Source organism: Phyllobates terribilis, unplaced genomic scaffold, assembly GCF_046119375.1.
Source record: "Phyllobates terribilis strain yellow unplaced genomic scaffold, ASM4611937v1 Scaffold_8__6_contigs__length_399053987, whole genome shotgun sequence".
Classification (NCBI taxonomy): domain Eukaryota; kingdom Metazoa; phylum Chordata; class Amphibia; order Anura; family Dendrobatidae; genus Phyllobates; species Phyllobates terribilis.
This window is the reverse complement of record NW_027362768.1, coordinates 243536432-244689864: the sequence shown is the minus strand read 5'-3', so window position 1 is coordinate 244689864 and position 1153433 is coordinate 243536432. Positions and strand designations below refer to the sequence as shown.

Sequence of the window (1153433 nt, the reverse complement as noted above, 5' to 3'; positions counted from 1 at the left end):
TTGGAACCCCAAGTACTGGGCTCTGCAGCCCCATCACAAATTGAGTTGTGGTACGTGACGAGCCCCCTGGGCCGAGTGTGCACGTGTGTGGGATACCCGGAGCCGGGTCTCTGGGGGTTGTAGTCTCCGTGGTGGCGACCCGGTACCGTGGCTCAGGGTGGTCAAACCAGTGGCAGTCTTTATAGGGTTTTTGTGGTTTAATGTCCGACTACGCCACCCGTGGATTGCGGTCAGGGTGTACCGCCGCTGCGAGGCAGTCCACTGAGGCTGGTGTGGTGTGCGCAGCTAAAGATGGTATAACTCCCCACGGGAAGAGTATGGCCTCAGGGCAGGGAATGTGGATGATGGGAGTGATGGTGCACGGGCGTCCCAGTACTAGTAGTGCTGTATGCGGTGAGAAAGCAGGAACGACTCAGAGTCTTTGCAGTGCAGTTCAGGGTCTTTACTGATGATCTTAAAGCAGACCCTCCCGGGAGTACTGGCTAGCATAAGGGGCCTGGTCAGTCTGCGAGCAAGCAGGAGTTCCCCTGGCCAGGTGGAGTTGTTGGCCTCCCCGTCTATCTGCACTCTTCCTGGCTACCTTGCTGTAAGCAAGTGGAAGTAGCCCACGTCCCTGAGTATACCGTGTGGTGCTCACCCGTATGGCTGGTGACTTGGGGCCTTCTGATAGCCTCCGCTCCTCGATGGCGGTGCTGGTCCCTTCCTTGTGACTGAGCCTCTGGGCTTCTATGGCCAGAGGACCTGGAATCCCCTGCCGGCTGGTTTCTGCTGCTGGACTTAGAGGTTCCCACAGCCTCGGACTCCGTTGTCCGGTCGTAGTCTCTTCAGCCAGGACGAGCAATATCTGCTTCCAGTCCCTGGCACTCAGCTCCTGCTCCTACAGAGCTCCTAGCTGTCTCTTGCCCTGTGTCTGGAACTTCACTCCAGGCTCTGACTGACTAACCCCGCCCCAGATCCAGTTTATATAGGGCAGGTTCCTCCCCTATCTGGCCTGGGACAGGAGGTGTTGCGTGTTTAAGGGCTCCTGACCAGGAAACCTCCCACCTGCTCTCAGACGTAATATTTCTATTACTGTGGTAACCAGACCCCTGGGGTGCCACATTCCCCCCTAGTAAATTTTAGTACTTCAGGACTAAACACATTTTTAAGAAAACACAAATACAGGGTATAACAATAGCATAACATATGTACAAGAAGTTTTAGTCTTTAGAGGTCACGATGTGTCCATAACCGGGTGTCCATGTCACCCAACAAGTTGAAGTCTTGGAATAGAGTAGGGGACCTGTCCAAAGCAAACCCCAAACATTGGCCCTGGGCGTGGCTGCAAGGCTGAGGCTAGCTACTTTGGGCCACAAGGAGGCAAAGCCAGACAGGCTTTTCTCTTCCGCGGCCATCTTCGCAAGAGGCACCAAGGTGCAACTATCTACAATGTAGTTCCGGTTACTCAGCGTCCATAACCTGTCAGCCCAAATAAACCTGAAGGGTAACTAGAGAAACATAATTAATAACCAGGTAACAAAAACATAAACATTTTTCAGCATTGGCGATTTTACAAGAAAATTCACATTATATTTTAGATTCTCCAGCGAGCGGGCATCTGTCCTCTAGTGCTCCTGGTGGACCTACGTAACCCACTATCTGGTTCTGCACTACAGGGTGTAGGAGGTGTTAAGGGCAGGCCTAGCAGCTTTCTGCATATTCTTTGGCTTACTAGGGGCACGGCAGGCTCACTACTAGCAGAGGGTTGATTCTCCTGGGCTGCTGGTATGGATTCTTCTGCCTCTTGGGCCGGCTGCTCTTCTGACACTACCTGTTCTTCTGTAGGCCCTTGAGGGGCTGGCTGGAGAAAGGTGAGGATGGGTACCACGACTGCGTTGTTGATTTGAGTCCAGGACCGGGGATAGTCTCCGAGTACGGTACTGATGATTTCTTCCCTTTCCTCTGCGGGTTGAGGGTTCTCTTGATCTTCGTCAGGGCTTTGCAGCCGCTCGGGACACTTTTTCAGGTGGTCTCTGAAAACAATGGCTGTGGTCTCTCCTCCATCCTTACTGATTATGCAGACTTTTGGATTGTCATGGCTTGAGGGCAGTACGGTGTACGGGTCCTCCTCCCACTGGTCGTCCAACTTGTGGAGCCGCCTCTTTCTCTTCAAGACCTGCTCTCCAGGTACCAGGGGAACAGCGGGAGCATGCTGGTTATAAGTCTTCTCTTGCCTTTCTCTTGCTTGAGACAGACTCCGCTCGACGCTCTCCTGTACTTTCCGATACTGCTGCTGCCATTCTGTATCCCAGTCTGCCTCTGGCGAGGTGTCCTCAGGTGTCAGGACTCCCATATCCAGGTCAATAGGCAGCTTACCAGGTCTTGCTGTCATTAGGTAAGCCGGGGTACAGTTGGTGGAACCTACGGGGATGTGATTATACAAGTCCACCAGATCAGGCAGTTTTTCAGGCCACAGACTGCGTTCTTCCAGGGGCAACGTTTTTAGCAAGTCTATCACCACCTGGTTCATTTTCTCACATAGTCCGTTGGTCTGAGGGTGATAGGGTGTTGTTCTTATCTTCCTGCAGCCATACAGATTGCAGAACTCTTGGAAGACCTCCGCTTCGAAGGCTGGCCCTTGGTCAGTCAACACTTGCTCCGGATACCCGTGTGGACAGCAGAAGTGCTGCTGGAAGGCTCTAGCTGCTGTTTGAGCCGTTAAGTCCTTGACAGGGACCACCACCAGGAACCGGGAGTAGTGATCTACAATGTTGAGGGCGTAGACGTACCCAGATTTGCTTGGAGCCAGTTTCACATGGTCCAGGGCTACCAGTTCCAGTGGTTGTCTGGTGATGATGGGCTGCAGGGGAGTCTTCTGGCTGGCGCGGTCCTTCCTTCTTAGGTTGCACGGGCCACAGTCTCTACACCACCTCTCGATGGCTCCTCTCATGCCTACCCAGTAGAACCGTCCACGCAACAGGAACTCCAGCTTCTTCCATCCGAAGTGTCCTGCTCTGTCATGATATGCCTCCAGAACCATAGCCGCGTCTCGTCTTGGGAACACTACCTGCCAGGTCAGCTCATGTGTTCTAGAGTTGACCATTCTCCGGCACAGCTTCTCCTTGTAAAGAAACAGTCTACTTTTCTCCTTCCACAGTTGCTTGGTCTCCTCCGGAGCATCTGGGTCAAGACGGGCATCAGCCTGTGTCAGCATTTCCTTCACCAGACGGACTGCGGGATCACTGTCTTGTGTCTCCGCCCAGCTGTAGTGGGGTAAGGGATTGAACGTGGCAGAGCGTCTGTCCCTTACACGGTGGGAATACAGGGTAATCCCATGACGGTGGAAAGCAGGGAGTTCGACTTCTTCCAGTTCTTCTGGGTCTTCCCCTACGTCCGGTAAGTTTGGCATTCTGGACAGGGCATCCGCGTTGGCATTTGAGCGTCCCGCCCGGTATTTGATGGTGAATTCATAGTTGGACAGGCGGGCCATCCATCTCTGCTCCAGGGCACCAAGTCTTGCAGTGTCCAGGTGTGTCAAAGGGTTGTTATCCGTGTACACGGTGAACTTGGAAGAGGCAAGGTAATGCTTGAAACGTTCGGTCACTGCCAACACCACTGCCAGGAACTCTAGCTTGAATGAGCTATAATTCTCAGGGTTTCTCTCTGTGGGCCTTAGTTTTCGGCTGGCGTAAGCAATTACCCGTTCTTTCCCCTGCTGGATCTGGGACAGTACGGCTCCTAGCCCGTTGTTGCTCGCGTCCGTGTGGAGGATAAAGGGCTGGCTGTAGTCAGGGTACGCCAGGATTTCATCCCCCGTGAGGGCCATCTTCAGCTGGCGGAAGGACTCCTCTTCCAGCTTTTCCCACCTGAAGGGCGGCTTCTGGATTTTGGCCTTCCTGGATTGACCTATCAGGAGGTCCTGCATAGGAGCTGCCATTTTGGTGAAAATGGGAATGAATCTTCGGTAGTAGCCTACCAACCCGAGAAACTGCCGCACTTCCTTTATGCTGGAGGGTCTTGGCCAGTCTTTAATCACGGTGATCTTATCGGGGTCGGGAGCCACTCCATCAGGACTCACCACGTGTCCCAGGTACTGCACCTTTGGTTTCAGCAGGTGACACTTGGATGGTTTCACCTTTAGGCCGTAGCTTGCCAGGGCGTCAAACACTTCTGCCAGGTGTTTCAAATGGTCCTCGTAGGTTTTGGAATAAACGATGATATCGTCCAGGTATAACAGAATCGTCTCGAAATTCCGGTGTCCCAGACAGCATTCCATCAACTGCTGGAAGGTTCCTGGTGCGTTGCAGAGCCCGAACGGCATACAGTTGAATTCGCTGAGACCCATCGGGGTGGTGAATGCAGTCTTCTCCTTGTCCGCCTCTGCTACAGGAACCTGCCAGTACCCACTAGTACGATCCAAAGTGGAGAAGAAGTTAGCAGATTTTAATGCAGCTAAAGATTCTTCTATTCTAGGTAACAGGTATGCATCTTTGTGTGTGATACGGTTGACCTTTCTGTAGTCTACACACATTCTCATTTTGTTGTCCTTCTTTTTCACTAGAACTAGTGGAGCTGCCCAGGGGCTACAGCTGTCCCTGATTACCCCAGCCTCCTTCATGTCCTGCAACATCCCCTTTGCATGCTGATAGTGTGCAGGGGGTACAGGTCGGTATCTTTCCTTTATGGGTGGATGGTCTCCTGTGGGGATGTGATGCTCTACCCCCTTTACTCGCCCGAAGTCTAGGGGGTGTTTACTAAAGACTCTTTCATACTCCTGAACCACCCGGTAGACTCCCTGTTTTTGGTGTGAGGGAGTGGAGTCAGTACCCAAATGCAGTTGCTGACACCAGTCCTCCATTTGTTTCTTAGAGCCGTTACCTTCCTCTGGTTGAGATAGAGGCAAGGGTTCTACGGCCTTTACAGAATTTTGGTTTATGGTGAACAATTTGGCTAGCGTGGCATACCGGAGCAGGTGTACTTCTCTCTCCCCGATATTTACGATGCGGACGGGCACCCTCCCATGGCGTACATCGACCACTCCCCGTGCTGCCAAAATGGTGGGCCTACTATCTGAGTAGACGGGCTCTACCATTGCTTGGTAGTCTCTACCTCTTAGACCAATAGCTGCCCGGCACCAGATCATCATCTCACTTTTCGGGGGCATGGCAATAGGGAACGGGTCACACAATCTCACGCTACCAATCTCACCACCAGATAATTCCACCTGTTGCCGTTTCATCAGTGCCCGGATCTCTTTTTGGAGGACACGCTGCTGGCTGGAACTGGCGTTCTTGACAACCTGCTGTAAAATGAGAATCACCTCTGCAAGACAATTTTCAATCACGTTAGTTCCCAAGGTTATTCTAGGGTGACTCTCATGACGGTCAATGTCCACAATAATCAGTCCTTGTGCCACTAGTTCGACTTTACCGATCTTAATGGTCACCTCTTTGAACCCCACCTGCGGCACGGGCTGACCATTGCTGGCGATGATACTCAGGTCGTCATCTGGGTAGCGGGTTATGTCCGAGTCATTCCAGTACCGCTTAAAGAGCACGTACGGGATGGTAGTCACCTGTGACCCAGTGTCTAGTAGTCTAGTAGGGCACTCATAGGAATGCCATCCAGTACCACAGGCAAGACCGGACGTCCCCCTACGTATTTATCACACCAGTTCGATGGGCCTGATGATCTTATGCCTGGGGGTTGGCCCTCTGCCCCAGGTTGTGCCCGTTTAAATGACAGTACCTTGCCATATGTCCGGGTTGATTGCAGCGGCGGCAGATGGGTTGTCCGTCCGTCCTCGTTGTATCTGTCGCTGGGTCTTCCTATGGACGATGGGATCCTCCTCTGTTGGTGCCACGGGATGTCCTCCGGACTGGTGGCCAGCTTGATCCTTCCTGGAGGAGAGACCTGTAAAGACTGCACAGTTCGGGTTAGCGCGGCTACGCTTTTAGTTAGCTCTTGGACCTGATGGTGCAGGTCTGTAGCCGGGTTGTTGTCCAAAGCCTGCGCACCAGCTCCTACAGGCTCTGCAGACAAGGGCGCCGCCTCTTGATGATAGGTAATAGCAGGGCGCCGGTGGGTTACAGCGCTACCCGGTGCCGGTTCTCGGAGCACCCGGATGGCCCTGTCCTTGAACTTTGCAAAGTCTAAACCAGGGTTCTGCAAGGCCATTGCACGCAACTGTGTTTGGTGGGCGTTGGACAGCAGACCCTCAATGAATTGCTCAGTTAACAGTTCATCTGCATTCCGCACACTGTCAGGGTCTGCCTGTTTAATGGCTCCTAGGGCCTCTTGCAAACTCAAAGCATAGTCTCTTATACTGTGTTGGGCCCGCTGCTTGCACCCATAAAATCTCATTTTGATCTCGGCTGAGGTGCGGGTATCAAAAGTGTCCTTCAGACGGGCCAAGATCTCCTTTACGGTCTCCTTGTCCCGGACTGACCAGGACTTTACTTCACGCTGGGCCTTAAATAGGCTGTACAGTCTCTCTTTAAAGTCGCTTAGGGTATGCGACTCCCCTGAGTATTGGGGCAGCCATGCCGCTCCGGGGATGTAAGGCATTGTAAATGGCATTACTGCGGCAGTGGCCGCGCTGGTGGTAGAGGGTCCCTCCGTGTCCGTCATCTTCCTCCCCCATAGTTAAGTGTAGCCTACCTTCCGACGATCCTCTTCTGTAGTCCGCGGCTCCGCTGGTGCTGCTCCGGACGACGCTGACGTCCTGGTGACGTCAGCGTCGCTCTCTCTCTCCCTTCCAGGACCTTGCGCAGCGTCGGTGCATGGGGCGGAGCTTCGGGTCTCGCGCGCTTTCAGCGTCCACGCCCCTCTTCTTCCCGCGCGGCGTCCCGAAGATGGTGTCCGATGGCGGGAAAACGACTGCGGATGGCGGGAAAACAGCTGCGGATGGCGGGAAACTTCTGAAGATGGCGGGAAACGGCTCTTGATGGCGGGAACCTTCACCACGGCAGGTATGACTGTCTTTTGAAGGCACGCAGTACTCGGTGGTTGCGGGCACGAAATCCTGCCGACTACACCAAAGTTGATGCGCCCCCTGGGCCGAGTGTGCACGTGTGTGGGATACCCGGAGCCGGGTCTCTGGGGGTTGTAGTCTCCGTGGCGGCGACCCGGTCCCGTGGCTCAGGGTGGTCAAACCAGTGGCAGTCTTTATAGGGTTTTTGTGGTTTAATGTCCGACTACGCCACCCGTGGATTGCGGTCAGGATGTACCGCCGCTGCGAGGCAGTCCGCTGAAGCTGGTGTGGTGTGTGCAGCTAAAGATGGGATAACTCCCCACGGGAAGAGTATGGCCTCAGGGCAGGGAATGTGGATGATGGGAGTGATGGTGCACGGGCGTCCCAGTACTAGTAGTGCTGTATGCGGTGAGAAAGCAGGAACGACTCAGAGTCTTTGCACTGCAGTTCAGGGTCTTTACTGATGATATTAAGGCAGACCCTCCCGGGAGTACTGGCTAGCATAAGGGGCCTGGTCAGTCTGCGAGCAATCAGGAGTTCCCCTGGCCAGGTGGAGTTGTAGGCCTCCCCGTCTATCTGCACTCTTCCTGGCTACCTTGCTGTAAGCAAGTGGAAGTAGCCCACGTCCCTGAGAATACCATGTGGTGCTCATCCGTATGGCTGGTGACTTGGGGCCTTCTGATAGCCTCCGCTCCTCGATGGCGGTGCTGGTCCCTTCCTTGTGACTGAGCCTCCGGGCTTCTATGGCCAGAGGACCTGGAATCCCCTGCCAGCTGGTTTCTGCTGCTGGACTTACGAGGTTCCCACAGCCTCGGACTCCGTTGTCCGGTCGTAGTCTCTTCAGCCAGGACGAGCAATATCTGCTTCCAGTCCCTGGCACTCAGCTCCTACTCCTACAGAGCTCCTAGCTGTCTCTTGCCCTGTGTCTGGAACTTCACTCCAGGCTCTGACTGACTAACCCCGCCCCAGATCCAGTTTATATAGGGCAGGTTCCTCCCCTATCTGGCCTGGGACAGGAGATGTTGCATGTTTAAGGGCTCCTGACCAGGAAACCTCCCACCTGCTCTCAGACGTAATATTTCTATTACTGTGGTAACCAGACCCCTGGGGTGCCACATACGCATGCGTGGCCTCTGCTCCAGTCATTGTCCATGGGACTGCTGAGTGCTGTGCACCTCCGCTCCACTCAGTACAGGGCTGCAGTGCCTCGTTATCAGAGTTTCAAAGCCCTGATCTTGGTATCGCTTGGGTCCCAGAGGTCAGCTTTCCAACAGTCAGCAAATTATTCCCTATTCTATGGATAGTGGACAAATTGATTTTGGGGAATAATCCTTTAGCTTTTTCTTTTATAAAATTAGGCAATCAAATACATAAGTGTTAAACATCCTCCTGCTCTAGCATCACCAATAGTCCTAGCTCATCAGCCTTAACTTTACAAAACTGATGCTGTGCTACAGAGTTGAATATAAAGATTAGCAGGAACCTGGTCTAGTGGCTATGTTGGTAGTCTGTGACCACCAGATCAGATACCCTGCCCACCTCCTACTACCTTCTGATATACCCAGCACATGTTCTGATTAGTAGGCCTGGTGCAACACTGACATCAGAGAGTTTTATTAGTAAGAAGAAGTGACAGAGATGCTGGCAGGTAGGAGAAGTATAGCAGAGCTCGGGTCCAACGGCCATAGGCTACTGATGTGAGATCTGACCCAGCAACAATGAACTATCGATATGACCACTGGAACAGCATCTGGCAAATCATTTTACTAACATTCCATACTGTAGAAAAGTAAACAAAAATTATGGGGATCACTGGAGTAGCAGTGCCAGAATGGTGGTGGATTTGGCAGGTGAATATTGATATTGATTAAATTTCATTACCTCGCTGTGACAGTTGATTGTCTGGCCAGAATCATCATTGTCATTTTCACTCTGACTGTCAGCCTTGTCCTCAACTCTATGTTCCCTTCAACATCCACCTGCAGCTGCTCATCATCCTTCTATTCCTCCCCCTCTTCCTTTAAATCCTGCTGCATTTAACATAGACCTTGAGAGTCCCCAACAGACATAGGATGGTGCTGAATATGTGCAAGTTGTTGTTCTTCCTCCATACCCTCTTCCATTCTGGTGATTTTTTTCTAGGATAAATATGAATGAGATTACATAATTGATTATACACTTGTCCCTACTGACAACTTTTGTCACCTCATCAAAGGGCTTCAGTAGGCGATATGCATCCCTCATCAGCTACCAATGGCAGATGTCAGAGTAACACACACTCAAGTTTGGCTGCGGCATGATGTAATCTGTCACTGCTTTACGCTGCTCATACAGAGGCTCCAACATATGTAGTGTTGAATTTCAGTGGGTTGCCATGTTCCAAATCAGATGGTGCTCTGGCAGAGCCAGTATGGCTTGCTTTGCCACATAAGAACAGTTGAAATAAGATGATACTTTCATGTACATAGCCATCACTCTCCTCCAGCAGATATTTGTGAAAGAAATGTTGAATTATTAAATTCAGGATGTGGGCCATGAAGGAGCACAAGTTACTTTGCCCAACCATAAGGCAGTCAGAATATTCCAGGAATTGTCGCTCACAATAATTCTCTGTTGTAGTTCATGGGGAACCACTGTATGGCTTTTGCATCCCAGGGTTTCAAGTTGAAAAACTGCTTAGTAGCGCTTTATTTTGCATGAGCAAAATGAGTGAGGTTGGTCTGTGGAATCAACATTGTACCCTGTGGCTGTTGGGAATAAGGTAATGTCTGTTGAGTAGGATCTGGAGTAGAAATGAGCGGATCTTTTAAAATTCAAAATCAATGACTTCACAGAATTTCCCCCCCAAAATTTGTCCTGCGGTGAATATGCACAAAACACATAATTAAAAAGCCTCTAATTGCCTGGAAAATTTGTGTAGAACACTGAGTTCTTCTTGGAGTCAATTGAACATATTTTGAGCTCTGTAATGCAAACACAGGCTATATAATATTGAAAACAGATGGGAGTCAGAGGTAACCTATACCTAAATTGTCTAAATGGTCTAAAAAACGGTCTAAAAATGTTATATTTGTGGGAAGATGCATAGCGGTTGTTCATAGACAGGCATTTTACACAGTTGGGTACAACAATTATCCCTGTTTGGGGGGTATTAAGTACTTTTCTTAATGAAGAAGTGATTTTTTTATAAGCTGTCCAAAATGTATCCCTTTAATAGGGAGACAAAAAAGTAATGGCTTCTCAACAGTAGTGAAATAAATCCTTTTTTTGAGGTGCTCTATTAGTTTGCTAATCACAGGGGCTTTTTATCAAGCCAAAAGTTATCCGCTTATTTCTGATGACAAAACTGTGCCTTGTTTTGAATGTGAAGAAGTTCTGGCTTGTTGTCATCAAGACAAATAAAAAATTAACACTATATTCAGAGCAGTTTTTTAAGGGTACAAAAACATGAGAGAAAATTTCCCAGTCAAGCACTATTAAACAGTGAACAGACATGAGGTCTGTGGCTGGCGTGACTGTGAAGTGGCCGTGAGAGATGCAGCACAGTAGAGAATTAGGACGGGGCAGGCAAGGAGATGCTTGGCTGTTTAGGGCCAGCAGCAGCAGCCCCATTAGCTGTGGTACTACAGTGTAGATGACATGTTGAACAGTGAGTAGATGCCCCACAGAGTGTTGTCCATTGGCATTGGCAACAGCAGAACAGTGTAGATGACAGTCAGTGGACAGACAGACACAGGCAGATACTATGAGTCGTTGGTGCATGAAAGTGCACTGATCCATGCCTGATGCATTTGACAAATGTTAGATTTCCATGCTTGTGGTAGATGACTTGGTCTGTTTTGGTGTGACAAATCCACTGACCAAACTGAATAACCTGTCTGACATGACACTGGAGGTTGGACACGATGATACTCCCATAGTGAATGGGGCCAGTTCTTGCCACAGATCCAATTTGTTGACACCGAAATCCATGGGATTGGGGATCAAAAGATCTGCCTGAGAAGGAACACAGTCTAGGTACTACTGAACCTGGCTGTTCAGATGGTGCATTTGTGTTTTCTGAGGTGTTGCTTTTGTATATCAGAGATGTATAATTCTCAATCACACACTTAGTGGTGGTGATGATTTTTATGCCATATTTAGTTAATATATTCCTTATGTAGCTGATGCGCCCCCTGGGCCTGTGTTGTGCAGGGGAACCCGGAACCGGGCCTGTAGTAGGATGCTGGGGGTTGTAGTCTCCGTGTGGCGGTGACCCGGTCCGTGCCCAGGGTGGTCAAACCAGTGGCAGTCTTAATGTATAGCAAATGTCCGACTACGCCACCCGTGGATTGCGGTCAGTGGGGACCGCCGCTGCGCTGCAGACCGCTGAAGCTGATGTTGTTTGCGCAGCTGAGTATGGGATGACTCCCCACGGGAGAAGTATTGCCTCAGGGCAGCTAATGTGGATGATGGTGGTGATGGTGTGAGTGTCCCAGTACTGATGGTGCTGGTGCGGCGAGGAACCACAGAGACATGCAGTTGCAGTTTTCAATGCTTTACTCACAGTTCTTTATCAGGTCACTTGTGCGCAGTTAGGACCGCCCGAGTCATGCTGCGTCCACCAGGTGAGGGACTCGGTCAACTCCCAGGCAATTCCGGAGTGTGGTTCAGAGCTCCTTTCTCTTTCCTTTCTCTGGCCGTCCCCACCAGTGACCCACCTTTGTCCAGCTTCCTCGGGCCTTCTGTTGGCGAAACCTCTCTCCGGTTTCCCTGACCCTATACGGTATGCCTTTCTGGTGGATGTAGTGAGGGGTCGCACCAAGATGTGGTAACAACCTCCGGTCTTTGGCTGAGGAATCTGTTGCCTCCACCAATTTGGGTTCCGGTACCCTGTTCTGCCAACCCTTCACCCTGTATCTCCTCTGGGCATATGGGGTTCCTTCTGTCCTCGTGTCTCTGGGCCTTTCTCTGTGTTCCTTGCTTCCTTTCTCCTCTGTTCCAGTTCCTTTCCTACTTTCCTTTCTGTTCTTTCTTCTCTCTCTCTCTCTCTCTCAGGCTCCAGCCTCCTGACAAGGCCTGCCTGCAGAGCAGAGCCCATGCAGGGGCTATGCTTCCTGTCTTCTCCTCAGACTGTCTCCACTGAACTGAACTGGACTGAACTGAACCCTGTTCTAAGATGGTGCCCACCTTATATACCTCCTTCTGACACCCGAGCCCAGGTGACTAGCAACCAATGGGCTCCTGCCTATGCCCAGAGACCCACCCCTATCTGCTCCTACACCACTGGGTTTTCCTTTCCCCGCCCCACTCCAGCCAGGGACAGATGCTATCGTGCCTGCACTTCTGTCTAGTGGGAGCACCGTTGAGCTGTCCCTCGGAAATGGGGTGTGTGTGGTGCATGCAGCTAAACGAGTCCTGGTCCACACTCCATCCTTACCCGGGAGTGGAATATCACATCTCTGGTCTGAGGTGCAATACCCCTGTAGCAGCCGAGCCCTCGGGGTGCTACATAGCCCTATCGCCAAAGCCATTTATTATCCCTATCCACCTTTGTGTATGCTCCTTTTCATGCCTGTCATGCCTATTGTATTATTTTTATTTTTATACATCATATTCTTTTTATTCATTACAATAACAGTTATTTATTTGTATTTATGTCTGGCATTTTTTCCTATCTCTTTTTTCTTCCATTTTTAATCTGGTACATCAGCACTGAAGTAGTACATGACAATCGCATTAGGCCTTTATCTTTCCCTATCCTGTGTGCTTTGAGCGTTTCTATCCCTATACAGTTCAGGCATAAAAAAACGTTCTTTGGTCGGCTTCTATGTTTTATACTGCATGTGATAGTCAACCTGAATGGTTGTGATACTGTGATCGGATGGCTGCAAGGCATTATGGGGAAGAATGCTTTGCCACGGCAGATGCCATTAGCCCATTCACCCCATACAGTATATGTGAAATTGCGTTGGCATTTTTTCTTTAATTGGGAACTGTGAATCTTGTTGCAGATTGTTCGAATTCACATGAAATTGTGGATTTGAGGAAATTCGACTCAATCTCAGTCTTCCACTGATCAATTAGCTTGTATGTAATCTGGAGGAAAAAACTAATGAACGGAAATGGAAACAGGCATTGCTCCCAGTCGTGGAGGCTTCACGACAAGACATGAGCAGATCTTTTGAAATTTGAATTGACTGGCTTCACAGAATTTTCCCTCAAATTTAATTTGCTGTGAATAAATTTGCGTAAATCTCGACACTGCAAGCGTGTAATTGCCGGGAAAACACATGTGGGAGAGAGGAGAGAAAGAGGACCTTGCTGACCACAACAGCTTAAACATAGGAGAGAAAGAAAAGGGACCCCACTGAGCTAATACTCTACTCTACTCTACTCTACTCTACTCAAGACCCCCCCACTTTCCACACTTATAGAAATATACGGGCCATTAACAACCAAAAATTTATGAAAAGGTTGCAATCATCATTGGCCCCAATCTCCTCCCTCTCATGTCCCGACTCTGCATTGAAGCATTATAACGAAATAATGCTATGCGCCCTGGATGAAGCCGCACCTCCTACACAAAGAACAATTCTTCATAGATGGCGACAACCCTGGCACACGCCTCAAACACGTCTTCTCCAGTGGTGCTCCAGGTGCGCTGAAAGGCTGTGGAGAAAATCTAATCTGCCCGAAGATTTCCTCCATTATAAATTTATGCTGAAAACATATAACTCTGCGCTTCACCTCTCCAAACAAACCTACTTTAACAACCTCATAATCTCACTTTGCAATAATCCTAAACGACTCTTTGACACGTTTCATTCTCTCCTCAATCAAACAGCACAGGTCTCGATCACCGACCTCAGCGCAGACGATCTGGCCAATTATTTCAAAGAAAAAATTGACCATATCCGTCAGGAAATTTTCTCCCAATCCCCAAACGTTTTGCATGCTCTCCCCCGCCACATTGTATCTTGCTCACTTTCTAATTTCGAACCAGTCACGGAAGATGAAGTGATCAGACTCCTTGCATCTTCTCGCCCTACTACCTCTACCAGTGACCCTATTTTCTCACATCTCCTTCAGTCCCTTGCTCCAGCTGTCACCACTCACCTAACTATAAAATTTTCAACCTCTCCCTCTCATCTGGTATCTTTCCCTCTTCTTTTAAACACGCCAGCATACATCCATTACTTAAAAAACCATCCCTTGACCTGAACTGCACGGCCAACTACAGACCTGTTTCTAATCTTCCCTTTATCTCTAAACTCTTGGAACGCCTTGTCCATTCCCGTCTAATCCGCTATCTCTCAGACAACTCTCTTCTTGACCCTTTACAATCTGGATTCCGCTCTTTACATTCTACTGAAACTGCCCTCACTAAAGTCTCTAATGATCTACTAACAGCTAAATCTAATGGTCACTATTCCCTGCTGATTCTCCTGGATCTCTCTGCAGCATTCGACACTGTGGATCACCAGCTCCTTCTCTCTATGCTCCGCACTGTCGGCCTCAAGGACACTCTTCTCTCCTGGTTCTCCTCCTATCTCTCTGACCGCTCCTTCTCTGTGTCTTTCGCCGGCTCCTCCTCCTCCTCCTCTCTCCTTCCCCTTACTGTAGGGGTTCCTCAAGGATCAGTCCTAGGCCCCCTTCTTTTCTCCTTATACACCGCTCCCATTGGACAAACAATCAGCAGATTCGGTTTTCAGTACCATCTATATGCTGATGACACCCAATTATACACCTCTGTTTCGGACATCACCCCTGCATTACTACAAAAGACCAGTGATTGTCTTTCTGCTGTGTTTAACATTATGTCCTCCCTCTATCTAAAACTGAATCTGTCAAAAACTGAACTACTCGTATTTCCTCCCTCCACTAACCTACCTGTGCCCGATATTGCCATTTCCGTTTGTGGCTCAACCATTACTCCCCAGCAACAAGCACGCTGTCTTGGGGTAATTTTTGACTCAGATCTTTCCTTCACTCCTCACATCAAATCACTCGCTCATTCATGTCATGACTCGGCAAAAACTCTTACTGTCGCTCTTATTCATTCTCGTCTGGACTACTGCAACTCTCTACTTATCGGGCTCCCTCTTACTAAACCCTCCCCTCTCCAATCCATCCTTAACGCAGCAGCTAGGATTATATTCCTCACCAACCGCTACACCGATGCCTCTTCCCTGTGCCAGTCATTGCATTGGTTAACCATCCAATATAGAGTTCAATTTAAACTTATTATGCTTACCCACAAAGCGCTCCATGCTTCAGTACCCCCCTACATCTCCTCCCTTGTCTCAGTCTACCATCCTACCTGTGCCCTCCATTCTGCCAATGACTTAAAACTAAAATCCTCCATAATCCGAACTTCCCACTCCCGTCTCAAAGATTTCTCGCGTGCTGCGCCAATTCTTTGGAATGCATTACCCAGGACAGTTCGATTAATTCCCAATACCCACAGTTTCAAGCGGACCCTAAAAACCCATTTCTTTAGACTGGCATATCGCCTCCACACACTATCTGTCCATCCCAGTTGTCCGTCCAAGTTTTCCCTCATATTAAAATCTTCTTCAATTTCAGGTTCATACCAACCATGCACATAATAGCCTCGGTCAGGACTGCACACACACTGGCAGGGGACCAGTCCATGTATTATTTATCCTATTTAGTATATCAAGGCTGCATTATACAATATATGTACATTCTACCTTTTGCGTCTCCCCCATTTCCTCATAGACTGTAAGCTTGCGAGCAGGGCCCTCACTCCTTTCGATATGAGTTATGTTAATTCTGTATTGTAGTATAAGTCCCCCCTAAAATTTGTAAAGTGCTGCGGAATAAGTTGGCGCTATAAAAATAAAAATTATTATTATTATTATTATTATTACTGCAGAGGAGGAGATAACCCCATTGATCATAAGAATTTACACTCTATAGGAGAGAGAGAGGACACTGTTGACCATAAGAGCTTACAATATAGAGGAGAGAGAAATAAAAAGGACCTCGCTGATCATAAGAGCTTACACTCTACAGGAAAGAGGGAGAGGACCCCACTGATCATGAGCACTGCATACATCATACACTGCAGGAGTACAGTGTCCATTTTAGGACATGAATGATCAGATATCAAAATCAAACATCAGAATGATGTCAGTGATTCTGACAAGTGATCCTCACAAGTGATCCTGTGATCCTGACAAGTGACTTTGATAAGTGACTTTCACATCTGACTTTGATAAGTGACTTTTACAACTGTAATAATAAAAAGTCACTGTTTGCTGATGAGACTTGAACACAAGATTCTGTGCCCAGAAGCCAGAGCACTAACCACTGAGCTATAAAATCAGTTGAAAATCAAGATCAGTTGCATTGTCAACGGATCTACGGGAAAAGGTAGTTGAACTGTATAACACAGGAAAGGGATAAAGAAAGATATCCAAGGAATTGATAATGCCAGTCAGCAGCGTTCAAACTGTGCTTAACAAATGGAAAATCAGGGGCCCTGTAAAAACCAAACCACGGTCAGGTAGACCAACAAAAATTTCGGCCACAACTGCCAGGAAAATTGGTCGGGATGCAAAGAAAAGCCCACAAATAACATCAGCTGAAATTCAGGACTCTCTGAAAACTAGCGGTGTGGCTGTTTCAAGATGCACAATAAGGAGGCACTTGAAGAAAAATGGGTTGCAGGGTCGAGCCGCCAGAAGAAAGCCATTACTGGGCAAATGCCACAAAGTATCTCGCCTGCAATATGCCAAACAGCACAGAGACAAGCCTCAAAACTTCTGGATCAAGGTAATTTGGAGTGATGAGACCAAAATTGAACTTTTTGGCCACAACCATAAACGTTACATTTGGAGAGAGGTTAACAAGGCCTATGATGAAAGGAACACCATTCCTACAGTAAAGCACGGAGGTGGATCGCTGATGTTTTGGGGATGTGTGAGCTACAAAGTCACAGGAAACTTGGTAAATGTTGAAGGAAAGATAAATGCAGCACGTTATCAGCAAATACTGGAGGCAAATTTGTACTCATCAGCCCGGAAGCTGCGCATGGGACATACTTGGACGTTCCAACATGACAACGATCCAAAACACAAGGCCAAGTCGACCAGTCATTGGCTACAGCAGAACAAAATGAAGGTTCTGGAGTGGCCATCTCAGTCTTCTGACCTCAATATCATAGAGCACTTTGGGGAGATCACAAGTGCACAGTTCATGCTAGACAGCCCAGGAATTTACAGGAACTGGAGGCTTTTTGCCAAGAAGAATGGGCAGCTTTGCCATCTGAGAAAATAAAGAAACTCATCCACAACTACCACAAAACACTTCAAGCTGTCATTGATGTTAGAGGGGGCAATACACGGTATTAAGAACTGCTGTATGTGAATTTTTGAACAAGGTCATTTGGATGTTTTCGGTTGTCATTAAGATTTAAAAAAGAGAAAACACAGTAGCTTGACAATAAATGGCTTCACCCAACCAATAACCAAGAGTGGAGAAAAACTTTTTTTGTTATCATTCATATTCTCTGAAACAAGGCCAAGAAAGCAAAAATTCTGCCAGAGTATGTAAACTTTTGAGCACAACTGTATATACACTGTGTTCCAAATTATTATGCAAATAATATTTTCTCAGATTTTCCCAAATTACCTATATGAATTGCAGTCATTGTAATTTTCTAGTCAAATAACAGAGTACAATTGAAAGGTTTTTGTACAAACTGCCTATGATAACAGTATATTTTTAAAAAAATAAAAAACTCAAACTGCACTCAAAATGCATGTTCCAAATTATTATGCACAGCAGAGTTTTCAACCTTTTCATTTTAATAAAGAACAAAAAATTGTCATTTTTGAAATTATAAGCATTAGCAGGTTATTACAAACTGAAATCAAACAGTTTTCAACTCAAAACTTTATTCTAGGTGATGTTACATTTGCACATAGGACCCCTTGTTTGAAAGGAGCTTCTGAACTCTCTCGTCCATTGAATTTGTCAGGTTTTGGATGGTTTCTGCTTTAATTGTTTTGCATGAGGACAGAATACCCTCCCAGAGCTGTTGCTTAGATGTGAACTGCCTCCCGCCATCATAGACACTCCTTTTGATGATGCTCCAGAGGTTCTCAATGGGGTTGAAGTCAGGGGAGCATGGGTGCCACACCAATAGTTTGTCCCCTTTTATGCCCATAGCAGCCAGAGATGCAGATGTGTTATGTGCAGCATGAGACGGGGTATTATCATGCATGAAATGATCTCGATGGTCCAGATGGATGGAGTGGAAGATGGCTGGTTGATGGACACCCCATGCAAACACGGCTACGGCGCTAACAAGGAGGAGGTGGAGTAATGTTTTGGGCTGGAATCATGGGGAGAGAGATTGTTGGCCCTTTTAGGATCCCTGAAGAGGTAAATATGAACTCCATAATGTATGTTGAGTTTTTCAAACAGCACTTCCTTCCATGGTTCAAGAAGAAGAACCGTGTATTCCGCAGCAAAATCATTTTCATGCATGATAATGCCCCGTCTCATGCTGCACATAACACATCTGCATCTCTGGCTGCTATGGGCATAAAAGGGGACAAACTTATGGTGTGGCACCCATGCTCCCCTGACCTCAACCCCATTGAGAACCTCTGGAGCATCATCAAAAGGAGTGTCTATGATGGCGGGAGGCAGTTCACATCTAAGCAACAGCTCTGGGAGGGTATTCTGTCCTCATGCAAAACAATTGAAGCAGAAACCATCCAAAACCTGACAAATTCAATGGACGAGAGAGTTCAGAAGCTCCTTTCGAACAAGGGGTCCTATGTGCAAATGTAACATCAACTAGAATAAAGTTTTGAGTTGAAAACTGTTTGATTTCAGTTTGTAATAACCTGCTAATGCTCATAATTTCAAAAATGACCATTTTTTTGTTCTTTATTAAAATGAAAAGGTTGAAAACTCTGCTGTGCATAATAATTTGGAACATGCATTTTGAGTGCAGTTTGAGCTTTTTATTTTTTTTTAAATATACTGTTATGATAGGCAGTTTGTACAAAAACCTTTCAATTGTACTCTAATAGTTATTTGACTGGAAAATTACAATGACTGCAATTCATATAGGTAATTTGGGAAAATCTGAGAAAATATTATTTGCATAATAATTTGGAACACAGTGTATGTATATATATACAGTATATATATACAGCTCTGGCAAAAATTAAGAGACCACTGCAAAATTTTCATTTTCTCAGATTTTTCTCTTTATAGGTATATTTTTGAGTAAAATGTAAATTGTTGTTTTATTCTATAAACTACTGATAACATGTCTCCGAAATTCAAAGCTAAAAATCGTCAAAATAATAAAAAAGAAACAGTGCTTTCAGACCTCAAATAATGCAATGAAAACAAGTTCTTATTAGTGTTGAGCGAGCACTAAAATGCTCGGGAGCTCGAAGCTCGGGCCGAGCTCACTGTGATACTCGGGTGCTCGACCCGAGCAACGAGCCCAATGTTAGTCTATGGGAGACCCAAACATTTTTGCGGCGGCTCCCCCGACAGTCTGTAGAAAGCCTAAAAAGTGCCCAAAACGATAGTGACAGTGCTCAAATGACATGGGGACAGCATGGGGTTCGCCCCTGGAAGCATTTCTGACCCCCAGGTCACTGCTGTCAACAACGTGGTCAGAGGTATTAAGCCACTTTTACAGGCTCACAATAAAACGTTCAAAAACTAAAGTGAAAGTGCTTTCCTGTGAAATATGTTAACCCCTTAACGACCATGGGTCTTTCTGTTTTTATGTTTTCCTTTTTTAATCCCCTTCTTCCCAGAGCCAGAACTTTTTTAATTTTCGTTCAATATGGCCATGTGAGGGCTTATTTTTTGCGGGACGAGTTGTACTTTTAAACACCATCACTGGTTTTACCATATCGTGTGCTGGAAAATGGGAAAAAAAATCCAAGTGCAGTGAAACTGCAAAAAAATGCAATTCCACAGTTGTTTTTTGGGTCCTTTTTTTACCTCGTTCACAGATTGCTAAAACTGACCTGCCATCATTATTTTCCAGATCGTTACGAGTTCATAGACACCAAACATGTATAGGTTCTTTTTTATTTAAGTGGTGAAAAAAAAATCCAAAGCTTGCTAAAAAAACAAAAAAAAATGACGCCATTTTCCGAGACCCTTAGCTTCTCCATTTTTCGGGATCTGGGGCCAGGTGAGGGCTTATTTTTTGCGTGCCGGGCTGACGTTTTTATTGATACCATTTTGGGGTAGATCCGATGTTTTGATCGCCCGTTATTGCATTTTATTGCAAAGTTGTAGCGACCAAAAAAACTTAATTCTGGAGTTTAAAATTTTTTTCTCGTTACGTCGTTTACTGATTGTATTAATTCTTCTTTTATATTGATAGATCGGGCGATTCTGAACGCGGCGATACCAAATATGTGTATGTGTTTTTTTTTTATATATATATATATTATTTTGAATGGGGCGAAAGGGGGGTGACTTGAACTTTTATATATTTTTTATTTTTTTTATTTTTTTAAAAACTTTTTTTTTACACTTTCTGCTTGCTTCTATAGTCTCCAGAGGAGACTAGAAGCAGCAGTTGTCTGCTTCTACTGCATACAAGCGATGAGCAGATCGCTTGTATGCAGGAGAAATGCTCACTTGCTATGAGCGCTGACCACTAGGTGGCGCTCATAGCAATTGAAACATGACAACCACAGGCGTCTGCTGCAGACCCTGAGTTGTCATGTCCACCCATTGGTGACCCGCGATCACGTGACGGGGTCACTGATGGGCGGGGCTTAGAACTCCCGGAAGCGCGAGTTAAATGCCACTGTCAGAGATTTAACATGTTAACAGCCGCGGGTGGATTGCGATTCCAATAATCAGCTGACATGTGCTCGCTTCAGTGCGGGCTCACCGCCGGAGCCCCCGCTGAACCGGCCTTCCAGACCTGGTGCGTACTATTACTGACCAGGTCGGAAAGGGGTTAAGGAACATCCTTTCCAGGGTAAAGACTTGTGTATAAGGTAAAATAAATAACCAAAAACAAAAATACTCCTCCACACCTTGGGCTATGTTCACAAGTAGCATTTTTTATGCATTTTTGCACGTTTGTATTGCTTTCAACCGTGACAAATACATTCACCGGGAAATGTCATTTTAACATTTTACAACCTTATCTGGCCATGTGCTGTGTGACACATGCATACAGTGCTAAAAAGACATGGGAACAGCATGGGGAAGACCCCTGGAAGCATCTCTGACACCCAGGTCACTGTCTAAAAGTTTGCCCATCAGAAGTGATCCTTGCCACATCAGAAGATGCAGACTTGCAACTATCCTCATGCAAGTCCTTGTCCCAGGGCAGTGTTCAATTGTACCTCCCCCATTCCTTGCAATACAAGCGCAAGTATGCAGCCTGCCACCCACCCACCCCCAGGCTGCAATACCATACTGCTAGCTTGCTTGCACTTGAAATTGGGCCTTTTAGGCATGTGGAGGTAGAATCTGGCCACCACGTCATGGCTGCGTCGGTAGCCTGGTATTCATACTCAGTCCCCAGCCGCCCGGCGGCCGGGTGTCCACGCTTGGTCCCCAGCCACCAGGAGGCGGCCGGGTGTCCATACTCAGTCCCCAGCCGCCCCGCGGCCGGGTGTCCACACACAGTCCCCAGCCGCGTGGGGGTGGCCAGGTGTCCATAAACGGTCCCCAGCCGCCCCTATTTGTCCCGGTGCGCCTTATACACAAGCGCGCATACCAAAACATTACCTGTGCCCTCCCCAGTGCATTTAGTGGGAAGGACAGCCTAACCACAAACACGTGGACAAGTGAATGTGGCCAGGAATGGTCCATCTCACTGACGCCTTCACACTGGGTTAATATTGTGGAAGCCGGGACACAGTTGGACACTGGGATGCAACACGTCCTCCAGACATAGAGGATTGCGGGTCCTGGGTCAATCAGGCTTCAACACAAAGTTCAGAAGGTAAACAGCAGCAGTAGTCGGCCTCCTACACAACGAGTATATTATTCATGATCATGAGGCCATCCACCTCCTTAGCTTTCTGTTCCTTGGAATGCAAGCGCATGTATGTAGTAGCAGCTAGGCCTGAGGTGGTCAGCGTTTTGGCGCATATTCTACCTCCTTCGAGGATTGCTGGATGTTTTCCTGCTACTATCCCAGTTCTATGACTCCCGTTAAAACAAAGCTTCAGGTGATGAGTGATGGATGAGGTGGTGGCAAAGGAGAAAGAGCAGGAGGAACAGGGACCATTCACATCAATATCAGGCCAGCCAACCACACATGTCTTGTAGGATATGTTTCTGTACCAAAAGGAGCGGTTCAGCTACACAGTTATAAGGCATACAGTGAATGCAATGCCTACCAAAAATTTCGAGGCACTCCAATGCCCCTTGGAAGTGACATGGAGGTCAGAGGGCCTTAACTAAACCGTTTTTTCCATTTATAGCAACTGGGTCTCCTGTACACTGTTGGCCTAAGCAGGGAATGGAAGGCTTTCCAAAAATTATTAGGCACTGCAATGCCCCTTGAAACAGACGTGGATTACAGCGTATTAAAAACCTTCTACCCATTATTGGGGAGTGGGTCTCCCTTAGTGTTCGCCTATGCATTGAAAAGCAAAAGCTGACAAAAATTAGGAGGAAATGCAATGCCCGTTGCAAGAGTCGTGGAGGTTAGAGGTAATTAAAAACAACATGTCAATGCCCCTTGGAAGAGCTGTGGAGTTCAGAGTGGTTTAACAAGACGGTTTTAATGCCCCTTAGAAGAGACGTGGAGTTCAGAGTGGTTTAACAAGACAGTTTTAATGCCCCTTGGAAGAGATGTGGAGGTCACAGTAGCTTAACAAGATGGTTTTAATGCCCCTTGGAAGAGACGTGGAGTTCAGAGTGGTTTAACAAGACAGTTTTAATGCCCCTTGGAAGAGTGGTGGAGGTTACAGTGGAATAAAAAGACAATATCAATGCCCCGTGGAAGAGACGTGGAGGTCACAGTAGCTTAACAAGACGGTTTTAATGCCCCTTGGGAGAGTGGTGGAGGTCGCAGTGGAATAAAAAGACAATATCAATGCCCCTTGGAAGAGTGGTGGAGGTTACAGTGGAATAAAAAGACAATATCAACGCCCTGTGGAAGAGACGTGGAGGTCACAGTAGCTTAACAAGACGCTTTTAATGCCCCTTGGAAGAGTGGTGGAGGTCGCAGTGGAATAAAAAGACAATATTAAAGACCCTTGGAGGAGACGTGGAGGTGACAGTAGCTTAACAAGATGATTTTAATGCCCCTTACAAGAGCCATGCAGTACAGCATATTAAAAACATTATTCCCATTATTGGGGAGTGGGTCTCCCATAGTCTTTGCCTATGCCTTCCAAGCAAAAGCTGCCAAAAATTAGGAAGGGGGAACTTGCAATGCTGGCAACATGGACCACGGTCACCCTGGTGGTATAGTGGTCGTGGAGGCTGAAGATAAGGAGAAGAGCAAAAAACAGCCGAAATGAGGAAGCGTATACCCATGTGTGGGTGTGAAGTGATGCATGGGAATACACCTCCCGAAATAACACAGTGGATTTGACTTTATGTTACTCTGCTGTCATTTGGTGGTGATGAGAAGTCTGGCCCAATCCAGCCCTTGTTCATTTTGATAAGGGTCAGCTTGTCAGCATTGTCAGTTGACAGGCGAGTGCGCTTATCAGTTATAATTCCCCCAGCGGCACTAAAAACACGCTCCGATAACACGCTAGCGGCAGGGCAGGCCAGGACCTCCAAGGCATACAGAGTAAGTTCATTCCAAGTGTCCAGCTTGGATAACCAATAATTAAAAGGCACAGAGGAATCACGGAGGACACTGGTACTCCCTCACCATCTTTTGAAACTTTCCACTCCTTGTGAGAGTACCCTGCGCCTCAGGGCCTGTAAGCTGGGCAGGTCTCAGAAAACTGTCCTAGAACATTGACAGTGTTCCCCTGCCTCTGCTGGATTGGAGTTGCGTCTCTCTCGCCTGTATGCCTTAGTTGGGCAGCGAACTGTGACCTCTGCCGCTACCGTGTTCAGATGGGAATTTTTTTAATAGTTCTGCAGCAAGGGCCTTCTGGTACTGCCCCATTTTTGTAGACCTCTCCAACTCAGGAATAAGAGAGTGAAAGTTCTCCTTGTAGAGGGGGTCTAAAAGTGTCATCAACCAGTAATGACTGTCACCCAACATTTTGACAATGCGAGGGTCACGGTTAAGGCAGCGCAACATAAAGTCAGCCATGGGTGCCAGACTGGTAACGGGCAAGATTTCCGTGTCCTCACCAAGATGACGACTGATAGTGTTGAGCGATCACTAAAATGCTCGGGTGCTCAAAGCTCGGGCCGAGCTTACCGTGATACTCGGGTGCTCGACCCGAGCAACGAGTCCAATGTTAGTCTATGAGAGACCCGAGCATTTTTGCGGCAGCACCCCCGGCAGTCTGTAGAAAGCCTAAAAAGTGCCCAAAACGATATTGACAGTGCTCAAAAGACATGGGGGCAGCATGGGGATCGCCCCTGGAAGCATTTCTGACCCCCAGGTCACTGCTGTCAACAACGTGGTCAGAGGTATTAAGCCACTTTTGCGGGCTCACAATGAAACGTTCAAAAACGAAACTGAAACGGTTTTCCTGTGAAATATGTTAAGGAATTTCCTTTCCAGGGTAAAAACTTGTGTATAAGGTAAAATAAATAACCAAAAACAAAAATACTCCTCCACACCTTGGGCTATGTTCACAATTAGCATTTTTCATGCGTTTTTGCACTTTTGTATTGCTTTCAACCGTGACAAATGCGTTCACCGGGAAATGTCATTTTAACATTTTACAACCTTATCTGGCCATGTGCTGTGTGACACATGCATACAGTGCTGAAAAGACAAGGGATCAGCATGGGGAAGACCCCTGGAAGCATCTCTGACCCCCAGGTCACTGTCTAAAAGTGTGCCCATCAGAAGTGATCCTTGCCGCATCAGAAGATGCAGACTTGCAACTATCCCCGTGCAAGTCCTTGTCCCAGGGCAGTGTTCAATTGTACCTCCCCCATTCCTTGCAATGCAAGCGAAAATATGCAGCCAACCACCCACCCACCCGCAGGCTGCAATACCATACTGCTAGCTTTCACTTGAAATGGGGCTTTTTAGTTTGGAGGAGGCCGAAGCTGGCCACTACCTCATGGCCGCTTCGGCAGCGAGGTATCCATACTATGTCCCCAGCCGCCCGGCGGCCGGGTGTCCACGCTCAGTCCCCAGCCGCCAGGTGGCGGCCAGGTGTCCATACTCGGTCCCCAGATGCCCTGATTTCTCCTGTCACCTTCCCCCACACTTTTCTTAGCCTGGCCTGCTTTAGGGCAGCATTGGACGAGCCCACCAGAGAACCAGACTCCTCCGGTGGGCCCTGGCTTCTCCATCAGGGGAGTTGAGAGTGCCTAGGTGAGGAGCATGATGATGATGATAGAAGTTAGCATTTGCTTTGTTTTCTTGGAATGCAAGCGCATGTATGTAGTAGCGGCTAGGCCTGAGGTGGTCCGCGTTTTGGCGCATATCCTACCTCCTCCGAGGATTGCTGGATGTTTTCCTGCTACTATCCCAGTTCTATGACTCCCGTTAAAACAAAGCTTCAGGTGATAAATGATGGATGAGGTGGTGGCAAAGGAGAAAGAGCAGGAGGAACAGGGACCATTCACGTCAATATCAGGCCAGTCAACCAGATATGTCTTGTAGGATATGTTTCTGTAACAAAAGGAGCGGTTCGGCTACACAGTTATAGGGCATACAGTGAGTGCAATGCCTACCAAAAATTTCGAGCCACTCCAATGCCCCTTGGAAATGACATGGAGGTCAGAGGGCATTAACTAAACCTTTTATTCGATTTATAGCAACTGGGTCTCCCGTGCACTGTTGGCCTAAGCAGTGAATGGAAGGCTTTCCAAAAATTATGAGGAACTGCAATGCCCCTTACAAGAGCCATGTGTGGCACCCCAGGGGTCTGGTCACCACAGTAATAGAGATATTACGTCGGAGAGCAAGTGGGAGGTTTCCTGGTCAGGATCCCTTAAACATGCAACATCCTCCTGCCCCAGTCCTGGGAGGGGAGAATTCTGCCCTTATAAACTGGATCTGGGGCGGGGTTGAGTGAGTCAGAGAACAGTCAGAGTCAGAGTGAGAGCAAGGGAAAGTAACAGCAAGGAGCTCTGTAGGAGCTAGGAGCTAAAGACCAGGGGCTGGAAGCTGAGCAGAGCTCGCCCTGGCAGAAGACAATAGGAACCGGACACAGGAGTCCGAAGCTGTGAGGACTTATATATCCAGCAGCAGAAACCAGCCGGCAGGGGATTTCAGGTCCTCTGGCCATAGAAGCCCGGAGGCTCAGTCACAAGCAAGGGACCAGCACCGCCGTCGTGGAGCGGAGGCTAAGAGAAGGCCCCAAGTCACCAGCCATACGGGTGAGCACTACACGGTACACTCAGGGACGTGGGCTACTTCTACCCGCTTACAGCAAGGTAGCCAGGAAGAGTGCAGACAGACGGGGAGGCCTACAACTCCACCTGGCCAGGGGAACTCCTGCTTGCTCACAGACTGACCAGGCCTCTTATGCTAGCCAGTACTCCCAGGAGGGTCTACCTTATAATCATCAGTAAAGACCCTGAACTGCACTGCAAAGACTCTGAGTCGTTCCTGCTGCGCTCGTGCACCATCACCCCCATCATCCACACTCACTGCCCTGAGGCTATACTCCTCCCGAGGGGAGTTATCCCATTCTATGCTGCGCACACAACACCAGCCCTAGCGGTCTGCCTCGCAGCGGTGGTACTCCCTGACCGCAATCCACGGGTGGCGCAGTCGGACAATTAACCTCAAAACCTAAGAAAGACTGCCATTGGTTTGACCAGCCTGAGCCACGGGACCGGGTCACCGCCACGGAGACTACAGACCCCAGACACCCGGCACCGGGTATCCCACACACGTGTACACACGGCCCAGGGGGCGCGTCACATGCAGTACAGCATATTACAAACATAAGTCCCATTATTGGGGAGTGGGTGTCCCATAGTATTTGCTTATGCCTTGCAAGCAAAAGCTGCCAAAAATTAGGACGGAGCAACTTGCAATGCCCCTTACAAGAGCCATGCAGTACAGCATATTACAAACATAAGTCCCATTATTGGGGAGTGTGTGTCCCATGGTATTTGCTTATGCTTTCCCAGCAAAAGCTGCCAAAAATTAGGATGGAGCAACTTCCAATGCCCCTTACAAGAGCCATGCAGTACAGCATATTACAAACATAAGTCCCATTATTGGGGACTGGGTCTCCCATAGTATCTGCTTATGCTTTCCCAGCAAAAGCTGCTAAAAATTAGGACGGAGCAACTTGCAATGCCCCTTACAAGAGCCATGCAGTACAGCATATTACAAACATAAGTCCCATTATTGCGGAGTGGGTGTCCCATAGTATTTGCTTATGCCTTGCAAGCAAAAGCTGCCAAAAATTAGGATGGAGCAACTTGCAATGTCCATTACAAGAGCCATGCAGTACAGCATATTACAAACATAAGTCCCATTATTGGGGAGTGGGTGTCCCATAGTATTTGCTTATGCCTTGCAAGCAAAAGCTGCCAAAAATTAGGACGGAGCAACTTGCAATGCCCCTTACAAGAGCCATGCAGTACAGCATATTACAAACATAAGTCCCATTATTGGGGAGTGGGTCTCCCATAGTATTTGCTTATGCTTTCCCAGCAAAAGCTGCCAAAAATTAGGACGGAGCAACTTGCAATGCCCCTTACAAGAGCCATGCAGTACAGCATATTACAAACATAAGTCCCATTATTGGGGAGTGTGTGTCCCATGGTATTTGCTTATGCTTTCCCAGCAAAAGCTGCCAAAAATTAGGATGGAGCAACTTCCAATGCCCCTTACAAGAGCCATGCAGTACAGCATATTACAAACATAAGTCCCATTATTGGGGAGTGGGTCTCCCATAGTATCTGCTTATGCTTTCCCAGCAAAAGCTGCTAAAAATTAGGACGGAGCAACTTGCAATGCCCCTTACAAGAGCCATGCAGTACAGCATATTACAAACATAAGTCCCATTATTGCGGAGTGGGTGTCCCATAGTATTTGCTTATGCCTTGCAAGCAAAAGCTGCCAAAAATTAGGATGGAGCAACTTGCAATGTCCATTACAAGAGCCATGCAGTACAGCATATTACAAACATAAGTCCCATTATTGGGGAGTGGGTGTCCCATAGTATTTGCTTATGCCTTGCAAGCAAAAGCTGCCAAAAATTAGGACGTAGCAACTTGAAATGCCCCTTACAAGAGCCATGCAGTACAGCATATTACAAACATAAGTCCCATTATTGGGGAGTGGGTGTCCCATAGTATTTGCTTATGCCTTGCAAGCAAAAGCTGCCAAAAATTAGGACGGAGCAACTTGCAATGCCCCTTACAAGAGCCATGCAGTACAGCATATTACAAACATAAGTCCCATTATTGGGGAGTCGGTCTCCCATAGTATTTGCTTATGCTTTCCCAGCAAAAGCTGCCAAAAATTAGGACGGAGCAACTTGCAATGCCCCTTACAAGAGCCATGCAGTACAGCATATTACAAACATAAGTCCCATTATTGGGGAGTGGGTGTCCCATAGTATTTGCTTATGCCTTGCAAGCAAAAGCTGCCAAAAATTAGGACGGAGCAACTTGCAATGCCCCTTACAAGAGCCATGCAGTACAGCATATTACAAACATAAGTCCCATTATTGGGGAGTGGGTCTCCCATAGTATTTGCTTATGCTTTCCCAGCAAAAGCTGCCAAAAATTAGGACGGAGCAACTTGCAATGCCCCTTACAAGAGCCATGCAGTACAGCGTATTACAAACATAAGTCCCATTATTGGGGAGTGGGTGTCCCATAGTATTTGCTTATGCTTTGCAAGCAAAAGCTGCCAAAAATTAGGACGGAGCAACTTGCAATGCCCCTTACAAGAGCCATGCAGTACAGCATATTACAAACATAAGTCCCATTATTGGGGATTGAGTGTCCCATGGTATTTGCTTATGCTTTCCCACCAAAAGCTGCCAAAAATTAGGACGGAGCAACTTGCAATGCCCCTTACAAGAGCCATGCAGTACAGCATATTACAAACATAAGTCCCATTATTGGGGAGTGGGTCTCCCATAGTATTTGCTTATGCTTTCCCAGCAAAAGCTGCCAAAAATTAGGACGGAGCAACTTGCAATGCCCCTTACAAGAGCCATGCAGTACAGCATATTACAAACATAAGTCCCATTATTGGGGAGTGGGTGTCCCATGGTATTTGCTTATGCTTTCCCAGCAAAAGCTGCCAAAAATTAGGACGGAGGAACTTGCAATACTGGCACCCTGGTGGTATAGTGGTGGTGGAGGCTGAGGATAAGGAGAAGAAGATTAAACAGCCGAAACGAGGAAGCGTATACCCATGTGTGGGTGTGAAGCGGTGCATGTGAATACACCTCCCAAAATAACACAGTGGATTTGACTTTATGTTACTCTGCTGTCATTTGGTGGTGATGAGAAGTCTGGCCCAATCCAGCCCTTGTTCATTTTGATAAGGGTCAGCTTGTCAGCATTGTCAGTTGACAGGCGAGTGCGCTTATCAGTTATAATTCCCCCAGCGGCACAAAAAACACGCTCCGATAACACGCTAGCGGCAGGGCAGACCAGGACCTTCAAGGCGTACAGAGCGAGTTCATTCCAAGTGTCCAGCTTGGATACCCAATAATTAAAAGGCACAGAGGAATCACGGAGGACGCTGGTACGATCGGCAAGGTACTCCCTCACCATCTTTTGAAACTTTCCACTCCTTGTGAGAGTACCCCGCGCCTCAGGGCCTGTAAGCTGGGCGGGTGTCAGAAAACTGTCCCAGAACGTTGACAGTGTTCCCCTGCCTCTGCTGGATTGGAGTTGCATCTCTCTCGCCTGTACGCCTTGGTTGGGCAACAAACTGTGACCTCTGCCGCTAGCGTGTTCAGATGGGAATTTTTTTAAGAGTTCTGCAGCAAAGTCCTTCTGGTATTGCCCCATTTTTGTAGACCTCTCCACCTCAGGAATAAGAGAGTGAAAGTTCTCCTTGTAGCAGGGGTCTACAAGTGTCACCAACCAGTAATGACTGTCACCCAACATTTTGACAACGCGAGGGTCACGGTTAAGGCAGCGTAACATAAAGTCAGCCATGTGTGCCAGACTGGTAACGGGCAAGATTTCCGTGTCCTCACCAAGATGACGACTGACCGTGCACTCCTCCTCCTCCTCTTCCTCCTCCCCCCTGTCCTCAGGCCACCCACGTTGAACCGACGGTATGACACTTGTACAGGTACTACCGTCTACAACGCATGATAGCAGCTCCTGTTCTTCCTCCTCCTCCTCCTCCTCTCCCTCATTGTCCCCCAATGCACGTTGGGATGAGATGAGGCTGGGCTGTGTGTAATCGCCCGCTACGGCTTCTTGATCCATCTCATCATACTCTGGCTGCAATGCCTCCTTTTTAATTCTCTGCAGAGAGCGTTGCAAAAGACAGACACGTGGGATGCTGACACTAATGATGGCGTCATCGCCACTCACCATCTTGGTGGCCTCCTCAAAGTTTGTCAGGATGGTACATATGTCAGACATCCAGGTCCACTCCTGAGGTCTTATGTGTGGAGTCTGACCTGAATATCGACGGCCTTGTTGCAGCTGGTACTCCACAACTGCTCTCTTCTGCTCACAAATCCTTTGCAACATGTGGAGGGTAGAGTTCCAACGTGTGGGGACATCACACACCAGTCGGTGTGCCGGAAGCTGCAAACGCTGCTGCAACATAGCAAGGGCGGCAGAAGCTGTAGCCGACTTGCGAAAATGAGCTGACAGGCGGCGTACTTTCACGAGCAGATCTGGCAACTCGGGGTACGATTTAAGAAACCGCTGAACCACGAGGTTAAGCACATGAGCCAGGCATGGTACGTGTGTGATCTCACCTCGCCTCAGAGCCGCCACCAGGTTACGGCCATTGTCACACACGACGATGCCGGGATGTAGGTTCAGCGGTCTCAGCCACAGATCTGCCTGCTCTTTCACAGCTGTCCACAACTCACAAGCAGTGTGAGGTTTATCACCTAAGCTTATGAGTTTCAGCACAGCCTGTTGCCGCTTGGTGGAGGCAGTACTGCAATGCTTCCAGCTTGTAACTGATGTGGTGATATCTGAGATGGAGGCTGAACATGAGGAGGAGGAGGATGCGCAGGAGCTGTACACTGTGGGGGCAACTCTGACTGACATAGGGCCCGCAATCCTCGGTGTGGGGAGGATGTGTTCCGTCCCAAGGTCCGACTGGGTCCCGGCTTCCACTATGTTTACCCAGTGTGCCGTCAGAGAGATGTACCGTCCCTGGCCACAAGCACTTGTCCATGTGTCCGTTGTCAGGTGGACTCTCCCAGTAACTGCGTTGTTGAGGGCATGGCAGATGCTTTTGGACACGTGCTTGTGTAGTGCGGGGACGGCACACTGGGCAAAATAGTGTCGGCTGGGGACCGAGTACCGAGGGACGGCCACCGCCATAAGATTGCGGAAGGATTCCGTCTCCACCAGCCTAAAAGGCAGCATTTCCAATGCAAGCAGTCGTGAAATGTGCGAATTTAGGACTGTGGCCTGTGGGGCGTTAGCTGCGAATTTCCGCTTTCGTTCAAAGGTCTGGGATATGGACAATTGAACGCTGCGGTGGGACGTGGACGTGGACGTTGATGCTGTTTCTTGAGAAACTGCCATAACAAGTGAAGACTGAGAGGAGGGGGCATCTTTACATGCAGTATGGACAGGGGATTGCCTTGCACACACAACAGGGGGTTCTATTGCACGCACAACAGTGGAAGAAGCAGTGGTGACACCCGCTGACACTGGTCGTGGACCCTGGGTTTCGCCCCACAAAGTCGGGTGCTTTGCTGCCATGTGCCTGATCATGCTGGTGGTGGTCAGGCTGGTAGTTTTGTCACCCCTGCTGATGCTGGCATGGCAGGTGGAACATATGGCCTTTTTGGGGTTATCAGCAGAGTCTTTAAAAAAGTTCCACACTCTGGAAGACCTACTGCTTGTACTGGCAACGTCCCTCGTGTTGGTGTTACGGGGAAGGGTTGCCTGCCTTCTGTCTGCGGCCACCACACTGCTTCTTCCTGCCTGTTGGGGTACTCTGCCTCCCTCCCACTGTGTGCTGCTGGCCTCACTCTGCATGTCCTCCTTCCACGTTGGGTCAGTTACTAGATCATCCACCACCTCCTCCTCTTCCGCACCACGATCCTCCTCACTTCCTGGCAATTGTGTCTCGTCATCGTCCACCTCTTGTGACAGATTGCCAACGTCGACTTCCTGTGGCCGTGGCTGTTCAAATATTTGGGCATCGCAACATGGGATCTCCTCTTCCACCACTTCAAGCGTATCAGGCGAGGGGCCCAAATATGGAAATGGACCAGTGAACAGCTCTTCAGAGTGTCCAAGTGTGGGATCACTTGCTGTCTGACGACACTCGGCATGGTGGGAGGAAGGAGCATCAGGGTGAGGAGGAGTATGCGGTCGAGACTCAAGGCTACTAAGAGTTGACCGTGTGGAAGACAGACCGGAGGTGGTGGTGCCCAGGTAACTGGAAGTATTGTCTGCTATCCAATTAATAACCTGTTCACACTGATCAGTTCTCAATACTGGTGTTGTTCTGTGGTTCCCTAGTAATTCGGTCAAGAAGTGGGAGCGAGAAGATGTGGCTGTTGGTTGTGGCACATTTTCACCTTGGCCACGGCCCCGTCCTCTGCACGAACCATCACCAGAATGTCCACTTCCACGTCCCTTGCCACGCGCCTTGCCCATTGTAAATTAAGTAAAATAGCTTACACTTGCACTATCAATGGAAAAAGGGTAATAAAGAGTAGATTAGAACCGTGGAAGAGGAAAACCACAGTTATTGTTTACTGGGGTATACCACACTTTTTTAAATAGAGATATTTGCGGCTGAACAGTAAGCGACACACTCAAACTGCTTTTTTTTTAGATACCAAAGGCCCAAAACTGGATAGTACAGCGATTTGACCCGTGGAACTGCGAAACCACACTGGGATGTCGGGCCTACACAAGACTATTTTCAACAGATATATTTTTGTGTCACAACAGTCAGGAGACACTACTGTTTTTCTTTACGGAAAAAACTACCAAAACCTGAATAATAGAGATTTTTTACCGTGGGATGGCAAAACCACAGTTATTGTTTACTGGGGTATAGCACACTTTTTTAAATAGAGATATTTGCGGCTGAACAGTGAGCGACACACTCAAACTGCTTTTTTTTTAGATACCAAAGGCCCAAAACTGGATAGTACAGCGATTTGACCCGTGGAACTGCGAAACCACACTGGGATGTCGGGCCTACACAAGACTATTTTCAACAGATATATTTTTGTGTCACAACAGTCAGGAGACACTACTGTTTTTCTTTACGGAAAAAACTACCAAAACCTGAATAATAGAGATTTTTTACCGTGGGATGGCAAACCACAGTTATTGTTTACTGGGGTATACCACACTTTTTTAAATAGAGATATTTGCGGCTGAACAGTGAGCGACACACTCAAACTGTTTTTTTTAGATACAAATGGCCCAAAAGTGGATAATACAGAGGTTTGAACCGTGAAACTGCAAAACCACACTTGTATTTCTCGGGCCTACACCAGACTATTTTCAACAGATATATTTGTGTCTGAACAATCAGGAGACACTATTTATTTTTTACGGCAAAAAATGCCAAAAGCAGGATAATAGAGATTTTTTACTGTGGAACAGCAAAACCACAGTTATAATTTACTGGTGTATACCAGGCTTTTTAAAATATATATATATTTGCGGCTGAACAGTGAGCGACACACTCAAACTGTTTTTTTTAGATACAAATGGCCCAAAAGTGGATAATACAGAGGTTTGAACCGTGAAACTGCAAAGCCACACTTGTATTTCTCGGGCCTACACCAGACTATTTTCAACAGATATATTTGTGTCTGAACAATCAGGAGACACTATTTATTTTTTACGGCAAAAAATGCCAAAAGCAGGATAATAGAGATGTTTTACCGTGGAACAGCAAAACCACAGTTATAATTTACTGGTGTATACCAGACTTTTTTGAATATATATATATATGCGGCTGAAGAGTGAGCGACACACTCAAACTGGTTTTTTTAGATACAAATGGCCCAAAAGTGAATAATACAGAGGTTTGAACCGTGGAACTGCAAAACCACACTTGTATTTCTCGGGCCTACACCAGACTATTTTCAACAGATATATTTGTGTCTGAACAATCAGGAGACACTATTTATTTTTTTACGGCAAAAAATGCCAAAAGCAGGATAATAGAGATGTTTTACCATGGAACAGCAAAACCACAGTTATAATTTACTGGTGTATACCAGACTTTTTTGAATATATATATATTTGCGGCTGAACAGTGAGTGACACACTCAAACTGTTTTTTTTAGATACAAATGGCCCAAAAGTGGATAATACAGAGGTTTGAACCGTGGAACTGCAAAACAACACTTGTATTTCTCGGGCCTACACCAGACTATTTTCAACAGATATATTTGTGTCTGAACAATCAGGAGACACTATTTATTTTTTACGGCAAAAAATGCCAAAAGCAGGATAATAGAGATTTTTTACTGTGGAACAGCAAAACCACAGTTATAATTTACTGGTGTATACCAGGCTTTTTAAAATATATATATATTTGCGGCTGAACAGTGAGCGACACACTCAAACTGTTTTTTTTAGATACAAATGGCCCAAAAGTGGATAATACAGAGGTTTGTACCGTGGAACTGCAAAACAATGCTTGTATTTCTCGGGCCTACACCAGACTATTTTCAACAGATATATTTGTGTCTGAAAAATCAGGGAGACACTATTATTTTTTTTTTTACAGCAAAAAATGCAAAAAGCAGGATAATAGAGATTTTTTACCGTGGAACAGCAAAAGCACACTTCTGTCTCTCTGGCCTACACCAGACTATTTTCAAAAGATATATTTGTGTCTGAAAAATCAGGGAGACACTATTATTATTTTTATACAGCAAAAAATGGCAAAAACAGGATAATAGAGATGTTTTACCGTGGAACATCAAAACCACAGTAATAATTTACTGGTGTATACCAGACATTTTTAAATATAAATATTTGCGGCTGAACAATGAGCGACACACTCAAACTGTTGTTTTTAGATACAAATGGCCCAAAAGTGGATAATACAGAGGTTTGAACCGTGAAACTGCAAAGCCACACTTGTATTTCTCGGGCTTACACCAGACTATTTTCAACAGATATATTTGTGTCTGAACAATCAGGAGACACAATTTATTTTTTACGGCAAAAAATGCCAAAAGCAGGATAATAGAGATGTTTTACCGTGGAACAGCAAAACCACAGTTATAATTTACTGGTGTATACCAGACTTTTTGAATATATATATATTTGCGGCTGAACAGTGAGCGACACACTCAAACTGTTATTTTTAGATACAAATGGCCCAAAAGTGGATAATACAGAGGTTTGAACCGTGGAACTGCAAAACCACACTTGTATTTCTCGGGCCTACACCAGACTATTTTCAACAGATATATTTGTGTCTGAACAATCAGGAGACACTATTTATTTTTTACGGCAAAAAATGCCAAAAGCAGGATAATAGAGATTTTTTACTGTGGAACAGCAAAACCACAGTTATAATTTACTGGTGTATACCAGGCTTTTTAAAATATATATATATTTGCGGCTGAACAGTGAGCGACACACTCAAACTGTTTTTTTTAGATACAAATGGCCCAAAAGTGGATAATACAGAGGTTTGAACCGTGAAACTGCAAAGCCACACTTGTATTTCTCGGGCCTACACCAGACTATTTTCAACAGATATATTTGTGTCTGAACAATCAGGAGACACTATTTATTTTTTACGGCAAAAAATGCCAAAAGCAGGATAATAGAGATGTTTTACCGTGGAACAGCAAAACCACAGTTATAATTTACTGGTGTATACCAGACTTTTTTGAATATATATATATTTGCGGCTGAACAGTGAGCGACACACTCAAACTGTTTTTTAGATACAAATGGCCCAAAAGTGGATAATACAGAGGTTTGAACCGTGGAACTGCAAAACCACACTTGTATTTCTCGGGCCTACACCAGACTATTTTCAACAGATATATTTGTGTCTGAACAATCAGGAGACACTATTTATTTTTTACGGCAAAAAATGCCAAAAGCAGGATAATAGAGATGTTTTACCATGGAACAGCAAAACCACAGTTATAATTTACTGGTGTATACCACACTTTTTTGAATATATATATATTTGCGGCTGAACAGTGAGCGACACACTCAAACTGTTTTTTTTAGATACAAATGGCCCAAAAGTGGATAATACAGAGGTTTGAACCGTGGAACTGCAAAACAACACTTGTATTTCTCGGGCCTACACCAGACTATTTTCAACAGATATTTTTGTGTCTGAACAATCAGGAGACACTATTTATTTTTTACGGCAAAAAATGCCAAAAGCAGGATAATAGAGATGTTTTACCGTGGAACAGCAAAACCACAGTTATAATTTACTGGTGTATACCAGACTTTTTTGAATATATATATTTGCGGCTGAACAGTGAGCGACACACTCAAACTGTTTTTTTAGATACAAATGGCCCAAAAGTGGATAATACAAAGGTTTGAACCGTGGAACTGCAAAACAACACTTGTATTTCTCGGGCCTACACCAGACTATTTTCAACAGATATATTTGTGTCTGAACAATCAGGAGACACTATTTATTTTTTACGGCAAAAAATGCCAAAAGCAGGATAATAGAGATTTTTTACTGTGGAACAGCAAAACCACAGTTATAATTTACTGGTGTATACCAGGCTTTTTAAAATATATATATATTTGCGGCTGAACAGTGAGCGACACACTCAAACTGTATTTTTTAGATACAAATGGCCCAAAAGTGGATAATACAGAGGTTTGTACCGTGGAACTGCAAAACAACACTTGTATTTCTCGGGCCTACACCAGACTATTTTCAACAGATATATTTGTGTCTGAAAAATCAGGGAGACACTATTGTTTTTTTTTTTTACAGCAAAAAATGCAAAAAGCAGGATAATAGAGATTTTTTACCGTGGAACAGCAAAAGCACACTTCTGTCTCTCTGGCCTACACCAGACTATTTTCAACAGATATATTTGTGTCTGAAAAATCAGGGAGACACTATTATTATTTTTATACAGCAAAAAATGCCAAAAACAGGATAATAGAGATGTTTTACCGTGGAACATCAAAACCACAGTAATAATTTACTGGTGTATACCAGACTTTTTTAAATATATATATTTGTGGCTGAACAGTGAGCGACACACTCAAACTGTTTTTTTTAGATACAAATGGCCCATAGAACTGCAAAACCACACTTCTATTTCTCTGGCCTACACCAGACTATTTTCAACAGATATATTTGTGTCTGAAAAATCAGAGGCACACTTTTTTTTTGGGGGGGGGGGGGGACACCAAAAGGTTAATAAGATGGGTATTTGTACATTGTGAAGGAGGAAAAAAAAAAGAGGATTTAGATAAAAAAAAAGGATTTTTCCTGGCCCCCGGAACCTGGAGCTAAGTCCAGCAATTTCAGCAACAGGAGCAGCACACAGGACTGTAATGCAGAGTTTGCTGGTATAACCACTGCGTCTCCTATACAGCCTGCCTGCCTGCCTGATATACCTGGGATGGATATTAGTCCTGAGAAGGACTGTTTGTTTGATCTGGCAGTCTTTACAGACCCTACACTAACTATTTTGCAGGATATATCTCTCCCTAAATCAGCAGCGCTGTCCCTACACTGTCTGATCCGGAGCGACTGTGTCCAAGATGGCGGCGCCCGGTTTTAAATACTCGAGGTGACGCTGTGCGGCCAGCCAATCACTGTAATGCCCACAAACAACATGGCTGCGGCATTACAGTGACTGGCTGGCAATCCCTGCATGTTCATTGGCTCTGTAAAGAGCGCCAAACATGCAGGGCGGAGACCCGAGCTCCCGCCCGAGTAACCCGGAAATACTCGGTGCTCGCCGAACATCCCGAGTAGCGTGATGCTCGGGCGAGTACCGAGCAGTGTCGAGCATGTTCGCTCAACACTAGTTCTTATTCATTTAGAAACAACAATACTCATGCTTTAACTCAGGAAGAGTTCAGAAATCAATATGTGGTGGAATAACCATGATTTTTAATCACAGTTTTCATGCGTCTTGGCATGCTTTCCACCAGTCTTTCACACTGCTTTTGCGTGACCGCTCCTGGCACAAAAATGTAAGCAGTTTTTTGTTTGATGGCTTGTGACTATCTATCTTCCTCTTGATTACATTCCAGAGGTTTTCAATGGGGTTCAGGCCTGGAGATTGGGCTGGCTACGACAGGGTCTTGATGTGGTGCTCCTTCATCCACACATTGATTGACCTAGCTGTGTGGCATTGGGCATTGTCCTGCTGGAAAAACCAGTCCTCAGAGTTGGGGAACATTGCCTGAGCAGAAGGAAGCAAGTGTTTTTCAAGCATAACCTTGTATGCTGCTTGATTCATATGTCCTAGACATATGTTATAGACTGGGACAAAGTTCTTAATCAAGGAAATACGAATAGTAAATGGGAAACCTTCAAAAGAATTCTGAATACTCAGTGCGAGAGGTATATACCGTATGGGAATAAAAGGGCCAGAAATAAGAGGAAACCAATATGGTTGAATAAGAACATAAAAGGGGCGTTAAATAGCAAAAAAGAGGCATTCAAGAGATTAAAACAGGAAAACAGCAAGGAGGCACTAATGTGTTACAAGGAAAAAACGAGAACCTGCAAAAAACAAATAAAAATAGCAAAGGAGGAAACAGAGAGACGTATTGCTAGGGAAAGTAGATCAAATCCCAAACTGTTCTTTACGTATATAAATAGTAAAAGGATTAAATCGAATAATATTGGACCGATAAAAAGTGATGAAGGCAAAATCATAGAGAAAGATGAGGATAAAGGTAATCTATTAAATAATTTTTTTTCGTCAACTTTCACAAAGGAAAAAGAACTAATAGGCGAAATGAGAAGTGACAAGCTTAATCCTCCACTAAGTATGACAAATCTAACCCAAGCTGGGGTACAGAAACGCCTCAGTAACATTAAAATAAACAAATCACCAGGACCTGATGGCATACACCCACGGGTACTAAGGGAACTAAGTAATGTGATAGACAGACCGTTATATCTTATATTTAAGGACTCTGTTGAGACTGGGTCTGTACCACTTGATTGGCGACAGGCGAATGTAGTGCCAATATTCAAAAAGGGAGCAAAAAGTGACGCCGGAAACTATCGGCCGGTGAGTCTGACGTCCGTTGTGGGCAAAATTTTTGAAGGCTTTATTAATGAGGCAATCATGGAGCATCTTGACGCTAATAATCTATTAACCCCGAACCAACATGGATTCATGAGGAATCGCTCCTGCCAAACAAACCTGATTGACTTCTACGAGGAGGTTAGCTCTCGAGTAGATCAGGGGGAACCAGTGGATGTCGTGTATCTCGACTTCTCAAAAGCGTTCGATAGCGTGCCACATAATAGGTTGGTATACAAAATGAGAATGATGGGGCTGGGGGAAAATGTCTGCAAGTGGGTAGCTAACTGGCTAAAGGATAGAAGGCAGAGGGTGGTTATAAATGGAATATACTCAGATTGGGTAAGCGTCACTAGTGGGGTACCACAGGGGTCTGTACTAGGCCCAATGTTATTTAATATCTTTACTAACGACATAGTCAACGGGATAAATAGTAAAATATCAATATTTGCAGATGACACAAAGTTATGTAAAACAATTAATACAAAAGAGGATAGTGAAGACCTTCAGAGGGATTTGGATAAGCTGGGTAGGTGGAGCATTAAATGGCAAATGAGGTTTAACGAGGAGAAATGTAAGGTCATACATATGGGAAGGAAAAATGGAAGTCACCAGTACTCACTGAATGGGAAATCATTGGGGAATTCAGAGATGGAGAAGGACTTGGGCATCTTGATTGATAGCAAACTAAATTGGAGTGCCCAAAGTCAGGCCGCTGCTGTAAGGGCAAACAGGGTAATGGGATGTATCAGAAGAGGTATAGCTGCAAAGGATGAGAACATTGTTCTTCCACTGTACAAAGCACTGGTCAGACCACACTTGGAATACTGTGCTCAGTTATGGGCCCCAATATATAGAAAGGATATAAATGAGCTTGAAAAGGTACAAAGGAGGGCAACAAAATTAATAAAGGGAATGGAGGGACTGCAATACCCAGAGAGGTTGGCAAAACTAGGACTATTCAGCCTGGAAAAGAGAAGGTTGAGGGGGGACATAATAAATGTGTACAAATATGTTAGGGGACAGTATAGAGACCTTGCCCGGGATTTGTTCAAAAGGAGGGATATTACGGTAACAAGAGGGCACTCACTAAGACTGGAAGAGAAAAGGTTTCAGCACCAGCATAGGAAGGGGTTCTTTACGGTAAGAGCAGTGAGAATATGGAATTCACTGAGTGAGGAGACGGTAATGTCGGATTCACTACACCAGTTCAAGCGGGGACTGGATGCTTTTCTAGATACCAGGCAGATTTCTGCATATACTTAAAAATAGAATAAAATAGTAGGTTGATACAGGGATTTATTCTGACTGCTGGTTTCAGAGTCGGGAGGGAATTTTTCCTCAGGTGAAGATTGGCTAAATCATTTGGGGTTTTTGCCCTCCTCTGGATCAACTTTAGCAACTACAGAACTTACAGGTCGAACTTGATGGACGCAAGTCTTTATTCGGCTTTACAAACTATGTATGTACTATGTCCTTCGCAAAGATTAACCTGCCCAATTCCAGCCTTGCTGAAGCATCCCCAGATCATCACGGATCCTCCACCAAATTTCACAGTGGGTGCAAGATACTGTGGCTTGTATGCCTCTCCAGGTCTCTGTCTAACCATTAGACAACCAGGTGTTGGGCAAAGCTGAAAATTAGACTGATCAGAGAAGATTACCTTACTCCAGTCCTCTATGGTCCAATCCTTGTGGTCTTTGGCAAACTTCAGCCTGGCTCTCCTTTGCTTCTCATTGATAAAAGGCTTTTTTCTAGCTTTACATGACTTGAGGTCTGCTTCTAGGAGCCTGTTACGAACTGTTCTTGCTGTGCACTTCATCCCAACTGCCATTTGCCATTCCTTTTGTAGGTCACTTGATGTCATCCTGCAGTTGCTGAGTGACATTCGAATAAGATGATGGTCATCCCGGTCAGTGGAGAGTCGCTTGCGCCCTCTGCCGGTCTGTGCCATTGTTGTCCCCAATGTCTGCTGCTTGACCTTGTTGTAATGGACTGCTGTCTTCGAAATTTTAAGGATGAAGGCAACATGATGCTCACTGTATCCCTCTGCTAGTAAAGCCAGAATTGAGCCCTTCTTTTCCTCACTCAAGACTTTTCTTTTGAAACTCCTTTGGCATGGTTAAGTTATTTTTTCATTCAAATTACTTTTGGGCTATTCCTAGCACTTGTTTTGCCATCCAGCTTGTCCTATTGCAAGAGGATTTTGAAGACCACAGCAGTGTTTTTATACTTTCCCTCGTTACATAAGATTTGGTTCAGGTGATTACCTAATCAGAAGCACATTAAGTAGAATGAGGTGTAATGTGGTTGGAATTCAACTGACACTGGAATGGAATTGCTGTCAGACATGTAGAGATGGTGATTTTTAGAAAACTGTGCAGTGGTCTCTTAATTTTTGACCGGAGCTGTATATATATATATATATATATATATATATATTATTATTTATTTATTTTTTGCCTAAAATATATACAGTGCCTACAAGTAGTATTCAACCCCCTGCAGATTTAGCTGGTTGACACATGCGGAATTAACTTGGCATTGTGACATTTGTACTGTAGATCAGCCTGGAAGTGGGAAATGCACTGCAGCAAATTTTTTATTTTTTTTTTTAAACGTAAAAAGTTAATTCAGAGTGTCATTTATTATTCAACCCCTCAAACCACAAGAATTCTGTTTGGTCCCCCTAAAGTATTAAGAAGTAGTTCAGGCACCAAGAATAATGAACTTCACATGTGTGGATTAACGATCTCTTTTGCCAGCCTTTTCTGAATATTTAAGACCCTCCCCAAACTTGTGAACAGCACTCAGACATGGTCAACATGGGAAAGACAAAGGAGCATTCCAAGGCCATCAGAGACAAGATCGTGGAGGGTCACAAGGCTGGCAAGGGGTACAAAACCCTTTCCAAGGAGTTGGGCCTACCTGTCTCCACTGTTGGGAGCATCATCCGTAAGTGGAAGGCTTATGGAACTACTGTTAGCCTTCCACGGCCAGGACAGCCTTTGAAAGTGTCCTCCCGTGCCGAGGCCAGGCTTGTCCGAAGAGTCAAGGCTAACCCAAGGACAACAAGGAAGGAGCTCCGGGAAGATCTCATGGCAGTGGGGACATTGGTTTCAGTCAATACCATAAGTAACGTACTCCACCGCAATGGTCTCCGTTGCAGACGAGCCTGTAAGGTACCTTTACTTTCAAAGCGTCATGTCAAGGCTCGTCTACAGTTTGCTCATGATCACTTGGAGGACTCTGAGACAGACTGGTTCAAGGTTCTATGGTCTGATGAGACCAAGATCGAGCTCTCTGGTGCCAACCACACACGTGACGTTTGGAGACTGGATGGCACTGCATACGACCCCAAGAATACCATCCCTACAGTCAAGCATGGTGGTGGCAGCATCATGCTGTGGGGCTGTTTCTCTGCCAAGGGGCCTGGCCATCTGGTCCGCATCCATGGGAAGATGGATAGCACGGCCTACCTGGAGATTTTGGCCAAGAACCTCCGCTCCTCCATCAAGGATCTTAAGATGGGTCGTAATTTCATCTTCCAACAAGACAACGACCCAAAGCACACAGCCAAGAAAACCAAGGCCTGGTTCAATAGGGAAAAAGTCAAGGTGTTGGAGTGGCCTAGTCAGTCTCCTGACCTTAACCCAATTGAAAACTTGTGGAAGGAGCTCAAGAATAAAGTCCACATGAGACACCCAAAGAACCTAGATAACTTGGAGAAGATCTGCATGGAGGAGTGGGCCAAGATAACTCCACAGACCTGTGCCGGCCTGATCAGGTCTTATAAAAGACGATTATTAGCTGTAATTGCAAACAAAGGTTATTCCACAAAATATTAAACATAGGGGTTGTATAATAATTGACCCACACTTTTATGTTTAAAATTTAATAAAATTCAACTGAGCAACATAACTTTTTGGTTTGTAAGATTTATGCTTCTGTTCATAAAACCTACTCTCGTTTGCAGTTTGAAGGCTCTAACTTATTTGCATCTTATCAAACCAGCTAAATCTGCAGGGGGTTGAATACTACTTGTAGACACTGTATATACAGTGCATATGGAAACTATTCAGACCCCTTTACATTTTTCACTCTTTGTTTCATTCCAGCCATTTGATAAATTCTAAAAAGTTCATTTTTTTTTCTCATTAAAGTACACTCTGCACCCCATCTTGACTGAAAAAAAACAGAAATGTAGAAATTTTTGCAAATTTATTAAAAAAGAAAAACTGAAATATCACATGGTCATAAGTATTCAGACCCTTTGCTCAGACACTCATATTTAAGTCACACGCTGTCCATTTCCTTGTGATCCTCCTTCAGATGGTTCTACTCCTTCATTGGAGTCCAGCTGTGTTTAATTGAACTGATAGGACTTGATTTGAAAAGGCACACACCTGTCTATATAAGACCTCACAGCTCACAGTGCATGTCAGACCAAATGAGAATCATGAGCTCAAAGGAACTGTCCAAGGAGCTCAGAGACAGAATTGTGGCAAGGCACAGATCTGGCCAAGGTTATAAAATAATTTCTGCATTACTCAAGGCTCCTAAGAGCACAGTGGCCTCCATAATCCTTAAATGGAAGAAGTTTGGGACCACCAGAAGTCTTCCTAGACCTGGCCGTCCTGCCAAACTGAGCAATCGTGGGAGAAGAGCCTTGGTGAGAGCGGTAAAGAAGAACCCCAAGATCACTGTGGCTGAGCTCCAGAGATGCAGTAGGGAGATGGGAGAAAGTTCCACAAAGTCAACTATCAGTGCAGCCCTCCACCAGTCGGGCCTTCATGGCAGAGTGGCCCGGCGGAAGCCTCTCCTCAGTGCACGACATATGAAAGCCCGCATAGAATTTGTTCAAAAACACATGAAGGACTCCCAGACTATGAGAAATAAGATTCTCTGGTCTGATGAGACGAAGATAGAACTTTTTGGTGATAATTCTAAGCGGTATGTGTGGAGAAAACCAGGCACTGCTCATCGCCTGCCCAATACAATCCCAATAGTGAAACATGGTGGTGGCAGCATCATGCTGTGGGGGTGTTTTTCAGCTGCAGGGACAGGATGACTAGTTGCAATTGAAGGAAACATGAATGCGGCCAAGTACAGAGATATCCTGAATGAAAACCTCTTCCAGAGTCCTCTGGACCTCAGACTTGGCAGAAGGTTCACCTTCCAACAAGACAATGACCCTAAGCAGACAGCTAAAATAGCAAAGGTGTGGCTTCAGAACAACTCTGTGACGATTCTTGATTGGCCCAGCCAGAGCCCTGACCTAAACCCAATTGAGCATCTCTGGAGAGACCTGAAAATGGCTGTCCACCAACGTTCACCATCCAACCTGATAGAACTGGAGAGGATCTGCAAGGAAGAATGGCAGAGGATCCCCAAATCCAGGTGTGAAAAACTTGTTGCATCATTCCCAAGAAGACTCATGGCTGTATTAGCTCAAAAGGGTGCCTCTACTCAATACTGAGCAAAGGGTCAGAATACTTATGACCATGTGATATTTCAGTTTTTCTTTTTTAATAAATTTGCAAAAATTTCTACATTTCTGTTTTTTTCAGTCAAGATGGGGTGCAGAGTGTACTTTAATGAGGAAAAATAATGAACTTTTTAGAATTGTACCAAATGGCTGCAATGAAACAAAGAGTGAAAAATTTAAAGGGGTCTGAATACTTTCCGTACCCACTGTATAGTATTGTGGCCCATTTTAAAGGGGCCTAAAAAGGTTGTGAGCCACTGTGGGGACAATATGGGTTACTTATGGTAATTTTGGCAAGGTTATACTCCCATATGTATGCTTATGTGGGTCATGGTGCATTTCAGTTGTTTCTCCCATTTTTTTAACTGTGTGTTGCTTTTATTTTTTTTCAATAAAGATGAAGTGTAATAATTTACTGCAGTTTTTGTGCTGATATTTTGATGTTACTAGAGAGGGTTCGTACATACACACATTTTTACATATGATCTTATTATACATGTGTATCGAACTTTTGAACTATCCATGTGGATTCCAGGCATTTGTGGTTATTCCCGTACGTAGATTCAAATATTCTGTGTTAGTGGATGTGTTTAATGGTTAGTACCTAGTAGCACCCCCTTTTGCAAGTATCACAGCTTGTAAAAACTTTTTGTAGCCAGTCAACAGTCTTTCAATTTTTATTTGAGGGATTTTCATCCATTCTTCCTTGGAAAAATTTTTCTGTTCTGTGATATTCCTGGGTCGTCTTGCATGCACTGCTATTTTGAGGTCTAGCCAAAGATTTTCAATGGTGTTCAGATCAGGGGACTGTGAGGACCATTGTAAAACCTTCAGCTTATGCCTTTTGAGGTAGTCTATTGTGGATTTTGACATGTGTTTAGGATCAGTATCTATTTGTAGAAGCCATCCTCTTTTCAACTTCAGCTTTTTTACAGATGGTGTTATGTTTGTGTGTCACCTCAGGCCTGGATGCCACAAATATTAAAGGCTGTGTCTGTGAGCAGGAGGGAGGTTCCCTGGTCAGGGACCATTAGCATGCAGCACCTCCTGTCTCAGGCCAGTAGGGGGAGCAGGCTGCCCCTATAAAAGCTGGAACTGGGGCAGGGTTAGAGAGACCAGAACCCACTTCTGAAGTGTCCAGAAGGGTTCTCAGAGAAGAGGGACAGGTCAGCAGCAGCTGAGGAGTCCGTGAGGCAGAGGAGAGACTGCGAGCCAGGGACTGAGGCGACGAGCGCCGGTCCTGGCTGAGAGAAGAACACAACCGGACATTGAGGTCTGAGGCTGTCAGGGTTGCAAGCCCAGCAGCAGAGAACCAACCTGCGAGCGATTTCAGGTCCCTTGGCCTAAGAAGCCTGGAGGCTCCGCCACACAGAGGGACCAGTACAGCAAGGAGAAGCAAAAGGTACCCAAGGCCCGAGTCGCAAGCCATACAGGCAAAGTACACGGCCAGCTCAGGGACGTGGGCTATTACACCACGAAAAGCGGGATAGTCAGAAAGAGCATAGAGAGAATGGTAGGCCTACACACTCACCCTGATCAGTGGGGCTCGCCCGAATGTTCTCAGATACCCAGGCCCATTCCTAACCGGTACTCCTGTTGGGTCAGTAATAACATCTGCAATAAAGACCCTAGACTGTTTGAAGCGGACTCTGAACTCTTACTATTGCGGCCTGCACTACCACCCCCAGCATTCACCTACACTGCCCTGAGGCTACACTCTTCTCGTGGGGAGTTGTCCTACCCCTGTGCTGCACACCAACACCAGCCTCAGTGGTCTGCCTCGCAGCGGCGGTTATCTCTGACCGCAATCCACGGGTGGAGTAGTCGGACATTCAAAACACTGATAAATAGACTGCCACAATTTGGTCTGTCCACCCTGAGCCACGGGATCGGGTTGCCACTACTACCCCCAGCATCGCATAGAAGCCCAGTTCCGGGTGCCCCACGGCCCAGGGGGCGAATCAGCTTTTGGCGTAGTCGGCAGGATTGTGACCAACTCACCACAAACGGGTATTTCGTGCCTGAAAAAGACTTTATACTTACCTGGGTGAAGTTTCCCGCCATTCGGGGCCATTTCCCGCCAATCGGAGCCGTTTCCCGCCATCGGGCGCCATCTTCGGGACTCCGCGCGGGAAGAAGAGGGGCGTGGACGTCAAAAACACTCGAGACCTGAAGCCCCGCCCTACGCTGAGACGCTGCGCAAGGTCCTGGAAGGAGATCCAGCGGACGCCGATGTCATCACCGAGCGACGCAAGGTCCTCGCCCAGAGCATCGCGAGCGGAACCGCGGCCTACAGAAGAGGATCGCCGGAAGGTAGGCCACGGTTAACTAGGGGGGAGGAAGATGTCGGACGTGGAGGGACCTTCTACCACCAGCGTAGCCGCTGCAGCTGTGATGCCGTTTTCCATGCCCTATATCCCCGGAGCGGCCTGGCTGCCACAGTATGCCGGCGAGTCGCATACCTTGGGCGACTTCAAAGAAAGGCTGTATAGCCTGTTCAAAGTTTACCCCCCGACAGAAGAACAGAAAGTAAGCATACTGATAGGGCAGTTAACTGGTGCGGCCCAGCGGGAGGTAAAGTCTTGGACAGCTGAGGAGAAAAGGACTGTAAGGGGGGTTCTGACCCGTCTACGGGACAGCTTTGATACCCGTACCTCACCAGAAATCAAGATGCGGTTCTATGGATGTAAGCAGCGAGCTCAAGATAGCATCAGAGGCTATGCCCTAAATTTACAGGAAGCCTTGGGGGCAATTAAGCAAGCTGACTCTGGCAGCGTGCAGGATACCGATAAACTGTTGACTGACCAGTTCATAGAAGGTCTGCTGTCCAGCGCCCACAGAACCCAGCTGCGCCTCATGGCCCTACAGAACCCCGATTTGACTTTTGCACAGTTCAAACATAGGGCCATCCGGGTGCTCCGAGAACCCGCACCAGGTGGCGTTGTAGTTTCCCGGCGCCCTGCCATCACTTACCACCAGGAGGCAGCGCCCTACCCCGCAGACCTTGTGGGGGCTGAGGCGCAGGCCCTAAACCCATCCCCGCCTGCAAACCTGCACCATCAGGTCCAAGAACTGACAAAGAGTGTTGCTGCATTGACCAGGACCGTACAGTCGTTACAGATGGACCCGTCAGGACCAATCAAGCTGGCTTCCAGTCCGGAGGATGTCCCGTGGCGTCGACGGAGGAGGATCCCGTCGTTCAGAGGGAGGCTCGCCGATCGTTACACTGAGGATGGACAGCCGATTTGCCGCCGTTGCAGTCAGCCGGGACGCGTAGCCAGGTACTGTACTTTAAATGGGTCCGACCTGGGGCAGAGGGCCAACCCCCAGGCATAAGATCACCAGGCCCATCTAATGGCGTAATAAGTACGTAGGGGGACGTCCGGTTTTACTCGTAGTGCTGGACGGTATCCCCATGAGTGCCCTGCTGGACACCGGGTCCCAAGTGACTACCATCCCCTATGTACTTCTCAAGCAGTACTGGAGTGACACTGACATAACCCGCTATCCAGACAGTGACTTGAGCATCATCGCCAGCAATGGTCAGCCCGTGCCGCAGGTGGGGTTCAGAGAAATGACCATTAAGATTGGTAAAGTTGAACTGCCGGCACAGGGAGTGATCATTGTGGACATTGACCGTCGAGAAAGTCACCCTAAAATAACCTTGGGTACTAACGTGATTGAAAATTGTCTTTCAGAAGTGATTGTAATTTTGCAGCAGGTGGCGATGAATGCGAGCTCCAGCCAACATAGGGTCCAGAAGGAGATAAGAGCCCTGATGAGACGGCAACAGGTAGAATTGTCTGGTGGTGAGATCGGTAGCGTGAGGATGAGCGACCGGTTCCCCATTGCCATGCCTCCCAAAAGTGAAATGATGATCTGGTGTCGGACTGCAATCGGGTTAAGAGGGAGAGACTACCAGGCCATGGTAGAACCCGTGTACTCAGACAGCAGGCCCACCATTTTGACAGCCCGGGGGGTGGTTGATGTCCGCCATGGAAGGGTGCCCGTTCGGATCTTAAACATCGGGGAAAGGGAAGTACACTTGCCCCGGTACGCTACACTAGCCAAATTGTTTGCCGTCGAACACAATGCTCTCAGGGTCGTGGAACCCTTGCCTCCATCTCCCCCGGTGGAGGGTAATGGCTCCCAGAAACCTAAGGAGGACTGGTGCCAGAAACTCCACGTGGGTGCTGACTCCACTCCCTTGCACCAAAAACAAGGAGTCTACCGGGTGGTTCAGGAGTACGAGAGAATCTTTAGTAAGCACCCGCTAGATTTCGGCAGGGTGAAAGGGGTAGAACACCACACCCCCACGGGGAGCCACCCACCAATAAAAGAGAGATACAGACCTGTACCCCCTGAACATTATCAGAACGCAAAGGGCATGCTGAGAGAAATGAAAGAAGCCGGGGTCATTAGAGATAGCTGTAGCCCCTGGGCAGCCCCCTTGGTTCTGGTAAAAAAGAAAGACGGTACCATGAGAATGTGCGTGGACTATAGACAAATCGAATGTATCTCCCATAAAGACGCGTACCCGTTACCTAGAATAGAGGAGTCTTTAGCCACACTAAAATCAGCTAATTTCTTCTCTACTTTGGACCTTATTAGCGGGTACTGGCAGGTTCCTGTGGCAGAGGCTAACAAGGAGAAGACCGCCTTCACCACCCCGATGGGATTGAGTGAATTCAACTGTATGCCATTCGGGCTCTGCAATGCACCCGGGACCTTCCAGAGGCTGATGGAATGCTGTCTAGGGCACCGAAACTTCGAGACGGTCCTACTTTACCTGGACGACGTGATCGTCTATTCGAAGACCTACGAGGACCATCTAAAACACCTGGCAGAGGTGTACGAAGCCCTGGCAGGCTATGGCATGAAAGTGAAACCCTCCAAGTGCCATCTGTTAAAGCCGAAGGTACAGTACCTGGGGCACGTGGTGAGTGCAGAAGGAGTAGCCCCCGACCCCGACAAGGTCACAGTAATCAAGAGCTGGCCAAGCCCCTCAAACATCAAAGAAGTGAGGCAGTTCCACGGGTTGGTAGGCTACTACCGAAGGTTCATCCCCGGGTTCACAAAGATGGCGGCTCCAATGCAGGACCTCCTGATAGGTCAGTCTAAATCCAGAAGTCAAAAAACACCCTTCAAGTGGGACAAGCCGGAAGAGGAGTCCTTCCGCCAGTTGAAGATGGCCCTCATGGGGGATGAGATCCTGGCCTACCCCGATTATGGCCAGGCTTTTATCCTCTACACAGACGCCAGTAATGTGGGGCTGGGAGCCGTACTGTCACAGAACCAACAGGGCAGAGAAAGCGTGATCGCGTACGCCAGCCGGAAGCTGAGGCCCACTGAAAGGAACCCGGAGAATTACAGCTCCTTCAAGCTAGAATTCTTGGCAGTGGTGTGGGCCGTCACAGAATGGTTTAAGCATTACCTGGCCTCCGCAAAGTTCACTGTGTACACGGACAACAACCCGTTGACACACCTGGACAATACAAGACTTGGTGCCCTAGAACAGTGGTGGATGGCCCGGCTATCAAATTATGACTTCACAATCAAATACCGGGCAGGCAGAACCAACGCCAACGCAGACGCCCTATCAAGAATGCCCCACCTACCCGAAGGAGAAGAAGACTCGGAAGAGCTGGAGGAAGTAGAGCTCCCTGTATTCCACCGGTATGGGGCCACTCAGTATTCTCACCAGGTAAGAGACAAAGACCTAACCACCGTCATGTTCAACCCCTTACCCCACCACGGCTGGGCTGAAATGCAAGATAGTGACCCTGCAGTTCGCCTGGTGAAAGACCTGTTAACCCAGGCAGACGCTAGCCCTGGCCCGGACGCTCCAGAGGAAGCCAAGCAGTTATGGAAGGAGAAAAGCAGGCTATTCCTCTACGAAGGTAAGCTGTGCAGAAGGCTTGTCAACCACCGGACGCACGAGCTGACCTGGCAGGTAGTGGTCCCGAGACGGGATGCAGCAATGGTCCTGGAGGCCTACCATGACAGAGAGGGACACTTTGGGTGGAAGAAACTGGAGTTCCTACTGAGAGAGCGGTTCTACTGGATCGGTATGAGAGGGGCCATCGAGAAGTGGTGCAGGGACTGTGGCCCATGTCACCTCAGAAGGAACGACCGTACCAGACAGAAGACACCCTTGAGGCCCATCATCACCAGGCAGCCTCTTGAGCTGGTAGCTCTGGACCATGTGAAGTTGGCTCCAAGCCGGTCCGGCTACATCTATGCCCACACGATTGTGGACCATTACTCCCGGTTCTTGGTGGTGGTCCCGGTTAAAGACTTGACAGCCCAAACGGCGGCCAGAGCCTTCCAACAAAACTTCTGCCGTCCACACGGGTATCCGGAACAGGTCTTGACAGATCAAGGTCCAGCTTTCGAGGTGGAAGTCTTCCAGGAGTTCTGCAACCCTTACCACCCGCAAACCAACGGGCTGTGTGAGAAAATGAATAATATCGTCATTGATCTCCTCAAGACGTTGCCCCTGGAAGAATGCAGCCTGTGGCCGGAGAAGCTGCCAGACCTAATAGACTTGTACAACCATATCCCAGTGAATGCTACTAACTGCACCCCGGCTTACCTGATGTGAGCAAGACCAGGTAAGCTGCCTATGGACCTGGAGATGGGAGTCCTGACACCCGAGGACACCTCCCCAGATGCAGACTGGGATACGGAATGGCGGCTAAAGTACAAGAAGGTACAGGAGAGTGTGGAGAGGAGTCTGGTTCAAGCGAGAGAAAAACAAGAGAGGCTCTTCAACCAACACGCCCCTGCTGGTCCCCTGGAACCTGGTGAGCAGGTCCTGAAGCGGAAGAGAAGGCTTCACAAGCTAGATGACCAGTGGGAGAGCGACCCGTACACAGTACTGCCGTCCAACCACGACAACCCGAAGGTATGTGTAATTACCAGGGATGGAGGAGAAACCACTAGCACTGTCTCCAGAGACCACCTAAAACGGTGCCCCGAGCAACTGCTGAGTCCAAGAGAAGATCAAGATGACCTTGAACCCGCAGTGGACAAGGAAGAAATGGTCAGCACAGTTCTCGGAGAGTTCCCCCGGTCCTGGACTCGGATAAATGATGCCATAGTGGTACCCGTCCTACACTTCCTTCAACCTACCCAGCAGGAGCCTACAGGAGAGCAGGAAGAACAAGAGGAACAAGCAGCCCCGGAGGCAGAAGAACCCATGCCAGCAGCCCAGGAGAGTCAACCCTCTGCTGACAGTGAGCCTGCCATGCCTGCGGTAAGTCAAAGGACCCGCAGACAGCTGCCTACCCTGCCTGTAAACCCAGCTAGTAGCTGTACCCTAAATGCTAGTGGGGAAAGCCAGGTTAGACCACCACCAGACAGTGGGTTACGCAGGTCAACCCGGAGCACTAGGGGTCAAGTACCAGCTCGCTGGAAAATCTGAATGTAAAGTATATAGTTAATGTTTTATGTTTGTTATCCGAGTATTAATACTGTTTTCCAGTTTTTCCTAGTACAATGGACTGACAGGTCATGGACACTGGATGACCGGAACTACCATGTAGATAGCTACACTTGGTGCCCTCTTTCGAAGATGGCCACAGAAGAAAAACCTGTCCGGCATGGCTCCTTTGTGGCCCAAAGTAGTTAGCTCGGCCTTGTCGCCACGCCCAAGGCCAGGAACTTGGGGTTTATGGAGACAGGTCCCCACACCGTTCAAAACTGCACCTTGTTGGGTGATATGGACACCCGGTCGCGGAAGCACCGTGACCTTAAGGACAAAATGTAAATATGTTATTGTTTATACCCTGTTTGTTGGTGGCCAAAAAGGCTTAGTCCCGGAGTACTAAATTTTACTCAGGGGGAATGTGTCACCCCAGGCCTGGATTCCACAAATATTAAAGGCTGTGTCTGTGAGCAGGGGAGGTTCCCTGGTCAGGGACCATTAGCATGCAGCACCTCCTGTCCCAGGCCAGTAGGGGGAGCAGGCTGCCCCTATAAAAGCTGGAACTGGGGCAGGGTTAGAGAGACCAGAACCCACTTCTGAAGTGTCCAGAAGGGTTCTAGAAGAGGGACAGGTCAGCAGCAGCTGAGGAGTCCGTGAGGCTGAGGAGAGACTGCGAGCCAGGGACTGAGGCGACGAGCGCCGGTCCTGGCTGAGAGAAGCACACAACCGGACATTGGGGTCCGAGGCTGTCAGGGTTGCAAGCCCAGTGTAGTGCCGGCGTCCCTGCCCTCTGCTAGGCAGGGACGCTGTTCCCCTCACCGCTCTGCTCCGTGCCCGGCGTCCCTCTCCCGCTCTGCTGGCAGCGCGCGCTCCTTCCCGGCCACTGTGCTTAGGGCGCGCGCGCGCGCCCTCCCTCCCTCTTAAAGGGGCCGCGCGCGCCGTCCTAAGGAGTCCCCGGCCAATGGCCGGAGGACTTTACCATATATAAGGCACCTCCTCCAAAATGGAGGTGCCCGAGCAATGTTGTTGCACCGTTCTACTCTGCTTCAGCCCTCAGGTCCCGTTGCCAGTTACCTGCCAGATTCCTGCCAGCTTGCTGTCCTAATCCTGCCTGATTTCCTGTTACCTGCCTGCCTGCCTGAGGTCCGACGGTCTGCCTTATAACTCCGGTCAGTCTGTCTAAGGACCAACTTGCCCGCTCACCTGGGAGCGCACATCAGCTACCTGCCTGCTTGCCTGAGGTCCGACGGTCTGCCTTACAACTCAGGTCAGTCTGTCTATGGACCAGCTTGCCCGCTCACCTGGGAGCGCTTCTCCGCTACCTGCCTGCTTGCCTGCCCGGAGGCTCCGCTGTCACGTGCTGTGACCACCAGCTATTCCAGACTCTTGCCCGCTCACCTGGGAGCGCTTCTCCGCTACCTGCCTGCTTGCCTGCCCGGAGGCTCCGCCGTCACGTGCTGTGACCACCTGCTATTCCAGAGACTCTCGCTTGCTCACCTGGGAGCACACATCCTCCATCTGCCTTGCTAGCCTACCTGGAGGTTCAGCCATCACAGGTCGTACCTACCCTTTACCTAGAGACTGCCCCGGTCACATGCCGTGACCTCCAGCCCGTTCTTCCAGAGACTGCCCCGGTCACTTGCCGTGACCTCCAGCCCGTTCTTCCAGAGACTGCCCTGATCACTTGCCGTGACCTCCTGCCCGTACACCCAGAGACTGTCCCGGTCACCTGCTGTGACTGCCTGCCTGGTCGCCACCCGCTCCCTTACAAGGACCGCTCCCTTGTATAGTAGCCCAGAGGTTCCGCCTCCCAGACCCGTTACAGTTTGCTCGGGCCATGGAACCCGGTGGCACCCAAGCTCCCTCGCTCTTGGACCTGTGTCATGAACTGTCCCGTCAAAGGTCCCAACAGGAGTCCATCCTGGGTCACCAGCGGAATGTCAATACTCGCCTGGACACTCTGACTGTTCCACCAACAACCTCCGCCAGTGCCATGTCTCGCAATCCGGCAGCTCCGCTGTCCACTAACACCATGATATCCTACCCCGGACCTCGGCTTTCTGCACCTCCTCGCTTCGGAGGCGACTCAGCCCAGGCTCGGGGCTTCATAAATCAGTGCACCCTGCACTTTTAACTATTGTCCCACCAGTTTAACTCCGACCGAGCCAAAATTGCATTCATCATGTCCCATCTCACCGGGGAGGCCCTGGCCTGGCTAAATCCTCTATGGGAGAGAGGAGACCCCCTGGTGTCCAACTTGCCTGCTTTTCTCACGGCTTACCGGAAAGTCTTCGACGAACCCGGACGGAAGACCTCATCCGCATCATCGTTGCTACGCCTCCGTCAGGAAAGTCTCACCGTGGGCCAATATGCCATACGGTTCCGTACCCTTGCCTCGGAGCTGGCCTGGGATAACGACGCTCTGGTTTCCGTCTTCTGGGAGGGTCTGTCCGGCCGTATTAAAGATGAACTTGCCGGTCGGGACATTCCTACCACTCTCGATGACTTAATAACTCTTGCCACCCGGATTGACCTACGGTTCCAGGAGCGTGCCAGAGAGGTCACCCGTGAGAGGAGGTTACCACGTCTAGCTCCTACTTTTCAGAAACCCGTCACTCCTTCTGTCTCTAACCAGGTACACCCTCCTGAGCCTATGCAGGTCGACCAGGCCAAGATGGTCAAGACCCGTCAGGACTTACGCCGTGCCGAGGGGACCTGCTTCTACTGTGGCAGTAAGGAGCACCGGATCCGTGCCTGCCCGGAGAGGTCGGGAAACGCCTGTGTCTAGGTTCGCTCAGAGAGGTCCACCTAGACAAGAATAAATCCTCTCCATCCCTGCTGTTGTCAGTTTCAATCGTCTACGGGGAGAACCGTTATTTCGAACTAGCCCAACTGGACTCTGGAGCAGCCGGGAATCTTATTTCACAGTCCCTGGTAGAGAAATACCGCATCCCCACCAAACCTCTGGCTGTACCCTTGTCTGTTGCTGCCGTGGATGGGGGGCTCTTACCACGCCCCATCCAACTCATCACCGAATCCATTACTCTGCAGGTGGGAATGCTGCATTCTGAAAGTATCTCCTTCCATGTTCTGCCTGGACTCTCTCACGCCCTCTTGCTAGGCCTACCTTGGCTCCAGAAACATGCACCCGTTCTTGACTGGCAGACCGGAGAAGTCCTTCGCTGGGGACAGGGCTGCCATAAGACCTGTCTGGTTCCCGTTCATCCCGTCCGTCCTTCTCCTACCCCAGCTAATCTACCTAGACTTCCGATTCCTTATTGGTCTTATGCTGATGTCTTTAATAAAAAGGAGGCAGAGACACTACCCCCTCATAGACCATACGACTGCCCTATCGACCTGTTACCTGGTACTTCTCCTCCCCGTGGGCGTATTTATCCATTATCCGCTGCTGAGACCCGGTCGATGTCCGAATATATTGAGGAGAATCTGGCCAGGGGATTCATCCGGAAATCTACCTCCCCGGCGGGAGCAGGCTTCTTTTTCGTCAAAAAGAAGGACGGCTCTCTCCGTCCCTGTATAGACTATAGAGGCCTTAACCAGATCACGGTGAAGAATAAGTACCCCCTTCCGCTCATTCCGGAGTTATTTGATCATCTGAGGGGGGCTAGAATCTTCACCAAACTGGACCTCCGTGGGGCGTACAACCTGGTTCGTATCCGTCAGGGGGATGAATGGAAGACGGCATTCAACACCCGGGACGGCCACTATGAATATCTGGTAATGCCCTTTGGCCTCTGTAACGCTCCTGCCGTCTTTCAAGAGTTGGTCAATGACATCTTCCGGGACCTTCTCTACTCCTGCGTAGTGGTGTACCTGGACGACATCTTGGTCTTCTCTCCGGATCTCCAAACTCACCGGAGGGATGTTCGTCAGGTCCTGCTCAGGCTCAGGCAGAACCATCTCTACGCTAAATATGAGAAGTGCCTCTTTGAGCAGACCTCGCTTCCGTTTCTGGGCTACATTATCTCTCAGACCGGCCTACAAATGGATCCTGAGAAACTGTCTGCCATCGAGAAATGGCCCCGACCAGAGGGGTTGAAGGCTATTCAACGGTTCCTGGGCTTCGCCAACTATTACCGCCTCTTCATCCCGCACTTCTCTTCCCGGACTGCCCCAATTTCCGCGCTCACCCGTAAGGGTACTAATCCCAAAGAGTGGCCGCCCAAAGCAGAGGAGGCCTTTCTTTCCCTAAAACAGGCCTTCTCTTCCGCCCCGGTGCTGCATCGCCCGGACGGCAACAAGCAGTTCTTCCTGGAAGTTGACGCCTCCTCCTCTGGAGCCAGAGCGGTACTTACTCAAAAATCATCTTCCGGGAGAATGGTAACTTGTGGCTTCTTCTCCAAACTCTTCTCCTCTTCTGAGCGCAACTATTCCATAGGAGACCGAGAGTTATTGGCCATCAAGCTGGCGTTGGAGGAGTGGCGTTACCTACTCGAGGGGGCTCTTCATCCGGTAATAATTTACACTGACCACAAGAACTTGGCTTACCTCCAGCATGCCCAGAGACTTAACCCGCACCAAGCCCGGTGGTCCTTGTTTTTTGCTCGCTTTGATTTTGTTCTTCATTTTCGCCCGGCTGACAAAAACGTCAAAGCAGACGCCTTGTCCCGATCCTTTCTGGTGTCCGATCTCGAGGAAGAACCTAAACATATCATCGATCCCGCCAGAGTAATGCAGGTGGCTCCCGTGAGTCTAAATCGTCTCCCTCCCGGTAAGACGTTTGTTTCAGTACCTGATCGGGAGAAGATCCTACACTGGGGCCATTCGTCTAAACTAGCTGGCCACGCCGGTCAGAAAAAGACCCTCCAGCTTATTGCCCGGCACTATTGGTGGCCTACCCTGCACAAGGACATAATAGACTTTGTTTCTGCCTGTGTGTCCTGCGCCCGCAACAAAGTCCCAAGACATCTGCCAGCCGGACGCCTCCTTCCGCTTCCTGTACCTGCTGCCCCCTGGCAGCATATAGCAATGGACTTTATAACTGATCTCCCCGTCTCTGCCGGTTGTACGGTCATTTGGGTGGTCGCTGACCGCTTTTCCAAGATGGCTCACTTTATTCCCCTGCCAGGCCTTCCGTCTGCACCCGAGCTGGCTAAAGACTTTATCCGCCACATCTTCCGTCTTCATGGCCTGCCCCTCCACATCGTGTCGGATCGTGGGGAACAGTTCACCTCACGTTTCTGGAGAGCCACTTGTAAACTACTAGACGTCACCCTGGACTTCTCTTCCGCTTACCACCCACAGTCCAATGGTCAAGTGGAGCGGATCAATCAGAACCTGACCAGTTACCTCCGGCACTTCGTTAATGCCCACCATTCTGACTGGGTGGATCTCCTACCATGGGCCGAGTTCTCTTATAATAATCACGAGAGCGAATCCTCCTCCAAATCCCCGTTTTTTGTAGTCTTTGGTCAGCATCCTCGGATTCCTTTTCCTGTCTCCACCTCTGTGGACAACCCGGCTGCGGAATCTCTCGTTAGCAAATTTTCCTCCATATGGGAGAGTACCCGGTCCGCACTCCTTCTGTCATCCGAGCGTATGAAAAGACACGCTGACAAAAAACGCCTGGATCCTCCACAATTTCATCCAGGAGATAAAGTCTGGCTCTCATCTAAATATGTTCGACTCAAGATACCTTCTTACAAGTTAGGGCCTCGGTTCATCGGTCCTCTGGAGGTCATCAGTCAGATCAACCCGGTGGCCTATAAATTGAAACTCCCGGCCAACTTACGGATCCCTAACTCCTTCCATGTATCTCTCCTCAAACCCGTGGTGCTTAACTCTTTTTCCAAGTCTACAGGTACGCCTCCTGCTCCGGTTTCTGCTGAGGACGAGTTTGAGGTAGAGAACATTCTTGCCACCAAAAGGGTAAGAGGAAAGACCTTTTTTCTGGTAGATTGGAAGGGGTTTGGTCCTGAGGAGAGAACGTGGGAGCCCCGGGAGAACATCCATGCCCCTCTCATCCTAGCTAAATTTCTATCTGGCCTAAAAAAGGGGGGGCCTAAAGGGGGGGGTACTGTAGTGCCGGCGTCCCTGCCCTCTGCTAGGCAGGGACGCTGTTCCCCTCACCGCTCTGCTCCGTGCCCGGCGTCCCTCTCCCGCTCTGCTGGCAGCGCGCGCTCCTTCCCGGCCACTGTGCTTAGGGCGCGCGCGCCCTCCCTCCCTCTTAAAGGGGCCACGCGCGCCGTCCTAAGGAGTCCCCGGCCAATGGCCGGAGGACTTTACCATATATAAGGCACCTCCTCCAAAATGGAGGTGCCCGAGCAATGTTGTTGCACCGTTCTACTCTGCTTCAGCCCTCAGGTCCCGTTGCCAGTTACCTGCCAGTTACCTGCCAGATTCCTGCCAGCTTGCTGTCCTAATCCTGCCTGATTTCCTGTTACCTGCCTGCCTGCCTGAGGTCCGACGGTCTGCCTTACAACTCCGGTCAGTCTGTCTAAGGACCAACTTGCCCGCTCACCTGGGAGCGCACATCAGCTACCTGCCTGCTTGCCTGAGGTCCGACGGTCTGCCTTACAACTCCGGTCAGTCTGTCTATGGACCAGCTTGCCCGCTCACCTGGGAGCGCTTCTTCGCTACCTGCCTGTTTGCCTGCCCGGAGGCTCCGCTGTCACGTGCTGTGACCACCAGCTATTCCAGACTCTTGCCCGCTCACCTGGGAGCGCTTCTCCGCTACCTGCCTGCTTGCCTGCCCGGAGGCTCCGCCGTCACGTGCTGTGACCACCTGCTATTCCAGAGACTCTCGCTTGCTCACCTGGGAGCACACATCCTCCATCTGCCTTGCTAGCCTACCTGGAGGTTCAGCCATCACAGGTCGTACCTACCCTTTACCTAGAGACTGCCCCGGTCACTTGCCGTGACCTCCAGCCCGTTCTTCCAGAGACTGCCCCGGTCACTTGCCGTGACCTCCAGCCCGTTCTTCCAGAGACTGCCCTGATCACTTGCCGTGACCTCCTGCCCGTACACCCAGAGACTGTCCCGATCACCTGCTGTGACTGCCTGCCTGGTCGCCACCCGCTCCCTTACAAGGACCGCTCCCTTGTATAGTAGGCCAGAGGTTCCGCCTCCCAGACCCGTTACACCCAGCAGCAGAGAACCAACCTGCGAGCAATTTCAGGTCCCTTGGCCTAAGAAGCCTGGAGGCTCCGCCACACAGAGGGACAAGTACAGCAAGGAGAAGCAAAAGGTACCCAAGGCCCGAGTCGCAAGCCATACAGGCAAAGTACACGGCCAGCTCAGGGACGTGGGCTATTACACCACGAAAAGGGGATAGTCAGAAAGAGCATAGAGAGAATGGTAGGCCTACACACTCACCCTGATCAGTGGGGCTCGCCCGAATGCTCTCAGATACCCAGGCCCATTCCTAACCGGTACTCCTGTTGGGTCAGTAATAACAACTGCAATATAACAACTGCAATAAAGACCCTGGACTGTTTGAAGCGGACTCTGAACTCTTACTATTGCGGCCTGCACTATCACCCCCAGCATTCACCTACACTGCCCTGAGGCTACACTCTTCCTGTGGGGAGTTGTCCTACCCCTGTGCTGCACACCAACACCAGCCTCAGTGGTCTGCCTCGCAGCGGCGGTTATCTCTGACCGCAATCCACGAGTGGTGTAGTCAGACATTCAAAACACTGATAAGTAGACTGCCGCAATTTGGTCTGACCACCCTGAGCCACGGGATCGGGTTGCCACTACTACGCCCAGCATCACATAGAAGCCCGGTTCCGGGTGCCCCACGGCCCAGGGGGCGAGTCATTTGCATCAAGAATTTGTTGAAATTTGTTACGCACACGCCCAGACTGACGGGCGTGAGCGCGGTTAGTGATCCTACTAGACCATGAACCGAGGAGTGCCTGGAGGGGCGTGACTAAGTATCATCTCGGTCCGACCAAGGTCGCACAGTGGCTCAATCGACTCCGTGAACCAGGGAGGAATTGAGCAGAGGGACCAGGTGCTACTCAAGGACAGACCCCGGTCACAGCTGTTGACCCACACCGGGGAATGCAGGAACAGGCAGGTTAAGCTGGCATACTGACAAGTGGGTACTGGCAGGCACGGCTGGTATGCAGACAGGTGGGTACTGGCAGGCACGGCAGGTATGCAGACAGGTGGATACTAGCAGGCACGGCTCGTATACAGCCAGGTGAGTACTGGCAGGCAGGAACACAGGCAGAATAGGGAACAGTACAGACTGGGATACAGGAACAGAGATGGAAGTGCGGCAGACACGCAGAACAGAGCAAAACCCGCAGGTGCGGTAGACGAGCAGAGCAAATCCCGCAGGTGCGGTAGACAAGCAGAGCAGAGCAAAACCCGCAGGTGCGGTAGACAAGCAGAACAGAGCAAAACTCGCAGGTGCTGTAGACAATCAGAGCAGAGCAAACCCGCAAGTGTGGTAGACAAGCAAAGCAGAGCAAAACCTGCAGGTGCGGTAGACAAGCAGAGCAGAGCAAAACCCGTAGGTGCGGTAGACAAGCGGAGCAGAGCAAAACCCGCAGGTGCGGTAGACAAGCAGAGCACAGCAAATCCCGCAGGTGTGATAGACAAGCAGAGCAGAGCAAAACCCGCAGGTGCGGTAGACAAGCAGAGCAGAGCAAAACCCGCAGGTGCTGTAGACAAGCAGAGCAGAGCAAACCCGCAGGTGCGGTAGACAAGCAAAGCAGAGCAAAACCGCAGGTGCGGTAGACAAGCAGAGCAGAGCAAAACACATAGGTGCGGTAGACAAGCAGAGCAGAGCAACACCCGCAAGTGCAGTAGACAAGCAGAGCAGAGCAAAACCCGCAGGTGGGATAGACAAGCAGAGCAGAGCAAAACCCGCAGGTGCGGTAGACAAGCAGAGCAGAGCAAAACCCGCAGGTGCAGTAGATAAGCAGAGCAGAGCAAAACCCGCAGGTGCGGTAGACAAGCAGAGCAGAGCAAAACCCACAGGTGCGGTAGACAAGCAGAGCAGAGCAAAACCCGTAGGTGCGGTAGACAAGCAGAGCAGAGCAAAACCCGCAGGTGCGGTAGACAAGCAGAGCAGAGCAAAACCCGCAGGTGCGATAGACAAGCAGAGCAGAGCGAAACCCACAGGTGCGGTAGACAAGCAGAGCAGAGCAAAACCCGTAGGTGCGGTAGACAAGCAGAGCAAATACACCCAAGGTACTTACAATGAAGTAGCGAGTGGACACTGAACTCACAAACAGAAATACAGAGACAACGAGTTGGAGCTAGGTTCAGGTTCAGACACTGCAGGAGAAGGAAAGATACGAACATAGAGACAAACAAGTAATGGGCTAGGACACTGTTCAGACAGGAACAAGATACAGGAACGAACCTGGGAACTCAGCTCCCAGGGTGGCAGAAACAGACTAGAAGTCACAGATACAGGCAACGGGCCTGGGTATACAGCCCCCAGGGTGGCGGGACAGACTAGAAGTCACAGATACAGGTAAGGCCTGTGTACTCAGTCCCCAGGGTGGCGGAAACAGACAAGATACAGAACAGGACCTGGCAACTCAGTTGCACAGAACACACTGAAAGAAAGTGTTGCTCAGGCACCTCCTACTGGGTGGAGGGGGTTTATGTATCCAGTGACTCACAACAATAGGCTGGGGACGCATTAGGAGTGTGCACACAGTAACTATAAGAATCAGGCAGTAACCGCGCTGCCGCCCTAAGCAATCAGACAAGAGACATGCACACAGCAGGTACTGGAGCAAAGTGTGCAGCCTGGACTGAAAGGTAAGATGGCGGTCTTGCATGGTGGGAGGTAGTAAACCATGCCAGCACGCCGCCAGGGATGTTACAGTACCACCCTTTTACGCCCCCTCTTCTTCAAGCCTGCAAGAATTTTCTGCAGAGAATTTGGAGGCTGATCCTTCTCTTCAAGAAGATTACCTCTTCTGTCCACTAGAGGGAACGAAACTGGTCTCACCATCTTGGTGACTAGGATGCTTCCTCCCATCGAGCCATCCTCAGCAATAGATGAAGTGAGTGAAGTACCAGGAACAAGACCAGGAAAGTCTCTCTCCATTTGTTAATATCGGGTAGCACCCCAAAGGATTCACGGGACAACTGGAGATCCTCCACCGGGTTGGAGGGGTGCAGAGACTCGGGGGTAACCACCACCTTGACGTACACTTTGCCAAGCTTACTGGATGAAGTAGGCAAAGTACCAGGTACAAGGTGCAATAAAGTCTCTCTCCATTTGTTATCAGGTAGCACCCCGGAGGATTCAGGAGACAACTGGAAGTCCTCAGCCTGATTGGAGGGGTGCAGAGACTTGGAGGTAGCCACCACCTTGATGGACTTATTGCCAGATTTAGTAGAGATGGAGGATCCTTGCTTAGGGACAAACTTCAGTCTGGTTTCTGAGATGACACGTCTGCAAGGCGGGGCAGTACCTGAAGCCAGATCATTGGTACAATTGTCAAAACTGTGTGGGGACAATGCCTCCACTTCCCTTCCTTCGGAGACTTCAGCACACAGAGAGTCAGCAACTAGCAGATCTGGTGAAGAGGAAGAAGAAGACACTGCTGACTGTCCTGAAGATATGGGGACTGGACACCCCTTGTACTTCAGCAGTCTCCCAGGAAACACCATGCAGGATCTCCAGACCTGAGCGGGCACTAGATCTCTCGGCTCTAGACAACCTGTGGGTAAACCAGAAAGCACCGGGAATGTGAACTTCTTCATGTGTAATGCTCCAATCTGGAGCTTAATTTGTACAGACATATTTTGACTGTTTCTGAGTAGGGCTCGTCCTTCTGCTGACAATGCCCAAACCGGATTCTGGAGTTGTGGGACGGGAATCAGACACCGACTCTTCAAGGCTTTACGCCCGAAACTTCCGGTTAATCCGAGGCCTTCACTTGCCAGGGAGACAGTCACGGTCATCTGTGGAGAGGAAACACTAACGCCAAGGGCAGTCTCTCCTACAGGCCTAATGTCTTGGGATTCTCCAACCTTCGCTGGACAAAGACCGTCAGGGTGTCCCAAACAACCGCAGCGGGACCGCAATCCAATTTAGTGACTGAGTTCCGGCCTCTGCTTTGCCTGACGAACATGGTCATCCTTCATGTATTCTGTGCGGGTAGCTGCCTCTACAGGCTGGGGAACAGGAGGTCTTTGGGATGACAGAACCTAACGTGACGGTTTACCTCTACTCCTTGCACGCCTGGACTGCCTCTTGAGGTTGGAAAGAGAAGTATTCTGTGGAGCATTGTCATCCTGTATGGATTCTGTGTGGGCAGCAGTCTCTTCAGGCTGAAGAGCTTGTGGGCTACCTACACGCATCACCCATCGGGACTGCTCCAGGATATTGGGAAGGAAAGCTTTAGCAGAAGCCTCAGGGTTAGGGTCATCGAAGACCATTAGAAAAGCCACCAGGAAGACCTGCAGGTCAGAGACGATAGGATCCCATGCTTCCCATAGGGGGGTGATCCAATTCAAGGCATCACCCGCTAAGTAGGACATCATAAATGCTACTTTAACCCGATCAGTGGGAAAATAGTGAGCATAGAATTTGAAATGCAGCATACATTGCTCCACAAATGCACGGCTTTGTTTAGGATCCCCATAGTACCGTGGTGGATCTGCAGGAATGAGCGCTGATAGCTCCATTTGGGCTGGCGCGTAAATCGCCTGGACCTCAGCATGAGAAAAAATTTTTCCTTGGTGCACGTATTCGCCAGACAAGAATTCAAATGTCTCAGAGAGCGAAGGGCCGTGGGGCTCAACGGGGACCATGGACTGAGCAAACTGTTACGCACACACCCGGACTGACTGGCGTGAGCGTGGTTAGTGATCCCACTAGACCATGAACCGAGGAGTGCCTGGAGGGGCGTGACTAAGTATCATCTCGGTCCGACCTAGGTCGCACGGCGGCTCAATTGACTCCGTGAACCAGGGAGGAACCAAGCAGAGGGACCAGATGCTACTCCAGGTCAGACCCCGGTCACACCTGTTGACCCACACCGGGGAATGCAGGAACAGGCAGGTTAAGCTGGAATACTGACAAGTGGGTACTGGCAGGCACGGCTGGTATGCAGACAGGTGGGTACTGGCAGGCACGGCTGGTATGCAGACAGGTGGATACTAGCAGGCACGGCTGGTATACAGACAGGTGAGTACTGGCAGGCAGGAACGCAGGCAGGATAGGGACCAGTACAGACTGGGATACAGGAACAGAGCCACAAGTGCGGCAGACAAGCAGAACAGAGCAAAACCCGCAGGTGCGGTAGACGAGCAGAGCAGAGCAAAACCCGCAGGTGCGGTAGACAAGCAGAGCAGAGCAAAACCCACAGGTGCGGTAGACAAGCAGAGCAGAGCAAAACCCGCAGGTGCTGTAGACAAGCAGAGCAGAGCAAACCCGCAGGTGCGGTAGACAAGCAAAGCAGAGCAAAACCCGCAGGTGCGGTAGACAAGCAGAGCAGAGCAAAACCCGCAGGTGCGGTAGACAAGCAGAGCAGAGCAAAACCCGCAGGTGCGGTAGACAAGCAGAGCAGAGCAAAACCCACAGGTGCGGTAGACAAGCAGAGCAGAGCAAAACCCGCAGGTGCTGTAGACAAGCAGAGCAGAGCAAACCCGCAGGTGCGGTAGACAAGCAAAGCAGAGCAAAACCCGCAGGTGCGGTAGACAAGCAGAGCAGAGCAAAACCCGCAGGTGCGGTAGACAAGCAGAGCAGAGCAAAACCCGCAGGTGCGGTAGACAAGCAGAGCAGAGCAAAACCCGCAGATGCGGTAGACAAGCAGAGCAGAGCAAAACTCGCGGGTACGGTAGACAAGCAGGGCAGAGCAAAACCCACAGGTGCGGTAGACAAGCAGAGCAGAGCAAAACCAGCAGGTGTGGTAGACAAGCAGAACAGAGCAAAACCCGCAGGTGCGGTAGACAAGCAGAGCAGAGCAAAACCCGCAGGTGCGGTAGACAAGCAGGGCAGAGCAAAACCCACAGGTGCGGTAGACAAGCAGAGCAGAGCAAAATCCGCAGGTGCGGTAGACAAGCAAAGCAGAGCAAAACCCGCAGGTGCGGTAGACAAGCAGGGCAGAGCAAAACCCACAGGTGCGGTAGAAAAGCAGAGCAAAACCCGCAGGTGCGGTAGACAAGCAGAGCAGAGCAAAATCCGCAGGTGCAGTAGACAAGCAGAGAAGATACACCCAAGGTACTTACAATGAAGTAGCGAGTGGACACTAAACTCACAAACAGAAGTACAGAGATGAGTTGGAGTTAGGTGCAGGTTCAGACACTGCAGGAGACGGAAAGATACGAACATAGAGACAAACAAGTAACGGGCTAGGACACTGTTCAGACAGGAACAAGATACTGGAACGAGCCTGGGAACTCAACCCCCAGGGTGGTGGAAACAGACTAGAAGTCACAGATACAGGCAACGGGCCTGGGTATACAGACCCCAGGGTGGGGGAACAGACTAGAAGTCACAGATACAGGTAACAGACCTGGGTACTCAGCCCCCAGGGTGGCGGAAACAGACAAGATACAGAACTGGACCTGGCAACTCAGTTGCACAGAACACACTGAAAGAAAGTGTTGCTCAGGCACCTCCTACTGGGTGGAGGGGGTTTAAGTATCCAGTGACTCACAACAATAAGCTGGGGACGCATTAGGAGTGTGCACACAGTAACTATAAGAATCAGGCAGTAACCGCGCCACCGCCCTAAGCAATCAGACAAGAGACATGCACACAGCAGGTACTGGAGCAAAGTGTGCAGCCTGGACTGAAAGGTAAGATGGCGGTCTTGCATGGTGGGAGGTGGTAAACCATGCCAGCACGCCGCCAGGGATGTTACAAAATTTCATTGAATCCATTCTTCCCTCTACCCGTGAAATGTTCCCCATGCCATTCCCTGCAACACAACCCCAAAGCATGATAGATCCACTCCCATGCTTAATGGTTAGCGAGATGTTCTTTTCCTGAAATTCTGTGCTCTGTTTTTCTCCTTGATGATTGTGGCCAAAGAGTTCTATTTTAACATCTTCGGTCTACAGGACTTGTTTCCAAAATGATCAGGCTTGTTTAGATGTTCTTTTCCATACTTCTGATGCCAAATTTTATGGTGAGGACGCAAGGGAAGTTTCTTCTAATGACTTTTCCATGAAGGCCACATTTGTGCAGATGTCTCTGAACAGTAGAACAATGTACCACAACTCCAGAGTCCGCTGAATCTTTCTTAAGGTCTTTTGCAGTCAAATGGGGGTCTTATTTTCTTCTCTAGCAATCCTACAAGCAGCTGTCACTGAAATTTTGCTTGGTCTTCTAGACCTTATCTTGACCTCCTCCGTTCCAGTTAACTGCCATTTCTTAATTACATTTCAAACTGAGGAAAAGGCAACTTGAAAATGCTTTTCTATCTTCTTATAGCCTTCTCTTGCTTTGTGGGCCTCTACCATTTTCATTTTCAGAGTGCTAGACAGCTGCTTAGAAGACCTCATGGTTGCTGTTTTTTGGCACAAGGTTAGAGGAGGCTGGGTTTTTATAAAACTGGGAAATTTGCATCACCATGCTTTTCCTAACAGGTTAATTAAGGTCTGAAATCTTGGGTAAAGTTATCTGAGCACACAAATCTCCAAGGATGCCCAAACTTTTGCATCAGCCCATTTTCCATTTTGTATTTTTTTTAAAATGTAAAAAATGACATATATATATTTTTGCCTAAAATACAAAGCACATGTGTCATCTTTAACTTTAGCCCTTTTCTTTAGAGATCATTTCATCTTCAACTTGCTCAACTGTTCACAATAATAGTAATTTTGACCATGGGTGCCAAAACTTTTACATGCCACTGTATATTCAATTATGTCCTTTGCTTCCTCCACACTGAGACACTTCCCAGAGACCAAGTTGGCCAATTGGTTTCATACTATTATTGCCTGTACAGTTGCTGCCAGAAGTGCCAGTAGTACCGCTGCTACTGAGTCCCACATTTTTTGCCATGGTATGGGTAGTCTTTTCTCTCACAGTACCATGTTTGTTGTCATTGCCACAATTTTATTTAATATACATGTTAGACACAAGTATAATGTTAAAATCCTTTACCAAACTCTTCTTACTTTTTTTATGGAATCAATCACAAATGCAAGGCAGGTATCACATGTTTTCCAAAAAGGCTAATGCAACACCAGCCTGCCAATAATATTGGTGTGTACTGTATGTGTCTACAAAATTTGTTAATTTAAACAGTTATGTCAAAATATATTTGCACTGTTAAATGTTATCTCAATTTACTCTAATAATTTGTATTAAATATTTGGTTAAAGCAAATTAATTACCCCTGCCTAAAATGAAACATGCAACAAAAACATATGCCAGGAGGTATGAACATAGCCTAAAAATTAAGCAACAGCCCACAGTATACTTGTTGAAAGTATAGTTGCCAAATTGGAATAGTCAAAAGGGTGTGCAAAAAGTAAATCATATGTATAATGTTTTCATATTTCTATTTTTGTTTTTTAATACACTATTATGCCCCATAACACTGGACAACAATTTTTTTCAAAAGTTTTGCTTCCTTGAAAATTTGAGGTGATTATGATAAACCCATTCGAGCTAAGCAGAAATACACTGCTCAAAAAAAATAAAGGGAACATTCAAATAACACATCCTAGATCTGAATGAATGAAATATTCTCATTGAATACTTTGGTCTGTACAACGTTGAATGTGCTGACAACAAAATCACACAAAAATCATCAATGGAAATTAAATTTATTAACCAATGGACGCCTGGATTTGGAGTCACCCCCAAAATTAAAGTGGAAAAACACACTACAGGCTGATCCAACTTTGATGTAATGTTATTAAAACAAGTCAAAATGAAGCTCAGTATTGTGTGTGGCCTCCATGTGCCTGTATGACCTCCCTACAATGCCTGGGGATGCTCCTGATGAGGTTGCGGATGGTCTCCTGTGGGATCTCCTCCCAGACCTGGACTAAAGCATCTGCCAACTCCTGGACAGTCTGTGGTGCAACGTGATGTTGGTAGATGGAGCGAGACATGATGTCCCAGATGTGCTCAATCAGATTCAGGTCTGGGGAACGGGCGGGCCAGTCCATAGCTTCAATGCCTTCATCTTGCAGGAACTGCTGACACACTCCAGCCACATGAGGTGTGGCATTGTCCTGCATTAGGAGGAACCCAGGGCCAACCGCACCAGCATATGGTCTCACAAAGGGTCTGAGGATCTCATCTCAGTACCTAATGGCAGTCAGGCTACCTCTGGTGAGCACATGGAGGGCTGCGCGGCCCTCCAAAGAAATGCCACAGCACACCATTACTGACCCACTGCCAAACTGGTCATGCAGAAGGATGTTGCAGGCAGCAGATCGCTCTCCACGGCGTCTCCAGACTGTCACATCTGTCACATGTGCTCAGTGTGAACCTGCTTTCATCTGTGAAGAGCACAGGGCGACAGTGGCGACTTTGCCAATCCTGGTGTTCTGTGGCATTTCCTACGATCGTGTGCACATACCCTAATTGTTTGCCATGTTCGTCACTGACTGCACCAAGAATTTTCAGGGAAAAATTCCAAATGTGAATGCAGAAAATGAATTTTCAATGACATAGTTCAATTCATTGCTTTGTAAGCTTCAAGAAGGTTGCCAACCAATTTGATTGCAGTTTGGTGCTCGATAGTTGCCAAGGAAATTCTCAGAAACATCCTTGATTGATTTCCAAGCTATTTTCTCAATCCCCACAAGCAGCTCATTGAAGTGTTTGTCATTCAAAAATACCTTCCTTAATCCTGGCATTTTTTATTGTGACGCTTAGTCAATTCTCATGGACAAGCCATGAGTCAGGATAGTAAAGGAGTCTGAGGTCAAAAGCCAGGAGGGTACGTCATAAACAGAAGGAAGGAACAAAGGTGTAGTCAGGTGACAGTCCAAGGTCAAAATAACAGGAAGAAAGCGGATCAGAACAAAAGGATTAAACAGACGGATAGTCAGAACAATGTCCAAGGTCAGGCAATGAAAGATCAATTCAAAGAATACAAGGCAAAGAGAGACAAACCACACAAAAGCTGAATGTACATCTGGCAGAGGTCTGGGACTAACAGCCCAATTAAGCAGTCGGGCAATCACCTGGAACAATGAACACCTGTAAAAAGCCATCACCTCCCAGTCTCAGATTGAACAGCAAAGCTGTCAATCAAAACACTGACAGCTCAGCATGCCCCTGCACCAAACTGGACACTGAGCTGTCAATCAAATTACTGACAGCTTCAACATGTCCCTGTTCCAGATTGGACAGCTGAGCAGTCAGTAACTGCATCCCAGACACACTGAGGGGTGGAATTGTGACAGTCTTAGGAACACTTGTCTCAAATAACTAAAACATTCTACTTCTTTGTTCATTGCTTTCACAAAATTTTTAATCAACCCGAGTGTTACGCACACAGGTGGTGCAAGTGGTTCGTGGACCCACTGAACCATGGGGCCCGGCTTACCTAGGAGGGGGGTAGCTAAGTGGCTACCTTGTGTTCACTGGAGCTCCTGATGGTGAAGTCAGGCTTGAGCTGCAGGTAGCCACCAAGTACCACTCCTAGGTGGTCCCCGGTACTGCAGCTGCTGACCCCAGGTACGCCGACATGGATTCGGACTCAGACTGCGTTCAGACTATTAGGTTCTGGATCCTTTGTAGAACGGTTACTGACATGGACACGTACTCAGAATCCATTCAGACTACTAGGTTCAGGATCCTCGGGTAGAACGGTTACTGACACGGAGTCTCAAACAGTGCTGATTCGGAGACTGACAGGACAGTCCGGATACATGGAATACTTGGATAGGCACATGGGTCTTGGACAAAGATTCAGGTACTGGCCGGACATGGACCAAGGGATGAGGTTCAGGCACTGGCCACACTAGGACCAGGGACTACGTATTTAGGGCTGGCCACACCAGAACCAGTGACTACAGGTTCAGGACTGGCCATGCTAGGACCAGGGATTACGGGTTCAGGACTGGCCATGGAAGGACCAGGACACTGGCCACACCAGGACCAGAGGTTTGGGTTCAGGACAGGGAACAGGGAAGTGCGCTCATGCACTAGATGCACCACTGGGAACTGCAGCACACACAACACAAGGAAGCAGGGAGCACTCCAGGGACCACGCCGTGCGGCTGGGGCAGTGAGTATGCCAGCAACCCTGCATGGAGGCGGAAGGGAAACCATGCACCAGCAATAGCATTACAATACCCCCCCTTAGGTCTCCTCTTCTTCAAGCCCACGAGGCCTCTCTGAAGAGAAGTTGGAGGTTAACACCTCTTCACAGACTCCCATGACTTCTTGTCAGGACTACGACTTCGTCTGTCCACTAGAAGAAAAATGACATTTCTCACCATCTTCACGACTAGGATGCTTCTCTCCATCAACCCATCATCAGCATAGGATGAAGCGGGCATAGTACCAGGAAATTGGCATTGGGAAGTCTTTCTCTGTACGTTAAGATCAGCTACCACCCTGGAGGATTCAAGGCCCAACTGGAGTTCCTCCGCCTGGTTGGTGGATCGCAGAGACTTAGAAAATGCCAACACCTTTATGTTCTCTTTAAATGACCACCTAGAAACTCAAGATACCTTCTCTGGGTCCATCTTCAGTTTGATCTCCAAGATGACATGTCCTTGAGGTGGGGAGGTTCCTGGAGGCAGATCTTTGGAACAATCATCGGGACTGCGTGGGGACATCACCTCTGCTTTCCTTCCTTTGGAGACGCCAGCACACAGCGAGTCGGCGATTATCCGACCTGGCGTAGAAGACGGTGATTCTGATGACTGATCTAGATGTATGGTGCCAAGACACCTCTTGTTACTAAACTGTTCCCAAGGAAGTGTGGCACCCCAGGGGTCTGGTTGCCACAGTAATAGAAATATTACGTCTGAGAGCAAGTGGGAGGTTTCTCTGGTCAGGAGTCCTAAGCATGCAACACCTCCCGCCCAGACCTGGGAGGGGAGGAATCTGCCCTTATAAACTGGGTCTGGGGCGGGATTAGTAGAGTCAGAGCCTGGAGACAGTTCCAGACACAGGGAGAGTTACAGCAGGAGCTCTGTAGGAGCTAGGAGCAGAAGACCAGGGGCTGGAAGCTAAGCAGAGATATAGCTCACCCTGGCAGAAGAATCTGATAACCGGACTCCGGAGTCCGAGGCTGTGGGGACTGATATCCACCCAGCAGCAGAAACCAGCCGGCAGGGGATTCCAGGTCCTCTGGCCATAGAAGCCCGGAGGCTCAGTCACAAGGAAGGGACCAGCACCGCCATCCAGGAGCGGAGGCTAACAGAAGGCCCCAAGTCACCAGCCATACGGGTGAGCACCACACGGTATACTCAGGGACGTGGGCTACTTCTACCCGCTTACAGCAAGGTAGCCAGAAAGAGTGCAGATAGACGGGGAGGCCTACAACTCCACCTGGCCAGGGGAACTACTGTTTGCTCGCAGACTGACCAAGCTCCTAATGCTAGCCAGTACTCCCGGGAGGGTTAGCCTTAATATCACCAGTAAAGACCCTGAACTGCACTGCAAAGACTCTGAGTCGTTCCTGCTCATCGCCACACCAGCACTACTAGTGCTGGGACGCCTGCGCACCATCACTCCCATCATCCACATTCCCTGCCCTGAGGCCATACTCCTCCCGTGGGGAGTTATCCCATCTTTTGCTGTGCACACCACACCAGCCTCAGCGGACTGCCTCGCAGCAGCAGTACACCCTGACCGCAATCCACGGGTGGCGTAGTCGGACAACTAATCTAAAACCCACAAAATACCGCCATTGGCCTGACCGCCCTGGGCCACGGGACCGGGTCACCGCCCCGGATTCTACAACCCCCAGAGACCCGGCTCCGGGTATCCACACACAGGTCCACACTAGGCCCAGGGGGTGAGTCAGAAGCACCACACGGGGTCTCCAGACTGGAATAGGCAATTGAGTTCTGCGACTTATGGGAAAAACCAGACAGCACATGGAAGGCGATCTTCTCCATATACCGTACGAAGCTCCAATCAGGAGCTCTATGTTTCAATAGATAGAAAAAAAAGGGGGAGGTTTGAAATTTGTGACCATAAATTCCTTTTAAAACATTTTCTTAAATAACATTAAAATTCACCAACGAAAAAAAAAAACAAGTGTGTAAGATAAAGGAAAACATCTCTGACCTCAATGTGTCCCTAGTCTGTACCTAAAGCTGGTCCTGCCTGCCAGCAGAGGTTGGCACCCTAGGTCACAAGAATGGCGCCTCCGCACTTTGGCGGCTGTCCCTTCTGTCCCTGTTAAGAGTCTACTGCCGGTATACGAATAGAGATGAAAAACAGATAGTATAGATTTCCCTCAAGTCTAGACTCTAGATAAAGATTCTTGATATATATGTTAATCTCTGGTAGCTGTTTTGCATCTTTTTTGCTTTGATTAGGACAGCTTAAGTAGTCGGTATGAGCGGTCCAAACATCCGTTCCTCCCTTTCTATTTAAATAGTGTGGAAATAACAGGGTGGAAAATGGCATATACAGTAGATTCAACAAATTATAGAGTCTAAAATCTAAAAAAAACTATATAAACAGTACATAAATACACGCTTCAAATAGCAGATTATTTCTCCCGGGACACTTCAGGTATATATGCTTCAAAGAGCAGATTCATCCACCCGGGACCCATCAGGAATGGCTAATCAGTACAGACCAGACCAAATGAATTGACAAGACTCATATCTGGTAAATGAATCAGGCGCTAAATGTTTCTCCAATCACCTCTCAGACTACAAGACTTATGTCTGATAAGTTATAATACGTAAACATATGTCTCTCATGTTTCAGAAATCACCTCTTGATAAACTGTATTATTTATAGCATAATGCTGGTTACATATACACATATATATTATTCAGAGAACAGGTCTATTTCCCAAGCGTATATACAGTAGAAACCAGAGGTTTAGGCTATGTGCCCATGACGCGCCCCCTGGTCCAGTGTTGTTTGGGGGATACCCGGAGCCGGATCAGATGGGGGTTGTAGTCTCCGAGTGGCGGTGACCCGGTCCGTGCCCAGGGTGTCAAGCTCAGTGTGTGGCAGTCCTACAGATGTTACTGGATGTTCTTTAGTGTCGACTACGCCACCCATTGATTTGCGGTCACTACGGCCGCCGCTGCAGCAGGGTCCGCTGAGGCTGGTGGTGTGTGTGCAGCTCAGGTAGTATAACCCCCAACGGGAGGGGTATAGCCTCAGGGGGTCAGTTGCAGAGGATGGTGGTTGTGGAGGTGCAGTGAGGATGGTAATGAAACTCAGAGTCGGGCTGTGCAGTTCAGGGTTTTTACTTACTGCTTTTGGGTTGGTCACTCCGGCCTTGAGTGACCACCCGAGCCGTGCTGCGTCCACCAGGTCCTGGACTCGGCCAACCCCCAGGTGATTCTGGAGCGTGTTCCTGAGCTCCCTTTCTGACTTGTCCTTCTCTCTGGCCTTCCCCACCAGGGATCCACCTAAGTCCGGCTCCCTCGGGCCTCTTGTTGGTAAAACCCTTGTCTCTGGGTTCCCTGACCCTATTCTTGGTTTGCCTTCCGGGTGGATTTAGTGGGTGGTCGTAGCAGATCCTGCCCACGACCTCCGGTCTCTGGCTAAGGATTAGTGCCCTCCACCAGCTTGGGATCCGGTACCCTTGTGCCAACTCTTCACCCTCTGGTCTAATTTTGGGTTCTTGGAGTTCCCTCTTCTCCCCCTCTGGGTCCTTCTTTTCTCCTCTCTCTCACTCTCTTGGCCTTGGAGCTGGCTGAGCTGCTCTGCTTGTCGGACCAAACCTCTACAAAAGACCCTGTTCTAAGATGGTTCCCACCTTATATACTCCCTCTATGTGTGAGCTCAGGTGACCAGCACCCAATGAGCTCCTAGCATTACCCAGACTGCTCCCCCTATCTGCCCCTACACTACTGGGATGTTCCACCCCCCTCCCACTCCAGCCAGGGACAGACGCTGTCGTACCTGCACATTTCTCTAGTGGGAGTACCATTGGTCTGTCCCCCGGAAATGGGATGTATGTAGTGCATGCAGCCTACTGAGCTCAGTTCCACACTCCATCCTTACCCGGGAGTGGAATACCACACCTCTGGCTTGAGGTGTAATACCCCTGTAGCAGCCGAATCCTCAGGGTGCTACACCCACGATGCAGAAATGCTCCGGATTTTTCCTGAGCGTTTCTGCATCTTCGTGGCAGAAAAAAACGCATGTGGATTGTACATGCGGATTGTACATGCGGATTGTACATGCGGATTGTACATGCGTTTTCCTGCCAGGGACATGCGGAAATGAAGCATTCTTCACATGCATTTCCGCATGCGGGTTGTCAAGCGCTTTCCAAGCGATTTTAGCATCACTTGGAAAGTGCTTGACAACTTGGTCACACTATATAAATTCTTGTAAACAGCATAAATCTATACTTACCCTCTGATGGCCCCCAGAGTCTTGCTTCACCGTCCCGGCTGCCAGCAGCGGTACACTGAAGGACCTGCCGACGTCAGCGTCGCGTGACCCGTCACATGACTATGACGTCAGCGCAGGTCCTTCAGCACATCGCGAACTGCCGGCATGCGAGGAGGAGCGCAGCGCGGGCCGCCAGAAGGTAAGTATATATTTATTTTTTATTTTATTCTTTTTTTTACAGTTTTCTATGGTACCCGGATCTGGAGGAGAGTCTCCTCTCCTCTAGACCTGGGTACCATCCGCACATTAGAACGCATGGAATGCGCAACTACATATACAATGATGCGTAATCCATGCGATCTAATGCAAGTCAATGGCGGCGAAAACGCAGCACTTCCGCAAAATAATTGGTAGTGCTGCGTTTTTTTCGTCAATGATAATCTGCAGCGGAAATTTCCGCAGCATGTGCAGAGCACATGCGGATTATCATTTAGGAACATGGCAGGCCTTCTACCATGTGTTTTTTAAGCATTTCTGCAGCGTTTTTGCCGCTGCGGAAATGCTTAAAAAACGCATCGTGGGCACACAGCCTTACATACACTATATAAAAAGACACACATGCATGTTTTTCTCAATATCTGACATGAAATCAGAATAATCCTTTTCAGTTTTAGGTCAATTAGGATTACCATCATTTGCAATATTTTCCAAATGGCAGAATAAGGCTGCATGCCCACGATGCGGATTTAATGCGTTTCCTCAGCGCCATTTCCGCCGCGAAAACGCATTACAAATGCTTGTTAAGTTGTCTGCCATGGTTCGCAATGATAATACGCATGTGCTGTGCACATGCTGTGGAAATTTCCGCTGTGGATTATCATTGTGGAAAAATCCGCAGCACAACCATTAATTTTGCGAAATCGCCGCCATTGACTTGCATTGGACCGCATAGCATCCGCATGACTATACGTACACATGCGGATATTATGCGATTCAATGCGCGGATGGTACCCGCGTCTGGAGAAGAGGAGACTCTCCTCCAGACCCGGGTACCATAGTACCTGTAGTTAAAAAAGAATTAAAAAAAAAACAAAAAAACATATACTTACCTTCTGATGGCCCCCTGTCTGCTCCCGGTGGCGCTGCTGGCTCTTCGGCTGCTCGCAGTGGCAAAAGGACCGTCCATGACGTCATTTAGTCATGTGACAGGTCACGTGACCGCTGACTTCGCGTGACCTGTCACATGACTAAATGACGTCATGGAAGGTCCTTTTTAGAGCACAGCGAGCCGCCGAAGACACCGGACGCACCGTATAGGAGACCGGGGGCCATCGGAAGGTGAGTATAATGTTTTTGTTTTTTTTTCAACATTTTTATTCTTTTTATTGCTATTGATGCTGCATTTGCAGCATCGTAACTTGGTCACACAGCATAAATCCATGTGATGCTAAAATCGCTTGTAAAAGCGCTTGACCACCCGCATGCGAAATCGCATGTTAAAAACACTTCACAAACGCTTCTACCTGGCAGAAAAAGTGCATGTAAAATCCGCATGCGTTTTTTCTGCCAGGGAGATGCAGAAACACTCCGCAGCATTTCTGCATCGTGGGTACTTAGCCTTATGAGAGAAAGAGAATGTTTTAAGGCATTTTTATTACTCACTGCAAAGTCAAAAGTTTACATACACTAAGATTACTATGCCTTTAAACACTTCTGGACTGTCCATATGATGATGTCATGCATTTGGAAGCTTCTGACAAACAATTATACGCAAGTACAAACAAGATGGGAATGTTCAGCCATCATACCGTTCAGGAATGAGACAGGTTCTGTGTTCCAGAGATGAACGTGCTTTGGTCCGACATGTGCATATCAACCCAAGGACAAAAGCAAAAGACCTTGTGATGATGATGGCGGAATCTGGCAAGATTGTGTCAATATCCACAGCGAAACGAGTTCTGTATCAACATGGGCTGAAAGGCTTCTCTGCCAGGAAGAAGCCATTACTCTAAAAGAAACATAAAAAAAACAGATTAATGTCTGCAAATGCACACAGGAACATAGACCTTAATTTTTAGAGACATGTCCTGTGGTCTGATGAAACTAAAATTGAACTTTTTGGGCATAATGACCATCGTTATGTTTGGAGGAAAAAGGGATAAGCTTGGAAGCCTAACAACACCATCTCAACTGTGAAACACGGGGTTGGCAGCATCATGTTGTGGGGTTGTTTTGCTGCAGGAGGAACTTGTGCACTTCATAAAATAGATGGCATCATGTGAAAAGAAGATTATGTGGCAATACTGAAGCAACATCTCAAGACATCAGCCAGGAAGTTAAAGCTTGGGCGGAAATAAGTCCAAATGGACAATGACCCGAAGTATACTGCCAAAATGGTAACAAGGTGGCTTAAGAATAACAAAGTCAATGTTTTGGGGTGGCCATCACAAAGCCCTGATCTCAGTCCTATTGAAAATTTACGGGCAAAGCTGAAAAGGCAGATGCGAGCAAGGCGACCTACAAACCTGGATCAGTTACACCAGTTTTTTCAGGAGGAATGGGCCCTAATTCTGACCAACTATTGTGATAAGCTTGCGGAAGGATATCCCAAATGTTTGACCCAAGTCATTCAGTTTAAGGGCAATAGTACCAAATACTAATGAAATGTATGTAAACTGTTGACTTTGCAGTAAGTGATAAAAATGCTTAAAACATTCTCTCTCTCTCATTATTCTGGCATTTGGCAAATATTAAAAATGATGGTAATCCTAATTGACTTCAAGCGGGAAAGGTTTATTCCGATTTCATGTCAGATATTGAGAAAAACATGCATATGTGTCTTTTTATATAGTGTATGTAAACTTCTGGTTTCAACTGTATGTAACTTTTTTTCGGTGCTGTCTATATGGGATGTTGTGACAGTTTTATAGTTTGGGTCACTATGGACGTGGCAATACCAATTATGTGTACTTTTTTTATTCTTGTTTTTCAATAAAACCTGCGCTATTAGTGGCAAAATATTTTGACATGATTTTTTTGTGGGTTTATTTTCTCTTTCAAATTTTAGATATTTTTTGTTTACCTATTCCCAATAAGGGATTTGAATACTTTAGAGGTTGATTACTGAGCTCATGCATGAGAGCTACTAGTTTTAAGGCTCGTACAGACAACCATATAACTCGGTTGAGTGCTAGCCGTCATTTTGACGGTTAGTACTCGTCATCATGTTATTCTATGGGGTTGTGCACATGTCCTACTTTTTCCTACTATTTATTCAATAGGTTAAGAAGGCTAAACATCCTTTAGTGTCACATGAAAGGCACTAAAGGGTGTTAGTTTATTATATGTCGGGGGATTGTGACATTAAATATCTCCAGGACCTCTATCCTATTTATTCTATCTATCTATCTATCTATCTATCTATCTATCTATCTATCTATCTATCTATCTATCTATCTATCTATTTCTTTAGATAAGATTGCTTTATTAGTTTAAAATGAGCTTTAAATACATAAGAATTACAGTATGTAAAAGCTATTGTTAAAAACGCATTGCATACAGATTGCATACGCATGTCATGCAGATGTCATACGGATGCTAGGTGACAAAAATCGCATTGTACTCGCATGACACTCGTCCTACTTTTCTGGATCAACAACAAAGCAATTTTTTTTTACGTAGATGAGAGCGAGCCCTAAAAAGAAGAGTAGTTTATTAGTATAGTTATACTCACATTCAGTATAAAAATAGTTCTGTAATAAAATCAATGGACATGGATTTCTATTTCCGAAGCCGGATCCATTGTTTCACTCACAATTCTGGCTTATTTTGGGGCATGGTCAGCGTCCAAACATTCATTAATTTAAATATACACACTTCATCATAATTAGCTTACATATTTGCAGAGATACAAATAAATCAAGCATTGTAGCATTTTTATATTTAAATCGTATAAGTTAAAAACACACAATATGTCCAAAATCTCTAATGTATTATGAATTTATAAGGCCTAAAATATCTAATAAAAATGTTCAAGTTTCTATTTTGTTTAACAGATAAAAGATATCATGATTGGAGAGTTCCATTCCTAAAAAATCCCCTTAAGTAATTGCTGGAAACATACTTTCCTTAAAGGGGTGTTCCCATCTCCAAGATCCTATCCCAATATGTAGTAGGTGTAATAACAATATTAGCAAATACCTCCAATTAGAAATGTAGTATAGTATTTTTGATTCGCTGTGTCTCTTATCTCATGTGCCGGCAATACAGGACCTAAGGTATCCACGGTTACAACCACTTGCAGCTAGCTAACTAACTGTCACTTTATCAGCAGAAGTAACCATGGATACCTAAGGTCCTGCAAAATCCATGCACATGAGGAAAGAGACATAGCGATTCAAAAATACTAAACTACATTTCTAATTGGAGGTATTTGCTAATATTATTATTATTACACCTACTAAATATTGGGATAGGATCTTGGAGATGGGAATACCCCTATAACACAAAATCAGATATATGTATGTCAGGAGATGCGATGTCTTACCGCATTCTGCTGTACATATACGTGATTGAGCTATACTGCTATCTCCTATACCTGAAACATGGAGCAAGCTGTCCCAGGACCGGTTAACTTTCATGCCACCAGACGATCGCTATGATTGGTTTGTTTATATAGACAGACTGGCTAGCCTGCCTTTCTAGCTCTGACCTAGCAAGTGATGTCATATAGACAGGGGCGGGCTGGGCCGGGTGGCAGAGGGGCAAATGCCCCCCAGTCCAGTCCTCCAGCAGAGGTTTTGGGCCGTCAGCCATCGCCACTGCCGCCGCCACTCTCCTCTGCATGCGTCCTCCCATCAGGGTGCGCGGCCTGATGGGAGGGCGCGAAGCCGGATGGGAGAGTGTGTGCAGAGGAGAGTGGCCGCGGCGCTAGTGAAAGGGTGATGGCCCGTGGGCCCATAGGTAGGTAGGGATCAACGTTGGAATGGCTGAGGTGAGTATTTATTTATTTTTTTAATCTGGGGCTATTATACTGTGAGGAGCACTATGCTGGGCCATGTATACTGTGTGGAGCACCATGTGGGGCCATGTATACTGTGTGGAGCGCCATGTGGGGCCATTATACTGTGAGGAGCACCATGTGGGGCCATTATACTGTGAGGAGCATCATGTGGGGCCATGTATACTGTGTGGAGCAACATGTGGGGCCATGTATACTGTGTGGAGCACCATGTGGGGCCATGTATACTGTGTGGAGCACCATGTGGGGCCATTATACTGTGAGGAGCATCATGTGGGGCCATGTATACAGGACGGAGCACTATGCGGTGCCATGTATATAGTACGGAGCTCTATGCGGGGCCATGTATACAGTACGGAGCACTATGCGGGCCCATATATACAGTACAGAGCACTATGCGGGGCCATGTATACAGTATGGAGCACTATGCGGAGCCATGTATACAGTACAGAGCACTATGCGGGCCCATGTATACAGTACAGAGCACTATGTGGGGCCATGTATACAGCATGGAGCGCTATGTGGGGCAATGTATGGAGGACTATGTGGGGCCATTATACTGTATGGAGGACTGTGTGGGGCCCATTATTCTGTATGGAGGACTATGTGGGACCCATTATTCTGTATAGAGGACTGTGTGGGGCCATTATACTGTATAGAGCTGTGGGGCCCATTATACTATATGGAGGACTATGTGGGGCTCATTATACTGTATGGAGGACTATGTGGGGCCATTATACTGTATGGAGCACTATGTGGGGTCCATTATTCTGTACAGAGGACTATGTGGGCCCATTACACTGTATGAAGCACTATGTGGGGCCCATTATTCTGTATGGAGGACTATATGGGGCCCATTTTTCTGTATGGAGGACTATATGGGGCCATTATACTGTACGGAGGACTGTGTGGGGCCCATTCTATATGGAGGACTATGTGGGGCCATTATTCTGTATGGAAGACTATGTGGGGCCATTATTTTGTATGGAGGACTATGTGGGGCCATTATTCTGTATGGAGGACTATGTGGGGCCCATTATTCTGTATGGAGGACTATGTGGGGCCCATTTTTCTGTATGGAGGACTATGTGGGGCCATTATTCTGTATGGAGGACTATGTGGGGCCATTATTCTGTATGGAGGACTATGTTGGGCCCACTATTCTGTATGAAGGACTATGTGGGGCCATTATTCTGTATTGAGGACTATGTGGGGCCATTATACTGTATGGAGGACTATGTGGGGCCATTATTCTGTATGGAGGACTATGAGGGGCCCATTATTCTATATGGAGGACTATATGGGGCCCTGTATACTGTATGGAGGACTCCTTGTAGCCATTATACTGTTTGGAGGACTCTTCATGGACATTATACTGTATGGAGGACTCTTTGTGGCCATTATACTGTATGGAGGGCTGTGTGGGGATTACTGTTGGAGAATCCTACTGTGGTGGGGTCACCATTCTTTGTTGGGGGGTGTTGAGGGAGATGGGTACAGTAGGATCATCATACTGTGAGTGTAGAGGAATTCACTGTGGGGGTATTATACTGTGTTTGGGGGCACTTTTGTTTGCATCATACATTATTATCTGTTTCAATCAAGGATTTTTGTCCTCTGTTAAATTACATATTTAAATTAGGCCATAGGGCCATATGCTTTTTACTGCTTTTACATAACATATTATAATATTCCACTATCATTTTTAAATTAATCGTTATATTTGATAAAGAAAAATTTCCTCAATTGCAGATATATTTTTTAATAAATATCAAGGATGGTCCGCGATTTTGTCCAAGCTTTGAACTTTGGCCCTCTGTGTATTTGAATATGACATCCCTGGCTTTAAAGGGAACCTGTCACGTACTATCGACACTGCCCCCATTGCTTTGTTAGTGATGCAATGTGCATCACTAACAAACTTTTTTCATTAAAATTGGTGGCATTATAATGATTTTATAACATTATATATACTTTGTCCTACATGCTCGTTTTCAGTCATAGGAGTGTGATCCTGCTATTCAGTCAGGGGCGGTGCCACGTTCAGTCACTGCTGGCGCTGCCAACGTATTTGTGTATTACTCCTGGCAAGCATTATTATTGTGGGGCGCATACGCATTTCTACATGTCCGGCTGCTGGTCCCGCGCCTGCTCATGGGTCACTGCTGTATGCTTGCCCCCTAGGCCAAAATTTTCCATCGAGCCCCTGCACATAGAAGATCAAAGTTGTCTGTCAGGTACTGCAGGAAGGTCACGACCAGAGTTGGCACTATCTTATAATACTTGCAGATTGTATTGCAACGAAGGAAACAGGACAATATTGTAATAGCGAGTGATGGAGCTTGAGAATGGTTTGTTTTAAATGTGGTTTGGCTTAAGTATGACTTGAGATTTAATTACTTTGCATTAAGGGAATTTAGAAGGGAGGGTCTTGTATTAACTCACTATTTATATTTACTTGTTATATTTCTGTTTTGTGTCATACTCGTTAGCTAAATGTGCTCTATTTTATTAAAGCCATCCATGTACATCTTATATGTATGCAATCCTTGAAAAGCCATATGAGGGTGCATACTGCTGTTCTGGACATGTGCATGTTGTACATGTGGAAGCCCAGGTATTGGATCTAAACTAGCAACTTGCAACACTGAGATCCATAGGAGACCCTACGTCATTTTTTTTTTTTTAGGTCCCCCAGTTGAGGTGTCATGTGTGTGTCAGATGTGACAGACAGTCGTCCTGCAGCTGTTGCAGGAGATATCTTCGTTTGGCATTACAGACACCTTGAGCTCTGTCTCACTCTAGGACCCAGCGGCTACCTTCCTCTTGATAATTAACACCCTGGCCTGGGTGTATAAATACCTTCACCTTGAAATAGGGAGGCGCCAGTGATATTCACATGACCCTTTGTGAAGGCTTGTAGCAATTGCAGTTCTTACTTCCTGTCTGGTGCTAAGAGGACTTGTGTGCAATCTCTCTGAAGTCGACTCAAGCTAAGCTACTTCCCCCATGTCTGTCTCCCCTTGCTGTCTTTAGTGTTAGTGGGAACTGACTAGCACTTATCCCCCCGTTTCCTGGCCGAACACTAGCTCTACACACCAAGCGAAGCAGAGTCCTTTGTGAAAGAGTTAAATCAAAATGATTGGGGTTTATCGTTCACTAGTAATACATCATAAGAAAAAATTAAATAATTGTATCTTGAACTATATACTGTAGGTCAAAAAATCCAAAGTAGAACATATTTCAAATTGGTAGACACAAATGGATACCTTGATTACTCAAGAGCACATTACCCCAAGAGGAAGAAAAAAATCCCTTCTAGTCAATTCCGACGCATTAGGGGTAACTGTACCTCAACAGCAGATTACCAGGAACAATCAAACACATTGATCACAAGATTCAAAGAGAAGGGTTACCCTAGAGCAGTGATTTTCAACCTTTTTTGAGCCGCGGCACACTTTTTATACTTAGAAAATCCTGGGGCACACCACCAACCAAAATAGCACAAAATGACACTAAAACAGTCATATTATACATATAGTTAATAATATAGATTCTAAATTTATTTTACTCACTCAGTGTGAAAACTGGGCCTGTTTCGATAAGCACAAAAGGGATATCCTGGCAGGAATGGTGGAAAGACACACATGAAGCTCTTCCTCAACAGTTCTCAGTTTCTCCCTGTTTTTAGTTTTTATCGCAGTCAAGCTTGAGAAGCCCAGCTCACATAGATATGTGGTTGAAAATGGGAGCAATGTCAAAATAGCTTTGTTGGCCAGAATGGGGAACTCCTTGGCAACAGATAACCAAAAACTGTCCAAAGGAAGATCAGCAAACTTTAGCTTTAAACCGCGATCTTGCTTCAGTTCAACGAGTTCCTCTTGCTCCTTTAAAGTCATGTCTAGTGTTGAGCCACCCCCGTAGTGTTCGGGTTCGGTTCGGTTCGTCGAACACCGGGATGTTCGAGGAACTGTTCGTCGAACTGTTCGTCGAACACCTTAGAACACCGTCGAACACTGTTAAAACCAATGGCAGGCAAACAAAAACACATAGAAACACATAGAAAACACCTGCAAAGGTGTCCAAAAGCTGACAAACTGCTCAGAAGACACTCTGTTTAAAAAAGCCGGCCGGCAAATTCAGCAGCGGCATACACCGGTACCCGACAATTTAGACAAGAAGGAATAGAGCCTCACACATAGATTAGATAGATAGAAACATGTCAGTCACACATATAAGAAGCACAGTGACAGTGTTGGTTACTGCATTTGTCATTTAGTGTAAAGGATTTATTAAAAAAAATATTAGTGTTTTCGTGCACCGTCTCTTTAAAAAAGCCGGCCGGCAATTCAGCATCTGTACCCGACAATTTAGAACAGAAAGAATAGAGCTTCACACATAGATTAGATAGATAGAAACATGTCAGTCACATATATAATAAGTACAGTGATAGTGTTGCTTACTGTACTTGTCATTTAGTGTAAAGGATTTATTTAAAAAAATAATAGTGTTTTCATGCACTGTCTCTTTAAAAAAGCCGGCCGGCAATTCAGCAGCGGTACCCGACAATTTAGAACAGAAAGATAGAGCATCACACATAGATTAGATAGATAGAAACATGTCAGTCACATATATATGAAGTACAGTGATAGTGTTGGTTACTGTACTTGTCATTTAGTATTAAAATAAAGGATTTATTATTAAAAAAATTGGCGTGGGGTTCCCCTTAATTTTAGGCTCTAGCGGAGGTTAAGCAGACGGCTGGGGCAGATGTTTGAAGCCTGGGAAGGGGGTAATACCCACGGAGCTTCCCAGGCTACTAATATCAGCCCCCAGCTGAATACATAGCCTTTACTAGCTATTAAAATGGGGGACCCCCCCAAAAAAATGACGTGGGGTCCCCCCTAATTTAATAGCTAGCAAAGGCTAGGCAGACAGCTGGGGGCTGATATTAATAGCCCAGGAAGGGAGCCATGAATATTGGCCCCCTCCCAGGCTAGAAACACCAGCCGTCAGCCGCCCCAGAAATGGCGCATTCATAGGATGCGCCAATTCTGGCACTTAGCCTCGCTCTTCCACGCTGCCCTGGTGCGGTGGCAGGGGGTAATAGGGTTGGGGTTGATGTCAGCTTATAATGCCAGCTGACATCAAGCCCAGGTTAGTAATGGAGAGGCGTCTATAAGACACCCCCATTACTAACCCCATAGTCAAAGTTAAAAAAAACACAAACACCCAGAATAAAGTCCTTTAATTGAAATAAAGACACAATCCTTTATTGTTCTAAATTAAACCATACCTACCATCACGCCCATTCCAGCTGAAGCCAACGATCTCCTGCAATAAAAGAAAAATAATAAAGCAACCTCATCCTTACCTTTCCATGGTTCCCACGACAGCTCCAGCTCTGCTACATCGAGATGACAGGCTGGACCGCAGCAGAACGCCGCCATCCAGCCTGTCATCCCGCAGACACTGAGAAGCGCAGGCTTGCTTGCGCTGCTCAGCGTCTCTCTGTGACGACATAGAGATGAGCCGAGTTCATGTCCAATGAACTCGGCTCACCTCATGCACGTCACTGACAGCGTGGGAAAATTCTCACACTGAAGCGCTGATTGCAGGAGAATTTTCCCACGCTGTCAGTGACGTGCAGGAGGTGAGCTGAGTTCATTGGACATGAGCTCACCTCATGCACATCACTGACAGCGTGGGAGAATTCTCCTGCACTCAGCACTTCAGCGTGAGAATTTTCCCACGCTGTCAGTGACGTGCATGAGGTGAGCCGAGTTCATTGGACATGACCTCGGCTCATCTGGATGCCGTCACAGCGAGACAGTGAGGAGCGCAAGCATGCCTGCGCTTCTCAGTGTCTGCGGGATGACAGACTGGATGGCAGCGTTCTGCTGCGGTCCAGCCAGTCATCTCGATGTAGCAGAGCTGAAGCTGTCGTGGGAACCATGGAAAGGTAAGGATGAGGTTGGTTTATTATTTTTCTTTTATTGCAGGAGATCGTTGGCTTCAACTGGAATGGGCGTGATGGTAAGTATGGTTTAATTCAGAACAATAAAGAATTGTGTCTTTATTTCAATTAAAGGACTTTATCATGGGTGTTGTGTTTTTTTTAAATACTTTACTAGAAATTCATGGCGGTCATGTCTAATACTGGCGTGACCCCATGAATTTTGGGCTTGGGGCCAGCTGATAATACCAAGCTGGCCCTAACCCCTTTATTACCCAGTGAGCCACTGCACCAGGGCCCTGGATGAGTTGGGTACAGCGCCAGAAGATGGCGCTTCTATGAACGCGCCATTTTCCGGGGTGGCTGCGGACTGCAATTTGTAGCGGGGGGGGCCCAGAAAGCTTGGACCTCCCTGCGCTGCAGATTCCAGCCCCCAGCTGCCTAGTTGTACCTGGCTGGACACAAAAATAGGGCGAAGCCCCACGTACTTTTTTTTTAATTATTTCATGAATTTCATGAAATAATTAAGCAAAAAAGGCCTTCCCTATATTGTTGTGTCCGGCCAGGTACAAATAGGCAGCTGGTGGTTGGGGGCAGCCCGTTCCTGCCTGCTGTACCTGGCTGGACACAAATATAGTGCGAAGCCCCACTTCAATTTTTTTTAATTATTTCATGAAATTCATGAAATAATTAAGAAAAAAAGGGCTTCCCTATATTGTTGTGTCCGGCCAGGTACAAATAGGCAGCTGGTGGTTGGGGGCAGCCCGTTCCTGCCTGCTGTACCTGGCTGGACACAAATATAGTGCGAAGCCCCACTTCAATTTTTTTAAATTATTTCAGGAAATTCATGAAATAATTTTAAAAAAATTGACATGGGGCTTCGCACTATATTTGTGTCCAGCCAGGTACAGCAGGCAGGAACGGGCTGCCCCCAACCACCAGCTGCCAATTTGTACCTGGCCGGACACAACAATATAGGGAAGCCCTTTTTTTCTTAATTATTTCATGAAATAATTTAAAGAAAATTGACGTGGGGCTTCGCCCTGTTTTTGTGTCCAGCCAGGTACAACTAGGCAGCTGGGGGCTGGAATCCGCAGCGCAGGGAGGCCCAAGCTTTCTGGGCCACCCCCGCTGCAAATTGCAGTCCGCAGCCACCCCGGAAAATGGCGCGTTCATAGAAGCGCCATCTTCTGGCGCTGTACCCAACTCATCCAGGGCCCTGATGCGGTGGCTCACTGGGTAATAAAGGGGTTAGGGCCAGCTTGGCATTATCAGCTGGCCCTAAGCCCGAAATTCATGGGGTCACGCCAATATTAGACATGACCACCATGAATTTCTAGTAAAGTATTTAAAAAAAACACAACACCCAGAAAAAAGTCCTTTAATTGAAATAAACACACAATTCTTTATTGTTCTAAATTAAACCATACTTACCATCACGCCCATTCCAGCTGAAGCCAACGATCTCCTGCAATAAAAGAAAAATAATAAAGCAACCTCATCCTTACCTTTCCATGGTTCCCACGACAGCTTCAGCTCTGCTACATCGAGATGACAGGCTGGACCGCAGCAGAACGCTGCCATCCAGCCTGTCATCCCGCAGACACTGAGAAGCGCAGGCTTGCTTGCGCTCCACAGTGTCTCTCTGTGAGGGCATCCAGATGAGCCGAGTTAATGTCCAATGAACTCGGCTCACCTCATGCACGTCACTGACAGCGTGGGAAAATTCTCCTGCACTCAGCGCTTCAGCGTGGGAGAATTCTCACACTGAAGCGCTGAGTGCAGGAGAATTCTCCCACGCTGTCAGTGAGGTGCAGGAGGTGAGCTGAGTTCATTGGACATGAGCTCACCTTATGCACGTCACTGACAGCGTGGGAAAATTCTCCTGCACTCAGCGCTTCAGCGTGGGAGAATTCTCACGCTGAAGCGCTGAGTGCAGGAGAATTCTCCCACGCTGTCAGTGACGTGCAGGAGGTGAGCTGAGTTCATTGGACATGAGCTCACCTTATGCAAGTCACTGACAGCGTGGGAGAATTCTCCTGCACTCACCGCTTCAGCGTGAGAATTTTCCCACGCTGTCAGTGACGTGCATGAGGTGAGCCGAGTTCATTGGACATGAACTCGGCTCATCTGGATGTCGTCACAGAGAGACGCTGAGCAGCGCAAGCAAGCCTGCGCTTCTCAGTGTCTGCGGGATGAGAGGCTGGATGGCAGCGTTCTGCTGCGGTCCAGCCTGTCATCTCGATGTAGCAGAGCTGAAGCTGTCGTGGGAACCATGGAAAGGTAAGGATGAGGTTGCTTTATTATTTTTCTTTTATTGCAGGAGATCGTTGGCTTCAGCTGGAATGGGCGTGACGGTAAGTATGGTTTAATTTAGAACAATAAAGGATTGTGTCTTTATTTCAATTAAAGGACTTTATTCTGGGTGTTTGTGTTTTTTTTAACTTTGACTATGGGGTTAGTAATGGGGGTGTCTTATAGACGCCTCTCCATTACTAACCTGGGCTTGATGTCAGCTGGCATTATAAGCTGACATCAACCCCAACCCTATTACCCCCTGCCACCGCACCAGGGCAGCGTGGAAGAGCGAGGCTAAGTGCCAGAATTGGCGCATCCTATGAATGCGCCATTTCTGGGGCGGCTGACGGCTGGTGTTTCTAGCCTGGGAGGGGGCCAATATTCATGGCTCCCTTCCTGGGCTATTAATATCAGCCCCCAGCTGTCTGCCTAGCCTTTGCTAGCTATTAAATTAGGGGGGACCCCACGTCATTTTTTTTGGGGGGTCCCCCATTTTAATAGCTAGTAAAGGCTATGTATTCAGCTGGGGGCTGATATTAGTAGCCTGGGAAGCTCCGTGGGTATTACCCCCTTCCCAGGCTTCAAACATCTGCCCCAGCCGTCTGCTTAACCTCCGCTAGAGCCTAAAATTAAGGGGAACCCCACGCCAATTTTTTTAATAATAAATCCTTTGTTTTAATACTAAATGACAAGTACAGTAAGCAACACTGTCACTGTACTTCATATATATGTGACTGACATGTTTCTATCTATCTAATCTATGTGTGATTCTCTATTCTTTCTATTCTAAATTGTCGGGTACCGCTGCTGAATTGCCGGCCGGCTTTTTTAAAGAGACAGTGCATGAAAACACTATTATTTTTTTTGATAAATCCTTTACGCTAAATGACAAGTACAGTAAGCAGCACTTTCACTGTACTTCGTATATATGTGGCTGACATGTTTATATCTATCTAATCTATGTGTGAAGCTCTATTCTTTCGGTTCTAAATTGTCGGGTACAGGTGTATGCCGCTGCTGAATTGCCGGCTTTTCATGTTTCACTGTTGGCACTGTTCCCATCGATTTGGGCAATCACTGTAATGCCACAACCACCATGGCTGTGGCATTACAGTGAGTGGCAGACAATCCCTGCATGATTGGTGCTCTAAATAGCGCCAGACATGCAGGACACGCTTTTGGTGCACGAACAGTTATCGAACATAACCTCGAACAGCCGAATTTTTTGCAAATCGTTCGGGTTCGTCGAACAACTCGAACACCGCCCAAAACAGCTCGAATTTGAGATTGGCGAACAGTTCTAGTCGAACACCGCTCATCTCTAGTCATGTCCTTTCCAGCAACGGATAATGAGCTGTATGGGTCCCTAACCCAGTCAAGGCATTCTGTGAAGGCTGAAGAGAAACAGAACGATAACTTCTCCTCAGGAGTTTTCAAATGTCTGCCAATCGCTTCGCACATTGCAGCAGTATTGTCATCATGCAGTTTCTCGGTGAGTGGGAACATCTGAAGGTTGCCACCCTGCACATGTTGTTGCCAGAGCTGCACCTTTAAACGGAATCCGTTCATTTTATCAGTGCTTGTAAGCAGGTTTTCATTTCGACCTTGCATCCGTGTGTTTAGTTCATTCAGATATTGAAATATATCAGCCAGGTATGCCAGCTTTGCACACCACTCATCACTTGCAAGCAGCTTTGAATAATCGGACCTCTCGTTTGTAAGAAATATTTTAAGTTCCTCTCGCAACTCATACACACGGGCCAGCACTTTGCCGCGTGACAGCCACCTGACCTCCGTGTGGAGCAATAAGATTTTATGTTCCGCTCCCATTTCTGTACACAAAGATGCAAATAAGCGACATCTCAAAGGTCGCGTCTTCACAAAGTTCACTATGCGCACAACATCATCCAACACAGGAGCTAGATCTGCTGGTAAGGTCTTTGCAACGAGGGCCTCACGGTGCAAGAAACAGTGGGTAGCAAGAACATCTGGGTTTCTTTCTTTAACCCTACTTACAAAGCCTTTGATGCGCCCGACCATGGCTGCGGCTCCATCAGTGCAGACACCTGTGCAGTTTTCCCATGTAAGTCCACTTTTATCAAGATATTCCGATGTGACTTGGAATATTGCCTCTCCTGTTGATTTTTCTGTCAGTGCCTTGCAAAATAGGAAGTTTTCTCTAATGGCTTCACCATCCACAAAACGCACATTGGCCAACAACTGACAATGTCCACTGATATCCGTCGACTCATCAAGTTGCAAGGCAAATTTCTTACTGTTGCGCACCTTTTCCAAAACAACTGTTTCAATGTCCGCAGACAAGTCATCAATCCGTCTGGCAATTGTGTTATCAGAGAGAGGCACTTTAGCTATCTCTTTAGCTGCTTCAGGGCCAAGCATCTCATTTACAATAGCTTTACAAGCTGGTAGTATTAATGTTTCTGCCACAGTGTGGGACTTTTTTGATTTAGCTATGAGTTCAGCAACAAGGTAGCTAGCTTTGAGGGCTCTCTCATTTACCTTTGTGCTTTTTCTCAAAAAAGTTGCCCCTTTCTCATTGTTTGTACGTAAGCGTACAAAATACTCCATCGGTTTATTTTGAACGGAAGGGTGTTTCGTTTGGAGATGGCTTTTAAGTTTGCTTGGCACCATAGCGCTATTGGAAAGCTTCTCACCACACACCAAGCACAGTAGTGTTGGTGCTGTCGCATCCCCAGTGGAAGTAAATCCAAATGAAAGATAGCTTTCACTGTATTGCCTTGAGCTCACCGTCTTGTCTTTTTTCTTTTGTCGAACTCTCATACTAGGGCCTTCATTTTGGTTAGAATTGTGTCCAGGTTCCTGTTCGGCATTTGCCTTTTCCATTCTCAAATACTTCTCCATCACTGCTGAGATAGTGTGCGCAGCCACACACTAAAATAGAAGAGTATTACATTATCTGCCACACTTAAAGGACCTCTGCTAGGCATATTTCATTCCTGAGGGCTTAAAAAGCAGCTCTCGTGGTGACAAGAAGCTGATTTAAACCCCCCAAGAGTGAACTTCGCGAGAGCAGTATGTGTGTGATAATAACTTATATTACTACGGTCGGAATTTCCTGCTTGAATTGACACTAGTGACGTAGCACTCAGCTTTCTCTATAAGTAGAATAGAGCCGGCTGCCAAGTGCTACGCCACTAGAGTCAATTCAAGCAGGACATGACTGCTGAAGAACGGTACTAATATCATTTATTATTCCATACATACAACTCTCACGGAGTTCACTCTTGGGGGTTTTAAATCAGCTTCTTACCACCACAAGAGCTACTTTTTTAGCCCTCAAGAGTGAAATATGCCTGGCAGAGGTCCTTTCAATAAATTATTTATTTTAAAAAAGTGAAATAAAAAAGGATAACCCCCTCATATATTCAATGCCATGTAACCTCATAAATACAGTCCCACGTATATGAGCACATGATTATCAGCATCATATACTGTGGTGATGTGCACTGTACAGCGCCACAGTATATGGTGCTGATTATTATGTGGCTCATATACTGCAATATAAAGGGGTACATATGAGTTGGTACTTGTAGTACTCCAGCCTCATGACTATAGTATTTCTCATTTTACATTTCTCATTGTTATATGCAGTATACTGCTGGAGTACTAAAAGTACCAGCTCATATGCTGAGTATTCTGCCAACAGTTCATATACTCAGGCAAAAGCTCATATAGTCAGCATTATTGGTGGGCATTACCTTGGCGGCGGGCAAATGCGAGAGTCTCTCCGCTCTCAGGATGACGCGCCGGCCTCGGTGACGTCATTAAGTCGCGCGAGGTTCAAAGCTTGCGCATGTGTTATTGTACACGTCTCCTACATTGTAAGAAGGCGTGACTGCGCATCGAGCGCATTGCCGGGAAACAAAACACAGGGGGCACCATAGTTTGGGGAACTTTCCCCGCGGCACACCCGACCATGTGTCGCGGCACACTAGTGTGCCGCGGAACACTTGTTGAAAATCACTGCCCTAGAGCATTAATCGCATCCTCCTATCAAAATAATCTAGCGCTCACTCAAAACGATTGTTTGATTCAGAAACCACCAAGCAATCCAGAGAAGAGCAAATCTGACTGGAAACATACTTTCATTACAGTATATAATAAAGGAAACCACACCATTCGTAAAATATGAAATAAATATTGGTATCTTGTTAGGAAAGACCCCATTTTAAAAGATCTAGTCCCCCCGAGATCCAATATAGTGTTTAGAAGGGGCAAAACGAATAAAAAGTAGCATAGCGCCCAGTCTGTTGAGGAATGAAAATATTTATACTGTACAGAGGCCTGATAAAGAAAAAATGGGAATCTTTAAATGTTTGAACAAAAAATGTTATTGTTGTAGAATTATCAACTTTGACAAGAGAGCCACAAACGATAAAATAGCTCAGGTTACTGCAAAGCCTACGTATGAGTTCACATGTGGTTCTGAATTTCTTATATATGCAGTCACATGTAGCTGTGGGCTCAATTATGTGGGATGCACAGTTCAGACCTTGCAGAACCGTATGAACGGCCACAGGCATAATGGCAAAACAGGTTTTCTCAAGCAAAGTCTATCCAAGCACATCACATTAGGGCATAAAAAAAATTTTGATTCTGTAGTAGTCACACCGCTTGAACAGATCCCTGCAGGTATCAGAAATAGAAGAACCACACTTAATTCCAAAGAATCCTTCTGGATTTTTAAGCTTGGGAGCCTCCTTCCGGACGGTTTAAATGAGGTTGTAGAGTCCGTCTAATACCATCCTTTAATAGTCGACGGAATCAATCACCCACAGCCAAAATAAAAATCCTGTTAGTTTCAGGCATAGGTGCGTATATTTTGCACTTGTGATTGGTAATTTATTGCAACTCTAGTAGGGCTTTCCTTATGAAATAAATGAGATGAGTCCCCTACTTATTTCTATTTTTATTTTATTGTTTTATATTTATATTTTTTTAATATTATTATTTATTTATTTATTTTTTACATATATATATATATATATATATATATATATATATATTTTTAGTGTTGTTTAGTGATGAGCGAGCACTAAAATGCTCGGGTACTCGTTGCTCGAGTCAAGCACATTGGAATACTTGGGTGCTCGATTAGAGCAATGAGCCCATTGTAAGTCTATGGGAAACTTGAGCATTTTTCAGACGGCTCCCCCCGGCGGTCTGCAGAGGACCTAAAAATTGGCCAAATCGATGCTCAAATGACATGGGAACAGCATGGGGAAGACCCCTGGAAGCATCTTTGACTCCAAGATCACTGCTGTCAACAACGTTGTCAGAGTATTACGCCACTTTTACGAACTCACAATAAAACATACAAAAACAAAACCAAAATGGATTTTCCTGGGAAATATGTTAAGGAATATCCTTTCCACGGTAATGACTTGTATATAAGGCAAAATAAATAATCAAAAACAAAAATACTCCTCCACACCTTGGGCTATGTTCACACGTAGCGTTTTTTATGCATTTTTGTACTTTTGCATTGCTTTCAACCAAGACAAATGCATTCACCAGGAAATGTCATTTTAACATTTTACAACCTTATTTGGCCATGTGGTGTGTGACACATCATCAGACACATGCATACAGTGCTGAAAAGACATGGGAACAGCATGGGGAAGACCTCTGGAAGCATCTCTGACTCCCAGGTCACTGCCTAAAAGTGTGCCCATCATAAGTGATCCTTGGCGCATGCGAAGATGCCTCCCGCCATGCACCTGTCGTTGCAGACTTGCAACAATCACTGTCAATGTCCTTGTCCCAGTGCAGCGTTCAGTTGTCCCTACCCCATTCCTTGGAATGCAAGTGCAAGTATGCAGCCAGCCACCCACCAACCCACAGGCTGCAATACTATACTGCCAAATTTTTGACAGCTGCTTGCACTTGAAATGTTGCCTTTTAGGCTCGTGGAGGCGGAAGCTTTTCATAACCTCATGCCGGCGGCGGCCGGGTAGTCATACTCGGTCCCAGCCACCACTGTTTCTCCCAGTGTTGTCTCCGCCTTCCACAAGCACCTGTCCCACAACATTACCCGTGCCCTCCCCAGTGCACTTACTGGGAAGGTCCGCCGAACCACAAACACGTGGACAGGTGAATGTGGCCAGGAATGGTACGGAGCTAGTCCACAGCTTTTTTTGCTGAGTTGTATTTCACCACAGCCATATTCTTTAGCTTGGTGAAAGGACTTAGGAAACCATATCTACCCAGCTGTCATTTCTCCCAGGAAGTCCTCTAAAGCTGTTTTCACTTGAAATGTGGCCTTTTAGGCTCGTGGAGGCGGAAGATTTTCATAACCTCATGCCAGCGGCGGTCGGGTGTCCATACTCGGTCCCCAGCCGCCACTGTTTCTCCCGGTGTCGTCTCTGCCTTCCACAAGCATGGGTCCCACAACATTTCCCATGCCCTCCCCAGTGCACTTACTGGGAAGGACCGCCTAACCACAAACACGTGGACAGGTGAATGTGGCCAGGGACGGTACGGAGCCAGTCCACAGCTTTTTTTGCTGAGTGGTATTTCACCACAGCCATATTCTTTAGCTTGGTGAAAGGACTTAGGAAACCATATCTACCCAGCTGTCATTTCTCCCAGGAAGTCCTCTAAAGCTGTTTTCACTTGAAATGTGGCCTTTTAGGCTCGTGGAGGCGGACGCTTTTCACAACCTCTTGCCTCGTGTCCATACTCGGTCCCCAGCCGCCACTATTTCTCCCAGTGTTGTCTCCGCCTTCTACAAGCGCGGGTGTGACGCCCAGCTGCGTTTGGTATCACAGATTCTAGAAGAGTGCATTGATGGATTCCTCCACAAGAGGCGCCCATAAACATTCACACATCTCCACCTTCCACCTCAGACCAGCAGAGGGAGCCCGTTAGGGGTATAAATAGGGAAGGTGGAGTCAGGCAGCAGTTAGTCTGGAGTCGACAGAGAGCCAAGCCTGTTGAGAGAGTTCCTGCAGTAGAGAAGCCTGAGAGAGGTCAGTCTGCAGTGGTGCACAGCCCAGACCCAGTTGTAGCTCAGAATAGTGAGCTTTAGGTGTGCCGGCGCCATAAGATCGGTGAAGCGCGGCAAGCTGTCGTTAGTGTGAGTAGCCTAGTGAGGGCCTGAGTAGACCAAAGGCGAGTGGAGAAGTTAGTACATAGGGGGCAGAGGAGCTTAACTAGCTCACCCCAAAGAATTACCGGACACCGGGTCCGAGCTTACCGGGATCTCTATGACCCAGTAAGGCATAACCGGAATACCTGGAGAACTACAGGTCCCAGGATCGCTAAAGTGCTGATACGTAACAGCGCCAGGAGACACATAGGTCCCGCAAGCTGAGGAGCGTTTATTCCAAGGAAAGGCCCTACCACAAAGTCAGCCAGCGCAGGACAGAGATAAAGTTAGGCCTAGCTCCAGGCAGGTCAGAAACTTACTACGCAGAGGCAAGAAACAGGAGGCCCTACACACGCTCATTGGGGAGGATCCTGATATGCACCCTTCACCCTACAGCGCTCCGGGACGTGCCTGAATTTCCAACAGTAAAGGTACTGAAGTGACTACCGTGTCTGTCCCTGTTCTTGCTCTGACCGGCTGGGTCTCGCCTGTCCTGCATCCCCTTTTCCGTATGCTGCCCTGAGGCCTAGCTCCACCTGTGGGGAGCTATACCATCGAGCTGCATTATCATCGGCCTCAGTGGACTGCGCAGCGCTGGTGATTCTCACCAGAAGCCACAGGTGGTGTCACAAACTTTTATAAAACTAAGAAACCTATTATCCCCTTTTAAAGAGCGACCCCAGGGTACGGGCCCGGGAGCAGACCACCGCGACATCCCCAAGGCCAGGCTAAAGGCCCGGGTACCCGAGTAATCCCCATCCCCCTGGGCTAGTCATCTCTTTCCTGGCATCACGAACAGGATCGCGTGCCCGCTGCAGCGACAGAGTGTTATGCCCGTTGCCACCGTCTACTGTGCGCCTTTATTGAAGTGAACTGTATATTTGACTGTGGTGAAAATTGCCGCCATTGTTGGGCCGCCGAGCGAGAAGAAGGGCGTAACCGCGGGAAACTGAGGGGCGTTCCTGCAAAAGAGCGCGAAGCCCCGGACACGCCCCACGCCTCGACGTCAAACCAGGAAGCGCCAGGTCCTGTAAGGAGCGTCGCTGAACGCTCTGACGTAGGACGCAAGCGACGCAAGGTCCTGAAGACGACCGTCACCTGCGGAGCTGCGGCCTACCGGAAGAAAAACTAGAAGGTAGGCCACGGTTAGCTAGGGGGGCGCCAGAATGTCCGATGAACAGCACAACGCCGGGGTACCGGCCAACGTCCCTGATGTCCAACCCGCGCCCGACACCGAGCAGGCCGAAGCGGCCGCTCCACCAGCAGCGCCTGTAACTCCTGTCATTCCTATAACTTTACCGTATATTCCTGGAGCAAAGTGGCTCCCCCAATACAACGGCAAGCCAGATACCCTGTCTGGATTCAAACGGAAGATATGTGGTATCTTAGACATGTACTCTATGACAGGCAAACAAAGAGCAGCCGTTGTATTAGGACAACTGACTGGTGCTGCGGAACGGGAAGTGGAAACATGGTCGGCCGCAGACCAGGAGTCAGTGTCCGCAATATTTCAAAGACTACAGACTGTCATTGAGGATCTTACTGAGGCGGACCTCCGGATGAGGTTCTACAACTGTTCTCAACAGCCAGAGGACAATGTTCGGGACTACGCCTGGCGTCTACAAGGGGCCCTGCGGGCTCTGAAACAGGTTAGTCCGACCAGCATCGAAAATGAAAACAAAATGCTGAAGGAACAGTTTGTCCGGGGACTGAGGTCTCCAGAGGAGAGCAGGACTGGACGTTGGTGGTCCTTGGATCATCCAGATGCCACCTTTGACAACCTTAAGGATATGGCTATAAAAGGACTGCAGCCCCTGGAAACAAATGCCGTCCAATGTTACCAGGGTGGGGCTACCCCAGTGCCTGCTACACCCACCTTTTCCCCAGTGGCTGCTGAAGCCAAGGTTCCAACAACGTCCCCTAGAGAGCTGGACAGTCTGCGCTCTGAAGTGCACCAGTTGAGCAAAACCCTGACCACTGTGCTGAGTGCCCTGCAGCTTCGGACAGAGCCCGAGGAAGGAGGGAAGATCCTGTTAGCCGATAGCCCTGAGGATGTCCCCTGGATGCGAAGGAGGAGGAGGCCAACACCACCCTCTACGAGGACCAGTGACCAGCGCCGTCCACAGAAGGACCCTACCTGCTACCGCTGCCGCAAGACCGGACACACCGCCCAGAATTGTTCTTTAAACGAGAAAACCCTGGGGCCGAGGGCCGACACCCAGGAGTAAACTCACAAGGCCCATCAGACTGGTACAACAGGTTCGTCGGAGGAAGACCTTTCCTGTCCATTGTGTTGGATGGGATCCCGATGCATGCTCTGCTGGACACAGGATCTCAGGTAACCATCATGCCTGACGTCCTCTACAAGAGGTTCTGGTCCTTGGATGACCTAAGTCCGCCAGCTCCAAATCTTTCTGTTTATGCCTCAAACGGACTCCCCCTTAACCTAATCGGGGTTAAGAATGTGACTGTAAAGGTGGGGAGAGTGGAGCTGAAGGACCAGGGGCTAATTGTAGTAGAGACTAATCCTGATGACACCAATCCGTATATGGTACTTGGCACTAACATTGTTGGTAACTGTTTGGGAGAAGTTGTGTTCTTGCTCCAACAGATAGCTGACACTGCCAGACCAGGACAGAGGAGGGCACTGCAGAAGGAGATCCGAGTCCTGATGTACCAACAGCAAGTAAGGTTAACAGAAGGTGAAATCGGTAATGTGCGGGTAACGGACCCCATACCTATTGTCATCCCCCAATGAGTGAAATGCTCATCTGGTGTCGAGCTGCTATAGGTCTTAGAGGACAGAGCTACCAGGCGGTAGTAGAACCCCTTTGTTCCGAGCATAGACCCACGCTCTTAACCGCCAGGGGAGTGGTAGATGTACGCAATGGGAGGGTGCTCGTCCGTCTTCTCAATTGTGGGGAAGACGAGGTCAGATTGCCCCATTATGCCACTGTTCCCGAATTACATGCTGTAAATAACAACTGCATTCACAAGGCGGACTCCTTAACCTCACCAGATGAAGTGGAGGATAATGACCGTGCAACCCAGGTGGAGGATTGGTGTCAACAGCTCCATGTGGGGACAGACACCACTCCTGCCCATCAAAAACAGGGTGGTTCAAGAATACTCGCAAGTGTTCAGTAAACAACCACTTAACTTCGGGAGGATTAAGGGGGTTCAACATCATATCCCCACAGGTGACCATCCACCCATCAAAGAACATTACAGGCCTATACCACCAGCACACTACCAGAAGGCAAAGGAGATGTTGCAAGACATGAGAAAGGCGGGGGTAATAAGGGATAGTTGTAGTCCCTGGGCAGCTCCCCTAGTGCTAGTTAGGAAAAAGGACGGGAGCATGAGAATGTGTGTAGATTGCCGTCAATTAAATCACATTACACATAAAGATGCATACCCTTTACCACGCATAGAGGAGTCCCTAGCTGCTTTAAAGTCTGCAAATTACTTTTCCACCCTTGACCTCACTAGTGGGTACTGGCAAGTAGCTGTGGCTGAGGAGGATCGGGAGAAAACGGCCTTCACCAGATGGGACTCTGCGAGTTCAACAGTATGCCGTTTGGACTCTGCAATGCCCCCGGAACGTTCCAGAGATTGATGGAGTGCTGCCTGGGACACCGCAACTTTGAGACTGTGTTACTTTACCTGGACAATGTAATAGTGTACTCCAGAACGTACGAGGACCACTTAAAACACCTGGCAGAAGTATTTGAGTCACTGTCCCGGTATGGGATGAAATTGCAGCCCTCAAAGTGCCACCTGCTCAAGGGAAAGGTACAGTACCTGGGGCACATTGTCAGTCCGGAAGGGGTAGCACCAGACACGGAGAAGGTCACTGCCATCCAGAAGTGGCCGGAGCCGAAGAACCTCAAAGAGGTGCGTCAGTTTTTGGGACTAGTAGGATACTACCGGAGGTTTGTAAAAGATTACACCAAGAAAGCAGCTCCTCTGCAAGACCTCCTGGTAGGGCAGTCCCCCAAAGGCAGAAATCCCCCATTCCACTGGGGTAAGGAGCAAGCCGAGTCGTTTCAGGAGATGAAGGAGATCCTGACAGGCGATGAAATCCTAGCCTACCCTGACTACAGCCAACCGTTCCTGCTGTATACTGATGCCAGCAATGAAAGGCTGGGCGCTGTTCTAAGTCAGAAGCAGAATGGCCAGGAGAAAGTGATCGCATACGCAAGCAGGAAGCTTCGCCCGACCGAGAGGAACCCAGAGAACTATAGCAGCTTTAAGTTGGAGTTCCTGGCCTTAGTTTGGGCCATCACTGAAAGATTTAAGCACTATCTAGCCTCCAGTAAGTTCACTGCCTTCACTGATAACAACCCCTTGACCCATCTTGAAACAGCTAAGCTAGGAGCACTGGAACAACGATGGATGGCTCGGCTGTCAAATTACCAATTTACCATTAAATACCGGGCGGGCCGCAAGAACGCCAATGCCGATGCCCTGTCCAGGATGCCTCACCAGTCAGACACAGAAGAAGAAGTGGATGACCTGGAAGAGATAGAGCTACCTGCCTTTCACCGGAATGGGATGATCCACGAGCAACGAGCCTCCAGGAGGCAGCGTGAAAAGATGTTAAACCCCCTGCCTCACCACAGCTGGAAGGAGACCCAGGACAGCGACCCGGTTGTCAGCCGCATCAAGGAGCTGATAACCCAAGAGGGTGCCTCCCTGGAGAAAGAAGCATCTCTGCAAGCAAAGCAGCTGTGGAACGAGAGCCGGATGTTTATCTACTGTGAGAAGCTGTGCCGGAGGTACGTCAATCCAAAAACCCATGAGATGGTATGGCTGATAGTGGTCCCGAAGACAGACATCCAGATGGTATTAGAAGCTTACCACAATCAGGCGGGGCACTTTGGCTGGAAAAAGCTAGAAACCCTGCTGAAGTGTCGATTCTACTGGGTAGGAATGCGCAGCTCCATTGAGAGGTGGTGCCGGGACTGTGGACCCTGTGGCCTTAGAAGAAAAGACTACAGCAGCCAGAAGGCACCCCTGCAACCCATCAAGACGACTCGACCCCTGGAGATCGTGGCCCTGGACCATATCAAGCTGTCCCCTAGCAGGTCAGGATACTCCTACGCCCTGACCCTGGTGGATCACTACTCACGTTTCCTGGTGGTCGCCCCCGTCAAAGACCTGATGGCAGAGACAGCAGCAAAGACGTTCCAAGCGTATTTCTGTAGACCCCATGGTTATCCGGAGCAGGTGCTGATGGACCAAGGCCCGACCTTTGAGGCTGAGTTGTTCAAGGAGTTCTGCCATCTCTACGGGTGTAAGAAGATAAGAACTACACAGTACCACCCACAAACTAACGGTCTCTGCGAAAAGATGAACAACATCATCATCGACCTGCTAAAGACCATACCACTCAAGGAGAGGAATCAGTGGCCAGACCTACTGCCTGACCTAGTGGATCTGTATAATCATATACCAGTAAGTTCCGCCAATTGCACTCCGGCATATCTCATGTGGGCAAGGCCAAGAAAGCTGCCCATAGAACTGGAGCTTGGTGTTGTTGAGCCTGAAGCTGATATGACCACTGAGGACTGTGACACGACCAGACAAGAGCAGTACAGAAGAGTACAAGCCTGTGTCGAGGACAGTCTCACTCGGGTGAGGGACAAGCAGGAAGCTCAATACAACAGAGGTGCCGAAGCAGAACCCTTCACACCAGGTGAAGTAGTATTGAAAAGGAAAAGACGAAACCACAAACTTGATGACCAGTGGGAAAAAGAACCCTACACTGTGTTACAGTCAAGATTTGATAACAAGAAGGCTTGCATAATCAGTCGAGATGGAGGAAGAACATCTGCAACAGTGTCCAGGGACCACCTAAAGTTGTGTCCAGACTTACTGAAACCCCAAGAAGAAGCGCCTCTCATTATCCCGGAGGAGCCTAAAGAAACAGTGATCCACACTGACTTAGGAGATTTCCCGGCAGATTGGCCTCAACTAGGAGGAGCAGTAGTCATCCATGTAATCACCTTCTACCCACAGCAAGAAGAACCTATAAGTGCTGCAGAAGAGCCTGCTCAAGCAGAATCCCCGGAAGAAGGATCCCCGGTTGGAACAGAGCAAGGAGGCCCAGCCAATGGTATGCTTGCTAGTCCAGTAGTGAGGTCAATGCAGCCTGGTAGCCCCTCTACACCTAGTACTGACACATTGGGAGGTAGTGTACCTATTAGTACTTCACGCATACCGGTACTACGCAGATCAACACGTAGCACGAGAGGTAAACCCCCTGTCAGGTACAAGCAGTAAAATAGTGAAAATGTAGATAGTTACCCCTGGGGTATTGTGTATTAAATTGTAATGTACTGTATTATTGTGTATTTTCATGCATATGTACAGTCATGGCCAAAAGTTTTGAGAATGACACCAAAATTATATTTTCACATGATCTGCTGGCCTCTGGTTTTTATTAGTGTTTGTCTGATGTTTATATCACATACAGAAATATAATTGCAATCATATTATGAGTACCAATAGGTTATATTGACAGTTAGAATGAGTTAATGCAGCAAGTCAATATTTGCAGTGTTGCCCCTTCTTCTTCAAGACCTCTGTAATTCTCCCTGGCATGCTCTCAATCAACTTTTGGACCAAATCCTGACTGATAGCAGTCCATTCTTGCATAATCAATGCTTGCATTTTGCCAGAATTTGTTGGTTTTTGTTTGTCCACCCGTCTCTTGATGATTGACCACAAGTTCTCAATGGGATTAAGATCTGGGGAGTTTCCAGGCCATGGACCCAAAATCTCTATGTTTTGTTCCATGAGCCATTTAGTTATCACCTTTGCTTTATGGCAAGGTGCTCCATCATGCTGGAAAAGGCATTGTTGGGCGCCAAACTGCTCTTGGACAGTTGGGAGAAGTTGCTCTTGGAGGACATTCTGGTACCATTCTTTATTCATGGCTGTGTTTTTAGGCAAGACTGTGAGTGAGCCGATTCCCTTGGCTGAGAAGCAACCCCACACATGAATGGTTTCAGGATGCTTTACAGTTGGCATGAGACAAGACTGGTGGTAGCGCTCACCTCTTCTTCTCCGAATAAGCTGTTTTCCAGATGTCCCAAACAATTGAAAAGGGGATTCATCAGAGAAAATGACTTTGCCCCAGTCCTCAGCAGTCCACTCCCTGTACCTTTTGCAGAATATCAGTCGGTCCCTGATGTTTTTTCTGGAGAGAAGTGGCTTCTTTGCTGCCCTCCTTGAAACCAGCCCTTGCTCAAAGAGTCTCCGCCTCACAGTGCGTGCAGAAGCACTCACACCAGCCTGCTGCCATTCCTGAGCAAGCTCGGCACTGCTGGTAGTCCGATCTCGCAGCTGAAACAGTTTTAAGATACGGTCCTGGCGCTTGCTGGTCTTTCTTGGGCGCCCTGGAGCCTTTTTGACAACAATGGAAGCTCTCTCCTTGAAGTTCTTGATGATGCGATAGATTGTTGACTGAGGTGAAATCTTTGTAGCTGCGATACTCTTCCCTGTTAGGCCATTTTTGTGCAGTGCAATGATGGCTGCACGTGTTTCTTTAGAGATAACCATGGTTAACTGAAGAGAAACAATGATACCAAGAACCAGCCTCCTTTTAAAGTGTCCAGTGATGTCATTCTTACTTAATCATGACTGATTGATCGCCAGCCCTGTCCTCATCAACACCCACACCTGTGTTAATGGATCAATCACTAAAACGATGTTAGCTGCTCCTTTTAAGGCAGGACTGCAATGATGTTGAAATGTGTTTTGGGGGTTAAAGTTCATTTTCTGGGCAAATATTGACTTTGCAAGTACAGTAATTGCTGTTAAGCAGATCACTCTTTGACATTCAGGAGTATATGCAAATTGCCATTACAAAAAATGAAGCAGTAAACTTTGGAAAAATGACTACTTGTCTCATTCTCAATACTTTTGGCCATGACTGTATATTATTTTGTGCTTTGCTTTATTATTGAGCAGTTCAAGTGACATGGACACTTTACCTTATTAAGTCCTTTATTATTTACCTAAGAACTTCATGGCTGAGGACTGTGTGCAGCCCAAAAACTGCTTCTTGTATATAATTGCGCTCCCTGGAGTGCCCCTTTTAGGTGCCTCAGAAGGAAAACCTGTCTGGAGTGGCTCTCTTGAAGGTCCAACTCGGGATCTTCATGCCCTGCAGCCACCCCAGGGCCTACGTTGAGGGTTTGGGACAGGTCCCTCAAAACCACCAAGTACTCTACCCTGTGAGATGGACATCCTGTCTGGGAACTTCACCATAAGAGACTTGAACTCTGAGGACGCTTTGTATTCGTTTATATTGTTATGCAACGTTTAAGCTTGGTGCCTCCCATAAAGGGCAGATTGTTCATGTTTCCTATTGTTATTCTTGTTGTTTTATAAAATGTACTTCAGCCCGGGAGTGCTGAGCTTTGCTAGGGGGGAATGTGACGCCCAGCTGCGCTTGGTATCACAGATCCTAGAAGAGTGCATTGATGGATTCCTCCACAAGAGGCCCCCATAAACATTCACACATCTCCACCTTCCACCTCAGACCAGCAGAGGGAGCCCGTTAGGGATATAAATAGGGAAGGTGGAGTCAGGCAGCAGTTAGTCTGGAGTCGACAGAGAGCCAAGCCTGTTGAGAGAGTTTCTGCAGTAGAGAAGCCTGAGAGAGGTCAGTCTGTAGTGGAGCACAGCCCAGACCTAGTTGTAGCTCAGAATAGTGAGCTTTAGGTGTGCTGGCGCCATAAGATCGGTGAAGCGCGGCAAGCTGCCGTTAGTGTGAGTAGCCTAGTGAGGGCCTGAGTAGGCCAAAGGCGAGTGGAGAAGTTAGTACATAGGGGGCAGAGGAGCTTAACTAGCTCACCCCGAAGAATTACTGGACACCGGGTCCGAGCTTACCGGGATCTCTATGACCCAGTAAGGCATAACCGGAATCCCTGGAGAACTACAGGTCCCAGGATCGTTAAAGTGCTGATACGTAACAGAGCCAGGAGACACATAGGCCCCGCAAGCTGAGGAGCATGTATTCCAAGGAAAGGCCCTACCACAAAGTCAGCCAGCGCAGGACAGAGATAAAGTTAGGCCTAGCTCCGGGCAGGTCAGAAACTTACTACGCAGAGGCAAGAAACAGGAGGCCCTACACACGCTCATTGGGGAGGATCCTGATATGCACCCTTCACCCTACAGCGCTCCGGGATGTGCCTGAGTTTCCAACAGTAAAGGTACTGAAGTGACTACCGTGTCCGTCCCTGTTCTTGCTCTGACCAGCTGGGTCTCGCCTGTCCTTCATCCCCTTTTCCGTATGCTGCCCTGAGGCCTAGCTCCACCTGTGGGGAGCTATACCATCGAGTTGCATTATCATCGGCCTCAGTGGACTGCGCAGCGCTGGTGATTCTCACCAGAAGCCACAGGTGGCGTCACGAACTTTTATAAAACTAAGAAACCTATTATCCCCTTTTAAAGAGCGACCCCAGGGTACGGGCCCGGGAGCCTACCACCGCGACATCCCCAAGGCCAGGCTAAAGGCCCGGGTACCCGAGTAATCCCCATCCCCCTGGGCTAGTCACGGGTCCCTGAACATTACTGCTAGTACTTTTCCGTGGAAATCTGCTTGCCTCCTACCAGCCTGGAATATTTCCAGTAAACAATGGTACGACGCCATGGTATTAGCACTGCCCCCAGTACCAGTAGCGAAGCCTTCCCCAATTTCCTTCTCAGGAATTTTATTTGGTAGACTGAGTGGCTGCCCAAATACATTAGTTTCTCACAAAGGAGCTGAAGATAGAGTGGCAGTATGTGCAAGTTTCTCTATCCTGTTAGATATCAGAGGGTGAACGGCAGCACATTGGATCAGTGGTTAGAACTGAAGCCTTGCAGCGCTGGGATCCTGGGTTCAAATCCCAGCAAGCACAACATCTGCAAGAATTTTGTATGTTCTCTCCGTGCTTGCGTGGGTTTCCACCTCATTAAAAAAAAAGCAGCCATAGAGTGTCCGGGAACCTTCCCACACACTTTTCTTAGCCAGGACTGCTTCTCGGCAGGGTTGGACGGTCCCACCAGAGAATCCTCTGGTGTGCCCTAGCTTGTACATCAGGAGAGTTCATGATAGCGCTAACTTTGCAGCTGGTATGGGGCCCTTGAGCGGGGGAGAAAGGTGAGCCCTCAGAATCAAATCCTCTGGTGGGCCCAATGTTTTTCAACCTGAAACAGCTTCTCAGTGGGAGTTGTATTTCACCACAGCCATATTCTTTAGCTCGGTGAAAGGACTGGTATAGAGGGAAACAGTATCTACTCCGGCTGTCATTTCTCCGTCACCAGGTTCCACCTATTGTCACACACAACCATGCCTGGCTGTATGTTCAGCGGTGAGAGCCACAGATCAAGCTGCTGTGTTACAGCTTTCAACAACTCTGCAGCGCTGGGCGGTTTGTCACCTAAGCATTAAGCATGTTATATTCAGCACAGCCTGTTGCCGCTTGGCCAAGACAGTGCTGCAGTGCTTTCAGCTTGTGACTGATGTGGTCATTTCGGAGATGGAGGACAAGGTGCAGGAGCTGAACAATGTGATTACATTGAGGTTACATTGGCGACTCTGTTTTAATACTAAAGAAAGATCCTACTGTTTTTTTTTACCCTATTTTTTAAGGCAAGTGCATTCACCCGGGAAATGTCATTTTAACATTTTACAACCTTATCTGGCAATGTGGTGTGTGACACATCATCAGACACATCCTGTTTCATTGATGATGGAGGGACTCTGAAAGACACATAGAGCAGGGCCGCAGTAACAAGTACGACATGTTCCCATTGGAAAGGAGAGAGTCTGCTCTACAGTTATAGGGTATGCAGTGAGTCTAACGGCTAACCAAATTTAGGAAAAACCCCACTAAGAAATTAAAGACACATAGAGCAGGGCCACAGTAACGACAAATTCCCATTAGAAAAGAGAGAGTCTGCTAATCAGTTATAGGGTATGCAGTGAGTCCAACGGCTGACCAATTTTAGGAAAACCCCCACTAAGCATTTAAAGACACATAGAGCAGGGCCACAGTAACAAGGTACGACATGTTCCCATTAGAAAGGAGAGGGTCTGCTATACAGTTATAGGGTATGCAGTGAGTCCAACGGCTGACCAATTTTAGGAAAACCCCCACTAAGAATTTAAAGACACACAGAGCAGGGCCACAGTAACAAGTACGACATGTTCCCATTAGAAAGGAGAGGGTCTGCTATACAGTTATAGGGTATGCAGTGAGTCCAACAGCTGACCAATTTTAGGAAAAAACCCCACTAAGAATTTAAAGACACACAGAGCAGGGCCACAGTAACAAGTACGACATGTTCCCATTAGAAAGGAGAGGGTCAGCTATACAGTTATAGGGTATGCAGTGAGTCCAACGGCTGACCAATTTTAGGAAAAACCCCACTAAGAATTTAAAGACACATAGAGCAGGGCCACAGTAACAAGGTACGACATGTTCCCATTAGAAAGGAGAGGGTCTGCTATACAGTTATAGGGTATGCAGTGAGTCCAACGGCTGACCAATTTTAGGAAAAACCCCCACTAAGAATTTAAAGACACACAGAGCAGGGCCACAGTAACAAGTACGACATGTTCCCATTAGAAAGGAGAGGGTCAGCTATACAGTTATAGGGTATGCAGTGAGTCCAACGGCTGAACAATTTTAGGAAAAACCCCACTAAGAATTTAAAGACACATAGAGCAGGGCCACAGTAACAAGGTACGACATGTTCCCATTAGAAAGGAGAGGGTCTGCTATACAGTTATAGGGTATGCAGTGAGTCCAACGGCTGACTAATTTTAGGAAAACCCCCACTAAGAATTTAAAGACACACAGAGCAGGGCCACAGTAACAAGTACGACATGTTCCCATTAGAAAGCAGAGGGTCTGCTATACAGTTATAGGGTATGCAGTGAGTCCAACAGCTGACCAATTTTAGGAAAAACCCCCACTAAGAATTTAAAGACACACAGAGCAGGGCCACAGTAACAAGTACGACATGTTCCCATTAGAAAGGAGAGGGTCAGCTATACAGTTATAGGGTATGCAGTGAGTCCAACGGCTGACCAATTTTAGGAAAAACCCCACTAAGAATTTAAAGACACATAGAGCAGGACCACAGTAACAAGGTACGACATGTTCCCATTAGAAACGAGAGAGTCTGCTATACAGTTATAGGGTATGCAGTGCGGGGGCATTTATTCGGGGGCATTTGTGCATATAGCATTTATGCATACTTTATCGAAGTGCCATAATTTAACAAAGTGCCTCGGCAGTTAGATATGGCAGTTCTAATATTCATCTCTCTTCTCTTCTTACAGGTATATACATCTCACTCCTCTGCTACATGCTGTCTCTTCTGAAATCTACATTGTATCTCTATGTTACTTGCAATGCTCTGCAGCTAATCAATTGTATATATATCTCACTCCTCTGCTACGTGCTGTCTCTTCTGAAATCTACATTGTATCTCCATGTTACTTGCAATGCTCTGCAGCTAATCAATGGTATATATATCTCATTCCTCTGCTACGTACTGTCTCTTCTGAAATGTACATTGTATCTCCATGTTACTTGCAATGCTCTGCAGCTAATCAATGGTATATATATCTCACTCCTCTGCTACGTGCTGTCTCTTCTGAAATCTACATTGCATCTCCATGTTACTTGCAATGCTCTGCAGCTAATCAATGGTATATATATATATATATATATATATATATATATATCATTCATCTACATTGTTTAATCTATGATACTTTAAGGTCATCACACTTACTTTAAGGGTATGTGCACATGATGCAGAAATGCTCAGGATTTTTTCCTGAGCGTTTCTGCATCTCTCTGGCAGGAAAAAACGCATGCGGATTGTACATGCGGTTTCCTGCCAGGGACATGCGGAAATGAAGCAGTCTTCACTTTCATTTCCGCATGCGGGTTGACAAGCGCTTCCCAAGCGATTTTAGCATCACTTGGAAAGTCCTTGTCAAATTCACACTATATAAATCCATGCAGCCGGCATGGATTTATATAGTGTGTGAATGTCAAAAAATAAAAAATAAATATATACTTTACCCTCTGATGGCCCCCGGTGTCCTGCTTCATCGGTCCCGGCTGCCGGCAGTGAAGACTGTAGGACCTTCCGACGTCAGCGTCACGTGACCCGTCACATGACTCTGACGTCAGTGAAGGTCCTTCATTCAACCGCGAAGTGCGCGGGAAGCCAGCAGGACGCAAAGCGGGCCGTCAGAAGGTGAGAATGTATATATTTTTTATTTTATTCTTTTTTTTTTAATGGTACCTGGGTCTGGATGAGAGTCCTCTCATCCACACCCGGGTACCATCCGCACATTAGACCGCATGAAAAGCGCATCAACATATACAGTGATGCGGATTCCATGCGGTCTAATGCAAGTCAATGGCGGCAAAAGAGCAGCGTTTCCGCAAAATTAATTGACATGCTGCGGATTTTTGACCGCAGCGTTTACGCTGCGGAAAAATCCGCATCACGGGCACAGCACATGCGGATTTCCATTGGGGAACATTGCTGCCCTTCTACCATGCGTTTTTCATGCGTTTCCGCGGCGTTTACGCAACTGCAAAAACGCCACGGAAACGCATGAATAACGCATCGTGTGAACTCAGCCTAACAGTTTAGAATCCATGCTGAGTTGCCAGTCTGTTTTTCTTTTCTGCAGTTTTATGATCTCCTGTTGTCTTAAGCTAGTTGATTGATTGCTAACGAGTTAAATCTGTGTAGATCTAAGCAGATACGTCCCTATATATTGAGACATAGTCAAGGGGCAGCATTTATGCGGGGTCATTTATGCATATAGCATTTATGCATACTTTATCGAAGTGCCATAATTTATCAAAGTGCCTCGGCTGTTAGATATGGCAGTTCTAATATTCATCTCTCTTCTCTTCTTACAGGTATATATATCTCACTCCTCTGCTACGTGCTGTCTCTTCTGAAATCTACATTGTATCTCCATGTTACTTGCAATGCTCTGCAGCTAATCAATGGTATATATATCTCACTCCTCTGCTACGTGCTGTCTCTTCTGAAATCTACATTGTATCTCCATGTTACTTGCAATGCTCTGCAGCTAATCAATGGTATATATATCTCACTCCTCTGCTACGTGCTGTCTCTTCTGAAATCTACATTGTTTCTCCATGTTACTTGCAATGCTCTGCAGCTAATCAATGGTATATATATCTCACTCCTCTGCTACGTGCTGTCTCTTCTGAAATCTACATTGTATCTCCATGTTACTTGCAATGCTCTGCAGCTAATCAATGGTATATATATCTCATTCCTCTGCTACGTACTGTCTCTTCTGAAATGTACATTGTATCTCCATGTTACTTGCAATGCTCTGCAGCTAATCAATGGTATATATATCTCACTCCTCTGCTACGTGCTGTCTCTTCTGAAATCTACATTGCATCTCCATGTTACTTGCAATGCTCTGCAGCTAATCAATGGTATATATATATATATATATATATATATATATATATATATATCATTCATCTACATTGTTTAATCTATGATACTTTAAGGTCATCACACTTACTTTAAGGGTATGTGCACATGATGCAGAAATGCTCAGGATTTTTTCCTGAGCGTTTCTGCATCTCTCTGGCAGGAAAAAACGCATGCGGATTGTACATGCGGTTTCCTGCCAGGGACATGCGGAAATGAAGCAGTCTTCACTTTCATTTCCGCATGCGGGTTGACAAGCGCTTCCCAAGCGATTTTAGCATCACTTGGAAAGTCCTTGTCAAATTCACACTATATAAATCCATGCAGCCGGCATGGATTTATATAGTGTGTGAATGTCAAAAAATAAAAAATAAATATATACTTTACCCTCTGATGGCCCCCGGTGTCCTGCTTCATCGGTCCCGGCTGCCGGCAGTGAAGACTGTAGGACCTTCCGACGTCAGCGTCACGTGACCCGTCACATGACTCTGACGTCAGCGAAGGTCCTTCATTCAACCGCGAAGTGCGCGGGAAGCCAGCAGGACGCAAAGCGGGCCGTCAGAAGGTGAGAATGTATATATTTTTTATTTTATTCTTTTTTTTTTAATGGTACCTGGGTCTGGATGAGAGTCCTCTCATCCACACCCGGGTACCATCCGCACATTAGACCGCATGAAAAGCGCATCAACATATACAGTGATGCGGATTCCATGCGGTCTAATGCAAGTCAATGGCGGCAAAAGAGCAGCGTTTCCGCAAAATTAATTGACATGCTGCGGATTTTTGACCGCAGCGTTTACGCTGCGGAAAAATCCGCATCACGGGCACAGCACATGCGGATTTCCATTGGGGAACATTGCTGCCCTTCTACCATGCGTTTTTCATGCGTTTCCGCGGCGTTTACGCAACTGCAAAAACGCCACGGAAACGCATGAATAACGCATCGTGTGAACTCAGCCTAACAGTTTAGAATCCATGCTGAGTTGCCAGTCTGTTTTTCTTTTCTGCAGTTTTATGGTCTCCTGTTGTCTTAAGCTAGTTGATTGATTGCTAACGAGTTAAATCTGTGTAGATCTAAGCAGATACGTCCCTATATATTGAGACATAGTCAAGGGGCAGCATTTATGCGGGGTCATTTATGCATATAGCATTTATGCATACTTTATCGAAGTGCCATAATTTATCAAAGTGCCTCGGCTGTTAGATATGGCAGTTCTAATATTCATCTCTCTTCTCTTCTTACAGGTATATATATCTCACTCCTCTGCTACGTGCTGTCTCTTCTGAAATCTACATTGTATCTCCATGTTACTTGCAATGCTCTGCAGCTAATCAATGGTATATATATCTCACTCCTCTGCTACGTGCTGTCTCTTCTGAAATCTACATTGTATCTCCATGTTACTTGCAATGCTCTGCAGCTAATCAATGGTATATATATCTCACTCCTCTGCTACGTGCTGTCTCTTCTGAAATCTACATTGTTTCTCCATGTTACTTGCAATGCTCTGCAGCTAATCAATGGTATATATATCTCACTCCTCTGCTACGTGCTGTCTCTTCTGAAATCTACATTGTATCTCCATGTTACTTGCAATGCTCTGCAGCTAATCAATGGTATATATATATATATATACATATATATATATATATATATATATATATATCTATCTCATTCATCTACGTTTATTAATCCATGATACTTTAAGGTCATCACACTTACTTTAACAGTTTATGATCCATGCTGAGTTGCCAGTCTGTTTTCTTTTTCTGCAGTTTTATGGTCTCCTGTTGTCTTAAGCTAGTTGATTGATTGCTAACGAGTTAAATCTGTGTAGATCTAAGCAGATATGTCTCTATATATTGAGACATAGTCAAGGGGCAGCATTTATGCGGAGGCATTTATGCATATAGCATTTATGCATACTTTATCGAAGTGCCATAATTTATCAAAGTGCCTCGGCAGTTAGATATGGCAGTTGGACAGGGCAGGAGACAGGTAAGACATGCAAGACAATTAAACAAACTTGCTTCCAGTTCATCTGTTTTGCAAACAGTATTCACCATTTGTATCTGTGCCATTTATATTCTGGCTGCTACAATCATACACATTCACCGTTCTCCCACAAATTCTGCACACTTCATCCATATTAACCCCTCTCTCCTCTCTTCTCCTATGTACAGCTGTCATGCTCTCTTCACAATGTTATACCACACAGATCCATTGATTCCCACCATACTACACAGGAAACGCTCTCACAAATCACTCAACCATCTGCTCACTCTCTGTATCTTCCTTCTCTTAGTCGCAGGTGATATTTCTCCTAATCCAGGACCCTCCAGTAATAACATTAACTCTTTCCCTGTTACATTCAGTAACCCTGCTAATCTCATTAATATTCCCTGCATATCTTCTGTCTCATTCAACTGTGCCCTTTGGAATGCGCGCTCAGCATGTACTAAACTCTCTTACGTCCATGACTTTTTCCTCTCTAATTCCCTCAACCTTCTGGCTCTCACTGAAACCTGGATCCAGCAGTCGGACACCACCGCCGCTGCAGCTCTCTCCTATGGTGGCCTACCCTTCTCTCATACTTATTTCAAAGAAAAATATTGACCATATCCGACAGGAAATTTTCTCCCAATCCCCAAACGTTATGCATGCTCTCCCCCGCCACATTGTATCTTGCTCACTTTCTGACTTCGAACCAGTCACGGAAGATGAAGTGATCAGGCTCCTTGCATCTTCTCGCCCCACAACCTGCACCAGTGACCCTATTCCCTCACATCTCCTTCAGTCCCTTGCTCCAGCTGTCACCACTCACCTAACTAAAATTTTCAACCTCTCCCTCTCATCTGGTATCTTTCCCTCTTCTTTTAAACATGCCAGCATACATCCATTACTTAAAAAACCTTCCCTTGACCAGAACTGCACGGCCAACTACAGACCTGTTTCCAATCTTCCCTTTATCTCTAAATGCCTGGTCCATTCCCATCTAATCCGCTATCTCTCAGACAACTCTCTTCTTGACCCTTTACAATCTGGTTTCCGCTCTTTACATTCTACTGAAACTGCCCTCACTAAAGTCTCTAATGATCTACTAACAGCTAAATCTAATGGTCACTACTCCCTGCTGATTCTCCTGGATCTCTCTGCAGCATTCGACACTGTGGATCACCAGCTCCTCCTCACTATGCTACGCACTATTGGCCTCAAGGACACTGTTCTCTCCTGGTTCTCCTCCTATCTCTCTGACCACTCCTTCTCTGTGTCTTTCGCCGGCTCCTCCTCCTCTCTCCTTCCCCTTACTGTCGGGGTTCCTCAAGGATCAGTCCTAGGCCCCCTTCTTTTCTCCTTATACACCGCTCCCATTGGACAAACAATCAGCAGATTCGGTTTTCAGTACCATCTCTATGCTGATGACACCCAATTATACACCTCTGCTCCGGACATCACCCCTACATTACTACAAAAGACCAGTGATTGTCTTTCTGCTGTGTCTGACATTATGTCCTCCCTCTGTCTAAAACTGAATCTGTCAAAAACTGAACTACTCGTATTTCCTCCCTCCACTAACCTACCTGTGCCCGATATTGCCATTTCCATTTGTGGCTCAACCATTACTCCCCAGCAACAAGCCCGCTGTCTTGGGGTCATTTGTCACTCAGATCTTTCCTTCACTCCTCACATCAAATCACTCACTCGTTCATGTCATCTACACCTCAAAAACATCTCAAGAATCAGGACTTATCTCACCTTTGACTCGGCAAAAACTCTTACTGTAGCTCTTATTCATTCTCGTCTGGACTACTGCAACTCTCTACTTATCGGGCTCCCTCTTACTAAACTCTCCCCTCTCCAATCCGTCCTTAACGCAGCAGCCAGGATCATATTCCTCGCCAACCGCTACACCGTGCCTCTTCCCTGTGCCAGTCATTGCATTGGTTACCCATCCAATATAGAGTTCAATTTAAACTTATCACACTTACCCACAAAGCGCTCCATGCTTCAGTACCCCCCTACATCTCCTCCCTTGTCTCAGTCTACCACCCTACACGTGCCCTCCGTTCTGCCAGTGACTTAAAACTAAAATCCTCCATAATCCGAACTTCCCACTCCCGTCTCCAAGATTTCTCGCGTGCTGCGCCAATTCTTTGGAATGCACTACCCAGGACAGTTCGATTAATTCCCAATACCCACAGTTTCAAGCGGACCCTAAAAACCCATTTCTTTAGACTGGCGTATCGCCTCCACACACTATCTGTCCATCCCTGTTGTCCGTCCCAGTTTTCCCCCATATTAAAATCTTCTTCAATTTCAGGTTCATACCAACCATGCACATAATAGCCTCGGTCAGGACTGCACACACACTGGCAGGGGACCAGTCCATGTATTATTTATCCTATTTAGTATATCAAGGCTGCATTATACAATATATGTACATTCTACCTTTGGTGTCTACCCCATTTCCTCATAGACTGTAAGCTTGCGAGCAGGGCCCTCACTCCTTTCGATATGAGATATGCTTATTCTGTATTGTCTGTATAAGTCCCCCCTAAAATCTGTAAAGTGCTGCCGAATATGTTGGCGCTATAAAAATAAAAATTATTATTATTATATTATTATGCAGTGAGTCCAAAGGCTGACCAATTTTAGGAAAAACCCCACTAAGAATTTAAAGACACATAGAGCAGGGTCACAGTAACAAGGTACGACATGTTCCCATTAGAAAGGAGAGGGTCTGCTATACAGTTATAGGGTATGCAGTGAGTCCAACGGCTGACCAATTTTAGGAAAAACCCCACTAAGAATTTAAAGACACATAGAGCAGGGCCACAGTAACGATAAATTCCCATTAGAAAGGAGAGAGTTTCCCATAGTGTTGCCCTATGCAGTGAATGCAAGGGCTGCCAAAAAATTGGAGACACTTCAATGCCCTTTGGAAGAGACGTGGAGGAGGGCCTCATAAAAAAGTTCCCATTAGAAAGGAGCGGGCCTCCTATACTTGTAATTCCCATGCACTAAGTGTATGGGCTGACAAGCATTTATCCCAGGGGGGGTATACATGAACATACTGTATAAAAAATTTTTTTTACGGGCATCATAAACACCCTTTAAAAAATTATGTGGGTGTTGCATCACGGACCACGGTCACCCTGGTGATATGATGGTGGAGGATGAGGAGAAGGAGGAAGACAAGAGCAAGTAGCCAAAATCAGGAAGCTTATACCCATGTGTGGGTGTGAAAAGGTGCATGGGAATACACCTCCCAAGAAAAGACACTGGATTTGAGTTTATGTTACACTGCTATCATTCGGTGGTGTTGAGAAGTCTGGCCCAATCCAGCCCTTGTTCATTTTTATAAGAGTCAGCCTGTCAGCATTTTCAGTTGACAGACGGATGCGCTTATCAGCTATAATTCCACCAGCGGCACTAAAAACCCGCTCTGATAAAATGCTGGCGGCAGGGCAGGCAGGACCTCCAAGGCATAGAGAGCCAGTTCATTCCACGTATCCAGCTTGGATACCCAATTATTATAAGGCACAGAGGAATCACGGAGGGCGCTGGTAAGGTCGGGCCTGTACAATGGGAGGGTCTGAGAAAACTCTTCCAGAACTTTGACAGTGTTCCCCTGTCTCTGCTGGATTGAATTTGTGTCTCTCTCGCCTGTACTCCTTGGTTGTCCAATGAAGTGTGCCCTCTGCCGCCAGCGTCTTCAGATGGGAATTTTTTTAATAGTTCCGCAACAAGGGCCTTCTGGTACAGCCCCATTTTTGTAGACCTGTCCACCTCAGGAATAAGACATATAAAGTTCTCCTTGTAGCGTGGGTCTAGAAGTGTCACCAACCAGTAAAGACAGTCACCCAAAATTTTTAGAACGTGAGGGTCATGGGAAAGGCAGCGTAACATAAACTCAGCCATGCGTGCCAGACTACTAACAGGCAAGAATTCCGTGTCCTCACCAAGAGGATGACTGACCATGCTCTCCTTCTCCTCCTCATCTCTGTCCTCTGGCCATCCACGCTGAACAGACGGTATGACAGCTGTGCAGGTAGTACCGTCTATAGTGCATGAAACTAGCTCCTGTCCTTCCTCCTCCTCTTCCTCATTGTCACCCAATCCACATTGGGATGAGATGAGGCTTGGCTGTGTGTAATCATCCTGTATGGTTCCTTGCTCCATCTCATCGTGCTCCGCCTGCAATGCATCCTCTTTGATTGTGAGCAGAGAGCGTTTCAGAAGACAGAGAAGCGGGATGGTGACACTAATTATGGTGTCATCACCGCTCACCATCTTGGTGGAGCCATCAAAGTTTTGGAGGATGGTACATATGTCTGACATCCATGTCCACTCCTGAGGTCTTATGTGTGGAGTCTGAATTGAAAACCAATGGCCTTGTTGATGCTGGTACTCAACAACTGCCTTCTTCTGCTCACAAATCCTTCCCAACATCTGCAGTGTAGAGTTCCAATGCGTGGGGAAATCACACACCAGTCTGTGAGCCGGAAGCTGCAAATGCTGCTGAAACATGGCAAGGGCGGCGGAAGCTGTAGCTGACTTTCTAAAATTCCAGCCATTGTCACACACGACCATGCCTGGCTGTAGGTTCAGCGCTGTGAGCCACAGATCTGCCTGATCTTTCAGAGCTGTCCACAACTCTTCAGCATTGTGCGGTTTGTCAGCTTTGTCACCTAAGCATATTAGCTTCAGCACAGCCTGTTGCCGCTTGGCCAAGGCAGTGCTGCAGTGCTTCCAGCTTGTGACTGATGTGGTCATTTCGGAGATGGAGGCTGAAGAGGAGGAGGAGGCTGAGGAGGATGAGGTGCAGGAGCTGTAGACCGTGGGGGCAACCCTGATTGACCTAGGGCCCGCAATCTTGGCGTCGGGAGGACGTGTTCCGTCACAAGGTCCAACTGGGTCCCGGCTTCCACTATGTTAGCCCAGTGTGCCGTCAGCAAGATGTACCGTCCCTGCCCACAAGCACTTGTCCACATGGTGTCCGTGGTTAAGTGGACTTTCCCAGTAACTGCATTGTTGAGGGCACGGCTAATGTTTTGGGACACGTGCTTGTGTAATGCGGGGATGGCACACCGGGAGAAATAGTGGTGGCTGGGGACCGAGTACCGAGGGACAGCCGCCGCCATCAGGTTGCGGAATGCTTCCGTCTCCATGAGCCTAAAAGGCAACATTTCGAGCGCAAGCAGTCGTGAAATGTGAGAATTTAGTAGTGTGGCCTGTGGTGCGTTGGCTGCATATTTGCGCTTGCGTTCCAAGGACTGGGGTATGGACAACTGAACGCTGCGCTGGGACAAGGACATGGACGTGCTTCCTGATGCTGCTACTTGACAGTGTGCAATGACAGGTGCAGGGCAGGAGGCATCTTTGCATGCACCATGGACAGGGGATTGGCTTGCATGCACAACAGCAGAAGAAGCAATGGTGCCACCTGCAGACATTGTTCCTGGACCCTGGGGTTCGGCCCACAAAGTCGGGTGCTTTTCTGCCATGTGCCTGATCATGCTGGTGGTGGTCAGGCTGGTCGTTTTGCCACCCCTGCTGATGCTGGCATGGTAGGTGGTGCAAATGGCCTTTTTGGGGTTATCGGCAGAGTCTTTAAAAAACAACCAGACTTGGGAAGACCTAACAGTTGTACAGGCAACTTCCTTCAAGTTGTGTTACGGGGAACGGTTGCCCGCCTTCTGTCTGCGTCCACCACACTGCTTCTTCCTGCCTGTTGGGGTGCTCTGCCTCCCTCCCCCTGTGTGCTGCTGTCTTTGCTCTGCATGTCCTCCTGCCAGGTTGGGTCAGTTACTATATCATCCACCACCTCATCTTCCACTTCTGCACCCTGGTCCTCCTCCTGACTTTCTGGCAATTGTGTTTACGGAGCGATGAAAACTTAAAGCCCGAGTACGCTATAAATACTCAGTGCTCGCCCGAGTATACTCGGCGAAAGGGTTAACAAAACATACTCACTCATCACTAATTAACACATTCTTGTTCTAAAATGTATGTTTTCCTGCAGTATGATGTTATCATGTATACGCCTTTTACCAAAATATGTAGTTCCTTTGTTTAAGCCATGTATAAAAAGTCTCTGATACTGTTGTTCGGGGCCAGTATATCGCCACAACACTGGCTGTCCACCGCCAAGGTCACACCATTGCCAGACCAAAGCCAGACCATGGCCAGACCATCGCCAGATATCCTAATGCTGTGTTTGGTCACCTGTGAGTGCCAGTGTATTTTCCCTGCCTGCATTCTGAACTGTTCTGTCGCGTATCTCTGAATAAACTTCATTTTCTGCTTTTAAAGAAAAAATCATCCACACTGTTTTCCCGGCTCTTTCAGCTCTCAGTAAGAGACTTTCTTATAACAGAGTTTTAGGTTCCTGCTTGGCAATTGATGAGCAACTAATATAGCGACGGTAGGGAAGGACAGGTTGATATCAGATCAGCCTAGGAGGTCTCCACTCCCTCTGTCCTTAGTGTCTGGGCTCCCTTCCCCTCATCCCTTCGTGTTGCACTTTGTCTTTCCTACACTGTGCGTGACAAAAGGCCACGCAGACAGCTGTGAACTGCTATTAATAGGCTTGGAAGCTCCATGGATATTGGCCCCTTCCCGGAATAATAACACCAGCCCCCAGCTGTCTGCTTTCCCTCAGCTGGTTATTGAAGATAAGACGGATCCCAAACCATTTTTTTTCATTTATTTAATTATTAGCTAAATACAAGTGCAGAAAACTACACATGCAAAGCACTGATTATATTTCTCACTGACATATTTATATCTATATATGTATATATGTATTCTATTCTGACAGTTTGGGCTGTTCTTGGCTTATGAAATATTGGGTTTCCTTTGAGATGTGTGCACAAAAATCAGAAGGTCCATGTGCCGTGTGATTTTTATTTATTTTTTTCTCGCACCCATTGACTTGCATTGGCGAGTCTCGTCCGATGTATGCGCCCACCCGCAGCATGCTGTTATTTTTTTCTCAGTCCAATCTGAGCTGAGAAAAAAGTTGCAGATGAGCACTGAATCAGTGAGTAACATTAATCAGAGTGCAATGTGATTTTTTTATCGGATTTCACTAGTCCAATTTATACACAAATGAGAACAAACCCTTACTCTGAAAATCTGAAGATCTGCACCACTTCTTTTTATTAGATAGACATCCATTACTGGGTTGATGCGATAGAGGAAGACAAGACCATGTTTGAGGTAATCTGCTTCAGTACCTGATGAAACAACCATGAACATGTGCTGAATTGACATAGTCCAGGACACCTGTGCTTTTTACATTTAATCTATTTCTCCTGGACTGTGAAATGGTGGTGAATGAGACACACTCCCTACCTACCTTGAAGCTATCTGGCAGTGTGGCACAGTGCAAAAAAAAGAAAGGGTATTGTTCCAGATCCTGGTTAAAAATTTCACTTTAATTGAAAATTGTAAAACTTTTTTAAAAGTTTTTTCATAGTGTTTCAGCAAGCGTGACTGGACAGAACACTGCAGACACGGCTTTCAGCAAAGTTCCAAAAGCAGGAAGAATCATCCCGTATACCATCGGCTTACCATACGGACGACCAACAAGCAGAGGAGTCTTTGAACGCGATCATTGTAAGGGGGAAAACCATCTAAATAGGTAGGCATTCACTACCTGACAGTTACCATTTGTGTACACACACTCCTTATGTATAATTAGTGCCTTTTTGAGTGTCAGATTTGCTATTATTGTTAGATTTGCTCACATTTACAACGATTGCAAATTAACATACAAGTGCACTTAGCGCATAGTCTTTATTTCCTTTTTTAATATCACATTTTATTACTCACGCAAGCAGACCGTGCGTCAGTATATGCAGCTTTTTACACCTCTAATTAGTGGCAGTGCTGGTTCACAACATTTTCATTATAAAAACAGCATGGCGGAGAAAAAGGAAAAAGATACGGATTTCGAATGCTATCGGGTGTTTTTTGTCGAAGTTTGATGGGAACATTTTCCCAACAGCATCAAATATCCCTGTTCACCTATGGGAGCGGGAATCAAAGTGATTGGATGGGATAATTAATTAAAACCACATATTTGAAATCATAAAAAAATGTTATAAAAACAGAAAAGAACAACAAGCGTGTACATTGATGATAATAATACATAATCTCCCTATGTAAATTAAGACCATCCGGAAATCTAGAGCCTAAGTTAAAAATCCAAAAACTCTCTATTGTTGGAAAACGTTTTCTCATATCATCTCCTCTTGCGCCCGCTTGTTAAAGAAGTTGTCCACTGCTTGGACAACTCCTTCTCATACCCCATGCTCGGCCCCGATAAAATAAAAAAGCTTATACTCACCTCCCATGCTGGGATCGTTCCTGCAGTGTCGGAACTCGCTCTCCCATGCTATTGTTGTGACAAGTGATGCTGGTGCCCAATCACCGCTGGTGTTACTGCCCCCGTCTCCTGTCGAATTGAACATGAAGAGGGAGTCAGAGAGCAGCCGCAGCCTGGACTTACTCTTCATGTTCGATTTGTTCGAAGGCAGAGACAGTGACGTCAGCGCTGATCGGGGTAACGTGTCACAACAACCGCACAGGAGACATCGCTGGAATGGCGCCAGCACGGGAGGTGAGTGTAAGTTTTTTTATTTTATCAGGGCCAAACATTTAGTTCAAGAAGGGGTTGTCCAAGTAGTGTACAACTACTTTAACTCTTTCTATGCCTAAAGCTTGAAAAGATGAAACCGGTTGCTAATGGCTATGAATAGTGTTTAGCAAAAGAAGAAATATGGCGATTAGAATTATTTACATTTACAATATCATTAAGATATTCATTAAAGAAGTTGTCCACTACTTTCACATTGATGCCCTATCCGTAGGATAGTGCATCAATGTATGATCGGCCGGGATGCCGCACACGGCACCCCTGCCGATCAAATGTTATCGGTAAGCAATTCCAGCCGGCGGCCTCCGCCGGCACCGATAACAGCTGATTGGTGTGGGTGCTGCGTGCGAGACCCTGGCCGATCATACATTGATGTCCTATCCTACGGATAGGGCATGAATGTGAAAGTAGAGGACAACCCCTTTAAAGAAGGGGGCTGGAGGCAATGAACCTAGATGGAAGCCCCACATGACCGGGAGGGGACAGGAGGGTGTAATTTGAACTTAAAAGGATAGGGATTGGATATAGGTTGAAGGGCGGGCATTTGAGGGGGGAGGGTAGATAAAACAGAAAGGGTGGGGTGAGAAACGGTCAGTTCAGAGAAGAAAGCATTGGAAAAGTCCCAGAGACAAGAACATTGGAGAAAGTCCTTTTGTGTGAAGACACTTACCAAGAATATGGAAACTGTAGATTCCTTGATCGCCAGACTGAGGGAGGCTGCCAGATCCAGAAGTGGAGGGTGGCTGGAGTCCCAGCTGTCCGGATTGCTGGGGAGTGACGGGGTAGAAGCAACTCCGTTGAGATCTGGAAGGGCCAGCGGGAGGACGAGGCCCCCCGTTAGGCTTTCTCCGGACACGGTTAGTGCGGGCAGCAGGCGCAGGCCGCGGAGCCCCTCAGGGGACCCTGCGTCCGGTGAGCGTGTTGTCGGAACTCCCCGTCAGCGTGCCCGCCGCGGCAGGAATCTGCCTAGCCGCCCTGCGGGCTCCATCTGCAGTGTATCGCAGTCCTCAACTGAAAGACCCCGGTCGGCTGTGGTGCGGCCTGCTCCGGTGTCACGCCGCAATACCAGGGCCCGGGCCGCGCCGGAAGCAAGGCCCACGATACAGCCACGTCAGCTTCCGGTGGGCGGGACATCACCGGAAGTGCTAGCAACGTCACTTCAGGAACCGGCTTCACGTGACGGGGCTACTCAGGAAGTCTTCGACGGAGATATGAACATGCCCCCCAGTTCAAGAAAAGGCGCCAATTCAAAGCGCCGTGACCACATAGGACGCGGAGCGGGGGGGAGCAGCAGAAGGACCATTTGCACAGCAGGTACACCTGGCGATGCTCCAGTCGGGGTGCCTGCTAGAAACAACGGGACAGGGATGCAGCAGCGGAATTTCACGGGCAGGCAGCGGCAATTTGAAGATCTGCTGCCTGGCTCGATGCAACACATTCAAGGCGGTGGAGCGGTGGGCATTAGCACTAGGATGCCTGGCAGTCAAACTTGGAACACGACAGGCCGGACACGGGAGTCATGGTCTGGAAACTGAGGAAGGTCACGGACGGCAGGAAGGACCAGAGCCAGGATTGACGGAGGACGAGCAGAGGAGACGGCGGCGAGTGCTCAGGTCTCCCCTGGTGACGAGGAGGGTGCTGCAGCAGGAGTCGGATGGATCGGAGAGTGGGGAGGATCGAGGTGAATCCAGGCATCGTCAGGACACAGGAATTTCGGCTGGCAGGGACACAGCACCTGCGCAGCTGGGTGAGTTTGCTTCTATGTCTTGTTTGTTGCCCGCTGGGTCATTACTGTATGAGGGAGTTGATAGGCAGTCGGCGGGGCCCAGCGGGCAAAATATTAGGGGAGGTTGCGGGTCAGATATAATGGGTCTTAGAGACATTTTGTTTAATATGTCGCAATTCTTGGCTAGAATAGATAGTGGGGGAGTTAATCAGGGTGGATTGGCACCCGCGGCAGTGGCGTGGGTGCCTAGTCAACCGGTGTCTTTGCAGGTGGGAAGCGAGACGGGCAGGTCGGGGGTCAGTGCAGACATTATACCTTCTGGGGTATCGGTTTGTGTGCAGACAGAGAAGGACAAGGCGGATAATGTAAGACTGGACGATAGGGCAAAAGGGGAAGTTTACGTGTGCTTTGAGGGGCCGTTGGGGGCACACCTAAAAAAAGAGGTAAAGGAAAAAATTTGGCGGGATGAGTACGTAGAGATTTTTTCCCTTCTTCCATTGGAAAAGTTTAACCTGGATAAGGGAAAAAGGGATGAGAGTAGAAAAGAGGAGGAGGAGAAGCGTAGGTGGAGGTTGATTCCTCAGACATTTGTAAATTGGTTACAGGCTTTCGCAATATTGGCTAGTGTTATTGGGGAGAAAGCTCCTGATAATTGCTCAGGCTTATTCTGCTACCTTGATGCTATCGGGGAGGCTCATAGGACTTACGGGGGTCAGGCCTGGTTAAGATATGATGAGCAATTTCGGCAGAGAAAAGCAGTCCGACCGGAGATCAGATGGGATCAGAAAGACATTGGGTTGTGGTTGAGGGTTATGGCCCCAGTGAGGTATGGGCAGTCCTTTCACAGGAACAACAGTAGCGGGAATCAATCAGCGGGACATGGGGGAGGTAGTCAGGGGGCGCAAAACATTAAAAAGGAAGCGGGAACTTGCTGGCAATTTAATGATGGCCAATGCAAGTATGGGAACTCCTGTAAATTCAAGCATGTGTGCTCCCATTGTAATGGAAGTTCACATGGAGCATCAAAATGCTTTAAGAGAGGAAAAGGAAAGCCGTCAGTGGTTACAGGTCAAAGGGGTTACTCCGGTGAGGGTTCACGTGATGGCCCCCTTTCTAAATAGGTATCTGGATCAGTTGAAGGCTAAAGTTATTGAGGATGGGTTTTTGGATGGTTTTAGAATACCAGCTCCTGATCATGTAGTCCCTTTTTCGGTTAAAAATTTAATGTTGGCTCACCGTTATCCAGAGGTGGTTAAGACGAAGTTATCTAAAGAGGTTGAATTGGGCAGGATGGCGGGACCGTTTCAGGAATTGCCTAGCAACAAGCAAGGTGATTATTTCGCCGTTAGTTGTGCCCAAGAAAGAGGTGAATAAGTTTCGCTTGATTCAGCATTTGTCATACCCTAAAGGGCTTTCAGTGAATGATGGCATTGCGCAGGAGTTGTGTTCGGTCGAATATACATCTTTTGATGCGGCGGCACAATGGGTACGGAGGTATGGGCCAGGCTCGTTGCTAGCTAAGACTGATATTGAGTCTGCTTTTAGGTTGTTGCCAGTTCACCCGGATAGCATCCCGTTGTTGGGATGTTTTTGGGAAGGGGAGTATTATGTTGATAGATGTTTGCCAATTTCGTGTTCTTTGTTTGAAACTTTCAGTAGTTTTTTGGAATGGGTAGTGAAGGACCTGGCTTCTGTGAAGTCGGTCATTCATTATTTGGACGACTTCTTGTTTATAGGTCCCCCGCAATCATTGTTGTGTAGGAATTTGTTAGGTACTATGGAGTGGGTGGCAGAGCATTTTGGCGTACCTTTGGCAGTAGAAAAGACGGAAGGCCCTTGCACAACCCTAAGTTTCCTGGGCATTGTAATTGATACTGAAAGGATGGAGTGTCGGTTACCAGATGATAAATTGATTTTGCTTAAACAGGAGGTCGATAGGATCGGGAGATTGCGCAAGGTGACACTGAAGGAGTTACAATCGCTGTTAGGGTGTTTGAATTTTGCGGGCAGGATTATGCCAATGGGCAGAATATTTTGTCGCAGGTTGGCTGGAGCGACCGCAGGAGTGCGGGCTCCGCATCATTTTATTCGCTTAAATAAAGAACACAAGGAGGATCTGAAAGTTTGGAAGTTGTTTCTACAAAATTATAACGGAAGATCGTTAATACAGGAGGAGTTTTTGAACAGTTATGATTGTGAGATATTTACGGATGCTGCAGGAGGTGCTGGTTATGGGGCATACTGGAAAGGGCGGTGGAGTGTAGGTGAGTGGCCGAATATGTGGAAAGAGAGGGGTCTTACGAGGAACTTGGCATTTTTGGAGTTGTTTCCTATTGTTGTGGCGGTGAATATTTGGGGGGAGTGTTTTGCCAACAGGAGAATTCGGTTTCACTGCGATAACATGGAAGTGGTATCGGTCATCAACAGTTTGTCGGCCTCGTCGCCACCTGTGATTAGGTTGCTGAGGGAACTTGTACTTTGTTGTCTTAAGTTGAACGCTTGGATTACAGCAGTCCATGTGCCAGGTGTAAAAAATTCCATAGCAGATGCCTTGTCTCGTTTTCAGTGGGATCGTTTTCGGGCACTAGCACCAGAGGCAGAGGACGTGGGTCAAGAATGCCCTTCGCGGTTGTGGCAGATGGTTATGGAGGAGCAGGACGGTTAATACAAGAGTCTATCACAAGGCAGACCTGGGCATCATACGAGGCATCGTGGCGAGTATGGCAAAGTTGGATTCGGGAGTGGGGTGGAGTGGAGAGTGAGGTAGATAGAGAGACGGCGGTGTTGTTTCTGCTGGGAAGGGCGGCGGAGAGCGGATGGTCGGTTTCAAAAGTTGGCAAGTTTGTGGCAGGATTAGCATTTAGTTTTAAATTGCTGGGTATGAAGGATGTTACGAAGGCCTTTTTGGTGAAGCAAGCTTTGAAGGGCTTTAGGAGAGGAGGTAAAGTGTTGGATAAACGTAGGCCGGTAACCTTTAATATCTTGGAATGTTTGGGTTTGGTAATGGATAGGATTTGTTGTTCATTTTTTGAAGCTACATTGTTTAGATTGGCTTTTGCATTGGCATTTTTTGGTGCACTAAGGGTAGGGGAATTGGTGGCACCAAGCAGGAATAAGGTTGCGGGTTTGTTTGCTGAGGATATGAGCGGTCGAGATGGGGGCATTGAATTTTGGATAAGACGGGGGAAGACAGATCAGTTGGGCGGGGAAAGACAGATCAGTTGGGCAGAGGAAAACGTGTGGTCTTAGGTGAGGTTAAGGGATCTTTGGTTTGTCCTAGGACATGTTTAATGGCTTACTGGCAGGTTTGGTCAGGGAGGAAGGGCCCATTATTGTGTCATGAAAATGGTGAATTTTTATCACGTTTCCAGTTTATAGCGGTGTTTAAGAAGAGTATTGCTGAGTTGGGCCTTAGCCCTGAGGTTTATGGGTCACATTCCTTCAGAATTGGCACGGCGTCGGAAGCGGATGGTTTGGGGTTAGGCAAGGAAGTGATAAAATGCATTGGGAGATGGAGTTCCGATCGATACCTGTCTTATGTAAGGAATTAGGCATTCGGTCTAATGTAATTTATCTTTTGGAGTTAAATATCTTTGGTGGTCTTGTTGCAGGTGGAGTCCCGTTGTTAGTGTGGATTATGGGGTACTCTTTTGTCCACTGGGGGGCGCTGCGGGCAGACGTGAGGCCCGACGGTAGGCAATTGGGCTTCAGCCGAGAGCAAGCCGTGGTTCGGTGGTTGGGTCTCCGAGGGATGGTGTGGAGAAGAGTACTGCCAGAGTTCCATAGAGCAGCTCGTTTGGATCGGGCACCGGATATTTTAGTGCTGCACATGGGAGGGAATGATTTGGGGGCTCGACCGGTCAGAGAATTGATGAGGGACATTAAAATTGATCTTTTAAGGCTATGGACATTGTTTCCTGAGGTGTTGACTGTTTGGTCTGAAGTGGTGCCCAGAAAAACACGGAGGGATGCCAGATCATTGAAGGGAATTAATAGGGCACGTATAAAGTTGAACAGAGCCATATCAGCTTTTGTTAACTGGAATGGGGGAGTAAGCGTACGACATCTGGAAGCGGGAGTTGGAGAATTTTGGGCAAAGGATGGCGTGCATTTGAATGATATAGGCATCGATTTATGGGCACTGGCCATACAGGGGGGGATTGAAAGGGCTCTGGCGGTGTTGGGGCGCTCACGAGCCTGAGGTGGTCAGGGCTGTTCGTTTGTGGCGGGGGGGGGGTTGGGGTTCTTGGAGTTGGCACGGAAGTGTCGATAAGAAAGGAGATTATCAAGTTACAGGCATTGGCTTGATTAAGTGGGGTGATCTGGCATTTTGGTTTTGGGGGCTCTGGACGGGGTTTTACCCTGGGAGCTTTTGGTGCCCTTGAGCTGGTGTGGTACGGCTGAGGGTAACATGGTGGTTCAAGTACTGTTTGGTTTATGCCAGATCAATTTTTTAACTCCAAGAACCCTTACCTTTGTTATTATAATGTTTATATGTTAATATTGTTGTTTGTTAATAAAACGGCCGCTGTGGCCAAATTTATCCAAAGAGAAAATTACAGGTGCGGTGTTTTATTTGGCATGGGTGAAAAGGGGAGGGGGAATGTGAACAATGGAACCCGGGTTGGCCGTACACGGTCAAGAAGGGGGCTGGAGGCAAGGAACCTAGATGGAAGCCCCACATGACCGGGAGGGGACAGGAGGGTGTAATTTGAACTTAAAAGGATAGGGATTGGATATAGGTTGAAGGGCGGGCATTTGAGGGGGGAGGGTAGATAAAACAGAAAGGGTGGGGTGAGAAACGGTCAGTTCAGAGAAGAAAGCATTGGAAATGTCCCACCCACCCCTATTTTCTTTTGTTTGTTAGTTTTCTTTTAAATTGCAATGGGAAAGGGCGGGTTTTGTAGGAAGAACAGGAAGGTCTAATTAATAGGGTGTATTAGGAGGGGTTATATATATATATATATATATATATATATATATATATATATATATATACAGTACAGACCAAAAGTTTGGACACACCTTCTCATTTAAAGATTTTTCTGTATTTTTATGACTATGAAAATTGTACATTCACACTGAAGGCATCAAAACTATGAATTAACACATGTGGAATTATATACTTAACAAAAAAGTGTGAAACAACTGAAAATATGTCTTATATTCTAGGTTCTTCAAAGTAGCCACCTTTTGCTTTGATGACTGCTTTGCACACTCTTGATGAGCTTCAAGAGGTAGTCACCGGAAATGGTCTTCCAACAATCTTAAAGGAGTTCCCAGAGATGCTTAGCACTTGTTGGCCCTTTTGCCTTCACTATGCGGTCCAGCTTACTCCAAACTATCTCGATTGGATTCAGGTCTGGTGACTGTGGAGGCCAGGTCATATGGCGTAGCACCCCATCACTCTCCTTCTTGGTCAAATAGCCCTTACACAGCCTGGAGGTGTGTTTGGGGTCATTGTCCTGTTGAAAAATAAATGATGGTCCAACTAAACGCAAACTGGATGGAATAGCATGCCGCTGCAAGATGCTGTGGTAGCCATGCTGGTTCAGTATGCCTTCAATTTTGAATAAATCCCCAACAGTGTCACCAGCAAAGCAACCCCACACCATCACACCTCCTCCTCCATGCTTCACAGTGGGAACCAGGCATGTAGAGTCCATCCGTTCACCTTTTCCGCGTCGCACAAAGACACGGTGGTTGGAACCAAAGATCTCAAATTTGGACTCATCAGACCAAAGCACAGATTTCCACTGGTCTAATGTTCATTCCTTGGGTTTTTTAGCCCAAACAAGACTCTTTTGCTTGTTGCCTGTCCTTAGCAGTGGTTTCCTAGCAGCTATTTTACCATGAAGGCCTGCTGCACAAAGTCTCCTCTTAATAGTTGTTGAAGACATGTGTCTGCTGCTAGAACTCTGTGTGGCATTGACCTGGTCTCTAATCTGAGCTGCTGTTAACCAGCGATTTCTGAGGCTGGTGACTCGGATAAACTTATCCTCAGAAGCAGAGGTGACTCTTGGTCTTCCTTTCCTGGGGCGGTCCTCATGTGAGCCAGGTTCTTTGTAGCGATTGATGGTTTTTGCAACTGCACTTGGGGACACTTTCAAAGTTTGCCCAATTTTTCGGACTGACTGACCTTCATTTCTTAAAGTAATGATGGCCACTCGTTTTTCTTTACTTAGAATTTGTATTATGGCAAGAAAAAAGCAGCTAACAGTCTATTCAGTAGGACTATCAGCTGTGTATCCACCAGACTTCAGCACAACACAACTGATGGTCCCAACCCCATTTATAAGGCAAGAAATCCCACTTATTAAACCTGACAGGGCACACCTGTGAAGTCAAAACCATTTCCGGTGACTACCTCTTGAAGCTCATCAAGAGAATGCCAAGAGTGTGCAAAGCAGTCATCAAAGCAAAAGGTGGCTACTTTGAAGAACCTAGAATATAAGACATATTTTCAGTTGTTTCACACTTTTTTGTTAAGTATATAATTCCACATGTGTTAATTCATAGTTTTGATGCCTTCAGTGTGAATGTACAATTTTCATAGTCATGAAAATACAGAAAAATCTTTAAATGAGAAGGTGTGTCCAAACTTTTGGTCTGTACTGTATATATATATATATATATATATCTATATATATATATATATATATATATATATAAAAAATTTTTAGTGATGTGTTAAAATATTTTTGTCGCAGTGGCTGGCGGGGGGGGGGGGTTGGGGTTCTTGGAGTTGGCACGGAAGTGTCGGTAAAAAAGGAGATTATCAAGTTACAGGCATAGGCTTGATTAAGTGGGGTGATCTGGCATTTTGGTTTTGGGGGCTCTGGACGGGGTTTTACCCTGGGAGCTTTTGGTGCCCTTGAGCTGGTGTGGTACGGCTGAGGGTAACATGGTGGTTCAAGTACTGTTTGGTTTATGCCAGATCAATTTTTTAACTCCAAGAACCCTTACCTTTGTTATTATAATGTTTATATGTTAATATTGTTGTTTGTTAATAAAACGGCCGCTGTGGCCAAATTTATCCAAAGAGAAAATTACAGGTGCGGTGTTTTATTTGGCATGGGTGAAAAGGGGAGGGGGAATGTGAACAATGGAACCCGGGTTGGCCGTACACGGTCATGCAAACCTTCATTTTATGCACAGTGCAACCAATGTAGTTTCTGACATAAAAAGCACCTTATCCCATACATTACACTCTCAGAAATGTACTGTTTGATAAGAGCAAGAATTATTTGCATCAGGTAATTGGATACATTGTAGTGCTTATTTGCAAGTTTTATATCCATTAGCCCCACATTTATAAAAGCCCTTGCATTTGAGCCACATTTTATCATTGGTGGGAATGCTAGAAAAAACCCCATAATAATAATAATTTTTTATTTATATACCGCCAACACATTCCGCAGCACTTTACATTAAAAAACATGGTGAAATGATGTTAGCCAGGGAGGGTGCTTTTTATAGCCACAACATGGCATCCACTGTGCAATAAAGATGTTAATGTCATCTTCAGACGATACAGGCAAACTCTTATCGATGATGTGTTTGATGGAGGTGAACGGAGAACTGTTTAAACGGTTTAGATTTTTTTTTATTGTGATAGTTATTGAGATCTACTTGTTTTTTTTTTGTCTGTGAAATACACTTCCCTCAGTTCAACATCCATCGGGCATAGCCACGATCAGTTAGTCTTGCACATGAATTGTCAATTTCCCATGCAGTCTTGGAGGTTCAATGCAAATTCTCATGATTCTAGTAAATTCACCAACTGGTATGGCACGCGCAACATGCTTCAGGAGGCCGCTTGCAGCATGTAAGATGGTGTTGCCCACCAAAGGCTTGCGATACATGAACGTGGAAATGATTGGTCCCGGAACACCTGGTAGTTGTAAATACAAGAAAAAAATAACAGAGCAATGATATGAAACTGTAAATTTAAGATTATATGAATTAGAATTAATATATGTGATGAAGTGCGGTGTGGCAGACACATCGCCCCTCCATATTTTTAACCTAGGCTATAGCTTTCCAGATGATCTTAATTTACGTAGGGAGATTATATATCACTAGATGGTGGCCCAATTCTAACGCATCGGGTATTCTAGAATATGTATGCGGCCGACCGGGCGCGACTAATCAACGAAGCAGTATTTAAATGGGTTGTGCACTACTTTAAATTAACCCCCCAATGTATCCCCCCGGGGCCCCTAATGAGTTTTGGAGGACCGGGGAGCGGGGCCGCCGGTCGGGGTACTTCTGCTGCGAGCAGCCGGGAGATGACCGGCTAGCACAGGGTGAGCGTGTGAGGGAGATGACCGGCTAGCACAGGGTGAGCATGTGAGGGTGAGCGTGTGAGGGTGAGCGTGTGAGGGTGAGCGTGTGAGGGTGAGCGTGTGAGCATGTGAGGGTGACCGTGTGAGGGTGTGCGTGTGAGGGTGAGCGTGTGAGGGTGAACGTGTGAGGGTGTGAGTGTGAGGGTGAGTGTGTGAGGGTGAGCGTGGAAGCATGTGAGGGTGAGCGTGGGAGCGTGTGAGGGTGAGTGGGTGAGAGTATGAGGGTGAGCGGGTGAGGGTGAGCGTGTGGTCGTGAGCGTGTGAGGGTGAGCGTGTGAGGGTGAGCGTGTGAGGGTGAGCGTGTGAGGGAGAGCGTGTGAGGGTGAGCGTGTGAGGGAGAGCGGGTGAGCGTCTGAGGGTGAGGGTGTGCGGTTGAGGTTGTGCGTCTGAGGGTGAGCGTCTGAGGGTGAGGGTGTGCGGTTGAGGGTGTGCGTGTGAGGGAGAGTGTGTGAGGGTGTGCGGTTGAGGGTGTGCGTCTGAGGGTGTGCGTCTGAGGGTGAGCGTCTGAGGGTGAGCGTCTGAGGGTGAGCGTCTGAGGGTGAGGGTGTGCGTGTGAGGGTGAGCGTGTGAGGGTGAGCGTGTGAGGGTGAGCATGTGCAGGTGTGCGTGTGAGGGTGAGTGTGTGAAGGTGAGCATGTGAGGGTGAGCGTGTGAGGGTGAGCGTAGGAGCGTGTGAGGATGGGAGCATCTGAAGGTGAGCGTCTGAGGGTGTGAGGGTGAGCGTCTGAGGGTGAGCATGTGAGCGTCTGAGGGTGAGTGTCTGAGGTTGAGGGTGTGCGTGTGAGGGTGAGCGTGTGAGAGTGAGCGTGTGAGGGTGAGCGTGTGAGGGTGAGCGTGTGCGGGTGAGCCTGTGAGGGTGAGCGTGTAAGGGTGTGCGTGTGAGGGTGTGCGTGTGAGCGTGTGAGGGTGAGCGTGTGAGGGTGTGAGTGTGAGCGGGTGTGCGTGTGAGGGGGAGCGTGTGAGGGGGAGAGTGTGAGGGTGAGCGGGTGAGAGTGTGAGCTTGTGAGGGTGAGCGTGTGGTCGTGAGCGTCTGAGGGTGAGCGTGTGAGGGTGAGCGTGTGAGGGACAGCGTGTGAGGGTGAGGGTGAGAGGGTGAGTGGGTGAGCGTCTGAGGGTGAGGGTGTGCGGTTGAGGTTGTGCGTCTGAGGGTGAGCGTCTGTGCGTGAGCGTCTGAGGGTGAGCGTCTGAGGGTGTGAGTGTGTGAGGGTGAGCGTGTGAGGGAGAGTGTGTGAGGGTGAGCGGGTGAGCGTCTGAGGGTGACCGTGTGAGGGTGAGCGTGTGAGGGTGTGCATCTGAGGGTGTGCGTCTGAGGGTGAGCGTGTGAGGGTGAGCGTCTGAGGGTGAGCGTCTGAGGGTGAGGGTGTGCGGTTAAGGGTGAGCGTGTGAGGTTGAGCGTGTGAGGGTGAGCGTGTGAGGGTGAGCATGTGCAGGTGTGCGTGTGAGGGTGAGTGTGTGAGGGTGAGCATGTGAGGGTGAGCGTGTGAGGGTGAGCGTGGGAGCGTGTGAGGATGGGAGCATCTGAGGGTGAGCGTCTGAGGGTGAGCGTCTGAGGGTGTGAGGGTGAGCGTCTGAGGGTGAGCTTCTGAGGGTGAGCGTCTGAGGTTGAGGGTGTGCGTGTGAGGGTGAGAAAGTTAGAGTGAGCGTGTGAGGGTGAGCGTGTAAGGGTGTGCGTGTGAGGGTGTGCGTGTGAGCGTGTGAGGGTGAGCGTGTGAGGGTGTGAGTGTGAGCGTGTGCGGGTGTGCGTGTGAGGGGGAGCGTGTGAGGGGGAGAGTGTGAGGGTGAGCAGGTGAGAGTGTGAGCTTGTGAGGGTGAGCGTGTGGTCGTGAGCGTCTGAGGGTGAGCGTGTGAGGGTGAGTGTGTGAGGGACAGCATGTGAGGGTGAGGGTGAGAGGGTGAGCGTCTGAGGGTGAGCGTGTGCGGTTGAGGTTGTGCGTCTGAGGGTGAGCGTCTGTGCGTGAGCGTCTGAGGGTGAGCGTCTGAGGGTGTGAGTGTGAGGGTGAGCGTGTGAGCGTCTGAGGGTGAGCGTCTGTGCGTGAGCGTCTGAGGGTGAGCGTCTGAGGGTGTGAGTGTGAGGGTGAGCGTGTGTGCATCTGAGGGTGTGCGTCTGAGGGTGAGCGTGTGAGGGTGAGCATCTGAGGGTGAGCGTCTGAGGGTGAGGGTGTGCGGTTAAGGGTGAGCGTGTGAGGTTGAGCGTGTGAGGGTGAGCGTGTGAGGGTGAGCGTGTGAGGGTGAGCATGTGCAGGTGTGCGTGTGAGGGTGAGTGTGTGAGGGTGAGCATGTGAGGGTGAGCGTGTGAGGGTGAGCGTGGGAGCGTGTGAGGATGGGAGCATCTGAGGGTGAGCGTCTGAGGGTGAGCGTCTGAGGGTGAGCGTCTGAGGGTGTGAGGGTGAGCGTCTGAGGGTGAGCGTCTGAGGGTGAGCGTCTGAGGTTGAGGGTGTGCGTGTGAGGGTGAGAAAGTGAGAGTGAGAGGGTGAGCGTGTAAGGGTGTGCGTGTGAGGGTGTGCGTGTGAGCGTGTGAGGGTGAGCGTGTGAGGGTGTGAGGGTGAGCGTGTGAGGGTGTGAGTGTGAGGGGGAGCATCTGAGGGTGAGGGTGTGTGGCTAAGGGTGAGCGTGTGAGGTTGAGCGTGTGAGGGTGAGCGTGTGAGGGTGAGCATGTGCAGGTGTGCGTGTGAGGGTGAGTGTGAGCATGTGAGGGTGAGCGTGTGAGGGTGAGCGTGGGAGCGTGTGAGGATGGGAGCATCTGAGGGTGAGCGTCTGAGGGTGAGCGTCTGAGGGTGAGCGTCTGAGGGTGAGCGTCTGAGGTTGAGGGTGTGCGTGTGAGGGTGAGCGTGTGAGAGTGAGCGTGTGAGGGTGAGCGTGTGAGGGTGAGCGTGTGAGGGTGAGCGTGTAAGGGTGAGCGTGTAAGGGTGAGCGTGTAAGGGTGATCGTGTGCGGGTGAACATGTGAGGGTGAGAATGTAAGGGTGTGCGTGTGAGGGTGTGCGTGTGAGCGTGTGCGTGTGAGGGTGTGAGCGTATGCGGGTGTGCGTGTGAGAGTGTGAGGGTGAGCGGGTGAGAGTGTGAGCGTGTGAGGGTGAGCGTGTGGTCGTGAGCGTCTGAGGGTGAGGGTGTGCGGTTGAGGTTGTGCATCTGAGGGTGAGCGTCTGAGGGTGAGCGTCTGAGGGTGTGAGTGTGTGAGGGTGAGCGTGTGAGGGAGAGTGTGTGCGGTTGAGGGTGAGCGTCTGAGGGTGAGCGTCTGAGGGTGACCGTGTGAGGGTATGAGGGTGAGCGTGTGCGGGTGAGCGTGTGAGGGTGTGCGTGTGAGGGTGTGCATGTGAGGGTGTGCATGTGAGGGTGTGCATGTGAGGGTGAGCGTGTGAGGGTGAGCGTGTGAGGGTGAGCGTCTGAGGGTGAGCGTCTGAGGGTGAGCGTCTGAGGGTGATCGTCTGAGGGTGAGCGTCTGAGAGTGAGGGTGTGCGGTTGAGGGTGAGCGTGTGAGGGTGAGCGTGTGAGGGTGAGCGTGTGAGGGTGAGCATGTGCAGGTGTGCGTGTGAGGGTGAGTGTGTGAGGGTGAGCGTCTGAGGTTGAGGGTGTGCGTGTGAGGGTGAGCGTGTGAGAGTGAGCGTGTGAGGGTGAGCGTGTGAGGGTGAGTGTGTGAGGGTGAGCATGTGAGGGTGAGCGTGTGAGGGTGAGCGTGGGAGCGTGTGAGGATGGGAGCATCTGAGGGTGAGCGTCTGAGGGTGAGCGTCTGAGGGTGAGCGTCTGAGGGTGTGAGGGTGAGCGTCTGAGGGTGAGCGTCTGAGGGTGAGCGTCTGAGGTTGAGGGTGTGCGTGTGAGGGTGAGAAAGTGAGAGTGAGAGGGTGAGCGTGTAAGGGTGTGCGTGTGAGGGTGTGCGTGTGAGCGTGTGAGGGTGAGCGTGTGAGGGTGTGAGGGTGAGCGTGTGAGGGTGTGAGTGTGAGGGGGAGCATCTGAGGGTGAGGGTGTGTGGCTAAGGGTGAGCGTGTGAGGTTGAGCGTGTGAGGGTGAGCGTGTGAGGGTGAGCATGTGCAGGTGTGCGTGTGAGGGTGAGTGTGAGCATGTGAGGGTGAGCGTGTGAGGGTGAGCGTGGGAGCGTGTGAGGATGGGAGCATCTGAGGGTGAGCGTCTGAGGGTGAGCGTCTGAGGGTGAGCGTCTGAGGGTGAGCGTCTGAGGTTGAGGGTGTGCGTGTGAGGGTGAGCGTGTGAGAGTGAGCGTGTGAGGGTGAGCGTGTGAGGGTGAGCGTGTGAGGGTGAGCGTGTAAGGGTGAGCGTGTAAGGGTGAGCGTGTAAGGGTGATCGTGTGCGGGTGAACATGTGAGGGTGAGAATGTAAGGGTGTGCGTGTGAGGGTGTGCGTGTGAGCGTGTGCGTGTGAGGGTGTGAGCGTATGCGGGTGTGCGTGTGAGAGTGTGAGGGTGAGCGGGTGAGAGTGTGAGCGTGTGAGGGTGAGCGTGTGGTCGTGAGCGTCTGAGGGTGAGGGTGTGCGGTTGAGGTTGTGCATCTGAGGGTGAGCGTCTGAGGGTGAGCGTCTGAGGGTGTGAGTGTGTGAGGGTGAGCGTGTGAGGGAGAGTGTGTGCGGTTGAGGGTGAGCGTCTGAGGGTGAGCGTCTGAGGGTGACCGTGTGAGGGTATGAGGGTGAGCGTGTGCGGGTGAGCGTGTGAGGGTGTGCGTGTGAGGGTGTGCATGTGAGGGTGTGCATGTGAGGGTGTGCATGTGAGGGTGAGCGTGTGAGGGTGAGCGTGTGAGGGTGAGCGTCTGAGGGTGAGCGTCTGAGGGTGATCGTCTGAGGGTGAGCGTCTGAGAGTGAGGGTGTGCGGTTGAGGGTGAGCGTGTGAGGGTGAGCGTGTGAGGGTGAGCGTGTGAGGGTGAGCATGTGCAGGTGTGCGTGTGAGGGTGAGTGTGTGAGGGTGAGCGTCTGAGGTTGAGGGTGTGCGTGTGAGGGTGAGCGTGTGAGAGTGAGCGTGTGAGGGTGAGCGTGTGAGGGTGAGCGTGTGCGGGTGAGCATTTGAGGGTGTTCGTGTGAGGGTGTGCGTGTGAGGGTGAGTGTGTGAGGGTGTGAGGGTGAGTGTGTGAGGGTGTGAGAGTGTGAGTGTGAGCGTGTGCGGGTGTGCGTGTGAGGGGGAGAGTGTGAGGGTGAGCGGGTGAGAGTGTGAGCGTGTGGTCGTGAGCGTCTGAGGGTGAGCGTGTGAGGGTGAGCGTGTGAGGGAGAGCGTGTGAGGGTGAGCGGGTGAGCGTCTGAGGTTGAGGGTGTGCGGTTGAGGTTGTGCATCTGAGGGTGAGCGTCTGAGGGTGAGCGTCTGAGGGTGTGAGTGTGTGAGGGTGAGCGTGTGAGGGAGAGGGTGTGAGGGTGAGCGGGTGAGCGTCTGAGGGTGAGGGTGTGCGGTTGAGGGTGAGCGTCTGAGGGTGAGCGTCTGAGGGTGACCGTGTGAGGGTATGAGGGTGAGCGTGTGCGGGTGAGCGTGTGAGGGTGAGCGTGTGCGTGTGAGGGTGTGCGTGTGAGGGTGTGCATGTGAGGGTGAGCGTCTGAGGGTGAGCATGTGCAGGTGTGCGTGTGAGCGTGTGTGCGTGGGAGCGTGTGAGGGGGAGCGTGGAAGCCTGTGAGGGGGAGTGTGTGAGGGTGAGTGGGTAAGAGTGTGAGGGTGAGCGTGTGAGGGTGAGCATGTGGTCGTGTGAGGGTGAGCGTGTGAGGGTGAGCGTGTGAGGGAGAGCGTGTGAGGGTGAGCGTGTGAGGGAGAGCGTGTGAGGGAGAGCGTCTAAGGGTGAGGGTGTGCGGTTGAGGGTGTGGGTCTGAGGGTGAGCATCTGAGGGTGAGCGTCTGAGGGTGAGCGTCTGAGGGTGAGCGTGTGAGGGTGAGCGTGTGAGGGTGTGAGCGTGTGAGGGTGAGCGTCTGAAGGTGAGGGTGTGCGGTTGAGGGTGAGCGTCTGAGGGTGAGCGTCTGAGGGTGAGCGTCTGAGGGTGAGCGTCTGAGGGTGAGCGTGAGGGTGTGAGGGTGAGAGTGAGGGTGTGCGTGTGAGGGTGAGCGTGTGAGGGTGAGCGTGTGCAGGTGTGCGTGTGAGGGTTAGCGTGTGAGGGTGAGCGTGTTAGGGTGAGCGTGTGAGGGTGAGCGTGGGAGCGTGTGAGGGTGGGAGCATCTGAGGGTGAGCGTCTGAGGGTGAGCGTCTGAGGGTGTGAGGGTGAGCGTCTGAGGGTGAGCGTTTGAGGGTGAGGGTGTGTGTGTGAGGGTGAGTGTGTGAGGGTGAGCGTGTGAAGGTTTGAGCGTGTGAGGGTGAGCGTGTGAGAATGAGCGTGAGGGTAAGCGTGTGAGGGTGAGCGTGTGGAGGTGTGCATTTGAGTGTCTGAGGGTGAGCGTGACAGTGTGAGGGTGTGAGGGTGAGCGTGTGAGGGTGAGCGTGTGAGGGTGAGCGTGTGAGGGAGAGCGTCTAAGGGTGAGGGTGTGCGGTTGAGGGTGTGGGTTTGAGGGTGAGCATCTGAGGGTGAGCGTCTGAGGGTGAGCGTCTGAGGGTGAGCGTCTGAGGGTGAGCGTGTGAGGGTGAGCGTCTGAGGGTGAGGGTGTGCGGTTGAGGGTGTGCGTCTGAGGGTGCACGTCTGAGGGTGAGGGTGTGCGGTTGAGGGTGTGCGTCTGAGGGTGCACGTCTGAGGGTGAGCGTCTGAGGGTGAGTGTCTGAGGGTGAGCGTGAGGGTGTGAGGGTGAGTGTGTGCCTGTGAGGGTGAGCGTGTGAGGGTGAGCGTGTGTAGGTGTGCGTGTGAGGGTTAGCGTGTGAGGGTGAGCGTGGGAGCGTGTGAGGGTGGGAGCATCTGAGGCTGAGCGTCTGAGGGTGAGCGTCTGAGGGTGTGAGGGTGAGCGTGAGCGTCTGAGGGTGAGCGCCTGAGGGTGAGCGTCTGAGGGTGAGCGTGTGAGCATCTGAGGGTGAGCGTCTGAGGTTGAGGGTGTGCGTGTGAGGGTGAGCGTGTGAGGGTGAGCATGTGAGGGTGTGAGCGTGTGAGGGTCAGCATGTGAGGGTGAGCGTGTGAGAATGAGCGTGTGAGGGTGAGCGTGTGAGAATGAGCGTGTGAGGGTGAGCGTTGTGAGGGTGAGTGGGTGAGCATGTGAGGGTGACCGTTTGAGGGTGAGATTGTGCGGGTGTGAGGGTGAGCGTGTGAGGGTGAGCGTGTGAGGGTGTGCGTGTGAGGGTGTGCGTGTGTGCATGTGAGGGTGAGCGTGTGAGGGTGAGCGTGGGAGCGTGTGAGGAGGAGCGTGTGAGGGGGAGCGGGTGAGCATGTGAGGGTGAGCGTGTGGTCGTGAGCGTCTGAGGGTGAGCATGTGAGCATCTGAGGGTGAGCGTCTGAGGGTGGGAGCATCTGAGGGTGAGCGTCTGAGGGTGGGAGCATCTGAGGGTGAGCGTCTGAGGGTGGGAGCATCGGAGGGTGGGCGTCTGAGAGTGGGAGCATCTGAGGGTGAGCGTCTGAGGGTGAGCGTCTGAGAGTTTGAGGGTGAGCGTCTGAGGGTGAGCGTCTGAGGTTGAGGGTGTGCGTGTGAGGGTGTGCGTGTGAGCGGGTGTGAGCGTGAGCGTGTGAGCGTGAGCGTGTGAGGGTGAGCGTGGGAGCGTGTGAGGGTGAGTGTCTGAGGGTGAGCGTGTGAGCGTCTGAGGGTGAGGGTGTGCGTGTGAGGGTGAGTGTGTGAGGGTGAGTGTGTGAGGGTGAGCGTGTGAGGGTTTGAGCGTGTGAGGGTGAGCGTGTGAGAATGAGCGTGTGAGGGTGAGCGTGTGAGGGTGAGCGTGTGAGGGTAAGCGTGTGAGGGTGAGCGGATGTGAGGATGAGCGTGTGGAGGTGTGCATGTGAGTGTCTGAGGGTGAGCGTAACGGTGTGAGGGTGTGAGGGTGAGCATGTGCGGGTGTGCGTGTGAGGGGGAGAGTGTGAGGGTGAGCGGGTGAGAGTGTGAGGGTGAGCGTGTGGTCGTGAGCATCTGAGGGTGAGCGTGTGAGGCTGAGCGTGTGAGGGAGAGCGTGTGAGGGTGAGGGTGAGCGTCTGAGGGTTGAGGTTGTGCATCTGAGGGTGAGCGTCTGAGAGTGAGCGTCTGAGGGTGTGAGTGTGTGAGGGTGAGCGTGTGAGGGAGAGTGTGTGAGGGTGAGCGGGTGAGCGTCTGAGGGTGAGGGTGTGCGGTTGAGGGTGAGCGTCTGAGGGTGAGCGTCTGAGGGTGACCGTGTGAGGGTATGAGGGTGAGCGTGTGAGCGTGTGAGGGTGAGCGTGTGAGGGTGTGCGTGTGAGGGTGTGCGTGTGAGGGTGAGCGTGTGAGGGTGTGAATGTGAGCGTGTGTGCGTGGGAGCGTGGGAGGGGGAGCGTGGGAGCCTCTGAGGGGGAGCGTGTGAGGGTGAGTGGGTAAGAGTGTGAGAGGGTGAGGGTGAGCGTGTGGTCGTGTGAGGGTGAGCGTGTGAGGGTGAGCATGTGAGGGAGAGCGTGTGAGGGTGAGCGTGTGAGGGAGAGCGTCTAAGGGTGAGGGTGTGCGTGTGAGGGTGTGCGTGTGAGGGTGAGCATGTGCAGGTGCGCGTGTAAGGGTGAGCGTGGGAGCGTGTGAGGGTGAGCGTGGGAGCGTGTGAGGGTGAGCGTGGGAGCGTGGGAGCGTGAGAGTCTGAGGGTGAGGGGGTGAGCGTGTGACGGTGAGCGCGTGAGGGTGAGCGCGTGAGGGTGAGCGCGTGAGGGTGAGCGTGTGAGGGGGTGAGGGTGTGTGCGGGTGTCCGTGGGAGCGTGGGAGCGTGTGAGGGTGAGCGGGTGAGGGTGAGCGGGTGAGGGTGAGCGTGTGAGGGTGAGCGTGTCAGGGTGTGCGTGTCACGGTGTGCGTGTGAGGGTGTGCGTGTGAGGGTGAGCGTGTGAGGGTGAGCGTGGGAGCATCTGAGGGTTAGCGTGTGAGGATGAGCGTCTGAGGGTGAGCGTCTGAGGGTGAGCGTCTGAGGGTGAGCGTCTGAGGGTGAGGGTGTGCGTGTGAGGGTGAGCGTGTGAGGGTTTGAGCGTGTGAGGGTTTGAGCGTGTGAGGGTGAGCATGTGAGGGTGAGCGTGTGAGGGTGAGCGGTTGTGAGGGTGAGAGGGGGGAGGTGTGCATGTGAGTGTCTGAGGGTGAGCGTGACGGTGTGAGGGTGAGCGTGTGCGGGTGTGAGGGTGAGCGTATGCATGTGAGGGTGTGCGTGTGAGGGTGTGCGGGTGCGTGTGAGCGTGTGAGGGTGTGCGTGTGAATGTGAGCGTGTGTGCGTGTGAGGGTGAGCGTGGGAGCGTGGGAGGGTGAGCGTGTGAGGGTGAGGGGGTGAGCGTGTGATGGTGAGCACGTGAGGGTGAGCACGTGAGGGTGAGCGTGTGAGGGTGTGCATGTGAGGGTGTGAGCGTGTGTCCGTGTGAGGGTGAGCGTGTGAGGGTGAGTGGGAGCGTCTGAGGGTGAGCGTGTGAGGGTGAGCACGTGAGGGTGAGCGCGTGAGGGTGAGCGCGTGAGGGTGAGCGTGTGAGGGTGTGCGTGTGAGCGGGTGAGGGCGTTAGCGTGTAAGGGTGTGCGTGTGAGGGTGAGCGTGTGCGTGTGATGGTGTGCGTGTGAGGGTGAGCGGGTGAGGGTGTGAGCGTGTGCGAGTGTGCGTGTGAGGGTGAGCGTGTGTGGGAGTGCGTGTGAGCGGGTGAGGGTGAGCGTGTGAGGGCGAGAGTGTAAATTTGGCGCCAATATCGCTGATTGGTCGCGATGCATCGCCGCTGACCTCCGTGTGGCAGATGAGCCGCCATCTTGTTCTGAAATCCCGCGCCGCTGATTGGCCGCGGCCGGACTAATCAGCGACGTGGGATTTCCTGGACAGAGGGACAGACAAACAGACAGACGGGATAAGACAATTATATATATTAGATTATTAACCCATTTAAACCTCCCCCCCAAGGCTGTTTGCACGTGTTAATGACCAGGCCAATTTTTATAATTCTGACCAGTATCACTTTGTGAGGTAATTACTCTGGAACGCTTCAACGGATCCCCCTGATTCTGAGATTGCTTTTCATGACATATTGTACTTCATCATAGTGATAACATTTCTTTGATATGACTTACGTTTATTTGTGAAAAAACAGATATTTGGCAAAAAGTTAGAAAATTTAGCAATTTTCAAACTTTGAATTCTTATGCCCTTAAATCAGAGAGATATATCACACAAAATAGTTAATAAATAACATTTCCCACATTTCTAATTTACATCAGCACAATTTTTTAAACAGTTTTTCTTTCTTGTTAGGAAGTTATAAGGGTTAAAAGTTGACAAGCGATTTCTCATTTTTCCAACAAAATTTACAAAACCATTTTTTTAGGGACCACATCACATTTGAAGTGACTTTGAGGGGCCTTTATGACAGAAAATACCCAAAAGTGACACCATTCTAAAAACTGTACCCCTCAAGGTGCTCAAAATCACATGCAAGAAGTTTCTTAACCCTTCCAGTGCTTCACAGGAATTTTTAGAATGTGGAAGAAAAAAATGAACATTTAACTTTTTTTCACAAAAATTTGACTTTAGACCTAATTTTTTTTTATTTTTGCAAAGGTACCAGGAAAAAATGAACCCCAAAATTTGTTGTGCAATTTCTCCTGAGCATGCCGATACCCCATATGTGGAAGAAAACCCCTGTTTGGGCGTACGGCAGGGATCGGTAGGGAAGGTTTGACTTTTTGAATGTAAAATTTTCTGGAGTAATTAGTGGACGCCATGTTGCATTTGGAGAGCCTATGATGTGCCTAAACAGTGGAAACCCTGCACAAGGGACACCATTTTGGAAACTAGACCCCCAGGTGGTTCACAGAAGTTTACAACATTGAGCCGTGAAACTAAAAATTTCACATATTTCCCACAAAAATGTGTTTTAGCCCAAATTTTTCATAAGGGTAACAGGAGAAATTGCACCATACAATTTTTTGTGCAATTTCTCCTGAGTACACCGATACCCAATATGTGGAGGAAAACTACTGTTTGACTTTTTGAATGCAAAATTTGCTGGAATGCCATGCTGCGTTTGGAGAGCCCCTTGATCTGCCTAAACAGTGGAAACCCCCCACAATTTCACATTTTTCCCACAAAAATGCTCTTTTTAGAAACACTTTTTTTTTCACAGGGGTAACAGAAGAAAATGGAAACCAACATTTGTTGTGCAATTTCTTCTGAGTATGGAGATACCCCATATGTGGGGGAAAACTACTGTTTGGGCGCATGGCAGAGCTCAGAAAAGGAGTGGCGGTTTGGAACAAAGACTTTGATGGAATGGTCTGCGGGTGTCATGTTATGTTTGGAGAGCCCCTAATGTGCCTAAACAGTGGAAAAAAACTCACAAGTGACCCCATTTGGGAAACTAGACCCCTCAAGGAATTTATCTAGATGTATGGTGAGCACCTTGAACCCATAGGAGCTTCATAAAATTTTACAACGTTGATCTGTGAAAATGGAAAAAAAATATTTTTCCCACAAAAATGTTTTTAGTCCACAATATTTTCATTTTCACAAGGATAGCAGGAGAAAATGGACCCCAAAATTTGTTGTGACATTTCCCCTGAGCACGCCGATACCCAATATGTGGTTGAAAACTATACTACTATACTTTTGAGGCACATTGCAAACCACAGAAGGGAAGAAGCGCCATATTGGAGGTCATATTTTGCTGGGCTGGTTTGACGGTGCCATGTCATATTGGCAGAGCCCCTAAGGTGCCAGAACAGCAGAAATCCCCATAAGAGACCCCATTTTAGAAACTACACATCTCAATGAATTCATCTAGCATGTTGACACCACATGTGCCTCACAGAATTTTACATCATTAGGCGGTGAAGAAAGAATAATTACATTTTTACCACCAAAGTTTTGTTTTACCCAAGATTTTACATTTTCACACTGGGAAATGGGTAAAAATGGCACCAATACTTGTCACACAATTTTAGCTCAATGTAGAAATACCCCATATGTGGCTGTACAGCACTGCTTAGCCACAAGGTGAGACTCAGCAGAGACAGAGAGCTATTTGCCTCCTGGAGCACAGATTTTCATACAGTAGTATGTAGACTCCGTATGCAGAGCCCTCAAGTGCTAGGAGAGCAGAATCCCCCCTCAAATGACCCCTTTTTAGAAATTATACCACTTTGGGAATTTATCTACAGGTGTGGTGAGGATTTTAACTACATGGGTGTTTTTCAAAAACAAGCAGAAGTGGATGTTGCTGAGTGAAAATTGCAAACTGCCGTTGTAGTGACTAGCACGTTGTAGTGACCAGTACGTTATGCCCAGCTCGTGCTTCTGGAGAGATGCACCCATAAATTAGGCGGGCTCTCATCGCTACAGAAATGCCAAACATGTGGACACTAACCGCGGATTAGGCACACTGTGGGGCTCAAAAGGGAGATGGGCATTTGTATTTGGGAGCACAGAATTTGCTGAATTTCTTTTGGAGGGCAAGGGCCATTTCGCTTTTCCAGAGCCTTTGTGCTACCAGCAACGTGGAAGCCCCCTATATTTCTTTTAACAGATGACGGACCAGAGTGGGGACTTGCTTTTTTGTGGATTGAGTTGAAGCTTTTATTGTAATCCAAAATGTTATGTAAAATGTTCCCATTTATCCTGTGCTCTACGCTGAGCACTGATATCGGGGTTTCCATTTAAATCTCTGAGTGACGTAATTCAGATGGAACCCCCAACGGATCCATTCCCTATAATGAGGCAGCAGAGTTACAATAGTCTCCATCTGGTCTGTTCAGCAGTGTCCTTTTTTTCAGAGGTTCACAAAACTGTGGCCAACGACACTTTAATGCACACCAAATAAAAAAACAGACACCGTGGGATCAAAGGCCAGACGGCGTCCACGGTGCCTCCATCTGCCTCATTATAAAAAATCCTCCGCTGGGGGGTTCCGCCTGAATCACGTATTTCAGAGATTTACACGGAAACCCCAGTGTAAGTGCTAAGCGCAGAATAAATGTGAGCCGAGCCTTACCACGATGTTTGGGAGGCAGAATGAACAAATCAGCAGCAGGTGAAGAATTGGTTTTATTTATTTTTTACACTGTTCCTCATGCGGTATAAGTGATTATACGACTTTATTCTTCGGGTCGGTGTGATTATAGCGATACCAGATTTATAGTGGATTTTTATGTTTGCTGCTGTCACACACTAAAAGACACTTTTTTTTTTGCAAAAAATAGTTTTTGCATCGCCATATTTTGAGAGCTGTAATTTTTCCATATTTTGGCTGACAGAGTAATGTAAGAGCTTGTTTTTTGCAGGACAAGTTTACGTTTTTATTGGTACCATTTTCGGGCACATAACATTTTTTGATCGCTTTCTATTCCGATTTTTGGGAGGCAGAATGACCAAAACCAACAATTAAGGAATTGTTTTTTGTTTTTTTTTATGCCGTTCCGCGTATAGTCAAACTGATAACGCAACTTTATTCTTTGGGTCAGTACGATTACAGCGATACCAAATTTGTATAGTTTTTTATGTTTTGGCGCTTTTATACAATAAAAACTATTTTATAGAAAAAATTATTTTTGCATCGCTTTATTCTGAGAGCTATAACTTTTTTATTTTTCGGCTGATGGAGCTGTATCAGAGCTTATTTTTTGCGGGACAAGATTACGCTTTCTGCGGCACCATTTTTATTTACATTCGTCTTTTTGATCGCGTTTTATTCCACTTTTTGTTTGGAGGTATGATAATAAAGCATGTTTTCTTTGCCTCCTTTTTTTTTTAACCATGTTCACTAAAGGGGTTAACTAGTGGAACAGTATTATTGGGTCGTTCCGGATGTGGCGATACCAAATATGTGTACTTTTATTGTTTATTTTTTTTTATAATATTTATTTATATGTTCAATATACATATATATATTTTATTATTTTGTGGGTTTTTTTTTTTTTTTTTATATTTTCACAACTTTTATTCACTTTTTTTTTCCACTTTTTTTTCACTTAGTCCCACTATGGGACTTTCAGTTTCTGCAATCTGATCGCTGTTATAAGGCATAGCAGTGCAGGATCACTGCTATGTCTTATAGCAGTTAGCCCTGCAGACACAAGATAGTTAGATCATGCACAGAGCATGATCTAACTATCTTGCTAGTGCCTGGTGACCTGGATGTCGTCATGATGATATTGGGTCACCATGGCAACGATCACAAAGAAGACGTCGCGGGGTCTCAGATCGCAGCATTTAGGGAGTTAAAAGTGCTGTGAGCAGTGCGGGCACTGAATGCTGGGTGTCAGCTGTCAGAATCAGCTGACACTCAGCGGCGATCGCGTGTGCAAAGCCTCTGTGCGCTCAAAATCGCCAAGAGGCATTCATACGTCTCAGGTCGGTAAATACCAGGCCAAAGGGACGTATGGATATGTCTCAAGTCAGAAAGGGGTTAATGCACATGCTTGTTGTTTTTTTCTGTTATTGTTAAAAAAATGGTATGATTTCACATCTGTGGTTTTAATTAAAGAGGTTGTCCACTACTATTGAACATGCCCCCCATCGATGTAAAAGGTGGAAATAAGATTATTAGCAAATACCTTGCAGTGTCAAACTTGCCTGTGAACGGTGCTATCGCTGGGCGCTCACAGGCATCATGTGACCTCGGCTGCAGCCGGCTCTGACATCAGCTGATATCACATCAAGTTCCGGCTGCAGCCTGGGGTGACCCAGTGACGCACTCCCCGTTGATTGATAAGTTGTGAGGAGGAGAGGGAAAGCGTGTGGTGGATGCTGGGCTGTGACGTGTGGGGAAAACCCAACCCATCAATCAGCGGGGAGCGCGTAACTGTGTCATGCCCAGCTGCAGCCAGAAATTTGGCATCAGCGGATGTCAGAGCTGCGTGCAGCCGGGGTTCACGTGATGCCTGTGAGCGGCAAGTGATAGCGCCATTCACAGGCAAGTTTGACAGTGCAAGGTATTTGCTAAAAATCTTATTTCCACCATTTACATCGATGGGGGGCATGTTCAATAGTAGTTTAATTATCTCATCCTATCATGTGTCCCAGATTCCTGCTCCCATATGTGAGCAGGGATATTTGAGCTAGTAAACAACTCTTTTTGTAGTGCAGCAGAGTGGCATGATTTGCACTTCTCAGGCATAAATTAATGCCATAGCTCGTTAGAAGGCAGGCATTAGAAAATTATAGGCCCTCTCTCTGCAAAACATCACCTTTTTCAGGCTAACAAAAGTCAACAAATGTTAATAGAGCTGACCAAGTCTTTGACCCCAAATAGAACGTAATGGACTGAAAGTAAATGGATGCCAGTTTTGTTGCAGACCGTCAGCTTCTCAATGAAAAAGTCAACAAACTACAATACACCAGGGCCACTGCTCTCAAAGGGCATTCAACTAGAAAATAAGCTCAGATAAAGCTTTTCTAGTGAAACACTTAGGCTGCGTTCAAACATTGCGTATTTTCGCGCGCTTTCTTGCGCGCGCGCGCTTTTTCAAAATACACAATGTGCCTTGTGTCTGCCAGCAAAGTGAATGGGAAATTCACTTTGCCGTTCAGACACTGTGTGATTTTATGCAGAGCGATAGCGCGGCTGCGTAAAGAATTGACATGTCAATTCTTTACGCAGCTGCGTCCTGCGCTTTCTCCTATTGTGCCCATTATAAGCGATGGAATTACGCAGCGGTGTTCACACACTGCGTAATTCCAGCGCTTTTTTATGGAGGCGCAGGAGAAACTATGGATACTCACCTATCTGATGGATGGGAGAGCCGTCCGGTCCGGTCCCGCCGCTTCCAGCATCTGCCGGTGAAGCGATCAGGTAACTGTAGCTGACCGGCTTCCGGTCAGCTGATTTACAAGCCGGTCACGTGACAGTCAGCTGATCGCTTCACGGCAGATGCTGGAAGCCGTAGGACCGGACCGGACGGCTCTCCCATCCATCGGATAGGTGAGTATCCATAGTTTTTTTCTTTTAAAGCAGTGTATGTACTGCAGCCAGAAGCTGTCTGTACATACACTGCTAGGGGGGACACTCACACACGACACATAGACACAGACAGGACACACAGACACATACATTACATACAGGTGTCCATGCTCCTCACACTTCATTTTCTCCTGCACCTCTGTAAAAAAAAGCAGGAAAAAACGCAGTGTGTGAATGGAGGCGCTTTTTTACCTGCGTAAAAAAAAGCAGGTAAAAAAAGCAGGAAAATACGCGCGCGTAAAAAAACGCAGGGAAATACGCAATGTGTGAACGCAGCCTTAAGGAGCGTTGAGCCTTCTGGTGTTTTGTAGGTTGTTGACTTTTTTTTATCCTTAGATAACTGAACTCTTAGCACCCCAGTTATTTTTGGTCTAAACTTCAAATGGGTCTTTGAGGTTTTCATTGTGTAGACGGCTTATAGGGGTCCCCACCTTATATATTCTCACTTTATTTCTGGCGTTGATGACATATCAATATATTAATTAAGATTCCAGTAGACCCTTTTTAGGTATATACTGCTAGTATTTTGTTCCCTTGTTCACTAGGTGCCTCATCATATTTACCAACATCCCCCATGGCCAGTATTGGAGGGTAAGAAAAAAATTGTACCTCTGATTTGAATTTCATACACGAGTCAAGAATCCTTAAAAAGAGGTTTCTCTCTAAGGGCTATCCTAAAAGATTATTAAAAGATGCTTTTTTGAAGACTAGATCCCTTATTCAAGAGGCCTGTCTAAATAAATCCTCAAGTCACTCTGCTGAGAGTTCTGGTAGATCAGAATTGACTAATTTTAACCTTATCACCACCTTTGGTTATTCTCGTTTGACTCTACTAAGATTGCTTAAAAAATACTGGTTCATTCTTAAGGATGACCCAGTCTTAGCAGATCAGTTACAAGAAAAAACATCTATCACTTTTAAAACTAGTAAAAATCTACGTAACTTGGTTGCCCCTAGCAACACCTCCATCTCATCCAGCTATTCAAAAGGTTTATTATCTTCCCTTAAGAGGGGTTGTTTCCGCTGCAACACACCTAAATGTCTCTGCTGTACCTCTATCAAGCATGGTGCTTCCACTTTTATTTCCCAGAAAACAGGGGAAAGTTTTCCCATTCATCAGAAAGTAAGGTGTCAATCATCCTATGTAATGCATCTACTTGAATGTCCGTGCGGTCTACAATATGTAGGCCGCACCATTCAAACTATGCATGCTAGATTAAACAAACACAGGCAGAACATTCGCAATGGATTTTTATTGCATAGCATTTCAAAACATTTCTTGAATGTGCACCAGAGGGATCCAAAAGTTCTAAAATTAACCATTATAGATCATATTGAGGACACATCACAGGATAGGTTGAGTCGCTTAATAACTAGGGAAAGTTATTGGGTTTTTAAATTGGGCACTCTTGCCCCGGAGGGATTGAATTTAACGTTAGAACATGTGGTGGTAAATTAGATTTTTATTGTATTTTTTAGTTTTGGTTTTACAATTTTGTCATTGTGGTTTGTTACAATTCACATATTGTTAGGATTTTGGACCCCCGTGGGTTAATTTTATCTCCTTTTCTCTGTATTTGCCTTGGACCCTTTGGAATTAATTTTATTACCCCTCCCCTTGTAATTGTCTTCAGGGGTTAATTTTATTCCCCCTCCCCTTGTAATTGTCTTCAGCTATATAATACTGTGCCTCTGTAATTTCCCTTATCACCTGATGAAGGCGTTTTTTTCCACCAAAACGCGTTGTGATTAATAAATAAAAAAAATGAATCCCACTTATTTGCTTCATCCTAGCTATTTGGCGCTCCTTCCAAACCGCCTTTTCTTTTTCCTTGTTGCCTACTTCCCTCTTTGAGGGTTGCAGTGGAGCAGCCTATTGTTTGGAGATTTTCTAGGACCTTGCCTTTACCCGTTTTCTCTCCAGGACCTTGCTGATGCTTAGTCACATGGCCGCTGGAATCCAACCCTCCAGTGGTGTGTGAGCTGCCAGCGGCATGCGATCGCTCCAGGACCTGTGTTGACGCTGGGACACGTGACTGCCGGTCTACAGCCCTCCTGCGGCGTGCGAGCTGTGTCAGCATCTCCCTCTTGTGTGGCCCGAGGTTGTGCAAGGGTACACAACCTAGTAAGGTGAGCCAAACCAGTTTCTTTTAACCCCTTCACATCCAGGTTTCACCCATTTGCACCCCTTTGTCCTTTCTTCTTTCCTCATCCTATTTTAGCAGAGCTGTGGGTGGTTATAACTGACACATCTGCAGGTTCCTCTCCACCTCCATCTCACAGGCAGACAGGGTTGCAATATTGTTACAATACAGCAGAGCTGTAAAAACAGTGTTTACAAAACCAGCAAAGTGAATTAATTTTCTGAAACCTAATACACATTAATGCTTATTTTTTCCTTGCAGATTTGAAGCAATTGCACATCTGCATGTCAATTCTTTCAGAGTTTTTCACCAATTCTAATGACTAGGAAAAAACACAAAAAAAAAAAAAAACACAATACGTTTTTGATGTAGAAATGTCTGCAGCAAATACTCAACATGTGCACATACCCTAATTTAGCTCAGCTGCAGTGGCGCCCCAGACTTCCACTTTGCAGGGCTTTGCTGCAGTTTCCTACAAAGTTGGGTGGCTAAGATCATAACTGTGCAAGTACAAATGTATAGACTGTTGGAATAACCTTTTATCATACTGAAAAACATGACATTTTTTAACATCTAAATCTAAAATTTGTACTTGTGCAGTAAAGTTCAGCAGAGAACGTCATTTTTGACATTCATTTCATAATAATGGAAACCTCTACTGTTCAGCATGTTGCTTGATGGCAACTAACACATTATAGAGTAAGAAAAGCTTAATGAGAACATGTCTCGAGAAGACCCTGCCCCCACGTCCCTCCCTGAAGCACACAAGATGTCATTTTCTGAAAATTTCATAAGGTAAGTAGTAAACAACCACTGAGCGGATCCCTTCACAACAGGTATCAGATGAATCAGCACCATTATCATAGAATCATAGAATGGTAGAGTTGGAAGGGACCTCCTGGGTCATCTGGTCCAACCCCCTGCTCAAAGCAGGATTCACTAGATCATCTCAGACAGATGTCTGTCCAGCCTCTGTTTGAAGACGTCCATTGAAGGGGAACTCACCACCTCTCGTGGCAGCCTGTTCCACTCATTAATCACCCTAACTGTCAAAAAGTTTTTTCTAATATCTAATCTGTGTCTCCTCCCATTTAGGTTCATCCCATTGCTTCTAGTCTTTCCTTGTGTAAATGAGAATAAAGATGATCCTTCTACAATGTGACAGCCCTTGACATATTTGTAGACAGTTATTAAGTCTCCTCTTAGTCTTCTTTTTTGCAAGCTAAACATTCCCAAATCCTGCAACCGTTCCTCATAGGACATGGTTTGCAGACCAGTCACCATTCTGGTCGCTCTTCTCTGAACTTGCTCCAGTTTGTCTATGTCTTTTTTAAAATGTGGTGCCCAAAACTGTACACAGTATTCCAGATGAGGTCTGACCAAAGAGGAGTAAAGACCGATAATGACTTCACGTGATCTAGACTGTATGCTTCTGTTAATACATCCCAGAATTGTATTTGCCTTTTTTGCTGCTGCATCACACTGTTGACTCATGTTCAGTCTATGATCTATTAGTATACCTAAGTCTTTTTCACATGTACTGTTGCTTAGCTCTATTCCTCCCATTCTGTATATGCTTTTTTCATTTTTATTGCCCAGATGTAGTACTTTGCATTTTTCCCTGTTAAAAACCATTCTGTTGGTTGCTGCCCACTGCTCCAGTTTATTTAGGTCTGTTTGAATCCTCTCTCTCTCTTCTCTAGTATTAGCTATCCCTCCTAGCTTTGTGTCATCAGCAAATTTAATCAGTTTACCCTCAATTCCTTCATCTAAATCATTGATAAAGATGTTGAACAATACAGGTCCCAGGACGGAGCCCTGTGGTACCCCACTTGAGACATTCAGCCAGCTGGATGTGAAGCCATTTACAACCACCCTTTGAGTCCGATCACTAAGCCAGTTATGAATCCACCTAACAGTTGCCTGGTCCATTGCATACTTGGTCATTTTTTCAATAAGGATGGTGTGAGATACTTTGTCAAATGCTTTGCTGAAGTCAAGATATACTATATCTACAGCATTTCCCTGATCCACCCAGTCAGTGATTCTGTCATAGAAGGAAATTAAGTTAGTCTGACATGACTTGTTAGTTACAAACCCATGCTGACTCTGGTTAATCACTTCATTCTTATCCATGTACTTACATACATGTTGTTTAATAATTTGTTCAAAGATCTTTCCTGGTATAGAAGTCAGACTCACCGGCCTATAGTTCCCTGGGTCCACCTTCTTCCCCTTTTTGAAGATAGGAACAACATTATGGCCATGCCTTTAGTTTATAGGTCTACATCCTGCTGACAGGTTTCCTTTAACAGATTGATTTATAATTTTGTAGGAACAGATTTATAATTGCTTGTAATCTAGTAATGTAAACACAGCTCTTCTGTGCCTTTGTACAGTAAGCGGCCTCTACCCTATAACTGACAGCTATATACCGTATTTTCAAACTGTCAGAAAATGGAGACCAGGATCAGTGCTGTCCTCTGTTGCCACATTTGAATCAAGGATGGTGTCTTAGGGCTCTTTCACAAGTCCGTGTTTCCAGTACTAGTGGTGACAAGTTTCCACACGTACTGGAGACATGGCACATGTCAGTGTGTTTCCACGGTCGGTGAGTCCGTGAGCTCCACAAGCTGACATGTCTGTTTTTTGCGGATGCACGGTCCGCAAAACATCCCACACGGATGACATCCATGTGACACATACCGGTGCCTGGGAATCAGTGTACAGTTAGCGCTGTTCCCAAGCGCCAGTGCTGAACGCTGCCCTCATCATGGTTCCCTGCCGGCGCTTCGATCAGCACCAGCAGGGACAATGATGAAGGTGGCAGTAGTCTGCTCCAGCAGTGTCCCTGTGTAAAAATAAGAATAAAATAAAATTCTTATACTTACCTATCCAGAGATGTACCCTGCTGTAATCCTCTGAAAGCGGATGCCGAGGAGCTGGGGAAAATGAGCCGATTCAGAACTGCGCTCAGTGAGTGACAGGACACCGCTCCTGAGCTCCTTTCCGGGGCCAGCTCGCTGGAGCGGCTCATTCCCCCCGGCTCCTCAGCACCAGTGATCAGAGGATTACAGAGGGGGACATCTCCGGACAGGTGAGTATATGGATTTTAATATTTTATTCTTATTTTTACACAAGGACACTGAGGGAGCAGACTACTACCCTCATCATTGTCCCTGCTGGTGCTGATCTCAGCGCTGGCAGGAAACCATGATGAGGGCAGTGTTCAGCACCCAGCGCTTGGGAACAGCGCTAACTATAGCACTGATTCCCAGGCGCCGGTACGTCTGATCCTGATGTGGCACACGGTTGCCACAAGTAGGACACACACGGATACAGATATCTCTCTTTTAGAATACTCCATTTAACAGTAATTTTTGGACTATAAGACGCACTTTTTTCCTCCAAAATGACTATGGGAGTGGAAAGCAGTGAATATTCCTTCTCTTTAATAGTGCTCCCCACTCCTATAGTCCCGGGCGTGGAGAGCAGTGAATATTCTGACAGCTGACCTCGGCATGTGGGGGCGCATGGCAGTGATGTCATGCGCTGCTTACACGCTGAAATCAGCTGCTGGCATCAGAACAGGATGCAGCGCTGCGAGGGAAGAGGAGTAGAATATATTTTTTGGGAATGGGGGACCATGTATACCACAATGGGGATGGGGGACCATGTATACCACACTGGGGATGGGGGACCATGTATACCACAATGGGGGATGGGGGACCATGTATACCAAGATGGGGGACCATGTATATCAAGATGGGGGATGGGGGACCATGTATACCAAGATGGGGGATGGGGGATGGGGGACCAGGTATAGCAGGATGGGGGGCCATACACACCAGGTTGGAGGATATTAGTACAGAATTGGGGGGACATTACCCCTATAACAGCGTCAACAGCAGATCCTCCCCCCATAACAGTGCGTCATGACCACATTTTTTGCTTCATTTTTTTCCCCTCCTCAAAAACCTAGGTGCCTCTTATGGTCCGGTGCGTCTTCTAGTCTGAAAAATACGGTACATACTTTTACATAAAGAGTGTTAATCATTGAGAAAGAGGTCCCAATAGATTCCTAGACACAGAATGATCATGGATTTAAATTAACAGTAAGTTGCACTAAAGCAGTGTTCACATGTTGCGAAAATGCTGTATTTATCTACTTTCCATCCACGTGTTTTCTGCAGGAGTGTGCACTACAATATGCATTAACAATGTTCTGATTATTGTGCTTTTGCTGCAGATTTGAAACAGTGTTTGACTTTTTTTCTGCTAGTATAAAAAAGTTTTGATTATAAACTTATGCAAATTGTCTCTTGAGAGAGGAAGAGAACTAGAACTCTAGTGCCACATATAGGAAGTAGCAATCCTAAAAGTCAATATCTGCTCTCTAACGGGCCTTGCCACATGACTTAGAATAAAAGCCAAAACCAAGACTCCGGGGGTCATGGGAAGGCAAGTATAGATTTTTTTTTTTTTTTTTAAACATTCTTTCGGTCACACTATATAAATCCATGCCGGTTGCATGGATTTATACAGGGTGGTCCAAAAGTAGGTGGACAGAAAGTGTAATAAGGTTATGAAGGGGGAGATTTATCAAACATGGTATAATGTGAAACTGGCTCAGGTGCCCTTAGCAACCAATCAGATTCCACTTTTCATTCCTCACAGACTCTTTGAAAAAAAAAGTCTTTATTTTCAACAAGATGGGGCCCCTCCACAAGATAGGGCCCCTCCACATTATTCCAGAGTAGTCCGCGAGTATCTTCAAACATTTCCTAATAAATGGATTGGCCGAAGAGGCCCACTTGATTGGCCGGCACGTTCACCAGACTTGACCCCAATGGATTTTTTCTTTTGGGGAGTACTCAAGGACAAAGTTTATAGTCGAAAACCAAAAAGTGTCAGTGATTTGAAAAATTACATAAGCGATGCATTTCAAGAAATTAATACCCAAAGAGACTTGTGCAAAAAAGTTTGTCGAAGCATAAGAGGCAGACTTCAAAGCTGTGCAAATTGTAATGGAAAACAGTTTGAGCACCTGCGTTGATAAAATTTAAGGGCTTTTGTATTATTGTTCAGAATAAAATTTAATTGTCAAAGTTATGCTTGTGTTAGTAAATATAATTTTATATATAAATCAAAATAAATGTTATTATTTTCTGTCCACCTACTTTTGGACCACCCTGTATAGTGTGACCAAATTGACAAGCACTTTCCAAGTGATGCTAAAATTGCTTGGAAAGAGCTTAACAGCCCGCATGCAGAAATGCAAGTGAAGAACGCTTCACATCCGCATGTCCCTGGCAGGAAAAACGCATGCACAATCCGCATGCGTTTTTTCTGCCAGGGAGATGCAGAAACGCTCAGGAAAAATCCGAAGCATTTCTGCATCGTGGGCACAGAGCCTTAAGCACAGATTTTCTGCACAGAAAAATAAATGCAGAGGGGGGAAAAAAAAAAAACTGCAGTATTTACGCTACGTGGGAACATGGCCTAAATCTTTTCCCACAAAACTACTTATTATTCTGCTCACCTCCTACTGCTCTAACAAACTTCACACAGATGGGGTAGTATGTTCACCGTGAGAGGTTTCATTTAAGACACACGCAATTGTATGATTGCCATTATTAAGACAAACTGAATACAAAGTTTGCTGTAGACTATCTTTAATTTGAATTTGGCTCACAATATATATTTTAATTAAAATTGTTTCTAGTAAGTACAACATGGCTGTATGACTTGATAAGACTATTGTGTATACATCGAGGATGGTTCCTCTTCCCCAATATTTTATAAACTCCTCTGAAGGACTGCATATGTAGGTATACTTTCTTGTTTGAAAATGTCTTCTGTACAACTCAATATTAGTGAAAAAAATAAATCCCCCCAATAGATTTTCTCTACAGTAATAAGATACAGAAGCACTAGGGGGTAATCAACATGGTGAAAAAGCTAAAATAGAACAGGCTGTCTATATAGACAGTACATAAACAGGAGCATGGTGAATAAATTGGCTGGACATTTTATATGGCAGGAAAGGTGTTAAAACAGAAAAGACAGTGTAGATAAGATGAAGAGTCACAAGTTGCATGAAGTGTATTCCAAAATGAATGTAGGAACAATACAGGTACACTTAGCCAACAGTCTTTCTAGTCTTGACTTGTCTTCAAAAACAGATGAACCTTGTTTAATCCAATGCAAACAAACTAGAGTGAATCACAGGTGTACCACTGTTAACCTCTTGGTGGCAGGCCTCAAACTAACAAGTGACATTGAGAGATTAGCCCATCCAAAGTTGCCATATATTCCATTTGTTTACTTTCACAGTTTGTTATAAGATTCTTGTATTTCACAGCCACCAAAACCGGACATATACGATCAACATGACTGAAAATACAGCAACTGCGGCCAATTTAGCATAGGTGGAGCGCATGTTCAGGTACTTTGCATCTTGACGGTATTTTTTTGACAAGGTTGAGAGATTGCTGGCCTTTGTATCCAGTGCTGAAAAAGAAGCAAACAATAAATAAAATTACCTGATGCATTTATTAGCCAAGTGTCAATGCAAAGATGGTGTTTTCCATGAAAAAAGGGATGATTGACACCAGCCAGCATGGCACGTGACCAATATGCAAACATACAGCCAGATCACCACCTGAGGCTGCCTGCAGCCACTATGGTAAAATGACCTACCTGATAAGGCTTCTCCACGAAGCAGTACTTCTTCAATGTTTGCCACCATGATCCTTTGAACATCTTGTAACTCAGTGTTGATGGAACCCAAGTTTCTTCTAGCTCTACTGTCAATATAGGTCTTCTTTGTCTTCTGAATATAATTATCTACAAAATCATAGAATTCTTAACTCAAGTATATTATAAAATAGTTTAGATTATGGCATTAAATAGACAGTGATTTAAGATGAAAATGAAGTTGTATTTCGGACCACCCCTTTATGCCAGAGAGATCAAAGGGCAGAGTTAGAAAGGGCCACAGCCCTGGAACTTAGTCTCAGGGCATGAGCAGAAGCATCTGCAATAAAATTCACAGCATTAGATAGTGTTAGGCTGCGTGCCCACGATGCGTTTTTAAGCGTTTCCGCAGCGGCAATTCCGCTGCAGAAACGCTTAAAAAACCCTTGGTAGAAGGTCTGCCATGTTCCCCAATGATAATCCGCATGTGCTGTGCACATGCTGCGGAAATTTCCGTTGCGGATTATCATTGCGGAAAAAAACGCAGCACTACCAATTATTTTGGGGAAGCGCTGCGTTTTCGCCGCCATTGACTTGTATTGGAAAGCATGGAATCCGCATCACTGGATCTGTAGATGCGCATTCCATGCGTTTCAATGTCCGGATGGTATCCGGGTCTGGAGAGGAGGAGACTCTCCTCCGGACCCGGGTACCATAGAACCTGTAAAAAAAAAAAAAGAATAAAATAAAAAATATACATTATACTTACCTTCTGATGGCCCCCAGTGTCCTAGTCTTGGCTTGCCGGCAGATCGCTGTGGACTCAAGGACCTGCGCTGGGTTGCGGCGGTGGAGGAGCGGGGCACACGCAGTAGCCGCTGCTGCAAAAACCACATGTGCCCGCTGCTAAAGGGAAATGAATATTCCCTCTTTTCCACGCCCATTGGCGTGGAAAAGAGGGAATATTAATTTCTCTTTAGTAGCGGGCACGGAGGAGCACTGAGCCGCAGCTCCTGTTGACAGTGCCCGCTACTAAAGAAAATGCATATTCACTCTTCTCCACACACATAGTCCCGGCGTGGAGAGGAGTGAATATGTCGGCAGCAGCAGCTCCCATCAGCGTCTGAGAGCCCATGGAGGTGATGCCATGCGCTGCTCAGATATGAAAAATATATAAGACCCAGCACCACCTTATGATAAGACATACACCTGTGCCAAAGTCCCTGAGAAATAAATGAGAGAAAAAAAAGCAAAGGGTAGAGCAGGCACCAAGCATAGTAAATAATCAAATATAGAGGCAGTGTATTGAAAACATTGTAGAAATTTTATTGTAGAAAAGACATACAGCACCACTTAGTTAAAAAGTACAGTTAAAAAACATATAAGACAAGAAAAAACAAAAAAACGCATGGACAAAAATAACCCTCTAGAGAGTTCTAACATGTGAATCCAATATAATGTGCATACAGATATATACATCAGAGAATATATGGCACAAATATAATGTGAGATCCAATGATCCTGGTAGTACAAACAAACTGCTATAATAAGCCCTCTGGATGATCTGTATGACGTAGGTATAGTATAATATAAGATTCAATGCGAACAGATTACTATGATGAGCCCTCCAAATAATGAATAGAAATGTCACTATAATAATGAATTCTAACCTCAGGGAAGAATATAACCTCCCAAAAATAAGTGCATATCTATCAGAAAAAAATCTAACAGAGAGGCTACCCCTGAGGAAGCCAGGACCTAATGGCGTAACGCGTAGGGTTACACATCGGCGACATCCCCTGTATTCCAGTGTGAACCCACATGGTTAGTATCATACTTTTTGATTGATTCATGTAGCATCTCTGTTAGATTTTTTTCTGATAGATATGCACTTATTTTTGGGAGGTTATATTCTTCCCTGAGGTTAGAATTCATTATTATAGTGACATTTCTATTCATTATTTGGAGGGCTCATCATAGTAATCTGTTCGCATTGAATCTTATATTATACTATACCTACGTCATACAGATCATCCAGAGGGCTTATTATAGCAGTTTGTTTGTACTACCAGGATCATTGGATCTCACATTATATTTGTGCCATATATTCTCTGATGTATATATCTGTATGCACATTATATTGGATTCACATGTTAGAACTCTCTAGAGGGTTATTTTTGTCCATGCGTCTTTTTGTTTTTTCTTGTCTTATATGTTTTTTAACTGTACTTTTTAATTAAGTGGTGCTGTATGTCTTTTCTACAATAAAATTTCTACAATGTTTTCAATACACTGCCTCTATATTTGATTATTTACTATGCTTGGTGCCTGCTCTACCCTTTGCTTTTTTTCTCTCATGCGCTGCTCACATGCCGACATGAGCTGCAGCAGGAGAACAGGAAAAAGAGCTGGAGGAGAGGTGAGGAAGGAAGGCGAGTATAAGGCTATGTGCCCACGATGCAGAAATGCTCCGGATTTTTTCCTGAGCGTTTCTGCATCTCCCTGGCAGAAAAAAACGCATGCGGATTGTACATGCGTTTTTCCTGCCAAGCACAAGCGGAATTGAAGCTTTCTTCACTTGCATTTCCGCATGCGGGTTGCCAAGCGCTTTCCAAGCGATTTTAGCATCACTTGGAAAGTGCTTGACAACTTATTCACACTATATAAATCCATGCAAACAGCATGGATTTATAGAGTGTGACTGTAAAGAATGGTAAAAAATAAATCCATACTTACCTTCTGATGGCCCCCGGAGTCTTTAATCAATGCGTCTCGGCTTGCAGCCAAGACAAGCACACCGGGGGCCATCAGAAGGTAAGTATAATATTTATTTTTTATTTTATTATTTTTTTTTACAGGTTCTATGGTACCCGGGTCTGGAGGAGAGTCTCCTGTCCTCTACACCCGGGTACCATCTGCACATTGGAACGCGTGGATTGCGCATCTACAGATACAGTGATGTGGATTCCAAGCGTTCCAATCCAAGTCAATGGCGGCGAAAACGCAGCGCTTCCGCAAAATAATTGGTAGTGCTGCGTTTTTTTCCGCAATGATAATCTGCAGTGGAAATTTCCACAACATGTGCACAGCACATGTGGATTATCATTGGGGAACATGGCAGACCTTCTACCAAGCGTTTAAGCGTTTCTGCAGCGGAATTGCCGCTGCGGAAACGCTTAAACGCATTGTGGGCACACAGCCTAAGAGTTTGTTTTTTTATGTGTGCGGTGATGGAGCCATATATACCAGGATTGGGGGATAAGGAGGCCATACATACCAGGATTGGGGGATGAGGGGTGCCATATATACCAGGATTGGGGGATAAGGAGGCCATACATACCAGGATTGGGGGATGAGGGGTCCTATGCATACCAGGATTGGGGGGGGGATGAGGGGTCCTATGCATACCAGGATTGGGGGATGAGGGGTGCTAGGCATAGCAGCATTGGGGGATGAGGGGTGCTATGCATAGCAGCATTGGGGGATGAGGGGTGCTATGCATAGCAGCATTGGGGGATGAGGGGTGCTATGCATAGCAGCATTGGGGGATGAGGGGTGCTATGCATAGCAGCATTGGGGGATGAGGGGTGCTATGCATACCAAGATTGGGGATGAGTAGGCAATATTTACCAGGATGGGGAAATTTACCAGTAGCTGCTGCATTTCCCACCCTAGGCTTATACTCGAGTCAATACGTTTTCCCAGTTTTTTTGTGGTAAAATTAAGTACCTCGGCTTATACTTGGGTCGGCTTATACTCGAGTATACAAGGTATATTAAAATTTCCCTACCGATCCCCAACTACACTGTCTTAACTGCCATTTTTTTGTTAACTTCATTGTAATGATGAGTGGTTTGAATATGCCGATGCATGCTGGGATACTCAAACGAAGCATCATAAGAGCAGGGGGCAGAAACTGCGGTCACTGTTACAGCCCCTGCCCCCTCCCTGAAGCAAAGAGTCATCAGTGACCCTTGTTTTAGGGGCTGTGCGCCTCCCTGCGAGTTGTGCACTGTGCGATCTGCACAGTGAGTGTCCACTCTGTTGTCGGCTCATATCAGTGGGCAACACAACACCTGTCAAGCAGTAGACTAGCGCCGACCCCGCTAGTGGCATCCCCTGCATGCTAGGTATGGTGACACTCATGTTGCTCATATGAGCTGACAACAGAGCAGACGCAGTCACTGTGCAGATCACACAGTGCACAGCAGGGACAAGCACAGTTCCCGAAACAAGCGTCACTGATGGCACTTTGTTCCAGGGAGGGGCTGTGACATTGACCGCAGCCTCTGCCCCAGGCTCTGATGATGCTTCGTTTGAGTATCCCAGCATGCTCAAAAGAATCGTCATTATAAAGGAAGTGAACAAAAAAAAAAATTGCAGTTAGATGGCCTAATTAGGGAACGGTAGGGAATTTTTAATACAGGTATATTAGAAAATAGCTTAGATTATGGCAATAAATAGATAGAGATTTAGAATGAAATTTAGTTTGACTTTGGATCACCCCTTTTAAAGATTTTACTCATAAGGAAATCTCTAGCTTTCCTAGACTGAAGGCCCTCAAACATCTGGTCTTGAACCAACTTAGGTTCTTTTCCTCCGAGATATTTGCATAGTTGCTCTTACAGACTTTAGTCAAGGAGAAATATCTTCAGCCTGGAATAAATGTCTCCCTGAACCATCTTCCACTGAGGATAAGTCAGATACAGACGACGTCACCATCCTCAATTTCAGAAGCACCATGCCCTGAAGAATCAGACAAGTAAACCTGAGTACTAGGCCACTTTACTGAGAAGTACAGGGTCCAAGGTGAACTTATCCACACACAGCTGACAAAGATTTAAAGATAAGCAAACAATATGCATAAGGTTTACAGAAGGGTGGGGGGAGGGGGGATCTGGACTTTGGGGAGAACCTCTCTTAGCCCACAAGACTAGCTTGCATCATAGCCACCTGGATTTCAGCATGCTGAGAATCAATCCGTTATTTTGCATTGTTACAAGAGAGCAGGGAAACTATTCAACAAGAGCAAATATGAGCTGGCTTTTCTTTAAAAAAGCACTCCTCCATCAATATTTCTTTTATCCTCTTAATATATTGCAATCGTCATATTGTATAGCACTGTTTACTTACAATTGCTCATTTTGCCTATCTACCCAGCTAATATTTCGCTTTTCTCTGTTCTATGTAGAAACAGGAAGTTTCTTGTCCCTGCATTTATCATTACCCTCTAAAACTCCTGACCCAGCTGCTGCTCCTGCCATTTACTTTTGCAGTGACTTATGACTCATACAGGGAAAATTGACTGTTACTACATAGAGCTTAGAATGATTCAGTTAGTCAGTTTTTAATCATGTGATGTCATAGACCTAATGGAAAACCGAAGAATTAACCCCTTCACCACCTTGGGTTTTTCCATTTTCGTTTTTTACTCTTCTTCGTCCCAGAGCCATACCTTTTTTATTTTTCTGTCAATATGGCCATGTTAGGGCTTGTTTTTTGCGGGACGAGTTGTACTTTTGAATTACCCCATTCATTTTACCATATAGTGTACTGGAAAGCAGGAAACAAATTCCAAGGGCGGTAAAATTGCAAAAAAAAGTGCAATTCCACAATTGTTTTTTGGGTTATTTTTTTTATCATGTTCACTAAATGCTAAAACTGACCTGCCATTATGGTTCTTCAGGTCATTAAGAGTTCGTAGATACCAAACATGTATAGGTTCAGTGCACTTTGAATTTTTCCCCCGTTTTCCAGTACACAATATGGTAAAACCAATGGTGTCATTCAAAAATACAACTCGTCCCGCAAAAGACAAGCCCTCACACAGCCATATTGACCAAAAATAAAAAAAGGCAGCATATCAGACATTGGCTCATGATTTCAGCCAGGATTGTTTGACTCTGAAATGCTGTGGCATCAAAATACTCACTTGCCTAATAATTCTACACATGGAATACTTAAAGTGAAGCCAAAATGTGATCAACAAATATCTAAAAAAAAAAAAGGTATGAAAGGGTAAATCAGCAAGTGCTGCAATGATTTAAATAAATATGATGTAACTAAATATGACCATGATTAGGCAAAAATGGACTGAAAATAAGAAAATAATGAGCAGTAAATCCACTGTAAAAATTTAGCAAATTGATAAAATATTGTAGTCCTGCAAATAAATATTCCAAAAGCAGCATAGAAGATGAAAATGAAATGAATGCTAATAGTAACTAAGGGAAAATGACGAGATACCTGCAGAATTACTGTTTCTTCTGTGATGTTGCCTACTCCAAAGCACGTTTTGTGAAAAACTTCGCTCGTCAAGGGGTTATTGAAGAGCACCGTATTTTTCAGACTATAAGAAGCACTTTTTTCCCCAAAAAAAATTTGGGAGGAAAATGGGGGTGTGTATTATAGTCTGAGTGTAGCTTACCGAGGGGAGGGGGTGCGATGGAGCAGGGTCTACGCTGTAGGAAACCGGCGACTACAGGAGTAGGGCGATACTGCGGGCGCTGGGCTAGGAGGAGGGGGTGTCCCGGCGGTGCGAGGCAGGAGTGGAGTCCCCGCTGCGCACATTAACCTCGCGATAGGGGTCAGGAAAATGGAACCGGTTGTCAGCACACGTGCAGATTGAGATCTCGGCTCTAAATCTGCACATGCGTCGACAACCAGCGCCATTTTCCTGAAGCCCATCACAAAGTCAATGTGCACAGCGGGGACTCCACTCCAGTCTTGAACCACCAATACATCCCCTCCTCCTAGCCTAGGGCCCGCAGCACTGCCCCACTCATGCTGTCAAATAACATAAATGTGACCCTGCTCCTGTCACCCCGCTGCACCGCAGTGTACCTCCAGGTAAGCTGCATTCGAACTGTAAGACACACCTTTGATCCCTGACATGCCTGATCCTGATGACAGGTTAAAAATTATTTTTCTTCTATTTTCCTCCTCTAAACTTGGGGTGCGTCTTATGGTCCCATTCGACTTATAGTCCGAAATGTATGGTAAGTGGCCAAAAAAATATTACATCACTTTAAGACCAAGCATTTTGCTATGACATGCATTTGTGTGTTTTTTTTTGTTTAAAGTTTGGCATGAACAATCAAAGGAATTACAAATAGTAATAACTTACCAAACTCTATGAAGGAGTAAGGTCTAGATACAGTGGGAACTTTCTTTCCATGTTGCTCATCAAATTCATTATACAGATCTTCAAGATAAGCAAATGCGTGTTTCTTAGGAAATGACATTTCACAAAGCACCAGATAGCAAACGCCCTTTTCAATTAAGTAGCTGTAGTGAAGGACAAAAATTATTTATAAAGTAATTAACGACGTCAATGGGTTATCCATGAATCTTTTTCATATGAAAAGCCCTGTCATTCAATTAATAGTGGTTTTAAAAGTAAATTGCAATGTTAATGCTGTTAATCTGTTGGACAAAATTTTGAACACTACTTTTAAAATCATTGTGTCTAATTGGATGTAAAACCAGTTAACAAAAGGTATGAGAATCATTAAATAAAGTAAACATGAGTTAACAGAAAAGAAAAACAGATCATACACAGTAAAACCCCAAAAAAGGGGCCAGGAAAAGGGCGCCTCTAGTTAAATTGGCCCACTTTGGTGCCATGCACAACAACAGGACACTAACAATACCCTACAGATAAATCCTATGAATTCATACTACCTACCCGCGGAGGTTGGCAACCTAAATAAACAACAAATATGGCGTATGCATACAGGGTCGGACTGGCCTGGCGGGGTACCGGTGAAATGCCCAGTGGGCCCCAGGGAAGAAGGAGAGAAGAAAAAGAAAAAAAAAACATTTTAAGGGCACGGGCCGCAGCAATGACGTTAAATGGCCTCTGAGAGGCCGGCAGCCTTTCAATGTTACTGCTAGGTGACGTCAGCGTGCGGCCTGTCACAGAGCAGAGCGCCGTGTCACAGCTGCAGCCGGCGTTCATCTTGATGTGCAGCGGGTCAAGCAACAACCCTGCGTGTGCACGCCCCTGCCTGCGGTTTTCAATTTTTGTCATTTTAAAGACCGCGCCGAATATGAAGCCGCAAGAGGACGCCGGGGAGGGGTGAGCAGAATTATTTGTTTTATTTTTTCCCCCCTCTGTGATTGGGCAGGGTAGAGGACAAAAGGGCTGACATAAGGGCTTAGGATGGGGACATTAAAAGGGAACCCATCAACATAAATAACGCTGTTAACGTGCAGATATATGGTTAATCTGCAAGTTAACAGCGTTATCATGCTGATCAGCGCCTGCACGGAGCCAAATGCAGCGGGGAGAAAATTAACTTTATTCTCCTCGCCAGCATTCGGTTTCAGTCATGGGGGTGGGAACGGTGCCGGTTCAGGCAGCGTTCAGAGTATACAGGGCGGCCACTGTAACCGCGCCCTCGGCCCTGAGTGACAGCCTGTCCCAATGCAGAGGGAGTGTCAGTTGGTGCCGGGGGCGCAGTTACAGCGGCCCCTCTGTATACTCAGAGTGGTGACTGAACCGGCGCCGTCCCCACCCCCATGACTGAAACCAAATGCTGGCGGGGAGAATAAAGTTAATTTTCTCCCCTTTTGCATTTGGCTACATGCAGGTGCCAATCAGTATAATAACTCTGTTAACCTGCAGATTAAACACATCTGCAGGCTAATACCATTTTTTCTGGTGACAGGTTCCCTTCAAACAAAGAGGCCCAGGATCTGGGACATTATTAAACAAAGGGTCCCAGGATCTGGGTCATTATTAAACAAAGGGGCCAAGGATGGTGACATTATTAAACAAAGGGGCCCAGGATGGTGACATTATTAAACAAAGGGGCCCAGGATGGTGACATTATTAAACAAAGGGGCCCAGGATGGTGACATTATTAAACAAAGGGGCCCAGGATCTGGAACCTTATTAAATAAAGGAGTGATATAATTACTGTATGGTGGTAAGGATGAGGAACATATATTCTTCCATGAGGGGAATCAAAAGGGTGGTCCTGTTACTGTGCAGTGAAGGGCGGCACTATGGGTTTTTTTGTCTTCATCTAACTTAGTGTAGAAGTTGGGGGAAAAAGTGGGGACTGCTGTAGAAGCGATCAGCTATTGATAACGGTGTGTTATTTTATGCAGAGACGAGTCCTGGCTGGAGAAAGCGATGTTGGTCTGCACTGGATGAAAAAGAAAAGCAAAGATGAAGGACTTCTAACTACAGAGGTCACTGGTGAGTCAGTGTATTACATGTACACCAACACTATATACAGATCACCAGTGACATTATACACAGGAGCTCTGTACATACTGTATTGTCACTGGTGATTGTATTACCTGTGAACTGAAACTATATTCAGAGCTCCTGTGCATAATGTCACTGGTGAACACTGCTTTACCTGTACACTGACACTATATTCAGAGCCCCTGTGTATAATGTCACCAGTGGATATATTAGTGTTATTAGTATTGTGTTTTTTACTAATTGATCAGTATTGTAGTATTCGGTCACTATGTGGTGGTAATATGTGATCTAGTCACAGTATGACGGTATTTATCCCCTGTATGTGGTATTATTCGGTCACTATGTGGTGGTAATATGTGGTCTGGTCATGGTGTGACTGTATTTATCCCCTGTATGTGGTATTATTTGGTCACTATGTGGTTTACATCAGCAAATTTGTAAGCCAAAACTAGGAGTGGGTGAAAAATGCTGAATTGGTGCACATGTTACTACTATACTTTTCCTCTGATTGTTCCGCTCCTGGTTTTGGCTAACAAATACTGATGTAAAATTCTGAACGTGTGAACGTGGCCAAAGGATAAATAATAAGTTATTGATTGGTAGGGGACAACTGCTGGGACCCGCACCAATCTGTAGAATGTGCAACTTTTATCCCCATTAGTATGGAGCGGCATGTACGACTGGACCACTGATTTATTCATTCCCTAAGTGAATGCCCTTAGCTTTTTCTGGAAGCCCCAAGAGGATGAATGGAGCTGTGGTCAGACATTCCACCTGCCGCTCCATTTTAAAATATGATTCCCTGGGTAGGTTCCAGTACACAGATAAAAACAAAAAAACCTATGCATGTTTGCTATTTAAGTGGTAAAAAAAAAAAAAAAAAAAAAATTCAAAAATTTGAATTAAAAAAAAGTTTTTGCGCTTGTTGCCATTTTCCGAGACCTGTAGCGTTGCCACTTTTCAGGATCTGGTGCTATGTGAGGGCTTATTTTCTGCAGCTTCGAGTAGATATGATGTTTGGATCACCTCTTATTGCAATGTTACAGTGACCAAAAAAAAACGTAATCCTGGCGTTTTTGATTTTTTTTCTCATTACGCCGTTCACTGATCAGATTAGGTTACTTTATATTTTGATGGATTGGACATTGCTGAACGCAGCAATACCAGATATGTGTACTTTTTTTTCGTTTAATAGGGCAAAAGGGGGGTGATTTAAACTAGTATTTAATTTTTTACATTTTTTTATTTTTATTTTTTGCTGTGTTCAATAGTCCTCTTAAGAGATTTGAAGCTGTGATCATCTGCTTGCCTGTGCTATACATAGCAGGACTTCAGCAAACATCATGAGTAGCGTAATGACAGGCACGGGGGTCTTCTGCAGAACCCCGACTGTCATGATAACCCATCGGCGCCCCGTGACCACGTGACAGGGGCGCCAAAGGGAGGAACTTGTGATGCACTTCCGTCCGGCGTGTTAAATGCCGCTATCAGTGATTGACAGTGGCATTTAACTGGTTAACAGCAGAGGGTGGTTCTTGAATCCACTCGCGCTTGTTAAAGGCACTTGGTAGCTGATTAAATCAGCCATCAAGTGCGGGAAAGATGCAGGGACACGGCCGATGCCGTAAATATACGCCATCGGTTGTGGAGGGGTTAATGATCCGTGTCTGGTATCAAAGTGGGATAATTTCATCTAGAGGAGCCCTCTTCCTGACATCTTTGCTGGGGGGGGGGGGGGGTTACGGAGTGTTATCTGTTTTGGAGATATTTTTAGAGCACATCTAATACATCTATTTATGTTTGCTTTGTCTAACTGGATGAAGTACAGGAATGCTTGGGAAATATGGTTGGGAATGATAGGGTCCCATATAAAAGTCAGTTCAAAGTGTGGCTGTGATGCAGTGGCTTCATAAAAGTCAAAGTGGCTTTCTACTGTGTCACTGGAAATTAAAGAAGCACTCCTCCTCCCATGAAAGTTTTTATCCTCTTGATATATTGCAGTCATCATATTATATAGCACGGTGTACTTACAATTGCTCATTTTGCACCTCTACCCAGTTCATTTTTCACTTCGCTCTATGTAGAAACAACTCATGTCCCTGCATTTATCATTCCCCTCTTCAACTCCTGACCCAACTGCTCCTCCTCCCCCTTGCCAGGGACTTTTGCAGTGACTTATGACTCATACAGGGAAAATTGACCTCCTGTTTGTACATAGAGCTTAGAAGGATTCAGCTAGTCAGTTTTTAATCACGTGTTGTCATAGACCTAATGCAAAAGAAAATAATTATCTGAGTAGAAGGGCAAAATGAGCCATTGTAAGTACACAGTGCTATATAATATGATGATTATAATGTATTAAGAGCAGGGCTGTGGAGTCGGTAAGCCAAACCTCCAACTCCTCAATTTCTCGACTCCCTCATACATGGCTCATGTTTAAGTGATAAATTTACTGTAGCACAGATTCATCTCAGCTAAAAGTCTAGACCCTTAGATCAGGAATATGACAGACATTTATAGGACATTTCATAACTTTCCCAAATTCTTATGAAAAAATATTCCCCACAAACTGCATTGAACTACTGTACCCAATTTATTATATATTTTAGGAGTCTGAGTCTGTCCATTTTATACCGACTCCAACTCCACCAAAAGGGGCTCCGCCTCAGACTCCACAACTCCGACTCCACAGCCCTGATTAAGAGGATAACAAGTTTGATGGGAGTGCTTAAGTGAAAATTTTCATGCGTTTTTTCTTAATGTTCGCATGAACATGTTGCATTACAGCTGGACCTTGACCATGTACAAAACATCTGCTGACCACTGTGTTTCACCCTGCTCCAAATTATTAAAAGAAGAGATAAAGTTGTGCTGGGAATCAATATTTAAATGGAACCTGCCTCATCAAACCTATTCTTTAAAAAGCCCAAGCTCTCTCATGCAATGTTTAAACTTCCGTTAGCCTGAAAATGGCTCACAAAATGCTGAAACATTACATTTGATGATCTGAAAGGACAACTTTACTTGTGTCTCTCTTTAAGATTGATCCCTTTACTAATTAACAACCAAAACATATGTCTGAGCCAGCAGTACCTCTTCTGTAAAGACCACATCTACTCCCCTATCCCACCAGGACATCCACCTACCTATCTTGGGACAACTTAGCAGGTATACCTTAAATACTTATTCTTATTGATGATCACCGATTCCCTTTTTAATTCCTAAACTATATACACCTCTTTTCAGAGTGAACCACCCCCCTGGGTCACCCACAACCTTCTTGGACTCTGATTCACTTCTCTTCCTTGCCATCAGGAAAATCACTCTGATCTAGAAGCCAATTCTTAGGCTGTGTGCCCACGTAGCATTTTTCAAGCGTATATGCTGCGGAATTTCCGCAGCGTAAACGCTTGAAAAACGCATGTATATCCGCACCCCATGGTCCCCAATGGCATTCCGCAATGTCAATGCCCATGCTGCGGATTTTTCCGCAGTATTTATGCTGCGTTCAAAAATCCGCAGCATGTCATTTAATTTTGCGTTTCCGCATGCAGAATTGCCTTTGTCCAATGCATAAAAAACGCAAGGCAATTCCGCATGTGGAAAACGCGTGATAAACGCGCGATAAACGCGTGCGGAATTCCACATGCATTTTTCCGGAAGAGGACTTGCAGAAATGAAGCAGAAATTTTCTGCTTCATAAATGCAACGTGGGCACATAGCCTTAGTGGATCCGCTTTGAGAAGATCCACAGAGGACCAGCAGCCTTTTACCACTACTACTACTAAACCCTATACCTAATATAAATTACTCCCGTTTTACTTTATTTTACAATCGGGTTTTAATCAATTTTATCAATAAAGAATTTTTTTTATACCTTTCACTCCATCTCATATTTATTTTACGCCTGGGTCCAGCGCTAGTTAATTTTAATCTAATCTTTTCACTCTTGATATACCGTGGTTTGTGTGTCCTACTTGCTGGAGGACCCTTCAGGGAGACCTACCAGCGCCACTGTTTTTCTATTTATGATCTGATTTATGATAGGAGTTTGTATGTTTGCAGTGGGTTTCCGCCCACATTCCTCCCACATTCCAAAGACTGATAGGGAATGTAGACAGTGCAAGAGTGATGATATCACCAAATCGGCAGTAGTTGTGGTGACCATCATATTATGTGAGGAAGTGGGACTGTGGTGAAACTATACTCTTGTGAGAGATCATACTATGTGAACATGGGGATAATGGTCATCATACTGTGTGTGTGGCTGTGCAGGCATCATATTGTTTGGTTAATGAGGAAGAGCCATCATACCGTGTGTGCGAATGTGAGCCATCATAGTGTGTGTCATCATACTGTGTGTGCGTGCATGTGTGTACGTGTGTGGGCCATCATAGAGTGTGAGTATGTGAGTCTCAACATACTGGGTTTGCGTGCGAGCACGGGTAATCAGACTGCATGCGCATGTTTGGGATGGTGCATTATACTGACTGTAAGGTCCATCAAAATGTGTGTGTGCGGGAGCATCATACTGTGTGTGTGTGCGGGGCGGGGGGGGAATCATACTGTGCATGGGGGAGTCATCATATTGTGCATGGGGGGGGGGTCATGGAGGCATCACATAGTTTGGGAGGAAGAGTCATCATACTGTGTGTGTGGGACATGAGCCATCAGTGTGTCATCATACTATGTGTGCGTGTGTGTGTGTGTGTGTGTGTGTGTGTGTGTGTGTGTGTGTGTGTGTGTGTGTGTGTGTCTCATCATACGGTGTTTGCGTGCCAACACGGGTCATCATACTGTATGCGCATGTGTGGGAGGGTGCATTATACTGACTGTAAAGTCCAGCAAAATGTGTGTGTGGGAGCTGTTGATCAAGGTACATTTAAAGGCTGGATAACAGGAGCAGTACGGTTTATGGTTTTGAATATCTGCTACTGAAAGAATACATGCTACAATAAGACCCATAACATGTATTAGCATTAGCGGCTAGTCAACATACTTAATTCTACTCAAGTAACCCCTGCTGCGCCTGTATGCCTTGTCCGTTCTATACAAGTCAGATGCAATATAGAACTGGCATCTGCCTGTAAAAGCAATGACAGCAGCATTGAAATAACACTATCACTGATGCGCACACTCATTGAGGCCCAGAGAACAACGGCTTGTTATAGCAGCCAAAGGCCTGATGAAGGCCTCCGTTGCTGCCATCTTAGTACTCCTCTCTGAAGCTCAGCTGCAGGTTTTTTACAGTCAGTGTCATCGTTTTTTTGGTGTGTGTGTGTGTGTGTAATATATTTTATAATGAAATATTCTCATTGAATACTTTGTTCTGTACAAAGCTGAATGTGCGGACAACAAAATCACACAAAAATCATCAATGGAATCATCAATGGAAATCAAATTTATTAACCAATGGAGGCCTGGATTTGGAGTCACCCCCAAAATTAAACTGGAAAAACACACTACAGGCTGATCCAACTTTGATGTAATGTCCTTAAAACAAGTCAAAATGAGGCTCAGTATTGTGTGTGGCCTCCACGTGCCTGTATGACCTCCCTACAACGCCTGGGCATGCTCCTGATGAGGTTGCGGATGGTCTCCTATGGGATCTCCTCCCAGACCTGGACTAAAGCATCCGCCAACTCCTGGACAGTCTGTGGTGCAACGTGACGTTGGTGGATGGAGCGAGACATGTTGTCCCAGATGTGCTCAATCGGATTCAGGTCTGGGGAACGGGCGGGCCAGTCCATAGCTTCAATGTCTTCATCTTGCAGGAACTGCTGACACACTCCAGCCACATGAGGTCTGGCATTGTCCTGCATTAGGAGGAACCCAGGGCCAACCGTACCAGCATATGGTCTCACAAGGGGTCTGAGGATCACTTCTCGGTACCTAATAGCAGTCAGGCTACCTCTGGCGAGCACATGGAGGGTTGTGCGGCCCTCCAAAGAAATGCCACCCCACACTATTACTGACCCAGTGCCAAACCGGTCATGCTAAAGGATGGTGCAGGCAGCAGATCACTCTCCACCCAACGGCGTCTCCAGACTCTGTCACATGTGCTCAGTGTGAACCTGCTTTCATCTGTGAAGAGCACAGGGCGCCAGTGGCGACTTTGTCAATCCTAGTGTTCTGTGGCAAATGCCAAGCGTCCTGCACGGTGTTGGGCTGTGAGCACAACCCCCATCTGTGGACATCGGGCCCTCATACCACCCTCATGGAGTCGGTTTCTAACCGCATGTGCAGACACATGCACATTTGTGGCCTGCTGGAGGTCATTTTGCAGGGCTCTGGCAGTGCTCCGCTTGTTCCTCCTTGCACAAAGACGGAGGTAGCGGTCCTGCTGCTGGGTCGTTGCCCTCCTATGGCCCCCTCCACGTCTCCTGGTGTACTGGCTTGTCTCCTGGTAGCGCCTCCAGCCTCTGGACACTATGCTGACAGACACAGCAAACCTTCTTGCCACAGTTCGCATTGATGTGCCATCCTGGATGAGCTGCACTACCTGAGCAACTTCTGTGGGTTGTAGAGTCTGTCTCATGCTACCACGAGTGTGAAAGCACAACCAACATTCAAAAGTGACCAGAACATCAGCCAGAAAGCATTGGTACTGAGATGTGGTCTGTGGTCCCCACCTGCAGAACCACTCCTTTATTGAGTGTGTCTTGATAATTGCCAATAATTTCCATCTATTGTCTATTCCATTTGCACAACAGCATGTGAAATTGATTGTCAATGAGGCTATGTGTCCACGATGCAGAAATGAAGCAGAAAATTTCTGCAGCATTTCTGCATCTCCCTGGTAGAAAAAACGCATGCAGATTGTGCATGCGTTTTTCCTGCAGAATACATACGGATTCACATGCGTTTCCGCATGCAGATTGACAAGCGCTTTCCAGGCGATAGCATCACTTGGAAAGTGCTTGACAACTAGGTCACACTGTATAAATCCATGCAAACAGCATGGATTTATACAGTGTGAACCGTAAAAATAAAATAAAGCTATACTCACCCTCAATGCCCCGGCGTGGCTGCAGAGCTCGTTCCTGTCTGGTTCCCGGCTGCCGGCATATCGCGAGAAAGAGCGGTGAAGGGCCTGAGGTCACATGACTGTGACGTCACCGAAGGTCCTTCAGCGATGCCGGCATGCAGAGAAGCCTTCGGAAAGGGGAGTATAAACTTTATTTACTATTTTATTCTTTTTTTTACAGGTACAATGGTACCCAGGTCTGGATGAGAGTCTTCTCTCCTCCAGAACTGGGTACCATCCGCACATTGAAACGCATAGAAGCCGCTTGTCAAATGTACAGACGCACAATCTATAAGTCTCAATGCAAGTCAATGGCGGCCATTCCGCTGCGCTTCCGCAAAATTAAATAACATGCTGCGGATTTTTGTACGCAGCATAAACGTTATGGAAAAATCCGCAGCATGTGTATATAACATGCGGAATCCCCTTGGGGACCATGGGGTGCAGATTACATAGCGTTTCACAAGAGTTTACGCTGCGGAAATTCTGCAGCATAAACGCTTGAAAAACGCTACGTGGGCACACAGCCTCAGTGTTGCTTCCTAAGTGGACAGTTTGATATATTCTGTTGTTTAAGTGTTCCCTTTATTTTTTTTTAGCAGTGTACTATAATCAGAAAATCCCTACTACCCTAACAGCTTTCTATTTTTAATTCACCAACTTCCTTTTTGATGACGCTTCATTTGAGAATCTCCAGTGCATGCTGGGATACTCAAACAAGATGTCATCAGGATCTGGGCTGGGCTCCGCTCTGCTCTACTGAGCATGTGTCATCTGTCAATTCCGATGGATGCTTAAGGCTGTGTGCCCACAATGCGGATTTAATGCGTTTCCGCGGCGGCATTTCCGCCGCAAAAACGCATTAAAACCGCTTGTTAAGTTGTCTGCCATGTTTTCCAATGATAATCCGCACGTGCTATGCACATGCTGCGGAAATTTCCGCTGCGGATTATCATTACAGAAAAATCCACAGCACAACCATTTATTGTGCGTAATCGCGGCAAAATCGCCGCCATTGACTTGCATTGAACCGCATAACATCTGCATGTATACATGTATGCATGCGGATGTTATGCGGTTCAATGCGCGGATGGTACCTGGGTCTGGAGAAGAGGAGACTCTCATCCAAACCTGGGTACCATTAGTAAAAAAAGGAATTAAAACGTAAAAAATAAAAAAAACACATTATACTTACCTCTTCGGCGGCCCCCGGTCTCCTCTCTGTGTGCCGCAGTGTTCAGAAAGGACCTGCGGTGACGTCATTTAGTCATGTGATGGTCGCGTGACCTGTCAGCTGACAAAATGACGTCACCGCAGGTCCTTTCAGAACACCGCACGGCACTGGAGAGGAGACCGGGGGCCACTGGAGAGGCAAGTATGTTTTCTTTCATTTTTACGTTTTAATTCTATTTTTTACTATTGATGCTGCATTTAAAGCAGCATAAGTTGGTCACACACTATAAATTCATGCCAGTTGCATGGATTTATACTGCGTGACCCACTTGTCAAGCACTTTTCCAAGTGATGCTCAAAATTGCTTGGAAAAGAGCTTGAAAAAACGCATGCGAAAATGCATGCAAAAACACTTAAAAGCTTCTCCCTGGCAGAAAAAAAACACATGTAAAATCCGCATGCGTTTTTTTCTGCCAGGGAGAGGCAGAAACGCTCAGGAAAAATCTGCATCAATACAGCATCGTGGGCACATTGCACAGTGTCAAGATCCTATCTCTTTTTTATTGCAGAGTGACAGAGAGCTAACTCGCCAGCTCTGAGATTAGGATTAAGTCAGTGTTCGTTTCGGACCACCCCTTTGAATATATCAGCAGCACAATTCTCTCATGACAGTTTGAGATACAATGTATCATCCAGAATGCAGCCTGCTTGGCTCCCAGGGATATATTTATTAGGACTCCTCAGCTGAAGGCAAGGTGTATCAGTTTTCAGCTTGGATGTAAACAAGAATGTTCTAGCAACCAATATCAGGAGTAGAAAACACAAGTCCTTAGCATATAACAATTACAGGTCAAATACATGTAGTGTAGTAGCTTGTGTATGGCTATATTCACACATCATGATTTTTTCAGTGATTTTTGATGCAGTTTTTTATGCAAATTTTCAGCTGCCTTTTGCAGTACCAGCAAAGTCTATGAGAAACCAGAATTCTCTGTTCACACATCATGGGTTTTTTTGTTCAGGATTTTGTGCTTTGCATGTTTTTTTGGAAAATAGAGCATGTCACTTATTTCAGCGTTTTTTCACCCATAGGAAGTAATGGGTGGCGAAAAAAATGCTGAAAAAACGCATCAAAATTTGTTTCAGCGTTTTTGATGCCAAAATAGAATGGGGTTCTTTTTTTTCACAGAACTTTATGTACATGCATAAAAAGAGACAGAAAGACAGTGAAAAAAAAGCAGCAAAACTGCAAGAAAAATCCTGAACAAAATGCCCTTGAAGATCAAGTTTTGCTGCAGAAAATTGACACAGAAAAAAAAAAACATGATGTGTGAACATAGCCTATAACTGCACAAAAATGATAGCAATGAGCCAGAAGATGCAAGTAACATTTCATACGTCAAGCGCAATAAAAAACAAAGAAATTCTCTATTTACTCACTGGAATGTCATTGCTCCTGCCTCCAGCGTACATCGAGCAGGTGACTGTTCATTTAATTTACGGAAGAGCTGCTTGGCTTGGTTCTGATATTGCTGCAAATCTCGGCCAGACTACATAAAAAAAATAAATAAAACGGACAAATATAAAAGCTCCAAATCTAAAAACCTTATTATTTTATACATTATTTATTTTTCTCACTTATATAGCGCCATTAATTCCACAGCACTTTACAAACATCACCATCACTGTCCCCATTGGGGCTCACAATCTAGATTCCCTATCAGTATGCTTTTGTAATGTGGGAGGAAACCCACGCGAACACAGGGAGAACATACAAACTCCTTGCAGAGGTCCTCGTGGGATTGAACCCCAGAGCTAATCACTGAGCCAACGTTGGAATCAACATTAAGAGGAACTTTGATTTGAATAATGCGGAGTTGAAACACCAGATACCGCATGGACAGCAGTAACGCTGTCTCTAGTAAATCCTTGAATGGATCATGGCACTCGAAGGATAAGTGCACACAATGTTGTATTGTTCAGGTCAATTCCACCTGAAAAAGCGCAAAAAAAAAATTAACATATGCACAGCAATATAAAGCGGCTGTGAAAATGTTCAGTCGTTTTAGCTCCATTTAACCGTTTCAGGCTTCTAAAGCTCCAAAGAAGTGACCTGACCATTTTTTCAGGCGGATTCCACTGCTCACTAGTTTACATAAACGTTTTAAAAAAGGTGCCAGCAGCAAAGTTGCAGCAAAAATGATTGAAAAGATGCCAAAGAAAATGATTCAGGAAAAACACTGCTAGTGCTTTCCAGAAGTGTATTCTGCTTTAAAACATGATGGGGTAGATTGGAGTCTAAAAGCCGCTGTGTGCACATACCCTTACAAGCATCACAGCTACAATATCTTTGTAGTCAGATGGCAAATCCTCCTGACACAGTAATGATCATTTTTTAACGTGTTTAATTTTTGTTGAAAAACACAATTGGAATTTTAAAGGGAATCTATCAGTAGGATCAACACTTCTAAGCCATCTCTATAGGGGCATGCAGGACATAGAGAGTAGAGTAAAATGATACCTCGATATATGTAATCTTAGGTCTTATTCCAGAGAAATCCATAATGTTCTTAAAGAAACACTGCCATCAAAATTGTTATCCTCTTAATATATTGCAGTCATCATATTATATGGCATTGTGTACTTACAATTGCTCATTTTGCCTTTCTACCCAGTTAATTCTTCTCTTTTCCATTAGGTCTATGACATCACATGATTCATTTTAGTGGAGAGATTACGGCATCTTGGCTGCTCTTGCGGAAATGAAGAATCCACGAAGGTGTGAAATAAGGGTTTTATTAACCAAAATTGTATTTCATACCACTGAAGATTCTTCATTTCCACAAGCGCAGCCCAAGTATTGTGATCTCTCCACTAAAGAGAACTGCTATCTGGAAGATTTTTTCCTCCAGCCACAGGTTGTAAGGCTCTTATTGGTGTGTCCATAGACAACCATGCCAGGTGAGCACTACCATCACTCTTACACCATCTCATTTCTCTTGAGGTATTACACTATTGTGAGCTTCAGTCCTAATCAGGCCTCATCACGTCATTAAAAACTGACTAAAACTGAATCCTCTTGAGCTCTGTGTAGAAACAAGAGATCAATTGGCCCTGCATGAGTTATAAATCATTGCAAAGTCTCTGGTATGGAGGAAGTGGGGAGCTGGGTCAGGAGTTGAAGAGGGGAATGATAAATGCAGGAACAAGACACTTAGAGCAGAGAAAAGTGAAGAATTAACTGGTGTGACAGAGTCACTGGTAAGATTTATGAGGGGAGGTACAGTACAGACCAAAAGTTTAGACACACCTAATTAAAGATTTTTCTGTATTTTCATGACTTTGAAAATTGTACATTCACACTGAAGGCATAAAAACTATCAATTAACACATGTGGAATTATATACTTAACAAAAAAGTGTGAAACAACTGAAAATATGTCTTATATTCTAGGTTCTTCAAAGTAGCCACCTTTTGCACCAGATATTATTTTAAATGAAGAGGACGTTACCAGTGAGACATATAGATCGTGAGAGCAGACTGTCAATGATTACATGTGTCACACTGACATGTAATGACACGGATTCCCTTTAAAACCTCAAAGTAATGATACAAGGTATTCAGAATATGAAAGATGTTTTTCTAACATAGCCTCATCCACCGGCCTGCTACTTTATTGCACTGTGGATAACCTACGTGAATCCACAGGAATTTGGGTACAGCTTGATGTAAATTGGACAAATCTTTACTAATGATTTGTGTCATAAGTGATACAAACCTAAAAATTTGCTCACAGATGAAGCAAAGAGAAATTTATTTTAGAAATGATTTTTTTCACAACGGATCTAATTTATGGGACTAGGACTGAGGAAAAAAACAAGCCAGTATAGTGTCAAAGAATACCAGTAAAAATCATACAGATATACTCTTTTTTTGATCCAATGTAAACTAAAAGAATGGCAAAAAATAATGCACAAGCACTCTGCTGTCTAAAAAAAAAAATCTGGGAGTAAAAGAAACTGGTCATATTCCTATTCACATTCAGACTGCTTGCTGCCATGCCCCATTACTGAGCTCACAACCTATCTGACCAGGAACAAAAAAGAAGAGGAGGGGCAAGTAAGCTTAGAAACAACCTCTCACTATGCCTAATCCTAGCTTGAAGGCAGTCTATCAGCAAAGAATGACCATTCAAACTAAGTACAAGCACTCAGGGCACCCTTGGTGTGGCCAAATATTAAGGTGCACTTAACCCCTTAACAACTGCCGATACGCATTAAAACGGCGGCTGTTAAGGGGCCTTATTCCCTCATTGCCGTTTTAAAAAGGCAATAGAGAAAAGGGCTGTAGCGCCCCCCAGAGTCAAAAATTATCCGGGCTCTTAGCTACCTAGGGTAGCTGTAATCCTGGAGAACATGATTAGGGACGTTTTTTCCGGTCCCCGATCACGTGATCGCCGTTATTCAGTGAATAACAGCGATCACGAAAAAAAAGTGTGCCCGTGGTTACAATTTCTCTCTCTTCTGACATGATATACTTGTCAGAGAAGAGAGAAGTTAAGCCACCCCTGTACCTCAGCCGTTCCCCGGATCTCGTGATCTGTCCCCCAGCATGTTCCTGTAAAAAAAAAAAAAAAAAAAAAAAATTTAAAAAAGAGGGAGCATGCGCAGTGCGCCCACCGACTTCTTCTGGACCGTACCCGGCAACAATAGGAAATTTTCGCTATTGGTCCCTTTTGATCACTGTGATAGTCCCAATCACAGTGATGAAATGCAAAAAGATACTACATCAAATCCCCCTTTGTCATCCCCTTAGTTAGATAAAAATAATTTTAAAGAAAGGGTTAGGATTGGGGTTAGGATTGTGTTGAGATGTTTTCAAAAATAAAGGAAAAAAAAAAAAAAAGATTACTAGTGTTGAGCACAATTGCTCGTTAATTGAGTTTGCATCGGGTGCTCAGAAGTGATGAGCAAGCGTGTTCTGTTAACCTTTTCAACGAGCACGCTCGGGTACTCGCCGAGTATTTGCGCTAACAAACAGGCAATCCACGCATGTGTCACAGCTGTCTAACAGCCGTGGCCACACTAACATAGAGGCCGAGCACGTTGCAAATACTTGGCGAGCACCCGAGCGTGCTCGCCGAAAGGGTTGACAGAACACGCTTGCTCATCACTAGTGCTCAGGTATGCACCAAGTATTGCGGGTGCTCAAGTGACATGCTCGAGTCCCCGCCCCATGTTTTTCAGCTGTTAGCACTTGCGCTCAACACTCAATGACAACATATTCAATATAACGACCTAATGTTATCAAATTCTGTGTCATACCTCTAGGTTCAAAATGCTCACTGTAGCACTGGATAAAATCCTTGAGGGGTCTAGTTTCAAAAATTGGATCACTTGTGGGGGGTTTCCACTGTTTAGGTACATCAGGGGTTCTCCAAACACGACATGGCATCTGCTCTCTGTTCCAGACAATTTTGTGTTCAAAAAGTCAAATGTCGCTCCTTCCTTTCTGAGCCTTGCCATGCGCTTAAACTGTGGTTTTCCCCCACATGTGGGGTATCGGCATGCTCAGGAGAAATTGCACGACAAATTTTGTGGTCCATTTTCTCCTGATACCATTGTGAAAATAAAAACATTGGGGTCTGAAGTAAAATGTGTGTGAAAAAAAGTTAAATGTTCATTTTTTTTTCCTTCCACGTTGTGTCAGTTCCTGTGAAGCACGTGAAGGGTTAATAAACTTCTTGAATGTGGTTTTGGGCACCTTGAGGGTTGCAGTTTTTAAAATGGTGTCACTTTTGGGCATTTTCTGTCATGTAGACCCCTCAAAGTCACTTCAAATGTGATGTGGTCCCTAAAAAAATGGTTTTGTAAGTTTTGTTGTTGGAAAAAATGAGAAATTGCTGATCAACTTTTAACCCTTATAACTTCCTAACAAGAAAATTTTTGGTTCAAAAATTGTGCTGATGTAGAGTAGACATGTGGGAACTATTATTTAACTATTTTGTGTGACATAACTCTGATTTAAGGGCATAAAAATAAAAAATTTTGAAAACTGCAAAATTTTTGCCAAATTTCAGTTTTGTTTTTTTTCACAAATAAACACAAGTGATATCGAAGAAATGTTATCACTATCATGAAGTACAATATGTCATGAAAACAAATTCTCAGAATCAGTGGGATCCTTTGAAGCGTTCCAGAGTTATTACCTCACAAAGTGACAGTGGTCAGAATTGTAAAATTTGGCCTGGTCATTAAGGAAATAATTGGCTGCGTCACTAAGGGGTTAAAGGGTTGGCCATGATGCACTGAGCTCCTGGATTTGGTTTTAACAGTTATTTTGTGTTGACAGAGTCACTTTTAAGTGAAAAAGAAAGAAAGGTGCTGCACAACCTGTTATAGGGGTTGTTCAAACGCTACCCTAATATCTACAGGGGAAGGATTGCTTTAAAAACTCATGAAATAAGGAGTACTCACCTGCCCCCTCTGATCCAGGGCAGGCCGTGCTGACATGAAGCAACAATGTCCCTGTTCTTGGGTTGGATCAGATGTGGCTGTGGTGACATGCTGGTTTAGTGACATAAGGAGGGGATGTCATGGCTTCCTCTCTCGGTGTAGACCACCAATGCGATTTGGAGAGTAACCCTTATCTCATTTACTAGGTGTAATGTGAGTGTAAAGACAGGAGATAACAGGAGATACTCCGCATGGAAGAAACTACCAGGAAAGTGAAGCTGGGCAGTGAACTGCGGACTTTCTGGACATTTGCAGCGAGTCCACCTATGGAAGGAAGCTGCTGAGGGAGAGACCGACCACTGCCCGATAAGACCACTGCAGATGTCTGCTCTGTAGACCCTCGGCCGTACTGTCCCGCTGATCAGCGCCCCTCAGCCCTCACACCAGGGACCCTGCAATGGACGTGCACAATATATGGGAATGGAAGTAACGCCTTGTCCTACACTGTGCGAACCGAGACAGACAGGAGCCAGCGATTCCTCCACCAGCTACAGCTGCCCCTAAGCGTGGGCTTAGGCAGCGCCACACACCGCTCACCTGCTCGTCCTCCTGCATTGACGCTGCCAGCGGCAGGCCGTCCGCCACTCTGGCTATCATTGTAAGCAACACCATGATCACCACACAAGAAACTGACAACTACAGCGATGAGTTGGCCGGAAGTGTTTCCAGCAGTTTTTGGTTGCACCGGTAAGTGTCTCCTTTAAGTTCGTCCGCCCGAAATCAGAAGAAACGTTCTGTGAGACAAAGGTTCCGCTGCAATGAGAAGACTGCTGATTCACACCACCGTGCACGCCAAGTGCGGAGACGCGCAATCTGCAGGCTGCTCTCTACACTCCATGCGCCTTCACCTCGTATTACTGAGCGCTGCAGGCTGCTCTCTACACTCCATGCGCCTTCACCTCGTATTACTGAGTGCTGCAGGCTGCTCTCTACACTCCATGCGCCTTCACCTCGTATTACTGAGCGCTGCAGGCTGCTGTCTACACTCCATGCGCCTTCACCTCGTATTACTGAGCGCTGCAGGCTGCTGTCTACACTCCATGCGCCTTCACCTCGTATTACTGAGCGCTGCAGGCTGCTGTCTACACTCCATGCGCCTTCACCTCGTATTACTGAGCGCTGCAGGCTGCTGTCTACACTCCATGCGCCTTTACCTCGTATTACTGAGCGCTGCAGGCTGCTCTCTACACTCCATGCGCCTTTACCTCGTATTACTGAGCGCTGCAGGCTGCTCTCTACACTCCATGCGCCTTTACCTCGTATTACTGAGCTCTGCAGGCTGCTCTCTACACTCCATGCGCCTTCACCTCGTATTACTGAGCGCTGCAGGCTGCTGTCTACACTCCATGCGCCTTCACCTCGTATTACTGAGCGCTGCAGGCTGCTCTCTACACTCCATGCGCCTTCACCTCGTATTACTGAGCGCTGCAGGCTGCTGTCTACACTCCATGCGCCTTCACCTCGTATTACTGAGCGCTGCAGGCTGCTCTCTACACTCCATGCGCCTTCACCTCGTATTACTGAGCTCTGCAGGCTGCTCTCTACACTCCATGCGCCTTCACCTCGTATTACTGAGCTCTGCAGGCTGCTCTCTACACTCCATGCGCCTTCACCTCGTATTACTGAGCGCTGCAGGCTGCTCTCTACACTCCATGCGCCTTCACCTCGTATTACTGAGCGCTGCAGGCTGCTGTCTACACTCCATGCGCCTTCACCTCGTATTACTGAGCGCTGCAGGCTGCTCTCTACACTCCATGCGCCTTCACCTCGTATTACTGAGCGCTGCAGGCTGCTGTCTACACTCCATGCGCCTTCACCTCGTATTACTGAGCGCTGCAGGCTGCTGTCTACACTCCATGCGCCTTCACCTCGTATTACTGAGCGCTGCAGGCTGCTCTCTACACTCCATGCGCCTTCACCTCGTATTACTGAGCGCTGCAGGCTGCTGTCTACACTCCATGCGCCTTCACCTCGTATTACTGAGCGCTGCAGGCTGCTGTCTACACTCCATGCGCCTTCACCTCGTATTACTGAGCGCTGCAGGCTGCTCTCTACACTCCATGCGCCTTCACCTCGTATTACTGAGCGCTGCAGGCTGCTCTCTACACTCCATGCGCCTTCACCTCGTATTACTGAGCGCTGCAGGCTGCTCTCTACACTCCATGCGCCTTCACCTCGTATTACTGAGCGCTGCAGGCTGCTCTCTACACTCCATGCGCCTTTACCTCGTATTACTGAGCTCTGCAGGCTGCTCTCTACACTCCATGCGCCTTCACCTCGTATTACTGAGCGCTGCAGGCTGCTGTCTACACTCCATGCGCCTTCACCTCGTATTACTGAGCTCTGCAGGCTGCTCTCTACACTCCATGCGCCTTCACCTCGTATTACTGAGCGCTGCAGGCTGCTGTCTACACTCCATGCGCCTTCACCTCGTATTACTGAGCGCTGCAGGCTGCTCTCTACACTCCATGCGCCTTCACCTCGTATTACTGAGCTCTGCAGGCTGCTCTCTACACTCCATGCGCCTTCACCTCGTATTACTGAGCTCTGCAGGCTGCTCTCTACACTCCATGCGCCTTCACCTCGTATTACTGAGCGCTGCAGGCTGCTCTCTACACTCCATGCGCCTTCACCTCGTATTACTGAGCGCTGCAGGCTGCTGTCTACACTCCATGCGCCTTCACCTCGTATTACTGAGCGCTGCAGGCTGCTCTCTACACTCCATGCGCCTTCACCTCGTATTACTGAGCGCTGCAGGCTGCTGTCTACACTCCATGCGCCTTCACCTCGTATTACTGAGCGCTGCAGGCTGCTGTCTACACTCCATGCGCCTTCACCTCGTATTACTGAGCGCTGCAGGCTGCTCTCTACACTCCATGCGCCTTCACCTCGTATTACTGAGCGCTGCAGGCTGCTCTCTACACTCCATGCGCCTTCACCTCGTATTACTGAGCGCTGCAGGCTGCTCTCTACACTCCATGCGCCTTTACCTCGTATTACTGAGCGCTGCAGGCTGCTGTCTACACTCCATGCGCCTTCACCTCGTATTACTGAGCGCTGCAGGCTGCTGTCTACACTCCATGCGCCTTCACCTCGTATTACTGAGCGCTGCAGGCTGCTGTCTACACTCCATGCGCCTTCACCTCGTATTACTGAGCGCTGCAGGCTGCTCTCTACACTCCATGCGCCTTCACCTCGTATTACTGAGCGCTGCAGGCTGCTGTCTACACTCCATGCGCCTTCACCTCGTATTACTGAGCGCTGCAGGCTGCTGTCTACACTCCATGCGCCTTCACCTCGTATTACTGAGCGCTGCAGGCTGCTCTCTACACTCCATGCGCCTTCACCTCGTATTACTGAGCGCTGCAGGCTGCTGTCTACACTCCATGCGCCTTCACCTCGTATTACTGAGCGCTGCAGGCTGCTCTCTACACTCCATGCGCCTTCACCTCGTATTACTGAGCGCTGCAGGCTGCTCTCTACACTCCATGCGCCTTCACCTCGTATTACTGAGCGCTGCAGGCTGCTCTCTACACTCCATGCGCCTTTACCTCGTATTACTGAGCTCTGCAGGCTGCTCTCTACACTCCATGCGCCTTCACCTCGTATTACTGAGCGCTGCAGGCTGCTGTCTACACTCCATGCGCCTTCACCTCGTATTACTGAGCTCTGCAGGCTGCTCTCTACACTCCATGCGCCTTCACCTCGTATTACTGAGCGCTGCAGGCTGCTGTCTACACTCCATGCGCCTTCACCTCGTATTACTGAGCGCTGCAGGCTGCTCTCTACACTCCATGCGCCTTCACCTCGTATTACTGAGCTCTGCAGGCTGCTCTCTACACTCCATGCGCCTTCACCTCGTATTACTGAGCTCTGCAGGCTGCTCTCTACACTCCATGCGCCTTCACCTCGTATTACTGAGCGCTGCAGGCTGCTCTCTACACTCCATGCGCCTTCACCTCGTATTACTGAGCGCTGCAGGCTGCTCTCTACACTCCATGCGCCTTCACCTCGTATTACTGAGCGCTGCAGGCTGCTGTCTACACTCCATGCGCCTTCACCTCGTATTACTGAGCGCTGCAGGCTGCTGTCTACACTCCATGCGCCTTCACCTCGTATTACTGAGCGCTGCAGGCTGCTCTCTACACTCCATGCGCCTTCACCTCGTATTACTGAGCGCTGCAGGCTGCTCTCTACACTCCATGCGCCTTCACCTCGTATTACTGAGCGCTGCAGGCTGCTCTCTACACTCCATGCGCCTTTACCTCGTATTACTGAGCGCTGCAGGCTGCTGTCTACACTCCATGCGCCTTCACCTCGTATTACTGAGCGCTGCAGGCTGCTCTCTACACTCCATGCGCCTTTACCTCGTATTACTGAGCTCTGCAGGCTGCTCTCTACACTCCATGCGCCTTCACCTCGTATTACTGAGCGCTGCAGGCTGCTGTCTACACTCCATGCGCCTTCACCTCGTATTACTGAGCGCTGCAGGCTGCTCTCTACACTCCATGCGCCTTCACCTCGTATTACTGAGCTCTGCAGGCTGCTCTCTACACTCCATGCGCCTTCACCTCGTATTACTGAGCTCTGCAGGCTGCTCTCTACACTCCATGCGCCTTCACCTCGTATTACTGAGCGCTGCAGGCTGCTCTCTACACACCATGCGCCTTCACCTCGTATTACTGAGCGCTGCAGGCTGCTGTCTACACTCCATGCGCCTTCACCTCGTATTACTGAGCGCTGCAGGCTGCTCTCTACACTCCATGCGCCTTCACCTCGTATTACTGAGCGCTGCAGGCTGCTGTCTACACTCCATGCGCCTTCACCTCGTATTACTGAGCGCTGCAGGCTGCTGTCTACACTCCATGCGCCTTCACCTCGTATTACTGAGCGCTGCAGGCTGCTCTCTACACTCCATGCGCCTTCACCTCGTATTACTGAGCGCTGCAGGCTGCTCTCTACACTCCATGCGCCTTTACCTCGTATTACTGAGCGCTGCAGGCTGCTGTCTACACTCCATGCGCCTTCACCTCGTATTACTGAGCTCTGCAGACTGCTCTCTACACTCCATGCGCCTTCACCTCGTATTACTGAGCTCTGCAGGCTGCTCTCTACACTCCATGCGCCTTCACCTCGTATTACTGAGCGCTGCAGGCTGCTCTCTACACTCCATGCGCCTTCACCTCGTATTACTGAGCGCTGCAGGCTGCTCTCTACACTCCATGCGCCTTTACCTCGTATTACTGAGCGCTGCAGGCTGCTGTCTACACTCCATGCGCCCTCACCTCTTATTACTGAGCGCTGCAGGCTGCTCTCTACACTCCATGCGCCTTTACCTCGTATTACTGAGCTCTGCAGGCTGCTCTCTACACTCCATGCGCCTTCACCTCGTATTACTGAGCGCTGCAGGCTGCTGTCTACACTCCATGCGCCTTCACCTCGTATTACTGAGCGCTGCAGGCTGCTCTCTACACTCCATGCGCCTTCACCTCGTATTACTGAGCTCTGCAGGCTGCTCTCTACACTCCATGCACCTTCACCTCGTATTACTGAGCTCTGCAGGCTGCTCTCTACACTCCATGCGCCTTCACCTCGTATTACTGAGCGCTGCAGGCTGCTCTCTACACTCCATGCGCCTTCACCTCGTATTACTGAGCGCTGCAGGCTGCTGTCTACACTCCATGCGCCTTCACCTCGTATTACTGAGCGCTGCAGGCTGCTCTCTACACTCCATGCGCCTTCACCTCGTATTACTGAGCGCTGCAGGCTGCTGTCTACACTCCATGCGCCTTCACCTCGTATTACTGAGCGCTGCAGGCTGCTGTCTACACTCCATGCGCCTTCACCTCGTATTACTGAGCGCTGCAGGCTGCTCTCTACACTCCATGCGCCTTCACCTCGTATTACTGAGCGCTGCAGGCTGCTCTCTACACTCCATGCGCCTTTACCTCGTATTACTGAGCGCTGCAGGCTGCTGTCTACACTCCATGCGCCTTCACCTCGTATTACTGAGCTCTGCAGACTGCTCTCTACACTCCATGCGCCTTCACCTCGTATTACTGAGCTCTGCAGGCTGCTCTCTACACTCCATGCGCCTTCACCTCGTATTACTGAGCGCTGCAGGCTGCTCTCTACACTCCATGCGCCTTCACCTCGTATTACTGAGCGCTGCAGGCTGCTCTCTACACTCCATGCGCCTTCACCTCGTATTACTGAGCGCTGCAGGCTGCTCTCTACACTCCATGCGCCTTCACCTCGTATTACTGAGCGCTGCAGGCTGCTCTCTACACTCCATGCGCCTTTACCTCGTATTACTGAGCGCTGCAGGCTGCTGTCTACACTCCATGCGCCTTCACCTCGTATTACTGAGCTCTGCAGACTGCTCTCTACACTCCATGCGCCTTCACCTCGTATTACTGAGCTCTGCAGGCTGCTCTCTACACTCCATGCGCCTTCACCTCGTATTACTGAGCTCTGCAGGCTGCTCTCTACACTCCATGCGCCTTCACCTCGTATTACTGAGCGCTGCAGGCTGCTCTCTACACTCCATGCGCCTTCACCTCGTATTACTGAGCGCTGCAGGCTGCTGTCTACACTCCATGCGCCTTCACCTCGTATTACTGAGCGCTGCAGGCTGCTCTCTACACTCCATGCGCCTTCACCTCGTATTACTGAGCGCTGCAGGCTGCTGTCTACACTCCATGCGCCTTCACCTCGTATTACTGAGCGCTGCAGGCTGCTGTCTACACTCCATGCGCCTTCACCTCGTATTACTGAGCGCTGCAGGCTGCTCTCTACACTCCATGCGCCTTCACCTCGTATTACTGAGCGCTGCAGGCTGCTGTCTACACTCCATGCGCCTTCACCTCGTATTACTGAGCGCTGCAGGCTGCTCTCTACACTCCATGCGCCTTTACCTCGTATTACTGAGCGCTGCAGGCTGCTGTCTACACTCCATGCGCCTTCACCTCGTATTACTGAGCTCTGCAGACTGCTCTCTACACTCCATGCGCCTTCACCTCGTATTACTGAGCTCTGCAGGCTGCTCTCTACACTCCATGCGCCTTCACCTCGTATTACTGAGCTCTGCAGGCTGCTCTCTACACTCCATGCGCCTTCACCTCGTATTACTGAGCGCTGCAGGCTGCTCTCTACACTCCATGCGCCTTCACCTCGTATTACTGAGCGCTGCAGGCTGCTGTCTACACTCCATGCGCCTTCACCTCGTATTACTGAGCGCTGCAGGCTGCTCTCTACACTCCATGCGCCTTCACCTCGTATTACTGAGCGCTGCAGGCTGCTGTCTACACTCCATGCGCCTTCACCTCGTATTACTGAGCGCTGCAGGCTGCTGTCTACACTCCATGCGCCTTCACCTCGTATTACTGAGCGCTGCAGGCTGCTCTCTACACTCCATGCGCCTTCACCTCGTATTACTGAGCGCTGCAGGCTGCTCTCTACACTCCATGCGCCTTTACCTCGTATTACTGAGCGCTGCAGGCTGCTGTCTACACTCCATGCGCCTTCACCTCGTATTACTGAGCTCTGCAGACTGCTCTCTACACTCCATGCGCCTTCACCTCGTATTACTGAGCTCTGCAGGCTGCTCTCTACACTCCATGCGCCTTCACCTCGTATTACTGAGCGCTGCAGGCTGCTCTCTACACTCCATGCGCCTTCACCTCGTATTACTGAGCGCTGCAGGCTGCTGTCTACACTCCATGCGCCTTCACCTCGTATTACTGAGCGCTGCAGGCTGCTCTCTACACTCCATGTGCCTTCACCTCGTATTACTGAGCGCTGCAGGCTGCTCTCTACACTCCATGCGCCTTCACCTCGTATTACTGAGCGCTGCAGGCTGCTCTCTACACTCCATGCGCCTTCACCTCGTATTACTGAGCGCTGCAGGCTGCTGTCTACACTCCATGCGCCTTCACCTCGTATTACTGAGCTCTGCAGGCTGCTCTCTACACTCCATGCGCCTTCACCTCGTATTACTGAGCGCTGCAGGCTGCTGTCTACACTCCATGCGCCTTCACCTCGTATTACTGAGCGCTGCAGGCTGCTCTCTACACTCCATGCGCCTTCACCTCGTATTACTGAGCGCTGCAGGCTGCTGTCTACACTCAATGCGCCTTCACCTCGTATTACTGAGCTCTGCAGGCTGCTCTCTACACTCCATGCGCCTTCACCTCGTATTACTGAGTGCTGCAGGCTGCTCTCTACACTCCATGCGCCTTCACCTCGTATTACTGAGCGCTGCAGGCTGCTCTCTACACTCCATGCGCCTTCACCTCGTATTACTGAGCGCTGCAGGCTGCTCTCTACACTCCATGCGCCTTTACCTCGTATTACTGAGCGCTGCAGGCTGCTGTCTACACTCCATGCGCCTTCACCTCGTATTACTGAGCTCTGCAGACTGCTCTCTACACTCCATGCGCCTTCACCTCGTATTACTGAGCTCTGCAGGCTGCTCTCTACACTCCATGCGCCTTCACCTCGTATTACTGAGCTCTGCAGGCTGCTCTCTACACTCCATGCGCCTTCACCTCGTATTACTGAGCGCTGCAGGCTGCTCTCTACACTCCATGCGCCTTCACCTCGTATTACTGAGCGCTGCAGGCTGCTGTCTACACTCCATGCGCCTTCACCTCGTATTACTGAGCGCTGCAGGCTGCTCTCTACACTCCATGCGCCTTCACCTCGTATTACTGAGCGCTGCAGGCTGCTGTCTACACTCCATGCGCCTTCACCTCTTATTACTGAGCGCTGCAGGCTGCTGTCTACACTCCATGCGCCTTCACCTCGTATTACTGAGCGCTGCAGGCTGCTCTCTACACTCCATGCGCCTTCACCTCGTATTACTGAGCGCTGCAGGCTGCTCTCTACACTCCATGCGCCTTTACCTCGTATTACTGAGCGCTGCAGGCTGCTGTCTACACTCCATGCGCCTTCACCTCGTATTACTGAGCTCTGCAGACTGCTCTCTACACTCCATGCGCCTTCACCTCGTATTACTGAGCTCTGCAGGCTGCTCTCTACACTCCATGCGCCTTCACCTCGTATTACTGAGCGCTGCAGGCTGCTCTCTACACTCCATGCGCCTTCACCTCGTATTACTGAGCGCTGCAGGCTGCTGTCTACACTCCATGCGCCTTCACCTCGTATTACTGAGCGCTGCAGGCTGCTCTCTACACTCCATGCGCCTTCACCTCGTATTACTGAGCGCTGCAGGCTGCTCTCTACACTCCATGCGCCTTCACCTCGTATTACTGAGCGCTGCAGGCTGCTCTCTACACTCCATGCGCCTTCACCTCGTATTACTGAGCGCTGCAGGCTGCTGTCTACACTCCATGCGCCTTCACCTCGTATTACTGAGCTCTGCAGGCTGCTCTCTACACTCCATGCGCCTTCACCTCGTATTACTGAGCGCTGCAGGCTGCTGTCTACACTCCATGCGCCTTCACCTCGTATTACTGAGCGCTGCAGGCTGCTCTCTACACTCCATGCGCCTTCACCTCGTATTACTGAGCGCTGCAGGCTGCTGTCTACACTCCATGCGCCTTCACCTCGTATTACTGAGCTCTGCAGGCTGCTCTCTACACTCCATGCGCCTTCACCTCGTATTACTGAGCGCTGCAGGCTGCTCTCTACACTCCATGCGCCTTCACCTCGTATTACTGAGCGCTGCAGGCTGCTCTCTACACTCCATGCGCCTTCACCTCGTATTACAGAGCGCTGCAGGCTGCTGTCTACACTCCATGCGCCTTCACCTCGTATTACTGAGCGCTGCAGGCTGCTCTCTACACTCCATCCGCCTTCACCTCGTATTACTGAGCGCTGCAGGCTGCTGTCTACACTTCATGCGCCTTCACCTCGTATTACTGAGCTCTGCAGGCTGCGCTCTACACTCCATGCGCCTTTACCTCGTATTACTGAGCGCTGCAGGCTGCTCTCTACACTCCATGCGCCTTCACCTCGTATTACTGAGCGCTGCAGGCTGCTCTCTACACTCCATGCGCCTTCACCTCGTATTACTGAGCGCTGCAGGCTGCTCTCTACACTCCATGCGCCTTCACCTCGTATTACTGAGCGCTGCAGGCTGCTCTCTACACTCCATGCGCCTTCACCTCGTATTACTGAGCGCTGCAGGCTGCTCTCTACACTCCATGCGCCTTCACCTCGTATTACTGAGCGCTGCAGGCTGCTCTCTACACTCCATGCGCCTTTACCTCGTATTACTGAGCGCTGCAGGCTGCTGTCTACACTCCATGCGCCTTCACCTCGTATTACTGAGCTCTGCAGGCTGCTCTCTACACTCCATGCGCCTTCACCTCGTATTACTGAGCTCTGCAGGCTGCTCTCTACACTCCATGCGCCTTCACCTCGTATTACTGAGCGCTGCAGGCTGCTCTCTACACTCCATGCGCCTTCACCTCGTATTACTGAGCGCTCCAGGCTGCTGTCTACACTCCATGCGCCTTCACCTCGTATTACTGAGCGCTGCAGGCTGCTCTCTACACTCCATGCGCCTTCACCTCGTATTACTGAGCGCTGCAGGCTGCTCTCTACACTCCATGCGCCTTCACCTCGTATTACTGAGCGCTGCAGGCTGCTCTCTACACTCCATGCGCCTTCACCTCGTATTACTGAGCGCTGCAGGCTGCTGTCTACACTCCATGCGCCTTCACCTCGTATTACTGAGCTCTGCAGGCTGCTCTCTACACTCCATGCGCCTTCACCTCGTATTACTGAGCGCTGCAGGCTGCTGTCTACACTCCATGCGCCTTCACCTCGTATTACTGAGCGCTGCAGGCTGCTCTCTACACTCCATGCGCCTTCACCTCGTATTACTGAGCGCTGCAGGCTGCTGTCTACACTCCATGCGCCTTCACCTCGTATTACTGAGCTCTGCAGGCTGCTCTCTACACTCCATGCGCCTTCACCTCGTATTACTGAGCGCTGCAGGCTGCTCTCTACACTCCATGCGCCTTCACCTCGTATTACTGAGCGCTGCAGGCTGCTCTCTACACTCCATGCGCCTTTACCTCGTATTACTGAGCGCTGCAGGCTGCTCTCTACACTCCATGCGCCTTCACCTCGTATTACTGAGCGCTGCAGGCTGCTCTCTACACTCCATGCGCCTTCACCTCGTATTACTGAGCGCTGCAGGCTGCTGTCTACACTCCATGCGCCTTCACCTCGTATTACTGAGCGCTGCAGGCTGCTCTCTACACTCCATGCGCCTTCACCTCGTATTACTGAGCGCTGCAGGCTGCTGTCTACACTCCATGCGCCTTCACCTCGTATTACTGAGCTCTGCAGGCTGCGCTCTACACTCCATGCGCCTTTACCTCGTATTACTGAGCGCTGCAGGCTGCTCTCTACACTCCATGCGCCTTCACCTCGTATTACTGAGCGCTGCAGGCTGCTCTCTACACTCCATGCGCCTTCACCTCGTATTACTGAGCGCTGCAGGCTGCTCTCTACACTCCATGCGCCTTCACCTCGTATTACTGAGCGCTGCAGGCTGCTGTCTACACTCCATGCGCCTTCACCTCGTATTACTGAGCGCTGCAGGCTGCTCTCTACACTCCATGCGCCTTCACCTCGTATTACTGAGCGCTGCAGGCTGCTCTCTACACTCCATGCGCCTTCACCTCGTATTACTGAGCGCTGCAGGCTGCTCTCTACACTCCATGCGCCTTCACCTCGTATTACTGAGCGCTGCAGGCTGCTCTCTACACTCCATGCGCCTTCACCTCGTATTACTGAGCGCTGCAGGCTGCTGTCTACACTCCATGCGCCTTCACCTCGTATTACTGAGCTCTGCAGGCTGCTCTCTACACTCCATGCGCCTTCACCTCGTATTACTGAGCGCTGCAGGCTGCTCTCTACACTCCATGCGCCTTCACCTCGTATTACTGAGCTCTGCACGCTGCGCTCTACACTCCATGCGCCTTTACCTCGTATTACTGAGCGCTGCAGGCTGCTCTCTACACTCCATGCGCCTTCACCTCGTATTACTGAGCGCTGCAGGCTGCTCTCTACACTCCATGCGCCTTCACCTCGTATTACTGAGCGCTGCAGGCTGCTCTCTACACTCCATGCGCCTTCACCTCGTATTACTGAGCTCTGCAGGCTGCTCTCTACACTCCATGCGCCTTCACCTCGTATTACTGAGCGCTGCAGGCTGCTCTCTACACTCCATGCGCCTTCACCTTGTATTACTGAGCGCTGCAGGCTGCTCTCTACACTCCATGCGCCTTCACCTCGTATTACTGAGCGCTGCAGGCTGCTGTCTACACTCCATGCGCCTTCACCTCGTATTACTGAGCGCTGCAGGCTGCTGTCTACACTCCATGCGCCTTCACCTCGTATTACTGAGCGCTGCAGGCTGCTCTCTACACTCCATGCGCCTTCACCTTGTATTACTGAGCGCTGCAGGCTGCTCTCTACACTCCATGCGCCTTCACCTCGTATTACTGAGCGCTGCAGGCTGCTGTCTACACTCCATGCGCCTTCACCTCGTATTACTGAGCGCTGCAGGCTGCTGTCTACACTCCATGCGCCTTCACCTCGTATTACTGAGCTCTGCAGGCTGCTCTCTACACTCCATGCGCCTTCACCTCGTATTACTGAGCGCTGCAGGCTGCTCTCTACACTCCATGCGCCTTCACCTCGTATTACTGAGCTCTGCACGCTGCGCTCTACACTCCATGCGCCTTTACCTCGTATTACTGAGCTCTGCAGGCTGCTCTCTACACTCCATGCGCCTTCACCTCGTATTACTTAGCGCTGCAGGCTGCTCTCTACACTCCATGCGCCTTCACCTCGTATTACTGAGCGCTGCAGGCTGCTGTCTACACTCCATGCGCCTTCACCTCGTATTACTGAGCGCTGCAGGCTGCTCTCTACACTCCATGCGCCTTCACCTCGTATTACTGAGCGCTGCAGGCTGCTCTCTACACTCCATGCGCCTTCACCTCGTATTACTGAGCGCTGCAGGCTGCTCTCTACACTCCATGCGCCTTCACCTCGTATTACTGAGCTCTGCAGGCTGCTCTCTACACTCCATGCGCCTTCACCTCGTATTACTGAGCGCTGCAGGCTGCTCTCTACACTCCATGCGCCTTCACCTCGTATTACTGAGCGCTGCAGGCTGCTCTCTACACTCCATGCGCCTTTACCTCGTATTACTGAGCGCTGCAGGCTGCTCTCTACACTCCATGCGCCTTCACCTCGTATTACTGAGCGCTGCAGGCTGCTGTCTACACTCCATGCGCCTTCACCTCGTATTACTGAGCGCTGCAGGCTGCTCTCTACACTGCATGCGCCTTCACCTCGTATTACTGAGCGCTGCAGGCTGCTCTCTACACTCCATGCGCCTTCACCTCGTATTACTGAGCTCTGCAGGCTGCGCTCTACACTCCATGCGCCTTTACCTCGTATTACTGAGCGCTGCAGGCTGCTCTCTACACTCCATGCGCCTTCACCTCGTATTACTGAGCGCTGGAGGCTGCTCTCTACACTCCATGCGCCTTCACCTCGTATTACTGAGCGCTGCAGGCTGCTCTCTACACTCCATGCGCCTTCACCTCGTATTACTGAGCGCTGCAGGCTGCTGTCTACACTCCATGCGCCTTCACCTCGTATTACTGAGCGCTGCAGGCTGCTCTCTACACTCCATGCGCCTTCACCTCGTATTACTGAGCGCTGCAGGCTGCTGTCTACACTCCATGCGCCTTCACCTCGTATTACTGAGCGCTGCAGGCTGCTCTCTACACTCCATGCGCCTTCACCTCGTATTACTGAGCGCTGCAGGCTGCTGTCTACACTCCATGCGCCTTCACCTCGTATTACTGAGCTCTGCAGGCTGCTCTCTACACTCCATGCGCCTTCACCTCGTATTACTGAGCGCTGCAGGCTGCTCTCTACACTCCATGCGCCTTCACCTCGTATTACTGAGCGCTGCAGGCTGCTCTCTACACTCCATGCGCCTTCACCTCGTATTACTGAGCGCTGCAGGCTGCTGTCTACACTCCATGCGCCTTCACCTTGTATTACTGAGCGCTGCAGGCTGCTCTCTACACTCCATGCGCCTTCACCTCGTATTAGTGAGCGCTGCAGGCTGCTGTCTACACTCCATGCGCCTTCACCTCGTATTACTGAGCTCTGCACGCTGCGCTCTACACTCCATGCGCCTTTACCTCGTATTACTGAGCGCTGCAGGCTGCTCTCTACACTCCATACGCCTTCACCTCGTATTACTGAGCGCTGCAGGCTGCTCTCTACACTCCATGCGCCTTCACCTCGTATTACTGAGCGCTGCAGGCTGCTCTCTACACTCCATGCGCCTTCACCTCGTATTACTGAGCTCTGCAGGCTGCTCTCTACACTCCATGCGCCTTCACCTCGTATTACTGAGCGCTGCAGGCTGCTCTCTACACTCCATGCGCCTTCACCTTGTATTACTGAGCGCTGCAGGCTGCTCTCTACACTCCATGCGCCTTCACCTCGTATTACTGAGCGCTGCAGGCTGCTCTCCACACTCCATGCGCCTTTACCTCGTATTACTGAGCTCTGCAGGCTGCTCTCTACACTCCATGCGCCTTCACCTCGTATTACTTAGCGCTGCAGGCTGCTCTCTACACTCCATGCGCCTTCACCTCGTATTACTGAGCGCTGCAGGCTGCTGTCTACACTCCATGCGCCTTCACCTCGTATTACTGAGCTCTGCAGGCTGCTCTCTACACTCCATGCGCCTTCACCTCGTATTACTGAGCGCTGCAGGCTGCTGTCTACACTCCATGCGCCTTCACCTCGTATTACTGAGCGCTGCAGGCTGCTCTCTACACTCCATGCGCCTTCACCTCGTATTACTGAGCGCTGCAGGCTGCTGTCTACACTCCATGCGCCTTCACCTCGTATTACTGAGCTCTGCAGGCTGCTCTCTACACTCCATGCGCCTTCACCTCGTATTACTGAGCGCTGCAGGCTGCTCTCTACACTCCATGCGCCTTCACCTCGTATTACTGAGCGCTGCAGGCTGCTCTCTACACTCCATGCGCCTTCACCTCGTATTACTGAGCGCTGCAGGCTGCTGTCTACACTCCATGCGCCTTCACCTCGTATTACTGAGCGCTGCAGGCTGCTCTCTACACTCCATGCGCCTTCACCTCGTATTACTGAGCGCTGCAGGCTGCTGTCTACACTCCATGCGCCTTCACCTCGTATTACTGAGCTCTGCAGGCTGCGCTCTACACTCCATGCGCCTTTACCTCGTATTACTGAGCGCTGCAGGCTGCTCTCTACACTCCATGCGCCTTCACCTCGTATTACTGAGCGCTGCAGGCTGCTCTCTACACTCCATGCGCCTTCACCTCGTATTACTGAGCGCTGCAGGCTGCTCTCTACACTCCATGCGCCTTCACCTCGTATTACTGAGCGCTGCAGGCTGCTGTCTACACTCCATGCGCCTTCACCTCGTATTACTGAGCGCTGCAGGCTGCTCTCTACACTCCATGCGCCTTCACCTCGTATTACTGAGCGCTGCAGGCTGCTCTCTACAATCCATGCGCCTTCACCTCGTATTACTGAGCGCTGCAGGCTGCTCTCTACCCTCCATGCGCCTTCACCTCGTATTACTGAGCGCTGCAGGCTGCTCTCTACACTCCATGCGCCTTCACCTCGTATTACTGAGCGCTGCAGGCTGCTGTCTACACTCCATGCGCCTTCACCTCGTATTACTGAGCTCTGCAGGCTGCTCTCTACACTCCATGCGCCTTCACCTCGTATTACTGAGCGCTGCAGGCTGCTCTCTACACTCCATGCGCCTTCACCTCGTATTACTGAGCGCTGCAGGCTGCTCTCTACACTCCATGCGCCTTCACCTCGTATTACTGAGCGCTGCAGGCTGCTATCTACACTCCATGCGCCTTCACCTTGTATTACTGAGCGCTGCAGGCTGCTCTCTACACTCCATGCGCCTTCACCTCGTATTAGTGAGCGCTGCAGGCTGCTGTCTACACTCCATGCGCCTTCACCTCGTATTACTGAGCTCTGCACGCTGCGCTCTACACTCCATGCGCCTTTACCTCGTATTACTGAGCGCTGCAGGCTGCTCTCTACACTCCATGCGCCTTCACCTCGTATTACTGAGCGCTGCAGGCTGCTCTCTACACTCCATGCGCCTTCACCTCGTATTACTGAGCGCTGCAGGCTGCTCTCTACACTCCATGCGCCTTCACCTCGTATTACTGAGCTCTGCAGGCTGCTCTCTACACTCCATGCGCCTTCACCTCGTATTACTGAGCGCTGCATGCTGCTCTCTACACTCCATGCGCCTTCACCTTGTATTACTGAGCGCTGCAGGCTGCTCTCTACACTCCATGCGCCTTCACCTCGTATTACTGAGCGCTGCAGGCTGCTCTCCACACTCCATGCGCCTTTACCTCGTATTACTGAGCTCTGCAGGCTGCTCTCTACACTCCATGCGCCTTCACCTCGTATTACTTAGCGCTGCAGGCTGCTCTCTACACTCCATGCGCCTTCACCTCGTATTACTGAGCGCTGCAGGCTGCTGTCTACACTCCATGCGCCTTCACCTCGTATTACTGAGCGCTGCAGGCTGCTCTCTACACTCCATGCGCCTTCACCTCGTATTACTGAGCGCTGCAGGCTGCTCTCTACACTCCATGCGCCTTCACCTCGTATTACTGAGCGCTGCAGGCTGCTCTCTACACTCCATGCGCCTTCACCTCGTATTACTGAGCTCTGCAGGCTGCTCTCTACACTCCATGCGCCTTCACCTCGTATTACTGAGCGCTGCAGGCTGCTCTCTACACTCCATGCGCCTTCACCTCGTATTACTGAGCGCTGCAGGCTGCTCTCTACACTCCATGCGCCTTTACCTCGTATTACTGAGCTCTGCAGGCTGCTCTCTACACTCCATGCGCCTTCACCTCGTATTACTTAGCGCTGCAGGCTGCTCTCTACACTCCATGCGCCTTCACCTCGTATTACTGAGCGCTGCAGGCTGCTCTCTACACTCCATGCGCCTTCACCTCGTATTACTGAGCTCTGCAGGCTGCTCTCTACACTCCATGCACCTTCACCTCGTATTACTGAGCGCTGCAGGCTGCTCTCTACACACCATGCGCCTTCACCTCGTATTACTGAGCGCTGCAGGCTGCTGTCTACACTCCATGCGCCTTCACCTCGTATTACTGAGCGCTGCAGGCTGCTGTCTACACTCCATGCGCCTTTACCTCGTATTACTGAGCGCTGCAGGCTGCTCTCTACACTCCATGCGCCTTCACCTCGTATTACTGAGCGCTGCAGGCTGCTGTCTACACTCCATGCGCCTTCACCTCGTATTACTGAGCGCTGCAGGCTGCTGTCTACACTCCATGCGCCTTCACCTCGTATTACTGAGCGCTGCAGGCTGCTCTCTACACTCCATGCGCCTTCACCTCATATTACTGAGCTCTGCAGGCTGCTCTCTACACTCCATGCGCCTTCACCTCGTATTACTGAGCGCTGCAGGCTGCTCTCTACACACCATGCGCCTTCACCTCGTATTACTGAGCGCTGCAGGCTGCTGTCTACACTCCATGCGCCTTCACCTCGTATTACTGAGCGCTGCAGGCTGGTGTCTACACTCCATGCGCCTTTACCTCGTATTACTGAGCGCTGCAGGCTGCTCTCTACACTCCATGCGCCTTCACCTCGTATTACTGAGCGCTGCAGGCTGCTGTCTACACTCCATGCGCCTTCACCTTGTATTACTGAGCGCTGCAGGCTGCTGTCTACACTCCATGCGCCTTTACCTCGTATTACTGAGCACTGCAGGCTGCTGTCTACACTCCATGCGCCTTCACCTCGTATTACTGAGCGCTGCAGGCTGCTCTCTACACTCCATGCGCCTTTACCTCGTATTACTGAGCGCTGCAGGCTGCTCTCTACACTCCATGCGCCTTTACCTCGTATTACTGAGCGCTGCAGGCTGCTCTCTACACTCCATGTGCCTTTACCTCGTATTACTGAGCGCTGCAGGCTGCTCTCTACACTCCATGCGCCTTCACCTCGTATTACTGAGCGCTGCAGGCTGCTCTCTACACTCCATGCGCCTTCACCTCGTATTACTGAGCGCTGCAGGCTGCTCTCTACACACCATGCGCCTTCACCTCGTATTACTGAGCGCTGCAGGCTGCTCTCTACACACCATGCGCCTTTACCTCGTATTACTGAGCGCTGCAGGCTGCTCTCTACACTCCATGCGCCTTCACCTCGTATTACTGAGCGCTGCAGGCTGCTCTCTACACACCATGCGCCTTCACCTCGTATTACTGAGCGCTGCAGGCTGCTCTCTACACTCCATGCGCCTTTACCTCGTATTACTGAGCGCTGCAGGCTGCTCTCTACACTCCATGCGCCTTCACCTCGTATTACTGAGCGCTGCAGGCTGCTCTCTACACTCCATGCGCCTTTACCTCGTATTACTGAGCGCTGCAGGCTGCTCTCTACACTCCATGCGCCTTCACCTCGTATTACTGAGCGCTGCAGGCTGCTCTCTACACTCCATGCGCCTTTACCTCGTATTACTGAGCGCTGCAGGCTGCTCTCTACACTCCATGCGCCTTCACCTCGTATTACTGAGCGCTGCAGGCTGCTCTCTACACTCCATGCGCCTTCACCTCGTATTACTGAGCGCTGCAGGCTGCTCTCTACACTCCATGCACCTTCACCTCGTATTACTGAGCGCTGCAGGCTGCTCTCTACACTCCATTCGCCTTCACCTCGTATTACCAGGCGCTGAAGGCTGCTCTCTACACTCCATGCGCCTTCACCTCGTATTCCCGTGCCCTGCAGGTTGCTCTCTACACTCCATGCGCCTTCACCTCGTATTACTGGGCGCTGCAGGCTGCTCTGTACACACCATGCGCCTTCACCTCGTATTACCTGCCCTGCAGGCTGCTCTGTACACACCATGCGCCTTCACCTCGTATTACCGGCCCTGCAGGCTGCTCTGTACACACCATGCGCCTTTACCTCGTATTACCGGGCACTGCCGGCTGCTCTGTACACGACATGCGCCTTCACCTCGTATTACCTGCCCTGCAGGCTGCTCTGTACACACCATGCGCCTTCACCTCGTATTACCGGCCCTGCAGGCTGCTCTGTAAACACCATGCGCCTTTACCTTGTATTACCGGGCGCTGCAGGCTGCTCTGTACACGACATGCGCCTTCACCTCGTATTACCGGGCGCTGAAGGCTGCTCTCTACACTCCATGCGCCTTAACCTCGTATTACTGAGCGCTGCAGGCTGCTCTCTACACACCATGTGCCTTTACCTCGTATTACCGGGCCCTGCAGGCTGCTCTCTACACACCATGCGACTTTACCTCGTATTACTGAGCGCTGCAGGCTGCTCTCTACACTCCATGCGCCTTCACCTCGTATTACTGAGCGCTGCAGGCTGCTGTCTACACTCCATGCGCCTTCACCTCGTATTACTGAGCGCTGCAGGCTGCTCTCTACACTCCATGCGCCTTCACCTCGTATTACTGAGCGCTGCAGGCTGCTCTCTACACTCCATGCGCCTTCACCTCGTATTACTGAGCGCTGCAGGCTGCTGTCTACACTCCATGCGCCTTCACCTCGTATTACTGAGCGCTGCAGGCTGCTCTCTACACTCCATGCGCCTTCACCTCGTATTACTGAGCGCTGCAGGCTGCTGTCTACACTCCATGCGCCTTCACCTCGTATTACTGAGCTCTGCAGGCTGCTCTCTACACTCCGTGCGCCTTCACCTCGTATTACTGAGCGCTGCAGGCTGCTCTCTACACTCCATGCGCCTTCACCTCGTATTACTGAGCGCTGCAGGCTGCTCTCTACACTCCATGCGCATTCACCTCGTATTACTGAGCGCTGCAGGCTGCTGTCTACACTCCATGCGCCTTCACCTTGTATTACTGAGCGCTGCAGGCTGCTCTCTACACTCCATGCGCCTTCACCTCGTATTACTGAGCGCTGCAGGCTGCTGTCTACACTCCATGCGCCTTCACCTCGTATTACTGAGCTCTGCAGGCTGCGCTCTACACTCCATGCGCCTTTACCTCGTATTACTGAGCGCTGCAGGCTGCTCTCTACACTCCATGCGCCTTCACCTCGTATTACTGAGCGCTGCAGGCTGCTCTCTACACTCCATGCGCCTTCACCTCGTATTACTGAGCGCTGCAGGCTGCTCTCTACACTCCATGCGCCTTCACCTCGTATTACTGAGCTCTGCAGGCTGCTCTCTACACTCCATGCGCCTTCACCTCGTATTACTGAGCGCTGCAGGCTGCTCTCTACACTCCATGCGCCTTCACCTCGTATTACTGAGCGCTGCAGGCTGCTCTCTACACTCCATGCGCCTTCACCTCGTATTACTGAGCGCTGCAGGCTGCTCTCCACACTCCATGCGCATTTACCTCGTATTACTGAGCTCTGCAGGCTGCTCTCTACACTCCATGCGCATTTACCTCGTGTTACTGAGCTCTGCAGGCTGCTCTCTACACTCCATGCTCCTTCACCTCGTATTACTGAGCGCTGCAGGCTGCTCTCTACACTCCATGCGCCTTCACCTCGTATTACTGAGCGCTGCAGGCTGCTCTCTACACTCCATGCGCCTTCACCTCGTATTACTGAGCGCTGCAGGCTGCTCTCTACACTCCATGCGCCTTCACCTCGTATTACTGAGCTCTGCAGGCTGCTCTCTACATTCCATGCGCCTTCACCTTGTATTACTGAGCGCTGCAGGCTGCTCTCTACACTCCATGCGCCTTCACCTCGTATTACTGAGCGCTGCAGGCTGCTCTCTACACTCCATGCGCCTTTTCCTCGTATTACTGAGCTCTGCAGGCTGCTCTCTACACTCCATGCGCCTTCACCTCGTATTACTTAGCGCTGCAGGCTGCTCTCTACACTCCATGCGCCTTCACCTCGTATTACTGAGCGCTGCAGGCTGCTCTCTACACTCCATGCGCCTTCACCTCGTATTACTGAGCTCTGCAGGCTGCTCTCTACACTCCATGCACCTTCACCTCGTATTACTGAGCGCTGCAGTCTGCTCTCTACACACCATGCGCCTTCACCTCGTATTACTGAGCGCTGCAGGCTGCTGTCTACACTCCATGCGCCTTCACCTCGTATTACTGAGCGCTGCAGGCTGCTGTCTACACTCCATGCGCCTTTACCTCGTATTACTGAGCGCTGCAGGCTGCTCTCTACACTCCATGCGCCTTCACCTCGTATTACTGAGCGCTGCAGGCTGCTGTCTACACTCCATGCGCCTTCACCTCGTATTACTGAGCGCTGCAGGCTGCTGTCTACACTCCATGCGCCTTCACCTCGTATTACTGAGCACTGCAGGCTGCTGTCTACACTCCATGCGCCTTCACCTCGTATTACTGAGCGCTGCAGGCTGCTCTCTACACTCCATGCGCCTTTACCTCGTATTACTGAGCGCTGCAGGCTGCTCTCTACACTCCATGCGCCTTTACCTCGTATTACTGAGCGCTGCAGGCTGCTCTCTACACTCCATGTGCCTTTACCTCGTATTACTGAGCGCTGCAGGCTGCTCTCTACACTCCATGCGCCTTCACCTCGTATTACTGAGCGCTGCAGGCTGCTCTCTACACTCCATGCGCCTTCACCTCGTATTACTGAGCGCTGCAGGCTGCTCTCTACACACCATGCGCCTTAACCTCGTATTACTGAGCGCTGCAGGCTGCTCTCTACACACCATGTGCCTTTACCTCGTATTACCGGGCCCTGCAGGCTGCTCTCTACACACCATGCGCCTTCACCTCGTATTACCGGGCCCTGCAGGCTGCTCTCTACACTCCATGCGCCTTCACCTCGTATTACTGAGCGCTGCAGGCTGCTCTCTACACTCCATGCGCCTTTACCTCGTATTACCGGAAGCTGCAGGCTGCTCTCTACACTCCATGTGCCTTCACCTCATATTACTAAGCGCTGCAGGCTGCTCTCTACACACGATGCATCTTTTCTCCACCTAGTATTACCGGGCGCTGCAGGCTGCTCTCTACACGCCATGCGCCTTTACCTCGTATTAACGTGCGCTGCAGGCTGCTCTCTACACGCCTTGCGCTTTTACCTCGTATTACCAGGCGCTGCAGGCTGCTTTCTACACGCCATGCGCCTTTACCTCGTATTACCGTGCGCTGCAGGCTGCTCTCTACACACCATGCATCTTTTCTCCACCTGGTATTACCGGGCGCTGCAGGCTGCTCTCTACACTCCATGCGCCTTTACCTCGTATTACCGGACGCTGCAGGCTGCTCTCTACGCTCCATGCACCTTTACCTGCTACCGGAGCCTGCAGGCTGCTCTCTACACGCCATGCGCCTTTACCTCGTATTACTGGGCGCTGCAGGCTGCTCTCTACACACCATGCATCTTTTTCTATCACCCATGACTGCACCTACAATGAGAGAGGGGCTCCGCCCTTCCAGGACAGGAAACCTACAGAATAAAAGGGCGGCGCCTCTCCATCACCTCAGTTGGTTTCGTGTCCTTGAGGGGGAACCTTGTTAAAATGGCGGCAGAAGAAAGAAGAGAAGATTATTCCCAGACCTGGGGCTGTTGGTTTCCAAGCGCCATGGTGGGTCCAAGGGGGCCTGCTCCGTTGGACGGGCGCGAGCAGCAGCCGCACCATTACCTTATGGTGGCCTGGCAGCCGCACATCCCGGTTGCGCAGGACGCTATCCATAAAATCGCGCCCTAAGACGCACACCGGTGAAAAAATAAGTAGCTGAGACCCATATCTTCCAACATGCTTCCAGCTACTGTTTTGTACCGGCCTGCGGCCCTGATGACGAGCGTACCGGAGGGTCCATGTTGGGAGAACCTTAGACAGGCTTATCTGTTTAAGATCCGGATATGACTGAGCAGCGCCCCTGCCTGGGGTCGGCAGCTCCAGCTCCGTGCATCAGTGGAAAAGCTGCTGTGGAACTGCGCCCCAGTCTGGGGTCGGTAGCTCCAGCTCTGCACGTCAGTGAGAGAGCAGCTGTGAAACTGCTCCCCTGTCTGGGGTTGGCAGCTCCAACTCTGTGCATCAGTGGAGAAGCTCCTGTGGAACTGCGCCCCTGTCTGGGGTCGGCAGATCCAGCTCCATGCATCAGTGGAGAAGCTGCTGTGGAACTGCGCCCCTGTCTGGGGTCAGCAGCTCCAGCTTTGATTAGCGCACTATTGGAGGCGCCCCTGCCTGGGATTGACCACCCCAATGTTGCTCAGGCATAGCCAGATGGAGAGGAACAGGCCTGTGAATTGGTCCAGCCTCCGAATCCGTACAGCTGGTTGTGAGTGATCTTCGTGAATGTTTACCTTGTTTATGGGGCCATTTCCTTGTTATGGTTACTAGGAAAGGCTGAAGGATGTTAACACAAAACTCAAAAATGGGTGTGTGCGCTCTCTGTAAGACCCCATCTTGGCCAAGGGCCTCGTGCTTTAAATTTGGCTTCAGGACGGAAGCTGGACCTTAGACCTCTAGGCTAAAGTTAGCCACATGTCTGGGCCGCACAGAGCCTCATGATTGGCCTTCAGAATTTGCCACAAAAATGAGCCTTAATCTGCTCAGTAAATGTTAACACTCAGAGGTTTTTACTGTTGTCCTCCAGTCTGTTTAATCCATCCATAGGACAGCACATGGTGTTAATACAGCACATGGTCTCTGGGGAAGTCTGCTGTCCAGCTGCGTCTCATCAGTTGGCTCCTTCGGGTGGGGCTAGTCCTTGACAGTTGAGATTTACCATCCAAAGGAAAGGTTTATCCTTCATTCAGATGGATTACTCTATTAAATAAAAATCTGAGTGCAGTGCCTTATAAAGCCTCTTTGCGCTTCACAAAGAGCACATCATAGCGCTTTATATCACATCATAGTGCCTCATGGCACATCATAGCATAGTGCCTCATAGCATAGCGCTTCATAGCACATCATAGTGCTTCATGGCACATCATAGCATAGTGCCTCATGGCACGTCGCTTCATGTCACTTAATAGTGCCTCATGGCGCATCACAGTGCCTCATAGCACAGCGCTTCATGCCACTTAATAGTGCCTCACGGCGCTTCACAATGCCTCATAACGCATCATGGTGTCTCAAAGCACATCATAGTGCCGTACAGCGTCTCATAGTGCTTTATAGTGCCTCATGGCATCGTGCCTCATAGCACTTCATAGCGCCTTATGGCTCTTCATAGTGCTTCATAGCATAACATATCATAGTGACTCATAGCATATCATAGTGCCTTTTGGTGCATTCATAGTGCCGCATAGCGCCTGTTAGTGCCTCATAGCGCTTCACACTGCCTTTTAGTACCTCATGGGGCCTCATAGTGTCTCTCGGTGCTTCAGGGTGCCCCTGTGCCTTGTACTGCTTTATAGGGTGTCTGTGCCTTGTAGCGCCCCTGTGCCTCATAGTCCCTCTTTGTAAAGGTACTGGTTCCACAACTAAGTTATGTCTGACAAAACCAAGTTCAGCGACTGTAAACTGTTCATTGCAATCTTACCGAATTCAGGGGGAAAAATATCCTAGCCTCTATTTTGAGACAGAGGGTGGCAGTATACCTGGCTGGTGCTCAGCTGGCTCGTTGTAATGCCGGTTGGGGGTAGGTGACCATAAAAGCACTTCCTTAGTTTTGCAGGTTAATAATAAACCTTGTAGGGTTTCACTCTTAAAGATAGGGGGCATCATGTAGTGCTCATACAGCCATTGTGGGTTTGGTCCAATTGAGCGCAGTTTTATTGCTTTTTACAGGTTGCACAGAAGTCATAAACATTAATATTTCTGGTCCTGTCCAAGCTCTGACTAAATAGGACAGACCCTGACTACTCATATACAGCTCAGCTAACCCAGCTTGATCAAACAAAACAATATTTATCCAGGGCAACCACTGATACTTGTGGAGTCTGGCCTGTGTCTCTGATTAGCTCCAAGACACATACCGTCTGCTCTGCTCTCCAGCAGTCTGACTAAGGTGAATGTCTAGCCTGCTCTGGTGCTTAGCTCTTCAGGTGCCCTAATCAAGACCTGTAAAGGTATTATTTAACCCAGGCCTACCTAGGTTTTTCTACAACCCGAATGGGCTGTACAGATTCCTGAGAGTTAGATCATTGGAAATAGACTCTACAAGACCTACTAGTAAATCTGCATTTCCAGATTGCTATATAGTAGTATAGGCATTTAAGGAGATATACAATTAGGTTCCAATTCACATGAAACATCAAATTTCCTGAGAATAGTTCTTGGCATAAAATGAGGATTTAGGCTTTCAGTTTGTGTCCTTCCATTCAGATGTTAATGAGCCTTAAGGCTTTATGGAGTATTATAGTAGTTAGGACAACTCTCATATCGAAGGAAGTGGCATTGACAATAGTTACCTCAACTATTTTGGCATTATGGGCAGATCCATCGAGCGCTGCAGAACTCACTGGGCAGTGAGTAAGAGTTGTGGTCTCCCAAGGTAGAATAAGGAGTCCTGCTATGTGTCAAAATTAATAAGCCGTCTGGCCACAATTCTGAACAAGGCAATATTGCTGTTAATAACTCTAATCTCCTACATTCCAGTAGTAGCATGGTCATGGGTACACACCTGTGGGCTGCCTCTAAAGATCCGGTTCCTCTAACCTAAAGAAGCTTTAGGCAGTATATAAGAAAGCTCCATTCATATATGTATGGTCACAGTGTAAAGGTCTTGTCATACAACAGAGTAGCTTTTTCTTACGTAAACCATTATGGAGGAACTCTGCCAAGATCCCTAATGACACTTACTATATGTCTAATCAATTCAGATGGCGAAGTGTCACCTTTTATCTTTAACAGCACCTTATATGAAGAGGAAGAGAATTGCAAGTGGACCTTTTTAGCCGTAGACTACTGGAACAGTGTCCAGCCTGCATTGACTAAGCAAGGAATGTGAAAGTGAATTTTGGATCTAGGCCCATTTTCAGTCCAAAGATGGCACCCTGGGATCTGAATCCAGTGCTTACGGCTCTAACAAGCCTTTGCTTGAACCTATGGATTCTGGGTCTTCACATTAAAGACTATTATCCCGGGGGCCCTGACTTCAGCATGGTAAGTTAGTGACATTCAAGCTTTGTCGGTTAATCCTTTGTTTATACAGATCCTAGAAGATGGGCCGGTTCCGGAGCTACCCTATCTTCCGAAGATAGCTTCCAATTTCCATAGAAGTCAGGAAATTGTGCACCCTACTTTCTGTGCTAATCTGGGGAATCCGTGGCAGAACAATAAGAAAGCGGATGACCCCATCAAGCATTATGTAAGGTTGCGATTCAGTCTTCACCTTGCATTTTCTATAGACACTATAGGTTTGATCTGGGATCTTCTGCTGTCCTTTCCTTTAGGAAAATTGTTCTACAGGCTGTGGTCCCACCCTAACTTTCAAGTTTTTTCTCTGTAAATCTCTCGTTGTAGGTGCTGTCATGGGTGATGGGAAAACACTAAATTACTTACCGGTAATGTGATTTTCCTGAGTCCATGACAGCACCCTTATATTCCCTCCCATCACTGGTAGAAGGTGATCACTTCATTTCCTTCATGGTGTTTGATTCACGTGGTATGTAGAAGGAAAAATCATGGGATATATAACTATTAAGTAGTATCCTCTCATTCTCTGTAAACAACTGAGGTGGTGGAGAGGCGCCGCCCTTTTATTCTGTAGGTTTCCTGTCCTGGAAGGGCGGATCCCCTCTCTCGTTGTAGGTGCTGTCATGGGCTCAGGAAAATCACAAACCGGTAAGTAAATTAGTGTTTTCTCCACCTGGTATTACCGGGCGCTGCAGGCTGCTCTCTACACACCATGCATCTTTTCTCCACCTGGTATTACTGGGCACTGCAGGCTGCTCTCTACACTCCATGCGCCTTTACCTCCTACCGGAGCCTGCAGGCTGCTCTCTACACGCCATGCGCCTTTGCCTCGTATTACCGTGCGCTGCAGGCTGTTCGCTACACACCATGCGCCTTTACCTCCTACCGGAGCCTGCAGGCTGCTCTCTACACTCCATGTGCCTTTACCTCCTACCGGAGCCTGCAGGCTGCTCTCTACACGCCATGTGCCTTTACCTTGTATTACCATGCGCTGCAGGCTGCTCTCTACACACCATGCATCTTTTCTCCACCTGGTATTACCGGGCGCTGCAGGCTGCTCTCTACACACCATGCGCCTTTACCTCCTACCGGAGCCTGCAGGCTGCTCTCTACACTCCATGTGCCTTTACCTCCTACCGGAGCCTGCAGGCTGCTCTCTACACGCCATGTGCCTTTACCTTGTATTACCATGCGCTGCAGGCTGCTCTCTACACACCATACATCTTTTCTCCACCTGGTATTACCGGGCGCTGCTGGCTGCTCTCTACACGCCATGCGCCTTTACCTTCTACGGGATGCTGCAGGCTGCTCTCTACACGCCATGCATCTTTTCTCTAACAACCCCCCACGACAGCACACCAGAGGATGTAACTCCACCCTAATAGGGACAAGAAATTTGAAGAGGTTAAATAGCCACTCCCACATCCGCCAGTGTTATTTCCTGTCCCTATCAGGGATGAAGAGGTGTGCTGGCCTGCACAGACACCGGGGGATAGAGAAAACAGGCCGGGCAGTGGGGGACCGAGTATTCCTACCTCTTCCCTGAAAGCGCTGCTCCTGTCTCCTTCGGACTCGGGACTTCCCCCTGCAGTCCGCACCTCCGGGCAAGGTCTGTAGGACGCATGGACCGGAGGTCTTCTGGAGCTCTCCAGTCTATCCTCCTCTCCTTGGCGGCGGTATGCGGCTCCATAGCACCGCACTGGTCTCGGAGCATGCATGTTTCCGACCCCGGAAGTGACGCCGGGCGGTGGATGATAACATCACTTCCGTTAGACTTGCGTTCCACGCTGGAACACATTGAAGCCTATGGGGGAAATGGCGGCAGATGACCGCTGGTGAGTGGGAATCCACACCAGGACATCTGGGAGGAGGAGCCCCTCCAGTTGGAGGGGGTGCGGCGCTACATCCGGTCGCCCATAAAGGAGCCCTGGATGAGGAAGACACCTAAAGCTAGGACAGATTATGTCTGCTATGGAGGGATTAGAATCTTCCCACTCTGCATCTGCGGAGCCCAGCGCCATTCTGGTCCCTGTAAGTATGGCACTGGTGGTCCTTCCTCAGACAGCAGGTTGTAAATATTATAGCTCTATCCTTCTCCTTCTCTCTTTTAGGGGGACACGGAACCTGCGTCTGAAGACAAATCCAAATCATCCCGTAGATGTTCGATTTGTTTCAAAAAATTATCTTCCTCCGATAAGAAACCAGTATGCAGGGAGTGTATGGAAAAAAATGATCATGAAAGAGCTGCCTTCCTTGATGGAAGAAATAAAGGGAATAGTACGCCAGGAGATCAAGTCTGCATTAGCCTCTTTTTCCCAGCCTACACCCTCACCCAGCCAATTTGCATCCGCTTCCCTGGCTACAAAGGAAAGGAAGCTCAGCCTGGTAGAGGAAGAAGATGAGAATCCCCTGCACGACACTTCTAATCCAGAAGAAGGCGAACTGAGTACAGGCACTGATGAGCCACATAGGAAGAAATACTATTTCTCAGCGGATAGTATGGAAGAACTGATGGCGGTAAGGAAAACCATGGAGGTCGAAGAAGAAAAGGTTTCCCACACAGTGCAAGAGGAGATGTTTGGGGGCTTGCTTTAGGAAGAAGCTAGTCTTTTCTATCCATCAGAATATTCGGAATCTAGTACTAGAAGAATGGGATTCCCCTGGAGAAAAGGCTGAATAACCCTGCAGATCTGAAAGATAGATTTCCGGTATATGACGAAACAGCTGAATGAATGCTGATCAGAAATCCCGAAGGTTCCAGATTGCACGGGTGGCAAAGAAAATCACGCTGCCATTCAAAGATTCCTCTCAGCTAAAAGACCCATTGGAACGCAAGAGGGAGGGGCTATTGAAGAAATCATGGGAAACCTCTGCAGCTCTATTGAACATGAACGCTGTTTCCACATGAGTTGCCCGATCAATGTCTCATTGGCTAAGTCAGCTGGAAGAACACCTGGCCTCGACTACTTCCAGAGAGGATATCCTGGCATCATTTGCACTCCTCCAGAAAGCAGCTGGTTTCCTGGCGGATGCTTTCGCAGAATCTGTAAGGGTGGCAGCAAAATCAGGGTTATCCAATTCAGTAAGATGTGCTCTGTGGTTGAAATCCTGGAGTGGAGACGTCACGTCAAAAATGAAACTATGCTCCTTTCCCTTGAAAGGGAAGCATATGTTTGGACCAGCTCTAGACGACGTGCTCGAGAAAGCATTGGATAAGAAAAAATCCCTTCCCGAGCCTTGAGGCCAAAAGAAGAGGTCCTTTCGACCTTTTCAGGATCAAACTCCCCAATACAAGGGAAAAGGGAAGTCAGGTCGGTGGAGCTACCCGAAAGGTGAACGGGGCAGAAACCTTTCTCTCCCAAAACCAGCGTCAAAACAAACCATGATATTCGGACTACTCGCTAGATTCTGACTATGCATCCCTCTACAACTTAACAGCTCTCCTCCACTCACGTTTTACCTCGCTACCCTTTAGTAATCAAGAAATCCTTTTTTGTAGTTAAGGAATATATGGTATAGTTTATGTATGACTAACCACACTACCCTCTGTTTTTTAATCACTGATTTTTATTCATTTTTATTGCCTAATTTTGTTTTTCTTGTGTTTGTAGTTCACTGATTATTAGTGTTCCTACCTGGACCCCTCATTCTCATTTCTTCACTTGCAAAGACGTCATTCATCTCGGATTATGAAGTCAAGACTCCACAGATTATGGATGCTATTATTATTGGATTTATGTTAAAGATATGTTTAATGACCTTCCACTTGTAGTGCATCCTCTATTATATTGGCTGATTTGCATGTTATATCTTATATAATTTTGGCATATTTAAATGTTTATACTTTCATACCATCTCCCCTTGGGATCGATGTGCGCATGCACACTTCGCCTTCCGGCGTCTCCGGGTGCCTCTTGGCGTCTCCATGTTGCTCTGCACATCCCCGGGATTCCCAGCCCTTGCTGCGCTCCCTGACATGCTGTACACATGCGCAGTGGTGACTCGACGGCTGGGCAGTGCTCTGAGGGCCGTGGGGTGCATGCGCCGCCTTCTCGATCTCATTGGTAGATGTTATCACGTGACAGCTACTATGAATACTTGAAGGTCATGGAAGGTATTGTTGCTACCAACTCTCATTGAGAAAGCTAGATGACCTGAAATAGGGAAACATGCGTTGGGGACTGTCTTTTCTCTGGTAGCAGACCTGTGTGACCTCAACAATGGGTAAGGTGTTTGGTTCCTTTAATCCAATTACATTTATGTGATGTACATTTGTGGACCACTGTGTCACTTACCTTGGAACCTCACCTATGCTTATTAGTATGGTACTATACATCTGGATATATTGAATTCACCAGTGTTTGTTATCTGTCTGTCTTTTGTACAAATTTCCTTCTATTTATTAATACATTTTTTGTAACAAATAAAATTGATATTTTAACCTTTTAAACTCTTAAGTAGTTCTCTCTATATAAGATGTTGTTTTGGAGTGGTGCATACCATTTATGTGTATTAATTTCTTGACCGCAATCTGTGTTCCGTGCTCTGGGGTACATTTCTGTGACATATAACACTCCAAAAAAAGTGTTTAAAACTTTTTGCTGGATTAAATTACTCCCCCATACACTATTCCGTGCGCTGGAGTAGATTTTTGTGATAGATAATGACGTTTGTGTTTTCATTGGCTGTAAGCTATAATCATCAACTTTAACAGAAATAAACACTTGAAATAGATCACTGTGTTTGTAATGACTCTATATAATGAGTTTCACTTTTTGTATTGAAGAACTGAAATGAACTTTTTGATGATATTCTAATTTAGTGACATTCACCTGTATCTATGGATTGTTTCCTACAACTCTATTGCTAAACTCCAAAAACATCTACCACTTGCTGTTCCTGCCTGTGCTCCTTCGGCCACTGGATTCCAGCAGTGCTACGCCAGTATCGTAACAACCGATTGGTCTGGTACAGTTCCCAAATATTTTTGTTCCAAAAATTTGACTATTGTCATTTATACTGTAGAACCTGCTTTATGTGAAATTTGGTTGGTTTGAAGTAAAAGCAAAAATTGGTCTACTACAGGTGTATAATTTGGTTCAAATTCACTATTGTCACATATACTCTAGAACTTGGTTTGTGTGAAATTTTGTTAGTTTGAAATAAAAAAAAAAAAAAAATTGCCCTGGTACAGGTGTACAAATTTGGTCCCCAGCTGCAACTATTTCTACCATTGTGGCGGCCCCGCCTTGTACCAGCACATGTCCAGGAATATCACCCTTGCCCTTACCAACGCGGTGACTGGGATTGTCCACTTAACAACCGACAAGTGTACAAGCTTGTGGCCAGGGACGCTGCATTTCCTGAGGGCAAACTGGATGAACATTGTGGAAGCCGGGGCCGAGTCCCACCCTGCTATCTCAGAGCACGTCGTCCACATAAGCTGGAAGCTCTGCAGCACTGCCTCAGCGAAGTGGCAACAGGCTCTACTGAAGCTAATTTGTATAGGAGACAAACAGCAAGCAGAGTTATTGAATAACAGACTAGACAGATCTGTGACTCTCTCCATTGAACCTCCAACTACGCATGGTCGTGTGTGATAATGGCCATAACCTGGTGGTGGCTGTGAAGCTTAGCAAGCTCACACACATGCCATGCTTGGCCATGTGTTCTGCTTGGTAGTAAAGTGGCTTCTGAAAACATACCCAGATTTGCCAGAGCTTCTGGTCAATGTACGCCGTGTTAGCCCCCATTTCCGCAAGTCAGCTGTCGCTGCTCTGGCAGTGCTGCTGCAGCGCATGCAAGTGCCAGCTCACCGACTGGTGTGTGACGTGACCACGCGCTGGAATTCCACACTGCACATGCTGGCAAGGCTTTGTGAGCAGCAGAGGCCAGTTGTGGAATACCATTTTCAACACGCCCGTCTGTATTCTGGTCATCCTCCACACATAACAACTGAAGAGCGGGAATGGATGTCTGATATTTGTGCCCTTCTCAAAGATTTTGAGGACTCCTCAAATATGATGAGTGGCAATGACGTCATCATCAGCGAAATGATCCCGTTTCTTTGCCTACTAAAACAGTTGCTGCTGACAATGAAACATGAAGCTTTGCATGCACCAGGTGGAGACGGAGAAAGACAAGAGACAGGGAGATACTACCCAGCCCAGCCTCATCTTATGTGCTCAGCATGGATTGGATAACAATAAGGAGGTAGAGGAAGGAGAAACAGGAGCTGGCTGATCGCGCAAAAGAGGCTTTGTTTCATCTCTCCTACGTGGATGGTCTGATAAAGGGGATGAGGAGGAGGAGATGGAGAGTAGCCATCATGATGGAGACTGGGAAGTGTTGGCTGTAGGGACCTGGGCACATATGGCAGACTTTATGTAGCCCTGCCTTTCCTGTGACCCTCACGTTACATTCATCTTACACAAAAAAGAGTACTGGTTGTTCACCCTCCTAGACCCATGCAACAAGGAGAACTTTGCAATTGTTCTATCTGAGGGGAAGACGTTTTCTAAAATGGTGCTATACCAAGAGACCATTGTGGAGAATATGTTGAAAAAATTCTCATCAGACAACGTTAGCGGCAGGGGGAAAGCTTCCTTGCCCAACCAAGGAGGAGAGGCGGAGGGTACACTGTCAAAGGCCTGTGACAATTTTATGACACCTTCCCAGCGGCCGCGCCATGCTGACTTGCTATTTTTAACAAGGAGGGAAACATTTTTAAAGATAGTCAAGCAATACCTGGCAGACAACCAGCGTACTCCCTAATTCCTCTGCGACCTTCAGCTATTGGTTCTCAGAGGTGGACACCTGTCATGAGCTGTCCCTGTGCCTTGGAGGTGTTATGCTGGCCTGCCAATAGCATCTTGTCTAAGTAGGTTTTTAGTGCCACGGGGTAGGTCATAACAGGAAGATGCTTTCGCCTGTCAACAAAGTGCTGCCAGGTTCACTCTGATAACTATGAACAAAGCCTGGATTAGCCCTGACTTTTCCACACCACCAGATGACAGCAGCACATAAACTGTTTTTAATGTTTAATATTTGAATGAGGCCCACCAGTTGTTACCTTCTATGGATGACTGGATGGCCTTACTTATTTTTTCCTGGCTTTGCAATTTGTTCAATGCCTTAATGAGTGTAGAAGTAACACAACTACACTTTCTTAATTTTTTTTATGAAGCACTACAGAATAATATAATAATTATAATATAACAATGAGAAAAAATATCAGAATTATAAAATACAATGTAAGTGAGTTGTCTAGAGGCAAATAGGCTAGAAAGCAGCTACAAAAATGGTGCCTTCAAGGGAGTATGGATAACCCTGCTTGTAATTATTGGAAGGCTTTGCACAGAGTGCATAGCTTTTGTGAGTGTAGGAGTACCAAACTACACTTTGTTCACAATATTTGATTGAGTCACTTCAGTTGGTGCCTTCAAGCATGTATGGCTGACCCTGCTTGTAATTTTGGGCAGGATTCGCACTTAGTGCATAGCCTTTATGAGTCTAGGAGTCTACATTACAATTTGCACAGAATTTGTATGAGGCCCTCCTTTATGTCTAATACAGGGTGTATCTGAGTCTATAATTTTTGTCACTTCTTGCTTCCTTCATAAATGACTGAAATTTCCTATTTTTTAAATAGATTAAATATTGGTTTACTTAAATTATTGTTTTTTTAAAAAAATCCCTTTTAAATTTAGCCTTATATACAAATCATCATTATACTGGAAAAAAAAGTTTCACTTCTTTTTTTTCCTGTAAACTTCAATTTCTCGTCGATTTTTGAATGTTTTATTGTGAGCCCTTAAAGTGGAGTAAAAGTGTGACATCATTTTTCTCAGCAGCAATCTGGGAGTCAGAGATGCTTCCATGGGTCTTCCCCATGCTGTTCTCCTTCCATTCAGCACTTTTTCCATCCATTTCAACTTTTTCATTGCCCTACCCTAGACCTTTTTGTAGGGTGTGTCAGAAAAATGCTCAAATTTCCCATTGGCTCCCATTATACTCGTTACTCAAAACGAGCACCTGAGCATTAAAAATTGCTTGATTTGAGTAAGAACATCCAAGCATTTTAGTGCTCGCTCATTTCTAGTTTCTTAATCTTCAGGTTCCTATTCACAAATATTTATTTTTATTTTACAAGTTTAATAATGAGCAAAAAATTATCAGAATAATAAAATACAATATAATGAGTTGTATAAAGGAGAATAGGCTGGAAAGCAGCTACAAAAGTGAGCAACAAAGTGTGCAACCAAAGGCATTATTTAAAGAAGCACTCCCATCAAAGTTTTTATCCTCTTTAAAAAAAAAAAAAAAAACTCTTTAAGGCTATGTGCCCACGATGCAGAAATGTTCTGGATTTTTCTTGAGCGTTTCTGCATCTCCCTGGCAGAAAAAACGCATGCGGATTGTACATGCGTTTTTCCTGCCAGGGACAAGCGGAAGTGAAGCGTTCTTCACATGCATTTCCGCATGCGGGTGTCTTTATTCAATGCGTCTCGGCTTGCCGGCAGCCCGCGATAGACTGAAGGACCTGCCGACGTCAGCGGTCACGTGACCCATCACATGACTAAATGACGTCACAGCAGGTCCTTTTCAGACAATCGCGAGTTGCCAACAAGCCGAGACGTATCGCTAAGGACAGCGGGGGCCATCAGAAGGTAAGTATAATATTTATTTTTTATTTTATTCTTTTTTTTTTTTTTTACAGTTACTATGGTACCCGGGTCGGTAGGAGAGTCTCCTCTTCTCCAAACCCGGTACCATCCGCACATTGAAATGCATGGATTCCGCATCTGCAGATGCAGTGATGCGGATTCCATGTGTTCCAATGCAAGTCAATGGCAGCGAAAATGCCGCGTTTACGCAAAATAATTGGTAGTACTGCGGATTTTTCCGCAATGATAATCCGCAGCGGAAATTTCCGCAGCATGTGCACAGCACATGCGGATTATCGTTGGGGAACATGGCAGACATTCTACCAAGCGTTTTTTAAGCGTTTCTGCAGCGGAATTGCCGCACACAGCCTAAATCTTCTTTAGCGAGTGCGAACGAGCTGAGTGTGACCAGAGTGTAAGTGCAAACAGAAGTAAGTGTGTGACTTGTGATTCAGTGACTTTGGATTCAGGGAGTTTGGAAGGGAGGAATTTGGACTGAATTGCTGTCTGTATTTTATTAATTCTTTACATTTCTTTTTACTTAACATTTCTGTCTAGTGCAATCCCCATTGGGAAATGAGCTCCATTATTGACAATGCTATCCAGTGTACATCTTGCCACATGTATGCAATCCTTGAACAGCCGGTCGTGGATGCATACTGCTGTGCGAGATGTGTGCACGTTGTGCGTTTGGAGGCCCAGGTACTGGATCTAAATGAGCAGCTGGCAACACTGAGATCCATTGACAATATGGAAAGGAGTCTCCTGCTCACTGAGCAGCTGCTCAGTGGGGTAGATGTGGGGAAGGGTGGTAGTAGGAAGCTGCAGGACAGTGAGGCAGCTAGCTGGGTGACAGAAGTGGGGGTAGAGGAAAGAGTGCCAGGGAGGCTAGTCCTGATCTGGCGCACCCCAATAAGTTTGCAAAGTTGGCAGATGAGGGGGGTGTCGGTACAGGGGTAGCACTGCTACAGCAAGGCATGTCCTCTGCAAGCCGGAGAAGTGTCAGCTCCAGTAAGGGGGGAAACAGAAGAGCAGGGCTGGCCAGGCAGGTGCTGGTAGTGGGGGACCGGCACATCACTGATCGGGTTGACAGATGACTCGGAGGGGCTGGTGAGGACCCAGTGGTCATGGTGCACATTGGCGCAAATTACAAAGTTAGAGGTAAGTGGAAGGTCCTTAAAAATGATTTCAGGGAATTAGGCTGCAAGCTTAAAGCAAGGATCTCCAAGGTGGTATTCTCTGAAATACTACCTGTGCCATGCCAGAGAGGCAACGGGAGATTAGGGAGATTAATAAGTGGCTCAGGAACTGGTGTATGAAGGAGGGATTTGGGTTCCTGGAGAATTGGGCCGACTTCTCAGTTGGCTACAGCTTCTACGCTAGGGACAGCCTGCACCTCAATGGGGAGGGTGCAGCTGTGCTGGAGAAAATGGCTAGAAGGTTGGAGGAGTGTTTAAACTAGGGATTGGGGGGGATGGTATTCATTTTATAGGTGGGGAAGATAGTGCAGATAGTGACCTGGTACAAATAAAGAACTTGGGGGTGGTGTTAGAACAGTCAATATAGTAAGAAGGAATAGAGGTACAGAGAGATACATAAAATGCATGTACACTAAAGCCAGAAGCCTCACCAACAAAATGGAGGAATTAGAATTAATTTTGTTGGAAAATAATTGACATGGTGGGGATATTTGAGACATGGCTGGACGAGAGCCATGACTGGGCAGTTAATTTACAGGGCTATAGTCTGTTCAGAAATGATCTTACAAACAGGAGATTGGGGGGGGTGTATTTATATGTAAAATCATCCTTAAAACCCATCTTGCGTGAGAATATACAGTACAGACCAAAAGTTTGGACACACCTCATTTAAAGATTTTTCTGTATTTTCATGACTTTGAAAATTGTACATTCACACTGAAGGCATCAAAACTACGAATTAACACATGTGGAATTATATACTTAACAAAAAAGTGTAAAAAAACGGAAAATATGTCTTATATTCTAGGTTCTTCAAAGTAGCCACCTTTTGCTTTGATGACTGCTTTGCACACTCTTGGCATTCTCTTGATTAGCTTCAAGAGGTAGTCACCGGAAATGGTTTTCACTTCACAGGTGTGCCCTGTCAGGTTTAATAACTAGGATTTCTTGACTTATAAATGGGGTTGGGACCATCAGTGTTGTGCCGAAGTCAGGTGGATACACAGCTGATAGTCCTACTGAATAGACTGTTAGCTGCTTTTTTCTTGCCATAATACAAATTATAAGTAAAGAAAAAACGAGTGGCCATCATTACTTTAAGAAATGAAGGTCAGTCAGTCCGAAAAATTGAGCAAACTTTGATTGTGTCCCCAAGTGCAGTTGCAAAAACTATCAAGCGCTACAAAGAAACTGGCTCACATGAGGACCGCCCCAGGAAAGGAAGACGAAGAGTCTCCTCTGCTTCTGAGGATAAGTTTACCAGCCTCAGAAATCGCAGGTTAACAGCAGCTCAGATTAGAGACCAGGTCAATGCCACACAGAGTTCCAGCAGCAGACACCTCTCTACAACAACTGTTACGAGGAGACTTTGTGCAGCAGGCCTTCATGGTAAAATAGCTGCTAGGAAACCACTGCTAAGGACAGGCAGCAAGCAGAAGAGACTTGTTTGGGCTAAAGAGCACAAGGAATGAACATTAGACCAGTGGAAATCTGTGCTTTGGTCTGATGAGTCCAAATTTGAGATCTTTGGTTCCAACCACCGTGTCTTTGAGTGACGCAGAAAAGGTGAACGGATGGACTCTACATGCCTGGTTCCCACCGTGAAGCATGGAGGAGGAGGTTTGCGTTTAGTTGGACCATCATTTATTTTTCAACAGGACAATGACCCCAAACACACCTCCAGGCTGAGTAAGGGCTATTTGACCAAGGAGGAGAGTGATGGGGTGCTACGCCAGATGACCTGGCCTCCACAGTCACCAGACCTGAACCCAATTGAGATGGTTTGGGGTTAGCTGAACCGCAGAGGGAAGACAAAAGGGCCAACAAGTGCTAAGCATCTCTGGGAACTCCTTCAAGATTGTTGGAAGACCATTTTCGGTGATTACCTCTTGAAGCTCATCAAGAGAATGCCAAGAGTGTGCAAAGCAGTCATCAAAGCAAAAGGTGACTACTTTGAAGAACCTAGATTATAAGACATATTTTTAGTTGTTTGACACTTTTTTTGTTAAGTATATAATTCCACATGTGTTAATTCATAGTTTTGATGCCTTCAGTGTGAATGTACAATTTTCATAGTCATGAAAATACAGAAAAATCTTTAAATGAGAAGGTGTGTCCAAACGTTTGGTCTGTACTGTATGTGAATCTAATGAAAATGTAGAGTCCCTGTGGGTGGAGATAAGGGGAGGGGGAAAAAATAATAAATTACTGATAGGGGTTTGTTATAAGCCTCCAAAAATAATGGAAGCAGCTGAGAATATCCTCATAAAGCAAATAGATGAAGCGGCGACTCAAGGAGAAGTCATTATTATGGGGGACTTTAACTACCCTGAAATACATTGGGGGACAGAAACATGTAGTTCAAGCAAAGGTAATAGGTTTTTGACAACTATGAGAGACAACCTGTTACCTTTCACAACTGGTTCAGGCTCTGCTAGACCTAATAATAACCAACAGGCCGGACCGCATATCGAATATACGAGTTGGGGGTCACTTGGGTAATAGTGATCACAAAATAACAAGTTTTCAGATATACTTTAATAAGATGTGTAGTAGAGGGGTTACAAGGACACTAAACTTCAGGAAGGCAAATTTCCAACAGTTGAGAGATGATCTTAGTGCAATAAACTGGGACGATATCCTGAGACATAAAACTACACAAAGCAAATTGGAGACATTTATTAGCATTCTGAATAGGACCTGTGCACAATATATACCATATGGGAATAAACATGCTAGAAATAGGAGGAAACTACTTTGGTTTAAATAGAGCTGTAAGGGGCGCACTAAGTGACAAAAAAAAGCATTTAGAGAACTAAAGCAAGTAGGGAGTGATGAGGCATTAAATAAATACAGAAAATTAAATAAATTCTGTAAAAATCAAGGCAGCAAAGATTGAGGCAGAGAGACTCATTGCCAGAGAAAGTAAAAATAATCCCAAAATATTCTTTAACTACATAAATAGTAAAAAACTAAAAAATGATAGTGTTGGTCCCCTAAAAATAGTCTGGGTGAAATGGTGGATGAGGAAAAAGCCAATATGCTAAATGATTTTTTTTCAACAATATTTACACAAGAAAATTGCATGACCGAAAACATGATCAGTGATAACAAAAATTCTCCATTAAATGTCACTTGCTTAACCCAGCCGGAAGTACGGCGGCGTCTAAAAATCACTAAAGTTGACAAATCCCCGGGCCCGGATGGGTACACTCGCGAGTACTGCAGGAATTAAGTAAAGTCATAGATAGACCATTATTTTGAATCTTTAAAGATTCCATAATAACAGGGTCTGTACCACAGGACTGGCGTATAGCAAATGTGGTGCCAATATTCAAAAAGGGGACAAAAACTGAACTTGGAAATTATAGGCCAGTAAGCTTAACCTCTACTGTGGGTAAAATCCTGGAGGGTTTCCTAAGAGATGCTATACTAGAGTATCTGAAGAAGAATAACCTCATGACCCAATATCAACATGGGTTTACGAGGGACCGTTCCTGTCAAACTAATCTGATCAGCTTTTATGATGAGGCAAGTTCCGGACTGGACCAAGGAAATGCAGTGGATGTTGTGTATATGGACTTTTCAAAAGCTTTTGATACGGTTCCACGCAAAAGGTTGATATATAAAATGAGAACAATGGGAATAGGGGAAAATATATGTATGTGGGTTAAGAATTGGCTCAGTGATAGGAAACAAAGGGTGGTTATTAATGGAACACACTCAGACTGGGTCTCAGTTAACAGTGGGGTACCACAGGGGTCAGTATTGGGCCCGCTTCTTTTTAACATATATATTAATGACCTTGTAGGGGCATACAGAGTAGTATTTCAATATTTGCAGATGACACTAAACTCTGCAGGGTAATCAATACAGAGGAGGACAATTTTATGTTATAGGAGGATCTATGTAAACTAGAAGCTTGGGCTCATAAATAGCAAATGAGCTTTAATATTGCACCCCCCTTTTCAGTTTTGAATTTGTTAAAAAAGTTTAAAATATCCAATAAATTTCGTTCCACTTCACGATTGTGTCCCACTTGTTGATTCTTCCCCCAAAAATTTGAATTTTATATCTTTATGTTTGAAGCCAGAAATGTGGCTAAAGGTAGAAAAGTTCAAGGGGGCCAAATACTTTCACAATGCACTGTAAATGTAAGGTAATGCACTTGGGCAGAGGACATAAAATGTATAATTTATATGCTTAATTGTAAAACACTGGGCAAAACTGTCACTGAAAAAGACCTGGGTGTATTGGTGGACGACAAGCTCACGTTTGGTGGCCAGTGTCAGGCAGCTGCTGCAAAGGCAAATAAAATAATGGGATGCATTAAAAGAGGCATAGATGCTCATGAGGAGAATATAATTTTACCTCTATACAAGTCACTAGTGTGACCACACTTAGAATACTGTGTACAGTTCTGGTCTCTGGTGTATAAGAAAGACATAGCTGAACTAGAGTGGGTGCAGAGAAGAGTGACCAAGGTTATTAGAGGACTGGGGGGTCTGCAATACCAAGACAGGTTATTACACTTGGGGTTATTTAGTTTGGAAAAACAAAGGCTTAGGGGTGATCTTATTACTATGTACAAGTATATGAGGGGACAGTACAAAGACCTTTCTACTGATCTTTTTACTCTGAGGCCTGAGACGGGGACAAGGGGGCATCTTCTACGTCTGGAGGAAAGAAGGTTTAATCATAATCACAGACGGGGATTCTTTACTGTAAGAGCAGTGAGACTATGGAACTCTCTGCCGCATGATGTTGTAATGAGTGATTCACTACTAAAGGCCTGGATGCCTTTCTTGAAAAGTATAATATTACAGGTTATATATACTAGATTCCTTGATAGGGCTTTGATCCAGGGAACTAGTCTGATTGTCGTATGGAGTCTGGAAGGATTTTTTTCCCCCAATGTGGAGCTTAGTGTTTGCCACATGGGTTTTTTTTTGCCTTCCTCTGGATCAACATGTTAGGCTATAGGTTGAACTAGATGGACTTAGTTTTTTTTTTTTTTTTAAGGTTGAAGGAAGACTATGTTAATATATTGCAAACATTATATTATATATCACTGTATACTTACAATTGCTTGTTTATGATGCTAAAGTTGGATTCTTATTCAGCAATTTATTTTTTCTGTTTTTTTCACAGATTCAATGACAAAAATCACAATGAAATACAATGCAGCGAGGTGCCCTGATGTGAATACACTTAAAAGCAGCTGCAAAAATAATGCACAAAAATGGGCATCAAAGTGGGCACTGAAGGATGTTATTGAAAGGGTTAAATGACTTTGGGCCACTAATCTCACAATACAGACACACAGATAGTGATGCCCCACATCTAATTCAGGTCAATTCAACCTGGCCCCAATGGGTTCTGAGCATCAGAACTGGCATCAAAGTGGACAGACAGTCGATTGTGACAATTTGAATAAGTAACTGGTGTTCTAAAGAAGTTAAATGACTTTGGGCCACTGAGCTCACACCACCATTACACAGATAGTGATGTACTGCATCAAATTCACGTCACTCCAGCCTGGCCCAAATGGGTTCTGGGTATCAAAACTTGCATCAAATGGGCACTGAAGTGCGTTATTGAAAGGGTTAAATGAATTTGATCCCCCCGATCTGGAATGCCGACACACAGGTAGTGATGCCCCATATCTAATTCAGGTCAATCCAGCCTGGCCAAATGGGTTCTGGGCATCAGAACTGGCATCGGAGTGAGCAGACAGTCGATTGTAACAATTTGAATAAGTAACTGGTGTTTGAAAGAAGTTAAATGACTTTGGGCAATTGATCTCATACCACCATTAGACAGGTAATAATACCTCTTATGAAATTCAAGTTACTTCAGCCTGGCCCAAATGGCTTCTGGGCATCAAAACTGGCATCCATTTGTTCAAATAGCCAATTTTCACAGATTTTAATAATTTTGTGTTTTTAAGGGGTTAAAAGACTTTGGGCCACTGATCTCACACATCATTAAACAGAGAGTGATTCCCTGCATCAAATTCAAGTCACTCCAGCCTGACCCAAATGAGTTCTGGGAAACTTGATCATCAGAACCCATTTGGGCCAGGCTGGCATGACTTGAATTTAATGCGGGACATCTCTATCTGTGTAATGGTGATGTGAGATCAGTGGCCAAAAGTCATTTTACCCTGAAAAGAACCAGTTACTTTATTCAAATTGTTAAATTAGACTGTCTGCCCACTGATGCCTAGAACCCATTTGGGCTAGGTTGGAGTGACCTGAATTAGATGTGGGGCATCACTATCTGTGTCTGTATTGTGAGATCAGTGGCCCAAAGTCATTTAACCCTTTCAATAACTCACTTCGGTGCCCATTTTTGTGTCAGTTTTATAATTTTTGTAGCTGCTTCTAAGCATATTCACATCAGGACACCTCGCTGTATTGCATTTTATTATTGTGATTTTTTTTTTACATTAAACCTGTAAAAAAAATTGAAAAAAAATTGCTGAATATTAAACTAACTTCAGCCCTGAATTAGAAACTAGATGAATAAGAAACCAAATTCATCATCGTTGCTCATTTTTCCTTTCTACCCAGGTAGTTATTCTTTTAGCTGATCTATGTAGAAACAGCAAGTCTCTTGTCCCTGCTATCACGATCCTGCCACTCCCTTTTGTCCTAGGGATGCAGTTAATGATAGCTCAGTCTTCCTATGGATTGCATGGGCCTGTTGGTCTGTCAGCATTGTGAGTGACTCCTTGGCCGTCCTTTAGTATGCAAAGGTGTGCTGGACTTTCAGTTTTGTGTATGGGATTTTCTTGCAGCCCAATTAGGCTGGACCTGCTGGAAATCCTCCAGATGTCGCCCTTTCAGGGTGATTACTTGGCCATTTAGTTGTGGCTATGCTGGGACTATTGCCAGCTTTCAGCCAAGTGGTGTTTTGCTCTGTGCTCTGATACTGATGTTTGTTGCCAGACCTTTGCTTTGTCTTTTGACTACTCATTTATATTACCCCTTTTGCCTTGACGCACTCTGACCTTGGAATTCTGACCCCAGACTGTGACCTGACTACTCCTTTGACTTTCCCCTCTGTTTATGACGTATCCTCCTGGCTCTTGACCTCAGTCTCCTTGACTTCTCCGACTCACGGCTTGCCCATGAGAAGTGACTCGGCGTCACACCTTCATTTATCGTTCCCCTCTTCACCTTCTAACCAAGCTGCTCTACTCTTCCCCTCTGCCATATACATTTGCAGTGAAAATTCACCTCCTGTTTCTACATAGTGCTTAGAAGGATTCAGCTAGTAAGTTTTTAATCAATTGATCTCATAGACCTAATGGAAAAGAGAAGAAATAGCTTATTAGAAGGTGAAAAATGAGCAAATGTAAGTACACAGTGTCATATAATATGATGATTGCAATATATTAGGACTATAAAATCTTTGATGGAAAGTGCTTATTTAACCCCTTCACCCCGCAGCCTATTTTTACCTTCCTGACCAGGCCAAATTTTACAATTCTGACCAGTGTCACTTTATGTGGTAATAAAGCTTCTGGGACTGTTTTTTTTTTTTTTGTGACACATTGTACTTTATGTTAGTGGTAAATTTAGGTCAAAATTTTTTGCATTTATTTGTGAAAATATTGGAATTTAGGCGAAAATGTAGCGATTTTCAAACTTCAAATTTTTATATCCTTAAACCTGGTAATCATGCTGTACAAAATAATTGAAAAATATTTCCCATATGTCTACTTTACATCAGCATAATTTTTTAAACATCAATTTTTTTTCTTAGGAAGGTAGAAGGGTTAATAGTTTATTAGCAATTTTCTAGTGATGGGCAGACCCGTGAATGTTTGTATCCGTTGGGTTCAGCCGAAAATTTTAAAAAAAAGTTTGGTTCGGGTACCAGAAAGGTACCTGAACTTGAACCTGGACCCCATTAAAATGAATGGGGGACCCGAGCAACCAGTGTTTCCTACACTGTCATCTGTGTGACAGGGTGAGAAGCACCGGCTCTGATTGGCGGTAAGTTTGCTATCGCCATTCAGAGCGCTGCAGTTCCCATACTGGTGACAGCATGTGAGCCAGTAACAGGCATCGGCTGATGAGAGTACGCCTGGTGTCGCTGATAGCAGCGAGAGCAGGCGAGGCTGAGAAGAGTATTCACCAGCTGGCATCTGTGCAATAAATAAATAAAACAAAAACATGGTGTGGGGCCCTCAGCTGTCAGCTTTATATTTTCTGGTTATCAAAAATAGAGGGGTCCCCATGCCATATTTTTTAATTATTTAAATAAATTTAGAAAAACAGCGTTGGGTCACCCCCATTTTTGACAACCAGCCAAGTTAAAACAGACAGCTGGGGAATGATATCCTCAGACTGGGAAGGGGACAATGATATTGGCTGTACAAAGAGAGAAAGTCCGCACCTGTGCAACTGGTGAACAAATAGAGAAAGACAAAGAGAGTCCATAACTTCCAACAAGACCAGGTGCTTACCAATAGTAGAGTGACATACCTTAGGACCCGTTGAAGCGCAAGAAGGTGCGAAACGGCCGTCGTCCGGAGGTTTCCTTCCATTCTCCCCCTGTACCATTTTTAATGGAATAATACCTTTTTTTTGTTTCTTCATTGCTTTGGACAATGATATTGGCCCGCCACATCCTGAAAATAGCAGCCCGCAGCTGTCCCAGAAAAGGCGCATCTGTTAGATGCGCCAATTCTGGCACTTTGCCTGGCTCTTCCCACTTGCTCTGGCACGATGGCAAGTGGGTTAATATTTGTGGGGTTAATGTCAGATTTGTAATGTTAGCTGACATCAAGCCCAGTGGTTAGTAATGGAGAGGCATCTGTAAGATGCCCACATTACTAACCCCATAGTGAAAATTAAATAAATACACACACACAGAAAAACTCCTTTATTTGAAACAAACACTCCCGACTCTCTTTTACCCATTTATTCATGTACAATAAAAAATAATAAAACACCATATTCCTCACCTGTCCAACAATAATCCATATGTCCCACGACATGGTCCAAATCGGCTACATCTGGAATCCATTGCTGAGCGGTGACACCGCTCACTCGTGAATCCAGGAGACACTGAGCTGAGCCTGAGAACTCATCTTCAGTGCCGAGCGCTGACCGCAAAAGGTGAGCGGAGTTCATAGCCGATGAACTCCACTCATCTCACTGACGTCAGCGCTCACTGTGTGAGAATCCAGATATACAGTACAGACCAAAAGTTTGGACACACCTTCTCATTTAAAGATTTTTCTGTATTTTCTTGACTATGAAAATTGTACATTCACACTGAAGGCATCAAAACTATGAATTAACACATGAGGAATTATATACTTAACAGAAAAGTGTGAAACAACTGAAAATATGTCTTACATTCTTGATTCTTCAAAGTAGCCACCTTTTGCTTTGATGACTGCTTTGCACACTCTTGGCATTCTCTTGATGAGCTTCAAGAGGTAGCTGATAGTCCTACTGAATAGACTGTTAGCTGCTTTTTTCTTGCCATAATACAAATTCTAAGTAAAGAAAAACTAGTGGCCATGATTACTTTAAGAAATGAAGGTCAGTCAGTCCGAAAAATTGGGCAAACTTTGAAAGTGTCTCCAAGTGCAGTTGCAAAAACAATCAAGCGCTACAAAGAAACTGGCTCACATGAGGACCGCCCCAGGAAAGGAAGACCAAGAGTCATCTCTGCTTCTGAGGATAAGGTTATCCGAGTCACTAGCCTCAGAAATCGCAGGTTAACAGAAGCTCAGATTAGAGACCAGGTCAATGCCACACAGAGTTCAAGCAGCAGACACATCTCTACAACAACTGTTAAGAGGAGACTTTGTGCAGCAGGCCTTCATGGTAAAATAGCTGCTAGGAAACCACTGCTAAGGACAGGCAACAAGCAGAAGAGACTTGTTTGGGCTAAAGAACATAAGGAATGGACATTAGACCAGTGGAAATCTGTTCTTTGGTCTGATGAGTCCAAATTTGAGATCTTTGGTTCCAACCACTGTGTGTTTGTGCGACACAGAAAAGGTTTAACCTCTTTTAACCTCTCTCTTTCGTCAGGTATCTTTCCCTCCTCATTTAAACATGCCATCATAACCCCTTTACTTAAAAAGCCATCCCTGGACCAGAACTGCACTGCTAACTATAGACCTGTCTCTAATCTTCCCTTCATCTCTAAACTCCTGGAACGCTTGGTCCACTCCCGTCTAATCCGCTATCTCTCAGACAACTCTCTCCTCGACCCTATACAATCTGGTTTCCGCTCCTTACACTCCACTGAAACTGCCCTCACTAAAGTCTCTAACGATCTACTAACAGCCAAATCCAAAGGTCACTGCTCCCTGCTGATTCTCCTGGATCTCTCTGCAGCATTTGACACTGTGGATCACCAGCTCCTCCTCACTATGCTCTGCTCTATAGGCCTCAAGGAAACCGTTCTCTCCTGGTTCTCCACCTACCTCTCTGACCGCTCCTTCACTGTATCTTTTGCCGGCTCCTCTTCCCCTCCTCATCCCCTTACTATCGGGGTTCCTCAGGGCTCAGTCCTAGGCCCCCTCCTCTTCTCTCTATACACTGCCCCTATTGGACAAACAATCAGCAGATTTGGGTTCCAGTATCATCTCTATGCTGACGACACCCAACTATACACTTCTTCCCCTGACATCACCCCTACCCTAATACAAAACACCAAGGATTGTTTATCTGCTGTGTCTAGCATCATGTCCTCCCTCTATCTCAAATTGAATCTCTCCAAAACTGAACTTCTTGTGTTTCCCCCCTCTAGTAACCTAACTCTACCTAATATCGAAATTACCTTGGAGGGGTCAACCATAACTCCCAAGCAGCACGCCCGCTGCCTTGGGGTCATATTCGACACTAACCTTTCCTTTACTCCTTATATCCGATCACTCACTCGCTCTTGTCACCTGCATCTTAAAAACATATCCAGAATCCGACCTTTTCTCACTTTGGAAACTGCTAAAACTCTTACTGTCGCTCTTATTCACTCTCGTCTGGACTACTGCAACTCTCTTCTGATCGGTCTCCCTCTTACCAAAATTTCCCCTCTCCAATCTGTCCTGAATGCGGCAGCCAGGGTCGTATTTATGTCCAGCCGCTTCACCGATGCCTCCACCTTGTGCCAGTCATTACACTGGTTACCCATTCACTACAGGGTCCAATATAAACTCATTGCTCTCACCCACAAAGCTCTCTACAGTTCTGCACCACCTTATATCTCCTCTCTCATCTCAGTCTATCGTCCTACACGTGCCCTCCGTTCCACAAATGACCTAAGGCTAACATCCCCCATAATCCGAACCTCACACCTCCGTCTCCAAGACTTCTCTCGTGCTGCACCAGTTCTCTGGAATGCTCTACCCCAGACGATCCGATTGATGCCTAGCCCCGATGTCTTCAAGCGCGCTTTAAAAACCCATCTCTTTAAACAAGCCTACCACCTCAACTACTCAGTAAACTAACTTTCCCCTGTTCCCTCCTAAATACTATTCAGAATCTGCACCCTACTGCTCATCTGTTTCTACACCCTCCATGCACTCGATAACTGCACTCGGTAATTGAGTATTGCACTTTAACATACAGGCTGATGACCGGATCATACAGATTTATATGATAATCCCGACTTATTATAATTGCCAGACCTGAAATAACAAGCACTTTCCACCTATTGTGTCCCCCCATTTCCATGTAGATTGTAAGCTTGCGAGCAGGGACCTCACTCCTGATGTAACTGTTAAACTGTCTCACCTTGTATTGAATTTATTGTTTGTACATGTCCCCGCTTAATTGTAAAGTGCTGCGGAATATGTTGGCGCTATATAAATAAAAATTATTATTATTATTAAAGGTGAACGGAAGGACTCTACATGCCTGGTTCCCACCATGAAGCATGGTGGAGGAGGTGTGATGGTGTGGGGGTGCTTTGCTGGTGACACTGTTGGGGATTTATTCAAAATTGAAGGCATGCTGAACCAGCATGGCTACCACAGCATCTTGCAGCGGCATGCTATTCCATCCGGTTTGCGTTTAGTTGGACCATCATTTATTTTTCAACAGGACAATGACCCCAAACACACCTCCAGGCTGTGTAAGGGCTATTTGACCAAGGAGGAGAGTGATGGGGTGCTACGCCAGGTGACCTGGCCTCCACAGTCACCAGACCTGAACCCAATCGAAATGGTTTGGGGTGAGCTGGAACTTAGAGTGAAGGCAAAAGGGCCAACAAGTGCTAAGCATCTCTGGGAACTCCTTCAAGATTGTTGGAAGACCATTTCCGGTGACTTTCACTTGAAGCTCATCAAGAGAATGCCAAGAGTGTGCAAAGCAGTCATCAAAGCAAAAGGTGGCTATTTTGAAGAACCTAGAATATAAGACTTATTTTCAGTTGTTTCACACTTTTTTGTTAAGTATATAATTCCACATGTGTAGTTTTGATGCCTTCAGTGTGAATGTACAATTTTGATAGTCATGAAAATACAGAAAAATCTTTAAATGAGGTGTGTCCAAACTTTTGGTCTGTACTGTAGCAGAGTTGGACCATGTTCTAGGACATATTGAATATCATCGGACCGGTGAGGAATATGGTGTCTTTATTATTTTTTTATTTTACATTAATAAATGAGTAAAAGACGGTGGGGAGTGTTTAATTCAATTAAAGGACTTTTTCTGTGCGCTGGCTAGCACAAATAGAGCGGACAGCACGTCCTTTTTTTTTTACACTGTGTACCCCAGTCAATCACAACCATGCCAATACTTGTCATGGCTGTGATTGAGCCAGAAGTGCCCACATTGGCAAAGCTTGTCGATTGGCTGAGCCTGTCAACAAACTTTGTTCAGGCTGCCGAACCTGAACAATAGCACGGACATCCTAGAGAAGTCCGTGTTTGGTACGTACCCCAAACTTTACTGTTCGGGTACACCCATCCCTAGCAATTTCTAATTTTTCCAACAAAATGTACAAAACTTTTTTTTTTTCTTTTAGAGATCACATAATCACGTTTGAAGTGACTTTGAGGGGCTATATGACAGAAAATACCCAAAAGTGACACCATTTTAAAAACTGCATCCTTCAAAGCGCTTAAAGCCACATTCAAGATGTTTTTTTTAACCCTTTAGGTGCTTAACAGGAATTAAAGCAATGTGGAAGGAAAAAATTAACATTTTCATTTTTCCCACAAAAAATATTCTTTTAGTTCCAAATTTAGAATTTTTACAAGACCTTGTAGAACCCATACATTGTGCCCAGCTTGTGCCTCTGGAGACAAGGACCCAGTAAATTAAGTGGGCTCTCATTGCTACAGAAATGCCAAACGTGGATGCTAACTGCGGTTTAGGCACACTGAGGGGCATTTTTATTTGGGAGCGCAGTATTCGCTGGATTTCTTTTGGATGCGAGGAGGTGAACTTACACTGTCATACATTGTAAAATTATTTTTAGAACATACTGTGATTCAACATGCATGCTAACATCTTTAAAGGGATTCCAGTTTAAGTCTAAATTTAGGCAGGTGATCTATGAGAGAAGTGGTAAAGAAATCAGTTGGCATGTGACCACAAGAATACGAATATTGTATCATATGAATGATCTTGCAGTGATCACTCAAATTGGGGAACAGAATCTTAATAGTGTAAACATTACATACTGTATGTTAGACTTGTTACCTAATTTTATATCCAGAAAACCTCTGTTAGGCTATGTGCCCACGATGCAGAAATGCTCTGGATTTTTCCTGAGCATTTCTGCATCTCCCTGGCAGAAAAAAAGTATGCGGATTGTACATGTGTTTTTCCTGCCATGGACAAGCGGAAGTGAAGCGTTCTTCACTTTCATTTCCGCATGCGGGTTGACAAGCGCTTTCCAAGCGATTTTAGCATCACTTGGAAAGTGCTTGACAACTTGGTCACACTATATAAATCCATGCAAACGGCATGGATTTATATAGTGTGACCCCAAAGAATGTCAAAAAATAAATCTATACTTTCCTTTCGATGGCCCCCGCAGTCTTGATTCGCTCCGTCCTGGCTTGCCGGCAGCTCGCTGTACACTAAAGGACCTGCTGACGTCAGCGGTCGCGTGACCCGTCACATAACTACATGACGTCATGGCAGGTCCTTAAGACCATCGCGAGCTGCCGGCAAGCCAAGACGCATCGCCAAGGACACCAGGGGCCATCAGAAGGTAAGTATAATGTATATTTTTTTGACAGGTACTATGGTACCCGGGTCGGTAGGAGAGTCTCCTCTTCTCCAAACTCGGGTACCATCTGAACATTTAAACGCATGGAATCCGCATCTGCAGATGCAGTGATGCGGATTCCATGCGATCCAATGCAAGTCAATGGCGGCGAAAACGCCTCGCTTCCGCAAAATAATTGGTAGTGCTGCGGATTTTTCCACAATAATACGCGGCGGAAATGTCCAGAGCATGTGCACAGCACATGCGGATTATCATTGGTTTACATGGCAGGCCTTCTACCAAGTGTTTTTTAAGCGTTTCTGCAGCGGAATTGCCGCTGTGGAAACGCTTAAAAAACGCATAGTGGGCACACAGCTTAAGTGTTGTGGGAAAAGACTTGACAAAATGTACTAATTTCTAATATTACAACTAAATGAAACAATAATAATATTAATTATACTGATTTAAATGAATGGTAAAACTAACACCTACAAATCATGAACAGATTTGACAACAATTTGATTTAATATTTTTTTAATGTTTACAATTCTTAAATTCAAATTATAACAGAAAAATTATATTATAAAGTTTTATTAACTATTTAACATTTTAAGAAGTAATAATCATCCACATATTCTCTTATCTTTAGGCTTCTTTTATTTCAGGTCAGCTGAATAGATGGTTGTAACCCATTGTGGCTGCATTTGACCTAGATGTGAAGATAGAAGTAAATGTGTCTCTTAGAAGTCATATATGTAAAATATTTTTTCTTTTCTGGAAATAGATATTAATAGATATAAATGAATTGTAAAATATTGATCATATTTATGTTTACCTCCTATTATTGCTTAGAATCCTTGTTAACATTTGAACTGTTTCCTCATGGCTCATGCAGACGTCAGTGCAAATCTGTCCGAGTACAACGAAGGCATGGTCTGGCCAATGCTCTCCAGACTGGGGCATGAAAGCTTCATGTATTTCTATGATGCTGTCATGCTCTGGCTAGGAGACTGGTGGCCAGTGCGTGCATTGCGGTCCAGGATCAGACCAAGTTCCACTGATGTCTGCATGAGCCCTAATAGTTTTCAGTTTCAAATTGGCTGAATTCTGGGTGGTTGCTTTTGGCAATCCTTACACATTTTGTAAGTGCTATCTTTTCTTTTTTTGCTATGTCCCTTACAGCCGCGCAAGAAATGGGGAATTTCTCCACCCTGCCAGCTGATAGGACAGGTAGAAATAATAGTTTATATAAAATATTTTATACCAAAAAATATTTTTTTTCCTATTTTCCACTCCAAAATTTGGGGTGCGTCTTATAGTCTGAAAAATACAATATATAAATTTTGATTACAACATTTCAAAAAATTATATAAAAACATGTTAAAAAGTGGGAAACAACAAGATGGCGCCACAATCCAATATAGTGTGTAACAACAAGCAGTGCATCATATTAGCTGTATTGCATTTCAATCATATAAGGACTGGTTACATCTAAGACATGCTGCAAACATACTAATGTTAGTATAACATCAAAATAAGATATATTTTAACCAGCAAAGAGTATGCTAGTGAAACACTACTAGGAGAGCATTATCAAATACAGGGTGTTACCTGAGATAGGATGTGGTGTCGAACCTCGATGCACGCTTCAACGTACCACCATCTTGTGGTTTCCCATTTTTTTTAAATATTTTCATATCATTTTTTGTAATGTTATCAATAAAATGTATATATGCTTTTTGGCTACTTATGGTTGTTGCGTACATTCTTTTTATATGATTGCATGTATTTTGACTTCTAGTCTAATCTTTGTTCAACTTTTTTTGAGTGAATTATTTGGGGTATGTGGCATACAATCTTGTTTGCTGAAAGAGTTCCTTTCAGCAAATTTTTTTATGTTGAACTAGACATTGCATGTAATAGTAGTTGCAGAGCGGAATTAAACATTTTTTATTTTTTTAATTCGCTTCTCAAAGTACTCTGCACCTAATAATTAATTTTTTTAAGTCTAGGTGGGTGTTATCAGAGTTTTTTTCCATCTATATGATGCTGACCTATCATAAGCAGACACCAACAATCCAAGAAAAGAAGAGTACAGTTTAGAGTAGGTTTCTCAGTGTGTGAATTGTAATGACAGACAGTCTGATCTCCTGATCTAACCTCTTGCATGTGTCAGCGTCGGGGTACAAGCAGTGTAGCTGAATTTAGCTGTGTCACATTACAAACCCTTCTATCAACTCTCCTGAATACTGAGTGTGTAAGTATCACACTTATGTCTGCTCTGCTCAAGCAACTTGTAATTGCTCTGAAGTGATTTCAGAGCAGGCTGTCATTACAAGCTATGGTCGGGGTGTGTTCTTATTTTTATTGAGTGTTCCAGCCTGCTTATGATTGGTCAGCAACATACAGGGAGAAAAAGTACACACCCCCAATGAAAAAATGGGATTTAAAAATAGTTAACTCATTAGGTTCCAAAAACTTTGATCACTATTATCTTTGCAACAGAGAGGCAAATTTAAAAAAATAAACAATGTTTCATGCTACTCTGCCGCCACTATTATATCCTGTGTCCAATTCAACATGAAAAATTTGGTGAAAAGTCCTCTAACAAGAATGCATGTCTTTTTATCAACATTTTGTCTATGCAACTAGCACTTTAACATCAAATTATTAGTGGTATTTTTTTCACATAGTAAAATCTTGCTTCCATACAGCTGCTTACTTAAATTCTAATATATTTTATACTTTTTTAAATATGCAAACTGCATCATCAGAGAGGAAGAGGACTAGAACTCTAGTGCCACCTATTGGAAGTAGCAATCCTAAAAGTCAATATCAAGCTTTTAATGAACCTTGCCACATGACTTAAAATAAAAGCCAAATCAGACTCTCAATTTGCTACCCTGGCATGTCAGTCATGTCACTCTCCACATGAAGAGATGTTAGCCCTTAGGTCCCATAAACTAATGATCATGACTAAATAAAGTATTGACTTATTTTAATCTTTTGTCATTTGGTGTTCATCAATTTATGAATAGGTGTTTCATATATTTCAGATGTATCCCCTCACTAGATACTTTTTTTTTTAGTGTTTAGGTGTATATTTTGATATGTGGAGTGAAACAACAGATATTTTCTATGACCATTTGCATTTGGTTTGCCAGCATTCCAGCAATAAAATATAAAGAGCAATGGCTGTCATTGAAGTTCTCATATATTTCTTGTGTCTCATGTAGCCAGCTTTATTTTAGGGAAATTTTAGGCTTAATCATACATGCTTGGTTTTAGGTATGTAAAGGCAACCTTACAGGAGATGAGGGCAGCAGGAATCAGATACGTTTTACTCTAAAACACTGTGAAAAAAACATACATTGAGAACCTAGCAGGTCTTCTCCCTGTCACACTTCCTTAGACTGACAGGTCTTTCTGTATACTCACTCCTTAAGAAAGCTCTTTAAGTCTAAGGAAGCGAAACAAGGGAAAGGCTGCCAATGTGCTGCCTCTTGGCCTCGTCATCTCAGTCACATCGTCACAGCTTCTTAAAGTATGTTTTCTCTTAAACTCCATATCATTTCAGAGTAAAAAAAATAAGCGACTGCAATAGCGCAGTCAGTGTCTAATTCAAGCTGCCTATGTTATAAGCAGCATGAATATCATTTAAGTTTCCTTTAATGCACATTATATACAGTGGGCCCGAACCATAAAGATCGGCATTGTTCACATCGATCTTGATGAGAGGGCATGCTTGTGTCAGACACATAGGCAGATTATAATGAGGACGATCTGGGCTACTGCTTGGGCCCCCGGACCGCTCCCCCAGCAGCGGCGCACGGCCGCTGCTTCTTCTTCGGCCAGGCCAGCACTGCAGCAGTTAACTTCCCTGTGTGCTGGCCCGGCCGCGTCACTGCTAGGAGACACGGCCCTGTGCGCGGCCGTGTCTCCTAGATGTGACGTCAAGCAGTGCGCGACCGGCCTGCACTGCTACTTACCACCGGAGAGGAGCAGGAGCCAGGAGGACTGGAGCCGAGCCGGGGGATGGTGAGTGTGTGTGTGTATATATATGTGTGTGTGTATATGTATGTAGAGTGTGTGTGTGTGTGTATGTATATATATATATGTGTGTGTGTGCAGGCAGATATCATTGTGTGATGTCTGTTTATATGTATTTTTGTGTTTATATGTCTGTATATGTTTGTGCATGCGTGACTGCTTGCGGCCTCCTGCTGAGTATAGATGGCGCTGTGCGGCCTCCTGCTGTCTCTAGGGGGGGTACCGTGCGGCCTCCCGCTGTGTATAGATGGCGCCGTGCAGCCTCCAGTTGTGTATAGATGGCACCGTGCTGCCTCCCGCTATGTATAGATGGCGCCGTGAAGCCTCCCGCTGTGTATAGATGGCACCGTGCGGCCCCCCGCTGTGTATAGGTGGTGCCGTGCGGCCTCCCGCTGTGTATAGGTGGCGCCGTGCGGCCTCCTGCTGTGTATAGGTGGCGCCGTGCGGCCTCCCGCTGTCTATAGGTGGCGCCGTGCGGCCTCCCGCTGTGTATAGGTGGCGCCGTGCGGCCTCCCGCTGTGTATAGCTGGCTACGTGCGGCCTCCTGTTGTGTATAGATGGCTACGTGTGCTCAATATTGAGTCATACAATTAATGTAAGGCTATGTGCCCACGATGCAGAAATGCTCCGGATTTTTTTGAGCGTTTCTGCATCTCCCTGGCAGAGAAAACACATGCGGATTGTACATGCGGATTGTACATGTGTTTTTCCTGCCAGGGACAAGCGGATGTGAAGCGTTCTTCACATGCATTTCTGCATGCGGGTTGACAAGCGCTTTCCAAGCGATTTTAGCATCACTTGGAAAGTGCTTGACAACTTGGTCACACTATATAAATCCATGCAACCAGCATGGATTTATATAGTGTGACCGTAAAGGAATGGTAAAAAATAAATATATAATTACCTTCTGATGGCCTGCCGATGTCAGCGGTCGCGTGACCCGTCACATGACTAAATGACGTCATGGCAGGTCCTTTTCAGGCCATCGCGAGCTGCCGGCAAGCCAGGACGCATCGGATAAAGACACCGGGGGCCATCAGAAGGTAAGTATAATATTTATTTTTTATTTTTTTACAGGTTCTATGGTACCCAGGTCCGGAGGAGAGTCCATCCGCACATTGAAAGATTTGGATTCTGCATGTACAGATGCAGTGATGCGGATTCCATGCGTTCCAATGCAAGTCAATGGCGGCGAAGGCGCCGCACTTCCGCATAACAATTGGTAGTGCTGCGGATTTTTCCACAATGATAATCCGCAGTGGAAATTTCGGCAGCATCTGCACAGCACATGCGGATTATCATTGGGGAACATGGCAGACCTTCTACCAAGCGTTTTTAAGGGTTTCTGCAGCGGAATTGCCTCTGCGGAAACGCTTAAACGCATAGTGGGCACACAGCCTAAAAAAAATTATTATAATTAATATTGTGCCAAATTAATTTCACGTGAACTATCACATGATCTATCACAGGGGATCATGTGACATGTCACGTGATACATCAGGTGTGTGTGTGTGGGCGGGGCCTTTGCTACTCTTAATCCACCCCTGGTCAGACACTCCTTTTTCCGGAAGAGATGTGTACCTTTTCATGTATCAGGAGTGCTGGATGAGTGGCGTGCACCTCTGTGAGCGCCTCGCCACAAATCCTACTCCAGCCTCTGCTGCAGTTAGATTTGTGGCGTAGTGAATGCCGTCGCTCATCATTAATTTAAGAAGCAGCGGTCACCACGCCCCCTGTCCCGCTCCGGCTCCACTCAGTTTGGAAGAATTGGGAAAAACTGGCATAAAGACAACAGGAGTTGCAAAATTTAGACACCGCTCCGAGGTGCACCTAAATTTTGCGACTTTTGAAAGCTGTTATGCCCGAATTCTGGCGTGAAAGCTTTGATCCCAATGTGTTATAGTCTATCATTTATTTATTCAGTCATTATATTTTAATGACCTTTTGTCTTTATTTCTCTTTGTATAAGTTCTTATTTTAGACTATACATTTTTTAATCAGTTGTCACTGAACGTAGTTGATAGCAGTTAAGGTACTAATAGTATACTAAAAGTTATCAATCACTTACCTGAAGATTTAATCTTGCTTTCTTTAAGGCACCATAGGTAGTTGTAACTGCAATAAAACATAAAAGTATGCTCAATAGTGAAACATAAGTTAAATGCCTCAGTATTACAATTTATACTGTATTTACAGGTCTACATGCTGCATAAAAACATACAAGTATTTAAGTATATTACTTTAGTCCTACTGCTTAAAATTCAGTTTACCCACATCTAAATCTAGTGTCTGCTTTAGGCCATGTTCACACATTCAGTATTTAGTCAGTATTTTACATCAGTATTTGTAAGCCAAAACCAGGAGTGGGTAAAAAATGTAGAAGTGGTGACGTGTTTCTATAAGGCTACATTCACACTATCAGTATTTACAGTATTTGTAACAGTGTAGAGTATTTTCCTCTGACTGTTCCACTCCTGATTTTGGCTTACAACTACTGATTTAAAATATTGACCAAATACTGACCGTGTGAACGAGGCCTTAGTATCCCCATTGTATCTGCTTTAGCTAGGACATTGCTGTCTAAAAAAGGGTTGATCATTCTATTTATTCTTATTTCGTGTACTGTATCTGGTATTTTCAGTGTTTATTTTTTTTCCACAATTGTTTTTTTTCCCTGAAAGTTTTGCAGAAAATTCACTGTGTGCTTGTAAGGAGGACAAGAGACAAGACAAGTACAGTTGATGCCTAACCGAGTAACCGAACACCGCCATCTGCTGGTCAAAGGCAAAAGTGAAAGTAAAGAGAGAATTATAGTAGTAGTAACTAGAGATTAACGAGCACTAAAATGCTCGGATGCTCGTTGCTCGGGTCGAGCAAATCATAACGCTCGGATGCTTGACTCGAGCAACGAGCCCAATATAAGTCAATAGGAAACTCGAGCATTTTAAAAATTGGCCAAATTGGTGGGAACAGTGCTAAAATGATATGGGAACAGCATGGGGAAGACCCCTGGAAGCATCTCTGACTCCCAGGTCACTGCTGTCAACAATGTTGTCAGAATATTACGCCACTTTTACGGACTGACAATAAAACAAACAAAAACAAAGCTAAAATGGATTTCCTGGAAAAAATGTTAAGGAACATTCTTCCCAGGTTAATGACCTGTATATAAGGCAAAATAAATAACCAAAAACAAAAGTGCTCTTCCACACCTTGGGCTATGTTCACACTTAGCGTTTTTGATGCGTTTTTGCACTTTTGCATTGCTTTCAACGGTGAAAAATACATTCACCGGTAAATGTAATTTTAACATTTTACTACCTTATCTGGCCATGTGGTGTGTGAAACATGATCAGAAACATCCTGTTTCATTTATGAAGGAGGGACTGTGAAAGTCACAAAGCCTATTTTTACAAGGCCATCAGGCGGCCCTTACTATTGTTAGAGGGCCAGCAGTCGTCCCTCACTATTGTTAGAGGGCCATTAGCTGGCTATGCTTTGTTGTTCCTATTATTAAGGAGTGGGTCTCCTATACTGTTATTGTGTATGCAGTGACTGCAAGGGCTGCCAAAAATTAGGACGCTCTCCAATACCCCTTTGAAGAGAACTAGAGGAGGGCATCATTGAAAATTTTTTTCCCATTATTAACCCCTTCGCAACCTTGGGTTTTGTCGTTTTTACTTTTTCGTTTTTTGCTTCCCTTGTTCCCAGAGCCATAGCGTCTTATTTTTTTGGACAATGTGGCCGTGTGAGGGCTTATTTTTTGCGGGACAAGTTGTACTTTTCAACGCCATTACTAGTTTTACCATATCGTGTGCGGGAAAACGGTAAAAAAATTCCAAGTGCGGTAAAATTGCAAAAAAAGTGCAATACCACAGTTGTTTTTTATTTATTTTTTTTACCACATTCACTGAATGCTAAAACTGATTTGCCATTCTTATTCTCCAGGTCATTACGAGTTCGTAGACACCAAACATGTATAGGTTATTTTATATTTAAGTGGTGAAAAAAAATTCCAAAATTTGGTAAAAAAATTTAAAAAAAAATAGCGCCATTTTCCGAGACCTGTAGCGTCTCCATTTTTCAGGATCTGGGGCTGGATGAGGGCTTATTTTTTGCGCGCCGGGCTGATGTTTTTATTGATAACATTTTGGGGTAGATCCGATGTTTTGATCGCCCGTTATTGCATTTTATTGCAATTTTGCGGTGACCAAAAAACGTAATTCTGGCGTTTAGAATTTTTTTCTCGTTACACCGTTTACCGATCGGATTAATTCTTTTTTTATATTTATAGATCTGGCGATTATGAACGCGGCGATACCAAATATGTGTATGTGGGTTTTTTTTTTATATATTTTATTTTGAATGGGGTGAAAGGGAGGTGATTTAAACTTTTATATTTTTTTTATATTTTTAAAAACATTTTTTTTTCACTTACTGCATGCTTCAATAGTCTCCATAGGAGACTAGAAGCAGCAGTTGTCTGATCGTCTCTGCTACATACAGGGGACCAGCAGATCCCCTGCATATAGCAGAAATGGTCCTGTGCTATGAGCGCCGACCACTAGGTGGCGCTCATAGCGACGAGATCATGACAACCACAGGCGTCTGCTGCAGACCCTGGGTTGTCATGCACGCCCATCGGTGACCCGCGATCACGTGACGGGGTCGCCGGTGGGCGGGGCTTATGACGCGCAACCCGGAAGCGCGCGTTAATTGTCGCTGTCGGAGATTGACAGCGGCATTTATCATGTTAACAGCCGCGGGTGGATCGCGATTCCACCCGCGGCTGTTGCGGGCACATGTCAGCTGTAAGAATCAGCTGACATGTGCTCGGTTCAGTGCGGGCTCAGCGCCGGAGCCCTCACTGAACCGGGGGTACGCAAATGTGCGTACTAATACGGCAAGGGTTGGAAAGGGGTTAAGGAGTGGGTCTCCTATACTGGTAATGCCCATGCACTAAGTGTATGGGCTGAAAAACATTCCCCCCCCCCCGGGGGGGTATACATGAACATACTGTATAACATACAGAATGTTAGAGGTAGGCCTCTAAAAGAAATTTCCTATACGAATCACAATCATCCTTAAAAAAAAATTATGTGGGTGTTGTATCATGGTCATCCTGGTGATATGGTGGTGGAGGATGAGGAGAAGGAGGAGGACAACAGAAAATAGACAAAAACAGGAAGTGTATACCCATATCTGGGTGTGAAGACGTGCATGGGAATAGACCCCCCCCCCCAAAAAAAAAACACTGGATTTGACTTCCTTGCTATCATCCGGAGGCTGCCCTCCCTGACAGACACCGGCCCTTACCTGTCCCTAGCTACGTGTGATACTCTGGGGTGAGTTACCTATACCATGTACATGATATGCACTGTAGCAATGGAGTTACTGTACAGGACTACGGTATATGTGATCCCCATATACTAAGTGTCACATTCTTTCTTACTCTGCTCTACTCTACTGTTATCTCTATTTCTTTTTGATTATCTGGATTATTATTTTTCTTTTGGATCGGTTTGTCTGCATCTTACTGTTTTACCATCTATATATGGATTTTTTAACATGAAATTATAATAAACTTTTGTATGCAAATATACTTGCCTTTTCTCCTGTTTCATTATATTTTGTTCAAGTTGGCTACATAATATGGGGTGTGAGTGGTTATTTATCCACACCACCCTATTTTGAATCTCAAAATGTGGGCTATTGTGTTTCTCATATCATCCGGTGGTGTTGAGAAATCTGGCCAAGTCCAGCCCTTGTTCATTTTGATAAGAGTCAGTCTGTCAGCATTTTCAGTTGACAGGCGGATGCGCCTATCAGTTAAATTTCCTTGGTGGCACTAAAAACCTGCTTTGACAAAGCGCTAGTGGCAGGGCAGGCCAGGACCTCCAAGGCGTAGAGAGCCTGTTCATGCCACGTGTCCAGCTTGGATACCCAATAGTTATAAGGCACAGAGGACGTTGGTACGATCGGCAAGGTACTCTTTCAGCATCTTCCAAAACGTTTCCCTCCTTGTCAGAGTACCCCACACATCAGGGCCTGGCCGCTGGGAGGGTCTGAGAAAACTGGCCCACACCTTTGACAGTGTTCCCCTGCCTCTGCTGCATTGTATTTGTGTCTCCCTCACCTGTACTCCTTGGTAGTCCAAAGGACTGTGACCTCTGCCGGCAGCGTTTTCAGATGGGAATTTTTTTTAATGATTCTTCAACAAGGGCCTTCTGGTACTGCAACATTTTATTAGACCTCTCTGCCATGGGAAGGAGAGACAGAAAGTTCTCCTTGTATCATGGGTCTAGAAGTGTGACCAACCAGTAATTACTGTCGGCCAAAATGTGTTCAATGCGAGGTTCACGGGAAAGGCAGCGGAACATAGTCAGCCATGTGTGCCAGACTGCTAATAGCCAAGTCTTCCCTGTCCTAACCAAGAGGACGACTGTCCATGCTCTCCTCCTCCTCATCCTACCTCTCCTCAGGCCATCCTCTCTGAACAGACGGTATGACTGCTGTGTGGGTAGTACTGTCTGTAGGGCAGGAAAACAGCTCCTGTTCCTCCTCCTTTTCCACCTCTTCTTTTTCATTATCACCCAATCCGCGTTGAGATGAGATGAGGCTGGGCTGTGTGGCATCACCCTGTATGGTTCCTTGCTCCATCTCTTCGTGCTCCACCTGCAATGCCTCCTCTTTAATTGTGAGCAGCAGATAGAGAAGCGGGATGGTGACGCTAATTATGGCGTCATCACCACTCACCATCTTGGTGGAGTCCTCAAAGTTTTGGAGGACGGTACAGATGTCAGACATCCATGCCCACTCATCAGCTCTTATGTGCGGAGGCTGAGCTGAATACCGACAGGCGTTTTGAAGCTGGTATTCAACAATTGCCCTCCGCTGCTCACAAATCCTTCCCAACATATGCAACGTTGACTTCCAACACGTGGTGACATCGCACACCAGTTGGTGAGCTGGAAGCTGCAAATACTGCTGAAATACGGCGAGGGTGGCGGAAGCTGCAGATCACTTTTGGAAATGGGCACACACGCGGCGTACCTTCACAAGCAGATCAGGCAGATCCAGGTAGGTTTTAAGAAACCGCTGAACCACTATGTTGAGCACATGGGCCAGGCATGGTACGTGTGTGAGCTTGCCTTGCTTCAGAGCGGCTACCAGGTTCCGGCCATTGTCACACACGACCATGCTTGGCTGTAGGTTCAGCTGTGACAGCCACAGATATGCCTGCTCTGTTACAGCTGTCAACAACTCTGCAGCGGTGTGCGGTTTGTCCCCTAAGCACATTAGCTTCAGCACAGTCTGTTTCTGCTTGGCTGAGGCAGTGCTGCAGTGCTTCCAGCTTCCGACTGATGTCATTTTGGAGATAAAGGCTGAAGAGGAGGAGGAGGTGCAGGAGCTGTAGAATGTGGGGGCAACCCTGATTGACCCAGGGCCCACAATCCTCGGTGTTGGGAAGACTTGTTCCGTCCCAGGGTCCGACTGAGTCCAGGCTTACACTATATTAACCCAGTGTGCCATCAGCGAGATGTACTGTCCCTGGCCACAAGCACTTGTCCATGGTTAGGTGGACCTTTCCAGTAACTGTGTTGTTGAGGGCACGGGTAAAGTTCTGAGACACGTGCTTGTGTAAGGCGGGGACGGCACACCGGAAGAAATAAAGACGGCTGGGGACCAAGTACCGAGGGATGTGGAAAGATTCCGTCTCCATGAGCCTAAAAGGCAACATTTCAAGTGCAAGCAGTCTAGAAATGTGGCAGTTTAGTGTTGTTAACTGTTTCTGGTTGGCTGCATATTTGCGCTTGCATTCAAAGGACTGGGATACGGACAACTGAACGCTGCTTCTGGCACGAGGACGTGGCTGCTGATGGTGGTGGTTGCAAGCGTGCAATGACTGGTGCAGGACAGGAGGCATCTTCCTGACCAAAAAATACCCCCATTCAAAAGTAAAAAGACAAATGGGCAGTGTGGTACAGAGTTGACAGTATTAAAGGAAATCTGTCAACCCCCCCGGGACTTATCAGACCTCTAAAATGGGCATACAGGTGATAGAAATGTGAATCTATACTTACCTGTATGTCCCATATTAGAGATCTGATTGCTTTGAAAATGCTTTTTCTAAAATAACTTTACCTATGCTTGGTGTCCGGGGAATCCGGGAAGGCAGAGTGACTCGCCGGCGCCTGCGCAGAAGATCCCTGCTCCACAAGGATACAAAGACTGCCAGAATTACCGTGCCTTGCGTACCAGGTAAATTGCGCAGGCGCGGGATCCGGTACGGGAACTGCACGTCACAGGGGAGGGGGGGAATACTGAAATCAATTAAGTAGGCAGGGATTTCTTGGCGTCGCCCGGACGCCAAGCATAGGTAAAATGATTTTATAAAAAGCATTTTCAAAGCAATCAGATCTCTAATATGGGACATACAGGTAAGTATAGATTCACATCTCTATCACCTGTATGCCCATATTAGAGGTCTGATAAGTCCCAGGGGGTTGACAGATTCCCTTTAAGGCATAATTTAAAAGTTGCAATAGCATCCTTAACAGATAGTGGTCAAAATTGGTCATCTTCAGATAAAATTCCACTGCCCTCAAGCCATCCTCGTGCTTAATAGATGTATATAGGGACTCTATGTCGGCCGTGACCATGATGATAACTTGATCAAAGGATATATCGTAAAGTCTTACCAGTAAGTTCGTGGAGTCCCTAATATACAATGGAAGGTTTTTCACAAGGGGCTTGTATTAGTGGTCCAGGAAGGTCAAGTGATTATAGTAACAATGTGAGCAAACTGTAGTGGCTTGAGCAATGTGCTGTTATTTAACCATAAACAATTAATTTATTATTTTTTGTTAATCTTAATTCATATTACAGTAGCTTTTACTGATGAAGTCTGCAATAACTGAACTATCCATAGGAGGGCAGTTCTGCTCAGAAAATAGAAAAATGCAAGCTGTGAACACTATGAATAATGTAGCCATCTGTAATTTATTGTACTGAATTGATCATATTGTTGAATAATCTTCTTACATTTGTATGTGGTAAATCATTGCCAAAACGTCTCTGGTTAGAAAAGATATGCGCTGCCCTTGAGAAATATGGCACCCTAGGAGTTCCTGCTGGTGCACGTTACTGCTGTGTCATCATAGCCTCTCCCTCCCTGCCTGGCGTCCAATTGGATGTTGTGCTGCACACGCATGCGCAGTTCGGCTTCCGGGACGCTGGTCTTGGTGGGAATTTTGTAAGGGGTGCAGGGTGGTAGTAGTGTCGAGGGATAGCTGTGGCATTATATTCTCACCCTGACCGCCCACAAATACAAGATAATGTCCGTGTTGTATTGTGCTTTGCATGTTGCGTAAAACACTTAGTTTTCGGTTGCTCCTCCATCTTCAGGAATCCAGCCGTTGGAGGCAAGCAATCATTGTCACACACAATCTCTCTTTTATATAACATAACTTTACTAAACTCCTTTTGTTGCTCAATTCTGGTCACATCACAATTACATTTGTCATCCTCTCCTTTCCCTTTCGGTCCTATCTTCAGAGTTAGTTACTCCGGTACCGCAGCTTTCCAGAACACGGTCCTACTCTCCTCAGGTATATACCCATCCGCTGTCCCCTCTTTGGGAGTTGTGAAAACAGGCTCCATCAGTCCTTCTACAGGCCTCAGACGTTTAGGGAATTTTCCTCAGAGTTTACCGCTTCAACGTTCCCCAAGCTGCCTAACTCTTTCTATCATCGACCGTCGGTATCCTTATTGACCTTCAGCTCCAAGTGCCCCGAGCTTTTCCTCAGTCTTCCTCCAGCACATACCCTAATGTTACCAACAGCAACAACTGCTCTGACTGAACTCATTCCTAACAGGAATAACCGTTGCTCTCCTGTGGCCCAAACTCCTCCCCTTTTTCAACTGGACCATCATCAACCGTCTCCGTCGGTTGCTGGGCAAACTACTCCATTACTACCCCGGAAGCTTCGACACTGGAGCTATTACTAAATATATTAACTATTTCTATCCTAAACTATTGTGCCCACCACTGCACTGTACTCAATTCCTAATCTAATGTACCATCCACTCCTAACATATACTGTCCCTGTAACTAACAATAAACAATAGACATTTCCATATTCATATATAAACACAGACTAGAACAATACATTCACAAAAGGTAAAGAGGCGCATCACCGTCCCGGTCACCCTCTTACAGAAGGCGATGCGTGGAGAACAAGCAAGCGCAGGTAATCCATAGTGTTATTTCGCCTTCCCTCCCCCCGGCTGACGATTCACAGATGCACTGATTGGGGTGGGTGACGCACAGACGGCTGACTCAGATACCATTTACTATGGAAAGTCTATGGGTGATTATCCCCTTCCCTCCCCCCCTTTTACTATATATGCCAGTCAACACACTGCCTCAGAACCCCCCCCCCCCCCCCCGATGAAGCAACACGCGAAATGCGCGTAGGGGTACCGGGCAGTGTGGACATTACAATATGGCACATGGTTGGTAATTCTAATCTGTATGTATATGTATTATAGGGTCTTCGCTATTAGTGACCATCTTGGTTATCTATGGATTATAACTTTCATCACCATATACTTTGGTGTATGGGTGCTGTCATATAGCTGCATTATTATTAAATTACTGTAACTATACTGGTCTATTGATTGTCATATTGACCATAGATACTATTATACATGTGACTTATTTATTGATTATGCATTCATGAATTGTCTATATTTATGTACCTACCTGCACATACCTGTACTTTATATATGCAAAACATCTGTGCCTTAATACTGTCAATTCTGTACCACACGGCCAATTTGTCTTTTTAATAGGATTTTTAGGGGCAATTTTTATAGTTACTCTGCTAGGTATGTTCATTAAAGATTTAGTAAATGTACAATAGACTTGAGTACTAATTTATATGCATCTCACTAAATTAGAATATCATCAAAAAGTTAGTTTATTTCAGTCCTTCAATACAAAAAGTGATACTCATATATTATATAGAGTCATTACAAACGAGTGATCTATTTCAAGTGTTTATTTCTGTTAATGTTGATGATTATGGCTTACAATCAATGAAAACGTCATTATCTCAGTAAATTACAATAATTAAGAAAAAACACCTGCAAAGGCTTTCTAAGCGTTTATAAAGGTCCCTTAGTCTGTTTCTGTAACGGGTCTGGGAGGCGGAACCTCTGAGCTACTATACAAGGGGGCGGCCCTTGTAAGGGAGCGGGTGGCAGTCTCTGGATGAACGGACAGGGAGATACGGCAAGTGATCAGGGCAGTCTCTGGGTAAAGGGTAGGTACGACCTGCGATGGCAGAGCCTCCGGGTAGGCTAGCAGGCAGATGGTAGATGCGTGCTCCCAGGTGAGCAAGCGAGAGTCTCTGGAATAGCAGGTGGTCACGGCACGTGACGGCGGAACCTCCGGGCTGGCAAGCAGGCAGGTAACGGAGAAGCGCTCCCAGGTGAGCGGACAAGAGTCTGAAGTAGCTGATGGTCACAGCACGTGACAACGGAGCCTCCGGGCAGGCAAGCAGGCAGGTAACGGAGAAGCGCTCCCAGGTGAGCGGGCAAGAGTCTGGAATAGCTGGTGGTCACAGCACGTGACGGCGGAGCCTCCAGGTAGGCAAGCAGGCAGGTAACGGAGAAGCGCTCCCAGGTGAGCGGGCAAGAGTCTGGAATAGCTGGTGGTCACAGCACGTGACAACGGAGCCTCCGGGCTGGCAAGCAGGCAGGTAACGGAGAAGCGCTCCCAGGTGAGCGGGCAAGCTGGTCCATAGACAGACTGACCGGAGTTGTAAGGCAGACCGTCGGACCTCAGGAAAGCAGGCAGGTAGCTGATGTGCGCTCCCAGGTGAGCGGGCAGGCTGGTCCTTTAGACAGACTGACAGGAGTAGTAAGGCAGACCGTCGGACCTCAGACTGGCAGACAGGTAACAAGTATTCAGGCAGGAATCAGGCAGGTAACTGGCAGGAAACTGGCAGGTAACTGGCAGCGGGACCTGAGGGCTGAAGCACAGGTGAGACACAGGTGCAAACAACATTGCTCGGGCACCTCCATTTTGGAGGAGGTGCCTTATATATGATGAAGTCCTCCGGCCATTGGCCGGGGACTCCTTATGACGGCGCGCGCGGCCCCTTTAAGAGGAGGGGAGCGCGCGCGCGCGCGCCCTAAGCACAGGGGCCGGGAAGGAGCGCGCGCTGAGAGCAGAGCGGGAGGAGGACGCCGGGAAGGAGCGCGCGCTGACAGCAGAGCGGGGAGAGGACGCCGGGCACGGAGCAGAGCGGTGAGGGGAGCAGCGTCCCTGCCTAGCAGAGGGCAGGGACGCCAGCGCTACAGTTTCAATATTTCAATAGGCTCCACAGTCATGGGGAAGACTGCTGACTTGACAGATGTCCAGAAGGCAGTCATTGACACATTCCACAAGGTCCCAGAGTTCCAATTTTCATTTGGAAATCAAGGTCCCAGAGTCTGGAGGAAGAGTGGAGAGGCACACAATCCAAGCTGCTTGAGGTCTAGTGTGAAGTTTCCACAATCAGTGATGGTTTGGGGAGCCATGTCATCTGCTGGTGTAGGTCCACTGTGTTTTATCAAGACCAAAGTCAGTGCAGCCGTCTACCAGGAAATTTTAGTGCACTTCATGCTTCCCTCTGCCGACAAGCTTTTTGGAGATGGAAATTTCATTCTCCAGCAGGACTTGGCACCTGTCCACTTCCAAAAGTACCAATACCTGGTTTATATACAACAGTATCACTGTGCTTGATTGGCCAGCAAACTCGCCTGACCTTAACCCCATAGAGAATCTATGGGGTATTGTCAAGAGGAAGATGAGAGACACCGGACCCAACAATGTAGACGAGCTGAAGGCTGCTATCAAAGCAACCTGGGCTTCCATAACACCTCAGCAGTGCAACAGGCTGATCATCTCCATGCCACACCACATTGATGCAGCAATTGATGTAAAGGAGCCCCGACCAAGTAGTGAGTGCATTTACTGAACATACATTCAAATCCGACAAAGCAGGCTGCATTGTTCTTATGGATAAACTCCATGAAAAATGTGGTTATGATATCCTGGATGATAATGAGACGTATAAAAGGATACAATTTAATCCTACAGAATCATGCAGAAAAATCTTGAGTAAATTGGTTGAAGACAGAGAAAAAATGGGGGTGTTTACTGAAAAAATGAGTTCTAATATTATACCTGATAATCCGATAACACCAATTTTTCATGGGCTCCCTAAAACCCACAAACTAGAATTTCCTACACTTTTACGCACCATTATATTGAGTATTTCTTCTTTGAATGAAAATTGAAGTCGATGGGTAGATTTTTATCTACAGCCATTAATTCTCAGAACACCGGGTTATTTAAAAGATACGTCATCAGTAATTGATTATATGAAAAATGTGAAATGGTCTGAAAAATCTAAATTTCTGTCATGTGATGTGGTAAATCTGTTTTGATCTATTCCACATAATCTAGCATTAACTGCGATATTCCACCATTTACAAAAATATAGCGGCTATACGGACGAATCAAAGGAAATGATTATCCGTAGTATTGAATATCTCCTTGAGCATAATTATTTTTATGTTCAATGAAGAATATTATTTCCAACTTAAAGGTTGCCCAATGGGCTCATGTTTCTTTCCATCTTTAGCCGTACTTTTTGTATCATGGTGGGAAGAAAGCACAGACAAAAATCCTTTTAAAAATGACATTGAACTATATGTTAGATATTTGGACGATGTTTGACTAATATGGGTAGGGGAAGTGGAAAAAATCCCATATTTTTTTATCCTATATCAATGCTAATGATGTAAATTTAAAATTTACTTATACTGAACCGCAGGATAAAATCAGCTTTTTGGACTTGTATCTCATGGGGGATGTAAAACAACAAAAGGTTAGATATCGCAACTATAGAAAACCTATTAGTGGGAACACTACACTTAGAGCAGACAGCTGCCACCCCGCCCATACTGTGAATTCAATCCCCTATGGTGAATTAAATAGAATTTATAGAAATAGCTCTGATATCACACTATTCAATGAACAAGCAAAGGTAGCAACATCTAGATTAATGGAAAGGGGGAATAAGAAAAAACATATTGATTCAGCAATAAAAAAAAGTTCTTGTAAGAAACACTCATTTAAACAACAGAGATGATGGTATTAATAACAACAAGAAACCAATAATAATAAAATCTAATAATATGGACAAAAAAACATTTTCAGTGCCCCATATAGTTGCCAATTTCAGGAAATAAAAAATATTATAAACAGATATGTCCCTGTATTATTCCAAGATCGGGACTTAAATAAAATCCTGAAAATGGATTAGTATGTGTGCCGAGAAAAGGGAGATCAATAGGTGCTACTGTTTCCCCAAGTCTATACATGCCACAAAAAAGTGATGAAAAAAACCTGGTTAAGTTGTAAGGCTGTGTGCCCACTATGCGTTTAATCGTTTCCGCAGCGGCAATTCCGCCGCAGAAACGCTTAAACGCTTGGTAGAAGGTCTGCCATGTTCCATAATGATCCGCATGTGCTGTGCACATGCTGCGGAAATTCCTGCTGCGGATTATCATTGCGGAAAAATCCGCAGCACTACCAATTATTTTGCGGAATCGCGGCGATTTGGCCGCCATAGATTTGCATTGAATCGCTTAATATCCGCATGACTACATGTGCACATGCGGATATATTAAGCGATTCAATGTGCGGATGGTACCCGAGTCTGGAGAAGAGGAGACTCTCCTTCAGACCCGGGTACCATAGTACCTGTAAAAAAAAAAAAAAAAAAAGAATTTAAAATAAAAAAGCACATTATGCTCATCTTCCAATGTCCCACGGTCTTCTATCCGGTACATCTTGGCTCCCCGGTGGCTCGCGATGGAGTAAAAGAACCTTCCAAGACGTCATTCAGTCATGTGACAGTTCACGCGATCGCTGACGTCAGCGGGAAGACCGGGGGCCATTGGAAGGTGAGTATAATTTTTTTTTTTTTTTACCATTTTTATTCTTTTTTTTAACTAAATTGCTCAAACAATATAAAATCCATGTCGGTTGCATGGATTTATATAGTGTGACCAAGTTCTCTAGCACTTTCCAAGTGATGCTAAAATCGCTTGGAAAGCACTTGACAACCCGCATGCGAAATCGCATGTGCAAAACGCTTGACAAATGCTCGTCCCTGGCTGAAAAAACACATGTAAAATCTGCATGCGTTTTTTCTGCCAGGGAGATGCAGAAACGCTCAGGAAAATCTGGAGCATTTCTGCATCGTGGGCACATAGCGTAAAGGTTTTTTTAAATGTGCATGTTCCAAATGTACGATGTGCCAGTATACTTTGCAAACTCAAAAAATTGATGCAGCTAATGATATTAAAAGATTTATTAATTGCAATACAAATTATGTTGTGTATTGCATAGTTTGCAAAGAATGTAAAATAAAATACATTGGCTGCACAATACGTAAATTAAAGAAAAGGATGGCAGAACATGTTCCCAACATCAAGAATAAAAACATTCAGGAGCATGCAAGCATTTTGTAGAGAGACATAAAGAGGAATTAAACAATTTTTCATTCTATGGGATAGAAAAAGTAGATATTCCTATTAGAAGAGGGGATTGGAGGAAAAAACTCCTCCCAAGAGAATTATTTTGGATCATTAAACTTGATACAAAATACCCAAACGGCATGAACCATAGGAATGATTCTCTTTACCTATATTAAATTTTAGGCATTTGAATGCAGTGTTTTTTTTTTTTTTCTCTCCTTCTGGTTTTCCTTGTGATTTAGCTTTGTGATTATGCTAATTATTCTCAAATGTGTTTATTGATCAACAGTTGGTTACCATTTGTTTTTATACCATGTATCATAAGGAGTCTGTATCTCAGTGAATAAAGGCTTTTTGCCAGAAACACATTAAGATGTATTCCCAACCTGTATGATCTTTTAAATTATTTTGAAATAAATTGAGGTTTTTAATTATTTTTGGGACTCACCAAAATTCTTTTCTTAGAATCTATCTTTAAATAGAAAAAAATTATATCTGCAAGAGAGAGGGACCGCAATGGGGACATCTTGTGCACCCTCATATGCGTGCCTCTTCTTGGAATATTGGTAACACAATATTATCTACCCAGATGGTGAAAGGGGAGCAGTCCAAATGTGGGTAAGGTTCATCAATTACCTGTTTATCGTATGGCAGGGGGAAGCTGACCTACCCAAAGGGGTTGTACACTACTACTTAAAATATGCCAAAGCGTTTTTATGATGAAAAGCAGCTTCTTTGTAATTACCTCCCTCTGCCTTTTCTGCCTGTGAGCGGCGCTATCACGGGCCACTCACAGGCAGCACGTGACCCCCCCTGCTGACGTCCCGTCTATTGAGGCGTGACTCAGCGCTTGGGTCCCCACGGTGGCTGCTGGGATGTGGGCGAGGTTACCCCACCACGTCACACCCAGCATCCACTGCGCACTTTCCCAATGAATGGGGAGAGGGAGAGCGCACGGGGATAACCCCGCCCACAACCTAGCAGCCACCGTGGAACGCGGAAGAGAGAGACCCCCGTCTGCAGCCTGGACTTGTCGTGACATCAGCGGATGTCAGAGCCGGCTGCAGCTGGGGGTCACATGATGCCTGTGAGCGGCCAGTGATAGCGTCGCTCACAGGCAGAAAAGGCAGAGGGAGGTAATTACAAAGAAGCTGCTTTCATCATAAAAACTCTTTGGCATATTTTTAATAGTAAATAAATCCAAAAGAACAAAATAATTGGTGACCAGATATCCCTTATTAAATAAAGAACCTATAAATGTGACTCATGGTCAGTATAAAATGAACATTTATTGAAAAATTCATAAAAACACATAAGCGACAATAATACAAAAGAGGAAAAATGTAAACAGAAAAATGGGCATCTGAGGGTAGGTAGAAGCATAAATCAACATATAAAATCATGTACAAAAAACACACAATGACCAAAGCCAGCCTAAGTAAAGACACATATAGAAACTATCATTTGGGTAAAGTGCAAAGTGCAACATGCATGTCCCAAGTGGGTAAGTACTAAGACTACTAGAGAAAAGGTAAGTGAATGGATAAATAAGAAGGCTGCTGCAAAGGTCAGAGGTACTGGAAGAATGACATGAGAGTATCAAAATGGGCTACCTGAAAGTCCCTCAGAGTCCACACAGGTCCGACGCGCGTTTCGCCGTAGGCTTTTATCCTGGTAAAAGCCTACGGCGAAACGCGCGTCGGACCTGTGTGGACTCTGAGGGACTTTCAGGTAGCCCATTTTGATACTCTCATGTCATTCTTCCAGTACCTCTGACCTTTGCAGCAGCCTTCTTATTTATCCATTCACTTACCTTTTCTCTAGTAGTCTTAGTACTTACCCACTTGGGACATGCATGTTGCACTTTGCACTTTACCCAAATGATAGTTTCTATATGTGTCTTTACTTAGGCTGGCTTTGGTCATTGTGTGTTTTTTGTACATGATTTTATATGTCGATTTATGCTTCTACCTACCCTCAGATGCCCATTTTTCTGTTTACATTATTCCTCTTTTGTATTATTGTCGCTTATGTGTTTTTATGAATTTTTCAATAAATGTTCATTTTATACTGACCATGAGTCACATTTATAGGTTCTATATTTTTAATAGTAGTGGACAACCCCTTTAACACATTCCTTCAGGGCCTTAATGTGAATTCGTATAACATTAGGTTGACCTATACGTCGAGTCCAAAGGAAATAGACGTTTTGGATTTGAAAATCAAAAAGGAGGATGGGGGCATCATCATGACTGACATCTATAGGAAAAAGATGTCTGCCAATGCCCTATTGAGTGCAAAATTCTCCCATTCTCCACAAGTTAATAAGTCTATACCAATGGGACTGTTCCTGACGGCTCGACGTGTATGTTCAACTGATGTATTATTTGAAAATCAGGCCGATGATTTGAAAAAACACTTTAAAGCTCGACATTACTACAAAGATGTTATTCAGCAGGGTTACGACAGAGCGAAGGCTACCCCAAGGGACCAACTTCTGAGACCCGAAGACAAGAAAAAAGACCAACAGGTGAGACTCATTACTCCCTACCATGCTAAATGGAGGGAAATATATGACATCTTTAACAGATACTGGCCCATCTTACTCTCTGACCCGATTCTAAGTAAAGTAATTTAATCTATTTTGCTCTATACACTCTCCACAAACTCTGCCTGCCTAACTCCAGCTATCACTAGTAATAATATATGGAGCTGGATTAGATTAGTCCTCAGAAGGACTGTTAGTTCAGATGTATGTGTGTATATACACTGCTCAAGAAAATAAAGGGAACACCTAAATAACACATCCTAGATCTGAATTAATAAAATATTCTCATTGAAAACTTTGTTCTGTACAAAGTTGAATGTGCTGACAACAAAATCACTCAAAAATCAGCAAAGGAAATCAAATTTATTAACCAATGGAGGCCGGGATTTGGAGTCACCCCCAAAATTAAAGTGGAAAAACACACTACAGGCTGATCCAGCTTTGATTTAATGTCCTTAAAACAAGTCAAAATGAGGCTCAGTATTGTGTGTGGCCTCCATGTGCCTGTATGACCTCCCTACAATGCCTGGGCATGCTCCTGATGAGGTTGCGGATGGTCTCCTGTGGGATCTCCTCCCCGACCTGGACTAAAACATCCGCCAACTCCTGGACAGTCTGTGGTGCAACGTGACATTGGTAGATGGAGTGAGACATGATGTCCCAGATGTGCTCAATCAGATTCAGGTCTGGGGAACGTGCGGGCCAGTCCATAGATTCAATGCCTTCATCTTGCAGGAACTGCTGACACACTCCAGCCACATGAGGTCTGGCATTGTCCTGCATTAGGAGGAACCCAGGGCCTACTGCACCAGCATATGGTCTCACAAGGGGTCTGAGAATCTCATCTCGGTACCTAATGGCAGTCAGGCTACCTCTGGCGAGCACATGGAGGGCTGTGCGGCCCTCCAAAGAAATGCCACCCCACACCATTACTGACCCACTGCCAAACCGGTCATGCTGAAGGATGTTGCAAGCAGCAGATCATTCTCTACCGCGTCTCCAGACTCTGTCACGTCTGTCACATGTGCTCAGTGTGAACCTGCTTTCATCTGTGATTTCACAGAAGTTTGATTTACTTGGAGTTATATTCTGTTGTTTAAGTGTTCCCTTTATTTTTTTGAGCAGTGTGTATATATATACAGTACAGACCAAAAGTTTGGACACACCTTTTCATTTAAAGATTTTTCTGTATTTTCATGACTTTGAAAATTGTACATTCGCTCTGAAGGCATCAGAACTATGAATTAACACATGTGGAATTATATACTTAACAAAAAAGTGTGAAATAACTGAAAATATGTCTTATATTCTAGGTTCTTCAAAGTAGCCACCTTTTGCTTTGATGACTGCTTTGCAAACTCTTGGTATTCTCTTGATGAGCTTCAAGAGGTAGTCACCAGAAATTGTCTTCCAACAATCTTGAAGGCGTTCCCAGAGATGCTTAGCACTTGTTGGCCCTTTAGCCTTCACTCTGCGGTCCAGCTCACCCCAAACCATCTCGATTGGGTTCAGGTTTGGTGACTGTGGAGGCCATGTCATCTGGCGTAGCACCCTATCACTCTCCTTCTTGGTCAAATAGGCCTTACACAGCCTGGAGGTATGTTTGAGGTCATTGTCCTGTTGAAAAATAAATGATGGTCCAACTAAACGCAAACCGGATGGAATAGCATGCCGCTGCCAGATGCTCTGGTAGCCATGCTGGTTCAGTATGCCTTCAATTTTGAATAAATCCCCAACAGTGTCACCAGCAAAGCACCCCCACACCATCACACCTCCTCCTCCATGCTTCACGGTGGGAACCAGTCATGTAGAGTCCATCCGTTCACCTTTTCTACGTCGCACAAAGACACGATGGTTGGAACCAAAGATCTCAAATTTGGACTCATCAGACCAAAGCACAGATTTCCACTGTTCTAATGTCCATTCCTTGTGTTCTTTAGCCCAAACAAATCTCTTCTGCTTGTTGCCTGTCCTTAGCAGTGGTTTCCTAGCAGCTATTTTACCATGAAGGCCAGCTGCACAAAGTCTCCTCTTAACAGTTGTTGGAGAGATGTGTCTGCTGCTAGAACTCTGCGTGGCATTGACCTGGTCTCTAATTCGAGCTGCTGTTAACCTGCGATTTCTGAGGCTGGTGACTTGGATAAAGTTATCCTCAGAAGCAGAGGTGACTCTTGGTCTTCCTTTCCTGGGGCGGTCCTCATGTGAGCCAGTTTCTTTGTAGCGCTTGATGGTTTTTGCAACTGCACTTGGGGACACAATCAAAGTTTGCCCAATTTTTCGGACTGACTGACCTTCATTTCTTAAAGTAAGTATGGCCACTCATTTTTCTTTACTTAGCTGCTTTTTTCTTGCCATAATACAAATTCTTACAGTCTATTCAGTAGGACTATCAGCTGTGTATCCACCTGACTTCTGCACAACACAATTGATGGTCCCAACCCCATTTATAAGGCAAGAAATCACACTTATTAAACCTGACAGGGCACACCTATGAAGTGAAAACCATTTCTGGTGACTACCTCTTGAAGCTCATCAAGAGAATGCCAAGAGTGTGCAAAGCAGTCATCAAAGCAAAAGGTGGCTACTTTGAAGAACCTAGAATATAAGACATATTTTCAGTTATTTCACACTTTTTTGTTAAGTATATAATTCCACATGTGTTAATTCATAGTTTTGATGCCTTCAGTGTGAATGTACAATTTTCAAAGTCATGAAAATACAGAAAAATCTTTAAATGAGAAGGTGTGTCCAAACTTTTGGTCTGTACTGTATATATATATATATATATAATATAACCGGGGATGCGTGTCTCTGTCTGAAGCCTTTATAGACTACGCATGCGTGACGTGCAGTCTGGCTCCAGACAGAAGCAGGCATCCAGTCGTTACAGGTAAGAGGAGTGTGTATGGCGCTGGAGATCGCAGTATGCGTAGACACTGAATGCATACCGCGATCTCCGGCGCCATACTTAGATACTTACCTGACCGGGAGGAGCGTTGCTGGGGCTCCTCTCTTCGCCAGAGACCGGGGCAGGAGTGAGGAGTTGGATCGGCGCATGCGCATAGCGCTATCCGGCGCATTTTACTGAAGACACATTTGCAGTGTGTCTTCAGCAAAATGGCGCCGGACAGCGCGGTGCTTCGACGCCGCACTCCTCCCCCGGCCTCCGGCAGAACAGGACACAGCAGCGCTGGAGCACAGGGAAGAAAGGTGAGTATAACTGTTTATTTTTTTGTATGTGTGTACAGCGTGAAAGGGATGAGGGGGCCACACATACCAGGATTGGGGGGTGAGGGAACCATGCATACCAGGATTGGGAGGTGAGGGGACCATGCATACCAGGATTGGGGGGTGAGGGGACCATGCATACCAGGATGAGGGGTACCATGCATACCAGGATTGGGGGGTGAGGGGAACATGCATACCAGGATTGGGGGGTGAGGGGACCATGCATACCGGAATTGGGGGGTGAGGGGACCATGCATACCAGGATTGGGGGGTGAGGGGTGCCATGCATACCAGAATAGGGATGAGGGGGCCACACATACCAGGATAGGAATGAGGGCACCATGCATACCAGGATCCAGGATAAGGATGAGGGGTGCCATGCATACCGGGATTGGGGATGAGGAGTGCCATGCATACCGCGATTGGGGGTGAGGGGTGCCATGCATACTGGGATTGGGAGTGAGGGGTGCCATGCATACCGGGATGAGGGGTACCATGCATACCAGGATAAGGATGAGGGGTGCCATGAATACCGGGAATGGGGGTGAGGGGAGTCATGCATACCGGGAATGGGGATGAGGGGTGCCATGCATACTGGGATTGGGATGAAGAGTACCGCGCATACCGGAATAGGGATGAGGAGTGCCACGCATACCAGGATTGGGGGTGAGGGTTGCCATGCATACCATGATTGGGGGTGAGGGGTGCCATGCATACCAGGATAGAATGGTGGAGACAGGATGGGGGCAGCGCAAATACCAGGAGGGGGGCAGCACATACCAGCATGGGAGACCATATACCAATAAAAATGCTCGCCACCCGAGCGTAGAATGGGTTCAATACCTAGTGTATGTATGTATTTATGTATACATTTTTTTGTTTAATTGTTTTTAGCTTATATTTTTTATTGATCATATTTCACACCAAGTAACCGGATGAATAAATTTTCCATTTTTTTGTAGTTGTGTGGATACTTAATATTTTTCAGATTCAGATATTTTTGTAATTTTATTTATCAGTAGGTAATTTTACTTTTTATAACTTCTTTTAAGATCTTTTCATAGAATCATAGAATGCAAGAGTTGGAAGGGACCTCCACAGTCATCGTGTCCAACCCCCTTCTCAATGCAGGATTCGCTAAACCATGTATAATATAATGGTAGATGCGTCCCTCTGTCCGAAGCCTCTACAGACTGCACTTGCGCAATGCGCCTGCGCAGTCTGGCTGCAGACAGAAGAACACATCCAGCCATTACAGGTAAGAGGAGAATATGGTGCCGGAGATCGCGGTATGCGTAGGTACTGAACGCATACCACGATCTCTGGCGCCATAAGGACATACTTACCTGACCCGGAGGAGTGTTGCCACGGCTCCTCTCTTCTGGCTGGAGGCCGGGGGCAGACTGCAGCGTTGAAATCGGCGCATGCGCATAGCGCGCTATCCGGCGCCATTTTACTGAAAAGACATTTGCAGTGTATCTTCAACAAAATGGTGCTGGACAGTGCGGTATGGGCACGCGCCACACTCCTCCCCTGGCCTCCGGCAGAACGGGACGCAGCGCTGGAGCACAGGGAAGAAAGGTGAGTAGAAGTGTTTGTTTTTTTGTGTGTGTGCAGCGTGATGGGGATGAGGGGCCATGCATACCAGGATTGGGGGATGAGGAGTACCATGCTTACCGGGATACGGATGAGGGGCCATACATACCAGGATAGGGATGAGGGGGTACCATGCATACCAGGATAGGGATGAGGAGGTACCATGCATACCAGGATAGGGATGAGGAGGTACCATGCATACCAGGATAGGGATGAGGGGCCATGCATACCAGGATAGGGATGAGGGGGTACCATGCATACCAGGATAGGGATGAGGGGGTACCATGCATACCAGGATAGGGATGAGGGGGTACCATGCATACCAGGATAGGGATGAGGGGGTACCATGCATACCAGGATAGGGATGAGGAGGTACCATGCATACCAGGATAGGGATGAGGAGGTACCATGCATACCAGGATAGGGATGAGGGGGTGCCATGCATACCAGGATAGGGATGAGGGGCCATGCATACCAGGATAGGGATGAGGGGGTACCATGCATACCAGGATAGAGATGAGGGAGTACCATGCATACTAGGATAGGGATGAGGGGGGCCATACATACCAGGATTGGGGATGAGGGGGGCCATACATATCAGGATAAGGATGAGGAGTGCCATACATACCAGGATTGGGGATGAGGAGTGCCATACATACCAGGATAAGGATGAGGAGTGCAATACATACCAGGATTGGGGATGAGGGGGCCATGCATACCAGGATGGGGATGAGGGGGTCATGCATACCAAGATGGGGATGAGGGGCCATGCATACCACGATAGGGATGAGGGGGTACCATGCATACCAGGATAGGGATGAAGGGGTACCATGCATACCAGGATAGGGATGAGGGGGTGCCATGCATACCAGGATAGGGATGAGGGGGTGCCATGCATACCAGGATAGGGATGAGGGGGTGCCATGCATACCAGGATAGGGATGAGGGGGTACCATGCATACCAGGATAGGGATGAGGGGGTGCCATGCATACCAGGATAGGGATGAGGGGGTGCCATGCATACCAGGATAGGGATGAGGGGGTACCATGCATACCAGGATAGGGATGAGGGGGTACCATGCATACCAGGATAGGGATGAGGAGGTACCATGCATACCAGGATAGGGATGAGGAGGTACCATGCATACCAGGATAGGGATGAGGGGCCATGCATACCAGGATAGGGATGAGGGGGTACCATGCATACCAGGATAGGGATGAGGGGGTACCATGCATACCAGGATAGGGATGAGGGGGTACCATGCATACCAGGATAGGGATGAGGGGGTACCATGCATACCAGGATAGGGATGAGGAGGTACCATGCATACCAGGATAGGGATGAGGAGGTACCATGCATACCAGGATAGGGATGAGGGGGTGCCATGCATACCAGGATAGGGATGAGGGGCCATGCATACCAGGATAGGGATGAGGGGGTACCATGCATACCAGGATAGAGATGAGGGAGTACCATGTATACTAGGATAGGGATGAGGGGGGCCATACATACCAGGATTGGGGATGAGGGGGGCCATACATATCAGGATAAGGATGAGGAGTGCCATACATACCAGGATTGGGGATGAGGAGTGCCATACATACCAGGATAAGGATGAGGAGTGCCATACATACCAGGATTGGGGATGAGGGGGCCATGCATACCAGGATGGGGATGAGGGGGTCATGCATACCAAGATGGGGATGAGGGGCCATGCATACCACGATAGGGATGAGGGGGTACCATGCATACCAGGATAGGGATGAAGGGGTACCATGCATACCAGGATAGGGATGAGGGGGTGCCATGCATACCAGGATAGGGATGAGGGGGTGCCATGCATACCAGGATAGGGATGAGGGGGTGCCATGCATACCAGGATAGGGATGAGGGGGTACCATGCATACCAGGATAGGGATGAGGGGGTGCCATGCATACGAGGATAGGGATGAGGGGGTACCATGCTTTCCAGGATAGGGATGAGGGGTGCCATGCATACCAGGATAAGGATGAGGGGTGCCATGCATACGAGGATAGGGATGAGGGAGGCCTTGCATACCAGAATAAGGATGATGGGGGCCTTACATACCGGGATGGAGGGGTGCCATGCATACCGGGAAGAAGGGGAGTCATGCATACAGGGATGGAAGGGGGCCATGCATACCGGGATGGAAGGGTGTTATGCATACCGGGATGGGATGGGGACCGCGTATAATAAGAAGGGGGGGCATATATACCAGGATGGGGGATATTAACAGAATTGGGGGACATCTATAATATAACCAGGGATGTGTCCGTCTGTCCGAAGCCTCTATAGCCTGCCTGTGCAGTCTGGCTCCAGGCAGAAGAACGCATCCAGCTATTACAGGTAAGAGAAGTATATGGCGCCAGAGATCACGGTATGCTTAGACACTGAATGCATACCGTGAGCTCCGGCGCCATAAGTACATACCTGACCCGAAGGAATGTTGCCGCGGCACCTTTGATTTGGCCAGAGTCCGGGGGAGGAGTGCGGCGTTGGAATCGGCGCATGCGCATAGCGCGCTATCCAGACCCATTTTAGTGAAGACACATTGGCGATGGACAGCGTGGTATGGGCACACACGTACTCTGGCGCCACACTCCTCCCCCGGCCTCTAGATGGGGGCAGCACATAACAGGATGGGGGCTGCACATAATAGGATGGGGTGCAGGGTGGGGGCTGCACATAGCAAGATGGGGCTGCACATAACAGGATGGGGGCACAGGATGGGGGCACCACATAACAGGATGGGGGAGCGTATACCAATAAAAATGGTCGCCACCAGGGCATAGAACGGGTTCAATAGCTAGTCTCATTTATTTATGTACTGTATATTCATCAATCAGCATTTATTTGTGTAATTGTTAATTCATAGTAGCCCACATTTCAGGAGAAAATAGTCCAGTAGAGTGACAGCTGTCACTGGCAGAGCTGATTTGTGTCTGCTAGAACCCAAAAGCTCTGCTATGCCGGCAGACACCAGGTGACCATGGGATTGCCAGGTCCTACAGAAGCAACTGCAGAGCCAAAGCTTTTGTACACTACATAGCACTTATTGAGTATTGTGTAGCAAGCAAAATAGAAGACAAAAGTAGTAATAAACCTCTTCTTTCTTCTTCCCAGAGTGTGTTTGACAGCCAGGCACCCCATCAGTTTCTGCTACATTGCAGGAGCTTTAACTCCTCTTTATAAGTGTAAAATAGCACAGGACCAGAGATGTAAATTTAAGCAGTTTGGTCATTACGGGGTTAAAAAATTGGATAAGTTAATTTAAAAATAGATGCTTTGGTTTTCGTTTTACATCCATTCTTGTTCCATTTGTAACAAATATGTTTTTACTAGAGGTGTCTGTTGAGGTTCTGAGTAAAAAATGGATAGCAAACATGAGGCAAACAAAATGCGATGATACTCAGTGAAAGATACTCAATGATAGATCAATGGGTCTTGTCCTGGAAAGTTTCATTTCTATTTTTATGGTCTCAAAATGGACATGAAAATAACTACTGAAGTGACAAGAATAATTAAATAATTAGATACAGCACACACAACTAACATCCTAATGCGTCCAGTTATCAACAGATACATTTTCCCCAAATATTGCAGTAAATATAAAATGACAATATGGTAAAGCAGAAAAAATAATGTCTGAGATTACATTCACTAACCGAATACTCCATGAATACACATTTCTTCAGGCCATGAAGTTGTGCCTAAATTTAGTGACTTTTCAAAGCTTTTATGCCAGAATTCTGGACTGAAAGCTGTGATGAATCTGACCCAAAATGCTTATTCAGACACAGTGGCTCATCTATGTGACTTTGTGTACTATTGAGGTACAACTTCACCCTCAATTTAACCTCTTTCTGGCCCAAGGTGTACTAATACGTATCTGCGCCCTGGGCCTTATGGGCCAGATACGTATTATTACTCCTTAGCTTTAATGCAGCACCGCGTCGCGGTGATCGCATTGAATTAAATGAAACCTTAGGGTAGATGGCGTCGGCATTCCGGGGGGGGGGGGGGCAACCCCCCCCGCAACCACTATCGCTGCGATTGGCTGTTCAATTCTGAACAGCCAATCACAGCATTTCTCACTGTTTCCGGCAATCAGATTGCTGGAAACAGTGATGGTCCTAAGAGCACCGATCCTAGGCTGTTGCCTAGTAACCCCAGCCATGGCCCCAAGCTGCTCTGATCGGTGCGATCGCTACCGCGAGAGAGAGCTACTGCGTGGAGACCGGGCAGTCACGGGGCGGTGACCGGCCTGTGACCTGCCTGTCACCGCCCCATGACCCCCTGTGATGTCGGCACAGGCTCCATCCAGCTCTGATTGGAGCGATCAATGATGACATTGATCGCTCCAATCAGAGTGCCTGACCATAGCTGATCAGGCGGTCACAGGGAGGTGACCGGCTTGTGACCTGCCTGTCACCTCCCTGTGACCCCCAGTGATGCATGCCCAGGCCCCAGCCAGCTCTGATTGGAGCAAGCGATGATGACATCGATCACACCAATCAGAGTGCCTGACCAGGTGGTGACCGGGTGGTTGAGGATTTCTTCAGAGCAGTCGCACTGCTGATCTCTGTGCTGGGCCTTGTGGTGTCACAGAAGCACCTGTGACACCATAAGACCTTTCTCTCACCTGCTCCAGTCGCTGCTCCTGCTGGATCTGCTGCTCCAGTCTCCTGCTGCTGTCACTGATCTCCTGCTCCAGAGCCTGCGCCTGCTCCAGATCCTGCTCCAGAGCCTGACCCTGCTGCTGATCCTGCTGCTGAAAGAAGAACAGAGAAGACTTTGGTAAGTCCATCTCTGATCTCCTCTCATTCACCCCAATCCCCCTCTCCCCCCTCCCCCTCTCCCACCCCAATCCCCCAGTTTTTTTTTCTGCGCGTCCTGCAGCGGCCGAGCGTTGACCAGTGACTACGTCATTGATCAACATCCGTGCTTGCTGCTTTCCAGGACTTTTTTTTGTCCCTGCCCATCCCCCCCCCCCCCGACTTTGCACCACTTCCGTGCGTGCATCCAGCAGCCGTCGAGTTTTGATCGGTGAGACAAATCACCAATCAGCATTCGCACTCGCTTTTGCCACTAACCTTTTTTCTTTTATAGAGGACGGTCGCGCTGTCCGATCGTGCACCGTGCTGGGCCTTGCAGTGCCACAGAAGCCTGTGACACCACAATCGCTGCTCCTGCTGCTGGTACAAAAGACATCTGACAGAAGACAACTGTAAGTAGGATTTTATGATCCCTCCTCATCCACTCCAATCCCCCTCTCCCCCCTTTCTGCCACCAAGAGCTGATCATTACTTGATCGCTCGACTTTTGTCCATTTTTTTTCGTGCTTCCTGCAGCGGCCAAGCGCTGATCAGTGACCACAGATCACTGAACCGCACTCGCGCTCGCTGTTTTACACACTCGCCCCACCTTTGCACCACATCCGTGCGCACATCCAACATCCGCCGAGCATTGATCGGTGACATACAGTAGTTTACCGATCCACACTCGTGCTCGCTGTTTGCACCGCCTACGGTTGTTCCCTTTTTATTTTTATCTTTTTTTTTTCAGAAAAAAAAGAGTTTACACCAAGCACACTAACACACACACTCTAAATAAAGTTCTGACACACACGCACCACATACATAAGAAAAAAAATGTCCCACTCACCCCAAACTCGCTATTCAGTGGAGGAGGCATATGCTTTTCTTGCCTCCGACACTGACAGTGAGGTAGAGGATCCCACATTTCTTTAATTTTCCAACTCCTTGTTGTCTTCCTCCTCAGGTCATGCCGGACCGCCACGCAGTCACCCCAGGAGAGAAGATGAACCAGCGCCCCCCCACTACTGACCCCGTATGGACCTTGCCCCCCGAAAATTATGAGCCACTGATTCCTGATTTCGTGGCAAAATCAGGAATCAATTTTGACACCACCGGCCTCACAGAAGTAGACTTTTTCAAAGTCTTTTTCTCTGAGGATTTTGTATACCTCAAATGGGTCAAACTAATTTATACACTCATCAATTTTTGGGACAAAACCCCTCTTCGTCATTTTCTAACTTGTCTCCTGCCGTGCGCCCAAACAATGGCTTTCCCCTACATATGGGGTATCAGCATACTCAGGAGAAATTGCACAACTTTTGGGGTCCAATTTCTCCTGGTACCCTGGTGAAGATAAAAAAATTGCGGCTAAAAAATTGTTTTTGTGGAAAAAAAATGTTTTTATTTTTCACAGCTCTACGTCATAAACTTTTGCGAAACACTTGGAGGTTCAAAGTGCTCACCACACATCTAAATAAGTTTCTTTAGGGGTCTAGTTTCCAAGATGGGGTCCCTTGTTGGGGGTTTCTACTGTTTAGACACATCAGGGGCTCTCCAAATGCGACATGGGGTCCGCTGTGAATTCCAGCGAGTTTTACATTGAAAACGTCAAATGGCGCTCCTTCCCTTCTGAGCCCTGCAGTGCGCCCAAACAATGGCTTTCCCCCACATATGGGGTATCAGCGTAATCAGGAGAAATTGCACAATAACTTTTGGGGTCAAATTTCTCCTGTTACCCTCGTGAAAATAAAAAAATTGTGGTCTAAAGTAAAATTGTAGTGAAAAAAAGTTAAATGTTCATTTTTTCCTTTGACATTCAATTAATTGCTGTGAAGCAGGTGAAGGGTTATTAAACTTCTTGAATGTGGTTTTGAGCACCTTGAGGGGTGCTGTTTTTAGTATGGTGTCACTTGGGGTATTTTCTGTCATATAGACCCCTCAAAGGCACTTCAAATGTGATGTGGTCCCTAAAAAAAATGTTTTTGTAAATTTTGTTGTAAAAATGAGAAATCGCTGGTCAACTTTTAACCCTTATAACTCCCTAACAAAAAAAATTTGGTTTCAAAATTGTGCTGATGTAAAGTAGACATGTGGGAAATGTTATTTATTAACTACACTGCCCAAAAAAATAAAGGGAACACTTAAACAACAGAATATAACTCCAAGTAAATCAAACTTCTGTGAAATCAAACTGTCCACATAGGAAGCAACACTGATTGACAATCAATTTCACATGCTGTTGTGCAAATGGAATAGACAATAGATGGAAATTATTGGCAATTATCAAGACACCCTCAATAAAGGAGTGGTTCTGCAGGTGGGGACCACAGACCACATCTCAGTACCAATGCTTTCTGGCTGATGGCTTGGTCACTTTTGAATGTTGGTTATGCTTTCACACTCGTGGTAGCATGAGACGGACTCTACAACCTTCAGAAGTTGCTCAGGTAGTGCAGCTCATCCAGGATGGCACATCAATGCGAGCTGTGGCAAGAAGGTTTGCTGTGTCTGTCAGCGTAGTGTCCAGAGGCTGGAGGCGCTACCAGGAGACAGGCCAGTACACCAGGAGACGTGGAGGGGCCATAGGAGGGCAACAACCCAGCAGCGGGACTGCTACCTCTGCCTTTGTGTAAGGAGGAACAGGAGGAGCACTGCCAGAGACCTGCAAAATGACCTCCAGCAGGCCACAAATGTGCATGTGTCTGCACAAACGGTTAGAAACCGACTCCATGAGGGAGGTATGAGAGCCTGACGTCCACAGATGGGGGATGTGATCACAGCCCAACACTGTGCAGGATGCTTGGCATTTGCCATAGAACACCAGGATTGTCAAATTTGCCACTGGCGCCCTGTGCTCTTCACAGATGAAAGCAAGTTCACACTGAGCACATGTGACAGACATGACAGAGTCTGGAGACGCCGTAGAGAATGATCTGCTGCCTGCAACATCCTTCAGCATGACTGGTTTGGCAGTGGGTGAGTAATGGTGTGGGGTGGCATTTCTTTGGAGGGCCGCACAGCCCTCCATGTGCTCACCAGAGGTAGCCTGACTGCCATTAGGTACCAAGATGAGATCCTCAGACCCCTTGTGAGACCATATGCTGGTGCGATTGGCCCTGGGTTCCTTCTAATGCAGGACAATGCCTGACCTCATGTGGCTGGAGTGTGTTAGCAGTTCCTGCAAGATGAAGGCATTGAAGCTATGGACTGGCCCGCAAGTTCCCCAGACCTGAATCTGATTGAGCACATCTGGGACATCATGTCTCACTCCATCCACCTACGTCACGTTGCACCACAGACTGTCCAGGAGTTGGCGGATGCTTTAGTCCAGGTCTGGGAGGAGGTCCCACAGGAGACCATCCGCAACCTCATCAGGAGCATGCCCAGGTCTTGTAGGGAGGTCATACAGGCACGTGGAGGCCACACACAATACTGAGCCTCATTTTGACTTGTTTTAAGGACATTAGATCAATTTTGGATCAGCCTGTAGTGTGCTTTTCCACTTTAATTTTGGGGGTGACTCCAAATCCTAGCCTCCATTGGTTAATAAATTTGATTTCCACTGATGATTTTTGTGTGATTTTGTTGTCAGCACATTCAACTTTGTACAGAAGAAAGTATTCAATGAGAATATTTCATTCATTCAGATCTAGGATGTGTTATTTGAGTGTTCCCTTTATTATTTGAGCAGTGTATTTTGTGTGACATATCTTTCTGATTTAAGGGCATGAAAATTCAAAGTTTGAAAATTGTGAAATTTTCTAAATTTTCACCAAATTTCAATTTCTTTTCACAAATAAACACAAGTGATATCAAATAAATTTTACCACTATAATGAAGTACAATATGTCATGAAAAGCGTTCTCAGAATCGGGGGATCTGTTGAAGCATTTCAGAGTAATTACCTCATAAAGTGACAGTGGTCAGAATTGTAAAAATTGGCCTGGTCATTAACATGCAAACACCCTTCGGGAGTAAAGGGGTTCATAGAGTTACGTGGCATTACCAGGCACACCCCTGTCTATGGACCAGACATGGTGCCTGGATAAAAATTAAAAGTCCTTATGTACTTTTGGTTATACTGAGGCTCTTTAGGGTTTTGAGTTTTACCATGGATTTTGTTATGGAATTGCTACAACCATCACCCTGTGCATAGCAAGAGTGATGTACGTAATGAATTCTGGAAAAACAAATGACTTTCACATCTGAAAATCATGGAGCAGAACACAACACATGTTTTCTTGTATTGCACTAAAAACATTTACTGAAATATATTCTTCAAGCATAATGCGGAATTTACTGCATTATAAAGGCCAAACTTGGAGTGGACTGTAAGGAGTTAAAGATTGGACTTAAAGTGTCACTGTCATAAGAGTGGGTGCTTGAGAAGTAGTAAGGCTAGAGCTGAATAATGACTTGTAGATTTCTATATTGCTAGATTTTTGTGCAACAACATTGTTTATCAGTTGCTGAAACTAGTAGAGCAACATCTTCATGTCCTGCAAAACCAACAATAGGGTAAAACATGTAAATTAAGTGGAAGGTCATTTTGCAAGAAGTTGTCTAAAGCTTCCAAACTTTTAACCCTTTCAAGACCTGGCGATTTTTCGTCTTTGCTCTATCGTTCTTTCCTCCTCTTTTTTGAAGAGCCACAAGTTATTTATTTTCTTCATCATCATAGCCGTATGAAGGCTTGTAGAACGAGTTGTTGTTTTGAATGAAATCATTCATTTTACTGTTTAATGCACTGAAAAGTGGGGAAAAATTCCAAACAGGGTGAAGTGGTGAAAAAAAAATCAATTCCAATATTGTTTTTTTGTTGGAGGGGGGATTAATGGCATTCAGTTTGAGGTAAAAATTCCCTGAACATATTATTCATAAGGATTTTTATATATTTTTCTGTTTAAAAAAAAATCTGAACTTTATAAAAAAAAATTTGTTTGTGTCTCCATTTTCTGAGGCCCATAACTTTTATTATTCTGTTGAAGGGGCTGTGGGAGTGTTCAGCTTTTTTTTCATGGAATGAGCTGTAGTTTTTATTGATATCATTTGGGCATACATACAACATTTTGACATTTCAATTTTTTTTCGGCTAATAATGTACTTATTAAATCTTCACACCAGCGTTTTTTTTTTTCTTCAACTCTGGAGTGGTGATTCAAACCTAAGGTCCCTGTCTCATCTCGCATACTTTACTGCCGGTGTCTTCACCTTTTATTAGCGCCGCTCCGGATTTCGTAGCGCCATCTTGTTACCGCAACTTTTGACTGACCAGTAGTCAGCAGTAAAGGCCACAAGCAGAAGCAGAACTCCAGCGCTGCATTAAAAAAATGCTGGAGAGGTGCTTTAAATAATATTATAAAATGATTTAGATAGTTCAGACTTTTACAAGCACAACCATAACAAATATGTTAATTTGAAAAAAATAAAATGTTTGTTTTTTAAACAGGCTAAAGGGTAGTGTTTCATAGGAGGACTAATATGGCAGCCATAGAGTTATTTGCTCACAGTGGGCACATGGTGGTATGGAAGGCGGGTGGGCGATGTGATGTGTGTAGGAATGGCAAACAGGTCAACTGAATTTAAATGGTTAAATTGTTTTAATAGTTAAACAGAAGGATTTAAAGCTAGATCCTGTCCTTGCTGTCACAGGCAGATGCTTTCTTTGTAACATAGCCTGCGTCTGGCCGTTATGGTGCTCAGCTATTGAACACACTCCATACACCCCACGTGGGACCTACGATGAAAATATCTGTCACAGGTGGGTAAGGGGATGACTTAGACTTCATACATCGGTGGATGTTTATGTTTCATTGTGTTGCAAGAAACTAACGGATTTATGTATTATACATACGTTGTTCAATGATCTGTTTTTCCATGCCTTCTTTTGCAAGGTTTGCATATTTTACATGATCTGAGGCTTTCTTTAGCAGCTTTTCTTGCTCTTTTAGCTTACTTTTCAGGGTGCAGATCTCAACTTTCATTACCTGTTCCTGTCATGAAACAAGGGAACATCAATATCAATGCAACATATATACGTTATATAAAAATTCCAAAGTCAATGGGGCATGTTTAACTATGCTGTCTAACTTAGCTTTAACAATCTTAGAATGTGCCAGATGTATCACAGTGACCATAGGCGGATTATAATGAGGTCAATCTGGGCTACCGCCCGGGGCCCGGGCCTCCCAGGGGGCCCATGGCCAGATTGCCCTCATTATAATGTGTGACAGGAGGGCCGGGAGTCGGAAGATGGAATCTGCTCTGTAAAACTGGTGCGTCCAGCGGCGCTGCAGAGGATGACTCACCAGCTGCTGACTGTGTAAGTGCAGGAGACGAGGCTCCGCCCACCTGCTCCGGCCTCCAGCAGAGCACAGAGCCAGCTTACAGCATGGCCACTGCTCTCCCTGCCCGCTCCCCTGCTCTGAATGTTACTGCTCTGCTCTCCCCCTCCGTGAGCTCTGCAGTCGTGCCCTAAGAGGAGTGGAGGCTGCCCCACAGAGAAGATGGAAGAACCTGCATCATGTACAGAAAGGGTAAGTCCATGTGCAATGTGTGGGTGTGTGTGTGTATATATATATATATATATATATATGTGTGTACAGTATATAATATATATATATATATATATATTTATTATGTATCTATCTATGTGTTTGTGGACCATCAGAGGGGCTCACTCGCTGTTTTGGCCCGGGCTGCTTCCCCGGCATCTGTGCAGGACCGCCAGCACTTCACCTGACATGGCCGTGAACTGTGTGTCTGGTATTAATGACACGGCAGGGGCGACACTGCGCCTATAATGTGTATTGCCCCTGCCGCGTCATTACTACCAGACACAACCGCACAGCGCACGGCCATGTCAGGTGAAGTGCCGGCAATCGCCAGAGGTCCTACACAGATGCCGTAGAAGCAGTCCAGGACCCAACGGCAAGTGGGCCCCTCTGATGGTCCAGGGCCATGTCTGTGACAGCTGGCGGCCCTGCACTGAGACATGCCTGAGGAGCTGCTGGACAGGACAGTTTTATGTGTTTATAAGATATGTACGTATGCCTGTATGCATGAGTCTGTGTGCATATCTGTGTGCCATATGCATGTGTGCGCATGTCTGCGTACCATGCTTGCGCGCATGTCTGCGTACCGTGCTTGCGCTCATGTCTGCTTACCGTGCTTGCGCGCATGTCTGCGTACCGTGCTTGCGCGCATGTCTGCGTACCGTGCTTGCGCGCGTGTGCTGGCCCGGCCGCGTCACAGCTAGAAGACACTGCCCTGTGCGCGGCAGTGTCTGCTAGCATGACATCATGCAGTGCGCCCTGCACTGCTTCTGACCACCAGAGAGGAGCTGGGCGACGGGAGCCGACCAGGCGGATGGTGTGTCACAGTGCGTGTCAGTGTGTGTAGATATCATTGTGTGATGTCTGTTTATATGTACTTTTGTGCTTCAAATGTGTTTATGTGTGTATGTATTTGTCTTTGTATATGTCTGTATATGTTTCTGTGTGTGTGTGCGGCCTCCTGCTGTATCTGGGGGGCGCCTTGCGGCCTCCTGCTGTATCTGGAGGGGGGTGGGCGCCGTGCGGCCTCCGGCTGTATCTGGGGGGGTGGGCGCCGTGCGGCCTCCGGCTGTATCTGGGGGGGTGGGCGCCGTGCGGCCTCCGGCTGTATCTGAGGGGCGGGGCGCCGTGCGGCCTCCGGCTGTATCTGGGGGGGGGCGCCGTGTGGCCTCCGCCTGTATCTGAGGGGGGTGGGTGCCGTATGGCCTCCGGCTGTATCTGGGGTGGGAAAGGGGGGGCGCCGTGCGGCATCCGGCTGTATCTGGGGGGGGCGCCGTGCGGTCTCCGGCTGTATCTTGGGGGGCTGCCGTGCGGCCTCGTGCTGTTTCGGGGGGGCTGCCGTGCGGCCTCCGGCTGTATCTGGGGGGGTGGGCACTGTGCGGCCTCCGGCTGTATCTGGGGAGAGGGTGGCGACGTGCGGCCTCCGGCTGTATCTGGGTGGTGGGGGGCGCCATGCGGCCTCCGGCTGTGTATAGGAGGATTATGTGGAAGCTCATATTATACAGTATGAGACCCTACATACATAGGGGGATGTCAGCATACTTAATTGTGCCCAATATTAAGTCATGCAATTAATTATAAAAATAATTATTAATATATTAATATTGTGCAGAATTAATTTCACATGAACTATCAAATGATCTATCAAAGGGGGATCATGTGACAAGTCACGTGATACATCAGGGGTGTGTGTGTGTAGGGGGGGCCCACGTCTTCTAAACTGCCTGGGCCCTTACTACTCTTATTCCACCCCTGACAGTGACTTATACTGTTTGATAAATTTGGTGCATGTTAAAGGGTTATTCGCAGAATCGCAAAATTTTTCACAAAGCACAGTGCATTCATACCTATTGTTAATATAGAGAATATGCCCAACATAATGTTTCTCTCTTGTACTTTTGTGTCTTATTCATCTCTGTCTGCCCTTTGGTGTATCCAGCTTCACATATATTACAAGAATAGAACCGCTCATTCTGCTGCTAAAACTACATTTCCCAGCATCACTTGCTTCTCCTCAGTGCAGCAGACCCTCACTCTGTGCTCCTGACTAGGCACACCTCTCTAAGTTATCATCACTCTAAATGTAGAATTTATCTTACTGCTCCTGTGAAACCATCCTAAGGCCACAGCCCCACTATCAGTATTCGGTCAGTATTTTTTCCTCAGGAGTGGGAGCCAAATCCAGGAGTGGGTGATAAATGCAGAATTGGTGACTTGTTTCTATTATACCTTTTCTCTGTTCCTCACCTGGTTTTGGCTCGCACTCCTGAGAAAAAATACTGACCGAATACTGAACAAATACTGATAGTGGGGCCGTGGCCTAACTGATTTTATCTTCTATCTGTATTTCTGCTCTGTGGTTTTCCATGCATAGCTGAATATAGCAAAGTTCAACTCTCTTGCACTTCTCCATAATGACAGCGCAGTGTTGTGTATGTTGCCTGCTGCTGATGATAAGTTTTGTGAAACCACAAAAGCTGCTGTATTGATGCGTATGGCAGATGATAATCCTATATTATACACATTAATAGAACAGTATTTGCATTTTCACATCATGATCTCTTAGCACCAGGCAACAAACACAGCTCAACTAATGTCAGTTCCTGTACACAGAGCACCATACTGCAGTATATCTCTCCTCTAAGCCCCTTCTTTATAAACCCATCCTGTAATACATCGCTCCTCTTAGTTACAGGCACACAGACCCCGCTGCTTTCTGGTATGAGCTCTCTGCATTGTGTAGTTTCTCTCGAATGCTGCAATACCCCATATGTGGCCAAAAATTGCACTATGGGTACACAGCATAGCTTAAGAGGGAACGGGTGCTATTCTTTTGGAGCGCAAATTTGTCTGGAATAGATTGTGGGAGCTGTGTTGCATTTGCAGTGCTCCTGTGGTGTTAAAACAGCTGAAACTCCCCCACAAGTAGCCCTAATTTAGATAATGCACACTAGGGGGGCAGTGAGCATTTTTAACCCCAGGTGATTCACAGAATTTTATAAGATTGGGCTATGAAACTGAAAAATTACATTTTTTACTTTAAAATGCTGTTTTAGACCCCAATTATTTTTTTGGCACAAGAAATAATGGAAGAAAATAACAACAGAATTCATAACACAATTTATCCTGAGTATGGCAATACACCATATGTGGTCTACGATTGATTCACGGGACTCGGATCCAGTGTCCAAATCAGTGGTACCTGGCAACTGGACTGAAGGCCTTCGAATCTCTTACCTTCCAGCGTCCCCGGCTTGGCTTATGATTAGTCAGGGCTGGCGCAACGTCATCTGTACATCATGCTCATCTCTAGATGGACATAGTCCTCAGGGCTGCCACCAGGAATTTCTGGGCCCCATACTGGCAAAATTTTCGGGCCCCCATGAGACTCCACCCAGGATCCACCCCAGTTCCGCCTCCACCTCAGCCCCACCTCCACACCTTGAAACTTCCACAAGACCAACCCCTAACTCTTGGAAAAACTCCACTTCTGCACCACATCCTCACTAATCACACACTAACAGTTCCCATTGAACACCAGATCACATACATAGCCAGCAGCTTTTGTTTTGGTCAATAGATTTTTTAAGCTGCCACCACGATAATGAGACTCTTCTGGCCGGGCCCTACTCTAACCTATTAAAAATTTGTTAAAATATCCAGTACTCTTTTTGTATATTTGAATTTATTTTTTTTAAGGGAATGTGTCACATACATTTTTTAAAATGACCAATAATATCACATACAAGGGACAAATACCATCACACAAAGGCGACATATCACCACCACATGGTGACTGAATACTACCACATACAAGAAATACTGCCACACCATAAGCACACCACATATTATCATCACATAGTGACCCAATAATACCACATACAAGGAACAAATACCGCCACACCATGACCAGACCACATATTACCACCATATAGTAACCAAATAATACCACATACAGGGACAAATACCATTACACCATGACTAGACCACATATTACCACCACATAGTGACTGAATAATACCACAAACAAGGGACAAATACTGCCACACCATGACCAGACCACATATTACCATCACATAGTAACCAAATAATACCACATACAAGGGAGAAATACTGCCACATCATGACCAGATCACATATTACCACCATATAGTAACCAAATAATACCACATACAAGGAACAAATACTGCCACACCATCATCAGACCACATATTACCACCACATAGTGATCAAATATTACAATACTGATCATTAATAAAAAGCATAATACTAATATTACCATAAGTGCCATTATACGCGGGAGCTCTGTATATAGTGTCAGTGTACAGGTAATACAGGGATCACCAGTGACATTATACACAGGAGCCCTGTATATAGTGTATACTGTACAGGTAATACAGTGAATACCAGTGATATTATACACATGAACTCTGTATATAGTGTATAGTGTACAGGTAATACAGTGAAGACCAGTGATATTATACACAGGAACTCTGTATATAGTGTATAGTGTACAGGTAATACAGTGAAGACCAGTGATATTATACACAGGAGCTCTGTACATAGTACAGTACAGACCAAAAGTTTGGACACACCTTCTCATTTAAAGATTTTTCTGTATTTTCTTGACTATGAAAATTGTACATTCACACTGAAGGCATCAAAACTATGAATTAACACATGTGGAATTACATACTTAACAAAAAAGTGTGAAACAACGGAAAATATGTCTTATATTCTAGGTTCTTCAAAGTAGCCACCTTTTGCTTTGATGACTGCTTTACACACTCTTGACATTCTCTTGATGAGCTTCAAGAGGTAGTCACCGGAAATGGTATTCCAACAATCTTGAAGGAGTTCCCATAGATGCTTAGCACTTGTTGGCCCTTTTGCCTTCACTCTGCGGTCCAGCTCACCCCAAACCATCTCGATTGGGTTCAGGTCTGGTGACTGTGGAGGCCAGGTCATCTGGCGTAGCACCCCATCAATCTTCTTCTTGGTCAAATAGCCCTTACACAGCCTGGAGGTGTGTTTGGGGTCATTGTCCTGTTGAAAAATAAATGATGGTCCAACTAAACGCAAACCGGATGGAATAGCAAGCCACTGCAAGATGTTATGGTAGCCATGCTGGTTCAGTATGCCTTCAATTTTGAATAAATCCCCAACAGTGTCACCAGCAAAGCACCCCCACACCATCACACCTCCTCCTCCATGCTTCACGCTGGGAACCAGGCACCTTTTCTGCGTCGCACAAACACACGGTGGTTGGAACCAAAGATCTCAAATTTGGACTCATCAGACCAAACCACAGATTTCCACTGGTCTAATGTCCATTCCTTGTGTTCTTTAGTCCAAACAAGTCTCTTCTGCTTGTTGCCTGTCCTTAGCAGTGGTTTCCTAGCAGCTATTTTACCATGAAGGCCTGCTGCACAAAGTCTCCTCTTAACAGTTGTTGAAGAGATGTGTCTGCTGCTAGGACTCTGTGTGGCATTGACCTGGTCTCTAATCTGAGCTGCTGTTAACCTGAGATTTCTGAGGCTGGTGACTCGGATAAACTTATCCTCAGAAGCAGAGGTGACTCTTGGTCTTCCTTTCCTGGGGCGGTCCTCATGTGAGCCAGTTTCTTTGTAGCGCTTGATGGTTTTTGCAACTGCACTTGGGGACACTTTCAAAGTTTTCCCAATTGTTCGCACTGACTGACCTTGATTTCTTAAAGTAATGATGGCCACTCGTTTTTCTTTACTTAGCTGCTTTTTTCTTGCCATAATACAAATTCTAACAGTCTATTCAGTAGGACTATCAGCTGTGTATCCACCAGACATCTGCACAGCACAACTGATGGTCCCAAACCCATTTATAAGGCAAGAAATCCCACTTGTTAAACCTGACAGGGCACACCTGTGAAGTGAAAACCATTTCCGGTGACTACCTCTTGAAGCTCATCAAGAGAATGTCAAGAGTGTGCAAAGCAGTCATCAAAGCAAAAGGTGGCTACTTTGAAGGACCTAGAATGTACAATTTTCATAGTCAGGAAAATACAGAAAAATCTTTAAATGAGAAGGTGTGTCCAAACTTTTGGTCTGTACTGTATATAGTGTATAGTGTCGGTGTACAAGTAATACCGGGATCACCAGTGACATTATACATGGGAGCTCTATACATAGTGTATAGTGTAAGTATACAGGTAACACACTGACTCACCAGTGACGTCTCTAGTAGAAGTCCTTCATCTTTGCTTTTCTTTGTCATCCAGCAAAGACTGCCATCACTTCTTCCAGCCAGGACTTGTCTCTGCATAAAATAACAGTTATCTAGAGCACATTCCCCACTTTTTCCCCTTCTACTCAGCTAAATACAGACATACACCCACCATTAATATATCATTAGTTATCATGCAACCCACCATTCCAAATATAAATTGTAATCCACCAATGTGCCCCCACTAACTATAAATAGACCTTTCCCCACCTAATACAGTTAGGGAAATAAGTATTTGATCCCTTGCTGTTTTTGTAAGTTTGCCCACTGACAAGGACATGAACAGTCTATAATTTTAAGGGTAGGTTAATTTTAACATTGAGAGATAGAATATCCAAAAAAAATCAAGAAAATAATATTGAATAAATTAGATAATTTTTTTGCATTTTGCAGTGAGAAATAAGTATTTGATCCCTCTGGCAAACAACACTTAATACTTGGTGGCAAAACCCTTGTTGGCAGGCACAGCAGTCAGACGTTTTTGTAGTTGATGATGAGGTTTGCGCACATGTCAGGATGAATTTTGGTTCGCTCTCCTTTGCAGATCATCTCTAAATCATTAAGATTTTGAGGCTGTTGCTTGGCAACTCGGAGCTTCAACTCCCTCCATAAGTTTTCTATGGGATTAAGGTCTGGAGACTGGCTAGGCCACACCATGACCTTACTGTGCTTCTTTTTGAGACACTCCTTTGTTGTCTTGGCTGTATGTTTTGGTTCATTGTCTTGCTTGAAGACCCAGCCATGACCCATCTTCATTGCTCTTACTGAGGGAAGGAGGTTGTTGGCCAAAATCTCGCGACACATGACCCCATCCATCTTCCCTTCAGTACGGTGCAGTCATCATGTCCCCTTTGCAGAAAAGCATCCCCAAAGTATAATGTTTCCCCCACCATGCTTGACGGTTGGAACGATGTTCTTAGGGTTGTAATCATCCTTCTTCCTCCAAACAAGGCGAGTTGAGTTAATGCCAAAGAGCTCAATTTTTGTCTCATCTGACCACAGCACCTTCTTCAAATAACTCACAGAATCATTCAGGTGTTCATTGGCAAACTTCAGACGGGCCTGCACATGTGCCTTCTTGAGCAGGGGGACCTTGCAGGCACTGCAGGATTTTAAACCTTTAAGGCGTAAAGTATTACTAATGGTTTTCTGGGTGATTACGGTCCCAGCTGCCTTGAGATCATTAACAAGTTCCCCCCGTGTAGTTTTGAGCTGATCTCTCACCTTCCTCATGATCAAGGATACCCCACGAGGTGAGATTTTGCATGGTGCCCCAGATCTATGTCGATTGACAGTCATTTTGTATTTCTTCCATTTTCTTACTATTGCACCAACAGTTGTCTCCTTCTCACCCAGCGTCTTACTTATGATTTGGTAGCCCATTCCAGCTTTGTGCAGGTCTATGATCTTGTCCCTGAGATCCTTAGAAAGCTCTTTGGTCTTGCCCATGTTGTAGAGGTTAGAGTCTGAATAATTAATTGAGTCTGTGGACAGAAGTCTTTTATACAGGTGACTATGTAAGACAGCTGTCTTTAATGCAGGTAATGAGTTGATTAGGAGCATCTAACTGGTCTGTAGGAGCCAGAACTCATAATGGTTTGTAGGGGATCAAATACTTATTTCTCACTGCAAAATATAAAAAAAATTATTTAATTTATACAATGTGATTTTCTTGATTTTTTGGGGTGATATTCTATCTCTCAATGTTAAAATTATAGACTGTTCATGTCTTTGTTAGTGGGCAAACTAACAAAAACAGCAAGGGATCAAATATTTATTTCCCCCACTGTATATAAATGAGTTAGCACCCATACTCTTTCCGCCAATTCAGTCTGTCACACTCCAGCCACCTCAACTCTCTCAGGCTATGTGCCCACGTAGCGTTTTTGCGGCGTTTTTACGTCCGCAAAAACGCTTGTAAAACAGTCTGCCATGCAAAGCAATGTGAATTCGGATGTGCTGTGCACATGATGCGCTAATTAGCGCGCCGAATTCACATTGCGTTGCAAAACGCAGCATGTCCATTTCTACCGCGATAATGCCGCAAATTCGCGGACATTGAGGAACATTGAAACGCAGCAAACCCGCAGGTATATGTGGATTTGCTGCGTTTCAATTAAATTCAATGGCCGTGAATTTGCGCCGTAATCGCGGTGCGTGTGGTACCCAGGATGAAGAGGAGACTACAACTCCTTTTCATCCCGGCTACCACGCGGTGAAAAAAAGAAATAAAAAAGTTAAAAATAAAAAAAATCTGTATACTCACCTCTCCGGTCTTCTCCCGGCCGCGTCCTCTCTTCTCGGCGTCCCGCGGTGTACTTGCAGGACCTGCGGTGACGTCATTTAGTCAGCTGATGGTCACGCGACCGCTGACGTCAGCGGTCAGGTGATGGTCGCGTGACCATCAGCTGACTAAATGACGTCACCTCAGTTCCTGCCAGTACACCGCGGGACGCCGATGAGAGAGGATCGCCGCCGGGAGGAGACTGGAGAGGTGAGTATACAGGTTTTTTATTTTTAACTTTTTAATTCTTTTTTTTTTTTTTTACTATAGATGCAGCATTTAAAGCATCTAAGTTGGTCACACAATATAAATCCATGCCAGTTGCATGAATTTATATTGTGTGACCAACTTGTCAAGCACTTTTCAAAGTGATGCTCAAAATCGCTTTGAAAAATGCTTGAAAAAACGCATGCGAAAACGCTGAAAAAATGCTTCTCTCTGGCAGAAAAAGCGTATGTATATCTGCATGCATTTTTTTCTGCCAGAGAGAGGCAAAAACGCACTGCATCAAATCTGCTACATGGGCACATAGCCTCACTTTGCACTTCATCATTTGCAGTCCCCCCCTTCACTTCATCATTTGCAGTACCCCATCACGTCATCATTTGCAGTCCCCCCGTCTCCTCACTTCATCATTAGCTGTCCCCCCTCACTTCATCATTTGCAGTCACCCGTCCCCCCTCATTCCATCATTTGCAGTCACCCTCCCCCTCTCATTTTATCATTTGCAGTCAACCTCCCCCTCACGCCATCAATTGCAGTCACCCCCCCACCTCACTCCATCATTTGCAGTCCCTCGTTCCCTCTCACTCCATCATTTGCATTCCCTCGTTCCCTTCTCACTCCATCATTTGCAGTCCCTCGTTCCCCCCTCACTCCATCATTTGCAGCCCCTCACTCCATCATTTGCAGCCACCCCTCCCCCCATCATTTGCAGCTCCCCCCTCACTCCATCATTTGCAGCTCCCCCTCACTCCATCATTTGCAGTCCCTCTTCCCCTCGCTTCATCATTTGCAGTTCATTGTCCCCCCCTCACTTCATCAATTGCATACTCCTTCCCCCATCATTTGCAGCCCCCCCTCGCTCTATCATTTGCAGCCCCCCTCGCTCCATCATTTGCAGCACCCTGCCTCACTCCATAATTTACAGCCCCCCTCACTCCATAATTTACAGCCCACCTCACTCCATAACTTACAGCCCACATCACTCTATAACTTACAGCCCCCCACTCCATAATTTACAGTCCCCATCACTTACAGCCCCCCACTCCATAATTTACAGCCCCCCCCTCAATCCATCACTTATAGCCCCCCTCACTCCATAATTTACAGTCCCCCACTCCATAATTTACAGCCCCCCCTCACGCCCTCACTCACAGCCCCCCTCACTCCATAATTTACAGACCCCCACTCACTCCATAATTTACAGCAGTGGTCGGCAAACTTTTTTGCACCAGGGACCGGCTTTAAGCAAGACCAGTTTTCAATGGCCCGGTGGGGGTGGGGGCGGGGCTTTGTCCATATGTGGGTGGGGTTATGGAGGGGTGGAGCTTAGTGCATACTTATCATATAATTATGACATTTATAATGAGAATGTGATTCAACTTACCATAGGTTCAGAATGAGTGGGAGCACCAGGCTTGTTTCCCTGGATCAGTGGGAGCACTGGGCTTGTTTTCCTGCAACAAGACGGTCCCATCTAGGTCCCATCTGATGATGATGACCACTACTGCTGCTACTGGACACAGCCACTGCTGCTATGAATTTTCACTGTTATTTGCTTTTTTCACTTTAACCAGAAAATCTGCTGCTGGGCCGCACGACACCAGAACACAGCTACAGGAGTCATAAGGGTGGGACACCTGACGTCATATCTAGCTGCCCATTAGCATCCAGAGCCCCTCCCCCTCCAACTCGCAGCTAGCAGGAGGGGAAGGAGCGCTGGACACACATGACCTGCTTGTCCCTGCTCCTGCCTGAGCACATTCTGTGAGTAGGGCCGCATGGCTAATTATCTATTCACTGCCAGTCCCTCCTCCTCTTTTCTTATAGGCTACTGATCACATGCTGGCTTTCTCCCTGCTGATCCTCTAAAACTGTCAGCGGCGCCGCGGACCGGCTGAAAAACCCCAACGGCCCGGTCCTGGTCCGCGGACCGGCGGTTGGGGACCTCTGATTTACAGTACCCCCTCACTCCATCACTTGCAGTCCCCCTCCCTCTCCTATTCATTTTAGAAAGAAAAAGGGGAAAAAAAAGTTTGATCATACTTACCATCACCTGCAGGCACAGCTCAGCTTGTGGTGTCCTGCCATGCTTTCCTGGAGCTCCGCAGCTGTGCGGCTCCTGCTCCCTCATACTTCTCTGGACTTCTGGTCAGGTGATGGCGCGTATGAAGAACTACAACCCCTGGCAAAAATTATGGAATCACCAGGCTCGGAGGATGTTCACTCAGTTGTTTAATGTTGTTGAAAAAAAAGCAGATCACAGACATGGCACAAAACTAAAGTAATTTCAAATGGCAACCTTAGGGCTTTAAGAAACACTAAAAGAAATCAAGATAAAAAATGTGGTACTCATTAAGGGTAATTTTTTCAGACCAAGCAGAGGGAAAAAATTATGAAATCACTCAATTCTGAGGAAAAAATTATGGAATCAGGAAAAACAAACACAAAAGAACACTCCAATACATCACTAGTATTTTGTTGCACCACCTCTGGCTTTAATAACAGCTTACAGTCTCTGAGGCATGGACTTAATGAGTGACAAACATCAATCTTCATCAATCTCGCTCCAACTTTCTCTGATTGCTGTTGCCAGATCAGCTTTGCAGGTTGGAGCCTTGTCATGGACCATTTTCTTCAACTTCCACCAAAGATTTTCAATTGGATTGAGATCTGGACTATTTGCAGGCCATGACATTGACCTTATGTGTCTTCTTTCAAGGAATGTTTTCACAGTTTTTGCTCTATGGCAGGATGCATTATCATCTTGAAAAATGATGTCATCATCCCCAAACATCCTTTTAATTGATGGGATAAGAAAACTGTCCAAAATATCAATGTAAACTTGGGCATTTATTGAAGATGTAATGACAGCCATCTCCCTAGTGCCTTTACCTGACATGCAGCCCCATATCATCAATGACTGTGGAAATTTGCATGTTCTCTTCATGCAGTCATCTTTATAAATCTCATTGGAACGGCACCAAACAAAAGTTCCAGCATCATCACCTTGCCCAATGCAGATTCGCGATTCATCACTGAACATGACTTTCATCCAGTCATCCACAGTCCACGATTGCTCTCCCTTAGCCCATTGTAACCTTGTTTTTTTCTGTTTAGGTGTTAATGATGGCTTTTGTTTAGCTTTTCTGTATGTAAATCCCATTTCCTTTAGGCGGTTTCTTACAGTTCGGTCACAAACATTGACTCCAGTTTCCTCCCATTCGTTCCTCATTTGTTTTGTTGTGCATTTCCTGTTTTGGAGACATATTGCTTTAAGCTTCCGGTCTTGACACTTTGATGTCTTCCTTGGTCTACCAGTATGTTTGCCTTTAACAACCTTCCCATGTTGTTTGTATTTGGTCCCGATTTTAGACACAGTTGACTGTGAACAACCTTCTTTTAAGAGTTTGATAATCCTCTCCTTTGTTTCAATTGACATCTCTCATGTTGGAGCAATGATTCATGTCAGTCCACTTGGTGCAACAGCTCTCCAAGGTGTGATCACTCCTTTTTAGATGCAGACTAACGAGCAGATCTAATTTGATGCAGGTGTTAGTTTTGGAAATTAAAATTTACAGGGTGATTCCATAATTTTTTCCTCAGAATTGAGTGATTCCATAATTTTTTCCCTCTGCTTGGGCTGAAAAAAAATACCCTTACTGAGTACCACATTTTTTATCTTGATTTCTTTTAGTGTTTCTTAAAGCCCTAAGGTTGCCATTTGAAATTACTTTAGTTTTGTGCCATGTCTGTGATCTGCTTTTTTTTCAACAACATTAAACAACTGAATGAACATCCTCCGAGCCCGGTGATTCTATAATTTTTGCCAGGGGTTGTATGAAGAAGCTGCTGGAGCTGCGCAGCTGCGGAGCTCCGGTAAGGCACTCAGCGACGAGGTGTGCGCCGCGAAGGGGCTCGGTACTTTGTTACAGCATGGGGCCCGGTGAGCAGACGCACAAGAGAGGGGCCCCCACTCTGTACTGCTGCTCACCGGGCCCCATACAGCAGTAAGGGCAGTAATGCCCTGATGGCGCCCCTGCTAGTCCTAACAGCCAGAACTTTCTCATTTTTCATGTAAGCTTCACTATATGATATCTTGTTTTGTGTCTGTAAGTCCATGTTCACACATTGCATAAATACTGTGTACTTTGTTTTCAACACATTTTTGCAGGTGTCCACATTAAACTATAACAATTTTCTCTAGTTATTGCATTTTGTATGCATTTTTTATGTGATTTCTCCCTTATTTGATGCATTTTTGGTGCAGATGTCAAGCAGTGTTTTTAATTTGGTTTTTAGGCTGCGTGCACACGATGCGTTTTTCATGCGTTTCCACAGCGGAACTTCCGCAGCGGAAACGCATCAAAAACACATGGTAATCCGCACCCCATGGTCCCCAATGGCATTCCGCAATGTCAATGCACATGCTGCAGATTTTTCCGCAGCGTTTCTGCAGCGCTCATAAATCCGCAGCATGTTCATTAATTTTGCGGAAGCGCAGCGGAAGCGCCGCCATTGACTTGCATTGAGACGCATAGAATCCGTGTCTGTACATTTGTACAAGCGGATAATATGTGTTTCAATGTGCGGATGGTACCCAGTTCTGGAGGAGAGAACACTCTCATCCAGACCTGGGTACCATTGTACCTGTAAAAAAAAGAATAAAATAAAAAGTAAAGTTTATATTCACCTGTCCGGCGGCCCCTGCAGCGCTTCTCCTTCCAGGACCTGAGATGACGTCGCGGTCATGTGACTGCAGGCTGTCTCGGGAGATGCCGGCAAGCCAGGAAGGAACCAGGAAGGAGCGCGACAGCTCACGCGGCGGGGCATCGGAGGTAAGTATAGCTTTATTTTTTTATTTTTACGGTCACACTATATAAATCCATGCCGTTTGCATGGATTTATACAGTGTGACCTAGTTGTCAAGCACTTTCCAAGTGATGCTATCGCCAGGAAAGTGCTTGTCAGTCCGCATGCGGAAACACATGCGTTAACGCATGTGGGTACGCATGTGAATCCGCATGTATTCCGCATGTATTGTGCAGGAAAAACACATGCACAATCTGCATGCGTTTTTTCTGCCAGGGAGATGCAGAAATGCTGCAGAAATTTTCTGCTTCATTTCTGCATCGTGGGCACATAGCCTTATAGTACAGAAAATCTTTGTTTCTGCACTTAAAAAAGTAACTGCAGTTTTTACATGCCTCATGATTACATTTTTATTAAATTTTTGGGAGGTTTAAGGAGAAAAAAAATTGATTATGCCATTTTTATGCCATTTACCGACCACTGTACATAATGTGATCACTGTTTTGAACGGGTTGTTACGGTTACAGGGACACCTAATATGTCATTTTTGCAAATGCTTTTCATTATTTATTTAGGAATTTTACAGGAAGAAAAAAAATCTGACTTTTATTTGCCCTCTAGAATACGGGGACATAGAAATACACTGATATGTTCAATGTAACTATGTATCAGAACAACCTACCTTTCTGTTCGAAGCCTACGCCGCAATTTCAAATATAGAACATTCTCTCCCACTTGTTAGGGCAGGCTGTGGCTCATAGCTTTTGCTACTGCCTACAATGATGCAGGTTGTTAGTTCAATTGCTGGGGAAACCAGATCACAGGAAAATAACTGTTCATTTAATCAATGTAAGTGTGTGAAGAACAGAGATGCTGCCCTCCCACAGAGGAGGAGGAGTTGTGGAGCAATGAAGAGAAGACATCCCACTGAGAGAGTGAGTGGAAGTTGGGACAAAGTCCTGAGCCACCAGAACAGTGGGTCAGCCCCCACAAATGGGGACAGTCCCACTGAATTCGGGACATTTGGAAGCTATGTCAATACCTGGTGCCCTGCTTGTATTTCAGGAGGCATGCACCCTGTAAATTGTTAAGTGGTCTCTCTCTGTTACAGTAATACCATACATGTGTTATATGCACGCTAACTAGGATTTGGGCACACTGTGAGGCTAAGAAGGTAAGAAGCACAGATTTCACTGGGTTTATTTATTGGGTAGAGTAAAGAAATATCACTTTTTTAAGAGCCTTTCTGCTACTGACAACATGGAAACACACTATTTTTCATTGACAGTTGACGGTCCAGAGTGGGGAATTTTTTGTGGGATGAGTTGAAGTTTTTATTGGTATAATTTAAGGTTAAATAGCACTTTTGTATTGCTTTTAAGCTATGTTTACATTTTTTTCTTTGATGAGTAGTTATTTTGGGGCTTCTGTCAAAATCTGCAAAAACCTGGATTCAGACAGGACTCTCAGACAGAACCATTCAATATTATAAGGCAGCAGTGGCGTATCTAGGAGGAAGCAGGCAGGGAGCTGGCAGGGAGACACCAGCAGGTTCACCTGATGGGGTGGTTCAGTGTCTCCAAGCAACTGAATTTTGCTGCCCCCTGGAGTGGTATGCAGCCATTCCCATAGAACGTGTAGCATAACGGCTCCCTGAATCCAATTGTACTTGCGTCTTTCAGGTGCAAGTACAATTGAAACCCTGACTGACTGACCTTTTGGGTCAGCTGAACATCAACAGCATGATTAGCACTGCAGAGGCAGTGATCATTGCTACGGTAAGCGTTCCAATGGAGCTAAAGAGACCAGAATTTTAGTCTCATGGGCAATCTTGTGAGGGAACAGCATGGGGGTGAGGAGGAAGAGTTTGAGGAGTCAGTATGGAGAGGACAAAATGTGTTGAAACAGTATAGTAGGTGGAAATCTGTGAGGAAACAGTATGGGCAGCGGGGGTGGGTAGTAATGTTTTGAGGAAACAGCATAGGGAGTGGGCAGAGGGTGGGGGAATGTATGAGGGGGACATTATGCGGAGAGGTGAAGAAATATGTGAGTTGATAGCATGGGGAAGGTAAGGGGAAATGTGTGAGGGACAGTAGGAGTGTAGAAATGTGTGGGGTTGTGTGAGAGGTCAGTATGGAGAAGAAATGTGTGGACAGTTTGGGTGAGCAAAGTGTGAGGGGGCAAAATAAGACTGAGTAGTGTGGGGGGCAGTATAGAGAAGAGGAATCATAGTGGGACACTGAGGGCGCAGTATGAAGGAGACGGTATGCAGAGAGGGGGGAGTGTGAGGAGGAGGCACAGTATAGAGACTGGGCAGTATAGGGGGGGACACAGTGTGAGTGGTCAGTGTGAAGAGGAGGCTCACTATGGAAAGAATAAGGCAGTGTGGAGGGCATCTACCATAAGAGGGGGAGTGTGGGAGTCATATTTTGTGCAGGCAGCACAGTGAGTGGCAGTTATTTAGGAGTAGAGCGTAGGGCAGTAGTTATGAGATAGCATGCTTGTCACTACTCGTTACTCACCCAAGTATCCCAGTGCTCGAGAAGCTCGGTACTCAGCGAATATTTTTTTAATGTTCGGGTGGCAGCTCGAGTCCTCGCCCCGCATGTTTGGCGGTTTTTAGGCAACCAATTAATATGCAGGGATTGCCTGACAGTCACTGTAATGCCGCAGCCATGTTGGTAGTGGCATTACAGTCATTGGCTGGCCGCATAGCGTCATCGGGTCTATATAAGACCCGGGACCCTATGCTCGTCACCCTCTACCCCGGAAACAGGCAGTGTTAAGAATCATGGTTCTGTGCTCCCACCTGGGAATGGAGCAGGTTCGGTGCTATGCTACTCCAGTCGCAGGTGCCCCCATTGTCCTGACCCTGGAGGCAGAGCTACTACGCGTGCACGGAGACTGTCCCAATCTTATGGAGCTTCGCATTGTGGTGTTATAGGATTGTGAGGATGCTGGACACCATGTCTCTCACTGATTTCCCCGGTTGCCAGGCAACACAGGACGCTGCTTTGTCTGGTACTAAGCAGTGGTGGAATTATGTTCATTCTGCTTTGCAGGCTAGCAGGGAACGGCTGACTGGGGATGATTGGGAGGTATCAGCTCCTGATAAGTAGGCGGGCTATTTAATCCTACTCAGTGCTTTCCTATTTATTGCAGTTCCTATGTGCATTGGTGGTGAGTAGTGCTGTCATTATTGTTGATATCTTTTCATGGTTTTTCTCATTTTCTCTTCTGGCTATACTTCCTGGGGTCTTGCAGAGGTACTCACCTGGTTCTCGACTAGGCACCAGCCGCATCCCAAGACGCCAACTGTCCGGTGACAGTCGACCTGGGAAGGGCTCTGCCAAAGTCCCCCTTCCATTTACTGGGAGCTGGGTGAAGAGTATTCCCAGCCCTCAAGGGAGTGTGCCAAGTGTGTCTTTGCTGGTTTGGAGACAGTCTTGCAGGGTCCCTCTACAAAGCATATAACACAGAGTAGGGAGATCTGTAGCTGAGCGAGGGAAAGAATTGTACTTGTGTTTAGGCAAGGATTCCACACCACTTTTATTTATTTCATCTGCACAAACAGCCCTTGTAAGAGCTCATTCTGATGAATATTAATACTGCTGTTAGAAATAGTTAGGAAAAGTTTGCGGAGACAGAGTGTAGTACAGGCTAGGTTTCATTGCACGTTCTTTCAGCTGCTTGAACTCATATCAATAGCCCTAGTTATCAGGGATAACAAAATTAATTTTGATCTTAATCCTGCAAATGTTTATGAAAATAAATATAATACACCATTTATACTGGTCCATTTGTTTGTTAACAGCATATAGCCAGACTTGTCCATCTGAGGTGGTCAAATTTTACTGCAGTAATAATCCTGAAATTTTTTTGAAGTTGCAAAATATTATACTCTATTTAAAGTACGCCAGTTGTGTGTTGAAAACATATATCCAGACTTGGCCAGTATCCAATAGCATTGCTATAGTGATACTGCAGTGTAACAAGTCCATCTGAGGTGGACAAATTTTACTGCGATAATAATCATTAAATTTTTTTGAAGCAGCAGAATATTATATGCCATTTAAACTATGACAGTTGTGCATTGAAAACATATATCCAGACTTGGCTGGTAACCAGTAGCATCTCTATACTGCTACTGCAGTGTAACAAATGCATCTGAGGTGGGCAAATTTTACTGCGGTAATAATCGTGAAATCTTATTGAGGCTTCAAAAAATTATACTCCATTTAAAGTGTGCCAGTTGTGCATTGAAAACAGACATCCAGACTTGGCCGGTAACCAATAGCATCGCTATACTTCTATCGCAGTAAAACTTGTCCATCTGAGGTGGTCAAATTTTACTGTGGTAATCATCCTGAAATTTTTTTGAAGCTGCAAAATATTATACCTCATTTAAAATGGGCAAGGTGCGTGGTAACGAGCGGGGAAGTGGATGTGATGCTGATGGTGAGGGGAGAGGCTGAGGCCGTGGGTAAGGTGAAATTGTGCCTGCTGCGGGAGCACAACAAACACACACATCATGTGCTTCCTGTCCCACTTTCCAGGCGGGGCGTGAAACACCACTCTTGAAGCCAGACCAGTGTGAAAAGGTTGTTGGTTGGATAGCAGATAATGCTTCCAGTCAGTGTGCCAGCACCACCCCGTCTTCCACACAGTCCAGTGTCAGTAGTTGTTAATCTGGACCACATAATCTTCACCCTGATCCTCCTTCCTCCTACCATGCCAAATGCCCAGAGACAAGTGATCCCACAGAGCTGTTCCATTTATAAATTCTGGCCTCTCGCCCTGCAGGCCTTGAGGAGATTGCATGTAGTGATGCCCAAATATTTGAGCAGCCATGATAATAATAAGGCAACAGTGGGAAACTACAATTACTGTCGCAAAAGGTGGATGATGATGAGACACAATTGCCAGCAAGTCAGGAGGAGTACCAGGGTGTGAATGTGGAAGATGAAGTAGTGGACGATGAAGTCACTGACCCAACATGGCAAGTTGACATGCAGAGCGAGGACAGCAGCGCAGAGAAGGAGGGATCCGTACCACCACAACAGGCAGGAAGAGGCAGTGGAGTGGCCACAAACATAAGGCGGACAACTGTTCCCCAGAACACCAACACGAGGGAAGTTGCCAACCCAAGGGTTAGGTCTTCCTGAGTCTGACGCTTTTTTAAAGACTGTCCAGTTAACCCAAAAAAGGCCATTTGAAGCATCTGCCTTGCCAGTATCAGCAGGGGCAGCACAACTACCAGCCTGACCACCACCTCAGGCAAATTGCAGCAAATCACCTGACTAGTTGGGCTGAACGCCAGGGTCCAGAAACAGTGTCTGCAGGTGACACCACTGCCTCTCACCTGGTGTAAGTGCATGCCAATCCCCTGTCCATAACGCATGCAAAGATGCCTCTCACCCTGCACCTGTCGTTGCACACTTTCAACCACCATCAGCAACCATGTCCTTGTCCCAGCGCAGCGTTCAGTTGTCCCTACCCCAGTCCTTGGAACACATGCGGAAATACGCAGCCACCCACCCACAGGCCACAATACTAAACGACCACTTTTCCAGACTGCTTGCACTGCAAATGTTACCGTTTAGGCTTGTAGATACTGAGGCTTTCTGCAACCTCATGGCGGCGGCCATCCCTTGGTACTCAGGCCCCAGCTGCCACTATTTCTCCTGGTGTGCAGTCCCTGCCTTATGCAAGTCCGTGTCCCATAACATTAACCGTGCCCTCACCAATGCAGTAACTGGGAAAGTACACTTAACCATGGACACGTGAACAAGTGCTTGTGGCCAGGGACACTACATTTCCCTGATGGCACATTGGGTGAATATTGTGGAAGCCAGGACCCAGTCGGACCCTGGGACAGCACATGAGCTACCAATGCCAAGAATTGCAGAGCTTTGGTTCAATCAGGGTTGCCCCCACCTTCTACAGCAGTCCTGCACCTCCTCCTCAGCCTCCATCTCCGAAACGTCAACAACATCAATCGCAAGCTGGAAGCACTGCCTCGGCCAAGCGGCAACAGGCTGTGATAAAGCTAATCTGCTTAGGTGACAAACCACACACCACTGCAGAGTTGTTGAAAGCTGTAACAGAGCAGACAGATCTGACAATGGCCGTAACCTGGTGGCGGCTCTGAACCTTGGCAATCTCACACAAGTACCATACCTGGCTCATGTGCTCAACTTAGTGGTTCAGAGGTTTCTCAAAACCTACCCTGATCTGCCTGAGATGCTTTTGAAAGTACACCGCATGTGTACCCATTCCTGCAAGTCAGCTACAGCTTCCGCAGCCCTGGCAGTGCTTCAGCAGCATTTGCAACTTCCAGCTCATCGACTGGTGTGCAATGTCACCTCACGTTGGAACTCAATGTTGCATATGTTGGCAAGGTTTTGTGAGCCGCAGAGGGCAGTTGTTGAGTACCTGCTCCAACACGCCCGTCGGTATTCTGAGCAGCCTCCGCACATCTGAGCTGATGAGTGGGCATGGATGTCTGACATCTGTGCAGTTCTCCAAAACTTTGAAGACTCGACCAAGATGGTGAGCGGCTAGGACACCATAATCAGCATAACCATTCTGCTTCTCTGTCTACTGAAATGTTCGCTGCTCACAATTAAAGAGGAGGCTTTGCAGGCGGAGGAAGTTGAGATGAGTTGAGCAGGAAACTATACAGGGTGATGCTACATAGCCCAGCCTCATCTCATCTTCTCAATGCGGACTAGGTGATAATGAGGAGGAAAAACAGGAGCTCATTGCCTGCGCTACAGACGGTACTACCCACACCACCTTCATCCCGTTTGCTCAGCATGGATGGCCTGAAGAGGAAGAGGAAAGGGAGGATGAGGAGGAAATTAAGGACAATCATCCCCTTGGTGGGGACAGGGAAGTCTTGGCTGTTGGCAGTCTGGCACACATGGCTGAGTTTATGTTCAGCTGCCTTTCCCGTGAGCGTCGCGTTATACGCATTTTTGGAAACAGTAATTACTGGTTGGTCATCCTTCTAGACCCACACTACAAGGAAAACTTTCTATCTCTCCTTCCCATAGCGGAGAGCTCTAATAAAATGTTGCAGTGTGTAAGGCGGCGGTGTTCACACCGTGCAGTAACTGAGCCAGTGACCAAGGCAAGTCCAACATAAACAGCTTGTTACGCTCGCGCCCGGACTGACTGGCGTGAGCGTGATTAGTGATCCCACTGTACCATGAACCGAGGAGTGCCAGGAGGGGCGTAACTAAGTATCAACCCGATCTGACCAAGGTCGCACGGTGGCTCAGTCGACTCCGTGAACTAAGGAGGAACCGAGCAGAGGGACCAGGTGCTAGTCCAGGTCAGACCCCGGTCACAGCTGTTGACCTACACCGGGGAATGCAGGAACCGGCAGGTTAGACAGGCATACAGGCAGGTGGGTATTGGCAGGCACGGCTGGTATGCAGACAGGTGGATACTGGTAAGCACGGCTGGTATGCAGACAGGTGGGTACTGGCAAGCATGGCTGGTATGCAGACATGGGGGCACTGGCAAGCACGGCTGGTATGCAGACAGGGGGCCACTGGCAAGCACGGCTGGTATGCAGACAGGTGGGTACTGGCAAGCACGGTTGGAGTGCAGACAGGGAGATACTGGCAAGCACGGCTGGAGTGCAGACAGGGAGGTACTAGCAGGTTGGAGCGCAGGCTGGATAGGGTCCAGTACAGACTGGGAGACAGGAACAGAGCCGCAGATGCGGTAGACAAGCAGAGTAAAGCGAAACCACCGGAGCGGAGGACAAGGCAGAGCAGAGAGGAACCGCCGGTGCGGTGAGCAAGCAGAGCGGAGTGAAAACCCCAGGTGCGGTGGGCAAGGCAGAGCAGAGAGGAACCGCCGTAGCGGTGGGCAAGGCAGAGCAGAGAGAAGCCGCCGGAGCGGTGGGCAAGTCAGACCTGAGCGGGCACTAGATCTCTCGGCTCTGGACGACCTGTGGGTAAGCCAGTCAGTACCTGGAATGTGAACTTCTTCATGTGTAATGCTCCAATCTGGAGCTTAATTTGTACAGACATATTTTGACTGTTTCTGAGTAGGGCTCGTCCTTCTGCTGACAATGCCCAAACCGGCTTCTGGAGTTGTCGGACGGGAATCAGACACCGACTCTTCAAGGCTTTAAGCCCGAAACTTCCGGTTAATCCGAGGCCTTCACTTGCCACGGAGACAGTCATGGTCATCTGTGGAGAGGAAACACTAACGCCAAGGGCAGCCTCTCCTACAGGCCTAATGTCTTGGGATTCTCCAACCTTCGCTGGACAAAGACCGTCAGGGGGTCCCAAACCACCGCAGCGGGACCGCAATCCGATTTTGTGACTGAGTTCTGGCTTCTGCTTTGCCTGACGAACATAGTCATCCTTCAAGGATTCTGTGCGGAAAGCTGCCTCTACAGGCTGGGGAACATGAGGTCTTTGGGAGGACAGAACCTGGCGTGACAGTTTACCTCTACGCCTTGCACGTCTGGACTGCCTCATGAAGTTGGGAAGAGAAGTATTCTGTGGCTCATAGTCATCCTGTGTGGATTCTCGATGGGCAGCAGTCTCTTCGGGCTGGAGGACTGGTAGGCTACCTACACACATTACCCATCGGGGCTGCTCCGGGATATTGGGAAGGGAAGCTTTAGCAGAGGCTTCAGGATTAGGGTCATCGAAGACCATTAGAAACGCCACCAGGAAGGCCTGCAGGTCAAAGATGATAGGATCCCATGCTTCCCATAGGGGGGTGATCCATTTCAAGGCATCACCCGCTAGGTAGGACATCATAAATGCCACTTTAACCCGATCGGTAGGAAAATAGTGAGCATAGAACTTGAAATTCAGCATGCATTGCTCCACAAATGCACGGCTTCGTTTTGGATCCCCGTAGTACCGAGGTGGATCCGCAGGAACGAGTGCTGATAGATCCATTTGGGCTGGTGCGTAAATCGCCTGGGCCATAGCTTGAGAAAAAAAAATTTCTTGGTGCCCGTATTCACCAGACAAGGATTCAAAATGTCTCTGAGAGCGAAAGGCCGTGGGGCTCAACAGGAACCATGGCCTGAGCAAACTGTTACGCTCGCGCCCGGACTGACTGGCGTGAGCGTGATTAGTGATCCCACTGTACCATGAACCGAGGAGTGCCAGGAGGGGCGTAACTAAGTATCAACCCGTTCCAACCAAGGTTGCACGGCGGCTCAGTTGACTCCGTGAACCAAAGAGGAACCGAGCAGAGGGACCAGGTGCTACTCCAAGTCAGACCCCGGTCACAGCTGTTGACCCATACCGGGGAATGCAGGAACAGGCAGGTTAGACAGGCATACAGGCAGGTGGGTATTGGCAGGCACGGCTGGTATGCAGACAGGTGGATACTGGTAAGCACGGCTGGTATGCAGACAGGTGGGTACTGGCAAGCACAGCTGGTATGCAGACGAGACGGGGGCACTGGCAAGCACGGCTGGTATACAGACAGGTGGGCACTGGCAAGCACGGCTGGTATGCAGACAGGTGGGTACTGGCAAGCACTGCTGGAGTGCAGACAGGGAGATACTGGCAAGCACGGCTGGAGTGCAGACAGGGAGGTACTAGCAGGTTGGAGCGCAGGCTGGATAGGGTCCAGTACAGACTGGGACACAGGAACAGAGCCGCAGATGCAGTAGACAAGCATAGTAAAGCGAAACCGCCGGAGCGGAGAACGAGGCAGAGCAGAGAGGAACCACCGGTGCGGTGAGCAAGCAGAGTGAAGCGAAAACCGCAGGTGCAGTGGGCAAGGCAGACCAGAGCGGAACCGCCGGAGCGGTGGACAAGGCAGAGCAGAGAGGAACCGCCAGAGCGGTGGTCAATGTAGAGCAGAGAGGAACCACCGGAGCGGTGGACAAGGCAGAGCAGAGTGAAGCCGCAAGTGCGGTGGACAAGGCAGAGCAGAGCGAAACTGCAGATGTGGTGGACAAGGCAGAGCAGAGCGAAACTGCAGGTATGGTGGACAAGGCAGAGCAGAGCGAAACCGCACGTGCAGTGGACAAGGCAGAGCAGAGCGGAACCACCAGAGAGGTGGGCAAGGCAGAGCAGAGAGAAGCCGCCAGAGCGGTGGGCAAGTCAGAGCAGAGGGAAACCGCTGGCGCGGTGAGCATGCAGAGCCGAACAGGGCAGAAGGTGCAGGCAGAGAGGACAGGACTCTGTTCACATGGAACAAACTGGAAAATACAGGAAGATGGCTAGAACACAGGAGGTAGATACGGAGGAAGGGAAAAGGGACAAGCAGAACAAGATACACACAAGGTACTTACTATGAAGTAGCGAGTAGACACAAAACTCACAAGCAGAAGTACAGAGACAAAGAGTTGGAGTTACTGTAGGTGCAGGTTCAGACACTGCAAGAAAAGGGAAGGTATGGACATAGAGACAAACAGGTAACAGGCTAGGAGACAGTTCAGACAGGAACTGATACTGCAATGAGATACAAGAACGAGCCTGGGTATACAGCCCCCAGGGTGGCGGAAACAGACTAGAAGTCACAGGTAACAGGCCTGGGTATACAGCCCCCAGAGTGGCGGAAACAGACTAGAAGGCAGAGGTAACAGGTCTGGGTATGCAGCCCCCAGAGTGGCAGAAACAGACAAGAAGTCACAGGTAACAGGTCTGGGTATGCAGCCCCCAGAGTGGCGGAAATAGAGAAGATACAGGACAGGACCTGGCAATTCAGTTGCAAAGACAAACTGAGTGAAGGTGTTGCTCAGGCACCTCCTTCTGGGTGGAGGGGGTTTAAATATCCAGTGACTCACAGCAATAGGCTGGGGACACATTAGGAGCGTGCCCACAGCAACTATAAGAATCAGGAAGTAACCGGGCCGCCGCCCTAAGCAATCAGACAAGAGACATGCACACAGCATGAACTGGAGCAAGGTTTGTAGGCTGGACTGATGGGTAAGATTGCGGTCTTGCATAGTGGGAGGTGGTGCACTATGCAAGCACACCGCCAGGGATGTTACACAGCTTTTATTCAGCAACTTACGGGTAAACAGAAAGTTCTCCAGTTCGCAGCCGGGTTACATAAGTTCCTAAATAACGGTTGCCGTGGACAACGGCCGCGCTGGGCCACTTAGAGCCTGACGGGTGCAGAGGCTTCCCAGGCGTGGGTTCACCTACACACAGGCCCACCGAGCTTTCCTGCTACACCCCTAGCAGGTCCCAACACTGAACCACACTAATCCTTAATGCAGGGTTTTTAAAGGACCTGTGGCAAAAGCCACTGGAAAACCCAGGTTGGAGGGAGGAGGCCGCCCCACTGCCTTCCTGTAGCCTCCTCCAAGAAATGAAGGCCCTGCCGGGTTTTACTAATCCGCCTTAGACAGATAGCCTGACCAGGTCAATGCTCACCTTCATTCCTGCATAGGTCTCTGTACACATTCTGGGGGATATATACCGTCCCTCGTATATGATCCCCGTCACTGCCTCACAACCCCCCCCCCTTCCCCGTTCAAACTTGTGGGGTTGAACATTTGTCACCATACAGGGTGCCCGGGACAGGGCATCTGCGTTTGCCTGCAACTTCCCAGGGCGATGTTCTACAGAGAAACTGAAATTTTGCAGTGACAGAAACCACCTGGTGACTCGCGCATTCCTCTCCTTGACGTTCCGCATTCATACCAAGGGTGAGTGGTCCATCATCAAGCAGAACTGATGCCTGATTAAATAATAACTTAGCGATATCAAGCCCACTTAATAGACAAACACTCTTTCTCTACCACGCTATAGTTTCTCTCTGCCGGGATAAGTTTTCTACTCAAGTAGATGACCGGGTGCTCTTCACCACTTTTTGTGACAATACCGACCCTAGGCCTACCTCCGAGGCATCTGTCTGTACAATGAAGGTTTCCTTGAAGTTGGGGCTGATGAGGACCGTCTGTCCACACAGGGCTAACTTCATGGACTGAAAGGCTTCATCAACCTGAGGGTTCCACTGAACCATTACCGATTTTTTTCCCTTTCAAGAGATTGGTCAGGGTCGCCGTTCTCCCAGCAAAATTAGGTATAAACCGGCGGTAATACCCAAGGATGCCAAGGAACGCTCTCACCGGCTTTGTACTTGACGGTTTAGGTCAGTTTTTTATGGCCTCAACGTTATTGATTTGGGGCTTGATAACTCCTCGGCCAATCACATACCCCAAATATAGTGCTTCCTCTAGCCCTATCGCAAATTTTTTGGGGTTTGCCGTTAACCCCGTGGCTCTGAGAGAATCCAGCACCGCTTGTACCTGGGATAGATGCGTATGCCAGTCAGTGCTAAAGATGATAATATCATCTAGATACGCGTACGCGTACTCCTGATGAGGCTTGAGCACTATGTCCATCAACCTCTGGAATGTAGCTGGGGCCCCATGTAACTCAAAAGGTAAGACCACATATTGATATAGACCTTCTGGAGTTATGAAGGCGGTCTTTTCCTTCACCGATTCCGTGAAAGGTACCTGCCAGTAACCCTTGGTGAGATCGAGCGTGGTAAAGTACTGGGCCTGCCCCAGTCTCTCAATCAGCTCATCCACCCTGGGCACTGGATATAGGTCAAATTTTGGCACTTCATTTAATTTCCGGAAATCGTTACAGAAGCGTAACGATCCATCTGATTTTGGAATCAGTACGATGGGGCTAGCCTACTCACTCCGTGATTCCTCGATGACGTCTAACTGGAGCATTTGTTTTACCTCAGCCGTGATGGCTTGCCTCCGGGCTTTGGGTACCTGGTACGGTCTCATTCGTACCCTTAGCCTAGGTTCGGTGACAATGTCATGTTGGAGAACCGTAGTCCTACCCGGTAGCTCTGAGAACACGTCAGTATTCTGCTGCACAAGCGAGCGAGCCTCCCGTCGCTGCTGTTTAGTGAGAGCATCACTTATCCTGACCTCACCACTGGCTGCATCCCTGGATGAAGGTAGAGAACTCTCTGGCGGCATGCCTGGAGTGACATCTATAACTAAACACTCTCGATCTTTCCAAGGTTTTAGCAGATTTACATGATAAAGCTGTTCCGGTTTCCTCCTTCTGGGCTGATACACCCGGTAATTTACCGCCCCCACCTTTTCTCGAACCTCATATGGCCCTTGCCACTTGGCCATGAGCTTAGTCTCGGCTGTGGGTACCAGTACTAACACCCGATTGCCCTTATTAAAAGACCTGGCTCTGGCTCTTTTATTATATGTACGCCTCTGTGCTGCCCGGGCATCTAACAGATGTTCCTTCACGATGGGCATGACTGCCGCGATCCGGTCCTGCATACTAGCCACGTGTTCAATTATACTCCTATGTGGAGTCGGCTCTTGTTCCCACGTCTCTTTGGCTACGTCCAACAGACCCCTAGAGTGTCTGCCGTACAATAACTCAAAGGGACAGAACCCTGTGGAAGCCTGGGGTACCTCACGGACGGCAAACATCAAATAGGGTAGCAACATGTTCTAATCCCTTCCGTCCTTAGAAACCACCTTTTTTAATATGGACTTGAAGGTTTTATTGAACCGTTCTACTAGCCCGTCGGTCTGAGGGTGGTACACCGAGGTGCGCAATTGTTTTATTTTTAGCAGTTTGCACAGTTCCCTCGCTACCTTGGACATAAAAGGGGTCCCTTGATCCGTCAGGATCTCTTTAGGTAGCCCAAGGTGACAGAACATGACAAACAGCTCCCGTGCAACCAGTTTCGCCGAGTTGTGGCATAGCGGTATAGCCTCCGGGTACCGGGTAGCATAGTCGACGACCACAACTATATGTTGGTGGCCACGAGTGGATTTTACAATGGGCCCTACCAAGTCCATTGAAATCCGCTCAAAAGGTACCTCTATCACTGGCAGAGGTACCAATGGGCTATGGAAGCTTGCGGTGGGTGTGGTCAGCTAACATTCGGGGCAGGATTCGCAGTACCTTTGGACCTCCGCGTAAATACCCGGCCAAAAGAACCACTGCAAGATACGTTCTTGTGTCTTTTTAACCCCTAAGTGTCCACCCAGCAGGTGTGTGTGTGCCATCTCCAGAACCACCCGATTGTACGACTGAGGTACCACTAATTGTTCCACGACCTCGTCCCTGATTTTGTCTACCCTATAGAGCAACTGACCGTTGACTACCATGTGTGGAAATACAGAATCTGCATCGGGCTCTTGAGCTACGCCATTTACCTCTAACACCCTTTCCCGCGCCCGAGTCAGGGTGGGATCCTGTAGCTGAGCTGTCCCAAACGTGCCCCAGGACACTTCCAGCTCGGGGATCGATGGGGTTTCCTCGACCTCTCCTGCCAGCACCTCTAGGGGAGACCTATCGGGGTCACACTCTGTCCCTAGGTTGGACATCCCTACGGCAGGTACCCCTGACTCGCGTTCGTCAAGTACAGCGCCTGTAATAAATTTTACCGGGGGGAGAGTGGATTTTCGTTTTTCCTGGGTACCAGCTGCTTTATCAGCTCCTCCATTTTGTCCACGGGGTGGGGCTGAAAGGTGGCAGGCCGGATTGGGGTTATGCAGCTGCTGGTGGGGTATGCCTCAGTCTCAATGCCCGCATTCTCCACCAAGTTGTAAGGCGGCGGTGTTCATACCGTGCAGTAACTGAGGCAGTGACCCAAGCAAGTCCAACATAAACAGCTTTTATTCAGCAACTTCCGGGTAAACAGAAAGTCCTCCGGTTCGCAGCCAGGTTAAATAAGTCCATAAATAACGGTTGCCGTGGGCACCGGCCGCGCCGGACCACTTAGAGCCTGACGGGTGCAGAGCCTTCCCAGGCGTGGGTTCAGCTGTCAGCGTGATTCCTGCAGATGTGACAGTGACCCGCAGTAATTGGGCCGTTACCGGCGGTGATATAGCTACAGCCGTTCACAGCGCTGCGGGGACCATCTGACAGCTGTCAGCGTGATCCCCGCAGCTGTGAAAAAAGTTTACCGTGGGTGACAGGCACCAGTTGATGGGGCTACTACCCCCATCATCCGGCGCCTGCTGTCACAGTGCATCCATTGCCCAAGTGCTGCTGATGGGAGAAGCAATCTCTCATCAGCGTGCTTGCGCGGTGAAAGTGAAAGTAAAAATAAAAAAGTGAAAATAAATATTTAAATAAAAATAATAAACACATATACTCACCTATCAATTACCTGAACCTTGACCCTGATGTTCTCCTCCCCTGTAAAAAATAAAATAACACCATATACTCACCTTACACCTAATCCCCGAAGCCCATGTTCACTTGCAATAAAGGTAAAATAACAAACCAAGCTCATCTTCACCTGTCCACCGCAGTCCATATACCGAGTGTCCCATGTCGATCTCAGTGATAGCACTGCCACATCCGGAGATGTGACCATGCTATCCAGCAGCCGGCGATACACTGACATTAGCGCTATGGCTTGCGCAGTGTATCGCGAGAAGCTGACGGCTAGGGGTCAAACAGCTAATCATAAACTGAGAGCTACGGTGATCTCACTTACGACATTAGTGCTGTGTGGGAATTTTCCCATGCCGCACTTAATGCCGTAAAGTTACATCACTGGAGCTCTCAGCTGATGATCAGCTGTTTGAACTCAAGTGACCTCACCCTGCAGCATAGCCTATACACTGACAGGAGTGATTACACTCCCGTCAGTGTATACAGTGCTGTATTCTACAGCAGTGACATCAATGATTGTGACCCTGTTGTAGAAGTGAGTCGGATCGCTGTGGGACAATCTGGATTATGTCGTGATGGCAGACAGGTGAGGGATATGGTTGTTTTTTATTTTTGCTTTTTTACAGGAGAACGAGGGCTTCGGGGACTGAGTAAGTAATAAAAAAATTATAGACAAATTATAGACGCCTTCCATTACTAACCTGGGCTTCATGTCAGCCGCCAATACAAGGCTGACATGAACCCCAACCCCATTACCCCACTCGCCACCGCTATACCGCATTGGGAAGAGTGAGGCTAAGCCCCAGAATTGGCTCATCTTATGGATGTTTCTGTTGCTGAGGGCTGATGTTATTAGCCTCAGAGGGGGCCAGTATCCATGACACCTTCCCTGGCTATTAAAATCAGCTCACAGCTGTCTGTTTAGCCTTTGCTGGTTAGATTTTATAGGGGGAAACAACTTTTTGTCAATTTTTTTCTGGGGCCCCCCTGTAATTTAGACAGTAAAGGCTAAGCAAACAGGTGTGAGCTGTTAATAATAGCCAGGGAACATCTTTGGCTAATGGCCCCCTCCCCGGCTACTAATATCAGCCCCCAGTGGTCAGATTCCCTCTTCTGGATATGAAAATGATGCGGGAGCCCACGCCATTTTTTTTTATTTAATTCTTCATTTCATTTCATTTATAAGAAATCCCATGCCCACTGTGCTTGTTTTTTTCACGCTGCGTAAACTCACCCGCAGCATGTCAATTTCTGTAGCGGAGACGCAACTCTCTGCTGCAGAATTTGACCGACTGAAATGTCATTATATTCGCTTGATCCGCATGTACTGACAAAACAAGTTTGTCATTAGAACCCAGCGTTTAGGACGCTGCGAAAATACTCACCTTAGGTCCGACGATAATCCAAGGGTTAGAGTATGTGCACACGACACTATCCGAACAAGCAGTGCTTTGGACGCAATATACTTTATGCTGCGTCCAAAGCTCTGCATTCTATTGAACGCAGGTAAATCCGCATGTGTTCATTGAACCATTGAAAATTGACATGCTACGCATTAAATGCATTTTATTGCCTGCGTTTTTGCAGCGGTTTTTACCCTCGATTTGATGCATTTTATTGCCCACGGTTTTGCCGTGATTTTGATGCGTTTTATTGCCTGCGTTTTTGCTGTGGTTTTACTGAGATTTTAATACATGTTATTGCCTGCGTTTTTGCCGCTGTTTTACCCCGATTTGATGCATTTTATTGCCCGCGGTTTTGCCGTGATTTTGATGCGCTTTATTGCCTGCATTTTTGCCCCGGTTTTACCGCGATATTGATGCGTTTTATTGCCTGTGTTTTTGCCGCGATTTTACCATGATTTGCTGCATGTTATTGCCTGCGTTTCTGGCCCGGTTTCGCCACGATTTTACAGCGATTCGATGCATGTTATTGCCTGTGTTTTTGCCATTGTTTTACTGCAATTTTACCACCATTTTAGGGTATGTGCACACGATCAGTATTCGCTGCGGCCAGATGTTACAGCATTGTGGATGGGATTTCAAGAAATCTCATGCCCTCTATGCGTCTTCGTGCACCTGCGGATCATCCACAGAAATCCGCAAGAGAAATTATATCACTGTAATGTGTAGGATGTGGTGAATCCGCATGGTTCAATGAAGATATGCAGATTCACCTGTGTGCAGCGCTTTGGACGCAGCATAAAGTATGCTGTGTTCAAAGTGTTGCAATACTGACCATGTGCACATACCCTTAGCGAAATTTTGATGCTTTGATGCGTTTTTTCAGTGCATTCAATGCACAAAGAATTGACATGCTGAAGATTATTTTCTATTTTGGTTCTTGGTGCATTTTGCTTGCGTTTTTCACCCATTGAATGCACTGAAAAAATGCTGGCAAAAAACGCGGCAAAAATGCACAGAGAATTGACATGCTGATGATTATTTTCTGCACCAAATCTTCAAGTCAAAAATACTCAACGTGTGCATGAAAATTCACGTTTCTCATTCACTTTGCTGCAGAGTTTTTGATGCATTTTTGCATGCGTTTTTTGGATGCGTTTTTGTACAGCAATGAATGGGTTTTAGAGCTAAATAAAGATATTTGTAAAAAGAAACGTGGGACATCGCTTTAAGGGTAAGTGCACACGATCAGGAGCCGCTGAGGGTTCGACGCTGCGTGCTTATGCAACGTCAAATCCGCAGCGCCAGATGTTACAGCAGAGTGGATGGGATTTGTAGAAATCCCATGTCCACTATGCGTTTATCTGTGGCTGTGGATCACCCGTGGGCACGGACATGCGCCGTGTCTTTCCAGACTGCACTATGTCAATTTCTCTAGTATAGTCGCTAGTTTCCGCAAGAGAAATGTGATCAGTACAATTTATTGAATGCGGTGAATCCGCATAGAACAATGAACACATGTGAATTTACCTGCGTTCAATAGAATGCAGCGCTTTGGACGGAGCATAAAGTGTACTGTGTCTAAAGCGCTGCTTGTCTGGATCATGTTCACATACCCTAACCCTTGGATTACTGTAGGACCAAAGGTGAGTATTTTCGCAGCATCCAAAACGCTGTGTTCTAATGCCGCACTTGTTTTGTCAGTACATGCGGATCCAGCGCATATAATGACATTTCAATTGGTCAAATTCTGCAGTGGAGAGTTGTGTCTCTGCTACAGAAATTGACATGCTGCGGGTGAATTTTCACAGCGTGAAAAAAAACATGGGATTTCTTATAAATTAAGTAAAAAATTAAATTAAAAAAATGGCGTGGGCTCCTGCGGCATTTTCATAACGAGCAGAGGGAAAGCTGACCGCTGGGGACTGATATTAGTTGCCTGGAAGGGGGCCATTAGCAAAAGATGTTCCCTGGCTATTAATAACAGCTCACAGCTGTTTGCTTAGCCTTTACTGGCTAAATTACAGTGGGACCCCAGAAAAAAATTGACATTTTCCCTATAAAATCTAACCAGCAAAGGCTAAACAGACAGCTGTGAGCTGATTTTAATAGCCAGGGGAGGGGTCATGGATACTGGCCCCCTCTGAGGCTAATAACATCAGCCCTCCGGGGATCCAGAAATGGCGCATCCATAACAAGCACCAATTCTTAGCCTCACTCTTCCTACTGCCGTGTAGCGGTGACGAGTGGGGTAATAGGGCTGGGGTTCACGTCAGCCTTGTATTGGCGGCTGACGTGAAGCCCAGGTTAGTAATGGAGGGCGTCTACAAGATGCCCTCATTATTAACCGCATAGTAAAGGTTTACAATGTTTTTCAATAAAGACACTGCCAGAATAAAGTATTTTAGTGAAATAAAATTCCACATGGTTTTAATAATTTTTTTTATTACTCACTCAGATCCTGAAGCCCTTGTTCTCCTGTAAAAAAACACTACTGTATCCCTCACCTGTCCGCCATCACGACATTATCCACATTGTCCCACGGTGATCCAGGTGACTTCAACAGCAGGGACATCAGCAATCACTGATGTCACTGCTGTAGAAGACTGCACTGTATACACTGACGGGAGTGTAGTCACCCCTTTCAGTGTATAGGCTGTGCTGCAGGGTGAGGTCACTTGAGTTCAAACAGCTGATCATCAGCTGAGAGCTCCAGTGATCTCACTTTACGGCATTAAGTGCTGCGTGGGAAAATTCTCACACAGCACTAATGTCGTAAGTGAGATCACCGTAGTTCTCAGCTGATGATCAGCTGTTTGCACTCCAGTGACCCCTAGCCGGCAGCTTCTCGCGATACACTGCGGGAGCCATAGCGCTCCTGTCAGTGTATCACCGGATAACACGGTCACATCTCCGGATGTGGCCGTGCTATCATTGAGATTGACATGGGACACTTGGTATATGGACTGCGGTGGACAGGTGGGGATGAGGTTGGTTTGTTATTTTACCTTTATTGCAGGTGAACATGGGCTTCGGGGATTAGGTGTAAGGTGAGTATATGTTTTATTTTTTTACAGGGGACGAGAACATTGGGATCAATGTGCAGGTAAGTGATAGGTGAGTATATGTGTTTATTATTTTTACTTAAATATTTATTTTCACTTTTTTTCCCCTTACTTTCACTTTCACCGCGCAAGCACGCTGATGAGAGATTACTTCTCCCATCAGCGGCGCTTGGGCAGTGGGTGCACTGTGACAGCAGGCGCCGGATGGCAGCGTGGGAAACCAGGGATGTTCGTGTTCAGGACAGACTTTTGCCGATTTTTGCGCAAAAGCTCAGTAAACCGAACACGAATCCAAATGTGCCAATTTGAAACTGGTGATCATTCACCGAACAAATTCGCTCATCTCTAGTCCTCGCCTGCTCTGCCTCTAGCGTTTTGTCAGCGCGGGTTTTTAGTGCTGCCAGAGGTATTATAACTTATAGGCACATTTGCCTATCAACTGAAAATGCTGACAGGCTGACTTTTATCAAAATGAACAAGGTCTGGATTGCCTACACTTCTCAACACCACTGGATGACAGCAGCAGAACATAAAATCATTCCATTTTTTTTCTTGACTATTCCCATGCACCCCTCCACACCAAAACATGAGTATATGCTTCAGGATTTCATCTTTTTTATGTCATCCTCCTTTTCCTTCTCATCCTCCACCACCATATCAACAGAGTGATCATCATGCAACCCCCCATTAATTATTTTAAGGGTATTTATGATGCTCGCATAAAGAATCTTTAGGGGCCTACCGCTAACATTCTTTAAAATATATATGTATACCCCCCAGGGGTAAATATTTTTCAGCCCATGCACTTAGTGCTTCGGCATTACCAGTCTATGAGACCCACTCCTTAATAATGTGAATACTTTTTTTTACTGAGGCCCTCCATTACGTCACTTCAAAGGGGTATTGGAGTGGCTCCTAATTTTTGGCAGCCCTTGAACTTAGTGCATAAGCATTAACAGTCTAGGAGACCCACTCCTTAATAAATTTTACTAAAATTTTTCTGAGGCCCTTCACTTTGCCTTTTCAAAAGAGTATTGGAGTGCCTTCTAATTTTTGGCAGCCCTTGCACATACTGCATACGCATTAACAGTCTAGGAGACTGGGAGGGAGAAATAGAAAAAACTAAAGCTTGCTGTGTCACTAGTATTAGCAGCCTTTACATTAATTTAGTATGAAAACACATTTTCACTCACCTGTGGTAAATCACAAAAGAGATTAATCTGTGATTAATTGTTGTTGCCCATGTGATATGAATTAGCCAATGAATCATGGCTTCAATGTTTTAAAAAGCCACATGGTAGGCCCTGTTTCTTTGTCACAATGGGGAAGACAAAGGAACTGTCTGAGGACATCAGAACTGCTATTAGCAAATACAAGAGTTCCAAAGGGTATAAGGCCATCTCCAAACACCTTGGTATCCCAGTTTCAACAGTGTGCAATTTTATTAGGAAGTTTGGCAAACATGGAACCGTCAAGAACCTTCCTGAACGTGGGGGAAAGAGGAAAATTGACAAGAGATGTCTTCCAAAGACCTGAAGGCCAACCTGGAACAGTCTGGGGTCATGGTTTCAACAAGTACCATACGCCACACACTAAACCAAGCATCAGAGCTTAATGGGTGAAGGTCTAGGAAGAAACCATTGCTGAAGAAAAGACATAAAAAGGAATAACTGATCTTTGCCAAAAAGTACTTTGACAAACCACAATCCTTTTGGGTAAACATTCTGTGGACGGATGCAACAAAAATAGAGCTTTTTGACAATGCAAAGCAACAGTTTGTTTACAGATGGCGCAATGAAGCTTTTAAAGAAAAGAACACTTTACCAATAGTGATGAATGAGTATGCCTCATTAACCCTTTCGGCGAGCACGCTCGGGTGCTCACCGAGTATTTTGACATGCTCTGCATTTCAATCATTGCCGCCGCGCCTGCAACTGTCACGGCTGTTAGACAGCTGTGACACATGCAGAGATAGCCTGGTGAACAGATGGAGATGCAATCAGGAGTCTTCAAATTTCCAAAAATTTGGGGCAGACACCACCAAAGTGGCATCAATCTCACTAGAGTAGAAATAGTATTATGGAGACCGACACCTCTTCCACTACAGCTAACCCAACAGATGGAGACCCAATCAGCAGTCTTCAAATTTCCAAAAATTAGGGGCAGACTCCACCAAAGTATCAATTTTGCCAGAATAGAAACAGTATAATGGGGACCGACACCTCAACCACTACAGCCAATCTACCACATAGAGACCCAATCAGAAGTCTCTACATTAAGAAAAATTATTGTTAAAATATGCAGCAGCAACAGCAGGCACAGAAGCCATGACAAAGATATCACAGACTGCAATTACACGAGATCAATGCAGCACACTAAAAACTAGACCATCGCCTAGTCTGCACAGTCTGAGATTGGAGTGCAAAAGTCCTTGGAGAATCATTACTTGTTCATATTGATGAAAGTTAGGCAGTCTACACTTTCAGGGGACAGACAGCTGCGCTTTTCCGTCAGGACATCACCAGCAGTGCTGAAGACACGTTCTAAGAGAACGCTGACTGCTGGGCATGATAAAACCTCCAAGGCGTGACAGGAGAGCTGAGGCCACTTTTCCATTTTTGAAGACCAAAATGTAAAAGGGTCTAAACCCTCCCTGATGGTATTGATATTGAGCTCGAGATACTCCTGCATCATCCGCTCCAGCTGTTCACTAAGTGTCAGAATTGTACTTTGTTGTGCTGGTGCACGAGCTGGTCTAAAAAATGTGTGAAAGGACTCACAGAAATTGCTTCTGCCACTTACACTGCTGCTACTGCTAATGTTTTTGCATTGACTAATTGACGTTCCTGGGCTTGGAAGTCTAGAGTGGCAACCCAGTAGTCAGCACTATTTTGAATCCTAACTATACAAGGATAGATACAGAACTAACAACTTGGTCAGACTCAGAGTGCAAAAGAATGAGCGGTGAAGGGATCCATCAAATTAAAACCACAATATTTATTGAAGTTTAATAATTAAAAACATAATAAAAAAGCAAAGTACCATAAAGGGGACATAGAAACGCACAAGGAGTAAATACCAACAATATCATAAATATTAACTTATATCAAATATCAAAGTATTAGGATACTCTGACCCCCCTGTATGTGTGATAAAATAAAAATAAAATCAATAAATATTGTGGTTTTAATTTGATGGATTGCTTCACCTCTCATTCTTTTGCACTTTGAATCTAAGCAAGTTGTTAGTTCTTATGATTTTTGGAGTGCCATTCATATGAGATATGGACAATAGAGTGTAATTTATAGGTTGATCATGTTGCAGATAGTGCAGCAAGAAGGCGCTCATGTATCGGGCTCTTCCATGCATTCCAAGCCCATGGTGCGTTGGTGGCCGGGTCACATCCGTGTTTCCTCCGTCCCCTCCCTCAAACCACGAACAACAGAGAGGGGGTGATTATCCTCTTCATCTTCTGGCTGTTGCTCGCCCATCACCTCTTCCTCCTCCATTTGTTCCTGGGCTCCTACGCCTTCACTAACAGTTTGTCTAGTATCACCAGCCCCCCTCAATCGCTGTAATCCACCAACCCTTGACACCAGTCTGTGTGACCACTGTCACATTGTTATCCCTTCCACATCCTCCTCTGCTTCCTCCTCTTCCTCTGGGACCTCCACCTCCTTCCGCAGGCTATTCAAAGTCTGATCCAACATGTAGATGACCGGAATAGTGATGCTGATGATGACATCTTCAGCACTAACCATCTTAGTAGCCATTTCAAAACTGTGCAGAAGGGTGCAGAGGTCCTTGATCTGTACCCACTCCGCAAACGTTATTTGCAGCACGTCCGTATTGCATTGGCCCAAGCTATACGACATGAGATACTGCATCAGGGCTCATCGCTGCTGACACAGTTACTGCAACATGTGCAGAGTGGAATTCCACCATGTCGACACATCACCTATCAACTGGTTAACTGGCATGGAGAAAGACCTCTGTATCGATGCAAGTCGATAACCTGAGGGGTACAAATGGTGGAAGTGAGCACACAGCTTCCGTGCTTTCTGCAGCAGCGTATCCAGGCCGGGATAGTGGCAGAGGAATTGCTGTACCACTAAGTTGAGGACATGAGCCATGCAAGGCAAGTGTATGAGCTTGCCCCAGGGTAAGGCCACCACCAGGTAAAGCGCCTTACTGTGGCTGCTGGGTACACATGAATTGGCCAATTTATGCGCTAAGAATTCTCCTTTATTTCTATTTTCTAGAGCAGTAATGCAATTCAAATTTCATGTATTTCATGTTTGCATACTATAGCGCTACAGAGTGCTACTTTATTTGTTTGTTATATATGGAGATGGCAATTCTTAGTAAGCACCTGTACACACCAGTCATCTGTTTTGGAAGTGACGCTCAGTCTTTTGATATTTGATGTACTTTGAGGCTAACGGTCTACAAACTGATTGTTTTTTATTTTGCATATGCATTGCTTATTTTTTATATGATTTGTTCATGTGCAGAACTCCATGGCTGTGAGAGAGAATTTTGACTTAAATACTGCACCGTTTGCAGCAGGTCAGCTCTTCTCTTGTATTCATAGGAGTCTACTTATATATCTTTGTATCTCTTATCTTTATCTATCCCTTTTTTATTTTAACTCTTATTCTAAATAAATGTATTTTTATTAAAACCATCTGTGTAGACCAGATGTTAGCTAAAACATCAGATTTCGATATCAGATTGATATTTGTTCATTATGAATTTTTGTATATATTTATTAACATTATGTTTCATTTTATTATAGGATTAACTACTTTTAAGAACTGGTTATTTACTTTTCCATAATTAATTTGCATAGATTAACTTTTACTCTGACAATGACATCCCAATTGTTTTTATCATCTTTTTAGCCTATTAAATATTTGATTGTTAGCTATATCAATTATATACTGGCCTGACGAAGATATACTTGTATACTGGCCTGAGGAAGAAATTTGGCTATTGTTAAAAACCTGCTTCCCTGTGCATTTGAATAAAAAAATAAAACTACTGATCAAACGTCTGTACTATTATCTTTATTCAAAAGCACTTTATCTTTCCCCAGTTTTTTATTTTATTTCTTTGGAACCTCTGATAGACTGCAGCGGTGGCTGGTAACCATAGCAATGACGCCATAAGAAATAGAATTAAAAATCCCTTGCTATTTCAGAACAGAGGTCAATTGCAATGTTGCTTGTATTTACAAGCACTTTGCAATTTTAACAATTTACAATATTGAGAAAACCCCTTTAATTGTAAATAATTTTTCAATCAATTAATGTATACTCAGATATAGAGAATAATTGCCTGTGCTCACAATCTCTACACTAGGTAACACGCTGATTGACACAACCCAATGCTGCATACAGACAAGAACGTTTGACTCATCTTCAATGTGCTCCACCATCCCACAATAGTACCTAAGGTTTGTTAGCCAAGCCATGAATGTTTTTGTTCTAGGTGATTGGGCTCATACTTCTTTTTCTTCGTCACCAGACTGCTGGATAATACTTCGCTAAAGCACTATTGTTTTCTAAATTGTTACAACTTCTCAATATGTTATGGGGATTAAGAGGAATATGTACCTCTTTATTTTGCTTTTCATTAACTTGTTTGGTAGGTTGAGTTCCACTCCAACACAAACTGAGGACAGAATTTGATTCCTCCAATAAATTATGCAGGATTGTAATAGCTGAAAACAATTTATTGACATTTCCACAATCCATCCCCTAAAAATGAACAAATAATGAAATGTTAAACCATGTAGATGAAAAATAACTATACACAACTATGAATATATGCAAAATGTGCAATGTTGGCTTTTGAAAGAAGCATTTAGTATGTTTTCTGTTAAGACCAATTAATACTACCTTGCCTCCATGTACTTCAGGGAAAGGTACATTAAGGATAGACTGTAGACAAGTCTCAATGTTGTGTAACAGAGTTTTCCCATCCAGAATATTCTTCTTCAGCGCACTAAAATCCTCAGTGTGACAAAAGATATAAAGTCCATTTCTGTTGTCGGTATCCATATGTGGCACATTATTAAAAAATATAGCATTGCAGCATAAGTCTAAAAGAAATGAGATATATTTTGAGTAAAATATTATTATGATTTTACTGTATCTTACTACATACAAAATATGTTAATTATGACTACTGTATGTCTTTTATTTAAGATCATAGAATCATAGAATCATAGAATGGTAAAGTTGGAGGGGACCTTCTGGGTCATCTGGTCCAACCCCCTGCTCAAAGCAGGATTCACTAAATCATCTCACACAGATGTCTGTCCAGCCTCTGTTTGAAGACATCCATTGAAGTAGAACTCGCCACCTCTCGTGGCAGCTTGTTCCACTCATTGATCACCCTCACTGTCAAAAAGTTTTTTCTAATATCTAATCTGTGTCTCCTCCCATTCAGTTTCATTCCATTGCTTCTAGTCTTTCCTTGTGCAAATGAGAATAAAGATGATCCTTCTACAATGTGACAACCCTTGAAATATTTGTAGAGAGCTATTAAGTCTCCTCTCAGTCTTCTTTTTTGCAAGCTAAACATTCCCAAATCCTGTAACCGTTCCTCATAGGACATGGTTTGCAGACCGGTCACCATTCTGGTCGCTCTTCTCTGAACTTGCTCAAGTTTGTCTTTTTTAAAATGTGGTGCCCAAAACTGGACGCAGTATTCCAGATGAGGTCTGACCAAAGAGGAGTAAAGTCCGATAATGACTTCACGTGATCTAGACTGTATGCTTCTGTTAATACATCCCAGAATTGTATTTTCCTTTTTTGCTGCTGCATCACAGGAGATATTCTACATTGTCATAAAATGGAAAATTATACAACAATGAACAACACAAAATGAAAGCTAAGAAGCACATTTGAACCTGAAATCTATTTATGGGCAAGAGTTCAAATTGAACATCAAGCGAATGATAAAGGTGTTGTATCAGATTAGAAATCAATGACTGCTTCCTTCCAGAAATAGAGCTTAAAAAGGGTTTCCAGTATTTAGATATTGATGACATCCCTTAAAATACATTTTCCAGTAATTTAAAATGGCTGACCTCGTATCCCCATCAATGTCTGAACGATGAAGGTTTACCTCCTGGCACTACTACTGATCTGCTTTTAACAGCTTTGGCATCAGTCGGATGTAAACTGTGCAAATCCAGAACAGCATGGCTCCATAGACTCTGTAGTGGCAGTTCTAGACTGATAGCAGCAGATCAGTGAGGGTGCTAAATGGCAGACCAACACCGATCCTATATTAATGTATCAGCATAAGAATGGGTCATCAATATCTAAGCTTTACAAAAAATCAGTGGAGCCTCATCTGGAATATGCATTTCTGCTCACTTTGATAGCCATGTATAAATCGCTACCCGACATCCATCTTACGTATACTGTACATGTCAGGTGCAGGAGTGAGGAGCAGTTTCAGTAACAGAAACTACACCATACATGGCATGTGTTGTACATTATTATAACAGATACCAGAGCTAGCTCAAATTGCTGTTCTTTAACCCCTTTACCCCTCAAGCCTGTTTTCACCTTCATGACCAGGCCAAGTTTTACAATTCTGACCAGTATCACGTTATGAGGAAATAACTCTGGAATGCTTCAACACAGCCCACTGATTCTGAGAATATTTTTTCGTGACATATTGTACTTCATGATAGTTGTAAAATTTCTTCGATATGACTTGCATTTATTTGTGAAAAAATTGGAAATCGGATGCCATGTCTTGTTTGAAGAGCCCCTGATGTGCCTAAACAGTGAAATCCCCCACAAGTGACCCTATTTTGTAAAATAGACCTACCAAGGAATTTATCTAGATGTGGGATGAGCACCTCGAACCCCCAGTTGCTATGCAGAAAATTATAACATTGAGTCGTGAAATTAAAAAAATATATATTTTTTCCCACAAAAATGTTATTTAGTCCCAATTTTTTTTATTTTCACAAAGGTAACAGGAGAAAGTGGTCCCCAAAGTCTGTTGTACACTCATACCCCATATGTGGAGGAAAACTACTGTTTGTGCGTGCATCAGGGCTCAGAAGGGAAGGAGTGACGTTTTGGAATGCAGACTTTGGGCTCTGCTCTCACCCTTTCTGAGCAGCTGCCCAATTAGTGTCTTAGGGAGGCCTTTCTGATTTTTGTGGTCAGTATGGCAGGCTGCGGTAGCTCGCGCAGAGAGGGACTTGAAGAGTGGGATGCTGGTATAAAAGTTATCTACATAGAGGTGATAATCTTGATCGAGCAGTGGGTACACCAAATTCCGCACAATTTTCCCACTCCCAGGACAGGGGGCATTCACGGGGTTGAACCCGGGTGCCCTTCTCTTCATAAACACTACATTTGTAAGTGTACCCTGATTTCCTCTCACACAGTTTGTAGAGCTTAATTCCGTACCTGGCCCTCTTACTGGGCAGGTATTGCTGGAATTTGAGCCTCACCTTTAAATGTATAATGGACTCATCCACACAGATGTTTCTTTGGGGAACAAACATCTCAGCAAACTTGTTGCTGAAGTGATCAATGACCAGTCGAACTTTGAAAAGTCGATCAAAGTTGAGGTCATCTCGGGGAGGACATTGTGCATTATCACCAGACTCCAAAACGTCATCATCTCTACTGCGTCTACAGGGGTCCTGTTAGAAAATGATGAAGGGCGATTTTGTGCAAAAAACTGCTGATTACTATGGTATATTTTACTGCCTCTAATCTAGCCCTATCAAGTAATCAAAATTTTTTTAATTATTTTTTCATTGCCATTAAAAAAAAGCAACAATGGGAGGCCGATCACTGATGTGCATCAGTGATCAGCGCTCGACGGCTGTAGGACGCACGCACGGATGTGATTCTATTTTCCGCACTATCTGACACTAACCCTAATTGAATTCAGTAAAAAATACTATAGTAGACACTGATTACTACAGTATATTTTTACTGTCCCTAATCTAGCCCTATCAACTAATGTAAATTAATATATATATTTTTTTTACTCTTTACTATCTAACATTAACCCTGACTCAATTAAGTATAAAATACTGTAGTAGATGCCGATTAGTACGGTATATTTTTACTGTCCCTAGTCTAGTCCTATCAACTAATCTAAATTATTTCTTTGGTTTCTTTTTTCACAAAAAAAGCCCAAACAACCGAAGGCCGATCACTGATGTGTATCAGAGATCAGTGTTCGACGGCTGTAGGATGCATGCACGGATGTGGTGCAAAAAGGGGATAAAAAATAGGAAAAAAAAATTCCTTGTCAAAAGCGAGTACGGACGCTTATCAGTGATGCCTGTCTGATCAGCAGCTCGGCAGCTGAAGGACGCACACACACAGTGGTGCAAAGAAGAGGGGTGAGAAAAAATAGACAGGGACAAAAAAAAGTCCTCGATAACAGTGAGCACGAGTGCGGATCAGTGATTTGTGTTGCTAATCAGCACTTGGTGGCTGCAGGATGCATGCACAGAGGTGGTGCCAAATGGGGGGGAGGAAAAATAGACAGGGACAAAAAAAAGTCCTGGAAAACAGCAAGCACGAGTGTGGATCAGTGATTTGCATCACTGATCAGCACTCAGCAGCTGCAGGATGCACGAAAAAGAAAGAAAACTCCAAAAAAATGAGCGATCAAATACTGATCAGCACTCGGCGGAAGAAGGAAGGGTGGTGAGAGGGGGAAAATGGAGAGAGGGGGGTTAGGATGGATTAGGAAAGATCAGGGATCAGGAACGGATCAGGAAAGTATCAGAACGTCTTCTTTCTTCTTCATCAGCAGCAGCAGAAGTTATGACTTGAAAAAGTCTGTGGCACCAAGAGGCCCAGCACAGTGTGAAAGAATAACACAGTAACCGCCCTATACACGTCTGCAGCTAGAATGATCGTCTGATCGCACTAATCAGGACTGGCCATGGTGACGCCGTGGTTGCTAGGCTCCAACCTATGATTGGTGCTCTTACAGCACAGATCATAGGCTGGACATCAGTGTTTCAGGCAATTTCATTGAAAACGCTGTGATTGGCTGCAATCATAGTTGCCCTGCTGCAAGATTCAGTAGGCACCTTAATGCGATCACCGCGACTGTGGTTGCAGTGCCGCATTAAAAATATGATGTATCCATACGTCCAAGGTCAGAAAGTACCTACCCGACAAGGTCATGAAGGGGTTAACCCCATTAATGTTGCTGTCAATCATTGGTAGTGGCATTTAGACTGCATTCACATGTTGCATCCGTGGTGCATTTCTTTGCCACAATTGCGGTAAAAACAACATTTTTGAAAATCACTGCAAAATGATGCATTATTTTGTTGCAGAAAAAAAGTTCACAATTTGCCATGATTTTCAGAAATTGCAGCAAAAACATTGTCATTTTACCACAATTGTGGAAAAAATACCCACCACAACCACAATGTGTGAATTGCGCTCGGTGATCAAGGTTGTGTGCTGATTCACCCATCGCCCCTCAATGCGATCACTGGGAGCCTATGAATTGCCATGGCAGCCAAGGACCTAGTGTGGCTGGGCTTCATACAAAGGTCATCATTTTGTCACAGGTTCAAGTCCCTTAGGGAAACTAAAAAAAGTTTTGAAAAATCTAAAAAAAAAAATGATAAAAGCTTGAATCGCTCACCTTTTGTCTATAAAAAAAAGACAGAAATCAAAAATAAATAAACACATTTGGTATCACCAAAATTATTTAACCTGTATGGTAAACGCCTTAAAGCAAAGAAATCAAAATGTCAGAAATTCCATTTTAATAGAGCTAATTTTAACCTTAATGACCTGGAACGCTTCAATATATCCCAGTGATTCTGAGACTATTTTTATGGGACAAAATGTACTTTATGTTAGTGGTGAATTTAGGCTGACATGTTTTGCGTTTATTTGTGAAAATATCAGAATTTTTGAGAACATTTAGAAAAATGTGCAATTTTCAAAACTTTAATCTTTATATCCTTGTCATGCTCCTGGATTCAATCCCTTGAGTTTCTGTTCTGTGATCGGCTTCTCTTTTTTGCCAAGCAACAGTAGACACACTTTTTTTGTTTGGTGTTTGGGCGCAGTCAATTTTTCCCGGGTCTTTCTAGCCAGATATGAGATATGATTGCTTATAGTCCCTCCCTGTTGTCCCTAGATGAGACCATGTCACTGGCACTGTGTTTGGATAGACGTCTTAGGGATAAGAAAACATTTGAGGGTGTTTTTGTGACTTCTCCCTCTCATCCTACTGAGGCAGGAGAGCCAATGCAGATTGGGGCCTGTAGAGCTTCCAAGGAGGGAGTAATACTTCAAACACCTGCTCTTTTCTGTCTATACTGCGGTAGAATGGGTCATGTAATGGCTCAGTGTTTCAAATTCAACAATGAATTTCTTAAAGCTAAGGAGAAGGAAAGAAAAGAGTCACTAATATGTAAGATCACTGATTCTAAAGGTTTGACATTATCTCAAATGCATACTACTGGTTGTTTTTTACAAGTGTCTTTGGCTACCAAATCTGGAGTCTTTGTTACCTCTGCATTTTTTGACTCAGGTTCTGCCTTAGATCTCATTGACAGTGATTTTGCTGCTGAGTATGGGTATACAGTTGCAACTCTTGGTCATCCTCTTCAAGTAGCCGCAATTGATAGTTCTCCCTTTACTAAGACTCCTGTTACTTCAAAGGTTGCGAATGTGTCCATGAAAGTGGGTGTGTTACACACAGAATCTATTTCATTCATGTTTTTTTCTTCTTTGCCATCTAAAATTGTGTTGGATATGCCCTGTGTCATGATTCTGTGTTCAGATTACATGGGGTCTTTCCCGGCCCCTAATGCTAGGGGCGCCCTGGCTATCCCTGCTTCCCAGATTACTTCTGATGGTGGAGATGCTGGGGCCACGTACCTTGCTGAACTCTTGAATCAGCCCTATATCTGTCCCCCTCCTCCACCAAGGGAAGTGGGGAGGAATAGTGCATGTATATACACAAACCAGACAAACAAGGAAGGATGTACAGGGATAAATGAAAATACCACTCATACAAATATGCACTCTCAGACAGAGAGGAACACCGGGGTGAAAAGGAAGGGAAACTAAATAGGAGAGGATGAGGATTTTCACACAGCTGAAGCACCTAGTAATAGTCACAGATAAACACTTCAAATGCCTATACCAACAACCGACTTCTCCATTCCTCACCAGGCAGTACAAGACTTAATACTGGCAATCCAGATTGCCAGAGGGGAGTATATATAGGAGAGGGGAGTGGCCAATACTGAAAAGCTGAGATCATCCAATCTGGGAATCTTTAGAGACTCCAAGCTGAACAGTTTAACCCCTCCACTGCTAACAGAAACCTGCACAGTTTAATATGAATGAGAAGTGTTTCTGACCAGTGCAGGAGTATGTAAAATCAGAAGCTCCGGTCTTCTGACCCCTCTCTGTCACGGTAAACCCGTGACAGTACCCCCCCTTCTAAGAGGGACCGCTGGAACCTCAGGGCCGGGTTTACAGGGTTTGCCATGAGAAAGGACCGGATCAACCTGACCGCACGAACATCAGATGATGGTATCCACATCCTCTCTTTAGGACCATAACCCTTCCAGTGTACCAGATACTGAAGAGACTGACGGACCAAGCGAGAATCCACGATCTTTGCTATCTGAAACTCCAAATTCCCATCAGCAATGATCTAAGATAGAGGTGGTGGTGATTGTTCAGGGGACGTAACACATATTTTGAGCAAACACCGGTGAAACACATTATGAATCCTAAAGGTAGGTGGCAAAGCAAGGCGGAATGCTACAGGATTGACGATGGCCACAATCTTATAAGGACCAATGAAACTGGGACCCAGTTTCCAAGAAGGGACCTTTAACTTAATGTTCCTCGAGGACAACCACACCAAATCACCAACACACAAGTCCAGCCCCACCAAGCGTCTCTGATCAGCCACACTCTTATATTTGGACCCCATCGTCTTCAAATTAGAAGAAACCCTTGCATCATCTATGTAATAGATGATGAAAACCATTCCTCTTTAGATATTCCTGAGAAACGATTCCTATTAAAAGAGCTGAATTGAGGATGAAACCTGTAGGCACCGAAGAATGGGGACTTACCAGTAGACTCATGACAACGGTTATGCACCGCAAATTCAGCGAGAGGTAAGTAACTCAATCCTCCTGATTCTCAGACACAAAATACCTAAGATAAGTCTCAAGATTATGGTTAACGAGTTCAGTTTGCCCATTATACTGTGGATGAAAAGCTGAGGAAAATGACAGATGGATCCCCAACCGAGCGCAAAACGCTTTCCAAAATTTGGAAATAAATTGCACCCTCCGGTCAGAAACAATACCGGTAAGAATACCATGTAAGTTCAAAATTTGTTTGATGAAAATTTGCGCCAAGGTCTTGGCATTGGGTAAGGCGGATAGCGGAATGAAATGAGACATCTTGCTGAACCTGTCCACTACCACCAAAATAACTGTATTACCTGCAGATACAGGTAAATTAGTAATGAAATCTACAGATAAATAAGTCCAAGGTCTCCTGGGAATCTTCAATGGTTGGAGAGACCCAGATGGACGATTATGAAGGGTCTAAGAATGTGCACACACACTACAGGCAGCTACATACTCCCGCACATCCTGATGCACCCCAGATCACCAAAAACGCCAGGTAAGGAGATCTGCAATGGCTTTACTACCGGGGTGTCTAGCCAAGACCAAATCATGATGTTCACTCATAAGGCCATGTGCCCACGTAGCGTTTTTGTAGCGTTTTTGCGGCATTTAAAGGGGTTGTACACTACTTTAGATTACCCCCCAATGTATCCTCCCCGGGGCTTCTAAGCCTTTTTGTAAATACCTTCCGTTGCAGATAATGCCTGTGAGCGGCGCTATCACTGACTGCTAACAGGCATCATGTGACCCCGGCTGCAGCCGGCTCTGACATCCGCTGATGTCATGACAAGTGCTGGGGTCTTTTTCTTCCTGGTTCCAGGTGGATGCCAGCCTGTGGGCGTGGTTTCCCCCCCGTGTCACACCCAGCATCCACCGAGTGCACTGCCTCTCCCCATTCATTGGGAAAGCGCGCCGTGGATGCTGAGTGTGACGTGGGGGTAACCCCGCCCACAACCCAGCAGCCACCGTGGGGACTCCAGCGCTGAGTCATGCCTCACTTGTCGTGACATCAGCGCGGGGTCACGTGATGCCTGTGAGCGGCCACCGATAGCGCCACTCACAGGCATTATCTGCAAGGGAAGGTATTTACAAAAAGTCTTAGGGGCGCCAGGGGGGATATATTGGGGGATTAACCTAAAGTAGTGCACAACTTCTTTAACAAAGTGCTGAAAGACGGTGGAAGCAATTGTCAACGCAAATGGCATCACAAGATTTTCATTGTGTCCCTCAGGTGTATTGAAGTCTGTCTTCCACTCATCCCTCTCCTTAATGCAAATTAGATTATAAACCCCCCGAGATCCTGTTTAGAAAAACATTTGGCTCTCACAATCTGATTAAAGAGGTCCGGGATGAGAGGGAGAGAATATGGATCCCAGACCGTGATCCGATGGAGTTCGCGAAAGTCTAGGCAAGGGTGTAACCCCATGTCTTTTTTCTTGACAAAGGAAAACCATGCAGCAGCAGGAGATGAAGAAGGTCTAATATGACCTTTTGCAAGACTTTCAGTGATATAGTCCTTCATGGCCTGCCTTTCTGGACCAGAGATAATGTATAACCTGCTCTTTGGCAGCTTGGCCCCAGGAATAAAATTAATGGCACAATAATAAGAATGATGTGGAGGAGGAAGTTCTTGACACTCTTGTTCGGAAAACACTTCCCCAAAGTCAGACAGGTATATAAGCAGAGATTGAGTCCCCACCCTGGCAAGCCAGTTGCCCAAGCAGTGTTCATGGCAATACTCACTCCATTTAATCACCTCTCGATTCTGCCAGTCTACCACAGAGTTGTGTAACGCAAGCCAAGGTAGTCTAAGAACCACAGGAGAGGGCAATATCTAAGGATATATTTTCCGAGACTGAGGGTGAAGTTCTTCCCCCATATAGGCCTTGTGTTTGTGCTCAGATGGATCCCGGTAAGGTACAGTCCGTCCTTGATTGGGTATAAGCAACTAATCGTAAAGCTTTACACAGGTTCTTAGGGATAGCTAATCTCTGTAGGGTCATTAAGAACTTTTCAGTCATAGTCAATTGGCACTCTTTAGAGCACCAATCAACAGGCACGGATTTTCTGCCACACACTGTAATGCCACAGCCATGTTGGTTTTGGCATTACAGTGATTGGCTGGCCGCACAGCGTCATCAGGTCTATATCAGACCTGGCGCCGCCATGCTCGTCACAGTCACTCCGGAATCAGACAGTGTAAGGAGAGCTGCTGTTGAGCTAGGGAGAGATTTGCTTGTTTCTGGTTAGTGTAGGTATACTAGACTATATTAGAGACACATATCCATCTCAACTAACAGTCCTTCTGAGGACTAATCCAGCTGCAGAGATATCAGTGCTAGGCAGCCAGGCAGGGTATATAGCAGACTGCAGTGCACATAGCAAGAGGGTCCATTCCAGTTCTGTCTGCTGGTGCTTTTACAGATATTTGTAGGAATAGGCCGAGGTATAAGGGGCCAGGAATATTTTTTTTTTTATCTTAATCCTCATTATTTGCTTAAAAAGCAATCCAGAGAACACAGTTTATCTGTGCAATTTGCTTGTTGGCACTGTAGAATACAGCCAGGTCCTTTCCATATTACAGCGCTAAAAAATCAGCTATTTAAAACTGTGGTTTGTCCGTCACACGGATCACATATAATTGTGCTGAAAATATTGCCATTTCTGGCCTCCATTGAAATTTTATTGCAGTGTGTTGGTGAAGTTATTGGCACGAGGTCGGCGATGTTAAAAATAGTTACCTACTGGCCAGCTATTTAAAACTGTGGTTTGTCTGTCACACGGATCACATATACACCGCGTGCAGAATTATTAGGCAAATGAGTATTTTGATCACATGACACTTTTTATACATGTTGTCCTACTCCAAGCTGCATAGGCTTGAGAGCCAACTACCAATTAAGTAAATCTGGTGATGTGCATCTCTGTAATGAGGAGGGGTGTTGTCTAATGACATCAACACTCTATATAAGGTGTGCTTAATTATTAGGCAACTTCCTTTCCTTTGGCAAAATGGGTCAGAAGAGAGATTTGAGGGGCTCTGAAAAGTCCAAAATTGTGAGATGTCTTTCAGAGGGATGCACCAGTCTTGAAATTTCCAAACTTTTGAAGAGTGCTCACCGAACAATCAAGCGTTTCATGGCAAATAGCCAACAGGGTCGCAAGAAGCGTGTTGGCCAAAAAAGGCGCAAAATAACTGCCCATGAACTGAGGAAAATCAAGCGTGAGACTGCCAAGATGCCATTCGCCACCAGTTTTGCCATATTTCAGAGCTGCAACGTTAATGGAGTATCAAAAAGCACTAGGTGTGCGATACTCAGGGACATGGCCAAGGTAAGGAACGATGAAAAACGACCACCTTTGAACAAGAAACATAACATAAAACGTCAAGAATGTGCCAAGAAATATCTTAAGACTGATTTTTCAAATGTTTTATGGACTGATGAAATGAGAGTGACTCTTGATGGGCCAGATGGATGGGCCAGAGGCTGGATCAGTTAAAGGGCAGAGAGCTCCACTCCGACTCAGACGCCAGCAAGGTGGAGGTGGGGTACTGGTATGGGCTGGTATCATCAAAGATGAACTTGTGGGACCTTTTCGGGTTGAGGATGGAGTGAAGCTCAACTCTCAGACCTACTGACAGTTTCTGGAAAACAACTTCTTCAAGCAGTGGTACAGGAAGAAGTCGGTATCGTTCAAGAAAAACATGATTTTCATGCAGGACAATGCTCCATCACATGCATCCAACTACTCCACAGCGTGGCTGGCCAGTAAAGGTCTAAGAGAAGAAAAAATAATGACATGGCCCCCTTGTTCACCTGATCTGAACCCCATATAGAACCTGTGGTCCATCATAAAATGTGAGATCTACAGGGAGGGAAAACAGTATACCTCTCGGAACAGTGTCTGGGAGGCTGTGGTGACTGCTGCACGTAATGTTGATCGAAAACAGATCAAGCAACTGACAGAATCTATGGATGGAAGGCTGTTGAGTGTCATCATAAAGAAAGGTGGCTATATTGATCACTAATTATTTTGGTTTTTGTTTTTGCATGTCACAAATGATTATTTCTAAATTTTGTGCACTGATATTGGTTTACCTGGTGAAAATAAACAAGTGAGATGGGATTATATTTGGTTTTTAATAAGTTGCCTAATAATTCTGCACAGTAATAGTTACCTGCACAAACAGATATCCTCCTAACATAGCCAAATCTAAAAAAAAAAACACTCCAACTTCCAAAGATATTAAGCTTGGATATTTATGAGTCTTTTGGGTTGATTCAGAACATAGTTGTTGATCAATACTAAAAATAATCCTCTAAAATACAACTTTCCTAATAATTCTGCACACAGTGTAAGTTCGCTCCAAATTCAGCCATTTGTAGTGAGCGTGGAAGATATTGTCCTCCATTTAAAATGGGCAAGGGACAGGGAACTAGATGTGATGGTGATGGTGGTGGTGCATGCAGAGGCCAAGGGCGTGGGCAAGCTGAAATTGTGCCACAACAAACACCCACATCTTCTCGCTCAACCTTCCTGTCCCAATTAATAGGGGACCGCAGTACACCACTATTGAGCACAGAGCAGTGTGAAAAGGTTATTTGTTGGATAGCAGATAATGCTTCCAGTCACTTAGCCATCACCACCACCCTGTCTTCCACACGGTCAAGTCTCAGTAGCTGTGAGTCTGGACTGCATATTCCTCACCCTGATCCTCCTTCCTCCCACCATGTCAAGTGCCCAGAGACAACTGATCCCACACTTGGACACTCCGAAGAACTGTTCACTTTTCCATCTATAGATTCGGGCCTCTCGCCTGGTCCACTTGAAGCCGGGCAAGAGGAGATCACATGTAGCGATGCCAAAATATTTGAGCTGCCGTGGTCATACGAAAGCAACGGTGGGAAAATGTCACAAGAGGTGAACGATGATGAGACACAATTGCCAGAAAGTCAGGAGGAGGACCAGGGTGCGGAAGTGAAAGACGAGGTGGTGGATGATATAGTAACTAACCCAACCTGGCAGGAAGACATGCAGAGCGAGTACAGCAGCACACAGGGGGAGGGTGGCACAGCACCCCAACAGACAGGAAGAAGCAGTGTGGTGGCCGCAGACAGAAAGTGGGCAACCGTTCCCCGTAACACCAACACGACGGAAGTTGCCAGTACAACTGTTAGGTCTTCCCGAGTCTGGTTGTTTTTTAAAGACTCTGCCAATAACCCCAAAAAGGCCATTTGCACCACCTGCCAGGTCAGCATCAGCAGGGATAGCAACACTACCAGCCTGTCCACCACCAGCATGATCAGGCACATGGCAGCAAAAAAACGGCTTTCTGGGCTGAACCCCAGGGTCCAGGAACAGTGTCTGCGGGTGACACCACTGCTTCTTCCGCTGTTGTGCGTACAAGCCAATCCCCTGTCCATAGTGCATGCGAAGATGCCTCCTGCCCTTCACCTGTCGTTGCACACTCTCAACTAGCACCATTAGCAAGAACGTCCTTGTCCCAGCGCAGCGTTCAGTTGTCCATACCCCAGTACTTGGAATGCAAGTGCAAATACGCAACCAATGCCCCACAGGCCACACTATTAAATTCCCAGATTTCGCGACTGCTTGCGCTCGAAATGTTGTACCATGCCTGGCCCATGTGCTTAACCTCATGGTTCAGCGGTTTCTCAAAAGCTACCCAAAGCTGCTGGATCTGCTTGTCAAAGTACGCCGCCTGTGTGCCCATTTTAGAAAGTCAGCTACAGCTTCCGCCGCCCTTGCCGTGCTTCAGCAGCGTTTGCAGCTTCCGGCTCACCGGACCCTTGCATTCTCAAAATTTTGGGTGACAGTCATTACTGGTTGGTGACACTTCTAGACCCACGCTACAAGGAGAACTTTATATCTTTTATTCCTGAGGCGGACAGGTCTACAAAAATGCAGGAATTATGACAGTACACACTCTTCAATGGGGGGCCACTAGACCCCCAGGTTTCCCAGGAAACCTCCGATGGAAGGCCCTGACTAGACGATCAGCGTTTACGTCTCGAGCAGGGACCCAGGATCTCTCCTCTGGTCCGTAACCTCTCCAATGAATGAGGTATTGGAGGGAATTACAGACTTTCCGAGAATTAACAACCCCTTGTACTTCAAACTCCAAACTGTCATTGATGGAAACTGGCGGAAGTGGAGATGAAGGAGACAAAACGTAAGGGACAAACTCTTTTAGCAGAGATTTATGGAATACATTTGGAATGTGGAAAGACAGAGGGAGTTTTAATCTGAAGGCCACAGAGTTAACTACCTCCAAAATCACATATGGACCAATAAACTTAGGACCCAACTTTGCTGATGGCACTGTCAATTTAATATTTTTGGAAGAAAGCCATACCTTATCACCAACTTTGAATATGGGGCCCCCTGAACGTTTCCTATCAGCCTTCCGTTTCTGGCGATGCTGGGCTACCCCAATATTCTTCTGACTCTCGCTCCAGACATCCCCAAGTTTCTGTATGACAACTTCTACTCCTGGACAACCAGAACTCATTCTTGAGAATTCACCAAAATGAGGATGAAAACCATAATTGCAAAAAAAAGTTGAAGTTCCAGTAGACTGGTTAACCCGACTGTTAAAGGTGAACTCAGCAAGAGGTAAGAATGAGGACCAGTCCTCCTGCTGAGCCGCAATGAAGCATCTAAGAATTTGCTCTAATGCCTGATTGGTCCTCTCTGTCTGATCGTTAGTTTCAGGATGATAAGCAGAGGAAAATGATGGGTCAATCCCTAATCTTTTACAAAACGCTCTCTAGAATTTGGAGACAAATTGCACCCCCCTATCAGAACCAATGTTCAAGGGAATGCCATGCAATCTTACCACATGATTGATTAATAACCGGGAAAGCATATCAGCATAGGTAACCCTGATAACGGAACAAAATGAGCTTGTTCACTGAATCGGTCAACCACCACCCAAATAACGTTTTTTCCACAAGACAAAGGCAAGTCAGTTATGAAATCCATGGACGAATGAGTTCACGGTCTTTCTAGAATAGGCAAAGGAGCCAATTGCCGGCAAAGGAGCCAATTGCCCCGGCCGGCCGGTTATGACAAACTTTAGCACATGCGCAAACCTCACAAGCGGATACAAAACTTTTAATGTCATTAAGCATGGATGGCCACCAACAGTTTCTACATATAGCCTTCTGAGTAGCAGTGACCCCGGAGTGACCACTCAAGATAGAATCATGAAAGTCTTGGAATAAACGTAATCTTAGATACATGGGCACAAATAATTTAGATCCAGGAGTAGCGGAAGGAGCCAACGACTGGACTTTGCGAATCTCAGCCTCCAATTCTGAGGACACCATCGAAATTACTATACCCTTAGAAAGAATGGAGGAAGGAGGTTCTGGAAGAGAAACAGACTCAAAGCTGCTTGACAGAGCGTGAGCTCTAACATTCTTAGACCCTGGTCTGAACGTAATGGTAAAACTGACTCTAGAAAAAAATAAGGACCACCTGGCCAGTCTAGGGGTTAAACCAGGGGTCCTCAAACTTTTTAAACAGGGGGCCAGTTCACGGTCCCTCAGACCATTGGAGGGCCGGAATATAGTTTTTTAAAAAAACTATGAACAAATTCCTATGCACACTGCACATATCTTATTTTGAAGTAAAAAAACAATACAGGAACAAATACAATATTTAAAATGAAGAACAAGTAAAGTTAAATCAACCGGTATTTCAATAGGTAGGTAACTGTACCCAAAAGGCAGCATAGGTCCCCAATAGGCAGGTAAATGTACCCAATAGGCAGCATAGGTCCCCAATAGGCAGGTAAATATCCCCAATAGGCAGGTAAATGTCCCCAATAGGCAGGTAAATATCCCCAATAGGCAGCAAAGGTCCCCAATAGGCAGCATAGGTCCCCAATAGGCAGCATAGGTCCTCAATGGGCAGGTAAATGTTCCCAAAAGGCAGGCTGTTTCCCCCTTATAATGCCATATGCAGGCTGTTCCCCCCCTTATAATGCCTAATGCAGGCTGTTCCCCCCTTATAATGCCCCATGCTGGATTCCACCCCCCATATAATGCCCCATGCAGGATGTTCCTTTCTCACACCATATAATGCCCCATGCAAGATATCACTCCCCTGTCTTTATAATGCCCCATGCAGGATGTCCCTTTCCCCCCCATATAATGCCCCATGCAGGATGTCACCCCCCATATCATGCCCCATGCAGGATGTCACCCCCATATAATGCCTCAAATGAAAGCTGAATGTCTGAACTTCAACTGCATCTGAATTGTTTTGTTTAAAATTCATTGTGGCAATGTCTAGAACCAAAATTAGAAAAATGTTGTCTCTGTCCAAATATATATGGACCTAACTGTATATCACAATAAACCTGCCAGTCATATCAGAAAAAATGTCATTCATAAAGTTCTAAAAAACAGCAGGTGCATTGGTTAAACCAAAAGGCATGACCAGATTCTCAAATAGACCCTCAGACATTAAAAACGCTGTTTTCCACTCATCACCCTCCTGGATTCATATCAGATTATACGCCCCTCTGATCAAGTTTAGAAAACCATTTAGCCCCAGTAAGCTGATTATATAGGTCGGGGATGAGTGGAAGGGGGTAAGTATTTTTAACAGTAATTTTGTTTAGTTCACGGAAATCGAGGCAGGGACAGAGGCCACCAGCTTTCTCTTTCACAAAGAAAAAAACAGCAGCTACAGGCGAGGAGGAAGAACGGATATGACCCTAACGTAAACTTACTTCAATATATTCTTTCATAGCGGTCCATTCAGGTCCCGACATTTGTACAAGCGAGCCTTAGGCAATTTGGCATTAGGAGTTAAATCAATAGTATAATCATAAGGACGATGGGGAGGTAGTATCTCTGCCTCTTTTTCCGAGAACACATCTCCGAAGTCTTTCAGGTACGCTGGCAGACCCTCCAGACTAGCGGAGCAAATTTGCACAGAACGAATACATCTTTCATGGCAGTTTGGGCTCCATTTAACAATATCCTTTTGCCACCAATTGATAACAGGATTATGAACCTGCAGCCAAGGAAACTCCAACACCAACCCAGCAAGTAAATTATCCAACACATAACAGGAGATGGACTCATAGTGCAGTGTTCCCACTCTTAGTGTGAATTCCACCGTTACCAGCTTGACAAAGTTCTGGAGTAACGGTGTCTTGTTAATGGCGACAATCTAAATGGGTCTTTCCAATCTAACTGTCCCTAATCCTAATTTAAGGACCAGTCCAGAATCAATAAAGTTTGCAGCAGACCCACTGTCAATGAAAGCAAGTGCAGATAACCATAGGTTCTGAAAACATAGTTCCACGTTCAACTGTACTTTATCTGAGGAGTAAAAAGGTACCTGGAAGCCTTGGTGACCTCCTCGACAATCATCCAGGCTTAGGCGTTTTCCGACGACTTATTTGCTTGAGGGTGAGTCGAGCAATCCTTTAGATAATGTCCAGCGTGACCACAGTAGAAGCAGAGTCCGAGATTGCGCCGACGTCTCCTCTCCACGGTCCGAGAGCTGGCTGCTTCAACCTCCATTGATTCCATCTCAGGTAAGGAAAAAGGCTCAGGAGGAATGACCGTAACCCCTTCTCGCTCATCAGTTCTCTCCCGAATCCTGCGGTCCATATGAATGGCCTGAGTCATAGCCTTCCCTAAAGACAAGGGTAGAGGATGGAAGGCCAGAGCGTCCTTAAGAGTATCCGTAAGGCCACGGCGAAACTGCCACCTGAGAGCAGCATCGTTCCAAAAAACCTCAAGGACAATTGCCGGAACTACGAACTATAATCCTCAGCGGTGCGGCCCCCCTGCGTCAGGTTCGTGATCTTAGCCTCTGCGACCTGGACCATGTCAAGTAGGTCATAAAGCGTCAAAAAAGGCGTCGACAGAAGACCGTTCTGGGGTTAGTGGGGACAAAGAAAATGCCCAAGTCTGAGGACCCCGACGCAATAGGGACATAATTATACCCACTCGCTGGGACTCATCCCCAGAAGACCGGGGTCGCAGAGTAAAAAATAATTTACAGCTCTCCTTGAACACCCTAAATTGATCCCTCCCCCCCAAGAATTTGTCAGGAAGTGCCACAACTGGTTCGGGGGAGGTCAACTGTACGTCAGTAGGTCCAGAAGACATAACTACACTGTGTTCCAAATTATTATGCAAATAATATTTTCTCAGATTTTCCCAAATTACCTATATGAATTGCAGTCATTGTAATTTTCCAGTCAAATAACTATTAGAGTACAATTGAAAGGTTTTTGTACAAACTGCCTATGATAACAGTATATTTTTAAAAAAATAAAAAACTCAAACTGCACTCAAAATGCATGTTCCAAATTATTATGCACAGCAGAGTTTTCAACCTTTTCATTTTAATAAAGAACAAAAAAATGGTCATTTTTGAAATTATAAGCATTAGCAGGTTATTACAAACTGAAATCAAACAGTTTTCAACTCAAAACTTTATTCTAGGTGATGTTACATTTGCACATAGGACCGCTTGTTCGAAAGGAGCTTCTGAACTCTCTCGTCCGTTGAATTTGTCAAGTTTTGGATGGTTTCTGCTTTAATTGTTTTGCATGAGGACAGAACACCCTCCCAGAGCTGTTGCTTAGATGTGACCTGCATCCCGCCATCATAGACACTCCTTTTGATGATGCTCCAGAGGTTCTCAATGGGGTTGAGGTCAGGGGAGCATGGGTGCCACACCATAAGTTTGTCCCCTTTTATGCCCATAGCAGCCAGAGATACAGATGTGTTATGTGCAGCATGAGACGGGGCATTATCATGCTTGAAATGATCTCGATGGTCCAGATGGATGGAGTGGAGGATGGCTGGTTGATGGACACCCCATGCAAACACGGCTACGGCGCTAACAAGGAGGAGGTGGAGTAATGTTTTGGGCTGGAATCATGGGGAGAGAGATTGCCGGCCCTTTTAGGATCCCTGAAGGGGTAAAGATGAACTCCATAATGTATGTTGAGTTTTTCAAACAGCACTTCCTTCCATGGTTCAAGAAGAAGAACCGTGTATTCTGCAGCAAGATCATTTTCATGCATGATAATGCCGCGTCTCATGCTGCACATAACACATCTGCATCTCTGGCTGCTATGGGCATAAAAGGGGACAAACTTATGGTGTGGCACCCATGCCCCCCTGACCTCAACCCCATTGAGAACTTCTGGAGGGAGCATCATCAAAAGGAGTGTCTATGATGGCGGGAGGCAGTTCACATCTAAGCAACAGCTCTGGGAGGGTATTCTGTCCTCATGCAAAACAATTGAAGCAGAAACCATCCAAAACCTGACAAATTCAATGGACGAGAGAGTTCAGAAGCTCCTTTCGAACAAGGGGTCCTATGTGCAAATGTAACATCACCTAGAATAAAGTTTTGAGTTGAAAACTGTTTGATTTCAGTTTGTAATAACCTGCTAATGCTTATAATTTCAAAAATGACCATTTTTTTGTTCTTTATTAAAATGAAAAGGTTGAAAACTCTGCTGTGCATAATAATTTGGAACATGCATTTTGAGTGCAGTTTGAGTTTTTTATTTTTTTATAAATATACTGTTATCATAGGCAGTTTGTACAAAAACCTTTCAATTGTACTCTAATAGTTATTTGACTGGAAAATTACAATGACTGCAATTCATATAGGTAATTTGGGAAAATCTGAGAAAATATTATTTGCATAATAATTTGGAACACAGTGTACTGTCGTTGGCGGACAGCTTTGGGACACACTCAGAGTACTAAACTGACCCTGCTGCTGGGGAGATTCCTGGTCAGATCCTGAACCATCTGGGTCAGACTCGTCACCTGATCACACAGTGCACGAACTGGATTCATTGGTGAGAGGAAAAAAAATGTATAGCCAGACGTAATGTGACGCTAGTCACTAACTCACGAAGTGACCGTGAGGCGGATAGTCAGACATTCCGAGGTCAATACCAAGAGAGCCTGTAGATACCAAGGGAAAAGACTGATGCGAAAGTCAGGTCACAGTCCAGGGTCAATATCAAGAGTGAGCAGAACAAAGCCAAAGGGCAAGACAAGGAGGTATTCAGAACATGGTCCAAAGGGTCAGGCAGCAGAAGATCAGAACACACAACAACAGAATGAGGCAAACACTCACCAGGAAGAACAAACTATGTCCGGGAGGGAACAGGGGTAGTGCAGCTCATCCAGGATGGCACATCAATGCGAGCTGTGTCTGTCAGCGTAGTGTCCAGAGTCTGGAGGCGCTACCAGGAGACAGACCAGTACACCAGGAGACGTAGAGGGGGCCGTAGGAGGGCAACACCCCAGCAGCAGGACCGCTAACTCCGCCTTTGTGCAAGGAGGAACAGGAGGAGCACTGCCAGAGCCCTACAGAATGACCTCCAGCAAACCACAAATGTGCATGTGTCTGCACAAATGGTTAGAAACTGACTCCATGAGGGTGGTATAAGGATATCCACAGATGGGGGTTGTGCTCACAGCCCAACACCGTGCAGGACGCTTGCCATTTGCCACAGAACACCAGGATTGGCCAAGTCGCCACTGGCGCCCTGTGCTCTTCACAGATGAAAGCAGGTTGGCCCTGGGTTCCTTCTAATGCAGGACAATGCCAGACCTCATGTGGCTGGAGTGTGTCAGCAGTTCCTGCAAGATGAAGGCATTGAAGCTATGGACTGGCCCACCCGTTCCCCAGACCTGAATCCGATTGAGCACATCTGGGACATCATGTCTCGCTCCATCCACCAACGTTACGTTGCACCACAGACTGTCCAGGAGTTGGCGGATGCTTAGTCCAGGTCTGGGAGGAGATCCCACAGGAGACCATCCGCAACCTCATCAGGAGCATGCTCAGGCGTTGTAGGGAGGTCATACAGGCACGTGGAGGCCAGACACAATACTGAGCCTCATTTTGACTTGTTTTAAGGACATTACATCAAAGTTGGATCAGCCTGTAGTGTGTTTTCCCACTTTAATTTTGGGGATGACTCCAAATCCAGGCATCCATTGGTTAATAAATTTGATTTCCATTGATGATTTTTGTGTGATTTTGTTGTCAGCACATTCAACTTTGTACAGAACAAAGTATTCAATGAGAATATTTCATTCATTCAGATCTAGGATGTGTTATTTGAGTGTTCCCTTTATTTTTTTAGAGCAGTGTATATATCCCCCATCTTGGTATATGTCCCTTATCCTGGGCCCATCCTGATATATATTCCCCATCCTGGTATATGTCCGCCGTTCTGCCACTGTTCTTTAATGTATAGAAAAAACATAAACCATTATACTCACCTCCTATCCGCTTCTGAAGCCAGCAGCTGACTTCAGCATGCAAGCAACAGGAGCACATGATGTCACTGCCATTCGTTCCAGTCACGTGCATGCCAACGATAGCTGCTGGCCTCTAATTGGCCGGCAGCATGTATTGCCGCGCACGGACCCTAGGGGTTTGTGCGCCGCAATACACTTCAGATGAATGTGCATCTGAGGACACACATCCAGTTGAAGTATATGCTGGCGATAGCGGGCCCCTCACTTGCCGGGCCTGGTCGACCACAGTAGACCTCTCCGGCCGCGGTAGTTACGCCCCTGGGTATTCGGTTCTATTCGCATCAAGAGACATATTTGGTCACTGAATTGTGGCGCCCCTGCGGGTCCAGTTGCCACAGAAGTACTGCATCTCATCCAGAGGTGTGGTACCCCACTCTCAGGTAAGGAGGGAGCACTATCTGTGACCCACACACTCACATCCAACACTAGACCACTTCATAAGGGAAGGTCCAGAAAGCTCCTAAGGGAGAGCACAGGCCTGGTCCCTGTCAGGAGGGTGGAACTAAGTAGAGGAGGTGGGTGGAGGAAGTAGTTTAGGGGAGCACTGAAGGAAGAGTATAAAAGGAAGGGTAGAAAGATCTAGAAGGAGTTCAGGAGTTCAGTTCTGAGGAGGTCAGTCCTGCTCAGGAGAGCAGTGCAGTCAGTTGATTCCTGCTTCCAGTCCCTGGAGCAGGAGTTCTGTCAGTTCTGATGGCGAGGAGACCCAGACCAAGGGGCCCAGGAGGAGAGTGAGGAGAAAACACTGGAGCAGTGGGAAAGGCTCCAGAGATAGAAGGGATCCTAGGGGCACGGCGAGTGCAGGATGCCACCCGTGCGCCCGAGTTCACGCTGATTGCGGAGGGATCAAGGTCATAGGAGGGGACCGGCCCCAGACTAGTGGAGTACTTTAAGGCTCAGCTAGCAAACCGAAGGTTGCAGTATCTTCATGTGCCGTAGCCACAATCCACACACATTCGCTGAAAAGGTGACCATATAGGACCAAGGGGACAGACTGGACGTCGCCCAACAGGGCCCGCGACCAATGGCTCGGGACACTATGTGTGAGGCGCAGGGCAGGAGGGCGAGAGCCAGCGCAGAGAGAGACGACCTGGAGAGGTACACAGAAAAGGGTCGCGTTCAAGTGCACCCAAATTATCTGAGAGTTGGCTGGATCACTTCTGCAGAGGACACAGGACGATGTGGGTGATTATAATCTGGCCATTGTAACCTGGAGCAGCTTGACAACTGTGAGTAAATACTTGAAGACTGCACCCCACTGTGTCCTTGCCTAATTGCTGCGCCACCTGCCTTGCACTACACCAGCAACATCTACCTCAGCAAACGCTACAAACTGCCCTGGGGCCAAGCTCTGCCCGTGGAGAGCTGAACCATCTTTGCTGCATCACCAACAGCCCCAGTGGATCTGAATAGCAGCGGCGGCCACATATAGCCGCATACCACGGGTGGTGACACGAACTTTATTCCCCAAACACTTTATTTCCCCAATTTACTTTTCTTTATTTAACCGCCCTGGGCAGATATAGAAAATGGCACTACTACTGATCTCAAGAATTCATTGAAGTTTCTTTTAAAAAAAAGGATGCACACGTGGTGGAATAAGGCATCCTTGTAGAATTATTTGGCTAAGAATATGATCCCCAGAGACTTGAGAGTTTGCATACTTCTCTCTTTCCCAGTAGAGGATATCTTTCTTAAGAATAGATGGGAGGAAGTATGTAATGGGTGTTCACGTTCACTCATAGAGATACTAATAGGTATAAATAAAAAAGTTTGGAATCTCTTGAGATTAATATTGACACCACACAGAAGAAACTAGTTGAATCCATTACCTCTGAACAGATGGAGAATTTTAAAAAAGATTTAGACAGATTATTCATCAATTGGGAAAAGGAGGTGCAAGACATAAAAACTAAGAAGTTTTCACGAGACCTTCAGGACTATCAAAACAATACCATCTACAAATGGCATAAAGCCCAATCTCGCCAATGGACGTCTTCAGTCTCTTCTATGACATCCATGGAAGAGTCCATCTTGAGTCAACCACGCCCCTATCCATTCACTAGGGGCAGGAGAAAAGGTTTTGGACAGGGCAAAAACCACTCCTCTGGCAAAAGGATTTCAACCCCCTTAAAAGAAACTCAAAAACTACAGGTGGTTAATTTATCCAAAATTATTCTTACCAAGGCTCAGAATGATGTACTAAGCCTGGGTCTAACTTTTTGTCCGGCTTCCCCTTTTGATGTTTTTACAGCAATAAAGGACCTCCACCTATTCGCACGAAAGTTGGTTTTAAAAAACTCCATAAAAAGCTACTGTAGAGGATTTTTGGACTCCCAGAGAAAGAGAGTCTATCACCATTCTTGAGGAATTGAGAGAAGAGAGCGAACCTACTTCTATCAAAGATCACTTTCAGGTAACAAAATCCAAGAAATTTCATCCTTTGAACTTATTCCCCAATATAGATATTGTTGTCAAAATTGTTTCGGATGAATTCAAGAAGATCCCAACTGGGGTTTGTAATGATAATTTGACTAGGGTACAACGCCAGGCCTGCGAGAGTTAAAACAACTTAAAGAGGTGATTATCAAACCCGCGGATAAAGGCGGGAACGTGCTTATCTGGCCAGTTCTGATGTATGAGAGAGAAGCCTTCCAGCAGTTAGGAGATGTTGCTTGTTACAAGAGACTGACGTTTAATCCCACTCTTAATTTTCAGAGTCAACTCAGGATGATTCTTGAGGAGGCCTTTCAGGCTGGCACGATATCCAAGGACCTAAGGGATGGCCTAGTACCAGAATATCCTAAAACGCCATGCTTTTATCTTATCCCGAAGATTCACAAGAATTCTGTATCTCCCCCTGGCCGGTCTATAGTGTCTGCAATGGTGGTCTCTGCAAGATCTTTGGTAGGTACCTTCACCATCACTTAAAACCACTTGTTGAAACTATGCCATCGTATGTAAAGGAAAAATGGACAATGTGTTCCTCGAATCTGACATGTGGTTGGTCTCTTTAGATGTTGAATCACTTTACACGTCGATTAGACATAGTGATGGCTTGGAGGCTACCAGAACTTTCCTGTGTGTGACCAATATGGAGATGATATCCTTTTTGATAAGACTTTTGGAATTTGCTCTTACCCACAATTTTTTTATTTTCAAGGAGTTCCTCTACCTACAGCTCCAGGGGATGGCTATGGGGGCAGCTATTGCCCCCTCGTATGCCAACATTTTCCTGGGGCTGTGGGAGAGGGACATTTTCCTTGGTGATCGCACCCCCTTGATATCCAAGGTCATTTTTTGGCAGCGTTATATTGATGACGTTCTAGCTCTCTGGCAAGGGACAGAAAATGAACTGCATCTCTTTGTCCAAGAGCTGAACCAAAATGATATCAATGTCAAATTGACTTATCAATATAGTCAAACTAAAATTACATTTTTGGATACTCTTATCTATAGGGGATCAGAGGGCTTATTACATACTGAAGTCTATAGAAAAGAGACTGCCGTAAATGCTCTTTTGCATGCTTCTTCTTCACATCCACAAAGCCTAAAGAACAGTATCCCGGTGGGACAGTTTCTTCGTACCAGACGTATTTGTTCTGATGACATCTCCTTCTCTCAACAGGCTGATAACCTGGCTGAAAGATTTCGACAAAGGGGAGAAGAGCAATAAAGAGTAAGAGAGAGGAACTTCTGCAGACAAGGACACGACCGGTGGAGAATAAACAGATGAGGTTCATAACCACATTTAACGACAAACACTATCTGATGAAGAAAGCCCTGGAGAAATTTTGGCCAATTATCAGCAACGATCTCGTACTGTCAAAATATACCACGGAGTCATCATCTGTTACATACAGGCGCGCGAAGAACGCGAGAGATCTGTGGGTCCATAGCTACCATAAGGACCCAGGACCGTTGGTTCCAGGGGCCTGAAATGGGGCTTTTTTCCGTGTGGCAGTTGTGCAGCCTGTGCTAATATGAGACGCTGTTTCAACTTTACTGCTAGTGATGGATTGAAAGAATTCAAGATAACGCAACATATCATGTGCAGTACTGAAGGTGTTGTGTATTATGCCATTTGCCCCTGCAGGCTGATTTATGTGGATTTGACATCCCGCCAACTGAGAATTAGAGTTCGTGAACATGTCAGAGACATAAATAACGCTGCTGAAATGCAGGATGAATCCACCCTTAAACCTATCCCGAAGCATTTTAAAACTTACCATGGGTGTAAAGCGAAACTTCTGAAGGTGTTTGGGATAGACAGAGTCCACATTGATGGTCGAGGCGGGAATTGGAGAAAAACCTTGGCCCAACTGTAATCACAATGGCTTATGAAGATTGATTGTATCCGACCCAAAGGATTAAATGAGATCTTGAGTTTCACCCTCTTTCTTTAGTAGCCTCTATGTTTTAATTATTTGCGGTTTTACATAGGTTTTTATGTTTAGTGTTCTTAAACCTCTGTGCTTTGTCCCCTTTTAGTTGCCTGGCTGCGTTGTACAGGATGGCGGCGATGTGGACTCCTGCTGTTGCCCTTGTCAGTGACACCGGTGGTCTGGAACCTTCATCCTCAATGAATGGATGTCTTGGATATACTACACCCACTGGAGTTTTTCGACTTTAAATTTTCCCAGATGGAAGCTTTATACTTACCGAAGGAGGATTGATTGGTTCCTGATGTGTCGTCCTTCCTATGCCCGCACCTATCTGGGCGGATTTTGCTTTTTACTTTTTTCGGACTTTTTAGTCCTGAACTATTCCTGATGTTTGTTTTACATCTTCTGCTTTGAATTTTCTTGATGGACACATCTCATTTATTGGTCGGTACCATGGATATGATGGTCCCTTGATGCCGGTATCCATTTGATGGATATATGTAATGATCTCTTCTTATATTCACTTTGATGAACTCTTTACGGTTACTTGGGAGGATGTTCATATCGAGACTCTCTAAATATACTGTGATATGTACTTGGTGTCATCCTTCCTCAATCATTATTTATGTAATTAGAGTTCTTCCTTGGAACTGACTTATTTCAATCTGTCTTGGAGTTCCCCCTATAGCTTGTAATATGTCATAGATATATTTACATATATTTTTTCCCCCATGCACTTGCACTTTAGTCTATTTACATGTACGCACATTCCATACACTTGTTGTGTATCACAGTATTTGACATCATATAGATATACAGTGCTGGCCAAAAGTATTGGCACCCCTTCAATTCTGTCAGATAATACTCAGTTTCTTCCTGAAAATGATTGCAATCACAAATTCTTTGGTATTATTATCTTCATTTAATTTGCTTGCAAGGAAAAAACACAAAAGAGAATGAAGCAAAAATCAAATCATTGATCATTTCACACAAAACTCCAAAAAAGGGCCGGACAAAAGTATTGGCACCCTCAGCCTAATACTTGGTTGTACAACCTTTAGCGAAAATAACTGCGAACAACTGCTTCCGGTAACCATAAATGAGTTTCTTACAATGCTCTGCTGGAATTGTAGACCATTATTCTTTGGCAAACTGCTCCAGGTCCCTGATATTTGAAGGGTGCCTTCTCCAAACTGCCATTTTGAGATCTCTCCACTGGTGTTCTATGGGATTCAGGTCTGGACTCATTGCTGGCCACCTTAGAAGTCTCCAGTGCTTTCTCTCAAACCATTTTATAGTGCTTTTGGAAGTGTGTTTTGCGTCATTGTCCTGCTGGAAGACCCATGACCTCTGAGGGAGACCCAGCTTTCTCACACTGGGCCCTACATTATGCTGCAAAATTTTTTGGCAGTCTTCAGACTTCATAATGCCATGCACACGGTCAAGCAGTCCAATGCCAGAGGCAGCAAAGCAACGCCAAAACATCAGGGAACCTCCGCCAGGTTTGACTGTAGGGACCGTGTTCTTTTCTTTGAATGCCTCTTTTTTTTTCCTGTACACTCTATGTTGATGCTTTTTCCCAAAAAGATCTACTTTTGTCTCATCTGACAGAGAACATTCTTCCAAAACATTTTAGGCTTTCTCAGGTAAGTTTTGGCAAACTCCAGCCTGGCTTTTTTATGTCTCGGGGTAAGAAGTGGGGTCTTCCTGTGTATCCTACCATACAGTCCCTTTTCATTCAGACGCCGACGGATAGTACGGGTTGACACTGTTGTACCCTCGGACTGCAGGGCAGCTTGAACTTGTTTGGATGTTAGTCGAGGTTCTTTATCCACCATCCGCACAATCTTGCATTGAAATCTCTCGTCAATTTTTCTTTTCCGTCCACATCTAGGGAGGTTAGCCACAGTGCCATGGGCTTTAAACTTCTTGATGACACTGCGCACGGAAGACACAGGAACATTCAGGTCTTTGGAGATGGACTTGTAGCCTTGAGATTGCTCATGCTTCCTCACAATTTGGTTTCTCAAGTCCTCAAACAGTTCTTTGGTCTTCTTTCTTTTCTCCATGCTCAATGTGGTGCACACAAGGATATAGGACAGAGGTTGAGTCAACTTTAATCCATGTTAACTGGCTGCAAGTGTGATTTAGTTATTGCCAACACCTGTTAGGTGCCACAGGTAAGTTACAGGTGCTGTTAATTACACGAATTAGAGAAGCATCACATGATTTTTCAAACAGTGCCAATACTTTTGTCCACCCCCTTTTTTAGGTTTGGTGTGGAATTATATCCAATTTGGCTTTAGGACAATTATTTTTGTGTTTTTTTTCATTGAAGACAAATTAAATGAAGAGAATAATACCAAAGAATTTGTGATTGCAATCATTTTCAGGAAGAAACTGAGTATTATCTGACAGAATTGCAGGGGTGCCAATACTTTTGGCCAGCACTGTACTTTGTATACTGTATATTCATTGGATGTATCATCACTATTTTTATTATTCTTGCACTTTTTTCACTTTTCTACCATTAATAAATAGGTTTTCCTATAATTCAGTCTCACTCCTGTGCACTTATTTTTTCACTTTCAATAGGGGACTTCTAGCACTTATATATCAATATGGTGATATAATATTCTATTTGTATATTCTTCTGAGTGTACATCCTCCTTTTTCCCTCATTAAAGCATATGTCCACTTTGTCACTGGGGTTCTGTTTATATATTATCACTTCTAATTTTTATCCCCATCTGGTTATTATTTATCTAATGATTTGCACTGTTTTTATTTATTCTTATACACCTTTCTATATTTATATCAAGGGACGACCATCATGACACTTCCTTGCCTTCTTTTATGACCGATATATTGATCAATGGTTCCATGCTGGGGAGATCCTATGATGTGCTTATCCTTATTTGGATTTGGTGCATCTCTTTCCATACAGCGTTTAGCCTTCTCTTTCCCGTGGTGTGCGCTTTCGGTTGCGGGCCGAATTAGGTTGCTGTGGTGACGTGTCCTCCAACGTCATTTCTCCCCTCCTCCCGAGCTGACGCGTCGGCCGGTGGGCGGGGCCTGGTGACGTGGTGCGCTGCTGCCGCGGCTTCCGGAAGCACCGATGCAGCCACACGTGAGTACACTGAGCACGGCCCAATATAAGGGAGCTTCCCTACCCCCTATGTACCCTTCCCCCCGAAGAAGCGGAACACGAAACGTGCATTGGGGTTGTCCTCTTTCTCACAGTCACCAGGTTGTATTGCCTCTTCCTCCACTCCCTATATAGCTGCCGTGTTATGATGTCTTATGTCTTATGTCTGCTTTATGCTGAACAGATTTCTCTTGACACTAGTCTATAATCAGCACTCAGCTACCCTCGGTCATACTCCCAACCTACTGACTGTGGGATCCTTCTATTTACTTCTCCTTTTTTAGTACTGTGTTTTTTGTACTTATTGTTTTAATGAATTGAAATAAATATTGATTTTATAGTCATCTATACTTCATTTATCTTGATTGGATTGCTGCATTGATTAATATGATATGTGAAGCAATCCATCTTGTGGTTCTTGTGTAATCAGTGTTTGCAGTTTTGAGTTAATGATATGTCCATGCTCTGGGGCGGGACTGTAGGCAGGGTCTTTCCTTGCTGCTCTAGGCCAGATCAGCAAGAAAAGACCCCCCTAATATGACTCCTTTTGAAAGGACTCCAAGTGTGATACTTTTTAGCAATAATAAAGATTTCTTATGCCTGTTTAAAGGACAAAAGTAAACTAATCCTCACCTAAACTCCCTCCTATGCTGAGCTCTGATGTGCTTCTCCACTACAGTGTCTAGGTCGGCGTGATATTGTAATGTCATAGCGTCGCCTAACATCTGCTGCCTCTTGTAGGCTGGAAGCAGGCTGAGGCCTGCCAGAGTGAATGGTGGAGTTGGGAGCTGATGGCTCTTTCGTCTGCCCCAGTTACTGATACAGTTGAAAATGTTGCAGGCCAATGTAGCGCACTTGTGGACGACCAATCAAGCATTTGCTAGAATTGCCAGATGGCCAGTACAGCTATGTGATCAGATCACCTAATAATCCAGGGTAATAAAACATCTGACAGCTGGGTTGAAGTCAGCTCAGATGAGCTTTGCATTTGCACCTAATAGCCCTGTATAATTCATGAAAAGCAGATTCACCTATGAGCCTTTCTAATTGTGGCATCCCAGTACCCGTTCTATTGCTGCTGAGTGAAATGGTTGTCGTTTGGCATTAGATCTGTTGGAGTGTGCCAGAATTGTAACTGTGAATTAGAAAATATATAATCCAGTATAGAGTTATGTGTTTAAATTGAAAATTAATTAACCCCTTCCCTCAAGAGACAATTTTCGTGTTTGCACCCTCCCTCCCTTCACCCAAGATCCATAATTTTTTTAAATTTTCCATCCACACAGTCGTATGAGGGCTTGCTTTTTGCGGTATGAGTTGTAATTTTTGAATAACACCATTCATTTTTTTTTTTTTTTTTTATATATATATCATTTTTATTAGGGTTTTCCAAAAAGAAAAAAACATATAAAGACAAGTGAAGACAACCAACTTTGAGAAGTTAATCAGGTGACCGTACGCAGACCAGGCATAAAGTACAAACATTAGTTTGTGAATAGCTGGCACAACATATAAAACAAAGATTAAATATTAACATCCTAAAGTCATCATTGTCGAAACTAATAAAAGAATTAGATGCAGGTAACTGTTACGTTCTGTTTTTCTCCCCTATTCTAGTTTATGAGTAATAGTCCCAAGTTGTTGTTAAGATCCTCTAAAATATACCACTCAGTAGAAGTAAATGGTTCGACCATTTTTTTTTCATTCAGAGAGCAACATGTTATAATAATCTGTTTCCACTTTAATAGAAATTTGCCAGCTTGCTGTTCCTTTTTACTGAGGGCATCCAGTTGTTCTACTCCCATAAAATATTTCATTTGGGCTGTCAACTCTGCTATGGGGGGGATGTTAGGGTCTAGCCAATGTTTGAGTAGCTGTTTTTTTGCCAAAAAGAGTAGAGTGCGGAGCTGTTTTGGGGGTCTCCTATCTTTTTGTTAGGATTCTCTGGGTTACTCCAATAATGTAGGAGGGCTAAGTATGGAGAGAGAGTGTACCATGGACCCCATATAGTGTGAATCATATCTGAGACCTGATCCCAATATAGTGTTGATTCGGTGCAGAACCATAGGCCATACATGAGGTCAGAGTAGAGATGATGGCACTTAGAGCATGCAGTTAGTCTATTTGATAGTGGATCTTTTTTCGGTATATTAAAGGCGTAGATGGCCCCATGTATTATTTTATATTGAGTTTCTCTCCATGCTTCACTTATAATGTATTTAATAAATACCTTCCAACCTAATCTGATCTTAATGGGAATTTCCACGTCGTCCAATTGTTGCTTCCAATATTTTAAAAAAATGTCTGGGTGCACCCCTAACAAATTAGATTTCATTACCGAATAGAGAGTAGATATTGAGGGGGTATCTATTGGAGATAGTAATATGACATCCAATTCGTTCTGTGAGGTCTCATAAGTAACATCACTTAAGTTTGACATAACGGAAAGTCTGATTGGTTCATACTAAAAGACATGATGGAGGGTTAGTTTACATTTTCCCATACATTCTGAATATGTCAACCATCTCTGATCGGTTGGGTGGAGGAGATGAGATATGTTATCTATACCAGCCTGTTGCCACTTAGAAAATAATTTGTTTTCATTGCCCTGGCGAAATTCTGGATTCCGCCATAGCGGCAGGTGCTTAGAAATTCTGAAGGAAAGGCCATATTTTTTCCTAACTGCCTTCCATGCAGAGATGGTGTCTTTGAAAGTTACTGATCTTTTGATTGCTAGAGGTAGGGAAGTATATCGAGAGTGTAGAAGTGAAATCAAATTGAAGGGGTAAGCATAATCTGATTCCAACGTATAGTCAGAGTATGTATGTCTTTTGTGGAGCCAGTCTATTATGTAGCGAAAGAGGCAGGCAAGGTTATAATTCCTGATGCTTGGAAAATTAATGCCACCATCGTCTTTAGATGACATAAGTCTGCCTAGATTAATCCTAGGACGTTTTCCCCTCCATATAAAATGACTAAAGGCTCTGTTGAGTGTAGTTACGTCAGAGTGTTTCAGTAGCAATGGTAGAGTTTGGAGTTGATACACAATTTTGGATGTACTGATCATTTTGACCAAATGTGCCCTACCCAAAAAAGACAAGGGAAAAGCTTGCCACAACTTTAATTGATTAGTGATTTTTTTAATGAGGGGGGGATAATTTAATGTGTACAAAGAGCATGGTGAGCGACCTATTTTGATACCCAAATAAGTGATATAAGAGGGAGCTAAAGTTATATCATTGAATGATCCTCTTGGGTAAAGTTTTATTCCTTTTTCAGTTAATGGAAGTATTTCACATTTTTTGGCATTTATTTTAAACCCAGAATAAGCACCAAAATTTTTAAGCAAATCCATCACTAATGGTAAATGGCAGAATTGGATCAGACATAAATAGAATGATATCATCTGCAAAAAAAGCCGCCTGAATTGATTTTCTAGTAAATTGGATGCCTGAAAAGGTGTTTGGGTCCGCCAGAATAAGGGACTAAGGGTTCCAGTGCTAGGTTAAAAAGTAGGGGGGATGGGGGGCGTGGCCTAGCAATGGCACAGGACAGAAGCATGGTGTCAGAGCGCCTGCTGCACACATGGAGAAAACCAGCATCTGACAGTCTAAAAGCATCTGGGGAGAGCTCTGCAGCAGGGGCACCACATCCAGAAAGCTGTGAGGAGTGGAGGATGGGTTTAATTGATCCCTGGCCCTGAGGTGAGTCACTGAAGATCCCTGTCTGCAGATAAACCTGGGATACACCAGGAGACGCAGACATGGCGCCCTGCTGCGCGTTGGTGCCACAGAACCCAGAAGGGTGCATGGATGGACTTCTCCACAAGAGCCCCTCACACATTCACACACCTCCACCCTACCACCTCAGACCAGCAGAGGGAGCCCGTTAGGGATATATAAAGGGAGGGTGAAACCAGGCAGCTCAGATTAGTCTCAGTTTTAGCTTCAGTTCAGTGTTCAGAGAGAGAGGAACACAGCTCACAGGTGAGCAGAGAGCGTGCCGATGCTCAGAGAGCGGTGAAGACGCAGCACGCCAGCTGCCGAGTAGTGAGGGCCCCGAGTGTGGTCGACGGCGAGGAGAAAAAGAGAGTGGAGCTAAGGGGGCAGAGGAGCCTAGTAAGCTCACCCCGTTATACAAACCGGACACCGGGTCCGAGCCTAAAGGGACTCTTCACACCCAGTAGGGATAACCGGAATCCCAGGAGGACTACAAGTCCCTGGCAAACCTGAAGCTAGACACCTACAGGACCAGGAACCACGAAGGCCCTGACGTCCAGGGAAAGTGGTTACCAACCAGAGGTCCTACTTCTGACTAACAGGTGAAGTAAAAGCAGGACACATAGTCTAGGCTCAGTTGCAGACTGGCCAGGAACATACACAGAGACAGCAACGGATCAGGAGGCCTTATACCTGCTCACTGGGGAGAGTCCAAAAGTGCGCTCATCACCTGGAGTACCCTGGACCGTACCTAACAACAACACCAGTAAAGGTAATGAAGCAAATCCCCTGTCTCTGTCCGTTACTTCTGCTGTGCCATCGCTCACCCTGCACCACAACGCCCAGTGCAACCTGCTTCTTTTTCACTGCTCTGAGGCCTGCTCCACCTGTGGGGAGCTGTTCCATCTCAAGCTGCCCTAACACCTGCCTCAGAGGACTGTCGCAGCACTGGTGAGCCTCACCAGACACCACAGGTGACGTTACGACAAATCCCATATAAATATCCCCTTTTTGCACTGACCGCCCTGGGTCACGGACCGGGCCAGCCACCGTGATCTCCGCCAAAAGCAGCCATAAGGCCTGGCTGCCGAGTACCCCACAGCCTTGGGGGCGAGTCACAGAGACCACCTATGGAGGAGCACAGTGTGAATGTGATAAGGGGAGAAGACGCTGATAGCACTTATTGAAACAGAGTGTAAAGCCCCCGTCACACTAAGCGAGATCGCTAGCGAGATCGCTGCTGAGTCACAAGTTTTGTGACGCAACAGCGACCTCAACAGCAATCTCGCTACGTTTGACACGTAGCAGCGACCAGGCCCCTGCTGTGAGATCGCTGGTCGTGTCGAAATGGCCTGGACCATTTTTTGATCGTTGAGGTCCCGCTGGGTAGCATGCATTGGTGTGTTTGACACCTTACCAACGACCTTGTTGGCGACTCAGAACTGAGACACATAGGCGTGCATTTGCGTTGCATCGTTATACAGGTCGCTACGGGTCGCCGTCTCGTTGCTGCGTCGTTGGGAAGATCTGACTGTTTCATATCTCACCAGCGACCACACAGTGACACAGCAACGATCCCTGCCAGGTCGTATCGTTGTCGGGATCGCTAAGTGTGACGGTACCTTAATACCAGGAGCCTGGGAAAGCAAGGAGACATTCCAGGGGACTGCAGAACATTAACCCTTGCAGATCTGGGACTCTGAAAAGTGTGTTTTTACAGCCACTTATATTAACTGCGCAGTGTTTACCAGGGGAACGCCATATGATGGGAAGGAAGAACAGAAAGCCCTCTCCGTCCTCTTCCCCTTCCACTGCAGAGTCACCCATAGCCTCGGGGGCAGCAAAAACAGGAAATATCCAAAAATTCTTCACTGACCCCACAGGCTCTGCTAAACCCCAAGGACATAAAATGGCCACAGGGGATTCCTCCACTCAGTCTTCTCAGTCTGTGTCCCCTCCCCCCTTCCAGAGTGAACAGGACAGAGGGTGGGATAAAACTCAACAGAGAAGGGACAATGCCAGCAGAACCCACAGCCCCCTGAACATGATGGATGAAATAAAAGACCTGCGAGCCCAAATAAAAGACCTGCGAGTTCCCCACAAAAACGGATATGGAAGGATGCTTTGCACGGTTGGGTAACCTATATAAAGTGGAAATTCACTCAATTAATGCCACAGTGTCCCAAGTCACTGATAAGGTGTCTCAGCTAGAATCAGCTTCCACTATACTGACATCTGAGCAATCTGCCCAAAAGGCTCTCCTTGATCAGCATACTCAGCAGATAAACGCCCTGTTTGACTTGATGGAAGACTCCGAGAACAGAAAACGGCACAATAACATCCGCGTCTGGGGTCTGCCTGAGGCCACAACGAACCAGGACCTGATGCACACCTTTAAAGGAATATTTAACACGCTCCTTGATAGAAATCCAGCAGAGGAGATCGTCCTGGACAGAGTGCATCGAGCCATTAAGCCTCGGAGTAATGACACCAGCAGGCCGAGGGACATTTTTACGGGGTCAAAGAGGACATAATGGTGCAAGCCAGGATCAAGTGCCCCTTTGAGTTTGACGGAGTCCGTCTGCAGTTCTTGGCGGACCGGTCCTGGAGAACCCTGGCCAAACGCAGGGCTTTACGTCCAGCACTGGAGGCATTGAGAGAACGGAACATGTGCTATTCATGGGGATTCCCCTTCCAATTGCAGGTACGAGACCAGAGGGGAGTAACGACCCTGAGGGATCCTCATGGCGCGCAGGTATTCCTGGAGAGGCTGGACCTCCCGCCGGTTCAGATAACTGAATGGCCAACAAACATGCCAAGACCTGTTGTGCCTTACAACAACAACCGCAGTAGCCACCGCAGTAGCCATTGCCACCACGGAGCGGGCATAGCCGTACAGACTCTCACCCTTCTTCTGCACAATCTTCAGAACTGTGACACTTGCTCTTTGTTCCTCTGTGATTTTGTAAAGAAGTGGACCCTGTCAAGTATACCGAGACCAAGGTAGCCCGTATGTGGACTGGGACTTAACCAAGACTAAGAGGGGCATCTACTCCTAATGGGACAACAGTTTTTCTGGTGGAGGAGAGCCAACACGCGGGATGAGATGGCGGTAGTACATATTCCAGCGTCCAGGCTTCAGACAATAAGAATGTATTATTGAATCCGCCTACCTGTGTACTTTTCCGGGGACAGGGGAAGCATTGAGGTTACCGTGCGTGTCGGTTTTGTGGCGCCCCTGAGGGCTTGGTTGCCACAGAGGTACTGCACCTCACCCAGAGGTGTGGTGTCTCCCTTCACTCAGGTAAGGAGGGAGTGCTGCACGGAACCCCAACACCTGCATCCAACACTACACTACCACAGGCCGGCTGGAGGGGCAACAAGCAGAGCGCAGCTGCTGAGCCCTGACCCTGGCTGGGGTGTGGGGAACCCAAAGTTAGGGGGAACCAGTAGTGAGTGTGGGTGGAGGAAGTAGTTCATGGGAGCACTCATACAGTAAAGATATAAAACAGGGAAGTCATCTTAGGATGTCAGAACAGAGAGTCTAGTAGTTGGAGAACAGTTCGGGAGCAGAGTCTCTCTAGGAGCTCTGCTCCACTACGAGGGCCCAGGACTGAGGCCCAGGATGGGAGCAGGGAGTAGGCTCCGTTCTACTGAAGGGATCCTAGGGGGTACGGCGAGTGCAGGTGGCACCCGTACACCCCGAACCTGCCAGGTGTCAGGAGGATCTAGGCCGCAAGAAGGGGACCGGCCCCTGGCCCAGTCGTGCAGCTTCAAGCCTCGGCTGGAAAAAACGGAGGCTTCTGACTTCTATAGCAGGAGCCAAACTCTCACTTTAATCCAAGAGTAAGGTCGAGCAGGTCTGAGCAACTCCGACGGACAGGGGGGACCTTGCAGCACCCGAATAGGATTCACAGTGAGAAGCACAGGGCAGGAGGGAGTAAAGACCCAGCGTGAAGCCGGTTTAGGAAGGTACATATGAAAGTGGGGTTCTGCCAGGTACACCAGAGCCGCCTGAGGAAGGACTGAACCCCTGCCCGGTGAACGCAGTGCGACGCGGGAGGCTTGCACCAGTACTGTGCACCTGAGGAACTTGAACAGAACTGTGAGTAAACTCGGATGACTGCACTGAACTGCCTCCGCTCCTTCATTTCGCCGGTACCTTTTCCCCCCTGCACTACAACGCCCAGCGCACCTCCTTCATATATCTCCTACACTGCCCTGAGGCCTGCTCCACCTGTGGGGAGCCGTTCCATCTTAAGCTGCCCTATCATCTGCCTCAGAGGACTGCCGCAGCACTGGTGATCTTCACCAGATACCACAGGTGGCGTCACGACAATTTCCCCAACCAATAAGTCCCCTTTTCAGTGACCGCCCTGGGCCAAGTACCGGGCCAGCCACCGTGATATCCCCCGGCTACCGGAGGCCCGGCTGCCGAGTACCCCACGGCCCTGGGGGCGCGTCATATGAGCATGAAGAAAAGAATTTGATTCTCACGAAACTTCAATATGATGAGACACGTGATGGTGAAGTTCGCTTAAGCAGGCATGAAAACTTTTTAATCAATAAATTTCTAAGCAACTTTTTGAGGGGGTGCAGGATTATGTGCTTTGGCCTGGTATGTAGAAATGTGGAAATACGGCCCTGAATACAACTCATATTATTGCAAATCTTTCCAGAAATACTTCAGAGAATACGATATAAACATTAGAAAAAAATCCAATTGTAAGATACCTGAGCTTTCTTGATCATAACAGTAGCAATCACTTGTTACTGACAACTCTGAACAGTCATCAAATTCATCATTGGTAGAAAGTTGGTCATCCAATATGACTGATCCATCTGACTCTGAAGAACCATGGCTGCTAGACAGAGAGAAAGAACACATCTCAGTAGTAGTTTGTAGGATATGATTCCCTTGCACCAGTCCCTGAAACCAAATGTTCTCTTGGGGCAATTCTCCCCCACATTGGAGACAAATCCAACAAGAGGTATCCAAGGCATCAGGTACAGTATATTCCTCAATAGATTTCATTAATCACAACATATGAAGTTAAATCCATGACATTTCAGCTATAGACTGTCTTTATCAAGCCATAAATTGAAAAAGTACGTTATTTTTCCAACTTAAAGCTTGATAAAAGCTATCTGTGGCCAAATGTTATGGTTTTAACTTCATACGTTGTGATTAATAAAGAACTCTATTGAGGAACATATGTGGTGCCTTGGATACTTCTTGTTACATTTCATTGTAGACTCAAAAGCAACTGTTAGATTATTTTTCTGCAGAATCTTCATTTTAAGTCTGTCAAAAGAACATAAAGAGGTTACTTAAAGGGAACTCGTCACCTCAAAAATCGCTATTTCCCAGGAGAAATAGTGGTATTCTGCAGGAAAATAGTGTTCAAATCATGTCTGGCAGGTTTACAGGAGCAGTCCCTGCAGGGAGAAGATGAAATTGTATTATCATGACTGTAGCCACTCGCTGCCAGTCATATGGGCGGTGTAGAGAGCAGTTACAGTCTCCGCTCACTATACTGTGAGCACGCTGTAATCACTCCGCTGTACACTGATTGACAGCCTGTGCTGTATACACACATGCTGCAGAGCACGCTGTTAATCAATGTGCAGGAGAGTAATTACACTGTATTGTGAGCGGAGAATGTAACAGCTCCCTGCACCATACCGATGACTGGAAATGAGAGACTGCAGGGAAAATAAAATGTCATGTTCTCCCTATAGCTGCTGCTCCAGTAAGCCTGACAGCATGATTTAATCGTATTTATAACTTCAGATTATTACCATTTTTTGAGGTGACAGGTTCCTTTGCCTCGTCAGGAACACTCCTGCCTATATACCCTATTAGTGTACATAACTTTTATACAGCCATATCAAACTGCAGTTACATACTTGTCCTCATGACCCTTGGTGTTCCTTTTACTACCTCTCAGAATATCTACTTAAAGGGGTTGTCCAGTTTATAATGACAAGTCTGCAGTCACTCTCTGTGATTGCAGACTTGTGAATCCTCCCAGCGCACAATGAGTGCGGTGTCTCCGCCGGGAACAGCAGTCAAGTGTCCAATATACATACTCGCAGCCAGAACGCGTCTAGTGGGCACGGCCTCACTCAATATTCAGTGAAGACAGACTGTTACACTACTGAGAAAGGAGATGACAGCTGGTCCTTTTTAAATTGCAATAATAGGTAAAGAGGAAGAGGGAGGAGCTAGAAGCAGACACAGACATTCTGCTGTGAGTTCTGCTGAAATGACAGCTACAGTTCTCCTTACAACTTTATAAGCACCAACTGTCAACTCCTATCTCAGAAATATGAAAATCTGTCTTCACTGAAGACAGATTTTACCCGTGCATTGAGAATTTTGAGAATAAATCATTAGTCCTGGCAGAGAAAGAAGCAGATTTCTCATTTTCAAAAGATAGTTACTCTTCAAAGAGGTAGTCTTAAGAGCCTGGGAGGTGCATTTTATGATAATTATTAGGTATAGGGTCCCATCAAAGAAATGTACATCTTATCATGGCTTGTGGACTTACATAAATTGGACAATTCACCTTCATTTTTAAATATATGATATATAGCAGTAATGCAGTTTAAATGTCATTTATTCAATGTTTGCATACTTCTTAGCACTTACAAAGGCTGCTGTATTCTCTTGTTTGTATATTATGCAGTCATAGTAGCCTGCAGCTGTTCACACTTGCTTTATTCTGTTAGAAGGTGCTGGTCAGGTTCTTGTTTTTTGCAGTTTACTATTAGAGGTGGTGACTGCCTTCAACTTCTTTAGAGTCTGCTATACTCCTTCTCCTAAACTATTGCATAACTTAGCGCACTTATTCTGTAGATAGATGAACTGGGTGGTTAACTTTACTTGTGTGTTCACTGAGATGCCTTTATGGAAGAACTCATACTTCCCCTCCTTGACACTCCACCCATCTTTTCCTTTTTGGGCTACTTATAATGTCCATTCACTAGGTGCTCTTAATGAGCAGAATGCCTTAATATCCTTTGCAGACCAAACATGAAATTCTTTAAATATCTTTTTCTTATACCAGCATTTCAATCGCAGTTACAGGGCTTGTGTACTGAAAATTCTATATCAGTTTTTTCCCCTTAATAGGAATCATTAAAGGGGATCTGTCAGCAGGATTTCACACCTTAAACTATTTATATATGTGCATGAAGCTCTTTGAAAGACAAGTCCAACACTACTTTTATGTTGCCAGTTCGTTCCTCTGTTACTAAAAATCAGCATTGAATTTTGAGGCTGAAGAACTATTTGTAGATCTGAAGCCTCTATCACTCCATGTCTATTGCTCGCCCATCATCACCTCCTACTGCTTGACTGGCAATTCCTTTGCCTGCAGCCACACAGCTTAGAGGCTGATAGTCAAGTTGGAAGAGACAGAGATGAGCGGGAAATGGAGCTGGAGTGACAGAGGCTTCAGATCTACAGACTCATTTGCATATCAACTCATTCACTGATTTCTCAGTAACAGAGAAAAAGACTAGCCATGTAAAGGTATTACTCATTTATATCTTTTCATCCTTAAAACACTGGAATCTACAATATTGCTTCAATAGCTTGCTTTGTACTGTTTGTTTGTGCTATGTTGAAAGAAAAAAGTCCTGTGCCCTAAAAAATAACATCGAATACTCCTGCTGTAAAAAATAGACTGTATCGTAAAACATAAAAAAATTATGACTCTGATAATATAGTGACAAAAATTAAGTTTGGTATCACCATTATCATAGTGCTCCATAGAACAAAATTAATAGGCCATTTATACCATACAGTGAACACAATAAAATTAAAACTTGAAAAAAACGTTGATAGGTTTGCCTTTTTTCAATGTTACAATTTTTTTTTTAATTCATTGTCAAATAGATTACACAGTAAATTATTTGGAATCACTGCAAAATACTACTTGTCCTGTAAAAAAGAAGCTCTTGTATGGCTATTTAGTCTGAAGAATAAAAAAAACATTACAGCTCTTGGATAAGAGGGTGGAAAAAACAAAAAATGGCTGCATCCTTAATGGGTTAAGGCAGTGGTTTTCAACTCCAGTCCTCAAGAATCACCAACAGATCATGTTTTCAGGATTTTGTTAGTATTTCACAGGGGATGGAATTATTACCTGTGTAATACTAAGGAAATCCTGAAAACATGTTCTGTTGGTGGGTCTTGAGGACTGGAGTTGAGAACCACTGGGTTAAGGGCTTAAATTGCATCTAGAGACATTACTAAGCAGAAAGTAATATAATATTTACCTGTTCAACAGGAATTCTTCATTCATATTTTTATTCACCTTTGAGAACCCTTCTGTGAATGAAAAAAAATATAAATATAAACCAAAATATGCCAATTTAATTACAATTATTATATTTCAGTTGCTGTAAAATAATAACATTTAAAAATAACAGGTATTTTAGGTATAGCAGCAATTTTGTTTAATGCAGGTGAAATGCTACAGCCAAATCAGACCTGTAGCTTTACACTTATGAGGTGCATACACCCCAAAATATGTGTCTTTAGATAGAGTGTCTGGTTTGGATTTTTATCCCACGCCATGTGGCAATTCTCATTAAAGGATCAATATTGGCTTTTAGAATTACTAGGTGATGCTAGAGTTCAAGTCCTCTTCCTCTCCAAAGAAGCAATTTGCATTTTAAATTTCCCAGAGGAGCATTGCATGGCCCATAAGACTCCTCACACCAGCATGTCAGGCATGTCACCAGGGGCGTAACTACCGTGGTCGCAGTGGTCGCCACTGTGACTGGGCCCAGCGGGTGAGGGGCCTGCTGACGCCATCGAATACTTCAGCTGGATGTGCGTCCCCGGATGCAAATTCAGCTGAAGTGTACTGCGGCGCACAGACCCATTGGATCCATGCTCTGCAATACACACTGACAGCCAATCATAGGACAGCAGCTGGCGTGCACATGACCGGGGGCGCATGGCAGTGATGTCATGTGCTCCTGTCGCTTGCACAATAAAGTCAGCTGCCGGCTTCAGAAGAGGACACCGCACGGCGGGAGAGTGGAGGCAAGGTGAGTATTTTTTTTTTTAAACCAGTGAGGATGAGGGATATATACTGTATACCAGGATAAGGGGGCATATATATATATGTATTCAGGATCGGGGGCCTGCTCCAAATCTTGCACAGGGGCCCATCAGACCCTACTTACACCACTGCATGTCATTCTCTACACAGAGAGACATTACCCTTAGACCCTCGTCAAAAGCCTCTCATACAGTCAAGACAAACCTCTTGCTTTTTGCACTGGTGAGTGAAAAACACCACAAAACAAGTGCATATTGAGTGTCTGCTTTGGCTTTTATTCTAAGTCATGTGGCAAGGCATAAAGGGTTTATATTGACTTTTAGGATAGCTACTTCCAAAGGTGGCACTAGAGTTTAAGTCCGCTTTCTATTTATATTAGATATTTATGTCCTCTAAATACAACCAGTGAGGTGGCAGAATAGCAAAACAGTAACAAACACATATAAACCTCACAAAGTAATGATGACCAGAATGGAAAAACCCTTACCAAATATTTATCATTTGAAAATAACAAAAAAACATGTGTGTGTATAAATATATACAGGTGCATCTCACAAAATTAGAATGTCATCAAAAAAGGTAATTTATTTCAGTTCTTCCAAAAAGTGAAACTCATATTATATAGAGTCATTACAAACAGAGTGATCTATTTCAAGTGTTTACTTCTGTTAATGTTGATGATTATGGCTTACAGCCAATGAAAACACAAAAGTCATTATCTCAGTAAATTAAAATAATTAACAAAAAACACCTGCAAAGGCTTCCTAAGAGTTTAAAAAGGTCCCTTAGTCTGTTTCAGTAGGCTCCACAATCATGGGGAAGACTGCTGACTTGACAGATGTCCAGAAGGCAGTCATTGACTCCACAAGGTCCCAGAGTTCCAATTGTCATTTGGAAATCAAAGTCCCAGAGTCTGGAGGAAGAGTGGAGAGGCACACAAGCCAAGCTGCTTGAGGTCTAGTGTGAAGTTTCCACAATCAGTGATGGTTTGGAGAGCCATATCATCTGCTGGTGTAGGTCCACTGTGTTTTATCAAGACCCAAGTCAGCGCAGTCGTCTGCCAGGAAATTTTAGAGCACTTCATGCTTCCCTCTGCGGACAAGCTTTTTGGAGATGGAAATTTAATTCTCTAGCAGGACTTGGCACCTGTCCGCACTGCCAAAAGTACCAATACCTGGTTTATATACAACAGTATCACTGTGCTTGATTGGCCAGCAAACTCACCTGACCTTAACCCCATAGAGAATGTATAGGGTATTGTCAAGAGGAAGATGAGAGACACCAGACCCAACAATGCAGACGAGCTAAAGGCTGCCATCAAAGCAACCTAGGCTGCCATAACACCTCAGCAGTGCCACAGGCTGATCGCCTCCATGCCACACCACATTGATGCAGTAACTGATGCAAAAGGAGCCCTGAACAAGTACTGAGTGCATTTAAAAAACACTTTTCAAGCTGTTGTTATAAAGTATTCTAATTTACTGAGATAATGACTTTTGTGTTTTTTTTCTGTAAGCCATAATCATCAACATTAACAGAAATAAACACTTGAAATAGATCACTATGTTTGTAATGACTCTATATAATATATAAGTTTCACATTTTGTATTGAAGAACTTAAATAAATTAACTTTTTGATGATATTCTAATTTAGCGAGATGCACCTGTATATACATATGCAGTAAATTATATTATACACTCCTGTGAAAAATTAAAGCATCAAGCGCTGGGGTCCTAGGTTCAAATCCCACCAAGAACTACATCTGCAGGAGTTTGTTTGTTCTCCCCGTGTTTGGGTGGGTTTCCTCTGGGTTCTCCGGTTTCCTCCCACACTCCAAAGACATACTGATAGGGAATCTAGATTGTGATCCTCAATGGGGACAACGATGCTGATAATGCCTGTAAAGTGCTGTGGAATTAATGCCGCCATATAAGTGAGTAAAATAACTAAATATTTCCAAATTAATTTTTAAATGGAAACGATGGTTGGATTAAAACAAAATTTTGCATGGCTGTAGGCCAGACCCTGAATTTCATGATACAGAAATTGTTTTGATGTTTTCAGTTCAATCCTAGGGCTTGCAACCTTCTAAATACCCCAAACTGGAAAGTGGCTAGAACAATTCCAAAGAAGTCGACTTTTCTCTGAAACTGTCAAATGGATTGGTTTGAAAATCTCGTCAGTGATGATCATTTGTGACCCTGTCAAGTGCAACCGCCTACGATAAAAACTACCCCTCTGGTGCACCCCTAAACTCAAACCCTCACCAAAGGGTTGAAAATGGTGCGATAATGATAACCTTGGTTGTATGCTTCCAAAGGCGCCCAAAAATGTCTGGAAGCTTGCCAAGAAATCGGAATATTTTGCATATGTGCCCCTTAGAATTTACCCCCTAAAACGTAATGTTATGTAAACAGGCAAACATTATGTTCATCTCCTCACATCTACAGATCATTCTAACCAATTTGCACCACCAGGTTACCTGTCAAAAGCCACCAAGGGGTAAAAGCACATCAATTTTAACCCAAAGTCACTACTGGAAACAAAAAAAGAGGAAAAATAGCAGTCTTTCTTCTATATTTTTCCTTCCTTTTGAATCCACTCTTGACTTAAGCACATCAAGATTGCATTTTAGAATCCTGCCTTATTGGAGATTTTATAGACATTACTTACTATTATTTGGAGGGTTAGGCTGTGCAGGTGTTTTTTTTTTTTTTTTCAGTAAATCAGCTACATATTGGAATTGACAGTATTATGGATGAGATGATAAAATGATGCATCAAATGCTATATTGTGTCATCTAACACGTTAGAAGATATTTGTGTTTACTTTGTGAACAAGTCGTGATATTTGTTTTCTTTTAAATTCTCCTCTTTATTACAATCATCTCCTACCTCTGAAAACTTTGTCACCTAATTTTATTTCTGTACAATGTGATGTAACTTTGATGCATCAAGCAAAATTTATTTTCCATGTGCATTACGTAATGTGGGGTTATTTATTGTACTTAATTGTCCTTTAGGAGACATTTACTTTTGGGTATGGAGCTGCCCACCAAATTATTCCCTGTGTGTACGACATTTAAAGTTTTGTTACATACAGTTGAAACCAGAAATTTACATACACTATATAAAAAGACACATATGCATGTTTTTCTCAATATCTGACATGAAATCAGAATAAACCTTTCCCATTTTAGGTCAATTAGGATTACCGTAATTTTTAATATTTGCCAAATGCCAGAATAATGAGAGAGAGAGAATGTTTAAGGCATTTTTATTACTTACTGTAAAGTCAAAAGTTTACATACATGTCATTAGTATTTGGTATCATTGCCCTTAAACTGAATGACTTGGGTCATATGTTTGGGATATCCTTCCACAAGCTTCTCACAATAGTTGGTCGGAATTTGGGCCCATTCCTCCTGACAAAACTGGTGTAACTGATCCAGGTTTGTAGGTTGCCTTGCTCCCACCTGCCTTTTCAGCTATGCCCATAAATTTTCAATAGGATTGAGATCAGGGCTTTGTGATGGCCACTCCAAAACATTGACTTTTTTTAATTCTTAAGCCACTTTGTTACCATTTTGGCAGTATGCTTCGGGTCATTGTCCATTTGGAAGACCCATTTCCGCTCAAGCTTTAACTTCCTGGCTGATGTTTTGAGATGTTGCTTCAGTATTGCCACATAATCTTCTTTTCTCATGATGCCATCTATTTTGTGAAGTGCACCAGTCCCTCCTGCAGCAAAACAACCCCACAACATGATGGTGCACCCCCTTGTTTCACAGTTGGGATGGTGTTTTCATGTTTTTTTGAAGTAATAGCTTCTTCCTGGCATTGTGGCCTTTCAGCCCATATTGATACAGTACTCGTTTCACTGTGGATATTGACACAATTTTACCAGCTTCCGCCATCATCTTCACAAGGTCTTTTGCTTTTGTCCTTGGGTTGATATGCACATGTCAAACCAAAGCACGTTCATCTCTGGGATACAGAATCTGTCTCATTCCTGAGCGGTATGATGGCTGGACATTCCCATCTTGTTTGTACTTGCGTATAATTGTTTGTACAGATGAACGAGGCACCTTCAGGTATCTTGAAATTGTACCCAAGGATGAGCCAGACTTGTACAAGTCCACAATTCTCTCCCTGATACCTTGGCTGATTTCTTTAGACTTTCCCTTGATGCTACACAAAGAAGCAGTGTGTTTCAGGTGTGCATTAAAATACATCCACAGGTGTGTCTCTAATTAACTCAGATGTTGCCAAAAAACTATCAGAAGCTTCCAAACACATGACATCATGTCTAAACTGCTGGCAACAAAAGTGAGTACACCCCTAAGTGAAAATGGCCAAATTGTGCCAAAAGTGTCAATATTTTGTGTGGCCACCATTATTTTCAAATACTGTCTTAACTCTCTTGGGCATTGAGTTCACTAGAGATTAACAGGTTGCCAGAGGAATCCTCTTCCCTCATCCATGACGACATCACGGAGCTGGTGAATGTTAGAGACCTTGCGCTCCTCCACTTTCCATTTGAAGATGCCCCACAGATGCTTAATAGGGTTTAGGTCTGCAGACATGCTTGGCCAGTCAAGCACCTTTACCCTCAGTTTCTTTAGCAAGGAAGTGGTCATCTTGGGGGTCTGTTTGGGGTCATTATCATGTTGGAATACTGCCCTGCGGCCCAGTTTCTGAAAGGAGGGGATCATGCTCTGCTTAAGTATGTCACAGTACATGTTGGCATTGATGGTTTCCTAAATGAACTGTACTCCCAACAGCCGCAGCACTCATGCAGCCCCAAACCATGATACTCCCACCACTATGCTTGACTGTAGGTAAGACACACTTGTCTTTGTACTCAGGGTTGGACTGGCCTGGTGGTACTGGTGAAATGGCCGGCGTCACCACCCGGCGCACCCAGGCAAGTACTGGGGCCCAGGGAAGGAGGGACGACAGCACGCTATGGGGCCCGCGCTGGCACTGTGGTTCCTGCCCTCAAAGACTCACTTCTCCCATACCCCAAAGCTCCAGTGTCTTCAGCGTCATCTGACTCTGACGTCTCAGGGCAGAGGATGTGATGACGTCACTACAGTGCACCCTCTGTCCTGAGCACTGCAGAGTCAGAAGATGCGCTGAGTATCCTGGACTTATGCGGAACGGGAGAGGTGAATATTTTACTTTTTATGTATGCAGCATTATATCGGGCCATTATACTGTATGGACAATATATGGGCCCCATTATATACTGTATGGAGCAATATATGGGCCCCATTATATAGTGTATGGAGCAATATATGAGGCCCATTATACTGTATGGGGCATTATATGGGGGCCATTATATACTGTATGGAGCAATATATGGGCCCATTATGTATGGAATAATATATGGGACCATTATACCGCATGGAGCAATATATGGGGTGTAATGCAGCAGCTTGCTGCATTGCTAAAATGTTCAGGGGGTGTGTTCTGGCTGACCATTTACCTCCCCTCAGGTGACTGATCACATGACTGTGACATCATCACAGGTCCTGTGTGCACAAAAGGATATATAAATCCTGGTAGGTTTGAAACAGGGAGAGAAATAGTGGCCTGGTGAGGCCTAGAGAGAGGCCTGGTGAGGCCTGGTGAAGCCTGGAAGGCACGTGGCCTAGAGACTACATCTGGTGAGCCTTAAACGACAGCTTTGGCAGAACAGAGCTGAGAGATGCAGCTAAGACCCGGCAAAGGTAAAAACGCTGCTTGATGTGGACATTGATATTGTTACCTTGCTGAAGGCTGTATCTGGAGCCAAGTGGGCATATCTGTCACTGGAAGGGCTCTTAGACATTATAAGTGTAACATGTCGGCGAGCCACTGAGATGGACTATGTTAGGAGTGGTTTATGATATGTAATAAACTGCTGGACTGTGAATTACCGGAAAGACGTTGCATGTGTGCTTTAATTGACCCGGTGAAGCGAGTACCCCCAGCGTGATGAATAGCGCTACCTTACAGGGGCCATTATACCATATGGAGCAATATATGGGGCCATTATACTGTATGGAGCAATATATGGGGGGCCATTATACTATATGGAGCAATAAATGGGGCTCATTATACTGTATGAAGCAACATATGGGGTGATTATACTGTATGGAGCAATATATGGGGCCATTATATACTGTATGGAGAAATATATGGGGCCGTTATACTGTATGGAGTATTATATGGGGGCAATTATATACTGTATGGAGCAATATATAGAACCATTATACTGCAGAAAGCAATATTTGGGGCCCATTATACTGTATGGTGCATTATATGGGGCCCATTATACTGCATGGAGCAATATATGGGGCCCATTATACTCTATGGAGCAATATATGAGACCATTATTCTGTATAGAGCAATATATGGGGCCACTATACTGTATGGAGCACTGTGTCAGGCCATTATACTTTATGGAGCAAAATATGGGACCATTCTTCTGTATGGAGCAATATATGGGGCCCATTATACTCTATGGAGCAATATATGGGACCATTATTCTGTATGGAGCAATATATGGGGCCACTATACTGTATGGAGCACTGTGTCGGGCCATTATACTTTATGGAGCAAAATATGGGACCATTCTTCTGTATGGAGCAATATATGGGGCCACTATACTGTATGGAGCACTGTGTGGGACCATTATACTGTAAGGAGCACAATGTGGGGCCCATTATACTGTATGGAGTACAAGGGGCCCATTATACCGTATGGAGTAATATATGCGGCCCATAATACTGTATGGAGCAATATATGGTGCCCATAATTCTGTATGGAGGACTATGTGGGGCCATTATTCTGTATGGAGGACTATGTGGTACCCATAATACTGTATGGAGGACTATGTGGTGCCCATAATACTGTATGGAGAACTATGTGGTGCCTATAATACTGTATGTAGGACTATGTGGTGCTCATAAAACTGCATGGAGGACTATGTGGTGTAAACAAAACTGTATGAACGACTATAGTGTCCGGGCTAAAATGAAAAATGTTGAATCCCCCCCAGGGCATGCATTGGATTTGCCAGTTTCTGAGCTATTGTAAAATTTACAATAGATATCACTCATGTAATGTAAGAAGTAAGTGAAATCTTTGGCATTATACTATACCTATATTTCTTATCTGTGCATCATGAATCGTGGTATGTGTTAAAGGGGCCCACTGAGACTCTTTCGCCAGAGGCCCACGTAAACCTGGAGATGAATGCCGGCTGCAACTTTGACAGGGCAATCTGCTCTGCGAAAAGACACATGCTGACGTCAAATAGCAGTCATGTTAAAGGGCCGCCAGCCTATCAGAGGCCGCACGCTGACACCTGCAGTCTTTGATAGGCCGGCGGTCGTGAGTCAGTGTGTTACCTGTACACTGGCACTATATACTGTATACTCTGTACAGAGCTCCTGTGTATAATGTTACCGGAGGTCACTGTATTACCTATATACTCACAGGAGCTGTGTATATGCTGTAATGTCACTGGTGATCACTGTATTACCTGTACTCCGATGCTATACACTGTATACTATATACAGAGCTCTTGTGTATAATGTCACTGGTGAGTCATTGTATTACCTGTACACTGACACTATATACTGTATACTATGTACAGAGTTCCTGTGTATAATGTCACTGGTGATCACTGCATTACCTGTACACTGAAACTATATGCAGTGCTCCTGTGTATAATGTCACCAGTGGTAATATTAGGGTTATTAGTAGTGTTGAGCCACCCCCGTAGTGTTCGAGTTCGGTTCGGTTCGTCGAACACCCGTGTGTTCGCCGAACTGTTCGTCGAACTGTTCGTCGAACACCTTCGAACACCGTTAAAACCAATGGCAGGCAAACAAAAACACATAGAAACACATAGAAAACACCTTCAAAGGTGTCCAAAAGCTGACAAACTGCTCAGAAGACATAACTAACACATGGAAAAGTGACAAGTACATATAGTCATGCGAAAATAAAAGAGGTGGAGGAGTAAAAGGAGGGGGAGACACAGATATAGGCATGTCATGCCCTTCTAAAATCCAAAAAGTGAGAAGCCGACACGGCCAGTCCGCTCCTGCCCGTGCCACCTCCGTGTCGCCGGGTTTGTGCCAGAGCCGCGGTGAACCCTGACGGCCAGCCCCCCTCTCCCAATACTGGTGCCTGTCCGCTGGTGGGTCGAGCGAGCCCCCCTGTGGTGGAGGCAGCTCTAAGCTTTTTAATTTAAATTGTCTCTCTAATTTGAATGAATACACTTTAAATCCATTTACAAGGATCTATTGGAGGGCAAGTCTCATGCCAGCAGCCGCGTAATTCCAGCTCCAGTAGCGTCCACTAAAGCTGCTGCAGTTAAAAAGCTTTTATAAGGATCGAGCTCGGCTGTCCACCGCAAGGCATCCTACTGCCAGTCCCAGCCCCTATGCCTTGGGGTGCCTCCTGATGCTCTTCACTAAGTATCCCATGGTCCCGAAGCATTTCCTTTGAAAAAATTAAGTGTCTAAACTACAGGTGGTGTAGCTTGCTTAACAGCCGGGATAATCCGCTGACTAGCAGACACTGCTACTAGGCACAAAGTATTTCCTGGGCTAGATGCAGTTAAAAATTTGTAATTAGATACTCTCGTTGGATGCTGAGAAAGCATTCCATAGAGTCTCCTGGCACGCCATATATGATTCTCTTAAAAAGCTTGGGGTAGGGGTCTAGGGGACCCTTTTATAGCCAAAATCACGGCCCTGTATCGCAATACGTCACCTAGGCTGAAGATAAATGGAACTGTAGCACCCTGAGGGCTCGGTTGCTACAGACGTATTGCACCTCACCCAGAGGTGTGATATCTCACTCTCAGGTAAGGATGGAGTGTGGATCAGGACCCGACACCTGCATGAATTACACCACATTGCCGTGGGGCAGGGCGACCAATATGCCCCTGAGATGGGCACGACAGTCCCTGTCCCTGGCTGGAGTGGGGGGAGGGAACACTGAGGAAGGGGAACCCTGTAGTGCAGGAGCAGGGAGGAAGCAGTTCCTGGGTGCATTGAGAAGGGAGTATAAAAGGTGGGCACCATCTTAGTTCAGTGCAGAGAAGTCTGAGCAGAAGTGGCAGGGAGCAGGGGCTCTGCATGAGCTCTGCTCCGGAGGCGGGCCTAGTAACAGAGGCCCAGGCCTGGAAGAGGGAGAAGGAAGGAAGAGGAGCGGAGAAGGCTCCAGGAACGAGGAATGAAGGGATCCCAGGGGTGCGGACGGGCGAGTCGCCACCGCACGCCCGAATCCACCTGCGTGGAGGGGTCAGGCCAAAGGGGGAGACCGGTCCCCGAACTAGTGGAGGCAGGAAACGACCCTCAGCTAGAAACCGGAGGCTCTGACATTTTATGTGGCGCAGCCCCTCGCTACACCCGCTAGGAAGGCACCACATAGGGTCAGGGAAACTGGCGCCAAGATAACCAAGAGGAGGCCCGAGGCAGCCAGACAGAAGTGTTGGTAAGAAAGGCCAGACAAAGGACACACAAAGGGGGTCCTGTGAAGTGCTCCAAAGTTATCTGGGAGTTGTCTGAGCCCCTCACCTGGTGAGCACAGTACGACGTGGGCACCCGTTACCTGCAGACGTGGTCTGGATAATAAGAACTGTGAGTAAAGGCCCTGGACTGCATCACTGACTCCGTGTCGTTACTGCTGCTGCCCTGCACCATCACCCCCATCCTCCGCATACACTGCCCTGAGGCTATACTCCTCCCGTGGGGAGTTATGCTACGCTCTGCTGCACCCACAACACCAGCCTCAGCGGTCTGCCCTGTAGCGGCGGTTCACTCTGACCGCAATCCACGGGTGGCGTAGTCGGACATTTAAACATCAAAACCACATAAATAGTTCCGCCACTGGTTTGACCGCCCTGAGCCACGGAACCGGGTCGCCGCCACGAAGACTACAACCACCAGCATCCACCAAAAAGGGTCCGGCTCCGGGTGTCCCAAGGCCCAGGGGGTGCGTCAGAACATTTTCATCACCTTTCACAATCACCAATGGGACAAGGCAGGGATGTCCTCTGTCCCCTCTCTTATACATCCTAGTGACGGAGCACCTGCTCTCATCAATTCGCCATAACCCCAATATTAGGTGGATTGAGGTGGGAGGCACCGAGTACAAGTGCTCTCTATTTGCTGATGATGTCCTAGTATATATCACTCAATCACATATATCCATCCCTGCTGTTATGGCTGAAATAGATCACTTTGTTACATGGTAAAATTTTAAAATCAATGCAGCGAAGTCTGAGGCCCTCGATGTCTCCCTCCCCAAATCCATATAGGATTCCATCCAGTCCAACTTTCCCTTTGCCTGGCCCTCACAGGGTATCAAATACTTAGGAATTCCTATTCATAGAGACCTCTCCCATCTATGTTATCTTAATTTTGGGCCCTTTATTGAACAATTCCATACAGACCACGGTTGGCAAGTTAGAACTGTAAGATTCACTACGTGAACCACTGGTGTTTTGTGGAAAAGCACATGTACACTGCGTTCCAAATTATTATGCAAAAAGTGTTTAGGAGTGATAAGGGAAGAATTTGTTTGTTTGTCAGTTAAACTCATTGATGGTGATGTGTGTCAGGGCTCTTTATATCACTGTAAGCAATTGCAGACACCTGTGCTAATTAGTTTGGCAGGTGTGTCCAATGAAAGGCAAGACTACTTAAGAAGGCTCTCTCACATTATTAAGCAGCCTACATTTTCTGCCAAAATGGGAAAGAAAAAGGATGTGTCGGCTGCTGAGAAGCAACAAATTGTGGAGTGTTTAGGTCAAGGCATGACTACAATCAACATTGTGCGATGATCAGGATGAAGTGTCTTGGCAATCAAGAAGTATGTAGCTGATTCACAGTACACACGTGTGCGTGCTGATAAGGGCAAATTGAGGACTCTTTCCTACAGGCAATTACGTCAGGTTGAAAGAGCAGCGGCAAAAAAGCCTTGTCATAGCAGCAGACAAGTTTTTGAAGCTGCTTGTGCCTCCAACGTCCCCCGAACAACAAGATGCAGGGTCCTTCAGAGGTTTGCAGCTGTGCATATGCCATCCTGTCGACCTCCTCTATCCACTTCACACAAGCAGAAACGGCTCCAGTGGGCCAAACATTACATGAAGACTGATTTCAAAACTGTTTTGTTCACGGATGAGTGCCGTGCAGCGCTCGATGGTCCAGATGGATGGAGTGGAGGATGGCTGGTTGATGGACACCCCACGCAAACACGGCTACAGCGCCAACAAGGAGGAGGTGGAGTAATGTTTTGGGCTGGAATCATGGGGAGAGAGATTGTCGGCCCCTTTAGGATCCCTGAAGGCGCTAAAGATGAACTCCATAATGTATGTGGATTTTCTCAAACAGCACTTCCTGCCATGGTTCAAGAAGAAGAACCGTGTATTTCACAGCAAGATCATTTTTCTGCATGATAATGCACCATCTCATGCTGCACATAAAACATCTGCATCTCTGGCTGATATGGGCATAAAAGGGGACAAACTTATGGTGTGACCCCCATGCTCCCCTGACCTGTACCCCATTCAGAACCTTTGGAGCATCATTAAAAGGAGTGTCTATGATGGCGGGAGGCAGTTCACATCTAAGCAACAGCTCTGGGAGGGTATTCTGTCCTCATGCAAAACAATTGAAGCAGAAACCATCCAAAACCTGACAAATTCAATGGACGAGAGAGTTCAGAAGCTCCTTTCGAACAAGGGGTCCTATGTGAAAATGTAACATCACCTAGAATAAAGTTTTGAGTTGAAAACTGTTTGATTTCAGTTTCTAACAACCTGCTAATGCTTATAATTTCAAAAATGACCATTTTTTTGGTCTTTATTAAAATGAAAAGGTTGATCGAAAAGTTTGGGGGATCTAAGAGTGTGGCAACCCAGTAGTCATGATTACTTCGAATTCTGACAATATGAGGGTCATGCTGCAGGTAGTGCAGCAAGAAGGCACTTATGTGTCTTGCGCATCTCGGAGCCCCAAAATTATTTTCCGGGCTAGATGCAGCTAAAAATTATTTTTAATTTTAAATCTGGTGGAGCTTATTATAGATGGCCTAATAGGACCAGTGCTGCACACTGCTACAAAGCCCAAATTATTTTCCAGTCAAGATACAGATAAACATGATTAGTAATTTGAAAGCTTAAAATGGTTGGTAGGGTGATTTTAACCAATCATCAAGCTTTTACTCTCCCCAGGATGACACAGGGGTAGAAAAGTCGTTTCGGATCCATGATTTGTTCATCTTTATGAACGTGAGTCTGTCTACATTATCAGTGGAGAGCCGCGTGCACTTATCTGTCAGCACACCACCAGCAACGCTGAACACACGTTCAGACAGAACGCTGGCTGCGGGGCATGACAAGATCTCCAAGGTGTAAGTGGCTAGCTCCGGCCATTTATCCAGATTGGAAGCCCAAAAAGAGCAAGGGTCCAGTGACACAGTCGTGGCTTCAATGTTTACTTGGAGATACTCCTGTACCATCGTCTCTAGGCGTTGACTATGTGTCAGACTTCTTGTCTCCTGTGGCCTTGCAAAGGATGGGCTAAAAAAGTGGTGAAATGATTCCGCAAAATTGATGTTACCAGCAGATACTGTGGTTCTGTTACGGTTTGAGTGCTGAACACTTGACGATCCCACGGTTGGCAAGTTGGAACTGTGAGATTCACTACGTGCACCACTGGTGTTTTGTGGAAAAGCACATGTAAGATTCTGCAACAGTCTCTGCTGATACTCCTGCATGCGTGCATCCCTTTCTATGGCAGGAATAATTTCGGCAAATTTACTTTTGTACCGGGGATCTAACAGTGTGGCAACCCAGTAGTCAGGATTATTTCTAATTCTCACAATTCGAGGGTCATGTTGCAGGTAGTGCAGCAAGAAGGCACTCATGTGTGTTGCGCATCCAGGAGCACCAAGTCCCTGTTGTGTTGGTGGCGAGGTAACAATCATGCTTCCTTCCTCTGTCCTCTCCCCCCAACCTCGCACAACAGAAATGTGATCAAGGTCTCCCTCATCTGATGAGTCTTCCATCAGTTCGTCCTCCACTTCTTCCTGGGCTCCTGCACCTTCCTCACTAGTTTGGCTGCTACCATGCGCCCTGGTAAAACCATCTCCCCCACCCTCACATGCCTGCCGCCTTGGTGCTGCCGACCGTCTGGACCTTGCAGATGTTAGCCCTTCCGCATACAACTCCTCCTCCTCTACTTCCTCCACCTCCTCTTGTGCCACCACCTGACTCCGAATTCTGTTTAATATGTGCTCCAGCATGTAAATCAGCGGAATAGTCATGCTGATAATGGCATCATCAGCACTAAACATCTTCGTCGCCATTTCAAAACTGTGCAGAAGAGTGCATAGGTCCCTGATCTGAGACCACTCCTGCAGCGTGATTTGCCCCACCTCTGGATCTCGTTGGCCCAGGCTATACGTCAGAATGTATTGCACCAGGGCTTGTCGGTGCTGCCACAGTCGCTGCAACATGTGCAGAGTTGAATTCCACCGGGTAGGCACATCGCATTTTAGCCGGTGAAGTGGCAGGCCCAACGACTTCTGTAGAGATGTAAGTCGCTGAGCTGCGGGATGCGAACGGCGGAAGTGAGCACACAGCGACCGTGCCCTCTGCAGAAGGCCATCTAGTCTGGGATAGTGGGCTAAAAATTGCTGGACAACCAGGTTCAACACGTGAGCCATACAAGGCACGTGTGTGACATTGCCCCGGCGAAGGGCCGCACCCAGGTTTGCAGCATTGTCGCACACGGCCTTCCCTGGTTTCAGGTCCAGTGGAGACAGCCATTCATGAAATTGGTTCTCCAGAGCTGACCACAACTCCTCAGCTGTGTGACTCACATTTCCCAGACATTTCAAAGTAAAAACCGCCTGATGACGTTGAGCCCTACTGCCAGCATAGTAAGGAGGTGTGCAGGATCCCTTCTGCGCAGTTAGAAAGCTTGTGGCATGACCAGACAGGCTTTGGGTGCAGGTGGAAGACCGAGAGGAGGTTGAGGAGGCAGAAGCAGTGGAGGAACTTTGACATAAAGAGGATTGACGCACAACTCGTGGGGACGGCAAGACTTGGACAGCAGCCCCTTGTCCTGCTGTCACCATAGTTACCCAGTGCCCAGTCAGCGACATGTAACGCCCCTGTCCATGCCTACTCGTCCAAGTGTCTGTGGTGAAATGCACCCTGTCACACACAGAGTTTCTCAAAGAAGCGGTGATGTTGTGTGCGACATGCTGGTGGAGCGCAGGCACACCTTTCTTTGAGAAGTAGTGCCGACTGGGCATCTGGTACTGGGGCACTGCGACGGACATAAGGTCTCGAAAATCCTCTGTGTCCACCAGGCGGAAAGGCAGCATTTCTGTAGCCAAGAGCTTGCAGATGGTGAAATTCAACCTCTTAGCTTTCTCATGGCTAGGAGGAAATGGTCTTTTACTTGTCCACATCTGAGGGACCGAGGGCTGGCTATTGTGCTTAGACGGGGTTGATAAGGGTGTCCCCGGCAAACTGCCGGTCTGTGAGGAAGATGCAGGCGGACATGTTAGGTTGCCTTGATCCAAAGGTGGTGCTATCGATGTCGGACAGCGCTCAACACCAGCTGGTGTTACCACCTCCAAAGAAAATGATGACCTGCCAATCACGCAGGCTGTTGCGGGTAAAGAGATGGCAGGTCTGCGCCCCAAAACAGGTGTGACTGCTGTCCCCCCAGTCACAGAGGATGAAGAGGCCGCGGATGCACAAGATATGGCAGACGGTGGTTGGCCCGGCCGGCTAGGCCGCATTGTAGCACACTGAGCTTCCCACTGCAACTTATGCTTCATGTCCATGTGCCGGTTCATGCATGAAGTACTCAAACTATGTATTTTTTGGCCTCTACTTAGCTTTTGCTGACAAATGTTACAGATAACACGAGTTGGGTCATCTTTATCGATCTGAAAAAATGCCCAGGCTATGCAAGGCTTAGCACCCATGCGACCTGAAGAGCCACCACGACTTGTGGTGAGAGGCAGAGTTGTGTTTGAGGATGCAGTTGTTGACGTGCTTCCAGTACTACGTCTCTGTCCAGGAAGGCGCAACCTGACCTCGTCGCCACTAGCATCTTCCTCCACCTCCTCTGCTGACCTCATCTCTTGGCTGACTGTGGGTTGACAGTAAGTGGGATCTCCAACCTCATCATCATCACCCTGTGTGTTATCACACCCGTCGTCCTCAGAGCCAACCTGTTCCTGCCCTGACAAAAAACTAAAGTTGTCGCTCCAATCAGGTATTTGAGTCTTATCATCGTCTTCCTCATTGTCTCCACCAACAGGAGTTACAGTTTGGGAATGAGGGTCTACATTATGGTCAGAACCTTCTGCGTCTGGTCCTGGATCCGACTCATAAAGATTCTGGGCATCAGTGCAGATCATTTCCTCGTCTGGATTCACAGAAGCGCTGGAGTCGACCTCTGATTCCCAGGCTATAGTATGAGTAAACAGCTCTGCAGACTCAACCATCTGTTCTACCTCATACTCAGACGGGCAGCTGGAGATTTGGGAGCTGTGAGGAAGCAAGTGCGATTTGGGTGACACCTTTGAGGACTGGAGTATTTGTGATGTTGAAGTTGATGTGGAGGAGAGCCCACTTAAAGGAGCACTTGATATCCGTTGAAGCACCTGCTGTTTTTGTGCCTCATCTGGAATTTGTAGCGATTGGCGTGGCCGTAAGAAAGGGATCTTATCACATTGTCCGCTAAAAGAAGTAGACATTTTAGTTTGGCTGGAAGATGGTCTTTCTTCTGCAGATGTTACTGTTGCTTTAACACCTACCCCACGGACACAACCTTTTTTCCCCTTCCCAACACGCCTATTCCCCTTTCCACCAGCAGCAGGCCTTTTTCCACTCATTTTGGTGGTTAACTAATTCACAACTCTGGAGTTGTTTGCACAAAAAAACAATGGATGGTAACCGAGCAGAGCTGAGTGGCCAAACTGTGGTATTAGGCCAAAACTATTGGCTGGGTTAGATGCAGAAAAAAATTATATTCAATTTGCAACCTGATGGAGGTCAGTATAGATGGACTAATACAACAAGTCCCACACACAGCTAGAAGCCCAATATTTTTTCAGAGGTAGATGCAGAAAAAAATATATTCAGTTTGCAACCTGATGGAGGTCAGTATAGATGGACTAACAGAGAAAGTCCCACACACTACTAGAAGGCCAAATATTTTTTCAGAGCTAGATGCAGAAAAAAATTATATTCAGTTTGCAACCTGATGGAGGTCTGTATAGATGGATTAATAGAACAAGACCCACACACAGCTAGAAGCCCAATATTTTTTCAGAGGTAGATGCAGAAAAAAATATATTCAGTTTGCAACCTGATGGAGGTCAGTATAGATGGACTAATACAACAAGTCCCACACACAGCTAGAAGCCCAATATTTTTTCAGATGTAGATGCAGAAAAAAATATATTCAGTTTGCAACCTGATGGAGGTCAGTATAGATGGACTAATACAACAAGTCCCACACACAGCTAGAAGCCCAAATATTTTTTCAGAGGTACTGTAGATGCAGATAAAAATTATTTTTAATTTGCAACCTGATGGAGGTCAGTATAGATGGACTAATAGAGAAAGTCCGACACACTACTAGAAGGCCAAATATTTTTTCAGAGGTAGATGCAGAAAAAAATATATTCAGTTTGCAACCTGATGGAGGTCAGTATAGATGGACTAATACAACAAGTCCCACACACAGCTAGAAGCCCAAATATTTTTTCAGAGGTACTGTAGATGCAGATAAAAATTATTTTTAATTTGCAACCTGATGGAGGTCAGTATAGATGGACTAATAGAGAAAGTCCGACACACTACTAGAAGGCCAAATATTTTTTCAGAGCTAGATGCAGAAAAAAATTATATTCAGTTTGCAACCTGATGGAGGTCAGTATAGATGGATTAATAGAACAAGACCCACACACAGCTAGAAGCCCAATATTTTTTCAGAGGTAGATGCAGAAAAAAATATATTCAGTTTGCAACCTGATGGAGGTCAGTATAGATGGACTAACAGAGAAAGTCCCACACACTACTAGAAGGCCAAATATTTTTTCAGAGCTAGATGCAGAAAAAAATTATATTCAGTTTGCAACCTGATGGAGGTCAGTATAGATGGATTAATAGAACAAGACCCACACACAGCTAGAAGCCCAATATTTTTTCAGAGGTAGATGCAGAAAAAAATATATTCAGTTTGCAACCTGATGGAGGTCAGTATAGATGGACTAACAGAGAAAGTCCCACACACTACTAGAAGGCCAAATATTTTTTCAGAGCTAGATGCAGAAAAAAATTATATTCAGTTTGCAACCTGATGGAGGTCTGTATAGATGGATTAATAGAACAAGACCCACACACAGCTAGAAGCCCAATATTTTTTCAGAGGTAGATGCAGAAAAAAATATATTCAGTTTGCAACCTGATGGAGGTCAGTATAGGTGGACTAATAGAACAAGTCCCACACACTGCTAGAAGGCCAAATATTTTTTCAGAGCTAGATGCAGAAAAAAATTATATTCAGTTTGCAACCTGATGGAGGTCAGTATAGATGGATTAATAGAACAAGACCCACACACAGCTAGAAGCCCAATATTTTTTCAGAGGTAGATGCAGAAAAAAATTATATTCAGTTTGCAACCTGATGGAGGTCAGTATAGATGGATTAATAGAACAAGACCCACACACAGCTAGAAGCCCAATATTTTTTCAGAGCTAGATGCAGAAAAAAATTATATTCAGTTTGCAACCTGATGGAGGTCAGTATAGATGGATTAATAGAACAAGACCCACACACAGCTAGAAGCCCAATATTTTTTCAGAGCTAGATGCAGAAAAAAATTAGATTCAGTTTGCAACCTGATGGAGGTCAGTATAGATAGACTAATAGAATGATGCTATGCCCAAAAGATTTTACTTCACTAGGTGCAGTAAAAAAATTGGTATTCTATACACAGGTGGTATATCTTGCAACACAGATAGGCTACTCCACTGACTAACACACTCTGCAATAGGCCAAAAAGGATTAGCTTTGCTAGATTCAGCCAAATGCTGTGAAAAAAACTTGCACAGCACTGGCACAGACCTGCCTGGCAAAAACTGATAGGAACTGATGTAACCTAGTCCTGAAAAGGACTCCAATTACAATTAGTCTTTACTCCCACAACCTATCTATTTAAGAGCACAGACCTGCCTGATAAAAGTCGTAGGAAATGCTGTAACCTAGTCCTTAAAAGGACTGCAATCACAACTATTCCCTACTCCCAAGCTATCTGTATATTTGTGCGAAAATTGGCTTGAAATTAACAAGGTATAGCGCACACAGCAACAGCGGTGCCGTCTAACACGCAGCTGCAGCAGTGAGAAAATGGTGGCGACGGGGAAAATGGCTTGGTCTTATAGGGCAAGGACATGTGACATACACTGCCAATGACACATGCCCTTGCTTGTGTGAAAAAAAGCACTTCGCTCCGTGTGTGCGCTGCTGATAGGCTGACAGATTGCACCTCCCCACTGTAAATGCGGGAAAGAGAAAAAAAAATGGAGATCTTCATTGTTCCTGCAGAGATCCATCCCCTGCCCCTCCCCCCACCCCGCTGTACACTCAAACTGCGTATTAACATTAATTTTCATCATTACTGAGAAAAAATCCAGTTATGATTTTGGTGCACGAACAGTTATCGAACATAACCTCGAACAGCCGAATTTTTCTCAAATTGTTCGTGTTCGCCGAACGGCTCGAACACCGCCCAAAACAGCTCGAATTTGAGATTGGCGAACAGTTCGAGTAGAACAACGCTCATCTCTAGTTATTAGTATTGTAGCTTTTATTTATGATCAGTACTTTAGTATTCGGTCATTATGTAGTGGTAATTTGTGATGTGGTCAAAGTGTGGTGGTATTTCTCCCTTGTGTGTGGTATTGTTCGGTCGCTATGTGGTGGTAATATGTGGTCTGGTCATGGTGTGGCGGTATTTGTTCCTTGTATGTGGTACTATTGGTCTTGGTATAGTGGATTATGTTGTATATGGAGGTCACTTGTTCTCTCTGATGTTAATAAGGGGAAGATTCTTGAATTCCAATAGAGATTAAATACTTGGATGTTTAACCCATCCCTGTCCTGTGACTATTACAGAGTAGCAAATATGCACTTACAGGTGTTTTAAGGTGAAAACAAGTAATCACCTATCCTAAGGCCATGTTCATGTGAGAGAATGAAAAGTCCTAATATTCCGAACAGCCATGTTAAAACCTAGCAGAGCATTTTGTTCAAAGTTAGAGCCCACTGTCTTTGCAGCTAAGGAGAAGCAGTTTTGAGTGCTTTAGCTAGAGTGGAGATGTACAGTAGAGTGATGTCAGTACCATTAGCAGGTATAGCTGGCATACAGAAAGGTTAAAATTGAACAAGCTGCAGGGCAGTGTGTTTTTTCATAATGGTATAGAAACCAGAATCAGTAGTTGTCAATATGTAAGAGTTATGTGACTAGGCTAAAAGCAGTGATATGATTAACGATATTATCTAAGAAGAACGTGAAGTTTTATGGGTTTTTAATGTAGTTTGGGGAAATAATCATTAATGTTGTTATATTATGTTATCATGTTCTTTGTTCTAAAATGCATGTTTTCATCTGCAGTATTAGGTTATCAGGTATACACCATTTTGTTTCCATGTGCTTTCTTTGTCTAAATCATGTATAAAAAGTCCCTACTCGAAAGTTCGGGACCAGTCCACCGCCACACCAACGCCAGTACACCACAAGGCCAGACCACTCCAGTGTTATTTTGCTTATCTGGACACCTGTGCGTGTCAGCCTACTTTGCCTGCCTGCATTCTGAACTGTTTTGTCGCGTATCTCTGAATAAACTTCACTCTCTGCTTGAAAGGAGAATTGTCTACATTGTCTTCCCGGCTCTTCTAGCTCTCAGCATGTACTTTCTTACAGTTCACACATTCAGTATTTGGTCAGGATTGTGCCTCAGTATTTGTTAGCCAAAACCAGTAGTAGGTGATAAATGCAGAAGTGGTGACGTGTTTCTATGATACTTTTCCTCTGATTGTTCCACTCCTGTCTTTGGTTTACAAATACTGATGTAAGATACTGACCAATTACTGAACGTGTGAACGTGGCCAAAGAATAAGTGATAAGTTATTGATTGGTGGAAGTCCAACTGCTGGGACCTGCACCGATCTGCAGAATGTGCAACTTTTATTCCCATTAGTATGGAGCGGTATACACAACTCGACCACTGATCCACTCCTTCCCAAAGGGGCTGCACTTGACTTTTTCTGGAAGCCCCCAAAGAGCATGAATGGAGCTGCAGTCAGACATCCCACCTGCCACTCGATTTTAAAATAGGGATAAAGGTGCCCTTTCAGGGATAAAAGTCCCCCATTCTTCAGATTGGTGTGGTGTCCCGTGGTTGGATTCCACTGACAAGAACCTTTTAATGCAAACTACAGTAACTGTACATCCCAGATATGGTGTGCACACAGTAGATGTGCAGAAGCCGCGTATGTTTTACAGTTGACACGCCACTATAACAGGGATAATGTCTAAGAGGTATTTGCATATAGCTGTAGTGTGGGCCCCTAGAGTCCATTTTCCCTGTGGGCCCCAGACACCCCAGTCCGACCCAGTTTGCACTCCTCACTTGGTTGCTGCCACACACACTTGACACCATCTGAACCAAATAAATTTATCTTGGTCTCATCAGACCATAGGACATGGTTCCAGTAATCCATGCCCTTAGTCTGTTTGTCTTCACCAAAGTGTTTGCGGTATTTCTTGTGCATCATCTTTAGAAGAGGCTTCTTTCTGGGACGACAGCAATGCAGACCAATTCGATGCAGTGTGCGGTGGCGTTTCATCTGAGCACTGACAGGCTGACCCCGTATCCCTTTAGCCTCTGCAGCAATGCTTTACTCATATGACAATTTTGAAAAGACAACCTCTGGATATGACGTTGAGCACGTGATTCAGCTTCTTTGGTCGACCATGGCGAGGCCTGTTCTGAGTGGAACCTGTCTTGTTAAACCGCTGTATTGTCTTGGCCACCGTGTTGAAGCCCAGTTTCAGGGTGTTGGCAATCTTCTTATAGCTTAGGCCTTTATTTGTAGAGCAACAATTCTTTTTTTCAGATCCTCAGAGTTCTTTGCCATGAGGTGCCATGTTGAACTTCCAGTGACCAGTATGAGAGAGTGTGAGAGCGATAACACCAAATTTACCACACCAGCTCCCCATTCACACCTGATACCTTGTAACACTAATGAGTCACATGACACCGGGGAGGGAAAATGGCTAATTGGGCACAATTTGGCCATTTTCACTTAGGGTGTACTTACTTTTGTTGCCAGCGGTTTAGACATTAATGGTTGAGTTATTTAGAGGGCACACCAAATTTACACTGTTATATGAGGTGTACACTGACTACTTTACATTGTATCAATGTGTCATATCTTCAGTGTTGTCCCATGAAAAGATATAATAAAATATTTACAAAAATGTGAGGGATGTACTCACTTATGTGATATACTGTATACTTGGATGCTAAATATGACCATTATTCACTGCTTTGTGACATTATTTAAAAAAGTATAGTACAATAGTGTGATTATTGTAGTAGTTTGTGCGCCATTATAGTTTAGTAAGTTTATAACATACCAGTATATGGATATGTATCTCATTGTGCCTATAACAAATTATAATAGTATTTAGACCTTTAGGCAAAGAAAATCATCTAATAAAGTACAGTGTAGCTTGTAGCTCACTGTTAGAGTTAATGCCTTCCATACTAGAGATTAAGACCTGGGGAAAAAATGTTAAGAGAAAATCAGATAATTAAATATAACTATGCTTTGCACCATATTCCATATTAAAAATAGTAACTCTTTAGTAAGTTAATAATTTTTTATTTAATTTCTATAATAATATTTTCAACTTACTGATGTTAAATTTACTGCTCAGTTTCTTTACCAGTTCATTTCCTTGAGATAGTTGCTCCCTGAAACTTTGTCCCATAAAGTAGTCTATGTCATTAGCTCGAAGAATCTCTTCAAATGATTTTATGACTTCGTCCAGATGTTGAGTAAGAATATGACATAGACTTTGTCCTTCTCTCACCTTCTGTCGCAGTAATGATAGTTCTCGAGCCTGTGCTTGAATCAACCAGTCATATTTTCTGAAAAAGATGAGACTGACTGTTAAAGAATGGGGAAGTTTAGCATGATGTGTAGTAAGGGATCAACTTGTTAATCCAAATATAAAGATGGATCACCTAAAAACCTAAAGTAAACCATTGTTTTAAAACTGTTTATATTTCTATCTACAGCGGGTGAAATAAGTATTGAACAATTTTCACCAATTTTCTAAGTAAATATATTTCTAAAGCTGCTACTGACATGAAATTCTCACCGTAAATGTTCATAAATTAAAGAAGCACTCCTCCTCCCATAAAAGTTTTTATTCTCTTAATATATTGCAATCTCCATATTATACAGCACTGTCTACTTACAATTGCTCATTTTTCCTTTCGATACAGTTAATTCTTCTCTCTTCTACACTCAATGTAGAAAACAGGAAGTCTCTTGTTCCTGCATTTATCATTCCCCTCTTCAACTCCTGACCCAGCTGCCCGCTCCTCCACCTGCCAGGGACTTTTGCGGTCTATTATGACTCAAACAGAAAAAAATGACCTTCTGTTTCTACATAGAGCTTAGATGGATTCAGCTAGTCAGTTTTTAATCATGATGTCATAGACCTAATGGAAAAGACAAGAATACGCTGGGTAATAAGGTAAAATAATCAATTGTAAGTACACAGTGCCATATAGTATGATGATTGCAGTCTATTAAGAGGATAAAAACTTTGATGGGAGTGCTTCTATAACCTCTTCACGACCTTAGAAGTACTCAGTACGTCCTGGTTGGGAAGTGCCAACATTGGACGTTCTGAGTACATCCAGGCAATTTTGCAAGCACAGAGGCTGTGCACGCTCGATCGCTGCCGGTTGTCAGTTGATTCTGACAGCTAACACCCGACACTCAGTGCCAGGGGCAGTGCCTGCACCGCTCCCAGCACTTTAACCTGCATGCATTGCTATGCTTTATAACTGCAAATATACTACACAAAATGAAAGAACCATAGTGAGACTAGGTAAAAAAGTAAAAGAAAAATGGTAAAAATATTTTAAATAAAAATCAGAAAATAATAATAATAAAATATACATATATATATATATATACTGTATATTCAGAGAATATGAATGATGACAAAAAAACTTTTTCTCCACTCACGGTTATTGGTTGGGTGAAGCCATTTATTGTCAAACTACTGTGTTTTCTCTTTTTAAATCTTAATGACAACCAAAAACATCCAAATGACCCTGATCAAAAGTTCACATACCCTGGTGATTTTGGCCAGATAACATGGACAGAATTTGACACAAATAGGTTTGAATGGCTACTAAAGGTAACATCCTCACCTGTGACCTGTTTGTTTGTAATCAGTGTGTGTGTATAAAAGCTGAGTGAGTTTCTGGGATCCAGAAAGACTCTTGCATCTTTCATCCAGCCACTGACGTTTCTGCATTGTGAGTCATGGGGAAAGCAAAAGAATTGTCAACGGATCAACTGGAAAAGGTAGTTGAACTGTATAACACAGGAAAGGGATGCAAAAAAAATATACAAGGAATTGATAATTCCAGTCAGCAGCGTTCAAACTGTGATTAACAAATGTAAAATCAGGGGCTCTGTAAAAACCAAACCACGGTCAGGTAGACCAACAAAAATTTCAACCACAACTACCAGGAAACTTGTTCGGGATGCAAAGAAAAACCCACAAATATCATCAGCTGAAATTCATGACTCTCTGAAAACTAGCAGTGAGGCTGTTTCAAGATGCACAATAAGGAGGCACTTCAAGAAAAATGGACTGCATGGTCGAGTCGCCAGAAGAAAGCCATTACTGTGCAAATGCCACAAAGTATCTTGCCTACCATACTCCAACAGCACAAAGACAAGTCAGAAGTCAAAACTTCTGTAACAAGGTAATTTGGAGTGATGAGACTAAAATTGAACTTTTTGGCCACAACCATAAACATTACATTTGGAGAGACGTCAACAAGGCCTATGATGAAAGGAATCACTGATGTTTTGGGGATGTGTGAGCTACAAAGGCACAGGAAACTTAGTGGAAGTTGAAGGAAAGATGAATGCAGCACGTTATCAGTAAATACTGGAGGCAAATTTGCACTCATCAGCCCAGAAGCTGCGCATGGGACGTACTTGGACGTTCTAATATGACAATGATCCAAAACATAAGGCCAAGTCGACCTGTCATTGGCTACAGCAGAACAAAGTGAAGGTTTTGGAGTGGCCATCTCAGTCTCCTGACCTCAATATCATTGAGCCACTCGGGGGAGATCGCAGTTCATGCTAGGAAGCCCAGAAATTTACAGGAACTGGAGGCTTTTTGCCAAGAAGAATGGGCAGCTTTACCATTTGAGAAAATAAAGAACCTCATCCACAACTAACACAAAAGACTTCAAGCGATCATTGATGTTAGAGGGGGCAATACACGGTATTAAGAACTGGGGTATGTGAACTTTTGATCAGGGTCATTTGGATGTTTATGGTTATCATTAAGATTTAAAAAGAGAAAACACAGTAGTTTAACAATAAATGGTTTCACCCAACCAATAACCATGAGTGGAGAAAAAGTTCTTTTGTTATCATTCATATTCTCTGAAGCAAGGCCAAGAAAGGAAAAATTCTGCAGGGGTATGTAAACTTTTGAGCACAACTGTATCTTTAGTACTGATAAATTTGCACTTTTATGTAAAAAAAAATACACATATTTGGTGTTTCCGTGTCAGGAATGACCTGCCTCATAAAACTATCACACTCGTTAACCCCTTAAGTGTACATCGTAAAAAAAAAAAAAAAACGGCAAAAAAATGATGCTTTTTCATTATGTCGCCAAACAAAAAGTGGAATAAAACGCGATCAAAAAGACAAATGTAAATAAAAATGGTATCACTGACAATGTCATCTTATCCCACAAAAAACAAGTCGCCATACAGCTCTATCAGCAGAAAAAAAAAAGTTATGGCTCTCAGAATACAGCGACACATAAATAATTATTTTTTCTATAAAATAGTTTTTATTGTGTAAAAGGGCCATACAACATAAAAAAAAACCTATATAAATGTGATATCGCTGTAATCCTACTGACCTGAAGAGTAAAGTTGTCTTATCAATTTTACCATATGCGGATCAGCATAAAAAAAAACGAAAAAAAAAACAATTCCTGAATTGATGGGTTTTGTTCATTCTGCCTTTCAAAAATCAGAATAGAAGGCGATCAAAAAATGTCATGTGCCCGAAAATGGTACCAATAAAAATGTCAAGTCGTCCTGCAAAAAACAAGCCTCCACATGACTCTGTTGGCCGAAATATGGAAAAATTATAGCTCTCAAAATATGGTGATGCAAAAACTAGTTTTTGCAAAACAAAAACATCTTTTAGTGTGTGACAGCAGTCAAACATAAAAAACTATATAAAGCTGATATTGCTGAAATTGAACCGACCCAAAAAATAAAGTCGTCTAATCACTTATACTGCACAAGGAATGGCATAAAAAAATAAATCAAGCCAATTTGTCAGGAACGACACCGGGGAGATCACGCAATATCTCACCGCTGCCGTCACGTTGTCAGGAATTCACAGGATTGAGCAGGGATTTGCAAGCACACAATCCCGACTACTCAGTACGTAGCTATCGGCAAGCGAGACAAAAGCGTATGGCGTCACACCTCCAGATTACAACGCATGGAATATGTGTATACGCCCCGTACGGTTACTGCCAGCTTCACGATAGCCCAATTAATATTATTCGCTGCCACCACCAGCCGAGTTTGAACTATAATACAGGCCTGGCTGAATGCCTGCTTTCTGGTAGCGTATATGGTTTCGGGGGAGGGAACGATTACAGGACAAAAGAAACAGAACTATTACATTTTATATTTAATCCAAAAGGGAGGCAGATTTTACAAAAGGGGACAATACAATACATATGCAGTTACACAAAATAAGGCTATGTGCCCACGATGCAGAAATGCTCCGGATTTTTCCTGAGCGTTTCTGCATCTCCCCTGGCAGAAAAAATGCATGCGGATTGTACATGCGTTTTTCCTGCCAGGGACATGCGACATGCGGATGTGAAGCATTCTTGACATACATTTCCGCATGCGGGTTGTCAAGCGCTTCACTTGGAAAGTGCTTGACAACTTGGTCACACTATATAAATCCATGCAAACGGCATGGATTTATATAGTGTGACCGAAAGAATGTCAAAGAATAAAAAATAAATCTATACTTACCTTCCGATGGCCCACGCAGTCATGCTTCACCGTCCCGGCTGCCGGCAGATTGCGTTACACTGAAGGACCTGCCAACATCAGCGTCGCGTGACCCATCACATGACTATGATGTCAGCGCAGGTTCTTCAGTACATCGCGAACTGCCGGCATGAGAGGAGGAGCGCATCGGGGGCCGCCAGAAGGTAAGTATATATTTATTTTTTATTTTATTCTTTTTTTTTTACAGTTTTCTATGGTACCCAGGTCTGGAGGAGAGTCTCTTCTTCTCTAGACCTGAGTACCATCCGCACATTATAAAGCATGGAATGCGCATCTACATATACAGTGATGCGTAATCCATGCTTTCTAATGCAAGTCAATGGCGGTGAAAACGCAGCACTTCCGCAAAATAATTGGTAGTGCTGCGTTTTTTTCCGCAATGATAATCCGCAGCGGAAATTTCCGCAGCATGTGCACAGCACATGCGGATTATCATTGGGGAACATGGCAGGCCTTCTACCATGCATTTTTTAAGCGTTTCTGCAGCGTTTTTGTTGCTGCGGAAACGCTTAAAAAACGCATCGTGGGCACACAGCCTAATAAGGGTTAAAGCAGAAACTTACTATAAGATCACTAAGACGATTAAATATAGGTGGAGGGGAGACACTCCGCTTGATTAGACTGTTATCGAACAGGATCCTTTGCTATAATAAATATATGCTCTCAGCAATGAATATGGATCAACGTTCAGTTGGATATTTTATGCCGAAGTGGGAGACCGGCCCACACACCCATGGGGATGACATCATGTGAGGTCGGCTCCATCCTTCATGTTTTTATTAAAAATGCTACCTTCTGCTATAATTCATCCCTGGTTGCTCGCAGAAGCTTGCAAGCGACGCCATATCTACCATTATTAATTTACCTTTCTGTAGAGACTACACATGGCATAGCTACGATCCGTTAATCTGGTAATTTTGTGCCACAGCTCCCCAGGGGGGCTCACAACTACAGAAAAATAAGCATATTGTTCCTTGGCTGACCTTGCCACTAAAATTATAGGTCACGTTATTATCGGACGTATGGAACTTGAAATATTCCATATTCCATATCGGTATCGGTGCCGGCCCGACTATAGATTTCCTTTTGAAGTTCGGGAGTCAAGCTTCCTCAGCTAGATGTAAATTGTCGCAGGTCTGTGTTAGAGGAAAGCTACACTCACATTTTAATTGGGTTGGTAGCACCTCTCTTGTGCCAACATTTGTTTAAGCTACTTCTGCTGTGGGTGATAATTTTCAGAGAGATCGCCCTTTAGATTGTCAGCTCTTCTCTTGTGACAAATGGTGGATAAAGGAGGGGTGAGAGGGAAGAGGGTTTGGGAGAAATTGTTAATATTTTCTTAATATTTCCCTGACACAATTCTTGATCTACTGTTGATTTGTTCATTCTGTCTCCCAAATATCGCAATAAGGCTCGGCGCACATTTGTCCTGTGCTCTACACTGAGCGGTTACACTGGGGTTTCTGTGTAAATCTCTGAAATATGTGATTCAGGCAGAACCCCAAGCAGAAGATTCCCTATAATGAGGCAGATGGCGGCACTGTGGATGCTGTCTGGCCTATGATCCGGCAGTGTCCGTCTTTTTAGGCGTGCATAAAAATGCAGTCGGCCACAGTTTTGTGCACTTCTGAAAAGAAGAACACTGCTGAACACAAGCCAGATGGAGTCTAGAGTAACTCTGCTGCCTCATTATAGGGAATGGATCCCTCAGGGATTTCATCTGAATCACATCATTCGGAGATTTAGATGGACACCCCGATATCAGTGCTCAGCATAAAGCACCAGATAAATGTGATCCAAAATGTTATGTAAAATGTTCCCAACAAAAGCTTCAACTCAATCCAAAAAAAAGCCCCCACTCAGGTCCATCATCTGTTAATGGAAATATAGAGGGCTTCCACGTTACTGGTAGTGCCAAGGTTCTGGAAAAGCGCTATGGCTCCTCGCCCTCCCAAATGAAATCAAATGAATTCTACACTCCCAAATCCAAATGCCCCCCTCTCTTCTGAGCCTGTGTGTGCCTAAACCACATTCAGCGTCCACATTTTGCATTTCTGTAGTGATGAGAGCTCGCCTAATTTATGGGTGCGTGTCTCCAGAAGCATGAGCTGGTCACTACAACTTACTGGTCAGTACAGCGTACTGGTCACTACAGCATACTGATCACTACAACAGCAGTTTGCAAATTTCACTCCGTAACATCCACTGCTGCTTGTTTTTAGAATACACCAATGGAGTCAAAATCGTCACTACAGCTGTAGATAAATTCCCAAAGAGGTATAATTTCCAAAAATCTACTTGAGGGTGGATTCTGCTTTTCTAGCACTTAGGGGCTATGTATATGGAGTCAGCAAACTATTCTAGGAAAATCTGCGCTCCAGGAGGCAAATAGTGCTCTGTCTCTCCCGAGTCTCGCCATGTGGCTAAGCAGTACTGTACAGATACATATGGGGTATTTCTACATTCAGCAGAAATTGTGGGACAAATTTTGGTGCCATTTTTACCCACTTCCTCTTGTGAAAATGTAAAATCTGGGACTAAAACAAAAATTTTGGTGGTAAAAATGTAATTTTTTTTTCTTCACTGCCCAATGGTATAAAATTCTGGTGCTCCTTCCCTTCTAAGCTTAGCACTATGCCTGAAAAGTATTTCCCAATTACATGTAGGATATTGGCACACTCAGATAAAAATGGACCTCAGTTTGATTAAAAATTTCTCCTATTGGACCTTAGAAAAATTAAAAACTTGCACATGCTGCGGAAATTTTTGCTGCGGATTATCATTGCGGAAAAATCCGCAGCATGTCCATTATTTTTGGGGAAAGGTGCCATAATTGCCGCCATTGATTTGCATTGAATCACTTAATATCCGCATGACTACATGTGCACATGCGGATATTAAGCGATTCAATGTGCGGATAGTACCAGGGTCTGGAGAAGAGGAGACTCTCCTCCAGACCCGGGTATCATAGTACCTGTTAAAAAAAAAGAATTTAAAATAAAAACTATACATTATACTCACCTTCTGATGGCCTGCGGTCTTCTCTCCGATGCGTCTTGGCTTCCTGGTGGCTCGCGATAGTGTAAAAGGACCTTCCATGACATCATTTAGTCATGTGACAGGTCACGCGACCGCTGACGTCGGCGGTCGCGTGACCTGTCAAATGACTAAATGACGTCATGGAAGGTCGTTTTACACCACCGCGAGCCGCCCAAGACACCGGACGCACCGGTGAGAAGGTGAGTATAATGTTTGTTTTTTTATTTTTTACCATTTTTATTCTTTTTTTAACTATTTACTTGGTCACACTATATAAATCCGGTTGCTTGGATTTATATAGTATGACCAAGTTGTCAAGCACTTTTCCAAGTGATGCTAAAATCGCTTGGAAAAGCGCTTGATAACCCGCATGCAAAAAATGCATGCAAAAACGCTTGACAAACGCTTCTACCTGGCAGGAAAAACGCATGTAAAATCCGCATGCGTTTTTCCTGCCAGGGAGATGCAGAAAAAAACAGCAACATTTCCGCATCGTGGGCACTTAGCCTTATAGTGTCTGCCATTACTACCTCTTGTGGTAGGGCATTCCACAGTCCGACTGCTCTGACTGTAAAGAACCCTTTCCCGTTTAGGTGCCGGAATCACCTTTCTTCCACCCATAATGAGTGCCCCCTGGTCCTTAGTATGGTTTTTGGAAGGAATAAGTCATGTGTCAGTCCTTTGTATTGACCACACATATATTTTTACATGTAAATGAGCTCTCCTCTGAGGCGTCGTTTTTCTAAGCTAAACAAGCTCAACTTTTTCAACCTCTCATCATATGAGAGGCCTTCTATCCCTTGTAATAATCTAGTTGCCCGCCTTTGAACTGACTCTAACTTCTGAATATCATTTTTAAAATGTGGAGCCCAAAACTGGATCCCAAATTTCAGATGTTGCCGCACCAGTGATTTATAAAGGGGCAACAGAACGTTGGGACTGCTATTAACTATTTTGTGTGATTTATTTCTCTGCTTTAAGAGTATAAGAATTTAAAGTTTGAAAATTGCAAAATTTTCTAAATTTTTGCCAAATTTGTTTTTTTTTCACACATAAACACAAGTCATATCGAAGAAATTTTAACCACTATCATGAAGCACAATATAAGCACAGAATCAGTGGGATCCATTGAAGCATTCCAGAGTTATTACCTCAGAAAGTTACAGTGCTCAGAAGTATAAAATTTGGCCTAGTCATGAAGTTGCAAACAGCTTTGGAGGGTAAAGGGGTTAAGTTATGGGTAATAATGAGAAACACACAGGGAAAAAGTACTGAACACACTGAAATTTATTTAATACTTCCTACAAAATCCTTTGTTGGTAAAGACAACTTCAAGACACTTCCTGTATGGATAATCTAGTCTCATGCATTGCTCAGGTGTGATTTATGCTAATTTTTCCACACAAACACACCTCAAATCCTAAAGGTTCCACAGTCTCCTTCTATGAACTATGAGCTTTAGTTCCTTCCATAAATTTTCTATGGAATTCAGGTCAGGTGATTGAATTGGTTTCAGAAAAAGAAAATAAAACTGCTCGAATGGCCCAGCCAGAGTTTCTTTGGCTGTGTGTTTGGGATCATTTTCTCGCTGAAATGTCCATCCTTGTTTCATCTTCATCATCCTGGTAGATGGCTGCAGATTGTTTTCAAGAATGTCTTTGTACATTGGTCCATTCATCCATCCTTCTATTATATGAATTTTGACGGTGCCGTATGCTGAAAAGCAGCCCCACACCATGATGTTCCCAACTCCAAACTTCACTGTTGATATGGTGTTTGTGGGGTGATATGCAGTGTCTGTTGGCCTCATAAGATGGTGTGTTTTATGGCATCCAAAGAGTTAAATTTTGGTCTCATCTTGTCTCATCAGACAATATTTTCCCAGTATTTCACAGGCATGTTTAAATGTTGTTGAGCAAACTTTATACGCTCTTGAACATGCTTTTTGTTCAGCAAGAGAGACTTGCATGGGGAGCGTGCATACAGGCCATGGAGGTTGAGTGCATTACTTATAGTTGATCCGTAATGAAGTCATTATGTGTGGTGTAATGCATGGGGCACAATACTTTCTCCCACCTCTATATATTTTTTTGATATCTCTGTTGAGCTGTATCCTATGGTCATATGTCAGTTCCTTGATCTGATCCCTATTTATGGTATGGAGGTTGAGTGCATTACTTATTGTACTCTTTGAAACAATTGTACCTGCTGTTTCCAGGTTGTTCTGTAGCTCTCCGCAACTGATACTTAGCTATTGGACACCTCTTCTCATAATTCACTTCTCTGTCCGAAATCTTGTGGAAAACGCCTTGTCATCGCCGGTTTATGGTGAAATGATGTTCTTTCCACTTCCGGATTATGGCCCTAACAGTGCTCACTGGAGCCTTCAGTAGTTTAGAAATTCTTCTGTAACCATAGCCATCAGTATGTTTTGCAACAATAGGGTTGCGAAGGTCTTGAGACAGCTCACAGGTTTTACCCATTCTAAGATGTTTCTTGTGTGGCACTTTGGTAATGAGACACCTTTTTATAGACCATCAGTTGAACCAGCTGATATTATTTTTCATTAAGTGCAGGATTGCTTTCTATTTACGAAGATTTCAGCTGGTTTCATGATGTTCCATGGCTTTTTGCACCTCTCTTTTTCATGTGGTCAATACTTTTTCCCTGTGTCATTTCTCATTATTACACATACAGCAATGAGCAAAAGGGCAACAATGTTTTGAACTTTTGATTTTCAGGCGCCATATCTCACCATCCACGACTGCTTCAAACATGAGGCTACCATAATTTTATAAATACTCATCTTGCCTATCTCATACATAAATTTGACTTGCAACTGTTTAGCATATGATTAGTTATGCAGATTCTTGTCATGTCACTGCATTGTTACTGTTTTGCTCCAGGTGGTGTAAAAATCTTTTTCTTCCTGTATACTACAAATTACAATCTGTTCTCACATACCCTAATAGCTCAGTATGTTATTATGTTGATTCCCAAGCGAAAGGTCACTGGTTCAAATCGAGGAGTAGCCATGAAGAAGATTTCCCAAGAAAAGAGAAAGCATCATCTAGCTCATTGATAGTGGGCTTTTGGCCAAGAAAATTGCCAAACTGCATCATGTGAGTGTCAAGACAATTGGAAGAATACAAAATCAAGTCTGTCCATCCATGCAAAAGCCAAGAGGTGAACGTCCAGGCAAAATATTGGAGTCAACAAGTTGGCTCATCACAGGGTCTATAAGCTCTGGCGTGACAAACACAGCAGTGGAGGTGGCTCATATGCTTTATAACAGTGCGATCATAGACGTCCATGAAAGCACCATGCGACGCGTGTTACACAAGTCTGGAATGGTGGCCAGAAAAAAGGTGAAGAAGCCTTGAATTCAATATCATCATAAGAAGCAACGGCTCAAATTTGCAAAAAAGTACATGGACAGTAGAAGATTGGGAATGGGTGATTTTGAGAGGTGAAAAAGAAGTCAATAGACTAGGCTTTGATGGGTGCAAATGGATCTGGAAGAAACAAGGGAAAAATAGGCTAACAGATTAAGAAATTGAAGGAACTGTCAAGTTTGGTGGAGGAAGCATGATGATATGAGTTTGTTTCAGAGCCAAAATCATTGGATACTTGACAAGGATCGATGGTGGTCTCAATGTTGAGCTATAGTTGAGCATCCTACAAAACGAGTTACTTTGTACACTTGAGTACTATGGGTATGAAAAGGACAACATAGTGTTCCAGCAGGTCAACAACCCGAAGTATACGTTGAGATTTGTAAAGAAATGGTGTAATGACAATGAAGTAGAGGTGCTGGATTGGCCCCCACAGTCCCCAGAACTCACTCAACCCAATCGAACACTTATGGGTAGAGTTGAAGAAAAAACTGTATACATACCCAAGTGAGTCGACCAGTATGCACCAACTTTGGGAACATGTAGAAAAGACCTGAAATCAGATTTCAGTCGAGACAGGTTTGAATCTGATCAAGAACATGCCTAAAAGGATTCAAGCAGTGTTGAAAGCCAAAGGTGGATTTACAAAATACTAACAAAATAATAAAAATTACAATTTTGATTTTTAGGAACAAAACAGTAACAATGCAGTGACATGACAAGAATCTGCATAACTAATCATATGCTAAATAGTTGCAAGTCAAATTTATGTATGAGATAGCAAAAATAATTATCTATAAAATGATGGTAGTCTCACATTCGAAGCAGTAGTGGATGGTGAGATATGGCGCCTGAAAGTCAAAAGTTCAAAATATTGCTACCCTTTCGCTCATCACTGTAACTTAATTTATGGACATCTATGTCTTTATTTCTTTGTCTGTGTGGATTGGATGGGTTGTTACCAACATCTGGTGATAATTTCATGTCAATAGCACCTTTAGAAATATATTTACTTATAAAATTGATGATGTGTTCAATACTTATTTCACCCACTGTATCATAGGAAAACACGTACAGTACAGACCAAAAGTTTGGACACACCTCATTTAAAGATTTTTCTGTATTTTCATGACTATGAAAATTGTACATTCACACTGAAGGCATCAAAACTATGAATTAACACATGTGGAATTATACACTTAACAAGAAAGTGTGAAACAACTGAAAATATGTCTTATATTCTAGGTTGTTCAAAGTAGCCACCTTTTGCTTTGATGACTGCTTTGCACACTCTTGGTATTCTCTTATTGAGCTTCAAGAGGTAGTCACCTCACAGGTTTTCACTTCACAGGTGTGCCCTGTCTGGTTTAATAAGTGGGATTTCTTGCCTTATAAATGGGGTTGGGACCATCAGTTGTGTTGTGCAGAAGTCTGGTTGATACACAGCTGATAGTCCTACTGAATAGACCGTTAGAATTTGTATTATGGCAAGAAGAAAAGCAGCTAAGTAAAGAAAAACGAGTGGCCATCATTACTTTAAGAAATGAAGGTCAGTCAGTCCGAAAAATTGGGAAAACTTTTAAAGTGTCCCCAAGTGCAGTTGCAAAAACCATCAAGCGCTACAAAGAAACTGGCTCACATGAGGACCACCCCAGGAAAGGAAGACCAAGAGTCACCTCTGCTTCTGAGGATAAGTTTATCCGAGTCACCAGCCTCAGAAATCGCAGGTTAACAGCAGCTCAGATTAGAGACCAGGTCAATGCCACACAGAGTTCTAGCAGCAGACACATCTCTTCAACAACTGTTAAGAGGAGACTTTGTGCAGCAGGCCTTCATGGTAAAATAGCTGCTAGGAAACCACTGCTAAGGACAGGCAACAAGCAGAAGAGACAAGTTTGGGCTAAAGAACACAAGGAATGAACATTAGACCAGTGGAAAGCTGTGCTTTGGTCTGATGAGTCCAAATTTGAGATCTTTGGTTTCAACCACCGTGTCTTTGTGCGACGCACAAAAGGTGAACTGATGGACTCTACATGCCTGGTTCCCACCGTGAAGCATGGAGGAGGAGGTGTGATGGTGTGGGGGTGCTTTGCTGGTGACACTGTTGGGAATTTATTCAAAATTGAAGGCATACTGAACCAGTATGGCTACCACAGCATCTTGCAGCGGCATGCTATTCCATCCGGTTTGCGTTTAGTTGGACCATCATTTATTTTTCAACAGGACAATGACCCCAAACACACCTCCAGTCTGTGTAAGGGCTATTTGACCAAGAAGGAGAGTGATGGGGTGCTACGCCAGATGACCTGGCCTCCACAGTCACCAGGCCTGAACTCAATCGAGATGGTTTGGGGTGAGCTGGACAACAGAGTGAAGGCAAAAGGGCCAACAAGTGCTAAGCATCTCTGGGAACTACTTCAAGATTGTTGGAAGACCATCTCCGGTGACTACCTCTTGAAGCTCATCAAGAGAATGCCAAGAGTGTGCAAAGCTGTCATCAAAGCAAAAGGTGGCTACTTTGAACAACCTAGAATATAAGACATATTTTCAGTTGTTTCACACTTTTTTGTTAAGTATATAATTCCACATGTGTTAATTCATAGTTTTGATGCCTTCAGTGTGAATGTATAATTTTCATAGTCAAGAAAATACAGAAAAATCTTTAAATGAGAAGGTGTGTCCAAACTTTTGGTCTGTACTGTATATTACTTACCGGTAATGTGTTTTTTCGGAACCCATGATGGCACAACGAGAGAGGGGATCCTCTCTTCAAGGACAGGAAACCTTCAAGATAAAAAGGGAGGCGCCTCTCTCCACCTCAGTGGATTACAGAGCATGAGAGGATTCTCCGGTTAGAGCACATAATTTTATTAACCATAAACGAATTTCACCCATGTGAATACTCAACACCCACCAACCGGAAGGTGAACACCATAGTGATAGGGAGGGAATGTAAAGGTGCCGTCATGGGTTCCGAAAAAACACATTACCGATAAGTAATATATGTGTTTTTCTGTCACCCATGAGGGCACAACGAGAGAATTACAGAGAACTAGGTATGTAAGGGAGGGACCACAGCCTGCAGAACCCTTCTCCCAAATGAGAGATCAGAGGAGGCAGAAAGGTCAAGTCTATAGTGATTATAGAAAGTGGGCGGAGATGACCACGTGGCCGCCTTACATATTTGCTCAATGGGCATGTCCGCTCTTTCTGCCCAGGAAGCAGCCATGCCCCGTGTAGAGTGGGCCTTCAGATTGTTAGGAGGATCTCTGCCTGATCCCGTATAGGCCATCGTGATGGCTACCCGGATCCACCTTGATAGAGTGCCTTTTAAGACCTTTGATCCCTTTCGGGAGCCCTGAAAGGAGAAAAATAGAGCCCTATCCTTCCTCCATGAGCTTGTGGATGCTAAATAATGTATAAGGTATCTCCTGACATCCAAGGTATGAAATCTTTCCTCCTTGCTATTTTTTGGTTCAGGACAGAAGGAAGGTAGGGCTATCTCCTGAGACATATGAAATTTAGAAACAATTTTAGGAAGGAAAGCAGGGTCTGGTCTCAAAACTACCCTATCGTCTAGAACTAAGGTTAAAGGTGGATCTGCAGACAAAGCCTGTAACTCACGAACCCTCCGTGCTGATGTTAAGGCCACCAGAAGTATTGTTTTCAGGGTGAGTAATTTTATGGACCCTGAGCTAAGGGGCTCAAAGGGAGAACCTGTTAATGCATTTAGCACTAAGTTTAAATCCCAAGAAGGGACCCTTATTATAGGGGCTGGATTGGCTCTACTGCATGCCCTCACGAACATGGAAATCCATTTGTTATTGGCCAGATTATAATTATAAAAAATAAAATAAATTCAGCTCACCTGGTTCTCACATGCTCCTGGTGCAGGGAAGCCTGGTAACGTGTGGTCTCACGTAGTAGAAACAATATAAATGTAAGAAGAAACTAGCTTCCAGGAAGCCAGTTTCTTCTTACATTTAGATTATAATTATACAAGGCCCCTAAGGCAGAGATTTGGACCTTTAAGGTGCTAACCGCTAGGCCTTTTTCCAGCCCTTTTTGAAGAAATTCCAAAATGGCCGTTATGGGACCCCCCCCCCCCCCCCAGGGAGAATCCCTGAGATGACAAGAACTTCTTCCAGACTCTACTGTAAATTTTAGTAGTGATTGGTTTCCTACTACCTAGAAGAGTAGTAACTAGATTCGATGAGAAACCCCGACCCTCTAGCAACGACCTCTCAAGTTCCAGGCCGCTAAGTGCAATCCTTTCACCTGCGGATGGAATATAGGCCTTGAGCAAGAAGGTCGGGAATCTCTGGAAGAATCCAGGGGTTCGTGACTGACATGCTCCTTAGCCAAAAGAACCATGGTCTCTTGGGCCAGAAGGGGGCTATGAGGACTACTCGAGCCTGATCCTCCCGGATCTGCCTCAACACTGCTGGAATTAGGCACGTTGGGGGAAAGGCATAGGCCAGACTGAAATCCCATCTGCACTGGAAGGCGTCTACTACTAAAGTGTTTTCCGTGGGATTCAGGGAGCAGAACTTTTTTAACTTGCTGTCCTGACGGGTCGCAAACAGGTCGACCTCTGGAGACCCCCACATGGCCACTAGCTGGCAGAAGACTGAGTGATTTAGAGTCCATTCTCCCTGCAATAATGGCCTGCAGCTTAGAAAGTCTGCCTTCGTGTTGTCCTCTCCTCTGATATGAAGGGCCTTTAAAGAGAGAACTTTTCCTTCCACTAGAGAAAATATCCTCCCCGCAATCTGCATTAGTGATTTTGAGTGAGTTCCCCCCTGGTGGTTTACATATGCCACCGTGACCTGGTTGTTGAACAGAATTTTTATGTGATTCCCTCGTAGAAGGGGTAAGAAGCTGATTAGTGCCTTCTCTACTGCTCGTAGTTCCCACATGTTGGAAGACTCCAGACTCTCCTCCTCTGACCAAGTCCCCTGTATCGGGCGGTTGTCTAGGTGCGCCCCCCACCCCCTGGGGCTGGCGTCCGTAGTAATCACTCTGGTAAATTGGGGAACCCAGGGGACACCTGTCTGGAATGTGTTTGTCTCTAACCACCAATACAGAGACTGAATTACATTTTGTGGGAGTGTTAACCTGCCCTCCAGATGTCCCCTGAGGATGATTTAGTTTTTTAGGACGTCCCATTGCAATTCTCTTGAATGAAATTGGGCCCAGCATGCCACTGGGATGCAGGAGGTGAGGGACCCCAACAGAGACATGGCCCCCCTGAGAGTCATTACTGGGTCTGTTATGGCTGTCGAGACTAAATTTTTTATTTTCTCACTTTTCTGCTCGGGCAGGCGGCATTCCTGTCGAACCGAATCCAGAGTAAGGCCTAAAAAGATCTGAGTTGTATGCGGGATCAGTTTTGATTTTTCTAGGTTTAAACACCATCCTAAGTTTTTTAAGATGGTGCACACCTGATCCACTTGGGCCAGGCAGTGATCGTAAGTTTTGCCCACTATTAGGAAGTCGTCCAGGTACGGAATGATCAATCTGTTTTCCTTCCTGAGATGAGCCGTAACCTCCGCTATAAGTTTTGTGAATATGTGGGGCGCTACTGCTAGGCCGAAGGGAAGAGCTCTGCACTGGAACTGCTTGATGACTCCCTGTACAGTTACAGCTACTCTGAGGTATTTTTGAAAGTCGTGATGGATTGGCACATGGTAACACGCATCCTTTAGGTCCAACACTGCCATGTAGCAGCCGGGGAATAGAAGGCTTATTGTTGATTTTATTGTTTCCATCTTGAATGATGGAATGTTCAGGAATTTGTTTAGGCCTTTCAAGTTGAGGATAACTCTGTATGAATTGTCCGGCTTCTTTATAAGGAACAAGGGGGAATAGAACCCTCTTCTTTCTTCTTGTGGTGATACCTCCAGCAAGACGTTCTTTTGCAGGAGACCTGAAATCTCTTCCTCCAGTGCCCTATGTTCTGGTAGAGAGGATCTTAAGGCAGTCGGGATAAATTTCTCTGGTGGGTTTCTCAGAAATTCCAGTTTTAAACCTGATTTTACTAAATTGAGGATCCACTTGCTGGAAGAGATCCTTTCCCAGGCTGGAAGGAAGAGAGAGAGCCTCCCTCCCACCTGGGATAGAGTGTCATTTTGGCGGTTAGCGACTATCCTGGGAGGGCCCGCCGAACAAAAACCCTTTCCCTTTTCTGGAACGATCCTCCTATCTAGATTGTTCTGTGGACGTCCTTCTGCGGCCAAATTTCTTCCTCCAAAAGGACTGCTTAAAAGTTGAGAAGGAAGATTTAGGAAATCCTTTTTTGTTGTCACTTGCTTTCTCCAGAATTGTGTCAAGAGAGGCACCGAAAAAAAAATCTCCTTCACATGGAAAAGAACATAGCTTTCCCTTCGTTTGTATGTACCCCGGGCAACATTTCAGTCAGACTGCTCTACGGCCGGCATTAGACAGGGCCGCAGATCTTGCTGCTAATCTGGCAGAATCCGCAGAGGCGTCCGATAAGAAGGCCGCTGCTCCTTTCAATACAGGTAGAGAGGCAGAATAGAGTCCTGTGACTCGTTGTTCTTAACCTGGTCTTCTAACCTGTCTAACCAAACCATAAGGGATCTTGCGGTACAGGTTGCTGCTATGGCTGGTTTCAATGTCCCTGCTGATGACTCCCAAGTACCCTTAAGGAAGATATCTACCTTTCGGTCCAGTGGTTCCTTCAGCATCCCTGTATCTTCAAAAGGGAGAGAAGACCTTCTAGAAGCTTTGGATACCGCAACATCCAGCTTCGGGGCTTTATTCCAGGAAGCGGTATCTTCCTCACTAAAGGGATATTTCCTTTTAAAGGAGGATGGAAGGAGACACTTTTTCTCCGGCCTATCCCACTCCTTCCTGATAAGTCCCTGCACCTTATCATTAATCGGGAAAACTCTATGTTTTTCCGATCCAAGGTGCCGAACATAATATCCTGTACCGATTTTTTTGACTTCTGGTCAACTAACCCCATTGTGGACCTGACGGCTTTTACTAAGCTATCCACACTTTCCAGGGGAAAACAATGACCTGAGCCCGCCTCGCTATCCGAAGAGGAAGAGTCTGTGGAGTCAACCAGCATTCCCTCGTCGGATTCAGAGTCTGAAAGGGTGGGTGGGGTTTTTGCCGCATGGGCCTGGGATGCTTGGGAAAACGACTTAAACGATTTTTCTACCTCAGACCTAATAAGGGCTTTTAGATTTGAAGAAAAATCCGGGTTCTCTCCAAAATTGTTTCCTCAATATGTGGCGCCCCTGAGGGTTCAGTCGCCACAGAGGTACTCCTTCTCTCAGGTAAGGAGGGAGTGCTGCCCGGAACCCCAACACCCGCATTCAACACTACACTGCTCCAGGCCGGCTGGAAGGGCAAGATGCATGTGCGCAGCTGCTGAGCCCTGTCCCTGGCTGGAGTGGGGGGAACCCAAAGGTAGGGGGAACCAGTAGTGTAGGTGTGGGTGGAGGAAGCAGTTTAGGGGAGCACCATAGTAGTAGGTATATAAAAAGGAAGCCATCGTAGGGTGGCAGTTCAGTTGAGTAGGTCAGTCAGTGGAGAACAGTCTGGGAGCAGAGTCTCCTTAGGAGCTCTGACCCACAAGTAGGGCCCAGTCCTAGAGGCCCAGGAGAGGAGCAGAGGAGTAGGCTCCGTTCTAGTAAAAGTGATCCCAGGGGTACGGCGAGTGCAGGATGGCACCCGTACGCCCCGAATCTGTCAGAAGACAGAGGGATCGTATGCCGCAAGAAGGGGACCGGCCCCTGGACCAGCCGTGTTACTTCAAGTCTCGGCTGGGAAAACCGGAGGCTTCTGGCTTACATAGTCCAGTTGCCAAAGCCTCATTCTAATCTCTGTGAGGGTCAAGCAGGTCCAGGAACTCCAGTTAGAAAGGAGGGACTTCAGAGCACCCGAGCGGGACTGAGAGTGGGGAAGCGCAGGGCAGGAGGGAGAAGACCCAGCATGAAGACGGTCTAGAGAGGAACACAAGAAAGTGGGGTTCCGTCAGGTGCTCCTAAATTACCTGAGGAAGAGCTGAACCCCCGTTCTGGTGAACGCAGCGCGACGTGGGAGGCTGTAAGCTGGACAGTGCAACCTGAGGAACTTAACAACTGTGAGTAAAGACTCGGATGACTGCACCGCACTGCCTCCGTCCATTATTTCACCTGCGTCATCTTTCCCCCTGCACTACAACGCCCAGCGCAACCAACAACACCTACACTGCCCTGGAGCTAGCTCTTCCTGTGGAGAGCCATACCATCCCTGCTGCAGTAACATCAGCTTCAGAGGACTGCTCCGCAGCGGCGGCTCCCTTTAGCCGCATTCCACAGGTAGCATCACAAACACTTCCCAAACCCCATACAAATAACAATCCCCTTTTTGTTGACCGCCCTGGGTCACGGACCGGGCAAGCCACCGTGATATCCCCCACCAGCATCCATAGGCCCGGCTGCCGAGTAGCCCACGGCTCTGGGGGCACGTCAAATACATGGCTGGCATAATCTTTTGGGCCAGTCTTTAGTCAGACCCTGTTCACACAGGGCACATACTCTGTTCTTGGATTTCTCTGTACATTTTTTAGGGACATCCTGACCATATAAGGGAGGAAGGAGAGGGAGAGAGAGAGACAAAACAGAAAAAAGAATACATTAATACGTCGACTTTCACGTAGCACACTCACCACCCAGTAGATAAAGACAGGGTACCGGAACGGGAGGCAGGACGGTATCCGATACTTCTCCACAGGAGACCGCAGAATCATTGATCCTGCAGGAGCTATGCCGGCTGAATCCCTGGTGCTGCGAGTCCCAGAACGCCCACTGCTCCTGCTCTGCGGTGGACGCTGCTCCTGGGTGCGCTTCTGGCGCCGAGGCTGCCGCAGCTGCTCCATCTCCTCGGGCTGCTGCAGCATGGACTGCTGCTCTTGCTGCTGATGCGGTGGGGAGGGCTGCTGTGAGGCCATTACGGTGCACTGCGCCCCTGCCTGGCCGGTGATCTACCCTTAAGTACCCTTATTGTGCCAGGCAGATCACAGGCCGGCGTCCCCGCTGCTTCCGGTACCTCCCCCGAAAATTACATCCTGGGGTCAGAGGACCGGAAGTGAAGAAACCGGAAGTCGCGCCCTGTGACGTCACATCCGGGACGCGGGGTTTGCCGGCTACTATGCTGTGTAGGTGCCGCAAACCCCCGCCTGCACGCGGGGAGACCACATATCGGCGTCCCCCCGCGGCGCTTCCAGGAACCACGGGACTGGCTGCAGCAGAGACTGTGCCCGGCCACCACTGACCGGCCCCGACCCAGGTAAGCTTGAACTTGCTGCTGTCGCCGCCGACGAGAAGGAAGGTCCCTCATCAAGAACAGGAAACCACTGAGGCGGAGAGAGGCGCCGCCCTTTTTATCTTGAAAGTTTCCCGTCCTTGAAGTGCAGATCCCCTCTCTCGTTGTGCCGTCATGGGTGACAGAAAAACAGACAAACACATATTAATGCTTTGGATTAAAAAGAAAGTTTTCCCCTGAACACAGTACATTTTAATGAATAGATCTTGGAATAAAAATCAGTTCCACAATTGGATGTGTTAATAAAATGTTCCTGTGCTAAGATAATCTTATAAATGTGACCCTGCTGTGCACTGTGTAATGGCTGTGCCTGACTGTGCTAGAACATGGTCTGATCATACCACAGCTCCTGGGCAGAGAAGCAAAAAAGAGTATACAGACATTACAACTTGGGATCACAGCTGATTCTTTCTTTGAAGTAAAGCAAGTTTAACCCCTTTATGACCAGTGACGGACATAGCACGTCATGAGCGTGTGTCAGTTGCCAAATCATGACGTGCTATGTCGGTCATGACTTTAAACTGTCACTGCGTGTAAACACGCCGAGTTCAGCGCCGACAGCTGTGAGTGACAGCTGAGTGGCACGGGAAGACGTGCGGAGACCCATGTCATCGGTCCCTGCACTCAGGGAGCTATGAATGGTCAGTCAATCTAACTGACCGATCACAGCATGTTTGTGGAGGAGGTTCTGAAATATCAGCATCTCCTGCAGGATCACATCAGGAGCTTGGCCCTGCTAATGGCCGAACTCTTGCTGTGACAGCCAGGGATGGTTCCCGATCATTGCCATGGTGACCCGGAGTCATCATGACAACCCCCGGGTCACCAAGCTATGGAAAGCTTAGACCATGCTTTTGCATGGTCTACGAACAGGCCCGGCTCCAGGTTTTTGTGGGCCCTGGGCGAAAGAGTCTTAGTGGGCCCCTTTAACACATACCACGATTCATGATGCACAGATACCGCAGAGAAATATATATATAGTACAATGCCGAAGATTTCACTTCTTACATTACATGAGCGATATCTATTGTAAATTCTACAATAGCTCAGAAACCGGTGAATCCTCGAAGTGCACAGTGCAGACCGGACAACATAGTCCTCCATACAGAATTATGGGCCCCATATATAGCTCCATGCAGAATACTTTTCCCCATATAACGCTCCATACAGGATACTTGTCCCCATATAATGCTCCATACAGGATACTGGTCCCCATATAATGCTCCATACAGGATGTCACCCCCCCCCTTATAATGCCCCATGCAGGATGCCACCTCTCCCCCCCATATAATGCCCCAAGCAGGATGTCACCTCTCCCCCCATATAATGCCCCATGTAGGATGTCACTTGTTCCCCCCCATATAATGCCTCATGCCTCCATACATATATATAAAAAAAATCAAATACTCACCTCACTTCTCACCTGCTGCTGCTGCTCTGGACCCCTCACCCACGCCGGCATCTTCCCGCTCTGCGCTGCCTGTGATGGCTCTGGAGAGAGTGCGGTGTAAAGACGTCACCGCGCCCTCTGACCTGAGATGTCACAGTGCAGCAGCCGCGGAAGAGAACGGAGCTGCTGCGAAGGCACGGGGAGAGGTAAGTATTGTGCCGGGTCCCATAGCGCGCCGGGGTGCCCGACGGTGAGTGGGCCCCCCCGCCTGCTCAGGGCCCCGGCACTTGCCCGGGTGCGCTGGGTGCTGATGCCAGCCCTGTCTACAAAGCTTCTGTATAGGTATAATGCATTGCAATGCTGGTGTATTGCAATGCATTATGCCTGCAATCAATGTGAACAAAAGTGACAGTCAAATAGAGGGTCTAAGTTAAAAAATATATATTTAAAAAAAAAATACAAAATAATAAAATAAAAATAAACTATTACACTAATAAATACATATTTTTATGTGAAAAAGTTGGTGGGAGATTACTTCTTTTTTTTACAATAGCAGTTTTAATTGCATATGTTAAAAGTGTGAAACTTGTTCAAGATTCTAGAGGTGCAAATTATCTAGAATCCTCTAGCAATTTAAGGATTATTCATACATCAGAGAATTAGTAGTCAAATTGTCATAGTAAGGCAATACCAAGCCAATTAGTTGCCAGGGTTAGTAACAGGAAAGCAACAAAAAGAAGTAAAATAGCTTAAACCTGCAAAAGAATGGTCAAAGCCACCAGTCTCGCAAGGGAGACAATAATGCTGAAATAGAACACTTAAATAGCATGCAACAATATTAAAGTATAAGTAGTTGAATAAAGTGTGTTACCTACCCAGGATTAGATACTGGTTTCATCTGGCATTGATTTCCTGCAATCTTTCTAAGAGGGTAAAAATGAGATTCCAGTTTAGATACTCTTGTAGATAATTGCTCTAAAAATGTATATGAATGTTGTCCAGTTGATTCAGACTGCCAACCCTCATCATCTTCTGTTAGGCTGTGAGATTTGGAGGATGGACAACTTTGGCTTTGTAGATTTTGCATTAGCTTCATAGATGTCTTTAACTGGCCCTTCAGCTTTTTGACTTGCTCCTTAAGCACATTGGCATCTGATTTTTGATCAGTTAGCCAAATGTTCTTGTTTTTAGAGGATGTCATAGACGTTCTATGAGGCTGGTATTGATAGTTAGATTCGTTTTCCACCATGTGGTTGATTTCAGTAACCATATTCTTATCCTCTTCACATTCTGTAAAAAATAATAGATGATCATGGTGGACATTTGTAGTTTATGATACAACCTCTTTCAATTTATGTTGGAATACATACACTGCTTAAAAAATTAAGAAAGCACTTAAGTCACACATCAGATCACGATGAACAAAAGATTAAAGCTGAAAATTTACTGATATAAATTGTGTAAGTAGTTGAGAACAAAACAATGTATCAACATTCAATGGAAGGCAAAGTGATAAAGCAATTGAAGGCAAGATTAAAAATTAACCTGACATCACATGTAGATCAAATTTGGATGAATTTCATCACGACTACTCCTAATGTGACTCAACAGTGTGTATGGCTCCCACATAGCTTAACCCTCCGTCACATACAATATCGGTTCTAACGAGTTCACATACAATGTGACTGTCATGCGCAGGCTAGAAAAATACCTATAATATCTAATGATTGCAATTTCAGTGCTCTAAAAGTGATCAGTGACCCTCATAGGGATGTAATAAAATAGACTACACATAATCAGGTGCAAAAAAAACCATTTACTTAACATAAAACTAATAACTCTGAAATACAAACATTTCAAAACTCCCGCCAAATAGTCCCCAGTTCGACGCTGTCAAAAAACTCTACAAAAAAAATTTATGAAAACAAACTTAATTTTAAGGTACCTTAAGTACTATTAAACACATATTCAATCAGAATTAGATCCTGAAGTTTCCCCAGAAAAATTACACTTGCAGAGCAAAGAGCAAGAATTACACATCATTTTTGCATGTGTCAGGCAGATTGCATTATGACATTTGTGACATTCATAATTAGAAAGCCTTCTGATTCCGCTTTCCGTGGTGCAGGTGGTGCATCTCCTTATTTTGGGAGGTGGTGCAGGTGGTGAATTTTCACTATCATCTTCTGGGGGGAATCTTTTGAGCTGAACTTGAAGGCGAGAGGGGATACCGATTGTTTTCATACTTCTCCTGCGTAGCTCTCCAAGCTCTAGTTCATGGGCCAATTTTTTCAGATAGAATCGTCTACAGAGTGGTTCAAGCTTGTTTTCAAGGTAAATGACTTGTGAATTTATACCACCCAAATTCAACATAGCAAAAAATATGACCATTGGCCAGCGTTTGGTGTTTCTGCTGACGTTGAAAGTTTTTTTTTTTTATCTTTTCCCATATAATAAGATTCTACATCTTCATCCTCATCACTGTCACCATCTTGCTCTGTTTCAGAATCCACTTCACATACTTCCACCTCATCATGAGAATCAATCTCACTTTCCTCTCCTAAATCCTCATGCAGTGTGGGGTCTGCATCATCTAACAGCATGTTTGTTACTTCCTCAACATCAAGGTTTTTTGATAAATTGTACATTTTCCTCTCCATTTCAGCAGATAATCTGAAGCAAGAGAAGGAATATGTGTTAGGGAACTACTGTATATGCCTGAGCAGCACACTTTCTTTTTTAATCTGCCTTATTTCTATGAAATATCCTCACACTTTGTGCTATACATTCATAAAACAAGCTAAATAAACAATTGTGATGAATAAAAACATAAAATACCAACCTTATTGAGTGTGACGTGTTCACATACAATGAGCCTGAGAGATTAGCGCAGTTATATCTGTCCTCCTGAAGCTCTGCAATCCAACTGTGGTATGAGGTTTCACAGAGCTGCTAGAGACAGGAGACTACCTGGAGGGAGGGGATTTCCTCACAATCTGGTGAGGAAGGAGAAATGAAAGTAAAAGAGATGTGCCTGTCAGGCCTATTGTATGTGATGGAGGGTTAATACACTCCCCAAAACATTTGGTGCTTCCACCCTTAATGAGATGGCTGTGATATTTGGAGGGATGAGGTCATCAAGGAGTTCCTGGACAGTCTGGGGTGCTCCATGGCGACATCAGATTCAGGTCTGAAGGACATGAGGGACAGTCAATGGCACCAATGCCTTTATCATCCAAGAACGGCCTACACACTCTGGCCCCATAAGGCATTGTCCACCATCAAGTACAACCCAGGGTTCACTGCACCAATGTAAGGTATGACAATCTTTCCAAGAATTTCATCCCACACCAGTCAAGGTACTGTTGTTTTTTTTTGTGGAGGTTTGTACTACCCTTCAAAGATTTGTCTCTCCAGACCATCAATAACTCACCACTAAACTGGTCATGCTGGATGATGTTGCAGGTACCATAACGTTCACCACTGTGTCTCCAGACTTTTTCAGGTCTCTAACATGTGCTTAGTGTGAGATGGCTTCATCCATGAAGAAAACAATGTGAGAGATGGCACCCTGGCTGGCTCTCTTCGCGTAATGGCCCTTATCCTGGTACTTGCTCCATGGTCTTAAGCCACAGGTGTGCTGGAACTAGAGACACAGCAAACATTCTTGCAACAACACATATTACTGTGCCATCCAGAAGGAACTTGACTACCTGTGGAACCTGAAATGACTGCAGGCACCTGTCTACACAAGGACACAAGCAAAATGGAAAGCTATAGAAGATTTGGGAACCATGAGTAAGGATCTTTTTAATAGTTTTTAAAGTTGAAAGTAGACATTAGTCCATAGAGTTCAACCTGTAACCTGTTCACGCTAAGATTTTTTAAATTTAATTTGTTAAAGAAGGTCCTGCACAGATAAAACATCTTAACCCTTCACCCCCGCCAGCTTTCACCTTCATGACCAGGCCAAATTTTACAATTCTGATCAGTTTCACTTTATGTAGTAATAACTCTGGAAAGCTTCAACGGATCCCAGTGATTCTGAGATTGTTTTTTCATGACATATTGTACTTCATGATAGTGGTAAAATTTGTTCGATATGATTTGAATTCATTTGTGAAAATATCGGAAATTTGGTGAAAATTTAGAAAATCTCACAATTTTCAAACTTTTCACTCTTATACCCTTAAACCAGAGAGTTACCATATTTTTCGGACGATAAGACGCACTTTTTCCCCCAATATTTGGGAGGAAAATGGGGGGTGCGTCTTATGGTCCGATTGTTACCTGGGGTGGTGGTGAAGTGGGATTGCAGGGCCCTCCAGGATCGCGGTGGTGGCAGCGGCAGCTGCTTCAGCGTCAGCAGAGGTGAGGCAGAGCGGCTGGGACCGGGACCTGTGCCCGGCCGGTACTGGGGCTGGGACCAGTGTCGGGCTGTGAGTGGCGTCGAGCGGCGAAGCAGTGCGGCAAAGCAGTTTTCCGGTGTGCGCAGCTATCTTTCTAGAGCTGTGATCTACAGGAAAATGGCCGCTGGAGCCGGCGCATGCGCAGACCAGTAGCTCTGGCGGCCATTTTCCTGTAGATCACAGCTCTAGGAAGATGGCCGCGCACACTGGAAACCTGCGCAGGCCGCACTGATTCGCCACCCGACGCCGCTCACTGCACGGCACCTGCCGTCCGGTACAGGCCCCAGCCCGAGGTCCCGGCCTCAGCATGGTACAGGCCCCAGTCCAAGGCCCCGGACTCAGTCCAGGACAGGCCCAGCCCGAGGCCCCGGCCTCAGCCCGGTACAGGCCTCAGCCCCAGCCAGAGGCCTCAGCCCCAGCCCCAGCCAGAGGCCTCGGCCCCAGCCCCAGCCAGAGGCCCCAGCACAGGAACCGGCCAGGCTAAGGTCCTCAGCCAGGCACAAGCCCCAGCACAGGCTCCACAGCATCTGACCACTTCTGCTGCAGCTGCTGACTTCCTGAGGGACCCTGCCTCCTGTGACCCTCACTCCACTGCCCCCCAGGTAAGATACCGTACCTATTCAGACAATAAGATGGACCCCCATCTTATAAAAAATATTTTTTTCTATTTTCCATCCCAAAATATGGGGTGTGTCTTATGGTCCGGTGCATCTTATAGTCCGAAAAATACGGTATGTCACTAAATATATATAGTTAATAAATAACATTTACAACATGTCTACTTTACATCTGCATCATTTTTTTGATAGGAAATTAGAAGGGTTAAAAGTTGATCAGCAATATCTCATTTTTCCAACAAAATTAACAAAACCATATTTTTTAGGAACCACATCACATTTGAAGTGACTTTGGGGGCCTATGTGACAGAAAATACTCAAAAGTGACACCATTCTAACAATTGCACCCCTCAAAGTCAAAGTCCTCAAAACCACATTCAAGAAGTCTATTAACCCTTCAGGTGCTTCACAGTAACTAAAGCAATGTGGAAGGAAAAAATTAACATTTTTCACAAAAACTTTACTTTAGTCCCAAATTTTTTATTTTCACAAAGGTAACAGGAAAAAATTGACCTCAAAATTTGTTGTGCAATTTCTCCTGAGTACAGCGATACCCTATATGTGAGGGGAAAATACTGTTTGGGCACATGGCAGCGCACCGAAGAGAAGGAGTGATGTTTGACTTTTTGAACGCAAAAATGTCTGGAATCGAGAGCAAACGCCAAGTCGCTTTTGGAGAGCCCCTGATGTGCTTAAATAGTGAAAATTCCCCACAAATGACCCCATTTTGGAAACTAAACTCCTTAAAGAATTTAACTAAATGTGTGGTGAGCACCTTGGAACCCCATGTGCTTCACATTAGTTTTTAATGTAGAGCCGTGAAAATTAAAAAATCCCATTTTTCCCACAAAAATGTTGTTTTAGCCCAAAATCTTTTATCTTCACAAGGGTAACAGGATAAAATGGACCCCAAAATTTGTTGTGCAATTTTTCTTGAGTACGCAGATACCCCATATGTGGGGGGAAAACTACTGTTTGGATGCACAGCAGGGCTCAAAATGGAAGGAGTGACATTTTAGAATGCAGACTTTGATGGAATTGTCTGTGGGCGTCATGTCGCATTTGGAGAGCCACTGATGTGCCTAAACAGTTGAAACCTCCTACAAGTGACTCTATATTGGAATTGATCTAGTGTTTAATGGTATGTGAATTTTATAATGTGGGGGCATACCTAAGTTGTGTAGGGTGTATCAGGTTGGCATATGTGAGTTGGGTAAGTCAGAAATGAATTTAGTAGTCCATGGATGTGTGGTACAGCTTTCTTTCATTTACAGGCCAGGTTTGTCAGGCAGGTGTCACATTGATAAGTGGGTGTCCTTGTGTATTCCTTTTCTGTAACACACTCGGGAACCTTTTTTGTGACCTTCCTTTCTTTGATGTTTGAGGGACCTCACCTGGGAAATGTTGCCCTGCTATGATATGGGCACCTTTAGCTCCAGAAGTCCTGGTGCCTGCCGGGGCATACATAGAAATCATGGACCCCATAGCAGAAGTTTTAATTGCCCCCACTCAAAAAAACAAAATAATAATAATTATCGGGTCACAGAAGAACATATCTCGCAACTTTCCGCCTTTACATAGTAATTTTCCTCCTGCTGAAGTCCTAGATTCCTCTTTCATTGCCCCCATAAAGTATTATGCAAACAAAAGTGCCCCCCAAGCATGGTATGATACCTCCATGGTGAATTCCTCCACATGCATAGTATAAAGACCCTACTGTACTCCACCTCAACTCCCAAGGCAAAGTATGGTGACCCCAACACAGTATGATCCCTGACTGTGACCCCCACACAACTCTCCATGCACTATAATGGGTCTACATACAGTATAACGGCCACCACACAGTATGAAGGACCCCACACAAACCTTCACAATGTATAATTGCTTGCGCACAATATAATGGACCCTCACATATTATAAAGGTCCCACATAGCCTTCCATATAGTATAATGCGCCCCCCATATTCCTCCATATACTATAATGCACTCCTCATGGTCCTCCATACAATAAAATGCTCTCCCCATGGTCCTCCATAAAAAATAATGCACCCCCATGGTCCTGCATACAATATAATGCACCCCCATGATCCTCCATACAGTATAATGCACCCCCGTGGTCCTCCATACAATATAATGCACCCCCATGGTCCTGCATACAATATAATGCACGCCCCATGGTCCTGCATACAATATAATGCACCCCCATGGTCCTTCACACAGTATAATTCACCCCCCCATTGTCCTCCGCACAATATAATGCACCCCCATGATCATCCATACAGTATAATGCACCCCCATGGTCCTCCATACAATATAATGCACCCTCATGGTTCTCCACACAATATAATGCTATATCCATGATCATCCATACAGTATTATACACCCTCATGATCAGGGGCGTACGGCCCATAGAGGCAGAATACGCTGCCCCTATGGGGCCCCTGAGACAGGGGGGGCCCGGGAGTCGGGAGAACTTATCCACCTCTGCAAAAGTTGTGTGTTGTGCTGAGCAGAGGATGACTCACTGCTCTGTTTAGTGCCGGAGAGGAGGCTCCCCCCACCAGCTCCGGCTCCAGAAGATGGGCCAAGAGTGGCCACTGCTAGTGCTCTCCCTGCCCCCCTGCTCTTAGAACTTGGCCCTTTCTCTGTATATTAGAGCGCCACTCTCCCCCTCCTGCCCTATAATTATAGCAAGAGAGGAGCCAGCTCTGCAGTCGGGCCCCAGAAGGAGGGGAGGCTGCACCAAGATGGAAGTACAGTCTAAAGAAAGAAGCTGCTGAATGCACCATGTTAAATGTGTGGGTTTATATGTATCTATGTCTAATATCTTTGTACAGAGGTGTGAAATATGTCATGTCTATATTTGTGTACATATGTCTATGTGATCTACATGTATTTAATACATCCATGTATTCTCATGGGTTCATATGTGGCATTTCAGCTCCATTACAAGTTTGAGAAAGACACTGTGATGGGGCTGAAGTGCCACATGTGACAATATAGGTGAATGAATACATGTAATGATTAGTGATGGGCGAGCACTAAAATGCTCGGGTGCTCAATGCTCGGGTCGAGCAAATTGGAATACTCGGGTGCTCGACCCGAGCAATGAGCCCAATGTAAGTCTATGGGAAACGCAAGCATTTTTCAGGCGGCTCCCCCTGGCGGTCTGCAGAGGGCCTAAAAATTGTCCAAATCGATGGGAACAGTGCTCAAATGACATGGAAACAGTATGGGGAAGACCCCTTGAAGCATTTCTGACTCCCAGGTCACTGCTGTCAACAACGTTGTCAGAGGTATTACGCCACTTTTACGGACTCACAATAAAGCATACAAAAACGAAACCAAAATGGATTTTCCTGGGAAATATGTTAAGGAACATCCTTTCCAGGGTAATGACTTGTATATAAGGCAAAATAAATAACCAAAACCAAAAATACTCCTCCACACCTTGGGCTATGTTCACACGTAGCGTTTTTGATGCATTTTTGCACTTTTGCATTGCTTTCAGCCGTGACAAATGCATTCACCGGGATATGTCATTTTAACATTTTACATCCTTATCTGGCAATGTGGTGTGTGAGACATGATCAGACACATCCTGTTTTATTTATGAAGGAGGGACTCTGAAAATCACAAAGCCTATTTTTATAGGGCCATCAGGCGGCCTTTACTATTCTTAAAGGGCCAGCAGTCGGCCCTCACTATTGTTAGAGAGCCATCAGCCGGCTATGCTTTGTTGTTCCCACTACTAAAGAGTGGGTCTCCTATACTGTTATTGCGTATGAAGTGAGTGGCAGGGCTGCCCAAAATTTGGATGCACCCCAATACCCCTTTGAAAATTGGGATGCACCCCAATACCCCTTTGAAGAGACTTAGAGGAGGGCCTCCTGAAAACAATGTTCCCATTATTAGGAAGTGGGTCTCCCATACTGTTTGCCTATGCAGTGAATGCAAGAGCTGCCAAAAATTTGGACCTACTCCAATGCCCCTTGGAAGAGACGCAGAGGAGGGCCTCCTGAAAAAAAATGATTCCATTATTAGGAAGTGGGTCTCCCCTTGTGTTTGCCTATGCAGTGAATGCAAGAGTTGCCCAAAATTTGGAGACACTCCAATGCCCCTTGGAAGAGACGTGAAGGTCAGAGGGCCTCCTGAAAACAATGTTCCCATTCTTAGGAAGTGGGTTTCCCATTGTAGTTGCCTATGCAGTGAATGCAAGGGTTGGCAAAAATTTGAAGGCACTCCAATGCTCCTTGGAAGATACATGGAGGTCAGAGGGCCTCCTGAAAACAATGTTCCTATTATTAGGAAGTGGATCTCCCATAGTGTTGGCCTATGCAGTGAACGCATGGGCTGCCAAAAATAAATTGGGAGGCACTCCAATGCCCCTTGGAAGAGATGTAGAGGGCCTCATGAAAAATTTCTCCCATTATTAGGAAGTTGGTCTCCCATAGTGTTGGCCTATGCAGTGAATGCAAGGGCTGCCAAAAATTGGGAGGCACTCCAATGCCCCTTGGAAGAGACGTGGAGAAGGGCCTCATAAAAAAATATTCCCATTAGAAAGGAGCGGGTCTCCTATACTTGTAATGCCCATGCACTAAGTCTATGAGCTGGCAAACATTTAACCATGGGGGGTATACATGAACATACTGTATAAAAACATTTTTATTGGGCATCATACACACCCTTTAAAAAAATTATGTGGGTGTTGCATCACGGACCACGGTCACCCTGGTGATATGGTGGTGGAGGATGAAGATGAGGAGAAGAAGGAGGACAAGAGCAAATAGCCAAAATCAGGAAGCGTATACCCATGTGTGGGTGTGAAAAGGTGCATGGGAATACGCCTCCCAAAAAAAGAAACTGGATTTGAGTTTATGTTACGCTGCTATCATTCGGTGGTGTTGAGAAGTCTGGCCCAATCCAGCCCTTGTTCAATTTTATAAGAGTCAGTCTGTCAGCATTTTCAGTTGACAGGCGGATGCGCTTATCAGTTATAATTCCATCAGCGGCACTAAAAACCGGCTCTGATAAAATGCTAGCGGCAGGGCAGGCCAGCCCAGGACCTCCAAGGCATAGAGAGCCAGTTCATTCCACGTGTCCAGCTTAGATACCCAATAATTATAAGGCACAGAGGAATCATGGAGGATGTTGGTACGGTCGGCAAGGTACTCCCTCAGCATCTTCCCAAACTTTGCACTTATTGTGAGAGTACCCGCGCCTCAGGACCTGTGCGATGGGAGGGGCTGAGAAAACTGTCCCAGAACTTTGACAGTGTTCCCTTGCTTCTGCGGGATTGGAGTTGTGTCTCTCTCGGATGTACTCCTTGGTTGTCCAACGAACTGTGACCTCTGCCGTCAGCGTTTTCAGATGTGAATTTTTTTAATAGTTCCTCAACTAGGGCCTTCTGGTACTGCCCCATTTTTGTAGACCTGTCCGCCTCAGGAATAAGAGATATAAAGTTCTCCTTGTAGCGTGGGCCTAGAAATGTCACCAACCAGTAATGACTGCCACCCAAAATTTTGAGAATGCGAGGGTCACGGGAAAGGCAGTGTAACATAAACTCAGCAATGCATGCCAGACTGCTAACAGGCAAGACTTCCGTGTCCTCACCAAGAGGATGACTGACCATGCTCTCCTCCTCCTCCTCCTCTCTGTCCTCTGGCCATCCACACTGAACAGACTGTATGACAGCTGTGCAGGTAGTACCGTCTATAGCACATGAAACTAGCTCCTGTTCTTCCTCCTCCTCCTTTTCCTCATTGTCACCCAATCCACGTAGGGATTAGATGAGGCTGGGCTGTGTGTAATCACCCTGTATGGTTCCTTGCTCCATCTCATCGTGCTCCGTCTGCAATTCATCTTTTTTGATTGTGACCAGAGAGCGTTTCAGAAGACAGAGAAGCGGGATGGTGACGCTAATTATGGCATCATCGCCGCTCACCATCTTGATGGAGTCCTCAAAGTTTTGGAGGATGGTACATGACGCGCCCCCTGGGCCGTGGGGATACCCGGAGCCGGGCCTTGTAGATGCTGGGGGTTGTAGTCACTGTGGCGGCGACCCGGTCCGTGACCCAGGGCGGTCAAACCAAGGGGGTAGTCTATGTGTACAAATGTTAATGTCCGACTACGCCACCTGTGGAATGCAGTTATTGGTAACCGCCGCTGAGGAGCAGTCCGCTGAAGCTGGTGGTATGTGCAGCAAGGTGATGTGACTCCCCACAGGAGGAGTGTAGCTTCAGGGCAGCATGACTGGATGATGGTGGTGATTGTGCAGGGCATTCTAGTGCTGTGAGTGCTGGCACCGCAAGGAACACAGAGACAAGATAGTGCAGTCCCAGGGTCTTTACTCACTGTTGTTGTAGTTCAGATTACAGGTACCAAGCAATGTTCCCCCGTCGTGCTGTGTGTACTCAGTGAGGGGCTCAGTCCACTCTCAGGTATTTCCAGAGCACTTATCAGGACCCCGTTCTGTGTACCTTACTCTGGCCTCTTCCTGCACCTCATACCCAGCGCCACTTCTATCCGGTACCCTCGGGCCTTGGCGGGCGACTTATGTTCCGTCCCCTGGGTCCTATGTGGCTACCTTCTTAGTGCGACTGGTGTGGACTTGTGGCTACAGCACTTGAAACACTGCAGCCTCCGGTTCCTAGTTAAGCATTTGCTGTTTCTCTACTAGTTGAGGGACCCGGTTCCCTGTTCTGGCCTGACCCCTCTACCTCCTGGTAGCAACGTGCATACAGGTGGCCTTCTGCACGGCCCGTACCCCTAGGGTCCCTTCACTTCTCGTTCCTGGAGCCGTCCTGCTCCCTCTCCTCTCTCTCAGGCTCAGGCCTCCTGACTTGGCCTGCCTGTGGAGCAGAGCTCATACAGGGCCTCTGCTCCCTGACTTCTCCTCTGTCTGTCTGACTGGAACTGAACCAACTGAACACTGACCTAAGATAGTTCCTCCCTCTTATACCTCCTTCTCCAGTGCTCCCAGGATCTGCGTCCTCCACCCATCCACTACATAGTTCCCCCTCTCTAAGTGGTTCCTCCCCACTCCAGCCAGGGATCAGGGACTGTGCTCTCCCGTAGGAGCAATCTTGCCCTGTCCCCCGGAAATGTGGTGTAGTGGATGTAGTGTTAGGGTCCTGAGCCATACTCCTTCCTTACCTGAGAGTGAGGTACCACATCTCTGGGTGAGATGCAATACCTCTGTGGCGACCGAACCCTCAGGGGCGCCACATACAGATATCTGACATCCATGTCCACTCCTGAGGTCTTATGTGTGGAGTTTGAACCGACGGCCTTGTTGATGCTGGTAGTCAACAACTGCCCTCTTCTGCTCACAAATCCTTCCCAACATCTGCAGTGTAGAGTTGCAACGCGTGGAGACATCACACACCAGTCGGTGAGCCGGAAGCTGCAAATGCTACTGAAGCACGGCAAGGGCGGCGGAAGCTGCAGCTGACTTTCTAAAATGGGCACACAGGCGGCATACTTTGACAAGCAGATAAGGCAGCTCTGGGTAGGTTATGAGAAACCGCTGAACCACGAGGTTAAGCACATGGGCCAGGCATGGTATATGTGTGAGCTCATCTCAGAGCCGCCACCAGGTTCCGGCCATTGTCACACATGACCATGCCTGGCTGTAGGATCAGCGGTGCCAGCCACAGATCTGCCTGCTCTTTCAGAGCTGTCCACAACTCTTCAGCATTGTGCGATTTGTCACTTAAGCATATTAGCTTCAGCACAGCCTGTTACCGCTTGGCTGGGGCAGTGCTGCAGTGCTTCCAGTTTGTGACTGATGTGGTAATTTCGGAGATGGAGAAGAGGAGGAGGAGGCTGAGGAGGATGAAGTGCAGGAGCTGTAGACTGTAGGAGAAACCCTGATTGACCTAGGGCCTGCAATCCTCGGCATTGGGAGGATGTGTTCCGTCCCAAGGTCCAACTGGGTCCCGTCTTCCACTATGTTAACCCAGTGTGCCGTCAGCGAGATATACCGTCCCTGCCCACAAGCACTTGTCCACATGTCTGTGGTTAGGTGGACTTACCCTGTAACTGCACTGTTGAGGGCACGGCTAATGTTGTGGGACACGTGCTTGTGTAATGCGGGGACGGCACACCGGGAGAAATAGTGGCGGCTGGGGACCGAGGGACGGCCGCTGCCTTTAGGTGGCGGAAAGCTTCCGTCTCCACGAGCCTAAAAGGCAACATTTCGAGTGGGAGCAGTCGCGAAACATGGGAATTTAGTAGTGTGGCCTGTGGGGCATTGGCTGTGTATTTGCGCTTGCGTTCCAAGGACTGGGGTATGGACAACTGAACGCTGCGCTGGAACAAGGACGTGCTTGCTGAAGGTGCTAGTTGAGAGTGTGCAGTGACAGGTGCAGGGCAGGAGGCACCTATGAAAGCATTATGGACAGGGGATTGGCTTGTACGCACAACAGCAGAAGAAGCAGACACTGTTCCTGGACCCTGGGGTTCGGCCCACAAAGTCGGGTGCTTTGCTGCCATGTGTCTGATCATGCTGGTCGTGGTCAGGCTGGTAGTTTTGCTACCCCTGCTGATGCTGGCCTGGCAGGTGGTGCCAATGGCCTTTTTGGGGTTATCGGCAGAGTCTTTAAAAAACAACCAGACTCGGGAAGACCTAACAGTTGTACTGGCAACTTCCGTCTTGTTGGTGTTACAGGGAATGGTTGCCCGCCTTCTGTCTGTGGCCACCACACTGCTTTTTCCTGCCTGTTGTGGTGCTCTGCCTCCCTCCCCCTTGTGCTGTTGTCCTCGCTCTGCATGTCCTCCTGCCATGTTGGGTCAGTTACTATATCATCCACCACCTCGTCTTCCACTTCCGCACCCTGGTCCTCCTCCTGACTTTCTGACAATTGTGTCTCATCATCGTCCACCTCTTGTGACACTTTCCCACCGTCGCCTTCGTATGACCGTGGTTGCTCAAAAATTTGAGCATCGCTACATGCGATCTCCTTTTGCCCCGCTTCAAGTGGACCAGGCGAGAGGCCCGAATGTATAAATGGAAAAGTGAACAGCTCTTCGGAGTGTCCAAGTGTGGGATCAGTTGTCTCTGGGCACTCAGCATGGTGGGAGGAAGGAGGATCATGGTGAGGAATATGCGGTCCAGACTCACGGCTACTGAGACTTGGTGGTTGCTAAGTGACTGGAAGCATTATCTGCTATCCAACCAATAACCTTTTCACACTGCTCTGTGTTCAATAGTGGTGTTCTGCGGTCCCCTATTAATTGGGACAGGAAGGTCGAGCGAGAAGATGTGGATGTTTATTGTGGCACAATTTCAGCTTGCCCACGGCCTCTGCATGCACCATCACCATCACGTCCAGTTCCTCGTCCCTTGCCACGTGCCTTGCCCATTTTAAATGGAGGACAATATCTTCCACGCTCACTACAAATGGCTTACTTTGGAGCGAACTTATATGTGATCCGTGTGACGGACAAACCACAGTTTTAAATAGCTGGCCAGTAGGTACCTATTTTTAACAGCAAACTGGTGTCAATAACTTCGCTGACACACTGAAACAAAACTTTAATGGAGGTCAGAAATTGCAGAATTTTCAGAGCAATTATGTAACGGGTCTGGGAGGTGGAACCTCTGAGCTACTATACAAAGGGGCAGTCCTTGTAAGGAAGCGGGTGGCTCCCAGGGAAGGCGGGCAGGTAGACACGGCAAGTGACAGGAACAGTCTCTGGGTAGAAGGGCAGGTGGTCACGGCAAGTGACGGGGAAAGTCTCTTGACAGGCGGGTGGTCACGGCAAGTGACAGCGGGGTAAGAGTCTCTAGGCAGGCAGGTGGTCACGGCAAGTGACGGCAAAGCCTCCAGGTAGGCTAGCAGGCGGGTAGCAGGTGAGCGCTCCCAGGTGAGCGGGTAAGAGTCTCTCGGCTGGCTGGCAGGTGGTCACGGCAAGTGACGGAAGAGCCTCCAGGTAGGCTAGCAGGCGGATAGCAGGTGAGCGCTCCCAGGTGAGCGGGTAAGAGTCTCTCGGCTGGCGGGCAGGTGGTCACGGCAAGTGACGGCAGAGCCTCCAGGTAGACTAGCAGGCGGATAGCTGGTGAGCGCTCCCAGGTGAGCGGGTAAGAGTCTCTCGGCTGGCTGGCAGGTGGTCTCAGACAGGTATCAGGCAGGTATCAGGCAGTTATCAGGCAGGTATCAGGCAGGTGCCTGATCCACAGGCAGACTGGTCCATAGACAGACTGGCGGATGCTGGTAGACAGACTGTCGGACCGCAGGGAATGCAAGCAGGTAGACAGAGCTGGAAAACAGACTGGCAACGGGACCTGAGGGCTGAAGCAGAGGTGAAAGGCTTGCAACAACTTTGCTCGGGCACCTCCATTTTGGAGGAGGTGCCTTATATATGGGAGCTCCACCGGCAATTGGCCGGGGACTCCTTAGGACGGCGCACGCGGCCCCTTTAAGAGAGAGGGAGCGCGCGCGCGCCCTAAGCACAGTGCTGCAGCATTACAGTGAGTGGCATGCAATCCCTGCATGTTCATTGGCTCTGTAAAGAGCGCCAAACATGCAGGGAGGGGACCCGAGCACCTGCCGAGCAACCCCGGAAATACTGGGCAAGCGCCGAGCATCTCAAGCAGTGAGATGCTCGGGCGAACACCGAGCAGTAGCGATCATGCTCGGGCGAGCACCGAGCAGTAACGAGCATGCTCGCTCATCACTAGTAAAGATGTCTATGGTGTGGCTGTTCTTCTTGTATTCCCTCTGGAAAATATGTCTGTATTGTGTACCACCTGTGATATAGAGCGCTTCCTAAGGTCTCTTTCACATGTCCGTATATTTCCAGTACCGGAAAAAACTGTACCGGAGATATCCGTGTCCGTGTGTGGAAGCTGTGTGCCGCCCGTGTGCTGCATCAGGAGCACACAGACTGGTGCTTGGGAATCAGTGTACAGTTAGCGCTGTTCCCAAGTGCCGATGCTGAACGCTGCCCTCAACATGGTTCCCTGTCGGCGCTGTGATCAGCACCAGCAAGGACAATGATGAGAGTAGTAGTGTCTGCTCCCGCAGTGTCCCTGTGTAAAAATAAGAATAAAATAAAAAATCCTTACACTCACCTGTCCTAAGTGTCCCCTCTGTAATCCTCTGACCGCTGCGCCGAGGAGTTGGGATAATGACTCCTGCAGCGAGCGGCCCTGGACCTCCGCTGCGCTCAGTGAGTGAAAGGACACCGCTCACTGAGCACATCTCCTGGGCTCGCTCGCTGCAGGAGTCATTCTCCCTGGCTCCTCTGCTGATCGGTCACATGGATTACAGCATGGGACACTTAGGTGAGTATAAGGATTTTTTTATTTCATTCTTATTTTTATAGTCAGACACTGTGGGAGCAAACACTACTACTCTCGTCATTATCCCTGCTGGTACTGATCGCAGCACCAGCAGGGAACCATGATGAGGGCAGCGTTCAGCACCCAGCGCTTGGGAACAGAGCTAACTGTACACTGATTCCCAGGCGCCAGTACATGTAACACAGATGGCATCCGTGTGCGTTACGTGTTTACATGGACCCATTGACTTGAATGGGTCAGTGTGATCCATGCCCCCAGCCAAAAACGGACATGTCTACGTGTGGGTCACATGGACACACAGTCCGCGGAGATAAACCGACATGTGCGTAGACCCATTCATTTGAATGGGTCTACGTGTGCCAATGTCTCCGGTACATGTGGAAACTATCACCACACGTATTGGAGATACTGATGTGTGAAAGAGCCCTAAAGTGAACCTGACATGATACATGCTGCTCTAGCCACAGGCATTGGCTGGATGATCTCAGCCAGCAATGTTTTATCTGAAACGTGGTGGCGTTTCAGATAAAAACATACTTTATTTGCAGCCGTGGAACGAGCCGCACAGTGGACTAGTTGGACAGACATGATCCAGTGGCTTCTTTCACCTGCTGATAGTAACTGACAGGTCTCTCTCTGGTCATGCATGCAGTAATACTGGAGACTTGTCAGTCACAGACAGCAGGTGGGGAGAAGCCGCCGGGTCACGTCTGTCCGATTCATCCACTGTGCGGCTCAGTCCCCACCAGCTTTTAAAGTACGTTCTTCTCTGAGAGGCCACAGCGTTTTAGAGTCAGACATACCTGGCTGAGATCATACAGCCGGTGCCTGATACTCGTTGCCCATAGATGATGGGTATCAGCTGTCAGGTTCCTTTTAAAGGAGTTTCCAAAATAATGAAAGTGCTGCACACCGACAGTAATACATGGACATTAAAGAGATTATCTGGTAAAAGGTTCTCATGGGGGGTTAGACCTTGTAAAAGTAAAACAACAAAATTAATCCTACTCACCTGCAGTTACCCTCCTGGATCCGGTGCAGACTGATCTGTGATCTGCACCAACAGCAATTTCATAGTTCTACCAGACTCAGGACCACTGCAGCTTGTGATAGGCAGCGGTCAGGTAACCTGAACTGCATGCATCACAAGCTGCAGCTGACGCGCCCCCTGAGCCTGTGTTGTGCAGGGAATACCCGGATCGCTGGGGGTTGTAGTCTCCGTGGCGCTGACCCGGTCCATGCCCAGGGTGGTCAATTCAGTGGCAGTCTTAGTGTAATAACAAGTGTCCGACTACGCCACCCGTGGATTGCGGTCAGTGGGGACCGCCGCAGCTCTGCAGACCGCTGAGGCTGATGTTGTATGCGCAGCCAAGTATGGGATAACTCCCCACAGGAGAAGTATTGCCTCAGGGCAGCTAGTGTGGATGATGAGAGTGATGGTGTGAGCGTCCCAGTACTAATGGTGCTGGTGCGGCGATGAAACACAGAGACGTGTGGTTGCAGTTTCCAATGCTTTACTCACAGTTCTTTACTGGTCCTAGTCACCTCGGTACCAACGGTGACTGCCCAAGCCGTGCTGCGTCCACCAGGCAAGGGGCTCGACAAACTCCCAGGCAATTCCAGAGCGTGGCACAGGGCTCCCTCCTCTTCCTTTCTCTGGCCGTCCCCACCAGTGACCCACCTTTGTCCAGCTTCCTCGGGCCTTCTGTTGGCGAAACCTATCTCCGGTTTCCCTGACCCTATGTGGTATGCTTTCCTGATGGTGGGCACGTACCCTTATAGTTTTTTTTTCTACACACTGTACTTTTAGGAACTATTAGGCCACAGCCCCACTATCAGTATTTGGTCAGTATTCGGTCAGTATTTTTTCTCAGGAGTGGGAGACAAAACCAGGAGTGGGTGATAAATACAGAATTGGTGACTTGTTTTTATTATACCCTTTCTCTGATTGTTCCTCACTTGGTTTTGGCTCCCACTCCTGAGAAAAAATACTGACCGAATACTGACCAAATACTGATAGTGGGGCCGTGGCCTTAGTCTCAGCACAGCAAGCACAATTACGTCACAAAATCGAGCCTACTGCGCAGAGCCTCAGTCCACACACTACACTGAGTGAAGCAGTACAACAGTGGAACGTGGCAGGGGAGTGATATTTTTGCTTTCTTTTCTCAGTCAGTACTGATAGGGCCAACATACTCTGTGGTGATGTGCACCATTGTGGGAGCGTTCATTCTGATTTTGGGGGAATTATACTGGTGGGGCCATTATACTGTATGAGGTGATATGTGGGGATTATGCTATGTGGGGGTATGTACTGTGGGGACATCAAACTGTTCTGGAGACATTGGGTTCATCATGCTGTGCTTGCGAGGGAATTCACTGTTGGTTGGGGGCATCATGCAGTGTGTTAGATGCATTTTTAGAGGCATTATACTATATGGGGCCACAAAAGGTATAGTATTGTAGTGGTGAAAACAGTAAGGGTCTTAAGAAAGAGCTAAATTACTGTTAATGTGCTGCAATACATGTCTCTCTACCTATCTTTAAATGTTATGAGGCATGCCATTTTGTGACTCTTACTGTGCACTGTGACCCCGCACACTCCACCAAGAGGGAAGGGGGGGCCCAATTAGGACTTTTGCTATGGGGCCCCATGGTTTCTATGCACGCACCTGGGGGCAATGAAAGGGGAATCTAGGACTTCAGCAGGAGGAAAATTACTATGTAAAGGATGGAAAGTTGTGACACCTGCTCTTCTGTGACCCCAACAATTATTTACTTTTTTTTGGGGGGGGGGCAATTAGAACTTCTGCTATGGGGCCCCATGATTCCCATGTACCCCCCTGCTCATGATCCTCCATACTGTATAATGCACCCCAATGGTCCTCCACACAATATAATGCACCCCATGGTCCTCCACACAATATAATGCACCCCCATGGTCCTCCACACAATATAATGCACCCTATACTGTCTTATGGCCACCAGTCACTGATTTAAAAAAATAAATACAGTACTCACCTCTCATGTGTCCACCCAATGCTCCAGTCTCCTCAGGATGATGTCCCCCGTAAGATCATTGACAGGGGCTGCAGATGTGTCACCAGATGTGGTTGCTCACTGGGCAATATGCTCTCTCCCAGCTTAATATGGTTTCAGCAGACACCGTGCACTTGGCTTTCGGCCAAGGGATTTCACAAATGTTCAGGGAACCGATGCAACGTATACACATTTAGACAGGAAAAACGTCTTCACTTTACCACATGTTGAGAATCACGTTCTAGAATCTTTCATCAATTGTGATACCCGCCATGTAGTTTACTACATCAAATGTCGCATGTGCAATGTGAAATACTTTGGATGTACAATCAGGAAGCTGAAGAAGTGAATAGCGGAACATATAAATAATATTAACATTAAGAACAGTACCTACTCAGGTGCGGCCAAGCACTTTACTACCATTCATAACAGTGATTTATCACACTTTCACTTTTGTGTTATAGAAAGGGCATTTTGTCCTCCCAGAGGGGGTAATTGGCAGAGACGTTTGGCATTAAGGGAAGCTTTTTGGATTTTGAAATTAAATACAAAGTTTCCCAATGGAATGAATTATAAAAATGATTTATTTTACATTTATTAATTTGACAATTGTTATATATCTTGTATAGCTTTTCCATTTGTGGCAGCTTATCAGTTTTTGGATATTTTTTTCCATGTTCGTTTCTTTAGCTGCCATTGGGGTACAGCTTTTGTTTCTTACAGCTTTTGTTTCTTAATGCAATTAGTATTTTTGCACGTGATTGGTATTCACCGTTATATATATCCTGCATGTGATTTAAACCTATATCCTATGATTAAGGGCTCCTACCGGACATGTGTCAGGTTTTAACATGGTTCCCTTAGATCCCTGTTTTTAATTGTTTGTGAATAAACTGGAACTTTCTCTGCTGGTCAGTGATGTGAATCATTGATCAGCGGCCTCAGTGGCTGCAGGACCCACAGACAGAGGTGTTGAAAAGGGGGGGGGGGGGGTGGACAGGGAAAAAAAGTCCTGGCCAAAAGCAGGCATGGGTGCCGATCAGTGATGTGCGTCACTTATTGTGGCGCCCCTGAGGGTTCGACCGCCACAGGGATGCTGCACTTCTTTAATGGAGTGTTGTGTTCCTCCTCTGAGGTAAGAACAGTGTGATAGTCGTGACCAAACCTTTGCATCCAACACCACATTTCTTCACCAGAGAGGGCTAGTATGCACTAGGTGCTGCTCCCCTGGTTACAGGGAGACTGGGGAACCAAGAGTTAGGGGAACCAGTTAGTGGGTGAGGGTGGAGGACTTACAAGTTAGTTACACTTTAAATTTCATATTTAATAAAAAGCCATCTTGGTTCTTGGTCCTTGTAGTCAAGTTCTTTGTGCTGTCAAATACTGTGTGTAACTGTGACCTCCCTCCCGGAGCGCAGATCCTGTGTGGGCCTGCATCGGATGGAGACACAGTCCTCGTACCCTGGCCTTGGGACGAGGGGCAGGTTGTAGACCAGGAATGTCTCAACCCGGCCAAGGACCAGGACCAAGAAGGCCCGGAGCTTAAGAGTGTGGCTCCACAGCAAATGGATCCCTGGCAGGATGCAGACGGAGCGGTGTACGCCACCTGTCCTCGCCATGCTGATATATTCAGAGGGAGTCCGGCTGCAAGAGGGGTACCGGCCCCCGACACCTGACCTTGCTACTCCATGTCCTGGTTGGGAAAGCCCGGTAGGCCCAGAGGATCCCACCGGGTACCGGACGGAGCGGAGCTGCCACCCGTGCCCTTGTTCTGATAGGAGTTCAGAGGGAGTCCCGGCCTATTTGCACACACACACACGGACAGGAAAGGATTCGGTCTGTAGTTCAGGAACACTCTGGTGTAGGGTCCGATTGAATGCTGGACTTACTCGGAGGTTGTCGGACCCCCGTCCCTGGTGACCGCAGGACTCCGCGGGGAGCAGGGAGTCGCCTTCCTTCTGCCATCTCTAAAGTGAGTAAAGCCTTGGAAGTTCACCCCTATGGCCTCCGGACTGTTTATTCTGCGCTACACCGCACGACGCGGCGTCCGTTCTCCTCTACTACTACCCCCTCCATCCTGTCCCTCTGCCCTGAGGCCTTGCTCCGCCTGTGGGGAGTAGTAATAACTTTGGCCGCCATAACACCATGCCTCAGCGGACTGCAGCGGCGCTAGTGGCCTTCACCAGGAGCCACAGGTGGCGTAGTCGTAAACCAGCCACTCAACTCGGATAAGCCCACACCATCCTTTTTAATGTGACGGCCCTGAGCACAGGTCGGGTCCGGGCCACGGCTGCATCCCATCTCTCCATCACAGGACCCGACTCCGAGTCCCCCATCTCCCAGGGTAAAGAAAAGGGCTTTTCGAGTAAGAGGTGTCACATTATCAGCGCTCAGCAGCTGCAGGATGCACAACAAAAATGCCAAAATACTGCCAAAAAAGAGAAATCAAGTACTGATCAGTGCTTGTTAGCAGAAAGGGAAGAGGGGAAGGGGTTAGGGAGAGTGGAAAGGGTGGAAAAAGGGGGAGAGGGGGATTGGGGTGAATTAGGAAAAAGCAGGGAACAGGAACGAATCAAGAACGAATCAGGAACATCTACTTTCAGCAGTAGCAGTGATGGCAAAGCCTGCAAAAAGTCTGTGGCACCACAAAGCCCAGCAGATGTGCAACAGAATGACACAGTGACCCCTCTGCAACGTCTCCAAGCTGGAATGAGGTAGTGCAGAGCAGACACTGAGAGTTCAGATCTCGACTCTGCTCACTAATTGGTGCAATTGGACGTTATTGTCCGATTGCTCCAATCAGCACTTGGGCTGATGCCGCTGCTGTTGCCTAGCACCAGCCTATGATCATTGCTGTTATAGCACCGATCATAGCTGGAGTTCAGTGTTTCAGGCAATTTTAGTGCACAAAACACTGAAATCGCTGTGATTGGCTGTTCAGAATTAAACATCCAATCACAGCGATTGTAGTTGCGGGGATGGACAGCGGCGAGACCCCCTCCCCCACTCCCCTGTGGTGACAAGCACAGGAGCCCTGATGTCAGAAACTGCAGGCACCTTAATGTGATCACCATGCCTCTGGTCACAGTGCCGCATTTTTGCCAGCACATATCCATATGTCCACGGTCGGGAACCCCTTCCCAATCAAGACATATGGATACGCCTAAGGTTGTGAAGCGGTTAAAAAAAAAATGCTGAAAAACACTAGAAAGACTTGTGATATTCATTTCTATTATAAAACAACATTGCTGTTCATACAATTAGGCTTTTCAGCATTTTTTTTACTGTTTCAGGATTCCAAAAATGACAAGTGTATAAAAAAAGTGAGAGGACCAATCATCAGGAAATTTCTGCCATGAAGCTGCTCCATACTTTACAATAGCAATCAATGGAACATCCAAGAAAATGCCTTGAAGATGCCTGAGTCTTTTTTATGAGCATTTTATAAGAGTGTTTGCCTCAAACAATGATAGTGTTTTATTAATTGCTTAATAGAGTTAAAAAACATGAGAAAATTCCCCCTTCAAAATAATTTAAAAAAAACACTTCAAAAACGCTAAAAAAATGTTAACAAAAAAACAGAAAACACCCAAGAAAAACATCATCAAAATGCTTCAGGAAACATTATCACAATTTCTGTGTTTTTGTTTATCCACCCGCTTTTTGAGGATTGACTGGTTTCAATGGAATTCAGATCTGGGGAGCTTCCTGGTCATGGACCCAAAAAAACATTGCTTATCACTGTAAAGGGGAAGTGTTGGAGATACATACGCATGTACAGGTGCTTCTCACAAAATTAGAATATCATCAAAAAGTTAATTTATTTCAGTTCTTCATTACAAAAAGTGAAACTCATATATTATATACAGTCATTACAAACAGAGTGATCTATTTCAAGTGTTTATTTCTGTTAATGTTGATGATTATGGCTTACAGCCAATGAAGACACAAAAGTCATTATCTCAGTAAATTACAATACTTTATAACAACAGCTTGAAAAATGTTTTTAAAATCCAAAATGTTGGCCTACTGAAATGTATGTTCAGTAAATGCACTCAATACTTGGTCGGGGCTCCTTTTTCATCAATTACTGCATCAATGCGGCGTGGCATGGAGGCGATCAGCCTGTGGCACTGCTGAGGTGTTATGGAAGCCCAGGTTGCTTTGATAGCTGCCTTCAGCTCGTCTGCATTGTTGGGTCTGGTGTCTCTCATCTTCCTCTTGACAATACTCCATAGATTCTCTATGGGGTTAAGGTCAGGCGAGTTTGCTGGCCAATCAAGCACAGTGACACTGTTGTTTTTAAGCCAGGTATTGGTACTTTTGGCTGTGTGGACAGGTGCCACTTCCGGCTGGAGAATGAAATTTTCATCTCCAAAAAGCTTGTCGGTAGAGGAAATCATGAAGTGCTCTAAAATTTCCCGGTAAACGGCTGCTCTGACTTTGGTCTTGATAAAACACAGTGGACCTACACCAGCAGATGACATGGCTCCTCAAACCATCACTGATTGTGGAAACTTCACACTAGACCTCAAGCAGCTTGGATTGTGGCCTCTCCTTTCCACTCTTCCTTTTCAGACTCTTTCAGACTCTGGAACTTTGATTTCCAAATGAAATGCAAAATTTACTTTCATCTAAAAACAACACCTTTGACCACTGAGCAACAGTCCAGGTCTTTTTCTCCTTGACCCAAGTAAGGCGCTTCTGGCGTTGTCTATTGGTCATGAGTGGCTTGACACAAGGAATGCAACACTTGTAGCCCATGTCCTGGATACGTCTGTGTGTGGTGGCTCTTGAAGCAATGACTCCAGCAGCAGTCCACTCCTTGTGAACCCCCCTAAATTTTTTTATTGGCCTTTTCTTAATAATACTTTCAAGGCTGCTATTATCCCGGTTGCTTGTGCACCTTTTTCTACCACACTTTTTCCTTCCAGTCAACTTTCCATCAATATGCTTGGATACAGCACTCTGTGATCAGCCAGCTTTTTTAGCAATAACCTTTTGTGGCTTACCCTCCTTGTGGAGTGTGTCAAGGACTTCCTTCTGGACATACAGTACAGACCAAAAGTTTGGACACACCTTCTCAGTTAAAGATTTTTCTGTATTTTCTTGACTATGAAAATTGTACATTCACACTGAAGGCATTAAAACTATGAATTAACACATGGAATTATATACTTAACAAAAAAGTGTGAAACAACTGAAAATATGACTTATATTCTAGGTTCTTCAAAGTAGCCACCTTTTGCTTTGATGACTGCTTTGCACACTCTTGGCATTCTCTTGATGAGCTTCAAGAGGTAGTCACCGGAAATGGTCTTCCAACAATCTTGAAGGAGTTCCCAGAGATGCTTAGCACTTGTTAGCCCTTTTGCCTTCACTCTGCGGTTCAGCTCACCCCAAACCATCTTGATTGGGTTCAGGTCTGGTGACTGTGGAGGCCAGGTCATCTGGTGTAGCACCCCATCACTCTCCTTCTTGGTAAAATAGCCCTTACACAGCCTGGAGGCGTGTTTGGGGTCATTGTCCTGATGAAAAATAAATGATGGTCCAACCAAACGTAAACCGGATGGAATAGCATGGCGCTGCAAGATGCTGTGGTAGCCATGCTGGTTCAGTATGCCTTAAATTTTGAATAAATCCCCAACAGTGTCACCAGCAAAGCACTCCCACACCATCACACCTCCTCCTCCATGCTTCACGGTGGAAACCAGGCATGTAGAGTCCATCCATTCACCTTTTCTGCGCCGCACAAAGACACAGTGGTTGGAACCAAAGATCTCAAATTTGGACTCATCAGACCAATGCACAGATTTCCACTGGTCTAATGTCCATTCCTTGTGTTCTTTAGCCCAAACAAGTATCTTCTGCTTGTTGTCTGTCCTTAGCAGTGGTTTCCTAGCAGCTATTTTACCATGAAGACCTGCTGCACAAAGTCTCCTCTTAACAGTTGTTGAAGATATGTGTCTGCTGATAGAACTCTGTGTGGCATTGACCTGGTCTCTAATCTGAGATGCTGTTAAACTGCGATTTCTGAGGCTGGTGACTCGGATAAACTTATCCTCAGAAGCAGAGGTGACTCTTGGTCTTCCTTTCCTGGGGCGGTCCTCATGTGAGACAGTTTCTTTGTAGCACTTGATGGTTTTTGCAACTGCACTTGGGGACACTTTCAAAGTTTTCCCAATTTTTCGGACTGACTGACCTTCATTTCTAAAAGTAATGATGGCCACTCGTTTTTCTTTACTTAGCTGCTTTTTTTCTTGCCATAATACAAATTCTAACAGTCTATTCAGTAGGACTATCAGCTGTGTATCCACCTGACTTCTGCGCAACACAACTGATGGTCCCAACCCCATTTATAAGGCAAGAAATCCCACTTATTAAACCTGACAGGGCACACCTGTGAAGTGAAAACCATTTCTGGTGACTACCACTTGAAGCTCATCAAGAGAATGCCAAGAGTGTGCAAAGTAGTCATCAAAGCAAAAGGTGGCTACTTTTAAGAACCTATAATATAAGACATATTTTCAGTTGTTTCACACTTTTTTTGTTAAATATATAATTCCACATGTGTTAATTCATAGTTTTGCTGCATTCAGTGTGAATGTAAAATTTTCATAGTCATGAAAATACAGAAAAATCTTAAAATGAGAAGATGTGTCCAAACTTTTGGTCTGTACTGTATGTCAAGTCAGCAGTCTTCCCCATGATTGTGGAGCCTACTGAAACAGACTAAGGGAACTTTTTAAACGCGTAGGAAGCCTTTGCAGGTGTTTTTTGTTAATTATTCTAATTTACTGAGATAATGACTTTTGTGTTTTCATTGGCTGTAAGCCATAATCATCAACATTAACAGAAATAAACACTTGAAATAGATCACTCTGTTTGTAATGACTCTATATAATATATGAATTTCACTTTTTGTATTGAAGAACTGAAATAAATTAACTTTTTGATGATATTCTAATTTTGTGAAAAGCACCTGTATATATAATAATGCCCCCGCTGATGTTGCAAATGTAGGAGGGCTTTTTTGGAGGGCCTAGGATTATGGAGATTATATATATATATATATATATACACATATACAGAGGGGTAAATAAGTATTTGATACACTGATGATTTTTCAAGTTTTCCCACCTACAAAGAATAGAGAGGTCTGTAATTTTTATCGTAGCTACACTTCAACTGTGAGAGACAGAATCAAAAAATAAAAAACAAAAAATAACATTGTATGATTTGTAAGTAATTAAATAGCATTTTAATGCATGAAATAAGTATTTGATCACTTACTAACCAGAAAGATTTCTGGCTCTCACAGAACTGTTAATTTTTCTTGAAGAAGCTCTCCTACTCTGCATTCATTACCTGTATTAATTGCACCTGTTTGAATTTGTTACCTGTATAAAAGACACCTGCCCACACACTCAATCACACTCCAACCTCTCCACCATGGCCAAGACCAAAGAGTTGTATAAGGACACTAAGGACAAAATAGTAGACCTACACAAGGCTGGGATGGGCTACGGGACAATAGGCAAGCAGCTTGGTGAGAAGGCAATAATTGTTGGCACAATTATTAGAAAATGGAAGAAACACAAGATGACTGTCAATCTTCCTCAGTCTGGGGCTCCATCCAAGATCTCGTCTCATGGGGTAAGGATGATTCTGAGAAAGGTCAGGAATCAGCTCAGGACTACACATGAGGACCTTGTCAATGACCTGAAGAGAGCTGGGACCACAGTCTCAAACATTACTGTTAGTAACACACTACGCTGTCCCAGATTAAAATCCTGCTGGGCACACAAGGTCCCTCTGCTCACGCCAGCACATGTCCAGGCTCATTTAAAGTTCATCAGTGACCATCTGGATGATTCAGAGGAGGCATGGGAAAAAGTTATATGGTCAGATGATATCAAAATAAAACTTTTTGGTATCATCTCTGTAACATACCTGGCGGCGTCCTTGCATAGTGGTCCATCTCCCACTGTGCAAGAGCGCGCACTTGATTTCCAGTCCAGACTATCACTCTGGCTTTCCTCCATGCTGTCTGCTTGCCTCTGTTTCTTCTGCTTAAGGGCGGGGCCCGATCACTTCCTGCTTCTTGTAGCTGCCCGCAGGCACACCCCTTGTGCGTCCTCAGCCTATTGCTGTCTGTCACCTGGTATTTAACCCAGCTCTTTCCTGGAATCCTTGCCTGAGCATCTTGTTCTGTCAGTTGGCCTTTGGTCGCTGACGTGCCAGGTCTTTCCCTGTTCCCTGCCTTACAGTATCAGTTCCCGTGTCTGAACTGTGTCCTGTCTGTGCACTCTAGCCAGCTACCTGTCTGAACACGCTCTTAGCCTGTTCATCCTGCCTTCTAGGGGCTGCATACCTAGATCTGTTTCTGTGTTTGTTTGCCTGTCTGTCCGCCTTCCTGAGGCTGTATTTCTAGGCCAGTCTGAACATGCTCCTTGCCTGTTCGTCCCGCCTCTCTGGGGGCCGCATACCCAGACTTGCTCCTGTCTCTCGCTGCAGTGTCGGTTTCTGTCTGAACACTCAGTTCCTGTCTGAACACTCTCCTACCTTTTACCTGTTTTGTTTATATGTCCATCCCTTCCCTTTCTCTGCAGAGTCTGTACCTGCTCCTAACTCCTACTCATAGTTGCTGTACTTTCGTTTGCGAGTTTAGTGTCCACTCGCTACTTCATTGCAAGTATCTAGTGTGTATCTGGTTCTGCCTTTCCCTTCCGCTCTGTTCCGTGTGAACAGAGCCCTGTCCCCTCTGCTTCGCCTTGCTCACCACTCCTGCGGTTTCCGCTCTGCTCCGCCTTGCTCACCGCTCCTGCAGTTTCCGCTCTGCTCCGCCTTGCTCACCGCTCCTGCGGTTTCCGCTCTGCTCCGCCTTGCTCACCGCTCCTGCGGTTTCCGCTCTGCTCCGCCTTGCTCACCGCTCCTGTGGTTTCCGCTCTGCTCTGCCTTGCTCACCGCTCCTGCGGTTTCCGCTCTGCTCCGCCTTGCTCACCCCTCCTGCGGTTTCCACTCTGCTCCGCCTTGCTCACCGCTCCTGCGGTTTCCGCTCTGCTCCGCCTTGCTCACCGCTCCTGCGGTTTCTGCTCTGCTCCGCCTTGCTCACTGCTCCGGCAGCCTCGCTCTGCTCTGACCCTTTGCTCGCTGCTCCGGCAGCCTCGCTCTGCTCTGACCCTTTGCTCGCTGCTCCGGCAGTCTCGCTCTGCTCTGACCCTTTGCTCGCTGCTCTGGCAGCCTCGCTCTGCTCTGACCCTTTGCTCGCTGCTCCGGCAGCCTCGCTCTGCTCTGACCCTTTGCTCGCTGCTCCGGCAGTCTCGCTCTGCTCTGACCCTTTGCTCGCTGCTCCGGCAGCCTCGCTCTGCTCTGACCCTTTGCTCGCTGCTCCGGCAGTCTTGCTCTGCTCTTGCCCGCCGCTCCGGGCGGTCTCACCCTGCTGTGTTTGTCCACCGCATCTGCGGTTCTGTTCTGGAAGTCCCAGTCTGTACTGGGTCCTATCCACTCTGTGCTCCAGCCTGTCGTGCCTGCCAGCACCTCTCTGCCTGCATACCAGTCATGCTTACCAGCGTCCACCCATCTGCATACCAGCCGTGTCTGCCTATACCCCCAGTCTGTGTTCCAGCCTTACCTTCCATTTCTTGTATTCCCCGGTGTGGGCCAACAGCCGTGTCCGGAGTCTGACCTGGAGTAGACCCTGGTCCCTCTGCTCGGTTCCTCCCTGGTGCACTGGCGTCGTATGCCGTCGTGCGACCTTGGTCGGATCGGGCAAATACTTAGTTATGCCCCTCCAGGCACTCTCCGGTTCATGGCCCAGTGGAACTACTAAACACGCACACGCCAGTCAGTCCGGGCGTGTGCATTACAATCGCCACTCGCCGTGTTTGGAAGAAGATGTACAACCCCAAGAACACTGTCCCAACCTTGAAGCATGGTGGGGTATCAAATACTTATTTTCCCCACTGTAGATATACTGTGTTTATATATATATAAATAATCAGACGTCCCCCCCATCAACGTGCATGAACACTGTGCCTGCTGGGCGGGAGAATTTTCTTTGGACAAAGGAATGTCCAGTCAAAAGCATATTGACAATAGTCAAACAATAGTCAAACATGTTCAGCCAGGATGGTGGGGGGGGGGGCGGGTTGAACCTTAGCCAGAAGGTGGGCAACTATACAAGCCATCCTTCACACCTGAAACGGGACACTTCCCCTTTTCTGCTGGAACTAAAAGGCCAAGAACTGGACACATTCTCTCTCTTTGACCACCAGCACCATCACAAGAGGAGCATACCATCAGCCCCGCAGAAGTTCTTCCTCCACCCACTTACCCCCTGAATCTTCTTATTCCTCTCCTCTTCTAAAGCCCAAGGTTTATTCCCTCTGTAATCATCCTTTCCCCCTTTAATTCCTCCCTTGACCAAACCCTAATTACCTTAACCCTTGTTGCCATCTGCACTGATATTAACCTTTTGATCTCCATCTAGGGACAGTTAGTATTGTTAGGTGGGGTGGGCTGCTATTGCATATGTGTGTGTTTTAGGTAATGTGGGTGGAAACCTGTTAGGTGACTGTGGTTTGATTATGTAATATTGTAGTGTAATTAGTGTATTTGGTATTTAGCAAAATAATAGACTGTGGACCTTTGTTGTGTATATTAAATATTCTTTATGATTAGTACATGGTTTTGTCTCAGTTTATTCACAGTTCATACATATACTAAAATACAGATAGCATGAGGAACAGGAAATGCTAAGGCGTCACTAATATTTGTGTATTAATTATTAATAGTCAAGTTCAACATCAATAATTAATATTGAATCTCAATAGAGGGGTAGTACAACCAACAAGAAAATTAACCCCCTTTAATGACTCACCCCCTGGGCCATGTTGTGTAGCGTTGCGCACGCGGGGAATACCCGGAGCCGGATCCGATAGGGGTAGTAGTCCTCGTGGCGGTGACCCGGTCCGTGCCCAGGGTGTCAAACTAAGTGGCGTTATTGGTATGATGGTATTAGTGTCCGACTACGCCACCCGTTGAATGCGGCTATGAAGCCGCCGCTGCAGGGCAGTCCGCTGAGGCCGGTGGTACGGATGTGCAGCGTGGATGGTATAACCCCCAACAGGAGGGGTATGGCCTCAGGGCAGAGGATGAGAATGATGTTGGGAGAGATGGTGTGTATGTCCCAGCACTAATGGTGCCCGTGCGACGAGGAATCACTGAGACGTGCAATTGCAGTTTTCACAGCTTTACTCACAGTTCTTTATCAGGTCCCTTGTGCACAGTTAGGACCACCCGAGCCGTGCTGCGTCCACCAGGTGCGGGACTCGGCCAACTCCCAGGCAGTTCCAGAGCATGGTCCTGAGCTCCCCTCTCTTCCTTTCTACTGGCCGTCCCCACCAGGGATCCACCTTTGTCCAGCTCCCTCGGGCCTTCTGGTGGTGAAACCTTTCCCGGTTTCCCTGACCCTATATGGTATGCCTTCCTGGTAGATATGGCGAGGGGTCGCGCCAAAATTTGTCCACGACCTCCGGTTCCTGGCTAAGGATAATTGGCCTCCACCAGTTTGGGATCCGGCACCCTGTTCTGCCAACCCTTCACCCGTTATTCCGTGGGATCTTAGGGTTCCCTCTTTTCCTGCGTCTCTGGGCCTTTCCTGGTGTTTCTGTTCCTTCTTCCTCTTACTTCTCTCTCTCTCTGCTTCAGACCTCCAGGCCTGGCTCTGGAGCTGGGCCCAGACTGAGCCACAGCTCCCTGTCAGCCCTCTCTGGCTGAGCTCCTCTCTGCACCGACAGACCCTGTCCTAAGATGGTGCCCACCTTATATACTCCCTCTGACACCCGAGCCCAGGTGTCCAGCACCCAATGGGCTCCTACCTATGCCCAGAGTCCCTCCCCTGTCTGCTCCTACACCACTGGGATGTTCCTCCCCCCCCCACTCCAGCCAGGGACAGACGCTGTCGTACCTGCACATCTATCTGGTGGGAGTACCGTTGATCTGTCCCCCGGAAATGGGGTGAGTGTGGTGCATGCAGCTAACTGAGCCCAGTTCCACACTCCATCCTTACCCGGGAGTGGAATACCACACCTCTGGATCGAGGTGCAATACCCCTGTAGCAGCCGAGTCCTCGGGGTGCTACATTAACAATTACCAAATTGCTCCTGGATCAATGGGAGAGTTTGCTCTCGGAGGATGTTTATATATCTATCTTTATTCATGGCAATGTTCTTAGACAAAATTGTGAGTGAGCCTACTAGCTTGGATGAAAAGCAACCGAACACATGAATGGCCTCAGGATGCTTTACTGTTGGCATGACACAGGACTCATGGTAGTGCTCACCATTTCATCTCTGGACAATCATTCTTCCAGATGTGCCCAAACAGTCTGAAGGGGGCTTCGTCATAGAAAATAACTTCACCCCAGTCCTATGCAGTCCACACCATGTACTTCCTTCAGGATGAGGATGTTAGTCTGTCCTTGATGTTTTTCTTGGAGAAAAATAGCTTATTTCCTTCTTGACACCATGCCAGCCCCCAAAAGCCTTTGTCTCATTGTGTGTGCAGATGCACTTGACCCTTGACTGCTGCGATTTCGAAGCAAGTATATACTGAACACATACAGCGACATAGAACAGAAAATCATTCTAAAAGTGTATCAATTTATTGAATACAGTGGCATGTAAAAGTTTGGACACCCTTGGTCAAAATTACTGTGATTGTGAACAGTTAAGCAAGTGAAGATGAAATTGTCTCTAAAAGGCCTACAGTTAAGGAAGAAACATTTCCTTTGTATTTTAGGCAATAAATAAATAAATATACAGTACAGACCAAAAGTTTGGACACACCTTCTCATTTCAAGATTTTTCTGTATTTTCATGACTATGAAAATTGGACATTCACACTGAAGGCATCAAAACTATGAATTAACACATGTGGAATTATATACTTTACAAAAAAGTGTGAAACAACTGAAAATATGTCTTATATTCTAGGTTCTTCAAAGTAGCCACCTTTTGCTTTGATGACTGCTTTGCACACTCTTGGCATTCTCTTGATGAGCTTCAAGAGGTAGTCACCGGAAATGGTCTTCCAACAATCTTGAAGGAGTACCCAGAGATGCTTAGCACTTGTTGGCCCTTTTGCCTTTACTCTGCGGTCCAGCTCACCCCAAACAATCTCGATTGGGTTCAGGTCTGATGACTGTGGAGGCCAGGTCATCTGGCGTAGCACCCCATCACTCTCCTTCTTGGTCAAATAGCCCTAACACAGCCTGTTGTCCTGTTGAAAAATAAATGATGGTCCAACTAAACGCAAACCGGATGGAATAGCATGCCGCTGCAAGATGCTGTGGTAGCCATGCTGGTTCAGTATGCCTTCAATTTTGAATAAATGCCCAACAGTCTCACCAGCAAAGCACCCCCACACCATCACACCTCCTCTTCCATGCTTCACGGTGGGAACCAGGCATGTAGAGTCCATCCGTTCACCTTTTCTGCGTTGCACAAAGACACGGTGGTTGGAACCAAAGATCTCAAATTTGGACTCATCAGACCAAAGCACAGATTTCCACTGGTCTAATGTCCATTCCTTGTGTTCTTTAGCCCAAACAAGTCTCTTCTGCTTGTTTCCTGTCCTTAGCAGTGGTTTCCTAGCAGCTATTTTACCATGAAGGCCTGCTGCACAAAGTATCCTCTTAACAGTTGTTGAAGAGATGTGTCTGCTGCTAGAACTCTGTGTGGCATTGACCTGGTCTCTAATCTGAGCTGCTGTTAAACTGCGATTTCTGAGGCTGGTGACTGGGATAAACTTATCCTCAGAAGCAGAGGTGACTCTTGGTCTTCCTTTCCTTGGGCGGTCCTCATGTGAGCCAGTTTCTTTGTAGCGCTTGATGGTTTTTGCAACTGCACTTGGGGACACTTTCAAAGTTTGCCCAATGTTTTGGACTGACTGACCTTCAGTTCTTAAAGTAATGATGGCCACTCATTTTTCTTTACATAGCTGCTTTTTTCTTGCCATAATACAAATTCTAACAGTCTATTCAGTAGGACTGTCAGCTGTGTATCCACCTGACTTCTGCACAACACAACTGATGGTCCCAAACCCATTTATAAGGCAGGAAATCCCACTTATTAAACCTGACAGGGCACACCTGTGAAATGAAAACCATTTCTGGTGACTACCTCTTGAAGTTCATCAAGAGAATGCCAAGAGTGTGCAAAGCAGTCATCAAAGCTAAAGGTGGCTACTTTGAAGAACCTAGAATATAAGACATATTTTCAGTTGTTTCACACTTTTTTGTTAAGTATATAATTCCACATGTGTTAATTCATAGTTTTGATGCCTTCAGTGTGAATGTACAATTTTCATAGTCAAGAAAATACAGAAAAATCTTGAAATGAGAAGGTGTGTCCAAACTTTTGGTCTGTACTGTATATTACTTACCGGTAATGTGTTTTTTCGGAACCCATTTATATATATATATATATATATATATATATATATATATAATTTAATCTTTTACATTTTTAAAATTACAAAAAGGAAAATAGGCAGATGCAAAAGTTTGGGCACCCTTGGGTACCTAGTAGCACCCCCTTTTGAAAATATCACAGCTTGTAAAAACTTTTTGTAGCCAGACAAGAGTCTTTCACTTCTTGTTTGAGGGATTTTCATCCATTCTTCCTTGTAAAATTCTTCCAGCTCTGTGAGATTCCTGGATTGTCTTGCATGCAGGGACGGGTTTATACATATCATAAAGAAACATTTAGGTTATATTACATGCGCAGGATGCGGATACAGGTGCCGGAGGGGCCTTGAGCCAGTGCTGGCACCGTGGCCCCCATATTCAGGGGCCTCATATCAGCCACGTGGTCTGCCACTATTAGCAGTATGCAGGAGTGTTGCTAGGGTCAGAAAAGATCGGGGGCCCAAGCCCCAAGACAAAGATTTGTCACCCAACCCCCTCCTATTTTTTTTTAACACTGCAGATAATACAGTGATAACTGAGTATAGATAATGTAGTAAATGGCACCAGCAGTCCTATGTAACACAATGGACACCATGTGCAGTAGCAGTGCCACATGGAGACATTGTTTTGCTTGATAGAGGTGCCGCTGTCTCCTAGGGAAAGTATGTGTCTTCTGCAGTCTCGCTGCTTCTGAAGACAGTCTGCTATGGGCCTCTAGAGTGCACCACAAAAGATAGAATTAAATAACTCTAGGATACTACTGATTGGGCTACTATGACTGTGGCAGTGTATAAGGGGAAATCTTTGATGAAGGAACTATATTTGGGAACACCATTCATGGGGCACTATAACTTAGGGCACATTAGATGTCAAGTCTCCGGTTTGAGCATTTTTCATTGTTTATGGAACTGCCAGATACATAAGTGCAGCTCCATAGTCCATGATTGGAGTGGAGGTCGAGCATACACACCACTACTTAATTCAATACTGGGCTCTGCAGGACCGAGTTTCCAGGATGCAATGCCCTGTTCTTGGAATAATCGGAGGTCCCAGCGATCAGTAAGTAACCCCCTATCCAATGAGTAGTGGATAACTTGCTATTTTGGAAAGAACCCTTTAAAAGGGTTGTCCAGTTATGACATTTAGGATCTATCCTTAGGATAGGGTCTTACGATAAGTCGTCAGTATCAGATTTAATATCAGATTGGTGGGGGTCTGATACCTGGCACCCCTAACAATCAGTTTCTATCAGATCTCTTAAATTGGAGTTGAAGTGCAGTACTTGGCGTTTTCTGACAACAGTTGATTAGTGGGGGTGATGAGTATCAGACCCCACTAATCTTTTATTGATGACAGCCTCCAACTTTCAGTCATAGAAACACAGCTTCAGTAACCGCTCAGTACATAGTGAGTATTGTCTTTGACCACTCCCCGGCACTGACTGACAGCCAGCTCTGCACTGTAATACTGCAGGGACAACTATCAGTCAGTGCCAGGGTATGCTTACAGCCGCTCACTGTATAAAGTTTCTTTTAAGACGTGCATGTTCAATGCCAGTCTTAATGAATTACCCCATTAGTTCCTTGTCAGCTTTTTATACTATGTTTTCTCTGAAAAATGTACACATGCAACATTTTTTTCTGTAGACAAAACCTGTTACATTGGCAGTAAAAACACCCGTTTTTCAGCATTTTGTGGTGTTCTTTTCACTTTTTTCAGCTTTTTTGGGGGTGCGGATGTTTGCTTTATCTACAGTATGTTTAAGGCTATTGTAGGGATGGTACTCACTCAGCTGCAATGAGAGACAAAATAGGAGGCATGTTCCTTTAAATATCCATCACGGTTTATTGACTTCATAAACCGATCAAAAGCAAAATGCAAACAAACAGCCTTTAGTTCAGGCAAAAACACAAAGAAAACAGTCCTTTTAGCAAAGTCTCTGGTTAGCCAGTGCTGTGGTCACACAGGCTGGTTTAGCATCCAGTGTCCTGGCTTGGTCTGGAGACAAAACATACACGGGAAGCCTTCTCCCTCTAGACACACAGACCATGTGCCAAACAGCCTCCATTTTATCGGCTGTTAACCATACCCAGCGGTGAGGTATGTGGGTTGCTGTACCCGCCCATTTTTTCCTAGCAAGCCGTAACCCGGCTCCCAGGTGCACCAAATGATCCTCTTGGTGCTTATGTGCACTAGAGAAACACTCTGGGCTACATCACAGAGACCAGCCATCTCTGTGATACATACCTCCCATCGACTAAGCTACCATTAGCCACCTTACATACCTCCCCCCTCTGCCTAAAGCCGTGGGGCTTGGCATCTTCTACTACCAGACAGGGGATTCTCGAGAGGGCATCGGCATTACCATGTAGCTTTCCTGCTCTATGTTCTACATGGAAGTTAAAGTCTTGTAGGGCTAAAAACCAGAGGGTGACCCTGGCATTTTTTTCCCTTTGTTTCCCTCATCCACTTGAGTGGGGCATGGTCGGATTCCCAGGAAGGCTCTAACTTGCTTTTTTGACAGCGGTCTCGGCCAAGTTTGGATTGCTTCCACTTTAGTAATTTGGGGTTTGATCTCGCCTCTACTCACTACATATCCGAGGTACTTGGCTTCTTCTTTCCCCATGGCACATTTCTTCAGGTTTATTGAAAACCCCGCCTTCCTCAGAGCATCAAACACCGCCTGGATCTTTTCCAGATGACTCTCCCAGTCTGGGCTGAAGATAATATCATCCAGGTATGCTGCGGCTTATTGCTGATGGGGAGCGAGGATATGATCCATAGCTCTCTGGAAGGTTGCATGGGCCCCCTGCAGTCCAAACGGCATCTGGACAATACTGGAAGCATCCGTCCGGCGTAGAAAACGCAGTCTTCTCTCTGGCTCCTTGAGCCACGGGAATCTGCCAATATTCCTTCATCAAATCCAAGGTGGTTATGTACCTTGCTAGCTCAAGCGTCTCGATCAGCTCATCGACGCGTGGCATGGGATATGCATAGAACTTGGAGACCTCATTCAACTTCCGATAGTCGTTGCAGAATTTCCACTCACCATTGGGCTTTGGGACCAAGACGATCGGGCTCGACCAACCGCTCCTGGATTCTTCAATGACACCGAGTTTCAGCATACGAGCCACCTCTTTGGAGATCAACTCTCGTCGGGCCTCAGGTATCCAATAGGGTTTCAAGTTCACCCGTACATGTGGCTACATCAGAACCTCGTGTTCTATGACCCTTGTGCAGACTGGCAAATCAGAGAACAGATCCCTGTTCTTGTGCAGCAACTCCCGACACTGCGGTTTCTGGGCCTTCGTTAGCGTTTCCGCTATTGCGACACCTCCAACGTCACCTTCTGGCTTGCCCAGCAAGCATGGAGTTTCCACAGCCTCTCTGTCTTACCACGGCTTGATAAGGTTGACGTGGTATATCTGGTACGGCTTACGTCGTCCCGGGTTGATGAACCTTGTAGTTCACTTCACCAATTTTTTCCACCACCTCATACGGCCCTTGCCAATTGGCCAAGAAATTACTCTCCACTGTAGGAATTAGCATGAGGACTCGGTCTCCCGGATTAAATTGCCTGACTCTGGCTGACTGGTTGTAGATCCTGGCCTGAGCTTCTTGTGCCTGGAGGAGATGTTCTTTTACGATGGGCATCACCTTCGCAATCCTCTCCTGCATCAGATCGACGTGCTCAAATGACGCTCCTGTGGGGTGTGACCTCAGCTTCCCAGGTTTTCTTTGCGACATCCAGGAGAACCCCGTAGAGGCCTGTGGAACCTCTCGGATGGAGAACAAGAGATACGGTAGGAGACAGTCCCAGTCTCTACCGTCCTTTTCTATGGCCTTCCTCAGCATACTCTTCAGAGTCTTATTAAACCTTTCCACCAGGCCATCTGGCTGAGGATGGCACACTGAAGTCCTCAGTTGGGAGATTTGCAGGACTTTGGGTAACTCCCTCATCACCTTACTCATAAAGGGAGTTCCCTGGTCAGTCAGGATCTCCTTTGGTAAGGCTGTTCGGGAAAAAACGTGGACCAACTCATGTGCTATACTCTTTGTGGAGGAGTTTCTCAGTGTAATCGCTTCAGAATAGCATGAAGCATAGTCCAGGATAACCAATATACACTGCTCAAAAAAATAAAGGGAACACTCAAATAACATATCCTAGATCTGAATGAATTAAATATTCTCATTGAATACTTTGTTCTGTACAAAGTTGAATGTGCTGACAACAAAATCACACAAAAATCATCAATGGAAATCAAATTTATTAACCAATGGAGGCCTGGATTTGGAGTCACCCCCAAAATGAAAGTGGAAAAACACACTACAGGCTGATCCAACTTTGATGTAATGTCCTTAAAACAAGTCAAAATGAGGCTCAGTATTGTGTGTGGCCTCCACGTGCCTGTATGACCTCCCTTCAACGCCTGGACATGCTCCTGATGAGGTTGCGGATGGTCTCCTGTGGGATCTCCTCCCAGACCTGGACTAAAGCATCCGCCAACTCCTTGACAGCCTGTGGTGCAACGTGACGTTGGTGGATGGAGCGAGACATGATGTCCCAAATGTGCTCAATCAGATTCAGGTCTGGGGAACGGGCGGGCCAGTCCATAGCTTCAATGCCTTCATCTTGCAGGAACTGCTGACACACTCCAGCTACATGAGATCTGGCATTTTCCTGCATAAGGAGGAACCCAGGACCAACCGCACCAGCATATGGTTTCACAAGGGGTCTGAGGATCTCATCTCGGTACCTAATGGTAGTCAGGCTACCTCTGGCGAGCACATGGAGAGCTGTGCGGCCCTCCAAAGAAATGCCACCCCACACCATTACTGACCCACTGCCAACCGGTCATGCTAAAGGATGTTGCAGGCAGCAGATCACTCTCCGTGGCGTCTCCAGACTCTGTCACGTCTGTCACATGTGCTCAGTGTGAAACTGCTTTCATCTGTGAAGAGCACAGGGCGCCAGTGGCGACTTTGCCAATCCTGGTGTTCTGTGGCAAATGCCAAGCATCCTGCACGGTATTGGGCTGTGAGCACAACCCCCATCTGTGGACATCGGGCCCTCATACCACCCTCATGGAGTCGTTTTCTAACCGTTTGTGCAGACACATGCACATTTGTGGCCTGCTGGAGGTCATTTTGCAGGGCTCTGGCAGTGCTCCTCCTGTTCCTCCTTGCACAAAGGCGGAAGTAGCGGTCCTGCTGCTGGGTTGTTACCCTTCTACGGCCCACTCCACGTCTCCTGGTGTACTGGCCTGTCTCCTGGTAGCGCCTCCAGCCTTTGGACACTACGTTGACAGACACAGCAAACCTTCTTGCCACAGATCGCATTGATGTGCCATCCTGGAGGAGATCCCACCGGAGACCATCCGCAACCTCATCAGGAGCATGCCCAGGCATTGTAGGGAGGTCATAAAGGCACGTGGAGGCCACACACAATACTGAGCTTCATTTTGACTTGTTTTAAGGACATTACATCAAAGTTGGATCAGCCTGCAGTGTGTTTTTCCACTTTAATTTTGGGGGTGGCTCCAAATCCAGGCCTCCATTGGTTAATAAATTTGATTTCCATTGTTGAATTTTGTGTGATTTTATTGTCAGCACATTCAACTTTGTTCAGAACAAAGTATTCAATGAGAATATTTCATTCATTCATATCTAGGATGTGTTATTTGAGTGTTCCCTTTATTTTTTTGAGCAGTGTATTTTGGATCAGTTCACATTGATTTTGTGCTCAACGCTGAGCACTTACAGTACATCGGGATTTCCATCTAAATCTAAAAAATGTGATTTGGATGAAACCCCCAAGGGATCCATTCAATAATGAGGCAGCAGAGATACTCTGGACTCTGTTTGGCTTTTGTTTGTTGGTATCTGGATTTTAAGAGGTACACAAAACCGGGCCGGACCACGCTTTTATGCATGTCTAAAAAAATGGGCACAGCCAGATCATAAGCCGGACACAGTCCAAAGTGTCCCCATCTGCTTCATTATGTGGAATCTTCCATTGAGTGTTATTTTGAATCACATATTTCAAAGATTTACATGAAAACCTCAGTGTAAGCGCTCAGTGCAGGATAAATTTGGGTCGAGCCTTAATGCAATCTTTGGGAGGCAGAATGAACACATCAACTGCAGGTGAAGAATTGGTTTCTTTTATTTTTTTATGCCGTTTCTCGTGCCGTAAAAGTGATTAGATTACTTTATTCTTGGTCAGTGAAATTATAGCGGTACGATATTTATATCAGTTTTTTAGGTTTTGCAGCTATTACACACTAAAAAACTTTTTTATTTTGAGAGCTATAATTTTTCTATATTTCTGCTGACAGTCATGTGAGGGTTTGTTTTTTGCGGGATGAGTTGGAGTTTTTATACGTATCATTTTCTGGCACATAATATTTTTTTATCGCTTTCTATTGAGATTTTTGGAAGGCAGAATGCACAAAAAACAGTAATTCAGCGATTGTTCTTTGTTTGTTTTTTTCTATACCATTCACCGTATGGTAGAAGTGATAAGATAGCCATATTCTTCGGGTCAGTACGATTACAGTGATACCAATTTTTTTTTTTATGCTTTTGCCGCTTCCATTAAATAAAAACAATTTTATATAAAAAATATTGTTTTTGCACGGCTGTATTCTTAGACCTATAGCTTTTTTATTTTTCCATTGATGGTGCTATATGGCGGCTTGTTTTTTTTACGGGACAAGATGACGTTTTTAATTATACCATTTTTATTTACATTCGTCTTTTTTATTGCGTTTTATTCCATTTTTTTTACAGTATGATTAAAAAAACATGTTTTTTGCCATGTTTTTTATTAATTTTTATGGTGTTCACTGTATGGATTAAATAGTGTGACAGTTTTATAGATTGTTTCATTCTGGACATGGCAATACCAAATATGTGTGTACTTTATTAGTTTATTTTTGTTTTTACCTAAATATGCATATTTATTAGTATAATATTTCTTGTTCTTTATTTTGTGGGTTTTGTTTTTTTTTACTTAGTCCCTCTAAGGGACTTTAAATTGTATTTGTTTGATCTCTGGTCCTATGCATTGCAATACAGATGCAGTGCAATGCATGAAACCTGTCAGATTACACTTGCAGAACACCTGTTAGACCCTGCTTATGACTGGGTCTAACAGGAAAGAAATACCTGGCACACCAGGAGGTCATTGTTTGACCTGTGCGTGTCGTGACAACCATCGACTCCCTGTGATTTAGTCTCTGGGGTGCCAATGGGGATGAAAGGGGGGGCTTCCTCCCTCTCACAACCTTCTAAATGACCCAATCACTATAGATCATGGCATCTGGAGGGTTAATCAGCCATGGGGCAGTGCGGACATCAGCCCTGGCTGTTACTGCAGGAGTTCGGCTGTTGGCTAAGCCAAGCTCCCAGCGGTGATCATGCAGGGAAGTGCTGACGTTTCAGCACCTCCAACCAATCAGTCAGATCGATCACTGTGATGGGTCAGTCAGAGAGTGGAGACCGCTGTTATTAGTCCCCGCATCTCTATCCGTGCCTATCAGCTGTCAGTGATTGCTGCCACCACGGAGCTGTCACTGTTTATTTTCACACACTGACAGTTTAAATGGGTATAGCATGTCATGATGCAGAAATGGACACCTGCTCATGACGTGCTATGTCCGTCATTGGCCATTAAGGGGTTAACAAGGCTGGGTCATTGTAAAGGTTGGCAGCAAATTCTGCTGGTGTACGCTGTGTAAATGGCTGATACAAGTGATAACATGAATTTCTGAAAATAATTTTTAGGTCTTTGCTAGTTAAATTATAACTGATAGAAATGTATTCAACTGGTTATTTTTCAGCTTGTTTCTTTATTGATGGGTATATTATCCAGAATTCTGTAGTGTTTAACAATAATTAACAGCAGATTTTTTTTTAACAAGTTTGGTGAGTTTAGTGATTTTTAAGCTACACAATGCATGCGCATTTTTATTTTTGCTAAAAAATGACCACGAAGTATAGGACTTAAGTTTGGCAGACCTGATAAAGAGTCATGACATTGTTGGATTTTCCAATGAGCTGGCAAGAAAAATATCCATGAAAATACAATACACCAAATGTCATTGTGTTACATTTTCTTTCACATTACAATTTGTTGCTGGTCTTTTGTTTTAGATTATAATTTAAATTCATTGATCCATGGTGATCTCACCTGGACTTGTTGTTTCTTCTCGATCTATTTCATTTTCACTCTTTCCACAGGTTTCATAGCCAAGATCCTGAAAGTCCATGTGAACTTCTCTGGTATCCTGCTTCAAAAAAAGCCCATCTGTAATAGAGAAATATTTGGCTCAACCATTGAAGGCATTTTCAAATATCAGACTATAATAAAAGACCCATTATTAACTTGACCTTGGGTACAATGAGACCAGTGATAGGTTGCAACAGTTATGCAATTTTCTAACTTTCAATTTTTATATCTTTAAACCAGTTAGTCATGCTGCACAAACTATTTTAGAAATAACATTTCCCATATGTCTACTTTACATCTGCATCATTTATGAAACACATTTTTTTTGTTAGGAAGTTGGAAGGGTTAAAAGTTTATCAGCAATTTTTCATTTTTCCAACAAAATTTACAAATCTGTTTTTTTTAGGGACCACAGCCCATTTGAAGTGACTTTGGGGGGTCCATATGACAGAAAATACCCTAGAGTGACACCATTCTAAAAACTGCACCTGTCAAAGTGCTCAAACCCACATTCAAGAAATTTATTGACCCTTCAGGTGCTACACAGGAATTAAAGCAACGTGGAAGGAAAAAATTAACATGTTCATTTTGGGTCATATTTTTCATTTTCACAAGGGTAACAGAAGAAAATGGACCAAAAAATTTGTTGTTCAATTTGCCCTGAGTACACCTATACCCGATATGTGGTAGAAAACTACTGTTTGGGCACATGGCAGGGCTTGGAAAGGGCTCGGAAGGGAAAGAGGGCCAATTGAATCTTGGAGCGAAATTTTGGCTTTAAGAGATTGCTGATGTCATGTCACATTTGAAGAGCCCCTGACAAGCCAAAACAGCAGAAACCCCCTCAAGTGACCCCAATTTGGAAACTATACCTCTTGAGAAATTCATTTTAACCCTCAATCGATTCACAGAATTGAATAACATTAGGCTGAGTCAATAGAAAATAACCATTTTTCCACTAAAATGTTACTTTGGCCTCAAGTTTTCAATTTTCAAAAGGGATAAGGATAGGAGAAAATGGATCACAAAATATGTTAAGCAATTTCTCCTGAGTACACCAGTACCTCATATGTGGTGGAAAACTACTTTTGAGGCACAGTGCAAAGCTCAGCAGGGAAGGAGCACCATATTGTATTGCACATTTTGCTGGATGGTTTGAGGGTGCATTTCACATTGGCAAAGTCCCTGAGGTGCCAGAACAGCAGAACCCCCCATGAGTGACCTAATTTTACAAACTACAACTCTCAATGAATTCATCAAGGAGTTCAGTGATCATATTGATACCATATGTACAGTGCCTACAAGTAGTATTCAACCCCGTGCAGATTTAGCTGGTTTGATAAGATGCAAATAAGTTAGAGCCTTCAAACTGCAAACGAGAGTAAGTTTTATGAACAGAAGCATAAATCTTACAAACCAAAAAGTTATGTTGCTCAGTTGAATTTTATTAAATTTTAAACATAAAAGTGTGGGTCAATTATTATACAACCCCTATGTTTAATATTTTGTGGAATAACCCTTGTTTGCAATTACAGCTAATAATCGTCTTTTATAAGACCTGATCAGGCCGGCACAGGTCTGTGGAGTTATCTTGGCCCACTCCTCCATGCAGATCTTCTCCAAGTTATCTAGGTTCTTTGGGTGTCTCATGTGGACTTTATTCTTGAGCTCCTTCCACAAGATTTCAATTGGGTTAAGGTCAGGAGACTGACTAGGCCACTCCAACACCTTGACTTTTTCCCTCTTGAACCAGGCCTTGGTTTTCTTGGCTGTGTGCTTTGGGTCGTTGTCTTGTTGGAAGATGAAATTACGACCCATCTTAAGATCCTTGATGGAGGAGCGAAGGTTCTTGGCCAAAATCTCCATGTAGGCCGTGCTATCCATCTTCCCATGGATGCGGACCAGATGGCCAGGCCCCTTGGCAGAGAAACAGCCCCACAGCATGATGCTGCCACCACCATGCTTGACTGTAGGGATGGTATTCTTGGGGTCGTATGCAGTGCCATCCAGTCTCCAAACGTCACGTGTGTGGTTGGCACCAAAGATCTCGATCTTGGTCTCATCAGACCACAGAACCTTGAACCAGTCTGTCTCAGAGTCCTCCAAGTGATCATGAGCAAACTGTAGACGAGCCTTGACATGACGCTTTGAAAGTAAAGGTACCTTACGGGCTCGTCTGGAACGGAGACCATTGCGGTGGAGTACGTTACTTATGGTATTGACTGAAACCAATGTCCCCACTGCCATGAGATCTTCCCGGAGCTCCTTCCTTGTTGTCCTTGGGTTAGCCTTGACTCTTCGGACAAGCCTGGCCTCGGCACGGGAGGACACTTTCAAAGGCTGTCCTGGCCGTGGAAGGCTAACAGTAGTTCCATAAGCCTTCCACTTACGGATGATGCTCCCAACAGTGGAGACAGGTAGGCCCAACTCCTTGGAAAGGATTTTGTACCCCTTGTCAGCCTTGTGACCCTCCATGATCTTGTCTCTGATGGCCTTGGAATGCTCCTTTGTCTTTCCCATGTTGACCATGTCTGAGTGCTGTTCACAAGTTTGGGGAGGGTCTTAAATAGTCAGAAAAGGCTGGCAAAAGAGATCTTTAATCCACACATGTGAAGCTCATTATTCTTGGTGCCTGAACTACTTCTTAATACTTTTGGGGGACCAAACAGAATTCTTGTGGTTTGAGGGGTTGAATAATAAATGACACTCTGAATTAACTTTTAACGTTTTTAAAAAAAAATAAATAAATTTGCGGCAGTGCATTTCCCACTTCCAGGCTGATCTACAGTACAAATGTCACAATGCCAAGTTAATTCCGCATGTGTCAACCAGCTAAATCTGGAGGGGGTTGAATACTACTTGTAGGCACTGTATGTCACAGAATTTTATACCATTGGGCATTAAAAAAAAATTACATTTTTACCACAAAAATGTTGTTTTAGCCCCAGATTTTAGATTGCCAAATGGGGAAATGGGTAAGAATGGAAGCAAAATTTGTCACACAATTTCTGCTGAACGTGGCAATACTCCACATGTGTCTGTATAGTATTGCTTAGCCACACGGTGTGAATGGAATGAGCACTTATTTGTCTCTTGGAGAACTAATATCATAGAATAAAATAGTTTGCAGACTCCATATACAGAGCCACGAAGTGCCATAAGAGCAAAACCCCCCTCAAGTGACCCCATTTTGGAAATTACACCCCTCTGTGAATTTATCTACAGGTACAGTGATAATTTTGACTCCATGTGTGCTTACTAGAAACAAGCAGAAGTGAATGTTGCTGAGTGAAAATTGCAAATCTGCCAGTGTTGTGCCCAGTACATTGTGCCCACCTCATGCTTCTGGAGACATGGACCCAGTACAGGGGCGTACATAGGAATCATGGGGCTCCATAGCAGAAGTTCTAATTGGCCCCCTCCCCCAAAAAATGTAAATAATTGTCAGGGTCACAGAAGAGCAGATCTCACAACTTTCCAGCCGTTACATAGTAATTTTCCTCCTGCTGAAGTCGTAGATTCCTCTTTCATTGCCCCATAAAGTATGATGCCAACAAAATTGTCCCCCAAACACAGTATGATACCCCCAAGATTAATTCCTCCACATGCACAGTATAATGACCCTATTGTACCCCACCTCAACTCCCAAGGCAAAGTATGTGGACCCCAACACAGTATGATCCCCCAACAGTGACCCCCCACAAACCTCCATGCAGTATAATGGGCCTACATAGAGTATAATGGCCCCCACACAAACCTTCACACTCCACAGAGTATAATACACTCCCCATGGTCCTCCACACAGTATAATGCACTCCCCATGGTCCTCCACACAGTATAATGCACTCCCCATGGTCCTCCACACAGTATAAGACACTCACCATGGTCCTCCACACAGTATAAGACACTCGACATGGTCCTCCACTTAGTATAAGACACTCGCCATGGTCCTCCACCCAGTATAAGACACTCGCCATGGTCCTCCACCCAGTATAAGACACTCGCCATGGTCCTCCACACAGTATAATGCACTCGCCATGGTCCTCCACACAGTATAATGCACTCCCCATGGTCCTATATGCAGTATAATGCACTCCCCATGGTCCTCCATGCAGTATTATGCACTCCCTATGGCCCTCCACGCAGTATAATGCACTCCCTATGGTCCTCCACATAATATAATGCACTCCCCATGGTCCCCCACACAGTATAATAATCTCCCCATGGTCCTTAACACAGCATAATGCACTCTCCGTGCTCCTCCACACAGTATAATGCACTCCTCATGGCCCTCCACATAGTATAATGCACTCCCCATGGTCCTCCACACAGTATAATGAACCCCTCATGGTCCTCCACACAGTATAGTGCACTCCCCATCGTCCTCAACAAAGTATAATGCAGCCCCCCATATGGTAAAATGCGGCACCCACCATAGGGTAAAATGCAGCTCCCCCATAGGGTAAAATGCAGCCCCAGTCCTCCAGTATTATCAGTACACACTGATTTAAAATAAACACACTTACCACTCCACGTTCCACCGCCGCTTCAGTCTCTGCAGCGCATCTCCCTCATCGCCTCAGCAGCTGCCAGCTCCACTGTCTGACACAGTGTGGCGTGTCATCACGCCGCTGCATCAGACACAGGGGAGAAATGATGGGAAAGGGAGTGGCACATGAAACCTACAGCCTTTCAACCGGGGCCGGCTGTAGGTTTTCTTGGGCCCTGGGCGAAAGAGTCTCAGTGGGCCTCTTTAACACATACCACCATTCATGATGCACAGATACGGGGGGAGAAATATAGGTATACAACACAGGGCCCAGCCTGTCCCTTCATTCTTCACATATGCAGACATGTACGCACACACACAGTACGCAGACATGCGCACACACACACAGTACGCAGACATGCGCACACACACACAGTACGCAGACATATGCGCACACACATAGTACGCAGACATGCGCGCGCACACACATAGTACGCAGACATACGCGCGCACACACACGGTATGCAGATATGCGCACACAAACACGGTATGCAGACATGCACGCACACACACAGTACGCAGACATGCGCACACAGTACGCAGAAATGCGAACACGCACACAGTATGCAGACATGCGCACATACACACACTACGCAAATATGTGCAAATGCACAGTATGCAGGCATACACACATACATGGTGTTAGAACTCTCCTGTTAGGTTTTTTCTATTTTGCTGGTCACGTGACCTTTTTGCCTATTTAATCCTGCTCCGCCCTTCTGGCCATGCTGGACATCATTGTAATTTCTACTCTTAAGCTAGCCAGGTGCTTTGTAATCTTTGTCAGTCAGTTTAGCTAGGTCTTTTGACCTTTATGTTCTATGCTGTGTGTTTGTCTTTCTACTGCTACAATTTCTGCTAGGAGGTGTCCATCTTTCTCTCAGTCCCTAGTTCTTGTAGGGATCCCTTCCTCACATCTATAGGTCTTCGTTCAGACTAGCTGAGGACTTTAGCGGGTCTGATCGCAGGATCAGGTTCCCCGTTACATCGTAGGGATCTAGCTTAGTTCTATTGTAGGGACAGATCTCCTGTCTTTCCTTAGTGCTTGTAGCCTATCATAACACATGGTACACAGATATGCACACAAACAATACGCAGACACACACATACAGAAACAGATACACAGATACGTGCACATACAGACATATGTACATATTTGAACACATTCTTAAAAACACATAAAACAGACATAAATATATATACACACTGACATGCACACACACACACACACATTAGAATTATTTTTAATATGGGGATTGGGGAAGCTGGCGACAAGCCTCAGTCACCTGCCCCCGGCCTGTGTCACGTCCAGCTCCTCATGTGGCAGTGCAGGGCCGCCGGCATGTCTGATGACCATCACAGACATGGCGCTGGACCATCAGAGGGGCCCACTCGCCGTTGAGGCCCGGCCGCTCGATAGTAAACACTATCTTCATCAGGTGGTTCTCGGTCAAATAACGAATGAACAAAAACCCACTATTCAGGATTTTTTTTTTTTGCCGTTCACCATGTGGTAAAAGTGATAAGAGAACTTTATTCTTTGGGTCTGTATGATTAAAGGGATACTCCATTGATATCATTTTTTATGTTTTGGCACTTTTACACAATAAACACTATTTTATAAAAAAAATAATTGTTTTTGCATTGCTTTATTCTGAGAGCTATAGTTTTTTTATTTTTGCATTAACTGAGCTGTATGGAAGCTTTTTTTTTTTCCAGGACAAGATGCCTTTTTCAGCAATACCATTTTAATTATTTTATGAGGAAAAACCTGAGAGCAGCATGATAGCAAAAACAGCAAATACCTGCTGAAACTACAGTTCTCGGCCGCATCGGCCCTGCATATTGTGCTCATCACTTTCAAAAAGTAAGTGTTTTTTACTAGCAGGACACTATTCATATGATAACTGAAGGCATTGTGTTTCTTGGTCATTTATGAAACTTTTAATCTTGGTACTGAAATGTTTGCCTCAAGGTACATGAAATGACTGCTTCTCACGAAGGTCCTCCTACTGGTCTTAGGCTCTTCTAGAGATGAGTTGATCACTGCCAACCTATTATCAAATGAGGGAAATTTTACTTTTATCTAAAAGCAACACTTATCAAGGCTTCACCAAGTAACATATGGCTTCAGAAATAAACCAAACAAAACTAATAATTAGTGTTGGCGAACCCGTGGCTGTTCGGGTCAAGCGGGTTAGGCCGAACATTTAAAAAAAGTTTGGTTTGGGTACCAGAAAGGTAACCAAACTCGAACCTGATCCCGGACCTTATTCAAATGAATGGGGGGCCCGGACATCCATTGTTTCTCACGTTGTCATCTGTGTGACAGCGCGGGAAACACTGGCTTTGATCGGCAGTAAGTTCGTTACCGCCAGTCAGAGTGCTGTGGTTCCCACGCTCTCAGATAAATGACAGCATGTGAGCCAGCAGCTCTGACCGGCGGTAAAAAAGTTACCACCGGTCACAGGCATTGGCTGATGAGAGTAATAATAATAATCTTTTTATTTGCCAACATACTCAAAAAGCAAACATACTCAACATACTCAATTCAGACTACTCTCATCAGCGTACGCCTGGTCTCACTAATAGAAGCAAGAGCAGGCGAGGCTGATGCGACTATTCACAAGCTGGCGCCTGTGCAATAAATAATTAAAAAAAAATGGTGTGGTTCCCCCAAAAAACGACGTGGGGTCCCGCCATTTTTGACAATCAGCCAAGCTAAAGCAGACAACTGAGGGCTGATATTCTCAGACTGAGAAGGGGCCATGGATTTTTACCCTCCCCAGCGTTAAAGTAGCACCCCGCAGCCGCCCCAGAAAAGGCACATCTGTTTGATGCACCAATTCTGGTGCTTTGCCGGCTCTTCCCACTTACCCTGCTGCGGTGACAAGTGGGGTAATATATGTGGAGTTGATGTCAGCTGTTTTATGACCACTGACATCAAGCCCAGGGGTTAGTAATGGAGAAGTGTCTATAACACACCCCCATTACTAACTCCATAGTCATATTAAAATAAACACACAGCCAGAATAAAGTCCTTTATTTGAAATAAACACAGAGGCTCCTTTATTTGTCTGCTCAGTGTGTTCTGGCTGGCAAGGAAAGCCAAATCATTGTTGGATATGGACAGCACGGTGTCTCAGTGGTTAGCACTGCAGCACTGGTGTCATTAATACAAATCCCACCAAGAACAACATCTGCAGGGAGTTTGTGTGTTCTCCCCGTGTTTGTGTGGGTTTCCTCCGGGTTTCCTCCTACACTCCAAAGACATACTGATAGGGAATTTACATGGTGAGCCCCAATGATGACAGTGCCGATATTGTCTGTGAAGCGCTGTGGAATTAATGGCATTATATAAGTTAGTAAAATAAATAAATATGGCCATTAATGGATTATCGATCAGCAGAAAGGTGAGGAATATGGTGTTTTATTATTTTTTATTTTACAGTGGGGAGTTTTGATTTCAAATAAAGGAGTCTGTGTGTTTATTTCAAACGATTGTCTAGGGGTAATATTTCTCCTTGCGGAGAGTGACTTGTTAAGCACGTCAGGTGAGGAGACTTTTAAAGCTGCAATGCGCCTCTGGGAAATATGCAAATTGTCTCTTCAGAGAGGAAGAGGACTAGACTGCCACCTACAGGAAGTAGCAATCCTAAAAGTCAATAGTGACCCATTTAACGAGCTGAACCACACTTTGCACTGACGAGGGGCAGTACCCCGAAACACAGTGTCTGCAAATTGAGTTTCTGGTCTTGGCTTTTTATCCTAAGTTATGTGATAAGGCTGATTAAAGGGTCACTATTGACTTTTAGGATTGCTACTTCCTGTAGGTGGCACTAGAGTTCTAGTCCTCTTCCTCTCTGAAGAGACAATTTGCATATTTCAAACAAAGGACTTTATTCTGGCTGTGTCTTTATTACAATATGACTATGGGGTTATAGATGCCTCTCCACTACTAACCCCTGGGCTTGATGTCAGCGGCCATGAAACAGCTGACACAAACCCACAAATATTACCCCACTTGCCACCGCACCAGAGCAAGTGGGAAGAGGCGGGCAAAGCGCCAGAATTCTCACATCTAATAAATGTGCCTTTTCTGGGGCAGCTGCGGGCTGCTATTTTTAGGCTGGGGAGGGCCAAAATCCACATCCTTTTCCTAGCCTGAGAAATGGGGGGACTCGCAGCATTTTTTTTAATTATTTAGTTAAATAATGAAAAAATACGACGTGGGAACCCCTCTATTTTTGATAACCAGCCAATATAAAGCTGATGGCTGGGGACTGCAGCTCGCAGCTGTCAGCTTTACTTACCTGCGCTGATTATCAAAAATAGAGGGGAACCCAAGCCTTTTTTTATTATTATCTATTTATTTATTTATTGCACAGGCGCCGGCTGATGAATACTCTCATCAGCCTTGCCTACGCTCGATCTCATAAACTGGATTTTATGTTGGACGGTTATGCCGATTCCTTTTTTCCTTCTTCCCCATAACCAATAATACCTATAATAAACAACAAAGGCCCAAATAAAAAAATACATTAATTCTTTACTAGACTAAAGTAAAACACAAAACATAAAAATCAGATAAAGAACAAAAAAGCTGCGAATCACAGCTATATACAAAAATATAAAACGCAAAAATGTCTCACATATGTATGCATAGGTAGCTGAAATTAAGTTAAGTAAGTTGAAGATGAAATGTTCTCTAAAAGGCCTAAAGTTAAAGATTAAATATTTCCATTGTATTGTAGGCAAAATATATAAATATTTTCTGGGAAGAAGAGCCGAGCTCCCCAGGAGTGTCCATCGTGGAGTATGTCACGCGCTTCGGGGACAAGATGCAGACCTTGACGCATTGGTGCATGACAACATGGCGCAAGCCCAGGCTGACCAGAAGCATTGGTACGACCAGAACGCCCGAGAACAGACCTACCAGGTGGGTCAGAAGGTGTGGGTGCTTGTCCCCGTACCAAAGGAGAAGCTTCAGGCGGCCTGGGAAGGCCCGTACGTCATTCACCAACAGCTCAACCCGGTCACCTACGTGATCACACTTGACCACGAGCGGGGTAGGCGGAAGGCATTTCACGTTAATATGATGAAGGCTCATCAAGAACGTGGAACCTGCGTCCTACCGGTCTGCAACCTGCCCGAGGATGGGGAGGATGACCCCCTCTTGGACATGCTCGCCCAAGCGAAGGCCAGCGGGTCCCTAGAGGATGTAGAGATAAGCGACTTGCTATCCGCAGACCAGAGGTCTCAGCTACGAGCAGTGCTGAAACCCTTCCAAGCAGTGTTCACCAACATGCCTGGCAGGACTGAGGCGGTGGTCCATGAAGTGGACACCGGGAATCATGCCCCACTCCGGCGGACAGCCTATCAAATCTCCGACGAGGTGCAGCATGTCATGCGCCAGGAGGTCGAGGAGATGCTGAAGCTGGGGGTGATTAAGCGGTCCAAGAGCGCGTGGGCCTCACCTGTAGTACTGGTGCCAAAAAAGGACCGGGCCACCTGGTTCTGTGTGGACTACAGGGGGCTCAACGCTATCACAGCCTTTGATGCACAACCAATGCCATGCATTGAGGAGCTGCTGGAGCGGTTAGCCAGTGCGAGCTATCTCTCCATTATGGATTTGAGTCGGGGATATTGGCAGATTCCCTTGAGCCCCAGGGCCCAGGAGAAGTCCGCCTTTATCACCCCCTTCGGATTGTATGAATCCACAGTCATGCCTTTCGGCATGAAAAATGCCCCTGCCACTTTCCAGTGAATGGTCAACCACCTGCTCCAGGGACTGGAGAAGTACACAGTGGCATACCTGGATGACATTGCCATCTTCAATCACACCTGGGAGGATCACCTCGAGCATCTGCAGCAGGTGCTCGGGCGCATTCACCAGATGGGCTTGACCATCAAGTTGGGAAAGTGCCAGATGGGCATGAACGAGGTCCACTACCTGGGGCACCGGGTAGGTGGGGGTACTCTGAAGCCAGAGCCTGGAAAGGTGGACGCTATCGTGTCCTGGCCCACCCCCAGGACCAAGAAGCAGGTGCAGTCCTTCTTGGGCACCGCAGGGTACTATAGACGCTTTGTACAAAACTATAGTAGCCTTGCGAAGCCCTTGACAGATCTCACCAGGAGGAGCCTACCCCATTCAGTCAAGTGGACAGATGAATGCGAGGTGGCCTTCCGGGCTTTGAAGACTGCCCTGAGCAGCTCTCCTGTACTAAAGGCGGTCGATGGCACACGACCACTCTTAGTACAGACCGACGCCAGTGAATTTGGCCTTGGTGCTGTACTCAGCCAGGTCGACTCGGGAAACCAAGAACACCCCGTGTTGTACCTAAGCCGGAAGCTGCTGCCGAGGGAAGTGGCCTATTCCACCATAGAGATGAAGTGCCTGGCCATTGTATGGGCCCTCAACCGCTTACAGCCTTACTTGTATGGGCGCCCCTTCACTGTCGTGACTGACCACAACCCCCTGAGTTGGCTGCACACCATGTCCGGTGCCAACGGAAGGTTGTTACGCTGGAGCCTCACCCACCAGCAGTACGACTTTACCGTACAACACCGCAAAGGCAGTGAGCATGGCAATGCTGATGGGTTGTTCCGGCGAGGGGAGCCTCCAGAGATATGCTTGGAGGAGTTCCAGAAGGTCCTACCTCCATAGCGCAGTCTAAAAGGGGGAGGTGTCAGGCAAAATGTATTTTTGGTCCCAGTTTTAAAAAATGAAAGCTGTCTTAAATTTCCACCCCTGTCCATTTGTAAGACATAGAACTGCAGTGCTGGCCCCCACCCTAAGAATTTTTATTACCGTCGTAAACCCTCAGTGTAGAGCAGCTTTTAGCTCAAACTAGATTTTCCCTCCAATTCTATTGTTTAGCTGGACAAACGTTTAATGTCAATTATAATAAAGCACAGGACTGTCACAAACACAGGGACCACACTTTTGGAATGGTCACCTTTTTCCCATTATAATAGTATATCTTGCATAACTAAGAAACGACCGGGAACTGGGATAATGGATTCTGAGCTTCTGAGCGTCATAGCGATTTCATATTTGATATCAATCTTCATGAATAGTGGTGACGGTCAAGATTATGTCTCCCTCTTAGATGTGGGACCCCCCCCCACACCAAGATATGAAATCTGAAGGATTTTTAGGTCTTCTGCAGCTGGGTGGGCTCGCAAAGCCGAGCCCCCCTTGTGAGGTAAATAATGGGTGTCTCCCAGAGTTTGGGCTGCTTTGCTAAAAACCAGATTGGCCATTTTCCAAGTCATTCTTCTCAGGGACGTCAGACACACGCACACCACGCTGCGTGGAAGAATCACCTCTAATTCCCGGGGAGCCGTCCCCCCCACAGAATCTGAGACCATCACCTTGTGAAGCAGGTTTTGCTATTACTTATCCCTTTTATTTTAATAACTGTTTATGCATATATGTAAATTGTCTCTTTTATAATATCTTGTATATATTTTGTAAACACTGCCCCCCTTTTGGGAGTAAATCATTATTCTTTACCAGTTTCATTCTTCTTGTCCTATGTTGAGCAAACACGTTCCTCACCCGCTAATTCACGTTACCTACCAGGCACCCGATCCACCTGTTAAGCGATCGGTGGTGGCAGTATACCAGTATTTATGTGATATTGTGGTTTGAAGGTGGCTGGTCGGAGGTATATATACGTTCCTGGAAGGAACTGGTGGTATATATACGTCCTGTCACATCATATGCCGCAATAGTCGACATAAATTAGAGCAGCTGCACCCGTGCTTATCCTTGGTCAATACCGTGTGTGACCAGCAGGATAACGGGGCGCCAGAGAGCTGCAAGGTCTGACCCAAAAGTGGGTGTTGTTTTCGTGACAACTAGACTAAAGTAAAACACAAAACATAAAAATCAGATAAAGAATAAAAAAGGGGCGAATCACAGCTATATACAATAATATAAAACGCAAAAATGTCTCACATATGTATGCATAGGTAGCTGAAATTAAGTTAAGTAAGTTGAAGATGAAATGTTCTCTAAAAGGCCTAAAGTTAAAGATGAAATATTTCCTTTGTATTGTAGGCAAAATATATAAATATTTTCATATTTTACATTTTAAAAATTGCAAAAAGGAAACCGGGCCAATGCAAAAGTTTGGACACCTTGCATGGTGCCCAAACCTAGTAGCACCCCAATTTGAAAGTATCACAGCTTGTAAACGCTTTTTGTAGCCAGCCAGGAGTCTATCAATTTTTGTTTGAGGTATTTTCATCCATTCTTCCTTGGAAAATTCTTCCAGTTCTGTGAGATTCCTGGATCCTTTTTCATTCACTACTATTTTAAGGTTTAGCTGCAGATTTTCAATGATGTTCAGATCAGGGGACTGTGAGGACCATTGTAAAATATTCAACTTGTGCCTTATCCATTATCCATTTGTAGAAGCCATCCACTTTTCAATTTCAGCTTTTATATAGATGTGTTATGTTTGCATCAAGAATTTGTTGAAATTTCTTTGAATACATTCTTGCCACTACCCGTGAATTGTTCCCTGTGCCTTTGGCTGCAACACAACCCCAAAGCATGATTGATCCACCCCCATGCTTAATGGTTGGCAAAATGTTCTTTCCTGAAATTCTGTGCCCTTTTTCCTCCAAACATACTTTTGATCATTGTGGCCAAAGAGTTATAATTCCACCTAATTACTACACAGGACTTGTTTAAAAAATGCATCAGGCTCGTTTAGATGTTATTTTGCATGGATCTGATGCTGAATTTTATGGTGAGGATGCAGGAGAGGTTTTCTTCTGATGACTCTTTCATGACGGCCATATTTGTGCTGGTGTTTCTGAACAGTAGAATAATATACCACAACTCCAGAGTCTGCTAAATCTTTCTGAAAGTTTTTTGTAGTCAAGCCGGGATTTGATTTGCCTCTATAGCAATTCTACGAACAGCTCTCACTGAAATTTTGCTTAGTCTTCCAGACCTTATCTTGACCTCCACTGTTCCTGTTAACTTCCATTTCTTAATTACATTTTGAACTGAGGAAAGAGCAACTTGAAAATGCTTTCCTATCTTCTTTTAGCCATATCCTGCTTGGTGGGCCTGCAGAATTTTCATTTTCAGAGTGCTAGGCAGCTACTTAGAAGAACTCATGGCTGCTGCTTTTTGGCACAAGGTTAGAGGAGGTTTTTATAAAACTAGGAAATTTGCATCATCTGGTCTCTCCTAACGATGATAGTGAACAAGCCATAGCCCTAAGAGGCTAATTAAGGTCTAAAACCTTGGTCAAAGTTATCTGAGCACACACATCTGCAACAGTGCCCAAACATTTGCAGCCCATTTTCCTTTTTAGAATTTTTAAAATGTAAAAAATTTCTATATATATATTTGCCTAAAATGCAAAGGAAATGTATCATCTTTAACTTTAGACCTTTTAGAGATCATTTCATCTTCAACTTGCTTAAATGTTCACAATAACAGTAATTTTGAAAATTTTGCACACATACAATACGCAGACACACACATACACAAACTGATACTCAGATACGTGCACATACAGACATATGTGCTGTACATATTTGAACACATTCTTAAAAACACATAAAACAGACAAAAATATATATACACAGTCATACACACTGACATACACACACACACACTAGAATTATTTTTAATATGGGGATTGGGGAAGCTGGCGACAAGCCTCATTCACCTGCCCCCAGCCTGTGTCCCATCCAGCTCCTCATGTGGCAGTGCAGGGCCGCCGGCGTGTCTGATGGCCATCACAGACATGGCCCTGGACTATCAGAGGGGCCCACTCGCCGTTGGGGCCCGACCGCTTCCCCAGCATCTCCACAGGACCGCCGGCACTGCTTTATTGCCAGCACTTTAGACATGGTGGCGCTGTGTGACTCTGTCTGCTAGTAATGACGCGGCAGGGGCCGACACACAAGCATAATTAAAGGTGCAGGGTCGCCCCATCCGCATCATTACTACCAGACACAGCCGCACAGCGTGGCCATGTCTGGTGAAGTGCCGGCAATCAAGAAACATCATCGGGCCCTGGCTCACGGGCCCCATAGCAGTGGAATGGCCTGCCGCCATTGGCGGTACGCCACTGCCCCAGTAAGTTAAGTGGGCTGTCATTGTAACAGAAATGAAAAACGTGAATGCTAACTGTGGTTTAGGCACACTGTGGGGCTTCAAAGGGAGGGGGGCATTTGGATTTGGAAGCACTGAATTCACTGGATTTCTTTTGGGGGCGAGGAGCCATTTCACTTTTCCAGAACCTTTGTGCTACCAGTAACATGGAAGCCCCTATATTACCATTGACAGATGATGGACCTGAGTGGGGTCTTGATATTTTTGTGGATTGAGTTGAAGCTTTTATTGGGAACATTTTACATAACATTTTGGATCACATTTATCCTGGGCTCAACTCTAAGCACTTACATTGTGGTTTTCATCTAAATCTGAGAATGACATGATTCAGATGAAACTCCCAAGGGATCCATTCACTATAATAAGGCAGCAGAGTTACTCTGTACTCCATCTGGCTTCTGTTCAGCGTTCTCCTTGTTTTCAGAGGTGCATGATCGACCGAGCTTTTAAGCACACTTAAAGGGAACCTGTCACCATGAAGATACAGTCTAATATCCACCCACTGGACCCAAAATCCCAGAAATAGCAGAGTTTTAAATGATTAATGCACAAATTATACTGAATCTTTTCCCACAAAGCTAAATATCAATCTGCTCAGCTTCCCCTTTTCTACAACATTGTGCCTGCAGAGAGGACTGCATTTTCAAGGTGACAGGTTCTCTTTAAAAAGATGGACACCACGGGATCATAGGCCAGATGGCATCCACAGTGTCTCCATCTGCCTCATTACAGGGAATCTTCTGCTGTGGGTTCCGTCTGAATCACGTATTTCAGATATTTACACGGAAACCCTGGTGTAAGTGCTCAGTACAGAGCTCAGGAGAAATGTGAGCCGAGCCTTACTGTGATGTTTGAGAGGCAGCATGAACAAATCAACAGCAAGTTGAGAATTGATTGTAATTATTTTATTACGCCGTTCCTCATGCTGTATAAGTGATAAGACGACTTTATTTTTCGGGTCAGTGCAATTACAGCGATACCAGATTTATATAGTTTTTTTATGTTTGGCTGCTGTCACACACTAAAAGGCACTTTTTTTGCAAAACAAAGTTTTTCTATATTTCTGCCAACAGAGTCATGTGAGTGCTTTTTCTTTGCGGGATGAGTTGTTGTCTTTATTAGTACCATTCTCGGTCCAATAACGTTTTTTGATCTCTTTCTACTTTGATTTATGTTAGGCAGAATGAGCAAAAACCCGCTATTCAGGAATTTTTTTTTTGCCGTTCACCATGTGGTAAAAGTGATAAAGATAACTTTATTCTTTGGGTCTGTATGATTAAAGGGATACTCCATTGATATAATTTTTTTATGTTTTGGCGCTTTTACACAATAAACACTATTTGATAAAAATAAAAAAAAATTGTTTTTGCATTGCTTTATTCTGAGAGCTATAGCTTTTTTATTTTTGCGTTGATTGAGCTGTATGGAAGCTTGTTTTTTGCAGGACAAGATGGCGTTTTCAGCAATACCATTTTAATTTAGATTTAACTTTTTGATTGCATTTTATTCCACTTCTTGTTCAATGTTATGATGAAAAAGTATAGTTTTTTGCCACTTTTTTTTTTTACGGTATTTACCGAAGGGGTTAACTAGTGGGACAGTTTAATAGGTCAGGCCAATCAGGATGCGGCAAAACTAAATATTTTGTTTATACATTAATATATGTATTTGATGGATTAATATTTTGGGTTTTTTTTTTGTTCTTTATTCTCTGATTTTTTTTTTTATATATATATATATATTTTAAAAATTTACATTTTATTTTTACTTTTTTTTAACTTGTCCCAGGATGGAACATCAACTTTCCCTGCCCTGATCGTTGTTCTAATACTCTGCAATGCTTTTGCATTGCATGGCATTAGCTCAGTGCATCGCATACAGGTAGGAGGCGTGTCAGCTCCTGCTCTGACCAGGCCACCGTTTCTGGATGCCCCTGTGGCCATCTTTCTGCCCCGGGTCACAATGGAGACCATTAGCACAACCCGATTGCAATTGCATTGTGCCGATCAGAGCAGAGAGGGCGCTCCCTCCCTCTGCGACGCCAATCGATGTCGCAGTAACTGTTGACAGTGGCATCAGAGAGGTTAAACACCAGTGATTTGCGCTCGCACCGATTGTGGGCGTTGCTCCAGGGTGTCAGTTCTCATATAAAGCTGACACCTGCTGTTGATTGCGTCGGTGTTCGGAGTGAGAACACGCCTCCCACAGCGCCGTACAAGTACGGTGGATGTTGTTAAAGGGTTAAAGTGAATCTGCCTGCAGCTTTTTGCTATGTAATCTGAGGACAGCAAGAGATAGGGGTTAAAACATAGATTTCAACTAGGTGTCACACATTAAGCCCCCGTCTCACATAGCAAGATCGCTAGCGAGATCGCTGCTGTGTCACGGTTTTGGTGACGCAACAGCGACCTCACCAGCGATGTCACTATGTGTGACACTTTGCAGCGATCAGGCCCCTGCTGTGAGGTCGCTGATCGCTGCAAAGTGTCCTGGACCATTTTTTGGTCGTTGCTCTCCCGCTGGTCAGCACACATCGCTGTGTGTGACCAGCGGGAGCAGCGATCAGGCTGGTAACCATGCACACGCGCACCTAGTAACCCGTTGTTTATCATAGTTACGAGCCTGCTAAAGTGAGCGGTAACCTCCCGCTCACCGTAGCAGAGTGGTAACCATGATAAACAACGGGTTACTAGGAGCGCGTATGCCCCTAGTAACCCGATGTTTACCATAGTTACCAGCCTGCTCCTACTTCAGCAGGCTCGTAACCAGGAGCAGGACATCGTGGAAAGATTCTTTCCACGATGTCGCTGCTCCCCTGATCGTTGGTGAGCCTGCCTGTTTGACAGCTCACCAGCGACCACATAGCGACGAAGCAACGATCCCTGACAGGTCGTATCGTTGTCGGGATCGTTGCAGCGTCGCTAAGTGTGACGGGGCCTTTAGGCTGTGTGCTGTTGTTTACTTACAATTATGGTTTTATAACCTGGTGATTATCATTGTCTGGACTACATGGCATGTGTTTGCTAGACCGACCTTGCTCTCTCCTGTGATAAGCAGCTCACTGTCAATAAACAATGTTCATAGAGAGCATGGTATGGGTGAGGTTAGCTGTAGTGTGAGCTATCTCATCTCTGCTTCATGTTACATTTAAGAATGCTGATTGTGTCACAACTGCTGCACCCAATAAACTAAGTGTTATATCGTTGGCTTCAGGGTCTCTTTGCCTGCATCTGGCTGCTTTCAGGTGAGGAAAAACCTGAGAGCAGCATGATAAAAAAAAACAGCAAATACCTGCTGAAACTACACTGTGTTCCAAATTATTACGCAAAAAGTGTTTAGGAGTGATACGGTAAGAATTTTTTTGTTTGTTTGTCAGTTAAACTCATTGATGGTGATGTGTGTCAGGGCTCTTTATATCACTGTAAGCAATTGCAGACACCTGTGCTAATTAGTTTGGCAGGTGTGTCCAATGAAAGGCAAGACTACTTAAGAAGGCTGTCCCACATTATTAAGCAGCCTACATTTTCTGCCAAAATGGGAAATAAAAAGGATGTTTCGGCTGCTGAGAAGCAACAAATTGTGGAGTGTTTAGGTCAAGGCATGACTACAATCAACATTGCCAAGACACTTCTTCGTGATCATCGCACAATCAAGAAGTATGTTGCTGATTCACAGTACACACGTGTGCGTGCTAATAAGGGCAAATTGAGGACTCTTTCCTACAGGCAATTACGTCAGGTTAAAAGAGCAGCGGCAAAAAAGCCTTGTCATAGCAGCAGACAAGTTTTTGAAGCTGCTGGTGCCTCCAACGTCCCCCGAACAACAGGGTCCTTCAGAGGTTTGCAGCTGTGCGTAAGCCATCCTGTCGACCGCCTCTATCCACTGTACACAAGCAGAAACGGCTCCAGTCGGCCAAACAATACATGAAGACTGACTTCAAAACTGTTTTGTTCACCGATGAGTGCCGTGCAACGCTCGATGGTCCAGATGGATGGAGTGGAGGATGGCTGGTTGATGGACACCCCATGCAAACACGGCTACGGCGCCAACAAGGAGGAGGTGGAGTAATGTTTTGGGCTGGAATCATGGGAAGAGAGATTGTCGGCCTCTTTAGGATTCCTGAAGGGGTAAAGATGAACTCCATAATGTATGTTGAGTTTCTCAAACAGCACTTCCTGCCATGGTTCAAGAAGAAGAACCGTGCATTCCGCAGCAAGATCATTTTCATGCATAATAATGCACCGTCTCATGCTGCACATAACACATCTGCATCTCTGGCTGCTATGGGCATAAAAGGGGACAAACTTATGGTGTGGCCCCCATGCTCCCCTGACCTCAACCCCATTGAGAACCTCTGGACCATCATCAAAAGGAGTGTCTATGATGGCGGGAGGCAGTTCACATCTAAGCAACAGCTCTGGGAGGGTATTCTGTCCTCATGCAAAACAATTGAAGCAGAAACCATCCAAAACCTGACAAATTCAATGGACGAGAGGGTTCAGAAGCTCCTTTCAAATAAGGGGTCCTATGTGCAAATGTAACATCACCTAGAATAAAGTTTTGAGTTGAAAACTGTTTGATTTCAGTTTGTAATAACCTGCTAATGCTTATAATTTCAAAAATGACCATTTTTTTGTTCTTTATTAAAATGAAAAGGTTGAAAACTCTGCTGTGCATAATAATTTGGAACATGCATTTTGAGTGCAGTTTGAGTGTTTTATTTTTAAAAAAAATATACTGTTATTGTGGCACCCCAGGGGTCTGGTTACCACAGTAATAGAAATATTACGTCTGAGAGCAAGTGGAAGGTTTCTCTGGTCAGGAGCCCTAAGCATGCAACACCGCCCGCCCAGACCTGGGAGGGGAGGAATCTGCCCTTATAAACTGGGTCTGGGGTGGAATTAGGTCAGTCAGAGTCTGGGAGTCAGAGCCTGGAGACAGTTCCAGACACAGGGAAAGTGTCAGCAAGGAGCTCTGTGGGAGCAGGAGCGAGTGCCAGAGGCTGGAAGCTAGATAGCTCGCCCTGGCTGAAGACATTAAGACCGGACACGGAGTCCAAGGCTATGGGGACATTCAGGTCCAGCAGCAGAATCCAACCGGCAGGGGATTCCAGGTCCTCTGGCCATAGAAGCCCGGAGGCACGGTCACAAGCAAGGGACCAGCACCGCCATCGTGAAGCGGAGGCTAACAGAAGGCCCCAAGTCACCGGCCGTACGGGTGAGCACCACACGGTATATTCAAGGACGTGGGCTACTTCTACCCGCACACAGCAAGGTAGCCAGGAAAGAGTACAGATAGACGGGGAGGCCTACAACTCCACCTGGCCAGGGGAGATCCTGCTAGCTCTCAGACTGACCAGGCCTCTACTGCTAGCCAGTACTCCCGGGAGGGTCTGCTTTATAACATCAGTAAAGACCCTGAACTGCACTTCACAGACTATGAGTTATTCCTGCTGCGCTCGTGCACCATCACTCCCATCATCCACACTAACTGCCCTGAGGCTATACTCCTCCCGTGGGGAGTCATCCCGTTCTTAGCTGCACACACAACACCTGCCTCAGCGGTCTGCTTGCAGCGGCGGTCCCCACTGACCGCAATCCACGGGTGGCGTAGTCGGACTATTATCTCACTAATAAGACTGCCACTGAATTGACCACCCTGGGCATGGACCGGGTCAGCGCCACGGAGACTACAACCCCCAGCGATCCGGCTCCGGGTATTCCCTGCACAACACAGGCCCAGGGGGCGCGTCAACTTTGGCATAGTCGGCAGGATTCAAACCAACCCGCCCCAACGGGTATTGCGTGCCTGAAAAAAAAAGACTTTTGCACTTACCTGAGAGAAGTTTCCCGCCGTCCGGAGTCGTTTCCCGCCATCGAACGCCATCTTGGGTCGTTTCCCACCATCTTCTGCCGTCTTCCCGCCATCTGCAGCCGCTTCCCGCCATCGGACGCCATCTTCGGGACGCCGCGCGGGAAGAAGAGGGGCGTAGAGGCGCCAAAAGCGCGCGAGATCCGAAGCTCCGCCCCACGCGCTGACGCTGCGCAAGGTCCTGGAAGGGAGAGGGAGCGACGCTGAAGTCACAGGAGCGCGACGCAAGGTCCTCAACCCCGACGATCAACTGCGGAGCCGCGGCCTATGGAAGAGGATCATCGCAAGGTAGGCCACGGTCCACTAGGGGGGAAGGAGGATGTCGGATACAGAGGGAAGCTCCACTGCCACAGCTGCCGCCAGCGCAACCGCTGCTGCGGTCATGCCTTTCACCATGCCCTATATCCCGGGGGCAACCTGGCTACCCCAGTACTCAGGGGAGTCACATACCCTAAGTGACTTTAGGGAAAGACTGGATAGCCTTTTCCAGGTATACCCCCTCACGGAAGAGCAAAAAGTGAGCATCCTGGTGGACCAGTTAATCGGGGCAGCCCAAAGGGAGGTAGAGTCCTGGCCACCTAGGAAGAAGAGGACTGTCCGAGAAATACTAGCCCGGCTGAAAGACACATTTGATACCCGAACCTCAGCCGAAATAAAGCTCAGATTTTACGGGTGCAAACAACGGGCACACTAAAGTATAAGAGACTATGCTCTAAACCTACAAGAGGCCCTGAGAGCCATTAAGCAGGCAGACCCTGACAGCGTGAGGAATGAAGACAAGCTGTTGACCGAACAATTTATTGAGGGTCTACTGTGCAATGCCCACCGAACCCAGTTGTGGGCAATGGACTTACAGGACCCTGACCTGGACTTTGCACAGTTCAAGGACAGAGCCATCCGGGTGCTGTGACCCACAGGCGCCCTGCTATCACTTATCACCAGGACGCGGCGCCCTTGTCTGCAGGGCCTGTGGGAGCTGATGCGCAGGCTTTGAACAATAACCCGGCTACAGACCTGCACCACCAGGTCCAAGAGCTGACTTACGTTGCCGCGCTAACCAGAACTGTGCAGTCTTTACAGGTCTCTTCTCCAGGAAAGATCCAGCTGGTATCCGGACCGGAGGACGTCCCGTGGCGCCAACTGAGGAGGACCCCACCGGCCAGAGGAAGACCCAGCGACCGATACAACGAGGACGGACAACCCATCTGCCGCCACTGCAATCAACCCAGACATATGGCAAGGTACTGTCATTTAAACGGGCACAACCTGGGGTAGAGGGCCAACCCCCAGGCATAAGATCATCAGGCCCATCGAGCTGGCGTGACAAATACGTAGGGGGACATCCGGTCTTGCCTGTGGTACTGGATGGCATTCCTATGAGTGTCCTACTAGACACTGGGTCACAGGTGACTACCATCCCGTACGTGCTCTTCAAGCAGTACTGGAATGACTCGGACATAACCTGCTACCCAGATGACGACCTGAGAATTATTGCCAGCAATGGTCAGCCCATGCCACAGATAGGATTTAAAGAGGTGACCATTAAAATCGGTAAAGTCGAACTGGCGGCACAAGGACTGATTATTGTGGACATTGACCGTCATGAGAGTCACCCTAAAATAACCCTAGGTACTAACGTAATCGAAAACTATCTTGCAGAGGTGATTCTTATTTTGCAACAGGTTGCCAAGAACGCCAGTTCTAGCCAGCAGCGTGTCCTCCAAAAAGAGATCCGGGCACTGATGAAAAGGTAACAGGTGGAACTATCTGGTGGTGAGATTGGTAGCGTGAGAATGTGTGACCCGTTCCCTATTGCCATGCCCCCAAAAAGTGAGATGATGATTTGGTGCCGGGCAGCTATTGGTCTGAGAGGTAGAGACTACCAAGCAATGGTAGAACCCGTCTACTCAGACAGTAGGCCCACCATTTTGACAGCACGGGGCTGGTCGATGTATGCCATGGGAGGGTGCCCGTCCGCATCATAAATATCGGGGAGAGAGAAGTATACCTGCCCCGGTATGCCACGCTAGCCCAATTGTTCACCATCAACCAGAACTCTGTACAGGCCATGGAACCCTTGCCTCCATCTCAACCAGAGGAAGGTAACGGCTCTAAGAAACCAATGGAGGACTGCTGTCAGCAGCTGCATTTGGGTACTGACTCCACTCCCTCACACCAAAAACAGGGAGTCTATCGGGTGGTTCAAGAGTACGAGAGAGTGTTTAGTAAACACCCGCTGGACTTCGGGCGAGTAAAGGGGGTAGAACATCACATCCCCACGGGAGACCATCCTCCCATAAAGGAGAGATACCGACCCGTACCCCCTGCACACTATCAACACGCCAAGGGGATGCTAAAAGACATGAAGGAGGCTGGGGTAATTAGGGACAGCTGTAGCCCCTGGGCAGCTCCACTAGTCCTAGTGAAAAAGAAAGACAACACCATGAGAATGTGTGTAGACTACAGGAAGGTCAACCGTATCACACACAAAGATGCGTACCCTTTACCAAGGATAGAAGAGTCCTTAGCTGCATTAAAATCTGCTAACTTCTTCTCTACTTTGGATCTCACTAGCGGGTACTGGCAGGTTCCTGTAGCAGAGGCGGACCGGGAGAAGACCGCATTCACCACCCCGATGGGACTCAGCGAATTTAACTGTATGCCGTTCGGGCTCTGCAACGCACCAGGAACCTTCCAACGGTTGATGGAATGCTGTTTGGGACACCGGAACTTCGAGACGGTCCTATTATACCTGGATGATGTCATCGTCTATTCCAAGACCTATGAGGACCATCTGGAACACCTGGCAGAAGTGTTTGAAGCCCTGGCAAACTATGGCCTAAAGGTAAAACCCTCAAAGTGTCATCTACTGAAGCCAAAGGTACAGTACCTGGGACACGTGGTGAGTGCTGACGGAGTGGCCCCCGACCCTGACAAGATCACCGTGATTAAGGACTGGCCAAGACCATCCAGCATAAAGGAAGTGCGGCAGTTCCTCGGGTTGGTAGGCTACTACCGAAGATTCATTCCTGGTTTTACCAAGAAGGCAGCTCCTATGCAGGACCTCCTGATAGGCCAGTCCAGGAAGGCCAAAAACCAGAAGCCACCCTTCAGATGGGAAAAGCTGAAAGAGGAGTCATTCCGCCAGCTGAAGATGGCCCTCACGGGGGATGAAATCCTGGCGTACCCTGATTACAGCCAGCCCTTTATCCTCCACACGGACGCAAGCAACATCGGGCTAGGAGCCGTACTGTCCCAGATCCAGCAGGGGAGAGAATGGGTAATTGCTTACGCCAGCCGAAAACTGCGACCCACGGAAAGAAACCCTGAGAATGACAGCTTGTTCAAGCTAGAGTTCCTGGCAGTAGTGTGGGCGGTAACCGAACATTTTAAGCATTACCTTGCCTCTTCCAGGTTCACCGTGTACACGGACAACAACCCGTTGACACACCTGGACACTGCAAGACTGGGTGCCCTGGAGCAGAGATGGATGGCCCGCCTGTCCAATTATGAGTTCACGATCAAATACCGGGCAGGACGCTCCAATACCAACGCGGACGCCCTGTCCAGGATGCCAAACCTACCGGACGGAGGGGAAGATCCAGAAGAACTGGAAGAGGTCGAACTCCCTGCGTTCCACCGTCATGGGATTACCCAGTATTCCCACCGTGTGAGGGGCCAGCGATCCGCTACGTTCAACCCCTTACCCCACTACAACTGGGCGGAGACGCAAGACAGTTGACCCCGCAGTCCGTCTGGTGAAGGAGATGCTGACCGAGGCTGACGCCCGCCTGGACCCAGATGCTCCAGAAGAGACCAAGCAACTGTGGACGGGAAAAAGCAGACTGTTTCTCTACAAGGAGAAGTTGTGCCGCAGAATGGTCAATTCCCGGACACATGAACTGATCTGGCAGGTTGTGGTACCGAGACAGGACGCAGCTATGGTGCTGGAGGCCTACCACAATGGGGCAGGGCACTTCGGATGGAAGAAGCAGGAGTTCCTGCTGCGTGAACGGTTCTACTGGATAGGCATGAGAGGAGCCATTGAGAGATGGTGTAGAGACTGTGGCCCGTGCAATCTAAGAAGGAGGGACCGTGCCAGCCAGAGGACTCCCCTTCAGCCCATCCTCACCAGGCAGCCGCTGGAACTGGTTGCTCTGGACCATGTTAAACTGGCTCCAAGCAGAAGCGGGTATGTCTACGCCCTAACCATCGTGGATCACTACTCCCGGTTCCTGGTGGTGGTCCCTGTCAAAGACTTAAATAAATAATTTAAAAAAAACTATGTGGGGTCCTCCCCATTTTTGACAATCAGCCAAGCTAAAGCAGACAACTGGGGGCTAATATTCTCAGACTGGGAAGGGGCCATGTATATTTACCCTCCCCAGAGTTAAGGTAGCACCCCGCAGCCGCCCCAGAAAAGGCACATCTATTAGATGTGCCAATTCTGGTGCTTTGCCCGGCTCTTCCTACTTGCCCTGCTGCGGTGGCAAGTGGGGTAATATATGTGGAGTTGATGTTAGCTGTTTTATTTGCAGACACTGTGTTTCGGGGTACTGCCCCTCGTCAGTGCAAAGTGTGAGTTCTGGTTCGGTTCGTTAAAGGGTCACTATTGACTTTTAGGATTGCTACTTCCAGTAGGTGGCACTAGCGTTCTAGTTGTCTTCCTCTCTGAAGAGACAATTTGCATATTTCCCAGAGGAGCATTGCGGCTTTAAAATTCTCCTCACCTGACGTGCTTAACACGTCACTCTCCGCAAGGAGAAATATTACCCCTAGATACTGGTCTGACGCCTCTCATGCAGCCAAACCAGAACTCACACTTTGCATTGACGAGGGGCAGTACCCAGAAACACAGTGTCTGCAAATTGAGTTTCTGGTCTTGGCTTTTTATCCTAAGTCATGTGATAAGGCTCATTAAAGGGTCACTATTGACTTTTAGGATTGCTACTTCCTGTAGGTGGCACTAGAGTTCTAGTCCTCTTCCTCTCTGAAGAGACAATTTGCATATTTCAAACAAAGGACTTTATTCTGGCTGTGTCTTTATTACAATATGACTATGGGGTTATAGATGCCTCTCCACTACTAACCCCTGGGCTTGATGTCAGCAGCCATGAAACAGCTGACACAAACCCACAAATATTACCCCACTTGCCACCGCACCAGAGCAAGTGGGAAGAGCCGGGCAAAGCGCCAGAATTCTCACATCTAATAAATGTGCCTTTTCTGGGGCAGCTGCGGGCTGCTATTTTTAGGCTGGGGAGGGCCAAAATCCATGACCTTTTCCTAGTCTGAGAAATGGGGGGACCCAACAGCATTTTTTTTAAATTATTTATTTAAATAATGAAAAAATACGACGTGGGAACCCCTCTATTTTTGATAACCAGCCAATATAAAGCTGATGGCTGGGGGCTGCAGCTCGCAGCTGTGAGCTTTACTTACCTGCGCTGATTATCAAAAATAGAGGGGAACCCACGCCTTTTTTTTATTATTATCTATTTCTTTATTGCACAGGCGCCAGCTGATGAATACTCTCATCAGCCTTGCCTATGCTCGCTCTCATAAACTGGATTTTACGTTGGACGGTTGTGCCGGATTCCTTTTTTCCTTCTTTCTCATAACTAATAATACCTATAATAAACAACGGTGTCCCAAATAAAAAAAATGCATAAATTCATTACTAGACTAAAATAAAACACAAAACATAAAAATCAGATAAAAAAGAACAAAAAAGGGGCGAATCACAGCTATATACAATAATATAAAATGCAAAAATGTCTCACATACAGTACAGACCAAAAGTTTGGACACACCTTCTGATTAAGGCTGTGTGCCCACGTAGCGTTTTTCAAGCGTATATGCTGCGGAATTTCCGCAGCGTAAACGCTTGAAAAACGCATGTAGATCCGCACCCCATGGTCCCCAATGGCATTCCGCAATGTCAATGCCCATGCTGCGGATTTTTCCGCAGCGTATATGCTGCAGTCAAAAATCCGCAGCATGTTCATTAATTTTGCGGAAGCGCCGCGGAATCAATGTGCGGATGGTACCCAAGTCTGGAGGAGAGGAGACTCTCATCCAGACCTGGGTACCAAAGAACCTGTAAAAAAAAGAATAAAATAAAGTTTATACTTATCTTCTGATGTTTTCCCTCCGTCGCGCTGTTGTCTGAAGGACCTGCCACGTCATTGAGTCATGTGACCCACCACATGACTCAATGACGTCACCGCAGGTCCTGCACACAGCAGCGTGAGCCGCTCAAGCCTCCGGACGGGGCAGAGAATGCATCAGAAGGTGAGTATAAAGTTTATTTTTTTATTTTTTACCATTCTGAACAAGTTGTCAAGCACTTTTCCAAGTGATGCTTGGAGAAGTGCTTGATAACCCGCATGCGGAAATGCATGCAAAGACGCCTCACAAACGCTTCTACCTGGCGGGAAAACCGCATGTAATATCCGCATGCGATTTTCCCGCCAGGGAGAAGCGTAAAAAATATGCTTCAGGTCCGCAACGTGGGCACATAGCCTTAAAGATTTTTCTGTATTTTCATGGCTATGAAAATTGTACATTCACACTGAAGGCATCAAAACTATGAATTAACACATGTGGAATTATATACTTAACAAAAAAGTGTGAAACAACTGAAAATATGTCTTATATTCTAGGTTCTTTTAAAGTAGCCACCTTTTGCTTTGATGACTGCTTTGCACACTCTTGGCATTCTCTTGATGAGCTTCAAGAGGTAGTCACCGGAAATGGTCTTCCAGCAATCTTGAAGGAGTTCCCAGAGATGCTTAGCACTTGTTGGCCCTTTTGCCTTCTCTCTGCGGTCCAGCTCACCCCAAACCTCTCGCCACAGAGGTATTGCATCTCATTCAGAGGTGTGGTATCTCACTCTCAGGTAAGGAAGGAGTATGGCTCAGGACCCTAACACTACATCCACTACACCACATTTCCGGGGGACAGGGCGATAATGCTCCTACGGGAGAGCACAAGTATCCCTGATCCCTGGCTGGAGTGGGGAGGAACCACTTAGAGAGGGGGAACTATGTAGTGGATGGGTGGAGGACGTAGATCCTGGGAGCACTGTAGTAGGAAGTATAAAAGTAAGGAACCATCTTGGTTCAAGGAGTGGAGAGAGTTCAGTCCAGTCAGTCAGACTGAGGTGCTGACAGGGGGCAGAGGCTCTGTACGAGCTCTGCTCCACAGGCAGGCCCAGCCAAGAGGCCTGAGCCTGAAGGAGAAAGGAGAGGAAAGAGGGAGCAGGAAGGCTCCAGGACGAGGAGTGAAGGGACCCTAGGGGTACAGGCCGTGCAGCCGCCACCCGTACGCCCGCCGCTGCCAGTAGGTAGGGGGGTCAGGCCAAAGAAGGGGAACCGGGTCCCCCAGCCAGTGGAGACTACAGGGCTCAACTGGGAACTGGAGGTTGCAGCACTTCAAGTACAGCAGGCCGTCCACACCAGCCACTAGGAAAGTAGCCACATAGGGTCAGGGGACGGAACACACGTCACCCACTAAGGCACACAGAAGGGGGTCCAGCTAAATGCTCCAGAGCTACCTGAGAGTCGACTGAGCCCCTTACTCGGTAAACACAGGACGACGTGGGAAGTTATAAACCTGCAGTAATAACTTGGAGTGAAAGAACTGTGAGTAAAGACCCTGAGACTGCACTGCAAAGACTCCGTGTTACTATTACTGATCCAGGTACTATCACCACCATCATCCATACACGCTGCCTTGAAGCTACACTCCACCTGTGGGGAGTCACATCACCTAGCTGCACATACCACCAGCTTCAGTGGACTGCCCCGCAGCGGCAGTTACCGATGACCACAATCTACAGGTGGCGTAGTTGGACATTAATATTTGTGCACATAGACTACTACCCTGGTTTGACAGCCCTGGGTCACGGATCAGGTCGCCGCCACGGTGACTACAACCCCCAGCATCTACAAGGCCCGGCTCCGGGTACCCCCACGGCCCAGGGGGTGCGTCACATAGGTAGCTGAAATTAAGCTAAGTAAGTTGAAGATGAAATGATCTCTAAAAGGCCTAAAGTTGAAGATTAAATATTTCCTTTGTATTGTAGGCAAAATATACACTGCTCAAAAAAATAAAGGGAACACTCAAATAACACATTGAATACTTTGTTCTGTACAAAGTTGAATGTGCTGACAACAAAATCACACAAAAATCATCAATGGAAATCAAATTTATTAACCAATGGAGGCCTGGATTTGGAGTCACCTCCAAAATTAAAGTGGAAAAACACATGACCGTGTATGGCCAACTCGTTCCTTTCCTACCATCCATCCGATAAGATCCTCTTCCCTCTCCCCATACCCTTCCATTTCTATTTAATAATACACTTGAGACAGGTTTATTTGGATATAATTGGCCATAGCGGCCATTTATTAACAAACAATAACAATAATATTTAAATGCCGAACATTATGGGGAGGGAAGGTCCTTGAAGCTCCAAGATCTGGCACATTTAAAATCCAAGTGTTTTCCAATCTGATTATCCTTTACCCTTAGCCGCGACCCCCAGGTCAAGGGCACCACACCACCATCAGTGGTAAAAGAATGCCTCCACTGGCTCCCAGGGTACACCCCGTCCAGAGCCCCATTAAGTGCCAGATCAACTGACCATAATTCCATCCTGAAGGGAATCATCCATATAAATTCCCCCCATAACAAATTCCACCAACTCCAAGGACCCCCACCGCCCCGGCCACTATGACTTCCTTACAAACTTAGAGATATCTATAACTGCATATATATATATAGCTCTAACAGTCTAACCATTTTTTTTTTTAATAAAACAAATTAAAAACTCCCTTATCAAAATACAAGGGTGGGTGGGTGAATGGGACAGTTCACAATAGGATAACCCCTGTAATGGCTCCTTTTCCCGCACTTTTCCCCTTTATACTCCCTTTCTTTACTCCACCCCCCTTTTTCCATCAAATGCCCTAACCGTAATTCAAAATCCCTATACTCTCCTGGCCCAATCACAGTCATGCGGGCCTTTACCTACAAGTACGGCTCCGGCCCTTTCTCTACAGGCTGATCCAACTTTGATTTAATGTCCTTAAAACAAGTCAAAATGAGGCTCAGTATTGTGTGTGGCCTCCACGTGCCTGTATGACCTCCCTACAATGCCTGGGCATGCTCCTGATGAGGTTGCGGATGGTCTCCTGTGGGATCTCCTCCCAGACCTGGACTAAAGCATCCGCCAACTCCTGGACAGTCTGTGGTGCAACGTGACGTTGGTGGATGGAGCGAGACATGATGTCCCAGATGTGCTCAATCGGATTCAGGTCTGGGGAACGGGCGGGCCAGTCCATAGCTTCAATGCCTTCATCTTGCAGTAACTGCTGACACACTCCAGCCACATGAGGTCTGGCATTGTCCTGCATTAGGAGGAACCCAGGGCCAACAGCACCAGCATATTGTCTCACAAGAGGTCTGAGGATCTCATCTCGGTACCTAATGGCAGTCAGGCTACCTCTGGCGAGCACATGGAGGGCTGTGTGGCCCTCCAAGAAATGCCACCCCACACCATTACTGACTCACTGCCAAACCAGTCATGCTGAAGGATGTTGCACTCCAGACTCTGTCACGCCTGTCACATGTGCTCAGTGTGAAACTGCTTTCATCTGTGAAGAGCACAGGGCGCCAGTGGCGACTTTGCCAATCCTGGTGTTCTGTGGCAAATGCCAAGCATCCTGCACGGTGTTGGGCTGTGAGCACAACCCCCATCTGTGGACATCGGGCCCTCATACCACCCTCATGGAGTCGTTTTCTAACCGTTTGTGCAGACACATGCACATTTGTGGCCTGCTGGAGGTCATTTTGCAGGGCTCTGGCAGTGCTCCTCCTGTTCCTCCTTGCACAAAGGCGGAAGTAGCGGTCCTGCTGCTGGGTTGTTACCCTTCTACGGCCCACTCCACGTCTCCTGGTGTACTGGCCTGTCTCCTGGTAGCGCCTCCAGTCTTTGGACACTACGTTGACAGACACAGCAAACCTTCTTGCCACAGCTCGCATTGATGTGCCATCCTGGATGAGCTGTACAACCTGTGGGTTGTAGAGTCCGTCTCATGCTACCACGAGTATGAAAGCACAACCAACATTCAAAAGTGACCAAAACATCAGCCAGAAAGCATTGGTACTGAGATGTGGTCTGTGGTCCCCACCTGCAGAACCACTCCTTTATTGAGGGTGTCTTGATAATTGCCAATAGTTTCCATCTATTGTCTATTCCATTTGCACAACAGCATGTGAAATTGATTGTCAATCAGTGTTGCTTCCTAAGTGGACAGTTTGATTTCACAGACGTTTGATTTACTGGGAGTTATATTCTGTTAAGTGTTCCCTTTATTTTTTGAGCAGTATATATATATATATATATATATATATATATATATATATATACAGTGCCTACAAGTAGTATTCAACCCCCTGCAGATTTAGCTGGTTGACACATGCGGAATTAACTTGGCATTGTGACATTTGTACTGTAGATCAGCCTGGAAGTGGGAAATGCACTGCAGCAAATTTTTTTTTTTTTTTTTTTTTTTTTTTTAAAAAACGTTAAAAGTTAATTCAGAATGTCATTTATTATTCAACCCCTCAAACCACAAGAATTCTGTTTGGTCCCCCAAAAGTATTAAGAAGTAGTTCAGGCACCAAGAATAATGAGCTTCACATGTGTGGATTAAAGATCTCTTTTGCCAGCCTTTTCTGACTATTTAAGACCCTCCCCAAACTTGTGAACAGCACTCAGACATGGTCAACATGGGAAAGACAAAGGAGCATTCCAAGGCCATCAGAGACAAGATCGTGGAGGGTCACAAGGCTGGCAAGGGGTACAAAACCCTTTCCAAGGAGTTGGGCCTACCTGTCTCCACTGTTGGGAGCATCATCCGTAAGTGGAAGGCTTATGGAACTACTGTTAGCCTTCCACGGCCAGGACAGCCTTTGAAAGTGTCCTCCCGTGCCGAGGCCAGGCTTGTCCGAAGAGTCAAGGCTAACCCAAGGACAACAAGGAAGGAGCTCCGGGAAGATCTCATGGCAGTGGGGACATTGGTTTCAGTCAATACCATAAGTAACGTACTCCACCGCAATGGTCTCCGTTCCAGACGAGCCCGTAAGGTACCTTTACTTTCAAAGCGTCATGTCAAGGCTCGTCTACAGTTTGCTCATGATCACTTGGAGGACTCTGAGACAGACTGGTTCAAGGTTCTATGGTCTGATGAGACCAAGATCGAGATCTTTGGTGCCAACCACACATGTGACGTTTGGAGACTGGATGGCACTGCATACGACCCCAAGAATACCATCCCTAAAGTCAAGCATGGTGGTGGCAGCATCATGCTGTGGGGCTGTTTTTCTGCCAAGGGGCCTGGCTATCTGGTCCGCATTCATGGGAAGATGGATAGCACGGCCTACATGGAGATTTTGGCCAAGAACCTCCGCTCCTCCATCAAGGATCTTAAGATGGGTCGTAATTTCATCTTCCAACAAGACAACGACCCAAAGCACACAGCCAAGAAAACCAAGGCCTGGTTCAAGAGGGAAAAAGTCAAGGTGTTGGAGTGGCCTAGTCAGTCTCCTGACCTTAACCCAATTGAAAACTTGTGGAAGGAGCTCAAGAATAAAGTCCACATGAGACACCCAAAGAACCTAGATAACTTGGAGAAGATCTGCATGGAGGAGTGGGCCAAGATAACTCCACAGACCTGTGCCAGCCTGATCAGGTCTTATAAAAGACGATTATTAGCTGTAATTGCAAACAAGGGTTATTCCACAAAATATTAAACATAGGGGTTGTATAATAATTGACCCACACTTTTATGTTTAAAATTTAATAAAATTCAACTGAGCAACATAACTTTTTGGTTTGTAAGATTTATGCTTCTGTTCATAAAACCTACTCTCGCTTGCAGTTTGAAGGCTCTAACTTATTTGCATCTTATCAAACCAGCTAAATCTGCAGGGGGTTGAATACTACTTGTAGGCACTGTATATATATCCATATTTTACATTTTACATTTTAAAAATTACAAAAAGGAAAATGGGCCAATGCAAAAGTTTTGGTACCTTGCATGGTTAGTACTTAGTAGCACTCCCTTTTGAAAGTATCACAGCTTGTAAACGCTTTTTATAGCCAGCCAAGAGTCTTTCACTTCTTGTTTGAGGTATTTTCATCCATTCTTCCTTGGAAAATTCTTCCAGTTCTGTGAGATTCCTGTGTCCTTTTTCATTCACTACTATTTTAAGGTTTAGCTGCAGATTTTCAATGATGTTCAGATCAGGGGACTGTGAGGACCATTGTAAAATATTCAACTTGTGCCTTTAGAGGTAGTCTGTTGTGGATTTTGACGTGTATTTAGGATCATTATTAGGCATGAGCGAACATTTCAATGTTCGATTTGGAAAAGTTGGCCGAACAAATTGATATTCAGCGAATGTTCGTCGAACATTTCCGAATTCCATAGGAGTCAATGGGGGCGACCTAGAAATGGGACCAAAAGCTGCCAAAATACATAAAATTAGGTATAATAACAGGAGAAACAGAGTACGTATAGGCATAAAAACATAATAACTTTATTAAATAGCAAATATAAAAGCAGCCACTGGAGGTGGCAGCATGGAACAAATAATAGAATTACAAAGTGCAGCACATGGTAATGTATATACGGAGTGTATATACCAGAAGAAATTCCCTCAAAGTGGAGGGAGAAGAAGAGGCAAGCACAAAAAGTACCAATGGTACACACCATACATATGCACAAATCAGCACGGATGCACAGGTGAGTATACAATGACAATATAGATACAAGATATCGCTTACCAAATACAAATATAGATAAAGGTAATAGGCAGGCCATGGGCCAGAAGAACTAGGGGTGCCAATTAGGTGTAGACACCAGGGAAGTGCCATCAATTGACCGAGAGTACAAGTACTATAATTATTATTACTGTGACAGCGACATTTATTCAGTTGCGCTTTACATGTCAAAAGGGGTCACTGACTGGTACAACAGGAGAGAGGACCCTGCCTGCGAGGGCGCACTGTCACGGACGTGGTTTGTGGAACCACTGTGCCACGGACCCCAGAGAGCCTGGAGGGGCGTGACTAAGCAAGCACCGGACTGTTCACTAGAGCCTCTGATGGTGAGGTTGGACTTGGCTCCCGATGAACGCCAGGTGCCACTCCAGGACAGACCAAAGGATGTGCAGCAGCTGGACCCAGTAGGACAGGCTAGATGGCGCAGCAGGCAGAGTCTGTATCAGAGTGCAGCAGGCAGAGTCTGTATCAGAGTGCAGCAGGCAGAGTCTGTATCAGAGTGCAGCAGGTAGAGTCTGTATCAGGAGTGCAGCAGGCAGAGTCTGTATCAGGAGTGCAGCAGGCAGAGTCTGTATCAGGAGTGCAGCAGGCGGAGTCTGTATCAGGAGTGCAGCAGGCGGAGTCTGTAACAGGAGTGCAGCAGGCGGAGTCTGTATCAGGAGTGCAGCAGGCGGAGTCTGTATCAGAGTGCAGCAGGCAGAGTTTGTATCAGAGTGCAGCAGGCAGAGTCTGTATCAGAGTGCAGCAGGCAGAGTCTGTATCAGAGTGCAGAAGGCAGAGTCTGTATGAGAGTGCAGCAGGTAGAGTCTGTATCAGAGTGCAGCAGGCAGAGTCTGTATCAGAGTGCAGCAGGTAGAGTCTGTATCAGGAGTGCAGCAGGCAGAGTCTGTATCAGGAGTGCAGCAGGCAGAGTCTGTATCAGGAGTACAGCAGGCGGAGTCTGTATCAGGAGTGCAGCAGGCGGAGTCTGTATCAGGAGTGCAGCAGGCGGAGTCTGTATCAGAGTGCAGCAGGCAGAGTCTGTATCAGAGTGCAGCAGGCAGAGTCTGTATCAGAGTGCAGAAGGCAGAGTCTGTATCAGAGTGCAGCAGGCAGAGTCTGTATCAGAGTGCAGAAGGCAGAGTCTGTATCAGAGTGCAGCAGGCAGAGTCTGTATCAGAGTGCAGCAGGTAGAGTCTGTATCAGAGTGCAGCAGGCAGAGTCTGTATCAGGAGTACAGCAGGCGGAGTCTGTATCAGGAGTGAAGCAGGCGGAGTCTGTATCAGGAGTGCAGCAGGCGGAGTCTGTATCAGGAGTGCAGCAGGCGGAGTCTGTATCAGGAGTGCAGCAGGCAGAGTCTGTATCAGGAGTGAAGCAGCCAGAGTGTGAATCAGAGTGCAGCAGGCAGAGTGTGTATCAGGAGTGCAGCAGGCAGAGTCTGTATCAGAGTGCAGCAGACAGAGTGTGTATCAGGAGTGCAGCAGGCAGAGTGTGTATCAGGAGTGCAGCAGGCAGAGTGTGTATCAGGAGTGCAGCAGGCCTAACATTACCAAAGTGGCATCAATTTCACTAGAGTATAAGTATTGCAAATGAGGCCTAAACCAGTTTCACTACAGCCAACCTAATAGATGGAGACCCAATCATGATTCTCCACATTTCAAAAAATTAGTGGCAGACGCTAGCAATGTCTAATCAATTTCACTACTGTAGAAATAGTGTAAATAAGACCCACTCCTTTTCCAGTACAGACAGCCCAGGAGATGGAGACCTTACCAGGAGTGTTCACATTGCCCTAAATGAGGGCTCAACACCACCGAAGTGGCATCAATGTCATCAGACTACATGTAGTTTAAAGCAGACCCAAACCTGTCCCACTATAGCCAACCCAATGGATGGAGACACAATCAGAATTTTACACATTTCCCAAAATTAGGGCCTAAAACCTGCAGCAGCAGCAAGAGCAGGCACAGATGCCATATCACAGACTGCAATTTCAAGAGATCAATGCAGCACACTGAAAACGACAACATCGCCGACTCTGTACAGTCTGCAATTGGGGTAAAAAAGTCCTTGGAGATCTATGACTTGTTCATCTTGATGAAAGTTAGGCGGTCTACACTTTCAGGGGACAGACAGGTGCGCTTATACGTCAAGACACTACCAGCAGCGCTGAAGACACATTCAGAGAGAACGCTGGCTGCCGGGCATGATAAAACCTCCAAGGCGTGAGAGGCGAGCTCAGACCATTCATCCATTTTTGAAGACCAAAATGTAAAAGGGTCAAAATCCTCCCTGATGCTATTCATATTAAGCTCTAGATACTCCTCCACCATCCTCTCCAGTCGTTCACCACGTGTCAGACTTGTATTCTGTAGTGCTGGTGCACGAGCTGGTGCAAAAAATGTGTGAAAGGACTCCCAGAAATTGCTTCTGCCACTTACTCTGCTGCTGCTAATGTTTTGGCGATGACGAACTGATGTGCCGGAGGTTGAAAGACTACAGCTATGATGCACACTGTTTGCCTCACTGTTATCTTGGAGAAAAACTCTATTAAGGTTGCTTAAAAGCTTGTTTCAATATTCCAACATAAGTGGGTCCCTTTCCAGGGCAGGAAGCATCTGGCAAAATTGACTCTTATAACGTGGATCTAACAGAGTGGTAACCCAGTAGTCCGCATTATTTAGAATCCAAGCTATATGGGGATCATGTTGCAGCTAGTGCATCAAGAAGGCACTCATATGTCGGGCTCTTCCAGGAGGTCCAAAGCCAGGCTGTATTGTGGGCTGCGTAACACTGATGCTTGCTTCCTCTGTCCCCTCCTGCCAACCACATTCAAATTAGAGGGGATGATTATCCTCCTCCATTAGTTCCTCTGCTCTTGCACCTTCACTAACAGTTTGCCTGGTATCACCAAACCCCCTCGATCGCTGTAATGCATCATCACTTGGCATGCACCTGTGCGACCACAGTCTGGAAATTTGAGACATTGGTATCCCTTCCGCATCTTCCTCTTCTTCTGGGGCCACCACCTCCTGCCGCAGGTTATTCAAAGTTTGCTCCAGCATGTATATGACCGGAATAGGGATGCTGATGATGGCATCGTCAGCGCTAACCAGTTTAGTAGCCATTTCAAAACCATGCAGAAGGGTGAAGAGGTCCTTAATCTGTTCCCACTCCGCAAACGTGATATACCCCAAGTCCGTACTGCTTTGCCCCAAGCTATACGTCATGACATACTGCATCAGAGCTCGTTGCTGCTGGCACAGTCGCTGAAACATGTGCAGAGGGAAATTCCACCACGTCGGCACATCGCAGATCAACCTGTTAACTGGCACGGACCTCTGTATCGATGCAAGTCGATGACATGGTGGGTGCGAACAGCGGAAGTGAGCACACAGGTTCCGTCCTTTGTCAAGCAGCTCATCCAGGCCAGGATAGTGGCGGAGAAATCGCTGTAACACCAGGTTGAGGACATGAGCCATGCAAGGCACGTGTGTGAGCTTGCCTCGGCCTAGGGCCACTAACAGGTTCGCACCGTTATCGCACACGGTCTTCCCTGGCTCTAGGTTCGGCGGAGACAGCCATTGCTCAAACTGAGCCTGAAGAGCTGCCCACAAATCTTCACCTGTATGACTGCGATCTCCAAGGCATATCAATTTGAAGACTGTCTGATTATGGTGAGCGCTGACTGCGCAGTACGGAGGTGGTGTGTATTCGCTCCGTACCCTTGGAATGCGTGTCTCGTTAAGGCAGAGGTTGAGTGCACAAGTGGAGGCCCTAGAGGAGGTGGAGGACGCAGAAGCAGCGGAGGAAGTGGGAAATACAGAGGTTTCTTCTGCAAGCCTTGGGGATTCCAAGATTTGTGGAGCAGCCCCTTCCAAGCCTTCCCCTACAGCCACCAGAGTCACCCAGTGCCCAGTTAGCGAGATGTAAAGCCCTTGGCCATGCTTACTCGTCCAGGTGTCTGTGGTGAAATGCACCCTGGCACACGTAGATTTAGACAAGGAACGGGTGATGTTGTCTACGACATGCTGGTGTAGCGCAAGCACAGCTTTCTTAGAGAAGTAAGGATGACTGGGCAACTGGTACAAGTGGACTGTGACAGCCATCAGTTTTCGGAAACCATTTGTATCTACCAGGCGGAAAGGCACCATTTCCGTGGCCAACAGATTGGAGATGGTGGAGTTCAACCTTTTAGCTTTGTCATGCGTAGGATGAAACAATCTTTTACGTGAAAACAACTGCGGGACCAAGGGCTGGTTAAGGTGCTGAGAGAGGGTGGAGTATGGTGAACCGGAAAAACTGGTGAAGCTTGAGTGAGGTGCAGATGTTACGGTGGATTGAGAAACATGCGGTGTGCTCGGTGAAACAAACACAGCAGGCGTGTCCGCTTCCGTTACAGCTGATGGGCTGTCACTCAGCCTGACTGGAGCGTGTAAAGAACCGGAGTTTCTGTGATGGGAGACCTGCGTGACAATACTTGGCATGGTAGCAGAAAAGGAGGAAGAAGCAGTGGATGCGTTTGATGGGGCAGCTGATGGTTGTTGAGGTGCGCTGGTCCGCATTTCAGCGCAGTTAGATTCCCAGCGTAAAGAATATTGTTTGAGCATGTGAACGTTCATGCATGTGGTAGTCAAATTATTGCAGTTTTTCCCTCTACTGAGTTTTTTATCGCAAAGTTTGCAGATAACATGAGTTGGCTCATCCTATGCAGTGACAAAAAAGGCCCATGCTAGGCAACCCTTGCTGCCTGTGCGAGTTGCAGACCCGCTTGCCACAGCCAGGTTGTGGCTAAGGATGCAGTGCTCCTCGTGCTTGCATCACTCCGTGTCTGCGCCGTAGGGCGAAATGTAACCCCCTCGTGTTACTCCTCCACCTCCTCAGATGAGCTACTCAGTTGCGTGACTCTGGGTTCACACCAAGTAGGATCTTCAACCTCGCCATCATCCAATGTGTTATCCCATTCCTCGCCCTCAGAGTGACCCCTCTCCTCCTGTTGCCCTGACAGCACACTACTGTTCGCATGAGCCTCAGGTATCTGAGTCTCATCGGGATCACCTCCCCTACGGTTAACGTCTGGTGACAAGGGTCAGGAACCTGCTCGGACCCTACTTCGTCCTGCCCCGAATCCAAGCTAAAAAAAATTTAGGCATCGGTGCAGATGCTTTCCTTCCCTTGACTCTGTGACTGTTTGGAGTACACTCCTGATGCCCATGGTGTAGAATGGGTGAAGAGTTCTACAGACTCGCCCATCTGTGGTTCGCTACAGTCAGTTGGGCAGTTGGCCAGTTGTGACGCGGGGGGAAGCATGGGTAATTGGGGTGCCACCTCTGCGGACTGTACTGCGTGTGATGTTGAGGTGGAGGAAGAAGAGGAGAGGCCACTGGAAGCAGAGCTTGCCATCCACTGGAGCACCTGCTCTTTCTGGGCCTTATCAACAAGGCGTATCGCTGTGCGGCTGCCAAAGGAAGGGAGTGCATTAGGCCGTCCACTAACATAAGTTGTCAGTTGTCTTTGGATAGGACTTGTTTGTGTTGGTTCACTAGTGCTTTCACTAACATTACCACGTACCCCACGTACACCTTGAACATCAAGCCTATTCCCCCTTCCACCATGCCCTCTCTTTTTCCCACTCATGTTGGTCAGATACAGTGGTAGGAGCACGCAATTAACTAAAGAAAAATATGTTTTTTCCCTGTGCAATAGCTCAGCACACACATGAATTTCAGCGACACTAAATGACAAGGTAAGATATGGCCTGCCGTATAATGTTACGAACCGACAAAATAAATTTGTTAGTGTGCATGAGGCCGATAAAACCTATGAGATATTTTCCAAACAATTTCAAACTGAGATGTCCCCTGCTGTATTACTTTAGGAACAGAAGAATTATTTTTTTTTGAATATGGATGAGGCCAGTATGACATAGAATATATGCTCCAAAATATTTCAAACTCAGATCTAGCCAGCTGTATCACTTTACTCAGAGCAAAAAATGTTTTTGGGTTACTCTGCATAAGCTCTGCGTTCAGCTGACTTTGACCCCCACTGACGTAGTAACTGGCTTATAGCACTGCATGACTTTTGGCACAGGAAAAAAATATTTTTTGGACTGGGCATAGTAAGAGTATTTTTTTTTTTTTACTGTGAAACCAGGACAAGCCACTAAAATAGGATCTGCCTTTTAGCAGACTGGATCAACTTTGCCACAATAAAAAACCTTTGGTGGACTCTGCCTGCCAACCAAAAATACATATAGGTTTGACTGTGCGTACAAGCTGAATTTGACCGCCACTGATGTAGTAGCTGGCTTATAGCACTGTATGACTTTTGGCACAGGAAAAAATATTTTTGGACTGGGCGTAGCAAGAGAAAAAATGTATTTTTTTACTCTGAAACCACCTGAAGTTCAACTCCACTAAAATAGTATCTGACACTAAAAAAACTTTAGTGCACACAGCTTTCAATATCACAATAGCAACAGAAAAAAAAACAGATTTTGTGCTCTGCAATAAGAAGCTCTGCAGACTGTGCAGAACACAATTTCAATCCCACTAAATGAAAAGGTGCACTGCGCTTGTGACACGCCCCCCTGGGCCTGTGTTGTGCAGGGGATACCCGGAGCCGGGCCTTCTGTAAGATGCTGGGGGTTGTAGTCTCCGTGTGGCGGCGACCCGGTCCGTGCCCAGGGTGGTCAATTCAGTGGCAGTCTTAATGTTGTAACAAGTGTCCGTGGATTGCGGTCAGTGGGGACCGAAGCTGCGCTGCAGACCGCTGAGGCTGATTTAGTTTGCGCAGCCGAGTATGGAATAACTCCCCACGGGAGAAGTATTGCCTAAGGGCAGCTAGTGTGGAAGATGGTGGGAGTGATGGTGTGAGCGTCCCAGTACTAATGGTGCTGGTGCGGTGATGAAACACAGAGACGTGCGGTTGCAGTTTCCAATGCTTTACTCACTGTTGTTATTCGTGTCAATCCTGCAGGCGATGACTGCCCAAGCCGTGCTGCGTCCACCAGGCAAGGGACTCGACCAACTCCCAGGCAATTCCAGAGCGTGGCACAGGGCTCCCTTCCTTTCCTTTCTCTGGCCGTCCCCACCAGTGACCCACCTTTGTCCAGCTCCCTCGGGCCTTCTATTGGCAAAACCTATCTCCGGTCTCCCTGACCCTATATGGTATGCCTTCCTGGTGGATGTAGTGAGGGGTCGCACCAAGATGTGGTAACAACCTCCGGTCTTTGGCTGAGGAATTTGTTGCCTCCACCAATTTGGGTTCCGGTACCCTGCTCTGCCAACCCTTCACCCTGTATCTCCTGGACATATGGGGTTCCTTCTTTACTCGCGTCTCTGGGCCTTTCTCTGTGTTCCTTGCTTCCTTTCTCCTCTGTTCCAGTCCCTTTCTTACTTTCCTTTCCGTTCCTTCTCCTCTCTCTTTCTGCTGTTTCTGGCCTCCACTCCAGGCCTGCCTCTGGAGCTGGGCCCAGACTGAGCCACAGCTCCCTGTCAGCCCTCTCTGGCTGAACTCCTGACTGAACTGAACTCTGTCCTAAGATGGTGCCCACCTTATATACCTCCCTCTATGTGTGAGCCCAGGTGACTAGCAACCAATGGGCTCCTACCTATGCCCAGAGACCCACCCCTATCTGCTCCTACACCACTGGGTGTACTTTCCCCTCCCCACTCCAGCCAGGGACAGATGCTGTCGTGCCTGCACTTCTGTCTAATGGGAGCACCGTTGACCTGTCCCTCGGAAATGGGGTGTGTGTGGTGCATGCAGCCTACTGAGTCCTGGTCCACACTCCATCCTTACCCGGGAGTGGAATATCACACCTCTGGTTTGAGGTGCAATACCCCTGTAGCAGCCGAGCCCTCGGGGTGCTACACTTGCTTGATCACATTAGCAAGTGCAAAAGAAGATTCAAGGTATACTGAGACATGGAGCTCTATACCAGCGGTGCACAGCACTATTGTATGGCATGGACTCTCTGTTTCTGTCAGAATCTGAGTGCTTACACAAGAACACCAAAAATGTGCTGCATCAGCGGATGCAGAGGTACACAGGCCAGGAATTATCTACACTATCTGACTACCACACAAGCACCCATCTATCTAGCTAATATCTATCATTACACAGGAGAACACTGAGCTGCGTCTGTCTCCAGCAGTGACATGGATATAATGGCGCTGAGGGAACATGGTCGCTTTTTATATTGAGAAGACATGTGATTTCTGCAGCCAATTGCAGAAGCCCTTATGTCTGGACAGTATAGATGCTTCCTGCGCTATGATTGGCTGGCCGCACTTTCCTCAGTTAAAGTTACCGCCCACAGGAAAAAAAAAAACAGTGCGCCGCTGATCTGACCTGTTCTAAGCTCTCCACAGCCCCCACACTCACCTGGCACATGTCACCGTTCATCATACACTTGCACTATGCTAACAAAACTGTTCAATTTGCCGTGGTTGCCCTGTATTCGTGGTCCAGCACAAATTCGTTGAACTTTTAAAAAAATTTGCTCGCCTTTGCAATCACGAAACCGAATGTGCCATATTCGTGCCGAATTTGAAACTTTCAAACATTCGCTGAACAAATTCGCTCAACACTAATCAATATCCATTTGTAGAAGCCATCCTCTTTTCAACTTCAGCTTTTATATAGATGTGTTATGTTTGCATCAAGAATTTGTTGAAATTTCATTGAATACATTCTTGCCACTACTCGAGAATTGTTCCCTGTGCCTTTGGCTGCAACACAACTGTCATGAAAACAACACCCACTTTTGGGGTCAGACCTTGCAGGTCTCTGGCGCCCCCTTATCCTGCTGGTCACACACGGTATTGACCGAGGATAAGCACGGGTGCAGCTGCTCTAATTTATGTCGACTATTGCGGCACGTGATGTGACAGGACGTATATATATACCACCAGTTCCTTCCAGGAACGTATATATACCTCAGACCAGCCACCCTCAAATCACAATATCACATAAATACTGGTATACTACCACCACCGATCGCTTAACAGGTGGATCGGGTACCTGGTAGGTAACGTGAATTAGCGGGTGAGGAACGTGTTTGCTCAACATAGGACAAGAAGAACGAATCTGGTAAATAATAATGATTTACTCCCGAAAGTGGGTAGTGTTTACAAAATATATACAAGATATTATAAAAGAGACAATTTACATATATGCATAAACAGTTATTAAAATAAAAGGGATAAGTAATAGCAAAACCTGCTTCACAAGGTGATGGTCTCAGATTCTGTGGGAGGGACGGCTCCCCGGGAATTAGAGGTGATTCTTCCACGCAGCGTGGTGTGCATGCGTCTGACGTCCCTGAGAAGAATGACTTGGAAAATGGCCAACCTAGTTTTTAGCAAAGCAGCTAAAACTCTGGGAGACACCCATTATTTACCTCACAAGGGGAGCTCGGCTTTGCGAGCCCACCCAGCTGCAGAAGACCTAAAAATCCTTCAGATTTCATATCTTGGTGTGGGGGGGGTCCCACATCCAAGAGGGAGACATCATCTTGACGGTCCCCACTATTCATGAAGATTGATATCAAATATGAAATCGCTATGATGCTCAGAAGCTCAGAATCCATTATCCCAGTTCCCGGTTGTTTCTCAGTTATGCAAGATATACTATTATAATGGGAAAAATGAGAGCATTCCAAAAGTGTGGTCCCTGTGTTTGTGACAGTCCTGTGCGTTATTAAAATTGACATTAAACGTTTGTCCAGCTAAACAATAGAATTGGAGGGAGAGACCAGTTCAAACTAGACGCTGCTCTGCGCTGAGGGTTTACGACGGTAATAAAAATTCTTAGGGTGGGGGCCAGCACTGCAGTTCTATGTCTTACAAATGGACAGGGGTGGAAATTTAAGACAGCTTTCATTTTTTAAAACTGGGACCAAAAATACATTTTGCCTGACACCTCCCCCTTTTAGACTGCGCTATGGAGGTAGGACCTTCTGGTACTCCTCCAAGCATATGTCTGGAGGCTCCCCTCGCCGGGACAACCCATTGGCATTGCCATGCTCGCTGCCTTTACGGTGTTGAACGGTAAGGTCGTACTGCTAGAGGGTGAGGCTCCAGCGTAACAACCTTCCGTTGGCACCTGACATGGTGTGCAGCCAACTCAGGGGGTTGTGGTCAGTCACAACAGTGAAGGGGCGCCCGTACAAGTAAGGCTGTAAGCGGTTGAGGGCCCATACAATGGCTAGGCACTCCTTCTCTATGGTGGAATAGGCCACTTCCCTCGGCAGCAGTTTCCGGCTTAGGTACAACACGGGGTGTTCTTGGTGTTCCCCGAGTCGACCTGGCTGAGTACAGCACCGAGGCCGAATTCACTGCCGTCGATCTGTACTAAGAGTGGTCGTGTACCGTCGACCGCCTTTAGTACAGGAGAGCTACTCAGGGCAGTCTTCAAAGCCCGGAAGGCCACCTCGCATTCATCTGTCCACTTGACTGAATGGGTAGGCCCCTCCTGGTGAGATCTGTCAAGGGATTCGCAAGGCTACTATAGTTTTGTACAAAGCGCCTGTAGTACCCTGCGGTACCCAAGAAGGACTGCACCTGGTTCTTGGTCCTGGGGGTGGGCCAGGACACGATAGCATCCACCTTTCCAGGCTCTGGCTTCAGAGTACCCCCATCTACCTGGTGCCCCAGGTAGTGGACCTCGTTCATGCCCATCTGGCACTTTCCCGGCTTGATGGTCAAGCCCGCCTGGTGAATGCGCCCGAGCACCTGCTGCAGATGCTCGAGGTGATCCTCCCAGGTGGGACTGAAGATGGCAATGTCATCCAGGTACGCCACTGTGTACCTCTCCAGTCCCTGGAGCAGGTGGTTGACCATTCGCTGGAAAGTGGCAGGGGCATTTTTCATGCCGAAAGGCATGACCGTGGATTCATACAATCCGAAGGGGGTGATAAAGGCGGACTTCTCCTGGGCCCCGGGGCTCAAGGGAATCTGCCAATATCCCCGACTCAAATCCATAATGGAGAGATAGCTCGCACTGGCTAACCGCTCCAGCAGCTCCTCAATGCGTGGCATTGGTTGTGCGTCAGAGGCTGTGATAGCGTTGAGCCCCCTGTAGTCCACACAGAACCGGGTGGTCCGGTCCTTTTTTGGCCCCAGGACTACAGGTGAGGCCCACGCGCTCTTGGACCGCTTAATCACCCCCAGCTTCAGCATCTCCTCGACCTCCTGACGCATTACATGCTGCACCTCGTCGGAGATTCGATAGGCTGTCCGCCGGAGTGGGGCATGATTCCCGGTGTCCACTTCATGGACCGCCGCCTCAGTCCTGCCAGGCATGTTGGTGAACACTGCTTGGAAGGGTTTCAGCACTGCATCTCAGCTGAGACCTCTGGTCTGCGGATAGCAAGGCGCTTATCTCTACATCCTCTATGGACCCGCTGGCCTTCGCTTGGGCGAGCATGTCCAAGAGGGGGTCATCCTCCCCATCCTCGGGCAGGTTGCAGACCGGTAGGACGCAGGTTCCACGTTCTTGATGAGCCTTCATCATATTAACGTGAAACGCCTTCTGCCTACCCCGCTCGTGGTCAAGTGTGATCACGTAGGTGACCGGGTTGAGCTGTTGGTGAATGACGTACGGGCCTTCCCAGGCCGCCTGAAGCTTGTCCTTTGGTACGGAGACCAGCACCCACACCTTCTGACCCACCTGGTAGGTCCGTTCTCGGGCGTTCTGGTCATACCAATGCTTCTGGTCAGCCTGGGCTTGCGCCATGTTGTCATGCACCAACTGCGTCAAGGTCTGCATCTTGTCACGGAAGCGCATGACATACTCCACGATGGACGCTCCTGGGGAGCTTGGCTCTTCTTCCCAGAATTCCCTTATCAACCCAAGGGGTCCTCGGACACGTCTGCCATACAGGAGCTCAAAGGAGGAGAACCCCGTCGAGGCCTGTGGAACCTCTCTGTAAGCAAATAGCAGGTGTGGGAAGTAACGCTCCCAGTTGCGACCCTGGGTTTCAACCAGCATTTTTAACATCTGTTTGAGGGTACCGTTGAATCGCTCACACAACCCATTGGTCTGTGGGTGATACGCGCTTGATACCAAATGCTGCACCTGCATTTTCTTAAATAGGGCCTCCATTAAGCGTGACATGAACTGAGTCCCCTGGTCGGTAAGCATCTCCCTGGGAAATCCTACTCGCGAAAAAATGGCCAAGAGGGCGTCCGCCACCTTATCCGCCCTAATTGAGGACAGGGCTACTGCCTCCGGATACCGGGTAGCATAGTCTACCACGGTAAGGATGAAACGTTTTCCAGAGCTGCTGGGTATGGCCAGTGGTCCCACAATGTCCACAGCAATCCTCTGGAAAGGCTCCTCTATCACTGGCAAAGAGATCAGGGGGGCTTTGGGGGCCGGCCCTGACTTTCCCACTCTTTGACACGTGGTACAGGAGCGACAGTAGTTCACCACATCTGTCCTCATTTTGGGCCAATAAAAGTGATGAGACAGCCGGGCCTTGGTTTTGCTGACCCCCAAGTGTCCAGCGAGTGGAATTTCATGGGCTATCCGCAACAACTCATCCCTGAATTGGTAGGGGACGACCAGCTGTCTTTCCCTCAGCCACTCCTGTTGGGGTGTACAGGGAACTGTCTCCCGGTACAACCTCCCTTGGTCCCAGAATACCCTCTCCTTATCCGACTCAGAGGTGGGCTTCTCAGCGAGGCTCCTTAACGTCTCTAGGCTAGCATCTGAGTGCAGAGCTGCCTGAAACTCCTGGCTGGAGGAAGCCAGAAGTGAGGTTAAGGCCATGTCCTCACTGAGACCCTCTGGGACCGGCTCTGGGTCCATACCTTATTCAGTTATTCCTCTGTCCGAGGAGGGTCCAGAAGGCAGGGCGTTACTTGCGTTCTGGGCATTCTGACGGCGGGTAACAGCGGCTATATAGGCCGTCTCCCCGGGGAATAACACCGTCTCATTAGCCTGCGAGGCCATGAGAACTACTTCTCCATCATCCTCCATTACCTCAGGCACAGCGCTACATATGGGACAGCGACTATCAGCCAGGTCACCTTCTGTTGTGACACTGGTCACTGGCACAGCACCACCTGCTTCATGGTCCTCGTGCCTCTCCCCATTACCCTTGGCACTGACCTTTGCTCCTGCTAGGGGATCCTCAGCAACAACACCCCGCAGAGTGACATGGCTGAGTTCTCCTGCACCTTTCAATACAACATCATCATCATCATCATCATCAGGTAAAGCATTGACATTCCCATTATTAGCATTAACCTTACCAACCGTATCAGATCTGGGAGGGGGGTCAGGGGCATAATAAGCAAACATCCTCCCCAAATCAGTTCCCAACAAAACATTTGCAGGTAGGTTTGCAGATATTCCCACTTCCTTCACCCCACTCCCCGCACCCCAATCAATAAACACCCGGGTCATGGGCAAGGGGCATCGGACGCCCCCAATCCCGGTGACAGTCAGGGTCTTTCCCGGAATAAGCTCTTCAGCGGACACCAGTTCGGGTCGGATGAGGGTTCGTTCGGCCCCAGAGTCCTTGAGGCCTACAGTGAGAGTGTACCTCACCCTGACAGACTGCAAGTTTTCACAGGCCCTCCCTACCGGCCCACCCACCAAAAGAACTGATGCCTTAGGCCCTGGGGCCTTGGATGGGGGGTTCTTCCTCTGCTTCTCTGGGCAAGTGGCGCTGAGATGACCAGTCTGGTTGCAGAAATAACACCTGCGGGCATCAGATGCAGGCCGGGCATTGGTAACGGGAAAAAGGCCTCCGGAAGGTCGGCTGGCAGGGGCAGGGATGGTGGTTGATGGCTTACCCCCTTTCCAGCTGGCGACGACCGGCTTACGCACCTCTGGTCTCCGGTTGGCCTCGTAGGAGTCTGCGATCTGCGCTGCTTTATTGGAATCTGGTGGCTCCCGATCCATCATGAACTGCCGTACCTCAGTCGGACACAGATGCAGGAACTGGTCTTTCACCATCAGGTCCTTTAGCTGCTCAAAGGTGGTCGCTGACAGTCCTTGGATCCACTGCTCAAAGTTGGTTCGGAGCCCATGCACCACATCGCTGTAACTGTCGTGCAGTCCACGTTGGAGGTTCCGGAACTTTTTACGGTACACCTCAGGAGTCAGGTGAAACCTCTGGATTAGGGCCTGCTTAATGGCATCATAGTTCCCATCGAGGCTCGGAGGAAGAGCCACAAACACATCCAGAGCTTTGCCTCGCAGCCCTGCAGTTAAGTATCGCACCCACTGTTCCTCAGGCAGCTGGTACTGTCTGCAAGTCTTTTCAAAACCCCTCAGAAAGGTGTCGAGGTCGCCGTCCTTTTCCATCACAGGAAAATGCTCTGGACGGGGCTTAAACAGGGTCGCATTGTTGGTCTCACCGTTCCGTGAGGTGGAAGCTGGGATCCCGAGTTGGGCCATCTGCAGTTCATGGGCCCTCTGAGCTTGGGCCTCTCTCTGGGCTCTCTCGGCCTCTCGCTCGGCTCGCTCAGCCTCTCGCTGGGCTCTCTCGGCCTCTCTCTGGGCTTCGGCCTCTGCTCGCCGCTCGGCAGCCTCCTGGTGCTGCTGAATTACTTTCAGCCATCCTTCAAGATCCTCTGCAGGCAGTTGCTGTAGAGTCATCTGCAGATAGGGGTCCACGCTGCCCTGGTCGCTGACGCGGCGTGCGTCTACAGGTGGGACCCCGGCAGTAGTACTGTCCATATCTCGGCTGACCCCTGGCCCTGCTGAGGTCTGGAGAAGGGCTTGCTCGGTCTCCAGCTGTGCCAGTGCAGCAGCCATTTGTTCTTTGTTTTAGCCGAGGGGGTCAATGCCTTTGGTTATACATATTCCAATAAGAGTGTCCTTTTTCTGCTGGCTGTACCAGTGCTCCCAAGGATGACCATGATCACCAAAAATAAAAATAGAAAAGAAAAAACGAAGAAGGGTAGGGGTAACTGCTACACATGCAGTATTGTCTCAGATCTAATAAACACTGAGTTCGATCTTCAAAACTTTTGTGCAGGGTCCAGATTAAGAACCGTGTAAGTTTTTAGTGAGAGGAATGATTGCTCAAACCCGATCACTAATGTCCTATGATCCCACCGCTGCCACCAATTTGTCACGAAAACAACACCCACTTTTGGGGTCAGACCTTGCAGCTCTCTGGCGCCCCCTTATCCTGCTGGTCACACACGGTATTGACCGAGGATAAGCACGGGTGCAGCTGCTCTAGTTTATGTCGACTATTGCGGCACGTGATGTGACAGGACGTATATATACCACCAGTTCCTTCCAGGAACGTATATATACCTCCGACCAGCCACCCTCAAACCACAATATCACATAAATACTGGTATACTGCCACCACCGATCGCTTAACAGGTGGATCGGGTACCTGGTAGGTAACGTGAATTAGCGGGTGAGGAACGTGTTTGCTCAACATAGGACAAGAAGAACGAAACTGGTAAATAATAATGATTTACTCCCGAAAGTGGGCAGTGTTTCCAAAATATATACAAGATATTATAAAAGAGACAATTTACATATATGCATAAAATATAAGGGATAAGTAATAGCAAAACCTGCTTCACAAGGTGATGGTCTCAGATTCTGTGGGAGGGACGGCTCCCCGGGAATTAGAGGTGATTCTTCCACACAGCGAGTTGTGCATGCATCTGACGTCGCTGAGAAGAATGACTTGGAAAATGGCCGATCTAGTTTTTAGCAAAGCAGCCAAAACTCTGGGAGACACCCATTATTTACCTCACAAGGGGAGCTTGGCTTTGCGAGCACACACAGCTGCAAACCTAAAAATCCTTCAGATTTCATATCTTGGTGTGGGGGGGTCCCACATCCAAGAGGGAGACATCATCTTGACCGTCACCACTATTCATGAAGATTGATATCAAATATGAAATCGCTATGATGCTCAGAAGCTCAGAATCCATTATCCCAGTTCCCGGTTGTTTCTCAGTTATGCAAGAAATACTATTATAATGGGGAAAATGTGAGCATTCCAAAAGTGTGGCACCTGTGTTTGTGACAGTCCTGTGCGTTATTAAAATTTACATTAAACGTTTGTCCAGCTAAACAATAGAATTGGAGGGAGAGACCAGTTCAAACTAGACGCTGCTCTGCGCTGAGGGTTTACGACGGTAATAAAAATTCTTAGGTTGGGTGCCATCACTGCAGTTCTATGTCTTACAAATGGACAGGGGTGGAAATTTTTTAAAACTGGGACCAAAAATACATACCCCAAAGCATGATTGATCCACCGCCATGCTTAATGGTTGGCAAAATGTTCTTTTCCTGAAATTCTGTGCCCTTTTTCCTCCACACATATTTTTGATCATTGTGGCCAAAGAGTTATAATTCAACCTAACTGGTCCACAGGACTTGTTTTAAAAATGCATCAGGCTTGTTTAGGTGTTCTTTTGCATGCATCTGACGCTGAATTTTATGGTGAGGATGCAGGAGAGGTTTTCTTCTGATGACTCTTCCATTTCATATTTGTGCTGGTGTCTCTGAACAGTACAACAATATATCACAACTCCAGAGTCTGCTATATCTTTCTGAAAGTCTTTTGCAGTCAAGCCGGGGTTCTGATTTGCCTCTCTAGCAATTCTACGAATAGCTCTCACTGAAATTTTGCTTAGTCTTCCAGACCTTATCTTGACCTCCACTGTTCGTGTTAACTGCCATTTCTTAATTACATTTCGAACTGAGGAAAGGGCAACTTGAAAATGCTTTGCTATCTTCTTATAGCCTTATCCTGCTTTGAGGCCGGCAACATTTTCAGTTTCAGAGTGTTAGGCTGCTACTTAGAAGAGGTCATGGCTGCTGCTTTTTAGCACAAGGTTAGAGGAGCCTGAGTTTTTATAAAACTGTAAAATTTGCATAATCTGGTCTTTCCTAATGATGATAGCAAACAAGCCATAACTCTAACAGGCTAATTAAGGTCTAAGGCTGTGTGCCCACTATGCGTTTTTTAAGCGTTTCTGCAGCGGCAATTCCGCTGCAGAAACACTTAAAAAACGCTTGGTAGAAGGTCTGCAATGTTTCCCAATGATAATCCGCATGTGCTGTGCACATGCTGCGGAAATTTCCGCTGCAGATTATCATTGCGGAAAAATCTGCAGCATTACCAATTATTTTGCATAAGCGCGGCGTTTTTGCCGCCATTAACTTGCATTGAATTGCTTAATATCCGCATGACTACATGTGCACATGCAGATATTAAGTGATTCAATGTGTGGATGGTACCTGGGTCTGGACTCTCCTCCAGACCCGGGTACCATAGTACCTGTAAAAAAAAAAGAATTTAAAATAAAAAAAAACATTATACTCATCTTCTGATGGCCCGCAGTCTTCTATCCAGTAGGTCTTGGCTCCCCGGTGGCTCGCGATGGTGTAAAAGGACCTTCCATGACGTCATTGAGTCATGTGACAGGTCACGCGACCGCTGATGTTGGCTGCATGGATTTATATAGTGTGACCAAGTTGTCAAGCACTTTTCCAAGTGATGCTAAAATCGCTTGGAAAGCGCTTGACAACCCGCGTGCGAAATCGCATGAGCAAAACGCGTGACAAACGCTTGTCCCTGGCTGAAAAAAACACATGTAAAATCCGCCTGCGTTTTTTCTGCCAGGGAGATGCAGAAATGCTCAGGAAAAATCCGGAGAATTTCTGCATCGTGGGCACATAGCCTAAAACCTTGGTCAAAGTTATCTGAGCACACACATCTCCAAGGGAGCCCAAACGTTTGCATCAGCCCATTTTCCTTTTTATAATTTTTAAAATGTAAGAAATTACTAGATATATATTTGCCTAAAATACACAGGAAATGTGTCATCTTTAGCTTTAGACCTTTTAGAGATAATTTCATCTTTAACTTGCTTAACTGTTCACAATAACAGTAACTTTGAAAAGGCGTGCCCAAACTTTTACATGCTACTTTTTTGTGTTAATACATGTGTTGTGTGCTCTGTGTTTTGTATATATATGTGTGTATGTGCTGTGTATCTATACGTATGTATTTGTGTGTGCTATGTTTGTACATGTGTGTGTGTGCTTTCTATATAGATATGTGTTATATGTATTTACATATGTATGTGACCATGTTTTGTGTATTATATTATTGATGTGATGTGTGTTCTCTACTGATGTGTGTGTTTAAATGTGTGTATAAGGCTGTGTGATCACGATGCGTTTTTTAAGCGTTTCCGCAGCGGCAAAAACGCTGCAGAAACGCTTAAAAAACGCTCGATAGAAGGCCTGCCATGTTCCCCAATGATAATCCACATGTGCTGTGCACATGCTGCAGAAATTTCCGCTGCGGATTATCATTGCGGAAAAAAACGCAGCACTACAAATTATTTTGCGGAAGCGCTGCGTTTTCACCGCCATCGACTTGCATTAGAACGTATGGATTACGCATCACTGTATATGTAGATGCGCAATCCACGCGTTCCAATGTGCGGATGGTACTCGGGTGTGGAGGACAGGAGACTCTCCTCCGGCCCTGGGTACCATAGAAACTGTGAAAAAAAGAATAAAATAAAAAATAAATATGATGCTTACCTTCTGATGGCCCCCGGTGCGCTCCTCCTCTCATGCCGGCAAATCGCGATGGACTGAAGGACCTGCGCTGACGTCATAGTCATGTGACGGGTCACGCGACGCTGATGTCGGCAGGTCCTTCAGTGCAGTGTACCGCGATCTGCCGGCAGTCAGCACTGAGTGAAGCAAGACAACGGGGGCCATCGGAAGGTAAGTATAGATTTATTTTTTATTTTTATACATTCTCTCGGGTCACACTATATAAATCCATGCCGTTTGCATGGATATATATAGTGTGACCAAGTTGACAAGCACTTTCCAAGTGATGCTAAAATCTCTTGGAAAGCGCTTGTCAACCTGCATGCGGAAATGCATGTGTAGAACGCTTCACATCCGCATGTCCCTGGCAGGAAAAATGCATGTACAATCCGCATGCATTTTTTTCTGCCAGGGGAGATGCAGAAACGCTCAGGAAAAATCCGGAGCATTTCTGCATCGTGGGCACATAGCCTTAGGCTGTGTGCCCACAATGCGTTTCTTAAGAGTTTCCGCAGAGGCAGAAACGCTTAAAAAACGCATGGTAGAAGGCCTGCCATGTTCCCCAATTATCATTGCGGAAAAAAACCCATCACTACCAATTATTTTGCGGAAGCGCTGCGTTTTCGCCGCCATTGACTTGCATTAGAACGCATGTATTCCGCTTCACTAGATAAGCACATGCGGAATACATGCGTTCAATGTGCGGATGGTACCCAGGTCTAGAGGAGAGGAGACTCTCCTCCGGACCCGGGTACCATAGAAACTGTAAAAAAAAAAAGAATAAAATAAAAAATAAATGCTATATTTACCTTCAGATGGCCCCCTCTGCGCTCGTCCTCCCTTGCCGGCAGATTGCGATGGACTGGAGGACCTGCGCTGACGTCATAGTCATGTGATGGGTCATTCGACGCTGACGTCGGCAGGTCCTTCAGTGTACTGCGATCTGCCGGCAGCTAGGACGGAGCGAAGCAAGACTGTGGGGGCCATCGGAAGGTAAGTATAGATTCATTTTTTTATTTTTTACCATTCTTTCGGTCACACAATATAAATCCATGCCGGTTGCATGGATTTATATAGTGTGACCTAGTTGACAAGCAGTTTCCAAGTGATGCTAAAATCGCTTGGAAAGCGCTTGACAACCCGCATGCGGAAATGCAAGTGAAGAACGCTTCACATCCACATGTCCCTGGCAGGAAAAACGCATGTACAATCCGCATGTACAATCCGCATGTACAATCCGCATGTACAATCCGCATGTGTTTTTTTCTGCCAGGGAGATGCAGAAACGCTCAGGAAAAATCCGGAGCATTTCTGCATCGTGGACACATAGCTTATAACATACAGTTTGTGTGTAAAATGCAGTGTGTGTTATGTACTGATGTGTGCGTAACATAGAGTGTTTTTGTCACATATAGTGTGTGCATGTGTATCCACATTTATAAATACCAGGTGCACAGACATGAGTTTGTATGTGTAAACATGTCGGCAATCATCCAATGAAGGAGTGAAATGTTACTCATTTATCGGGTGATTGGATTGTTTCTGCCAGTTTAGAAATCATTGTATTCGGCAGCACATCGTCCAGTGTAAACAGGAGATGTTTTGCTGATAACATGATATTAGCATGATATGTATGGGGACAGAATGATCTAATAGTAATTATTATATGTCAATCATTCTTACTAGTGATGAGCGAGCATGCTCGCCATTATTCGTTACTCGCCCGTTCATCACAGTGCCCGAGATGCTCGGCGAGTAATTTTGAAATGCTTGGGCGCGAGCTTGAGTCCTCGCCCCGCATGTTGGGCGCATTTTAGGCAGCCAATTAAGATGTAGGTATTGTCTGACAGTCACTGTAATGCCGTAGCCATGTTGGTCGTGGCATTACTGTGATTGGCTGCCCGCAGAGCGTCATCATGTCTATGTAAGACCCGGGACCCTATGCTTGTCACAGTTTATCGGTCAAAGACACAAAGTAGGGAGAACTGAAGCTGAGTGAGGGAGAGAATTGGCGGTTATTTTAAACTGAGACTCTACACCACTATTAGAAATCTACTCTAACAGTCCTTGTAAGGACTTTTTCTGAAGAAAATATTAATCCTGCTGATAGCACTAGTTAGGCAGAGTTTGTGGAGAGCTAGTATAGTACAGAATAGGGTCCATTGCACATTCTTTCTGCTGATGGAACTCCTATCAAAAGCCCTAGTTATCAGGGCTGATAATATTCTTTTTGCTCTTAATCCTGCTAATTTTGGTGAAAAGCAACATAATACACCATTTTTACTGCTCCATTTGCTTGTTAACAGCATACAGCCAGATTTGGTTGATTTTAATAGCATTGCTGTATTGTGGAAGCAAAGAAACTTGTCCATCTCAGGTGGTGTGAGGAAACACACTTTGTCAGACCTTGCAGCTCTCTGGCGCCCCCTTATCCTGCTGGTTGAACACGGTATTGACCGAGGATAAGCACGGGTGCAGCAGCTCTAATTTATGTCGACTATTGCGGCACGTGATGTGACAGGACGTATATATACCACCAGTTCCTTCCAGGAACGTATATATACCTCTGACCAGCCACCCTCAAACCACAATATCACATAAATACTGGTATACTGCCACCACCGATCGCTTAACAGGTGGATAGGGTACCCGTTAGGTAACGTGAATTAGCGGGTGAGGAAAGTGTTTGCTCGATATAGGACAAGAAGAATGAAGCTGGTAAGTAATAATGATTTTTACTCCCGAAAGTGGGGCAGTGTTTACAAAATATATACAAGATATTATAAAAGAGACAATTTACATATATGCATAAACAGTTATTAAAATGAAAGGGATAAGTAATAGCAAAACCTGTGCCACGTGGTGATGGTCTCAGATTCTGTGGGGGGGACGGCTCCCCGGAAAGTAGATGTGATTCCTCCACGCAGCATGTAGGGCATGTGTCTGACGTCCCTGGTTGGAATGACTTGGTAAATGGCCGTTCTGGTTTTTACTAAAGGGGCCAAACGATTAGGAAACACCCATGTTGTTTACCTCACACGGGGGCTCGGTTTTGTGAAACCACCCAGCTGCATAGAACATAAAAACCTTCAGATTTCATATCTTTGTGTGGGGGGGTCCCACATCCAAGATGGAGACATCGTGTTGGCCGTCACCAGTATTCATGAAGATTGATATCAAATATGAAAGCTCAAAATCCATTATCCCAGTTCCCGGTCATTTCTCAGTTATGCAAGATATACTATTATAATGGGAAAAAGGTGAGCATTCCAAAAATGTGGTCCCGGTGTTTGTGACCGTCATGTGCATTATTAAAATCGACATTAAACGTTTGTAAAGCTAAACAATAGAATTGGAGGGAAAAATCCAGGGTATACCAGTATACTTGCTCTGGGCTGAGGTTTTATGGCGTCATAAAAATTCCTGGGTTGGGGGAAGCTACAGTGAGTCCTATGTCTTACAAATGGACAGGGGGGTGGAAATTTAGGACATCTCTCATTTTTAAAACTCGGACAAAAATACATTTTGCCTGACAGGTGGTCAAATATTCCTGCAGTAATAATCCTGATTTTTTTTTCAAGCTGCAAAATATTAAAGTCCATTTAAAATGGACAAGGCGCGTGGCAAGTGACGGGGAGGAATATGTGATGCTGATGGCTCACCCAGAGGCTGAGGCCATGGGCAAGATGAAACTGTGCCTGCTGAGGGAGCACAACAAACACCCACATCATGTCGATCTACCTTCCAGTCCCAGTTTCTAGGAGGCCACGGAACACCACTCTTGAAGCCAGAGCAGTGTGAAAAGGTTGTTGGTTGGATAGCAGATAATGCTTCCAGTCAGTTTGCCACCACCATCACCACCCTGTCTTCCACACGGTCCAGTCTCTGTAGCTGTGAGTCTGGACCACATATTCCTCACCCTGATCCTTCATCCTCCCACCATGCCGAGCGCCCGGAGACAAGTGATCCGACACTTGGACACTCTGAAGAGCTGTTCAGATTTCCATTCATAGATTCTGGCCTCTCGCTAGGTCCACTTCAAGCGGGCCAAGAGGAGATCGCATGTAGCGATGCCCAAATATTTGAGCAGCCAAGGTCACATGAAGGCGACGGTGGGAAATTCAATTACTGTCACTACAGGTGGATGATGATGATGATGAGATACAATTGCCAGCAAGTCAGGAGGAGGCCCACGGTGTGTACATTGAAAGACAAGTTGGTGGACAATGAAGTCAGTGACCCAACCTGGCAAGGTGACATGCATAGCAAGGACAGCAGCACAGAGGGGGAGGGAGGCGTAGCATGACAACAGGCAGGAAGAAGTAGTGGGGTGGCCACAGACACAAGGTGGGCAACTGTTCCCCAAAACACCAATACCAGGGAAGTTGCCAGTCCAACTGTTAGATCTTCCCGAGTCTGGCTCTTTTCTAAAGACTGTCCAGTTAACTGCAAAAATGCCATTTGCAACATTTGCCATGCCAGCATCAGCAGGGGCAGCACAACTACCAGCCTGACCACTACCAGCATGCTCAAGCACGTGGCAGCAAGGCACCCGACTAGTTGGGCCAAACGCCAGAGTCCAGAAACAGTGTCTGTAGATGACACCACTGCCTCTTCCCCTGTTGCATGTGCACGCCAAGCCACCGTCCATGATGCAGGTGAAGATGCCTCCCACTCTGCACATGTTGTTGCACACTGTTGCACAACCATCACCGTCAGCAACCATGTCCATGTCCTTGTCCCAGCACAGTGTTCAGTTGTCCCTACCCCAGTCCTTTGAACTCAAGTGCAAATACGCAGCCAACCACCCACAGTCCACAACACTAAACTGCCACATTTCTCAACTACTTGCACTAGAAATGTAGCCTTTTAGGCTCGTGGAGACGCAAGCTTTCCGGAACCTCATGGCGGCGGACATCCCTCGATACTCGGTCCCAGCCGCCACTATTTCTCTGTGTGTGCCGTCCCTGCCTTACACAAGCATGTGCCTCAGAACATTACCCGTGCCCTAAACAACGCAGTTACTGGGAAGGTCCACCTAACCATGGACACGTGGACAAGTGTTTGTGGCTAGGGATGGTACATCTCACTGACGGCACATTCAGATAATATTGTGGAAGCCAGGACCCAGTCAGACCCTGGGATGGAACAAATCCACCCGACGCAGAGGATTGCGGGCTCTGGGTCAATCATGGTTGCCCCCACATTCTACAGCTCCTGCACCTCCTCCTCTTCCTCTTCAGCCTCCATCTCTGAAATGACCACATCAGTCAGGAGCTGCAAGCATAGCAGCACTGCCTCGGCCAAGCGGCAACAGGCTGTGCTAAAACTAATATGCTTAGGTGACAAACAGAACACAGCTGCAGAGTTGTTGAAAACTATAACAGAGCAGGCAGCTCTGTGTCTCTCACCGCTGAACCTACAGCCAGGCATGGTCATGTGTGACAATGGCCGGAACTTGGTGGCGGCTCTGAACCTTGGCAACCTCGCACATGTACCATGCCTGGCCCATGGGCTCAACCTAGTGGTTCAGTGGTTTCTCAAAACCTACCTGGATCAGCCTGAGCAGCTTGTGAAAGTACGTCATGAGTGTGACTATTTCAGAAAGTCAGTTACAGCTTCCGCCGCCCTCGCCGTGCTTCAGCAGCATTTGCAGTTTCCAGCTCACCGACTGGTGTGCGATGTTACCATGCATTGGAAATGCAGCAGAGGGCAGTTGTTGAGTACCAGCTTCAACACGCCCATCGGTATTAAGGTCAGCCTCCGCACATAAGAGCTGATGAGTGGTCATGGATGTCTGACATCTGTGCCATCCTCCAAAACTTTGAGGACTCCGCCAAGATGGTGAGCGGCGATGACGCCATATTTAGCGTCACCATCCCGCTTCTCTGTCTACTGAAACACTCACTGCTCACAATTAAAGAGGAGGCACTGCAGTCGGAGCACGATAAGATAGAGAAAGGAACTATACAGGGTGTTGCTACATAGTCCAGCCTCATCTCAACGCGGATTGGGTGATAATGAAAAGAAGGAGGAACAGGAGCTGGTTTCCTGCGCTACAGACAGTACTACCCACAAGACATTCATACTATCTGTTCAGCATGGATGGCCTGAGGAGAGGGAGAACGAGGAGGAGTATGTGGAGGAGAATATGGACAGTTGTCCTTTTGGTGAGGACAGGAAAGTCTTGGCTGTTCCACTGCCTTTCGGGTGACCATCGCGTTGTATACATTTTGGGTGACAGTAATTACTGGTTGGTCACACTTCTAGACCCGTGCTACAAGGAGAACTTTCTATCTCTCCTTCCCATGGCGGAGAGGTCTAATAAAATGTTGCAGAACCAGAAGGCCCTTGTTGAAGAATTATTAAATAATTCAAAACTGACAAAGCTGGCGGCAGAGATCATAGTTCCTTAGACAACCAAGGAGTACTGGCGAGGGAGACACAAACCAGATGCAGCAGAGGCAGAGGAACACTGTCAAAGGTCTGGGACAGTTTTCTCAGCCCCTCCCAGTGCCCATCCAAGAGAAAAGACAAATACCGGCACTCACGTGTGGTGAATTAAGCCTCTTTATTCCACACACCTCAGTTGAGGCTTAATTCACCACACGTGAGTGTCGGGATTTGTCTTTTCTCTTGGATGTATTACTTCCTCCATGAGCACCACATGAGGACACAGAGTGCCGACTATTTTCTTTTTCTATACCCTCCCAGCGCCCAGACCATGATGTACGGGGTACTCTGACAAGGAGGGAAAAGTTTTGGAAGATGCTGAAGCAGTACTTTGCCAACCGTACTAGCGTCCTCCATCATTCCTCTCTGCCGTATAACTATTGGGTATCCAAGCTGGACACGTGGCATGAACTGTCTCTCTATGCCTTAGAAGTTCTGGCCTGCCTTTCCGCTAGCATTTTGTCAGCGTGGGTTTTTAGTGCAGCCGGGGGTACTATAACTGATAGGCGCATCCGCCTTGCAACTGAAAATGCTGACAGGCTGACTCTTATCAAAATGAACAAGGGCTGGATTGGGGCAGACTTCTCGATACCACCGGATAATAGCAGTGGAACATAAATTAAATCCAGTGGGTATTTTTTGGGGTGGTCTATTCCCATGCACCTCTTCATGCCCAGACATTCGTATATGCTTCATGATTTTGGCTATTTTATGTCACCCTCCTCCTTCTCCTCATCCTCCTCCACCATATCAACAGGGTGACCATCATGCAACACGCACATAATTTTTTTTTAAGTGTGTTTATGATGCCCGTAGGAACTATTTTTCGAGGACTACCTCTAACATTCCGTATGTTATACAGTATGTTCATGTATGCAATATGTTCATGTATACCCCCCAGGGGTAAATGTTTTTCAGCCCATTCACTTAGTGCATGAGCATTACCAGTATAGGAGACCCACTTCTTAATAATGGAAACAATTTTTTTAATGAGGCCCTCCTCTACGTCTCTTCAAAGGGGTATTGGAGTGTGTCCTAATTTTCAGCAGCTCTTGCCGTCACTGCATACGCAATAACAGTATAGGAGACCCACTCCTTTATAATGGGAACATTTTTTTAATGATGCCCACCTCTAATTTTCTTCAAAGGAGTATAAAAATGCGTCCTAATTTTTGGCAGCCCTTGCAGTCACTGCAAACGCAATAACAGTATAGGAGACCCATTCCTTTATAATGGGAATATTTTTTTAATGATGCCCTCCTCTACGTCTCTTCAAAGAGGTACTGGAGTGCGTCCTAATTTTTGGCTGCCCTTGAACTTGCTGCATACGCAATAACAGTAGAGGAGACCCACTCCTTTAGAAGAGAAAAAAAAAGTACTGAGGCTCTTCACTACGTCTATTTAATGTGACATTGGAGTGCATCCTAATTTTGAGCAGCCTTTGAGCTTGCTGTATATGAAATAACAGTATAGGAGACCCACTCCTACGTTATATGTTGCAGTACCAGATGCGCTTGTTGAAGAATTATTTTAAAAAATCCCATCTGACAACGCTGGCGGCAGAGGTCACAGTGTCTTGGACAACCTAGGAGTACAGATGAAGGAGAAACAAAGCAGATGCAGCAGAGGCAGGGGAGCGCTGTCAAAGTTCTAGGACAGGTTTTTCAAACCCTCCCAGCGCCCAGGCCCTGATGTATGGGTTAGTCTAACAAGAAGGGAAAAGCTTTGTAAGATGCTGAAGTACTACCTTGGGGACCATACCATCATACTCTGTGATTCCTCAGTGCCTTACAACTATTGGGTATCCAAGCTTGACATGTGGCATGAACTGTCTCTATATGCCTTGGAGGTCCTGGCTGCTAGCGTTTTGTCAGAGATGGTTTTTAATGCCGCTGGGGGTATTATAACATATACACAATAACAGTATAGGAGATCCACTCCTTAATAATGGGAAGGCCAATTCAAATCGATTCTATATTCTAAACTATTACCTCTCTTATCTGAATTTTTTTTACAAGTGAGCTATCGCAGTATGGATAGCGTATTACACCAGTCCAGCCAGGTATTATTGCCTTATACTGCGTACTGCTGCAAAAAAAAAAATCTGTTCTATTCCCTATTGATACCGCTGTTAGATGCATTTACAATAGGGACAGGTGCAAGGTATCAGCTGGAGAGGAGTGTTGTTCATTGTTGTCAAATACATCTCTTCCACAGTGCATTACTTGATACTTTCTATGCACTCGTTGACCGATTCATAATTTTTAATTGTGATCTGTAATTAGGAAATGATGAAAGCAAACAGTGTTGCTTGCTTTCCTCCATAGTTTGGTGGCGCAATGTACCAAAAAAACCTCTTCGGAGCCAGTTAAATTCTATTTTCTATTGTGCTATATTACCTCTCTTATCTGACATTCGTGTACAGGTGACCTATAGCAGTTGTGATAGTGTCTTACAGGCATCTAGTCAGGGATTATTGTATTATACTCTGTGCTGAAAAAAAAAATTCCCTATTGATAACCCTGGATTGATGGTATTATCTTCTGAAAATGAGTGTTCATTCTGGTCGCATACATCCCTACAACAATCAATAACTTGACAGATTTTTTCCATGCACTCGTTGACCGATTCATAATTTTTAATGGTGATCTGTAATTAGAAAATGATGAAAACAGAAAGGGTCGCTTGCATTCCCTCACAGTTTGGTAGTGCAATGTACCAAAACAAACTCTTTGGAGATGGTTAAATTAAATTTTCTATTGTACTTTATTATCTCTCTTATTTGCCATTTGTGTACGGGTAAACTATAGCAGTTGGGATAGCATCTTACAGGCATGTAGTCAGGGATTATTGTATTATACTCCGTGATGAAAAAATATATATATATACAGTACAGACCAAAAGTTTGGACACACCTTCTCATTTAAAGATTTTTCTGTATTTTCATGACTATGAAAATTGTACATTCACATTGAAGGCATCAAAACTATGAATTAACACATGTGGAATTATATACTTAACAAAAAAGTGTGAAACAACTGAAAATATGTCTTATATTCTAGGTTCTTCAACGTAGCCACCTTTTGTTTTGATGACTGCTTTGCACACTCTTGGCATTCTCTTGATGAGCTTCAAGAGGTAGTCACCGGAAATGGTTTTCACTTCACAGGTGTTCCCTGTCAGGTTTAATAAGTGGGATTTCTTGCCTTATAATATTATAGTTGTGTTGTGCAGAAGTCAGGTGGATACACAGCTGATAGCCGTACTGAATAGACTGTTAGAATTTGTATTATGGCAAGAAAAAAGCAGCTAAGTAAAGAAAAACGAGTGGCCATCATTACTTTAAGAAATGAAGGTCAGTCAGTCCGAAAAATTGGGAAAACTTTGAAAGTGTCCCCAAGTGCAGTTACAAAAACCATCAAGCGCTACAAAGAAACTGGCTCACATGAGGACCGCCCCAGGAAAGGAAGATAAAGAGTCACCTCTGCTTCTGAGGATAAGTTTATCCGATCACCAGCCTCAGAAATCGCAGGTTAACAGCAGCTCAGATTAGAGAACAGGTCAATGCCACACAGAGTTCTAGCAGCAGACACATCTCTTCAACAACTGTTAAGAGGAGACTTTGTGCAGCAGGCCTTCATGGTAAAATAGCTGCTAGGAAACCACTGCTAAGGACAGGTGTGGCACCCCAGGGGTCTGGTTTCCCACAGTAATGTAATGTTATGTCTGAGAGCAGGTGGGAGGTCCTTTGGTCAGGGATCCTGTGCATGCCACACCTCCTGCCCAGTCTTGGGAGGGGAAGAACTTCCCCTATATAAACCCGGGGCTGAAGCAGGGTTAGTCAGTCAAGGAGAGTAGAGACAAGAAACAGTCACAGGAAGAAACAGCAGAAGCTCAGTGGGAGCAATATTACTACAAGTCAGGGGCTGGCAGCTGCAGAGCTCGCCCTGACTGAGAAGCTTTCTCACCGGACCTGGCGTCCGAGGCTGTGGGGACTAACTCTTACCCAGCAGCAGAAGCCGACTGGCAGGGGATTTCAGGTCCCCAGGCCCAGAAACCCGAAGGCACGGTCACACGCGTGGGACCAGCAGCGCCATCGTGGAGCGGAAGCCATAGAAGGCCCCGAGTCACCGGCCATACGGGTGAGCACCACACGGTACACTCAGGGACGTGGGCTACTTATATCCGCTTCTAGCAAGGTAGCCAGAAGAGTACAGTCAGTTTGGGAGGCCTACAACTCCGCCTGGCCAGGGGAGATCCCATCTGCTCAAGGACTGACCAGGCCCCGTTCGCTAGCAAGTACTCCGGGAGGGTCTATCGTTGTTACCAGTAAAGACCCTGAATTACACCGCACCGTCTCTGAGTGGTTCCTGCTACCCCCATCTTCCACGTCGGCTGCCCTGAGGCCATACCCCTCCCGTTGGGGGTTATACTATCACGCTGCACAATTCTACACCGGCCTCAGCGGTCTGCCCTGCAGCGGCAGCTCCATAGCTGCAGATCAACGGGTGGCGTAGTCGACACTCAAATAACATCTATCAAGACTGCCACACATCGAGTTTGACTCCCTGGGCACGGACCGGGTCCCCGCCACTCGGAGACTACAACCCTCATCTGATCCGGTTCCAGGTAAGCCCCGTGCGCGAGACGCTGCGCAACACAGCAGGCCCAGGGGCGCGTCACAGGCAACAAGTAGAAGAGACTTGTTTGGGCTAAAGAACACAAGGAATGGACATTAGACCAGTGAAAATCTGTGCTTTGGTCTGATGAGTCCAAATTTGAGATCTTTGGTTCCAACCACCGTGTCTTTGTGCGACACAGAAAAGGTGAACGGATGGACTCTACATGCCTGGTTCCCACCGTGAAGCATGGAGGAGGAGGTATGATGGTGTGGGGGTGCTTTGCTGGTGACACTGTTGGGGATTTATTCAAAATTGAAGGCATACTGAACCAGCATGGCTACCACAGCATCTTGCAGCGGAATGCTATTCCATCCGGTTTGCGTTTAGTTGGACCATCATTTATTTTTCAACAGGACAATGACCCCAAACACACCTCCAGGCTCTGTAAGGGCTATTTGACCAAGAAGGAGAGTGATGGGGTGCTACGCCAGATGACCTGGCCTCCACAGTCACTAGACCTGAACCCAATCGAGGTGATTTGGGGTGAGCTGGACCGCAGAGTGAAGGCAAAAGGGCCACAAGTGCTAAGCATCTCTGGGAACTCCTTCAAGATTGTTGGAAGACCATTTCCAGTGACTACCTCTTGAAGCTCATTAAGAGAATGCCAAGAGTGTGCAAAGCAGCCATCAAAGCAAAAGGTGGCTACTTTGAAGAACCTAGAATATAAGACATATTTTCAGTTGTTTCACACTTTTTTGTTAAGTATATAATTCCACATGTGTTAATTCATAGTTTTGATGCCTTCAGTGTGAATGTACAATTTTCAAAGTCATGAAAATACAGAAAAATCTTTAAATGAGGTGTGTCCAAACTTTTGGTCTGTACTGTATATTTCTTACTGATAACGCTGTTAGCTGCTTTTAAAATAGGGACACGTGCTAGATTGTATTATCAGCTGAAAATGAGTGTTCATTTTAGAGGTGTCTGATCATGTCTCACACACCACATGGCCAGATAAGGTAGTAAAATGTTAAAATTACATTTACTGGTGAATATATTTTTCACCGTTGAAAGAAATGCAAAAGTGAAAAAAACGCATCAAAAACTCTACGTGTGAACATAACCCAAGGTGTGGAGGAGCATTTTTGTTTTTGGTTATTTATTTTGCCTTATATTATTATTATTACTCATTATTATACCGCCATTTATTCCATGGTGCCTTACATGTGAAAAAGGGGGTATACATAGCAGAAACAATTACAAAAATCTTGAACAAAAACGCAATGGCAAACTGGTACAGGAGGAGAGAGGACCCTGGCCACGAGGGCTCACAGTCTACAAGGGAGTGGTGAGAATACAGTAGGTGGGAATATATAAGTCATTACCCTGGAAAGAATGTTTCTTAACATTCTTTCCAGGAAAATCCATTTTTGCTTTGTTTTTGTTTGTTTTATTGTCAGTCCGTAAAAGTGGCGCAATACTCTGACAACATTGTTCACAGCGGTGACCTGGGAGTCAGAGATGCTTCAAAGGGTTTTCCCCATGCTGTCCCCATGTCATTTGAGCACTGTTTCCATCGATTTGACCAATTTTTAGGCCCACTCCAGACCTCTGAGAGGGGTCAGCCGGAAAAATGCTCGAGTTTCCCATTGACATACATTGGGCTCGTTACTTGGGTCGAGCACCTGAGCATTACGATTTGCTCAACCCAGCAACGAGTACCTGAGCATTTTATTGCTCGCTCATTATTATTGATTTTGCTTGTTTAACCATCTGAAATCAGCTTGTGTAAATGCCCCATACCATGTTTCGTGTGATGGTACAATACGTCAGCATTTGAGGCCCCATTTTTAACTTTTGCCCAGGGCTCCACTTTGTCCCAAACCGACCCAGATTATGGGAAAGTTAGGTTTCCTAAAATTCTGAGAGACATTATTAAGAAAATTGACCTTAATTGACCTCATAGAATGTTCTGTGCATTCCCTATGACAGGCCACTGAGGAAAGAGAGTCTATGAGCTACTACCCCTCCTAACCCCATCCCTTCCCCTTTCACACACCCCTGCTAATTGTCTGATCTTGTGTTATCTGTCTCCATCCTTATTAAAAAAAAATGGTGTTAACTCCAATTTACAATAATCCTGGTGGTTATGGGATGATGTATCAATCTAAAATGAGGCTCACAGCAGTCAAATAAAAAATGTTTTTCAGGATTTTCTTTTATTGGTAAAACTTGGTAAAAAAAAACTTGGTTGGCAAAAATAAACACCAGAAAAAAATAAAACTAATAAAAAGTTTAGACAATAGGCTAAACTATTATGGCTCTCCAAATAATCCTAGCTCCTTACACAATCTTCAATTTACTAAAAAAAAAAAAATACATACCTAAATGGGATTCATTTTGTCTTTCATTCAATGAAAGTGATGTGTTTTGATGCTTGGTGTTTGGAGTCTCAAACAGAACCTGCTGTGGGTAATTCTGTATACTGCTGTGTGCCGAAGAGCAACTGCTTGCTGGACAGTTTTCATCCTGCAAAAACAAAACGTGAAAAAGTCTAGGTCTAAAGTTATATATATTGGAAATACAAAATGCTTTTATCCATTTAAGATCACTACAAACACATCAAATGACCAACACAAGGCCAACAAAACTATTGTATTGCAACAGAAAAGAAAAATTTAAAAATTCAGCATATGCTTACCAATAAATAAAATCTCCCAGGAGCTGTTTTCTTAGGAATTTTTAATTCTTCATTTACTGGATTTGATCCACTTAAGCTTCTCTTTAAAGACGTTAATCTTGACTGACTTGAGTGTGCAGGATATATGTCTGTACCTATACACTTCTTTACTTTGGAGTCATTGGTGATTGGGTTTGACTTCACAGTGTTCTTGCTCTCCAGCTTTCCCACAAAGTATTGATTCTTGTCATCTAAATTTATTTGTGCTTTTTGCTGTCTAAGCTCTTTTGCCAAATCCATTCCTTCTTCTATCTCCATTTTTTCTATCCGCTGTTGTGATGTCCCACTTGCCTTTTCCACATTTAAATTTAACTGCTTCTGATCACGCTTCAAATGTCTGCAATTAATGGTAAAATAAAATAATAACAATTGTCAGTTACAGCCAGGCTCACGCAGTTATCAGATGGGTGCATTTTGATGTACAGTGGGTGAAATAAGTATTGAACACATCACCAATTTTATAAGAAAATATATTTCTAAAGGTGCTGTTGACATGAAATTCTCACCAGATGTTGGTAACAACCCATCCAATCCACACAGGCAAAGAAATCACCATAGATGTCCATAAATTAAGTTATGTGTAATAATGAGAAATGACACATTGAAAAGTTATTGCACACGCTTACTGAAATTTAATTAACACTTTGTACAAGATCCCTTTTGGTGATGACAGCATCAAGATGCCTCCTGTATGGAGAAACTAGTTGCATGCAGTGCTCAGGTGTGATTTTGGCCCATTCTTCCACATAAACACTTTTTAAATCCTGAAGGTTTCATGGGCTCCTTCTATGAAATCTGCACTTTAGTTGCTTCCAAAAATCTTCTATTGGATTCAGGTCACGTAATTGGCTGGTTCATTCTAGCAGCTTTATTTTCTTTCTCTGAAACCAATTGAGAGTTTTTTTGGCTGTGTGTTTGGGATCATTGGCCTGCTGAACTGTCCAACCTCATTTCATCTTCATCATCCTGGTAGATCGTGCAGATTTTTATCAAGAATGTCTCTGTACATTTGTCCATTCATCAATGCTTCAATTATATGAAGATTGCCAGTGCTGAAAATGCAGAAAAACAGCCCCACAGCATGCTGTTCCCACCTCCAAATTTCACTGTTGGTATGGTGTTTTGGGGTCATATACAGTGCCTTTTAGCCTCCAAACATGGTGTATATTATGGCATCCAAAGAGTACAATTTTGGTCTCATATGACCAGAGTATATTCTTCCAGTATTTTACAGGCTTGTCTAAATGTTGTTGAGCAAAATATAAATGCGCTTGAACATGTTTTTTGTTCAGCAATGGAGTCTTGCATAGTGAGCATGTCTACAGGTCAAGGAGGTTGATTGCATTACTTATTGTTTTCTTTAAAACAATTTTACCTGTTGATTCCATGTCTGTCTGTGACTCTCCACAGGTGATCCTTGGCTCTTGGACAACTCTTCTGATAATTTGACTCCTCTGTCTGAAATCTTGCGGTGAGCACCTGGTCGTGGCCAGTTCATGGTGAAATGATGTTCTTTCCACTTCCAGATTATGGCCCCAACAGTGCTTACTTGAACCTTCAGTAATTTAGAAATGTTTCTGTAACAAATGAAATCAATATGTTTTGCAACAATAAGGTTGCAAAGGTCTTGAAACAGCTCACTGGTTTTACCCATCATGAGATGTTTCTTGTGTGGCACCTTGAATGAGACATCAATTGAACCAACTGATATTTTTCACTAAGTGGCAGGATTGCTTTGTAATTATTCATAGATTTCAGCAAGTGTCATGATTTTCCATGGATTTTTGCTCACCTTTTTCTTCATGTGTTCAATACTTTTTTCCTGTGTCAGTTCTCATTATTACACATTAATTTATGGACATTATGGTTTAATTTCTTTGCCTGTGTGGCTTGGATGAGATGTTACCGACATCTGGTGACAATTTCATGTCAATAGCACCTTTAGAAATATATTTACTTAACAAATTGGTGATGTGTTCAATACTTGTTTCACCTGCTGTAAATACTTTCCTCTCACAACATAAAAATACATCATATTTCAAAAAGTGATTAAAGAAGCACTCTCACCAAACTTTCTATAGCTTAAATCTGTGTAATCGTATATGTAGCATACTCTAGTGTAAGTATACAATTCCGGTCTATTCCGGTATCCAGTGCTCTTTTGGTCCGCTTCTGGGTCACTTGGTGGTTATTCTGAATGCCAGCTCACAGGGGGCCTGTATGTGTGAGCCAAAAGTTGCTTTAATAATGTAGGTCTTTAAAGCCTTTTTTGACCGAAGCTGCAGTTGAATTGGGAACTTGGCTACTGGTGAGTATATTACCGTACTTACACAAAACTAAATATATATTTACAAAGGTTTTGGCAATAAAAAGTTTGGTGGGTGTGCTCCTTTAACTGAGGTACTATAACGCATTGATGGCTATTTAGAAAAAACTGACAAGAATTTGTTTGGACATACGTAATGTATGTTCAAATGGTCATTCTAATGAGACAGACTTTATAAGGCCCTCAGTAAAAATCATCAGCCCCAGAGATTAGGATGGTGGAACTAAGGAAGAGAAAATGAAGGAAAGACCCCTTTTATCTGTTTTCTCTTTATAAGTGGTTTTAAATATTAATTGTGGTAATTAAGTTCATTAAAAGGCATCAGAGCTTTCTCTAGTGCCTGTTGTTACCTAATAAGCATGACTATAAATCACCGGGACGGGGTTGCCAATCGTTCATAAATTTTGGACCGTCAGAAAAAATGAGGGGAACATTTTCTAGCTTAAAAAATATAAATGCGTCCATGATTTGTTTTTATATGCGCACAGGTTATTGTTGTAACTATTTGTAATGCTATTTGGATCAGTTCTGCACAAAAAGAAATAACATTTTTCTACATATCTAATATATATAATTGTCTTATCCCGTCTGTCTGTCCTTCTGTCCAGGAAATCCCGCGTCGCTGATTGGTCCAGCCGCGGCCAATCAGCGACGCGGGATTTCAGAACAAGATGGCGGCCGTTAGCGGCTCATCTGCCGCACGGAGGTCAGCGGCGATGCAGCCGGGAGATGACCCTCACACGCTCACCGTCACACGCTCACCCTCACACGCACACCCTCACACGCACACCCTCACACGCACACCCTCACACCCGCACACCCTCACACCCTCACACCCGCACACGCTCACCCTCACACCTCCACACGCTCACCCTCACACGCTGACCCTCACCCGCGAACCCTCACACGCTCACCCTCACCCGCTCACCCTCACAAGCTCACACCCTCACCCTCACATGCTCACCCTCACACGCTCCCACACTCACCCTCACACGCTCCCACGCTCACCCTCACACGCTCCCACGCTCACCCTCACATGCTCACCCTCACACGCACACCCGCACACGCTCACCCTCACACCCGCACACGCTCACCCTCACACCCGCACACGCACACCTCCACACGCTCACCCTCACACGCACACCCTCACCCGCTCACCCTCGCACGCTGACCCTCACACCCTCACCCGCTCACCCTCACACGCTCACCCTCACCCGCTCACCCTCACATGCTCACCCTCACACGCTCAGACGCTCACCCTCAGACGCTCACCCTCAGACGTTCCCACCCTCACACGCTCCCACGCTCACCCTCACACGCTCACCCGCACACGCTCACCCGCACACGCTCACCCTCAGACGCTCACCCTCAGACGCTCCCACGCTCACACGCTCCCACGCTCACCCTCACACGCTCACCCGCACACGCTCACCCTCACACGCTCCCACGCTCACCCTCACACGCTCCCACGCTCACCCTCACACCTGCACACGCTCACCCTCACACGCTCACACCCTCACACGCTCACCCTCACACGCTCACCCTCACACGCTCACCCTCACCCTCAGACGCGCTCACCCTCACACGCTCACCCTCACATGCTCCCACACTCACCGTCACACGCTCACCCTCACATGCTCATCCTCTTACGCTCACCCTCACATCCTCACATGCTCACCCTCACGCGCTCACCCTCACGCGCTCACATGCTCACACCTTCACACGCACACCCTCAACTGCACACCCTCACCCTCAACTGCACACCCTCACCCTCAGAGGCTCACCCTCAGACGCTCACCCTCAGACGCTCACCCTCACATGCTCCCACGCTCACCGTCACACGCTCCTACGCTCACCCTCACACGCTCACCCTCACACGCTCACCCTCACACGCTCACCCTCACCCTCAGACGCTCAGGCGTTCACCCTCAGACACTCACCCTCACATGCTCCCACGCTCACCCTCACACGCTCCTATGCTCACCCTCACACGCTCACCCTCACACGCACACCCTCACACCCTCACACGCACACCCTCACCCTCAGACGCTCCCACGCTCACGCTCCCACGCTCACCCGCACACCTGCACACGCTCACCCTCACACGCTCACCCTCACACCCTCACACGCTTACTCTCACACGCTCACCCTCACACGCACACCCTCAACCACACACCCTCAACCACACACCCTCAACCACACACGCTCACCCTCAAACGCTCACCCTCACACGCTCACCCTCACACGCTCACCCTCACATACTCCCACGCTCACCCTCACACGCTCCTACGCTCACCCTCACACGCTCATCCTCACACGCTCACCCTCACACGCTCACCCTCACACGCTCACCCTCACACGGTCATCCTCTCACGGTCACCCTCACACCCTCACAAGCTCATCCTCACACGCACACCCTCACACGCTCACCCTCAGACGCTCACCCTCAGACGCTCCCACGCTCACCCTCACACACTCCCACGCTCACCCTCACACACTCCCACGCTCACCCTCACACCCTCACATGCTCACCCTCACTCGCTCACACCCTCACACGCTTACTCTCACACGCTCACCCTCACATGCACACCCTCCACCACACACCCTCACCCTCAGACGCTCACCCTCAGACGCTCAGATGCTCACCCTCAGACGCTCACCCTGAGACGCTCACCCTCAGACGCTCACCCTCAGACGCTCACCCTCACATACTCCCACGCTCACCCTCACACGCTCCTACTCTCACCCTCACACGCTCACCCTCACACGCTCACCCTCACACGCTCACACGCTCGCCCTCACACGCTCACACGCTCACCCTCACACGCTCGCCCTCACACGCTCGCCCTCACACGCTCGCCCTCATGTGCCCACACGCTCACACCTTCACACGCTCACCCTCACCCTCACACACACACCCTCAACCACACACCCTCAGACGCTCACCCTCAGACGCTCACCCACAGACGCTCACCCTCAGAAGCTCACCCTCAGAAGCTCACCCTCACACGCTCCTATACTCACCCTCACACGCTCACCCTCACAAGCTCACCCTCACACGCACACCCTCACACGCACACCCTCACCCTCAGATGCTTACCTTCAGACGCTCACCCTCAGACGCTCACCCTCAGAAGCTCACCCTCACATGCTCCCACGCTCACCCTCAAACGCTCCTATGCTCACCCTCACACGCTCACCCTCACACGCACACCCTCACACGCACACCCTAGCAGGCTCACCCTCACACGCTCACCCTCACACGCTCATGCTCACACTCACCCTCACACGCTCACCCTCACACCCTCACCCACTCACCTTCACATGCTCACCCTCACACGCTCACCCTCACCCTCAGACGCTTACCTTCAGACGCTCACCCTCAGAAGCTCACCCTCACATGCTCCCACGCTCACCCTCAAACGCTCCTACGCTCACCCTCACACGCTCACCTTCACATGCACACCCTCATACGCACACCCTCACACGCACACCCTAGCAGGCTCACCCTCACACGCTCACCCGCTCATGCTCACACTCACCCTCACACGCTCACCCTCACACGCTCACCCTCACACGCTCACACGCTCACCCTCACCCGCTCACCTTCACACGCTCACCCTCACCCTCTCACCCTCACCCTCTCACCCTCACACGCTCACCCTCCCACCCTCTCACCCTCACACGCTCATCCTCACACGCTCACCCTCACACGCTCACCCTCACACGCTCACCCTCAGACGCTCACCTTCACACGCTCACCCTCACCCGCTCACCCTTACCCTCTCACCCTCACACGCTCACCCTCACACGCTCATCCTCACACGCTCACTCTCACACGCACACCCTCACATGCACACCCTCACACGCTCACCCTCACACGCTCACCCTCACCCGCACACCCTCACACGCTCACCCTCACACGCTCACCCTCACACGCACATCCTCACACGCACATCCTCACACGCACACCCTCACACGCACACGCTCACCCTCACTCTCACACGATCACCCTCACACGCTCACCCTCACCCTCTCACCCTCACACGCTCACCTTCTCACGCTCACCCTCTCACGCTCTCACGCTCACCCTCTCACGCTCACCCTCTCACGCTCACCCTCTCACGCTCTCTCGCTCACCCTCACCAGCTCACCCTCACCCGCTCACACGCACACCCTCAGACGCTCACAACCTCACACGCTCACCCTCACTCCCTCACACGCACACCCTCAGACGCTCTCACCCTTACACGCTCACTCTCACACGCTCACCCTCACACGCTCACCCTCACCCGCTCACACGCACACCCACAGACGCTCACACTCTCACACGCTCACCCTCACACCCTCACACGCTCACCCCCACACACTCACCCTCTCACGCTCACCCTCATCCTCACACGCTCACCCTCACAATCTCACCTCACACGCTCACCCTCACACGCTGACGACCACACGCTCACCCTCACCCGCTCACCCTCACACACTCACACTCTCACCCGCTCACCCTCACCCTCACACCTGCACACACTTACACTCACACCTTCACACGCTCACCCTCAGACGCTCACCCTCACACGCACACCCTCACACGCTCACCTTCACACGCACACCCTCACACGCACACCCTCACACGCACACCCTCACACGCACACCCTCACACGCACACGCTCACCCTCACACGCTCACCCTCACTCTCACACGCTCACCCTCACCCGCTCACTCTCACATGCTCACCCTCACACCCTCACATGCACACGATCACCCTCACATGCTCACGCTCACCCTCACATGCTCACGCTCACCGTCACCCACTCACACGCACACCCACAGACGCTCACAGTCTCACACCCTTACCTGCTCACCCTCACACGCTCACCCTCACACGCTCACCCTCACACGCTTACCCTCACATGCTCACCCTCACACGCTCACCCTCACACGCTCACACGCACACCCTCACACGCACACCCTCACTTTCACATGCTCACCCTCACACGATCACGATCACACGCTCACCGTCACACGCTCACCCTCACATGCTCACCTTCACACGCACACCCTCACACGCACACCCTCTCACGCTCACCCTCTCACCCTCACACTCTCACCCTCACACTCTCCCGCTCATTCGCACCCTCACACTCTCCCGCTCATTCGCACCCTCACACTCTCCTGCTCACCCTCACCAGTTCACCCTCACACGCTCACACGCACACCCACAGACGCTCACACTCTCACACGCTCACCCTCACACGCTCACCCCCACACACTCACCCTCTCACGCTCACCCTCATACGCTCACCCTCACACACTCACCCTCACAATCTCACCTCACACGCTCACCCTCACCCTCACCCGCTGACGACCACACGCTCACCCTCACCCGCTCACCCTCACACACTCACACTCTCACCCGCTCACCCTCACATGCTCCCACGCTCACCCTCACACGCACACCTGCACACACTTACACTCACACCTTCACACGCTCACCCTCAGACGCTCACCCTCACACCCTCACACGCTCACCTTCACACGCACACCCTCACACGCACACCCTCACATGCTCACCCTCACACGGTCACCCTCACACGGTCACCCTCACACGCTCACATGCACACCTCCACACGCTCACACGCACACCATCACTCGCTCACCCTCAAATGCTCATCCTAACACGCTCACCCACAGACGCTCACCCGCTCACCCTGTGCTAGCCGGTCATCTCCCTCACATGCTCACCCGCTCACCCTGTGCTAGCCGGTCATCTCCCAGCTGCTCGCAGCAGAAGTACCCCGACTGGCGGTCTCGCTCCCCGGTCCTCCAAAATTCATTAGGGGCCCTGGGGGGATACATTGGGGGGTTAATTTAAAGTAGTGCACAACCCATTTAAATACTGCTTCGCTGATTAGTCGCGCCCGGTCGGCCACATACATATTCTAGAATACCCGATGCGTTAGAATCGGGCCACCATCTAGTTAGTGCATAACCAGTTACAGAAATTGCACTACAAAATTTGGTCCTCATTCACTGACAACTAATTTTTGCTTGTCTTTTGTACTCCTGCATCAGATCATCTTACAACTGTCCAACAGTAATCTGCAAGCATTGATGGATTCCATTTTTCTTGATATCTTTTCTCCATAGCCGCAATATCTTGTTGAAATCTCTCACCGTGCTCAGCGCTCACTACTCAGTAGTTTGGTGGAAAAAAATCTAGATGAATCTTTAAAGACATGTTACAGCCAAGTTCCTGATATGTTTTGAGGAGATTTTCAACCAACTCTTCATAGTTATCTGCTTTTGAGTTTCCCCAAGAACTAGTTAGCACTAATGTGAATGGTACCCATGCAGCCTTTTTCTTGCCCTGCAACAAATGTAGAAACTCCTCATCGTGAAGAAGCTTATGAATCTGAGGTCCAATAAAGACTTCCTTTATCTTTGCTTCACTCAACCTTGGAAAATTATCAATTAGTTACTTGAATGCTTTTGCATTTTTATCAATTGCCTTTACAAAGTTCTTCATTAGGTCCAACTTGATATGCAATGGTGGTAACAAAATCTAATTTGGGTGAACAAGTGCTGGATGAAGGACATTTTTTACTCCCTGGCTAAAGTGAATGTCGAAGAAGCCAGTCTCTTTTATTGTAGTGATATTCTCTTGCACAACTGTCCCACTCACACAGAAAGCGGCAATACTTTGTGTATCCACCCTAGAGACGAAGTAAGAGGGCAACCACCTTTAGGTCACCACAGAAGAGCCACAAATGTTGGTCATAGTTCAGGCATCTCAACAGCTGTTTCATGTTGTCATAGGTTTCTTTCATGTGGACTGCATAACCAACTGGAATTGAAGGTGTTGGCATTGACTCTCCTGGGGATCGTGTGACGTTGTTATGTCATGCGATCCCTGCAGCCAATCAGTGCTGGATTGATGGGGTTTTAAGGCAAAAGCAGAATTGGAACCATGAAACAGCAGATATACTGTATGTACTCTTATAATAAGAAATCCCTATTTCCAATGGTCTGAACACTCACATTTAATGGCGTACCGCTAATGGCGGCAGGCCACGCTACTGCTATGGGGCCCGTGAGCATGGGGGGGCTCGGTGTCAACACTCACACCGGGCCCCTCCTCCGTCGATCAGCACCTGCACTGCCAGTCTAGTGTGTGCACAGAATTATGGTAGTGGAAGCTGACGCTTCCTTTTCCATTATCATTGCTCACAATCACCGCTGGAGGGGAGCTCCGACAGTCAGTGCAGGCGATTATGATGGAGGAAGGAGCGTCAGCAGATGCCTCCACCCCCATCATCTTTCCTCTGCGTCTGACGTGTCAGAGCAGCGGGCGCGATGGTGTGATTATCGTGCGCCCGCTGCTCTGAGATGTGCGGCGCTTCTCACCACAGGCTCAGCAGACCGAAGCATTGGGTGGAACCAGGAGAGGTGGGTATTGTATTTATTTATTTAAATCATTGACTGGTGGCCATAATAGAGGATGGGTGTGCATTATACTGTATACAGGACCATGGAGGAAGCATTATACTGTATACAGGACCATGGGGGAAGCATTATATTGTATACAGGACCATGGGGGAGCACTATACTGTATACAGGACCATGGAGTGTGCATTATACTGTATACAGGACCATGGTGGTGCATTATACTGTATACAGGACTATGGAGAAAGCATTATACTATATACAGGACCATGGGGGAAGCATTATACTGTATGCAGGACCATGGGGGAGCATTATACTGTATGCAGGACCATGGGGTGTGCATTATACTGTATACAGGACCATGGGGGAGCATTATACTGTATACAGGACCATGGGAGAACCAATATACTGTATTCAGGGCAATGGGGGGCATTATACTGTATACAGGACCATTGGGGGGAGCATTGTACTGTATACAGGACCATGGGAGAAGCATTATACTGTATGCAGGACCATGGGGAGTGCATTATACTGTATACAGGACCATGGGGGAAGCATTATACTGTAGGCAGGACCATGGGGGGCATTATACTGTATACAGGACCATGGGGGAAGCATTATACTGTATACAGGACCATGGGGGCAGCATTATACTGTATACAGGACCATGGGGGAGCACTATACTGTATACAGGACCATGGAGTGTGCATTATACTGTATACAGGACCATGGGGGTGCATTATACTGTATACAGGACTACAGAGAAAGCATTATACTATATACAGGACCACGGGGGTGCATTATACTGTATGCAGGACCATGGGGGTGCATTATACTGTATACTTGACTATGGGGTGTGCATTATACTGTATACAGGACCATGGGGGAGCATTATACTGTATACAGGACCATGGGAGAACCAGTATACTGTATTCAGGGCCATGGGGGGCATTATACTGTATACAGGACCATTGGGGGGAGCATTGTACTGTATACAGGACCATGTGAGAAGCACTATACTGTATGCAGGACCATGGGGAGTGCATTATACTGTATACAGGTCCATGGGGGAAGCATTATACTGTAGGCAGGACCATGGGGGGCATTATACTGTATACAGGACCATGGGGGGTGCATTATACTTTATGCAAGCAATTATACAGTGTGAAAGTTTGTGTGGGGTCCTCATACTGTCTGGAGGGCTAGTGCGGGCTACTATAAAGTGTGGGGCCATTATATTGCATGGAGAGCTTTGTGGGGGTCACAGATGGGGGATCATGCTGTTTTGGGGTCACCATACTTTGCCTTGGGAGTTGAGGTGAGGTACAGTAGGGTCATTATACTGTGCATGTGGAGGCCTTCACCATGGTGGTATCATACTGTGCTTGCGGGCACTTTGGTTGGCATCACACCTTATGGGGGTAATGAAAGAGGAATCTAGGACTTCAGCGGGAGGAAAATTATTATGTAAAGGCTGCCTCTTCAGAGAGAAAGAGGACTTGAACTCTATAGCGCCACCTATTGGAAGCAGCAATTCTACAAGTCACAATAAACCCTTTAACGAGTCTTGCAATATGACTTAGGATAATAGCCAAATCAGAATCTCAAGTTGTAGATACGGTGTTTCGGGCTATTGGCCCTCATCAGTGCAAAGTATGAGAATTGATTTGGCTGCATGAGAGGCTCTGGACTGAGGTCTAAGGGGTAACATTTAAGTTCAGATATACGTCACTCCGGATAGATTATGGTGCACGGAAAGGAAACCACTCCTTAATATTATGACTATAGAATCCGGCACTTATTCAATAGTATGAAATATGATTTTTTATCAAGCAATTAAAGTTCCATTAGAAATTCATGATATGCAATCCACAACATGTGACGTTTCGGTCGTTCAGCCACGATCTTCATCAGACAGATTGCTATAGAAAAGTTGCATAATAAATATTATGTATAGGTACCGTCCCAATTTAGGGTCACCTTGCCGCTGGTGGGACGGCTTGTATACTTTTTTTGATCAAAAATAGTTCACTAAGTACCCTATATTTATTATGCAACTTTGCTTTACATTTATATATAATGATGGTAGGGTATGAGATATATTTTTGTCTTTTGTAGGTTTTGCTTCTTTTTGTTAGTGTGAACATGCCCCTATTTCTTGCATGTCTGCCATCTTAGACCTCAGTTCACATTGCTTGGTAGATTGCTATAGAAGTAGGACGCCAGGAAAGACAGTGCAGTGTAGAAAAGGCATATATGCCACGTGGAAATGCGCATTTCCACGTGGCATATATGCCTTTTCTACACTGCACTGTCTTTCCTGGTGTCCTACTTCTATAGCAATCTGTCTGATGAAGGTAGTGGCTGAACGACCGAAACGTCACATGTTGTGGATTGCATATCATGAATTTCTAATGGAACTTTAATTGCTTGATTAAAAATCATATTTCATACTATTGAATGAGTGCCGGTTTCTATATTCATAAGGGGTAACATTTCTCTTTGTGGAGAGTGACACACCGGCTCTGGAATGCCAAGGTAAGGAGGTTTATTCACTGTGCAATGCTCCTCTGGGAAATCTTATAAGCAAATTGCCTCTTCAGAGAGAAAGAGTTGATGTGTTGATGTGTCACTCTACACAAGGAGAAACGTTACCCCTTAGACCTCAGTCCAGAGCCTCTCACCTAGCCAAATCAGTTCTCATACTTTGCACTGATGAGGGCCAATAGCCCGAAACACAGTGTCTGCAAATTGAGATTCTGATTCTAAGCCATATTGCAAGACTCATTAAAGGGTTGATTGTGACAAGTAGGATTGCTGCTACCAATATGTGGCACTATAGAGTTCAAGTCTTCTTTCTCTCTGAAGAGGCAATTTGCATATTAGATTTCCCAGAGGAGCACTGCACAGCGAGTAAGCCTCCTTACCTTGGCATGCCAGAGTCGGTGTGTCACTCTCCACAAGGAGAAATGTTACCCCTTAGACCCTTGTAAAAGCTGTAAAGTTCTGAGATCTGCTCTTCTGTGACCCCGACGATTATTATTTTTTTTTTTTTGGAAGGGGGGCCCACTTAGAACTTTTGTTATGGGACCCCATGATTTCTATGTACGCCCCTGCTCACACTTTGATTAATGTGTCACATTTCTAGCTTAGATTGTGATGCCTTGTACTACATTTATTATGTGTTTTAGACACTTATTTTGAATCAGGTCACCTGATCTGTTTTAAAATAAGCTCTGGGAATAGGAAAGTCACATAAAACCGTAAAAAAAAATGAACAAAAGGTGGTATAACATACATCATGTAATATGTTTTGGGGATACCTTATATCAGGTGTTGAAAATTTCAGGGCACCTTCAAGCTCACATTTGCAAACACACAGCTCCTCTTCCACTCTGTTCTTTTTACTGATCAAATGTTGAAGCTCATTCTTTAACTGAAAAAGAATTTTATGAAAATAAGTAAATACATTATTTAATTAATTTATTAAAAACAGTACTGTGCAAATGTGTTAGGCAGGTGTAGACCATGATGCAGATACGTGTTTAAATTATCACCCTAAATTTACCACTAACATAAAGTACTATCTATCATGAAAAAACAATCTCAGAATCACAGGGATTCGTTAAAGCATTCTGCCTATAGTGCTTATTTTTAATAAAAACAGGTGGTTACCAGTGTGAATCATGTAACTAACACAGAACAGTAGAACTGAACTTTGTCTCCTTACAAACACAGTTGCTGTACTTCTCACAGCTCTGCTGTATTGTAACAATATTGCAAACACTGGCTGCCTGGGTATCTTTATGTAATCTCAAACAGACACAATGATGTTTAATTTGAGGCTCTTTGGGGGCCATATTATCACTTACATGGCACCTTCTTTACGCTAAAGATAGTTATTAATTACAATGGCTGTCTACTTGGGGTCGTTGCCTTTCTGCAGAATATATGTGGAGCCAATCAAACATCTCTATGATGCCAGAGACAAAGCATGCGCAGATTAAGATCTCGGCTCAATGACGACTTCATCTACGCATGCGCCGCCTTCTGCACCATTTTATTAAACACCAGAAGACTGGCCGTGAAATCAAACTGCACATGCATTGCACTGCCCACGCCAATGACAGCGGTGTCAAGAACTTTCAAACAGGAGGCATTGAAAAACTAGAGGCAGGTGGAGGGGCCGGAGCAGGAGGAGAAGACCGTACCCACAGTCCAGCCCCTCTGAACTGAAATATCATTAGAAGAAATCTTCAATTGCTGATGAAACAAGAACCATAGAGTGGATTTCTTCTTAAAGGTATCAACTAAACCAGTATAACAGTGCATTTATGGCCATGTCTTTACTTTACGTTTTTTAAATTGTGCTGACAGGTTCTCTTTAAAGACAGAATTCTTGTCCCAGGACAACGACTGTAATCAGTACATATAAATATCCATGCTCACAAAAATTACTTAGCGGAACTAGGAATAATACTTGTAATGCAAAGGCATCAGCTATTTTGAATACACAAAATACCCAGTACAAAGCAGGCTGTGACAGATGTAGTCACAATATGACCACAAGTACCATAAGGCTTCTTTCTTTCTGTCTGTGTAACCTCGCCTAATTTCCTCACAGAAAAGCAGGTGGCAAGAAGCCCCACATGCTCTTAGGAGAAAAGTTTGTTAAGCAAATATATCACTCCATCAGTCTAATCTGAATAATTCACTTCTTCAAAAGGAGTCCCCAGCCCTTAGACTAAACAGCTATAGTGCTGATTTGTTGTGTACAAAACAAAATAGTTACCAGCCCTACATCGCTGTTTCAGTAGTTTCTGTAGCAGGAGACGCTCTTTGTTTCCCACTGCCCACATCACATTGTACATTTCTGTACAGCACCTTGATGTGGATGCTGACTGTGAGTTTAGCAGGAGCCGCTGTCTGCTTCACTGGTGAGTGGGAGACACTAAGGCTATGTGCACACGATCAGGATTTGAAGCAGAAATTTCTGGAGAGTTTCTGAATCTCCTTAGCAGGAAAAACGCTGTGGAAAAAAAACAGTTTTTCCGCGATTTTGATGTGCTTTTGATGCTTTTTTGCGCGTTTTTTGATGCGTTTTTTTTTACAAGAGTTTTTTTAAGCATTTTATACATCAATGAATGCTTTTTCGAGCTAAATAAGTTATTTGGTGAGACATTGCTTTAAACCTTGGATTACAGTCAGAACTGGGGTGAGTATATAATTTAAATGATTAAAAAATGGATCTGTTGTATTTCAAATAAAGTGTTTACTCTGTGTCTGTGTGTTTATTTAACTGTTTACTTTAATTAGGTTTAGTGATGAAAGGGTCTGATTGACACCATGTCATCACCAATCAAAAGAGCTAGGTATCACCTAGTCCCATTCACCCAATCTTCATTAGCATTTCTATTCATGTAATTTATGTGGCTGCTGTGAGCTGCTATTTTTAGCCTGGAAGGTGCCATTTGAAACATGGTCCCTGGCCATTAATAGCAGCTCACAGCTGGTTTGCTAGCCGCTACGTCCCCCGATCAGCACTCAGCAGCGATTTGGATGCAGCGTATTTTTTTTGCTGTGTCCACAACGCGGTGTTCTAATGCCGCACTTTTGTTGTCGGTAATTGTGAATCCACCACATATAATGACACTTCAATCAGTCAAAATCTGCAGTGGAGACTAGCATGTCCACTACAGAAATTGACATGCTGCAGGTGAGTTTGGGTACGTGGCCATGGCCAGGAGCCGCTGCAGGTTTGACGCTGCGTGTTTATACAGAGTCAAACCCACAGCATCTAGATGTTACAGCATAGTGGATGGGATCTCTAGAAATCCCATGTCCACTATGCGTGCATCAGAGGCTGCAAATCACCCATGGACACTGACAAGTGGCGTGTCTTTCAGGACTGCAGCATGTCAAATTCTTTTGCGAAGTTGCTAGTCTCCGCAACAGAAATTTGACCACTAGAATGTGGTAAATACGCATGGTTCAGTAAAGACATGTGGATTTACCTGCGTTCAATAGAATGCAAAATTTTGGACGCAGCAAAAATTATGTGTCCAAAGCGCTGCTACGTCCGGATATTGGGCACAGAACCTTAAATTTAAAAACAAAATGGCGTGGGCTCCCACATCATTTTTATAACCAGCAGAGGGAAAGCCGACCACTGGGGGGCTGATATTAGTAGCTGGGGAAGGGGCCATTAGCCAAAAATGTTTCCTGGCTATTAATATCAGCCCACAGCTATTTCTTTACCCTTTGCTGGCTAGATTATAGGGGGACCCCAGAAAAAAATTAACGTGGGTTCCCCCTATAAAATCTAACCAGCAAAGGCTAAACAGACAGCTACAGGCTGATATTAATAGCCAGGGAACAGGCCATGGATACTAGTCCCCTCCGTGGCTATTAATATCACCCCTCAGCAGTCCCAGATATAGTGCAACCATAAGATGCGCCAAATCTGAGGCTTAGCCTCCACTCTTCACACTGCCCTGTATTGGCGGCTGACGAGAAGCCCAGGTTAGTAATGGAGGGCGTCTATAAGATGCCCCCATTACTTACCGCAAAGTAAAATGGTCGCTGCTTTTTCAATAAAAGACACGGCCAGAATAAAGTATTTTAATTAAATAAAAAACACACGGTTCTACAACATTTTTAATTACCCTCTCAGCCGACCGAATACCTCGATCTTCTGAAAAAAAAGTAAAAAACAAACAACCATACCCCTCATCTGTCCGCCTTCATGACGTAGTCCACAATCACCGCCAACGAGTGTCCCACGACGATCGATCCGTGTCACTTTTACAGCAGTGACATCAGCAATCACTGATAATAATAATAATAATAATAATGTCACTGCTGTAGAAGACAGCAGTGTATACTGACAGGGGTGAAAATTCACTCCTATCAGTATACATTGCTGCAGGAGGTCACTGGGGTTCATCAGCTGAAGATCACATGGTGAGGTCACGTGAGCGATCAGCTGATCGCTCACGTCACCGCAGGTCCTGGCAGCTCAGTACACTGCTGGGAGCGAGCGCGCTCCCGCACTGTGCCGCTGGGCGCCGGGAGCAGCGCATTGCCGCCGGGGACCAGGAGGACACCAGGGGGTGCCGGACAGGTGAGTATGAGGTTTGTTTTTTTTAACTTTTTTTTTCTTTTTTTCACTGCGGGCTGGGCAGAGCAGACTACTGCTCCTCCCAGCCACGCTACTCTCGCTGTTATCAGCGGGAGCGGCGGTTAGATGAGAGGAATAGTTATCCTCCTCTACCGACCCGGGTACCACCGCAGCGCATTTCCAATGCGAATTCGTGCCCATTGGCTTTAATTGAAACGCAGCAAATCTGCAGGTATAGATATTATACCTGCGGGTTTGCTGCGGTTCAATGCAAGTCAATGGGCATGAATTTGCGACGGAAACGCCCGAACAATGGCCATGCTGCGTTTTTTTCCGCAATGGTAATCCTGAGCGGAAATTTCCGCATCATATGCACAGCACATCAGGATTACCATTGCTATAGCTGGCAGACCTATTAATAAGCGGGAAAATCTCCGTGAAAACGCATCAAAAACGCTTCTTGTGCACAGCGCCTAAGGAACAATAATACTTGTGTATATATATGTATATATATATATATGTATATTGTGACAAGGTAACTGGTAGTGTGTCAGAAGGGTGGTATGTGTAGCTGAGACTCTTAATCTCAGTGATGTGAAAACATGCAAGTTCTCCTGCACAAGTTGGTGCAGAGAGAGTTAATAGAACCACATTTACAAAGGAATGTTTTAGTGGATAACGTAAGCGCAGAGCGGGACGTTATCCACCATCCCTCCCAATTGGGGGAGTGTCTGGGCTTTTAATAGCCTGCCCTGATACTCAGGTGTGTTCAGTACCTGGGGAAACTTTTCTCCAGAAAGGAGCTAGCATGTGTTGTGCTGAATCTGTGTGTGGCTAACTGTGTGTGGCCAGACCTTGGCCGAGATACAGACTGTGCTGCAAGTTTTGTATTTTGTTTTGTCTCTTTAGCCGAATGGGCTGTGTTTTCTTTTTGGACTCCAGGGTAGTTTATGACTGCTAAATAAACTAACCCGAAAATTTAAAGAAACAGTAGCCCGTGTTTTACCTCTGCATTCAGCCGAGCTTGTCACTATACCACAAGTGGTGGAGAATGTGGGAAAAAGAGCAAGGAAAAAGAGAGAGCACCAGGTATCCAGCGGATCTTCATTAAAATATAGCTTTTATTGGAAACATATAAAAGCAGCCATGTCACAAGGACAATACACGGAGTACAAATCCACAGAGCATGGTAGTCCCAACGCGTTTCAGCTAGGTGTTAGCCTTAATCATGGGATAAATTCACTGTGAAGCATAGTAGTTTATATAACTGAACATACAAAGGTAGCTCCACCTAGGCACAGGTGGTAAATAACTAATTAGTAAATAGGAGTAAATTTAAAAGTGACATGCTCATATAACAGAATACATGTTAAAAACAACAATATTATACCATCACAGCAAAAAACAAATCTAAGAAAAGTGTATATATAGATCAGGAAACAAACAAATAGAGAGAGAATATAAGAGAAATATCCTGTGTGAGAAAAAAAAAAAAAAAGTTTTTTTCCCTTTTTTTTCCTTTCCTTTCTTTTTTGGGAAATCAATTGTTTAGTTTCTACTAAATTATTGTTTATACCAGATAGGGATTAGTTTAAATAACTTTTTTATGGGAGACAATTGTTTAAAAAGTGTCTGGTCTTGATTCAAAATAGGTAGATATTTATTCACAATATTAATGATGTCCTGGTACTGTGGACTATATTGGGTGCTAAATACGATTTTATTTTTCTGAACCTGATTTCTTGCGCTTGTTTTCCTCGTAGGTTTTTTTATAAGATCTGATCTATTAATTTGTGCTACAATATTGTCTGCCCTACATAGGAATTTATTAGAATAACCTCTGTGTGAAAGTCGTTTTTTAGTAGATTGGACCGCAGTGGTATAAATCTCCTGATTGGAGGAGTGTCTCTTCATCCTAATAAATTCTCCCACAGGAATGTTTTTTATTATATGCTTAGGGATGACAGGAAGAAACTTGTAAAATAGTATTCCCTTCTGTGGGCTTTCTAAAGGGAAGAATTGTGATTCTCCCCGTATATTCATCACCAGTTAAAGTAATATCTAAAAAAATTAATAGTGTGTTTTTGAAGGCAAAAGGTAAATTTCAGATTATAATCATTATTATTTAGATAATCCACAAATGTTGAAACTTTTGAAACAGGACCCTTCCAAATAAAAAGTAAGTCATCTATATATCTAGCATACCATTCTATATCCTTTAAGAAAGGATTATTATCTGAAAAAATATATTTTTCTTCCCACACTGACATAACAATGTTTGCCAGAGAGGGGGAAAATTTGCCCCCCATACTGACTCCCTGTTTTTGAAAATAAAAATCTCTGTCAAATGAAAAAAAGTTGTTTTTTAATAGAAATTCAGTAGAAAGTAATAAAAAATCTTGGATGCATGTAGTATATTTGCTATACTTGTGCAGAAAGAATTTGAGACAGCGCAACGCTGTGCTATGTGGTATAGCAGGGTACAAGCCCACAACATCACAGGATAGCCAATTGAATGGTGGAAGCCAGGTGTACCTATCAAACGTATTGACTACAGTGTTAGTATCTTTTATATAGCCGGGAATACTGGGGATAAGTGGTTGGAGATAGTGATCTACCCATGCTCCAAGTTTTTCACTCAGAGACCCTATCCCTGTAATGATCGGATGAAGAGGAGGTGGAAAAATATTTTTATGCACCTTCGGTAGTGAATGAAAAATGGGTACTACCGGATGATCTATGTATAAATATTCAAATATTTTTTTAGTAATGGCACCCATATGTAAACCTTCATTCAAAAGAGACAACAGCTCCCTTTGTACCTGAGATGTAGGATTGTGTGCTACTTTTGTATAAATGTCATGATTGTTCAACATCTCAATATTAATTTTTTTGTAAAGACCAGCATTCATAATAACTATGTTGCCGCCTTTATCTGCTTGTCGTACTAAAAGGTCATTGTTCCCTTCTAGTTCTTGGAGAGCCACACTTTCCTCAAATGTAATATTCGATTTATGTATATTAGGTGTTAGGTCCAGTTTGGCCAGATCTCTTTCAATTAAGTCTTGAAATAAATCTAACACCTGGGGTCTAGGTTGAACAGGATAAAAGAAAGGATTTTTTAGAGGAAAGGTGGAATTCAAAGACTTGTCAGGAAGAATAGACTCACTCTCCAAATCTCTAAGAATGGAAAAATGTTGTAAATCTTTGAAAGGTAGAACATTATTACACTCATTAAGAGAATCACAATCGATATTAGGACCACAATAGTTAGGTAGAAATGAAGATGAATCCTGACAATCTCCAGTCAAGGGGGGAGTGTCAGATTCATGTTCAATTTCTGCAGATACAGAAAGAAAATGACTTTTAACCGTAAGATTACGTGCAAACTTATTGACATCTAATATTGTTTTAAAAATATCAAATTTTCGAGAGGGTGAAAAACTTAGGCCCTTGGAGAGAATAGACATTTGATTCTGCGTCAAAATATAACTGGACAAATTCCAGATTTCACAATTTAATGTCCCATCCTGTATCGTTGCTTGTAAGGCGGTTTCTTCATGCTTTTTATGTTTCCTGCCTCCTCTGCGTCGTCGTTTTTTGGGGCCGACCTTGTAAAGGTTTTAGATCCTAGCAGCGTGCAGGATACAGATAGGCTATTAACAGAACAGTTCATAGAAGGTCTGCTGTCTAGCGCCCACAGGACCCAGCTGCGCCTCATGTTCTTTCAGAACCCTGATCTGACCTTTGCCCAATTCAAGGACAGGACCATAAGGGTGCTCCGTGAACCCGCAACAAGTGGCGCTATAAACCCCTGGCGCCCTGCTCTCACCTACCACCAGGAGGCGGCGCCCTCCTCTATGGACTCTGTGGGGGCTGATGCATAGGCCCTGAACCAAGCCCCATCGAAAGATCTGCACCACCAAGTCCAGGAGCTGACCAGGAGCGTCGCGGCGTTGACCAGGACGGTCCAGGCGTTGCAAGTGGACCCGTCAAGACCCATCGAGTTGGCCTCAAGTCCGGAGGATGTCCCGTGGCGTCGACAGAGGAGGACCCCGTCGTTCCGAGTGAGGCCCACAGACCGCTACGCGGAGGATGGACAGTCCATTTGCCGTCGATGCAATCAGCCCGGACACATTTCCAGGTACTGTAATTTAAACGGGTCCAACCTGGGGCAGAGGGCCATCCCCCAGGCATAAGATCACCAGGCCCTTATAATTGGCGTGATAAGTACGTTGGGGGGCGCCCGGTTTTACCCGTGGTGCTGGACGGTATCCCCATGAGCGCCTTATGTACTTTTTAAGCAGTATTGGACTGATGCTGATATAACACGGTATCCAGACAGTGACTTGAGCATCATCGCCAGTAATGGCTTGCCCGTGCCGCAGATGGAGTTCAAGGAGATGACCATTAAGATTGGTAAAGTTGAACTGCCAGCACAGGGAGTGATTATTGTGGATATTGACCGTCGTGAAAGTCACCCTAAAATAACTGTGGGTACTAACGTGATTGAAAATTGTCTTTCAGAGGTAATTGTAATTCTACAACAGGTGGCGGTGAATGCTAGTTCCAGCCAACAGAGAGTCCTCAACAAAGAGATAAAAGCCCTGATGAGACGGCAGCAGGTAGAACTGTCTGGTGGTGAGATCGGTAGCGTAAGACTGAGTGATCCGTTCCCCATTTCCATGCCTCCCAAAAGTGAAATGATGATCTGGCATCGGACTGCAATCGGGTTGAGAGGTAGAGACTACCAAGCCATGGTAGAACCCGTGTACTCAGACAGCAGGCCCACCATTTTGACAGCCCGGGGGGTGGTTGATGTCCATCATGGGAGGGTGCCCGTCCGCATTCTCAACGTTGGGGAGAGGGAGGTACACTTACCTAGGTATGCTACACTTTCCAAACTGTTTGCTGTCGAACACAAAGCTATCAGGGCCATGGAGCCTTTGCCTCCATCTCCTCAGGCAGAGGGTAATGGCTCCCAGAAACAAAAGGAGGACTGGTGCCAGAAACTCCATGTGGGTCCTGACTCCACCCCCCTGCACCAAAAACAAGGAGTCTACCGGGTGGTTCAGGAGTACGAGAGAATTTTTAGTAAACACCCGCTAGACTTCGGCCGAGTAAAGGGAGTGGAACACCACATCCCCACGGGGAGCCACCCACCAATAAGAGAGGCACAGACCTGTACCCCATGCACATTATCAGAACGTGAAGGGCATGCTAAGAGAAATGAAAGAAGCTGGGGTCATTAGAGATAGCTGTAGCCCCTGGGCAGCCCCCTTGGTTCTGGTAAAAAAGAAAGACGGTACCATGAGAATGTGCGTGGACTATAGACAAATGAACCGTATCACCCATAAAGACGCGTACCCATTACCTAGGATAGAGGAGTCTTTAGCAGCCCTAAAATCAGCTAACTTCTTCTCTACTTCGGACCTTACTAGCGGGTACTGGCAGGTTCCTGTGGCAGAGGCTGACAAGGAGAAGACCGCCTTCACCACCCCGATGGGACTGAGCGAGTTCAACCGTATGCCCTTCGGGCTCTGAAGCGCACCAGGGACCTTCCAGAGGCTGATGGAATGCTGTCTAGGGTACCGAAACTTCGAGACAGTCCTCCTTTACCTGGATGACGTGATCGTCTATTCGAAGACCTACGAGGACCATCTAAAAGACTTGGCCGAGGTGTTCGAAGCCCTGGCAGGCTATGGCCTGAAGGTGAAACCCTCAAAGTGTCACCTGTGGTGAGTGCTGAGGGAGTAGCCCCCGACCCCGACAAAGTGACAGCCATCAAGAGCTGGCCAAGCCCCTCTAACATCAAAGAAGTGAGGCAATTCCTCGGGTTGGTAGGCTTCTACCGAAGGTTCATCCCCGGGTTCACTAAGATGGCAGCCCCTATGCAGGCCCTCCTGATAGGACAGTCTAAGTCCAGAAGCCAAAAGCCACCCTTCAAGTGGGACAAGCCGGAGGAGGAGTCCTTCCGCCAGTTGAAGATGGCCCTCACGGGGGATGAGATCCTGGCCTACCCCGATTATGGCCAGCCTTTTATCCTCCACACAGACGCCAGTAATGTAGGGCTGGGAGCCGTACTGTCACAAAACCAACAGGGCAGAGAAAGGGTGATCGCGTATGCCAGCCGGAAGCTGAGGCGCACTGAGAGAAACCCGGAGAATTACAGCTCCTTTAAGCTAGAATTCTTGGCAGTGGTGTGGGCCGTCACAGAACGGTTTAAGCATTACCTGGCCTCTGCAAAGTTCACCGTGTACACGGACAACAACCCGTTGACACACCTGGACAATGCAAGACTAGGTGCCCTAGAGCAGCGGTGGATGGCGCGACTCTCGAATTATGACTTCACGATCAAGTACCGGGCAGGCAGAACCAATGCCAACGCTGACGCTCTATCAAGAATGCCTCACTTACCCGACGGAGGCGAAGACCCAGAAGAGCTGGAGGAGGTAGAACTCCCTGCGTTTCACCGGTATGGAGCCACCCAATACTCCCACCGCGTGAAGGAAGAAGACTTAACAACCATCATGATCAATCCCCTACCTCACCACAGCTGGGCCGAGACCCAAGATAGTGACCCTGCAATCCGCATGGTGAAAGACCTGCTGACCCGAGAAGACGCCCGTCTAGATCCGGATGTTCCAGAGGAAGCCAAGCAACTATGGAAAGAGAAGAGCAGGCTGTTCCTCTCTGAAGGTAAGCTGTGCAGAAGACTTGTCAACCACCGGACGCACGAGCTGACCTGGCAAGTCGTGGTCCCAAGGCGAGATGCAGCTATGGTCCTGGAGGCTTACCATGACAGAGCGGGCACTTCGGCTGGAAGAAACTGGAGTTCCTGCTAAGAGGACGGTTCTTCTGGATCGGCATGAGAGGGGCTGTAGAGAAGTGGTGCAGGGACTGTGGCCCTTGTAATTTAAGAAGAAAAGACCGCACCAGCCAGAAGACACCCTTGAGGCCCATCGTCACCCAGCAGCCTCTTGAGCTGGTAGCTCTGGACCACATCAAATTGGCCCCAAGCTGGTCAGGATACATTTATGCCCTGACAATCGTGGACCACTATTCCCGTTTTCTAGTGGTGGTCCCGGTAAAAGACTTGACAGCCCAAACGGCGGCGAGAGCCTTCCAGCAATACTTCTGCCGTCCACACGGGTATCCGGAACAGGTCCTGACAGACCAGGGTCCAGTGTTCGAGGCTGAAATCTTCCAAGAGTTCTGCAACCTCGATGGCTGTAAGAAGATTCGGACAACGCCTTACCACCCACAAACCAACGGGATGTGTGAAAAAATGAACAATATAGTCACTGATCTCTTGAAGACGTTGCCCCTGGAGGAACGCAGCCTGTGGCCAGAAAAACTGCCGGACCTGATAGACTTATACAACCATATCCCGGTGAATGCTACAAACTGCACCCCGGCTTACCTGATGCCAGCCAGACCAGGTCAGCTGCCCATAGACCTGGAGATGGGAGTCCTAACGCCCGAGGACACCTCCCCAGATGCGAACTGGGATACGGAAAGGCGACTGCAGTACAAGAAGGTACAGGAGAGTGTGGAGAAGAGCCTGGCCCAGGTGAGAGAAAGGCAAGAAAGACTCTTCAACCAACACGCCCCTGCTGGTCCCCTAGAACCTGGTGATCAGGTCCTGAAGCGAAAGAGAAGGCTACACAAGCTGGACAACCAGTGGGAAAGGGAACCCTACACAGTACTGCAGTCTGATCACGACAACCCGAAGGTGTGCGTGATCACTAAGGATGGAGGAGAGACCACTAGTACCGTCTCCAGAGACCACCTAAAAGGTGCCCCGAGCAACTACGGAGTGCAGAAGAGGATCAAAGTGACCTTGAACCCACAGAGGACAAGGAAGAAATGATCAGCACCGTTCTCGGAGAGTTCCCCCGGACCTGGACTCGGATAAACGATGCCATAGTGGTACCCGTCCTGCATTTCCTGCAACCGGCTCAGCAACCACCTACACCAGAAGAGGAAAGCGAAGAAGAACAAGCAGTTCCAGAGGCAGAAGAGCCTGAACCAGCAGCACAGGAGAGTCAACCCTCTGCTGATAGTGAGCCTGCCATGCCTGCGGTAAGCCAAAGGACCAGCAGACAGCTGCCTGCCCTGCCTGCACGCCCAGCTTGTAGCTGTACCCTTAATGATAGTGGGGAAAGCCAGGGTAGACCACCACCAGACAGTGGGTTAAGGAGGTCAACCCGGAGCACTAGGGGTCAAACACCAGCTCGCTGGAGGATATGAGTACAAGATTTAAATGTACAATGTATATATTTAATGTGTTATGTTTGTTACCTGATAACTGATAGTGTTTTCTCCAGTTTTTCTAGTTCAATGGACTGATAGGTCATGGACGCTGAATGACCAGAACTGCGGTGTAGATAGTTGCACTTGGTGCCCCTCTTGCGAAGACGGCCACAGAAGAAAAACCTGTCTGGCGTGGCCCCGTGTGGTCCAAAGTAGGTAGTTCCGCCTTGCAGCCACGCCCAGGGCCAACGTTTGGGGTTTGCTTTTGACAGGTCCCCACATCGCTCAAAGACTTTGCCTTGTTGGGTGAAATGGACACCCGGTCACGGAAGCGCCGTGGCCTTAAGGACAAATCGCACTTGTACATATGTTATGTTGTTGTTTATAACCTGTATTTGTGCTTCTTGTTTAGTCCCGGAGTACTAAATTTTACTAGGGGGGAATGTGTCACCCTGGCCTGGATGCCACAAATGTAAAATAAAGCTGCGTCTGAGAGCAAGGGGGAGGTTCTCTAGTCAGGGACAATTAGCATGCAGCACCTCCTGTCCCAGGCCAGTAGGGGGAGCAGGCTGCCCCTATAAAAGCTGGAACTGGGAGCAGGGTTAGAGAGTTCTGTACGACCAGTCTCTGGATTGAGAGGTGTCCCAGAGAAGGGAGAGCCAGTTCAGCTGTAGCTGAGGAGATCGTGTGGCAGCAGAGGAGCCCCACGAGCCAGGGACGGAAGGCGAGGGGAGCCTGTCCTGGCAGATAGAGAAACTAATCTACCAGACTTTGGTGTCTGAGGCTGTGAGGATTCCAAGTCCTACAGCAAATAACCAGTCCACAGGGGATTGTATGTTCCTTGGCCTAAGAAGCCCGGAGGTTCCGCCACAGCAGAAGGGACCAGCAAAGCCGTACCAGGCCGGGAGTAGAAAGGGACCCAAGTTGCAAGCCATACGGGCGAGAAGACACGGCGATCTCAGGACCGTGGGCTATTACACCACGAGGAGGGAAATAGCCAGAAAGAGCGCAGAGAGCTCGGTAGGCCTACACCCTCACCCTGACCAGGGCCAGCTTCCCACTTGTTCTCAGACATCCAGGTCCCCTCCTAGCCGGGACTGTTTTTGGGTCGTCTCACCTGTTCTAATAAAGACCCTGAACTGTTTAAGAGGCCTCCGTTTCCTGACTATTGCGGTTGGAATCATCCCCTCCATCATCCATCTATAAACTGCCCTGGGGCCATACTCCTCCCGTGGGGAGTTGTACTATTCAGTGCTGCACATTTACATCTGCCCCAGCGGTCTGCACTGCAGCGGCGGTTAGCACTGACCGCAATCCACGGGTGGCGTAGTCGGACATTGCTAAACATATAGAAGACTGCCACTGGTCTGACCACCCTGAGCCACGGACCGGGTTGCCACTACTACCCCCATCATTGCCCTGTTGCCCAGCTCCGAGTGCCCCACGGCCCAGGGGGCGAGTCACATGCTTAAACATCTGTTGCAGGCGCAGCAATGGCAGCATCAGCAGCAGCAAGCACAACACGAGCAGAAGTTACAGCAACAGCAGATGGCGCAACAGGAGAGCACCAAATTGCTGATGCAGCAGCTCCAGCTCCAGCAGCCGGCCCAACAGGACCATTGCCGACAACAGCAGCAGCAGATCGACATGCTCGCAGAGGCGATCCGTGGCTTGACAACAGCTCCAGTGATAAGGTCAGTGGACGACTTTGCTGTCCGAAAGACTGGAGAAAATAACTCCGGGTGATGATGCGGAAGCTTTTTTGATGATATTCAAGAGGGTCGCCGAGAGTCCACAGCCAGAGCAATGGGCAGAGGTGTTGGCGCCATACCTGACGGGGAACCCCAGAAAGCGTATTATGACTTGGCCTTACAGGACGCCAAGGAGTGTGCCAAATTAAAGGCTGAAATTTTGGCATGCTTGGGGGTAACATTGACTGTCAGGGCACAGCGCGTCCACCACTGGGCGTATCACTGCGAGAAACCACCGTGCTCCCAAATGTTTGACCTGTTGAACCTGGTACAAAAATGGTTACAGCCAGAATCGTCTACCCCAGCGCAGATCATAGAGCGAGTAGTAATGGATCATTTTGTGCACTCGTTACCGAGGTCGGTGCAGACTTGGGTTGCCCAGGGTGATCCCCGGAATGCTGATGAACTGTTAGGACTGGTTGAGAGGTACCAGGGGGTCGAGGGTTCCGTGGGAAAACAGCCCACTCCATTTTGGGTGTCCCAGTCGGGGGGCGGAGGCCCAAAAGGGGGTGGCGTGTCCAAGGTCCAAAGGGGCGGGGGAGATGGTGCCCTAGGTCCCATCGAGTGAGATTATTTGTTGGTGCTGTCATGGCCCAGGCCATGTAATTGCCCGCTGTCCTCTGAACAGATGGACTGTAGCCTGGGACGTCGCTGCTCCTACTATGCCTACCCCGCCTGCAGTGTGGACTATCAGCCCGGTGAGGGGCCACAGTCATGTCCGGTGAATGTTAATGGGGTACTGGTGGAAGGACTCTGGACTCAGGTAGCTTGGTGACTCTCATCAGGGCTATGCTCCCACATCAGTTGTTCCCCGGGAAAAATGTGGGTGTGCGGTGCATACACGGGGACGCAAAGGATTACCCTATTGCCAGAGTGACAATACACACTGACTGTGGAGCCGAGTCCCATGAGGTGGGGGTGGTTAGGGATCTGCTCCACCCGGTGATAATAGGGAGGGACTTCAGTCTGTTTTGGGACTTGTGGCGGAAAGCGGGGGTGCCAAGTGTCTCAACCTGGAGCCGGTCACACCATGATGCATCACCGCCGCATTCAGAGGCAGATGACTTTCCACTGTGTGTCCTTGTGTGGGACAAAGACGAGGTGGTGACCCCGGGAAGACGAGGTCCCAGAGTAGGGGGTGTCTTGGGGGAACTTTGGTATTGCAGAGATGCAGGATCTCACTTTGAAGTATCCATTTGACAATGTGTCTGTGATCAATGGGGTTGCTCAAAAGCCGGGGGCTGACACCAGGTTCCCATATTTTGCACTTAATGGGGAGCTTTTTTATAGGGTCACTAATCCAAAAGGGGAGTTAACAGAGCAGTTGATAGTACCGGGACCCTATAGGCGTAGAGTGTTAGGTCTGGCCCATTCTCACATCTTGGGTGGGCATCTAGGGATAGATAAGACTCGGGAGCGGGTCCTACAGAGGTTCTACTGGCCTGGATGTCACTGGGTGATTGTGAACTACTGCCGGTCATGTCCTACCTGTCAGCAGGGGTGGATTAAGAGTACAAGTGCCCCCGGCAGTTTAGAAGGCGCGGGCCCCTCCCACACACACACACACACACCTGATGTATCGCATTGTCACATGATCCCATGTAATAGATCATGTGATAGTTCACGTGAAATTAATTTGGCACAATATTAATATATTAATTATAATAATTTTTTTAGGCTGTGTGCCCACTATGCGTTTTTTAAGCGTTTCCGCAGCGGTAATTCCGCTGCAGAAACGCTTAAAAACCGCTTGGTAGAAGGTCTGCCATGTTCCCCAATGATAATCCGCATATGCTGTGCACATGCTGCGGAAATTTCCGCTGCAGATTATCATTGCGGAAAAATCCGCAGCACTACCAATTGTTTTGCGGAAGCACGGCGTTTTCGCCGCCATTGACTTACATTGGAACGCATAATATCCGCATCACTACATGTGCACATGCGGATATCATGCGGTTCAATGTGCGGATGGTACCCGGGTCTGGAGAAGAGGAGACTCTCCTCCAGACTGGGGTACCATAGTACCTGTAAAAAAAAGAATAAAATAAAAAATAAATATTATACTTACCTTCTGATGGCCCCCGGTTTCTTTATCTGATGCGTCCTGGCTTGCCCCGGCAGCTCGCGGTAGACTAAAGGACCTGGGGTGACATCATTTAGTCATGTGATGGGTCACGCGACTGCTGACGTCGGCAGGCCATCAGAAGGTAAGTATATATTTATTTTTTTTTTTTTACCATTCTTTTACGGTCATACTATATAAATCCATGCTGGTTGCATGGATTTATATAGTGTGACCAAGTTGTCAAGCACTTTCCAAGTGATGCTAAAATCGCTTGGAAAGCGCTTGACAACCCGCATGCGGAAATGCATGTGAAGAACGCTTCACTTCCGCTTGTCCCTGGCAGAAAAAACACATGTAAAATCCGCATGCGTTTTTTCTGCCATGGAGATGCAGAAATGCTCAAAAAAATCCGGAGCATTTCTGCATCGTGGGCACATAGCCTTACATTAATTGTATGACTTAATATTGAGCACACGTAGCCATCTATACACAGCAGGAGGCCGCACGTAGCCATCTATACACAGCGGGAGGCCGCACGGCGCCATCTATATACAGCAGGAGGCCGTACTCAGTCACGCACACACAAACATATACAGACATATACATACATGCATAAACACATTTGAAACACAAAATACATATAAACAGACATCACACAATGATATCTGCCTGCACACACACACACACACACTTACTCATTCACACATACACAAACTCACTCACTCTAACACATACATACTCTCTCACACACACTCTCTCTCACAAACACTCTCTCTCACACACTCTCACACACACACACACACACACACACACACACACACACACTCTCTCTCACACAGACACAGAGGCACACAGACACAGACACACACAGACACACACAGACTCACACAGACTCACACAGACTCACACAGACTCACACAGACTCACCATCCCCCGGCTCGGCTCCAGTCCTCCTGCTCCTTTCCAGTGCAGCACTGCAGGCCGGGCGCGCGCTGCGTGACGTCACAGTTAGGAGACACGGCCGCACACAGGGCCGTGTCTCCTAGCAGTGACGCGGCTGGGCCAGCACAGGGTAGCTAACAGCAGCAGTGCTGGCCCGGCCGGAGAAGAAGCAGCGTCCGTGTGCCGCTGCTGGGGGAGCAGTCCGGGGGCCCCCCCGCCACTGTCTGCCAGTATGTGCCGCAGCGTCGCACATATAATGAGGGCAATCTGGCCATAGACACCCCGGAGCCCCGGGCCCCCTGGAGGCCTGAGGCCCCGGGCGGTAGCCCGGATTGCCCTCATTATAATCCGCCTATGCACACAATTCACCTGTAAATTGGCATGGCCAGATAACATCTATACACTAAATGGAAATGATTGTAAAGTCATTCAAACACCTACAGTTTACCACAGTTACTGCACATAACTTAAAATTGTTCACCATGCTTTCTATAAAAAAAAAACAAAGAAACAAACATTTGTTTTAACATTTTTCCATTCAAATAAGATTGACATCAATATTCACTTCTTTTTCAGTGTATCCTTGAGAGTCCCAGGCAAGTGTTGTGTATCAGTTTTGACAACCAAAACAATGTAATCTAAACAATGATCTTTACCTTCTGAACATTTTCCTTCAATATTTCATCACTTCCATTATGACATTCCGAAAGTTGATTTGAATTCTTCTCAGCATTGTTGCTATTGTCACACAGACCTAAGAATGAATTGTTGAAGATTATCATGAAGGACAGGGAAATATAAGGGAGTAAAAAAATCAAACTACACACAAGGTTTGTCGAATCATGAAAATACAAAACAAATAGGTTGCACAATTGCAACAGCCATATTAGTAATTGCCAAGTAGGCTTTCAAGCAATGGTAAATAATGTACCAAATTATTGATTTACCACCAAACGAGCCACCTTACCTTAGTAACATACATTTAATATTCTGACTGTGAATGTTGATTCTTGAATGTTTATGACGTAATAGTGGGCTTAATTAAGGGGTAAAGGTAATCCATATGGGGACCACTAAAATTACACAGTCCATGCAATGCTCCCAGGAAAATAGCTTTTTAAGAGATGAAAAGGACCCTTTAAATGACTTAGGATAAAAGGTAAATCCAGAAACTCTATTTGCAGATAAGTATTTTGGGGTGTGCAGTGCAGGAAAACTGTTTTGGCTAGGCGAGAGGCCTCTAACAGGTGGCTAAAGGGTAAAGTTTCTCCTGGAGAGTGTCAATTAGGTGTAGGAAGACTTATAGACCATGCAATTGACCACTCTCATCAGTGAGAGGACAGGAACTCTAATGCTACCAATTAGAGGAAGTACTAATAAAAGTCAATACCAACCATTAAAATGGCCTTGCCACAAGAGACAATACTAGAAACTCCATTTTCAAACATGTTTGGGGTGTCTGTCACTCATCATGCAAAGGAAAAGAACAGGTACTACTGGGTCAACAGTCTCTGACAGGTTGGCTAAGGGTTAAAATTTCTCCTTTTGGAGAGTGCCAAGTTGGTGCACAGAGAGTTATAGACCAAGCAATGCTTCCCTGGGAATTAAAATATGCAAATAGCCTCTCTACAGAGGAAGAGGACCAGACCTCTAGTGCCACCTATTGTAGTAGCAATCATACAAGCCATAAGGACCTTTTAAAGGATAAAAATCCAAACCAGACTCTCCATTCGCAGGCACGGTGTTTCAGTACAAAGCAGGAGAACTGTTTTGACTGGGTGAGAGGCATCTGACATAGGTAGCACTCATTGCGGGCCCCCGCATGGTTCCCTTCCTCCCTCCATATGAGGATGCCGATATACTCACTGCCCTGGGTCCTTGTGCTCATCTGCCTACTTCTGCTGTGCACGCCACAGAGGCTTCCTAGTGCGCACTCAGTCTATTATAGTCATTTCCTTACCCAGTATCATCCCTGTAGTCTTGTGTAGTGTATTCGTGACCCTGTAGCCACTCTGGTGGTACCTGAACCGTTTCCCAAGACTTGTGCATTTGAATGAGAACCTGTATTCCACATTGTGCAGACTGACTATCAGTCTCTGAATCCTGCCTGTCAGTGACACAGCTTTCGTGTCCCCGTCCAGCGAACCCATCCCCTGGGGTCTGCAGCCGTGGGATCGGTGACTGCCTAGGAGTGGTACCTGGCAGCTACCTGAAGCTCCGGTCTGACTCCACTATCAGGAGCTCCAGTGAACACCAAGTAGCCTCTTAGTTAAGCCTCTCCTAGGAAAGGCCGGCCCCGTGAGCCCATGAACCACGTGCACCACCTGCAAGCGTGACAACATGAGGTCTAAGGGGGAATGTTTCTCTGTGTGGAGAGTGCCGAGCTGGCAGAAGAAAACTTTCTACCTACAATAGGTGCCACTAGAGTTCCTATCCTTTTCTTCTCTGATGAGGCTATTTACATATTTGAGTCCCCAGGGGAGCATTGCCTGGCCTAAGATTAAACACAACTGTGTTGTTCCCTTTAGACCACCTGTCAAAGGCCTCTCACACAGCCAAACCAGTTTTCCTGTGTTGCGCTAATGCAAATACCCTGAAACAGGTAATGTACAGTCATGGCCCAAAGTTTTGAGAATCACACCAAAATTATATTTTCACATGATCTGCTGGCCTCTGGTTTTTATTAGTGTTTGTCTGATGTTTATATCACATACAGAAATATAATTGCAATCATATTATGAGTACCAATAGGTTATATTGACAGTTAGAATGAGTTAATGCAGCAAGTCAATATTTGCAGTGTTGCCCCTTCTTCTTCAAGACCTCTGTAATTCTCCCTGGCATGCTCTCAATCAACTTTTGGACCAAATCCTGACTGATAGCAGTCCATTCTTGCATAATCAATGCTTGCATTTTGCCAGAATTTGTTGGTTTTTGTTTGTCCACCCGTCTCTTGATGATTGACCACAAGTTCTCAATGGGATTAAGATCTGGGGAGTTTCCAGGCCATGGACCCAAAATCTCTATGTTTTGTTCCATGAGCCATTTAGTTATCACCTTTGCTTTATGGCAAGGTGCTCCATCATGCTGGAAAAGGCATTGTTGGGCGTCAAACTGCTCTTGGACGGTTGGGAGAAGTTGCTCTTGGTGGACATTCTGGTACCATTCTTTATTCATGGCTGTGTTTTTAGGCAAGACTGTGAGTGAGCCGATTCCCTTGGCTGAGAAGCAACCCCACACATGAATGGTTTCAGGATGCTTTACAGTTGGCATGAGACAAGACTGGTGGTAGCGCTCACCTCTTCTTCTCCGAATAAGCTGTTTTCCAGATGTCCCAAACAATCGAAAAGGGGATTCATCAGAGAAAATGACTTTGCCCCAGTACTCAGCAGTCCACTCCCTGTACCTTTTACAGAATATCAGTCGGTCCCTGATGTTTTTTCTGGAGAGAAGTGGCTTCTTTGCTGCCCTCCTTGAAACCAGCCGTTGCTCAAAGAGTCTCCACCTCACAGTGCGTGCAGAAGCACTCACACCAGCCTGCTGCCATTCCTGAGCAAGCTCGGCACTGCTGGTAGTCCGATCCCACAGCTGAAACAGTTTTAAGATACGGTCCTGGCGCTTGCTGGTCTTTCTTGGGCACCCTGGAGCCTTTTTGACAACAATGGAAGCTCTCTCCTTGAAGTTCTTGATGATGCGATAGATTGTTGACTGAGGTGCAATCTTTGTAGCTGCGATACTCTTCCCTGTTAGGCCATTTTTGTGCAGTGCAATGATGGCTGCACGTGTTTCTTTAGAGATAACCATGGTTAACTGAAGAGAAACAATGATACCAAGAACCAGCCTCCTTTTAAAGTGTCCAGTGATGTCATTCTTACTTAATCATGACTGATTGATCGCCAGCCCTGTCCTCATCAACACCCACACCTGTGTTAATGGATCAATCACTAAAACGATGTTAGCTGCTCCTTTTAAGGCAGGACTGCAATGATGTTGAAATGTGTTTTGGGGGTTAAAGTTCATTTTCTGGGCAAATATTGACTTTGCAAGTACAGTAATTGCTGTTAAGCTGATCACTCTTTGACATTCAAGAGTATATGCAAATTGCCATTACAAAAAATGAAGCAGCAAACTTTGGAAAAATTACTATTTGTCTCATTCTCAATACTTTTGGCCATGACTGTAGAAGTGCCATTCAGGCGCAAAACGGCCATCGTCCACCATCCTCTCTCCCGGCACATCTCCCCTGCTTTTTTTAACTTACCGCTTCATGGATATCCATTTCTTTCTGAAATAAAGGACTTTTAACTGCACGGGATATGGTGAGTGCTGCCTTTCTGTTCTCTATGATACTGTATATCATCATATTTGCCGGTGCCCATGACATGAATATGTACCTTATCATGTGTTTGTATATACGTAACTCTGCATTAGCTTAATATGTCTCTCTATTGACCTGTTATTGTGTAGTTATTTGACTTGCTTTTCTCACGATTTTCATAGCGAATGTTTGAAAAAGGTTTCTTAAACTGAAACGTCACGATATTTGCATCCAAGGAGCACTACTGAATCTATCATTATATGAACTGCCTTCAATAAACTGTTTACTTGCATCTTTTGAGTGTGCACTGGATATTCTCTCTACTACTACTTGGGGTTCCACTTGCACCTCCCACCCAACAGAGGTGTGCACTCCGAATTTTATACTAGTATTACTGTTATCTACTGGCCATTGTTATCATATATTTGCTACATATCGGCAATTGTCATTTTCCAAAATGACTTCATCAATGTAACTCCTCTTATGCTTTTACCTCTCATCCTGATCCTGCTGTGTCAGTGCAATGTTGGCAGAAAGTTCTTCAGAGCTGGACACTATATTTCCTGTTACCTCTATCATTTGCTCCTTTATATTTACGTTACCTTTACCTTATCATTTCTCTAGGTACGATCAATAAACTACCTACAAGTTATGCCACTGCATCTCCCTCACTGGATTGTCTTCATGCAGTTCCTCAAGCTAGAGAAGATTAAAGAAGTTGTACAGTACTTTATAATACCCCCCCAATGTATCCCCCTGGGGAACCTAATGATTTTTGTAATTACCTTACGTTGCTGATGATGCCTGTGAGCGGCCCTATCGGTGGGCACTCACAGGCATCACGTGACCCCGCGCTGACATCACATGTGAGGCGTGACTCAGCGCTGGGGACCCCGGGGTGGCTGCTGGGTTAGAGGCGGGGTTACCCCCCCGCGTCACACCCAGCATCCACCGCGCGCTTTCCCAATGTATGGGGAGAGGCAGAGCGTGCGGTGGATGCCGGGTGTGACGCGGGGGGTAACCACGCCCACAGCCTGGCATCCACCTGGAACACGGAAGACAAAGACCCCCGGCTGCTGCCAGCACTTGTCGTGACATCAGCGGATGTCAGAGCCGGCTGCAGCCGGGGGTCACGTGATGCCTGTGAGCGGCCAGTGATAGCGCCATTCACAGGCATTATCTGCAACATAAGGTAATTACAAAAATCCTTAGGGGCCCCAGGGGGGATACATTGGGGGGGGGGGTAATATAAAGTACTGGACAAAACCCCTTTAATTACTTGTTATCCTATTTTCCTTTGTTTATACAGAGATTCATGCTAACATCCTTCTGACACATTTTCCACCCTTGCAAGATAATGAAGAATGCTAGTATCTTCATTCCTTTGGAATATATCACCAGTGACGTACCGCCAATGGCGGCAGACCACGCGACTGCTATGGGGCGCCGTGAGCTGGGGGGGCCCATAGCAGTCTAGGGGCGGACATACCGCTGCTGGTGCAGCTGCGCCGGGGGGGGCCGCCGATGCAGCGTCTCCCTGCTCGTGGCGGGCAGGGAGCGATCCCTGCAGCTCTGCTGCTGACAGGACAGAATGGCAGCGGAGCTGCAGAGATCCGTCCTCTGCTCCCTGCCCGCCGCTTCCTCCCTCACACAGGCACGCGCTGCTTGATGACGTCATCATGCAGCGCGGGCCTGTGTGAGGGAGGAAATTGCAGACAACAAGGATGCTGCGGCCTGTGGGCGAACGGGCAGAGAGGTAAGTGTTTTTTTTTTATTTTTACTGAAACGCTGGGGAGAGCAATAATGGGGCTGATGGTGCTGGAGAGAGCAATAATGGGGCTGATGGAGCTGGAGAGAGCAATAATGGGGCTGATGAGAGCAATCGTGGGGCTGATGGGGCTGGGGAGAGCAATGGTGGGGCTGATGGGGCTGGGGAGAGCGTTGATGGGTCTGGGGAAAGTAATGGTGGGGCTGATGGGGCTGGGGAGAGCATTGATGGGTCTGGGGAAAGCAATGGTGGGGCTGGGAAGAGCAGTGATGCTGCAGCTTGCGGGGGAACGGGCAGAGAGGTGTTTCTTTTTTATTTTTGCTGAAATGCTGGGGAGAGCAATAATGGGGCTGATTGGGCTGGAGAGAGCAATAGTGGAGCTGATGGGGCTGGGGAGAGCAATGGTGGGGCTGATGGGGCTGGGGAGAGCGCTGGTGGGGCTGATGGGGCTGGGGAGAGCGCTGATGGGTCTGGGGAGAGCAATGGTGAGGGTGGGAAGAGCAGTGATGGGGCGGAGAGAGCAATGATGGGGATTAATAGACCAATGACGGGGATGGGGAGAGCAATGACGGGTTGCTGGGAGAGAGCAATGATGGAGGTGCTGGGAGAGTAATGAAGGGGGTTGCTGGGAGAGAACAATGATGGGGGTGCTTGGAGAGGGCAATGACGGGGGTGCAGGGAGAGAGCAATGACGGGGGTGCAGGGAGAGAGCAATGATGGGGGTGCTGGGAGAGAGCAATGATGGGGGTGCTGGGAGAGAGCAATGATAGTGGTGCTGGGACAGAGCAATGATGGGGGTGCTCGGAGAGGGCAATGACGGGGGTGCTAGGAGACAACAATGATGGGGTGCAGGGAGAGAGCAATGACGGGGGTGCAGGGAGAGAGCAATGACGGGGGTGCTGGGAGAGAGGAATGACAGGGGTGCTGTGAGAGAGCAATTACGAGGGTGCTTTGAGAGCAATGACAGGGGTGCTGGAACAGAGCAATGTTGGGTGTGCTGGTAGAGAGCAATGATGGGAGGTGCTGGGACATAGCAATGACGGGGGTGTTGAGAGAGAGCAATGATGGAGGTCCTGGGACAGAGCAATTATGGGGGTGCTTGTATATTTTCCGTGTGCACATAGCCTTACAGTTAATTGGGGAGAGTCACAGAGACTGAATAATTTATATTATTGGCAGGTGGAGATTATAGTTAATGGGGGGCACAGAGCTGCTTATCACTTTATATTTTGATTACTAAGTGGCTAATAGTATATTAATGGGGGGTTACAGATCTGTATTCAGGAGCGCAGTGCGGGGGAGACACATGTATATCTACAATATATGTGACCTTGTTATTATCTAGGCTGGAGATCATCATGACAAGACGAATCGTGACTGGGAGATGTCGACATGAAGGTCTGACCAGATGGAGAAGCAGCAAAAACTGACTCTGATCAGACGAGACGTCAGCTTACCGCCTGGTGCCTGGATGTAAATATTATTCTGTATCTGCGCTGTATGATTTGGAGTGATAATGTTACATGTAAAATCCCTTAGGCTGCATTCTCACATTTGTGTGAAATGTCAGATTTTTTTATCGGATAGTCTACGAACTTGTAGAGTTTTATAGATCCATTCACACATCCATGAAAATCACGGATCTGAGAATGAGATCTGTGAGGGTCAGAGAATGTCCTGTTCTGATCCGATTTTGAGGATTAGAATAAGACATGCTCAATGAGTCTGTAAAACAGGGAAGCACAGTGACACTGCACACAGATGCAGGAATGTAGCCGTATTATGTATAGCACAGTCCCTTAGTAAATAGTGTACTCACTTATTATGTATAGCATACGCTCTTAGTATACAGTGTACTCGCTTATTATGTATAGTGCCGTCCTTAGTTATATAGTTTCATCTTTTATTATGTATAACACCCTCCCTTATTACCTACCATCCTCTCTAGCTCTAGGGCTCACAATTGGGGGATCATACTGTGTTGGGGTCAGCAACTTTGCCCTGGGAGTTGAGGTGAGATACAGTAGGGTCATTATACTGTGCATGTGGAGGAATTCACCATGGGGGTATCATACTGTGTTTGGGGGACACTTTTGTTGGTATCACACTTTATGGGACAATGAAAGAGGGGCCTAGGACGTCAGCAGGAGGAAAATTACTATGTAAAGGCTGGAAGGTTGTGTGATCTGCTCTTCTGTGACCCTGACAATTATTTACATTTTTTTTGGGGGGGGGGCCCAATTTGAACTTCTGCTATGGGGCCCCATGAATCCTATGTACGCCCCCGTATATCACCCAAGAAAGACTAAACAGATCAGGATGGTGTGTTATTCAAGAGCCAAGCATCACAGTGCAGCTCTGAAGAAAGTTCTCCTCACTGATACCAACTTGACAAATAACCTAGCAGGAGTGCTTATGAGATTCAAGAAAGAGCTAGTTACTTTTACAGTTAACATCAAATAAGAGTTCCCTTGTTTTATTGTTTAACAAGACCACAGAAATTATCTAAGCTTTCTATGGCACCAAGACAATGATACCAACAAGAAAATATTTAAATGATGCATGAAGATCTTCTCAAAAGGCAGAAAGGTATACTTTCTAAAGTTCATTTGAGATTGCATAAAATTGCCTCCAACAGTGCTGTCCTCATGAAGGCCTTTTACCCTAATGACCTAATGATCATGAGGCAGAATTGAGATTGAATGTAGGATAAGACAATCTATTGGTACAGAGAAGTCTGATCTTGAGGTGGAATTTGTTGACAACTCCTTCAACACTCAGATATGTTGTGTAGATAAATCATTTACTCAGCATGGAGTTCTGTCAGTGGTGATCAATCTATATGATCCACTATGATTTGTAGCACCTTTGACTATGCAAGGCAAGCTTATGTTGAGACAGTTCTCTGAAAGTGTATTAAGGACTGGGATGCACCAGTGCCCACAGATAAAAAAAAGTTAAAGTAGTAGTCCTGGAGGAATCTCTATGGGCTTTGGATGGGATCCATATACCACGCTGCTACACTCCGCCATCCCTAGTAGCATGTCAAAGGAAGGAGATCCATATATTCTCAGATGCCTCTACCGAAGCTATTACAGCTGTCACCTACAGCGGGTGGAAAATGTATTGAATATGTCACCAATTTTCTAAGTATATTTCTAAAAGTGCTATTGACATGAAATTCTCACCCGATGTGGGTAACCAATCCACACAGTCAAAGAAATCAAACCAGTCAGGCGTGGAAACGCAATCTGGAATAAAAACCGCTTATTTATATTATTGGATCAAGAATCTTCATTTCGGTTAGTTCAGCCCAAGCTGTATAAACATTGTCATTATTCCTGTTAGATTATGAATGTCGCATGAATTAAATATAGATTGAGCACATATTATTGTAAGTGGATATGCTGTAGGAGCACTATCAGCATTCCACAGTAATGGATCATAATAGTGCTCTTCCTGCTATACCACTCGCTAAACTGTAGGTATAGTGGAGCGAGCCCTAAAGCACTGGTAACTGCTGTCAGCGGTCCACATGGGGTAAGAGACACCATGCCTGGTACGTTGCAGTCACTATAGAATAGCAGGGTAAGTATGCTATCTATTCCTCAATTAAGCTTGCCCTACCTTAACTGGAAGTAGTAGCAGTGACATGAAATAGCTATCCCTTGATTAAACTCTACTTGTCCTTCATGTCGGAACACTGGTCTCTCACACGCATTTCACAGGCTTTTTCTAAGGGCGGGATCAGATGCTTCTGAAGTCTATTTAAAGGTATTTCCATGATTGAAAGTGGTGTTAGCCAACACAAGGCATGCCATTGAGAATAGTGTAGTAACTGTTAGTCAGCTTCAAGCATATAAAACAAATAGATTGGAGACATTGAAATACAATGCAATCATAGTGTGGATTTCTGTAAATGTGTCATTACAAATGCATTCAATATACAAAGGCCTGTCTGGTGTTATCACATAATTTATTATTTTTATTCGAGATGAAAAGTTCTTTTTCGCATAGTCCTAAGGGCAATATTATATACTTTTTATAAATCATTCTTTTGGAATAATTTCTCTCCAATAGTCTTCCTGTTAGTTCTATAGCTCACACTTTAAAGAACTCAAAGGTGGAGCGGTTTCGACATAGACGGAGAATCTCCCACTAAGGGATTGTCCTGAAGATATTAATGGCATGGGCACCTCTCATGTCCAGGATACTATTTATTGCCTTTTCCTTCCTATGTAAGCTAATTTGGAACTTATCATGATTTCTCTGGACAGTTATATTTAGGAAGGAAATAGAATCTTTGGAAAAATAAGGTTAAAGAGTTTTTCCAATACCAATTTCACCACCAATCATATGTCCCAACTCCGCCTAACCATCAGTTTTCTAATAAACTCCCATTACATACCCTGCTCCTGTAAACTCATCTCTATGTGGATCAATCTAGTCATCTTTTGTGATTCAGGCTCGGCTACTTCCGGTCTTGAAATCAGAATCTGACAAACTGAATACTGCAGGTCATTGATGGGTGTGGGACTACCTCTGTGAGTGACAGCAGTCTGAGCACGCCTGCTGGGTCAGACTTCGCTCTCCTAGCCTGGATCCTGCCGATGGTTTGGAGTGCCGTGCCTTCAGCTGACAAGTGCTGCGATGAACTGCTTGTTATTGGAAAACATATCACAGGTCTTGTCAGCTGAAGAGACAGCACTTCAAAGCTTCAGCAGCATCCAAACAGAGGAGAGTGAAGCTTCATCTTAGCTCGGTCATGCATGGTGCAGACAGGCTTTGCAGATGTTTTGAAGAGCTGTTTCCTGAACGGAAGTAGCAGAGCCAGAATCACAACAGAAGACTAGATGACCCACATAGAAAGGAGCTTACAGGAGCCGGGCAGGTAATAGAAGTATATCAGAAAACTGATAGCTAGGAATAGTTAGGACATATGAAAAGGAGTGAAATTAATAGTGGGAAAACCTCTAACTTTAAATTCAAGTCATTATTGTTTAGGGAGCTCAGAAGTTCCTGCAATTCCACTTCAGGACTCCTCCAGATGATCAGTATGTCATCAATATAACGTTTCTATATTACAGTTTTTCCAACAAATCTAGACATCTGTTTATCCAACACTACACTGTGTGCAGAATTATAAGGCAAGTTGTATTTTAGAGGATTATTTTTATTATTGATCAACAACTATGTTCTCAATCAACCCAAAAGACTCAGAAATATCCAAGCTTAATATTTTTGGAAGTTGGAGTGTTTTTTTTTTTAGATTTGGCTATCTTACGAGGATATCTTTTTGTGCAGGTAACTATTACTGTGCAGAATTATTAGGCAACTTAATAAAAACCAAATATAATCCCATTTCACTTGTTTATTTTCACCAGGTAAACCAATATCAGTGCACAAAATTTAGAAATAAACATTTCTGACATGCAAAAACAAAAAAATTAGTGATCAATATAGCCACCTTTCTTTATGATGACACTCAACAGACTTCCATCCATAGATTCTGTCAGTTGCTTGATCTGTTTTCGATCAACATTGCGTGCATCAGCCACCACAGCCTCCCAGACACTGTTCTGAGAGGTGTACTGTTTTCCCTCCCTGTAGATCTCATATTTTATGATGGACCACAGGTTCTCTATGGGGTTCAGATCAGGTGAACAAGGGGGCCATGTCATTATTTTTTCTTCTTTTAGACCTTTACTGGCCAGCCACGCTGTGGAGTAGTTGGATGCATAAGATGGAGCATTGTCCTCGATGAAAATCATGTTTTCCTTGAACGATACCGACTTCTTCCTGTACCACTGCTTGAAGAAGTTGTCTTACAGAATCTGGCAGTAGGTCTGGGAGTTGAGCTTCACTCCATCCTCAACCCGAAAAGGTCCCACAAGTTCATCTTTGATGATACCAGCCCATACCAGTACCCCACCTCCACCTTACTGGCGTCTGAGTCGGAGTGGAGCTCTCTGCCATTTACTGATCCAGCTTCTGGCCCATCCATCTGGCCCATCAAGAGTCACTCTCATTTCATCAGTCCATAAAACCTTTGAAAACTCAGTCTTAAGATATTTCTTGGCCCATTCTTGACGTTTTATCTTATGTTTCTTGTTCAAAGGTGGTAGTTTTTCAGCCTTCCTTACCTTGGCCATGTCCCTGAGTATCGCACATCTTGTGCTTTTTGATACTCCAGTAATGTTGTAGCTCTGAAATATGGCAAAACTGGTGGCGAATGGCATCTTGGCAGCTTCATGCTTGATTTTCCTCAATTATGGCAGTTATTTTGCTCCTTTTTTGGCCAACACGCTTCTTGCGACCCTGTTGGCTATTTGCCATGAAACACTTGATTGTTCGGTGATCAAAAGTTTGGAAATTTCAAGACTGCTGCATCCCTCTGCAAGACATCTCACAATTTTGGACTTTTCAGAGCCTGTCAAATCTCTCTTCTGACCCATTTTGCCAAAGGAAAGGAAGTTGCCTAATAATTAAGCACACCTTATATAGGGTGTTGATGTCATTAGTCAACACCCCTCCTCATTACAGAGATGCACATCACCAGATTTACTTAATTGGTAGTTGGCTCTCAAGCCTATGCAGCTTGGAGTAGGACAACATGTATAAAAAGTATCATGTGAGCAAAATACTCATTTGCCTAATAATTCTGCACACAGTGTATTTCTAGTGTTATTTCTATTATAAGCGCTTATACGTGTGACACATCAACTATGTTGTTAAAATAAATAAATAACATTTATTGAATAGATATAATAAAATACATGGCAAAATAAAATAAGGGAAAGGATAACACAAAAAGGAGGTTACTGGGTAGGACAATGGTTGATATATGATAAATACATGGTATGTTCAGTTTCTATACATCAGGTAAAGCAATATATATAGACAACCAGTGTTTTAAATGGGGTCCACAGTAAGGTGCATAGTGCTAGAGATGGACCAAAATAATAGGAATGTCCTACATTATAAATAAATCAATAAGGCATACAGAAACAGAAGGTGCATAAGTAATGAAGAGGCCATCCTCGTCAAAGCCCCCCCTTGGCGAAACGCGCGACGGATCTGGCTGTCTGGGTTAGTACATACTTCATTACTTATGTAGCCACTCTTGGGTCTTTTTCTGACGGGTAGTCCTTTTCATTTTTTTTTTAATCAGATCATTTTTATTAAGAAAATTACACAATAACGCTTTTACAAAGAAAGGTCAGTAGAACAAAGATATTCAATGTTACATGGTATCATTATATATCATTGTTATACATAAAATACAATAAAGTTGTCATCTTCCAAGGATTCAATCTTTCCATTCCATTCAAACAAACTAATATAACCCTCCCCCCATAACACACTAGACAAACCTATATGCATACTATTTTTCTTTTTATTATGTATATACATTACAATATTTGCCATTCAGTTATAATAATTAGCTTGCATGTGTGCTGACCATACTTATAACATTTAACCTGGAATGATTATACCGCAAGTATTCATGAAACCAGAAATTGCCATATGCTAACTCTGAGGAGCACTCCAGATGGCAGCCTGGAACATTCAACCAGAGTCCCCAAATGTTGTCAAATTTCTTGATTGCTTTTCTCTTTCTATATATCCATTTTTCCAACCAAATAATATTGTGTTGCTTATTTATTAACTAATTAACTGTCAATGATTGAGTGTCTAGCCAATGTTGTGTAATAAGTTTATGAACTTGATACAATGTTCGCGAAAGACCTATAGCCATTGGGGATTCAAAATCGACCGAATACACCAATGTGCATATTTTGGGTCTGCTTGGATTTGCACACCAAATACCCTTTTTATTAAAGATATTGTGTTTTTCCAGTAGGAAATCTACTGCACTCCCAGAACATGTGTAACAAATGCGCATCTCCTGTTCCACGTCTTGGACAATCTGCATTAGGATGTACCCCAATTCTAAAAAGAAAGCTTGGTGTTCTATATACTCTATGAAGAAGGTATATCTGCGAGAACCTCTGAGATTCACATGGGGACAATCTAGGAGTGAGTTCCAACACCTCTTTCCACTGTTCTTCCATAATCGGCCCCACATTTGAATCCAAACTCTTATAGTTTGTTAAAGCTTTTAAATGTTCCAATTTCTATTAACTGACCTAAATTCTGAATTCCCCTTGATTCCCAATCTCCGAAGCCAGTCAATTTGTCATATTCCATCAGTTGCTGATTTTTCCATAATGAGGTAAAAATAGACTATTCCCTTATCCCCAACAGTCTCTTTCCACTGTCCCACACCCTGTACAGCATTGCTAAGGTTGGCCTCTCTCTGTCTGTGTACTTAGTGCCCACTTCCAGTACGTACAGTACAGACCAAAAGTTTGGACACACCTTCTCATTTAAAGATTTTTCTGTATTTTCATGACTTTGAAAATTGTACATTCACACTGAAGACATCAAAACTATGAATTAACACATGTGGAATTATATACTTAACAAAAAAGTATGAAACAACTGAAATTATGTCTTATATTCTAGGTTCTTCAAAGTAGCCACCTTTTGCTTTGATGACTGCTTTGCACACTCTTGGCATTCTCTTGATGACCTTCAAGTGGTAGTCACCGGAAATGGTTTTCACTTCACAGGTGTGACCTGTCAGGTTTAATAAGTGGGATTTCTTGCCTTATAAATGGGGTTGGGACCATCAGTGTTGTGCAGAAGTCAGGTGGATACACAGCTGATAGTCCCACTGAATAGACTGTTAGAATTTGTATTATGGCAAGAAAAAAGCAGCTAAGTAAAGAAAAATGAGTGGCCATCATTACTTTAAGAAATGGAGGTCAGTCAGTCCGAAAAATTGGGAAAACTTTGAAAGTATCCCCAAGTGCAGTTGCAAAAGCCATCAAGCGCTACAAAAAACAAGATCACATGAGGACTGCCCCAGGAAAAGAAGACCAAGAGTCACCTCTGCTTCTGAGGATAAGTTTATCTGAGTCACCAGCCTCAGAAATCGCAGGTTAACAGCATCTCAGATTAGAGACCAGGTCAATGCCACACAGAGTTCTAGCAGCAGACACAGCTCTACAACAACTAAGAAGAGACTTTGTGCAGCAGGCCTTCATGGTAAAATAGCTGCTAGGAAACCACTGCTAAGGACAGGTAACGAGCAGAAGAGACTTGTTTGGGCTAAAGAACACAAGGAATGGACATTAGACCAGTGGAAATCTGTGCTTTGTTCTGATGAGTCCAAATTTGAGATCTTTGGTTCCCACCACCGTGTCTTTGTGTGACGCAGAAAAAGTGAACGGATGGACTCTACATGCCTGGTTCCCACCGTGAAGCATGGAGGAGGAGGTGTGATGGTGTGGGGGTGCTTTGCTGGTGACACTGTTGGGGATTTATTCAAAATTGAAGGCATACTGAACCAGCATGGCTACCACAGCATCTTGCAGCGGCATGCTATTCCATCCGGTTTGCGTTTAGTTGGACCATCATTTATTTTTCAACAGGACAATGACCCCAAACACATCTCCAGGCTGTGTAAGGGCTATTTGACCAAGAGGGAGAGTGATGGGGTGCTACGCCAGATGACCTGGCCACCACAGTCACCAGACCTGAACCCAATCGAGATGCTTTGGGGTGAGCTGGACCGCAGAGTGAAGGCAAAAGGGAAAACATGTGCTAAGCATCGCTGGGAACTCCTTCAAGATTGTTGGAAGACCATTTCCGGTGACTACCTCTTGAAACTCATCAAGAGAATGCCAAGAGTGTGCAAAGAAGTCATCAAAGCAAAACGTGGCTGCATTGAAGAATCTAGAATACAAGACATATTTTCAGTTGTTTCACACTTTTTTGTTAAGTATATAATTCCACATGTGTTAATTCATAGTTTTCATGCCTTCAGTGTGAATGTACAATTTTCATAGTCATGAAAATACAGAAAAATCTTTAAATGAGAAGGTGTGTCCAAACTTTTGGTCTGTACTGTACATGGAGTGACGCCAGTTTTATCCTTGCATTTCACTTGCACCATATAAATTCTCTGAACAATGACTGCACCTTTCGGAATATGGGAGGAGGGATCCAACATGGGGAACTGTGAAGCAAATACAACAATTGTGGCATCAAAATCATTTTAATGAGATTCCCACTACCTATAACAGACGGAGGCAATTTACACCACGCATTGATTTTGGATCGAAATCTATGTAGTAAGGGGTTTAACGCTATATAGTATTTAATATTTGAAACGACTACCACCCTGAGATATTTACACCGTTCTACCACTTGTATCTGAGCTTGTGCAATTGTTTCCACATGTAATAGAGGGTCCAGTGGTAATATATATGACTTATCCCAATTGATTTTTAGGCCTGATCTCTGAACAAACTCCTTTATATCTGTCATTATTGGGCCAAAAGATGACTGTATATTGCCCACATGCAGTAGCATGTTATTGGCATGCAGACTCACCTTTTCTATTATGTTATTACACTTAAACCCAATGAAGTCTTTTGAATCTCTCAGTTTACATGTCAGCGGTTCAATTGCTAATACAAATAGGAGAGGTGAGAGCGGGCACCCCTGTCATGTACCCCTACCCAACTCAAATGGCCTTGACAATCGACCATTCACTCTCAGTCTAGTGGAAGGTGACCCATAAAGCATTTTGACCCAATTTAAAAACTTATGATCAAATTTTGCTTAATATTTTCCATAAATAATTCCACTCAACACTGTTGAAAGCTTTTGCAGTGTCAAGGGACATTATTGCTCTGTTTCCAGCCTCCGTATTACTCATTTGTATAGTAAGATATAACCTTCTAATGTTGATAGCTATAGATTTGTTAGGCATAAATCCTGTTTGGTCTTCATGGATCACTTCTGTTATCATTTTATTTAACCAATTGGCAAGTACTTTGGCTAATACTTTAATATCTACAGGGAGTAGGGATATTGGACGATACGAGACTGGGTATTCAAGGGTTTTTCCTGGCATTAAGATTAGGACAATAACTGCTTCATTCATAGATGTGGGCAATCTTCCTATTGATGCGGCCTCTTCAAAAACTCCCAATAATTTTGGTAACTATATCTCCCCATATTCTTTATAGAATTCTCCTGGGATACCATCAGACCCCGGGGATTTTTCATTTTGAAGTTTACTCACTGCCTCCTCTAACTTCTCTACTGTTAATGGCCTGTCCAAGAGAATACCAGAACCTACGGAGACACCTTAGGGACCTTTATACAGTGTAAGTATAGGGATATATCATCCTCTTGTGCTGTGGATTTAGACATGTATATTTCTCTATAATATCTACTTAATGTGGACAAAGTATCTGAAGTGTCTGTAATTGCTACCCCTTCTGCTACTAGTTTAATTATATGTGAAGACCCTTCTTGCACCTTTACTATGGTTGCCATCAAATGTCCAGCACTTTCCCCCTCAATAAAATATTTTTGTTTGGTGAAAATACACCTCTGGGACGCCAGCCCCATTAGATGATTCGGCATGTCCCTCTGAGATGACTCCCACTGATGTCTATTTGTCTCCGATAGATTTTCTATATAGTTTGCTTCTCACATTATGACCTCTTGCTGCCGTTACTGTGATTTCTCACGTTTTAGATTTTATTTTGCTGATTTCTTTTATGCAAATTCCCCAAATTAAAGCCTTCATCACATCCCACACTACATTCCCCCCAGCTGTTCCCTCATTGTTACAGAAGTATTTCAAAATACTAGATGAGAGGGACCCTTTAATGACCTGCAGCCAATAAGAATGTAGACGCCAAATAGGCTTTCCCAAGGGCCCGCCCTCACCATTAACCGTACTATCAGTGGTGAGTGATCAGGTATACTGTATTCCTAGGTAGGCATTTTATAGATTTAATGTAACCCAAAATACTATCATTAACTATAGCCAAATCTATGTCAATGACTGGTATCTATGGAATGACCCTGTGCACATGCGCCGGATGCCGCGGTCATGTGACCGTGACGCGGTCCCGGAACACGTGACGTCATTGGGGGAGTTCCCCTCTTCTTGGACTCCACCTGAGACCGCGTCGCTGTCAACAATGTCCGCTACTGTGCGGCACCATGCGCCGCTATTGGTCAGTACCCACTTGCTCTTTATGGGGCTCATATATTTAAGAGGCCCTGTATCCACACACACCCCACCACTGCCCCCTGAGGAAGTAAAGAAACACGTGTCGGGGCTTCCCCTGGCACTGCTGGTTATCCTTTTACCTTCACTAAGTATGCCTTATTTAACCTTATCCATGTGATACTTGTATTTTCTATGTGTTGAAGGATATTTTTGATGATTGTCTATATTTGACCTGATACAGGTCATATGATTTATGTTACTATAACTTTTCCTGCACACTTTTGTTGTGATCAATGGATTGTATGGGTTGGATTATGTAAAATATTATAGGTCCAGTGTAAATTTGATACCAGCTGTGTCTCTATCTACCCTCTGTTGCCTCCATAGGCGGATTATAATGAGGGCAATCCGGGCTACCTCCAGGGGGCCCGGGGCTCCGGGGTGTCTATGGCCAGATTGCCCTCATTATATGTGCGGCGCCGCGGCACATACTGGCAGACAGTGGCGGGGGGGCCCCCGGACCGCTTCCCCAGCAGCGGCGCACGGACACTGCTTCTTCTCCGACCGGGCCAGCACTGCAGCAGTTAACTTCCCTGTGCTCGCCCGGCCGCGTCACTGCTAGGAGACACGGCCCTGTGTGCGGCCATGTCTCCTAGCTGTGACGTCACGCAGTGCGCGCCCTGCACTACTACTTACCACCGGAGAGGAGCAGGACTGGAGCCGAGCCGGGGGATGGTGAGTCTGTGTGTGTCTGTGTGTGTGTCTCTGTGTGAGAGTGTGTGTGAGAGAGAGTGTGTATGTGAGAGAGTGTGTGTGTGTGAGTGTGTGTATGTGTGATTGAGTGAGTGTGTGGTGTGTGCAGGCAGATATCATTGTGTGATGTCTCTTTATATGTATTTTTGTGTTTCAAATGTGTTTATGCGTGTATGTATATGTCTGTATATGTTTGTGTGTGCGTGACTGCGTGCGGCCTCCCGCTGTCTCTGGGGGGGCGCCGTGCGGCCTCCCGCTGTGTATAGATGGCGCCGTGCGGCCTCCCGCTGTGTATAGATGGCACCGTGCCGCCTCCCGCTGTGTATAGATGGCGCCGTGCGGCCTCCTGCTGTGTATAGATGGCGCCGTGCGGCCTCCCGCTGTGTATAGATGGCGCCGTGCGGCCTCCCGCTGTGTATAGATAGCGCCGTGCGGCCTCCCGCTGTGTATAGATGGCGCCGTGCGGCCTCCCGCTGTGTATAGATGGCGCCGTGTGGCCTCCCGCTGTGTATAGATGGCTACGTGCGGCCTCCGCTGTGTGTAGATGGCTATGTGCGGCCTCACGCTGTGTGTAGATGGCTACGTGCGGCCTCCCGCTGTGTGTAGATGGCTATGTGCGGCTTAGCGCTCTGTGTAGATGGCTACGTGCGGCCTCCCGCTGTGTAGATGGCTACGTGCGGCCTCCCGCTGTGTGTACATGGCTACGTGCGGCCTCCCGCTGTGTGTAGATGGCGCCGTGCGGCCTTCCGCTGTGTGTAGATGGCGCCATGTGGCCTCCCGCCGTGTTTAGATGGCTACGTGTGCTCAATATTGAGTCATACAATTAATGTAAGGCTATATGCCCACGATGCAGAAATGCTCCGCATTGTTTTTGAGCGTTTCTGCATCTCCCTGGCAGAAAAAACGCATGCGAATTTTACATGCGTTTTTCCTGCCAGGGACATGCGGATGTGAAACGTTCTTCACATGCATTTCTGCATGCGGGTTATCAAGCGCTTTTCCAAGCGATTTTAGCATCACTTGGAAAGTGCTTGACAACTTGGTCACACTATATACAGTACAGACCAAAAGTTTGGACACACCTTCTCATTTAAAGATTTTTCTGTATTTTCATGACTATGAAAATTGTACATTCACACTGAAGGCATCAAAACTATGAATTAACACATGTGGAATTATATACTTGACAAAAAAGTGTGAAATAACTGAAAATATGTCTTATATTCTAGGTTCTTCAAAGTAGCCACCTTTTGCTTTGATGACTGCTTTGCACACTCTTGGCATTCTCTTGATGAGCTTCAAGAGGTAGTCACCGGAAATGGTTTTCACTTCACAGGTGTGCCCTGTCAGGTTTAATAAGTGGGATTTCTTGCCTTATAAATGGGGATGGGACCATCAGTTGTGTTGTGCAGAAGTCTGGTGGACACACAGCTGATAGTCCTACTAAATAGACTGTTAGAATTTGTATTATGACAAGAAAAAATCAGCTAAGTAAAGAAAAACGAGTGCCCATCATTACTTTAAGAAATGAAGGTCAGTCAGTGCGAAAAATTGGGAAAACTTTGAAAGTGTCCCCAAGTGCAGTTGCAAAAACCATCAAGCGCTACAAAGAAACTGGCTCACATGAGGACCGCCCCAGGAAAGGAAGACCAAGAGTCACCTCTGCTTCTGAGGATAAGTTTATCCGAGTCACCAGCCTCAGAAATCGCAGGTTAACAGCAGCTCAGATTAGAGACCAGGTCAATGCCACACAGAGTTCTAGCAGCAGACACATCTCTTCAACAACTGTTAAGAGGAGACTTTGTGCAGCAGGCCTTCATGGTAAAATAGCTGCTAGGAAACCACGGCTAAGGACAAGCAACAAGCAGAAGAGACTTGTTTGGGCTAAAGAACACAAGGAATGGACATTAGACCAGTGGAAATCTGTGCTTTGGTCTGATGAGTCCAAATTTGAGATCTTTGGTTCCAACCACCGTGTCTTTGTGCGATGCAGAAAAGGTGAACGGATGGACTCTACATGCCTGGTTCCCATCGTGAAGCATGGAGAAGGAGGTGTGATGGTGTGGGGGTGCTTTGCTGGTGACACTGTTGAGGATTTATTCAAAATTGAAGGCATACTGAACCAGCATGGCTACCACAGCATCTTGCAGCGGCATGCTATTCCATCCGGTTTGCGTTTAGTTGTACCATCATTTATTTTTCAACAGGACAATGACCCCAAACACACCTCCAGGCTGTGTAAGGGCTATTTGACCAAGAAGGAGAGTGATGAGGTGCTATGCCAGATGACCTGGCCTCCACAGTCACCAGACCTGAACCCAATCGAGATGGTTTGGGGTAAGCTGAACCGCAGAGTGAAGGCTAAAGGGCCAACAAGTGCTAAGCATCTCTGGGAACTCCTTCAGGATTGTTGGAAGACCATTTCCGGTGACTACCTCTTGAAGCTCATCAAGAGAATGCCAAGAGTGTGTAAAGCAGTCATCAAAGCAAAAGGTGGCTACTTTGAAGAACCTAGAATGTAAAACATATTCTCAGTTGTTTCACACTTTTTTGTTAAGTATATAATTCCACATGTGCTAATTCATAGTTTTGATGCCTTCAGTGTGAATGTACAATTTTCATAGTCATCAAAATACAGAAAAATCTTTAAATGAGAAGGTGTGTCCAAACTTTTGGTCTGTACTGTAAATCCATGCAACCGGCATGGATTTATATAGTGTGACCGTAAAAGAATGGTAAAAAATAAATATATACTTACCTTCTGATGGCCTGCCAACGTCAGCGGTCGCGTGACCCGTCACATGACTAAATGACGTCGCGGCAGGTCCTTTTCAGACCATCGTAAGCTGCCGGCAAGCCAGGACGCATCGGATAAAGACACCGGGGGCCATCAGAAGGTAAGTATAATATTTATTTTTTATTTTATTCTTTTTTTTCTACAGGTACTATGGTACCCGGGTCCGGAGGAGAGTCTCCTCTTCTCCAAACCCGGGTACCATCTGCACATTGAAACGCATGGATTCTGCATGTACAGATGCAGTGATGCGGATTCCATGCATTCCAATGCAAGTCAATGGCGGCGAAAACGCCGAGCTTCCGCAATATAATTTGTAATGCTGCGGATTTTTCCGCAATGATAATCCGCAGCGGAAATTTCCGCAGCATGTGCACAGCATATGGGGATTATCATTGGGGAACATGGCAGACCTTCTACCAAGCGTTTTTTAAGCGTTTCTGCAGCGGAATTGCTTAAAAAACGCATAGTGGGCACACAGCGTAAAAAAAATTATTATAATTAATATTGTGCCAAATTTCACGTGAACTGTCACATGATCTATCACAGGGGATCATGTGACATGTGATACATCAGGTGTGTGTGTGTGTGCGGGGGGGCCCGCGCCTTCTAAACTGCCCGGGGCCCTTGCTACTCTTAATCCACCCTTGCTTGCCTCATATGCGCATGTTATAACTGTTTACACATGTAATTTATACGTATGTGTCTTTTTAAATATTCAAATAAAGTATTCACCTTTTTTAGTCAACATATGGTGTTCTAACTACGCTTTATTCTGGGGTTTTTGAAACACTTATGGTCCCTCTTTTGCTTACCTAATGTTTAGTGGTTTGTCCCTTATTACTTACTAGATGGTGGCCCGATTCTAAAGCATCGGGTATTCTAGAATATGTATGCGGCCGACCGGGTGCGACTAATCAGCAAAGCAGTGTTTAAATGGGTTGTGCACTACTTTAAATTAACTCTCCAATGTATCCCCCCGGGGCCCCTAATGAATTTTGTAATTACGTCATGTTGTCAATACTGCTTGTGACAACATCACTGACCACGCACAGTCAGCACGTAATTCCCCCGGCTGCAGCCGGCTCTTGCTTCCGCTTACATCACGACTATTTGCAGCTGCAGCCAGGGGTCTCCTGTTCCGCGTACCACGGAGAATGACGGGCTGTGGGCGGGGTTATCCCCCATCGTGTCACACCCAGCATCCACCACGTGCTCTGTCTATGAATGCGCGTGCGGTGGATGCCGGGTGTGACGGGATGGGGGATAACCCCGCCCACAGCCCATCACTCACCGTGGAACGCGAAACAGGAGACCCCTTGGCTGCAGCCGCAAATAGTCGTGACATAAGCGGAAGGAAGAGCCAGCTGCAGCCGGGGGTCACATGCTGCCTGTGCAGAAGTACGTCACACTGTAACTGACAGAACGTGTTCACTGAACGTGACAGAAGTACATCACACACTGTGACTGACAAAACATGTTCAGTACGTCATGGGCAGTTAGTGAGTCACATGACCACATGGGCGGAGTCAGCCCTGCTATCTCCCGACGGTGGCATACTTATTTTAAATCCGGCGCCAATTGGCAGGAGAGCGTGTTTAAATTTGGGGCCAAAATCGCTGATTGGTCGCGGCATGGCAGCCGCGACCAATCAGCAGAGCGGTGTTTAAATTTGGCACCAATATCGCCAATAACCGTGTTAGTGAGGACCGGGGAGCGGCGCTGCCTGTGCGGGTATTGGCGCCAATATCACTGATCGGTCGCGGCCGACTGGCCGCGTCCAATCAGAGAAGCAGTGTTTTAAACTTCGCGCCAATATCGCTGATTGGTCGCGGCCGGGCAGCCGCGACCAATCAGCAGAGCGGTGTTTAAATTTGGCGCCAATATCGCTGATTGGTCGTCGCTGACCTCCATGCAGCTACCATCGGGAGATCAGCGGCTAGGGACGCTGATCTCCCGACGGCAAGTGTGAAGGGAGGACCGGGGAGCGGCGCCGCCGGGGCCGCCGGTCGGGGTACTTCTGCTGCGAGCAGCCGGGAAATGACCGGCTAGTGCCGGTCATCTCCCGGCTGCATCGCCGCTGACCTCTGTGCGGCAGATGAGCCGCTAACGGCCGCCATCTTGTTCTGAAATCCTGCGTCGCTGATTGGCCGTGGCGATTTCCTGGACGGACAGACAGATGGGATAAGCTGATTATATAGTAGATGAGGTCCTATTTTTCATTGTTACTTTGTTGTGCTATAATCATTCTGTGTCTTTTCACAGCTTTATACAGTGGACTATGGACCACTGAGCCAGAGAAAAGCTCTGGCTCTCTAAATTGGAGCAGGTGTTTGGCAGCGAGGGAGATGTGTTATCGACAGCTGATAAGAGGATGGCGGCAGAACAGATTGACAACATGAAGGTCCTGCTACACCAAAAGACGCGGTTGTGGTGGAATAAGGCCTTCATGCAGAGATATATCGAAAGGGGGTTGGTACCCCGGGGGTTACGCATCCAGGTATTCCCTTCATTTAATGTTGTGGAGGAGGATTTTAAATTAGCTTGGGAAACAATGGCGCTCACTTGCTCCCATAGCTTTATGGGCCTTCTAATTGATCATAATGAGAAGTCGATTATTGATATTGAATCAGAAATTGGAAAGATACAAGAGACGCTTTCCTCGCAGCTCTCGCAAGAACAGACTAAGATGACTGAGATGTTGGATCGAGAATTTTCTAAATGGGACTAGGAGATAGTAGAAACCAAAACTAAAAACTATCAGAGGGATATTGCTGATTTTACGAATGGTCGTGTATACAGATGGAGAGGTAATGTTGGAAAAAAGAGAAAAACCTTACCTGCTGAACTGGTACCATTAGGCCCTCCAGCATCCCAACAGTGGAGACAGGTAGGCCCAACTCCTTGGAAAGGGTTTTGTACCCCTTGCCAGCCTTGTGACCCTCCACGATCTTGTCTCTGATGGCCTTGGAATGCTCCTTTGTCTTTCCCATGTTGACCATGTCTGAGTGCTGTTCACAAGTTTGGGGAGGGTCTTAAATAGTCAGAAAAGGCTGGCAAAAGAGATCTTTAATCCACACATGTGAAGCTCATTATTCTTGGTGCCTGAACTACTTCTTAATACTTTTGGGGGACCAAACAGAATTCTTGTGGTTTGAGGGGTTGAATAATAAATGACACTCTGAATTAACTTTTAACGTTTTTTAAAAAAAATAAAAAAAATTTGCTGCAGTGCATTTCCCACTTCCAGGCTGATCTACAGTACAAATGTCACAATGCCAAGTTAATTCCGCATGTGTCAACCAGCTAAATCTGCAGGGGGTTGAATACTACTTGTAGGCACTGTATGTATATATATATATATATATATATATATATATATATATATATATATATAATATATATATTATAAAATATATTATAAAATTAAATTATATTGTTCTATTCTATTTGTTTTGTTCTATAGATATAAATATGGAAAAAATTATTAATACTATAACAAAGGATCTAGACAGCTTTTCCAATCTCGAATTGACCTGGTTAGGAAGAGTAGTTTCCTTTAACTCCTTTCTGGCCTGGGGCGTATTAGTACGACCCCGTCACATGATCGCGGGTCACCGATGGGTGGGCATGACAACCTGGGGTCTGCAGCAGACTCCTGTGGTTGTCATGTCTCGATTGCTATGAGCGCCACCCAGTGGTTGGCGCTCATAGCAAGTGAGCATTTCTGCTGCATACAAGCAATCTGCTCATCGCTTGTATGTAGTAGAAGCAATCAGATAACTGCTGCTTCTAGTCTCCTATGGAGACTATTGAAGCATGCAGAAAGTGTAAAAAAAATTTTTTAAAAATATAAAAATATAAAAAAGTTTAAATCACCCCCCTTCCACCCCATTCAAAATAAAATAAAAAAAAAAAACCCTACATACACATATTTGGTATCGCCGCATTCAGAATCGCCCGACCTATCAATATAAAAAAATAATTAATCTGATTGGTAAATGGCGTAACGAGAAAAAAATTCTAAAAGCCAGAATTACGTTTTTTTGGTTATCGCAACATTGCAAAAAAATGCAATAACGGGCGTTCAAAACATCGGATCTACCCCAAAATGGTATAAATAAAAACGTCAGCTCGACGCGGCTAAAATAAGCCCTCACCCGGCCCCAGATACCGGAAAAATGGAGACGCTATGGGTCTCAGAAAGAGGTCAGTTTTAGCATTCAGTGGACATGGTAAAAAAAAAACAAAACGTGGAATTGCATTTTTTTGCAATTTCACTGTACATGATATGGTAAAACCAGTGATGGCGTTTAAAAGTACAACTTGCCCCGCAAAACATAAGCCCTCACAAGGCCATATTGAAAGAAAAATAAAAAGGCTACAGCTCTGGGAAGAAGGGGAGCAAAAAATGAAAACGCAAAAATGGAAAATCCCAACGTTGTTAAGGGGTTAAAATGATTAGTCTCCCCAAGATCCTATATATTTTTAGGGCTATTCCATTACTAATCCCAACTAATTATATCCTCAAGCTGCAATCTATAATAAACTATTTTATTTGGAGACAAAAAAGGGTGAGAATTTCAAAATATACACTAATGAAAAATAAATCTAGGGGGGGTTTGGGCCTTCCAAACGTGATATGCTGCTACTACTACACTAACCTTATAAAACAAAGCCTAACATGGCTAAAAACCGACTCACACTCAGCATGGTTAGGTTTGGAGCTAGCACTCAACAATTATCGGTCTCTTTACGAGTCAATAGTAAAAAGTATTATTAGTCCATCCCTTCCGGATCCATCTCATCCCATTTTTTCAGCCACTATCCTAGTTTGGAAAAAACAGGCAAGACCCATCAAGAAAACCACAAAATTTGAACAGATTAAAAATTTCCCCCTTTAAAGTTTTCAAATTTTGAATAAAACTGACATACCAGTAAATTGGTCTCTTTAAGGGATGAAAAAAATTAAAGATCTACACGACGGGAATAGGTTTATCCCCTTTGTGGAACTTAAACAAAAATATAAATTGCTAAGTAAAGATTTCCTACATCTCCTCCTTATTAGGAAAGCAATCCAAGAATTGTTACTAAACAAGTACCCCTTATCAGAGGTAATTGGTCAGCTCCTAGGTAACTTAAATAATAACTTTCTTTGAAAAACTAGCAATATTTATGAGGTGTTCAACAATGATACATCATTTGAAAAAAAACATCTACTTGTCGAGATGGGAAAAAGATTTAAGGAAGACATTTACTCCATAACAATGGCAGAAAGGCATGGAATTAACCTACAGTGGGGAAAAAAAGGTATTTAGTCAGCAACCAATTGTGCAAGTTCTCCCACTTAAAAAGATGAGAGAGGCCTGTAATTGACATCATAGGTAGACCTCAACTATGAGAGACAAAATGAGAAAACAAATCCTGAAAATCACATTGTCTGATTTGGAAAGAATTTTTTCTCAAATTTTGGTGGAAAATAAGTATTTGGTCAATTACAAACAAGCGAGATTTCTGGATCTCACAGACCTGTAACTTCTTCTTTAAGAGGCTCCTCTGTCCTCCACCCATTACCTTTTAGTACTGGCACCTGTTTGTACTTGTAATCAGTATAAAAGACACCTGTCCGCAACCTCAAACAGTCAAACCTCCCCAACTTGATTGCTGCACTATCTGCTGCTCTGTCACTGCAGAAGGGTTTGTGAAGAGGTGCCATGTTGAAGATCTCACTATCACGATCTCTCTTCTTCTGGTTCCTGCTGCGTGTCATCTCAACTTCCATGCCTGTACAGACTGCTTCCCCTTCAGCTCCGGACACCTTCACACAGGTCAGAGACCGGTTCTGAGAAGGTACGCTGGGTCAATGTTATTTAGACAGGATGCTGAGTGGGAGATCAGCTCCAGACGTCTGCTTCACATGGCAGTCAGGACAACCCCCCCCCCCCCACAGTTCTTTTCATTTTTAGTTATTGCTCCTTTCTCGCACCCCTGGAGGATGATTTCCTTTAACTCCTCTAAAAGTTGATTAGCTGGAACCCTCAAATGGGTTTATAACATTTTTTGCCAGTCGACTGTCTCCTCGCTTCCTGTAAATATTTATTTTTTGGCCAAATTACTATATTACCTACATTGTCTGATTAATTAAAGACAACATCATCCCATTTTTTCATTTCATTAATGATCTGCCTCTCATCCATATTAGCACCCAATATCTTATTTTCTTCTGGTATAGATAAGATATCCTGGTTGACCATATCCACAAAAACTTGAACTGCTGGACAGGTCTGAAATGATGGCATTAACATAGCCTTCCTTCAACCTTAAAAACTATGTTACTAAGTCCATCTAGTTCAACCCATAGCGTAACATGTTGATCCAGAGGAAGGCAAAAAAAAACCATGTGGCAACACTAAGCTCCACATTGGGGAAAAAAATTCCTTCCTGACTCCATACAACATTCAGAGTAGTTCCCTGGATCAACACCCTATCAAGGAATCTAGTATATATAACCTGTAATATTATACTTTTCAAGAAAGGCATCCATGCCCTTCTTAAATTTTAGTAGTGAATCACTCATTACAACATCATGCGGCAGAGAGTTCCATAGTCTCACTGCTCTTACAGTAAAGAATCCGCGTCTGTGATTATGATTAAACCTTCTTTCCTCCAGACTTAGAAGATGCCCCCTTGTCCCCTTCTCAGGCCTCAGAGTAAAAAGATCAGTAGAAAGGTCTTTGTACTGTCCCCTCATATACTTGTACATAGTAATAAGATCACCCCTAAGCCTTTGTTTTTCCAAACTAAATAACCCCAAGTGTAATAACTAGTGTTGAGCGAACATGCTCGACACTGCTCGGTACTCGCCCGAGCATCACGCTACTCGGGATGTTCGGCGAGCACCGAGCATTTCCGGGTTACTCGGGCGGGAGCTCGGGTCTCCGCCCTGCATGTTTGGCGCTCTTTACAGAGCCAATGAACATGCAGGGATTGCCAGCCAGTCACTGTAATGCCGCAGCCATGTTGTTTGTGGGCATTACAGTGATTGGCTGGCCGCACAGCGTCACCTCGAGTATTTAAAACCGGGCGCCGCCATCTTGGACACAGTCGCTCCGGATCAGACAGTGTAGGGACAGCGCTGCTGATTTAGGGAGAGATATATCCTGCAAAATAGTTAGTGTAGGGTCTGTAAAGGCTGCCAGATCAAACAAACAGTCCTTCTCAGGACTAATATCCATCCCAGGTATATCAGGCAGGCAGGCAGGCAGGCTGTATAGGAGACGCAGTGGTTATACCAGCAAACGCTGCATTACAGTCCTGTGTGCTGCTCCTGATGCTGAAATTGCTGGACTTAGCTCCAGGTCCCGGGGGCCAGGAAAAATCCTTTTTTTTTTATCTAAATCCTGTTTTTTTTTTCCTCCTTCACAATGTACAAATACCCATCTTATTAACCTTTTGGTGCCCCCCCCCCCCCCCCCCCCCAAAAAAAAAGAAGTGTGCCTCTGATTTTTCAGACACAAATATATCTACTGAAAATAGTCTGGTGTAGGCCAGAGAAATAGAAGTGTGGTTTTGCAGTTCTATGGGCCATTTGTATCTAAAAAAAACAGTTTTGAGTGTGTCACTCACTGTTCAGCCGCAAATATATATATATTTTAAAAAGCCTGGTATACACCAGTAAATTATTACTGTGGTTTTGATGTTCCACGGTAAAACATCTCTATTATCCTGTTTTTGGCATTTTTTGCTGTAAAAAAAAAAAATAGTGTCTCCCTGATTTTTCAGACACAAATATATCTGTTGAAAATAGTCTGGTGTAGGCCCGAGAAATACAAGTGTGGTTTTGCAGTTCCACGGTACAAACTTCTGTATTATCCAATTTTGGGCCATTTGTATCTAAAAAAAACAGTTTGAGTGTGTCGCTCACTGTTCAGCCGCAAATATATATATATTTTAAAAAGCCTGGTATACACCAGTAAATTATTACTGTGGTTTTGATGTTCCACGGTAAAACATCTCTATTATCCTGTTTTTGGCATTTTTTGCTGTATAAAAATAATAATAGTGTCTCCCTGATTTTTCAGACACAAATATATCTGTTGAAAATAGTCTGGTGTAGGCCAGAGAGACAGAAGTGTGCTTTTGCTGTTCCACGGTAAAAAATCTCTATTATCCTGCTTTTTGCATTTTTTGCTGTAAAAAAAAAAAATAGTGTCTCCCTGATTTTTCAGACACAAATATATCTGTTGAAAATAGTCTGGTGTAGGCCCGAGAAATACAAGTGTGGTTTTGCAGTTCCACGGTACAAACCTCTGTATTATCCACTTTTGGGCCATTTGTATCTAAAAAAACCAGTTTGAGTGTGTCGCTCACTGTTCAGCCGCAAATATATATATATTTTAAAAAGCCTGGTATACACCAGTAAATTATAACTGTGGTTTTGCTGTTCCACGGTAAAAAATCTCTATTATTCAGGTTTTGGTAGTTTTTTCCGTAAAGAAAAACAGTAGTGTCTCCTGACTGTTGTGACACAAAAATATATCTGTTGAAAATAGTCTTGTGTAGGCCCGACATCCCAGTGTGGTTTCGCAGTTCCACGGGTCAAATCGCTGTACTATCCAGTTTTGGGCCTTTGGTATCTAAAAAAAAAAGCAGTTTGAGTGTGTCGCTCACTGTTCAGCCGCAAATATCTCTTTAAAAAAGTGTGGTATACCCCAGTAAACAATAACTGTGGTTTTCCTCTTCCACGGTTCTAATCTACTCTTTATTGCCCTTTTTCCATTGATAGTGCAAGTGTAAGCTATTTTACTTCATTTACAATGGGCAAGGCACGTGGCAAGGGACATGGAAGTGGACGTTCTGGTGATGGTTCGTGCAGAGGACGGGGCCGTGGCCGTGGCCAAGGTGAAAATGTGCCACAACCAACAGCCACATCTTCTCGCTCCCACTTTTTGACCGAATTACTAGGGAAGCACAGAACAACACCAGTATTGAGAACTGATCAGTGTGAACAGGTTATTAATTGGATAGCAGAAAATACTTCCAGTTACCTGGGCACCACCACCTCCGGTCTGTCTTCCACACGGTCAACTCTTAGTAGCCGTGAGTCTCGACCGCATACTCCTCCTCACCCTGATGCTCCTTCCTCCCACCATGCCGAGTGTCGTCAGACAGCAAGTGATCCCACACTTGGACACTCTGAAGAGCTGCTCACTGGTCCATTTCCATATTTGGGCCCCTCGCCTGATACGCTTGAAGTGGTGGAAGAGGAGATCCCATGTTGCGATGCCCAAATATTTGAACAGCCACGGCCACAGGAAGTCGACGTTGGCAATCTGTCACAAGAGGTGGACGATGACGAGACACAATTGCCAGGAAGTGAGGAGGAGGATCGTGGTGCGCAAGTGGAAGAGGAGGAGGTGGTGGATGATCTAGTAACTGACCCAACGTGGAAGGAGGACATGCAGAGTGAGGCCAGCAGCACACAGGGGGAGGGAGGCAGAGTACCCCAACAGGCAGGAAGAAGCAGTGTGGTGGCCGCAGACAGAAGGCAGGCAACCGTTCCCCGTAACACCAACACGAGGGACGTTGCCAGTACAAGCGGTAGGTCTTCCAGAGTCTGGAATTTTTTTAAAGACTCTGCTGATAACTCCAAAAAGGCCATATGTTCCACCTGCCATGCCAGCATCAGCAGGGGTGACAAAACTACCAGCCTGACCACCACCAGCATGATCAGGCACATGGCAGCAAAGCACCCGACTTTGTGGGGCGAAACCCAGGGTCCACGACCAGTGTCAGCGGGTGTCACCGCTGCTTCTTCCACTGTTGTGCGTGCAATAGAACCCCCTGTTGTGTGTGCAAGGCAATCCCCTGTCCATACTGCATGTAAAGATGCCCCCTCCTCTCAGTCTTCACTTGTTATGGCAGTTTCTCAAGAAACAGCATCAACGTCCACGTCCACGTCCCACCGCAGCGTTCAATTGTCCATATCCCAGACCTTTGAACGAAAGCGGAAATTCGCAGCTAACGCCCCACAGGCCACAGTCCTAAATTCGCACATTTCACGACTGCTTGCATTGGAAATGCTGCCTTTTAGGCTGGTGGAGACGGAATCCTTCCGCAATCTTATGGCGGTGGCCGTCCCTCGGTACTCGGTCCCCAGCCGACACTATTTTGCCCGGTGTTCCGTCCCCACACTACACAAGCACGTGTCCCAAAGCATCTGCCGTACCCTCAACAACGCAGTTACTGGGCGAGTCCACCTGACAACGAACACATGGACAAGTGCTTGTGGCCAGGGACGGTACATCTCTCTGACGGCACACTGGGTAAACATAGTGGAAGCCGGGACCCAGTCGGACCTTGGGACGGAACACATCCTCCCCACACCGAGGATTGCGGGCCCTATGTCAGTCAGAGTTGCCCCCACAGTGTACAGCTCCTGCGCATCCTCCTCCTCCTCCTCCTCATGTTCAGCCTCCATCTCAGATATCACCACATCAGTTACAAGCTGGAAGCATTGCAGTACTGCCTCCGCCAAGCGGCAACAGGCTGTGCTGAAACTCATAAGCTTAGGTGATAAACCTCACACTGCTTGTGAGTTGTGGACAGCTGTGAAAGAGCAGGCAGATCTGTGGCTGAGACCGCTGAACCTACATCCCGGCATGGTCGTGTGTGACAATGGCCGTAACCTGGTGGCGGCTCTGAGGCGAGGTGAGATCACACACGTACCATGCCTGGCTCATGTGCTTAACCTCGTGGTTCAGCGGTTTCTTAAATCGTACCCCGAGTTGCCAGATCTGCTCGTGAAAGTACGCCGCCTGTCAGCTCATTTTCGCAAGTCTGCTACAGCTTCCGCCGCCCTTGCTGTGTTGCAGCAGCATTTGCAGCTTCCGGCACACCGACTGGTGTGTGATGTCCCCACACGTTGGAACTCTACCCTCCACATGTTGCAAAGGATTTGTGAGCAGAAGAGAGCAGTTGTGGAGTACCAGCTGCAACAAGGCCGTCGATATTCAGGTCAGACTCCACACATAAGACCTCAGGAGTGGACCTGGATGTCTGACATATGTACCATCCTGACAAACTTTGAGGAGGCCACCAAGATGGTGAGTGGCGATGACGCCGTCATTAGTGTCAGCATCCCACTTGTCGGTCTTTTGCAACGCTCTCTGCAGAGAATTAAAGAGGAGGCATTGCAGCCAGAGTATGATGAGATGGATCAAGAAGCCGTAGCGGGCGATTACACACAGCCCAGCCTCATCTCATCCCAACGTGCATTGGGGGACAATGAGGGAGAGGAGGAGGAGGAGGAGGAAGAACAGGAGCTGGCCCGGGGATTTGTCAACTTTAGTGATTTTTAGACGCCGCCGTACTTTCTGCTGGGTTAAGCAAGTGACATTTAATGGAGAATTTTTGTCATCACTAATCATGTTTTCTGTCATGCAATTTTCTTGTGTAAATACTGTTGAAAAAAAATAATTTATCATATTGCCTGTTTCCTCATCCTCATCCACCATTTCACCAAGACTATTTTTAAGGGGGCCAACACTATCATTTTTTAGTTTTTCACTATTTATGTAGTTAAAGAATATATTGGGATTATTTTTACTTTCTCTGGCAATGAGTCTCTCTGTCTCAATCTTTGCTGCCTTGATTTGGTTTTTACAGAATTTATTTAATTTTCTGTATTTATTTAATGCCTCATCACTAACTACTTGCTTTAGTTCTCTAAATGCTTTCTTTTTGCCACTTATTGCGCCCCTTACAGCTCTATCTAGCCATAGTGGTTTCCTCCTATTTCTAGCATGTTTATTCCCATAGGGTATATATTGTGCACAGGTCCTATTCAGGATGCTAATAAATGTCTCCCATTTGCTTTATAAGTTAAAAGTTTTATATGAGAATAACAATATCAAATGTATTTTACCATTTCATTTTTTACTACTACTGTATCAAAAATCACGTTTACCTAACACATTTTGACCACTTTCATTATTTTCTAGGAAGCATGAGCAAAAGACAGCAATTCTGCGATTGTTTTTTTTTAAATTTTAGTTACAACATTCAGTTTCTGGGATATATAATGTTGTTGAAAATGACTGAAAAAAAATTGTGGTTGGAGGGAGAGGTCATCATATTCTGAAAGCTTTAACTTTTTTATTTTCTGATTTCAAAATTTTGTTAAGGTTTGTTTTTTTTTGCATAAAAAGCTACACTTTTTATTGATAATTATTTGGGGATTTTTTTGGTATTATAAAACTTTATGATCTCTTATTTCATTTTCAGTGTAGTGAGATGAACACATAACCATTTTAGTCTATAAGGCTGTTCACATGTCAGCATTTTTTTGCAGATCATGTGTCCATGCAGAAATCAAAGATACATGTAGTTTTTTTTCCAGTATAAGGCTATGTGCCCACGTAGCAGATTTGATGCAGAGCGTTTTTGCCTCTCTCTGGCAGAAAAAAACGCATGCAGATTTACATGCATTTTTCCAGCCAGAGAGAAGCGTTTTTTCAGCGTTTTAAATGCGTTTTCGCATGTGTTTTTTCAAGCAGTTTTCCAAGCGATTTTGAGCATCACTTGGAAAAGTGCTTGACAAGTTGGTCACACAATATAAATCCATGCAACCGGCATGGATTTATAATGTGTGAACAACTGATTCTTTAAATACAGCATCTATAGTAAAAAAAAAAAGAGAGAATTAAAACATTAAAAATAAAAAAAACTGTATACTCACCTCTCCGGTCTCCTCCAGTCCGCTCCCGGCGGCGTCCACTCTCCTCGGTGTCCTGCAGTGTACTGTCAGGACCTGCGGTGACGTCATTTAGTCAGCTGATGATCAGGTGACTAAATGACGTCACCGCAGGTCCTGACAGTACACCGCAGGACGCCAAGGAGAGAGGACGTGGCCGGGAGCAGACTGGAGGAGACCGGAGAGGTGAGTATACAGGTTTTGTTTATTTTTAATTTTTTTACACCGTGTGGTAACCGGAATGAAGAGGAGTTGTAGTCTCCTCTTCATCCTGGGTACCACACGCACCGCGATTACGCTGTAAATTCGCGGCCATTGAATTTAATTGAAACTCAGCAAATCCACATATACCTGTGGGTTTGCTGCGTTTCAATGTTCCTCAATGGCCGCAAATTTGCAGCGTAATCGCGGTAGAAAAGGTCATGCTGCGTTTTGCAACGCAATGCGAATTCGACGCGCAAATTAGCGCATCATGTGCACAGCACATCCGAATTCACATTGCTTTGCATGGCAGACTGTTTTACAAGTGTTTTCGCAGCTGTAAAAATGCCACAAAAACGCTACGTGGGCACTTAACCTTATGAGTAAAAAGTAACGATACAAGTCTATGGGTCTGTGAAAATCACATACAGCTCACAGATGGCATAAGTGTGGAGTTTGTGTGCTCTCGTGATTAACATTGTAATGAATAGAAATAGTTTGTCATTCATTTAACCATACATGAAAATCACTGATAAAACACTGATTGTAAAAACAGACACACTAATCTAAAAATCTGATGAAACTCATATCCAAAACATTGTTGACATTGGTACCAATTTTCATGCGTATGTGACAAAACACAGATACACACGTGGTCAAAATTGTTGGTACCCCTCGTTTAATGAAAGAAAAACACACAATAGTCACAGAAATAACTTGAATCTGACAAAAGTAATAATACATTAAAAATCTATGAAAATGAAAGTCAGACATTGCTTTTTAACCCTGCTTCCACAGAATTTTTTTACAAATTCTTTCACTAAACGAAGGGTACCAACAATTTTGACCACGTGTGTATCTGAATGAGGTCTTAGCTCATTGATGAGCGCAAGTGCTCACTACTCGAGTTTGCCTACAGTGCTCAGTTATGCACAGAGTATCGCGGGTGCTCGAGTGACATGTTCAAGTCCCCACGGCCGCATGTTTTGCAGCTGTTGGGAAATTCCCGCATATTTTGTGATTGAGTTTGTCAGACAATCCCCAAATGTTTTGTGGCTGCAGACGAGGGGACACAAACATGTCATTCGAGGACCCGCGATACTCGGTGCATACCTGAGCACCCGATGCAAACTTGAGTAACAAGCACTTGCGCTCAACACTAGTCTTAGGCTGCAACAAAGGTTGGAGCGAAAGATCATTTTGTGCTACCCTGCAGCATAATGGGCATCATGGTGGCTCAGTAGTTAGCAATGTAGCCTTGCAGTAATGGGGTCCTGAGTTCATAATACTACCAAGCACAACATTTACTTACTGGTAGAGAAGTTAGAACAGCGAGCCCCAGTGGTGGGCTGTGAGATGTCTGTGGAGCGTTGTAGAATTATTAGTGCTATATAATGAAAAAAAAAATGCAGGTGCATGGGGTCGAACTGTGACGGCATCAAGCAACTCGTGAAAAATCCAGCTGGTTTTGACTTTTTGAAACATGCTTGCTGCAGTACATTGTGGGTCACAATACGACCCTTCAGTTTCATTATGCTACAATGTAGCAGAGGCATATAGCGATATTTGTTAGCTTGATGCATGACGGCCCGGGGGTCATTGTTAGTCCTTTGTTTACCATAGCAACTCATGAAATCATAATGCAGGGACCCGATGGGGTGACAGTGGGACCTCACTCCCTTTGTCAAATTCCTTACATTCTGCTGTCATTATCGACAACCTAATGGAAGGAGTTTCTATATCAAGTGGGCTACACTGCTCACACCCTACAGCGAGGAATGGGCATGGTCAATCACCGGAAGGGAGCACTGGGATCCCTGTTTTCACATTCTACGGGGCATTTCATTAGGAAGTGAAAACACAATGCTGTGACAGGAAGCAGTTACCGCTGTATACAGCCCTATACAGTAATTCCTAGCTAGTGGCTACTGCAATCAGCTAGATTTTATGATTTACTTCTGCAGCTGTAGGAAGAGAAGTGATTTACAGTGATTAACAGTATCCACAAAACAGACCTCCTACTAAAATACATTGTGTAGTTAAAGGGAATCTGTCACCCCCTGGCACTTATCTGACCTCTAATATGGGCATCTTGTTGCTGTGAAATATCTTTTTATTCAATCAAGTTTCTGATGCTTGCAGGGTCGGGGACTGGAAGAATTCCCCGCCTACTGAGTTAATTACAATGTTTTCCCCCCTCCCCTGCATGTCACAGTGCCTGGATTTGGCAGTGGCAACTGCATATCACAGGGTACTGTGACATGCAGGGGAGGGGGGAAAACATTGCAATTAACTCAGTAGGCGGGGAATTCTTCCAGTCCCCGACCCTGCAAGCATCAGAAACTTGATTGAATAAAAAGATATTTCACAGCAACAAGACCTCTAATACGAGGCATACAGGTATGAATATATTTACATTTCTATCACTTGTATGCCCATATTAGAGGTCAGATCAGTGCCAGGGGTGACAGATTCCATTTAAGCAGAAATTTCTCATAGTAAAAGTTATAATTCGTAAAATAGAAGCAACAATTAGAAAGAGGAAATATGAAAGGAAGAGATACAAAAAGTTTAAAAATAAAACAAATAAAAAGCTAGGCATTGACTCCTATATTCAATAAGGGTAAATTTAACTGCAGAGAACTGAACACAAAATTTCTACACCTTGTATGTTTAAAGGGAATGTGTTATCAGAAAATAAGTCATTGTATAAATCAAGTTTTTATATTAAACATTTTTATAGGATTTTTGTTGACTTTTTTTTACATTTTTCAAATTAAAAAATTATCTGCAGGTTTTAATCTGGCAACTGAGCCTCAATATATAGTGTTCTAAATGAGCTGGGGAAAGAAAAAAAGTGAAACAGCGCATCATAGAGCAATAAACCTCAAGATGGGGTTAACAACTCACTGCGGAGGTGCTCACCCAAAGGTGTTGTACAGTCATGTACAGTCAGCAGCCCCAACATTGTAAGTCAGATCATGGTGTAGTTCAGAGTACAAGATGAACCAGATGCAATAGCCACTCAGGAGCATTTATGATGCTTGAGGGACACAGCTAAACACATATTTATGTGTCTAGAGCAGACCCGGGCAACCTATGGTCCTCAAGCCACATATGGTTCTTTGGCTGTTCCTATCCAGCCCACAGACCAGGACAGCAAAAGGGCTGGAAAGCACGCCGCGACCGCCCTCCCCACCTCTGTTCAATATCTCGAGTTGACCAGTATTTGAATCCTCGCGAAGCAGATACTGGTGAATAGAATACTTCACCATTCAGTCTGTGCGCCTGAGTGTCTCACCATAGCAGTGGAGACTAAGTCTGCAGAGCAGAGACCAGAGCAGTGTCCTGGGGGAAAGTGTGCGGGTTGGGTAGTGTTTTTTTTTTGTCATTGACTTGTAGGGGTTAATATGTAGGGTTATCACGTGTTTGGGTACTGTGGGGGACATAATGTGTTCAGGGATTGTAGAGGTCCTTGTTTTGTGCTGGGGGGCTGTGGAGTATCATAATGTGTGGGGGCCAGCCTAATGTGTTATGGGGCTCATACTGTTAGGTCCTCATTCTGTATTGGGGGGCTGTGGGGTACTCATACTGTGTAGCTCCTTATTCTGTCTTGGGTGGCTGTGGTGGGTCATACTGTGTGGGGGTGATCATACTGTGTTGGAACAGTGGGGGATCATACTATGGGGGGTCATCATTCTGTGCTGTTTGAGGGACTGTTGCAGTCATTATTCTGCATCTGGGTGACTGTGGAGGTCATCATTCTGTATTTGGGGGCTATGAGGGTCACCATTCTGTTTTTGAGGCCTGTGGAGGATCATACTGTATGGGGGGACCATCATAATGTTTGGGGACTGTGATGGCCATCATAATGGGAGGAATGGGGATCATACTGTGAAGGTCATCATTTTGTATATAGGGAGCTGTAGGGGATCATACTATGTGGGTGTCAATATTTTGTGTGTGGGATCATACATTTTGGGGCTGTGGAGGTCATCATACTGTGTGGGGAGCCACCATAATGTGTTGGGGTGGGTTGTCAGGGATTAGACTGTGGTGGGGGTTCATACTATGTGGGACTGTGTGTGAATTCACAGTGTTGGGGGCCATCACTCTGTGCTATCATTCTGTTTGGGGGGCTCATACGGTGGATTTATCAAGTACTTCCAGTGTTAATTATACCAATACAATTATACATTTTTTACACATTATTTGGTGTGTCAGGTTTGGTTATCGTTAGTCTATCTTTCCTTGTTGGTTGTATACTGTTAACTCTTATACTAACCCCTGTGCACTCTCAAATGTCGCAGGGTGGAGTAATGGTGATTTTCGAACAATCCTGGCTTTAGCTATTTGCAGTCACAGATTCTGAACTGGCCTGCTGATTATTGTGGATGGTGGTGCGGGCAATATCCACCAGGTGAGGTGAACTAAACTGAAATATAACACAATGCTGCTCAGACATTACTCTTTTACTAGTATTAAAAATAATTGACAAAGCTTAAATGTAACAATAAACTAAATAAAATCTTCTACACAGATAGGCAAGAACACACGCACATGCAAACATCATTAGTACTTACACCAGTCATTAATATATTATGGGTCACATACAGGAACAAGCCTGAAACTTTTCAGACTAAATGTAGTCATGAAGGCTTTGTTCCCTGATAGCCTGCATGCACCCGCAGATCCATGAAGCACTGACATATTTGTGGTTTTCATCGATGTGATATTGAGCACAGTGCTGCATATTACACTACACTTGTAGCAGAATGCCATAAAACGGACTATAGTGGTACACTGTATTAGACAACCTAGTGTTATGGCACAATAACACAACACACTATATGTGGATAGAAAAAACTTTATTTAGTCTAACAGACAAAGTGTGCAGCATAATTTTAACTTTACTAAAATGTATCAAAATAATTTCTAAAATTCTAAAAAAAACACACATTACAGCTAAGTCATATATTACTGATCAATCAATTAGTAAATTCTAAAACAACAGTATTGGTTAGTCAAAGTGCTTTGGGAATGTTAACCATCACCATTTTCTTAGTTATTAAAAAAACACTTAAAAAAAAAACTACCTCATGCGAATCAGAAAGCATGCTTGTGAGGAAAATTCAAACACCCTTTTTCCGCACCTCCAAAACCACCTGGAAGTTTGCTCTCAGCCTGCAGGGCCACTACTTGCTCCATTGTCCTCATCAGAGTGTCTTCCAGCTGAGCCCTAAGTGCCTGTGCTGCTAGCAGCTCATTGTGAATGCCAGAACTGGAAGGGTTAAACAAGGAAGAATTAGATGATTAAACAGTTCAATATAGCAATACCAAGTATAAATAAAAAAAATAATTACATAAAAAAACAATTGTGTGAAATAACAACCTTTATATACTGTGTAATGATTAATTAATGCCACGAAAAAGATGAAATTAATATAATAATTTAAATAAATATTTAAACAAAAATATATTTCAAATATATCTTTCGCATTGTAATAAAATTTTAGGACAATCAATCTCTACAAGAGAAAGCATTCTAAGATTAATTTGTAGGGCTGCCATTATCTAGCAGTGGTAGCAAATATTAAAGAGGTTTTCCATGCTTAAAAGAAAAGTCTGCTGTCATTCTATGTGACTGCTGAATCCTGACAGTGTGCAATGTGCACATTCACACCACCCTCCTGTATTCGCAGCACAAGTGGCAGTCACATAAGTGCATGTATGCTATTCGCTTACCTGTGATCTTGTGGCGACTAGATTCTCTTGTGCTTCTCAATATTTTGTTGATAGAAGCGGCTGAGACTCTACAGCAGCTGTGGGGAATCTTTTTTCTGCCAAGGGCCACTTGGATATTTATACCGTCCTTCGGGGGACGTACAAATCCCGCGCTAACTCCACCCACAAAGTACGTCCTGACGCTGGCACTGGTATCAGGACGTAATCTTTCATTGCACGCGCCTCAGCGCTCACTAGTGAACACTGCGTGCGCTTGCTCACGGAGGAAGAAGAAATTAATTTGCCGGCGTACATCAAAATTCAGCTGCCAGCCCAAGCACTTTGGTCCCCAGAAATCTGCCCGGGGGCCGGCTAAAAGGTCATGGAGGGCCATAAACGGCCCGCGGCCCTGAGGTTCCCCACGCCTGCTCTACAAGTTGGATGTGATTGCAAATCTGCAAATAGAATACATGCGGTCATGTAACTGCCCACTTGTGCTGCGAATATAGGAGACTTTTCTTTTCAGGGCACAAGACCTCTTTAAGGGAAGGACATGGACATGGGGTTAATGGCGGTGACTGTAACTTTGTCTTGCTAGCTATGTACCCACATCTGGTTTAATCTAGCACAAAAAAGTATGTATTGATGTAGATTTAGACAATCTGAAAAACCAAGACAGAAAATCCCTTATGTATACTGTATATGTGGGAACATATCCTTAAAGGAAATATGATATATCTCCGGGTAATGTTCTAGCTAGATCCCAAGTTTTCCTGCTCTTGTACACTCTACTTGATTACATTTGCAGTTTGATATTTAGTCTGTAGAGTGGTTTCCTGGTAAGGGCTCGCTCACATCTGCGTATAAAATCAGAGAGTGCAATGTGGGAAAAAATAAAAACACATTGCACTTGCACCAATGTTATTCAATGAGGCAGTATTCATCTGCAAGTTTTTCCTTACCTAGAATTGGGGTGAGGAAAAAAAATCGCAGCATGCTGCATATGGTAGTATAAAATGGCTAAGACTCACCAATGCAAGTCAATGGGTGCGAGAAAAAAAAAATCGCACAGCACACAGACCATGCGTGTGCCGTCTGATTTTTATGCACCTATCTCATAGGAAACCTGACATTTCATCAACCAAGTACTGTAAATTCACAGTGTGAACTGTCAGAATAGATAGAAAGATGTCAGTGAGATATATAATCAGTGCTTTGCTTGTGTAGTTTTGTGTACTTGTATTTAACTAATAAATAAGTAAATTAAAAAAGTGGCGTGGGATCCCCCTTATTTTTACTAACCAGGTGAGGGAAAGCAGACAGCTGGGGGCTAGTCAATTTTCATGTAGCTCCCCAGACTATTAATATCAGCCCATAGCTGTCTGCTTAGCCTTTACTGGTTATTAAAAAAGGGGGGACCCAAAAAATAATGACGTGGGGTCCCTCATATTTTTAATAACCAGCAAAGGCTAAGCAGACAGCTGGGGGCTGATATATATAGGCTGGTAAGGGGCCCCTTCTCAGACTAATAACACCAGCCCTCAGCCTCCCCAGAAATGGTGCATCCAGTAGATGCGCCAATTCGGGCACCTAAATAACAAACAAAGCAGCACACTGTAACGCTAAGTATGCAGACATGAAATATATGAAATTTGAATAGCTCAGTCAAAGTTTAAACATAGAAACAGAAAAAAAGTGTGCTGCTTTGTTTATTTGTATATGGAGGTAGCTGCTCCTAGTAAGCACCTGTTCACACCTATTTCTTGTTTTGGAAGTGCCGTCATTTTTTTCTGTTTCTATGTTTAAGCTTTGACTGAGCACTCCACCTCTATGCCACAGGCGGTTTTAATTGCAATAGAATCTTACTTTCCCACACATAAGCAGATGGATGTCCCTTAGAGAGGTATTCACATTGGTAGAGTCCTGGTATTTTGAGAGACGCCTTATCGTGGCTACCAGGTACACATGCATTGGCCAATTTATGCGCTAAGATTTCTCATTTATTTCTATTTTCTACAGCAGTAATGCTATTCAGATTTCATATATTTCATGTCAGCATACTTAGCGTTACAGTGTGCTGCTTTGTTTGTTAGTTGTATATGGAGGTAGCTGCTCCTAGTAAGCACCTGTTCATACCTATTTCTTGTTTTGGAAGTGCTGTCAGTTTTTTCTAATTTTGGCACTTAGACTCTTCTTTTTCCGATTGCCCTGGAGTGTTGGCAATCGAGGGTAATGGTTTTGGGGTTGATGTCAGCTGTGTAATGTCCACTGACATCAATCCCAGGGGTTAGTAATGGAGAGGCATCTGTCAGACACTCCCATTACTAACACCGTAGTCAAAATAAATAAACACACACAGAAAAGTAATTTAATTGTAAAAGTCACTCCTTGACAAATTCCATTTTTAACCCATTTAATAACATAAAAAAAAGTAATCCAAAGGGTCTGCCATAAGCCATAATATGGACATTCCATGACTATCCCCAACTCTACTACATCTGGAGGATGTGATGAGCGGTAACATCAGTAACGTTACCGCTCACAACGGCAGCCAGAACACACTGAGAGTAGCGTGTGAATCTGGCTGCTGTCATGAGCGGTGACATCAGTAAGATAATCGCAGTTCATAGTCGATGAACTGCGGTAACCTTATTGAAGTCACTGCTTGAAGTGTGAGAACCGACAGTAAGGTCACACTCTGTGAGAAGAGATATCAGTAAGGTTACCATAGTTCATCGATAACCTTACTGATGTCACCACTGGTCACAGCAGTCAGATTCACACGCTACTCTCAGTGTGTTCCGGCTGCCGTGGTGAGCGGTAATGTTACTGATGTGACCGCTCATCAAAACCTCCGGATGTAGCAGAGTCGGTGATTGTCGTGGGATGTTCATATTATGGATTATGTTGGACCATTTGAATTGCTTTTTTTTGATGGAATTAAATGGGTAAAAGAGGGGAATTTGTCAGGGAGCGCTTTTTTAAATTTAAGGACTTTACAGTGTGAATGTTTATTTATTTTGACTTTAGGCTTAGTAATGAGGGTATCTGACAGACGCCTCTCCATTACTAACGCCTGGGCTTGATGTCAGCGGACATTACACAGCTGACATCAACCACAAAACCATTATCCCAATTGCCAATGCACCAGGGCAATCGGGAAGAGCCGAGGCGAATTGCCAGAATTGGCGCATCTAATGGATGCGACATTTATGGGGCGGTGGAGGGCTGGTGTTATTAGTCTGGGAAGTGGCAAATATCCATGGCCCCTTAATGCCTATTAATATCAGCCCCCAGCTGTCTGCTTAGCCTTTGCTGGTTATTAAAAATATGGGGGACCTCACTTCATTTTTTTTTGGGGGGGGGACCCCCCTTTTTAATAGCCAGTAAAGGCTAAGCATACAGCTGTAAGCTGATATCAATAGGCTGGGAAGATGCATGGATATCATTGGCCCCTCCCCATGCTATTAAGATCAGCTCAGAGCTGTCTGCTTTCCCTTAGCTGGTTATTAAAATAAGGGGGACTCCACGTCGTTTTTTTCTTTCATTTCTTTATTAGCTGTTTATTAGCTAAAACAAGTGCATAAAACTACACACGCAAAGCACTGATTAAATGTATCACTAACATCTAGCTATCTCTATGTATAAAAAATTGTTTTATTAGTTAGAAAACTATCTTGAAATTACATAGAGAATTACTGTATGTAAAAGATTATGTTAAAAACGCATTGCATACTCATATTATACGGATGTCATACAGATGGTAGGTGAGAAAAAAATGCACACTTGCACGACATATAGATGCTAGGTGAAAAAAAAACACATGACACTCTCCAACTTTTCTGGCTGAGAATCTCAGCGAATTTATATATGCAGATGTGATCAAACCCTAACTGGTATTCTTCAGTTCTTCTCTGGTTTTATATGACTTACATGAAATATCACTGGGGTCAGCAGAAAAAAACTATTTCTGCAGCCTAGCTCGTCTTATCTGGGCATCCATGTAAAATTTTCCAATCTGAGTTTTGATTATCCATGTAATTTGCAGCAGAAATGACAAACCTGATTGCTAATTATTGATATTATCATAAAAATATTATAAATCATATTCCAATTACCTGTCAGTCTCTGTATGGAATTGTACTAAGCAGCTATAAAGCTGTTTTTCAGCTTGCAGTGCCTCATTAAGTTGGCTTTTATTAGCAGCGAGTTCTTCAAGTAACTTGAAAATCTATGAAAGAGTAAGAATAAGGAAGAATCTGCATTTTCATAGATTATACGTACAATCTGGATTAACTGGAACAGAAAAGTAAACACAGTTTGGGTCCCAGAGGAGAAACTCATAAGGTTCATAAGGTCCTGAGCTTCCTTCCACACTTACGGACCCCTGTCCAGAGCATTTATCCATGTCCTAATGCAGGAATGGGTTAAAGTCCCGCTGAAAGGTTAAGAAGATATGTAAGCATGCTGGCAAGCTGCATTGGCACTCTCTAGCGTCTCATTATTGTGGCAGCTTTTCCAGGACAATTGAAGTCACAGGGTTCCTAGTGTCTTGAATTCATAGGACCTACATATCACACAATTATTGTATATCCTACTGTATACACTACATGGACAAAAGTATTAGGACACCTGCACTTTACACCTATAGGTGCCTTTATGATGTCCTATTCTAAAACCATAGGGATTAAAATGGCTTTAGCCCATTCTTTGCAGCTAAAACTGCTAACACTATTTTGTGTAGGCTTTTTGCAAGATTTTGGAGTGTGACTGGGAATTTCTGCCCAACTATCTATAAGAAGTCAGACATGAATGAGGAAAGGGTCTGCCTCACAATCTCCATTCTAGTTCATCCCAAAAGTTCTCAATAGGGTTAAGGTAAAGTTAAGTTCTTCTACACTACATCTACCCAAGCACGTCTTCATGTACCTTGCTTTCTTCACTGTGGCACAGTCATGTTTGGAGTAGACAAGGGTCTTCCCCAAATTGTTTCCACAAAAGAATAAGCATTAAGCTTATGTCACACGATGCGTTTTTGCAGCAGTTTTTTTCTGCGTTTTTTTAATGCAAATTTTAAGCTGCATTTTACAATGTCAGCAAAGTCTATGAGATTTCAGAAAGCTCATGCACAGATATTGTGCTTTTTATGAGTTTTTGCAAAATGCAGCATGTCACATCTCTCAGTTTTTGTAGCGTTTTGTCAACTATAGAAAGCAATGGGTTGTACAAAATTGCAGAAAACTGCAGCAAAAAATGCAGGTATCAGGTTTTGCTGCATTTTTTGTGCCAAAACCTGGGGAAATTGAATCATGTTTATTTTTATGCACTAAACTTTATCAGCATGCACAAGAAACAAATGTACCCTGACAAAAATGCAGTAAAAAAAAAATCAGCAAAAACCCAGCAAAACCTGCTTTTTTTACGCTGTTTCTTTACTGTCAAGAGAGCAGGTTTTGCCTGCGGAAAAAAAATGCAACATGTGAACATAGTCTAAGATTTTCTTCACTGGAACTAAGTGGCCTAGGCAAACTTCTGAAAAATAACCTCATAGCATTATGCCTTCCCCATCCAACCTTACAGCGGGCACAATGCAGTCAGGCAGGTATGTTCTCCTGGCATTCACCAAACTCAGACTTGTCTATCAGACGCCAGGTAGAGAAGCGTAAGCAGTCACTCCACAGAACATGTTTCCACTACTCCAGTAGAGTCTACAGAGTCCAGTGGCGGCGTGCTTTACACTACTCCATCCTATGCTTAGCATTGTGCTTGGTGAGGACTTGCATGCAGCTACACTGCCATCAGTTCAATGCTTAGGAAGTGTGTCCCAGTACTTTTGTCCATATAGTGTATTTATTCATGTTGCTTATATAGTGCTAGTATATCCTGTAGGGAAAACAGAACAGATATGCTACATATAACATTTGGCAAAAATTATGGAATCACCAGGCTCGGAGGATGTTCATTCAGTTATTTAATGTTGTTGAAAAAAAGCAGATCACAGACATGGCACAAAACTAAAGTCATTTCAAATGGCAACTTTAGGGCTTTAAGAAACACTAAAAGAAATCAAGATAAAAAAATGTGGTACTCAGTAAGGGTAATTTTTTTCAGACCAAGTAGGGGGAAAAAATTATGGAATCACTTAATCCTGAGGAAAAAATTATGGAATCACCCTGTAAATTTTCATTTCCAAAACTAACACTTGCATCAAGAAAATGTTTTCTTTGTCAGACAGTGAACCGTCAATGAGTCTACCATCGAGTTGCAGAGATAGCTATCAATCAAACTAAAGAGGGGCTGGTGCTAGGCTGGGGAACAACCTTGGGAGGCAGAAGCTTGGGATGTGCTCAGTCACGCTCAGAATACTTAACACCTCATTTACAAATGAACTAAAACTCTGATTCCTTGGGAATACAACAACAGATAGAAGAAATAGAGGCGCCAATGAATATAGCATGCCCATACATGTGGTTTTGGGGGAGATTGATCTTACTGCAAATTCTCTAACTCCTCCGGGGCTCTGCAATTGCAATATGCGATTGGAAACTATTCCAGAAAAATTTGTGCACCAAATGGTGTTCTTCCCTTCTGAGCAGCGTGCCCAAACGTAGTATACGAAAACACATACGATATTCCCATAAATGGAAGGAAATGAGTAAAAAATTGTGGTGTCTTTATTTCTCCTGTTACTTCTTTTGAAAATATATTATAATTTATCGTAATATATGGAATTTTTCATTTATTCATTTCACTTTGCATTAGGTCATGGTACAGACGACTTACTAAACACTATTTCGAATACTTTCAGGGGTGCATTTTTTATAATGATGTAATTTGTGTGTGTGATTTTTTTAATAGATAGGCTCCTCGAAAGGCATTTAAGAACTGAATTGGCTCTTAAAAATTAGATTTATAAAAATTTGTTGAAAAAAGTGAAAAATTGAGGTTAAACCTTTTAAAGTGCCCAAAACATAAATGGACGTATATGAAGTGACGGCAACATAAAATAAACATATGGGAAATGGTAATTATTAACCCCTTCACCCCCAAACCTGTTTTCTCATTCATGACCAGGCCAAAAATAACAATTCTGACCAGTGTCACTTTATGAAGCAATAACTCTGGAACGCTTCAACGGATCCCAGTGATTCTGAGATTGTTTTCTCGTGACATATTGTACTTCATGATAGCAGTAAAATCTGTTCGATACGACTTGCGTTTATTTGTAAAAATATTGGAAAATTGGTGAAAATTTTGCAATTTTCAAACTTTTAATTCTTATGCCCATAAACCAGAATATACCCATACACCATTCTAAAAACTGCAACCCTCAAGGTGCTCAAAAGCACATTCAAGAAGTTTATTAATCCTTCACGTGCTTCAGAGGAATTAATGGAACATGGAAGGAAAAAATAAACATTTAACTTTTTTCACAAAAATTTTACTTTATACCCATTTTTTTTTTATTTTCACAAAGGTGACAGAAGAAAATGGACCCCAAAATTAGTTGTGGAATTTCTCCTGAGCATGCCAATACCCCATATGTGGGGGAAAACTACTTGTCGGGCGCACGGCAGGGCTCGGAAGGGAAGGAGTGACGGTTTGGAGCGCAGACTTTGATGGAATGGTCTGCGAGTGCCATATCCCGTTTGGAGAGCCCCTGATTTGCCTAAACAGTGGAAACCCCCACATGTGAACCTCTTTTGGAAACTAGACCCCCCAAGGAATTTATCTAGATGTGTGGTGAGCACCTTAAACACCCAAGTGCTGTGAAAATTGAAAAAAAAATCAAATTTTTTTCCCACAAAAATGTTTATTAGCCCCAACTTTTTATTTTCACAAGGGTAACAGGAGAAAATTGACCTCAAAACTTGTTGTGCAGTTTTCCCTGAGTATGCCGATACCCCCTGTATTGTGACAAACTACTGTTTGGGCGCATGGCAAGGCTCAGAAAGAAAAGAGTGATAGTTTGTACAATGTGTCATGAAAAACAAACAATCTCAGAAGCAAGAGGGTAGATGCATTTAAATATTATTGCTATGTAAAGTGACACATGCCAGATTTGAATTTTCCAGAATAAAACCAAAATGTAGTTTTTCTCCAATTCTGATGATTTTATAAAGAAATATAAAATACAGACAAACTATGGTTGGTATGTATGGAATCTGCACATGGTAACCGCTACTTTAACCCCTTCACGACATTTGACGTAAGTTTACGTTATGGTCGGGAAGGGGTTCCTACAAAATAATGTAAATTTACATCATGGAGATTGTGCGTGCACGATCACCACTGGGAGCTCAGCTTAAGTTAAGCCGAGGCTGTCAGCATCAGGAGCGGTGCCTGCACCACCCTGGGCAATTTAACCCTCTCAATGCCGCGATCTATAGCGATCGCAGAATTCAGAAGGAGGGGGCTCCTCTCTCCTTTCAGATTGGCCCTCGTCATTGCGAGGGCCCGATCAATGCCATGGCAACCCAGGATAGTCATGACGACATCTAGGTCACCCAGCTTCGGAAAGCCTGTAGAGCATGGTCTAAGAGGCTTATGTCAGTGTAGCATTATACCAGAGAACAGACTAATAAAAGTTAAAATCCCACAGAGGAACTAGGTAAAAAAGTGAAAAAAAATGAAAAAGAATATTTTAAAAATGTTTTAAAAAAATCTTAAAATACATTTTAAAAAATTAAAACAATATGAAACAAAAACTGGGTATATTTATGTAAAAAAAATTAAACTAACAAAATACATAAATTTGGTATCGCTGCGTCTGGAACGACCTGCCCCATAAAACTGTCACACTATTTAACCCCTTCAGTGACGCTGTAAAAAATTTAACAAAAAAGTGGTAGAAAACATGTCATCATACAGTTAAACAAAAAGTGGAATAGAAATAAAAATGGTATCTCTGAAAATGTCATCTTGTCCCGCAAAAAACAAGCCGCCATATAGCACCATTAGCAGATAAATAAAAAAGTTACAGCTCTCAGAGTAAAGCGATGTAAAAAAAAAAATTCATTTTTTCTATAAAATAGTTCTTTTATTGTGGAAAAGCTGCAAAATATAAAAAAAATAATATGGTATCGCTGTAATCGTACTGGCCTGAAGAATAAAGTAGTGTAATCACTTATACCGCAAGAGGAACGGCGTAAAAAATAAATAAAACCAATTCTTCATCTGCTGTTGATTTTTTTTCATTCTGCCCCCCAAAGATCGCAGTAAGGCTCGGTGCACATTTATCCTGTGTGCTACGCTGAGCGCTTACATCGGGGTTTCCGTGTAAATATCTGAAATACGTGATTCAGATGGGACCCCTGACAGAAGTTTCCCAATAATGAGGCAGATGGAGGCACTGTGGACGCCGTCTCGCCTATGATCCGGAAGTGTCTGTCTTTTTAGGCGTTCATAAAAGTGTAGTTGGCCACAGTTTTGTGCACCTCTGAAAAGAAGGAGACGGCTGAACAGAGGCCAGATGGAGTCCAGAGTAACTGCTGCCTCGTTATAGTGAATGGATCCCGCAGGGGTTTTATCTGAATCACGTCACTCAAAGATTTAGATGCAAACCCCAATGTAAGTGCTCAGTACAGAGAGCAGATAAATGTGATCCAAAATGTTATGTAAAATGTTCCTAACAAAAGCTTCAACTCAATCTACAAAAAAAGCCACTCAGGTCCGTCATCTATCAAATGAACTATAGGGGGCTTCTACGTTACTGGTAGTACAAAGGCTCTGGGAAAAGCGCTATGGCTCCTCACCCCCAAAAGAAGTCCAGCGAATTGTGAGCACCCAAATCCAAATAACCCCCTCCCTTCTGAGCTCAATGCTATAAAATTCGGTGACACACTCATGGTCTCAGTATGCTCACTGGACTCCTAGATCAATTCATTGAGCGGTGTAGTTTGTAAAATGGGTCATTTATGATGGGTTCTGCGGCTCTGGCAGGGGCAGGGGCTCTTCCGGTGGGTCATGGCACCTGCAAACCATAACAAGAAAATCTGCACTACAATTCAAGGACTACAAGTGCAGAGCTAACTAGCGAGGCTGCTGAGCGTGTAGAGGCTGCATTGAGCATCCCAGAGGTGGCATAAGTTCAGAGGTGGCAGATAAGTACATAGTTAAATGCAAAATCATAGTTTAACACAAGACCATAGTTTGGTGTTTTCCTTACTAGCCTTCTATTAGTTTTTCTGCTTTTACCTGTATTATTTATCCCCATTTAATATGTGCTCCATGGACAATGCTACCAGGTGTGCGTCTTGTGAGATGTACGCATGCCTTGAACAGCCATTTGAGGGAGAATATATCTGTGCTCGATGTCAGCGAGTTACATGTTTGGAAGCCCAGATAATAGATCTACACTGTGTTCCAAATTATTATGCAAATAATATTTTCTCAGATTTTCCCAAATTATCTATATGAATTGCAGTCATTGTAATTTTCCAGTCAAATAACTATTAGAGTACAATTGAAAGGTTTTTGTACAAACTGCCTATGATAACAGTATATTTTAAAAAAAATAAAAAACTCAAACTGCACTCAAAATGCATGTTCCAAATTATTATGCACAGCAGAGTTTTCAACCTTTTCATTTTAATAAAGAACAAAAAAATGGTCATTTTTGAAATTATAAGCATTAGCAGGTTATTACAAACTGAAATCAAACAGTTTTCAACTCAAAACTTTATTCTAGGTGATGTTACATTTGCACATAGGACCCCTTGTTCGAAAGGAGCTTCTGAACTCTCTCGTCCATTGAATTTGTCAGGTTTTGGATGGTTTCTGCTTTAATTGTTTTGCATGAGGACAGAATACCCTCCCAGAGCTGTTGCTTAGATGTGAACTGCCTCCCGCCATCATAGACACTCCTTTTGATGATGCTCCAGAGGTTCTCAATGGGGTTGAGGTCAGGGGAGCATGGGGGCCACACCATAAGTTTGTCCCCTTTTATGCCCATAGCAGTCAGAGATGCAGATGTGTTATGTGCAGCATGAGACGGGGCATTATCATGCATGAAAATGATCTTGATGGTCCAGATGGATGGAGTGGAGGATGGCTGGTTGATGGACACCCCATGCAAACACGGCTACGGTGCTAACAAGGAGGAGGTGGAGTAATGTTTTGGGCTGGAATCATGGGGAGAGAGATTGTCGGCCCTATTAGGATCCCTGAAGGGGTAAAGATGAACTCCATAATGTATGTTGAGTTTCTCAAACAGCACTTCCTTCCATGGTTCAAGAAGAAGAACCGTGCATTCCGCAGCAAGATCATTTTCATGCATGATAATGCCCCGTCTCATGCTGCACATAACACATCTGCATCTCTGGCTGCTATGGGCATAAAAGGGGACAAACTTATGGCGTGGCCCCCCATGCTCCCCTGACCTCAACCCCATTGAGAACCTCTGGAGCATCATCAAAAGGAGTGTCTATGATGGCGGGAGGCAGTTCACATCTAAGCAACAGCTCTGGGAGGGTATTCTGTCCTCATGCAAAACAATTGAAGCAGAAACCATCCAAAACCTGACAAATTCAATGGACGAGAGAGTTCAGAAGCTCCTTTCGAACAAGCGGTCCTATGTGCAAATGTAACATCACCTAGAATAAAGTTTTGAGTTGAAAACTGTTTGATTTCAGTTTGTAATAACCTGCTAATGCTTATAATTTCAAAAATGATCATTTTTTTGTTCTTTATTAAAATGAAAAGGTTGAAAACTCTGCTGTGCATAATAATTTGGAACATGCATTTTGAGTGCAGTTTGAGTTTTTTATTTTTTTTTTAAATATACTGTTATCATAGGCAGTTTGTACAAAAACCTTTCAGTTGTACTCTAATAGTTATTTGACTGGAAAATTACAATGACTGCAATTCATATAGGTAATTTGGGAAAATCTGAGAAAATATTATTTGCATAATAATTTGGAACATAGTGTAAATGTGCAGCTAGCAACACTAAGGAGCATTGCAAACCTGGAGAGGAGTTTAGAGCTCACTGATCTTGCGATATGGAGGAGAGTGGAAGTGGGGGAAGATCAGGACCCAGAAGTAGGTAACTGGGTAACAGTTACAAGAAGAGGTAGGGGGAACAGTGCCATTGAGCCCAGTCCTGATCTGGCACAACCTAGTAAATATGCCTTTTTGGCTGATATTAAAAATGCTAGCCCAGGGCTGGGATCACCGCAGCAGGACGTTGCTCCTAGCAACCAGGAACAGGACTGCTGTAGGATGGAGGGAAATAGGAGTGCAGCAAAGGCCAGACAGATGTTGGTGGTAGGGGACTCTATAATTAGGCGGACAGATAGCATCATCTGCCGCCAAGACCGTGAATGACGAACAGTGTGTTATCTGTCAGGTGGCCGGATAGACAGATTGCTGGGTGGGGCTGGGGAAAACCCGGCGGTCATGTTACACATCGGTACCAATGACAAAGTTAGAGGGAGGTGGAAGGTCCTTAAAGATGATTACAGGGAACTAGGAGAGAAGCTGAAGGCCAGGACCTCCAAGGTGGTGTTTTCAGAAATACTGCCGGAGCCACAAGCGTCACTAGAAAGATAGCGGGAGATTAGGGAGATAAATAAGTGGCTTATAAATTGGTGCAGAAAGGAAGGGTTTGGGTTCATGTAGAACTGGGTCGACTTCGCTGTCGGCTACAGGCTCTACAGTAGGGACGGGCTGTACCTCAATGGAGAGGGTGCACCTATGTTGGGGGAAAAAATGGTCAGATGGATAGAGGAGCTTTTAAACTAAGATCTGGGGGGTAGGGAGGCTAGTCGTGTGAATAAGGGGATAGATAGACAGAAAGAGTGAGACAGTAGGGGTTAATGAGGATCTAGGGGGCTGTGCTACGGAAGGAAAGTAGGGAGCTGAGTAGGAGTAACAAATGTGCTAATAGTATTAAATGTCTGCTGACAAATGCATGAAGCCATGCAAACAAAATGGATGACCTAGAGACTCTTATGTCGGTCACAGGATACGATGTGGTGGGTATTAAGGAAACCTGGCTGGATGAAAGCCATGATTGGGTGACAAACGTGGAGGGATATACTACACATTTAGAAAGGACAGCAAAGACAAAAAAAGGTGGAAGGGTATGTATTTTCGTTGAATCCAACTTAAAACCTGTGCTCTTTGACGACATTGGGAGAAGTTGCGACAATGTAGAGTCAGTTTGGGTAACTGTACATGGGGATGGCAATGGCAATAATGGAGCTTGTTACAAGCCTCCTAATATAGCTGAACTGGTAGAGGACGAAATACTGCAACAAATGAAAAATGCAGCAAACAATAATAGGGTCCTTATTATGGGGGATTTTAACTATCCAGATATTCAATGGGACATAGAATCTTCCAGTTGTGCTAAAAGCTGCAAGTTCTTATCCACAGTTCAGGACAATTACCTCTCTCAGCTGGTAGATGAATCAACCAGGGGAGGTAATCTACTGGATCTGGTTCTATCAAATAGACCAGATACTGTTTCAGTTCTAAATGTCCGGGAGCATTTGGGAAACAACGACCATAATATGGTAAGTTTCAATGTAATATTCAATAAAACATTTCAAAAAGGAAATGCAAAAACCTGGAACTTTAGGAAAGCTGATTTCAACAAATTAAGGGAAGAGCTTAATCGTGTAGACTGGGACCATGTCATGGAAACTGGGGATACTGAATATAAAGGGGCATGTTTAAGGAAATACTACTAGAATCATGTACAAAAAGTATACCCTCTGGTAATAAAATGTCCAGAAATGAAAAGAAACCATTATGGATAAATAAGACCATACAAAATTTAATAAGACAAATACAAAGGGCATTCAAAATCTTTAAGGCCAAGAATACGGAAATAGCATTGCAGGAGTATAAAGGCATTAATAAGAAATGTAAAAAGAAATCAAATTAGCAAAGTTATCTAAACAGCAACAAATCGCCAGCGACATTAAAATAAATTCCAACATTTTTTATAAATACATCAATGCCAAAAAGAAAAAACAGATGATCTCGGCCCCTTAAAAGACGATAATAACAAGATAATTGTAGAGGACAAAGAAAAGGCTGAGATATTAAACAGGCACTTTTCATCCATGTTCACCAACAAACCATCTGTTCCAGGGATCTTTCAATAGGGCAAAAAACAAAGTTCACCACCTGATATAACTAGTTTAACACAAAAGAAGTATGCCTGCATCTGAGCAAGTTAAACACTGACAAATCCCCCGACCCCGATGGTATTCATCCACGGATACTGAGGAAATTGAGTTCAGTAATTGACAGACTGCTGAATCTCATTTTCTTAGACTCCCTTGTAACAGGGGTTGTGCCACAGAATTGGAGGATAGCCAATGTGGTACCAATATTTAATAAAGGTAAGAAGGTGGATCCAGGTAACTATCGTCCAGTAAATCTAACATTGGTAGTGTGCAAAGTTTTTGAGGGCATTATAAGAGATGACCTGCAGAGATATATAGCAGAGAATAATATAATTAATGATAATCGGCAAGGATTCATGAAAAATAGGTTGTGCCTAACCTACATGCTGGGTTTCTATGAGGGGGTAAGTGCAAATCTAGAAGTTGGTAATACGGCTGGCGTGATTTTTCTGGACTTTGCAAAGGCATTTGATACTGTATCACATAACAGCCTTATACTGAAGCTACAGAAGCAAGGACTTAGGGAAACTGGGATATAGTCAGCAGTGGGGTGCCGCAGGGATCTGTGCTAGGACCGATTCTTTTTAACCTTTTTATTAACAACCTTGGGGATGGGATTGAGTGTAAAGTGTCAGTCTTTGCTGACGACACCAAACTATGTAGGATATTAAAATTTGATCCTGACATTACGATATTGCAGTACAATCTGGATAAGATGACTGAATGGGCAAACACTTGGCAAATGAGATTTAATGTAGATAAATGTAGAGTAATGCACCTAGGACGGAGTAATCCTATTGCTGCACATACATTAAATGGGAGTATACTCGGGACTACAGAGCAGAAGGACTTGGGTATTCTGGTTACAAGTAAGCTGAGCGGCGGTACTCAATGTCAAGCAGCCCCTGCAAAAGCAAACAAGATTTTAGGATGTATAAAAAGAGAAATAAAATCCCGCGATCCCAATGTACTGTTGCCCCTTTATAAATTACTGGTGAGGCCACATCTGGAATATGGGATACAGTTTTGGCATCCACATTTTAAAAAGGATATTCAGGAGTTAGAGTCAGTTCAAAGGCGGGCAACTAGATTATTACAAGGGATGGAAGGCCTCTCATATGATGAGAGGTTGAAAACGTTGAGCTTGTTTAGTGTAGAAAAACGACGCCTCAGAGGAGATCTCATTTACATGTAAAAATATATGTGTGGTCAGTACAAAGGACTCGCACATGACTTATTCCTTCCAAAGACCATACTAAGGACCAGGGGGCACTCATTACAGGTGGAAGAAAGGCGATTTCGGCACCTAAACAGGAAAGGGTTCTTTACAGTCAGACTATGGAATGCCTCACCACAAGAGATGGTAATGGCAGACACTATAACAGCTTTCAAAAAAGGGCTGGAACATACAAAATGTTATACCTATAGTAGTACATTTAGTACTGTAATAGTAATTACATAACTAGTATCATAATTAGGTTTGATCCAGGGTTCTAGGACTGATCGCCTTTCTAGGGGTCAAGAAGGAATTTTTCCCCGTGATGCAAATTGGCTGAAGATGTCCTGGGTTTTTTGCCTTCTTCTGGATCAACAGATTTAGGAATAGGGATTTTAGTAATACCATTATTAGAATCACAAGAGTAATACATAATATAAAACTAATTAAAAAAATAAAATTAGAAACGGGTACATTTTAACTGTAGTAGTGCAGCAATAATAAAAATGGTAATAATACTACATTTGTGAGGCCTAGTCCCAGTAAGTTAGTGTAGTGTTAGTGTAGGGAGTACAATTGGGGGAGGAAGGTTGAATTTGATGGACCTAGGTCTTTTTTCAACCTATGTTACTATATGGCGCTCCTTCTCTTCTGAGCTTTGCGCTGTGCCTGAAAAGTATTTCTCGATTACATGTAGGGTATTGGTGCACTCAGGAGAACTTGAACAACAAATTGTATAGTCCGTTTTCTCATGTTACCCTTGTGAAAATAAAAAAATTGTGGCAAAATCAACATTTTTGCAGGAAAAATGTATTTTTTCATCTTCACGGCTCAACATTATAAAAGTCTGTGAAGCACCTGTGGGTTCAAGGTGCTCACCACACCTCTAGATAAGTTCATTGAGGTGTAGTTTCCAAAATGGGGTCACTTGTGGGGGATTTCCACTGTTTAGGCACATCAGGGGCTCTGAAAACTCGACACGGTGTAGGTTACCTATTCCAGCTAATTTTGCACTCTAAGGCTATGTTCACACTAGGCATTTTTTTCACCTTTTTTATGCATTTTTGTTATGCAGATTTTCAGCTGTGTTTTACTGTACCTGCAAAGTCTATGCGATTTCGTAAATCTCATGCAGACAGCTTGGTTTTTTTGTCCTCAGTATTTTGTGCTTTGCATGTTTTTTTGCACAATAGAGCATGTCGCTTCTTTCAGCATTTTTCACCCATTAAAAGCAATGGGTAGTGCAAAAAGGCTGCAAAAAACGCAGGTATCAGGTTTTGCCGCATTTTTAGTGAAAAAAAGCAAGTACAGCAATATGTGAAACCCATTTATTTTTGTGATTTTCCCAAGTTTAAACAATCTTGTCTTGGTCACCTGAGATGGCAGATTGGATTAGTAATGTTTAATTAAATTAGTGATGCGTACAAATTAAACATTGGCCGACCACAGTGTGAAATTGAACAATCTCTGAGCAACTCAATGGCTGACCAGAGTGTTAAAATAAACAGTGTCCTATAAATTCAATGCTCTCAATCTCTTAGGTAAACTATTCCTGACCACTTCAACTTCCTCACTATTACATTTGTAATTCTTGTTAAAGGTAACCTGTCATGTCCTAGCTACTCAGTTACTCATTCAGTCATGGGTGGCACCACATCAGTCAGGGCCAGGCGCCGCCCATGTATCTGAATTTTGCTTCCGGCAGGCGCTGAAATTATGGGACGCTTGCACAGTATGATACGGCCGGCAGTAAAGCTTCCAGTGCTGGGAGCCGCACATGCGCTGTGGGCTCCCCGCACGTGCGCAGTTAGGCTGTGCAGTTACCAGCTTCACTGCCCATACGCTATGACGAGCTGCTTACGTATTTGAATATTGCTCCCGGCCTACGCTGAAATTATGGGACGCTTGCATAGTATGATACGGCCGGCAGTAAAGCTGTGCAGTGCTTGGAGCCACACATGCGCTATGATGAGCGGCTCCCCGCACATGTGCAGTGAAGCTGTGTAGTTACCAGCTTCACTGTGTGCGGCCTGAGCTACTCGTCACAGCGCATAAACAGTGAAGCTGGTAACTACACAGCTTCACTGCACATGTGCGGGGAGCCGCTCAACATAGCGCATGTGTGGCTCCAAGCACTGCACAGCTTTTCTGCCGGCCGTATCATACTATGCAAGCGTCCCATAATTTCAGCGCAGGCCGGGAGCAATATTCAAATACGTAAGCGGCGCCAGGCCCTGACTGATGTGGCGGCACCCATGACTGAATGTGAGGATCACACCCCTATGACTGAACAAGCAGGTATGATTCTAAGTATATAAAAGCGTGCTAGTGATGTACATTGCATCACTAACAACGCAATGGGGGCAGTTTACATAGTAGCTAGGACATGACAGGTTCCCTTTAATATGGTTTCCACCATATGCATCTGTGGTGGAAGCAAAACTGAACTTTCCTGAAAAATGCATCAAAACTTGGGTTTTTGACGCGGTTTCTTTTCTGCCAATAGAGCAGGTTTTGCTGCTGAAAAAAAGCTGAAAAAGTGCCTAGTGTGAACATAGCCTAAAAGTCAAATGTTGCTTCTTCCCTACCGTGCGCCGAGACAATAGTGTTCCACCACATATGGAATATTGGCGTACTCAAGAGAAAATGAACCATATAATTTGTTGTGCAATTTCTCCTGTTACCCTTGTGAAAATGCAAAATTTGGGGCTAAATCAGCATAAAATATTCACTTTTTTATTTCACATTGCTTTAATTCCTGTGAAGCACTCAAAGGGTTAATAAACGTATTGAATGTCGCTTCAAATGTGACATGGTCCCTCCAAAAAATAGTTTTTAATAAATTTTGTTGGAAAATTGAGAAATTGCTGATCAACTTTTAACCCTTCTAACTTCAGAAATGATGCTGTTGTGAAGGAGACATGTGGTAAATGTTATAATGTTATTCATTAACCATTTTGTGCGATATAACTCTCTGTCTTAAAGTCTTAAAAATTAAAAGTTTGAAAATTGCGAAATTTTAAATTTTTTTAACAAAATTCTGATGTATTCACAAATAAATGCAAAATATATCGGCCTAAATATATCACTAATATGAAGCACAACATATAAAGAAAAAACATTTCAGAATCAATGGGGTCCGTTGAAGTGTTCCAGAGTTGTTACCACATAAATTGACATTGATCAGAATTGTAAAATTTGGCCCGGTCAGGAAGGTGAAAACAGGCTCGTGGGTGAAGGGGATAAAAATGCATGGTGTATCTATTGCTCTGTCTGTGTCATACTTTTAACCTTTAATAACAATTCTTATGCACTTTTTTTAAAAAAAAATACACAATGATGTGAAAACGAGTGAAGTCATATATAAAGTGCCGAGTGGCAGTTTGATAATGTGCCAGGTGTCTACTTACAGAAACTATATACAGTCATGGCCGAAAATGTTGGCACTCTTGAAATTGTTCCAGAAAATGAAGTATTTCTCCTAGAAAATTACTGAAATTACACATATTTTGTTATACATGTTTATTTCCTTTGTGTGTATTGGAACAACACAAAAAAAAAACAGAAAAAAAGACAAATTAGCCAAAATTTCACACAAAATCCCCAAAATGGGCTGGACAAAATTGTTGGCTACTTTCCAAAATTGTGGGTAAACAACTTTGTTTCAAGCATGTGTTGCTCGTTCAAAATCACCTGTGGCAAGTAACAAGTGTGGGCAATATGAAAATCATACCTCAAACCAGATAAAAAAGGGAGAAGTTGAATCAATCTTTGCATTGTGTGTCTGTGTGCCACACTAAGCATGGAGAACAGAAAGGAGTAGGAGGAGAAGAGAACTCTCTGAGAACTTGAGAACCAATATTGTTGAACAATATCAACAATCTCATGGTTACAAGTCCATCTCCAGAGATCTTGATGTTCCTTTGTCCAAGATGAGCAATACAACAACAAGTTTACAACCCATGGCACTGTAACTAATCTCCCAGGAAGTGGACAGCAGAGAAAAATGGATGAAAAGTCGCAAAGCAGGATAGTCCGGATGGTGGATAAGCAGCCACAATGAAGTGCTAAAGAAATTCAAAGCTGTCCTGCAGGCTCAGGGTGCATCAGTGTCAGTGCGAACTATCCGTCGACATTTGAATGAAATGAAACGCTATGGCAGGAGACCAAGTAGGACCCTACTGCTGGCACAGAGACATATAAAAGCTAGACTGCAGTTTGCCAAAATGCATGTGAGTAAGCCAAAATCCTTCTGGGAAAGTGTCTTGTGGACAGATGAGACCAAGATAGAGCTTTTTGGTAAAGCACATCATTCTACTGTTTACTGAAAACAGAATGAGGCCTACAAAGTAAAGATCACAGTACTTACAATCAAATATGGTGGTTCAAAGATTTTTGGGGTTGTTTTGCTGCCTCTGACACTGGGTGCCTTGACTGTCTGTGAGGCATCATGAAAACTGAAGATTACCAAAGGATTTTGGGTCGCAATGTAGTGCCCAGTGTCAGAAAGCTGGGTTTGTGTCCTAGGTCATGGGTCTTCCAGCAGGACAATGACCCCAAACATACTTCAAGAAGAACCCAAAAATGGATGGAAACAAAGTGCTGGAAAGTTCTTAAGCGGCCAGCAATGAGTCTGGACCTAAATCCCACTAAACACCTGTGGAGAGATCTAAAAATTGCTGTTGGGAGAAGGCGCCTTCAAATTTGAGACCTGGAGCAGTTTTCAAAAGAAGAGTGGTCTAAAATTCCAGTTGAGAGGTGCAAGAAGCTTGTTAATGGTTATAAGAAGCGACTGATTGATGTTATTTATTCCAAAGGGTGTGCAGCCAAATATTAAGGTGAGGGTGCCAACAATTTTGTCCGGCCCATTTTTGGGGTTTTGTGTGAACTGATGTCCAACTTTCCTTTTTTTCTCTGTTTTTTTGTGTTGTTCCAATACACACAAAGGAAATAAACATGTGTATAAACACAAGTAATTGCAATAATTTTTTTTTGAGAAATACTTAATTTTCTGGAACAATTTCGAGGGTGCCAAAACGTTCGGCCATAACTGTAGGTATTGGGGGTTTGATTTCAAGTTTTTATTTTGCAATGTAGTAAAGTTGGTGTAAATCAATTTACACAACCTGATCCAATGGCCATGACAGTAATCCGCTGGATGGCAGTCGTGACAACCGCCCCTTACCTGACGGCATCCACAACTCTTCTTTAGTTTAGCCGGCCAGGTGAGACATCACATGTGCATCACAGCGTAACATTGACTCCGTGTCAGGTCGGGTAATCAAAGAAGAGCCACAGATTCTGAAGGATTGGGTCGTGGAAATTGATTTGCAAAAACACTACAATCTAGATTTTTATTTTTGTACACATCAAAAGTGTCAACATTATCCTGGCTAATAGAGGCACAAGGCAAAAAAACCCACCACCAGTGAATGGGTTAATAAAAAAAAACACATTTCTTCATCTCTGCAGGTAATTTCTCCAGTCCCAGCAGGGCTTTTAGTTCATCCCAGCCTTCTTTTGCAAACGTTTTGTCTCATGCGACTGCTCCATCCAATAAGAGGCTACAGCAGTCACAATGGACGGGAACGTTGGCACAAGAGTTCAGAATGTGCTGGAATTGAAGAATCACCAGCAAAGGGGAGTATCTTTCTATTTTTTTTTTAAATACACTGCTAACCCACAGAAAAACATACAGCAAGGTCTGCACCATTTTGTGCTGAACCTGCCGCTGATGACTTCCCTTTGAATACTTGAAGATTGTTATGGAAAGTGCCCACAAAAAATTTTCAATATGTGAACTTACCCATACAGTTCATTGCATGAGTTTAAAGTCTAATATTTACATTTTTACAGCTTTTAAAAGAAGGTTTCCACAATAACATTGGTGACCTCTCCTTTGGGTAGGTCATCAATAGCAGATCAGCGGGGGTCTGACACCTAGCACCCCACCAATCAGCTGTTACCAGCTCTGGCAGAGGCTGGATGTAAAGAGTGTACACACTGGAAAAGCAGTACACTGTCAGACTGTTAAGAGACCCCCAATACTCCAGATCAGCTTGTTTTCTAATAGATGTAGTGTTCCGTTTCCTAGATTTGTAACATGCGCACACTGACGAAGCTGGTAATGACTGATCAGCGGTGGGGGGCAGGTGTCAGAGTAGAAAGGGCTAATGTTCCTGAAAGAGTTTGAAACTGCTGATGTGCTCACCTTAACAGAGAAAGGGACTCATACTCCACAGGGACCCAACAACAGACCAGATTAGATATTTCAACTTTAACTTTTGGTTACCACTTTTACATTATTATATATTTAAGTACTATATGACACATTGAATTAATTCAACCATCAGGTGGCTTTTCAGATGCTAGCTAAACAATCCTGTCTATTTGACTTATATTAATATAGGACTAAGGATTCTCTTCAAAAAAGCATTGTGAAAAAGATATACAATAAAAAACCTGTATATGCACAGGTAGAACAAGTAGAACAGCACTTACTTCATTAACAGCTCTATAATGCGTGTGCTTTGTGAGTAGATCCGTACACTATGATTACATTTCAGTAGCCTGTATATGTCTACGTACTGTATATATATATTCCAGGTGTCAGTATACATAGTCATACTCTGTGAAAGGGATTTTTACATATGTAAACTTATATTTGCTACCAGTAGTTATTTCCCATTTGCAAGTAGGTGTGTGGTTTGTGTATCCTGCACATGTTTCTGGAGGGCGGCACAATATATGCTAGGGATGCACTAGTCTCTATATGTACCTATACTAAGGGTCAGCTGCTGCTTGTGGCTCTGGTTAGAGTGGATCCGCAAGACAGTGTATTGTTGGGATAGGGATATATATGATATTTGCAGACACTACTGGCCACTTGCTTAGCATCCAGGACACAGGCCAAGGAGGCAGCTGTGTGTTGTCTTCTATGTGAGCTGCTCTACATCACTTGGTCACTTTTACATAATAAGAATTTTTATATACTACGACGGTCCAGTGGAGTGAAGGACTAGAGGGTGTGTACATAGAATATAAATAAAAGATAGAGGGCTATAAAGGAAACAAAGGTAACAGTGTGGGAACAGACTAATGGGAAGAAATACTCCCAATTTAAATAGGGACAATGTATGCCCTTTTAAACAGAACATGTAGTATTTTACAATTGAGCCACTAGATAGCCAATAGTGCATGCACTTCAACATTACACAAGGGTGAATCAAAACATTTTCGCACTGTAGTCACATTAAAACTTCTGTTGTCCGCACTGTCTTATCAGCACTTTCTGTACGAGGTCGCAGTCTCCCCAGTCACTGCTGTGCAGGTTTGAATTGCCTGTGGTGCGAGAAACAAGAGCTGCACATTTGTTATGCGCACGGGAGATGATGAGAATGCAGGGTGTCGTTTGTTGTGGTCCGAGGGTGCGTCTGGTGTCGATATTTATTGAAAACTGTGCACAGTACAGAGAAAGTGCTTTGTCACGAAGACGTGTGTATGAATGGATACAGGGGCTCGAGAAAGATGCTGTCGCTCACTGCTGCCTGTACTGTTAACCGTTGGCAAAAGCTTGGTTTTGAGGTGTTAAACCATCCTCCTCATAGCCCTGATCTTTCCCCATCAGACTATCACTTGTTTGGTTTCCTGAAAGAAGGACCACAAAGATGAAGATTCACACCAGATGAAGAGGTCATCAGATGAAGATGACATCAGCGCACTTGTGGCTCACGGGTCAGCCCCAAATATATATTTTTAATGAGGGAATACGAAAGCATGTTGGCAGATCGACAAAGCATTGAAAAGCAGGGAGATTATGTCAAAAAATTATATATTTGTCATTTCTCAAAGTTGATTAAAAAAACTCTACATCCAGAGGGTGTATTACTTTTGTCTCACCCTCATAACTGTTTTTCAGGTAAAATGCCAGCGCGGAATTGCTGTACCTTTTAGTGAATCACATGTGCAGCAGATGAGGTGTCTGTGGAATTGTATGTTGAGTGTGGTTTAAGGTTACAACGCTGTTGGAAATACTGTAACCTGAGGACATTGTAACTTGAAGGACATTTGAAGGCAACTAATGAAATGACAAAATGTCTTCACAGCAGAAAATTGTACAAGTTGTATATACTGCTTCATGATGAAAAAGTAATCCTGAATATTTGATAACCAGCATCTCTTATGCCTCATAATTGTTTAGTGTACAAATGTAATGACTACTGAATGTACTTGTCAGGAGATTAATGCTGCCCAAACTAGGGGCAGCACGAATTCTAGCCCGGCTCCATGATTACAGCCATGAATGCCTTTCCCTAAACTGATGTGGCGTTTCAGAGAAAACATAGTTTGAAAAGCCGGCAAGGGACTATTAGAGACATGACTAATCGAGCACAGCCCCCGGATTGCTTTTTTCCACCCCTCTCCAGTTGATTGACAGGTTCCTCTATGTGTCCTCATAGGGAGAGACCTGTCAATCACATGGAGCGGGGCAGGATATCTGTCAGAGGCCGCACCAGACTAGTGAAGTTTCTCCCTATAGTCAACTGCCTTTTAAACGACTTATCTCTGAAACACTGCACCATAATACCTTGCTGTAATTGCGTTGCCAGGTTCTGGTTCATGCTGACGGTGGTTTGGGCAGCATGAATCTAGTAACAGGTTTCCTTTAACAAAAGGTCTCTAAAACATATTCAAAATATAAAAAATGCTTCCCAAATACCTTTTGAGTATGTCTAAAATGACCCTGGCTGGCCAATTTCAATGATGCTATATTCTCCTTTAAAGTGAAAATCTGCTGGGTTAAAAGTTCCACGGTTGATATGTCTTCTGGATCAACCAGCTTGACTTGCAGATCCTGTGGTAAGAGTATAAGCAAAGGTAAGCTTTTATGCACGTTGTTACCTCACTTTGAACTTTTTGTTCTTTTTTTGCCATGCAACTTCAACTGCACATTTAGCCTTCCTGACCGCTGTGTATTAAAGGACCTCTTGGCTTTTTTAACATTTTTTACCTAAAGGGAATGGCCTTTTTATAACATATACAAATATATTTGAAACAGTAATTTAGTCAGCTTAGTAACATTCATGTGATACTAATTCCCTGTAGCAAGCCATGCCACCCTTTATAGTAAAGACTTCTCCCCAAAGCGCATGCCCATATATCCAGGAACCTGTACTTTAATGGACGATGCTGATGGGTGGGTCGCATCACATGACTAGCCATGTCTCCATATTTTACAGATGGGATCACTTATCCAGAGAGTTTTCCAAGTCCTTCATTGCTATGGAAAAATATAAGTTACCTTAATTAATTCTTCTTTTATCTGAATGTTTCTCGTGACAGCATCAATGTCTGCGGCTTGTTCACGTAACTGCTCATTCTGCTTCATAATAATGGACTGTAGAGCAGAAACTTCCAGCTGTTGAGAGAATAAGAGGATTGTTTAGTGGCCTCTCTGCTGATATAATCAGTTTACATGCACTCGCCAATGTTCCTGGTTCATCATTTCCCTTCATGAAGGCCAGCTTACACCATTCTCCGTTGATCATCAATGCCTTTTCCTGACAGACACAAAAATTCCAAGTAGAGTGAAATAGTGAAAAAACACAACTATTGTTTCTAGGGTTTTGTGTTTCTGTTGTTCATTGTGCTGTACAAATGTCTTGACAACTTGATTCTCCAGGTCAGTGCGATTACAGCGATAACAAACTTATAAGGTTTCTTTTTACATTTTAGTGGTTTAAAAAAAGAAAATAAAGCTTTGTATCACCAGTTTCTGAGACTCAAACTTGATTTTTTCCATCGTTGGGCCTATGTGACAGCTTGTTTTTTACACTTCGACTTGTAGTTTTTATTGATATCATTTAATGATACATACAATGTTTTGATCGTTTTTTATTGTATATTTTTGGGAAAATGCAGAGACTGAAAATTGTCAGTTACGGTTCTTTTCAATGTTTCAATTCATGGTTTATATAATGTCATGTTTGATAGGTCGGACTTTTACAGACACATTACTACTAAATATGTTTATATTTTTCAAACGGTTTCATTTCATTATTTTTGAACTGTGAAAAAGGGGGCGATTTAAATTTTCAGCTGTGGCAACCCACTGGCTCTTCACAATTGCGTCATGGCAGGCAGAGGAGAGCTGGGGCACGTGGGAACCAGAACCTGGGACATTTAATTGCTTCTGTCAGTGATTGACAGCGACACTTAATTGGTTACATAACAGTGATCAAAGCTACCTCCAGTCACTACTATTACAGACAGATGCTGGATGTATAACAGCTCCAGAGGCCGCTCCATACACCCCTCACACGACTAGTGACAAAAATATACATCACCGGTCATAAAGAGATTACAAGCAAGATTTATCACAATCATTTTTCAACTCAGATGCACTGGTGGTTGTAAAATGGCCCACACCCATTACATTATTGCTAATCTGGTATGCTGTGTACTATACATCGCTGTGAGCAAATACATTTCCAGCAACATTACTGGACAGCTTCCTGCCTTTAGAGACTACATATCCTTGTGAATCCAAGAGATGCTCTACTGCCGGTTATCTAAGCAGAGGTGGGCAATTCAGTTTTCTAAGGGGCCACATGAGAGACCGCAACTGATGTTGAGGGACAAACTTAATCCGCTCATTATTATTATATATTAATCTTTATCACTTAAATTAGAATTAGTTTGTTATCTAGCTCTACTGCTAATACTTGTTATGACAGGGCTTAATGTAGCATGTATTCTTTGCGGAAACAGCTAATTAAAGCCATGCAATTTACTGCTTTTTATAAAGTTTAGACAAAAACAGTAAATCATTCTGTTTGCTTATTTTGTTCAGCCCGTGTATGTTAATCAAAAGCTCCCAACACAATGTGATGCCCCCACAGTCCCTCCACTAAGTATGATATCGCCACACAGCCTCTTAAACAGTATAATGTCCCCACAAAGCAATTCACACAGTATGCTGTCTTCCCACACAGTATGATGTCCCGACACAGCTCTCCACACAGTACGATTTCCCCAAAAAGCCTCCTACTCAGTATGATGTCCCCACACAGACCCCCACACAATACAATGCCCACTCAAACAGTATGATGTCCCCACAAAGCCCTTCACACAGTATGATGTCCTCACACAGCCCCCCAGACAGTATACAAAGTATATATGCTGTATATACCATTTTTGATCTTTTATATTGTCTTTGTCATGTCTTTGTGTTATTTTTTCTAAAACAAGCATAAGTGTTTTCAATAAAAAAAATCCATAAGGTCCTGCCTAGCGCATTTTATTTCCCAAATATTTAAACAGGTACTAGTCCAAGCAGCTAAACTGATGTGAATGGAGGAGGCATAAAAAGTGCCACGTGCTGCCGCTTTTTGATTTTCCTGTTGCATCAAGGTGAGAAGAGAGTGGTGTCTGAGGAGGTCTGCGTCTTCCCTACAAGTGAGCAGCCAACGGTGAGAAGAGAGCGGTGTCTGAGGAGGTCTGTGTCTTCCCTACAAGTGAGCAGCCAACGGTGAGAAGAGAGCGGTGTCTGAGGAGGTCTGTGTCTTCCCTACAAGTGAGTAGCCAACGGTGAGAAGAGAGCGGTGTCTGAGGAGGTCTGTGTCTTCCCTACAAGTGAGCGGCCAACGGTGAGAAGAGAGCGGTGTCTGAGGAGGTCTGTGTCTTCCCTACAAGTGAGTAGCCAACGGTGAGAAGAGAGCGGTGTCTGAGGAGGTCTGTGTCTTCCCTACAAGTGAGCAGCCAACAGTGAGAAGAGAGCGGTGTCTGAGGAGGTCTGTGTCTTCCCTACGAGTAGCCAACGGTGAGAAGAGAGCGGTGTCTGAGGAGGTCTGTGTCTTCCCTACAAGTGAGCGGCCAACGGTGAGAAGAGAGCGGTGTCTGAGGAGGTCTGTGTCTTCCCTACAAGTGAGCAGCCAACGGTGAGAAGAGAGCGGTGTCTGAGGAGGTCTGTGTCTTCCCTACAAGTGAGCAGCCAACGTTGAGAAGAGAGCGGTGTCTGAGGAGGTCTGTGTCTTCCCTACAAGTGAGCAGCCAACGGTGAGAAGAGAGCGGTGTCTGAGGAGGTCTGTGTCTTCCCTACAAGTGAGCAGCCAACGGTGAGAAGAGAGCGGTGTCTGAGGAGGTCTGTGTCTTCCCTACAAGTGAGCAGCCAACGGTGAGAAGAGAGCGGTGTCTGAGGAGGTCTGTGTCTTCCCTACTAGTGAGCAGCCAACAGTGAGAAGAGAGCGGTGTCTGAGGAGGTCTGTGTCTTCCCTACAAGTGAGCAGCCAACGGTGAGAAGAGAGCGGTGTCTGAGGAGGTCTGTGTCTTCCCTACAAGTGAGCAGCCAACAGTGAGAAGAGAGCGGTGTCTGAGGAGGTCTGTGTCTTCCCTACAAGTGAGTAGCCAACGGTGAGAAGAGAGCGGTGTCTGAGGAGGTCTGTGTCTTCCCTACAAGTGAGCGGCCAACGGTGAGAAGAGAGCGGTGTCTGAGGAGGTCTGTGTCTTCCCTACAAGTGAGCAGCCAACGGTGAGAAGAGAGCGGTGTCTGAGGAGGTCTGTGTCTTCCCTACAAGTGAGCAGCCAACGTTGAGAAGAGAGCGGTGTCTGAGGAGGTCTGTGTCTTCCCTACAAGTGAGCAGCCAACGGTGAGAAGAGAGCGGTGTCTGAGGAGGTCTGTGTCTTCCCTACAAGTGAGCAGCCAACGTTGAGAAGAGAGCGGTGTCTGAGGAGGTCTGTGTCTTCCCTACAAGTGAGCAGCCAACGGTGAGAAGAGAGCGGTGTCTGAGGAGGTCTGTGTCTTCCCTACAAGTGAGCAGCCAACGGTGAGAAGAGAGCGGTGTCTGAGGAGGTCTGTGTCTTCCCTACAAGTGAGCAGCCAACGGTGAGAAGAGAGCGGTGTCTGAGGAGGTCTGTGTCTTCCCTACTAGTGAGCAGCCAACGGTGAGAAGAGAGCGGTGTCTGAGGAGGTCTGTGTCTTCCCTACAAGTGAGCAGCCAACGGTGAGAAGAGAGCGGTGTCTGAGGAGGTCTGTGTCTTCCCTACAAGTGAGCAGCCAACAGATGATATTGCAACAAACTGGCTGAGAGGAAGTGCCCTTGGTCTGACAATAGTTGGAAGCCCAGGGCTCTGGGGATATCTCTGTTTGGTATTTCTCTGTGTGAGTGTCCTTTAGATAAACTGTAATAATTATATAACCATCTATTTTCTAACCTGCATTGACTATAAAGTCTGGAATTAAAAGGTTATTTATTACCTGATATTCTTTCATTTTCCTCAAAACAAGTGTTAGATCCTCTTTGGCTTTAGCAAGATCACTCTTGAGCGTATCATTATTTGCAGTTACTCCATCTTTATGATAAAAACAACAAGTAAAAAATATCAGTTATATTTGGCAAGCACACAAGTGTTTGATGTGAGTACTTAATTATATATGAAATAAAGGCTTACAAAATAGTTAATGTTTGTAGAGAAATAAGTGATTTATGCTATTGATACAGAAGATCAAAGGTGTGACTAAGCCGAGACTCCAGTCTACATAATGGCCCACATACCATATGCTTTTTAGAACACAACCATGAGTTATATGGCAGAGGGGTATTTTAGAATCACCATGCAGTCATTCCCCGCAGCTTCTATCACCCCTCCTAAAGTAGGACATTGTCAGGGGGTGGTGCTGCGGTTGCTTTCCATAACTTCTTTTATCGTCCCCCTTTTAATTATCCAAACCAATAGCGATGATAGTATACAACAAATGCACAACTGAGTCCACTCACCATTCGGAGTGTGGAGCCAAATCGCCTCACCCGTATCCGGTCAGAGAAGCCGCAGTAACTCAGATGAGGTAAAAGGGAAGGATGATCCAGTGTATAAGGCTAATTTCTAAAAATAAAACATAGCTTTTATTGTGCCCATTAAAACATTGCTCCACACCAGTTGTCCATATGTTGCACTACAAGGATCAGGACCTACACGTTTTAACGTTTAAGTCTTAATCATGTTGTGGACCAGGCGGTCCATGATGACATTTGACTCCGCGTTTGTTTTAAGCCTTTATACTGTACATTGTAACACTGGACTTATTGCCTTGATTAATGCAATTTTCTATTTTAATGTATCCTTTTTTGTAATTGACCTATTGTAACTTTTTTAGACCATGATTAAGACTTAAACGTCAAAATGCGTAGGTCCTGATCCTTGTAGTGCACCACATATATGTTATATGTGTTCCCTTATATATTATATATATATATATATATATATATATATATATATATATATATATGTATTTTTGCACTTCTTTATTCCAGGGTGCAGCCAGGCCCATCAGTGCGAGCATTGTAAACTGGGGTGTCTGTTCCCATGAGGTGCACTTGGATAGTAGCGGGCAGCCCACCTAATCTAATAGTATGGGCGTAACTAATAGGCTGTAAGCAGGATACTGTGCACTACCCAGGTGTGAACAGCACCCTATACAAGCCTTTTTGTGTGCAATTCAAATAGGGATTGTCTCATCAGTATTTCGCACCTGTGTAGCTGCCATCTTTATGTGGGTTTGCTGCACCCTGGTAGTGCATTTGGTTTTGAAGATCTGGGCAGGTAAGCACTGCTGCCCTTTTTTGCTGTGTTTTTTTTTTTGTTTTTTAGTGCACCATAAGGACAATTGGTGTGGAGCAATGTTTTAAAGGGCACAATAAAAGCTAAGTTTTATTTTAAGAAATTAGCCTGATATGCTGGATCATCCTTCCCTTTTTCCTCAATAGCGCTGATAGAACCTGGTCGACAGGTCACCGCCAACCCGCAGCTTGTGACAGGATTCAGTGATAGAAGAACAGATGCAGGGTGAGGGACAACGGCGCCGCCCCCTGATGATTATTTGTTGAAGGGCGATGATAAAAACAGGGTGAGTGACAGCAGCGCCGCCCTACAGATTATATCACTGCCTTAAAACGAATCGTTATCAAGGGACAGCACCGGTCTTACTCACCCTGCTTCTATCCCCGCCCCTTGATGATGTCCTGTTTCAGAGAAACAAGCTGCGGGCAACCTGTGACAGAAGAAGTGTGAAGGTGCTGCGCTCGCCTCTCCCACAGCGTCTATTAGCGGTACTGATCCTAGACATCAGCAGAGGGAGGCAATGAAAGAAGCTGTGGTAAGTGACGACAGCGAAGCCCCCTGATGAGGCTTAATTGCAGGCGGGGTGACAGAAGGGAAAAGTGAGTGCAGCCCCAGCCTCCTGATGATGTCACATTTGAGTCTCCCTTCAAACAAAACATCATGGGATGTAAAGATTTAAAAGCACACATACAGGAATTAGCTGTATAGGGAGAAGAGCATTTTAAAATAAAGAAAATGACAAAAGTGGTTAGGGGTTAAAAACATATATTTATAAAGGGAATTTTAGGTATGGGACCACCCCTTCAAGTACAAATAATGATTCGCTCACCTACAATGTAAAAATGAAAATCAGAAAGGACATAAAAATTTACCCTTGGCAGCCAAATCTTCAGATTTTATAGTGATCGGTATAGTCTGTACGGAGTAACTTTGTGTAAATGCCTAGAAAGGAAAAAATAAATGCTATATATTTTAAATTTGTAAATTGGTAATTTTAAGAGCATTGACTTACAAGCAAACTAATTTTTACGTGATTCACTGAACATGATCTTTCAGCAGATTACTGAATCCACACTGCATATATTATTAATTAGGTCTCTTAGACCTGATGGCGCTGATGTACTTGGCTATCTCTGGGAGTCTTATAGACAGTGAACTACCTCTCCTTTTACACAAGGAATTAAGGGCTCCAGCAGTTGCACCCCATAACAAAATAGTTATTACTTATCCAGTTGATCAGTGAACATTGCCGGTAAAGGTGTATTCTAGTTGTGAACATTGCTGGTAAAGGTATATTCTAGTTGTGAACATTGCTGGTAAAGGTGTATTCTAGTTGTGAACATTGCTGGTAAAGGTGTATTCTAGTTGTGAACATTGCTGGTAAAGGTGTATTCTAGTTGTGAACATTGCTGGTAAAGGTGTATTCTAGTTGTGAACATTGCTGGTAAAGGTGTATTCTAGTTGTGAACATTGCTGGTAAAGGTGTATTCTAGTTGTGAACATTGCTGGTAAAGGTGTATTCTAGTTGTGAACATTGCTGGTAAAGGTGTATTCTAGTTGTGAACATTGCTGGTAAAGGTGTATTCTAGTTGTGAACATTGCTGGTAAAGGTGTATTCTAGTTGTGAACATTGCTGGTAAAGGTGTATTCTAGTTGTGAACATTGCTGGTAAAGGTGTATTCTAGTTGTGAACATTGCTGGTAAAGGTGTATTCTAGTTGTGAACATTGCTGGTAAAGGTGTATTCTAGTTGTGAACATTGCTGGTAAAGGTGTATTCTAGTTGTGAACATTGCTGGTAAAGGTGTATTCTAGTTGTGAACATTGCTGGTAAAGGTGTATTCTAGTTGTGAACATTGCTGGTAAAGGTGTGTTCTAGTTGTGAACATTGCTGGTAAAGGTGTGTTCTAGTTGTAAAGTACGGTATTAACTTTTCACATTTTTAATTGCTTTTCTGTTTCTATTAGACTATGAAGTTCAGCTATGATCAATGACTGAGAGTCACTAACAGATAAAACATGACTTGGATCCCAAAATCTATAGAAAGCTTATCCCTCTCTGCCACAGCCAAATGCAATTTGGTAAAACCTGACTTACAATCATGGTACTGTACTTTGCTGCAGATTTTCAGCGCAAATTCAGCCTCCAAAACTGTAAAATAAATCTATATTTGAAACTACTTTGCATGTTAATACGGCCTAAGTCCACTTTTGCACAGCAATATTTGAAAACCAAAAACAGGAGTCTGTTCAAAATGTGAAGGCGGTGCAAATTTTTCTATTATAGATTTTTCCTCTGTAGGGTCCGGTCCACTCTTAGATTTCGCTTACAAATCCTAATGTAGAAAGCTGATCAAAATTCTACTCTGTGAAAGTGGTCTAAATGGTAAGAGATGAGCTCCACCAAGCTACCCTATACAGCTAAATCTACAGGCATCTAACGTCTTTGTGCTACAATCATGGAGACTGTGTGAGCAGATGTGGCTAGCTTCTTGAGCCCCTTCCTGCCGCAAACAATTTTCAATTTTGCACTCTTATTCATTACTCCTTAGAACAAGAACTTCTTTATTTTTCCAACATAGCCGCATGTTTTTTATGGGACGAGCTGTAGTTTTCAAATTACACTATACATTTTACCATTCAGTGTACTGGAAAACAGGAATAAAATCCAAGTGTTGTGAAATTTCAAAAAGAATGCAATTAGCTATTATTTTTTAGGTTTTGTTTTTAGTGAAAAAGTTTAGGCATTGACCGAAGTGTGCCTTAAACACCACGGTCAATGATTAACATTTAAGGGAAAGACAAGTATTTAAGGGACTAACAGAGGCAACAGGAGGTCAACTCTGATCGGTGCAGTTACAGGCAGATGCCAACTGTGCAACACAGTGACATTGTTAGTAAAGGTTTATTAATGTTCTTCCATAAGTATATAGAGACTGATTCTCATGCTGTGGTATAGATTTTGGAAACCTTTTTAAAGCTATTGGTGCAAGGTAAAGATAAAAAGTTTGTATCTTTTTCTCAAACAAAGCTTTGATTCATCCATAGATTTTCAATAAGTTTTCCGTTATGGTTTTAATTATAAGTTTTCAGAGCAGAAACTCAAGGTTTTTGAGGAGGATTTGAAGAGTTTCTGCTCCAAAACCTCCTAATAAACTCCATGTGTACATAGCCTTATTCCGCTTTACAGATTTCCTTCAGGATGTTTTTTTATTAGATCAGAAACTGCCCCACTTTTTGTCTTGTAGAACCACATGATCCTGTCCAATTTGCATTTTTTGGTCAATGTAAGCCTATAGCAACAGATTGTGCTACATGATGGGCACACCGCTACATTCTGTTGTACCATACCATCAGGTTTGAGGGTCCATATTTTTGATATGATAAGGTAACAGGATTAATTAACTGGATGCTAAAACGTTATGTGAACCAGGGTGAACTCAGAGGAATGAATAATTGCTATACAGCAGTAGTATAAGAAGAAAAATATAATCATTCTTCGGTTCCGATAAGCAAGAGAGGTTTTACGTTGATATCAATACTACTACACAATACCTGAATTATTTTCTCTTTCTCTTGCACTAGTTTTTCCAGATGTACGAAGTTGGACAAATTCTCAACAGACTTATTGACACCAGCATTTTGTTCTTTTAATAAACAGTTTTGGCAGATTGAAGTCTGGTCCATCTTTTCGGAAGAGATCTACAATTATAAAGGAAAAGGAATGTATTGTGTTATACCATTCCTCAAATGAGGCAATGGTACCATTAGCTGCTAGAACTCACGATGCCCCCAAATGGTGTACAACTAGACTTTGTATAACAACAAGCTTACACAGTACTTGTAATGGTACATGTCAGAAAATAGAGAATCAGATCGGATACCTTCAATATTTTCTTAAACAGTATGGCAACCCTGGCCTGAATACTCCCAATTGCTGGACCTACAGTATTACCTTAAAGGGGCTACTGCTCTCTGACTTCCTGCGAATGTCAATCACTGATTGAACACATGATGCAGAGCAGAGGGTCAAAGTGCCAGGGATGAAAGTGGTGTGAGTGTAGCACTGAGTACCCAGGTGATGGTGACCACCTAGCATCCATCTCTGGAGATGTTACAGCACACTATGTGGTGAGCGGTGACTATCAGATCCCTGCACCACCCCAATGGCTGGAAGTGAGAGGCAGCAGGGAGTTTAAAACTTCATTTTTTCTCTGTAGCCAGAGGCTAGTAAGCCGGCTAAGCAGGATTTAAACACTATTTACCTGCAGATTAACCCTACATCTCCAGGTAAATAGCATCTCTAGAGGTGACAGGTTTCCTTTAAAAGAAAGCACAAATATATTATCGCCGTTACAGACTTCATTGTCACAGAGCAAATTCTGAACAGCTAGATTCTGCAGAACAAAACGTATTTGCTGTTGATAGTGTCAACTTAGTTCACGGTGATTATTATTCTTAGGTTTCAAAACTTTTAAATGACTTTTCATCTCTGGATTTATGAGGAAGTTATATGCTAATTAATTAAATGCTGACTCTTTAAACCCCAACTATATCTTTATGCTACTGCTATTTTACCATTGCTAGGAGATCCATGACTTCTCTCATGTGCTCTTCAGCCTGTTGGTTCCTTGCAAAGACAGCATCTTGCAGCATCTTCTCTTTCCGCTGAAGACACATTTTAAGCTCTTCAATCATATCTCCAGTACAGATGTCAGACTTCCCAAGAATACAAGTCCTGATCGCCTATAGTATGAAATACACAATCCACATGTTACTGTGTAGAAAAGCAAATCTGAGTATATGATACCCCAGAGAGGGGTGATTTTATTACCGTTATTGAATGTATGAAGTGTTCTCTTTAGCGCTGTTTTAATGTGTTGTTCACTTTAAAAGGTATGACTTTGCTTTTTTTCAAAATGTAGTTAGCTAGGATGGCACATTCCTGCATACATCCCCCATACTCATTCCTATCCCCTTTGTCTCTATGCAGTACAGATGCCAAACAGGCAGGTAGATAGGAATTACCTGTCTGTAAGTTCTGAGCCCCATAACAAACAAATAAAACTCTCAAAGTCCTGGATAACCTCTCTAAGGATGCTCATTGTGTGTCTGTATGACATGCACATGGGGTTTGGCTGAATATTCCAACCAATTATGCCTAGTGTATAGAGTGTATGCTTTACCAAATTCCATCAGAAATCTACAAGCTTCTTATTGTGTGATACATGTTTTAAATTCTCACCTGAACTTCTTCATTTCTTTCTTGAAGGTTCTTCAGCAGCTGATGAATAATGGATTCTCTCTCATTCAGACAACACCTGTACTTTTCCTCTGTTTCCTGTTTTAACCACTGAAGATTTTTGTAAGCAGCAGATATCTGTTCCAGTTCCATGTCTTTGGCCTTCACCAGGTTGTCCAAACTCTAAAATGCAGGTATTCTGTCTAACTTGTTAAGGGCACATGGACATTTCAATTTATATGCATGTTCCAATACATGCACACTGTAAATACATTAGAAGATCTCCAAACTATAAACTGCAGCGCAAAGAGAAACTGGCTGTTCAATCAGATAACTTACATAGTTATAGAGGCTGAAAAAAACTTTCTCCACCAGTCACACATGCTCTATCACTAGATTATCTATAACCCACAATGCCATTTGTTGTGAGAAAAGCATCCAGCCCTTTTTTTAAATGCTTATTTAGTGTCAGCCATCACTACCTCTTGTGGTAGGGCATTCCAGAGTCTGACTGCTCTGACTGTAAAGAACCCTTTCCTGTTTAGGTGCTGGAGTCGCCTTTCTTCCACCTGTATTGAGACCCCACTGGTCCTTAGTATGGTCTTTGGAAGGAATAAGTCATGTGCCAGTCCACATGTATTTATACATATAAATGAGATCTCCTCATAGACATCTTATTTCTAAGCTAAACAAGCCCAACTTTTTTCTCATCACCTGAAAGGCCTTCCATCCCTTGCAATAATCTAGTTGAACTGACTCTAATTTCTGAACATCGTTTTTAAAATGTGGAGCCCAAAACTAGATCCCATATTCCAGATGTGGCCTCACCAGTGATTTATAAAGGGGTAACAGTAGGTTGGGATTAAGGGGTTTTATCTCTCTTTTTATACATCCTAAAATCTTGTTTGCATTTGCTGCAGGCCTAACAATTCACTAAAACACTGTTCGGCCGACAGCTATCTAAAGTGCATGGGGGGCTGTAGTCTGCAAAATTATTAGCTGCAGTCTCTGATTTCAATCTAGGCAGCACACAAAGATATTTTGCTTTGTGAAAGACTGAATTCATCTAATTAAAGCAATGACTGAAAGGGAACCTGTGAGGTCGAACAGCGCTATTAACTTGTGTGAGGTTTAATATGAAGGTTAACAGCATTATGAAGGAGCCCGGCCGCCGTACTGAAAGTGCGGCATTCGGGAAAAAATGAACTTTATTCTTTCTGGGAGCCACAGGCTTTCGGTCATAGCACTCTTATCAGCGGACGTATTTACGCCTGTACTTTGACTGACAGCCGGCTCTGAATTGCATCAGTACCAAACCACCTGTCAGTCAAAGGGCCAGTGTGAGATGACTGTAGCCAAGCGGGAAAGCCTGTATGACTGAAAGCCGCTGACTACCAGGAGGAATAGGGTTTATTTTCTCCCAATTGCTGCACTTTCAGTATGGTGGGCAGACACCTTCATAACGCCGTTAACCTGCAGAGTAACCCTATAACTGCAAGTTAATAGTGCTATCCGACCTGACAGGTTTCCTTTAGGCTTTTTTTGTGGTACATCCGGGCTCTCTATACAATAATACTAGAGGATAGGACCATCCCGACTGGGTACACCTTGGCGTTGGTGGGATGGCTTTTACGCTCTTTTGATCAAAAACAGTGTTTACTAAGTACCCTATGTTATTTATATGCACTATTCCTTTTTACTTACTTATAGCAGGGTATATGTTCATTATGCATATATCTTAGGTTTTCTCTCTTTACTATAGCATAATGGCTTTAGTTGCAATGAAACCGAGACTGCTTTGGCAGTGTCATTTTCTCTTATCCAAATGGACCTTGACAGAACCACTGACTTTAGAGACAACATTATACTGCATTCTGTATGTCAATCACTGCAAGGCTTTATAGCATGGTGCTACTTATGGTTTTAGGGTCAAAGCTAAAAGCTTGAAATGATCTGTAAAGAAAGATTACAATAAATGCATGGCATTCTAGGTATTCTTCTGTCTATTACCATGAAGATTGAGAACCAAAATAAAAAATAAAACTCAGGGCTCCCGATAGCGCTGCCAAAGATCTGAGATGAAGATGAATGAAATGCATAAATATTTTCTTTCTTAAAGCTACGTGTTTCAGAAATGATCTAGCTCCTTCCTCAGGCTTATACTGACAAATAATGCATCCTGACTATTTTATACTGTTCACAGGGACGTCACCGACCAGGTTAATGAATTACTACTACCTGTGATGCAAAAATGCTAAAAACATCACTGACTAATATTTGAATCTAAACATCAATCCAAGAGCTAAAAATGCATACTAAAAAAAGTACTGAAAAAACACAATAAAATATGATCTAAAGAAAAACCCCTTAAGGACCGAGCCACTTTATAGGTTAATAACCAGTCTTAAATTTTGAAATCTGACCACTGTCACTTTATGAGGTAATAACTCTGGAACGCTTCAACGGATCCCCCTGATTCTGACAATGTTTTTTCGTGACATATTGTACTTCATGATAGCGGTAATATTTCTTTGTTATGACTTGCATTTATTTGTGAAAAAAAACAAAAAATCCCACATGAATTCTTATGCCCTTAAACCAGAGATATGTCACACAAAATAGTTAATAAATAACATTTCCCACATGTGTTCTTAACATCAGCACAATTTTTGAAACATATTTTTTTTGTTAGGAAGGTAGAAGGGTTAAAAGTTGACCAGCGATTTCTCATTTTTCCAACAAAACAAGAAGTTTATTAACCCTGCAGATACTTCACAGGAACTGAAGCAATGTGGAAGGAAAAAATTAACATTTAACTTTTTTTTTCACAAAACTTTTACTTAACACCCAATTTTTGGGGTCTTAAGAAGACGTATCTAGATGTGTGGTGAGCACCTTGAACCCCAGGTGCTTTACAGAAGGTTATAATGTAGAGCCGTGAAAATAAAAAAATCTATTTTTTTCCACAAAAATAATCTTTTAGCCACAATATTTTTATTTTAACAAGGGTAACAGGAGAAAATGGACCCCAAAAATTGTTGTGTCATTTCTCCCGAGTATGCCGATAACCCATGTGTGGAGGAAAACCACTGTTTGGGTGCACGGCAAGGTTTGGAAGAGAAGGAGCGCCATTTTACTTCTTGAATGCAAAATTGTCTGAAACTGAGAGTAGACACCATGTCGCATTTTGAGTCCCCTGATGTGCCTAAACAGAGACCTCATTTTGGAAACTAAACCCCTAAAGGAATGTAAAAATGATCTTTTTGCCCCCAATTTTTTATTTTTACAAGGTTAACAGGAAAAAATGGACTCCAAAATGCGTTGTGCAATTTCTCCTGAATACCCAATGTGTGTGGGAAAACTACACTGTGTTCCAAATTATTCTGCAAATAATATTTTCTCAGATTTTCCCAAATTACCTATATGAATTGCAGTCATTGTAATTTTCCAGTCAAATAACTATTAGAGTACAATTGAAAGGTTTTTGTACAAACTGCCTATGATAACAGTATATTTTTAAAAAATAAAAAACTCAAACTGCACTCAAAATGCATGTTCCAAATTATTATGCACAGCAGAGTTTTCAACCTTTTCATTTTAATAAAGAACAAAAAAATGGTCATTTTTGAAATTATAAGCATTAGCAGGTTATTACAAACTGAAATCAAACAGTTTTCAACTCAAAACTTTATTCTAGGTGATGTTACATTTGCACATAGGACCCCTTGTTCGAAAGGAGCTTCTGAACTCTCTCGTCCATTGAATTTGTCAGGTTTTGGATGATTTCTGCTTCAATTGTTTTGCATGAGGACAGAATACCCTCCCAGAGCTGTTGCTTAGATGTGAACTGCCTCCCGCCATCATAGACACTCCTTTTGATGATGCTCCAGAGGTTCTCAATGGGGTTGAGGTCAGGGGAGCATGGGGGGCCACACCATAAGTTTGTCCCCTTTTATGCCCATAGCAGCCAGAGATGCAGATGTGTTATGTGCAGCATGTTTTTTTAGTATGTATTTTTATCTCTTGGACTGATATTTATATTCAAATATTAGTCAGTGATGTTTCTTAGCAATTTTGCATCGCAGGTAGTAATTCATTAACCTGGTCGTTGACGTCACTGTGAACAGTATAAAATAGTCAGGATGCATTATTTGTCAGTATAAGCCTGAGGAAGGAGCTAGATCATTTCTGAAACACGTAGCTTTAAGAAAGAAAATATTTATGCATTTCATTAATCTTCATCTCTGATTTTTGGCAGCGCTATATGGAGCCCTGAGTTTTATTTTTGTTTTGGTTCTCATTCTATCTGGATTCGCGGTCTGTGATCCAGCGGGCGCAGCAGCAGCCATTGGAGAGACGTTTTCTACTATTACCAGTGTTGTGCTTGGAGCTACACAACTTATTCAAGTGAGCACTGTCATTTATCATAATTGATTTACCTTGTTGACCTGCATAAGAAGCGCTTTCTATTTTTTTCTTTTCCACCATGAAGATTGAAACATTTATAAGTCCCTTTTTCTGTACTATCCCAGACCATTATTACAAAACTTGCTAACAGGTATCTAGAACTTATAAAAAACAAGTATGTCTGAAATTCTTCTCACAATTTGTAAACAAAAATAGCTAGAAAAGTGAGGATTTTACACTAATATGGACAGTAATTAGAAGTGTCCTGTGATTTCTTCTAGAACGGTATAGAGGACATGAATACCACCAATACTGTGAAAAGAAAAGAACATACGTTTATGGTCTCCTCATTCCCAGACAGAACATTACTCAGCCTCTCTACGTCGTGTTCTCTCTCCCGGATAATCATTTTCAAGCGCTGCACCTCCTTTTCCTTCTCTTCTACAGCACAGAACTTCTCGTCGACTGCTTTCTGTTATAGAACAAAGGAAGAAGAATTCTTACTCAGTATATTACATACATGGACCTAAAATACAGAGTAGAGTTTAGAAGTGACATGAAGGACTCTGATCCAATTTTATTAAATTCTAGAGAAGGAGTTGTGTCCAATGATGAAGAGTATTTTGGACACACAAGGAATCCAATTCCAGCTAACCTGGCTCCAAAGTGTCAAAAATGTTATTGTGACCTGATCTGTAATTACATTGTACCAATACATGGTTAATATCCAGTCTTCAATTAAGAATAGAAATTATGCGGCCAAATATTATACCATAACACAAAACATTTCCAGTCATCTGTAATTTTCTGAATATTGAAAAACCTATTGTTAGGCTTTAACCCAGCTGACCTCCCCAGATGAATTCACTAAGCGCAGCTTGAAGCACAGTGGCCAGCAACCTGTGACACAACTGTCATACTTTTCTGGTAACAAACAGTCCAAATTCACAGAGGTGACCTGTGCCAATGTGCCATCTACCCAGGGACATTGCTCTACATTTTTGTCCTGTTTCACACAGGATGCTGCTATGTTCTTATTGGCCCCCTGATCAGCGGATGTTATCTGAATAATTAAAAGGGTTTTCCCATGAACAAAGGTTACTTTGATCAATAGATCTTGGAATAATAATAGCTTCCACAGTTGGATGTTACATAAAATGTTCCTGTGCTGAGATAATCTTATAAATGTGCCCCTGCTGTGTACTGTGTAATGGCTGTGTCAGACAGTGCAGGAACATTGTCTGATCATACCTCAGCTCCTGGGCAGGGGAGAAGGTTACTTTGATCAATAGATCTTGGAATAATAATAGCTTCCACAGTTGGATGTTACATAAAATGTTCCTGTGCTGAGATAATCTTATAAATGTGCCCCTGCTGTGTACTGTATAATGGCTGTGTCAGACAGTGCAGGAACATTGTCTGATCATACCTCAGCTCCTGGGCAGGGGAGAAGGTTACTTTGATCAATAGATCTTGGAATAATAATAGCTTCCACAGTTGGATGTTACATAAAATGTTCCTGTGCTGAGATAATCTTATAAATGTGCCCCTGCTGTGTACTGTGTAATGGCTGTGTCAGACAGTGCAGGAACATGGTCTGATCATACCTCAGCTCCTGGGCAGGGGAGAACAAAAGACAATACAGGCATTACAGCAGGGGATCACAGATGATTCTTTTTGTGAGGTAAAACATTTCTCTGCCTGTTTTTAAACAATATTTTACTTCAAAGAAAGAATCATTTGTGATCCCCTGCTGTAATGCCTGTATTGTCTTTCGTTTCCCCCTTGCCCAGGAGATGTGGTATGATCAGACCATGTCCCTGTATGGTCACACACAGCCATTACACAGTACACAGCAGGGACACATGTATAAGATTATCTCAGCACAGGAACATTTTATATAACATCCAATTGTGGAAGTTATTATTATTCCAAGATCTATTGATCAAAATTAACTTTTGTTCGTGGGATAACCCCTTTTAATTCTCAGCCTGTTTTTGTAAGTTGTCACTACCAAAATGCAGACTAAGGACCTAAGGTATGTAAGGAAGAAACCCTAAGGCTGTGTGCCCACGATGCGTTTTTTAAGCGTTTCCGCAGCGGCAAAAACGCTGCAGAAACGCTTAAAAACGCATGGTAGAAGGCAATATAGGGACGATAGTTGAGACAGGGTGAGACTAGACCAGACTAGGAGGTCTCCACTTCCCCCTTTCCCTAGTGTCTGGGCTCCCTTTCCCTCTTCCCTCACTGTTGCACTACTTCTTTCCCACACCTGGCGTGACAATTAATCAGTGTAATGGCGCCCACCTGACAGTGTATGTGGTTTACTGAGCACAATCCTGCTGACAGGTGCCCTTTTAGACTAAAATAACCTGTTGGGTCTCATAAGTTCTTAGTGAGGGCAGACACGCCTTGTTAAGCTTCACCTGTAGGAATATCAGCATTGATCAGTACTACCCTCTGCCTGCCAACATACTGCCTAGTTACCATATATTCAAAAATAACATATCCATTCTGTATCCACTGGAATTTATCAACCTATAAATAATACACAACAGAATAATCCTCAACTAATGAAAATTTTATTTCAACAAAATACAATATTGAAACACATGGGAAGAAAAAATATCCGCAAGTGGGATAAAATGCAGGGGTTGTGGGTTGTAATATACCTATAGCTAATACACATAAGGTTCTTCTCTTAATAGTACAGATACATATCAGTTTGAGACATGCAGAAGTAACCCAAGCACATAAGACAGGAAGTGTTGTGCTCCAGAAGCATCCAGCAACTAGAGGGGTTAACACAGTCACAGGAGAAGAGGAGTGTTTTTAGCATAGCCCCAGGGAGATTGTGGGGAAGTTGTTTACAGTCTGGCTGGAGCAAGGTGGTATCTTTCTTCTGTATCTCACAGAAGCGCCCCTGCAAGTGAAAAGGATTCAAGCCAGGAGTGAAGCTAAGCACAGGTCAGGTAGAGTTCCTGAACTAGCAGTGCAGAGTATTGTCAGGCAGAAAGATAAGGACTGGAATAAATGGTGTCACAGGGATCATCTCCCTCAGCAAACCCTCTCCCCTCCTCCATCTCACTGTGCTGTAAAGAATGCTGTGTTCATTAATGTGAACTGTGCTGTCCTTTACTACTGGGAAGACTGTGAACTGCTGTGCAGCTAAGGAAACTGTACTGTTTGTCACTGGAGTCTGTTGCTCATAAGACTTAACTTGCACTGGCTGTGCGTCTTCTTATTAAATGCTACTGTTCTACCATTTATGAGGACTCTTGTCAAGTGTGTCTGATCAGAAAGCGAAACAACCTACGTGTCTGTGCCTGAGGCTCAATACCCTTGTGTGCCTGAGAGAAGCTGTAGCACATGGTCTATGGTCGCCCTGAGTAACGGTTCCCCCAGGATTCCAAAGAATTCATGTAACCTGTCTCGCCCCTATCTGAACCTAGCGGCGTGCGTGTAACAAGTTATAAGGGCAGATGCAAGCTAATTATCTATATAAGTAAAAACATGATTGTTGGGTAGTTATAAGTATAACATCAATTAATATGGTCAGCTATTTTAATAAAATTCAATGAATACTACTGCATGGAATAAACTGTGCATGATAATTTAATTGTAGTTAATCCCAAAAGTGTCATACAATCTATTATGGATAGTGTATTTTATATACTGAATAAAGGGACAGTGCAACATAAAAAACTACAACTCATCTTTAAATATAAATATAGGTGCCCAAGGGGATATATCACGATCGGGTAGATTATTGCACTAAAGCAGTTCAAGTTAGATCAAAATAGATCATAAGGTGCAAGTGCATAGCAGATTTGATAGACTGACCAGTATGTACAGACCCCACACACGCTCACCGCAGCTCCCAAAGCACGATTCTCCTGGGCTTTGACGAGGGAATGAAGTGGTAAGGCTGCGTGCCCACTATACGTTTTTCAAGCATTTTTGCAGCGGAATTTCCGCAGCGAAAACGCTTAAAAAACGCTTGGTAATACGCGCCCCATGGTCCCCAATGATAATCCGCATGTGCTGTGCGCATGCTACAGAAATTTCCGTTGCGGATTATCATTGCGGAAAAATCCGCAGCATGTCCATTATTTTTGAGGAAATGCAGCGTAATTGCCGCCATTCACTTGAATTGAATCACATAATATCCGCATGACTACATGTGCACATGTGGATATTAAGCGATTCAATGTGCGGATGGTACCCGGGTCTGGAGAAGAGGAGACTCTCCTCCAGACCCGGGTCCCATAGTACTTGTTAAAAAAAAACTTAAAATAAAAAATAAACATCATACTCACCTTCTGATGGCCCGCGGTCTTCTCTCCGGTGTGTCCTGGCTCCCTGGTGGCTCGTGATGGTGTAAAAGAACCTTCCATGACGTCATTTAGTCATGTGACAAGACTAAATGATGTCATGGAAGGTACTTTTACACCACCGCGAGCCGCCCAAGACACCGGACGCACCAGAGAAGGAGACCGGGGGCCATCAGAAGAGGAGTATAATGTTTTTTGTTGTTTTGTTTTTTTTACCATTTTTATTCTTTTTTTAACTATTACTTGGTCACACTGTATAAATCCATGTCGTTTGCATGGATTTATATAGTGTGAACAAGTTGTCAAGCACTTTCCAAGTGATGCTAAAATCGCTTGGAAAGCACTTGATAACCCGCATGCGGAAATGCTTGCAAAAACGCTTGATAAACACTTCTACCTGGCAGGAAAAATGCATTTAAAATCTGCATGTGTTTTTCCTGCCAGGGAGAAGCAGAAAAAATCAGGAGCATTTCTGCATCGTGGGCACTTAGCCTAAGTGAAGGTAAGAGTATTTAAACTGGAGCTAACCAATCCAATAGTGCTATTTGTTAATGCTGAGCAAAAATAATTGATGCTATATTTATAATTACCCAACAATCATGTTTATACCTATATAGATAATTAGCTTGCATCTGTCCTTTTAATTGATCTGTATCTGTACTATTAAGAGAAGAGCCTTATGTGTATTAGCTATAGGTATATTACAACCCAAAACCCCCTGCATTTTATCCCACTTGTGGGTATTTTTCCTTCCCTTGTGTTTTAATATTGTCTTTTCTTGAAATAAAATCTTCATTAATTGAGAATTATTCTGCTGTGTATTATTATTTATAGGTTAACTTACTGCCTAGCAGCAGCTCCACCTGCAGAGCATGACCAAGACTTGGAAGTAGTCCTCAGTTAGCAAGCAACCACCCTCCATCACTTAACTCCTCAAACAGCTTCAGTCTGCCAACACAACTGTAATGGCGTCCAAGCTGTCCTTAGACACATTGGATTGTTTTATACATGGTGAACACTCCGAACCCCAGGACTCACACCAAGTCCTGTCAGGTACTGCTATCACTACCACTGAACTCTTAAGGAGCATCCAGGACACATTCAGGGCTGAATTATTAACAGCAGGTGAGTACTTTTCTAAATAGATTCAAGATATCACTCAGCCTCAAAATTAGAGCACAAATGAACTGCAGAGCTGGCTATCAAAGTGTCGGGGCGTGCTTACAGCCACCACTCACTATGTAATAAGCGATGACTATAGTTGCTCTGAGCACACTTCCGTTACTAAAAGCCGGTGGCTCCCACAAAGAAAAAGGTTTGTGTTCTCCTGGTAGCTGCACTTCCAGTAAGACGACGACAATAAGACTGCAGTGTAACACTACTGCAGGTTAATAGAGCTTGGGAACATGAGAAGTTCTCTTTAAACCTGACATTAGACAGCACAGCCCAGCAGAGGTCTGACCTTTCATTAAAAAAGCACCGACTTCATGTCCTCCTCTAAACTCAACAGCTAGCAGGTACTTGGAGAGAATCATACTTGTCACATCTACTATTGTCCAATTTACCATACGTACTCTACAACTGATTATATTATCACCAGCAAACAGTGGCGTAATGCTAATAGCGCCATCACACTGTAATGATGGAATAGGGAGCCATCAGCTCCTTCCTCCATCATTCTCCCTCTGAGTCTGAGCTCTGAAGTACAGTTTGCAGGGTTGTGTGTGTGGGCTATTATGCAGTTTGCGGGCTATGTATGGGCCATTATACTGTTTGGAGGGCTATGTGGGGGCCATTATAGTGTTTGAAGGGCTAGTTGAGGCCATTTTACTGTGTTTGCAGACTTTTATAATGTGGAGGGCTGTGTTGGGGCACTATACTGTGTGGAGAACTGTGTGGGGGCCATTATACTGTATGGAGGGCTGTGTTTTTGCAGTTAAATGAAACTAATAAAAATGCAAACTTCTCTTCTGGACTGGCGCCGCTCTCTGTTCTCAGCCCATATTATAACAAACAATGTCATGTGAAGGCTGTAACTGATCAGTAGCCCCACTTGGAATTTCTTTTCCTGTTTTTTTATGTGGTAAAGTGAATAGTGTTCCTTATTACACCTTATCCCTAAAAAAATAAGCCTTCATGTGACTACGCCAACAGAAAAGTAAAATAGGCATGGCTCTTAGAAGAAAGGGAGGAAAAGAATAAAAAGCAAAACAAAAATAAGTCCCAGTCCTAAAGGGGTAAAACATTTTTTGAAACTTTTTTTTTTATTAAACTTTTACTTGTCCATGTCACTATTTAATCTTGTACAATTACCTCTATTCATTCTTTCTTATGGTTCATAGGAGCCATCACTTTAGAGAATATGGCGGCTGCCCCCATTTAATCATAATCTACAATTACCAAAACAGAATCAGTGAGGTTTCTATCTGAACTGAATCCACTTGTTCAGAGATAACCATTATGGAAGAACTACTGACTTTAATTTCTTTCCAATTTCTCTTCTATGCTTGCCTTTTTTTACTATGAGAAAGAAGAATCTGAGTCTGATCTAACATCAGGTTACAGAAATGTTTTCTCTGTCTTTCTCCTCGTTTTCAGACAAATCTTTGCGAACATTCAACTATTTGTTCAGCCCCTGTGATGTTATATATTTTTCACCTCACTTAGTGTCCTAAGCACATACTAGAAGGACCTCTTGATTTCTTGTCTTTTTACATTCATTTTGCCTTTGTTTGTTTCCATGTTTTTCCCCGTTTTATTAATTATAAATTTGGAGACTGTCAGCAGCTCCGTATCTTATCACAAAGAAACCTCTAAACAGGCTATTTGTCAACTCTAAGCTTTATTGGAATCCTTATCATAGAGATTAATAGTACAAACAAGTAAAATAAAACTTTGCAATAAATCTTATCAGAAAAATTAGCTTCTTCCTCCACTTATGAGCCACTTCCTTTGCTCCTACATGCCTACTGAATTCAACTTCTACTCTGAAAAAAAAGCTCTAATTTATCATGGTTAAAGCAATACAAACTGCCAGCACAGTGTTAACTATTACAGCCTATGAAGGAGATGAAGACAGAAGTGAGGACCAGAGTGAGATATCAGGCTGAGACAGAAAGATCAAAATGCAGTTAGGTTAAGTTCACACGATGTGTTTTTGATGCGTTTTCACGGCGCGGAAACGCTGCGAAAAACGCTTGTTAATAGATCTGCCAGCTATAGCAATGGTAATCCAGATGTGCTGTGCACATGATGTGGAAATTTCCACTCTGGATTACCATTGCGGTAAAAACAGCAGCATGGCCATTTCTTGCGCGATTCCACTGCAAATTTGCACCCATTAACTTGCATTGAACCGCAGCAAACCTGCAGGTATAATACCTATACCTGTGGATTAGCGGTGTCTCAATTAAAGCCAATGGTTGCGAATTCGGAGGAAACGCAGTGCGGGTGGTACCCCGGTCAAGAGAGGAATACTGCTCCTCCCACCCGACAGCTGCTCTCGCTAATAACAGCGAGAGCGGCATGGCTGGGAGGAGCAGTAGTCTGCTCTGTCCAGCCCGCGGTAAAAAAAGTAAAAAAATAAAAACCTTTTACTCACCTGTCCGGCGGCCCTCAGTGTCCTCCTGGTCCCCGGCGGCAATCCTCTCCTCCCGGCAGCCAGCGGTATACTGCGGGAGTGCGTGCACCTGCGGTGACGTCACCGATCAGCTGATACTCACGTGACCAAGAATGTTCCCAGGGTGGTAAGCTCACAGGGGCTGATTCAGCTAAAGGTCAGCTGATCAACCCCAGTGACCTCAGTCCTGCACAGCAATGTACACTGATAGGAGTGATTTTACACTCCTTGTCAGTGTACAGTCATGGCCAAAAGTATTGAGAATGACACAAATAGTAATTTTTCCAAAGTTTACTGCTTCATTTTTTGTAATGGAAATTTGCATATACTCCTGAATGTCAGAGTGATCAGCTTAACAGCAATTACTGTACTTGCAAAGTCAATATTTGCCCAGAAAATGAACTTTAACCCCCAAAACACATTTCAACATCATTGCAGTCCTGCCTTAAAAGGAGCAGCTAACATCGTTTTAGTGATTGATCCATTAACCCAGATGTGGGTGTTGATGAGGACAGGGCTGGCGATCAGTCATGATTAAGTAAGAATGACATCACTGGACACTTTAAAAGGAGGCTGGTTCTTGGTATCATTGTTTCTCTTCAGTTAACCATGGTTATCTCTAAAGAAACACGTGCAGCCATCATTGCACTGCACAAAAATGGCCTAACAGGGAAGAGTATCGCAGCTACAAAGATTGCACCTCAGTCAACAATCTATCGCATCATCAAGAACTTCAAGGAGAGAGCTTCCATTGTTGTCAAAAAGGCTCCAGGGTGCCCAAGAAAGACCAGCAAGCGCCAGGACCGTATCTTAAAACTGTTTCAGCTGCGGGATCGGACTACCAGCAGTGCCGAGCTTGCTCAGGAATGGCAGCAGGCTGGTGTGAGTGCTTCTGCACGCACTGTGAGGCGGAGACTCTTTGAGCAAGGGCTGGTTTCAAGGAGGGCAGCAAAGAAGCCACTTCTCTCCAGAAAAAACATCAGGGACCGACTGATATTCTGCAAAAGGTACAGGGAGTGGACTGCTGAGGACAGGGGCAAAGTCATTTTCTCTGATGAATCCCCTTTTCGATTGTTTGGGACATCTGGAAAACAGCTTATTCGGAGAAGAAGAGGTGAGCGCTACCACCAGTCTTGTCTCATGCCAACTGTAAAGCATCCTGAAACCATTCATGTGTGGGGTTGCTTCTCAGCCAAGGGAATCAGCTCACTCACAGTCTTGCCTAAAAACACAGCCATGAATAAAGAATGGTACCAGAATGTCCTCCAAGAGCAACTTCTCCCAACCGTCCAAGAGCAGTTTGGCGCCCAACAATGCCTTTTCCAGCATGATGGAGCACCTTGCCATAAAGCAAAGGTGATAACTAAATGGCTCATAGAACAAAACATAGAGATTTTGGGTCCACGGCCTGGAAACTCCCCAGATCTTAATCCCATTGAGAACTTGTGGTCAATCATCAAGAGACAGGTGGACAAACAAAAACCAACAAATTCTGGCAAAATGCAAGCATTGATTATGCAAGAATGGACTGCTATCAGTCAGGATTTGGTCCAAAAGTTGATTGAGAGCATGCCAGGGAGAATTACAGAGGTCTTGAAGAAGAAGGGGCAACACTGCAAATATTGACTTGCTGCATTAACTCATTCTAACTGTCAATATAACCTATTGGTACTCATAATATGATTGCAATTATATTTCTGTATGTGATATAAACATCAGACAAACACTAATAAAAACCAGAGGCCAGCAGATCATGTGAAAATATAATTTTGGTGTCATTCTCAAAACTTTTGGCCATGACTGTACAATGCTGTGTTCTACATCAGTGACATCAGTGATTTCTGATGTCACTGCTGTAGAAGTGACCCAGATCACCGTGGGACACTCGTTGGCGTAATCGTGGACTATATCGTTGACGGCGGACAGGTGAGGGATATGGTTGTTTGTTATTTTACGTTTTTTTTCAGGAGATCAAAGACTTCGGGGACTAGGAGGGTAATAAAAAAAATTGTAGAACCGTGTGTTTTTTATTTCACTAAAATATTTTATTCTGGCCAAGTCTTTTATTGAAAAAGCAGCGACCATTTTACTACACGGTTAGTAATAGGGGTGTCTTATAGACGCCCTCCATTACTAACCTGGGCTTCACGACAGCTGCCTATACAAGGATCCATGGCCCCTTCCCTGGCTATTAACCCCTTTACGACATAGTACGCCCTGTGTCATCACCCCTGGTTCAGTGAGGGCTCCGGCGCTGAGCCCGCACTGAACCGAGCACATGTCAGCTCATTATTACAGCTGACATGTGCCCGCAACAGCCTCGGGTGGAATCGTGATCCACCCGCGGCTGTTAAACATGTTAAATGCCGCTGTCAATCTCCGACAGCGGCATTTAAATCGCGCTTCCGGGAAGAGCATCACTTACCCCGCCCATCGGCGACCCCGTCACATGATCGCAGGTTGCCGATGGGTGGTCATGACAACCCTGGGTCTGCAGCAGACACCAGTGGTTGTCATGATCTGGTCGCTATGAGCGCCACCTAGTGGTCGGCGCTCATAGCACAGGACCATTTCTGCTGCATGCAGGAGATCTGCTCGTCCCCTGTATACAGCAGAGCCGATCAAATGAGTGCTGCTTCTAGTCTCCTATGGAGACTATAGAAGCAGGCAAAAAGTGAAAAAAAAATGTTTTAAAAAATATAAAAAAAAAAAAAATAAAAAAAATATAAAAGTTTAAATCACCCCCCTTTCGCCCCATTCAAAATAAAATAATTAAAAAAAACCCCCACATACACATATTTGGTATCGCCGCGTTCAGAATCGCCAGATCTATAAATATAAAAAGAGACTTAATCCGATCGGTAAACGGCGTAACGAGAAAAAAATTCTAAACGCCTGAATTACATTTTTTGGTCGCCGCAAAATTGCAATAAAATGCAATAACGGGCGATCAAAACATCGGATCTACCCCTAAAGAGCATCAATAGAAACTTCAGCTCGGTGCGCAAAAAATAAGCCCTCACCTGGCCCAAGATCCCAAAAAATGGAGACGCTACGGGTCTCGGAAAATGGCAACATTTTTTTTTTTTTTTTTACCAAACTTTGGAATTTTTTTTCACCACTTAAATAAAAAAGAACCTGTACATGTTTGGTGTCTACGAACTCGTAATGACCTGGAGAATAATAATGGCAGGTCAGTTTTAGTATTCAGTGAACGTGGTAAAAAAACAAAAAAAAACCAAACATCTGTGGTATTGCACTTTTTTTGCAATTTCACGGCGCTTGGAATTTTTTTCCCATTTTCCCGTACACGATATGGTAAAACTAGTAATGGCGTTGAAAAGTAAAACTCGTCCCGCAAAAAATAAGCCCTCACATGGCCATATTGACCAAAAAATAAAAACGCTATGGCTCTGGGAACAAGGGGAGCAAAAAACGAAAACGCAAAAATGGAAAATGCTCCGGTCCTTAAGGGGTTAATATCAGCTCGCAGCTGTCTAGTTTAGCCTTTGCTGGTTAGATTTTACAGGGGGAACCTACGTCAATTTTTTTCTGGGGTCTCCTTGTAATCTAGGCAGTAAAGGCTAAACAAACAGCTGTGGGCTGATATTAATAGCCAAGGAACATTTTTAGCTAATGGCCCCTTCCTCGGCTACTAATATCAGCCCCCAGTGGTCGGCTTTCCCTCTGCTGGTTATAAAAATGACGTGGGAGCCCACACCATTTTTTTTTTAATTTTAGGCTCTGTGCCCACGATCCGGAAGTAGCAGCGCTTCGGACACATTTTTTGCTGCGTCCAAAATGTTGCATTCTATTGAATGCAGGTAAATCCACATGTGTTCACTGAACCATGCAGATTTATTGCATTTAATGCATTCTAGTGGTCAAATTTCTGTTGCGGAGACTAGCGACTCCGCAAGAGAATTTGACATGCTGCGGTACTGAAAGACGTGCCACATGTTAGTGTCCACGGGTGATCCGCAGCCTCTGATGCATGAACATGGGATTTCTAGAGATCACATCCACTATGCTGTACCATCTGGACGCTGCAGGTTTGGAGCTGCATAAACACACAGAGTCAAACCTGCAGCGGCTCCTGACCGTGGCCATGTACCCAAACTCACCCACAACATGTCAATTTCTGTAGCGGACACGCTAGTCTCTGCTGCAGATTTTGACCGATTGAAGTGTCATTATATTCCGTGGATTCACATGTACCGACAAAAGTGCGGCATTATAACACAGCATTTTGGACGCAACAGAAATGAGCTGCGTCCAAAGCACTGCTGAGTGCTGATCGGGGGGACGTAGCGGCTAACGAACCAGATGTGAGCTGTTATTATTGGCCTGGGACTATGTTTGCAAATGGCACCTTCCCAGGCTAAAAATACAAGCTCACAGCTGCCGCATAAATTACATGAATAGAAATGCTAATGAAGACTGGGTGAATGGGATTAACTGACATTCAGCTCTTTTGTTTGGGGATGACAAAATGTCAATCAGACCTATTCATGACCAAAACTAATTAAAGTAAAGTAAAGAGACACAGAGCAAACACTTTATTTGAAATACAACAGACACATTCTTTAATCATTTAAATTAACCAATATACTCACCCCAGTTCTGACGGTAATCCAAGGGTTTAAGCAATGTCCCACCAAATAACTTTATTTCGCTCCAAAAATCATTCACTGATGTACAAAAACGTTTAAAAAAAACACATCAAAAACTCCCAGTGTTTTTCCAGCCAAGGAGATGCAGAAACGCTCAGGAAATTTCTGCTTCAAATCCTGATCGTGCGCACATAGCCTTAGTGAGGAATTTAGCTTAACTCAAGGCTGGATTCACAGCCGCTCAGCTCCATAGCATATTCTCCTCTATGTGGCTGCGGCTGCTGCTTCTGAACATATACTAAAACGGAGGAAGGGGCAGAAATCCCTCTGTTTCTGTGTACTGTATATGGGTGACTTCTTAGAAACTTGTTTCCACTCTCTAGTTTACCTTTAGTTCACAGAAAAATCCTGCATAGGAGAAAACTAGTGAAAATGCAGGATACATATCATATAATGGCCAGAATTTTTGGTATTCCTCATGTGCAGACACATTATAACTTATTCTAAAAACATGTACACTTTAAAGGGGTTTTCCAGTATTACAATATTGATGACCTATGTTTGGGATAGGCCATCAATATGAGAGTGGTGTGGGTCCAACATATCAGACTCCACCGATTAGCTGTTAATTTGGCTGCTTCGATTATTTCAATATGAACAGATCTGCAGCGTCCACTAAGCAGCGTGACATGGAAGTTGGGTTAGGGTAACCCACCTATAATATAGTAGTATTGGAAAGCCTCTTCAATGAAACAACAGAAAATGTTCACCAAGTATGAACATCAACTTTCCCCGCACTTAAAATAAGAGCTAAATAAATCAATTTTTTTATTTGATTTTCCAAGATTTATAATAATAATATAATAATAATTTTTATTTTTATAGCGCCAACATATTCCGCAGCAGTTTACAATTTTAGGGGGGACTTATACAGACAATACAGAATAAGCATATCTCATATCGAAAGGAGTGAGGGCCCTGCTCGCAAGCTTACAGTCTATGAGGAAATAGGGGAGACACGGAAGGTAAAAAGTACATATATTGTATAATGCAGCCTTGATATACTAAATAGGATAAATAATAATACATGGACTGGTCGCCAGCCAGTATGTGCACAGTCCTGACCGAGGCTATTAAGTGCATGGATGGTATAAACCTGAAATTGAAGATTTTAATATAGGCCAAAACTGGGATAAATAGATAGTGTGTTGAGGCGATACGCCAGTCCAAAGAAATGGGTTTTTAGAGTCCGCTTGAAACTGTGGATATTGGGAATTAATCAAACTGTCCTGGGTAGTGCATTCCAAAGAATTGGCGCAGCACGTGAGAAATCTTGGAGACGGGAGTGGGAAGTTCGGATTATGGAGAATTTTAGTTTTAAGTCATTGGCAGAACGGAGGGCATGTGTAGCGTGGTAGACTGAGACAAGGGAGGAGATGTATGGCAGTGCTGAAGCATGGAGTGCTTTGTGGGTAAGCATGATAAGTTTATATTGAACTCTATATTGGATGGGCAACCAATGCAATGAATGGCACAGGGAAGAGGCATCGGTGTATCAGTTGGCGAGGAATATGATCCTGGCTGCTGCGTTAAGGACGGATTGGAGAGGGGAGAGTTTAGTAAGAGGGAGACCGATTAGTAGAGTGTTGCAATAGTCAAGACGAGAATGAATAAGAGCTACAGTAAGAGTTTTTGCCGAGTCAAAGGTAAGAAAAGTCCTGATTCTTGAGATGTTTTTGAGGTGTAGATGACATGAACGAGCGAGTGATTGGATGTGAGGAGTGAAGGAAAGATCTGAATCAAAAATGACCCCAAGACAGCAGGCTTGTTGCTGGGGAGTAATGGTGGAGCCACAAACGGAAATGGCAATATCAGGCATAGGTAGGTTAGTGGAGGGAGGAAATAGGAGTAGTTCAGTTTTTGACAGATTCAGTTTTAGATAGAGGGAGGACATAATGTTAGACACAGCAGAAAGACAATCACTGGTCTTTTGTTATAATGCAGGGGTGATGTCCAGAGCAGAGGTGTATAATTGGGTGTCATCAGCATAGAGATGGTACTGAAAACCGAATCTGCTGATTGTTTGTCCAATAGGAGCGGTGTATAAGGAGAAAAGAAGGGGGCCTAGGACTGATCCTTGAGGAACCCCGACAGTAAGAGGAAGGAGAGAGGAGGAGGAGCCGGCAAAAGACACAGAGAACGAGCGGTCAGAGAGATAGGAGGAGAACCAGGAGAGAACAGTGTCCTTAAGGCCAATAGTGCGGAGCATAGTGAGGATGAGCTGATGATCCACAGTGTCGAATGCTGCAGAGATCCAAGAGAATCAGCAGGGAGTAGTGACCATTAGATTTAGCTGTTAGTAGATCATTAGAGAGTTTAGTGAGGGCAGCTTTAGTAGAATGTAAAGAGTGGAAACCATATTGTAAAGGGTCAAGAAGAGAGATGTCTGAGAGATAGCGGATTAGACGTTAATGGACCAAGCGTTCCAGGAGTTTAGAGATAAAGGGAATATTGGAAACAGGTCTGTAGTTGGCCATGCAGTTCTGGTCAAGGGATGGTTTTTAAAGTAATGGATGTATGCTGGCGTGTTTAAAAGAGGGAAAGATACCAGATGAGAGGGAGAGATTGAAAATTAGGTGAGTGGTGACAGCTGGAAAAAGGGACTGAAGGAGATGTGAGGGAATAGGGTCACTGGTGCAGGTGGTAGGGCGAGAAGATGCAAGGAGCCTGATCACTTCATCTTGCGTGACTGGTTCGAAGTCAGAAAGTGAGCAAGATACAATGTGGGGGGGGGGGGGGCATGCATAACATTTGGGGATTAGGAGAAAATTTCCTGTCAGATATGGTCAATTTTTTCTTTGACATAATTGGCCAGGTCGTCAGCTCTGATGTCGCTGGTTCGGGCCTGTGCTGTTTGATTGAGGAGAGAGTGAGAACGTGTCAAAGAGTCGTTTAGGATTATTGGAAAGTGAGATGATGAGGTTGTTAAAGTAGGTTTGTTTGGAGAGGTGAAGGGCAGAGTTATATGTTTTCAGCATAAATTTATAATGGAGGAAATCTTCGGGCAGATTAGATTTTCTCCACAGCCGTTCAGCGCACCTGGAGCACTGCTGGAGAAAACGTGTTTGAGGCGTGTGCCAGGGTTGTCGCCGTCTATGCCGAGTTGTTCTGTGTATAGGAGGTGCGGCTTCATCCAGGGCGCATAGCAATATTTCGTTATAATGCTTCAATGTAGAGTCGGGACATGAGAGGTAGGAGATTCGGGCCAATGATGATTTCAACTTTTTCATAAATTTCTGGGTGTTAATGGCGTGTATATTTCTGTAAGTGTGGAAAGTGGGGGTTTCTTGAGTAGAGTCACAGTTCTTGACAGAGAATGAAATAAGATTATGGTCAGAGAGTGGAAGGGGAGAGTTAGTAAAGTCATGTAAGATTCGTAATTTACATACCTCTAAAGCCACATCTCTCTCTTTGATTCTTTGCCGTAGTTTTTCCATCATATATTCGTTACCTCCTGGGACTTTTTCTAAACTCTGCTGATAATACAAGACATCCATGTACTCCTAAAAGAATAGAGAGATGCCGAAAAGGTTACTAAAATGCTATATTATAAACTGTACAAAGTAATAATACCAGGAGAAATTCCAATATTTGTAAGTATCAATCAACAAACTAACCAATTTCCCTGTTAAAGGGAGTCTTTCATCCCAAAACTCAAATTAAACCACATATATTAATTTATTTTACCTATTACCTTTTAACCCCATAACGCTCAATGACGGACACTGCACGGCATGAGCGGGTACTAGTTCCTAGCTTTAAACTGTCACTGCGTGTAAACACAGTTAAAGGGTTATTCCTATCTCCAAGATCCTATCCCAATATGTAGTAGGTGTAATAATAATAATAATATTAGCAAATATCTCCAATTGAAAATGTAGTATAGTATTTCTGATTCACTATGTATGTAGTGAATGTGCAGGCATTGCAGGACCTTAGGTATCCATGGTTACAACCACTGATATAGTGACAGTTAGCTAGTTGCTAGTGGTCGTAACCATGGATACCTAAGGTTCTGCAATGCCTGTACATGAGGAAAGAGACATAGCGAATCAGAAAAACTATACTACATTCCTAATTAGAGGCATTTGCTAATATTATTACATCTTATACATATTGGGATAGGATCTTGGAAATAGGAATACCCCTTTACGTGCTGACAGCTGTCTGACAGCTGAGCGGCAGGGGAAGAGGTGCAGGGACCCATGTCGGCGGTCCCTGCACCCAGATCGCTGTGATTGGTCAGTCAATCTGACTGACCGATCACAGCATGGTCGCGCAGGAGATGCTGTAATATAAGCACCTCCTGCCCGATCAGAGCTGGTTGTGCTCCGGCACTAAACATCCAGGAGAGGTGTCAGCGCCACCCCTGGCTGTTAACCCCCTGAATGCTGTGATCGAGCATGATCGCAGCGTTCAGGAGGCAGGCAGAGGGACTGGAGCTCCCCCTGCCTTCAGATCGGCGCCCCTGATGTAATCGCGGGAAAGCTAAGGAAAGCTGCTGAGACCATGCTCACAGCATGGTCTCAGGAGCTTTCACTATAGGTATAATGCACTGCAATCTAGTGCATTGCAAAATGCATTATACCTGTAATCAAAGGGAAAAGTGAAAGTCCCATAAAGGGACTAAGTAAAAAAGTAAAAATAAAATGGTAAAAAAAAAATTGTAAAAAAATATATATTACAAAATAATAATAATAAAAATATTACACTAATAAATACACATTTTTATGTAAAAAAAAATTAAATAAAAAAGTACACATATTTGGTATTGAGCGTCCGGAAAGACCCGACCTATAAAATTATGGAAAAACCTAAAAAAATTGTCACACTAGTTAACACTTTCAGTGATCGTCATAAAAAAAAAAAAACACGAGGCAAACGATGCTTACCATCACAAAAAAGTGGAATAAATTGCGGTAAAGAAGCGAATATAAATAAAATTGGTACAGCTGAAAACGTCATCTTGTCCCGCAAAAAACAAGCCACCATACAGCTCCATCAGTGGAAAAATAAAAAAAGTTATAGCCTTCAGAATACAGTTATGCAAAAAAAAAAAATCTTTTTTCTATAAAAGTTTTTATCTGTTACCCTTGTGAAAAAAAATTGGGTCTAAATTAAATTTTTGGTGAAAAAAAGTAAAATGTTAATTTTTTTTCCTCCTCATTGCTTCAGTTCCTGTGGAACACCAGAAGGGTTAATAAACATCTTGCATGTGGTTTTGAGCACCATGAGTGGTGCAGTTTTTAGAATGGTGTCACTTTTGGGTATTTTCTGTCATAAAGGCCCCTCGAAGGCACTTCAAATGTGATATGGTCCCTAGAAAAAATGGTTTTGTAAATTTTGTTGGAAAAACGAGAAATCGCTGGTCAAAGTTGACAAGCGATTTCTTGTTTTTCCAACAAAATTTACAAAACCATTTTTTTGGGTTAGGAAGTTATAAGGATTAAAAGTTTAACCCTTATAACTTCCTAACCAAAAAAAATAATTGTTTCCAAAATTGTGCTGATGTAAAGTAGACATGTGGGAAATGTTATTTATTAAATATTTTGTGTGACATATCTCTCTGATTTAAGGGCATAACAATTCTAAGTTTGAAAATTTCCATTTTTTTCACAAATAAACGCAAGTCCTATCGAATAAATTTTACCACTATCATGAAGTACAATATGTCACAAAAAAACAATCTCAGAATCAGTGGGATCCGTTGAAGCGTTCCAGAGTTATTACCTCATAAAGTGACAGTGGTAAGATTTAAAAAATAAGGCCTGGTCATTAACCTACAAAGTGGATCGGTCCTTAAGGGGTTAAATAAACAAAAATAAAAGATGATAATATTGCAACTATTAAGTTTTGTTTCCTTATCGCTTATACAAGTAAACCCCACTTCCTGACACATTGCACTTAGGTTGCATGTACAGTGGCTTACGAAAATATTCACCCCCCCCCTTTGGCATTTTTTGTGTTTTGCTATCTCACAATCTGGAAGTTCACGTTTTTTGTTTTCTTTGAGTGTTTGCATCAGTTCATAAAAAGAACATGCCTACAACTGTGAACATTTTGTTTTCTTGTTATTGTGAAGCAAAAAACAAATAGGACAAAATAACTGAAAACTTCAGTGTGCATAACTATTAACTCCCCTAAAGTCAGTACTTTGTAGAGCCTCCTTTTGCAGCAATTACAGCTGCAAGTCACTTTGGATAAGTACCTATGAGCTTTCCACATCTTGCCACACGGATTTTAGCCCATTCCTCAAGGCAAAACTGCTCCAGTTCCTTCAAGTTAGATGGTTTCCTCTGGTGAACAGCAATCTTAAATTCTGACCACAGATTCTCAATTGGATTAAGGTCCAGGCTTTGACTAGACCACTGCAAAACATTTACGTTTCCCCTTAAACTACTCGAGTATGCTTTGGGTCATTGTCTTGTTGGAAGGGGAACCTCTGTCCCAGTCTCAAATCACTGACGAACACCAAAAAATGCAGTCTGAGACCAGACTATTATAGATGAGAAATCAATTTATTAATACAAGACTACATAACACAAAATAAAACTACAATGATAAAAACACGAAATATAAAAATGGAGGAGATCTGGGTGTATCCATGAATGTCATAAATATAGGCCAACATGCAAAAACCAGCACATAATAATATTACGTAAGCCCTTGTTGAAATGTAATGTGCAAAAATCATTAATTAATTGTGCAAAAAATAAATACAATATAAATATCTATACACAATGCATGATCTTACAATACATCAATTTATTAATTTAATAAATCATGATAATAGATAATATAATCAAAAAGTGCAAAGTGCTTTAGCAACCAAGGTAGGTCTATGGACCATAAATAAATATAAATACGTAATATTATAATAAATAAATTGCTAGAAAGTGCAAAGTGCTTTATGCGACCATAAATGAGTTTATGGACCATAAATATATAATTATATAATAAATGGGTATATGTGGACAACAATAAAATATATAAATATATTCCAAGTGGAAGTTATACCCCAATTGCATGTAGAGATGATGGCCAATCAAAATAATGAAGGGTACAACATACCCTAAAACTGGACACACCGCAGATCCCCTCACACCACTCCAACGCGCGTTTCGCTCTCGCTTCGTCAGGGAGTGAAAATCATTGACGGACTGAAACAGGTTTTGCTCAAGAATATCCCTGTATTTCGCACCATCTATCCACCCCTCCACTTGGACCATTTTTCTTGTCCCTACTGCTGAAAAACATCCCCACAGCATGATGCTGCCACCACGTTTCACTGTGGCGATGGTGTTCATGGGGTGATTGTTATGATCAACAACAAGTACTAAGGAAAGATAGGGGAAAGCTGTCCCTACAGTAAGACTAAGCTGAATCCCTACGATGTAGCGGGCTGCCTGTTCCTAGCGAACAGACCCACCTAAGTCCTCGGCTAGTCTGAACGAAGACCTATAGCATAAGGGAGGGGTCCCTAAAAGAACTAAGGACTGGGACAAAAAATAGGACACCTCCTAAACAGAGAAGTTGTTGCAGAACACAAAAAGAAACTGACAAAAAAGGTACTAGAGGTCCCAGAAGGACCAAGCGAACTGATAGAGAAAGGCACAGAAGCATCGGGCTAGAGAAACAGTCAAACACTGAAGTCCAGTCCAGCACAGCCAAAAGGGCGGAGCTGGAATATAAAGGCAGATGGTCACGTGACCGCAAAACACAAGATGGAAACAAAAACAAACAGGAGGGTTCTAATAGTGCTGAGCTGTGTTGGTTTGGCACCAGACATAGCATTTACCTTGGTGGTCAAGAAGTTAAATTTTGGTCTCATCTGACCACAGAACCTTCCTTCATATATTAGGGGAGTCTCCCACATGTCTTTTGGCAAACTCAAAATGAGCCTTTTTGTGTGTAAGTAAAGTTTTTTTTCTGCCCACTCTTCCATTAAGGCCACCTCTATGGAGAGTATGGCTTATTGTGATCGTATGGACAAATACTCCAGTATCTGCTTGGGAACTCTACAGTTCCTTCAGCGTTACCTTTGGTCTCTGTGATGTCTCTCTGATTAATGCCGTCCTAGAGTATCTGCTTGGGAACTCTGTAGCTCCTTCAGCGTTACCTTTGGTCTTTGTGATGTCTCTCTGATTAATGCCGGCTTAGAGTTTTTGTGGGCGGTCCTCTCTTGGCAGGTTTGTTGTGGTACCATGTTCTTTACATTTGATGATAATGGATTTGATGGTGCTCCAGGGGATCATCAGAGATTGGGATATTATTATTATTATTTTTTTTTTTTATAACCCATCCCTGACTTGTACTTTTCAACAACTTTGTCCGTGACTTGTTTGAAGATCTCCTTGGTCTTCAACGTGTTGTTTGGTTAGTGGTGCCTCTTGCTTAATGGTGTTGCAGTCTCTGTGGCCTTTCAGAAAAGGTGTGTATATACTGAAAGACCATTTGACACTTAGATTGCACACAGTTGGCTTTATTTTCACTAAGCATGTGACTTATGAAGGTAATTGCTTGCAGTTGAAGTTTTAGGGGCTTCATAGCAAAAGGGGCGAATACATATGTACATGCCAATTTTTAGTTATTTGATCACATAAATTTAATTTATGCCTATACTTTTCTCACTTCACTTAACCAACTAAGGCTATGTGCGCACGTTCAGGATTTGAAGCAGAAATTTCCTGAATGTTTCTGCATCTCCTTGGAAGGAAAAACGCTGCGGAAAAAATGTGCGTTTTTGATGCATTTTTGAAGCTTTTTGTACATCAATGGATGCTTTTTGGAGCTAAATAAAGTTATTTGGTGGGACATTGCTTTTTGGATTACCTTCAGAACTGGGGTGAGTATATTGGTTAATTTAAATGATTAAAGAATGTGTCTGTTGTATTTCAAATAAAGTGTTTACTCTGTGTCTGTGTGTTTATTTAACTCTTTACTTTAATTAGGTTTGGAGATGAAAGGGTCTGATTGACACCTTGTCATCACCAAACAAAAGAGCTAGGTGTCAGCTGATCCCATTCACCCAAACTTCATTAGCATTTCCATTCATGTTATTAGCATTCCCATTCATGTAATTTCTGTGGCAGCTGTGAGCTGCTATTTTTAGCTTAGAAAGTGCCACTATGCAAACATGGTCCCTGGCCATTAATAACAGCTCACAGCTGTTTCATTAGCTGGTAAATCCCCACGAACAGCAAGAAGCAGCATTTTGGACGCAGCATATTTTTTTTGCGTCCAAAACGTGGTGTTCTAATGGTGCACTTTTGTTGTCGGTACATGTGAATCCACCGCATATAATGACACTTCAATTGGTCAAAATCTGCAGCGGAGACTAGCGTGTCCGCTACAGAAATTGACATGCTGCGAGTGAGTTTGGGTACGTGGCCAAGAACAGGAGCCGCTGCAGGTTTGATGCTGCGTGTTTATACAGCGTCAAACCCTCAGTGTCCAGATGTTACAGCATAGTGGATGGGATCTCTAGAAATCCCATGTCCACTATGCGTGCATAGGCTGCGGATCACCCGTGGACACTGACATGCGACGCATCGTTCAGGACCGCAGCATGTCAAATTCTGTTGCGGAGTTGCTAGTCTCCGCAACAGAAATTTGACCACTAGAATGCATTAAATGCGATAAATCTGCATGGTTCAGTGAACACATGTGGATTTACCTGCGTTCAATAGAATGCAGCGTTTTGGACGCAGCAAAGAATATGCGTCCAAAGAGCTGCTACGTCCGGATCGTGGGCACAGAGCCTAAAATTAAAAAAAAAAATGGTGTGGGCTCCCGCGTCATTTTTATAACCAGCAGAGGGAAAGTCGACCGCTGGGGGCTGATATTCATAGCCGAGGAGGGGGCCATTAGCTAACAATGTTCCCTGGCTATTAATATCAGCCCACAACTGTTTGTTTAGCCTTTACTGGCTAGATTATTGAGGGACCTCAGAAAAAAATTGACGTAGGGTCCCCTTATAAAATCTAACCAGAAAAGGCTAAACAGACAGCTGCGGGCTGATATTAATAGCCAGGGAAGAGGCCATGGATACTATTCCTCTCCGCGGCTAATAATATCACCCCATAGCAGTCCCATTGGACAGGTGACTATAGTGTTTTTTTAAAAAAAATTCTCTTTTTTTTCCTTTTTACTACCGTGGGCACGCCGGCTCAGCTGAGGGGACTACTGCACCCCTCACCTGCGCCATTCTCACTGTTATCAGCGTGAGCGGCGGTCGGATGAGAGGAGCAGTACTTCTCCTCTGCCGACCGGGTGCCACCCGCAGCGAATTCGCGCCCATTGGCTTTAATTGAAACGCAGCAAATCCGCAGGTATAATATTATTATAATATATTATATTATACCTGTGGATTTACTGCGGTTCAATTAAGTCAATGGGTGCAAATTCAAACAATGGACATGCTGCGTTTTTTTTCCTGCAATGTTAATCCTGAGCGGAAATTTCCGCATCATGTGCACAGCACATCAGGATTACCATTGCAATACCTGGCAGACGGATTACATAGCGTTTTCGCAGTGAAAACGCATCAAAAACGCTACGTGTGTACATAACCTTGGACTATTTAGTGGTGATGTATCACACACAAATCGGATTACAAAAATATTTAAACACAGGTTGTAATGTAACAAAATGGGTATAAAAAGCCAAAGGGGTGAATACTTTCGCAAGCCACTGTATAACCATTTCTTTGCTACAATTTTCTCAAACCATGAAAAAATGTCTAGATTTTGCAAAGAAAAGACAAACTGCAATATAATGTCACAATATTTTACTATGAGTTTTAAGCACAGGTTGCTTTGTATCTTTCCCACAAGCATTTAGGCTAAGGTAGTAGTAGATATGCCACAAGTTTTTCATTGGGGTTTGTGTGAGGAAAATCCATAGGTTTTTACAGAAGAAAGAAAGATGGACGAGATTTCATTATTTATAGAGGCAATGCACAAAAGATTATTTCTCCAGATAAATGAGCGCTTTGCTCATTCATAGGGTGATCGGCAGCCTGGTTATAGTCAATATTTTGGGCAAAATAAAAAAGCTTGCAACCCACGTCAAGGTTGTCTTGCAAGTCACTACACTAAAACCAATTGACCAATACTTCATGTATTTTATACATCTTTTTCAGCTTTTAATTGTACATTTTTATGCAGGATGCACCTAGGCCCTTTAGTGTTGGTTGGGTGAATTGGGGTGTCTGTCATTGTGGGGTGCGCTGATATAGTGCTGGGCAGTCTGCCTTACCTAATAATATGGGTGTCACTAATAGGCTGCAAGCCAGACACTGTGCATCACATGTATCTGTGTGACTGGCATCCTATGCAAGCCCCATCTGTGTGTATTTATAATACCAGGTAACCACCATTCCAAGAATGGTAGGTTTGCGAGTGGCTGTTTCATCAGCATTTTGCACCTGTGCCATCACGGCCTTTGTCATGGGGCCTGCTGCATTCTGTATTGCGACCTAGTGTTGGTAAGGAAGGGAAGATTGCCTGTTTTCCTGCTGAAAATAGCGCCGGCGGACTCTCCGGCACTCCACACCCAGTCGTGGTCGAATCCTCTGCATCATCGATCATTATGCCCATGTCTACACCCATTTACTGTTCAAAGAAATCTGGCCAAAAATGAGCTTCATAGAAGAATTCCGGCCAGTCATACTTTCACATGGAAACAAGGGGCAAGGCGACTCAACTACGCTCAAAAACATGCCAACTGGGATACAAAACAATGGCAGTAGGTGCTCTGCACTGGTAAGCCAGAATGCTAATTATTTGGTGTAACAGAAGGAAGTTTGTTCTGAAGAAAATAGTGCAGCATGGTGAAAGTTCCTTGCAAGTGTGGGGCTGCATATGAGGGAATGGAGTTGGGGATCTGGTTAGTGCAGACCAAAAGTTTGGACACACCTTTTCCTTTAAAGATTTTTCTGTATTTTCATGACTATGAAAATTGTACATTCACACTGAAGGCATCAAAACTATGAATTAACACATGTGGAATTATATACTTAACAAAAAAGTGTGAAACAACTGAAAATATGTCTTATATTCTAGGTTCTTCAAAGTAGCCACCTTTTGCTTTGATGACTGCTTTGCACACTCTTGGCATTCTCTTGATGAGCTTCAAGATGTAGTCACCGGAAATGGTCTTCCAACAATCTTAAAGGAGTTCCCAGAGATGCTTAGCACTTGTTGGCCATTTTGCCTTCACTCTACGGTCCAGCTCACCCCAAACCATCTCGATTGGGTTCAGGTCTGGTGACTGTGGAGGCCAAGTCATCTGGCGTAGCACCCCATCACTCTCCCTCTTGGTCAAATAGCCTTTACGCAGCCTGGAGGTGTGTTTGGGGTCATTGTCCTGTTGAAAAATAAATGATGGTCCAACTAAACGCAAACTGGATGGAATAGCATGCCGCTGCAAGATGCTGTGGTAGCCATGCTGGTTCAGTATGCCTTCAATTTTGAATAAATCCCCATCAGTGTCACCAGCAAAGCACCCCCACACCATCACACCTCCTCCTCCACGCTTCACGGTGGGAACCAGGCATGTAGAGTCCATCCGTTCACCTTTTCTGCGTCGCACAAAGACACGGTGGTTGGAACCTAAGATCTCAAATTTGGACTCATCAGACCAAAGCACAGATTTCCACTGGTCTAATGTCCATTCCTTTTGTTCTTTAGCCCAAACAAGTCTCTTCTGCTTGTTGCCTGTCCTTAGCAGTGGTTTCCTAGCAGCTATTTTACCATGAAGGCCAGCTGCACAAAGTCTCCTGTTAACAGTTGTTGAAGAGATGTGTCTGCTGCTAGAACTCTGTGTGGCATTGACCTGGTCTCTAATCTGAGCTGCTGTTAACCTGCGATTTCTGAGGCTGGTGGCTCGGATAAACTTATCCTCAGGAGCAGAGGTGACTCTTGGTCTTCCTTTCCTGGGGCGGTCCTCATGTGAGCCAGTTTCTTTGTAGCACTTGATGGTTTTTGCAACTGCACTTGGGGACAAGTTTTCCCAATTTTTCGCACTGACTGACCTTCATTTCTTAAAGTAATGATGACCACTCGTTTTTCTTTACTTAGCTGCTTTTTTCTTGCCATAATACAAATTCTAACAGTCTATTCAGTAGGACTATCAACTGTGTATCCACCTGACTTCTGCACAACACAACTGATGGTCCCAACCCCATTTATAAGCCAAGAAATCCCACTTATTAAACCTGACAGGGCACACCTGTGAAGTGAAAACCATTTCCGGTGATTACCTCTTGAAGCTCATCAAGAGAATGCCAAGAGTGTGCAAAGCAGTCATCAAAGCAAAAGGTGGCTACTTTGAAGAACCTAGAATATAAGACATATTTTCAGTTGTTTCACACTTTTTTGTTAAGTATATAATTCCACATGTGTTAATTCATAGTTTTGATGCCTTCAGTGTGAATGTACAATTTTCATAGTGATGAAAATACAGAAAGATCTTTAAATGAGAAGGTGTGTCCAAACTTTTGGTCTGTACTGTATGTGTCTTCAATGCGGAGAAATATAAGAAGACTCAAGAGGGCGGCATCCGATTGGCTCCAAATTTATTTTGCAGTAGTACAATGACCCCAGTAGATTACTATAAAACTAGATTCAGCATAAAGAACAATGAGTGACGATATGGCCCCCCACAGAGCCCGATTTCATCATTGACAAGTCTGGGATTACAAAAAAACACAGAAGATCGGTGGTTAGTTCTACAAAATGTTTGGAACAACCTCCCTGCTGAATTCCCTTAAAAATTTTGAACTAGAATAAACAACACTTCTATTTGTGAAAGTATTCTTACTTTTGTACAGTTACGTCCATATGCGGCAACAGGTTAATGTATTTATTTTCCATTGCTCTTATAGTAAGTTTAAGAGTGTGGAAAAAAAATAACGCTTCCAAAAAAACATAAAAGAACATTACAGGTAACAACCAGAAATATAGAATTTATAGAATCTAGTAACATATTGTGGTAAACTCACTCACTCAGCTGCTCAGAGAGGCAGACACAGGAACGTTTCTTGTTAGAGTCTTCTCCCAGTTTATTAAAACGGTACAGCATAAACCAGTGAAAAGTTCAGCGAAAACAAACACAACCTTTCTGGCATAATGGAAAAACAAAAGATAACACACAGCACAGTCCATTTGGCTGCGGGGATCCTAATGATCAGCGTGAGCAACAGAGTCCAGCAATTAGCTTACACTGTAAACATAGCTCTGGAGTTCTCGCCTCCAGACACACCAAACACCGAATGACCTGGGGTGGAGATATGGTGAACAGCCTCCTAGCTGCTCTTCAGCTAAAAACCTAGCCCTTAAAGATGGCCGATTAACACTTAGTGTGATGGAGCATTTTCCCTAGGTTCATATTACTGAAGCCAACAACCTCAGTGATACATATCTCCCCTCCAGTACTTTACCAGTGACTTTGTCACAATATATATAGCTGGGGTGCATATTGGCTTAATAAAATACACTGCGTATCTTTATATGAGTTCTGAATATTCATGAGACATAAATGTACTCACTTGCAGTACTTGTTCTTTCTGGGATACAGTCTGCTTCAGTCTCTCGATGTTGTGCTCCTTAGTACATTTTTCTTCTTCAAGGTTCTTAAGATGCTGACTCTTCTCCAGCAATTCTCTCTGAAGTTTGTGTAATGCTCCATGTAACTCCTGGCAAACAATAATGATTATTATGTAATCATACTATTTTTTTTGTACAAAAATGTTCAATGTTTTTCTGATATATGCAATTACAGGGGTTGTTCCTCAGGGTGGTCAGTGGTTTTCCAAATCTTCACTGTTTGTATCCAAGGACATGATTAAAGATCCTGATGGGTGCTATGTCTTAGTGTGGAGAACTATGATAGGTAAATCTAACCTCCCTCCTTAAAGGAATCTGTCAGCAGGTTTTTGATATACGTAATCTGAGGGCAGCAAGAGGAGCTGATACACTAACTTTCTGGATTTCACAGATTACATTAAGCCTAATTTTCATTTCAAAATTGGGGCCTCTTCATTGATTCCATACCTAGGGGTCCATATCCCCCTTTGTATGGATTCAGCTTATAAAATCAATTATCAAAAGATTATTAAAAAAACTGGCCTGCAATCATAGGCAACATAGGAAATCTCCTGGCTAGGTAGGTTTAATTCTACAAAAATGACCCTCTTGCAGTGTGTCTTCAACAAAATGGCGCCGGAAAGAACAGATGCGCAGGTGCCACAATCCTCCCCGCCCTCTCATGACATCAATGATAATTTAAATAAAAAATAACGTGCGCCCACACTTCACCGCCATTTTCAAGCCTTCTTCTGCATCATGTAAAAGCCTCCAGTCTCTGCTTTATAAAAATATAGATAGATAGATAGATAGATAGATAGATAGATAGATAGACACACACACAACGCTCAAAAAAATAAAGGGAACACTCAAATAACACATCCTAGATCAGAATGAATTAAATATTCTCATTGAATACTTTGTTCTGTACAGAGTTGAATGTGCTGACTAGAGATGAGCGGTGTTCGACTAGAACTGTTCGCCAATCTCAAATTCGAGCTGTTTTGGGCGGTGTTCGAGTTGTTCGACGAACCCGAACGATTTGCAAAAAATTCGGCTGTTCGAGGTTATGTTCGATAACTGTTCGTGCACCAAAAGCGTGTCCTGCATGTCTGGCGCTATTTAGAGCACCAATCATGCAGGGATTGTCTGCCACTCACTGTAATGCCACAGCCATGGTGGTTGTGGCATTACAGTGATTGCCCAAATCGATGGGAACAGTGCCAACAGTGAAACATGAAAAGCCGGCAATTCAGCAGCGGCATACACCTGTACCCGACAATTTAGAACCGAAAGAATAGAGCTTCACACATAGATTAGATAGATATAAACATGTCAGTCACATATATACGAAGTACAGTGAAAGTGCTGCTTACTGTACTTGTCATTTAGCGTAAAGGATTTATCAAAAAAAATAATAGTGTTTTCATGCACCATCTCTTTAAAAAAGCCGGCCGGCAATTCAGCAGCGGTACCCGACAATTTAGAATAGAAGGAATAGAGAATCACACATAGATTAGATAGATAGAAACATGTCAGTCACATATATATGAAGTACAGTGACAGTGTTGCTTACTGTACTTGTCATTTAGTGTAAAGGATTTATTAAAAAAAATAATAGTGTTTTCATGCACCGTCTCTTTAAAAAAGCCGGCCAACAATTCAGCATCTGTACCCGACAATTTACAACAGACAGAATAGAGCTTCACACATAGATTAGATAGATAGAAACATGTCAGTCACATATATATGAAGTACAGTGATAGTGTTGGTTACTGTACTTGTCATCTAGTGTTAAAATAACGGATTTATTATTAAAAAAATTGGCGTGGGGTTCCCCTTAATTTTAGGCTCTAGCGGAGGTTAAGCAGACGGCTGGGGCAGATGTTTGAAGCCTGGGAAGGGGGTAACACCCACGGAGCTTCCCAGGCTACTAATATCAGCCCCCAGCTGAATACATAGCCTTTACTAGCTATTAAAATGGGGGACCCCCCCAAAAAAATGACGTGGGGTCCCCCCTAATTTAATAGCTAGCAAAGGCTAGGCAGACAGCTGGGGGCTGATATTAATAGCCCAGGAAGGGAGCCATGAATATTGGCCCCCTCCCAGGCTAGAAACACCAGCCGTCAGCCGCCCCAGAAATGGCGCATTCATAGGATGCGCCAATTCTGGCACTTAGCCTCGCTCTTCCACGCTGCCCTGTAGCGGTGGCAGGGGGTAATAGGGCTGGGGTTGATGTCAGCTTATAATGCCAGCTGACATCAAGCCCAGGTTAGTAATGGAGAGGCGTCTATAAGACACCCCCATTACTAACCCCATAGTCAAAGTTAGTCAGCAGTTCCTGCAAGATGAAGGCATTGAAGTTATGGACTGGCCTGCCCGTTTCCCAGACCTGAATCCGACTGAGCACATCTGGGACATCATGTCTCGCTCCATCCACCAACGTCACGTTGCACCACAGACTGTCCAGGAGTTGGCGGATGCTTTAGTCCAGGTCTGGGAGGAGATCCCACAGGAGACCATCCGCAACCTCATCAGGAGCATGCCCAGGAGTTTCAGGGAGGTCATACAGGCACGTGGAGGCCACACACAATACTTAGCCTCATTTTGACTTGTTTTAAGGACATTACATCAAAGTTGGATCTGACGCTGACGCTGAGAGGCACAGGTCTGCCCAAGAGAGTATCACAGAAGGTGAGCTTCAGCAGCATCGCAAAGCCAATGCTGAGAGACAAAGAGTAGTCCATACTAAACAAGCTGCCCGCTGGGGTTAGAATGTAAGATTTTGCAACACTGCTTTGCTTGCTGAAAATTTCAATGAAAATGACATTGAGGCATGCTATCTTGGCCCAATGAAAAACAAATGCTCATTTTGTAATGCCAATCATTTCCAAAATGAAATTACAACAAACTGTTGTCATAATGGAATCATCATACTGGAAGAAGTACGAATGCATCCCTATATTACTAATTGCATGAAGAGATCGGAACCAGACTCCAAGAATTTTATGGAAAACATAACATCATACAATAGTGCAAACGCTTTTGCATCAATAGGCGCACAAATTGACCAATCAATTAACAGGTGATCAGGTCCTTTCTGTTATAGAATCCATAGGCAAATTTACCATGCAACATCTGCGTTGCACCCTAACCAATGTGAATCACCAACATACGCTCAGTTATATATTCTGGATTCGGCTCAAGCCTTGAATGAAAGAATGCACAATCCAGCCAACAGTGGATGCATTCGTAATGTTCTGGAAAATCTACAAAGAATTCTCGAAGATATCAATCCTTTCTCCAGAGAATACAAAAACATGTTGCAATATGAACAAGAAGAAATGCTAAAAGCAAATCTAGAAAACCGAATGCTAATTGAATATAGCATGACTTTCGTGAGAGAAAAAGTAAATACTATGCACCCCGGCAGAATCAATGCTCCAACTGCCAGAGGGAAATTGCTTCCATTTTCCACAGCACAGATGGTGCACCCCCAGAAAACCATGACCTTACCATTCATCCAAAAAGTGGAATTTTACAAAATATATCTATTCTGAGTAGACTCTGTGACCCAATGTGCTACCCTTTGCTTTTCCCTTATGAGGACTCTGGGTGGACTACAGAACTAAAAAAAACAGTTGGTCGAGGAAATGTGACTCAACTTCAATGGTATTCATACCACTTTGCCATTCGTGATGGTACTTTTAACCAGTTCCTTAATGCAGGAAAGCTGACACACCAATCTATGGTTGATGCCTATTGCAAAACTGAAGCAAACCGTATGAACTGGCTGCGCAAAAATCAAAGTACTGTAAGAGCTGAAGAATATGACGTCCTTCACCAATTCGTGACCAACCACCATTTCATGGACATAGATATCCTGCCTTGAAAAAAAGTCATATTGCCATCAACTTTCCAAGGAAGTCTAAGAAATATGGCACAAAACTACCAAGATGCCATGGCAATGGTCAGGAAATATGGCAAACCAGACCTATTTGTAACAGTAACGTGCAATCCAAAATGGAGGGAAATCAGGGAAAAGTTACTTCCCAGTCAGCAACCATGTGACAGGCAAGAGTATTTAACATGAAACTAAAATTGCTACTTGGAGACTTAACCACATACCACAGATTTGGACGTGTTAATGGTATGATGTATGTAATTGAGTTCCAAAAAAGAGGGCTCCCTCATGGACACATATTGGTATTTATGGCCCCGGAATACAAAGCCTGGGTTAAAGAAAGAATTGACAAAATTGTTTGTGCAGAGCTCCGGCACAAAGACACTCATCTAAACTTTATGAAACTGTAAAATCTTGCATGATACACGGTCCATGTGGTCCACTTAATCCAAATGCACCATGTATGGACAATGGAAACTGTACCGAAGGCTTTCCCAAGGATTTCTGTTCCAAAACTAATAGCAATGTAAATGGATACCCTAAATACTAACGTCGGGATGATAACAACTTTGTTGAACTTGGTGGAAACAGGGTTGATAATACAGTAGATGGGTTGTACCTTACAATCCTTATCTTTCCTTAAAATACATTGCCCACATAAACGTTGAGATTTGCAGTTCTATACAAAGTGTAAAATATTTGTTCAAATACGTTTATAAAGGGCATGATTGTGCAAATATCCAGTTTGTTACTTCTGCCACAGAACAAGAAGCCACGGTTGAATGGGATGAAGTAAAAAATTACTTAGAAACTCGATATGTAAGTGCACCTGAAGCATGCTGGAGACTCAGGGAATATAAAATGCACCATCAAACTGATCATGTGGAAAGATTAACCCCTTTACAACCCAAGGTGGTTTGCACGTTAGTGACCAGGCCAATTTTTACAATTCTGACCACTGTCACTTTATGAGGTAATTACTCTGGAATGCTTCAACGGATCCCCCTGATTCTGAGACTGTTTTTTCGTGACATATTGTACTTCATGATTATGGTAAAATTTCTTCGATATCACTTATGTTTATTTGTGAAAAAAACGGAAATTTGGCAAAAATTTAGCAATTTTCAAAATTTTCATTTTTATGCCCTTATGCCTGGTTTGCGTTTAGTTAAACCATCATTTATTTTTCAACAGGACAATAACCCCAAACACACCTCCAGGCTGTGTAAGGGATAGCTGACCAAGAAGGAGAGTGATGGGGTGCTACACCAGATGACCTGGCCTCCACAGTCACCAGACCTGAACCCAATCGAGATGGTTTGGGGTGAGCTGGACTGCAGAGTGAATGCAAAAGGGCCAACAAATACTAAGCATCTCTGGGAACTCCTTTAAGATTGTTGGAAGACCATTTCTGGTGACTACCACTTGAAGCTCATCAAGAGAATGCCAAGAGTGTGAGAAGCAGTCATCAAAGCAAAAGGTGGCTACTTTGAAGAACCTAGAATATAAGACATATTTTCAGTTGTATCACACTTTTTTGTTAAGTATATAATTCCACATGTGTTAATTCATAGTTTTGATGCCTTCAATGTGAATGTACAATTTTCAAAGTCATGAAAATACAGAAAAAGCTTTAAATGAGAAGGTGTATCCAAACTTTTGGTCTGTACTGTATGTCACACAAAATACTTAATAAATAACATTTCTCACATGTCTACTTTACATCAGCACAATTTTGGAACCAATTTTTTTTTTTTATTAGGGAGATATAAGGGTTAAAAATTGACCAGCGATTTTTTGTTTTTCCAACAAAATTTACAAAACCATTTTTTTAGGGACCACATCATATTTGAAGTCACTTTGAGGGGTCATTATGACAGAAAATACCCAAAAGTGACACCATTCTAAAAACTGCACCCCTAAACGTGCTCAAAACCACATTCAAGAACTTTATTAACCCTTCAGGTGCTTCACAAGAATTTTTGGAATGTGGAAGAAAAAAATTAACATTTAACTTTTTTCACAAAAATGTTACTTTAGACCCAATTTTTTTTATTTTCGCAGGGGTAACAGGAAAAAATGTACACCTAAATTTGTTGTGCAACAGATACCCCATATGTGTGGAAAAACCACTGTTTGGGCGCACGGAAGGGAAGGAGCGCCATTTGACTTTTTGAATGTAAAATTTGCTTGAATAATTAGCGGACGCCATGTTGCATTTGGGGAGCCCCTGATGTGCCTAAACAGTGGAAACCCCCCACAAGTGACACCATTTTGGAAACTAGACCCCTCAGGGAACTTATCTTGATGTGTGGTGAGCACCCCCAGGTGCTTCACAGAAGTTTATCTTATTGAGCCGTAAAAATAAAATGTTCACATTTTTTCCACAAAAATGTTTTTCAGCCCCCACTTTTGCATTTTCATAAGGGTAACAGGAGAAATTGCACCATGCAATTTGTTGTGCAATTTCTCCTGAGTAAGCTGATACCTCATATGTGGGGGAAAACAACTGCTTGAGCAAACGGCAGGGTTCGGAAGGAAAAGAGCACCATTTGACTTTTTGAATGTAAAATTTGCTTGAATAATTAGCGGATGTGCCCCTGATGTGCCTAAACAGTGGAAACCCCCCACAAGTGACACCATTTTGGAAACTAGACCCCTCAGGGAACTTATCTAGATGTGTGGTGAGCACCCTGAACCCCCAAGTCCTTTACAGAAGTTTATAACACGGAGCCGTGAAAATAAAAAAAATCTAACTTTTTCCACAAAAATTATGTTTTAGCCCCAATTTTTTTATTTTCACAAGGGTAAGAGGAGAAAAATGGACCCTAAAAACTTTTGTGCAATTTCTCCTGAGTACTCCAATACCCCATATGTGGGGAAAATACAGTGTTTGGGTGCATGGCAGAGTTCAGAAGGGAAGGAGCACTGTGTGACTTTTTGAACGCAAAATCGGCTGGAATCGAGAGCGGACGCCATGTCGCGTTTGGAGAGCCCCTGATGTGCCTAAATAGTGGAAACCCCCCACAAGTGACCTCATTTTGGAAACTACACCCCTCAAGGATTTTATCAAGGGGTATAGTGAACATTCTGAACCCAGAGGTACGACACAGAATTTGATAACATTAGGTCATCATATTGAATAAGTTGTCATTAGTCTTGAGCACAAGTGCTCGCTACTTGAGTTTGCATCGAGTACTCGGGTATGCACCATATATCAAGGGTGCTTGAGTGACATGCTCGAGTCCCCGCCCACATGTTTCACGGTTATTAGACACCCAAAAAAAAAATATGCGGGGATAGCTCGTGCATGGCAGGCAATCCCCACAAGTTTTTTTTGGCCGCGAAGCATATGGGGAGGAGACTCGAGCATGTCACTCGAGCACCCACGATTCTCAATGCACACCCGAGCACCCGATGCAAACTCAAGTAGCGAGCACTTGCGCTCAACACTAGTTACCATATTGTCATCTTTTTTTTTTTACTTTTGAAAAAAATCCCAACCCTAACCCTAGCCCAACTCTAACCGTAGCCAAACCCTAACCCCAACCCCAACCCCAACCCTAGCCCAACCCTAGCCCTAACCCCAACCCTAGCACAACCCTAGCCCAACCCTAACCCTAGCCCAACCCTAACCCCAGCACAGCCCTAACCCCAACCCCAACCCCAACCCCAGAGTTTATTTTTTATGTCATTCCTCGTGTGGTATAAGTGAGTAAACGACTTTATTCTTTGGGTCGGTGCGACTACAGAGATACCAGAATTTTTACGATTGACAGCTGTCACACACTAAAAGACGCATTTTTTTGTAAAATCTAGTTTTTGCATCGCCATATTTTGAGAGCTATAATTTTTCCATATTTTGGCCGACAGAGTCATGTTACGGCTTGTTTTTTGCGGGATGAGTTCACGTTTTTATTGGTGCCATTTTCAGGCACGTGACATTTTTTGATCGCTTTCTATTCCGATTTTTGGGAGGCAGAATAAACAAAAACCAACAATTCAGGAATTGTTTTTTTAAAAAAATTTTTTTATTCTGCTCCGCGTGTGGTAAAATTGATAAGGCAAGCGTTATTCTTCAGGTCAGTACGTTTACAGCGGTACCACATTTATATAGTTTTTCTATGTTTTGGCGCTTTTACATAATAAAAGCAATTTTATAGAAAAAAATATTTTTTTGCATCGCTTTATTCTGAGAGCTATAACTTTTTTATTTTTCGGCTGATGGAGCTGTATGGCAGCTTGTCTTTTGCGGCACGAGATTACATTTTCAGTGGTACCATTTTTATCTATATTTGTCTTTTGATCACGTGTTATTCCATTTTTTGCTTGGCGGTATGATGATAAAGCATTGTGTTTTGCTTCGTTTTTTTTTTTTTTTTTTACAGTGTTCACTGAAAGGGTTAACTAGTGGGACAATTTTATAGGTCAGGTCGTTCCGGACGCGGCAATACCAAATGTGTACTTTTATTGTTTGTTTTGTTTTCATAATAATATTTATTGATGGGTACATTATAATTTTATTTTTGGTGGATTTTTTTTTTTTTATATTTTTACAATTTTTATTTTATTTTTTTTCACTTTCTGATACTTTTTTTACTTTTATACTTTGTCACACTATGGGACTTTCACTTTTTTTACTCTGATCGCTTGCATAGCACAGGAATGTAGCACCATACCTGTGCTATGCAGGCTGTCAGCGCTGCACAGGGAGAAGATAGATTGGTCATGCACTGCGCATGACCAAAAAATCTTCCTGCTGTCTGGTGACCCGGATGTTGTCATGACGACATCGGGTCGTCATGGCAACATCCGGGAAGCTGCGGCAGACAGCGCTGAAGGCCGGAAGAGGAGGTGAGTATTGCGATCACCTCCCCTTAGCCACCGCAATGCTGCGATTGCGGGGGTTAATGTGCAGGGAGCGGTGCGGGACCACTCCCTGCACATAGCACCAGGTGTCAGGTGTGACAATCAGCTGACACCCGGCGGCGATTGCGCCCACACAGACTGTGTGCACGCGTGATCGCAATGACGTATAAATACAGGTCAGGCTCTTAAAACCCAGGGCACAGACGCGTATTAATACGTCTTGGGCTTTAAAGGGGTTAAATGTCCACCTTGAGGACAAGCATACAATATGCTTTATACCAGGTGAAGAAGCTGAAGCTGTGCAGCAGAAAAACACCAAGTCTAAACTTCTTGCTCGGTTTAAACTGAATCGGGAAGATCCTAATGCCCAACAATATTTATACATTGAAATCCCCGAACATTACACATGGGATGATAATAATGTTAAACGGAAACCACATAGCTAAGGTCATAAAACCACAATTGGCAGAATGTTAAACGTTAGTCCATTAGACAGAGAAAAATACTTTCTCCGAATTCTCCTTCTCAATGTTAGAGGCACAACATCTTTTGAGGATCTCAGAACAACTGAAGGAAACCATTTTGCTACTTTCCAAGAAGCATGTGTTGCAAGACAGTTAACTGATGATGACTCTGAATGGGATACTTGCCTAACAGAAGCTGCCACTTATCAAATGCCAATACAACTTAGACAATTGTTTGCATTTATTTGCATCATGTGTGAGCCGTCTAATGCTGCAGCATTGTTTCAAAGGCACAATAAAAATCTCATGGAAGACTATACCAGACACTTCCCTCATGTAGAAAAGGCCCTCTATATGACATTTATTTCTACAGCAGCAATGCTATTCATATTTCATACTTCATATTTACATGCGCTAAAAAAATTTTCAAAAATTTTTCATTTATTTCTATTTTTACAGCAGTTATGCTATTCATATTTCATATTTACATACTCAGTATTACAGTGTGCTACGTTATTTGTTCATTGCATATGGAGGTAGCTCCTCTTAGTAGGCACCTGTTCACACCTATTTCTTGAAGTGGAAGTGCCGTCATTTTCTTTATTACATGAAATTGAGTCTGTGTTACGGACACATGGAAAGTCATTACAAGAATTTGGCCTACAACTTCGTTGGCAAGTACAATGATCCAATCAATTCTGGCAAATATTACCGACCCTGTTGTGGAAAACGCTTTGTTTGAGGAGAAATTCCAAATGTTAAACCCAGGACAATGAAAGGCTTTAAAAAAAAATCAGAGAAGCTTTTGAGAGTCCCAAGTTGGAAAAACGACTATTTTTTCTTGACGGACCTGGTGGAAGTGGTAACACATTCCTGTATAATACAATCATGCATTACGTTCGGAACAAAAATGAATTAGTCTTGCCATGTACATTTACAGGCATTGCTGCTACTTGGCTGGAGGGAGGCAGAACTTCCCATAATCTGTTCAAACTGCCTATACCAATTAATGAAATGGCGACGTGCAATATTCGTCATGGCAGCAATACTGCCAATGAGTTGAAAAAAGCCAAACTCATAATCTGGGACGAAGCTTCTATAGCTCCAGCTCATGCTGTAAATGCAGTTGACACCTTCTACAAAGAACTCATGGCTGAAGATCCAAATGTTCCCTCCAATAAACCGTTCGGAGATGCGGTGTTTCTTTTTAGTGGAGGTTTTCGACAAATCCTTCCTGTTATACCACATGGCAGCAGAACCAAAATAATTTCAGCATGCATGAAGAACAGCTATTTTTGAAGGAATATTGAAGTCCTCAAATTGGACCAAAACATGCGTACCAATGAGAACAGTGTCCCCGAAGAGCATCAAGGTTTTTCCCAATGGCTTTTAAACCTTGTAGATGGAAAACTTCAAGAACCTGGACTAGAGGAAGATTTCTTTGAAATTCCTTCGGTCTGCATTGAAAATGGATGTATTGTTGATGCGGTCTTTCCTCAAGTCATACAACCAGAAGATGAAAGCATTGCAAACCATGCAATCCTAACTCCAAAAAACCAACATTCACATGAACTGAATGAAAATGTTCTTAGTTGAATTCAGTCTGAATTGAAATGCTACACCAGTATTGATTCCATTCAGAAAGATACTGCAAATGCTGAGGAAGCAGCAAACTATCCAATGGAGTTCTTAAACAGCTTAACGCCTGGTGGTATGTCTCCTCATAGATTACATTTGAAAGTTGAAGCAGTAGTCATGCTATTAAGAAACCTTAACTCAGCAAGAGGTCTTTGCAATGGCACCAGAATGGTTGTGAAGCAAATTATGTCAAAAGTCACTGACTGTGACATCCTCACAGGATCATTTAAAGGTACCAGGGTATTCATTCCCAGAGTTATTCTGGCACCAAGAGATCCTGATCTTCCTTTTACTTTAAAACGAAAACAGTTTCCCTTAAGGCTTGCTTATGCTATGACCATCAATAAAAGTCAAGGGCAAACACTGGATTCAGTTGGCATATATTTGCCATCTCCAGCCTTCAGCCATGGCCACCTTTATGTCACCTTTTCAAGGGCAAAATCCTTCCAACAAGTCAAAGTTTTCGCTACTGATCAACAAGGCAACTTAAAGAAAGACCACAGAGTTTACACCAAAAATGTTGTTTACAGAGAAGTTTTTGCTCAATAATTTTTTTTTCTAGCTAATAGTTTAATAAAATGTAAAATGTTATATATAACAGTGAATGTGTCTTTCCGTTCAAAGCCAAAATGGGTGGCGGCTGTGCAGTGTGGTGCCTGAGTCAGAGCATGTGCATACTGCACTACGATGCCATTTTAGTGAAGACACTGTCTATGCAAATTCCCAGACACAGTGTCTTCAAGAAAATGGCGCCAGATATTGTGAGATGCGCATACGTTGACTCAGGCGCTATTTTATGGGAGAAACACATGTCACGATGGGGGCGCAGGATGGCAGCAGCACATTACAGAATGGGGGAGCAGGATGGGAGCAGCACATTACAGAATGGGGGCGCAGGATGGGAGCAGCTCATTACAGAATGGGGGCGCAGGATGGGAGCAGCACATTACAGAATGGGGGCGCAGGATGGGAGCAGCACATTACAGAATGGGGGCGCAGGATGGGAGCAGCACATTACAGAATGGGGGCGCAGGATGGGAGCAGCACATTACACGATGGGGGCGCAGGATGGGAGCAGCACATTACAGAATGGGGGCGCAGGATGGGAGCAGCACATTACAGAATGGGGGCGCAGGATGGGAGCAGCACATTACACGATGGGGGCGCAGGATGGGAGCAGCTCATTACAGAATGGGGGCGCAGGATGGGAGCAGCACATTACAGAATGGGGGCGCAGGATGGGAGCAGCACATTACAGAATGGGGGCGCAGGATGGGAGCAGCACATTGCAGAATGGGGGCGCAGGATGGGAGCAGCACATTACAGAATGGGGGTGCAGGATGGGAGCAGCACATTACAGGATGGGAGCAGCACATGACAGGATGGGAGCACCACATGACAGGATGGGAGCACCACATGACAGGATGGGAGCACCACATGACAGGATGGGAGCACCACATGACAGGATGGGAGCACCACATGACAGGATGGGAGCACCACATGACAGGATGGGGGCGCAGGATGGGAGCAGAACATTACAGAATGGGGGCGCAGGATGGGAGTAGCATATGACAGGATGGGGGCGCAGGATGGGAGCACCACATGACAGAATGGGGGCGCAGGATGGGAGCCCCACATGACAGGATGGGGGCACATGATGGGAGCAGCACATGACAGAATGGGGGCGCAGGATGGGAGCAGCATATTACAGAATGGGGGAGCAGGATGGGAGCACCACATTACAGAATGGGGGCGCAGGATGGGAGCAGCACATTACAGAATGGGCGCGCAGGATGGGAGCAGCACATGACAGAATGGGAGCGCAGGATGGGAGCAGTACATTACAGAATGGGCGCGTAGGATGGGAGCAGCACATGACAGGATGGGGGCGCAGAATGGAAGCAGCACATGACAGGATGGGGGCGCAGGATGGGAGCAGCACATTACAGAATGGGCGCGCAGGATGGGAGCAGCACATTACAGAATGGGCGCGCAGGATGGGAGCAGCACATTACAGAATGGGCGCGCAGGATGGGAGCAGCACATGACAGGATGGGGGCGCAGGATGGGAGCAGCACAAGACAGGATGGGGCACACGATGGGAGCAGCACATGACAGGATGGAGGCGCACGATGGGAGCAGAACATTACAGGATGGGAGCGCAGGATGGGAGCAGCACATGACAGGATGGGGGCGCAGGATGGGAGCAGCACATGACAGGATGGGGGCGCAGGATGGGAGCAGCACATGACAGGATGGGAGCGCAGGATGGGAGCAGCACATGACAGGATGGGGGCGCACGATGGGAGCAGCACATGACAGGATGGAGGCGCACGATGGGAGCAGAACATTACAGAATGGGGGCGCAGGATGGGAGTAGCACATGACAGGATGGGGGTGCAGGATGGGAGCAGCACATGACAGGATGGGGGCGCACGATGGGAGCAGCATATGACAGGATGGGGGCGCACGATGGGAGCAGCACATGACAGGATGGGAGCACCACATGACAGGATGGGGGGGCAGGATGGGAGCACCACATGACAGGATGGGGGCGCAGGATGGGAGCAGCACATGACAGGATGGGCGCGCACGATGGGAGCAGCACATGACAGGATGGGGGCGCACGATGGGAGCAGCACATGACAGGATGGGGGTGCACGATGGGAACAGCACATGACAGGATGGGGGCACAGGATGGGAGCAGCACATGACAGGATGGGGGTGCAGGATGGGAGCAGCACATGACAGGATGGGGGCGCACGATGGGAGCAGCACATGACAGGATGGGGGTGCACGATGGGAACAGCACATGACAGGATGGGGGCACAGGATGGGAGCAGCACATGACAGGATGGGGGTGCAGGATGGGAGCAGCACATGACAGGATGGAGACCATATACCAATATAAATGCTCGCCACAAGGGTGTAGAACGGGTTCATAGCTAGTCTAAATATATTCACCCTGATCACATGGGATTTATACAGCATAGACAAGCTGCAGCCAATGTTCACCAAGACAGGGTATGTTATGAAGGGTCTACGAGAGGCTTTTTGCTCTGTCTCATGGCCATACTCACAGTACTGGTTTAGAACGTATGGGCTATGGCCTATGTTCATCAGTATTCTACAGCCTCTGCCCCAACCTTATATGAAGCATCATCAGCAATGTCCGTGTCAGGGGCTGGGCTAGTCCCTTCTCTACTAAGCACTGGTTGTCAATTCCAAAGTTGGGCTTCAATAGTGTCTAACATTGTCCCTGATTTTAATTTTAAATTACTTCTGTGGTGTAGCCCTTCTTTCTAGCCTGCAGTGTTAGTACTACCATTTTTCCATTACCTGGGACTTTGGAATAGCCTATCAAAAAGATATCACCTCCACTTTTTCCACACTCCTCTGGCTCCTGTAATAACCCAGACTTTCCTCCCGGTTGGGTCTCTTACTTATTGTTGATTTTATCCATTGATTAAGTATTTAATACCAGGAATTCCTCTCCTGTATTCATGGTATGTACTCCTATGAATCTTTTTGCTTTAAAAAAAAAATCTGTCACTTTTGGGGCTCAAGCAAACAACAACATGTCTTAACAACCCTGGTCAATCTGGCAATATATCCATGCTCATTACATTATTTGTTTCTACCTTAACCCCTTCACAACAAGGCCATTTTCTGTTTTTTCCTCCCCTTCTTCTAAGAGCCATAATTTTTTTTCTTTTTCTGTCAATATAGCTGTACGAGTATGAAGGCTTGTTTTTTTTGGTACAAGTTGTAGTTTTGAATGACCCCATTTTTTTATCATGTGATGCTCTGGAAAGAGGGAAAAAAATTCCAAGTGCATTGAAATTGCAAAAAAAGTGCAATTGTGTTTTTATTATTTATCATATTCAATATATAGTAAAACTGACCTGGCAATATGATTCTTCAGGTCATTAAGAGTATGCAGATACCAAACATGTATAGTTGTTTTTTTTTTTACTTAAGTGGTGAAAAAAAATTCAGAAATTAATTTAAACAAAAAAACCCTTTCTTGTGTCGCCATAGTCCAAGATCCGTAACGGGGCAAGAGGGGAGGTATTTGAACTTGTGTTTTTTCATATTTTATAAACTGTTTTATAATGTATTGAATAGTCCCCTTAGGGGACCATTAGCTAAGATTATGCTAAACGTTGGCTTTCACATGAGGATCGAATTGACATGCACGGGGGTGTTCAGCAGACCTCCAGCTGTCATGACAACCCATCAGCTCCCCACGATCACATCACGGGAGCACCAATGTGGGGGTGGAATGACCCCCCCTGTCAATGTTAAATGCCGCTGTCAAAAATTGATAGTGGGATTTAACAGGTTAATAGCCGTGGGTGGGGAGCCACTCCATTCATGGTTGTTAGTGGCACATGACGGCTGATTAAAGGAGTCATCATCTGTTATAATCCGTGCTGGCTCAGTGTGCGAGCCCGTGTCAAATGGCGGGGACACGACTTTTGACGTACATGTATATCAGAGGTCATGAAGGGGTTAAGTTTAGTAATTGAAGAACATCCATCCACAGGTATCCATCTGTATGGGCTGCAGAGAGGACCTGCCAGGAACCCATACATTCTAGGCTCAAACACACACACCCCCGATGGGTGGGTAGAATGATGCACTCTTCTGCTGACGCATGTTAAAAATGGCGCTGAGACTGACAGTGGGATTTAACAGGCTAACAGCCATGGGCAGAGCTCCGCTCCACCCACAGCTATTAGCAGCACATGATAGCTGATTATATTAGCTGTCATGTGCGGGGAAAGAAAGATGTGGGATCGAAGCCTGCATGACGTACCAGTACATCGTTTGTCAGTAAAGGGTTAAATAAACTGTCCCACATCCTCCACTGGAAGTGGGTAATCTTTATCATTTAGAGATTGGCTAGATAAACTTTCTATTAAAGGGAATCTGTCAGCAGGTTTTTGCTATGTAATCTGAAGACAGGAGATAGATGCTGAAACATTGAATTCAAAGATGTGTCATTTATTAACCTGTGTGCTGTTTACTTACACTGAAGATTTTATCATCACTAGGAGATAATCACTGCCAGGTGTGATGTACACACCACTGCTAGACTGACCACGCCCCCTCCTGTGATAAGCAGCTCACTGTCAACACACAATGTACATAGAAAGCTGTGGTGTAGGTGGGGTTAACTTTCCCAGCTTTGCTACATGAAGCATCTAAAAGCTCTGATCGTGTTAGAACGGCTGAACCCAGTAATCTAAATGATACATCGTTGGAATCAGGGTCTCTTTTCCTTATGCTGCTCTCTGATGAGGTAGCAAAAACCTAGTGACATATTCCCTTTAATACATCTTTGGTGGAATCCGGGTATTGTAATGCAGTGGCTTGCAGCATTACTGTAATGGTCCAGGGTGTGTTTTGGTCGACCATGTACCTCCCTCAGGTGACTGGTCACATGACTGTGACATTGCACAGGTCCTGTGCACACAGAAGGTCTGATCACATGACTGTGACATCAGCACAGGTCCTGTCTGTGCACTAGAGGATATATAAACCCTGGTAGATTTGAGACAGGTGTGTAAGGCATGACGCCTGTTCCCGTGTGGGACACCGTTAGCCTGGAGAGGCTTAGTGAGGCCTAGAGATGCCTGGTGAAGCCTGAAAGGCAGAGGCTGGATCCGTATGTGTAAGGGATTCCAGTAGCCTTGGAGGGCCAGAGGCTTGGAAGGCAAGAGTCCTGGAAGGCAGAGGCTGGATGTCAGGTGAGACAACATACCAGTAGCCTTTGAAGGAACGAGGGCTGGAGACCCCCATCTGGGAAGTCGTAAAGCCACAGTGGTGGAAGAACAAATCTGACTGAAGCAGCTAAAACCCGGCAAAGGTAAAACACTACATTATATAGACGTTGCTATAAGTGACTTTGCTGGAGGCTGTAACTGGAGCCAAGTGGGCCTGTCTGCCACTTAAAAGATTCCTGGACATTATATGTGTATGTCGGCGAGCCACTGAGTTGGACTCTGTGATAAGCAGTAGTGAAGTTTAATAAACTGCTGGATTGTGAAATACTAGAAAACGTGGCTGGTGTGCTTTAATTGACCCGATGCAGCGAGTGTCCCCCAGCATGATGACTAGCGCTGCCTTACAGTATAAACCCTTCATGAAATATTTATTAACATCCCATAGGTTGCCACACATTTTCCTGGGATTCCCACCCCACAATTCCCTTATTTAGGGTTTTGGGAATGAGGGTTTGGTTTTGGATTCGCTTTTATCACCTGATGCAGACAGTAACCCGCGTTTACCCTAATCTCCCCTGGGAGACATATATGACATATCCAGAAACACACCTAAAAACTAATCTTATATTTATTCCTTGCCACCAAAATGACTATTGCAGGAGCTTGGAAGACACCTTCAATTATTGATCGAGTAAAATTAAAACTCTCATGGATCATAGTTAATGAGAAGTAGTCTAGTGTCCTTTTAGCCAAGGCTGCCTTATTTGAGATGACTTTAGCTTTTATAAAACATTACAGATAGCTCTAGAGATACCGGATGTTCTGCAGTGGATATAACTACAGTACATGCAGTGTATAACATGTAGAGATACCAGTGATACTGGGACTGCTGTGCACTACATACTGGGAAAGCTACTGCAGTATATTTAATAATCATTTCCAAAGGCCCCAAATTACAAGACAGAAGCCAGAATAGGGTTCTTCTGCTTTACATCTGGCTGGTATGCATCTGTCAGACGTATCTATAATATACTTACCTTGTAATATCTTCACATCCTGTTCGGTCCAGATGTGTCCGGATCCCAGAATTCCAAGCGGTGGAAGTTCGTTTACCGCCATATTGGGACACCCAAGTGATGGGTGTCTCAATATGGAAACCGCTGGTGGTACCAGCCTCTTGCGCGGAACCACCAGCGGAACACCACCGCGAACACGCCGTACACGCCGCTGCCGGGATCAGCCGAATGATTCACTGACCGCCGCCATCTTTGTACAGGAGGAGCGCATGTGCAGTTTTAATGTGACTGTCGCTATCTGCCTGCACAAAGATGGCGGCGGTCTGATTTACTGCGCTGGGAGACAGCTGAAACGAGAGAACACATGAGGGAAGAAGACAGCACAGGGGTGGAGAGAGAGAGCAGACAAGGGGGAGAGCACATGGGGTACACAGGTCAAAGAAGAGATCACATGAGGAGAAGACAGCAGATGGGGGAGAGAGAAAGAGCACAGGGGGGAGAGAGACAGAGCACGGGGTGAGACAGCTCAAACGGGACAGCACATGAGGGGAGAACACAGCACAGGAAGGAGAGAGACAGCAGACAAAGGGGATAGCACATGGGGTAGACAGGTCAAAGAAGAGATCACATGAGAAAAGAAGACAGCAAGCAGATGGGGGAGAGAGAAAATGCACAGGGGGTTGAGAAACAGAGCACAGGGGGAGACAGCTCAAACGGGACAACACATCAGAGGAGAACATAGCACAGGAAGGAGAGAGACAGCAGACAAGGGGGATAGCACATGGGGTAGACAGATCAAAGAAGAGAGCACAGACGGGAGAAGTCAGCACATGGGGGAAAGAGATAGTGGATAGGTGGGTGAGCACATGGGGGGGGGGGGGGGGGATTCTCAACGCTGCAAAGCCTGCCCCTATCGTGACATTACCGAAAGCATCGGGCCTCCATCTAGTACTTTATAAGTGCATACAACCGACAGCAGCCAAACAATGCTGTGTGCGCCCTGAATTCACAATGTACAGAAAGAGAAGAATAAGGCAGCACCTGATTGTGTTTCCATGTAGTCTCCTTCTGCTGCTGTCCTTCTAGGATGTCAGCTTCCAGTAACCTCTGAGATCTTTTAACCTCAGTTAGCTGGCGTTCCTTTTGTCGGAGAGCCATTTGCTTTTTCTGAAGTTCCATCTGAGTAGAGAATAATGTGTTCTGCAGGTCTAAAAACTGGAGCTGGGTTGGCATTACTGGAAAAGTCTGGAAAACACAACACATACCGTCTTTGGGGATAGACTTTTTACAGTATCTCCTTAGGGCAGGAGTAACAACTCATCCTTTTCCTGCCACAAACATAACAGCCATTATATGGCAGGGATGGGCATTTGTAGCCATGTCCATAACTTTAAGGCTATGTTCACATACTGCATTTTTATGCGCTTTTTTTTTCTGCAGCCAAAATGCAGCTTTCAATAAGCCACTTTTTCAGTGTTTTGGGAGCGGATTACACGTGTTACAGTACATTTAATAAAGCGCTATTTACCCAAAATGCTTCAATGCGTTTTTTCACTCATTGCTTTCTAGGGGTGAAAAAATGCCGCAAAACATGCTACAGAAAACACTGCAGTTTTTCAATTCAGTCAGGGAAAAAAACAAAAACGTGTACAGTACAGACCAAAAGTTTGGACACACCTTCTCATTTAAAGATTTTTCTGTATTTTCATGACTATGAAAATTGTACATTCACACTGAAGGCATCAAAACTATGAATTAACACATGTGGTATTATATACTTAACAAAAAAGTGTGAAACAACTGAAAATATGTCTTATATTCTAGGTTCTTCAAAGTAGCCACCTTTTGCTTTGATGACTGCTTTGTACACTCTTGGCATTCTCTTGATGAGTTTCAAGAGGTAGTCACCAGAAATGGTCTTCCAACAATCTTGAAGGAGTTCCCAGAGATGCTTAGCACTTGTTGGCCCTTTTGCCTTCACTCTGCGGTCCAGCTCACCCCACACCATCTCGATTGGGTTCAGGTCTGGTGACTGTGGAGGCCAGGTCATCTGGCGTAGCACCCCATCACTCTCCTTCTTGGTCAAATAGCCCTTACACAGCCTGGAGGTGTGTTTGGGGTCATTGTCCTGTTGAAAAATAAATGATGGTCCAACTAAACGCAAACCGGATGGAATAGCATGCCGCTGCAAGATGCTGTGGTAGCCATGCTGGTTCAGTATGCCTTCAATTTTGAATAAATCCCCAACAATGCCACCAGCAAAGCACCCCCACACCATCACACCTCCTCCTCCATGCTTCACGGTGGGAACCAGGCATGTAGAGTCCATCCATTCACCTTTTCTGCGTCGCACAAAGACACGGTGGTTGGAACCAAAGATCGCAAATTTGGACTCATCAGACCAAAAGCACATATTTCCACTGGTCTAATGTCCATTCCTTGTGTTCTTTAGCCCAAACAAGTCTCTTCTGCTTGTTGCCTGTCCTTAGTAGTGGTTTCCTAGCAGCTATTTTACCATGAAGGCCTGCTGCACAAAGTCTCCTCTTAACAGTTGTTGTAGAGATGTGTCTGCTGCTAGAACTCTGTGTGGCATTGACCTGGTCTCTCATCTGAGCTGCTGTTAACCTGCGATTTCTGAGGCTGGTGACTCAGATAAACTTATCCTCAGAAGCAGAGGTGACTCTTGGTCTTCCTTTCCTGGGGCGGTCCTCATGCGAGCCAGTTTCTTTGTAGCGCTTGATGGTTTTTGCAACTGCACTTGGGGACACTTTCAAAGTTTTCCCAATTTTTCACACTGACTGACCTTCATTTCTTAAAGTAATGATGGCCACTTGTTTTTCTTTACTTAGCTGCTTTTTTCTTGCCACAATACAAATTCTAACAGTCTATTCAGTAGGACTATCAGCTGTGTATCCACCAGACTTCTGCACAACACAACTGATGGTCCCAAACCCATTTATAAGGCAAGAAATCCCACTTATTAAACCTGACAGGGTACACCTGTGAAGTGAAAACCATTTCCGGTGACTACCTCTTGAAGCTCATCAAGAGAATGCCAAGAGTGTGCAAAGCAGTCATCAAAGCAAAAGGTGGCTACTTTGAAGAACCTAGAATATAAGTCATATTTTCAGTTGTTTCACACTTTTTTGTTAAGTATATAATTCCACATATGTTAATTCATAGTTTTGATGCCTTCAGTGTGAATGTACAATTTTCATAGTCATGAAAATACAGAAAAATCTTTAAACGAGAAGGTGTGTCCAAACTTTTGGTCTGTACTGTACAATAAATTTCAGGGTTCTCATAACTTTTTCTATTACTGTGAAATGCAGCTTTTAATTTTCAAAAAAACTGAAAAAAAAACCCCAAAAAACGCAGAAAAAAAGCAACGTGTGAACATATTCTAACATTGCAGCTAGATTTGGCCTTTATGATTGGGCTATTTTTTTTTGTTCTTTTATTCTCACCGTCTGACACCTGTGGCTTTTACATTTTTCTGTCAATTTAGTCATATGAGGGCCTATTCACAACAAGCTTCTTATTTACGTTTAGTGCATTGGCTGGGAAAGCTCTGGAGGCCAAACATCCAGTGAAAAAGACAAGCAATACACATTTTTTTAACATGAAAGCCTATGTGAGATTATGGAAATTTGTGAATACAGACTTCAGGCATTTTGGACCACCACCAATTTCCAAGATGACAGGCCTTTATAGAGCACGTCAACCTATTTGCAACAACTCTCGATTTCTGTTACTAGCACAACATTTCGCCAGTGACATAAATGGCCATTTACTCAGAATGGTGTCAGATTTCCTACAGTAACTCTCATAGGCCGGCTGTACATGGCACGACTGCAGCAGCTGAATGGCCACTGATCAGCTACATGTAAGTCGATCAGAAAAAACAAAGACAAAAGCACAATACACAAAGGTAAATGGATAAATTGCAAAGTGCATAAAAATAATGATAAATAATAAAGGGTATTTAGTGAACAGAAATTTTGATCAAATAATGTAAAAGCCATCCTGCCATGTCAGTTCAGACTCACAGGTTTTTTCTTTGTAGTCTAATGTGCAGTAGTGAATATAAGGGTGTGGCCGCCCTTTTTCTGAGCTGGAAGGCTCATTCTGCCTCTCAGGTCTATGCTTCTACTAAGGGTTCAGTCTCTCAGCCCTTATCCATGTGTATGTCACTTGACAAATGGTAAGGTTTTAATATTAGAGTTAGGACTGTCCCATAAGTGTTGTCGTGACATGGCGGGATGGCTTTTACATTATTTTGATCAAAATTTATGTTAACTAAATACCCTTTAATATTTATCATTATTTTTATGCACTTTGCGATTTATCCATTTACCTTTGTGTATTGTGCTTTTGTCTTTGTTTTTTTCTGTCTAATGGCCTATGTAAACATGCATTTACATTTTGCATGCACACCAATTTACGTTTCAGTTCAGACTCCCAGGTTTTTTCAATGCAAGTCGGTCAGCAGGCATTTAATGGCTTGTTTAGACTGGACGACCACAATTCTACATGAACAGAACGATCATTAATACAGGATGATGTGAACAATGATTATTAAGCTTGCAAAAAATCTTTGCACCGATGAAAGAGCAGTCCGCCGGCCTGATTAGATGGGATGATAGTCGGGAAGGAGAGCACACATACACAAAGTATTAGGCCAATCTGTGACCCTACCATACTGCATCATATCTATTACACATATTTTAGGAACCAGACCAGCACTTACTGAATATGTTATGGTTGATGATAAAGGCTTTGCAATATAGAAAGTGAGGATCGTTTTACACATTTGTTGGCAGTCCTTTGCATTACTTACTTGTAGCTGTTCATTCTGACTCTTTAATAGCACATCCTGCAATTTAGCAATAGTAGCATTGTGTTCATCTACTATTTGATATAGTTCCATAACCTACAAGAAAATGTGAAAGCTTTGTAAGTTCCTGAAAGACCAACATAAATATTATATATATTGTAGGGATTCACACTTCCACTGCGTGGTTTGGGTACATACACACAGGCACTTGGTTCTCTGCGAAAACAGAGTCTTATGTTAATTTCCCGGCATAAACAATAACAAAGTCCACATGAAACAAAAATAGCCTTTCTCAGGCTCAAACGAGTAAAAGGCTGTTATAGATATGATTGCAAATCTATAAGTCTCATAACCAAGAGCTTGCAATCTGACAAGTTACCTTTACATGACCCCTATGCAGCTGACCCCCTCACCTGGAAACAGGTAATTAAGGAAAATCCTAATGGCTAGAAGATGTGAGGCCAATCTTAGCTTGAATACATAAGAATGCGGAGAAGGGCAGATTTACGACCAGTAGAGATAAGAGCCCCATATAAAAAGAACAGTCAAAATCCTTTATCTACCTTATGGAAATTATGAAGTGAGGCTTCATAAACTGTGTCGATATAGATAGGAAAGTCATATTTTCACAATGATATCGGCCAGATAGATGGCAATATCTATGCCAAGTCTCCTATCTATAAGCAGATAAATTCGTGATCGGAAAGATGATGGTAATATCTCCAACCTAGGACCTTCAGGGCAGAAGTTAACGTAAAAGTTGGGATCTCATAATTCTCTAAGACTAAGGGCCCCGTCACACTAAGCGATGCAGCAGCGATCCCGACAACGATACGACCTGTCAGGGATCGTTGCTGCATCGCTAATACATCGCTGGTGAGCTGTCAAACAGGCAGGCTCACCAGCGATCAGGGGAGCAGCGATATCGTGGAAAGAATCGTTCCACGATGTCCTGCTCCCGTTACCAGCCTGCTGCAAGCAGGAGCAGGCTGGTAACTATGGTAAACATCGGGTTACTAAGTGCGCGTGTGCCCCTAGTAACCCGATGTTTACCATAGTTACCAGCCAGATCGTTGGTCCCGCTGGTCACACACAGCGATGTGTGCTGGCCAGCGGGAGGCCAACGACCAAAAAATGGTCCAGGACACTTTGCAACGATCAGCGACCTCACAGCAGGGGCCTGATCGTTGCAAAGTGTCACACACAGCGACATCGCTGGTGAGGTCGCTGGTGAGTCACCAAAACCGTGACTCAGCAGCGATATCGCTATGTGAGACGGGGGCTTAAGGGCTCATACTCATCTGCGTTTAAAACGGACGAGTACAATCCAATAAAAAAAATCAGATTGCACTCTGATTAATGTTAGTCAATGATTCTGTGCAATTTTTTTCTCAGCTCGGATCGGACTCAGAAAAAAAAAATCACAGCATGCTGCGAATGGCTGCGTATATCGGACGAGACTAGTCAATGCAAGTCAATGGGTGTGAGAAAATGTTTTTCTCGCACCCATCTCATAGGAAAATAGGAAACCCAACATTTTATCAGCCGAGAACAGTAAATTAGCAGAGTGAACTGTTAGAATAGAATAGATATAGATAGAATAAAAGAAAAAAATGGTGTGGGGTCCCCCATATTATTCTTAACCAGCTGAGGGTCAGCTGGGGGCTGCTGATGTTTATAGTCTGGGAAGGGGGTAATAAACACGGAGCTTCCCAGGCTATTAATGTCAGCTCACGGTTGTCTACTTAGCCTTTACTGGTTATTAACAAGGGGTGACACCACAAAAAATGACGTGGGGTCTCCCCTATTTGTAATAACCAGCAAAGGCTAGGCAGACAGCTGTGGGCTGATATTAATAGCCTAAAAAGGTGGGGCCATGGATATTCGCCCCCTCCCAAACTAATAACATCAGCCCTCAGCCTCCCCATTTCTGGCACTTAGTCTCGGCTCTTCCCACTTGCCTTGAAGTGGTGGCAAGTGGGGTAATAATATTGGGGTTGATACAAGCTTTTTAATGTCAGCTGACATCAAGACCAGGGGTTAGTAATGGAGAGGAGTCTATTAGACAACCCAATTACTAACCCCATAGTGAAAATTAAATGAAGACACACACAGAAAAAAGTCCTTTAACTGAACAAAACACAGAAAAAATTCATTAATTTTAAATAAACACTCCCGACCCTCTTTGACCCATTTATTAATGTAAAAATAAAAAAACGACAGTATTCCTCACCTGTCCATCGATAATCCATTTGTCCCGCGATGAGCCCTACTCGGCTACATCTGGATGCATTGCTGAGCGGTGGCATTATTATTACCGCTCAGCCCTGCATCCAGGAGACATTAAGCTGTGCGTGAGAACACAGCTTCAGTGCCGCACCCTGACATCAGTGAGGTCACTTGGTGCAGTAACCAGCCAGGTAAACGGGGAAGGGGAAGAGCATCCAGTGATGTTTCTCAGTTGCAAGCTCTTACCCCGGAAAGTGGCCTATGCCACTGTGGAGGAGTGTCTCGTCATAGTGTGGGCCCAATGGAAGCTGCAGCTCTACCTATATGGGTGCAACTTCCCCATAGTGACCAACCATAACCCTCTTAGTTAACTGCACCGGGTGGCCGGTGACAATGGTAAACTACTGTGGTGGAGCTTGGCTCTACAGTACAATTTTACCATTCAACGCAAAAAGGATAGAGAACATGGCAACGCTGAAAGTTTGTCCCACCCACACCCAAATATGAGCCCAATCTTAGCTTCAATGCACAAGAATGCGGAGAAGGGCAAATTTACGACTGGTAGAGGTAAAAGCCCCAGCGAAATAGAAAACGTAAAATCCTTTGTCTACCTAAAAGAAATTATTAAGGTTTTATGAACTGCGTCAATAAAATAGACAGGAAAGTCATAATTTCGTAAACAAGATGAAATGGCAAACGCAAAACATGGTTTTGCGTTGCTGGGCGATGGCCGGAGTTCCACCAAATGGATATCGGCCAGATAGATGACAATATCTATGCCATGTCTCCTATCTATGAACAGATAAAATCGTAATAGGAAAGATGACGGTAATATCTCCCGCCTGGCACCTTTAGGGTTTGAAAATATCGTAAAAGATGGGAATTTTTTAAGACTAAGACACATCCTATAGCTCGCTGAAGTCCAGCTCTGTTATAAGTCATCAGAGGGGAGGTATGTGGATGTAACTTGTGTTAATAAAAAGCCAATGCCAATTATGATCCTTGTTCAATGCCAGGAAGATACATTGCTGTGTAGGATTGATCCACATTTCACTGGAGTTCTATAAATCTGAGACATTTCCATGACCCAGGTTTAGTAATTTTCTTTCGTTATTCCTTTTTATTTTATGTAATTACACTGCTCAAAAAAATAAAGGGAACACTTAAACAACAGAATACAACTCCAAGTAAATCAAACTTCTGTTAAATCAAACTGTCCACTTAGGAAGCAACACTGACTGACAATCAATTTCACATGCTGTTGTGCAAATGGAATAGACAATAGATGGAAATTATTGGCAATTATCAAGACACCCTCAATAAAGGAGTAATTCTGCAGGTGGGGACCACAGACCACATCTCAGTACCAATGCTTTCTGGCTGATGTTTTGGTCACTTTTGAATGTTGGTTGTGCTTTCACACTCGTGGTAGCATGAGACGGACTCTACAACCCACAGGAGTTGCTCAGATAGTGCAGCTCATCCAGGATGGCACATCAATGCAAGCTGTGGCAATAAGGTTTGCTGTGTCTGTCAGCGTAGTGTCCCAGAGGCAGGAGGCACTACCAGGAGACAGGCCAGTACACCAGGAGACGTGGAGGGGGCCATAGGAGGGCAGCAACCCAGCCACAGGACCGCTACCTCCACCTTTATGCAAGGAGGAACAGGAGGAGCACTGCCAGAGCCCTGCAAAATGACCTCCAGCAGGCCACAAATGTGCAAGTGTCTGCACAAACGGTTAGAAACAGACTCAATGAGGGTGGTACGAGGACCCGACGTCCACAGATGAGGGTTGTGCTCACAGCCCAACACCGTGCAGGACGCTTGGCATTTGCCACAGAACACCAGGATTGGCAAAGTCGCCACTGGCGCCCTGTGCTCTTCACAGATGAAAGCAGGTTCACACTGAGCACATGTGACAGACGTGACAGAGTCTGGAGATGCCGTGGAGAGCGATCTGCTGCCTGCAGCATCCTTCAGCATGACCGGTTTGGCAGTGGGTCAGTAATGGTGTGGGGTGGCATTTCTTTGGAGGGCCACACAGCCCTTCATGTGCTCACCAGAGGTAACCTGACTGCCATTAGGTACCGAGATGAGATCCTCAGACCCCTTGTGAGACCATATGCTGGTGCAGTTGGCCCTGGGTTCCTCCTAATGCAGGACAATGCCAGACCTCATGTGGCTGGAGTGTGTCAGCAGTTCCTGCAAGATGAAGGCATTGAAGCTATGGACTGGCCCGCCTGTTCCCCAGATCTGAATCCGATTGAGCACATCTGGGACATCATGTCTCGCTCCATCCACCAACGTCACGTTGCACCACAGACTGTCCAGGAGTTGGCTGATGCTTTAGTCCAGGTCTGGGAGGAGATCCCACAGGAGACCATCTGCAACCTCATCAGGAGCATACCCAGTCATTATAGGGAGGTTATACAGGCACGTGGAGGCCACACAATACTGAGCCTCATTTTGACTTGTTTTAGGACATTACATCAAAGTTGGATCAGCCTGTAGTGTGTTTTTCCACTTTAATTTTGGGGGGTGACTCCAAATCCAGGCCTCCATTGGTTAATAAATTTGATTTCCATTGATGATTTTTGTGTGATTTTGTTGTCAGCACATTCAACTTTGTACAGAACAAAGTATTTAATGAGAATATTTAATTCATTCTGATCTAGGATGTGTTATTTGAGTGTTCCCTTTATATTTTTGAGCAGTGTATACAGTACAGACCAAAAGTTTGGACACACCTTCTCATTTAAAGATTTTTCTGTATTTTCATGACTATGAAAATTGTATATTTACACTGAAGGCATCAAAACTATGAATTAACACATGTGGAATTATATACTTAACAAAAAAGTGTGAAACAACTGAAAATATGTCTTATATTCCAGGTTCTTCAAAGTAGCCACCTTTTGCTTTGATGACTGCTTTGCACACTCTTGGCATTCTCTTGATGAGCTTCAAGAGGTAGTCACCGGAAATGGTCTTCCAACAATCTTGAAGGAGTTCCCAGAGATACTTAGCACTTGTTGGACATTTTGCCTTCACTCTGCGGTCCAGCTCACCCCAAACCATCTCGATTGGGTTCAGGTCTGGTGACTGTAGAGGCCAGGACATCTGGTGTAGCACCCCATCACTCTCCTTGTTGGTCAAATAGCCCTTACACAGCCTGGAGGTGTGTTTGGGGTCATTGTCCTGTTGAAAAATAAATGATGGTCCAACTAAACGCAAACCGGATGGAATAGCATGCCGCTGCAAGATGCTGTGGTAGCCATGCTGGTTCAGTATGCCTTCAATTTTGAATAAATCCCCATCAGTGTCACCAGCAAAGCACCCCCACACGATCACACCTCCTCCACCATGCTTCACGTTGGGAACCAGGCATGTAGAGTCCGTCCGTTCACCTTTTCTGCGTCGCACAAAGACACGGTGGTTGGAACCAAAGATCTCAAATTTGGACTCATCAGACCAAAGCACAGATTTCCACTGGTCTAATGTCCATTCCTTGTGTTCTTTATCCCAAACAAGTCTCTTCTGCTTGTTGCATGTCCTTAGCAGTGGTTTCCTAGCAGCTATTTTACCATGAAGGCCTGCTGCACAAAGTCTCCTCTTAACAGTTGTTGTAGAGATGTGTCTGCTGCTAGAACTCTGTGTGGCATTGACCTGGTCTCTCATCTGAGCTGCTGTTAACCTGCAATTTCTGAGGCTGGTGACTCAGATAAACTTATCCTCAGAAGCAGAGGTGACTCTTGGTCTTCCTTTCCTGGGGCAGTCCTCATGTGAGCCAGTTTCTTTGTAGCGCTTGATGGTTTTTGCAACTGCACTTGGGGAAACTTTCAAAGTTTGCCCAATTTTTCGGACTGACTGACCTTCATTTCTTAAAGTAATGATGGCCACTCGTTTTTCTTTACTTAGAATTTGTATTATGGCAAGAAAAAAGCAGCTAACAGTCTATTCAGTAGGACTATCAGCTGTGTATCCACCTGACTTCTGCAATACACAACTGATGGTCCCAACCCCATTTATAAGGCCAGAAATCCCACTTATTAAACCTGACAGGGCACACCTGTGAAGTGAAAACCATTTATGGTGACTACATCTTGAAGCTCATCAAGAGAATGCCAAGAGTGTGCAAAGCAGTCATCAAAGCAAAAGGTGGCTACTTTGAAGAACCTAGAATATAAGACATATTTTCAGTTGTTTCACACTTTTTTGTTAAGTATATAATTCCACATGTGTTAATTCATAGTTTTGATGCCTTCAGTGTGAATGTACAATTTTCATAGTCATGAAAATACAGAAAAATCTTTAAATGAGGTGTGTCCAAACTTTTGGTCTGCACTGTATATGCTGCATTGTTTTGTCCCCTTCATAAAATCTTTTGTATATTTTTATAAACACTGCCTACTTTTCGGATTAAAATTGAATATCTTTGTTCCTCTTGTTCTATAAATCACATCCCTGAAGATATAAGTCATCTGTAACGGGTGTCCACTCGGCCCGTAAAGCGATTGGTGGTGGTAGCTAGTCGTTTGTCTTTGTTTTCTGTGGAGCTTGGCAGTGACTGTACCGGGGTATATATATATTCCATGCGTTGGAATCAGTAGTGTATTTACTATACAGTCACTGTAGGTTTCCCAATCATCAGCCTAGTAGTGAAAGTAGATGTCGCCTCGTCCATCAATCGTTGGTCAATGGAGTATCCGGTCCATTAAAAATCTTCACAGTAACCTACTATTACTTGAGCTCTTTTTTTCCTTTATGTGTATTGAAACACAAAAAAAAACAGAAAAAAAGGCAAATTGGATATAATTTCACACAAGACCACAAAAAATTGTTGAGACCTTTCCAAAGTTTTGGGTAAACAAATCTGTTCCAATCTTGTTATGCTCGTTCAAACTCACAGGTGTCAAGTAACAGGTGTGGGCAATTTGAAAATCACACTTGAAACTAGATAAAAAGGTTAGAAGTTGATGTCTGTGTTTGCCATACTAAGCATGCAGAACAGAAAGATAATAAGAGAACTGTTTGAAGACTTGAGAACCAAAATTGTCCAAAAATATGAACAATTTCAAGGTTAAAAGTCCATCTGTAGAGAACTTTATGTTCCTTTGTCAATGGTGCGCAACATAATTAAGAAGCTTACAAACCATGGCCCTTTAGCTAATCTCCCTGGACATGGATTGCAGAGAAAAACTGATGAAAGGTTGCAATGCAGGATAGTCTGGAGGGTGGATAAGCAGCCCCAATCAAGTACCAAAGAAATTCAAGCTGCCTGCAGGCTCAGGGTGCATCAGTGTCAGCATGAACTATCCGTTGACATTTGAATGAAACGCTATGGCAAGAGACCCAAGAGGACCCCACTAATGACACAGATATAAAAAAAGCTAGACTGCAGTTTGCCAAAATGTATGTGAGTGAGCCAAAATCCTTATGGGAAAGCGTCTTGTGGACAGATGTGACCAAGATAGAGCTGTTTGGTAAAAACACATCATTCTACTGTTTACCGAAAACGGAATAAGGCCTACAAAGAAAAGAACACAGTACCTACAGTCAGATATGGTGGAGGTTCAAAGATGTTTTGGGGTTGTTTTGCTGCCTCTATCACTGGGTGCCTTGATTGTCTACAAGGCATCATGAAATCTGAAGATTACCAACGGATTTTTGGTCGCAATATAGTGCCCAGTGTCAGAAAGCTGGGTTTGCATTCCAGGTCATGGGTCTTCCAGCAGGACAATGACCCCAAACATACACCAAGAAGCACCCAGAAATGGATGGAAACAAAGTGCGGGAGAGTTCTGAAGAGGCCTGCAATGAGTCCGGATCTAAATTCCATTGAACACCTGTGGATAGATCTTAAAATTGCTGTTGAGAGAATGCACCCTTCAAATATGAGAGAACTGGAGCAGTTTTCAAAAGAAGAGTGGTCCAAAATTCCAGTTGAGAGGTGTAAGAAGCTTGATGATGGTTACAGGAAGTGATTGATTGCAGTTATTTATTTCAAAGAGTCTGCAACCAAATATTAAGTTGAGGGTGCCAACAATTTTGTCCAGACCACAGGCAAAGAAATCAAACCGTAGATGGCCATAAAATAAGTTGTATAATAATGAGAAATGACACCGGGAAAAAAGTATTGAACTTGCTTACTGAAATTTATTTAAAACTTTGTACAAGAGCCTTTTGGCCTCTGTATGTATTATGGCATCCAAAGAGTTCAATGTTGTTCACATCTGACCAGACTATAATCTCCCAGTATTTTACAGGCTTGTCTAAATGTTGTGCCCAAAGAAGAAAACACAAACATATGGTCATAAAAGAAGTCAGAACCAAGAAAAAAGAATAAAAATCCTTTATTTTGACAACCAGTGATTATGTGGTGGCACTGTACAGAAAAGGGCGTGCACACTAATAAGCACAATCATATAAAATATGTATATCACCCAATATAAAAATAATAATTCAGGAGATAAGCAACGTTATTCCGGACCAAATGGAATATAATAGTAATATGTGTAGTAAAATAAGAGATAATTCAGGTAGATACAGTTATATGAAAAAGTTTGGGCACCCCTATTAATCTTAAGCTTAATGTTTTATAAAAATTGGTGTTTTTGCAACAGCTATTTCAGTTTGATATATGTAATAACTGTTGGACACAGTAATGTTTCTGACTTGAAATGAGGTTTATTGTACTAACAGAAAATGTGCAATCTGCATTCAAACAAAATTTGACAGGTGCATAAGTATGGGCACCCTTATCATTTTCTTGTTTTCAATACTCCTACCTACTTTTTACTGACTTACTAAAGCACTTTTTTTGGTTTTGTAACCTCATTGAGCTTTGAACTTCATAGCCAGGTGTATGCAATCATGAGAAAAGCTACTTAAAGTGGCCACTTGCAAGTTGTTCTCCTGTTTGAATTTCCTCTGAAGAGTGGCATCATGGGCTCCTCAAAACAACTGTCAAATGATCTGAAAACAAAGATTATTCAACATAGTTGTTCAGGGGAAGGATACAAAAAGCTGTCTCAGAGATTTAACCTGTCAGTTTCCACTGTGAGGAACATAGTAAGGAAATGGAAGAACACAGGGACAGTTCTTGTTAAGGCCAGAAGTGGCAGGCCAAGAAAAACATCAGAAAGGCAGAGAAGAAGAATGGTGAGATCAGTCAAGGACAATCCTCAGACCACCTCCAGAGAGCTGCAGCATCAATTTGCTGCAGATGGTGTCACTGTGCATCGGTCAACTATACAACGCACTTTGCACAAGGAGAAACTGTATGGGAGAGTGATGCGAAAAAAGCCGTTTCTGCAAGCACGCCACAAACAGAGTCGGCTGAGGTATGCAAAAGCACATTTGGAGAAGCCAATTTATTTTTGGAAGAAGGTCCTGTGGACTGATGAAACCAAGATTGAGTTGTTTGGTCATACAAAAAGGCGTTATGCATGGTGGCAAAAAAACACAGCATTCCAAGAAAAACACTTGCTACCCACAGTAAAATTTGGTGGAGGTTCCATCATGCTTTGGGGCTGTGTGGCCAATGCCGGCACCTGGAATCTTATTAAAGTTGAGGGACGCATGGATTCCACTCAGTATCAGCAGATTCTTGACAATAATGTTCAAGAATCAGTGACAAATTTGAAGTTACGCAGGGGATGGATCTTTCAGCAAGACAATGATCCAAAACACCGCTCCAAATCTACTCAGGCATTCATGCAGAGGAACAATTACAATGTTCTGCAATGGCCATCCCAGTCCCCAGACCTGAATATCATTGAACATCTGTGGGATCATTTGAAGAGGGCTGTCCATGCTGGGCGACCATCAAACATAACTGAATTGGAATTTTTTTGTAAATGTTTTCATAAGAATTTGGGAAAGTTAAGAAATGTCCTATTAATGTCTGATCTGTTCCTGATCTAAGGGTCTTGGCTTTTAGTAGAGATGAATTTGTGCTGCACTTTATGTACATCCTCAGTAGTGAAGCAGGGCTGTGGGGTCGGGAGTCGTGGAGTTGGAGTTGGAGTCAGAAAACAGGGAAATTGAGGAGTCGGGAGTCGGTCGTTTGGCTTACCAACTCCACAACCCTGCATATAAGTCCGGTGGGCGGTCTTATTCAGTAATTGACGGTCATACCTGTATGACTGTGCATGCTGAGATGGCTGCCAGTCATTAGTAGGACTGCCCACTAGACTCATAAATACAAACACCAGGGATATCAATGAGTAAAATACAAGTTATGCTGAATCTTTTCCAACAAACCAATATATTATCGTGCTCAGCTGCTCCTTCTCTATACCGTGCTGTCCACTAATTATCCTGCATGTACAGTGTGACAGGTTCCTTTTAACACTGCTTATCAGTTGATGATATTTGTAGGATGATAAAATTTGTAGAAGCTTTGGAAGGGAATTGTCACAAGACTTTTGTTTGATACCCTGGGACTAGAGGCTCCTTCCCTATTCCTAAAGCTAGGGGCACCCCAGCTATCCCTGCTCCCTGGATTACTTTTAATGGTGAAGACGCCGGGGCCACGTGCCTTGCTGAGCTCCTGAATCAGCCCTTATCTGTCCCCTCCCACCCAGGATAGTGGGTAGTAGTTGTATATAAGAATACACAAACCAGACTAACAAGGGAGGACGTACAGGGATAAATGAAAATACAAATCATACAAATATGCACTGACAAACAACAGAATGGAATACCGGGATGAGGATATGCATACAGAGAAATCACCAAGAAACAGTCTTTAGAACAACACTTCAAACGCCTCCTCAAACAACAAACACCTCCAATACTGGCAATCCTGATTGCCAGAGGAGAGTATATATAGCAGAGGGGAGTGGCCAACACTGAACAGCTGAGACCATCAAAGCAGGAAAGCTTCAGAGACTCTCAACTGAACAGATTTAACCCCTGCGCTGCTAGCAGAAACCTGCACCATTTAATATGATGGTGAAGTGCTTATAATCAGTGCAGGAGTATGTGAAATCAGACACCGCAATCTTCTGGCCCCTCTCTGTTATGGTAAACCCGTGACAGGGACACTGTGCCCTTGATGTTATGCAAACCATAAGGCAATATACCTCTATGTGCACACAGCTTTGCACCTTTGCATTATATGCAATTATTGCTTCTAGTAAGAATGGCATACACAACATTTATACCATAAATGTAGTGCAGATATACAAGTATACACTATACTATATTTTTACGGCATACTACATAGTTATAATACAGTGTGCGAAAGTCTTGTTCATTATCCCATGCCACCCCATGATGGATTTTTTTTAAGTGGACTGTCTTTTATATTTTGCAGTTTGTAAATCAAAAGATCAATAAAGAATGAGAAGGTAAAAAAAAGACAGAAGCCCCTGACTCTTCAGTATTATTAGAAAGGTCTATAGGTGGAACAGCAGATACATTTCTCTCTCCCACAGATGACACGGTGCAACACATTGGGTTGTGTTCTCTTTATATAGCTAAATATCCTAAGGGTTACAAATTTAATTGAACATTTCACAAATATGTCCTTTCTGACTACACAAAAGACACTAGAGGCCCCCATACACATTAGACTTAAGTCGGCTGAACCCGCTGACATCGATGGTTTCGGCCAATGGTCTAATGTGTATGGGGCCTGCCGACAGTTGGTTGGGAGAGATGTTGATTGTGCAGGTCTGATTTCAGACTGCCGATTGCATTGTTCTCCCTGAGATAAGCCACGTCCAATGTATCAGTTGCCGACTTTCTCATAGAGAAGACAGGAGCCCTTGGCCAAACGAGCTCTCCCGTTTATGGGAAAGTCGGCTGAGACGGCAGTCGTATGGCCGACAGCCATCTAGTGTGTATGACCAGCTTTATGTCAAAGAAAAGCCTTTCACAAGATGACCTACCTCATGGTCTCTGCTCTGAAGGCTATCCCTTAAGCTCTGCAATAGGCATTCTTGGCCGTGTGTTAATTCATGAGCACTGTTCAGCTTATTTGTCAGCTGTTGCTGAGATTCCTGTAGTGTCTGCATTAAAGAAACCAGAATTATTTACTGTAAAATACAATCAGCACTACCAACAATTGGTGATGAAATCGTTGCATTGACAATTCTTGAACAGACTATTAACTTCAACCGTGACTGATAAATGAACAGTAATAACCAAAATAATTCTTCTTTACCAATGTAAATTGCCTGCTCATGGCACATCTTCAAACAGGATAATGTAGGGCGGCCATCACAGCAAGCCACGCTAAGCAAATCAGTGACTGATTCTTGATCATTAGTCAAATTAAATCCCATGTAAGGGTAAGGCCACACAGTGCAGTTGTGACGCAGTTTTGAAGAAGTCCAAACCAAATGCATTTGACTACATGTAGCTTTCGCATTAACAAACATGGTTTACACATGCGCTTCACTGCATGACCCAAAGTAATTAGGTAAATTTAACCTCATCCCATCAAAGCCAATTCTCATTTTTGCACATTTTTTTTACCCTTCTTCCAAAAGCTATAACACTTTTATTTTCCTATCGCCATAGTCCTATACGTACTTGTTTTAAGTGGGGTAATTTACCATGCACTGCATAAAATGTTAAGTGGGGTGAAAGGATGAAAAACACAATTCCATTACTGTTTTTTTGGGTTTAGTTTTTACTTTGCTCAAAATGCAGAAAAAATTATGTTGAAAACACATTGGCCCGATCCATTAAGGCTGGTGTTTCATATACTAGTCCTAATGATAGGCGTGCAGGAATAAGCCTCGCCAAATTCATTAAGAGGCTCCTCCCCAGCGTCGCCCATTTTGTCTGACCGGTCCGAAACAGGCATGTTGCGCAAATATTATTTTTTAACCTTTGAAGGCGTTTTATGCAAAAATTTTGATATAAACACCATGATGAATCAGGGCCAAAGTTTTTTTGCGTTTGTTTTTTATTTCACTATATTTTATTATTTATTTCACTAGTTTTTATTATTTATTTCACTAGTTTTAAACATTCAATAATAAAAAAAAATGGTTTGTCTTGCCATTTTCTGAGACTTTACTTTTCCATCAATGGAAAATTGAGATAAAAAAAAGGTGCTCCCTGTGTAACACTATGGGCAACAGGTGAGGGTGAGCTGGACGCTCACCTGAACAGGTTGTGTGAAGTACGACATGAAGATGTACAATCCACTCACGGCTGCTGCTCCGGCCACTGTACTCACACCACATGGAGAGAGGCCATGATAAGTAAAGGGGAGAGGAGCCCTACAATCCTCCGCAGTCCTCTCTCCTGACCAGTGCATCCTGACTCTGGCACTGGTATCAGGATGTAATCTTTCATTGCACGCGCCTCAGCATTCAGTAGTGAACACTGTGTGCATGTGCTCACAGAGCAAGTAGAAAGTAATGGGCTGGTAGCCATCAAAACACAGCTTCCGGCCCAACCACTGTGGTCCCCAGGAATCTGCCTGGGGACCGGAAAAAAGGTCATCGAGAGCTGTAAATGGCCTTCGGGCCTCAGGTTCCCTACTCCTGTCTTGCAAACACATTTTTTGTAGCTCTTGAGCTCTGCTATATTGTCTGCCTATGAGATGGAAGCTGAGCTGCAGATGTGTCTGGTATAATCACACCCAGCCCTGCAGTGAGATCAGGAGAGCAGAGAGCGGCCGTTCTACATCTCACACTGGTAACCATTACACATCACACTGGTAATGCCCTCTTAATGTAAAATAATCTCTGGAGGCAGATTCTCAGGGAGATCAGAGTACGGCTAATAGTCCTGAACAGCTCATTTACATAGAAGAAAAAAGCAGATTTCTCTGGGATAAGACATCCGATTACAGATACCAAGGTATCATTTTATCAGGTTTAGTACTTTTTCTTTTGTTATCAAGTTTATTTCATGTGACTGTATTGTTTTGTACCTATTTTGTAACATTTTTTAATATTTTTTTTTATAAGCACTGCCTACCTTTCAGGATTAAATATATAAAATTTAATAGCTTCGTTCCTCTTGCTCTATAAACCGCACCCTGAAGCCATATGCTACCTGTAACAGGTGTCTGTTTGGCCTGCATAAACGATTGGTGGTGGCAGCTAATAGTTCATTTGGTTATTGTGGAGTTGGTAGTGATGGTACCCCCTTATAGTAATACAAACCAGAGAAACCTGACCAGCACCTCCTAGTGTGAACTGGTGCCAGCTGCTGTAACTATAAAATATATCAAAAGAATGCAGCAGCACTCCATATGGCCAAGATACGTCTTAACAATGAAAATATTAGATCTAAACTGTTTTGCTCAGCAAGAAGTAGGTTTTTAGCTCATAAATTGACCAATTCATGTGTGCCCATCAACCACGGCAAGGTAACCTCCCCCTGATGGGTAACTACTCCGCCTAAGGGGGTGTAACTGCCTCTTGACTGATTCTGCACTCCTCCCATTAACCAGCAGGTGTTGTATAAACAGCCCTGCTTGCCCTTTAAATGTAGGTGTTTTTAGCCCAGAAGAAGACATGTTTGTCCGTTTAGTTGTAGGCTTGTAGACCAAAAGTGGCATGTAAGGCAGAGTAGTTACACATCAGGTAACATTATATATATATATATATATATATATATATATATATATATTACATACATACAGCTGTGCTCAAAAGTTTACATACCTGGGCAGAATTTTTCCTTTCTTGGCCTTGTTTCAGAGAATATGAATGATAACAAAAAAACTTTTTCTCCACTCATGGTTATTGGTTGGGTGAAGCCATTTATTGTCAAACTACTGTTTTTTCTCTTTTTAAATCTTAATGACAACCAAAAACATCCAAATGACCCTGATCAAAAGTTCACATAGCCTGGTGATTTTGGCCTGATAACATGCACAGGTAACATCCTCACTTGTGACCTGTTTGCTTGTAATCAGTGTGTGTGCATAAAAGCTGAGTGAGCTTCTGGGATCCAGACAGACTCTTGCATCTTTCATCCAGCCACTGACGTTTCTGGATTGTAAGTCATGGGGAAAGCAAAAGAATTGTCAACGGATCTACAGGAAAAAGGTAGTTGAACCGTATAACACATGAAAGGGATACAAAAATATATCCAAGGAATTGATAATGCCACTCAGCAGCGTTCAAACTGTGATTAAAAAATGGAAAATTGGGGGCTCTGTTAAAAACCAAACCATGGTCAGGTAGACCAACAAAAATTTCGGCCACAACTGCCAGGAAAATTGTTCAGGATGCAAAGAAAAACCCACATATAACATCAGCTGAAATTCAGGACTCTCTGAAAACTAGCGGTGTGGCTGTTTCAAGATGCACAATAAGGAGGCACTTGGAGGAAAATGGGCTGCATGGTCGAGTCGCCAGAAGACAGCCTTTACTGTGCAAATGCCACAAAGTATCTCGCCTACAATATGTCAAACAGCACAGAGACAAGCCTCAAAACTTCTGGAACAAGGTAATTTGGAGTGATGAGACCAAAATTTAACTTTTTGGCCACAACCATAAACGTTACATTTGGAGAGGTCAATAAGGCCTATGACGAAAGGAACACCATTCCTATAGTAAAGCACGGAGGTGGATCGCTGATGTTTTGGGGATGTGTGAGCTACAAAGGCACAGGAAACTTGGTAAAATTTGAAGGAAAGATGAATGCAGCACGTTATCAGCAAATACTGGAGGCAAATTTGTACTCATCAGCCCGGAATCTGCGCATGGGACGTACTTGGACGTTCCAACATGATAACAATCCAAAACACAAGGCCAAGTCCACCTGTCAATGCCTACAGCAGAACAAAGTGAAGGTTCTGGAGTGGCCATCTCAGTCTCCTGACCTCAATATCATTGAGCCACTGGAACTGGAGGCTTTTTGCCAAGAAGAATGGGCAGCTTTACCATCTGAGAAAATAAAGAACCTCATCCACAACTACAACAAATGACTTCAAGCTGTCACTGATGTTAGAGGGGGCAATACATGGTATTAAGAACTAAAGTATGTGAACTTTTGATCAGGGTCATTTGGATGTTTTTGGTTGAAATTAAGATTTAAAAAGAGAAAACACAGTAGATTGACAATAAATGGCTTCACCCAACCAATAACCATGAGTGGAGAAAAAGTTTTTTTGCTATCATTCATATTCTCTGAAACAAGGCCAAGAAAGGAAAAATTCTGCCGGGATACGTAAACTTTTGAGCACAGCTGTATATATACAGCTGTATATACAATAATATTAGCAAATATCTCCAATTAGAGATGTAGTATAGTTCTTCTGATTCACTTACCCCATGTGCAGGGCATTGCAGTAGCTTAGGTATCCATGGTTATGGCCACTAATAGAGTGACAGCAGTTAGTGGTTGTTACCATGGATACCTAAACTACTGCAATGCCCTGCACATTGGGAAAGTGACATAGCAAAGCAGAAGAACTATACTACGTTTCTAATCGGAGGTATTTGCTAATATTATTATTATACCTTGTACATATTGGGATAGGATCCTGGAGATGGGAATATTCCTTCTGGGCTTCAGAGGCATCAAAGAAGTACTGCGATAGTAACCCAATGGCACTTCACAATTGCTTCATGTGGGGACAGAGGGTGAGAGGTGCTGTAATAAACACCCCAGGATCTAGACACTTAAATTATAGAATTTAATATATATTCTACGAGTTGGAATCAAGAGGTGAATATAGCATATGCTCACTGAGAGTTCTCCAAAACCTAGTAGTGGAAACAGCTGTGGCCTCATACATCACTCATCAGTCGATTGCGTAATTATCCTGACGATTGGAGGCAGCGGAGTTGCATCCCCCTAGCAATGTTCATTTTACAATCCTCGTAAATTAGTGTATTATCCATGTTATTTTATCTTTCTCTACAGTGCCACTTAGTTAATACAGTCATTTAGATCCATTCACCTTTAGCGAATGTTGCTTGACTTTATTTTAGGAGTTCATTATATAATTTTTGCACTCATATATTACATTAAAACCTTTATATGTCCTTTTCTGTTCTATTAACTTGTAATTAGACCAAATAAGATTCAACAAATGTCATTATATTGAAGAGGAAAACTTTAACGTTTATTTCCGTTTGTATAGTCAAACCAAGTGTCAGGGCAATATGTTAGGAACGATTCTGTTACAAGTATACCTCTAGCAAAAAGCTTTGTGCTACCAGGCTAACGATGACTCATCTGAGCATGTGCTGGCCTGAGGGAAAGCGGTATGTACCATGTCTACCATCACCCAACTGAGCATGTGACAGCTAGTGTAATCGGCTAGGTGTCCTCTTTTTTGTCAATGATGATTCCACTGAGCATGCGCTGTTGAAGAAAAGAAGCATCATGTCACCATGTCTAAGATGACCTGACAGTGCATGCACTGGGGAATACAGCCGGCTGGGCATCCAGTCACCACAATAATCGGACTCACCACAGGCTGAGACCCTGATTTCAGCGATGTGTCACTTACTGGGCTGCTTGCTGTAGTTTTGATGAAATCACTATTTTATCTGCTGCAGATCTATAGCAGTTCTCTGAATGCTGAGCTCTGCATAACCCCGCCCCCACCACTGATTGGAAGGTTTCTGTGCACAGTGTGCATAGGCAGAAAGCAGCTGATCAGTGTGATGGGCAGGGTTATAAATAGCTCATAACCATATCGGTGCAGGTTTACTAGTCCTCTAGTGATAATCTACTGATGATAAAAGTGATTATATCAAAACTACAACAAGCAGACAAGTAAGTGACACATTGCTGGGATCAGGTTCTCTTGTCTCTATTATGCTGCTCTCAGATCAGGTGTCAGATTGTTTCTAACCCCTTAACGCAATATCACATACATGTACATGATTGTGAGGGTCTTTAAAAGCCACGGACAGAGCTGAGTTCTGGCCACAGCTGTTAGTCATTTAGGGCTGCAGTCAATCTCTGATAGTGGCGTTTAAATGAAACGCTCACTATTGCTAGCGCTTGCCGACTCCCACTGGCGTCGAATGATGCGATTGCGAGACAATATGATTACTATGACAGCCAGGGGCCTTTTGAAGGCCTCTGTCACTTTGGTCTTCCTCTAAGCTTCAAAGGAGGCAACAATTTTCACTATATACTGCAATATTGTCATCGCTAAAAAAGAAAAAAAAACTTTTATATAAAAAAATAAAAACAGAGGTCTTTTCCCCTCATTATACATAAAAAAAATAAAAAAACAAACATGTGGTATTTAAGTCATAGAAGTCCGCTCTATCAAGATATAAAATCTATCATCCTGATCAGTAAATGAGTAATAAAAATAAAAAAAAATAGATTTGCATTTTTTATTGTCACCGCTGCTCCCTAAAAAAAAATGCAAAAAAACAGATCTGAACGTGAGCACAAACATTAAGCCCTCCCATAGCTCAAACCAATGAAAAAAAATAAAAATGTTACAGGTCTCGAAAAATAGACACAAAGCAATATTTTCTTTTTTTCCTACAAATTTTGGAATTTTTTTCACCACTTAAATGAGAAAAAATATATATATATACACAAGTTCTGTATTGCGGCAATCACACGGACATGGAGAATAGTGATTCAGAATAATTTTTACCATAGAATGTATGCCAGAAAAACAAAATCTAATGCTCATGGCAGAATTGCATTTTGTTTTTCTCCACAATATCACAGCACTTGCAATTTTTTTCCAGTACATTGAATTGTATCATTCAAAACTACATATCGTACTGCAAAAAACATGCCCTTATATGTGCATGTATCGACGGAAAAATAAAAAGTTATGGCTCTTGGAAAAGGGAAGAAAAAACGGAATTGCAAAAATGAGAACTGGCGGCAGAGAGAAAACCAGAAAGGCAGCTTTATTCCTCCTGTATGAGAGTTAATTTGTATGGATCTATAACACCTATGCTACTTATCTGTTAGGTAGGAAAGCTGAAATAAAATTAGGACCTTGATAAGATCCTTGGACTCCTGCAATTTTTCTTGAAGTGCCTGAACCTCCGTCCCTGCTTTGTGCAGATTCGTGGCCTGCTGCTCCAGCAAATTTTCATAATGCATTGCATCCTGACCCTGTTTTTGAACCAGATTCTGTAAAGAAAGAACATAAAATGATTAGAATTATATTTTATTTTGGTAAAGTTGGAATAGAAAATAATATCAAACATGTTCCTGCCTCGTCACTGTGCCGTTATTCCAGGGCAGGGTGCAGCAATCAGACAATGAAAAATGATAATTTGCTCCAAGCCCTCCCTTGTTATACCAATGATCGCACCGATGGCTAAGAATGCATGTGTGTTTCAGGGTAGAAATGGGTCTGGTAATGGCTCATTTCCCATAAGAACAAAGGAGCAGATCCAATATAACAGGATCCTTCTTCCGCAGAGTTGGTGCTCCCCATACATTAGTTGTATCTAATGTGTATGAGCACCATTCCACTTGAACAACACTAAAGCCCCGACTCAGCAACGCAATGTCGCCAGAATTCTGGAGTATACTGCTTGGAAAAAGTTTAGCGCAATGAGAAGTTGAGCAAAAATTGAGACTTTGGTATTTTCAAATTGATGATGAGCTGGGGCATTCTCTACGGCAGAAATCTCACTCCAGTCAGTGACTAGAGTGAGATTTCAAGTGTGAAACACACAGGCGCACGCCACTCTGATGCTCCCAATCCATTAAGCAGCGTGCGCCTATTAATGCATCAGGAGTGACTGACTCCAATACACCCCTTTTCAAGACAGGTGTGAAATCACTAGTCTTGATGAATCTGGGCCAAACTCTAAGGTTGAGTTCACACGATGCGTTTTTAATGCGTTTCCGCGGCGTTTTTGCAGCTGCGTAAACGCCGCGGAAACGCATTAAAAACGCATGGTAGAAGGGCAGCAATGTTCCCCAATTGAAATCCGCATGTGCTGTGCCCATGATGCGGATTTTTCTGCAGCGTAAAAGCTGCGCTCAAAAATCCGCAGCATGTCAATTAATTTTGCGTAAACGCGGCGTTTTCGCCGCCATTGACTTGCATTACAACGCACCAATTCCGCAAGACGGCATTTGTACTTGCGTTATTGGCGCGTTCTAATGTGCGGATGGTACCCGAGTGTGGAGAAGATGAGACTCTCCTCCACACCCAGGTACCATAAAAAAGCTGTAAAAAAAGAATAAAATAAAAAATAAATGTATACTTACCTTCTGTCGGCCCGCGCACCGCTCCTGCTTGGTTCCCGGCACTTTGCAGTGAGTTGAAGGACCTGCGCTGACGTCAAAGTCATGTGACGGGTCACGTGACACTGACGTCGGCAGGTCTTTCAATTCAATGTTGCCGGCAAGGGAGAACGGAGTGAGCAGGACAGCGCGGGCCATCGGAAGGTAAAGTATACATTTATTTTTTATTTTTACCATTCTCTCGGGTCACACTATATAAATCCATGCTGTTTGCATGGATTTATATAGTGTGACCTAGTTGTCACAAGCATTTTCCAAGTGATGCTAAAATCGCCTGGAAAGCGCTTGTCAATTTTCTGCTTCATTTCTGCATCGTGTGCACATACCCTTAGGATTGCTGGGGGTCCCAGTGGTCATATCCCCAATCATCAGTAAATTATCCCCTAATGATGGAAATAACGCTTTAATCTAAATATTAATCTACATAGTTAACACTTTTCTCCAGCTGTTTTTCCATGAAAACCTATTAGCATTGGCTTAAAAGCAATTCAGAGCAATTATGTAATTTAATTACACTGATCTCATTAGGTGACGGGGAAATCCAGATAACCGACTCAGACAGACCTCATTAACCATTTAATGATCAGATGGGTGCTGACCAATTTTTGCATTCTGGCTTATATTTTTCACAACTTTGGACTTAATCCATAAAGGTGTCTTCGCCAGTTTTCTGGTGAAAAATACCTTCAAATGTTGCAAAATGTGTGGGCAGAGTTGGGGCAGTTGTTGGCTTACCTTACTCCAGAATCTGACTGGAGTAACATTTCTGGCAGAGAACGGACATGCATACCAGCTGTAAGACGCAGCTGATTCATTACATTGCCTCTTAATAAATCAGGTGCATCTTACTCCAGTACGCCCATCACTAAGACTGGAGTGTATAATGCCAGCCTCTCCGAATCTGGACCTTTCTTTTCATTCATCCTAAAACATGTGAGCAAATGTAGCTTTCGAGTCTGGATCAAAATAGTGATACACAACACTGTGCTTAAAAAATAACTAAATGTGGATGGAAGTATTGCAGTTAAAAAGTGTACCACTCATTCTACACCGTACCCCACATATGCCAGAAAAAGGCCGACCAACGACCGCTGTTACAGTAAGGAGGGGGCCAATACCTCATGCCTGTCAAATGCTACAGCTAGGGGGTCCTGCACCGGGACTGGAGGGTGGAGGCAAATGGGGAAATTGCTAAAGTAACAGAGGATGACACTATTTCACTTGTAGGTCTCATTTTCACTGTTTGCAGCTGTGTTTTTGAAGAATTTCTTTTAGGCAGAACAGTGTGAAAGTCACATTGTGAATAGTTAATTGTCTTTTGTGTTTAGGTATGTGGAAATTCCCAGAGCTGTAATGATAGACCGGTATATGTAAAGTAAGGGCAGCTTTAAAGGGAATCCATCAGCAGGTTTTATCACCTAATCTGAGAGCAGTATAATGTAGAGACAAAGACCCTGATTCCAGTGATGTGTCACTTACTGAGCTGCTTGCTGTAGGTTTTATAAAATGACTGTTTTATCAGCAGGAGATTATCACTAGTGGCCTAGTAAACCTGCTGCCATGTACTCCTCCATATTCATGAGCTCTGTATAACCCCACCCACATCACAGATTGGAAGTTTTCTGCCTACACACAGTGTACACAGAAATCTGCCAATCAGTGGAGTGGGTGGGGTTATACAGAGCTCAACACTCAGAGAACTGATAGATGTGCAGCAGCTAAAACAGTGATTTTTCTGACATGAAAGCAGGCAGCCCAGCAAGGGACACAGCGTTGGAATCAGAGTCTCTGCCCCTACTTTATGCTGCTCTCAGCTGGAGTAGCAAAAACATGGAGACAGGGTCCCTTTAGGATGATAATTTACTGTTTATTACATATGTTAAAATTCTATGACTGGATATACTCATGTGACCGCCTTAACAAGCTTTTTAGGGATAAAATTAATGACCGCATGGGTCAAGTCTCGGAGTCTGCTGAAATCACATTCCTGCAAATCTCCCCAGCGCTGTTACATAAATCCCAGAAACGCTGAACTTCGGCTGAATCCTCCAGCATCAGCCAGGAGGCCCCGCACACATCTTATGTGGCCGATCCTGGAGTTTGCTGAGTGACAAATCCAGAACACCACGACGGTGCGGTGAACGGCCTCAGACTGCATGCCCTAATAATATACCGCTATTACAGTATATATACCTAGGGTGAGGCGATTTACAACTTGCCCAACAATATGCAATTTATCGATTTCTAATTATACTTGCAGATTTATTCGGCCGCTTGGTCTGTGCTCTCTCATCAGTACTTGTCTCTGAGGCCATCACATTTTACTTTCTGAAATGGTCAATTTTATAGGGAGGCAAATAAGCTCATATGTAACGGGAGTGTAGAAATGTCACCGAGAATCAGATGGAAACCACCAGACTCAGGGCAAAAAGTCACCATGTCACTAACAATCACAGGCGCTCCAAATGTACCTGAAGGTAAAGGCTTCTCTGGTAATAGAGAAAGATGGCAAATGGTATACAAGGTGTGGCTACTATGGAAAGATTATTGAGGCCACATTCACACATTCAGTATTAGGTCAGTATTTTACCTCAGTATTTGTGAGTCCAAACCAGGAGTGGGTGATAAATACAGAAGTGGTGACGTGTTTCAATTATACTTTCCCCCTGATTGTTCCACTCCTGGTTTTGACAAATACTGAGGTAAAATACTGACCAAATACTGAATGTGTGCACGTGGCCTTACACACGGTCCGGAGCCGCCAGATGTTACAGCATAGTGGACGGGATTTGTATATATCCCATGACCACTTTGTGTTTGCGGCACACCTGCGGAAACTGACATGCGGCACGTCTTTCCAGACCGCAGCATGTCTATCTCCTCTTGCGGGTCTGCATGCGGGCTTTGCCCATAGACCTAACCTCTATGAGGAAAGTCCGCAAGTAGAAAAAAAAAGGCGCCGCTCATTTGCATAGATGAGCGGAAGTCGCCGGCAGCTTCTCCGCAGCGTCTGGGCTGCAGGCCTGGACACATCGTGGGCACATACCCTTAAGGTTTTTTCCCTCCTTAGACGAGTTCTAGATGTACGATTGCATACATATATAAGGGGAGGGATAGGGTTATCCTATCTACAGTAGCAGGCATCTGACTCAAGAGCATCAAGCATTTCTTTCATAGCAAAGAGAGTAAAAGATGAAGGTGAGTACCTGCACGTCAATAGGAATGTAATCTTCATAGACATTGTACCACAGTTCATGAAGATCAGAAATCTCAGTAATGAAGTCTTGAGACGTTTTTGGAGGGGACTCGATTATACTGTCCGGGAAGCCGAGCCCAGTGTTTGATACGCTGGACTGAGCACTATTAAGGGTACTAGTCGATTTTACAATTGAACAGCTTTTTACGGGTATTTTACTTCCCTTTGGACTCTGGACCGGCTTGTAGTCGAACATTTTAACAAGACTGAGTGCTAGATCTAATTTTCTTACATATCCAGATGTGCTACCAGCATAGGTGCATGAAGAGCAATGACACTTGAGATTGTCCATGTTGGATTTGACTTTCTCCTCAGCTTTCTGTAAGTTACACCCTGGATCCTTGGTATCTGGAAGTGATTCAGCAGAATGTGTAGAAGACAATCTGTCCAAACCATCGCCATCTGATACAATCTTATCGTTTGCAGCCTCATTTTCTGAAGTTGGAGGAACGGTTACTAGATCATTATAAGTGCTGGTGCATGAGGACATTTGACCAGAAGAAATGTTCTGGGCTATCCTCCTAGGTACTTTGCAAATGGCTTCATAGTCCGAATCAGCCACTCTCAAAGAAGAACATCCGTGACATTTCCTCGGGACAGCCGCTGTCCCCTCGTGGTGTGAACAATGCTGAATTTCTTGGCTAGCTTCTTCCAATTCTGTCCAGTATTCAAATCCAGAAAAAGCAAAGTCTTCCTGCAGAAGAGTGGTATAGGAGTACTGCACTTCAGAGAGGTGTGCACCCCTAACTGTGCCATCTCCTGACTTGGCCTCCTGGCCCTCTTCATTGTTGTGCTTTCTGTAAAGGCTAGCTAAGCAATGTTTAAGTCTATCCTTCTCAGAAAGAAGCTTTTGTAATCGTTCAATTGAGAGGGCTTCAATGCGTGCAATCACCGTATCGAACCTGTAGAAACGTTCAAGCATAAATGCGCACTTACTGCAGGCAAATTCAGCACTGCCGTCACGTAAGATCTCCTTACCCAAAACGTGGGATAATATCACTTGAAGATTTAGTTTAGCAGTTGAGTGAAAAATCCATTTCCGCTGATTTCCACAAAGTTCGCGGCTACAAATCCTGCACACATCTTTCATCTTTAAGTCCAACATTGAATCTGAGCTTTAAATTTGCAAATGCCACTTAAACCAGATTTGGAAGCCGCCTCAAGCAGGAGTATTAGAGCTAGCAGCTGTTATGCGGACTTGCATTTGCACATAATTATATATTACTGGAGGATTTCCATATACAATGTGCAGGACACACGGGTTCTTAACACTTTCATTCAAAATATCTATTAACAGAATTGCAGGAAAACGTCGGCCTTCTCTTACTTGTCCTTCAGATAATGGTAAATAAGCTGTAGTGGAGGAAAGAAACGACAATGAAACAAACGACTCTGGTCATGGATCTTTCAAAACAGATTTCTAAGTCGACATATCCCTCAGGTAGAAGACAAGTAAAGATGCAGAATGCAAGTCATGCTATTACCGGCTGTCGGCTCAATATAAAGGAGTGGTCCCACAAAGTTCTCTGCTAACCCCAGGATGACAGGTGGGCTCTGACTGCTGGGACCCTACCGATCTCAAGAACAGCGGTATTCTAGACCGCTGCCATGTCTATAAGTCCATGAGAGCAGTAGTGAGCATGTGGGACAGACATCGCACAGACAGTACTCACACAGGGGGGATAGGATCCCTGTTCAGTGTGGGACCCCCCCCATGATCATACACTTCTCATCTATCCTTAGTATAGGCAATAATAAACGCTGTAGGAACCTGCAATCAGGGATCCCCCATATAAACTAACAGCAGCACTTTAAGGCCTCCTACACATCACTCCAGCAATCTGGGTCTGGCGTCCGCTCCCCCACACACACTGCCTTTTATTATTCTCCCCGTGGTATGCTAATCAGCACAGACCAGTCCGATGGGTGTCGCAGCTCTGTGGTCAGAGCCTCCTCTCTGCCCGCCATTGCCGGCCCTCCTGTCTTTTGATGGACGTGGAAGATGTCTCACAGCGCTGTGCAGGTGAAGCAGAGCAAAGTCCTGTAATGGCTACACCTAAGGGTTATCGGCCCTTCGTGGGGCAGTGAAGCACCAGTGCAGGTCTTTGCTCTAACTGCACAGACTCCAGATGTGCAGCACTGAGAGGATGATGTAGGAGCCGTCATCCATGTCCATCAAGAAAGAAGGGCCGGAGATGGCGGGGTCAGAGGAGGCACTGGGCTCAGACCTGTGACATCCAGCAGCCCGGACCGTGCCGAGAAGCACACTGTGAGGGGGGATTATAAAAGGGATTTCCATGGATCCGTAGGGGCTTATACATGGATTGCTGCACAGATGGATAAGAGGGCTTAAAGGTGGTGCTGTAAGTTTATATGGGGAAACCCTGATGACAGGTTCCCTTTAAGTGTTTAGTTTTCCAGCAAGAGAAGGAGCCTACTGTACCAGACAGCCGGACCTCATCCACATTGCTGGGGTCTCCACTCCAATGGTCTCTGACAGCAAGAACAGCGCTCTCTGCTGGTCAGCACCGTGCACTGCATGCAACACCACGTCCTAATGGGGAGAAGCCAACATAACGGAGAAGAAAGGGGCGCAGCCTCCATCACACAGGGTCTGCTCACACACAAGGCTCTATCCCATGTCATTACATAACAGAGCAGCGCAGGACACCGCCATCTGCAGCACACAGACAGGCGGGCTGCTCCGGACCACCCTGCCGCAGCCCAGCCCGACCCCACTACATTCATACACTGCCCCTAATAGGCGCCCCCTCCTCCAGCCGGGAAATCAGGGCTCTTACATCAGATTCCGGAGCAGCCGCCAGGCCAGAGCTCCGCATCTACAGGAGAAAGGACCTTAGTGATGTCATGGCCATGTGATCAGTCACATGCAGAGAGGTGTCAGCATCTCCTGCTCCATCATGCTGCAGGGCAATGTGTGCCGAGACCGCCAATGTGTACAGAGATCCCCAATGTGTGCAGATATCCCCAATGTGTGCAGAGATTCCCCATGTGTGCAGAGATTCCCCATGTGTGCAGAGATTCCCCATGTGTGCAGAGATTCCCCAATGTGTACAGAGATCCCCCATGTGTACAGATGTCCCCAATGTGTGCAGTGATCCCCCATGTGTACAGACCTCCCCAATGTGTGCAGAGATCCCCCATGTGTGCAGAGATCCCCAATGTGTGCAGACATCCCCAATGTGTGCAGAGATCCCCCATGTGTGCAGAGATTCCCCTTGTGTGCAGAGACCCCCAATGTGTGCAGAGATCCCCCATGTGTGCAGAGATTCCCCATGTGTGTAGAGATCCCCAATGTGTGCCGAGACCGCCAATGTGTACAGAGATCCCCCATGTGTGCAGATGTCCCCAATGTGTGCAGTGATCCCCCATGTGTACAGACCTCCCCAATGTGTACAGAGATCCCCCATGTGTGCAGAGATCCCCCATGTGTGCAGAGCTCCCCAATGTGTGCAGAGCTCCCCAATGTGTGCAAATCCCCAATATGTACAGAGATCCTCAATGTGAGCAGAGCTCCCCAATGTGTACAGAGATCCCCATGTGTGCAGAGCTCCCCAATGTGTGCAGAGATCCCCCATGTGTACAGAGATCCCCAATGTGTGCAGAGATCCCCCATGTGTACAGAGATTCCCCTTGTGTGCAGAGACCCCCAATGTGTGCAGATATCCCCAATGTGTGCAGAGATCCCCCATGTGTACAGAGATCCCCAATGTGTACAGAGATCCCCAATGTGTGCAGAGATCCCCCATGTGTGCAGAGATTCCCCTTGTGTGCAGATATCCCCAATGTGTGCAGATATCCCCAATGTGTGCAGAGATCCCCCATGTGTGTAGAGATCCCCAATGTGTGCTGAGACCGCCAATGTGTACAGAGATCCCCCATGTGTGCAGATGTCCCCAATGTGTGCAGTGATCCCCAATGTGTACAGAGATCCCCCATGTGTGCAGAGATCCCCCATGTGTGCAGAGCTCCCCAATGTGTGCAGAGATCCCCCATGTGTACAGAGATCCCCAATGTGTGCAGAGATCCCCCATGTGTACAGAGATCCCCAATGTGTGCAGAGATCCCCCATTTGTGCAGACATCCCCCATGTGTGCAGAGCTCCCCAGTGTGTACAGAGATCCCCAATGTGTGCAGAGATCTCCAATGTGTGCACAGACCCCCAAGGTGTGCAGAGCTCCCCCAATGTGTGCACAGACCCCCAATGTGTGCAGAGATCCCCCATGTGTGCAGAGATCCCTCGTGTGCAGAGATCCCAAATTGTATGCAGAGACCCCCAATGTGTGCAGAGACCCCCAATGTGTGCAGAGATCCCCAATGTGTGCAGAGATTCCCCCAATGTGTGCAGTGATCCCCCATGTGTGCAGAGATCCCCATACACTATGACACAGAGCAGGAGGACAATGTCTGCAGAGATCCCCATACACTATGACACAGAGCTGCAGGACAATGTGTGCAGAGATCCCCATACACTATAACACAGAGCAGGAGGACAATGTCTGCAGAGATCCCCATACACTATGACACAGAGCTGCAGGACAATGTGTGCAGAGATCCCCATACACTATAACACAGAGCAGGAGGACAATGTCTGCAGAGATCCCCATACACTATGACACAGAGCTGCAGGACAATGTGTGCAGAGATCCCCATACACTATGACACAGAGCTGCAGGACAATGTCTGCAGAGATCCCCATACAGTATGACACAGAGCAGGAGGACAATGTGTGCAGAGATCCCCATACACTATGACACAGAGCTGCAGGACAATGTCTGCAGAGATCCCCATACAGTATGACACAGAGCTGCAGGACAATGTCTGCAGAGATCCCCATACACTATAACATAGAGCTGCAGGACAATGTGTGCAGAGATCCCCATACACTATGACACAAAGCTGCAGGGCAATGTGTGCAGAGATCTCCATACACTATGACACAGAGCAGGAGGACAATGTGTGCAGAGATCCCCATACACTATAACACAAAGCTGGAGGACAATGTCTGCAGAGATCCCCATACACTATGACACAAAGCTGCAGGACAATGTGTGCAGAGATCCCCATACACTATAACACAGAGCTGCAGGACAATGTGTGCAGAGATCCCCATACACTATGACACAGAGCTGCAGGACAATGTGTGCAGAGATCCCCATACACTATAACACAGAGCTGCAGGACAATGTGTGCAGAGATCCCCATACACTATGACACAGAGCTGCAGGACAATGTGTGCAGAGATCCCCATACACTATGACACAGAGCTGCAGGACAATGTGTGCACAGATCCCCATACACTATGACACAGAGCAGGAGGGCAATGTGTGCAGAGATCCCCATACACTATGACACGGAGCTGCAGGACAATGTGTGCAGAGATCCCCATACACTATGACACAGAGCAGGAGGGCAATGTGTGCAGAGATCCCCATACACTATGACACAGAGCTGCAGGACAATGTGTGCAGAGATCCCCATACACTATGACACAGAGCTGCAGGACAATGTGTGCAGAGATCCCCATACACTATGACACAAAGCTGCAGGACAATGTGTGCAGAGATCCCCATACACTATAACACAGAGCTGCAGGACAATGTCTGCAGAGATCCCCATACACTATGACACAGAGCTGGAGGACAATGTGTGCAGAGATCCCCATACACTATGACACAGAGCTGGAGGACAATGTGTGCAGAGATCCCCATACACTATGACACAGAGCTGCAGGACAATGTGTGCAGAGATCCCCATACACTATGACACAGAGCAGGAGGACAATGTGTGCAGAGACCCCCATACACTATGACACAGAGCTGGAGGACAATGTGTGAAGAGATCCCCATACACTATGACACAGAGCTGGAGGACAATGTGTGCAGAGATCCCCATACACTATGACACAGAGCAGGAGGACAATGTGTACAGAGATCCCCATACACTATGACACATAGCAGGAGGACAATGTGTACAGAGATCCCCATACACTATGACACAGAGCTGGAGGACAATGTGTGCAGAGATCCCCATACACTATGACACAGAGCTGCAGGACAATGTGTGCAGAGATCCCCATACACTATGACACAGAGCTGCAGGGCAATGTGTGAAGAGATCCCCATACACTATGACACAGAGCAGGAGGACAATGTGTGCAGGGATCCCCATACACTATAACACAGAGCTGGAGGACAATGTGTACAGAGATCCCCATACACTATGACACAGAGCTGGAGGACAATGTGTACAGAGATCCCCATACACTATGACACAGAGCAGGAGGACAATGTGTACAGAGATCCCCATACACTATGACACAGAGCTGGAGGACAATGTGTGGAGAGATCCCCATACACTATGACACAGAGCTGCAGGACAATGTGTGCAGAGATCCCCATACACTATGACACAGAGCTGCAGGACAATGTGTGCACAGATCCTCATACACTATGACACGGAGCAGGAGGACAATGTGTGCAGAGATCCCCATACACTATGACACAGAGCAGGAGAACAATGTGTGCCGAGATCCCCATACACTATGACACAGAGCTGCAGGACAATGTGTGCACAGATCCTCATACACTATGACACGGAGCAGGAGGACAATGTGTGCAGAGATCCCCATACACTATGACACAGAGCAGGAGGACAATGTGTGCCGAGATCCCCATACACTATGACACAGAGCTGCAGGACAATGTGTGCAGAGATCCCCATACACTATGACACAGAGCTGCAGGACAATGTGTGCAGAGATCCCCATACACTATGACACAGAGCAGGAGGGCAATGTGTGCAGAGATCCCCATACACTATGACACAGAGCAGGAGGACAATGTGTGCAGAGATCCCCATACACTATGACACAAAGCTGCAGGACAATGTGTGCCGAGATCCCCATACACTATAACACAAAGCTGCAGGACAATGTGTGCCGAGATCTCCATACACTATAACACAAAGCTGCAGGACAATGTGTGCCGAGATCTCCATACACTATAACACAAAGCTGCAGGACAATGTGTGCCGAGATCTCCATACACTATGACACAGAGCTGCAGGACAATGTGTGTCGAGATCTCCATACACTATAACACAAAGCTGCAGGACAATGTGTGCCGAGATCCCCATACACTATGACACAGAGCTGCAGGACAATGTGTGCAGAGATCCCCATACACTATGACACAGAGCAGGAGGGCAATGTGTGCAGAGATCCCAATACACTATGACACAGAGCTGCAGGACAATGTGTGCCGAGATCCCCATACACTATAACACAAAGCTGCAGGAAAATGTGTGCAGAGATCCCCATACACTATGACACAGAGCTGCAGGGCAATGTGTGCAGAGATCCCCATACACTATGACACAGAGCTGCAGGACAATGTGTGCCGAGATCCCCATACACTATAACACAAAGCTGCAGGACAATGTGTGCAGAGATCCCCATACACTATGACACAGAGCTGCAGGACAATGTGTGCAGAGATCCCCATACACTATGACACAGAGCTGCAGGACAATGTGTGCAGAGACCCCCATACACTATGACACAGAGCTGCAGGGCAATGTGTGCAGAGATCCCCATACACTATGACACAGAGCTGCAGGGCAATGTGTGCAGAGATCCCCATACACTATGACACAGAGCAGGAGGACAATGTGTGCAGAGATCCCCATACACTATGACACAGAGCTGCAGGACAATGTGTGCAGAGATCCCCATACACTATGACACAGAGCAGGAGGACAATGTGTGCAGAGACCCCCATACACTATGACACAGAGCTGCAGGGCAATGTGTGCAGAGATCCCCATACACTATGACACAGAGCTGCAGGGCAATGTGTGCAGAGATCCCCATACACTATGACACAGAGCTGGAGGACAATGTGTGCAGAGATCCCCATACACTATGACACAGAGCTGCAGGACAATGTGTGCAGAGATCCCCATACACTATGACACAGAGCAGGAGGACAATGTGTGCAGAGATCCCCATACACTATGACACAGAGCTGCAGGACAATGTGTGCCGAGATCTCCATACACTATGACACAGAGCTGCAGGACAATGTGTGCCGAGATCTCCATACACTATAACACAAAGCTGCAGGACAATGTGTGCCGAGATCTCCATACACTATGACACAGAGCTGCAGGACAATGTGTGCAGAGATCCCCATACACTATAACACAGAGCTGCAGGACAATGTGTGCAGAGATCCCCATACACTATGACACAGAGCTGGAGGACAATGTGTGAAGAGATCCCCATACACTATGACACAGAGCTGGAGGACAATGTGTGCAGAGATCCCCATACACTATGACACAGAGCTGGAGGACAATGTGTGCAGAGATCCCCATACACTATGACACAGAGCTGGAGGACAATGTGTGCAGAGATCCCCATACACTATAACACAGAGCTGGAGGACAATGTGTGCCGAGATCCCCATACACTATGACACAGAGCAGGAGGACAATGTGTGCAGAGATCCCCATACACTATGACACAGAGCTGCAGGACAATGTGTGCAGAGATCCCCATACACTATGACACAAAGCTGCAGGACAATGTGTGCAGAGATCCCCATACACTATGACACAGAGCTGCAGGACAATGTGTGCAGAGATCCCCATACACTATGACACAGAGCAGGAGGGCAATGTGTGCAGAGATCCCCATACACTATGACACAGAGCTGGAGGACAATGTGTGCAGAGATCCCCATACACTATGACACAGAGCTGGAGGACAATGTGTGCAGAGATCCCCATACACTATGACACAGAGCTGCAGGACAATGTGTGCAGAGATCCCCATACACTATGACACAGAGCAGGAGGGCAATGTGTGCAGAGATCCCCATACACTATGACACAGAGCTGGAGGACAATGTGTGCAGAGATCCCCATACACTATGACACAAAGCTGCAGGACAATGTGTGCCGAGATCCCCATACACTATGACACAGAGCTGCAGGACAATGTGTGCAGAGATCCCCATACACTATGACACAGAGCTGGAGGACAATGTGTGCAGAGATCCCCATACACTATAACACAAAGCTGCAGGACAATGTGTGCAGAGATCCCCATACACTATGACACAGAGCAGGAGGACAATGTGTGCAGAGATCCCCATACACTATGACACAGAGCTGCAGGACAATGTGTGCAGAGATCCCCATACACTATGACACAGAGCAGGAGGACAATGTGTGGAGAGATCCCCATACACTATGACACAGAGCTGGAGGACAATGTCTGCAGAGATCCCCATACACTATGACACAGAGCTGCAGGACAATGTGTGCAGAGATCCCCATACACTATGACACAGAGCTGCAGGACAATGTGTGCAGAGATCCCCATACACTATGACACAGAGCTGCAGGACAATGTGTGCAGAGATCCCCATACACTATGACACAGAGTAGGAGGGCAATGTGTGCAGAGATCCCCATACACTATGACACAGAGCTGCAGGACAATGTGTGCAGAGATCCCCATACACTATGACACAGAGCTGGAGGACAATGTGTGAAGAGATCCCCATACACTATGACACAGAGCTGGAGGACAATGTGTGGAGAGATCCCCATACACTATGACACAGAGCTGCAGGACAATGTGTGCCGAGATCCCCATACACTATGACACAGAGCTGCAGGACAATGTGTGCAGAGATCCCCATACACTATGACACAGAGCTGGAGGACAATGTGTGAAGAGATCCCCATACACTATGACACAGAGCTGGAGGACAATGTGTGGAGAGATCCCCATACACTATGACACAGAGCTGCAGGACAATGTGTGCAGAGATCCCCATACACTATGACACAGAGCTGGAGGACAATGTGTGCAGAGATCCCCATACACTATGACACAGAGCTGGAGGACAATGTGTACAGAGATCCCCATACACTATGACACAGAGCAGGAGGACAATGTGTGCAGAGATCCCCATACACTATGACACAGAGCTGCAGGACAATGTGTGCAGAGATCCCCATACACTATGACACAGAGCTGCAGGACAATGTGTGCAGAGATCCCCATACACTATGACACAGAGCTGCAGGACAATGTGTGCAGAGATCCCCATACACTATGACACAGAGCTGCAGGACAATGTGTGCAGAGATCCCCATACACTATGACACAGAGCAGGAGGACAATGTGTGGAGAGATCCCCATACACTATGACACAGAGCTGCAGGGCAATGTGTGCAGAGATCCCCATACACTATGACACAGAGCTGCAGGACAATGTGTGCAGAGATCCCCATACACTATGACACAGAGCTGCAGGGCAATGTGTGCAGAGATCCCCATACACTATGACACAGAGCTGCAGGACAATGTGTGCAGAGATCCCCATACACTATGACACAGAGCTGCAGGACAATGTGTGCACAGATCCCCATACACTATGACACAGAGCAGGAGGACAATGTGTGCAGAGATCCCCATACACTATAACATAGAGCTGCAGGACAATGTCTACAGAGATCCCCATACACTATGACACAGAGCTGGAGGACAATGTGTGCAGAGATCCCCATACACTATAACATAGATCTGCAGGACAATGTGTGCAGAGATCCCCATACACTATAACATAGATCTGCAGGACAATGTGTGCAGAGATCCCCATACACTATGACACAGAGCTGCAGGACAATGTGTGCAGAGATCCCCATACACTATGACACAGAGCTGCAGGACAATGTGTGCAGAGATCCCCATACACTATGACACAGAGCTGTAGGACAATGTGTGCAGAGATCCCCATACACTATGACACAGAGCTGCAGGACAATGTGTGCAGAGATCCCCATACACTATGACACAGAGCAGGAGGACAATGTGTGGAGAGATCCCCATACACTATGACACAGAGCTGCAGGGCAATGTGTGCAGAGATCCCCATACACTATGACACAGAGCTGCAGGACAATGTGTGCAGAGATCCCCATACACTATGACACAGAGCTGCAGGGCAATGTGTGCAGAGATCCCCATACACTATGACACAGAGCTGCAGGACAATGTGTGCAGAGATCCCCATACACTATGACACAGAGCTGCAGGACAATGTGTGCACAGATCCCCATACACTATGACACAGAGCAGGAGGACAATGTGTGCAGAGATCCCCATACACTATAACATAGAGCTGCAGGACAATGTCTACAGAGATCCCCATACACTATGACACAGAGCTGGAGGACAATGTGTGCAGAGATCCCCATACACTATAACATAGATCTGCAGGACAATGTGTGCAGAGATCCCCATACACTATAACATAGATCTGCAGGACAATGTGTGCAGAGTGTAGCGTCGACGTCCCTGCCTCCTGCTAGGCAGGGACGCTGTTCCCCTCACCTCTCCGCTCCGTGCCCGGCGTCTTCCTCCCACCCTGCTGGCAGCGCGCGCTGCTTCCCGGCCACGATGCTTAGGGCGCGCGCGCGCTCCCCCTCTCTTAAAGGGGCCGCGCGCGCCATCCTAAGGAGTCCCCGGCCAATGGCCGGAGGACTTCACCATATATAAGGCACCTCCTCCAAAATGGAGGTGCCCGAGCAATGTTGTTGCAAAGCCTTCACTCTGCTTCAGCCCTCAGGTCCCGTTACCAGTTACCAGCCAGTCACCTGCCAGATTCCTGCCTGTTACCTGCCAGTCACCTGCCAGATTCCTGCTTGTTACCTGCCAGTCACCTGCCAGATTCCTGCTTGTTACCTGCCAGTCACCTGCCAGATTCCTGCCTGTTACCTGCCAGTCACCTGCCAGATTCCTGCTTGATACCTGCCTGATATCCGTTTACCTGCTTGCAAGCCTGCGGTCCGACGGTCTGCCTTCCGACACCTGTCAGTCTGTCTGTGGACCAGCCTGCCTGCTCACCTGGGAGCGCTCATCTGCTACCTGCTTGCTAGCCTACCTGGAGGCTCTGCCGTCACTTGCCGTGACCACCTGCCTGTCCAGAGTCTCTCGCCCGCTCACCTGGGAGCGCTGACCAGCCACCTGCCTGCTGTCCTTCTACTCAGAGACTGTCCCTGTCACTTGCCGTGACTACGTGCCCTTCTACCCAGAGACTGTCCCTGTCACTTGCCGTGACTACCTGCCCCTCTACCCAGAGACTGTCCCTGTGACTTGCCGTGACTACCTGCCCGTCTTCCCTGGGAGCCACCCGCTTCCTTTCAAGGACCGCCCCCTTGTATAGTTGCTCAGAGGTTCCGCCTCCCAGACCCGTTACACAGAGATCTCCATACAGTATGACACAGAGCAGGAGGACAATGTGTGCAGGGATCTCCATACACGATGACACAGAGCAGGAGGACAATGTGTGCAGAGATCCCCATACACTATGACACAGAGCAGGAGGACAATGTGTGCAGAGATCCCCATACACTATGACACAGAGCTGCAGGACAATGTGTGCAGAGATCCCCATACACTATGACACAGAGCAGGAGGACAATGTCTGCAGAGATCCCCATACACTATGACACAGAGCTGGAGGACAATGTGTGCAGAGATCCCCATACACTATGACACAGAGCAGGAGGGCAATGTGTGCAGAGATCCCCATACACTATGACACAGAGCAGGAGGACAATGTGTGCAGAGATCCCCATACACTATGACACAGAGCTGCAGGACAATGTGTGCAGAGATCCCCATACACTATGACACAGAGCAGGAGGGCAATGTGTGCAGAGATCCCCATACACTATGACACAGAGCTGCAGGGCAATGTGTGCAGAGATCCCCATACACTATGACACAGAGCTGCAGGACAATGTGTGCAGAGATCCTCATACACTATGACACAGAGCAGGAGGGCAATGTGTGCAGAGATCCCCATACACTATGACACAGAGCTGCAGGACAATGTGTGCAGAGATCCCCATACACTATGACACAGAGCTGGAGGACAATGTGTGCAGAGATCCCCATACACTATGACACAGAGCTGCAGGACAATGTGTGCAGAGATCCCCATACACTATGACACAGAGCTGCAGGACAATGTGTGCAGAGATCCCCATACACTATGACACAGAGCTGGAGGACAATGTGTGGAGAGATCCCCATACACTATGACACAGAGCTGCAGGGCAATGTCTGCAGAGATCCCCATACACTATGACACAGAGCTGCAGGACAATGTGTGCAGAGATCTCCATACACTATGACACAGAGCTGCAGGACAATGTCTGCAGAGATCTCCATACACTATGACACAGAGCTGCAGGACAATGTCTACAGAGATCCCCATATGACGCGCCCCCTGGGCCATATTCTTTAGGGGAATACCCGGAGCCGGATCAGATGGGGGTTGTAGTCTCCGAGTGGCTGTGACCCGGTCCGTGCCCAGGGTGTCAAACTCAGTTGTATGTGGCAGTCCTACAGATGTTATTAAGTTCTTAATGTCGACTACGCCACCCGTTGTATTGCGGTCACTATGGCCGCCGCTGCAGCAGGGTCCGCTGAGGCTGATGGTGTTGGTGCAGCTTTTGATGGTATAACCCCCAACGGGTGGGGTATAGCCTCAGGGGGTCAGGTGCAGAGGATGGGGGTTGTGGTGGTGCAGCGTAGATGTAAAATGAAGACCGAGTCGGGTTGTGCAGTTTAGGGTATTTACTCACTGCTGATGTTCCGGTCACTCCAGCTTCAAGTGACCACCCGAGCCGTGCTGCGTCCACCAGGTCCTGGATCCAGCCAACCCCCAAGCAAGTCCGGAGCGTGACCCTGAGCTCTCCTTCTGTCCTTTCCTCTGGCCGTCCCCACTAGTGATCCACCTAGGTCCAGCTCCCTCGGGCCTTCTGTTGGGAGACCCTTGGCCTTGGGTTCCCTGACCCTCCACGTGGTCTGCCTTCGGGGTGGATGTGGTGGGTGGCCGTGGCAGACGCTGCCCACGGCCTCCGGTCTCTGGCTAGGGTGTGTTTTTGCCCCCACCAGTTTGGGCTCCGGTACCCTACTGCCGACTCTTCACCCGGGGATAGAATTTGGGTTCTTAGAGTCTCTTCTGTTTACCCCCTCTGGGTCTCTCTTTCTTCTCCTCTCTCACTCTGGCTCAGGCCGCTCTGCTCCTCTGCTCTCTTTTGCAAAGACTGGCTGACTGACTGACTGACTGACCCTGATCTTTGATGGTGCCCACCTTAAATACTCCCTCTATGTGTGAGCTCAGGTGACCAGCACCCAATGAGCTCCTATCTTTACCCAGGCTGCTCCCCCTATCTGCCCCTACACTACTTGGGATGTACCACCCCCCTCCCACTCCAGCCAGGAACAGACTCGGTCGTACCTGCACATTTCTAAGTGGGAGTACCGTTGGTCTGTTCCCCGGAAATGGGATGTGTGTAGTGCATGCAGCCTACCGAGCTCAGTTCCACACTCCATCCTTACCCGGGAGTGGAATATCACACCTCTGGATTGAGGTGCAATACCCCTGTAGCAGCCGAATCCTCAGGGTGCTACATTCCCCCCTGGTAAATCACAGCACGTCCTCGGGCTGTAAGAACAAAACACCACAAAACATACAAATTTTTGCATAAACATATAAAACATTATATATATATATATATCAATACAACTTTTCATATAAAACTTTCTCGTAGCTTCTAGCTCCTCCTCCGGACACTGTGCAACGTGTGCCCAGGAAAAGTGCGACAGTCTTTTCTTAAAAACATGGTTTTCCTATAAAACCGGTAGGGGGCGCTTTAGGACGCGCAACTATATACAGGGACTATGGCCGCTCTCAGTCCTCGGCCAGGTACTAGGGAGGAATGACCGCTCTCAGTCCTCGGTCAGTGGGATTTAGGGGTTAAACGGGTAAACAGTTCACTTCTCTGGTCCCAACGGGGACTATATTAGCAACAGTAACAGTTCACTGTGCCCCGACGGGCAACTATATACAGCTTCGGCTCCGCTGTACTTAACGACGGCGTCCTCCTGCCCTTTCTTTATGGTTACCTCTAACTCTTGTTTCAGACCCGTCCGGGTCCTCTTGTTCTTCCTCCTCACACCGCAGCTCTTCCTCCGTCAGGCGATGCACATGGAGGGCGTAAGGTCCTTTGGCACACTTGTGCCGGGTGAAGGTGACCTCGTCCCCGATGTAAAGGTCACGACCTCGGTGTCCCTCCGGTAGGTGGGACTCAACGTCTCTCCTGGTTACGAAGACGTCGCCTGGGGTGCGGTGATCTCTGATGAAACCCCACCCATGCTGCATGTTAAACTTAATCACAGTCCCGGTGGTGCGGGGACTATGCTCTGCACGGGGGTCTCTCCTGGCCCGGCTCTTCTGCTCCGCGCTCCTTATTTGAGCTTGCTGTTCCCGGACCCGCCTCTCTCTCCGCTCTCTCTCAAAGACCTCGAGCTGCTGGCGGCAGCACTCTGCACGCTCCGCTGCAGCTGCCCGGGTCTCCTGAGTGAACCCCATGAGATCTTCTCCGGTGGGGTCCCACTCAAACTGCGCTTCTGCTAGCAGGGGCGAGATCCTCTTGACGGGCTTTGGAGCCGGGATCAGGGGTTCATCCAGGGGTCTCTCTCTCCGGAGTCGGGGATGGTGAAACTCCGGTGGCCATATAAATGGCTGCCCATCCGGGCACGTATGCTGGGCGTACAGGTCCTCTCCCAGATGCGGCACTCTTGGTCTTATGGGCGCGGTGGTGTTAGCGCCCGGGTTGCCCGGGCCTTGCGGCCAGGCCTGGGGTATCTGGAAGGTGAAGGGCACCGTAAGGACGGCGGCGCCCTGGGCTACTTGGCCCTGCGACCAGGCCGGGGGCTCCGCGGAGGTAGGGGGCGCTGTTGGTATTGCGGCGCCCGGGGGTACTAGGCCTTGCGACCAGGCTGGTGGTACTTCCTGCTTGGTCACGCTCGGGGTCGAGGCGTGTGACGTCACAGGGGTCGCGGCTGCGGCTTCCGGTTGAGGCCTAGTCTGCGGCGGTGGCGTTGCAGCGACAGGCACGGCAGGATAGACTTCGGGCTCTGCGACGGGGAGCTGGGGCAGGTACGTGGTTTCCCGGTTTGGGGTATAGACGTCCCCTTTACCTGCCTCCACTCGTTCGGCTCCCTTCTCAGCGCCGTCTCCGGCCTTCAGTCCTCCCGCGCCATCCTCAGAGGCGGTCTGTCTCCTCGTCTTGGGTGGCGTGCTCCGCTGACAGGTCTCGGTCTGCTGGGCCATCTCACGGCTCCACTCCGCCAACGTCTCTCGCTGCACCCGGGCCATCCTCCTTGCGAGGCCCTCCAGAGCGGTCTGTGCACACTCCCAGTCTCGGGGGAGCTGTGCTAGGACCTCCACTAGGCCTAGTGGGGTCGTTGCTTCCAGCAGGCTCCTGACCAACGGGTCGGTGCTGCTCTGCTCTCCTTCCACTGTTTCCAGCAGGCTCCTGGCCAGCGGGCCGGTGCTGCTCTGCTCTCCCTCCTCTGTTTCTAGCAGGCTCCTGGCCAACGGGCCGGTGCTGCTCTGCTTTCTCGCCATCTCCGGGTAAGCTCCTCCGATACTCTTCTCCAGGCTTCTTGCCTCCGGGTGCGCTCTCTCCGGACTGCTCCAGGCGGCACCCATCTTCGTTCTTTTCTTTCGTCTCCTCCCACTTCGAGGGCGGTCCCGGGGCAACTTGGTGACTGTCAGCTCCAGGGGCAGTTCTTTCACGCTGACAGACACCTCTAGCATCACAGTCTCTGTTGGTGGGGGCGGTTTCCACTTTTGGCGCCATTTTCGGTCCTGGCCCACGATGGGAGGTGGCCTCTTGCCACCCTCTGGCACGCCCATAATGGCGTCCGCTCTGACAAGGCGGGAAACCTTTGGAAATGGCGGGAACCGCTTCTCAGTGGCGGGAAACTCTGCAGATGGCGGGAAAAAGCTGTTAATGGCGGACAACCGGCGGGAATCGACTGGTGATGGGGTCCGATGGCGGGGACCCTCCGGAACCGGCAGGAGACTTCTTTTTGAGGTAAACTTGTTCTTTTCTTCAGGCACGCAGTACCCGGTTGTTGCGGGCACGTAATCCTGCCGACTACGCCAAAGTTGACGCGCCCCCTGGGCCATATTCTTTAGGGGAATACCCGGAGCCGGATCAGATGGGGGTTGTAGTCTCCGAGTGGCTGTGACCCGGTCCGTGCCCAGGGTGTCAAACTCAGTTGTATGTGGCAGTCCTACAGATGTTATTAAGTTCTTAATGTCGACTACGCCACCCGTTGTATTGCGGTCACTATGGCCGCCGCTGCAGCAGGGTCCGCTGAGGCTGATGGTGTTGGTGCAGCTTTTAATGGTATAACCCCCAACGGGTGGGGTATAGCCTCAGGGGGTCAGGTGCAGAGGATGGGGGTTGTGGTGGTGCAGCATAGATGTAAAATGAAGACCGAGTCGGGTTGTGCAGTTTAGGGTATTTACTCACTGCTGATGTTCCGGTCACTCCAGCTTCAAGTGACCACCCGAGCCGTGCTGCGTCCACCAGGTCCTGGATCCAGCCAACCCCCAAGCAAGTCCGGAGCGTGACCCTGAGCTCTCCTTCTGTCCTTTCCTCTGGCCGTCCCCACTAGTGATCCACCTAGGTCCAGCTCCCTCGGGCCTTCTGTTGGGAGACCCTTGGCCTTGGGTTCCCTGACCCTCCACGTGGTCTGCCTTCGGGGTGGATGTGGTGGGTGGCCGTGGCAGACGCTGCCCACGGCCTCCGGTCTCTGGCTAGGGTGTGTTTTTGCCCCCACCAGTTTGGGCTCCGGTACCCTACTGCCGACTCTTCACCCGGGGATAGAATTTGGGTTCTTAGAGTCTCTTCTGTTTACCCCCTCTGGGTCTCTCTTTCTTCTCCTCTCTCACTCTGGCTCAGGCCGCTCTGCTCCTCTGCTCTCTTTTGCAAAGACTGGCTGACTGACTGACTGACTGACCCTGATCTTTGATGGTGCCCACCTTAAATACTCCCTCTATGTGTGAGCTCAGGTGACCAGCACCCAATGAGCTCCTATCTTTACCCAGGCTGCTCCCCCTATCTGCCCCTACACTACTTGGGATGTACCACCCCCCTCCCACTCCAGCCAGGAACAGACTCGGTCGTACCTGCACATTTCTAAGTGGGAGTACCGTTGGTCTGTTCCCCGGAAATGGGATGTGTGTAGTGCATGCAGCCTACCGAGCTCAGTTCCACACTCCATCCTTACCCGGGAGTGGAATATCACACCTCTGGATTGAGGTGCAATACCCCTGTAGCAGCCGAATCCTCAGGGTGCTACACATACACTATGACACAGAGCTGGAGGACAATGTGTGCAGAGCTCCCCATACACTATGACACAGAGCAGGAGGACAATGTGTGCAGAGATCCCCATACACTATGACACAGAGCTGCAGGACAATGTGTGGAGAGATCCCCATACACTATGACACAGAGCTGGAGGACAATGTGTGGAGAGATCCCCATACACTATGACACAGAGCTGGAGGACAATGTCTGCAGAGATCCCCATACACTATGACACAGAGCTGGAGGACAATGTGTGCAGAGATCCCCATACACTATGACACAGAGCAGGAGGACAATGTGTGCAGAGATCCCCATACACTATGACACAGAGCTGCAGGACAATGTGTGCAGAGATCCCCATACACTATGACACAGAGCTGCAGGGCAATGTGTGCAGAGATCCCCATACACTATGACACAGAGCTGCAGGGCAATGTGTGCAGAGATCCCCATACACTATGACACAGAGCTACAGGACAATGTGTGGAGAGATCCTCATACACTATGACACAGAGCTGCAGGACAATGTGTGCAGAGATCCCCATACACTATAACACAGAGCAGGAGGACAATGTGTGCAGAGATCCCCATACACTATGACACAGAGCTGCAGGACAATGTGTGCAGAGATCCCCATACACTATGACACAGAGCTGCAGGACAATGTGTGCAGAGATCCCCATACACTATAACACAGAGCTGCAGGGCAATGTGTGCAGAGATCCCCATACACTATGACACAGAGCTGCAGGGCAATGTGTGCAGAGATCCCCATACACTATAACACAGAGCTGCAGGGCAATGTGTGCAGAGATCCCCATACACTATGACACAGAGCTGCAGGGCAATGTGTGCAGAGATCCCCATACACTATGACACAGAGCTGCAGGGCAATGTGTACAGAGATCCCCATACACTATGACACAGAGCTGCAGGGCAATGTGTGCAGAGATCCCCATACACTATGACACAGAGCAGGAGGACAATGTGTGCAGAGATCCCCATACACTATGACACAGAGCTGGAGGACAATGTGTGCAGAGATCCCCATACACTATGACACAGAGCAGGAGGACAATGTGTGCAGAGATCCCCATACACTATGACACAGAGCTGCAGGACAATGTGTGCAGAGATCCCCATACACTATAACACAGAGCTGCAGGACAATGTGTGCAGAGATCCCCATACACTATGACACAGAGCTGCAGGACAATGTGTGCAGAGATCCCCATACACTATGACACAGAGCAGGAGGACAATGTGTGCAGAGATCCCCATACACTATAACACAGAGCTGCAGGACAATGTGTGCAGAGATCCCCATACACTATAACACAGAGCTGCAGGGCAATGTGTGCAGAGATCCCCATACACTATAACACAGAGCTGGAGAACAATGTGTGCAGAGATCCCCATACACTATGACACAGAGCTGCAGGGCAATGTGTGCAGAGATCCCCATACACTATAACACAGAGCTGCAGGGCAATGTGTGCAGAGATCCCCATACACTATGACACAGAGCTGCAGGGCAATGTGTGCAGAGATCCCCATACACTATAACACAGAGCTGCAGGGCAATGTGTGCAGAGATCCCCATACACTATGACACAGAGCTGCAGGACAATGTGTGCAGAGATCCCCATACACTATAACACAGAGCTGCAGGGCAATGTGTGCAGAGATCCCCATACACTATGACACAGAGCTGGAGGACAATGTGTGCAGAGATCCCCATACACTATGACACAGAGCTGCAGGGCAATGTGTACAGAGATCCCCATACACTATGACACAGAGCTGCAGGGCAATGTGTGCAGAGATCCCCATACACTATAACACAGAGCTGCAGGACAATGTGTGCAGAGATCCCCATACACTATGACACAGAGCTGCAGGACAATGTGTGCAGAGATCCCCATACACTATGACACAGAGCTGCAGGGCAATGTGTGCAGAGATCCCCATACACTATGACACAGAGCAGGAGGACAATGTGTGCAGAGATCCCCATACACTATGACACAGAGCTGGAGGACAATGTCTGCAGAGATCCCCATACACTATGACACAGAGCTGGAGGACAATGTGTGCAGAGATCCCCATACACTATGACACAGAGCTGGAGGACAATGTCTGCAGAGATCCCCATACACTATGACACAGAGCTGGAGGACAATGTCTGCAGAGATCCTCATACACTATGACACAGAGCTGGAGGACAATGTGTGCAGAGATCCCCATACACTATGACACAGAGCTGGAGGACAATGTGTGCAGAGATCCCCATACACTATGACACAGAGCTGCAGGGCAATGTGTGCAGAGATCCCCATACACTATGACACAGAGCAGGAGGGCAATGTGTGGAGAGATCCCCATACACTATGACACAGAGCAGGAGGACAATGTGTGGAGAGATCCCCATACACTATGACACAGAGCAGGAGGACAATGTGTGGAGAGATCCCCATACACTATGACACAGAGCTGCAGGACAATGTCTACAGAGATCCCCATACACTATGACACAGAGCTGGAGGACAATGTGTGCAGAGATCCCCATACACTATGACACAGAGCTGCAGGACAATGTGTGCAGAGATCCCCATACGCTATGACACAGAGCTGCAGGACAATGTGTGCAGAGATCCCCATACACTATGACACAGAGCTGCAGGACAATGTGTACAGAGATCCCCATACACTATGACACAGAGCTGCAGGACAATGTGTGCAGAGATCCCCATACACTATGACACAGAGCTGCAGGACAATGTGTACAGAGATCCCCATACACTATGACACAGAGCAGGAGGACAATGTGTGGAGAGATCCCCATACACTATGACACAGAGCTGGAGGACAATGTGTACAGAGATCCCCATACACTATGACACAGAGCAGGAGGACAATGTGTACAGAGATCCCCATACACTATGACACAGAGCAGGAGGACAATGTGTACAGAGATCCCCATACACTATGACACAGAGCAGGAGGACAATGTGTACAGAGATCCCCATACACTATGACACAGAGCAGGAGGACAATGTGTACAGAGATCCCCATACACTATGACACAGAGCTGCAGGACAATGTGTACAGAGATCCCCATACACTATGACACAGAGCAGGAGGACAATGTGTACAGAGATCCCCATACACTATGACACAGAGCTGCAGGACAATGTGTACAGAGATCCCCATACACTATGACACAGAGCTGCAGGACAATGTGTGCAGAGATCCCCATACACTATGACACAGAGCTGCAGGACAATGTGTGCAGAGATCCCCATACACTATGACACAGAGCTGCAGGACAATGTGTGCAGAGATCCCCATACACTATGACACAGAGCTGCAGGACAATGTGTGCAGAGATCCCCATACACTATAACACAGAGCAGGAGGACAATGTGTGGAGAGATCCCCATACACTATAACACAGAGCAGGAGGACAATGTGTGGAGAGATCCCCATACACTATAACACAGAGCTGGAGGACAATGTGTGGAGAGATCCCCATACACTATGACACAGAGCAGGAGGACAATGTGTGCAGAGATCCCCATACACTATGACACAGAGCAGGAGGACAATGTGTGGAGAGATCCCCATACACTATAACACAGAGCTGGAGGACAATGTGTGGAGAGATCCCCATACACTATAACACAGAGCTGGAGGACAATGTGTGGAGAGATCCCCATACACTATGACACAGAGCTGCAGGACAATGTGTGCAGAGATCCCCATACACTATGACACAGAGCTGCAGGGCAATGTGTGCAGAGATCCCCATACACTATGACACAGAGCTGGAGGACAATGTGTGCAGAGATCCCCATACACTATGACACAGAGCTGGAGGACAATGTGTGCAGAGATCCCCATACACTATGACACAGAGCTGCAGGACAATGTGTGCAGAGATCCCCATACACTATAACACAGAGCTGGAGGACAATGTGTGCAGAGATCCCCATACACTATGACACAGAGCTGGAGGACAATGTGTGGAGAGATCCCCATACACTATGACACAGAGCTGCAGGACAATGTGTGCAGAGATCCCCATACACTATGACACAGAGCAGGAGGACAATGTGTGGAGAGATCCCTATACACTATGACACAGAGCTGGAGGGCAATGTGTGCAGAGATCCCCATACACTATGACACAGAGCTGCAGGACAATGTGTGCAGAGATCCCCATACACTATGACACAGAGCAGGAGGACAATGTGTGGAGAGATCCCCATACACTATGACACAGAGCTGCAGGGCAATGTGTGCAGAGATCCCCATACACTATGACACAGAGCTGGAGGACAATGTGTGGAGAGATCCCTATACACTATGACACAGAGCTGCAGGACAATGTGTGCAGAGATCCCCATACACTATGACACAGAGCTGCAGGGCAATGTGTGCAGAGATCCCCATACACTATGACACAGAGCTGCAGGACAATGTGTGCAGAGATCCCCATACACTATGACACAGAGCTGCAGGACAATGTGTGCAGAGATCCCCATACACTATGACACAGAGCAGGAGGACAATGTGTGCAGAGATCCCCATACACTATGACACAGAGCTGCAGGACAATGTGTGCAGAGATCCCCATACACTATAACACAGAGCAGGAGGACAATGTGTGGAGAGATCCCCATACACTATAACACAGAGCTGGAGGACAATGTGTGGAGAGATCCCCATACACTATGACACAGAGCTGGAGGACAATGTGTGGAGAGATCCCCATACACTATGACACAGAGCTGCAGGACAATGTGTGCAGAGATCCCCATACACTATGACACAGAGCAGGAGGACAATGTGTGCAGAGATCCCCATACACTATGACACAGAGCTGGAGGACAATGTGTGGAGAGATCCCCATACACTATGACACAGAGCAGGAGGACAATGTGTGCAGAGATCCCCATACACTATGACACAGAGCAGGAGGACAATGTGTGGAGAGATCCCCATACACTATAACACAGAGCTGGAGGACAATGTGTGGAGAGATCCCCATACACTATGACACAGAGCTGCAGGACAATGTGTGCAGAGATCCCCATACACTATAACACAGAGCTGGAGGACAATGTGTGCAGAGATCCCCATACACTATGACACAGAGCTGCAGGACAATGTGTGCAGAGATCCCCATACACTATGACACAGAGCAGGAGGACAATGTGTGGAGAGATCCCCATACACTATGACACAGAGCTGCAGGACAATGTGTGCAGAGATCCCCATACACTATGACACAGAGCAGGAGGACAATGTGTGGAGAGATCCCCATACACTATGACACAGAGCTGCAGGACAATGTGTGCAGAGATCCCCATACACTATGACACAGAGCTGCAGGGCAATGTGTGCAGAGATCCCCATACACTATGACACAGAGCTGCAGGGCAATGTGTGCAGAGATCCCCATACACTATAACACAGAGCAGGAGGACAATGTGTGGAGAGATCCCCATACACTATAACACAGAGCTGGAGGACAATGTGTGGAGAGATCCCCATACACTATGACACAGAGCTGCAGGACAATGTGTGCAGAGATCCCCATACACTATGACACAGAGCAGGAGGACAATGTGTGCAGAGATCCCCATACACTATGACACAGAGCAGGAGGACAATGTGTGGAGAGATCCCCATACACTATAACACAGAGCTGGAGGACAATGTGTGGAGAGATCCCCATACACTATAACACAGAGCTGGAGGACAATGTGTGGAGAGATCCCCATACACTATGACACAGAGCTGCAGGACAATGTGTGCAGAGATCCCCATACACTATAACACAGAGCTGGAGGACAATGTGTGCAGAGATCCCCATACACTATGACACAGAGCTGGAGGACAATGTGTGGAGAGATCCCCATACACTATGACACAGAGCTGCAGGACAATGTGTGCAGAGATCCCCATACACTATGACACAGAGCAGGAGGACAATGTGTGGAGAGATCCCCATACACTATGACACAGAGCTGCAGGACAATGTGTGCAGAGATCCCCATACACTATGACACAGAGCAGGAGGACAATGTGTGGAGAGATCCCTATACACTATGACACAGAGCTGGAGGGCAATGTGTGCAGAGATCCCCATACACTATGACACAGAGCTGCAGGACAATGTGTGCAGAGATCCCCATACACTATGACACAGAGCAGGAGGACAATGTGTGGAGAGATCCCCATACACTATGACACAGAGCAGGAGGACAATGTGTGGAGAGATCCCTATACACTATGACACAGAGCTGGAGGACAATGTGTGGAGAGATCCCCATACACTATGACACAGAGCTGCAGGACAATGTGTGCCGAGATCCCCATACACTATAACACAGAGCTGGAGGACAATGTGTGGAGAGATCCCCATACACTATAACACAGAGCTGCAGGACAATGTGTGCAGAGATCCCCATACACTATGACACAGAGCTGCAGGGCAATGTGTGCAGAGATCCCCATACACTATGACACAGAGCTGCAGGACAATGTGTGCAGAGATCCCCATACACTATGACACAGAGCAGGAGGACAATGTGTGCAGAGATCCCCATACACTATGACACAGAGCTGCAGGACAATGTGTGCAGAGATCCCCATACACTATAACACAGAGCAGGAGGACAATGTGTGGAGAGATCCCCATACACTATAACACAGAGCTGGAGGACAATGTGTGGAGAGATCCCCATACACTATGACACAGAGCTGGAGGACAATGTGTGGAGAGATCCCCGTACACTATGACACAGAGCTGCAGGACAATGTGTGCAGAGATCCCCATACACTATGACACAGAGCAGGAGGACAATGTGTGCAGAGATCCCCATACACTATGACACAGAGCTGGAGGACAATGTGTGGAGAGATCCCCATACACTATGACACAGAGCAGGAGGACAATGTGTGCAGAGATCCCCATACACTATGACACAGAGCAGGAGGACAATGTGTGGAGAGATCCCCATACACTATAACACAGAGCTGGAGGACAATGTGTGGAGAGATCCCCATACACTATGACACAGAGCTGCAGGACAATGTGTGCAGAGATCCCCATACACTATAACACAGAGCTGGAGGACAATGTGTGCAGAGATCCCCATACACTATAACACAGAGCAGGAGGACAATGTGTGGAGAGATCCCCATACACTATGACACAGAGCTGCAGGACAATGTGTGCAGAGATCCCCATACACTATGACACAGAGCAGGAGGACAATGTGTGGAGAGATCCCCATACACTATGACACAGAGCTGCAGGACAATGTGTGCAGAGATCCCCATACACTATGACACAGAGCTGCAGGGCAATGTGTGCAGAGATCCCCATACACTATGACACAGAGCTGCAGGGCAATGTGTGCAGAGATCCCCATACACTATGACACAGAGCTGGAGGACAATGTGTGCAGAGATCCCCATACACTATGACACAGAGCTGCAGGACAATGTGTGCAGAGATCCCCATACACTATGACACAGAGCTGCAGGACAATGTCTGCAGAGATCCCCATACAGTATGACACAGAGCAGGAGGACAATGTGTGCAGAGATCCCCATACACTATGACACAGAGCTGCAGGGCAATGTGTGGAGAGATCCCTAAACACTATAACACAAAGCTGCAGGACAATGTGTGCAGAGATCCCCATACACTATGACACAGAGCAGGAGGACAATGTGTGGAGAGATCCCTAAACACTATGACACAGAGCTGCAGGACAATGTGTGCAGAGATCCCCATACACTATGACACAGAGCTGGAGGACAATGTGTGCAGAGATCCCCATACACTATGACACAGAGCTGCAGGGCAATGTGTGCAGAGATCCCCATACACTATGACACAGAGCTGCAGGACAATGTGTGCAGAGATCCCCATACACTATGACACAGAGCAGGAGGACAATGTGTGCAGAGATCCCCATACACTATGACACAGAGCTGCAGGACCATGTGTGCAGAGATCCCCATACACTATGACACAGAGCTGGAGGACAATGTGTGGAGAGATCCCCATACACTATGACACAGAGCTGGAGGACAATGTGTGCAGAGATCCCCATACACTATAACACAGAGCTGGAGGACAATGTGTGGAGAGATCCCCATACACTATGACACAGAGCTGGAGGACAATGTGTGCAGAGATCCCCATACACTATAACACAGAGCTGGAGGACAATGTGTGGAGAGATCCCCATACACTATGACACAGAGCTGGAGGACAATGTGTGCAGAGATCCCCATACACTATGACACAGAGCTGGAGGACAATGTGTGCAGAGATCCCCATACACTATAACACAGAGCTGGAGGACAATGTGTGGAGAGATCCCCATACACTATGACACAGAGCTGCAGGACAATGTGTGCAGAGATCCCCATACACTATGACACAGAGCTGGAGGACAATGTGTGGAGAGATCCCCATACACTATAACACAGAGCAGGAGGACAATGTGTGCAGAGATCCCCATACACTATGACACAGAGCTGGAGGACAATGTGTGGAGAGATCCCCATACACTATAACACAGAGCAGGAGGACAATGTGTGCAGAGATCCCCATACACTATAACACAGAGCAGGAGGGCAATGTGTGCAGAGATCCCCATACACTATAACACAGAGCTGCAGGACAATGTGTGCAGAGATCCCCATACACTATGACACAGAGCTGCAGGACAATGTGTGCAGAGATCCCCATACACTATGACACAGAGCTGCAGGACAATGTGTGCAGAGATCCCCATACACTATGACACAGAGCTGGAGGACAATGTGTGCAGAGATCCCCATACACTATAACACAGAGCTGTAGGACAATGTGTGGAGAGATCCCCATACACTATGACACAGAGCTGGAGGACAATGTGTGCAGAGATCCCCATACACTATAACACAGAGCTGGATGACAATGTGTGCAGAGATCCCCATACACTATAACACAGAGCTGCAGGACAATGTGTGCAGAGATCCCCATACACTATGACACAGAGCTGGAGGACAATGTGTGCAGAGATCCCCATACACTATAACACAGAGCTGGAGGGCAATGTGTGCAGAGATCCCCATACACTATAACACAGAGCTGGAGGACAATGTGTGCAGAGATCCCCATACACTATGACACAGAGCTGGAGGACAATGTGTGCAGAGATCCCCATACACTATAACACAGAGCTGGAGGACAATGTGTGCAGAGATCCCCATACACTATGACACAGAGCTGCAGGACAATGTCTACAGAGATCCCCATACACTATGACACAGAGCTGCAGGACAATGTCTACAGAGATCCCCATACACTATGACACAGAGCTGCAGGACAATGTGTGCAGAGATCCCCATACACTATGACACAGAGCAGGAGGACAATGTGTGCAGAGATCCCCATACACTATGACACAGAGCTGGAGGACAATGTGTGCAGAGATCCCCATACACTATGACACAGAGCTGGAGGACAATGTGTGCAGAGATCCCCATACACTATGACACAGATCTGGAGGACAATGTGTGCAGAGATCCCCATACACTATGACACAGAGCAGGAGGACAATGTGTGCAGAGATCCCCATACACTATGACACAGAGCTGGAGGACAATGTGTGCAGAGATCCCCATACACTATGACACAGAGCAGGAGGACAATGTGTGGAGAGATCCCCATACAGACTGTTCTCCTGAGAATTGCAGTTGGATTTTGTACCATTATTTCTATAAATATATCAGTTATATTGTGTAAAATATTTAAAGAAATTCCAAAATATAACAAATGCCAAACAGATAACTAACATGAAATAAGAAAGCGTTCTACTTAACCCCTACCCGACATGGTGATTTCCGTTTTTGCAGTTTAGATTTTTTTTTTGCTCCTCTTTCATTAACTGGAAAATGGGGAAAAAAATCCTAGTGCAGTAAAATTGTGAAAAAAAACTTCAAGTTTGACATTGTTTTTTGAGTTTTGTGTTTACTGCAGTACATTTTGCAGTAAAGATGACCTCGTGATATGATTATCCAGGTCAGTAGGACTGCAGGAATATTAAACATATGTTTTTTTTGTATTTAACTGGTAAAAAAAACATCTTTTTAAAATGTATTCTCTTGTGATACAATTTTCTGAGACCGGTAACGTTTTTATTTTTATGTCAATGGTGCTGTGTTGTTTTTTTTTTTGTGGTGAGCTGACATTTTTATTGAATATATTTTGGAATACACATGACTGTATCATTTTCTATTGCGTTTTTCGCAATGCTGCAACGACCATGAATAATTGCATTTTTGGCGTTTCAAATTTTTCTCTTTACTGTGTTTATTGATTGCGTTAACTAATTTTATATTTTGATAGGTATGACTTTTATGGACACTGTGATATCAAATGTTTATTTTTTTTTATTTTTTATTTCTTCATACATATATTGTGGTAGATCGCTCACTCAGCTGCACACGGAGGTAGACACAGGTACGTTGCCTCTTTAAATCTCTTGTTGGCTTATTATAATGTGGCATAAACCAACATTGAGTTCATGAAAATAAAGACAGCCGTTTGGGCAAAACGGGAAAACAAATTAAACAATGTGATCACGCACAACATAGTCCTTGTGTTAGCAGGGGTCTGCCTGCTCAGAGTTTAGTAACTCCACATGGTTCAGGTCAGCACAGAACACACATCTCCTGTCTGGAGTATGCCTCTCCAAATACACTGAACACTGAATGCCTCAGCCGGCCTTGTATTTAAACCCCAGACCAGGGCCGGCTCCAGGTTTTTCTGGGCCCCGGGCGAAAGAGTCTCAGTGAGCCCCTTTAACACATACCACGATTCATGATGCAGAGATACCGCAGAGAAATATATATATATATAGTACAATGCAAAGATTTCACTTCTTACATTACATGAGTGATATCTACTGTAAATTCCACAATAGCTCAGAAACCGGCGAATCGCTCCATACAGAATACTGGCCCCCATATAAGGCTCCATACGGAATACTGGCCCCCATATAACGCTTCATACGGAATACTGGCCCCCATATAAGGCCCCATAAGGAATACTAGCCCCCATATAAGGCCCCATACGGAATACTGGCCCCCATATAAGGCTCCATGCGGAATACTGACCCCCATATAAGGTTCCATGCGGAATACTGACCCCCATATAAGGCTCCATGCGGAATACTGGCCCCCATATAAGGCTCCATACGGAATACTGGCCCCCATATAAGGCTCCATACGGAATACTGGCCCCCATATAAGGCTCCATACGGAATACTGGCCCCCATATAAGGCTCCATACGGAATACTGGCCCCCATATAAGGCTCCATACGGAATACTGGCCCCCATATAAGGCTCCATACGGAATACTGGCCCCCATATAAGGCTCCATATGGAATACTGGCCCCCATATAAGGCTCCATGCGGAATACTGACCCCCATATAAGGTTCCATGCGGAATACTGACCCCCATATAAGGCTCCATGCGGAATACTGGCCCCCATATAAGGCTCCATACGGAATACTGGCCCCCATATAAGGCTCCATATGGAATACTGGCCCCCATATAAGGCTCCATACGGAATACTGGCCCCCATATAAGGCTCCATACGGAATACTGGCCCCCATATAAGGCTCCATACGGAATACTGGCCCCCATACGGAATACTGGCCCCCATATAAGGCTCCATACGGAATACTGGCCCCCATATAAGGCTCCATACGGAATACTGGCCCCCATATAAGGCTCCATATGGAATACTGGCCCCCATATAAGGCTCCATACGGAATACTGGCCCCCATACGGAATACTGGCCCCCATATAACGCTCCATACAGGATACCGGTCCCCATATAATGCCCCATACAGGCTGTCCCCCCTCTTATAATGCTCCATGCAGGCTGTTACCCCCCACATAATGCCCCATACAGGCTGTTACCCCCCACATAATGCCCCATACAGGCTGCCCCCCCCCTTTATAATGCCCCATGCAGGCTGTTCCCCACATTATAATGCCCCATGCAGGCTGTCACCCCTCCTCTTTATAATGCCCCATGCAGGATGTCACCCCTCCTCTTTATAATGCCCCATGCAGGATGTCCCCCCCCCTCTTTATAATGCCCCATGCAGGCTGTTCCCCACCTTATAATGCCCCATGCAGGCTGTCACCCCTCCTCTTTATAATGCCCCATGCAGAATGTCCCCCCCTCTCTTTATAATGCCCCATGCAGGATGTCCCCCCCTCTCTTTATAATGCCCCATGCAGGATGCCCCCCGCCCTTCTCTTTATACTGCCCCATGCCTCCATACATTAAGAAAAAAAAATCAAATACTCACCTCCCTTCTCCTCACCTGCTGCCCGCTGCCCGCTGCCTGCTGCTCGGGTCCGAACTCCAGCGTTGTTGGCGTCTTCCCGCTCAGCGCTCCCTGTGACGGCTCAGGGGAGAGCGCGGTGTAAAGACGTCACCGCGCCCTCTGACCTGAGACGTCACAGGGAGCGCAGAGCAGGAAGACAGCTGATCTGCGGAGGCACGGGGAGAGGTAAGTATCCGCCTGCCGGGGCCCTGAGCAAGCGGCGGAGAAGGGCGGGCGCTGACACCGCTCTCCTTCGCCCATAGCCCAGCGGGGTGCGCGACCGCCAGTGGGCCCCTCTGCCTGCTCAGGGCCCCGGCATTTGCCCGGGTGCGCCGGGTGCTGACGCCGGCCCTGCCCCAGACCACACTCTGGGGTGGAGATATTGAGAACACCCTCTCGCCTGCTCAATGGTTGTTCTCATAAAAACACGCCCTTTTACAAATGGTGATTTAACCCCTCTCAGCAAATAACATGCTGGAGGAAGCTTAACAGTTTTAATCCACTGAAGCTAATAGCCTCAGGGAAACATATCTCCCCTCCAGCACTTTACCAGTGAGTTTGTCACATATCCCCCTCCCCTGCCCAAAGCCGGGGGTTTTGGCACCTTCACTCGCTAAACAGGGAAGTTTGGACAGGGCATCTGCGCTACGATGTAGTTTCCCGGGCCTGTGCTCTACATGAAAGTTAAAGTCATGTAGTGCTAGAATCCACCTAGTTACCTGGTCATTCGTCCCCTTCCTTTCCCTCACCCATCTCAGGGGCGCATGATCCGATACTAGCCTGAACTTTCGGCCTACCATATCTTAGAGTCTCAATTGCCCATTTGATGGCTAAGAACTCCTTCTCTACAATAGCATAGTTCTTGTCACAGGAGGAGAGTTTCCTACTCAGGAAAAGCACTGGATGTCCATCCCCATCTATTTCCTGGGACAACACAGCTTCCAAACCGACATCGGAGGCATCAGTCTGAACCACGAACTCCTTAGTGAAGTCAGGCGCTACTAAGACTGGCTATTTATATAGGGTGAGCTTCAACTCCTGGAATGCCATCTCCGCTTCAGGGCACCACTTGGCCATCGATGTCTTTGTGCCCTTAAGAAGATCAGTCAGGGGGGCGGCTATCCTGGCGAAATTCATGATAAATCGCCGATAATACCCCACAATTCCAACAAATGCTCAAACTTGCTTTTTGACGTTCGGTTGCAGACAATTTCGGATAGCCTCCACCTTATTTACTTGCGGCTTTATTTCGCCCCTTCCAACTATGTAGCCCAAGTATTTTGCCTCTTCTTTCCCCATGGCGCACTTCTTTGGGTTTATAGTAAACCCTGTTTTCCTTAGTGCATCCAGACCTGCCTGGACCTTCTGTAAATGACTTCCGCAATCTGGGCTGAATATCACAATGTCATCCAGGTAAGCTGTGGCGTACTTTTTATGAGAGGCTAGAATCTGGTCCATGGCCCTCTGGAAGGTAGCTCGGGCTACCTGCTGACTGAACGGCATCCTGGTGTACTGAAAGCACTTGTCAGGAGTAGAGAAGGCTGTCTTCTCCTTGGCACTTGGGGACAGGAGAATTTGCCAGTGCCCTTTCGAACCAGGGTGGTGATATATCTGGCTGATCCTAGCCTTTCAATGCGCTCATCGACTCGGGGCATCGGCTATGCGTCAAACTTTGACACCTCATTCAGCTTCCTGTAGTCACTACAGAACCTCCATTTATCATACGATTTCGGCACAAGGGCAATGGGGCTGGACCAGCCGCTCTTTGACTCTTCAGTGACGCCCAGGCTCAACATTCTCCTCACTTCTTTGGAGATCACCTCGCGGCGGACTTCAGGAATCCGATACGGCCTCAAATGCAGCTCCATCAAGATTTCATGCATGACCACCCACGTACAACCTGGCAGCTCTGAAAACAGGTCCCGGTTCCGGTCAAGCAGCTCTCAGCACTGTTGCTTCTGGGCCGGTGACAGTGTCTCTGCCACTGTAACATCCTCGATTCGTGCTTCAGTATGGGCCCCCAGGCAAGTAGCTTCCACCGATTCCCTGTCTCGCCAAGGTTTGAGCAGGTTAATGTGGTACACCTGATACCACTTTCTTCTCCCTGGTTGGTGGACCTTGTAGTTGACGTCACTCAATTTCTCGACCATCTCATATGGCCCTTGCCACTTGGCCAGAAATTTACTCTCCACCATGGGGATCAACACCAACACCCAGTCTCCAGGGCTAAATTGTCTCAGTCTTGCCGACTGATTGTAGACCCTTGCCTGGGCCTCCTGGGCTTGAAGGAGGCTTTCCCTTACAATCGGATTCACCTTTGTGATCCGGTCTTGGATCTGGGCCACATGCTCGATGATGCTCCAGTGGGGTGTTACCTCGGCTTCCCAGGTCTCCTTTGCAATGTCCAACAGTCCCCGAGGGTGACGTCTGTAAAGCATCTCAAAGGGTGAGAACCCCGTAGGAGCCTGGGGAACTTCCCTAATGGAGAATAGCAGGTAGGGGAGTAGGCGATCCCAGTCTCGGCCATCCTTCTCCACGACCTTTTTAAGCATGGACTTTAGGGTCTTGTTGAACCTCTCCACCAGGCTGTCCATCTGCGGATGGTACACTGACATCCTGAGTTGTATAAGCTGAAGAGCCTTACACAACTCCCTCATCACTTTCGACATGAAAGGAGTTTCCTGGTCTGTCAGGATCTCCTTTGCAGGCCCGTCCGGGAGAAGATATGTACCAGCTCTCGGGCTATGCTCATGGCAGGGGAGTTTCTCAATGGTATCGCCTCCGGGTACCATGTGGCATAGTCCAGCACAATCAGCATGTATTGGTGACCCCTGGTGGACTTAACTAAGGGCCCAACAAGGTATATGGGAGTTCGGTAAAACGGGACCTCTATAATGGGGACTCCTGAAGAGGGACACGGGAGCAGTTAACTGACACGTAGGACAGGACCGACAATAATTAACAACCTCCCGGTGACATCGAGGCCAGTAAAACCATTGAAGGACCCGTTCTTGGGTTTTGTCTACGCCCAGATGCCCCCCCAAGACATGAGAATTGGCTAGGTCTAGTACCCTACTCCTATAGGGTCTTGGTACCAACAGCTGCTGTAACACTTCCCCTCTCTGTTTAGTGACCCAATATAGAAATCCTCATTAACTCAAAATAAGGAAACTGTCACGGGTGTGTCGGAGGTGACAGACAGTCGCCCTGCAGTGGCCTGTAGGAGATCTCCACGTTTGGCATTGCAGACAGCTTCCTAGATATGAGCTTGACTTTAGGACCCAGTGACTACCTCCTTCTGGCCTGGGTGTATATGTACCTGATCTCTCTAGTTGGGCGTCGCCTGTTATACTCATTCCTACTTGGAGCTTGGCTGGACTAGCATCGCGTCCTCTTTGGAGTGTAGAGGCTGTGTGCCCTGTTGGAGTTTCTTCTAAAGCTAAGTTTTAATTCGCCTGTGTTGTCTTCCCCTTTTGTCTTTAGAGTACTAGCAGAGGTTTACTAGTGCTCATCTCCTTCCACCACCCAGTTGTATCCTTACGCCAGGGATAGTAGGGCGAGGCACGTGATCGGCGACAGCTGCGGAGGCTGTATAGGGACGGTAGGGGAAGACAGGGTGACGCTAGTCCAGTTTAGGAGGTCACCACCTCCCCTTTCCCTAGTGTCTGGGCTCCCTTCACCTTTCCCCCCTGTGATGAACCTGTAGCCGCCATCTTGGTAATGATAAATCATATCCAGGGATGGCCACACTTCAGCAGCCCCCACCCTTGGGACCTTCTGTTAAAACGTCAACTAGATAGTTTCCCCCCATCCAGGCTCCTGTAAGATAAGAAGCCTACTTAACACTTGAATGCTAGGAGCTTCAAAGACTTCGAGAGGAAACACAGCCAGCAGGGGGGGGTGCTTCGTCTATCTGTACCTGACCATTTGTCCCATAGGACTAGTTTCTTTGTCTGTCACAAGCATGGAGGCATAAGATATAGAAACATGAAAAGTACACGCATGTTGCATGGGATGGGCCAATAAAAAAATATCACGGCGTCCCGGAGCCATTGCGCACACAAGCCTCCGCGGTAGACGTTTGTACGTGCTCTGGAAGCCAAGATATAGCGCGGAGCCATTCCTGAGGACCGTATGGTATCATAATTGATATCAAAAGGTCGGTTACGGCGGCCCGAATCCATGGGAACCCCTGGGGGTATCATGAGACCATCCCAGAAGAAGTTATTGGGTTCCATAGAATTTGGGCTTCTGATCGAAGTTAGACCTGAGGGTGGAGACTGAGCCAGCTGACCTCACCAGCAGTGGGCGGGACGGGGCAGGTAAGATAGCAGGACAGACAAGAGATAAGTCAGTCTTGACCCAAGAGTGGGGTGCTGAACATCTGAGCACCAGCTGAGGCCACCAAGGGGAGGAGCAGTTTGACCATGCGGTGGTAGGCCTCAGCCTGTAACAAAGAACCGTGCCTGCGACCGCAGAATCCTCTCCCTGCGTCACAAGAAAATCAAGAAACCGGTAACTGATATGCTGTGGTGATTCTGTGTGTTGTATTCCATTGTTGTATAGTTTAGCCTGACCTTATACCTGTGTATATTTAGTTGTATATCGTGTATCTAGTGTATTATTATAATCAATTACCTCAAGTAATTGTGGGCCTGCCTTTTATTCTGCATAACGAACGCACGTCCGTGTGAGCTCGGCTCAAGCCAAAAACGCTACCCAGGGTTGGTTCCTGACCCGATATAGGCCCATTCACGGACTGGGCGTATATCTAAAATAGGGACTGGTGGCAGCATACCAACTGGGGATTGGGGAAGGCTGGTAGTGACGGTCGGAGGTTCAGATATATATATTCCTGGCGCGGCCAAGGAAGATATATATACCGCCCTCACTACAGAGGGCCCCGATACCCAGTAGGTTACAGGACAGTCTCTCTGGCGACCGCTTATCCTAGGTGCAGTTCCTTGACTGACCTGAGGCTAAGAGGGCGCTAGCGAGTTGTGCTGTGTAGTGACGTTGAAGGGATAACACACTACCGTGTTCCCTGCGCTGGTTGCAGCTACCTGGCACTACTTTCTCTAGGTGCAGTACCTTGACTGACCTGAGAGGTAAGGGGGCGCCAGAGAGCTGCACCCACCGGCCGGCTTTCATCACATTGGTGGCAGAGCGGTGGGATTGCAGAATAATAGTGTTGTGGGACCCCTACTCCCAGGCACTAAAGACTGCCAGTGGTAACTTCCACTGCTGGAGTCTTAAGGTCAGCCCAACGTTAGACGGTCAGGCTAAAAGTATAACAAGGTGTGTGCAAACTCAGGGTTGCAGCGGTGTCGGTTACCAAGATGGCAGACGGCACCAGGAGCAAGACCCTGCAGGAGGCTAATGCTACGGTCCGTGTGGCAGGAGGGGAGGACATTGTTACTCATGGCGAGGAGGAGTCCAGCCCGGGCACCTCAGGGAGCCAGTCCCCAGTATACGGTCCCGCAGTGGGCTGCCCACCACCTACCCAGCCCAGCCTGTCCAGATCACAAGCCCTTTTACAAGCGGCTATGGCAAGTCTCCAGTCTCATGGCGATGCCGTCTACAAAACCCTCCTGGCAGCATCAGAGAAGGCAGCGGAGGAGGAGCGCGAAGCTGCAGAGCGCCGGGAGGCTGCGGAGCGTGAAGCTGCAGAGCGCCGGGAGGCTGCGGAGCGTGCAGAGCGAGCTGCGGAGCGCCAGCACCAACTGGACCTGGCCCAGCGGGGGCTTCCGCTAGAGCAACCAACCCATCAGGAGACCAAGTCGTCCAAAGTCCGAGCTGAGGACTTCCCTCTACTGGAGAAGGATGGGGACCTGGACTCCTTTCTGGTGGCATTTGAACGGACCTGTCTTCAGCACCATCTGGCCCGGGATCAGTGGGCCAGATACCTGACCCCCCGTTTGAGGGGTAAGTCCCTGGATGCCTTGGGGGACTTACCTGCCGGGGAGGTACAGAACTACGACTGCATCAAGCGGGCCCTGATCCGGCAGTACAACCTCACTCCCGAGTCGTACCGCCAGAAGTTCCGGAGCCTGCTGCGTGGCCCCAAGGACACCTGGACCGATCATATGCGGGCGCTGTTGAGAGCCGCAGAGCACTGGACCTCGGGTCTAGCGCTTACTACCCGCCAGGAGGTCCAGGAACTGTTCGTCACGGAGCAGTTCTTGTGGAACTGCCCAGAGGACCTCCGACAGTTCCTCCGTGACCGAAAACCAACAGGGGCTTCTGCTACAGCCGCCCTGGCAGACGAGTATGCCAATAACAGGGCGCCTGAGCTGAAGAAGTCTGCCAGCAGCACCTGGAGAGGGGGTAAGCCCAGTCATGCCCCTGTTTCCCCGGCCCCTAGAACACAAGGGGTGTATCCCCCTGTTGCCCTCTCCAGGCAAGGACCAGACGTAAGACGTTGTCATCTATGCAACAAACCAGGACACTTTAGGGCTGAGTGTCCCCAGCGCCAAAAGACCCCATCCCAGTCCCAGAGAGCGCCCAATGTTTTGTGTGTGGGAGGGGGTGGTGGTAGGTCCCTGGACAACATCCAACCCGTCACCATAGGCCGTTCTGCGGTCATGGGACTGCGGGACACGGGCGCTGAACGAACACTGGTACGGCCTGAGGTGGTGTCCCCCCAGGACTTGGTACCAGGAAAGACTCTTTCCGTCTCCGGGGTTGGAGGCGTGGAGCCGGCACTTCCCGTTGCCATGGTGTATTTGGACTGGGGTGCCGGAAGGGGGATGCGGGAGGTGGGAGTAACGCCAAATATTCCCGCAAATGTTTTATTAGGGACCGACTTGGGGCGTCTAGTATCGCAGTATGTACCCTCTGAACCCCCAAGTTCGGCCCCCCAAGAGTGTATTGATTTGTCTGCTGCTAATGCCAACCATGTTGTATGTAGTGTGTGTCCTGCTGAGGAGGAGGGAGTGAAACCTGAGGGTAACACCTGCACAGACACAACACAAACAGGGTTAGTGAAAGCAGGTGGGGAGTGTGGGGATGCCCGCAGAGGTGCTCAGCCGGCGTGCCGTGACCTCTTGTCCTCCGGTGAGGGAGGGGGCGGGCAGGATTCTGTAGAGGGAAGCTCAGGGATGGAGAGGGGGGCAGCTACCGGCAGTGTAGGGCTCCCAGGGGTATCCAGGCTGCTGAGTATAGGCCCACTGCAGGGGGAGGAACAGGCCATGGGAGGTGGGGGTGTCCCAAGAGAGGAGCCGCCAGGTAAGACCCCAGGGCAGGAGTTCCCCACATCCGAGATGTCCAAAGGCCTAGGAAGCCTGCCTGATCGGGCGGCTTGGTCAGAAACAGAGGGGAAGCAGGCACTACCCACGGTCACAGCGGTCATAGCCGCTGTCACCAGGAGTGGGAGCGCCGGAGCCCAAGGAGCCTTGCAGAGGTCCGACGGCTTCCCCACTTCTGACCAAGTGTCTGCCGGGTCAGACAGCGGCCAGGTGACATGCCCGGAGGGGCTGACAGAGGATGTGGCAGTTTCGTCGATTCTGGCCACATCAAGTCAGGAATTTCAGGCTGCGTTGGAAGCAGACGACAGCCTGAAAGCTCTCAAGGAACAGGCGGCACAGCCTCCCATGGAGTCAGACTGCGAGCGTGTGGTCTGGGACCAGGGACGGCTGTACCGGGTAACGGTCCAGCAGGGTTCACCGGAGGCGTGGCCCAGGGACCGACAGTTAGTGGTACCCTATCCGTTCAGGGCGGAATTGTTGCGGATCGCACACGAGATTCCGATGGCCGGACACCTAGGGATCGCTAAAACCAAGGCCAGGATAGCTCAGCATTTCTACTGGCCTGGGATGGGAGCCGCGGTGGGTGCCTACTGCCGTTCGTGTGACACCTGTCAGAGGGTGGGGAAGGCGGGGCCGCGCCCCAAAGCCCCACTGGTAACTCTGCCAATCATCGAAGAGCCTTTCTCGAGGGTTGCTGTGGATCTTATTGGACCTCTGTCCACTCCCAGCCACTCCGGGAAATGCTTCATACTCACGGTAGTGGACTATGCCACCCGGTACCCGGAAGCGGTAGCTTTGTCGTCCATTCGGGCCGACAAGGTGGCTACCGCCTTACTGGAGATCTTCTCCAGAGTGGGTTTCCCCCAAGAAATGCTCACCGACCGAGGGACCCAGTTCATGTCGCGGCTGATGGAGTCCCTCTGTAAGCAAATGCAGGTGCAACATCTGGTGGCCAGCCCGTATCACCCACAGACTAATGGCCTGTGTGAGCGGTTCAATGGCACCTTAAAGCAGATGCTTAAGATGTTGGTCGACTCCCACGGGAGAGACTGGGAGCGTTACCTCCCACACCTCCTATTTGCTTACCGGGAGGTTCCGCAGGCCTCAACGGGGTTCTCCCCCTTTGAGCTCCTGTACGGGCGACGGGTACGGGGCCCCCTGGCTCTGGTGAAGGAAGCATGGGAAGGGGATTTGGCCACCCCCGAGGTGTCGGTCATCGAGTATGTCGTGCGCCACCGGGACAGGATGATGGCCTTGGCAAAGCTGGTGCAGGACAATATGGCCCAGGCCCAGGCCGACCAGAAGCGGTGGTACGACCAGAATGCTTGTGAGAGGACCTACCAGGTGGGTCAAAAGGTGTGGGTACTGGTCCCCGTACCACAGAACAAGCTTCAGGCAGCCTGGGAAGGTCCCTACTTCGTGCACCAGAAACTCAATGCCGTCACCTATCTGGTCACCCTGGATCACGCCCGTGGAAGGAGGAAGGCCTTCCACGTGAACATGATGAAGGCTCATCATGAGCGGGAAGCGACTGCCCACCCAGTGTGCAACCTTCCCGAGGAAGGAGAGGTAGAAACCCTCCTGGATCTGCTCACCCAAGCCAAGGCGGGTGGGTCCATCGAGGATGTGGGGGTTGGCCACCAGCTCACGGAGGACCAACGGTCCCAGCTGGGGACCACCCTGCACCCCTTCCGGGGGCTGTTCAGCAGCCTGCCCGGAAGGACTGAGATGGCTGTCCACGACGTGGACACTGGCGATCACCCGCCGATCCGGCGTTCAGCATATCGGGTCTCTTTCGAGGTGCAGGGAAACATGCGCCAAGAGATAGACGAGATGCTGAAGCTGGGGGTGATCCAGGCATCCAGCAGCGCGTGGGCCTCGCCTGTAGTCCTCGTACCAAAGAAGGACCGAACTACACGGTTCTGCGTGGACTACCGGGGGCTCAACGCTGTAACGGCCACCGATGCGTTCCCCATACCACGCATCGATGACCTGCTCGATCGGATGGCCGGGGCTAAGTACCTGACCATCATGGATCTGAGCCGGGGGTACTGGCAGATTCCTCTGACCCCCGCGGCAAGGGAACGCTCTGCCTTTATCACCCCTTTTGGACTGTACGAGTCCACAGTGATGCCATTCGGCATGAAGAATGCCCCTGCCACTTTTCAGCGGATGGTCAATACGCTGCTTGAGGGACTTGAAGGGTACGCGGCTGCGTACTTGGACGATATTGCAGTCTTCAGTCCCACTTGGGAGGATCACCTAGAGCACCTGCGGCAGGTGCTCGGTCGGATCCACCGGGCAGGCTTGACCATCAAGCCGGAAAAGTGCCAGCTGGGCATGAGTGAGGTCCTCTACCTGGGTCACCGGGTAGGCGGGGGGGTTCTGAAGCCAGAACCGGGGAAAGTGGATGCCATCGCATCCTGGCCCACTCCTAGGACCAAAAAGCAGGTGATGTCCTTCTTGGGGACCGCCGGGTACTATAGGAGGTTCGTCCCACACTATAGCACCCTGGCCAAGCCCCTGACGGACCTCACCAAGAAGAAGCTGCCCGCCGCAGTCGACTGGACAGTCGCCTGCGAGACAGCTTTCGGGGCACTCAAGGCCGCCCTAAGTAGCTCCCCTGTACTGCAAGCTGCCGACTTCGACCGGCCGTTTGTGGTACAGACCGACGCCAGTGACTTTGGCCTCGGTGCTGTGCTAAGTCAGGTCAACACGACAGGCCAGGAACATCCTGTCTTGTACCTGAGCAGGAAGCTACTGCCCCGGGAGGTGGCTTACTCCACGGTGGAAAAAGAATGCCTGGCAATTGTATGGGCCCTGCAGCGTCTGCAGCCCTACTTGTACGGGAGCCATTTCACCGTGGAGACGGACCACAACCCCCTCAGCTGGTTACACACGGTCTCTGGGTCGAATGGCAGGTTGCTACGCTGGAGCCTCGCTCTCCAGCAGTACCACTTCTCCATTCGCCACAGAAGAGGCCGTGACCACGGTAACGCTGACGGGTTATCCCGGCAAGGGGAGGGTGCAGAAGGACGCACGGGGGAACACAGGAATGTGCTACCCCCTCGCGCCCTCGTATAGGGGGAGGTGTGATGAACCTGTAGCCGCCATCTTGGTAATGATAAATCATATCCAGGGATGGCCACACTTCAGCAGCCCCCACCCTTGGGACCTTCTGTTAAAACGTCAACTAGATAGTTTCCCCCCATCCAGGCTCCTGTAAGATAAGAAGCCTACTTAACACTTGAATGCTAGGAGCTTCAAAGACTTCGAGAGGAAACACAGCCAGCAGGGGGGGGTGCTTCGTCTATCTGTACCTGACCATTTGTCCCATAGGACTAGTTTCTTTGTCTGTCACAAGCATGGAGGCATAAGATATAGAAACATGAAAAGTACACGCATGTTGCATGGGATGGGCCAATAAAAAAATATCACGGCGTCCCGGAGCCATTGCGCACACAAGCCTCCGCGGTAGACGTTTGTACGTGCTCTGGAAGCCAAGATATAGCGCGGAGCCATTCCTGAGGACCGTATGGTATCATAATTGATATCAAAAGGTCGGTTACGGCGGCCCGAATCCATGGGAACCCCTGGGGGTATCATGAGACCATCCCAGAAGAAGTTATTGGGTTCCATAGAATTTGGGCTTCTGATCGAAGTTAGACCTGAGGGTGGAGACTGAGCCAGCTGACCTCACCAGCAGTGGGCGGGACGGGGCAGGTAAGATAGCAGGACAGACAAGAGATAAGTCAGTCTTGACCCAAGAGTGGGGTGCTGAACATCTGAGCACCAGCTGAGGCCACCAAGGGGAGGAGCAGTTTGACCATGCGGTGGTAGGCCTCAGCCTGTAACAAAGAACCGTGCCTGCGACCGCAGAATCCTCTCCCTGCGTCACAAGAAAATCAAGAAACCGGTAACTGATATGCTGTGGTGATTCTGTGTGTTGTATTCCATTGTTGTATAGTTTAGCCTGACCTTATACCTGTGTATATTTAGTTGTATATCGTGTATCTAGTGTATTATTATAATCAATTACCTCAAGTAATTGTGGGCCTGCCTTTTATTCTGCATAACGAACGCACGTCCGTGTGAGCTCGGCTCAAGCCAAAAACGCTACCCAGGGTTGGTTCCTGACCCGATATAGGCCCATTCACGGACTGGGCGTATATCTAAAATAGGGACTGGTGGCAGCATACCAACTGGGGATTGGGGAAGGCTGGTAGTGACGGTCGGAGGTTCAGATATATATATTCCTGGCGCGGCCAAGGAAGATATATATACCGCCCTCACTACAGAGGGCCCCGATACCCAGTAGGTTACAGGACAGTCTCTCTGGCGACCGCTTATCCTAGGTGCAGTTCCTTGACTGACCTGAGGCTAAGAGGGCGCTAGCGAGTTGTGCTGTGTAGTGACGTTGAAGGGATAACACACTACCGTGTTCCCTGCGCTGGTTGCAGCTACCTGGCACTACTTTCTCTAGGTGCAGTACCTTGACTGACCTGAGAGGTAAGGGGGCGCCAGAGAGCTGCACCCACCGGCCGGCTTTCATCACACCCCCTGTATTACATTCACACCTGGCATGACAGAAACCTGGTGTCAGCCCGCGGCTTTTAAGTGACCCCATTTATCACAGTCACATTGTCCCATGGCCCTTCTAACGTAAGGTCCTCCATTTGAGCAGTCCCAAAATCCCCCCAGAAACTCCCAATTACGAAATCTCATCATCATGGGTCACTGTCTCGTCCTCATCGCCAGCAAGGACACACAAGGGAAACTCTTCCACCTCCGACTGCAAAGGGGATTCTTCATGGACGAACCGGCTCCTATCTGAGTTAGTGGGTACTCCAGCCTTTCCTACCCTGTCCCTAACACTAGGGGCGCCCTAGCTGTCCCTGCTCCCCAGGTTACTTTAGATGGCGAAGATGCTGGGGCACGTACCTTGCTGTTCCCCTTGAATCAGTCCTTATCTGTCCCCTTCTTATCTGCCCCCTGATGAAGCAGTTGTGAAACGTGTGTTGGGTTTTGGTGGGTGAGTATAAGCACATGTAATTTCATTCATCATTGCTATACTTTACTGTGGGATGTATGAATTTTCAAGATACTTATTTATGAACTGTTTTTATGACCATATGCATTGAGTGACTGACAAATCCTTTATATTTATATGTATTTATCTACAAATATATGCACTTGCAGTGTTACTAGTATGTCATTCTGCAGTTATCTGTATGCATGTTGATCATCAGGGCTCCCACAGCACTCATCCACCTCTTTGTCTTTAGTCTGTATTTTGGAATGTTTTTTATTTATCTTTTTATGTATTTTTAATTATTTGTTTAATAAAGGTCATGGACTTTATACTTAATTTGTGATTGTTATTGGTCCTAGCACAATCTCTTGTTGTTGGTATTTTTATGTCATTATATTGTGGACTATTTGGGGTGCTAAAAATTGGTATTTTACTATCAGCAATTTTTTTGTGTGTATTTTGGGAATTTAATAGATTTTCTCTTTTTTTATCCATGACTTATTTTATGGAATTATTGATTGTATTATTCTTATCTCCTCTATCTTTTAGTCTGTTCCTGATGTTGATACGTTCTTTTGTTTTAAATTACTTTCTTCAGCACAAATCCATTTTGCTCTTAAAAATTCTCTGTATGGTACTGCTTTGAGTGTATGTTGGGTAAGGCAACTATCTGCTTGTAATACTGTGTTGCCACTTACTGGCTTGCTGAAAATTGAGGTGTGAATATTACCCAAATAAAGATCACCTTTTAATTCAATATCCAAAAATTGAATGGACATTTTAAAATATGTGGCCGTGAAGCATAAATTCAGCTCATTGCTATTTAGATATTTAACAGAATCTGGTATGGTTGCTACCTCACCCCTCCATATGATTAAATATCATCCACACAGTGGCCATACCAGATCAAGTATGATGCAGATGGATTGTAGATTACATTTTTTTCCCACCATGAGACAAATAGGATTGCTAGCGATGGGGAAAACTGAGACCCCATCAGTGCTCCTTCTATCTGGAGAGTCTAATCTATAGCCATGATAATAAATTGCTTCAAATCATCATTATATGTGCTAAAATGGTTAAGATGGAATTCCACAGCTTTTATGACAAGATGGTGTGGAATGCACGAATACAAATTGTTGAGTTCAGTGGATGTTATAATGTTATGGCTGACTTTTTTTAATTTGTAATTTTGGGTTGAGAAAGGCCTATCATGGCCGAAACGTTGCTTGATTCATCTACCTCATTTGTAACTACTGCCATATGCTTTTAAAGACAGAATAAAAGTTATATTTCATCCCTATAAGAAGTTTTCTAGTGCCTCGTATTTCCTTGGATTTTTGCACGAATACAAATTGATGACATCACATAAGATGCAAGTACATTTCTCATTCCACACCATCTTGTCCATAGCCCTTAATACCATATTGGTATCCTTCAGAAAGTTATATGTTCCACTGGACGCTGGTGTTCATCCACTCAAACTGAGACCTTCATTAAGCGAGCCTATTCCAACAATTATCGGCCATAAAAGTGGAGGGAAGATTTCTTTGTGAGTTGTGTGAAACTTTTTTCCGAAATCCACAAAGGGAATTTAGAAAGTTTTAATTGTTTTTTGAAAGATAAGCTTTTCTGTCCAGAAAGAGGTGGCAATTGGCAATAAAAACGATTCCTGACGAAAATGTATTGGATCTTAAAAATGAATGCTAAGCAACCAAATGGTATGAATTATCAAAATGATACGATGCTATTGTACTAATGGCTAATATTTGTATGTAACTAAATATGTTTAATCAATTTGCAATGCATTATGCATCGTGGCTTCTGATTGGTTGATCTTGGTTTTAAATAATATAATACACATGCAATGTTATAAACTATCTCTATGACTAAGGGCGGTGACACCGGAAACGAGTCAGAGATGCGCACATGAACCAACAGAACAGCTTTTAATGAATCTGAAGTAAAGGACGCTGGTTTTATAAGTGGATGTTCCCGCTTCTCTTACAAAGAATTACTGTGTATTTCATAGAAGAACCATTATGACATGTATGGGGTTTTTAGCAGGTACCCAGCTGTTATGGAAAATCATCTGCACCCCACAAGGCGCGACTCCCAGATCAACACTGCGCAAGCACGGCTCCATGATCGACACTGCGCAAGCGCAGGATTTTTCAAAGTTATTTGAGTGATGTAGGCGCAAATCCAGGAACATCATTCAAATTGCGTTGGCGGCGACAAGCACACCCCTATGACTAAACGAGCTGGTACAATCTAACTATATAAAGTGCTTTTTACATGATTAGACCTCCGTTTTTAATGAAAAAAATGTGTTAGTGGTGCACATTGCATCACTAGCCACGCACTGGGGACAGTTTACATGCTAAAAAGGACACGACAGGTTCCCTTTAACAATATCCTTCCAGCACCAATCAATAACAGGATTGCGAATATGCAGCCATAAAACCCCAATACCAACCCAGCTGGTAAATTATCCAAAACATAACAGGAAATTAACTCAAAGTGAAGTTTTCCCAGTTTAAGAGTGAATTCCACCATTATCAGTTGGACAAAGTTCTGGAGTAATGGTGTCCTATTAATGGCAACTATTTGAATGGGTCTTTCCAACCTAACTGTCCCTAATCCTAATCTCAGGACCAGTCCTGAATCAATGAAGTTGTCAGCAGACCCACAATCAATGAAAGCTACCTCTGATAATTAAAAAGTAGTTCCACATTCAGCAGTACTTTGTCTGACCTCCTCGACAATCACCTAGAGTTAGGCATTTGTCCAACGACCTCCTTGCTTGAGGGCATATCAAACAGTTCTTGAGAAGATGCCCAGCATGACCACAGTAGAAGCAGAGTCTGAGATCTCGCCCACACCTCCTCTGAATGGTCCGAGAGCTGACAACTCCAACTTCCATTGTTTCTGCCTCTGGTAGGTGGCCAGATACGGGGAAAATGACCGAAACCTCCTGTCGCTCATCACACTCTCCCAAATCATGCGATACAACTGAACAGCCTTGTCATGACCTCTCCCTAGGACCAAGGTGGAGTATGCAGAGCTAGAGGGTCCTTAAGTATATATGAAAGGCCTCAGTGAAACTGACAACAGAGAGCTACATCGTTCCACAGAACTTCAATGGACCTCTGTACTAGTCCTCAGCAGGGCGGCCCCCCTGTGTTAGGTTTATGATCTTTGCCTCTGCAACCCAGACTCAGTCAGGTTAGTCATAGATTAACCCTAAGGTGTAAAAAAACATTAAAAGAAGACTGTTCTGGGCCTTGGGGGGGACAAATAAAGTGCCCAAGTCTTGCAGTAAGGACATGATTATTCCCACCCACTGGGACTCATTCCCTGATGACAGGGGTCTCAGGGTAGAATATAGCCTACTGCTCTGCCTGAATACCCTAAATTGGTTTTTCTCCAACGAAAATTCATCAGGGCGGGCCATTACTGGTTTGGGAGAAACTAACTGCACATTAGAAGATACATGTGTGAAAGCTACTGCTGGCATCGGAGGGCTCTGGGAAACATCCATCACGCTAGAAAACTGACCCGGCAACTGGGATTGCAACTTTTCAAGTCTCTGGTGCTACCTGACCAGATCCTGAACCACCTGGGTCAAATTTGTCACCTGATCGCACAGTGTACGAATAGGATCCATACTGGTGGAAAAGAAGGACAGGCCAATTGTAATATGACACTAGTCACTACTCACGGATAAGCCCTGAGGCTGGGTAGTCAAGTAGTCCAAGGTCAAAAGCAAAGAGACAAAGGGATGACACAAAGGCGTAGTTAGGAAACAGTCCGAGGTCAATATTCCAAGAAGATAGTGGATCACAACAAAAGGGCTAGGCAAACAGATGGTCAAGACAAATCCTAGGTTGAGCAGCAAAGATCATTATACCAGACAAGGAGCACAGAGTAAGCACACCCTTCTTGAACAAAGCTACAATTGGCAGCATTCAAAGACAGAGAGCTGGTTAAATAACCAGGAAATCACTCTGGACAAGAGTACCAGCATACCCTGGTCTTGATTGGACAGCTAAACTGTCACTCCAGACACCGACAGCTCAGCATGCCCCAGCATCCGATTGGGCGGCTGAACTGTCCATCACCATACTGACAGCTAACTCATTCCTTGATTGGATGGTAGAACTGTCATTCACTGTATCCAGACACTCAGTTAGAAGTAATCGTCACACATATATGATCAATGTTGGAAATCAAGTCACACTGTTGTGTTATGTGACTGTCGCCGCAAATTCTGTTGTGGTGGAATACTGAAGCTAGTAGTGGACAACCCATTTAAGTGCAAATCTCGATGTTGCTAATGTGGCTGATATCATGTATGTAAATTATTTTAATCCATTGATACTTTGCTATATAACAGCCTTGTTTTGAACATACACAGTTGCAATCAAAATTATTCATCACTAGTGATGAGTGAGCATGCTCGCCATTGCTCGGTACTCGCCCGAGCATCTCAGTACTCGAGATGCTCGGAGCTCGCCGAGTACTTGCGCGATGGTTGGGCTGAGCGCCAATCAACATGCAGGGATTGCCTGCCACTCACTGTAATGCCGTGGTGGTTGTGGCATTACAGCGATTGCTCAAATCGATGGGAACAGTGCTCAGTGAAACATGAAAAGCCGGCAATTCAGCAGCCGCATACAGTTATAACATCGGTACCCGACAATTTAGAACAGAAAGAATAGAGCATCACACATAGATTAGATAGATAGAAACATGTAAGTCACATATATAATGAGTACAGTGACAGTGTTGGTTACTGTACTTGTCATTTAGTGTTAAAATAAAGGATTTATTTAAAAAAAAATTGGCGTGGGGTTCCCCGTAATTATAGTCTCAAGCGGAGGTTAAGCAGACGGCTGGGGCAGATGTTTGAAGCCTGGGAAGGGGGTAATACCCACAGAGCTTCCCAGGCTACTAATATCAGCCCCCAGCTGAATACCTAGCCTTTACTAGCTATTAAAATGGGGGACCCAAAAAAAAATGACGTGGGGTCCCCCTATTTTAATAGCTAGCAAAGGCTAGGCAGACAGCTGGGGGCTGATATTAATAGCCCAGGAAGGGTGCCATGAATATTGGCCCCCTCTCAGGCTAAAAACACCAGCCCTCAGCCGCCCCAGAAATGGCGCATCCATAGGATGTGCCAATTCTGGCACTTAGCCTCGCTCTTCCCACTGCCCTGTAGCGGTGGCAGTGGGGTAATAGGGCAGGGGTTGATGTCAGCTTATAATGCTAGCTGACATCAAGCCCAGGTTAGTAATGGGGAGGCGTCTAAAAATATGATTATACTTACCTTCCGGTGGCCCCCGATAGCCTCAGCGATGCGTGCGGTCTCTTGTACAGCTCGCGATGGTCTAAAAGGACCTGCAGTGATGTCATTTAGTCATGTGATAGGTCACGCGACCGCTGACGTCGGCGGGTCCTTTCACACCACCGTGATCCATACAACAGACCGGATGTAGCAAAGAAAACACCGGGGGCCATCAGAAGGTAAGTATAATCTTTATTTTTCATTTTTTACCATTCTTATTCTTTTTTTTTAACTATTACTTGGTCACACTATGTAAATCCATGCAGGTTGCATGGATTTATATAGTGTGACCAAGTGGTCAAGCACTTTTCAAAGTGATGCTAAAATCGCTTGGAAAACTGCTTGATAACCTGCATGCAGAAATGCATGTGAAGAACGCTTGACAAACGCTTTTACCTGGCAGGAAAAACGCATGTAAAATCCACATGCGTTTTTCATGCCAGGGAGAAGCGGAAAAAATATGCAGCATTTCTGCATCGTGAGCACTTAGCCTTAAGGTAATTTAAACTTAGCATAATGTCACTTAAGGCGAAAACTGCTGAACATACCTAATAAAGGTAACATTATGATTAGAGATACTGTTATTAAGAAAGTAATCAAATATGCCATATTCTCTGTATACCGTATAGAGTACAATAATTAACATGTTCTTAGTATCAGTTTACAGTAGATAAATGTTTTTCTACCTTAATGTCATTTTCCTTTTCTTGCAAAGCATTGTTTAACTCCTGCATTGACATTTCCAGGTCTTTAATTTGATGGTTCATGAGATTCTGATTCTTCTCTGTTAATTGGTTAATGAGAGAGTCCTTATTGTCAAGTATGAGAGTCATCTGTTGGATCATCCTGATAAGACAAAATATTACAGAAGTTATCCTTATAAATCATTTAGGATAAAACAACAAAGAATCACATTCACATACCACTCTAATCAGCATCTCTGTTTATCCATTCCTCTTACAGGTACGTGACCCAACTTTCCCGTCCTGACTTCCATGCAGCCTTCTCTATACCTCTCTGCTCCTATTTACTAATGGTACGTGACCCAACTTTCCCATCCTGATTTCCATGCAGCCTTCTCTATACCTCCCTGCTCCTATTTACTAATGGTATATTCTTCAAGTTACACCAGCTACCCCCCACTTTCATTTATGACCTTATTTACTTAGCCTTTGAGTATCCACCATCTGGTTCAGCCTTAATCAGCTGATCAAGATGAGCACAGACCACTCCCCTCTGGTTCACAGCTGAATGCATTCTGTTACAAATATATTGTGAGCCAGGAGTCTGTGTTAGACTTTAGTCTGTGTCCATCACCTTAAGTGTCCATTGCTGAAGTGTGAGAAACATGAATTGAACCTGAAGTGAACTGAAGGTAACTGGATACTACAAAACATATTAAGTGAAATATAGAATGAAGTAATAAATGTTAAAAAACAGTTATTCAAAACTGCATCATAAAAAAGAGAAAAAAAATCTAGAATACAACCCTCACAAGAGGGCATCTGTTCGGGGTGTCTTCCGTGTAATATGCCTAAATGTTTATGTTGTAGAGTCATTCAAAATGGTAATCAAAAGAATTTTTCATCATATACCACAGGAAAAATTCTCTATCAAACACAATGTGAATTGTCAGTCGACACATGTGATCTATTTACTTGAGTGCACTTGCAACCTCCAGTACGTGGGTCGAATGATACAAACTATGCTCACACGTCTAAATAAACATAGACATAACATTCGGATAGGTTATCAATTACACAGCGTATCCAAACATTTTAGCATTGTTCATCAAAAAGATCCAGGAGATATGAGGCTTACTATTATAGACCACATACCTGATACTGTCCCCGACCGATTAGTGAGTTTGATTAATAAAGAAAGTTTTTGGATCTTCAAGTTGGGCACGTTGGCCCCTGAGGGTCTGAATTTGGCCCTTGAAAATGTAACCAGGTCTTAAGGTCATTTCCTTCTCCTTTCTAATGGAATTATTATTGCTATGTTTTAAATGTGTTTTTTTTCCGCCTTTTTTATGATGCAGTTTTGAATAACTGTTTTTTAACATGTATTACTTCATTCTATATTTCACTTAATATGTTTCGATTTTTTTGTATTTATGTGTAGGTGATTTCTATTAAATTGATGTAGGCACTACAGATGTATTTTTGTATAACTGTTTATCAACATGTATTGCCATACTCTATACCTTATCCATTGTGTTTTTGATACTTTGTATTCATGTGAAGGTGGCTTATGTGAAACCAATGTGGACACTTCGCACCAGCACATGAAGGGTTTCCTTTGTTTGGACCCAGGTTAACTAATTAGTATCAACCAATCACTGTGAATCTTTGTCTATATATATTTTATGTTTGTGCTCATACCCTTGTACCACCTGAGGAAGATGGTTTACTATCGAAACGCGTTGTGGAAAGGGCTCATTAAATTTATTTTTTAGCCCTAAAATTTTTTTCACCTCTAGAGTTCATTCTTTTAGCGCCCTATAGACCGCTTTTTTATTTTATTCAATTTGGACCACTTTCAGTCCCCCTTTGGGGGTCAGCGGCAGCAGCAGCTTCTAGTTAATCATTCTCAAATCCCCCCACTATAAAATTCCCCTTTGGCTGCTCAACTCAGGACCTGCGGTTGGGGACTGCACTCTCCTCACATTCAGGACCTGTGGTGATGCACATCTGATCCTGAGTCACGTGATCTGTGGGTGGACACGTGGCCTGCAATTTTGGAACCTGGAAGCGGTGAGCACGAGCAGCTGTCTGCAGCACGTGGTGTGCCAAGCTATCTATACCTTGCGGTGAGACGTGCCTGCTCCTTCCATCCTCACACTAACACCGGAGTTGTGCAGGGGTACACAACTCCAATAGGTGAGTGGCCTTTTGGCTGTTTCCGTCACATCTACCTATCAGGTCCTTCACATAGCGCGCTTTTTCTCCCTTTCTCTTCCATCTACACCTTAGGCCTGGGACAGCTCATAGAGTCTCATGGCTTTCATTATCACCTCTATGCTGATGACACACAGATCTACCTCTCTGGACCCGATATCAGCTCCTTACTAACCCAAATCCCACAATGTCTGTCTGCTATTTCATCCTTCTTCTCTGCTAGATTTCTAAAACTTAACATGGACAAAACAGAATTCATCATCTTTCCGCCATCTCATTCAACCCCCCCAACTGACCTATCTATCAATGTCAATGGCTGCCCACTCTCCCCAGTCCCTCAAGCTTGCTGCCTTGGGGTAACCCTGGACTCTGAACTCTCCTTCAAACCACATATCCAAGCCCTTTCCACTTCCTGCCGACTCCAACTCAAAAACATCTCCCGGATCCGCACATTCCTCAACCATGAATCTGCAAAAACACTTGTACACGCCCTCATCATCTCCCGCCTTGACTACTGCAATCTCCTGCTCTGTGGCCTCCCTTCCAACACTCTCGCACCCCTCCAATCCATCCTAAACTCTGCTGCCCGACTAATCCACCTGTCCCCCCGCTATTCCCCGGCCTCTCCTCTCTGTCAATCTCTTCACTGGCTCCCCATCACTCAGAGACTCCAGTTCAAAACCCTAACCATGACATACAAAGCCATTCCCAACCTATCTCCTCCATATATCTCTGACTTAGTCTCCCGTTATATACCCGCACGCAACCTCCGATCCTCACAAGATCTCTTTCTCTACTCCCCTCTTATCTCCTCCTCCCACAATCGCATACAAGATTTCTCCCGTGCTTCCCCCCTACTCTGGAACTCTCTAACACATCAGACTCTCATCGACCGTGGAAACCTTCAAAGGGAGCCTGAAGACCCACCTCTTCCGACAAGCCTACAACCTGCAGTGACCACCGCTGCACGACCAGCTCTACCCTCACCTACTGTATCCTCACCCATCTCTTGTAGATTGTGAGCCCTCGCGGCAGGGTCCTCGCTCCTCCTGTACCAGTCGCTGTCACATTGTGTTCAAGATTATTGTGATTGTTCTTGTATGTATACCCCTTTTTCACATGTAAAGTGCCATGGAATAAATGGCGCTATAAAATAAATATTAATAATAATAATTCATTTAAAATAAGGCAGACTTTAAAATATTGCTAGCATAAATGTATATTGTGATTGCTTTTTACACTGATTCTAGTCATGATCCCGCAACTCACTGTGTCCTATGAACGCTGGGAGAGACAGCTCAGCCGCCCTATGGATAGCAGGGGCGTATCGGGCTGTCACTGCTGTGAGTGACAGCTCTGTCGCCCTATGGATAGCAGGGGTGTGTCAGGCTGTCAGTGCTATGAGTGACAGCTCAGCCACCCTCTGGATAGCAGGGGCGTATCGGGCTGTCAGTGCTGTGAGTGACAGCTCAGCCGCCCTATGGATAGCAGGGGCATGTCGTGCTGTCAGTGCTGTGAGTGACAGCTCAGCCGCCATATGGATAGCAGGGGCGTATCGGGCTGTCAGTGCGGTGACATCTCAGCTGCCCTATGGAGAGCAGGGGCGTTGGGCTGTCAGTGCTGTGAGTGACAGCCCAGCCGCCCTATGGATAGCAGAGCTGTATTGGACTGTCAGTGCTGTGACTGACAGCTTAGCTGCCCTATGGATAGCAGGGGCGTAGCAGGGGCGTATCAGGCTGTCAGTGCTGTGAGTGACAGCTCAGCTGCCCTATGGATAGCAGAGGCATGTCGGGCTGTCAGTGCCGTGACTGACAGCTTAGCTGCCCTATGGATAGCAGGGGTGTATCGGGCTGTCAGTGCTGTGAGTGACAGCTCAGCCGCCCTACAGATAGCAGGGGCATCGGGCTGTCAGTGCTGTGAGTGACAGCTCTGCTGCCCTATGGATAGCAGGGGCGTATGGGGCTGTCATTGCTGTGAGTGACAGCTCAGCCACCCTATGGATAGCAGGGGCGTTGGGCTGTCAGTGCTGTGAGTGACAGCTCAGCCACCCTACGGATAGCAGGGGCGTAGGGCTGTCAGTGCTGTGATTGACAGCTCTGCTGCCCTATGGATAGCAGGGGCGTATCGAGCTGTCATTGCTGTGAGTGACAGCTCTGCCACCTTATGGATAGCAGGGGCGTATCTGGCTGTCAGTGCTGTGAGTGACAGCTCAGCCGCCCTAAGGATAGCAGGGGCGTATCGGGATGTCAGGCTGTCAGTGTAGTGTTTGAGTTTCCTCCATGTATTTTCCTTTCCTGATAACACTGTTCTTAAGCCAGATTGGTTCAGAGACGAAAACAGTTGAACTTAACTAATTTTGTGGTGCTCAAAAAGAATATGATGGTTAAATTTGCTGATTGGCTCTAATTTTCAAAATCCAGAGGAGGTTGTTATTACTTATGACACTTTTCATGAAGACTTATAGAAAAACTGTGTTTTTATTATTTCATCATCATTATTGCATTGTTAGTAGCTAGTCTATTACTTCATCCAGCGTCGGACTGGGGTACATTGAACCCACCAGAGAAAAATAATTTTTGGGGCCCACCCTGCAGTTATATAGAAATAGTACAAGATAACCAATTCTATTGCAAAACGCTATAATACTGTTATATAACATCAAACACAGTGTATATTAACCACTTAATAACCATTTTAACTTAATGAATAACAAAGTAAAGAAACACTCCAGACAAGAGAGAAAGACATGTCTCATTCTTGTAGACTGTGAGCCCTCGCAGGAAGGGTCTTCGCTCCTCCTGTACCAGTCGCCATCATGTTTTGTTCAAGATTATTGTAATTGTTTTTGCTATGTATGCCCCTTTCTCACATGTAAAGTGCCATGGAATAAATGGCACTATAATAATAAATAATAATAATAATTTAACCCCTTCGCGACCTTGGGATTTTCTGTTTTTGCATTTTCGTTTTTTGCTCCCCTTGTTCCCAGAGCCATAGCGTTTTTATTTTTTGGTCAATATGGCCATGTGAGGGCTTAGTTTTTGCGGGATGAGTTGTACTTTTAAACGCCATTACTAGTTTTACCATATCATGTACTGGAAAATGGGGAAAAAAATCCAAGTGCGGTGAAATTGCAAAAAAAATGCAATTCCACTGTTGTTTTTTTTTTTTTTTTTCTTTCCACGTTCACTGGATGCTAAAACTGACCTGCCATTATTATTCTCCAGGTCATTATGAGTTCGTAGACACCAAACATGTACAGGTTCTTTTTTATTTAAGTGATGAAAAAAATCCAAAGTTTGCTAAAAAAAAAAAAAAAAATGGCGCCATTTTCCGAGACCATTTTTCGGGATCTGGGGTCGGGTGAGGGCTTATTTTTTGCGCACCGGGCTGAGGTTTTTATTGATACCATTTTGGGGTAGATACGATGTTTTGATCGCCCGTTATTGCATTTTATTGCAATGTTGCTGCGACCAAAAAACCGTAATTCTGGCGTTTGGAACATTTTTCTCCTTACGCCGTTTACCGATCGGATTAATTCTTTTTTATATTGATAGATCAGGCGATTCTGAACATGTGTTTGTGGGGTTTATTTTTTCTTATTTTATTTTGAATGGGGCAAAAGGGGGGTGATTTAAACTTTTATATTTTTTTAATTTTTTTTATATTTTTAAAAACTTTTTTTTAAACTTTTTGCATGCTTCAATAGTCTCCATAGGAGACTAGAAGCAGCAACTGTCTGATCGCCTCTGCTACATAGAGGTGATCAGCAGATCACCTCTATGTAGCAGAAATGCTCCTGTGCTATGAGCGCCGACCACTAGGTGGCGCTCATAGCGATCAGTACATGACAACCACTGGGGTCTGCTGCAGACCCAGGGTTGTCATGACCACCCATCGGTGACCCGCGATCACGTGACGGGGTCACCGATGGGCTCGTTGATGTTAAATGCCGCTGTCAGAGATTGACAGCGGCATTTAACATGTTAATAGCCGCGGGTGGATCGCGATTCCACCCGCGGCTGTTGCGGGCACATGTTAGCTGACATATGCCCGGTTCGGAGCCCTCACTGAACCGGGGGTGATGGCCTGGGGCGTACTAATACGCTCCAGGCCAGTAAGGGGTTAAGGGGGTTGTCTGGTCTAAATTAATAAGTCTGCACTCAATAGTTGGCATGGCCTTGCTCCATACACTTGTATTGAGTGAGGCCGTGCCCACTGGACAGTCACATCACTAGATAGGTGCAGCTCGTTCAATACTAGTGTATGGAGAGAGGTCGCGCCACTAGTCGAGCTTTGGCCGGGAGTATGTATAACTCATACATACAGGGTCGGACTGGAGTGCCTAGGGCCCACAGGGGGAATTGATTCCACAGGGCCCACCCTACTGCTACTTTACGTAGATATTTTACCGATTCATACTCTGACCTCATGCACATGTACGTGAGACACAATACAGTGTGTAAGACAACGTGTTCCTCCTAATGAGTTTAGCAGATTTTTCAGCTTGTATGCACCACCACAAGAAATGTTCTACAGTCAGGGACCAGCTGACATTTCTGTTGTCTTTTCACCACTTTTCTAGAGTAAATAATGTTGAAAATACTTTTTCAAGGGACAGAGAAGAGCCTTTTATTTGGTCTCATGCTACCTGTATAGTGACACCAGTCCTGGAAATGTCAATGAGGCTGGTGATCACATCTACCAGAGGATCTGCCTAGATCAGAATTTCCTCCAATCTCAGCATTTGCAGGAGTGCAGCTGTTTATCACCACCATCTTCCTCCTCCTGCTGGTGATGCTGTGAACATAATGGTAGTATCTGCACCATTACCTTGTTTTCATAGTATGTTAGAACCACTTTTGTGGGGCATGGAATGTAAAGATTTACTCTTGTTACATTTTTTTTTAGGGAGAAAGTGGAGGATAGGAAAAAAAACAGTGAAACCTTCCTCCTCCACATCACACCATCCAGGCCTACCGAAACACTGTCTGCCTCCGTTTCATGAACACTTTCAGTTAGAGATCACTTTAGTAATTTTCCAGCATTGCAAGAGAAGGCTTGTACTAACCTGCTGCAGCTGCTTTGAGCAGGATGAAGAAGGTGATCTGCAGCAAGGGCAAAGAATGAGAGGGAGGTGTAGCTAGCATTGATCTCTGCTCCGCTCAGAATGTTCATCTAACTAGCTAACTAAACATGGGACCTGGTGGAAGAATATATTCATGTAGTCATGTACTGATGTTGGCTCTGGTGATGTATTTCTGTACTGTTGGTGGTTCTACTGCTGTATTCATGTAATGATGGTGCTTCTTTTGATGTACTCATGTACTGATGGTGCTTCTGTTGTTGTATTTCTGTGCCGAAAAAGGTTTCTGGTGTTGTATTTGTGGCGCCCTGCTGCACATTGGTGCCACAGATCCCAGAGGGGTGCATGGATGGACTTCTCCACAAGAGGCCCTCTTAGCATTCACACACCTCCACCCTAGCACCTCAGACCACCAGAGGGAGCCCGGATAGGGATATATATACTGGAGGGTGGAGTTAGGCAGTCAGTCTGGAGTCTGCTGCAGCCAGAGAGGTTGTCAGTTCAGTCTGTTGAGAGGAGCTCCAGCAGAAACTAGCCTGCAGTGGAGCTTAGTCAGTTCAGTCCAGACTCAGAGAGCTCGAGTTAGTGAGCCTAGGGCGTGCCGACGCCAAAAGAGCGGTGAAGAGTAGCGAGGCCTACTGCCCGTGTGAAGCCTAGTGAGGGCCCCGAGCGTGGCCGAAGGCGAGTGGAAAGAGAGTAACACAGATGGCAGAGGAGCTTTACCCGCTCACCCCAAGAACATATACCGGACACCGGGTCCGCGTCTGCAGGGATTCCTTACACCCAGCAGAAACAACTGGAACCCCTGGCGAACTATATGTCCCAGGAACACCAAAAGCTGATTACGTACCAGGGTCAGGAGTCACGGAGGCCCCAGAGACCAGGGAGTGTGAACTCCAACAGAAGGCCCTACCACCAGGTCAGCAGGTGCAAGACAGAGACCAAGTTAGGCCTAGCTCCAGGCAGGTCAGAAACTTATCAAGGAAAGGCAAGGAACAGGAGGCCCCACACCCGCTCACTGGGGAGAGTCCTGATATGCACCCTTCACCCTAAAGTGCCCTGGATCGTGCCTGAAACACCACCAGTAAAGGTACTGAAGTGAACTGTCGTGTGTGTGTGCCTATTCTTCCTCTGACCCGGCTGGGTCCCCTCTGTCCTGCATCCCCTCACTTTCGCTGCCCTGAGGCCCCGCTCCACCTGTGGGGAGCCACACCAACTAAGCTGCCTAAACACCGGCCTCAGAGGACTGTCGCAGCGCTGGTGATCCTCACCAGACACCACAGGTGGCGTCACGAACATTTCCCTATCCCAATAACCTTCCCCCTTCTTTTAAGAGTGACCCCAGGGTACGGGCCCGGGAGCCAACCACCGCGACATCCCCCAGAGTCAGGCAACAAGGCCCGGGTGCCAAGTCGTCTCCATCTCCTGGGCGCTTCATCTCTTCCTGACGTCACGAACAGGATTCCGTGCCCGCTGCAACGATGGAGTGTTGTGCCCGTTGCCACCGGGTACTGTGCGCCTTTAATCAGAACTGTGTATTTAACTGTGGCGAAGATCACCGCCATTGTTGTGCCGCCGAGCGGGAAGAAGGGCGTAACTGAGGGAAAACTGAGAGGCGTACCTGCTGAAGCGCGCGAAGCCCCGGACACGCCCCACGCCTCGACGTCAAGCCAGGAAGCGGCAGGTCCTGGAAGGAGCCCCTGTGAGTGCTCTGACATAGGACGCAAGAGACGCAAGGTCCTGAAGGAAGACCGTCACCTGCGGAGCTGCGGCCTACCGAAAGAAAAGAAGGTAGGCCATGGTTCGCTAGGGGGGCGCCAGAATTTCCGAAGAACAGCACAACGCCGGAGTACCGATTAACGGCCCTGATGATCAATCGCGCCCGGCGCCGAACAGGCCCGAGCAGCCGCTCCGCCAGCAGGGCGTGTAACCCCTGTCATACCCATGGCCCTACCGTACATCCCTGGAGCAAAGTGGCTCCCCCAGTACAGCGGCAAACCAGATACCCTGTCTGGATTCAAAAGAAAAATATGCGGTATACTGGACATGTACTCTATGAGAGGCAAGCAAAGAGCCGCTGTTGTATTGGGACAATTGACTGGTGCTGCGGAGCGAGAAGTAGAAACCTGGTCGGCCGCAGACCAGGAGTCAGTGTCCGCAATCTTTAAAAAGTTACAGACTGTGTTTGAGAATCGTACTGAGACAGACCTCCGGATGAGGTTCTACAACTGCTCTCAGCTACCGGAGGACAGTGTTCGGGACTATGCCTGGCATTTATAAGGGGCCCTGCGAGCTCTGAAACAGGTTAGTCCAACCAGCATCATTGATGAAAATAAAATGCTGAAGGAACAGTTTATCCGGGGACTGAGGTCTCAAGAGGAGAGCAGGACTGTGCGTTGGTGGTCCCTGGATTATCCAGATGCCATCTTTGACACCCTTAAGGACATGGCTATAAAAGGACTGCAGCCCCTGGAAACAACTGCTATCTGGTGTTACCAGGGTGGGGCCACCCCTGTGCCCGCAGAGTCCACCTTTTCCCCGGTGGCTGCTGAAGCCAAGGTGCAAGCAACGTCCCCTAGTGAGCTGGACAGCCTGCGCTCTGAAGTGCTTCAGTTGAGCAAAACCCTGACCACTGTACTGAGTGCCCTGCAGCTGCGGACGGAGCCCGAGGAGGAAGGAAGGATCCTGCTAGCCAACAGCCCTGAGGATGTCCCCTGGATGAGAAGGAGGAGGAGGACAATGCCACCCCCTGGGAGGACCAGCGACCAACGCCTCCCGCCGAAGGACCCTGTCTGCCACCGCTGCCACAAGACAGATCACGCCGTCTGGAGCTGTCCTTTAAACGAGCAAACCCTGGGGCCGAGGGCTGACACCCAGGAGTAGACCCCTCAGGCCCATCAAACTGGTGCCGCAAGTTCGTGGGAGGAAGACCTTTCCTGTCCATCATGCTGGACGGCATCGCGACACCTGCTCTGCTGGACACAGGTTCTCAGGTAATCATGCCTGATGTCCTCTACAAGAGGTTCTGGTCCATAGACGAACTTCACCCACCAGATCCAAATCTTTCCGTGTATGCCTCAAACGGCCCCCCCCTTAACCTAGTTGGGGTTAAGGATGTGGCAGTAAAGGTGGGAAGAGTGGAACTGAAGGACCAGTGACTAATTGTAGCAGAGACTAATCCTGATGATACAGACTTGTATATGGTACTTGGCACAAATATTGTTAGTAACTGTTTGGGAGAAGTGTTGTTCTTGCTCCAACAGATAGCTGACACTGCCAGACCAGGGCAGAGAAGGGCGCTCCTGAAAGATCCGAGCCCTTATGTACCAGCAACAGGTAAAGCTAACAGGCGGTGAAATTGGTAATTTACGGGTGACAGACCCGATACCCGTTGTGATTCCCCCGATGAGTGAAATGCTGAATTGGTGTAGAGCAGCAATAGGTCTCAAAGGACGGAGTTACCAGGCAGTAGTAGAGCCCCTTAGCTCAGAGCATAGACCTACACTCTTAACTGCCAGAGGGGTAGTGGATGTACGCAATGGGAGGGTGCCCGTCCGTCTTCTGAACTATAGGGAGGACGAGGTTAGATTACCACGCTATGCCACTGTTGCCAAATTGTACACAGTAAATAACAACTCCATACACATGGCGGAGTCTTTAACCTCACCAGACGAAGTAGAGGATAATGACCCGGCAACCCAGGTGGAGGATTGGTGTCAACAGCTCCATGTTGGGACAGACACCACCCCTGTCCATCAAAAACAGGGGGTACACCGGGTGGTTCAGGAATACGCGCAGGTATTCAGTAAGCACCCACTTGACTTTGGGAGAATTAAAGGGGTACAACACCATATCCCCACAGCTGACCATCCACCCATCAAAGAACGTTACAGGCCTATACCACCAGCACACTACCAGAAGGCGAAGGAGATGTTGCACGACATGAAGAAGGCAGGGGTAGTAAGGGATAGTTGTAGTCCCTGGGCAGCTCCCCTAGTTCTAGTCAGGAAAAAGGACGGAAGCATGAGAATGTGTGTAGATTACAGACAAGTAAATCGCATTACACATAAAGATGCATACCCTTTACCACATATAGAGGAATCCCTGAATGCCTTAAAGTCTGCAAATTACTTCTCCACCCTTGACCTCACTAGTGGGTACTGGCAAGTAGCTGTTGCTGAGGAGGATCAGGAGAAGACGGCCTTCACTTACCCCATGGGACTCTACGAGTTCAACAGTATGCCGTTTGGACTCTGCAACGCCCCCGGAACGTTCCAGAGATTGATGGAGTGCTGCCTAGGACACCGCAACTTCGAGACTGTACTACTAAACCTGGACGACGTGAGAGTGTACTCCAAAACGTATGAGGACCACTTGAAGCACCTGGCGGAGCTATTTGAGTCGCTGTCCCAGTATGGGATGAAGCTGAAGCCCTCAAAGTGCCACCTGCTCAAGCGAAAGGTACAGTACCTGGGGCACATCGTTAGTCCAGAGGGAGTAGCACCAGACCCGGAGAAGGTCACTGCTATCCAGAAATGGCCGGAGCCAAAGAGCCTCAAGGAGGTACGTCAGTTCCTGGGACTAGTCGGGTATTACCGGAGGTTTGTGAAGGACTATACCAAGAAAGCGGCGCGTCTGCAAGACCTCCTGGTAGGACAGTCCCCCAGAGGCAGAAATCCCCCGTTCCAGTGGGGTAAGGAGCAAGCTGAATCCTTTAAGGTGATGAAGGAGACCCTGACCGGCGAAGAGTTCCTAGCCTACCCTGACTACAGCCAACCGTTCCTGCTGTACACTGATGCCAGCAACGAAGGATTAGGAGCTGTACTGAGTCAGAAGCAGGATGGCCGAGAGAAGGTGATCGCCTATGCAAGCAGGAAGCTCCGCCCGACCGAGAGGAACCCAGAGAACTATAGCAGCTTCAAGTTGGAGCTCCTGGCCCTGGTCTGGGCCATCACTGAACGGTTCAAGCACTACCTAGCCTCCAGTAAGTACACTGCCTTCACTGATAACAACCCCTTGACTCATCTAGAAACAGCCAAGTTAGGAGCCATGGAGCAATGATGGATGGCTCGGCTGTCAAACTACCAATTCACTATTAAGTACCGGGTGGGCCGCAAGAACGCCAACGCCGATTCCCTGTCCAGGACGCCTCACCAGTCGGACACTGAAGAAGAAGTGGATGACCTGGAGGAGATTGAACTACCTGCCTTTCATCGGAATGGAATGGTCCACGAGCACCGAGCCTCCAGGAGGCATCGCGGTAAGACGTTAAACCCACTGCCTCACCACAGCTGGAAGGAGACCCAGGACAGCGACTCGGTTGTCAGCCGTATCAAGGAGCTGATAACCCAAGAAGGTTCCTTCCTGGAGAAGGACGCGTCTCTACAAGCCAAGCAGCTGTGGAATGAGAAGAGCCGGCTGTTCATCTATAGAGAGAAGCTGTGCCGGAGGTACGTCAACCCCAAAACCCATGAGATGGTATGGCAGATAGTGGTGCCCAAGGCAGACATCCAGATGGTGTTGGAAGCCTACCACGATCAGACGGGGCACTTTGGCTGGAAGAAGCTAGAAACCCTGCTGAAGTGTCGGTTTTATTGGGTAGGAATGCGCATTGAGAGGTGGTGCCAGAATTGTGGATCCTGTAGCTGTTAGAACCTTGCTGTTAGGTTTTTTTTCCTTTGCTGGTCACATGACCTTGTTGGCCTATTTAATCCTGCTCCGCCCTTCTGGCTTTGCTGGACTTCATTGTATATCTACTTTCTAGCTAGCCTGTGCTCTGTATCTAACTCTGTTAGTTTGCTTGGTCTACGGACCTCTAGGTTCTATCTATTTTGTTTGTTCGTCTGTCTGCTACTATTTCTGTTAGGAGGTGTCCCATATTCCTCCCAGTCCTTAGTACTTGTAGGGATTCCCTCCCCAAATCTATAGGTCTCCGTACAGACTAGATTAGGACTTTAGCAGGTCTGATCGCAGGATCAGGTTCCCTGTTACATCGTAGGGATTCAGCTGAGTCCTATAGTAGGGACAGATCTCCTCTCTTTCCTTAGCTTTGGTAGCAGAACATAACAGTAAGTCCAGCCTGTAAATTCTCTAAGGAAAGATTTTTTTTTGTTCCATCATGGTGTCGGTTCAGGATTTGGCTAAACACCTGCAGGGACTCTCTCTGGAAGTGGCCGAGCTCCGTCAGCACGTGAGTAACTGTCCTGGAGCATATTTCTTGGAGCCTAAGGTATGTTTGCCGGATTTATTTTTTGGTGAACATCGAGAATTTTTTTCATTTAAAAATGCTTGCTTATTGTATTTTCGTTTGAGACCCAAGTCCTCTGGGGATGAATCCCAGCGCGTAGGGTTCATAATGTCACTTTTGCGCAAAGAGCCTCAGGAGTGGGCCTTTTCTTTGCAACCTAGTGATACATGCTTCAGATCAGTGGATAGTTTTTTTTCTGCTTTAGGACTATTATATGATGATCCTGACCGTGTGGCATCAGCTGAGACTGAGTTGAGACGTTTAAAACAAGGATCAGGTAATATGGAAAAATATTGTACACATTTTCGTCGTTGGTCCACTCAAACAGGGTGGAACGATTCTGCTCTGAAAAGTCTATTTCTTGCTGGGCTCAGTGAAAAGGTTAAAGACCTGCTAATTGCTTATCCTACACCTGAGGATTTGCAACAGGCTATGCAATTAGCTATACGGGTGGACAGAAGACTGCGTGCTAGGGTTAATGAGAGCAAATCCTCTGCTATGTCAGTTTCTGGTTATGATAATGTGTGTACTAACAGTGGTGAACCGATGGAGATTGGATCGGTGGCACCTCGCTCTCAAGAAAAACACCGTCGTTTTTCAGAAGGCTTGTGTTTCTATTGCGGGAAATCTGGTCATTTGATTAAAGGCTGTGAGCTTCGTATGAAGAAAGAAAAAAAAATGGTCAGTCACGCCCGTATTGCCTGTTTAAATTCCAAGGGTATATTTTTAGCTGCTTCCACGATTGCTCAGGAAAAATTAATGGAATTTCGGGTGTTTGTTGATTGCGGGTCTACACTGAATGTTATTGATGGGGGATTCGTGGAAAAACTCAATTTAAAACCTGAACCTTTATCATCCCCCATTGCTGTGGTTTCTGTGGATGGCTCCCCTTTGAAGAATATTACTCTCAAGGTCAGTGAATTTCCTCTCACTATTAATGGTGTTCACCATGAGAAATTGGATTTGGTAGTGTTGAATAACTTGCCTTCTCCAGTAATATTGGGTTTGCCCTGGTTAAAATTTCACAATCCTGTACTGGATTGGTCTACCAGTGAAATTAAATCCTGGAGCCATAAATGTTATGACAAGTGTTGTAACGGGCGTATTGCAGCTTTGGATAGGGGAGAATTGCCTGTTCCTATTCAGGATTTTTGGAGAGTTTTTTCTGAGAAAGAATCGCAGGTTTTGCCTCCCCATAGAGACTATGATTGTTCTATTGAATTTGTCCCTGGAGCGACTCTTCCTAAAAGTCGTTTATTTAACCTTACTATTCCTGAGAGGAAGGCTTTGGAGGAATACATACAGACAAGTTTGGCCGCCGGTCACATTAGGCCCTCTAAGTCTCCTGTGGCGGTTGGATTTTTTTTTGTAAAAAAAAAAGGACGGCGGTTTACGTCCTTGTCTGGATTTTCGTGAGATTAACAAAATTACGGTACGCAATCCTTACCCACTGCCATTGATTCCTGATCTGTTTAACCAGTTATTGGGGGCCAAGTGGTTCTCTAAAATTGACCTTAAGGGGGCATACAATCTGTTGCGCATGAAGGAGGGTGATGAATGGAAGACTGCTTTTAACACTCCTGTGGGTCATTTTGAGAATCTGGTTATGCCTTTTGGTCTTACTAATGCTCCTGCATTTTTTCAGAATCTGATTAATGACATCCTTAGACCTTTGATCGGTAAAAATGTGGTTGTGTATTTGGATGACATTTTGATTTATTCGCCAGATCTGGAGTCTCATTGGCGGAGCGTGCGTGAGGTATTACAGTTATTAATGGACAATTCGCTTTTTGCTAAGCTGGAGAAATGTGAGTTCGCTGTACAGAGAATTAGTTTTTTGGGCTACATTATCTCCAGCAAAGGTTTTGAGATGGATCCGGTTAAGGTTCAGGCTGTGCAGGAATGGCCTAGGCCTATTGGTTTGAAATCAATACAGAGGTTTTTGGGTTTCGCCAATTACTATAGAAAATTCATAAAAATTTTTTCTAGTATTGTCAAACCTCTGACTGATCTCACCAGGAAAGGTGCTGATGCGGTTCAGTGGTCTTCTGAGGCCATTGAAGCTTTTGTGTATCTCAAGGAGAGGTTCACCTCTGCTCCCATCCTTATGCAGCCTGATGTTACTAGGCCGTTTTTGGTTGAGGTTGATGCTTCCTCTGTGGGGGTTGGCGCAGTATTGTCTCAGGATAACGGGGATGGATTACATCCCTGTGCATTTTTTTCAAAAAAATTTTCGGAGACTGAATTGAATTACAATATTGGTAATCGGGAATTATTGGCTATTAAACTCGCATTTGAACACTGGCGCCACTTCTTGGAAGGTGCGGAATTTCCCGTTCAGGTTCTTACGGATCATAAAAATCTGATATATCTTGACGCTGCCAAGCGCCTGAATGCCCGTCAGGCTAGGTGGGCACTGTTTTTCTCGCGGTTTAATTTCTCCGTTACTTACATCCCTGGTACTAAGAATGTTAAGGCGGATGCCTTGTCTCGCAGTTTTTCTCCCATAGTCGGTGCTGAGAAAGAGGAAAACATTTTACAAGAAGGTGTTGTGATAGCTGCTTTAGACTCCGTTTTGGAAGATGAGATTCTTAAAGCTCAGGAGAATGCCCCATCTAACACTCCTCATGGGAGGTTGTTTGTGCCTGGGACCTTTAGGAGAGATTTGTTTGTTGAGTGTCACGAATCTCGGTTGGCAGGTCATCCCGGAATCTCTGAGACCAAGAGACTGGTGGGTCGCAGTTTTTGGTGGCCTGGATGGCAGAAGGAAGTCATTAAGTGGGTGCGCCAATGTACTATATGTGCTAGATCTAAGTCCTCACATACTCCTGCTGCGGGGTTGCTTTGTCCTTTGGAGGTCCCCAGTGCTCCTTGGACACATTTGGCTATGGACTTTATAACTGACCTTCCCCCCTCTGAGGGTTTTACTGTCATCTGGGTGGTCGTGGACCGTTTTAGCAAGATGTGTCACTTGGTTCCCTTCGTCAAACTGCCCTGCGCTAAAACTCTCGCTAAGGCCTTTGTCAAGGAAATTGTCAGACTTCATGGCGTTCCTACTGACATTGTTTCTGATAGGGGTCCTCAGTTCGTGGCTCGTTTTTGGCGTGCCTTTTGTGACAGGTTGGGAATTCATTTGTCGTTTTCGTCCGGATATCATCCTGAATCTAATGGCCAGACAGAAAGGAAAAACCAGGATGTTGAGCAGTTCTTGCGTTGTTTTGTGGCAGACAATCAAGAGGGGTGGTCTGAGTTTCTGCCACTTGCCGAATTTGCTCTGAACAATCATACATCTTCTTCTGCTGGTTGTTCGCCTTTTTTTTGTTGTTCTGGGAGACATCCGTCGTTTGGGTCGTTCTCCAAGTTGGGATCTGCCGTGCCTGAGGAGGAGAATTTTTCCGGTGATTTGGAAAGAGTTTGGACGGATGTGCGTGGTAATCTTCAGGAGGCCAACAGAAAATCTAAAGACTACTTTGATAGGAAACGACAGGAGGTTTTGTTCGCTGTTGGTGAAATGGTTTGGTTGTCCTCTAGGAATCTGCGGTTGAGGATTCCTTCTAAGAAATTGGGTCCCAAGTTTGTAGGGCCCTTTAAGGTGCTTCAGGTTGTCAACCAATCTGCTGTTAGGTTGGAGGTTCCTACCTCCTGGAGAATTAATCCGGTCTTTCATGTCTCTCTGTTAAAAAAAGCTGTTGTGTCGGATGGTGACGCCTCTGCCTCTGTTCCTCCGGTGGTGGAGGACGGGGAATATGAAATTTCTCGCATCCTTGACTCTAGACGGTATAGAGGTAGTTTGCAGTATCTTGTGGCCTGGAAAGGTTTCGGACCCGAGGATAACTCTTGGGTGAGGTCAGATGATGTTTCTGCGTCCAGACTTATCAGAGCGTTTCACAGGAGATTTCCTGATAAGCCTGGTCCTAGGGGATCCGGAGGATCCTCTTAGAAGGGGGGGTACTGTTAGAACCTTGCTGTTAGGTTTTTTTTCCTTTGCTGGTCACATGACCTTGTTGGCCTATTTAATCCTGCTCCGCCCTTCTGGCTTTGCTGGACTTCATTGTATATCTACTTTCTAGCTAGCCTGTGCTCTGTATCTAACTCTGTTAGTTTGCTTGGTCTACGGACCTCTAGGTTCTATCTATTTTGTTTGTTCGTCTGTCTGCTACTATTTCTGTTAGGAGGTGTCCCATATTCCTCCCAGTCCTTAGTACTTGTAGGGATTCCCTCCCCAAATCTATAGGTCTCCGTACAGACTAGATTAGGACTTTAGCAGGTCTGATCGCAGGATCAGGTTCCCTGTTACATCGTAGGGATTCAGCTGAGTCCTATAGTAGGGACAGATCTCCTCTCTTTCCTTAGCTTTGGTAGCAGAACATAACAGTAGCCTCAGAAGAAAAGACTACAGCAGCCAGAAGGCACCCCTGCAACCCATCAAGACGACTCGTCCCTTGGAGATCGTGGCCCTGGATCATGTCAAGCTGTCACCCAGCAGGTCAGGATATTCCTATGCCCTGACCATGGTGGGTCACTACTCCCGGTTCCTGGTGGTCGCCCCCGTCAAGGATCTGACAGCAGAGACAGCAGCGAGAACGTTTCAGGCGTACTTCTGCAGGCCCCATGGATACCCGGAGCAGGTGCTGACAGATCAAGGCCCAGTCTTTGAAGCCGAACTGTTCAAGGAGTTCTGCTATCTGTACGGGTGTAAAAAGATCCGGACTACACCGTACCACCCCCAAACCAACGGTCTCTGTGAAAAGATGAATAACATAGTCATCGACCTGCTGAAGACCTTACCACTAGAGGAGAGAAATCAGTGGCCAGACCTACTACCTGACCTGGTAGATCTGTACAACCACATACCTGTGAGTTCCACCAATTGTACTCTAGCATATCTCATGCGAGCAAGACCCAGGAAGTTGCCCATGGACCTGGAGCTTGGTGTAGTAGAACCAAAAGCAGATATGTCCACTGAGGACTGGGACACGACCAGACAGGAGCAGTACAGAAGAGTACAGGCCTGTGTCGAAGACAGTCTCACTCGGGTAAGGGACAAGCAGGAAGCCCACTACAATAAAAGTGCGCCCGCAGAACCCTTCACACCAGGAGAAGTGGTGTTAAAGAGGAAAAGGAGAAACCACAAACTTGATGACCAGTGGGAGAGAGAACCCTACACTGTGTTAAATTCAAGATTTGATAACAAGAAGACCTGTTTGATTAGCAAAGACGGAGGAATAACGACTGCAACGGTATCTAGAGACCATCTGAAGTTGTGTCCAGACCTGCTAAAGCCCCAAGAAGTGCCTCTTACCGTCCCGGAGGAGCCTAAAGAAGCAGTACTCCATACTGACTTAGGAGATTTCCCGGCAGATTGGCCTCAACTAGGAGGAGCAGTGATAATACCTGTGATCCACTTCTTTCAACAGCCAGAAGACCCTCCACAGCAAGTAGAATCTGTAAGTGCTTCAGAAGAGCCTGCTCAAGAAGAATCCCCGGAAGAAGGATCCCCGGTTGAAGCAGAGCAAGAAGGCCCAGCCAATGGTATACTTGCCAGTCCCGTAGAGAGGTTAAGGCCACCCTGCAGTCCCCCAACACTTAGAACTGACAGAATGGAAGGTAGTGCAAACACTAGTGCCTCACGCATCCCAGTACCACGTAGGTCGACACATAGCACACGGGGTCAGACCCCTGTCAGATACAGAGAATAGAGAAGGAAACTCTGACGGTCTAAATAGTTGCTCCTGGGGCATTATTGTTATGATCTGCTACAGGGACTAAGGAAAGACAGGAGAACTGTCCCTACAATAGAACTAAACTAGATCCCTACGATGTAACGGGGAACCTGATCCTGCGATCAGACCCGCTAAAGTCCTCGGCTAGTCTGAACGAAGACCTATAGATGTGAAGGAGGGATCCCTACAAGAACTAGGGACTGGGATAAGTTGGACACCTCCTAGCAGAAATAGTAGCAGTCAAAGACAAACACACAACAAAAAGCATAGAGGTCAGAAGACCTAGCAAAACTAACAGAGAACGGCAACAGAGCACCAAGCTAGCTCAAGAGTAGTAAATACAATGAAGTCCAGCAAGACCAGGAGGGCGGAGCCGGATTAAATAGGCAAAAATGGTCATGTGACCAGCAAACTAAAAAAAACCTAACAGGAGAGTTCTAACAATTATATTGTGTATTTTCATGTATGAATTTCTTAACTTGTGCTTTGCCTTACTAATGGACAATTTAAGTGATATGGACACTTCCCTTGTTATCTCTAGTTACCCGTAAGGGTACATAAAGAACTTTGTGGCTGAGGACTGTGTGCAGCCCAAAAACTGTTTGCTGTAAATAATTGCACTCCCTGGAGTGCCCCTTTAGGTGACCTCAGAACAAAAACCTGTCTGGCGTGGCAGAAGTGGAGGTCCAACTCAGGATCGCCATACCCTGCAGCCACCCCAGGGCCTACGTTGTGGGTTTGCTTTGGACAGGTCCCTCAAGTTACCTTGTACTTTACCCGTGAGATGGACACCCTGTCAGGGGACTTCACCGGAACAGACTTAAATTCTGAGGTTGCTTATTGTATGTATATATATTTATTAATTATAATGTTTTATTATGCAACGTTCAAGCAAAGTGCCTCCCATTAAGGGAAGAGTAGTTGTTGTTACCTGTTAAAAAAAATGTTTTTACTTCAGTCCGGGAGTACTGAGCTTTGCTAGGGGGGAATGTGGCGCCCTGCTGCGCATTGGTGCCACAGATCCCAGAGGGGTGCATGGATGGACTTCTCCACAAGAGGCCCTCATAGCATTCACACACCTCCACCCTACCACCTCAGACCACCAGAGGGAGCCCAGATAGGGATATATATACTGGAGGGTGGAGTTAGGCAGTCAGTCTGGAGTCAGCTGCAGCCAGAGAGGTTGTCAGTTCAGTCTGTTGAGAGGAGTTCCTGCAGAGGCTAGCCTGCAGTGGAGCTCAGTCAGTTCAGCCAAGACTCAGAGAGCTCGAGTTAGTGAGCCTAGGGCGTGCCGACGCCAAAAGAGCGGTGAAGAGTAGCGAGGCCTATTGCCCGTGTGAAGCCTAGTGAGGGCCCCGAGCGTGGCCGAAGGCGAGTGGAAAGAGAGTAACATAGGGGGCAGAGGAGCTTTACCCGCTCACCCCAAGAACATATACCGGACACCGGGTCTGCGTCTGCAGGGATTCCTTACACCCAGCAGAAACAACCGGAACCCCTGGCAAACTATATGTCCCAGGAACACCAAAAGCTGATTACGTACCAGGGTCAGGAGTCACGGAGGCCCCAGAGACCAGGGAGTGTGAACTCCAACAGAAGGCCCTACCACCAGGTCAGCAGGTGCAAGACAGAGACCAAGTTAGGCCTAGCTCCAGGCAGGTCAGAAACTTATCAAGGAAAGGCAAGGAACAGGAGGCCCCACACCCGCTCACTGGGGAGAGTCCTGATATGCACCCTTCACCCTAAAGTGCCCTGGATCGTGCCTGAAACACCACCAGTAAAGGTACTGAAGTGAACTGTCGTGTGTGTGCCTATTCTTCCTCTGACCCGGCTGGGTCCCCTCTGTCCTGCATCCCCTCACTTTCGCTGCCCTGAGGCCCCGCTCCACCTGTGGGGAGCCGCACCAACTAAGCTGCCTAAACACCGGCCTCAGAGGACTGTCGCAGCGCTGGTGATCCTCACCAGACACCACAGGTGGCGTCACGAACATTTCCCTATCCCAATAACCTTCCCCCTTCTTTTAAGAGTGACCCCAGGGTACGGGCCCGGGAGCCAACCACCGCGACATCCCCCAGAGTCAGGCAACAAGGCCCGGGCGCCGAGTCGTCCCCATCTCCTGGGCGTGTCATCTCTTCCTGGCGTCACGAACAGGATTCCGTGCCCGCTGCAACGACGGAGTGTTGTGCCCGTTGCCACTGGGTACTGTGTGCCTTTAATCAGAACTGTGTATTTAACTGTGGCGAAGATCGCCGCCATTGTTGTGCCGCCGAGCGGGAAGAAGGGCGTAACCGAGGGAAAACTGAGAGGCGTACCTACTGAAGTGCGCGAAGCACCGGACACGCCCCACGCCTCGACGTCAAACCAGGAAGCGGCAGGTCCTGGAAGGAGCCCCTGTGAGTGCTCTGACGTAGGACGCAAGAGACGCAAGGTCCTGAAGGAAGGCCGTCACCTGCGGAGCTGCGGCCTACCGGAAGAAAAGAAGGTAGGCCACGGTTCGCTAGGGGGGCGCCAGAATGTCCGAAGAACAGCACAACGCCGGAGTACCGATTAACGGCCCTGATGATCAACCCGCGCCCGGCGCCGAACAGGCCCGAGCAGCCGCTCCACCAGCAGGGCTTGTAACCCCTGTCATACCCATGGCCCTACCGTACATCCCTGGAGCAAAGTGGCTCCCCCAGTACAGCGGCAAACCAGATACCCTGTCTGGATTCAAAAGGAAAATATGCGGTATACTGGACATGTACTCTATGACAGGCAAGCAAAGAGCCGCTGTTGTATTGGGACAATTGACTGGTGCTGCGGAGCGAGAAGTAGAAACCTGGTCGGCCGCAGACCAGGAGTCAGTGTCCGCAATCTTTAAAAAGTTACAGACTGTGTTTGAGAATCGTACTGAGACAGACCTCCGGATGAGGTTCTACAACTGCTCTCAGCTACCGGAGGACAGTGTTCGGGACTATGCCTGGTGTTTACAAGGGGCCCTGCCAGCTCTGAAACAGGTTAGTCCAACCAGCATCATTGATGAAAATAAAATGCTGAAGGAACAGTTTATCCGGGGACTGAGGTCTCAAGAGGAGAGCAGGACTGTGCGTTGGTGGTCCCTGGATCATCCAGATGCCATCTTTGACACCCTTAAGGACATGGTATAAAAGGACTGCAGCCCCTGGAAACAACTGCTATCCAATGTTACCAGGGTGGGGCCACCCCAGTGCCCGCAGAGTCCACCTTTTCCCCGGTGGCTGCTGAAGCCAAGGTGCAAGCAACGTCCCCTAGTGAGCTGGACAGCCTATGCTCTGAAGTGCGTCAGTTGAGCAAAACCCTGACCACTGTACTGAGTGCCCTGCAGCTGCGGACGGAGCCCGAGGAGGAAGGAAGGATCCTGCTAGCCGACAGCCCTGAGGATGTCCCCTGGACGAGAAGGAGGAGGAGGACAACGCCACCCCCTGGGAGAACCAGCGACCAACGCCTCCCGCCGAAGGACCCTGTCTGCCACCGCTGCCACAAGACAGGTCACGCCGTCTGGAGCTGTCCTTTAAACGAGCAAACCCTGGGGCCGAGGGCTGACACCCAGGAGTAGACCCCTCAGGCCCATCAAACTGGTGCCGCAGGTTCGTGGGAGGAACACCTTTCCTGTCCATCGTGCTGGACGGCATCGTGACACCTGCTCTGCTGGACACAGGATCTCAGCTAACCATCATGCCTGATGTCCTCTACAAGAGGTTCTGGTCCATAGACGAACTTCACCCACCAGATCCAAATCTTTCCGTGTATGCCTCAAACGGCCTCCCCCTTAACCTAGTCGGGGTTAAGGATGTGGCAGTAAAGGTGGGAAGAGTGGAACTGAAGGACCAGTGACTAATTGTAGCAGAGACTAATCCTGATGATACAGACTTGTATATGGTACTTGGCACAAATATTGTTAGTAACTGTTTGGGAGAAGTGTTGTTCTTGCTCCAACAGATAGCTGACACTGCCAGACCAGGGCAGAGAAGGGCGCTCCAGAAAGAGATCCGAGCCCTTATGTACCAGCAACAGGTAAAGCTAACAGGCGGTGAAATTGGTAATTTACGGGTGACAGACCCGGTACCCATTGTGATTCCCCCGATGAGTGAAATGCTGATTTGGTGTAGAGCAGCAATAGGTCTCAAAGGACGGAGCTACCAGGCAGTAGTAGAGCCCCTTAACTCAGAGCATAGACCTACACTCTTAACTGCCAGAGGGGTAGTGGATGTACGCAATGGGAGGGTGCCCGTCCGTCTTCTGAACTATGGGGAGGACGAGGTTAGATTACCACGCTATGCCACTGTTGCCAAATTGTACACAGTAAATAACAACTCCATACACACGGCGGAGTCTTTAACCTCACCAGACGAAGTAGAGGATAATGACACGACAACCCAGGTGGAGGATTGGTGTCAACAGCTCTATGTTGGGACAGACACCACCCCTGTCCATCAAAAACAGGGGGTACACCGGGTGGTTCAGGAATACGCGCAGGTATTCAGTAAGCACCCACTTGACTTTGGGAGGATTAAAGGGGTACAACACCATATCCCCACAGCTGACCATCCACCCATCAAAGAACGTTACAGGCCTATACCACCAGCACACTAGCAGAAGGCGAAGGAGATGTTGCACGACATGAAGAAGGCAGGGGTAGTAAGGGATAGTTGTAGTCCCTGGGCAGCTCCCCTAGTTCTAGTCAGGAAAAAGGACGGAAGCATGAGAATGTGTGTAGATTACAGACAAGTAAATCGCATTACACATAAAGATGCATACCCTTTACCACGTATAGAGGAATCCATGGCTGCCTTAAAGTCTGCAAATTACTTCTCCACCCTTGACCTCACTAGTGGGTACTGGCAAGTAGCTGTTGCTGAGGAGGATCGGGAGAAGACGGCCTTCACTTCCCCCATGGGACTCTGCGAGTTCAACAGTATGCCGTTTGGACTCTGCAACGCCCCCGGAACGTTCCAGAGATTGATGGAGTGCTGCCTAGGACACCGCAACTTCGAGACTGTACTACTAAACCTGGACGACGTGAGAGTGTACTCCAAAACGTATGAGGACCACTTGAAGCACCTGGCGGAGCTATTTGAGTTGCTGTCCCAGTATGGGATGAAGCTGAAGCCCTCAAAGTGCCACCTGCTCAAGCGAAAGGTACAGTACCTGGGCACTTTGTTAGTCCAGAGGGAGTAGCACCAGACCCGGAGAAGGTCACTGCCATCCCGAAATGGCCGGAGCCGAAGAGCCTCAAGGAGGTACGTCAGTTCCTGGGACTAGTCGGGTATTACCGGAGGTTTGTGAAGGACTATACCAAGAAAGTGGCGCGTCTGCAAGACCTCCTGGTAGGACAGTCCCCCAGAGGCAGAAATCCCCCGTTCCAGTGGGGTAAGGACCAAGCTGAATCCTTTAAGGTGATGAAGGAGACCCTGACCGGCGAAGGGATCCTAGCCTACCCTGACTACAGCCAACCGTTCCTGCTGTACACTGATGCCAGCAACGAAGGATTAGGAGCTGTACTGAGTCAGAAGCAGGATGGCCGAGAGAAGGTGATCGCCTATGCAAGCAGGAAGCTCCGCCCGACCGAGAGGAACCCAGAGAACTATAGCAGCTTCAAGTTGGAGTTCCTGGCCCTGGTCTGGGCCATCACTGAATGGTTCAAGCACTACCTAGCCTCCAGTAAGTTCACTGCCTTCACTGATAACAACCCCTTGACTCATCTAGAAACAGCCAAGTTAGGAGCCATGGAGCAACGATGGATGGCTCGGCTGTCAAACTACCAATTCACTATTAAGTAGCAGGCGGGCCGCAAGAACGCCAATGCCGATGCCCTGTCCAGGATGCCTCACCAGTCAGACACTGAAGAAGAAGTGGATGACCTGGAGGAGATTGAACTACCTGCCTTTCATTGGAATGGAATGGTCCACGAGCACCGAGCCTCCAGGAGGCATCGCGGTAAGACGTTAAACCCACTGCCTCACCACAGCTGGAAGGAGACCCAGGACAGCGACCCGGTTGTCAGCCGTATCAAGGAGCTGATAACCCAAGAAGGTTCCTTCCTGGAGAAGGACGCGTCTCTACAAGCCAAGCAGCTGTGGAATGAGAAGAGCCGGCTGTTCATCTATAGAGAGAAGCTGTGCCGGAGGTACGTCAACCCCAAAACCCATGAGATGGTATGGCAGATAGTGGTGCCCAAGACAGACATCCAGATGGTGTTGGAAGCCTACCACGATCAGACGGGGCACTTTGGCTGGAAGAAGCTAGAAACCCTGCTGAAGTGTCGGTTTTATTGGGTAGGAATGCGCATTGAGAGGTGGTGCCAGAATTGTGGACCCTGTAGCCTCAGAAGAAAAGACTACAGCAGCCAGAAGGCACCCCTGCAACCCATCAAGATGACTCATCCCTTGGAGATCGTGGCCCTGGATCATGTCAAGCTGTCACCCAGCAGGTCAGGATATTCCTATGCCCTGACCATGGTGGATTACTACTCCCGGTTCCTGGTGGTCACCCCCCGTCAAGGATCTGACAGCAGAGACAGCAGCAAGAACGTTTCAGGTGTACTTCTGCAGGCCCCATGGATACCCGGAGCAGGTGCTGACGGATCAAGGCCCAATCTTTGAAGCCGAACTGTTCAAGGAGTTCTGCTATCTGTACGGGTGTAAAAAGATCCGGACTACACCGTACCAACCCACAAACCAACGGTCTCTGTGAAAAGATGAATAACATCGTCATCGACCTGCTGAAGACCTTACCACTAGAGGAGAGAAATCAGTGGCCAGACCTACTACCTGACCTGGTAGATCTGTACAACCACATACCTGTGAGTTCCACCAATTGTACTCTAGCATATCTCATGTGAGCAAGACCCGGGAAGTTGCCCATGGACCTGGAGCTTGGTGTAGTGGAACCAGAAGCAGATATGTCCACTGGGGACTGGGACACGACCAGACAGGAGCAGTACAGAAGAGTACAGGCCTGTGTCGAAGACAGTCTCACTCGGGTAAGGGACAAGCAGGAAGCCCACTACAATAAAAGTGCGCCCGCAGAACCCTTCACACCAGGAGAAGTGGTGTTAAAGAGGAAAAGGAGAAACCACAAACTTGATGACCAGCGGGAGAGAGAACCCTACACTGTGTAAAATTCAAGATTTGATAACAAGAAGACCTGTTTGATTAGCAAAGACGGAGGAATATCGACAGCAACGGTATCTAGAGACCATCTGAAGTTGTGTCCAGACCTGCTAAAGCCCCAAGAAGATGTGCCTCTCACCGTACCGGAGGAGCCTAAAGAAGCAGTACTCCATACTGACTTAGGAGATTTCCCGGCAGATTTGCCTCAACTAGGAGGAGCAGTGATAATACCTGTGATCCACTTCTTTCAACAGCCAGAAGACCCTCCACAGCAAGTAGGATCTGTAAGTGCTTCAGAAGAGCCTGCTCAAGAAGAATCCCCGGAAGAAGGATCCTCGGTTGGAGCAGAGCAAGAAGGCCCAGCCAATGGTATACTTGCCAGTCCCGTAGAGAGGTTAAGGCCACCCTGCAGTCCCCCAACACTTAGAACTGACAGAATGGAAGGTAGTGCAAACACTAGTGCCTCACGCATCCCAGTACCACGTAGGTCGACACGTAGCACACGGGGTCAGACCCCTGTCAGATACAGAGAATAGAGAAGGAAACTCTGACAGTGTAAATAGTTGCTTTTGGGGCATTATATTGTGTATTTTCATGTATGAATTTCTTAACTTGTGCTTTGCCTTACTAATGGACAATTTAAGTGATATGGACACTTCCCTTGCTATCTCTAGTTACCCGTAAGGGTACATAAAGAACTTTGTGGCTGAGGACTGTGTGCAGCCCAAAAACTGTTTGCTGTAAATAATTGCACTCCCTGGAGTGCCTCTTTAGGTGACCTCAGAACAAAAACCTGTCTGGCGTGGCAGAAGTGGAGGTCCAACTCAGGATCGCCATGCCCTGCAGCCACCCCAGGGCCTACGTTGTGGGTTTGCTTTGGACAGGTCCCTCAAGTTACCTTGTACTTTTCCCGTGAGATGGACACCCTGTCTGGGGACCTCACCGGAACAGACTTAAATTCTGAGGTTGCTTATTGTATGTATATATATTTATTATTTATAATGTTTTATTATGCAACGTTCAAGCAAAGTGCCTCCCATTAAGGGAAGAGTTGTTGTTGTTACCTGTTAAAAAAATTTTTTTACTTCAGTCCGGGAGTACTGAGCTTTGCTAGGGGGGAATGTGGCGCCCTGCTGCGCATTGGTGCCACAGATCCCAGAGGGGTGCATGGATGGACTTCTCCACAAGAGGCCCTCATAGCATTCACACACCTCCACCCTACCACCTCAGACCACCAGAGGGAGCCCAGATAGGGATATATATACTGGAGGGTGGAGTTAGGCAGTCAGTCAGGAGTCTGCTGCAGCCAGAGAGGTTGTCAGTTCAGTCTGTTGAGAGGAGCTCCTGCAGAGGCTAGCCTGCAGTGGAGCGCAGTCCGTTCAGTCCAGACTCAGAGAGCTCGAGTTAGTGAGCCTAGGGCGTGCCGACGCCAAAAGAGCGGTGAAGAGTAGCGAGGCCTACTGCCCGTGTGAAGCCTAGTGAGGGCCCCGAGCGTGGCCGAAGGCGAGTGGAAAGAGAGTAACATAGGGGGCAGAGGAGCTTTACCCGCTCACCCCAAGAACATATACCGGACACCGGGTCCGCGTCTGCAGGGATTCCTTACACCCAGCAGAAACAACCGGAACCCCTGGCGAACTATATGTCCCAGGAACACCAAAAGCTGATTACGTACCAGGGTCAGGAGTCACGGAGGCCCCAGAGACCAGGGAGTGTGAACTCCAACAGAAGGCCCTACCACCAGGTCAGCAGGTGCAAGACAGAGACCAAGTTAGGCCTAGCTCCAGGCAGGTCAGAAACTTATCAAGGAAAGGCAAGGAACAGGAGGCCCCACACCCGCTCACTGGGGAGAGTCCTGATATGCACCCTTCACCCTAAAGTGCCCTGGATCGTGCCTGAAACACCACCAGTAAAGGTACTGAAGTGAACTGTCGTGTGTGTGCCTATTCTTCCTCTGACCCGGCTGGGTCCCCTCTGTCCTGCATCCCCTCACTTTCGCTGCCCTGAGGCCCCGCTCCACCTGTGGGGAGCCACACCAACTACGCTGCCTAAACTCCGGCCTCAGAGGACTGTCGCAGCGCTTGTGATCCTCACCAGACACCATAGGTGGCGTCACGAACATTTCCCTATAACAATAACCTTCCCCCCTTCTTTTAAGAGTGACCCCAGGGTACGGGCCCGGGAGCCGACCACCGCGACATCCACCAGAGTCAGGCAACAAGGCCCGGGCGCCGAGTCGTCCCCATCCCCTGGGCGCGTCATATTCATGTGCTGTTGGTGGTTCTGGAGATGTATGTTTGTACTGATGTATTTCTGTATTGATGGTGCTTCCGAGCCTTGTACTGATGTTGGTTGTGATACTGTATTTATGTATTGTTGGTGGTTATGGTGATGTATTTCTGTATTGGTGGTAGTTCTGGTGCTGTATTCCTGTACTGTTATTGGTTCTGATCGTGTACACATGTAACGATTCATAACTCGTCAGATAACATGATGCATGGCTATGTTTATACAGTATTGTTCCATCTCACATGTTAACAGTTACTACAGCTTTATCTTTGTTAGTAGCATTAATTAGGAAGTTAGACACTGTAGCATGCCCAATCCTAACAGCGTGTAATATACTCCCTGTCAGGAGTCAGCTCTGCTTGCCAGTTTCAGTGGTCATCACATGAACACTCATATGCAATATTCATACTTATGGTACTTATGGTTACATGACAACTAGTTCAATGAAATGAGATACAGTGGACCTTCTGATGAAACTGGACAGTATTGTGTTGGAACCAGAGATTATCCTTGGTAGCATTGAATTGGAGGCACTGTACTCCTCGATCCCTCATGAATGTGGAATCAAGGCTGTGGAGTATTTTTTAAAAACAAGGGGAAGACAGTATTCAAAACATAACGAGTTTACTTTAAGGCTATGTGCCCACGATGCAGAAAAGCTCAGGATTTTTTCCTGAGTGTTTCTGCATCTCCCTGGCAGAAAAAAACGCATGTCCCTGCCAGGGACATGCGGAAATGGAGCGTTTATTCACTGACATTTCCGCATGTGGATTGACAAGCGCTTTCCAAGCGATTAGCATCACTTGGAAAGTGCTTGTGACAACTAGGTCCCACTATATAAATCCATGCAAACAGCATGGATTTATATAGTGTGACCCGAGAGAGTGGTAAAAATAAAAAAATAAATATATACTTACCCTCCGATGGCCCCCGGTGTCCCGCTCACTCCGTTGTCCCTTGCCGGTAACGTTGAATTGAAAGACCTGCCGACGTCAGCGTCGCGTGACCCGTCACATGACTCTGACGTCAGCGCAGGTCCCTTCAATTCACTGCAAAGTGCCGGGAAGCAAGTAGGAGCGCAGCGCGGGCCGACAGAAGGTAAGTATACATTTATTTTTTATTTTATTCTTTTTTACAGATTTTTTAATGGTACCTGGGTGTGGATGAGACTATCCTCTCATCTACACCCGGGTACCATCCGCACATTAGAACGCTTGGATTACGCATCTACATATACAGTGATGCGTAATCCATGAGGTCTAATGCAAGTCAATGGCGGCGAAGACGCAGCACTTCCGCAAAATAATTGGTAGTGCTGCGTTTTTTTCCGCAATGATAATCCGCTGCGGAAATTTCCGCAGCATGTGCACATGCGGATTATCATTGGGGAACATTGCTGCCTAAGGCTGTGTGCCCACGATGCGTTTTTAATGCGTTTCCGCAGCGTTTTTGCAGCTGCGGAAACGCATTAAAAACACATGGTAGAAGGGCAGCAATGTTCCCCAATGATAATCCGCATGTGCACATGCTGCGGAAATTTCCGCTGCGGATTATCATTGCGGAAAAAACGCAGCACTATCGATTATTTTGCGGAAGTGCTGCGTCTTCGCCGCCATTGACTTGCATTAGACCTCATGGATTACGCATCACTGTATATGTAGATGCGTAATCCAAGCGTTCTAATGTGCGGATGGTACCCGGGTGTAGATGAGAGAAGAGTCTCATCCACAACCAGGTACCATTAAAAAATCTGTAAAAAAGAATAAAGTAAAAAATAAATGTATACTTACCTTCTGTCGGCCCGCGCTGCGCTCCTACTTGCTTCCCGACACTTTGCAGTGAATTGAAGGACCTGCGCTGACGTCAGAGTCACGTGACGGGTCACGCGACGCTGACGTCGGCAGGTCTTTCAATCCAACGTTGCCGGCAAGGGAGAACGGAGTGAGCGGGACACCGGGGGCCATCAGAGGGTAAGTATATATTTATTTTTTATTTTTACCACTCTCTCGGGTCACACTATATAAATCCATGCTGTTTGCATAGATTTATATAGTGGGACCTAGTTGTCACAAGCACTTTCCAAGTGATGCTAATCGCTTGGAAAGCGCTTTTCAATCCACATGCGGAAATGTCAGTGCAGTGAATAAACGCTCCATTTCCGCATGTCCCTGGCAGGAAAATGCATGTACAATCCGCATGTACAATCTGCATGTACAATCCGCATGCGTTTTTTTCTGCCAGGGAGATGCAGAAACTCTCAGGAAACAATCCTGAGCATTTCTGCATCGTAGGCACATAGCCTAAGACTCTTGGAGTTTTGTCTCACGAACAATGTCTTTACCTTCGATGGGGAGTACTTTCACCAGCTCAGGGGCACTGCGATGGTTAGCCCTTGTGCCCCCTCATATGCAAATCTGCTCTTGGACTGGTGGGAGGAAACCTTCGTCTTCAGTGATCTCAACCTCCCGAGTAGTGTTGTCATGTGGCTTAGCTACATTGACGTCTTTGTGATTTAGAGGGGTACCACGGAAAAATTTGGGGACTATGTCTCCGGACTAAATAACAACTCCATTGGACTAAACTTTACATTCGAGGTGAACGCAAGGGAACTAGCATTTCTTGATGTGCTTATCCGGAAGAGCACTGGTGGCGAGTTGATAACACAGACATACGGAAAACCAACGTCTCCCATGATCTTTAAATTACTCAGAACACCCTGCCATACCAAGGAGAGCGACGAAGCAAACCGTTCCTCATCAGGAACTCCGGAAGCTCCACCCCCACTAGAGGTACCAAACTGTGGGTGATAACCGTACACCGCAGAACAGTGACCTGCCAGTGGATTCTTTTGCCTAACCATAGGTTTTTACTAGCATTCTTTAAGTGAACTGCATGCGTTGTCTATAACCTGAGATTTCCTTTTACCACTGAGATTTTAGGAGAACAATGTATGGGGGTGGGTCCTGCACATATAATTAAGGCAGTGCGACTTTGAAGTATAAAGTATCGCACTAATACAATATACAGGTACATCTCACTAAATTAGAATATCATCAAAAAGTTAATTTATTTCAGTTCTTCAATACAAAAAGTGAAACTCATATTATATAGAGTTATTACAAACGGAGTGATCTATTTCAAGTGTTTATTTCTGTTAATGTTGATGATTGAGACTTACAGCCAATGAAAACACAAAAGTCATTATCTCAGTAAATTTCAATACTTTATAACACCAGCTTGAAAAATGATTTTAAAATCCAAAATATTGGCCTACTGAAATGTATGTTCAGTAAATGCACTCAACACTTCGTAGGGGCTCCTTTTGCATAAATTACTGCATCAATGCGGCGTGGCATGGAGGCGATCAGCCTGTGGCACTGCTGAGGTGTTATGGAAGCCCAGGTTGCTATGATAGCAGCTTGTCTGCATTGTTGGGTCTGGTGTCTCTCATCTTCCTCTTGACAATACCACATAGCTTCTCTATGAGGTTAAGGTCAGGCGAGTTTGCTGCTTAATCAAGCACAGTGATACTGTTGTATATAAACCAGGTATAGGTACTTTTGGCAGTGTGGACAAGTCCTGCTGGAGAATGAAATTTCCATCTTCAAAAAGCTAATCGGCAGAGGGAAGTGACGCGCCCCCAGCGCAGTGGGGTACATGGCAGCCGAGCCTATGGATGCCGGTCTGGGGAATATCACGGTGGCTGGCCCGGTCTGTGACCCAGGGCGGTCAGTGCAAAAAGGGGATATTATTAGGGGATTTATAGTAAGTGTTCGTGACCCCACCTGGGGAATGGGGCTAAAGGGAGCCGCCGCTGCGGAGCAGTCCTCTGGAGCTGGTGTTACGGCAGCAGGGATGGTGTGGCTCCCCACAGGTAGAGCTTGCTCCAGGGCAGTGTAAGGCGGTGAAGGTTGCGCTGGGCGTTGTAGTGCAGGGGGAAAGATGGCGCAGACGAAATAATGGACAGAGGCGGTGCGGTGCAGTCATCCGAGTCTTTACTCACAGTTCTTTAGTTCCTCAGGGTGCACTGTCAGCTTACAGCCTCCCGCGTCGCGCTGCGTTCACCAGGCAGGGGTTCAGTTCTTCCTCAGGCAGATTAGGAGTACCTGACAGAACCCCACTTTCTCGTGTTCCTAGCTAGACCGACTTCACGCTGGGTCTTTCTCCCTCCTGCCCTGCGCTTCCCACTCTCAATCTCGCTCGGGTGCTCTGAAGTCCCTCCTGTCCGTCGGAGTTCACAGACCTGCTCGACCCTCACGGGGATTAGAATGCGGCTTCGGCAACTGCCTATATAAGCCAGAAGCCTCTGGTTTTTCCAGCCGGGACTGGAAGTACACGACTGGGCCAGGGGCCGGTCCCCTTCTTGCAGCCTACGATCCCTCTGTCTTCTGACTGATTCGGGGCGTACGGGTGCCGTACCCCCTAGGATCCCTTCAACAGAATGGAGCCTACTCCCTGCTCCCCTCCTGGGCCTCTAACACTAGGCCCTAGTTGTGGAGCAGAGCTCCTAATGAGACTCTGCTCCCAGACTGTTCTTCTGAACTGTCCTCTCTGTCTGTGTCTACCACCCTAAGATGGCTTCCCTATTTATATCTCCTACCAAAGTTCTCCCCCTAACTACTTCCTCCACCCACACCCACTACTGGTTCCCCCTACCTCTGGGTTCCCCCCACTCCAGCCAGGGGCAGGGCCCAGCACGAACATACACTGCGTCTTGCCCTTCCAGCCGGCCTGGAGCAGTGCAGCATTGAATGCGGGTGTTGGGGTTCCGGGCAGCACTCCCTCCCCCCACCTGAGAGAAAGAGACACCACACCTCCTGGTGAGGTGCAGCACCTCCGTGGCGACTGAACCCTCAGGGGCGCCACAGAAGCATGAAGTGCTCTGAAATTTCCTGGCAGACGGCTGTGCTGACTTTGGTCTTGATAAAACACAGTGGACCTACACCAGCAGATGACATGGCTCCCCAAACCATCACTGATTGTCGAAACTTCACACTAAACCTCAAGCAGCTTGGATTGTGTGCCTCTCCACTTTCCAAATGAAAATTGGAACTCTAGGACCTTGTGGAGTGTGTCAATGACTGTCTTCTGGAAATCTGTCAAGTGAAAAGTCTTCCCCATGATTGTGGAGCTTACTGAAACAGACTAAGGGACCTTTTTAAATGCTTAGGAAGCCTTTGCAGGTGTTTTTTTGTTAATTATTTTAATTTACTGAGATAATGACTTTTGTGTTTTCATTGGCTGTAAGCCTTAATCATCAACATTAACAGAAGTAAACACTTGAAATAGATCACGCTGTTTGTAATGACTCTATGTAATATAGGAGTTTCACTTTTTGTATTGAAGAACTAAAATAAATGAACTATTTGATGATATTCTAATTTAGTGAAATGCACCTGTATGTGGGTTATAATATGCACATATGTTGGAATACAAAAGGAGCATTTGGACCCAAAATAACACTGGGAGGTGGCTGTATGCCTATTAATAAATAAGTGCCTAAGTACAGTAACCCCCGTTCTGAAATATATGGCCCAATGAGAATGGTTGCTGAACTGCATTACCGGAAGTGATGTAAGCTTTTCAGCAAGCAAGGATGTGATGTGTTCCAAGAGAGCGGAACTGCGTCACGGCACTTCCTGGCACAGGGTTTCCTGGGACCAGATGTGCGACATCATGCCCGCTCAATGAGCGCAGATAGCGTGGCACGGTTTAAAAAGGTGAGCAAACGCTATATTGTTTAGCGGCAGCTTGTCACGTCAGGTGTGGGAAAGACTTAGTGCAACACAGAGGGAAGAGGGAAATAAAGCCCAGACATTAGCGAAAGGGGGAAGTGGAGACCTCCTAGTCTGAACTAGTGTCACCCTGTCTCAACTAATGTCCCTATATTGGCTCTGCACAAATCGCCGACACATGCCTTGCCCTGACTTTCCCTGGCATATGGCTAAGGCTAGGGATGGGAGGAGATGAGCACTAGTCGATCTCCGCTAAACTCTATAGACTACAAGGGTAGACAAACAGGGGAAGAAGGCATAGCTTTAGATAACTCCAGACATATGTGAACTCGGCCTCAAGCTCCAGAGAGGTAGAAGTACTGCACTTGCTAAGCCTTCACAAGTAGAAATGAATATAGCCGGCACCTCCCTCTCAGACACACCAGGTATATATACACCCAAGCCAGGAGCAAATTAGCAAGAAGGAGATAGCCGCTGGGTCCTACAGACAGCCAGCCTCTAAGAAAATGTCTGTAATGCCAAACATAGAGATATCCTGCAACCAACTGCAGGGCAACTGTCTGTCACCTCTGACACACCCATGGCAGTATCCCCCCTCTACAAGTGGCCTCCAGCCACTCAGGACCGCTTTTCTCAGGAAAACAAGTGTGAAATGAGTGAACCAATCTGGGAGCGTTCACCTCTGATGCTGAAACCCACATCCTCTCCTCTGACCATAGCCTTTCCAGTGCACCAAGTATTGTAGAGAACGATGTTGGAGACGAGAATCTACAATCCTCGAAATCTGGAACTCTAGATTACCATCAACCATTACTGGGGGTGGTGTTAGAGGCGAGGGCTCAAGAGGTTCCACATATTTTTTAAGTAAGGACCTATGGAACACGTTGTGGACTTTAAGGGCCTGAGGAAGTTCAAGACGAAATGCTGCTGGGTTAATGACGGCGGTTATTTTATAGGGACCAATAAACCTAGGTCCCAGCTTCCAAGAAGGAACTTTCAATCTTATATTCCTGGTAGATAACCACACAAAGTCAATCACATTCAGGTCCGGACCTGGCAGGCGTTTTCTGTCCGCCGTACGTTTATACATGTCTCCCATGATCTTTAAATTACTCAGAACACCCTGCCATACCAAGGAGAGCGACGAAGCAAACCGTTCCTCCTCAGGAACTCCTGAAGCTCCTCCCCCACTAAAGGTACCAAACTGTGGGTGATAACCATATGCACCGAAAAACAGTGACCTGCCAGTGGATTCTTGTCGATGATTATTAATGGCAAATTCTGCCAGCAGTAAGTAGGATGCCCAATCATCCTGATTTTCGGAGACGAAACACCTGAGGTAGGTCTCCAAGTTCTGACTCATTTGCTTGGTCTGACCATTCGACTGAGGGTGGAAGGCAGAGTAAAAGGACAACTGCACCCCCAGTCAAGAACAGAATGCCTTCCAGAACGTAGAAACAAACTGGGTCCCCCGATCTGATACCACATCGGAGGGAACTCCGTGAAGCTTCACAATCTCATTTATGAACACCTGAGCAAGTGTCTTGGCATTTGGAAGTGCAGACAATGCGACGAAGTGAACCATTTTACTGAACCTATCTACTACCACCAAAAACACCGTTTTGCCTCTAGAAACCGGTAGGTCAGTAATAAAATCCATGGGCAAGTGTGTCCATGACCTATTAGGCATAGGTAGCGGAAGGAGAGTACCAGACGGACGGGCATGTTAAACCTTAGAACGAGCGCGAATACTACAAGCAGCTACGTGTTCAATCACATCCCGATGCAACCCCAGCCACCAAAAACGAAGAGAGAGGAGGTCCGCAGTTGCCTTACTACCTGGATGCCCAGCAAGCACAGGGTTATGATGTTCTTTAAATTACTTTGTGGCACAGGTCTAATGGTGCAAATAACTTTCCTGAAGGGCAGGAGGCAGGGGGTCCCCCTGTGCCTCCAACACCTCACCCTCCAGTTCAGGATAAAGTGCCAAAATAACTACCCCTTTCTGTAATATTCGGGGCAGGGTTCTCATGGTCACCACCACCAGGGAAGCTCCGGGACAAAGCATCAGCCTTGACATTTTTGACCCCTGGACGAAAAGCAACAACAAAATTGAACCTAGTAAAAAACACGGACCATCTGGCTTGCTTAGGGTTGAGACGTTTAGCTGACTGGAGATATGACAGGCTCTTATGGTCAGTAATAACAGTAATAGGATGGACTGCCCCCTCCAACCAATGTCGCCGTTCCTCGAATGACAATTTGATCGCCAAAAGTTCCCCATTACCCATGTGATAATTTCTCTCAGCCAAAGACAATTTTTTAGAAAAGAAGGTGCATGGACTCCATTTACCAGGGGACGAACCCTGAGACAACACAGCCCCAACCCAGACATCCGACGCATCAACCTCCACAATAAAGGGTTGAGAAACATCGAGTTGACTGAGTATAGGTGCAGTGGCAAAATGATTCTTTAAGGAAGAAAAAGCTTGGAGGGAAGCATCTGACCATTTGGAAAAATCAGACCCCTTCTTAGTTACAGTGCTGGCCAAAAGTATTGGCACCCCTGCAATTCTATCAGATAATACTTAGTTTCTTCCTGAAAATGATTGCAATCACAAATTCTTTTGTTATTATTCTCTTCATTTAATTTGTCTTCAATGAAAAAAACACAAAAAGAATTGACCTAAAGCGAAATTGGATATAATTCCACACCAAACCTAAAAAACGGGGTGGTCAAAAGTATTGGCACCCTTTGAAAAATCATGTGATGCTTCTCTAATTCGTGTAATTAACAGCACCTGTAACTTACCTGTGGCACCTAACAGGTGTTGGCAATAACAAAATCACACTTAACATGGATTAAAGTTGACTCAACCTCTGTCCTGTGTCCTTGTGTGTTCCACATTGAGCATGGAGAAAAGAAAGAAGACCAAAGAACTGTCTGAGGACTTGAGAAACCAAATTGTGAGGAAGCATGAGCAATCTCAAGGCTACAAGTCCATCTCCAAAGACCTGAATGTTCCTGTGTCTTCCGTGCCAAGTGTCATCAAGAAGTTTAAAGCCCATGGCACTGTGGCTAACCTCCCTAGATGTGGAAGGAAAAGAAAAATTGACGAGAGATTTCAACGCAAGATTGTGCGGATGGTGGATAAAGAACCTCGACTAACATCCAAACAAGTTCAAGCCGCCCTGCAGTCCGAGGGTACAACAGTGTCCACCCGTACTATCCGTCGGCGTCTGAATGAAAAGGGACTGTATGGTAGGATACCCAGGAAGACCCCACTTCTTACCCCGAGACATAAAAAAGCCAGGCTGGAGTTTGCCAAAACTTACCTGAGAAAGCCTAAAACGTTTTGGAAGAATGTTCTCTGGTCAGATGAGACAAAAGTAGAGCTTTTTGGGAAAAAGCATCAACATAGAGTGTACAGGAAAAAAAAAGAGGCATTCAAAGAAAAGAACACAGTCCCTACAGTCAAACATGATGGAAGTTCCCTGATGTTTTGGGGTTGCTTTGCTGCCTCTGGCACTGGACTGCTTGACCGTGTGCATGGCATTATGAAGTCTGAAGACTACCAACAAATTTTGCAGCATAATGTAGGGCCCAGTGTGAGAAAGATGGGTCTCCCTCAGAGGTCATGGGTCTTCCAGAAGGACAATGACCCAAAACACACTTCCAAAAGCACTATAAAATGGTTTGAGAGAAAGCACTGGAGACTTCTAAGGTGGCCAGCAATGAGTCCAGACCTGAATCCCATAGAACACCCGTGGAGAGATCTCAAAATGGCAGTTTGGAGAAGGCACCCTTCAAATATCAGGGACCTGGAGCAGTTTGCCATGAAGAATGGTCTACAATTCCAGCAGAGCATTGTAAGAAACTCATTGATGGTTACCGGAAGCGGTTGTTCGCAGTTATTTTGGCTAAAGGTTGTGCAACCAAGTATTAGGCTGAGGGTGACAATACTTTTGTCCCGCCCTTTTTTGGAGTTTTGTGTGAAATGATCAATGATTTGATTTTTGCTTCATTCTCTTTTGTGTTTTTTCCTTGCAAGCAAATTAAATGAAGATAATAATACCAAAGAATTTGTGATTGCAATCATTTTCAGGAAGAAACTGAGTATTATCTGACAGAATTGCAGGGGTGCCAATACTTTTGGCCAATACTGTATGTCAGTAAGGGGTTTCACTATAACTGAGTAATTTTGGATGAATTTCCTGTAAAAATCAGTAAAGCCCAGAAAACGTTGTAGAGCCTTCAGGTTTTCGGAACGTTCCCAGTCAAGGACTGCACGGATCTTCTCCGGATCCATCCGAAAACCCGAAGATGACAACAAGTACCCCAAAAACTGCACCTCCTGAACAGCGAAAACACATTTTTCTAGTTTGGCATAAAGTTTGTTATCCCTTAATATCTGAAGCGCCTGCTTAACATGCCCCCGATGAGTCTCAAAATCAGGTGAGTAAACCAAAATATCATCCAGATAGACCACCACAAACCTCCCCACCAAATGATGGAAAATATAATTTATGAAATGCTGAAATACCGCAGGTGCATTGGTCAAACCAAAAGGAATAACCAGACTCTCAAAATGTCCTTCCAGGGTATTGAACACTGTCTTCCATTTGTCTCCTTCTCTGATTCTAACCAGGTTGTAGGGTCCCCTTAAATCCAACTTGGAGAATACCTTAGCTCCCACAACCTGGCTGAACAAATCAGGAATAAGAGGAAGAGGGTATGGATCACGGATGGTAATTTGATTTAATTCCTGGAAATCTAAACAGGGACGTAGACCGCCATCTTTTTTCTTCACTAAGAAGAACCCTGCCACCTCGGGCGAAGATGAGGGTCTGATATGTCCCTTCTCCAGACTTTCCGCAATTAAATCCTTCATGGCTTGTCTCTCAGGGCCAGAAAGATTATACAGTCTGGACTTCGGTAGTTTAGCTCCGGGGGTCAGGTTAATAGGACAGTCATAAGCACGATGAGGAGGTATATCCTGACACCTCCTCTCAGAAAAAACGTCCTCAAAACCAGACAGAAAAGCCGGTAAAATTTCCATAGAGACAGTAGCAAGGGAAATTTCTAAACAGTTCTCATGGCAGTAATCTCCCCATTCAATAATCTCCCCGGCTTGCCAATCCACCAGCGGACTATGTTTAACAAGCCAAGGTGTACCCAAGATAATCGGTGTGGGAAGATTGTCCAGAACATAGCAAGGAATTATTTCACAATGAACTGACCCCACCCTCAGTTTCACATTATGTACAATTTGAGTAAATGCTTTCTGTGCAAGTGGTGCGGAGTCAATGGCAAAGATGAAAATAGGTTCAGCTAAAGCACAGCAAGCAAGACCATGAGTTTTCACAAGCTCAGCATCAACCATGCGGACTCCGGCTCCACTGTCTACAAACACAGAAATATTCTCGGTTTTGCTCTCTAGCACCACCTCAGCTGTCAGGACAAAGTGGGAATTGCAATTTGGTCACCCCTTGTTTATCCAACTCCAGACTACCAAGAGTCAATCAAGTCTCCTTTTGTTTAGGAATTGAAGGACAGGTCCCAACAAAATGTCCCTTTTTCCCATAAGAAAAACATACGCCTTTTTTCTTGCGAATCTCTGGGGGGATGTATGATGTAGAGACATACCCTAACTGCATGGGTTCCTCCACCTCCCCCACTACTGGATCACATCCAGACCGCTCCCCTGGCAGAGGTACATAACCCCGACAAGAAGGCCCCGGAGAAGGTGGTCTCACCCGTTTGTCCCGAAGGCGTCTATCAGGCCAAAGACATGGCAGCCTCCAAGGACTGAGGGGTTTCATATACTGCCAAGGCATCTTTCAACCTTTCAGTAAGCCCCTCACAAAATTGACTTCTAAGGGTTGAGTCATTCCAATTGGAATCAGTTGCTCATCTACGGAATTCTGAACTGTATCTTTCCACTGACTGATTCCCCTGCTGAAGGCGACGTAGCCTAGGCTCAGCCAAGGCGACTAAGTTAGGGTCATCATAGATGAGGGTCAGAGCCCCAACAAACCCCTCCACATACTCGAGACAAACCGAATGCTGCGGCATAGAAAACGCCCAGGACTGAGGATCTCCCTGGAGTAGAGAGATCACAATTCCAACCCGTTGCTCCTCATTTCCAGAGGAATAGGGATTAAGTTTAACCCCTTAACAACATTTGACGTACTAATACGCGTCTGTGCCCTGGGACTTAAGAGCCAGACCCGTATTAGAACGTCATGGTGATCGCGCGCGCACACAGGCTGTGCGGGCGCGATCGCCGCCGGGTGTCAGCTGATTGTCACAGCTGACACCCGATACTATGTGCAGGGAGTGGTCCTGCACCGCTCCCAGCACATTAACCCCTGCGATGCTGCAATCGAAGTCGATCGAAGTCGATCGCAGCATTGCGGGGGCAAGGGGAGGTGATCGCAGATACTCACCTCCTCTTCCGGCTTCCAGCGCTGTCTGCAAAGGCTTCCCGGGTGTTGCCATGACAACCCGATGTCGACATGACAACATCCGGGTCACCAGACAGCAGGAAGATTGTTTGGACATGCGCAGTGCATCTCCAAACAATCTTCTCCCTGTCCAGCGCTGACGGCCTGCATGGCACAGGGATGGTGCTGCATTCCTGTGCCATGCAGGCGATCAGAGAAAAAAAAGTGAAAGTCCCAGAGTGGGACAAAGTAATAAAGTATATAAACTTTCAGAAAGTGAAAAAAAAAATAAAAATTGTAAAAAAATAAAAAAAAAAATAAAAAAAATAATCCACCAAAAATAAAAATATAATGTACCCATCAATAAATATTATTATAAAAAAAACAAAAAAAAACAACAATAAAAGTACACATATTTGGTATCGCCGCGTCCGGAACAACCTGACCTATAAAAATGTCCCACTAGTTAACCCCTTCAGTGAACACGTAAAAAAAAAAAAAAAAAAACGAAGCAAAAAACAATGCTTTATCACCATACCGCCAAACAAAAAATGGAATAACACGCGATCAAAAAGACGAATATAAATAAATATGGTACCGCTGAAAACGTCATCTCGTCCCGCAAAAAACAAGCACCATACAGCTCCATCAGCCAAAAAATAAAAAAGTTATAGCTCTCAGAATAAAGCTATGCTAAAAAATAATTTTTTCTATAAAATTGCTTTTATTATGTAAAAGCGCCAAAACATAGAAATACAATATAAATGTGGTACCGCTGTAAACGTACTGACCCGAAGAATAAAGCTACCTTATCAATTTTACCACACGCGGAACAGAATAAATAAAAAAAAAAAAACAATTCTTGAATTGTTGGTTTTTGTTTATTCTGCCTCCCAAAAATCGTAAAAGAAAGCGATCAAAATATGTCACGTGCCTGAAAATGGCACCAATAACAACGTCAACTCATCCCGCAAAAAACGAGCCGTCACATGACTGTCTGCCAAAATCTGGAAAAATTATAGCTCTCAAAATATGGCGATGCAAAAACTAGATTTTACAAAAAATGCGTCTTTTAGTGTGTGACAGCTGTCAGTCATAAAAACCCCATATGATTCTGGTATTGCTGTAATCACACCGACCCGAAGAATAAAGTCGTCTAATCACTTATACCGCACGAGGAACGGCGTAAAAAATAAACTCTTGGGTTAGGATTGGGCTAGGGTTAGGGCTGGGTTTGGGGTTAGGGTTGTGTTATGGTTAGGGTTGTGCTACGGTTAGGGCTGGGGCTGGGGTTAGTGTTGTGATGGGGTTGGGATTTTTTTCAAAAGTAAGAAAAAAAGATGACGATATGGCGACTAGTGTTGAGCGCAAGTGCTCGCTACTTGAGTTTGCATCGGGTGCTCTGGTATGCATTGAGTATCGTGGGTATTTGAGTGACATGCTTGAGTCTCTGCCCCATATGCTTCGCGGCCAAAAAAACTTTACGGGGATTGCCTGCCATGCACGAGCGATCCCCGCATGTTTTTTTTTGGGTGTCTAATTACCGTGAAACATGCGGAGCAGGGACTCGAGCATGTCACTCGAGCACACGCTGTACATGGTGCATACCTGAGTACCAGATGCAAGCTCAAGTAGCGAGCACTTGCGCTCAAGACTAATGACAACTTATTCAATATGATGACCTAATGTAAACAAATTCTGTGTCGTACCTCTGGGTTCAAAATGTTCACTATACACCTTAATAAAATCCTTGAGGGGTATAGTTTCCAAAATGGGGTCACTTGTGGGGGAGCTCCACTGTTTAGGCACATCACGGGCTCTCCAAACGCGACATGGTGTCCGCTAACAAATTGAATGGAAAATCGGCTCAAATTGTTAGCGGACGCCATGTTGCGTTTGGAGAGCCCCTGCGTGCCCAAACATTGGAGCTCCCCCACAAGTGAACCCATTTTGGAAACTAGACCCCCCAAGGCACCTATCTAGATGCATAGTGAGCACTTGGAACCCCCAGGTGCTTCACAAATTGATTCATAAAAATGAAAAAATGTTTTTTTTCACTTTTTCATTTTTCCGAATCAATTTGTGAAGCACCTGGGGGTTCCAAGTGCTCACTATGCATCTACATAGGTGCCTTGGGGGGTCTAGTTTCCAAAATGGGGTCACTTGTGGGGGAGCTCCACTGTTTAGGCACATCAGGGGCTCTCCAAACGCAACATGGTGTTTGATACAATAGAAAAACAGAACTAAGGCTGTGTGCCCACGATGCGTATTTCATGCGTTTTTGGTGCGGAAATTTCCGCAGCGTAAACGCATGATAAACGCATGGTAAGCCTTCTGCCATGGTCCCCTATGCAATTCCGCACTTTCAATGCCCATGCTGCGGATTTTTCCGCAGCGTTTATGCTGCGCTCAAAAATCCGCAGCATGTCCATTAATTTTGCGGAAGTGCGGCGTAATCGCCGCCATTGACTTGCATTGAGAAGCACATAATCCGTGTCAGTACATTTGTACTCACAGATTATATGCGTTTCAATGTGCGGATGGTACCCAAGTCTGGAGGAGAGGAGACTCTCATCCAGACCTGGGCACCATTGTACCTGTAAAAAAAAGAATAAAATAAAAAATAAAGATTATATTCACCTTCCGACGGCCCCCGGTCTCCTTCCCTGTGCTTGCGGGCAGGACTGAAGGACCTGCGGTGACGTCACAGTCATGTGACCGCAGGCCCTTCAGTGCAGTGTCCCGCGATCAGCTGGCAGCCAGGAAGGAGCGCAGCAACACACGCCGGGCCATCGGAAGGTAAGTATAGGTTTATTTTTTTATTTTTAAACATTCTTTTACGGTCACACTATATAAATCCATGCTGTTTGCATGGATTTATATAGTGTGACCTAGTTGTCAAGCACTTTCCAAGTGATGCTAAAATCGCCTGGAAAGCGCTTGTCAATCCGCATGCGGAAACGCATGTGAATAACGCTTCAAATCCGCATATATTTGGCGGGAAAAACGCATGCACAATCTGCCAGGGAGATGCAGAAATGCTGCAGAAATTTTCTGCTTCATTTCTGCATCGTGGGCACATAGCCTTAATATTTGCTACAGAAACCTTTGTTTGCAATTACAGAGGTCAGACGTTTCCTGTAGTTCTTGACCAAGTTTGCACACACTGCAGCAGGAACTTTTTCCCACTCCTCCATACAGATCTTCTCCAGATCTTTCAGGTTTCAGGGCTGTCGCTGGGCAATATTGAGTTTAAACTTCCTCCAAAGGTTTTCTATTGGATTCGGGTCTGGAGACTGGCTAGGCCACTCCAGGACCTTAAAATGCTTCTTATAGAACCTCTCCTTAGTTGCCCTGGCTGTGTGTTTCAGGTCATTGTCATGCTGGAAGACCCAGCCACCACCCATCTTCAATACTCTTACAGGAGGGAAGGAGGTTATTGACCAAAATCTCGAGATACATGACCCCATTTATCCTCCCTTCAATATGGTGCAGTCGTCCTGCCCCTTTTGCAGAAAAGCGCCCCCAAAGTATAATGTTTCCCCACCATGCTTCACAGTTGGGATGGTGTTCTTGGGATTGTACTCATCCTTCTTCCACCAAACACGGCGAGTGGAGTTGATACCAAAAAGTTATATTTTGGTCTCATCTGACCACGTGATCTTCTCCCATGCCTCCTTTGAATCATCCAGATGGTCATTGGTACAGTTTTGAAGTTTGCACTCTTTACCAGTGTTAATTGCACCTGTTTGAACTCGTTACTTGTATAAAAGACACCTGCACACACACACTCAATCAATCACACTCCAACCTCTCCACCATGGACAAGACCAAACAGCTGTCTAAGGACACCAGGGAGAAAATTGTAGACCTGCACAGGGCTGGGATGGGCTACAGGACAATAGGCAAGCAGCTTGGTGAGAAGGCAACAACTGTTGGCGCAATTATTAGAAAATGGAAGAAACACAAGATGACTGTCAATCTTCCTCGGAATGGGGCATCATGCAAGATCACGCATTGTGGGATTAGAATGATTCTGAGAAACATCAGGAATCAGCCCAGAACTACACGGGAGGACCTGGTCAATGACCTGAAGAGAGCTGAGACCACGGTCTCAAACATTACCGTTAGTAACACACGACGCCGTCATGGATTAAAATCCCGCAGGACACGCAAGGTCCTCCTGCTCACGCCAGGACATGTCCAGGCCTGTTTGAAGTTCGCCAATGACCGTCTGGATGATCCAGAGGAGGAGGCATGCGAGAAGGTCATGTAGTCAGATGAGACCAAAATAGAACTTGTTGGTATCAACTCCACTTGTATAAAATAGAAGGATGAGTACAACCCCAAGAGCACCATCCCAAACATGAAGCATGGTGGAGGAAACATCATACATTTGGGGTGCTTTTCTGGAAAGATGGATGGGGTCATGTATCATGAGATTTTGGCCAGCAACCTCCTTCCCTCAGTAAGAGCATTGAAGATGGGTCATGGCTATGTCTTCCAGCATGACAATGACCTGAAACACACAGCTAGGGCAACTAAAGAGTGGCTCCGTAAGAAGCATTTCAAGGTCCTGGAGTGGCCTAGCCAGTTTCCAGACCTGAACCTTATTGAAAATCGTTGGAGGGAGCTGAAACTCAATGTTGCCCAGCGATAGCCCCGAACCTGAAAGATCTGGAGAAGATCTGTATGGAGGAATGGACCAAAATCCCTGCTTCAGTGTGTGCAAATGGGATCAAGAACTACAGAAAATGTCTGACCTCTGCAATTGCAAACAAAGGTTTCTGTACAAAATATTAAGTTCTGTTTTTCTATTGTATCAAATACTTATTTCATGCAATAAAATGCAAATTAATTATGTAAAAATCATACAATTTGATTTTCTGTTTTTTCTTTTTAGATTCTGTCTCTCACAGTGGAAGTGTACCTACAAAAAAAATTACAGACCTCTCCATTCTTTGTAGGTGGGAAAACTTGCAAAGTCGGCAGTGTATCAAATAATTATTTTCCCCACTGTATATATGGCCCCCCTATCCTGGTATATATGTCTCCCATCATGCCGCACACATAAAAAAAATAAATGATTCTACGCACATTCCCTGCACTCCCTTGCAGTACGGCGTCCCTCTTCTGATGCCAGCAACTGACTTCAGCTTGTATGCGGCACAGCTCATGACGTCACTGCCATGCGCCCCCACACACAGATGTCAGCTGCTGGAATATTCATTGCTCCCAACACCCGGAGCTATGAGCGCGGAGAGCAGTGAATATTCATTTTCCTTAATAGCGGACACACATGATATTTAGTTTACTGAAATAAACTTGTTTGTCAATATCAATCTTTGTTGATTGACAAAACAATAAATAAACTAAAATAAAAAAAATTGAAGAAAAAAAAAAAATGTATACATAAATACTCATTATTCTCTTTTTTCCAAATGTTTCAGAGCTATAAATGCTGATAAGTACCTGTCTTTTTCAGATAATATAGTACAATAGTTCTTCTGCAATAGCCTTGCCTCTGTCATATCTGCAGTAAATCCTTCAATAGTTTTTTTTAGCTTGAGGCAGTTTTCTTTCTCGGTTTCAGCTAAAGCAGACATCCGATCTGCTTCGTCCATAGCGAGTTTGACCTCCTGAAAATAAGCATAGATCGAAACATTAGTAGAAACTATGCAGCAAAGCATTAATACAAACACCCAAGAATATTGACATTTATAGGGACAGTAATGATACCAAAGATTCTGATTCACCAGAAAATGTATTGTTTTGGACCTTGTGGGGGTCACACCGAGTTTGCACGGAATTACCACTGGTGCATGATAATCACTCACTGGACAGTATTTATAGGAACAGTGTAAGGAAAAATGTTTAAGACTGTGCGAGATTTGTAATGCCGTGCTGATTTGCACCAAGCACCTCATCAGCATATTTACAGTACGCTACTGGGCCTCCAATGAAGCTTTGGAATCTTAATCAGTGGCTCATGCAGGATGTTTTTTCATGTTTAGATTACTAATTAAAGGTGTTAATTCAAACAATCATGAACAATAATCTCAAACAATCATGGAGAGCCAATTTTTTTTATGGACACATTAGACGACCATAATAATTCATTAAGATTATAAATAATTGATGTCCTTAGACTATAAATTCTATATGAAGACATTAGCTCCATTTACAGTGAACTGCAAAAGGATAATGAATATAGTCATAAAAACCTGTGCAATTTTCTTCAGTTTTAAAAAAAATCACGGATGCATAAACATTTTTTTACAGACTAGATAAAAGTGCTCAATTTTTACAGACTGTCCAGGAATTTCTGGACAACGGTAAGCCTGCTGCGCGCTATGAAGGTTTTTCAGTGCCTGCAACGGGAGCGTGACTGCAAGTATGTCATTTGCATATGACTCGCCCCCTGGGCCTTGGGGCACTCGGAACCGGGCTTCAGTGTAATGATGGGGATAGTAGTGGCAACCCGGTCCTTGACTCAGGGTGGTCAGACCAGTGGTAGTCTACTATGTGCTTTGCAATGTCCGACTACGCCACCCGTGGATTGCGGTTAGGGCTAACCGCCGCTGCAGTGCAGACCGCTGAGGCTGGTGTTGTGGGTGCAGCAGGGAATAGTACGACTCCCTACGGGAGGAGTGTAGCCTCAGGGCAGCGAGGTGTAGATGGTGGGGGTGATGGTGCAGGGCGTCCCAACGTGTTGCAGCCCAGGGTCTTTTACTCACAGTTCGTATACTCCAAGCCACTTCTGTACAGGTAGTGACTGCCCAAGCCGTGCTGCGTCCACCAGGTGAGGGACTCGGTCAACCCCCAGGCAATTCAGGAGTATGGCACAGGACTCCCTTCTATCCTTCCTCTGGCTCTTGCCCCACCAGTGACCTAGCTTTTGTCCAGCTGCCGCGGATCTATGCGGGTAAACGTGGGCCCCGTTTCCCGCTATTCTATATGGTGCCTTCCTAGCAAGGTTTAGCAGGAGGTCGCACCAAGTGATGATCACGACCTCCGGTTCTTGGCTGAGGGATAATTTACCTCCACCAATTTGGGATCCGATACCCTTTTCTTGCCTGACCCGTCACCCGATTTCACGTTGGTCCTTAGGGTCCCCTCTGCCTTCTTGTTTCTGAGCCCTTCTGTTTCTCTGTCACTTCTTCTCCTTTCCTGTTCCTTCTTCTCCTCCTTCCCTCGGCCTCTTCTCCAGGCCTACTTCTCCTTCTCCTCCCAGGCTCCGGCCTTCACCCTAGGCCTGCCTTTGAGCAGAGCTCCTACAGAGCCTCCACTCCCTGTCTTCCTCTCTCACTCTGAACTGACCCCTGTACTAAGATGGTGCCCACCTTTTATACCTCCCCTCTGAGTGTGAGCTCAGGTGACCAGCACCCAGTGAGCTCCTACCTATGCTCAGAAACCGTCCCCTTCTGCTCCTACATCACTGGGTTTTCCTCCCCCCTCCCCACTCCAGCCGGGGACATGGTCTGTCGTGCCTGCATTACTGTATAAATGGGAGCACCGTTGAGCTGTCCCCCGGAAATGGGGTGTGTGTGATGCATGCAGCTAACTGAGCCCTGGTCCATACTCCATCCTTACCCGGGAGTGGAATATCACACCTCTGGCAGAGGTGCAATACCCCTACAGCGGCCGAACCCTCGGGGTGCTACACATACATGCGGCCACATGCCACCTAGATGTGTGTGGCATTGTGGCGCCCTGCTACGCACAGGTGCCACAGAACCCAGTAGGGTGCATGGATGGACTTCTGCACAAGAGGCCCTCACACAGTCACACACCTCCACCCTACCACCTCAGACCACCAGAAGGAGCCCTGATAGGGATATAAATATGGAGGGTGGAGCCAGGCAACTCAGTGCAGTGTTTAGTCTGAGAGCATGCTGACACTGAGAGCAGCGAAGACGCAGCTCGTCTGCTGCTGCCGTAGTGAGGGCCCTGAGTGCGGCCGACGACAAAGAGGAAAGGAGAGAGGAGTTGAGGGGGCAGAGGAGCGTACCAGGCTCACCCCAAAATATACACCGGACACCGGGTCTGCTCCTACAGGGACCCTTTACACCCAGTAGGGACCACAGGATACCTGCAGGACTACAAGTCCCAGGCCAACCAACGCTGACTACTGTACCAGGGCTAGGAGTCACGGAGGCCCCAGCGACCAGGGAGAGTGATCTCCAAGAGAAGGCCCTACCACCAGGTCAGCAGGTGCAAGTGAGAGAGAGAGACAGTAATTAAGCCAGGCCTAGCTCCAGGCAGGTCAGAAGCTTAGAAAGTGGAAGCAACGGATCAGGAGGCCCTATACCCACTCACTGGGGAGAGTCCAGAAGTGCACCCTGCCTACCGAGTACCCTGGACCATACCTGTATCTACACCAGTAAAGGTACCGAAACGAACCCCCGTGTGAGTGTCCGTCATTTCTTCCTGAACCGCCCTGGCCGTCTCTCCCCTGTACCACCATCCATTACCCCTACACTGCCCTGAGGCCCGCTCCACCTGTGGGGAGCCATTCCATCATAAGCTGCCCTAACATCTGCCTCAGAGGACTGCTCCGCAGCGGCGGCTCCCTTTAGCCGCATTCCACAGGTGGCGTCACAAACACTTTACAAATCCCCTATAAATAATTCCCCTTTTTGGTTGACCGTCCTGGGCCACGGACCGGGTCAGCCACCGTGATATCCCCCAGCAATCAGAGGCCCGCCTGCCGAGTACCCCACGGCCCTGGGGACGCGTCAGCATCTCTCAATGTAAGCTTATTGTGTGGGGCCAGACACAGCTAGTTGAAATGTGGCCAGAAGTATGTAAATCGCATACTTGCGGTTACTTGACAGCCAGCTGCGGGCACCGGAGAATCCTCACAGCACGCAGCGCCTATGCCTGGATTACCTCTTTAAAGATTCGTGGAGCTGAAGTACTAAAGGCTAATAACCATCTCTATCCAAGTAGGTAGCAGTTTAGGTGTATGTTATTGCTTCATGTTGATCCTTGGTGACTTTTTACTATTTTGTGTCCTAGCAGAATGAAATATGTTTTATGGGAAAATTCATATCTGTTTTATTTATTTTTTATTTTTAAAAATTAATGGTTTTATGGTTTTAGGGGTATCTGAATTTGGTTCATCACAACCACTGGAGGTCTAAAAGCTTGGTGTAATAACATAGATGCCAAAATGCATTACTTTTGTGAATCAAATTCAGTGAATCGCACAGAGTGCTGGACTCACTCACACACACACAATACATACACTATTCACACAGCATACACTGAAAATATTCTACACACAGCAAACAACACCACATATTAATACACTATAGACACTACAATATACAGTACACTACAAACAAAGCAGACAATACATACACTACATACAGTACAGACCAAAAGTTTGGACACACCTTCTCATTTAAAGATTTTTCTGTATTTTCATGACTATGAAAATTGTACATTCACACTGAAGGCATCAAAACTATGAATTAACACATGTGGAATTATATACTTAACAAAAAAGTGTGAAACAGCTGAAAATATGTCTTATATTCTAGGTTCTTCAAAGTAGCCACCTTTTGCTTTGATGACTGCTTTGCACACTCTTGGCATTCTCTTGATGAGCTTCAAGAGGTAGTCACCGGAAATGGTCTTCCAACAATCTTGAAGGAGTTCCCAGAGATGCTTAGCACTTGTTGGCCCTTTTGCCTTCACTCTGCGGTCCAGCTCACCACAAACCATCTCGATTGGGTTCAGGTCTTGTGACTGTGGAGGCCAGGTCATCTGGCGTAGCACCCCATCACTCTCGTTCTTGGTCAAATAGCCCTTACACAGCCTGGAGGTGTGTTTGGGGTCATTGTCCTGTTGAAAAATAAATGATGGTCCAACTAAACGCAAACCGGATGGAATAGCATGCCGCTGCAAGATGCTGTGGTAGCCATGCTGGTTCAGCATGCCTTCAATTTTGAATAAATCCCCAACAATGTCACCAGCAAAGCACCCCACACCATCACACCTCCTCCTCCATGTTTCATGGTGGGAACCAGGCATGTAGAGTCCATCCGTTCACCTTTTCTGCGTCGCACAAAGACACGGTTGTTGGAACCAAATATCTCAAATTTGGACTCATCAGACCAAAGCACAGATTTTCACTGGTCTAATGTCCATTCCTTGTGTTCTTTAGCCCAAACAAGTCTCTTCTGCTTGTTGCTTGTCCTTAGCAGTGGTTTCCTAGCAGCCATTTTACCATGAAGGCCTACTGCACATAGTCTCCTCTTAACAGTTGTTGTAGAGATGTGTCTGCTGCTAGAACTCTGTGTGGCATTGACCTGGTCTCTAATCTGAGCTGCTGTTAACCTGCGATTTCTGAGGCTGGTGACTCGGATAAACTTATCCTCAGAAGCAGAGGTGACTCTTGGTCTTCCTTTCCTGGGGCGGTCCTTATGTGAGCCAGTTTCTTTGTAGCGCTTGATCGCTTTTGCAACTGCACTTGGGGACACTTTCAAAGTTTGCCCAATTTTTCGGACTGACTGACCTTCATTTCTTAAAGTAATGATGGCCACTCGTTTTTCTTTACTTAGCTGCATTTTTCTTGCCATAATACAAATTCTAACAGTCTATTCAGTAGGACTATCAGCTGTGTATCCACCTGACTTCTGCACAACACAACTGATGTTCCCAACCCCATTTATAAGGCAAGAAATCCCACTTATTAAACCTGACAGGGCACACCTGTGAAGTGAAAACCATTTCCGGTGACTACCTCTTGAAGCTCATGAAGAGAATGCCAAGAGTGTGCAAAGCAGTCATCAAAGCAAAAGGTGGCTACTTTGAAGAACCTAGAATATAAGACATATTTTCAGTTGTTTCACTCTTTTTTGTTAAGTATATAATTCCACATGTGTTAATTCATAGTTTTGATGCCTTCAGTGTGAATGTACAATTTTCATAGTCATGAAAATACAGAAAAATCTTGAAATGAGAAGGTGTGTCCAAACTTTTGGTCTGTACTGTACATAATACATATACTAATCACACTGCATACATTACCTCACATATACACAATACACAAAGTATAGACTACACATACACAAGCCGCATAGTCTATACACATCAACTACACATACAATATATACCAACTACACTACAAAATAAATTAATAGTACAAGTGAAGATAAAGAGCATTGTAATATATCCTATCAGAGAAATATAATCTTTCTCCACCTATTGGTCATATTTTTATCTCCTGTACTATTCAATCTCAAACACTACTCAGAGGGAACATTTCAGTAAAACTCCCTCTGCGCAAGAGCAGTGTAAAACATTCTGAAATATATTTATTGTTGTGTCATCCACTGTACTGTTGAGTTTTGTCTTTTATTGCTAAACAATTCAGGTATGCAAGTGCACTGGTGGGTACAGTATATCAGTACACTTGCAGCCTATTGTTCCTCTTAGCTTCTCTATGGCCATGCAATCGCTTACTTCTTAACTGACATTAGAGAGCAAAAGTAATGTTATGTAGCAGTGCATCTATCTCCAATAATGATCTAGAAGTGGGGTCAGCGCCGGTGGGGAAAAATGAAGAGGATTCATAGAATGCAAGTGCACTCGTACACCAACCAGTGCACTTGCAAATCTAGTTCCCTTTAAATCTGTTAAACTTGTCTGAAAACTGTAGGAGGACAAAAGCACACAAGACCATTGGGTGATACCCTTTTGGGTACAAAGAAAGTAAAATGAAGGTGTTCACATGAGCAGGTTGTGTGCAGGCACAACTCCTATGAACAACACCTGAAAATATCAGCTGCTGCAGATTGTGGCTGGGGCAGAGGTGTAACTAGGGAGAAGAAGCCGGGGCATGCAGGGTGCGCTATCGGGCCACCTAATGCAGTAGTCCGAGGTGTCTCTCCCAGCGGTTTCATTCTGCCCCCCCCCCCCCCGGACCGGAGCTGGCCAATCTCTGAGCCGGGTGTCAAGCTGACAGCCGACTCACAGAAGCTGTAGCATGCCGACTCCCACCGTTCAATTACTCTTGCGTCTTTTAGACGCGAGTACAATTGAAACTCTGACCGTCGGCTTAGAGCGACATCAGCAATGTGATCAGGTCATGTGATCATGCTGCTGACGTCACTCGCCAGCGCCCAGAAGAGAGAAGACCATCGGTGGTAAGTGCTCCTGTGGCTAAGGAGCTGAAGATACCGAAGATTCAGCATTGGGGGCAGGAGACTATTTATTCAGGGTGCAGGGGGGGGGGTTATTCAGTGTGCAGAGAGGCTAGTTATTCAGTGTGGAGGGGGGATTTATTCAGTGTGTAGGGGGGTGTCATAGAAGTATTAAGAAAATATTAACAATTCTTTCTGCCCCTGAAGCCCCTCTCAACCCTCCCCTATAGTATTTGTTAAAGGACCAAGAGCTGACACTTGGCCAACTGCATCTATGCAAATTAACACACACCTGAGAAGGGCCTTGGAAGCAAATGCTGGCACATTAGGTGCTACCAAACTCAATTAGACACAGGCGTGCAATAAATCTACATCTAGCTGAGAAGGTATTGTTCCCAGGACGTCAAAGGGAATTTAACAGAGGTCCCCCAGATGTTCGCCACCAACACGAAATATGAAATAACTAGAGTTCCATAATTCTGAAAATAACGGGACCCATGTTTTTAGTGACAGGGTCGGCTAGGGAGCAAGATGGAAAAAGTGGTATCTTTTTCGGGCCTCTATTATCAACCAGTGAGAAGTTATCGAAAAAGTTAGAGTTTTTAATAAAAACATGAAGGGTGGAGCCCAGCCCACATGATGTCAGCACAAGTGGCATGTGGGCAGGTCTCCTCTTCGGCACAAAAGATCCAACTGAAGATTGATCCATACTCATTGCCGGGAGTATATATTTTTTATAGCAAAGGATCGCATTCGATACCGGTCAAATCTGGAGTGCCTCCCCTCCACCTATACTGAGTTGTCCCTGCGAACTGTATAGTAAGTTTCCTCTTTAATCCTGTTTATTTTGTGTAACTGAATATTCTGTACAGTAATTGTTCCCTTTTGTAAAATTTTGCATATTTTTCATAACACTGCATCCCTTTTGGACTAAATATGATATTTAATAGTCCTGTTTCATTTGCTCTTTAATCGTTCCCTCCCCTGAAGCCTTATACGCTACCAGAATGCAGGCGTCCAGCCAGGCCTGTATTATAGTTCAAACTCGGCTGGTGGTGGCAGCGAATAACAATAATTGGGCTATCGTGAAGCGAACAGTGTCTGTACGGGGCATATACACATATTCCATGTGGTGGAATCTAGAGGTGTGATGTCATACCCTTGCCGATACCTACATAGTGAGTATTCGGGATCGTGTACTCGCGAATCCCTGCTCAATCCTGTGAATATTGAGTGACGGCAGCAGCGAGATATTGTGTGATCTCCCCAGTGTTGTCCCTGTGCGTCCCTGACAAATTGGTGGCAGCGGTGGGATATTACAGAAAATCAGTGTCTGGATTGAGCAATCATTCCTGTCACTGCACTGTCAATGCCTTTGGAAGTGCATTGAGCTGTAGGTTGGATTGCTGCTAAAGGGAAAAAAAAGCAAAAAAAACCTCTTTAAATCTTCTTCCTTAGCGAATGTGAACGAGCTGAGTGTGACTGGAGCGTAAGTGCAAATGGAAGTAAGTGTGTGACTTGTGATTCAGTGACTTTGGATTCAGGGAGTTTGGAAGAGAGGAATTTGGACTGAATTGCTGTCTGTATTTTATTCATTCTTTACATTTCTTTTTACTTAACATTTCTGTCTAGTGCAATCCCCATTAGGAAATGAGCTCCATTATTGACAATGCTATCCAGTGTACATCTTGCCACATGTATGCAATCCTTGAACAGCCGGTCGTGGGTGCATACTGCTTTGCGAGATGTGTGCACGTTGTGCGTTAGGAAGCCCAGGTACTGGATCTAAATGAGCAGCTGGCAACACTGAGATCCATAGACAATATGGAAAGGAGTCTGCTGCTCTCGGAGCAGCTGCTCACTGGGGTAGATGTGGGGGAGGGTGGTAGTATGGAGCTGCAGGACAGTGAGGCAGCTAGCTGGGTGACAGTTTTAAGGGGGGGTAGAGGGAAGAGTGCAAGGGAGGCTAGTCCTGATCTAGCACACCCCAATAAGTTTGCAAAGTTGGCAGTTGAGGGGGGTGTCAGTACAGGGGTAGCACTGCTGCAGCCAGGCATGTCTTCTGAAAGCCGGAGGAGTGTCAGCTCCAGTAAGGGGGAAATAGGAGAGCAGGGCAGGCCAGGCAGGTGCTGGTAGTGGGGGATTCAATTATTAGGGGAACAGATAGGGCAATCTGTCACAAAGACAGGGATCATCGAACAGTGTGCTGCCTACCTGACGCTCTAGTCCGGCACATCGATGATCGGGTTGACAGATTACTGGGAGGGTCTGGTGGGGACCCAGCGGTCATGGTGCACATTGGCACAAATGACAAAGTTAGAGGGAGGTGGAAGGTCCTTAAAGATGATTTCAGGGAATTAGGCTGCAAGTTTAAAGCAAGTACCTCCAAGGTGGTATTCTATGAAATACTGCCTGTACCACGTGCCACGCCAGAGAGGCAACGGGAGATTAGGGAGATAATTAAGTGGCTCAGGAATTGGTGTAGGAAGGAGGGGTTTGGGTTCCTGGAGAACTGGGCCGACTTCTCAGTTGGCTACAGGTTCTACGCTATGGACGGGCTGCACCTTAATGGGGAGGGTGCAGCTGTGCTGGGGGAGAAAATGGCTGGAGGAGTGTTTAAACTAGGGATTGGGGGGGAGGGTATTCATTTTATAGGTGGGGACGATAGTGCAGATAGTGACCTGGGCACAAATAAAGAAATTGGGGTTGGGGTTAGAACAGTCAATATAGTAAGAACGAATAGAGGTACAGAGAGATACATAAAATGCATGTACACTAATGCCAGAAGCCTCACCAACAAAATGGAGGAATTAGAATTAATTTTGTTGGAAAATAAATATGACATGGTGGGGATATCTGAGACATGGCTGGAAAAGAGCAGTTAATTTACAGGGCTATAGTCTGTTCAGAAGTGACTGTACAAACAAGCGAGGGGGGGTGTGTTTATATGTAATATTATCCTTAAAACCCATCTTGCATGAGAATATATGTGAATCTAATGAAAATGTAGAGTCCCTGTGGGTGGAGATAAGGGGAGGGGGGAAAAATAATAAATTACTGATAGGGGTTTTAACTACATAAATAGTAAGAAATTAAAAAATAATAGTGTTGGCCCCCTTAAAAATAGTCTGGGTGAAATGGTAGATATGCTAAATGATTTTTTTTCAAAAGTATTTACACAAGAAAATCGCATGACAGAAAACATGATCAATGATAACAAAATTTCTCCATTAAATGTCACTTGCTTAACCCAGCAGGCGTCTAAAAATCACTAAAGTTGCCAAATCCCAGGGCCCGGATGGGATACACCCGCGAGTACTGCAGGAATTAAGTAACGTCATAGATAGACCATTATTTTTAATGTTTAAAGATTCCATAATAACAGGGTCTGTACCACAGAACTGGCGTATAGCAAATGTGGTGCCAATATTCAAAAAGGGGACAAAAACTGAACTTGGAAATTATAGGCCAGTAAGCTTAACCTCTACTGTGGGTAAAATCCTGGAGGGTTTCCTAAGAGATGCTATACTAGAGTGTCTGAAGAAGAATAACCTCATGACCCAGTATCAACATGGGTATACAAGGGACCGTTCCTATCAAACTAATCTGATCATCTTTTATGAGGAGGTAAGTTCTGGACTGGACCAAGGAAATGCAGTGGATGTTGTGTATATGGACTTTTCAAAAGCTTTTGATATGGTTCCATACAAAAGGTTGATACATAAAATGAGAACAATGGGGGAAAAATATGTAAGTGGGTTAAGAACTGGCTCAATGATAGGAAACTAAGGGTGATTATTAATGGAACACACTCAGACTGGGTCACAGTTAACAGTGGGGTTCCACAGGGGTCAGTATTGGGCCCGCTTCTTTTTAACATATTTATTAATGACCTTGTAGGGGGCATACCGAGTAATATTTCAATATTTACAGATGACACTAAACTCTTCAGGGTAATCAATACAGAGGAGGACAATTTTAGATTACAGGAGGATATATGTAAACTAGAAGCTTGGGCTGATAAATGGCAAATGAGCTTTAATGGGGATAAATGTAAGGTAATGCACTTGGGCAGAGGAAATAAAATGTATAATTATATGCTTAATTGTAAAACACTGGGCAAAACTGACACTGAAAAAGACCTGGGTATATTGGACGACAAGCTCACGTTTGGTGGCTAGTGTCAGGCAGCTGCTGCAAAGGCAAATAAAATAATGGGATGCATTAAAAGAGGCATGTATGCTCATGAGGGGAACATCATTTTACCTCTATACAAGTCATTAGTGCGACCACACTTAGAATACTGTGTACAGTTCTGGTCTCCGGTGTATAAGAAAGACATAGCTGAACTAGAGCGGGTACAGAGAAGAGCAACCAAGGTTATTAGAGGACTGGGGGAGTCTGCAATACCAAGACAGGTTATTACACTTGGGGTTATTTAGTTTGGAAAAATGAAGGCTTAGGGGTGATCTTATTACTATGTACAAGTATATGAGGGGACAGTACAAAGACCTGTCTACTGATCTTTTTACTCTGAGGCCAGAGACGGGGACAAGGGGCATCTTCTACATCTGGAAGAAAGAAGGTTTAATCATAATCACAGACGCGGATTCTTTACTGTAAGAGCAGTGAGACTATGGAACTCTCTGCCGCATGACGTTGTAATGAGTGATTCAGTACCAAAATTTAAGAAAGGCCTGGATGCCTTGAAAAGTATAATATTACAGTTTATATATACTAGATTCCTTGATATGGCATTGATCCAGTCTGATTGCTGTATGTGGAGTCAGGAAGGAATTTTTTTCCCCAATGTGGAGCTTGGTGTTTGCCACATGTTTTTTTTTTGCCTTTCTCTGGATCAACATGTTAGGCTATGGGTTGAACTAGATGGACTTAGTCTTCCTTCAACCTTAAAAACGATGTTACTATGTTACTGAAAACTTACATAGTCCTTGCGAGAATTATGTTCAGAGTTTTAAGAAATCAGACTCCATGTTTTAATATTTTTTAATATTCATGCAATAATTAAGAACTCATAGTTCGAAACACGTTTGCTGATGCCCTCCTAAGAGTGTTTTTATTATTTTTTCTATGACCAAATTTAGTACAATTGTTTTTCGAAGATTTGTCCAGCTGGATCGTCCTCGGTTTCCTGATTAACTATCCCAGTCGCACTACTGGTTCCAAGCTGAGATCTTCTAAGCGGGTGCGGTGATAATTTTCGCATTCTCTTTAGCCTCATCCACCCTGAGTTTGTGTTACCAGAGAAACTCATTCCGGGGAAGACCGTGACTGTCACTGGGTTTGAGGGTGTTTGCCGTCCCATACCGATGGCCCCGGTTTTCCTGGACTGTGGTGCGGGGAAGGGGTTAAGGGAAGTGAGGGTGTCAGAGAATCTCCCCACTAATGTGCTATTGGGGACTGATCTGGGATGGTTGGCTGCCCGATACATTCCTGACAACCCTCCCAGATCTAATATGACATGTAATGCCACTGTCAATGTCGATTTAATGCATAATAAAAATGTGTGTTGTGGTAAAGAGGAACTCAGCCACCACACCCTGCGGGGTGATGCTGCTGAGGATCCCCTAAAACGAGCCAGCATAAGTGCTATGGGGAGCAGGCACGAGCACCAGGAAGCAGGTCGTCCCGTGCAGGTGACCAGGGTAACGCCAGATGGTGACATGTTCAGTGGTAGCTGCCCCATGACTAGCACGACTCCAGAGGTGATGAGAAAGGATTGGGAGAAACACGGGGGTCATAGGGAAAGTGATCCCGTGCCGTCGACCAGTGTCACAACGGACTGTGAAATGGCCGGTCGTAGCTGCCCCGTTGCTAGCACGGCCCCCCAGGTAGCCATGAGGGATGGAAGGGTAGGCCCCACAACCAGGCAAGGTAAAAGAAGGGTGTGTCCCCCTGTCCGTCAGGAGTATGGGAGGAAGGTACCCGTAGCCTGTCAGAGATGTGGGGAAAATATATCCCCAGTCGGTCAGAGCGGTGGGCAAGTTGGGTCTACTTCTTCTCTGATCAGCAGGAAGGGTGGGCCAGGAGGTGGGCTTAAAGGGGCGATCTGTAAATCAGCCCATACGCCACCTCAAAGAGGGGGAGATGTCATGGAAGTATTAATAAAATTTTTACAATTCTTTCTGCCCCTGAAGCCCCTCTCACCCCTCCCCTATAGTATTTGTCAAACGACCACTGACACTTGACCAACTGCATCTGTGCAAATTAACACACACCTGAGAAGGGCCTTGGAAGCAAATGCTGGCACATTAGGTGCTATCAAACCCAATTAGACACAGGCGTGCGATAAATCTACATCTAGCTGAGAAGTGTTCCCAGGACGTCAAAGGGAATTTAACAGAGGTCCCCTGGATGTTCAGCACCAACACAAAATATGGAATAACTAAAGTTCCATAATTCTGATAATAAAGGGACCCATGTTTTTAGTGACAGGGTTGGCTAGGGAACAATGTGGATGTTTTCCTGTTGCTGTGAGCCCCTCTGGGGGGCTGTTACGCAAAAGTAACAAAATAGCAGACCGCAACTACGCCATGTGTGGTCTCTACAGGAAGGTAAATTCACAACGGAAAAAGTAGTATCACTTTCGGGCCTCTATGATCAACCAGTGAGGAGATATCAAAGAAGTTAGAGTTTTTAATAAAAACATGAAAGGTGGAGCCCAGCCCACGTGATGTCAGCACAAGGGGCGTGTGGGCAGGTCCCCTCTTCGGCATAAAAGATCCAACTGAAGATTGATCCATATTCATTGCCGGGAGTATATATTTATTATAGCAAAGGGTCGCATTCGAGAACGGTCAAATCTGGAGTGCCTCCCCTCCACCTATACTGAGTTGTCCCTGCGAACTGTATAGTAAGTTTCCTCTTTAATCCTGTTTATTTTGTGTAACTGCATATTCTGTACTGTAATTGTCCCCTCTTGTAAAATCTTGTATATTTTTCAGGGGATTTATTCAGTGTGCAGGGGGAGATTTATTCAGGGTGCAGGGGGGCTATTTATTCAGTGTGGGAAGGGTTTATTCAGTGTGCAGGGGGGCTATTTATTCAGTGTGGGGGGGATTTATTCAGTGTGCAGGTTGGCTATTTATTCAGTGTGGAGGGGATTTATTCAGTGTGCAGGGGGGCTATTTATTCAGTGTGGGGAGGCAGGATTTATTCAGCATTCTGGGGGGCTATTAATTCACTGTGGGGGGGGTTACTCAATGTGGAAGGGGGATTTATTCAGTGTGGAGGGGGAATTTATTCAGGGTGCAGGGTGGCTATTTGTACAGTGTCGAGAGGGATTTATTCAGCGTGGAGGGGGGATATTTATTCAGTGTGGGGGGGAATTTATTTAGTGTGGAGGGGAGATTTATTCTGTGAGGAGGGAGGATTTAATCTGTGGGGAGAGAGTGGGGGGTGGGTGAGACACATTATGGGAAGCGAGGAGAAAAATGTGTGCCGAGGGTATTGTGGCCGAGGGTGATGTGATGTGTGCGGACACAGTATGGTGAGCGAGGGTGATGGGATGTGTGTGGACACAGTATGGGGAGCGAGGGTGATGGGATGGGAAGATCCTCCATATTATAGTTTACTACGGACTCTGTGGATTATTATTTTTTTATTATTATTATTTTAATAAATGGGAGAAAGAGGGAAATCGTTGTGGAGTTTTTCTTCAAATAAAGATTTTTTTGGTGTGTTTTCTTCTCTTTTTACTTACTGGGTTAGTAATCGGGTTGTCTGAAGACACCTCTCCAGTACTGACCCGTGGGCTTGATGTCAGAAGACATTACATAGCTGACATCAACCCCACAGTCCCATCAACCCAATTGCCACCACACCAGGGCAATCTGGAAGAGCCGATACTAAGCGCCAAAATTTGCGCATCTAATGGATACGCCATTTCTGGGGTGGCTGAGAGCTGGTCTTATTAGGCTGGGAAGGGGGCAAAATCTATGGCCCTTTCCAGTCTATTAATATCAGCCCCCAGTTGTCTGATTTGTCTTATCTGGTTATTAAAAATAGGGGGGACCCCACAACATTTTTTTAGGTTTCCCCATTTTTAATAACCAGCAAAGGCAACGCAGACAGCTGGGGGCTGATATTAATAGGTTGGGATGGTCTATGAATATTGGCTCCTTCCCAGAATAATATGACTAGCTCACAGCTGTCTGCATTCCTTTGGCTGGTTATAAAAATGGGGGGGGACGGGGACATCGTTTTTTTCATTTATTTATTAACAAGTACAGTAAAATGCAAGGCACTGCTCCACTCCTCCACTTGGACCTCCGCTTCTGTTAGAACTCTCCTGTTAGGTTTTTTCTAGTTTGCTGGTCACATGACCTTTTTTGACTATTTAATCCTGCTCCGCCCTCCTGGCCTTGCTGGACTTCATTGTAATTTCTACTCTTGAGCTAGCTTGGTGCTCTGTTACCTTTCTCAGTCAGTTTTGCTAGGTCTTCGGACCTCTATGTTCTATGTTGTTTGTTTCTCTTATTTCTGCTACAATTTCTGCTAGGAGGTGTCCATCTTTCTCCCAGTCCCTAGTTCTGGTAGGGATCCCTTCCTCACATCTATAGGTCTTCATTCAGACTAGCCGAGGACTTTAGCGGGTCTGATCGCAGGATCAGGTTCCCCGTTACATCGTAGGGATCCAGCTTAGTTCTATTGTAGGGACAAATCTCCTGTCTTTCCTTAGTGCTTGTAGCAGATCATAACAGCTTCCTGGTTCAAGATCATTATTTTTTTAAATTCTGTTATTTTAAGTAATTTTTTTATCCACATTTGTTTGTAGGATAATTGTCTTGTTCTTACCCCTATTTTACTTCCTTCTGCAAACCCCTAGCCCTTACTATGACCATTTTACATCACAAAACTTCACGTCCCCATTGACTTATATGGGTTTTGGGTCCAGGGTCAAGTTCTGGTACACAAACTGAACTTTTTCCTCAAGTTGAATCCGAACTTCCACGGGTCCACTCATCCGTACTCTTCACCATTCATCATTCAACCGCTGATGTGGATTTATGTATTAATCCTCCCTTTCTGTTTCATATTTTATATGTTATACTTCTGTCGGGTTTTAATCCCACTTCCTTCACATATTCTTTTTATTCCTTTTTAATCATGTTTGAGCAATTTTCCATTACTGGTATTTTTAATGCTTAATTTTCTATAGTTACACACTCTCGCTCTGTTTTCTTATGTGTCCTATCAACTCTTTATGGTACTATTTCATGTACTTTGCACACATTTTTTTACCCTCTTCCTTCTTCTTCCTGTCTTCCAGGCCTCCTTTTGAATTTGAACCTCAACCCCTCAGTGGGTGGTACCCTAGGCTTTTTAATACCCATTTTGGTCTATAAATATTTCTATATACCAGTGTGTGTAACCTGTTGTTTTGGGTTTTGTTTTGTTTTTTTTACACTTGATAAAGATGCCAGTATGGCATTGAAATATGTAGTGGACAATAAATAACCTTCTAAGAATATTGCAGAAAGACTTATTTCTGCCATTTTTAAATGTATTTTTTATCCTGTTTTGGTAAAGTGTTAAAAAGAAAAGACAAAACAAATAATACAAAAAATTGCAAAATCAATAATACTAATAATGCTATTTTTTGTATTATTTGTGTTGTTTTTTCTCTTTCTTGTGTTGTCTTTTTTATACATTATTTTCTATATTTTTGCCTCTTATCTCTTTTTTTGAATTACATTAGAGCATATTTTATTAATATTTAGTATTATTGTATTAATTGTAATATTTGTATTTTAAATTTGTGAATAGTTTGTTTTATGTTATCGAATTTATTTTATATTTGTAAATTCAATCTAGGGTTTAATGATAGCTCTATTTGGGCATGTAAGAGGAAATTCTAATCCCTGTTGAAAATCGGGGAAGTCTCAAAATGCGTCATGGCGATTATCCACTTGCCATATGATTGCGTGGTCTCTATAGTTTTGTTACAGTCATCTGCTTTGAGGAATGAAAAGTCCATTAACCCCTTCATGGCCTTGGACGTATCCATACGTCTAGGTTAGTAGGTACTTACCGATCTTGGACGTATGGATATGATCAACACTGGGTGTTCAGCTGATATGGCAGCTGATACCTGACACTCACTGCCAGGTGTGGTGTCCACACCGCTCCCGGCAATTTAATTTACTAAGTGCTCCGATCTTTAGCAATCACAGCATTTAGATGGCGGGCAGAAGGAGGGGGTCCCTTCTGCCCTTCGATCGGCACCTCCGCGGCATTATTCACGTGGGGCTGATGGTTGCCATCGTGACCCAATATTGTCATAACAACATCCGGGTTACCAGAGCTAGCAAGCTTGTTACACCATGCTCAGAGCATGGTGTATCAAGCTTTTACGTCAGTGCAGCACTAACAGTTTATAATGCAAAGCAATACTTGTGCATTGCTATGCTTTATAAGTGATCAGAGTCAAAAAAGTGAAAGTGCCATAGAAGGACTAAGTAAAAAAGTTTAAAAAGTAAGGCTATGTGCCCACTTTGCGGAAATGAAGCAGAAAATTTCTGCTTCATTTCCGCATGTCCTCTCCCGGAAAAACGCATGCGGAATTTTGCAAGCGTTTATCGCGCGTTTTTCGCGCGTTTTCCTCATGCGGAATTGCCTTGCGTTTTTTATTGCATTGAAAAGGCAATCCCACTTGCAGAAACGGAAAATTAAATGACATGCTGCGGATTTTTGTGCGCATCAAAAACGCTGCGGAAAAATCCGCAGCATGGGCATAGAATGGTGTGAAAAATAAATAAAATCAATTCTTTATTTAGATGGAAACCCCGATGTAAGTGCTCAGCATAGAGCACAGGATAAATGCGATCCAAAATATTATGTAAAATGTTCCCAAAAAAAGCTTCAAATCAATCTACAAAAAAAGCAAGTCCCCACTCAGGTCTGTCATGTGTTAACGTAAATATAGGGGGCTTCCATGTTACTGGTAGCACAAAGGCTCTGGAATAGTGAAAGTGCTCCTCGACCCCCAAAAGAAATTCAGCAAATTTTGCGCTCCAAATCCAAATGCCCCTCTCCCTTATGAGCCCCAGTGTGCCTAAACCACATTTAGCATCCACATGTTTGGCATTTCTGTAGCTATGAGAGCCCGCTTAATTTACGGGTGTATGTCTGCAGAAGCACAAGCTGGGCATAACGTACTGGTCACTACAGCGTACTGGTTACTACAATGCACTGGTCACTACAATGCACTGGGCACTACAATGGCAGTTTGCAATTTTCACTCAGCAACAATTACTACTACTGCTTATTTCTGGAAAACACCCATTGAGTCAAAATCATCACTACACCTGTAGATAAATTCCCAAAGGGGTACAGGATAATTTCCAGAATGAGATCACTTGAGGGGGTATTCTGCTCTTCTAGCAATTAGGGGCTTTGTTTATGGAGTCCGTAAACTAGGAAAATCTGTGCTCCAGGAGGAAAATAGCGCTCCATCCCTCCCAAGTCTAGCCATCTGGCTAAACATTACTGTACAGCCACATATGGGGTATTTCTACATTCAGCAGAAATTGTGCGACAAATTTTGATGCCGTTTTTACCCATTTCCCAGTGTGAAAATGTAAAATTTAGAGAAAAAAATTTGGTAGTACAATTGTAATTATTTTTTCTTCACTGCCCTATGGTATAAAATTATGTGACCCATCTGTGGTGTCAATACAGTTATATGAAAAAGTTTGGGCACCCCTATTAATCTTAAGCTTAATGTTTTATAAAAATTGGTGTTTTTGCAACAGCTATTTCAGTTTGATATATGTAATAACTGTTGGACACAGTAATGTTTCTGCCTTGAAATGAGGTTTATTGTGCTAACAGAAAATGTGCAATCTCCATTCAAACAAAATTTGACAGGTGCATAAGTATGGGCACCTCACCAGAAAAGTGACATTAATATTTAGTAGATCCTCCTTTTGCAAAAATAACAGCCTCTAGTCGCTTCCTGTAGCTTTTAATGATTTCCTAGATCCTGGATGAAGGTATTTTTGACCATTCCTCTTTACAAAACAATTCCAGTTCAGTTAAGTTTGATGGTCGCCGAGCATGGACAGCCCTCTTCAAATGATCCCACAGATGTTCAATGATATTCAGGTCTGGGGACTGGGATGGCCATTCCAGAACATTGTAATTGTTCCTCTGCATGAATGCCTGAGTAGATTTGGAGCGGTGTTTTGGATCATTGTCTTGCTGAAAGATCCATCCCCTGCGTAACTTCAACTTTGTTACTGATTCTTGAACATTATTGTCAAGAATCTGCTGATACTGAGTGGAATCCATGCGTCCCTCAATTTTAACAAGATTCCCGGTGCCGGCATTGGCCACACAGCCCCAAAGCATGATGGAACCTCCACCAAATTTTACTGTGGGTAGCAAGTGTTTTTCTTGGAATGCTGTGTTTTTTTGCCGCCATGCATAACGCCTTTTTGTATGACCAAACAACTCAATCTTGGTTTCATCAGTCCACAGGACCTTCTTCCAAAAAGAAATTGGCTTCTCCAAATGTGCTTTTTCATACCTCAGCCGACTCTATTTGTGGCGTGCTTGCAGCTTCTTTTGCATCACTCTCCCATACAGCTTCTCCTTGTGCGAAGTGCGTTGTATAGTTGACCGATGCACAGTGACACCATCTGCAGCAAGTTGATGCTGCAGCTCTCTGGAGGTGGTCTGAGGATTGTCCTTGACTGATCTCAACATTCTTCTTCTCTGCCTTTCTGATGTTTTTCTTGGCCTGCCACTTCTGGCCTTAACAAGAACTGTCCCTGTGTTCTTCCATTTCCTTACTATGTTCCTCACAGTGGAAACTGACAGGTTAAATCTCTGAGACAGCTTTTTGTATCCTTCCCCTGAACAACTATGTTGAATAATCTTTGTTTTCAGATCATTTGACAGTTGTTTTGAGGAGCCCATGATGCCACTCTTCAGAGGAGATTCAAACAGGAGAACAACTTGCAAGTGGCCACTTTAAGTAGCTTTTCTCATGATTGCATACACCTGGCTATGAAGTTCAAAGCTCAATGAGGTTACAAAACCAAAAAAAGTGCTTTAGTAAGTCAGTAAAAAGTAGGTAGGAGTATTTAAAACAAGAAAATGATAAGGGTGCCCATACTTATGCACCTGTCAAATTTTGTTTGAATGCAGATTGCACATTTTCTGTTAGTACAATAAACCTCATTTCAAGGCAGAAACATTACTGGGTCCAACAGTTATTACATATATCAAACTGAAATAGCTGTTGCAAAAACACCAATTTTTATAAAACATTAAGCTTAAGATTAATAGGGGTGCCCAAACTTTTTCTTATAACTGTATATGCTAATGGATAAATGGCAGACCATTCGGAAGGAAACACAAATAGCCAAAGAAGGAAAACCGAACATTAGGTCATAGAAGGAGTCAGAAGCAATGAACTCAAAAATAAAAAACCTTTATTAACAAACAATAGTTAGGCACTGGCACTACAGAAGGCGGGTACCCACACAATCATAAAAACAATTACTCTGTGTGTCTGTATATACAAAAGTGTATAATAACTATATTAAACTCTCCCCCCCAAAAAACACAGGGAACAGGTGTGTGCCAAAAAACTAAGAGTATAAGCAAGAAGAGTACATAGAGACCATAAGATTACACAGATTGTATGAGATAGATGCTTGTTATGGCAAAAAAGGAGATGATAATCAGGTTTAAAGGGAACTATAAGTACAAACAAAAATGTAAACTGACCGTCATACCACAAGTAAAGCATGCACCCAAATAGTAGCCCACTAATTGAATATATGTAGAGCATATATATATATATACAAGAAACATATCGGTATGTGAAGAAATGGTGGGTATATACACTGCTCAAAAAAATAAAGGGAACACTCAAATAACACATCGTAGATCTGAATGAATGAAATATTCTCATTGAATACATTGTTCTGTACAAAGTTGAATGTGCTGACAACAAAATCACACAAAAATCATCAATGGAAATCAAATTTATTAACCAATGGAGGCCTGGATTTGGAGTCACCCCCAAAATTAAAGTGGAAAAACACACTACAGGTTGATCCAACTTTGATGTAATGTCCTTAAAACAAGTCAGAATTAGGCTCAGTATTGTGTCTGGCCTCCACGTGCCTGTATGACCTCCCTACAACGCCTGGTCATGCTCCTGATGAGGTTGCGGATGGTCTCCTGTGGGATCTCCTCCCAGACCTGGACTAAAGCATCTGCCAATTCCTGGACAGTCTGTGGTGCAACGTGACGTTGGTGGATGGAGCGAGACATGATGTCCCAGATGTGCTCAATCGGATTCAGGTATGGGGAACGGGCGGGCCAGTCCATAGCTTCAATGCCTTCATCTTGCAGGAACTGCTGACACACTCCAGCCACATGAGGTCTGGCATTGTCCTGCATTAGGAGGAACCCAGGGCCAACTGCACCAGCATATGGTCTCACAAGGGGTCTGAGGATCTCATCTCGGTACCTAATGGCAGTCAGGCTACCTCTGGCGAGCACATGGAGGGCTGTGCGGCCCTCCAAAGAAATGCCACCCCACACCATTACTGACCCACTGCCAAACCAGTCATGCTGAAGAATGTTGCAGGCAGCAGATTGCTCTCCACGGCGTCTCCAGACTCTGTCATGTCTGTCACGTGTGCTCAGTGTGAACCTGCTTTCATCTGTGAAGAGCACAGGGCACCAGTGGCCAATCTTGGTGTTCTGTGGAAAATGCCAAGTGTCCTGCACGGTGCTGGGCTGTGAGCACAACCCCAATCTGTGGACGTCAGGCACTCATACCACCATCATGGAGTCGGTTTCTAACCGTTTGTGCAGACACATGCACATTTGTGGCCTGCTGGAGGTCATTTTGCAGGGCTCTGGCAGTGCTCCTCCTGTTCCTCCTTGCATAAAGGCAGAGGTAGCGGTCCTGCTGCTGGGTTGTTGCTCTCCTACAGCCCCCTCCACGTCTCCTGGTGTACTGGCCTGTCTCCTGGTAGCGCCTCCAGCCTCTGCACACTATGCTGACAGACACAGCAAACCTTCTTGCCACATCTCGCATTGATGTGCCATCCTGGATGAGCTGCACTACCTGAGCAACTTCTGTGGGTTGTAGAGTCCGTCTCATGCTACAACGAGTGTGAAAGCACAACCAACATTCAAAAGTGACCAAAACATTAGCCAGAAAGCATTGGTACTGAGATGTGGTCTGTGGTCCCCACCTGCAGAACCACTCCTTTATTGAGTGCGTCTTGATAATTACCAATAATTTCCATCTATTGTCTATTCCATTTGCACAACAGCATGTGAAATTGATTGTCAATCAGTGTTGCTTCCTATGTGGACAGTTTGATTTCACAGAAGTTTGATGTACTTGGAGTTGTGTTCTGTTGTTTACGTGTTCCCTTTATTTTTTTGAGCAGTGTATCTATCTATATACAGTTGAAACCAGAAATTTACATACACTATCTAAAAAGACACATATGCATGTTTTTCTCAATATCTGACATGAAATCAGAAGAAACCTTTCCTGTTTTAGGTCAATTATGATTACCATCATTTATAATATTTGCCAAATGCCAGAATAATGAGAGAGAAAATGTTTTAAGGCATTTTTATTACTTACTGCAAAGTCAAAAGTTTACATACATTTCATTAGTATTTGGTACTATTGCCCTTAAACTGAATGACTTGGGTCAAACGTTTGGTATAACCTTCCACAAGCTTCTCACAATAGTTGGTTGGAATTTGGGACAATTCCTCCTGACAACACTGGTGTAACTGATCCAGGTTTGTAGGTCGCCTTGCTCGCACCTGCCTTTTCAGCTTTGCCCATAAATTTTCAATAGGATTCAGATCAGGGCTTTGCGATGGCCACTCCAAAAAGATTTGGCCACCCTAAAACATTGACTTTGTTATCCTTAAGCCACTTTGTTACCATTGTGGCAGTATGCTTTGGGTCATTGTCCATCTGGAAGACCCAATTCCGCCCAAGCTTTAACTTCCTGGCTGCTGTTCGTTAAAGGAGTTGAGGTTAAAGTCTATGTATCCTCATAGCCAGGGGTGGATTAAGAGTAGCAAGGGCCCTGGGCAGTTTAGAAGGCGTGCCTCCACACCTGATGTATCATGTGACATGTCACATGATCCCCTTTGATAGATCATGTGGTAGTTCATGTGAAATTAATTTTGCACAATATTAATATATTATAATCATTTTTTTTACATTAATTGTATGACTTAATATTGAGCACAATTAAGTATGCTGACATCCCCTCTATACAGTATGAGACCCTACACACAATATGAGCTGCCACATAATCCTCCTATACACAGCAGGAGGTCGCAAATAGCCATCTATATACAGCAGGAGGCCGCACGTAGCCATCTATACACAGCGGGAGGCCCCATGTAGACATCTATACACAGCGGGAGGTGGCCTCACGTAGCGATCTATACACAGCGGGAGGTGGCCACACGTAGCCATCTATACACAGTGGGAGAAGGCCTCACGTAGCCATCTATACACAGCGGGAGGAGGCCGCACGTAGCCATCTATACACAGCGGGAGGAGGCCACACGTAGCCATCTATACACAGCGGGAGGAGGCCGCACGTAGCCATCTATACACAGTGGGAGGAGGCCGCACGTAGACATCTATACACAGCGGGAGGAGGCCGCACGTAGCCATCTATACACAGCGGGAGGAGGCCGCACGTAGCCATCTATACACAGCGGGAGGAGGCCGCATGTAGCCATCTATACACAGCGGGAGGAGGCCGCATGTAGCCATCTATACACAGTGGGAGGAGCCTGCACGGCGCCCCCCCAAGTACAGCGGGAGGAGGCTGCACGGCGCCCCCCAGATACAGCGGGAGGAGGCCGCATGGCGCCCCCCCCAGATACGGCGGGAGGAGGCCACACTGTGCCCCCCAGATACAGCGGGAGGAGGCCGCACACAGTCACGCACACACACATAAACATACAGACATATACATACACGCATAAACACATTTGAAACACAAAAATACATATAAACAGACCTCACACAATGATATCTGCACACATAGACACACTGTGACGCAGGCGCACACACACACACACGTCACTCACCATCCCCCGGCTCGGTTCCAGGCCTCCAGTCGTCCAGCTCCTCTTCGGTGCAGCAGTACAGCGCGCACTGCGTGACATCATGCTAGCAGACACGGCCGCGCACAGGGCCGTGTCTCCTAGCTGTGACGCGGCCGGGCCAGCACAAGCACACAGGGAAGATAATAGGTGCAGTGCTGGCCCGGCTGAAGAAGAAGCAAGGGGCACTGCGCAGCTGCTGGGGGAGCGGTCCGGGGGCCCCCCCTCCTCTGCCTGCCGGTGTGTGCCGCATTGGCGCCGCGCCGCACATATTATAATGAGGGCTATCTGGCCATGGGATCCCTGGAGCCCCGGGCGGTAGCCCAGATTGCCCTCATTATAATCCGCCTATGCCTATTGGGAGCGGACGTCATCTGACCACAATTATGCGATTTTCACACCTCCGGCCACATTGCGACTAAATGTACTTGGTTTTGCTAATTTCATATGTATTGAGCGAGGCCAATACTAGCGGTCACATGATCAGGGGTGTAACTACAGTAGGTGATAGGGTTGTTATCGCACCTGGAGCCTAGGAGACCCCAAAAGTCCCTTTGGCTTATATGAAAAGACCAATACTATTAAAGACTTGCAGTAATTGGGGGCGCCATTACAGCTTTTGCTTCAGGGTCAATGCTGATCAAATTACGCCACTGCACATGATCACCAACTCCCAGCGCTGGCACTGGAGAATCCTCACAGCGTGCGAGCTCTGTGAGGATTATGAAGTCTGCAATCACATAGACTCAATGCAGACTTTAACTTCAAGCTTGGACAACTACTTTAACCAAAATTACTGTACTAAGACTGATATTGCCACCATACAGTGATTATATAATGGTGATATCAGTTTTACACCAATGCTCTGCAAGACCATATATGAGCATATTGTGCAGCTTCTCACCAGTGACGTTCTCACTGTTTTCATTCGGTCCAGACCACCATGACCTCTTCTTCCATCCATAACTCGTCCCTGAAAAATGTAACACACTGGCATCTTTACTTTGCTGATTTTCCAGGACCCTCCTCACATTTTACCACCTCTACACAAACCACAACTTGTGATACCTTATAAAAATTCCCCTTGACCTCCTATAATAATGATGTGACACCTCGCCCTCCCTGGGATCTTGGGGTACTCGGAGCCGGGTCAGTGTAGGGGTCGCGGGAGTGATGCAGTCGTGGCCTAGACCCGGTCCGTGCCCAGGGCAGTCACATAAAAGATGTAATGGGCTATTCAAGGATGAGTGGTATTTTCGACTACGCCACCTGCGGTTCCTGGTGATGGAAACCAGCGCTGCTACAGTCTACTGAGGCTGGTGTTAGGGGCAGCTAGGATGGAACGGCTCCCCACAGGCGGAGCAGGCCTCAGGGCGGTGTGAGAAGAAATGGTGGGTGCAGTGCCGTGCAGGAAATAACGAGCTGAGACGGTGTATGAAGTCATCTGGGGCTTTACTCACTTTCAGATGAACTTTCAGCCGCAAAGCTTCTCTCTGCTATACACGGCGTACTGCGGCCACCGGGAAGGGGGTCCAGCACTTCCCAGGTAGATCAGGAGCACCTGTCGAGACCCCGCTGGTGTGTGTTCCTCTCCTTGGTAGGTTCTCCCACTGAGTCTTCTCCTGACTGTGTGTGGTTAGAACGAGGTGTAAGGCTGGGTCCCACTGGATAAACGCAATGTAAGAGATACAGGTGGCGTATGCCGCTCCGTCCGTATCCCCCTTGGGATCCACTAAGCCTCCGGACTTTTCTGACTGAGACGTGAAGTAACAAAGTCAGATATCGGGGGCCGGTCACCCCTCTTGCAGTAGGAATCCCTCTGACTAGGCCAGAGTAAAGAATACAGGTGGCGTAAGCCGCTCCGTCCGTATCCCCCTGGGATCCTTTTGCCTGTGGAGCCTATATCCTCCGCTCCCCTCCAAGGCCTTCTTAGGTCAGGACCTTGACTGGGTAGAGACAGTGGTTAACTCTGACCTGCTCCTCGTCTCAAGGCCAGAGTACGAGGACCGTGTATCTTCGGTCAGCTGCAGACTTTTGCTGGATACTGGCAGAAGACCACATTCCAAGACGAAGACCTCGATCAAAGACGAAGATCACAATCAAAGACCTTGAACTTAAGATGGCCGTAGATTAAATATGAAACAATATGTGTTTCCTAAAAGTGTGTCCTCCACCCTCACCCACTACATGGTTCCCCCTATCTTTGGTCCCCCCCCATCTCCTCTATCCCAGGCCGGGGCAGCACCCTGGTGCATTTTGGCCCCCTACAGGACAGGAGTGGTGTAGTGTTGAATGGTGAAGTGGGGTCCTGAGAGATGCTCCATCCTTACCTGAAAGAGTAGATACCACACCTCTAACTGAGGTGCAGTACCCCTGTGGCGACTGAACCCTCAGGGGTGCCACAATGACCCTGTACCTCCTTATAATAATAAAAATATCCTCTGTGCTTTTTTATATTAATAATAATGACTACTTGATTCCCCTAAAATGATAATGATCCCCCCCATTTTGCCTCCTTATAATAATCACCCTCAGTGCCTCTTTATTGTAATAAGGTTCCTGAGCAGGGTAGTACATCGAAATAACAGGCGGCCCATAGAAAAAGTCTTGTCAGGTCACAGTCAAAGAAGGGCATATCTCCCAGCTTTTTAAGAAACAGAGAGGGAAATGTATTCCAACACTTAGACAGTTATTTTGCCCTTACTGAAGCCCCTAAGTGGGCTCACTCACTATGATACCCCTTTCATGACCCCAATAGATTATTATATCTCCACAAAGTATGATTACCCCACAAACCCTCCACAAAGTATGATGCCCACAGCACCCCACAAAGTAAGATTGTCACCACAGCCTCCCATACAGTATGGTGGTATCCACCACAGCCCCCAGTATACAGTATGAGAGGCACAACATGGGGCAGCACGGTGGCTTAGTGGTTAGTATTGCAGCCTTGGAGCGCTGGGGTCCTGGGTTCAAATCCCACCAAGGACAACATCTGCAAAGAGTTTGTATGTTCTCCCCCTGTTTGCATGGGTTTCCTCCCACACTCCAAAGATATACTGATAGAGAATATAGATTATCGTCACTGTCTCCATTGGGGACACTGCTGATAATGTCTGTAAATTGTCTGAATTGTAAAGCGTTGCGGAATATGTTGTTGTTATATAAATAAAAAGATTATTATTATTAACAGACTCCTACATAGTATAATGTTCACCACAAGCTCCTATATAAAGTGTGATGTCCCCACAGCCCCTATACAGTATAATATCCCCCATAACCATCCCATACATTATGATGGTCACCACAGCCGCCAACATAGTATAATGTACCCCATAGACCTACACACAGTATAATATCCACCACAGCCACCCCACACAGCATAAAGTCCATCACAACCACCGTACACAGTAAAATGGCCCCCCCACAGCCACCCCACACAGTATGATAGATCCTCCATACACTATGAAGGTCCCCCATAGTCCCAATAATGTATGACTGTCCCCCATCCCCCTATATAGTATGTTGGTCCACATCACAGCCCCCTATATAGTGTGATGGTCCACCTCACAGCCCTCTATATAGTATGATGGTCCCCACAACACCTCTTATATAGTATGATTGTCCATCCCACAGCTCCGAGTCCTTATATATTATGATGGCACACCTCACAGCTCCTATATAGTATGATGGTACCCCCAACAACCCCCCCCATATAGTATGACGGTCCACCTCACAGTCCCCAATATAATATGATGGTCCCCCAACAGTACACTATATAGTATGGTGGTCCACCCCTCAGCCCCTTATATACTATGATGATCTAACTCACAGCGCTCTATATAGTGTGATGGTACCCCACAAAAAAAAAACCCTATACTTACCTCATCCTCCTCAGCATCTGTCTCCTCTTCTGTCCATTCTCGCAGTGGATGCTGGCAGCGCGATGCAGTGACATCATTGCACTGCCAATGTCCCGTGCTTGGTGCTGGCCTCCGGCAAACGCAGACAGGAGGGACGCCCATGGCCAGCTGGGATAAGTGATGGAGCCAGCGACTTTGTGCTCCATCATAACTGTTAACAACAGTATGGGTGTCTTGATGTGACATGCAGAAGAAGTGTTGTGTTTCAGAAGCATCCAGCAACTAGAGGGGTTAACACAGTCACAGGAGACAGGGAGTGTTTTAGCAGAGCCCCAGGGGGATTGTGGGGAACTTGTTATTTGGATCTGACAGAAGGCAACTGAACAGGATTCAGATGAGGAGAGAAACTAAACACAGGTCAGATAAACTCCCTGAACTAACAGTGCAGAGTATTATCGGGCAGGAAGATAAGGACTAGAATGAATTGTGCCACAGGGATCATCTTCCTCATCAACCCCCCCCCCCTCCATCACCATGCAGGATAAAGAATGGTGTGTACTATTGTGTCCTTTTGAAGGAAAAGCCTGTGGTTGTGTATGCATAGAAGTGTGCTGCTAAGAGATCTAATCTTTGCTGAATTATGCTACTGAAGAGACTGTAATACTGTGCCTTGTGAACTAACTACTGTATTGTTACTGGAGCCAGTTGCTCAAGAAACTCAGACTGTACTATAGTGAAGATTGTTGCTGTAATATCCCTGAATTGCATTGGCCGTGCTTCATACTAAATTCCACTGTTAAACTGTTGAAAAAGACTCTTGTCAGATGTGTCTGGTCAGCAATTGAATCTATTGTGTGCCTGAGAGAAGCTGCAGCCTATGGTTCCCCTGAGTAACGGTTCCCCCAGGATTCCAAAGAATTCATGAAACCTGTCTCGCCCTATCTGAACCTATCGGCGTGCGTGTATCTTTGAGGACACCAATTCTGTTAACAACTTAGCAGACAAGGCGGCCCATGACCAGACAGGCCCTTCTGGCATTTGCCAGAATTGCCAGATGGCCAGTCCGGCCCTGCTCCAAACATATTCAACAAAAATTGTGCTATTTTCCATCAAAGTACACATGTACAAAAGTGTTCTTCACAAGAATTGGTTCTAGGAGAGAATTTCTAGGCAGTGCATTATTAGAAAATCTTTCCACATCAGTTTATAAGTTACAGTTTCTAAGTGTCCATGTATGTACAGTTGTGCTCAAAAGTTTACATACCCCGGCAGAATTTTTCCTTTCTTGGCCTTGCTTCAGAGAATATGAATGATAACAAAAAAAATTTTTCTCCGCTCATGGTTATTGGTTGGGTGAAGCCATTTATTGTCAAACTACTGTGTTTTCTCTTTTTAAATTTTAATGACAACCAAAAACATCCAAATGACCCTGATCAAAAGTTCACATACCACAGTTCTTAATACTGTGTATTGCCCCCTTTAACATCAATGACAGTTTGAAGTCTTTTGTGGTAGTTGTGGATGAGGTTCTTTATTTTCTCGGATGATAAAGCTGCCCATTCTTCTTGGCAAAATGCCTCCAGTTCCTGTAAATTCCTGGGCTGTCTAGCATGAACTGCGCTTGAGAGCTCCTCAGAGTGGCTCTATGATATTGAGGTCAGGAGACTGAGGTGGCCACTCCAGAACCTTCACTTTGTTCTGCTGTAGCCAATGACAGGTCGACTTAGCCTTGTGTTTTGGATCGTTGTCATGTTGGAACTTCCAAGTACGTCCCATGCGCAGCTTCTGGGTTGATGACTGCAAATTTACCTCCAGTATTTGCTGATACCATGCTGCATTCATCTTTCCTTCAACTTTTACCAAGTTTCCCATGCCATCCCCAAAACATCAGCGATCCACCTCTGTGCTTTACTGTAGGAATGGTGTTCCTTTCATCATAGGCCTTGTTGACCTCTCTCTAATTGTAACGTTTATGGTTGTGGCCAAAAAGTTCAATTTTGGTCTCATCACTCCAAATTACCTTGTACCAGAAGTTTTGAGGCTTGTCTCTGTGCTGTTTGGTGTATTGTAGGCGAGATACTTTGTGGAATTGCGCAGTAATGGCTTTCTTCTGGCGACTCGACCATGCACCCCATTTTTCTTCAAGTGCCTCTTTATTGTGCATCTTGAAACTGCCACACCACTAGTTTTCAGAGAGTCCTGAATTTCAGCTGATGTTATTTGTTGGTTTTTCTTTGCATCCCAAACAATTTTCCTGGCAGTTGTGGCCGAAATTTTTGTTGGTCTACCTGACCGTGGTTTGGTTTTTACAGAGCCCCTGATTTTCCATTTGTTAATCACAGATTGAACGCTGCTAACTGGCATTATCAATTCCTTGGATATTTTTTGCATCCCTTTCCCGTGTTATACAGTTCAACTACATTTTCCCGTAGGTCCGTTGACAATTATTTTGCTTTCCCCATGACTCACAATCCAGAAACGTCAGCGGCTGGATGAAAGATGCAAGAGTCTGTCTGGATTCCAGAAACTTCCTCAGCTTTTATGCACATGACGCGCCCCCTGGGCCATATTCTTTAGGGGAATACCCGGAGCCGGATCAGATGGGGGTTGTAGTCTCCGAGTGGCTGTGACCCGGTCCGTGCCCAGGGTGTCAAGCTCAGTGTGTGGCAGTCCTTACTGATGTTACTAAAGTTCTTTATGTCGCCTACGCCACCCGTTGAATTGCGGTCACTACGGCCGCCGCTGCAGCAGGGTCCGCCGAGGCTGATGGTGTTGGTGCAGCTTAGGTAGTATAACCCCCAACAGGAGGGGTATAGCCTCAGGGGGTCAGGTGCAGAGGATGGTGGTTGTGGAAGTGCAGGGATGATGGTAATGAGAGTCAGAGTCGGGTTGTGCAGTTCAGGGTTCTTTACTTACTGCAGATGTTCCGGTCACTCCGGCCTTGAGTGACCACCCGAGCCGTGCTGCGTCCACCAGGTCCTGGACTCGGCCAACCCCCAAGTAGTTCTGGAGCGTAGTTCTGAGCTCCCGTTCTGACCTGTCCTCGTCTCTGGCCTTCCCCACCAGGGATCCACCTATGTCCGGCTCCCTCGGGCCTTCTGTTGGTAACCCTTGACTCTGGGTCCCCTGACCCTACGCGTGGTCTGCCTTCCGGGTGGATATGGTGGGTGGCCGTGGCAGATGCTGCCCACGGCCTCCGGTCTCTGGCTGAGGTATGCTGTAGCCCCCACCAGTTTGGGATCCGGTACCCTGTTGCCAACTCTTCACCCTGTGATTATATTTGGGCTCTCAGAGTTCTTTCTTTCTCCCCCTCTGGGTCTTTCTTGCTCTCCTCTCTCACTCTTGGGCTGGGGCTGCTCTGCTCTTCTGCTCTCTTCCACTGCTCTGCAAGGTCTTTGCTACAACAGGCTGACTTCTCACAGACTGACTGACTGACCCTGATCTTAGATGGTGCCCACCTTAAATACTCCCTCTATGTGTGAGCTCAGGTGACCAGCACCCAATGAGCTCCTAGCTTTACCCAGGCTGCTCCCCCTATCTGCCCCTACACTACTGGGATGATCCACCCCCCTCCCACTCCAGCCAAGGACAGACTCGGTCGTACCTGCACATTTCTAAGTGGGAGTACCGTTGGTCTGCCCTCCGGAAATGGGATGTGTGTAGTGCATGCAGCTAACTGAGCTCAGTTCCACACTCCATCCTTACCCGGGAGTGGAATATCACACCTCTGGGTTGAGGTGCAATACCCCTGTAGCAGCCGAATCCTCAGGGTGCTACATTCCCCCCTGGTAAATCACAGCACGTCCTCGGGCTGTAAGATATAAAAAAACACCAAAACATACAATTTTTGCATAAACAACATAATAAAACATCATATAAAACTTTTCATATAAAACTTTCTTGTCTTCTGGTACCTCCGGTCACGGTGCAACTTGTGACCGGGTAAAGTGCGACAGTCTCTTGAAGAAAAATCAGTTCTTCTATAAAACCAGTGGGGGGCGCTTTAGGAAGCGCAACTATATACAAAAGGGAAGGTGGGGCCGCTCTCAGTCCTCGGTCAGTGGGATTAAGGGACACACTGGAACAGTTCAGTTCTCTGGTCCCAACGGGGACTATATTAGCAGCAACGGTTTACTGTGCCCCGACGGGCAACTATATACAGCTTCTACTCTGCTGTACTCAACGACGACGTCCTCCTGCTCTTTCTTTGTGATTAACTTTAGCTTCAGACCCGTCCGGGTCCTCTTGCTCCTCCTCACACCGCAGCTCCTCCTCCATCAGGCGATGCACATGGAGGGCGTAGGGTCCTTTGGCACACTTGTGCCGGGTGAAGGTGACCTCGTCCCCTATATAAAGGTCACGACCTCTGTGTCCCTCCGGTAGGTGGGACTCAACGTCTCTCCTGGTCACGAAGACGTCGCCTGGGGTGCGGTGATCTCGGATGAAGCCCCACCCGTGCTGCATATTAAACTTGATCACAGTCCCGGTGGAAGGGGGACCATGAGCTGCACGGGGACTCCTCCTGGCCCGGCTCTTCTGCTCCGCGCTCTTTATTTGGGCTTGTTGTTCCCGGACCCGCCTCTCTCTCCGCTCCCTCTCAAAGACCTCGAGCTGCTGGCGGCAGCACTCTGCACGCTCCGCTGCGGCTGCCCGAGTCTCCTGAGTGAACCCCATGAGATCTTCTCCGGTGGGGTCCCACTCAAACTGTGCCTCCTCTAGCGGGGGCGAGGTCCTTTTTACAGGCTTTGGAACCGGAATCAGGGGTTCGTCTAGGGGTCTCTCTTTCCAGAGTCGGGGATGGTGAAACTCCGGTGGCCATATAAAGGGCTGCCCATCCGGGCACGTATGTTGGGCGAACAGATCTTCTCCCAGATGCGGCACTCTTGGTTTTATGGGCGCGGTGGTGGTGGCGCCCGGGTTGCCCAGGCCTTGCGGCCAGGCCTGGGGCACCTGGAAAGTGAAGGGCACCGTAAGGACGGCGGCGCCCTGGGCTACTTGGCCCTGCGACCAGGCCGGTGGCTCCGCGGAGGTAGGGGGCGCTGTTGGTATTGCGGCGCCCGGGGGTACTAGGCCTTGCGACCAGGCCGGTGGTACTTCCTGCTTGGTCACGCTCGGGGTCGAGGCGTGTGACGTCACAGGGGTCGCGGCTTCCGTTTGAGGCCTAGTCTGCGGCGGTGACGTTGCAGCGACGGGCACGGCAGGGGGTACTTCGGGCTCTGCGACGGGGAGCTGGGGCAGGTACGCGGTTTCCCGGTTTGGGGTAGAGACGTCCCCTTTACCTGCCTCCTTTCGTTCGGCTCCCTTCTCGGCGCCGTCTCCGGCCTTCAGTCCTCCTGCGCCATCCTCAGAGGCGGTCTGTCTCCTCGTCTCGGGTGGCGTGCTCCGCTGACGAGTTCTTGTCTGCTGGGCCATCTCACGGCTCCATTCTGCTAACGTCTCTCGCTGCACCCGGGCCATCCTCCGTGCGAGGCCCTCCAGCGCAGTCTGTGCACACTCCCGATCTCGGGGGAGCTGTGCCAGGACCTCCACTAAGCCTAGTGGGGTCGTTGCTTCTAGCAGGCTCCTGACCAACGGGTCGGTGCTGCTCTGCTCTCCTCCCGCTGTCTCCAGCCGGCCTTCTGGAATGGCGACCGGCAACAGGCTCCTGACCACTGGGTCGGTGCTGCCTGGAGTGGCGGCCCGCATCAGGCTCCTGACCACTGGGTCGGTGCTGCCTGGCTCTCCCTCCATCTCCGGGTAGGCTCTTTCTGGACTCTGCTCCAGGCTTCTTGTCTCCGGGTGCGCTCTCTCCAGACTGCTCCAGGCGACACCCATCTTTGCTCTCTTGTTCTCAGTCCTCCCACTCCGAGGGCGGTCCCGGGGCCACTTGGTGATTGTCAGCTCCAGGGGCAGTTCTTTCACGCTGACAGACACCTCTAGCATCACAGTCTCTGTTGGTGGGGGCGGTTTCCACTTTTGGCGCCATGTTCGGTCCTGGCCCACGATGGGAGGCGGCCTCTTGCCACCCTCTGGCACGCCCATAATGGCGTCCGCTCTTTCAAGGCGGGAAACCTTTGGAAATGGCGGGAATCGTCTCCCAGTGGCGGGAAACTCTGCAGATGGCGGAAAAAAGCTGTTAATGGCGGACAACCGGCGGGAATCGATCTGTGATGGAGTCCGATGGCGGGGACCCTCCGGAACCGGCAGGAGACTTCTTTTTGAGGTAAACTTGTTCTTTTCTTCAGGCACGCAGTACCCGGGTGTTGCGGGCACGTTATCCTGCCGACTACGCCAAAGTTGACGCGCCCCCTGGGCCATATTCTTTAGGGGAATACCCGGAGCCGGATCAGATGGGGGTTGTAGTCTCCGAGTGGCTGTGACCCGGTCCGTGCCCAGGGTGTCAAGCTCAGTGTGTGGCAGTCCTTACTGATGTTACTAAAGTTCTTTATGTCGACTACGCCACCCGTTGAATTGCGGTCACTACGGCCGCCGCTGCAGCAGGGTCCGCCGAGGCTGATGGTGTTGGTGCAGCTTAGGTAGTATAACCCCCAACGGGAGGGGTATAGCCTCAGGGGGTCAGGTGCAGAGGATGGTGGTTGTGGAAGTGCAGGGATGATGGTAATGAGAGTCAGAGTCGGGTTGTGCAGTTCAGGGTTCTTTACTTACTGCAGATGTTCCGGTCACTCCGGCCTTGAGTGACCACCCGAGCCGTGCTGCGTCCACCAGGTCCTGGACTCGGCCAACCCCCAAGTAGTTCTGGAGCGTAGTTCTGAGCTCCCGTTCTGACCTGTCCTCGTCTCTGGCCTTCCCCACCAGGGATCCACCTATGTCCGGCTCCCTCGGGCCTTCTGTTGGTAACCCTTGACTCTGGGTCCCCTGACCCTACGCGTGGTCTGCCTTCCGGGTGGATATGGTGGGTGGCCGTGGCAGATGCTGCCCACGGCCTCCGGTCTCTGGCTGAGGTATGCTGTAGCCCCCACCAGTTTGGGATCCGGTACCCTGTTGCCAACTCTTCACCCTGTGATTATATTTGGGCTCTCAGAGTTCTTTCTTTCTCCCCCTCTGGGTCTTTCTTGCTCTCCTCTCTCACTCTTGGGCTGGGGCTGCTCTGCTCTTCTGCTCTCTTCCACTGCTCTGCAAGGTCTTTGCTACAACAGGCTGACTTCTCACAGACTGACTGACTGACCCTGATCTTAGATGGTGCCCACCTTAAATACTCCCTCTATGTGTGAGCTCAGGTGACCAGCACCCAATGAGCTCCTAGCTTTACCCAGGCTGCTCCCCCTATCTGCCCCTACACTACTGGGATGATCCACCCCCCTCCCACTCCAGCCAAGGACAGACTCGGTCGTACCTGCACATTTCTAAGTGGGAGTACCGTTGGTCTGCCCTCCGGAAATGGGATGTGTGTAGTGCATGCAGCTAACTGAGCTCAGTTCCACACTCCATCCTTACCCGGGAGTGGAATATCACACCTCTGGGTTGAGGTGCAATACCCCTGTAGCAGCCGAATCCTCAGGGTGCTACACACACACACTGATTACAAGCAAACAGGTCACAAGTGAGGATGTTACCTTTAGCAGCAATTCAAACCCATTTGTGTCAAATTCTGTGCATATTATCAGGCCAAAATCACTAGGGTATGTGAACTTTTGTTCAGGGACATTTGGATGTTTTTGGTTGTCATTAAGATTTAAAGAGAAAACATAGTAGTTTGGCAATAAATGGCTTCACCCAACCAATAACCATGAGTGGAGAAAAAGTTTTTTGTTATCATTCATATTCTCTGAAACAAAGCCAAGAAAGGAAAAATTCTTCTGGGGTATGTAAACTTTTGCGCACAACTGTACATACATGGACACTTAGCAACACAACAAACAAAAAACATTGGACTTTATCATTACCTCCTGCAAGAATGTAATCTTTTTTTCTAGAAGCTCTTGAACATTTTTTTCTTCTTCTTGCCTCTGTTTGTATTCTTGATTTAATTCAGATTCATTGTAATTATTCGCATATCCACAATCAGTCCTGAAACATATGACAGTGACAATTACAAAATAGGTATACATACTACATGAACGTCAGGATAAGGCCACAAAATGCAATTTTTATTCAGTTCTAACAGTTTTCTTGAATTCTGTTTTTGCATAAACAATAGTGTTGAGCGAACATGCTCGACACTGCTCGGTACTCGCCCGAGCATCACGCTACTCGGGATGTTCGGCGACCACCGAGCATTTCCGGGTTACTCGGGCGGGAGCTCGGTTCTCCGCCCTGCATGTTTGGCGCTCTTTACAGAGCCAATGAACATGCAGGGATTGCCAGCCAGTCACTGTAATGCCGCAGCCATGTTGTTTGTGGGCATTACAGTGATTGGCTGGCCGCACAGCGTCACCTCGGGCGCCGCCATCTTGGACACAGTCGCTCCGGATCAGACAGTGTAGGGACAGCGCTGCTGATTTAGGGAGAGATATATCCTGCAAAATAGTTAGTGTAGGGTCTGTAAAGGCTGCCAGATCAAACAAACAGTCCTTCTCAGGACTAATATCAATCCCAGGTATATCAGGCAGGCAGGCAGGCTGTATAGGAGACGCAGTGGTTATACCAGCAAACTCTGCATTACAGTCCTGTGTGCTGCTCCTGTTGCTGAAATTGCTGGACTTAGCTCCAGGTCCCGGGGGCCAGGAAAAATCCTTTTTTTTTAATCTAAATCCTCTTTTTTTTCCCTCCTTCACAATATACAAATACCCATCTTATTAACCTTTTGGTGTCCCCCCCCCCCCAAAAAAAAGTGTGCCTCTGATTTTTGAGACACAAATATATCTGTTGAAAATAGTCTGGTATAGGCCAGAGAAATAGAAGTGTGGTTTTGCAGTTCTATGGGCCATTTGTATCTAAAAAAAACAGTTTGAGTGTGTCGCTCACTGTTCAGCCGCAAATATATATATTTAAAAAAGTCTGGTATACACCAGTAAATTATTACTGTGGTTTTGATGTTCCACGGTAAAACATCTCTATTATCCTGTTTTTGGCATTTTTTGCTGTATAAAAATAATAATAGTGTCTCCCTGATTTTTCAGACACAAATATATCTGTTGAAAATAGTCTGGTGTAGGCCAGAGAGACAGAAGTGTGCTTTTGCTGTTCCTTGGTAAAAAATCTCTATTATCCTGCTTTTTGCATTTTTTGCTGTAAAAAAAAAAAATAATAGTGTCTCCCTGATTTTTCAGACACAAATATATCTGTTGAAAATAGTCTGGTGTAGGTCCGAGAAATACAAGTGTGGTTTTGCAGTTCCACGGTACAAACCTCTGTATTATCCACTTTTGGGCCATTTGTATCTAAAAAAAACAGTTTGAGTGTGTTGCTCACTGTTCAGCCGCAAATATATATATATTCAAAAAAGTCTGGTATACACCAGTAAATTATAACTGTGGTTTTGCTGTTCCACGGTAAAACATCTCTATTATCCTGCTTTTGGCATTTTTTGCCGTTAAAAATAAATAGTGTCTCCTGATTGTTCAGACACAAATATATCTGTTGAAAATAGTCTGGTGTAGGCCCGAGAAATACAAGTGTGGTTTTGCAGTTCCACGGTTCAAACCTCTGTATTATCCACTTTTGGGCCATTTGTATCTAAAAAAAACAGTTTGAGTGTGTCGCTCACTGTTCAGCCGCAAATATATATATATTCAAAAAAGTCTGGTATACACCAGTAAATTATAACTGTGGTTTTGCTGTTCCACGGTAAAACATCTCTATTATCCTGCTTTTGGCATTTTTTGCCGTAAAAAATAAATAGTGTCTCCTGATTGTTCAGACACAAATATATCTGTTGAAAATAGTCTGGTGTAGGCCCGAGAAATACAAGTGTGGCTTTGCAGTTTCACGGTTCAAACCTCTGTATTATCCACTTTTGGGCCATTTGTATCTAAAAAAAACAGTTTGAGTGTGTCGCTCACTGTTCAGCTGCAAATATATATATATTCAAAAAAGTCTGGTATACACCAGTAAATTATAACTGTGGTTTTGCTGTTCCACGGTAAAACATCTCTATTATCCTGCTTTTGGCATTTTTTGCCGTTAAAAATAAATAGTGTCTCCTGATTGTTCAGACACAAATATATCTGTTGAAAATAGTCTGGTGTAGGCCCGAGAAATACAAGTGTGGCTTTGCAGTTTCACGGTTCAAATCTCTGTATTATCCACTTTTGGGCCATTTGTATCTAAAAAAAACAGTTTGAGTGTGTCGCTCACTGTTCAGCCGCAAATATATATATATTCAAAAAAGTCTGGTATACACCAGTAAATTATAACTGTGGTTTTGCTGTTCCACGGTAAAACATCTCTATTATCCTGCTTTTGGCATTTTTTGCCGTAAAAAATAAATAGTGTCTCCTGATTGTTCAGACACAAATATATCTGTTGAAAATAGTCTGGTGTAGGCCCGAGAAATACAAGTGTGGCTTTGCAGTTTCACGGTTCAAACCTCTGTATTATCCACTTTTGGGCCATTTGTATCTAAAAAAAACAGTTTGAGTGTGTCGCTCACTGTTCAGCCGCAAATATATATATATTTTAAAAAGCCTGGTATACACCAGTAAATTATAACTGTGGTTTTGCTGTTCCACAGTAAAAAATCTCTATTATCCTGCTTTTGGCATTTTTTGCCGTAAAAAATAAATAGTGTCTCCTGATTGTTCAGACACAAATATATCTGTTGAAAATAGTGTGGTGTAGGCCCGAGAAATACAAGTGTGGTTTTGCAGTTCCACGGTTCAAACCTCTGTATTATCCACTTTTGGGCCATATGTATCTAAAAAAAACAGTTTGAGTGTGTCGCTCACTGTTCAGCCGCAAATATATATATATATTCAAAAAAGTCTGGTATACACCAGTAAATTATAACTGTGGTTTTGCTGTTCCACGGTAAAACATCTCTATTATCCTGCTTTTGGCATTTTTTGCCGTAAAAAATAAATAGTGTCTCCTGATTGTTCAGACACAAATATATCTGTTGAAAATAGTCTGGTGTAGGCCCGAGAAATACAAGTGTGGCTTTGCAGTTTCACGGTTCAAACCTCTGTATTATCCACTTTTGGGCCATTTGTATCTAAAAAAAACAGTTTGAGTGTGTCGCTCACTGTTCAGCCGCAAATATCTCTATTTAAAAAAGTGGGGTATACCCCAGTAAACAATAACTGTGGTTTTGCCATCCCACGGTAAAAAATCTTTATTATTCAGGTTTTAGTAGTTTTTTCCGTAAAGAAAAACAGTAGTGTCTCCTGACTGTTGTGACACAAAAATATATCTGTTGAAAATAGTCTTGTGTAGGCCCGACATCCCAGTGTGGTTTCGCAGTTCCACGGGTCAAATCGCTGTACTATCCAGTTTTGGGCCTTTGGTATCTAAAAAAAAAGCAGTTTGAGTGTGTCGCTCATTGTTCAGCCGCAAATATCTCTATTTAAAAAAGTGTGGTATACCCCAGTAAACAATAACTGTGGTTTTGCCATCCCACGGTAAAAAATCTCTATTATTCAGGTTTTGGTAGTTTTTTCCGTAAAGAAAAACAGTAGTGTCTCCTGACTGTTGTGACACAAAAATATATCTGTTGAAAATAATCTTGTGTAGGCCCGACATCCCAGTGTGGTTTCGCAGTTCCACGGGTCAAATCGCTGTACTATCCAGTTTTGGGCCTTTGGTATCTAAAAAAAAAGCAGTTTGAGTGTGTCGCTCACTGTTCAGCCGCAAATATCTCTATTTAAAAAAGTGTGGTATACCCCAGTAAACAATAACTGTGGTTTTCCTCTTCCACGGTTCTAATCTACTCTTTATTACCCTTTTTCCATTGATAGTGCAAGTGTAAGCTATTTTACTTAATTTACAATGGGCAAGGCGCGTGGCAAGGGACGTGGAAGTGGACGTTCTGGTGATGGTTCGTGCAGAGGACGGGGCCGTGGCCAAGGTGAAAATGTGCCACAACCAACAGCCACATCTTCTCGCTCCCACTTCTTGACCGAATTACTAGGGAAGCACAGAACAACACCAGTATTGAGAACTGATCAGTGTGAACAGGTTATTAATTGGATAGCATACAATACTTCCAGTTACCTGGGCACCACCACCTCCGGTCTGTCTTCCACACGGTCAACTCTTAGTAGCCGTGAGTCTCGACCGCATACTCCTCCTCACCCTGATGCTCCTTCCTCCCACCATGCCGAGTGTCGTCAGACAGCAAGTGATCCCACACTTGGACACTCTGAAGAGCTGTTCACTGGTCCATTTCCATATTTGGGCCCCTCACCTGGTACGCTTGAAGTGGTGGAAGAGGAGATCCCATGTTGCGATGCCCAAATATTTGAACAGCCACGGCCACAGGAAGTCGACGTTGGCAATCTGTCACAAGAGGTGGACGATGACGAGACACAATTGCCAGGAAGTGAGGAGGAGGATCGTGGTGCGCAAGTGGAAGAGGAGGAGGTGGTGGATGATCTAGTAACTGACCCAACGTGGAAGGAGGACATGCAGAGTGAGGCCAGCAGCACACAGGGGGAGGGAGGCAGAGTACCCCAACAGGCAGGAAGAAGCAGTGTGGTGGCCGCAGACAGAAGGCAGGCAACCGTTCCCCGTAACACCAACACGAGGGACGTTTCCAGTACAAGCGGTAGGTCTTCCAGAGTCTGGAATTTTTTTAAAGACTCTGCTGATAACCCCAAAAAGGCCATATGTTCCACCTGCCATGCCAGCATCAGCAGGGGTGACAAAACTACCAGCCTGACCACCACCAGCATGATCAGGCACATGGCAGCAAAGCACCCGACTTTGTGGGGCGAAACCCAGGGTCCACGACCAGTGTCAGCGGGTGTCACCACTGCTTCTTCCACTGCTGTGCGTGCAATAGAACCCCCTGTTGTGTGTGCAAGGCAATCCTCTGTCCATACTGCATGTAAAGATGCCCCCTCCTCTCAGTCTTCACTTGTTATGGCAGTTTCTCAAGAAACAGCATCAACGTCCACGTCCCACCGCAGCGTTCAATTGTCCATATCCCAGACCTTTGAACGAAAGCGGAAATTCGCAGCTAACGCCCCACAGGCCACAGTCCTAAATTCGCACATTTCACGACTGCTTGCATTGGAAATGCTGCCTTTTAGGCTGGTGGAGACGGAATCCTTCCGCAATCTTATGGCGGTGGCCGTCCCTCGGTACTCGGTCCCCAGCCGACACTATTTTGCCCGGTGTGCCATCCCCGCACTACACAAGCACGTGTCCCAAAGCATCTGCCGTGCCCTCAACAACGCAGTTACTGGGAGAGTCCACCTGACAACGGACACGTAGACAAGTGCTTGTGGCCAGGTATGGTACATCTCTCTGACGGCACACTGAGTAAACATAGTGGAAGCCGGGACCCAGTCGGACCTTGGGACGGAACACATCCTCCCAACACCGAGGATTGCGGGCCCTATGTCAGTCAGAGTTGCCCCCACAGTGTACAGCTGCTGCGCATCCTCCTCCTCCTCCTCATGTTCAGCCTCCATCTCAGATATCACCACATCAGTTACAAGCTGGAAGCATTGCAGTACTGCCTCTGCCAAGCGGCAACAGGCTGTGCTGAAACTCATATGCTTAGGTGATAAACCTCACACTGCTTGTGAGTTGTAGACAGCTGTGAAAGAGCAGGCAGATCTGTGGCTGAGACCGCTGAACCTACATCCCGGCATGGTCGTGTGTGACAATGGCCGTAACCTGGTGGCGGCTCTGAGGCGAGGTGAGATCACACACGTACCATGCCTGGCTCATGTGCTTAACCTCGTGGTTCAGCGGTTTCTTAAATTGTACCCCGAGTTGCCAGATCTGCTCGTGAAAGTACGCCGCCTGTCAGCTCATTTTCGCAAGTCGGCTACAGCTTCCGCCGCCCTTGCTGTGTTGCAGCAGCATTTGCAGCTTCCGGCACACCGAATGGTGTGTGATGTCCCCACACGTTGGAACTCTACCCTCCACATTTTGCAAAGGATTTGTGAGCAGAAGAGAGCAGTTGTGGAGTACCAGCTGCAACAAGGCCGTCGATATTCAGGTCAGACTCCACACATAAGACCTCAGGAGTGGACCTGGATGTCTGACATATGTACCATCCTGACAAACTTTGAGGAGGCCACCAAGATGGTGAGTGGCGATGACGCCATCATTAGTGTCAGCATCCCACTTGTCTGTCTTTTGCAACGCTCTCTGCAGAGAATTAAAGAGGAGGCATTGCAGCCAGAGTATGATGAGATGGATCAAGAAGCCGTAGCGGGCGATTACACACAGCCCAGCCTCATCTCATCCCAATGTGCATTGGGGGACAATGAGGGAGAGGAGGAGGAGGAGGAGGAGGAGGAGGAAGAACAGGAGCTGCTATCATGCGTTGTAGACGGTAGTACCTGTACAAGTGTCATACCGTCGGTTCAGCGTGGGTGGCCTGAGGACAGGGGGGAGGAGGAAGAGGAGGAGGAGGAGGAGGAGGAGAGCATGGTCAGTCGTCATCTTGGTGAGGACACGGAAATCTTGCCCGTTACCAGTCTGGCACGCATGGCTGACTTTATGTTACGCTGCCTTAACCGTGACCCTCGCGCTGTCAAAATGTTGGGTGACAGTCATTACTGGTTGGTGACACTTGTAGACCCCCGCTACAAGGAGAACTTTCACTCTCTTATTCCTGAGGTGGAGAGGTCTACAAAAATGGGGCAATACCAGAGGCCCTTGCTGCAGAACTCTTAAAAAAATTCCCATCTGAACACGCTAGCGGCAGAGGTCACAGTTCGTTGCCCAACCAAGGCGTACAGGCGAGAGAGATGCAACTCCAATCCAGCAGAGGCAGGGGAACACTGTCAACGTTCTGGGACAGTTTTCTGACACCCGCCCAGCTTACAGGCCCTGAGGCGAGGGGTACTCTCACAAGGAGTGGAAAGTTTCAAAAGATGGTGAGGGAGTACCTTGCCGATCGTACCAGCGTCCTCCGTGATTCCTCTGTGCCTTTTAATTATTGGGTATCCAAGCTGGAAACTTGGAATGAACTCGCTCTGTACGCCTTGGAGGTCCTGGCCTGGCCTGCCCTGCCGCTAGCGTGTTATCGGAGCGTGTTTTTAGTGCCGCTGGGGGAATTATAACTGATAAGCGCACTCGCCTGTCAACTGACAATGCTGACAAGCTGACCCTTATCAAAATGAACAAGGGCTGGATTGGGCCAGACTTCTCATCACCACCAAATGACAGCAGAGTAACATAAAGTCAAATCCACTGTGTTATTTCGGGAGGTGTATTCACATGCACCGCTTCACACCCACACATGGGTATACGCTTCCTCGTTTCGGCTGTTTAATCTTCTTCTCCTTATCCTCAGCCTCCACCACCACTATACCACCAGGGTGCCAGCATTGCAAGTTCCTCCGTCCTCATTTTTGGCAGCTTTTGCTGGGAAAGCATAAGCAAATACTATGGGAGACCCACTCCCCAATAATGGGACTTATGTTTGTAATATGCTGTACTGCATGGCTCTTGTAAGGGACATTGCAAGTTGCTCCGTCCTAATTTTTGGCAGCTTTTGCTTGCAAGGCATAAGCAAATACTATGGGACACCCACTCCCCAATAATGGGACTTATGTTTGTAATATGCTGTACTGCATGGCTCTTGTAAGGGGCATTGCAAGTTGCTCCGTCCTAATTTTTGGCAGCTTTTGCTGGGAAAGCATAAGCAAATACTATGGGAGACCCACTCCCCAATAATGGGACTTATGTTTGTAATATGCTGTACTGCATGGCTCTTGTAAGGGGCATTGCAAGTTGCTCCGTCCTAATTTTTGGCAGCTTTTGCTGGGAAAGCTTAAGCAAATACTATGGGAGACCCACTCCCCAATAATGGGACTTATGTTTGTAATATGCTGTACTGCATGGCTCTTGTAAGGGGCATTGCAAGTTGCTCCGTCCTAATTTTTGGCAGCTTTTGCTTGCAAGGCATAAGCAAATACTATGGGAGACCCACTCCCCAATAATGGGACTTATGTTTGTAATATGCTGTACTGCATGGCTCTTGTAAGGGGCATTGCAAGTTGCTCCGTCCTAATTTTTGGCAGCTTTTGTTTGCAAGGCATAAGCAAATACTATGGGACTCCCACTCCCCAATAATGGGACTTATGTTTGTAATATGCTGTACTGCATGTGACGCGCCCCCTGGGCCGTGTGTACACGTGTGTGGGATACCCGGTGCCGGGTCTCTGGGGTCTGTAGTCTCCGTGACCCGGTCCCGTGGCTCAGGCTTGTCAAACCAGTGGCAGTCTTTCTTAGGTTTTGAGGTTAATTGTCCGACTGCGCCACCCGTGGATTGCGGTCAGGGAGTACCACCGCTGCGAGGCAGACCGCTGAGGCTGGTGTTGTGTGCGCAGCATAGAATGGGATAACTCCCCTAGGGAGGAGTATAGCCTCAGGGCAGTGAGTGTGGATGATGGGGGTGATGGTGCACTAGCGCAGCAGGAATGACTCAGAGTCTTTGCAGTGCAGTTCAGTGTCTTTACTGATGATTATAAGGTAGACCCTCCCAGGAGTACTGGCTAGCATAAGAGGCCTGGTCAGTCTGTGAGCAAGCAAGAGTTCCCCTGGCCAGGTGGAGTTGTAGGCCTCCCCGTCTGTCTGCACTCTTCCTGGCTACCTTGCTGTAAGCGGGTAGAAGTAGCCCACGTCCCTGAGTATACCGTGTAGTGCTCACCCGTATGGCTGGTGACTTGGGGCCTTCTGTTAGCCTCCGCTCCACGACGGCGGTGCTGGTCCCTTGCTTGTGACTGAGCCTCCGGGCTTCTATGGCCAGAGGACCTGAAATCCCCTGCCGGCTGGTTTCTGCTGCTGGATATATAAGTCCTCACAGCTTCGGACTCCTGTGTCCGGTTCCTATTGTCTTCTGCCAGGGCGAGCTCTGCACAGCTTCCAGCCCCTGGTCTTTAGCTCCTAGCTCCTAAAGAGCTCCTTGCTGTTACTTTCCCTTGCTCTCACTCTGACTCTGACTGTTCTCTGACTCACTCAACCCCGCCCCAGATCCAGTTTATAAGGGCAGAATTCTCCCCTCCCAGGACTGGGGCAGGAGGATGTTGCATGTTTAAGGGATCCTGACCAGGAAACCTCCCACTTGCTCTCCGACGTAATATCTCTATTACTGTGGTGACCAGACCCCTGGGGTTCCACACATGGCTCTTGTAAGGGGCTTTGCAGTTCCTCATAATTTTTGGAAAGCCTTCCATTCACTGCTTAGGCCAACAGTGCACGGGAGACCCAGTTGCTATAAATCGAAAAAAAGGTTTAGTTAACGCTCTCTGACCTCCATGTCATTTCCAAGGGGCATTGGAGTGGCTCGAAATTTTTGGTAGCCATTGCACTCACTGTATGCCCTATAACTGTGTAGCCGAACCGCTCCTTTTGTTACAGAAACATATCCTACAAGACATATCTGGTTGACTGGCCTGATATTGATGTGAATGGTCCCTGTTCCTCCCGCTCTTTCTCCTTTGCCACCACCTCATCCATCATTTATCACCTGAAGCTTTGATTTAACGGGAGTCATAGAACTGGGATAGTAGCAGGAAAACATCCAGCAATCCTCGGAGGAGGTAGGATATGCGCCAAAACGCGGACCACCTCAGGCCTAGCCGCTACTACATACATGCGCTTGCATTCCAAGAAAACAAAGCAGATGCTAACTTCTATCATCATCATGCTCCTCACCTAGGCACTCTCAACTCCCCTGATGGAGAAGCCAGGGCCCACCGGAGGAGTCTGGTTCTCTGGTGGGCTCGTCCAATGCTGCCCTAAAGCAGGCCAGGCTAAGAAAAGTGTGGGGGAAGGTGACCGGAGAAATCAGGGCGGCTGGGGACCGAGTATGGACACCTGGCCGCCACCTGGCGGCTGGGGACCGAGCATGGACACCCGGCCGCCGGGCGGCTGGGGACAGAGTATGGATACCTCCCTGCCGAAGCGGCCATGAGGTAGTGGCCAGCTTCGGCCTCCTCCAAACTAAAAGGCCCCATTTCAAGTGAAAGCTAGCAGTATGGTATTGCAGCCTGCGGGTGGGTGGGTGGTTGGCTGCATATTTTCACTTGCATTGCAAGGAATGGGGGAGGTACAATTGAACACTGCCCTGGGACAAGGACTTGCACGGGGATAGTTGCAAGTCTGCATCTTCTGATGCGGCAAGGATCACTTCTGATGGGCACACTTTTAGATAGTGACCTGGGGGTCAGAGATGCTTCCAGGGGTCTTCCCCATGCTGATCCCTTGTCTTTTCAGCACTGTATGCATGTGTCACACAGCACATGGCCAGATAAGGTTATAAAATGTTAAAATGACATTTCCCGGTGAACGCATTTGTCACGGTTGAAAGCAATACAAAAGTGCAAAAACGCATGAAAAATGCTACTTGTGAACATAGCCCAAGGTGTGGAAGAGTATTTTTGTTTTTGGTTATTTATTTTACCTTATACACAAGTTTTTACCCTGGAATGGAAATTCCTTAACATATTTCACAGGAAAACCGTTTCAGTTTCGTTTTTGAACGTTTTATTGTGAGCCCGCAAAAGTTGCTTAATACCTCTGACCACGTTGTTGACAGCAGTGACCTGGGGGTCAGAAATGCTTCCAGGGGCGATCCCCATGCTGCCCCCATGTCTTTTGAGCACTGTCACTATCGTTTTGGGCACTTTTTAGGCTTTCTACAGACTGTCGGGGGTGCTGCCACAAAAATGCTCGGGTCTCTCATAGACTAACATTGAGCTCGTTGCTCGGGTCGAGCACCCGAGTATCACGGTAAGCTCGGCCCGAGCTTCGAGCACCCGAGCATTTTAGTGATCGCTCAACACTATCAGTCGTCATCTTGGTGAGGACGCGGAAGTCTTGCCCGTTACCAGGCTGGCACCCATGGCTGACTTTATGTTACGCTGCCTTAACCGTGACCCTCGCATTGTCAAAATGTTGGGTGACAGTCATTACTGGTTGATGACACTTTTAGACCCCCTCTACAAGGAGAACTTTCACTCTCTTATTCCTGAGTTGGAGAGGTCTACAAAAATGGGACAGTACCAGAAGGCCCTTGCTGCAGAACTATTAAAATAATTCCCATCTGAACACGGTAACGGCAGAGGTCACAGTTCGCTGCCCAACTAAGGCATACAGGCGAGAGAGACGCAACTCCAATCCAGCAGAGGCAGGGGAACACTGTCAATGTTCTAGGACAGTTTTCTGAGACCAGCCCAGCTTACAGGCCCTGAGGCGCAGGGTACTCTCACAAGGAGTGGAAAGTTTCAAAAGATGGTGAGGGAGTACCAGCGTCCTCCGTGATTCCTCTGTGCCTTTTAATTATTGGGTATCCAAGCTGGACACTTGGAATGAACTCACTCTGTATGCCTTGGAGGTCCTGGCCGGCCCTGCCTCTAGCGTGTTATCGGAGCGTGTTTTTAGTGCCGCTGGGGGAATTATAACTGATAAGCGCACTCGCCTGTCAACTGACAATGCTGACAAGCTGACCCTTATCAAAATGAACAAGGGCTGGATTGGGCCAGACTTCTCATCACCACCAAGTGACAGCAGAGTAACATAAAGTCAAATCCACTGTGTTATTTCGGGAGGTGTATTCCCATGCATCGCTTCACACCCACACATGGGTATACGCTTCCTCATTTCAGCTGTTTTTTGCTCTTCTCCTTATCCTCAGCCTCCACGACCACTATACCACCAGGGTGACCGTGGTCCATGTTGCCAGCATTGCAAGTTCCTCTGTCCTAATTTTTGGCAGCTTTTGCTTGGAAGGCATAGGCAAAGACTATGGGAGACCCACTCCCCAATAATGGGAATAATGTTTTTAATATGCTGTACTGCATGGCTCTTGTAAGGGACATTGCAAGTTCCCCCTTCCTAATTTTTGGCAGCTTTTGCTTGGAAAGCATAGGCAAAGACTATGGGAGACCCACTCCCCAATAATGGGAATAATGTTTTTAATATGCTGTATTGCATGGCTCTTGTAAGGGGCATTAAAATCGTCTTGTTAAGCTACTGTGACCTCCACGTCTCTTCCAAGGGTCGTTAATGTTGTCTTTTTAGTCCACTGCGACCTCCACCACTCTTCCAAGGGGCATTAAAAGCGTCTTGTTAAGCTACTGTGACCTCCACGTCTCTTCCACAGGGCGTTGATATTATCTTTTTATTCCACTGTAACCTCCACCACTCTTCCAAGGGGCATTGATATTGTCTTTTTATTCCACTGCGACCTCCACCACTCTTCCAAGGGGCATTAAAACCGTCTTGTTAAGCTACTGCGACCTCCACATCTCTTCCAAGGGGCATTAAAACTGTCTTGTTAAACCACTCTGAACTCCACGTCTCTTCTAAGGGGCATTAAAACCGTCTTGTTAAACCACTCTGAACTCCACAGCTCTTCCAAGGGGCATTGACATGTTGTTTTTAATTACCTCTAACCTCCACGACTCTTGCAACGGGCATTGCATTTCCTCCTAATTTTTGTCAGCTTTTGCTTTTCAATGCATAGGCGAACACTAAGGGAGACCCACTCCCCAATAATGGGTAGAAGGTTTTTAATACGCTGTAATCCACGTCTGTTTCAAGGGGCATTGCAGTGCCTAATAATTTTTGGAAAGCCTTCCATTCCCTGCTTAGGACAACAGTGTACAGGAGACCCAGTTGCTATAAATGGAAAAAAAGGTTTAGTTAAGGCTCTCTGACCTCCATGTCACTTCCAAGGGGCATTGGAGTGCCTCAAAATTTTTGGTAGGCATTGCATTCACTGTATGCCTTATAACTGTGTAGCTGAACCGCTCCTTTTGGTACAGAAACATATCCTACAAGACATGTGTGGTTGGCTGGCCTGATATTGATGTGAATGGTCCCTGTTCCTCCTGCTCTTTCTCCTTTGCCACCACCTCATCCATCATTCATCACCTGAAGCTTTGTTTTAACGGGAGTCATAGAACTGGGATAGCAGCAGGAAAACATCCAGCAATCCTCGAAGGAGGTAGAATATGCGCCAAAACGCTGACCACCTCAGGCCTAGCTGCTACTACATACATGCGCTTGCATTCCAAGGAACAGAAAGCTAAGGAGGTGGATGGCCTCATGATCATGAATAATTTATTCGTTGTGTAGGAGGCCGACCACTGCTGCTGTCTACCTTCTGAACTTTGTAGAGAATTGCAATGGAAAAACAGATGATATATACTTATATTTCTGTAGGACATTAACCTTGAATATCCACATTATACAGACTATATCACCGTGGACTAAAATATTAGACCATCGGATAAACCTACGAGAGAAACCTATAAGAATTGTCCGACAAACCGGTCATATTAAAATTAAACCTTTATTGAAACACAGTATGTGGTGGCACAAAAGAAAAGAGCATCCACTACACAGCACAGGTAGACCAAAAAATTATATATATATATAAATCGTCAAAGCGATTAACACAAGCCAGATCAAGCACTAGCACATCAATGTATATATACATATAAGTATAGAAGTGTCAGAAAAAATCAAACTGACACTAGATCAGACAGTCTAAATGATTACATCCATTAAGTCAAATAGTATGCATAAATATATAGAGTAGAACAATATCAATGTGGGGTTGGATGTGTCAAAAGACGGCTAATGAAACAATGTAATCATTTAGACTGTCTGATCTAGTGTCAGTTTGATTTTTTCTGACACTTCTATATAGGTTTAATTTTAATATGACCGGTTTGTCGGACAATTCTTATAGGTTTCTCTTCTGAACTTTGTGTTGAAGCCTGATTGACCCAGGACCCGCAATCCTCTATGTCTGGAGGACGTGTTGCATCCCAGTGTCCAACTGTGTCCCGGCTTCCACAATATTAACCCAGTGTGAAGGCGTCAGTGAGATGGACCATTCCTGGCCACATTCACTTGTCCACGTGTTTTTGGTTAGGCTGTCCTTCCCACTAAATGCACTGGGGAGGGCACAGGTAATGTTTTGGTATGCGCGCTTGTGTATAAGGCGCACCGGGACAAATAGGGGCGGCTGGGGACCGTTTATGGACACCCGGCCACCCCCACGCGGCTGGGGACTGTGTGTGGGCACCCGGCCGCCCCCTGGCGGCTGGGGACCAAGCGTGGACACCTGGCCGCCGGGCAGCTGGGGACTGAGTATGAATACCAGGCTACCGACGCAGCCATGACGTGGTGGCCAGATTCCACCTCCACATGCCTAAAAGGCCCAATTTCAAGTGCAAGCAAGCTAGCAGTATGGTATTGCAGCCTGGGGGTGGGTGGGTGGCAGGCTGCATACTTGCGCTTGTATTGCAAGTTATGGGGGAGGTACAATTGAACACTGCCCTGGGACAAGGACTTGCACGGGGATAGTTGCAAGTCTGCATCTTCTGATGCGGCAAGGATCACTTCTGATGGGCACACTTTTAGGCAGTGACCTGGGTGTCAGAGATGCTTCCAGGGGTCTTCCCCATGCTATTCCCATGTCTTTTTAGCACTGTATGCATGTGTCACACAGCACATGGCCAGATAAGGTTGTAAAATGTTAAAATGACATTTCCCGGTGAATGCATTTGTCACGGTTGAAAGCAATACAAACGTGCAAAAACGCATAAAAAATGCTACTTGTGAACATAGCCCAAGGTGTGGAGGAGTATTTTTGTTTTTGGTTATTTATTTTACCTTATACACAAGTCTTTACCCTGGAAAGGATGTTCCTTAACCCCTTTCCGACCTGGTCAGTAATAGTACGCACCAGGTCGGGAAGGCCGGTTCAGCGGGGGGCTCCGGCGGTGAGCCCGCACTGAAGCGAGCACATGTCAGCTGATTATTGGAATCGCAATCCACCCGCGGCTGTTAACATGTTAAATCTCTGACAGTGGCATTTAACTCGCGCTTCCGGGAGTCCTAAGCCCCTCCCATCAGTGACCCCGTCACGTGATCGCGGGTCACCAATGGGTGGGCATGACAACTCAGGGTCTGCAGCAGACGCCGGTGGTTGTCATGTCTCAATTGCTATGAGCGCCACCTAGTGGTCAGCGCTCATAGCAAGTGAGCATTTCTCCTGCATACAAGCGATCTGCTCATCGCTTGTATGCAGTAGAAGCAATCAGACAACTGCTGCTTCTAGTCTCCTCTGGAGACTATAGAAGCAAGCAGAAAGTGTAAAAAAAAAGTTTTTAAAAAAATAAAAAATATATAAAAGTTTAAGTCACCCCCCTTTTGCCCCATTCAAAATAAAATATATATATATATATATATATATATATATAAAAAAAAAAAAAAACCACATACACATATTTGGTATCGCCGCGTTCAGAATCGCCCGATCTATCAATATAAAAGAAGAATTAATACAATCAGTAAACGGCGTAACGAGAAAAAAATTTTAAACGCCAGAATTAAGTTTTTTTGGTCGCTACAACTTTGCAATAAAATGCAATAACGGGCGATCAAAACATCGGATCTACCCCAAAATGGTATCAATAAAAACGTCAGCCCGGCACGCAAAAAATAAGCCGTCACCTGGCCCCAGATCCCGAAAAATGGAGAAGCTAAGGGTCTCGGAAAATGGCGTCATTTTTTTTTGTTTTTTTAGCAAGCTTTGGATTTTTTTTTCACCACTTAAATAAAAAAGAACCTATACATGTTTGGTGTCTATGAACTCGTAACGACCTGGAAAATAATGATGGCAGGTCAGTTTTAGCAATCTGTGAACGTGGTAAAAAAAGGACGCAAAAAACAACTGTGGAATTGCATTTTTTTTGCAGTTTCACTGCACTTGGAATTTTTTTCCCATTTTCCAGCACACGATATGGTAAAACCAGTGATGGTGTTTAAAAGTACAACTCGTCCCGCAAAAAATAAGCCCTCACATGGCCATATTGAACGAAAATTAAAAAAGTTCTGGCTCTGGGAAGAAGGGGAGCAAAAAAGGAAAACACAAAAACAGAAAGACCCATGGTCGTTAAGGGGTTAACATATTTCACAGGAAAGCACTTTCACTTTCGTTTTTGAACGTTTTATTGTGAGCCTGTAAAAGTGGCTTAATACCTCTGACCACGTTGTTGACAGCAGTGACCTGGGGGTCAGAAATGCTTCCAGGGGCGATCCCCATGCTGTCCCCATGTCATTTGAGCACTGTCACTATCGTTTTGGGCACTTTTTAGGCTTTCTACAGACTGCCGGGGGAGCCGCCGCAAAAATGTTCGGGTCTCCCATAGACTAACATTGGGCTCGTTGCTCAGGTCGAGCACCCGAGTATCACAGTGAGCTCGGCCCGAGCTTCGAGCACCCGAGCATTTTAGTGCTCGCTCAACACTAATAAACAACCATAAACCACTACTTGGACAACCCCTTCTCAATCACAATAGTTCCCACCATCTAATATATAATTGCCAATTGGCTCTGTCACAGCTTCCAGCGATTGTGTCGGCATCCCACAATCCACCGCGGCAGACGAACTGTGACAAAAACGACACCGCTATTCCGTCGGGAGATGATCTCCCGACGGTAGCCGCGGCTCATCTCCCGCCGTAGGGAGGTCAGCAGCAACGAAGTCAGGAGATGAGCGGCACCAGCCACTCATCTCCCGGCTGCTCGCATCGGAGCTACGTTGACCGCCATATTGGAACACCCAAGTTATGGGTATTCCGATATGGCGGCCGGGATTCATATTCCCCGCAAAGCCGCGCGGCAGCACTCATTGGCTGAGCCGCCCGCCGGCTGAGCCAATGAGCGGTGCCGTGCGGGATTCAAATCCCCCACCAAGGCGCACGGCACCGCTCACTGGCAGCTGAGCCAATGAGCGGCGCGGGATTCAAATCCCCCGCCAAAGCCGCGTGGCACTGCTCAGCCAATGAGCGGTGCCGCGCACCTTGGTGGGGGATTTGAATCCCGCGAGGCACCGCTCATTGGCTCAGCTGCTGGAAGCTCAGCCAATGAGTGGTGCCGGGGGCGCTCAGCCATTGAGCGGTGCCCGAGGCGCTCAGCCAATGAGCGGTGCCGCGCGGCTTTGACAGGGGATTCAAATCCCCTGCCCCGCCGGCTGAGCCAGTGAGCGGTGCCGCGTGGGATTCAAATCCCCCACCAAGGCGCGCGGCACTGCTCATTGGCTCAGCGGTGCCGCGCGGCTTTTGCGGGGGATTTGAATCCCGTGACGCTTTTTGGCTCAGCCGCTGGCGCTCAGCTAATGAGCGGCGCGGGATTCAAATCATCTGTCTCGCCGGCTGAGCCAATGAGCGGTGACACGCGGGATTCAAATCCCCCACCAAGGCATTGGCGGGGGATTTGAATCCCGCACCGGTTATTGGCTCAGCCGCCGGCAGCTCAGACAATGAGCGGTGCCGGGGGCGCTCAGCCAATGAATGGTTCTCCGTGGCATTGGCGGGGGATTTCAAGCAGTGGTCCAGGGCTCGCTCGCTGCAGCGAGTCATTCTCCCTGGCTCCTTGGCGTACAATACTCACACTTGGCTGAGCGCCCCTGGTGCTCAGCCAATGAGCGGCGCAGGATTGAAATCCCCAGCCCCACTGGCTGAGCCAATGAGCGGTGTAGGGCGGGATTTGAATCCCCCGCCAAGGCGCGCGGCACCACTCATTGGCTGAGCGGTGCCGCACGGCTTTGGCCGGGGATTTGAATCCCGCGCCTCTTATTGGCTCAGCTGGCGGGCTTCTCAGCCAATGAGCGGTGCCGCGCGGCTTTGGAGGGAGATTTCAATCCAGCGTGGCACAGCTCATTGGCTGAGCCGCCTGCCGGCTGAGCCAATGAGAGTGCCGCGCGGGATTTGAATCTCCCGCCAAGGCTGGCGACCAAGTAGCACCTGTTAGCATCACTAAGGATACACAGATGTTCATTTCACCGCACTCCCGATGCAATAGCATCGGGTCTATTTCTAGTGTAAAATAACAGCTATACTCACCACCAGTGTGGGCACCATTCCAACAATGTTGTCATCTGTTCTCTTGTGGCCCCCATGACATTAGTATGTCATGACAACCCTGCATCCAATCAGCAGCCTCTTCCCTCACACTTCTTTCAGACGAAACTGACACCCAGAAGAAGTGAGAGCATACTGCTGCTCTCTGACTTCCTCCGGTTGTCATTTATGCCTGAAGGAAGTGTGAGAGAAGCGGCCACTGATTGGTTGCAAGGCTGGCATGACATATTGATTTCATGCAAGCCCAGTAAGAACAGGCGCCAACATCACTGGAACGGCACCCACACTGGAGGTGAGTATAGCTGTTATTTTACATGGGGTATGGTGATTGTGAAGGAATTGTCCAAGTAGTGAAAATAAATAGGCCATGACTTTGTAAATGGGACAGACCCCCTCTCTATCTTAAAACAACTATAACTACAGTAAACCTCGACATTGGAATAAATACACAAAGCCCATTATTTTGATTGTCAAAATGGCCACAGCTTTATTTAAATCACAGGATTAAAGCAATCACATTAGGAGTCAGGTGAAGTGCTAGCACATTGGGATTCACCAGTAATGTGATATCTCCAGCTGTCTGACATACTGCACCAGGACAGACAGCCATAAAGGGGTGGTACGCACTGGCTTGCCATTCAAGCAGAGCCAGTAAACTTTCAGGGCACCAATGACCCTATTATCTTCACTCCTGTGCTTAACCACCGTGCCCGTCCCTGATTGACATTACATTTACAACATCCTTGAAGCTGGCCACCAAAGCCGAACCTCTTCACCACCATGAGGTTTTACATCTTCTATTAGTTAAAATGAGTCCACTTTAACTTGTCCGCAAGTTCCACCTGACTCCTAAACAGCAAAGCTGTGATGGGTTATAAATTCCAAGCCACATATGACACTTTTAGTCTTTATTTTATAATTCACTTTGGTAAACTTATAAAGTAGAAGCCCCTGTAAAGGGCAAACTGTCACTGGTGTGTGAGAAGTGACATTCGCCCTGCAGTTGGTTGCAGGAGATCTCTTCATTTGGCATTACAGACACCTTCTTAGTAGTGTTGAGCGAGCACTAAAATGCTCGGGTGCTCAAAGCTCGGGCCGAGCTCACCGTGATACTCGGGTGCTCGACCTGAGCAACGAGCCCAATGTTAGTCTATGGGAGACCCGAGCATTTTTGCGGTGGCACCTCCGGCAGTCTGTAGAAAGCCTAAAAAGTGCCCAAAACGATAGTTACAGTGCTCAAAAGACATGGAGGCAGCATGGGGATCGCCCCTGGAAACATTTCTGACCCCCAGGTCACTGCTGTCAACAACGTGGTCAGAGGTATTAAGCCACTTTTACTGGCTCACAATAAAACGTTCAAAAACGAAACTGAAACTGCTTTCCTGTGAAATATGTTAAGGAATTTCCTTTCCAGTGTAAAGACTTGTGTATAAGGTAAAATAAATAACCAAAAACAAAAATACTCCTCCACACCTTGGGCTATGTTCACAAGTAGGATTTTTCATGTGTTTTTGCACTTTTGTATTGCTTTCAACCGTGACAAATGCATTCACCGGGAAATGTCATTTTAACATTTTACAACCTTATCTGGCCATGTGTTGTGTGACACATGCATACAGTGCTGAAAAGACATGGGAACAGCATGGGGAAGACCCCTGGAAGCATCTCTGACTCCCAGGTCACTGCCTAAAAGTGCGCCCATCAGAAGTGATCCTTGCCGCATCATGCAGACTTGCAACTATCCCCGTGCAAGTCCTTGTCCCAGGGCAGTGTTCAATTGTACCTCCCCCATTCCTTGCAATGCAAGCGCAAATATGCAGCCAACCACCCACCCACCCGCAGGCTGCAATACCATACTGCTAACTTTCACTTGAAATGGGGCCTTTTAGATTGGAGGAGGCCGAAGCTGGCCACTACCTCATGGCTACTTCGGCAGCGAGGTATTCATACTCAGTCCCCAGCCGCCCGGCGGCTGGGTGTCCATACTCGGTCCCCAGCCGCCCCGCGGCCGGGTGTCCACACACGATCCCCAGCCACCTGGGGGCGGCCGGGTGTCCATAAACGGTCCCCAGCCTCCCCTATTTCTCCTGTCACCTTCCCACACACTTTTCTTAGCCTGGCCTGCTTTAGGGCAGCATTGGACGAGCCCACCAGAGAACCAGACTCCTCCGGTGGGCCCTGGCTTCTCCATCAGGGGAGTTGAGAGTGCCAAGGTAAGGACCATGATGATGATGATAGAAGTTAGCATCTGCTTTGTTTTCTTTTAATGCAAGCGTAAGTGTGCAGCCTGCCACCCGACCACCCCCAGGCTGCAATGCCATACTGCTATCTTGCACTTGAAATGGGGCCTTTTAGTTTGGAGGAGGCCGAAGCTGCCAACTACCTCATGGCTGCTTCGGCAGCCTGGTATCCATACTCAGTCCCCAGCCGCTCGGCGGCCGGGTGTCCATACTCGGTCCCCAGCCGCCAGGGGGCGCTCGGGTGTCCATACTCAGTCCCCAGCCGCCCCACGGCCAGGTGTCCACACACGGTCCGCCACCGCCTGGGGGCGGCCGGGTGTCCATAAACGGTCCCCAGCTGCCCCTATTTCTCCTGTCACATTCCCACACACTTTTCTTAGCCTGGCCTGCTTTAGGGCAGCATTGGACGAGCCCACCAGAGAACCAGACTCCTCCGGTGGGCCCTGGCTTCTCTATCAGGGGAGTTGAGAGTGCCAAGGTGAGGAGCATGATGATGATGATAGAACTTAGCATCTGCTTTGTTTTCTTTTAATGCAAGTGTAAATGTGCAGCCTGACACCCACCCACCCCCAGGCTGCAATGTCATACTGCTAGCTTGCACTTGAAATGGGGCCTTTTAGTTGGAGGAGGCCGAAGATGCCCACTACCTCATGGCTGCTTCGGCGGCCTGGTATCCATACTCAGTCCCCAGCCGCCCGGCGGTCGGGTGTCCATAAACGGTCCCCAGCCGCCAGGGGGCGGCCGGGTGTCCATACTCGGTCCCCAGCCGCCCCGCGGCCAGGTGTCCACACACGGTCCCCAGCCGTCCCTATTTCTCCTGTCACCTTCCCACACACTTTTCTTAGCCTGGCCTGATTTAGGGCAGCATTGGACGAGCCCACCAGAGAACCAGACTCCTCCGGTGGGCCCTGGCTTCTCCATCAGGCGAGTTGAGAGTGCCAAGGTGAGGAGCATGATGATAATGATAGAAGTTAGCATCTGCTTTGTTTTCTTTTAATGCAAGCGTAAGTGTGCAGCCTGCCACCCGACCACCCCCAGGCTGCAATGCCATACTGCTAGCTTGCACTTGAAATGGGGCCTTTTAGTTTGGAGGAGGCCGAAGCTGGCCACCACCTCATGGTTGCTTCGGCGGCCTGGTATCCATACTCAGTACCCAGCCGCCCGGTGGCCGGGTGTCCATAAACGGTCAACAGCCACCAGGGGGCGGCCGGGTGTCCATACTCGGTCCCCAGCCGCCCCACGGCCAGGTGTCCACACTCGGTCCCCAGCCGCCAGGGGGCGGCTGGGTGTCCATACTCAGTCCCTAGCCGCCCGGCGGCCGGGTGTTCATAAACGGTCCCCAGCCGCCCTTATTTCTCCTGTCACCTTCCCACACACTTTTCTTAGCATGGCCTGATTTAGGACAGCATTGGACGAGCCCACCAGAGAACCAGACTCCTCTGGTGGGCCCTGGCTTCTCCATCAGGGGAGTTGAGAGTGCCAAGGTGAGGAGCATGATGATGATGATAGAAGTTAGCATCTGCTTTGTTTCCTTTTAATGCAAGCGTAAGTGTGCAGCCTGCCACCCAACCACCCCCAGGCTGCAATGCCATACTGCTAGCTTGCACTTGAAATGGGGCCTTTTAGTTTGGAGTAGGCCAAAGCTGGCCACTACCTCATGACTGCTTCGGTGGCCTGGTATCCATACTCAGTCCCCAGCCGCCCGGCGGCCTGGTGTCCACACTCGGTCCCCAGCCGCCAGTTGGCGGCCGGGTGTTCATACTCGGTCCCCAGCCGCCCGGCGGCCTGGTGTCCACACTCGGTCCCCAGCCGCCAGGGGGTGGCCAGGTGTCCACAGTCAGTCCCCAGCCGCTCGGCGGCCGGGTGTCCATAAACGGTCCCCAGCCGCCCCTATTTCTCCTGTCACCTTCCCACACACTTTTCTTAGCCTGGCCTGATTTAGGGCAGCACTGGACAAGCCCACCAGAGAACCAGACTCCTCCGGTGGGTCCTCGCTTCTCCATCAGGGGAGTTGAGAGTGCCAAGGTGAGGAGCATGATGATGATGATAGAAGTTAGCATCTGCTTTGTTTTCTTTTAATGCAAGCGTAAGTGTGCAGCCTGCCACCCCCCCCCCCCCAGGCTGCAATGCCATACTGCTAGCTTGCACTTGAAATGGGGCCTTTTAGTTTGGAGGAGGCCGAAGCTGGCCACTACCTCATGGCTGCTTTGGCGGCCTGGTATCCATACTCAGTCCCCAGCCGCCCGGCGGCCAGGTGTCCATAAACGGTTCCCAGCCGCCCCTATTTCTCCTGTCACCTTCCCACACACTTTTCTTAGCCTGGCCTGATTTAGGGCAGCATTGGACGAGCCCACCAGAGAACCAGACTCCTCCGGTGGGCCCTGGCTTCTCCATCAGGGGAGTTGAGAGTGCAAGGTGAGGAGCATGATGATGATGATAGAAGTTAGCATCTGCTTTGTTTTCTTTTAATGCAAGCGTAAGTGTGCAGCCTGCCACCCACCCACCCCCAGGCTGCAATGCCATACTGCTAGCTTGCACTTGAAATGGGGCCTTTTAGTTTGGAGGAGGCCGAAGCTGGCCACTACCTCATGGCTGCTTCGGCGGCCTGGTATCCATACTCAGTCCCCAGCCGCCCGGCGGCCGGGTGTCCATAAACGGTTCCCAGCCATCAGGGGGCGGCCGGGTGTCCACACACGGTCCCCATCCACCTGAGGGCGGTCGGGTGTCCATAAACGGTCCCCAGCTGCCCCTATTCTCCTGACACCTTCCCACACACTTTTCTTAGACTGGCCTGCTTTAGGGCAGCATTGGATGAGCCCACCAGAGAACCAGACTCCTCCGGTGGGCCCTGGCTTCTCTATCAGGGGAGGTGAGAGGGCCAAGGTGAGGAGCATGATGATGATGATAGAAGTTATCATCTGCTTTGTTTTCTTGGAATGCAAGCGCATGTATGTAGTAGCGGCTAGGCCTGAGGTGGTCTGCGTTTTGGCGCATATCCTACCTCCTCCGAGGATTGCTTTATGTTTTCCTGCTACTATCCCAGTTCTATGACTCCCGTTAAAACAAAGCTTCAGGTGATAAATGATGGATGAGGTGGTGGCAAAGGAGAAAGAGCAGGAGGAACAGGGACCATTCACATCAATATCAGGCCAGTCAACCACATATGTCTTGTAGGATATGTTTCTGTACCAAAAGGATTGGTTCGGCTGCACAGTTATAGGGCATACAGTGAGTGCAATGCCTACCAAAAATTTAGAGGCACTCCAATGCCCCTTGGAAGTGACATGGTGGTCAGAGGGCCTTAACTAAACCATTTTTTCCATTTATAGCAACTGGGTCTCCTGTGCACTGTTGGCCTAAGCAGTGAATGGAAGGCTTTCCAAAAATTATGAGGAACTGCAATGCCCCTTGAAACAGACGTGGATTACAGCGTACTAAAAACCTTCTACCCATTATTGGGAAATGGGTCTCCCTTAGTGTTCGCCTATGCATTGAAAAGCAAAAGCTGACTAAAATTAGGAGGAAATGCAATGCCCGGTTTTAATGCCCCTTGGAAAAGTGGTGGAGGTCACAGTAGCTTAACAAGACGGTTTGAATGCCCCTTGGAAAAGTGGTGGAGGTCACAGTAGCTTAGCAAGACAGTTTTAATGCCCCTTACAAGAGCCATACAGTACAGCATCTTAAAAACATTATTCCCATTATTGGGGAGTGGGTCTCCCATAGTCTCTGCTTATGCCTTCCAAGCAAAAGCTGCCAAAAATTAGGACGGAGAAACTTGCAATGCCCCTTACAAGAGCCATGCAGTACAGCATATTACAAACATTATTTCTATTATTGGGGAGTGGGTCTCCCATAGTCTTTGCTTATGCCTTCCAAGCAAAAGCTGCCAAAATTAGGACGGAGGAACTTGCAATGCCCCTTACAAGAGCCATGCAGTACAGCATATAACAAACATTATTCCCATTATTGGGGAGTGGGTCTCCCACAGTCTTTGCTTATGCCTTCCAAGCAAAAGCTGCCAAAAATAAGGACGGAGGAACTTTCAATAATGACAACACGGACCACGGTCACCCTGGTGGTTTAGTGGTGGTGGAGGCTGAGGATAAGGAGAAGAACATAAAACAGCCGAAATGAGTAAGCGTATACCCATGTGTGGGTGTGAAGCGGTGCATGTGAATACTCCTCCTGAAATAACACAGTGGATTTGACTTTATGTTATTCTGCTGTCATTTGGTGGTGATGAGAAGTCTGGCCCAATCCAGCCCTTGTTCATTTTGATAAGGGTCAGCTTGTCAGCATTGTCAGATGACAGGCGAGTGCGCTTATCAGTTATAATTCCCCCAGCGGCACTAAAAACACGCTCCGATAACACGCTAGCGGCAGGGCAGGCCAGGACCTCCAAGGCGTACAGAGCGAGTTCATTCCAAGTGTCCAGCTTGGATACCCAATAATTAAAAAGCACAGAGGAATCACGGAGGATGCTGGTATGGTCAGCAAGGTACTCCCTCACCATCTTTTGATGCTTTCCACTCCTTGTGAGAGTACCCCGCGCCTCATGGTCTGTCCGGAGGGAGGGTCTTAGAAAACTGTCCCAGAACATTGACAGTGTTCCCCTGCCTCTGCTGGATTGGAGTTGCGTCTCTCTCGCATGTACGCCTTGGTTGTGCAACGAACTGTGACCTCTGCCGCTAGCGTGTTCAGCTGGGAATTTTTTTAACAGTTCTGCAGCAAGGGCCTTCTGGTACTGCCCCATTTTTGTAGACCTCTCCACCTCAGGAATAAGAGAGTGAAAGTTCTCCTTGTAGCGGGGGTCTAAAAATGTCACCAACCAGTAATGACTATCACCGAACATTTTGACAACGCGAGGGTCACGGTTAAGGCAGCGTAACATAAAGTCAGCCATGCGTGCCAGACTGGTAACGGGCAAGACTTCCGTGTCCTCACCAAGATGACGACTGACCATGCTCTCCTCCTCCTCCCACCTGTCCTCAGGCCACCCACACTGAACCGACGGTATGACAGTTGTACAGGTACTACCGTCTACAGCACATGATACAAGCTCCTGTTCTTCCTCCTCCTCATCCTCCTCTCCCTCATTGTCCCCCAATGCACGTTGGGATGAGATGAGGCTAGGCTGTGTGTAATCGACCGCTACGGCTTCTTGATCCATCTCATCATACTCTGGCTGCAATGCCTCCTCTTTAATTCTCTGCAGAGAGCGTTGCAAAAGACAGACAAGTGGAATGCTGATGCTAATGATGGCGTCATCTTGGTGGACTCCTCAAAGTTTGTCAAGATGGTACATATGTCAGGCATCCAGGTCCACTCCTGAGGTCTTATGTGTGGAGTCTGACCTGAATATCGATGGCCTTGTTGCAGCTGGTACTCCACAACTGCTCTCTTCTGCTCACAAATCCTTTGCAACGTGTGGAGGGTAGAGTTCCAACGTGTGGGGACATCACACATCAGTCGGTGTGACGGAAGCTGCAAATGCTGCTGCAACACAGCAAGGGCGGCGGAAGCTGTAGCCGACTTGCGAAAATGAGCTGACAGGCGGCGTACTTTGACGAGCAGATCTGGCAACTCGGGGTACGATTTAAGAAACCACTGAACCATGAGGTTAAGCACATGAGCCAGGCATGGTACGTGTGTGATCTCACCTCGCCTCAGAGCCGCCACCAAGTTACGGCCATTGTCACACACGACCATGCCTGGATGTAGGTTCAGCGATCTCAGCCACAGATCTGCCTGCTCTTTCACAGCTGTCCACAACTCACAAGCAGTGTGAGGTTTCTCACCTAAGCTTATGAGTTTCAGCAGAGCCTGTTGCCACTTGGCAGAGGCAGTACTGCAGTGATTCCAGCTTGTAACTGATGTGGTGATATCTGAGATGGAGGCTGAACATCAGGAGGAGGAGGAGGAGGATGATGCGCAGGAGCTGTACACTGTGGGGGCAACTCTGACTGACATAGGGCCCGCAATCCTCGGTGTGGGGAGGATGTGTTCCGTCCCAAGGTCCGACTGGGTCCCGGCTTCCACTATGTTTACCCAGTGTGCCGTCAGGGAGATGTACCGTCCCTGGCCACAAGCACTTGTCCACGTGTCCGTTGTCAGGTGGACTCTCCCAGTAACTGCGTTGTTGAGGGCACGGCAGATGTTTTGGGACACGTGCTTGTGTAGTGCGGGTAAGGCACACCGGGCAAAATAGTGTCGGCTGGGGACCGAGTACCGAGGGATGGCCACCGCCATAAGGTTGCGGAAGGATCCCGTCTCCACCAGCCTAAAAGGCAGCATTTCCGATGCAAGCAGTCGTGAAATGTGCGAATTTAGGACTGTGGCCTGTGGGGTGTTGGCTGCGAATTTCCGCTTTCGTTCAAAGGTCTGAGATATGGACAACTGAATGCTGCGGTGGTACGTGGACGTTGATGCTGTTTCTTGAGAAACTGCCATAACAAGTGAAGACTGACAGGAGGGGGCATCTTAGCATGCAGTATGGACAGGGGATTGCCTTGCACACACAACAGTGGGTTCTATTGCACGCACAACAGCGGAAGAATCAGTGGTGACACCCGCTGACACTGGTTGTGGACCCTCGGGTTCACCCCACAAAGTCGGGTGCTTTGCTGCCATGTGCCTGATCATGCTGGTGGTGGTCAGGCTGGTAGTTTTGTCACCCCTGCTGATGCTGGCATGGCAGGTGGTACAAATGGCCTTTTTGGGGTTATCAGCAGAGTCTTTAAAAAAATTCCAGACTCTGGAAGACCTACAGGCTGTACTGGCAACGTCCCTCGTGTTGGTGTTACGGGGAACTGTTGCCTGCCTTCTGTGTGCGGCCACCACACTGCTTCTTCCTGCCTGTTGGGGTACTCTGCCTCCCTCTCCCTGTGTGCTGCTGGCCCTGCTCTGCATGTCCTCCTGCCACGTTGGGTCAGTTACTAGATCATCCACCATCTCCTCCTTTTCCACTTGCGCACCACGATCCTCCTCCTCACTTCCTGGCAATTGTATCTCGTCATCGTCCACCTCTTGTGACAAATTGCCAGCGTCGACTTCCTGTGGCCGTGGCTGTTCAAATATTTGGGCATCGCTACATGGGATCTCCTCTTCCACCACTTCAAGCAGAGCAGGCGAGGGGCACAAATCTGGAAAAGGACCAGTGAACAGCTCTTCAGAGTGTCCAAGTGTGGGATCAGTTGCTGTCTGACGACACTCGGCATGGTGGGAGGAAGGAGTGTCAGGGTGAGGAGGAGTATGCGGTCGAGACTCACGGCTACTAAGATTTGACCGTGTGGAAGACAGACCGAAGGTGGTGGTGCCCAGGTAACTGGAAGTATTATCTGCTATCCAATTAATAACCTATTCACACTGATCATTTCGCAATACTGGTGTTGTTCTGTGCTTCCCTAGTAATTCGGTCAAGAAGTGGGAGAGAGAAGATGTGGCTAATGGTTGTGGCACATTTTCACCTTGGCCACGGCCCCGTCCTCTGCACGCACCATCACCAGAACGTCCAGTTCCACGTCCCTTGCCACGTGACTTGCCCATTGTAAAGGAAGTAAAATAGCTTACACTCGCACGATCAATGGAAAAAGGGTAATAAAAAGTAGATTAGGACCGTGGAAGAGGAAAACCACAGTTCTATTTCTCTGGCCTAAACCCGACTCTTTTAAACAATCTGAACAATTAGGGAGAAACTATTACTGTTTTTCTTTACGGAAAAAATACCAAAAGCTGCATAATAGAGATTTTTTACCATGGAATGGCAAAACCACAGTTATTACTGGGGTATACCAGATAATTTTAAATAGATATATTTGCGGCTGAACAGTGAGCGACACACTCAAACAGTTTTTTTTAGGTAAAAATGGCCCAAAAGTGGATAATACAGAGGTTTGAACTGTGGAACTGCAAAACCACACTTCTATTTCTCTGGCCTACACCAGACACAATTTTTTTTTTTTTTGGGTGGGGGGGGCGGACACCAAAAGGTTAATAAGATGGGTATTTGTACAGTGTGAAGGAGGGAAAATAAAAAGAGGATTTAGATGAAAAAAAAACGATTTTTCCTGGCCCCCGAGACTTGGAGCTAAGTCCAGCAATTTCAGCAACAGGAGCACACAGGACTGTAATGCAGCGTTTGCTGGTATAACCACTGCATCTCTTATACAGCCTGCCTGCCTGCCTGATATCTGGGATGGATATTAGTCCTGAGAAGGACTGTTTGTTTGATCTGGCAGCCTTTACAGACCCTACACTAACTATTTCGCAGTATATATCTCTCCCTAAATCAGCAGCGCTGTCCCTACACTGCCCGGTTTTAAATACTCAAGGTGACGCTGTGCGGCCAGCCAATCAATGTAATGCCCACAACCAACATGGCTGCGGCATTACCAGTCACTGGCTGGCAATCCCTGCATGTTCATTGGCTCTGTAAATAGCGCCAAACATGCAGGGCGGAGACCCGAGCTCCCACCAGAGTAACCCGGAAATGCTCGTGCTCGCCGAACATCCCGAGTAGCGTGATGCTCGGGCGAGTACCAAGCAGTGTTGAGCATGTTCGCTCAACACTAGTTAAAAGTTGTTTAATTTTTCCAACAAAATTTTCAAAACCATTTTTGTTAGGGACAACATCACATTCAAAGTGACTTTGAGGGGTCTATATCAGAGGTCCCCAACCGCCGGTCCGCGGACCAGGACCGGGCCGTTGGGGTTTTTCAGCCGGTCCGCGGGGAGAGGGGGCCCCTCCAGCCTCCAGCAGGGCCGCCATCAGGGCATGACTGCCCTGACTCTAGTATGGGGCCCGGCCGGTAGGAGCCCCCTCGGAGCCCCCCTCTTGTGCGTCTCTCTCCTCATGGGGCCCCCGGCCGCATGCTAAGCGCCGGGTCCGGGACATCTTAGCGCTGCGCTGCTGCGGCAGCACCTTCATGATTCCCCTGACTTCCGGTCATGTGACGGCGCCGTCACATGGCCGGAAGTCAGGAGAACCTGGTGTCAGCGATTTGGACGAGGGCCAGGATTCTGCAGGGATCGCATGGGGGTAAGTATAACAAGTTTTATTTTTTTTTAAATACAATTAACTAGGAGTGGGGGGAATGGGAGATGCACATGGGGGGAGGGGAGAGATGAGAGATGCACATGGGGGAGGGGAGAGATGAGAGATCCACATGGGGGGGAGGGGAGAGATGAGAGATGCACATGGGGGAGGGGAGAGATGAGAGATCCACATGGGGGGGAGGGGAGAGATGAGAGATGCACATGGGGGAGGGGAGAGATGAGAGATCCACATGGGGGGAGGGGAGAGATGAGAGATGCACATGGGGGGAGGGGAGAGATGAGAGATGCACATGGGGGGAGGGGAGAGATGAGAGATGCACATGGGAGGGAGGGGAGAGATGAGAGATGCACGGGGGGGTGAGAGATGCACGGGGGGGATGAGAGATGCACGGGGGGGGGATGAGAGATGCACGGGTGGTGGATGAGAGATGCACGGGGGGGTGAGAGATGCACGGGGGGGATGAGAGATGCACGGGGGGGATGAGAGATGCACGGGGGGTGGATGAGAGATGCACGGGGGGTGAGAGATGCACGGGGGGGATGAGAGATGCACGGAGGGGATGAGAGATGCACGGAGGGGGATGAGAGATGCACGGAGGGGGATGAGAGATGCACGGGGGTGAGCTGCACATGGGGGGGTGAGAGATGCACATGGGGGGGTTATGTTTACATAACTTTGTTGCCTTATGAAGGGCGGGGGGGGCCCCCAAAAATTTCTTGCACAGGGGCCCACTACAGTCTGTGTCCGCCCCTGGGATGAAGTAAATGCAGCTGAACAGCAGCTGTCAGGACAGCTGCCCTGTCCTGCTGCAGGGCGTGATGGGGCCTCAGTGATGCGGCTCCTGGCACAGCACATTATGTGGGGCTCCTGGCATAGCTCCTGGCGGGGACCTGGTCTACACTATATGATAAGTATGCACTAAACTCCAAATCCCTCCATTACCCCGCCCCCATATGACCAAAGCCCCGCCCACCCCACCCCCTCCTTGCTGGGCCATGGAAAAATGATCTTGCTTCAAGCCGGTCCCTGGTGCAAAAAAGGTTGGGGACCACTGGTCTATATGACAGAAAATACCGATAGCGACACCATTCTAAAAACTAAACCCCTCAAGGTGCTCAAAACCATATTCAAGAAGTTTATTAACCTTTCATTTGTTTCACAGAAACTTAAGCAATGTGGAAGGAAAAAATTAACATTTAACTTTTTTCCCAAAAGTTTTACTTTAGACCCACAATTTTTTTTTCACAAGGGTAACAAGAGAAAATGGACCCCAAACATTGTTGTGCACGCTGATACACCATATGTGGTGGAAAACCACTGCAGGGTTCGGAAGGGAAGGAACACCGTTTGACTTTTTGAACACAAGATTGGCTGAAATCGAGAGCGGATGCCATGTCGTGTCTGGAGAGCCCCTGAAGTGTCTAAACAGTGGAAACCACCCACAAGTGACCCCATTTTGGAAACTAGACCCCTCAAGAAACTCATCTAGATGGGCACCTTGAGCCCCCAGGTACATTACAGAAATTTACTTCTGTAGGGCTGTGAAAATAAAAATCTAACTTTTTCCACAAAAAGTTTAGCCCCAATTTTTTTATTTTCACAAGGATAACAGGAGAAAATGGACCCCAGACATTGCTGTGCAATTTCTCCTGAGTATGCAGATACCCCATATGTGGGGAAAAAACATGGCAGGGCACGTAAGGAAAGGAGCATCTGGTTACTTTTTGAATGAAAAATTGTCTGGAATCGAGAGCGTACGCCATGTCATGTTTTGAGAGCCCCTGATGTGCCTAAACTGTGGAAATCCCCCACATGTGACCCCATTTTGGAAACTAGACCCCCCATGGATTTTATCCAGGGGTATAGTGAGCATTTTGATCCCAGAGGTACAACACAGAATTTGATAACATTAGGTCGTCATATTGAATATGTTGTCTTTAGTGTTGAGCACAAGTGCTCGCTACTTGAATTTGCATCGGGTGCTAGGGTATGCACCAAGTATCATGGGTGCTTGAGTGACATGTTCGAGTCCCCACCCGCATGTTTGCAACTGTTAGACACCCCCCAAAAAAACATGCGGGGATTGCCCATATATGGCAGGCAATTCTGGCGTGTTTTTTTGACTGTATATCAGCTGTGAAACATGTGAGGCGGGGATTCAAGCATGTCAATCGAGCACCCAAAATTCTTGGTGTATACCCGAGCACCCAATGAAAATTCAAGTAGCGAGCACTTGCACTTGACACTAGTCATATCATCATCTTTTTTTTTCTTTACTTTTGAAAAAAATCCCAACCCTAACACAACCCTAATCCAACCCCAACCCTAATCCCAAAAGAACCCTAACCCCAGCCCTAACCCTAGCAAACCCTAACACAACCGTAATCCTAACCGAATCCTAACCATAATCCTAACCCAACCCTAACACAACCCTAACCCGAATCATAATCCTAACATAACCCTAACCCAACCCTAACCCTAACACAACCCTAACCCTAATACAACCCTAACCCTAACTTTAACACAACCCTAACACAACCCTAATCCTAACCCTAACACAACCCTAATCCTAACCCTAATGGCAAAGAATGGAAAAATATATATTTTTTATTTTATAATTTTTATCTAACTAAGGGGGGACAAAAGGGGATTTGATTTATTATTTTTGGCTTTTGATCACTGTGACAAAATCTATCACAGTGATCAAAAGAAACCAATAGGAAAACTTCCCTATTGTTGCCGGGTACCGGCCAGCAGATCTCGGCGGGCGCACTACACATGCACCTATTATTTTCTTTCTGCACGAGGAGAAGGAGGGTCAGGGGATCATGGATCTGGTACCTAAGGTACCGTGGGGGGTTGGGGACCCCATTTCTCTCTTCGCAGATATGTTAGATCATATCTGAGGAGAGAGAAATTAATTTTAAATTCTCCTATTTTTTTCAGTTAATAGTGGCGATCACGTGACAGGGGACCATAAAAACTGGCCCTGATCATGTTCTCTGGGGTCTCAGCTACAGTGGGGAAAAAAGTATTTAGTCAGCCACCAATTGTGCAAGTTCTCCCACTTAAAAAGATGAGAGAGGCCTGTAATGGACATCATAGGTAGACCTCAACTATGAGAGAGAAAATGAGAAAATATATCCTGAAAATCAAATTGTCTGATTTGGAAAGAAATTTTTTTTCAAATTTTGGTGGAAAATAAGAATTTGGTCAATTACAAACAAGCAGGATTTCTGGCTCTCACAGACCTGTAACTTCTTCTTTAAGAGGCTTCTCTGTCCTCCACTCATTACCTGTAGTACTACTTGCACTTGTTTTAACTTGTTATCAGTATAAAAGACACCTGTCCGCAACCTCAAACAGTCACACTCACTCCAAACTCCACTATGGTGAAGACCAAAAAGCTGTCGAAGGACACCAGAAACAAAATTGTAGCCCTGCACAATGCTGGGAAGACTGAATCTGCAATAGGCAAGCAGCTTGGTGTGAAGAAATCAACTGTGGGAGCAATAATTAGAAAATGGAAGACATACAAGACCACTGATAATCTCTCTCGATCTGGGGCTCCACACAAGATCTCACCCCGCGGGGTTAAAATGATCTCAAGAACAGTGAGCAAAAATCCCAGAACCACATGGGGGACCTAGTGAATGACCTGCAGAGACCTGGGACCAACGTTACACAGGCTACCATCAGTAACACACTACGCCACCAGGGACTCAGACCCTACAGTGCCAGACGTGTCCTTCTGCTTAAGCCATTACATGTCCGGACCCCTCTGAAGTTTGCTAGAGAGCATTTGGATAATCCAGAAGAGTTTTTGGGAGAATGTCATATGGTCAGATGAAACCAAAGTAGAACTGTTTGGTAGAAACACAACTCGTCGTGTTTGGAGGAGAAAGAAGCTGAGTTGCATCCAAACAACACCATACCTACTGTGAAGCATGGGGGTGGCAACATCATGCTTTGGGGCTGTTTCTCTGCCAAGGGACCAGAACGACTGATCCGTGTACATGAAAGAGTGAATGAGGCCATATATGTGAGGTTTTGAGTGCAAACCTCCTTCCATCAGCAAGGGCATTGAAGATGAAACGTGGCTGGGTCTTTCAGCATAACAATGATCCAAAGCACACCACCAGGACAGTGAAGGAGTGGCTTCGTAAGAAGCATTTCAAGGTCCTGGAGAGGCCTAGCCAGCCTAAACCCTATAGAAAACCTTTGGAGGAAGTTGAAAGTCTGTGTTGCCCAGCGACAGGCCCAAAACATCACTGCTGTAGAGGAGGTCTGCATGGAGGAATGGGCCAACATACCAGCAACAGTGTGTGCCAACCTTGTGAAGACTTACAGAAAACGTTTGACCTCTGTCATTGCCAACAAAGGATATATAACAAAGTATTGAGATTAACTTTTGTAATTAACCAAATACTTATTTTCCACCAAAATTTGAAAAAAATTTCCTTCCAAATAAATTCCTTCCAAATCAGACAATGTGATTTTCAGGATTTGTTTTCTCAATTTGTGTCTCATATTTGAGGTCTACCTATGATGTCAATTACAGGCCTCTCTCATCTTTTTAAGTGGGAGAACTTGCACAATTGGTGGCTGACTAAATACTTTTTTTCCCCACTGTACCTCTGGTAGCTGAGACCCTGGAGATTTTCCGATGCTGGGGGGCACTACACTATTATTCCTAAGTGACATGAAAGAGCAACGCTGAGGAATAAGTCCCCTTAACTGCTGCCATCAAAATGCATTATGGCGGTTGTTAAAGGGTTGAATACTCTATTCCCCAGTGTAGAATAAAAATAAGATACTCACCTCTCACACCAGTGCCATTCCAGCAAAGTCGGTGCTGGGTCTCCTGACACTCACGTGTCATTGTTATGCCATGTGAGAACTGCAAATAATCAACGACTGCTAAATATGCTGCTTTTCTCACATTTCCCTTGTATGAAACTCATACATCCCATTAGCAACTGTTGATTGGCTGCAGTGCTAACGTAGTGTAACAATGCCACATGAGAGCTAGGAGATTCTCCTCCGGCATTGCTGAATTGATGCAGGTACAGGAGGTGAGTATGTGCTATTTTATTTTACACTGGGGAATACAGTATTTTAAAAAGAGGTTGTTTGAGTAGTGGAATAACCACTTAAACCCTTAACGACCACCGATACGCTTACCACCGTACTGGCAAGCACGGCTAGTATGCAGACAGGTGGGCACTGGCAAGCACGGCTGGTATGCAGACAGGTGGGCACTGGCAAGCACGGCTGGTATGCAGACAGGTGGGTACTGGCAAGCACGGCTGGAGTGCAGACAGGGAGATACTGGCAAGCACGGCTGGAGTGCAGACAGGGAGAAACTGGCAAACACGGCTGGAGTGCAGACAGGGAGATACTAGCAGGTTGGAGCGCCGGCTGGATAGGGTCCAGTACAGACTGGGAGACAGGAACAGAGCCGCAGATGCGGTAGACAAGCAGAGTAAAGCGAAACCGCTGGAGCGGAGGACAAGGCAGAGGAGAGAGGAACCGCCGGTGCAGTGGGCAAGGCAGAGCAGAGCGGAACCGCCGGAGCGGTGGACAAGGCAGAGCAGAGAGGACCTGCCGGAGCAGTGGTCAAGGCAGAGCAGAGAGGAACCGCCGGAGCAGTGCTCAAGGCAGAGGAGAGCGGAATCGCCGGAGCGATGGACAAGGCAGAGCAGAGCGAAACCGCAGGTGCAGTTGACAAGGCAGAGCGGAGCGAAACCGCAGGTACGCTGGACAAGGCAGAGCAGAACGAAACCGCAGGTGCGGTGGACAAGGCAGAGCAGAGCGGAACTGCCGGGGCGGTGGGCAAGGCAGAGCAGAGAGAAGCCGCCGGAGTGTTGGGCAAGTCAGAGTAGAGGGAAACCGCTGGCGCGGTGAGCAAGCAGAGCTGAACAGGGCTGAAGGTGCAGGCAGAGAGGACAGGACTCTGTTCACATGGAACAGACTGGAAAATACAGGAAGATGGCTAAAACACAGGAGGTAGATACAGAGGAAGGGAAAAGGGACAAACAGAACCAGATACACACCAGGTACTTACTATGAAGTAGCGAGTGGACACAAAACTCACAAACAGAAGTACAGAGACAACGAGTTAGGTGCAGGTTCAGACACTGCAAGAAAAGGGAAGGTATGGACATAGAGACAAACAGGTAACAGGCTAGGAAACAGTTCAGACAGGAACTGATACTGCAAAGAAATACAAGAATGAGCCTGTGTATACAGACCCCAGGGTGGCGGAAACAGACTAGAAGTCACAGGTAACAGGCCTGGGTATACAGCCCCCAGAGTGTCGGAAACAGACTAGAAGTCAGAGATAACAGGTCTGGGTATGCAGCCCCCAGAGTGGCGGAAACAGACTAGAAGTCAGAGATAACAGGTCTTTGTATACAGCCCCCAGAGTGGCAGAAACAGACTAGAAGTCAGAGATAACAGGCCTGGGTATGCAGCCCCCAGGGTGGCAGAAACAGACAAGATACAGGACAGGACCTGGCAATTCAGTTGCAAAGACAAACTGAGTGAAGGTGTTGCTCAGGCACCTCCTTCTGGGTGGAGAGGGTTTAAATATCCAGTGACTCACAGCAATAGGGTGGGGACACATTAGGAGCGCGCCCACAGCAGCTATAAGAATCAGGAAGTAACCGGGCCACCGCCCTAAGCAATTAGACAAGAGACATGCACACAGCATGAACTGGAGCAAGGTTTGTAGGCTGGACTGATGGGTAAGATTGCGGTCTTGCATAATGGGAGGTGGTGCACTATGCAAGCACACCGTCAGGAATGTTACATAGTGCAGGGTCTTTGACGCAGCAATAAATCAAGGACACAGTGGGGTGCAGTCTTCAGGCTTTACTCACAGTTCTTAGACAGTTCCAGGTTATCACTGCAGCCGGTAATAACCGCCCACGTCGCCCTGTGTTCTCCAAGGAAGGGATCCAGCCAACTCCCAGGCAGTTCAGGTACACTTAGTCGGGATCCCCTTCTTATGTGCCTCTCTGGCCGTCTCCCTGCTATGGCTCTTGCCCTCCTGCCCTGCTCCTCACAATCAGTATCCCAAGCCAGTGGCCTCGGGCCTTGTCGGGGGACTTACTCTCAGTCCCCTGGACCCTATATGGCCACCTTTCGGTGATGTAATTGTGGATTTCGGCTGCAACACCTTGAAAATACTGTGGCCTCCGGTTGGCTAGCTGAGCCTGGTTGTTCTCCACTAGTCTGGGGCCGGTCATCTTCTGCGACCTGGTCCCTCCACTCGACGGCGGTCGAGTGGATGCGGGTCCAACGGAGAGCGTCCGCACTCCCATGCCCCTGAAACCCCCTCAGTCTCCTCTTCCTTCTTCTGGGCCCTTTACTGTGTGCCCTGTCCTGTCTGGACCTGTCACAAGCAGGACCACCCTCCTGGGCTTACAGCCCTGACTGAACCCCTTCTACAAGGTTCCCCTTCTTCTTATACTCTCTGCTAGGGTGCTCCTCTTTGCTACTTCCTTCACTCACACCCACTACATGGTTCCCTCTCCTTTGGTCCCCCCCCCCCTCCAGCCAGGGACAGGGCTCAGCCATAACCAAGTGCATCTTGCCCCGTCTGCTGGTCTGGAGTGGAGTAGTGCTGGATGCAGGTGTGTGGGTCCCGGGAAGTGTTCCTTCCTTACCTGGGAGTGGGGTACCACACCTCTGGATGAGCTGCAGTACCTCTGTGGCAACTGAACCCGCAGGGGCGCGACAGTAGTAAGGGGGTCACAAGACCCCCTTAGTAACCATCGGACCACCGTGATGAGAATCGTGGGTCCCGATGATTACCATGGTACCCTGAGGTCATGATATGCAATAAGCAATAAGCTGGGACTCATAGGCTGAGTCAGTGACTCACTGACTGCTCTCATGCACTGCAGTAGATGAGTACTGCATGTATGAGACCAACAATAAAAAAAAATTATACATGTCCCACAGTGAAAAAGTGTAAAAAAAAGTAAAAAAAACACAAAGAAAAGCGCACACAAATCATGAAAAGCCGTTTCGCCACTCAAAACGCAGCGTTTGTGATAAAACAAAAATAAACAAAAAAAAGTACACATAATTGGTATCACCGTGTCCGGAACGTCCTGCTCTATAAAACTGGCACATTATTTATTCCGTATGGCAAACGCCATAAAAAAATAAAAATAAAAAACATGCAAAAATGTCGCTTTTTCATCATACTGACTCACAAAAAAGGGAATAAAAAGTGATCAAAAAGTAACAAATAATGGTACAAATAAAAACGCCAAACCGTCCCACAAAAAACACGCCCTAACATGGCTCATTCGGCAAAAAAATAAAACAGATACAGCGCTCAGAATATGTCGATGCAAAAACATATTTTTGTAAAATGTATTGTATTATTTTTGTAAAATATTGTTTTTAGTGAGTAAAAATAGCAGAGCATAAAAAAACTATATATCTGGTATCACTGTAATTGTACTGACCCGACAAACAAATTGGTTTTATCACTTTTACCATACAGTGAACAGTGCAAAAAAATAAAAAATAAAATTGATGGTTTTTGTTCATTCTGTGTCTGAAAAATCAGAATAAAAAACGATCAAAAAATATTATGTACCCCAAAATGGTTGACACACAAGTGTGGGAGACCACAGATCTGTGAATACCTAATAAGATGGATACCACCGGAGTAGATGCCAAATGAAACTCAAAGTGTCTCCATCTGCCTCATTATGCTGGGTGGTTCCGTCAAGGGTTTAGTTTTTGTGGGATTTACACGAAAATCCCTACTTAAGTGCTCAGCACTGAACACAAGATTGTGATCCCAGTCTTATTCTGGAAGTGATCGAAAAATATTATGTACCCCAAAATGGTTGACACACAAGTGTGGGAGACCACAGATCTGTGAATACCTAATAAGATGGATACCACCGGAGTAGATGCCAAATGAAACTCAAAGTGTCTCCATCTGCCTCATTATGCTTGGTGGTTCCGTCAAGGGTTTAGTTTTTGTGGGATTTACACGAAAATCCCTACTTAAGTGCTCAGCACTGAACACAAGATTGTGATCCCAGTCTTATTCTGAAAGTGATCGAAAAATATTATGTACCCCAAAATGTTACCAATAAACCCCTAATTTATTCTGCAAAAAGCCAGCACCCACTTAGGTCCGTCATCTGTCACTGGAACTATAGGGGGTTCCCACCGTACTGGTAGAACAAAGATTCTGGAAAAGTGACATGGCTCCCACCCCCTCAAATAAAATCCAGTGAATTCTGCCCTCCCAAATCCAAATGTCCCCATGCTTCTGAGCCTCACTGTGCCTAAACCGCAGTAAGCGGCCACGTTTGGCATTATTGTAGTGGGGAGAGAGCACTTCACAATTTACTGGGTGTGTGTCTCCAGAAGCACAAGCTGGGTACAATGTAATGGGGCACTACGATATATGGGGGCACTGCACTGCATGGGGACAAAATGTATGGGCACTAAACTGGCATATTTGCAATTCTCCAGAAAAAAGCATGAAGTGGATGTTACAAAATAGTCACTGCAGCCATAGATGAATTGAGAGGTGGAATTTTTTAGTTTTTTTTTTGCTGTTCTGGCACCTTCGGGGCTCCGCAAACGTCGCCCGCAAAATATTTTAGCAAAATCTGTGCTCCAAAAGCAAAATAGCGCTCCTTCCTGCTCAGCCCTGATGTGTGGCCAAAAAGTTATTTCTGATGACATATGGGGAAGCACCATGTTTGGGACAAATTGCGCAATAAATTATGGAGTCCAGTTTCACCTATTAACCCTTGTGTACCTGAAAAAATTGCAGCAAATACAATAATTACATTTTTACCACTATAATGTCATATTTCCATGTCTCAATGTTATAAAATACTGTAAGGCACCTATGGCTAATTTATGTACTAAGTATTCTCAATTGTTCCTATTTTCTAGAGCAGTAATGCAAATCATATTTCATATATTTCATGTTTGCACACTATAATGCTACAGAGTGCTACTTTATTTGTTACCGTAGTTATATATGGAGATGGCTACTCTTAATAAGCACCTGTACACACCAGTTTTCTGTTTGGAAGTGACTGGTCAGTCTTTTTATATTTGTAACCATTTCATCCATGTTGACGAGTTGGAAATCAACCAAGGACAAGTACAAAGGTGCAAAAACCATTAAAAGGAGAGCTATTTTATAAAAAATTTAAAAATAAGAAAAGAACATAATTTAACTTTCTACAGACATACAAGTGCTTCTCACAAAATTAGAATATCCTCAAAAATTTAATTTATTTCAGTTCTTCAATACAAAAAGTGAAACTCATAGAGTCATTACAAACAGTGATCTGTTTCAAGTGTTTATTTCTGTTAATGTTGATGATTATGGATTACAGCCAGTAAAAACACAAAAGTCGTTATCTCAGTAAATTAGAATACTTTATAACACCAGCTTGAAAAATGTTTTTAAAATCTGAAATGTTGGCCTACTGAAATGTATGTTCAGTAAATGCACTCAATCAGTGTCGGAGTGGGATGCCAAGGGCCAGGGCCGGCGTCAGCACCCGGCGTACCCGGGCAAGTGCCGGGGCCCTGGAAAATCAGAGGGGCCCATCGCCCACTCACTGTCGCCCTGGCCGCTTCTTCGGCACCTGTTCAGTGTCGCAGGCGCTGCTTGATTGCCGGCACTCCCCCCAGACACGGCCGCGCGCTGTGTGGCTGTGTCTGCTAGTAATGACGCGGCAGGATCGACGGCACTGCACCTTTAATTGTGCTTGTGTGTCGCCCCTGCCGCGCCATTGCTAGCAGACACAGCCGCACAGCGCGCGGCCGTGTCTGGGGGGAGTGCCGGCAATCAAACACCGTCGGAGGTCCTGCACAGATGGGGGGGAGCGGCCTGGACCCGGACCCAGGGCCGGCTCCAGGATTTTCTGGGCCCCGAGTCCGGGCCGACCGCAAGTGGGCCCCTCTGATGGTCCAGGGCCATGATGTCTGTGACATGCTGGGGGCCCTGCACTGCCCCATACCTGAGGAGCTGCTGGACAGGACACTGGACCGGGGACAGGTGAGTGAGGCTTCCCCAATCCCCATATTAAAAATATTTGTAATGGGTCTGTGTGAGTGCATGTATGTGAATGTCAGTGTGTATGACTGTGTATATATATTTGTCTGTTTTATATATGTCTTTAAGAATTTGTGTAAAAATATGTGTATGTCTGTATGTGTACATGACGCGCCCCCTGGGACATATTCCTTTTTGAGGGGAATACCCGGCACCGGATCAGATGGGGGGTTGTAGTCTCCGAGCGGCTGTGACCCGGTCCCGTGCCCAGGGCGTCAAGCTAAGTGTTATGTGGCAGCTTTACAGATGTTACTAAAGTTCTTTTGTGTCGACTACGCCACCCGTTGTGATGCGGTCACTGTGGCCGCCGCTGCTGCAGGGTCCGCTGAGGCTGATGGTGGGTGCGCAGCTTGGTGAGATAACCCCCAACGGGAGGGGTATAGCCTCAGAGGGGACAGGCGCAGAGGATGGGGGTTGTGGTGGTGCGATGCAGCCGGCAATGAAGACAGACTCGGGTTGTGCAGTTAAGGGTGTTTACTTACTGCTGATGTTGTACTGGTCACTCCAGCTGCTAGTGACCACCCGAGCCGTGCTGCGTCCACCAGGTCCTGGATCCGGCCAACCCCCAAACAAGTCCAGAGCGTGGCCCTGAGCTCTCCCTCTGTCCTTTCTGCAGCCGTCCCCACCAGTGATTCACCTAGGTCCAGCTCCCTCGGGCCTTCTTTTGGGACACCCTTGGCCCTGGGTTCCCTGACCCTTCATGTGGTGTGCCTTCGGGGTGAATGTGGTGGGTGACCGTGACAGACACTGCCCACGGTCTCCGGTCTCTGGCTGGGGAATGTCTTTGCCCCCACCAGCTTGGGTTCCGGTACCCTCTTGCTGACTCCTCACCCGGTGCTCTAATTTGGGTTCTTGGGTCCCTTCAGTCTTCCCCCTCTGGGTCTTTCTCTGCTCCACTCTCTCTCTCTCCAGGGCTGCTGTTTCCTTCTCTCTCCTCTCCAACTGACTTGTTCTCAGCGTCTGACCCTGATCTAAGTTGGTGCCCTCCTTATATATCCCTCTATGTGTGAGCTCAGGTGACCAGCACCCAATGAGCTCCTATCACTACCCAGACTGCTCCCCCTATCTGCCCCTACACTACATGGGATGTACCACCCCCCTCCCACTCCAGCCAGGAACAGGCTCGGTTGTACCTGCACATTTCTAAGTGGGAGTACCGTCGGCCTGCTCCTCTGGAATGGGATGTATGTAGTGCATGCAGTCTATCTGAGCTCAGTTCCACACTCCTTCCTTACCCGGGAGTGGAATATCACACCTCTGGGTTGAGGTGCAATACCCCTGTAGCAGCCGAATCCTCAGGGTGCTACATTCCCCCCTGGTAAATCACAGCACGTCCTCGGGCTGTAAGACATAAAACACCAAAACATACAAAATTTTTATATGAACATATAAAACATATAAACATTATATATATATAAAACTTTTTATATAAACGTTCTCGTAGACTTCTCTTGTCTCTGGTTCCTCCTCCGGACACTGTGCAACGTGTGTCCGGGAAAAGTGCGACAGTCTCTTAGAAAAATCTGGTTTTCTTATAAAACCGGTAGGGGGCGCTTTAGGACGCGCAACTATATACAGGGGAAGTTGGAAGTTGGCCGCTCTCAGTCCTCGGCCAGGTAGAGGGAAGGGAATGGCTGCTCACAGTCCTCAGCCTGTAGGATGAAGGGGTTAACGGGTAACAGTTCACTGGTCCCAACGGGGACTATTTTAGCAGCAACGGTTCACTGTGCCCCAACGGGCAACTATATACAGTCTCTACTCCCGTCCTCAACGACGGCTCCCTCCTGCTTTTTCTTGATATGGTGTTGCTTCAGACCCGTCTGGGTCCTCTGGCTCCTCCCAGATGCGGCACTCTTGGTCTTATGGGCGCGGTGGTGGTGGCGCCCAGGTCGCCCGGGCCTTGCGGCCAGGCCTGGGGCACCTGGAAGGTGAAGGGCACCGTTAGGACGGCGGCGCCCTGGGCTACCTGGCCATGCGGCCAGGCCGGAGGCTCCGCGGAGGTAGGGGGCGCTGTTGGTGGTGCGGCGCCCGGGGGTACTAGGCCTTGCGACCAGGCTGGTGGTACTTCCTGCTTTGTCACGCTCCGGGTCGGGGCGCGTGACGTCACAGGGGTCGCTGTGGCGGCTTCCGGTCGGGGCCTAGTCCATGGCGGTGACCTGGCGGCTACGGGCACAGCAGGGGGACTTTCGGGCTCTGCGACGGGGAGCTGGGGCAGGTGGGCGGTTTCTCGGCTTGGGGTATAGGCGTCCCCTTTACCTGCCTCCATGCGTTCGGCTCCCTCCTCGGCGCCGTCTCCGGCCTTGGGTCCTCCCGCGCCATCCTCAGAGGCGGTCTGCTTCCTCTTCCAGGGTAGCGTGCTCCGTTGACTGGTCTTTGCTTGCTGGGTCATCTCCCGGCCCCACTCCGCCAGTATCTCACGCTGTACCCGGGCCATCCTCCTTGCGAGGCCCTCCAGGGCAGTTTGTGCACACTCCCGGTCTCGGGGGAGCTGCGCTAGGATCTCCGCTAGACCTAGCGGGGTTGTGGACTCTAGCAGGCTCCTGACCATCGGGTCGGTGCTGCTCTGCTCTGCTCTCGGCAGGCTCCTGGCCAGCGGGCCGGTGCTGCTCTGCCCTCCTTCCTCGGTCTCTAGCAGACTCCTGGCCAGCGGGCCGGTGCTGTTCTGCTTTCTTTCCATCTCCGGGTGAGCTTCTCCGCTACTCCTTGTTAGACCTCTTGCCTCCGGGTGCGCTCGCTCCAGACTGCTCCAAGCGACACCCATCTTTTCTCTTCTCTTTCGTCTCCTCCCACTTCGAGGGCGGTCCCGGGGCAACTCGGTGACTGTCAGCTCCAGGGGGAGTTCTTTCACGCTGACAGACACCTCCAGCATCACAGTCTCTGTTGGTGGGGGCGGTTTCCACTTTTGGCGCCATTTTCTGTCCTGGCCCACGATGGGAGGTGGCCTCCTGCCCTCCTTTGGCACGCCCATAATGGCGTCCGCTGCTCTTCCAAGGCGGGAAATCTGCGGTTTTGGCGGGAATCGCTTCCCAGTGGCGGGAAACTCGGCAGATGGCGGGAACAAGCTGGAAATGGCGGACAATTGGCGGGAAACGACTGGTGATGGAGTCCGATGGCGTGGACCCTCCGGAACCGGCGGGAGACTTCTTTCTGAGGTAAACTTGCACTTTTCTTCAGGCACGCAGTACCCGGGTGTTGCGGGCACGTAATCCTGCCGACTACGCCAAAGTTGACGCGCCCCCTGGGACATATTCCTTTTTGAGGGGAATACCCGGCACCGGATCAGATGGGGGGTTGTAGTCTCCGAGCGGCTGTGACCCGGTCCCGTGCCCAGGGCGTCAAGCTAAGTGTTATGTGGCAGCTTTACAGATGTTACTAAAGTTCTTTTGTGTCGACTACGCCACCCGTTGTGATGCGGTCACTGTGGCCGCCGCTGCTGCAGGGTCCGCTGAGGCTGATGGTGGGTGCGCAGCTTGGTGAGATAACCCCCAACGGGAGGGGTATAGCCTCAGAGGGGACAGGCGCAGAGGATGGGGGTTGTGGTGGTGCGATGCAGCCGGCAATGAAGACAGACTCGGGTTGTGCAGTTAAGGGTGTTTACTTACTGCTGATGTTGTACTGGTCACTCCAGCTGCTAGTGACCACCCGAGCCGTGCTGCGTCCACCAGGTCCTGGATCCGGCCAACCCCCAAACAAGTCCAGAGCGTGGCCCTGAGCTCTCCCTCTGTCCTTTCTTCAGCCGTCCCCACCAGTGATTCACCTAGGTCCAGCTCCCTCGGGCCTTCTTTTGGGACACCCTTGGCCCTGGGTTCCCTGACCCTTCATGTGGTGTGCCTTCGGGGTGAATGTGGTGGGTGACCGTGACAGACACTGCCCACGGTCTCCGGTCTCTGGCTGGGGAATGTCTTTGCCCCCACCAGCTTGGGTTCCGGTACCCTCTTGCTGACTCCTCACCCGGTGCTCTAATTTGGGTTCTTGGGTCCCTTCAGTCTTCCCCCTCTGGGTCTTTCTCTGCTCCACTCTCTCTCTCTCCAGGGCTGCTGTTTCCTTCTCTCTCCTCTCCAACTGACTTGTTCTCAGCGTCTGACCCTGATCTAAGTTGGTGCCCTCCTTATATATCCCTCTATGTGTGAGCTCAGGTGACCAGCACCCAATGAGCTCCTATCACTACCCAGACTGCTCCCCCTATCTGCCCCTACACTACATGGGATGTACCACCCCCCTCCCACTCCAGCCAGGAACAGGCTCGGTTGTACCTGCACATTTCTAAGTGGGAGTACCGTCGGCCTGCTCCTCTGGAATGGGATGTATGTAGTGCATGCAGTCTATCTGAGCTCAGTTCCACACTCCTTCCTTACCCGGGAGTGGAATATCACACCTCTGGGTTGAGGTGCAATACCCCTGTAGCAGCCGAATCCTCAGGGTGCTACATACATATCTGTGTACCGTGTGTGCGTGCATATGTCTGTGTACCATGTGTGCGTGCATATGTCTGTGTACCGTGTGTGCGTGCATATGTCTGTGTACCGTGTGTGCGCATGTCTGCGTACCGTGTGTGTGTGCGGGCATATGTCTGCATACCGTGTGTGCGTGCATGTGTCTGCGTACCGTGTGTGCGCATCTCTGCATACCGTGTGTGCGTGCATATGTCTGCGTACCGTGTGTGCGTGCATGTGTCTGCGTACCGTGTGTGCGTGCATGTGTCTGCGTACCGTGTGTGCGTGCATATGTCTGCGTACCGTGTGTGCGTGCGCATGTCTGCATATGTGAAGGATGAGGTGGCAGGCTGGGCCCTGTGTACTATATATATATTTCTCCACCGTATCTCTACATCATGAATCGTGGTATGTGTTAAAAGGGCCCACTGAGACTCTTTCGCCTGGGTCCCAGAAAAACCTGGAGCCGGCCCTGCCAAGGGCCCACCAGTAACATTAACTCCAAGCTTCACCTTTCAGTTACATGCAAATATGACTTTACCCTCATTCACAAATTTTGATAGCAATAAACTGAGTTGTTAAATAAATAAGATGCCGCCTTTGTCTGTATATTGTGAATCAAGTGTATTGTGCCAAGTACTGCTCATATAAGAGGGTGGTTGCCCACTCCTTCATGGGGGCCCACCGGTGGATTCTCCTGTTCTCCTGTGGGCCAGTCCGAGCCTGCACTCAATAATTGGTCGGGGCTCCTTTTGCATCAATTACTGCATAAATTCCGTGTGGCATGGAGGTGATCAGCCTGTGTCACTGCTGAAGTTTTATGGAAGCCCAGGTTGCTTTGATAGCAGCGTTCAGCTTGTCTGTGTTGTTGGGTCTTGTGTCTGTCATCTTCCTCTTGACAATACTCCATAGATTCTCTATGGGGTTAAGGTCAGGCGCATTTGCTGGCCAATCAAGCACAGTGATACTGTTGTTTTTAAACCAGGTATTGGTACTTTTGACAGTGTGGACAGGTGCCAAGTTCTGCTGGAGAATGAAATTTCCATCTCTAAAAAGCTTGTCGGCAGAGGGAAGCATGAAGTGCTCTAAAATTTCCTGGTAGACAGCTGCGCTTACTTTGGTCTTGATAAAACACAGTGGACCTACACCAGTAGATGACATGGCTCCCCAAACCATCACTGATTGTAGAAACTTTACACTAGATCTCAAGCAGCTTGGATTGTGTGCCTCTCCACTCTTCCTCCAGACTCTGGGACCTTGATTTCCAAATGAAATGCAAAATTTACTTTCATCTGAAAACAACACTTTGGACCACTGAGCAACAGTCCAGGTCTTTTTCTCCTTGGCCCAGGTAAGATGCTTCTGGCGTTGTCTATTGGTCATGAGTAGCTTAACACAAGGAATGCAACACTTGTAGTTCATGTCCTGGATACGTCTGTGTGTGATGACTCTTAAAGCAATGACTCCAGCAGCATTCCACTCTTTGTGAATCTCCCCCAAATTTTTGAATGTCCTTTTCTTAACAATCCTTTCAAGGCTACGGTTATCCGAGTTGCTTGTGCACCTTTTTCTACCACACTTTTTTCCTTCTACTCAACTTTCCATTAATATGTTTGGATACAACACTCTGTGAACAGCCAGCTGCTTTAGCAATGACCTTTTGTGGCTTACCTTCCTAGTGGAGTGTGTCAATGACTGCTTTCTGGACATCTGTCAAGTCAGCAGTCTTCCCCATGATCGTGAAGCCTACTGAAACAGACTAAGGGACCTTTTTAAATGCTTAGGAAGCCTTTGCAGGCGGTTTTTAATTATTCTAATTTACTGAGATAATGACTTGTGTTTTCATTGCCTGTAAGTCATAATCATCAACATTAACAGAAATAAACACTTTAAATAGATCACTCTGTTTGTAATTACTCTAAATAATATATGAGTTTCACTTTTTGTATTGAAGAACTGAAATAAATTACATTTTTGATGATATTCTAATTTTGTGAGAAGCACCTGTATGTGTATACGTAAAGGCTTTATAAATAAAAAGGATTAAAAGCAATCCGAACAGAGCACTTTTAGCTTTTAAAGAGAAAATCAATATGTGAGTGGCGATGTAAATAGAGTGTCATGGGTTTGTCAGAAGTGACAGTCGCCCTGCAGTTGGTTGCAGGAGATCACTACGTTTGCCATTACAGACATCTTCTTAGAGGCTGTCTCTAGGACCCAGCGGCTACCTTCCTCTGCTAATTAACACCCTGGGTGTATAAATACCTGCTGTGTGTCAGAGGGAGGTGCCGGCATAATTCATTACTCCTTGTGAAGGCTTTAGCGAGAGCAGCACTTCTTCCTCTCTGGTGCTTAAAGGCATGTGTGCATTTGTCTGGAGTCGTTTAAAGCTAAGCATTTTCCCATGTTTGTCCTCCATTGTTTTCTTTAGTATTCAGTGGGGATCGACTAGTGCTCATCCACCTCCTTCCCTAGCCAGGGCCAAACGCCAGGGAAAGACAGGGAGAGGAACGCGTGCGGCGATTGGTGAAGAGCCAATGTAGGGACGTTAGGGGAGACAGGGTGATATTCTATCAGCCAGGAGGTCTCCACTTTCCCTTTTCCCTAGAGTCTGGGCTTCCTTTCCCTCTTCCCTTTGGGTTGCACTAAGTCTTTCCCACACCTTGCGTGACATTATTGCCAGCCGAGCACATTTAGAAAAGGAAAAAAAAAACTGACACCTTGAGGTTTTTTTTTCTCTGTTTTTGGGCGTCGACTATTTTTTCCCCCTTTCTCCTTGGTATGGGTTCAGTTGCAGAGCAGTTCTGCTGTCTTTCTCTAGAGGTGACTGACCTCCGCTATGAAGTTCAGCAGCAGCATCAGCGGCTACAGGTCGCCAATGTGGCACTCGGTGTGTCTCCAGTTTGTGGAGGTTTTTTTCGGGGCTCTGACCCTCATCTATGATGACCCTGACTGAGTTGCCTAGGCTGAGTCTAGGCTATGTCGCCTTCAGCTGGGGAATCGGTCAGTGGAGACGTACCGTTCGGAATTCTGTAGGTGGGCAACGAATTCCAAATGGAATGACTCAGCCCTTAGAAGTCAATTTTGTGAGGGGCTTACTGAAAGGTTGAAAGATGCCTTGGCAGTATTTGAAACCCCTCATTCCTTGGAGGCTGCCATGTCGTTGGCCAAACGTTTTGATAGAGGCCTTCGGGATAGACAGGTGAGACCACCTTCTCCGGGGCCTTCTTGTCGCAGTTGTGTACCTCTGCCGGCGGGGCGGTCTGAGGGCTAACCCGTACTGGGGGAGGTGGAGGAACCCATGCAGTTAGGGGGTGTCTCTGCATCATACATCTCCCTGGAGATTTGCAAGAAAAAAGGCGTATTCTTTTATTGTGGGAAAAAGGGACATTTCGTTGGGACCTGTCCTTGAATTCCTAAACAAAAGGAGACTCGATTAACTCTTGGTAGTCTGGAGTTGGATAAACAAGGGGTGCATTTGTTGCTAATCTGCAGTTCCTGCTTTGTCCTGGCAGCCGAGGTGGTGCTAGAGAGCAAAACCGAGAACATTTCTGTGTTTGTTGACAGTGGAGCCGGAGTCATCGTGGTTGATGCTGAGTTTGTGAAAACTCATGGTCTTGCTTGCTGTACTTTACCTAAACCTATTTCTATCTTTGCCATCGACTCGGTGCCACTTGCACAGAAAACATTTACTCAGATTGTACATAATGTAAAACTAAGGGTGGGGTCAGTTCATTGTGAAATAATCCTTTGCTATGTTCTGGACAATCTTCCCACAACGATTGTTTTGGGTATTCCTTGGCTTGTTAAACATAATCCATTGGTGGATTGGCATACCGGGGATATTATTGAATGAGATTACTGCCATGAGAACTGTTTAGATATTTACTTTGCTACTGTATCTACGGAAATATTACCTTCTTTTCTGTCTGGTTTTGAGGACGTTTTCTCTGAGAGGGGGTGTCAGGATTGGCCTCCTCATCGTGCTTATGACTGTCCTATTAACCTGACCCCCAGAGCTAAACTACCGAAGTCCAGACTGTATAATTTTTCTGGCCCTGAGAGACCAGCCATGAAGGATTTCATTGCGGAAAATCTGGAGAAGGGACATATCAGACCCTCATCTTCTTTGTGAAGAAAAAAGATGGTGGTCTATGTCCCTGTTTAGATTTCTGGGAATTAAATCAAATTACCATCCATACCCTCTTCCTCTGATTCCTGATTTGTTCAGCCAGGTTGTAGGAGCTAAGGTATTCTTCAAGTTGGATTTAAGGGGAGCCTACAATCTGGTTAGAATCAGTGAAGGGGACGAATGGAAAACAGCATTCAATACCCCGGAAGGACATTTCGAGAGTCTGGTTATGCCCTTTGGTTTGACCAATGCACCTGTGGAATTCCAGCATTTCATAAATGATATTTTCCATTATTTTGTTGTGAGGTTTGTGGTGGTCTATCTGGACGATATTTTGGTTTACTCACCTGATGTTGAAACACATCGGGGGCATGTTAAGCAAGTGCTCCATTAATATTAAGGGATAACATACTTTATGGCAAACTGGAAAAATGTGTTTTCGCTGTTCAGGAGGTGCAATTTTTGGGGTACTTGTTGTCATCTTCAGGTTTTCGGATGGATCCGGAGAAGATCCATGCAGTCCTTCATTGAGAACATCCCGAGAACCTGAAGGCTCTACAACGTTTTCTGGGCTTTTCTAATTTTTACTAGAAATTCATCCAAAATTACTCTGTAATTGTGAAAGCCCTTATTGACATGACTAAGAAGGGGTCTGATTTTTACAAATGGTTGGATGCCTCTCTCCAGGCTTTTTCTTCCTTAAAGAATCATTTTGCCATTGCACTTGTAGCGTCGGCGTCTCTGCCTCCTGCCGGGCAGAGACGCCGACCCTCACCGCCGCAGTCCTGGTCCGGCGTCCTCAGGCTCCCCTCCTGCGTCTGCCCGGGGTGCGTGCACCGCACGCAGTTCCCAGGTACTGTACTTAGGGCACGCACATGTGTGCGCTCCCTCCCTCTTAAAGGGGCTGCGCATGCCGTCCTAAAGAGTCCCCGGCCAATGGCTGGAGGACTGTCCTCATATAAGGCACCTCCTCCAAAATGGAGGTGCCTGTGCAAGATTGTTGTTTGTGTGCTAACACGCTCCTCAGTCCTCAGGTTCCAGTGCCCGCCAGCCTGTCAATCAGCCATGCTTGCCTGCCTGTCTATCAGCCGTGCCCGCCTGCCTATCAGCCATGCCCGCCTGCCTGTCTATCAGCCGTGCCCGCCAGCCTGTCTATCAGCTGTACCCGCCTGTCTGTCTATCAGCTGTGCCCGCCTGCCAGCCTATCGGCCGTACCCGCCTGCTTGTCTACCCGCATCACCTGCCTGTCTACCAGCCGTGCTCATCTGCTGTGTCTGTCGGCCTCGGCCATCAGTCCCGTGGGAGTTGCCTGCTCTCACACAAGGTCGGTCCCAGAGTGGCACCTGGTTCACCTTCCCGGTCCCTCCTTGGTTCAAGGAGTCGACTAAGCCGCTGTGTGGCCAGGGTCGGTCCGGGTAGGCACTTAGTTATGCCCCTCTGGTCCCTCCTTGTATCACAGCACAGAGGTTCCACCACCCGGATCCGTAACAGTTTGCACAGGCCATGGAAGCCGGTGGCTCCCAGGCTCCTTCGCTCTCTGACCTGTACCAAGAGGTCTCTCGCCAGAGATCCCAACAGGATACTATCCTGTCCTATCTGCGGACAGTCAGTCAACTCCTGCCTGAACGCTCTATCCACCCCGACTGTGTCCGCCTCTAACCAAGCGGCACCCGCTCCGGCGGCACCTCAACCCAGTGGCACTGTGGAATCCGGCTTAGGACCCCGGCTTTCTGCTCCTCCACATTTTGGTGGTGACCCCGTCCTATGTCGGGGCTTCATAAATCAGTGCATGCTGCACTTTGAGCTCCTGGCGCATCAGTCCACCTCCGACCGGGCCAAGGTGGCATTCATCATGTCTCACCTCACTGGAGAGGCGTTGGCGTGGCTTAACCCTCTGTGGGAGAGAGGGAATCCTCTGGTGTCCAACCTACCTCCAGGCCTTCCTCGTGGCTTTCCGGAAGGTGTTCGATGAGCCCGGACGAAAATCTTCGACTGCCTCTTCTCTTCCCCGACTCTGCCAAGGGAGTCTCTCTGTGGGACAGTATGCCGTGCATTTCCGCACCCTCGCATCCGAACTTGCCTGGAACAATGAGGCTCTGGTGTCCACCTTTTGGGAGGGCCTTTCCGGACGGATCAAGGATGAGCTAGCTGGTCGTGACATACCTACCTCTCTGGACAACCTGGTGTCTGTAATGCACACGCCCGGGCTGAGCGGCGTGTGCGTGTGATTCCACTGGACCGTGCCAGAGAGTGAATGCCTGGAGGGGCGTAACTAGGTATTCACCCGATCCCACCAGGGTCGCACGACGGCATACGACGCCAGTGCACCAAGGAGGAACCGAGCAGAGGGACCAGGTGCTACTCCAGGACAGACCCCGGACACGGCTGTTGACCCACACAGGGGAATACAGGAACAGACAGGTTAGGCTGGCACACAGACTGGTGGGTATAGGCAGGCACAACTGGTATGCAGGCAGGCGGGTATGCAGGCAGGGGGGTACAGGCAAGCACGGCTAGAGTGCAGACAGGGAGGCACTAGCAGGTAGGAACACAGGCGGGATAGGACCCAGTACACACTGGGACTCAGGAACAGAACCACAGATGTGGCGGACAAACACAGCAGAGTAAGGCCGCCCAGAGTGGTGAGCGAGAGCAGGGCAAGACGAGACCGCCGAGTAGAGCAGGACGAGGCCGCCTGGGGCGGTGAGCGAGAGTAGAGCAGGACGAGGCCGCCTGGAGCGGTGAGCGAGAGTAGAGCAGGACGAGGCCGCCTGGAGCGGTGAGCGAGAGTAGAGCAGGACGAGGCCGCCTGGAGCGGTGAGCGAGAGTAGAGCAGGACGAGGCCGCCTGGGGCGGTGAGCGAGAGTAGAGCAGGACGAGGCCGCCTGGAGCGGTGAGCGAGAGTAGAGCAGGACGAGGCCGCCTGGAGCGGTGAGCGAGAGTAGAGCAGGACGAGGCCGCCTGGAGCGGTGAGCGAGAGTAGAGCAGGACGAGGCCACCTGGAGTGGTGAGCGAGAGTAGAGCAGGCTAGAACCGCCGGAGCGGTGAGCAAATGCAGAGCAGGCTAGAACAGCCGGAGCGGTGAGCAAAGGCAGAACAGGCTAGAACCGCCGGAGCGGTGAGCAAAGGCAGAGCAGGCTAGAACCGCCGGAGCGGTGAGCAAAGGCAGAGCAGGCTAGAACCGCCGGAGCGGTGAGCAAAGGCAGAGCAGGCTAGAACCGCCGGAGCGGTGAGCAAAGGCAGAGCAGGCTAGAACCGCCGGAGCGGTGAGCAAAGGCAGAGCAGGCTAGAACCGCCGGAGCGGTGAGCAAAGGCAGAGCAGGCTAGAACCGCCGGAGCGGTGAGCAAAGGCAGAGCAGGCTAGAACCGCCAGAGCGGTGAGCAAAGGCAGAGCAGGCTAGAACCGCCGGAGCGGTGAGCAAAGACAGAGCAGGCTAGAACCGCCGGAGCGGTGAGCAAAGGCAGAGCAGGTTAGAACCACCGGAGCGGTGAGCAAAGGGTCAGAGTGGAGCAAGACTGCCGGAGCAGTGAGCAAGGCAGAGCAGGCTAGAACCGCCGGAGCGGTGAGCAAGGCAGAGCAGGGTGGACAGGGCTCTGTTCACACGGAACAGACAGGAAGGGAAAGGCAGAACCAGATACCCACAGGGTACTTGCAGTGAAGTAGCGAGTGGACCACAAACTCACAAACGGGAGTACAGTGACAACGAGCAGGAGTTAGGTACGAGTTCAGACTCTGCAGAAAAAGGAAAGGTACAGACACAGAGAAACACAGGAAAACAGGCTAGGAGAGTATACAGACAAGAACAGACACAGTAGCAAGATACAGGAGCGGGTCTAGGTATGCAGCCCCTAGAAGGCGGGAGGAACAGGCTAAGAGCGTATTCAGACAGGACAGACAAGATGCAGGAGCGGGTCTAGGTATGCGGCCCCTAGAAGGCGGAACGAACAGGCTTGGAGCGTGTTCAGACAGGACTGGAAATAAAGCCTACAAGAAAGGCAAGCAAGCAAACACAGAAAGGGACCTGCCACATTCAGAGTGAAAGAGCACACTGAATGAAACACAATGCTCAGGCAGGGATTCATTGGAGCAGCTGGGTTAAATACCAGGTGACAGACAGCAATAGGCTGAGGAAGCACAAGGGGTGTGCCTGCAGCAGGTACAAAAAGCAGGAAGTGATCGGGCGCCGCCCTTAAGCAGCAGAAAGAGAAGCAAACAGACAGCATGGAGGGAAGCCAGAGAGACATTCAGGATTGGAGATCAAGTGTGCGCTCTTGCACAGTGGGAGATGGACCACTATGCAAAGACGCCGCCAGGTATGTTACAGTACCCCTCCCCTTATGCCCCCTCTTCTTCAGGCCTGCCAGAATCTTCCGCAGGGAATTCGAGGGCCAATCCTTCACTTCAAGGAGATCACTTCCACTGTCCACTGGAAAAACTGGTCTCCTCTGGGTAGCTAGGATGCTACCTCCTATCCAGCCATCCTCAGCAACAGACGAAATGGGTGGAGTACCAGGAACAGCACACAAGGAAGTCTCTCTCCATATATTTTCAGGTGGCACCCTAGAGGGTACAGGAGACAACTGGAAGTCCTCCACCGGGTTGGAGGGGAGCAGAGACTTGTGGGTAATCTCTGCTTCGAGGTATATCTTGTCAAACTCACAGGAAGAAATAGACGGGTTATCAGGTACAGGGTGAGAAAAAGTCACTGTCTCTTTGTTATCTGATGGTACCCCGGAGGATTCAGGAAACAACTGGAGGTCCTCCGCTCGGTCAGAAGAGTGCAGAGGTTCGGGGAAAACATCTGCTTCAGAGTACACTAGGTCGGACTCACTGGACGAAGCAGGCGAGGTATCGGGTGCCGAGTATAGGAAAGTCTCTGTCCATTCACCACCAGGTGGCACCCCGAAGGGTTCTGGAGACAACTGGAGGTCCTCCGCCTGGTCATGGGGGTGTAGAGACTCATGGGTAACCTCTGCTTCAGAGTACACTAGGTCGGACTCACTGGACGAAGCAAGCGAGGTATCAGATCCAGGATATAGGAAAGTCTCTGTCCATTCACCACCAGGTGGCACCCCGAAGGGTTCTGGAGACAACTGGAGGTCCTCCGCTTGGTTGAAGGGGTGTAGAGACTCGGGAGTAACCTTTGCTTTGGAGTACACTAGGTTGGACTCACTGGACGAAGCGAGCGAGGTATCAGGTGCAGAGTATAGGAGAGTCTCTGTCCTTTCGCTACCAGGTAGCACCCCGAAGGGTTCTGGAGACAACTGGAGGTCCTCCGCCTGGTCGGAGGGGTGTAGAGACTCGGGGGTAACTACCACTTTGGGGTACCCATTGTCAGGCTCACAGGACGGAGCGGACAAAGTATCGAGTACCGGGTGTAGAGAAGTCTCTCTCCATTTGTCATCGAGTGGTATCCCGGAGGATTCAGGAGGCAACAGGGGGTCCTCCGCCAGGTAGTAGAGGTGCACAGACTCGGAGGTAATCACAGCTTCGGAGCATCCTTGGACATGCACACTGGTTAAAGTGGGTGAAGTATCTGATGCCGGGTGCAGGAAGTTCTCCTGTGTGGAGTCTGGATGGGCAGTAGTCTCTTTGGGCAGGAGAACTGGTGCACTACCCACGCACATTACCCGTTGGGACTTCTCCGGGATACAGGGAGATGAAGCTTCAGCAGGAACTTCAAGGTTGGGGTCAGGAGGTCTCAGGGAGGACAGACCCTGGCGTGATGGCTTGCCTCTACGTCTAGCACGTCTGGACTGCCTCTTGAGGTTGGGAGAAGTATTCCGGAGAGCGTAGTCACCCTGTGAGGATTCTGGGTGGGCAGTAGTCTCATTGGGCTGGAGGACTATTGCGCTACCCACACACATTACCCATCGGGGCTGCTCCGGGATATTGGGAAGTGAAGCTTCAGCCGGAGCCTCCGGGTTAGGATCATCGAAGACCATTAGAAAGGCCACCAGGAAGGCCATTATGTCCAGGACGATAGGATCCTGTGTTTCCCATAGGGGGTTGATCCATTCCAAGGCATCACCCGCTAGGTTAGACATAATGAATCCCACCTTAACCCGATCGGTGGGAAAACAAAGAGGGTAGAACTTGAAGTGTAGCAAGCATTGCTCCACAAATGCACGACTCTGTCTTGGATCCCCATAGTACCGTGGCGGATCCGCAGGAACGAGAGCTGATAGATCCATCGGGACGGGTGCGTAATTCGCCTGTAACTCAGCTAGAGAAAATGTTTTTTATTTATTTATTTTTAATTCACGTATTCGCTGGAAAACGTCTCAGAGAGCGAAGGCCGTGGGGCTCAACGGGAACCATGGCCTGAGCATGCTGTAATGCACACGCCCGGGCTGTGCGGCGTGTGCGTGTGATTCCACTGGACCGTGCCGGAGAGTGAATGCCTGAAGGGGCGTAACTAGGTATTCACCCGATCCGACCAGGGTCGCACGACGGCATATGACGCCAGTGCACCAAGGAGGAACCGAGCAGAGGGACCAGGTGCTACTCCAGGACAGACCCCGGACACGGCTGTTGACCCACACAGGGGAATACAGGAACAGACAGGTTAGGCTGGCATACAGACTGGTGGGTATAGGCAGGCACAACTGGTATGCAGGCAGGCGGGTATGCAGGCAGGGGGGTACAGGCAAGCACGGCTAGAGTGCAGACAGGGAGGCACTAGCAGGTAGGAACACAGGCGGGATAGGACCCAGTACACACTGGGACTCAGGAACAGAACCACAGATGTGGCGGACAAACACAGCAGAGTAAGGCCACCCAGAGTGGTGAGCGAGAGCAGGGTAAGACGAGACTGCCTAGAGAGGTGAGCGAGAGTAGAGCAGGACGAGGCCGCCTGGGGCGGTGAGCGAGAGTAGAGCAGGACGAGGCCGCCTGGAGCGGTGAGCGAGAGTAGAGCAGGACGAGGCCGCCTGGAGCGGTGAGCGAGAGTAGAGCAGGACGAGGCCGCCTGGGGCGGTGAGCGAGAGTAGAGCAGGACGAGGCCGCCTGGAGCGGTGAGCGAGAGTAGAGCAGGACGAGGCCGCCTGGAGCGGTGAGTGAGAGTAGAGCAGGACGAGGCCGCCTGGAGCGGTGAGCGAGAGTAGAGCAAGCTAGAACCGCCGAAGCGGTGAGCAAAGGCAGAGCAGGCTAGAACCGCCGGAGCGGTGAGCAAAGGCAGAGCAGCCTAGAACCGCCGGAGCGGTGAGCAAAGGCAGAGCAGGCTAGAACCACCGGAGCGGTGAGCAAAGGCAGAGCAGGCTAGAACAGCCGGAGCGGTGAGCAAAGGCAGAGCAGGCTAGAACCGCCGGAGCGGTGAGCAAAGGCAGAGCAGGCTAGAACCGCCGGAGCGGTGAGCAAAGGCAGAGCAGGCTAGAACCGCCGGAGCGGTGAGCAAAGGCAGAGCAGGCTAGAACCGCCGGAGCGGTGAGCAAAGGCAGAGCAGGCTAGAACCGCCGGAGCGGTGAGCATAGGCAGAGCAGGCCGGAGCGATGAGCAAAGGCAGAGCAGGCTAGAACCGCCGGAGCGGTGAACAAAGGCAGAGCAGGCTAGAACCGCTGGAGCGGTGAGCAAAGGCAGAGCAGGCTAGAACCGCCGGAGCGGTGAGCAAAGGCAGAGCAGGCTAGAACCGCCGGAGCGGTGAGCAAAGGGTCAGAGTGGAGCAAGACTGCCGGAGCAGTGAGCAATGCAGAGCAGGCTAGAACCGCCGGAGCGGTGAGCAAGGCAGAGCAGGGGGGACAGGGCTCTGTTCACACGGAACAGACAGGAAGGGAAAGGCAGAACCAGATACCCACAGAGCACTTGCAGTGAAGTAGCGAGTGGACCACAAACTCACAAACAGGAGTACAGTGACAACGAGCAGGAGTTAGGTACGAGTTCAGACTCTGCAGAAAAAGGAAAGGTACAGACACAGAGAAACACAGGAAAACAGGCTAGGAGAGTATACAGACAACAACAGACACAGTAGCAAGATACAGGAGTGGGTCTAGGTATGCAGCCCCTAGAAGGCGGGAGGAACAGGCTAGGAGCGTGTTCAGACAGGACAGACAAGATACAGGAGCGGGTCTAGGTATGCGGCCCCTAGAAGGCGGAACGAACAGGCTAGGAGCGTGTTCAGACAGGACTGGAAATACAGCCTACAAGAAAGGCAAGCAAGCAAAACACAGAAAGGGACCTGCCACATTCAGAGTGAAAGAACACACTGAAGGAAACACAATGCTCAGGCAGGGATTCATTAGAGCAGCTGGGTTAAATACCAGGTGACAGACAGCAATAGGCTGAGGAAGCACAAGGGGTGTGCCTGCCGCAGGTACAAAAAGCAGGAAGTGATCGGGCGCCGCCCTTAAGCAGCAGAAAGAGAAGCAAACAGACAGCATGGAGGGAAGCCAGAGAGACATTCAGGATTGGAGATCAAGTGCGCGCTCTTGCACAGTGGGAGATGGACCACTATGCAAAGACGCCGCCAGGTATGTTACAGTGTCATTAGCTATACAGATCGACATCCATAAGAGAAGACCCCTGAACCACGCACCAACCTTCTAAAGGCCAGTCTCGCAACCAGAATCCCCTCCGGTGTCTTCTCCAGAGTCTATACAAATAGACCAAGTTAAGATGGTCAAGTCTCGCCTGGAGGTCTGCCGTGCCAAGGGGAGTTGCTTCTACTGTGGCAGTACAGAGCATCTTATCTGCTCCTGTCCGGTGAGACCAGGAAACACCATTGTCTAGGACCGCTCGGAGAGGTCGTCCTAGGCAAAAGTTCTTCCTCTCCACCCTTGACTCATTCAACAGCCCGTTTTGGAGCAATATCAGATTCCTACCATACGTCTGGCTGATCCTTTAGCGGCTTCCTCCGTGGATGGAAAGCTTCTCTCTGAGACCATCTTGTTTGTCACTGAGCCTGTAACTCTTCAGGTGGGAATGCTACATTCAGAGAGGATCTCCTTTTATGTGCTATCCGGTCTCTCTCATCCCCTTTTGCTTGGCCTGCCTTGGGTAGAGAGACATGAGCCCGTCCTGAATTGGAGCTCGGGTGAGGTGCTCCATTGGGCTCAGGAATGTCATAAGTCCTGTCTGGTTCCGGTTCGTCCTGCTCGACCTCCGTCTACTCTAGCTAACCTACCTGGCCTGCCGGCACCCTACACCCTACTGGTCATATGTGGGCATCTTTGAAAAAAAGAGGCTGAGACACTACCACCTCATAGGCCGTATGATTGCCTCATCGACCTAATACCTGGTGCTTCACCTCCTCGAGGGCGAATCTACCCCTTGTCGCTGGCCGAGACCTGTGCTATGTATGAGTACATAGAAGAGAATCTTGCTAGGGGATTTATCCAGAAATCCACCTCTCCGGCTGGAGCAGGATTTTTGTTCGTCAAAAAGAAAGTCGGCTCTCTTCGTCCATGTATCGACTATAAGGGCCTAAACCAGATCACCATCAAAAATAAGTACCCCTTGCCTCTCATCTCGGAGCTGTTTGACCGCCTAAAAGGCGTGAAGATCTTCACTAAGCTCGATCTTCGTGGGGCTTACAATCTGGTCCGGATTCGACAGAGAGACGAGTGGAAAATGGCATTCAACACTTGGGATGGTCAATACGAGTACCGCGTGATGCCCTTTGGTCTCTGTAATGCTCCAGCTGTCTACCAGGAGATAGGGAACGACATCTTCCGAGATCTCCTGTATTCCTGCATGGTGGTGTACCTGGACGATATCTTGGTGTTCTCCCCTGATCTGCCCTCCCACCGGAGGGATGTTTGTCAGGTACTGCTAAGGCTCCGGAAGAATCGCCTGTATGCAAAGTATGAGAAATGCCTCTTTGAGCAGACCTCCCTACCATTTTTGGGGTATATAATTTCTGAGACCAGACTGCGGATGGATCCCGAGAAGGTGTCTGCCGTCTTTAAGTGGCCCCGACCTGAGGGGTTGAAGGCTATTCAGCGGCTTCTGGGATTCGCTAACTATTACCGTCTCTTCATTCCTCATTTCTCATCGCAGACTGCTCCCATCTCTGCTCTCACCCGTAAAGGAGCAAATCCCAGGGAATGGACTTCCAAGGCGGAAAGTGCCTTTGTCTCTCTTAAACAAGCCTTCTCCTCCGCTCCAGTGCTACATTATTCAGATTGCAATAAACAGTTCTTTCTGGAGGTTGGTGCCTCTTCCTCCGGGGCCGGAGCAGTGCTCACCTAGAAATCCTCGTCCAGGCGAATGGTGACCTGCGGCTTCTTCTCCAAATTCTTTTCTCCGTCCGAGCGCAATTACTCCATAGGAGATCGAAAATTGCTGGCCATTAAATTAGCACTGGAGGAGTGGCGCTACTTGCTTGAGGGGGCTCTGCACTCGGTGGTTATCTACACTGACCATAAAACCCTCGCTTACTTGCAGACCGCCCAAAGACTAAATCCGCGTCAGGCCAGATGGTCCTTGTTCTTTGCTCGTTTCAGTTTCACTCTCCATTACCGCCCGGCAGACAAGAATATTAAAGCTGGCGCTCTATCCCGCTCTTTCCTGTCTTCCGACCAAGAGGAGGACCCTCTACACATCATTGACCCCTCCAGAATAATGACTGTTGCTCCATTTGACCTGTTTCATCTACCTCCTGGTAATACCTTTGTAGCGGCTAAGGATCGGAAGAGCGTCTTACTCTGGGGTCATTCGTCCAAACTGGCTGGTCATGCTGACCAGAGGAAGATGCTTCTGCTCATTGCCCGACATTATTGGTGGCCCACCCTGCGCAAGGATGTTGCAGATGTTGTTGCAGCTTGTTCCTCCTGTGCTCGTAAGAACATACCTAGGCACCTTCCAGCTGGTTGTCTTCTTCCTCTCCCCGTGCCTTCTGCTCCTTGGCAACACATTTCTATGGACTTCATCACTGATCTTCCGGTATCTGCCGATTCTACCGTCATATGGTGGTCGCTGACCGCTTCTCCAAGATGGCTCACTTCATTCCATTGCCTGGTCTTCCGTCCGCACCTGTGCTGGCTAAGGACTTCATCCATCACATCTTTCGTCTCCACGGCTTACCCCTCCACATTGTCTCGGACAGAGGAGTTCAGTTCACTTCTCGCTTCTGGAGAGCCACGTACAAGCTGCTGGATGTCACTTTGGACTTTTCTTCGTCCTATCATCCTCAGTCCAATGGTCAGGTGGAACATATTAATCAGATCCTTACCAGTTTTCTTCGGCACTTTGTCAACGCTCACCATAGTGATTGGGTAGAACTTCTGCCTTGGGCCGAGTTTTCTTATAACAATCATGTGAGTGAGTCCTCTGCTAAGTCTCCGTTCTTTGTGGGTTACGGTCGACAAACCCGACTTCTTTTCTAAAAAATTGTCTTTGGCTGAGTGAAATTATGATGTGGGTAATAGGGAACTTTTGGCTATCAAACTGGCGTTCAAAGAATGGCAACATTGGTTAAAGGGGGCTATCCATCCTATTACTGTTATTACTGACCATAAGAACCTGTCATATCTCCAGTCATCTAAACGTCTCAACCCTAAGCAAGCAAGATGGTCCCTGTTTTTTAATAGGTTCAATTTTGCTGTCACTTTTCGTCCAGGGATCAAAAATTTCAGGCCTGATGCTTTGTCCCGTAGCTTCCCTGGTGGCGGTGACCATGAGAACCCTGACCCGATATTACAAAAAGGGCTAGTCATTTCAGCACTGTATCCGGAACTGGAGGGTGAGGGGGACGCCCTTGCCTCCTGCCCTTCAGAAAGGTTATTTGTACCATCAAGTCTGTGCCGCAAAGTAATTAAGGAACATCATAACTCTGTGCTTGCTGGGCATCCAGGTGGTAAGGCACCCGCGGACCTCCTCTCTCATCGTTTTTTATGGCCGGGGTTGCATTGGGATGTGACTGAACATGTAGCTGCTTGTAGTATTTGCGCTCTTTCTAAGGTTTTGCAAACCCGTCTGGTACTCTTCTTCTATTACCTATCCCTAGTAGACCATGGACACACTTGTCCATGGATTTTATAACTGACCTGGACAGACTGAGCGTGTCAATCAGAATTTAGAGACCTACCTCATGTTTTTCATCTCCGAAAATCAGGAGGATTGGGAATCCTACTTACCGCTGGCAGAATTTGCCATTAATAATCATCATCAAGAATCCACTGGCAGGTCACCGTTCTTCGGTGCATACTGTTATCACCCACAGTTTGGTACCCCTAGTGGGGGAGGAGCTTCAGGAGTTCCTGAGGAGGAACGGTTTGCTTCGTCACTCTCCACGGTATGGCAAGGTGTTCTGACTAATTTAAAGATCATGGGAGACTGGTATAAACATAGGGCTGACAGAAAACACTTGCCAGGTCCGGATTTGAAAAATTCCTGGATCACAAGGACAAAAAACACAGCAGTTGGCTGACATTTTGAAAATTACATTCATTATGCCAAGATAGTAAAATGCTGTCTTTTTTTTTGCAAGAATAGCATGGCAAAACCCCTGCAAATACTTAACATGTGAACAAGGTCTTAGAGTTCAAATGATGTATACATGGATGGGGTTTTCAAAGGTTACTCATATTCATTGTATTATCATTGGTTGTGGTTTCTGTGTGTCGATTTTGATCCTGCTAAAAATATTTTGCAATATTTTTATCCATAACTTACTATTATGTAATTGGAATTTCTATAGACCAGAGGAAGTCACTGTGTAAAGGGATGCGAGACAGTAGACATGGGCAAGGTACTCGTCTCTTATGCCCTGGCACATTACATGAAAGTGGGGGTCCTGGTTGGGTGTGTGGACTTGTGCTGTGAGGGCGTTATGCCCATGCAGGCTACATGTGTAAAGAAATGACAGCAGAGAGACCCCGCAGAATCTTGCCGCTGCCACCAATGTGATAGATCCACACCCCGCCACCCGCCAGACGTTACAATTACGTCAGACGGAGCGCGTGGTATGGACCTGCCCTCTGCACCTACATGACTTTACGCACCCCACTTGAGAATGCGTAAGGTCAGATTGGTACAGTTCTGCACAGACACCCCCTGTCCACACGGGTGCAGAAAGGCACCAGGGAGTGAGAAGAGGAGGTCCACTCAGTCACTGATGTGGCACAACACTCGCTCACATCCCTAACAGGCTGAGAGGCTCCTCCACTAGCTCCAATGAAGCAGAGCCTGGGAGAGCTACCACCAGTTTCTATTTTATATAACGGACTTATACGGGCTAGAAACCAGCCCAGTAGCGTGTTTGTTGTACCGAACAGCAGACGTAAGGTTTGTGGATCAAGATAAAAGAATATCCCAGGGTTAAATTATATATTTATTTGCCTTAAGGGCACACTAAACAATATACTATATACATAAGGGTTATACATACACAGTGGTCAGAGTTACAAATACAACAGTATGGGTACAAAAGATATAAAGAAGTTATTATGAGTCAGTTAGCGGTTTAGATGTAAAGGCCTGACTTTCCGGGGGAAGGGCTGCAACATGGGAGGCGTGCAGGCCCGCTTTGTTGTTGCAGGACTTTTCCCACATGACTTGACGTCACGACCTCCCCAGGAAAAGACAATGAAGCCAGGGCTCCTGGAGTTCTTAACCCCTCTGGATTACTCCCACTCCTGGCTGCTGGCTGCACCCAAATCTCTTCCCCTGGTCTCTCGTCAGCTAAAACATCCTAAAACTAAAATGGGCTATACGTCCTTACTGAACGGTCCTAGAGAGCTGGTTCTGGTCTCATCGGACCCAGCCGAGCCCCTGCTAAATGTGGATACCAAACATCGGGGTCCAAGGGGCATCTGAAAGGCTGTGCCACATATCTCCCAATCCTTGCTTGCTGGGTGGTGAAGAAAGGAATTGTGAGGTTCTCCATTCTCTTAAGTTTCCAAAAATCTATTTTGTGTATCACTCGGATGTATCGTATTCCCATAACTCGCTGTTGAATTATAGTAGTTTACACAAAGGAGCACATGGCATGGGGGGAGGGACATCCTGTGCAGCTTGCAGCTGCTGTGGGATTTGTCACCCCTCTGCTCCTCAACCCCCTCCCTTCTGTTTGCTGCAAAAGGTATTCTAAAGAGTCGGATTGCACTGTGCATTGAAGATCTCTAGAAAACCCGCCAAACAGTACACAGTGATTGACATGGGATTATCCTGAATATTCTTCACACCTCCCCCCCTTTAGAGGGCGCTAGGGGGCCGCACCAATCGGTTTTCCCCAGCGCACCCATCCGCAATTTCCCCTTGTCAGGATAAGCCATCGGCATTACTATGTTCGCGGCCCTTTTTGTGGAGAATGGCGAAATGGTACTGCTGGAGCGTGAGGCTCCAGTGTAGCAGCCTCCCATTCATCCTGGCTACGGTGTGTAACCCGCTGAGGGGGTTGTGGTCTGTTTCCATGGTGAATTGGCTTGTACAAGTATGGCTCAAGACGCTGCAGGGCCCACACAATTGCCAGAGATTCCTTCTCCATCGTGGAATAGGCCACCTCCCTTGGCAGGAGCTTCCGGCTCAGGTACAAAACGGGGGGTTCATGGCCCGTAATGTCGACCTGGATGAGCACTGCACCAAGGCCAAAGTCACTGGTGTCGGTCTGCGCTATAAAAGGTCGGGTGAAGTTGGCTGCCTGTAGTACCGAGGAGCGAGAAAGGTTGGTCTTCAGAGCCTGAAAGGCCATCTCACAGTCGTTTGTCCAATTGACTGCCGAGGGCAGCTTCTTCCTGGTGAGGTCCGTCAGGGGCTTCGCCAGGCTACTATAGTGAGGGACGAACCTCCTATAGTACCCGGCAGTGCCCAAGAAGGACATTACCTGTTTCTTGGTCCTGGGGGTGAGCCAGGCATCCAACTTCCCACTCTCTGGCTTAAGAGCTCCCCCACATACCCAGTATCCAAGGTAGGGACCTCACTCATACCCAGCTGGCACTTTTCCGGCTTAATGGTCAAGCCTGCCCGTCGGATCCGCCCGAGCACCTGGCCAGATGCTCTAGGTGATCCTCCCAGGTGGGACTGAAGATGACAATGTCATCCAGGTACGCGGCCGCGTACCCTTCGAGTCCCTAGAGCAGCGTGTTCACCATCCGCTGAAAAGTGGCAGGGGCATGTGGACTCGTACAGTCTGAATGGAGTGATAAAGGCAGAGCGTTCCTGTGCCTCAGGGGACAGCGGAATCTGCCAATATCCCTGGCTCAGATCCACGCTGGCCAAGTACTTGGCCCTGGCCAACTGATCGAGCAGGTCATCGATGTGTGGCATTGGATATGCATCAGTGACTGTGACAGTGTTGAGCCCCCTGTAGTCCACGCAGAACCGGGTTGTCCTGTCTTTCTTTGTGATGAGGACCACAGGCGAGGCCCAAGCACTGCTGGAGGGTTGGATGACCCACAGCTTCAGCATCTCGTCAATCTCCTGGTGCATGTGCTGCTGTACTTCCAGGGAGACCCGATATGCTGAAAGCCGGATTGGGGAGTGATCCCTGGAGTCCACGTGATGGATGGCTGACTCTGTTCCTCCAGGCTTGTTGCTGAACAAATCCCAGAAGGGGTGCAGGGTTGCCCACAGCTGGGACCGTTGGTCCGACAACAGCTGGTGTCAAACCTTCACATCCTTGATGGTCCCACCCGCCCTAGACTGGGCGAGCATGTCCAGGAGGGTCTCCGCCTCTCCCTCCTCCGGCAGGTTGCACACGGGGAGTGTGCAAGTCTCCCGCTCATGATGGGCCTTCATCATGTTTACGTCGAAGGCCTTTTGCCTTCCTCAGGCGTGGTCCAGGAACCAGGCACCATTGAGCTGCTGGTGCACAAGGTACGGGCCTTCCCAGGCCGCCTGAAGCTTGTCCTGGGGTACGGGGACAAGTACCCACACCTTTTGACCCACCTGGTAGGTCCTCTCATAAGCATTCTGGTCATACTATTGCTTCTGGTCAGCCTGGGCTCGTGTCATATTGTCATGCAGCAGCTGCGCCAAGACGTGCATTTTGTCCCGGAAGTGCACAACATATTCAATGACCGACACTCCAGGGGTAGCTAAGTCACTTCCTTCACCAGAGCCAGGGGGCCCCGCGCACGCCGGCCGTACAGGAGCTCAAAGGGGGAAAACCCTGTTGAGGCCTGTGGAACCTCCCAGTAGGCAAATAGCAGGTGTGGGAGGTACCACTCCCAGTCACGCCCGTGGGAGTCAACCAACATCGTGAGCATCTGCTTCAGGGTGCCATTGAACCGTTCGCACAGGCCATTGGTCTGTGGGTGGCACGGGCTGGTCACCAGATGTTGAACCTGTATTTGCTTACAGAGGGATTCCATCAGCTGTGACATGAACTGGGTCCCCTGGTCGGTGAGCATTTCCTGGGGAAAACTCACTCGGGAGAAAATCTCCAATAAGGCGGTGGCCACCTTGTTGGCCTGAATGGACGACAAGGCTACCACTTCCGGGTGCCAGGTGGCATAGTCTACTACCGTCAGTATGAACCGTTTCCTGGAGTTGCTGGGAGTTGCCATTGGGCCAATAAAATCCACAGCCACCCTCCTGAAAGGCTCTTCAATGATGGGCAGAGTCACCAGTGGGGCTTTGGGGCGCTGCCCCACCTTCCACACTCTCTGCCAGGTGTCACACGACAGGCAGTATGCAGTCACCTCGTCCCCCATCCTTGACCAGTAGAAATGCTGGGCTAACCTGGCCTTGGTCTTAGTGATCCCTAGATGTCCGGCCATTGGAATCTCGTGTGCCATCCGCAACAACTCCGTCCTGAATGGAAAGGGTACCACTAACTGTTGGTCCCTGGGCCGTTACCCGGTACAGCGGTCCTTGGTCCCAGACCACTCACTCGAGATCTGAGTCTGAGGGAGGCTGTGCCACCTGCTCCTTAAGAGCTTTCAGGCTGTTGTCAGTCTCTAAAGCCGCCTGAAACCCCTGACTGGACGTGGCCAGAATAGACGAAACTGCCACATCTTCTGTCAGTTCCCTTGGACCTGTCTCCTGGCCTCCGTCTGACCCAGCAGCCACTTGGTCGGAAGGGGAGAAGCCGTCAGAATCCCGGGGGACCCCTGGGGGCGGGTGCCACCACTGCGCATGACAGCGACCACGGCCGCTGTGACCCTGGGTAGTGCCCGCTTCTCCTCTGCTTCTGACCAAGCCTCCGGTCTAAACGGACTACTCTGGCCCTCTGACATCCGGTTGTGGGGGAACCCTGCCATGCGGCCTTACCTGGGAGCCCTACCTCTCCTGGGACAGCCCCGCCCTCCATGGCATTCTCCTCCTCCGCAGATGTTTGTCCCCTGTCTGTCACCTCTGTGACAACCTCACAGGATGAACTGTTCCAGCCTGCCAGCAGGCCACACTCTGAGGCCTTATCACTGTCGACTTGATTAATTTCCTCCCCCCCGAGGGGAGAGGGACACAGCACATCACCCACCCCCACATCCCCATCAGTAGGCATGTTAATAACATTAGCAGCAATAGGGGTGGAAATGGCATTGTTTGGAGAGTTAGGTCTTGGGGGTTCAATGGCCACATAGTGGGACACTAGCCGCCCCAATTCTCTCCTAAGTAAAACACTCGTGGGAATGTTCGAAGTTACCTACACCTCCTGCACTCCCCTCCCGGCGCCCCAGTCCAAATACACCTTGGTGACTGGCAGTGTCGGCTCGATGCCTCCAATCCCGGAGATGCCGAGAGTCTTCCCAGGTATCAAATCCTGGGGTGACACCAGTTCGAGCCGCACAAAGGTCATCTCAGAGCCGGTGTCTCACAGTCCCATGGCCCTGGTGTGGCCTATGGTGACAGTCTGAAGGTTTTTAAGGGATTTCCCACCACCCCCACTCACAAACAAAACAGTCGACGGTTTCTGGGATGGGGACGGGCCCTTCTGGTGCTGGGGACACATGACTTTGAAGTGGCCTGGCTGACTGCAAAGGTGACACAGTCGGGGATCTTTTACTGGTGTGGAGAGGAAAGCATAAGTAGGTGGCCCCTTGGGGCTGGGGGCAGGGACAGCAGACACCGCTTTCATCTTGCTACCTCTCCAGCCAGTAAGTTTCTTGGCCTCTGGAGTCCTGTTGTTGGAGTACTCGTCGGCAAGTGTCACTGTTGCAGAGGCCCCCTTTGGCTTCCGATCACGGAGGTACTGTTGGAGGTCCTCCAAGCAGTTCCACAGAAACTGCTCAGTCGCGATGAGCTCCTTCAACTGTTGGACGGTGGTGAGCTCCAGTTCTGTGGTCCATTGACCAATGGCTATGTGTAGGACTCGCATGTGATCGATCCAGCTATCTGCAGGACCCCGCTGCAGACTCCGGAGCTTCTTCCGGTATGTCTCAGGGGTCAGGTTGTACTGCCGGACCAGCGCCTGCTTGATGTCCTAATAGTTCAGGGTTGTCTCACTGGGGAGGTACCCAAAGATTTCCAGGGACTTACCCCTAAGGCGAGGGATTAAGAACCAGACCCACTGGTCCTCAGGCAGATGGTACTGACGGCAAGTTTTTTCAAATGCCAGCAAGAAAGTGTCCAAGTTCCCTCCTTTGTCCAGCAGGGGGAAGTCCTCCGCCCGTAGCTCCGGGACTCGGATCTCAGGGGACTCGCGACTGGCTGGTGCCTGCAGCTGGAGCTGGAGCCGAAGCATATTTTCCTGGTGCTTGCGCTCCCGCTGACATTCTGCTGCGGCTGCTGCCTCGCAACGTTCCACTGCAGCTGTGAGGGTCTCATAGTTGGCCTTGTCTCCAGCCATGAGACGGGCCAGGGCAGCTTGCACAAGGTCACCCAAGCCTGCCTGCCTGGGTGGATGGGCAGGTGGTGGGTGGTACACTGCGGGACCAACCGCTAGCAACTCTCTCCCTGGGGTGCCTGGGCGGGACTCCCCTCCTTCTGGAGAGACATCAACTTTCACCTCCTCCTTACCATCTAGAGCAGGGGTGGGCAATTAATTTTCCCGAGGGGCCACATGAGAGACCATGACTGTTGGGGAGGGCCGAACCAATAGGCTGAAATTAATTCTGCTCAATATTAATATTAACATGAGCATGAGCCCCACACAGCCTCCCCATGTCCAGCATGAGCCCCACAAAGCCCCCCATGTCCAGCATGAGCCCCACACAGCCCCCCCATGTCCAGCATGAGCCCCACACAGCCCCCCATGTCCAGCATGAGCCCCACACAGCCCCCAAGTCCAGCATGAGCCCCACACAGCCCCCCCCATGTCCAGTATGAGCCACACACAGTCCTCCCGTGTCCAGCATGAGCACCACACAGCTCTCCTGTGTCCACCATGAGCTCCACACAGCCCCCCATGTCCAGCATGAGCCCCACACAGCCCTCCGGTGTCCAGCATGAGCCATACACAGCCCCCCATGTCTAGCATCAGCCCCACACAGCCTCCCATGTCCAGCATGAGCCCCACACAGCCCTCCCATGTCCAGTATGTGCCCCACAGAGTCCTCCCGTGTCCAGCATGAGCACCACACAGCTCTCCTGTGTCCACCATGAGCCCCACACAGCCCCCTATGTCCAGCATGAGCCCCACACAGCCCTCCCGTGTCCAGCATGAGCCATACACAGCCCCCCATGTCCAGCATGAGCCCTACACAGCCCTCCCAAGTCCAGCATGTGCACCACCCACCCCCCCATGTCCAGTATGAGAGCTCGAGAGCCTCCTCATGTCCAGCATGACAGCCCTTCCAAGTGTCCAGCATGACAGCCCCCCAGTGTCCAGCATTAAAGCCCCCCAGTGTCTAGCATTAAAGCCCCCCATGTCCAGCATGAGAGCCCCCCCTGTGTCCAGCCTGACAGCCCTCCCTAGTGTCCAGCATGAGAGCCCCCCCTGTGTCCAGCATGAGAGCCCCTCTGTGTCCAGCATGACAACCCTCCCTAGTGTCCAGCATGAGAGCCCCCCTATGTCCAGCATGAGAGCCCCCATGTGTCCAGCATGACAGCCCTCCCTAGTGTCCAGCATGAGAGCCCCCCCTGTGTCCAGCATGAGAGCCCCCCTGCGTCCAGCATGAGAGCCCCCCCTGTGTCCAGCATGAGACCCCCCCTGTGTCCAGCATGACAGTCCTCCCTGTGTCCAGCATGAGAGTCCCCCCTGTGTCCAGCATGAGACCCCCCTGTGTCCAGCATGAGACCCCCCTGTGTCCAGCATGAGAGCCCCCCCTGTGTTCAGCATGAGAGCCCCCTGTGTCCAGCATGAGAGCCCCCCCTGTGTCCAGCATGAGACCCCCCTGTGTCCAGCATGACAGCCCTCCCTGTGTCCAGCATGAGAGCCCCCCACTATGTCCAGCATGAGAGCCCCACTATGTACAGCATGAGAGCCCCCCTGTGTCCAGCATGAGAGCCCCCCCTGTGTCCAGCATTAAAGCATCTCTTGTGTCCAGCATTAAAGCCCCCCTGTGTCCAGCATCAAAGCAAAGCCGTCCTTGTGTCCAGCATTAAAGCCCCCCCTGTGTCCAGCATATACTTACTTCACTCCCCGTTTCCCTACGCTCCTGTCTCTGATGCACTGACTCTCCACAGTGTGCAGGCTGATGCCATTGTGTCAGCTGTTTCTAACGCTGATTGGTGGAAGAGGGAAGTGGCGGCCCCTCCTCCACCAATGCATTCACCGCGGATTGAGACCACGGATTGAGACAGCGGTGACGGTGTGCAGGCGGGTAGTGACGGCGAGCGGTGACGGCGTGCGGTGCAGTGCGGCCCGTGGGCCACTGTTATCAGCCCTTCGGCTGTCTCGGTCCGCGGGCCGGACTGGAACAGCCAGAGGGCCAGATGTGGCCCGCGGGCCGCACGTTGCCCAGATCTGATCTAGAGCATTGGACAGCTCCTTGGTTCTGGCCCTGGTGCCACTGGCCATCATTGCACTCTATGGTCACTGACAAGGAACTGCAACCTGATGCACCCACACACCTTACAGTATTTGGATTCTGACTGTTTAGTGCTGAGCTGATCTTAAGACCCCAGCCGAAAAAGCTACTACTGGCAGTCCTTAGTGTCTGTGAGTATGCGTTCCACACTCACACACACTGTTATCTCGATCTCACACCGCTTGCCACCAATGTGAAGAAATGGCAGCAGAGAGACCCCACAGAATCTTGCCTCTGCCATCACTTGTGATGAAAATGCACCAGAGGGACTCCGCAGAATCCCACTGTTGCCTCCAATGTGATGGATCCACACCCCGCCACTCGCCGGAGGTCACAATTACGTCAGACGGAGCATGTGCTACGGACCTGCCCTCTGCACCTACGTAATGTTCCGCACCCCCCTCGAGGACGAGTAATGTCAGATTGGTGCAGTTCTGCACAGACACCCCTGGTTCACACAGGTACAGGAAGGCACCAGGGAGTGAGAAGAGGAGGCCCACTCATTCACTGAAGTGGCACCACACTCACTCACACCCCTGACAGGCTGAGAGGCTCCTTCACTAACAGAGCCTGGTCGGCTTGGGAGAGCTGCCACCAGTTTCTATTTGATATAACGGACTTATATCGGGTTAGGAGCCAGCCCAGTAGTGTGTTTGTTGGACCGAACAACAGACGTAACGTTCGTGGATCGAGATAAAAGAACAGCTCAAGGTTAAATCATATAATCGCCTTAAGGGCACACTAAACAATACCCTATATACGTAAGGGTTAAACATACACAGTGGTAAGAGTTACAAATACAAAAGTATAGGTACAAAAGATATAAAGAAGTTATTACGAGTCAGTTACCGGTTTAGATGAAAAGCCTGGCTTTCGGTGGAAGGGCTGCCACATGGGAGGCGTGCGGGCCCTCTTTGTTGTTGCAGGACTTTTCCCACATGACTTGACATCACGACCTCCCCAGGAAAAGACGATGAAGCCAGGGCTCCTGGAGTTCTTAACCCCTCTGGATCACTCCCACTCCTGGCTGCTGGCTGCACCCAAATCTCCTCCCCTGGTCTTTCTTCAGCTAAAACTCCCAAAACTAAAATGGGCCATGCGTCCTTACTGGACGGTCCTAGGGAGCCTGTTCTGGTGTCATCAGACCCAGCCGGGCCCCTGCTACATGTGAATACCAAACATCGGGGTCCAAGGGGCTTCTGAAAGGCTGTGTCGCATATCTCCCTATCCTTGCTTGTTGGGTGGTGAACAAAGGAATGGTGAGGTTCTCCATTCTCTTAGGTTTCCAGAAATCTATTTTGCGTATCACTCGGATGTATCGTATTCCCATAACTCGCTGTTGAATTATAGTAGTTTACACTAAGGAGCACATGGCATAGGGGGGAAGGGACATCCTGTGCAGCTTGCACCTGCTGTGGGATTTGTCACCCCTCTGCTCCTCAGCCCCCTCCCCTCTGCTTGCTGCAAAAAGTATTCCAAAGAATCGGATTACACAGTGCATTGAAGATCTCTATTAAACCCGCCAAACAGTGCACAGTGATTGACATGGGATTATCTTGAATATTCTTCACAGCATGCAACTAATGCTGCTGGTTTGCTGGGGCCAGATGTTTTACAGTTCAATGAGGGAGTCCACCATTTGAAAATGAACTTTTTACTGAACAGGAACTTGGTAGGGAATATATACAGGAGAAAGCAGGTACACAGTCTTACGAACGTTTCCTTCACAATACAGAGTATTTTCCACACAGTTTCAATTTCTTCCTCTTTACTTGTCCTCTACATTCACTGTTTCTCATTACTTCATCATAACCCAGCTTGACACTACAGTTCTGTTATACAAGAGTTTTTAACTCAACCCGCGATTCAGTGACTTCTTTACTCTTCAATGAGCTATAGTGCCAGTATGGCAGGAACTTATGTTTTCTAATGCTGACGCTCTAGAACTCCCACCCAGGGCACTCTATTTGTCTTGCGTACTCAGACCTGTCTAAGCCCGTTACCTCTTGAAGTTATAAACTCTGGATCTTACTTCTAGGTGTCCTCTTCCAGAACCCATCTCCAATAATTCACTCTGTCTCTCAGTAATTTCTGCTCGCTATCCTTTTCTTCTCAGTCTCAGCTCACTTTGGACGACCGAGATTGCAGCACTGTTCACATTGGACCTTAGGTCCTTTCTCTATGCATTCCAGGCCCTCTCTCAATCACTACCAGGAAGCTGTCACTTTCCCTTCAACTTCCCCCTCCCACTCTGGACTATCCCTACGGTCAAACTACACACATTATCACCATCATTAACACAAGTCACAATTTACTAGTATACATCACAGTTCACATTACGCATTAAAACAATTTAAATATTCTTCAAGGGGTAACATGGGCAGTATGTCTGTGACACTCTCTCGCCCTCCCTGGGAAATGGGGTTACTCGGAGCCGGGTCAGTGTAGGTGTTACGGGGGATGCAGTCGTGGCCTGGACCCGTTCCATGCCCAGGGCCGTCACATAAAAAATTATGGGCTTTCAAGTAAGAGTGGTATTTTCGACTACGCCACCTGCGGTTCCTGGTGATGGACACCAGCGCTGCTACAGTCCACTGAGGCTGGTGTTAGGGGCAGCTAAGATGGAACGGCTCCCCACAGGCGGAGCAGGCCTCAGGGCAGTGTGAGGAGGAATGGTGGGTGCAGTGCCGCGCAGGAAATAACGAGCTGAGACGGTGTATGAAGTCATCCAGGGCTTTACTCACTTTCAGATGAACTTTCAGCCGCAAAGCTTCTCTCTGCTACTCATGGCATACTGCGGCCACCGGGAAGGGGGTTCAGCACTTCCCAGGTAGATCAGGAGCACCTGTCAAGACCCCTCTGGTGTGTGTTCCTCTCATTTGTAAGTTCTCCCACTAAGTCTTCTCCTGACTGTGTGTGGTACGAACGTGTTGTAAGGCCGGGTCCCACTGGATAAACGCAGTGTAAGAGATACAGGTGGCGTAGGCCGCTCCGTCCGTATCCCTCCGGGATCCACTAAGCCTCCGGGCTTTTCTGACTGAGACATGAAGTAACAAAGTCAGATGTCGGGGGCCGGTCACCCCTTTTGCAGCAGGAATCCCTCTGACTAGGCCAGAGTAAAGAATACAGGTGACGACTCTGCTCCGTCCGTATCCCCCTGGGATCCTTTTGCCTGTGGAGCCTATCTCCTCCGCTCCCCTCCAGGCCTTCTTAGGACAGGACCTTGACCGGGTAGAGGCAGTGGTTAACTCTGACCCACTCCTCGTCTCAAGGCCAGAGTACGAGGACCGTGTATCTTCAGTCAGCTGCAGACCTTCGCTGAACTCTGGCAGGAGACCGCAATCAGAGACGAAGGCCACAATCAAAGACGAAGATCACAATCAAAGACCTTGAACTAAAGCTGGCCGTAGGTTAAATATGAATGAATATCTGTTTCCTAAAAGTGTGTCTTCCACACTCACCCACTACATGGTTCCCCCTATCTTTGGTTCCCCCCATCTCCTCTATCCTGGGCCGGGGCAGCACCCTGGTGCATTTAGGTCCCCTACAGGACAGGAGTGGTGTAGTGTTGAATGGCGAGGTGCAGTACCCCTGTGGCGACTGAACCCTCAGGGGCGCCACATGTCCATCTCCTTACAATTGCACGGTCAGACAAGGTCTGCAAAAGCAGCTTGCTGTTCTGCCTCCTGAATGGGAGGAAGCTAGGAAATCCACATAAATAAAGGGAGAGCATGTACACTCCATTTATACGTATGTTCTTCATTAAATCATAACCCATGACTTCAGTGATGCAAGAACACATTGCCAACCGATGAGCCACTGTTCTTCCCGAAAAACAAAGTGAAGTGGCATTTGTGTCCATTTTAATTAGCTGTAAATGGGCAATTTATATGAAACGTGCGTACTTAAAAGTTAGGAAAAAGTCATTGGCAGCTTTCAAGATATACTGTAGTACAGTACACACAATAATTAAGATTAATTACCTGATTTTCTCTAGGAGTTGCTGCTTCTCCAGAAGTTCTTGTTTCAAGCTTTCAACATCCACTTTGAGTTCAATATTCTGAAGAGGAAAACATGGAAAAATGGCAATTAATTGAACAATAAATTATAAAGAAACAAAAGCTTCAGAAAATGGTTTCACCCAATTATAACCAAGGTTTATTGGCTTTCCATTGGGAGCGAAAATAAAAAATGGACTAAGGCTACGTTTCCAAGATGAGCTTTTGGTGCGTTGTTTCTGCACCATTTCTGTACCTATTATTAAAATTAGGATATTTGCTTTTTTGTGTGAGTTTTTTTTAACACACATTTTTATCGCGTTTTTGGCACTATGCTTTTTGTCTCTGGTGTGTCATCCTTTAAATAATGCTGCTGTGTTTTTAATGCTTCCTGTTTTTTTGCTTTGACAAAACTTTATTGCTATACTTAAGTTTGGATTGCGTGCGTTTTGAATGTGTTTCCGGCAGAGAAAACACACTAAAAACACGTGTGTTTTTACCTACGGATTTTTAAAATCTGCACAGAAAACTCATAGCTGCAAGAGAAATTGACATGCTGCAGATTTGAAATATGCACTGCAAGTCAGATTATCCATGTTCATGTGTACGTGTGCACCATCCATGTGACACATACTGGAATAGAATGCAGAATAGAAATCACAGATGTTTAGGTGTTAAAGATGTGCAAAGATAGAGATACATAAATATGGGGTAAGTAGATAGATAGATAGATAGATAGATAGATAGATAGATAGATAGATAGATAGATAGATAGATAGATTTATAGTTAGATATAGTTTTAGTGTGTAGTTTAATGCACATGTTGTTGTAAGACGACTCGCTCGGCCGCTTCCGGAAGTAGACTCAGGAACCGAGTTTTCTCTGCAGGCTTTATTGTGTGGCATAAAGCCCTGCAGTTTCAGCAGAAAATAAACACGGCCTTACTGGCAAAATGACAAAACAAAAGATAAATGATAGCACAGTCCTGGAAGCGTGGGGGTTGCCCACATTGGTTGTAGTCCCTGCCTTTAGCTCCTTCATGAGCTGTGGTTTTTCCAGTCTGGAGACCTCGCCTCTCCAAACACAACAGAAAAAAAAATACACCAGGAGGGGAGGTAGTGTGAATGACTTCCCACCCTCTTTTCCTTTCACAAAAAACACACCCTTTAAGTGAGTTAACCCCCAGCATATAACATACTGGTAAAAAGTCTGTAGGTTTCAGTTCACATAGGCTAGCAGCCGGAGTGACACATACCTCCCCTCGTATATAACACCAGTGACTCTGTCACAATGTATTAAGCTAATAAACAAATGAATGAATGAATGAATGAATTAATTAAAAAAACAACATGAGGTCCCCTCCATTTTTGGTAAAGTGGACAGCTGTGGGTTTACAGTATATTAGGCCTTCCATGAGCCAATTCTGTCTCTTTGCCCGGCTCTTCCTGATTGCCCTGGTGTGTTGGCAATCGGGGTAACGGTATTAGGATTGATGTAATCTGTGATTTGTCAAAACTCACAGCTGGCATCAAGCCCTGGGGTTAGTAATAGATAGGTGTATATCAGACACCCCCATTACTAAACCAGTAATAAAAAAACACACACACAAAATCTTTTTTTTATTTGAATAAAGACTTCCCCACACTATCCCTCCTTCACCAATTTATTGAAAAAAAATCCCATCCAGGTCCAGATGATACCGAATTAGATGAAGTCCAGAAATAGATACCTGAAAAACTTAAAAGGAGAGAAATAAACACAAGAGACATGCCTGGTTCCCACCATGAAGCATGGAGGAGGAGGTATGATGGTGTGGGGGTGCTTTGCTGGTGACACTGTTGGGGATTTATTCAAAATTGAAGGCATACTGAACCAGCATGGCTACCACAGCATCTTGCAGCGGCATGCTATTCCATCCGGTTTGCGTTTAGTTGGACCATCATTTATTTTTCAACAGGACAATGACCCCAAACACACCTCCAGGCTGTGTAAGGGCTATTTGACCAAGAAAGAAAGTGATGAGGTGCTACGGCAGGTGACCTGGCCTCCACAGTTACCAGACCTGAACCCAATCGAGATGGTTTGGGGTGAGCTAGACCGCAGAGTGAAGGCAAAAGGGCCAACAAGTGCTAAGCATCTCTGGGAACTCCTTCAAGATTGTTGGAAGACCATTTCCGGTGACTACCTCTTGAAGCTCATCAAGAGACTGCCAAGAGTGTGCAAAGCAGTTATCAAAACAAAAGGTGGCTACTTTGAAGAACCTAGAATATAAGGGAATGTGCCCACGATGCAGAAATGAAGCGGAAAATTTCCGCTTCATTTCTGCATGTCCTTGCCCGGAAAAACACATGCGGAATTTGACATGTGTTTTTCGCGCGTTTTGCACATGCGGAATTGCCTTGCCTTGTAAACACACAAATAATGGACATGCTGCGGAATTTTCCGCACATCAAAAACGCTGCGGAAAATTCCGCAGCATGGGCATTGCAATTGTGGAATTACATAGGGGACCATGGGAGAAGGCTTACCAAGCGTTTCCCAAGCGTTTACGCTGCAAAAATTCCGCAGCAAAAACGCTTGAAAAACGCATAGTGGGCACATACCCTAAGACATATTTTCAGTTGTTTCACACTTTTTTGTTAAGTATATAATTCCACATGTGTTAATTCATAGTTTTGATGCCTTCAGTGTGAATGTACAATTTTCATAGCCATGAAAATACAGGAAAATCTTTAAATGAGAAGGTGTGTCCAAACTTTTGGTCTGTACTGTATATCATTGTTCACCGAATCTGGCTCAGTCATCTGTAAATACTAGTAAAGTTACCACTAGGGATGAGCGAACCTGTGGATGTTCAGGTTCATTGGGTTAGGCCGAACTAGATCGGTTTGGCATCTGAACGTGACCCCAAACTTGTCCCTGAACCTGTACTCCATAGAAGTCAATGGCAACCCGAACTTCAGTGCTTTAAAATGGCTATAAAATGGTTATAGTAAGGTCTAGTAGCCGGTGAAAGGAAGCTAAATGTGGGTAAAAGCAGAACAAGTGTCCTGCAAACAAATTTTGATAGGGTAATTACCATAAAATAACAACATAGAGTCCCCCCAAATAGTTTGCAAAGTGGATTGGATTAAAAAAAAAATTGAAGATGAGGCCCTGAACCACAACGGCCACGTACACATGAATGGCTCAGTGAAACTGTGAATGGTCATTAAATCAGTCAAATTGGATTAAATGCTTTGAATTTCTGGCAACAGATTGCCTTAAAATTATGAACCGGTAAAGGAATGCATGTAAAGCCTGACAGAGGCGCCGTACAGGCCCCCACACCTTCGCCTCTCTCTCGAGTGAGCTTGTGTATTGCCTTTTGTGCACTGGTTGATGAGACAGACCGGCAATGGTGTCCTCTGGAGGCCATTCACCTCACCCTCGGTGTGCAAGGCGTGTTTTCTCTCAGTCTTCCGCTTATGGACTTGCACACACAGCGAGCCACTCTCTCTTCCGACCACCCCCGATGCCATATGGGCTTGTGGTAGGACGACTCGCTCGGCCACTTCTGGGAGTAGACTCAGGAACCTGGGTTTTCTTTGCAGGCTTTATTAGCAGCATAAAGCTCTGCACTCCAGCAAAATAAATACAGCCTTACTTGACTAAACCACAAAAACAAAAGATAAACTGTAGCACAGTCCATATATGTGTGTGCGGGTCGCACACACAGGTTATGTCCAACCGTCAGCTCCCTCCTGAGCTATGGCTGTCCAGTCTGGAGACCTTACCTCTCCAAACACAACTCAAAGAAAAAAAAAAACAAGGCTGAACATTTAAACGATGCTCAGCCACACCCTGAGGTGGATGTATGGAGAATGACGTCCCTCCCATCACTGTCATTCCCCTAAAACCACGCCCTATAACACGCAGGCAGAAAGTCCGTTGGTTTTGTGGCGCCCCTGAGGGTTCAGTCGCCACAGAGGTACTGCACCTCACCCAGAGGTGTGATGTCTCCCTTCTCTCAGGTAAGATGGGAGTATTGCACGGAACCCCAAACACCTGCATCCAACACTACACTGCTCCAGGCCGGCTGGAGGGGCAAGACGCAATGTATGTTTCTGCTGAGCGCTGACCCTAGCTGGAGTGGGGGGAACCCAAAGGTAGGGGGAATCAGTAGTGGGTGTGGGTGGAGGAAGTAGTTAGAGGAAGCACTTTAGTAGGAGTATAAGTAGGGAAGCCATCTTAGGGTGGCAGATCAGAGTTAGGGAGCGCAGAGCAGGAGGGAGAAAGACCGGAGTGAAGGCGGTCAAAATAGGAACATGAGAAAGTGGGGTTCTGCTAGGTATTTTCAAGTTGCCTGAGGAAGGATTGAACCTCTGCCTGGTGAACGCAGCACAACGTGGGAGTCCTTTACCTGTATAGTGCACCTGTGAAGTGTCTAAAGAACTGTGAGTAAAATCTTGGATGACTGCACTGCACTGCCTCCGTCCATTCTTCATCGGCGCCATCGTTCCCTGTGCACCACAACGCCCAGCGCAACCCACTCTCCATCACTTCACTGCCCTGATGCCTGCTCCACCTGTGGGGAGCCGTCCCATCACAAGCTGCCCTAACATCTGCCTCAGAGGACTGTTGTAGTGCTGGTGATCCTCACCAGACACCACAGGTGGTGTCACGAACTTTCCCAAATCTCCATATATACATATTCCCCCCTTTTCAGTGACCGCCCTGGGCCACGGACCGGGCCAGCCACCGTGATATCCCCCCGGCTATCGGAGGCTCGGCTGCCGAGCACCCCACGGCCCTGGGGGCGCGTCAGTTTCAGTTCACACAGGCTAGCAACCTGTGCGACACATTCTTCCCCTCATATATCATACCAGTAACTTTGTCACAGGGCTCCAGTGTCCTTGGAGTACAGTGAATCAGGTTTTGAATCTGGAGAGGGAGCCCAATAAACAGGTGCCACATCCAAGGAAAGCAGCCGTCAAGCAAATTACCCATTCTTCAAACTCTTCAAACATCGGTACCAATTTTGGAGGCCATTCACCTCAGCCTTACCATGCAAGGGGTGTTTTCTATATATCCTCCGCTTCTGGACCTGCCCACACAGCGAGCCGCTCTCCCATCCAACCACCCCCTGTGCCATATGGGCTTCATTCCATGGTAGCAGGGTAACAGAGAATCAGGGGTCTATTTCAGAGAGGCAGCCTGATAAACAAGTACTACATTCAAGGAAGGCAGCATTCAAGCAAATTAACCACACTTCAACTGAGTCAGCAGTTGATGTTGCAAGATACAATAGAAATGCATGACAATTAAATGCATGACACTCTGTAATTAAAATGAGTAACTGCAAGTAAATCCTTTAATGAGCATCTGTTGAAGGTACTCCAGTTTCCTCCGACACTCCAAAGATTTAATGATAGCTAATCTAGATTGTGAGCCCCAATGAGGACAGTGCTGATAATGTCTGTAAAGCACGGTGGAATTAATAGCTTTATATAAGTGAGTAAAATCAATAAATAAATAAATTCTCACAATAGATCACCGTAAAAAACATGAATCTGTCAAAGAATGTATGGAAAAAATCTATCCAGATAAGAACTGTGGAAGAGATGTATGTGACCAGAATGAACACTTATTTCTAGCAGATGATAACAACATGACACAACAAGATGTCAAAAATCAAGAATTTGACTTGGTCTATGAAAAATTTGGGGACGAATTTTAAAAGATTGGGAAGTGGATTTGATTTAAAAAATGTTGGAAAATGAGGCCCTGTATAACAACTGCCGCGTACATACAGCTGTTATAGTGAAATTACGAACAGTCATTGAACAGTTCATCTTGCCTGCTTTGATGAATTTCTAACTGCAGATCAGTGTAAAAAACATCAATCTGTCAATGAATGCATGGAAGGCAGCTATCATGTTGTGGACTGTGGAAGACATGCATGTGATCAGAATGAACACTCACTTCCAGCAGATGACTTCGATATGACACAACAAGAAGCACAACAAGATGGCAAAAAGCAAGAACTTGACGGCCACTTCCATGTCCCTTATTTGATGCTCTCCTCATTTTTTAAGTGTTTTTTTAGGCAAAGTACTCCTACAGACATAGTTGCAGATTAGGAAAATATGTTTTAGACTCATTAATATCACAGATATGGGTCCGTAGGAGTAGAAAATGTTGTCTTTACTTACATTACTCTCAGAGAGATGCGTGCATAACAGTAGAATTATTTTCACATGACTTCCTCAGACACGGTTTCAGATTAGAAAAACTTTTGGGTACGCACAGTACCATCACAGACATGGGAGCAGAGTACACATAGTGTTTTCCTATATTTTTTTTATGGGACCGACTTAAAAGAACATTCAATTAAAACTAAAATGAGCAATCTAGAACCAGGAGGCATGGATCCAAGTGGGGGAAGAGGTGGACATGGTGGTGCAGGTGGAAGAAGAAAGTGGGAAGTAATCCAACACTGTTTTTATAGGTTTTTTTGTTGTTATTTATTTTAGTGTTTTTTTTATGGAACTGACTTAAAAGAACATAGAATTAAAACTAAAACTAAAAATCTAGAACTAGGATACATAGGTCCAAATGGAGGAAGAGGTGGACGTGACAGTGCAGATGGAAGAGGCAAGAAAGGAGTAAACCAACACTGTTTTTGTTGTTTTTTTGGGGGGGGGGTTGTTTGTTTTTTTCTTTTTTTTACTGTTTTTCATTTTTTTTTATGGAACTGACTTAAAAAAACTAGTATTAAAACTAAAACTAGCAATCTAGAACCAGGAGGTGTAGGTCCAAGTGAAGGAAGAGGTGGATGTGGTGGTGTAGGTGGAAGAGGCAAGGAAAGAGTAATCCAACACTGTTTGTGTGTTTGTTTTTTCTTTTTTTTTACGGGGGTTAAGGGAACTGACTTAAAAGAACATAGAATCAACCCAAAATAAACTAACAAGCTACAACCAGGAGGCAGAGGTCCAACTGGAGAAGGAGGTGGACGAGGCAGTGTAGGTGGAAGAGGTGAATGAGGAGGTAGCAAGCACAGTTTTTTAATTGGGGAGGAGGCACCCAAATGAAACTAATGGAAAATAGAGTTGAATACTGGCTGGGTGCAGCTGGTATAGTTGTTTAATCATCCAAAGGTATGAACAAGTCCTATGGGATCCATGCCTGGCTCATTTTAATGAATGTTAGCTTCCCCATGTTGGCTGTGAACAGGCGGATGCACCTCTCTGTGATCACACCTCCTCCCGTGCTAAACACACGTTCTGACAGTACACTTGCTGCAGGGCAGGCCAACACCTCGAAGGCACAAGCGGCAAGCTCAGGCCATGTGTCCAATTTGGAGACCAAGAAGTTAAATGGGGCAGACCCATAAGTTAGTAAATGGAGACGTGTGGACAGGTACTCTTCCACCATGTTGTTGTGACGCGCCCCCTGGGCCAGTGTTGTTTGGGGGATACCCGGAGCCGGATCAGATGGGGGTTGTAGTCTCCGAGTGGCGGTGACCCGGTCCGTGCCCAGGGTGTCAAGCTCAGTGTGTGGCAGTCCTACAGATGTTACTGGATGTTCTTTAGTGTCGACTACGCCACCCGTTGATTTGCGGTCACTACGGCCGCCGCTGCAGCAGGGTCCGCTGAGGCTGGTGGTGTGTGTGCAGCTCAGGTAGTATAACCCCCAACGGGAGGGGTATAGCCTCAGGGGGTCAGTTGCAGAGGATGGTGGTTGTGGAGGTGCAGTGAGGATGGTAATGAAACTCAGAGTCGGGCTGTGCAGTTCAGGGTTTTTACTTACTGCTTTTGTGTTGGTCACTCCGGCCTTGAGTGACCACCCGAGCCGTGCTGCGTCCACCAGGTCCTGGACTCGGCCAACCCCCAGGTGATTCTGGAGCGTGTTCCTGAGCTCCCTTTCTGACTTGTCCTTCTCTCTGGCCTTCCCCACCAGGGATCCACCTAAGTCCGGCTCCCTCGGGCCTCTTGTTGGTAAAACCCTTGTCTCTGGGTTCCCTGACCCTATTCTTGGTTTGCCTTCCGGGTGGATTTAGTGGGTGGTCGTGGCAGATCCTGCCCACGACCTCCGGTCTCTGGCTAAGGATTAGTGCCCTCCACCAGCTTGGGATCCGGTACCCTTGTGCCAACTCTTCACCCTCTGGTCTAATTTTGGGTTCTTGGAGTTCCCTCTTCTCCCCCTCTGGGTCCTTCTTTTCTCCTCTCTCTCACTCTCTTGGCCTTGGAGCTGGCTGAGCTGCTCTGCTTGTCTGACCAAACCTCTACAAAAGACCCTGTTCTAAGATGGTTCCCACCTTATATACTCCCTCTATGTGTGAGCTCAGGTGACCAGCACCCAATGAGCTCCTAGCATTACCCAGACTGCTCCCCCTATCTGCCCCTACACTACTGGGATGTTCCACCCCCCCTCCCACTCCAGCCAGGGACAGACACTGTCGTACCTGCACATTTCTCTAGTGGGAGTACCATTGGTCTGTCCCCCGGAAATGGGATGTATGTAGTGCATGCAGCCTACTGAGCTCAGTTCCACACTCCATCCTTACCCGGGAGTGGAATATCACACCTCTGGCTTGAGGTGTAATACCCCTGTAGCAGCCGAATCCTCAGGGTGCTACATTCCCCCCTGGTAAATCACAGCACGTCCTCGGGCTGTAAGATATAAAAAACATCCAAAACATACAATTTTTTTCATAAACATAAACATATAAAACATCACATATATTATCAGCAATAAAACTTTTCATATAAAACTTTTCATAAATAACATCCTTGTAAACACTCTTGCTCCTCCGGCCACGGTGCAACTTGTGACCGGGAAAAGTGCGACAGTCTCCTTTAGAAACACGGTTTTCCTATAAAACCAGTAGAGGGCGCCTTAGAAAGCGCAACTATATACAGGGGGAATATGGCCGCTCTCAGTCCTCGGCCAGGTAATGGGAATAGGGACACACGGGTTAACAGTTCACTCTTGTCCCAACGGGGACATATTTAAAGCAGCAACAGTTCACTGTACCCCGATGGGTAACTATTTACAGTCTCTTTACCGTACTTTAACGATGGCGTCCTCCTGCTCCTTCTTTGGATTCAGACCCGTCCGGGTCCTCCTGCTCCTCCTCACACCGCAGCTCCTCCTCCGTCAGGCGATGTACATGGAGGGCGTAGGGTCCTTTGGCACACTTGTGCCGGGTGAAGGTGACCTCGTCCCCTACATACAGGTCACGACCTCTGTGTCCCTCCGGCAGATGGCTCTCTACGTCTCTGCGGGTTACAAAGACGTCGCCGGGGGTATGATGGTCTCTTATGAAGCCCCACCCATGCTGCAGGTTGAATTTAATCACAGTCCCGGTGGTACGGGGACCATGAGCTGCACGGGGGTTCCTCCTGGTCCGGCTCTTCTGCCCTGCGCTCTGTTCTTGCAGCCGCTGCTCTCGGACCCGCCTCTCTCTCCGTTCTCGCTCGAAGTCTGCCAACTGCTGGCGGCAGCACTCCACTCGCTCTGCTGCGGCTGCCCGCGTTTCTTGAGTGAACCCCATGAGATCTCCTCCGGTGGGGTCCCACTCGAATTGTGCTTCTTCTAGCGGGAGCGGGGTTCTCCTGACGGGCTTCGGAACCGGAATCAGGGGCTCATCTAGGGGTCTTTCTTTCCGGAGTCGGGGATGGTGAAACTCCGGTGGCCACACAAAGGGCTGCCCATCCGGGCACGTATGCTGGGCGAACAGGTCTTCACCCAGGTGCGGTACTTTAGGTGTTATGGGCGCTGTGGTGGTAGCGGCGCCCGGGTTGACCAGGCCTTGCGACCAGGCTTGGGGCACGCTAAAGGAAAAGGGCACCGTAAGTACGGCGGCGCCCGTGGTTACTCGGCCCTGCGACCAGGCTGGTGGCTCCGCGGAGGTAGGGGGCGCTGTTGGAATGGCGGCGCCCGGGTGTACTAGGCCTTGCGACCAGGCCGATGGTATTTCCTGCTTTGCCGCGCTCAGGGTCGAAGCGCGTGACGTCACAGGGGTCGCGGCCGCGGTTTCCGGTTGAGGCCTAGTCTGCGGCGGTGACGATGCAGCGACGGGCACGGCAGGGGGAACTTCGGGCTCTGCGACGGGGAGTTGGGGCAGGCACGCGGTTTCCCGGCTCGGGGTAGAGACGTCCCCTTTACCTGCCTCCATTCGTTCAGCTCCCTTCTCGGCGCCGTCTCCGGCCTTGAGTCCTCCTGCACCATCCTCAGAGGCGGTCTGTCTCCTCGTCTCGGGTGGCGTGCTTCGCTGACGGGTTTCGGTCCGCTGGGCCATCTCTCGGCTCCACTCCGCCAACGTCTCTCGCTGCACCTGGGCCATCCTCCGTGCGAGGCCCTCCAGCGCAGTCTGTTCACACTCCCGGTCTCGGGGGAGCTGTGCCAGGACCTCCACTAGGCCTAGTGGGGTTGTGGCTTGTAGCAGGCTCCTGACCACTGGGTCGGTGCTGCCTGTCTCTCCCTCCATCTCCGGGTAGGCTTTCTCTGGACTCCTCTCCAGACTTCTTGTCTCCGGGTGCGCTCTCTCCAGACTCCTCCAGGCGACACCCATCTTTGCTCTCTTGTTCTGTCTCCGCCCACATTGAAGGTGGTCCCGGGGCAACTTTGTGATTGTCAGTTCCAGGGGCAGTTCTCTCACGCTGATGGACACTTCCAGCATCACAGTCTCTGTTGGTGGGCGCGGTTTCCGCTTTTGGCGCCATTCTTCGACCTGGCCCACGATGGGAGGTGGCCTCTTGCCACCCTCTGGCACGCCCATAATGGCGTCCGCTCTTCCAAGGCGGGAAATCTTTGGAAATGGCGGGAATCGTCTCCCAGTGGCGGGAAACTCCATGGATGGCGGGAAAAAGCTGCAAATGGCGGACAACCGGCGGGAAACGACCTGTGATGGGGTCCGTTGGCGGGGACCCTCCGGAACCGGCGGGAGACTTCTTTTTAAGGTAACGGTGAACTTCTCTTCAGGCACGCAGTACCCGGTTGTTGCGGGTGTTAGAACCTTGCTGTTAGTTTTTTTTTCCTTTGCTGGTCACATGACCTTGTTGGCCTATTTAATCCTGCTCCGCCCTTCTGGCTTTGCTGGACTTCATTGTATATCTACTTTCTAGCTAGCCTGTGCTCTGTATCTAACTCTGTTAGTTTGCTTGGTCTACGGACCTCTATGTTCTATCTATTTTGTTTGTTCGTCTGTCTGCTACTATTTCTGTTAGGAGGTCTCCCATATTCCTCCCAGTCCTTAGTACTTGTAGGGATTCCCTCCCCACATCTATAGGTCTCCGTACAGACTAGATTAGGACTTTAGCAGGTCTGATCGCAGGATCAGGTTCCCTGTTACATCGTAGGGATTCAGCTGAGTCCTATAGTAGGGACAGATCTCCTCTCTTTCCTTAGCTTTGGTAGCAGAACATAACAGTAAGTCCAGCCTGCAAATTCTCTAAGGAAAGATTTTTTTTTTTTTTGTTCCATCATGGTGTCGGTTCAGGATTTGGCTAAACACCTGCAGGGACTCTCTCTGGAAGTGGCCGAGCTCCGTCAGCACGTGAGTAACTGTCCTGGAGCATATTTCTTGGAGCCTAAGGTATGTTTGCCGGATTTATTTTTTGGTGAACATCGAGAATTTTTTTCATTTAAAAATGCTTGCTTATTGTATTTTCGTTTGAGACCCAAGTCCTCTGGGGATGAATCCCAGCGCGTAGGGTTCATAATGTCACTTTTGCGCAAAGAGCCTCAGGAGTGGGCCTTTTCTTTGCAACCTAGTGATACATGCTTCAGATCAGTGGATAGTTTTTTTTCTGCTTTAGGACTATTATATGATGATCCTGACCGTGTGGCATCAGCTGAGACTGAGTTGAGATGTTTAAAACAAGGATCAGGTAATGTCGAAAAATATTGTACTCATTTTCGTCGTTGGTCCACTCAAACAGGGTGGAACGATTCTGCTCTGAAAAGTCTATTTCTTGCTGGGCTCAGTGAAAGGGTTAAAGACCTGCTAATTGCTTATCCTACACCTGAGGATTTGCAACAGGCTATGCAATTAGCTATACGGGTGGATAGAAGACTGCGTGCTAGGGTTAATGAGAGCAAATCCTCTGCTATGTCAGTTTCTGGTTATGATAATGTGTGTACTAACAGTGGTGAACCGATGGAGATTGGATCGGTGGCACCTCGCTCTCAAGAAAAAGACCGTCGTTTTTCGGAAGGCTTGTGTTTCTATTGCGGAAAATCTGGTCATTTGATTAAAGGCTGTGAGCTTCGTATGAAGAAAGAAAAAAAAATGGTCAGTCACGCCCGTATTGCCTGTTTAAATTCCAAGGGTATATTTTTAGCTGCTTCCACGATTGCTCAGGAAAAATTAATGGAATTTCGGGTGTTTGTTGATTGCGGGTCTACACTGAATGTAATTGATGGGGGATTCGTGGAAAAACTCAATTTAAAACCTGAACCTTTTTCATCCCCCATTGCTGTGGTTTCTGTGGATGGCTCCCCTTTGAAGAATATTACTCTCAAGGTCAGTGAATTTCCTCTCACTATTAATGGTGTTCACCATGAGAAATTGGATTTGGTAGTGTTGAATAACTTGCCTTCTCCAGTAATATTGGGTTTGCCCTGGTTAAAATTTCACAATCCTGTACTGGATTGGTCTACCAGTGAAATTAAATCCTGGAGCCATAAATGTTATGACAAGTGTTGTAACGGGCGTATTGCAGCTTTGGATAGGGGAGAATTGCCTGTTCCTATTCAGGATTTTTGGAGAGTTTTTTCTGAGAAGGAATCGCAGGTTTTGCCTCCCCATAGAGACTATGATTGTTCTATTGAATTTGTCCCTGGAGCGACTCTTCCTAAAAGTCATTTATTTAACCTTACTATTCCTGAGAGGAAGGCTTTGGAGGAATACATACAGACAAGTTTGGCCGCCGGTCACATTAGGCCCTCTAAGTCTCCTGTGGCGGTTGGATTTTTTTTGTAAAAAAAAAGGACGGCGGTTTACGTCCTTGTCTGGATTTTCGTGAGATTAACAAAATTACGGTACGCAATCCTTACCCACTGCCATTGATTCCTGATCTGTTTAACCAGTTATTGGGGGCCAAGTGGTTCTCTAAAATTGACCTTAAGGGGGCATACAATCTGTTGCGCATGAAGGAGGGTGATGAATGGAAGACTGCTTTTAACACTCCTGTGGGTCATTTTGAGAATCTGGTTATGCCTTTTGGTCTTACTAATGCTCCTGCATTTTTTCAGAATCTGATTAATGACATCCTTAGACCTTTGATCGGTAAAAATGTGGTTGTGTATTTGGATGACATTTTGATTTATTCGCCAGATCTGGAGTCTCATTGGCGGAGCGTGCGTGAGGTATTACAGTTATTAATGGACAATTCGCTTTTTGCTAAGCTGGAGAAATGTGAGTTCGCTGTACAGAGAATTAGTTTTTTGGGCTACATTATCTCCAGCAAAGGTTTTGAGATGGATCCGGTTAAGGTTCAGGCTGTGCAGGAATGGCCTAGGCCTATTGGTTTGAAATCGATACAGAGGTTTTTGGGTTTCGCCAATTACTACAGAAAATTCATAAAAAATTTTTCTAGTATTGTCAAACCTCTGACTGATCTCACCAGGAAAGGTGCTGATGTGGTTCAGTGGTCTTCTGAGGCCATTGAAGCTTTTGTGTATCTCAAGGAGAGGTTCACCTCTGCTCCCATCCTTATGCAGCCTGATGTTACTAGGCCGTTTTTGGTTGAGGTTGATGCTTCCTCTGTGGGGGTTGGCGCAGTATTGTCTCAGGATAACGGGGATGGATTACATCCCTGTGCCTTTTTTTCAAAAAATTTTTCGGAGACTGAACTGAATTACGATATTGGTAATCGGGAATTATTGGCTATTAAACTCGCATTTGAACACTGGCGCCACTTCTTGGAAGGTGCGGAATTTCCCGTTCAGGTTCTTACGGATCATAAAAATCTGATATATCTTGATGCTGCCAAGCGCCTGAATGCCCGTCAGGCTAGGTGGGCACTGTTTTTCTCGCGGTTTAATTTCTCCGTTACTTACATCCCTGGTACTAAGAATGTTAAGGCGGATGCCTTGTCTCGCAGTTTTTCTCCCATAGTCGGTGCTGAGAAAGAGGAAAACATTTTACAAGAAGGTGTTGTGATAGCTGCTTTAGACTCCGTTTTGGAAGATGAGATTCTTAAAGCTCAGGAGAATGCCCCATCTAACACTCCTCATGGGAGGTTGTTTGTGCCTGGGACCTTTAGGAGAGATTTGTTTGTTGAGTGTCACGAATCTCGGTTGGCAGGTCATCCCGGAATCTCTGAGACTAAGAGACTGGTGGGTCGCAGTTTTTGGTGGCCTGGATGGCAGAAGGAAGTCATTAAGTGGGTGCGCCAATGTACTATATGTGCTAGATCTAAGTCCTCACATACTCCTGCTGCGGGGTTGCTTTGTCCTTTGGAGGTCCCCAGTGCTCCTTGGACACATTTGGCTATGGACTTTATAACTGACCTTCCCCCCTCTGAGGGTTTTACTGTCATCTGGGTGGTCGTGGACCGTTTTAGCAAGATGTGTCACTTGGTTCCCTTCGTCAAACTGCCCTGCGCTAAAACTCTCGCTAAGGCCTTTGTCAAGGAAATTGTCAGACTTCATGGCGTTCCTACTGACATTGTTTCTGATAGGGGTCCTCAGTTCGTGGCTCGTTTTTGGCGTGCCTTTTGTGACAGGTTGGGAATTCATTTGTCGTTTTCGTCCGGATATCATCCTGAATCTAATGGCCAGACAGAAAGGAAAAACCAGGATGTTGAGCAGTTCTTGCGTTGTTTTGTGGCAGACAATCAAGAGGGGTGGTCTGAGTTTCTGCCACTTGCCGAATTTGCTCTGAACAATCATACATCTTCTTCTGCTGGTTGTTCGCCTTTTTTTTGTTGTTCTGGGAGACATCCGTCGTTTGGGTCGTTCTCCAAGTTGGGATCTGCCGTGCCTGAGGAGGAGAATTTTTCCGGTGATTTGGAAAGAGTTTGGACGGATGTGCGTGGTAATCTTCAGGAGTCCAACAGAAAATCTAAAGACTACTTTGATAGGAAACGACAGGAGGTTTTGTTCGCTGTTGGTGACATGGTTTGGTTGTCCTCTAGGAATCTGCGGTTGAGGATTCCTTCTAAGAAATTGGGTCCCAAGTTTGTAGGGCCCTTTAAGGTGCTTCAGGTTGTCAACCAATCTGCTGTTAGGTTGGAGGTTCCTACCTCCTGGAGAATTAATCCGGTCTTTCATGTCTCTCTGTTAAAAAAAGCTGTTGTGTCGGATGGTGACGCCTCTGCCTCTGTTCCTCCGGTGGTGGAGGACGGGGAATATGAAATTTCTCGCATCCTTGACTCTAGACGGTATAGAGGTAGTTTGCAGTATCTTGTGGCCTGGAAAGGTTTCGGACCCGAGGATAACTCTTGGGTGAGGTCAGATGATGTTTCCGCGTCCAGACTTATCAGAACGTTTCACAGGAGATTTCCTGATAAGCCTGGTCCTAGGGGATCCGGAGGATCCTCTTAGAAGGGGGGGTACTGTTAGAACCTTGCTGTTAGGTTTTTTTTCCTTTGCTGGTCACATGACCTTGTTGGCCTATTTAATCCTGCTCCGCCCTTCTGGCTTTGCTGGACTTCATTGTATATCTACTTTCTAGCTAGCCTGTGCTCTGTATCTAACTCTGTTAGTTTGCTTGGTCTACGGACCTCTATGTTCTATCTATTTTGTTTGTTCGTCTGTCTGCTACTATTTCTGTTAGGAGGTCTCCCATATTCCTCCCAGTCCTTAGTACTTGTAGGGATTCCCTCCCCACATCTATAGGTCTCCGTACAGACTAGATTAGGACTTTAGCAGGTCTGATCGCAGGATCAGGTTCCCTGTTACATCGTAGGGATTCAGCTGAGTCCTATAGTAGGGACAGATCTCCTCTCTTTCCTTAGCTTTGGTAGCAGAACATAACAGCGGGCACGTTATCCTGCCGACTACGCCAAAGTTGACGCGCCCCCTGGGCCAGTGTTGTTTGGGGGATACCCGGAGCCGGATCAGATGGGGGTTGTAGTCTCCGAGTGGCGGTGACCCGGTCCGTGCCCAGGGTGTCAAGCTCAGTGTGTGGCAGTCCTACAGATGTTACTGGATGTTCTTTAGTGTCGACTACGCCACCCGTTGATTTGCGGTCACTACGGCCGCCGCTGCAGCAGGGTCCGCTGAGGCTGGTGGTGTGTGTGCAGCTCAGGTAGTATAACCCCCAACGGGAGGGGTATAGCCTCAGGGGGTCAGTTGCAGAGGATGGTGGTTGTGGAGGTGCAGTGAGGATGGTAATGAAACTCAGAGTCGGGCTGTGCAGTTCAGGGTTTTTACTTACTGCTTTTGTGTTGGTCACTCCGGCCTTGAGTGACCACCCGAGCCGTGCTGCGTCCACCAGGTCCTGGACTCGGCCAACCCCCAGGTGATTCTGGAGCGTGTTCCTGAGCTCCCTTTCTGACTTGTCCTTCTCTCTGGCCTTCCCCACCAGGGATCCACCTAAGTCCGGCTCCCTCGGGCCTCTTGTTGGTAAAACCCTTGTCTCTGGGTTCCCTGACCCTATTCTTGGTTTGCCTTCCGGGTGGATTTAGTGGGTGGTCGTGGCAGATCCTGCCCACGACCTCCGGTCTCTGGCTAAGGATTAGTGCCCTCCACCAGCTTGGGATCCGGTACCCTTGTGCCAACTCTTCACCCTCTGGTCTAATTTTGGGTTCTTGGAGTTCCCTCTTCTCCCCCTCTGGGTCCTTCTTTTCTCCTCTCTCTCACTCTCTTGGCCTTGGAGCTGGCTGAGCTGCTCTGCTTGTCTGACCAAACCTCTACAAAAGACCCTGTTCTAAGATGGTTCCCACCTTATATACTCCCTCTATGTGTGAGCTCAGGTGACCAGCACCCAATGAGCTCCTAGCATTACCCAGACTGCTCCCCCTATCTGCCCCTACACTACTGGGATGTTCCACCCCCCCTCCCACTCCAGCCAGGGACAGACACTGTCGTACCTGCACATTTCTCTAGTGGGAGTACCATTGGTCTGTCCCCCGGAAATGGGATGTATGTAGTGCATGCAGCCTACTGAGCTCAGTTCCACACTCCATCCTTACCCGGGAGTGGAATATCACACCTCTGGCTTGAGGTGTAATACCCCTGTAGCAGCCGAATCCTCAGGGTGCTACAGTTGTAACACTGCCTCCTGCTAATATGGACCATATCAGATGGTGGTGCCGAATGTTGTGGCGTGCTCATAAAGTTTTGCCATATTTCGTCCATGCTAACCCTGCCTTCCGAGGTGGTGGCGGTGCCCCAGCTACGTCGGCAAATTCCTCCACCTCTGCCTTGTTGTTTGACTATGCCCCTGCTCTCAGGTAGGAAAGCCATCAGTAGTTTCTCTACCACTGTGCGCTTGTATTCACTTATTTTGCGATCCCGCTTCAGTGACGGAAGTAATGATGTAATGATTGTCCTTGTAGCGGGGATCCATCAGGGTGGCCACCAAGTAATCTGCACTGGTAACAATACGAGCAACTCGGCGGTCATTGCACAGGCTCAGCAGCATGTATTTGCTCACGTGTGCCAGGCTACCCAGAGGCAATGAAAAGCTGTCCTCGGTGGGAGGTGTATAGTATGGGTACTCTGTATCTCCCCAACCACACTCCAGTGATGCCTATGAGCTGCTTTGAGTACCACCCTGCTGTGAACAAGGTTGTTCCTTCTCCTCTTAAATAGAGATGAGCGTTGTTCTACTCGAACTGTTCGCCAATCTCAAATTCGAGCTGTTTTGGGCGGTGTTCGAGCCGTTCGGCGAACACGAACGATTTGAGAAAAATTCGGCTGTTCGAGGTTATGTTCGATAACTGTTCGTGCACCAAAATCATAACTGGATTTTTTCTCAGTAATGATGAAAATTAATGTTAATACGCAGTTTGAGTGTACAGCGGGGTGGGGGGAGGGACAGGGGATGGATCTCTGCAGGAATAATGAAGATCTCCATTTTTTTTTCTCTTTCCCGCATTTGCAGTGGGGAGGTGCAATCTGTCAGCCTATCAGCAGCGCACACACGGAGCGAAGTGCTTTTTTTCACACAAGCAAGGGCATGTGTCATTGGCAGTGTATGTCACATGTCCTTGCCCTATAAGACCAAGCCATTTTCCCCGTCGCCACCATTTTCTCACTGCTGCAGCTGCGTGTTAGACGGCACCGCTGTTGCTGTGTGCGCTATACCTTGTTAATTTCAAGCCAATTTTCGCACAAATCTACAGATAGCTTGGGAGTAGGGAATAGTTGTGATTGCAGTCCTTTTAAGGACTAGGTTACAGCATTTCCTACGACTTTTATCAGGCAGGTCTGTGCTCTTAAATAGATAGATTGTGGGAGTAAAGACTAATTGTAATTGCAGTCCTTTTCAGGACTAGGTTACATCAGTTCCTATCAGTTTTTGCCAGGCAGGTCTGTGCCAGTGCTGTGCAAGTTTTTTTCACAGCATTTGGCTGAATCTAGCAAAGCTAATCCTTTTTGGCCTATTGCAGAGTGTGTTAGTCAGTGGAGTAGCCTATCTGTGTTGCAAGATATACCACCTGTGTATAGAATACCAATTTTTTTACTGCACCTAGTGAAGTAAAATCTTTTGGGCATAGCATCATTCTAATAGTCCATCTATACTGACCTCCATCAGGTTGCAAATTGAATATAATTTTTTTCTGCATCTAGCTCTGAAAAAATATTTGGGCTTCTAGCAGTGTGTGGGACTTGTTCTATTAGTCCATCTATACTGACCTCCATCAGGTTGCAAACTGAATATAATTTTTTTCTGCATCTAGCTCTGAAAAAATATTTGGCCTTCTAGCAGTGTGTGGGACTTTCTCTATTAGTCCATCTATACTGACCTCCATCAGGTTGCAAATGAAAAATAATTTTTATCTGCATCTAGCTCTGAAAAAATATTTGGCCTTCTAGCAGTGTGTGGGACTTTCTCTATTAGTCCATCTATACTGACCTCCATCAGGTTGCAAATTAAAAATAATTTTTATCTGCATCTACCTCTGAAAAAATATTTGGGCTTCTAGCTGTGTGTGGGACTTGTTCTATTAGTCCATCTATACTGACCTCTATCAGGTTGCAAACTGAATATAATTTTTTTCTGCATCTAGCTCTGAAAAATATTTGGCCTTCTAGCAGTGTGTGGGACTTTCTCTATTAGTCCATCTATACTGACCTCCATCAGGTTGCAAATTAAAAATAATTTTTATCTGCATCTACCTCTGAAAAAATATTTGGGCTTCTAGCTGTGTGTGGGACTTGTTCTATTAGTCCATCTATACTGACCTCCATCAGGTTGTAAACTGAATATAATTTTTTTCTGCATCTAGCTCTGAAAAAATATTTGGCCTTCTAGCAGTGTGTGGGACTTTCTCTATTAGTCCATCTATACTGACCTCCATCAGGTTGCAAATTAAATTTTTTTTTTTTCTGCATCTACCTCTGAAAAAATATTGGGCTTCTAGCTGTGTGTGGGACTTGTTCTATTAATCCATCTATACAGACCTCCATCAGGTTGCAAACTGAATATAATTTTTTTCTGCATCTACCTCTGAAAAAATATTTGGGCTTCTAGCTGTGTGTGGGACTTGTTCTATTAGTCCATCTATACTGACCTCCATCAGGTTGCAAACTGAATATAATTTTTTTCTGCATCTAGCTCTGAAAAAATATTTGGCCTTCTAGCAGTGTGTGGGACTTTCTCTATTAGTCCATCTATACTGACCTCCATCAGGTTGCAAATTAAAAATAATTTTTATCTGCATCTAGCTCTGAAATATATTTGGCCTTCTAGCAGTGTGTGGGACTTTCTCTATTAGTCCATCTATACTGACCTCCATCAGGTTGCAAATTAAAAATAATTTTTATCTGCATCTACCTCTGAAAAAATATTTGGGCTTCTAGCTGTGTGTGGGACTTGTTCTATTAGTCCATCTATACTGACCTCCATCAGGTTGCAAACTGAATATAATTTTTTTCTGCATCTAGCTCTGAAAAAATATTTGGCCTTCTAGCAGTGTGTGGGACTTTCTCTATTAGTCCATCTATACTGACCTCCATCAGGTTGCAAACTGAATATATTTTTTTTCTGCATCTACCTCTGAAAAAATATTGGGCTTCTAGCTGTGTGTGGGACTTGTTCTATTAATCCATCTATACAGACCTCCATCAGGTTGCAAACTGAATATATTTTTTTTCTGCATCTACCTCTGAAAAAATATTAGGCTTCTAGCTGTGTGTGGGACTTGTTCTATTAATCCATCTATACAGACCTCCATCAGGTTGCAAACTGAATATAATTTTTTTCTGCATCTAGCTCTGAAAAAATATTTGGCCTTCTAGCAGTGTGTGGGACTTTCTCTATTAGTCCATCTATACTGACCGCCATCAGGTTGCAAATTAAAAATAATTTTTATCTGCATCTAGCTCTGAAAAAATATTTGGCCTTCTAGCAGTGTGTGGGACTTTCTCTATTAGTCCATCTATACTGACCTCCATCAGGTTGCAAATTAAAAATAATTTTTATCTGCATCTACCTCTGAAAAAATATTTGGGCTTCTAGCTGTGTGTGGGACTTGTTCTATTAGTCCATCTATACTGACCTCCATCAGGTTGCAAACTGAATATAATTTTTTTCTGCATCTAACCCAGCCAATAGTTTTGGCCTAATACCACAGTTTGGCCACTCAGCTCTGCTCGGTTCCCATCCATTTTTTTTTTGTGCAAACAACTCCAGAGTTGTGAATTAGTTAACCACCAAAATGAGTGGAAAAAGGCCTGCTGCTGGTGGAAAGGGGAAGAGGCGTGTTGGGAAGGGGAAAAAAGGTTGTGTCCGTGGGGTAGGTGTTAAAGCAACAGTAACATCTGCAGAAGAAAGACCATCTTCCAGCCAAACTAAAATGTCTACTTCTTTTAGCGGACAATGTGATAAGATCCCTTTCTTACGGCCACGCCAATCGCTACAAATTCCAGATGAGGCACAAAAACAGCAGGTGCTTCAACGGATATCAAGTGCTCCTTTAAGTGGGCTCTCCTCCACATCAACTTCAACATCACAAATACTCTAGTCCTCAAAGGTGTCACCCCAATCGCACTTGCTTCCTCACAGCTCCCAAATCTCCAGCTGCCCGTCTGAGTATGAGGTAGAACAGATGGTTGAGTCTGCAGAGCTGTTTACTCATACTATAGCCTGGGAATCAGAGGTCGACTCCAGCGCTTCTGTGAATCCAGACGAGGAAATGATCTGCACTGATGCCCAGAATCTTTATGAGTCGGATCCAGGACCAGACGCAGAAGGTTCTGACCATAATGTAGACCCTCATTCCCAAACTGTAACTCCTGTTGGTGGAGACAATGAGGAAGACGATGATGAGACTCAAATACCTGATTGGAGCGACAACTTTAGTTTTTTGTCAGGGCAGGAACAGGTTGGCTCTGAGGACGACGGGTGTGATAACGCACAGGGTGATGATGATGAGGTTGGAGATCCCACTTACTGTCAACCCACAGTCAGCCAAGAGATGAGGTCAGCAGAGGAGGTGGAGGAAGATGCTAGTGACGACAAGGTCAGGTTGCGCCTTCCTGGACAGAGACGTAGTACTGGAAGCACGTCAACAACTGCATCCTCAAACACAACTCTGCCTCTCACCACAAGTCGTGGTGGCTCTTCAGGTTGCATGGGTGCTAAGCCTTGCATAGCCTGGGCATTTTTTCAGATCGATAAAGATGACCCAACTCGTGTTATCTGTAACATTTGTCAGCAAAAGCTAAGTAAAGGCCAAAAAATACATAGTTTGAGTACTTCATGCATGAACAGGCACATGGACATGAAGCATAAGTTGCAGTGGGAAGCTCAGTGTGCTACAATGCGGTCTAGCCGGCCGGGCCAACCACCGTCTGCCATATCTTGTGCATCCGCGGCCTCTTCATCCTCTGTGACTGGGGTGACAGCAGTCACACCTGTTTTGGGGCGCAGACCTGCCACCTCTTTACCCGCAACAGCCAGCGTGATTGGCAGGTCATCATTTTCTTTGGAGGTGGTAACACCAGCTGGTGTTGAGCGCTGTCCGACATTGATAGCACCACCTTTGGATCAAGGCAACCTAACATGTCCGCCTGCATCTTCCTCACAGACCGGCAGTTTGCCGGGGACACCCTTATCAACCCCGTCTAAGCACAATAGCCAGCCCTCGGTCCCTCAGATGTGGACAAGTAAAAGACCATTTCCTCCTAGCCATGAGAAAGCTAAGAGGTTGAATTTCACCATCTGCAAGCTCTTGGCTACAGAAATGCTGCCTTTCCGCCTGGTGGACACAGAGGATTTTCGAGACCTTATGTCCGTCGCAGTGCCCCAGGACCAGATGCCCAGTCGGCACTACTTCTTAAAGAAAGGTGTGCCTGCGCTCCACCAGCATGTCGCACACAACATCACCGCTTCTTTGAGAAACTCTGTGTGTGACAGGGTGCATTTCACCACAGACACTTGGACGAGTAGGCATGGACAGGGGTGTTACATGTCGCTGACTGGGCACTGGGTAACTATGGTGACAGCAGGACAAGGGGCTGCTGTCCAAGTCTTGCCGTCCCCACGAGTTGTGCGTCAATCCTCTTTATGTCAAAGTTCCTCCACTGCTTCTGCCTCCTCAACCTCCTCTCGGTCTTCCACCTGCACCCAAAGCCTGTCTGGTCATGCCACAAGCTTTCTAACTGCGCAGAAGGGATCCTGCACACCTCCTTACTATGCTGGCAGTAGGGCTCAACGTCATCAGGCGGTTTTTACTTTGAAATGTCTGGGAAATGTGAGTCACACAGCTGAGGAGTTGTGGTCAGTTCTGGAGAACCAATTTCATGAATGGTTGTCTCCACTGGACCTGAAACCAGGGAAGGCCGTGTGCGACAATGCTGCAAACCTGGGTGCGGCCCTTCGCCGGGGCAATGTCACACACGTGCCTTGTATGGCTCACGTGTTGAACCTGGTTGTCCAGCAATTTTTAGCCCACTATCCCAGACTAGATGGCCTTCTGCAGAGGGCACGGTCGCTGTGTGCTCACTTCCGCCGTTCGCATCCCGCAGCTCAGCGACTTACATCTCTACAGAAGTCGTTGGGCCTGCCACTTCACCGGCTAAAATGCGATGTGCCTACCCGGTGGAATTGAACTCTGCACATGTTGCAGCGACTGTGGCAGCACCGACAAGCCCTGGTGCAATACGTTCTGACGTATAGCCTGGGCCAACGAGATCCAGAGGTGGGGCAAATCACCCTGGAGGAGTGGTCTCAGATCAGGGACCTATGCACCCTTCTGCACAGTTTTGAAATGGCGACGAAGATGTTTAGTGCTGACGATGCCATTATCAGCATGACTATTCCGGTGATTTACATGCTGGAGCACATGTTAAACAGAATTCGGAGTCAGGTGGTGGCACAAGAGGAGGTGGAGGAAGTAGAGGAGGAGGAGTTGTATGCGGAAGGGCTAACATCTGCAAGGTCCAGACGGTCGGCAGCACCAAGGCGGCAGGCATGTGAGGGTGGGGGAGATGGTTTTACCAGGGCGCATGGTAGCAGCCAAACTAGTGAGGAAGGTGCAGGAGCCCAGGAAGAAGTGGAGGATGAACTGATGGAAGACTCATCAGATGAGGGAGACCTTGATCACATTTCTGTTGTGCGAGGTTGGGGGGAGAGAACAGAGGAAGGAAGCTTGATTGTTACCTCGCCACCAACACAACAGGGACTTGGTGCTCCTGGATGCGCAACACACATGAGTGCCTTCTTGCTGCACTACCTGCAACATGACCCTCGAATTGTGAGAATTAGAAATAATCCTGACTACTGGGTTGCCACACTGTTAGATCCCCGGTACAAAAGTAAATTTGCCGAAATTATTCCTGCCATAGATAGGGATGCACGCATGCAGGAGTATCAGCAGAGACTGTTGCAGAATCTTACATGTGCTTTTCCACAAAACACCAGTGGTGCACGTAGTGAATCTCACAGTTCCAACTTGCCAACCGTGGGACCGTCAAGTGTTCAGCACTCAAACCGTAACAGAACCACAGTATCTGCTGGTAACATCAATTTTGCGGAATCATTTCACCACTTTTTTAGCCCATCCTTTGCAAGGCCACAGGAGACAAGAAGTCTGACACATAGTCAACGCCTAGAGACGATGGTACAGGAGTATCTCCAAGTAAACACTGAAGCCATGACTGTGTCACTGGACCCTTGCTCTTTTTGGGCTTCCAATCTGGATAAATGGCCGGAGCTAGCCACTTACGCCTTGGAGATCTTGTCATGCCCCGCAGCCAGCGTTCTGTCTGAACGTGTGTTCAGCGCTGCTGGTGGTGTGCTGACAGATAAGCGCACGCGGCTCTCCACTGATAATGTAGACAGACTCACGTTCATAAAGATGAACAAATCATGGATCCGAAACGACTTTTCTACCCCTGTGTCATCCTGGGGAGAGTAAAAGCTTGATGATTGGTTAAAATCACCCTACCAACCGTTTTAAGCTTTCAAATTACTAATCATGTTTATCTGTATCTTGGCTGGAAAATAATTTGGGCTTTGTAGCAGTGTGCAGCACTGATTCTATTAGGCCATCTATAATAAGCTCCACCAGATTTAAAATTACTAATCATGTTTATCTGTATCTTGGCTGGAAAATAATTTGGGCTTTGTAGCAGTGTGCAGCACTGATCCTATTAGGCCATCTATACTAAGCTCCACCAGATTTAAAATTAATAATAATTTTTAGCTGCATCTAGCCCGGAAAATAATTTTGGGGCTCCGAGATGCGCAAGACACATAAGTGCCTTCTTGCTGCACTACCTGCAACATGACCCTCATATTGTCAGAATTCGAAGTAATCATGACTACTGGGTTGCCACACTCTTAGACCCCCCAAACTTTTCGATCAACCTTTTCATTTTAATAAAGACCAAAAAAATTGTCATTTTTGAAATTATAAGCATTAGCAGGTTATTAGAAACTGAAATCAAACAGTTTTCAACTCAAAACTTTATTCTAGGTGATGTTACATTTTCACATAGGACCCCTTGTTCGAAAGGAGCTTCTGAACTCTCTCGTCCATTGAATTTGTCAGGTTTTGGATGGTTTCTGCTTCAATTGTTTTGCATGAGGACAGAATACCCTCCCAGAGCTGTTGCTTAGATGTGAACTGCCTCCCGCCATCATAGACACTCCTTTTGATGATGCTCCAGAGGTTCTGAATGGGGTAGAGGTCAGGGGAGCATGGGGGTCACACCATAAGTTTGTCCCCTTTTATGCCCATATCAGCCAGAGATGCAGATGTTTTATGTGCAGCATGAGATGGTGCATTATCATGCAAAAAAATGATCTTGCTGTGAAATACACGGTTCTTCTTCTTGAACCATGGCAGGAAGTGCTGTTTGAGAAAATCCACATACATTATGGAGTTCATCTTTAGCGCCTTCAGGGATCCTAAAGGGGCCGACAATCTCTCTCCCCATGATTCCAGCCCAAAACATTACTCCACCTCCTCCTTGTTGGCGCTGTAGCCGTGTTTGCGTGGGGTGTCCATCAACCAGCCATCCTCCACTCCATCCATCTGGACCATCGAGCGCTGCACGGCACTCATCCGTGAACAAAACAGTTTTGAAATCAGTCTTCATGTAATGTTTAGCCCACTGGAGCCGTTTCTGCTTGTGTGAAGTGGATAGAGGAGGTCGACAGGATGGCGTATGCACAGCTGCAAACCTCTGAAGGACCCTGCATCTTGTTGTTCGGGGGACGTTGGAGGCACCAGCAGCTTCAAAAACTTGTCTGCTGCTATGACAAGGCTTTTTTGCCGCTGCTCTTTTAACCTGACGTAATTGCCTGTAGGAAAGAGTCCTCAATTTGCCCTTATCAGCACGCACACGTGTGTACTGTGAATCAGCTACATACTTCTTGATTGCCAAGACACTTCATCCTGATCATCGCACAATGTTGATTGTAGTCATGCCTTGACCTAAACACTCCACAATTTGTTGCTTCTCAGCAGCCGACACATCCTTTTTCTTTCCCATTTTGGCAGAAAATGTAGGCTGCTTAATAATGTGAGAGAGCCTTCTTAAGTAGTCTTGCCTTTCATTGGACACACCTGCCAAACTAATTAGCACAGGTGTCTGCAATTGCTTACAGTGATATAAAGAGCCCTGACACACATCACCATCAATGAGTTTAACTGACAAACAAACAAATTCTTCCCTTATCACTCCTAAACACTTTTTGCATAATAATTTGGAACACAGTGTACATGTGCTTTTCCACAAAACACCAGTGGTTCACGTAGTGAATCTTACAGTTCTAACTTGTCAACCGTGGTCTGTATGGAGTTGTTCAATAAAGGGCCCAAAATTAAGATAACATAGATGGGAGAGGTCTCTATGAATAGGAATTCCTAAGTATTTGATACCCTGTGAGGGCCAGGCAAAGGGAAAGTTGGACTGGATGGAATCCTATATGGATTTGGGGAGGGAGACATCGAGGGCCTCAGACTTCGCTGCATTGATTTTAAAATTTGACCATGTAACAAAGTGATCTATTTCAGCCATAACAGCATGGATGGATATATGTGATTGAGTGATATATACTAGGACATCATCAGCAAATAGAGAGCACTTGTACTCGGTGCCTCCCACCTCAATCCACCTAATATTGGGGTTATGGCGAATTGATGAGAGCAGGTGCTCCGTCACTAGGATGTATAAGAGAGGGGACAGAGGACATCCCTGCCTTGTCCCATTGGTGATTGTGAAAGGTGATGAAAATGTTCTGATGCACCCCCTGGGCCTTGGGACACCCGGAGCCGGACCCTTTTTGGTGGATGCTGGTGGTTGTAATCTTCGTGGCGGCGATCCGGTTCCGTGGCTCAGGGTGGTCAAACCAGTGGCGGAACTATTTATGTGGTTTTGATGTTTAAATGTCCGACTACGCCACCCGTGGATTGCGGTTAGAGTGAACCGCCGCTGCAGGGCAGACCGCTGAGGCTGGTGTTGTGGGTGCAGCAGAGCATAGCATAACTCCCCACGGGAGGAGTATAGCCTCAGGGCAGTGTATGCGGAGGATGGGGATGATGGTGCAGGGCAGCAGCAGTAACGACACGGAGTCAGTGATGCAGTCCAGGGCCTTTACTCACAGTTCTTATTATCCAGATCACGTCTGCAGGTAACGGCTGCCCACGTCGTACTGTGCTCACCAGGTGAGGGGCTCAGACAACTCCCAGATAACTTTGGAGCGCTTCACAGGACCCCCTTTGTGTGTCCTTTGTCTGGCCTTTCTTACCAACCCTTCTGTCCGGCTGCCTCGGGCCTCCTCTTGGTAAACTTGGCGCCAGTTTCCCTGACCCTATGTGGTGCCTTCCTAGCGGGCTGCGCCACATAAAATGTCACAGCCTCCGGTTTCTAGCTGAGGGTCGTTTCCTGCCTCCACTAGTTTCGGGGACCGGTCTCCCCCTTTGGCCTGACCCCTCCACGCAGGTGGATTCGGGCGTGCGGTGGCGACTCGCCCGTCCGCACCCCTGGGATCCCTTCATTCCTCGTTCCTGGAGCCTTCTCCGCTCCTCTTCCTTCCTTCTCCCTCTTCCAGGCCTGGGCCTCTGTTACTAGGCCCGCCTCCGGAGCAGAGCTCATGCAGAGCCCCTGCTCCCTGCCACTTCTGCTCAGACTTCTCTGCACTGAACTAAGATGGTGCCCACCTTTTATACTCCCTTCTCAATGCACCCAGGAACTGCTTCCACCCTGCTCCTGCACTACAGGGTTCCCCTTCCTCAGTGTTCCCTCCCCCCACTCCAGCCAGGGACAGGGACTGTCGTGCCCATCTCAGAGGCATATTGGTCGCCCTGCCCCACGGCAATGTGGTGTAATGCATGCAGGTGTCGGGTCCTGATCCACACTCCATCCTTACCTGAGAGTGAGATATCACACCTCTGGGTGAGGTGCAATACCTCTGTAGCAACCGAGCCCTCAGGGTGCTACAGTTCCATTTATCTTCAGCCTAGGTGACGTATTGTGATACAGGGCCGTGATTTTGGCTATAAAGGGGTCCCCTAGACCCCTACCCCAAGCTTTTTAAGAGAATCATATATGGCGTGCCAGGAGACTCTATGGAATGCTTTCTCAGCATCCAACGAGAGTATCTAATTACAAATTTTTAACTGCATCTAGCCCAGGAAATACTTTGTGCCTAGTAGCAGTGTCTGCTAGTCAGCGGATTATCCCGGCTGTTAAGCAAGCTACACCACCTGTAGTTTGGACACTTAATTTTTTCAAAGGAAATGCTTCGGGACCACGGGATACTCAGTGAAGAGCATCAGGAGGCACCCCAAGGCATAGGGGCTGGGACTGGCAGTAGGATGCCTTGTGGTGGACAGCCGAGCTCGATCCTTATAAAAGCTTTTTAACTGCAGCAGCTTTAGTGGACGCTACTGGAGCTGGAATTACGCGGCTGCTGGCATGAGACTTGCCCTCCAATAGATCTTTGTAAATGGATTTAAAGTGTATTCATTCAAGTTAGAGAGACAATTTAAATTAAAAAGCTTAGAGCTGCCTCCACCACAGGGGGGCTCGCTCGACCCACCAGCGGACAGGCACCAGTATTGGGAGAGGGGGCTGGCCGTCAGGGTTCACCGTGGCTCTGGCACAAACCCGGCGACACGGAGGTGGCACAGGCAGGAGCGGACTGAACGTGTCGGCTTCTCACTTTTGGGATTTTAGAAGGGCATGACATGCCTATATCTGTGTCTCCCCCTCCTTTTACTCCTCCACCTCTTTTCTTTTCGCATGACTATATGTACTTGTCACTTTTCCATGTGTTAGTTGTGTCTTCTGAGCAGTTTGTCAGCTTTTGGACACCTTTGAAGGTGTTTTCTATGTGTTTCTATGTGTTTTTGTTTGCCTGCCATTGGTTTTAACGGTGTTCGAAGGTGTTCGACGAACAGTTCGACGAACAGTTCGGCGAACACACGGGTGTTCGACGAACCGAACCGAACTCGAACACTACGGGGGTGGCTCAACACTACTCTTAAACTGTCCCCTGGCTGTACAGTTGAGTAGCTGCCCGCAGTTGGGACGGTAATTCACCCTTCGAGCCATGTGTGGACAAACAGGCCTGATAATGATCTGAATTGGCACTGCTCCTCCTGCTCCTCTTCCTCCTATGCCACCACCTCTTCTATCATCACCTGAACTGTTTTTTTCCATCAGGCATATACAGTGTGTGACAAAGTCAATGGTAGTGTGTCAGAAGGGAGGTATGTGTCGCTGAGACTCTTAGCCTCAGTGATATGAAAACATGCAAGTTCTCCTGCACAAGTAGGTGTAGAGAGAGTTAAGAGAACCACACTTACAAGTGAATGTTTTCAGTGGATAACGAAGTGCAGGGACAGACGTTATCCACCACCCCCCCCAATCAGGGGAGTGTCTGGGCTTTAAATAGTCAGCCCTGACACTCAGAGGTGTTCACTACCTGGGAAAATTTTGCTCCAGGAAGAAGCTAGCACGGGTGTGCTCAACCTGTGTGTGGCTAATTGTGAGTGGCCAGCCCTTGGCCGAGATACGGACTGTGCTGCAAGTTTTTGTATTTTGTTTTACCTCTTTGGCCAAATGAGCTGTGTTTTCTTTATGGACTACAGGGTAGTCTATGACTGCTAAATAAACTAACCCAAAAATTTAAAGAGACAGTATCCAGTGTTTTACCTCCGCATACAACCAAGCTTGTCGCTATACAACAAGTGGTGTTAGAATTGCGGGCAACACCCCCAACAAACACGTGTGACTGTCACAGGAAGACCTGCATGTCCTGGGTGAAGTCGGCTGTGAGCCAGCAAGCGACGTCAGACAAGATGGAGGACCTCTTTAAGCATTTGTTGCAGGTGCAGCAGGCGCAGAAATCGCAGCACCAACAGCGACAAACACAGCACCAGCAGATGCTACAGCAATAGCAGATGGCGCAACAGGAGACCACCAAACTGCTTATGCAGCAGCTCAAGCTCCAGCAGCAGGCCTGCCAGGACCAGTGCCTACAACAGCAGCAGCAGATCGATTTGCTCACAGAGGCGATCCGTGGCTCGGCAATTGCTCCAACAATAAGGTCAGTGGACGACTTTTCTGTCCAAAAGCCAATAAGGGGATCACTGCAGAAAATGACTCTAGGTGATGACGTAGAAGCTTTTCTGACGATATTCGAGAGGGTCGCCGAGTGGGAGAGGCTGCCGCCAGAGCGATGGGCAGAGCTGTTGGCGCCATACCTGATGGGGGAACCCATAATATGCCCAGAAAGCATATTATGACTTAGCCTTGCAGGACGTCAGAAAATATGCAAAATTAAAAATTAAAATTGCACGCTTGGGGGTAACAGTGACTGTCAGGGCACAGTGCGTACACCGCTGGGTGTATCACCGCGAGAAACCACCACGCTCCCAAATGTTTGACCTGTTGCACTTGGTGCAAAAATGGCTGCAACCAGAATCTTCTACCCCGGCACAAATCATAGAGCGAGTAGTGATGGATCGGTTCGTGCACTCCTTACTGAGGCTGATACAGACTTGGGTTGCCCAGGGCGATCCCCCGAACGCAGATAAATTGGTTGGACTGGTTACCAGGGGGTCGAGGGTTCAGTGGGAAAACAGCCCACTCCATATTGGGGGACCCAGATGGGGGCGGAGGCCCAAAAGGGTGTGGCGCGTCCAAGGTCCAAAGGGGCGGGGGAGGTGGTGCCCAAGGTCCCCTCGGGAGAGATTATTTGTAGGTGGTGTTACAGCCCAGGCCATGTAGCTGCCCTCTGACCTCTGAACAGATGGACTGTAGACTGGGACGTCACTGTTCCTACTTTGCCCACCCCGCCTGCAGTGTGGACTATCAGCCTGGTGAAGGGCCACAGTCATGTCCGGTGATTGTTAATGGGGTACTGGTGGCAGGACTCCGGGACTCAGGGAGCTTGGTGACTCTCATCAGGGCTATGCTCCCACACTAGTTGATCCCCGGGAAAAATGTGGGTGTGCGGTGCATCCACGGGGATGCAAAGGATTACCCTATTGCCAGAGTGACAATACACACTGACTGTGGAACTGAGTCCCATGAGGTGGGGGTGGTTAGGAAATTGCTCCACCCGGTGATAATAGGGCGGGACTTCAGTCTGTTCTGGGACTTGTGGCGGAAAGCGGGGGTGCCAAGTGTGTCTACCGGGAGCCAGTCACCCCATGATGCATCACCGTCGCAGTCAGAGGCAGATGGCTTTTCCCTCTGTATCCTTGTGGGGGACAAAGACGTAGTGGTGACCCGGGAAGATGAAATTCCAGACTTGGGGGTATCTGGGGGGAACTTTGGGACTGCGCAGATGCAGGATCTCACCTTGAAATTTGCATTTGACAATGTGTCTGTGATCAATGGGGTTGCTCAGGAGCCGGGGGCTGACACCAGGTTCCCATATTTTGCACTTAATGGGGAGCTTCTTTATAGGGTCACTAACCCAAAAGGGAAGGTATTAGAGCAGTTGGTAGTGCCGGGACCCTATATGCGTAGAGTGTGTTAGGCCTGGCCCATTCTCACATCTTGGGTGGGCATCTAGGGGTAGATAAGACTCAGGAGCGGGTCCTACAAAGGTTCTACTGGCCTGGATGTCACCAGGATATTATGAACTACTGCCGGTTATATACCACCTGTCAGCTAACGGCTCCCGTGTCCCATTTCCGGAACCCCCTAGTGCCGTTACCTCTCATAGAGGTCCCATTTGACCAGATCGCCGTGGACCTTGTCGGGTCCCTGGTGAAGTCTGCCCGGCGCCACCAATATATTCTGGTCATATTGGACTATGCTATGCGATATCCGGAAGCGGTACTGTTAAGAAATTCCTCCGCTAGAAGTATCGCCAGAGAGATGGTATATATTTTCTCCCAGACAGGTCTGTCAAAGGAGATCCTGATGGACCAGGGAACTCCGTTTATGTCAAAGGTGATGAGAGAATTGTGTAAGGCCCTCCAAATTACACAACTCTGAAGTTCTCTATACCACCCGCAGACGGACGGACTGATGGAACGGTTCAACAAGGCCTTAAAGTTGATGTTAAGGAAAGTTGTGGAGAAGGATAGGCGAGACTGAGATTGCCTGCTGCCGTACCTTCTGTTCTCCATTATGGAAGTTCCCCAGAGCTCTACAGTGTGTTACGCACACGCCCGGACTGACTGGCGTGAGCGTGGTTAGTGATCCCACTGGACCATGAACCGAGGAGTGCCTGGAGGGGTGTGACTAAGTATCAACTCGGTCCGACCAAGGTCACACGGCAGCTCAGTCGACTCCATGAACCAGGGAGGAACCGAGCAGAGGGACCAGGTGCTACTCCAGGTCAGACCCCGGTCACAGCTGTTGACCCACACCGGGGAATGCAGGAACAGGCAGGTTAGGCTGGCATACAGACAGGTGGGTATTGACAGGCACGGCTGGTATGCAGACAGATGGGTACTGGCAGGCACGGCTGGTGTGCAGACAGGTGGGTACTGGCAGGTAGGAACGCAGGCAGGATAGGGACCAGTGCAGACTGGGATACAGGAACAGAGCCGCAGGTGCAGTAGACAAGCAGAGCAGAGCAAAACCTGCAGGTGCGGTAGACAAGCAGAGCAGAGCAAAACCCGCAGGTGCGGTAGACAAGCAGAGCAGAGCAAAACCCACAGGTGGGGTAGACAAGCAGAGCGGAGCAAAACCCACAGATGTAGTAGACAAGCAGAGCAGAGCAAAACCCGCAGGTGCGGTAGACAAGCAGAGCGGAGCAAAACCAGCAGGTGCGGTAGACAAGCAGAGCAGAGCAAAGCCCGCAGGTGCGGTAGACAAGCAGAGCAGAGCAAAACCCGCAGGTGCGGTAGACAAGCACAGCAGAGCAAAGCCCGCAGGTGCGGTAGACAAGCACAGCAGAGCAAAGCCCGCAGGTGCGGTAGACAAGCACAGCAGAGCAAAACCCGCAGGTGCGGTAGACAAGCAGAGCAGAGCAAAACCCGCAGGTGCGGTAAACAAAAACAAGCAGAGCAGAGCAAAACCCGCAGGTGCGGTAGACAAGCAGAGCAGAGCAAAACCCGCAGGTACGGTAGACAAGCAGAGCAGAGCAAAACCCACAGGTGCAGTAGACAATCAGAGCAGAGCGAAACTCGCAGATGCGATAGACAAGCAGAGCAGAGCAAAACCCGCAGGTGCGGTAGACAAGCAGAGCAGAGCAAAACCTGCAGGTGCAGTAAACAAGCAGAGCAGAGCAAAACCCGCAGGTGCGGCAGACAAGCAGAGCAGAGCAAAACCCGCAGGTGTGGTAAACAAGCAAAGCAGAGCAAATACACACAAGGTACTTACAATGAAGTAGCGAGTGGACACTAAACTCACAAACAGAAGTACAGAGACAATGAGTTGGAGTTAGGTGCAGGTTCAGACACTGCAGGAAAAGGGAAGATACGGACATAGAGACAAACAAGTAACGGGCTAGGATACTGTTCAGACAGGAGCTGAACCAGGAAAAAGATACAGGAATGAGCCTGGGAACTCAGCCCCAGGGTGGCGGAAACAGACTAGAAGTCACAGATACAGGTAACGGGCCTGGGTATACAGCCCCCAGGGTGGCGGAAAAGACTAGAAGTCACAGATACAGGTAACAGGCCTGGTAATACAGGCCCCAGGGTGGCGGAAACAGACAAGATACAGGACAGGACCTGGCAACTCAGTTGCACAGAACACACTGAAAAAAAGTGTTGCTCTGGCCCCTCCTACTAGGTGGAGGGGGTTTAAGTATCCAGTGACTCACAGCAATAGGCTGGGGATGCATTAGGACTGTGCATACAGTAACTATAAGAAACAGGCAGTAACCGCGCCGCCGCCCTAAGCAATCAGACAAGAGACATGCACACAGCAGGTACTGGAGCAAAGTGTGCAGCCTGGACTGATAGGTAAGATGGCGGTCTTGCATGGTGGGAGGTGGTAAGCCATGCCAGCACTCCGCCAGGGATGTTACACAGTGTTCTCGCTGTTTGAACTGCTAAACAGACGACACCCTTGGGGACTTCTGGACATAGCAGAGGAGACCTGGGAAGCAGAGGTTATACCTGACTGGAGTGTCATCGAGAATGTGGCCCAAATGCAGGACCGGATCGAAAGGGTAATGCCAATCGTGAAGGAGAGCCTTCTACAGGCACAAGAAGCCCAGGAGAGGGTCTACAATCGGAACGCAAGGCTGAGACAATTCAGCCATGGAGATCGGGTGTTGGTGCCCACGGTTGAGAGTAAGTTCCTGGCTAAGTGGCAAGGACCGTACAAAGTAGTTGAGAAGCTGAGTGTAGTCAACTAGAAGGTCCACCAGCTGGGTAGAAGGAAGCCATACCAGATCTGACACATCAACTTACTGAAGCCTTGGTGAGACAGGGAACCGGTGGAAGCTCCATCCATAGGGGCAAATCTTGAAGCCAGGGTCAAGTACGTTACAGTGGCACAGACACTGTCACAAGCCCAGGACAACAGGGCCGAGAACTCTTGCAGAAAAACCGAGACCTATTCTCAGAATTGCCCGGATATAAGCAAGTTGTGGAGCATGAGATCTGATGGAACTGAACATACGGGTGAACCAAAGGCTGTATCAAATTCTCGAAGCCCGCCGTGAGGTGATCTCCAAGCAGGTGAGGAGAATGTTGAGCCTGGGCGTTATCGAGGAATCTAAGAGCGGCTGGTCCAGCCCGATTGTTCTTGTGCCTAAGCCGGATGGAGAATGGTGGTTCAGTAACAAATACAGGAAGCTAAACGATGTGTCCAAGTTTGACGCCTACTTGATGCCCTGGGTCGATGAGCTTATTGAGACACTGGGGCCTGCCAGGTACATCACTACACTGGACCTAACAAAAGAGTATTGGCAGATTTGACTGGCACCAGGGGCCAAGGAGAAAATGGCCTTCTCTACACCCGACGGGTGTTTTCATTACACTAGGATACCGTTCGGGCTACAGGAAGCCCCAGCTACCTTCCAGAGGGCCATGGACCGGATTCTGGGCTCACATAAAAAATACGCTGCCGCTTACTTGGACGACATCATGGTTTTCAGCCCAGATTGGGGAACCCACCTGTAGAAGATTCAGGCAGTACTGGATGCTTTGAGAAATGCTGAGTTTACCATAAACCCAAGAAAATGTGCCATAGGAAAGGAAGAGGCAAAATACCTGGGCTACGTGGTTGGAAGGGACGAAATAAAACTGCAAATGAACAAGGTGGAGGCAATCCAGAATTGCCCGCAACCGGCCTCCAAGTAACAGGTACGGGCCTTTCTGGGTATAGTGGGGTGTTATCGGCGGTTTATCCCAAATTTCGCCACAATAGTGGCACTCCTAACTGACTTACTTAGAGGTACGAAGACGGCGATGGCTAAGCGGTCTTCTGAGGCAGAGATAGCATTCCAGGATGCAGTGCATGCTGCAGCTGAAACTCCACTATTGCCAGCTGCTTGCACAGTTTCTCCAGCATATGCATGTCGCATATGAGCTGATGAGTGGGAAGGCAGAAGTGACTTTGCGGCGCAGTCAGTCGAGCAGCAGAGAGAACGCCGAAAGAGTGCACACACTGCCTGCACTTTCAGCAGCAGTTCTGACATATCTGGGTAATTTTTCAGGAAGCTCTGCACCACCAAGTTCAGCACATGGGCCAGGCAAGGAATGTGCGTCAAATCGGCTGGGCCCACAGATGCTACGAGATTTCGCCCATTATCGCACACCACCTCATCGGGCTTGAGGTTCACTGGCACCAACCACTCATCTGTCTGCTGTTCGATTCCCGTCCACAGCTACTGCGTGTTGTGGGATTTGTTCCCCAAACAGATAAGTTTCAGAGCAGCCTGCTCTTCTTTCCCCTTGGGAGTGCTGAAGTTGGTGGTGCAGGTTTTATTGTGACCGGATGAGGAGGCGGTGAAGGAAGTGGAGAAGAAAGAGGAGGCAACCTGTAGAGAAACGTCCAGTAATCTTTGGTGGTGGTAGGACATGGGCTAGAACGCCTTTCGCCTCTGTCCACCACCACTACATTTACCCAGTGGTTAGTTAGGAAGAAGTAATGTCTCTGGCTGTGTTTACTGGTCCACATATCTGTGGTTATGTGGACTTTGCCACTGATGGCATTGCGCAGTGCACACCTTATTTTGTTCACAACATGTATGTGCAGGGCAGGAATGGCCCACCTGTAAAAGTAGTAGTGGCTGGGAAGAATGTACTGCAGGACAGCCACCGCCATCAGTTTTTTTAAACTATCTTTCTCCACCAGCCGGAATGGCAGCAGTTCAAAGGCCAGTAATTTGGAAATGCTGTCATTCAGAACCATGGCTCGTGGTTGGGTACGGGGTATCTCCTCTTTCTCTCAAAGGTTTGGGGGATGGAAAGCTGAACACTTCCATGGTGCGGTGTGGAGATGCTCGGTGACACTAGTGGTGATTGTGGTGCTGTCACATCCTCTCTTTGCAGGGAGGCAGCTGGCCCTGTTGATTGTGAGCAGGAGGAAGAGGCCACAACCACAGAAAAAGAGGAGAAGGAGGAGGCTCAGATCTGTCATGCTTTTTAAGGTGTGTACTCCACTGCACCTTGTGCTTGGAATTCAGATGCCTCGTCATGCAGGTAATGCTCAGGTTCAGAAGATTTATGCCTTGCTTCAGGCTGTGACGGCACAGCATGCAAACCACCCTTCTCTTGTCATCAGCACATTCCCTGAGGAAATACCACGCCAGGAAACTCTTTTGAGCTGGCTTTGGTGTTCTGATTTCAGTGGTGAGGTGGGCAGCTGTGGCACCCTGCTACTACAGGTACCACAATACCCAAAAGGGTGCATGGATGGACTTCTCCACAAGAGGCCCTCACTACAAACAAACACTTCCACCCTTCCACCTCAAACCACCAGAGGGAGCCCTGTTAGGGATATGTATATATGGAGGGTGGAGTCAGGCAGTTCAGTTAGAGAGTTCAGTCAGACAGTGTGCTGGCACTTAGACCAGTGAAGGAGCAGCACGTCTGCTGCTGTGTTCTGAGGGCCCCAAGTGTGGCCGGAGGCAGAGGGGAGAGGTGAAAGGAGTTAAGGGGGCAGAGGAGCATCATAGGCTCACCCCAAGACATAATCCGGACACCGGGTCCGCACCTACAGGGTCCTCTATACCCAGTAGGGTCTACCGGCATACCAGGAGGATTACAGATCCCTGGTCGACCTGAAGCTAAACCCATTACAGGACTAGGAACCACGAAGGCCCCGGCGTCCTGGGATAGTGGTTGCCAGAGAAAGGTCCTACCACCAAGCGACAGGTGAGAGAACAACACAACACAGAAGCTAGGCCCAGTTGCAGGCTGGCCAGGAGCTTAGAGAGAGAAGGATAAACGGACCAGGAGGCCTTATACCCGCTCACTGGGGAGAGTCCAGAAGTGCACCCTTCCTACCGAGTACCCTGGACCGTACCTGACATCCGCACCAGTAAAGGTACTGAAGTGAATCTCCTGTCTCTGTCAGTTAATCCTGCTGCGACATCTCTTCTGCACTGCAACTCCCAGCATCACCATCTGCACCTACACTGCCCCGGGGGCCCTCTCCACCTGTGGGGAGCAGAAACATCCCAGCTGCCATCCCATCACCCCCGGAGGTCTGCAGCAGCACCGGTAAGTATTACCGGAAACCACAGGTGGCATCACGAGACAAACTGTACACTAAAACCCCTTTTCAAGAGAGACCTCAGAGTACGGGCCAGGGAGCTGACTGCCGTGACATCCTAAACAAGGTAAAAGGCCCGGGTACCGAGTCCCCTATATCCCCCTGGGCAAGACACAGCAGCAGGCGACGTACTGGCTAGGGGGTGCCCGCTCTGCCTTTGCACCCACCTAACTACACACATCAACAAGGATAGCCTTCGCTCCATGTGGGGTCTAGGATCTCATGATTCCCTGCATCATCTTCCACCCACTCCTCACCCCTGCCCTCCTTGCCGGTCTGCACACTGTGGAAAGATACTGCAGTTGGCAACTGTGTTTCATCATCCTCTGAGATGTGCTGCAGTGGTCCACTGACTGTGTGCACTAGCCCTCCCATGTGCACTCATCCTCCAACCTAATAAGTGTTTGGATGTCAGTGCACTCAGTCTCTTCCACCTCTGGAACAGAGCCAGGTGGCTGGGCCATGGAACCCCAGAAAGTGGAGTCATCAAAATGTAAAAGAGACTGCTGCATGACTTGGGGCTCAGATGGCTTGGCTGATTTGCAAGGGGGTGAGATGGAAGTCGAATGGCCATGGTCCTCAGGTGCCAACTCTGCACTTTCTGCAGAGAACCTGGTGGAAGATAATGAGAAGGAACTGGAGGCACTCTCAGCCATCAAGTCTAACACCTTTTCAACATCTTGTGGACTCATCATTCGTGCAGCAGTACTTTGCTCTATGAAATGATGTAGAACGTCCTGTCGATTGCGTGCATAAAAGGAAGGTGTTTCATTTGGGCATGTAACAGGCACAGAACAACCATGTCCTCTCCCTGCAGCAGCTACATCACCACCAGCAGCAGCATCTACACCAGCACCACCATGGCCATGTCCACGTCGCCCATTTTATGCTCTCCTCATTTTTGGAAGTGTTTTTTTGTGGCACACTACTTGTGAATAGATGGCGGCAGAGTAGATTTATTTTTTAGGCACACTACTCGTATAGACACTGGTAGGGTAAAATTATTTGTGTGGCACACAAATGGCTAGGAGAAGGCTGCAGAGTACATTTATTTTTTAGGCACACTACTCGCAAAAATACGGCTGCAGCGCGCAATTATTTTTCAAGCACACTACTCGTATAGACACAGCGGTGATGTAAAATTATGTGTTTGGCCCACAAATGGCAAAGACATGGCTGCAGAGTAGATTTATTTTTTAGGTACACTACTCGCAAAATGACGGCTGCAGAGTAGAATTATGTTTTAGGCACACTACTCATAGAGACACAGCAGTGAAGTAAAATTATTTGATTGAACTACAAATGGCAACGAGACGGCTGCAGAGTTGAGTTATTTTTTAGGCACACTACTCGTACAAACACTGCTGTAGTGCAGGCAGAGGTTTTTTTGAACAGTACTCTCACTGGCAGCATTGCATAGTACATACAGAGGCTTAAAGGCACAGTACTCCCACAGGCAGGGTTTCAGAGTACACATAGAGGCTTAAAGCCACAGTACAGACTAAAGGCACAGTAGTCCTACAGGCATGGGTAAATTTCACAAAAAGTGTCCAAATAATTGATAAACTAATAATACTTCCAAAACAACAATTATTAACACAAATTTTTTTACCAGGATGTATTGTGATAACCCAGCAAAACAGGAAGTAACAAAATAATTTTAAAATAAATATTTTATTATAGACATGTTAAAATCCAGGATAAAACCGTAAAGAGAAAGGTACCAATCATAGGGAGACAGGAGAAAAAACATTAAAGTCTTTAGAAAAGTATGCATAAATTGCTGGTTGATTATTGATACATACACCCAGCTTAAATAGTTTTATAACAAATTTATTGTACCATTAATGAAGTACCCATAATAAATTAGAAAGGTGTATCTTTTTTAAAAATTTGTTTCTGGGGCAGGAAGCAGGAGCATCTACATTGGTATGGAATCGTATTATACATTTTATTATTGTTGAAATATGCCTATGTGTTGATTGTACCCATTTAGTATCAGTTATTATCGGCAGTGAGAGATCTATATGTTTCTATGTGCACTGGAATGATCACTTTGGCAGCAGGTGCTGGTCATGTAATTAATGAATTGTGCTGATCTATGTGCCTTTGTGCACGAGAGCACCAGTATGTTACAGCACTGCTGCCTTGTTGATTTGGTCCAATGTGTGGCATAATAAACTGCGGCATAATAAACTGATTTCTGATACTCCATGTTGATATATATAACACAAATTTTTAAAAAATATACACCCTTCTAATTTATTATGGGTACTTTATTAATGGTACAACAAGTTTGTTGTAAGATTATTTAAGCTGGGTATATGTATCAATAATCACCCTTCTAATTTATTATGGGTACTTCATTAATGGTACAACAAGTTTGATATAAAACTATTTAAGCTGGGTGTATGTATTAACAATCAACCAGCAATTTATGCATACTTTTCTAAAGACTTTAATATTTCTTCTCCTGTCTCCCTATGATTGGTACCTTTCTCTTTACGGTTTTATCCTGGATTTTAACATGTCTATAATAAAATATTTATTTTAAAATTATTTTGTTACTTCCTGTTTTGCTGGGTTATCACAATACATCCTGGTAAAAAATTTGTGTTAACTACAGGCATGGGTGCAGAATACACAGAGGCTTAAAGACACAAGACTCCCACACATGGGAGGTGCAGAGTACACACAGAGGCTTTTTGGTACAGTACTCCCACAGGTGACTATGCAGAGTACACATAGCAGCTTTTTGGCACAGCAGTCCCACATATATAAGTGCAGAATACATACAGTGGCTTTTTGGTACAGTACTCCCACTGAGACAGCGTCCTGTCCCTACACTAACTAGTGCAGAATGGCGGCGGCACTCGTGATCCGGCATTTATACAGACCAGGTCACTTGGCGCGCTGACCAATCACAGCCATGCCAATACTTGGTATGGCTGTGATGGCTAAGGAAGTGCTCACCGCCTAAAAGCTTATTGATTGACTGTGCTGCAGCCTTTCAACAAACTTTATTAGGCATCCAAACCCGAACAGTAATCCGGACATGCGATAAAAAGTCCATGTTCGGAGTTCGGTACTGGACACTAGGTGTCCAGTACGAACCTCGAACTTTACAGTTCGGGTTCAATCATCCCTATTTACCACAATTCACAGTTGACGGGTACTGATACTCTGATGAGCGTTGTCGTCAGTGTGAATAGCAGGAACTTTACTGCCATGCACAGATGCCGAAGCCGGATTCAGCTTTTTATGTTTTTCAGGTATCTATTTCCGGACTACATTGGATTCGGTGGATTATGGCGGACCTGCATGACATTTAATTTTCAATAAATTGGTGAAGGAAGGATAGTGTGGTGGAGTCTTTATTTAAATAAAGTTTTTTTTTTGTGTGATTTTTATTATTGATTACTGGGTTAGTAATGGGTGTGTCTGATAGACAGCTCTCTACACCAGGGGTTGATGGCAGCTGTGATTTTTGACAAATCACAATTGACATCAACTCCAACATCATTACCTCGATTGAGAATGCACCAGGGCAATCGGGAAGAGGCAGGCAAAGCGGCAAAATTGGCTCATCTAATGGATCCCAGGCTGGGAAAGGCCCAATAAACATGGACTTTCCCAGCCTTATAATATCAGCCCACAGCTGTCTGCTTTACCTTTGCTGGTTATCAAAAATGGGGGGACCCCACATAATTTTTTTCATTTATTTATTAGCTTAATACATGTACACTAAACTACAGATGCAAAACACTAATTCTCATGGAGATCTATCTATCTATCTATCTATCTATCTATCTATCTATCTATCTATCTATCTTTCTATCTTGATGGGCCATTAAACAGCACTTTTTTTCCACTTTGAATGGTGTGCTGCCTCCAATTTCTTGAATTATATTGAAGGTTTGGTCTACACCAGGCTTAGCAGCCAGATACTACGTGCTAGTGCTGCTTTTGCTTTTTCTTTTTTATCTATCTATCTATCTATCTATCTATCTATCTATCTATCTATCTATCTTTGCATGCATTTTAACATTATCTTTTACATGCTATAATACTCTATGTAACTTAATAAATATATAAAACTAATAAAGCAATCTTATATACAGATATAGATAGATGATAGAAAGATCTTAGATATATAATAGATAGATAATAAATAGACAGATCGATATTAGATAGATATCCTGCAGATATAAAATTTCACAAGCCCATTACAGATAATAAACTTGCACCCTTTAATTCCTTTCATGTGGCACTAAAGGGTGTTTAGCCTGGTTTAACCTAATAAATAATTTAATAAAAACATGTGGGGTCCCCCCTATTTTTGATAAATAGCAAAGGTAAAGCAGACAGCTGTGAGCTGATGTTATCAGGCTGGGAAGGTCCCTGGTTATTGGGCCCTTCCCAGCCTAAAAATACCAACCTACATCCGCCCTAGAAGTGGCACATCATACTAGATGCGTCAACTGTGGAGCTTTGCCTACGCTCTTCCCGATTGCCCTGCCGCGGAGCGCAGCGTGATCTGGCGACTCTGATGAGCAGTGACGCTGGTATCTGGCGTTTGTGAATAGCCATAACGTTACAGCTAGTCACAGTGGCTGGGGCCGGATTTGGGGAACGCTGAACTGTGTCAGACCTGTGTGGGAACATTTTCTCCAATAAATTGATGAACGAGGGACAATGTCTTGTTTTGTTTTTCTCTGTTTTTATGTTTTTCAGGTATCCATTTGTGAACTACGTCGGATTCCCTGGACTATGTCGGATGCCGAGGATTATGGCGGGTCATACATGTTTTATTCTTTTTTTATAAATTAGTGAACCAGGTAAAGTTTTGGTGAGTGTTTTTCAAATAAAGTATTTTTTGTGTGTGTTTGTTTTATTTTTGATTACTGGGATAGTAATGGTGGTGTCTAATAAACACCTCTCTATTACTAACACCAGGGCTTGATGTCAGCTGACATTACATTAATAGAATCACAGCTGACATTAACCCCAAGCCCCATTACCTCGATTGCCAACGAACAAGGGCAATAGGGAAGAGTGAGGCAAAGAGCCAGGATTGGTCTATCTAATGTGATGCACCACTTCTGGGGCTGCTGATGGCTTGTATTTTTAGGCTGGGAAGGGCACAATAACCAGGGACCTTCCTAGCCTGATGATATCAGCTCAAAGCTGTCTGGTTTACCTTTGCTGGTTATCAAAAATAGGTTAAATAAGGCTAAACACCCATTAGTGCCACATGGAAGGCACTAAAGGGTGCAAGTTTATTATATGTAAGGGGCTTTCTCATATATATCTATAGGATATCTATCTATTCTATATATAGTATCTATGTATTCTATCTATTTAGACAGAAAGAATGGAACAGCACCAATACCTTGTAGATAAAGTAGGGTGCAGGGCGCCACAAGTATATATACAGTTACAAAATAGATAAAAAAATGAAAAAAGACGCAACACTCCACAATAAGCAAAAATAAAAAAGGACCTTTAATAGCTCATGTGCTGTGGAGAGGCACCACATCACATGAGTTGTTAAAGGTCATTTTTTCTTTTTGCTTATTTTGGAGTGCTGCCTCTTTTTTTTATCTATCTAGAGGGCTCTAGCTGTGAATTTACTGTGCTGGTCTGATAAAATTGATTGGTTCCTTTGAGGTGTGTTCGAGAAAAAGAGTGGATGGCATACGCAAGGTACATGTACCGTCCGTCTTTTTTCTCACACTCATCGAGTTGCATTGACGAGTCTCGTCCGATATACGCGATTATTCGCAGGATGCTGCGATCTTTTCCAACGCTCGATTCCAGCTGAGAAAAAACTTGAGATGAACACTGCCTCATTGAATACCATTGGTGCGAGTGCAATCCAATTTTATATCCGATTTATCACATTGCACTCTCCGATTTTATACACAGATGGGAGTGAACCCCAAGGCCATGGCCCCACTATCAGTATTCGGTCAGTATTTTTTCTCAGGAGTGGGAGCCAAAACCAGGTGAGGAACAATCAGAGAAAAGGTATAATAGAAACAAGTCACCAATTCTGTATTTATCACCCACTCCTGGTTTTGGCTCCCACTCCTGAGAAAAAGTACTGACCGAATACTGACCAAATACTGATAGTGGGACCGTGGCCTAATAGCGAGGAACCAAGAGAATGGGTAAAATTAAGGTCAAAAGAAGGATCTTGTAAAAATCCTAGCATAATAAAAGTCCTATAGATGGGTGAAGAAAGCAATCAACAATGGGAGTTTGTTTGTGGACTATGCATATGCTCATTTGCTATTCATAGTAACATACACTTGTCTCTGCTGATATGTGCAGCTGACAGCTGATTTATACCATACTCATACAAACCAGCAACAAGCAATAGAAACCTGTGTTACACAATCTACAGTATTAAACACTACATAAGGAAGAACAGAAGGGTGTAGTTACAAATTATGCTTATTGCACACAATGTTTTCAGCCTATGTCAGATACAAATGTGGCACCCCAGGGGTCTGGTTTCCACAGTAACAAGCAATGTTATGTCTGAGAGCAGGTGGGAGGTCTCTTGGTCAGGGATCCTGTGCATGCCACACCTCCTGCCCAGTCCTGGGAGGGGAAGAACTTCCCCTATATAAACCTAGGGCTGAGGCAGGGTGAGTGAGTAGAGAAGAAGTAGAGACAGAGAAGCAGATATAGGAAAAGAACAACAGGAGCTCTGTGGGAGCAGTACTACAAGGAGTCAGGGGCTGGCAGCTGCAGAGCTCGCCCTGACTGGAAAGTTATCACCGGACCCGGAGTCCGAGGCTGTGGGGACTAACTCCTATCCAGCAGCAGAAACCGACCGGCAGGGGATTGCAGGTCCTCTGGCCCAGAAACCCGAAGGCACGGTCACACGCGTGGGACCAGCACCGCCGTCGTGGAGCGGAAGCTACTAGAAGGCCCCGAGTCACCGGCCATACGGGTGAGCACCACACGGTACACTCAGGGACGTGGGCTACTTGTACCCGCCTCTAGCAAGGTAGCCAGAAGAGTACAGTTAGTTTGGGAGGCCTACAACTCCACCTGGCCAGGGGAGATCCCATCTGCTCAAGGACTGACCAGGCCCCAATCGCTAGCCAGTACTCCGGGAGGGTCTGTCTTTGTCACCAGTAAAGACCCTGAACTACACCGTACCGTCTCCGAGTGGTTCCTGCTACCCCCATCATCCACGTCGGCTGCCCTGAGGCCATACCCCTCCCGTTGGGGGTTATACTATCACGCTGCACAATCCTACCACCGGCCTCAGCGGTCTGCCCTGCAGCGGCAGCTCCTTAGCTGTACTCAACGGGTGACGTAGTCGTCCAACATCTACCGCTAATACAGCGCCACTTAGTCTGACTCCCTGGGCACGGACCGGATCACCGCCACGAGACTACAACCCTCAAGAGATCCGGCTCCGGGTAAGCTCCCGCGTGCGCAACGCAGCGCGACACAGGCCAAGGGGCGCATCAACTTTTGGCGTAGTCGGCAGGATTCCGTGCCCGCAACCATCGGGTACTGCGTGCCTGGAAAAAAAAAAAAAAAAAAAGAGACTTTTAAACTTACCATCGGTGAAGATTCCCGCCATCCGGCGCCATCTTCAGCCTTCTTCCCGCCATCGGTGAAGATTCCAGCCATCCGGCGCCATTTTCAGCCTTCTTCCCGCCTTCCGTGGAGTTTTCCCGCCGTTGGACGCCATCTTGAAGACGCCGCGCGGGAAGAAGAGGGGCGTGGACTCCGAAAGCGCGCGAGAACTGAAGCCCCGCCTCACGTCCGGACGTTGCGTAAGGTCCTGGAAGGAGCCCAGCAGACGCCGACGTCACAGGAGCGCGACGGAAGGTCCTCAACCCTGACGATCCACTGCGGAGCCGCGGCCTACGGAAGAGGATCATCGCAAGGTAGGCCACGGTCCACTAGGGGGGAGAAGGATGTCGGATACGGAGGAGAGCTTCACCGCTTCAACCCCCGCCAGCGCCACCGCTGTTGCGGTCATGCCTTTCACCATGCCCTATATCCCGGGGGCAGCCTGGCTACCCCAGTACTCAGGGGAGTCACATACCCTGCATGACTTTAGAGAAAAGCTGGATAGCCTCTTCCAGGTGTACCCCCTCACAGAGGAGCAAAAAGTGAGCATCCTGGTGGCCCAATTAACCGGGGCAGCCCAAAGGGAGGTAAAGTCCTGGCCACCTGGGGGGAGGACTGTCGCAGGGATACTAACCCGGCTGAGGGACACCTTTGATACCCGCACCTCAGCCGAGATCAAGCTTAGATTCTACGGGTGCAAACAGCGGGCACATGAGAGTATAAGGGACTATGCCCTGAACCTACAAGAGGCTCTGAGAGCCATTAAGCAGACCGACCCTGACGGCGTGGGAGACGAGGACAGGCTGTTGACTGAACAATTTATAGAGGGTTTATATTTCAATGCCCACCGAACCCAGTTGCGGGCAATGGCCTTACAGGACCCTCATCTGGGATTTGCACAGTTCAAGGACAGAGCCATCCGGGTGCTTCGAGAACCGGCACCAGGTGGCGTTGTGACCCCCAGACGCCCCACTGCCACTTACCACCAGGAGGCGGCGCCCTTGTCGGCAGGGCCTGTGGGGGCTGATGCGCAGGCTTTGAACAATGACCCGGCTCCAGACCTGCACCATCAGGTCCAAGAGCTAGCTAAAAGCGTTGCTGCGCTAACCCGAACTGTGCAGTCTTTACAGGTTTCCACTCCAGGGAAGATCCAGCTGGCATCCGGACCGGAGGACATCCCGTGGCGTCGACCAAGGAGGACCCCACCGGCCAGAGGAAGACCCAGCGACCGATACAACGAGGACGGACGACCCATCTGCCGCCGCTGCAATCAACCCGGACATATGGCAAGGTACTGTCCTTTAAACTGGCACAACCTGGGGTAGAGGGCCAACCCCCAGGAAAAAGATCACCAGGCCCATCGAACTGGCGCGACAAATATGTGGGAGGACGTCCAGTCTTACCCGTGGTACTGGATGGCATTCCTATGAGTGCCCTACTGGACACCGGGTCACAGGTCACCACCATCCCGTACGTGCTCTTCAAGCAGTACTGGAATGACTCGGATATCACCCGCTACCCTGACGATGACTTGAGTATCATCGCCAGCAATGGTCAGCCCGTGCCACAGATTGGATTTAAAGAGGTGACCATTAAAATCGGTAGAGTCGAACTGGCAGCACAGGTACTGATCATTGTAGACATTGACAAACACGAGAGTCACCCAAAGATAACTGTAGGAACTAATGTAATTGAAAATTGTCTTGCAGAGGTGATTTTCCTTTTACAGCAGGTTGCCAAGAACGCCAGCTCCGGCCAGCAGCGAGTGCTCCAGAAAGAGATCCGGGCACTGATGCGACGGCAACAGCTAGAACTCTCCGGTGGTGAGATTGGTAGCGTGCGAATGTGTGACCCTTTCCCTATTGCCATGCCCCCGAAAAGTGAAATGATGATTTGGTGCCGGGCAGCTATTGGTCTGAGAGGTAGAGATTACCAGGCAATGGTAGAACCAGTTTACTCAGACAGTAGGCCCACCATTTTGACAGCACGGGGGGTGGTCAATGTACGCCATGGGAGGGTGCCCGTTCGCATAATAAATATCGGGAAGAGGGAAGTGTACCTGCCCCGGTATGCCACGCTAGCCAAATTGTATACCATCAATCAAGATTCCATACAGTCCGTAGAACCCTTGCCTCCATCTTCCCCGGAGGAAGGTAACGGCTCTCAGAAAACAATGGAGGACTGGTGTCAGCAACTACATTTGGGTACTGACTCCACTCCCTCACACCAGAAACAGGGAGTCTATCGGGTGGTTCAAGAGTACGAGAGAGTGTTTAGTAAACACCCGTTAGACTTCGGGCGAGTCAAGGGGGTAGAACACCACATCCCCACGGGAGACCATCCTCCCATAAAAGAGAGGTATCGACCCGTACCCCCTGCACACTACCAACACGCCAAGGGGATGCTTAGAGACATGAAGGAGGCTGGGGTGATCAGGGATAGCTGTAGCCCCTGGGCAGCTCCACTAGTCTTAGTCAAAAAGAAAGACAACACCATGAGGATGTGTGTAGATTACCGGAGAATCAACCGTATCACACACAAGGATGCGTACCCCTTACCAAGGATAGAGGAGTCTTTGGCTGCTTTAAGATCTGCTAACTTCTTCTCTACCTTGGATCTCACTAGTGGGTACTGGCAGGTTCCTGTAGCAGAGGCGGACCGGGAGAAGACCGCATTCACCACCCCGATGGGACTTAGCGAGTTTACCTGCATGCCGTTCGGACTCTGCAACGCACCAGGAACCTTCCAACGATTAATGGAGTGCTGTCTGGGCCACAGAAACTTCGAGACGGTCCTGCTGTACCTGGACGATGTCATCGTATATTCCAAGACGTATGAGGACCACCTGAAACACCTGGCGGAAGTGTTCGAAGCTCTGGCAAGCTACGGCCTAAAGGTGAAACCCTCCAAGTGTCACCTCCTGAAACCAAAGGTGCAGTACCTGGGACACGTGGTGAGCGCTGATGGAGTGGCTCCCGACCCTGATAAGATCACCGCAATTAAGGAATGGCCAAGTCCCTCCAGTGTAAAGGAAGTGCGGCAGTTCCTCGGGTTGGTAGGCTATTACCGCAGATTCATCCCCGGTTTCACCAAAAAGGCAGCTCCTATGCAGGACCTCCTGATAGGCCAGTCCCGGAAGGCCAAGAACCAGAAGCCGCCCTTCAAATGGGAGAAGTTAGAAGAGTCCTTCCGCCAGCTGAAGATGGCCCTCACGGGGGATGAAATCCTGGCGTACCCTGATTACAGCCAGCCCTTTATCCTCTACACCGACGCAAGTAACATCGGGCTAGGAGCCGTACTGTCCCAGATCCAGCAGGGGAAAGAACGAGTAATCGCTTCCGCTAGCCGAAAACTGCGACCCACCGAAAGAAACCCTGAGAATTACAGCTCATTTAAGCTAGAGTTCCTGGCAGTGGTGTGGGCAGTCACCGAACGCTTTAAGCACTACCTCGCTTCTTCCCGGTTCACCGTGTACACGGATAACAACCGGTTGACACACCTGGACACGGCAAGACTCGGTGCCCTAGAGCAGAGATGGATGGCCCGTCTGTCCAACTACGAGTTCACAATCAAATACCGGGCAGGACGCTCCAATACCAACGCGGACGCCCTGTCCAGGATGCCAAACCTACCGGACGAAGGAGAAGATCCAGAGGGACTGGAAGAAGTCGAACTCCCTGCGTTCCACCGTCATGGGACTATCCAGTATTCCCATCGGGTAAGGAGTAAGCAAGCCGCTACGTTTAACCCCTTGCCTCACTACAACTGGGAGGAAACGCAAGACAGTGACCCTGCCATCCGGCTGGTGAAGGAGATGCTGACTTGGCCAGAGGCTCGCCTTGACCCAGACGCTCCGGAGGAAGCCAAGCAACTGTGGGCTGAGAAGAGTCGACTGTTCCTTTACAAGGGGAAGTTGTGCCACAGAATGGTTAACTCCCGGACGCATGAACTAATCTGGCAAGTAGTGGTGCCACGGAGAGACGCAGCCATGGTGATGGAAGCATACCACGACGGGGCTGGACACTTCGGATGGAAGAAGCTGGAGTTCCTGCTGCGTGGGCGGTTCCACTGGGTAGGCATGAGGGGAACCATCGAGAGGTGGTGCAGAGACTGTGGCCCGTGCAACCTAAGAAGGAAGGACCGTGCCAGCCAGAAGACTCCCCTGCAGTCCATCGTCACCCGGCAGCCGTTGGAACTGGTAGCCTTGGATCATGTAAAACTGACCCCAAGCAGAAGTGGCTACGTCTACGCGTTAACCATTGTGGATCATTACTCCCGGTTCTTGGTTGTCGTCCCCGTTAAGGACTTAACGGCTCAAACAGCAGCTAGAGCCTTCCAGCAGCACTTCTGCCGTCCACACGGATACCCGGACCAAGTGCTGACGGACCAGGGACCTGCCTTTGAAGCGGAGATCTTCCAAGAATTCTGCAATCTGTATGGCTGCCGGAAGATAAGGACGACACCCTATCATCCGCAAACTAATGGACTTTGTGAGAAAATGAACCAGGTGGTAATGGATCTCCTGAAAATGTTGCCCCTGGAAGAACGCAGTCTGTGGCCTGAGAAGCTGCCCGATCTGGTGGACCTATACAACCACATTCCTGAAGGTTCCACCAACTGTACCCCGGCTTACCTAATTAGGGCGAGACCTGGTAAGTTACCTGTTGACCTGGAAATGGGAGTCCTGACACCCGAGGACACTACACCGGAAACAGACTGGGATACAGAGAGGCAGCAGCAGTACCGGAAAGTACAAGAGAGCGTGGAGCGAAGTCTCTGTCTCGCTAGGGAAAGACAAGAGAAAAATTACAACCAGTATGCTCCCGCTGTTCCCCTGGTACCCGGAGAGCAGGTCTTGAAGAGGAAGAGACGGCTCCACAAGTTGGACGACCAGTGGGAGAAGGACCCGTACACCGTACTGCCCTCAAGCCACGACAACCCAAAGGTTTGTACCATCAGTAAAGACGGAGGTGAAACCACAGCCATTGTATCCCGGGATCACCTGAAGAAGTGTCCCGAACAGCTACGGAACCCAGAAGGAGAGCAAGAAGACCCTCGACCCGTAGAGGAAAGGGAAGATATGGTTAGTACTGTGCTCGGAGACTTCCCTCGATCCTGGACTCAAGTCAATGGTGCAGTTGTGGTACCCGTCCTCACGTTCCTCCAACCAGCATCCCAAGTGCCTACGGAGCAACAGGTAGAGCTGGAAGAGCAGCCGGTCCAGGAGGCAGCAGACTCCACACAAGCAGAACAGGAGGATCAACCCTCTGCTCATAGTGAGCCTGCCATACCCCTAGTGAGCCAAAGAGCCCGTAGACAGCTGCCCAGTTTATCCTTGATAGCTCCTACACCCTGTAGTTCAGGGCCAGACAGTCAGCTCCGTAGGTCCACTAGGGCCACTAGAGGCCAGTTACCCGCAAGTTGGAGGATTTGAAGTGTTTAAATTGTTTTATTTGTGGTCACCTGTCTGTTACTTGTAAATAATTATGTGTTTCTAGTTATTTTTAGGAGTCCTTGGTGGATTTACCGGGAATCCTTGTACAATTGGTTGGAGCGTAACCCAGGAATGGACTAAAAGACTGTTAAGGACTCGGGGCAGGACAGACCCCTACCTGGTTACGTCTCCCTGTTTTGGTGAAATGGACACCTTTGTTTTCTTCAAAGACTGCACCCGGTTGCGGACACGCCGTAACCATCTTTATGTGTTTTTCTTATTGTATTATTATTGTTTATACTTTGTTATGTTTTTCTAAAAATATGTTTAGTCCCGGAGTACTAAATTTCACTAGGGGGGAATGTGGCACCCCAGGGGTCTGGTTTCCACAGTAACAAGCAATGTTATGTCTGAGAGCAGGTGGGAGGTCTCTTGGTCAGGGATCCTGTGCATGCCACACCTCCTGCCCAGTCCTGGGAGGGGAAGAACTTCCCCTATATAAACCTAGGGCTGAGGCAGGGTGAGTGAGTAGAGAAGAAGTAGAGACAGAGAAGCAGATATAGGAAAAGAACATCAGGAGCTCTGTGGGAGCAGTACTACAAGGAGTCAGGGGCTGGCAGCTGCAGAGCTCGCCCTGACTGGAAAGTTATCACCGGACCCGGAGTCCGAGGCTGTGGGGACTAACTCCTATCCAGCAGCAGAAACCGACCGGCAGGGGATTGCAGGTCCTCTGGCCCAGAAACCCGAAGGCACGGTCACACGCGTGGGACCAGCACCGCCGTCGTGGAGCGGAAGCTACTAGAAGGCCCCGAGTCACCGGCCATACGGGTGAGCACCACACGGTACACTCAGGGACGTGGGCTACTTGTACCCGCCTCTAGCAAGGTAGCCAGAAGAGTACAGTTAGTTTGGGAGGCCTACAACTCCGCCTGGCCAGGGGAGATCCCATCTGCTCAAGGACTGACCAGGCCCCAATCGCTAGCCAGTACTCCGGGAGGGTCTATCTTTGTCACCAGTAAAGAACCTGAACTACACCGTACCGTCTCCGAGTGGTTCCTGCTACCCCCATCATCCACGTCGGCTGCCCTGAGGCCATACCCCTCCCGTTGGGGGTTATACTATCACGCTGCACAATCCTACCACCGGCCTCAGCGGTCTGCCCTGCAGCGGCAGCTCCTTAGCTGTACTCAACGGGTGACGTAGTCGTCCAACATCTACCGCTAATACAGCGCCACTTAGTCTGACTCCCTGGGCACGGACCGGATCACCGCCACGAGACTACAGCCCTCAAGAGATCCGGCTCCGGGTAAGCTCCCGCGTGCGCAACGCAGCGCGACACAGGCCCAGGGGCGCGTCACAAATATCGTAAGATACCATTACATTTGTGTAGACATAAGAGTGTGTCTGTAGGCATCTACACAGGCTTCTTTTGGGTAAGGCTGTTTTGAATATACTGTGCTACTACATAGGCTCTTGTCATAGTTTAGTCTAGACATATACTGTTTCTTTTTCTTCATACCATTTGAACAAATGGGCAAAAACTGTAGTTCCTGTGCCTGTTACTAAGGCAATGTTCACATAGTCAGTGTTTGGTTAGTATTTTACATCAGTCCTTGTAAGCCAAAATCAATACTGGGTGAAAAATGCAGAAGAGGTGCACGTTTCTATTATACTTTTCCTCTGATTGTTCCTCTCCTGATCTTGTCTTACAAATTCTGATTTCAAATACTGACCAAATATTGAATGTGTGACCGTTTAGTTTAGAGGTCATTGTGCTCACCAGTGATGTAGATGTGAGGGTTTCTGATGTGCCTTTCTTACTAATAAGCTTCTCACCAATATTTAACTATAGGATAGGGGGAAAATGGAAGGTCAGCTGACCACATTAACTTGTTACTTGAGGGCTTGAACTCAGGAGAGCTGTTCGCCCGGAGAAGTCCTAGTCTGAGACGTGGGTATTAATGAAACAAAAAAACGGAAAAGATCCTCCAGCGAAAAAAATTCTTTAAAAATATCAAATCATTATTATTCCATCAGGAAACTATTAAAAACATGCTGACACCACTAGAAATCCATGAAAACACCGACCGACGCGTTTCAGCAGAATGGCTTATTCATGGTGAGCAGTACCATGCTATTTTTAAAGAATTTTTTCGCTGGAGGATCTTTTCCTGTTTTTTGCTTCATTCTCACCAATATTTATTTCACTCATATGGAGAAATTGGAGTGGTGACTGTTAGGGGTGCATCTAGAAGACATGTGCACGGTTGTCAACTGTCTAGAAATACCTGGATAGTCTGTAGAACTAGGATACTTTTCCCCTGTCCACAAAACAAATGTAATACTTCCATGATTTTTTTAAGCTGGACAAGCTGTTACAGAATACTATACCTGCAATGCTGGTATATGCTTCTTTGATGCTTCTTGGCAGATTCGCTATGATATTATTAGAGATATAAAATTTATATGACCACTATACTCTGTAACTTATGCCACTATAATAATGTTTAACCTTACTTTATATTTATATATATATATATATATGGAAATGTCTTTGTTTTGTTTTATTTCTGTATGTATATACAATGCCATGTAAAAGTTTGGGCACCCGTGGTCAAAATAACTGTTATTATGAACAGTTAAGCAAGTTGAAGATGAAATGATCTCTAAAAGGTCTAAAGTTAAAAATGATTAATTTCGTTTGTATTTTAGGCAAAAAAAAAAATATATTTTCATCTTTACATTTTAAAAATTACACAAATGAAAATGGGCCAATGCAAAAGTTTGTGCGCCCTGCATGGTTAGTACCTAGTAGCACCCCCTTTTGAAAGTATCACAGATTGTAATCGCTTTTTGTAGCCAGCCAAGAGTCTTTCAATTCTTGTTTGAGGGATTGTCATCCATGCATTGCTATTTTGAGGTCTAGCCACAGATTTTCAGTGATCTGAACTGGAATGTAAATTGGTGTGCATGCAGCATGTAAGAGCATGTTCACACATGGCCACTAAACAGAAAAAAAAACAAAGACAGAAATACAATACACAAATACCCTGCAGTAAATAAATAAATCGCAATAGCGCATGAAAATAACAAAGGGTACTTAGTTAACATAATTTTGATTAAAATAATGCGAAAGCCATCCCGCCTTGTCACGGCGACTTTTATGGGACAGTCCTAACTCTAATATTTAAAACCTTTCTTTGAGCTGGAAAGCTTATTCATCTTGCTCCCCATGTCTCTGTGTCCACTGTTTTGGTTCAGTCTCTCTGCCCTTATCCACATGTACGTCATTTGACAAACGGTAAGGTTTTAAATATTAGAGTTAGGACTGTCCCATAATGGTCGCCGTGATGAGGCGGGATGGCTTTCGCATTATTTTGATCAAAATTATGTTAACTAAGTACCTTTTATTATCTTCATGCACTATTGCGAAAGGGGAAATGGAGACCCCAAGGCAGATCTAATATCACCCTGCCTTCCCTACCGTCCCTGTATAGGTTCCACACCTATCGCCGAGCAGGACCCTGAACCCTGTATGTCCATAGAGCTTGACCCTAGTTAGGGAGGGGGAGGGGTGAGTAGTGGTCAGGTTCTCGGGACGGTCCCAATCAAGGACAGCATGGATCTTCTCCGGATCCATCCGAAAACTCGAAGAATACAACAGGTACCCCCAAAACTACACCTCCTGGACGGTGAAAACACATTTTTCTAGTATGGCATATAGTTTGTTATCCCTTAATATCTGAAGAACCTGTTTAACATGCCCCTGATGTGTCTGAAAATCAGGTGAGTAAACCAAAATATCATCCAGATAGACCACCACAAACCTGCCCACCAAATGATGGAAAATATTATTAATGAAATGCTGGAACACTGCAAGTGCATTGGTCAGACCAAAAGGCATAACCAGACTTTCGAAATGCCCTTCAGGGGTATTGAATGCTGTTTTCCATTCATCCCCATCTCTGTTTCTAACCAGATTGTAGGCTCCCCTTAAATCCAACTTGGAGAATCCATTAACTCCCACAACCTGGCTGAACAAATCTGGAATCAGAGAAAGAGGGTATGAATAGGACAGTCATATGCATGATGAGGAGGCAAATCCCGACACCCCCTTTCAGAAAAAAAATCATCACAACCAGACAAAAATGCAGGTCAGGTTTCTGTAGAGACTGTAGAAAGGGAAATATTTAAAAAGTTCTCATGGCAGTCATCTTCCCACTCAATGATCTCCCTGGCTTGCCAATCGACCAACAAATTATGTTTCAACAACTAGGGTAGACCTGATACAATTGGGGTTGGAAGACCGTCCCTGACATAGCAAGGAATTATCTCACAATGAACCGACCCCACCCTCAGTTTTACATTATGTACAATCTGAGTCAGAGCTTTCTATGCAAGTGGCGCTGAGTCGATGGCGAAGATGGAAATGGGCTTAGCTAAAGTACAGCAAGCAAGCCCATGAGTTCTCACAAACTCAGCATCAACCATGCTGACTCCAGCTCCACTATCACCAAACACAGAAATTCTCTCGGTATTGCTCTCTAGCACCACCTCTGCTGTAAGGACAAACCGGGAACTGCAGGTTGATGACAAATGCACCCCTTGCTTATCCAACTCCAGACTACCAAGAGTTAATCGAGTCTCCTTTTGCTTAGGAATAGAGATGAGCGGTGTTCGACTAAAACTGTTCGCCAATCTCAAATTCAAGCTGTTTTGGGCGGTGTTCGAGTCGTTCGACGAACACGAACGATTTGCAAAAAATTCGGCTGTTCGAGGTTATGTTCGATAACTGTTCGTGCACCAAAAGCGTGTCCTGCATGTCTGGCGCCATTTAGAGCAACAATCATACAGGGATTGTGTGCCACTCACTGTAATGCCACAGCCATGGTGGTTGTGGCATTACAGTGGTTGCCCAAATCGATGGGAACAGTGCTCACAGTGAAACATGAAAAGCCGGCAATTCAGCAGCAGCATACACCGGTACCCGAAAATTTAGAACAGAAAGAATAGAGTATCACACATAGATTAGATAGATAGAAACATGTCAGTCACATATATAAGAAGTACAGTGACAGTGTTGATTACTGTACTTGTCATTTAGTGTTAAAATAAAGGGTTTATTTTAAAAAAAATTGGCGTGGGGTTCCCCGTAATTTTAGTCTCTAGCGGAGGTTAAGCAGACAGCTGGGGCAGATGTTTGAAGCCTGGGAAGGGGGTAATACCCACGGAGCTTCCCAGCCTACTAATATCAGCCCCCAGCTGAATACCTAGCCTTTACTAGCTAATAAAATGGGGGACCCCCAAAAAAATGACGTGGGGTCCCCCCTATTTTAATAGCTAGCAAAGGCTAGGCAGACAGCTGGGGGCTGATATTAAAAGCCTAGGAAGGGTGCCATGAATATTGGCCCCCTCCCAGGCTAGAAACACCAGCCGTCAGCCGCCCCAGAAATGGCGCATCCATAGGATAGGCCAATTCTGGCACTTAGCCTCGCTCTTCCCACTGCCCTGTAGCGGTGGCAGTGGGGTAATAGGGCTGGGGTTGATGTCAGCTTATAATGCTAGCTGACATCAAGCCCAGGTTAGTAATGGAGAGGCGTCGATAAGACACCCCCATTACTAACCCCATAGTCAAAGTTAAAAAAAACACAAACACCCAGAATAAAGTCCTTTAATTGAAATAAACACACAATTCGTTATTGTTCTAAATTAAACCATACTTACCATCACGCCCATTCCAGCTGAAGCCAATGTCTTCTGCAATAAAAGTAAAATAATAACGCAACATCATCCTTACCTTTCCATGGTTCCCACGACAGCTTCAGCTCTGCTACATTCACATGACAGGCTGGATCGCAGCCGAAAGCTGCCACCCAGCTTGCCATGCCGCAGACACTGAGAAGCGCAGGCATGCTTGTGCTCCTCAGTGTCTCGCTGTGACGGCATCCAGATGAGCCGAGGTCATGTCCAATGAACTCTGCTCACCTCATGCACGTCACTGACAGCGTGGGAAAACTATCCTGCGCTTGCAGTCAGCGTGGGAGAATTCTCCTGCTCAAGCGCTGAGCGCAGGAGAATTTTCCCATGCTGTCAGTGACGTGCATGAGGTGAGCCAAGTTCATTGGACATGACCTCGGCTCATCTGGATGCTGTCACAGCGAGACACTGAGGAGCGCAAGCATACCTGCGCTTTGCCTGCGCTTCTCAGTGTCTGTGGCGTGGCAAGCTGGATGGCAGCTTTCGGCTGCCATCCAGCCTATCATGTCAATGTAGCAGAGCTGAAGCTGTCGTGGGAACCATGGAAAGGTAAGGATGATGTTGCTTTATTATTTTACTTTTATTGCAGGAGATCGTTGGCTTCAGCTGGAATGGGCGTGATGGTAAGTATGGTTTAATTTAGAACATTAAAAAATGGTGTGTTTATTTCAATTAAAGGACTTTATTCTGGGTGTTGTGTTTTTTTAAATACTTTACTAGAAATTCATGGCGGTCATGTCTAATATTGACGTGACCCCCATGAATTTCGGGCTTAGGGCCAGCTGATAATGCCAAGCTGGCCCTAACCCCTTTATTACCTAGTGAGCCACCGCACCAGGGCCCTGGATGAGTTGGGTACAGCGCCAGAAGATGGCGCTTCTATGAACGTGCCATTTTCTGGCGTGGCTGCGGACTGCAATTTGCAGCGGGGGGGCAGAAAGCTTGGGCCTCCCTGCGCTGCGGATTCCAGCCCCCAACTTCCTAGGTGTACCTGGCTGGACACAAAAATAGGGTGAAGCCCCACGTATTTTTTTTCAATTATTTCATGAAATTTATGAAATATTAAAAAAAAAAAGAGTTACCTATATTGTTGTGTCCGGCCAGGTACAAATAGGCATCTGGTGGTTGGGGGCAGCCCGTTCCTGGATGCTGTACCTGGCTGGCATACAAAAATAGGGCGAAGCCCACGTCAACATTTTTGGGAAAAATTAATTAAAAAATAATAATAATTTAGGGACTGCATCTTTATTAACCCCTTTGCCATATTTTTGTGTCCAGCCAGGTACAGCAGGCAGGAACGGGCTGCCCCCAACCCCCAGATGCCTATTTGTACCTGGCTGGAAACAAAAATACAGGGAAGCCCTTTTTTTAATTATTTCATGAATTTCATGAAATTATTTAAAAAAAATTGCCGTGGGGCTTCACCCTATTTTTGTGTCCAGCCAGGTACAGCAGGCAGGAACGGGCTGCCCCCAACCACCAGCTGCCTATTTGTACCTGGCCGGACACAACAATATAGGGAAGCCCTTTTTTTTTTAATTACTTCATGAATTTCATGAAATAATTAAAAAAAAAATACGTGGGGCTTCGCCCTATTTTTTTGTCCAGCCAGGTACATCCAGGCAGCTGGGGGCTGGAATCCGCAGCGCAGGGAGGCCCAAGCTTTCTGGGCCCCCCCGCTGCATATTGCAGTCCGCAGCCACGCCAGAAAATGGCGCGTTCATAGAAGCGCCATCTTCTGGCGTTGTACCCAACTCATCCAGGGCCCTGGTGCGGTGGCTCACTAGGTAATAAAGGGGTTAGGGCCAGCTTGGCATTATCAGCTGGCCCTAAGCCCGAAATTCATGGGGTCACGCCAATAATAGACATGACTGCCATGAATTTCTTGTAAAGTATTTAAAAAAACACAACACCCAGAATAAAGTCCTTTAATTGAAATAAACACACAATTTTTTAATGTTCTAAATTAAACCATACTTACAATCACACCCATTCCAGCTGAAGCCAACGATCTCCTGCAATAAAAGTAAAATAATAAAGCAACCTCATCCTTACCTTTCCAAGGTTTCCACGACAGCTCCAGCTCTGCTATATTGACATGACAGGCTGGAAGGCAGCCAAAAGCTGCCATCCAGCTTGCCATGCCACAGACACTGAGAAGCGCAGGCAAAGCGCAGGCATGCTTGCGCTCCTCAGTGTCTCACTGTGACGGCATCCAGATGAGCCGAGGTCATGTCCAATGAACTCGGCTCACCCCATGCACGTCACTGACAGCGTGGGAAAATTCTCCTGCGCTCAGCGCTTGAGCAGGAGAATTCTCCCACGCTGGGATGGCATTTAGATGACAGGCTGGATGGCAGCTGAGCGCTGCCATCCAGCATTCCATCCTTCATAGACAGTGCAGAGCGCAGGCAATTCTCCCACGCTGTCAGTGACGTGCATGAGGTGAGCTGAGTTCATTGGACATGAGCTCACCTCATGCACGTCACTTACAGCGTGGGAAAATTCTCCTGCGCTCAGCGCTTCAGCAGGAGAATTCTCTCACGCTGACTGCAAGCGCAGGAGAATTTTCCCACGCTGTCAGTGACGTGCATGAGGTGAGCTGAGTTCATTGGACATGACCTCGGCTCATCTTTATGCCATCAAAGCGAGACACTGAGGAGCACAAGCATGCCTGCGCTTCTCAGTGTCTGCGGCATGGCAAGCTGGATGGCAGCTTTCGGCTGCGATCCAGCCTGTCATGTGAATGTAGCAGAGCTGAAGCTGTCTTGGGAACCATGGAAAGGTAAGGATGATGTTGCTTTATTATTTTACTTTTATTGCAGAAGATATTGGCTTCAGCTGGAATGGGCGTGATGGTAAGCATGGTTTAATTTAGAACAATAAAGAATTGTGTGTTTATTTCAATTAAAGGACTTTATTCTGGGTGTTTGTGTTTTTTTTTTAACTTTGACTATGGGGTTAGTAATGGGGGTGTCTTATAGGCGCCTCTCCATTACTAACCTGGGCTTGATGTCAGCTGGCATTATAAGCTGACATCAACCCCAGCCCTATTACCCCACTGCCACCGCTACAGGGCAGTGGGAAGAGCGAGGCTAAGTGCAAGAATTGGGGCATCCTATGGATGCGCCATTTCTGGAGCGGCTGACGGCTGGTGTTTCTAGCCTGGGAGGGAGCCAATATTCATGGAACCGTTCCTGGGCTATTAATATCAGCCCCCAGCTGTCTGCCTAGCCTTTGCTAGCTATTAAAATAGGGGGGACCCCACGTCATTTTTTTGGGGTCCCCCATTTTAATAGCTAGTAAAGGCTAGGTATTCAGCTGGGGGCTGATATTAGTAGGCTGGGAAGCTCTGTGGGTATTACCCCCTTCCCAGGCTTCAAACATCTGCCCCAGCCATCTGCTTAACCTCCGCTAGAGACTAAAATTACGGGGAACCCCACGCCAATTTTTTTTCAAATAAATCCTTTATTTTAACACTAAATGACAAGTACAGTAATCAACACTATCACTGTACTTATTATATATGTGACTGACATGTTTCTATCTATCTAATCTATGTGTGATGCTCTATTCTTTCTGTTATAAATTGTCGGGTACCGATGCTGAATTACCTGCCGGCTTTTTTAAAGAGACGGTGCATGAAAACACTATTATTTTTTTTAATAAATCCTTTAACACTAAATGACAAGTACAGTAAGCAACACTGTCACTGTACTTCTTATATATGTGACTAACATTTTTCTATTTATCTAATCTATGTGTGATGCTTTATTCTTTCTGTTCTAAATTGTCGGGTACACGGGTACCGGTATATGCCGCTGCTGAATTGCCGGACGGCTTTTTTAAAGAGAGTGTCTTCTGAGCAGTTTGTCAGCTTTTGGACACCTTTGAAGGTGTTTTCCATGTATTTCTATGTGTTTTTGTTTGCCTGCCATTGGTTTTAACGATGTTCGACGGTGTTCGACGAACAGTTCCACGAACATCCCGGTGTTCGACGAACCGAACCGAACCCGAGCACTATGGGGGTGGCTCAACACTACTTAGGAATCAAAGGACAGGCCCCAATAAAATGTCCCTTTTTTCCACAAAAAAACATATGCCCTTCTTTTTGCGGATCTCCGGGGAAATGTATGACGCAGAGGCACCCCCTATCTGCATGGGTTCTTCCACCTCCCCCCATAATGATTCACTATCAGACCGCCCCCCGGCAAAGGAGCATTACCCCGAAAAGAAGGCTCCGGAGAAGGTGGTCTCACTCACCTATCCCGAAGGCGTCTATCAACACGTATCGCCAACGACATGGCAGCCTTCAAGGACTCTGGGGTTTCATACACTGGCAAAGCATCTTTCAACTTTTTAGTAAGGCCCTGGCAAAACTGGCTTCTAAGAGTTGGGTCATTCCATTTTGTATCAGTTGCCCATCTGCGGAATTCGGAGCTGTACGTCTCCACTGACTGATTACCCTGATAAAGGAGACGCAACCTGGACTTAGCCAAGGAGATTCAGTCAGGGTCATGATAAATGAGGGCTAGAGCCCCCCAAAAAAACTCCACAGACTGGAGACAAACTGAACCCTGCGGCAAAGAGAAAAGCCCAGTATTGAGGATCTCCTTGCAGCAGTGAGATCACAATTCCCACTCGTTGCTCCTCATTTCCGGAGGAGTAAGGACGAAGTTTAAAATACAGTTTGCAAGCTTCCTTGAACACAAAAAACTTGTCCCTATCTCCTGAAAACCTGTCCGGGAGGGCAACCTTTGGTTCAAGCTGGACCGGCCTACCTGCAGAGACCCCAACATTAGGGACCTGCAGCCACAGTTGCTGCTGCGGAATCCTCATATCGGAGCTACTCTGACAACTCAGCAATGGGATCCATGAACCAAGAGAAAAAAAAAACCACACCCGAAAACCCCCCCCCCCAAAAAAAACCACGTACCAGTTCTTTTTCTATAAATATACACAGCCAGTCATAATGTCACGCACAGTGTGGGAAAGACTAAGTGCAACATGAAGGGATGAGGGGAAGGGAGCCCAGACACTAGGGAAAAGGGGAGTGGAGACCCCTAGGCAAATCTAATAATACTCTGCCTCTCCTATAGTCCCTATATTGGTTCCACACCAATCGCCGAGCAGGAAACCTAAGCCCTGTATATCCCTAGAGCTAGGTCCTGAATAGGGAGGGGGAGGGGATGAGCACTAGTCAGCCCCCACTATAAACTAAAGTCAACAAGGGAGACAAGTAAAAGGGGAAAAACTTAGCTTGAGCAGACTCCAGAGAGATAACACCAAAAGGCCTCCAAGCGCACCAGAGAGGAAGTAAGCAGACTGCTAAAGCTCCAACTCTTCACAAGGGAACATGTGAATATCACCGGCGATCTCTTGCAGCAAACTGACAGTTTTTAACTCCCATGCAAGCGTGTGTCACTAACAACAAGAGGGAGGTAGCTGCTGGGTCCTAAAGGCAGAAAGGTTAACAAGGCGTCTGCAATGCCAGGCGCAGTGACCTTCTACAAACAGATACAGAGGGACTGTCTGTTACACTTGACATACCCGTCACAGGTGGTCTTTGTAGAAGAGTGGGCAGAAAAAAGCCTTTACTTGCACTCAAAAATTGTAAGGCTCGTTTTGAGTTTGCCAAAACACATGTGGGAGACTCGACTCCCCAAATGTATGGAGGAAGGTGTTGTGGTCAGATGAGACCAAAATTTAACTTTTTGGACTCCAAGGTAAACATTATATCTGGTGCCAAACCGACACAGCGCATTACCCCAAGAACACCATCCACACAGTGAAACATGGTAGTGGCAGCATCATGCATGGTCCGAAGCGAGGGGAATATGATGGTGCAAAATACAGGGATATTCTTGAGTAAAACCTGTTTTAGTCTGTCAGTAATTTGAGAATGGGACAGAGGTTTACCTTCCAACAAGACAATAACCCAAAGCAAAATGCTAAAGCAACACTCGAGTGGTTTTAGGGGAAACGTGTAAATGTTTTGGCATGGCCAAGTCAAAGCCCACACCTTAATCCAGTTGAGAATCTGTGGTCAGACTTAAAGATTGCTGTTCACCAGAGGAAATCATCTAACTTGAAGGTGCTGGAGCAGTTTTGCCTTGAGGAATGGGCTACAATCCCAGTGGCAAGATCTGGAAAGCCCATAGAGACTTATCCAAAGCGAATTGCAGCTGTAATTGCCACAAAAGGAGGCTCTACAAAGTACTGACTTTAGGGGGGTGGATAGTTATGCACACTGAAGTTTTCTATCATTTTGTCCTATTTATTGTTTGCTTCACAATAAAAAGAAAATCAAATGTTTACAGTTGTAGGCATGTTTTTTTACGTGAACTGATGCAAACCCTCAAAAAAAAAGTGAAATTCCAGGTTTTGAGGTAGCAAAACACAAAAAATGCAAATGGGGTGAATATTTTTGCAAGCCACTGTAGAGTGTGTGTAGTCAATGCATATAGGTATTACGATACTGGCGTAGTACTGCTAGAAACCAGTGGCCGAAGGAGCACAAGCAGGAACAGTAAGTGGTAGTAGAAGTTCTTGGAGATAGCAAGGAGTTGTAGGAAACAATCCGTAGATAAATTAGAACAGATTGAGTAAGAATGTTTAGGATCTGAAGACTGAAGCTAAGCTAACAGCTAGACACAATATTCAAGCAATGAGTGAGAGATCCATGTGGATCATTATGTATTAATGTATTCCTATCTGTGCCTTGTGACAAGTCACTGTGCTTTCAGTGACCTGCCTCCTATTTTAGATACTGACTTTGTAATTTCTGTGTCACATTAAAATTTACAGTCCCAAAATGGCCGCCGCGGCCGCTAGAGCATGCGCAGTAGCATCTCTCGTTTGATATGCTACTGCGCACGTGCACGCTTGGGTGCAGCAATATGGCGCTGCGCATGCACAGTAGCATCTCTTGCTTGCCGAGAGATGCTACTGCGCCATTTTGCTTTTGGAAAAAGAATTTGGGTTCAGCGAAGGTGACTCCTCGCAGCACACAGTGCAGACTGGACAGTATAGTCCTCCATACAGTATAATGGGCACCACATAGTCCTCCATACAGTATTATGGGCCCCGTATATTGCTCCATACAGAATAATGAGACCCATATATTGATCCTGTAGGGATTTGCTTTGGTAGGCAGCGGCAGGAACGCAGTAATGAGGCAACACACAGGCTTAAAGTCCAAACTTCAGTGTTTTATTCACACTTTAAAGATCAGGTGGCAGAAAGGGAAAAAAAACAACGTAAATGTACTGTACTCCAACTTGGAGAACCACAGGTCTCAGACTCACCCTTGCATGGGACGGGCTTAACTAAGCGGCCGCCTGGTCACCACTAGTGATGTGGCTAGTTGCAGGCCACAGGCGACCACCAGGTGCCATTCCCAGGGTTGCTTGAATCTTTGTCACAGACCTTTCCAGCATATATCCAAACAGCAATACAAATTCAGGCTCACTCCAGCCTATCTCCTCACACACTGAGATTTTCCCCCTAACTGGCTTATGCAGGCTTGATTGCTGCAGCTGTGTATGTCAGGTGTTGCGCTGAAAACCCAGAGAATTAGGGAAAATCAAGGCCACATTTTATCTTGCTGGGAGAAATATACCTTCCATCCAGTACTACACCTTTCACTGCACCACATACCTCCCCCCTTTGTTCAACCCTATGGGGGTGGACACATGTCATACTGTGGACTCTGGACAGGGCATCCGCATTCCCCAGCAGTCTGCCTGTCCGATGTTCCACTGAAAACCTGAAATTTTGGAGGGACAGAAACCACCTAGTGACTCGCGCAATCCTCTCCTTAGCTTGACTCATCCACGTAAGAGGGGAATAATTGGTCACCAAACGAAATGTCCTCCCCAGCAAGTAGTAGCGGAGAAACTCAATTGCCCAGTTAATGGCCATGCATTCTCTCTCTACTATACTGTACTTTGTTTCGGCTGGGGTAAGCCTCCGGCTCAGGAAACTAACGGGATGCTCTTCCCCGTTAACCTCTTGAGACTGCAAAGCACCAAGACCTATCTCCGAGGCATCGGTCTGCACAATGAAATACCTTTTGAAATTTGGTGTAACCAGAACCGGTGTATCAACAGTACAGACTTAAATTTTACTATAGCCTCCTCTGTCTGATCATTCCAGCAAACCATCACGGACTTTCTCCCTTTCAAGCAGTCTGTTAAAGGAGCTGACAAGGTGGCAAAGTTGGGAATAAATCGCCTGTAATATCCCACTAAACCTAGAAAAGATCTCACCTGCTTTGTTGTGAGGGGATGTGGCTAGTTCTGAATTGCCTCTACTTTGTTTACTTGGGGTTTGAGGACTCTTCTTCCAATGACATAACCCAAGTACCGAGCTTCCTCCAACCCTATGGACCATTTCTCTGGGTTGGTGGTTAGCCCTGCTTGTCGGAGGGAATCTATTACAGCCTGTACCTTTGGTATGTGACTTTTCCAGTCTGCACTGTATACAACAATGTCATCAAGATAGGCTGAGGCATAACGGCGATGGGGATGGAGAATAATATCCATTAACCGCTGGAACGTCGCCGGCGCGCCATGCAAACCAAAGGGTAATACTTTATACTGGAATAGCCCTTCAGGCATCACAAAGGCCGTTTTTTCCTTAGCCGCCTCCGTTAGGGGCACCTGCCAGTACCCTTTTGTGAGGTCAAGGGTTGAAAAATTACGTGCCTGCCCAAACCGCTCTATCAATTCATCCACCTGGGGCATGGGTTAGGCGTCAAATTTCGAAACTTCATTAAGTTTTCTGAAGTCATTACAGAACCATGGCATCCCATCAGGCTTAGGTATTATTACTATTGGGCTATCCCACTCACTTTGGGACTCTTCAATGACACCTAACTGCAGCATAGTTTTCACCTCCTCCAAGATATCTTGTCGCCGAGCCTCAGGCACTCTATAGGGCTTTAGTCGGATTTTGGCCTAGGACTCCATGATAATATCATGTTGGATTAGGGAGGTACATCCAGGGAGTTCATAAAAAACATCTGTATTTCGAACTCCCGGGCCTCCTGAACCTGTTTAAGGGACAGAGTATCCGCTATCGTAGCTATGGTGAAGGCTCCTCTCAACATCCCCGGAGGTAATGGAGCCTTCTCCGCAGGAAATGCAGGCAGCGGACTGTTCCCGCCAGGGTGGTCTCTATCTTTCCTTGGTTTAAGCAAATCTATATGGCAGACCTGCTCTGGCTTCCTCCGTCCTTGTTGGTGTACCTTGTAGTTTACCGGCCCCACCTTCTCCATTATATCGTAGGGCCCCTGCCACCTTGCAAGGAATTTTCTATCTACTGTAGGCACAAGTATCAACACCCGATCCCCCGGACTAAAGGTTCTTACCTGAGCCTCCCGGTTATAGACCCAACTCTGAGACTGTTGTGCCGCCTCCATATGTTCCTGTACCAGTGGTAGGACTGTCTCCATTCTTTCCTGCATATATGCAACAAGTCATAATATTGGAACCGAGCTCGCTTGGAGGGGTTAAACTCCCACTGGTGTACCCGCTGGGCCCAGACTAACACATTTACCCCAAGACATACCAGTATCTCACCCTTGACGATTGTGTAGAGCGCCATCTGCTCAGGGGGTAGGTCCTGATAGGCTTTCATAGGTCCTGGGGCCAGAAACGGAGCAATGACTTCTGCCAATTGGTCCCGTGGTAGTCTCTCCCTCTCAGCCACTCTTTCAAACATCTCCAGAAATGTCTCAACGTCGTCAGATTTCTCCATTTTAGGGATCGCTGTACGAAACGCTTTCCGGACATCATGGATTCCCCGTGGAGTTCCTGCTGTATCAACAACTGGTTTCCTGCTGCTGTTGATTAAATATCAGCTGCTGTTGCATGGCTTCCTGCTGCTGTTGCATGGCCTCCATAAGCACTTTTAGCGTGGCCTCCATTTCTGCAGATTTCCCCAACTGAGTCTGCACCACTCCTTTCACCCAGGACATAAAACTGGAGTTCAGAGCAAAAAAAACAAAAAACAGCGCTGGTCTCACTATGTTGCCTGCATTCTCCAACCAATTGTAGGGATTTGTTCTGGTAGCCAGCGGCAGGAACGCAGTAATGAGGCAACACACAGGCTTAAAGTCCAAACTTCAGTGTTTTATTCACACTTTAAAGAGCAGGTGGCAGAAAGGGAAAAAAACAACGTAAATGTACTCCAACTCGGAGAACCCCCTGTCTCAGACTCACCCTTGCATGGGACAGGCTTAACTAAGTGGCCACCTGGTCACCACTAGTGATGTGGTTAGTTGCAGGCCACAGGCGACCACCAGGTGCCATTCCCAGGGTTGCTTGAATTTTTGTCACAGACCTTTCTAACATGTATCCAAATAGCAATACAAATTCAGGCTCACTCCAGCCTAGCTCCTCACACACTGAGATTTCCCACCTAACTGGCTTATGCAGGCTTGATTGCTGCAGCTGTGTATGTCAGGTGTTGCGCTGAAAACCCAGAGAATTAGGGAAAATCCAGGCCACATTATCTTGTTGGGAGAAATATACCTTCCATCCAGTACTACACCTTTCACTGCACCACACTCCATACAGAATAATGAGCCCCATATATTGCTCCATACAGAATAATGGACCCCATATATTGCTCCATACAGAATAATGGACCCCATATATTGCTCCATACAGAATAATGGACCCCATATAATGCTCCATACAGAATAATGCACCCCATATAATGCTCTATACAGAATAATGGACCCAATATAATGCTCCATACAGAATAATGGACCCCATATAATGCTCCATACAGAATAATGTACCTCATATAATGCTGCATGCTGTATAGTGTCCCCCATATAAATGCTTCAAGCAGTATATTGGCCCCCATATAAATGGTCCATACTGTATACTGGTCCCCATATGAATACTCCATGCTGTATACTGGTCCCCATATAAATGCTCCATGTTGTATACTTGCCCCATATAAATGCCCCATGCTGTATACTGGCCCCCCTATAAATGCTCCATCCGTTTTTAGTCATGTAATTAATGTATAGTGTTGTGGGTACTGATGCTGCTGTGTAAATACTGTAAAGGTAATGCCTATTGTGAGTAACATACACTCAGCTCAGTTAAGCCCCCATCTCACATAGCTGAGTCAAGGTTTTGGTGACGCAACAGCGACCTCACCAGCGATGTCGCTATGTGTGACACTTTGCAACGATCAGGCCCCTGCTGTGAGGTCGCTGATCGCTGCAAAGTGTCCTGGACCATTTTTTGGCCGTTGGCCTCCCGCTGGCCAGCACACATCGCTGTGTGTGACCAGCGGGACCAACGATCAGGCTGGTATCCATGGTAAACATCGGGTTACTAGGGGCACGCGCGCACTTAGTAACCCGCTGTTTACCATGGATACCACTCTGCTACGGTGCGTGGGAGGTTACTGCTCACCTTAGCAGAGTCGTATCCATGATAAACATCGGGTTACTAAGTGCGCGTATGCCCCTAGTAACCCGATGTTTATCATGGATACGACTCTGCTAAGGTGAACGGTAACCTCCCGCGCACGGTAGCAGAGTGGTATCCATGGTAAACAGCGGGTTACTAGGGGCACACGCGCACTTAGTAACCCGATGTTTATCATGGTTACAAGCCTGCTCCTGCTTCAGCAGCAGGCTGGTAACCGGGAGCAGGACATCGTGGAACGATTCTTTCCACGATATCGCTGCTCCCCTGATCGCTGGTGAGCCTGCCTGTTTGACAGCTCACCAGCGATGTATTAGCGATGCAGCAACGATCCCTGACAGGTCATATCGTTGTCGGGATCGCTGTTGCATCGCTTAGTGTGACGGGGCCTTTACAGGAAAAGTATAGGATATAGTTTAGCACTTAGGATAGAGATAGTGACTGTAGGTACAATAGGGCAAGATACAGTTAATTGGTTGGGACTAGCCCAGATTGGGAGGGGATAAGGTAAGTAGAAAAGGAAGTGACTTCCTAGTATAGTCAGTTTGTGAAAGTGATAGTTAAGGTGTTCTTTGGAGGCAAGGTGAAGTTCAAGGTGCAGTGGGCTGGAAGCACGGTGTGGACAAAACTTTCTGGCGGTATTATGTTGTACAAAACTCCCTGCAGACATTGCAGCAACATCCGAGGCCTAAGGCTCGAGTTTGGGGCTAAGGAGAGCACCGATAACCCTTCTGAACATTGGAAAATGGATGTGGAAATGCATGAGGGAAACATAGCAGATCTCGGGAATACTGCAGTGCCGGATGGGGAATCCCTAGGGCTAATAGGACGTGTTAAAGTATGGATAGTCAAAGCTGAATGTAAGAAAAAGCTGGAAATGTACTGTGTTGATGGAACAAGAACCAGAGTGTGCTGTGCTCGATACTGCGTGTTAAAGGGAACCTGTCATGTCCTAGCTACTATGTAAACTGCCCCCATTGCGTTGTTAGTGATGCAATGTGCATCACTAACACGCTTTTTTAAGTAAAATTGGTGCTAATATCATGAGTATAGAGCACTTTATATAGCTATATCATACCTGCTCGTTTAGTCATAGGGGTGTGATTCCTCGCATTCAGTCAGGGTTGGCGCTGCCCACGCATTTGAATTTTTGCTCCTGGCAAGCGCTGAAGTAAGTATGGAGCGCTTGAGCATGTGTCATGGCCAGCTGTGCTTGTTGCTCTGGGAGCTGCGCATGCGCTGTGACGAACGGCTCCCCATTCTGTGTGTAGTTCCCAACTTCACTGTGTGTGGCCGGAGCTCGTCACAGCGCATGCGCGGCTCCCAGGGCAACAAACGCGGCTGGCCATGACACTGCGCAAGTGTGACACCCCAGGGGTCTGGTTGTCACAGTGATAGAGATATTACGTCTGAGAGCAGGTGGGAGGTCCTTTGGTCAGGGATCCTGTGCATGCCACACCTCCTGCCCAGCCTTGGGAGGGGAAGAACTTCCCCTGTATAAACCCGGGGCTGAGGCAGGGTTAGTGAGTCCAGGAAGAGTAGAGACAAGAGCAGCATAGGAAGCAGCAGAGTCACAAGGAGTCAGGGGCTGGCAGCTAAAGAGCTCGCCCTGACTAAGAAGATTCTTTACCGGACCCGGAGTCCGAGGCTGTGGGGACTAACTTCTACCCAGCAGCAGAATCCGTCAGGCAGGGGATTTCAGGTCCCCTGGCCCAGAAGCCCGAAGGCCCGGTCACACGCGTGGGACCAGCACCGCCATCGTGGAGCGGAAGCCATTAGAAGGCCCCGAGTCACCGGCCATACGGGTGAGCACCACACGGTACACTCAGGGACGTGGGCTACTTACATCAGCTTCTAGCAAGGTAGCCAGAAGAGTACAGTCAGCTTGGGAGGCCTACAACTACGCCTGGCCAGGGGAGATCCCATCTGCTCAAGGACTGACCAGGCCCCGTTCGCTAGCAAGTACTCCGGGAGGGTCTATCGTTGTTACCAGTAAAGACCCTGAACGCTACCATACCGTCTCTGAGTGGTTCCTGCTACCCCCATCATCCACGTCGGCTGCCCTGAGGCCATACCCCTCCCGTTGGGGGTTATACTATCACGCTGCACCATCCTTCCACCGGCCTCAGCGGTCTGCCCTGCAGCAGCAGCCCCCTGGCTGCATTCAACGGGTGGCGTAGTCATCAACCATTTTCTACCGCTAACAGACTGCCGTCCAGTTTGACTCCCTGGGCACGGACCGGGTCACCGCCACGAGACTACAACCCTAAACAGATCCGGCTCCGGGTAAGCTCCCGCGTGCGCAACGCAGCGCGACACAGGCCCAGGGGCGCGTCAACTTTGGCGTAGTCGGCAGGATCACGTGCCCGCAACCACCGGGTACTGCGTGCCTGAAAAGCAAAGACTGTTCAAACTTACCAGTGGTGAAGATTCCCGTCATCGGTGAAGATTCCCGCCATCCGGCGCCATCTTCAGCCTTCTTCCCGCCATCGGTGAAGTTTCCCGCCATCCGGCGCCATCTTCAGCCTTCTTCCCGCCATCCGTGGAGTTTTCCCGCCATTGGACGCCATCTTGAGGACGCCGCGCGGGAAGAAGAGGGCGTGGACTCCGAAAGCGCGCGAGAACTGAAGCCCCGCCTCACGTCCGGACGTTGCGTAAGGTCCTGGAAGGAGCCCAGCAGACGCCGACGTCACAGGAGCACGACGGAAGGTCCTCAACCCTGACGATCCACTGCGGAGCCGCGGCCTACGGAACAGGATCATCGCAAGGTAGGCCACGGTCCACTAGGGGGGAGGAAGATGTCGGATACGGAGGAGAGCTCCACTGCCTCAACCCCCGCCAGCGCTACCGCTGTTGCAGTTATGCCCTTCACCATGCCCTATATCCCGGGAGCAGCTTGGCTACCCCAGTACTCAGGGGAGTCACATACCCTGCATGACTTTAGAGAAAAGCTGGATAGCCTCTTCCAGGTGTACCCCCTCACAGAAGAGCAAAAAGTGAGCATCCTGGTGGCCCAACTAACTGGGGCAGCCAAAAGGGAAGTAAAATCCTGGCCACCTGGGAGGAAGACTGTCGCAGGGATACTAACCCGGCTGAAGGACACCTTTGATACCCGCACCTCAGCCGAGATTAAACTTAGATTCTACGGGTGCAAGCAGCGAGCGCATGAGAGTATAAGGGACTATGCACTCAACCTACAAGAGGCCCTGAGGGCCATTAAGCAGACCGACCCTAATGGAGTGGGAAACGAGGACAGGCTGTTGACCGAACAATTTATAGAGGGTTTATATTGCAATGCCCACCGCACCCAGTTGCGGGCAATGGCCTTACAGGACCCTCATCTAGAATTTGCACAGTTCAAGGACAGAGCCATCCGGGTGCTCCGAGAACCGGCACCAGGTGGCGTTGTGACCCACAGACGCCCCACTACCACTTACTACCAGGAGGCGGCGCCCTTGTCAGCAGGGCCTGTGGGAGCTGATGCGCAGGCTTTGGACAATGACCCGGCTCCAGACCTACACCATCAGGTCCAAGAGCTAGCTAAAAGCGTTGCTGCGCTAACCCGAACTGTGCAGTCTTTACAGGTTTCCACTCCAGGGAAGATCCAGCTGGCATCCGGACCGGAGGACATCCCGTGGCGTCGACCAAGGAGGACCCCACCGGCCAGAGGAAGACCCAGTGACCGATACAGCGAGGACGGACGACCCATCTGCCGCCGCTGCAATCAACCCGGACATATGGAAAGGTACTGTTCTTTAAACGGGCACAACCTGGGGTAGAGGGCCAACCCCCAGGAAAAAGATCACCAGGCCCATCGAACTGGCGCGACAGATATGTGGGAGGACGTCCAGTCTTGCCTGTGGTACTGGATGGCATTCCCATGAGTGCCCTACTGGACACCGGGTCACAGGTCACCACCATCCCGTACGTGCTCTTCAAGCAGTACTGGAATGACTCGGATATTACCCGCTACCCTGACGACGACTTGAGTATCATCGCCAGCAATGGTCAGCCCGTGCCACAGATCGGATTTAAAGAGGTGACCATCAAAATTGGTAGAGTCGAACTGGCCGCACAGGGACTGATCATTGTAGATATTGACAAACATGAGAGTCACCCAAAAATAACTCTAGGAACTAATGTAATTGAAAATTGTCTTGCAGAGGTGATTTTCCTTTTACAGCAGGTTGCCAAGAATGCCAGCTCCGGCGAGCAGCGGGTGCTCCAGAAAGAGATCCGGGCACTGATGCAACGGCAACAAGTGGAACTCTCCGGCGGTGAGATTGGTAGCGTAAGAATGTGTGACCCTTTTCCTATTGCCATGCCCCCAAAAAGTGAAATGATGATTTGGTGCCGGGCAGCTATTGGTCTGAGAGGTAGAGATTACCAGGCAATGGTAGAACCAGTTTACTCAGACAGTAGGCCCACCATTTTGACAGCACGGGGGGTGGTCAATGTACGCCATGGGAGGGTGCCCGTTCGCATAATAAATATCGGGGAGAGGGAAGTGTACCTGCCCCGGTATGCCACGCTAGCCAAATTATATACCACTAATCAAAATTCTATACAATCTGTGGAACCCTTGCCTCCATCTCACCCGGAGGAAGGTAACGGCTCTAAGAAAGACATGGAGGACTGGTGTCAGCAACTACATCTGGGTACTGACTCCACTCCCTCACACCAGAAACAAGGAGTCTATCGGGTGGTTCAAGAGTATGAGAGAGTGTTTAGTAAACACCCGTTAGACTTCGGGCGAGTCAAGGGGGTAGAACACCGCATCCCCACGGGAGATCATCCTCCCATAAAAGAGAGGTATCGACCCGTACCCCCTGCACATTACCAACACGCCAAGGGGATGCTTAGAGACATGAAGGAGGCTGGGGTAATCCGGGATAGCTGTAGCCCCTGGGCAGCCCCACTAGTTTTAGTCAAAAAGAAAGACAACACCATGAGGATGTGTGTAGATTACCGGAAAATCAACCGTATCACACACAAGGATGCGTACCCCTTACCAAGGATAGAGGAGTCATTGGCTGCTTTAAGATCTGCTAACTTCTTCTCTACCTTGGATCTCACTAGCGGGTACTGGCAGGTTCCTGTAGCAGAGGCGGACCGGGAGAAGACCGCATTCACCACCCCGATGGGACTTAGCGAGTTCACCTGCATGCCGTTCGGACTCTGCAACGCCCCAGGAACCTTCCAACGATTAATGGAGTGCTGTCTGGGCCACAGAAACTTCGAGACGGTCCTGTTGTACCTGGACGATGTCATCGTATACTCCAAAACTTATGAGGACCACCTGAAACACCTGGCGGAGGTGTTCGAAGCTCTGGCGAGTTACGGCCTAAAGGTGAAACCCTCCAAGTGTCACCTCCTGAAACCAAAGGTGCAATACCTGGGACACGTGGTGAGCGCTGACGGAGTGGCTCCCGACCCCGATAAGATCACCGCAATTAAGGGATGGCCAAGCCCCTCCAGCGTAAAAGAAGTGCGGCAGTTCCTAGGGTTGGTAGGCTACTACCGAAGGTTTATTCCCGGTTTCACCAAAAAGGCAGCACCTATGCAGGACCTCCTGATAGGCCAGTCCCGGAAGGCCAAGAACCAGAAGCCGCCCTTCAAATGGGAAAAGCTAGAAGAAGAGTCCTTCCGCCAGCTGAAGATGGCCCTCACGGGGGATGAAATCTTGGCGTACCCGGACTATAGCCAGCCCTTCATCCTCTACACCGACGCCAGTAACATCGGGCTAGGAGCCGTACTGTCCCAGATTCAGCAGGGGAGAGAACGAGTAATCTCCTATGCCAGCCGAAAACTGCGACCCACCGAAAGGAACCCCGAAAATTACAGCTCATTTAAGCTAGAGTTCCTGGCCGTGGTATGGGCAGTCACCGAGCGCTTTAGGCATTACCTCGCTTCTTCCCTTTTCACCGTATACACGGATAACAACCCGCTGACACACCTGGACACGGCAAGACTCGGTGCCCTGGAGCAGAGGTGGATGGCCCGTCTGTCCAACTACGAGTTCACAATTAAATACCGGGCAGGGCGCTCCAATACCAACGCGGACGCCCTGTCCAGGATGCCCAACCTGCCGGACGGAGGAGAAGATCCGGAGGGACTGGAAGAAGTTGAACTCCCTGCGTTCCACCGTCATGGGACTATCCAGTATTCCCACCGGGTAAGGAGTAAGCAGGCTGCTACGTTGAACCCCTTACCTCACTACAACTGGGCGGAAACGCAAGACAGCGACCCTGCCGTCCGACTGGTGAAGGAGATGCTGACTCGCCCGGAGGCTAGCCTGGAATCAGACGCTCCAGAGGAAGCCAAACAACTATGGGCAGAGAAGAGTCGACTGTTCCTTTACAAGGGGAAGTTGTGCCGCAGAATGGTTAACTCCAGGACGCATGAACTACTCTGGCAAGTAGTGGTGCCACGAAGAGACGCAGCCATGGTGATGGAGGCATACCACGACGGAGCTGGACACTTCGGGTGGAAAAAGCTGGAGTTCCTGCTGCGCGAGCGGTTCCACTGGGTAGGCATGAGGGGAACCATCGAGAAGTGGTGCAGAGACTGTGGCCCGTGCAATCTGAGAAGGAAGGACCGGGCCAGCCAGAAGACTCCCCTGCAGTCCATCGTCACCCGGCAACCGTTGGAACTGGTAGCCTTGGATCATGTAAAACTGACCCCCAGCAGAAGTGGCTACGTCTACGCGTTAACCATCGTGGATCATTACTCCCGGTTTCTGGTTGTCGTCCCCGTCAAGGACTTAACGGCTCGAACAGCAGCTAGAGCCTTCCAGCAGCACTTTTGCCGTCCACACGGGTACCCGGACCAAGTGCTGACGGACCAGGGACCTGCCTTTGAAGCGGAGGTCTTCCAGGAATTCTGCAATCTGTATGGCTGCCGGAAGATAAGGACGACACCCTACCATCCGCAAACTAATGGACTTTGTGAGAAAATGAACCAGGTGGTAATGGATCTTCTAAAAACGTTGCCCCTGGAAGAACGCAGTCTGTGGCCTGAGAAGTTGCCCGATCTGGTGGACCTATACAACCACATCCCGGTAGGTTCCACCAACTGTACCCCGGCTTACCTAATGAGGGCAAGACCTGGTAAGTTACCTGTTGACCTGGAAATGGGAGTCCTGACGCCCGAGGACACTTCACCAGAAACGGACTGGGACACAGAGAGGCAGCAGCAGTACCGGAAAGTACAGGAGAGCGTGGAGCGAAGTCTCTGTCAGGCTAGGGAAAGACAAAAGAAGACTTACAACCAGTATGCTCCCGCTGTTCCCCTGGTACCCGGAGAGCAGGTCTTGAAGAGGAAGAGACGGCTCCACAAGTTGGACGACCAGTGGGAGAAGGACCCGTACACCGTACTGCCCTCAAGCCACGAGAACCCGAAGGTCTGTACCATCAGTAAAGACGGAGGGGAAACCACAGCCATTGTATCCCGGGACCACCTGAAGAAGTGCCCCGAACAACTGAGGAACCCTGAGGAGGAACAGGAAGACCATCGACCCGTGGAAGAAAGGGAAGATATGGTTAGTACCGTGCTCGGGGACTTCCCTCGGTCTTGGACTCAAGTCAATGGTGCAGTTGTGGTACCCGTACTCACCTTCCTCCAACCATCATCCCAAGAACCTACGGAGCAACGGGTAGAGCTGGAAGAGCAGCCGGTCCAGGAGGCAGAAGACTCCACCCAAGCGGAACAGGAGAATCCACCCTCTGCTTATAGTGAGCCTGCCGTACCCCTAGTGAGACAAAGAGCCGGTAGACAGCTGCCCAGTTTACCCTTGACAGCTCCTACACCCTGTAGTTCAGGGCCAGACAGTCAGCTCCGTAGGTCCACTAGGGCCACTAGAGGCCAGTTACCCGCACGTTGGAGGATCTAAATGTTTAAGTTGTTTTACAATATTTACCTGTTTATTGTTGCTTGTGTGTAATTTTGTGTTTCTAGTTGTTTTTAGGAGTCTTCGGTGGATTTACCGGGAATCCTTTGTATATAGTTGGAGCGTAACCCAGGATGGACTAGAGACTGTTAAGGACTCGGGGTAGGACAGACCCCTACCTGGTTACGTCTCCCTGTGTTGGTGAAATGGACACCTTTACTTTTCTTCAAAGACTGCACCCGGTTGCGGACATCCGTGACCATCTTATTGTGTTTCCTTATTGTATTTTATTGTTCTTTGATATACCTTGTTATATTTTTCTAAAAAGTGTTTAGTCCCGGAGTACTAAATTTCACTAGGGGGGAGTGTGACACCCCAGGGGTCTGGTTGTCACAGTGATAGAGATATTACGTCTGAGAGCAGGTGGGAGGTCCTTTGGTCAGGGATCCTGTGCATGCCACACCTCCTGCCCAGCCTTGGGAGGGGAAGAACTTCCCCTGTATAAACCCGGGGCTGAGGCAGGGTTAGTGAGTCCAGGAAGAGTAGAGACAAGAGCAGCATAGGAAGCAGCAGAGTCACAAGGAGTCAGGGGCTGGCAGCTAAAGAGCTCGCCCTGACTAAGAAGATTCTTTACCGGACCCGGAGTCCGAGGCTGTGGGGACTAACTTCTACCCAGCAGCAGAATCCGTCAGGCAGGGGATTTCAGGTCCCCTGGCCCAGAAGCCCGAAGGCCCGGTCACACGCGTGGGACCAGCACCGCCATCGTGGAGCGGAAGCCATTAGAAGGCCCCGAGTCACCGGCCATACGGGTGAGCACCACACGGTACACTCAGGGACGTGGGCTACTTACATCAGCTTCTAGCAAGGTAGCCAGAAGAGTACAGTCAGCTTGGGAGGCCTACAACTACGCCTGGCCAGGGGAGATCCCATCTGCTCAAGGACTGACCAGGCCCCGTTCGCTAGCAAGTACTCCGGGAGGGTCTATCGTTGTTACCAGTAAAGACCCTGAACGCTACCATACCGTCTCTGAGTGGTTCCTGCTACCCCCATCATCCACGTCGGCTGCCCTGAGGCCATACCCCTCCCGTTGGGGGTTATACTATCACGCTGCACCATCCTTCCACCGGCCTCAGCGGTCTGCCCTGCAGCAGCAGCCCCCTGGCTGCATTCAACGGGTGGCGTAGTCATCAACCATTTTCTACCGCTAACAGACTGCCGTCCAGTTTGACTCCCTGGGCACGGACCGGGTCACCGCCACGAGACTACAACCCTAAACAGATCCGGCTCCGGGTAAGCTCCCGCGTGCGCAACGCAGCGCGACACAGGCCCAGGGGCGCGTCACAAGCGCCCCCTATACTTACTTCAGCGCAAAATTCAAATGGCGTGGGCGGCACCAACCGTGACTGAATGCGAGGAATCACACCCCTATGACTAAACGAGTAGGTATGATATTACTATATAAAGTGCTATATACTCATGATATTAGCACCAATTTTAATGAAAAAAGCGTGTTAGTGATGCACATTGCATCACTAACAATGCAATGGAGGCAGTGTACATAGTAGACAGGACAGGTTCTTTTTAAAGACTGATACACTTGAACAGTCCAGTAGAGTTGAATTTGTGAAAACGAATCGGGTGTCCTCTGATGTGTGTGTGGCTGGTCATGGAACTGAGGACATGGAGACAGCGAAGGCCTGCGGCCTGCAAGCGAGCTCAATGGAATTTACCCAGTACAACACTTATGGACTGGGACACAATTTGTTTGTGAAGTGCCAAGGCATTATGGAGCAACAAACTCTTATATCTAGGATTGTACATGCCTGTACAATCCCATTGTGAAAGCACCACCAATCACGGTCTTTTAATGGCAGTTGTAAATATACTAATGATGGGCCGCTACTCAAGGGCCACTGTTGTGTGTTTGCCCCCGACAGGCTAAAATTTTCCAGCCAGCCCCTGAACACTATACAGTACTAATAATGTCTCTCAATTGACTCTTTACAGTAATAATGTTTTTCAGTTGTCCCCATAGAGTAATGATGTCCCCCAATTGGCCCTATACAGTAATAATATCCCCATAACCCAATACTGTAATAATATTCCCATTCTGTTCTGTAATACTTTTTGACTGAATGTACAATCGAGGATGCAGATCCAGCAGAAAATTGTGGTCACCCCAGCAGGTCTCCTTCCTGCACAGGCCTGGTTGCAGTCGCACTCTCTATGACTGTAATCATAATGCTTTAGTTTGCGACTGTTTGCGAGTTGGTGGCCCTGAGCAATTGCCTAATTTTTCCCCAAATGCCCCGATCAGTGGCTCTCTGCTCCGCAATACTTTGCGACTGAATGTGCATTTGGTGATGCAGATCCACCTGAAAATAGTGCTTGCACCAGAAGGCCCCTGTCCTCCACGATCATTATGCCCCTGGCAATGGGTCCTTTTGGGGATGGGGGCCTCAGGCATTTGCTCAGTTTGTTCCCCCCAAACACCTCGTAATCAGTTATGCAACATTAGCTTTTTCCCATGCCCTAGATCACTAGGGATGCTGACATTGGCTTTTTCTCTTCCTTAGATAACCAGGTATATTGCCATTAAAGGAAATTTATCAGCAGGTTTTTGATAGGTAATCTGACAGTAGTATGATGTAGGGGCTGAGTCCCTGATTCCTGCTAGATTTCACTTGCTGGTCTGCATGCTATCATTTTGACTATTTTCTCTGCTGCAGATAAACAGAATGCTAAGCCCTGCACAAACATGCCCACACCACTATTTAGCATCTGTCTGTGTACACTGTACATTGACAAAAAAACTGCTAATCAGCGGTGGGGCCTAGGTTACACAGAGCAGGTGACTAGGAGGCATGAAGCTAAACCTGTAGTGATAATCTCCTGCTAATAAAACACAAATTTTATTGAAACAGAAATATACAGCCTAGTAAGTGACAATCACTGGAATCAGGCTCTCAGACTCTTCATCATACTGCTTTCAGTTGCTGACAGATTCCCTTTAAACCTTCCTCTTCACTAGATCACAAGGTTATTAACACTAGTGCTTCACTTTCCTAGATCACCAAGGATGCAGACATTAATCACGTCTCTGACTTAAACCAGACGGATGTTATCAAAATGCCATTAATAACGACCATTGCCAATTATGGCAAATAATTGACACTGAACAACAATATTTATTTAGTCATGTTTTGGATTGGTTAATTTAGGAAAAACAGCACCCAAGTCCCTAACTTAGTAAACCTGATGTTTCTTATTGCAGTGGTGAATTGTATTTTGGTAATATATTTCAGTCCTTCCTTAGAGCCTTGTATGGTGGTATAATTGTTAAAATGGCTTTGTTTATGTATAGTACATTTTGTTCAGTAATGGTATGAAGCTAATATATAACCGCAGTATGGTATTGATGTGTGTGTATGTGGGGACATATTCCATGGAGTCTGTACCCCTCATTTATAGGACCCTAGCAATGACAATGGAAGTGCTAGTGATCAGTGATATAGCTCTCTGAACACTGCATACTGAATTGACTTGAAAATGACTATTTCTGGTATGATATTTCAGCATTTAGGGCTTGTTTTTAATTTTGCGCAGACAGATAGCGGTGGTAGAGGATTTTAGTATTATGCTGACATACAAGGTCATCTGTGCCTGCACTGCGAATGCTAAGTAGTGTGTTGTCTTCTGGCTGCTGATTTTAGCATACTGCCGACTGGGTAGACAAACTGTCGTGTTGGCTGGTCAGAGATGGAAAAAATAAAAAGTTATGGCTCTTGCAAACTGTGAAGGAAAAACAAAAGCATAAAAAAATGATTAAATTGTTCAAGGATTCTCCCCTTGCCCTAGTTATCACAAAAATATAGGAGTTTTCACACGTCCATTAGATTGCCATTCAAGAGTATGTCAAATTATCAATCATTTTGATGATGTTAGCTAACGTACGAGTGCCATAGTATTTTGTGTATTTGGGGACACTACATTGGGAGTAACATCCCTCCAAGATGGTCACTTTGAAAGCTATTTCCATAGGAGTTTTATAACAATTTGTCAGTAGGATATTTCTTGTGGCTCGGATCCCAGCTAATAGTGAGGACTCCATATGCAATATAGTCCTATTGGGATGTTAAATGTTTTGTTTTCCATCTATAGAGAGCAGAGATCTTTTCCTTTTTCCATGTTTTGTAAACATCAAAAAATTACTTTTATAAGGAAACAACCAAATACATAAACACATTCTTTTTATAACTAGAATAGAGCATTGAAGGCAGTGTTCTGGGAAATCGCTCCCAAATCTGCTGCTGCTGCTTCACATTAGTAGGGGACAAAAAATCAGCATGTGGGGTGAAGCTGATATCAAGGACAGGTTTTACAAAATGGGTTTTCCCAACGAAAAATCCAATCTCCGCTATCAATTTACTCTGTTGTAAATGAGACCACACATAATATAAAACATTTACATAGTAACTATTCACATCACAAAATATGCAAGGAAAGAGGAGCCTCACCGGGCAAAATGTAGACTACCATTTCTATAATGAGCGTACATCAACCCATGTCGCTGACAGACGGTAAATATCCAAGAAAAACGCAAAATGGACTGTAGCATCCATGGGTAAGTAAGAATCTTCAAGCTCAGAAACGCATCAGAGTGGCAGCATGTTTTTTATTAATTACCAAAATTACTCACATCACAATCATCTATATCACACCAATATTGGGCATTAAAAAGGGAATTCGGTATTACTTGCTAGATAGATAGATAGATAGATAGATAGATAGATAGATAGACTTTACACTGCTTAATGGCAGCATGACCTACTTAACAAGAAAATATGTGATGTCATAATTACTTACACTTTTGTAGACATCATTGCTACTTTCTTCAAACTTATGCTGGATTCGTTCTTCCAGGAAGTAGATCCTCAATTTGAGGCTAAAATTTTCTTTCTTTAGATCATTTAGGTGTTGCGACAATGTTCGGTATCCGATAGACATGGTCATTATGTATTTAGATCTTTCTTTTTCTACACTTTAGCATATTTTAAATAATATATATCTCACTGTATACAAACTCTATTCTACAAAACAAAAACACGCAAAAACATAAAAGTGTGCATTTCAGCTACTATGAAATCATAGTGAAAAGCTCTCAGCTGACTTGGAGCTAAGACGTCCGTGTATCCTTCAGAGATTAGTTCAGCTGAACAGTACAGTGTTCGGAGACCAGTTGCTTTTTCTTTTTTAACTTCAGGGAGATATTTATGGAATCTGTAGCAGACAACTGTCATAAATCCTTTACAGGCACAAGTGCTGAAAGCTGATACCAGTGGAGAGCTGTCACTGGAGCTGCACTCTGACTTCTATTGAGGCAGCTGTTACTTTGGCTAACATGTCACACAACCTGAACATTTGCTATGTTCTTTGCCTTGCAGTAAACAAGTGTCATTGTAAGAAATTAATAGTTTTTTTAAGGTTGAAGATAATAGGTGAACTCGATGGTCTTATGTCTAACATGTTGATCCAGAGAAAGGCAATAACTCCTTGAGGCAGGTGCTAGTAATTACCCCATATTAAAGGGAAAACTTCTTCCCGACTCCACATATGCCAATCAGACTAGTTCCCTGGATCAAAGTCTCATCACAGAATTTAGCGCCAAAAGCTGTAACATTACATTTTTCAAGAAAAGCATTCAGTCCATCTTTGTATTTTTGTAGTGAGGCAACCATTACAACATCATATGGCTGAGAGTTCCATAGTCTCACTGCTCTTACAGTAAAGAATCACCATCTGTGATTATGATTAAACCTTCTTTCCTCTAGAAACAGAAGAAGCCCCCTTGTTATAATTGCAAGCCTAAGTTTAAAAAGAAAGATCTCTGTACTGTCCCCTCATATATTTGTACATTCTGATATGATTGCCTGCTGCTGGTTGTTCAGCAGACTGAACATGGCTGCCTTGCGCAGCCAGATAAGGGTCAGAGCCTATTGTGACACGCGCAGTGTTCCATTGCCACATTCCATCTACTGCAGGCAGGACACCTGGCTGGCTGAACACCACTAAGAAGCTCACAGAGACAGCCATAGGCAGCACTTTAAAAGAACGCCACAGACTAAACTTTTTTGGTTATTTTTTATAATCTGCAGGCATGAAATTAAAGAAGTCAATGCTCCACCAGAGGGAGACAACATTTCAGAAAAGTCATTGTAGCAAGCCAAAAAAGAAATTTTAAGCGCAGGGTCACCAGCGCATCTACTTGTTGGCTCAGGTGAGTTTAAACAGCTGCAGTTGATAACAAGGGCATTTGCTAAATAGATGGTGTGTGTGCAACAATATACCAAAAGGACAACTATATTGTGCAGCTTATCTCACCACCTGTAGTTAGGTGAAAACTCCAAAATCCTTGCCTAATATGGCTGTTTATCCAAAATGAAGGAAAGAGGGGATAGCTAGATAGATAGCATTGCATTACAGTACAATGCAATGCAGTACAATACAATGCAGAATTGCTAAAAGTGAACCAAAATGAGTTTGTCATCTGGCTTCTGCAACGTGTAACATGAAAAATCCAATGAGAGGAAGAAAAGAAAAGCCAAAAAGTCCACCCAAAAATCCGACAAACAAGCAAAATCAACAAAATGCATTGAATTCAATTCTTTCTGATTTTAGAAACTGCATTAAGAAGGGGGTGCACCGCTCCTGGAGATACTGCAATACCAAGTCAATGCGTGGAGTGGACAGAGCAAGCTCTTTTTCCATCTCCCTGTTCTAAAAATCCATTTAATATATGGTCCCCAGATAAGGGACGTATCAGATATTAAACTGATAAGAACAGATTTTTTCTTTTTCATTTTGTTCTTATATTTCAGTTGTTATTTCTCTTCTAATATTTCTCTTGAATTATAATCTGTTCATATTACCAGGTTCCACAGATGAAAGTTCCATAGACTCTTGACTCTTTTTTCCCCAATTCTCTTCAGAACTAACAGGCAGGGTCGGTCTGGGCTGGCGGGATACCGGGAATTTTCCCGTTGGGCCCCGCCCCCTGCTGCAGAGGAGAGGAGGGAGAAGAGAGCAAAAAAAAAAATCCTGCGGTTTTAAGGGGCACGGGCCCTTTAAAAGCGCAGGCACAGTGTATGGAGGGACACGCGCACACGGCGTTCATTACCTGAACCACCGCGGCGCACGTCCCTGTGAAGCAGCTGAAGCTGCGCGTCTCCCTTCGCCGGCCGGCGTATGACGTCATCGTCATGCGCCTGCTGTGAAGGAGGCGCGCAACTCAGGAGAAGGAGGACACCGCACGGGAGCGCAGGAAGGTAAGAGGTGTGTGTGTGTGTGTGTGTGCGTGTGTAATGGTCTGGGCCCCTGGCTGGACACACAAGGGGAAGCCCAGTGGGACACACAAGGGGGGGCCCAGCTGGACAGACACACAAGGGGGTAGCCTGGCTGGACACACAAGGGGTTAGCCGACTGGACACAAAAGGGGGGGGTCCTGGCTGGACACACAGGGGGGAACCCTGGCTGGACACACAAGCGGGGCCCAGCTGGACACACAAGGGGGGCCCAGTTGGACACACAAGGGGGAGCCAACTGGACACAAAAGGGGGGAACCCTGGCTGGACACACAAGGGGGGAACCCTGGATGGACACACAAGGGGGGGCCCAGCTGGACACACAAGGGGGGTGCCGACTGAACACACAAGGGGGGGCCCTTGCTGTACACACAAGGGGGAACCCTGGCTGTACACAAAAGAGGAGGCCCAGGTGGACACACAAGGGGGGCCGAGCTGGACACACAAGGGGGGCCAAGCTGGACACACAAGGGGGGAGCCGACTGGACACACAAGGGGGGACCCTGGCTGGACAAACAAGGGGGAGCCCTGGTTGGACTCACAAGGGGGGCCCAGCTGGACACACGAGGGGGAACCCCGGCTGGACACACGAGGGGGAACCCTGGCTGGATACACGAGAGGGAGCCAAGCTGGACACACGAGGGGGGCCAAGCTGGACACACGAGGGGGGAGCCCTGGCTGGATACACGAGGCGGGAGCCCTGGCTGGACACACAAGGGGGGAACCCTGGCTGGACACACAAGGGGGGGCCCAGCTGGACACACAAGGGGGAGCCGACTGGACACACAAGGGGGGGCCCTTGCTGTACACAGAGGGGGGACCCTGCCTGGACACACAAGGGGGAACCCTGGCTGGACACACAAGGGGGGCCCAGCTGGACACACAAAGGGGGAGCCGACTGGACACACAAGGGGGGGCCCTGGATGGACACACAAGGGGGAACCCTGGCTGGACACACAAGGGGGAACCCTGGCTGGACACACAAGGGGGGGCCCAGCTGGACACACAAGGGGGAACCCTGGCTGGGCACACGAGGGGGGGCCAAGCTGGACACACAAGGGGGGGCCAAGCTGGACACACGAGGGGGGCCAAGCTGGACACACGAGCTGGGGCCAAGCTGGACACACGAGGCGGGAGCCCTGGCTGGATACACGAGGTGGGAGCCCTGGCTGGATACACAAGGGGGAACCCTGGCTGGACACGCAAGGGGGGAACCCTGGCTGGACACACAAGGGGGGGCCCAGCTGGACACCCAAGGGGGGGCCTTGGCTGGACACACAAGGGGGGGCCCTGGCTGGACACACAAGGGGGAGCCCTGCTGGACACACAAGGGGGGGCCCTGGCTGGACACACAAGGGGGGGCCCTGGCTGGACACACAAGGCGGGACCCTGGCTTGACCCAGGCAAAGGGGGGTGGGCAGGATGGGTATATGGGGGCAGGCTGGACACATGGAGGCCAGGATGGATATATGGGGGGGCAGACTGGACACATGGAGTCCAAGATGGATATATGGGGGGGCAGGATGGACATATGGGGGGGTGTCAGGATGAATATATGCAGGAGGGAAGGGCAGGATGGATATATGGGGGGGGGAGGCTGGACACATGGAGTCCAGGATGGATATATGGGGGGGCAGGCTGGAAACATGGAGGCAAGGATGGATATGGGGGGGGCAGGCTGGCCACATGGGGGGCTAGGATGGGTATATGGGAGGGGGCAGGCTCGATACACGTGTGCTAGGATAAATATATGGAGGGGTCACACTGGACAAATGGGGGCCAGAAGGGATATATGCAGGGGGTGTCAGGATGGATACATGGAGTCCAGGATGGATATATAGGGGGGCAGGCTGGAAACATGGAGGCAAGGATGGATATGTGGGGGGGGCAGGCTGGCCACATGGGGGGCTAAGATGGATATATGGGGGGGAGGGCAGGCTCGATACATGTGGGCTAGGATAAATATATGGAGAGGCCACCCTGGACATATGGGGGCCAGAAGGGACATATGGGGTGCCTGGCTGGACAAGGGACTTAATTACTGTTTGGGGGCCAGATTGAGGAACATACTTTATTAGTTTATGGTGGCCGGTGGGGAACATTATTACTTTAGATTCCAATTATTATTATTACATTATTACTTCTATAATATTATTTACATTTTAGGAAACTGTTTTCCATGGAATGGGACAAAAGAGGAGTCCTGTTACTGTGCAGGATGGCACTATGTTGCTTTTTTTTATTCAACTGGTATAGTGTAGAAGTCAGGGGGGAAAAGTATGAATATTCTCTAGAAGAGATCAGTTATTGGTAACTGTGTGTTATTTTCTGCAGAGACGATTCCTGGCTGGAAGAAGTGATGGCGGACTGTGCCTGATGAAGAAGAAAAGCGAAGATGAAGGACTTCACCTAGAGACGTAACTGGTGAGTCAGTGTATTACATGTACACTTACACTACACACGTGGTCAAAATTGTTGGTGCCCCTCGTTTCATGAAAGAAAAACCCACAATGGTCACACAAATAACTTGAGTCTGATAAATTACAAATTTTTGAAAATGAACAAATGAAAGTCAGACATTGCTTTTCTGCTTCCACAGAATTTAAAAAAAAATTAACCTCATGAAATAGGCCTGGACAGAAATGATGGTTCTTCTTAACTTAATATTTTGTTGAACAACCTTTTGAGGAAATCACTGCAATCCAACGATTCCTGTAACTGTCAATGAGACTTCTGCACCTCTCAACAGGTATTTTGGCCGACTCCTCATGAGCAAACTGCTCCAGTTGTCTCGTGTTTGAAGGTTGCCTTTTCCAGACGGCATGTTTCAGCTCTTTCCAAAGATGCTCAATAGGATTTAGGTCAGGGCTCATAGAAGGCCACTTCAGAATAGTCCAATGTTTTCCTCTTAGCCATTCCTGGGTCATTATCCTGTTGCAAGACCCATGACCTGCGACTGAGACCAAGCTTTCTGACACTGGGCAGCACATTTCTCACTAGAATCCCTTGATAGTCTTGAGATTTCATTGTACCCTGCACAGATTCAAGACACCTTGTGCCAGATGCAGCAGAGCAGCCCCAGAACATAACAGCCTCCCCCATGTTTCACAGTAGGGACAGTGTTCTTTTCTTGATATGCTTCATTTTTCCATCTGTGAACATAGAGCTGATGTGCCTTGCCAAAAACTTCCATTTTTGTCTCATCTATCCATAATACATTCTTCCAGAAGCTTTGTCGCTTGTCAACATGTAGTTTGTCAAATTCCAGTCTGGCTTTTTTATTATTTTTTTTTTCAACAATGGTGTTCTCCTTGGTCATCTCCCATGAAGTCCACTTTGGATCAAACAATGATGGATAGTACGATCTGACACTGATGTTCCTTGAGCTTGAAGTTCACCTTTAATGTCTTTAGAAGTTTTCCTGTACTCTTCTGTTACCATTCATATTATCCGTTTCTTTGATTAGTCATCAATTTTCCTCCTGTGGCCACGTCCAGGGAGGTTGGCTACAGTCCCATGGATCTTAAGTTTCTGAATAATATGTGACACTGTAGTCAAAGGAACATAAAGCTGCTTGGAGATGGTCTTATAACCTTTACCTTTAACATGCTTGTCTATAATTTTCTTTCTAATCTCCTGACACAACTCTTTCCTTTGCTTCCTCTGGTCCATGTTGAGTGTGGTACACACCATGTCACCAAACCTCACAGTATCTGTAGCCCTATATACAGGCCCACTGACTGATTACAAGATTGTAGACACCTGTGATGCTAATTAGTGGACACAACTTGATTTAACATGTCCCTTTTGTCACATTATTTTCAGGGGTACCATCATTTCTTTCCAGGCCTATTTCATGAGTTTAATTTTTTTTAAAATTCTGTGGAAGCAGAAAAGCAATGTCTGACTTTCATTTCTTCATTTTCATAGATTTTTAATTTATTATTACTTTTGTCAGATTCAAGTTATTTCTGTGACCATTGTGGGTTTTTCTTTCATTAAACGAGGGGTACCAACAATTCTGACCACGTGTGTATATAGTATATACAGAGCTCCTGTGTATGTCACTGGTGATCACTGTATTACGTATACACTATATACAGAGCTTCTGTGCATAATGTCACTGGTGACCACTGTATTACCTGTACACTATATACAGAGCTGCTGTTTATAATGTCACTGGTGATCACTGTGTTACCTGTACACTGACACAATATACAGAGCTCCTGTGTATAATATCACTGGTGATCACTGTATTACCTGTACAATGACACTACATACAGAGCTCCTGTGTATAATGTCACTGGTGATCACTGTGTTACCTGTACACTGACACTATATACAGAGCTCCTGTGTATAATGTCGCTGGTGGTAATAACAGGGTTGTTAGTATTGTGGTTTGTATTCATGATCAGTATTGTAGTATTTGGTCACTTTGGGGTGGTAATATGTGGTCTGGTCATGGTGTGGCCATATTTGTTCCTTGTATGTGGTATTATTCGGTCACTATGTGGTTGTAATATGTGATCTAGTCATTGTATGGCGATATTTGTCCCTTTTGTATGTGGTATTATTGGTGTTGATATAGTGAACTGTGTTGTGTATGGCGGTCATTTTGTTCTTGCTGATATTAACTAGGAAAAGATTTTTTTCCATTAGGCCACAGCCCCACCATTAGTATTTGGTTAGTATTTTTTCTCAGGAGTCGTTGCCAAATCAAGTAGTGGGTGATAAATGCAGAATTGGTGACTTGTTTCTATTCTACCTTTTCTCTGATTGTTCCTTACCTGGTTTTGGCTCCCACTCCTGAAAAAAAAAATACTGACCGGATACTGACCAAATATTGATAGTGGGGCCGTTGCTTTAGAGATTAAATACTTGGACCAGAGCGGCAGAGATGCACTTACAGGGGTTCTCCGGTGAAAACAAGTAATCACCTCTCCACAGGATCAGTGATAATATTGATTGGTGGGGGTCTGACCGCTGGGACACAATTGGCAGAATGTGGAGCTTTTCTCCCCATTAGACTGGAGCGGCATGTGAGATGCGACCACTGATCCATTCATTCCTTCAGTGGCTGTGAGCGCTGCTCTTTTTTGGAAGCCCCCAAGAGAATGAATAGAGCTGCGGTCAGACGTCCCAGCTGTCGCTGCATTTTAAAATGGGGATAAGTGTCCTGTCAGGGATAAAACTTCCCCATTCTTCCGATAGGTGCGTTTTCCAATGTTCGGACCCAAACGATAAATAAGTTATCATCTATCCTGTAGAGCCCATGGATCGGTGATAACTTGTTTTAACCAAAGAACCCCTTTATTGCAAACTACAGTAATTCTACATCCCAGTTAGTGTCGCACAGTTGATGTGCAGGAGCCGCCACTCAATGCTCCACTATAACAGGGATAGCGGATAACAGATATTTGCATATGGCTGTAGGTGGGCCCCTAGAGTCAGTTCTCCCTGTGGGCCCCAGACACCCCAGTCCGACCCTGCTAACAGGTAATAAATATATATTTCACTTAGTGCTAATTTTGTGCATTCATTTTCACTTATAAAATCTCTTTTAAAAAGCAATATATTTCGGACTTTCCATAGCGCATTCTTTATTCCATTTATCATTATCCAGATGACTCTTTCTTTTTCTTTTGATTGACATGTAAAATTTCCATACAAAATTACTTCGTGATTTAAAAACTTAAGACCAGTAACAAACTTTAAAAGACTTCCAACTTCTTTCCAGACATTTTGGGCATAAAAACAGTTCCAAAAGGTGTGTAAAACCGTTTCATCTCTAACACAGCCTGTTCTTGGACATCTTGCAGTATTGCACAATCCCCTTCTGTGTTGAAAAAATCTAGCAGGAACACATTCTTGCACTATTGCCCATGCCAAGTCTTTATATTCATTTGTTAGGTAAGGTGCATAAGTCATTCTCCAAATTCTTCCACATTTACTGTATGTAAAATTTGCCACTGCTGTCATCGTTTCTTTTCTCTTTGTCTCTAGAGCCAGTCTTCTCGAATTTGACAGCATCTCCACATCTATTTCAGGAAAGTTATAAAGTCTAATTGTTTTTTCTAGTAATACATATTGTTTTGGCGGTGTAATTAGGACAGGAGAATTTTGGGGCAATGTTATCCACTTTCTTTTCCTAAAGATATCTCCAGCTGCATATCTTAAATAGAAAGACCATTGAGTTCTTAGATTGGTCATTTTGAAGCAAAAACTAAAGAACTTTAGGTTAAAATTTTTTTTGATATTTGGGATATTCTTTCCACCATATTTATGCTGCTTGTACATCGTCTCTCTTCGGACCTTCTCCATTTTTGATCTCCACAAAAAAAGAAAAATTTGTCTCTGGAGAAACTTTACTGTGTTCTCATTTCGGGGGTACACCATACTTAAAAACAACATTATCGGCAACAACAAAGACTTAATAATTAAGTTTTTACCTTCCATTGATAATTTTCTGAGTTTCCATAAACTTATCTTCTTTTGCATTTTTTCCTTCACCAACTGCCAACTTTCTTCTCCATCATTCTTCTTTGTAAACACAACACCTAAAATTTTGATCTTATCACTTCTTATTTTAAGTTGAGGAATCTGCGCATCTGACCAATCACTGAATCCAAGACATTCGCTCTTCTCTAAGTTCAGTTTGAAGGCAGATGCTAAACAGAAAAAGTCAGTAGTTCTTACAGCTCTTCTTAGCGATTGTTCTGAGTCGCACAGGATCGTGATGTCATCCATGTACCCCAGTGACTTAGTGCTTAGTCCATTTCCACCTGGTATGGGTACACCTCTCACCATCTTATCTTTCCTCAACATTGCCAGTAGAGCCTCAATTGCGCAGATAAAAAGCAGAGGCGAGAGTGGGCATCCTTGTTTGACGCCCGACTTTAGAAAAACTTCTGAAGATAAAAAACCACTGATTAAAATCCTGCTAAAACTTCCATCATATAAAAGTGCAATGTGCTTAATAAAAACATCCGGGAATTTCATTTTCTTTAACATTTTCTTTAACAAGTACTTATGAGAGACTCTGTCGTACGCTTTCTGGAAATCAAGGGACAGAAGAGCTAGCTTTTGCTTGCTCTCTTGCTGATACCATATTGCGTCCCGTATAATATTCAAGTTTTCTGCAATTGTACGACCAGGCACACCACATACCTGATCAGGATGCACGACTTTCTCTATCACCTTCTTCATTCTGTTAACCATGATTTTTGCCATAATTTTATAGTCTACGTTGAGTAACGTGATTGGTCTCCAGTAGTGTTGAGCGAGCATGCTCCACACTGCTCGGTACTCGCCCGAGCATCACACTACTCGGGATGTTCGGTGAGCACTGAGCATTTCCGGGTAACTCGGGCGGGAGCTCGGGTCTCCGCCCTGCATGTTTGGCGCTCTTTACAGAGCCAATGAACATGCAGGGATTGCCAGCCAGTCACTGTAATGCCGCAGCCAGATTGTTTGTGGGCATTACAATGATTGGCTGGCCGCAAAGCGTCACCTCAAGTATTTAAAACCGGGCGCCGCCATCTTGGACACAGTCGCTCCGGATCAGACAGTGTAGGGACAGCGCTGCTGATTTAGGGAGAGATATATCCTGCGAAATAGTTAGTGTAGGGTCTGTAAAGGCTGCCAGATCAAACAAACAGTCCTTCTCAGGACTAATATCCATCCCAGATATCAGGCAGGCAGGCAGGCTGTATAGGAGACGCAGTGGTTATACCAGCAAACGCTGCATTACAGTCCTGTGTGCTCCTGTTGCTGAAATTGCTGGACTTAGCTCCAGGTCTCGGGGGCCAGGAAAAATCCTTTTTTTTTCATCTAAATCCTCTTTTTTTTTTCCTCCTTCACACTGTACAAATACCCGTCTTATTAACCTTTTGGTGTCCCCCCCAAAAAAAAGTGTGTCTCTGATTTTTCAGACACAAATATATCTGTTGAAAATTGTCTGGTGTAGGCCAGAGAAATAGAAGTGTGGTTTTGCAGTTCCATGGGCTATTTGTATCTAAAAAAAACAGTTTGAGTGTGTCGCTCACTGTTCAGCCGCAAATATATATATTTAAAAAAGTCTGGTATACATACACCAGTAAATTATAACTGTGGTTTTGCTGTTACACGGTAAAAAATCTCCATTGTTCTGCTTTTGGCATTTTTTGGCATAAAAAAAAAACTAATAGTGTCTCCCTGATTTTTCAGACAAAAATATATCGGTTGAAAATAATCTGGTGTAGGCCCGAGAAATAGAAGTGTGGTTTTGCAGTTCCACTGGTCAAATCTCTGTATTATCCTGCTTTTGCCATTTTTTGCCGTAAAGAAAAACAGTGGTAGTGTCTCCTGATTGTTCAGACACAAATATATCTGATGAAAATAGTCTGGTATACACCAGTAAATTATAACCGTGGTTTTGCTGTTCCATGGTAAAAAATCTCTATTATCCTGCTTTTGGCATTTTTTGCCATAAAGATAAACAGTAGTAGTGTCTCCTGATTGTTCAGACACAAATATATCTGTTGAAAATAGTCTGGTATACACCAGTAAATTGTAACTGTGGTTTTGCTGTTCCACGGTAAAAAATCTCTTTTATCCTGCTTTTGGCATTTTTTGCCGTAAAAAAAAAATAATAGTGTCTCCTGATTGTTCAGACACAAATATATCTGTTGAAAATTGTCTGGTGTAGGCCAGAGAAATAGAAGTGTGGTTTTGCAGTTCCACGGGCTATTTGTATCTAAAAAAACAGTTTCAGTGTGTCGCTCACTGTTCAGCCGCAAATATATATATTTAAAAAAGTCTGGTATACATACACCAGTAAATTATAACTGTGGTTTTGCTGTTACACGGTAAAAAATCTCTATTTTTCTGCTTTTGGCATTTTTTGGCGTAAAAAAAAAACTAATAGTGTCTCCCTGATTTTTCAGACACAAATATATCGGTTGAAAATAATCTGGTGTAGGCCCAAGAAATAGAAGTGTGGTTTTGCAGTTCCACGGGTCAAATCTCTGTATTATCCTGCTTTTGCCATTTTTTGCCGTAAAGAAAAACAGTGGTAGTGTCTCCTGATTGTTCAGACACAAATATATCTGTTGAAAATAGTCTGGTATACACCAGTAAATTGTAACTGTGGTTTTGCTGTTCCACGGTAAAAAAATCTCTATTATCCTGCTTTTGGCATTTTTTGCCGTAAAAAAAAAATAATAGTGTCTCCTGATTGTTCAGACACAAATATATCTGTTGAAAATAGTCTGCTATACACTGTTAAGGGAGGGCAATAACCCTTCACGGTTGACCAAGTGAGTGTCAAATTATTATGTTGATTGCAATCCACAGAAAACCAAACGGAAACAATGTTCTGTATTGGGAGGATTCAAAGAATCTCTAATCCCGTTTATTTTGCTTAGCATTTTATATTGTTTTGAGTATATCAAATAGCCAATCAACTCTACAGCCATACTACAATACTATAGGCTAACTGATGTGAGTACAATTATTACGGAAACACATATATGGTTATATTATCATTGTTAGTTTGAAGCACTATGGAAATTTTACAAGGTCAAACCTGGCCTAAACAAGTTAGATAAGAGTGTCTGACAAAATGTTCTCTTGAGAAAAGGTTAGTGTGAGATAAGTTCTATGGGAAGAGAAAGAAAGAATGTATGTTATGCAAGGAGTGATAATAACATGATTTTAAAGCGAGCAGACAAAATGGAGTTGCTCTAGCATGAGTATCAATATGTCCTTTACATTCCCCCCTAAAAATTATGTTATTATCAACAAAGAGGTGCTATCCCAGGGTCATGCTTTGAGCCTGAGGGACATTGGTCTTCACTCAATTAGTGCCCTTGTTACCAATTGAGGCTGTCGCGGCATGTCCATCCCCCCTTGTTAGTTGATATAATCATAAGCTCAGATCTGAGGTTGGTCGGGGCAAGCAGGTAAAGGTCATCATTCCCTTGTCATCCAGGTCCTCAATGCTGGTTACATGTCCATGTATAGTCCGTGTATAGTAGCATGGATGTTGGTTGGCAGCGTCCTCCTTGCTCTCTGATGACTGGCAGGCTTTCCTCATGCAAAATGGAATACAATAAAAGACTAGTTTTAGTAAAACATATATTAACAAGCAAGCAACAATATGCAACACTCTCTGGTCAATTCGTTATGTTTGTTATACTCTTCCCTGAGTTTCCTAATGTCTTCCATTTTAGTTTTTAACCGTATAGTAGAGTCGGGGTCAACATAGTGACAACAGGCTGGGCCTATAACCTGACACATCCCTTCTTGAGCTGCTGTCAAGTAGCCCAGCACTAAGGTATGTTGATTAGCTACTATGATAAGTTGATTCTGCACTGCAACAGTAGTATTAATTACTTTCAAAATATTCTAAATCGGGTCATCTAAGTAATCAATGACTTCCACTAACTATCTTATCGGGTATACTCATTTGTACTAAATGAGGTCTTCCTGATGGGCAAGGGGTGTTGTCCTTGGCACGTTCATAAATGGTATGAAGAGGGATGGCTCTCAAATCTACTTTACTATGGGGAATAAGATAAGTGGCTGAAGTTAGCCGGGCCAACGTACAAGTCCCCCCTACTCCGACTGGGAGCCATTTGTACGCATTATTCCCACAGATCCAATATGTAGCTGATGGTAAATCCATTCCATAAATCAGAGTGCTGTAATACTAATTTATGTACCAAATGAATAAAAACGGTGTTATTTGATAAAATACACCATGAAGGCATTTGTCCTAGGGGGCTACAATATCCAACATTTGGATTGCCACATGTTGGATCACTAGGCTTATATTCAGAGGATTCATTACACGGGACGTTACCAGATATTTTATAACGTGTCATTGGTGCCTTTTATAAACAGATTTGTATGTACCCATGAATGATTATGAATGTATCTTTCCAATAATGACGGTCTGGAAAGGGCATACTAGCGGTTGAAACTGGTGAGTGTGTACATATCCAACAGTCACTGATCTGGTTGTTTTCTAATTGTCTTAATTCTTGTACCAAAATCTGATGGTGAGTAATGAACTTATTATTAACCCCTTAAGCCCCGCGGGTGGTTTGCACGTTAATGACCGGGCCAATTTTTACAATTCTGACCACTGTCAATTTATGAGGTAATTACTCTGGAACGCTTCAACGGATCCCCCTGATTCTGAGATTGTTTTTTCGTGACATATTGTACTTCATGATTGTGGAAAAATTTCTTCGATATCACTTGCGTTTATTTGTGAAAAAAATGGAAATTTGGCGAAAATTTTGAAAATTTTGCAATTTTCAAAATTTGAATTTTTAAGCCCTGAAATCAGAGCGATATGTCACACAAAAGAGTTAATAAATAACTTTTCCCACATGTCTACTTTACATCAGCACAATTTTGGAACCCAAATTTTTTTTTGTTAGGGAGCTATAAGGGTTAAAAGTTGACCAGCGATTTCTCATTTTTCCAACAAAATTTACAAAACCATTTTTTTAGGGACCACATCACATTTGAAGTCACTTTGAGAGGTCTTTATGACAGAAAATACCCAAAAGTGACACCATTCTAAAAACTGCACCCCTCAAGGTGCTAAAAACCATATTCAAGAACTTTATTAACCCTTCAGGTGCTTCATGGGAATTTTTTGAATGTGGAAGAAAAAAATGAACATTTAACTTTTTTCACAAAAATGTTACTTTAGACCCAATTTTTTTTATTTTCACAGGGGTAACAATAAAAAATGGACCGCAAAATTTGTTGTGCAATTTCCCCTGGGCACGGAGATACCCAATATTTGGGGAAAAAACACTGTTTGGGCGCACTGTAGGGCTCGGAAGGGAAGGAGCGCCATTTGACTTTTTGATTGTAAAATTTGCTTGAATAATTAGCGGACACCATGTTGCGTTTAGAGAGCCCCTGTGTGCCCAAACATTGGAGCTCCCCCACAAGTGACCCCATTTTGGAAACTAGACCCCCCAAGGCACCTATCTAGATGCATAGTAAGCAGTTGCAACCCCCAGGTGCTTCACAAATTGATTTGTAAAAATGAAAAAGTGAAAAAAAAACACTTTTTCATTGTTACGAATCAATTTGTGAAGCACCTGGGGGTTCCAACTGCTCACTATGCATCTAGATAGGTGCCTTGGGGGGTCTAGTTTCCAAAATGGGGTCACTTGTGGAGGAGCTCCAATGTTTGGGCACAAAGGGGCTCTCTAAATGCAACATGGTGTCCGCTAACAATTTGAGTCGATTTTCCATTCAATTTGTTAGCAGACACCATGTTGCATTCGGAGTGTCCCTGTGTGCCCAAACATTGGAGCTCCCCCACAAGTGACCCCATTTTGGAAACTAGACCCCCCAAGGCACCTATCTAGATGCATAGTGAGCAGTTGGAACCCCCAGGTGCTTCACAAATTGATTCGTAACAATGAAAAAGTGTTTTTTTTTTCACTTTTTCATTTTTACGAATCAATTTGTGAAGCACCTGGGGGTTGCAACTGCTCACTATGCATCTAGATAGGTGCCTTGGGGGGTCTAGTTTCCAAAATGGGGTCACTTGTGGGGGAGCTCCAATGTTTGGGCACACAGGGACACTCCAAATGCAACATGGTGTCTGCTAACAAATTGAATGGAAAATCGGCTCAAATTGTTAGCGGACACCATGTTGCATTTAGAGAGCCCCTTTGTGCCCAAACATTGGAGCTCCCCTACAAGTGACCCCATTTTGGAAACTAGACCCCCCAAGGCACCTATCTAGATGCATAGTGAGCAGTTGGAACCTCCAGGTGCTTCACAAATTGATTCGTAACAATGAAAAAGTGTTTTTTTTTTCACTTTATCATTTTTACGAATCAATTTGTGAAGCACCTGGGAGTTGCAACTGCTCACTATGCATCTAGATAGGTGCCTTGGGGGGTCTAGTTTCCAAAATGGGGTCACTTGTGGGGGAGCTCCAATGTTTGGGCACACAGGGACACTCCAAATGCAACATGGTGTCTGCTAACAAATTGAATGGAAAATCGGCTCAAATTGTTAGCGGACACCATGTTGCATTTAGAGAGCCCCTTTGTGCCCAAACATTGGAGCTCCCCTACAAGTGACCCCATTTTGGAAACTAGACCCCCCAAGGCACCTATCTAGATGCATAGTGAGCAGTTGGAACCCCCAGGTGCTTCACAAATTGATTCGTAACAATGAAAAAGCGTTTTTTTTTTCACTTTTTCATTTTTACGAATCAATTTGTGAAGCACCTGGGGGTTGCAACTGCTCACTATGCATCTAGATAGGTGCCTTGGGGGGTCTAGTTTCCAAAATGGGGTCACTTGTGGGGGAGCTCCAATGTTTGGGCACACAGGGACACTCCAAATGCAACATGGTGTCTGCTAACAAATTGAATGGAAAATCGACTCAAATTGTTAGCGGACACCATGTTGCATTTAGAGAGCCCCTATGTGCCCAAACATTGGAGCTCCCCCACAAGTGACCCCATTTTGGAAACTAGACCCCCCAAGGCACCTATCTAGATGCATAGTGAGCAGTTGGAACCACCAGGTGCTTCACAAATTGATTCGTAACAATGAAAAAGTGTTTTTTTTTTCACTTTTTCATTTTTACGAATCAATTTGTGAAGCACCTGGGGGTTGCAACTGCTCACTATTCATCTAGATAGGTGCCTTGGGGGGTCTAGTTTCCAAAATGGGGTCACTTGTGGGGGAGCTCCAATGTTTGGGCACACAGGGACACTCCAAATGCAACATGGTGTCTGCTAACAAATTGAATGGAAAATCGGCTCAAATTGTTACCGAACACCATGTTGCATTTAGAGAGCCCCTTTGTGCCCAAACATTGGAGCTCCCCCACAAGTGACCCATTTTGGAAACTAGACCCCTCAAGGCACCTATCTAGATGCATAGTGAGCAGTTGGAACCCCCAGGTGCTTCACAAATTGATTCATAACAATGAAAAAGTGTTTTTTCTTCACTTTTTCATTTTTACGAATCAATTTGTGAAGCACCTGGGGGTTGCAACTGCTCACTATGCATGTAGATAGGTGCCTTGGGGGGTCTAGTTTCCAAAATGGGGTCACTTGTGGGGGAGCTCCAATGTTTGGGCACACAGGGACACTCCAAATGCAACATTGTGTCTGCTAACAAATTGAATGGAAAATCGGCTCAAATTGTTAGCGGACACCATGTTGCATTTAGAGAGCCCCTTTGTGCCCAAACATTGGAGCTCCCCCACAAGTGACCCCATTTTGGAAACTAGACCCCCCAAGGCACCTATCTAGATGCATAGTGAGCAGTTGGAACCCCCAGCTGCTTCACAAATTGATTTGTAACAATGAAAAAGTGTTTTTTTTTCACTTTTTCATTTTTACAAATCAATTTGTGAAGCACCTGGGGGTTGCAACTGCTCACTATGCATCTAGATAGGTGCCTTGGGGGGTCTAGTTTCCAAAATGGGGTCACTTGTGGGGGAGCTCCAATGTTTGGGCACACAGGGACACTCCAAATGCAACATGGTGTCTGCTAACAAATTGAATGGAAAATCGGCTCAAATTGTTAGCGGACACCATGTTGCATTTAGAGAGCCCCTTTGTGCCCAAACATTGGAGCTCCCACACAAGTGACCCCATTTTGGAAACTAGACCCCCCAAGGCACCTATCTAGATGCATAGTGAGCAGTTGGAACCCCCAGGTGCTTCACAAATTGATTCGTAACAATGAAAAAGTGTTTTTTTTTTCACTTTTTAATTTTTACGAATCAATTTGTGAAGCACCTTGGGGTTGCAACTGCTCACTATGCATCTAGATAGGTGCCTTGGGGGGTCTAGTTTCAAAAATGGGGTCACTTGTGGGGGAGCTCCAATGTTTGGGCACACAGGGACACTCCAAATGCAACATGGTGTCTGCTAACAAATTGAATGGAAAATCGGCTCAAATTGTTAGCGGACACCATGTTGCATTTAGAGAGCCCCTTTGTGCCCAAACATTGGAGCTCCCCTACAAGTGACCCCATTTTGGAAACTAGACCCCCCAAGGCACCTATCTAGATGCATAGTGAGCAGGTGGAACCCCCAGGTGCTTCACAAATTGATTCGTAACAATGAAAAAGTGTTTTTTTCTTCACTTTTTCATTTTTACGAATCAATTTGTGAAGCACCTGGGGGTTGCAACTGCTCACTATGCATCTAGATAGGTGCCTTGGGCGGTCTAGTTTCCAAAATGGGGTCACTTGTGGGGGAGCTCCAATGTTTGGGCACACAGGGACACTCCAAATGCAACATGGTGTCTGCTAAAAAATTGAATGGAAAATCGGCTCAAATTGTTAGCGGACACCATGTTGCATTTAGAGAGCCCCTTTGTGCCCAAACATTGGAGCTCCCCTACAAGTGACCCCATTTTGGAAACTAGACCCCCCAAGGCACCTATCTAGATGCATAGTGAGCAGTTGGAACCCCCAGGTGCTTCACAAATTGATTCGTAACAATGAAAAAGTGTTTTTTTCTTCACTTTTTCATTTTTACGAATCAATTTGTGAAGCACCTGGGGGTTGCAACTGCTCACTATGCATCTAGATAGGTGCCTTGGGGGGTCTAGTTTCCAAAATGGGGTCACTTGTGGGGGAGCTCCAATGTTTGGGCACACAGGGACACTCCAAATGCAACATGGTGTCTGCTAACAAATTAAATGGAAAATCGGCTCAAATTGTTAGCGGACACCATGTTGCATTTAGAAAGCCCCTTTGTGCCCAAACATTGGAGCTCCCCCACAAGTGACCTCATTTTGGAAACTAGACCCCCCAAGGCACCTATCTAGATGCATAGTGAGCAGTTGGAACCCCCAGGTGCTTCACAAATTGATTCGTAACAATGAAAAAGTGTTTTTTTTTTCACTTTATCATTTTTACGAATCAATTTGTGAAGCACCTGGGGGTTGCAACTGCTCACTATGCATCTAGATAGGTGCCTTGGGGGGTCTAGTTTCCAAAATGGGGTCACTTGTGGGGGAGCTCCAATGTTTGGGCACACAGGGACACTCCAAATGCAACATGGTGTCTGCTAACAAATTGAATGGAAAATCGGCTCAAATTGTTAGCGGACACCATGTTGTATTTAGAGAGCCCCTTTGTGCCCAAACATTGGAGCTCCCCCACAAGTGACCCCATTTTGGAAACTAGACCCCCCAAGGCACCTATCTAGATGCATAGTGAGCAGTTGCAACCCCCAGGTGCTTCACAAATTGATTCGTAACAATGAAAAATTGTTTTTTTTTTCACTTTTTCATTTTTACGAATCAATTTGTGAAGCACCTGGGGGTTGCAACTGCTCACTATGCATCTAGATAGGTGCCTTGGGGGGTCTAGTTTCCAAAATGGGGTCACTTGTGGGGGAGCTCCAATGTTTGTGCACACAGGGACACTCCAATTGCAACATGGTGTCTGCTAACAAATTGAATGGAAAATCGGCTCAAATTGTTAGCGGACACCATGTTGCATTTAGAGAGCCCCTTTGTGCCCAAACATTGGAGCTCCCCTACAAGTGACCCCATTTTGGAAACTAGACCCCCCAAGGCACCTATCTAGATGCATAGTGAGCAGTTGGAACCCCCAGGTGCTTCACAAATTGATTCGTAACAATGAAAAAGTGTTTTTTTTTTCACTTTTTCATTTTTACGAATCAATTTGTGAAGCACCTTGGGGTTGCAACTGCTCACTATGCATCTAGATAGGTGCCTTGGGGGGTCTAGTTTCCAAAATGGGGTCACTTGTGGGGGAGCTCCAATGTTTGGGCACACAGGGACACTCCAAATGCAACATGGTGTCTGCTAACAAATTGAATGGAAAATCGGCTCAAATTGTTAGCGGACACCATGTTGCATTTAGAGAGCCCCTTTGTGCCCAAACATTGGAGCTCCCCCACAAGTGACCTCATTTTGGAAACTAGACCCCCCAAGGCACCTATCTAGATGCATAGTGAGCAGTTGGAACCCCCAGGTGCTTCACAAATTGATTCGTAACAATGAAAAAGTGTTTTTTTTTTCACTTTATCATTTTTACGAATCAATTTGTGAAGCACCTGGGGGTTGCAACTGCTCACTATGCATCTAGATAGGTGCCTTGGGGGGTCTAGTTTCCAAAATGGGGTCACTTGTGGGGGAGCTCCAATGTTTGGGCACACAGGGACACTCCAAATGCAACATGGTGTCTGCTAGCAAATTGAATGGAAAATCGGCTCAAATTGGTAGCGGACACCATGTTGCATTTAGAGAGCCCCTTTGTGCCCAAACATTGGAGCTCCCCCACAAGTGCCCCATTTTGGAAACTAGACCCCCCAAGGCACCTATCTAGATGCATAGTGAGCAGTTGGAACCCCCAGGTGCTTCACAAATTGATTCGTAACAATGAAAAAGTGTTTTTTTTTTCACTTTTTCATTTTTACGAATCAATTTGTGAAGCACCTGGGGGTTGCAACTGCTCACTATGCATCTAGATAGGTGCCTTGGGGGGTCTAGTTTCCAAAATGGGGTTACTTGTGGGGGAGCTCCAATGTTTGGGCACACAGGGACACTCCAAATGCAACATGGTGTCTGCTAACAAATTGAATGGAAAATCGGCTCAAATTGTTAGCGGACACCATGTTGTATTTAGAGAGCCCCTTTGTGCCCAAACATTGGAGCTCCCCCACAAGTGACCCCATTTTGGAAACTAGACCCCCCAAGGCACCTATCTAGATGCATAGTGAGCAGTTGGAACCCCCAGGTGCTTCACAAATTGATTCGTAACAATGAAAAAGTGTTTTTTTTTCACTTTTTCATTTTTACGAATCAATTTGTGAAGCACCTGGGGGTTGCAACTGCTCACTATGCATCTAGATAGGTGCCTTGGGGGGTCTAGTTTCCAAAATGGGGTCACTTGTGGGGGAGCTCCAATGTTTGTGCACACAGGGACACTCCAAATGCAACATGGTGTCTGCTAACAAATTGAATGGAAAATCGGCTCAAATTATTAGCGGACACCATGTTGCATTTAGAGAGCCCCTTTGTGCCCAAACATTGGAGCTCCCCTACAAGTGACCCCATTTTGGAAACTAGACCCCCCAAGGCACCTATCTAGATGCATAGTGCGCAGTTGGAACCCCCAGGTGCTTCACAAATTGATTCGTAACAATGAAAAAGTGTTTTTTTTTTCACTTTTTCATTTTTACGAATCAATTTGTGAAGCACCTTGGGGTTGCAACTGCTCACTATGCATCTAGATAGGTGCCTTGGGGGGTCTAGTTTCCAAAATGGGGTCACTTGTGGGGGAGCTCCAATGTTTGGGCACACAGGGACACTCCAAATGCAACATGGTGTCTGCTAACAAATTGAATGGAAAATCGGCTCAAATTGTTAGCGGACACCATGTTGCATTTAGAGAGCCCCTTTGTGCCCAAACATTGGAGCTCCCCTACAAGTGACCCCATTTTGGAAACTAGACCCCCCAAGGCACCTATCTAGATGCATAGTGAGCAGTTGGAACCCCCAGGTGCTTCACAAATTGATTCGTAACAATGAAAAAGCGTTTTTTTTTTCACTTTTTCATTTTTACGAATCAATTTGTGAAGCACCTGGGGGTTGCAACTGCTCACTATGCATCTAGATAGGTGCCTTGGGGGGTCTAGTTTCCAAAATGCGGTCACTTGTGGGGGAGCTCCAATGTTTGGGCACACAGGGACACTCCAAATGCAACATGGTGTCTGCTAACAAATTGAATGGAAAATCGGCTCAAATTGTTAGCGGACACCATGTTGCATTTAGAGAGCCCCTTTGTGCCCAAACATTGGAGCTCCCCCACAAGTGACCTCATTTTGGAAACTAGACCCCCCAAGGCACCTATCTAGATGCATAGTGAGCAGTTGGAACCCCCAGGTGCTTCACAAATTGATTCGTAACAATGAAAAAGTGTTTTTTTTTTCACTTTATCATTTTTACGAATCAATTTGTGAAGCACCTGGGGGTTGCAACTGCTCACTATGCGTCTAGATAGGTGCCTTGGGGGGTCTAGTTTCCAAAATGGGGTCACTTGTGGGGGAGCTCCAATGTTTGGGCACACAGGGACACTCCAAATGCAACATGGTGTCTGCTAGCAAATTGAATGGAAAATCGGCTCAAATTGGTAGCGGACACCATGTTGCATTTAGAGAGCCCCTTTGTGCCCAAACATTGGAGCTCCCCCACAAGTGCCCCATTTTGGAAACTAGACCCCCCAAGGCACCTATCTAGATGCATAGTGAGCAGTTGGAACCCCCAGGTGCTTCACAAATTGATTCGTAACAATGAAAAAGTGTTTTTTTTTTCACTTTTTCATTTTTACGAATCAATTTGTGAAGCACCTGGGGGTTGCAACTGCTCACTATGCATCTAGATAGGTGCCTTGGGGGGTCTAGTTTCCAAAATGGGGTCACTTGTGGGGGAGCTCCAATGTTTGGGCACACAGGGACACTCCAAATGCAACATGGTGTCTGCTAACAAATTGAATGGAAAATCGGCTCAAATTGTTAGCGGACACCATGTTGTATTTAGAGAGCCCCTTTGTGCCCAAACATTGGAGCTCCCCCACAAGTGACCCCATTTTGGAAACTAGACCCCCCAAGGCACCTATCTAGATGCATAGTGAGCAGTTGGAACCCCCAGGTGCTTCACAAATTGATTCGTAACAATGAAAAAGTGTTTTTTTTTTTCACTTTTTCATTTTTACGAATCAATTTGTGAAGCACCTGGGGGTTGCAACTGCTCACTATGCATCTAGATAGGTGCCTTGGGGGGTCTAGTTTCCAAAATGGGGTCACTTGTGGGGAGCTCCAATGTTTGGGCACACAGGGACACTCCAAATGCAACATGGTGTCTGCTAACAAATTAAATGGAAAATCGGCTCAAATTGTTAGCGGACACCATGTTGCATTTAGAGAGCCCCTTTGTGCCCAAACATTGGAGCTCCCCCACAAGTGACCCCATTTTGGAAACTAGACCCCCCAAGGCACCTATCTAGATGCATAGTGAGCAGTTGGAATCCCCAGGTGCTTCACAAATTGATTCGTAACAATGAAAAAGTGTTTTTTTTTTCACTTTTTCATTTTTACGAATCAATTTGTGAAGCACCTGGGGGTTGCAACTGCTCACTATGCATCTAGATAGGTGCCTTGGGGGGTCTAGTTTCCAAAATGGGGTCACTTGTGGGGGAGCTCCAATGTTTGGGCACACAGGGACACTCCAAATGCAACATGGTGTCTGCTAACAAATTGAATGGAAATTCGGCTCAAATTGTTAGCGGACACCATGTTGCATTTAGAGAGCCCCTTTGTGCCCAAACATTGGACCTCCCCACAAGTGACCCCATTTTGGAAACTAGACCCCCCAAGGCACCTATCTAGATGCATAGTGAGCAGTTGGAACCCCCAGGTGCTTCACAAATTGATTCGTAACAATGAAAAAGTGTTTTTTTTTTCACTTTTTCATTTTTACGAATCAATTTGTGAAGCACCTGGGGTTGCAACTGCTCACTATGCATCTAGATAGGTGCCTTCGGGGGTCTAGTTTCCAAAATGGGGTCACTTGTGGGGGAGCTCCAATGTTTGGGCACACAGGGACACTCCAAATGCAACATGGTGTCTGCTAACAAATTGAATGGAAAATCGGCTCAAATTGTTAGCGGACACCATGTTGCATTTAGAGAGCCCCTTTGTGCCCAAACATTGGAGCTCCCCCACAAGTGACCCCATTTTGGAAACTATACCCCCCAAGGCACCTATCTAGATGCATAATGAGGAGTTGGAACCCCCAGGTGCTTCACAAATTGATTCGTAACAATGAAAAAGTGTTTTTTTTTCACTTTTTCATTTTTACGAATCAATTTGTGAAGCACCTGGGGGTTGCAACTGCTCACTATGCATCTAGATAGGTGCCTTGGGGGGTCTAGTTTCCAAAATGCGGTCATTTGTGGGGGAGCTCCAATGTTTGGGCACAGAGGGGCTCTCCAAACACAACATGGTGTCCGCTAACACTTTGAGCCGACAATTTTTTAGCGGATACCATGTTGCATTTGAAGAGTCCCTGTGTGCCCAAACATTGGAGCTCCCCCACAAGTGACCCCATTTTGGAAACTAGATCCCCCAGGGAACTTATATAGATGTGTGGTGAGCCCATTGAACCCCCAGGTGCCTCATAGAAAATCATAATGTTGACTTGTGAAAATAAAAAAAAAACATTTTTTCCACAAAAATGCAAAAAAAAATATTTTCACAAGGGTACCAGGAGAAATTGCACCCCATAAGTTGTTGTGCAATTTCTCCTGAGTACTCATATACCCCATGTGTTGGAAAAAACTACTGTTTGGGCGCATGTAAGGGCTCGGAAGGGAAGGAGTGACGCTTTTGAATGCAGACTTTGATGGAATGGTCTGCGGGCGTCATGTCATGTTCTCAGAGCCCTTGATGTGCCTAAACAGTGAAATGCCTAACAAGTGCCCCCTTTTTGGTAATGTTAGTTGATTTTTGAATTTTGTAATGTAGTGTTATACATCAGTTGTGTAGGACAATCTGACGAACACTACACAACTGACGTATGACAACCTGACGAACACTACGTCAGCTGTGCAGTGTTCGTCAGGTTGTCATACGTCAGAAATTAATTCAATAGTCCATCAAAGTATGGTACCTTTTGAAGCAGTGTATCATACACAGGCCAGGTTTGTCGGGGCAGGTGTCACATTGGTAAATGGTGTCCTTGCGTATTCCCCTTCGGTAACACACTCGGCACCTCTTTTGCGACTTTCCTTTTTTTCCGCTGTGAGGGATCTGCCCTGGGAAATGCTGGCCTGGTACAATTCTTGGTCCTTCAATTCCAGAAGTACTTGGGCCCGCTCTGTCACCGCTGCCAAATATCAGGGCCTTGATAACTGTTTCCTGAAACTGAAGATACGACGCAGAAGTCTGGCCAGCACATCGTGACAGAAGGAAAGCGTTGTGCATTGCCATCTGTACAATGTGCACGGCCAGCTTCTTGTACCACACTCTGGCCTTTCTCAAAGCACTGCATGGCTGGAGGACTTGATCAGAGAGATCAACTTCCCCCATGTACTTGTTGTACCCCACTACACAGTCTGGTTTGACGACCTGTGTAGTGGAACCTCGTACAGTGCTGAGTGTGCTGCCATCACCATGTATGGTGGTCAAGAAAAGGACATCCCTTTTGTCCTTGTACTTGACCATCAACAGGTGGTCGCTACATTGGGCTCTGCTCTCACCCCTTTTGAGCAGCTGCCCAATTAGCGTCTTTGGGAGGCCTTTCTGAATTTTGCGGACAGTACCGCAGGCTGCGGTACGTCGCGCAGAGAGGGACTGGAAGAGCGGGATACTTGTATAAAAGTTATCCACGTAGAGGTGATAACCTTTATCAAGCAGTGGGTGCACCAAGTCCCACACAATTTTCCCACTCACTCCCAGAACAGGGGGGCATTCAGGGGGTTCAATCCGGGAGTCCTTCCCTTCATAAACTCTAAACTTGTGAGTGTATCCTGAGGTACTCTCACAAAGTTTGTACAGCTTGATCCCATACCTTGCCCTCTTACTGGGCAGGTACTGCCGGAATCCAAGCCGCCCCTTAAAAGAAATTAAGGACTCATCCACACAGATGTCCCTTTGGGGCACGTACACTTCACCAAACTTGTTGTTGAAGTGTTCGATGACCGGCCGAACTTTGAAAAGACGATCAAAGTTCGGGTCATCGCGTGCAGGACACCTTGCATTATCTTGGTAATGCAAGAACTTGTAGATGGCCTGAAAACGTGTCCGGGGCATGACCATTTGGAACACTGGAGTGTTATACAAAACGTCAACACTCCAGTATTGCCGAAGCTCGGGCTTCTTCAAGATCCCCATAAGAAGGACCAAGCCCCAAAACTTCATCATTTCTACTGCGTCTACAGGAGACCAGTTAGAAAATGATGAAGAGGGGTTTTGTTCTAAAAATTGATGAGCGTATAAATTAGTTTGGCCCACCATGAGGTTTATAAAATCCTCAGAGAAAAAGACTTTGAAAAAGTCTATTTCTGTGAGGCCGGTGGTGTCAAAATTGATTCCTGATTCCGCTACGAAATCAGGAATCAGCGGCTCATAATTTTCGGGGGGCGAAGTCCATATAGGCTCAGTAGTGGGGGGCGCTGGAACATCTCTCCTGCGACGACGGCGGGGCGGGCCAGCAGAACCTGAGGAAGAGGAGGAAGAAGAGAAGGAGGAAGAATAGAAGGAGGAAGACGAAGAGGAGTCGGAAAAATAAAGAAATGTGGGATCCTCACCCTCACTGTCAGTGTCGGAGGCAAGAATAGCATATGCCTCCTCCGCTGAATACTGAGTTTGGGATGAGCCGGACATTGTTTGTTATGTATGTGGTGCGTGTGTGTCAATACTTTGAGAGTGTGTGTGTCAGTACTTTATTTAGAGTGTGTGGAAAAAGGAAATACTGTATGTGGTGCAAACAGCGAGCACGAGTGTGGATTGGTGAACTATGCCACCGATCAATACTCGGCGGCTGCTGGATGTGCGCACAAATGTGTGGGGAGTGGGAAGAGGGGAATTGGGTTGGATGAGGGGAGATCAGATTACTTACCAAAGTCCCCTCTGTTCTTCTTTCAGGACCGGGAGCCCGGAGCAGGAGCCCGGCGCTGGTGACCAGGAGCCCGGCGCTGGTGACCGGGAGCCCGGAGCAGGAAGACGGGAGCCCGGAGCAGGAAGACGGGAGCCCGGAGCAGGAGACTGGCGCTGGTGACCGGGAGCCCGGCGCTGGTGACCGGGAGCCCGGAGCAGGAAGACGGGAGCCCGGAGCAGGAGACTGGCGCTGGTGACCGGGAGCCCGGCGCTGGTGACCGGGAGCCCGGAGCAGGAAGACGGGAGCCCGGAGCAGGAGGGAGACTGGCGCTGGTGACCGGGAGCCCGGAACAGGAGACCGGGAGCCCGGCGCTGGTGACCGTGAGCCCGGAGCAGGAAGACGGGAGCCCGGAGCAGGAAGACCGGGGGCCCGGAGCAGGAGACCGGGGGCCCAGAGCAGGAGACCGGGAACCCGGAGCAGGAGACCGGGAACCCGGAGCAGGAGACCGGTACTGGAGCTGGAGATCAGAAGCAAAAGAATTAACAGGGACACTGGGGTGAGGCGGATTGGGGTGGGAAGGGGGGTAAAAAGACAGGGGAGTGGGAAGAGGGGTAAAAAGACAGGGGAGAGGGAAGAGGGGGATTGGGGTGGATGAGGAGAGATCAGAGATGGACTTACCAAAGGGTCAGCAGGACTGGAGCAGAAGACCCAGAGCAGGAGACCGGGAGCCCGGAGCAGGAGACCGGGAGCCCGGTGTAGGAGACCAGGAGCCCGGTGCAGGAGACCAGGAGCCCGGCGCTGGTGACCAGGAGCCCGAAGCTGGTGACCGGGAGCCCGGCGCAGGAGCCCGGAGCAGGAGCCCGGGAGCAGGAGACCGGTACTGGAGCTGGAGATCAGAAGCAAAAGAATTAACAGGGACACTGGGGTGAGGCGGATTGGGGTGGGAAGGGGGGTAAAAAGACAGGGGAGTGGGAAGAGGGGTAAAAAGACAGGGGAGTGGGAAGAGGGGTAAAAAGACAGGGGAGTGGGAAGAGGGGGATTGGGGTGGATGAGGGGAGATCAGAGCTAGACTTACCAAAGGGTCAGCAGGACTGAAACAGAAGACCCAGAGCAGGAGCCCAGAGCAGGAGACCAGGAGCCCGGTGCAGGAGACCAGGAGCCCGGAGCAGGAGACCTGTACTGGAGCTGGAGATCAGAAGCAAAAGAATTAACAGGGACACTGGGGTGAGGCGGATTGGGGTGGGAAGGGGGGTAAAAAGACAGGGGAGTGGGAAGAGGGGTAAAAAGACAGGGGAGTGGTAAGAGGGGGATTGGGGTGGATGAGGGGAGATCAGAGATGGACTTACCAAAGGGTCAGCAGGACTGGAAAAGAAGACCCAGAGCAGGAGACCGGGAGCCCGGCGCTGGTGACCAGGAGCCCGGCGCTGGTGACCAGGAGCCCGGCGCTGGTGACCGGGAGTGGAGCTGGAGACTCGGACCAGAGCTGGAGACCACTGCAGGATGCAGAAAAAAAGGTTACGGGGGTAAAAAGAGGGGGGAGGGGGGATTGGGGTGGATGAGGGGAGAACAGACTTACCAAAGTCTTCTCTGCAGGATCAGCAGCAGGCTCTGGAGCAGGAACCACAGCAGGTCAGGAGCAGAAGATCCAGGAGCTGGAGCACAAGATCCAGGACGCTGGAACAGAAGATCCAGGAGCAGCAGCAGCAGCAGCGACTGGTACAGTGAGAAGATGGTCTTGTGGTGTCACAGAATATTCTGTGGCACTACAAGGCCCAGCACAGACACATCAGATGTGATCGCTCTGTAGAAATCCTCACCAAATGTGAGGGTCTGCAGGGCGGTCACAGGGTGATGATGGGGTGGTGACAGGTGGAGGTAATCTGATTGGAGCAATCATTGATGACATTGATCGCTCCAATCAGAGTACCTGAATACAGGTGACCAGGCGGTCACAGGGAGGTGTCACCCCTCTGTGACCCCCTGTGGTGCATGTTGTGCCCCAGCCATCTGATTGGTGACACTGATTGCACCAATCAGATATGGCTGGAGCAGAGCACGCACCACAGGGGGTCACAGAGAGGTGACACTTCCTTGTGACCGCCGGTCACCTGTATTCAGGTACTCTGATTGGAGCGATCGATGTCATCATCGATCGCTCCAATCAGAGCAGTCTGGGGGCTTGAATCACATTACAGGGGGTCATGGGGCGGTGACAGGCAGGTCACAAGCCGGTCACCGCCCCATGACCGCCCTGTCACCGCGCGGTCGCGCTACGATCGGTGCGATCGATGTGATCGGCGATCGCACCGATCATAGCAGTCCGGGGCCAGGGCTGGGGTGTCCTATCAACATCCTAGGATCGGTGCTCATAGGAGCACCGATCCTAGGCTGCAGATCACTGTTTCCGGCAATCACATTGCCGGAAACAGTGAGAAATGCTGTGATTGGCTGTTCAGATTTGAACAGCCAATCACAGCGATCGCTGGTGCGGGGGGGCGGCGACAGCCCCCGGGATGATGACGCCATCTAACAGGAGGTAGGATGGCACCGTAACTTTAATGCTGTTGACGCGCCCCCTGGGACATATTCCTTTGTGAGGGGAATACCCGGCACCGGATCAGATGGGGGGTTGTAGTCTCCGAGCGGCTGTGACCCGGTCCCGTGCCCAGGGCGTCAAGCTAAGTGTTATGTGGCAGTCTTTACTGATGTTATTAAAGTTCGTTGTGTCGACTACGCCACCCGTTGTGATGCGGTCACTGTGGCCGCCGCTGCTGCAGGGTCCGCTGAGGCTGATGGTGGATGCGCAGCTTGGTGGGATAACCCCCAACGGGAGGGGTATAGCCTCAGAGGGGACAGGCGCAGAGGATGGGGGTTGTGGTGGTGCGGTGCAGCCGGTAATGATTACAGACTCGGGTAGTGCAGTTAAGGGTCTTTACTTACTGCAGATGTTCCTGGTCACTCTAGCTCCAAGTGACCTCCCGAGCCGTGCTGCGTCCACCAGGTCCTGGATCCGGCCAACCCCCAAACAAGTCCGGAGCGTGGCCCTGAGCTCTCCCTCTGTCCTTCCTTCAGCCGTCCCCACCAGTGATTCACCTAAATCCAGCTCCCTCGGGCCTTCTGTTGGGCAACCTTTGGCCTCAGGTTCCCTGACCCTCCATGTGGTGTGCCTTCAGGGTGAATGTAGTGGGTGACCGTGACAGACTCTGCCCACGGTCTCCGGTCTCTGGCTGGGGAATGTCTTTACCCCCACCAGCTTGGGTTCCGGTACCCTTCTGCTGACTCCTCACCCGGTGTTCTTATTTGGGTTCTTGGGTCCCTTCTTTGTCCCCCCTCTGGGTCTTTCTGCACTCCACTCTCTCTCTCTTCAGGCTCAGGTCTGTTGTTTCTTTCTCTCTCTTTCTGCAGGCTTGTCCTCTGCATCTGACTTACTCTCTGCGTCTGACCCTGATCCTAGTTGGTGCCCACCTTATATAGCCCTCTATGTGTGAGCTCAGGTGACCAGCACCCAATGAGCTCCTACCACTACCCAGACTGCTCCCCCTATCTGCCCCTACACTACATGGGATGTTCCTCCCCCCTCCCACTCCAGCCAGGAACAGGCTCGGTCGCACCTGCACATTTCTAAGTGGGAGTGCCGTCGGCCTGCTCCTCTGGAATGGGATGTATGTAGTGCATGCAGTCTATCTGAGCTCAGTTCCACACTCCTTCCTTACCCGGGAGTGGAATATCACACCTCTGGTTTGAGGTGCAATACTCCTGTAGCAGCCGAATCCTCAGGGTGCTACATTCCCCCCTGGTAAATCACAGCACGTCCTCGGGCTGCAAAGACAAAAAACACCAAACATACAAATTTTTATAAACATATAAAACATATAAAATATTATACGAAATACTATATAAATATTATATAAACTTTTTCAGGTAAACAACATTCTCGTCGTCTCTTTCTCTCTTCTGTTCCTCTGGTCACCGTGCAACTCGTGACCAGGTAGAGTGCGACAGTCTTTTAGAAAAATGGTTTTTCCTATAAAACCGGTAGGGGGCGCTTTAGGACGCGCAACTATATACAGGGGATTTTGGCCGTTCTCAGTCCCCGGCCAGGTAAAGGGAAAGGGATGGCTGCTCACAGTCCTCAGCCTGGTATGGAAAGGGTTACAGGTAACAGTTCGCTGGTCCCAACGGGGACTATTTTATCAGCAACAACAGTTCCAGTTTCAGTTCCGATTCACTGTGCCCCGACAGGCAACTATATACAGTCTCCTGCTCTGCCGCACTCAACGGCGTCTGCCTCCTGCTCTTATCTTATGGCTGGTGGTTTCTTCAGACCCGTCCGGGTCCTCTTGCTCCTCCTCCTCGCACCGCAACTCCTCCTCCGTCAAGCGATGCACGTGGAGGGCGTAAGGTCCCTTGGCACACTTGTGCCGGGTGAACGTTACCTCATCACCGACGTAGAGGTCACGGCCTTTGTGACCCTCTGGCAGGTGGGACTCGACGTCCCGTCGTGTAACGAAGACGTCACCCATGGTGTTCCGGTCCCTTATGAAGCCCCACCCATGCTGCGCATTAAACTTTATTACCGTCCCGATGGTACGGGGACGATCTGCTGCACGGGGGTCCCTTCTGGTCCGACTCTTTTGCTCCGCGCTGCGGGTCTGGGCCCATTGCTCTTTGGCCTGCCTCTCCTCCCGCTCTCTCTTGAACTCTGCCAGCTGTTGACGGCAACACTCTGTGCGCGCTGCTGCAGCTGCCCGAGTCTCTCCGGTGAACCCCATCAAATCTTCTCCCGTGGGGTCCCACACGAACTGGGCTTCCTCGAGTGGAGGCGAGACCCGAGTCACGGGCTTTGGAGCCGGGATCAGGGGCTCACACAGGGGACCTAGTTGCTTCTGCCGCTTTAGCTCAGGGTACCCTTCGGGCCAGATGAAGGGCCGCCCGTCCGGCCATGTGAGCTGGCCGAAGAGGTCCTCCCCCAGGTGTGGCACCCTTGGTATTGCGGGCGCGGGCGCGGTGGTGATGGCGCCCGGGTTGCCCAGGCCTTGCGGCCAGGCCTGGGGCACCTGGAAGGTGAAGGGCACCGTTAGGACGGCGGCGCCCTGGGTTACCTGGCCTTGCGACCAGGCCGGAGGCTCCGCGGAGGTAGATGGCTCTGCTTTGGATGCGGCGCCCGGAAATGCTAGGCCCTGTGACCAGGCCGGAGGCTCCTCTTCCGGCGCCACGCTCCGGGTCACGATGCGTGACGTCATCGGGGTCGCGACGGCGGCTTCCGGTCGGGGCCTAGTCGGTGGCGATGTCATGGCGGTCTCGGGTACGGCCGGGGGACCTTCGGGCTCTGCGACGGGGAGCTGGGGCAGGTAAGCGGTCTTCCGGTATGGGGTATAGGCATCCCCCTTACCTGCTGCCATGCGTCTCGCTCCCTCTTCTGCGCCGTCTCCGGCCTTGGGTCCTCCCGCGTCATCCGCAGAGGTAGTCGGTGTCTTCTTCCAAGGGAGCGGGTTCCGTGGACGGATTCCAGCTTGCTGGGCCATCTCCCGGCCCCACTCCGCCAGGATCTCCCTCTGCATTCGGGCCATCCTTCCCGCGAGGCCCTCCAGGGCACTCCGCGCGCACTCCCGATCTCGGGGAAGCTGCGCCAGGATCTCCGCTAAGCCTAGCGGGGTTGTTGACTCCAGCAGGCTCCTGACCATCGGGTCGGTGCTGCTCTGCTCTGCTTCCGGCAGGCTCCTGGCCAGCGGGCCGGTGCTGCTCTGCTCTCCTCCTTCTTCCTCCAGCAGGCTCCTGGCCAGCGGGCCGGTGCTGCTCTGCTGCCGCTCCATTCCCGGGTCTACTCTTTCTCTCCTCGACTCCGGGTGAGCTTCTCCGCTACTCCTCATTAGACCTCTTGCCTCCGGGTGCGCTCGTTCTACACTGCTCCAAGCGACACCCATCTTTGCTCTTTTCCTTCGTCTCCTCCCACTTCGAGGGCGGTCCCGGGGCAACTCGGTGACTGTCAGCTCCAGGGGGAGTTCTTTCACGCTGACAGACACCTCCAGCATCACAGTCTCTGTTGGTGGGGGCGGTTTCCACTTTTGGCGCCATTTTCTGTCCCGGCCCACGATGGGATGTGGCCTCTTGCCCTCCTTTGGCACGCCCATAATGGCGTCCGCTGCTCTTCCAAGGCGGGAAATCTGCGGTTTTGGCGGGAAGCGTCGCCCAGTGGCGGGAAACTCTGCAGATGGCGGGAACAAGCTGGAAATGGCGGACAATCGGCGGGAAACGACTGGTGATGGAGTCCGATGGCGTGGACCCTCCGGAACCGGCAGGAGTCTTCTTTCTAAGGTAAACTTGCACTTTTCTTCAGGCACGCAGTACCCGGGTGTTGCGGGCACGTAATCCTGCCGACTACGCCAAAGTTGACGCGCCCCCTGGGACATATTCCTTTGTGAGGGGAATACCCGGCACCGGATCAGATGGGGGGTTGTAGTCTCCGAGCGGCTGTGACCCGGTCCCGTGCCCAGGGCGTCAAGCTAAGTGTTATGTGGCAGTCTTTACTGATGTTATTAAAGTTCGTTGTGTCGACTACGCCACCCGTTGTGATGCGGTCACTGTGGCCGCCGCTGCTGCAGGGTCCGCTGAGGCTGATGGTGGATGCGCAGCTTGGTGGGATAACCCCCAACGGGAGGGGTATAGCCTCAGAGGGGACAGGCGCAGAGGATGGGGGTTGTGGTGGTGCGGTGCAGCCGGTAATGATTACAGACTCGGGTAGTGCAGTTAAGGGTCTTTACTTACTGCAGATGTTCCTGGTCACTCTAGCTCCAAGTGACCTCCCGAGCCGTGCTGCGTCCACCAGGTCCTGGATCCGGCCAACCCCCAAACAAGTCCGGAGCGTGGCCCTGAGCTCTCCCTCTGTCCTTCCTTCAGCCGTCCCCACCAGTGATTCACCTAAATCCAGCTCCCTCGGGCCTTCTGTTGGGCAACCTTTGGCCTCAGGTTCCCTGACCCTCCATGTGGTGTGCCTTCAGGGTGAATGTAGTGGGTGACCGTGACAGACTCTGCCCACGGTCTCCGGTCTCTGGCTGGGGAATGTCTTTACCCCCACCAGCTTGGGTTCCGGTACCCTTCTGCTGACTCCTCACCCGGTGTTCTTATTTGGGTTCTTGGGTCCCTTCTTTGTCCCCCCTCTGGGTCTTTCTGCACTCCACTCTCTCTCTCTTCAGGCTCAGGTCTGTTGTTTCTTTCTCTCTCTTTCTGCAGGCTTGTCCTCTGCATCTGACTTACTCTCTGCGTCTGACCCTGATCCTAGTTGGTGCCCACCTTATATAGCCCTCTATGTGTGAGCTCAGGTGACCAGCACCCAATGAGCTCCTACCACTACCCAGACTGCTCCCCCTATCTGCCCCTACACTACATGGGATGTTCCTCCCCCCTCCCACTCCAGCCAGGAACAGGCTCGGTCGCACCTGCACATTTCTAAGTGGGAGTGCCGTCGGCCTGCTCCTCTGGAATGGGATGTATGTAGTGCATGCAGTCTATCTGAGCTCAGTTCCACACTCCTTCCTTACCCGGGAGTGGAATATCACACCTCTGGTTTGAGGTGCAATACTCCTGTAGCAGCCGAATCCTCAGGGTGCTACACTGTCACCGCGACTTAAGTCGCGGTGCCGCATTAAAGATATGACGTACTAATACGGGTCTGGCTCTTAAGTCCCAGGGCACAGACGCGTATTAGTACGGCAAATGTTGTTAAGGGGTTAAAGTACTCTGTTGTAGGCTATTCCAGGTATTGACTAGTTTAACCATATATATTATCATAAAATATCTCAGCTGTTGGGATTGTCAGGAGCACTTGGTATGGTCCGTCATACAATGGTTCTAGTCCGTGTTTCCGAACATGCCTCTTCACATACACATAATCTCCAGGCCTGAGGGTATGACAACCTTCTGCATCAGCTGGATCTGGAATAGAAGATGATACTAACGCATGGGTGTTAGTTAAGGCTTTGGTAAGCTGAATCACATATTACACAACATAATCTGTTTCTTCTGATAATTGTTGTGGGGTAAATCTAGCTATGGCTGGTTGTGACCCAAACAGTATCTCATAGGGTGACAGTTTGTGTTTCCCTATGGGTGTGGTGCGTATGTGATATGGTGCAATGGGAAGGTGCTCAGGCCACTGGGCCGTAGTCTCCTGCATCATTTTGGTTAACTTCCTTTTCAGTGTGCCATTCAATCTCTCCACCTTGCCACTTGACTGTGGATGGTAAGGAGTATGTAACGTCACTGTTGATCCAATCATGGTAAGTATTTCTTGATATACGCATGAGGGAAAGGCTGGTCCTTGATCACTTTTGATAACTTCTGGGACTCCATACCGGCAAACAACTTCAGAGACCAGCTTCTTGGCGGTAGTCTTGGCAGTCATGTTTGGTACGGCGAATGCTTCTAGCCAATTGGAAAACATATTTACTACCACTAAGCAGTCCATGGGCCCAGGCCTCAACGGCTGGATACTGGAGTCGAGGCAAACAGTACAGTTGTTTCTTCTTCCATAGCCCATCTATTAATTTAGCACCCGCCTCCTTCCACGACTGGCATTCTTCTTTAGAGCGTAGAGCGTGTGGAGCGTAGCTTTGTGATTGGAGGGACCGCTTTATGCTCTTCTGCAGGTTGATCCTGGGTTGGCACGGAATTTAGCTGTTTGGCCTGTTGCCGCGTAAGAGCCATGGACATGGATGTCAGAAGAAGAGCTGCTCGCTTAGCATGGAGATCAGCTAGTGTATTACCTCTTGCTTCAGAGGCATCTGGCTGGTCGGGTATGAGCTTTTACCTTTACGACAGCCAACTGTCTTGGTAGTTGCACCACTTCCATCAATTGTCTGACGCTTTCAGCATTTTTCACAGGAGAACCTGCAGTCTGAGCTTTGAGCTCTGCTTCCTGTGCTGACATACTGGGAGGTAAGACTGCAGCCTCTACCAATGTATCTTCAGTTGTGACAGCATATCCAGTATGAAACCTGTCAGCATATCTGGATCCATCCGTATATAACGTAAGTTCTGGGTCATCCAAGGGTACTTCCCCCACTAGAACAAATGGAGTTGACTCTGCAGTAATTTGTTCCAGACAATCATGCGTGGAGCCTCTTTCCCCTCTCCTTCAGGTGCTGGTAGCAGGGTAGCTGGGTTGATGGTGGTGCACTGATGTAATTTCACATTTTCTGGCAACATCAACGAACACTGCAACCGCAGGTGTCTCTGTGTGGACAGATGTTTAGGTTGCTGTGTGGCGTGAACCGCTCGTAGACAGCTGGGGGAGAGATGCGCTGGGTAATAACCGACTGGGCGCTGCTTTGTACAGTGTATCTGTGTGAGTACCATGGCTGCATGCCTCCTGTATCAGAAACATACAAATGGAAAGGTTGAGCATAGTCCGGATTCCCAAGGGCAGGGGCTGTCATTTTCCTTGACTTTAGTTGCTCAAAGGCTTGTTGCAGCTGTTCTTGGTGGTCCTTGTTGTTTACATCAGCCAGAGTGTCTGTCTTCTTTTAATGCATCATATAAGGGCTGCATCAGACGTGAGGCGTTTGGGATCCATTGTCTGCAATGTGTACATAGTCCGAGAAACCGTTGCAGCTCTATGGAATCTTTTGGGAAAGGTAGCAGGTAGATGGCCGTCTTCCTTTCTTCTGTGAGATGTCTGGCACCCTGAGTAAGGCAGTGGCCTAAGAAGACCACTTGACCGAGGCAAAACTGAAGCTTCGAGGCTGAGACTCGACAATTCAGTTTTGCTAGATGCTTGAGGAGGCTAACACTGGCCCTGATGGACACTTGCTCCGTGGGGGCACACAAAAGAAGGTCATCCACGTATTGTACTAGTACTACCTCAGAGTTGTCCAGCTGCCATGGCAGCAGACAGCTAGACATGTTTTTTGCAAACTGATTAGGGCTATTCTCGCACCCTGCGGCATCACTGTCCAAGTCAATTGCCTGCCTTGATATGTAAATGCAAACAGAAACTGACAGTTTTTGTGTAGTGGAATACTGAAAAAGGCGTTTGTTAAATCAATTACTGTAAACCAGGCAGCAGTGGATGGTATCTGTGAGAGAAGTGTATGTGGGTTAGGCACCACGGGAGTTTCCAAGACTGTCGCTGCATTTACTGCCCTCAAATCCTGCACCAATCGATAAGCAGGCGGCTGCCCCGGTTGGGATTTTTTTCTTTACGGGGAACAACGGCGTATTGCACGGGGAAACGCAGGGAATTAGTGCCCCTTTCTCTAACAAGGTCTGAATTTGTTGGTGTAGACCTTGTTCTTGTGCATGTGTGAGCGGGTAAATTATAACTGTGATTTTGCTGTTCCACGGTAAAAAATCTCTATTATCGTGCTTTTGGCATTTTTTGCTGTAAAAAAAAAATAATAGTGTCTCCTGATTGTTCAGACACAAATATATCTGCTGAAAATAGTCTGGTATACACCAGTAAATTATAACTGTGGTTTTGCTGTTCCACGGTAAAAAATCTCTATTATCCTGCTTTTGGCATTTTTTGCTGTAACAAAAAAATGAATAGTGTCTCCCTGATTTTTCATACACAAATATATCTGTTGAAAATAGTCTGGTGTAGGCCCGAGAAATACAAGTGTGGTTTTGCTGTTCCACGGGTCAAATCTCTGTATTACCCTGCTTTTTTGCATTTTTTTCTGTAAAGAAAAACAGTAGTGTCTCCTGATTGTTCAGACACAAATATATCTGTTGAAAATAGTCTGGTATATACCAGTAAATTATAACTGTGGTTTTGCTGTTCCACGGTAAAAAATCTCTATTGTCCTGCTTTTGGCATTTTTTGCCGTAAAGAAAAACAGTAGTAGTGTCTCCTGATTGTTCAGACACAAATACATCTGTTGAAAATAGTCTGGTATACACCAGTAAATTATAACTGTGGTTTTGCTGTTCCACGGTAAAAAATCTCTATTATCCTGCTTTTGGCATTTTTGCCGTAAAAAAAAACGAATAGTGACTCCCTGATTTTTCAGACACAAATATATCTGTTGAAAATAGTCTGGTGTAGGCCAGAGAAATACAAGTGTGGTTTTGCTGTTCCACGGGTCAAATCTCTGTACTATCCTGCTTTTTTGCATTTTTTGCTGTAAAGAAAAACAGTAGTGTCTCCTGACTGTTCAGACTCAAATATATCTGTTGAAAATAGTCTGGTGTAGGCGCGAGAAATACAAGTGTGGTTTTGCAGTTCCACGGGTCAAATCTCTGTATTATCCTGCTTTTTTGCATTTTTTGCTGTAAAGAAAACCAGTAGTAGTGTCTCCTGATTGTTCAGACACAAATATATCTGTTGAAAATAGTCTGGTGTATGCCTGAGAAATACAAGTGTGGTTTTGCAGTTCCACGGGTCAAATCTCTGTACTATCCTGCTTTTTTGCATTTTTTGCTGTAAAGAAAAACAGTAGTGTCTCCTGACTGTTCAGACTCAAATATATCTGTTGAAAATAGTCTGGTGTAGGCGCGAGAAATACAAGTGTGGTTTTGCAGTTCCACGGGTCAAATCTCTGTATTATCCTGCTTTTTTGCATTTTTTGCTGTAAAGAAAAACAGTAGTGTCTCCTGATTGTTCAGACACAAATATATCTGTTGAAAATAGTCTGGTCTAGGCCCGAGAAATACAAGTGTGGTTTTGCAGCTCCACGGGTCAAATCTCTGTATTATCCTGCTTTTGCCATTTTTTGCCGTAAAGAAAACCAGTAGTAGTGTCTCCTGATTGTTCAGACACAAATATATCTGTTGAAAATAGTCTGGTGTAGGCCCGAGAAATACAAGTGTGGTTTTGCAGTTCCACGGGTCAAATCTCTGTATTATCCACTATTGGGCCATTTTTACCTGAAAAAAAAAACAGTTTGAGTGTGTTGCTCACTGTTCAGCCACAAATATATCTATTTAAAATTTTCTGGTATACCCCAGTAAACAATAACTGTGGTTTTGCCTTTCCACGGTTAAAAATCTGTATTATTCAGCTTTTGGTATTTTTTCCGTAAAGAAAAACAGTAATAGTTTCTCCCTGATTGTTCAGATTGTTTAAAAGAGTCAGGTGTAGGCCAGAGAAATAGAACTGTGGTTTTCCTCTTCCACGGTTCTAATCTACTTTTTATTACCCTTTTTCCATTGATAGTACGAGTGTAAGCTATTTTACTTCCTTTACAATGGGCAAGGCGCGTGGCAAGGGACGTGGAACTGGACGTTCTGGTGATTGTGCGTGCAGAGGACGGGGCCGTGGCCAAGGTGAAAATGTGCCACAACCAACAGCCACATCTTCTCGCTCTCACTTCTTGACTGAATTACTAGGGAAGCACAGAACAACACCAGTATTGCAAACTGATCAATGTTAACAGGTTATTAATTGGATTGCAGATAATACTTCCAGTTACCTGGGCACCACCACCTCCGGTCTGTCTTCCACACGGTCAACTCTTAGTAGCCGTGAGTCTCGACTGCATACTCCTCCTCACCCTGATGCTCCTTCCTCCCACCATGTCGAGTGTCGTCAGACAGCAACTGATCCCACACTTGGACACTCTGAAGAGCTGTTCACTGGTCCTTTTCCAGATTTGTGCCCCTCGCCTGCTCCGCTTGAAGTGGTGGGAGAGGAGATCCCATGTAGCGATGCCCAAATATTTGAACAGCCATGGCCACAGGAAGTCGACGCTGGAAATTTGTCACAAGAGGTGGACGATGACGAGACTCAATTGACAGGAAGTGAGGAGGAGGATCGTGGTGCGCAAGTTTAAGAGGAGCAGGTGGTGGATGATGTAGTAACTGACCCAACGTGGCAGGAGGACATGCAGAGCGAGGCCAGCAGCACACAGGGTGAGGGAGGCAGAGTACCCCAACAGGCAGGAAGAAGCAGTGTGGTGGCCTCACACAGAAGGAGGGCAACAGTTCCCCATAACACCAACACGAGGGACGTTGCCAGTACAACCTGTAGGTCTTCCAGAGTCTGGAATTTTTTTAAAGACTCTGCTGATAACCCCCAAAAGGCCATTTGTACCACCTGCCATGAGGGGTGACAAAACTACCAGCCTGACCACCACCAGCATGATCAGGCACATGGCAGCAAAGCACCCGACTTTGTGGAGCGAACCCCAGGGTCCACGACCAGTGTCAGCGGGTGTCACCACTACTTCTTCCGCTGTTGTGTGTGCAATAGAGCCCCCTGTTGTGCGTGCAAGGCAATCCCCTGTCCGTACTGCATGCAAAGATGCCTCCTCCTCTCAGTCTTCACTTGTTATGGCAGTTTCTCAAGAAACAGCATCAACGTCCACGTCCCACCGCAGCGTTCAATTGTCCATAGTCCAGACCTTTGAATGAAAGCGGAAATTCTCAGCTAACGCCCCACAGGCCACAGTCCTAAATTTGCACATTTCACGACTGCTTGCATTGGAAATGCTGCCTTTTAGGCTGGTGGAGACGGAATCCTTCCGCAACCTTATGGCGGTGGCCGTCCCTCGGCACTCGGTCCCCAGCCCACACTATTTTGCCTGGTGTGCCATCTCCGCACTACACAAGCACGTGTTCCAAAACATCTGCCGTGCCCTCAACAACGCAGTTACTGGGAGAGTCCACCTGACAACGGACACGTGGACAAGTGCTTGTGGCCAGGGACGGTACATCTCCCTGACGGCACACTGGGTAAACATAGTGGAAGCCGGGACCCAGTCGGACCTTGGGAAGGAACACATCCTCCCCACACCGAGGATTGCGGGCCCTATGTCATTGTACAGCTCCTGCGTATCATCCTCCTCCTCATGTTCAGCCTCCATCTCAGATATCACCACATCAGTTACAAGCTGGAAGCACTGCAGTACTGCCTCCGCCAAGCGGCAACAGGCTGTGATGAAACTCATAAGCTTAGGTGAGAAACCTCACACTGCTTGTGAGTTGTGGACAGCTGTGAAAGAGCAGGCAGATCTGTGGCTGAGACCACTGAACCTACATCCAGGCATGATCGTGTGTGACAATGGCCGTAACCTGGTGGCGGCTCTGAGGCAAGGCGAGATCATACACGTACCATCCTGGCTCATGTGCTTAGCCTCGTGGTTCAGCGGTTTCTTAAATCGTACCCCGAGTTGCCAGATCTGCTCGTCAAAGTACGCCGCCTGTCAGCTCATTTTCGCAAGTCGGCTACAGCTTCTGTTGCCCTTGCTGTGTTGCAGCAGCGTTTGCAGCTTCCGTCACACCGACTGGTGTGTGATGTCCCCACACGTTGGAACTCTACCCTCCACATGTTGCAAAGGATTTGTGAGCAGAAGAGAGCAGTTGTGGAGTACCAGCTGCAACAAGGCCGTCAATATTCAGGTCAGACTCCACACATAAGACCTCAGGAGTGGACCTGGATGTCTGACATATGTACCATCTTGACAAACTTTGAGTAGTCCACCAAGATGGTGAGTGGCGATGACACCATCATTAGCGTCAGCATTCCACTTGTCTGTCTTTTGCAACGCTCTCTGCAGAGAATTAAAGAGGAGGCATTGCAGCCAGAGTATGATGAGATGGATGAAGAAGCCGTAGCGGTCGATTACACACAGCCCAGCCTCATCTCATCCCAATGTGCATTGGGAGACAATGAGGGAGAGGAGGAGGAGGAGGAGGAAGAACAGGAACTTTTATCATGCGCTGTAGACAGTGGTATCTGTACAATGATGACACTCATGGTAAAAACGGATACACAGACCAAATATTGATGACACACTGATAGTAAAAACAGATACACGGACCATATATTGATGACACTGTAGTAAAAACGGATACACGGACCATATATTGATGACACTGATGGTAAAAACAGATACACGGACCATATATTAATGACACTGATGGTAAAAACCGATACACGGACCATATATTCATGACACTGATGGTAAAAACAGATGCACGGACCATATATTGAAGACACACTGATGGTAAAAACAGATACACGGACTATATATTGATGACACACTAATGGTAAAAACAGATACACGGACCATCTATTGATGACACATTGATAGTAAAAACAGATACACGGACCATATATTGATGACACTGATGGTAAAAACAGATACACGGACCATATATTGATGACACTGATGGTGAAAACAGATACACGGACCATATATTGATGACACACTGACAGTAAAAACAGATACACGGACCATATATTGATGACACACTGATAGTAAAAACAGACACACGGACCATATATTGATGACACTAATGGTAAAAACAGATACACGGACCATATATTGATGACACTGATAGTAAAAACAGACACACGGACCATATATTGATGACACTGATGGTAAAAACAGATACACGGACCATATATTGATGACACTGATGGTAAAAATAGATACACGGACCATATATTGATGACACTGATGGTAAAAACAGATACACGGACCATATATTGATGACACTGATGGTAAAAACAGATACACGGACCATATATTGATGACACTGATAGTAAAAACAGACACACGGACCATATATTGATGACACACTGATAGTAAAAACAGATACACAGACCATATATTGATGACACTGATGGTAAAAACAGATACACGGACCATATATTGATGACACACTGATGATAAAAACAGATACACGGACCATATATTGATGACACACTGATGGTAAAAACAGATACACGGACCATATATTGATGACACTGATGGTAAAAACAGATACACAGACCATATATTGATGACACTAATGGTAAAAACAGATACATGGACCATATATTGATGACACTGATGGTAAAAACAGATACACCTACCATATATTGATGACACACTGATAGTAAAAACAGATACATGGACCATATATTGATGACACACTGATGATAAAAACAGATACACGGACCATATATTGATGACACACTGATGGTAAAAACAGATACACGGACCATATATTGATGACACTGATGGTAAAAACAGATACACGGACCGTATATTGATGACACTGATAGTAAAAACAGATACACGGACCATATATTGATGACACACTGATAGTAAAAACAGATACACAGACCATATATTGATGACACACTGATAGTAAAAACAGATACACAGACCATATATTGATGACAGACTGATAGTAAAAACAGATACACGGACCATATATTGATGACACTGATAGTAAAAACAGATACACAGACCATATATTGATGACACTGATAGTAAAAACAGATACACGGACCATATATTGATGACACTGATGGTAAAAACAGATACACAGACCATATATTGATGACACTAATGGTAAAAACAGATACACGGACCATATATTGATGACACTGATGGTAAAAACAGATACACGGACCATATATTGATGACACACTGATGATAAAAACAGATACACGGACCATATATTGATGACACACTGATGGTAAAAACAGATACACGGACCATATATTGATGACACTGATGGTAAAAACAGATACACGGACCATATATTGATGAAACTGATAGTAAAAACAGACACACGGACCATATATTGATGACACACTGATGGTAAAAACAGATACACGGACCATATATTGATGACACACTGATGGTAAAAACAGATACACGGACCATATATTGATGACACACTGATGGTAAAAACAGATACACAGACCATATATTGATGACACTGATGGTAAAAACAGATACACGGACCATATATTGATGACACACTGATAGTAAAAACAGATACACAGACCATATATTGATGACAGACTGATAGTAAAAACAGATACACGGACCATATATTGATGACACTGATGGTAAAAACAGATACACGGACCGTATATTGATGACACTGATAGTAAAAACAGATACACGGACCATATATTGATGACACACTGATGGTAAAAACAGATACACGGACCATATATTGATGACACACTGATGGTAAAAACAGATACACAGACCATATATTGATGACACTGATGGTAAAAACAGATACACGGACCATATATTGATGACACTGATAGTAAAAACAGACACATGGACCATATATTGATGACACACTGATAGTAAAAACAGATACACGGACCATATATTGATGACACTGATAGTAAAAACAGACACAAGGACCATATATTGATGACACACTGATGGTAAAAACAGATACACAGACCATATATTGATGACACACTGATAGTAAAAACAGATACACGGACCATATATTGATGACACTGATAGTAAAAACAGATACACGGACCATATATTGATGACAGACTGATAGTAAAAACAGATACACGGACCATATATTGATGACACACTGATGGTAAAAACAGATACACGGACCATATATTGATGACACTGATAGTAAAAACAGATACACAGACCATATATTGATGACACACTGATAGTAAAAACAGATACACGGACCATATATTGATGACACACTGATGGTAAAAACAGATACACAGACCATATATTGATGACACACTGATAGTAAAAACAGATACACGGACCATATATTGATGACACACTGATGGTAAAAACAGATACACGGACCATATATTGATGACACACTGATAGTAAAAACAGATACACGGACCATATATTGATGACACACTGATGGTAAAAACAGATACACGGACCATATATTGATGACACTGATGGTAAAAACAGATACACGGACCATATATTGATGACACACTGATGGTAAAAACAGATACACGGACCATATATTGATGACACTGACAGTAAAAACAGATATATGGACCATATATTGATGAAACTGATGGTAAAAACAGATACACGGACCATATATTGATGACACTAATGGTAAAAACAGATACACGGACTATATATTGATGACACTGATAGTAAAAACAGACACACGGACCATATATTGATGACACTAATGGTAAAAACAGATACACGGACTATATATTGATGACACTGATAGTAAAAACAGATACACGGACCATATATTGATGGCGCTGATGGTAAAAACAGATACACGAACCATATATTGATTACACTAATGGTAAAAACAGATACACGGACCATATATTGATGACACACTGATGGTAAAAAGAGATACACGGACTATATATTGATGACACTGATAGTAAAAACAGACACATGGACCATATATTGATGACACTGATAGTAAAAACAGACACACGGACCATATATTGATGACACTAATGGTAAAAACAGATACACGGACCATATATTGATGACACACTGATAGTAAAAACAGATACACGGACCATATATTGATGACACTGATAGTAAAAACAGATACACGGACCATATATTGATGACACTGATAGTAAAAACAGATACATGGACCATATATTGATGACACACTGATAGTAAAAACAGATACACAGACCATATATTGATGACACTAATGGTAAAAACAGATACACGGACCATATATTGATGACACTGATAGTAAAAACAGACACATGGACCATATATTGATGACACACTGATGGTAAAAACAGATACACAGACCATATATTGATGACACTGATGGTAAAAACAGATACATGGACCATATATTGATGACACACTAATAGTAAAAACAGATACACGGACCATATATTGATGACACTGATGGTAAAAACAGATACATGGACCATATATTGATGACACACTGATAGTAAAAACAGATACACAGACCATATATTGATGACACTAATGGTAAAAACAGATACACGGACCATATATTGATGACACACTGATAGTAAAAACAGATACACAGACCATATATTGATGACACACTGATAGTAAAAACAGATACACGGACCATATATTGATGACACTGATAGTAAAAACAGATACACGGACCATATATTGATGACACTGATAGTAAAAACAGATACACGGACCATATATTGATGACACTGATGGTAAAAACAGATACACAGACCATATATTGATGACACTAATGGTAAAAACAGATACACGGACCATATATTGATGACACTGATAGTAAAAACAGACACATGGACCATATATTGATGACACTGATAGTAAAAACAGATACACGGACCATATATTGATGACACTGATAGTAAAAACAGATACACGGACCATATATTGATGACACACTGATGGTAAAAACAGATACACAGACCATATATTGATGACACTGATGGTAAAAACAGATACATGGACCATATATTGATGACACACTGATAGTAAAAACAGATACACGGACCATATATTGATGACACTGATGGTAAAAACAGATACACGGACCATATATTGATGACACTGATAGTAAAAACAGATACACAGACCATATATTGATGACACATTGATGGTAAAAACAGATACACGGACCATATATTGATGACACTGATAGTAAAAACAGATACACAGACCATATATTGATGACACATTGATGGTAAAAACAGATACACGGACCATATATTGATGACACACTGATGGTAAAAACAGATACACGGACCATATATTGATGACACACTGATGGTAAAAACAGATACACGGACCATATATTGATGACACACTGATAGTAAAAACAGACACATTGACCATATATTGATGACACTGATAGTAAAAACAGATACACGGACCATATATTGATGACACTGATGGTAAAAACAGATACACGGACCATATATTGATGACACTGATGGTAAAAACAGATACACGGACCATATATTGATGACACACTGATGGTAAAAACAGATACACGGACCATATATTGATGACACACTGATAGTAAAAACAGATACACAGACCATATATTGATGACACACTGATGGTAAAAACAGATACACGGACCATATATTGATGACACACTGATGGTAAAAACAGATACACGGACCATATATTGATGACACTGATGGTAAAAACAGATACACGGACCATATATTGATGACACACTGATAGTAAAAACAGATACACAGACCATATATTGATGACACACTGATGGTAAAAACAGATACACGGACCATATATTGATGACACACTGATGGTAAAAACAGATACACAGACCATATATTGATGACACTGATAGTAAAAACAGACACATTGACCATATATTGATGACACTGATGGTAAAAACAGATACACGGACCATATATTGATGACACTGATAGTAAAAACAGACACATGGACCATATATTGATGACACACTGATAGTAAAAACAGATACACAGACCATATATTGATGACACTGATGGTAAAAACAGATACACGGACCATATATTGATGACACACTGATGGTAAAAACAGATACACGGACCATATATTGATGACACTGATGGTAAAAACAGAACCACGGACCATATATTGATGACACTGATAGTAAAAACAGACACATGGACCATATATTGATGACACACTGATAGTAAAAACAGATACACAGACCATATATTGATGACACTGATGGTAAAAACAGATACACGGACCATATATTGATGACACACTGATGGTAAAAACAGATACACGGACCATATATTGATGACACACTGATGGTAAAAACAGATACACGGACCATATATTGATGACACACTGATAGTAAAAACAGAAACACGGACCATATATTGATGACACTGATAGTAAAAACAGACACATTGACCATATATTGATGACACTGATGGTAAAAACAGATACACGGACCATATATTGATGACACTGATAGTAAAAACAGACACATTGACCATATATTGATGACACTGATGGTAAAAACAGATACACGGACCATATATTGATGACACTGATAGTAAAAACAGATACACGGACCATATATTGATGACACACTGATGGTAAAAACAGATACACGGACCATATATTGATGACACTGATAGTAAAAACAGATACACGGACCATATATTGATGACACTGATAGTAAAAACAGATACACGGACCATATATTGATGACACTGATGGTAAAAACAGATACACAGACCATATATTGATGACACTAATGGTAAAAACAGATACACGGACCATATATTGATGACACTGATAGTAAAAACAGACACATGGACCATATATTGATGACACTGATAGTAAAAACAGATACACGGACCATATATTGATGACACTGATAGTAAAAACAGATACACGGACCATATATTGATGACACACTGATGGTAAAAACAGATACACAGACCATATATTGATGACACTGATGGTAAAAACAGATACATGGACCATATATTGATGACACACTGATAGTAAAAACAGATACACGGACCATATATTGATGACACACTGATAGTAAAAACAGATACACAGACCATATATTGATGACACATTGATGGTAAAAACAGATACACGGACCATATATTGATGACACACTGATGGTAAAAACAGATACACGGACCATATATTGATGACACACTGATGGTAAAAACAGATACACGGACCATATATTGATGACACACTGATAGTAAAAACAGACACATTGACCATATATTGATGACACTGATAGTAAAAACAGATACACGGACCATATATTGATGACACTGATGGTAAAAACAGATACACGGACCATATATTGATGACACTGATGGTAAAAACAGATACACGGACCATATATTGATGACACACTGATGGTAAAAACAGATACACGGACCATATATTGATGACACACTGATAGTAAAAACAGATACACAGACCATATATTGATGACACACTGATGGTAAAAACAGATACACGGACCATATATTGATGACACACTGATGGTAAAAACAGATACACGGACCATATATTGATGACACTGATGGTAAAAACAGATACACGGACCATATATTGATGACACACTGATAGTAAAAACAGATACACAGACCATATATTGATGACACACTGATGGTAAAAACAGATACACGGACCATATATTGATGACACACTGATGGTAAAAACAGATACACAGACCATATATTGATGACACTGATAGTAAAAACAGACACATTGACCATATATTGATGACACTGATGGTAAAAACAGATACACGGACCATATATTGATGACACTGATAGTAAAAACAGACACATGGACCATATATTGATGACACACTGATAGTAAAAACAGATACACAGACCATATATTGATGACACTGATGGTAAAAACAGATACACGGACCATATATTGATGACACACTGATGGTAAAAACAGATACACGGACCATATATTGATGACACTGATGGTAAAAACAGAACCACGGACCATATATTGATGACACTGATAGTAAAAACAGACACATGGACCATATATTGATGACACACTGATAGTAAAAACAGATACACAGACCATATATTGATGACACTGATGGTAAAAACAGATACACGGACCATATATTGATGACACACTGATGGTAAAAACAGATACACGGACCATATATTGATGACACACTGATGGTAAAAACAGATACACGGACCATATATTGATGACACTGATAGTAAAAACAGACACATTGACCATATATTGATGACACTGATGGTAAAAACAGATACACGGACCATATATTGATGACACTGATAGTAAAAACAGACACATTGACCATATATTGATGACACTGATGGTAAAAACAGATACACGGACCATATATTGATGACACTGATAGTAAAAACAGACACATTGACCATATATTGATGACACTGATGGTAAAAACAGATACACGGACCATATATTGATGACACTGATAGTAAAAACAGATACACGGACCATATATTGATGACACAGATAGTAAAAACAGATACACGGACCATATATTGATGACACTGATAGTAAAAACAGACACATTGACCATATATTGATGACACTGATGGTAAAAACAGATACACGGACCATATATTGATGACACTGATAGTAAAAACAGATACACGGACCATATATTGATGACACAGATAGTAAAAACAGATACACGGACCATATATTGATGACACTGATGGTAAAAACAGATACACGGACCATATATTGATGACACTGATAGTAAAAACAGACAAATGGACCATATATTGATGACACACTGATAGTAAAAACAGATACACAGACCATATATTGATGACACTGATGGTAAAAACAGATACACGGACCATATATTGATGACACACTGATGGTAAAAACAGATACACGGACCATATATTGATGACACACTGATGGTAAAAACAGATACACGCACCATATATTGATGACACTGATAGTAAAAACAGATACACAGACCATATATTGATGAAACTGATGGTAAAAACAGATACACGGACCATATATTGATGACACACTGATAGTAAAAACAGATACACAGACCATATATTGATGACACACTGATAGTAAAAACAGATACACGGACCATATATTGATGACACTGATGGTAAAAACAGATACACAGACCATATATTGATGACACTGATGGTAAAAACAGATACACGGACCATATATTGATGGCACTAATAGTAAAAACAGACACATGGACCATATATTGATGACACTGATGGTAAAAACAGATACACGGACCATATATTGATGACACTGATGGTAAAAACAGATACACGGACCATATATTGATGACACACTGATAGTAAAAACAGATACACAGACCATATATTGATGACACTGATGGTAAAAACAGATACACGGACCATATATTGATGACACACTGATGGTAAAAACAGATACACAGACCATATATTGATGACACTGATGGTAAAAACAGATACACGGACCATATGTTGATGACACACTGATGGTAAAAACAGATACACGGACCATATATTGATGACACACTGATGGTAAAAACAGATACACGGACCATATATTGATGACACACTGATGGTAAAAACAGATACACGGACCATATATTGATGGCACACTGATGGTAAAAACAGATACACGGACCATATATTGATGACACACTGATGGTAAAAACAGATACACGGACCATATATTGATGACACTGATAGTAAAAACAGACACATGGACCATATATTGATGACACTGATGGTAAAAACAGATACACGGACCATATATTGATGACACTGATGGTAAAAACAGATACACGGACCATATATTGATGACACACTGATGGTAAAAACAGATACACGGACCATATATTGATGACACACTGATGGTAAAAACAGATACACGGACCATATATTGATGACACTAATGGTAAAAACAGACACATGGACCATATATTGATGACACTGATGGTAAAAACAGACACATGGACCATATATTGATGACACTGATGGTAAAAACAGATACACGGACCATATATTGATGACACTGATGGTAAAAACAGATACACGGACCATATATTCATGACACTGATGGTAAAAACAGATACACGGACCATATATTGATGACACACTGATGGTAAAAACAGATACACGGACCATATATTGATGACACTGATAGTAAAAACAGACACATGGACCATATATTGATGACACTGATGGTAAAAACCGATACACAGACCATATATTGATGACACTGATAGTAAAAACAGACACATGGACCATATATTGATGACACTGATGGTAAAAACAGACACATGGACCATATATTGATGACACTGATGGTAAAAACCGATACACAGACCATATATTGATGACACTGATAGTAAAAACAGACACATGGACCATATATTGATGACACTGATGGTAAAAACAGATACACGGACCATATATTGATGACACTGATGGTAAAAACAGATACACGGACCATATATTGATGACACTGATGGTAAAAACAGATACACGGACCTTATATTGATGACACTGATGGTAAAAACAGATACACGGACCATATATTGATGATACTGATGGTAAAAACAGATACACGGACCATATATTGATGACACTGATGGTAAAAACAGATACACGCACCATATATTGATGACACTGACAGTAAAAACAGATATATGGACCATATTTTGATGAAACTGATGGTAAAAACAGATACACGGACCATATATTGATGACACTGATAGTAAAAACAGATACACGGACCATATATTGATGACACTGATGGTAAAAACAGATACACGGACCATATATTGATGACACTGATGGTAAAAACAGATACACAGACCATATATTGATGACACTAATAGTAAAAACTGATACACGGACCATATATTGATGACACACTGATGGAAAAAACAGATACACGGACCATATATTGATGACACTGATGGTAAAAACAGATACACGGACCATATATTGATGACACTGATGGTAAAAACAGATACACGGACCATATGTTGATGACACTATTAGTAAAAACTGATACACAGACCATATATTGATGACACACTGATGGAAAAAACAGATACACGGACCATATATTGATGACACTTATGGTAAAAACAGATACATGGACCATATATTGATGACACTGACAGTAATAACTGATACACAGACCATATATTGATGACACACTGATGGAAAAAACAGATACACGGATCATATATTGATGACACTGATGATAAAAACAGATACACGGACCATATATTGATGACACACTGATGGTAAAAACAGATACACGGACCATATATTGATGACACTGATGGTAAAAACAGATACACTGACCATATATTGATAACACTGATGGTAAAAACAGATACACGGACCATCTATTGATGACACTGATGATAAAAACAGATACACGGACCATCTATTGATGACACTGATGATAAAAACAGATATACGGACCATATATTGATGACACTGATGATAAAAACAGATACACGGACCATATATTGATGACACTGATGGTAAAAACAGATACACGGACCATATATTGATGACACTGATGGTAAAAACAGATACACGGACCATATATTGATGATACTGATGATAAAAACAGGTACACGGACCATATATTGATGACACTGATGATGAAAACAGGTACACGGACCATATATTGATGACACTGATGGTAAAAAGAGATACACGGACCATATATTGATGACACTGATGGTAAAAACAGATACACGGACCATATATTGATAACACTGATGGTAAAAACAGATACACGGACTATATATTGATGACACTGATGATAAAAACAGGTACACGGACTATATATTGATGACACACTGATGATAAAAACAGATACACGGACTATATATTGATGACACTGATGATAAAAACAGGTACACGGACCATATATTGATGACACTGATGATAAAAACAGGTACACGGACTATATATTGATGACACTGATGGTAAAAACAGATACACGGACCATATATTGATGACACTGCTGGTAAAAACAGATACACGGACCATCTATTGATGACACTGATGATAAAAACAGATACACGGACCATATATTGATAACACTGATGGTAAAAACAGATACACGGACCATCTATTGATGACACTGATGATAAAAACAGATACACGGACCATATATTGATGACACTGATGGTAAAAACAGATACACGGACCATATATTGATGACACTGATGGTAAAAACAGATACACGGACCATATATTGATAACACTGATGGTAAAAACAGATACACGGACCATATATTGATAACACTGATGGTAAAAACAGATACACGGACCATATATTGATGACACTGATGGTAAAAACAGATACACGGACCATATATTGATAACACTGATGGTAAAAACAGATACACAGACCATATATTGATGATACTGATGATAAAAACAGATACACGGACCATATATTGATGACACTGATGGTAAAAACAGATACACGGACCATATAATAATGACACTGATGGTAAAAACAGATACACGGACCATATATTGATGACACTGATGGTAAAAACAGATACACGGACCATATATTGATGACACTGATGGTAAAAACAGATACACGGACCATATATTGATGACACTGATGGTAAAAACAGACACATGGACCATATATTGATGACACTGATGGTAAAAACAGATACACGGACCATATATTGATGACACTGATAGTAAAAACAGACACATGGACCATATATTGATGACACTGATAGTAAAAACAGATACACGGACCATATATTGATGACACTGATGGTAAAAACAGACACATGGACCATATATTGATGACACACTGATAGTAAAAACAGATACACGGACCATATATTGATGACACTGATGGTAAAAACAGATACACGGACCATATATTGATGACACTGATGGTAAAAACAGACACATGGACCATATATTGATGACACTGATGGTAAAAACAGATACACGGACCATATATTGATGACACACTGATGGTAAAAACAGAAACACGGACCATATATTGATGACACTGATAGTAAAAACAGACACATGGACCATATATTGATGACACTGATAGTAAAAACAGATACACGGACCATATATTGATGACACTGATGGTAAAAACAGACACATGGACCATATATTGATGACACACTGATAGTAAAAACAGATACACAGACCATATATTGATGACACACTGATGGTAAAAACAGATACACGGACCATATATTGATGACACTGATAGTTAAAACAGACACATGGACCATATATTGAGGACACACTGATGGTAAAAACAGATACACGGACCATATATTGATGACACACTGATGGTAAAAACAGATACACGGACCATATATTGATGACACACTGATAGTAAAAACAGAAACACGGACCATATATTGATGACACACTGATGGTAAAAACAGAAACACGGACCATATATTGATGACACACTGATAGTAAAAACAGAAACACGGACCATATATTGATGACACACTGATGGTAAAAACAGAAACACGGACCATATATTGATGACACACTGATAGTAAAAACAGAAACACGGACCATATATTGATGACACTGATGGTAAAAACAGATACACGGACCATATATTGATGACACTGATGGTAAAAACAGATACACGGACCATATATTGATGACACACTGATGGTAAAAACAGAAACACGGACCATATATTGATGACACTGATGGTAAAAACAGAAACACGGACCATATATTGATGACACTGATGGTAAAAACAGATACACGGACCATATATTGATGACACACTGATGGTAAAAACAGATACACGGACCATATATTGATGACACTGATGGTAAAAACAGATACACGGACCATATATTGATGACACTGATGGTAAAAACAGATACACGGACCATATATTGATGACACTGATGGTAAAAACAGATACACGGACCATATATTGATGACACACTGATGGTAAAAACAGATACACGGACCATATATTGATGACACACTGATAGTAAAAACAGAAACACGGACCATATATTGATGACACACTGATGGTAAAAACAGATACACGGACCATATATTGATGACACACTGATGGTAAAAACAGATACACGGACCATATATTGATGACACTGATGGTAAAAACAGATACACGGACCATATATTGATGACACACTGATGGTAAAAACAGATACACGGACCATATATTGATGACACACTGATAGTAAAAACAGAAACACGGACCATATATTGATGACACACTGATGGTAAAAACAGATACACGGACCATATATTGATGACACTGATGGTAAAAACAGATACACGGACCATATATTGATGACACACTGATGGTAAAAACAGATACACAGACCATATATTGATGACACTGATGGTAAAAACAGATACATGGACCATATATTGATGACACTGATGGTAAAAACAGATACACGGACCATATATTGATGACACACTGATAGTAAAAACAGAAACACGGACCATATATTGATGACACACTGATGGTAAAAACAGATACACAGACCATATATTGATGACACTGATAGTAAAAACAGACACATGGACCATATATTGATGACACTGATGGTAAAAACAGATACACGGACCATATATTTATGACACTGATAGTAAAAACAGACACATGGACCATATATTGATGACACACTGATAGTAAAAACAGATACACGGACCATATATTGATGACACACTGATAGTAAAAACAGATACACGGACCATATATTGATGACACACTGATGGTAAAAACAGATACACAGACCATATATTGATGACACTGATAGTAAAAACAGACACATGGACCATATATTGATGACACTAATGGTAAAAACAGATACACGGACCATATATTGATGACACTGATAGTAAAAACAGACACACGGACCATATATTGATGACACACTGATAGTAAAAACAGATACACGGACCATATATTGATGACACACTGATAGTAAAAACAGATACACGGACCATATATTGATGACACTGATAGTAAAAACAGATACACGGACCATATATTGATGACACTGATGGTAAAAACAGATACACGGACCATATATTGATGACACTGATGGTAAAAACAGATACACGGACCATATATTGATGACACTGATGGTAAAAACAGATACACGGACCATATATTGATGACACACTGATGGTAAAAACAGATACACGGACCATATATTGATGACACTGATAGTAAAAACAGACACATGGACCATATATTGATGACACTGATGGTAAAAACAGATACACGGACCATATATTGATGACACTGATGGTAAAAACAGATACACGGACCATATATTGATGACACACTGATGGTAAAAACAGATACACGGACCATATATTGATGACACTGATGGTAAAAACAGATACACCTACCATATATTGATGACACTGATAGTAAAAACAGACACATGGACCATATATTGATGACACTGATGGTAAAAACAGATACACGGACCATATATTGATGACACTGATGGTAAAAACAGATACACGGACCATATATTGATGACACACTGATGGTAAAAACAGATACACGGACCATATATTGATGACACTGATGGTAAAAACAGATACACGGACCATATATTGATGACACACTGATGGTAAAAACAGATACACGGACCATATATTGATGACACTGATGGTAAAAACAGATACACGGACCATATATTGATGACACTGATGGTAAAAACAGATACACAGACCATATATTGATGACACTGATGGTAAAAACAGATACACGGACCATATATTGATGACACACTGATGGTAAAAACAGATACACGGACCATATATTGATGACACTGATGGTAAAAACAGATACACGGACCATATATTGATCACAGTGATGGTAAAAACAGATACACGGACCATATATTGATGACACACTGATGGTAAAAACAGATACACGGACCATATATTGATGACACTGATGGTAAAAACAGATACACGGACCATATATTGATGACACACTGATGGTAAAAACAGATACACGGACCATATATTGATGACACTGATGGTAAAAACAGATACACGGACCTTATATTGATGACACTGATGGTAAAAACAGATACACGGACCATATATTGATGATACTGATGGTAAAAACAGATACACAGACCATATATTGATGACACTGATGGTAAAAACAGATACACGCACCATATATTGATGACACTGACAGTAAAAACAGATATATGGACCATATATTGATGAAACTGATGGTAAAAACAGATACACGGACCATATATTGATGACACTGATAGTAAAAACAGATATACGGACCATATATTGATGACACACTGATGGTAAAAACAGATACACGGACCAGATATTGATGACACACTGATGGAAAAAACAGATACACGCACCATATATTGATGACACTGACAGTAAAAACTGATACACGGACCATATATTGATGACACTAATAGTAAAAACTGATACACGGACCATATATTGATGACACACTGATGGAAAAAACAGATACACGGACCATATATTGATGACACACTGATGGAAAAAACAGATACACGCACCATATATTGATGACACTGACAGTAAAAACAGATATATGGACCATTTATTGATGAAACTGATGGTAAAAACAGATACACGGACCATATATTGATGACACACTGATAGTAAAAACAGACACACGGACCATATATTGATGACACTAATGGTAAAAACAGATACACGGACCATATATTGATGACACTGATAGTAAAAACAGACACACGGACCATATATTGATGACACTAATGGTAAAAACAGATACACGGACCATATATTGATGACACTGATAGTAAAAACAGACACACGGACCATATATTGATGACACTGATGGTAAAAACAGATACACGGACCATATATTGATGGCGCTGATGGTAAAAACAGATACACGAACCATATATTGATGACACTAATGGTAAAAACAGATACACGGACCATATATTGATGACACTGATAGTAAAAACAGACACACGGACCATATATTGATGACACACTGATAGTAAAAACAGATACACAGACCATATATTGATGACACACTGATGGAAAAAACAGATACACGGACCATATATTGATGACACTTATGGTAAAAACAGATACATGGACCATATATTGATGACACTGACAGTAATAACTGATACACAGACCATATATTGATGACACACTGATGGAAAAAACAGATACACGGACCATATATTGATGACACTGATGGTAAAAACAGACACATGGACCATATATTGATGACACTGATGGTAAAAACAGATACACGGACCATATATTGATGACACTGATAGTAAAAACAGATACACGGACCATATATTGATGACACTGATGGTAAAAACAGATACACGGATCATATATTGATGACACTGATGGTAAAAACAGACACATGGACCATATATTGATGACACTGATGGTAAAAACAGATACACGGACCATATATTGATGACACTGATGGTAAAAACAGACACATGGACCATATATTGATGACATTGATAGTAAAAACAGATACATGGACCATATATTGATGACACTGATGGTAAAAACAGACACATGGACCATATATTGACGACACTGATGGTAAAAACAAATACACGGACCATATATTGATAACACACTGACAGTAAAAACAGATACACGGACCATATATTGATGACACTGATGGTAAAAACAGATACACGGACCATATATTGATAACACACTGACAGTAAAAACAGATACACGGACCATATATTGATGACACTGATGGTAAAAACAGATACACGGACCATATATTGATGACACTGATGGTAAAAACAGATACACGGACCATATATTGATGACACTGATGGTAAAAACAGATACACGGACCATATATTGATGACACTGATGGTAAAAACAGATACACGGACCATATATTGATAACACACTGACAGTAAAAACAGATACACGGACCATATATTGATGACACTGATGGTAAAAACAGATACACGGACCATATATTGATAACACACTGACAGTAAAAACAGATACACGGACCATATATTGATGACACTGATGGTAAAAACAGATACACGGACCATATATTGATGACACTGATGGTAAAAACAGATACACGGACCATATATTGATGACACTGATGGAAAAAACAGATACACGGACCATATATTGATGACACTGATGGAAAAAACAGATACACGGACCATATATTGATGACACTGATGGTAAAAACAGATACACGGACCATATATTGATGACACACTGATGGTAAAAACAGATACACGGACCATATATTGATGACACTGATGGTAAAAACAGATACACGGACCATATATTGATGACACTGATGGTAAAAACAGATACACGGACCATATATTGATGACACTGATGGTAAAAACAGATACACGGACCATATATTGATAACACACTGACAGTAAAAACAGATACACGGACCATATATTGATGACACTGATGGTAAAAACAGATACACGGACCATATATTGATAACACACTGACAGTAAAAACAGATACACGGACCATATATTGATGACACTGATGGTAAAAACAGATACACGGACCATATATTGATGACACTGATGGTAAAAACAGATACACGGACCATATATTGATGACACTGATGGAAAAAACAGATACACGGACCATATATTGATGACACTGATGGAAAAAACAGATACACGGACCATATATTGATGACACTGATGGTAAAAACAGATACACGGACCATATATTGATGACACTGATAGTAAAAACAGATACACGGACCATATATTGATGACACTGATGATAATAACAGATACACGGACCATATATTGATGACACACTGATAGTAAAAACAGATACACGGACCATATATTGATGACACACTGATGATAAAAACAAATACACGGACCATATATTGATGACACTGATGGTAAAAACAGATAAACAGACCATATATTGATGACACTGATGGTAAAAACAGATACACGGACCATATATTGATGACACACTGGTGGTAAAAACAGATACACGGACCATATATTGATGACACTGATAGTAAAAACAGATACACGGACCATATATTGATGTCACTGATGGTAAAAACAGATACACGGACCATATATTGATGACACTGATGGTAAAAACAGATACAAGGACCATATATTGATGACACTGATGGTAAAAACAGATACAAGGACCATATATTGATGACACTGATGGTAAAAACAGATACACGGACCAAATATTGATGACACTGATGGTAAAAACAGATACACAGACCATATATTGATGACACTGATGGTAAAAACAGATACACGGACCATATATTGATGACACTGATGGTAAAAACAGATACACGGACCAAATATTGATGACACTGATAGTAAAAACAGATACACGGACCATATATTGATGACACTGATGGTAAAAACAGATACACGGACTATATATTGATGACACTGATGGTAAAAACAGATACACGGACCATATATTGATGACACTGATAGTAAAAACAGATACACGGACCATATACTGATAACACACTGACAGTAAAAACAGATATATGGACCATATATTGATGAAACTGATGGTAAAAACAGATACATGGACCATATATTGATGACACTGATAGTAAAAACAGATACACGGACCATATATTGATGACACACTGATGGTAAAAACAGATACACAGACCATATATTGATGACACACTGATGGAAAAAACAGATACACGGACCATATATTGATGACACACTGACAGTAAAAACAGATACACGGACCATATATTGATGACACTAATAGTAAAAACTGATACACAGACCATATATTGATGACACACTGATGGAAAAAACAGATACACAGACCATATATTGATGACACTGATGGAAAAAACAGATACACGGACCATATATTGATGACACTGATGGTAAAAACAGATACACGGACCATATATTGATGACATTGATGATAAAAACTGATACACGGACCATATATTGATGACACTGATGGTAAAAACAGATACACGGACCATATATTGATAACACTGATGGTAAAAACAGATACACGGACCATATATTGATAACACTGATGGTAAAAACAGATACACGGACCATATATTGATGACACTGATGATAAAAACACATACACAGACCATATATTGATAACACTGATGGTAAAAACAGATACACGGACCATCTATTGATGACACTGATGATAAAAACACATACACGGACCATATATTGATGACACTGATGGTAAAAACAGATACACGGACCATATATTGATAACACTGATGGTAAAAACAGATACACGGACCATCTATTGATGACACTGATGATAAAAACAGATACACGGACCATATATTGATGACACTGATGGTAAAAACAGATACACGGACTATATATTGATGACACTGATGGTAAAAACAGATACACGGACCATATATTGATGACACTGATGGTAAAAACAGATACACAGACCATATATTGATGACACTAATAGTAAAAACTGATACACAGACCATATATTGATGACACACTGATGGAAAAAACAGATACACAGACCATATATTGATGACACTAATAGTAAAAACTGATACACAGACCATATATTGATGACACTGATGGTAAAAACAGATACATGGAACATATATTGATGACTCTGATAGTAAAAAACTGATACACAGACCATATATTGATGACACTGATGGAAAAAACAGATACACGGACCATATATTGATGACACTGATGGTAAAAACAGATACACGGACCATATATTGATAACACTGATGGTAAAAACAGATACACGGACCATATATTGATGACACTGATGGTAAAAACAGATACACTGACCATATATTGATAACACTGATGGTAAAAACAGATACACAGACCATATATTGATGACACTGATGGTAAAAACAGATACACGGACCATATATTGATGACACTGATGATAAAAACAGATACACGGACCATATATTGATGACACTGATGGTAAAAACAGATATACGGACTATATATTGATGACACACTGATGGTAAAAACAGATACATGGACCATATATTGATGACACTGATAGTAAAAACAGATACACGGACCATATATTGATGACACACTGATGGTAAAAACAGATACACGGATCATATATTGATGACACTGATGGTAAAAAAAGATACACGGACCATATATTGATGACACTGATGGTAAAAACAGATACACGGACCATATATTGATGACACTGATAGTAAAAACAGATACACAGACCATATATTGATGACACACTGATGGTAAAAACAGATACACGGACCATATATTGATGGCGCTGATGGTAAAAACAGATACACGGACCATATATTGATGACACTGATGGTAAAAACAGATACACGGACCATATATTGATGACACTGATGGTAAAAACAGATACACGGACCATATATTGATGACACTGATGGTAAAAACAGATACACGGACCATATATTGATGACACTGATGGTAAAAACAGATACACGGACCATATATTGATGACACACTGATGGTAAAAACAGATACACAGACCATATATTGATGACACTGATGGTAAAAACAGATACATGGACCATATATTGATGACACTGATGGTAAAAACAGATACACGGACCATATATTGATGACACACTGATAGTAAAAACAGAAACACGGACCATATATTGATGACACACTGATGGTAAAAACAGATACACAGACCATATATTGATGACACTGATAGTAAAAACAGACACATGGACCATATATTGATGACACTGATGGTAAAAACAGATACACGGACCATATATTGATGACACTGATAGTAAAAACAGACACACGGACCATATATTGATGACACACTGATAGTAAAAACAGATACACGGACCATATATTGATGACACACTGATAGTAAAAACAGATACACGGACCATATATTGATGACACACTGATGGTAAAAACAGATACACAGACCATATATTGATGACACTGATAGTAAAAACAGACACATGGACCATATATTGATGACACTAATGGTAAAAACAGATACACGGACCATATATTGATGACACTGATAGTAAAAACAGACACACGGACCATATATTGATGACACACTGATAGTAAAAACAGATACACGGACCATATATTGATGACACACTGATAGTAAAAACAGATACACGGACCATATATTGATGACACTGATAGTAAAAACAGATACACGGACCATATATTGATGACACTGATGGTAAAAACAGATACACGGACCATATATTGATGACACTGATGGTAAAAACAGATACACGGACCATATATTGATGACACTGATGGTAAAAACAGATACACGGACCATATATTGATGACACACTGATGGTAAAAACAGATACACGGACCATATATTGATGACACTGATAGTAAAAACAGACACATGGACCATATATTGATGACACTGATGGTAAAAACAGATACACGGACCATATATTGATGACACTGATGGTAAAAACAGATACACGGACCATATATTGATGACACACTGATGGTAAAAACAGATACACGGACCATATATTGATGACACTGATGGTAAAAACAGATACACCTACCATATATTGATGACACTGATAGTAAAAACAGACACATGGACCATATATTGATGACACTGATGGTAAAAACAGATACACGGACCATATATTGATGACACTGATGGTAAAAACAGATACACGGACCATATATTGATGACACACTGATGGTAAAAACAGATACACGGACCATATATTGATGACACTGATGGTAAAAACAGATACACAGACCATATATTGATGACACTGATGGTAAAAACAGATACACGGACCATATATTGATGACACTGATGGTAAAAACAGATACACGGACCATATATTGATGACACTGATGGTAAAAACAGATACACGGACCATATATTGATGACACTGATGGTAAAAACAGATACACAGACCATATATTGATGACACTGATGGTAAAAACAGATACACGGACCATATATTGATGACACACTGATGGTAAAAACAGATACACGGACCATATATTGATGACACTGATGGTAAAAACAGATACACGGACCATATATTGATGACACTGATGGTAAAAACAGATACACGGACCATATATTGATGACACACTGATGGTAAAAACAGATACACGGACCATATATTGATGACACTGATGGTAAAAACAGATACACGGACCATATATTGATGACACACTGATGGTAAAAACAGATACACGGACCATATATTGATGACACTGATGGTAAAAACAGATACACGGACCTTATATTGATGACACTGATGGTAAAAACAGATACACGGACCATATATTGATGATACTGATGGTAAAAACAGATACACGGACCATATATTGATGACACTGATGGTAAAAACAGATACACGCACCATATATTGATGACACTGACAGTAAAAACAGATATATGGACCATATATTGATGAAACTGATGGTAAAAACAGATACACGGACCATATATTGATGACACTGATAGTAAAAACAGATATACGGACCATATATTGATGACACACTGATGGTAAAAACAGATACACGGACCATATATTGATGACACACTGATGGAAAAAACAGATACACGCACCATATATTGATGACACTGACAGTAAAAACAGATACACGGACCATATATTGATGACACTGATGGTAAAAACAGATACACGGACCATATATTGATGACACTAATAGTAAAAACTGATACACGGACCATATATTGATGACACACTGATGGAAAAAACAGATACACGGACCATATATTGATGACACACTGATGGAAAAAACAGATACACGCACCATATATTGATGAAACTGATGGTAAAAACAGATACACGGACCATATATTGATGACACACTGATAGTAAAAACAGACACACGGACCATATATTGATGACACTAATGGTAAAAACAGATACACGGACCATATATTGATGACACTGATAGTAAAAACAGACACACGGACCATATATTGATGACACTAATGGTAAAAACAGATACACGGACCATATATTGATGACACTGATAGTAAAAACAGACACACGGACCATATATTGATGACACTGATGGTAAAAACAGATACACGGACCATATATTGATGGCGCTGATGGTAAAAACAGATACACGAACCATATATTGATGACACTAATGGTAAAAACAGATACACGGACCATATATTGATGACACTGATAGTAAAAACAGACACACGGACCATATATTGATGACACACTGATAGTAAAAACAGATACACAGACCATATATTGATGACACACTGATGGAAAAAACAGATACACGGACCATATATTGATGACACTTATGGTAAAAACAGATACATGGACCATATATTGATGACACTGACAGTAATAACTGATACACAGACCATATATTGATGACACACTGATGGAAAAAACAGATACACGGACCATATATTGATGACACTGATGGTAAAAACAGATACACGGACCATATATTGATGACACTGATGGTAAAAACAGATACACGGACCATATATTGATGACACTGATAGTAAAAACAGATACACGGACCATATATTGATGACACTGATGGTAAAAACAGATACACGGATCATATATTGATGACACTGATGGTAAAAACAGACACATGGACCATATATTGATGACACTGATGGTAAAAACAGATACACGGACCATATATTGATGACACTGATGGTAAAAACAGACACATGGACCATATATTGATGACATTGATAGTAAAAACAGATACATGGACCATATATTGATGACACTGATGGTAAAAACAGACACATGGACCATATATTGACGACACTGATGGTAAAAACAGATACACGGACCATATATTGATAACACACTGACAGTAAAAACAGATACACGGACCATATATTGATGACACTGATGGTAAAAACAGATACACGGACCATATATTGATAACACACTGACAGTAAAAACAGATACACGGACCATATATTGATGACACTGATGGTAAAAACAGATACACGGACCATATATTGATGACACTGATGGTAAAAACAGATACACGGACCATATATTGATGACACTGATGGTAAAAACAGATACACGGACCATATATTGATGACACTGATGGTAAAAACAGATACACGGACCATATATTGATAACACACTGACAGTAAAAACAGATACACGGACCATATATTGATGACACTGATGGTAAAAACAGATACACGGACAATATATTGATAACACACTGACAGTAAAAACAGATACACGGACCATATATTGATGACACTGATGGTAAAAACAGATACACGGACCATATATTGATGACACTGATGGTAAAAACAGATACACGGACCATATATTGATGACACTGATGGAAAAAACAGATACACGGACCATATATTGATGACACTGATGGAAAAAACAGATACACGGACCATATATTGATGACACTGATGGTAAAAACAGATACACGGACCATATATTGATGACACACTGATGGTAAAAACAGATACACGGACCATATATTGATGACACTGATGGTAAAAACAGATACACGGACCATATATTGATGACACTGATGGTAAAAACAGATACACGGACCATATATTGATGACACTGATGGTAAAAACAGATACACGGACCATATATTGATAACACACTGACAGTAAAAACAGATACACGGACCATATATTGATGACACTGATGGTAAAAACAGATACACGGACCATATATTGATAACACACTGACAGTAAAAACAGATACACGGACCATATATTGATGACACTGATGGTAAAAACAGATACACGGACCATATATTGATGACACTGATGGTAAAAACAGATACACGGACCATATATTGATGACACTGATGGTAAAAACAGATACACGGACCATATATTGATGACACACTGATGGTAAAAACAGATACACGGACCATATATTGATGACACTGATGGTAAAAACAGATACACCTACCATATATTGATGACACTGATAGTAAAAACAGACACATGGACCATATATTGATGACACTGATGGTAAAAACAGATACACGGACCATATATTGATGACACTGATGGTAAAAACAGATACACGGACCATATATTGATGACACACTGATGGTAAAAACAGATACACGGACCATATATTGATGACACTGATGGTAAAAACAGATACACGGACCATATATTGATGACACACTGATGGTAAAAACAGATACACGGACCATATATTGATGACACTGATGGTAAAAACAGATACACAGACCATATATTGATGACACTGATGGTAAAAACAGATACACGGACCATATATTGATGACACTGATGGTAAAAACAGATACACGGACCATATATTGATGACACTGATGGTAAAAACAGATACACGGACCATATATTGATGACACTGATGGTAAAAACAGATACACAGACCATATATTGATGACACTGATGGTAAAAACAGATACACGGACCATATATTGATGACACACTGATGGTAAAAACAGATACACGGACCATATATTGATGACACTGATGGTAAAAACAGATACACGGACCATATATTGATGACACTGATGGTAAAAACAGATACACGGACCATATATTGATGACACACTGATGGTAAAAACAGATACACGGACCATATATTGATGACACTGATGGTAAAAACAGATACACGGACCATATATTGATGACACTGATGGTAAAAACAGATACACGGACCTTATATTGATGACACTGATGGTAAAAACAGATACACGGACCATATATTGATGACACTGATGGTAAAAACAGATACACGGACCTTATATTGATGACACTGATGGTAAAAACAGATACACGGACCATATATTGATGATACTGATGGTAAAAACAGATACACGGACCATATATTGATGACACTGATGGTAAAAACAGATACACGCACCATATATTGATGACACTGACAGTAAAAACAGATATATGGACCATATATTGATGAAACTGATGGTAAAAACAGATACACGGACCATATATTGATGACACTGATAGTAAAAACAGATATACGGACCATATATTGATGACACACTGATGGTAAAAACTGATACACGGACCATATATTGATGACACTAATAGTAAAAACTGATACACGGACCATATATTGATGACACTGATAGTAAAAACAGATATACGGACCATATATTGATGACACACTGATGGAAAAAACAGATACACGGACCATATATTGATGACACACTGATGGAAAAAACAGATACACGCACCATATATTGATGACACTGACAGTAAAAACAGATATATGGACCATATATTGATGAAACTGATGGTAAAAACAGATACACGGACCATATATTGATGACACACTGATAGTAAAAACAGACACACGGACCATATATTGATGACACACTGATGGAAAAAACAGATACACGGACCATATATTGATGACACACTGATGGAAAAAACAGATACACGCACCATATATTGATGACACTGACAGTAAAAACAGATATATGGACCATATATTGATGAAACTGATGGTAAAAACAGATACACGGACCATATATTGATGACACTAATGGTAAAAACAGATACACGGACCATATATTGATGACACTGATAGTAAAAACAGACACACGGACCATATATTGATGACACTAATGGTAAAAACAGATACACGGACCATATATTGATGACACTGATAGTAAAAACAGACACACGGACCATATATTGATGACACTGATGGTAAAAACAGATACACGGACCATATATTGATGGCGCTGATGGTAAAAACAGATACACGAACCATATATTGATGACACTAATGGTAAAAACAGATACACGGACCATATATTGATGACACTGATAGTAAAAACAGACACACGGACCATATATTGATGACACACTGATAGTAAAAACAGATACACAGACCATATATTGATGACACACTGATGGAAAAAACAGATACACGGACCATATATTGATGACACTTATGGTAAAAACAGATACATGGACCATATATTGATGACACTGACAGTAATAACTGATACACAGACCATATATTGGTGACACACTGATGGAAAAAACAGATACACGGACCATATATTGATGACACTGATGGTAAAAACAGACACATGGACCATATATTGATGACACTGATGGTAAAAACAGATACACGGACCATATATTGATGACACTGATAGTAAAAACAGATACACGGACCATATATTGATGACACTGATGGTAAAAACAGATACACGGATCATATATTGATGACACTGATGGTAAAAACAGACACATGGACCATATATTGATGACACTGATGGTAAAAACAGATACACGGACCATATATTGATGACACTGATGGTAAAAACAGACACATGGACCATATATTGATGACATTGATAGTAAAAACAGATACATGGACCATATATTGATGACACTGATGGTAAAAACAGACACATGGACCATATATTGACGACACTGATGGTAAAAACAGATACACGGACCATATATTGATAACACACTGACAGTAAAAACAGATACACGGACCATATATTGATGACACTGATGGTAAAAACAGATACACGGACCATATATTGATGACACACTGATAGTAAAAACAGATACACGGACCATATATTGATGACACTGATGGTAAAAACAGATACACGGACCATATATTGATGACACTGATGGTAAAAACAGATACACGGACCATATATTGATGACACTGATGGTAAAAACAGATACACGGACCATATATTGATGACACTGATGGTAAAAACAGATACACGGACCATATATTGATAACACACTGACAGTAAAAACAGATACACGGACCATATATTGATGACACTGATGGTAAAAACAGATACACGGACCATATATTGATAACACACTGACAGTAAAAACAGATACACGGACCATATATTGATGACACTGATGGTAAAAACAGATACACGGACCATATATTGATGACACTGATGGTAAAAACAGATACACGGACCATATATTGATGACACTGATGGAAAAAACAGATACACGGACCATATATTGATGACACTGATGGAAAAAACAGATACACGGACCATATATTGATGACACTGATGGTAAAAACAGATACACGGACCATATATTGATGACACACTGATGGTAAAAACAGATACACGGACCATATATTGATGACACTGATGGTAAAAACAGATACACGGACCATATATTGATGACACTGATGGTAAAAACAGATACACGGACCATATATTGATGACACTGATGGTAAAAACAGATACACGGACCATATATTGATAACACACTGACAGTAAAAACAGATACACGGACCATATATTGATGACACTGATGGTAAAAACAGATACACGGACCATATATTGATAACACACTGACAGTAAAAACAGATACACGGACCATATATTGATGACACTGATGGTAAAAACAGATACACGGACCATATATTGATGACACTGATGGTAAAAACAGATACACGGACCATATATTGATGACACTGATGGAAAAAACAGATACACGGACCATATATTGATGACACTGATGGAAAAAACAGATACACGGACCATATATTGATGACACTGATGGTAAAAACAGATACACGGACCATATATTGATGACACACTGATGGTAAAAACAGATACACGGACCATATATTGATGACACTGATGATAAAAACAGATACACGGACCATATATTGATGACACACTGATAGTAAAAACAGATACACGGACCATATATTGATGACACACTGATGATAAAAACAGATACACGGACCATATATTGATGACACTGATGGTAAAAACAGATAAACAGACCATATATTGATGACACTGATGGTAAAAACAGATACACGGACCATATATTGATGACACACTGGTGGTAAAAACAGATACACGGACCATATATTGATGACACTGACAGTAAAAACAGATATATGGACCATATATTGATGAAACTGATGGTAAAAACAGATACACGGACCATATATTGATGACACTGATAGTAAAAACAGATATACGGACCATATATTGATGACACACTGATGGTAAAAACAGATACACGGACCATATATTGATGACACACTGATGGAAAAAACAGATACACGCACCATATATTGATGACACTGACAGTAAAAACAGATACACGGACCATATATTGATGACACTGATGGTAAAAACAGATACACGGACCATATATTGATGACACTAATAGTAAAAACTGATACACGGACCATATATTGATGACACACTGATGGAAAAAACAGATACACGGACCATATATTGATGACACACTGATGGAAAAAACAGATACACGCACCATATATTGATGAAACTGATGGTAAAAACAGATACACGGACCATATATTGATGACACACTGATAGTAAAAACAGACACACGGACCATATATTGATGACACTAATGGTAAAAACAGATACACGGACCATATATTGATGACACTGATAGTAAAAACAGACACACGGACCATATATTGATGACACTAATGGTAAAAACAGATACACGGACCATATATTGATGACACTGATAGTAAAAACAGACACACGGACCATATATTGATGACACTGATGGTAAAAACAGATACACGGACCATATATTGATGGCGCTGATGGTAAAAACAGATACACGAACCATATATTGATGACACTAATGGTAAAAACAGATACACGGACCATATATTGATGACACTGATAGTAAAAACAGACACACGGACCATATATTGATGACACACTGATAGTAAAAACAGATACACAGACCATATATTGATGACACACTGATGGAAAAAACAGATACACGGACCATATATTGATGACACTTATGGTAAAAACAGATACATGGACCATATATTGATGACACTGACAGTAATAACTGATACACAGACCATATATTGATGACACACTGATGGAAAAAACAGATACACGGACCATATATTGATGACACTGATGGTAAAAACAGATACACGGACCATATATTGATGACACTGATGGTAAAAACAGATACACGGACCATATATTGATGACACTGATAGTAAAAACAGATACACGGACCATATATTGATGACACTGATGGTAAAAACAGATACACGGATCATATATTGATGACACTGATGGTAAAAACAGACACATGGACCATATATTGATGACACTGATGGTAAAAACAGATACACGGACCATATATTGATGACACTGATGGTAAAAACAGACACATGGACCATATATTGATGACATTGATAGTAAAAACAGATACATGGACCATATATTGATGACACTGATGGTAAAAACAGACACATGGACCATATATTGACGACACTGATGGTAAAAACAGATACACGGACCATATATTGATAACACACTGACAGTAAAAACAGATACACGGACCATATATTGATGACACTGATGGTAAAAACAGATACACGGACCATATATTGATAACACACTGACAGTAAAAACAGATACACGGACCATATATTGATGACACTGATGGTAAAAACAGATACACGGACCATATATTGATGACACTGATGGTAAAAACAGATACACGGACCATATATTGATGACACTGATGGTAAAAACAGATACACGGACCATATATTGATGACACTGATGGTAAAAACAGATACACGGACCATATATTGATAACACACTGACAGTAAAAACAGATACACGGACCATATATTGATGACACTGATGGTAAAAACAGATACACGGACAATATATTGATAACACACTGACAGTAAAAACAGATACACGGACCATATATTGATGACACTGATGGTAAAAACAGATACACGGACCATATATTGATGACACTGATGGTAAAAACAGATACACGGACCATATATTGATGACACTGATGGAAAAAACAGATACACGGACCATATATTGATGACACTGATGGAAAAAACAGATACACGGACCATATATTGATGACACTGATGGTAAAAACAGATACACGGACCATATATTGATGACACACTGATGGTAAAAACAGATACACGGACCATATATTGATGACACTGATGGTAAAAACAGATACACGGACCATATATTGATGACACTGATGGTAAAAACAGATACACGGACCATATATTGATGACACTGATGGTAAAAACAGATACACGGACCATATATTGATAACACACTGACAGTAAAAACAGATACACGGACCATATATTGATGACACTGATGGTAAAAACAGATACACGGACCATATATTGATAACACACTGACAGTAAAAACAGATACACGGACCATATATTGATGACACTGATGGTAAAAACAGATACACGGACCATATATTGATGACACTGATGGTAAAAACAGATACACGGACCATATATTGATGACACTGATGGTAAAAACAGATACACGGACCATATATTGATGACACACTGATGGTAAAAACAGATACACGGACCATATATTGATGACACTGATGGTAAAAACAGATACACCTACCATATATTGATGACACTGATAGTAAAAACAGACACATGGACCATATATTGATGACACTGATGGTAAAAACAGATACACGGACCATATATTGATGACACTGATGGTAAAAACAGATACACGGACCATATATTGATGACACACTGATGGTAAAAACAGATACACGGACCATATATTGATGACACTGATGGTAAAAACAGATACACGGACCATATATTGATGACACACTGATGGTAAAAACAGATACACGGACCATATATTGATGACACTGATGGTAAAAACAGATACACAGACCATATATTGATGACACTGATGGTAAAAACAGATACACGGACCATATATTGATGACACTGATGGTAAAAACAGATACACGGACCATATATTGATGACACTGATGGTAAAAACAGATACACGGACCATATATTGATGACACTGATGGTAAAAACAGATACACGGACCATATATTGATGACACACTGATGGTAAAAACAGATACACGGACCATATATTGATGACACTGATGGTAAAAACAGATACACGGACCATATATTGATGACACTGATGGTAAAAACAGATACACGGACCTTATATTGATGACACTGATGGTAAAAACAGATACACGGACCATATATTGATGACACTGATGGTAAAAACAGATACACGGACCTTATATTGATGACACTGATGGTAAAAACAGATACACGGACCATATATTGATGATACTGATGGTAAAAACAGATACACGGACCATATATTGATGACACTGATGGTAAAAACAGATACACGCACCATATATTGATGACACTGACAGTAAAAACAGATATATGGACCATATATTGATGAAACTGATGGTAAAAACAGATACACGGACCATATATTGATGACACTGATAGTAAAAACAGATATACGGACCATATATTGATGACACACTGATGGTAAAAACTGATACACGGACCATATATTGATGACACTAATAGTAAAAACTGATACACGGACCATATATTGATGACACTGATAGTAAAAACAGATATACGGACCATATATTGATGACACACTGATGGAAAAAACAGATACACGGACCATATATTGATGACACACTGATGGAAAAAACAGATACACGGACCATATATTGATGACACTGACAGTAAAAACAGATATATGGACCATATATTGATGAAACTGATGGTAAAAACAGATACACGGACCATATATTGATGACACACTGATAGTAAAAACAGACACACGGACCATATATTGATGACACACTGATGGAAAAAACAGATACACGGACCATATATTGATGACACACTGATGGAAAAAACAGATACACGCACCATATATTGATGACACTGACAGTAAAAACAGATATATGGACCATATATTGATGAAACTGATGGTAAAAACAGATACACGGACCATATATTGATGACACTAATGGTAAAAACAGATACACGGACCATATATTGATGACACTGATAGTAAAAACAGACACACGGACCATATATTGATGACACTAATGGTAAAAACAGATACACGGACCATATATTGATGACACTGATAGTAAAAACAGACACACGGACCATATATTGATGACACTGATGGTAAAAACAGATACACGGACCATATATTGATGGCGCTGATGGTAAAAACAGATACACGAACCATATATTGATGACACTAATGGTAAAAACAGATACACGGACCATATATTGATGACACTGATAGTAAAAACAGACACACGGACCATATATTGATGACACACTGATAGTAAAAACAGATACACAGACCATATATTGATGACACACTGATGGAAAAAACAGATACACGGACCATATATTGATGACACTTATGGTAAAAACAGATACATGGACCATATATTGATGACACTGACAGTAATAACTGATACACAGACCATATATTGGTGACACACTGATGGAAAAAACAGATACACGGACCATATATTGATGACACTGATGGTAAAAACAGACACATGGACCATATATTGATGACACTGATGGTAAAAACAGATACACGGACCATATATTGATGACACTGATAGTAAAAACAGATACACGGACCATATATTGATGACACTGATGGTAAAAACAGATACACGGATCATATATTGATGACACTGATGGTAAAAACAGACACATGGACCATATATTGATGACACTGATGGTAAAAACAGATACACGGACCATATATTGATGACACTGATGGTAAAAACAGACACATGGACCATATATTGATGACATTGATAGTAAAAACAGATACATGGACCATATATTGATGACACTGATGGTAAAAACAGACACATGGACCATATATTGACGACACTGATGGTAAAAACAGATACACGGACCATATATTGATAACACACTGACAGTAAAAACAGATACACGGACCATATATTGATGACACTGATGGTAAAAACAGATACACGGACCATATATTGATGACACACTGATAGTAAAAACAGATACACGGACCATATATTGATGACACTGATGGTAAAAACAGATACACGGACCATATATTGATGACACTGATGGTAAAAACAGATACACGGACCATATATTGATGACACTGATGGTAAAAACAGATACACGGACCATATATTGATGACACTGATGGTAAAAACAGATACACGGACCATATATTGATAACACACTGACAGTAAAAACAGATACACGGACCATATATTGATGACACTGATGGTAAAAACAGATACACGGACCATATATTGATAACACACTGACAGTAAAAACAGATACACGGACCATATATTGATGACACTGATGGTAAAAACAGATACACGGACCATATATTGATGACACTGATGGTAAAAACAGATACACGGACCATATATTGATGACACTGATGGAAAAAACAGATACACGGACCATATATTGATGACACTGATGGAAAAAACAGATACACGGACCATATATTGATGACACTGATGGTAAAAACAGATACACGGACCATATATTGATGACACACTGATGGTAAAAACAGATACACGGACCATATATTGATGACACTGATGGTAAAAACAGATACACGGACCATATATTGATGACACTGATGGTAAAAACAGATACACGGACCATATATTGATGACACTGATGGTAAAAACAGATACACGGACCATATATTGATAACACACTGACAGTAAAAACAGATACACGGACCATATATTGATGACACTGATGGTAAAAACAGATACACGGACCATATATTGATAACACACTGACAGTAAAAACAGATACACGGACCATATATTGATGACACTGATGGTAAAAACAGATACACGGACCATATATTGATGACACTGATGGTAAAAACAGATACACGGACCATATATTGATGACACTGATGGAAAAAACAGATACACGGACCATATATTGATGACACTGATGGAAAAAACAGATACACGGACCATATATTGATGACACTGATGGTAAAAACAGATACACGGACCATATATTGATGACACACTGATGGTAAAAACAGATACACGGACCATATATTGATGACACTGATGATAAAAACAGATACACGGACCATATATTGATGACACACTGATAGTAAAAACAGATACACGGACCATATATTGATGACACACTGATGATAAAAACAGATACACGGACCATATATTGATGGCACTGATGGTAAAAACAGATAAACAGACCATATATTGATGACACTGATGGTAAAAACAGATACACGGACCATATATTGATGACACACTGGTGGTAAAAACAGATACACGGACCATATATTGATGACACTGATAGTAAAAACAGATACACGGACCATATATTGATGTCACTGATGGTAAAAACAGATACACGAACCATATATTGATGACACTGATGGTAAAAACAGATACAAGGACCATATATTGATGACACTGATGGTAAAAACAGATACAAGGACCATATATTGATGACACTGATGGTAAAAACAGATACACGGACCAAATATTGATGACACTGATGGTAAAAACAGATACACAGACCATATATTGATGACACTGATGGTAAAAACAGATACACGGACCAAATATTGATGACACTGATGGTAAAAACAGATACACGGACCATATATTGATGACACTGATGGTAAAAACAGATACACGGACTATATATTGATGACACTGATGGTAAAAACAGATACACGGACCATATATTGATGACACTGATAGTAAAAACAGATACACGGACCATATACTGATAACACACTGACAGTAAAAACAGATATATGGACCATATATTGATGAAACTGATGGTAAAAACAGATACATGGACCATATATTGATGACACTGATAGTAAAAACAGATACACGGACCATATATTGATGACACCCTGATGGTAAAAACAGATACACAGACCATATATTGATGACACTAATAGTAAAAACTGATACACAGACCATATATTGATGACACACTGATGGAAAAAACAGATACACGGACCATATATTGATGACACTGATGGTAAAAACAGATACACGGACCATATATTGATGACACACTGACAGTAAAAACAGATACACGGACCATATATTGATGACACTAATAGTAAAAACTGATACACAGACCATATATTGATGACACACTGATGGAAAAAACAGATACACAGACCATATATTGATGACACTGATGGAAAAAACAGATACACGGACCATATATTGATGACACTGATGGTAAAAACAGATACACGGACCATATATTGATGACATTGATGATAAAAACTGATACACGGACCATATATTGATGACACTGATGGTAAAAACAGATACACGGACCATATATTGATAACACTGATGGTAAAAACAGATACACGGACCATATATTGATGACACTGATGGTAAAAACAGATACACGGACCATATATTGATGACACTGATGGTAAAAACAGATACACGGACCATATATTGATGACATTGATGATAAAAACTGATACACGGACCATATATTGATGACACTGATGGTAAAAACAGATACACGGACCATATATTGATAACACTGATGGTAAAAACAGATACACGGACCATCTATTCATGACACTGATGATAAAAACAGATACACGGACCATATATTGATGACACTGATGGTAAAAACAGATACACGGACTATATATTGATGACACTGATGGTAAAAACAGATACACGGACCATATATTGATGACACTGATGGTAAAAACAGATACACAGACCATATATTGATGACACTAATAGTAAAAACTGATACACAGACCATATATTGATGACACACTGATGGAAAAAACAGATACACAGACCATATATTGATGACACTAATAGTAAAAACTGATACACAGACCATATATTGATGACACTGATGGTAAAAACAGATACATGGACCATATATTGATGACTCTGATAGTAAAAAACTGATACACAGACCATATATTGATGACACTGATGGAAAAAACAGATACACGGACCATATATTGATGACACTGATGGTAAAAACAGATACACTGACTATATATTGATAACACTGATGGTAAAAACAGATACACGGACCATATATTGATGACACTGATGGTAAAAACAGATACACTGACCATATATTGATAACACTGATGGTAAAAACAGATACACAGACCATATATTGATGACACTGATGGTAAAAACAGATACACGGACCATATATTGATGACACTGATGATAAAAACAGATACACGGACCATATATTGATGACACACTGATGGTAAAAACAGATATACGGACTATATATTGATGACACACTGATGGTAAAAACAGATACATGGACCATATATTGATGACACTGATAGTAAAAACAGATACACGGACCATATATTGATGACACTGATGGTAAAAACAGATACACGGACTATATATTGATGACACACTGATGGTAAAAACAGATACATGGACCATATATTGATGACACTGATAGTAAAAACAGATACACGGACCATATATTGATGACACTGATGGTAAAAACAGATATACGGACTATATATTGATGACACACTGATGGTAAAAACAGATACATGGACCATATATTGATGACACTGATAGTAAAAACAGATACACGGACCATATATTGATGACACTGATGGTAAAAACAGATACACGTACCATATATTGATGACACACTGATGGTAAAAACAGATACACGGACCATATATTGATGACACTGATAGTAAAAACAGATACACGGACCATATATTGATGACACACTGATGGTAAAAACAGATACACGGACCATATATTGATGGCGCTGATGGTAAAAACAGATACACGAACCATATATTGATGACACACTGATGGTAAAAACAGATACACGGATCATATATTGATGACACTGATGGTAAAAACAGATACACGGACCATATATTGATGACACTGATGGTAAAAACACATACACGAACCATATATTGATGACACTGATGGTAAAAACAGATACATGGACCATATATTGATGACACTGATGGTAAAAACAGATACACGGACCATATATTGATGACACTGATGATAAAAACAGATACACGGACCATATATTGAAGACACACTGATGGTAAAAACAGATAAACGGACCATATATTGATGACACTGATGGTAAAAACAGATACACGGACCATATATTGATGACACTGATGGTAAAAACAGATACATGGACCATATATTGATGACACTGATGTTAAAAACAGATACACGGACCATATATTGATGACACACTGATAGTAAAAACAGATACACGGACCATATATTGATGACACTGATGGTAAAAACAGATACACGGACCATATATTGATGGCACTGATGGTAAAAACAGATACACGGACCATATATTGATGACACTGATAGTAAAAACAGATACACGGACCATATATTGATGACACTGATGGTAAAAACAGATACACGGACCATATATTGATGACACTGATAGTAAAAACAGATACACGGACCATATATTGATGACACTGATGGTAAAAACAGATACACGGACCATATATTGATGACACTGATGGTAAAAACAGATACATGGACCATATATTGATGACACTGATGGTAAAAACAGATACACGGACCATATATTGATGACACACTGATGGTAAAAACAGATACACGGACCATATATTGATGACACTGATAGTAAAAACAGATACACGGACCATATATTGATGACACTGATGGTAAAAACAGATACACGCACCATATATTGATGACACTGACAGTAAAAACAGATATATGGACCATATATTGATGAAACTGATGGTAAAAACAGATACACGGACCATATATTGATGACACTGATAGTAAAAACAGATATACGGACCATATATTGATGACACACTGATGGTAAAAACTGATACACGGACCATATATTGATGACACTAATAGTAAAAACTGATACACGGACCATATATTGATGACACACTGATGGAAAAAACAGATACACGGACCATATATTGATGACACACTGATGGAAAAAACAGATACACGCACCATATATTGATGACACTGACAGTAAAAACAGATATATGGACCATATATTGATGAAACTGATGGTAAAAACAGATACACGGACCATATATTGATGACACACTGATAGTAAAAACAGACACACGGACCATATATTGATGACACACTGATGGAAAAAACAGATACACGGACCATATATTGATGACACACTGATGGAAAAAACAGATACACGCACCATATATTGATGACACTGACAGTAAAAACAGATATATGGACCATATATTGATGAAACTGATGGTAAAAACAGATACACGGACCATATATTGATGACACTAATGGTAAAAACAGATACACGGACCATATATTGATGACACTGATAGTAAAAACAGACACACGGACCATATATTGATGACACTAATGGTAAAAACAGATACACGGACCATATATTGATGACACTGATAGGAAAAACAGACACACGGACCATATATTGATGACACTGATGGTAAAAACAGATACACGGACCATATATTGATGGCGCTGATGGTAAAAACAGATACACGAACCATATATTGATGACACTAATGGTAAAAACAGATACACGGACCATATATTGATGACACTGATAGTAAAAACAGACACACGGACCATATATTGATGACACACTGATAGTAAAAACAGATACACAGACCATATATTGATGACACACTGATGGAAAAAACAGATACACGGACCATATATTGATGACACTTATGGTAAAAACAGATACATGGACCATATATTGATGACACACTGATGGTAAAAACAGATACACGGACCATATATTGATGACACTGATGGTAAAAACAGACACATGGACCATATATTGATGACACTGATGGTAAAAACAGATACACGGACCATATATTGATGACACTGATAGTAAAAACAGATACACGGACCATATATTGATGACACTGATGGTAAAAACAGATACACGGATCATATATTGATGACACTGATGGTAAAAACAGACACATGGACCATATATTGATGACACTGATGGTAAAAACAGATACACGGACCATATATTGATGACACTGATGGTAAAAACAGACACATGGACCATATATTGATGACATTGATAGTAAAAACAGATACATGGACCATATATTGATGACACTGATGGTAAAAACAGACACATGGACCATATATTGACGACACTGATGGTAAAAACAGATACACGGACCATATATTGATAACACACTGACAGTAAAAACAGATACACGGACCATATATTGATGACACTGATGGTAAAAACAGATACACGGACCATATATTGATGACACACTGATAGTAAAAACAGATACACGGACCATATATTGATGACACTGATGGTAAAAACAGATACACGGACCATATATTGATGACACTGATGGTAAAAACAGATACACGGACCATATATTGATGACACTGATGGTAAAAACAGATACACGGACCATATATTGATGACACTGATGGTAAAAACAGATACACGGACCATATATTGATAACACACTGACAGTAAAAACAGATACACGGACCATATATTGATGACACTGATGGTAAAAACAGATACACGGACCATATATTGATAACACACTGACAGTAAAAACAGATACACGGACCATATATTGATGACACTGATGGTAAAAACAGATACACGGACCATATATTGATGACACTGATGGTAAAAACAGATACACGGACCATATATTGATGACACTGATGGAAAAAACAGATACACGGACCATATATTGATGACACTGATGGAAAAAACAGATACACGGACCATATATTGATGACACTGATGGTAAAAACAGATACACGGACCATATATTGATGACACACTGATGGTAAAAACAGATACACGGACCATATATTGATGACACTGATGATAAAAACAGATACACGGACCATATATTGATGACACACTGATAGTAAAAACAGATACACGGACCATATATTGATGACACACTGATGATAAAAACAGATACACGGACCATATATTGATGACACTGATGGTAAAAACAGATAAACAGACCATATATTGATGACACTGATGGTAAAAACAGATACACGGACCATATATTGATGACACACTGGTGGTAAAAACAGATACACGGACCATATATTGATGACACTGATAGTAAAAACAGATACACGGACCATATATTGATGTCACTGATGGTAAAAACAGATACACGAACCATATATTGATGACACTGATGGTAAAAACAGATACAAGGACCATATATTGATGACACTGATGGTAAAAACAGATACAAGGACCATATATTGATGACACTGATGGTAAAAACAGATACACGGACCAAATATTGATGACACTGATGGTAAAAACAGATACACAGACCATATATTGATGACACTGATGGTAAAAACAGATACACGGACCATATATTGATGACACTGATGGTAAAAACAGATACACGGACCAAATATTGATGACACTGATGGTAAAAACAGATACACGGACCATATATTGATGACACTGATGGTAAAAACAGATACACGGACTATATATTGATGACACTGATGGTAAAAACAGATACACGGACCATATATTGATGACACTGATAGTAAAAACAGATACACGGACCATATACTGATAACACACTGACAGTAAAAACAGATATATGGACCATATATTGATGAAACTGATGGTAAAAACAGATACATGGACCATATATTGATGACACTGATAGTAAAAACAGATACACGGACCATATATTGATGACACACTGATGGTAAAAACAGATACACAGACCATATATTGATGACACTAATAGTAAAAACTGATACACAGACCATATATTGATGACACACTGATGGAAAAAACAGATACACGGACCATATATTGATGACACTGATGGTAAAAACAGATACACGGACCATATATTGATGACACACTGACAGTAAAAACAGATACACAGACCATATATTGATGACACACTGATGGAAAAAACAGATACACAGACCATATATTGATGACACTAATAGTAAAAACTGATACACAGACCATATATTGATGACACTGATGGTAAAAACAGATACATGGACCATATATTGATGACTCTGATAGTAAAAAACTGATACACAGACCATATATTGATGACACTGATGGAAAAAACAGATACACGGACCATATATTGATGACACTGATGGTAAAAACAGATACACTGACTATATATTGATAACACTGATGGTAAAAACAGATACACGGACCATATATTGATGACACTGATGGTAAAAACAGATACACTGACCATATATTGATAACACTGATGGTAAAAACAGATACACAGACCATATATTGATGACACTGATGGTAAAAACAGATACACGGACCATATATTGATGACACTGATGATAAAAACAGATACACGGACCATATATTGATGACACACTGATGGTAAAAACAGATATACGGACTATATATTGATGACACACTGATGGTAAAAACAGATACATGGACCATATATTGATGACACTGATAGTAAAAACAGATACACGGACCATATATTGATGACACTGATGGTAAAAACAGATACACGGACTATATATTGATGACACACTGATAGTAAAAACAGATACACGGACCATATATTGATGACACACTGATGGTAAAAACAGATACACGGACCATATATTGATGGCGCTGATGGTAAAAACAGATACACGAACCATATATTGATGACACACTGATGGTAAAAACAGATACACGGATCATATATTGATGACACTGATCGTAAAAACAGATACACGGACCATATATTGATGACACTGATGGTAAAAACAGATACACGTACCATATATTGATGACACACTGATGGTAAAAACAGATACACGGACCATATATTGATGACACTGATAGTAAAAACAGATACACGGACCATATATTGATGACACACTGATGGTAAAAACAGATACACGGACCATATATTGATGGCGCTGATGGTAAAAACAGATACACGAACCATATATTGATGACACACTGATGGTAAAAACAGATACACGGATCATATATTGATGACACTGATGGTAAAAACAGATACACGGACCATATATTGATGACACTGATGGTAAAAACACATACACGAACCATATATTGATGACACTGATGGTAAAAACAGATACATGGACCATATATTGATGACACTGATGGTAAAAACAGATACACGGACCATATATTGATGACACTGATGATAAAAACAGATACACGGACCATATATTGAAGACACACTGATGGTAAAAACAGATAAACGGACCATATATTGATGACACTGATGGTAAAAACAGATACACGGACCATATATTGATGACACTGATGGTAAAAACAGATACATGGACCATATATTGATGACACTGATGTTAAAAACAGATACACGGACCATATATTGATGACACACTGATAGTAAAAACATATACACAGACCATATATTGATGACACTGATGGTAAAAACAGATACACGGACCATATATTGATGACACACTGATAGTAAAAACAGATACACAGACCATATATTGATGACACTGATGGTAAAAACAGATACACGGACCATATATTGATGACACTGATGGTAAAAACAGATACACGGACCATATATTGATGGCACTGATGGTAAAAACAGATACACGGACCATATATTGATGACACTGATAGTAAAAACAGATACACGGACCATATATTGATGACACTGATGGTAAAAACAGATACACGGACCATATATTGATGACACTGATAGTAAAAACAGATACACGGACCATATATTGATGACACTGATGGTAAAAACAGATACACGGACCATATATTGATGACACTGATGGTAAAAACAGATACATGGACCATATATTGATGACACTGATGGTAAAAACAGATACACGGACCATATATTGATGACACACTGATGGTAAAAACAGATACACGGACCATATATTGATGACACTGATAGTAAAAACAGATACACGGACCATATATTGATGACACTGATGGTAAAAACAGATACACGCACCATATATTGATGACACTGACAGTAAAAACAGATATATGGACCATATATTGATGAAACTGATGGTAAAAACAGATACACGGACCATATATTGATGACACTGATAGTAAAAACAGATATACGGACCATATATTGATGACACACTGATGGTAAAAACTGATACACGGACCATATATTGATGACACTAATAGTAAAAACTGATACACGGACCATATATTGATGACACACTGATGGAAAAAACAGATACACGGACCATATATTGATGACACACTGATGGAAAAAACAGATACACGCACCATATATTGATGACACTGACAGTAAAAACAGATATATGGACCATATATTGATGAAACTGATGGTAAAAACAGATACACGGACCATATATTGATGACACACTGATAGTAAAAACAGACACACGGACCATATATTGATGACACACTGATAGTAAAAACAGATACACGGACCATATATTGATGACACTGATGGAAAAAACAGATACACGGACCATATATTGATGACACACTGATGGAAAAAACAGATACACGCACCGTATATTGATGACACTGACAGTAAAAACAGATATATGGACCATATATTGATGAAACTGATGGTAAAAACAGATACACGGACCATATATTGATGACACTAATGGTAAAAACAGATACACGGACCATATATTGATGACACTGATAGTAAAAACAGACACACGGACCATATATTGATGACACTAATGGTAAAAACAGATACACGGACCATATATTGATGACACTGATAGTAAAAACAGACACACGGACCATATATTGATGACACTGATGGTAAAAACAGATACACGGACCATATATTGATGGCGCTGATGGTAAAAACAGATACACGAACCATATATTGATGACACTAATGGTAAAAACAGATACACGGACCATATATTGATGACACTGATAGTAAAAACAGACACACGGACCATATATTGATGACACACTGATAGTAAAAACAGATACACAGACCATATATTGATGACACACTGATGGAAAAAACAGATACACGGACCATATATTGATGACACTTATGGTAAAAACAGATACATGGACCATATATTGATGACACACTGATGGTAAAAACAGATACACGGACCATATATTGATGACACTGATGGTAAAAACAGACACATGGACCATATATTGATGACACTGATGGTAAAAACAGATACACGGACCATATATTGATGACACTGATAGTAAAAACAGATACACGGACCATATATTGATGACACTGATGGTAAAAACAGATACACGGATCATATATTGATGACACTGATGGTAAAAACAGACACATGGACCATATATTGATGACACTGATGGTAAAAACAGATACACGGACCATATATTGATGACACTGATGGTAAAAACAGACACATGGACCATATATTGATGACATTGATAGTAAAAACAGATACATGGACCATATATTGATGACACTGATGGTAAAAACAGACACATGGACCATATATTGACGACACTGATGGTAAAAACAGATACACGGACCATATATTGATAACACACTGACAGTAAAAACAGATACACGGACCATATATTGATGACACTGATGGTAAAAACAGATACACGGACCATATATTGATGACACACTGATAGTAAAAACAGATACACGGACCATATATTGATGACACTGATGGTAAAAACAGATACACGGACCATATATTGATGACACTGATGGTAAAAACAGATACACGGACCATATATTGATGACACTGATGGTAAAAACAGATACACGGACCATATATTGATGACACTGATGGTAAAAACAGATACACGGACCATATATTGATAACACACTGACAGTAAAAACAGATACACGGACCATATATTGATGACACTGATGGTAAAAACAGATACACGGACCATATATTGATAACACACTGACAGTAAAAACAGATACACGGACCATATATTGATGACACTGATGGTAAAAACAGATACACGGACCATATATTGATGACACTGATGGTAAAAACAGATACACGGACCATATATTGATGACACTGATGGAAAAAACAGATACACGGACCATATATTGATGACACTGATGGAAAAAACAGATACACGGACCATATATTGATGACACTGATGGTAAAAACAGATACACGGACCATATATTGATGACACACTGATGGTAAAAACAGATACACGGACCATATATTGATGACACTAATGATAAAAACAGATACACGGACCATATATTGATGACACACTGATAGTAAAAACAGATACACGGACCATATATTGATGACACACTGGTGGTAAAAACAGATACACGGACCATATATTGATGACACTGATAGTAAAAACAGATACACGGACCATATATTGATGTCACTGATGGTAAAAACAGATACACGAACCATATATTGATGACACTGATGGTAAAAACAGATACAAGGACCATATATTGATGACACTGATGGTAAAAACAGATACAAGGACCATATATTGATGACACTGATGGTAAAAACAGATACACGGACCAAATATTGATGACACTGATGGTAAAAACAGATACACAGACCATATATTGATGACACTGATGGTAAAAACAGATACACGGACCATATATTGATGACACTGATGGTAAAAACAGATACACGGACCAAATATTGATGACACTGATGGTAAAAACAGATACACGGACCATATATTGATGACACTGATGGTAAAAACAGATACACGGACTATATATTGATGACACTGATGGTAAAAACAGATACACGGACCATATATTGATGACACTGATAGTAAAAACAGATACACGGACCATATACTGATAACACACTGACAGTAAAAACAGATATATGGACCATATATTGATGAAACTGATGGTAAAAACAGATACATGGACCATATATTGATGACACTGATAGTAAAAACAGATACACGGACCATATATTGATGACACACTGATGGTAAAAACAGATACACAGACCATATATTGATGACACTAATAGTAAAAACTGATACACAGACCATATATTGATGACACACTGATGGAAAAAACAGATACACGGACCATATATTGATGACACTGATGGTAAAAACAGATACACGGACCATATATTGATGACACACTGACAGTAAAAACAGATACACGGACCATATATTGATGACACTAATAGTAAAAACTGATACACAGACCATATATTGATGACACACTGATGGAAAAAACAGATACACAGACCATATATTGATGACACTGATGGAAAAAACAGATACACGGACCATATATTGATGACACTGATGGTAAAAACAGATACACGGACCATATATTGATGACATTGATGATAAAAACTGATACACGGACCATATATTGATGACACTGATGGTAAAAACAGATACACGGACCATATATTGATAACACTGATGGTAAAAACAGATACACGGACCATATATTGATGACACTGATGGTAAAAACAGATACACGGACCATATATTGATGACACTGATGGTAAAAACAGATACACGGACCATATATTGATGACATTGATGATAAAAACTGATACACGGACCATATATTGATGACACTGATGGTAAAAACAGATACACGGACCATATATTGATAACACTGATGGTAAAAACAGATACACGGACCATCTATTGATGACACTGATGATAAAAACAGATACACGGACCATATATTGATGACACTGATGGTAAAAACAGATACACGGACCATATATTGATGACACTGATGGTAAAAACAGATACACGGACCATATATTGATGACACTGATGGTAAAAACAGATACACGAACCATATATTGATGACACTGATGGTAAAAACAGATACACAGACCATATATTGATGACACTGATGGTAAAAACAGATACACGGACCATATATTGATGACACTAATAGTAAAAACTGATACACAGACCATATATTGATGACACACTGATGGAAAAAACAGATACACAGACCATATATTGATGACACTAATAGTAAAAACTGATACACAGACCATATATTGATGACACTGATGGTAAAAACAGATACACGGACCATATATTGATGACACTGATGGTAAAAACAGATACACGGACCATATATTGATGACACTAATAGTAAAAACTGATACACAGACCATATATTGATGACACACTGATGGAAAAAACAGATACACAGACCATATATTGATGACACTAATAGTAAAAACTGATACACAGACCATATATTGATGACACTGATGGTAAAAACAGATACATGGACCATATATTGATGACTCTGATAGTAAAAAACTGATACACAGACCATATATTGATGACACTGATGGTAAAAACAGATACACTGACTATATATTGATAACACTGATGGTAAAAACAGATACACGGACCATATATTGATGACACTGATGGTAAAAACAGATACACTGACCATATATTGATAACACTGATGGTAAAAACAGATACACAGACCATATATTGATGACACTGATGGTAAAAACAGATACACGGACCATATATTGATGACACTGATGATAAAAACAGATACACGGACCATATATTGATGACACACTGATGGTAAAAACAGATATACGGACTATATATTGATGACACACTGATGGTAAAAACAGATACATGGACCATATATTGATGACACTGATAGTAAAAACAGATACACGGACCATATATTGATGACACTGATGGTAAAAACAGATACACGGACTATATATTGATGACACACTGATAGTAAAAACAGATACACGGACCATATATTGATGACACACTGATGGTAAAAACAGATACACGGACCATATATTGATGGCGCTGATGGTAAAAACAGATACACGAACCATATATTGATGACACACTGATGGTAAAAACAGATACACGGATCATATATTGATGACACTGATCGTAAAAACAGATACACGGACCATATATTGATGACACTGATGGTAAAAACAGATACACGTACCATATATTGATGACACACTGATGGTAAAAACAGATACACGGACCATATATTGATGGCGCTGATGGTAAAAACAGATACACGAACCATATATTGATGACACACTGATGGTAAAAACAGATACACGGACCATATATTGATGACACTGATAGTAAAAACAGATACACGGACCATATATTGATGACACACTGATGGTAAAAACAGATACACGGACCATATATTGATGGCGCTGATGGTAAAAACAGATACACGAACCATATATTGATGACACACTGATGGTAAAAACAGATACACGGATCATATATTGATGACACTGATGGTAAAAACAGATACACGGACCATATATTGATGACACTGATGGTAAAAACACATACACGAACCATATATTGATGACACTGATGGTAAAAACAGATACATGGACCATATATTGATGACACTGATGGTAAAAACAGATACACGGACCATATATTGATGACACTGATGATAAAAACAGATACACGGACCATATATTGAAGACACACTGATGGTAAAAACAGATAAACGGACCATATATTGATGACACTGATGGTAAAAACAGATACACGGACCATATATTGATGACACTGATGGTAAAAACAGATACATGGACCATATATTGATGACACTGATGTTAAAAACAGATACACGGACCATATATTGATGACACACTGATAGTAAAAACAGATACACGGACCATATATTGATGACACTGATGGTAAAAACAGATACATGGACCATATATTGATGGCACTGATGGTAAAAACAGATACACGGACCATATATTGATGACACTGATAGTAAAAACAGATACACGGACCATATATTGATGACACTGATGGTAAAAACAGATACACGGACCATATATTGATGACACTGATGGTAAAAACAGATACATGGACCATATATTGATGGCACTGATGGTAAAAACAGATACACGGACCATATATTGATGACACTGATAGTAAAAACAGATACACGGACCATATATTGATGACACTGATGGTAAAAACAGATACACGGACCAGATATTGATGACACTGATGGTAAAAACAGATACACGGACCACATATTGATGACACTGATGGTAAAAACAGATACACGGACCACATATTGATGACACTGATGGTAAAAACAGATACACGGACCATATATTGATGACACACTGATGGTAAAAACAGATACACGGACCATATATTGATGACACTGATGGAAAAAACAGATACACGGACCATATATTGATGACACTGATGATAAAAACAGATACACGGACCATATATTGATGACACTGATGGAAAAAACAGATACACGGACCATATATTGATGACACACTGATGTTAAAAACAGATACACGGATCATATATTGATGACACACTGATAGTAAAAACAGATACACGGACCATATATTGATGACACTGATGGTAAAAACAGATACATGGACCATATATTGATGACACTGATAGTAAAAACAGATACACGGACCATATATTGATGACACTGATGGTAAAAACAGATACAGGGACCATATATTGATGACACTGATGGTAAAAACAGATACATGGACCATATATTGATGACACTGATAGTAAAAACAGATACACGGACCATATATTGATGACACTGATGGTAAAAACAGATACACGGACCATATATTGATGACACTGATGGTAAAAACAGATACATGGACCATATATTGATGACACTGATAGTAAAAACAAATACACGGATCATATATTGATGACACTGATAGTAAAAACAGATACACGGACCATATATTGATGACACACTGATGGTAAAAACAGATACACGGACCATATATTGATGGCGCTGATGGTAAAAACAGATACACGAACCATATATTGATGACACTGATGGAAAAAACAGATACTCGAACCATATATTGATGACACACTGATAGTAAAAACAGATACACAGACCATATATTGATGACACTGATGGTAAAAATAGATACACGGACCATATATTGATGATACTGATGGTAAAAACAGATATACGGACCATATATTGATGACACACTGATAGTAAAAACAGATACACGGATCATATATTGATGACACTGATGGTAAAAACAGATATACGGACCATATATTGATGACACACTGATAGTAAAAACAGATACACGGATCATATATTGATGACACACTGATAGTAAAAACAGATACACGGACCATATATTGATGACACACTGATAGTAAAAACAGATACACAGACCATATATTGATGACACTGATGGTAAAAATAGATACACGGACCATATATTGATGACACACTGATAGTAAAAATAGATACACGGACCATATATTGATGACACTGATGGTAAAAACAGATACACGGACCATATATTGATGACACACTGATAGTAAAAACAGATACACGGATCATATATTGATGACACTGATGGTAAAAACAGATACACGGACAATATATTGATGACACACTGATGGTAAAAACAGATACATGGACCATATATTGATGACATTGATGGTAAAAACAGATACACGGACCATATATTGATGACACTGATAGTAAAAACAGATACACGGACCATATATTGATGACACTGATGGTAAAAACAGATACACGGACCATATATTGATGACACTGATGGTAAAAACAGATACACGGACCATATATTGATGACACTGATAGTAAAAATAGATACACGGACCATATATTGATGACACTGATGGTAAAAACAGATACACGGACCATATATTGATGACACTGATGGTAAAAACAGATACACGGACCATATATTGATGACACACTGATGATAAAAACAGATACACGGACCATATATTGATGACACTGATGGTAAAAACAGATACACGGACCATATATTGATGACACTGATGGTAAAAACAGATACATGGACCATATATTGATGACACTGAGAGTAAATACAGATATACGGACCATATATTGATGACACTGAAGGTAAAAACAGATACACGGACCGTATATTGATGACACTGATGGTAAAAACAGATACACGGACCATATATTGATGACACCGATGGTAAAAACAGATACACGGACCATATATTGATGACACACTGATGGTAAAAACAGATACACGGATCATATATTGATGACACACTGATGGTAAAAACAGATACACGGACCATATATTGATGACACTGATGGTAAAAACAGATACATGGACCATATATTGATGACACTGATAGTAAATACAGATATACGGACCATATATTGATGACACTGAAGGTAAAAACAGATACACGGACCGTATATTGATGACACTGATGGTAAAAACAGATACACGGACCATATATTGATGACTCCGATGGTAAAAACAGATACACGGACCGTATATTAATGACACTGATGGTAAAAACAGATACACGGACCATATATTGATGACACTGATGGTAAAAACAGATACACGGACCATATATTGATGACACACTGATGGTAAAAACAGATACACGGACCATATATTGATGACACTGATGGTAAAAACAGATACACGGACCATATATTGATGACACTGATGGTAAAAACAGATACATGGACCATATATTGATGACACTGATAGTAAATACAGATATACGGACCATATATTGATGACACTGAAGGTAAAAACAGATACACGGACCGTATATTGATGACACTGATGGTAAAAACAGATACATGGACCATATATTGATGACACCGATGGTAAAAACAGATACACGGACCATATATTGATGACACACTGATGGTAAAAACAGATACACGGATCATATATTGATGACACACTGATGGTAAAAACAGATACACGGACCATATATTGATGACACTGATGGTAAAAACAGATACATGGACCATATATTGATGACACTGATAGTAAATACAGATATACGGACCATATATTGATGACACTGAAGGTAAAAACAGATACACGGACCGTATATTGATGACACTGATGGTAAAAACAGATACACGGACCATATATTGATGACTCCGATGGTAAAAACAGATACACGGACCGTATATTGATGACACTGATGGTAAAAACAGATACACGGACCATATATTGATGACACTGATGGTAAAAACAGATACACGGACCATATATTGATGACACTGATGGTAAAAACAGATACACGCACCGTATATTGATGACACTGATGGTAAAAACAGATACACGGATCATATATTGATGACACTGATGGTAAAAACAGATACACGGACCATATATTGATGACACTGATGGTAAAAACAGATACACGGACCATATATTGATGACACACTGATGGTAAAAACAGATACACGCACCGTATATTGATGACACTGATGGTAAAAACAGATACACGGACCATATATTGATGACACACTGATGGTAAAAACAGATACACGGACCATATATTGATGACACTGATGGTAAAAACAGATACACGGACCATATATTGATGACACACTGATGGTAAAAACAGATACACGGACCATATATTGATGACACTGATGGTAAAAACAGATACACGGACCATATACTGATGACACACTGATGATAAAAACAGATACACGGACCATATATTGATGACACACTGATGATAAAAACAGATACACGGACCATATATTGATGACACTGATGGTAAAAACAGATACACGGACCATATATTGATGACACTGATGGTAAAAACAGATACACGGACCATATATTGATGACACTGATGGTAAAAACAGATACATGGACCATATATTGATGACACTGATAGTAAATACAGATATACGGACCATATATTGATGACACTGAAGGTAAAAACAGATACACGGACCATATATTGATGACACCGATGGTAAAAACAGATACACGGACCATATATTGATGACACCGATGGTAAAAACAGATACACGGACCATATATTGATGACACACTAATGGTAAAAACAGATACACGGACCATATATTGATGACTCCGATGGTAAAAACAGATACACGGACCGTATATTGATGACACTGATGGTAAAAACAGATACACGGACCATATATTGATGACACTGATGGTAAAAACAGATACACGGATCATATATTGATGACACTGATGGTAAAAACAGATACACGGACCATATATTGATGACACACTGATGGTAAAAACAGATACACGGATCATATATTGATGACACACTGATGGTAAAAACAGATACACGGACCATATATTGATGACACTGATGGTAAAAACAGATATACGGACCATATATTGATGACTCCGATGGTAAAAACAGATACACGGACCATATATTGATGATACTGATGGTAAAAACAGATACACAGACCATATATTGGTGACACACTGATGGTAAAAACAGATACACGGACCATATATTGATGACACTGATGGTAAAAACAGATACACGGACCATATATTGATGACACACTGATGGTAAAAACAGATACACAGACCATATATTGGTGACACACTGATGGTAAAAACAGATACACGGACCATATATTGATGACACTGATGGTAAAAACAGATACACGGACCATATATTGATGACACTGATGGTAAAAACAGATACATGGACCATATATTGATGACATTGATGGTAAAAACAGATACATGGACCATATATTGATGACACTGATGGTAAAAACAGATACACGGACCATATATTGATGACACACTGATGGTAAAAACAGATACACGGACCATATATTGATGACACTGATGGAAAAAACAGATACACAGACCATATATTGATGACACTGATGGTAAAAACAGATACTCGAACCATATATTGATGACACTGATGGTAAAAACAGATACACGGACCATATATTGATGACACACTGATGATAAAAACAGATACACGGACCATATATTGATGATACTGATGATAAAAACAGATACACGGACCATATATTGAAGACAAACTGATGGTAAAAACAGATAAACGGACCATATATTGATGACACACTGATAGTAAAAACAGATACACGGACCATATATTGATGACACTGATGGAAAAAACAGATACACAGACCATATATTGATGACACTGATGGAAAAAACAGATACACGGACCATATATTGATGACACACTGATGATAAAAACAGATACACGGACCATATATTGAAGACACACTGATGGTAAAAACAGATAAACGGACCATATATTGATGACACACTGATAGTAAAAACAGATACACAGACCATATATTGATGACACTGATGGTAAAAACAGATACATGGACCATATATTGATGACACTGATAGTAAAAACAGATACACGGACCATATATTGATGACACTGATAGTAAAAATAGATACACGGACCATATATTGATGACACTGATGGTAAAAACAGATACACGGATCATATATTGATGACACTGATAGTAAAAACAGATACACGGATCATATATTGATGACACTGATGGTAAAAACAAATACACGGACCATATATTGATGACACTGATGGTAAAAACAGATACACGGATCATATATTGATGACACTGATAGTAAAAACAGATACACGGATCATATATTGATGACACTGATAGTAAAAACAGATACACGGACCATATATTGATGACACTGATGGTAAAAACAGATACACGGACCATATATTGATGGCGCTGATAGTAAAAACAGATACACAGACCATATATTGATGACACTGATAGTAAAAACAGATACACAGACCATATATTGATGACACACTGATGGTAAAAACAGGTACACGGACCATATATTGATGGCGCTGATGGTAAAAACAGATACACGAACCAAAAATTGATGACACTGATAGTAAAAACAGATACACAGACCATATATTGATGACACACTGATGGTAAAAACAGATACACGGACCATATATTGATGGCGCTGATGGTAAAAACAGATACACAAACCATATATTGATGACACACTGATGGTAAAAACAGATACACGAACCATATATTGATGACACTGATGATAAAAACAGATACACGGACCATATATTGATGACACACTGATAGTAAAAACAGATACACGGATCATATATTGATGACACTGATGGTAAAAACAGATACACGCACCGTATATTGATGACACTGATGGTAAAAACAGATACACGGACCATATATTGATGACACACTGATGGTAAAAACAGATACACGCACCGTATATTGATGACACTGATGGTAAAAACAGATACACGGACCATATATTGATGACACTGATGATAAAAACAGATACACGGACCATATATTGATGACACACTGATGGTAAAAACAGATACACGGACCATATATTGATGACACTGATGGTAAAAACAGATACACGGACCATATATTGATGACACTGATGGTAAAAACAGATACACGAACCATATATTGATGACACTGATGGTAAAAACAGATACACGGACCATATATTGATAACACTGATAGTAAAAACAGATACACGGACCATATATTGATGACACTGATGGTAAAAACAGATACACGGACCATATATTGATGACACTGATGGTAAAAACAGATACACGGACCATATATTGATGACACACTGATAGTAAAAACAGATACACGGATCATATATTGATGACACTGATGGTAAAAACAGATACACGGACAATATATTGATGACACACTGATGGTAAAAACAGATACATGGACCATATATTGATGACATTGATGGTAAAAACAGATACACGGACCATATATTGATGACACTGATAGTAAAAACAGATACACGGACCATATATTGATGACACTGATGGTAAAAACAGATACACGGACCATATATTGATGACACTGATGGTAAAAACAGATACACGGACCATATATTGATGACACTGATAGTAAAAATAGATACACGGACCATATATTGATGACACTGATGGTAAAAACAGATACACGGACCATATATTGATGACACTGATGGTAAAAACAGATACACGGACCATATATTGATGACACACTGATGATAAAAACAGATACACGGACCATATATTGATGACACTGATGGTAAAAACAGATACACGGACCATATATTGATGACACTGATGGTAAAAACAGATACATGGACCATATATTGATGACACTGAGAGTAAATACAGATACACGGACCATATATTGATGACACTGAAGGTAAAAACAGATACACGGACCGTATATTGATGACACTGAAGGTAAAAACAGATACACGGACCATATATTGATGACACTGATGGTAAAAACAGATACACGGACCATATATTGATGACACTGAAGGTAAAAACAGATACACGGACCGTATATTGATGACACTGATGGTAAAAACAGATACACGGACCATATATTGATGACACCGATGGTAAAAACAGATACACGGACCATATATTGATGACACACTGATGGTAAAAACAGATACACGGATCATATATTGATGACACACTGATGGTAAAAACAGATACACGGACCATATATTGATGACACTGATGGTAAAAACAGATACATGGACCATATATTGATGACACTGATAGTAAATACAGATATACGGACCATATATTGATGACACTGAAGGTAAAAACAGATACACGGACCGTATATTGATGACACTGATGGTAAAAACAGATACACGGACCATATATTGATGACTCCGATGGTAAAAACAGATACACGGACCGTATATTGATGACACTGATGGTAAAAACAGATACACGGACCATATATTGATGACACTGATGGTAAAAACAGATACACGGACCATATATTGATGACACTGATGGTAAAAACAGATACACGCACCGTATATTGATGACACTGATGGTAAAAACAGATACACGGATCATATATTGATGACACTGATGGTAAAAACAGATACACGGACCATATATTGATGACACTGATGGTAAAAACAGATACACGGACCATATATTGATGACACACTGATGGTAAAAACAGATACACGCACCGTATATTGATGACACTGATGGTAAAAACAGATACACGGACCATATATTGATGACACACTGATGGTAAAAACAGATACACGGACCATATATTGATGACACTGATGGTAAAAACAGATACACGGACCATATATTGATGACACACTGATGGTAAAAACAGATACACGGACCATATATTGATGACACTGATGGTAAAAACAGATACACGGACCATATACTGATGACACACTGATGATAAAAACAGATACACGGACCATATATTGATGACACACTGATGATAAAAACAGATACACGGACCATATATTGATGACACTGATGGTAAAAACAGATACACGGACCATATATTGATGACACTGATGGTAAAAACAGATACACGGACCATATATTGATGACACTGATGGTAAAAACAGATACATGGACCATATATTGATGACACTGATAGTAAATACAGATATACGGACCATATATTGATGACACTGAAGGTAAAAACAGATACACGGACCATATATTGATGACACCGATGGTAAAAACAGATACACGGACCATATATTGATGACACACTAATGGTAAAAACAGATACACGGACCATATATTGATGACTCCGATGGTAAAAACAGATACACGGACCGTATATTGATGACACTGATGGTAAAAACAGATACACGGACCATATATTGATGACACTGATGGTAAAAACAGATACACGGATCATATATTGATGACACTGATGGTAAAAACAGATACACGGACCATATATTGATGACACACTGATGGTAAAAACAGATACACGGATCATATATTGATGACACACTGATGGTAAAAACAGATACACGGACCATATATTGATGACACTGATGGTAAAAACAGATATACGGACCATATATTGATGACTCCGATGGTAAAAACAGATACACGGACCATATATTGATGACACTGATGGTAAAAACAGATACACAGACCATATATTGGTGACACACTGATGGTAAAAACAGATACACGGACCATATATTGATGACACTGATGGTAAAAACAGATACACGGACCATATAATGATGACACACTGATGGTAAAAACAGATACACAGACCATATATTGGTGACACACTGATGGTAAAAACAGATACACGGACCATATATTGATGACACTGATGGTAAAAACAGATACACGGACCATATATTGATGACACTGATGGTAAAAACAGATACATGGACCATATATTGATGACATTGATGGTAAAAACAGATACATGGACCATATATTGATGACACTGATGGTAAAAACAGATACACGGACCACATATTGATGACACTGATGGTAAAAACAGATACACGGACCATATATTGATGACACACTGATGGTAAAAACAGATACACGGACCATATATTGATGACACTGATGGAAAAAACAGATACACAGACCATATATTGATGACACTGATGGTAAAAACAGATACTCGAACCATATATTGATGACACTGATGGTAAAAACAGATACACGGACCATATATTGATGACACACTGATGATAAAAACAGATACACGGACCATATATTGATGATACTGATGATAAAAACAGATACACGGACCATATATTGAAGACAAACTGATGGTAAAAACAGATAAACGGACCATATATTGATGACACACTGATAGTAAAAACAGATACACGGACCATATATTGATGACACTGATGGAAAAAACAGATACACAGACCATATATTGATGACACTGATGGAAAAAACAGATACACGGACCATATATTGATGACACACTGATGATAAAAACAGATACACGGACCATATATTGATGACACACTGATGATAAAAACAGATACACGGACCATATATTGAAGACACACTGATGGTAAAAACAGATAAACGGACCATATATTGAAGACACACTGATGGTAAAAACAGATACACGGACCATATATTGATGACACTGATAGTAAAAACAGATACACAGACCATATATTGATGACACTGATGGTAAAAACAGATACATGGACCATATGTTGATGACACTGATGTTAAAAACAGATACACGGACCATATATTGATGACACACTGATGGTAAAAACAAATACACGGACCATATATTGATGACACTTATGGTAAAAACAGATACACGGATCATATATTGATGACACTGATAGTAAAAACAGATACACGGATCATATATTGATGACACTGATAGTAAAAACAGATACACGGACCATATATTGATGACACTGATGGTAAAAACAGATACACGGACCATATATTGATGGCGCTGATAGTAAAAACAGATACACGGACCATATATTGATGACACTGATAGTAAAAACAGATACACAGACCATATATTGATGACACACTGATGGTAAAAACAGGTACACGGACCATATATTGATGGCGCTGATGGTAAAAACAGATACACGAACCAAAAATTGATGACACTGATAGTAAAAACAGATACACAGACCATATATTGATGACACACTGATGGTAAAAACAGATACACGGACCATATATTGATGGCGCTGATGGTAAAAACAGATACACGAACCATATATTGATGACACACTGATGGTAAAAACAGATACACGAACCATATATTGATGACACTGATGATAAAAACAGATACACGGACCATATATTGATGACACACTGATAGTAAAAACAGATACACGGATCATATATTGATGACACTGATGGTAAAAACAGATACACGCACCGTATATTGATGACACTGATGGTAAAAACAGATACACGGACCATATATTGATGACACACTGATGGTAAAAACAGATACACGCACCGTATATTGATGACACTGATGGTAAAAACAGATACACGGACCATATACTGATGACACTGATGATAAAAACAGATACACGGACCATATATTGATGACACACTGATGGTAAAAACAGATACACGGACCATATATTGATGACACTGATGGTAAAAACAGATACACGGACCATATATTGATGACACTGATGGTAAAAACAGATACACGAACCATATATTGATGACACTGATGGTAAAAACAGATACACGGACCATATATTGATAACACTGATAGTAAAAACAGATACACGGACCATATATTGATGACACTGATGGTAAAAACAGATACACGGACCATATATTGATAACACTGATAGTAAAAACAGATACACGGACCATATATTGATGACACTGATGGTAAAAACAGATACACGGACCATATATTGATGACACTGATGGTAAAAACAGATACACGAACCATATATTGATGACACTGATAGTAAAAACAGATACACGGACCATATATTGATAACACTGATAGTAAAAACAGATACACGGACCATATATTGATAACACTGATAGTAAAAACAGATACACGGATCATATATTGATGACACTGATAGTAAAAACAGATACACGGACCATATATTGATGACACTGATGGTGAAAACAGATACACGGACCATATATTGATGACACTGATGGTAAAAACAGATACACGAACCATATATTGATGACACTGATGGTAAAAACAGATACACGGACCATATATTGATAACACTGATAGTAAAAACAGATACACGAACCATATATTGATGACACTGATGGTAAAAACAGATACACGGACCATATATTGATAACACTGATAGTAAAAACAGATACACGGACCATATATTGATGACACTGATGGTAAAAACAGATACACGGACCATATATTGATGACACTGATGGTAAAAACAGATACACGAACCATATATTGATGACACTGATGGTAAAAACAGATACACGGACCATATATTGATAACACTGATAGTAAAAACAGATACACGGACCATATATTGATAACACTGATAGTAAAAACAGATACACGGATCATATATTGATGACACTGATAGTAAAAACAGATACACGGACAATATATTGATGACACACTGATGGTAAAAACAGATACACGCACCGTATATTGATGACACTGATGGTAAAAACAGATACACGGACCATATATTGATAACACTGATGGTAAAAACAGATACACGGACCATATATTGATGACACTGATGGTAAAAACAGATACATGGACCATATATTGATGACATTGATGGTAAAAACAGATACACGGACCATATATTGATGACACACTGATGGTAAAAACAGATACACGGACCATATATTGATGGCACTGATGGTAAAAACAGATACACGGACCATATATTGATGACACTGATAGTAAAAACAGATACACGGACCATATATTGATGACACTGATGGTAAAAACAGATACACGGACCATATATTGATGACACTGATAGTAAAAACAGATACACGGACCATATATTGATGACACTGATGGTAAAAACAGATACACGGACCATATATTGATGACACTGATGGTAAAAACAGATACATGGACCATATATTGATGGCACTGATGGTAAAAACAGATACACGGACCATATATTGATGACACTGATAGTAAAAACAGATACACGGACCATATATTGATGACACTGATGGTAAAAACAGATACACGGACCATATATTGATGACACTGATGGTAAAAACAGATACACGGACCACATATTGATGACACTGATGGTAAAAACAGATACACGGACCACATATTGATGACACTGATGGTAAAAACAGATACACGGACCATATATTGATGACACACTGATGGTAAAAACAGATACACGGACCATATATTGATGACACTGATGGAAAAAACAGATACACGGACCATATATTGATGACACTGATGATAAAAACAGATACACGGACCATATATTGATGACACTGATGGAAAAAACAGATACACGGACCATATATTGATGACACTGATGATAAAAACAGATACACGGACCATATATTGATGACACACTGATAGTAAAAACAGATACACAGACCATATATTGATGACACTGATGGTAAAAACAGATACATGGACCATATATTGATGACACTGATGTTAAAAACAGATACACGGATCATATATTGATGACACACTGATAGTAAAAACAGATACACGGACCATATATTGATGACACTGATGGTAAAAACAGATACACGGACCATATATTGATGACACTGATAGTAAAAACAGATACACGGACCATATATTGATGACACACTGATGGTAAAAACAGATACACGGACCATATATTGATGACACTGATGGTAAAAACAGATACACGGACCATATATTGATGACACTGATCGTAAAAACAAATACACGGATCATATATTGATGACACTGATAGTAAAAACAGATACACGGACCATATATTGATGACACACTGATAGTAAAAACAGATACACGGACCATATATTGATGACACACTGATGGTAAAAACAGATACACGGACCATATATTGATGGCGCTGATGGTAAAAACAGATACACGAACCATATATTGATGACACTGATGGAAAAAACAGATACTCGAACCATATATTGATGACACACTGATAGTAAAAACAGATACACAGACCATATATTGATGACACTGATGGTAAAAATAGATACACGGACCATATATTGATGATACTGATGGTAAAAACAGATATACGGACCATATATTGATGACACACTGATAGTAAAAACAGATACACGGATCATATATTGATGACACTGATGGTAAAAACAGATATACGGACCATATATTTATGACACACTGATAGTAAAAACAGATACACGGATCATATATTGATGACACACTGATAGTAAAAACAGATACACGGACCATATATTGATGACACACTGATAGTAAAAACAGATACACGGACCATATATTGATGACACACTGATAGTAAAAACAGATACACGGACCATATATTGATGACACTGATGGTAAAAATAGATACACGGACCATATATTGATGACACACTGATGGTAAAAACAGATACACGGACCATATATTGATGACACTGATGGTAAAAATAGATACACGGACCATATATTGATGACACACTGATAGTAAAAATAGATACACGGACCATATATTGATGACACTGATGGTAAAAACAGATACACGGACCATATATTGATGACACACTGATAGTAAAAACAGATACACGGATCATATATTGATGACACTGATGGTAAAAACAGATACACGGACAATATATTGATGACACACTGATGGTAAAAACAGATACATGGCCCATATATTGATGACATTGATGGTAAAAACAGATACACGGACCATATATTGATGACACTGATAGTAAAAACAGATACACGGACCATATATTGATGACACTGATGGTAAAAACAGATACACGGACCATATATTGATGACACTGATGGTAAAAACAGATACACGGACCATATATTGATGACACACTGATGATAAAAACAGATACACGGACCATATATTGATGACACTGATGGTAAAAACAGATACACGGACCATATATTGATGACACTGATGGTAAAAACAGATACACGGACCATATATTGATGACACTGATGGTAAAAACAGATACATGGACCATATATTGATGACACTGATAGTAAATACAGATATACGGACCATATATTGATGACACTGAAGGTAAAAACAGATACACGGACCGTATATTGATGACACTGATGGTAAAAACAGATACACGGACCATATATTGATGACACCGATGGTAAAAACAGATACACGGACCATATATTGATGACACACTGATGGTAAAAACAGATACACGGATCATATATTGATGACACACTGATGGTAAAAACAGATACACGGACCATATATTGATGACACTGATGGTAAAAACAGATACATGGACCATATATTGATGACACTGATAGTAAATACAGATATACGGACCATATATTGATGACACTGAAGGTAAAAACAGATACACGGACCGTATATTGATGACACTGATGGTAAAAACAGATACACGGACCATATATTGATGACTCCGATGGTAAAAACAGATACACGGACCGTATATTGATGACACTGATGGTAAAAACAGATACACGGACCATATATTGATGACACTGATGGTAAAAACAGATACACGGACCATATATTGATGACACACTGATGGTAAAAACAGATACACGGACCATATATTGATGACACACTGATGGTAAAAACAGATACACGCACCGTATATTGATGACACTGATGGTAAAAACAGATACACGGATCATATATTGATGACACTGATGGTAAAAACAGATACACGGACCATATATTGATGACACTGATGGTAAAAACAGATACACGCACCGTATATTGATGACACTGATGGTAAAAACAGATACACGGACCATATATTATGACACACTGATGGTAAAAACAGATACACGCACCGTATATTGATGACACTGATGGTAAAAACAGATACACGGACCATATATTGATGACACACTGATGGTAAAAACAGATACACGGACCATATATTGATGACACTGATGGTAAAAACAGATACACGGACCATATATTGATGACACACTGATGGTAAAAACAGATACACGGACCATATATTGATGACACTGATGGTAAAAACAGATACACGGACCATATACTGATGACACACTAATGATAAAAACAGATACACGGACCATATATTGATGACACACTGATGATAAAAACAGATACACGGACCATATATTGATGACACTGATGGTAAAAACAGATACACGGACCATATATTGATGACACTGATGGTAAAAACAGATACATGGACCATATATTGATGACACTGATAGTAAATACAGATATACGGACCATATATTGATGACACTGAAGGTAAAAACAGATACACGGACCATATATTGATGACACCGATGGTAAAAACAGATACACGGACCATATATTGATGACACACTGATGGTAAAAACAGATACACGGACCATATATTGATGACTCCGATGGTAAAAACAGATACACGGACCGTATATTGATGACACTGATGGTAAAAACAGATACACGGACCATATATTGATGACACTGATGGTAAAAACAGATACACGGACCATATATTGATGACACACTGATGGTAAAAACAGATACACGGATCATATATTGATGACACACTGATGGTAAAAACAGATACACGGACCATATATTGATGACACTGATGGTAAAAACAGATATACGGACCATATATTGATGACTCCGATGGTAAAAACAGATACACGGACCATATATTGATGACACTGATGGTAAAAACAGATACACAGACCATATATTGGTGACACACTGATGGTAAAAACAGATACACGGACCATATATTGATGACACTGATGGTAAAAACAGATACACGGACCATATATTGATGACACACTGATGGTAAAAACAGATACACAGACCATATATTGATGACACTGATGGTAAAAACAGATACACGGACCATATATTGATGACACTGATGGTAAAAACAGATACATGGACCATATATTGATGACATTGATGGTAAAAACAGATACACGGACCATATATTGATGACACTGATGGTAAAAACAGATACACGGACCACATATTGATGACACCGATGGTAAAAACAGATACACGGACCACATATTGATGACACTGATGGTAAAAACAGATACACGGACCATATATTGATGACACTGATGGTAAAAACAGATACACGGACCATATATTGATGACACTGATGGAAAAAACAGATACACGGATCATATATTGATGACACTGATGGTAAAAACAGATACTCGAACCATATATTGATGACACTGATGGTAAAAACAGATACACAGACCATATATTGATGACACACTGATGATAAAAACAGATACACGGACCATATATTGATGATACTGATGATAAAAACAGATACACGGACCATATATTGAAGACAAACTGATGGTAAAAACAGATAAACGGACCATATATTGATGACACACTGATAGTAAAAACAGATACACAGACCATATATTGATGACACTGATGGAAAAAACAGATACACAGACCATATATTGATGACACTGATGGAAAAAACAGATACTCGAACCATATATTGATGACACACTGATGATAAAAACAGATACACGGACCATATATTGAAGACACACTGATGGTAAAAACAGATAAACGGACCATATATTGATGACACACTGATAGTAAAAACAGATACACAGACCATATATTGATGACACTGATGGTAAAAACAGATACATGGACCATATATTGATGACACTGATGTTAAAAACAAATACACGGATCATATATTGATGACACACTGATAGTAAAAACAGATACACAGACCATATATTGATGACACTGATGGTAAAAACAGATACATGGACCATATATTGATGACACTGATAGTAAAAACAGATACACGGACCATATATTGATGACACACTGATGGTAAAAACAGATACACGGACCATATATTGATGACACTGATGGTAAAAACAGATACACGGATCATATATTGATGACACTGATAGTAAAAACAGATACACGGATCATATATTGATGACACTGATAGTAAAAACAGATACACGGACCATATATTGATGACACTGATGGTAAAAACAGATACACGGACCATATATTGATGGCGCTGATAGTAAAAACAGATACACAGACCATATATTGATGACACTGATAGTAAAAACAGATACACAGACCATATATTGATGACACACTGATGGTAAAAACAGGTACACGGACCATATATTGATGGCGCTGATGGTAAAAACAGATACACGAACCAAAAATTGATGACACTGATAGTAAAAACAGATACACGGACCATATATTGATGGCGCTGATGGTAAAAACAGATACACGGACCATATATTGATGACACTGATGGTAAAAACAGATACACGAACCATATATTGATGACACTGATGGTAAAAACAGATACATGGACCATATATTGATGACACTGATGGTAAAAACAGATACACGAACCATATATTGATGACACTGATGATAAAAACAGATACACGGACCATATATTGATGACACACTGATAGTAAAAACAGATACACGGATCATATATTGATGACACACTGATAGTAAAAACAGATACACGGATCATATATTGATGACACTGATGGTAAAAACAGATACACGCACCGTATATTGATGACACTGATGGTAAAAACAGATACACGGACCATATATTGATGACACACTGATGGTAAAAACAGATACACGCACCGTATATTGATGACACTGATGGTAAAAACAGATACACGGACCATATATTGATGACACTGATGATAAAAACAGATACACGGACCATATATTGATGACACACTGATGGTAAAAACAGATACACGCACCGTATATTGATGACACTGATGGTAAAAACAGATACACGGACCATATATTGATGACACACTGATGGTAAAAACAGATACACGGACCATATATTGATAACACTGATGGTAAAAACAGATACACGGACCATATATTGATAACACTGATAGTAAAAACAGATACACGGATCATATATTGATGACACTGATAGTAAAAACAGATACACGGACCATATATTGATGACACACTGATGGTAAAAACAGATACACGCACCGTATATTGATGACACTGATGGTAAAAACAGATACACGGACCATATATTGATAACACTGATGGTAAAAACAGATACACGGACCATATATTGATGACACTGATGGTAAAAACAGATACATGGACCATATATTGATGACATTGATGGTAAAAACAGATACACGGACCATATATTGATGACACACTGATGGTAAAAACAGATACACGGACCATATATTGATGACACTGATGGTAAAAACAGATACACGGACCATATATTGATGACACTGATGGTAAAAACAGATACACGGACCATATATTGATGACACTGATGGTAAAAACAGATACATGGACCATATATTGATGACACACTGATGGTAAAAACAGATACACGGACCATATATTGATGACACTGATGGTAAAAACAGATACACGGACCATATATTGATGACACTGATGGTAAAAACAGATACACGGACCATATATTGATGACACTGATGGTAAAAACAGATACATGGACCATATATTGATGACACTGATAGTAAATACAGATATACGGACCATATATTGATGACACTGAAGGTAAAAACAGATACACGGACCGTATATTGATGACACTGATGGTAAAAACAGATACACGGACCATATATTGATGACACTGATGGTAAAAACAGATACACGGACCATATATTGATGACACACTGATGGTAAAAACAGATACACGGACCATATATTGATGACACACTGATGGTAAAAACAGATACACGGACCATATATTGATGACTCCGATGGTAAAAACAGATACACGGACCGTATATTGATGACACTGATGGTAAAAACAGATACACGGACCATATATTGATGACACTGATGGTAAAAACAGATACACGGACCATATATTGATGACACACTGATGGTAAAAACAGATACACGGATCATATATTGATGACACACTGATGGTAAAAACAGATACACGGACCATATATTGATGACTCCGATGGTAAAAACAGATACACGGACCGTATATTGATGACACTGATGGTAAAAACAGATACACAGACCATATATTGGTGACACACTGATGGTAAAAACAGATACACGGACCATATATTGATGACACTGATGGTAAAAACAGATACACGGACCATATATTGATGACACACTGATGGTAAAAACAGATACACAGACCATATATTGATGACACTGATGGTAAAAACAGATATACGGACCATATATTGATGACTCCGATGGTAAAAACAGATACACGGACCATATATTGATGACACTGATGGTAAAAACAGATACACAGACCATATATTGGTGACACACTGATGGTAAAAACAGATACACGGACCATATATTGATGACACTGATGGTAAAAACAGATACACGGACCATATATTGATGACACACTGATGGTAAAAACAGATACACAGACCATATATTGATGACACTGATGGTAAAAACAGATACACGGACCATATATTGATGACACTGATGGTAAAAACAGATACATGGACCATATATTGATGACATTGATGGTAAAAACAGATACACGGACCATATATTGATGACACTGATGGTAAAAACAGATACACGGACCACATATTGATGACACCGATGGTAAAAACAGATACACGGACCACATATTGATGACACTGATGGTAAAAACAGATACACGGACCATATATTGATGACACACTGATGGTAAAAACAGATACACGGACCATATATTGATGACACTGATGGAAAAAACAGATACACGGATCATATATTGATGACACTGATGGTAAAAACAGATACTCGAACCATATATTGATGACACTGATGGTAAAAACAGATACACAGACCATATATTGATGACACACTGATGATAAAAACAGATACACGGACCATATATTGATGATACTGATGATAAAAACAGATACACGGACCATATATTGAAGACAAACTGATGGTAAAAACAGATAAACGGACCATATATTGATGACACACTGATAGTAAAAACAGATACACAGACCATATATTGATGACACTGATGGAAAAAACAGATACACAGACCATATATTGATGACACTGATGGAAAAAACAGATACTCGAACCATATATTGATGACACACTGATGATAAAAACAGATACACGGACCATATATTGAAGACACACTGATGGTAAAAACAGATAAACGGACCATATATTGATGACACACTGATAGTAAAAACAGATACACAGACCATATATTGATGACACTGATGGTAAAAACAGATACACGGACCATATATTGATGACACTGATGGTAAAAACAGATACATGGACCATATATTGATGACACACTGATGGTAAAAACAGATACACGGACCATATATTGATGACACTGATGGTAAAAACAGATACACGGATCATATATTGATGACACACTGATAGTAAAAACAGATACACAGACCATATATTGATGACACTGATGTTAAAAACAAATACACGGATCATATATTGATGACACACTGATAGTAAAAACAGATACACAGACCATATATTGATGACACTGATGGTAAAAACAGATACATGGACCATATATTGATGACACTGATAGTAAAAACAGATACACGGACCATATATTGATGACACACTGATGGTAAAAACAGATACACGGACCATATATTGATGACACTGATGGTAAAAACAGATACACGGATCATATATTGATGACACTGATAGTAAAAACAGATACACGGATCATATATTGATGACACTGATAGTAAAAACAGATACACGGACCATATATTGATGACACTGATGGTAAAAACAGATACACGGACCATATATTGATGGCGCTGATAGTAAAAACAGATACACAGACCATATATTGATGACACTGATAGTAAAAACAGATACACAGACCATATATTGATGACACACTGATGGTAAAAACAGGTACACGGACCATATATTGATGGCGCTGATGGTAAAAACAGATACACGAACCAAAAATTGATGACACTGATAGTAAAAACAGATACACGGACCATATATTGATGGCGCTGATGGTAAAAACAGATACACGGACCATATATTGATGACACTGATGGTAAAAACAGATACACGAACCATATATTGATGACACTGATGGTAAAAACAGATACATGGACCATATATTGATGACACTGATGGTAAAAACAGATACACGAACCATATATTGATGACACTGATGATAAAAACAGATACACGGACCATATATTGATGACACACTGATAGTAAAAACAGATACACGGATCATATATTGATGACACTGATGGTAAAAACAGATACACGCACCGTATATTGATGACACTGATGGTAAAAACAGATACACGGACCATATATTGATGACACACTGATGGTAAAAACAGATACACGCACCGTATATTGATGACACTGATGGTAAAAACAGATACACGGACCATATATTGATGACACTGATGATAAAAACAGATACACGGACCATATATTGATGACACACTGATGGTAAAAACAGATACACGCACCGTATATTGATGACACTGATGGTAAAAACAGATACACGGACCATATATTGATGACACACTGATGGTAAAAACAGATACACGGACCATATATTGATAACACTGATGGTAAAAACAGATACACGGACCATATATTGATAACACTGATAGTAAAAACAGATACACGGATCATATATTGATGACACTGATAGTAAAAACAGATACACGGACCATATATTGATGACACACTGATGGTAAAAACAGATACACGCACCGTATATTGATGACACTGATGGTAAAAACAGATACACGGACCATATATTGATAACACTGATGGTAAAAACAGATACACGGACCATATATTGATGACACTGATGGTAAAAACAGATACATGGACCATATATTGATGACATTGATGGTAAAAACAGATACACGGACCATATATTGATGACACACTGATGGTAAAAACAGATACGCGGACCATATATTGATGACACTGATGGTAAAAACAGATACACGGACCATATATTGATGACACACTGATGGTAAAAACAGATACACGGACCATATATTGATGACACTGATGGTAAAAACAGATACACGGACCATATATTGATGACACTGATGGTAAAAACAGATACACGGACCATATATTGATGACACTGATGGTAAAAACAGATACATGGACCATATATTGATGACACTGATAGTAAATACAGATATACGGACCATATATTGATGACACTGAAGGTAAAAACAGATACACGGACCGTATATTGATGACACTGATGGTAAAAACAGATACACGGACCACATATTGATGACACACTGATGGTAAAAACAGATACACGGACCATATATTGATGACACTGATGGTAAAAACAGATACACGGACCATATATTGATGACACACTGATGGTAAAAACAGATACACGGACCATATATTGATGACACACTGATGGTAAAAACAGATACACGGACCATATATTGATGACTCCGATGGTAAAAACAGATACACGGACCGTATATTGATGACACTGATGGTAAAAACAGATACACGGACCATATATTGATGACACTGATGGTAAGAACAGATACACGGACCATATATTGATGACACACTGATGGTAAAAACAGATACACGGATCATATATTGATGACACTGATGGTAAAAACAGATACACGGACCATATATTGATGACACTGATAGTAAAAACAGATACACGGACCATATATTGATGACACACTGATGGTAAAAACAGATACACGGACCATATATTGATGACACACTGATGGTAAAAACAGATACACGGACCATATATTGATGACTCCGATGGTAAAAACAGATACACGGACCGTATATTGATGACACTGATGGTAAAAACAGATACACGGACCATATATTGATGACACTGATGGTAAAAACAGATACACGGACCATATATTGATGACACACTGATGGTAAAAACAGATACACGGACCATATATTGATGACTCCGATGGTAAAAACAGATACACGGACCGTATATTGATGACACTGATGGTAAAAACAGATACACAGACCATATATTGGTGACACACTGATGGTAAAAACAGATACACGGACCATATATTGATGACACTGATGGTAAAAACAGATACACGGACCATATATTGATGACACACTGATGGTAAAAACAGATACACAGACCATATATTGATGACACTGATGGTAAAAACAGATACATGGACCATATATTGATGACATTGATGGTAAAAACAGATACACGGACCATATATTGATGACACTGATGGTAAAAACAGATACACGGACCATATATTGTTGACACTGATGGTAAAAACAGATACACGAACCATATATTGATGACACACTGATGGTAAAAACAGATACACGGACCATATATTGATGACACTGATGGAAAAAACAGATACTCGAAACCATATATTGATGACACACTGATGATAAAAACAGATACACGGACCATATATTGATGACACACTGATGATAAAAACAGATACACGGACCATATATTGATGACACTGATGGTAAAAACAGATACACGGACCATATATTGATGACACTGATGGTAAAAACAGATACACGGACCATATATTGATGACACTGATGGTAAAAACAGATACATGGACCATATATTGATGACACTGATAGTAAATACAGATATACGGACCATATATTGATGACACTGAAGGTAAAAACAGATACACGGACCGTATATTGATGACACTGATGGTAAAAACAGATACACGGACCATATATTGATGACACTGATGGTAAAAACAGATACACGGACCATATATTGATGACACTGATGGTAAAAACAGATATACGGACCATATATTGATGACACACTGATGGTAAAAACAGATACACGGATCATATATTGATGACACACTGATGGTAAAAACAGATACACGGACCATATATTGATGACTCCGATGGTAAAAACAGATACACGGACCGTATATTGATGACACTGATGGTAAAAACAGATACACGGACCATATATTGATGACACACTGATGGTAAAAACAGATACACGGATCATATATTGATGACACTGATGGTAAAAACAGATACACGGACCATATATTGATGACACACTGATGGTAAAAACAGATACACAGACCATATATTGATGACACTGATGGTAAAAACAGATACACGGACCATATATTGATGACACTGATGGTAAAAACAGATACATGGACCATATATTGATGACATTGATGGTAAAAACAGATACACGGACCATATATTGATGACACTGATGGTAAAAACAGATACACGGACCATATATTGTTGACACTGATGGTAAAAACAGATACACGAACCATATATTGATGACACTGATGGTAAAAACAGATACACGGACCATATATTGATGACACTGATGGAAAAAACAGATACTCGAAACCATATATTGATGACACACTGATGATAAAAACAGATACACGGACCATATATTGATGACACACTGATGGTAAAAACAGATACACGAACCATATATTGATGACACTGATGGTAAAAACAGATACACGGACCATATATTGATGACACACTGATAGTAAAAACAGATACACGAACCATATATTGATGACACTGATGGTAAAAACAGATACACGGACCATATATTGATGACACACTGATAGTAAAAACAGATACACGAACCATATATTGATGACACTGATGGTAAAAACAGATACACGGACCATATATTGATGACACACTGATAGTAAAAACAGATACACGAACCATATATTGATGACACTGATGGTAAAAACAGATACACGCACCGTATATTGATGACACTGATGGTAAAAACAGATACACGGACCATATATTGATGACACACTGATGGTAAAAACAGATACATGGACCATGTATTGATGACATTGATGGTAAAAACAGATACACGGACCATATATTGATGACACTGATGTTAAAAACAGATAAACGGACCATATATTGATGACACACTGATAGTAAAAACAGATAAACGGATCATATATTGATGACACTGATGGTAAAAACAGATACACGGACCATATATTGATGACACACTGATGGTAAAAACAGATACATGGACCATATATTGATGACATTGATGGTAAAAACAGATACACGGACCATATATTGATGACACACTGATGGTAAAAACAGATACACGGACCATATATTGATGACACTGATGGTAAAAACAGATACACGGACCATATATTGATGACACACTGATGGTAAAAACAGATACACGGACCATATATTGATGACTCCGATGGTAAAAACAGATACACGGACCGTATATTGATGACATTGATGGTAAAAACAGATACACGGACCATATATTGATGACACTGATGGTAAAAACAGATACACGGACCATATATTGATGACACACTGATGGTAAAAACAGATACACGGATCATATATTGATGACACACTGATGGTAAAAACAGATACACGGACCATATATTGATGACAATGATGGTAAAAACAGATACACGGACCATATATTGATGACTCCGATGGTAAAAACAGATACACGGACCGTATATTGATGACACTGATGGTAAAAACAGATGCACAGACCATATATTGGTGACGCACTGATGGTAAAAACAGATACACGGACCATATATTGATGACACTGATGGTAAAAACAGATACACGGACCATATATTGATGACACTGATGGTAAAAACAGATACATGGACCATATATTGATGACATTGATGGTAAAAACAGATACACGGACCATATATTGATGACACTGATGGTAAAAACAGATACACGGACCATATATTGTTGACACTGATGGTAAAAACAGATACACGAACCATATATTGATGACACACTGATGGTAAAAACAGATACACAGACCATATATTGAAGACACACTGATGGTAAAAACAGATAAACGGACCATATATTGATGACACTGATGGTAAAAACAGATACACAGACCATATATTGATGACACACTGATGGTAAAAACAGATACACAGACCATATATTGATGACACTGATGGTAAAAACAGATACACGGACCATATATTGATGACACTGATGGTAAAAACAGATACATGGACCATATATTGATGACATTGATGGTAAAAACAGATACACGGACCATATATTGATGACACTGATGGTAAAAACAGATACACGGACCATATATTGTTGACACTGATGGTAAAAACAGATACACGAACCATATATTGATGACACACTGATGGTAAAAACAGATACACAGACCATATATTGAAGACACACTGATGGTAAAAACAGATAAACGGACCATATATTGATGACACTGATGGTAAAAACAGATACACAGACCATATATTGATGACACACTGATGGTAAAAACAGATACACGGACCATATATTGATGACACTGATAGTAAAAACAGATACACAGACCATATATTGAAGACACACTGATGGTAAAAACAGATACACGGACCATATATTGATGACACTGATAGTAAAAACAGATACACGGACCATATATTGATGACACTGATAGTAAAAACAGATACACAGACCATATATTGATGACACACTGATGGTAAAAACAGATACACGGATCATATATTGATGACACTGATAGTAAAAACAGATACACGGACCATATATTGATGACACTGATGGTAAAAACAGATACACGGACCATATATTGATGACACTGATGGTAAAAACAGATACACGGACCATATATTGATGACACACTGATGGTAAAAACAGATACACGCACCGTATATTGATGACACTGATGGTAAAAACAGATACACGGACCATATATTGATGACACTGATGGTAAAAACAGATACATGGACCATATATTGATGACACTGATGGTAAAAACAGATACACGAACCATATATTGATGACACACTGATGGTAAAAACAGATACATGGACCATATATTGATGACATTGATGGTAAAAACAGATACACGGACCATATATTGAAGACACACTGATGGTAAAAACAGATAAACGGACCATATATTGATGAGACTGATGGTAAAAACAGATACACGGACCATATATTGATGACACTGATGGTAAAAACAGATACACGGACCATATATTGATGACACTGATGGTAAAAACAGATACACGAACCATATATTGATGACACACTGATGGTAAAAACAGATACATGGACCATATATTGATGACATTGATGGTAAAAACAGACACACGGACCAAATATTGATGACACTGATGTTAAAAACAGATACACGGACCATATATTGATGACATTGATGGTAAAAACAGATACACGGACCATATATTGATGACACACTGATGGTAAAAACAGATACACGCACCGTATATTGATGACACTGATGGTAAAAACAGATACACGGACCATATATTGATGACACACTGATGGTAAAAACAGATACATGGACCATATATTGATGACATTGATGGTAAAAACAGATACACGGACCATATATTGATGACACTGATGTTAAAAACAGATACACGGACCATATATTGATGACACACTGATAGTAAAAACAGATACACGGATCATTTATTGATGACACTGATGGTAAAAACAGATACACGGACCATATATTGATGACACACTGATGGTAAAAACAGATACACGGACCATATATTGATGACACTGATGGAAAAAACAGATACGCGGACCATATATTGATGACACTGATGGTAAAAACAGATACTCGAACCATATATTGATGACACACTGATGTTAAAAACAGATACACGGACCATATATTGAAGACACACTGATGGTAAAAACAGATAAACGGACCATATATTGATGACACACTGATAGTAAAAACAGATACACAGACCATATATTGATGACACTGATGGTAAAAACAGATACATGGACCATATATTGATGACACTGATGTTAAAAACAGATACACGGACCATATATTGATGACACTGATGTTAAAAACAGATACACGGATCATATATTGATGACACACTGATAGTAAAAACAGATACACGGACCATATATTGATGACACTGATAGTAAAAACAGATACACGGATCATATATTGATGACACTGATAGTAAAAACAGATACACGGACCATATATTGATGACACACTGATAGTAAAAACAGATACACAGACCATATATTGATGACACACTGATGGTAAAAACAGATACACGGACCATATATTGATGGCGCTGATGGTAAAAACAGATACACGAACCATATATTGATGACACACTGATAGTAAAAACAGATACACGGACCATATATTGATGACACTGATGGTAAAAACAGATACACAGACCATATATTGATGACACTGATGGTAAAAACAGATACACGGACCATATATTGATGACACTGATGGAAAAAACAGATACACGGACCATATATTGATGACACTGATGGTAAAAACAGATACACGGACCATATATTGATGACACTGATAGTAAAAACAGATACACAGACCATATATTGATGACACACTGATGGTAAAAACAGATACACGGACCATATATTGATGACACACTGATAGTAAAAACAGATACACAGACAATATATTGATGACATTGATGGTAAAAACAGATACACGGACCATATATTGATGACACACTGATGGTAAAAACAGATACACGGACCATATATTGATGACACTGATGGTAAAAACAGATACACGGACCATATATTGATGACACACTGATGATAAAAACAGATACACGGACCATATATTGATGACACTGATGGTAAAAACAGATACACGGACCATATATTGATGACACTGATGGTAAAAACAGATACACGGACCATATATTGATGACACACTGATGATAAAAACAGATACACGGACCATATATTGATGACACTGATGGTAAAAACAGATACACGGACCATATATTGATGACACTGAACGTAAAAACAGATACACGGACCGTATATTGATGACACTGATGGTAAAAACAGATACACGGACCATATATTGATGACACCGATGGTAAAAACAGATACACGGACCATATATTGATGACACACTGATGGTAAAAACAGATACACGGACCATATATTGATGACTCCGATGGTAAAAACAGATACACGGACCATATATTGATGACACTGATGGTAAAAACAGATACACGGACCATATATTGATGACACTGATGGTAAAAACAGATACACGGACCATATATTGATGACACACTGATGGTAAAAACAGATACACGGATCATATATTGATGACACACTGATGGTAAAAACAGATACACGGAACATATATTGATGACACTGATGGTAAAAACAGATACACGGACCATATATTGATGACTCCGATGGTAAAAACAGATACACGGACCGTATATTGATGACACTGATGGTAAAAACAGATACACAGACCATATATTGGTGACACACTGATGGTAAAAACAGATACACGGACCATATATTGATGACACTGATGGTAAAAACAGATACACGGACCATATATTGATGACACTGATGGTAAAAACAGATACACGGACCATATATTGATGACACACTGATGGTAAAAACAGATACACAGACCATATATTGATGACACTGATGGTAAAAACAGATACACGGACCATATACTGATGACACACTGATGATAAAAACAGATACACGGACCATATATTGATGACACTGATGGTAAAAACAGATACACGGACCATATATTGATGACACTGATGGTAAAAACAGATACACGGACCATATATTGATGACACTGATGGTAAAAACAGATACATGGACCATATATTGATGACACTGATAGTAAATACAGATATACGGACCATATAATGATGACACTGAAGGTAAAAACAGATACACGGACCATATATTGATGACACCGATGGTAAAAACAGATACACGGACCATATATTGATGACACACTGATGGTAAAAACAGATACACGGACCATATATTGATGACTCCGATGGTAAAAACAGATACACGGACCGTATATTGATGACACTGATGGTAAAAACAGATACACGGACCATATATTGATGACACTGATGGTAAAAACAGATACACGGACCATATATTGATGACACACTGATGGTAAAAACAGATACACGGATCATATATTGATGACACACTGATGGTAAAAACAGATACACGGACCATATATTGATGACACTGATGGTAAAAACAGATATACGGACCATATATTGATGACTCCGATGGTAAAAACAGATACACGGACCATATATTGATGACACTGATGGTAAAAACAGATACACAGACCATATATTGGTGACACACTGATGGTAAAAACAGATACACGGACCATATATTGATGACACTGATGGTAAAAACAGATACACGGACCATATATTGATGACACTGATGGTAAAAACAGATACACGGACCATATATTGATGACACTGATGGTAAAAACAGATACATGGACCATATATTGATGACACTGATGGTAAAAACAGATACACGGACCATATATTGATGACACTGATGGTAAAAACAGATACACGGACCATATATTGATGACACACTGATGGTAAAAACAGATACACAGACCATATATTGATGACACTGATGGTAAAAACAGATACACGGACCATATATTGATGACACTGATGGTAAAAACAGATACATGGACCATATATTGATGACATTGATGGTAAAAACAGATACACGGACCATATATTGATGACACTGATGGTAAAAACAGATACACGGACCACATATTGATGACACTGATGGTAAAAACAGATACACGGACCACATATTGATGACACACTGATGGTAAAAACAGATACACGGACCATATATTGATGATACTGATGGAAAAAACAGATACACGGACTATATATTGATGACACTGATGGTAAAAACAGATACACGGACCATATATTGATGACACTGATGGTAAAAACAGATACACGGACCATATATTGATGACACACTGATGATAAAAACAGATACACGGACCATATATTGATGATACTGATGATAAAAACAGATACACGGACCATATATTGAAGACAAACTGATGGTAAAAACAGATAAACGGACCATATATTGATGACACACTGATAGTAAAAACAGATACACAGACCATATATTGATGACACTGATGGAAAAAACAGATACACAGACCATATATTGATGACACTGATGGAAAAAACAGATACTCGAACCATATATTGATGACACACTGATGGTAAAAACAGATACACGGACCATATATTGATGACACACTGATGATAAAAACAGATACACGGACCATATATTGATGACACACTGATGATAAAAACAGATACACGGACCATATATTGAAGACACACTGATGGTAAAAACAGATAAACGGACCATATATTGATGACACACTGATAGTAAAAACAGATACACAGACCATATATTGATGACACTGATGGTAAAAACAGATACATGGACCATATATTGATGACATTGATGTTAAAAACAAATACACGGATCATATATTGATGACACACTGATGGTAAAAACAGATACACGGACCATATATTGATGACACACTCATGGTAAAAACAGATTCACGGACCATATATTGATGACACTGATGGTAAAAACAGATACACGGATCATATATTGATGACACTGATAGTAAAAACAGATACACGGATCATATATTGATGACACTGATAGTAAAAACAGATACACGGACCATATATTGATGACACTGATGGTAAAAACAGATACACGGACCATATATTGATGACACTGATAGTAAAAACAGATACACGGACCATATATTGATGGCGCTGATAGTAAAAACAGATACACAGACCATATATTGATGACACTGATAGTAAAAACAGATACACAGACCATATATTGATGACACACTGATGGTAAAAACAGGTACACGGACCATATATTGATGGCGCTGATGGTAAAAACAGATACACGAACCATATATTGATGACACACTGATGGTAAAAACAGATACACGAACCATATATTGATGACACTGATGATAAAAACAGATACACGAACCATATATTGATGACACTGATAGTAAAAACAGATACACGGATCATATATTGATGACACACTGATGGTAAAAACAGATACACGGACCACATATTGATGACACTGATAGTAAAAACAGATACACGGACCATATATTGATGACACTGATGGTAAAAACAGATACACAGACCATATATTGATGACACACTGATGGTAAAAACAGATACACGGACCACATATTGATGACACTGATAGTAAAAACAGATACATGGACCATATATTGATGACACTGATGGTAAAAACAGATACACGCACCGTATATTGATGACACTGATGGTAAAAACAGATACACGGACCATATATTGATGACACACTGATGGTAAAAACAGATACACGGACCACATATTGATGACACTGATAGTAAAAACAGATACACGGACCATATATTGATGACACTGATAGTAAAAACAGATACACGGACCATATATTGATGACACACTGATAGTAAAAACAGATACACGGATCATATATTGATGACACTGATAGTAAAAACAGATACACGGACCATATATTGATGACACACTGATAGTAAAAACAGATACACGGATCATATATTGATGACACTGATGATAAAAACAGATACACGGACCATATATTGATGACACACTGATAGTAAAAACAGATACACGGATCATATATTGATGACACTGATAGTAAAAACAGATACACGGACCATATATTGATGACACACTGATGGTAAAAACAGATACACGCACCGTATATTGATGACACTGATGGTAAAAACAGATACACGGACCATATATTGATGACACACTGATGGTAAAAACAGATACACGGACCATATATTGATAACACTGATGGTAAAAACAGATACACGGACCATATATTGATAACACTGATAGTAAAAACAGATACACGGATCATATATTGATGACACTGATAGTAAAAACAGATACACGGACCATATATTGATGACACACTGATGGTAAAAACAGATACACGCACCGTATATTGATGACACTGATGGTAAAAACAGATACACGGACCATATATTGATGACACACTGATGGTAAAAACAGATACACGGACCATATATTGATGACACTGATGGTAAAAACAGATACACGGACCATATATTGATGACACACTGATGGTAAAAACAGATACACGGACCATATATTGATGACACTGATGGTAAAAACAGATACACAGACCATATATTGATGACACACTGATGATAAAAACAGATACACGGACCATATATTGATGACACTGATGGTAAAAACAGATACACGGACCATATATTGATGACACTGATGGTAAAAACAGATACACGGACCATATATTGATGACACTGATGGTAAAAACAGATACATGGACCATATATTGATGACACTGATAGTAAATACAGATATACGGACCATATATTGATGACACTGAAGGTAAAAACAGATACACGGACCGTATATTGATGACACTGATGGTAAAAACAGATACACGGACCATATATTGATGACACTGATGGTAAAAACAGATACACGGACCATATATTGATGACACACTGATGGTAAAAACAGATACACGGACCATATATTGATGACACTGATGGTAAAAACAGATACACGGACCATATATTGATGACTCCGATGGTAAAAACAGATACACGGACCGTATATTGATGACACTGATGGTAAAAACAGATACACGGACCATATATTGATGACACTGATGGTAAAAACAGATACACAGACCATATATTGATGACACACTGATGGTAAAAACAGATACACGGATCATATATTGATGACACACTGATGGTAAAAACAGATACACGGACCATATATTGATGACTCCGATGGTAAAAACAGATACACGGACCATATATTGATGACACACTGATGGTAAAAACAGATACACGGACCATATATTGATGACATTGATGGTAAAAACAGATACACGGACCATATATTGATGACACTGATGGTAAAAACAGATACACGGACCATATATTGATGACACACTGATGGTAAAAACAGATACACGGACCATATATTGATGACACACTGATGGTAAAAACAGATACACGGACCATATATTGATGACATTGATGGTAAAAACAGATACACGGACCATATATTGATGACACTGATGGTAAAAACAGATACATGGACCATATATTGATGACATTGATGGTAAAAACAGATACACGGACCATATATTGATGACACTGATGGTAAAAACAGATACACGGACCATATATTGTTGACACTGATGGTAAAAACAGATACACGAACCATATATTGATGACACACTGATGGTAAAAACAGATACACGGACCATATATTGATGACACTGATGGAAAAAACAGATACTCGAAACCATATATTGATGACACACTGATGATAAAAACAGATACACGGACCATATATTGATGACACACTGATGATAAAAACAGATACACGGACCATATATTGATGACACTGATGGTAAAAACAGATACACGGACCATATATTGATGACACTGATGGTAAAAACAGATACACGGACCATATATTGATGACACTGATGGTAAAAACAGATACATGGACCATATATTGATGACACTGATAGTAAATACAGATATACGGACCGTATATTGATGACACTGATGGTAAAAACAGATACACGGACCATATATTGATGACACTGATGGTAAAAACAGATACACGGACCATATATTGATGACACACTGATGGTAAAAACAGATACACGGACCATATATTGATGACACTGATGGAAAAACAGATACACGGACCATATATTGATGACTCCGATGGTAAAAACAGATACACGGACCGTAGATTGATGACACTGATGGTAAAAACAGATACACGGACCATATATTGATGACACTGATGGTAAAAACAGATACACGGACCATATATTGATGACACACTGATGGTAAAAACAGATACACGGATCATATATTGATGACACACTGATGGTAAAAACAGATACACGGACCATATATTGATGACTCCGATGGTAAAAACAGATACACGGACCGTATATTGATGACACTGATGGTAAAAACAGATACACAGACCATATATTGGTGACACACTGATGGTAAAAACAGATACACGGACCATATATTGATGACACTGATGGTAAAAACAGATACACGGACCATATATTGATGACACTGATGGTAAAAACAGATACATGGACCATATATTGATGACATTGATGGTAAAAACAGATACACGGACCATATATTGATGACACTGATGGTAAAAACAGATACACGGACCATATATTGTTGACACTGATGGTAAAAACAGATACACGAACCATATATTGATGACACACTGATGGTAAAAACAGATACACGGACCATATATTGATGACACTGATGGAAAAAACAGATACTCGAAACCATATATTGATGACACACTGATGATAAAAACAGATACACGGACCATATATTGATGACACTGATGGAAAAAACAGATACTCGAAACCATATATTGATGACACTGATGGTAAAAACAGATACACGGACCATATATTGATGACACACTGATGGTAAAAACAGATACACGGACCATATATTGATGACACACTGATAGTAAAAACAGATACACGAACCATATATTGATGACACTGATGGTAAAAACAGATACACGGACCATATATTGATGACACACTGATAGTAAAAACAGATACATGGACCATATATTGATGACATTGATGGTAAAAACAGATACACGGACCATATATTGATGACACACTGATGGTAAAAACAGATACACGGACCATATATTGATGACACTGATGGTAAAAACAGATACACGGACCATATATTGATGACACACTGATGGTAAAAACAGATACACAGACCATATATTGATGACACACTGATAGTAAAAACAGATACATGGACCATATATTGATGACATTGATGGTAAAAACAGATACACGGACCATATATTGATGACACTGATGGTAAAAACAGATACACGGACCATATATTGATGACACTGATGGTAAAAACAGATACACGGACCATATATTGATGACACTGATAGTAAATACAGATATACGGACCATATATTGATGACACTGAAGGTAAAAACAGATACACGGACCATATATTGATGACACACTGACGGTAAAAACAGATACACGGACCATATATTGATGACTCCGATGGTAAAAACAGATACACGGACCGTATATTGTAGACACTGATGGTAAAAACAGATACACGGACCATATATTGATGACACTGATGGTAAAAACAGATACACGGACCATATATTGATGACACACTGATTGTAAAAACAGATACACGGATCATATATTGATGACACACTGATGGTAAAAACAGATACACGGACCATATATTGATGACACTGATGATAAAAACAGATACACGGATCATATATTGATGACACACTGACGGTAAAAACAGATACACGGACCATATATTGATGACTCCGATGGTAAAAACAGATACACGGACCGTATATTGTAGACACTGATGGTAAAAACAGATACACGGACCATATATTGATGACACTGATGGTAAAAACAGATACACGGACCATATATTGATGACACACTGATGGTAAAAACAGATACACGGATCATATATTGATGACACACTGATGGTAAAAACAGATACACGGACCATATATTGATGACAATGATGGTAAAAACAGATACACGGACCATATATTGATGACTCCGATGGTAAAAACAGATACACGGACCGTATATTGATGACACTGATGGTAAAAACAGATACACAGACCATATATTGGTGACACACTGATGGTAAAAACAGATACACGGACCATATATTGATGACACTGATGGTAAAAACAGATACACGGACCATATATTGATGACACACTGATGGTAAAAACAGATACACAGACCATATATTGATGACACTGATGGTAAAAACAGATACACGGACCATATATTGATGACACTGATGGTAAAAACAGATACATGGACCATATATTGATGACATTGATGGTAAAAACAGATACACGGACCATATATTGATGACACTGATGGTAAAAACAGATACACGGACCATATATTGTTGACACTGATGGTAAAAACAGATACACGAACCATATATTGATGACACACTGATGGTAAAAACAGATACACAGACCATATATTGAAGACACACTGATGGTAAAAACAGATACACGGACCATATATTGATGACACTGATGGTAAAAACAGATACACAGACCATATATTGATGACACACTGATGGTAAAAACAGATACACGGACCATATATTGATGACACTGATAGTAAAAACAGATACACAGACCATATATTGAAGACACACTGATGGTAAAAACAGATACACGGACCATATATTGATGACACTGATAGTAAAAACAGATACACGGACCATATATTGATGACACTGATAGTAAAAACAGATACACAGACCATATATTGATGACACACTGATGGTAAAAACAGATACACGGACCATATATTGATGACACTGATAGTAAAAACAGATACACGGACCATATATTGAAGACACACTGATGGTAAAAACAGATAAACGGACCATATATTGATGACACTGATGGTAAAAACAGATACACAGACAATATATTGATGACACTGATGGTAAAAATAGATACACGGACCATATATTGATGACACACTGATAGTAAAAACAGATACACGGACCATATATTGATGACACACTGATAGTAAAAACAGATACACAGACAATATATTGATGACACTGATGGTAAAAATAGATACACGGACCATATATTGATGACACTGATGTTAAAAACAGATACACGGACCATATATTGATGACACACTGATAGTAAAAACAGATACACGGACCATATATTGATGACACACTGATGGTAAAAACAGATACACGGACCATATATTGATGACACACTGATAGTAAAAACAGATACACAGACAATATATTGATGACACTGATAGTAAAAACAGATACACGGACCATATATTGATGACACTGATGGTAAAAACAGATACACGGACCATATATTGATGACACACTGATGGTAAAAACAGATACATGGACCATATATTGATGACATTGATGGTAAAAACAGATACACGGACCATATATTGATGACACACTGATGGTAAAAACAGATACACGGACCATATATTGATGACACTGATGGTAAAAACAGATACACGGACCATATATTGATGACACACTGATGATAAAAACAGATACACGGACCATATATTGATGACACTGATGGTAAAAACAGATACACGGACCATATATTGATGACACTGATGGTAAAAACAGATACACGGACCATATATTGATGACACTGATGGTAAAAACAGATACACGGACCATATATTGATGACACTGATAGTAAATACAGATATACGGACCATATATTGATGACACTGAAGGTAAAAACAGATACACGGACCATATATTGATGACACACTGACGGTAAAAACAGATACACGGACCATATATTGATGACTCCGATGGTAAAAACAGATACACGGACCGTATATTGTAGACACTGATGGTAAAAACAGATACACGGACCATATATTGATGACACTGATGGTAAAAACAGATACACGGACCATATATTGATGACACACTGATGGTAAAAACAGATACACGGATCATATATTGATGACACACTGATGGTAAAAACAGATACACGGACCATATATTGATGACACTGATGATAAAAACAGATACACGGATCATATATTGATGACACACTGACGGTAAAAACAGATACACGGACCATATATTGATGACTCCGATGGTAAAAACAGATACACGGACCGTATATTGTAGACACTGATGGTAAAAACAGATATACGGACCATATATTGATGACACTGATGGTAAAAACAGATACACGGACCATATATTGATGACACACTGATGGTAAAAACAGATACACGGATCATATATTGATGACACACTGATGGTAAAAACAGATACACGGACCATATATTGATGACAATGATGGTAAAAACAGATACACGGACCATATATTGATGACTCCGATGGTAAAAACAGATACACGGACCGTATATTGATGACACTGATGGTAAAAACAGATACACAGACCATATATTCGTGACACACTGATGGTAAAAACAGATACACGGACCATATATTGATGACACTGATGGTAAAAACAGATACACGGACCATATATTGATGACACACTGATGGTAAAAACAGATACACAGACCATATATTGATGACACTGATGGTAAAAACAGATACACGGACCATATATTGATGACACTGATGGTAAAAACAGATACACGGACCATATATTGTTGACACTGATGGTAAAAACAGATACACGAACCATATATTGATGACACACTGATGGTAAAAACAGATACACAGACCATATATTGATGACACTGATGGTAAAAACAGATACACAGACCATATATTGATGACACACTGATGGTAAAAACAGATACACGGACCATATATTGATGACACTGATAGTAAAAACAGATACACAGACCATATATTGAAGACACACTGATGGTAAAAACAGATACACGGACCATATATTGATGACACTGATAGTAAAAACAGATACACGGACCATATATTGATGACACTGATAGTAAAAACAGATACACAGACCATATATTGATGACACACTGATGGTAAAAACAGATACACGGATCATATATTGATGACACTGATGGTAAAAACAGATACACGGACCATATATTGATGACACTGATGGTAAAAACAGATACACGGACCATATATTGATGACACTGATGGTAAAAACAGATACACGGACCATATATTGATGACACACTGATAGTAAAAACAGATACACAGACCATATATTGATGACACTGATGGTAAAAACAGATACACGAACCATATATTGATGACACACTGATGGTAAAAACAGATACATGGACCATATATTGATGACATTGATGGTAAAAACAGATACACGGACCATATATTGATGACACTGATGTTAAAAACAGATACACGGACCATATATTGATGACATTGATGGTAAAAACAGATACACGGACCATATATTGATGACACACTGATGGTAAAAACAGATACACGCACCGTATATTGATGACACTGATGGTAAAAACAGATACACGGACCATATATTGATGACATTGATGGTAAAAACAGATACACGGACCATATATTGATGACACTGATGTTAAAAACAGATACACGGACCATATATTGATGACACACTGATAGTAAAAACAGATACACGGATCATTTATTGATGACACTGATGGTAAAAACAGATACACGGACCATATATTGATGACACACTGATGGTAAAAACAGATACACGGACCATATATTGATGACACTGATGGAAAAAACAGATACGCGGACCATATATTGATGACACTGATGGTAAAAACAGATACTCGAACCATATATTGATGACACACTGATGTTAAAAACAGATACACGGACCATATATTGATGACACTGATGGAAAAAACAGATACACGGACCATATATTGATGACACTGATGGTAAAAACAGATAAACGGACCATATATTGATGACACACTGATAGTAAAAACAGATACACAGACCATATATTGATGACACTGATGGTAAAAACAGATACATGGACCATATATTGATGACACTGATGTTAAAAACAGATACACGGATCATATATTGATGACACACTGATAGTAAAAACAGATACACGGACCATATATTGATGACACTGATAGTAAAAACAGATACACGGATCATATATTGATGACACTGATAGTAAAAACAGATACACGGACCATATATTGATGACACTGATAGTAAAAACAGATACACGGATGATATATTGATGACACTGATAGTAAAAACAGATACACGGACCATATATTGATGACACACTGATAGTAAAAACAGATACACAGACCATATATTGATGACACACTGATGGTAAAAACAGATACACGGACCATATATTGATGACACTGATGGTAAAAACAGATACACGGACCATATATTGATGACACTGATGATAAAAACAGATACATGGACCATATATTGATGACACTGATAGTAAAAACAGACACATGGACCATATATTGATGACACACTGATAGTAAAAACAGATACACAGACCATATATTGATGACACACTGATAGTAAAAACAGATACACGGACCATATATTGATGACACACTGATGGTAAAAACAGATACACGGACCATATATTGATGACACTGATGGAAAAAACAGATACACGGACCATATATTGATGACACTGATGGTAAAAACAGATACACGGACCATATATTGATGACATTGATGGTAAAAACAGATACTCGAACCATATATTGATGACACACTGATAGTAAAAACAGATACACGGACCATATATTGATGACACACTGATAGTAAAAACAGATACACAGACAATATATTGATGACACTGATGGTAAAAATAGATACACGGACCATATATTGATGACACTGATGTTAAAAACAGATACACGGACCATATATTGATGACACACTGATAGTAAAAACAGATACACGGACCATATATTGATGACACTGATAGTAAAAACAGATACACGGACCATATATTGATGACACTGATGGTAAAAACAGATACACGGACCATATATTGATGACACTGATGGTAAAAATAGATACACGGACCATATATTGATGACACTGATGGTAAAAACAGATACACGGACCATATATTGATGACACACTGATAGTAAAAACAGATACACAGACAATATATTGATGACACTGATAGTAAAAACAGATACACGGACCATATATTGATGACACTGATGGTAAAAACAGATACACGGACCATATATTGATGACACACTGATGGTAAAAACAGATACATGGACCATATATTGATGACATTGATGGTAAAAACAGATACACGGACCATATATTGATGACACACTGATGGTAAAAACAGATACACGGACCATATATTGATGACACTGATGGTAAAAACAGATACACGGACCATATATTGATGACACACTGATGATAAAAACAGATACACGGACCATATATTGATGACACTGATGGTAAAAACAGATACACGGACCATATATTGATGACACTGATGGTAAAAACAGATACACGGACCATATATTGATGACACTGATAGTAAATACAGATATACGGACCATATATTGATGACACTGAAGGTAAAAACAGATACACGGACCGTATATTGATGACACTGATGGTAAAAACAGATACACGGACAATATATTGATGACACCGATGGTAAAAACAGATACACGGACCATATATTGATGACACACTGATGGTAAAAACAGATACACGGACCATATATTGATGACTCCGATGGTAAAAACAGATACACGGACCATATATTGATGACACTGATGGTAAAAACAGATACACGGACCATATATTGATGAAACTGATGGTAAAAACAGATACACGGACCATATATTGATGACACACTGATGGTAAAAACAGATACACGGATCATATATTGATGACACACTGATGGTAAAAACAGATACACGGACCATATATTGATGACACTGATGGTAAAAACAGATACACGGACCATATATTGATGACTCCGATGGTAAAAACAGATACACGGACCGTATATTGATGACACTGATGGTAAAAACAGATACACAGACCATATATTGATGACACTGATGGTAAAAACAGATACACGGACCATATATTGATGACACACTGATGGTAAAAACAGATACACAGACCATATATTGATGACACTGATGGTAAAAACAGATACACGGACCATATATTGATGACACTGATGGTAAAAACAGATACATGGACCATATATTGATGACATTGATGGTAAAAACAGATACACGGACCATATATTGATGACACTGATGGTAAAAACAGAAACACGGACCATATATTGTTGACACTGATGGTAAAAACAGATACACGGATCATATATTGATGACACTGATGGTAAAAACAGATACACGGACCATATATTGATGACACTGATAGTAAAAACAGATACACGGACCATATATTGATGACACTGATGGTAAAAACAGATACATGGACCATATATTGATGACACTGATGGTAAAAACAGATACACGGACCATATATTGATGACACTGATGGTAAAAACAGATACACGGACCATATATTGATGACACTGATGGTAAAAACAGATACACGGACCATATATTGATGACACTGATGGTAAAAACAGATACACGGACCATATATTGATGACACTGATGGTAAAAACAGATACACGGACCGTATATTGATGACACTGATGGTAAAAACAGATACATGGACCATATATTGATGACACTGATAGTAAATACAGATATACGGACCATATATTGATGACACTAAAGGTAAAAACAGATACACGGACCGTATATTGATGACACTGATGGTAAAAACAGATACACGGACCATATATTGATGACACTGATGGTAAAAACAGATACACGGACCATATATTGATGACACTGATGGTAAAAACAGATACACGGACCATATATTGATGACACTGATGGTAAAAACAGATACACGGACCATATATTGATGACACTGATAGTAAAAACAGATACACGGACCATATATTGATGACACTGATGGTAAAAACAGATACACGGACCATATATTGATGACACTGATGGTAAAAACAGATACATGGACCATATATTGATGACACTGATAGTAAATACAGATATACGGACCATATATTGATGACACTAAAGGTAAAAACAGATACACGGACCGTATATTGATGACACTGATGGTAAAAACAGATACACGGACCATATATTGATGACACTGATGGTAAAAACAGATACACGGACCATATATTGATGACACCGATGGTAAAAACAGATACACGGACCTTATATTGATGACACTGATGGTAAAAACAGATACACGGATCATATATTGATGACACACTGATGGTAAAAACAGATACACGGATCATATATTGATGACACACTGATGGTAAAAACAGATACACGGACCATATATTGATGACACACTGATAGTAAAAACAGATACACGGACCATATATTGATGACACTGATGGTAAAAACAGATACTCGGACCGTATATTGATGACACACTGATAGTAAAAACAGATACACGGACCATATATTGATGACACTGATGGTAAAAACAGATACACGGACCATATATTGATGACACTGATAGTAAAAACAGATACACGGACCATATATTGATGACACTGATGGTAAAAACAGATACACGGACCATATATTGATGACACTGATAGTAAAAACAGATACACGGACCATATATTGATGACACTGATGGTGAAAACAGATACACGGACCATATATTGATGACACTGATGATAAAAACAGGTACACGGACCATATATTGATGACACTGATGGTAAAAACAGATACACGGACCATATATTGATGACATTGATGGTAAAAACAGATACACGGACCATATATTGATGACACTGATGGTAAAAACAGATACACGGACCATATATTGATGACACTGATGGTAAAAACAGATACACAGACCATATATTGATGACACTGATGGTAAAAACAGATACACGGACCATATATTGATGACACACTGATGGTAAAAACAGATACACGGACCATATATTGATGACACTGATGGTAAAAACAGATACACGGACCATATATTGATGACACACTGATGGTAAAAACAGATACACAGACCATATATTGATGACACTGATGGTAAAAACAGATACACGGACCATATATTGATGACACACTGATGGTAAAAACAGATACACGGACCATATATTGATGACACTGATGGTAAAAACAGATACACGGACCATATATTGATGGCACACTGATGGTAAAAACAGATACACGGACCATATATTGATGACACTGATAGTAAAAACAGACACACAGACCATATATTGATGACACTGATGGTAAAAACAGATACACGGACCATATATTGATGACACTGATAGTAAAAACTGATACACAGACCATATATTGATGACACACTGATGGAAAAAACAGATACACGGACCATATATTGATGACACTGATAGTAAAAACAGATACACGGACCATATATTGATGACACTAATAGTAAAAACTGATACACAGACCATATATTGATGACACTGATGGAAAAAACAGATACACGGACCATATATTGATGACACACTGATGGTAAAAACAGATACACGGATCATATATTGACAACACACTGACAGTAAAAACAGATACACGGACCATATATTGATGACACTGATAGTAAAAACAGATACACGGACCATATATTGATGACACTAATAGTAAAAACAGATACAAGGACCATATATTGATGACACTAATAGTAAAAACTGATACACAGACCATATATTGATGACACACTGATGGAAAAAACAGATACACGGACCATATATTGATGACACTGATGGTAAAAACAGATACATGGACCATATATTGATGACACACTGATGGAAAAAACAGATACATGGACCATATATTGATGACACTGATGGTAAAAACAGATACACGGACCATATATTGATGACACTGATGATAAAAACAGATACACAGACTATATATTGATGGCACACTGATGGTAAAAACAGATACACCGACCATATATTGATGACACTAATAGTAAAAACAGATACACGGATCATATATTGATGACACTGATAGTAAAAACTGATACACAGACCATATATTGATGACACACTGATGGAAAAAACAGATACACGGACCATATATTGATGACACTGATGGTAAAAACAGATACACGGACCATATATTGATGACACTGATGATAAAAACAGATACACAGACTATATATTGATGGCACACTGATGGTAAAAACAGATACACGGACCATATATTGATGACACTGATGATAAAAACAGATACACGGACCATATATTGATGACACACTGATGGTAAAAACAGATACACGGACCATATATTGATGACACTGATGATAAAAACAGATACACGGACCATATATTGATGACACTGATGGTAAAAACAGATACACAGACCATATATTGATGACACACTGATGGTAAAAACAGATACACGGACCATATATTGATGACACTGATGGTAAAAACAGATACACGGACCATATATTGATGACACCGATGGTAAAAACAGATACACGGACCGTATATTGATGACACTGATGGTAAAAACAGATACACGGACCATATATTGATGACACTGATGGTAAAAACAGATACACGGACCATATATTGATGACACAGATAGTAAAAACAGATACACGGACCATATATTGATGACACACTGATAGTAAAAACAGATACACAGACCATATATTGATGACACACTGATGGTAAAAACAGATACACGGACCATATATTGATGACACTGATGGTAAAAACAGATACACAGACCATATATTGATGACACTAATAGTAAAAACTGATACACAGACCATATATTGATGACACTGATGGAAAAAACAGATACACGGACCATATATTGATAACACACTGACAGTAAAAACAGATACACGGACCATATATTGATGACACTGATGGTAAAAACAGATACGCGGACCATATATTGATGACACTGATAGTAAAAACTGATACACAGACCATATACTGATGACACACTGATGGAAAAAACAGATACACGGACCATATATTGATGACACTGATGGTAAAAACAGATACATGGACCATATATTGATGACACTGATAGTAAAAACTGATACACAGACCATATATTGATGACACACTGATGGAAAAAACAGATACACGGACCATATATTGATGACACACTGATGGAAAAAACAGATACACGGACCATATATTGATGACACTGATGGTAAAAACAGATACACGGACCATATATTGATGACACTGATGATAAAAACAGATACACGGACCATATATTGATGGCACACTGATGGTAAAAACAGATACACGGACTATATATTGATGACACTGATGGTAAAAACAGATACACGGACCATATATTGATGACACTGATGATAAAAACAGGTACACGGACCATATATTGATGACACTGATGGTAAAAACAGATACACAGACCATATATTGATGACACTGATGGTAAAAACAGATACACGGACCATATATTGATGACACTGATGGTAAAAACAGATACACGGACCATATATTGATGACACTGATGGTAAAAACAGATACACGGACCATATATTGATGACACTGATGGTAAAAACAGATACATGGACCATCTATTGATGACACTGATGGTAAAAACAGATACACGGACCATATATTGATGACACACTGATGGTAAAAACAGATACACGGACCATATATTGATGACACTGATGGTAAAAACAGATACACAGACCATATATTGATGACACTGATGATAAAAACAGATACACGGACCATATATTGATGGCACACTGATGGTAAAAACAGATACACGGACTATATATTGATGACACTGATGGTGAAAACAGATACACGGACCATATATTGATGACACTGATGATAAAAACAGGTACACGGACCATATATTGATGACACTGATGGTAAAAACAGATACACGGACCATATATTGATGACATTGATGGTAAAAACAGATACACGGACCATATATTGATGACACTGATGGTAAAAACAGATACACGGACCATATATTGATGACACTGATGGTAAAAACAGATACACAGACCATATATTGATGACACTGATGGTAAAAACAGATACACGGACCATATATTGATGACACTGATGGTAAAAACAGATACACGGACCATATATTGATGGCACACTGATGGTAAAAACAGATAAACGGACCATATATTGATGACACTGATAGTAAAAACAGACACACAGACCATATATTGATGACACTGATGGTAAAAACAGATACACGGACCATATATTGATGACACTGATGGTAAAAACAGATACACGGACCATATATTGATGACACTGATAGTAAAAACAGATACACGGACCATATATTGATGACACTGATGGTAAAAACAGATACACGAACCATATATTGATGACACTGATGGTAAAAACAGATACACGGACCATATATTGATGACACTGATGGTAAAAACAGATACACGGACCATATATTGATAACACTGATGGTAAAAACAGATACACGGACCATCTATTGATGACACTGATGATAAAAACAGATACACGGACCATATATTGATGACACTGATGGTAAAAACAGATACACGGACCATATATTGATGACACTGATAGTAAAAACAGATACATGGACCATATATTGATGACACTGATGGTAAAAACAGATACACGGACCATATATTGATGACACTGATGGTAAAAACAGATACACGGACCATATATTGATGACACTGATGGTAAAAACAGATACACGGACCACATATTGATGACACTGATGGTAAAAACAGATACACGGACCATATATTGATGACACTGATGGAAAAAACAGATACACGGACAATATATTGATGACACTGATGGTAAAAACAGATACACGGACCATATATTGATGACACACTGATGGAAAAAACAGATACACGGACCATATATTGATGACACTAATAGTAAAAACTGATACACAGACCATATATTGATGATACTGATGGTAAAAACAGACACACAGACCATATATTGATGACACTGATGGTAAAAACAGATACACGGACCATATATTGATGACACTGATGATAAAAACAGATACACGGAGCATATATTGATGACACTGATGGTAAAAACAGATACACGGACCACATATTGATGACACTGATGGTAAAAACAGATACACGGACCATTTATTGATGACACTGATGGTAAAAACAGATACACGGACCACATATTGATGACACTGATGGTAAAAACAGATACACGGACCATATATTGATGACACTGATGGTAAAAACAGATACACGGACCACATATTGATGACACTGATGGTAAAAACAGATACACGGACCATATATTGATGACACTGATGGTAAAAACAGATACACGGACCATATATTGATGACACTGATGGTAAAAACAGATACTCGAACCATATATTGATGACACACTGATGATAAAAACAGATACACGGACCATATATTGAAGACACACTGATGGTAAAAACAGATAAACGGACCATATATTGATGACACTGATGTTAAAAACAGATACACGGATCATATATTGATGACACTGATGGTAAAAACAGATACACGGATCATATATTGATGACACTGATGGTAAAAACAGATACACGGACCATATATTGATGACACACTGATAGTAAAAACAGCTACACGGACCATATATTGATGACACCGATGGTAAAAACAGATACAAGGACCATATATTGATGACACTGATGGTAAAAACAGATACACGGACCATATATTGATGACACCGATGGTAAAAACAGATACACGGACCATATATTGATGACACACTGATGGTAAAAACAGATACACAGACCATATATTGATGACACACTGATAGTAAAAACAGCTACACGGACCATATATTGATGACACCGATGGTAAAAACAGATACAAGGACCATATATTGATGACACTGATGGTAAAAACAGATACACGGACCATATATTGATGACACCGATGGTAAAAACAGATACACGGACCATATATTGATGACACACTGATGGTAAAAACAGATACACAGACCATATATTGATGACTCCGATGGTAAAAACAGATACACGGACCATATATTGATGACACTGATGGTAAAAACAGATACACGGACCATATATTGATGACACTGATGGTAAAAACAGATACACGGATCATATATTGATGACACACTGATGGTAAAAACAGATACACGGACCATATATTGATGACTCCGATGGTAAAAACAGATACACGGACCATATATTGATGACACTGATGGTAAAAACAGATACACAGACCATATATTGATGACACTGATAGTAAAAACAGATACACAGACCATATATTGATGACACACTGATGGAAAAAACAGATACACAGACCATATATTGATGACACTGATGGTAAAAACAGATACACAGACCATATATTGATGACACTAATAGTAAAAACTGATACACAGACCATATATTGATGACACACTGATGGAAAAAACAGATACACGGACCATATATTGATGACACTGATGGTAAAAACAGATACACAGACCATATATTGATGACACTGATGGCAAAAACAGATACACAGACCATATACTGATGACACTGACAGTAAAAACAGATACATGGACCATATATTGATGACACTGAAGGTAAAAACAGATACACGGACCATATATTGATGACACTGATGGTAAAAACAGATACACAGACCATATATTGATGACACTGATGGCAAAAACAGATACACAGACCATATACTGATGACACTGACAGTAAAAACAGATACATGGACCATATATTGATGACACTGAAGGTAAAAACAGATACACGGACCGTATATTGATGACACTGATGGTAAAAACAGATACACGGACCGTATATTGATGACACTGATGGTAAAAACAGATACACGGACCATATATTGATGACACCGATGGTAAAAACAGATACACGGACCATATATTGATGACACTGATGGTAAAAACAGATACACGGACCATATATTGATGACACACTGATGGAAAAAACAGATACACGGACCATATATTGATGACACTAATAGTAAAAACTGATACACAGACCATATATTGATGACACTGATAGTAAAAACAGACACACAGACCATATATTGATGACACTGATGGTAAAAACAGATACACGGACCATATATTGATGACACTGATGATAAAAACAGATACACGGACCATATATTGATGACACTGATGGTAAAAACAGATACACGGACCACATATTGATGACACTGATGGTAAAAACAGATACACGGACCATTTATTGATGACACTGATGGTAAAAACAGATACACGGACCACATATTGATGACACTGATGGTAAAAACAGATACACGGACCATATATTGATGACACTGATGGTAAAAACAGATACACGGACCACATATTGATGACACTGATGGTAAAAACAGATACACGGACCATATATTGATGACACTGATGGTAAAAACAGATACACGGACCATATATTGATGACACTGATGGTAAAAACAGATACTCGAACCATATATTGATGACACACTGATGATAAAAACAGATACACGGACCATATATTGAAGACACACTGATGGTAAAAACAGATAAACGGACCATATATTGATGACACTGATGTTAAAAACAGATACACGGATCATATATTGATGACACTGATGGTAAAAACAGATACACGGATCATATATTGATGACACTGATGGTAAAAACAGATACACGGACCATATATTGATGACACTGATGGTAAAAACAGATACACGGACCATATATTGATGACACCGATGGTAAAAACAGATACACGGACCATATATTGATGACACACTGATAGTAAAAACAGATACACGGACCATATATTGATGACACACTGATAGTAAAAACAGATACACGGACCATATATTGATGACACCGATGGTAAAAACAGATACAAGGACCATATATTGATGACACTGATGGTAAAAACAGATACACGGACCATTTATTGATGACACTGATGGTAAAAACAGATACACGGACCATATATTGATGACACCGATGGTAAAAACAGATACACGGACCATTTATTGATGACACTGATGGTAAAAACAGATACACGGACCATATATTGATGACACCGATGGTAAAAACAGATACACGGATCATATATTGATGACACACTGATGGTAAAAACAGATACACGGACCATATATTGATGACTCCGATGGTAAAAACAGATACACGGACCATATATTGATGACACTGATGGTAAAAACAGATACACAGACCATATATTGATGACACTGATGGTAAAAACAGATACACAGACCATATATTGATGACACTAATAGTAAAAACTGATACACAGACCATATATTGATGACACACTGATGGAAAAAACAGATACACGGACCATATATTGATGACACTGATGGTAAAAACAGATACACAGACCATATATTGATGACACTGATGGCAAAAACAGATACACAGACCATATACTGATGACACTGACAGTAAAAACAGATACATGGACCATATATTGATGACACTGAAGGTAAAAACAGATACACGGACCATATATTGATGACACTGATGGTAAAAACAGATACACAGACCATATATTGATGACACTGATGGCAAAAACAGATACATGGACCATATATTGATGACACTGACAGTAAAAACAGATACATGGACCATATATTGATGACACTGAAGGTAAAAACAGATACACGGACCGTATATTGATGACACTGATGGTAAAAACAGATACACGGACCGTATATTGATGACACTGATGGTAAAAACAGATACACGGACCATATATTGATGACACCGATGGTAAAAACAGATACACGGACCATATATTGATGACACTGATGGTAAAAACAGATACACGGATCATATATTGATGACACACTGATGGTAAAAACAGATACACGGACCATATATTGATGACACACTGATAGTAAAAACAGATACACGGACCATATATTGATGACACTGATGGTAAAAACAGATACATGGACCATATATTGATGACACACTGATGGAAAAAACAGATACACGGACCATATATTGATAACACACTGACAGTAAAAACAGATACACGGACCATATATTGATGACACTGATGGTAAAAACAGATACACGGACCATATATTGATGACACTAATAGTAAAAACTGATACACAGACCATATATTGATGACACACTGATGGAAAAAACAGATACACGGATCATATATTGATGACACACTGATGGTAAAAACAGATACACGGACCATATATTGATGACACACTGATAGTAAAAACAGATACACGGACCATATATTGATGACACACTGATGGTAAAAACAGATACACGGACCATATATTGATGACACTGATGGTAAAAACAGATACATGGACCATATATTGATGACACACTGATGGAAAAAACAGATACACGGACCATATATTGATAACACACTGACAGTAAAAACAGATACACGGACCATATATTGATGACAATGATGGTAAAAACAGATACACGGACCATATATTGATGACACTAATAGTAAAAACTGATACACAGACCATATATTGATGACACACTGATGGAAAAAACAGATACACGGACCATATATTGATAACACACTGACAGTAAAAACAGATACACGGACCATATATTGATGACACTGATGGTAAAAACAGATACACGGACCATATATTGATGACACTAATAGTAAAAACTGATACACGGACCATATATTGATGACACTAATGGTAAAAACTGATACACAGACCATATATTGATGACACACTGATGGAAAAAACAGATACACGGACCATATATTGATGACACTGATGGTAAAAACAGATACATGGACCATATATTGATGACACTGATAGTAAAAACAGATACACGGACCATATATTGATGACACTGATAGTAAAAACTGATACACAGACCATATATTGATGACACACTGATGGAAAAAACAGATACACGGACCATATATTGATGACACTGATGGTAAAAACAGATACACGGACCATATATTGATGACACTGATGATAAAAACAGATACACGGACCATATATTGATGGCACACTGATGGTAAAAACAGATACACGGACCATATATTGATGACACTGATGGTAAAAACAGATACACGGACCATATATTGATGACACTGATGATAAAAACAGATACACGGACCATATATTGATGACACTGATAGTAAAAACTGATACACAGACCATATATTGATGACACACTGATGGAAAAAACAGATACACGGACCATATATTGATGACACTGATGGTAAAAACAGATACACGGACCATATATTGATGACACTGATGATAAAAACAGATACACGGACCATATATTGATGGCACACTGATGGTAAAAACAGATACACGGACCATATATTGATGACACTGATGGTAAAAACAGATACACGGACCATATATTGATGACACTGATGATAAAAACAGATACACGGACCATATATTGATGACACTGATGGTAAAAACAGATACACAGACCATATATTGATGACACTGATGGTAAAAACAGATACACGGACCATATATTGATGACACTGATGGTAAAAACAGATACACGGACCATATATTGATGACACTGATGGTAAAAACAGATACACGGACCATATATTGATAACACTGATGGTAAAAACAGATACACGGACCATCTATTGATGACACTGATGATAAAAACAGAAACACGGACCATATATTGATGACACTGATGGTAAAAACAGATACACGGACCATATATTGATGACACTGATGGTAAAAACAGATACACGGACCATATATTGATGACACACTAATGGTAAAAACAGATACACGGACCATATATTGATGACACTGATGGTAAAAACAGATACACGGACCATATATTGATGACACTGATGATAAAAACAGATACACGGACCATATATTGATGACACTGATGGTAAAAACAGATACACGGACCATATATTGATGACACTGATGATAAAAACAGGTACACGGACCATATATTGATGACACTGATGGTAAAAACAGATACACGGACCATATATTGATGACACTGATGGTAAAAACAGATACACGGACCATATATTGATGACACTGATGGTAAAAACAGATACACGGACCATATATTGATGACACTGATGGTAAAAACAGATACACGGACCATATATTGATGACACTGATGGTAAAAACAGATACACGGACCATATATTGATGACACTGATGGTAAAAACAGATACACGGACCATATATTGATGACACTGATGGTAAAAACAGATACACGGACCATATATTGATGACACTGATGGTAAAAACAGATACACGGACCATATATTGATGACACTGATGGTAAAAACAGATACACAGACCATATATTGATGACACTGATGGTAAAAACAGATACACTGACCATATATTGATAACACTGATGGTAAAAACAGATACACGGACCATCTATTGATGACACTGATGATAAAAACAGATACACGGACCATATATTGATGACACTGATGGTAATAACAGATACACGGACCATATATTGATGACACTGATGGTAAAAACAGATACACGGACCATATATTGATGACACTGATGATAAAAACAGATACACGGACCATATATTGATGACACTAATAGTAAAAACTGATACACAGACCATATATTGATGACACACTGATGGAAAAAACAGATACACGGACCATATATTGATGACACTAAGAGTAAAAACTGATACACAGACCATATATTGATGACACACTGATGGAAAAAACAGATACACGGACCATATATTGATGACACTGATGGTAAAAACAGATACACGGACCATATATTGATGACACTGATGGTAAAAACAGATACACGGACCATATATTGATAACACTGATGGTAAAAACAGATACACGGACCATCTATTCATGAAACTGATGATAAAAACAGATACACGGACCATATATTGATGACACTGATGGTAAAAACAGATACACGGACCATATATTGATGACACTGATGATAAAAACAGATACGCGGACCATATATTGATGACACTGATGGTAAAAACAGATACACGTACCATATATTGATGACACTGATGGTAAAAACAGATACACGGACCATATATTGATGACACTGATGATAAAAACAGGTACACGGACCATATATTGATGACACTGATGGTAAAAACAGATACACGTACCATATATTGATGACACTGATGGTAAAAACAGATACACGGACCATATATTGATGACACTGATGGTAAAAACAGATACACGTACCATATATTGATGACACTGATGGTAAAAACAGATACACGGACCATATATTGATGACACTGATGATAAAAACAGGTACACGGACCATATATTGATGACACTGATGGTAAAAACAGATACATGGACCATATATTGATGACACTGATGATAAAAACAGGTACACGGATCATATATTGATGACACTGATGATAAAAACAGATACACGGACCATATATTGATGACACTGATGATAAAAACAGGTACACGGATCATATATTGATGACACTGATGGTAAAAACAGATACACGGACCATATATTGATGACACTGATGTTAAAAACAGATACACCGACCATATATTGATAACACTGATGGTAAAAACAGATACACGGACCATATATTGATGACACTGATGGTAAAAACAGATACACGGACCATATATTGATGACACACTGATAGTAAAAACAGATACACGGACCATATATTGATGACACTGATGGTAAAAACAGATACACGGACCATATATTGATAACACTGATGGTAAAAACAGATACACGGACCATATATTGATGGCACACTGATGGTAAAAACAGATACATGGACCATATATTGATGACACTGATGTTAAAAACAGATACACGGACCATATATTGATGACACTGATGGAAAAAACAGATACACGGACCATATATTGATGACACTGATGGTAAAAACAGATACACGGAGCATATATTGATGACACTGATAGTAAAAACAGATACACACACCATATATTGATAACACTGATGGTAAAAACAGATACACGGACCATATATTGATGTCACTGATGGTAAAAACAGATACACGGACCATATATTGATGACACTGATGGTAAAAACAGATAAACGGACCATATATTGATGACACACTGATAGTAAAAACAGATACACAGACCATATATTGATGACACACTGATAGTAAAAACAGATACACGGACCATATATTGATGACACACTGATGGTAAAAACAGATACACGGACCATATATTGATAACACTGATGGTAAAAACAGATACACAGACCATATATTGATGACACTGATAGTAAAAACAGATACACGGACCATATATTGATGACACACTGATGGTAAAAACAGATACACGGACCATATATTGATAACACTGATGGTAAAAACAGATACACAGACCATATATTGATAACACTGATAGTAAAAACAGATACACGGACCATATATTGATGACACACTGATGGTAAAAACAGATACACGGACCATATATTGATAACACTGATGGTAAAAACAGATACACGGACCATATATTGATGACACACTGACAGTAAAAACAGATACACGGACCATATATTGATGACACTGATGGTAAAAACAGATGCACAGACCATATATTGATGACACACTGATAGTAAAAACAGATACACTGACCATATATTGATAACACTGATGGTAAAAACAGATACACAGACCATATATTGGTGACACTGATAGTAAAAACAGATACACGGACCATATATTGATGACACTGATGGTAAAAACAGATACACAGACCACATATTGATGACACACTGATAGTAAAAACAGATACACGGACCATATATTGATGACACTGATGTTAAAAACAGATACACGGACCATATATTGATGACACTGATAGTAAAAACAGATACACCGACCATATATTGATAACACTGATGGTAAAAACAGATACACAGACCATATATTGATGACACTGATGGTAAAAACAGATACACGGACCATATATTGATGACACTGATGGTAAAAACAGATACACGGACCATATATTGATGACACTGATGATAAAAACAGATACACGGACCATATATTGATGACACACTGATAGTAAAAACAGATACACGGACCATATATTGATGACACACTGATAGTAAAAACAGATACACGGACCATATATTGATGACACTGATGGTAAAAACAGATACACGGACCATATATTGATGACACTGATGGTAAAAACAGATACACGGACCATATATTGATGACACACTGATGGTAAAAACAGATACACGGACCATATATTGATGACACACTGATGGTAAAAACAGATACACGGACCATATATTGATGACACACTGATGGTAAAAACAGATACACGGACCACATATTGATGACACTGATGGTAAAAACAGATACACGGACCATATATTGATGACACTGATAGTAAAAACAGATACACACACCATATATTGATGACACTGATGGTAAAAACAGATACACGGACCATATATTGATGACACTGATGGTAAAAACAGATACACGGACCATATATTGATGACACTGATAGTAAAAACAGATACACAGACCATATATTGATGACACTGATGGTAAAAACAGATACACAGACCATATATTGATGACACACTGATGGTAAAAACAGATACACGGACCATATATTGATGACACACTGATGGTAAAAACAGATACACGGACCACATATTGATGACACTGATGGTAAAAACAGATACACGGACCATATATTGATGACACTGATAGTAAAAACAGATACACACACCATATATTGATGACACTGATGGTAAAAACAGATACACGGACCATATATTGATGACACTGATGGTAAAAACAGATACACGGACCACATATTGATGACACTGATGGTAAAAACAGATACACGGACCATATATTGATGACACTGATAGTAAAAACAGATACACAGACCATATATTGATGACACTGATGGTAAAAACAGATACACGGACCATATATTGATGGAGCTGATGGTAAAAACAGATACACGAACCATATATTGATGACACACTGATGGTAAAAACAGATACACGGACCATATATTGATGACACTGATGGAAAAAACAGATACACGGACCATATATTGATGACACTGATGGTAAAAACAGATACACGGACCATATATTGATGACACTGATGGAAAAAACAGATACACGGACCATATATTGATGACACTGATGGTAAAAACAGATACACGGACCATATATTGATGACACTGATGGTAAAAACAGATACACGGACCATATATTGATGACACTGATGATAAAAACAGGTACACGGACCATATATTGATGACACTGATGGTAAAAACAGATACACGTACCATATATTGATGACACTGATGGTAAAAACAGATACACGGACCATATATTGATGACACTGATGGTAAAAACAGATACACGGACCATATATTGATGACACTGATGGTAAAAACAGATACACGGACCATATATTGATGACACTGATGATAAAAACAGATACACGGACCATATATTGATGACACACTGATAGTAAAAACAGATACACGGACCATATATTGATGGCACACTGATGGTAAAAACAGATACACGGACCATATATTGATGACACTGATGGTAAAAACAGATACACGGACCATATATTGATGACACTGATAGTAAAAACAGACACACGGACCATTTATTGATGACACACTGATAGTAAAAACAGATACACGGACCATATATTGAAGACACACTGATGGTAAAAACAGATAAATGGACCATATATTGATGACACAGTGATAGTAAAAACAGATACACAGACCATATATTGATGACACTGATGGTAAAAACAGATACATGGACCATATATTGATGACACTGATGTTAAAAACAGATACACGGACCATATATTGATGACACTGATGGAAAAAACAGATACACGGAGCATATATTGATGACACTGATAGTAAAAACAGATACACACACCATATATTGATAACACTGATGGTAAAAACAGATACACGGACCATATATTGATGTCACTGATGGTAAAAACAGATACACGGACCATATATTGATGACACTGATGGTAAAAACAGATAAACGGACCATATATTGATGACACACTGATAGTAAAAACAGATACACAGACCATATATTGATGACACACTGATAGTAAAAACAGATACACGGACCATATATTGATGACACTGATGGTAAAAACAGATACACAGACCATATATTGATGACACACTGATAGTAAAAACAGATACACAGACCATATATTGATGACACTGATGTTAAAAACAGATACACGGACCATATATTGATGACACTGATGGTAAAAACAGATACACGGACCATATATTGATGACACTGATGGTAAAAACAGATACACGGACCATATATTGATGACACTGATGATAAAAACAGATACACGGACCATATATTGATGACACACTGATAGTAAAAACAGATACACGGACCATATATTGATGACACACTGATAGTAAAAACAGATACACGGACCATATATTGATGACACTGATGGTAAAAACAGATACACGGACCATATATTGATGACACTGATGGTAAAAACAGATACACGGACCACATATTGATGACACACTGATAGTAAAAACAGATACACGGACCATATATTGATGACACTGATGGTAAAAACAGATACACGGACCATATATTGATGACACACTGATGGTAAAAACAGATACACGGACCATATATTGATGACACACTGATGGTAAAAACAGATACACGGACCATATATTGATGACAATGATGGTAAAAACAGATACACGGACCATATATTGATGACACTGATAGTAAAAACAGATACACAGACCATATATTGATGACACTGATGGTAAAAACAGATACACAGACCATATATTGATGACACACTGATGGTAAAAACAGATACACGGACCATATATTGATGACACACTGATGGTAAAAACAGATACACGGACCACATATTGATGACACTGATGGTAAAAACAGATACACGGACCATATATTGATGACACTGATAGTAAAAACAGATACACACACCATATATTGATGACACTGATGGTAAAAACAGATACACGGACCATATATTGATGACACTGATGGTAAAAACAGATACACGGACCACATATTGATGACACTGATGGTAAAAACAGATACACGGACCATATATTGATGACACTGATAGTAAAAACAGATACACAGACCATATATTGATGACACTGATGGTAAGAACAGATACACGGACCATATATTGATGGCGCTGATGGTAAAAACAGATACACGAACCATATATTGATGACACACTGATGGTAAAAACAGATACACGGACCATATATTGATGACACTGATGGAAAAAACAGATACACGGACCATATATTGATGACACTGATGGTAAAAACAGATACACGGACCATATATTGATGACACTGATGGAAAAAACAGATACACGGACCATATATTGATGACACTGATGGTAAAAACAGATACACGGACCATATATTGATGACACTGATGGTAAAAACAGATACACGGACCATATATTGATGACACTGATGGTAAAAACAGATACACGGACCATATATTGAAGACACACTGATGGTAAAAACAGATAAACGGACCATATATTGATGACACACTGATAGTAAAAACAGATACACGGACCATATATTGATGACATTGATGGTGAAAACAGATACAAGGACCATATATTGATGACACACTGATGGTAAAAACAGATACACGGACCATATATTGATGACACTGATGGTAAAAACAGATAAATGGACCATATATTGATGACACTGATAGTAAAAACAGATACACGGACCATATATTGATGAGACTGATGGTAAAAACAGATACATGGACCATATATTGATGAGACTGATGGTAAAAACAGATACACGGACCATATATTGATGACACTGATGGTAAAAACAGATACACGGACCATATATTGAAGACGAACTAATGGTAAAAACAGATACACAGACCATATATTGAAGACGAACTAATGGTAAAAACAGATACATGGACCATATATTGATGACACTGATAGTAAAAACAGATACATGGACCATATATTGATGACACTGATAGTAAAAACAGATACACGGACCATATATTGATGACACTTATAGTAAAAACAGATACACGGACCATATATTGATGACACTGATGGTAAAAACAGATACACGGACCATATATTGATGACACTGATGATAAAAACAGATACACGGACCATATATTGATGACACTGATGGTAAAAACAGATACACAGACCATATATTAATGACACTGATAGTAAAAACAGATACACGGACCATATATTGATGACACTGATAGTAAAAACAGGTACACGGACCATATATTGATGACACTGATGGTAAAAACAGATACACAGACCATATATTGATGACACTGATGAAAAAAACAGATACACGGACCATATATTGATGACACTGATGGTAAAAACAGATACACGGACCATATATTGATGACACTGATGGTAAAAACAGATACACGGACCATATATTGATGACACTGATGGTAAAAACAGATACACGGACCATATATTGATGACACTGATGGTATAAACAGATACACGGACCATATATTGATGACACTGATGGTAAAAACAGATACACGGACCATATATTGATGACACTGATGGTAAAAACAGATACACGGACCATATATTGATGACGCACTGATAGTAAAAACAGATTCACGGACCATATATTGATGACACTGATGGTAAAAACAGATACATGGACCATATATTGATGACACTGATGATAAAAACAGATACACGGACCATATATTGATGACACTGATGGTAAAAACAGATACACGGACCATATATTGATGACACTGATGGTAAAAACAGATACACGGACCATATATTGATGACACTGATGGTAAAAACAGATACACGGACCATATATTGATGACACTGATGATAAAAACAGATACACGGACCATATATTGATGACACTGATGGTAAAAACAGATACACGGACCATATATTGATGACACTGATGGTAAAAACAGATACACGGACCATATATTGATGACACTGATAGTAAAAACAGATACACAGGCCATATATTGATGACACTGATAGTAAAAACAGATACACGGACCATATATTGATGACACTGATGGTAAAAACAGATACACAGACCATATATTGATGACACTGATGGTAAAAACAGATACACGGACCATATATTGATGACACTGATGAAAAAAACAGATACACGGACCATATATTGATGACACCGATGGTAAAAACAGATACACGGACCATATATTGATGACACTGATGGTAAAAACAGATACACGGACCATATATTGATGACACTGATGATAAAAACAGATACACGGACCATATATTGATGACACACTGATGGTAAAAACAGATACACGGACCATATATTGATGATACTGATGGTAAAAACAGATGCACGGACCATATATTGATGATACTGATGGTAAAAACAGATACACGGACCATATATTGATGACACTGATAGTAAAAACAGATGCACGGACCATATATTGATGATACTGATGGTAAAAACAGATACACGGACCATATATTGATGATACTGATGGTAAAAACAGATGCACGGACCATATATTGATGACACTGATGGTAAAAACAGATACACGGACCATATATTGATGACACTGATGTTAAAAACAGATACACAGACCATATATTGATGACACTGATGGTAAAAACAGATACACGGACCATATATTGATGACACTGATGGTAAAAACAGATACACAGACCATATATTGATGACACTGATGGTAAAAACAGATACACGGACCATATATTGATGACACTGATAGTAAAAACAGATACACGGACCATATATTGATGATACTGATGGTAAAAACAGATGCACGGACCATATATTGATGACACTGATGGTAAAAACAGATACACGGACCATATATTGATGACACTGATGGTAAAAACAGATACACGGACTATATATTGATGACACTGATAGTAAAAACAGATACACGGACCATATATTGATGACATTGATGGTAAAAACAGATACACGGACCATATATTGATGATACTGATGGTAAAAACAGATGCACGGACCATATATTGATGACACTGATGGTAAAAACAGATACACGGACCATATATTGATGACACTGATGGTAAAAACAGATACACGGACTATATATTGATGACACTGATAGTAAAAACAGATACACGGACCATATATTGATGACACTGATAGTAAAAACAGATACTCGAACCATATATTGATGACACTGATGGTAAAAACAGATACACAGACCATATATTGATGACACTGATAGTAAAAACAGATACACGGACCATATATTGATGACACTGATAGTAAAAACAGATACACGGACCATATATTGATGACACTGATAGTAAAAACAGATACACGGACCATATATTGATGACACTGATAGTAAAAACAGATACACGGACCATATATTGATGACACTGATAGTAAAAACAGATACACGGACCATATATTGATGACACTGATAGTAAAAACAGATACACGGACCATATATTGATGACACTGATGGTAAAAACAGATACACGAACCATATATTGATGACATACTGATGGTAAAAACAGATACACGGACCATATATTGATGACACTGATAGTAAAAACAGATACTCGAACCATATATTGATGACACTGATGGTAAAAACAGATACACAGACCATATATTGATGACACTGATAGTAAAAACAGATACATGGACCATATCTTGATGACACTGATGGTAAAAACAGATACACGGATCATATATTGATGACACTGATGGTAAAAACAGATACACGGACCATATATTGATGACACTGATGGTAAAAACAGATACACGGACCATATATTGATGACACTGATAGTAAAAACAGATACACGGACCATATATTGATGACACTGATAGTAAAAACAGATACACGGACCATATATTGATGACACTGATAGTAAAAACAGATACACGGACCATATATTGATGACACTGATAGTAAAAACAGATACACGGACCATATATTGATGACACTGATGGTAAAAACAGATACACAGACCATATATTGATGACACTGATAGTAAAAACAGATACACGGACCATATATTGATGACACTGATAGTAAAAACAGATACTCGAACCATATATTGATGACACTGATGGTAAAAACAGATACACAGACCATATATTGATGACACTGATAGTAAAAACAGATACACGGACCATATATTGATAACACTGATGGTAAAAACAGATACACAGACCATATATTGATGACACTGATGGTAAAAACAGATACACGGACCATATATTGATGACACTGATGGTAAAAACAGATACACGGACCATATATTGATGACACTGATGATAAAAACAGATACACGGACCATATATTGATGACACTGATAGTAAAAACAGATACACGGACCATATATTGATGACACTGATAGTAAAAACAGATACTCGAACCATATATTGATGACACTGATGGTAAAAACAGATACACAGACCATATATTGATGACACTGATAGTAAAAACAGATACATGGACCATATATTGATAACACTGATGGTAAAAACAGATACACAGACCATATATTGATGACACTGATAGTAAAAACAGATACTCGAACCATATATTGATGACACTGATGGTAAAAACAGATACACAGACCATATATTGATGACACTGATAGTAAAAACAGATACTCGAACCATATATTGATGACACTGATGGTAAAAACAGATACACAGACCATATATTGATGACACTGATAGTAAAAACAGATACATGGACCATATATTGATAACACTGATGGTAAAAACAGATACACAGACCATATATTGATGACACTGATGGTAAAAACAGATACACGGACCATATATTGATGACACTGATGATAAAAACAGATACACGGACCATATATTGATGACACACTGATAGTAAAAACAGATACACGGACCATATATTGATGACACACTGATAGTAAAAACAGATACACGGACCATATATTGATGACACTGATGGTAAAAACAGATACACGGACCATATATTGATGACACTGATGGTAAAAACAGATACACGGACCACATATTGATGACACTGATGGTAAAAACAGATACACGGACCATATATTGATGACACTGATGGTAAAAACAGATACACGGACCACATATTGATGACACACTGATTGTAAAAACAGATACACGGACCATATATTGATGACACTGATGGTAAAAACAGATACACGGACCATATATTGATGACACTGATGATAAAAACAGATACACGGACCATATATTGATGACACTGATGGTAAAAACAGATACACGGACCATATATTGATGACACTGATGGTAAAAACAGATACAAGGACCATATATTGATGACACTGATGGTAAAAACAGATACACGGACCACATATTGATGACACACTGATTGTAAAAACAGATACACGGACCATATATTGATGACACTGATGGTAAAAACAGATACACGGACCATATATTGATGACACTGATGATAAAAACAGATACACGGACCATATATTGATGACACTGATGGTAAAAACAGATACACGGACCTTATATTGATGACACTGATGGTAAAAACAGATACACGGACCACATATTGATGACACTGATGGTAAAAACAGATACACGGACCACATATTGATGACACTGATAGTAAAAACAGATACACAGACCATATATTGATGACACTGATGGTAAAAACAGATACACGGACCACATATTGATGACACTGATGGTAAAAACAGATACACGGACCATATATTGATGGCGCTGAAGGTAAAAACAGATACACGAACCATATATTGATGACACACTGATGGTAAAAACAGATACACGGACCATATATTGATGACACTGATGGAAAAAACAGATACACGGACCATATATTGATGACACTGATGGTAAAAACAGATACACGGACCATATATTGATGACACTGTTGGAAAAAACAGATACACGGACCATATATTGATGACACTGATGGTAAAAACAGATACACGGACCATATATTGATGACACTGATGGTAAAAACAGATACACGGACCATATATTGATGACACTGATGATAAAAACAGATACACGGACCATATATTGATGACACTGATGATAAAAACAGATACACGGACCACATATTGATGACACACTGATAGTAAAAACAGATACACGGACCATATATTGATGACACACTGATGGTAAAAACAGATACACGGACCATATATTGATGACACTGATGATAAAAACAGATACACGGACCATATATTGATGACACACTGATAGTAAAAACAGATACACGGACCATATATTGATGACACACTGATGGTAAAAACAGATACACGGACCACATATTGATGACACTGATGGTAAAAACAGATACACGGACCATATATTGATGACACTGATGGAAAAAACAGATACACGGACCATATATTGATGACACTGATGGTAAAAACAGATACTCGAACCATATATTGATGACACACTGATGATAAAAACAGATACACGGACCATATATTGAAGACACACTGATGGTAAAAACAGATAAACGGACCATATATTGATGACACACTGATAGTAAAAACAGATACACAGACCATATATTGATGACACTGATGTTAAAAACAGATACACGGACCATATATTGATAACACTGATAGTAAAAACAGATACACTGACCATATATTGATAACACTGATGGTAAAAACAGATACACAGACCATATATTGATGACACTGATGGTAAAAACAGATACACGGACCATATATTGATGACACTGATGGTAAAAACAGATACACGGACCATATACTGATGACACACTGATAGTAAAAACAGATACACGGACCATATATTGATGACACACTGATAGTAAAAACAGATACACGGACCATATATTGATGACACTGATGATAAAAACAGATACACGGACCATATATTGATGACACACTGATAGTAAAAACAGATACACGGACCATATATTGATGACACACTGATAGTAAAAACAGATACACGGACCATATATTGATGACACTGATGGTAAAAACAGATACACGGACCATATATTGATGACACTGATGGTAAAAACAGATACACGGACCACATATTGATGACACACTGATAGTAAAAACAGATACACGGACCATATATTGATGACACTGATGGTAAAAACAGATACACAGACCATATATTGATGACACACTGATGGTAAAAACAGATACACGGACCATATATTGATGACACACTGATGGTAAAAACAGATACACGGACCATATATTGATGACACACTGATGGTAAAAACAGATACACGGACCACATATTGATGACACTGATGGTAAAAACAGATACACGGACCATATATTGATGACACTGATAGTAAAAACAGATACACAGACCATATATTGATGACACTGATGGTAAAAACAGATACACGTACCATATATTGATGACACTGATGGTAAAAACAGATACACGGACCACATATTGATGACACTGATGGTAAAAACAGATACACGGACCATATATTGATGACACTGATGGTAAAAACAGATACACGGACCATATATTGATGACACTGATGGTAAAAACAGATACAAGGACCATATATTGATGACACTGATGGTAAAAACAGATACACGGACCACATATTGATGACACACTGATTGTAAAAACAGATACACGGACCATATATTGATGACACTGATGGTAAAAACAGATACACGGACCATATATTGATGACACTGATGATAAAAACAGATACACGGACCATATATTGATGACACTGATGGTAAAAACAGATACACGGACCTTATATTGATGACACTGATGGTAAAAACAGATACACGGACCACATATTGATGACACTGATGGTAAAAACAGATACACGGACCACATATTGATGACACTGATAGTAAAAACAGATACACAGACCATATATTGATGACACTGATGGTAAAAACAGATACACGGACCACATATTGATGACACTGATGGTAAAAACAGATACACGGACCATATATTGATGGCGCTGAAGGTAAAAACAGATACACGAACCATATATTGATGACACACTGATGGTAAAAACAGATACACGGACCATATATTGATGACACTGATGGAAAAAACAGATACACGGACCATATATTGATGACACTGATGGTAAAAACAGATACACGGACCATATATTGATGACCCTGTTGGAAAAAACAGATACACGGACCATATATTGATGACACTGATGGTAAAAACAGATACACGGACCATATATTGATGACACTGATGGTAAAAACAGATACACGGACCATATATTGATGACACTGATGATAAAAACAGATACACGGACCACATATTGATGACACACTGATAGTAAAAACAGATACACGGACCATATATTGATGACACACTGATGGTAAAAACAGATACACGGACCATATATTGATGACACTGATGATAAAAACAGATACACGGACCATATATTGATGACACACTGATAGTAAAAACAGATACACGGACCATATATTGATGACACACTGATGGTAAAAACAGATACACGGACCACATATTGATGACACTGATGGTAAAAACAGATACACGGACGATATATTGATGACACTGATGGAAAAAACAGATACACGGACCATATATTGATGACACTGATGGTAAAAACAGATACTCGAACCATATATTGATGACACACTGATGATAAAAACAGATACACGGACCATATATTGAAGACACACTGATGGTAAAAACAGATAAACGGACCATATATTGATGACACACTGATAGTAAAAACAGATACACAGACCATATATTGATGACACTGATGTTAAAAACAGATACACGGACCATATATTGATGACACTGATAGTAAAAACAGATACACTGACCATATATTGATAACACTGATGGTAAAAACAGATACACAGACCATATATTGATGACACTGATGGTAAAAACAGATACACGGACCATATATTGATGACACTGATGGTAAAAACAGATACACGGACCATATATTGATGACACACTGATAGTAAAAACAGATACACGGACCATATATTGATGACACACTGATAGTAAAAACAGATACACGGACCATATATTGATGACACTGATGATAAAAACAGATACACGGACCATATATTGATGACACACTGATAGTAAAAACAGATACACGGACCATATATTGATGACACACTGATAGTAAAAACAGATACACGGACCATATATTGATGACACTGATGGTAAAAACAGATACACGGACCATATATTGATGACACTGATGGTAAAAACAGAAACACGGACCACATATTGATGACACACTGATAGTAAAAACAGATACACGGACCATATATTGATGACACTGATGGTAAAAACAGATACACAGACCATATATTGATGACACACTGATGGTAAAAACAGATACACGGACCATATATTGATGACACACTGATGGTAAAAACAGATACACGGACCATATATTGATGACACACTGATGGTAAAAACAGATACACGGACCACATATTGATGACACTGATGGTAAAAACAGATACACGGACCATATATTGATGACACTGATAGTAAAAACAGATACACAGACCATATATTGATGACACTGATGGTAAAAACAGATACACGTACCATATATTGATGACACTGATGGTAAAAACAGATACACGGACCACATATTGATGACACTGATGGTAAAAACAGATACACGGACCATATATTGATGACACTGATAGTAAAAACAGATACACAGACCATATATTGATGACACTGATGGTAAAAACAGATACACGTACCACATATTGATGACACTGATGGTAAAAACAGATACACGGACCATATATTGATGGCGCTGATGGTAAAAACAGATACACGAACCATATATTGATGACACACTGATGGTAAAAACAGATACACGGACCATATATTGATGACACTGATGGAAAAAACAGATACACGGACCATATATTGATGACACTGATGGTAAAAACAGATACACGGACCATATATTGATGACACTGATGGAAAAAACAGATACACGGACCATATATTGATGACACTGATGGTAAAAACAGATACACGGACCATATATTGATGACACTGATGGTAAAAACAGATACACGGACCATATATTGATGACACACTGATGATAAAAACAGATACACGGACCATATATTGAAGACACACTGATGGTAAAAACAGATAAACGGACCATATATTGATGACACACTGATAGTAAAAACAGATACACGGACCATATATTGATGACATTGATGGTGAAAACAGATACAAGGACCATATGTTGATGACACACTGATGGTAAAAACAGATACACGGACCATATATTGATGACACTGATGGTAAAAACAGATACATGGACCATATATTGATGAGACTGATGGTAAAAACAGATACACGGACCATATATTGATGACACTGATGGTAAAAACAGATACACGGACCATATATTGAAGACGAACTAATGGTAAAAACAGATACACAGACCATATATTGAAGACGAACTAATGGTAAAAACAGATACACAGACCATATATTGATGACACTGATAGTAAAAACAGATACACGGACCATATATTGATGATACTGATGGTAAAAACAGATGCACGGACCATATATTGATGACACTGATGGTAAAAACAGATACACGGACCATATATTGATGACACTGATGGTAAAAACAGATACACAGACCTTATATTGATGACACTGATGGTAAAAACAGATACACGGACCATATATTGATGACACTGATGGTAAAAACAGATACACAGACCATATATTGATGACACTGATGGTAAAAACAGATACACGGACCATATATTGATGACACTGATAGTAAAAACAGATACACGGACCATATATTGATGATACTGATGGTAAAAACAGATGCACGGACCATATATTGATGACACTGATGGTAAAAACAGATACACGGACCATATATTGATGACACTGATGGTAAAAACAGATACACGGACCATATATTGATGGCGCTGATGGTAAAAACAGATACACGGACCATATATTGATGACACTGATAGTAAAAACAGATACACGGACCATATATTGATGACACTGATAGTAAAAACAGATACACAGACCATATATTGATGACACTGATAGTAAAAACAGATACATGGACCATATCTTGATGACACTGATGGTAAAAACAGATACACGGATCATATATTGATGACACTGATGGTAAAAACAGATACACGGACCATATATTGATGACACTGATGGTAAAAACAGATACACGGACCATATATTGATGACACTGATGGTAAAAACAGATACACGGACCATATATTGATGACGCACTGATAGTAAAAACAGATTCACGGACCATATATTGATGACACTGATGGTAAAAACAGATACATGGACCATATATTGATGACACTGATGATAAAAACAGATACACGGACCATATATTGATGACACTGATGGTAAAAACAGATACACGGACCATATATTGATGACACTGATGGTAAAAACAGATACACGGACCATATATTGATGACACTGATGGTAAAAACAGATACACGGACCATATATTGATGACACTGATGATAAAAACAGATACACGGACCATATATTGATGACACTGATGGTAAAAACAGATACACAGACCATATATTGATGACACTGATAGTAAAAACAGATACACGGACCATATATTGATGACACTGATGGTAAAAACAGATACACGGACCATATATTGATGACACTGATAGTAAAAACAGATACACAGGCCATATATTGATGACACTGATAGTAAAAACAGATACACGGACCATATATTGATGACACTGATGGTAAAAACAGATACACAGACCATATATTGATGACACTGATGGTAAAAACAGATACACGGACCATATATTGATGACACTGATGAAAAAAACAGATACACGGACCATATATTGATGACACCGATGGTAAAAACAGATACACGGACCATATATTGATGACACTGATGGTAAAAACAGATACACGGACCATATATTGATGACACTGATGATAAAAACAGATACACGGACCATATATTGATGACACACTGATGGTAAAAACAGATACACGGACCATATATTGATGATACTGATGGTAAAAACAGATGCACGGACCATATATTGATGATACTGATGGTAAAAACAGATACACGGACCATATATTGATGACACTGATAGTAAAAACAGATGCACGGACCATATATTGATGATACTGATGGTAAAAACAGATACACGGACCATATATTGATGATACTGATGGTAAAAACAGATGCACGGACCATATATTGATGACACTGATGGTAAAAACAGATACACGGACCATATATTGATGACACTGATGTTAAAAACAGATACACAGACCATATATTGATGACACTGATGGTAAAAACAGATACACGGACCATATATTGATGACACTGATGGTAAAAACAGATACACAGACCATATATTGATGACACTGATGGTAAAAACAGATACACGGACCATATATTGATGACACTGATAGTAAAAACAGATACACGGACCATATATTGATGATACTGATGGTAAAAACAGATGCACGGACCATATATTGATGACACTGATGGTAAAAACAGATACACGGACCATATATTGATGACACTGATGGTAAAAACAGATACACGGACTATATATTGATGACACTGATAGTAAAAACAGATACACGGACCATATATTGATGACACTGATAGTAAAAACAGATACTCGAACCATATATTGATGACACTGATGGTAAAAACAGATACACAGACCATATATTGATGACACTGATAGTAAAAACAGATACACTGACCATATATTGATGACACTGATAGTAAAAACAGATACACGGACCATATATTGATGACACTGATAGTAAAAACAGATACACGGACCATATATTGATGACACTGATAGTAAAAACAGATACACGGACCATATATTGATGACACTGATAGTAAAAACAGATACACGGACCATATATTGATGACACTGATAGTAAAAACAGATACACGGACCATATATTGATGACACTGATAGTAAAAACAGATACACGGACCATATATTGATGACACTGATAGTAAAAACAGATACTCGAACCATATATTGATGACACTGATGGTAAAAACAGATACACAGACCATATATTGATGACACTGATAGTAAAAACAGATACATGGACCATATCTTGATGACACTGATGGTAAAAACAGATACACGGATCATATATTGATGACACTGATGGTAAAAACAGATACACGGACCATATATTGATGACACTGATGGTAAAAACAGATACACGGACCATATATTGATGACACTGATAGTAAAAACAGATACACGGACCATATATTGATGACACTGATAGTAAAAACAGATACACGGACCATATATTGATGACACTGATAGTAAAAACAGATACACGGACCATATATTGATGACACTGATAGTAAAAACAGATACTCGAACCATATATTGATGACACTGATGGTAAAAACAGATACACAGACCATATATTGATGACACTGATAGTAAAAACAGATACACGGACCATATATTGATGACACTGATAGTAAAAACAGATACACGGACCATATATTGATGACACTGATAGTAAAAACAGATACTCGAACCATATATTGATGACACTGATGGTAAAAACAGATACACAGACCATATATTGATGACACTGATAGTAAAAACAGATACATGGACCATATATTGATAACACTGATGGTAAAAACAGATACACAGACCATATATTGATGACACTGATGGTAAAAACAGATACACGGACCATATATTGATGACACTGATGGTAAAAACAGATACACGGACCATATATTGATGACACTGATGATAAAAACAGATACACGGACCATATATTGATGACACACTGATAGTAAAAACAGATACACGGACCATATATTGATGACACACTGATAGTAAAAACAGATACACGGACCATATATTGATGACACTGATGGTAAAAACAGATACACGGACCATATATTGATGACACTGATGGTAAAAACAGATACACGGACCACATATTGATGACACTGATGGTAAAAACAGATACACGGACCATATATTGATGACACTGATGGTAAAAACAGATACACGGACCACATATTGATGACACACTGATTGTAAAAACAGATACACGGACCATATATTGATGACACTGATGGTAAAAACAGATACACGGACCATATATTGATGACACTGATGATAAAAACAGATACACGGACCATATATTGATGACACTGATGGTAAAAACAGATACACGGACCATATATTGATGACACTGATGGTAAAAACAGATACAAGGACCATATATTGATGACACTGATGGTAAAAACAGATACACGGACCACATATTGATGACACACTGATTGTAAAAACAGATACACGGACCATATATTGATGACACTGATGGTAAAAACAGATACACGGACCATATATTGATGACACTGATGATAAAAACAGATACACGGACCATATATTGATGACACTGATGGTAAAAACAGATACACGGACCTTATATTGATGACACTGATGGTAAAAACAGATACACGGACCACATATTGATGACACTGATGGTAAAAACAGATACACGGACCACATATTGATGACACTGATGGTAAAAACAGATACACGGACCATATATTGATGGCGCTGAAGGTAAAAACAGATACACGAACCATATATTGATGACACACTGATGGTAAAAACAGATACACGGACCATATATTGATGACACTGATGGTAAAAACAGATACACGGACCATATATTGATGACACTGTTGGAAAAAACAGATACACGGACCATATATTGATGACACTGATGGAAAAAACAGATACACGGACCATATATTGATGACACTGATGGTAAAAACAGATACACGGACCATATATTGATGACACTGTTGGAAAAAACAGATACACGGACCATATATTGATGACACTGATGGTAAAAACAGATACACGGACCATATATTGATGACACTGATGGTAAAAACAGATACACGGACCATATATTGATGACACTGATGATAAAAACAGATACACGGACCACATATTGATGACACACTGATAGTAAAAACAGATACACGGACCATATATTGATGACACACTGATGGTAAAAACAGATACACGGACCATATATTGATGACACTGATGATAAAAACAGATACACGGACCATATATTGATGACACACTGATAGTAAAAACAGATACACGGACCATATATTGATGACACACTGATGGTAAAAACAGATACACGGACCACATATTGATGACACTGATGGTAAAAACAGATACACGGACCATATATTGATGACACTGATGGAAAAAACAGATACACGGACCATATATTGATGACACTGATGGTAAAAACAGATACTCGAACCATATATTGATGACACACTGATGATAAAAACAGATACACGGACCATATATTGAAGACACACTGATGGTAAAAACAGATAAACGGACCATATATTGATGACACACTGATAGTAAAAACAGATACACAGACCATATATTGATGACACTGATGTTAAAAACAGATACACGGACCATATATTGATGACACTGATAGTAAAAACAGATACACTGACCATATATTGATAACACTGATGGTAAAAACAGATACACAGACCATATATTGATGACACTGATGGTAAAAACAGATACACGGACCATATATTGATGACACTGATGGTAAAAACAGATACACGGACCATATATTGATGACACACTGATAGTAAAAACAGATACACGGACCATATATTGATGACACACTGATAGTAAAAACAGATACACGGACCATATATTGATGACACTGATGATAAAAACAGATACACAGACCATATATTGATGACACTGATGATAAAAACAGATACACAGACCATATATTGATGACACTGATGATAAAAACAGATACACGGACCATATATTGATGACACACTGATAGTAAAAACAGATACACGGACCATATATTGATGACACACTGATAGTAAAAACAGATACACGGACCATATATTGATGACACTGATGGTAAAAACAGATACACGGATCATATATTGATGACACTGATGGTAAAAACAGATACACGGACCATATATTGATGACACACTGATGGTAAAAACAGATACACGGACCATATATTGATGACACTGATGGTAAAAACAGATACACGGACCACATATTGATGACACACTGATAGTAAAAACAGATACACGGACCATATATTGATGACACTGATGGTAAAAACAGATACACAGACCATATATTGATGACACACTGATGGTAAAAACAGATACACGGACCATATATTGATGACACACTGATGGTAAAAACAGATACACGGACCATATATTGATGACACACTGATGGTAAAAACAGATACACGGACCACATATTGATGACACTGATGGTAAAAACAGATACACGGACCATATATTGATGACACTGATAGTAAAAACAGATACACAGACCATATATTGATGACACACTGATGGTAAAAACAGATACACGGACCACATATTGATGACACTGATGGTAAAAACAGATACACGGACCACATATTGATGACACTGATGGTAAAAACAGATACACGGACCATATATTGATGACACTGATAGTAAAAACAGATACACGGACCATATATTGATGACACTGATGGTAAAAACAGATACACGTACCACATATTGATGACACTGATGGTAAAAACAGATACACGGACCATATATTGATGGCGCTGATGGTAAAAACAGATACACGAACCATATATTGATGACACACTGATGGTAAAAACAGATACACGGACCATATATTGATGACACTGATGGAAAAAACAGATACACGGACCATATATTGATGACACTGATGGTAAAAACAGATACACGGACCATATATTGATGACACTGATGGAAAAAACAGATACACGGACCATATATTGATGACACTGATGGTAAAAACAGATACACGGACCATATATTGATGACACTGATGGTAAAAACAGATACACGGACCATATATTGATGACACACTGATGATAAAAACAGATACATGGACCATATATTGAAGACACACTGATGGTAAAAACAGATAAACGGACCAAATATTGATGACACACTGATAGTAAAAACAGATACACGGACCATATATTGATGACATTGATGGTGAAAACAGATACAAGGACCATATGTTGATGACACACTGATGGTAAAAACAGATACACGGACCATATATTGATGACACTGATGGTAAAAACAGATACATGGACCATATATTGATGAGACTGATGGTAAAAACAGATACACGGACCATATATTGATGACACTGATGGTAAAAACAGATACACGGACCATATATTGAAGACGAACTAATGGTAAAAACAGATACACAGACCATATATTGAAGACGAACTAATGGTAAAAACAGATACACAGACCATATATTGATGACACTGATAGTAAAAACAGATACACGGACCATATATTGATGATACTGATGGTAAAAACAGATGCACGGACCATATATTGATGACACTGATGGTAAAAACAGATACACGGACCATATATTGATGACACTGATGGTAAAAACAGATACACAGACCTTATATTGATGACACTGATGGTAAAAACAGATACACGGACCATATATTGATGACACTGATGGTAAAAACAGATACACAGACCATATATTGATGACACTGATGGTAAAAACAGATAAACGGACCATATATTGATGACACACTGATAGTAAAAACAGATACACAGACCTTATATTGATGACACTGATGGTAAAAACAGATACACGGACCATATATTGATGACACTGATGGTAAAAACAGATACACAGACCATATATTGATGACACTGATGGTAAAAACAGATAAACGGACCATATATTGATGACACACTGATAGTAAAAACAGATACACGGACCATATATTGATGACACTGATGTTAAAAACAGATACACGGACCATATATTGATGACACTGATAGTAAAAACAGATACACTGACCATATATTGATAACACTGATGGTAAAAACAGATACACAGACCATATATTGATGACACTGATGGTAAAAACAGATACATGGACCATATATTGATGACACTGATGGTAAAAACAGATACACGGACCATATATTGATGACACTGATGATAAAAACAGATACACGGACCATATATTGATGACACACTGATAGTAAAAACAGATACACGGACCATATATTGATGACACACTGATAGTAAAAACAGATACACGGACCATATATTGATGACACTGATGGTAAAAACAGATACACAGACCTTATATTGATGACACTGATGGTAAAAACAGATACACGGACCATATATTGATGACACTGATGGTAAAAACAGATACACAGACCATATATTGATGACACTGATGGTAAAAACAGATACACGGACCATATATTGATGACACTGATAGTAAAAACAGATACACGGACCATATATTGATGATACTGATGGTAAAAACAGATGCACGGACCATATATTGATGACACTGATGGTAAAAACAGATACACGGACCATATATTGATGACACTGATGGTAAAAACAGATACACGGACCATATATTGATGGCGCTGATGGTAAAAACAGATACACGGACCATATATTGATGACACTGATAGTAAAAACAGATACACGGACCATATATTGATGACACTGATAGTAAAAACAGATACACGGACCATATATTGATGACACTGATAGTAAAAACAGATACTCGAACCATATATTGATGACACTGATGGTAAAAACAGATACACAGACCATATATTGATGACACTGATAGTAAAAACAGATACATGGACCATATCTTGATGACACTGATGGTAAAAACAGATACACGGATCATATATTGATGACACTGATGGTAAAAACAGATACACGGACCATATATTAATGACACTGATGGTAAAAACAGATACACGGACCATATATTGATGACACTGATGGTAAAAACAGATACACGGACCATATATTGATGTGACACTGATAGTAAAAACAGATACACGGACCATATATTGATGACACTGATGGTAAAAACAGATACTCGAACCATATATTGATGACACTGATGGTAAAAACAGATACATGGACCATATATTGATGACACTGATGTTAAAAACAGATACACGGACCATATATTGATGACACTGATGGTAAAAACAGATACACGGACCATATATTGATGACACACTGATGATAAAAACAGATACACGGACCATATATTGATGACACTGATGGTAAAAACAGATAAACGGACCATATATTGATGACACACTGATAGTAAAAACAGATACACAGACCATATATTGATGACACTGATGGTAAAAACAGATACATGGACCATATATTGATGACACTGATGTTAAAAACAGATACACGGACCATATATTGATGACACTGATAGTAAAAACAGATACACTGACCATATATTGATAACACTGATGGTAAAAACAGATACACAGACCATATATTGATGACACTGATGGTAAAAACAGATACACGGACCATATATTGATGACACTGATGGTAAAAACAGATACACGGACCATATATTGATGACACTGATGATAAAAACAGATACACGGACCATATATTGATGACACACTGATAGTAAAAACAGATACACGGACCATATATTGATGACACACTGATAGTAAAAACAGATACACGGACCATATATTGATGACACTGATGGTAATAACAGATACACGGACCATATATTGATGACACTGATGGTAAAAACAGATACACGGACCACATATTGATGACACTGATGGTAAAAACAGATACACGGACCATATATTGATGACACTGATGGTAAAAACAGATACATGGACCACATATTGATGACACACTGATTGTAAAAACAGATACACGGACCATATATTGATGACACTGATGGTAAAAACAGATACACGGACCATATATTGATGACACTGATGATAAAAACAGATACACGGACCATATATTGATGACACTGATGGTAAAAACAGATACACGGACCATATATTGATGACACTGATGGTAAAAACAGATACAAGGACCATATATTGATGACACTGATGGTAAAAACAGATACACGGACCACATATTGATGACACACTGATTGTAAAAACAGATACACGGACCATATATTGATGACACTGATGGTAAAAACAGATACACGGACCATATATTGATGACACTGATGATAAAAACAGATACACGGACCATATATTGATGACACTGATGGTAAAAACAGATACACGGACCTTATATTGATGACACTGATGGTAAAAACAGATACACGGACCACATATTGATGACACTGATGGTAAAAACAGATACACGGACCACATATTGATGACACTGATAGTAAAAACAGATACACAGACCATATATTGATGACACTGATGGTAAAAGCAGATACACGGACCATATATTGATGACACACTGATGGTAAAAACAGATACACGGACCACATATTGATGACACTGATGGTAAAAACAGATACACGGACCATATATTGATGACACTGATGGAAAAAACAGATACACGGACCATATATTGATGTCACACTGATAGTAAAAACAGATACACGGACCATATATTGATGACACACTGATGGTAAAAACAGATACACGGACCATATATTGATGACACTGATGATAAAAACAGATACACGGACCACATATTGATGACACTGATGGTAAAAACAGATACACGGACCATATATTGATGACACACTGATAGTAAAAACAGATACACGGACCATATATTGATGACACTGATGATAAAAACAGATACACGGACCATATATTGATGACACACTGATAGTAAAAACAGATACACGGACCATATATTGATGACACACTGATAGTAAAAACAGATACACGGACCATATATTGATGACACTGATGGTAAAAACAGATACACGGATCATATATTGATGACACTGATGGTAAAAACAGATACACGGACCATATATTGATGACACACTGATGGTAAAAACAGATACACGGACCATATATTGATGACACTGATGGTAAAAACAGATACACGGACCACATATTGATGACACACTGATAGTAAAAACAGATACACGGACCATATATTGATGACACTGATGGTAAAAACAGATACACAGACCATATATTGATGACACACTGATGGTAAAAACAGATACACGGACCATATATTGATGACACACTGATGGTAAAAACAGATACACGGACCATATATTGATGACACACTGATGGTAAAAACAGATACACGGACCACATATTGATGACACTGATGGTAAAAACAGATACACGGACCATATATTGATGACACTGATAGTAAAAACAGATACACAGACCATATATTGATGACACACTGATGGTAAAAACAGATACACGGACCACATATTGATGACACTGATGGTAAAAACAGATACACGGACCACATATTGATGACACTGATGGTAAAAACAGATACACGGACCATATATTGATGACACTGATAGTAAAAACAGATACACGGACCATATATTGATGACACTGATGGTAAAAACAGATACACGTACCACATATTGATGACACTGATGGTAAAAACAGATACACGGACCATATATTGATGGCGCTGATGGTAAAAACAGATACACGAACCATATATTGATGACACACTGATGGTAAAAACAGATACACGGACCATATATTGATGACACTGATGGAAAAAACAGATACACGGACCATATATTGATGACACTGATGGTAAAAACAGATACACGGACCATATATTGATGACACTGATGGAAAAAACAGATACACGGACCATATATTGATGACACTGATGGTAAAAACAGATACACGGACCATATATTGATGACACTGATGGTAAAAACAGATACACGGACCATATATTGATGACACACTGATGATAAAAACAGATACATGGACCATATATTGAAGACACACTGATGGTAAAAACAGATAAACGGACCAAATATTGATGACACACTGATAGTAAAAACAGATACACGGACCATATATTGATGACATTGATGGTGAAAACAGATACAAGGACCATATGTTGATGACACACTGATGGTAAAAACAGATACACGGACCATATATTGATGACACTGATGGTAAAAACAGATACATGGACCATATATTGATGAGACTGATGGTAAAAACAGATACACGGACCATATATTGATGACACTGATGGTAAAAACAGATACACGGACCATATATTGAAGACGAACTAATGGTAAAAACAGATACACAGACCATATATTGAAGACGAACTAATGGTAAAAACAGATACACAGACCATATATTGATGACACTGATAGTAAAAACAGATACACGGACCATATATTGATGATACTGATGGTAAAAACAGATGCACGGACCATATATTGATGACACTGATGGTAAAAACAGATACACGGACCATATATTGATGACACTGATGGTAAAAACAGATACACAGACCTTATATTGATGACACTGATGGTAAAAACAGATACACGGACCATATATTGATGACACTGATGGTAAAAACAGATACACAGACCATATATTGATGACACTGATGGTAAAAACAGATAAACGGACCATATATTGATGACACACTGATAGTAAAAACAGATACACAGACCTTATATTGATGACACTGATGGTAAAAACAGATACACGGACCATATATTGATGACACTGATGGTAAAAACAGATACACAGACCATATATTGATGACACTGATGGTAAAAACAGATAAACGGACCATATATTGATGACACACTGATAGTAAAAACAGATACACGGACCATATATTGATGACACTGATGTTAAAAACAGATACACGGACCATATATTGATGACACTGATAGTAAAAACAGATACACTGACCATATATTGATAACACTGATGGTAAAAACAGATACACAGACCATATATTGATGACACTGATGGTAAAAACAGATACATGGACCATATATTGATGACACTGATGGTAAAAACAGATACACGGACCATATATTGATGACACTGATGATAAAAACAGATACACGGACCATATATTGATGACACACTGATAGTAAAAACAGATACACGGACCATATATTGATGACACACTGATAGTAAAAACAGATACACGGACCATATATTGATGACACTGATGGTAAAAACAGATACACAGACCTTATATTGATGACACTGATGGTAAAAACAGATACACGGACCATATATTGATGACACTGATGGTAAAAACAGATACACAGACCATATATTGATGACACTGATGGTAAAAACAGATACACGGACCATATATTGATGACACTGATAGTAAAAACAGATACACGGACCATATATTGATGATACTGATGGTAAAAACAGATGCACGGACCATATATTGATGACACTGATGGTAAAAACAGATACACGGACCATATATTGATGACACTGATGGTAAAAACAGATACACGGACCATATATTGATGGCGCTGATGGTAAAAACAGATACACGGACCATATATTGATGACACTGATAGTAAAAACAGATACACGGACCATATATTGATAACACTGATAGTAAAAACAGATACACGGACCATATATTGATGACACTGATAGTAAAAACAGATACTCGAACCATATATTGATGACACTGATGGTAAAAACAGATACACAGACCATATATTGATGACACTGATAGTAAAAACAGATACATGGACCATATCTTGATGACACTGATGGTAAAAACAGATACACGGATCATATATTGATGACACTGATGGTAAAAACAGATACACGGACCATATATTAATGACACTGATGGTAAAAACAGATACACGGACCATATATTGATGACACTGATGATAAAAACAGATACACGGACCATATATTGATGACACACTGATAGTAAAAACAGATACACGGACCATATATTGATGACACACTGATAGTAAAAACAGATACACGGACCATATATTGATGACACTGATGGTAATAACAGATACACGGACCATATATTGATGACACTGATGGTAAAAACAGATACACGGACCACATATTGATGACACTGATGGTAAAAACAGATACACGGACCATATATTGATGACACTGATGGTAAAAACAGATACATGGACCACATATTGATGACACACTGATTGTAAAAACAGATACACGGACCATATATTGATGACACTGATGGTAAAAACAGATACACGGACCATATATTGATGACACTGATGATAAAAACAGATACACGGACCATATATTGATGACACTGATGGTAAAAACAGATACACGGACCATATATTGATGACACTGATGGTAAAAACAGATACAAGGACCATATATTGATGACACTGATGGTAAAAACAGATACACGGACCACATATTGATGACACACTGATTGTAAAAACAGATACACGGACCATATATTGATGACACTGATGGTAAAAACAGATACACGGACCATATATTGATGACACTGATGATAAAAACAGATACACGGACCATATATTGATGACACTGATGGTAAAAACAGATACACGGACCTTATATTGATGACACTGATGGTAAAAACAGATACACGGACCACATATTGATGACACTGATGGTAAAAACAGATACACGGACCACATATTGATGACACTGATAGTAAAAACAGATACACAGACCATATATTGATGACACTGATGGTAAAAGCAGATACACGGACCATATATTGATGACACACTGATGGTAAAAACAGATACACGGACCACATATTGATGACACTGATGGTAAAAACAGATACACGGACCATATATTGATGACACTGATGGAAAAAACAGATACACGGACCATATATTGATGTCACACTGATAGTAAAAACAGATACACGGACCATATATTGATGACACACTGATGGTAAAAACAGATACACGGACCATATATTGATGACACTGATGATAAAAACAGATACACGGACCACATATTGATGACACACTGATAGTAAAAACAGATACACGGACCATATATTGATGACACACTGATGGTAAAAACAGATACACGGACCATATATTGATGACACACTGATAGTAAAAACAGATACACGGACCATATATTGATGACACTGATGATAAAAACAGATACACGGACCATATATTGATGACACACTGATAGTAAAAACAGATACACGGACCATATATTGATGACACACTGATGGTAAAAGCAGATACACGGACCATATATTGATGACACACTGATGGTAAAAACAGATACACGGACCACATATTGATGACACTGATGGTAAAAACAGATACACGGACCATATATTGATGACACTGATGGAAAAAACAGATACACGGACCACATATTGATGACACTGATAGTAAAAACAGATACACAGACCATATATTGATGACACTGATGGTAAAAACAGATACACGGACCACATATTGATGACACTGATGGTAAAAACAGATACACGGACCATATATTGATGGCGCTGAAGGTAAAAACAGATACACGAACCATATATTGATGACACACTGATGGTAAAAACAGATACACGGACCATATATTGATGACACTGATGGAAAAAACAGATACACGGACCATATATTGATGACACTGATGGTAAAAACAGATACACGGACCATATATTGATGACACTGTTGGAAAAAACAGATACACGGACCATATATTGATGACACTGATGGTAAAAACAGATACACGGACCATATATTGATGACACTGATGGTAAAAACAGATACACGGACCATATATTGATGACACTGATGATAAAAACAGATACACGGACCACATATTGATGACACACTGATAGTAAAAACAGATACACGGACCATATATTGATGACACACTGATGGTAAAAACAGATACACGGACCATATATTGATGACACTGATGATAAAAACAGATACACGGACCATATATTGATGACACACTGATAGTAAAAACAGATACACGGACCATATATTGATGACACACTGATGGTAAAAGCAGATACACGGACCATATATTGATGACACACTGATGGTAAAAACAGATACACGGACCACATATTGATGACACTGATGGTAAAAACAGATACACGGACCATATATTGATGACACTGATGGAAAAAACAGATACACGGACCATATATTGATGACACACTGATGATAAAAACAGATACACGGACCATATATTGAAGACACACTGATGGTAAAAACAGATAAACGGACCATATATTGATGACACACTGATAGTAAAAACAGATACACAGACCATATATTGATGACACTGATGTTAAAAACAGATACACGGACCATATATTGATGACACTGATAGTAAAAACAGATACACGGACCATATATTGATGACACTGATGGTAAAAACAGATACACGGACCATATATTGATGACACTGATGGTAAAAACAGATACACGGACCATATATTGATGACACACTGATAGTAAAAACAGATACACGGACCATATATTGATGACACACTGATAGTAAAAACAGATACACGGACCATATATTGATGACACTGATGATAAAAACAGATACACGGACCATATATTGATGACACACTGATAGTAAAAACAGATACACGGACCATATATTGATGACACACTGATAGTAAAAACAGATACACGGACCATATATTGATGACACTGATGGTAAAAACAGATACACGGACCATATATTGATGACACTGATGGTAAAAACAGATACACGGACCACATATTGATGACACACTGATAGTAAAAACAGATACACGGACCATATATTGATGACACTGATGGTAAAAACAGATACACAGACCATATATTGATGACACACTGATGGTAAAAACAGATACACGGACCATATATTGATGACACTGATAGTAAAAACAGATACACAGACCATATATTGATGACACACTGATGGTAAAAACAGATACACGGACCATATATTGATGACACACTGATGGTAAAAACAGATACACGGACCATATATTGATGACACACTGATGGTAAAAACAGATACACGGACCATATATTGATGACACTGATAGTAAAAACAGATACACAGACCATATATTGATGACACTGATAGTAAAAACAGATACACGGACCATATATTGATGACACTGATGGTAAAAACAGATACACGGACCATATATTGATGACACTGATAGTAAAAACAGATACACAGACCATATATTGATGACACTGATGGTAAAAACAGATACACGGACCATATATTGATGACACTGATGGTAAAAACAGATACACGGACCATATATTGATGACACTGATAGTAAAAACAGATACACAGACCATATATTGATGACACTGATGGTAAAAACAGATACACGGACCACATATTGATGACACTGATGGTAAAAACAGATACACGGACCATATATTGATGGCGCTGATGGTAAAAACAGATACACGAACCATATATTGATGACACACTGATGGTAAAAACAGATACACGGACCATATATTGATGACACTGATGGAAAAAACAGATACACGGACCATATATTGATGACACTGATGGTAAAAACAGATACACGGACCATATATTGATGACACTGATGGAAAAAACAGATACACGGACCATATATTGATGACACTGATGGTAAAAACAGATACACGGACCATATATTGATGACACTGATGGTAAAAACAGATACACGGACCATATATTGATGACACACTGATGATAAAACAGATACACGGACCATATATTGAAGACACACTGATGGTAAAAACAGATAAACGGACCATATATTGATGACACACTGATAGTAAAAACAGATACACGGACCATATATTGATGACATTGATGGTGAAAACAGATACAAGGACCATATGTTGATGACACACTGATGGTAAAAACAGATACACGGACCATATATTGATGACACTGATGGTAAAAACAGATACATGGACCATATATTGATGAGACTGATGGTAAAAACAGATACACGGACCATATATTGATGACACTGATGGTAAAAACAGATACACGGACCATATATTGAAGACGAACTAATGGTAAAAACAGATACACAGACCATATATTGAAGACGAACTAATGGTAAAAACAGATACACAGACCATATATTGATGACACTGATAGTAAAAACAGATACACGGACCATATATTGATGACACTGATAGCAAAAACAGATTCACGGACCATATATTGATGACACTGATGGTAAAAACAGATACACGGACCATATATTGATGACGCACTGATAGTAAAAACAGATTCACGGACCATATATTGATGACACTGATGGTAAAAACAGATACACGGACCATATATTGATGACACTGATAGTAAAAACAGATACACGGACCATATATTGATGACACTGATAGTAAAAACAGATACACGGACCATATATTGATGACACTGATAGTAAAAACAGATACACGGACCATATATTGATGACACTGATGGTAAAAACAGATACACGGACCATATATTGATGACACTGATGATAAAAACAGATACACGGACCATATATTGATGACACTGATGGTAAAAACAGATACACGGACCATATATTAATGACACTGATAGTAAAAACAGATACACGGACCATATATTGATGACACTGATAGTAAAAACAGATACACGGACCATATATTGATGACACTGATGGTAAAAACAGATACACGGACCATATATTGATGACACTGATGAAAAAAACAGATACACGGACCATATATTGATGACACTGATGGTAAAAACAGATACACGGACCATATATTGATGACACTGATGGTAAAAACAGATACACGGACCATATATTGATGACACTGATGGTAAAAACAGATACACGGACCATATATTGATGACACTGATGGTAAAAACAGATACACGGACCATATATTGATGACGCACTGATAGTAAAAACAGATTCACGGACCATATATTGATGACACTGATGGTAAAAACAGATACACGGACCATATATTGATGACACTGATGATAAAAACAGATACACGGACCATATATTGATGACACTGATGGTAAAAACAGATACACAGACCATATATTGATGACACTGATAGTAAAAACAGATACACGGACCATATATTGATGACACTGATGGTAAAAACAGATACACGGACCATATATTGATGACACTGATGATAAAAACAGATACACGGACCATATATTGATGACACTGATGGTAAAAACAGATACACAGACCATATATTGATGACACTGATAGTAAAAACAGATACACGGACCATATATTGATGACACTGATGGTAAAAACAGATACACGGACCATATATTGATGACACTGATAGTAAAAACAGATACACAGACCATATATTGATGACACTGATAGTAAAAACAGATACACGGACCATATATTGATGACACTGATGGTAAAAACAGATACATGGACCATATATTGATGACACTGATGGTAAAAACAGATACACGGACCATATATTGATGACACTGATGAAAAAAACAGATACACGGACCATATATTGATGACACTGATGGTAAAAACAGATACACGGACCATATATTGATGACACTGATGGTAAAAACAGATACACGGACCATATATTGATGACACTGATGATAAAAACAGATACACGGACCATATATTGATGACACTGATGGTAAAAACAGATACACTTGCCATATATTGATGACACACTGATGGTAAAAACAGATACACGGACCATATATTGATGATACTGATGGTAAAAACAGATGCACGGACCATATATTGATGATACTGATGGTAAAAACAGATACACGGACCATATATTGATGACACTGATAGTAAAAACAGATACACGGACCATATATTGATGATACTGATGGTAAAAACAGATGCACGGACCATATATTGATGACACTGATGGTAAAAACAGATGCACGGACCATATATTGATGACACTGATAGTAAAAACAGATACATGGACCATATCTTGATGACACTGATGGTAAAAACAGATACACGGATCATATCTTGATGTCACACTGATGGTAAAAACAGATACACAGACCATATATTGATGACACTGATAGTAAAAACAGATACACGGACCATATATTGATGACACTGATGGTAAAAACAGATACACGGACCATATATTGATGACACTGATAGTAAAAACAGATACACAGACCATATATTGATGACACTGATAGTAAAAACAGATACACGGACCATATATTGATGACACTGATGGTAAAAACAGATACACAGACCATATATTGATGACACTGATGGTAAAAACAGATACACGGACCATATATTGATGACACTGATGAAAAAAACAGATACACGGACCATATATTGATGACACTGATGGTAAAAACAGATACACGGACCATATATTGATGACACTGATAGTAAAAACAGATACACGGACCATATATTGATGACACTGATGGTAAAAACAGATACATGGACCATATATTGATGACACTGATGGTAAAAACAGATACACAGACCATATATTGATGACACTGATAGTAAAAACAGATACATGGACCATATCTTGATGACACTGATGGTAAAAACAGATACACGGATCATATATTGATGACACACTGATGGTAAAAACAGATACACAGACCATATATTGATGACACTGATAGTAAAAACAGATACACGGACCATATATTGATGACACACTGATGGTAAAAACAGATACACAGACCATATATTGATGACACTGATAGTAAAAACAGATACACGGACCATATACTGATGACACTGATGGTAAAAACAGATACACGGACCATATATTGATGACACTGATAGTAAAAACAGATACACAGACCATATATTGATGACACTGATAGTAAAAACAGATACACGGACCATATATTGATGACACTGATGGTAAAAACAGATACACGGACCATATATTGATGACACTGATGAAAAAAACAGATACACGGACCATATATTGATGACACTGATGGTAAAAACAGATACACGGACCATATATTGATGACACTGATAGTAAAAACAGATACACGGACCATATATTGATGACACTGATGGTAAAAACAGATACACGGACCATATATTGATGACACTGATAGTAAAAACAGATACACAGACCATATATTGATGACACTGATAGTAAAAACAGATACACGGACCATATATTGATGACACTGATGGTAAAAACAGATACACGGACCATATATTGATGACACTGATGGTAAAAACAGATACACGGACCATATATTGATGACACTGATGAAAAAAACAGATACACGGACCATATATTGATGACACTGATGGTAAAAACAGATACACGGACCATATATTGATGACACTGATGGTAAAAACAGATACACGGACCATATATTGATGACACTGATGATAAAAACAGATACACGGACCATATATTGATGACACTGATGGTAAAAAGAGATACACGGACCATATATTGATGACACACTGATGGTAAAAACAGATACACGGACCATATATTGATGATACTGATGGTAAAAACAGATGCACGGACCATATATTGATGATACTGATGGTAAAAACAGATACACGGACCATATATTGATGACACTGATAGTAAAAACAGATACACGGACCATATATTGATGATACTGATGGTAAAAACAGATGCACGGACCATATATTGATGACACTGATGGTAAAAACAGATACACGGACCATATATTGATGACACTGATGGTAAAAACAGATACACGGACCATATATTGATGACACACTGATGGTAAAAACAGATACACGGACCATATATTGATGGCACTGATAGTAAAAACAGATACATGGACCATATCTTGATGACACTGATGGTAAAAACAGATACACGGATCATATATTGATGACACTGATAGTAAAAACAGATACATGGACCATATCTTGATGACACTGATGGTAAAAACAGATACACGGATCATATATTGATGTCACACTGATGGTAAAAACAGATACACGGACCATATATTGATGACACTGATAGTAAAAACAGATACTCGAACCATATATTGATGACACTGATGGTAAAAACAGATGCACGGACCATATATTGATGACACTGATGGTAAAAACAGATACACGGATCATATATTGATGTCACACTGATGGTAAAAACAGATACACAGACCATATATTGATGACACTGATAGTAAAAACAGATACATGGACCATATCTTGATGACACTGATGGTAAAAACAGATACACGGATCATATATTGATGACACTGATGGTAAAAACAGATACACGGACCATATATTGATGACACTGATGGTAAAAACAGATACACGGACCATATATTGATGACACTGATGGTAAAAACAGATACACGGACCATATATTGATGAGACACTGATAGTAAAAACAGATACACGGATCA

General features: G+C 45.2%; 2 protein-coding genes, 1 long non-coding RNA gene and 1 pseudogene across 8 annotated transcripts; 1 reads left to right on the top strand and 3 right to left on the bottom strand.

Moving 5' to 3' along the window:
* The first annotated feature begins 148308 nt into the window (after positions 1–148308).
* LOC141157168 (uncharacterized) lies at positions 148309–177230 on the top strand. Of its 2 annotated transcripts, none has more exons than XR_012247751.1 (3): positions 148309–148488; positions 164319–164409; positions 176075–177230. It is a non-coding gene; the product is annotated as an uncharacterized lncRNA (long non-coding RNA). The 2 variants fall into 2 exon arrangements; XR_012247752.1 differs by lacking the exon at positions 176075–177230 and adding an exon at positions 167463–167512.
* On the bottom strand, positions 154161–179844 carry SEC22B (SEC22 homolog B, vesicle trafficking protein). The gene is made up of 5 exons (XM_073644097.1): positions 179674–179844; positions 174062–174171; positions 162328–162488; positions 155205–155351; positions 154161–155015 (listed from the first exon to the last, which is right to left on the bottom strand). The coding sequence occupies exons 1-5, from the start codon at positions 179746–179748 to the stop codon at positions 154861–154863; spliced, it is 648 nt and encodes a 215-aa protein (XP_073500198.1). The 5' UTR covers positions 179749–179844; the 3' UTR covers positions 154161–154860.
* Positions 179845–229982: 50138 nt separating this feature from the next.
* PDE4DIP (phosphodiesterase 4D interacting protein) lies at positions 229983–968638 on the bottom strand. Of its 5 annotated transcripts, XM_073644096.1 has the most exons (35): positions 968254–968638; positions 887472–887548; positions 813651–813774; positions 778071–778237; positions 731734–731893; positions 678185–678322; positions 671167–671286; positions 659042–659134; positions 655243–655446; positions 636542–636688; positions 625380–625493; positions 609699–609836; positions 604961–605140; positions 604294–604461; positions 603271–603417; positions 600591–600660; positions 598358–598452; positions 594404–594520; positions 593822–593956; positions 573864–573976; positions 569175–569302; positions 529984–530081; positions 512517–512629; positions 499383–499758; positions 499066–499210; positions 433584–433700; positions 392420–392834; positions 369904–370139; positions 347079–347130; positions 343524–343654; positions 306882–307084; positions 306597–306740; positions 267098–267236; positions 235497–235543; positions 229984–230087 (listed from the first exon to the last, which is right to left on the bottom strand). In XM_073644096.1, the coding sequence occupies exons 1-35, from the start codon at positions 968398–968400 to the stop codon at positions 230040–230042; spliced, it is 5046 nt and encodes a 1681-aa protein (XP_073500197.1). In that variant the 5' UTR covers positions 968401–968638; the 3' UTR covers positions 229984–230039. The 5 variants fall into 5 exon arrangements, with proteins under 5 accessions (XP_073500195.1, XP_073500197.1, XP_073500193.1 ...); XM_073644092.1 differs by lacking the exons at positions 731734–731893; positions 778071–778237; positions 813651–813774; positions 887472–887548; positions 968254–968638 and adding exons at positions 682660–684062; positions 685511–685601; XM_073644093.1 differs by lacking the exons at positions 731734–731893; positions 778071–778237; positions 813651–813774; positions 887472–887548; positions 968254–968638 and adding exons at positions 682660–684062; positions 685511–685601 and having other exon boundaries at positions 343524–343651.
* A 1441-nt stretch (positions 968639–970079) lies between these two features.
* On the bottom strand, positions 970080–970260 carry LOC141160254 (U2 spliceosomal RNA; annotated as a pseudogene).
* Positions 970261–1153433: the final 183173 nt, after the last annotated feature.

What these genes read in the sequence shown, in the direction of transcription:
- SEC22B (XM_073644097.1), bottom strand. Translation starts at nt 179,748, where the DNA reads ATGGTGTTGCTTACAATGATAGCCAGAGTGGCGGACGGCCTGCCGCTG. An exon ending in GCAGGAGCAATGACATTCCA is followed by an intron (nt 162,489 to 174,061) that starts GTGAGTAAATAG and finishes CCTTCACTACAG; the next exon opens with CTACTTAATTGAAAAGGGCG. An exon ending in TTACTCCTTCATAGAGTTTG is followed by an intron (nt 155,352 to 162,327) that starts GTAAGTTATTAC and finishes ATGATTTTGTAG; the next exon opens with ATAATTATATTCAGAAGACA.
- PDE4DIP (XM_073644092.1), bottom strand. Translation starts at nt 683,814, where the DNA reads ATGTTGGACTTAAAGATGAAAGATGTGTGCAGGATTTGTAGCCGCGAA. An exon ending in ACTTCCAGGTGGTTTTGGAG is followed by an intron (nt 530,082 to 569,174) that starts GTGCGGAAAAAG and finishes ATTCATTCTTAG; the next exon opens with GTCTGTGTGACAATAGCAAC. An exon ending in ATGAAAAGCAAAATAAAGAG is followed by an intron (nt 267,237 to 306,596) that starts GTACATATTCCT and finishes GTTTCATGACAG; the next exon opens with GAACAGGTAATGAAAGTTGA.